This window comes from Euleptes europaea, chromosome 8 (genome assembly GCF_029931775.1).
Source record: "Euleptes europaea isolate rEulEur1 chromosome 8, rEulEur1.hap1, whole genome shotgun sequence".
Lineage (NCBI taxonomy): Eukaryota > Metazoa > Chordata > Lepidosauria > Squamata > Sphaerodactylidae > Euleptes > Euleptes europaea.
Genome location: NC_079319.1, coordinates 18,419,042 through 19,572,474, shown reverse-complemented (window position 1 = coordinate 19,572,474; position 1,153,433 = coordinate 18,419,042). Strand labels below are relative to the sequence as shown.

Below are 1,153,433 nucleotides of genomic sequence, written 5' to 3'. Positions count from 1 at the left end.
TGAATCCTTGGTGGCTATATATAGGTGCCCCAAAATAAGGAATTATACCTTGCCACTATTGTGCAGCACAAAGAACCATTTTCTCAACTTGCTTCTTGATGCACTTGACTTCCTTTCACTACTGAGCACACATTACAGAGCTAAAGAATGATCTTTTGTAATTGGGACAACTGGCAGAAGTAGGGGATCAAATTAGTTCACTAACAGGGCAATCCTAAACCAAGTAACATTGAAGCCCGTTGCAGTCAGTGGAATGGGTGTAGACGTGTGTCACTCTTCTTAGGATTGCATGTAACATTTGGTTCAGTGAAAATTGCAGGCAACAGCTGTAAGCACGAGGTTTACATCTGTTGCCTAGGGAACCGGTCATACAGGACTAACCAGCCTTGTATGAGACGCTAGACATGCTGGCATCCAGAGAGAAAAATCGATTGGTGTTCAGCTTTGAAATTCCTACAGACCAAAAATACTTCAGAGGTTACACCGTATTTTGAAGCCATCCCAATGAACTTTAAAAAAGGACCCATGTTGAGTGTGTTCAATTTTTCAATGACTGCTTCACACTCCTCTAATATTACCTTGGATGAAATTGGACTCTCATGTAAAATACATGAAAGGTTCTTGTGTGGTTCAACCAAGTTGTATTTTTGGGACATCAGTTCTGACCTTTCTCTTCTTCTTTTAAACCCTTAAGGGGGAAAGAAAGTACAAGAAGTAGAGAACAGTCTTCAAGGATTCACCAGCTAACTTTACATCTGCGGGGAAACTGTTCAGCTGGGAAAGCAACGCAAGAAACTTTATCGAGAGAGTGAAGATCTTGAAATAATATTTCAAACAGGGGGAAAGAAATATGTTTAGAAGAAAAGTTTACTAATGAGACTGGCATCCTAATTTAAATCTCCAAGTTAGAAATAGTATTTTTAGGGACTCGGGTGCATATCACAAATCAAAAGCTACAAATACATTCAGAGTTAAAAAAAAAGACATAGCAGTCAGCATAATTAAATGCTCATTTGCAATTACAAGAAAACAAAACAGAAGGCTTTGATACAGGATGTCAATCTGCTTTAAAACAACAACCATAAAAAGATGATGAGCCAGCAACGGGATTATATACTCTGATGTACAAGCATACCTCAGAGATATTGTGGGTTCGGTTCCGAATCTCGCAATACAGTGAGTCACACAAATTCTTTGGTTTCCCAGTGCATATAAAAGTTATGTTTACACTACACTGTAGTCTATTAAGTGTGCAATAGCATTGTGTCTAAAAAATGTAGTGTAATAACAATGAGAAAGTTTGAAATATTATGGGAATTACCAAAATGTGACACAGAGACACGAAGGGGGCACATGCTGTTTGGAAAAAAATGGTGCTGATAGACTAGCTCGAAAATGCAATACCTGCGAAGCGCAATAAAGTGAAACACTATAAAGTGAAGCGCAATAAAATGAGGTTTGCCTGTACTGAAGCTTTTGCTAGATTCACCTGCAAGATTCTAGATTCACTTGCAGTCATTGGAGTTCCTTCTTCCGGGCTGGCCAAGGAAAGGAAGTCAACTTGTGTATATTGGGAGCAGATGCACATCTGGATATGTATCTGATACATTGTAAAGCACTTTCTGATGTAACTCATCCCATATCTTATTTCTTTACAAAAAAAAAATTGTCCCGCCTTTCTGCCCTCACAAGGGCCACCGAGGTGGCTAACAGTTTAAAGCATACATGATAAAAATATTAAAATCAACCCCTTTCCCAACACACATCATTAAAACAATTTAAAAACAAAGACATAAAACAGCAATTAAAACATCGGTCAGGAAGGAGGGCTCACCGAGGGAATGCCAAATGAAACCAAAAAGTCTTCAACCGCTAGCCCAAGATGGCAACGGAAAAATCATCCTGGGGAGAGATTTCCAGAGCTTTGGTGCCCTGACCAATAAGGCTGTCTCCCAGGTTGCCACCCACCTAACCTCAGAAGCAGGGGGCACCCAAAGCAGGGCCCCCAAAGATGAGTTTAGTAGTTGGGCAGGTTCAAGGAATTTCTGTGCTCAAGGAATGAGCACTGAATTTCCTCAGTCAGGTTCTGCATATTCCTCTGTGTATCCTTATCTGTACCATGCAATCTTTCTATAAACCTTGTTAGGAAAATCTGTTTATTCTCTACAAACCGCATGGGAAGAGGAGGGAAAAAATGGACCATATGCCTACAAGACACCTACTGTGTCACTCAGATAAATAAATGCATATTAGGGAGAGATTTGGTCACTCTGAAGCTACTTCTTTCCTAGAGGGAAAAATAAAGCTGTCCACCTTCTGTCTTTTAATCAGACATAACTTGGTGAACTTTGCTAAACAATCTATTCTAAGCCTGGCATTCTCTTTCTAATTAAAACTAGTATCCCCATGAGTTCACTGGAAGCCTTGTTAAGATTAAATCTTCAGCCGTTGTCTGTTTCTCTTGTTGACTGTGATTTCAAAAAGTGTCAGGATGTTTACCGCACTGGAGCAGCTATTTGAAGACGGATTTGCCGGGAACAGCTGTAGGTAACAATCAATCATATTTGGTTCAGTGACAGAATTTAATTAGCAGACAAAACGGAATTGTCTCTCAAATGAGTACAAACACTGCTTGTGTGTGCAAACTATTCCTTTGCCTGCTTTAAGAGGGGACAGAGAAAGGGTCGAACACTGTTGTAAAACATGATTTCGTGTCTCTCTTCAGGCAAGACAATTTGATTCATGTTTGTGCTGTGTGTGGGTGGTTAGGGGTGTCTCCTGTTGAAATGAACATGACAGGAGAATTAAGATTGCAGCCATCTTCCCTAACTCACATGGGGTCGGGGCACAATGGGAAAACATCTGTTTTGCATGAAGAAGATCCCAGGTTCAATACCCAGCATCTCCAGTTACAAGGACCAGATAGTAGGTGGTGCATTCAAAATCTCCCAAGTCTTGCTTATGAATGACCTGGACGGGATGAGAAGGTAGCTATTAAATATATATATTTTGGATTGCATGTGTTTTACAATAACAGGACTTATTTGTTCTGCGGTATTTCCATCTAATGTGTATGTATGTGTGTATGCTTACTTTGAGTCCTTCAGTAAAAACAAAACAAAACATGGCAGTTAGACTCCGGTTTAAGTGGACAACAGAAAAGGAAACACAGTACCTTCAATGTACTGAGAATCAGACATGCCTAATGCTAGTCATCCAGGATCAGAACTCTAGAAATGTAATTTAACCCTTCAATGCGACTTCATGAGAGCATGGTATAAACTGAGCCTATGTCACTGGGCCACCAAGACTAGATTAATTCATGCCATCGTATTTCCTATTACTATGTATGGGTGTGAAAAACAAAAACAAATCAGTGGGTTATAGATCAAATTGAGCCTGGACTGACCCTAGAAGCTAAAATGACTAAACTGAGGCTATCGTATTTTGGTCACATCATGAGACGACAAGAGTCACTGGAAAAGACAGTCATGCTAGGAAAAGTTGAGGGCAGCAGGAAAAGAGGAAGACCCAACAAGAGATGGACTGACTCAATAAAGGAAGCCACAGCCCTCAATTTGCAAGATCTGAGCAAGGCTGTCAAAGATAGGACATTTTGGAAGACTTTCATTCATAGGGTTGCCATGAGTCGGAAAAGACTTGATGGCACTTAACACACACACGCACACATGGCACTGGGTAAGAGACCTTAACTTTTCCCTCTACTCTTTTTCCAATAAGAAATCTCCACTGGGCTGCTTTAAGCCCCAGTAGAGAAAAGGGTACACACATATGCTCTTTTTTTCCATACTTGAGCTCAAACCACCCTGGGGGTCAATTTCTATTTAGGAAAATGGTGCATAGAGAAGAGTGATGCCTGCCCTAGCACTGAAGCCCCTGTTCATATTTTCTCTTCCCTGCACAACATGATAAAACTACAAGATGATAAAAATGATCAAATAACAACACAGTCGCTGCTTATAGATATCTATATGTCTATATCTATTAGGATTGCCAACCTCTAGGTTAGGTCTGGAAGTCTCCCAGAATTGCAGCAGCTGATCTCCAGACTACAGAGGTCAGTCCCTCTGAAGAAAATGGCAGCCATGGAGGGGAGATTCTATGGCACCATATTCCTACTGAGCTTCTTCCCCAAAGTCTACTCTCCCCAGGCTCCACCACCAAACCTCCAGGAATTTTCAACCCAGAGCTAGCAAAACTCTCTCTCTCTCTCTCTCTCTCTCTCTCTCTCTCTCTCTCTCTCTCTCTCTCTCTCTCTCTCTCTCTCTCTCTCTCTCTCTCTCTCTCTCTCCCTCTCCCTCTCCCTCTCCCTCCCTCCCTCCCTCCCTCCCTCCCTCCATCCAGTTAGCTAGTTAGCTAGCTAGCTAGCTAGCTAGCTATCATTTATACCTGCAAGATGCTTTGAGCTGAAAAAATAATCCATGAGTAAGACAGAGTTGGTGAGACACCACAGGGGACAAAAACTGGCTACCTTACAGATCCCAGATCACAGTATACTTGTACTTTTGTGCTGTGAACAATAATCCCTAATACAATTTAATTATTTTGCATTTAATTCAAGACATTGTTAAATCCATTATTTAATAATGATGAGTAAAATACAGCCTGTTGCCCCCTCTCCACTCCACCTGATTATTAGCAATGAGTAAAAAGCATTTAAAACATATCTTCCTTCCCATAGCCCTAGGTGTGGAGAAAATAAAAAATGACACTTCCCCAAATAGTATAGAAAAATTAAAATCATACTGCTACTTATCTTTGTGTACAGCTATTGTGAACGTTTGTTAGTCATTAAGATGTTTTGTTTCATTTTCGGCAGGTCACAAATGTTTTTCTGTGGGCTTTTTTCTTTTTTTAACGCCTTTTCTAATGGAGAAATCAGACATCCATGCGTACTTACCAGGGTTGCGACAATGCCTCCCTTTATGACAACTTGACTTTTGAACTTGAGATATATCTGAAAGATAGCTCCATGCAAGATAAATGCATTTTGACAGACCTTTAGGGAGATTCAAAAGTATTAAGAGGAAGCCAATGACATGTTAAAATATTGAAGCGCGAGAGCCCAAACTTCTCACCAAAGAGTGAACAATGTGTAGTCATGAAAAATGTATCGCTCGTTTGACATCCATGAACAAGTTATTATATTTCAGCCTCAGTTCCCCCATCTGTAAAGTCAAAATGCTAATTATGTGCCGCCCCAGATTTCTTGTGAGTTTTTCTCAGGTAAAAAAAAAAAAAAAACCTTTGCACAACAGTGTTATATAAATGATAATGGGATAACCCAATCAAAATTTTGTTCTACATGATGGGTCTTGACTATCTCCAGGGACCCATTCATGTGGAGAATGTATCCAATGAGCTGGGCCCTTTGCAGATACAGCTGTGGCTTGTGGGTGGCAATTTCCTTGAACATCAGCTCAGATTTTTAAGCCACTATGAATTGCTTTCCTGCACCCTTGGGGAGTTCAGGTCACAAATTGCTTTCTCCCTGTGAATTGTCTCTGGGGCCACTTTGGATTTTTTTTTCATGGAAGAAATGTATGTAACTTTGTGAACCAAACCTGAGAAACACAATATATGAATTGAGGGTGTCTGAGTGGTATATATATATATGGATTTTAATATGGCAACTATCTTCAATATACAATTGCAACTCAGTCCTTGAAACTAAATTGAGAGTACTCTTATAGTGCAATCCTAAACAGAGATTTCAAGAGACTTAAAAGGTATAGCTTCTTCCAGTTGCACTGCCAACCAGTTTTGCTGCATTCACCACTAGGGTTGCCAACCTCCAGGTACTGCTGGAAAAAAAGGGCACTAGGTACTTATACGGGAATCAGGAACAAAATAAAGTACCAAACAACAAACTGGAATGCAAACACAAATTTAGTGCAAGTGAGACATCAGTGCAGAAAGTGAAACAATGACAAACATCACAATACAATTCTAGAATGCATTGCTCCCAACGGAGTCTTCAATGAGAACGTCTAAGACTCTTTGCAAAAGTCCCAAGGACTTCATATAAGAAGCAAAAAGCAGAACAGGTCAGGTCGTGGTCGAAACGCAGTCCGGATTAACTTGACGTTTTCACCACCGCAAAGGCGGCTTCATCAGCAACTCTGTTCGGTATCAGGAGACAAAGCTCCTAAATAAAACTCCTATATAATACAATAAATACTATAAATTTTAAATTTGATACAGAATACAATAAATAGAATACAACAAGGTCTGCCTGACATACCTTAATGTAAAAGTGTATCAAAACTCTGCAGGGAGTAGGACAATTCCACAGCGCTCACTGAGCTGCTCCGTTCAAAGTCGGATACTAAGGCTACAGGTGATGCTAATTTATACAGTACTCTTCAGCAAAATTTCTTAAAGAGAACTCAACCAAAACGTGTATAGATATGAGAAACTGAACCTAAAAATAGCAGCTAGATTGTTATTAATAATTACAAAAAACAAGACAAATCCATTTCATTGTTAAGCCCAAACGGAGAGTAAGATTTAAATAAATATATAAAGCACATTTCCTGTTGTAATAAAAATTTTTGTACATTCTCCAAATCAAACTGATTACCTTTATAAGTCCAAATTACAAAAAAACGAATATCATTTTCGCTATGTTTATTATTTATAAAGTGCAAAGTGAGGGGAGCGTCTAAAATCTTCTGTCTGATCCTAGATTTGTGCTCTCCTATCCTAAGCTTCACCTGACGAACTGTACTGCCCTGACGAACTGTATAGTATTTATTGTATTATATAGGAGTTTTATTTAGGAGCTTTGTCTCCTGATACCGAACAGAGTTGCTGATGAAGCCGCCTTTGCGGTGGTGAAAACGTCAAGTTAATCCGGACTGCGTTTCGACCACGACCTGACCTGTTCTGCTTTTTGCTTCTTATATGAAGTCCTTGGGACTTTTGCAAAGAGTCTTAGACGTTCTCATTGAAGACTCCGTTGGGAGCAATGCATTCTAGAATTGTATTGTGATGTTTGTCATTGTTTCACTTTCTGCACTGATGTCTCACTTGCACTAAATTTGTGTTTGCATTCCAGTTTGTTGTTTGGTACTAACCTCCAGGTACTAGCTGGATGGACATCTCCTGCTATTACAACTGATATCCAGCCTATAGAGATCAGTTCACCTGCAGAAAATGGCTGCTTTGGCAATTGGACTCTATGACATTAGAGTCCCTTCCCTCCCCAACCCCACCCTCTTTAGGCTCCGCCCCAAAACTCTCCAGGTATTTCCCAACCTGGAGCTGACAACCCTATTCATCACTTACATCACACCCAACTTTGGTGGTTTCAGGGGTGGAATTCAAGGCAGGCCTAGGGAGATCCAGGCTACCATTGTTACTGTTATCTTGGGGTCTTACTTAAACTTTCACTTTGAGTAAACTGGAAACAATGGAAAGTGGCTATTATTATTTTTTATTTTGCTTGTTTATAGCCCACCTTTCTCACTGAGGCACAAGGTGGATCACAGAGTAAAGAAAAGGGGGGAGTAATCTTACAGCATAAGACATCCAATGAATAATGCAATGATACTAGGAGCAGAGGGGAGGGAAGGCAACATGGTATAGCCCGATCATGTCAGATCACGGAAGCTAAGCAGGGTTGGTACTTGGATGGGAGTCCACCAAGAAATACTCTGCAGAGGAAGGCAATGCCAACCATTTCTGCTTCTCACTTGCCTTGAAAGCCCCTTTTTGGGATCACCATAAATCGGTTGTGACTTGATGGCACATGTATACATACTAGGAGTAGAAAATTCAATCTTCCACACAATCCTAGACTTCCTTCATTACTCCCAAATTACTAAAAGTAAGTTTAGGGACCTCACTTGCACCTCACAAGATACACAGAAAATCATTCACATGGCCTGGTTTCGACATACTGGACTTAGAGCCTGCAGAGGCCCCACTGGCCAGATAAAAATACAAAAACTTTGGCCTAACAAGTAGCTGAATTATACAGCCTAAACTTTAACTTTGACAAGCAACGAGCTTTTCTCCTGTGGTTCCCTTCCTGGTTGGAACAATTAGTTTATTATTGCCTAGCAGCGTGCTTCTTGAAAAGGTGTAATTTGATGAAATTCAGAAACTCGCCTTGAAACAGATTCAGAAAAGCAATTCCTGCTTTTATAAAGCCATTAGTATTTAATGATTTGCGGTCTCTATTCTGCAGGAGTGCCAGCTATTAAAAATATTTTATACAATAAGGCATTGCATTCCATTTGATGTGAAATGTATTTAATCAAATGCTTTTTTATTATTAATAAACACATAAAGTCTCATCAAGTGATTTAGCTGGGCTTGCATTGCTTTCCCCCAAATCTTGTTGTTTAATTATGTTTAGATTCATTGCATTTTGCCACTATAATTTTTGACACTTATGAGACTAGATGGGGGGAAATCCCCTGATCAAGCCAGAAACTATAATTTGGATCATTCTCATATGAATCTTTGGTTTGCAACATTGCAGAGCTCCATGCAACTTTGTGGTAGGGTTGCCAACCTCCAGGTACTAGCTGGAGATCTCCTGCTATTACAACTGATCTCCAGCCAATAGAGATCAGTTTACCTGGAGAAAATGGGCACTTTGGCAATTGGACTCTATGGCATTGAAGTCCCTCCCCCAAACCCCACCCTCCTCAGGCTTCCCCCAAAAAACCTCCTGCTGGTGGTGAAGAGGGACCTGGCAACCTTACTTTGTAATGTGCCAATACAATGCCACGGTCTGCACAAATTAGCTTTATTTTCATGCGCATTCATGCTACAGGACACAATACACAGACATAGATTATTGTGCTGCAGTATAAATGAAGGTTAGGGAGCCCCATGGTGCAGAGTGTTAAGCTGCAGTACTGCAGTCAAAAGCTCTGCTCACAACCTGAGTTCGATCTGAACGGAAGTCGGTTTCAGGTAGCCGGCTCAAGGTTGACTGAGCCTTCCATCCTTCTGAGGTCGGTGAAATGAGTACCCAGTTTGCTGGGGGTAAAGGGAAGATGACTGGGGAAGGCACCGGCAAACCACCTCACAAACAAAGTCTGCCTTGGAAACGTTGGGATGTGACATCACCCCATGGGTCAGGAATGACTCGGTGCTTGCACAGGGGACCTTTACCTTTACCAGAGCTGTTGGAAAAAAATCAGTAAAATTCACATTCGGCAAAATTCGGCCCGTGTTTATTTGGGAAATGCTGAAGTCCGAACTCCCCCGATTCGGATCCGTGGAATTCGGCGCCAAGTTCAGAGTTCGCAAATAAATTCGGCCATTTAAAGCCATTACAAACACATTTGTGGCTTTCCACGGCTCTGGGGGGCATGTTTGGAGGTAGAGGTCCCAAACTTTCAGCATGGCTTCAGGGGACCCTTGCAAGAACCCCCAAGTTTGGTGAAGATTTGGGCAGGGAGTCCCGAGTTATGGGGCCCGGAAGGGATCACCCCCATGATCAGCCCATTGCAATAAAGCCATTAGGAACCCAGAATGCAACCTCCTGCAGAGGCGAGCGAACACAAACACATGGCAGAACCGGCACACCCCTCCCCCTCAAACCAGTACAGCTTGGCTCAACCCCAAATAAAGGCGAGCGGGCACCAAATCTCCCCTCAAGCTAGTACGGCTCGGCTCAAAGCACCTACAAACAACCCAAGGACTGGAGGGGGCGGGGTGGTTGGCGAGTGGAGGGAGAGACTCACGCATGCATGCACCACCACATGGGCTTTACTCCAGGTGAGGACTGGCCACAGGCCAGGGGCAGAAGAAAAGCACAATGCTAACTCCTGCAGAGGCGAGCGGGCACAAACATAAACACATGGCAGAACTGGCACACCCCTCTCCCTCAAACCAGTATGGCTCGGCTCAACCCCAAATAAAGGCGAGCGGGCACCAAATCCCCCCCTCAAGCCAGTACGGCTCAGCTCAAAGCAACTACAAATGACCCAAGGACTGGAGAGGGCAGGGCGGTTGGCGAGCGGAGGGAGAGACTCGCGCACGTGCACACCCCCACATGGGCTCTACTCCAGGCAAGGACTGGCCACAGGCCACAGGCAGAAAAAAAGCACAATGCTAACTCCCACAGAGGCGAGCGGGCACAAACACAAACACACGGCAGAACTGGCAACCCCCCTTTGGCTTCCCCCCCACCCACAGAAACTGCTCCCCCACACAGAGAGAGAGAGAATCTGCTTTCTCACACACACACACACACACACACACATACACACACAGGAGAAAAGGTATAGAGGAAAAACCCCAAAATCAAACTGTGTGGATGTCTTCCAGCAGGAGCAGGGACAAGAAGTAAATCCAATCCAGTCCTATTCCAGTAACCAGGAATCGGGATCTCTCAGAGTCAGGAGCAGCACCACCAAAATGGAAGCAATTCCAGATTTGAGTCAGGGCGGGAGGACGGGAGTTTTTATACTCTTTTCCTGGCAAATTCAAAAGGGAGAATCCCTGTTCTGATTGGCCAGGAGAAGACCCGGCTTGGCCACCATTGGCCGTGGGAGAATACTGCTAGTTGCTTACTAACTGACGGTTAGGCTGCTGATTCGGAGCCCCCAAATTTGCTGAATTTATTCGGCGATCGCCCTGAACTCGCTGAATTCGGCGCGTTGTTTTCCCGCCTTTTTTTGAATTCATTTCCATCCAAACTGAAAACCCCCGAATCTGGGAAAATTTGGCTGTTTTTCGGTTTGGATGGGACCGAATCGACAGCCCTAACCTTTACCTTATGCATGAAGGCAGAAGGGATGGCACTGCTGGAACATTCTATACCACAACTGTCTTGATCTGAGAAATCTAGAGTGCCTCCAGATCTTTTCTTCCATTTTCTGCTACACTGGAGTGGTGAAAATGGATAGCATACACACACCCTTAGGGTTGATCCAAATTTATTATTCTTGCTCCACTGAGGAATACCTGCGAAGGAAACTGCTTTAAAAATGTTGGCAAGGAAGAAAATGTCTGCCGATGCCAGAAATTTCTTTCCAGTTGTACAGTTTTATGATTCATGTTGAAATCCTAAGTTTCAACCTCATGCAATGGAGTAGCGTTAATAAAGAATGGCCATTATAAGACATAACATTAAGCTGTAATGACTTTCAATGCTTTTAAAAAAAACTGTAGTCCTGATGGTGGTAGAGGAATACTAAATAGAAGGGAAGGAGAAAACTCTTAGCATTTGATCCAACAAACAGAAGCGCAGAGGTGGCTGCATAAGCAGATTTTGTTCCTACCTTGCTGAGCTTCGAGCAGCTCCATATGAGTCCCAAGAGGCTGATGCTGGAGATTTATGGATAAAATGCTGTAGTCCATGGGGGCTGTCATGGTGTATGGAAGCACCATGTGTTTATTCAGCCCTGTTTTGGCTTTTAGACTGTAAGTTGCTTGTGGACCTTTCAAGGAAAGGTATGCAGGCAGTGCTGATTCTGCAGCTGCAGGTGCTGATTGATTGTTCGACCTTGATTGGTGAGGGAGGTTCTTAAGGCATTAGTTTTGTCCTGGCAAGACACATGCCTTTTTCTTCTGATGGCCTTGTATTAGTGAATAGGATAGCTTTCTTTGCCTGCTGTAAATTGAGAGCATTTTCTTTTTTGTGTTACTCTCTTTAACATAAACATTGATTTTTATAAAGCTAATGAGAGACGCCGTATGTGTTGGTGAGTACAACTCCCCCAAAGATGAACTGGAGGCTGTAGAGATAAAACCTTGGGAAGGAAAAGCTCTCAGTCTTATTATTAAATGAACCTCACCTTGCCCATCTGGAGTCTGAAGGCAGAATTCAGGATCCGGGCAAGAGGTTGCCATTGGGACTGAAGTCCCTCCCCTCCCCAAACCCCACCCTCCTCAGGCTCTGCCCCTAAAATCTCCAGGCATTTCCCAACCTGGAGCTGGCAACCCTATTTATAGTTGATTCTGCTTCCCATGTTTTCTGCCCCAACCCTTCGGCTGGATCTATTTGTGCACCTATTCTTCATCACCTTCCTGGTACCTTTGGCCACCTTTTCTCTTCACTGTCAGGCTGATTTGTTTTTGCTTTCTCTCCTTTATTTCCCCTAAATGCCTTCAGCATTCCTTGCTGCTAGCCAGTCCTCCCCCCCCCCCCCAGGTTTTAGTTCATAGTCAGGTAGGCTTTGGGAAAGGTTTTATCGTTCCAACATTTGCAACTTTTTTATTGTAATACTGTTCCATTCCCCCCCTCCCAATTTCTGATATTCCATTTTCCATTTTAAACCTCATTAGGGGAATAAAGTCCCCCCCCCCTTTGGTGAAGAGCGTTTTCTCTCTCATTCTTTCAGAGTGCTCCCCAGGATGGAACCCGGGTATACACCCTGAATTAATTTGTTGTCCTGGTGCCACGTGCTTGGCTTGTCCTGCAATGAGCAGGTTCTGAGCACTATTTGCCCTGCACAGGTACTGATTTGGGCAACAATGCAAACATAAAAGAGGGAGAATGGCCGTGATTCTCTATTTGATAAGTAGGTCACTTTAACAACTCCACCTTGGCCCTAGAGGGTAAATTGGACATAGTCCTCAATAAAATAAATCAGTTCCAAGCGAATCAGCTCCAAGCCCTCAGAGAGAAGCCCTGTCAAACAACATGGCATCACAAGTCTTCTGAAAGGCCAGGCGGGATCAGGTCTTCTATGCTAAAGCATGCTAAAGAATGGGAGCAACAATGAGGGGGGGGGTGGAAACTCAAACAATTGACACTGGTACCAACAACCAAGAGTGGTATGTACAACAACCAGGAGGGCACTGTGAGCAGGAGTGGTTTGGCTGAGCCATGTTTGCACATGAGTTCACAGAGGACGTTTGTAAATTCTTAACCAGAAACACCGGGATGGATCCAACCAGCTTTTCCACTGATATAAAAGAGATAACAGAGTGCCCTTTGACCACCAAAAAGGCTTATGCTGTGGATTATGTGGCATTCATGGGCAAACAGCATGTAGGACAGGGCCTGTCATAAAAAAGGCAATTACGTGACAACAAGTGAAAAAGCTGACTGGATCCAAACCAATAGGAAGAATCAGATTCTTGCTTTAACTCAGTTACAGGCCTTACAAGTGCCCTACATTTGTTTTAATACTGGGCATTTGAACTGACATCTACTTTTTGCACATATGGTAGGAGACCACTGGAACTGATGCACAAACGATACATGTTTGTGGCGCTATTGCTTCCGATCTGCCATTGTCGCATTTCACAGTGAAGGAGGAACAATGAACAGTGTCAGCTGTAAATGGGGGGGGGAGCTATTGCTAGAAATTTAGACTCAATGGCTGAAATTCATTTGCTGATTCAATTTTGCTTCCCTCATTTTGAAGCAACCCCCCCAGACTTCTGTTCCTTCCAAAATTGCATATTTCATGAATGTCTGAAATAATACTGCTTTGAGAATTAGATACATTGAGATTCAATAAATTAATTGAGTTCACAATATACAAAAGAGAAGTATGCATTTTCATTAGCATTTAGACATATATGTGTCCATGTACGACTTTCACATTGCATTCTCGCCCCTAAATTTAATTTTCTTTCTGAATTAATTGCTTGCTTTCCAGCTGCCTTGTGGGAATCAAAGAGATAAGTTTTCATTAGCTGAACACCACATCGCTTGTAATTGACTTTTCTTTTACTTTGATGATGTCCTGAACAAATTTACTGTACATGACATCTATCATGTTGACAAAACAAGAGAGGCCATAATGCAGCAGGGAAAAAAAATATTTATGGCTCATCACAACAAAAAACAGTTGAGTATTCGCTATTAAGCATTGTAATGACTTGACTAGGAGAGAGAGCTTTCACTTGTTTCAGTGGGATGTGCTGAATTTCTTATTTGCAGGTATAAAAGCTCATATGGCCGGAAGCTTTGGCCCTTTGCTCTTGGCCCTTTGGATTGTGGCTACTGAGTGAGCTGACCACTGGGTTCAGAACCTGCCCAGGATGTGATTTGAGTCCCTTAAGAACATAAGAACATAAGAAAAGCCATGCTGGATCAGACCAAGGTCCATCAAGTCAAGCAGCCTGTTCACACAGCGGCCAACCTGGTGCCTCTAGGAAGCCCACAAACAACTGCAGCAGCACCGTCCCATCTGTGTTCCACAGCATCCAATATAAGAGGCATGATCCTCTGATCCTGGAGAGAATAGGTATGCATCATCACTAGTAGCCATTTTGACTAGTATCCATAAATACCCCTCTCCTCCATGGACATGTCCATTTCCCTCTTAAAGCCTTCCAAGTTGGCAGCCATCACCACATTTTGGGGCAGGGAGTTCCACAATTTAACTATGTGTTGTGTTAAAAAAATACTTCCTTTTATCTGTTTTGAATTTCTCACTGCATATTTCCTTTCCTTTCCTTGTCTTTATTTATTAATAGTATTTTGCTGATTTCAATTGGTATTTGTTTAAATTATGTACTGTTGCAAGTCGCTTTGGGCCAGCCATACATATAATCAATTAATCTGAGCTAGGTTTCCACAATTTGTGACCCATCAAGTAGCACTCAGTCACTGGCAATGTATGGTGGCTCAGTTATCCTCCCATCTTATCCTGATGTCTGGGTGAATTGCAGGGATTCACATACTAAGCTTCACTCTCAACAAAAGTCTCAGTGATGGATGGAGAACAGGGCATTATAGGGGGGGAACGTCTTCCCCCTACATCAGTTGGGTCATTGCTGTTGTAATAAATGGAGCAATGGCTTGGGTCAGGCGAACTTGTCCACTGGGAGAGTGGATGTGGTGAGTAGGTTAGGGAAAGGACTATGACTCATCATCCCTCTTTGCTTCCCCATCAAACTGTGGTGTCTTTAGTTAGATACAGGCAATTCATGCAGGCCTGTTTCCATCCAGAAAACATGGGCAAAGTGCACAGAAATGTGATGGGAGAGTGAGGCAACCTCTGACAATTGGGCAATGCATGCGGGACAGTGACCGCAAGGGAAGCAGCCCTGTATAAATGGCCAAACTTTGGTGGCAGTAATTCCATTCCTTCAAGAGTTAATACCTGTGAGCATTCATATCACACATATGGGTTGTAGTGGAATATAAAAACATCCCACTTAAAAAAAATGTTGTATAATACTGCAGTTATGGGTCACACTTACTCATGTTGACAAGATTCAGGTGAAAGTACATTTAAGCTATTTGTTTTATATTGCTGGCTGTTTCTTTTATTAGCACCGCAGCTAATGAAGTAGGTAGAGCTGGTTTTCTATCAATTTTAAGTGGTAGAAGAGATATGGGCACAACTAATGAGCAATTGGTTTAGCTAAAACTTTTTAATCCACACAGTTGTTGTGCAAGAATTTCCATTATTATTTTTGAGAGTCTGCTGGGATTCTAAGTGGCGTAATCATATTAATATGCTCCCAGATTACATTCTTGTAATCCTGTGTTTATTAAGGAGGAATCCCAGCAGAAGAATAAATTAATGTACAATAATAGAAAAGCAGGGGCATCCTCAATACTTCAGGTGTTTGGGCCATTAACAGTGCAATCCTGTACAGACTTGTACTGTTAACCAAAATGCCTGGTTACGAATTATTATATGGGGGAATTAGCATTCAATAACCGGCACTGGACATAACTTAAGCAGGATGCAACCTTTGTCTACCAGAGTCCATACCCTGACCAGAAAATGAGGCAGAAGCAATGGAATTAGGTTTAAATGAATTTTTCTCAAATTATATGATCACACATGTATACAAAAATAACACACACGCACACAACATACAGAGTCTAGGAATCAAAGGTGTTAGAGTAGAGACATTTGCCAACGTGGCAGGCCCTCTGAAGACGGGTAATACTGCACCTGGTCCAGAAGCAGATTTCCGAGGTTCCATGTGGCTAAAGGAGGGGGAAGGGGTAGGGATTCCCGTGGCTTAACCAGTGAGGCTGGCGAGGTGTGGTCTGGCATTGCTACCCAGACCGACAGAATAACAGCGAGTGTGTGAGGGAGAGAGAGAGAGCTGGCTTATGAATGAGAGTGAGCCCAGATATACTCTCTCTCTCTGGGGTGGGGGAAGTTGGGTTTTCCCCCTCGTGGTTCCCAGTGTGAACAAAAGGTGATAATGACTCTAATGGTCAGCTACTGGGGTGGGGCAGGGGGGTGATTGAGACTCGCTAACTAAAACCTATGGGCTTTGTGCAATTCCAGGAGGTCCGGGAGACAATCGTTGATGGGTTTATTGAGTTTGACGCAAAGGCAAGAACAGCTGCATCCGAGGTGAATCACTTCCTGGTTGCCTGAGGTGCGATCTCTGGCCGCTGCTATCTCGGAGGCTTCCGATGAGTCGTTAGTCATGCAGATGGAGGGGTGGGGGGGATGACTGCGTACGTGTCAGGTCTTCTCTTGCGAAATGACAGCTTGATGGAGAGGAGACACAATCTGGGCACACAGAGAGAAAATGGATTCCCTCTGGTTCTTCTTTCTTGCTAGTGCGGGGGCCTCTGTCCATAACGTCTAGGCTTGACTCCCGTCTAATAGCCGTGACACGTGTCTCCAGATAGCACAAGCTTGGAGGAGGGCCACTGCTTGGCTACAGTACCTTCTAAGTCTATTGAAGCCAGTAGGCTTAGGGGGATGTGGCTCTTCTAAGGATTGCTCTGTAAATTTTAAACAATTTGAGTAAAAGTCAGATTTGTTTGAAGTTTTCCTGGTCACAAAGCTCACACATAAATACAATGATGGTAGATGAAGAAATAACTGAATGCAGAAAAGACATTTACCATGTGAGAGCAAGTGTGGTATAGTGGTTAAGGTGTCAGACTAGGACCTGGCAAACCCACGTTCAAATCCCCACTTTGCCATGGAAACTTGCTGGGTGACCATGGGCCATTCACATACTCTCATCCTCAACCCTGGCAAGTATTTGGATGGTAGACCTCCAAGGAATTCCAGGGCTGTGACAGAAAGGCAGGCAATGACAACCCTCTTTTGAACATCTCATGCCTTGAAAACCCTATGCTTGTGACTTGACGGCAAAAAACAAAATTCTAAACAGAGTTACATTCTTCTAAGCCCACTGGATTGAGAAGGGTGTAACTCTTCTTAGGAAGGCACTGTTAGTTGCCAAGCATTTCCTACTTACCACAGTTGCTGTTTGCTGTGGCATCTTAACAACCCCAGGCTATCCTGGTACATTGGCAAGGTGTTAAGGACTGAAGCAAGTGTGCAGGGATGGAACACTGCTGTATAGCCAGAGACAAAAGGGGTCTCCTGGCATCCATCTTGTGTGCCAAGCTACAGAGCCAACTGGGCAAGTTCAGGCTTGTTTACCTGTTTCTCCTTGGGAGGACATCTGGTGTAACATGGAAATAAAAGGACAAGACAGACTTCTTCAGCATTTGTTTAGCTCTCTCCTGCAGCAATTAAGACACACCTCACTAATCTCATCAGAGACAGAACTCCATTCAGAGAATCGGGATGGACACAAATAAACTCATCAGGTTGCTGCCTATGCTCTCTGTCTCACCATGGCAGATAGTTTCCAGACCTCACTTTCATCTAAAACTTTATACCCAATGCTCCGGGGTACTTAGCCCAAAGTACCTAGGCATTGTTTCTGGCCTACCTCACCTCCTGTTCTTTTCTCCTTCCTACTCCAAAACTCATCAAGAGCAATAAAACCTTTTGTCCACTGGCAATGACAAGCTATTATCAGATATTCCCTGGCATAGTGAAACCATACCTCTAACTACTCTTTGGGGTATAAATATCTCCCCATTCGCCACATCAAATTGCTAGCATTTTTCCTTGGATCCAAAAACATGAGCCCTGTACTTGCGTGTACAGTCCTCCTTTGCTTTCCTTACGCGAACTCTAGTCATTACTCACTCCATGCAGCTGCCTCTATCTGGACCTCACTCCCTGGATTGGTAAATATACTTTCTCCTGGGAACCTCTAATTCTTGCGTCTACCGCCTCCTACCTTTATTTTCCTAGTTCTGTATGCATCAAGATGTGTGTGTTTTCCTGTGAATATGTATACAAATTTGATCATTTTCAATAAAACCCTTAAAATTTACAAAAGGAACCTTTTCTGCTTGTACGTACATCACCATAAAAATAGGTTAACAGATTCCTCATGCCAACCTCTCACAAAGCTCTACCAGTCTCCTAGCTAATTTCCCCCAATAAAAGGAGACCCCTCTGTTTGGCGTAACAGATAGACCAAATGGATCCAGGAATATTCCTATTCACACAGATTTTATCTCCACCACAGTCCATTCTTCTGAAGTGCCTGAAAGTAATAAGATACTATATATTAAGAGCTAGTATGACATAGTTGCTAACAGATTGAGCTATAACCCAGGAAATCTCCAGTACAATTCTTAACTCTGCCAGGAACTTATTAGGCAGAGGAGCTGCCATCTGTTTCTCTCAGCCTATTGCTACATATCTAATATGGGGATGATAATAGTTCTATCAAGGATATTGCCCATGATAACTAGATGGAATCTCCAAGTGTGTCAATAACAGGGCAAGTTCACGCAGAGATACTCCCTTGAAAGCCCATTGACTTCAACTGACTTAGAAGGGTGTTCAGGACTGCACTGTAAAATACTAGTTGTTTGGGGCACAGGGCCACAGTAGGAAGAGACTTTGGCTGTCATGTGCTGCTGGTGAGCTTCTTGGAAGCATCTGATTGAGAAGTGCAGAAAACAGGATGCTAGGCTAGATGGGCTTTTACTGTGAAGTAGCTTGGTTTCTTAATGCTTTTTTAGCTTACTCCACAGGAAGGTTGTAAAGATTACTGTGATAATAACATGAACTCTCCAAAGTACTGCATAAAAGTTTACTGTTATTATTATCATTACATTAATTAAGGGGAATAACAAAGTCTTTTCTGTATACTTGCAAACTAATCAAGAACTAAATACCAAGGGGATGAATGAGAGGGAAGTGGTAATAAGGGACATGACAGAGAGAAAAGAAAAAAAGGCAGGAAAGACAAAAATTAGATGGACATACAAGAGACATTTTAGGAGATGTTTTCAACAGAGGAAAGAAAAGAGGCCAAACAATTATCCAGAGGGAAAGAATTCCATGGACAGAGTGAAGCAAGAGAGGAAGTATGTATGTGATAAATGACAGCAGTCACTTTGTAAACATACCAATTCCAACAGACCAGATGGTCCATAGGTAAAGAGAAAGTTCATAGCAGAACTTGTGGGAGGGGGAGCCGTCAAGTCACAGCTGACTTATGGTGAGTGGCAACCCTTTAGGGTTTTCAAGACAAGAGATATTTGGTTAGCCTCTGTGTGTGCTGAGAGAGTTCTGAGAGAAATGTGACCGGCTCAAGTTCTACTGGCCGTGGATTGTAATAATAAAGAACGAATGACTGACTCAAGATCACACTTCATGTAAAGGAGTGGGGAATCGAACCTGGATCTCGAGATTAGAGTCTGTCGCTCTTAACCACTACATCATGCTGGCTCTTGAACTTTGGGGGAGGAAGGGGTCAAAATCCATGTGTTGCAGTGAACACGAAGTTTCCATAACTGTAAAGAAATGTCTATGTTGTTATTCTTTTCAGTCCCCTTCTATAGATTTCTGCATCATTATTTTTTCCAGTTCCATCCTGCATATGTGCTTCTCCTCAACAGCAGGTTTGTATCTTTTTCTTATATCAGCGACTCTCTGTAATTGTTCTCTAGTTGTCTATTGAGATCCAGTCCTTTTCAGCCTTTAGGAGCATTTTAAAATGTATGTTGTTTCATTTATGTACATATTATGTACATTAAAAGTACATGATCTTACAGTTGGAAGGGACTATATAGACTATGTAGTCCAATAGCCTCAATGCAGGATATTCACAACTAAGCACTAGTTATTGCTGCTGTTGCTGCTGCTTCGGTTATTATGTACAATATAGGCTTGCTGGCTGAAACGTCTGGAATGACAGATAAGGTTGGGTCCAGCCAGCTTTTTCACACCATCCTGTCCAATTCCACAGTCTCTGTTCCACTTGACTTTTCTCCATGATCCCCAGTGTAGTATTTTTGGTGGCCAAGAGGGACCCCCTTATTCCTTTTTCACCAGCTGAAAAGCTGGCGGGATCCAACCCATCATCTCCCCATCTCAACTTCTAGGGCATGTGATAGAGAGACTTTCTCAGGGCTATATTAGCATGTTTAACTGTGGGGTTGTGAAGTCAAGTCTTTCTCCATTCCATCTGAAATCCATAAAAACTGAAAGCTTTATTTACTACTTTGCTTTTACAGCCGTGCACCTTATAAGTCCCAAGGGTAAGCCGATACCAATGCATTTGAAACCGTGTTGACTGATAGGCATGAAAATGTTATTCTATAGTGAAGAGTTTTGCCACTGAAAGCATCCAAACAGAGGAATAAAAGGACATCAAATGCCATTTAAGGCAATAGTTTATTCATCCAACAAATACACAGTGATCTCAGGATCCATCCATTTCATAAATGAAATGTGGGTTATTACATTTTCACCAGCTCTCAAGTGGTAGTCATTTGGCACTGAGAAAATGTGATTCCTCCCTGCCTGCTGTGTCCATTGTTAGGAATGAATGTCAGCACTCATCCCTACTGGATTCATGCCTGCTTATGAATGACACACACTCCATACCCCCAACCTGTGATACTTTGTGCTGGCTTGCAGGTTTCATTCTAGTTTGGAGGCTTAATAAACTCCTGTTCTATTGCGCTATTGCTCTAGCAGGGTGCATTTACCCTGACATAAGGAGAATGGATTTCTATCAACATTTGATTTTGCAATATAAGTATTCTTAGGTCAATTTCCTTGATAGCTGAGGCTGAGAATCTTCAGTCTCTCCTATACAACACACATAAGATGCATCAACCAGTGCTGAAAATCCTAACACATCCCTCAGTTTCTAACTAATGGCCTCTTTGTAAGAACATAAGAAAAGCCATGCTGAATCAGACCAAGGCCCATCAAGTCCAGTAGTCTGTTCACACAGTGGCCAACCAAGTGCTTCTAGGAAGCCCACAAGCAAGATGACTGCAGCAGCATTATCCTGCTTGTGTTCCACAGCACCTAATACAATAGGTATACTGATACTGAAGAAAATAGGTATGTATCTTGCCTAGTATTCATTTTGACTAGTAGCCATGGATAGCCTTTGACTTATGGTAGCATTTGTGGAAGCTTCTGCTGGTCATCAGATTCAGGAATGTGCATCATTTTGAACCTGTAACCAGTACAGTTTCTTTTCAGTATTGCACTATATGACTTTGCTCAAGAGACTTTTGATTTGTAGTCCTGGGAAGATTAGACCTATGGCAACTGATTTTAGCATCACTATCTCAAATTTGGCCCTGACTTGGATGGCCCAGGACTACAATTTTGTTAGATCCTGGAAGCTAAACAAGCTTGGTCCTGGTTAGTATTTGGATCAGGGACTACCAAGGAACCCAGGGTTGCTACACAGAGGCAGGCAACAACAACTTACCTCCAACCATCTCTTGCCTTTAAAAACCACCACTAATTTGAAGAGGCCAGATTAATTTGAAGAGGCCAGAAACAGAGCATTTTTTGTCCTTCAGAGCTTTTCAGTGTGTGGGGGGGGGTTGGGGGTGGGGGGGAGGACATTGCTATCAGCAAAGACCAAGTTAAAAAAAAGTATGGGAAAACTTAGTTTAGAAACACTGCATTCCACAATTGTCAGAGATAGTGTTCTAGTTTTTTGTCAATGGGAAGTTGAGGTTAGCAGTTACTACTACATTTTGCAGGCAAAAGCCAACATTGTTACAGGACAATTTCAGACACATCTGCTTCATGCAGATTTCTGCTGGAAGCAGGGTTATTGTTGTTTTTAATAGTTCTGCAGATGGCTCAGTAAAGCACTGCCGTCTTTATTAGTGATTCTAGTGGAGAAGTCCAGAAATAATGGAATAGTGTGGAAAGGAAACCAGAGGAGTGGTTTAGCCAAAGAGATTGCTTATAGCGTGGAGAGAAGAAATGCGTTTGGGAAAGAAATTGAAAGCACAATAGAAATGTCGAAGGAGAACTGAGGTTGAGTTATGGCACTCAGAAAGAGCCATGCATTGTAAGCTGTCTCCATTTGCCCAGATTATCCCATTTGTCAGCTTCTCCACTGAAACATGTCTGAGTTTCCAGTGTGGGGACAAAACATCTTATGGAACTGTGGTATGACCGGCAATTGGCAAGAACAAGATAGTTGAATAGATCTGAGTAGGATTCTGAGTGATTGCTCTCAGTATGTACAGATACCATATAAGGTGCGTATAAAACCCATACCATATGTGAGCAAGATGCAAACAAATCTGGAAAACAAAAAATATAAGATGAAATGTAATATGAAGCATTCATTCATCACAACATTTGATGATGACTATGGATCTGTGTCCCTTAAAACACTGAAAAATTTTCAAGCCCTGAGGAAACAGTTTTTTCACCCTCTGGATAACAAGAAGCCCTCAAATTCGCCTGGAAAGTTCAGTCAAAGAAGAATTCTGGAACAGCTCTACATGAACCCAGAAAGCCATCAGATTCATGAAAGCAGGCTTCTGTGCAGCAAAATGTATTCATTTTTCCTTCCTTTTAATGCATGGTCGGGAAAAGCATTTTCATGTTGGTTATTTCCTTTGGCAAATTTACTTTTCGTTTGTTTCTTTCATGCAATTTTAGGCTATTTTTATGCAATGCTTACATTATATACCATTGTTATGACATTTTTCACCATGGACCTATTTTATGCCTTTTTAAATCTATTTTCATGCAATTGATGTAAAAAGGGCCTCGGTTTTAGCCGCTATGTTTAGGTTGCATTTCATTAAAATGGTCAGGTAAAGGGGCAACTGCAGTTCCATCCCGAATGTGGAAAAACCATACAACAATGGGAGAAACCACACAACAGACCTGAACTTTCAAATTGAACCAGAGGTTGGAACCAGACAGCTTTTTTACTCAGTCTTACCTCATTCCCTTCCTTACTACAATCCCCATCTCACATGGCTTTTATCCATACAGGCCCCATGATCCCTGACAATCTTCTGGATGGTCAAAGGGAACCACTTTCTCCCCTTTTCACCAGCTGAAAAGCTGGTTGTGGCATCCCTTCTCCTTAAGAGCATATTTATTTTACTTCATCATCAATAATTCAGTATCATCTGCATCTTTTCCAAATTTACCTGGAACAGATGTTGGGCTAATAGAGCTTTAATTTCCTGTATCTCCTCTGGATCTGTTCTTTTTTTAAAAAAAATGGTACAAATTTGCAACCTTCCAATCCCCTAGATATGGAGAAAATCTGAGCATCAAATTGCATATTTTGTTAGAAGATAAGTGATTTTACATTTAAGTTCCTTAAGAATTCTCAGATGAATAATTTCATCTCATCTCCCTTTTATTTGACTCAGTTCTTCCAAGACCCTTACTAAAAACAGTGGCTCTGGTGTAGGTAACTGCCATTTTTCTTAGTACCAAACTTGAATTTTCGCAATGTTAAAATTAAATTTGGCACAGATTCTAAGGAACACTGAATATGATCCCGCTCAGAGACAAACAGCTCAATCCTGAGAACACTTTACTAAAAGTAAGCCCCATTGAATAGAACTGAGTAGGATTCTGAATAGACCTGTTTAGGATTGCTCTCTAAATTCTCATGGTTCTCAGAACAGATGCCAAACTACCACAGCCCAGCAGCAAATAGCTCCCTGCCCCTTGAAAGCCTACAGGAGCAAAAAACAGTATTCTCAATACAGTTTCTGAGGCATGGATATGTGGAACCACAACTAAACTTTGTCATCCAATGGAAGAGTGTGATAATGGCCCTCAAGGTACCAAACCTCTGGCCAGAAATAGTAATGGAAGCGAAAGCATGGGCACCTGTGAGTCAACTGAAGCAGTTCTGAATCACAAGACAACAGGAAATGATAAATCTACCTGCTGAAGGGCAGCTGACCAAGGGAACATTCTCAAAATCATTTAAGGCAGGGTGTAAATTGCAACAACCTTTCAGCCCTCTGTCATGTTCACAGCCAAGGTGGATGTGACATCAATGAGAAGCCTAGGTAATTGATCCATTACATGCTGTCTACTGGAATGTAGTTTTCCGCTCGCTAGGGAAAGGATTGCTGTGAATCCTATACCATGCTAATGAGAAAGTCTAGCAAGCAAACATTGGTGCTGGTGCTGTGTCGTCCTCTGGAGGATAACATGGTTGTATTCTCAACACATCTGACAACCTGTGACAGGTACAGTTCAGCTTCCATATGGCTCAAGAAAAAAACCATAAGGGAAAATGTCTGTGCTCCTCTCATCATCTCACAAAGGTGAATGGAAAAACAATAAAAATCAAACCCTCTTCTTAGCAGGAAGTAAGTGGATGACCTTGTTTAAAATAGCAGTGCAATGACACAATGTGTTGCCAAAGAGAAAGATATAGGTCTTTTATGCATGGCTGTTTCACTCACCATCACCCCCCAACAACTTCGGGTCTTTGTGTTGATTATGCATGCCATTTCCGACTGTCAGAGGTTGCCTCACTCTCCCCCTGCGTTTCCTTGCATTTTGCCCACGTTTTCAGAGACTTGTTTTATCTCAAATTTGGAAACATGGGCAAAACGCGGAGAAATACAGGGGGGAGCAAGGCGATCTCTGACAGTCGGAAACGGCATGCACAATCAACTCAAAGACCCGGAGTTGTTGAGGGGTGATGGCGAGTGAAACAAGCATGTATGAAAGAGCAACGTGAGCATCCTAACCTTACAAGCAGAGTACATGATGGGCATCAGAACAGAGGATATGAAAGACCTCAGAGATCCAAACATTACAAATCAGAGCTCACGTCTGCCAGGCATCTTCAGATTGTTTTCTTCTTTGCTGTAACTGCTTGGTGTCATTAATTCCTTACAGAAACTCTTTTGGTATAAGAGGTTTTACTTTGCATTGAAGAGGGTCACACAAGCCTAAATTCTAGTCATGTTTACCTGTGTAGCAAGATTATTTTTAAAAGGGACACAATTCTGAATAATTTTATTTCTCACTCAAAGCTACAGCATGAACACGAGAAAGATGTTCACTGTTTTTTACACTCTGGTCTGTGGCAATGACATCTATTCAGGAAATAACACTAAAAGAAACATATTTTTTCTCCCTAAAAGTACGCTGTTCTGTTTATACAAGTTAACAGTTTCCATTCTATTTATAATTGACTCTGAAACTGCTCTTGTTATACTAAACCAATGCTTGTATTTATGTAGAATCTAATCATGGTTGTCTCTCTGCCCACTCATCCACCCCCACTAAATGGAGCTCAGAAAACATTACATATATTAAATCAATGAAACATTTAAAACTATATTAAGTTTTTTGAGGGGCATTATAACAATGCATCTGCTAGAAAGGGGGTCAGTAGGATTATCAGCCTCCAGGTACTAGTTGGAGACTGATCAGTTCACCTGAGGAAAATGGCTGCTTTGACAATTGGACTCTATGGCATTGATGTCTCACCCTCCCCAAACCCCGCCCTCCTCAGGCTCCATCCCAAAAACCTCCCGCTGGTGGTGAAGAGGGACCTGGCAACCCTAGGGGTCAGCAACAGTGAGGTTAAGAGCCAAATTTGGTCACCTGAGAGGTGCCATCTGCCCTCTCTCCAGTTTTCCGCCTACTTGAGACAAAAAGGAAAGCAAAAGTGTGAGTGACCTTTGCTTCTTCTTTTATGGCAGGTGGGAAATATGCAAGATAATCAGATCCCCCGCTGTGAGAGAGTGGCTTTTCGGTACCTCTCCCCTTTCAATAGAGAAGGCACAAGACTATTGGGTGAGCTGAGCTGCCATTTGTTGCACAGCCAATAATAGGCACAGCAGAATGGGCTAGTCAAGCCCTCTATGTGCCAGCCTTTTGCTGGCAGAGCTACCCTTTCCTTAGGGTTGCCAACCTCCAGGTGGTGCATGGAGATCTCCCACTATTACAACTGATCTCCAGGTGACAGCGATCAGTTCCCCTAGAGAAAATGGCTGCTTTGGCAATTGGACTCTATGGCATTGGAATTCCTCCCCAAACCCCACCCTCCTCAGGCTCCACCCCCAAATCTTCAGGTATTTCCCAACTTGGAGCTGGCAACCCTACCCATCTTTCCATCTAGGCACTGGACACTTCAGGGAATTGTAGGGGGTCTATTTGTAGTTAGGCATGGGATAATCCTTTTCACCTGCTTCATAATGTCTGGGGGAAATAATGTTGTTGTTTTTTAATAATAATAATTAATAACATAATAAAGAAAAAGGTAAAGGTCCCCTGTGCAAGCACCAGGTCATTCCTGACCCATGGGGTGATGTCACATCCCGATGTTTTCTAGGCAGACTTTTGTTTACGGGGTGGTTTGCCAGTGCCTTCCCCAGTCATCTTCCCTTGACTCCCAGCAAGCTGGGTACTTGTTTTACCGACCTCGGAAGAATGGAAGGTTGAGTCAACCTTGAGCCGGCTACCTGAAACCGACTTCCGTTGGGATCGAACTCAGGTCGTGAGCAGAGCTTGGACTGAAGTACTGCAGTTTACCATTCTGCGCCACAGGGCTGTTAATAATTAAATAGGCCTTGTCAAAGTAGACTGGTAAGACTCTAGCTAAGGTGGCATATTTAGTGCGGGCTAATTGTTCTGATTGCCAAGCACCTTGGCATATCCCAAGATAGGGAGAGGTAACCCAGTCAGATGCTTCAAGCTGGTAAACTCAGGAACCTAAGAAGTGAGTTTTCTGATTACTGGATGTTGATGCCTGAACACTCATGTTAATGCAGGGTTGCCAGGCACCACCACTCCAAGTGGCAGAGAAAGATTTTTTTGAAAATGGCTGTCAGGTTAAAGGCCTGATATCACTTCTGAGGAACGCCCAGAAGTGATGTCAGTCCTCTCTAGGAATCACCAGAAACTCTATGGTTTTATTACAGAGTTTCCAGAAATTTCTAGAGATGACAAAAGCCCCCTCCATGTCCCCACGCTCTGGTCTCCCACTGGTTGCCAGACCTTGCAACCCAAGGAATGGTTGCAAGAGGCTAACACCTCTTGGCACAGATTGCTTAGCAGGCTGGGATAAGCAAGAAGAGGCTATGTTATCACTCTGGCTCTGATTTCTATACTATACTAATGTACGTAAAGGATCGCACCTACTGCCACTCAGCCATCAAAATTAATAAAGCCTTAGTTTAATCCAGTTCTGGTGCTTTTTTCTTCCTTTTGGGAGTGAGGGCCTAAACCTTTTCACACATAACAGTAGTGGTATCTGTCAATCACACAATTCCTCTAGCATAAGAACAAAATTCCACATATTGAAGAGAAATGATAGAAGCATGGCATGAGATTATTAGGATTCCACCCCTCCCCAAGTTTATTCACCAGAGCAGAGTAAGCTTCCTGCTTTTGTCGAAGATAAATATTGATTGGAAAATAAGAACAAAGATCAGATTTCTGCTCAGTACTGGAACATCTTTTATGTAGGAGCTGAGTTATCACTACAGTCTAAGAAAGCTAGATCGTTAACATGAGTGATTCAGCAGCTATCCGGTAGAGTGACATTTTGATGCCAGTTAAGAGCCCTGCCTTTTCTCTTTCTGGAATGTTTGCGAATGATTGATTTACTTCTTCAATCATGATTCTTGCAAAGACATGAAATACTGTCAGTGCAATCTCAACCAGAGTTACACTCTTCTAAAGCCACTGAAGTCACCGGCCTTAGATGGGAGTAGCTCTACATAGGATCGAACTGCATATTACTTATCTCCTGACCACTTATACTCTTCAGGAATATGGCATTGCCTTGTAGACTTGCAGCCTCATTCTACCCACATGTACTTGAGGGAGGGGCTGTGGCTTAATAGTAGGCATCTGCTTGGCATGCAGAAACTCCCAGGTTCAATCCCCAGCATCTCCAGTGGGGGGGGGGGGGAATCAGGTACTGGGTGATGTGAAAGACCTCAGCCTGAGATCCTGGAGAGCTGCTGCCAGTCAAAGTAGACAATACTGACCTTGATGGACCAATGGTCTGATTCAGTATATGACCGTTTCAAGTGTTTATTTATTTAAATATTGTAACCCCACTTAAAATGATTTAAATAAAGACATACAGCTAAATGGGCCCACAGTATTCCATGGAAGATGGTTATAAGCTACAAGGTTGTCCCAGGCAGATGTAGGTACTAACAGTATGGCACACACAGGGCTTGGCTGCAAGCCACAGGTTAACAGTAGAGTGTCAAGAAACCCTTGCCAACAACCCTTCAGTTTGGGTCTAGCCCAGCCCCAGCTTTAAATACCTGCAAAAAAGGGGAAGGACAGATGCTTAGCCCAAGTCTCTTTCACTGTCTTAGATGGTTCCAGTTCCCATCTCTCCTTCTCCCCCTTCTTTGAAGTGGGTCCCATTGGGATGGATACAGATGCACAAACAAAAAAATCTTGTCCAAGTTATCATCCCTCCCCTCCCTTGTATGGGGGACTGCAGTGGGGAGGGAGAATTGGGCAAAATGTACCCCTTTCTCTCGTGCCAGAATAGCACTATATGTGTTTGGTTTGCGTATCCATAGGATCTAGCTGTTGACTTAGGACCAACTGCTTCCATATAAGGAGGATTATTTAGTAGATTTAGAATTGCAGTCTTAAACTTAATTTAACCCAGTGCCTGCAACAACAGAAAGCTGGTCCTGTGCATTAAGAGGAGGAGGAGGAGGATGTTTAGTAGGCGGATATTTAGTAGATTTAGAATTGCAGTCTTAAACTTAATTTTTTTTTATATATATAAATTTTATTGGGTTTTATGATAGAAATTTTCCATTGCATTAAACAACATCTATAACAATATCGAATTTCAATTCTAACCTAAAGTTGTTATAATTCCATATCATATAATAAAAAAGAGAAAAGAAAAAAGAAAAAAAGAAATGGAAAATTTTTTGACTTCCCCATCACCTCTATCTGCCTCTTAATAAAAAGTTCCTCCCGTCATAGGTAATCTAATCTTGATAAAATATCAATACCATATATAAAAAACCATAATCTGTTAGTAAATATAATTATGCTTATTCAATATAAAAAAAAATCAAAAATAATCCTCTGGATCAGATTAGAAAATATTCTTCCATTCTTCCCAATTTTAACTCATATTCACAATAATGCATCCACGCCCCCCATTCCCCCAAAAACCGAACGTCATTTTCTTCATTTAGAATAGCTGTGAGTTTTGCCATTTCTGCCACTTCAAACATTTTAACAATCCAGTCTTTTTTCTCTGGAGTTTCTAGCCCTTTCCATTTCGCTGCATAAAGCAGTCTCGCAGCTGTTGTGGCATATATCAAAAAGGTTCTTTGTGTTGCTAAGTCGTCTGGAATCATACTCAATAACATCATTTCTGGTGTTTTGGATATATTCTTTTGTAGTATTAATCTCAGTTCGTTATAAATCATGTCCCAGAAGTCTTTGGCTTTGTCACAGGTCCACCACATGTGATAAAAGGAACCAATTTCTTTGTTACATTTCCAACAAGTAGGGGACATCGTTTTATAAATCTTTGCAATTTTCTTGGGTGTTAGATACCATCTATACATCATTTTATAGATGTTTTCTCGCACTGACTGTGCTTTTATTCCTTTTAAATCTTTAGACCATAATCTTTCCCATTTATTTAAAACAATATCATGTCCCACATTTTGAGCCCAATCGATCATAGTTGGTTTAATCGTGTCCTGCTCACAGTATATTGTTAAAAGGAGATTATACATTTTAGAAATCAGCTTTGTATTATTGTCTAGTAGAATCCTTTGAAAAGGAGATTTTTCTTTAGAGAAACCTTTTTTTGCATCTTGTACAAAAACTGATTTGATTTGGTAATATTGAAGCCATTGTAAATCATCCTTAAGCAGTTGAAAGTCTTTTAGTGAGCATTTCTTTCCTTCCCAATTAATTAGATCTTGATAAGTAATAAATTTGTCTGGTCTAAGTGGGCGCAAAGTTAGCATTTCTTGGGGCGATATCCACATCGGTGTTTCTGGTTCCAAAATGTGTTTATATCTCATCCAAATACGAAGTAGAGAGGACCTGATTATATGATTACGGAATGTTGCTTGTAATTTAATTTTATCATACCACAAATAACCATGCCATCCACTTAAGTTATTATAACCTTCCAAGTCTAGCAAACGTACATTTGACAAATTCATCCAGTCTTTTAGCCATACTAAAGCTACCGCTTCAGCATAGAGTTGAAAGTTAGGCAGTGCTAAACCTCCTCTAGTTTTTAGATCCACCAAGTATTTATAAGCAGTCCTTGGTTTTTTTCCTTGCCAGATGAAGTTTGAAATGTCTTTCCTCCAAGTTTCAAAATATTTTGTTTGTGATATTATTGGTAAATTTTGGAATAAGAAGAGCATCCTCGGTAAGACATTCATTTGGATCGTTGAGATACGTCCCATTAATGACAATTTTTTGTTTGACCATATAATCATATCAGTTTTAATCTTACCCCATAACTTGAGGTAATTGTTGGTTAACAGATCTTTATTCTTTGCAGTGATCCAAATTCCCAGGTATTTAACTTTGTTAGCTTTCTCCCAGCCAGTATATGATATAAATTCCTGTTGTTGTATTTCCGATAAATTTTTAAATATTATCTTTGTTTTTTCTTGATTCACTTTAAAGCCTGATACTTTTCCAAAATCATCCAAAGTCTCCTGAAGTATATTCATTGACTGTGTTGGGTTTTCCAAAATTAGCAGTAGGTCATCCGCGAATGCTCTCAACTTAAATTCATGTTTTTTAATTCTTAGCCCGCGGATGTCCTCCATACTTCTTAGTTTCACACATAGCGGTTCCAACACCAACAAAAATAAAAGTGGAGACAAGGGACATCCCTGTCTAGTCCCTTTCGTGATTTGGCAGTTATCTGACATTGATTCATTAACCAAAATTTTAGCTTGTTGGGAGGTATAAATAGCCGATATACCTTTCTGAAAACGATCTCCAAAATTCAATTTATCCAAAATCCGTTTCAAAAAGTTCCAAGAGACCATATCAAAGGCTTTTTCTGCATCCAAAAATACAAAAGCCGCAGTTTGTTGAATATTATGGTCATAATATTCCAGTGAATCTAGTAAAATTCTTACATTGTCTTTTATTTGCCTTCCTGGTATAAAACCTGCTTGGTCCTCATGTATAAGATCCTTAATAAATTGCTTTATCCTACATGCCAAAACCGAAGCAAAAATTTTGTAATCCACATTTAAGAGCGATATAGGTCTGTAATTAGATGTTTTTTCTGGATCTCTTCCTTCTTTGGGTATCAGTGATATAAATGCGTGTGACCAAGTCTCTGGGGATGTTCCCTCGTCCAAAATTGCATTGTAAAGTGAACCAAAAAATCCAACTAAATTGTCACTAAATGTTCTATAAAATAGTGCAGTAATTCCATCTGGTCCAGGTGTTTTATCCGTTTTTTGTCTCAGTATTGCTTCTTGTATTTCTTCCCTTGTTACTGGAGCTTCAATACATTCTCTCTGGGTCATTGACAAAGCTTTCATCTGTATTGAATTTAGAAATTTATCTATTTTCTGTTTTGGAGTATTTTCTTTCTGGTATAACTTAGAGTAAAATGAAACAAATTCTTTCTGAATTTCTGAAGTTGAATAAACTGGTCCTTTAGCAGTTTGGATTTTTGTTATAATCTTCTTTTGAAATGAGTCCTTCAGTTGTGTTGCTAAAAATTTTCCTGGTTTATTTGCATATTCAAAATACTTTTGTTTAGCAAGTTTCAGATTTTTATTCATTTCCTCCATTATTACCAAATTTAATTGGTGTTTAGATGCAGAAATCTGTATTTGAATTTCTCTTCTCTCCTCTTCCTGTGTTACCATTACCAATTTCTGCTCCAAATTTTGTAAATTCCAAAGTATGTTGTTTGTAAATTGCAATTGAGTCTTCTTCCAGGCCGAGTGTTTCTGTATCATAAAACCTCTCAGAACAGCTTTGAATGCGTCCCAAACTGTATTTAAAGAAGTTTCCCCATTAAGGTTAATTTCAAAAAAGTCTTTCATTAAAACCTGTAATTCCTTTTGTATCTTGTTGTCTTTTAAAAGTTTATCGTTCATTCGCCATCTAAATGCTTGTTTATTGTTCCAATCAAAGGTAACAGGATTGTGATCAGAAAAAGTTCTAGGTAAAATATGAATTTTACGTAGTTGCGTGAAAATTGATTTACTGGCCCATATCATATCGATTCTGGAGTGTGAATCGTGTCTTGCTGAATAAAAGGTGTATTCTTTAGCTGTTGTATTCATTGTTCTCCAAATGTCTTGTAATTCTAATTCTGAAGCCATGGCAAAGAAAGTTTTAGGCAAGCATCCATCATTGATATCTTTTGCTTTTGATTTTTTGTCCAGAGATGGGAGAATAATTCCATTGAAGTCGCCCATCAATAAAATTTGGTCTTGTGCGTACTGGGTTATCAGGTCATGTAATTTTTCATAGAAGGATTTTTTCCCTTCATTGGGTGCATAGATTCCAACCACTATTGTCCTTTGTCCCAATATTTTAGTTCTGATAATTACAATTCTTCCTTCATTGTCTTTATATACTAGTTCTGGACAGAGACTGGGGTGGGCATAGATTACCACTCCCTTTGTTTTAGTTTTAGCAGAAGCAATAAATGCTTGTCCAAGCACCTGTTTCTCCAAGTATTTTTTATGCTTTGAAGCTATATGGGTTTCTTGTAGGCAAATTAGGGAGTATTTATATTTCTGTAGATATTTGAAGATTCTGGCCCTTTTAGTTTTCTCATTCAGTCCATTTACATTCCAAGAAATTGCTTTTGCCATAATGTAGTATTTTTTAGCAAAATAAAAAGTCTATAGTTTAGTACCACCTTCTGCACCCTGTACCTCTTCTTCTTCCTCTTCTTCTTCCTCCTTCTCTCCAGGTAATTCTTTAAGGTCCATTTTATATTTTCTCAAAAATTTCCCCACATCTGCTTGGGATAGAATTATCGTTTTCACTTCCTTATAGGTGAAAGCCAAACCTTGTGGCATAATCCAACGATATTTGATGCCATTAGCTTTCAGTATAGACACAAAGTCTTTGTAGTTATTCCTCTGTGAAAGTAGATGCCTTGGAATATCCTTCAGTAGTATAAGAGAGGAGTCTCCTGCTGACACTGGATTTTCATAATGAATCTTCATAATCTTGTCTTTAACTCTGGTGTCATAGAACACTATCATCAAATCTCTTGGCTTAGATCTTCTCATTCTAGCAGGTAGTGGTATCCTGTATATTCTATTAATGGCTTGTTTTAATTCTTGTTCATCTATCTGAAATAAGTAGGCCAAATTTGGTATTGCAGATTCTTTATTATCTCCCATCATATCTGGAAAATTGCGTATACGAAGGTTGGTCTCTTTCACTCTCATCTCCATCATTGCCATTTGATTTTTTGCCGCCATCTGATCCGCTTGTATTGTTTCAATCTGTTTTTCTTGGCTTGTTAATTTTTTCTTTGTGTCCTTGTGCTCATCCATCACTTTCTTAATTGATACATCCATCGCTTGCATATCTGTCTTCATAACAATCATTTGAGTTTTTACTTCTTTCAAGTCTCCAGTGACCACATCCAACTTCTGATTAATAGCTTGGGATGCTTGACCAAGATTTGTCATCATAGAAGTCAACTGTGCCGTCTGTGTAGACATCTGTTCAAACTGTTTATTTGTTGCCTCAGTTTGTTTAGTTAGCATATCCTGTAACTTTTTTTCCATGGTCGAGGTTTGTAAAGAGTCCCTTAGTTTAGTATAGGCAGGGCTATGTAGTGAGCCAGAGCGGGGTCGAGACATTTACATTCAAAAAAAGCTAGTAAAATACATGTCCACCACAGGGCCTTTAAGGTGCTGGTTAAAAGATGATAGTTCAAAGATCAGCCTAATAATTTTTTCGGGTTGAAAAGAGTCGAAATTGGCTTTAAAATTGCATTTTAAAGTTTTAAAATACCAGTGAGTTTTTCGGTCGCTCTAGATCGGATTAATCAGGAAGTAAACAGGAAGTTACTAGTGCTGCAGACCTTCTATCGCCTCTTCTCGATGGTTATTCCTTCAGGAATGATTTGAAAGTAACTCGAGTGCGACGGATATTCAGTCCCGCGGCTACTTCCTGTTGTTTTAGTTCCAATGATAGAGAGGGTGTTATAGAAAGTCTTCCGTTCCAGGCACTCCCTTACTGCAAACGTGGCAGGAATTCGCCGGAAAATCAGGAAGAGAAATCACCCTCCCCTTCCTTCGGACCTTCTCATTGGTGATAATTCTTGTCAGTCTAAAAGGTATCCTCCCGACTCTTTGTTATGGTTTAGGCTGATCGATCCGATAAGGCTCCTGTCGCTAATCCCGATGACTAACTCAGATCAAACTTTTTCAGTTCGGATTATGGAGGGGTGGGGGTCCCAGAAATATTCTTATCAGCCTCCCGTCTGTTCAAATTTCTAGTAAGTAGACGAAGAGTTCTTTTGTACTCACTTGGGTGTCAAGAGGTGAGGTTCTTTTCTTTATGTAGTCCTTATGTTGGTATTAAGGCGGTGGAGGGTAGAGCTTGCTGCCAAAGTTGCGTTTTGGCGATGTCCTTCCCTAGTGCCCTCGCAGGACCGGCGTCTAGGACTCCGAGGGGCTTAAAAAAGCCCCCTCAGAGTACCTAGGAGGTCAAACCGCGTTTGCGGGCTGCAGGGAGTTCCTGCTTTCCAACCCACTTGCAAGGGTCGGATTGGGGTATCTATGTACCCCAAAAATAACGCAAACTTGGATTTCTCCCAGGACAACCTGGGGAAATGGAGTGCTCTCTCCAACGGCACCACCGGAAGTCAGTCTTAAACTTAATTTAACCCAGTGCCTGCAACAACAGAAAGCTGGTCCTGTGCACTAAGAGGAGGAGGAGGAGGAGGAGGATTTATTGCAGTCATAGACCAGTAAATGTAATATTGCATTGCTACGCTACAAATCCAAAATCTCAAAATTTACATTTAAAAAACTGGTAACAAGACAAATAAAAAACAGATACAATACTATTTGCAGTATAAAACTTGGAGCAGAGTTTCTATACTTATTAAATTTCCTTATCCTTTCCATCGGCCCGATAGATAGATAGATAGATAGATAGATAGATAGATAGATAGATAGACAGACAGACAGACAGACAGACAGACAGACAGACAGACAGACAGACAGACAGATAAAGATAATGTGAATTTTTCATTTTGAAAAGCTACAGTGCCTACTGCAGCACAAATGGCCAGGATCCCCCACCAACTCCTTTGTGGGCTACTTCATATAATTTCCCTTTATAATTTTCACCCTGACATGAGAACTCAAAAATGTAATTCACTGTTAAATATTAAAAAAAAAAGCTCTCTGAGAAACTCAGCAGTTCTGAGCAGAAGACGTCAACTGTCAAGAAATCTACAAGCATGGCTATAAAATAGCTGATCTTTTTTTCACCACTCTCCTGAGTACAGTTAAAGAAAGAATTCATACCAAGGGACCCAAACTTTATCAGAGGTCAGGTATCATCTATAGGATCATAAATCCTGGATTCGCAAATTGGAAAATTTGCTACAGGTCAGTTTTCAAGAGCAGGAATGCCAAAACGCATTAGGAGATTTGGCAAACTCTGGAGTGTGTGTGTGTTATGAGTTCAGTATGATGAATTTCCCAGTGATTTACAGGAAAGGAAGGGTCAACTGATCCAGTTCTTTTGCAGCTTGTTCTTAAACTGTTTAAGCTGATATGATAATAAATCCAGATGATGTGTTGTATCCTATTGTATTTCAGAGTTGTAAGGAAACTGAAAGTAATGCCCCCCCCCGTTTTTCCATTCTATATTCAGGGTTATTGGAGAAAAAATGGAGTAAAAATAAAGGCTTAGATGTACAGAGAGGGAGCACAAAGGAATCCTTCCATAAAAGCATGAATTTTAACTTTTTAAAAAATGATGGTATAACAATGAAAGAATTGCACCTGGCCAGATGATTGTCACAGACAAGAAATGAGTATAATGTGTTGGTTGTGCTACTAATACATCTCATTGACAACAACTCTATGTCAAAGTGTGGAATCAAAGATTCAGCTCCGATCACATGGTCGAATGCATCCATGGAATGGTGCAAGTATATGCTAGTTTTTCCTCATATACTTGTGTATCTGTTTCTGTAATCAGGTGAAGGAATACAACAGTGTGAAGCATCCTACAGTACTGGAAGGGGTTAAAGGACATCATTTCTAGCCTCAAAATGGTATCCATACAACTGCCACCCCTACTACCATTCACACAACCCCTCCATAGTGTGTACAGCATAAAGCAGATAGTAGCAGAAGACTCAGGGAAGTGAGCCAATCTACAGTTTATGGATGAATGCAAAACAAAATCAGACACAGCTTCCAATCTGTACCTGGGAAAATTTCACTCCCAGCCAATAGTACTAGGGTACTGTTTTGTTCCAAATCTGCAGTTCAAATGAGGTACAAGAATGAGATTTTTTTTTCTGGAAACCATTACCTGCCCAGTGCAATCCAATCACAAGAAGGGTTGGGGAGACTAACAGCCCATTCCTGAGCTGGCGGCGTACGGGGTCAGCGGGGAAGAGGCTCAGTGGTGCCTCTTCCTAAGCCGATTCCTGTACACCATAAAACAAAACAAAAAAGCCGTTTCGTCCCATAAGAAACAGCGAGGCTGCACCTGCTCAGAAGCAGGCACAGCACTGCCATTCCCAGCGCCGGTGTAACCGGCCGAACCGGGATAGGGAGCCGCCTAACCAGCGGCTCCTTCCCCCAGAACGCCCCCCTGCACAGGTGCGGCCTCTCTATGCCGTGGCCTGCGCCATGGAGAGGCTGCGCAGGTGGAGGGGCAAGGCGTGGTCCCGCAGCACTCAGCCGCCGGTGGGACTGGTCTCCCCACCAGTGTAAGTGCATGTAATCACGGTTTTACATGCACTTACTCTGGCAGCAGGGTCACGCCGCCTCCTAAGAGGTTTCACCCAGAAACCTTAGGAATGGGCTGTAATTAAACACTACTATACCCTCTGCAACAGGCTTTGTTGTGAGTAGGTTCACCCACACACCTAAGGTGTCCAGGCAACAGCTAGCAGGTTAAGGACAGGGACACGGGGAGATACCATCATCGCATATGCCGTTTCATCACTTCTGGGAAAAACAGGAAGTGAGGTCATGTTGTTCTTGGAATTACTGGAAACATTATGGAAGCACCAGAGAGTCTCCTGTAAGTCCTACACTAATGTGATGTCACTCCATGGATATCACCACAATTTTCAAAAATTCTCTGCAGCAGTGGCAGGCAATGAGGGTTGCCAGAGGAAGATGTTCTACCACAGCAGGAAACCTGGTAACCCTATACACAACCTATGTTTAATGCAGTATTAGACATATGTTTTTGGGACCAAACAGGAATTTTTTGGCCTCCTTCCAACTGACTCAGAAGGGACCCTTTTCTCACATGTTCCGCATTATCTTGGTGAATTGTAACACTGTCATATGGACCTGGTCTTTTGACTGGGTAGGCCATAACTAGTTTTAGGCAGGAATAATGTAGGCATGTCTAATTAACAAGCACCATGAGCAATCTAAAAATAGACAAAATTATTAACAGGGAAGAGGGATAACTTGTAGAAGTCACACAGCCACTGACTTACTGTGGAACATCTGAGGAAACATGGCACACACAATACAAAATGATGCCACCATCACAGCTTCCATTCATTCCATTCTCCATCCTTAATGGATCCCTGAAAGCATGCATCTTCTGGTTATGGAATGGCTAAACTTGCAAAGTAACAATTGTCAATCTTTCTTTCATCCTACATATTTTGAGGGGTAGAACGAACCTGGGTGGCTTATTCTTCCTCCCCAAAAACGCCTTCCCACCTCCACAGAGATGCCAGTTCAGAAATACTCTTAAACTGCTCCTAATCACTTCTACTGTCTTCACATTCTAAGAAAACGTACTTAGGATCCAGTAAGTTGTGGCTGCCTTACAATATCTACTACTAAACCGATTTTCATTTGAAAATATTGTATCAAATAATGTAGACACAGTACTTTTTCTAAATGCTGAAAGTGATCCAAAATAATTATCTCAGTAATTCTTACAACTCTTCTGTAAGGGAGTATCCCTGCATTTAAGGTATGAAAGAATGGGATTGCGAAACCATGGGTTGCTTAGGGTCAACTATTAAATTAAGAACCAAAATTTAAACCAACGTTTTGGCTATTGTTCTTAACCACTATTCCATATTAATTCTTTAGTTGGGGTTAGAAAATCATTGGACCAGAACCCCCAAACAAGGGCATAAAATACAATTATGCAGGTTAACATTTATTAATGGCTGATCTACATCAATAGAATTAAACACTCTGTATCACTGCTCATCATTATGATATGCACAAAACATGTTGATACTGCATCAAACCAGTTGATGATCAAATAGCCATCTGCTTCCTCCATAGGGACAGACAAGTAACTGTGTTCTTGAATTTCATGATCAATCTTATGCTTACCACCTCCAGTCACAGTTCCACTTAATGCTGTGTTTAAATCCAAATCTCTTCCTTTGTCACAGAAGTGTACTTTGGCTGTCAGCTGCAGTAACTCTTCATTTCTTGAGGAATGCCAAAACCTATCAGTTTGGACAGATGAAGAGGCTTCTCTAATCTTAAAAGCTCAATGGGTTGACCAGCTTTTCTCCTCTCTCTTTCACCTTCCTTCAGAGATTGCTTCAGATAGCTGTCAGACCCTTTGTAGGGAGTGAAAGTGGATAACATTTGTTCAGAACCTACCAGTTCTTCAAAGATTTGAACATCATTGCATTGGAATTGACACACTTGAGACATAAAATTGAGAAAAGCTCTATTTTGCTGCTATTTTTCAGATGTAAGGTGAAATATGCAGATCTTTCTCAAGGTTCCTTAAGAGAATCAATATGGCTAGTTCAGTAGTGCAGCCATCCACATTAAATAGTGTGGCACATAGAAGGAGGTCATTTGAAAAGGTTTTTCATGATCTTCTGCTATATGCAAGAGTCTTTCAGCAGCACAGTAAATCTTCTTCTCTAATATAAAAGAGCATGTCTTTTCTTCCCATCCTGTTTTGCTACAACACTAGCATAGGTACTTCACATTTGTAACTGTATATGTCAGTTTTTTTTGCTTTGTGAAGTTGCTTCTGTAAGTTGAAGTATCATGTCCATGTTCTTCTAATAAAAATAGAGGTTCTCCTACATTTTATGGCACATGCTGCTAGGTGATGAAAATGAACTTGACTGGAAGTCCTAGAGATGATTCATTTGCTCTCTTGGAACTGGAATGCCAAAGGAGCACATGATGCAATGTGTGAGCATGATGCTAGACAATTCATGTTGAGTAGCCGCTTCATGATAATTTAGGCTTGGTTTAGATCAGTGGTTCCCAAACCTTTTGGGCCACTACCCCCTTTGTTCCACAAAGTCAACCCCAGTGCCCCCTACCCTATCCAACAACACAGTTGAAGGGGCCCACCTCTAGCAGCCCCCTGCTGCCCCCTTGCCTCTTAGTGCCACCCTAGGTAATCCCACCGCCCCCCCCAGGGGGTGGTACTGCCCACTTTGGGGACCATTGGTCTAGATAATACAGACATCATGAAAGGGATTTATGTACTCATGTGACATACTAATTCAAGTCAAAGACTTATGGCATGAATTTGTCACCACAGGAGTTCTCCTCAACAATTCTGCAACAGTCTTCTGTGATTTATTTTAACTTGTGGCTATTAGATTGTTTGCATAATAATTTTGGGGAAGGAGGCTTTCAGAACTGCTTGGCCATAGAATTGTAATTCCAAACCATCTGAAAGGAGCAGAATTGTCTAGCCATCTATGTATATGCTTCTCCATTCAAAGTACTGTCTTCTGCAACTTCCTTTAACAAGCTTGCAATGACTTGTGGTATAAATCCTCAAGACCTTCAGGGGAAGTTACAAAGAATAAACCTTTACACCATGCAATGAAGATTAATGTTTGCAATATGACATTTCTGGCAAGTACCCTTTTTCTGGCAAGTACCCTTATTCCGTGACAGTCTAGAAATTCTTGGCAAATGTTCACTATCACAAGATCTTTGTGGTAGTTCCCTCTCACAGTTACATATGTCTGTTGGAGAGTATGACCAATGATTCCTTTACAAGGACTCTTCCGTGATCTCTGAATAGTCTGCACCAGCTTCACATTGGAGTGGCTGTACTGAATAGTTGATTGTTGCCTGAGCATGATAGAAAATATATGGTATGCCTCAGGGTAAACTATTTGGGGCAGACACAGTTGAGGTTGAAATTCGCCATTGAAAATGCATGGTATGCCTCCAGGTATAGTTTTTGGGGCAGACATAGCTTTTCAAGGCCCCAGGACACATACAGCAGGTAAGCAAATGCTGTTGAAGTTTCATAATACAGGCCCAGCAGTTCCTGAAGCTTTCTTCTCTGCTGTGTCAGATGCTGTGAGATTTTTAGATAGTGGACAAGCTTAAGAAACATATCACAGTATCAGGTTGGGGAAGCTCAGAGTGTCTTGCTGAACACTATATAAAGCAGGGAAAGAATCCACTGAGGAGGAGTCACTCTGACTTCATGCCCGGTAAGCAGTAGATTGACCTGAACAGGAGGAGGATTTCAGTGTAGAACAACCCCCCCCCATCCTCTCCACCACTGAGGTCATGGGGGCTGCCACTCAGTGGTAAGTGGCAGCAACAACAGTCAGAGCAGGGGCTGAGGGAGATGATGTACCCACCAACAGCCTAATGTATTAGCAAAAGATGATTGAATGTCTCCTGAGACATGTTTGCTTCTTTTTCTAAGACTAAGAACAACCTTTCCCTTTTTACTTACATGTAAGTTGTATGATGGGAGGGAAAGTAGCATGGTATTGTCCAATCTCATCCCATTACAGAAACCTGGTGGAGGGGAGAGAACCAGTGGGATACAGTCATCCCTGGTTACAAACTGTATAGAAATGACAGGGAAGGCCGTATTGGAGGGTGTGTGAAGCGGGTCATGCTGTTCAAATGATAGGCTCTTAGAATGTTTCACTTACTGAGAAGTGAAGGTATCTTATTCAGCCAATCATCGAGTAAGCAGGACTCAACAACTTTACCTACTTTTAAAAAGCAAGTCTTTTATTGAAATGTTCCAGTAAAAATATGAAAAGAATATTTGAATAAAAATATTATTTATTTCACATAAAATATATGCATGTAAATAATTACAGAAATAAAAACTATATTAGTTTTTAGTTAGTTAGTTCAACAGGAACAACTATATATGCAAGCATCAATAGCAATATCATCAATCTTTATGGTTCTATATGAGAGTTTCTCAAGTATATATTTAATTCAGGAAATAATACAGTTTACAGAAATCTTATAAAATAATGATTAGTGCATTGAATAAGTATTCTAGTTCAAATTATTTAACTATAAGACATACTTCACCCAGTTATGTCATTGCAGAGCCTCTGTAAGGATTCTATAAGTTCATTTCGAATAATTAGATTTCCTTCAGATATTCTCTAAGTATCATTCTATTATTTCAATGCTTTTAGTAGTTGTAAGAATAGAAGAGATCTCTCTGGTTTCATAGTTTCAAGTTAGAGCTGATACTGTAGCTCTTTCAGCAGTCTATTTGTGACTGAAGTTTATGAAACCACAAAGTCTTTACATGTTTAAGATCTATGGGTCTGAAGATGAGCTTCAGAATAGAAAAGACTATATGTAAGCCATGCCCTAAGCATGCACTTATTATGAGCATTGTTGTATAGCTAAGAGCCATTCTAATGGTTTAACCATACTATGATTAATCAGTATTTGAAGCTATGTGTAGCTTTAACATTGTGTGTAGAGTGTTAACTCCATTCTATAGTCTCTCTGGCAGTGCCAATCTCTAGAGAGTACTGAGTATATTTCAGTTTAACAGCTTAAGGCTCCATGGATCTCCATCCATGTATTCCAATTATATGTATTTCAATCAGAGTATGTGTTCTATGTGTTAAGCCATTGTTGGCTGTAATGAATGTCAGACAGTTCTGTGTCAGACCTTAGTCTCAGTATATCCAGCGCTTCCTCCTTGTGTAGGAAGTCCCCTGGAATATGTTCTGTAATAAACTTCCTATAGAAGCTGCATTTACATCTTGTCCATAATACTAGGAAGACTGTATATAAGATGGATCTTGTGAGAAGACATAAGTCTTGTTAGAACAAATGAGTTCTCAATGTCACCATATTCAAATATGGCAAGGTCCATTCTCTTATGATCCTTAGAACACAAGAGTCTCCATCACAGGATGGAGCATAATACAGACAAATCTCCCAGACGATCAGTCTTCAGAGAGACAGATTGTATGGCATAATATTTCTCTGTGAGAATTCTGATTCACGCAAGAAACAGTTTCCCTAATCCACGCAAGGAATAGGCTGCCAAGTGTTTTACATCTCTTGGTTGATGGAGAGAAGTCCATAGGTCAGAGTGTTCAGACTATCAGAACCTTCTCTATTAGTCTCACGCAAGAGACATATGTAGGGAGTGAGGTCAGACAGTGTCCAGCCGTCTTCCTTCAACTCCCTGCTTTCCTAGTTTTACATCTTGGCGGATGTTTGGGAGGGCTAACAGCCAGGCAGCATTCAGCTGTCCTCTGTCAACTCTCTAACTTTTAGTCAGAGAGAGAGCTCTATTTATATCTTTCAGTGTCCTAGGATGGATGGTTGCTAATCCAGTCAACCATAGGACTTACAAGCAGTGCTTAAGCTTACCTATTTCCAATCAGCAGAAAATAGTTAGTCAGACCTGTTAGAAAATAGTCTGTCAGGCTCATACATTAGTTAGCAGTCTAATATTCATCTGAGACAGCAGTTTACATAATTACAACATCAAGACTCTGAGTAGCATAGTAGGTTTTGCTGACCTTGAACTAGTTCTATCACAGCCATACTAGTTTATTCCATTGTATGACTATAACAGTAGAATCAGGCTTGCCCATAAACAGTAAGTAAGCCTGGCTTATTCAATTCCAGTTTATGAAGTAATTACATCTTCTCAATACATTTAATCCTTATAAAACCTAATGGGGACATGCTTTCCTAACATAATCCTGATTTATATTGTCTCAGCCCACGACAGGTGTTGCTATGTATATCAAGAAAGGCATAGTGTCTAATAAGCTAGAGACCATAAAAAGGGCAGACTCGTCCACGGAAGTGACTTGACGGCACTTAACACATAACACACACTCTGCTGTCATGGTAGCTCCCTTAGTAAGCTGATTCCATTTCTAGTGACATTAGTTTCAGGGAACAAGAAAACCATGTACACTCTAAATTCCAGAATTAATCAGAGAAATTTGTTAAATTGAAATTAAGGAGGGGCAGAATTCAGGACAGAGAAACCCATAAAAATAAACAAATGATGTGAAGGGAATATGCTCATCACAATTTTTGACAAGGAGTTCAGAATTGTCATTCTACTTATAATTTAGCTCTGTTCCTCCTAATGCATAAAGGCCCCTTGATAAGTACCATGGAATTTGCTATAATTAAATAGTGTTACTTATTTTTAATAATAATTACACTTATTTATGGTCCCCTGTCGACATCTTTAACAGTGAAATAAATTAGTTCATTAGAACAATAAGCATGTAATGCTTAGAATAGCTTGTTCGGTTCTTTGAATGTTTTAAAGTGCAAGAACAACACTGAGAGGGAAGGAAAAAATAGAAAGCAATGCTGATTCTATGACTTTAGGCAGATCATGAGAGGGAGGGCATCTTGGGCATCTTCTGAGCATGGAGTAGGGGTCACTGGGGGTGTGGGGGGAGGTAGCTGTGAATTTCCTGCTTTGTTCATGGAGTTCATGGTGAATGTGGGAGATGTACATAATTATAAGATAAGCTATAATTATTTTAAGAAATAGTAATCCAGGCATGATCACAGTTGTCCATTCAGGTGCCAGGACCCCCAGTACAGCATTTTGGGTTGTCAAAGGGGATCTCCTCCTCTCTTTTCAAAACTTCATGTTATATTGAGCACGTGCAGTCGGGCTGTCTGTCGATTAGGTTTGTCCCGAACCAAAAAACAGCTCAATTTCCCCTGATTTGGCGGTTTTTAGTTCGGATGGAACCGAACTCAAAAAAGGCAGGAAAACGGGAAGCCGAATTCAGCGAGTTTGGGGTGTTGGGAGAATAAATTCTGCAAATTCGGGGTTTGGCGCAGCAGCATAACCGTCAGTTAGTAAGCAGCATTCTCCTGCGGCCAATCGGTGGCCAAGCTGGGTCTTCTTCCCCACCCTTAATGTGCATCTCTGACAATGGGGGTTTGCAATTAGCAGAGCTTGCCACCCACGCCCAAAGCTCCCAGCCCCGACAAACAGCTGAGCTGCAGGGAGCAAGGGTGGGGCAGGTGCGAAGAAGATGGAACAGAAGACATCCACAGTAAGACCCATTTTGGGGCTTTTCTCTATAATTTTTCTCCTGTGTGTGTGTGTGGGGGGGGGAAAGCAGAGTCTGTGTGTGTGTGGGGAGGGAGCAGTTTCTGTGGGTGGGTGGGGAAGCCAAAGGGGGATTTTGCCTGTTCTGCGAGGGGGTGCCCCCTGAGTCTCTCTCTCCCTGGTTTGGGGGGGGGGGCTTCAGTTGTGTGTCCTCAGGTTTTCCCTCATTCATAAGATTGGTTAGGTCTATTTTGATGCTTGCTCAAAACTGGTTTTGAAATTGTGACTTAAAGAATGCATTTTCCTGGTCCTGAGTCCGATGCAAAAGGGGAAATTCCACCCCCTCCTGCTCTTTATGCCTAGCTAGCTGCCTCTGTCCCTTTCCATGGTTTGCAAACTCCCAGGTGTCAGGTGTTGCTTTGTATGGTTGCAAACGTGTTGCTTTGCATGGTTTGCATGGCTGCAAATGTGTTGCTTTGCATGGTTTGCAAATGTCTTCGCACCTGTCCCGCCCTTGCTCCCTGCAGCTCAGCTGTTTGTCGGGTTGGGAGCTTCGGGAGTGGGCGGCAAGCTCTGCTAATTGCAAACCCCCATTGTCAGAGATGCACATTAAGAAGGGGGGACCCCTTTCGGGGCCCATATCTCAGCCCCCCCCCTTACCAAATCTTTACAAAACTTGGGGGTTCTTGCAAGAAGGGTCCCCTCAAGCTATGCTGAAAGTTTGGGACCTCTACCCCCCAAAATGCCCCCCAGAGCTGCAGAAAGGTGCGATTGTGTTTTTAATGGCTTTATTCAGCCAAATTTTTCCCTGAACTCCGGATCTCATGCCGAATTGCATGGACCCGAAGCGGGGAAGTTCGGACTTCAGCATTTCCTGAATAAAATCGGGCCGAATTTTGCCGAATCCAAATTTTACCGATTTTTTGTCAACAGCCCTAATGTGCAGGTTTATGGGAAATGTAGGACACCCCCTCACACAATCACAGCTTTGTTTAATTCCAGACCCAACTATCCATTACTGTAGAGGATATTGGGTTTCACCTACTGTGGAAGTGAAAAAATGCCTGCAAGGTAATAAAATGAAACTATACCACTATGGCTACTTAACATCGACAAAGGTTGCCAACCTCCAGGTACTGCTGGAGCAGAAATTGCACAAGTACTAAAATAGTCAAGCTTTGGAAAGAAATAGTACCAGGCTCTAGGAACTATGCACAATATATAAATTTAGTGAAATTTAGTGAAACATGTGGGGTGTGAACATTCATTAAAGGAAACTTACAATATATACACTAAAATGACAAACCAAAACAAAAAGTACTGACAAAGTATCAAACAGGTTGATCTACAAAATCTTGTAACAAAAACAACTTGCTATTGGTCACAAAGGACTCTTATAAAGTTCATAATATTATAGGTGCATTCAAATCCCACAGGCGCAGGAAGAAAACAACAGGCAGAAGGTGGAGGAATGCCGTCCGGATGCTTCGCATTTTCACTACCACGTGGGCAGCTTCATCAGCTCTCCGTTTATTTGGAGTCAACGCTCCTTAAGGACAGAAAAAAGCAACAATAAAATCTATTCTGTTCAGTATGTTTGGCCTAATTACTTATTACTCTAATAAAACATGATGTTGGGTACAAACAAAATTACATACCTTCAAAAAGAATACCAATTCAAATAACAATGAAAATCAATCTTTCCATGCGCCCGCTAGGCTGCTCCGCTCTAAACTGCTTATTGTGTGAGCTACAGGTGTAGTTAATTTATTGGAAACCTAAGGTCGTGTCGGATTACTCGATAAAAGGGGAATCAGTTGTAACAATTCATTTACAAAAAACAAGAAAGGTCTAATTCATTGTTCAAACCGAAAATATGATTTTAAGAGATAAATAAAGCACATCTCTTGCCTAAGAAGTATGTTTTGAACGTTATCTAAATCAAAAGAATTGCCTCTGTAAATCCATATGGCAAAAAAACGCAGATCATTTTCACTATGCTTACTCTCAATGAAGTGTGACGTTAAAGGGGCTTCCAAAATTTTTGCCCTGATTCTTGATTTATATTTCCCTATGCGTAATTTCAATGGGCGTAATGTGCTACCCACGTACAATTTACCGCATTTGCATGTAATGCCATAGACCACTATACTCGTGGAGCAATTTGAGAAGTGGTTAAGTTTAAATTTAAAACCAGAAGTGGTAGAACTGAATTCTCTCAAGGGTAGACTCAATGGGCAAAATGAACAGGAACCGCATTGGCTATAACGTCATTCAAAAGGTCCCAATTGTTATGTCGATCCACCGATCAATTTGATTAAGATCCTGCTGGCTTATCCAATATTTTTAAATGTCAAAGAGTCATCCAAACCTCAGATGGGGAGATACGGATTCTATAGATATTTTTTCCACTCCTTCGGGACTTCCAATTCCAGGTAAAACAAAAGAGTTCTTGTTACTTACTCAGATTTTAGAAGAGTAGGTATTCTTGCTTATGTATCATTGCTTAGATGGTAATAGGTAGGGGAGAGCTGAGCCTAATTCCAGAGAGACGTTTGCAGCAATGGTTTCCCCTCAGGCCAGGCGGGACCTCATCCAGGATTTCGAGAGTCATCCGATGGCTCTCTCAGCAAAGCTGGGGGTCAAACCGCACTTTGTGGGCAGCAGGAGAGATCCTGTTTCCCAATCCACCTTTTAGGATCGGGTAGGGGTGCAGGATTACACCCCAGATTCGAACGAATTTTGGTTCCCTTGGGAGCCCCCAAGAGACATGGTGCTCAGCTCAGCGTCCCTAGCAGAGGTCCTCCCAAAAATTGTATGTTTTTAAGGCTATGGGTTCCTGTAAACGTCAAATGTTGATCACAAGTGTTTAGCCATTGGGTAAAGTTCAGAGAGGATTCAGCGCTAGAAAAACAAAATAAAAGATCATCCACGAAACGTTTAAACAAAAGCATCTCCTTAATAAAGGGATTGTTGTTAAAGATAAATTGTTTTTCAAAGGAAACCATATAAAGGTTAGCCACCGCTGGAGCTCAAGATGCGCCCATTGCTACCCCTTTAATTTGTACAAAAAATCAGAATTATATCGAAATGTATTATTTTCTAGAACTATGTCAGCTATGTCAAGTAAAAAATGAGTTGGAGGGGATAAGATACAACACTTGTCTAAGCAATCAGCAATGATATTCCTTGCTGTGTGTACTAGCTGGAGATCTCATGCTAAATGATCTCCAGCCGATAGAGATCAGTTCCCCTGGAGAAAATGGCCGCTTTGGCAATTGGACTCTATAGCATTGAAGTCCCTCCTCACCCCAAACCCTGCCCTCCTCAGGCTCCGCCCCCAAAATCTCCAGGTATTTCCCAACCCAGAGCTGGCAACCCTATAACCTCCACTCTTAACCTCTACACCATGCTGGCTTATGTGATGTCATGGTTTCAGGCAACAATTTTGAACATATTCAAAAACTCTATGGTTATACTATAGAATTTTGGGTAAATGCTAGTGTCCTCAGCAATGCAATGATATCACTTCCAGATCATGCTGGAAGTGATGTCAGCACATCACTGGCAATGTCATGACATTGCCAGTAAAGGTCCCATTGGTACGGTGAGTCTTCTGCTGGTTGCTAGCCTCAGGCTGGCAACCCTAGAAGGCAGTGAGGTGAACAGATTGGAGGCTCAGTTCACAAGCGAAAGTGGCTTTCAAAACCATTTATGTTTGTCTGCTGAACCTGTTTTCAGTGAAGACCTCAACATTCCTAATTTGATTTGACTATGCTCAATTGTTTAAATTCCCAATACAGTTTTTAAAAAGGAAAAGATAATCAACTTTTCCAGAAAAGGCTCAGTGACCTAAAAAATTGGCATCTGATTCCATACAGAAGGAGACCTAGAAAGATATTTTACTTGTGAATAGATGGTCTGCTCTTATTATGTTTCCCAGCAGCACAAGACACAGCTTCTTAGTCAGCAGCCCATTGTGATTTCAGCTAAATGTCAAAAGAGGAGCTAGGCTCAAAAAGCATAACCTGGAAACAGATCGATATTTGTACTTTTAACAGGTTCAGTTTTACGTGAATTTATATATATATTTGTTGTTCTCCTGTTCTCACTACACTATAGAATCCTTAAGTACTGTTTCCTTTTTTTCAGGCAAACTCCTGAACTTCAAATGACCAGTTAGCAATTTCCTTTACTGGATACTTGAATACCGCTTGGCAATTACTTTTTGAATAAGCTTTCAGTCTTGAGGGATGATTGCAAGTCAACACAATTCTCTCACTATTCTTTCATTCCACAGTGTTCTCTCTCCCTCTCTCTTTTGCCTCATTTTATACTAGGCAATTTCTAACCTATGTACAATGCTCGTAGTGCCAAACAGAGTTAACACCATCAGCAGCGGCAATAGTGGTTTAGCACAACTGCTGCCACACAGATCATAAGCAGAAAGGAAAGCCTGTGTTGCAGCCCTAGAGAACTAGCATGGTGTAGTGCTTAGGAGTGGTGGTGGGCTCTAATCTGGAGAACTGGGTTTGATTCCCCACTCCTCCAAATAAGCGGAGGACTCTAATCTGGTGAACCGGGCTGGTTTCCCCAGTCCTACACATGAAGCCAGCTGGGTTACCTTGGGCTAGCCACAGTTCTCTCAGAACTCTCTCAGCCCCACCTACCTCACAAGGTATCTGTCATGGGGAGTGGAAGAGAAGGAGATTGTAAGCCAGTTTGATTCTCCTTAAAAGATAGAGAAAGTCAGCATATAAAAACCAACTCTTCTCCTCCTTCTTACTCACCCTTGTCCTGGACCTGAGCAGCCAGACTGAAGAAAGATGGGTGATCATACAAGTATGAGACACAGGCAAGGGAGTACCAGGTAACTCCAGTATGCTTATTTGCCCTCCTGGCTCTTACTACCAAAAATGGCCTGCAGAGGTACTGAGAATGATATAGGTAGTGGGATGAGGAACTGGGCAGAGAAGATGCAGAAGCATCAAGAGTGTGGTGGAGTGACTAGAGTGACAGAGTAGGTATGGTGATCTGGATTAAATCTGTCCTGAGTTGCAATGTCTTCTGGGTGACCTTGGGATAATCAATCTCAGCCTAACCTACTTCACAGGGTTGTTATGCAGATAAAAAGAAGGGCATATGAACCGCTATTAGCTCTTTGGGGTGCAAATGTAATAGACTAGACTGGTTTGTCCCATTAGCTATTCAGATCACGGACTAGGGCATTGTTTCAGGGTGACATAAAAATCTGTGTGATTGGCTCTGGTCAGATGACTGTCATTTATTTCCTCAAACTCTACACTTTAAAGAAAGCTGTTTACGGTCCTGCAGTTTGTTGGAATACATTTCTTGCTGTCATCATAATGCGGCTTGAAAAGCTTTCTCCGTTGTTTTTTCCTTCCTTGAACAGTGAGCATACTGTTAACTTTGACTCTGATCCATATGGAGAGAACAAAGGGTATGGCACTGAGGGAACAGTTGCTGGGTTGAAAGTACAATTGTAAAATAATAGCACTGTATATACATGCAGGAGGCAGTATAACACAATCCATTCTAGACCGATCATAATTTAATGCCTGGCCATTTTGTGGCAGGGAGAGAAAGCATAGGCACCATTAATAAACTATTTGGTAGGTAATGATGTGGAGGAAAGGCTTGATGAGTGTGAAGAGGGTAGACACCACCATCAAGGTAGAATACAGTGCCTCAGAGAGAAGGATGGTGAGCTAGCGAGAAATTAGAAGAAGAAGAAGAGTTGGTTTTTACTTGCCGACTTTCTCTGCCACTTAAGGAAGAATCAAACTGGCTAACAATCACCTTCCCTTCCCCTTCCCACAACAGACACCCTGTGAGGTAGGTGGGGCTCAGAGAGTGTGACTAGCTCAAGGTCACCCAGCTGGCTTCATGTGGAGCAGTGGGGAATCAAACCTGGTTCTCCAGATCAGAGTCCACCACTCCTAACCACCGCTCTTAACCACTATACCGCGCTGGCTCCCTGTCAAACTCAGACATCTGTCCCTAGCATCCCAAAAAGGACACATGCCCAGGCAGGCGATCCTAAGCAACACTACTTTATTAGGAGCCAAAAGACAGATTAAAAGAAGCTGACAGCCTTACACGCAGGAAAGGCTGCTAATGATTTTCGGTGTGCGAGGTACAGGTTAAAAGCATCCAAGGCAGGGAAAACAAAACAGTGAAGTTACTTCAAGATAGTGATTCCCAGGGAGAGAGAAGCCATAACATCAAATGTCTGAGATAATCAGAGGAACCGAAACTGTACACAGGATTTATGAGCATGGGAGTCAGACCTTGGGGAGCAGCCCGGCTCTGGCCTTGAACGGAAGCCAGCCCCTGGCCTGTATATGTCTTGTGAGCCTGTATTCCAGTAGGTAGCACGGCCTTACACTCCCAAACTGGAAGCCAGTGTAGATGGGCCAAGACTGGACTGATATGATCCCTATGACACACTCCAGTCAGTACCCTGACTGCAACACTCTGTACCAACTGATGTTTCCAAACATTTTGAAAGGGCAGCCCCATGCAGAGTGCATTGCAGTAATCGAATCTTGATGTAACCAGGGCATACACCACAGTGGCCAGATCTTTTCTGCCCAGGCTAATCAGATGGCTTATCAGTTGGCTTATCAGTTGAAGCTGGTAAAATACACTCCTGGTCACAGCCGCTACTTGCTGATCCAGCAGTAGATCTGAATCCAAGAGAACTCCCAGACTATGGACCTGCTCTTTCAAGGGATGGGAAACCCCATCCAGAATGGGCAACACCTTAAATCCTGGGAAAGACCTTCTGCCCACCAGTAGCACTTCTGTCTTGCTGGAATTAAGCTTCAGTTTATTAGCCTGCATCCACTTCAGAACTTTGTGGAACCTGACTTCCTGCCTCTTCTCTCTTCACATTTCTCTTTGGGTCAAATCGGAATTGATTTGAAATCAATTAATTTGGTTTGAAATGAATCCGTCAATATCACTAGCCGTTCACCTCCAAGGAAGACTTCTTCATAAAATAAACATAGTACCTGTCTCACCAATTAAAAAAAAAAAAAACCTCCACCTTTCTGAACCCCATAATATTCCCATTAATGAACATTTCTCTTGTCAGGGACAAATGAAGGTGAAAATAATCCATCAATCCAACCACTGGCTCATTATCCTTTCCCCCTTTACTTTGCAAAACAGTTCTATCCATTCCTCAGTGGACTCTGGCCTTCCATATAATTTTCTGTTGCAGAGCTATAAAACAGTTGTAGGGGCGCAACCCACAAGTCAGCAGTAACATTTGACATGCACTGCAAATCAAAAGATAAGATTTTAAAATCAACACATGTGTTAACCATTGAAATCGATTTTGTAAGGAAACCTGGTGTCAATTTTGCTGCTGTAATCCTTCTGTATCCTGGAGACCGGAAAACAAAACATGGAGGATTGCATTCTCCATGCCCCCCCCCCCGGCCACCTAATGGTGGAACATTTCCCTGGTGCTAGGAAGCATCTTTTCAAGCTGCGTGGGTCTTCTTAGAAGAAAGGAAAGCACCACCATTAGTGTGACAGATTTACAGGATTAAACTCCGGCTCCTTCACTGAACATAGTGATAGCAACAAGAGGGCTCCTCTAATGCGGTTGCCAGGTCCTTCTTCACCACCAGTGGGAGGTTTTTGGGGTGGAGCCTGAGAAGGGTGGGGTTTGGGGAGGGGAGGGACTTCAATAGAGTCCAATTGCCAAAGTGGCCATTTTCTCCAGGTGAACTGATCTCTATTGGCTGGAGATACGTTGTAATAGCAGGGGATCTCCAGCTACTGGAGGTTGGCAACCCTATCCTCTAAGCTTCTGCTAGGGTTGCCAGCTCTGGATTGGGAAATACCTGAAGATTTTTGGGGCGGAGACTGAGGAGGGTGAGGTTTGGGAAGGGGAGGGACTTCAATGCCATAGAATCCAATTGCCACAGAAGCCATTTTCTCCGGGTGAACTGATGTCTATTGGCAGGAGATCAGTTGTAATAGTGGAAGCTAGCACCTGGAGGTTGGCGACTTTAGCTGTTGCCTCTAACAGAGACTGCCCTAGGATGGTTTCCCTTTGTACAACAATTCTTGGTTCACTTGGGTTCCTATTTTATGCCACTATATCTCATTTAAACTATTCATCCCATCTTTTTTTCCTACCCTCAATGGAGAGGGAGAAAGGAGACAGAAATTTTAACTGATAGTAGCTAGATGTATTAGGGGGTTTTATGTGAGTTAGAGAGTCCTTTTGCCGCTGTACCTAGAGCTGGATGGTGAAGTGTCTATTCTTCAATAAATTCATGCTTGTTTCCTACTTCTGTGTGAAAAGTAGTATCGAGGTGACAGGGGTCATTGTGCCAGTCTTGGGAAGGGGAACAGCCCCAGGTCATTCCCCTCCCATAAATTAAAGCATTGGTGGCGATAGCTAGGTTTATCGGCTCTAAAGCCTACAGGGGTTGTTAAAGGGTGCCAGGGCAGGCCATTCCCTGCAACCATGGCACCCTCTGCCAGAGGCAGTGCTTTCCCCCAGAAGCTACCCCCTTAGAAGGGGCTGTTAGAAAAGCAAGCCCCAGATTAACAAATGGATCCATTAGTTTAAACAAAGATATGTTGCCCATAGAGCCTTGCAACAGGAAATACAATTTCCTAGCTCTCAATGTGAGAGCAAATAACCCATTCTGAGAAAGGGGGAGATTGTGGAGATACTTCCTGATTGGAATTCTCTCCCAAATACATGATTGACACCATTTGATCTTTCCTTTCCTCTAATGAGCTCAATACAGCACAGTTGTGGTCCTCCTTGCCCAATTTGCTGTATCTCGGGTCCTCATTCTGAGATGTGGGGTCAGCTGAAACAGCCCTGGTTCCAGTCACCCTCTGCCTCACCTCAGAAGGTGAGACTTCTGGGTGTGCATCTCTGCTAATGACCCATTGAAGATGGGGGTGGTGGTGAGTGATAATTAGTTCACCTGAATGGGTTGCTGATAGCAAATGCACAAAAGGTACCCATAATGCTGGAAGGCAGAGAGTTGGACTGGAAAGCTGGAAGGCAAAAAGGGACACAAGATGTCTACATGACATTTCATTTATTTATTTAAGATACTGACATACCTCACCTTTCTCCTCAGTATCTATTAGTTGATTATTTATTAATTAAAACATTTCTACCCCACCTTTCCTCTTGCTTAGGGTTGCCAACCTCCAGGTACTAGCTGGATATCTCCTGCTATTACAACTGATCTCCAACCAATAGAGATCAGTTCACCTGAAAAACAATGGCCGCTTTGGCAATTGGACTCTATGGCATTGAAGTCCCTCCCATCCCCATCCCCATCCCCAAACCCTGCCCTCCTTAGGCTCTGCCCCAAAAATCTCCCACCAGTGGCAAAGAAGGATCTGGTAACCCTATTTAGATACCAGAGGGAATTTGTTGAGAAGAGCAGAGCTGCTATTCAGCAACATGAAGGAACAGGTTATTCTTGAAGGTTACCAAACTCCAGGTGGAGTCTGGAGATCTCCTAGAGCTTTAAGTGCTCTCCAAAGTACAAAAAAATCCATCCCCTCTGGACAAAATGGCTGCTTTGGAGAGTGAAGTCTGTGGCATTATACCCTGCTGAGGTCCCCTCCCCAAACCCTGCCTTCCCCAGGCTCTATCTCCAAATCTCCAGGAATTTTCAAACCTGCAGTTTACAACCCTGTATCAGATATGTGAGCCCTTGAAAGGGTTGCCAGCTCTGGGTTGGGAAATACCTAGAGATTTTGAGGGTGGAGCCTGAAGAGGGTGCAGTTTGGAGAGGGGAGGGACTTAATGCCATAGAGTCCAGTTGCCAAAGCGGCCATTTTCCTCAGGTGAACTGATCTCTGTCTCCTGGAGCTCAGTTGTAATAGTGGGGTTGTAATAGTGGGGGATCTCCAGCCACCAACTGGAGGCTGGCAATCCTAGCCCCAGATCATGGAGGTGTTTAAAGGGAAGCTCCAGCAACTTGAAATTTTAGAATGAGCCATAGGAAAGAGAAGGTTTGGCTTGCTGTTTTTTCCCCTGACAGAAGCTGTATACCTGAACACCTAATCACAAATACAAAATTCAGTAGGCATAGTTTTCCCTAGCATTGCGTCTCCAATCCAGGAAAAGCTGTTGACTCAACACCTACCATGTAGCCGTCCGTCTTCAGAAACAGAAAGGGAGAATTCCATGCAATAGAATTGTCGTAAGAGCCAAAGGCTTCTAGTTAAGAACTCTACAGCATTTTTGTGGACCGATAAGTGGTAAAGAATCTATCCTCCAGTAATAATGCACTAAGAATCCAGGTGAAAGAAAATACACTTTGCAGCTTCGAGACAGTGTTGAGTACGTCAAGGAAGAGAAATGGAATCTCTTCAATGGTGCTTATCTCAACAGGGCTCCTCACAAATAACTAGAGAAACTTGTCTGCCTACGCACAGTAGGAAGCTAACTGGGCCTGTGGATTTTGCAAAAAATGTATTTATCTGCTACTTCAAGTTTAGGGTGCCCTAGTCCAGTTGCCAAAAGTATCCCCTGCCAAGCACATATTGAGAAGCATCTGTAGGTATTTGTGACCCTGGCAGTCATTAAACAGCTCTCAGGAACTGTCTGGTATTAAGCAAAGCAGGCCAAAGCTAAATATGTACTCCAGGTGGCAGATTGTTATGTTTAACCAACTTGGCCCTTGGGAAAAATACAGGCAACAATCATTATTTTGATTACATGCCTCTCTTTTCTAGAGTTGTCCCAACAAAGTCAACAAAGTCAACAAAGACTGTCAGTGTGATGTAGTGGTCAGAGTGTTTGCGTGAACCAGGTTCGAATCCCCATTCTCCCATGGAAGCTTACTAGATGACCTTGGGCCAGTCATATACGCTTAGCCTAATCTATCCCACAGGGTTGTGATGAGGACAAAATGGAAGGTATAAATGAAGTAAGTAAACGAATAAATGAACTATGGCAATTTGAGTGATTTGTGATCATTGCAACAAGCAACAGAAGGAATACTGGTTGGAAAGGCCGAGGTCTTGAAGGACATTATGGTCCCCACTTTGGATGGGGTTCAGCTGATCCTTGCTGACTCAGTAAGAGCCTCGGGGTTATACTGGACCCAACATTATTGCTGGAGAAGGAAGTTAATGCAATTGCAAAAAGGGCTTTCTTCCAACTCAGCCTAGCTCAAAAAAATGGCCCCTTACCTTGATACAGTTGATCTGGCCACCTGGATCCATGCCATGGTGACTTCAACACTAGACTACTGTAAAACACTGTACATTGGTCACCCCTCAAAATCAATTTGAAAATTCCAGTTGGTGCAGAATGCCACAGCTCAACTACTATAGGGAGCTAGATGGCACATGTATATTACTTCCATTCTGCAGTCACTCAAATGGCTGCCCATCTGGACTCAATTTAAAGTATTGGCTTCAGTTTAAAGTATTGAAAGCTGGACAATAAAGAAAGCTGATAGGAAGAAAGTACATTCCTTTGAAATGTGGTGTTAGAGGAGAGTGTTCTGGATACCATGGACTGCCAAAAAAACAAATCAGTGGGTTATAGACCAAACCAAGCCTGAACTGACCCTAGAAGCTAAAATGACTAAACTGAGGCTATCGTATTTTGGTCACATTATGAGATGACAAGAGTCACTGGAAAAGACAGTCATGCTAGGTAAAGTTGAGGGCAGCAGGAAAAGAGGAAGACCCAACAAGAGATGGATTGACTCAATAAAGGAAGCCACAGCCCTTAATTTGCAAGTTCTGAGCAAGGCTGTCAAAGATAGGACATTTTGAAGGACATTGATTCATAGGGTCGCCATGAGTCGGAAGCGACTTGATGGCACTTAACATGCACACACACACACACATCACAAAGTCCTTCATGGCCTTGGACCCTCATATCTGTGAGACCATCTCTCCATCTGTGTTCCACCATGTCAGCTTCACTCATTGGAGCAGGCCCTTCTGCGGGTGCCAACCAGCAAATGGGCAAATTGCCCATACACGCGCCTTCTCTGGTGTGGCCCCACCTTATGGTAGAAGAAGAAGTTGGCTTTTATATGCTGACTTTCTCTACCACTTAATATTCACTGAATCTGTGACCATCCTGGAACTGGTCATTCTGTCTTGGGCATCCCTATGATAGATCTGTTGGAGGAGGATTCCTGTCTTTGCTAACTTAAATTTTGGGGAGTGTTTCCTAAGGGAACTTTCCAATTCTCGCAACAGTGTTCTAGCACTTGAATAGGGGTACCAGCTTGAGACTGTGAAATCCCTGGAGATTTGGAGGTAGTGCCTGGGGAGGGTGAAGCTTTGGAGTGGGAGCTCAGTGGGGATGTGATGCCATAGAGTCTGCCCTCCAAAGTTGCCATTTCCCCCAGGGAAAATAATCTCTGGTTGGAGATGCCTTGTAATTCTAGGACAACTCCAGGCCCACCTGAAGGTTGGCAACCCTAAAAAATGTAGTAATGTGCTTATGGACAACAATTTGCTAGGGGTAAACCAGCTGGCTGAGGTAAGAGAATTGCAAAATATTTGCCAAAGAAGTAAACTTACCAGATGGATTGGAAGAGGGCCAGGAAGCTGGCTTCACGCATAGACCAAAAGACACATCCTGTACAGCTGGAAGATGGCATGGAGTGGGAAAAGTGGGGAAGAAAAACAGAAGGGGAGGAATGAGACAAGAGAAATAATTATGAGGTGCCTTAACCGTAAGGGCAAAGAGGTTAGAGACAGATGCTGAAAACAACTAGGAACCCATGCTTGCAAAGTGAGTCGTGACCATAGCAATGAAAAGAGGGGCTATTTTAAGAAACTCATTTGAAAGCTATTAGCAGGATTTGCCTGTTTCCACATTCTTTAAAAAGAGAGAAAGAGAGGGATAGATGTAGGCACCTAGCCGCCATGTTTGTTCCTACTTTTCCTCAGCCCTTCCCACTCTGGTCACACCCAGACTGAATTGTTTGAATCCGACTGGACCACTTATTCTTCTGCTCTCTGGCTAGTACAGTGAGAGGCTTCACTGGTGTCTTCTGATGCATGACCATCTGGCTTCGGTTTGAAAACGGCAACATTCTTCTCTTTTTCTCTGTGAACTCGGTTTATATATGAAGACGCCTTGACTAGGCAATCCTAAACAGAATTTCACCCTTCTAAGCCCATTGAAGCCAATAGGATCAGAAGGGTATAACCCTGTTTAGGATTGCACCATCAGGCTGCAATCCTAAGAACACTTTCCTGGGAGTAAGTCTCGTTGAATTAAATGGGACTTACTTCTAAAAAGACCTTAGGGTTGCTAGGTCCCTCTTCACCACTGGCAGGAGGTTTTTGGGGTGGAGCCTGAGGAGGGTGGGGTTTGGGGAGGGGAGAGACTTCAATGCCATAGAGTCCAATTGACAAAGTACCCATTTTCTCCAGGTGAACTCATCTCTAGCGGCTGGAGATCAGTTGTAATAGCAGGAGATCTCCAGCTAGTACCCGGAGGTTGGCAACCCTAAAAGACCTCCTTATAGGATTGCCAACCTTTGGGTAGTAGCTGGAAATCTCCTGCTATTACAACTGATCTCCAGCCGCTAGAGATGAGTTCACCTGGAGAAAATGGCCACTTTGGTAATTGGACTCTATGGCATTGAAGTCTCTCCCCTCCCCAAACCCCACCCTCCTCAGGCTCCGCCTCAAAAATCTCCTGCTGTTTGTGAAGAGGGACCTGGCAACCCTACCTCCTTAGGATTGCTCTCACATCCCTGTCTTTGTTTTTCTTTTCTTTTTAAATTGTATGCTGCACTTTCTCCCTTACAGACATCATGGCCGTTCACCATTTGCTGAAAAGAAAAGAAACAAAGAAAGCAAGGCTACAAAAACCAGAGGATCGTGCCAAATATAGCTAGTTGGACCAAATGCCAATTTTAAGCATGCATCTTACATCACCTAAATTGTCATAAGGAGGTCAGTCATCTGACCTCCTCTTCCACAGGGACAGAGCTATCACATTTTTCATCGGAGACACCAGACAGAGTGTAATTGATGCACAAATTGATATCAGGAGCAAATGTTTGGCCTCCTCCAAAAGGGTGTGCAAACCCAGATTCAAAATGCCGGTCATACCACAGAAACCTGTTTGTGTGACAAGTGAGTCGACCTGACTCTCTTTCCCCCTTTGTAGAAAAGAAGAGAGAATTGCCCATTTTGCCTAGAACGCACTGAGTTGACGGTTGGTCTATCCAGGTCATCACTGAGTAGTCAGACTGGCAGCTGCTCTCCAGCCTCTCAGGTGCAGGTCATTCACATCACCTAGTACCGCAGTTTTTGAGATGGAGATGCTGGGAATTGAACCTGAGACCTTCTACATCCCAAGCAGATGCTCTAGGGTTGGCAACTCCAGGTTGATAAATTCCTGGGGATTTGAGAGTGGAGCCTGGGGAGGGGAGGGTTTGGGGAGAGGAGGGATCTCAGCAGGCTATAAAGCCATAGAGTCCACCCTCCAAAGCAGCAATTTTTTTCCAGAGGAACTGATCTCTGTGGTCCGGAGATCAGTTGTAATTCCAGAAGATCTCCAGGCCCCTCCTTATAGTTTGCAACCCTATCTGCACTGGGCCATAGCCCCTTCCCCTGAGCTACAGCCTTCCGAAAATAATGCACAAAAACTTGCTTAAAGTGTATGACTCACTTGAAAAACATGTAAGGTGAAATCCTTTACATCCAGCCATTCTCCATTACAGCCCCTTGTCTGGCCATTCAAGACTTCAGGCAAATGGGTAGGTTTTTTTTTATGGGTTCTGTCATCTCTGCTTTATCTCATGGTGCTATTGTCTGTCATAGATTGTTGCAAACAGCCTGCCTGAGGAATGTACACTGGTGTCACATAGGTTTAAATTACCTAAGTGGTCCTGCTGCTCTAATATATGTTGCCAAGAGGCAGTAATAAGTAACCCGCAAATCTATCTCTTCCTCTGCTGGCTGTCAGACATCCTTTGTTTTCCGATATGTGATAAAATGTGTATTTGCTATTTATACCCTGTCCGGGCTCCTTGCTTCCAGCAGGAAAACAGCTTCTGAGGATGCTCATCGTATGCTTGATAAAATGATCCATGTCACAAAAGAGAGTGGAGAGATTTGGGTGGCTTTTAAAAACTCTCTCGGCCCAGATTGCTGCGTATATTGAAAACGCATCCACACAGAAGAAGGGCACTTCACCAGAAGGATACTGGACTGAAAATTCGATGCAACAGAACGACAGACCAAGAACGAAAGAAGTGACATTTGTCCCAGCCTGCATGTAGCAAGACTATGACTTTTCACAATGTGGTCCAAACCCATTTTCACGGCTTCCCCATGGCGACAATAATGTGTATGCCAGCTTTAAAACTAAAGTGAACTGAAGCTGGGGAGTGATGCTGCTTGCCCCAAACATCCATGGGCCTTCCTTCAAGGCCCCCTGCCTCTGATCTTTTCAGCTAAAGTGATCTTAAACTCCCACAGGATAATGCATCCAGAGAGTTTTGCTAAATTTAACAAGAGATCGAGATACAAGCACTGGGGCCTTACCCAAATCTCATCCTTCACTCCATGCTTCCACGTGTTTTGCTGCCAGAACCCATGTTGCAGCTGAGAAGCGTGGAAGGCATAGTATCAGTACAGATGATCGAACTGAAATCTGCTATTTTCCTGGAAGACATACTTCAGTCTCATTGGCATACCTTCAATACAGATGACTGCAGTGCTTTTATAGGTGTGCTTTTTACAGATGCAGTGATTATAAAGACAATTGCGATGTTGCCAAATGATTTGCAAAAATATCTGCTAATGCTGAATGTTGCTTTAAAAGAGGGAATGATTTAAGAAGAAGAGTTGGTTTTTATATGCCAATTTTCTCCACCTTTTAAGGAGAATCAAACCAGCTTACAATCTCCTTCCCTTCCTCTCCCCACAACAGACACCTTGTGAGGTAGGTGAGGCTGTGAGAGCTCAAAGAGAACTGTGACTAGCCCAAGGTCACCCAACAGGCTTCATGTGTAGGAGTGGGAAAACCAAACCGGTTCACCAGGATAGAGTCTGACGCTCATGTGGAGGAGTGGAGAATCAAACCTGATTCTGCAGTTTAGAGTCCACCACTCTTAACCACTACACCATGCTGGGTTTCTGAACATCTTAGCTATCAGATTACTAGGGTTGCCAGGTCCCTCTTCACCACTAGCGGGAGGTTTTTGGGGTGGATCCTGAGGAGGGCAGGGTTTAGGGAGGGGAGGGACTTCAATGTCATAGAGTCCAATTGCCAAAGTGGCCATTTTCTCCAGGTGAACTGATCTCTGTCGGCTGGAGATCAGCTGTAGTAGCAGGAGATCTCCAGCTAGTACCTAGAAGTTCTCAACAAAAAGAACACTTCTGTACTTATACCAAGGTTAGGAAATTAGTACAGGAAACAGCTGACACAACCATAGCATAACAAAATTGTATTAACTAACTACAAGCAACAAGTGAAAGATATATACAGTGCCAATGAAATAAAGTATGCACAATATTTATGAAGAAGTCCATGTAGATGATATCCAATATCAATCTGTCCAAAAATGGTACCTTCAAACTGAAAAGTAAAACGGGATATGATCATTTTGCAGTCTTCCTCAGTCTCACTTGTATCAACAGCAGTGCATACACTTGTTCCAAATTCAACTTATGCATATTTTCACAAATATACTATCTGTATCCCAGCTGGGAACCTGTTGACTCTGTAGTAGATGCTGTGAAAAGTTGGCTGAACAATTGCTGAATAACTGCTAGGATTAAATGATGTAATATCCCAAATTGGGAATATTGGAGAGTTATATATGCAGTTATATTAAGTATCCCTATGGGGACTTTATGGAAAATTGTGAAAATATCCATAAGTGTATGCACTGCTGTTGATACAAGTGGGACTGAGGAAGACTGCAAAACGATCGTATTCCTTGTTACTCTTCAGTTTGAAGATACAATTTTTGGACAGATTGATACTGGATACCATCTATATGGACTTCTTCATAAATATTGTGCATACTTTATTTCATTGGCACTGTATATATCTTTCACTTGTTGCTTGTAGTTAGTTAATACAATTTTGTTATGCTATGGTTGTGAAAGCTGTTTCCTGTACTAAGTACCTAGAAGTTGGCAACCCTACACATTACAGATCAATCAATCTTTCTAGTAATCAGGTTGTCTTTCCCTAAATTGCAGATTTCCATGTCATGTAAATCATCTATTTGATTTTGATACCTGTCTAACTGAGTAAGACACATCCATTTTATATTTATGGTACAGTATTTAATCTATAAAGACCTATAATAGTCATGTTGGGTCTATTGCATGCATGTGAGAAAATGGAACAATCCCTGCACTTAAAGAAAGAAGAAACAGCCCTCGTGAGAGGGAGAGGAAATAGCCATTGTGGGAGAAATGTAGGCTGTGTGGGCAGGACCAGGGAAATCCACACTTTCCCACCCATACAGCAACCATCTAGGCTTTGCTACAATCTTTCACAAAACTTTAGAGCCAAGAATATCTGGGGAACATTGGAGAAAAGCTAGAGAAACCCCAGAGAGTACACAAAAGCACCACGTTGCTCGGGGGTAGCAGAGGGGGGACAACACTTCACAACGAGGGTTGCTAGGCCCCTCGTCGCCACTGGGAGGAGGTTTTTGGGTTGGAGGCTGAGGAGGGCAGGGTTTGGGGAGGGGAGGGACATCGATGCCATAGAGTCCAAAGGCCAAAGCGGCCATTTTCTCCAGGGGAACTGATCTCTGTCACCTGGAGATCAGTTGTAATAGTGGGAGATCTCCAGCCACCACCTGGAGGTTGGCAACCCTATTCACAACAACTGTGACAGACTAAGGGTTAATGCCTGCCATTGATTGTATGTAAGAGAGACATACAGGGAGCAGGCAGAACTTAAGGGAGGAAACTGATGTGCTAGGAAATTTTCTTTTTTAATTATTCTGGGTTCCGGTGTGATGGGTTGTGCCTAATGTGACCGGGGGGAAAACCTGAAGGGTGACGAAAGAGAGAGTTTGAGAGGAAAAAGAGGTCCCAACTCTAGTCACAAGAGGGAGGAATATTATCTGAGAAAAGAGGTATTCCTGGCCCAAGTATTGTGAGAGAATTACTTTAAGCACTGTGAAGTAATTCCATGGTGAGAAAAAGGAAGGGAGAAGGGAGAATCTTCATACTTCCTAGTTTTAGGCACCAGAGTATACACATGAATCTCTGTGTATAGGTTCTGGGACTAAGCTACCTTAAAGAGTTGGAAACCTGGGTTAAGTGAAATATCATCTGTGCTGTATTTGTTGAGCAACTCATTATTTATATAGAAAATGTGTATCTTTCCTTAATACTAGTTTTTCCGCCAATACCTCTTCCTATGAAGTATAATAAAATTCTGTTATTCTATTGTTGAACTAAATAAAGCCTCTGGCATCTCAGTTGTCTGAAGTAACATGAAAAAGGAGATGTGGGAGAGATTTCCCCCCCTCATCACAACACTGAACTCGGGGTAACAAATCCACATGGAAACAACCTTACTTGTTTTACTTTCTATGCAGTGCTGTCTGAAGGAATGATATGACTCATAATTGTGTGGGGTACTATGATATCTGTTTTGTAAAATGAAATTCGTTGTATCCACACAGAAGGATTTGACTTAAGGCTGATACTGGCTGTGTACCAGAGGAAGCACTCTTTTTCTATCTACAGCATTACTGCATTGTGAACTGCAGTCTTTGCCCTACCCTTGAAGGTCATTATCCCAAGAAAGATATTTCTTTACAGTTCCTAGATAAGGTGAAAAATCGACAAACGCACTTTGCTCCTTACCGTTCTCGCAGCGCTGAAAGATGCTTTATGTCCCTGTCATTAGAGGACAGTGGCTCGATTCGGATGTTGTATTAGAAACCCATTCACGCTTTGATAATCTCTGTGTCTGGATGATTTCTCCCCATTGGCCCAATTATTGTGAGATCAGGAGATTATTCTCTTATGATGATGTCTACAAAACCTGGGGTGAAAGTAAACTGGTACAGGCTGGTACGGAGTATTTGTAAGAGAGCCAGCATGGTGTGATGATTAGAATGCTCAACTAGGAGAGACTCAGGAATGAATCCACACTCTGCCATGGAAGCTCGCTGGGTGACCTTGGGCTGGTCTCTCTAACTCTCAGACCAACCCGCTCACCTGACTCTTCTTGTTATGATGAAAAGAAGGGAGAATGACATTGAAAACCACTTTGGCTATCTAGAGGAGGAGGAGAAGAAGGAGAAGGAGAAGGGGAAGGAGAAAGGAGAAGGAGAAGGAGAAGGAGAAGGAGAAGGAGAAGAAGAAGAAGAAGAAGAAGAAGAAGAAGAAGAAGAAGAAGAAGAAGAAGAAGAAGAAGAATGTGCCAGTGAGTTGCAACTGACTCATAGTGACTCCATAAGGTTTTCAAGGCAAGGGGTGTTCCAAAATGATTTGCCATTGCTTTCCTCCATGTAGCAACCCTGGTCTTCATTGGAGGTCTCCCATCCAAGTACTGACCATGGCCACCCCTGCTTAGCTCCCAAGCTAAACTGGACTATTCAGACTGTTATTAGGGACAAAAACAGTGTGTCAATATCTAAATAAATAAGACATGGCCAAAGTGATACTTCCCATCTTTGAACCCCCTACCCAAAGACGGACAGTATCAGCAATATATGTATGTTTCTTTTAGCCCTGACTGGAAAGAGTGGGAATCAGGTATCAGTGCCAGACCCCTCAGCCCTCTCTGAGTTCTATTATTTACCCACCTCCATCCTTCCTGGATAAGAAAGCATGAAGATCGACTTACTGCTGTGTTTACATTCTTTCTTCTGAAAGCCACCATGGTAGAGTGGTTAAAAGTGGTGGACTCTAGTCTGGTGAACCAGGTTTGTTTCCCCACTCCTACACATGAAGTCTGCTGGGTGATCTTGGGCTAGTCACAGTTCATTGTGAACTTTCTCAGCCCCATCTACCTTACAAGGTGTTTGTTGTATAGAGGAGAAGGTATGGTGATTGTAAGCCGCTTGGGGGCTCCTTAAGGGTAAAGAAAAAGCAAAGTATAAAAACCAACTCTTCTTCTTGAATGCTTGTTTAGCAGAGAGAGGGAAAAATTAACAGCTTTGTTCTGCCTCAGTAGAGTGCAAAAAACAAAAACAAAACGTTGACAGCTTCTTGTTCTCTGGGCTGCTATAGCTCTCAACCACTCTGCCTCTCCTATATTTATGGCACTAGGAGTTTCACATAGGCAAGCATCCCAAATGTACAGTTTGGGAGTCATGATGCTTGCAGGGGAGGAAATTTTCCCCTTTCGTATTTCAGTGCTGGTGGACTATCTGCATACGGCCAGTTTATCCACTTCATTTACCAGGGAGACTCCCAGAACCGCAGGCAAGAGAAGCCTGAAGTTGCTGTTATTTATGGAAACAAGAAATACTCTCATTTGATAAAAAGACACTTCAGCCTCTCTTAACCACCCATGTGAGTCATTTTTTAAAAAAGATTAGCTTGGAGTTTTGGGGATCTTTTGGGAACAAAGCAGCGCATAAAAATGAGTGGACAGTTTATGATTGCGGCCACAGAAGCCAAAAAAAAAAAAGCAAGCCACTGTATGGGGTAGAAAGGACAAGGTTTTATTATTGGGATTTGCAGCACAGGGAAATCATAGCTTCCATTGCATCAACACATTATCTGGCAATATCAGCATAGCATAGCTGAATAGTATCCCAGCTGCCCCCCTGTCTAACATAGTTTAACAACCCATTACCCTAGCTTCACAATTTATCATCCTGTGGTGGTGACATAGTCAGTATTTTAGGAAGTGGAAAATTCTAACAGGAATCAGTCTATGGCTTTGATCCAGACTAGGTATTTCTAGACATTTCCACAGATTATCGTCCACAGACTGTGGCTATCCCTCTTCCTCCCTCGTGAAGGAGCCGGAAATGACCTCCCCCCAATCCTGTTTTTGAGGGAGAGTTATCCCAAGAACAGGATTCTGGATGGCATTTCAGGCTTGCAAGGTGGGAGGGTAAGAAAATCATGTTCTGTGTGTAGAAATCTTTATGCTTTTGACCAACATAATGGCTGGGTTGTGAATCATGAGATATGCCTGGACAAAAGGCATGCAGTGATGTGGGCTGAGGGGAAACTGTGCACATACAAGTTGGTTGGATCTACCCCATATATATAACAGATAACCATTTTTATAGGGTTGTCAGACTTCCTGCTATGGTGGGAGACCTCAACTAACAGCCCTCATTGCTTGCTGGTACTCGGAGGGATAATGAGAAAAACAATTTTAAAACATCTGCAGCATCCGTGCCATGTCATCCCTTTCAAGGGAAACTTGGAAGTAATGTCATGTTGCTCTCAAAATCTATGGTTTTACCTTAGAGTTTCCAGCAATTCTTAGAGCTTCCTGTCACTTCCGGGTTTTCTCAGAAGTGATGTCAGGTGGCAGATGCAACTTCACATAATTTCACAGCATTTCTCTATCCCGTTACGCTTTCACGCAAGTTGGACTGGAACAGCATTTTGCGTTGACAGTTCTATTAATCGGCCAGGTCGGTTGTGATGAGAAGGGAGGTCTTTTCAGTGGTAACCCCTTCCTTTTGGAATTGCCTTCTTCAAGAGATTTGGAAGGACACAACCCTCTTGGCTTTTTAAAAAGTCAGCAAAGGTTTTGTTTGTTTGTTTGTTTGTTTTTAATTCTCACTCTGCATTTGCCATACAATTACTGGTTTCCTATTGGAACTCAATTTGTCTTGGCTGTTTTAGGATTGTTGTTAACATTTTATTGTCTGAGTAAAACCACCCTGGGCACAGGAGAAGCCGTATGAAATACTGTTCCAGTCCAACTTGTGTTGGTAAGCCAACAGCATCAGATCTGTTCCAATATGTGTGTTAAGTGCTGTCAAGTCGCTTCCGACTCATGGCGACCCTATGACAGTCTTCTCCAGTGACTCTTGCCTTCTCATAATGTGACCAAAATACGATAGCCTCAGTTTAGTCATTTTAGCTTCTAGAGTCAGTTCAGGCTTGATTTGATCTAGAACCCACTGATTTGTTTTTTTGGCAGTCCATGGAATCCGTAACACTCTTCTCCAACACCACATTTCAAAGGAGTCTACTTTCTTCCTATCAGCTTTCTTTATTGTCCAGCTTTCACACCCATACATAGTAATAGGGAATACGATGGCATGAATTAACTTGATCTTGGTGGCCAGTGACACATCCTTACACTTCAGAATCTTTTCTAGCTCCTTCATGGCTGCCCTTCCCAGTCTCAGTCTCCTTCTGATTTCTTGGCTGCAGTCTCCCTTTTGGTTGATGATGGAGCCAATATATCTATACAAAAAATTGGCTGGTGCGGGGGGGGGGGGAAGAGACACTCCAAGAAAGCACATCTTTATCTGGCTCTCAGTTCCAACCCAAGCAATATTTTTAAATCAGTGGTTTTCAATTTCATTCTGGAAGAACTATTTAGGCCGTTCAGTCTTTGCCCACTGTGGAAAGAGGCAGCAATTCCAGCAGAGATCAATGTAGCACAGTGACCAGTGACTTTGTTTGCATCCAGACCACATTCCCAGCTAAATGTAGATCCAACATCCTAAGGAAGCCAAAACTCATTTTTCCTCTTTCCGTTGACTTCATTAAGCCCTAAATCTTGCTACAATTGCTCAGGAGAGTCCTACAGGAAAAATAAAAATTGATTGGTACAAGAAAAATCCACCACTGTGTTTATAAATTAATCTTCCAATCCATATTGTGATCTGATATCTCATTGCAAACTGTCAAGTGCTGGAAGACCAGTCAGTGTGCTATATATTGAAATCCAGGGACGAGACCTATTGTTTAAAAGTGATGCCTGATTAAACCCATAAAATGAATTTAACTTTGGAGATAGTTATTTATCTTTACCCTCAAATGTTGGTCTGTACTTCCTCATTTGTTTAACGGAGCAAGCTTTCTTCCACTGAGGTCAACTTTTTCAGTGGGTTAGTGTTTGTATTGAAAAACAGTTAAGATACAGTCAAGAGATTCACATGATCACAGGAGATGAAATAAAAGAAAGAAGGAAATGGGGGATGTGGAGCAGTTTCTGGACAATTGTTGCAAAACCATTTGTTGCTTTCAGATTACCAGGAAACATCTCCAGATGTTTGAGTGGTTGCCCAGCAACCCCATTGTGTTTGGGCCCAGTCATGGTCATCTTTCTCTTATGCTCACCCTGTTGAACTCAGCCAGTATGAAACCAGCTAGATACTTCATGTAGCTGCCACCAGTTTGAGGATGCTGTCTCATTCTACAAAGCTGCGGGTTCCATTCAAATATTCCCATTGCAATTTTGATTCTCCTTTGCACACATCCAATTAATATGCCTTTATTTTCATGCCCTTCTGTTCATGCGAAATCTTTCACGAATACTGCACACACTTTTCAAAAGTATTTGTATACCAATAAATCATAATACACATAATACTGTGCATAACAATGATGTACATATACATTGGGTAAAAGGTATTTAAATGCATAAAAGAAACATTGTCAATGCCACCTAAGAAAAGGGGGAGAATGACTCTGTTCACCATGGTAACATATTGAAACCAAAAAGATAAAAAGGCATATATATATATATATATATCCATCCTTACACCAGTGAGCCTTGGTTTAAATAATCACCAGGGAAATGAAGTCCCTCCTCTCCTCCCCAAACTCACTTTCCTCAGGCTCTGCCCCAAAAACCTCCCATCAGTGGTGAAGAGGAACCTGGCAACCCTATTCTAAGTCCATTTAATTCAATTAACAGAAGTGTGTAACTCTGGTTTGGATGGCATTGTTGGTGCCTAGTGTGGGTAGGCAGGATGGGGGGTAGGGTTGCCAGGTCCCTCTTCGCCACCGATGGGGTTTTTTTTTTGGTGTAGCCTGAGGGGGGCAGGATTTGGGGAGGGGAGAGACTTCAATGAGTCTCTCCTCATAGAGTCTAATTGCCAAAGTGGCCATTTTCTCCAGGTGAACTGATCTCTTATTGGCTGGTGATCAATTGTAACAGCAGGAGATCTCCTGACACCACCTGGAGGTTGGCAACCTTAATGGGGGGATGAGGAGAGAGATATGGTAAAAAAAACTGAAGAGAGGTCAAAGATAGCCATTAACTTTGTGCTTGATGCTATATTGGCCTGTTGGTCAATTGAGTTGCTGACAAAGCCAAAAGACATCTTGTTTTTCCCCCACCTCACAAGTTCTTTACAAGGGCAACCAATAGTGAATAGAACTTATGAGGAGGCTAGGTATATAGAGATAAGATGCAAGAAAAAGTGGCATTTTACAGATAGAAGCATCTCACACTTATTTCGATGTCTTTCCTCTTGCTTTTATTGCTAACCCTCTCCCTTTTTATTTCATAAAGCCCATAAAACACATTCCCAACGGGACACATCTTACATGTACTGTTATTTTGAAATTGTTCGTCACTTATGCTCAAATGGAAACCACTGGGGAGCCCTCTTTCTCTCTGTGAAGATTGCTAGAGAAAATCACTTTTCACTCTTAACAGTCAAATAGAAGTGCAGTGTTCATGTGTGAAATTACAGGTTAGATAGAGAAGGAAAAATTAAGGGACTGTGGTATCTGGAGCATTATAGCAACAGGAAAAAATAGAGTCAGAACTGGCCTGTGTTGTTGTTTTTTAATATTGAAATAAATATTCTTCAGCTTTGAGCCCAAGAGCTGTTTAAAATGACTACACCAAATTCAATAGTTTGGCGGGTACCAAGTGAAGAGGAAAGAGTCAGAAATATGTAGGAAACAAATGCTTCTGTTGTGTAAGCCAGTGAAATGTATGTATGTAAGTGCTATCAAGCGACAACCGATTTAGGGTGACACCAGCAAGGGGCTTTCAAGGCAAGTGAGAAGCAGATGTGATCGGCCGTTGCCTTTCTCTGCAGAGTCTTCCTTGATGGTCCCCCATCCAAGTGTCTACCCTGCATAGCTTCTGAGATCTGATGAGATCAGGCTGTACTATGTCACCTTCACTGAAGCCGGTGAAACAGATCTTGACAAATGCCAGGTGTTTTCCAGGGTATTATTAGAATAAATATGATGCATTACCTTGCTTAAGCTAAGTAGGTTTAGGAGAGGCCAGTGCCTGTATAGTAGATCTCTTGGGAATATATGAGTCGAATCCAGCCAGCTTTTTAAAAACAATTGCTCTCTTTATCAAACCCCCTTCCCACATGTCTTTTGTCTATTCAGGGCCCATCATTAGGGTTGCCAGGTCCCTCTTCCCCTCCGGCGGGAGGTTTTTGAGGCAGAACCTGAGGGGGGCGGGGTTTTGGGAGGGGCTTCAATGCCATAGAGTCCAATTGCCAAAGCAGCCATTTTCTCCAGGTGAACTGATCTCTATCAGCTGGAGATCAGTTGTAATAGCAGGAGCTCTCCAGCTAGCACCTGGAGGTTGGCAACCCTACCCATGATTCACAGCATAGCTGTTTTGGTGGTGCAAATAAAACCCACAGGGTTGGATCCACCTCAGTGTACACTACATTGGAGTCCGTGATGGAAGCAGACTATAAATCTAATAAGATAAACAAAACATAAATTCTAGTGGCGTCTCTGTGGTAGATATATGCCCTTTTAAATTTCTTTTTTGTTTTCACATGTCATTGTGAACCCATATATATCACCCATTTCTATTGCTGGTGTTCCCAATGTGTTTGTTAAGTTTTGGAATTTCATGCAATTTCCCCCAACTTCCATGAAATATTATATGCCATGTCTGTAGCACTTTCATCCCATTTGTGTACAACTGATGGGAAAAAAACAATATGAAGATAAATTTTGTGGGGAAATATTGGTACAAGGAAATAGAAAATGCTCCAAGAAGAAACACTAATGGGTTTTAATTGCACAAAAGGAAAAGGAAAACTGATTTTTAATTTTTTTTACCATTCTTAATTTTGAAACAGGTAATTGGCATTTCCAAGACTTGTGAAGCTATAATTGATGATGAAACTGGATAGCTAGTGAATACCAGGGCACAGTTTTTATATACAATTTTAAACAGTATTCATACATGCAATTTGAATCACCCATGCTTAATAGCCAGTGTGCATTCTTGGTGCACACATAGCATTGAAAAATGTGTACAGAAACAATGATAGCAAAGCAGGTGCTTCATCATTTCCATAGGATGCAACAATACTTGGTGTCAGTATTGTGAACCTGCACAATCCTGTCTTTTCCGTGAATTCTCGATAAGCATAGTTTCTAGAACTGTGGAGAAAAAAAAGATTTCTATGCAGTCTCAAAGCTTCTTGATTTTTTGAAGCTCATATGGCTATAGTGGGTATTTTAAAATATAACCAATGTAAAAGGATGAGATAGACAGATACTAGCTTTAACAAGCTATGGAGGAGTAAAAATGCTGCCACTAAATAACTGATGGCAGCACTGAAATAACAGATCTTTTAGATTTTAGTGGATGATATAGTTTGATCATGAGTGAAACCACATGCTGAAAAGCAATTGATAAAAACCCATGGACAAGCATAAATGAATGTTCGCTCCTCCATTTTATATGGCACCCATTGTTTTGGTACTGTCAGTCTCAGGCATTTGCCTCTAGCATCCCTCAAGCATACTCAAAGAAAAGCCCTCCAAAACCATGATTACATGCACTTACGCTGGCGGGGAGGCCAGTCCCGCCGGTGGCCGAGCGCCGCAGGGACCGCACCTTGCCCCTCCACTGGTGCGACCTTTCCATGGCGCAGGCCACAGCATAGAGAGGCCACACCGGCGCAGGGGGCGTTCCGGCGCAGGGGCGGGGGGAGGAAGTGCCGGTTAGGCGGCTTCCTATCCATGTTCAGCCCAGTACACTGGCGCCGGGAATGGCGGTGCTGCGCCTGATTTTTAGCAGGCGCAGCCTCACTGTATCCTATGGGGCAAAAGGCCCCAGTTAAACAAGAAAAAGCCGCGAAACACCTTTTTTATTTAGTTTAATGGCGTACGGGAATCTGCTTAAGAAGAGACGTCGCCGCGCCTCTTCCCTGCCGTCCCCGTACGCCATCAGCTCAGGAATGGGCTGTAACTGTAAAAATTAACTTTAAAATTAAATACAAAAGGTGAAGAAGGATACGAGGGTGTGGAGAAAGCTCTATGGAAAATATTTTCATGGGGGAAGGGGGAAGGGATTTTTTATTTTTATAATTATTAATTTTTTTCCAGAAATGCCAATCCAGGACTAAGAACAGCGCATTAGATACAAAATGTTGCAGATGGAAACAAAAAGAGGTGGGGGACTAGAGTGGAGAAAACCACAGCCTTAACAAGGGGAAGGGAGATTTTGATAGAGGAATTTTACTATTTAAAACCTGTTTAAGGTTGTCTTTCTGTCAGAATTTTCTTTCCTTCCCATTTCCAAAAAACCAAGTTAAATTTATAGAGGGGTGTCTGATATTCCCCTTTCTTCCATACCCAAGAATCAAATCTACAGCAAAAGCTGAAAAGGGAACCCAATAGGCAACAAAGCCACAGTCTACAAAAAATAAACCGGAGCAGTCACCACACTACAAACAAAAACATTCACAGTCAACACTGTTCAACCATACCAAATATATTCCAAGCTGATGGCCAACATGAAACCAGGAATCCTGCAGAGCAAGAAGTAACAGGACCAAGGCAAGAAACATGGCACCACCACAACCATCAGGAAAAAAAGCACTGTTTCAACTCCATAACATACTCCCAAGCCCAGAATCGCCCCCATGGTACAAATGGATGAGCAAAGGGAAACAAGGCACCCGGGGGGGGGGGGGGGAACAGGACACATCAACCCCACACAGAGAACCCAAGGAGCCAAGGACGAGAGACCACCACTGCTGGTTTTGTAGGTTTGTTGCTATTGTGTACATGTGTTGTACAGTTTTTAGAACTTGTGAGAGCCAGCGTGGTATAGTGGTTAAGAGTGGTGGTTTGGAGCAGTGGACTCTGATCTGGAGAACTGGGTTTAATTCCTCACTCCTCCACATGAGCTAATCTGGAGAACCGGGTGGGTTTCCCCACCCCTCCACATGAAGCCAGCTGGGTGACCTTGGACTAGACACAGCTGTCTTAGAGCTCTCTCACCCCTACCTACCTCACAGGATGTCTGTTGTGGGGAGGGGAAGGTGTTTGTAAGCTGGTTGTTTCTTCCTTAACTGGTAGAAAAAGTCAACATATAAAAATCAACTACTACTACTCCTCTTCCTCCTCCTCTTCTTGTTCTTCTTAAATTGGGGGTGGCATCAAGTTGTACTTTGGTCACATTATGAGAAGGCAAGAGTCACTAGAAAAGACAGTCATGCTAGGAAAAGTTGAGGGCAGCAGGAAAAGAGGAAGACCCAAGACATGGATTGACTCAATAAAGGAAGCCACAGCCCTCAATTTGCAAGACTTGAGGAAGGCTTTCAAAGATAGGACATTTTGGAGGACATTGATTCATATGGTTGCCATGAGTCGGAAGCGACTTGACGGCACTTAACACACACACCAAGTAGTACCCCAACCATATAGGCTGAGAACTAAATTATGTGCTGTTTCTAGTGCTATCCTTTTTCAGATTCAGTGACCAAAACTGAAAAAAATATTCTGGATGTAGATGCTCCATAGATTTACAAAAGTGCATTATAGTACTGTCCATCTAGCCTAATCTCATCAGATCACAGAAGCTGATAGGATAGACCCTGGAAAATATTTGGATGGGAGACCTCCAAGGAATACCAGGGCCGTGACGTGGAAACAGGCAATGGCAAACCACCTCTGAACATCTCTTGCCTTGAAATCCCCACCAGGGGTCACCAGAAGTCAGATGTTACTTTATGTGGGGGGGGGGGGATGTTCCCAGTCCCTTTTCTAATAACTACTAGCATAATGTTTCTTTTTCATCCCTGCCACACATTGAGGTGACACTTTCATCAAGCTGACAGCACCAAGTATTAATTTTAAACAGGTAAATATCCTTGTCTGAACTTTGAAATCCACCTGTGTTGGAAACCATAGAAGCAGCTACAACAAGGCAGAATATTTCTGAAACAAATAAGACTCTGGGCAGCATTAACGGATATCTTGTCTTTTCCACCTCAAATTATGATATGGGAAAACACTGCTTAATAACTGATAAAACGCAAGCTTCATTTATGCATGTTTGGCTTTATGTGATGATATTGCTAATTAAAGAACTGCCAGGGTTTGAAATAAATTAGGTTATTATGCTAAATATCCTACTAAATATTCTAATGAAACTAAGGGACTGTAATGTGCTGATAATACATACAATTATGTTGTGTGGTGAAGCTATAGAGCAAAATGAGCTAGTAAAATGCAAGCTTGCAATGTATTTTCATTAACATAGAACCCCATCTCTGTTCTTCGTCATCTTAGCATTGCTGAAAGTTCTGGAGTCTTCCTCTAAGGAAGTCTTCAGAGAAACGTCTGCCAACACAGGTCTAATGAATTCTATTGGTTGGTTTTCAGCTACTAGAAATCTTACCCAGTGTCGTTTCCTGCTATTTATTTATTTAGTCATGTATACCCTGTCTTTCTGCCCAATGCGTACCCAAAGTGATTTACACCATTCTCCTCTCCTCCATTTTATTCTCATGGCAATCCTGTGAGGTAGGTTGGGCTACACACATGCTGCACACAGAACTCCACATGTAGCACACAGAGCCTTCTATATGAGTCCATCAAATACTACACCATTGTGTCTGCTGGCCTCCCTCCCTCCCCTTGTATATTTATCTATACCGTATCTATTTTAGTCCCCATCCTGTCCCTTCCTGAGAGTGTCCTATTGTTTCCTTCCACTTACTTCCCCTCTCGGAATTGGTTGCCACCACTGTTGATGTTTGGTTTTTGGGCACCCCTGGAATTTCTAAGAAAAACTGTGGTTTTTAAATTGTAAATTGATGGGATTTTAACTGTGGTGAGTTTGTTGTAAGCTGCTCTGAGCCCAACTTAGAAGAAGGAGAAGGAGAAGAAGAAGAAGAAGAAGAAGAAGAAGAAGAAGAAGAAGAAGAAGAAGAAGAAGAAGAAGAAGAAGAAGAAGAAGAAGAAGAAGAAGAATCTGGAGATGAATGCAGACAGCACTTGAATTTACCATGATCAAACTGATCATTTACACACAAGTTGAATCCCTGATCATAGTACCTCTCTGCACAGCTCAATGTCTGAACCATATCCCACATTCATCAATTTGATACTTGGCTAGTATTTTTGTTGATGTTGTTGTTCATAGTCCATGTTTCTTATTGAGACTCACAGTGGATTACATAATGTGAGTACAATCAATAGGATGAGCAGACATCTAATAAACAATACAATAGGACTAGGATTGCAAAATCTGAAACAAAGCATCAGTATTAAACATGATGTTTTAAACAATGTGCCCTGACCTGGATAGCCCCAGACTAGCCAGATCTCATCAGATCTCAGAAGCTACGCAGGCCCGGGTCAGCCCTGGTTAGTATTGGATGGGAGACCACCAAGGAAGTTAAGGGTCCTGATGTGGAGGCAGGCAATGGTGAACCACCTCTGAACATCTCTTGCCTGTATGTCAGCTGTGACTTGAAGGCACACACAGAGACTATCCCATTGTTATTAGATATTGGAAGCCAAGCAGGGTTGGCCCAGGTCAGAACTTGAATGGGAGACTACCAAGAAATACCAGGGTCACAACACAGAATCAGGCAATGGCAAATCACCTCTGAACGTCTCTTGCTCTGAAAACCTCAAAGAGTCGCCATAAGTCAGCTGAGACTTGATGGAAAAACAAGTCCTAATACAACCTGCTAACAGAGAAATAATATACAGTTATTCCAGGTTAAACTCACTGATTTCAATGGACATAGACTGCAGTAACACTACATAGTATTGCACTGTGGCTGACTCTTGTACAGTTTCTTTTCATTTTCATGGAGATTTAGCCCTTCTGTCCTTTCGGCTATAGCTTTCTGAAGAATGCTAAAGAAAAACTATCACAAATATTTAGACTAATATTGTAAAAAGTACACTATTATTGCATCCTACCCAAATAAATAGTAATTCAAGTTTATTGGGTTTTTTTTTTTTTGTCAGATGTAGCCTGTGGTTTCAACAAATATGAGAATCTCACAGGAATCTGGGATTTCCTGAGGCTGACAGAATGCAGTTTCCCAGTCAGATGTCCGTCTGCTGGTCAACAGTGGTGTACTGTAGACAGGGGTCCCCAAACTTTATGAACCTATAGGCAACTTTGGAATTCTGATATAGGGTGGTGGGCACAACCACAAAATGTCAGTGAGTGAGCTTATGCATGACTCTAATAGTATCACTTCAACATTTCTGGCGGAAGCTTTAACAGGATGCCTTTTAAAAAATATTTTCTTGCTTACATGCAGGCTAGGGCTGTTGAAAAAAATTCAGTAAAATTTGGATTCGTCAAAATTTGGCCCATTTTCATTTGGGAAATGCCGAAGTCCGAACTCCCCCGATTTGGATCCGTGGAATTTGGCACGAGATTCGGAGTTCGGGGAAAAATTTGGCCGAATGAAGCCATTTAAAGCACATTCACACATTTCTATGGCTCCGGGGGGGGGGCATTTTTGGAGGTAGAGATCCCAAACTTTCAGTGTAGCTTGAGGGGAACCTTATTGCAAGAACCCCCACGTTTTGTTAAGATTGGGTCAGGGGGCCTCGAGTTATGGGCCCCGGAAGGGGGTCCCCCCATCTGCCCATTGGAATAAAGCCATTAAAAACACATTCAGCGCTTTCCACGGCTCCGGGGGGGGGCATTTTTGTTGGTAGAGGTCCCAAACTTTCAGTGTAGCTTGAGAGGACCCTTCTTACAAGAACCCCCAATTTTTTTTAAGATTGGGTTAGGGGGCCTTGAGATATGGGGCCCGGAAGGGGTGCCCCCAATCTGCCCATTGCAATAAAGCCATTACAACCACATTCACGGCTTTCCGCGGCTCCAGGGGGGCATTTTTGGAGGCAGAGGCCCCACACTTTCAGTGTAGCTTGAGGGGACCCTTCTTGCAAGAACCCCCAAGTTTTGTAAGGATTGGGTCAGGGGCCCCCGAGTTATGGGGCCCGGAAGGGGTCCTCCCATCTGCCCATTGGAATAAAGCCATTAAAAGGGATGTACTAAAACAAATGACAAATCAGCCCATTGGAAGCAATGGGAGAGGCTGTCCAGCCCATTGAAGATAATGGGAGAGGGGAATGTCAGCTGACTTGCATTGACTCCACTGAAATACATTACAGGGGATGTAGTAAAACGAATGACAGGCTAGCCCATTCGAAACAATAGGAGCAGCTGCACAGCCCATTGGAAACAATAGGAACCAGCCAGAGAGAGACTCACTGACCCACAGTTAACTCCACACAAAGTTAAAACAGTAGAAAGCACAGTCCCACACAGAGGCAATCAAGCCCACCCCCCAGCAGAACAGGTAAATCCACCTCCCTTTGGCTTCCCCCCTCACACACACACACACACACACACACACACACACAGAATCTCCTCCCCCCACATACACACATACAGGAAAAAACATATAGAGAGAATTATAGAGAAAAGCCCACAAATGGGTCTAACTGTGGATGTCTTCTTCTCTTCCATCAGGAGCAGGGACTGGCAGTCAGGACTCAGGAGTAATCCAATACTATTCTAGCAGACTCACACACACATGCTCTCTGGCCATTTATGCATGGGAGGTTTTGCCTTGGATTTGCCACTCTCTAGATGCACATTAAGGATTGCCTGCTCCCATTCATTCCAATGGGTGGACGGGGGGGACCCCATAACTCGGGATTCATTGCCTTTTAGTCAGACCCCTGGGCCAGGGTAATGGTACGGCCCAACTGCCGAGGCAACCAGACCCCCGGGCCGGGGTAATGGTATGGCCCAACGCAAATGTTTTTTTAAAGGTTGTATTCCAATGGGCAGATTGGGGGGACCCTTTTTGGGCCCCATATCTCAAGGCCCCCTAACCCAATCTTCACAAAACTTGGGGGTACTTGCAAGAAGGGTCCCCTCAAGCTACACTGAAAGTGTGGGACCTCTACCTCCAAAAATGCCCCCCCGGAGCCACGGAAAGCAGCAAATGTGTTTGTAATGGCTTTATTGCAGTGGGCAGATGGGGGGACCCCTTCCGGGCCCCATAACTCGGGACCCCCTGACCCAATCTTTACAAAACCTAGGGATTCTTGCAAGAAGGGTTCCCTCAAGTTACACTGAAAGTTTGGGACCTCTACCTTCAAACAAGCCCCCCCCCCCGAGCCACGGAAAGGCGCGAATGTGCACACCCCCCACCCCCCGGGATCTCTCTCACACAAACAGACACTCTCTCTTTCTCTCCCCGGGCCATGCAGCAGCTGGGCTCATGCACTCAACTGCGACTGATTGGCCAGAAGAAGACCTGGCTTGGCCACCTTGGCCATGGGAGAATGCTGCTAGTTGCTTACTAACTGATGGTTATGCTGCTTATTCTGAGCCCCCAAATTTGCTGAATTTATTCGGTGTTGGCCCGAACTCGCTGAATTCGGCTCCTAGTTTTTCCACCTTTTTAAAAATTCGGCTCTATCCGAACTGGAAACCGCTGAATTGGGGGAAATTCGGCTGTTTTTTGGTTCAGGACGAACCGAATCTTTCATCACACAATGAAGATTCTTGTGCTGTGGTAACAGCTTAGGGTTGCCAGGTCCCTCTTTGTGACTGGCAGGAGGTTTTTGGGGCAGAGCCTGAGGAGGGCAGGATTTGGGGAGGGGAGGGACTTCAATGCCATAGAGTCCAATGGCCAAAGCGGCCATTTTCTCCAGGCGAACTGATCTCTATCGGCTGGAGATCAGTTGTAATAGCAGGAGATCTCCAGCTACTACCTGGGGGTTGGCAAACCTATATCAGCTGCTCCCAATGCAATTTTTTTTAACAGATCTGCACAGTCAATCAGAAGCCCTGCTGGGCAAAGCTGGGCAAAGCACTAAAAACACTTGGCCAATACCAGGAAACCAGTCAGTGGGTGCCATGGTGCCCACAGGCACTATTTTGGGGGGCCCTGCTGTAGACGGTGGTTATCATCCATGGACCCTTCTAAATGCAAGACATGCCCTTTACCATGCTTTCTATAATACCTCCTTAAGAAACTGGAAACAGTATCACAGAGCGTGTGTTGCAGTTGGGAAATAATCACCATGGAAATGAAGCACCCAAATGATGAGGTTATTTTTAAATACCTGTAATATATTATGTTGCATGATTATTCAGGACCCATCGTGCAATTGGAGGGTTTAAAGGAACTGACAGATTGATAAGGTGTTTAACGCAAGTCTTCTGCTGGCAGTTTAAATATGGCCCATTAAATAATAAATTAATGTTACTGGCATTTCTAGTTAATCATAATGAGCACAGGCCCTGTGAGAATTTTAACTAGGCTCCTTTTGTTCCAGAGCTGAATAATTGTGGAATTAATAATTTATATTGGTGCTCTTTTAAAGATTGCTCCTGTAGCAGGTAATTGTTGACGTCCAAGACTTCCACCTATAATATTGATGTCTGTTAGCAAGTTTATGGTTGCCAGCGCTTTATGGCATCTCTATAAAGCTAATCTTCAGATTATATGTATCACTGACTGAATGGCTGAGGTGACATTTCAGCTGGAGACATCCCAGTTCATCACTCACAGTCTTCAGGTCCAACTAGACCATCATTAAAAAAAATGTGTTCTGAAATGCTTGAGCTGTTTTGAAATGGCTGAAATGCCGCCTCTCCATTTTGAAGGATAAATAAATAAATGCAGCTGACCTCAGCAGTGGTACCCCTGGATCAGTTTGGCCCCTCCACTTCTAATTTCTCCATGCCCTGTTGTCACCGTGTTATGCATTTCCCTAATTTAGGATTGCCATTTCCGAGAATTACAACTGATATCGAGACTACACAGAGATCATTTTCCCTTTGGAGAAAATAGCTGCCTTGGAGCATGGACTCTGTGGTATTATACCTGCTGAGGCTAGGGTTGCCAACCTCCAGGTACTAGCTGGAGATGTCCCGCTATTACAACTGATCTCCAGCCAACAGAGATCAGTTCACCTGGAGAAAATGGCCACTTTGGCAATTGGACTCTATGGCACTGAAGTCCCTCCCATCCCCAAACCCTGCCCTCCTTAGGCTCTGCCCCAAAAACCTCCCTCCGGTAGTGAAGAGGGACCTGGCAACCCTAGCTGAGGCCCCTCTCCTCCCAAATGCCAAACTCTGCTCTCCACAGGCACTCCCCCAAAAATCTCCAGATATTTCCCAACCTGGAGTTGGCAACCCTACCCTAACTTCACTCAACTAGTGATGCTGTTAACTTGGGAAAGAGAAAAGAGTGTGAAAATCAGCCATAACTTGTTCTCATTGCCTGTTTTCTCTTGTCAAGCACACTATACTTTCACATTCTTCACAATTCAAAATGGGCAATATTTCATGATCATGACATTAGGGCTTGAAGGTATATTTCCTAGATGCAGGGTAGATGTACAGGCCCCATTTTCAGAGGCAGCTACAGATTTAGGGTGGTCTTCAGCCAGTAAACTACATAGTTTCCACTAATTTTATTTCATAATTCTAAAAAACCTGGAACAAGTCCAGTGAAAGATGCAAATACTGGTTCAGCTGTATTGCTTAACCATCCCACTTTTCATTGCATTGACTGAAAATATACTTTTTTCAGCCTTAGTTCTCTAACTTTCATCACAGATGGTGGTGGGGGTGGGCAGGCATTTTTAAAAAGGTTCAATAGGTAGGATATAGCAAAGGTTACATATGGGGGTTCTGCTAACAATCCCCATTTGAAGCAGTGTAGAACCTGCCCCTAAAAACAGCTGTAATGATGAAACTGGGCATCACAGTTTCAGCTTAGGGAGCAATTAACTCTTTGAAAGGAATTTCAAAAAAATCTGTTGGACCGGTGTGAATAGAGAGAAAAGAAAGATTACGAAAAAAAATCTAAGCTCAGTGTTATCCAGCTATGTATTTGCCAGAGAGAGAGAGAGAGAAAGAGAGAGAGAGAGAGAGAGAGAGAGAATATATGTGATATAGAGTATTGGGATAGTTTAATATTTTGAGAATGTGTTATTAAGTTTAAAATGGTAGAGTCATATCAGGTTGCTACCATGTGATTATTCTGTGTGGACAATAGTGCAAAGTCTAGATGTAGAATGGGAAGAAGAAGAAGAAGAGTTGGTTTTTATATGCCAACTTTGTCACTTAAAGAAGAATCAAACCAGCTTACAATCACCTTCCTCTCCCTACAACAGACACCCTGTGAGGTAGTTGGCCAATTTGAGAGAGACCCAAATTTCAGCTTTGAAGCAACCATTTAGTAGAGCATGGGTTCAGAAGGAAAGGAGGGAGAGCCAGTTCACTCTAGCAGTAGCTGAGAGCAGGAGCATCCAGGGCTATTTAAAGCCTCAGAATTCCAACTTTGATTAGTCCAGAGTAGCCCAAACAACAGGAATGGGCAATCAAGCTGGCACCTACATCCTGAGGGATGGTGCCTTCCAGCAGAAATGCATCCTATTTACTCAAGACTCTTCCTAACTGAGGTTCTCCCATGTTAAATCCCAAAAATAACAAATCAAAGTGCTGGTAGAATTTGTCTTTCTTAAATTTACTCTAGGAGTTAGAGCTGATTTAAGTTGATTAGATTATCCCAAATATCGCTGGGCATTTTCTAGGGCCTGCTTTAATGCCCTCCCTTCAGCTTTACTAGAGGGCAGATATTACAAGATACCAGCTGAACACAGAATATGTCCATGTCATTCAGATGAGATCGAAACAATTGGCCACGTTCTCTTATACTGCATGTTTTATTGTGACATCCAAAGAGAGTTGATCCAACCTCTATTTATAAAGCTACCTGGTTGCTCAGCGGAATTTTATGTTAGGCACATCCTCATAGATAAAGATCTGAAAATCACTAAACTTGTTGCAAAATTTTGTTTTATGGCAACAAGGATAAGACATGCTGTGGTGACAGCAACAGATAAAGGATGAATACTAATCTTGATTTCAGGTAGACCTCATGTTTTAGAGTGATAATTTCATGTGATTTATGTAATTTAACTATCTATTGTAATCTGATTTTATTTACTATATTTGTCTTATCACTGTTATGCTGGTCTATGACCATAATAAAGTAAAGTAAGAGCTGATTCATGGTTTTAGGTTTGCTAAAGATTAGCAGTACTGACCCAGCCATTTTGAAAGAGCCTGACAGGGCATTCCTAAGGAGAGTTACTCCAGTCTAAGCCCACTGAAATGAATGGGCTTAGACTGGAGTAACTCTCCTTCGCCAAAATTAAAAACTGCATTAAAGAGCTCCATTATAACAGCACTACTTTCCATGCTTGCCACGTTTGTTCATCTCAGTTTTTCAGAATACTGCTACCACGTGATTTGCCTGCTTATATTTATTATTTGACAACTCCTCATTTTTCTAGAGCCTTCCATTTAGCTAGACTGAATGCTAACCCCTCTATGGTTATGCAAGGCAGAATTTTGAACATACCATACCCAAAAAGGACCTGTCCTTGCTCTTCTGGCTCTATTGGTTCATTAGCTCATGCCCTCTTGGAATGCCGCTTTTATGAGGAACTGCGATCACGTTATATCTCTCCCCTTTTAATATATAAATCTAATGCCTCTGTGTCTGACATAATGCCTTTTTTATTAAGTGGCAGGGATACCAAGGCTACATTGTCAGTGGCAAGATTTATTTCAATCCTTATATCCCTCAAACATTAGATTTAAAATTATGCTGCTCAAGATCAATGGATCAAGGAGCTTCTAAGGGATAACGGTAAAGGAGTAATACTCCTTAGGAATGCACTGTGAATTTCCCGAAATTAATGCCTCTCTTGACTGCCAACTGCGAGGCACTTCGGCAAATGTTTGGATCCTTGAAATGGCTTTGTCTAACTGAAGTCAATGAGACTGATGTCGTTCAAGAGCAACTGTGGCCAGCCAGCTGAAGTGGTTTTATGGACTGCACTGTAGGTATGGTCCACTGGAGGAAAGGGTTCTTCTTTTGAGAATTAATTGCGTAGTAAATATGGGTTTTTTTGTGTGAAAGCTAATCTCATCCAAATGGCTAATATCAGGAATGGAAACTGAGCAATTGCATGTGTTGTCTTAATAAGAGCATCTAGAGATGATTTTGTGTTGGGAAGGGAGAGCAAGACATTGCACTAATTAGCTTCATTACAAAATCACTGCTTTAGCACTGTTAATTAATTTGCCTAATTGGGAAAGAGAAGTAATTGTTGTTACTGCAGCACTGCTCATTCGAGTAAAGTTAGGGCCATTTGGATGCCTCTTCAGGTGACAATTTACGACAAATGTGTTAACTTGGTATTGTCAGTACATCAGTTGTTATTGCACTGTACCTCTGCATGAGAGATTTCGGTGAGGGAGACTTTTATTAAAGCATTGCTCTCTCTTCCATTTCTGTTCTCATCTATCCAAATAGATTTGTTGCGTTCTGTCTTATGGCCTCCTCGAATAACAAGTGGTTACATGTAGCCCTGGAGAAAAGCTTGTAGCCTGCAGTCATGTGTATCAGCAGCCGTGTTTTAGATGCTGCTTTCAGAGCACAGAAATGAACATGTGGATGTAATAATACTTAACATCTGTATATTACAGCCAAGAGTGTTCAGAGTCAAATACTGTCTCAGCAATATTTACAATAACTTTGTAAAGTATATAAAGGTTGTTTGGATTCCATGAAACTCCTATACAAGGATTTTGCAATGACAGATCCTACTCCCAGCTTTCTCCCAGCAGCCTCTTGTGATTCCTGAAACGACAATGCTGAAGGTTGAAGGACTCTTGTACACAAAATGCCCCTTCCTTCTTGTGCAACTGGAGGGGAACTAGTGCAAGAGAAGAATGGGTATTCTTTTAGTGATTCTCCTGTCTTGATGCACCCCCATGTCATGTGACAATTTTATCCACAAGAGTTCTCTGACTCTCTGTGTTCAAATTTATGCAGGAGGTTGGTTGGGGGAAGAAGAGTTTGGGTAGATTCACCTCCAAAGTTCTTTGTGCTGCAGTCCATAGATCCAACTTGTTATGCTTCAGATGGAGAAGCTGAAGAATGACTTGTGTATGATCCCTTAATGAGTTCATTAATGAGATTAAATTTGTATTGGAGAATTGCAGCCTATAGTTGCCACTCTTAACCACTAAACGTCACCATTTTCAAAAGTGATTTTTTCCCCTAAGTGGAAGCAAGATCCTGTGCATGTTGATGGATCTATGCAGGTGGGTGTCACCACTAGAGACCCTACAAGTACCAGATACAAAAGGCATGTACCATATAACCAATGGTTGTCCAAAAAGACCCTTAGTTATGTGACCTTGTTCCTGTCCATATTGCTTTCTGTTCAAAGTATTTTCAAGTGTCCAAACCACATATGCCCTGATATGGATGACCCAGGCTAGCCCAGTCTTGTCATATCTCAGAAGCTAAGCAGGGTTGGCCCTGGTTAGTACTTGGAAGACTAACAAGGAAATCCAGGGTTGCCATGCGAGGCAGGCAATGGCAAACCACCTCTTGAAAACCCTATGAGATCACCATAAGTCAGCTGCAACTTGACAGCACTTTCTACCGCCAAACAACATGTGTAATTTCAAAGGATTTTAAGGAATATACAAGAAGCTCTCTCTGATTGTCCCACCATACTAGAGTTGCCAACCTGCAGGTACTACCTGGAGATCTCCTGCTATTACAACTGATCTCCAGCCAATAGTGATCAGTTCACCTGGAGAAAATGGCTGCTTTGGCAATTGGACTCTATGGCATTGAAGTCCCTCCCCTTCCCAAACCCTGCTCTCCTCGGGCTCTGCCCCAGAAACCTCTTGTCAGTGGCAAAGAGGAACCTGGCAACCCTACACCATACCCACTGACTTACCAAGTGACACCAGCTGCCACATGGCAGCTTCTGCCATGATCTTACTTCTCTGAATACATGAATGGGACTATTGAATAATTACAATATGGGATGTTTTTATATGCTATCCTGTTAGTGGTCATCATTCACCTGGGAGAAAATAAATCATATGTTCAGGACTCAATTTGAACTAAGGCTGAATTAATGTCACTCACTCTATTCTCTGTTTATTCTGTTTTTCTGAATTGCATATCCCATTCAGTATCCTTTCAGTGATTTGTTTAATTCCTGTGGACTTTGTATGAACATGCACATAAAGTCAGCCTGTTTGATAATCTTTCAATACTAAAGGATAGATACGTGTGCTTCTGTAAGGTTGACTCGTACCAGCTATTCCTCTCGTGTAACAGGAAGGAAGGGCATCTTTTACTCTTGAAAAGACCTTCCTGGATCATACAACCCACGTGGACAAAAAGCAGCATGGAACTGAAGTTGCAGTGAAAGGGGAATACATGTCTAATATTTAATCCTTCCCCAAGGACAAACCAAGGTAAATGGGCAAAAGGAATAAACACATAGCTTAGTGTTGTTAAGAAAAATTCTATTAATTCCACTTTACCCAGTTTCTTCCTGAAATCCAGAAATCCATATATTTCCCTCATCTTATGAATTTGGAAGAATTTCTAATCAATTCCATTTTCATCAACAAGAAATTTTAAGAGAGGAGGGGCAGGAAGGGAGTTTCTGCAAAAATTGAACATTTCTCTCTGGCCGAAAACGCATGACAGTATTGTCCTCGGTTCTCCCACTAATATGGCGAATCTCCCATGCAACACACATGACTCTCCCCATGCAACACACATGAAGGATCAACTCACCTTCTGCCGGAACTTCCCTGAGTTTACCAAGTCTGGCGAAATCCCGATTTTAAAAGAAGTCTTGTGTCAGCCGCAGTTCTTTCCCAGTGCGTTTCAGCACTCGAATCAACTCCCTTTGGCGGCAACAGGAGTAGCCTGTTCCCCCTGGACTCCTGCCTCTCTCTCCCTTTCTTTCCATTCCCACGCCCTCCTTTGCCTACCCCCAGCACCAGCCGGTGGTTTCAGCCCACCTTCCATAAGCCTGGAGCTCTACTGTCAGAGGTGCGGTGGTGGCTGGAGTTACAAAGTATCTCCAGGTGACAAGGGTCAGTTCCCCTGGAGAAAATGGCTGACTTGGAGGGTAGACTCTGTCATTATTTCTTGCTGAGGCCCCCAAATGTTGGTATCCCCAGGCTTTATTCCCAAATCTCCAGTAATTTCTCAGCCCAAAGTTGGCAACTCTACGGAAACTTGATGGGAAATAAGACCCTTTGATGAAGTGGGATTTATTTTTTATGTAAACATAGCATTCTGAACAGTGTGGGAAAGGAAGCAACTCCTCCCCCCTTTTCTACCACCAAACAGTTGCTTGTACATTTTGAAAGTGCCGGGTTTGATTCAACCAGCTTTTCCACTGGTGAAAAAAAGGGAGAAGACAACCTCAAAAGGCTATGCTGAGCATCATGGGACCTGCTCGGACAAAAGGCAAGTGGAATGGCAGCTGTAGTAAGGACGGGGATTCGGTGAGATTGAGTAGGAAAGTGAGTTGGATCCAACCCCCTGTCTGCAATTTGCATAGGATCGTTCTCAAACCCAGTGATCTTTTCCCTTTGAACAACTGGTTTCATGTCATATTACAAAGTGCTTTTGAAAGTCCCCTTGGTTTCAAAAGCATTTTGCTGCACAACCAGGGAAGCTGTTGTTTAAATAAAGCAAGTGTAACAGCCCCCTTGGGCACAATGAACTCATTCCTTGGTTCTTTGGCTCCTAGCCATGCAGTGTTTATTTCCCATTTATATTTCTGATACAGCTGTAACTATCTGGATACTACTGTGATTGAATAATATACTTAAACAGGAAGGGGGTGGCTTGCCAAGTCTTCGCTTAGTGGCTTATTTTACAAAGTAAGAATTAAAAGGCTATGTGTTATTGGGGAGCTTTGCAATCATAACTGGAATTAAGGGAAATCATATAACGTCATCCAACTTGAGCACTATACAGAACGTATCTTGCCATACCAGGAACAGTGGTTCAAGTATCTGCATTGTTCAGAAACAGCAAACGTACATTTCTCAAAGGATTAGAGCCCTCTTGGAGAATCCTGTGTTTGAGCAGCGGGTTGGATTTGCTCCAAAAAGACCTTTACAAAACGAGTGGTTTTGGATTCCATGCAACAGTTGGAAGGGAAGAAATAAACCTGAAATTTTGTTATCTAGGGGATGAGGAGTTTTGGCTTCTACACAAAATGGAAAATAGCATTAGACGGCCATGCAAGAGCGGGGAGCCAACACATTTTCCGCAGAACAATAAATGCAGGTTTTTGAGCTGAAGCTGATAAGAAGGAGTTATGAGGGGCAGCAGAAAAAGAATACACTTTGACATGGTATGGGGGTGTACTACAAAAATGTACAGACAGGAAGAGCACTTAACCAGTGTTAAATTTCAGGGAGTAGTTTCCCATACATCCTTCTTGTTAATTTCTCCAGTTCTGAGAAAAAGCTTAAACTTCAAATCCAATAATTAATATGGCATTCATACAGAAGTCGCACAATAAAAAGTATGCTGCCATTACTAGAAGGCCAGATTCCCACAGAAAAGTTGTACATTGTCTCATACAGGTTTGGACTGCTATGTTAAAACAGATCTGGAGCAGGCTACACCAAGCAGGCTACACCAATGCTGGCAGAACCATGGCACCTGCTCAATTCACCTGCAGCCCTTCAAAATGATGACAATGGGTGTAGTCACCCAGGGTTTCAGCCGACACCTGTTGGCTCTAGAGATGTGCAGGCCTGGAAAAAATCCAGAAAAAAAATAGGAAAAAAACTATGGTCGAAAACGCATGGCTGTTTTGTCCTGCGATTCTTCCGCAAATGTAGCAAATCTCCCCAGTCAACACACCTGGTCATCTCCCACTCACAGGATCAACCCACCTTTTTCTGAAACTTCCCCAGGTTTTCCAATTCCTACTTTGTCCTGATTTAAAATCAAGCATCGTAGCAGTTGCGAGTGCTTGCCGGTGCGTTTCAGCGCTCGGGTCCCTCCCCACCAGGAGAAACCACTTTCCAGCCCTGGCAGTAGCAACAGCAGCGGCAGCAGCACCTTTCCACCCCCAAGACCCCACACCTCTCTCTCCCCTCTGCCCCCACTTCTGCACCCTCTTCCGCCTCCCCCCTCTCCGCTCCTCCCAGCACCAGCCAGGGTTTCAGCCCACCTTCCAGCAACCTGCAGCCCAGCAAGATGAGTGCACGGAGCCCCACCATTCAGAGGCAACGTGGTGGCTACTCCTTCTGGCACCAACGCCGGACACTTCCAGTTGTCGCCTCCACCCATCAGAGGCAGATTGGTGGCAGCTCCTTCAGGTGCTCCTTCTTCATTGCCCCATGCATTCAATTTTTTGAATGTGGGATTAGAAAGCGCAAAACAGAACAGGGACAAACAAATGACAACCTAGCCATGCGTTAACAGCCTATGTGTTTCTGATGGAAAAACTGAAAAGTTTGGAGAGTACAGGAAAAAAACCTTCTATTAAATATTTTCTCTTTTAGAATGAGTGAAATGCTTTTAAAAATAAGGCAGGCATGCTGCAGACATATACAGCTCTTAAATCCAAGATGCATTTCTGAACCTAGAAGGATACCCACTCTTCATGATGGAAGCATGCAGGGCTCTCACTGCTTTTCAACAGTTGCATGTGCCTTCTGTTGTCCTTTTGACCTGACATGGTCGATCTTTTCACTTCTCCCTCAAACCACTGTGACACGCTTAACCACAAACTCAGTAGCTTGTTGCCCTACCTTGCCGGGGGAGGGGGGGGGAGATCTGAGGAAGGTGGGGCAGAGACTGCACCAAAGTGTCAGAGGGAAACTGAAAGTTTCATTATGAACTTAGTTCTCTCAAACCAGATAGGAAGAATTAAGGTACATGTGCTAAGACAGCGTAGGGTGCATCTGCTTGCAGTTTTCTCTCATGTATTTGGCATATTTGCAGTTTCGCTTGAAAAAAAAATCTAAGGCATTTATAACTTTTAAATTCCATAAACACATCAAATGTTGCAGTTTTATATGCAATATTGCAATATTATAGATATATTGTGATGCATTTTATGTTGTTCAAGGAGTAAAATTGCTTTAGGTTTTATAGGAGAGTAAGTATTGCATGTATTTCAATTCCCCCCAAAGTATCTGGATTCCCTCCCCCCAAAAAAGACCTCATGGCTTCCAGATTTCTAGAGATTTTACATCTCTAGTTGGCACTAGGACTGCCAAGCCCCAAGTTGGGATGGCAACTCCCTGCCCTGCCCTCCCATCGCCCACCGCTGCTCCAATTAACACTCACCAGCATCGCAAGTGTGATATCACTTCTGGAAAAAAACACAGAAGCAATAGTGGTAGTTCTAGGAATCACAAAACTATATAGAAAAACAATGTACATCATTTACACATCTAATATAGCTTCTTTATTGATGCTCAAATAACTTTAAAAGGAACACATCTTTATATGAAAAATTGGTATTAGAAAACAGAAATGGTGACAAAGGTAATAATAATAATTGATTCAATTTGCACGGAGCTGCCAACTCTGGCCTGAGAAATTCTTGGAGATTTGGGGCAGTGCTTGTGGAAAAGGGAATCTGGGAAAGATTTCACCTAGAATCTGTGGTATACCATAGATCTGGCCTCTGAAGTTGCCATTATCTCTAGGCAGGTGAACTGTTCTCAACAATTGGGAGATCGGTTGTAATTTCAGGAAAACTCCACACATCATCTGGAGGCTGTCAACTATAAATTTGCAACAGGCAGAAATGAAACTGAAACATGGCTATTTGGGACAACGGAGATGAGAAATCCAGCCCACCCCTATTTCATGCCTACTATAGAACTGGCAGAGGTAGCAAGAAAGGGAGGGTTTTTGAAAACTGTACTTAGTCTCTTTCCTTCCCGGAGTCCAAAAAGAACACAGGTTGTTAAATAACTATTGCTTGTTCCTGGGCAAATTAACTATCAGGTCTCTCAGCTGTAGCATAATTATTGTGAAAGAGTATCCCAGTGTGGAGAGCTTTGTTTATCCTGTTCCCCGCAGCAATATCTTTTATCATTTTCCACAGTTCAGAACTTGGCAATTGCTTTTTGATTACCTGACAGACAAAGAAGCATTTGCATCCCTCTTTTCTAGCCAGGAACTCAAGGTGGTTATCCGATGTTCTCCACACAAAAACCTTGCAAGGTCAATTCATCTGGGAGGTGGAAGTTTACCCAAGGTTACTCAGTGACTTTAATGGGGTATAATGCTATAAATTCCATCTTCCAAAGTAGCCATTTTCTCCAGGTGAACTGATCTCTGTTGCTGGGAGATCAGTTGTAATAGTGGGAGATCTCCAGCTACCACCCGGAGGTTGGCAACCCTAGTGATAGCCCACCCGGCAGTTTCATGGAGATGTTACAGGTCAAAGTCCAAGCATCTGAAGAAATAAAAAAGTGAAATTAATCTGACAGTTTGTGAAATGGTATAAGACGTTAAAACATTTTTTGATCTGGATAATAAATGCTGGATTCCTATTCAGATTGTGGATAGCTTCACGGCATTTGAGAGAGTGGGAAAATATGCAGTAACCCTTAGTTAGGAAAACAGCCTTTGTTAAGAGAAGAAGAGGCAAACTGTCAAATCCTTATTCATCTAACAGAATTAGTGATTATTATCAGAAGACAAATACAGAAGGAACGTGTATTCAAGAGGCAACCTGCAACCTTCTAATGGTATAGATATTGTTTGTAGTAGCGAGAGAACTGGCAGGATTGCTCATAGAGCCGAACCCTGGGGAAACATGCTGTGCAATATGAAAACAGAAGTCATATCATCCTCTTACCAAAAAAACAAATAATTCCTGGGAGAAAGTCTCATATTCTTTTTCTTTTACTATAATTAACTAAGGTTGTACAGCATCGAGTAAGTTTTCACAGTACCTAGTTGTTTTAGGTGCTTAATCAATGATAAATTGTCTGCTAATGTTCACTCTCATTCTTTTTTAATAAGAGGAAGGTAATTTTCATTTACTTCTGCAATCATACAAAAATGTTACTGTCCATGGTGATAATTTTAAAGAAATTGTAATAGGAAGACTTTCTGAGGATGGCTGTAATGAAATTGACCAGAGACAAAAGGAACTATTATCTGCAGGGGATAGAGGTCAACACATGGAATGAAATTATGAAATATATTTGCACATCATTAAGGCACTTTCACATGCAGAATAAAGCATTTTCAATCCACCTTCAATGCCAGTGTGGTGTAGCGGTTAAGAGTGGTGATTTGGAGCAGTGGACTCTAATCTGGAGCTGGGTGATCTTGGGCTAGTCACAGTACTCTTAGAGCTCTCTCAGCCCCAACTACCTCACAGGGTGTCTGTTGTGGGGAGGGGAAGGGAAGGTGATTGTAAGTCGGTTTGTTTCTTCCTTAAGAGGTAGAGAAAGTTGGCATATAAAAACCAACTCTTCTTCATCATCATCATCTTCATCTTCTTCATTATCTTCTTCTTTATCTTCTTCTTCTAAAATTGCAAATAATATTAAAGTATCAGGTCAAGAAAATAACAGGTGTTATGAACAGGAATTTTCAATTTCAGAGTGCATTATGACCTAGGATCCCTGGTCCTCAGCTGGAACAGCCAGTTATAAAGAAGAGTTGGTTTTTATACCCTGCTTTTCTCTACCTTTAAGAAGTCTCCAAGCGGCTTACACTTGCCTTGCCTTCCCCTCCCACAACAGGCACCTTGTGAGGTAGGTGGGGCTGAGAGAGTTCTGAGAGCACTGTGACTGGTCCAGGGTCACCCAACAGGCTTCATGCGGAGGAGTGGGGAAACCAACCTGGTTCACAGATTAGAGTCTGCCTCTCTTAACCACTGCACCACAATGGCTCTCTGCAGTCTCTCCTAACCCAGGTAAATTGCCCTGATAGCAGGAGATGGGATAGGTAGCTCAAGGAGAAGGTCACAGCACAGACAGAGGCAATAGTAAAACTCTGGCTGATGTATGGATGTTCTGAAGTCCAACCCAAAATGGATTGGAGGGGAGAATCCCAAAATTTTGCCTTTTCTATTTATTTCCTTTTTCCTTTTACCTTTTTGGTCTTTGTCACTAACCACAGTATCTAGCTGCCCTTCTTGTAGGGTTGTCGACCTCCAGGTACTAGCTGGAGATCTTCTGCTATAACAACTGATTTCCCTCCAATAGAGATCAGTTCACCTGGAGAAAATGGCAGCTTTGGCAATTGAAGTCCCTCCCCAAACCTCACCCTTCTCAGGCTTTGCCCCAAAAACTTTCCACTGGTGGCGAAGAGGAACTTGGCAACCCTACCTTCTTGACTGAAATGACAAGCATCTAAATTGTATGCGCCATGCAGCAGCTTTCAGGTATGAAGGCAGCATGTGATATTTCATAATTGTTAGCATTTATGTCACCATTTAGGCAAATAAGGGGAGAAACGGTAGGCCTGAAATATACATAATTAGTACATCTAGCTTGAAGAGGCTATTTGGTTATTTTTCATCCATTTAACTTTGATCAAAGGCATCAAGTGCTTCTCTTGGTTTATGACTAGGGTTGCCAGGTACCCCCTCCCCATCGGTGGGAGGTATTAGGGGTGGGGCTGAGGCAGCTGGGTTTGAGTGTTAAATTGGCCATGGCGATGCGGCACTACTGGAAGTAAAACCGGAAGTGCCGTCATCATGTGTGCGTGCCCATGCATGCACTTAGTCGCGCATCTGGAGTGGCTGGGTGGCTTGGCGGGCAGTACCATCCACCTGGCAACCTAGAGTTGCATTTGAAATACGCTGTTTATAGAAGCCCTGCTTCAATTACATTTCTCTTCTATAAATTATTGGCAGCACGTGCAAAGAAGTGGATTTTTTTTCATTCCCCAAGGGCATTTCTGCTGCTCAAGAGTAGAAAATGTATTTAGTACATTTGTAGGTGACCTTTCAGACTTCAGCAGCTGCTGTGGAGGAAGCGATACCTAAGTCGGGAGATGCTTTTATAAAAGTGGAAGTTTAGAGTTGCGCTCAGCACCCAGTTAGAATGGAATCTGATCAGTGTAACAAAAATATCCCTTTTGGGGAGAAAATTGAGAGGAAGAAAAGGTTGCCTAAGCTCCAAAAGTCAAACTTCTTGCAAAGGGGAAAATCCATATATTGCCACCTTTTTCCTTTCAAAAATAAAAATGCATTAAAATTTAAAATAACCTTTTCAGAACAGTAGCTTTTGTTAAATTTCATTCTCATTGAATGAAAATTGAGATGCGGTCACCAGAGCTGCATTTTACACATGTTTAAGCTTTTACTGAATCCTAGTCATTTTTAAATTCAATCGATGAATCATTTCTAGTAGAATGTCCAAGTAGCACATGGGGGTGGGGGGGGGGAGAAAACTCACCCAAGGCTAGATGTGTCCTTGAGATCCCCCCCCCCAAGGCATTCTAAGACCAAAATAATAATTGTTTCCAAATACAAAAGTCATAACCTAGGAAATACAGGAAGCATCCTGCTTTCTCTAAATACTACTTGTCTAGTAACAGTTAAGGAACAAAATCTCCAGAAAGATTTAATCCATAAAATACTCTGAAGGTCAACATTTGCACCAAGAAGTTGAAGAAAAACATAGTTTTTCACATTGTTACAAGGACTGCATGAAACCCAATTGCAGAGACAAGTTTTCAGGCAGATAGAATACAAAATTGTATTAATTGGCATATTTTTGGAATTCAAAAGTATAAATACCTTAGTTTTCTATAAGCAAAATTGCCACTATGCCAAATACTAAAGTGAAAAAGATGCAAATTTGTGCACCTTGTGCTATGTTAACATATTTCACTTATTCCAAAAGAGAAATGTGTGTTTGTATGAGTGCCATCAAGTCACCACTGACTTATGGTGACCACGTAGAGTTTTCAGGGCAAGAGACGTTTGGAGGTGGTTTGCCTTTGCCTGCCTCTGTGTGGGCTGAGAGAGTTCTGAGAGAACTATGACTGGCCCAAGGTCATCCAGCACGCTTCACATGGAGGAGTGGGGAATCTAATCCGGTTCTCCAGATTAGAGTCCACTGCTCTTAACCATTCAGTACTCATCAACACTTCTTGTTTTTCTGATGGAAAAAATGGAGTGGGGAGGACTTTGATGCTATACATTTTGATTGAATAAGACCTTGTCTTCCAAAAGCATTTTATTCATTCTGTATATGTAAAAATTCCAAAATATTCCAAAATACGGAAAGATCTGAAATACAGACCACTTCTGGTCCCAAACAGTCCAGATAAGGGATACTCAACCTGTACTAACTTGGGCCAACCCTGCTTAGCTTCCAAGATCTGACAAGATGGAGCTAGCCTGGGCTATCCAGGTCAGGGCAGAATTTTATTAGGCTTGCAAAAAAATTCCAGGCATTTCTAGACTGTCATTTAGATTATAGATATATGTGTGCAGCCAACTTATGGCAACCCCAGCAAGGGGCTTTCAAAGCAAGTAGGGTTGTGCATATCGATAAACCTGAACTGAAAATAACCCAACATTATCCATTTTGGTAAATTTCAGGATTTGGGTTTACTGAACGCCAAAACCTGGGGATAAAGCTGAAGCCGAATAGGCAATTCCCAAAAAAGCCGACTAGATATTTGGCTTTTTAAGTTCAGCTATTCGCCTTTCCTCAGAGGCCCTTTTGAGATAGGGTTATTTAAAAGACAGGGCTCACCCAGTCCCGTCCGGAGGGATAAACCCCCCAACTAAAAAGAGCCAGACAGCGGCAAAACACCAGACTTCCAAAGACGTTTTTTCAACCACGTGGATGACCAATCTCCTTCAGACAGCCCCGTGGTCATGATGTCAGTCGGCTTCAATATCACACTCCCCCCAATGAAAACCTGCTTTCCAAAAGAAGGTTGTCCTGAATGGAGGCTTCGTTTCCCCGAACTGTGACCATCTCTTTGAATCAAATTTTCCATGACCACAATAAAGGACTGTTCACAGGATGTCGTTTGCCACCAAAAGAAATGTTTTCTGTGCCTTATTTCTCTTGCATTTAAGGCTTTCACCTCTGTTTGGAAGCTTGTTTTCATGAACATCATGCAAAGCAACCCAGAAATGAAGGCAGACCCCAGACTTTATGGTGCCAGCCTGGAATTACCTCTTTCGGCAATGCTGAACCTTTGAACCCAATGGACAGCTTGGCTCGCAAATACTTGGAAAATGGGGTGACCCCTTTGTGGGCCCATAAAATTGGACCCCCTGTCCCAAAGTTCACCAAACTTTGGTGACCATCTAAGGAGAGTCCCTTGCCACCACACTGCAAATTTGGGGACTCTACTTCCAAAAATGCCCCCCTAGGAGCTTCAAAAAATCCCCACAGACTATAATGGGCCCGAATTTTTCAGGAAACCCGAAAATAAGCTGAATACCCATATTTACTGGTATGGATATTTGGCTTATTTTGGGTTTACTAAAAAAATTGGGCTGAAAAAATCCAAACCCAAAATTTACTGATATATTTTTTTTACACAACCATAAAGGCAAGAGGAAAGCAAGGTGGTTTGCCATTGCCTTCCTCTGAAGAGTCTTCCTTGGAGGTCTCCCAAGTACCAACCCTACTTAGTTTCTGAGATCTGGCTGTACCATGCCGCTTTCCCTCCCATATATATAGATATAGGGATGTACAAATAGGTATTTTCTTTTAATTTTCATGTGTAATTAATTTCCTTGTTTTTGTTTGTTTAATAACATGTTTATGTTGTGTTCACATTGTACATTGCATCTATCTTTTTATAATATTTTAATTAGTGTTGCACTATTTATATGCAAATAACATATATTAATTTTAATAGAAATATTACTGCCATATTTCATTAATATTGATGGCAGGAATAACAACTGGGCTTTCATCCTGTTTGTGGAAAATCCACTAACTTTCAAACCAAACCAGAGCTGTTATGAAATTCAGTAAGATCCCTAGTTGCCAAGTTATAGTGATCTGCTATATACCTTTGGATTTCCCTTTACGCGCCAATGCTGCAATTCTTTTCTTGTCCCAGAGAATAGCTACTGAATGTCAATTCAACAGGCTCTTCCTTCAGGAAAGTAAGAAATGACTAATAAACAAGTTGGACATTTCAAATGATAATTAGTGCAGCTTAAAAATAAGATATGCAAATAACAATGCTCCAGCAAATTGGCTGCTGAAACACAGATTTGTGTTTGTTGAGAGAGAAAAAAATATAGAACCATGGGGTAAACCGCAAAATGAAACACAAAATACAATTTAGACATTGGAGTAAGAGCTTTAACAACTGACTTGACAAAGTGACAAGGTTTATTATGATAATTTGATGGTACTTCTTGTTTACAAGGCAATAACCATATTCTGCAAGGCCAAAAGTGTATATTAGCTGAATATATAGTTATTATTGAGTAAGGAAAGCCTCAAATTACTATTACTTTGTAATAACACTAATTGTATATTATTGGAATGTCTAAATGCTAGACATACTATAATTGACTTAAGAACAACAATGACTTTAAGTAGAAGAAAAATTAAGTCAGCCTTTAGAATTGCACCTTATGTATGAGAGCAGTGAAGTAGTAAGAGCTCTGTGAATACTGAAAATTCAGGCAAGCCAACAGACTTGCAGACTCCTTCTCATTCAATAGTTCTGGTGCACATGCCCGGGACCTAGTGATGATGTAAAATACATGAACACATGTAGCTGCCTTATATTGAATCAGACCATTGCTCCTTCAAGGTCAGCACTGTCTATTCAGACTGGCAACAACTTTCCAGGGTCTCAAATACAGGTCTTTCATATCACCTACCACCTGGGATTGAACCTGGTACTTTCTCCATGCCAAGCAGATGCTCTACCACTGAGCCGTGGCCCCTCCCCAGTTCTACGCTACCTAGGGTTGGCACTACTATTTTTCTGTTTTCCCAGGACAGTACATGAATTGGAGATTTGTGTCTGATGTCCAGCACAACATTTGATCCAAACGTTCAAAATCTTGTAATGGCTAGAGATTGGAACAAATGGATCATAGCAGTATTGACCCCTCTTTTCACATCTGTCCCTTTTCTGCTGTAACTTGGCTCACCCATTATTGTTTGCGCGCCTGGAAAAAGAAAGGTCAGAGAGGGAGAAGAGAGCTGTGTCATCACAAGCCCTGGGTGATTCAAGGGAAAGAACGATGCTGGTAAAACAAATCTATTCTGTTCCGTTTCCTATATTTGTCTCTCCCCCAGAGTCAAGGGCTGGTTGAGAACATCACAACAGCTCTTCTGGAACAAAATGGAGGCTCCATCTAGTCTAGCGTTTCCAGCTCGGAGTTGGGAATACTTGGAGATTTTGAAGGTGTCTGGGGAGGGTGGGGTTTGGGAGGCAAGGGACCTCAGCAGGATATAATGCCATAGAGCCACCCTCCAAAGCAGCCATTTTCTTCAGGGGAACTGATCTTGGTCGTCTGGAGAACACTTGTAATAGCGGGAGATCTCCAGGTGCTCTTTGGAGGTTGGCAACCGTAATCTAGTCCAGCATTATTCTTAGAAGCAGTTGTGATCTCATTATTAGCCACTGCCTGTAAGTTTTTGGAAGAATGAGATCCTTTTTAAATGACCTACAAGCCATAATGTCTATTGTTTCTGTAAACTTTGCCATCGTAAACATAAACCACCTAGGTTTTGGGGTGCTGCTTCTTTGTAGAACCAGATTATAAAAGACTAGCAATCAAACAAGAGGTCAGTTGGAACAGGGAAGGGTTGAGCTTGTGCTCTGACAAGTTTTTTTCTTAGTAGAGGCAACTCTCTAGTAGGATTGTTTGTATTGTGGTGTAAACTTTGAGATGCTTCGCTGAAAAAGTGATTGAAAGGACAAACCACTAGGATTTGGGGGGCATGTCTAACTGCAGTAAGAAAGAAGAAGATAGACAGTTTCTTTCTGTGAGGACTGCTTTGCTTACAGAGCACAGGATCTTGCCTGTCTCAGGCAGAAAATCAGAGCTGCTGATTTAAGATATTGGTGCCAACAGTCACAGAGAGGACTTGGGTTTTAGAGCTGTTAGGAGAACATTCTTCTTTACCCAATTTCTTCCTGAAATCGAACAATACATTTCTTTTCTTCTTTTTAGGGATTTGGAGTCAGTTTCCAATCAATGCCATTTTGACCAAAGAGAAATTTGGAAAGAAAGGAGGTGCAAGAAGGGAGGTTTTTGCAGATTTCAGAATTTCAATTTGTAGAAGCTCAGAGGCAAGCAATGTCTTCTCAAACCTCTCTGGCCTTCTGCTAGAGCACACCTTGCAGTGTATACCATAAAACAACAACAAAGGCTGAAGTCATGAAAGGGTGCATTGATTTCTCTACAAAGATGAGAGTAATTCCTTTTTTTAAAAAAAGAGAATAAGTGGAATCAATGCTACAACTAAAAAATTGAATTAGAAAAAGGAATTCCCCTCCCCATAACAACATTACTGGGAGGGGGTGAATTATCAGGCATTTATGCTCTCTCGCTCTGTGTAGCACATAAAAATAACGTGGACCATAATCATGAAAAAATCTAAACATCCACTTCTATGTTCCACCTACCTTCATTTACATTAGAAATGGCTGGAACTCTGCCAAGGAGGCATGGGTCAAAAGGTGGGTCTGAGACAAGAAAGCTGAGCACATTCTGCATTCCGGGAAATGCAAAAGCAGCAAAAATGCATGAATTGCATTCTATGATGGCAGAGAGGGGGGATTCACTCACAGTAGAAAAGGGCACATCCAATCCAGGATAATTTATATCTCCATCCTGCTTGATGAATCTGGCTCCTAGCGATGAAGGGATTTTGCCCTAAGCGTGGGTGAACCAGACTGAAGGGAAATTATTTCACAATATAGTGTCCAGTATCATAACACTGTTCAAGTGCATAATAACTACTCTTTTCTCCTTTGTTTGCTTCCCCCCACCCCCGTTTTAAACTGTTGATACTTCTCCATTTCCACAAGGATCTTGGAGGACTTTGTTGGTGGGAACTAAGATCATCCTTCATCTCTCCAAAGCAAGTGAAGAAACTCAGAGAGCAATTCTAAGCAGATCTGCTAGAATTAGGTTCCATTTTATTCACTGGTACTTACTCCCAGGCAAGTGTTCCTAGGACTGCAGCCTCAGTTTTACAAGTTTAGGAATTTCTGTCTCAAAGACAGGACGTTACTCACCAACTTCTGCTGCTGGCATTTCTAGTGAAAGATTTTTGGGTAGTAGATGTTGGGGATCGGGGTGTGCACCATTTTTTTTTTCCAATATTTGTTGGGCTCTGGTGTAATAGCCCTGGAAATTTTCAAAAAAAAGCTGAAAAAAGTCAAATCCCCATACTTTTATTTTATTCAATTTATACTCTACCCTTTCTTCTCCCAAGATGGCCTCAGGACGGCTTGCACAATGGTCCCACTAGGTTAAATGTGATCGTTCTCTTTGTTCATACTGTTGTGTCTGCTTTCACGGAAGTAGGGAAGGAAAATCTATGTGGTGATTTGCAGTTGCCTACTTCCTTGCAACTTGTTGTTATTTAGTATCTAGTTACGCACTAAGAAAGGCAATTCTAGTCATATGTTAGCTATGAAGTGCTGCCTAGCATATTTAAAAGAATTTCAGTAGTGACCAAATGCTATTTAAAACTTCTACTAAGAGGGAGAGGGGACACGTTGCCAGGAGAGAACAAGTGTTCCAACAATATTAGCATTTCATATGCTAAACCAAACAGATCTTTTTTTTCTTTTTTAAAAAAAACAACCCTCTTCCCATATCACTAAGCACAAATTTTTCAGTCGGCCAGGATAAGAATGATAATTTGAGGAGAAAATACATGTGTTCCAACATAAGCAGTACAAGCACTTGATCAGATTTTGCAAGTTAGATAGTTAGGAGCTTTTTCCATGCAATTGCAACAGATGCTATGGCCTGTGCCAAGAATTCCAGATTATTTATTAGAAGAAAATGTAAATCAGGCAAGTAACAGACCAGAACATAAAACTGCACTGGGTTGAATGTCTAACTCTTGGTCTCAAGCATGTTATCAAAGGAACAGCTAAGGTCAGGTCTTCCTATCTTCTGCTCAGGGCTCTCAATATTGTCATCATAGCAGCAAGGTCTCCTCCTTGTATTTGTTCTAGGGAGTCCTGGCATCCAGTAGCATCAAGAATGAAAAATGTTGCGAGTGACAGTAGCTCAGTACACATAACATATTCATGAATGGGGCCGAGATATGTCGAGCAGATTGAGCCTGCCGGCCCCTTGTGGTATGGCCATGGCTCAGCGGTAGAGCACCTGCTTTTCAGGAAGAAAGTCCCAGGTTTAAACCCTGACACCTCCTGTTAAAAGGGTCAAGTAGTAGGCGATGTAAAAGACATCTGCCTGAGACCCCAGAGAGCTGCTGCACATCAGAGTGGACGGCCCTGACTTTGATAGATGACTAGTCTGGCTCATTGTAGGTTAGCTTCTTATATTCATGCATTCAACCATTGCCCATGACTGAGCACACTGGCCAGGCCTCTGTCATTCAGGAGGATAGCACGTGGACTCAGTGACCGCATACATACCAATTGCACACATGAAGGTTCCAGTCTTGCTTTCAGAAGCACATTTCTGCCCAAACGGTGGCAGGGGTGGTTTTTCACCCATCTCCCTCAGAGAATAGGATGTTAGAGGTGGGGAAGGAGGAAAGGTTGTCTTGTGAAATGCAGCCTATGAAGGAGCTGAGAACAGAAAGGTGTTTAAAGCTGTTTGGTGCGCTTTTTTATTTATTATTCAGACCAATTTGTCCCTCTCTGTGGCAACAATGTGAGGTGGTCATTTCTGTGCTGAGAAGGAATTATTTGAGCCTCCGATTGGTCAGGATAAGGCACCATTTTTGACTGCTTCACATTTGTTATTGTGGGGTTGGATTACATAATTATAGCAGCCTAATAGCCCAGTTTATAGGAGCCCCGGGGCGCAGAGTGGTAAGCAACAGTACTGCAGTCCAAGCTCTGCTCACAACCTGAGTTCGATCCCAACGGAAGTTGGTTTTAGGTAGCCGGCTCAAGGTTGACTCCACCTTCCATTTTTCCGAGGTCGGTAAAATGAGTACCCAGCTTGCTGGGGGTAAAGGGAAGATGACTGGGGAAGGCACTGGCAAACCACCCCATAAACAAAGACTGCCTAGTAAACGTCGGGATGTGACATCACCCCATGGGTCAGGAATGACCCGGTGCTTGCACAGGGGACCTTTACCTTATTGAATAGTCCAACTTAGCCATCTCTTTTCAGACCTTGGAAGCTAAGCAGCATTGGCCCTGGTTAGTACTTGGATGGGACATCATCAAGGAAGACTGAAGTTGTTATGCAGAGGCAGACAATGGCAAACCACCTCTGGATGTGTCTGGCCTTGAAAACCACATGGCCCTGGGGTGACTATGAATCAGTGGCAACTTGATGGCACACCACCACCACCACTACCATCATTATCATTTTAATTTATTGCATTCATAGCTCACCCTCATTCCCAGCAAGCCAGGCTTAGAGCGGGTCACAACATATAATCATAAAAAAGCAATTAAAACATACTTTAAAATTACATTCTCCAAACATTACAATAAAACAAGATGGCATTCATTGACATGGACCACAGCCACTAGAAAAACCTGGTCGAGCAGTGGACCCCCCCCCCCAAACCAAGTTGGGGGAAGATGGGGAGGCCAGCAATGATGGTAATGGAAACTTTTTGTTGTTGTTATATAATTAGGCCTGCCCTGAGGGGTTGGTGAGGCCCTTACTAGAGTTGGCAGTAGGGCTGTTGAAAAAAAAAATTCGGGAAAATTTGGATTCGGCAAAATAAAGCCATTAAAAACACATTTGCTCCTTTCCGCGGCTCTGGGGGGCATTTTTGGGGGTAGAGGTCCCAAACTTTCAGGGTAGTTTTAGGGGACCCTTCTTGCAAGAACCCCCAAGTTTTGTGAAGATTGGATCAGAGGGTCCCGAGATATGGGGCCCGGAAGGGGTTGCCTCCCCCAAAATCGCCCACAGGAATGAAGCCACTTAAAGCACATTGGCGGCATTCCACGGCTCCGGGGGGGGCATTTTTGGAGGTAGACGTCCCAAACTTTCCTTCTTGCAAGAACCCCCAAGATTTGTAAAAATTGGATCAGAGGATCCCGAGATATGGGGCCTGGAAGGGGTCCCCCCACCCATCTGCCCGGCCAGGGGTCTGATTGCCTTGGCAGTTGGGCTGTACCATAACCCCAGCCCGGGGGAATAAAGCCATTAAAAGGGATGTACTAAAAGGAATGACAAGTTAGCCCATTGAAAACAATGGGAGAGGCTGCCCAGCCCATTGAAGATAATGGGAGAGGGGAATGTTGGTTGACCTACATTGACTCCATTGAAAATACATTACAGGGGATGCACTAAAACGAATGACAGGCTAGCCCATTAGAAACAACAAGAGCGGCTGCACAGCCCATTGGAAACAATAGCAGCCAGCCAGAAAGAGACTCACTGACTCACAGTTAACTCCAGTCCAGATGAAGTAGGCAACCAATGAAAACAGGAGAAAGCACAGTCCCACACAGAGGCAATCAAACCCACCCCACTTTGCCTTCCCCCCTCACACGCACACACAGGAAAAAAGTTATAGATAAAAGCCCCCAAATGGGTCAAACTGTGGATGTCTTCTGTTCCAGCAGAAGCAGGGCAGCAACAGCTGCTCAGGATCTCTCATGACTCTCTGGCCATTTATGAATGGGAAGTTTTGCCTTGGATTTGCCGCTCTGTAAAGATGCACATTCAGGATCGCCTGATCCCATTCATCCCAATGGGTAGTTGGGGGGGGGACCCCATATCTCGGGACCCTCTGATCCAATCTTCACAAAACGTGGGGGTTCTTGCAAGAAAGGTACCCTCAAGCTACCCTGAACATTTGGGACGTCTACCTCCAAAAATGCCCCCCAGAGCCGCGGAATGCCGCCAATGTGCTTTAAGTGGCTTTATTCCTGTGGGCAATTTTTTGGGGGGCGACCCCTTTCAGGCCCCATATCTCGGGACCCTATGATCCAATTTTAACAAAACTTGGGGGTTCTTGCAAGAAGGGTCCCCTCAAGCTACCCTGAAAGTTTGGGACGTCTACCTCCAAAAATGCCCCCAGAGCCGCAGAAAGCCATGAATGTGCACACGCACCCCCCCCATGGGGATCTCTCTCACACACAGACGCTCTCTCTTTCTCTCCCCAGGCCTCACAGCAGCTGGGCTCATGCACTCAACCGCGACTGATTGGCCAGAAGAAGACCCATCTTGGCCACGGGAGAATGCTGCTAGTTGCTTACCAACTGACGGTTGTGCTGCTGATTCGGAGCCCCTGAATTTGCCGAATTTATTTGGTGATTGCCCCGAACTTGCCAAATTCGGCTCATCGTTTTCCCGCCTTTTTTGAGTTCAGTACCATCCGAACTGAAAACCCCCGAATCGGGGAAAATTCGGCTGTTTTTTTTTGGTTCGGATGAACCGAATTGACAGCCGTAGTTGGCAGGATTTGTATGGATGAAGTGATTGCTGCTTAATTAGATAGTGTAGGGAAAGCCTGGCCATATGAATCCAAGGCAGCTTTACCTGAATGTTACCTCGGCATCAGGGACCTATTAAAATGTGGCTTCTTCCAATGCTGTTCCAATATTCCTGTATGATTTGGAAGTTAGGATTTCTTGTATGGTTTCTCAGTGCTCAGGATGAAATTGCTGTTGTATATTTCCTGAGCCAATTAAAGCGTTCAGTAGACATGGGAGCTTTTGTGTAAAAATAATATCTAACATATAAAGGCTATGTAAATGTGTAAAAATGCCGTTAAATAGGTATAAAGTGGCACATAGCATATAAATGTTTAACGTAACATAATCTTTAACACACCCCTCACAAATGCCCATAAAGTGGCATAAAAGAAATGGACAAAATGGGAAAACTAACAACAAAAACAGAAGGGATAGAAGTGCTTGCAACCAAAACAATATGAAAGATGCTTAAAATATGGGATCTAAAAAGAAAAAGAAAAATGGCAGAGCAGAAAAGACACACATTGTTTGAATTCTTCCAAAAGACTTTGGGCTTCCTACATAAAAAAGAGTCACACTGGAGAACTCCATGCCGCTAAATCAGTAGTTTTCCTGAATATGTGCCCTGTCTATAGCTTCCTGGTGTAGTCATCCTATGGCTGTGGCTGCATAACTTAGTCCTTCCCTTTATACAGGCTTTGTGATCTCAGCCTCTGTTTAAAATTATCCCCAAATGATCTACTGTTATGTTGCTACTTTCGGTGTGTCTGCCATTTTGATTAGGCAGATTTCTTCGACACATTGTCTTGATTATTTTATTCAATTGTGGCATTGAAAACCCATCAAGTTGCATCACACTAGAAAGTACTTTGCTTACTTTATTAAAGCAATTCCCATTGAACATACAATGTGTATTTTCAAACTGGCCTGGAAGCATATGGAAAGGGAAGGGCATTCCAGTGTGTCCCCCTTTGCTGAGTGGCAAATGTGTCATTTTTGTGACTTCATAGGAAACATTTCTGGACTCACATGTTGGTACTACTACAAATTACACAAAAACTTAGCCTTCAAAAACACCTGTAACCTAGTAACTCTGGGATCATTGTGTGTGGTTCCAGTAATTCTGATGTTACAGGGAACTCAGGGGGTAGTTCAAGTGATACTAGAACTACTATCACGAAACTCTATTCAGTATGGGTGTTGAAAGGTGGTTTACGTTTACTATAAACATTAGTTGGATGACCTACAGAGTGATTAGAATTCTATGCTCTTGTTCTAGAGAATCCCAGATTAAATTAACCTTCGTTGAGCACTTAAAGCACAAAAAGTGAATGATATTTTGGAAGAATGGTTTTGGCAGATGAAAGTTGATATTGATTAGGTTGTTGTTATGACTATAACTAGCAAGCACTACATTTCATATAAGGAACAAATTGCTTTATTGCTGTGGTAGGTACACAGATAAGTTCTTCATTAGAACAAGGTCTAAATAGATGGCTAGTTTCCTAAAAGCTATTTCAGAGAAATCTGTTCAATTGAAATAAATAATTGCAGCATTTTTTATTCAACTATCTCATTTTTATCCCACCCTTTCTCCATGGTGCTTAAGGATGCATATATCACTCTCCACATCTTCATTGTCTTGTCATAAAACTTTTGTGCTCAAAACAAGCAGTGTTGTGGCAACTGACCTTAAAGAACAACATTTTTTAAAAATCTAGCACAAGTTTCTATGCCTCTGTTAATTATATATCATATATATATATATATATATTTGGTTCTGCTGTAACAGAGAGAATTTTCATCCTAAACAGAGTTACACCCTTCTAAGTCCACTGAAGCCTGAAGGGTATGATTCTGTTTAGGATTGCACCGTAGCATGACTAACCTTCTGGAATTTATTACCTGTGAGGTTAATTAGACTGATTGGGTGAACTTGGGCCAGTCTTCCTATGAGCTTCATGGCTCATGAGTATTTGAAACTGGGTGATCCCAATTCCAATTCAGCACCCATATGCTACGCTGTCTTTTTTCATAATTTCACAGATCTGCAGTATACATTTTAAATATCTTCTTTCTCAAATGGTGCTTCATCGCAAAGTATTCCATTGTACTTCCTGCAACCAGACCTTGGGAGTTGGTAAGACATTTAGAATAAACATGATGCTGCCTGAGAGTGTGTCTAAAAGATATGGCTATGTTAATCCAACCAGGCCATTATAATAGACTAGATCAGTTTTCTTTATTAGGTTATCAACTTAATAAATGAAAAGCCTAAACAAGAATTTTCCTTTTGCTTTTGAAGTGCACCCAGGTAATTAGCTGAAATTATCACATAAATACTAAGTACTCTGAACGGTGTTTAGAAGAGGGTAAAGAGAGCAAATCAAATAATTTATTAATAATTTTGAAAGGAAAGTAACTGACCAATAAAACACATTTTAGGGGAAAAGTGTTCAATTAATTTTTAATGTGCCACTAAATGTGAGAGTATGCAAGAAGAATACTATTAGCCACTACGACTTAGTCATACACTTTAACCATTCAATAATGACTTCAGTTTCCTCCCACAAGCTCTAACCCATAGTATTCCAAGTAGTGTCTACAGATTCAGTCTAAACTAGAACCACAGAAATAGTTTAGAGAGGGGTTATCAGTGAACCAAAACTGAACTTGAATGTGATCCTCAACATGAACCAGAACCAAACATCTTAATATAACCGTGTGCCATGCTCATGATCTGAAATGGCCTTGCCCCCCCCTTTCCCAAGCCCCTCTGGCCATTAGGTTGCCAATATCTAGGTGGGACAGCGAGATCTTCTGGAGTTACAACTGATCTCCAGACTACAGATATCAGTCCCCCTAGAACAAATGGCTTCTTTGGAGGGTGGACTCCATGACATTATACCCCCATTGAGGATACATACAAAGGTCTTCATTTTCTTATCATTAAACTATTTTTTTATGTTTTAAACATTGTATCTCAATACACAAAACAAACATAAACACAAAAATGAACATTCATATTCATTCATTTTGTATGGAGCTTACTATGTAAATGTACATTTTTTGAATTACATTACACCTTCTTTGAGTTACATTACTCTATGCAACTCTTTTTTCTATCTGTCAGGGTAGTTTTAGTTCACCCTCTGAGCATTCGTATAGTCCAATGTATCATTCACTTTGCAAGTTTATAAAGTTAGACACCAGGTGATACAGAAATATGATACAGGTGATACGCTACACATGGTAATGCCCTTTGGGGGTCAGCTTAGCCTAGCGGCTCCTTTGCAATCATACCAGAACTTTCTGAACAATCATTCTGTGGTAATGCTCATTAGGAGAATTCATTCAGTATTGCTCCAAATATATGATTCACCACTGTGTCCAGTGACATACCAGGCACTTAAAACTTCCCAACTCCATTATTGCGATCATGACTAGGAATGGATTGGCTTGGGTTCTATTTGGTGTATCCTTAGATCTGCACACCCTGACCTGGATAGCCCAGACTAGGCCAATCTCATCAGATCTCAGAAGCTAAGCAGTACTTTGATGGGAGACCACCAGGGAAGTCTCAGATTGCTATACAGAGGCAGGCAATGGCAAACCACCTCTGAACATCTGTTGACTTGAAAGCCCTGTGGGGTTGCCATCAGTCATCTATGACTTGATGGCATTAAAAAAACATTCTGCAAATCTGAATATAAATGTTCACAAAGAATGACACAACTTGTGAAAAAGCTGTGCAAGTGTGCAGATGCATCGGGAAATGCCTTGTATTTGCAGTTGTTACGCGATGCTGTGATATAACATTGGGTTGCCCCAGTCCTCTTCAGCAAGACAATCCAACTTTATTGAATTGCAAAAACAAAATTAAAGACAATGAACCATTGTAAATAGATGCTATCATGCTCGGTATACTGGAGCTGAGAAAATAATTACTTATCTTGCTGAGATAACAGCTCCAGGCAATCCAGTGTTTTCATAGACTGAAGATCTTGGCTCTTGCAGACTATAAACATGGAAATTGAGTTCCTTTTGGGGGAAATGCACTTTGTTCAGCTTTGGAGGGTAACAGCCTACACATTTTGGAACTAAATAATTGAAACCTTTATATCAAGTAGAAATTGACGTAAGGATGCACACATTTATTTTCCCGGCCAGAGTAAAAAAAAGGCTTGTGCTGCTATTGTGAAGAGCAGGTGCAGCTCCCAAGAAATGAAAACTGAAGTGAAAGGGGCAATGGGAAAGCTTTCTTCCACAAGCCAATTCAGCCAAAGTACTTGGATTTTATGGGAGATTAAGAGACCTGCGGAAATTCAAAGACATATTTAGTGTAGGTATTTAATACATTCGTTTTCTACATTTTCCCTGTCTTTTCAACATTCCTTCATTCATAATGTTCAAATGTGCCATTCATATTCCATTGTCATGCACTCACAATATTCTCAAAAATGGTCTGTGGATGAATTCTTGAATAGCGCTTTATATTCCCCTCTCTGCTGAATTCTGGCCACCAATAGCATACTACTGCATACGTTCCCAAGACATTGTGTGCTGATGTGTCACTTTAAAACAAAGAGTCTGAGTTCAGGAGTTGAGAAATGGCAAGAGAGGGACCATGTTTCTTCACCAGAAGCCAGAGGTCTCTCAGAGAATAATATAATAATAATTGTATGCTGTCAATTACAACCAGCTCATGGTGGCTGACAGAGCTGGGTCCAAAGAAGGGGTCCAAATCACTACTAACAACTGCAGTAGAAACTCTTTTATTTCTCTTATTGATCATGATCAAGGAAAGCATCTATTCCTAAGAAAGCTCAAGATACTGACAACTTTACAGATGGAAGCATAAATATCTGTAGGCCAACTGACATCAGGACCTTGCAGAACCTTTACACCAATCATACAAGGACAACTCAATACTGCACCAAAACTAAACCAACAGAGAAGCAATGTATACTTCCTTCTTCAAATACTTTTAATACTCTTACTGCCTTATCTATTGTATAAGAACTGCTGACCACTATAGTTAAGACAACAGGATAAAGGATAAAATCTAGTTTATCCATATAAGGCAAGGAACACAGACTTGTGCAGTAGGATTGCCAACCTCCAGGTAATAGCTGGAGATCTCCAGCTATTACAACTGATCTCCAGCCGATAGAGATCAGTTCACCTGGAGGAAATGGCCATTTTGGCAATTGGACTCTATGGTATTGAAGTCCCTCCCCTCCCCAAACTCCGCCCTCATCAGGCTCCACTCATAAAACCTCCCGCCGGTTGCCAAGAGGGACCTGGCAACCCTACTTTTGCAGACTTCTGGTAAAACATGGATAACTGTGCTAGCTCAGCACGAGGTCAAGCTTCCTTCAGCACCAGGTCAAAAACATTCTTCAGTTCTTTACTTGGCCTTCACAGACATGGCTATACTGTGGCTCATTGACATTTCCCCTTTTTTCCCCTTCATGACCCCAAGGCACAAGATGGACAGAGGTGTTTTGCCATCCTTGGCACAGCAACCCTGGACTTCCTTGGTGGTTTCCCATCCAAGTACTAACCAGGGCTAACCACCTCTCTTCATTTCTTGCCTTGAAAACTCCATGAGGGGCCACCCTGAGTCACTGCAAGTTGACAGCACTTTCCACCTCCAAACACAGATTGACCTGAGAATAGTACATGTTTTGCAATGCCACCAGCAAAAGGACTAGCCCTTTAGCAGACAAGATCTGAGTTCCAGCTAAATTATTGTACGCAAAGTCAAAAGACTGCACAATACATTCCATGTACCCAACCAGGCCTTGGACTTCAGTTACCTGATACCATGTGGAAATACAGAAGAGTTCCAAAAGCAGCTTCAGATACACTGTGCTCTGCTTTTCCTGTACAAGCTCTTGGCCACATATATTTATTGATTTAGATATTTTATTTTTATCCCCCTTTCTTTCTTTTCCAACGGTGACTCAAAGCAACTTATACTATCATTCTCTTCTCCTACATTTTATCGTTACAACACAACACCAGTGTAGTAGGTTAGGCTGAGAGAAGGTGACCATGTCTAAAGCAGTCATGGATTGTACTTAGGTGGCTTTAATTTATTTAATCACATTGTTTTCAATCTGTTGTGAGATTATGTACTCCTAAACTTATTGGATGTTCAGTTGATAATATGGGCTGCATCATGTATCTGCCCACATTTCCTAGGTCCTGGAATCGGAAGGCATGTGATACCACAATGTTGCTGAAGCAGGTATTAGGTCTGGTCAATAGCTGGATAATATTCTAGGAATCCTGTGCATGTAATAAAGATAAAATATAAATATGAAATGAATTATTAAAACCCTAGTAATGCTTAACCACTACACCCACCCCTGGCAACCTCCTACAGCCATCTGTTGCTATTTAAAGCTCCCTGATAGATGCTTATAAGCAGTCCAACCAGTATTCGTAAATGCTAATCTATTTATAGAATGTGGTTTAAGGGCCAGAAGTATGTTTTTATTTTTTCATTAATTTAAAATAATATAGTTGGTTATCTAGCAATATTGCATGAATGCTACATGCATAATACAAAAAGATTGATGTAACATTAAAGTATCAAATAGCCATATTCATTGCCTTGGATCCAGAAGTAATTTCCAGGGCTGGAAGGGATTTTTATCAGAGGAATAGGATTTCCTTGTCTCTTGTTCCGCTGAAATTCAAAGTGCTTCCCAGAATACTGTTCCTAGAGATAGCAGATCCTGAAAAACAGGTAGAAGGGGAAACTGGTGACAATCAGCCCCCCTTTCTAGTGGAAATCTATTGCTGGATCAAACCCATCAGACTGTCCTTTACTAGAGGTCTTTAAGATGAGGCTAGATGGCCATCTATTAAGAATATTGTAGCTGTTTATTCCTGAATTATGGCAAAACTAAATGATACTGTGTCCCCGAGTCTGACACAAGGACATGGTACCATTTTAGAGCTTGGTTTTTCACTTTTCAAAATGCCATGAGGCCCCAATCCTACCGAGGAGCATGGGGGGGGCATGAGGGGATCCTGTCTCTCCGCCTGCACTGTTTTCAAGAGCTGAAACAGTGCAGGGGTGGAGACAGAAGCCCCTCATACCCCCCACCATGCTCCCCAGCAGAATCAGGGGGCCAATGGCATTTTGAAAAGTGAAAACCCAAGCTCTTAAACGTGTCTCCGTGGTGGACTTGGGGATGCAATATCATCTAGCTTGGCCTTGAGAAGGGGCTAGACTAGAAGACATCCAAGCTCTGTTCCAACTAATCCATGACAGCCAGCATGGTGTAGTGGTCAAGAGCGGTGGCTTGGAGCGGTGGACTCTAATCTGGATAACTGGGTTGGTTTCCCCACTCCTCCACATGAAGCCAACTGGGTGACCTTGGGCTAGTCACTGCTCTCTCAGCCCCACCTACCTCACAGGGTGTCTGTTGTGGGGAGGGGAAGGGAAGGTGATTGTAAGCCAATTTGATTCTTCCTTACGTGGTAGACGAAGGTCAGCATATAAAAAACCAACTCTCCTCTTTTCTCTCAACTGTAGTACTCTATTAGTGAAATCCTAAACATAGTTATTAAATCACATTTAATTCAGTTGGCTTAGACTGGAGTAAAGCTGCATGGGATTGCAATGTATAATTCTATTTCTTATAATTGATTAAGTGAAAACCTGAGAAAACTTTTTACTTTATTAAAATTGTATAGGAGCCACAAAGTGTTGGATAAAATTGCCCCAGAAAAAGGATCTGCTCAATTATCAATTTTCCCTGGTGCAAATGATACACATCTCTAAATATTAGATAAATTATTTATATGGGGGGGGGTGTTCACTTCTCTGATGTAAATTTGAGCTAAATTTATATTCTTGGCACTGGACATCTATACAAGGAAGCTATAAAATAAGAGCAAGTTAACTATTGTATTCTCTTGCCATAAGGTGAATAGATAGCATAAACTGAGTGCATCTGCAAGCTAATATTTCCAGACAGATAATGACTTCTAGTGGCACAACTCATCATAAAGCATGAAAAATAGAAGTAATTAATGAATGCAACATGGATCTCACACCACTGGCTTGTCAATGCATATTTTGTAGCTAGAACTGCAGGGGAGTGCAATCTGACCCATAAACAATGTGGGAGCACATTCCTCTGAATGTTAACGAGTCAATTCATTCAGATGGGTTTGGGATTACTTTTTTTCACAAGAGAAATTAAGTAAAACTGACTAATGTGAACTGAAAGCCTACCGATATAATTTAACATGTATTTACAGTGCATTCCTCAAATGCGCTGGCGGCCGAGGCTAAAGGCCTTAGGAGGCAGACTAAGGCCTCCGCCGGTGCAGGGGGCCACACCATCGGCGCCCGGATGGCACACGCCGGCGTGAGTGGCCCCAGCGCCGGAGTGCAGGCCTGGACACCGGTCCCCGGTTGCTGCCGCAGCAGGGCTGGACTCGGCTGCTGGCACAAGCCGTGGCGGTGAGCCAGGAGGCATAATGGCGCCCTGGGAGGCGTTCCTGGGGCGTTCCGGTGCCGACCAGGGGGCGGGGCTGACATTAGTCGGCCTCCTGAGCCGTTTTGGCTCGGGAACGCCCCTTTTTGTTTTTCACAAGAAACGCCAGCTTTTTGCTGGCGTATCTCCCTATGAGGGTTGCACAGGTTTTTGGCACCGAGTAGAGGTTTCGGTGGTGCCGAAACCTCTTTAGGAGGCAACGCCACTGGGTTGCCTCCTAAGCCCGGTGTGGGCATTCCTTTCAGGAATGCGCTGTTCGTATCAATAGCATGCTGTAGAATTTTCTGTAGAACCCAGTCAAAGAAAGGTATTGAGGAGTATTGAGGAGGAGTAAATGGAGTATGAATTAGAAACATGGATTCACCAGTTGTAAGTATTTATTTGATTTGTTGTTGTTGTTTCCCAAAAGAAATTCTAAGGTGGTTTTCACACGGAGACAGGATTTTGTGATGTCCTTGTTGCTGGTGCAACTGTGGATAAATCACAAAAGCAACTGGGCTTTGGCATGGAAGGTTTCCCCACAGATTTCCTGCTCCAGTCCCACAGAAGTGGCCACTACCACCCCTTCTCCTGGGCAAAGGGCCTTTTAATTTTTTTTAATTGGCATTAGAATATTATTATATTGACCTACTGTTGTAACTATAGGTGTAGCAAGTTCTTTGAATTCCCAGCTTTCATTTTTTTTAAAAAAAGGTAACTCTGTAGTGTGGGGAGGGGCTGTGGCTCAGTGGTAGAGCATCTGCTTGGCATGCAGAAGGTCCCAGGTTCAATCCCCAGCATCTCCAGTTAAAGGGACTAGGCAATGAGGTGATGCGAAAAACCTCTGCTTGAGACCCTGGAGAGCCACTGCCAGTCTGAATAGATAATACTGACTTTGATGGACCAAGGGTCTGATTCAGTATAAGGCAGCTTCATGTGTTCAGAGATATGCCTTTTCCCCCTCATACCTCCTAAAGGAAAGAAGCTATCAACTTACTTAAAAATAAAAAAAGCTGAGAGGTTTTCTCATCACTGACCAAAGTTCATGCATTGTCAACAATCTGTAAATTGAATAACAGTTCTGTTTAAGTCTGGGAACTTTAAAACATTCATCATGAACATTTTGTTCCATAAATAATAACTGCCTCAAATTCCCCCTTGCCTCCTTTGAGCAGACTGATGTTCAATCATAGCAGATTAAAAGGTTCAGGATTATCTAAAACGGAAGTCCATAGTGATTTTGTAAAATCTACTAATGGGAATCTTATGGGAGCAGAGCAGGGTGACTTTTGTACACATAATACCTTTTTTCAGCTCATTAGCCACCCACTGATATTTTATTTTTTTACTTTTTCAGAAATTCTTCAAAGCTTCTCATTCTTCAGTGGAAGCTTTCATATTACACATTATAAACCCTGTTTGGAAAAACAAAGAAACCAGTACAGTCTTGTATAAAGAAATGAATGGGTGTATAATTCCCCAATCCAGCCCAGCCCAGCTAACAGGGCTGTTGTGTGTGTGCTGTCCAGCTGCAACCAATTTATCGGTTGGCTTTTCAAGGCAAGAGATGTTGCCTTGAAAAACCTCTGCATAGCAGCTCTGTTCTTCCTTGGTGATCTCCCATCCAAGGAGCCAACATGGTGTAGTGGTTAAGAGCGGTGGTTTGGAGCGGTGGACTCTGATCTGGAGAACCGGCTTTGATTCCCCACTCCTCCACATGAGCAGCAGATGCTAATCTGGTGAACTGCTAATCTGTTTCCCGCTCCTACACATGAAGTCAGCTGGGTGACCTTGGAGTAGTCACACTCTCACAGCCCCACCTACCTCACAGGGTGTGTTGTTGTTGTTGTTCTTCTTCTTCTTCTTCTTTTTCCTCCTCCTCCTCCCATGGCTGACCTGTTTATCTCTGAGCTGTTACCCCCCCCCTTTTTAAGCTGAAAACTTGTTTAACTAAAGTTGTCATTCTCCAGGTGGGGCCTGGAAATCTCTCAGAATTGCAACTGATCTTCAGCCTACAGAGATCAGTTCCCCTGGAGAAAATGGAGGCTTTGGGGGTGGACTCTATGGCATTCTACCCCACTGTGATGTCTCCTGAGCCTCCACTCCCCAAATCTCTTTGGTATTTTACTCCACTGAGGTCCCTCCCTTCCCCAGACCTCCTGCTCAGCAAATCACCAGGAATTTCCCAACCTGGAGTAGGCACCCTGTGATGAATAGTCCATTGAGATGAAATGTGGGGATGGGTTAAGAATCCCAGCTTCTGCTTTCTTGCCAAAGAGCACTTCACCTTTTCACAATGTCAACTGCTTTGTTCACCCTGTCTTGTACTGGGGCCATCAAGGGTTCCTTTTAATTTTCTCCTTAAGTCTTACGGGTGTTTCACCAAAGCAGGGCTTTTCAACTCCTTCTTTTACAAGCCAGTTTTTCATCAAAGCCTTTTTGTAGCATAGCTTCCTCCTACTCTTTGTTCTATGTTCTAGTTTTTCCAACCCTCACTATTCTTTTTGCCAATATTTAAGTATTACACACTTCCATAATTTATTTATTTATTTACTTTATTTATATCTCACCCCAATGGTACCCCAAACACATGAACACACATGAACACATGCAGCTGCCTGATACTGAATCAGACCTTTGGCCCATCAAAGTCAGTATTGTCTACTCAGACTGGTAGCGGCTCTCTAGGGTCTCAGGTAGAAGTCTTTTACATTACCTACTTGCCTGGTCACTTTAACTGGAGATGCCAGGGATTGAACCTGGGAGGACCTTCTGCATGCCAAGCAGATGCTCTACCACTGAGCCAAAGCCCTTCCCTTGAGTTATTTTCCATTTTATGCCCAGAACCACCCTGGGAGGTAAGTTAGGCTTCAAGTCCAAGGTCAGAGTGGGGATTCAGAACTGGGTTTTCCAGATTGGAGGCCGACCCTTTAACCACTATATCACACTGGCTCTCACTAAAACCATAACATTTATATCATTCTTTCCAGACTGTGGAGTCTTGGAGACTCGAGAGATAATTGTGTAAGTACTGCTAGCTCTTTTAATGGTGTCCAATGAACAAATATGTATGATTAGATGAGATTTTTTCTCCTGAATGGCACTAAATGTTTGCATAAAGCACATGCATATATGCATGCAATACTTTTAAAGCACTTCAGCAACCTTGTAGGTAATTGTTAGATGTTGCAACCATATTATTTGGTTCGTAATGGGAAGGGGGTGGTCATGGCCTTTGTGATTATGAGCTAATGGGGAGAAGCTTTCTCCGTTACCATGCTGCATAGAATACCAGCAACTGGAGAAAGTCCCCCACCCCCAGGTATTCAAACAGCACAGTGAGAACCTGGTACAAAAGCTAGCAATTTGGGACCAAGTTAATGGAGTAAGGACAATAGAGCCACAGTATTTAAAAGTCTGAACCCCCTAGAATTAGTTCTGATCTGTAATTTAGGACCAGAGTGGGAATTACAAGGAGAATCTACATGTCTGGCATTAAAGCAATTGTTTCCTTTCTTATGACCGTAGACTGAACTTAACCTTATGCAGCGTGGCAATTTTTACATTACTGTGTCTTCATTACTGTGAAGGAAATTTGTGCCAATGCCTTTCCAATAGTTTCTCAGCTAAGGTGGCACCCTCTTTGTTGCCAGTGGAGCAGTGATATCTTGTATGCCCTCTGCAGTTGAAAAACCCTTCTCCCAGTTACTACTAGAGGTATCAGTATATGATCATATTATCCTTTTTAGAGCTAAGTCAACACCCAAGCCTACTGGTCGTAACGATGATGGCAGGCTAGAGTTGCCAACTCTGGACTGGGAGATTTGGGGGTGAAGCTGGAGAGAGTGTGGTGTAAGGAGGGAGATCAGCAGAGATGTGATGCCATAGAGTCCACCCTCTGAAGTGGCCATTTTCTCCAAGGGAACAGATATCTGTAGTCTGGAAGTTAGTTGTAATGTAGTCTGGAGGTTGGCAACTGAACTCAGTGTCTCCACTTAAGTTATGCAGAGCAAGGGGTGTAACAGTGACTCAGCAAGTTCCAGGTGTACCCCTTTTCGTTTGCTGCAGGCAAAGCAATGTGGCATCTTACAGATAGGGTTGCCAGGTCCCTCTTTGCTGCCAGTGGGAGGTTTTTGGGGTGAAGCCTGAGGAGGGCGGGGTTTGGGGAGGGGAGGGACTTCAATTGCCAAAGCAGCCATTTTCTCCAGGGGAACTGATCTCTATCAGCTGGAGATCAGTTGTAATAGCAGGAGATCTCCAGCTAGTACCTGGAAGTTGAGAACCCTACTTAAAGACTAATGGATAGATTGTGATATAAGCTTTCGTGAGCTAGAATCCATATCATCACATGCATGAAGTCAGTGATCCAGCAGGGCCAAAGGTTATGATAACATTCCTAATATAAGATCTGAAATTTGTACCCTTACCAACTCTCGGACTTTGTTTACATTAACAGGCTTTTTCAGAAAAATACAATGTACAGCAGAATTGACATAATGCTTAACATTTATATAGCACTTTGAGTATAGATATTATGCTGTTGTGATTTATACGGCAACCCTACCTATAAGGTAAGTCACTGCTTCTACTTGCAGATCTTCCTTGACTTATATTTCCTGCTTTTCTTTTTTATATATTTGAAATCAGATCCAATATAGTTTTTGTGGGTGTGCTGTCCTGAGGTGGTTATAGAGAGCCAGTGTGGTGTAGTGGTTAAGAGCAGTGGTTTGGAGCGGCAGAGGCTAATCTGGTGAACTGGATTTGTTTCCGCACTCCTACACTCGAAGCCAGTTGGGTGACCTTGGGCAAGTTACAGCTCTGTTAGAGCTCTCTCAGCCCCACCTACCTCACAGGGTGTCTGTTGTGGGGAGGGGAAGGGAAGATGATCGTAAGCCGGTTTGAGTCTCCCTTAAGTGGTAGAGAAAGTTGGCATATAAAAACCTCTTCTTCTCCTTCTCCTTCTCCTCTCAGAAAAAAAAGCTTACACAATCTTTGCTTTGTAACCACAGCCACTGGAATATAACAGCCTTGTCTTACACAGACACACATTCTGGTTCACACATTCATGTTTATCACTTGATGACTAAAACATGAAGCAATGAGAATTCCTGTCAGACATGGGGCATCACACATATTTAGACTAAATGGACGGTCTAAGATCAGATAAGGTCCATTTAAAATTGCAAAATAAAATACATTTAAAAAACATTTATCATTTCTACTTCTTAATACTTCATAAATGCATTGAAATGGGTTATAGGTAATTTGAAAGAAGAATCACATGTGGTTTGAGAATAGATGCACTGTCCCAGGCTGACTGGTCTTCCATTCATTGCTCCAAAGTACAGAATTGCTACACATTAAACCTTTTTTTGTGTTGAGTGTTGATGTCTGGTGGAACTGAAGCCTGTGATCCCATTGCAGTTGTACAACAATAAATGCTTGCCTAGGATTTTCTACCGGTTCAACAACAACAAAAAAGGCAGATCATGTTTAATTATAGCTTGCTAATTAATCAGGTGCAACGTGCCTTGCTGTCAAAAGCCAGAACTGAGGGATTGAAAGTATTTTCAGTAAAAGAGAAAGCAGAGCAGGAGATAACTTAACGTGAGACAACTGGCTTCTGTCAGTGTTAATAGGAAACGGATGGGGTAACTGTTTTTGCATGCAGAGAAGTTTTTAATGAGGGTGTTATTCTGGAATTCCTAGTCTGATTTCAGGACACTTAAGAGAGAGAAATGTTCTACATTTAGCTGCTGGCTGTAAAGCAAATGTTTGCATCGTACTGCGACTTTTATCTTGAGAAGATGTGACATGGCTGGAGAAAGCCAAGGTAAAGTGAAAAAGCAGAAGCACTAAAGACAACTGTCAGCAATCCAATAAAAATACCTTCTCAAGGAGTTTGGATCTCCAGGTTAGTTAAAGATGCATCAGGAAAAGGGAAAACTAGCTAGCACCCAAATGTTTTTCTCATAACAGGGCATTAGGTTTAAACCTTCTCCTAGCTGTCTCTTAAATTATTTTAAGAGGCTAAGCGGGAGATAATCTTGTTCTAAAGCCTTCTTACACAGGACAGCCCCTGCAGGAGAAAAAGGATAATCAGAATGACAAAATGTACCAATTGGACAGGTTAGTGCTGTGTACTTTTCATGCCGGCAACAGCCTAAAGAGAAGGTGGGAATACCAAGTTCAAATTTACTACCGCTTCAAGAGACTTGTTAACGACTGCCGTTTTGCGGCTGCATAGCGGATGCTATTGAAGATGCCATTTAAAGCTCATCTCACCCACTCAGCTGCAAATTAAATGGTTGCCTTCAGCACTGGCTCCAGTTGGGACTGGGACTTCATCAACCGATCAGTAACTCAAGAGCAACTCTACTGCAGTTAGCAGAAGTTGGCCATTCACTGAGATGAACTGAGAGCCCCTAGACCATTTGGTATTAAACAGCATGTCAGCACTGCTGAATTGTCTGTGGCAGAGTGCCGACCAAGGTATCAATCCTACCATCCAATGTGTTTGTAAAGTCCTATTTATCAAGGCCCTATCACCAGATTTTGAAAACTGAGATTTGTTTCACAGGAGAACCAGCGTAGTGTAGTGGTTAAGAGTATAGGGCTGTTGATTTGGTAAAAACCGAACCAAAAAATACTGAATAAAGGCCATTTTGGTAAATTTCTGGTTTGGGTTTACCAAATCAGCAAAATCTGGGAGGTTGGCAAAGCCGAATTTGCCATTCCCGAAAATTCAGCTTTGTCAGGAAAGTGTTTCTGCGGCTCCTGCAGGGGCATTTTTACAGGTAGAGGTCCCAAATTTTCAGGGTAGCTAGAAGGGACTCTCCTTGCAAGAACCCCCAGTTTTGGTAAAGATTGGGTCAGGGGGTCTGGAGTTATCGGGTCTGGAAGGGGTTGCCCCATCCTCCTCCATTGATATGCATTGGCAAAGTTCAGAATCTTTAGTGTGATCTTTGCAATGTATCTTTGCAAAGTTAACCCGTGCCTCCATAGAGATACAATGTAGAGCCAGGTTAAGTGGAGAGAGAGTGATTAGCCCAAGGTCACCCACCAAGGTTCCATGGCAGAGTGAAGATCTGAACCTGGATCTCCCAGATTCTAGTTTGACATTCTAACCATTCCACCACATTGGCTCTAAGAATTTATATTAACATTTTACACTTATACCCTTTTTGTCTTCCAAAAAGCTCAAGACAACATATATGGTTCCCAGGCAGCTCCTGTCCAAGTAGTTTACAGGACCAGACCTGTTTATGTGAACAATAGAGGTGCATCAGTGTTTTCAGACCAACCTGTGAAACTACAAAGGAACAGGGCCTGAGAATAATGAATTGTGAGAAGGGGATAGGAATGTAGGCCCTTTATTATAGAGGAATGTATATTTTTCTTGTATTTATGTCCTACCTTTCTTGAACTCAGGATGATCCAGGCAAATTTTTTCATTAGCAGAATGGAAGCTTCCTGGTACCCCTCTACCTCTTGCAGCCAACTGATCTCCACAAAATGCTGCCCCAGGGACACAGGAGACGCTGATGAACTATATGAATGCATGATACTGCCTTATACTGAATCAGAGGTCAGTATCATCTACTCAGACTGACAGCAGCTCTCCAGAGTCTCAGGCTGGTCTTTCACATCACCTACTACCTGATGTTTTTAACTGGAGATGCCAGGGATTGGACCTGAGACCTTCTGCATGCCTATCAGATGCTCCACCAGTGAGCCATGTGAGGGTGGTCTGTTCAACCAGAAGGGAGAAAACAATGGAAATTACCAGCTTATCCTGGATCCAACCCATAAAATTCTCAAGAGGTCTTCCATCCAGATACTGACCAGACCATAGATCCACTTAGCTGCTCCAAAGTTGCTGCATTGTGTACCTTTCAACTGCACCCTGGAACCTTGGGCATACACTCCTGATGATATCAAAGTTACAAGATTGTGGCCTATTCCATCCTTCCCAGCATGCCTCTGTCTGCAACGCAGAGAGTGTCTGTTTACTGACTGCGTAGGATAGAGTAGGCTACAGGGTAATCTGGAATATCTTCTTACAAAACTAGTTAATGTGATCATTGTTGTTGTGGGGGGGCAGAATGTGAACAATGTCTTTGTGAACAATTCAAGTACAATCCCCTAAAATACCTAACACTGTTCATCATTATTCTTATGCACAGAGAACAAGATTTAAACATTTTCAATGTGCTTTCCCCCCCACAAAACTCAACCTATTAGTGCCATAATTTATTAGAACACTTTTATCACATCATGAACATTGACAATTAAAATAAAATGTTGGCCAAACAGCTGGATTTATATGGATTTGTGTCCACTTTCATTTCTGCCTAGAAGAAAATTAACAGAATATGGTTTCCAATAAAACATATCATAAAATGTGATGGCTTTCCTTGCATGCCAGATTTCTCCAAAATTAACACATTATGGCTAAAAAGAAAATATTCAGCTTTCTTGTGTGATGGTTTAAGAATCCACAGTAATATGTTAACAGCCTCACAATCAACAAAATGCAGGCTAAAAGATCTTTCTTCTGAATGTTCTCCAAGAATTATGGGTGCAGGTGAGTCATGATTAGTGTTACGGAAGGCCAAATGAGATGTGACACAGGAAACATGTGGAGTGTCAGCTAAAGTATTTTTTAAGGAAGTTGCACAGACCTTTGAATTTGATAGGAGCAGCAGTGGGGGAGGTGGGGCTTAACTGTTTCCCGTAGACTGTGTCTCCAATCAAAACCACACCACTAGCTGGTTATCTCATTGCAGGGGGAAATGTAGCAGGTCTTTCCCCCAGGGTTTCAGGGCTAATAAACCCTACAACAGAGTTTCTCATGGCTGTCATGACACCAGGAGAGTTTCAGCAGGGGAAAAGGGGGGCTTTTGAGCAGATTGGAGAGGTGATACATCCTGGTCTCATTCTGCTTCCAAGTCTCATTCAGGTTGGATGAGAGATTCAAAACAGAGGCACAGATCTATTTAAAGCCCCCCCCCTGCGTGCCTTCAGGGGAGCCCCCTAAAGGTGCGCGGGGGTGGTGGTGGAATAGATCTGTGCCTCCCGGCTGGGAGGCACAGATCTATTTTGAGTTCGGTTCTGGACAAACCGAATCGACAGCCCTACTCCAGATCAGAGTCCACCGCTCCAAACACCAAATCTCCCCCGCTTCCCCCCTTAAAAGATGCCTGCCATTCAGACACCTTCAAAAGCCTTGGCAACCAAACACACCTTGCAGCACCTCCTGAAGATCTCCAAGGAGGGGGTCCCTCTCACCACTTCAGGGAGCCCATGCCACAGAGACAGAACTATCAAGGAAAAGGCCCAGGAGATCTCCAGCTAGTACCCAGAGATTGGCAACCCTAAATCCATATATGCCACAGCTTGGAATGTGTTTTGTCTCATTCAGATTGTATTTGTTTTTGTGGATCTATTCATAATGCAATCGTTCATTTTGCTTTGAAGACCTAGAGTTTTACTCTGTGGGTCTTGTATTCTTGTGACATGTATGAAGCGATCCCAGAGCATTCAAAATGATCTTTAAAGAAACCAGCTTGTCGTTTATGCTAAAACCCAAATAACTTTTTTTATTTTATTGTGTAAAACCTTTCTGATCACTTCATGTGTCAAAATTGTAGTCTGGCCTCACAATTCAATTCTGATCAAAGACACTTCAACTTGTTCTTCTTCTTTTTTTTCCATTCCAGTATTTGTAGCAACGTCTCTCAGTGACAGGGCTGCTATAACCGACTGTTAGGTTCTTGAAATAACTAATAGGATATAACAGAAAGAAAAGGGAAACTGAAGGGGAAATCCAGATGGAAGGAATTCTAGTAATAAGTGTAAATGAGGGTGCTGTGACTAGGGTTGCCAACCGCCAGGTACTAACTGGCGATCTCCTATTACAACTGATCTCCAGCCAATAGAGATCAGGTCACCTGGAGAAAATGGTCACTTTGGCAATTGGACTCTATGGCATTGAAGTCCCTCCCCTCCCCAAACCTCGCTCTCCTCAGGCTCCACCTGAAGCAAAATATACAATAATTATTCTGTTTTGTGAGATCCACAGGTCAGTAACAGAGCTTTGCCTCACGTTCAGTCCCTGGTAACTCCAATTAAAAGATATCAAGTTCAGGTTGGGTATCCCACATCTGGATAGCCCATATCCGGACTGACTTGAAAACTGGACCCTTCGAGCCGACATGCGGGCAGATCCATGAGGCCCAGCCCCTCCTGACTTCTGAGAGGCGGGGCCATGTAGATCTGACTCTCAGCCACACACCCTGGCCTTTCTGAAGTCTGGAGAGGCCAGGCAGTGTGGCTGCAAGTCAGATTGAACTTCAGTGGCAGGGAGGGATGCTAACCTGAGCCTAGGTGCACTGCGAGCACGTCCAGCCTTCAGTTTAGCTTCCCTCCCTGCCAAGCTGGAATTTCAGATCCAAAATCCAGAAAGATCCGAACTACAGACCGCTTCTGCTCCCAAGCTGTCGGGATTTGGGATACTCAACCTGTAACAGGGCTGGAAAAGTCTTCTGACTACCTAAGAGAGCTGCAGCCAGTTAAAAAGACAATAATAGGCTAGATGTACCAGTGCTCTGACTAAGGCAGTTTCTTATTTTGCTGTGCATTAGGAGTGCTATATAGGTTAACAATTTTTTTAAAAAAATTCAAAATACTATCCAAACAGCTCCATTTGTGAACACAGAGTGAATCTGCTGCCTTTGTTTTGCAGTTAGTGGTGTAAAATGCTTTGTGTCAAAGCTCCTAAAGTATTTTGGATAACAAAAGTTTAAGGCCTGAAAGCACTACTCTTTTTTTTTGGGGGGGGGAGTATATTTTTAAATACCGTATGATATTTAGAAATACTGTGCAGTTGCTTTGGCAGCTTATAATTAAAATGTCATGCCTTTAACGACGCTAATAAGAAAATAATATTGCCTTGTATGAAATGTGAATCAATCAGCTTGAATGACACACATTGTGTTTTCAATTAGTGGTTTGGGGGGAAATGTATGAAAAGTAACACTGGAACTTGTGGCAAGAACGGTAGAAGATATTATAGCTTTATCTGCTAACTTCATGTCAAAAGCTCCTTTGGAGTCACAGTTTGAGACCCTATTAAGCTTGCAGAAAGGTTAAGCCAGCACTAAGGGGTTCTAATTTAAATCCCACGAAGAAAGGAAATCTCCATCATTAACTTTCATAGAGCTTTAATTGAGAGGGCAAAGACATGTAAAACTAATGCCGGGGCTTGTAATTGTGGACTATGGTGTTTCTAACCGTAGTTTAGAAACCTGGCTGTCACCTCCTGTTGCCAGTTGGTTGTATACTATTTTTTAAAAAAAAAATGGGGATGGTGTGCAGACTCTAATTCAGATGTTGGAAAAAGATAACTCAGGACAGTGGCGAGGGGTGAGAAGGGATCTCCTGCCTCCCCCCACACACACACCTTTTCTCTGAGCCTAACAATTCTCAGTGGGGAGCTATTTGCAAAATGTTGGAGTTGCACATGGAGTATTCTGAGCAAAAGTTTGTGCAGCTCTAACGTAACACAAATAACTTCCCATCAGGGCCTTTCAGCTCAAAGAAATGCTATGGGAGGGAAGAAGATTCTTCCTGATTCAAATTGGCTCCTGCGAGCTTGAAAAAAAAATGTTCCCTGCAGCTGCTGAGTGCCTGGAGTGAAAGCCAGTTGGGTTGAGGGAAACCCAATCCAACTTGTTAAAAATGTATCATGTAGTTTCTCTGTTTGTTTTGAACATGACTCTGCTTTCCATTTTAATGCAGTAACGATCAAGGACTGGGTTGCAAGGCACATGGGAGTCTCCTGAGTTATTTAATTCTCTTTAAAACCAATCATGAAGGGAGGGTGATTGGGTCAAGAGATGTAGGAAGTCCTTTCCTCCATGTGCTTTTCTGAGTAGAAATTGGCCCTCAACCCAATTTCAGTTAACACTGGTAAAGAAAAAAAAAAAGGGATGTCTAGAAGCTTGGGAAATGGGGCCATCTCTTTCCAGAAAATGAGAGGGGAAGAGCTTCAACCTTTCTGCCTTGGTGTCATAACCCTGATCCAAATTCCTCTGCCAACACAGCAATTTAAAGATGTCAGCAACCAAAAACTCTTATACACGTACATCATCATAAAGTATAACGTTTCAACAGAGCTGTAGAGATATCTCAGTGTTTGTGGCAGATACATCAAAGAGTGGATGATTTTCATATGATTGCTGGAGAGAGAGAGAGAGAGAGAGAGAGAGAGAGAGAGAGAGAGAGAGAGAGAGAGAGAGAGAAAGAGAGAGAGAGAGCCTTGGAAGCCATGGAAACAGATGTACTGGATTTTCAGAAACAAGTTTGAAGTTTTCAAAGGCCAAGTGCAAGTTAACCTGTACCCTTTGCTTCATCATTTTAAATGGTACACATCTGGACCCAAAATAATTTGTGATCTGCGGTACTTTTAAGACAAATCAATGCAAATGAGACACATCAAAGAATTCTTGAGTAGTTTGCTGAATATAAACCTGGTGACTCTAGAAATGGTTCAAAATGGGAATGTTAATTACAAACGAAAAAAACTCTCATTTTTATCGGCTCTATTGCTAAGTAGGGATACCATGAATATGTATCATTTACTACTGACAATGTGAAAACTGCAAATTTCCCTTTACAATTAAGTGTCCTGAATAGGCAGCAGATATGAAAATATTGTCACTGAAAATTGGGCATGGTTCATCTCAACCAGCATCCTTTTTTTTCTCAGAGTGGTTAACCAGCTGTTCTGGAGGGCTAACAAAATGATGGCGTGAAGGTCATGTGCAGTTGGCATGAGCAATAATGACTAAGTTTTGTGTTATGTTTCTTACAGTGCAGTCCTCAGCAAAGTTATATCTTAGAAAGGTATAACTTTGCTTAGGATTAAACTGTTAGACAGAGATCCATAGTTTTGTAGGAGAACATAATACATAATTGTATTTATTTGTTTATTGGAATATTTATACCCTAACTTGCTATTTTTAAAAAAAAATTATTAAGAAGGTCCACAAAATTAAAGTGTATACAAAAAGTTAAAAATAGAGAGCAGCAAACTTTCAAGTGCCATCAATTTTAAAAAGCCTTCCAGATTAATTTTTGTATTGATTAATTAAAAATAAAAACAATGAAGCCTATTGTGGATATTAATGGTCATGTAATGAGCAACAAGGAATCAGATCTGTGTTCCAAAAACTGCACAGGAGTAAAAAGACATCCCTATTTTTAATAACACTAAATGGTTATTAACATTTTTCGGAGTATTTTAAAGACACCTTAATTTCTATGAAACATAAAGCTCCCCAGTACTTGATCAAATGTACAACTTGATAGCTCAGTTTGCTGTCTTTAAAATTACTGAGTTTCCATCAGTTCAAAATTTTCTTGATTGCACTGCTTCAAAATCCATTACCTCTCCTACATGAGGTAGAAATAATTTTATCCTGATCGTATTGTCACAATTTTTACATGTCACTCAGCATATAATACACCAACATCTTTTTTATAATTACATTGGCACTAGCAGGGGAGGAAAAAAAGGAAGAGAGTCGTTAAAGATATTAGAACAAAGCTTGAATGTCCCATTTACTTTTGATATATATTTTTTTACATCTCATGTGCCTTTCTAATTTCCATCATGGTATTAATAAAGTAAAGGTTTTAAAGGTTGCATATTATGCCCAAGACTGTGCATGTATAGGGTTGCCAGGTCCCTCTTTCCCACAGGCGGTTGGTTTTTGGGGCAGAGCCTGAGAAGGGCAGGGTTTGAGGAGGGGAGGGACTTCAATGTCATTGAGTCGAATTGGAAAAGCAGCCATTTTCTCCAGGTGAACTGATCTCTATTGGCTGGAGATCAGTTGTAATAGCTGGAGATCTTCTTCTGCTACCTGGAAGTTAGCATCCCTACCATTAAGAGATCTGGGTTGGAAAATGTATCAAAGAAAATGTGGCGTAGTGTTGGAGCAAGAGCTGGTAGGCCAAGGCTCAAGTCACCATTCTGCCATAAGATGATCCCTGGATAACCTTGAGTCAGTCTTACTTACCGACTTCACAGGGCTGTTGTGAGGTTAAACGACTGGATCCTGTGGATGATTTTTTCTGCAGACTTGTGACTCCTCCCTCATGCTATTCGTTGAGGTCCCCTGTTTTCCAAATCATCATTTTGGGACTGCAGAAGTAGGGGAAGGTGAGAAAGTCATGCTCCACAGATGGAAATCCCTTCCCTCCATGGTAATACTCCATGGAATCCAAGCCAAAATGAGTAGGGAGAACTGTGTATACTGTTCTGCGTTCCTTCGGGGAAGGGCAAGATAAAAATGTACACGCTTAAGAACATAAGAAAGGCCCTGCTGGATCAGACCAAGGCCCATCAAGTCCAGCAGTCTGTTCACACAGTGGTCAACCAGGTGCCTCTAGGAAGCTACAAACAAGACGACTGCAGCAGCACCATCCTGCCTGTGTTCCACCGCACCCAAAATAATAGGCATGCTCCTCTGATACTAGAGAGAATAGGTATGCAGCATAACTAGTATCCATTCTAACTAATAGCCATGAATACTCCTTTCCTTCATGAATATGTCCACTCCCCTCTTAAAGCCCTCCAAGCTGGCAGCCATCACCACATCCTGGGGCAGGGAGTTCCACAATTTAACTATGCGTTGTGTGAAAAAATACTTCCTTTTATCTGTTTTGAATCTCTCATCCTCCAGCTTTAGCTGATGACCCCGTGTTCTCGTATTATGGGAGAGGGAGAAAAACCTCTCCCTGACCACTCTCTCCAAACCATGCATAATTTTATAGACCTCTATCATGTCTCCCCTCAGCCGTCTTCTTTCCAAGCTAAACAGCCCTAAGCGTCTTAACCGCTCCCCATAGGACAGTTGCTCTAGTCCCCTAATCATTTTGGTTGCTCTTTGCTGCACCTTTTCAAGCTCTGCAATATCCTTTTGTTAGGTGCGGTGACCAGAACTGTACACAGTATTCCAAGTGTGGTCTCACCATAGATTTGTACAAGGGCAGTATGATAGCAGCAGTTTTATTCTCTATTCCTCGTCTAATTATGGCCAGCATGGAATTTGCCTTTTTTACAGAAGCAGCTTATTATTTATTTACTTCATTTATACTTCACCTTTCTCCAATGCGGACCCAAAGTGCTTACATCATTCTCCTCTCCTCATTTCTCTCCTTACAACAACCCTATGATGTATGTTGCACTAAGAGTGACTAGCCCAGAGTCCCCCAACAAGATTTCATAACAGAGTATGGGTTTGAACCTGGGTCTTCTAGGTACTAGTCCAACAAGCTAACCACTAAAACAACACGGGTAATTTAATATTTTAATAAGTATTAATTAAACAATTGATTTTGTGATTTAGTAATTCTTGGTACCCAATATTCTGGAATGTAACGAAAATTAAGTATGCACCACACATCTGAAGAACCAAGAAAATGTGCATAAGATTTATAAACAAATTTACTATTAAATTTTCTGACGGGTTTCCAACTTCCACTTTCTTCTTCCCTCGAGGAAATTGTTCAGCACTGAGTAACCTGGAAAAAGGAACTTCTTTACTTAACTGTACTAATGTTGAATTTTTCCCCCCTGAGGAAGATCACAGATGTTCAAAATGCACTGGGAAGCGGCAACCGATTTGTTCATAAATCTTTTTCCTACCGTTGGCTTCATTTTGCCTTTGTATTTTTTTCCTCGAGCCTGATGCGTGGCTTGAGTTCTTGTTTCGGTATTATGAGAAGTATGTTTAGTCATGCTTCAGGACAGAAAACAAAATTTGCCCTTGCTGAGCATTTCAATAGTATGGGCAGGCAACGCGCTCTAAATAGAAGTACCCACACACTCATTAAGTCTACTGTTCTGACTGGGCCTTATGGTCTCTCCCTACCTGAATCACCACAGCTGCTATCACACTCAAGCAAAAGGAGAAAGTTCATTGAATTCTTGTTCTTTGTCAGCTTTTAATAGTTCTGAGTGCCTAATTATCTGCTCCAGTGCAACAGTAAAATGTTGCAACGTTTCATTTCCCCTTCAAGGAATGAACACAGTCTCTAAGAACTTACCATCTGCTCCTTTTCTTTAAATACTAAGGTGGGGAAAAATCCATCAATGCTCTTAAGGCTATTGATTTTTGTCACTATTTTTTTCATTCTTGCGCCACACAGGGTACACTTGCACCTAAATAGTAGTTTAGAAAGTTGTTTCAAAGGGTTTTTGGTCACCATTTAAAGTAGGGCGTTTAGGCCTTCTGCTGTGGTGGTGGTGAGGAGGCTCCCACTGTCAGAGCTTTTTGTCTACCACTGTGAGTTGGAACAGGAGAGGTTTTTTTATTTTTTTAAAGGTGATGTTAGCTGCATCTAAATATTACTTCTGAGGAAAACCAGGAAGTGGCAGGGGGTAGTTCTTGGAATCACTGGAAAATGTATAGTTTTACCATAGATTTTCTGCCAATACCTTGAACTACCCTATGTCACTTCTGGGTTTTCCCTGAAAGAGACATAGCGATGCAGCTAGGGTTGCCAGGTCCCTCTTCACCACCAGCGGGAGGTTTTTGGGGAGGGTGGGGTTTGTTTCATATGTTTCATTAACTGTTGAACAAACACAACTGAGTGTGCTTAGAAATTGAGTTGCCAACCTCCAGGTATTAGCTGGAGATCTCCTGCTATTACAACAGATCTCCACCCGATAGAGATCAGTTCACCTGGAGAAAATGGCTGTTTTGGCAATTGGACTCTATGGTATTGAAGTAGCTCCCCTCCCCAAACCCCACCCTCCTCAGGCTCCACCCCAAAAACCTCCTGCCGGTGGCAAAGAGTTACCTGGCAACCCTACTTGGATATAATTTTACTTTAGAGAAGGAAGTATTAGATGTTAACTCAAAAATAAGTTTGCGTTAATGTTAAAATTAGCAGAATATGCAGTGATGGCAAGACTAACCTTATTTTAGAGAAGATGTTATTTTAAAAAATAAGTTTTATTGTTAATAATATTAGCAACATAGGGAAAGCTAGCAAGTAAGAAACTAACAGCCCATTCCCGAGCGCTTGGCTGGAAAGAGCTCAGGAGGAGTGCAAGTGACTGCGCCAGCATCCGGGCCACTGGCGCTGGCGCCCAGGCCACTTGCGCCACCAAGGCAGGCAGGGATGCTGGGTTGGGGCACTCATGCCCTGGTGCAGCAGCACGGCCCTGGAACGCCAGCTTGGCCTCCTGATGGCATCCCACAGGTGCAAATCCCCACACCAGAAATTAAAAGTTGAGCTAATATTATACAAATTGTTACTATAATTTATTATAGAAAAAAAACAGTCTTGATTCTTCCTCCCGCACAGCTGTCAGTGTCAGTTCTGAATGTCTTTGATACAGGAGTGTCGCAGGTGAGATTAATTGTTGTGTTGCGGGGGTGAGCTCAGAGTTGTTCCTGCCACACAGATCTCCCCACAGATTTCTGGCTTGATTAGGGTTACCAACCTCATGGTGGGGCCTGGAGTTCTCCCAAAATCATAGTTGATCTCCCGACGACAGAGATTCATCCCCCTGAAGAAAATGTCAGCTTTGGAGGGTGGGCTCCATGGCATCACATTGCTTATTTTACTCCCTCCCCTTCCCAGACTCCACCTTCCTTAAGCACTACCCCCAAATCTCCAGGAATTCCCTAAGCCTAGGGTTGCCAACCTCCATGTACTAGCTGGAGATCTCCTGCTATTACAACTGATCTCCAGCTGTTAGAGATCAGTTCACCTGGAGAAAATGGCTGCTTTGGCCATTGGACTCTATGGTACTGAAGTCCTTCCCCTCCCCAACCCTACCCTCCTCAGGCTCCAACCCAAAAACCTCTTGCCAGTGACAAAGAGGGACCTGGCAACCCTACCTAAACCAGAGCTAGCAACCCAAGGCAATCAAGGTAGTTAGAATCTCAATAGAAACAAACTTGATGGAATTGCTTTTGTCTCTTGTTGATGTCAGTGGTGGTTGGTTCTCACATGCAACATTAAAAATAAATGAGAGTTGCAGAGACTAGTGGCAAAATGGCTGCCAATCACAATTACTTTGCAAAATATCTTTCCTTTTGCTGTAATAATACTGTAGTGTTATTCACCTTTTCAACACACACGTGGCACATTCATGTCCTTGTATGAACTTATACGAATGAATTTGTCTGTGACCTTGCCAGAGTCTCCCTCTTCTTTATTGGCCTTTTAAAAAAAAACATAAAATAGCTAATTATGAGCTAAGCTTAATTTAAGGCCAAGAAATTAGATAGAATATTCCACAGGGAGGAAAAATCGCCACCACCCACTGATTTTACACTCTCTGGTAACATGACAAATTTAGTTTGGATAACAAACATAGTTTGAAATAAATAAGATACATTACCTTTTTAAAACCTTTGACATCCATGTTAGTTAGCAGTCTTTGGCTAAATAAAAATATTTCCAGTTTCTAATACATCCCTGATTTTTTTCATCCCCTATTTTTAGGTTTCAGTTGCATACTTCTAATTAAACTTTTGTTGAAAACATCAGGGGAAGTGTCTATATTAAATCCAAATAAGATAAGATACATCAGCTTTTCTTTATGCACCATCTTCAGACAAATTAAACTGTGACTGAGGGTCAGATAAATCATTAAAAATCATGCAACTATTGTCTAAGATTTCCCATTGCTGGCTATACCTTCAGGAAAAAAGGGAGAGGAAATAGAAAATATTACTTTTGTATTGTGGAAGAGATCATAAGAAGTGCTTTGCTGGATCAGATCATTGTCCCCTCTAGTCCAGCAACCTGTTCTACCCAGTGTCCAAGACGTTGCCCAGAAAAACAAACAAACAGAACATAGAGTCTTCCACCAATGTTACTACCTAGTACCGGTATTCAGAAGTTTCCGTTTAGTCGTCTTAGTTGGTAGCAATTTATGGACTCATCCTCCATGAATATGTCTAACCCCCATTTCAAGATATGTATTCTTGTGGCCATCACTACATCAACTGCCAGTTAATCCAAAAATTAATTACTCATTGAGTAGGGTTGCCAGGCCCCCATCTCCTCCGGCGGGAGGTTTTTGGGGTGGGGCTGGGGCTATGATCTGATGTTCTCTTCCAAAACACAAAAGAAGGGGTGGGGGTTTTACCAGTCACAAATTGAGGCCCAGGCTTCGATGCCTTTGGCATGCTGATGTCACTTCCAGAAGTGATATCATCATGTCACCAATGACATGGAAGATGCTTTGGTTTGGGGGCAAAAACTCTATGGTAGAAGTTGTTATGGAGTTTGCCCAAATACAGAGCCTCTCCCATGGCATTGGCAACATGATAACTTCACTTCTGGAAGTGATGTCAACATGCCAATGGTGTTGAGTCCTTGGCCTCAATTTGAGCCTGGTAAGACCCCCTTTGGCTGGCTGAATGGTGCTGGGCGAAGGGGACCCAAAACAAGGGATCCCCCACCCTTGGTGGAGGTCTGTCAACCCTAATCCTCCCACAGGGTCCCCTCCCCAAACCCCGCCCTCCTCAGGCTCCACCCCAAAAATCACCCGCCGGTGGTGAAGAAGGACCTGGCAACCCTATATATTATTCAAGGGTGTTGTTTTAAAGACCTTCCCTAAGATCACATCAAGTAGGCAGTTCAGCTAACTGGGAGTACTTGCATAAACCTGTTGGAGTTGCTCCTTAAATTAAAACTGTTTGAACTACTCCTCATTCTTCTGGTCTCTGTTTTGGAACCAAGAAACATTACAACCACTGATCTCCAGAGCACAGAGATCAGTTCCCCTGAAGTAAATGGCAGCTTGGAGACGTGTACTCTGTAACATTATAACCCACTGTGGTCTCTCCTCAGGCTCCACCCCAAAATTTCCAGGAAATTCACAGCCCGGACTGATGAAATGGCAGCACCTGGAAATGTTTTTACTTAACAAGAATAAGCCCATTTGCTTTGTGAGCCTCTCTTTCAGTGTCCTCCTTGCCCTCTGTGGTAAAGCATCCGCAGAAGCTATAAAGGTAATATTGATAACACTTGCCTCTATGGAAATTACCATTCATAAGGACCATAAGGGATGGTTATCCAGATGAAATGAAAGAGGATCAGTGCTTGAAGGGCGAAAGGTTGCCATTTGGCACAGGTCTGCGTGAAACTTATTTGTATAACAGTCTGCCTTCACAGGGGGCAGCAACGTTTACATTCCTGACAGTATAAATGCAGAGAAATGTGTGCTTGTCAACTTGAGTTGTGCCAAAAATAGTTGGCACAGGCTACTTTTAATTACTGGGTATGCAACAAACTCTTGATACTGGTATAATTAAAAGTGTGATATTCTGTGAAAGACGGTTTCATTTCTTCCATCATTTCTTTTCTTTCCACAACTGGAAATGTTTCTGTGCCTCATGCTGAGAAACCCAAAGGAGCTATGAGAACACATATGGTAAGTGCTATTTCCAGCAAAAGGCAGGAGGAATAATGGAAATGAAAAGGATTGTGACTTCTATGGTTATTCTGCTAAACTGTAAGATTGTCCTGAATTTTCTTGTCTTTCTCTTAGCTTTATGACAAATGTATGTGGCACATGACCTCAGCATTCAAAATCCACAATGGGTTCAAAGGGAAAATAGTGTTACAATTTCCCCACTGAAAGTCAAACATTAATATTATTGTTAATATCCGGTTTTTAAAATAGATGTCTGGTCCTAAGGCAGGTTATTTTTATTTATATAGTGCCACTAGGGTTGCCCGCTCTGGGTTGGGAAATACCTGGAGATTTTGGAGGTGGAGCCTGAGGAGGGTGGGGTTTCGAGAGAAGAGGAACTTCAATGCCATAGAGTCCAATTGCCAAAGCAGCCATTTTCTCCAGGGGAACTGATCTCTGTTACCTGGAAAAATCAGTTGTATTTGTGGGAGATTTCCAGCCACTACCTAGAGGTTGGCAACCCTAAGTGCCACCCATAGGCATGCCATTTTACAAAGAAGACAGATCCCTGTTTTTGGAGAGCTTTCAGTCAATCATTTGATGCAGGGGAGACAAAACAAAGTTGGATAAGAAAGTGGCAATAAACAGGGAAAGAATGTGTATTTGTTTTCTGTTACAGGTGTTGGGGTTAGTTTCAGTAAGGAACAGAGAATAAGGCAATCATGTTGAATCAGTGGACAGTTTTGGAATGCTGCAAATGAGGAATGGGAGACAACACAAAATAGCTGCTATGGGGACCAATGGGGACCAATGGCAACCACAAAATTAGGGTGCTGGGGCCAATCACAATGCTGGGAAGCTGCAAGACAAGCAGCCTCTGACAGTGGAGGCAGCTGATTCAGAATGGGTGCTCCCTGAAGTTACAATAGTGATGCCTTCTAGGTTCTTCTGAAGGAGCTCCTGCTCCACTGAGGTGGGGGGAAACTAAAAATGGCTGTTTGTTGTAAGGGAGAGATGCTTTGGGGAACCAGGAAACCAATTGGTGGGGCACCATGAAGCCCAAGGATGACACATTGAAGATTATTGTGCCAAGGTCTTGTGCCAAATGCTTCAGAGGATAGGTGAGTTTTGTGAAGGGATTTGCAGGAACTAGGCTTGCCAGGCCTCCTGCTATAGAGTTTCTGGCAATTCCTAGAGCTACCCTTTAACACTTCTAGTTTGTACCTAGATGTAGCAGTGTCAGTGATTTCACATCCACCTCCGTGTCTTTGCCCCAGGTCTTCCACTGGTAGCCAGGCTCAACCTGGCAATCCTAGAAAGGAGTGAGAAACGTGGCATTCTACTATTTACAATAAATCCACTGGGCTTGTGCTACATGCTCTATAGTATTCAATGTATGCCAACCTCTCTACCGCCGAAGAAGAAGAAGAAGAAGAGTTGGTTTTTATATGCCAACTTTCTCTGCCACTTAAGGGAGACTCAAACCAGCTTACAGTCACCTTCCCTTCCCCTCCCCACAACAGACACCCTGTGAGGTACGTGGGGCTGAGAGAGTGTGACTCGCCCAAGGTCACCCAGCTGGCTTTGTGTGTAAGAATGGGGAAACCAGTCCAGTTCACCAGATTAGCCTCCACCGCTCATGTGGAGGAGTGGGGAATCAAACCCGGTTCTCCAGATCAGAGCCCACCGCTCCAAACTACCGCACTTAACCACTACACCACGCTGGCATGAAATGTAAAGTTAATGTAGAAGGACAACCCTTTAGGGGAGTGGCTGTGGCTCAGTGGTAAAGCATCTGCTTGGCATGCAGAAGGTCCCAGGTTCAATATCTGGCATCTCCAGTTAAAATGATCAGGCAGTAGGTGATGGGAAAGATGTCTGCTTGAGACCCTGGAGAGCCTCTGCCAGTCTAAGTAGACAATACTGATTTTGATGGACCAAGGGTTTGATTCAGTATAAGGCAGCTTCATGTGTTCATGTCTTCATTTAAAGTTCAGAAAAGTGAGGAAATCTACATTCACATTTCAGCCAGGATCAATTTTTTCAGTATGCACAATATCTCATTCCTTGGAAGCTCAACACTGTTTCGATGCAAAACGAACTCGGCTTTTCCCATTCCTCTTCTGACCTGAATTAAACCATTCATCCTGGCTCATTCCAGAGTCACAGAGCATACACATTCTGTTCTCAGATTGACCTTCCCTGTGCCATCACTCCCCACCCTCTTCCAACCCCCTCCTCAAAGCAGCATGCCAATGGATAAACAGGGGGAAACAAAAGATTGGCTTCTCTCACAGCCAATCACAAAGCAGTGTGTAAAGAGGCAGGGATTCAAGTGCTTCCTACTACCTCGGGTCTCTTTCTGAGCAAAAGAAAGGCTTTTTAAAACATGGCTTAGATTTCTCCCCCCCCCTTCTTTCAGGTAGCTCTGTTTTTTGTTCTTAAAATTCTTTTTTATGTGGCAGTTGGGTTTGGGGGGAAGCAGGGGAGCAATGAGGTAAGCCAATTATAGAGCAGCATTTAAAGGAGTGGGACTTGATTTCAGCTTGGGAGACTGTTTTTCTGTATTCATGGTTTGATTAGCACAGTTTCGTCCCTGATCATTCAAGCCAATGCATACAGTTTCCCCCAATCCGGGTTACTTTATTGTGCAATGAACCCAGGTCCAGGAAGGGAGATCCAACCCATGCATAAAAGACCATAGTTAAAGGTGTCTTCAGTAGAGAAGAGCAGTTCAGAGAGTTCTATAACATGCCATGAAGCACACCCACAAATTCAGGACAAACCCTCTAAGTATGTTCAGTTTTCTGATCTCTTTTTTGCATTGCAGAGATCTTGTTTAACATGCTAAAGAGGAGAGTACAAGCTAATTATGTTAACATATCAGCTGACTCCTGAAAGTAGTGGTCTTTTGTAAGACTGAATGCAGAAATATCACCAAGGCTATTCTAATTATTTTAATTAGCTCTGCTTTTGTCACATTGACTCATGCGACAAGCGCAGGAGGATGGGGCAAGGAAATCTGCTGCCCGGGTTCTGTAATTCACAGCAGGAAAATCATGGGACCCTTCATGTGAACTCAGCTTGTGAAATTCTGAGGCAGAATGGGAGCATACAAGGTGTTTTCAAACTGAAGAAATGTCCTTTGGTATCTCCAGTCCTTACTTTTATGATAAAATGTGATCACAAGTATGGTGCTTGATCTTATATAAATGTATCTCAGATGTATTACTATGAATTTAGAAATTTACTGCCACTTACAAGTGGTTGCATGTTACTATCATAAATAACAGCTTTCCTTAAAATTTATTTGCACTTGGTTGCACAAGGTTAAAGCGAGCTCCTCCGAGGCAAGTGGTAAGAGACCGGAACTCTGCTATGACATGAGTTTCCAACACTGTGTGAACAAATGCCAGGAGATTTTGAGAGCTGTGCCTGGGAAGGATGGAATTCCCCCTTGTCTCTACCATAAAGACTAGGAGAAATTCCTAGAGCATCACTATGTGGAGGCCATCTTTTCTTGCTCACCTCATTTCCTCAGGGCTGGAAACTGGAGTGGAGAATGGGCAATGGCAGGCCTAATTATGAGTGACCAAGTACTTCAGCGGTTTCTTTTTTCACCAACAATTGCCTGATACTGTAGAGATGAGCAGGTTTCTACAATCCCTCCTCCCTCTTTAAAGATTTTACTATGACAATGGAACTTCAAGGAGGGGGAGGAAACCATGTATTGTAACACTTTTTAAAAACCAAAGAATAGAAGATCCTTCAAAACTAGTTTTGTTTGTTTGTTTCTTTACAAAGGACTAATTTTAGAAAGGGTTTCTATTACTATTGTTTCTGTGCTGGAAATGTACACAGTCACCCTATTCTGTATTGTAGAAACAATAAAATAATACTGACTTTTCGAATATACTCATTTGTGGGCCAATTTAAAAAAACCTATAAAATATTTGTTTTAGCACATAAATGGATAATTTTAAAGAGGTATCTACTTATTATCTCTTTTTCATTTCACACATGTGCTTTTCCTAAGAGCCCCTCAATCTTTGATCATACCTATAAGACTTCAAAGTTAGATGAAAACAGGGTTTACTGCCAACGCAGACACCAGGGAAATATTGAGAAAAAATGAAAACATCAAAAAATGTGTTTTTCTCTTAGACTAGATTGTTTCATTCTGAAACAAAGTTTGTAAAATCCACCCTTATAGGATTTTGTTGTTATTCCTCCCTAATATCATATCAAGGAATGGAACCAGATTACTATTTCCTAGGGCTATAAATAGGCCCTTTCTTCATCTTATCCATAAAAGGATTACCTTCTTCCATATGAACCCATCCATCTAGCCCAGCCATCTTTGCAGACTTTGCTTCTAGAGCCTCCACCATATGAGGCTAGATGGGTAGCAACCCAAGAAAGGGCCTTCTAGGTCATGGTACCAAAACTTTGTAACAGCCTCCCCAGAGAGATTTGTCTGTCTCCCTCTATCATCGTCTTCTGCCAGTATATGAAGACTTTGTTTTGTTTTGTTTGGAGTACCACCAGAAATTTTTACTGGCCTTCCTTATGGAGTTTTTATGTGTGTTTGTCCGTTTAAACGTTTTATTGAATTGTTTATTTTATATATTTTTATACTTTTTAAAAATGCTAATTGTGTGGAATGGTGGCATAGAAATGTTTTAAGTTAAATAAATGCATAAATAATAAAAGTTTCAGCATTTTGCAGGTAGCAAAATCCCCAGAACATAACACAGAAAGTGGAATGAGGTTCTGCAGAAAAATACAGCTTTCCCTCTTAACCTCCAAAGTGTGTCTCTGTTAAGTGCTGTCAAGTCATTTCCAACTTTACCCTATGAATTAGGGACCTCCAGAATGTCCTACCATTAATAGTCTTGCTCTGGCCTTGGCTTCCTTTATTGAGTCAATTCATCTCATGTTGGGTTTTCCTCTTTTCCTGCTCCCTTCAACTTTTCCTGGCATTGTTTGTATTTTCCAGTGACTCTTGTCTTCTCATAATGTGTCCAAAGAATGATAGCCTCGGTTTAGTCATTTTAACTTTTTGGGAGAGTTTGGGCTTGATTTGATCTAAAATCCCCTTTTTTGTCTTTTTGGAGGTCCATTGTACCTGTAAAACCCTTCTCCAATACCACATTTCAAATGAATCAACTTTTTTCCTGTCAGCTTTCTTCATTGTCCAACTTTCACACCCGTACATAGTAATGGGGAATGCTATGGTATGAATTATCTTGATCTTGGTCACCAGCGACACATCTTTAGATGTAAGGATCTTTTCTAGCTCCTTCATGGCTGCCCTTCCCAGACTCTATCTGGGATCTTAAGGATCTTTTCTAGCTCCTTCATGGCTGCCCTTCCCAGTCTCACTCTCCTTTTAATTTCCTGGTTGCAATCTCTCCTTTGGTTGATGATGGAACCAAGGAATAGAAAACCTTTAACCACTTCAATTTCTTCATCGTCAGTCTTAAAGTTATGTAATGCCTCTCCATTCAGCTTTACCACCTAGTACAGTGCCCTGCCCTGACTTGCATGGCCCAGACTAGCCTGATCTCATCCGGTCTCAGAAGTTAAGCAAGGTCGGCCCAGGTTAGTGCTTGAATGAAAGACTGCCAAGGAAGTCAAACACACAGAGGCTGGCAATGGCAAACCACCTCTGAATGTCTGTTGCCTTGAAAACCCTACAGTGTTGCCATAAGCCATCTGTGACTTGACAGCACTTTCCACCACTTCCACCACAGTGCTATTGGTCAGAGACTTAGCATCAGGTGGAATGGCCAGCCCTTAGCCAAGGGCACAAAAGAAGCTGCATATTTGGGTTTGCTGCTGGAGCACAAAAGGGACTCTGAAGCATTACACCAGCATGGTGTAGTGGTTCAGAGCGGTGGTTTGGAGTGGTGCTCTAATCTGGAGAACCGGGTTTGATTCCCCACTCCTCAACATGAGCAGTGGACACTCATCTGGTGAACTGGGTTGGTTTCCCCACTCCTACACATGAAGCCAGCTGGGTGACCTTGGGCTAGTCATATCTCTTAGAGCTCTCCCAGGATGTCTGTTGTGAGGAGGGGAAGGGAAGGTGATTGTAAGCCAGTTTGATTCTCCCTTAAGTGGTAGAGAAAGTTGGCATATAAAAAACAACTTCTTCAGGCACCATTTGGGGTTTCTGTAGCAACTCTCTCAGATGCTGAGCCCTCTGTCTAATTCTGACATTAATCTATCGTAGAGAGAAAACCGGCATTTCTGCCAATGCCTCACAGCACTACATACACTAAATAGTGTGGGATTTGTCTCTAGGAGCACCACATGTCGAGCACCACATGTCGAACAGTAGCGGTGTTTCATTTATTTGCCTGTCAAAAACTGTTGCACCTATACATTAGGGGAGTATCAATTCTGCCCCATGGCAAATGTCGAGGGGAGAACCATGCCTCTTCCATGGCTCTATGAAAATGTGCATGCACAAAAGCACCTTGATAACATCGACTTAGATGACGTTAAGTCTTTTTTTGTGGTAAGTTGTTTTTCAAACCAAGGTGTTTCTTTATCATAACTGGCTGATGCAGATTTGCTCTCTCTTATTTAACTGAGTGGCTGGTGAGCAGTGCATATCAAGAACAGGTGTGTGGTTGAGGGGTGTGTGGGTGGGGAAGCTATACCTGACATCAAGCGGTATGAGAATGCATGAAACACTGCTAATTGCCCAGCACTACAATATACCCCTGAAAACATGCTTGAACTGTTCCGAAGCAGCCAAACCCATCAAGCAAAAAACCAACCTGCTTGTAAAAAAGTGAGCGGAAAGTCGGGTCGAACCTTTTCAAGCATCCTCCTCTCTGTTGACTAACAGCTGCTACCTCTGCTCTGTATGTATACTCTGTTTTCCTCTCAGCATTAAGTACCCTCGAGTTCCCCCCCCCTATGTTTTGTGGAATGACATTTTCTTAAAATGTGTTCATATGTGTTGTGTGATGTGATACCCAGTGAGAGAGTGATATGCATCTCTATTTAAGGTAACATCTTGGAAAGCAGGGAGGAGAAACAGAAAAATGAGGAATCTGATTTGGTTTTCATTTAAATCATAATGAGCTGACAGAAGGCTTCTCCAATGAAACTGATTGATAGATTGGGAGCAGTCAGATTGGGAACAGCCTTTTAGCTTGATAAATGTATTAGAGCAGGATATTAAGTATTGAGAGAGCATTTTGGTAGCTCATTATTCATTTCCATTAAAAGTGCAGGGCTGCATGTTGAGACAAAGGCTAAAGAAATAAGGTGATCCATTCCTTAGTAAAATATCGGTCTACATATGTTTGTGTTAAGTCCACACAATCGGTGACTCCCCCCCCCAGTCCCTGTTCTCCCCAGGCTCCATCCCCAAATCTCCAGGAGCTTCCCAATCTGGATCTGGCAACCTTCCCCCCCCCCCCTCAATCCCCTGCAGGAGGCCAGGGGGAACCTGGCAACCCTAGTTGGATTCAATAGTTCCCTTCCATCAAGTTAACAAATACCAGTTTGAGGAAGAAGCCTTCATCCAGTGGTGGAAGTGGTAGAGAGCCAGTGTGGAGTAGTGGTTAAGAGCAGCAGAATCTTATATGGATGACCTTGGGCCAGTCACAATTCTCTCAGAACTCTCTCAGCCCCACCTAATTCACAAGGTGCCTGTTGTGGGGGGAGAAAGGGAAGGCAATTGTAAGCCACTTTGAGTCACCCAACAGGCTTCATATGGAGGAGTGGGGGAATCAAACCCAGTTCTCCAGATTAGTGTCCATCACTCATAACCACAACACCACACTAGCTCCCTTGACTCACAAGGGAGCAAATTGAAGAGCTTGAGAAGGTGCAGAAAAGAGCAACCAAAATGATCAGGGGACTAGAGCAACTGCCCTATGAGGAGCGGTTAAAATGCTTAGTGCTGTTTAGCTTGGAAAGATGGTGGTTAAGGGGAGACATGATAGATAATCTATAAAATTATGCACGGTATGGAGAAAGTGGACAGGGAGAAGCTTTTCTCCCTCTCTCATAATACTAGAATGCGGGGTCATCTGCTGAAGCTGGAGGGTGAGAGATTCAAAACAGATAAAATGAAGTATTTCTTCACACAACACAGTTAAATTGTGGCACTCCCTGCCTCAGGATGGGGTGATGGCTGCCAACTTGGAAGGCTTTAAAAAGGAGTGGACATGTTCATGGAGGAGAGGGCTATTCATGGGTACTAGTAAAAATGGATACTAGTCATGATACGTACCTATTCTCTCCAGGATCAGAGGAGCATGACTATTATATTAGGTGCTGTGGAACACAGGCAGGATAATGCTGCTGCAGTTGTTTTGTTTGCGGGCTTCCTGGAGGCACCTGGTTGGCCACTGTGCAAACAGACTGCTGGACTTGATGGACCTTGGTCTGATCCAGCATGGCCTTTCTTATGTCCAAAAATCTGGTTGCTGTCTAAGGTGCTACTGGACTCAAATTTAGCTCTTCTACTGCAGACCAACATGGCTACCCTCCTGAAACTGTCTTCATGCAAGATTTTACAAAAGCACCTTAAGTCTTCAGTACTCTCTCCTTTCAAGGGAAAATTGACCCTGTCCATTTGTTCCTGTAATTTCCAGATGTTCAGGGAAGAAAGGCACACAAAGCAACAATATGAAAATATACTCTTTCTACATGAGGATTCTTATATTCCCTTACAAAGAAAAACTGCTAACCAGAAGGGAGGGGCTGACATTAGCATCAAGTGAAAAACTGGATCACTAAAGTATATTGGCATAACAAGGAACAGATACAGCAAAGTGGGCTTAAAGGTGCCAGATGGAAGAATGCTACATAACCAAAGCTATTTTCATGGCAATGCAAATTCGCTTAATCATTCTATGACAAAAACTATTAAAATGATGGATAGAGCTAAGGATGTTCCTAATTTCCAACTGAAATTTGTGGAAGAAACTACTTGTTTCAGGTATGTTTCACTTCTCAGCTAATATGCTAGAAAAGGGGGAGATTTTGCACAAAAGGAGAGTGCATTACTGAAGGCTGAATTACTTTTTGATTAATGAGGCCATGTGATTCCATGAAAATCAGGAGGGCTGGCTAAACAAGGCACAGAATAGAAAATGCTCCCCTAATTAAAATAAATTACAGATGCAGGCAAACTATATTAATTTTATATGACGAAAAAATATTCAAGCAGCTATTGAAGAGGTAAATGGGCCTAATTCGTGGAACCGTGAGCACGATGGAAGACTGCACCTAAGCTCTTGAATGTTCAGTGTACACATGAGATGAGAATGGTGAGATCAATGATGTATTCATGTGTCTCCTTGCCTGATTCTGGACAACATGGAGAATATGAAAACGACACTGCAGGTCTTAGCAAAACTTCATGCTCCCTTCCATATTCCATGACTGTTTTGCCCAACATTCAAAATCAATTCAAAATTTTACCTTAGGCAAAACTTATCTGTAGCCTTAGACTTGTACTTCCATGGATGCCTCACATGACTTGTGTTTCTTTCTATCAGATTCAGCTGGTTTTATGTCTCCTTTTTTTTGTATGCTGTTTTGTAGAATAGTGCATTGTTGAGTTTTAGTGTTTATACTATTGATATTTTTTCTATTTATGTTTCCGTGTTTCATATCACTCTAGTGTTGGCCCATCTACACTGGCTCCCAATTTATTTCCAGGAACAATTCAAGGTTCTGGTCTTGGCCTTCAAAGCCCTATATGGTTTGGGACCAACATACCTGAAGGCCAGTTTACTCCCTTATGAACCCACCCAACCACTGTGGTCATCTTCAGAGGCCCTGCTTCCGGTGCCCTTGCCTTCTGAGATTAGGTGGATGGCTACCAAGGAGAGGGCCTTCTCGGTCATGGAACAAAAGCTCTCTGCCCAAGGTGATTTGTCTGCCCCCTTTTGTTGCCATCTTCCACTAGCAGGTGAAAAGACATGTTTCATTTGAAAGATCTCTCCTTCCTGACTAATGTTTTACTTACTGTTTTCATGATGTATGGGGTTGTTGTTGTTTTTTGGGGGGTTGATTTTAATATATTGTAAATAAAAATAATAATATAACGTTTCTTAAGATGCTGGGGGGGACAGGGTTGCCAGCTTCCAGGCTGGGCTTGGAGATCTCCCAGAGAAACAAATGATCTCTAGACCACAGAGCACTCTAACCTGAAGGTTGGTAAAGCTAGTTCCCCTGAAGAAAAGGGTGCTTTAGAGGGTGAAGTCTATGGCATTACACCCCATTGTGGTCCCTCCCCTCTCCAAACCTTGCCTTCCTCAGGCTCCACCCCCTAAATTCCATGTATTTCCCAACCCAGAGCTAGTGTCCCTATATGGAAAGTTAGGGTATAAACATAATTTTTTTGTCTGCTTTTACCCTGATACTTGTATGAGACTCATTTTAAACCGCTTGAAGTTTGTTGTTTTTAATCTGTGGCTGGGTTTTCATTAATATCTTTGCATGTTTTATGCTTTAATTGTGTTTTATTTTGCAAGCCACCTGGAGAGGTGGCATAGAGATTTTCTCAATGAACCATGCCCCTGGGGCCTATGTGAGGGGTTATTTCCAGCCACAGCAACATTTATTTCCATTACGGAATCCGGGCCATAAAAAATTCCTTCACCTTGATTCCTTAAACAATTGGAATGTTAATGAAGATTTTGTGCCATTATATCAGCTTGGCCAACTGGAATCAAATACTTCAATGCCAATAGCCCATACAAAATAGAAAGAAATTAAACTTCTGAAAATATGTTTGTTTTTCTTATGTTTTAGTCTGACAGAGTCTGAAGTAGTTGCTTTGGCTGGCAGATTCCCAATGGGGTGAGATTTTCCTTCTTCTAATTTACATTTCTATATTAATGTGTTTTTTTAAAGGAGTGGTTCCTCTGATTCTAGATGGAGGAAGAGTGATTTCATCCAATTCCCTTCAGATGTGGCTTTTTGTCTATGAGTGTCCCTCAATTTCTGGCAATGCCTTTTCAGGTGTCATGGAACTGTTGAAGAATACGGTGGCTTGAAAAAGCTCTTTTTCCATCTGCAGATGTAAGATGTATGCCATTATAACTAAGGTTGCCAGTAGGGTTGCCAGGTTGTGGCTGGGTATCTCCTGCTATTACAACAGATCTCCAGGTGATAGAAATCAGTTCCCCTGGAGAAAGTGGCTGCTTTGGCAATTGGATTCTATGGTATTGAAGTCCCTCTCCTCCCCAAACCTCGCCCTTCTCTTACTCCACCTCCAAAATCTCCAGGTATTTTTCAACCTGGAGTCTGAGGAGGGTGGGGTTTGGAGAGAAGAGGAACTTCAATGCAGTATAATGTGGTATAATGCCATAGAGTCCACCTTCCAAAGCAGCCATTTTCTCCAGGTGAACTGATCTCTGTCGCCTGGAGATCATATGTAACTGCAGGAGATCTTCAGCTACAACCTGGAGGCTGACAACCCTAATTATAACTGGGCCTCAGTGCATCTAATTTTATGTGGGCTGTGAACTGTATGCGATATTATTAATGTGCTCACATGCTTTAAAGCAAGATTGAGACAAGTATGTTAATAAAAGAATGGGTTTTTCTACATAATATAGTAACCCTTACCTAAATCTCTTGATGAAGATAACTGCCATGTCTCTTGATTTATAACCTATGCATTTGACATTTGCACAGGATGTAAATTAGAACAGAATTTGATCCTAGCAATCTGGAGTTGTAGAATAAATCCATGTCAGGAAAATTAACAGATGGTGCAAAACCACAGGTCACCTCATTAAACTTATAGCATTTCAGCTGTCTAAATATCAAAATCCAGGAGGGTTTGTTCATTCAAAATTCTTTCCTCTTACACTTTCCTTGGAGCTAATATACATTGGAGCTGGTGGCTGCCAAGTGGCTAGAAATTGAGAGGATGGATTTTTCTATTTTCTTTTCAGCGGTGATATTCAGAGCAATTAATGGCTGGTTTGTTTGTTTCCCTGGAACAGACCACAGTTTTGCATGGAATAGCAGTCAGTATTTTAACCATTTCCAGTGTGGCTGTAGACATTTCACAATAGATGACTTGCAATGAAATTTAACCAATTTCGTATTAACTCCATTAGTTGATTTCACTATTCAAAGAACATTTCAATGCCAAAGTTGGATGCCAAATTCTGAAATTTGAGGTCAAACGGTGAAATTAACATCTAAACCTAGAATTTTGAATATTCACCTTTGCAAAAACACGCATTTCATAGTTGATTCATTAATGGGCATAACTCAATTTCTCAATCATACCATGACAGAACAGCTGAACATGCAAAGTGATTCTCTTTGAAACATTAGTGTGTTTCAACTCATAAGGAGGTGAAAGGGTTGCCAGCTCCAGTTTGGGAAGTACCTGGAGATTTTTTTTTTTTGGGGGGGGGGAGCCTGAGAAGGGCAGGGTTTGGGGAGGGGACACACTTCACTGGGGTATAATGCAATAGAGTCCACTTTCCAGAGTGGCCATTTTCTCCAGGTGTACTGATCTTTGTCGCCTGGAGCTCAGTTGTAATAGCAGATCTCCAGCCACCACCTAGAGGTTGGCAACCCTAAGGTGACACAGAACTTTGCTCTCTGAAAGACCATTCTGATTTGCAAGTCATCATTTAACCCTGCAATATAAGTGCTCAATGTGCATATATAAACTGACTCTTACTGTTCAGACGGTGTTCATGTTGGTCTGCAGTAGATGACATTCAAAACTCCCTAGCTGGTACTACTGCCCTGACCTGGATAGCGCAGGCTAGCCTGATCTCATCAGATCTTGGAAGCTTGGTTAGTATTTGGACAGGAAACCACCATGGTATACCAGGGTTACTACACAGAGGCAGGCAGTAGCAAACCCCCGCTGAACATATTTTACTTTGAAAACCCTATGGGGTTGCCATAAGTCACTTGTGACTTGGCAACAACAAAAAGTGCTACTGGACTCGAATCTAACTCTGTCTCTTTCTATGTAACTTTAAGCTAATGTATGCCTGTTGGTTTTAACTGCATTTAGGATTACACTGACCATCCTTTGTGCTCATTATCTTCTTCATTTTTTTGGCACTAATCCACCTTCACTCAAATTTTTTTGCCTGAAAGTGATAGCTGAAATGCCACGGAGGCTATCCCTCTCCCAAAATGTCAGTTTTCAGGAATTGTTTATGAGGTCAGGTTTCATATTGCAGCTATGTGTAAATTGGATGCCACAGTGGGTCAACATATAAAGGATGTTTATCTATTTTGTATATATATTTTTATTTCTCCCTGTTTCTAAGGCATTCTACCCTCTTTTATTTTCTCCTCACAGTAACCCTGTGAAGCAGATTAAGCTGAGACCGGGATCCCCAACCTTTTTCAGCCTGCCGGCACCTTTGGAATTCCAACACAAAGTGGTGGGCACAATCACAAAATGGCTGCCGCAGGAGGCAGAGTCAACCACAAAATGCCAGGGAGCGTGTTTATGTATAACTCTTCAGCATTTCAGGCAGATGCCCTGTTTAACAGGATGCCATTTAATCTACACAGCCAATCAGAAGCTCTCCTAGGCAAAACCCCCATCTAGCCCCACTCACTTTCTAAAAGAATTTGGTGGTCATTAGGAAGGTATTGGTGGGTACCAAGGTGCCCGTGCGCACCACGTTGGGGGCCCCTGGGCTGAAAGAACAACTGGCCCAAGGTCACCCAGGGGGTGTCATGGCAAGTCAGGATTTGAACTTGAGTCTCCCAAGTCCTAGTTGTACACTCTAACCAATGGACCACGCTGGCTCTTGTAGATGTCTGGGAGAGCTTGCTTTGTTTGGGAGCCAGATGGTGTAAGGATAAATGAGACTAAACAACCAACAAGTCCATTGTTCCTGCATATAAGAGAATTTGTTTACAATGTCCATGCAAACTTTTTACACTCTTATTTCTATGCAATATACTGAACAGTTTGGAAATAAGAATTCTTCCAGCTGCCACTGCTGGTGCAATAAAAGCAAGAAGCATACCCATCTTTCTAGATCTAGCTGCAGCTGAAGTGCCCCCCCCCCCAAACACACACACATACACATACACACACACTCCAGCTTTTTACTGCTATCATTGGGGACATCCCTCTAGTCATGCTTGTACCTAACTCAGCTAAAAATCTTTTCCCAAACCTCTTGCCACCTGCAAGAGGTTTTTGATTTCTGTGAGCCACTCTGAAAGCCAGTTTTGATTTAAACATGGGGCAAAATTATAATAAAGAATATCATATCCTTTTATATTCTTGAGTGTTTATACATGCCCCAAACCAATTAAACTACATTAGTCATCAAGGAAAGAAGGGTAAATTTGTAGCCCACCAGAGAGGAAGCCACGAACTACTCGCAAAAGAACAAAGTGCTATAAACAAGGTTGGGGAAGGCAGGGCTGGCAACCTCCATGTGGGGGTGTAGAGATCTCTGGGAATTTCAACCGATTTCCAGACTACTGAGATCAGTTTCCCTGGAGGAACTGGCAGCTTTGGAGGGTGGGCTCAATTTCATTACAACCTGCTGAGATCCCTCCGCTCCTCAAATACTACCCTCTCCAAATCTCCAAAAATTTCCAGCTCAGAGTTGGCAAGCTTAGGGAAGGCGAGTTTGAAAGGTATAACATACTATATGGAGGATCTTATCTAGGATCATTTTTCATATCAGCTCTCTCCCTAATAATCTGTTTGAGGCTGAGATACCTTCCCCCCCCCCCCAATAATACAGGGATTTTCCACTTGCCAGAAAATGTATACCCTGTGATATTTTCTATATGAAGCAGAGGACATGAAGCATTTTAGTGCATTTGGTGGCATACATTACAGTTCAATTAACCATGCATGCTGGCCGGGTACTGATTTCAACTGGCTCTGTTTCAGCCTCCTGTGGGTGATGGCTCTTGAAACATGCAGTATTGAATTAAATCCCAAACGTGCCTCTATTTAATCATCAGGAGCCAAAAGATGAGCAGATGCCTGGAATTCATATTGTTCAAGCTGTCGGTCTTCTGCAAGGGTCATTCTCCAAATGGCCCTAAAAACTTCTATGCATCAGTTAACGATACGAAAGGAGTGTGGGTGGGGGGAACCCTGTAATCATTTGTTCAGGCTGTTGGTCTTCAGCTGGTACAGGATAGTCAGGTGCCTCTATTTTCAAGGTTGAAATTTGTCCCATTAAACGCAGACTAGCCTGACGCATAATTACTTTGACTGCAAAAGTGAAGGTGAGATGTGATTGTGCTGATTTCTTCAGCTATCTGAGAGACTTTACAAAAACAGGCATGAGCCTCCTTTCTGTTAACACATTTGCAAGGGTTAATTTTTCTGGGCCTTAAATGTCCTATAAATGAAAATAGTAGATTTTGTAGAATGCATATGAGGAAGGATGAAAGTTCTCAACTGGTATAAAGTTGGTAAACAGAGGCTGAATATAAGCAACAGAAGTATTTGGACTTTCTTCCACTCCAATCATCATAGACTAGATCAACATTGTGTCAGATACATTCATAATCATCCACTTCCCAGACTTTCTCAGAAACACTGGAAGATCCAGGAGATAAATTATTGTAATAGGACAATGTTCAACTGCATGTTAATCCTACCATAGAATGCTGGGAACTGTAGTACAACAAGGCACTCAGAATTCTCTCTTAGAGATCCCCATTCCTCCTTCACAGAACTGTATCCCAAAGTTTCCTGGAAAGAGAATAATTTTGAAAGCCCCTTGATGCAAATCTTTAAGAAGGATATGTCCAAAAACTCAGAATGTGGCAGGCATCCATGGAAACCTATTTTGTGCAACAAAATTTTATTTGGTTTGGCTTCCACCTGTAATATTTTTGGATGCCATCAAAGTAGGGTCTCAAGAATTCTGCTTAAACTCAAGGGGATCCTCTCATCCAAATTTTAGGCAGATAGAAGAAAGCATCTTCATTGCATGTGTTACCGAAACTGCTCTCTGATTGGGGAAATTAGCATGAGCAGCGGTACTACTTTATTTATATAGCGGAATCACCCAATGTATATCAGGGTTGTTTTCAGTGAATCTCAGAATAATGACAGGCCAAGGAATTTCAGATTAAAAGTGTTTATATATTCATTCATTCAGTGTTGCAAATACATACATACAAGAAACTAAGGATAAAGAGTAGGTAGGATTAGGGATGTTTCTCAAGGGAGAGGATGTTGTTGATTGGATAATACATTACCGATCTAGAAGTGGAGATGTCCAAAATCCGTGTCATATAGGTACAAAATGAAATATAGTGGGGGATGGGAGAGGGATGTATCGGAGCCTTGAGCCAGACAAGTCACTGGAAAGGAGGGGGTGTGGAGCTCCGCAAAACTCAACACACACTGTAAAAAGAAGAGAGAGGTAGGGCAGAACCTTCTTGCTTTGTCGAGGAGGGCAAAATATACCCTTCTCTGTGGTGGGGGGGTTGAGATTCCCCATATGGCTCCTATCTAAAACAATAGGGATCTAAGACTTCGGCTGCAGGGATCGGGCAGAGTGACAATTTGTAAACTAAGATGGCACCAATGATTTGCATATCTACGGGATGGCTTGACTCAACCTTCTCGTGTTCGACAATACCTCAAGAAGGTGTGAATCTTTACACTCCAGGGATGCAGCAGAGGAGTTCTTCCTAGTTGTTAATGTAGATTGCGGCGGATATTTTGCGACCCCCAGCAAGAAGCTTTCAAGGCAAGTGGGAAGCAGAGGTGATTTGCCATTGCTTTCTTCTACAGAGTCTTCCTTGGTGGTCTCTCTTACAAGTACCAACCCCAATTAGCTTCTGAGATCTGACAAGATCATGCTATACCATGCCGCTTTCCCTCCAGCATCTCCATTACAGAGGGAATTAAAATTCTCATGCAGATCATGTTGAAAGGGAAAAAACCCCTGTGATCAGCAATGTGTACATCACAAGGAAGTATGATGGAAGGGCATGAGGGTTTGCATCCCCTTTCCCACATCTCTGCCTTTTCCTACATTTTGTCTGTGTTTTCAAATTCGAGATAAACAGGTCTCTGAAAACGTGGGCTAAACATGGGGAAATGCAATGGGAGAGCGAGGTGACCTCCGACAGTCGGAAACGGCATGCATAATCAAATTTGTCGGAGGGGTGATGGCAAATGAAACAGCCATGCATAAAAGACTAAGGTTGGCCTGGCAGGATATGTCAGGAACAAATCCGTGCTGGCTTCCCCAGATCACCAAGTTGTCCTTCAGATGCTCGCAGAGTGATCCCTTTAAAATCCGCTCCAATATCTTCCCTGAGACAATATCAACATAACAATATGAAAGTGATGTTTTTAAAATATATATTGAAAAGCCCCAGTGGCACAGAGGAGGATGTTGCCCTTGTGGGGGGGACTGGAAAACTGCCATGTGGAAGCCCCATTGTCACTGTGGTGTGTTGACAGCTGCACTGGCAATGGGAAGCCACCTGAATATGCATTCCCAAAACATGAATTCCTTTTGACCCTCAGACCTGTTGTACGCAGGGCATATGTTTTAAAACTAATTCATGGCTCCTCCCCCAATCAATGTGTTTGCTTGCATTGTGGAAGGTATTCCATATGTTTCCCCCATACTTACTCCTTTCCCCCCCCCTTCACCTGATCCCCCCCTTCCATTCTCTTCTGTTTTCCTGGTGCTGAAGTTCTAAAATGCATAGGGCTGCCAGCTCCAGGTTGAGAAACACCTGGAGATTTTGGGGGTGGAGCCTGAGGAGGGTGGGGTTTGGAGAGGGGAGGGACTTCAATGCCATAGAGTCCAAGTGGCAAAGCAGCCATTTTCTCCAGGGCACCTTATCTCTGTCTCCTGGAGATCAGTTGCAATAGCAACAGATCTCCAGCCACCACCTGGAAGTTGGCAACCCTTGAAGTGCACCTGGAGCCTCAACGATACAATCACGTTTCTCCCTCGGAGCTTCCCTTGAGCTGCTTTGAACAATCCATTCAGACATCAATCCAACACGAAGGCACTCAAAGAGCCGGGCAGCTTTTGCCTGTTTTAGCTTCTATTTCCGTCTTCCGCAATGGCTTTCCCCCTCCCCGCTTCTTCTTCCCAGAAGGCAAATCTGCTTTTGAGAAAGAAAAAACACAGAGTACAAGTTTGTCTGTAAACGTTAACATGCTTTTTGTCAGCTCCTCTGACAATTTAAATTGTATCCTTGAAACTGTTTTATTAGCAAGGCTTGCTAGGCTCTTACAGCCAGTAATTGTCTCAAAGGCCTCAAATGGTGTCGCAGATATTATTCTCGGGAGCATGTTCTCCCCTCCCCTTACCCTGTCAGCCAGTCATTTATGATTTACAACATCTCCATGTGTATCTCTCTCTGTCTTTGCTGCTGGCCACTCTTCATCGATCAGATCTCTCCTTCCTAAAGTCCTGTTCTAGCCCATGATTTAAATTTACTGTCCTGGGAAATCTATTTGTTTAACTTAAACCCTGGTCTTTGGCATCCTCTGACAGTACCCGAACATATTTGACTTTTTTTCTTCTGCTCCTCGGTCATCTGCTGTCAAGCCAGGCGGTTGCAACGGAAAGCTGTGCTGATATCATGTCTCCCAGTTTTCGGGATTATTTGAAACACGCTGTCAATATTGTCTCATTCCGTTCGGCATGACTACGTTTTTGGCTTCCTATCTGCCAACGCAGCTCACAAATCGAGCTTGACAAAGATGTGGGAGTAATTGAGTTACTAGATTTGAATTCCCTTAAAAGCAAAAAAAAAAAAAAGACATTGTGGGGGAAGGACATAAGAAGTCACCAAAATAAGTCATTACAGCATTCCTTTATAAGGAAATTACAATGCTGAAAAAATAACAGTCGTGTTTGGAACCAGCATGTGCCACTATTCCAAAGGGAGCCCACCAGTCATGCATTGGTGATCTGGCCATGGTTCTTACATTGATAAGAACATAAGAAAAGCCATGCTGGATCAGACCAAGGCCCATCAAGTCCAGCAGTCTGTTCACACAGTGGCCAACCAGGTGCCTCTAGGAAGCCCACAGACTGAAGCAGCATTGTCCTGCCTGCTTTACACAGCACCTAATATATTTGTCATGCTCCTCTGATCCTGGAGAGAATAGGTATGCATCATGACTAGTATTCATTTTAACTAGTAGCCATGAATACCCCTTTCCTCCATGAACATGTCCACTCCCCTCTTAAAGCCTTCCAAGTTGGCAGCCATCACCACATCCTGGGGGAGGGAGTTCCACAATTTAACTATGCGTTGTGTGATGATATACCTGGAGATTTTAGGGGTAGAGCATGAGGATAGTGATAGTCAGGAGAAATGTGTGTACTGTGTGTGTGTGGTATGCAGGGTTGCCGTTGTAAAGTGCATGAAAATTTCATTCGGTGCAAGGAATGGTGCTGGACTAGATGGACCACTGGTCTGATCCAGCAGGGCTCTACTTATGTTCACATGGTGAGTAGATGGTTACTCATCTGTGGAATCTGTGGAGTGGGACTGTCCAGCGTGGTGTAGTGGTGGACTCTAATCTGGAGAACTGGGTTTGATTCCCCACTCCTCCACATGAGTGTACCACTCTCCAAGTGACAGAGATCAGTTCCCCTGGAGAAAATAGCTGCTTTGGCAATTGGACTCTATGGCATTGAAGTTCTTTTCTTCCCCAAACCCAACCCTCCTCACGTTCCGCCCCCCCAAAATCTCCAGGTATTTCCCAACCTGTAGCTGGCCATCCTAATTGTTATCCCTGTTTAAGACTAACAATAAACTTTGTTTGGAATCAAAATTGGGCTCACTTGGTACAACAGGAACAAAACAATCTTTGAAATCTTTGTGAATCAAAATCTCCCACTTTTTTGACTCACATTGCATTCTTCAAGTGCACGAATGGATACAACTTAGTGACAATTGTAGCCCAAAGTAATATCTGATTTAGGCGTAATTCTGTATTGGATAAATACAGAAATATAATAAAAACATGCCGTCTCCTACTCCATTTTCAGAGTAGAAACTTACAAGATGCCATGTAATCCAATTACTATTGTCCTAACACTGTGAAATGGGGGACTAATTAATTCTTTATCATTAAAGAGGCATGCATGGTGGATGGGAAATCCTTGTGGGTGCATCTGTTGACTCAGGTCGTTTTTAGCGGGCAGAGGCAATCAAGCAATTTGCTGCTCCAAAGGGGCACATTTTATGGTGTGCATTCTTCTCTATTCAAGCAAAACTTTTTTTTAAAAAAAAAAAGCCACAGAGTCTGCGTTTTTTTTGTTCATTATATCTCCCTTTTCTTTTCCCTACACTGTATCCAAACAATCAGCTCCATAAGATTTGTATCATATATATGGGGGGGATTCGTGCCAAAGCAAATGCACCCTTCTACAAATTTTATCTTAAAATCAAAGCAGAATGATTAATCTCTTTATATGGATCCACACAGATAGAGAACAAATCTGGCTGTTTATGCTAGGCACGCATATTACTTTAAAAGAAAGCTGCAATCATTTTGCTGAATACAGCAACTGGGACATTCACAAGGTAAACCCCCCTCACTACTTTATAGTGTGTGTATTGTCCAAGTAAATAATTTTTTTAATGGTTTCTCATTAAGGGTTGTTGTGCTGGGCTATAGAGAACAGCAAAAAACTGCAGTTCTATCATTTTGCCCCTCTGGTTTACCTCAAGGTAGACATGTTACAGAGCAGTTCTGATTTACGCAACCTTCATCAAAAATCCACTACATGATTGGGTTTACTGAAATGAGCAATTCACAGGAGTTGCTTCTTGTAGGTTATCCGGGCTGGGTAACCGTGGTCTTGGTATTTTCTTTCCTGACGTTTCGCCAGCAGCTGTGGCAGGCATCTTCAGAGGAGTAACACTGAAGGACAGTTCACAGGAGGGTTGCCAACTGGGAGCACATAGAGGGCAGGAGAATTTGGAAGGGCAGAGACTGGGGAAAAGATGGCACACAATGCTGTGGCATCACTTCCGGGTGAGTACCTGGAAGTGATGTCATGTACCATTAGGCAAAAACTTTAGCCTCCTTTATTCCCCGTTTCAGCCAGGATTCAACCAGGATCGAACGCACGATCGGCGAAAACTCCTGGTTCGATCCTGTCCCCTTCACCCAGTTTTGCTCCTGCTACTCCATTAGGCAATGTTAGGGGCAGGAGCATGGGGGCAGGAGTATGCCCAATTTTACAGGCAACTTGGTAACCCTCATTCGCAGGTGCCACAATCTTGATTAAAGCAGGAGTAATGGAAGATGGCTAGGATTAGGGCTCTCATTTCTTGAAGGATGGTGCAGCACAGCTGTCAAGGGTGTGAACCAAGAGCCAAGCAACCATGGGCTCAAATCTTTTGTCACCCATTAGGGATGCCAGCCTCCAGGTGGGACCTGGGGGTCTCCCAGAATTACAGCTCATCTCTAGACTAGAGAGATCAGTTCCCCTGGTGAAAATGGATAGTGATGAAGTTTATTGTCTGCGGCCGAAGGCCATCACAATCCACCATACACAACATTAAAATAACATAAAATATCATCAAATAACATTAAAATAACTTTAAAACAGTCTGACCCACAAGAAACTGGTATTTAAATATGTTACATTCCCTGATTAGAAACAGTTTTAGCTCGGATTTTCTTAGCTGCTGAAGCAAAGAGTGACACTTTGTAGGTAACATCAGGATTGGAATCTGATAGGAGAAAGAGCAGCTTCTCTGAATCTGGAGAAAGATTTAGGCCCTTTAGAAGCGCTCCGAGGAATTTAAGTCTGGGTTCTTTATAAAGAGGACAGAATAAGGTGTAATGAGTTAGGTCCTCTGGAGTGGTGAGAGGCCCATGTGTTCTTGGTCTGCCTTTAATCAGGGCCCGTGTTCACTTAGCCCTGTTAAGATCTTGGAGAAAGCAAAGCAGTGACACCACCAACTTACATCGCAGGCAGTGTTTTAAATTGATGATGCAAAGTGATGCTGATGAAAATGGATGATTTGGAGGGTGGATCCCATGGCATTGTACCCACTGAGGTCCATGTCCTCCCCAGGCTCCAGCCACAAATCTCCAGATATTTCCCAACCTGGATATGGCAACCCTACACCCCCCGCCGATGGTCAGGGGGGACTTGGCAACCCTACATCTATGACCTTACCAGGATAGCATTTTGAAAATAGCTGTCTTGTCTGTACTGTGCCACCAATATATCTAGGAGCAAACTAAACCCTTATAGAATCCCCCATGACATTGCCCCAAGTGGTCACACAGGCGGCTTGACAGAAGAACTGACCCTGGGATCACTTTTCACATTGCCTTTTGTGGCACGGGAGCTGCTGTTTGGCCGTTCCTTTCCACATTACCTGAGAGACATCTGGACAGCGAGCAGTGAAGAAAACAAAGAGTTGGTTTTTATATGCCAACTTTCTCTGCCACTGAAGGAAGAATCAAACTGGCTTACAAACACCTTCCCTTCCCCTTCCCGCAACTGACACCCTGTGAGGTAGGTGTGGCTGAGTGAGAGAGCTCTAAGAGAGCTGTGACTCGCCCAAGGTCACCCAGCTGGCTTCATGGGTAGGAGTAGGGAAACCAACCCAGTTCACCGGATTAGCATCTGCCGCTCATGTGGAGGAGTGGGGAATCAAACCCAGTTCTCCAGATCAGAGTCCACCACTCCAACTCACCACTCTTAACCACTACACCATGCTGAACTATGTGAACAGTGAGCTATGTAAAAGGACCTAAGCATAACTATGGTTGCTGACCTCCATAGAGGCCCTGGAGTTTCCCCAGAATTACAACTGCTCTCTAGACTACATAGATGAGTTCCCCTAAAGAAAATTACAGCTTTGGAGGATGGACTCTGTAGCATCACATCCCTCCTGAGCTCCCTCCCCTCCTCAGACACTGCTCTCTGCAAGCACTGTTGCCAAACCTCCAAAATAAAAAATACTTAAACTGGAGTTGGCAACCCTACTTCTTCCCTATACTGAAATGATGTAAGTGTGTAGATAAGCTGCTATAGTATTAGGATGCATGGAAGTATTGGTGATTTAGCAGCGACAGTCTTTACATAATAAAGAAAATAAATAGTTTAATTTCAAGAGAGCATGTAGGAGTAGCCACATCAGTATTAGAATACTTTCGGAATCAAAAGAAATAGCAGTTCGTTTGTGAATCAACCTGGCACCTATTTAATTGCAACATTAAGGTTTGTTTATTGTGTTTACAAAAAATAAAATTAAACCCAAAGAGTGGGTTGGGGATTTTTTTTTAAAGAACACATTGCAAATGTCGTCCAATAATATAGGGAAAATCAATTATGGCAACAGAGAAGTGGAAAGAGAATGGAAGTTTTTACAGTTATGGAAGGGGATAAACATTGATCCAATTAAACTCAAGTTCGTTTGGGAAATGGTAAGATGAAAAGTGGAAGAAAAACCCCCCAGAAAAGCAATAAGTAGGAGATGGAGCATTTTTATTTCCACAATTTGGAAATGCATTAAATATATGATAAATTGTATTGTACATTTGGGTCCAAACAGTTGAAAATTAGAAATAAAAGACTCTATTAAGTAACAGAGAAACTACAAAAAATGCACACACGCGCACACAATTAAAATACAACAGAACCCAAGGCTTATAAAACTCAATATTTTTGCAAAAATAAATATTTGTTTCTTACAACTCTCAAACTGTAATTCTTACCAGATCTAGTTCCCTGATACTTCTTCTTTTCTGGACAGCTCTCCACAGAAACTAGCATTCACATACATACCTGCTCACTAGGATTGATAACTCCAGGTTGCGCAATATATGAAGTTTAAGGGTAAGCCTGGTGAAGGCGGGGTTTGTGGATGGTAAGGACCGCAACAGAGTATAATGCCATAGATTCTACTCTCCAAAGCTGCCATTTTCTCCAGGGGAACTGATCTTTGTAGTCTAAAGATCCACTTGTAATTCCGGAATATGTCCAGGCCCCACCTGGAGGTTGGCAACCCTAATGCTCACCTCACGAATATTCCATTCTGTTTTAAGACTATTCATATGTTTTCTGCACACGTTGCAACAAAGCACTAAAAGAAAAGTGAGAATAATGCTATACTTTCTGTTTGAATGTTTTACTGTATAGTAGGAAGTCAGTTCATTAAAAAACAAACAGGTGACGCTCAACTCACGTAGGAAGAAGTTTTTCATTTCCAGAAAAAGCAGGGAAAGAGAAGACACAAATTGATAATGCTTCATCTTTTGCCACTTGGTATGAATTGGGGCAGTCAAGAGAGAGCTTAACTTTGGACAGATGGTGCCCATCAATCTTTCCCTGAAGAACACATCCAAGCCTCCGTCAAATCAACTGAAGTCCTGACTTGAACATTTTGGAGGCTTTAAAAGTACAACTTGGCCCTTCTTCTACAGCCAGTGCACTTAGATTTCATTTTGATGTTGGCCTTCGGCACTTTCAGGAATTAATCCAATTTAGCACTGAATCGTTACACCGAGGGCCTGATGAATTACAATATGTTCCGAGCGCTAACTGGAGCAGGGGGTTAGAAGAAGAATGAAACAAGCCATTCAGAATTTCAAGGACTGCCTCATCAAGGCAATGAGTTAGAAACTTCTTATTCCAAGATAATTATCAGCCTGTGAAAGGACAATATTGCTCCCAAGATTGTTCGCTGATTTTAGAGTATAAAGACTTTTGCTAATAATTCAAGCATGGTACAGTAGCTCTTCTCAAACATGTTGCTCTGAGAGCTCCACCAGCTATTTCAAGCTTTCAAGGGGCATTCTGAATGGCAAGCTGGCACCAAATCAGCAGTCTTAACAGTCGCCAGCTTCTGGATTTGTTTCGTTTTGTTTTAAATGCAGCTACCCAGGTGAGGTTGGCAGTAGATTAAGGTCAGAATCCAGGGGGTTGGGTGGACAGGTGGATTGAGTTAATGGGCAAAGCTTTTTTGTTTGCTCCTTAGAAGTGACAAGGTTTCGTAGTCCTGTTCCTTTATTGTTCCAGGCATTTGCTCTGTATTGCATTCCATTCCTCTTTAAGAAGAATTTTCAAAATTGATTTTGGAAATGGAGCATGCACAGTTTGCACAGTTTACAGTCTCCTGCAGCTGTTTGCCCTTCTCTTTCCCAGGTTACCAATGTGTATTTATGCATCAATCAAATATAACATATACATATATATATATCTTGGGTGAGATTCTCCAGATTAGAGTCCACCACTCCAAACCACCACTCTTAAGCACTACCCCATGCTGGCTCACTGTAACTTATGAGCAGAGCATGTATTAGCTGTCATTTCACTAACAGTGCATAATAGTGCATAATGAAATAGAATAGAAAAATATGAAATTAGACCATTGGAGAAAAATAGATGATCCAAATCCAAACATTTATTTCTCCCCCTATATCTCTTCTTCCAGATTAATACTGTGTCTTTAATGTACGTGCAGAAAAGTGTTCTTTATAAAACCGTTGTGTGGCCCCTCCCTCCATCTGCATAACAAAGAAATGAGTCATCTCCCCAAAACTGTTGCCAGGTGATACTTGGTTCTGAGCTAGTGGATCACAGTTCACTGGGAGAGCACAAATTTTCATGTTCAATGCTCCAGCTTTGGCCTGACTTTAAAAGGCTCTTACATAGCAGAGAGCAGAAGACCCCAAATTAAGAAAGCTGCTGCTAGTTGGAGGAAATTCAGTGGATCACATATATATGGTTAGCATGGTACAGTAGTTAAGAGCGGTGGTTTGGAGCAGTGGACTCTGATCTGGAGAACTGGGTTTGATTCCCCACTCATCCACATGAGCGGCGGACACTAATCTGGTGAACTAGATTTTCTTCCCCACTCCTACACATGAAGCCAGCTGGGTGACCTTGGGCTAGTCACAGCTCTCTCAGCCGCACCTACCTCACAGGGTGTCTGTTGTGGGGAAGGGAAGGTGATTGTAAGCTGGTTTGATTCTTTAAAGTTGGCATAGAGAAACCAACTCTTCTTCTTCTTTTTCTTCTTCTTCTTCCCTGGGCTAGGTGCAGACTTCTTTGGATTATAACACATGGATGCTCACACGAGCGCGTGTGCCCACACACAGACACACACACACACTTTATACTTTCTCACATAAATATTCTGTGTTTAGAATTGCCCCTGAATTGCAGGGATCAATGCTTGCTGAGCTCTGAGGCTGTCTGATCTTGAGAGGGTGCTTTCCGAAATCATGCTGAGAACTCTCATCTTCCATTTAGAGAAGACAGAAGGACTGCTTAAGGGCTTCCTTTTACATAGCAACCATTCAGCAGCAATCACCCGTGCCAATACCTCACTTATAAACCGCCCCCCATTTCACTGCCTGATCCCGCCACGGCGCTGCTGCCTCTCATAGTACAGCAAATGCTTCCCCATATTTCATGGATTCAATTATTGGCTGTTTCATGTCCCCCGACATTCCATTGATTCCGCTCTGTACCGTATTGTTAGGAGAGGAATTGTTCTTAGGTGTTTTGCAACCAAGTCTCCGAACAATACTCTCTGCACGTATTTATCACTGGAGGCAAAATTAACTCCTTGACAAATATACAAGCCTTTTTGTCCTTTACAACGTGTTGTGTAGCCAGTTATGGGGCTCCTGAGTGTGATCATAGGCAGTCAGCTAGAGCGATGAAATTTGTGCCCTGATCATTTTTTTTATTTGCTTTTCAAAGATTTCTGTTGACTGCTTTACAGGTTGGAAGCTACGGTTTCTGCATTTTTATGCTTTTGATGCTATTATTTTTAATAATTAAATTTTTATTAAGATTTTCAATAATACAGCTTTAAAAAGGAGATTCTTTCCAAACAAACACCGGCCAATATTTATAAGACCTATAAAACAATCAATCTGTTTATAAACCAACAACAACAGAATCTAGACTTTTAAGCATGTTCTCCATTCTGGATATTGTGGGATTCCATATTCCATCTAAAATTTATGATGCTCTTATTTAGATTCTGTTTTTGTATAGGAAGTGGTTGTACCAAGCACTGCACCCATAGAAATGAGTTTATCAAGTTTATTACATAACTGATCAAAATCATTACTGCTAATCCTAATTTGGAGTGGTAGAGTCTGATCTGGAGAACCAGGTTTGATCCCCCACTCCTCCACATGAGCGGCAGAGGCTAATCTGGTGAACTGGATTTGTTTCCCCACTCCTACACATGAAGCCAGCTGGGTGCTCTTGGGCTAGTCACAGCTCTCTTCGAGCTTTCTCACCCTCACCCTCCTCACAGGATGTCTGTTGTGGGGAGGGGAAGGGAAGGTGATTGTAAACCAGTTTGAGTCTCCCTTAAGTGGTAGAGAAAGTTAGCATATTAAAACAACTCTGCTTCTGCTTCTTCTAATTTGTAAGATTCGGCTGCACTTGGCAGTCTCTCCTGGCTACCTTAGGTTGAGACATTTGGGCCCCAAACTCAGCCAGTAATTTATTGCCAGCTTTGTTTATCCTCACCTGCATGTTAGCTGTGCTTGAGAAGTGGCAAGCTTCATTGACCACCCTCAATGTGCCATAAGATAACTAAGGTTTCTGTTCACAAGGCTTTCCTGTTCAAACTGCTTTACTGCAAGATGATTGATGAGGTGTTTAGGAACTCCTTCATCATTGCATTGAAAAGTGTTCACACAACACCAAGTTAAATTGTGGAACTCCCTGCCCCAGGGTGTGGTGATGGCTGCCAACTTGGAAGGCTTTAAGAGGGGAGTGGACGTGTTCATGGAGGAGAGGGCTATTAATGGCTACTAGTTAAAATGGATGCTAGTCTTGATGCATACCTATTCTCTCCAGGATCAGAGGAGCTGCTTTGGAACACAGGCAGGACAATGCTGCTGCAGTTGTCTTGTTTGTGGGCTTCCTAGAGGCACCTGGTTGGCCACTGTGTGAACAGACTGCTGGACTTGATGGACCTTGGTCTGATCCCGCAAGGCCTTTCTTATGTGTTTGGAAACTTCAAAGGGTACAGAATGCTGCAACCTGAATGTTGACTGGAGTTGGACACAGGGACTATATCACTCTAGTCTTGGTCCATCTACACTGGCTTCTATTTCCAGGCACAATTTAAGGTGATGGTGTTGACCTTTAAAGCCCTATATGCCTTGGGACCAACATACCTGAAGGACCATTTAATTCCTTATGAACCTACCTGACCAATGGGATCATCTTCAGATGCCCCCACCTTCTGAGATTAGGCAGCAACCTGAAAGAGGACATTCTTGGTTATGGCATTAAACAGTGGAATCTCCCCAGAGAGACTCACCGTGTCCTTTGGTTGCCATCTTATGCCAGCGGGTAAAGATTTTGTTTGTTTGTTTCATGTGGCATTCCCCCAGTGAGCTCTCCTTCCTGCCCTATGTTTTAATTGGGGTTTGTGTATATGTACATTAGCTTTGGATTTAATTATGGGTTTCAAATGTGTGGGGTTTTGTTGGTTTTAATGGCCCAGTTGTGATTTTATTATGTATGTTTTTAATCTCTTATCAGCCTTGATGGCCCCGATAAGGGCAGAAGGTTGGGGTACAAATTTTGCAGATAGAGGATGATTAGGGTTTCCACGTCCCTCTTCACCACTGACGGGAGGTTTTTGGGGTGGAGCCTGAGGAGGATGAGGTTTGGGGAAGGGAGGAACTTCAATGCCTTAGAGGCCAATTGCCAAAGTGGCCATTTTCTCCAGGTGAAGTGATCTCTATCGGCTGGAGATCAGTTGCAATCGCAGAAGATCTCCAGCTAATACCTGGAGGTTGGCAACCCTGATTATGATGGTGATGGTGGTGGTGATATCTCAGGGTGCCTGCCAAAGTTTGCAACCTTCCCTATTCAGCCAACTTAGGTATGGCCTAACCAGTTAAAAGCAGGCCTATTTATCCCTGCCCTCCCACAGCAGTCTGAAGCAGGCAAAATTAAGGTCCACAAAAGTCAATCTAGGGAACAAAGAATGATTCATGCTTGGCCCTGAAGTAACTGGATACTCATTTATCCCCTAGGAAGGAAGGGTGGCCAGCAGCATATGGCAAATACCTGCAGCAAGGAAGCAGAGGGCCTTTTATGCTCTCCCACTGTGAACCTCCAATGGGCTGGGCAATTGGTGCCTTTGCCAGTCAATGTCCTGTACCTTATTTGATTTAAAAAAGGGCAGGACAACAATATCCCTGGCTCGAACAGCCATAAGTAGGTTTCTTACGAAATCTTCCCCACCTAGCCAATCAGAAATGCTTTTCTAGCTTTATATTTTGTTTTGTCAGTACAATGGCATTGCAAATATGAATATAACTGCATAGCAATGTGAGAATTACCTTTCTGGATCAAGCTAATGTTGATCTAGCACAATATTCTGCTTCCAAAAGTGGCCAGCCAATTACTCCTTGGAAACGGCGTAACGGAAAACCTGAGGTTTGCTACCAAGCAGTGTGGAAAACTGAAACTCCCAGCAGTTGCCAGCCAACGCCTGGTAATCATAGTTCACAGTGAGCCAAGGAAGAAGCCTTGACCACATCTGATCAATACTTTTCTAATGTCCCATTAAGACTAGCAGAAGTGCAACTGGTCTATATTCAAATCGAGAGAAAGGCTTTCTATGAAAGGACAATGTTTAAGGTTCCCATGGAAAATCCAAGAAAACATACCTGAAATTAGAATTGTGCCAGTTTGTTTCATACCTTGCTAGTAGGTTTTTTTTTAAGACATAAGGATATCATATAACTTCTTTTTTCATGTATCTAGGTGCTTCAGGCTAAGAGAAGAACAAAAAATGAGCTCCAGGCAAGTGTGCAGTTTTGCAGATATCCACTAGATAGAGCCAACATGATTCCATCTCTTTAAAAATAACCACAGCTACATAAATAAAAGTTTCCCAGTTTCTTGTGCTTACATATGCATACTATGGCTTAAATCACTTCTTCCATCTAACTCATGGTGGGTGAACTGTCCCCATTCAAAGAGTAAATGGCGCAGTTCTTTTAAACCAAGGACACGTTTTAATAACAACACATTATATCATGAAACTTGACAGCTACAGGCAAAGATCTGGAGGTTATTTCCGATCAGAATTTGAAATATGTTACTCTATCTCCACACAGCTTCCTGGTGCATGGAGCCCAGCCTACAAAGCTGCCCAGACTGTCTCCTCTCTTCCACACCAAGTCCTTCATGTTCCTTGGTTCTGTGCACTATTTTTGCTATAGTTATTTCTTTTTATTTGGTCACTCTTCCTTTAACATGGAGCACTATGCTTCATCTACTGCCTTTCATGCCCCTGCTTAAGAACACATGTCCCCATTCCGTCTTTACTCGGAGCTCTTTCTTAGCTTCTCCAATGGAACTCCATACTCATTCCCTGACTAACTGGGGAGGGGCCATGACTCAGTGGTAGAGCATCTGCTTGGCATGCAGAAGGTCCCTGGTTCAATCCTCAACATCTCCAGTTGAAAAGACAAGATAAGTGATGTGAAAGACCTCTGTCTGACACCTGAAGAGCCGCTGCCAGTCTGAGTAGACAATATTGACCTTGATGGACCGATGGTCTGATTCAGTATAAGGTAGCTTCATGTGTTCAATATGATCAAAGATCCCTGGCTCCCAGCATAGGTCTTGTTGCTTCTGGCCCTGAACTGGCCCAGTTCAAGTTGCCATCTTTGAACAAAATGGAGTTCAGACCCTGACCCTATTTAGTTTGCCATCAGAAACTGGGACTTTTGCTGAAACTGCTGTGATATAGCACCAGCCAATTGTTAATCATTCTGTGAGAAACAACCAAGTGCAAGTAGCTATAATAATAGGGTTGCCAGGTCCTCCCTGGCCATCAGTGGGGGATGAGGGGTAGGGTTACCAGATCCAGGTTGGGAAATTCCTAGATATTTAGGGGTGGAGCCTAGAGAGGACAGGGACCTTAGTGGGGTTATAGAGTCCACCCTCCAAAGCATCCTTAGTGGGGTCATAGAGTTCACTCTCCAAAGCATCCATTTTCTCTAGGGGAGGTGATCTCTGTAGTCTGGAGATCAGCTATAATTCCGGGGGATCCCCAGAGGAAGGCAATGGCAAACCACCTTTGTTAGTTTCTTGTTTTGAAAACCCTACTGGGTTACAGCTGTGACTTGATGGCACTTTGTACTATATGTGTCATCTATTACAACATTTTTTTAAAAAAATGATACAAAGAAACCAAAAATGGTATGGAGATAAAGTACCATGGGTTCCATTTGCACAATGGAGTAACAGACTAGAAACTGGGATTTTTCAAATCAGAAGAGAAAAGCAGTGAGCCTCAAAAGGAAATGTAGCATCCCTTGTTAAAGGTATGCTGAGGTTGCAATCTAAGCATATTTTCTTAGGGAAAGGTCCCACTGCAATCAATCGGATTTACTTCTTAGTAAAAAGTGTTGTTTGCCAGTAGGGGGAAAAATGCCACTGAAGAGAATGTCACAAAGATACCTAGTTCATCTTATTTCTGAGCTGACAGGAATCTTGATAGAGCTATATTTATATTGAGACATAAATTAGACATGGAAACAATATCCAACTCAGACTGATCAGATTCTCAGGGCTGAATGACCCTTAAAAATGAAATATAAAAGGGAACAGCAGAACAAACAACTTTCTCCTGTTGGTAGCATATATCTTTAATAATGTAGCATTCATATCCATAAGACATAAGTGCAATTGATTTTTAGAGCAATGCAATTTATGTACTTGTTTTCTTGCCAGAAGGGATTGAGGGTTTGTAGGTTTTAATTTTTTATTTTTTTTACCTTTTACTATTTATACAGCCTTTATAATATGTGACGAGAAAGCTCAGCTTTCAAATTTAATGGTCAGGAAAGCTCAAAGTTTTACACTGAGAATGTGGTTATATTTTTAATGGCTTTTATCTTACTCTTCTATTACATTGTGTTGTCTCCACTCCGCAGCATAGGCATCTTATATTTTATTAGTTACATCTTTGTATTTATTCAGATAATAAACTACATTACTTTGGGCCGATGTGCTATATTATAGAAGGTAGATTATCAAAAGCATATATAGAAGGTTTATTTGATGTGACAAATCTGAACAAGTAAATTTGGGGGGGGGGGAATAACAATGCTGTAAATCTCCCTCCTGAAGGCTCAAATAGTATAGGACAGGAACAGATACATCCCATAAAACTTTGGCACTTAATTTTACATGGCCAGACTTTCACATGGCTAAACTAACTTTAAAAAAATCAAAACGATTATTGTTCCCATGCCCAGCCTTTAGCCAAAATTCATGACAATTGTATATTGCCTATCAGGTCTGCAAAAACGAGTCTGACATCTTTTCAGCAAATTTATATGGCATGTGATGAAACCATCCTTACGTTGGGTAAACTGAAGCTGATGCACAGTGCAGTCCTATGCAGAGTCATTCCAGTCTAAGACCATTGAAATGAATAGGTTTAGTCTGGAGTAACTCTGTTTAGGATTGCACTGTCAGTCAGTTTTTGAGTGCAGGTATAACATTCTCAATCTTCAGACCCTGTATCAGCAATTGTAAGAAGAAGAGTTGGTTTTTATATGCCGACTTTCTCTGCCACTTAAGGGAGAATCAAACCACCTTCCTTTCCCCTCCTCACAACAGACACCCTGTGAGGTGGGTGAGGCTGAGAGAACTCTAAGAGAGCTGTGACTAGCACAAGGTCACCCAGCTGGCTTCATGTGTAGGAGTGGGGAAACAAATCCAGTTGACCAGATTAGCCTCTGCCGCTCATGTGGAGGAGTGGGGAATCAAACTCAGTTCTCCAGATCAGACTCCACCGCTCCAAACCACCACTCTTAACTACTACACCATGCTGGCTGTCTGAGCAGGTTGTTACCCACACCGAACTGGATTCTTATTCTGTCTGTTGCAGATTGTTTCTGTAATGGACATCAAACAGAAAATTATCAAAGGCATACAAAAATGTTGCTCCATACCTTCCCAATACACAGAGGTGTGAAATCAAGTGATAAAGATCAATGCCAAGGCAGTCGCTCAGCTGAACAAAATGCAATGCGACCAGTTTGATCTTCCGGCCAAGCAACTCCATCTTCTTAAATATTCTTGGAAATTTCACAGCACAGTTTCCATTTTTACATATATTCTGCTACAATGTTTTTTTCCCTAATATGTACCATCACCTTTCCCCTTTGCTAATGCATTAGCGCTAAAAGAAAAAAAATCAATACAGTAATAGTTCTGAGTTATCAGTGCTTCGTGACACTGTTCAGAGCCGAATTGGCTGTATGAGCAGTATCATTAAAGTAAGTATCGGTGCTTCTCAAATCAAGAAATGCACACATCTATATGAAGAAAATATCGGGTTAGAGAAAATGTTTTCCTATCTTAAACTCTGTTATGTTTTCTATTAAGGATGTACAAATGTGCCCTGTTTCATTTTCTTTCTTTAGCTTTTCTTTCTACATCTTTTGTATCAGCATTTCCATTTGGTATTCCTGCTAGTTTATAGTGTGATGTTTCATTCATGTTGTCATTGATTTTTCCTACTTTTTAAACAAATCCTATACACATTTTATGTACAAGCTATAGACATTCGGGACAAATTATATGCTTAACAAATTATTACAAGATACTTAAAAAAATTAAAGATATTTATTTCCTGACAGAAAATATGTTTTACATTTAACATGGTTTGGGGGAGAAACACCTTTCATCTTATTTGTTCCAAACACAGAAACAAAAGTGGTATTTGGTATCAAATCTCAACCAATGAGAATTTGGAAAGCATCCCTACTTTCTATTACCATGGGAAAGTCTGCCAAATAGCAACAGATGGTATCAGCCTGGTAAGGAATACTGCCATGATTTCCTTATTTGTTAGATTTCATCTTAGAAATCCAAAGCATGTGTTTTCTTTAATCTCATCAGTGTACAAGATCTAATCAGAATTCATGCTGCCATTCACGGATAGCTAGAAACTCTTCAGTCTGAAAACTACTTTGTCACCTGAATGCCTGCCTTCAGTTGATGGGCACCTGAATGCCTGCCTTCAGTTGAGAGGGACCTGGCAACCCTATCTATATATGCAGCAGTACCCCAGGCATTTGATCTTGCCCTTTATTATGTATCTGTACTTTCAGATATTTTAATAACTGTTTCATTTTAAAATTGAATTTAAAGATTGAAATTTAGGCATAATCCAGAAAAAGGTCTCTATCATTAACAGCGCATTCCTGAAAGGAATGCCTGCGCCGGGCTTAGGAGGCAACCCAGCGGCGTTGCCTCCTAAGGAGGTTTCGGCACAGCCGAAACCTCTACCCAGCACCAAAAACTGGCGTAAAAAGCTGGCGTATCTTCACAAAAACAAAAAGAGGCGTTCCCGAGCTGAAACGCAGCGGCTGGCCGGGTCCAGCGCTGCCACGGTGGATACCAGGGACTGGCGTCCGGGCCTGCACGCCGGCGCTGGGGCCACTCCCGCCGGCGTGCGCCATCCGCCCACCACCGTTGTGGGGCCCTGCACTGGCAGAGCCCTTTGTCGGCCGCCTAAGGCCTTTCACAGCGGCTGCCAGCGCATTTCAGGAATGCTCTGTTAATGTCCCACTGATTCTAACTGAACAGTAATAGTGCAATCCTAAACGGAATTCCACTCTTCTAAGCACACTGTAAGTCAAAAGCTGTACCTCCATTTGGGATTGCATTGCCAGGCACTTACATCTCTTTTATCAAAATCAACAGGACTTAAAAAGCACTTAATCAGCTCCTGAAAGACCTGGAAGCCTCTTATTTTTATTATACCACTTGTTGCTGTTATGATCTTTCTGTAAGCCAATGTATTTGCGGGAAGTAAATTTGGCTGCACAAAGGGAAAGCTGAGAGTATCAATAACTCATTTTTTTACTGGGCTTCTCAAATTCTGAAAACTATAAAAATGAAGAAGTCTGGTAGTTAACCTTCAAACATACAAACAGACAAAACCAGCTATGATCTAGACCTGCTTTAGACCAACATGGAATTTCAGATCTGGTTAGAAATAAAAGGAAATCAATATGTGATGCAGAAAAATAATAATTTTGCTTGTTGATTTATCTGCTGTCACACAGTCCAGGAAAACCAGATTTGTATTTTCAGTGGAAGATTTAAATGCTAGAAGCAGCTGTTCTTTACCTGCCAAGCCATGGATTTTTCAAATAAGATCCTAGCATTTATTTATTACTTTGGTAGTGAAACTTGCTTAGGATTGAAATGCTTTAAAGTGCTCTAGAATTCAACAACCATAAAGTTGCTGAAGGTCATAAATAGGAAAGCAATCCTGTTTCAGCTCATTTTTTTCTTTTCTGCATATTTTATTGTGAGAGTTGCTATCACACTCTAGACAATTGTTGAAAAGTTGCAATGTCCACTGTAATGTATTTAGTTGGTGCAAGGACTATGCTGAACTGTTGAGCTATTGAACTGTTGGACTCAGCTGTGCTGAACTGTGCTGAGCTTGAGGCTGTTAGTTTCTTCTATTGGACGGTGGACTTTAGCCGTCCAACCATGGACTGGGGTGGGGGGTGACTCCTGGTGGTTGGGAACTGTTTATAAGTTGGGGTGTTTTGCAGTTAAGTTAGTTCTCTCTTCCCTGTTAACTGAATTTATAAAGTGGTTGCTGTTGGAACTCTGTCTCTGGCCTCATGTGTAACCTACGCATACATAATATCCACAACTGCAAATAATAAATATTTTTGAACAGTATGAATTTCCTAATTCCATGACAGCAATTGCTTTGACAGAGAGACAAAGATCAGTTTTAGTAAAAGTTCATCAAAAAGCAATGTTAGGCATGATTGATACATGCTAAATGAGACTGGGAAACATGGGTTGTTTGTGTGGCCACTAACATGTGACTCTTGTTTCTGGAAGCTGTATGTTTGTAGAAGTCACCCCCTAAATCTGTTGAACTGACTATAAATTGCAGTGGTACCCATAATACCTTACTAAAAGTACTAAAGGGGCTAGAGAACAGCCCATGCCACTGTTGTCCCAAGCACACAGCTTACTCCTGTACAGTGAATTCAATATTTGGTATGAGTGAGATTTCTGCTCTGTGGAGGTCCACCAAGAGGGAGCCACCAGGCATGGTGCAGGGGTGAACTGATGGGCTGTTTGCAAAGCCCCAATGTCTATTCTGGTTTAGCTCGTATTCCACTGGAATCAATAAATTTACTTATGTGCTGACTATTGTTATTTCTGTCTATTTCGCTTATACTGTTTGCTTCTTATGTCTTGTGGGGGTGGTTAGTGTTGCCAGCTTTGGGTTGGAAAATTCCTGTAGTTTTAGGGAGGGCAGGGTTTGTTGAGGGGAGGGTTCTCAGTGGGGTACAATGGCATAGAGCTCAGCCATTTTCTTCAAGGGAACTGATCTCTGTAGTCTGGAGATCAGTTGTATTTCCAGGAGACCTCCAGATCCCACCTAGAGGCTGGCAACCTCAGGGGTGGTAGAGCAGTAGTAGATCACATGCATGGCATACAGAAGATCCCAACCCCTAGAGCATTTTTGTGGAGAAAGTCCTTTCTCTACCCAGGGCCCTGTAGAACTGCGGCCACTCAGTGTAGTGAATGAGGGACCAATGCTCTCACTCAGTTTAAAGCAGCTTCATACATTCCACCACAAAGTCTGAAACTGTTCAAATGTAGTTCCCAAGCTCTCTCCCATCCAGGCAATCTACACACTGAGCCCCATGTAACTCCAGCAATAGGACATTATCATGGGCATTAGGGTTGCCAGCCTAGGTACTAGCTGGAGATCTCCTGCTATTACAACTGATCTCCAGCCGATAGAGATCAGATCACCTGGAGAAAATGGCCGCTTTGGCAATTGGACTCATTGGCATTGAAGTCCCTCCCCTCCCTGCCCCAAAAACCTCCCGCCGGTGGTGAAGAGGGATCTGGCAACTTTGCTGGTTATGTACCGAATAAAGACTTGATGTTGACAACCCTAATGGGCATTTAAACTATTATCCCAATGTGGGTAGTATTGAACATTACTAAAGCTTCGAATACTCTACTCTAGAAAATACACAGATGCCTTCCCAACGTTTCAAAGATGCATTTCATTGAAATTTATCCTGAGATCCGTTATCTATTTCTCTTGAAGGCTGCCTTAGCTGCATTCAAAGGCTGATTCTAAAATAATCCCCCCAATGAAAATGTTTCCAGCATCTTAATCTTCTAATCCTGCCATTTTCAACCATCCTATTATCTTATTGCAAAGTCAACACCCACCACAGTTCTAATGACATCCTTGTCACCTGAGTCTTCCGCAAATGCTTTTGTGCCCCCCCCCCCTTTCTCCTTTCTGCTCTGCAAGTACGGGCAAGCTCATCAGTCATAATCTTCCTAGCTGCTCCTTTTGTTCCCTGACAGGCCTCCTTTAAAAGTCACTTCTTTGCATCCCAAAAACCCTCATCAGATCAAAGCCAGGCAGGTGGTGATTTATGATTTCCCTACCTAATGGGCTAAAAGTTTCACACCGCTGCTCTGCGATCAAATACTTTGTTACTCACTCCTGTCACCGGCTGCCATTTTCTTTTGTGCTTACTCATTATGTCTTGTCTTTCAAACTGTGAGAGCTTGGATATTAACTACTTGCTTACGCTTTGTCAACTGCCAGAGAGGTAGGGTTGCCATTGCCAGCTCCGGGTTGGGAAATACTTGGAGTTTTTGGAGGTGGAGCCTGAGGAGGGCAGGGTTTGGAGAGGGGAGGGAGTTTGATGCCATAGAGTCCAATTGCCAAAGCTGCCATTTTCTCCAGGGGAATTGATTTCTATTGCCTGGCAATCAGTTGTGATAGCAGAAGATCTCCAGCCACCACCTGGAGGTTGGTAACCCTACAGAGAGGCCTGCTCCATTACACCCCATCTACAGAAAAAGGGTGAGAACTGCTTTTGCAACCTACGCTTTAAATATGCTGATTTTCAAAAACTATGAGTTTTTTCCCCCAAAAGCTATACAGTGCTATAGCGGGAAGCCTCCCTCTGGAAATCTCCATCGTCCACTGCCACTCCAAGAGGTGGCAAGAGGAAACTTTTCTAAAAGCAATGTCACCAATATTGCTCCAATATCACCTCTGAAACTTTATGGAAACCATAGAGTTTCGGAGGCGATTGCTTGCGCATCCGTGTCACTTCCAGGTAAACCCAGAAGTGACGTTGGCGTATCATGCATGCCTCAAATTGTGATCACCACTCATGGCAGTGTTGAGGAGCGACCTGGCAACCCTACCTCCTGCTATAGTGAGAAGCCCCCCTCTTGAAATCTCCACTGTCCACTGCCACTCCAAGCGGAAGCAAGAGAAAACGTTTTAAAAAGTAATGTCACCAATATTGCTACATCACTTCCAGGTACCACCCATAAGTGACAAAAGGTAGCTCTAGGAAGTAGCAACACTGGTGATGTCAGCAACATCACACCCTCTCCCCATGTCCCTGTCCTGGTTGCATGGCAACCTTGGTCTCTCTGGACCCCTGGGAGGGACTGTTGTTTCCCAAACAACACATGTAAGATTCTCAAGGTAAACTAAATCAGTGAGTTGGGAAATTCTTGGATATTTGGGGTTGGATCCTAGGGAAGGTGGGTCCTCAGCAGGCCTGAGTGCCATAGAATCTACCCTCCAAAGCAGCCATTTTCTGCAGGGGAACTGACCTCTGTAGTCTGAAGTTCACTTTTAATTCTGGGAGATCTCCTGGCCCAACCTGGAGGTTGGCAACCCTACGCTGAGTGGGCTTTCCATCTTCTTGAACCAAGTTCTACGTGTTCAGTAACAGCAATTTTAAAAATTGTTTTGGAAGAAAAGGTTTGCAAGCTTTTAAACTTTTGAGATAGAATAGCAAATGTACCATTGCTGGAACCATGGCCCTCCGAAACCTAACCATGCCCTTCCTCCCTATCTGTTAATTGAAGCCGGTCTGCTAGTCCAGATTCCATTTCATTATTTCATGGAATTAGTTGCCAACACTTGGCAAAAACAGACCCATCGTGAGAGAAATGGATTTCATTTATGTGATGCCTCCTTTTCTGCAAGATGTCTAAGGCCTGCTGTAAATTCAGTGATGGTGGAATACAGCCAGTTGTCTGACTCAGTGTACAACAGCTAGTTTATATGCATGTTTTCTGATTTTATCACTGAATGCAATTTGTTGTTATTCCAACAAATGTGTGCACAGGCATGTAGCCTACGTCTATGCGGCAGGGCTGAGTTCTTGTACAGGACAGTTAGCAATGCAGGGGCTTGATTAGTAACAGCATATTGTCCTTTAGTAGCAGCAGTAAACTCAGGATGGTCAGCCAGTTGGAAATTCCTGGCGAGGCCTTCTGCCATTCACTAATCTATGCAGCTCTTGTGGCTAGTCTCTTGGCTGTTGAAATCTGTGTCCATCTTTTTTGAGTGGCATTGTGCCTGTCCACAAGATACGATTTCCATTTAGCTCAGGGAATATTTGCCAGAGTCTGTGAGTTTTGAAGGTATGCCTGCATAATAGTTCACAGCCTCTCTCAGATTTCTATTTGGTTTGGTTTCAGCTTTGCTTATGTGTTTGGGTTGCATATTTAAGTAGATATGTAGGCTAAAGAGGAGGGGGAGATTTCATTTACGGAGTAGATTATCTGCCGATAAGACAGAAGGTATTCCAATAGGTGCATTAAAAATGCACACATTAATAACAACTGTGGTATCAAAAATCCATGTTGTTCGAGAGACCATTCACTGGTCTATTGTTGGTAGGGTTGCCAACCTCCAGGAGGTGACTGGAGATTTCCTGCTATTACAACTGACCTCCAACCAATAGAGATCAGTTCACCTGGAGAAAATAGCAGCTTTGGCAATTGGACACTATGGCATTGAAGTCCCTCACCCCTCCAAACCCCACCCTCCTCAGGCTCCGCCCCCAAAATGTTCAGGTATTTCTCAACCGGGAGCTGGCAACCCTAATTGTTGGCAAGTTTCAGATTAAAACACTGTATACCAGTTCTCTCTAGTATCAGAGGAGCATGCCTATTATTTTGCGTGTGGTGGAACATGGGCAGGATGGTGCTGCTGCAGTCGTCTTGTTTGTGGCTTCCTAGAGGCACCTGGTTGGCCACTGTGTGAACAGACTGCTGGAGTTGATGGGCCTTGGTCTGATCCAGCAGGGCCTTTCTTATGTTCTTGACAGACTTAAGCTGGATATACAGAAATCAGCAAATTCAGGAGATTACAGGTGCCCAAGCATATGTGTAATTATGCAACAGTGTATACCAATTATCTGTCTTGTGCCAAGATCCCATTTTTATTAATGATCCAGTCTGAAGATACACATGTGTCACAACGAATCCTTCAATTTTAGAAATATAGAAAGGGAATGTAATGTTTCTAGAATTTAGCCCGGAAGAAAGGGGCATGGCATAGTTCAATCTCATCAGATCTCAGAAGCTAAGTAGGGTTAGTACTTAGATGGAAAACCACCAAGGAAGACTCTGCAGAGAAAGGCAATGGCAAACAACCTCAGCTTCTCACTTGCTTTGAAAGCCCCTTGTTGGGGTCACTGTAAGTTGGTTGCGACTTGATGGTACTTAATGTTAGCCGAATTGCTCCTTTATATGGGGAAATTAGCTGAGCAATCGGTAACTATGTATTTTTATAGCGGTCTCGCACTCAACTATACCAGAATCCGTTTAATGAGACGTCTGAATAAAGACAGAGACTAGGAGTTCCAAATTAAACAGTGTTTATGTATTCAAGCATTCAAATGGTGCAGTACAAGCATACAAGAGACTAGTAAATTAAAGAGAGTAGTACAGAGACATTTGCCAATGTGGCAGGTTATCGTTGATCCAATATTTACCGTATCTAGATGAGGTGTTGTCCAACTCACGCAGGCTACAAACAGATTGAAAAGGAAGACTGAGATGGGGGTAGGGGTTCCCGTAGACTTGACCAGCAAGGTGGGAGGGAGCGTGGTAAGGCTCGCGAAACCAAACCAACAGAGTAACAGCAAAGGTGCCAGGAAAGACCTAAGGTGACTAGACTGGGCCAGGGGCATCCCAGTTATACTATTTTCTGGGGGCGGGAGGAGGGGTTTGACCCCTCCCAGGTTCCCAGGTGACAAAAGGTGACCAAAAGGATTAAGCTGTGTCTACCGGGGCAGGGTAGTGAGAATTTGGAAATCGATTCTAATGCCAATGGCTTTCACAACCCGAGATGGTCTGGAATCTCTCTACTGATGTGATTTACATTCAGGAACAATGGGTGTGATCTGTGCAAATGTCCTGGGGTCGCTGCAGCTGGACAGGGGGGATGACTCATCTTGATATCAGGATCACTGCTAACGACCCATTGAGCAACGGAGGAATTTGGGAGGGGGGGAAGCAGCTCGCATTGAGTACGTGGCTGTCAGCTCTCTGCGAAATGGCTGCTGCTAGAACAGAGGTTTACAGGAACATGGCTCCTCTCAGGCTCACAAGAGACGGCCCTTTGCATCTGGTTCCTAGCGGCTGGTTGCCCGGGCTGGCGAGAGCAGCTATGTCAGTTTCAAATGAGCCGTGCCGCGACTGCCCAGTAGCGTTTGGGGCAGGCGCGCGGCTGGAAAGCAGTTAGTGCGCTTGCATACCGGGTTGCCAGGTCCAGTCCTGGAGATTTAGGCAGGCCCGTATGCTATCATTAAGTACTTATGTAGGGTTTAGGCATATTCCAATACATTAATGTAAGTCAGCACCGCTAAACCAAACACAACCTACCAGTTACAGATTGTGGCCTAGATGTTTGATAACACACCACCACCCCCAGATTTACAGTCACAGGGGGGGAAAATAAGAGTTTTATTGAGGCCATCATATAAAGCTGGTGAGCTCCATTTGACTTGTGTCACAAGATGTACTGTCCTGGTATAGAAACTATAAGAAGATTTAGAATGTTTTCAAGGTCATATATACCCACTGTGTTTCTTAAAGAATCATGGTACCCTAAAAGGCATCTTAAAGAAGGCTACTTTCCCCTCAGAAAATTTGAAGTGTATGGCTATTTTCTACTCTTAGTTCTTGCCTTTATTGGTTCCAAGGTTCATAAATTGACTGCATGTGAAATAGTAAGGACAGGGGAACAAAAGGCAGAAAGGCAGATAGATGAACCTCAAGAATGAGGCCAGTATGAATAGAACTGAATGGATCAGCTTTGGCTTATAACACTTACATCTGTGATATCTACAAACATGTAAAAATGGTGCTTTCCTTTTATGGCAAAGTTAGTTGTATAAGCACCAGGTGTCACTTGATTACACCTACAGGGAAGCTTGAATATATGAGCGAGGAAACAAATTTAGTTGATTTTTGTCACAGCTTTCACAATGAACAAGTAGATACATCAAAACCATTGTAGTAAGAGTAGATAATATGGACACTGACATTCCAATATGAAGTTAATAGTGCTATGTAATGCATTTTATCATATATAAAAATCAATATATCTAATTCTCAACATGGCCTCATCTGTGGATATTTACATCTGGAGACTGGAGGCATAAACAGACAGGACACATGTTTCTACAAACCTGAGAAAAGTCCTAGGTTTGTAGAAAAATCTGAATTATTTAAAAAAAAAAACATGGTGGAGGGGACCCCTCTTGCCTCCTCAGGGAGCCCACTTCACAGATCTGGAGCCTCTATATTATGAATGCTTAAGACTTTGTCAATGAGCAATAAAGATTAATATAATATAGATCTGGAGCCACGATAGGAAAGGACCGGGCTCTGATTGATGCCAGATGGGCCATCCTAAGTGGTGGGGTAGCCAACAGATATCACAGCTTGCTTGACTCTCAGACGGTTATTTCATTACAATGGAACAATTTCAGTCCTTGGAGATCTTCAGGAGGCTCTGTAAGGTCTGCCTGTTAGCCAGGGCTTTCAAGAATGTTTGAATTGTGGGGGGGGGGGGAATTTGGGCCTTGTTATTTTATCTTTAGTTTTGGCTGGGGATGTTTTAACTATTTTTGTAAGCTGCCTTGAACCAAGAGGAAAAGTGGGGTATAAATGTTTTGATAAATACATAAGACAACTGTGACTGTTTGAAGGTCAGGGAAGACTCAAGAAGTAGCAGGTGATGTAGAAGACCTCTCTACCAGACTCTGGAGAACTGCTGCCAGCCTGAGTAGACAATACTAAGCATGATAAACGTGAACTGACTAAGTATAAGGCAGCTTCATGTGTGCCTCAGCTAGGGTTGCCAGGTTCCTCTTCACTACCGTTTGGAGGTTTTGGGGGCGGAGCCTAAGGAGGGGAGGGTTTGGGGAGTGGGAGGACTTCATTGACATAGCATCCAATTGCTAAAGCAGCCATTTTCTCCAGGGGAACTGATCTCTATTGTCTGGAGATCCGTCGTAATAGCAGGAGATCTCCAGCTAGTACCTAGAGGTTAAGCAAAACAAACAACCTGTGCTGTAATAGGTAACCTTAGGAAATTGGCAGCATGAAGGCTCCACAAAGAACACAGTGCAAAAATTACACAAGCACTGAATTATTTACAAGCATTCAACAATGTCTACTGAGCATTACATTCATGCCCTATTGAAACCAAAAGAACAACCAAAGTATTACATTCATAACACTGGGGTATCAAGTGGTAACAAAACTAACAAAGAAGTACCAGAGCAACTCACGTCCATGGGCAAAAGCCTCAAAAAGTTGCAGCAGCACCCATTGGCAGACCCATGAGGACTGCAGCAAAACTGAAGAACACGAACGGTTCGTGTTTAATGGGGGCACAGAAGACCTCGGAGAATATCCAAAGTGTAGGAAAGGAAGAAGATGTGAGACCAGTCACACCACGTTTCACAGTGGCTTCATCAGCTCATTTCAAAATGTTTTTCAGCATTCCATGACATATTGTACTGTATGCTGCTGGTAAAACGCCTTGTGGCTGCAATAAACAAAAATAATATACAATGTAGAATCTTTCCAATTACAACTTTGCGAGCAAAGGAATCTTTCGGAAATAATACAAGAACAAATACAAGTAGCAAGTTGACAGTAAACTCACCTAAATTTGCATTCCCCCCCCCGAAAGGGTATGTGTGAGCACGTAGCCTCTCTCTCCAGCGGTAGTAATATTCAACCGCTGTGACGGGGCTAAAAAGTCATTACAGCCAATCAAAGAAGGAGCAAAGGAAGGTCCTTTGCAAGTTGGTGTGTGGGCTGAGAGTTAATTTTAAAGAGACAGCATCAGAGACTAGACCCAATTAAATAAAGCAGGAAAGATCAAAGTAATTATTCAATCCTAAAGGTGTTAAGGTCTGGAAAGCAAAAAATGAAGCACATTTCTTGTTGCATCAATATCTTTTTTTGTATCTTGTTGCTGAAAAGGTCAGGCTTTAAACTGCCAAAGTGCAAAAAATAAAAGATCTGTATCCGAATGGCCCTGAGAAATGTAATGTTGTACAAGTGGAGCATCAAGATTTCTAGCGTGAATCCTTGCTTGATATTCCCCAATTCTAAGTCTGTGGGGTCTAGATGTGCACCTGATATACATCAATTTGCACGGGCAGGTGACTGAATAAATCACCATGGGTGAGCCGCAATTAGTGAACTGATTGAAATTATAAGAGAAATTAGAGGAAGTGGAACTGACCTGTTTAATGGGGAGGCTATAAGGGCACATGGAACATGATCCACATTTGTGATGGCCACGAATATTGAGGTGTACATGTGGTTGGTATAAATCTGTTTTAATTAAATATTCCTTAATGGATTTAGTTTTTTCTAAAACCTAAGACCTAAGATCAAAGATAGAACATTTTGGAGGACTTTCATTCATAGGGTCGCCATGAGTCGGAAGCGACTTGACGGCACTTAACACACACACAAGACCTAAGAGGGGAGGATTTTGGCAACCTGCAATGTGTTCTACTAGAAGCCAGTGACGGCGGATTATTCTTTTTATGTTGTAAGATAAATGAGAAAATTGCATGGAGGCTACCACATTTTGAGAAGATTTTTTAAGAGAAGAATCAGATATCAGGGATTTGCGGTCTCTATCCTGAGCTCTGTGGAATGCATGTTCCACAACTTCATGAGGATAACCTCTCCTAGAGAGTGTAGTAGAAAGATCAGTAGCCGCTGTAAAAAAATCATTCCGGGAGGATGCGTTGCGTTTGAGTCGGAGTAGCTGACTATAATGTAAGTTCTTGTGCAAATGCAACGGGTGAAATGAGGAAAAATGTAAGCCTCCACCACAGTCTGTAGGTTTTTTAAAAGGTTTAACATAGTCTGTAGGTTTTTTAAAAGGTTTAACTGCCAATCTGTGGTCAGCCGTTTGATAGATGGTGACATCTAGAAATGCAATTTCATTAACATTATGGGTCCCCGTAAAAGAAAGGGACTCATTGTTAATCCAGGTGTATACCATATCATAGGAGCTATCATTAATGAGCTCCATGTAAAGGTCATCAATGTAACATTGGTACCATACTATATGTTCTGAAAAGAAGGAAGATGACCATAAACAGGTTTTTTTCAAAATGGACCATGAAAATATTAACAATAGAGGTGGCACAGGCTGCTCCCATTGCCACTTTTCGAATCTGTAAATAAAATTGTTCTCTATACCTGAAGAAGTTGTTCTCAAAGAGAATGTCAATTAGGCTCATTAAAAAATGAGTAGGTGGTGATTCCACAGGTCAGGTTTTTAATTTATCCTCAAGAATTAAACGAGCTTCTTCTAAGGGAAAATTTGTATAGAGAGATGACACATCAAATGTAGCTAAAGAGGATTCCAGCGCAATAGGTTTGTTTTCAATCTCAAGGATACATTGTTTAGTATCGGCAAGAGATGAGGGTGTGTCGTTAGTAAAGGGTTGTAAAAAGGAGTCAATGTATTTTGATACAGGCTCGAGAAGCGATCCCTCCAGACTAATTATGGGCCTTCCAGGTGGATTTTGCAAAGATTTATGTACCTTTGGCAAGGTATAAAATATGGGTACTCTAGGAAATTGTACCAACAAAAAATCTACAGTATGTTTAGTAATATAATTAAGCGCTAAGGCTTCATATACTACAGTTTTTATAATGCTGAAGACTTTTTGTATGGGATCAGATGGTAATTTTTTATAGTAATGTGTATGATTAAATTGCCTGTAGTTTTTAGTATCGTAATCTTTTTGATTCAAAATCACCAAACTACCCCCTTTGTTAGCAGGTCTAAAAATGAGAGTATCGTCAGCTGATAAGTTCCACATTAACATACCACACCCTCATTAGCACATTATCTTGATACTTACAGGACAATGATTAGCACATTACCTTTGATACTTTTGCAGGACAATGACTCAGCTCAAACCCAACCCCCTTCTGACTGTTTATATTACTCCTCCAACACACTTGACACTGAGATACACTGTCCTTCAGTGTTACTCCTCTGAAGATGCCTGCCACAGCTGCTGGTAAAACATCAGGAAAAAAAATACCAAGAACTCGGTCACACAGCCCGGGTAACCTACAAGAACAGATGAACTCTGACCGTGAAAGCCTTCGACAATATTTTGTATCCCATTAATTGGGCACCCAAAAAATCAGAAAGGTACAGGCAAACAGACTGCTAAGCAAGTACATTGCAGCTGACAGACTAACAGCTGGAAAATAATTGGTTCAGTTTCAAAGTGTATCTGAGAAAGATTAATTTGATCCTGATGTCGAATGAATAGACCACATATGGCAAACCCCTTCTGCCCTACATGGTTCTCAAAAAAAATATTGGTGGCACTGTACCTTATCCTATGTTTAACAGTTGTAGCACAATGTGTGTCTTTACTCCACACTCAGTTGGCTCAGAGTGATAGTATTAACCTAGTCTTCTCTGTGGTAGAGTTGATTCAGTTTTCACAAACAAGCGGTTCCAAAATTAGGTCTACCTTGATTACAGTGCCCATTTAAACTCAAGTCAAACGTTTGGATCCAGTCAGATTTTTCACAGTCTTACACAATACATCTCCTTACTACACCCTCTTTCTAGCTCCCCACCCCCTTGCAGGTCCTATGATCTCCAGAATAGCCTTTTTTGGGTGATCAAAAGTTGATTTGGATCCAACACAAGTTGTATGTCAATGCGTAGTGGACATTCAGCATGTGAGACAGTCAGGTAACTGCTGTTGATTCAAGTTCACGGTTTGCTGACTTGTTTGCTTTACACATGCCGCACAAACATTGTGGCTAGATCATTGATCATTTAGAAGCAGTTCCCTTTCAGGTGCATGTGTTGCTTTTGCACCTGGGCAGTTGAGAGCATTCATCATGTCATCACAATCTCTGAACTTGCTGGATCCAACCATAACTCTCAAGTAGCAGAGCAAGAATGCGTGAACTATTTGTGATAGTTACACCATTAGCAAGAACATGCTCATCTTTGCAAGTCAAGCAAACAAAATGAGCAAAGGCTGTAATATAAGAAAGAGAAGTCATGCAATTTCCCCCTCACCACAAGCTAAAGACAATGCAGGACAACAGTGTTCTTGTAAATTAGTATTCAGTGTGGTCAAATACAGTTTGAACAGAAGAACGTTCACCCATCATTGGTCCATAGCTGAATGGCAGAGCCTCTGTTTTGCATGCAGAAGGTCCTGGATTCAATCCATACCATTTCCACTTTAAGGAAAAATATCAAGTAGTAGATGATATGAAAGCCCTCCACCTGAGTCCCTGGAGATCTGCTGTCAATCAGAATTTGATGGACCAATGGTTTGACTTAGTACGTGTGCAGGATAAATGGGTTTCAAAATTAGCCCATGGGCATCCATGTACAGCTTTGAATGCATTTTGTAATTGTAGATGTAATACATAAATGTGATTACCTCATGTTGTAGATAGGTAATCATACAGATGCTTTCATATTATATTTCTTGCCCCTTTGTATACAAAATATGATCTAGTGTCGATTACCCTGAGAGGATATTGGTCCATTAATGGAATTTATCGTTGGCTGGACTGATCAACTATGTCACTTCTATATAATTGTCCTGTCCCCCCATCTTTTTTCCCTTTGATATATTTCCAAGAAACACCTTAATGGAACAATGTGTAAGTTTATATGTGCATATCATGGTGGAAGTGAGAAATGTATTTGTCAAAATGTGGAAGGCAGCAGTAATTCCCTTCACGCTGATTTACTTGCAGAAAATGTTATTATTAGGTGCTCCGATAACATGCTAGTGAGGGTGATGCAGAAGTCTAGGTAAACCAAGAGATAAACTATCTCAGAAGATTCCAGAAAGATTTCCAGAATGTTCTGATGTATTATATCCATAATAGGAATGCTCAAAATAAATCAATACAATCATAAATAGACGCCCTAACTACCTAGGGGTGCTAAACCATAAAATATAGCAGCCTGCATAGAATTATACTCTGGAAAAGTACAACTACAATATAGTGACAGAAAGACAAAATACAAAATCTTTGAAATGGTCATAAACTGAACAGGAAAGAATCAAAGAGGGGCAGCCCTGTAAGCTACCAAAATAAACAAATGCAATAAATGTGACTGGAAGGCAATAAACGCCATCCACATCCATTGCTGAGCCACAGGAACTTGAGTAAAGACTGCTTGGTTTAGCCTTCCATCTTCAGAGAGTATAGGATCAGGCTTAAGCCCTTTAGCCACAGACATAAGGATGGTTTTGAATTTCTCAACCCTGCTGTTTCGACCTGAACATTTGCATTATGGTTTAGTTTCTCCCTTGTGTGAACTGAACCAATGATTATTTTATCTGTTTCTTCCCATTGAACTTTTCCTGGAAAGAAGAAGCATTTTTTTCAGCATTATTAATACATTGATTCATCAGCATTACATATCCTTACATCTAATCTCCAACTGCTGGTCCTCTCTGGATTAAAAAAAAAGAAAAGAATCTGCACAACAGAAGCAGCCACAGCTGTAATTTTAGGGTTCTGCAAACACATGGAAACCCCCAGCTTTACAGAAAAAAAATATGCTTAAAATAATTAATTTGTGGCTAACACGCACATACGTCGCACAAACGAATCTCCAAAGTCAACAGTAAAAGGCAGAAAACTGAAATTGCAGACAATATTAAAGAATAAAAAATCCTCATCCTTATACGTGCTCAGCTTTACCAGTATCGTAAACTCTACTAGACTGCTGATGCACTTCCCAGAAAACTAGAACAGCCACCAATGTTGTCTAAAGTAATCCTCAGAGGCAAAATGTAGATGTCTGTGCCCATACAAATCATCTGTGAAATTTTAAAGGAAGCCAGTAGGATGGCTCTGGCCCAGGCTAGCCATATCTCATCAGATTTTGGCTGCCAAGTAGGGTCAGCCCTGCTTAGTATTTGGATGGGAGACCACCAAGGAAGTCCAGGGTCATGATGCAGAGGCAGGTAACGGTAAACCATCTCTGAATGTCCCCTGCCTTTAAAATCCTGCCAGGTTGCCATAGGTCAGCTGCAACTTGACATCACTTTCTACCACCAACAGCAAAAGTGAAAAGGTGGCTATATCATCCTCACCAGCCTATTCATAGGCATATTATCAAAAGCATATTTTTATTTATAGTTCTTGAGAAGATTTCTTTGATTTTTTTGGTTTGTTTCCCGCAAGTTCCTGTATGCAATTTTAATCGGTGACCTGATAGTGACTGAGATGAACACCAACCTAATATATAGACTGCTTCCAAAATGTGTAAACTTAACCTGGTATATTGGGAGGGGATAGCTCATTTTTGAGTCCTTCAGATGACTGTAGCAAGCTTACTGTCTCTGAAAGTAGCCTCTCTCCTGCTGACTCAAAGTACTGCAAAGATCTGCAAAGTTTCCCTAAACCATCTATGTAACAACAGTGTGTAGTCACAAGTCCTTCAAAACATGTTACTTTTCAATGACCATAATCTCCAAAAATCTACAGAGCAGATATGCCCCGCTTGGTGTAGTGCAGGGTTCGGCAAACTCATTAGTCAAAAGAGCCAAATATCAACAGTACAACGATTGAGATTTCTTTTGAGAGCCAAATTTCTTAAACGTAAACTATATAGGTAGGTACACTGTTTATTAACTTAATAAACTTTAATTAAAGTTTTAAGTCTTAATTAAACTATAGGTACACTGAATAAAACTTGATATCATACTTAATAGTGATCTTATTTATTAATAAAAATTAAATTGTAAGTCCCTGCCATTTCCCCCTCCCCGTCTGGAGTCCTGGTCTGGAGTCCTGGTCTACCGCCATAAAAGCCTATTGATAGACCTGGCCTCCGGCTGAGTCCCATTGGGAGGCCAGGTCTACCCATTGGCTTTCTTGGCAGTAGACCTGGCCTCCGGAGGCCCATAGAAGCCAGTTGGTAGACCTGACCTCTGAAGGGGGACTTTTTCCCCTCCTCGGAGTCCAGCCAAGAAAGCCAGTGGGTAGACCTGGCCTCCCAATGGGACTCAGCCAGAGGCCAGGTGTACCAAAGGAAGCCCACCCAGCCCAACAGCTGATAGGTGGGCAGGGGGGCAGGAACCGCCGAGCCGCCTGCCCAACAATCGCGCGGCTAGAGAAGAGGGGAGGCTTTAGCCTCCCAACCATTGAGGGCAAGGGAAAGGGGGACCTGGCCATTCTCCACGGGGTGGGGAGAGACAGCGCCCCCACTCGCCTGCTCTCGCTCGCTCGCGCTCTCAAGAGCACCGGCTCCGCAGCCCGGCTGCCGGCGCGAGCGGGCGCGAGAGCAGGGGCTCCGAACCAAGTTCGGAGAGCCGCACTCAAAGGGCCAAAGAGCCGCATGCGGCTCGGGAGCCACAGTTTGCAGACCCCTGGTGTAGTGGTTAAGAGCAGTGGTTTGGAGCGGTGGAGTGTGATCTGACGAACCGGGTTTGATTCCCCACTCCTCCACATGAGCGGTGGATGCTAATCTGGTGAACTGGATTTGTTTCCGCACTCTTACACCTGAAGCCAGCTGGGTGACCTTGGGCTAGTCACACTCTCTGAGCCTCACCTACCTCACAGGGTATCTGTTGTGGGGAGGGAAGGGAAGGGAAGCCAGTTTGATCCTTCCTTAAGTGGTAGAGAAAGTTGGTATATAAAATCCAACTCTTCTTCTTTTCTTCTCCTTGTGACCTACCAAGCTGAACACAACTCACCAGTCATATATTCTGGTCTAGCTGCTACTTGACAGCCAGCAACCACACTTCTGTCTTTGCTGTCCCAAGTAAGCAACTTAATGGAATCCTTGGCGGGAGGAGAGGGACTGTGGCTCATTCATCTTAGAGGGTCTCAAGTCTTGTACATGTACTGTAGAGGGTAAAGATGGATTCGGGGGGAGGGGAAGAGACCAATACAGGCTCCATCAAAAACATTTAAATCTGCTTTTCAGTTTCAGCTATTATTTGGAAAAAAAGCCAGAACAAAATTACTTACACTGCTTCTCTCCTCCACTGAAGTGAGTTGAGTCCTCAAAGATTATTTTTAGCTACTGACTTTTTTTTATTAAAGATGAAGTGAACAGCTGCTATTCAGGTGATAATTTTCTAATATAGGATACAAAAAAAGAGATATGCATACAATGAATTGGGGGGAAATCCAGGCCGGTATGGAAATAATTTACAGGAATAAAAAGATAAAGACTACCCATCCTGTGTGATGCATTCGGGGCAGGGATGGGAGAGTGCTTTCAGAAGAAGAAAAAAGACAAATTTGTACATTACAATAGGGAAAGGATCATTATTGTGGATGAAAGAAATCATATAAAACAGAAGCCTAACTAGGCATTACGGGGGACAAATGGCTACCACTGAACCTGGGGTTGGATATAATTATTCTCTTTCACTCAGTGAGGAGTCTCCCATTGTAGAAGGAAGCCTTTCTCCAGATGAAGATTATTTTCTTAGTGGTTCCCTTTCACTACATAAGAGAAAGGAACGTTCTTGCACAGTGTCTAGTGCCACCTCTGTGATGGTGACACATATCCATTTCCATACAGATGCAGGATAACAAGTGACTTCTCAACTTCTGGTGAGGACCAGGTCCCTTAGGGCCCTTCCATCTCTCACTTTGTCCTCATATTTGCCCATTGGGGGAGGGGTGTGGCTTGATGGTAGAGCATCTTCTTGGCATGCAGAAGGTCCCAGGTTCAATCCTTAGCATCTCCAAGTGAAAGGAAGGAAGGAAGGAAGGAAGGAAGGAAGGAAGGAAGGAAGGAAGGAAGGAAGGAAGGAAGGAAGGAAGGAAGGAAGGAAGGAAGGGCAGTGTATAAATATTAAAATAAATAAATATGATGTGACTTCCTTACCTCCATGCTTCTGCTGCAGCCTAAAATGCTCTCCAAAAAGTACTTGCACTTCTTGGTCACATCTACAGGGCCTTAAAATATGATCTGTCTTCATGTTTGCCTTTCAGCAGAGTCAAATTTTGGGTATCCTTTGACCAGGAGGCCTACAAGTCACTTATCTTTTCAAAGAATTGACCCCACAGGTTCTGTTGCATCTGATGCGCACATGTTGCTGAGTGCAAAAAGGCTGTGTAGAGAGAGCTGTAAAAAAGGAGAGGGAGGCCATATCAAAGTCTTTTTTCCAGTTTGAATAGTTTCATGTGACAAACCAAATATGCAGTTGAACACTTTTGGGCAACAGGGTTATAGATGTCATGTTGATTTGGTTTTCATGCTTGCTTTCTGCCTAATCAGGTTGGTGTAATAGTTCCACGATTCTATTTCATTACATTAATAATTCACATTAGTCCACTCAAGCACCACATTTTAATGTGTTTACGGAATTCTGCACCCATTTCAGATGGCGCACTATTACCCTATGATCTGTCCTACTGCTTCTTCTTTTCATATTCAATCATTGGGTATGCATTCCGATAATAACCTCAGCAGCAACGTGAGCCTATCTCCCCAGGGAACAAACATTATATGTTTCTACCTTGTATGAGCATTTATGCCAGATTTCACAAGGAAGATGGGAAACGACTTCAATCACACACCTTCTGAAACTCCAGAAATGACTCTGCATGCACGAATGGGATTGATATAGTTGAATGTATGCCTTGCTCTATACAATAGGGTTAGGATACACTAAGGTTGCGTACCTCCAGGTGGTAGCTGAAAATCAACAGCAGTAAAGCCAGAACACATATATGCAATAGAAATTGTTGTTGTTGGAAATTGCAAATACACACATTACATATAGACACTGGCATAAACAAAGGCATAAACAAACCAGGACCCTTAGTGTCTTTATGTAATGTGTGTATTTGCACTTTCCAACAACAACGATTACTATTGCATATATGTGTTCTGGCTTTACTGCTGTTGGTTTTCAGCTATACTTTGTAGCAGCAGGCTAACTTGGATTCCGCTCTAACTCCAGGTGGTGGCTGGAGATCTCCCTCTATTACAATTGATCTCCAGGCGATAGAAATCAGTTCCCCTGCTTTGGCAATTGGACTCTATGGCATTGAAGTCCCCACCCTCCTCAGACCCCACCCCCAACATCTCCAGGTATTTCCCAACCTGGAGTTGGCAACCCTAGCATAGGCACAAACACACACACAACACTCCTTTGAAAGATGCTCAGACATTACTATCTATGGAGGAAAAGAGAAGAAAGACCACATATAATAAATAATTATCCCAAGGTCTCACCATGCAGTATCACAAGAAACTGAGATCATGCTTATTATCCATAGCCTGGAGTAAACCTGAGCATTGAGGGAAATTGTATTTTAGTTGGATATAATGAGCATCTGAACTAGAAAGTTCTAATGTGTTAATTCAATATGAGCTGAAGGTTTTGAGGAGCTGTATATAACTTTTGAAGCTGATCCCTGTGTGGCTGCCTAGCTAAGTAAGGCGGGCAGGGTGGACCTGGACTATGACCCTACACATCAGCTCCGCTGAACACCCCCCTCCAGCTCCAGGAATGGCAAGAAGCCATGCTATCAGCACAGGGCCGGCCCAACATCCTCCCCCTCCATGCTCCTCACTTCAGGCCACTAATGAGGGACCAGGTAAGTCTGGAGCCGTCACTTGCTTTCCATGAATCATACAAACCACACTTTGGCCAGCATGTCAATCATCTCAAAGTCTCTCTGCCACAAAGTCTCTGGACACTTAACTATGTTCTCTTCATGCAAACATTCTTGTGATATTCATCTCATTTTGACTTGCAAATATCCACCCCCATTCTTAACCTTATACCACCTTTTATGGGTTTTTTTTTTCCTTCCACTGTTTCCGTTTGCAAATTACATTAATACACTTTTTGCCCTCTTTCCTCTAGATCATAAATTAAGCTATTATGTAAGTCAGCACCTACAGCTGGCCTCTGTAATACTTTTTGCTTGACATTTGCTCTCTTCCCAAATGGAAGCATTTGTGTATATAATTACCCTTTGCTTAGAGTCCTTGAGCCACTTTGAGTCTACGTGTCAGATACTTGTAATATATTCACTCATTCATAAACAAGGCTATTGAAACTAATTGGGAGACTTTATTAAAAATAAATATTATGGGTATGAGACAGCCAAATTTAAATACTGTTTTTAATATTCTATAAGTTTCAAGGGAATAATTAAACACATGCTTAAAATCAAGAAAGTTGCTTAAATTTAGCTGGATTGTCCCATGCATTTAGTAAGAGCACACAACAGAATATTGTCATGCCTTCCTTCCACCCAGCAAGAAGTGGGAATACCAAAATTCTATGTGATCATTCCATGAGCTTGACCTGTGACCATGCAACAGTGATGGAGCAATTTTGGTTGATTCCCCCTTCTTGATAAAACGTGCTGAACTGCATAGCATATTGTCCTGGAGGGTTATAGAATCATAGAGTTGGAAGGGGCCGTATAGGCCCTCTAGTCCAACCCCCTGCTTAATGCAGGATCAGCCCACAGCATCCCTGACAAGTGTCCATCCTCTTTGTAAAGACTGCCAGTGAGGGAAAGCTCACCACCTCCCTAGGTAGCTGATTCCACTGTCAAGCAACTCTTACTGGGAAAAAAATTCCCCTAATATCCAGCTGGTACCTTTCTGCCCACAATTTAAACCCATTATTGCAAGTCCTATCCTCTGCAGCCAACAGGAATAGCTCCCTGCCCTCTTCTAAATGACAGCTCTTCAAATACTTAACAAGAGCAATCATGCCCCCCTTAACCTCTTCTTCTTCACACTGAACATTCCCAGCTCCCTCAGCCTTTCCTCACAGGGCTTGGTCTCCAGGCCCCTGATCATCCTCGTCGCTCTCCTCTGCACCCGCTTGATTCTGTCCACATCCTTTTTGAAGTGAGGCCACCAGAACTACATAATACTCCATAATACTCGAGGTCCTTAGATCAGGGGGCCCCAATCTTACTGAGTTTGTGGGAACTTTTGGGATTTTGAGGGTGGGTAGTAGACACAGTCACAGAATAGCTGCTATGGGGTGGTGGGGCCAACCACAAAATGTTCAGACCAGCACCTGCCTACAATGGAGGCATATGTTTCTGAATAGGTACTCCTCGCAGAAACAATGGTAATGACTTCTCGGTTCTTCTGAAGCACCTCCTGCACAAGTAATGTGGACAACTAGAAATATTTCTTTGATTTGGAGAAGAGATGCTTTGGGGAAGAAGCAAGTGGGTGCCAGGAAATATATCAGTGGGTGCCATAGGCAGATCATTTGGGATCCATGTCCTAGATCAGGGGTGTCAAACATAGGGCCCTAGGGTCAGATCTGGCCCCTTGAGAGCTCTTATCTGGCCCACAAACTGGCCAAGGAAGCCACTCCCCACCATTCTCAATCTGGGCTGGTGAGGTACTGCATGGTTTGACCAAGTGACATTTATGTCATATCCAGCCTTTGTAACAATTGACACCCCTGTCCTAGATAAACAGCAGTGGCTTTGGTGGGGGGAGGTTTGCAGGAACTGCTACAGAAAAAAGGAGATCCGTTTCCACTTACCCACTTTGCTCTTGTGAGCCTGGATTAAATCTATTTTCATTAATAAAATCATTTTGGAACGCTGAGCATAAAAAAGGATTGTATAAAAATTATCATCCCAGCTACTTTGATTCAGACCTCCACATTTCAATTTGCTTTCTTCTTTACACAAATCAAACCCCTGACTCTTCCTTTTCATTCCATTTTCTGTTTCTTCAATCCCAAACATTTCCCATTAAAATCAACATTTTGAATGCTATTTTTGTGTCGGTAGTGCATAAATGACATGTAACGAGTGAATTGCATAAAAATGGCATGAAATGGTATATAGAACAGAAAGAAAGGAGGCAGGGAAAAACACAATGATGAAGGTGAGATGGAAAGGAGAGATGGAAAGGTTCACAATGGCCACATACCAAAACAGAAAGAAATTTCTAAAAGGCATAGTCAAAATATGTGTAATACCTTTTATTAAGCCAACGAAGCTGACACAAAGCATTTTGCAGGCTTTCGAGATCACCAGAACTCTTCATGCAGCTGGATGTTATGAAATTTAAAAAGGGTAAGGAGAAGATTCTTCAAGCCACAGTGTTAAAGGCCTGATTTCACAAGCATCCTCTGGGGAATGTATGCAGGTATGAATATCGCTAGAATTAGATTACAGTATATTCGCTGAGAAGAGGCAGCCTTTGTTGTTGGTGTCAGCTCTTTGGCCCCTCATTGGAAATACAAAACAGCCAACAATACTGTAACTGCATTCCTCCCAATTGCCAAACTTCCATTTGCACAAGATCAATGGTTTGCAGAGGGCCCTCGTACAAACAGAAGTTTTTTTTGTAGAAGAGGAAATGTGCTCACATGGCACTTGACCGTAGGATCGAAGCCACAGTAATTTAGGGCATTCTGGTAGCAATCCTAAGCAAACCCACTTCATTCAATGGTGCTTACTCTCAGAAAAGTGTTCTTAGAATTGCCTCTGTGTACAAAGAAAGGGGAGGGTGTGCAATAGGGTTGCCTGCTAATTCAACTAATCTCCAGCCTATAGAGATCAGTTCACCTGGAGAAAATGCCCAAATGGACTCTATGGCATTGAAGCCCCTTCCTTCCCCAAACCCTGCCCTCCTCGTGCTCCGCCCCAAAAACCTCCCACCGGTGGCAAAGAGAGACCTGGCAACCCTAGTGTGCGTGGATGTATGTGACCAAATCTCATGTTGAAAAAGCAAGATTTGTACCTTAAAGTATATTATGCATCTCTTACCTGGACTGCAAAAGTTTAAACAGCTGTATTAAAATCCTTTCTTTATTTGGAACGGGCAAAAATAGAATGGCCTAGAATTCAACCAGGAGGTTTTTTCTTCTTTTTCTTTTAGGGACACTGTAATTTGCACTTCCAAATTCAAAGATATTGGAAGATACAAGGCTTTCAACTCATCTGTCACTATCATCACCAGGATTGCCTTAAAATCCAAAAAGGTAAGGTTCCTTAACTACCAGCATCAACACTTAATCAATGATGAGAAAGTCTATTCTAAATTTAGTCATGGCTTTATTTAACATCATGGTCCAACTGTATGATAGGAGGGCACATGTTACAGAAATATGTCTGGATTATGTTGACGGACCTTGCTGTGAGATAGTAGTTTTAGCTAGTGGACACTTAAGCCAAGTAACATTTCTGTTTGTTCACACATGTGGTAGTGGTGGTGGAAAATGCCATCAAGTCATAGCTGACTTATAGAGACTCCATCAGGTTCTCAAGGCAAGAGGTTAACAGAGGTAGATTGCCACTGCCTGTTTATTAGGGTTGCCAGCTCAGGGTTGTGAAATACCTGGAGATTTGTGGGTGGAGCCTGAGGAGGTTTGGGTTTGGGGAGGGGAGGGACTTCAATGATCTCTATTGGCTGGAGATCTGTTGTAATAGCAGGAGATCTCCAGCTAGTACCTGGAGGTTGGCAACCCTATGTCAGAGCCACCCTAAGCAGGTCTACTCAGAATCCTACTCAGGTATGTTTAGTGGGGCTTGCCTCAAGGAAAGTGTTTTTAGGATTGAACTGCAAAAAACGCTAGTTTTCAATCACCATGTCAGCCAAATAGTCTCAATTAGGGCTGTCAATTCGGTTCGGCCCGAACTGAAAATCAGCCGAATTTCCCTTGAGGAACCGAACTCAAAACTGGCGGGCAACCGGGGGGACCGAATTCAGCGAGTTCGGGAGTTCGCGAATAAATTCGGCCAATTCGGGGCCGTCAGTAAGCAGCATAACCTTCAGTAAGCAGCATTCTCCTCCCCCGGCCAATCGGTGGCCAAGCTGGGTCTTCTTCTGGCCAATCAGTCAGGATTGAGTACTGGAGGAATCAGCTGATGTGCGGCTGGCCGGGGAAAGAGAGAGAGAGAGGGAAATCCTCATGTGTGTGTGAGGGGGTGCTTGTGCACATTCGCTCCTTTCCGTGGCTGCAGGGGGTGCATTTTTTGGGGTACCAACCCCAAACTTTCAGGGGATATTCAGACATGTTTTCTTAAGAGACCACCCAAGTTTTGTAAACATTGGGTCAGGGGGTCCCGAGATATGGGCTCCCCCCTTTTTCTTTCCATGGCTGCAGAGGGCGCATTTTTGGGTGTGCTGACCCCAAACCTTTAGCAGAGCATCAGACAAGGCTTCTTAACATACCCCCCAAGTTTTGTAAACATTGGGTCAGGGCCCCCCGAGATATGGGCTCCACCCCTTTTTCCTCTCCCCCCTTTTCCATTTTCGTGGCTGCAGGAGGCGCTTTTTTGGGGGTGCAGCCCCCAAACTTTTATCATAGCTTCAGAGAATCCCTCTTAAGAGACCACCCAAGTTTTGTAAAGATGGGTTCAGTGGGGGCTGAAATATCGGCTCCCCCCCTTTTCTCTTTCCGTGGCTGCAGGGGGCGCATTTTTGGGTGTGCCGACCCCAGACTTTCAGCGGAGCTTCAGTCAAGGCTTTTTAAGAGACCACCCAAGTTTTGTAAACATTGGGTCAGGGCCCCCCGAGATATGGGCTTTCCCCTTTTCCCTATTGGGATGAATGGATCACCCTCGAGAGATGCATACATATGGATCTTATATTGGATACAAATGGAATCATATTGGATTACCCAGCCTCCCAGCCCCTCCTGCTGGAACAGAAGACAGCCACAGTAAGACCCCTTTGGGGGCTTTAATCTATATTTTTTCTTTTCTGTGTGTGTGTGGGGGGGAAAGCAGAGTCTGTGTGTGTGTGTGGGGAGGGAGCAGTTTCTGTGGGTGGGGGGGGAAGCCAAAGGGGGCTTTTGCCGGTTCTGCCTGGGGTGTGTGTTCCCCTTGCAGTCTCTCTCTCCCTGGTTTGAGGGGGGGCTTCATTTTTATTCTTCAGGTTTTTCCTCATTCATAAGATCAGTTAGGTTATTTTGATGCTTGCTCAAAACTGGTTTTCAAATGGTGACTTAAAGAATGCATCTGCCTGGTCCCAAGTCCAATGCAAAAGGAGAAATTCCACCCCCTCCTGCTCATTATGCATAGCTAGCTGCCTCTGTCCCTTTCCATGGTATGCAAACTCCCAGGTGTCAGGTGTTGCTTTGCACTGTTGCAAAGGTGTTGCATTGCGTGCTTGTGTTGCTTTGCAGTTGTATTGTTTTGCAAAATTCTTCACACCTGCCCCGCCCTTTGCATGTTTGCAAAAGTGTTGCTTTTCAGTTGTGTTGCTTTGCAAAGTTCTTAGCACCTGCCCCGCCCTTGCTCTCATCAGCTGTTTGTCGTCCGGGAGCTTTGTGCGTGGGCGGCAAGCTCTGCTGAGAGATACACATTAAGGGTGGGAGGGACCCCTTTCAGGGCCCATATCTCAGCCCCCCCTGACCCAATCTTTACAAAACTTGGGGAGTCTTTCAATATACGTCCTTTGAAGCTCTGCTGAAAGTTTGGGACCTCTAAGCCCAAAAATTCCCCCCCCAGAGCCGCGGAAAGGCGCGGTTGTGTTTTTAATGGCTTTATTCGGCCGAATTTTTTTTCCGAACTTTGAATTCCCGCCGAATTGAACGGATCCGAAGTGGGGGAGTTTGGACTTCGGCACGTACCGAACCCACAAGGGCCAAATTCGGCCGAATCTGAACTGTACCGAATTTTTTTTTTTTGACAGCCCTAGTCTCAATTATCCTCTGCTGTCTCTGATGATATCTGTAGTATATAGGGCTATTAAGTTATGCTGAGAAGTGCTTGCTTCTTCTGGTTGGTTGCCAACCGTAATATGGCCATAGGGCTTATTCCATAGATATATTATCTGAACGTTTCTTTGTCCTTCAACCCAGTTGTAATCTATTTCAGTTCAGAAAATGCTTGTCCAGCCACTCCTTTAAGAGGCGACTTTTAGCACAGTGGACAAATGTCGACCTATGATATCAATCATGTTTTTCCATTTAATATGCAAGGAGTAAAGATCACATATTTTAGCAGAATTATGTTCCACTAATCCTAGCCATCACTTAAAAGGACTGATGATTCATCAAGAAGTGTTGGACTCCAGTCTATGTGTCCCTACATATTTCAAATGGCTGATGAATGTACCACACAGACTTAATTAAAAATTGACGTTCTGCAGGAAATCATTCAGTTCTAGCTTCACTGAAGCAACAAATACCTTATAAACATCATTACCTCTTTATCTTGCTACATATGATGGACATAGGGTTGCCAGCCAATAACTGGCACCTGGTGGGAGATGGTGGAGTGGGGACATGGGGGGAGCTGGAGTTGCGCTCAATATGGCATGACTTCTGGGAAAACCACAACACAAACAATGCCAGGATGTTTACTTTTATTTTTTCTGTTGCAACCCGAAGGAGCAGTGGGCAGACAAATGGTTTGCCAGTGGGAATTCTCCCACCATAGTGGAAGATCTGGAAAGCCTGGATGCATAACTAGGGACGCTACTGAGTTTTATTGCCCCCCATTTCAACTTGAAAATCCCCTTTTTCTATTTTGTTTTCCCCTTGTGCAAATCCATTTAATTTCCATTTCATCACACCACATTCTTCCCATGTGATTGTTAGCAATATTTCTGCCTCAATTGAGTATAAATGGTGTATAAAGAGAGTATAATACATACATGGATATGAGAAACAAATGGAAATACTGGTGATGATAATGGCCCAAGGCAAAGGCTCATAAAAAAACATATGAAAATGCAAAGAAACAAAACAAGTTCTATTTGCGCATCCCTAAGCATAAAATGGATTAAATCAAGGCTCCTGTGAGGCTGACATGAATTTAGAGAGTATAAGAGGTTGTAAGAAATCACAGATATGAAAGTGACACACACCAGTGGCCTTCAAGCTTTCTTGGCCCAGGACCTACCAAGCTGCAACCATGTGACAGGAAGTTTGGGGACATCAGAGTCACATGACAGGAAGAAACAACTTCACTGGTGTCAAGGCTAAGACCATGGAGACCAGACAAGACAGCAGAGACAGGAAACACAAGCCACATGTGTAGTAACATCACCTCACCATCTCCCCTTTCTAGGGCTGTCAAAAAAAAAAATTCGGTACAGTTCAGATTCAGCCGAATTTGACCCTTGTGGGTTCGGTACGTGCCGAAGTCCAAACTCCCCCGCTTCGGATCCCCGGTAATTCGGGGGGATCCGGAGTTCGGGGGAAAATTCGGCCCCAGCGTGCCTTCAGAGGGATTCCCTGAAGGCACGCGGGGGCCTTTTAAACTGATCTGAGCCTCCCAGCTGGGAGGCGCAGATCAGTTTAAAGGGCAGCCTGCCCCCCTTCAGCGGGCTCCGCTGGAGAGGCTTGGGCTGTCCTTTAAACTGATCTGTGCCTCCCGGCCGGGAGGCTCAGATCAGTTTAAAGGGCAGCCCGAGCCTCTCCAGCGGAGCCCGCTGAAGGGGGGCGGGCTTCCCTTCAAACTGATCTGTGCCTCCCTGCCGGGAGGCACAGGTCAGTTTAAAGGGCAGCCCGTGCCTCTCCAGCGGAGCCCGCTGAAGGGGGGCGGGCTGCCCTTTAAACTCATCTGCGCCTCCCAGCTGGGAGGCGCAGGTCAGTTTAAAGGGCAGCCCGCGCCTCTCCAGCGGTGCCCGCTGAAGGGGGGCGGGCTGCCCTTTAAACTGACCTGCGCCTCCCAGCTGGGAGGCTCAGATCAGTTTAAAGGGCAGCCCGCGCCTTTCAGCGGGCTCCCCTGAAAAGGGGCCGAATTTGCCGAATTTATTCGCAAACTCCCGAACTCGCTGAATTCGCCCCCCCCCGGTTGCCCGCCAGTTTTGAGTTCGGATCCGTCCGAACAGAAAATCACCGAATCAGGGGAAATTCGGTTGATTTTCAGTTCGGACCGAACCGAATTGACAGCCCTACCCCTTTCCTCTCAGCATGTGTGCAAAGAGAAGCAGGGGGTGGTACCACTGTTATGTATGCATGAATACGAGCATTAGGATTTTTTTTAAAAGACACAATGGCAGGTCCGTAGAGGATCATGACCCAGCAGGTAAAGTTCTGTACTCACTGGAGGTTCCCAGCCCGTGGTCTGAAGACATCTTCTTACAGTAAATCCAGCCACTGGTACATTCTGTCCCTTATTGTTGGATATTTCCCAGTTTTGCTACTTGAGATACCGTTAACTAGCGTTGCCAGGTCCCTCTTCACAACCAGTGGGACGTTTTTGGGGTGGAGCCTGAGGAGGGTGGAGTTTGGGGAGGGACTTCAATGCCATACAGTCCAATTACCAAAGCGGCCATTTTCTCCAGATGATCTGATCTCTATTGGCTGGAGATCAGTTGTAATAGCAGGAGATCTCCAGCTACTACCTCTGCTCTTTGATGTTTTGTGAACTTCACTGCAATATAGCACATATTAAGGTTATATCTTCTCTTATGATTGTGTAGCTGATGAAGCCCATAGCGAAATATGGTCACATGATCTAGACAGCACGTCCTTTCTCTGCATGGCTATGGAATGACTTGGAGATTATCCTTTCAAGCCTGTGACTTACCTTTATAAAAAAGAGAAGAAAAAATATTATTTTTTTGCATTATATTGACTTCAGTCAATTTGTGAAGATTGATACATCGTTAAAATTGATACTTTGTTGTTTATTCAACACACAGGCTGATATTTCTTCTATATATTTGTGAAGATTGTATATAGTTCCCATTGTTGCACTTTGTATGTTTTTTGTCTTGGTGTCTTTTTCACTTCTGTCAGTTTAAATATAGTTTTTCATGTTCATATACATTATTTTGTTGTGCTGTTTTTTTGCTTGCTACTACCTAGAGGTTGGCAACCCTACTATTAACAGATCGTTCCAGTTGAACCCCAGATGTTCTATAGAGCATTAACTACTGAACTATGGCCCCTTCTCACAATAAAGTTCTTGGGCCCTTTTTCTTGGAGCTTGCACAAGTCTGACAACTAACCCCAGGGCCTAATTTTGGTCCCAAGTACATGATAAAACATCCAGAGGGAAGGCAACATGATGTAACCCGATCTTGTCAGATCTCCGAAGCTAAGCAGGGGTAGCCCGGGTTAGTATTTGGATGGGAAACCACCAAGGAATACCAAGGTTGTTACACAGAGGAGGGCACTGGCAAACTCCTCTTTTAGTCTCTTGCCTTGAAAGCCCCATAAGGGGTCTCCATAAGTCGGCACTTTAAAAAGGTAACGGTCCCCTGTGCATTCCTGACCCATGGAGTGATGTCACATCCCGATGTTTACTAGGCAGACTTTTTGTTTATGGGGTGGTTTGCTAGTGACTTCCCCAGTCATCTTCCCTTTACCCCAGCAAGTTGGGTACTCATTTTACCAACCTCGGTAGGATGGAAGGCTGAGACAACCTTGAGCGGGCTACCTGAAACCAACTTCCGTTGGGATCAAACTCAGGTCATGGGCAGAACTTGGATGGCAGTACTGCAGCTTACCACACTGCACCACAGGGCTCCTACAGTTCGCACTTTACACTCACACATATGATAAAACACACTATAATTTAAGATGAGGACTGAAATGTTTTGTGAGAGGACTGGAAAAATGGAAATGCTTAATCTGTAAAGTGTCACAGGAATCTAATTAAAGCTTAAGGAAAATTAAAAGTTGAAGCCAGGGCTGGCATTACCCTTAGGCAGTCCACTGCAGGAAGCATATTCGAGGATATCATTTGTTTCTTTTTACTCATTTCAATAATTTACATCCTGTTTTTCTGTTCAAGGACAACCAAGGTGGCTTAGAACAATGGAAAATATAAAATACAATCCAAACATCAGCATCCAGACAATAAAATACAACATAATATAACATAAACTAACAATAAAAATTTGATTCAATAACCAAATCACATTGTAAAGTTGATATCAAGTCGGCGGTAGTCATAAAATCCAATAGATACCAGCAATAAGGTTTTATGCCAGCAATAAAATCAGTAAAATCAATGTAACCAATAAAAAATGAAAAGATAATTGCAGAAAGATAACAGCAATTAAATCAGCAGAATCAGCACAATCGATGGCTAATCCCAAACGCCTTTTGAAATGCAAAAGTTTTCTCATTTCATTCCAGAGAAGAAGCCATATTGTTGATTGGAACAAAAATAAACAAGAAGAAGAAGAAGAAGAAGAAGAAGAAGAAGAAGAAGAAGAAGAAGAAGAAGAAGAAGAAGAAGAAGAAGAAGAAGAAGAAGAAGAAGAAGAAGAAGAAGAAGAAGAAGAAATGGGTTTTATATGCCAACTTTCTCTACCACTTAAGGCAGAATCAAACCTTCCCTTCCCCTCCCTACAACAGACACCCTGTGAGGTAGGTGGGGCTGAGAGTGACTTGCCCAAGGTCACCCAGCTGGCTTCATGTGTAGGAGTGGGGAAACAAAGCCAGTTCATCAGATTAGCTTCCACCACTCATGTGGAGGAGTGGGGAATCAAACCAGTTCTCCAGATCAGAGTCCACTGCTCCAAACCACCCCTCTTAACCACTACACCACACTGGCTCTCTAGAGTCTTGTGTTGCCTTAATGACTAGCAACTTTTTTATTTTTATTCCAACATAAACTGGAAGGCCAGGACAATGACTACCATAATCTGGGAGAAATTGCTATTTTGAGGAAATAGATTCCATTGAAGTAATTATAGGAGAATCCTATGTTTGTTTGCTTGGAAGAAAGTCCCACTGTGCTCATTGAAACCTACTCCCAAGCGTACACAAGATTGCAGCCACAATTTGCTCTTATGTTTTTTGCCATCCTAAGAAGTGAAATTTGGAAGTCTAAAGTACAATCCTAAACAAAATCATGTCTTTCTAAGAGCAGAATCCTAGTGGGGGCAGGGGAAAGGAGGCAATGTAACCTCTGGGCTGGTATTAGTGCCACTTGCACCAGCTGAAGTGGCACAAATGCCAGTGCAGGGGGCACTTACACCAGCTCTAGGGAGCCTCCTTTGCAGTGTTTTTGAAGTGCAGGGGCTCGTGCCAGTGTCAAAGCGGGCATTCCTGGAGGCGGTAAGCTCTTTCAGCCCAGGAACATCCCTTTTTGCAGGCACCAAGTTTCCATAAAATTGCTTGTTCGGCAGCAAGCTGCTCTGGAGGCAGCGTGGCTGCGCCATCTCCAGGTGCTCCTTAACCACCACCACCCCGGTAGAATTGAGCTGCCTGTCCATTGAAGTCAATGGATTTAGAAGGGTTTAACACTCTTGAACATCCCACCCATAAAAAACCAAATTGTTTGGGCCATCTCTCTTGGAGTCATGCCATTGGTCTCTTATCAGGATTACTATGAATCTCAAATACATATTATACTATTCCTGATCATTTTTTGCAACCAGTGAAGAATCCACATGAAGTCTTTCCACTAAGATAGCAAAATGAGAAATGTATGGGCACTTTCACATGTGCTGAATAATGCACTTTCAATCCACTTTCAGTGCACTTTAACTATAGTTCGTAAGTGGATTTTGCCATTTCACACAGTTAAATCCAGCTGCAATGCACATTGAAAGTGGATTGAAAGTGCATTATTCAGCACATGTGAAAGTGCCCTAGATTAATACCATCATCATCATCCCCCAAGCCTACTACCAGACAACAATGAGGACTTCTATGCAGAAAATGGTGGACTGCAGAGGCGGATTGGCCATTTCACTTACAAGTTAATTTCGTGGTGGGCCACTACCTTCAAGGGCTGCTGGGAGCCAGGGGAAAGCAGAACTAAGCCCCAGCATCTCTGCAGGGTCCTCAGGGGCTGCTTGTCTTAGACCTCTCATCAGCAATGACAGTTGGTGTCAGTTCTAAAACTGTCGTTTTTTGTACTGCTTCCACTTTGGGTGATGATGCAGGGGGTGAACTAATATCTACTGTCAACCCCAGTGAGATGAGTGACCCTGCAGCGCTGGCTTGTATCACCTCAGGGGCCACTTAGCTTGATTTGCTCCAGGGCCATTTTCATTTCCCAGATTGCTCCTGGTTGACTGTAAGCATGAAAAGGTAGGCTGATCTGCAGATTTCTTTTAAGATGGAACAGGATGAAAATCCACAAAGAAAGGGACACAGAAATAAAATGCAATAACATGGAGATAGGGGAGTATATCAAAGCAGCAGTTTGAGAGGGACGGGAGACAAGTTGGCTCTTTGCTCTCAATATGAAGGGAGGGAAGAGATTAGCAGGAAGCTCTGTGGAAAGGAGAAACTTTTGAAAATGTTTGAGAAAGAAGTCCCCCCCCCCCAAAAAAAAGAAAGCTATAAATGAATTCTTGGGTCTTGGAAAGGTCATTCCATCAGTAGGAGGAAGCAGCAGAAAGAAACAATAGGCCAGGAGGTAAGGTTTAACTCTCATCCAAAACAGCGCAAAGGGGAAAGGAGCATCAAGGGGCAGAACTTCAAAAGGGAGGTACACGACAAAATGAGAAGAACGTGAAAACCAGAGATTAAAAAGCAGAACGGAGAATCAAAGTGGTGTCTCATTATAGTTTTTTTTTTACCAAAGTGTTTTTTCCCCAGTTTCTCTACTTATGGATACAAATGGCCCTTGAAAATTGATGAGGTTTCCATTAGCACAGATGTGTAAGAATCAAGTTACAAGCTGTGGCAGATTCTCAGTGGCCAATAGGAACCCAGGTAAAGAAGAACAGTGTTCTTTCACCAATCACAGAAGGTGTTTTTTGGCTGGAATTATTTTCAAACTTTTCTGTACTTGGCCAAAGACTATAAAAGCAGGTCTGGTTCCCAGACCAGGCTGTTTGAGAGAGTTTGGTGGCATAGTTTAGCTTTAACTCCTGCTGCCTGTTTCTTCCACTGCAATCCTGGATCCTGGTGCCTCATCCTGACCTGCTGGATTACAACCTGCTGCTTGGATTGGATTCCTTTATGCCTGCTGCCTGGAGGAGAAGACATCGAAGGGTTTGTGATATCGTTGTTTTCCTTTTAAACAAGTTGTTGTATTTAGGGCTTATTTTCTAAATTTTGCTAGAAGCCAGAAGGACTTGATCTGTTTGGTGGTGGTGGGAGGTGTTGCTAGTTTGAGGGGGTGATTTGATTATTGTGCATGGGAGGCCCTTCTTCCATTTCTCCACTGCTTGCTGTTTCAAAGATGCATTGTTTGCATTTTGGGGGTTTCTCTGCTTCAGATTTTGCTGGTTTTTATATGCCAACTTTCTCTACCACTTAAGGAAGAATCAAACCGATTTACAATCATCTTCCCTTCCCCTCCCCACAACAGACACCCTGTGAGGTAGGTGGGGCTGAGAGAGTTTGAGTAGCCCAAGGTCACCCAGCTACTCCAGATCAGAGTCCACTGCTCCAAACCACCATTCTTAACCACTACACCACACTCTCTAGAGTCTTGTGGTGCCTTAATGACTAACAACTTTTTTTATTTTATTCCAATATAAACTTTTTTCCCCATAGACTATAAAGAGCCCGAATTTTTCTGGTAAACCCGGAAATAAGCGGAATACCAATATTTACCTGTATGGGTATTCAGCTTATTTCAGGTTTACTAAAAAAACCAGGCCCAATAAACCCGAACCCAAAGTTAACCTATTTTGTGTTTGCTTGTTTGCATAACCCTGCAGAGGAATGCCAGAGATGCCAAGGCTCTACACCGCTAAAAAGTCCTGGAGTATCGATCACCTCCAGTAGGTTCGTAGTAAGTAGTAAGTTTGTAATAAAGTCTTGGTTTTTAGTTCTTAGTTCTGTCAGCTTTGTTCTCAAACCTTAGTTCTTAGTCCACAGGCCCTAAATCGTACTACAACGAAATTTAATTTGGGATAAAATCACAAGAGAGGAGGAGCGGGAACAATCTGCTCCTGCCTCGGCGCCTGAATTGTATAACCCATCAAAATGGGGGAAAGTGCAAAAGTCTTTTCTCTTCTACCAGCCTTCTTGGTGCACATATATCCCTTTTCTTTGCAGGGAGTAACACTTTGCACAGCCTAAATCAATTAACTGAAGATCTCACTGCTCATACAAATGACTGCCAAGTTGGAGCTGTTTTGGGAAAGAGGACTCTTTGCCTTTGGGATTGCTTTACCTTTGGGATTCCATCTTGGATCAACTGGACTTGCATAATAGAAATGAACCATTGCCTGAAATTTATATTCCCATCATTTCAGAGAACTGTCCTGATTTTATTGACTTGATCAATATGTTTTTTTTTTGGGGGGGGGGTGATGTAGTGGTTAAGAGTTGCAGACTCTAATCTGGTTAACCAGGTTTGTTTCCCCTCTCTTCAATATGAAGCCTGCTGGTTCAACTTGGGCCAGTCACGGTTCTCTCAGAACACTCTCAGCCCCACCGACCTCACAAGGTGCCTGTTGTGGGGAGGAAAAGCGAAGGCGATTGTAAGTCATTTTGAGACTCCTTAAAAAGGTAGAGAAAAGTGGGGTATAATACCAACTCTTCTTCGTCTTCTTCTTTGTTACCCTAAAAATACAGGCAGGACTGCTAATTTCAGCTACCCCTTTTTATGTTTCCAAAAAAAAAAAAAAAAAACCAAACCCAACAACAACAGCTACAGTGTTCTTGAGCTAGTATAATAATGTGTGGTTGTTGTTGTAGAACATATGTTGTGAAGGAATTGCCTTGTGTCACTTAAAGGTTCAAAATGTTCTCAGCTCTCTCCATCTCTTCTAGACATCAGAAGCTACCCGATATTTCACTATGAACAGCAAGATCTCATTTTATTGTCAGACTACCCTGGATTGATTTTTTTCCTCTCTTCCTCTATGTCTCTGAGCAGTAATTTTCCATTGTTTCGCTCCCGAGAAACAGGAGAGCAATGTGTGTAATTATATTAACTGGTATTTAATGGAACGTTCGGGGATCGAAATACATACGGTGAAATTGTCAAAATATTTAAACAATGGTTCAAAGGTTCACATAATTACCTTATCCATTTGCAAAGGGTTCCTCCTGTAAAGCAGGAGAGATACTACCTAATCAAACAGAAACAACAACAAAAGGTTTCAACCAGGAGCAAACTGATTTGCTTCCAACAGTACTCTGAAATACCGAGAGACACAGTGATTCAGGAATGAGATTGTCATGGATAAAACCCATGTATTCGGGTCTTGCAGCGATCATATTTTCTTCCTTCCCTCTGAAGAAATAAAACAAGCCCCAAAGAATAAAAAGCACTCTCCTTTGCAATATAAGGCTTTAGCAGTAGAACTAATAATTCAGGTAAAGCACTGGGAGAAGGAATGTATTGTTCGGAGCTATTTGTCATGCTGCTAAGAGGTCTAACCATGAACTAGGAGTACACATCATAACTTCTGATTTAGGGTCAGAAGGCATGTGATATTGGAGGGCAGTTGCTGGAACTTCAGATGTGTCTTTTGGCTCTACAAAAGAAGCTGTGGCAGACCCCAGTATGCATTAGCGTGTTATGTTGAAGGAGGAACTTTAAGCACCCTCACCTTGTTGCCATTTGCTCAGTCAAAATGACCTCAGGATGCTTTTAGCCTGAACTGTGTAGAGGAGACAAGGGTTCAGTATTGTTCTTTTGCTCCACATTTGCTAATCAGAGGATGAGACTGCAGCCAGGATAATAACCCCATAGTACAAAATCACTCTGGTGCCACATAGCCAATGATCTATGTTACTGCCAGCTATAATGTTCTGAGATGTGCTGCATCCTCTCAGTCTTGGAGACCATTAGACAATCCCTCCGTGCTGGTTTTCTCTGCTGTCTGCACTCGACAGTCCTCCAAAGCGATTGCCTGAAATCCTCCTGGCTCTGATTTTCACACAGAAGTCTCATTTGAAGATGCAATTGTTGTACACCATATTACCTCTACGTAGGACTGGAAAGCTATCCCTTGTTCCATTCCCTACCTGCTCAAATGCAGATGACTCCATCGATGCCATGCTGATCAATCAATCCCAAACCCCTAATGGAGCGCTCGTCCATGCTGATCAATGCCATATTTTAGGCACAGGAAGCAAGCAGAGGGAGGCGAGTTTGTGGCATCGCAGTGCAGACTGGGTCTTATTCATGTGCACCAGAATTGGGTTGCTCAGAGGGGCTGTGATTTAAAGACCAAGAAGCAGATATAAAGGTTCCCAGTTCATGGTCATCACACCAGCCACCAGGCTTCCATACGGAGGAAAAAGGCTTAAATGCAAGAAAAATAAGGCACAGAAAACATTCATTTTGGTGGCAAATCACATCCTGTGAGCAATCCTTTATTGTGCTCATGAAAAATCTGATTCCAAGAGATGGTCACGGTGCAGGGAAACAAAGCCTCTACTCAGGGCAACCTTCTTTTTTTCTCTGTCAAGTGTTCCATTCACATCTTCTGTGTGACATATTTCTAGGGTTGCCAGGTCCCTCTTCGCCAATGGCAGGAGATTTTTGGGGCGGAGCCTGAGGAGGGCGGGGTTTGGGGAGGGGAGGGACTTAAATGCCATAGAGTTCAATTGTCAAAGCGGCCATTTTTCTCCAGGTGATCTGATCTCTATCAGCTGGAGATCAGTTGAATTAGCAGGTACTACCTGGCAGTTGGCAACCCCACATATTTCTAGGGCTGTTGGAAAAAAAAATCAGTAAAGTTCGGCTTCGGCAAAATTCGGCCCTTTTAAATTCGGGATGTGCCAAAGTCCGAACTCCCCCACTTCGGATGCGCGAAATTTGGCACGAGATCCAGAGTTCGGGGGGAAATTCGGGGGGCCCGCGGGCCTTCACGGGGCTTCCATGAAGGCGCGCGGGGGGCTCTTTAAAGAGATCTATGCCTTCCAGCTGGAAGGCGCAGATCTGTTTAAAGTGCCCCCCCCGCATGCCTTCATGGAAGCCCCTTGAAGGTGCGCGGGGGGGGGGGAACAGATCTGCGCCTCCCAGCTGGAAGGCGCAGATCTGTTTAAGGAGCCCCCCGTGCACCTTCAGGGAAGCCCCGTGAAGGTGCTCGGGGGGGGGGGGAACAGATCTGAGCCTCCCAGCTGGAAGGCACAAATTGGTTTAAAGTGCCCCCCCCCGCGCGCCTTCATGGAAGCCCCGTGAAGGCGCGCGGGGGAGGAACAGATCTGCACCTCCCAGCTGGAAGGCACAGATCTCTTTAAAGAGCCCCCTGCGCACCTTCACGGGGCTTCCATGAAGGCGCGCGGGGGGCTCTTTTAAAGAGCCCCCCATGCACCTTCATGGAAGCCCCATGAAGGCCCGCGGGGGGGAACAGATCTGCGCCTCCCAGGAAACCGGGCAGGGCAGTCTTTAAAGGCGGGAAAAGGCAGGTTCGGGGAACGCTGAACCTGCTGAATTTATTCGGTGTTTGCCCTAACTCGCCGAATTCGGCACGTCTTTTTCCCGCCTTTTTTTTAGTTCGGTTCCATCCGAACCGGAAACCGCCAAATCAGGGAAAATTCGGCGGTTTTTCAGTTCGGGACGAACCGAATCGACAGCCCTACGTATTTCATATGCTTTAAGCACATTCTATACTGCAGACTCCACTCCCACAGTACTTTTGTAACGATAATGCATATTCAGTTCACACCCATCCATCCTCTCACTCCCCCCTCCACAAATTCAGATGATGAAGAAGAAGAGTTGGTTTTTATATGCCGACTTTCTTTTCCACTTAAGGGAGAATCAAACCGGCTCACAATCACCTTCCCTTCCCCTCCCCACACCAAACACCCTGTGAGGGAGGTGGGGCTGAGAGAGCTCTAACAAAGCTGTGACTTTCCCAAGGTCACCCAGCTGGCTTCATGTGGAGGGGTGGGGAAACAAATCCAGTTCACCAGATCAGAGTCCACCACTCCAAACCACTGCTCTTAGCCACTACACCATGCTGGCTCAACAGAAACTGAAAGAAAATGTGTGGAGTTCTCTCAGACAAAATGGCTTGTAAGACTATGCTATGTAAATACTATACAGGCTGAGTATCCCTTATCTGGACATCCAAAATACAGAAAGATCTGAAATACGGACATTTTGAGGAGACATGCAGGCATTATTCACAGGTGGGGTTGCCAGCCTCCAGGTACTAGCTGGAGACCTCCTGCTATTACAACTGATCCCCAGCCTATAGAGATCAGTTCCCCTGGAGAAAATGGCCGTTTTGGCAATTGGACTCTATGGCATTGAAGTCCCTCCCCTCCCCAAACTCCTCCCTGCTCAGGCTCCACCCCAAAAACCTCCCACTGATGGCAAAGGGGGACCTGGCAATCCTACTCACAGGCCCTCAGCAGTGAGCCAAGCTGCTTTCTGATGGTTCAATGTACACAATATTAAAAGTATTGTTGAAGGCTTTCACGGTCAGAGTTCATTGGTTCTTGTTGGTTATCCGGGCTGTGTGACCGTGGTCTTGGTATTTTCTTTCCTGACGTTTCGCCAGCTGCTGTGGCAGGCATCTTCAGAGGAGTAACACTGAAGACCAAGACCAAGACTACGGTCACACAGCCCGGATAACCTACAAGAACCATTAAAAGTATTGTTGAAAATTACATCCAGGCTATGTGTATAAAGTTTATATAAAACATATATAAAGCATAACTGACTATCATGTTTAAACTTGGGTCCCATCCCCAAGATATCTTATTATGTATATGCAAATATGCCAAAAATACAGAAAGATCTGAAATATGGAACACTTCTGGTCCCAAGCATTCTGGATAAGGGATACTCAACCTCCATGTTTTTTCTTTCTGCGAGTTAATGTGGAGTTTTGAAGGTCTGCTTAAAATGCAGGTCACTAAGGTAAGAAAGATGGGAGCTGGATGGGTGAGAGAAGAGTGATGTGATTGGGTGGTAGCTGCACCCAAGAAGGTGGCGTGGACTTCTCCTTGGTTACGGAGATGCTTGCCCAGAGCCAACCAGAATTTTGTTAAGGCAACCCAGGATCTGAGAGGTCATCTGAACACTGAATTCTGAGTTCACACGCTAGTCATAGTTAAACCAAGATTTCATATCAAGTCTAAACCGAGCAATTAAATGTAAAAGATAAATAATAAATTCTGCTGTTTTGTGACATGGTTAGATAGAAGCCAAAATATTGTACTGAGATGGCTTGCAAAACTCGAGAACTTCTATCATTGATGGTTTCTTAAGCTTTTTTTGCAGACTTCTAGATACACATCCCTGCACATTGAATTTATTTGCCATGCTTTTCAGGTGACTGCCCTGTATATCTTTCCTCTGGGAGCCATGTTGTGAAAAAGATACAGTGAGAGCACAGCTACTGAATTAATCAAAGTGAGTGACCTATCCTTTGAGAATGGAGGGAAAATAAACAAAAACCCCAAAAAAGGAAAGCTGGCACGAAAGCTTTTCTGGATTCATGCACAGGAGGCTTATTTTTATGAAGCCAATGGGAGATGCATGCATCCAAAGGCACAGTTGGTGAAACATTTGTTTCTGTCATCCCTCTCTGGCAGAAGAGGATAACCTGGTAATCGCGTATTAGTACAGGGTAATTTTCAAAGGCAAACCCTGCAGTGAAGGGGAAGAGCTGCTGCTCTTTACTGAATTCATTTTGCAAAGGCTTATAGAATTGCAGGATGTTATTGTCTTGCTGTATGTGAGAGCCAGTTAATTCATTCAATAAGTCAGGGTCCTAGACAGCCCAGGCTAGCCTGATCTCATCAGATCTCAGAAGCTAAGCAGGGTCAGCCCTGGTTAGTATGTGGATGGAAGACCACCAAGGAGAAGTCCAGGGTTATTGCACAGAGCCAGGCAATGGCGAACCACCTATGAATGTCTCTTGCTTGGAAACCTCTATGAGGTCGCCATAAGTCGGCTGTGAGTTGACAGCAAAAAAACCCAAACCTGATAGATCAGCCCATATTCTGCAAATTAATAGTGCGCCAGAAGCAGAGAACATGTCAGACATACTGAATGTGACATGTCAGAGGTAACTGAAGAGTGAAGCATCTTGCCTTAGGAGTGAGCTGTGACTTTCTTTCTGAATCTGTGGTCTGTGGGGATAGTCTTAGCACTAGACAACTAGTAGAGATGTCAAAATACATCTATTTCTATGGGTTTATATGTTATTGATGTGAGCCTTCTTGTTATTCCTGATTTGTTTGTTTCTTGTACATAATTTTTGTGCTATTTATACACAACTGACCCAAACACAGAGCGCAGTCCTAAGGGGGGGGGGTAGATCCGCATTGGCCGGTAACAGTGGAGCCGCGACACCTCTTCAGAGGCTTCCCGGCCACCGCAGACACAAAACCCCCTTTTAAAAAATAAAAATAAAAAAGGGGATAAGGACCCACTGAAAAAAAGCAAGGCTGTGCCACCAAAAAAGGGTGGCTACTGGTTTTGATTCCCCACTCCTTCACATGAAGCCTGCTGGGTGATCTTGGGCTAGTCACAGTTCTCTCTGAACTCTCTCAACCCCACCTACCTCACATGGTGTCTGTTGTGGGGAGAGGAAGGGAAGGTGATTGTAAGCCACTTTAAGACTCCTTAAAGGTAGAGAAAAGCTGGGTATAAAAACCAACTCCTCCTCCTCTTCCTCCTCTTCTTCTTCATCTTCGTCTTCTTTTGAGTATGTTCACATCACCCCAGTCTACATGCAATTATCAGAACATGAGCACAATGTCTACAGGTAAACTTCGTCCCCTTGATCAGGAATGTTTGAAAAATCAACACTTCTGTTTGTGGGGATGAACCTTACAAAGCATACCATTTGTACACATATGGTGTAAGAGCTGTGATCACATTGTGAGGCAGGTGGGGTTGAGAGAGTTCTAACAGAGCTGTGACTAGCCCAAGGTCACCCAGCAGGCTGCATGTAGAGGAGTGGGGAATCAAACCCGGTTCACCAGATTAGAGTCTGCCGCTCATGTGGAGGAGTGGGGAATCAGCCCCGTTTTCCAGATTAGAGTCCACCTCTCTTAACCACTTCACCAGGTTGGCAGCAGACCTCTGACGAGTCTGGGCTAACCTGGCCTGTTCAGGCTGCTGTTGGTTTCTTAAGATGGCTCGTTTTTTAGCTATAAAGTAAGTTCATATTGTAGCTTCAGCTCAGGATGAGCTGGTAAGGCTTGTCCCTTGTTTCTGTTCAGTAACTAAGATGTATCATGCATCCCTTGAGACAAACCTAAGCCAGGCTTGTTAAAAGCACCCTTTACCCCCCTCTGGAGAGAATGCAAGGGTCACCGGCCTGCCTAGACCCTTATTCCCATAGTAGTTACAGAAGATCTTTATAAGGATTAAGGATGTTTATCTTCTCAGCACCTGGCCCAAAAGGTTTCAGACCTCCACGTGGGATGTGTTAACAAACAAACAATGATTCCAGAACGATCTGCATTTAAACCGACACAGATCATAAAGTAAAGCATTTGCTGGAACTGTACGGAACATAAAGCAGTCATTCCCACCTAGGGGAATTGCAAAACTTGAATGAGTTTTTTAAAAGACTCACCAAAGTTTTTATGAAGGCATGCACAATACACCATAGTTACTGAATAAACACAAACTTCCAGCCTTGCCAACCAAGCCTGAGCTGAAGGTTACAGTAGAAATTCACTCCAAGACGAAATACTGTTATGTTCGGCCATTACAAAACCTACCATAACTGAGATGTCTAACTGCCTTACTCCCCATCTCAGCTGCCCTCTGCCAACTGTCAGACTTCTCCTCTCCAAGGGTTACCAATCTCCAGGTGGTAGCTGGATATCTCCCTCTATTACAACTGATCTTCTGGCGACAGAGATCAGTTCACCTGGAGAAGGTGGCTGCCATAGGGGTGGACTCTGTGGTATTATATTCCATTGAAGTCCCTGCCTCAAACCCCACCCTCCTCAGGCTCCACCCCCAAAACCACCAGGTATTTCCCAACCTGGAGCTGGCAACCCTACCCTCTCCCCACCCCCTGACATGGAACTCTGATCCAGTTAGATAAGGTAAAGGTCCCCTGTGCAAGCACCGGGTCATTCCTGGCCCATGGGGTGATGTCACATCCCGACGTTTACGAGGCAGACTTTGTTTACGGGGTGGTTTGCTAGTGCCTTCCCCAGTCATCTTCCCTTTAACCCCAGCAAGCTGGGTACTCAGCAAGCTGGGTACTCATTTTACTGACCTCGGAAGGATGGAAGGCTAAGTCAACCTTGAGCTGGCTACCTGAAACCAACTTCCGTCGGGATCGAACACAGGTCGTGAACAGAGTTTGGACTGCAGTACTGCAGCTTACCACTCTGTGACACCCTGTGACAGTCTAATTTCCAGTTTATGCCCAAATAACTTGGGACGAAGGATTTCTTGCTGTAACCCGTGGCTTAGCACTCAAGTTCCATTGTCAAGTTCCATACTGTTTTACTGTTTGAGAAGTGTGGCTTCACCTTAAGGTGACTGGTTGGCATTGGCAAGTCAAATTGTCTGGAGTAAAGTATGAAGTAAATGTAGAAAATTTCAAGAGTGACAAAAATGTTAATAACACCAGTGCAAATTCCCAGGAAGTTTTTGTGCATCTCAAACTGAACAGGTAGGTTAATCCTACTGTGTTTTATTTTATTTTTTTTTAAAAAAATGATACACCCTGATAGGACAGGATGACAAACCCATTGTTAACCAATCTGAAGTGAGGAAAATTGCCAAAATACTCACCAATTGGCTGCAATTCAGAACAGAACCTGAGGGTCGCATTCACTTACTGATTCAAGGGGAACATTTTTTTAACAGCCGTTATACCCTTCTAGATCAATTAATGGCAGTGGGCTTCAAAGGTTGTAAACCTACTAAAGATGGCACTGTAAATTCTCCGGGTTTATGTCCTATTCATCACAGATCTTTTAAACATTTATGTTGTGACATAAGAATAATTGCGTTGTGATCCTCACAAATAATGTGTACAAAAATGGGACTGAGCGTACTTGCCAACCCCATTTTCTTCTATCAAAGAAACATAAGAAAAGCCCTGCTAGATCAGACCAAGGCCCATCAAGTCTAGCAGTCTGTTCACACAGTGGCCAACTCCTCTGATCCTGGAGAGAATAGGTACGCAATATGACTAGTATCCATTTTAACTAGTAGCCATGAATACCCCTTTCCTCCATGAACATGTCCACTCCCCTCTTAAAGCCTTCCAAGTTGGCAGCCATCACCACATTTTGAGGCAGGGAGTTCCACAATTTAACTATGTGTTGTGTGAAAAAATACTTCCTTTTATCTGTTTTGAATCTCTCACCCTCCAGCTTCAGCAGATGACACCCGTGTTCTAGTATTCAGCAGATGACCCTGTGTTCTAGTATTATGGGAGAGGGAGAAAAACTTCTCCCTGTCTACTCTGTCCAAACCATGCATAATTTAATGGACCTCTATCATATCTCCCCTCAGCTGCCTTCTTTCCAAGCTAAACAGCCCTAAGCCCTATCCTCCCTTTTATCATCATAACAACCCTGTTAGGTTAAGATGAGAGTGTGTAACTGGACCAGTGTCACTCCACAAGCTTCCATGGCAGAGTAGGGATTCAAACCTGAGTTTCCCAGACCCTGGTATGACATTCTAAACACTACAACATGCTGGCTATGCTGCCTTTGAGATTTTATGCACAATTTCAGATGATCGAGTAGGATCCTGGAGAGGTGGCATAGAAATCCCTTAAATAAATAAACACTATTAAAAACAACAACCCATATTTTAATTATATCTGCATTTGTACTATTGATGGTATTTATTTTCACACAGGGTTAGATCCAGACAACTTTTTCACTCAATCTCACCCAGTTCCTCTCCTTACTACATCCACCATCCTGCATGGCTTTTGTACATACAGTTCCCTTGATCCTCAGAATAGCAGCTTTTGAGCAGTCAAGAAGGAACCTCTCATTCCATTTTCACTCACAGAACAGCAGGTTGGATCTAACCCATAGGTAGCTGGCTGGAAGCCGCTGTTTTTACATGTTAAGAGCTTTCGGGGTTGCTGGGATTGTGCTGGAATCAACCTTCTGGTTCAGTTTGGAAGACGACAAAAGTTACAGTTCCCATCAGCTTTGTCATAAAACCATGACATAAAATCTATTTTAAAAAATCAGGCTGAAGATTGGGAGGAATGATTTACAGGAAGGATGGATTCCAGTAAGAGCCCATTCTCTTTTAAAAAGCCACTCACTGTCCTTTTTCAAGAAGGAAATGGGTGAGTGGGAAAGGAAGGGGTTGGGAGCTCTGTGTCTTGGTGGGGCTGTGGCTTGGTGGTCGAACATCTCCTTTGCATGCAGAAGCTCCCACGTTTGATCCCTGATACCTCCAGTTTAAAAGTGATGAGGTAGTAGATGAATGTGAAAGACCTCTACCTGAGTCTCTGGAGAGCTGCTGCCAGTTAGAGTAGACAGTACTCACCTTGATAGACAAATGGTCTGACACCTCAGCAATTTCCTATCAAAAGTCTTAAATGCCCATGAGACATTTCTGAGTGATCAACAAGAATGCTCATAAAATGTGAGTGGTTTTGGATGGAGCATGGGGGTGTTTCCGCATGATTTCAAAGGAATGGCAACAACAAAATTAATTGCATAAGAAAATGCTTTCTGACCCCATTAGCAGATTAAAACAACATAATATTCCTTTATAAACATATCCAACTCAATTTATAAAGTAATCCCTCGGCTCTCACAACTTATTATGCACAAAACAGATATTTGTCAGCAGAGTTCAAATCTGTCAAATTTAGCCTAAATGTGAATTAAAGTCCTAATTTATTGTTTGGGCTTTGGTAGAGAAGTTTGCAAAGTGCATTTTGTGAATGAAGTGGTCATGTCAACAGAGCCAAACAACCAGATGAAATGATTATAATCAAAATAAAATGGAGAGCCATATTGATGATGACATATTTCCCCAGGAAATCAATGTGGCCCCAAAGAATCATTCAAACTCCCAAGGAAGCTAACAAGAACAGCAGGAGCTGGATTACACATGATTCATGGTCATTCACAGTCATCAGAGGCACAACAATGTGTTGTAACTATCGTGGTGTGAAACCAGGCTCTAGGAGGCCTAGGTCTGACTCACCAGTCTGCCATGGAAACTTACTGGGTTACCCTGGACCGGTCATTTTTTTTCTTACCCTAACCTACCTCACAAAGTTTTTGTTGGAAGGATACAATGAAGGTGGAGAAGAGAATGCTGCTTTGGGTCTCCATTGGAAGGGAAATCATGGTCTAAATTAATTAATTAATAGACACTACAGTCACAATGTTCCTATGTGGTCTCATGACTCACACTTTTCAAGAGAATCCAGTTCCAGAGCAAAAAGAGTGCTTGTATGCAAACGAGCATTTAGGCATAACTTGATTATAACTTTCAGCATATCTTCATAGTGGCTGTTAAGGAGTAGAGTAAGAGCCTTATCATTACCAGACAGCAGATAAATGAAGTGGTAGTCATGAGAACATACAGGAAAGTGTGAAATCAATGGAGCAATCAAAGAAGACATTATAGAAGAATATAAATCAAAACTGAATAAAAAATGGGTAAATGTTTATGTCTTTGCCTTTCTACATAGGCAGACGCTCCGTTAGATTGGGATTTTCAAAAATCTGTCAGTTAATTCATTGAGGGGTAAGGCATTATGTCTGGCCAAGAAGAAAAGTCTGTGAAAAGCTGGCATGGTTAAGAATTCAAGATCATCTGGGAGCACTGGAATAGATGGGGCGCTTCATCCCCTTAAGGAGGGTGCACATTTCCTTCTGGCATCACCGCAAGGTTCAAGATGGTCTCTTCATTCTAAGTCTGTGTGTATCTTATTCTTTACTAAAGGGAGGACATGAACATCTTTCGTCTGCTATCTTTGTCCAGCTGCCAGTGTTGGAGTTACTGAGGCCTAGTTGGGGTCTGTTATGTTAGTTGGCTGTTGTGTTCCAATAAACACCATTCTTATGACCACTACTGCCTCCAGGACTGATCCTTTTCCACCCTAAAGACATAACATAGAGGCCAAAGCGTCCCCCTGATGCTACCTCCTAGCACTGATATTCAGAGGTTTGATCCCTCTTAATATGAGAGTTCCATTTACTCATCATGGCTAGTAGCCATTAATGAACTTCTCCTCCATTAATCTGTCCAACCCTCTTTGAAAGCCATCTTTGAGCATGGCCATCACTACATCCACTAGCAGTGAATCCCACAATTAAATTACTTGTTGAATAAAGAAGTGTTTACTTTTGTCCGAGATGAACCTATTGTCCTTCAATTTCATTGATGGTCCTGAATTCTAGTATTATGGGAGACGGAGAAAAAGCTCTCTCTATCCACTTTCTCCAATTCATGCATAAGTTTATAAACCTCAGTCTATCATGCCCCCCCCCTTAGCTGTTTTTTTTTTTTTTTCTGATGTGAAAAGTCACAGACATTTCAGCCTTTCCTTAGGAGAGCCAGAATGGTATAGTGGTTAGGGTTGTGCACACACTCAAAAATCAGTAAATTTCGGGTTTGGGTTTATTGGGCCCATTTTTTTCCAGTAAACCTGAAATAAGCCAAAAACCCATACCAGTAAAGGAGTGCTCGGATTTATTTCTGGGTTTACTGAATAAAAACGGGTCCATTTTAGTCTATGGGGATTTTTTGAAGCTCCTGTGGGGGCATTTTTGGAGGTAGAGTTTCCAATTTGTTAGGGTAGCTTCAAGGGACTCTCCTTGCATGAACCTCGAAGTTTGGTGAAGATTGGGTCAGGGTCCAATTTTATGGGGTCCCAAAGGGATTATCCCCTCTTCCATAGAGAAACATTGTAAATGAGTACCTATTTGGCTGATTCAGTTATCGGCTATCCAGCTTCGGCTTTATTTCTAGTTTTAATATTCGGGGTTAAATTAAACCCAAAAGAAGCTGAAAAAGCCTTCTTCAGGTCCGTTTGGATTTATTGATATGCACAACCCTAGTAGTGGTCAAGAGCGGTGGACTCTAATCTGGTGAACCTGGTTGGTTTCCCCACTCCTACACATGAAGCCAGCTGGGTGACCTTGGGCTAGTCACAGTTCTCTTCGAGCTCCCTCAGCCTCACCTACCTCACAAGGCGTCTGTTGTGAGGAGAGGAAGGGAAGGTGATTGTAAGCAGATTTGATTCTCCTTAAAAGTAGAGAAAATCAGCATATAAAAAACAACTTTTTGTTTTTCTTCTTCTCCTCCTCCTCCTCATCCTTATAGGAAATGTGTTCCAATCCCTTAGTCATTTTGGTTACTGTCTTGCATTTTTTCCAGCTCTACAATATCCTTTTTGAGACACTGATGATCAGAGAAACAAAGCTGGAATAGAAGCAGGGGAATTTAACATCCCTATCTCCAGTTTAAAATATTTGTGGAAGACTTCTGGCTGAGACCTCGGAGAGCTCCTGTCATTCTTAACGTAGGTGGACCAAGTCTACCTATTCAGTAGCTTGATATAGCCCAAAGGAAAGTTGCAAAGAACACATGAAACATTTCCACAAAAGTAGACAGTGTAGTTTCTTTCATAAAGATCTTTAGATACTCCTTCAGGGAATCTCACATGATTATGCTTCATTTCAGACATCTTATTTTGCTTTTTGCCATGGAGTCCCATAGCTGGATTGCATAAGTAAGTGATAGGGAAATTCTTGAAAGCAGAGGACCTGTCTCTTTGTAATGCTTCAAATAACCATGTGTTAAAGCACAAGACATTCTAAAGGGTGCGCAGTGATTTATCTGGCGCCGGTGATAGAAAATCTTGGCAGGATAAATGACCGGCCCTGAGGAAATTAAACGTAAACGCCTTTCAGGTATAAAAGTCAATCATTCAACTAGCTGAGATCACTGACATCAAGAATAAAGCTCTGAAAATCACTGGCCATGATGGGTGTCTGAGCAATTCAAACAAAGTCTTCCCTGATGAACCTGAAGGAGAGAAAAGAAAATTTGTAAGATATCAATGTCAAAGGATACCTAAAGTAGCTGGAAAAATAAGCTGAAGCACTTATCTACCAATGTGGTGATACCTTGGGAAATAAAGCAGACATACAGACAGATGACCTGACAGATTCACACAGAGAGATAGGTCTTAAGTACCATTTGACTGTTGTTTTCTTACTTTGCAGGGGGGAGGGTTACAAATGATATAGGACTGAACTTATCTTTTCTAAAAGCTGAGAATGCTTTTAGTATCCTAGTATCTGTTCAGGCATTCAGTTTCCAACATGAAACTGCACGAGTAAACACTCAAGTGTACCTGGGAGGGTTTGCCCAAGAAACTGGTAGCTCAAAGACTTCCCAGTGTGTACTCAGTAACTGCAAGCCTCAATTGCATACCTGTGATTCTGCTTATACTAAGTTCGATCACTGGTCTGTAATGGTATAGTATTGTCTACCCTGACTAGCAGCCACTGTCCAGGGTCTCAGGCAGAGGTCTTTTCACATCACCTACTTTCCACTGGTGGGTGGATAGTAGAGTAGGGTTGCCAGATCTTTACTTTACTTTGTTATTATTACGGTCACTGACCAGAAAATACACATTCACATACACAAAACATCCAGATGAAGTAATTGCCAGATCTAGGCTGAGAAACTCCTGGAGATTTAGGGGTAGAGCTTGGGGAGGACAGAGACTGCAGTGGGGTGCAATACCATAGAATCTACCTCCAAAGCATCCATTTTCTCCAGGGGAACTGATCTCTGTAGTCTAGAGCAGAGCTGTAATTCCAGAGGATCCCCAGGTCTCACCTGGAGGCTGGCATCCTTATTTGCAATTGCCTGCATCTGCATAGCGGCCCTAGCCTTTCTTGGTGGTCTCTCATCTAAGTGCTAACTAGGGTTGCTTAGCTTCTGAGATCTGATGAAATTGGACTAGCTGAGCTTTTATATCACCTACTACCGACTTCTAGTTAAAAGAAGCATCACCTACTACCTGCTTCTTTTAACTGGAAATGTGAGCGATTGAAACTGGGTCCTTCTACTGGCAATGTGTATGCTCAACCACTAATGGTGAGGTTGTTTGTGTGCAGCCAAGTGAAAGTGAGGCATGGCAGATGGGTCTGGCTTAAGATCCAAAACTGTACCACCACTGATTAACTAAGCCAAATAAATTACTTAGCAAGCATCCACCCATAGTCACCTCTCCATTCCTGCTACAGAGGTCCCCACCTCTAAACAGGGGTTTTCACTTTAGAGGAGGAACTGTAGCTGATTGGTACTGCATTACACACAGAAGGTCCAGTTTCAATCCACCAAGTCTAGAGCCAGTGTGGTGTAATGGTTAGAGTGTCAAACTGGGAGATCCAGGTTCGAATCCCCACACCTTTTTCTGTAACTGTTCCAATTAACTGTCCAAGATAAAGTTCTAAGCAACGGTCGTGTAATTTGATAGTCAACTTGCATACTCAAAAAATAAGTGATATTGTTGCAACCCAACAGGGGAGTGGCACGTGATGCAGTGATATCACTTTTGGGTGAAGACCCAGATATGACATCACCATGTTGAGTGACACTTTAGACATTAATGATCACAGAGATTGAGGAAACTCCTAGAGAGCTTCTCTACACAATGACATTGCTCTGCCATGGAAGTTTGATGGGTGACCTTGGGCCAGTCACACACTCATGTAAGCCTCTTTGGGTCCCCTTTGGGGAGAAAGACATGGTATAAATGAACTAAATAAATCAATAGTTTTGAAAGATCAAGTAGTAGAGGATGTGAAAGACCATGACCCAAGACCCCGGGGAACAACTGCCAGCCAAAGAAGACAACCCTGACCTTGATAAACAAATGGTTTGACTGCCTATAAGTCAGCTTCAAATGCTTCCTTTAAGAACATAAGAAAGGCCATGCTGGATCAGACCAAGGTCCATCAAGTCCAGCAGTCTGTTCACACAGTGCCTAACCAGGTGCCTCTAGCAAGCCCACAAACAAGACAACTGCAGCAGCACCTGATATAATAGGCATGCCCCTCTGATTGCTGCTAGAAATTGCTTTAAATGGCCCATTGTTTAAAGTGGTGTGTTTCCCGGCTCCTCCATTGAAAAATATGAGCAGCGTTCACAACAGAGAATCTGACTACAGCCAGTCAGCCACTTCACTATTGCTTTTCTATGGAGGAGAATCAGATGGGGGCAACCCCTTCCAGACCCCATAAAATTGGACCCCCTGATATAATCTTAACCAAACTCAGGGGTTCTTGCAAGGAGAGTCCTTTGCAGCCACACTGCAAATTTGGGGGCTCTACCTGCAAAAATGCCCCCCAGGAGCTGCAGAAAGCCCCATAGGCTTTATTGGACCCGATTTTCGGGTTTTTAATGGATTCGTCGTTCTGTTTTTTTAAAATTATTCAGCAATGTAATTCATTGGTACCCCGCCTTTCTCCCCAATGGGGACCCAAAGCAGGTGATGTCATTCTTCTCTTCTTCATTTTATCCTCAAAACAACCCTGTGAGGTAGGTTAGGCTGAGAGGGTGTGACTGGCCCAAGGTCACCCAGCGAGCTTCCATGGCATGAGCAGGGATTTGAACCCAGGTTTCTCAGATACTAGTCCAACACTTAACCACTACACCACACTGGCTCTAGAGATGAAGTGGGCTGAAACTGCACATGTGAGGTCTGTGTATTCTTACCTATTGTTCGTACCCACATGTCGGCAACACAGGATTTTTTAAACGTAATTTCTTAGACAGTAAAGGGGTGGGAGCCCTGACCTGAATGGCCCAGGCTAGCCGGATCTCACCAGCTCTCGTCAGCTAAGCAGGGTCGGCTTTGGTTGGTACTTAGATGGGAGACTATCAAGAAAGTACAGGATTGTTACACAGAGGCAGGCAATGTCAAACGATGACTGTTTGTCTCTTGCCTTGAAAATCCAAAGGGGTCACAACAAGTCTGCTGTGACTTGACGGCACACCACCAAAGGAATGCAAAGAGTGGTCAGAGTGTCCACATGCATGGAGGAAAGACTACGGCTCAGTGATAAAGATATACTCTACATACCAAACAGTCTCCATTCGAGCCTTAGCATTCAGTTCACAAGTTCAGAAAGGCCTTTGGAGAGCTGCTGGCAGTCAGAATACAGAAACTGAGCTAAACGGTATTTTGGTTTGGTATATGGCGGTTTCATTTAGTCAGACTTGTTTTTTCCACATCCTATTAACCAAAGAAGGCATTTCCAAAGAGGGTTTAGGGATTTCACCCCAGCATCTTGATTTCTGGCCTCTTAACTATACTCAGAGGTCATTTATTCCCTGCCTTTACTCAGGCTGCCTTATTCCTAGGAGGTTCGTGACCCTAAAGCAAGTTTTAGATTAAGATGGGTGGGATTAAGAAATAAATCCCAAATTGTTAGGCTGGAGATGAAACAGCAAGTGAAATATCTCTGTAGATGGGATGCAGGTCTAGCAACGTTCCTTGGCTGGAAAAAAAGACACAAAAAAGCAAATATTTGTAGAATCAAGCACAGTTTCATAAATTTCATGTTTGCCAAGCTGACTGATCCTAAAATGGCCTTTTACTCCTTTCCCATCAACCCACTCCACATTTTCTCAAGAATCCCCGGTAGATTTCCATTTCGCTAGAAGAAAGATGCTACTTTGGTTCCTATATGACCCTAACATGATGATATTGAAATGCCTTGGGGAAAGTGCCACTGGTAATTGTACAAATAGCAGTTGATGCATTGTGCTTCCCTCATGGAGGTGGCAGTTCATAGCAATGCCAGGTCCACAGGAAGCAGCAATATGGTGGTAATGCCACATCTTCACATAGGCAAGCAGAAGACTATCAACAACATGGTCACCAGCTAGGGACCTCTGGGCCCCTTCCACTGAAACCACATCATCAAGTGGCAACACCGCAATTGTAACCAATGTTATTTTCTTGCAAATGGGAGTATATGTATTGCATGTGAGATGCTTCCTGATTCAACCACTCACAATTTTAAAAGATTTCCTATAGCAGGTCTGGGAAAGATTCCTGCCAGAGACCTTGTGAGTCATTGCCTATCAGTCTGGGCTATACAGACCCAGCTTCTAACTAGATTCATAGAATGATATTATTATAGAGTTGGAAGGGGCCATATAGGCCATCTAGTCCAACCCCCTGCTTAGTGCAAGATCTGCCTAGAGCAGGGGTGGGGAACGTCAGGCCCGGGGGCCATTTAAGGCCCGCGAAATCATTTGGTCTGGCCCTTTGTGGGTCCTGGCAGATCTCTAGCTCAGAAGGATCTAAGACTGGTGATCCGTACCCTCCTGCAGACAGGAATAGCCTCTATTCAAGGCAGATGTGAGTTTGTTTTGTTGAGAAAAGGAACCTTTTCCCCCCCTTGCAGAAGAGTCATTAGCTATGGAGCTGCTGGGACCGCCCAAGAAATTGTGTTAACCCTTTCCCACCCAGGCCATGGAGAAACATATTGGCCGGCTAATTTTTAAGTTGATAATTTTGTATGGCCCGCAAATGATGTTATAAATATCCAAATGGCCCTTGGCAGAAAAAAGGTTCCCCACCCCTGGCCTAGAGCATCCCTGACAAGTGTTTGTCCAGCTGCTGTGTGAACACTGTCAGAGAGGAGCTCACCACCTCCCTAGGAAGCTGATTACACTGTCAAACAACTCCTACTGGAGAAAAAAAAACATCCTAATATCCAGCCGGTAACTTTCTGCCCACAATTTAAATTCATTATTGCAAGTCCTATCCTCTGCTGCCAACAGGAGCAGCTCCCCGCCCTCCTCTAAGTGACAGCCCTTCAAATACTTAAATAGTAGGGTTGCCAACCTCTAGGTGGTGGCTGGAGATCTCCTGCTATTACAACTGATCTCCAGCCAATAATCAGTTCCCCTGGAGAAATGGCCACTTTGGCAATTGGACTCTATGGCATTGAAGTCCCTCCCCTCCTCAAACCCTGCCCTCCTCAGGCTCCTCCCCAAAAACCTCCCACTGGTGGCAAAGAGGGACCTGGCAACCCTATTAAAGAGAGCAATTATGTCCCCCCCTCAACCTCCTCCAGACTAAACAGATCCAAGTCCCTCAGCCTTTCCTCTTAGGGCTTGGTCTCCAGACCCCTGATCATCCTCGTCGCTCTCCTTTGCACTCGCTCTATTCTGTCCACATCCTTTTTGAAATGAGGCCTCCAGAACTGCACACAATATTCCAGGTCTGACCAATGGTGGCCTGACCAATGCAGTGCACAGTGGAACTATGACATCTTGCAGTTTGGATGTTATACCTCTGTTGATACACCCCAAGATCGCATTAGCTTTTTTCATTGCTACATCACACTGGCTGCTCATATTGAACTTATGGTCCACCCATACCCCAAGACCTTGTTCATACACACTGTTACCCAGACGTGTATCCCCCATCCAGTATGCATGTCCTTCATTTTTGTTACCCAGAAGTTAGGGTTGCCAGGTCCCTCTTTGCCAGTGGCGGGAGGTTTTCAGGGCACAACTTGAGGAGGGCGGGGTTTGGGGAAAGGAGGGAATTCAATGCCATGGAATCCAATTGCCAAAGCAGCCATTTTCTCCAGGTGAACTGATCTCTATCGGCTGGAGATCAGTTGTAATAGCAGGAAATCTCCATCTAGTATCTGGAGGTTGGCATCCCTTCCAGATGTAGAACTCGGCACTTATTTTTGTTGAATTGCATCTTGTTCACATCCGCCCACTTGTTCCAACTAAAGCAGTTTCACATGTTTATTTATTTTATTTTATTTTTTAAAAAAGAAAGCTTACATTTTGATGGCTTGGCCTGTGGACCGAGCAACAGTTTCTGCTTCCCAATATGTTGCATCTGTTCTGCATTAATTGGAATTTCCCAGATTTGCTTTCCAGCTGGTTCTCCCAAGTCAGAGAGATGGCATCCCAAAATCAAATGTCCGCATAAGGCCTCAATGACATTTCCCTATGTTAATCTTAGGAAGGTTACTTGCTGCAGACATATGTTGGAAGTAGGGTTGCCAAATAGTAACCTGGAGATCTGCCCTTTTATCTCAGTTCAAAAGTGCAGGGCTTCTCTTGCATCCCCCCTCCCCTGGTCCTATTGTCTGAGTCTGACACTTGCCTGTTTTTATAGATGTTTTAATAAACAAACAAATAAATAAAATTGCCTGTTGGAACAAGAGCAGTTCCAGGAGAGCCACATAGCAAGTGAAGGCAGATAGGACCATTCCCCAACTGTCTCTTCTCTCGAGGCATTTGAGGTATAAGGCCACTCTCTGGATTGCAATCTGGCAATGGAGTTGGAAGTCACAGTCACATGGGGTTTCTGATCTAAGCACTTCCTTACGCAAAGGAAAACCAAGGGGAAATAGTATAGAAGCAGAAGAAGCAGAAGCAGAGAAGCAGAAGCAGAAGCAGAAGCAGAAGAGTTGGTTTTTATATGCCGACTTTCTCTACCACTTAAGGGAGACTCAAACCGGCTTACAATCACCTTCCCTTCCCCTCCTCACAACAGACACCCTGTGAGGTAGGTGGGGCTGACAGAGTGTGACTAGCCCAAGGTCACCCAGCTGGCTTCGTGTGCAAGAGTGGGGAAACAAATCCAGTTCACCAGATTAGCCTCTGCCGTTAATGGGGAGGACTGGGGAATCAAACCTGGTTCTCCAGATCCAAGTCCACTGCTCCAAACTGCCTCTCTTAACCACTAACCACTACTATTAATATTCGCAATATGGATTCAATCAATATTACATATTGATAAATATGACATATTGATTAGGGATTGTGTTCCTGGAAATTTACTCTTGCAAGCTACCAGCAAGACAACATTTTATTACCCCTTGCAGTAAAGTGTTTTTTTTTAGGTGTGGAAAAAATACAATTCTTTACTTGGGAAAAGCAAGACAGGAGCAGTAAATCTATTTCCGTCAGACCACGAAGTCTTAAGTAGTAGACGAGTGACAAATGAGACAATCTGCATTTATTGTAGGAACGGGGTTTGAAGTGCAGAATTGATGCTCACACCTAAGAGAAATGTTTTCCATGGATTAATGACATTTCAGGTTTCCTCTTATGTGTAAGTTGCTCTTTGAAAAATATATGTCTCTGAAGACCTGTTTTAAATTTGGAAATTTGTCATCTGCAATATGTGAGAAAGGAGAATGCATTCCATTCTGTTCCAAAGATCATTTAGTTTTGGACCATTCATACAATTATCTATAGGATCAAAGTCCTTATATGTTTACCTAAATATTTATACCCCACTTTTCTCTCCAATGGGGGCCCAAGGCAGATTACACCTTTGTTCTCTGCTTCTGCATTTTATTCTTGCAACAATCCCATCAGGTAGGTTGGGCTGAGAGACAGTGACGGGCCCAAGATCATCCAATGAGTATTCATGGCAGGTGAGGGTTGAATCTTATGTAGGAGTGGGGAAACCAACCCAGTTTACCAGATTGGAGTTCACCTCTCATGTGGGGGAGTGGAGAATCAAACATGGTTCTCCATATTAGAGTCCACCGCCCTTAACCACTACACCACACTGGCTCTTGACAGCACTTTACACACAGAAAAGGGGATTTGATAGACTCATAGGGGATAGGTTGATCAGGTTTGGTAGCCACACTGCTAAACCAGGTCACCTAAGGAACATGCAACCCACAGAGTCAAATATAGCCCCGAAGCCATGTATTGTGCTTCTACAGGGATGAGATAAACCTCCCGCTGTGGGTGCCTGCCTCATGCTAATAAAACCAGAGGGAGGCTGCCAAACAGCTGGTACGCTAGAAAACATTGCCAGTGGTCTGCATTCAGCCTACTGGGTCACAAGTTGTGCAAGCCCCAAATTGTCTTCTCCAAGTGATTATTATCTGAGTTGCAGCAAAACATTCAATTACTTTTCCATGCAGCACAACCTATTGTTTCATCCGATGGGCTCATAATAGCATTCCGTGATGAACAGCTTCATGCATACGGGGTGCAGACTTCCTGAGTGCAGTTTTAATATTCCGCTCCAGTACAAGAGCTCTGTTTGTGCAATTCTCTTTGCTGGTGCTATGCAATTTCTCTCACAGGCAACGGCTATTTTTTTTAATACAACTGGAAAATCATTTCCTTCCCTTCAGAACAAAAATAAAATAAAATCTGTAAAAGGGATGAGGCCTTGAAAAAATCTGTTATGTTAAGTTCTGGGGAATGTTTCAGTTGTACTGTATTCCTCCTCATCGTTGGATTTAACAACATGCTGGGTTGTTCTCTGTAAATTGCGCTACTCCAAACTTGAGACATTGAACTGAACCCAAAGAGACAATAATTACACTCTCTCTGTGCCCATATTTTCCATTCCTTTATGCAAAGATGGACCTAGGCTTTCATTTGGCTGGAGAACTTCTAGACTGATATCATGTTTACTAGAAGAAGGCAAATAGGAAGGGATAGGGGTGTGGCTCGGTGGTGGAGCACCTGCTTGTCAAGCAGAAGGTCCTGGGTTTAATCCTCAACATCTCCAGCTTAAAGGATCAGGTGGTGCGTGATGTGGAAAACCTCTGCCCAAGACCCTGGAGAGCCACTGCCAGTCTGAGTAGCTCAATAGTCTGATTAAGTGAAAGGCAATTCCCTGTGTTCAAGAATAATAAACAATCACAGAGTTTGGAAGGAATTCCAAATAATGACAAAAGCAGAACCATACATGTGTGTAAAGTGCCATCAAGTTGCTGCTGATTTATGGAGTCCCCAATAAGGAGACCTCAATAAGGGGCTTTCAAGGCAAGTGTGAAGCAGAGGTGGTTGGCCATTGTCTTCCTCTGCAGAGCCTTCCTTGGCGGTCTCCCTTCCAAGTTATGACCCTGTTTAGCTTCTGAGATCTGGCGAGATCAGGCTATACCATGCGGCCTTCCAGAACCATACATACCCTTCTGTATATATTGAATTAATAATAGTAGTATAACCTTAAAAGCAACCTTATGTGAATATACAATATATGGATAGTCATACCTCATCCCAACCAACTAACATTATAGGTCCTTTATGTATGAGTCCCATGGGTATACACAGCTGCTAGGATTTGCGCGTGAAGCCATTTTAAAGAGTTATGATTGCTTCAACTAATATATGTTTGCTTTTGTAACCAATATACCAATAAAGGTATTGATTGATTGATTGATTGATTCAACTAATAGCTTAATGGGGGAGGGTGAGAAGTAGAAACTACATGCAGCCCTCTATTGCACATCCCAAACAAATGATAGGCAATATTATTAAGTCTGATTTTTTACCAGAGCTACTTGCATGCAGTCTTAGTAGGTGGATTGGGGGAAACTACGTAATTGTATTCATGGATCCGTGGATTTGATATGGGACTAATTCCATACTGGGTATGCCATATCTCCTATGTATATATGACCTCCATCTGAACCAGGGTTGTCTAGGGTCTGTTAGGCCACCATAACATAATTTGTTAGTCAACTTGCAAATTCAGCAAGAAAAAAAGAAGAGGTATCATTGCAACGCAACAGGGGAGAGGCACATGATGCAATGATATCACTTTTGGGTGAAGACCCAGAAATGACATCACCATGTTGAGTGACACTTTAGAAATTAATAATCATAGAGATTAGGGAAACTCCTAGAGAGCTTCTCTACACAGTGACATCACTGCATCGCACAATGTCATTCCCCTAGTTTCTCTTCTGCTGCTCCATTGAGTGCAAGGGAATGGAAAGTGGGACAGGAATTTGCCCACTGAGGCTGAGCACTTGGTAAGCTTACAGCAAGCAGATATTTGAAGCCAAGTCTACCTATTTATTATAGTCTAACAGTCTCACTACTATATAGGGTTGCCAATCTCTAGGTACTAGCTGGAGATCTCCCGCTATCTCCAGCCGATAGAGATCAGTTCACCTGGAGAAAATGGCCGCTTTGGCCATTGGAATCTATGGCATTGAAGTCCCTCCCCTCCCCAAACCCTGCCCTCCTCAGGCTCCACCCAAAAAAACTCCCGTCAGTGGCAAAGAGGGACCTGGCAACCCTACTAATATGCCATTCACAGAGAAGATCTCCTGACATTATATCTAAATTTGTCTCTAGGGCTGTCAATTCGGTTCGGTCCGAACTGAAAATCAACCGAATTTCCCCTGATTCGTTGCTTTTCTGTTCGGACGGATCCGAACTCAAAACTGGCGGGCAACCGGGGGGGGCGAATTCAGCGAGTTCGGGAGTTCGTGAATAAATTCGGCCAATTCGGCCGTCAGTAAGCAGCATAACCATCAGTAAGCAGCATTCTCCTCCCCCGGCCAATCGGTGGGCAAGCTGGGTCTTCTTCTGGCCAATCAGTCAGGATTGAGTACTGGAGGAATCAGCTGATGTGCGGCCCGGCCAGGGAGAGAGAGAGAGAGAGAGCAAAATCCTCGTGTGTGTGTGTGGGGGTGCTTGTGCACATTCGCTCCTTTCTGTGGCTGCAGGGGGCGCATTTTTTGGGGTGCACACACAAAACTTTCACTGGAACTTCAGATGAAGCTTCTTAAGGTACCCCCCAAGTTTGGTAAACTTTGGGTCAGGGGGTCCCGAGATATGGGCTCCCCCCCTTTTTCTTTCCATGGCTGCAGGGGGAGCATTTTTGGGGGTACAAATCCCAAACTTTGAGCGGAGTTTCAGACCAGTGTTCTTAAGATACCCCCAAGTTTTGTAAACATTGGGTCAGGGGGTCTCGAGATATGGGCTTTCCCCCTTTTCCCTCCCCCCTTTTCCATTTATGTGGCTGCAGGGGGCGCTTTTTTGGGGATATAGCCCCCAAACTTTTAGCATAGCTTCAGTGAATTATTCTTAAGATACTACCCAAGTTTTGTAAAGATGGGTTCAGTGGGGGCAGAAATATCGCCTCCCCCCCTTTTCTCTTTCCATGGCTGCAGGGGGCGCATTTTTGGGGGTGCAGACACAAAACTTTCACTGGAACTTTAGATTAAGCTTCTTAAGGAACCCCCCCCAAGTTTTGTGAACATTGGGTCAGGGGGCCCCGAGATATGGGCTTTCCCCTTTGCCCTTTCCCCTATTGGGATGAATGGGGCAGCCGATCTGATCCTGTGTGCATCTCTCCAGAGCAAAACGTTCCGTGCCTAATTGGAATCATCTTGGATTACAGCCCGTCCTGATGGAACAGAAGACAGCCACAGTAAGACCCCTTTGGGGGCTTTAATCTATAATTTTTCTCCTGTGTATGTGTGTGTGTGGGGGGGGGGGAAAGCAGAGTCTGTGTGTGTGTGGGGAGGGAGCAGTTTCTGTGGGTGGGGGGGAAGCCAAAGGGGGCTTTCGTCGGTTCTGCCTGGGGTGTGCGTTCCCCCTCGAGTCTCTCGCTCCCTGGTTTGAGGGGGGAGGTTTCAGTTGTGTGTTGCAAAGGTGTTGTTTAACAAGGTTGTGTTTGCAGTTGTTTTGCTAATTTCTCCGCGGTTGTCGGGCTGGGAGCTTTGTGCGTGGGCGGCAAGCTCTGCTGAGAGATGCACAACATTAAGGGTGGGGGGGACCCCTTTCAGGGCCCATATCTCAGCCCCCCCTGACCCAATCTTTACAAAACTTGGGGAGTCTTTCAATAAACGTCCTTTGAAGCTCTGCCAAAAGTTTGGGACCTCTAAGCCCAAAAATGCCCCCCCCCCTGAGCCGCGGAAAGGCACGGTTGTGTTTTTAATGGCTTTATTCGGCCGAATTTGTTTCCGAACTTTGAATTCCCGCCGAATTGAACGGATCCGAAGTGGGGGAGTTCGGACTTCAGCACGTACCAAACCCACAAGGGCCAAATTCGGCCGAATCCGAACTGTACCGAATTTTTTTTTGACAGCCCTATTTGTCTCTTTGTTGCCAGTTTATCATGATTATGACTATGACATTATTTAAAAAAAAACAACTTTCCTGCACCTAAATAAGAGAGGAGGAGCAAACTCTGTACAGAGAGATATATCACAACTACAACTCAGTTCCATCGCAAGTGTCAGTATGATGGAAAGATCTCAGGAGAACCAGCAGGGCAAACTCCCTACAGCCATGTTTATATAACAAAAGCCTCCAGTGTTCAGCTACACGGGGCGATACTGTGAAAATGCAGCTAAGTATGCCAGCTTCATCTTAATCTCTTTTGTACAGGGCAAAAGATGAAAAATTCCTGCAGTACCGGTAGCTGTGAAGTGCATCCACCTCTCCACCCTCTCAGAACAAACTTTCCACTCCAAATCTCCAGGGCCAATTCACTTTTCAGGAGTCGAGGCTGTATATCAGCCAGGAGGTATTGTCAAGAGGTGCCAGGTGCTTTAAAGAATATCTCTGTGAAATGGAGGATTAGAAGACTGTCATACTATTTGATAAATTGGGACTTTGCCAATAAGTCAAGGCACCTTGAGAGGGCTTGAAATGGAGCTAAGCAGAAAATAGAAGGCAGAGCATGATGGCAAAAACAACAACAACAACAACAGCAAACCCTCTACAAAAACCCGATTCTCCTAAACACAGCAGCAAAAAAGCACTTGAGAGAGGTTCTTTATTATTATTTATTGTCACGTGGCACGAATGCAGCCCCTTCCTGATATGGACACTCTAAATAGTAGCCATGGTGGATAGAGTCACCTCAGCAGAGGGCTTTGCTAATAAGCACTGGAGCCGGGGAGAAAAAAGGAAGGAGGGTGGCAGAAGGAAAGTGAGCAGGCTACAAGGCTGGAGGAAGGTGATCTAGTGACCATACCATACCATACCATACCATGCCATGCCATGCCATGCCATACCATACCATACCATATTCCATGGGCCTGCTACAGCCAGCTTTTCAATTTCCTTCCTTATTACAGGCCCCATTCCACTTGGCTTTTGTCCATGGAAGGCTAATGTTCCCTAGCATAGCCTGGTTTGGTGGTCAATGGTGACTTGTCCGTTTTTTCTACAACAGGAAAAAAAAATGGTTGGATCCAACCCAGTAAGTCTTTAAAAACTATGTGGTTTACAATGTTATACTAAGAAGAGTTAAAAAGGTAAAGGTCCCCTGTGCAAGCACCGGGCCATTCCTGACCCATGGGGTGACGTCACATCCCGACATTTACTAGGCAGACTTTGTTTACGGGGTGGTTTGCCAATGCCTTCCCCAGTCATCTTCCCTTTACCCCCAGCAAGCTGGGTACTCATTTCACCGACCTCGGAAGGCTGAGTCAACCTTGAGCCAGCTACCTGAAATCAACTTCAGTCAGGATCGAACTCAGGTCATGAGCAGAGCTTGGACTGCAGTACTGCAGCTTACCACTCTGCGCCACGGGGCTCCCTCAAGTCACTGGGTTTAGAAGTGTGTGACTCTGCTTAAGACTGCACAGTTCATGTTTGTTTCTATGGATGCAGTCCAATGCATATTATCACATAAGTAGCTTGTTCTAAAATCCGTACCTCTGAATAACGATGGTTAAACTTGGGCTGTAAATGTTGTTTCCTACCCTGTGTTTCTGGAGATAAGGAAGGCATAGTGATTATTCAATTTTTCATTATTTATTTAAAATAAATTAAATTATTTAGCAATATAGAGTAGCTGAAATGTGTTCTGGCTACCTAGTTTCCATAGTACGTGCTCAGGAAGCAAGTACATTTTCTCCCTAACCTTTCTTCAAGAATGTCTCCCTTGAAAATAATAAATTTTTCCAGTATCATTTGTCCCCTTCAGTGAAATAAATAAATAAAATTATGGCTTCTGGAAGCCAGCTGTAAATCTAAGTGACAATGTTGTGGAGGGTTTTAATTCCTCAGACTGCATTTTATTAGTCATCTAATCTCTTTGCATCTGGTAAAACTGCGATGTAAACTCATATTTTATACTGGTAGACTGGCCATGCCTACGTTAATGACTGAATAAATTGTCACTCTGAAGGGTCTGGTGTGCAGCTCATTCACAGTTACTCAGAAGGTACTGCAATCAGATGGCAAAGAAAACACTGTATTGATTACCATCCCAATCTCTACAATAAAAGAATTGTCGTGGTGCCACAACTATTCATGATTTCTGGTTTCCCACATCCATTTCACAAATTTCTTCTGGTTTCCAATACCAATTTCACAAATTTGCTTGGGATAAGTTTCCCAAACAGGCAGCAGGTCTGAGCATGTTACCATCAAATCCCCAGGTAACTACTGAGGCTTAACTAAACCAAAATGTGTATTTGATCCATAGCCATTATTCACATGAACAGGTAATGCTGCTGTCTTAGGGCTGCCAGCTCCAGGTTGGGAAATACTTGGAAGTTTTTGGAGCAGAGCCTGAGGAGGGTGGGGTTCGGGGAGGGGAGGGACTTCAATGCCATAGAGTCCAGTTGCCAAAGCAGCCATTTTCTCCAGGTGAACTGATCTCTATTGGCTGGAGATCAGTTGTAATAGCAGGAGATCTTCAACTGTATGCTGCATACTGAATCAGGCTATTGATCTATAACAGTTAGTCTTATACACTGTGACTGGCAGCAGTTCTTCAGTGGCTCAGGCAGAGGTCTTGCCCATCACGTACTACCAGATCCTTTTTAACTGGAGATGTTAGGTGTAATGTTTGACTCTTTGCTGGAAATCCTTATATGTGTAACACTTGTAATGGCACATCTCTGCAGTGTTCTGTAGTGACTTGTGTTAATCTGCCTCCTTGCCTTCCTTAGGGTTTCCTACTTCTTACTGCTGCCACCAAATGCCTTAGACTTCTTCGTTAAACCCGAAGAACAGTATGCCCTAGTTATATCTGGTAGAATGACAAAACAGTCAGGACATGGGTGGCTCTGAGGCAAAAGAGGGATCCTTTACTCTAAATAAAACTCTCTTAAACCTAAATGGAGCTTATTTAGAAGTATAAAAGCACAACTGTTTCAATATAGTTTGTAAGTGTATAGTTCATAAGTGTAATGGTTACAGATAGGTACAGTTCTCCTCCTTTCTCTAAAGTTCCTTAAGTAGACCTAGCCACAAAAGTTTATTTTCTCACTTGCCACTTAGGCTAATAGCTACCACAAAACACACAGATTTATCTCACACTTCACATCACCTCACTCTTCACCCACTCAACTCTGTTTTCCTCTTCTCTCACATGTTCACTGAACAAACTCTTTCCTCCAACCAGTCAACTCTGCTCCCTAGGATGCAGCTACCATCCAATCATAACACACTTCACCAGCCCCACTTTCTTACTCTAGAGACCTGTATTTTATTCTAGAGGCGTATACTGAGAAGCCTGTATGTACTCTAGTGGCCTTTATTTTACTCTAGAGGCAATATTAAAACACAGAAATAAGACAAACACAAAATATTTACATAGCCAAACACCACACTGGGGATTGAGCCTAGGACCTTCTCCATGCAAAAGAGATGGTCCTCCACTGAGCCATGGCTCCTCCCAAACCCTCAGTCCCTTCCATACCTTAGGTAGGGTTGCCAACCTCCAGGTACTAGCTGGAGATCTCCTGCTATTACAATTGATCTCCAGCCAATAGAGATCAGTTCACCTGGAGAAAATGGCCACTTTGGCAATTGGACTCTATGACATTGAAGTCCCTCCCCTCCCCAAACCCCACCCTCTTCAGGCTCCTCCCCAAAAACCTCCTGCCAGTGGTGAAGAGGGACCTGGCAACCCTAATCTTAGGAGGTCACCTGTTGTGATAGAGCTTCACCACCCTGTTTTCTACTGTCTTCTGAAGGTTCTCCGCCTTCCTTCTGGCCAACACATCTACATTGATGCTTGTTGGCCTGCCCGTGCAATGATAGCCTTCTGGAAATTGAAAGAACATAATTTGTCATTTTAACTTTTTCAATTATTTCCCTGCGGAGCTGAAAGAGATACTTGTGTCTATTGCGGAACAACCTCTATACAAATTGATAATGTGCTATTCATTCATCCACTTGTTTACATGCATCTGTTTGGCATCCCCACCATCTCCCAGACTGGTGAACTAATTAATTCAGTGTGCTTTAATTCTCTCCAATTACACATTTCCGTTTCATGCAAAGAGAGACATTTATCATTATTAATTTTAATGAATGTAATTTATATGTCTTTCATTGTAATGCAAACACCGGTCACTTTTCCAAAATCCCTCTTTTTTGGAAATTCTTTTTTTTGGGGGGGGGGTTGACATTTTAAGCAACAAGTAACCATACCTGTGACTAGTGCAGAGCCTTGGTCATAATTTTTGCCATATTGACTCAGCAGTGGTTTTTCTGTTGTTACAAGTATTCACTTGATGAACTGCCCTTGGATTCTCTGTGCCAATTATCCCAGAATCAATTATGCTGTTTCTGAGATACCCAATCGACACCTCACCGTTCGTAATAGAATTGAGCGATGCTGCGTTTTAAGGAGACCAATCCTACCAGCAAGCGATATTTTTCTTTATCGAAACCAGGTCATTTGGGAAATTTTCCAGGCCCCAAGATGTTATTACATGTTCAGTGTTGTAAGTTGATGGATTCCCTTCCAAGTCGTCCTGTGCGTTTGCCAAACCTCTAAGTGCTGTGCCGCTGTCATCGCAAGGCAAAAAGCGGGTTGGATGAAATAACCTTAAGTTTATTAAACCATGAAGGATGGGCAGGCTAAGATTGAGCTGGTTATCCTTGAAATCCTTTAGTACTTGAGAGAGTAGCATGCCTTGTAATCATCTAAAATACAGAAAAATGTGTAACTCTGTAACTCAGGCCTTCCTAGGGCCTGTAATCAGTTATAGTATAAAGGCATTATGGGTTTGTTTGGTTGTTGTTGTTGTTTGTTTGTTTGTTTGTTTGTTTTGCAACAGCAGCAGTCAAAATGAGGTCTGAACGATTCCATCCTCTTCCACCCTTTTAGTGTTCCATGGGTTCATTCGAGGTAGGGTTGCCAGCTCTGGGTTGGAAAATACCTGGAGATTTTTGGGGCAGAGTCTGAGGAGGGAGGGGTTTGGGGAGGGGAGGGACTTCAATGCCATAGAGTCCAATTGCCAAAGCGTGAACTGATCTCTATTGAAGAGATGAACTCCAGGTGAACTGATCTCTATTGGCTGGAGATCAGTTGTAATAGCGGGAGATCTTCAGCTAGTACCTGGAGGTTGGCAACCCTAATTCTAGGGCTGCCAACCTCCAGATGGATCTTGAAGATCTCCCCCAAATCTTTGGAGGGGATGCCCATACAGATCCATTGTAAACATAATTGGAAATTTGTGACCGATATTGTATGCTTTCATAGGTTTTGCAACACTGAGAGAAGGCTGTATACCTCAGATAAATGTGTATTTGATTTTCTAATGCAGACCTCTGTCTGGGCTCAGTAGGAGGAAAATTACTAATATCCTCAAAGAATATGGAAAGTTTCACACAGCAATAAAGAAGTGGGTGAGAGCTGAAATCTCTTCTCCTTTTAGGGATAAAATAGAGTTTGATCTCACCCCAGCCTGTCACACATCTGAAGGATAATTAATAAGCGCCGGGGGGCTATTTACACAACATACATTGGTTATGGACATCTGAAAACAGATTTTTCTCTCGGCACTGAACACGGACAATTGTGACTCCATAGAAAGACACCATTTACCCCATGACACTATTACCGTCATTTTGCACTTCTGATTTCATTGACTTGGAAGCCAGTAGCATTCCATTCAGCGGGGCTTACTCCTGAGTAAAAAACTGTGAGACAGAGGTGCCAATCACACTTCTCTTTAGACGGCAAACGCTGACCCAGATGCCAAGCTGGGAAAGAAATTTTCCCCTTCAGCAGCATCTGGTTCCTTGGCAGGCAGTTTCAGCAATCGCTCTGGCTTCTTCCTCGTGGCCTTGGAGCAATCCTGTCATTATGCTGATAGCTCGTCTGGCCCACTGACTGTTTCCAGCATACACTTTTTATTTTATTTTTAGCTTTGCTTGCTTTTTTCTAAAGAGTTTATTCATCGTATTAATATATTAATCAAATAATTGTTATTTTACTCAGGAAGCTTAAAGAACAAGGGTAAGTATTAGACATTAAAAAAAAAATTCTGCAGAGTTTCCAGCTAGGGTGTTTTCTTCTTCTTCTTTTGAATCAGGCTTGCGGTGGGTAAAAAAAAAATAAAAAATTCAAGGGCCAAAACCAAATCCAAAGAGAGAGAAAGAGAGAGAGAGAGAGATCATATTGAATTCTGCAAATTCCACAGACACCATCCACACGACAACAGTGCTCTTCACTGGTACAGCTGAGCCTGTGTGAAAGGAGTGGCATTAGCTCAAAGGGGCTTAGTAAAGAGGGAAGAAGAAGAGTTGGTTTTTATATGCCGACTTTCTCTACCACTTAAGGGAGACTGAATCTGGCTTACAATCACCTTCCCTTCCCTTATCGAATAACAGGGGGTTGAAGAAAACATTCCCTCCCTTAATTGAACTGGATGATTTTGCTGCATGAGATCCATCAGACAAAGCAGCAGGAGCCTTATCAAACTGATCAACTTAAACTAAAACAACGAGCTTGAATGATTGACGTAAGATCTGCCAATCCAACGTGTTCTTAAAGGAAGGGAAGGGAGAAACCTTTGAGAATTTGCTTGGGTTAAAAAGGTCCTCCAGCCACGTTTTACAACAAAGAGGATTTCTTGACCGGAAGACTCTGTGCTTCATTCAATATCCCTCTCTATTGTTCTACAAGCAAATCAACAGGAAGAAGGTCGTAGGACCGGAAATTCGTCTTACTCGTGTTACACCAAAACCATTCCTGAAGGTAACAACCATAGAGAAGAGACGATAGAAGGTCCGCGATGAGGCAACTCCTGGAATACTTCCTGGTTCTGCCGATCTAGAGCGTCTGGTAAAACTCATTGGTATTTTCAACTTTAAAAAGTTATTTTAAGCTTAAATACTCACTTCTTCAACCCGAAAAAGATATTAAGCTGGTCAATGAAATATTCTCTATCAACTACATGTAATGGACTCCTGCTAGATGACCATCAATTTTTTAACTAAGTTACATATGTAAATGTCTGGAACCTCTCCCTGATCTGGCTAAATTCATAGCCCTGCCCTTATGAAATTAAAGGAAACTTTACAGAATTTAACCATGGAAAAAAAAGTACAGGACATGCTTGCTAAATATTCTGAGGCGACAATTAAACAAGTAAAACAGATATCAACACAGATGGCTCAACTGATTTCAATGATGATGACTCTTGACCAATCATCACAGGTATGTAATCAGAAGTTGGATCTGGTTACAGAAGATATAAAAGTCATGAAAATTCAAATGATGGCCACAAATACAGACATACAAGTAATGGATTCTTCTGTCCAAAAAGTCATGGAAGAATACAAGGATACAAAGAAGAAGACAGAAGTCCAAGAAGGTAACCAGCTGGTGACAAAGAGATCAGACATACAAGAAATGGACTTTTCATCTAAAAAAGTCATGGAAGGACGTGTGGATATAAGGAAGAAGAGAGCAGGTCAAGGAACACAGATTGAAGCCATGATGGAAATGAAGCCCAGAAAGAATTATTTTTGGACACGCACCCTGTCTGAGGAAATGAGAGAGCATAAAGAAATCCTGTTTTCATACCTGACTGACTTATTTCAGTTGCAGAAGGAAGTATTAGACCATGGTTAAAGGACTGATTTAAATATGATTGCTGGATTGGGAGGCTTTGACAGTGTGGATGGGTGGCATGGCTATTAACGATGTAGTGGAAATAAGATTTAGACATCATTTTGGGATTATGTAAACTAGTCCTCCTTATATAGACTATCAATTGATATAAAAGTATACTGGAATATGTGATTATTACTTTAAGGAAAATGTTGGAATGTACTAAGGATATTGGTTTTTTCTCCTTTTTTTATAAGGGGTGGACTTGTGATATGGATCTGGGATATGATTTACACTGAAATAAGATCGATTAAACAGGAAATATCCCTAAAATATTGGAGAGGATGTTGTTTAATATGATTTAAAATTTATGTTGTACTGGCTGCAATCTTATGCAGCCAAATGGAAAGGGACAAAGGTTTCAGAATAAAGGGATTAAATCATTTAAATGTTAGAACTGGTGGAGTTGGAGAAACTAGGGAAAAGGGGAGAATTGAAGGAATCATTGTGATAATGTATAAGATCTTGGAAAAATGGAAGGTTACTTTTTACTCTGATCCAGAATGTAAAATTTTATATAACATGAAACTTTAGAATGAGATTAATACTAGGATCAGAATATGTTAACGAAGGATAATAACACTTCATTAAGAGGTAGATGGAGGTGATGGGGAAGTCGATTTATTTTTTATGTTTAATGGTAATCAAGACAACAATTAATGTAATTGTGATTGTGATATTATTTTTACATTGTTGTTAAAATTATGAAGAATTTATAGTTTTAAAAAACCAATAAAAATGTATATATAAAAAAACCAATCACCTTCCCTTTCCCTCCCCGCAACAGACACCCTGCGAGGTGGGCGAGGCTGAGAGAGCTCTAACAGAGCTGTAACTTGCCCAAGGTCACCCAGCTGGCTTCGTGTGTAGAAGCGGGGAAACAAATCCAGTTCACCAGATTAGCCTCTGCCGCTCATGTGAAGGAGTGGGGAATCAAACCGAGTTCTCCAGATGAGAGTCCACCGCTCCAAACCACTGCTCTTAACCACTATACCACGCTGGATCAGGCGCTGGACCGTTGTATTTATTTATTGTCATATTTATACCCTACATTTCCTTGAGGCTCAAGATGGCTTATAAACTCAACATTTAAAATCATATTATTTAAATATGATTCAAGTGCAGTAGCATCTGGGAGACAAATGATATTTTCAGGGTATAAGCTTCTGAGAAGCAAAGCTCCTATCGCCAGCTCCCTTTGAAAGCTTTCTATCCCAAAAATCTTGTGCATCTCTAAGGTGTTACTGGACTCAAATCTGGCTCTTCTACAGCAAACACGACTATCTTCCTGAAAGTAAATAACATGGTAATGGGCTTGCAGTCTGGACTGAGAAGTCCATAGAAGAGTATCCATTCTTCCCCATGTAAACCTTTCCTTTATCCCTTAGAAGCTCCTTGATCCATTGATCTTGAGCAGCATAATTTCAGATCTAATGTTTGGGGGATATAAGGACTGAAATAAATCTTGCCACTGACAATGTAGCCCTGGGATCCCTGTCACTTAAAAAAAAAGCCATTATGTCAGACACAGAGGCATTAGATCTATATGTTAAAAGGGAAAAGATATAATGTGATCTCTCATAAAAGCGGCATTCCAAAAGGGCATGAGCTAATGAATCAATAGAGCCAGAAGAGCAAGGACAGGTCCTGTCTGGGTATGGTATATTCAAAATTCTGCCTTGAGGGGTTCACATTCAGCCTAGCTAAACAGAAGGCTCTAGAAAGACGAGGAGTTGTCAAATAATAAGTATAAGCAGGCAAAAGGCATGGTGGTGGTATTCCAAAAAACTGAGAGGAACAAATGCAGCAACCCCATGTAAACCAGGGATATAACTGGCAGCTGGTTACGAGCTTCCACTTTATTCTTTAAGAAAACTTCAGATAACATTATATACACACACATTCCTTGGACTTTGTCTCGAAAAGTTTCTCATTTTTGAGAACACTCTCCATACACAATTTTTGACGTGCCATTTTTATTTCTAAACTGAAACATCTTGCTGTGTATGCTTCGGACAAGATAGTAACTGAAATTAAATCAAAAGAGTTTCTGTCTAGACATTAGGAAGAATTTTCTAACAGTTACAGCGGTTCCTCAGTGGAATAGGCTTCGTCGGGAGGTGGTAAGCACTCCTTCCCTGGAGGTTTTTAAGAGGAGGTTAGATGGCCATCTGTCAGCAATGCTGATTCTGTGACCTTAGGCAGATGATGAGAGGGAGGGCATCTTGGGCATCTTCTGGTCACTAGGTGTGGGCGGGGGGGAGGTAGTTGTGAATTTCCTGCATTGTGCAGGGGGTTGGACTTGATGACCCTGGTGGTCCCTTCCAACTCTATGATTCTATGATTCTTATTGTCCCAGCCATGTTTTACTGTCAGCTGTTGCCTCATTCAACTGAAAATATGATCCTTACCATTGTGGACTCTTTTAGTGTCTGTTATCAGCTGCCAAAACAAACACACACATACACAAATTTGGTAGGAGGCATTATAAATGCAACAAGAAATCTCATCTCTTTTATTTGCTAGGAGTTCTAGCCCAGCTCTCTCCACTGTGATCTTCAATTGCGGAGCTGGCCAGATAAAATGGGAATCAATATGAGAACTGTTACTATGCCCTAAAGCTAATTTATTTTACCTCCCCTTCCGTCATCAATAAATATTTATGCACTTTATGTGTTTCTGATTGGTACATACTGTATGCTGCATAGTCTACACAAGCTGTGGAGGGAAATTGCCATCTGAATTATAGTGTCTTTTCATTTTCCTACATGTGGATTTGTTAGTACATCTATATATGATCATTAGATTATTTGGGTGACAGCAGAGAGAAAAAGAGGCATCCAAGAATGCTTTGCTTCCCTAGAATCCTATGCAAGGGACATAATGCCACTCAGTTCTGTTATGATGAGGGTTATGCAGTGCTGAATGTTCTCTGGTGTTGTTATTTATTGTGAAAGTGGCACATTTTTTGTAGCTGAGTATACTATGGCAAAAATAACATGGCCTGCTGAATATTTGTCGCATTTTGCTGCTGTTTGACAATCTCCTGCCACAGCAGCAATGGAGCTCAAAGGTGCCTGTCCTCCCCTCCACCTCTGCTTTCACAGTTTTCAGTCTCATTTGCACATACAGCTGTTGAATCCAATGATCGTGGTGGCAACCCTGATTGATTGTGTTTGCAAACACCCGGGATGTCACTGCCTCTCATTCAGCGTGCTTGTTCGTGTGGCTTGCTCGAGCCAATAAGCTTCGATGGGATGAACAAAGAGGACACATCTTGAAGCACTGAAGGAGAAGAAATAAAATGGCACCAAGATGAATAGGCTCAAAAAAGCAGGTTGGACCCCAACCAACTTTTTCGCTGGTGAAAAAGGAAGCGATAGTTAATGCCTTAACACCTTCCAGATTATATTACTGCAATAAATTTTGTGCAAGACTACCTCATAAAAATGGTTAGAAACTGCAACTGGTCCAAAATACAATAACCAGGACCTTGTTAAAAACTAAGTTGTTGGGGCCACATGGAGCACATAAACTAAAATAAGGCTCTTTTGGATGTCCTTTAGGTATTGAACTTGCTGCTGCTTGGTTGATATCATTCTGCTAGAGTTCCCGCCTTTTGGTTTTTCTTGGAGACTCTGGATTGGATCTGTGCTGGCAGTGATAGACCAAGAAAGGGATCTTGGGGTGGTAGTGGATAGCTCAATGAAGATGTCAACCCAGTGTGCGGCTGCTGTAAAAAAGGCAAACTCTATGCTGGCCATAATTAGACGAGGAATAGAAAATAAAACTGCTGATATCATACTGCCCTTGTACAAATCTATGGTGAGACCACACTTGGAATACTGTGTACAGTTCTGGTCACCACACCTTAAAAAGGATATTACAGAGCTTGAGAAGCTGCAGAAAAGAGCAACCAAAATGATTAGGGGACTAGAGCAACTATCCTATGGGGAGCGGTTAGGACGCTTAGGGCTGTTTAGCTTGGAAAGAAGGCGGCTAAGGGTCTATAAAATTATGCATGGTTTGGAGTAGGGCTGTTGATTCGGTTCATCCTGAACCGAAAAACAGCCAAATTTCTACCAATTCAGCTGTTTTTCAGTTTGGACGAACGGAACTCAAAAAAGGCGGGAAACGGGGGAGCTGAATTCGCCGACTTCGGGGGTTTGGCGAATAAATTCGGTTTAAATCTGTTAAACAAATCTGTTTAAAGGGCCCCCCGTGCGCCTTCAGGGGGCTCCCAGCTGGGAGGCGCAAATCTGTTTAAAGGGCCCCCTGCACGCCTTCAGGGAAGCCCCCTGAAGGAGCGCGGGGGGCGAATTTCCCCCCGAACTCCGGATCTCACCCGAATTTCGGGGATCCGAAGTGGGGGAGTTCGGACTTCGTCACAGCCTGAATCAAAACGGGCTGAATTTTGCCAAATCTGAATTCAACTGAATTTTTTTTTTCAACAGCCCTAGTTTGGAGAGAGTGGACAGGGAGAAGATTTTCTCCCTCTCCCATAATACTAGAACATGGGGTCATCTGCTAAAGCTGTAGGGCGAGAGATTCAAAACAGATAAAAGGAAGTATTTTTTCACACAACACATAGTTAAATTGTGGAACTCCCTGCCCCAGGATGTGGTGTTGGCTGCCAGCTTGGAGAGCTTTAAGAGGGGAGTGGACATATTCATGGAGGAGAGGGGTATTCATGGCTATTAGTTAGAATGGATACTAGTCATGCTGCATACCTATTCTCACTAGTATCAGAGGAGCATGCCTATTATTTTGGGTGCGGTGGAACACAGGCAGGATGGTGCTGCTGCACTCATCTTCTTTGTGGCTTCCTAGAGGCACCTGGTTGGCCACTGTGTGAACAGACTGATGGACTTGATGGGTCTTGGTCTGATCCAGTAGGGCCTTTCTTATGTTCTTATCCCACCAGCTTTTCAGCTGTTGAAAAAGGAAAGAGGAGACTCTTTGACTACTGCCCCCCCCCCGAAATCCTACGCTGGGGATCATGGAACTCGCATGGACAAAAGTAATGGAGGACAGGGGCTGTGTTAAGTTCAGGAATGGTCATGAAAGGGTGAAAAGGCTAACATTTTCTTCTGCATATTTTGAAAACATGAGACAATTGATTCAAACCCACTAAAATACATAAGTGGCCTGTGAAATAGTAAAGATAACTGGAAAACACATTCAAAATGAAGGGGGTAAAATGCCTTTAATGCTACTGTTAGCTTTGTCGCATGGACTATGACTGTTGGAATACAGGACAGAGCATAACTATTGGCAGGCACTTTTCTGCCTGTTCAGTCTCTGGAAAGATCGGCTTTTAACCACAGGAGAGGGAGAAGGAAAAGGAAGATACATACTCCCTTGCTGGGTGTTCTAATTGGCACCAACCGCCGGTCACAAATCAGGGGCAGACTTCTTTTCTGATGTGCCATCTGTAACTCTCTGAGCTGTGACAGAGAAAGCACCGATTAACCCTAACCAATCCAGAACACACTCTAAATTGTATGGGATGACTTAGTACATGCATCAAAAGTGTATGCCAACAATTCCTTGTTAATTCCTTCAGGGAACAATTGTCGTTAGAAAATATTTAATACAATAGATAAATGTTAGTTTCCAGGAATTTCCCACCACAGAAAACCATGTCATGCCAGGAATGTTTCAATTAACAACATGTATTAGCTATACTAACATATCGGGGAATTCATTATGTTAATATAAAATGTTTTAGAATTAACCATTCTTTAAAATATAAAGCACCTGGCAACCCCAGAGATAATTTTGTTAAAACCATGACACCGTATGTGAAAGGTTTCTGTTTCTGGTAGTATATAGTCCACTGTATCATAAGGATCTGCCGCACCTTCTAAAGAATCACCCAGCAAAGTGGTAACTTGTATCCACTGGAAGTATCAGCAGTCATTCATTCTCCAAGACATTTCAGATATTTGTCCTTGGAAATTGCCTGAAGTGTCTTTATTATGCCATCTAGGATGCTTGAATCTTGCCGTTCCTCGAAACTCTCCGAGAAGCATACATGGGTTCCACATTTCATACTCGCAACAACCCCGTGAGGTAGGTTGGACTGAAGGCGTGTGACTGGCCCCAGGTCACCTAGTGAGCTTTATGGCTGAGTAGGGATTTGAATGCAAGAAAAATAAGGCACGGAAAACATTTCTTCTGGTGGCAAATGACATCCTGTGAACAGTCTTTTATTATAGTAATCAAAGATCTGATTTCAAGAGATGGGCACGGTGCGGGGAAACAAAGCCTCTGCTCGGGGCGACCTTCAGTTTCAGAGCAGGTTTTCAGAAGAGGGTGATATCGGAGCCAGCCAAGGTCATGACCAAGACAGCTCTTGTGAAGAAGATTGCTCATCCACGTGGGTGAAGAGTCTTCTTCAGAAGCCTGGTAAGCAGCTGTAGAAGCTGGCACTTTTTTAGTTAGAGGGTATATCCCTCCGGACAGGACTAAGTGAGCCCCATCTTTTAAATGACCTTTTTGCCTCCAGACTATTCTGATTCAGATGAACCCACTGAATGGTGATGGATAGTTTGGTCAGACAAAGTTGGCTCTGATTACACAATCCCTACCTCAAAAGGGCTCCAACTATGGGGTCATAACAAAACCAAAAGAAAAAGAAAAATGGGAGAAAGCAGAGCTGTGCTGAAATCTATCTATCTATCTATCTATCTATCTATCTATCTATCTATCTATCTATCTATCTATCTATCTATCTATCTATCTATCTATCTATCTATCCAGCTTTTATGGGAATCGCCTATTCGGCTTCAGGCAGATTCCCAGGTTTTGGTCTTCGGTCAACCAGAAACCCGAATATTGCCAAAACAGCTAATTTCGGGTTTGTTTTTGGTTTGGGTATATCAATATGCACAACCCTAGTTCTCAATGTCCGCGGTTAGGATGACATCACCCAAAGAACTAAATAATACACAGAACACATTAAAGAAACCATGGAAGCCACAATTGGCAGGTAGCAGCTAGAGCCAGCATGGTGTAGTGGTTAAGAGCAGTGGACTCCAATCTGGAGAACCGGGTTTGATTCCCCACTCCTCCACATGAAGCCTGCTGGGTGACCTTGGGCTAGTCACAGTTCTCTCAGAACTCTCTCAGCCCCACCTACCTCACAAGGTGTCTGTTGCGGGGTGGGAAATGGAAGGTTATTGCAAGCAGCTTTGAGATTTCTTAAAGGTAGAGAAAAGTGGGGTATAAAAAACCAACTCTTCTCTCTTCTTCTTCTACATTGTTGACAGGGGATAAGTGGTTTTGAACACATTATCCCAAGCTTGCATTAGCTACCAATTTGCTTCCCTGTTTAATTCAAGATGCTGGTGTCTACTTTTAAAGCTCTTCATGAGCTAGGACCCTAATATCTGGATGACCCCCTCCACTCTCACATGTCCATAAAACAATTCCATTCATCAGATAAGAAATTAATAACTGTTCCATCACTTAGATTTGTGAAAACATTTCCTTCTCAGGCTTTCTCTGTGTCCACCCTTATGATGTGGAACAGACTTCCCACGAAGTTGAGGAAAGCCCTGACCTTGAAGGTATTTTGGAGGCTCCACAGGGCAGAACTTTTACATCATATTTTTGGTGGCTTGTAAGCAGAGGGCACCACAGTCTGGGTGGCCCAAGATAGCTTGATCTCATCAGATCCTGGGAGCTAAGCAGGCTTTGCCCTGGTTAGTACTTGGATGGGAGACCACCAAGGAAGTCCAGGGAGGCTTCATGGATACAGGCAATGGCAAACAACCATTGTTTGTCTCTTACCTTGAAAACCCTACTTGATGGCACTTCCTACTACCACCAAGGGGAGGCCAGTTGTTGTGATGAGAACAGCTTGCTCTCTTGTTATTTGTATTGTATGTGTTTTTTGCACAGTGATGAAACCTGTTTGATTCAAGCTGATTGGGAGAAAAGTAGGATATACATATCTTAAGAGAGCCAGTGTGGTGTAGTGGGTTAAGAGCAGTGGTTTGGAGCGGTGGAGTCCAATCTGGAGAACTGGGTTTGATTCCCCACTCCTCCACATGAGTGGCGGACACTAATCTGGTGAAACGGGTTGGTTTCCCCACTCCTACACTTGAAGCCAGCTGGGTGGCCTTAGGCTAGTCACACTCTCTCAGCCCCACCTACCTCACAGGGTGACTGTTGTGGGGAGGGGAAGGGAAGGTGATTGTAAGTCAGTTTGATTCTTCCTTAAGTGGTAGAAAAAGTCATCATATAGAAACCAACTCTTCTTCTTCTTCTTCTTCTTCTTCTTCTATAAATACATTCAATCCATCAATCAAAAAGACAGAAGACAATGATTTGGATGCTAATCCTCCAAAAGCATCCATGTGCTAGTTACATTACAAGCTTGAGTGGTTCTATGTAAGTGGCTGTGCCATCAATATCCCAGTGTTTAAGAATTCCAGAATGTGATTGGAAAACACACACACACACACAAGACAGAGAATTTGATGTGTGACTATTGAACGAAATTAGTTTCTGAGAGAAAGGGATTAAAAATCAAGCACACCAAACCAAAGCCACCAAGATTATCATAAATATTGAATACATCCCCAAACAACTGAGCAGGCCCTGCAAAATCTCTCCATTAAGGAGACAGAGGCTTGGATTTTGCTCATCTTAAATATTTTTTTTCTTTATTAAAAAGACAAACTGAGACAGAACTGGAACAATCCGCTGAACCAACATGTAAATGTACTACTGCCGTATAACACACACATCAGGAAAAGCCCTCTTCTGACTAACGCTAATATTAATCCATCCTTGCATTAGAAATGCAAAAAGAAAATAATTTCAGCTATAACAGCAACATGAGTCCTTGCATTATAATGGAGCTTAGTGGAATAAATTGCTTGTGCTTGCAAGCAGTTTTTCCCCCCCTGCACTGACTTTGCAATTTAGAGTGCCTAATGTCAATGTTAAAACATTTATTCCCAATGCAAAGTTTTAATTGAAAGTATGATATCAAATAGTTTATTTTAAACTGTGCTAACTTGAAATATTTTAAACAAACAGTGGCACAATCATTATTAGCTTGTCCTCCCTATCATCCTCTTACAGCATGTGTTAAAGCGCAGATAAGGAAAATAACATTCAGGGTTTGTTCTTTTTTTATTTTCCCCTTTCCATTTTCTGTCTAATTGGCAGCAATTTGTACATTTACTTTAGAGGCTCCCAGTTTACTGAAAGGTGACAAAAGCAATTCTTCTGACATTCCTTTAAATGAACCATAGTTTAAGAAATCACCATGAATACTATTTTAAGACTGGGAAAGTACACATGTATGCCTCAAAGCCAAAAGCTCTGCTAATACAATTTAATTCGAGAATGGAAATTATGAAGCAGGAGGCAGGGTTTTGTTAACGCTAAGTATTCTGCAAACGTGTTACGGTTTTACACCACGGAAACCTCTAGTGGTGTCCTCCTCTCCTCCAAAGACTTCTGGGATCTGTAGTTTGGTGAAGGTACTGAAAATTCTGTTATAATATCTTTACAGAACCACCTTTTCTAGGACTCCCTGATAGACTGGAATGACTGTTCAACTAGTGTAAGTCTGCACTATAGGTATGCCCTGATTGCTGAGGGAGTGACTGGCATAATGAAACCACTCTGCCCCGACATGGCAACAGGTTCTTTGAATCCTTAGCCACATGGTAAATATGTCGTGAAGATTCCAATTTGTTTTTATCTGGCTGAATTTTGATATCCTTGGTATTCCAGGCCCTTGTGGGTTGTGATCTTGGCAAGTATCTCTGATATACCAGAAGAGAAAAATGATTGGATTACTAGGGTTGCCAACCTCCAGGTTTTTCGGGGGGTTTTCATCCGAGGACGTTATGAACTGAGATTATTTGTATAGCACACTCTATTTTGTATTTTTGTATAGATATTGTACTTTGCACTTTCAACTGCTAGAGAAATAGGCCATAAGTGCTGTTTTGTTTTTCAATACTCTGTATATGGGCACTTGCTAACGCTTTGGTTACCAAACCTCCAGGTACTAGCTGGAGATCTCCTGCTGTTACAAATTATCTCTATCGGATAGAGATCACTTCACCTGGAGAAAATGGTTGCTTTGGCAATTGGACTCTATGACATTGAAGTCCCTCCCCTCCCCAAACCCCACCCTCCTCAGGCTCTGCCCCAAAAACCTCCCACCGGTGGTAAAGAGGGACCTGGAAACCCTATGGATTACCATGGAAGCAAGTACTCTTGCTGTGATACACTGGAATCTAGTCTGCATTTGGAGCAGGGTTAACAACATCAGGTGAGGCCTGGAGAACTCCCAGAATTACAACTTACTTCTGTGCAATTCCTATTGATACCCAACAGTGCCTTGGGCACCAGCTGGAGGGATTGGGGAGGAGGAAAGGTCTCGTGCACTGACGTCACTTCCAGTTTTAAGACAGAAGTGCCATGGGATGCTCTAGCATTCCACAAAAACTCTATGGTAAAACTGCAGAGGTTTTGAGAAATGCTAGATCACCCCCCTGTGTCAATTCTGGTGTAAACCACAAGTGACCATAGGCTCCCTGGCACAATGCCAGCACGCCAGGCCCCACCTTCCAATTGCTCATGGGGGTTGCAGGCTGTAGTCTGGCAACCCAAGATATCCAGACAACAGAGATCAGTCTCCCTAGAGAAAATAGCTGCTTTGGAGGGTGTAGTCTATGGCATTATGTTTGGGGTTACCAACCTCCAGGTGCTGGTTGTTCTCCTGGGATTTCAACTACTCTCCAGGCAAGAGAGATCGGTTCACCTGGAGAAAATGGCTGCTTTGGAGGGTGGATTCTATGGCATTATACCCTGATGAGGTTCCTCCTCTCCCCAAAACCCCCTTCCCAGGCTCCATCCCCAAAATCTCCAGTTATTTCCCAACCTAGAGTTGGTAACCCTATGTTCCGCTGAGTTCCTCCCCTCCCCAACTCCCTCTCCCAGGCTCCATCCCCAATTCTCCATGAATTTCCCTAATCAGAGTTGGCAAACCTACATAGGAGGCTTGAAGATGTGGAACAACTTTCCAGTGTTGCAGAGCCTCACAGAATCCTCTCATAGAGTGGATTAGCAGAGCAATCCTAACAGAGTCACATCCTTCTAAGCCCATTGACTTCAGTGCTTAAGATTTGCACTTCTTTCTTCATGAATCCATTCTCAGTGAATGCTGCTTTTGGTAGATAAACTGACCAGTGCACACAGAAAGAGGAGAAGGGGAAGAAGAAGGAGAAGGAGGAGGAGGAGGAGTTGGTTTTTATATGCCGACTTTCTCTACCACTTAAGGCAGAATCAAACCGGCTTACAATCACCTTCCCTTCCCCTCTCCACAACAGACATCCTGTGAGGTAGGTGGGGCTGAGAGAGCTCTAAGAGAGCTGTGACTAGCCCAAGGTCTCCCAGCTGGCTTCATGTGTGGGAGTGGGGTAACAAATTCAGTACCAGGTTAGCATCCGCCGCTCCTGTGGAGGAGTAGGGAATCAAACCCAGTTCTCCAGATTAGAGTCCACCGCTCCAAACCACTGCTCTTAACCACTACACCACGTTGGCTCTCCAGAGTGATACCAATTGTCAGGCTCAGAAGATGCACCTTCTCATAAGACTTGCAATGAGAATAGAAGGCAAATTATTGCAATACAGTTCTTCTATGCACAGTTAATTCCTAGATGTTACTAGCTGTGTACAACAACTAGTAGATTGCAAGTATTTCTGAATTAAGATCTATGTTATGCTAGGTTCATTATAAGTCACCAGTTGTGTTGTTCACTCACACCTACGGTTGCTGAAATCGGTCAAGCAATGCTCCTGAACAAGCTGTCCTGAAATGAAAGTAAACTGCATGAAAGCTCGATCGAAACTGAAATTTTGGCATGAAATGCAAAAAGATTGGCAGAAATGTTCAGAGACCTTAAGTTGAGTTTGTGAGGTGTGAACACTGTAGCCCTGATCAAACTCTTTTGCACTGCTTCAGTAATCAGGGAAAGACAGAGTACACGGTGCTGCTCTCTTTAGCCATGATATTATTACCAGCATTGTGAAGATGGAAAGAAAAGATTTTGATGCCGAGTCTCTTAGATATACCCCAACAAAACATCCTGCAAAACAGAGATAACCCAAGGCTAAATGCAATCATCACAAAAGGGTCAATCTAATTATATAAACCAATACGTTCTAATCAGCTAATATCATAATCATCAAGATGTAACATATAATTAAATTTAAGTGAACTCTATCAAGCCAGTGTGAACATTCCAAGGGTGATGTATGTTAGATGCACTGGTTTGCAAATCAATCAAGTGAAACAATTTTTTTCTTGTCCACTTTGTCCAATTAAAAACATTAAACTTTTTTGTTTTACTTTATCAGTGGCTGTTACGCAACATAGGAATCTAAATAAATTGTTCTCAATATATAATCATGGAGATCTATCCATATCTTCTACAATCACTGAAAACAAATCACCTCAAATGAGTCTTCAAAGTACTGGAATCTTCTGCCAGACTGTTAGGGATCTTCTAAATCTATCCCCAAATAATTTAAAACAATAAGCAGAAAATTTCTGCCCAGGTTCAGAAGTGAGCCAACATGATATAGAAGCCTGCTGGGTGACTTCAGGCTAGTCACAGTTTTCTCAGAACTCATCTCCACCTACCTCACAAGGTGCCTGTTGTGGGGAAAGTAAAAGTTTGTGATGGAGAGCCATTTTGAGACACCTTAAGGTAGAGAAAAAGTGGGGTACAAAAACCAACTCTTCTTCTTCTCATGTAACAGAGGCCGATTGGTTCACTATGTTCTCAGCAAGGGTTCAAGTCACCTACTAACTCAACCAGCACACAAGTCTTGGGCACTGAACTCACCCGATGTCAATTATTCAGCCTGAGCCAACTGTTTCCAGACTGTAAGACCTATTCTTCCATTTCCTCAAGACATTAATGGCTTGCCATAGTTCAGACTTTCTCCATAGGAATGACCCAGAGCAGTTCAACAGCATAATACTGCACCGATGCAAAGGTGATGGAGAAGGAAGAAAACTTCACCACCATCATAGCTATGGAGTAGGCACTACAGTGAGTGCTATCTGTGTCCTGTGACTAGCACTGTGCAGTTGTTGCAGTGTTGCTTCAGTGTGACAGACTTCAGTTCAAGTCCCCATCCAGCCATGATACTAAAGGAGTGATCTTGGACCAGTTATGCTCTTTCAGCCTAAAGAAACTTACAGGGTTGTTGGGGGGAAGTGTGGGCGGGAAGAACCATATGCAGTGCCTTAAACTCTTTGGAGGAAGAGTAGAACAAAATGCAATACTGTAAGTCTCTGACTTTAAACACCTGAGCAACAAACAACCTGTATTTACAAACGCAACAGAGACCAGGAAATGATGCATATGCTTCAGAATTGGCAGAGGGCGAATGAGGGAGGAGGCAATGAATGACTGAGGAAAGCATAGGCGCTTGGGAGTGCTGGAATAAAGGAAGAGAAGGTCAAGAAGTTCAGATAGAAACTGAGCAAGTAGGGGGAGAGAAACCATTAACAACAATACAACAATGTTGCGTAGTGGTGTAGTGGCTAGGAATAGTGGACTCTAATCTGGAGAGCCAGGTTTGATTCTCCATTCCTCCACATGAGCAATGAACTCTAATCTGGTGAATCAGGTTGGTTTCCCCACTTCTACACATGAAGCTTGCTGGGTAGGGTTGCCAGCTCCAGGCTGGGAAATCACCAATAGTTATTCACCATATGGCTGCTCTTTTGAACAAAGAATCACAAAGCAGCCAAAATGAAAGGAGTTTTTTTGCAGCAGTTTTTTTAAAAGCTAGTGCAGTATGGCCCAGTGTGGAGAGGAAAGAAGCACGTATGCCACCCGGAGAACCTTAGAAGAAGAGTGGAACAAAAATGAAATAAATGATGAATCCAATCCAAAAGGGATTAACTCCAAAGGTACCCTACTTCCACACACAGAAGAGGAAAGACCATCTTGTCTGAGCAAGAGGTCACCTTTGGATCCAACCTGATGTTTTCCCTCCAATATGTATAGTGATTCTCGCTTTTCTTCAAATGCACATAGGGCTTGAGAGGAACAGTATAATTAGTTCCATTCTGCCTGGGGGAAAAGAAAGCCATTAATTTAGGATCTAGTTCTTCATTTCCTACTTTAGAATAAATTTAATGTGAACATTAGCCTGGTGAGATTGGACCCATGAAGGGGAAAAGGTCACCTTCAGGTGTTCACTAAGGCAATACGAAAATGAATAAGTTCCATTTGAAATTACAGGAAGAATAACATGGTATAATTTCCCCTCCATTACTTCACATACTCTTTATAAGACACTTTAGAAGATGTCCTGCCAAGAAATAACCTCTAGTAGTAAATGAAATGAAATTATGTCACATGAATACGAGTTATTCCCCATACCCCCCATCTGGCCCACACCATAAGAAATTTCATTCCTGGCATTCAGTGATTTATTAAGAAAAGAGCTTCGAGATATACAATGCCATATTCCTTCAAGTATAATTTATGGGCTGTAATTCCTTTTTGAAAGCTTTCTGAGTGCTATACTTTCTATATTTTGATAACAGCAATAAGAGATTTACTACCTTTTGCTGTTCAGAAGAAGCTATGTACAATTACCCTCCAAAGGAGGGGGGGGTAGGATTATGAATTTATGTTAATATATATCAAACATAATCATGGTGATGTGCTTTCAAATTAAATTGGTGGACAAAGGCCACTGTTTTTTTTTTTTTTTTAAAGGAACACTTTAAAAGAATTTCCATGGAAACCTCTAATGAAAGGGGGAGGAGAGAAAGCATTAAGCAAAGAAGATGATTAGCACTAAGAAACCAGAATATGCCAAGAAAATTGCACTTTGGAAGCTAACCACTTTGTTCAGAGTATAGTGAAGTTTCAGGTTATTCAACAAAAACACAGATTAATAATGTTACTGGGTACAATCCTGCTCTATTCATGCCAACAACTAAACCTCCATTGGTTTTAATGGAGTAAGATTTCATACTCTACTCCCAATCCAACAGTGTGTATTAAGTACACATACCTGTGTTCATATTTAAGGGTAGGACCATGGCTAAGTGATAGAGCATCTGCTTGGCTTGCAGAGGGTCCCTGGTTCAATCCCTGACTTCTCCAGTTGAAAGAATCTTCCTGAGAGACTGGAGAGCCCCCGCAACTAGTCATAGTAGACTTTGATAGACCCAATCAGAGAGGTTTTGTCCGTGTGGGACAGGGGACATTGAAACCATCGAACATGCACTGATATGTTGCCCATTCTGTGTGTGTGTGAAGTGCCGTCAAGTCACAGCCGACTTATGGCGACCCCTTTTTGGGGTTTTCATGGCAAGAGACTAACAGAGGTGGTTTGCCAGTGCCTTCCTCTGCATAGCAACCCTAGTATTCCTTGGTGATCCCCCATCCAAATACTAACCAGGTTGCCCATTCTACCACAAAGTTATATCAAAGCTTATTTCTCCCCTGCTTGGTAAATTCCCTGAAGTGTCAGATGAGCTTTTGGCAAAGAAGCTCCTATTAGGAGAAGATCCTCGGCTTGCTCTCCAAACTGCCAAGTTCTGGGCTGTTGCTATTAAAATATGTAGAACTTTATTAGAGAATGATTGTTAGAATATTTTACAATTTAATCAATTTTAAGGTGATAATTTTAATTAGGGGTTGTTTTTATTGATCTTACATCTTTATTTGTATGGGTAATCTGTGATTCTGTGGTGCAAAACTACTGAGTCTGGAAATTTTGATGTGTTGGCATGTGACTGTATTCATAAATTTGATTTGACTTTGATAGATCAATGGTCTAATTCAGTATAAGGCAACTTCCAGTGTACACATGAACACATGAAGCTGCCTTATACTGAATCCGACCCTTGGTCCATCAAAGTCAGTACTGTCTACTCAGATCAGCAGCGGTTCTCCAGAGCCTCAGGCAGGGGTCTTTCACATCACCTACCTGCCTGGTCCCTTTTAATGGAGATGCCGGGGACTGAACCTGGGCCCTTCTGCATGCCAAGCAGATGCTCTACCACTGAGCCATGGCCCCTCTCACACACATTGCCCTATGTCTTTAAAAGAAAAGCAACAATCACATGGATTGGTTGTTTGGCAGTGAAAGGAGAGAGCAGGGGAGCAAATCCATCCCCTTGCTTTTTGAAGACACAGCCCATTCACACATAGTCACAGCTGCTGGATAGACCTCAGGGAATTATAAGAGCACCCATTTACACAATCCAGCTAGGAATCCCAATTCAAATGTATATAGTGTTGGCCGGATCTACGTATCTGTTTATTATGTTGGGAATTTAAGTGGAAAGATTGAGAGGCAGCAGGGTAGTTCCTACCCCTATCCTATCACTCCACTGAGCAAAGTTTACTCATTAAAAACACTTATGTCCCATCTGTCCTGTTGGCTCAAGTTTAAAGCCTCCCTCCAGTTTTTCCCCACATTAAGTGACTCTTCCGTTGGAAGAAGTGCTGCTTAAGTTGGAGGAAGCCTCTTTAGGCTGGTGGAAGGGTACTTGGAGGATGGTTGGATCCACCCCAATGATTTTCTGAATGTCTATACCATTCCTTGAATTGTGCAGTGTCATCTTTAGCCTGATAGGTCATTGCCTCCAAAGAACAACTCTTGGCACTAGGGTTGCCAACCTCCAGGAGATAGCTGGAGATCTCCCACTATTACAACTGATCTCCAGGTGACAGTTCCCCCTGGAGAAAATGGCCGCTTTGGCAATTGGACTCTATGGCATTGAAGTCCATCCCCTCTCCAAACCTCACCCTCCTCAGGCTCTGCCCCAAAAACCTTTTGCCAGTGGCAAAGAGGTACCTAGCTAGAGGTAGTAGCGGGAGATCTCTGCTATTACAACAGGGTTTGTCAGTCTCCAGGTGGTGGCAGGAGATCTCCTGCTGTTACAACTGATCTCCAGCCGATAGAGATCAGTTCCCCTGGAAGAAATGGCCGCTTTGGCAATTGGACTTTATGGCATTGAAGACCCTCTCCTCCCCAACGCCCGCCCTCCTCAGGCTCCACCCCCAAAATCTCCGGATATATCCCAACCCAGAGTTGGCAACCCTACTCGGGACTAGTAAGTGAATTCAGACAAGCAACAGAAACCCCAGGGTAGTCTTCCTTTTCCAGAGCTGGTTAGGGCAATGTGGCTACCCTCTAGAGAAAAAAAGCAAACAACTTGCAAGTAAAAAGAAAGAAAGAATCTAGTTCCTTGTTGTGATCAAATTAACTCTTAAGCATTTCTCAAAAGCTCCACTCGGAGACTGAAACTGCCACTCCTCATCAAGTGTCTGCAGCTGTGCTTCTTTTGAAATTATGCTCTCTTCCCACTTCTACTCATCAGTTGATTGTAGAGTAGAGGAATGCCTAAGGCTGAAATCCTAGGAACACTCGCTGGGGAGTCAGCATCATGGCATTCAGTGGAATTTACATTGTGTAAGTATACATGAGATAGGGCTTGCCTGAATGAGAAATAACACAAGAATAAAAGTTTCTTTGAAATAGCAACGTGGGGATCTTCATGGGGCAGAAAAAGGCTTACAGAAACTCCCACAGTTTACATCAGGACACACTACTGGCTCAAAATGCTTGACTGCTTTTGGGAGTGGAGTAGTACCATCAAGTTGCAGCTGACGTACAGCAACCTCGTCATATTTTGGAGGCAAAAGACAAGCAGAGGTGGTTTGCTATTGCCTGCCTCTGCATAGTAACCCTAGACTTCCTTGGTGGTCTTCTTCCAATGGAAGAGTCACTTAATGTGGGGAAAATCAGCCTAAAATATCATTCAAAAGGCTTTTTGCAATAGAAGATTTGATGCTCTTAATGGCTGCCACCATCTATGGCCCAAGGAAACCTCCTAAAAATAAGTGTAGTCATACTGGAAAGTCAACCTAGTCCCACTTCCTGCTTCCAACCAGGGTCAGTGATGCCACAAAACAATCAGATTTCGTTCTATCTCTGAACCTGAGTATCCCAATCTCTACTATGACTCATAGCCAGTAATAAACCTATCCTCCATAGGTGTGCCCAATCAACTTGAGCATGTAGTTATCAGCACATCTGGTGGCAGTGAGTTTCACAAGTCAACTACTACCTGTGAAAATACACAGAGGGGGCTGGAAGCACCTTAAAGACGGGCAAAATTTATTTCAGCATGGGCTTTTCATGAGGCAGAGCTAGCTCTGACTCATGGAAACTCATGCTAAAACATTTTGTTAGTCTTTAAGGTATTGTGTGTGTGTGTGCGTGTTAAGTGCAGTCAAGTCGCTTCCGACTCATGGCGACCCTATGAATCAATGTCCTCCAAAATGTCCTGTCTTTGACAGCCTTGCTCAGGTCTTGCAATTTGAGGGCTGTGGCTTCCTTTATTGAGTCAACCCATCTCTTGTTGGGTCTTCCTCTTTTCGTGCTGCCCTCAACTTTTCCTACCATGACTGTTTTTTCTAGTGACTCTTGCCTTCTCATAATGTGACCAAAATACAATAGCCTTGGTTTAGTCATTTTAGCTTCTAGGGTCAGTTCAGGCTTGATTTGATCCCACTGATTTGTTTTGGGGTTTTTTGGCAGTCCATGGTATCCGTAACACTCTCCTCCAACACCACATTTCAAAGGAGTCTACTTTCTTCCTGTCAGCCTTCTTCATTGTCCAGCTTTCACAACCTTTCATAGTAATCGGGAATACAATGGCATGAATTAACCTAATCTTAGTGGCCAGTGACACATCCTTACACTTAAGAATCTTTAAGGTATTATAAGACCCCTATGTAATTTTGCCACTACAGTCCTGGTAACTAGAGTTGCCTGCTCTGGGATGGGAAATCACTGGAGATTTGGGGGGTGGAGCCTGGGTAGAGCAGGATTTGGGGAGGGATTTTGGCAGAGTATAATGCCATATAGTCCATCATTCAAAGCAGCCATTTTCTCCATAGGAAACTGATCTCTGTCACCTGGAGATCAATTGTAATTCTGGAAGATTTCCAGCCCCACCTGGAGGTTGGCAACTTATCTATAACTGTGTGAAGAAATACTTCTTTTTGTCTGTTTTGAACCTAATGTCAGGTTGCGCCTGTCCTGCCCTGGGCTCCCCATTCCTCCATACTGAATAATTGTCTGATAACAATAACCTATAATCCATAACGACTGATGATGGGATGCCTACTGCACTCTTTCAAGTTATTCAGTGTTAATTGTTATTGCTGCCTCCACTTTGGCTATAGCAGATGCCAATAAATGCTGCTGCTGAATGTATCTGAGAAGGAATGAGTACCTTGCACAAAGTAGTTCTCAAGTCTGTACAGGACTAAAGGACCTAATATATCACATGGGTTGGAAATCGAATCCAATGGAGTTCAAACAAGGTGCACATTTTAACTGCTGAGCTAATTACCCACAGGAGCTGATGAACAAGGGATGAAGAGAACTACCCACCACCTGGAATCATTAAATAAAGAACCAGATTCCCTTATTAGATATGCTCTGGTTTGCTGAGAAGATTATAGGGGAGGCGTCTAAGGGCGAAAACGCATGGTCACTTTAACCTCCTTTATTTCCTGTTTCAGCCAGGATTCAGCCAGGATCGAACGCATGCGTTTCGCTGAACGAGCGTTCAATCCCGACTGAATCCTGGCTGAAACAGGGAATAAAGAAGGCTAAAGCGACCATGTGTCTTCGCCCTATGTTTTCTGTTTCAGAAACAAAAGCGGTCAGATTCCTTGAAAACCATGTTTCAATCCAAATATTCTGCATCAATTATACAAGGATCCTAATACGCCTATCATTGTGTTATCAAAAGTACTTTTCCAGAAAGTATATGGATATTACTGTGCATGTACCAGGATGTTTATTTCTTCTTCACCATTCTGTGCCTGTGGCGTATTTTGAGTATTGAGAAAACAGAAAGGAAAAGTCACTTTGCAACTCCGGCTGAGGAAACAAATCACCACCAGAAAGGAATTGGTTCACCATAATGGCAAAAGAGAATGGGATAAGGGGGAGAGCACAAAGGGGAAACCAAGTCTTGGTAAATTAAAACGATGGGTTTGCATAATTCCTGACTGGTTCTTAACTGGTATTGTTGTGATTCGAGTCTAATATTGTAGGGTTTGAAACTGGGTTTCGTATTTTAGAAATGTGTACAAAGGAGATTTATAAGAGAAAAAAACAATGAGTGAAGAGGAACTTGAGTGGCAAAGGGAGTTAAAAAGGGGTTGCTTTCTGTTGGACAATAAATATCAATAAAAGAGTATCTCAATTGGATAAAATTGATCTTTTCAGTCAGGAACAGAAGGGGGTTCTTTTCCATTGGAAGGCAAGTGAAAATTGGAGATGGCAAGAATAGATAACTTTCTTTAAAATGTATGAGGTAAAATCTATCACTTACAAAAGTTAAGAGTAATAAGTTTCAAATATAGGATAAATTTTGCCAGGAGTCAGGCAGAATGAGTTTTTTTTTAAATTAATTTTCTTTTAATTGTTAACTCCTTTAGGTGCCCTACTGGACAGAAAGCTATCCAAAACGAACTACGTAAATAAAATGAAGGCATTATTAGCTGAGGACCTTATGGAGTGACAGAATAAAGATGGTTCAGTCAGGGCCCTCATGCTGACATATTTTGTGATGGGGATGATATCCTGGAAAATGAGGTCAGTTAAGAGCCTCATAGTTTACACTGTACATAACAAAATGCACCACAAATTGGTGCAGTGAAATTGTATGTTTCTCAGGTGACCATATACTAAGTAGCCATTTAGCAATTTATTCATTAATTTTAAATCTTCATTAGTCACTTTTCTTCCTACAGGGCTCAAGGCACCTTACAATATTAATAAAATACATTAAAAAATTAAACATATATGAAACCAAAATATAACATCACAGTTTAGGACTCCTTTAATTAAATGCAGTCCTAAATAAAACAGTCTTCAGCTGCCTTCTAAAGACTGCCTGCTGGGGGGAGGGGGGTCTGTCACAGATTTTCCCACATATATGCCACTGATATATGCTAAGAGTCCACTAAGCTGTAGATGGCAGAGTGACATTCATAGCCATGTTGATGATAGCGTGATATGGATGATCAGAGAACAGTGTTGCCAGGTTCCTCTTCGCCACCGGTGGGAGTCCAGTTGCCAAAGCGGCCATTTTCTCCAGGTGAACTGATCTCTCTCGGCTGAAGATCAGTTGTAATAGCAGGAGATCTCCAGCTAGTCCACTGGTTCCCAACCAGGGGTCCTTGGACCCCCAGGGGTTCCGTGAGAACTAAATTAAGGTCCGCGAAACAAAGTTATAAACCCATAATAAATTAATATTTTCAATTAAAAGTTTTCTATTATAAAAATATATATTCAAATATTATTCTAAGTTTAATGTTTAACTAACAGTTATGATTAAAGTTTATTTTCAAATTCTCAGAATTTTTATTTTGAACCTTGGGGTCCCTGCACCGAACAAAAAAGTCCTAGTGGTCCCTGGTCAAAAAAAGGTTGGGAACCACTGAGCTAGTCCCTGGAGGTTGGCAACCCTGTCAGAGAACCCAAGTTAACATTATTTGATTATCATACAGCCTCTAAGTACTGATCTGCAAAGAAACGAGGGGAATTATAACACATCCATACTCCGAGAGGTAGAAAAGCAGGGCAGCGGTCATTCTCCTCACCTCATGGTAGAATGAGAAGAGATTATTCAATTGCCATAAATGTACACAGTGGTAAATTGCTAATCAGAAAGACTTGTTGAATTATGGAAATGTCAATAATGAGGTAGGGGCAGTGTTATGCAAAACTGTTTTCATGACAGTAATGCACCCAAGGAAAAGAAGGAGGGGGAGGAAAGAGTGTGTCATGGGAGCCCAACCAAAGCTGTGTTTGTGCCCATCACGAACAATAGGGGGGCACGATTCAAGCCCAGTAGCACCTTAGAGACCAACAAGATTTTCAGGAGTCAAAGCTCCCTTTGTCAGATAACAATAGGGAGCAATTTCCCCCCTTCCTCCAGTACTTCACAGGTTGTGTGTGGGGGTGTGTGTGTGAAAGGAAATGTGGCGGGTCTCCTGCCTCAGTTGCTCAGTTCCTTCCATCATGATCGCTGGCTGCAGATGAACAAAGTTCTGCCTACTATAGTAATTTCAATATATACATACCAATAAAAGTATATAGGTCAGGAAGTGAAGCATGCAGCCAGAGTGGTTCTTGCAAGAACCTGGAAGCAAATGCAAATACCCGAAATAGAAGACTGGAAAGAAAAACTGCTAGACTACGCCAGTATGGCCAAAATGACTTTTATGCTGAACCCCAATCATAACGAACTTACAGAACAATTTGACGAAAAGTGGGAATCATTTTACATTTACACGACTTCCAGTTAATTAAATGATTGATATATACCGAACAGCACTAGAATGAGTAATAATCAATGTTTTATCCATTATGTTCCAACCATTCGTCATGTAACTCTTGGGTTTTCAAACGGTGTAATACACTTTTATTATGTAATAGGTAGATAATCTGATTGATTTTTATATATTTTTACAATTACATATTCAGATATATTTTATTTTACTTGATTAATATTCATGCTTGTTATATGGTATTGTATTTGACTAAGTTTATTTTTTCCATTGAATCTGCTATATTGTTTTTGTATATCAAACGGTTTTTACCCTTCCCTTCTTTTCCTTTTTGTATCCCCTTAATTATAAAAATAAACCTTTAAAAAAAGGAAGTGAAGCATGCTGCTATGATCTTCTTCCCCCTACCATGTACACACACACACACACACACACACACAAGTGTTCATTCCATTTACGTTGACCATTGTAAAAAGGTTGTGTTTAATTTGTTATAACAACCAATTGTTATGCATGTCTATCCATAAAGTGTATGAATGTAGACTGTTGGCAAACTGATTTAAAACTAGAGATTGAAGTTATGTGTTTGTCTTAGCGAGGCAAATAATGTTTTACATCAAATATTTAAATTGTCCTGATATAAAATTAACTCACCTTGCATAATATTCCCTCAGTTCTTCTTCTGTTCATACGTACTAATTAGAAGGAAAGCGTCTATAACCAATTATTCTCATTTGTATGGCATATTACATTCTATTTTGTTAACCAGTGAAAATGTTATATCACACAAGGGAGTGAAAGGGTGATTTGCTGAATAACTGCCACTAACAAACGGAGTTATATTACGGCTGCAATCCTAAGGAAGGTGAAGCTCCACAGGAGCTGGCGTGACCCCATGCTGGCGTCTGCGCCACTTTATCACAGCGCAAAGTGGCATGGATGCCGGCGCGGGGGCAAACATGCTGGCGCCAGGGAGTCAAGCAGCTGTGCCAGCCTCCGCTGCCATTGCTGCCACGCTGGCAGGGAAATCCCAGAAGGGAAAGCCTGTGCCAGCATGCAGGGGGGACATTCCCACGGTAGGGTTGCCAACAGCCAAGTACTAGCTGGAGATCTCCTGCTATTACAACTGATCTCGAGCTGATAGAGATCAGTTCCCCTGGAGAAAATGGCCACTTTGGCAATTGGACTCTATGGTGTTGAAGTCCCTCCTCTCCCCAAACCCCACCCTCCTCAGGTTCCACCTCCAAAACCTCCCACCGGTGGCAAAGAGGGACCTGTCAACCCTATCCCATGGGCAGAGATGACGTTAGTCAGCTTCAGACCCCTTTCGCCTCAGGAATGCTCCCTCGAGCTGCAGCGTTGCTACACCACCAAAATAGGTTGCATAGCCTCGCTAAACCCTGTGTGGGATTTGCGGTTATTTTTTCTTTTCTTTCTTTTTAAAAAATTCCTTTTGCGGCTAGTGTGGCTGTGCCGCTCCCAGCCACTGCCTAACTGCCCCCCCTTCTGGGGCAGTATTGCTAATACTGTTCTGCCTAGGAAAAAGAGTCCTTTCCCCCCTCCTACAGAAAAAAAAGGTGCAGTAGCAGCCCATAAACCCCCTTTGGTGTCTCCATTAAGGGGCACACACATTGGATCGTTTAGTCTGTAATTGAATTGCTAGCTGTCCATTAATTAGCAGGTGGGAGGATTTCTGCTTCTTTTTTTTTAAAGTGCATATAGTGCATCTTTCACCAGTCTACCATCTGCATTTAAAAATAACCGCTCAGAAATTCTCGCTATTCTGTTCCTTGCTACTCTCGCTATTGTGTGGAGAATGGAAGCTGCCAAATTGAATGTGTGTGATACACAGAGCAGTGAGAAAAGCTTTAGCATTTTTCAGACAGCCCGGAGAGAGAGAACTCTTCACTTCCTTGAAACAGTTAACCGCCTGGGGAGCTCTAAGAACTCCTGGAACCCTTTCTGTGACTGCCAGCTGGCACAATGCTGGCACAATGAACTCAAGAATGGGCGCTTTCAGGACTTCTTGTAACTAAGCAAAGCAATGCCAGTCACGAACGAACCCAGGAATCCCCAAATTGCATTTTATGGGGTATAGGTATGTTCAGAAGAGGAAGACCCAACAAGAGATGGGTTGACTCAATAAAGGAAGCCACAGCCTTCAATTTGCAAGATCTGAGCAAGGCTGTCAAAGATAGGACATTTTGGAGGACTTTCATTCATAGGGTCGCCATGAGTCGGAAGCGACTTGACGGCACTTAACACACACACAGGTATGTTCAGGCAGCCAGCAGTTTGGCTCACATCCTGCTTGCCGTCAGGAACATGAAGCCAATTGTTTTGCAGACAGTTCAGGTTACTTTCCACACATGCAAAGTGCACTTGAGCACTCCCAACTGTTGCCGCTGGCACATGGCACTCCACCGACTGTTGCTTAAACGAACAACAAAAAGTCGTGCTGTATTTTTTTTCTTGTAAAAGTCTCACTATTTGGTTTTTCTGCATCTGATCAACAGTAATTGCTATAAATCTGTCAGGACCTGCAAAGGGTATATTTGTTGCCCTTCTTCAGTCTTTGAATCAGGCCTGAACAGGTACCCCAAAGTCTAGCAACCTGGTGGTATCTTGGGTCACTGGTCCCTAAATTAAGCCTTGCTGTGCCTTTAAACAAATGAAATTCTCTCTGTCTCAGCTGGGATAAATAACAAAAATTGTCTTGGAGGAAGCATTGTAAGGGATTTCAGTAAAGTGTGTGAAATGCTGTGAAGTGTGTGTGTGAACAGAACTATGACAGATTTCCTGGGGGCTAGTCACCATACAACATATTTTTTCCCCTCCATTGCAATATAGTTTCTTGCCAACCCCACTGTACTGGCATTCCTAGCAAGAAATCAAAAAGAGAAAAACAGTTAAAGTGGATATCATCTGGGCCCAAGTATAGTTCCACCCAAACTAGGGTCACCAGTCCTCTAGCAGGGATGTGGGATCCCCCACCTCTTGTTTTCTGCCATCACTCAGAACAGCAGCAGGAGAATTAAAAAAAATGGCTGTTGGGGCAATGGCATGATGCCACTTCCAGCATGGTGTAGTGGTTAAGAGTGGTGGACTCTAGAGAACCGGGTTTGATTCCTCACTCCTCCACATGAGCGATGAACACTAATCTGGTCAACCAGGCTGGTTTCCCCAGTCCTACACGCTAGCTGGGTGACCTTGACTAGTCACAGCTCTCTTAGAGCTCTCTCAGCCTCACCTACCTCACAGGGTGTCTGTTGTGGGGAGGGGAAGGGAAGGTGATTGTAAGCCAGTTTGATTCTCCCTTAAGTGGCAGAGAAAGTTGGCATATAAAAACCAACTTCTCCTCCTCCTCCTTCTTCCGAAATGGCAGCATGCCTGTCTAGGAATTGCCAGAAACTCTATAGAGATTTTGGTGAGTCCTAGAGAGGACTGGCATCATTTCTGTGTTTGAGCATAGAATATCCAGCGATTCCTATGTATGCATGGCATCAATAGTGGTTTTTCCCCAGAGGTGACATCATGACATTGCTGAAAGCCACCCACATGTCCCTGCCCCCACCCCCAGTGCCCCACTGGTCACCAGGTTAGGCCTGGCCACCCTAACCCAAGCCTGGATTGTTGACTAAGATATATTGATGGGTGTAAGATTATTCACTTTTTAAAAGTGAACAAGAATGAAGTATAGTTGGAAAAACTACACACAACTGAATTAAACATTAACACTATCCAGGAGCTGTGGGATGTTATGTTAGGTACATGCCTTAGGAGAAAATCTCTCAGGCAGGTTTGTAATATATCGATAGAACCTGCTGCTGCAACTAGGTTGCAAACCAAACCCAGATATCCCACCCGTCTGCTATAACACCTTTCAAGTCTCCAAACAAGAAAACTTAACTGAAACCTGATATTCCCTCAGGTATTTAATTCACAGTTCTGTTAGACTAACCCTTCTCTCTCTATCCTCAAAACCTCACTTCTAACTTAACACCCCAAACAGATCTAAACTTCTCCTGGCGCAGCTCCTGTCAGCTGATTCAGATCGTTGTTCTGATTGGCTGCTGTTTCTCTGGGGTACATGTCTGTGTTCTAACTAACACAAGCATTTGGTATGCTCAGAATGAATATATGGAGGGAATCATGTTAGCGCTGGAAAGTGTCAGAACAGTACTTCTTTGTGGGGTCCTGCAGTCCTGGTAATGATCTACACATCTGGGCCATGTGCCTGGCTATCGGGAAGAAGGAAAAGTTGGATTAAAGAGTGCGGGGAGCTTAAAAAGCCCCCTCAGAGTACCTAGGAGGTCAAACCGCGTTTGCGGGCTGCAGGGAGTTTTTTTTTTTAAGCCCCTCGGAGTCCTAGACGCCGGTCCTGCGAGGGCACTAGGGAAGGACATCGCCAAAACGCAACTTTGGCAGCAAGCTCTACCCTCCACCGCCTTAATACCAACATAAGGACTACATAAAGAAAAGAACCTCACCTCTTGACACCCAAGTGAGTACAAAAGAACTCTTCGTCTACTTACTAGAAATTTGAACAGACGGGAGGCTGATAAGAATATTTCTGGGACCCCCACCCCTCCATAATCCGAACTGAAAAAGTTTGATCTGAGTTAGTCATCGGGATTAGCGACAGGAGCCTTATCGGATCGATCAGCCTAAACCATAACAAAGAGTCGGAAGGATACCTTTTAGACTGACAAGAATTATCACCAATGAGAGGTCCGAAGGAAGGGGAGGGTGATTTCTCTTCCTGATTTTCCGGCGAATTCCTGCCACGTTTGCAGTAAGGGAGTGCCTGGAACGGAAGACTCTCTATAACACCCTCTCTATCATTGGAACTAAAACAACAGGAAGTAGCCGCGGGACTGAATATCCGTCGCACTCGAGTTACTTTCAAATCATTCCTGAAGGAATAACCATCGAGAAGAGGCGATAGAAGGTCTGCAGCACTAGTAACTTCCTGTTTACTTCCTGATTAATCCGATCTAGAGCGACCGAAAAAACTCACTGGTATTTTAAAACTTTAAAATGCAATTTTAAAGCCAATTTCGACTCTTTTCAACCCGAAAAAATTACTAGGCTGATCTTTGAACTATCATCTTTTAACCAGCACCTTAAAGGCCCTGTCGGTGGACATGTATTTTACCAGCTTTTTTTGAATGTAAATGTCTCGACCCCGCTCTGGCTCACTACATAGCCCTGCCTATACTAAACTAAGGGACTCTTTACAAACCTCGACCATGGAAAAAAAGTTACAGGATATGCTAACTAAACAAACTGAGGCAACAAATAAACAGTTTGAACAGATGTCTGCACAGATGGCACAGTTGACTTCTATGATGACAAATCTTGGTCAAGCATCCCAAGCTATTAATCAGAAGTTGGATGTGGTCACTGGAGACTTGAAAGAAGTAAAAACTCAAATGATTGTTATGAAGACAGATATGCAAGCGATGGATGTATCAATTAAGAAAGTGATGGATGAGCACAAGGACACAAAGAAAAAATTAACAAGCCAAGAAAAACAGATTGAAACAATACAAGCGGATCAGATGGCGGCAAAAAATCAAATGGCAATGATGGAGATGAGAGTGAAAGAGACCAACCTTCGTATACGCAATTTTCCAGATATGATGGGAGATAATAAAGAATCTGCAATACCAAATTTGGCCTACTTATTTCAGATAGATGAACAAGAATTAAAACAAGCCATTAATAGAATATACAGGATACCACTACCTGCTAGAATGAGAAGATCTAAGCCAAGAGATTTGATGATAGTGTTCTATGACACCAGAGTTAAAGACAAGATTATGAAGATTCATTATGAAAATCCAGTGTCAGCAGGAGACTCCTCTCTTATACTACTGAAGGATATTCCAAGGCATCTACTTTCACAGAGGAATAACTACAAAGACTTTGTGTCTATACTGAAAGCTAATGGCATCAAATATCGTTGGATTATGCCACAAGGTTTGGCTTTCACCTATAAGGAAGTGAAAACGACAATTCTATCCCAAGCAGATGTGGGGAAATTTTTGAGAAAATATAAAATGGACCTTAAAGAATTACCTGGAGAGAAGGAGGAAGAAGAAGAGGAAGAAGAAGAGGTACAGGGTGCAGAAGGTGGTACTAAACTATAGACTTTTTATTTTGCTAAAAAATACTACATTATGGCAAAAGCAATTTCTTGGAATGTAAATGGACTGAATGAGAAAACTAAAAGGGCCAGAATCTTCAAATATCTACAGAAATATAAATACTCCCTAATTTGCTTACAAGAAACCCATATAGCTTCAAAGCATAAAAAATACTTGGAGAAACAGATGCTTGGACAAGCATTTATTGCTTCTGCTAAAACTAAAACAAAGGGAGTGGTAATCTATGCCCACCCCAGTCTCTGTCCAGAACTAGTATATAAAGACAATGAAGGAAGAATTGTAATTATCAGAACTAAAATATTGGGACAAAGGACAATAGTGGTTGGAATCTATGCACCCAATGAAGGGAAAAAATCCTTCTATGAAAAATTACATGACCTGATAACCCAGTACGCACAAGACCAAATTTTATTGATGGGCGACTTCAATGGAATTATTCTCCCATCTCTGGACAAAAAATCAAAAGCAAAAGATATCAATGATGGATGCTTGCCTAAAACTTTCTTTGCCATGGCTTCAGAATTAGAATTACAAGACATTTGGAGAACAATGAATACAACAGCTAAAGAATACACCTTTTATTCAGCAAGACACGATTCACACTCCAGAATCGATATGATATGGGCCAGTAAATCAATTTTCACGCAACTACGTAAAATTCATATTTTACCTAGAACTTTTTCTGATCACAATCCTGTTACCTTTGATTGGAACAATAAACAAGCATTTAGATGGCGAATGAACGATAAACTTTTAAAAGACAACAAGATACAAAAGGAATTACAGGTTTTAATGAAAGACTTTTTTGAAATTAACCTTAATGGGGAAACTTCTTTAAATACAGTTTGGGACACATTCAAAGCTGTTCTGAGAGGTTTTATGATACAGAAACACTCGGCCTGGAAGAAGACTCAATTGCAATTTACAAACAACATACTTTGGAATTTACAAAATTTGGAGCAGAAATTGGTAATGGTAACACAGGAAGAGGAGAGAAGAGAAATTCAAATACAGATTTCTGCATCTAAACACCAATTAAATTTGGTAATAATGGAGGAAATGAATAAAAATCTGAAACTTGCTAAACAAAAGTATTTTGAATATGCAAATAAACCAGGAAAATTTTTAGCAACACAACTGAAGGACTCATTTCAAAAGAAGATTATAACAAAAATCCAAACTGCTAAAGGACCAGTTTATTCAACTTCAGAAATTCAGAAAGAATTTGTTTCATTTTACTCTAAGTTATATCAGAAAGAAAATACTCCAAAACAGAAAATAGATAAATTTCTAAACTCAATACAGATGAAAGCTTTGTCAATGACCCAGAGAGAATGTATTGAAGCTCCAGTAACAAGGGAAGAAATACAAGAAGCAATACTGAGACAAAAAACGGATAAAACACCTGGACCAGATGGAATTACTGCACTATTTTATAGAACTTTTAGTGACAATTTAGTTGGATTTTTTGGTTCACTTTACAATGCAATTTTGGACGAGGGAACATCCCCGGAGACTTGGTCACACGCATTTATATCACTGATACCCAAAGAAGGAAGAGATCCAGAAAAAACATCTAATTACAGACCTATATCGCTCTTAAATGTGGATTACAAAATTTTTGCTTCGGTTTTGGCATGTAGGATAAAGCAATTTATTAAGGATCTTATACATGAGGACCAAGCAGGTTTTATACCAGGAAGGCAAATAAAAGACAATGTAAGAATTTTACTAGATTCACTGGAATATTATGACCATAATATTCAACAAACTGCGGCTTTTGTATTTTTGGATGCAGAAAAAGCCTTTGATATGGTCTCTTGGAACTTTTTGAAACGGATTTTGGATAAATTGAATTTTGGAGATCGTTTTCAGAAAGGTATATCGGCTATTTATACCTCCCAACAAGCTAAAATTTTGGTTAATGAATCAATGTCAGATAACTGCCAAATCACGAAAGGGACTAGACAGGGATGTCCCTTGTCTCCACTTTTATTTTTGTTGGTGTTGGAACCGCTATGTGTGAAACTAAGAAGTATGGAGGACATCCGCGGGCTAAGAATTAAAAAACATGAATTTAAGTTGAGAGCATTCGCGGATGACCTACTGCTAATTTTGGAAAACCCAACACAGTCAATGAATATACTTCAGGAGACTTTGGATGATTTTGGAAAAGTATCAGGCTTTAAAGTGAATCAAGAAAAAACAAAGATAATATTTAAAAATTTATCGGAAATACAACAACAGGAATTTATATCATATACTGGCTGGGAGAAAGCTAACAAAGTTAAATACCTGGGAATTTGGATCACTGCAAAGAATAAAGATCTGTTAACCAACAATTACCTCAAGTTATGGGGTAAGATTAAAACTGATATGATTATATGGTCAAACAAAAAATTGTCATTAATGGGACGTATCTCAACGATCCAAATGAATGTCTTACCGAGGATGCTCTTCTTATTCCAAAATTTACCAATAATATCACAAACAAAATATTTTGAAACTTGGAGGAAAGACATTTCAAACTTCATCTGGCAAGGAAAAAAACCAAGGACTGCTTATAAATACTTGGTGGATCTAAAAACTAGAGGAGGTTTAGCACTGCCTAACTTTCAACTCTATGCTGAAGCGGTAGCTTTAGTATGGCTAAAAGACTGGATGAATTTGTCAAATGTACGTTTGCTAGACTTGGAAGGTTATAATAACTTAAGTGGATGGCATGGTTATTTGTGGTATGATAAAATTAAATTACAAGCAACATTCCGTAATCATATAATCAGGTCCTCTCTACTTCGTATTTGGATGAGATATAAACACATTTTGGAACCAGAAACACCGATGTGGATATCGCCCCAAGAAATGCTAACTTTGCGCCCACTTAGACCAGACAAATTTATTACTTATCAAGATCTAACTAATTGGGAAGGAAAGAAATGCTCACTAAAAGACTTTCAACTGCTTAAGGATGATTTACAATGGCTTCAATATTACCAAATCAAATCAGTTTTTGTACAAGATGCAAAAAAAGGTTTCTCTAAAGAAAAATCTCCTTTTCAAAGGATTCTACTAGACAATAATACAAAGCTGATTTCTAAAATGTATAATCTCCTTTTAACAATATACTGTGAGCAGGACACGATTAAACCAACTATGATCGACTGGGCTCAAAATGTGGGACATGATATTGTTTTAAATAAATGGGAAAGATTATGGTCTAAAGATTTAAAAGGAATAAAAGCACAGTCAGTGCGAGAAAACATCTATAAAATGATGTATAGATGGTATCTAACACCCAAGAAAATTGCAAAGATTTATAAAACGATGTCCCCTACTTGTTGGAAATGTAACAAAGAAATTGGTTCCTTTTATCACATGTGGTGGACCTGTGACAAAGCCAAAGACTTCTGGGACATGATTTATAACGAACTGAGATTAATACTACAAAAGAATATATCCAAAACACCAGAAATGATGTTATTGAGTATGATTCCAGACGACTTAGCAACACAAAGAACCTTTTTGATATATGCCACAACAGCTGCGAGACTGCTTTATGCAGCGAAATGGAAAGGGCTAGAAACTCCAGAGAAAAAAGACTGGATTGTTAAAATGTTTGAAGTGGCAGAAATGGCAAAACTCACAGCTATTCTAAATGAAGAAAATGACGTTCGGTTTTTGGGGGAATGGGGGGCGTGGATGCATTATTGTGAATATGAGTTAAAATTGGGAAGAATGGAAGAATATTTTCTAATCTGATCCAGAGGATTATTTTTGATTTTTTTTTATATTGAATAAGAATAATTATATTTACTAACAGATTATGGTTTTTTATATATGGTATTGATATTTTATCAAGATTAGATTACCTATGACGGGAGGAACTTTTTATTAAGAGGCAGATAGAGGTGATGGGGAAGTCAAAAAATTTTCCATTTCTTTTTTTCTTTTTTCTTTTCTCTTTTTTATTATATGATATGGAATTATAACAACTTTAGGTTAGAATTGAAATTCGATATTGTTATAGATGTTGTTTAATGCAATGGAAAATTTCTATCATAAAACCCAATAAAATTTATATATATAAAAAAAAAAAGAGTGCGGGGAGCATTTGGAGGAAGCTAAATGTTCAGGGTGGTGTTTGGGATTTTGAATTTTCCTAACTATGTTTAGTTCTCTATAACACCCTAGAATTTTTTATGAGCCACCCTGAAGCCTTTGGGAAGAAAGAATTAAAGAAAGAAGCTCAGATATTCTTTCAAATCATAGAAGAAAATGTAATATAACTGATGAATGTGACACGTCTGATTGTGTAGTACTGAATGCTTTAAAAAAACTAATAATAATTGTGTGCCATCAAGTCGCAATTCGACTCATGGTGATCCCAGCAATAGATGAGGAAACAATTCTTTGCCATCGTTTTCCTCTGCATAGCAACTGTGGCCTTTCACAGAAAGCCAGCTTGGTGTAGTGGTTAAGAGCGGGGGTTTGGAGCAGCGGACTCTGATCTGGAGAACTGGGTTTGATTCCCCACTCTTCCACATGAGCTAATCTGGTGAACTGGGTTGGTTTCCCTACTCCTACCCATGAAGCCAGCTGGGTGACCTTGGGCTAGTCACAGCTGTAATAGAGCTCTCTCACTCAGCCCCACCTACCTCACAGGGTGTCTGTTGTGGGAAGTAGAAGGGAAGGTGTGTGTAAGCTAGTTTGATTCTTTGTTAAGTGGCAGAGAAAGTCAGCATATAAAAACCAACTTTTCTTCTTCTTCCTTGGTGGTCTCCCTTCCAAGTACTAACCAGGGCCAACCCTCCTTAGCTTACAAGCTCTGAAGAGATCAGGCTAGTCAGGGCTAATGAGACTGTTTTGGATTTGTCTAACTACCCTTTTGAAAGTTACAGAGAATAGGATTACTAGCTAGTCAGTTCATATGCCTGGTGCAGCAGTTGCAGCAACAATTTGGAACGTACCATAAACTGTGTGTCTTTTGCTTCCAGAAGCCAGAGAGGAACAAGACCAGATGAGAAGCATATCACAGTACTTCCGGCCAGTCCATCCTGCTTGGATGCTTTTAGTTCAGTTATGTTAGATTGGCTCATGTTGGATTCAACATAATAGATGGGCTTCTGCTGCCTGACTTCCCAGTCCTAGGAGTTAATCACCCTGCAAATTAGAGCTGTTAACTAACAGCACAAATTAAAACATTATTGTATTTCCATAGTATAAATGGAGCCCTTTATCTACAGGCACATATTCCTGTTACATTTCATTATAGCACCTCAAGTTTGCTGCCTCGTGGAAATTTCCAAAATGAATTGGAGAGGAAGCGATTCTTGACTCCCACTGTACAATCATACATTTCCATCTGGCTGTAAGCTGCTAAAAATCAGGATGGATCGGTTGAACCTACAGGTATATTTGTCAGTGATACCGCAGCATTGTGCTTGCTGGCCTCAACACAGATCACTCCACAGTCTTTTTGGTAAAGATCCTGTGGAATATCTCGAGGCTTCCATGTTGAAATAAACCTCCCTCCTCCCACTTGGCTTTTCCCTTGTGCAAATCAACCTCATGAGTCTTTATGTTCACACCATTCTCTCCTCATGTCAAAGTTTTCTTCTCATATTTTTGCAATTTTTCAACGTTACGCTTATGACAAGTGTGTAAAGGATGAAAAGGAAAGGCTTGCAATAACACATAGTAAGGGGAAAAGAAACAAAAAGGGCAAAATCAGGAGAAGGTCCATGTAAGGACAAGAGCTAGAACTTGAGGCTGACCAGTAAAAAGAATCTTTGTAGAATGTCAACCTAAAAAGGCTCCTAGTAAGATGAAGATGCTTCTGTCTGTCTGATCCCACAACCAGGTGGGCTAGTGGCCAGTAAGAAGGCAGACAGGTATAAGTAAGGCTTTTGATAAGATTCCACGTAGTATTTTAGTTGACAAATTGGAAAAATGTGGTTTAGATCCTATTACTGTTAGGTGGATCAGTAACCGGTTGACAGATCGCACCCAAAGAGTGCTTGTTAATGGTTCCTAATCCACTCGGAGAGAAGTGACTAGTGGAGTTCCTCAGGGATCTGTCCTGGGCCCTGTGTTGTTCAACATCTTTATAAATGATTTGGAATAGAGGGGATGCTTATTAAATTTGCAGATGATACTGAATTGGGAGGGGTAGCAAAAACGGTGTTTGTGAGGGATGATAAAAGCAGTGTGAGAATACAAAGATGCTTGCTGTTTTTTGCAACGTGTGACAAGCCTTTTCTTGCTTGATACAGGGAAGGCAGCATGGTATAGCCCGATCTCAGAAGCTAAGCATGGTCAGGACTTGGAAGGGAGAGTGCCAAGGAAAAGTCTGCAGAGGAAGGCCACGGCAGACCACCTCTGCTTCTCACTTGCCTTGAAAGCTCCTTGCTGGGATTGCCATAAGTCAGCTGCAACTTGACTGCACTTTACACACACACACACACACAGCTTGATACAATTAAAATAATAAGTTATCAGTATAAGCTACCTCAGGTAGGACTCTGAAGACTCAGTTAGGACTCTGAAGAGGCAGCATAGGAATCTCCTTGATTACCGGTAATTATATTTTTTCTGAGTACAACATTCAGCACAGTTCCCAAGAATGCATTAATTTTCCTGCAAGAAGAATGAGGTCCAAATTTTGGTTCTGATGGTGCATGTATACCAATAACCAAGTTTAACTATCACTGAAGTAGACACTAAAATATGGGGAGAAATAAGAAACTTGCAAGAAATTATTGAAAGGTGGAACTTGTGCTGCCTAGAGACACTAACCGTCAGTTTTATATTATTTTATGTTTGGAAACATAAAGGACGAACTCCAATGTTTGGGTCACAATGACAGCTTGGAAAGGCACTTAGTGGAGTAATAGCCTTTAGCGCTTACTCCTCCCTCCAGCTGTGAACAGATGTGCATGCATCTTTGAAAGTGTTCCGTAGGAAACTAGCACTTCATTTCACTGAATTATGTCATTATCCTGTGTGTTTTGACACACCATGAAATATTGCTTCCCCTGGTAAAACCATAGCAAGAGAGAAAGAGAGAGAGACCAACCAATTTTCAGAGGTGGGGGGAAGTTAACACCATTATGGGTTTAATACAGCAGATGTTCCAGCTAAAGTGTACATTTGAAGTGGCTGCGTGCTGCTAGCGAATAATGCTGTCCTGGGTAGATCACAGATGGGAACAGCAACCATGGGTGTTCAACCCACCTGTGCTTTCCCTCTACATTTCAATTTGTGTGGCATTCATGGACTTTGCACTGCATTTCAGAAGCTTGGGGTAAGATTGCCCAAAGCAGTTGCATTATCTGCCTTTTATGTTTATTTTAAGATGAGCGTGATTAGCTAAGGTGTGTGTGTGGTGGTGAGGAATCCCTCTAGAAGGAGCTTTGAATTACCGATGAATTACCTTATTGGGATTCGCGAGAGTGGCAGCAAAGTGTTTTCATTCCGTTGCTCCACCAACTTGCCCATGCATATATTTATGGACCTTCCAATCATCGAAGCTCAGGGGACAAGAAAAGAGAAAGAGATATACAATTAAAACATAACCTGGGGGCTTTTGCATGGCAGGAAGGGCTGTGATGGCATGGCACTGACTCATTGCTCTATCAGAGACTTAAAGGAAATGGGGAGCATTTCCTGGGCAGCAAAAAAGCAGGCCAGGGCCTGGGGCAAAACATGGCCTCATGCTCTGCTCCTGGACCCATGTCCCAGAGCTGTCAGTAGATAACATAAAGTGCTGGTATTCATACTTTGGAACTGGGACCGCCTTCTAAACATACTATAACTTTTGAGACCCGGTTGCAATGTAATCGTGCTATGGTCCTCTCTAAAATACAATGCAGATTCCTTACATGATTTAACATAATGTGGAGTGGCTGTGCCTCAGCGGAAGAGCCTTTGCTTAGCATGCAGTAGTCCTCGATATAAGACAGGGCTTTTTCAGCCCTGGCTCTGGCCTGGTGGAATGCTCTCCCTAGTAACATGAGGGCTCTGTGTAGGGTTGCCAGGTCCCTCTTCGCAACTGGTAGGAGATTTTTGGGGCAGAGCCTGAGGAAGGTGGGGTTTGGGGAGGGGAGGGACTTCAATGCCATAGAGTCCAATTGCCAAAGCGGCCATTTTCTCTGGGTGAACTGATCTCTATCGGCTGGAAATCAGTTGTAACAGCAGGAGATCTCCAGCTAGTACCTCGAGGTTGGCAACCCTATTGATAAAAGACAGGGCTTTTTCAGCCCTGGCTCTGGCCTGGTGGAATGCTCTCCCTAGTAACATGAGGCCCTGTGGGACTTGAAAGAGTTCCATTACAACCACACCAATACACATTCTACCGTGGGACATTTTAAATGCCACAGATGCCTTGCATGCAACTTCTCCCTTGAAGTAAAGGAGTTTAAAAGGACCGACTGTAACTTCACCTTCCAATTACGGTCCTTTACTAACTGCAACACCAAGTTCTGTGTTTACTGCTTACTTTGCCCCTGTGGCAAGATTTATGTGGGATCTAGCATTAGGGCCATAAAAACGCGCATATTAGAACACAGATCCAGGATTAGATCCCACATAACCTCAGCTCCAGTCGTTGATCACTTCCTTCGCCTCAGGCATAGTGAAAACGACTTGCGTTTTTTTTGTGATTTGGCACCTCAATCCCAAGAGATTCAGCAGGGAAGACAATGAGAGACTATTGAGGCAAAAGGAATCATACTTCATACACATTTTGAATACTGTTACCCCATATGGTTTAAACCTAGAAAACGACCTGTCTTGCTTCCTTTAAACTATTGTGCAGTATGCCTTTAAGAAGGGTCGGCTTTGTGGCTAAGACGGCACAGATGTATATAGTTAACTTCGAAGCCTCTCGCAGCAGATAGGTATTTAGATAGTTAGTTTCACATCACTTACATGGCTACACTTGTGAATGTTACCCTTCGTGGGAATTGAACTATATCCAGCACTTTGTAATTTATTATCAAGATGTGCAATATAAGAGGAAAATGCTTGTAAGTATTTTTGTATATATTTTATTATAGAACTTATTTTTGTATTGTAATAACATAGTATTATGATCAACTTGAATTTTAAATTATTATAAATTGTACTAGGAAGGACTGATGAAGAATTCAAATTGTCAAGAATTTGAAACGGCCGTATCCTCCATGAAGTTATTCCTCCTGAATTAATATTTATTACCTCTACTTACCTGCTTACCTGCATGGAATGAATACAGAAGACTGTTGAGCATATCTTGAGAGAAACTTCACCTTCTATTGAACTTTTTCCATTCACCACCATCCTAGAGATGATTTTGTGTATGTGTGTTACAACTGTATGAATGGTTCTTTTTGTATATTTATGAAGTGCGTATTGTATTAGACACTGTAGCATATAAATATTTGTTTGCACTTATAAGTATTCTTCGCTCCTGTACTGAGTACCTGGAGGCTGGCAACCCTAATTGTTGAGCAGCAGGCTGTGTTTCATGGCCATTTTGCCCATTATGCACAGGCAAACCAAAGTTTACTGTCAAGCTGTCCCCTTCCAATTCACCATTGCATTTCTTGCCCCTTGCTCCACAACCCACCTCCCAGAGGGCCATGCCCCATTGTTGAGCTCTGATCCATAGTTTGAGAACCACTGACATAGGGTATGTAGTACACCAAATAGTCTCTAATGTTGATTAATAACCTTATCATCAACCCTGTGAGGTAACTGAGGCCGGGAGAAGGGTTGCCAACCTCCAGGTGGTGGCTGGAGATCTCTTGGGATTACAACTGATCTTTAGATGACAGAGATCAGTTCACCCAGAGAAAATGGCCGCTTTGGAAGGTGAATTCCATGGCATTATACCCCATTGAAGTCCCACGCCTCACCAAACCCCACCCTCCTTGGGCTCCACCCCCAAAATCTCCAGGTATTTCCCAACCCAGAGCTGGCAACCCGAGCTGGGAGATAAAAAGCAGGCCTCGCATGGAAAGGGGCAGGGGAGTGAGAATCTCCCTCCCAACCGCCACCTCCCACCCAGTTTGAGCCAGGTCTGATGAAATGGCAGTGCTGCAGGCTAGCTGGAGGATGGCCAAGCTAGGAAAAGTGGGACGGGGAAGATGGAATCCCCCACCCCTATTCTAATGGGTTCCCGCTTGTTTAATCTAAAACTCTGAAATATTTTGCAATATGTTTGCTAATTAATGCAATTCAGCAGAAGTCCCCTACCAATATCTTCTAGCAGAAGCAATATCATCTAGCAAAAATAAATAAATAGCCATCCTTTCCCAGGGCCAGGAAAATATGAGCTGATCTCCCCTTGAGACCCAGCCTCTGCTAGCCAAATTAATAGAGGCAGACTTATAAAATTAAAAGGCTCAGAGGGCTATGCTAGCAATTCCTCATTTTGTTTTAAAAATCAGACTGTGGAAGTACTGATGCTAGATCAGAAAATAGTGTCATTTCTCTTTGGGCACAGATGGAGCAAGACATTATAAAATTTGAAGGCAACATAAAAACTTGTGTGCAATGCAGTTTTCAACTCTCCTCATGCCCCAAACATTTTGGGCCTGCAGTCACCTTTATGATTCTATAAATTCCTGGGGATTCAGGGGTGGAATCCAGGGCTGCAGCGACCTTCAGGACTCCCTTTTTCTTGGTCAGACCTTTAGAAGAGACTTAGTAAAGCAAAAAAGGGGGGTGTAAACATTAGCTAGCTCCCTTGCTGCTCCCCAGTCCTTCCCACATATGCCTAGGGATTAGGGTTGCCAACCTCCAGGTAGAAGCTGGAGATCTCCAGCTATTACAACTGATTTCCAGCCGATAGAGGTCAATTCACCTGGAGAAAATGGCGGCTTTGGCAATTGGACTTTATGACATTGAAGTCCTTCCCCTCCCCAAACTCCACCCTCCTCAGGTTTCACCCCAAAAATCTCCAGGTATTTCTCAAACCAGAGCTGGCAACCCTACTTCCCACTGCACCAAGAAATGGGCAGAAGCAGAATCTTCAAACCAGTTTCCACATGTGGGATAGAGTACCAAAATGTATGATGGATTTATAATATCAATTTGATTTCAAATATACAAATTCAGCATGGGCAAGTGGAGCAGAAACATCCAGATCTTGCTGGTCATTACAGTTCCCAACCAAAAGCTGCACACTTTGAGGATCCTCTGCTAGCCACAGAAATGCATATTTCTTTCTCTTTTGCATAGCTCTATCTCAGTCCTACCAAACTCTTTCCACTTGTATTGATCTTGTTTCTGAAACTTGGTTTCTTCCTTATCTTGGAAGGGGTTTTGAAAGCCCTAATTACATGGATTGTGTAGGGCTCTGAGTAGTTTATCAACAGGCGTTCTTTTACCTTTCTTTTTTAAGAAAAAAAATGAGGGTCAAAGGCTGAGTAAACAAATATGCATTAATGGGTTCTATTATTGATTTATGCTCCATTAGCAGACTATAAACATTAATACTTCAAATGTTCTGCTGTTAAACACTAAAGTAATGTATTTATATAAACAGATAAAAATCTGAAATAGCCATTTTGGTCCACAGAAAAATTGTGCTGTCTCCTCCTTTGGCAGCTAAGACAATATTAATTGGGGAGAAAGATCCCCAAGCACTGTTTTTTGGGGGAGTATTTTCTATTTCTTTTTTTCTGTTCCAGCACTAAACGTATCCCTTATAAAACAATGGTAAAGACCTGGCAGTTTGACACCATATTTGGGACCTTTTAAAAGCTTCTAGTATTTCACTGGGGGCATGTATTTGAGGATGTTTCTGCCAGTGTGGTGTAGTGGTTAAGAGCAGTGGTTCGGAGTGGTGGACTCTGATCTGGAGAATCTGGTTCGATTCCCCACTCCTCCACATGAGCGGTGGATGCTAATTCGGTGAACTGGATTTGTTTCCCCACTCCTAACACACGAAGCCAGCTGGGTGACCTTGGGCGAGTCACAGCTCCCTTAGAGTACTCTCAGCCCCACCTACCTCACAAGGTGTCTGTTGTGGGGAGGGGAAGGTGATTGTAAGCCGGTTTGAGTCTTCCTTATGTGGTAGAGAAAGTCGGCATATAAAAACCAATTCTTCTTTTTCAGACAGGAAGATATCCCCAGTGCCAGAGAGTACTGATATTTGTTCTGTAGTCTTCTGGAGCCTGAAAAACGAATTTTGAGATACTATAGAATACTGACGGCTTTTGACTTCTTGAGAGTTTAATCAATTACTATATAGAACTTTTCATGAAAGGTTCTGTGACAGGAGCCGCAAGTGGACAGGCCTTTCTTTGATCCTACCATACCGCCATACTCTCTTCAAAGGGACACTCAGCAGAATTATTTCTGGGTGGTGAATGCTATAGTAAACCATGCCTCTCACCAGTATCCAAAGGCTGTTGCATGTTCTGTCCATGTGACAAATTTCCTACCTATCAGCTGTCCAAAGTATTCACATGTGACTCCCAACCCTACAACCCAACACAACCTCTTTCAGAGGTACAGGTAGCTTACAGCGCATTCCTGAGCTGCTGGCGTGCGGGGATGGCAGGGAAGAGGCACAGCCAGCTGGAAGGCGCAGATCTGTTTAAAGAGCTCCCCGCACACCTTCATGGAAGCCCCGTGAAGGCCCGCGGGGGGCTCTTTAAAGACCCCCGACCCCTTCCTGACTCTTTGAAGTGATGGGCGCCGCCTGCAGGCAGCACCCAGCACTTCAGACCCGGCCGAATTTTTCCCTGAACTCCGGATCTCCCGCTGAATTTTGGGGATCCGAAGCGGGGGAGTTTGGACTTCGGCATGGCCCGAATTTAAAAGGGCCGAATTTTGCCGAAGCTGAACTTTACCGAATTTTTTTTTCAACAGCCTTAGTAGAGAAAGTCGGCATATAAAAACCAACTCTTCTTCTTCTGATAGTTACCTTATACCTTGCAGTTTCTAGCATATTAGAGATTTTAGAAGAATTTCACATTTGATCTTTTCGTAACATTTTTGGAGTTTATAGTAGTGCTTTTTAAACTGAAGTAGAAAATTGCAGGTTGCCAGGTCCCCCCTCTCCATCGGCAGGAGGTTTTAAGGGCGGAGCTGGGGTGATCATGCATGTGGCCGTGTGCAACATGATTACATCACTTCCAGGTTTACTCCTGGAAGCGCCGCATCATTGCAGCCACTGTAGCATTCAAACCGAGGTGACATGATTGTGTTAAATGTGGCCCCGAGTGTGATTCCCACTCCAGAGCAGCCGGGTGGAGCAGCAATTGCCCGCTGAAACCACCTACCTGGCAATCACCCGGTTCAAATTACAGACAAATTCAGCAGAATGGTGAAGCATGTCGAATTTGGGGATCTGGGGAGCCAGCATGGTGTAGTGGTTAACAGCGGTGGTTTGCAGTGGTGGAGTCTGATCTGGAGAACCGGGTTTGATTCCCCACTCCTCCACATGAGCAGTGGAGGCTAATCTGGTGAACTGGATTTGTTTCCCCACTCCTCCATATGAAGCCAGCTGGGTGACCTTGGGCTACTCACACTCTCTCAGCCCCACCTACCTCACAGGGTGTCTGTTGTGGGGAGGGAAGGGAAGGTGATTGTAAGCCAGTTTGATTCTCCCTTAAGTGGTAGAGAAAGTCAGCATATAAAAACCAACTCCTACTCTTCTTCTTCTTCTTCTTCTTCTTCTTCTTCTTCTTCCCTGCGCGTCTGCTGGCTGTTCTATTCTTGAAGAGGACACGACCCTACACCTATGATTACAAGCCTTCTGTTCCCTTCCAGCACCGTCACTTTTGATTACTTAGAGGCTGCCCACTATTCCTATAGGTCATTGTATGTGAATCTGCATTAATTACAGCATCGCCTCATGAAATTTTCATTGGAAGTGCGGAATAGAAATGTATTCAATGAATAAATTTAAGCAAGTTCATAACTTCAACCCTAATGGGTCTAAACGATTTAGATAATTTAATATTTGAATAAATAAGAATTCATTCAGCATGGTACTATGCTATCCTAATCATGAAAACCCTATTGGGATGAATTAGCTACCCCATTTACACTTTTGGGGTTGAATTCAGAGAAAAGTGGATCTAGAACCTTTTCCTCTTGGGACATGGTCACCTGCACAGTTGATCAACAATGTCCCCAAATAATAGCCAGTTACAGATTATTTTCTGTAAAACAGAACAAAATAGCTGGGTAGAAAATAATCCCAGATAATCTAAATGTTTTTGCTGTAGAGTTTTGTTTTTTTACTCAATAGGGTATTTTTTCTGTTCCCTGAGTTTATTAAGAAAACAGTGATCTAGGAAACCATTTTAAAGTCCATTGGAGAGATACAACCCTTCCTGACAACCACAAACAAACAAAACATGTTGTGGGGCAGTTTGGCCCTTAGATACATGGGAATTTGGTTTGGAATGGAAATATACCCCAAATGCAATATGTGTATGATTTTTTCCAAAGGTCAGGTTGAAGGTTAAAAGACCTGTGATATTTGGGATTTGGGAATAACTAAGGTTGTAAATACAGGGATCTTAATACATGAACATTTTATACATATGCACGCAGGATGCCTCCATTGTAACCATATGGATGGACCAACCTTATTGGATTTATATTGTACATTCAAGGGCATTGAGGCAGTTGGGGGGAACACCAAAATTCTAGCAAGCTGTAGTTTTAAATAACAGATGCTACATGCGGCACGTAGTTAATGCATGCAAAATCACTCACAGCACTTCATCAATGTAAAAAGAGGCTCATGGCATGAGCCAATGTGAATGATGTTGACAACTGTTCTTTTAGATAAAATATGAGTGATAAAAAGTATGCTCTTCATTGTTAGCTTGCTCAACAGTTCAGGATGTATTCCAGGCAGAAGCAGATTGCACTAACACAGTGGACAAATGTACTATTAGTAACCTTGTCTCTAGCTATTCATCATTTTTACCCATCTGCCCACCACTTAGCCATCTGTCTCTTCAACTTCAGGGATTTTAAATACCAAAAAACAAGCCAATATATAGCTTCAATGATTGGAAATACCTCAAGGAAGAAGATGCATTACATATGGAATGCTTAATTTTTCATAACAACCCATCATTTTGAAGGATGCAAAGGCTTCCTGGCTACTTTCGCGATGTGCTCCTTCTAAGCTGTTTTGACAGCACAAGTCTTGTGCCATCGCATTTAGACTATCTTTTGAGGTCAGCATCCCAAAATATTTGCACCTTCAAAGAAGTCCAGTCCTATGGACCAACCAAAGCAGTTGTCCCCAAACTTGCTGCAGTGTCTACCAGAGGTTCTCTCTTGGAGGTGAAGGATATCCTGATTGGCAGTGAATTCCTCTTATCATATCTGAGTTCCTTTCCAATGGTGGGGACAATCCTCACCATTCATTTTCTGCTTTCAATAGAAGAGTGGGGTTTCAACATAATAAAAGAACATACGGGATGCCCTGCTGGAACAGACCAGTGGTCCATCTAGTCCAGCATCCTGCTTCACAAAGTGGCCAATCCTGGAGGACCAACAAAGAGGGCATAGAATACATGATATTGCATCCTAGAACTAGTGGTAGAGCTTTTCTGTCTGTTGATGGGGAGACATGACTAGTAACTATTAATATTAATTGACATGACTAGTAACTATTGATTGACCTATGCATCTGTTTAATCCCTCTTTAAAGCCACCTGCAGTAGTAGGAATGAGGGAGCCAGCATGGTGTAGGGATTAAGGTATTGGACTAGGACATGAGAAGCCCAGGTTTGAATTCCCACTGTGCCATGGAAGCTTGCTGAGTGACCTTGGGCCAGTCACACACTCTCAGCCCTGACCCTGGCTAGTACTTGGATGGGAGACCTCCAAGGAATACCTGGGTGATGCAGAGACAGGCAATGACAAACCACCTCTGGACGTCTCTTGCTTTGAAAACCCTATGGGGTCGCCATGGGTCAGATGTGACTTGACAGCGTAGGCAACACTACACCCACTAACAGAATTACTTGTTGAATAGGTCATTTGGTAGGGTTTCTTGTTAGACAAGTATCCTGAGCTAGCCTTTCAAGATTCTTTGCCCTTTCTTTCAACTTTCCTTTGCTGGACATGGATCCTCAACAGCTTTTTGTGTTCATCTTGTTGGCCCTGTGAGATCATCATCAATTGGAAGAAGGCAAGTTTGGAGCAGAGATCCAGTGTGGTGTAGTGATTAAGAGCAGCAGATTCTAATCTGGAGAACCGGGTTCAATTCCCCACTCCTCCGCATGAAGCTTGCTGGGTGACCTTGGGTCAGTCACAGTTCTCTTGGACGTCTCTCAGCCTACATAGAGGCAAGCTATGGCAAACTACCTCTATAAGTCTCTTGCCTTGAAAACCCTACAGGGTCACCATACTTCAGCTGTGACTTGACGGCACACACACACACACATTTGGAGCAGAGACATAGCAGGACTTTAGAGACTTCAAATATGGAATCAACTTGTTTTTCATGGTAGGCTAGTGAGTCCCAACTCTCAGGTTATAGAATTACTAAGTTGGTGCTGACCAGCACAATTCTTTACTACATACTTTCCTTATCATTGCAAACTTTTCACCTAAAGTTCTGGAAACCTAGTTTCTTTTTATAAAATAGGTCCTTCGCATTAGAAGGTTCTTTGGGCATTTGCACATTTCTAATGTAAATCAATTTCTAGTTAAATCAGACCACACACTACTTCCATCTTGGTCGTTTGTAAGGGAAATACAAAGACAAAAAATGAAAGTTGGTGCATTGCTGCAAAAGGAAGTTTTGTACTTTGTTTTGCTTTCTAAAGGGCAACATTCACAGATATGTGAATATACAGACAAGTGGTCAGGCTCTTATGTACTGGACTTTTTAAAAAAAGTTCCCAAACTGCTCCGTTCATGTATTCTTCAGATTACCTTGATCTCCGAAGCGCAGCATGTTGATACTTATGATTTAAACGGGGACATTTTCTGGTTTTTCTCACAATACTTAGAAGTTTCCCTGTGTGCCATTCTCCCCTCAGTAATAGAACTTAATGGCTGTGGAAAGGTCCAGTACAAAGTGAATGCTCTCATCCTCCTGATGAAGCTTTTACAGCAAAACCTGTAGGGGCTTTGTATAACAATAAAGCTGTCACCTAGCATCTCTTTCCCTTTTTTTGGTTTGCTGGCACGGTGCTTGGTGTAGCCCTACTTCTCTTTTGGATTTAAATGGGGCCCTTTTCTGGTTTCACTCACAAGGCTGAAAAGTTTCACCATGATTACTAGCAAGAGATTCTCCATGCAGAAATAACATTTTGAAGTTGGAGCGTAATGTTGTAAAATGTGTGGGCTGCCACACAAAATGGCAGTCTTGTGTCCAGTCCTCTTCCTTTATCTGCTGAAGCTGGAGGGTGAGAGATTCAAAACAGATAAAAGGAAGTATTATTTTTTTACACAACACATAGTTAAATTGTGGAACTCCCTGCCCCGGGATGTGGTGATGGCTGCCAGCTTGGAGGGCTTTAAGAGGGGAGTGGACATATTCATGGAGGAGAGGGCTATTCATGGCTACTAGTTAAAATGGATACTAGTCATGATGCATGCCTATTATCTCCAGGATCAGAGGAGCATGCCTATTATATTAAGTGCTGTGGAACACAGGCAGGATGGTGCTGCTGCAGTCGTCTTGTTTGTGGCTTCCTAGAGGCACCTGGTTGGCCACGGTGTGAACCGACTGCTGAACTTGATGGGCCTTGGTCTGATCCAGCAGGGCTTTTCTTATCTTCTTATGTCTTTTCTATGTTCCCCACCTCCCGTTCTACAGTTATGGCTGCCACTAAGTGGGGGAGAGCTGATGGACAAACTATCTCGTCAGGACGTAAATATCGTTTACCATATCTTGAAGGGCACATGAGCTAGACATATGGCTGCTACATTCAGTATCAGTCTGTCATACTTAAATCCAGCCTATCTATGTATCTTCATGCTAGCACCAGTGCTATATAGTAATGTATATATGCTTCTGCAGGCAGAAAGTCTGGTGTAGGACTGAGTTATTAAATGAAAGTCTTCATCTGTTTAGAGCATGAGAATTAAATCAAGCTTTTCCTCCCTACCATCCACACTCTGAACAGATGGTCGCCAGTTAGGGTTGCCAGCTCCAGGTTGGGAAATACCTGAAGATTTTGGGGGTGGAGTTTGAAGAGGGTGGGGTTTGAGGAGGGGAGGGACTTCAGTGAGGTATAATGCCATAGAGTACACTTTCCAAAGTGGCCATTTTCTCCTAGATGAACTGAGTTTTGTCACCTGGAGATCAGTTGTAATAGTGGGAGATCTCCAGCCACCACCTGGAGGTTAGGAATCAAAGCTATGCACTTGTACAAAGCTCAATAAAAGCACATATACACAATGCAAGTTGCAAAAAGATCTAGTCAGAGGAAGAGCCTCTAAATAAAAGGACAATGTCCATAGGATTTACAATCCAGAGCAAAAGTTCGTGAAATATTCACAATTCAAACATCCACTCAGGTAAGAGTATACATACAGACAATCAATTATTTTTCAGGCGCATGTGTGTTAACAATTTGTAAGTCCAGTAATGGTAAGTATCAGACAGGGCAACGGGATAACCAACCGCAATGGGCTTCCAGTAAAATCCCCATTTCATAGATTTTTTCAAGCTTCATATGCTTCCGTATGCCAATAAAACCATTTTAGGACTAAGACGTTTATTCTTCCATTAATTCTGGACGACTTGGTAAGACGAGTGCAGCAGCACCATCCTGCCTGTGTTCCACCGCACCAAAAATAATAGGCATGCTCCTCTGATACTAGAGAGAATAGGTATGCAGCATGACCAGTATCCATTCTAACTAATAACCATGAATACCCCTCTCCTCCATGAATATGTCCACTCCCCTCTTAAAGCCCTCCAGGCTGGCAGCCATCACCACATCCTGGGGCAGGGAGTTCCACAATTTAACTATGCATTGTGTGAAAAAATATTTCCTTTTATCTGTTTTGAATCTCTGCCCTCCTCTGGCTCCGCCCCCAAAACCTCCCACCGGTGATGAAGAGGGACCTGGCAACCCTAGGCAATCCTGTTCCCCATGCCACTGACTGGGGAGATCTGGCAACTCTATCCCCAGGTCTTCTAGACATTATTTAGACATCAAGTCAGCATGATTGACTCAAGTGTGGTCCTGCTTCCTCCCTTCAGTCTCTGCCTTTTGTTCTGTCTTGGCCAGTGTTGTTTGTCTGACCCTAATTCAAAGCATGGAGCAAAGAAGGCCATTAATACCAAACAGAGGAACTAGGACAAATATGGATGCCATGAGGTAACACCAAATTACAACTCCTTGGGGCTATTACTGGCTTCTCACGATGTATCTGCATGGTGTGAGCTGGACCTTTGGACCATACTGTTTTAAACCTCTACAATTCCTTTTATTTTGATAATGCTTGGGCAGGTGAGGTTGCTGCCAGATTAGACCTTAAACTATCTAGGATCCTGTGTAAACTAATTTATGCTGTTACCTAAACAATTTCCTTATGATACTGGAAATTAAGGGGAGAAAACGACACATCTGAGATATATTCTTAAACCACCACCATACTGAGAAACAGCTTTCATTGACTGAACGATATGCATTTGGAAGAGACAGTTCAGCATCTTTTTGGTGATTTATCAAGGGTGAGGGGAGAATAAATGATGCACAAGCTGTTAGTAGTTTGGCTGGTCAAATGATTTGACTCACATGCAGAGACACAACTAACCAATTTCACAATGTGAAGGCACCATCAAGGGAATCTTTGCATGCCCTGAAAATGCTATAAAGAAACTTATTACTGGAGCTTAACTGTGTGTTCTTCTCCAGGAAGGTTTACAAGGGATAATTGAAGTCTTTTATTGTAAAGGCTTTTGAGCATTTGCGAAACAAGTTAAAAAAAAATTCAGTAGGGGCTCATAAAATAAGGCATTTAAGGTTCACGTTGAAAAAAGTATATAATATTTCTCCCCTAGTGTTGTATCAATTATGTAAATCAAAGTTTAGCATGTTTCTAAGCAGTTTTCTCCTCTATAATGAAAGGCTACATATTGCTGTGGAAAGTGCTTCCCTGGAGATATAATGATTTATACCGTACATATAACTAAGTTGATTATGTCATATAACATAGATTCAGTACTTGGGAGATTCTGTACTTTCTTTGCCAAGTGACGGATCCCTTTACCACGGGATCCCTTGTTTGCGGGGCCGCGCTGGGAGACCGGGGCTTGGCCAGCTTGCGCTGTGGTGGGGGAGAGTTGGGCTGGGGGCTCAGCATGAGGCTTCCAGCTGCCCCACTCTCCAGCTGGGCTGCGGGGGGCAGCGGCTGCTGCCCGCATGGCCAGGCGCATCGGTGCTGGCCCCGCCCCTGCATTCAAACTGGCCTACCTGGGCTCTGTACACACGTTCCCCCCCCCCCAGCCAGCCAAAAAACAGACCTGGTGTTTTTCACTCAGGTCCGCTGGCGGGGTATTTAAGGGCAGCTCCAGCCCTCCGGTTTCCAGTCCTCCACTGTGCTAGAAACATAATAAGTTCCCCTGGTGTTCCTAATTTGGCACATCACATTATCTCTGGGATTGTCAAAGTTATCTGGTGTCAGCATCTAGAATGGTGTAGATATGACATCTGTGCAGGATGACAGTATTGGTGTCAGCTATGAGTGACATTAAGAGTAGCTGCACAGGGCCCGTTGTGCTGGGCTACTTAAAGCCACTATTGTATTTTGGTCACATTATGGGAAGACAAGAGTCACTGGAAAAGACTGTCATGCTAGAAGAAGTTAAGCCAGCAGGAAAAGAGGAAGACCCAACAAGAGATGGATTGACTCAATAAAGGAAGCCACAGCCCTTAATTTGCAAGATCTGAGCAAGGTTGTCAAAGATAGGATATTTTGGAGGACATTGATTAATAGGGTTGCCATGAGTTGGAAGTGACTTGACGACACTTAACACACACACACACTTAAAGCTACAGAGCAGAGGAAGAAAGGTGGGTTTTGAAATTTCTAAGCTCCAAAATAGGTACACAGTAGCCAGCCCATTGGTTTGTCCAGATCTGGGTAGCTGCCAAGTTCTAGCCTTGCCCATATGGCACACTTTGTCCCTTATATCAACAAGAGGTACAGCGAACTTCACAGTGAACATGTTCATCAGGTAAACAGACCATTTTTGACAGCTGAAATCACTAGAGAGCAGAGCCTTAGATATTCTTGCTATGGAACCAGCTGACTTAAACCCCATGCTAAACATCTTTGCAGCTACAGAGGAACTCTGGTGATGCACTTTCATCTCCTGCCTTTTTCAGATGCTTTTGCAGCTGCACAGTATGTCAAGTCAATCCTCCCCTGGGATTGTATAATACAACAAAAGTATAATGCAAAATACTTTAAAGCTATTAACAACCAGATCTATAAATATACTTAACTACATCTAAACAACATGATGGGGCTTTAAAACACAATTAAATTTCAAAGTAAATAAAAATCATACAAAACATGGGGGTATAATATGACCCAAGCAGTAATATGGGGGGCTGATGGGGTGGAGAGACTGAGTGGTGAGCAACAAAGATGACAACAGCAGAGGGGGTAGTGGTTAAGAGCGGTGGACTCTAATCTGGAGAACCAGGTTTGATTCCCCTCTCCTCCACATGAAGCCAGCTGGGTGACCTTGGGCTAGTTGCAGTACTCTTAGACCTCTCTTAGCCTCACTTACCTCACAAGGTGTCTGTTGTGGGGAGAGGAAAGGAAGGGCATTGTAAGCCGGGTTGATTCTCCTTAAAGATAAAGTCAGCATATAAAAACCAACTCTTCTTCTTTTTTTTCTTCTTCTTCTTAACCGTGGCTAAGATCCTGCCCTCCAAATTGCCCCATCTGTGTGCCTGCCCCAATTAATAATTGAGACAGCTGTCACAGGAAATAATGGACAGGAAACCCCATTCCAACCAAGCAATCGTGGGTGACTGGAGCATTAACTTGATAGGTAGAGGCTATTGGCAGGAAACAAAACACTCCCAGTAGTTTCAACATTTGTGCAACTTAATGTTCACTTTACTAAGGAGGACTTATAGGTTGCTGCTGAGAGTGTAAGATTATAAAAGACTTTGCACAATAATAAAAAGGTTTTATGATGAACAAAAGAGAAGAGGGTTTGTTTGTATTTTGCCCTAGTTGCAGAATGAAGTTTGGAATTTTGACCAAACTTACAACGGCAATTAATGAAAGTAATAGCAAAAAAAATCTATAGCTAAAATAACATACCCACCCTTCTAATACCAAATTGAGGACTTCTGTCTAGAGATACACAGGAAAGGAAATACACAACAGGTGATAGTAATATCTGAGCAACTCTCGTATAATCAAAACATCTATCACAAAATAGACTGCAATAAAGTAGATTAGTCAGAAGGACTGTGAGTCGGTCAAGGTGTAGGAATCTGAATCCAAAAATTAGCACATTAGAACTAGCCAGGCCATTGGTATCCTAAATCTGTACAAGGGTGTAATAATTAGGGTTGCCAGGTCCTACCTCTTCACCGTTGGGAGGTTTTTTTTGGGTGGGGGCTGACATGCTTACGTCACTTCCGGGTTTAGTCCTGGAAGTGCTGCATCGAGTGGTAAACGGCCCCTTTGTGATGCAGCGCTTCTGGGACTAAACCCAGAAGTGACATAAGCACATCACGCATGTCCACTGCTCCAAGCATGCTGCTGTTCCAGCAACCTGGCAACCCTAGTAATAATCCATAGGGAATGATTAGATGGGTAAATGTTTTACCAGTGGCCCACATCACATTTTGACTGAGCTAAGACTTAGATGGTTGCGGTGCCTGGCTCTGTCTAACCATCTTCCCGAACACACACACCTATACACACTTTGGGGGGTCCTGCTGCACGAATCGTCATCACTGACGATAAATCGTGCTTCTGTAACAACACATTTTGGTCAAATGCTCATTTCCCTGTCTTTTAAACTACATGACTCCATGCTTCTAATTTACCAATAGTAGCATGTAGTCAGCGACAAGATTTAGAAGAGAAACCTAAGGGGCATAGCTTGTTCATACATAAACACTTTCCACTTTTAAGAAAACTGGAATCACCTTTTTAGTGACTTTATACCCCGCCTTTCCTCGTGGCTCAAGGCAGAGTTGTCTTATTTCTCTGTTTTGCATCTGAGCCTCTTCTTCCCAGATGTGCCTCAAATGCTTAATAACAGCGTAAAGACTAAACAGCATGTTATAAACAATTACAATTAATACAATTAAATGGCACAATAAACAGAGCAACATAAAAACATATCGAGCAACTTCAGGCAAACAGATTAGATGAATAAAATAGCTGCATAAAGACCCAATATAAAATGTCCACATACAGCTTTAAAAGATGCAATGAAATGATCTCTGTGAAGGCAGTCCATGGAAGAAAAATCAACCCTACTAACAGAAGGGCTGAACAGATAACCAGGTTTTTAACCCAAAACGTACAAGTTTAAGCATCACATGAATGACCATGGAGAAGGCATTCTGCAGCTGAGGAACTACCACAGAAAAGACTTTGGGCGAAAACGCATGGTCGCTTTAGCCTCCTTTATTCCCTGTTTCAACCAGGATTCAGCCAGGATTGAACGCATGCGTTTCGCCGAACGTGCGTTCGATCCTGGCTGAATCCTGGCTGAAACAGGGAATAAAGGAGGCTGAAGCGACCATGCGTTTCGCCCTTTGTCTCTCTGTCTTTCATTGTCTCCTGTTTTACTTCAAATGGCAAGGGTTTACAGAGAAGAACTGCAGATGTCAATTTTAACAGGCGGACAGTTCACTATTTTATTGATTTCCTCCATTTATACTCCACTTTTCTTCCCAATGGTGACCCAAAGTGGCTTACAGCCATCTCCCCATCCCCGTTTTACTCCCACAACTACCTGTGAGGCAGGTTAGGCTGAGATTGGCCCAAGATAACATTGCCATGCCCCTCTTCAACACCAGCGGGAGGTTTTGGGGGCGGAGCCTGAGGAGGGCAGGGTTTGGGGAGGGACTTCAATGCCATAGAGTCCAATGGCCAAAGCGGGCATTTTCTCCAGCGGACCTGATCTCTATCAGCTGGAGATCAGTTGTAATAGCGGGAGATCTCCTGTTTGTCCCTAGGGATGCCAGCCTCCAGGTGGGACATGGGGATTTCCTGGAATTACAGCTCATATCCAGACTATAGAGATCATTTTCCCTGGAGAAAATGGCTGCTTTGGAGGGTGGACTCTATGGCATTGTAGTCCACTGAGGCCCCACCCCAGGCTCCATTCCAAATCTCCAGAAGTTTTCCAACCTGGAGTTGGCAACCCTACTCATCCCTCCCAGGCCACTAAGAACTTTAATAGTAAGAGACAGCAATTTGAGTTGAGCTTGGGAATGGTAGCCAACTGAACTCTCTTTAATACCCATATGGGTCTTGATTTTCAAGGAAAGGATGCACTTTTTTTGTTTACAGTTTTGACATTTCAGCCTCCCCCCCCCCCCCCGCCCCAACAAATGCTTAATTTTTACAACAAGTTCAAAGACTGTATAGAGGGGTCGGGAATGTCAGGCCCGGGGGCCGTATAAAGGCCCGCGAAATGATTTGGTCTGGCCCTTCATGGGTCCTGGCAGATCTCTAGCTCAGAAGGATGCTGCCCTACCTGAATCTCTTGGGCCCAGATGGGGACAGCAGAGCTCAAAAACGAGTCGCTCTACCTGGCAGACACTTAGAGCCATCTCTGGTTGTGCCTCTTGGCTAATTGTTTGAGCAAATATAGCAGGCTAATTTTAAAGCTGATAATTTTGTTTGGCCCCTGAATGATGCTATAAATATCCAATGGCCCTTGGCAGAAAAAAGGTTCCACACCCCTGTTGTATAGTATATATACTTACTGGGGAAATTTTTTTTTTAAGGTGAAAAAAATCAGGGTAATCTATAATTAAATTTTGAATTTTCATTGTTCTACAAAATGTGAGCTTGTTCATAAACACCATGCATTTCCTCCTAGAAGGGCTGATACAATCATTACTTTGAATTCCTATTCATAAGAATTTATTACAGAAGTGAAAATGTCTAGACAAGTTTTCTAAGAACAAGCTATTTTGCTTATAGAAAATTAATGAATTATGCTTTAAATTCAGTATGTATGCCAATTTTCTATTCTAAGTGAAAAATGATGCTTCTTATGTTGCTAAAGCGTCAAATGCATTTAGGCTTGACAGGAAACTAATGTGTGTACCATTTCCCCCCAGAATGTGTTCCTTAGTGGAAATAAAGTTGTTGATTTTCAGTCGCTTTGCAGATTTTGCCGAAGTAGGCTGATCTGAGTTCCTCCTCTGCTGAGTTTTGCTTCCTCTGCTCTTACAAGGGCTCATAGTTTACAACTACTGTCTAAAACAAAGATAAGCAGTCCAGTTGAAGTATGGGGGATTTACCCACAATACTATTAATTACCAAGGGCTGCTAAAGTAAGCCCCAGCCTCTCCAATTAAAATGAAATTCAAAATGAAATAGCATAAAATGCTCAATCTCTAAAACTCCAGCAGGGAGACATAACACAGCTGTGCGCTGGTCGCCATCTTGGAGAGGATTTGGTCTGATTCCTGGCAAGCAGTCTGGCTCACTTTTCTTCCCAGAATGTGTTTAAATTTGTTTAAAAAAAAAAAAAAAAAACTGGGGAAAGGGTCCCCCCACTAGGGTTGTCAGGTCCCTCTTTGCCACTGGCAGGAGGTTTTTGGGGCGGAGCCTGAGGAGGGTGGGGTTTGGGGAGGGCAGGGACTTCAGTGCCATAGAGTCCAATTGCCAACACGGCCATTTTCTTTAGGTGAACTGATCTCTATCGGCTGGAGATCAGTTGTAATAGCAGAAGATCTCCAGCTAGTATCTGGAGGTTGGCAACCCTACCATGGCTTCAAAATTTCTTTACATTTAATTTCTAGGATGGGGAATAGCTGTGTGAAAGAATGCATGCTTTGAATTCAGAAGATCCACAAGTTCAGACTGGACACTCCAAATGAGTGGATCTTTGGTTAGCAGGACTAGGAACAGTTGAATCCCTCAGATCACTGCTAGTTAGAGTAGACAATGCAAAGCTAGATGAATCAAAAGTCTGACTAACTATAAGACCGCATATCTGAGAGAAAGTCTTACCAAACCCAGTAAGCCTTACTTCTGATCAGGCTGAACATCACTGCAATTTCCTGGCCCAGACTGCTGTCCTACAAGTGGGGCCTGGAGATCTCCAAGAATTACAACTGATCTCCAGACCACAGAGATAAGTTCCCCTGAAATAAATGTCTGCTTTGGACGGTGGATTCTATGAGGTTCCACCCTTCTCAAATCCTGTCCTTCTCAGGCTCTACCCCCAAATCTCCTGGATTCTCCAACCAAGAGTTGGCAACTCTACACTGGGTCTGGAATAGCTGACTCTGGAATAGCTGGGACTGGAATAGCCAGCATGGTGTAGTGGTTAAGAGCAGTGGTTTGGAGCAGTGGAGTCTGATCTGGAGAACCGGGTTTGATTCCCCTCTCCTCCACATGAGCGGCGGAGGCTAATCTGGTGAACTGGATTTGTTTCCCCACTCCTACACAGGAAGCCAGCTGGGTGACCTTGGGTAAGTCACGTTCTCTCAGCCTCACCCACTCACAGGGTGTCTGTTGTGGGGAGGGAAGGGAAGGTGATCGTAAGCTGGTTTGAGTTTCCCTTAAGTGGTAGAGAAAGTCCTCATATAAAAACCAACTCTTCTTCTTCTTTATATCAGAAATGGAAATGAGTAGCAAATCAGATTTCATTTTTTTTAAAGAACAGCTCTTTTTATTAGGCACACACTCAAGGGGGGAATAACGGAGCTGTGTACTCTGTTTCTGGCTGAGGTGGCATCACTAAGGAAGCTTATATTGCTGACCCAGGGCCAAATGAGAGGGAATGCAGACGCGCTAAATTATAAGTAAGACACTTTCTTCATTAACAATTTTATTACAACATAACTTTATTAAACATCAACATTCATAATAATAATTGTAAGATTAGGATAATGATTGGAATATAATGGGCCACAACTTGGAATTGGCAACAGCTGCGACCCCCGTGGCGCAGCATGTACGATGTGTCAGGTACCAGGGCCGACCCCAATGCGGCCCTGTGTAACCACCAGCCCGCAGCGAGCCTGCTGCGAGCAGCCGGGGCGACGGGCCCTCCGAGACACCAGGATGAACGCCACTGGGTGTTTTGCCCATTGCTTGGGAAGAGGCAGACAACCTACCCTCCCATTAGGGCATGTCCTTGAAGCCTCTCCCAAAAAAACCCTTATTGGGATTCCCATAGTTGTGAAAGCGACCCCTCCCGGCCGCTTTCCCCCAAACTGACACATCTCCATGCCTATCTGCCCAAGTTGTGACATAAAATTAGGGTGGCTGGGCGGGTCAACAGAAAAGACGGAGTGAGCTGAGGGCGGGGCCTCCTCCCCCCATATGCTAAACCGGGAGGCCGAACCCTGCCCCCACAGGCTCCCGCCCAAGGTTCCCATTGGCTCGATGCCCAAGGGGCCTGGCCAATGGGAGGCTGTTGTTGGGCACAAGCCTTCCAAGCATGCGCAGATGCGCATGCCGGCCGGCCATTTTGTCTGCCTGCTGTCGCGCTCTGCCTTCGCTCCGACCGCGGGCGGCAAACCTGGCTCCCATTAAGGCGGGAACCAGTGCTTTGAGGCACTGAAAAGCCGTCACTGAAAATGAAATGTATTGGTTGGAGTCCAACTCATAGCCATATGTAAGAGAAACTTGTAATCCCTATTTTTTATATTCTTTATCATGATAAAAAGTAGCAAGAGTGAACTAACATAACTTTGTATGTTGTTTGAAGTTATTAGATAATTAGAAGCCAAGAATGCCTATCAGGTGGGACAGCTAGCTATTGTTAGAATATGGTTTTGAAAACCTATAAAAATGGGAAACTGCATCGATCTGGAGGGTCTTCTTTGAAGATGCTCCTTGCCTGTAACCCGCTTACTTTTGGTAAGCCATTTTAATGAGCTCAAATAAGTTTTTTCATTTAATCACCTAGTTAAAATCAATGGATAGTATCATATTATTGTAAGTTAGTCTATGTTAAAAGCGTAAATAATTATGTTTTAATAAGCAGATAACATGGAGGCAAGATACTCTAATAATATTTTTATTTGCGTACTGTATCCCCAAACATATCAAACGTTATTTCTCTTGCCAGGAAATAAATGATCTGATCTAGGAACTTTAATTAGACACCTGTTAAGTGCAGTCCTCTAGCTGAATGGGACCTGACCAGAATCATGCAGAATAGTATGAATCATTCTCAAGGAGCAAGCATATTAGTTTGTTATAACAGAAAGGAGAATTATTATGAAACTTTAAAGATAAGTTTTTATTCTTCTTGGTATCTGATGAAGGGCTCTTTTATTCTCAAAGGTTTATACCCCCAAAATTTTGTTGGGCTATAAGCTACTACTAGGCTCAGATCTAGACTTTTTTATTCTAGTGTTATCTTTTGAGTTTTAGAACCCACTTCATCATATGCTCTAGGTTGATCCTGCATTAAGCAGGGGTGGTTGGACTAGATGGCCTCTGTGGCACCTTCCAACTCTATGATTTTATGCAATCAGAAGTTATCTTAAACTAAACAAATTTACATGGCCACTGTGGCCACTGAAAGTCTAGTAGAAGTAATTGCATGTGTTAGGTTGGATCCTTTGGTATCTTTTCATTGATGGAAGGGCTTTTGCAGTAGTAGGGGTACTGTTTTTTACATAGCAGTTGAGCACTGCACTAAGAAAAGTTAATCGAATCCATCACAGCCCTTCTGATATATGTGTGTGTGTGTGTGTGCGCGTGTGTGTGTAAAGTTCAGCCAAGCTACAGCCAACGTTTGGCGACCCCTTATGGGGTTTTCAAGGCAAGAGACTGACAGAGGTGGTTTGCCATTGCCTTCCTCTGCATAGCAACCCTGGTATTCCTTGGTGGTCTCCCATCCAAATACTAAGCTGACCCTGCTTAGCAGCTGAGATCCGACGAGATCAAGCTAGACTGGGCCATCCAGATCAGGGCAGCCCTTCTGATAACATGAAAAAATGCAGGAGATATTATAAAAGCCGTTCCTAGTCTTTGCCTTAGACATTTATGAAGTCTTGCTTTATTGCTGGCACAGGAAATTGCAGAACAGAATGACTGGATTCACCTGCTGATTTATGGGGCCCAACCTATTGAATCTCTTTGCTGCTGTTTGAGTTTTGAACTCCAGGTTGGGAAATTCCTGGAGATATTCCAAGTGGAGCTTGGGGTGGGCAGGGGATGGGAGGAACTCAGCAGGGCACAATGCCATAGAGTCCACACTCCAAAGCAGCCATTTTCTACAGGAAAACTGACTTCTGTAGTCTGGAGATGGTTGTAATTCTGAGAAATTCCCAGGCCGACCTGGAGTTTGGCAGCCTTAGCTGCTATCCTTACTGGTGTTGACTGTTACCTGACTTTCAGGGCAATTCTAAGGAGAGTTACTGTAATCTAAACCTATTCATTTCAATGGGTTTAGACTGAAGCAACTCTGCCCAGGATTACACTGGAAGTCTAGTTGGTGGTAGTTTTCAGATAGTGTTTTATGATGTCTCTTTATTGTTGTAAAAGCATCGATGTATGAAAGCTTTTAAATGTTTAGAAAGTGGTGTAGAAACTGTGGGAAATAAAAGAAAGAGCAATGGCTCTCCTATCTGAGGAAGCTGGTTATTTTCAGGGGGCTCCACACAGCAAATGATGTTTTAAACAACCTACCAGCTCGTCCATAATTAGGCCTAAGAACTCAGGAGTTTCATAAGATTTCAGTCCAAGAATGAATCTATTTCAGAACCAGCCTGCGTGCTTTGCCAGTAATGAATCTTAGCACAGAAAGGTTAAATGTTGGTACCAATTTATTGGAGTTTCTGAGGCAAATATCTTGGGAGAAAGAATTATCACAGTATTTTTAATACTGCTGAACAGTATTTGATGCCTTTTTTTTTAAATGGTGACCTTTCAAAACCTTATATTTTTAAGCCTGATTTATTTTTTGGGGCTGTGTAATAAAAACACACTTTTATGGACAACTATATCTCATCCACAATGAACTTAATAGCACTTAACAGTCATCCTCCAATCTTTTAGCGCTGGGCATGGGGTGTTCTCACTGCCATAGATGCGCTCATTACTGCCCCTTGCAGTGATCTGCTAAAGGTCATGTCACTATTATGGATCGAAATGTATTAACCGCACTGCAGTTTAAAGCAAGGAAATGTGTGACTTGTACCTTTTTCCTTGATGAAATTATTTCAGCCACTTTGAAAATTATTTTTGGTATTTTTTAAAAACCTGTAATCCTGTAGTGGATGCTTGTTTGCTGAAAAATTATAAAATCCGTGAGGCAAAACTCCCTTTTCATTCTATTTTTAAAGCATCATGGAAGGACTACCTGAGAGTAGTTTGGGTGTATTCAATGAAAGTGTTCTAAAACAGGCATTGATAGACCAATTAGAACAGAGGTTATATACTACTATGTATGTGTGTGTGTGTGTTAAGTTCCGACTCATGGCGACCCTATGAATGAAAGTCCTCCAAAATATCCTATCTTTGACAGCCTTGCTCAGATCTTGCAAACTGAAGGCTGTGGCTTCCTTTATTGAGTTAATCCATCTCTTGTTGGGTCTTCCTCTTTTCCTGCTGCCCTCAACTTTTCCTAGCATGACTGTCTTTTCCAGTGACTCTTGTCGTCTCATGACATGACCAAAATACGATAGCCTCAGTTTAGTCATTTTAGCTTCTAGGGTCAGTTCAGGCTTGATTTGATCTATAACCCACTGATTTGTTTTTTTGGCAGTCCACAGAATCCGTAACACTTTCCTCCAACACCACATTTCAAAAGAATCAATTTTCTTCCTATCAGCTTTCTTCACTGTCCAGCTTTCACACCCATACATAGTAATAGGGAATACAATGGGATGAATTAATCTAGTCTTGGTGGCCAGTGACACATCCTTACACTTCAAAATATTTTCTAGCTCCTTCATGGCTGCCCTTCCTAGTCTCAATCTCCTTCTGATTTCTTGGTTGCAGTCTTCCTTTTGGTTGATGGTGGAGCCAAGGAATAGAAAGTCTTCAACAATTTCAATTTCCTCATTGTCAACCTTAAAGTTGTGTAATTCTCCTGTAGTCATTACTTCCGTTTTCTTGATGTTCAGATGTAGTCCTGCTTTGGCACTTTCTCTTTTAACTTTCAGCAATAGTCGTTTCAAATCTTCACTATTTTTTGCCAATAATGTAGTGTCATCATATCTCAAATTATTAATGTTCCTCCCTCCAATTTTCACTCCACCTTCATCTAAATCTAATCCAGATTTCCTAATTATATGTTCTGCATATAGATTGAAGAGATAGGGAGATAAAATACATCCTTATCTGACACCTTTGCCAATTGGAAACCATGCCGTTTCTCCCTATTCTGTTCTAACTGTGGCCTCTTGTCCAGAATACAGGTTGCGCATCAAAACGATCAGATGTAGTAGCACCACTATGTATAAGGTAATATTATTTTTTCCAGGTCTTAATTAAATATGTAAATGATAAAATGGGCAACTATCAAATGTAGTACAACAGTAATAGAAATTGGTAGTAAATACTAGATCTTTACATAACCGCTGATGTTTTTCCTTTCTCTGTAGTTAGATCAAAGTTCAGATGATTTGGGAAGAACAGGGTAAGACAATGAGGATAACGAATAGCAACTTGGGCACAGACACGTTGTAATGTTTTCTTCCCCCCCCCCATGTGTTCTGTTTTCCCTTTTTCTTTTTCTGTATCCTTATATATTAAAAATAATAAGAATAATACAAAGAAAGTGTTCTAATTCCTGTTTCAGCAGGCTCAGGTCACAGAGCTACACAGGGGGACATATCAAGAGTTCCGCTGACAGGACAGTGCCTGTGCATGTAGGAACATACTGAAAAGACTGGACTGGCAGCTTGTGCTGAGTTGAACTTGCAATCCAGTCCTAAATTGGGGGGGGGGGCTTTTGATGCAGTGTGTCCCCTGCGCCAACATAGATACCAGGCTAAATGAGCATTTATGCCGGCGCCGAGGAACGACGTGGCAGCACCACACATGGGTGCCAGCATGGCCGTGGCGGCGTTGTATCCCCTGAGCAAAGGCTTGTTCTGGCACCAAAGGGGGCGTTCCTGGAGGCGGGGCTGTCTTTAGTCAGCTCCCTGAGTCCTTTCACCAGGGAATGCCCCCTTTTGCCTGGGCAAACCTGCGCCTGCAAAAATGGTGGCACAGCCCCAAGGAACCGCATAGAGCAGTTCTACGGGGCTTGGGGAAGATTTCATTTTCACTTTGTAACCGCAGTGCAGCAAGCCACATAAGAACATAAGAAAGGCCTTACTGGATCAGACCAAGGCCCATCAAGTCCAGCAGTCTGTTCACACAGTGGCCAACCAGGTGCCTCTAGGAAGCCACAAACAAGACGACTGCAGCAGCACCATCCTGCCTGTGTTCCACCGCACCCAAAATAATACTAGAGAGAATAGGTATGCAGCATGACTAGTATCCATTCTAACTAATAGCCATGAATACCCCTTTCCTCCATGAATATGTCCTCTCACCTCTTAAAGCCTTCCAAGTTGGCAGCCATCACCACATCCCGGGGCAGAGAATTCCACAATTTAACTATGTGTTGTGTAAAAAAAAAAAAAAGTCCTTTTATCTGTTTTGAATCTGTCACCCTCCAGCTTCAACAGATGACCTCGCGTTCTAGTATTATAGGAGAGGGAGAAAAGCTTCTCCCTGTCCACTCTCTCCAAATCATGCATAATTTTATAGACCTCTATCATGTCATCCCTTAGCCGCCTTCTTTCCAAGCTGAACAGCCCTAAGCCTCTTAACCGCTCCCCATAGGACAGTTGCTCTAGTCCCCTAATCATTTTGGTTGCTCTTTTCTGCAGAAGCCACTCAGAAGGTGGCTCTGCTGCGCCGTGGCTGTGGCATCTCCAGCCGTGCCTCAACCTCATCTGAACCAGGTCTTCTGCAGGTGCCTACAAATGGGCAAAATCAACAACAGTCTGTAAACGTGGCTTCTCTGTTGTGGCCACCACCTTATGGCATGGCCTACCTGAGGATATAGTGACATAGGCACTTCGTGCAGACTGTGCTCGCATGCTGCGACAGGCGCATGTGCGCATTGCGCACCTCAACCGCAGCCCCGCAAAGCTCCCGCTGGTGGAGCTACGGGGCCTGGCAAGCCTAAGTCTATGTTACTATGTTAAGTTCACTGAAATGAGGATCCTACTATGAAATTTTTGTATCATTTAATAAGTCATGTTAAGACTTACGCTTATGCTTGAGTCCTTTTTATAGATTGTTCTACAACTCTACACCAGCATTGTGTAGTGGTTAAGAGCAGTGGACTCTAATCTGGATAACTGGGTTTAATTCTCTACTCCTCCACATGAGTGGCAGACTCTAATCTGGTGAACTGTGTTGGTTTCCTCACTCCTACACTTGAAGCCAGCTGGGTGTCCTTGGGCCAGTCACAGTTCTCTGAACTCTCTCAGTCCCACCTACCTCACAAGGTGTCTGTTGTGGGAAGAGGAAGGGAAGGAGATCGTCAACTGGTTTGATTCTCCTTGAAAGGTAGAGAAAGTCGGCATATAAAAACTAACTCTTCTTCATCTTCTTCTTCATCCTACTGTATTGTTTATTGAATACCCCATCCTCTCGATTGTATTGACATACTCTGTGTAATCCACTTTGGGTCCAAGCAAGAAAGGCAGACTATAAATGTAAATAAAATAAATAAATAAAATTTTAAAAATCACTGGATGCAACCCAGAGTGATGGAGAAGTTTAGTAAGTACCACATCCATTCTCTATTCTGTCACCCTTTATTTGAGTATACTGGTTTGCACTAACTACATTTTTATTGGGATCAGGTAGTGGCAACTTTCTCATAATTTTATGAATTTTTATATTCTAGTGTTATACTGCTCTAAGTGTCAACAACTACTCTTGAAATTACCCTAGGCATTGTTGAATTTGGGATTATATGGATTATGTGGGATTAAGGTGCCCCAGTCCAGTCACAGTGCCATTTGCTCATACTGAATCACCTTTGCTTCTAGGATTCTCTACAATCCTGTTGAATAAGGAAGCATTTCTTCTATTCAGGCAAGCCAATGAACCCTTCTGATTACAAATTATCCATTGCAGTATTTTAATGGCATATTTACTGAATTCACAAATCAAGAAACTGATGGCAATTTTGAGACAACTCTCATCTTGAAAATATCTTTAGAATGTGTTTGGAGGCCAAGATCCCATTTTGAGGCCTGTACAAAGCAAATGCTTGGAATCCTGTGAAATGAAGTTGCGGGAAAGCTCTCTAGCACAAACAAAAGAAACCTGTAGCACTTTAAAGACTAATAATTTTTTTTCTGGCATAAAATTTTGACAGTAACCCTGAGTAAGAGTCACAGAATTGGGATAAGAGGACTGGTCCTTTTATGGATTAAGAAATGGTTACATGACAGTAAGCCAAGAATATGAATACATGGACAGTTCTTGCAATGGAGGGGAGTGAGCAATGGGGTTCCAGAACGATCAATATTGGGACTGGTGCTATTCAATTTGTACATAAATGATTTGGAATTGGGGGTGAGCAGTGTAGCGGCCAAGTTTGCAGAGCTCAAATGATTCAGGAGGATGAAAACCGAAGTGGATTGGCAGGAGCTACAGGAGGATCTGTCTAAACTGGGTGAGTGGAAACCTCATTCATTTCTACCAAGCCACAAATATTTCATTAAACTTATGTTCTACTGAAGGATAGTTTACTTTTATCAGTCAACACAGTGACAAATGCCTGTGGTTATAAGTAGTGCCGGATCCAGCATTTGCATCTTACATATACATAACATTATGTATAAATGTAAATCACATGGTTATCTAGTTCATTTTTCTAACTATCTACATGCACAATGCAGCTCATTTTATTAACCTGCTTAAAAGTGGTCAGGTTAACAAAGTGTCTGCATCCTGGGTTCATTTCCTATTTTCAAAATTAATTTGAATCTTGGTAGATTGCTTTTAATTTACCTGCATATGAGGAAAAGGCATGCGCGTGGAAATCTAATGTAATAAGAAACTGCTGAATGTGCTTGAGCGATTATATTATTCAACAAGCTCTCCGCCTGGTATGCTTCTAAATTTTCTCTTGCAAAGGATGCTCAATGTTACAAAAGCAATTATCCATTTTTATTTTGTTTACATTGCACTGAAAATTTACATCATACTTTTACAAATCCTTTTTTCCCATAAAAATAGACTTCTTTACAAAAGTGTATGCATTATTATAAGAGGAGTAGCCAGTTGCAGAAGAAACAAGATTTTAAACAAGATCTCAAATGTATTAACCTTAACATTAAATGAGTGAATCATCGTTATTGCAGTCATTTGAATAAACAAGAATAAATAACAAATTGATGATATAAAATATTTTAAAAAAACAGCGTTCTTTTAGTAGAAGACGGTTTTTTTGGACAGAACCATATGAATTCTCAACGTAAAATGCTGTAAAATGGTTTATAAGAAATTCACCAAACATCATAGAAATCCAAGCAGCAATCCTGGGTACGAAGATAGGGGGAGGTGGGGTTTTTTTTGTTTTGTTTTTGGTAGGCACTCTCTATAACAATATTTTTTAAAAAATTTTTCACAGAGTTACTCAAGTCTGGGGAAAGAATGTAATAACGGATAATTTGCATTGGCTAATGTACAGCAACGATGAGTCCAAGATGATCCCATGCTATAAAAGGAAGACAATGAACTATGACATTTGATAATTAATTTATGAAACAATAATCAAAACTAAAAGTTTCATTCCTTTAACTGAGTGAACGAAATGGGTGTGCAGTGCCTCAATCAAGCCTTGAAAGGAAGTTGGGTTTGAAGAAAAACTGATTGGTTTGGTGTGTTTCCCCCCCCCTTCTTAGTATCACGGTTTTCATATCACCTTATTTACAGTGTACTGTTGCAACAGATGATAAATCGGAATTAATTTGTATTCCAAAAGGACGTCACCAACAACAAAAAAGACTCCCCAGATTACGAGCAGGCAGGATTTGTTTGGACAAGCCAAAGACCACCAATTTCAGCAGGAAACCTTGAACTGATCCGCAGCTTACCTTGCAATTCAATTACTTCACCGTACGCAGCTTGGTCTACACAACACATTCAGTTTCAGTCCCAAGTACTTTGGTTTGTTTGGGCTGTGGACGAGATGACATCTTTCTTCAAAACAGATTTGGGCTGGCATCGCTACTTGGCAGCCACAGCCGTATGCCTAACCCTGCTTTGGCGAAGCGTTCAGAACACTCAGACCTCTCCTAAAAAACCACTAGTTGCTAGCATAGCATATTAACATGAGACCAATGTTGATGTTACAATGTTGTCATTGTGAAATGATCCCCCTTTCCTAGCAAGCATTGCAAACTTCAAAGCTGTAAGTACATACCTACCTGTGAATTGGATGGCAACAAGGGTCAGAGCAGACAAGACAGACCCTTGTAAGGGATCTTTTTTTTAAAAAGTGAATTAGCAGTCCCTAGCAGATGCTTTGAAAATCAGGGAAGAATCACTGCATGAGGTCTTCCTCCAGGCCATTTCCATGATTTAAGCTGCAAGTCAATGCTATACAATAGAAAATCCAGGCACAAGTTCCTGAACCTGTGTTTTCTACCATGCAAAACAAAACTGCAGCTTCTGAGCAGCGTTTCAAACCGAGGAAGAGGCAAGAAAAGAACGGTTTTGATGTCCTGTCTCCCAACAACCTCCCCAAGATCTTCAGAGCAACCTCCTGGGTTTGCTAATAAGCTTTTTTTTAAAAAACTATTAGATTACTGTCCTAAATCAGTGCCCACGGAAACACATGAACACATGAAGTTGCCTTATACTGAATCAGACCCTTGGTCCATCAAAGTCAGTACTGTCTAATCAGATCGGCAGCGGCTCTCCAGGGTCTCAGGCAGAGGTCTTTCACATCACCTACTTGCCTAGTCTAACTGGAGTTGCCGGGGATTGAACCTGGGGCCTTCTGCATGCCAAGCAGATGTTCTACCACTGAGCCACAGCCCCTCCCCAACTGCAATCCATATGGATCTCCTGTGGGTTTGCCCATTCACTTCAACAAGGGGGGGCAGATCTGTGCCTCTGGCATTGTGTGCCTGTAAGTGCTCCCTCCATTGCAATAAACTGAGACCTGGTAGGTAGGAGAGCTCTCTGCATGAATTTGAGTTTGGGGGCCTGTGTGCCTTTTAATGACTGCAGTTTTCCTGGCATTTGTACTGTGGGGACAGCATGGAAGCAGAGGCTGGCCAAAGGGATGGTGGTGCAAGATCTGAAATTTAGTTTCTAGTGTTTCTGTAAAGTGGTGTTTTCCCGTCTTTTGTGAGCTTTCAAGAAGGGCAAATTGGTGTTACTGGGCAGTGAGCAGAGGAGAAAGGAGGAAGCATGAAAAGGATCCTTTCCCAAATAGACTGCTGCATAATTACAAAACCGGAACGACTCATTAACAGGGCGCGTCCTGTTTTTTATCCTGTTGTCGGATTGGCAGCAGTCAGTAATAGTAGCATGGAATGGAAGGAGGTGGGGGAATAATGGATCTACCCCGGTAGCCGAATGCAGGAGTAGTTAGTATAAAGAAAAGAGTGAAGGTAGAAATGGAGCGGGGAATTAAATTTGTGAAATAAAAGAACCTGAGAAGCTGACAATTATTCCACTGTGGCACGGAAATAATAGGTTGTACTTGAAAGCTTAAGCCTATTAACGGCCACGGCGTAATCTTAGAAATTCATAGGTACAAACTGGGACGGGGTGAATAAAGTCCTTAAAAGAAAAGGTATAATTGAGAGAACGGGACCATATTCTAACCCTTGAGGAAATGATGCAGTATGTGGAAGTTAACAGAAAAGTCAATGACTTGCTGTCTCCTGTAAATATAATTCTTAATTTCTACCATATATCTTTCGTATTGTTCTTTTAAACCCAGTCCCTCTAGCACAGTTTATAAAGCACAAAAGTACTGATAAATGGATGCTCCTCCAATATATGCAAATATGTTTTATTTTTATTTATTTAATTTTTCTTTTTTTAGAATAATCTCCTTTTTTAAAAAAGCAAATAAACTGTGAATAAGCACTCATGGAGTGCAGCAGAATTCTTGTTTTCTGTAAAATACTCCATGGTAGCCATGAAGCAATTTTTTTTCCAGTTTATGAAAAAGAAAAGAAATCCACTCTTGTCTCTCTCGTCCTCAGGAGAAGGTGACCCAGCAAATCCTGAAAAGTGTGCTTTAATATATAATTTTTTTTTGAACCAGTGAACTAGATGCGCACTGGGTTTTTTCGATTTTCAGATCACCAATGTCGAGCCGTCGCCATGTTATACCATTGTGCAGACCGTGTTCAAGTTGGGATCAAACCGGACAGCCTTCCCTTCGACAGACTTCGCATTGGTGTCATACATGGGGTTTTCAAAAGCAGCTTGCCCATTGTTATTTTCATGTACAGAACATCCTGTATACTGCGTTTTAGGGGCAGTTCTGTAGGGAGAAGGCGAGAAGAAAGGAAAGGTGAATCATGTAATGTCTAAGTCATTGACACAAACAAGTACAATGATAAAATCCAGAGGCAAATATTATGGTGCTTTCCCATTAACCAGCGGTTCCCAAACTGTGCTCCACAGAGCACTTGGTGCTCCACAAAACATCTCTTAGTGCTCTGTGAAGAGATTGGAAAGAAAATATTGCTGTCATTCGGTTTAGTATATAGGTGCTAGGTGAAAATTAGTGCTCCGTGATGAATTTCTCTCCTGAAAAGTGCTCTATGACTCAAAAAGTTTGGGAACCACTGCCATTAACTATAGTACCCTGGGATATTCTCATATTTGTACCCCTGTTCACAAGTTACTGTGAACACATATACATCTTGCATGTACATGTGCACATCTTTTTTGTAAGAAAGAGTCAACACCCCCTTGACTTTAACAATGAAACCTGGATAAATGTGGGGCTTATATCATATGTTCAGCTCTACAGGTGTTGAATGTTATATGTGAATTGCTCAATGCACATATAAAGAAAAATCAAGAATTACAACTGGTCTCCAGCAGATGGAGTTCTTCTGGAGAAAATGGCTGCTTTAGAAGTTGGTCTCTATGGAATTATACCATGCTGAAATCCCATTCCTCCCCAAATCCCACCCTCCACAGGCTCCACTCCCCAAATCTTCAGGAATTTCCCCACGCAGAGCTGGCAACCCTGTGAAAGGCTCCCTTCCTGGTTTCTGCTCCTTATGTTCGTAACTCGGGCATTTGTAACATGAGGATTTGCTGAACTTGGATAACAGGCAGGCATATTATTAGAAGAAAGTGTAATCGTAATATTCTAGGCCTCATCAAAATAGCTATAATGCTGAGGATCTTTAAGACAGAGAACCATTCTGACATTTAAAATCCTTGTTAAACTCTGATTATAAATTGTGTGTGTGTGTGTGTGTGTGTGGTTCAGAGAGTGAGATTCTGCCATATGCACAAACTATAGTCCACCTACATATCCCCTTTCCTTATCTCTTCTCTAAGTGGAAAGTAACATATGACCCTAAACAAGAGATAATTTATTAGTATCTCAGATCTCCCTAAATCTTTTAGTATCCAGGCACAAAGTGGATCACATGAGCAAAGGTACAGAGCAGAGCAGAACAGTATTGATTTAATGGTGGGGTGCGTTGATATATTTCCAATTTTTGGTATATTTTTGACTGTCCCTCAACATTCATCCAAGTCCTGGATTGCAGGGTGAACTGTACAGTCCCCTAGGATGCTCTGGAGTCTTGGGGGCAAAGGAGCTATGCAATCCCTCAGCTTAACTCATCAAGCTTGAGCATCACTGAATCAACCTGCCTGGTGTGATGGGAGCTGTGGCTTTAATGTCCTTCTAAACTGAACTGGAAGTCCATGAAAATTTATTTTCCTTTCTCCAAGACTTGGGAAGTTCCCTGAGGCACTGCAGCATTGTGGGCCAACAGGGACTCCCCAGTTCCATGGAACCTTAACCATCAACCCCTGGAGGCTTTTGCATGCCATTTCTGTCCCCAATTTGGATACAACATAGAGAAACACTTTCAATTTTCATGCAATTTACTTAGCCATTTGATGGAAAGGTTTTTCCTTCATTGAACATGCAAATTACCAATGTAAATTGGAACTCAGGAAAATTGGGGTCATCTCTTCTCACTACCCTCTCATAGCAGGTAGGAAAGTGTTGATACATTTTATTACATTTCATACATGTCCTCAAATTACTCAAATACACTGAGAGAATTTAAAACAGATGGACATACATTGCTTTTAAATGTTTTGTACAAAAGCTACTAGTTAACTACGGACAAGTAGGTGAATCACTGGGAGATGCTGGCGATGTTACCACAGCCAGATTATGGCTGAATTATCAATGACTTCAGAGGAACAACCATCTGCAATAAACCTTCTCAGAGGCATAGGGCTCTTCTAAGCTCTCACAACCCGGTAAACTGTGTGGGATGTAAGATAAATTGTACAAGAAATATGAGCTGCAATATTGTAAATGTCAAAAACAAAATATAAGCAATATGCCAAGTATGCAGCCATCCCCTTTTTATTGCAGTGTCCTGAGTTGCCAAGAAATTTGAATAACCTCGCTTTCTCTCTGGGAACGAGTAATTTACAACAATAATTTAAATAGGAGGGAGTAAAGGTATAATGTAGGGAAATAACCTTACCTATCAAGCATCCCTGACAGTTCTAAAATGAGGTTAGTGTATGTATGCACTCGACAGGATGTTTTTTCACAGGAACGTGTCATTTATCTTGACTGGAACAATGGGGTATACAGGCACTAAATAATTCAGTTTAGTGATAATATTGAGGATGGGCCAAAACCATCCATAGCACATATTGCTATTTTTTTTTAATTGCTCAAGCTTTTCTTTCCAATGGCCTGGGACATGTGTGATTAGATTTTCAGTTGTGTTCCCACTCCAAAGATATGTACCCAAAATATTGTTCCTTTGTTAATTTTATCTAGTTTTAGCTAGAAAGGCTATTTTGAGACTAAGGTCTAAGGGGTAACTTTTGTCCTTTATTTATCTTTTTAATCCATATCTTAAGAGACAGGAAAAGGAGCAAGAGTCCAGTAGCACCTTAAAGACTTACAAAATTTCTTGTAGGGTATGAGATTTTGTGAGCCACAGCTCACTTCTTCAGATATCTGATCTGAAGAAGTGAGTTGTGGCTCACAAAAGTTCATACCCTGCCAGAAATTTTGTAAGTCTCTAAGGTGCTACTGGAGTCTTGGTCTTTTCTACTGCTGCAGACAGACTAATATGGCTACCCATTGTGATCTATCTCTTAAGGCAGCATGGCGTAGTGGTTAAGAGCGGTGGTTTGGAGTGGTGGACTCTGATCTGGAGAACCTGGTTTGATTCCCCACTCCTTCACATGAGCGGCGGAGGCTAATCTGATGAACCAGATTGGTTTCCCCACTCCTACACATGAAGCCAGCTGGGTGATCTTGAACAAGTCACATTCTCTCAGATTCACCTACCTCACAGGGTGTCTGTTGTGGGGAGGGGAAGGGAAGGTGATTGTAAGCCTGGCTCTATCACCTCCCCTCTCCACCTCCCCTCTCCATTTGGTCCTCAGTTAAGTGAACTTTGAAATCAGCTTAGAGAAACTGGCCCAAATATTCAGCTCTGTTTGCAGCTTTTTGCAACAAAAATATATATGTTGTAAGTTTGTATTGATACCTACCTTTGTTTATAAAGGTAAAACCCAAATCCTGCTAATATAAGGGCAAAGAAAGGCACAAGAATAGCAATGGCCACAGAACTGCTGTTTGTACCGTGTGGTTGATTTGAAGAATTTGAACCTTCAGACATGTTAAGTCCTGGAAAAACAAAAACAAAACAAAAATTATTTCTTTTCCAGTCATGCTTCTCACTCCATAATTTCAAAATATTATACTATCAATAAGAATCATAGAATCATAGAGTTGGAAGGGACCACCAGGGCCATCAAGTCCAACCCCCTGCACATTGCAGGAAATTCACAATTACCTCCCCCCTCCACACCCCTAGTGACCAGAAGATGGCCAAGATGCCCTCCCTCTCATCATCTGCCTAAGGTCACAGAATCAGCATTGCTGACAGATGGCCATCTAACCTCTTCTTAACAACCTCCAGGGAAGGAGAGCTTACCACCTCCTGAGGAAGCCTGTTCCACTGAGGAACCGCTCTAACTAAACCGCTCTAAGAAAGCAGAACACAGAAAACCGCTCTAAGAAAGCAGAACACAGAAAAATGAGGGGGAAAATCAGCATAGTTTGCTTATATCTTTTAGTGTTCTGAAATAAAATGTTTCCAAAATTCTTCTCATCCCAATTTCTCCATGATTCTTTGTTTTTGAATTATGAATTTCATTTCCAAAATTGCACTGATACATTAGGAGCTCTCCTTTGTTTCATTTTACTCTTCCAAATTTTGAATCCTTTGGGTTGCTTCTCTTCCTTTGTTTCCTTCTGCATTAGCAATGTAGATACATACACTGGTGACATGCTGCTAAGAAGCAATCTTGATGTGACTGTGTATGATTTCACAGATTCTTTTTATGTGATGCTTTACCAAATGCACACTGGTAAAAAAAATGCACAAAAATCTTGGAAAATCTGGGAATCCTGAAAAAATCAACAAGTGCATTCACACAAGGATTGTTTTTTCTGCAGTGTCTGCAATTTTCATATCCACATCCATAATGCAGCTCAACTGAAGTCTGTACCAGATTATATATGCTCCAATTTATCATTAATTTTAGAAAACCAATTCGCACTAAGAATGGAAAATAATGGAATTTGGGTCATTTTCATATTTCTTGGCTGGGAGAGTCTGATTGAAATTTGGGTTGGTACCAGAACCGCATGTCACATCTCAATTCTGCTTGATTCCTACTGTTGATTCCTACTACTTGATTCCTGAGGTTGGGGGCCAAAACTCCTTTGGAGGCGGAATGACCCCTACGCCGGCATCCGTGCCACTTGCGCCATGCAAACTGGCATGGACACCACCATAGGGACACTTACGCCGGCTCCCCTAGACTGGGGTTGCTGCATGGCCCTCTAGGCCTCCCACCACTATTCTTCCAGTACAAGTCCCCGCACTGGCATCCCAGGAGGTGTCCCTGGATTTTCCGGGAGTGGAGCTACCGTTAGGCAGCTTCCTAATCCCTTTCAGCCTGGGAACGCCCCCTAACACAACGGTGTTGCTGCACCACTTTTTTTTGTTTTGTTGGCGCAGCATCACTGTTTGCTATGGGCCATTTCCCCCCCCCATTTTTGTTTTTTTCAATTTTTACCCTTTTTAACCCTGCGGTGACTGCAAGACCTCTGTGGAGGCACCGTGGCAGCACACGGCCACACTGTCCCTGACCGCTCCGGCTTTCAGGAATGGGCCATTACAGTGCAATCCTAAAATGGGATAAGAACCGTATAATTCTTTTTAGGATTGCACTGTAATTATTATATCCTCTGGAAATACAAGTTTCCTCCTTTGTATAGTGGATGTCTTTTTTAATGTCCAACTAAACATAAACATGTCATAATAATAATTAAACAGTACAAGTTCATATGACAGTGTGGTCATCAAAACTGGCTGCAGTTGAGTGAGTGAGCAAGTGCCTGTCCCAATTTCTATACTCAGCTGGCTTTCTCCTTCTCCTTCTTCATTCTCCCAGCCCCTTAAGATCATTGCCTCTATACGCGCTCCCGTGTGCTCCATCACAGTCAGCATAATGTACTCTGATTGACTGTGGCTCTTCAGCCTCTCAAACAGCGATCAGGTAGGGAGGTGGTGAGCTCCCCTTCACTGGCAAATCTTTAAGCAGAGGCTGGACAATCACTTGTCAGGGATGCTCTAGGCTGATCCTGCATTGAGCAAGCAGTTGGACTAGATGGCCTGTACGGCCCCTCCCAACTCCATGATTCTATGATATCACCTCCTTAATTTGCCATTCTTTCTAAGTCTCACCCTTCCATCCAGTTTTCTGTCTATCCAGTAGTGGTGCTGTATTTTTTCCATCTATACATTCCAATATTCATTCTTATTTCTGAGAGTTTTTTTCCCCACTGTGCCCCTTTCCTTATTATGCAGGAAGTGGGATGCTAGGCACTCAGACAGGTCTCCAATTAAAGTGAAAATTAATGTGGTGTCTGCTGTTGTCACACAGGCACTGATGTTTTGTTCTCTCTTAAACGAAGGAAAGGAGTGGTATTCCACTATAAAGCTTTTTAAAGGAACATGTCTCCTGGGTAAGATTGCAGATCCCTTTAATGCAGTCCACCAATTCTATTATTTCTCAGCTTTCGGACAACATTTCTCCTGCCCTTTTTGAGAACGCCAATTCAGGAGGCACCCAGAAAGAGAGATCCATTTGCAGATAGATGGGACTTAGTCCTATGGTTATCATATGTGGACACCCACAGGTGTATACAGCACACCTACAGCTTTGATGTGATGTGTGCAAGTGTAAGGACAAACCCTGAGATGTCTTTGTAAGAACAGGAAATGGCCAGTGATGGTCAGAGCAAACATTTACCAAAAAGAAAGCAAATAGCAGAATAAAAAGGGCACAGTGCTGATGGTAAACCAGGGGTACTAATTGCCAGCAACAATTGCCTGCGACATCATGTCACTTCTAGTAAAAAACAAAACCAAAAACTAGAAATGACATAGACAACTCTAGGAATCTCCAGAAACTCTATGGTAAAATCATAGAATTGCTGGCAATTCCTAGAGCTACCTATGTCACTTACTTTTTTAAAAAACTGGAAGTGACATGACGCCGCAGCTAGGGTTGTGGCTCCCACAGCCCTCCCACCAGTTGCCAGACACTGCCTGGCAACCTTTTTGGTGAACTGATAAATATGTGCAAAATGGGACACTGTCTTTTTTTTCTGCAAAAGAACATTTCATAATGAATGAGGTCATGCAGGACAGATGCTGAGAAGCAGTCAGAAGATCTTGCAAAATGTGTATCTTTTAAAAGAGGAACTACTTTGTCAAGAAAGCTGGAAGAAAAGAGCTAATCAGGAAAAGTCAGGGATGCAAAATAAGATAAGGGGCACAAAGTACTATCTCCTTGCATTATGTTTAGTAGCAGATCAAACAAAAATGAGCTGGTGCAAAAATATCCTAAGGAAAAAGAACCTGTTTTTTTTTTAATATTTGCAAGACCAAAAGGATTTCCTCAGCATACTTAGGTTGGTATTTCCTTCGTTTCATGTTGACAGTAAACAAGGAGAGATCCATCCTCTATAGTAACTACAGGAACATTTTCTATTTGAGATAAACTTATCGCATTTGAAAGCGACCAACCTACTTAAAAGGGGATTACAGCCCAAACAACTAATTCCTCTTGTAAATGTGTATATTGGTCTAAACGGAACTTGGCTGCCTGAAAAGTAGGAACATTTAATTATACTCTAGCTTCAGTCTCAGGGAAAAAAATACGACAGTACTCAAGAGATGGGCTCCAGCAATTTATAGCTTAATATTTTCTTTTAGCTACCTAACATTTTCTTTCTTTTTTATATGCTTATTGAGGAAAGCAGTAAGATTTTATTAGCGGCAAGGAATTTGGGGAAAAGGTGAGAGAACAAAGAGATTGGTACACAGCAACAAAGATGAATATCTAAGCCTCCCCAGTGTCCTCCTTACAAATGATGATAATAAAAATTCTGTCTGAATCATCACCCAGTTAAATCATGATACTTTTAACATAAATTGATTGAGGCCAACCCAGGTCATGGAACTGAAAAGGGGCTGGGGGATGTTTATAGGTATTAGAATGTTCTTTTAGGCTTCAAAAGCTGATGAAATATAAAATGCTAAATTATTCAAAATCTGTCATGAAATGTTAGTTAAGTAAGAATCCACCCCCCCCCCAGTAAAACTCAACAGGAAAATTTGTCAGGTAGACATCAATTGGTTCTAGTTTAAGAAAATAAATTCTCTCCTATACAAAGTGAAAAGAGAATATGATGAGATTCAAGGGCCAAACTAGATGTGATAGGTCCTTCACTGGCAACCCTCTGGAGACTTTCAGGAACAGGGCCTCATGAAATGGCATCTGGTGATGTGATGTCATTTCCAGCTGCGTAATCAGAAGTGACATCACTGCATTGCTGGAAGCTCTAGCATTCACTCGAAACTCCATATAACCATAGAGTTTTCTGTTAATGCTAGCACATTTCTGGTTAGTGATCTAATCTAACATTTCTGGTTAGTGATCTAAACACAGCTGGAAGTGATCTAATCATGTTGCCCAACGCTGCTATGGCCCCCACATTTTCCCCCCTCCACTCACTGGAGCGAGGGCAGCCAAAAGGGGCAAGAGTTTCTCCACCCCTACCTTGGAAATGACAACCCTTTAAAGCAGGAAATTTCTCAATAGATCTCATTCAGGATGATTTAGGTTTCAAAGAAGATACTGAGAGGGAAGGGTCATTTTGGATCGGGCTGTAGCATGTACCATATTCCTAATGAAAAAGGGAGGAGGAAGTCCTCCTTGACCACCTGAAAAGCTGTGTTGTGGATCATGGGACCTGTGTGGACAAAAGCCATGTAAAAAGGGATTGTAGGAAGGAAGACAATGAGATGAGGTTGAGTGAAAACACTGGCTACAGTCAACCCAATATGTGGTAGTGCAAGAAGACATCTTGAAAAGCAGAAGTTGAGCTTCTTCCTACAGCCATTCACTGAAATGGCGGTGAGATTAGGACACCCTTTCAGCAGGCTGCCTCCTACCCTCCAAACACAAGATTTCAGCATTCCAACAGATTTAATAATTAAATAATGAAGCACAACTAAATATTACAAAATTAATGTTCAGTAGTTACCTAATCTTTGAAGACCAAATTGTCCATAATCTTTACCCTGGATAAATCCTTGAAAAACATAGGTAGCACCATCAGGTTCAGCTGAAACCTACATGGATAGAAAAGACCTATGTCAAACTGTACACACACACACACACACACACACTTCTTCAAATGCACCAGCTACTTATATTCAGTTTGGATTGAGGCACTTAAATCATTCAGCTACTCAAACCTATTCTGGGTTTTACATGGAAATATATTTTCTCAGCAGGAGGTAGTTGGGCTAAGAGGACATGTGGGCCCATTAGATGCCTTTGTGCCCGAATTGCCGCAACTGTATTATTATTTTTATTAACATCTGAGATTACAATAACTAAAGATTAAAAAGAAACCCAGTATTTTATGGCTTATGCTAAAAATATCAGGATAATTATTGTTTAATGGCCATTACTACTTTTTTATACATTACTCATATATCGCTACTGCCTTTTATTACATACTGTTCATTATATTACTGTTGGTATATATATATTAATTGTTGGTACATTCTTTCACTTTCTTTTCTGTTTGATGTAATTGATTTGATTATAACTGTGATCATGACATGGCTTGTAATTGCTTTTTCTTTTCTTTACTGTTTTGTTTTTAATTAAAAAATAAATATTTTTTTCAGTGTGGCTGCTTTGTACATCTCTCACAAGGAGTTCTTAAGAACACTTTAGAAAATAAATCGTATGTGACTTTGAAACCATGTAAGAAACCTGAGACGTGTGTTATCTGAAGCTGCTTTTGACTCCTTTTGTAAAAGGATGATCTTTTACAGACTGTAATCTAGCTCTGTTTCACTGAATGGAATTCAAGCATACATAAATGTGTGCAAGAATGTGGACAAGCTGAATTGAGTCACGTGACTCTTATCAGTGAGCAGCCGCCACCCCAAAAAACAATCTGTGCTGTTCTAGCTCCTGAAACATATCCAGACTGACTTCCAGTATGCCCCTGTGATCAGGATGTGACTGAATGATGAAAGTATCTGTGCATCAGATCAGCAAGTGCTGACAGCATTCAAACAACCCCCTTGCTGGAACTGAAAAAATCACCATCAACACCTCCAGGCTTGTGAGTTCATGCGACTTGGGTGAGTTATTAAAAGCATTCCATGTACCACTGACATGAGAACAGCTCAATTGCCAAAGTCATGGGATAATTAATATGGGGTAGCCATGCTGGTCTGCAGTGGGACACTTAGATTTGAGTCCAGTAGCACCTTGGAGATTAACAAGATTTTCGGGGTATGAGCTTTCTGACAAAGAGAGCTTTGACTTTCTAAAGCTTGTACGTCAAAATTCTTGTTTGTCTCTAAGGTGCTACTAGACTCAAGTCTAGCTGACAATTAATAGACCATGCATAAGGAACTGTGAATATCACCAGTTTCGTGTTGTGGTGTAGTAAAGAGCAGCAGACTCGAATTTGGAGAACCGCGTTCAATTCCCCACTCCTTTGCATGAAGCCTGCTGGGTGACCTTGGGCCAGGCACAGTTCTCTCAGAACTCTCACAGCCCATGCAGAGGCAGACAATTGCAAACCACCTCCAAACCCTATGGCCAGCTGCGATTTGATGGCACTTTCCATCACCAACAACCATGTGGCAGCATGGGATTGTCCTGTACTCTTGTTTTGGCTAAAGCACTAGAAGCTGCAGCATGGGACATCCTTCTGCTAGCAGAAAGACTGTGGCATTGCAGAAACTCCATAAGCACTATTCCTATCCCATGCATAGCCAGAGTAACATCATATTTACTAAGCAGACACACACAGAGATACAATACTTGCCCATGGTCTGCACATAGGGTTGCCAATCTCCAGGTGGTGCAAAAACAGCACTGTGGCCAATTCAAATGCAATATAAGCAATGTTTAAATCATGCTACCATACTGATGAAACACTCCTAACAGACTCTAATACAAGAATGTAACAATTTATATAACAATTGCCATATACATAATACAAACTCCAGATGGTAGCTAGAGATCTCCTGCTATTACAACTGATCTTCAGGTGACAGAGGTCAGTTCACCTGGAGAAAACGGCCACTTTGGACGGTGGATTCTATGGGAGGGGAGGGACTTTAATGGGGTATAATGCCTAATACCTGCCATGGCAACCTCTCCTTGCAAGAGAGAAAAACAACAACACCAATCATTGGTTCTTGTAGGTTATCCGGGCTGTGTAACCGTGGTCCTTCAGTGTTACTCTTCTGAAGATGCCTGCCACAGCTGCTGGCGAAACGTCAGGAAAGAAAATATCAAGACCACGGTTACACAGCCTGGATAACCTACAAGAACCAAACAACACCAATCCTTTTCAGGAAGACATTCCTGCCAAACGCTGACTGCCTGATTAAATAGGATGGGCCTGGCATATATCATTTCCAGTGAGCCTGAAGAAGCATCTGTGGTGATATCCCTTCTCTCCTGATATGGCCTTATAATGCAAGAGTTCCTACGAAGCACCGCTGCAGTGCCTCCGAGGCCCTGGGCATCTTCCACCTCTATGGTCTATGACCCCATTGCTGGTTATGGCTCATGGCTCCAGTGCCACACAATGAACTGAGCCACAGTGAAGCCTGATGGTGGGGTTAGTTCTCTGCCCTTGGTCAGCAGAGTGCCAGGTACTAGGGCGGCAAAACAAAATAAAATAAAACAAAAATAAGTTGATTGAAATGTTATAAAGAGTGCAGCTGGTATTGTGTGGCATACAAATGCAAGCCGCAGTCACCTGCTTTCAACATATTATGGGGCATGAAAGTATCGCATGCTGTTCCAATAAAGTGAAAATAAAAGGGATTTTGGAAGGTAACAATGAGGAGGCTGCTTGTACTGTATGTTGAAAATGGTTGCTATTTTCTAAAAAAACCCAGGGGTACTATTAAAGATTATTTTTACCTTTGCAATCAGTCAGTGGCATTTCCCAAGACTCTTTAGAATGTCACTATATTGTAGTACCAACATTTGTTGGTGCCCCATTAGTAGCCACATGATCCTGTTTTTCAACACTGCTAATTACCTTCCATTGTGCAACACCTTTATTGTTCAGGTCTCATGCACAAGCCACCATTTGCTATTAAGACACTATTATATTTTGCCGAAACTATACTCACAAAACCATCCATTGCCCATTTCTCCTCCTTCAGTTTGTTCAGCGAAGTGTGGGATGGTGCTTTAATGAGATATATATGGAGCATTAAACGGGCTTCTTGGCTTTTATATACCCCTGTAAAATGTAAAAAAATAGTTGATCTGTGCCACTTATAAGTAACTGGAGCTAAAAAGAGAGAGAGAGGAAAGGAGCTGTCCTTAGACATTTTATGTAAACTCCTGATGCTGACATGGGGAAAACGTGAAGGTCAGTGGTTTGCAACCTTTCCAGATATTCAGCAATGGACCAGAAAAATTACCTGTTTGGATAATTATGCATTAAAAACAGCAATGTTTGATTTCTCCCCAATTTCTCTCATCCTCAACACTCCTCCTATGGCTTTTCTGTCGTTGCTGGAGCTGGCTGAATTATAAGGCTAATGGTCCTCTGGGCAACAAGGAACAGCATGGACACCATGCAAATTTCCCTCGCATAGCTATGAGCTAAACACAAACTGATCTCTCTCTCAGTATGCATTAAAATGCAGCTGTCAGGGATCTATAGCATGGCTCAGTGCTAAATCCTGTAAGAGGCAGGTGTACATATATGGACAGTTCCCACTTGTCCCTGATCAGACTCACCCTTGCATTACATCCTGTCAGGATATTTTTCAACCCAGTCCTGCAGGACATTGTGCATCGATGGAAGAGGAAGGTTCACAATCTAATAATAACCACAATAATAGTAGTAATATCTACAGCCTTCACATAACATTTTGTATAGGGGCAGATCTGAAGAAATATGTTGCTTGTCCCTTTTATCCTGCTAAAATTTGTTGCAGATTATGGCGTACCAATGCAGGTTTGTACCTGCTTAAAGAAATTCTTTGGTTTCTTGAGTTACCTGAGCACTACTCCTCAGTAGTACCTGTTTCTACACCATTTAAGAGGAACCCATGGTGCTTCTACAGTGCACCTGTCCATGACCAGGAATTCTGCTGTGCTGCTGACAAGATCTGTATTGTTTATAGCAGTGGTCCCAAACTTTTCTGACCACTGCTCCCTTGGTTCCACAAACTCAACCCCAGCACCCCCTACCCTATCTTATAAAAAACATTATTCAAAATAGGGGTTTGCATGACTCACTAAAGAAGATAATGGGCGAAAACGCATGGTTGCTTTAGCCTCCTTTATTCCCTGTTTCAGCCAGGATTCACCCAGGATCGAACGCACGTTCGGCGAAACGCATGCGTTCGATCCTGGCTGAATCCTGGCTGAAACAGGGAATAAAGGAGGCTACAGCAACCATGCGTTTTCGCCCCTTAACAATAAAATTTCAAAACAGTAACAATTAATTTCACATCTATTCAAAATCAAATTAAAACTTTTTAGTTGAAATTTATTCAACAAAACTGATTAACTTGATCAAGTGGTATCAGCTCTTCAAAGTAGGGGGAAAGTTCTGATCTTTTCCACCAAATTTGCCAGCATGGTGCCATAGCTTAATTTATTGTATATTAGTGAACAACACAGTTGAAGGGGCCCACCTCTAGTGCCCTCCTGCTGCCCCCTTGCTTCTTAGTGCCCTCCTAGGTAATCCCCTCCCAGGGGGTGGTACTGCCCACTTTGGGAACCACTGGTTTAGAGCATCAGTGAAAACATGGTCTGTTGGTGCTGAAGCCACCAACTTGTAGGATCAGGCTTGAAGACCACACTGCAATCTAATGTTTTAAAATATTATCAACATCTGTCAACAAGAAGGAGCACGCATCCAGCTACTGCCAGATGTCTCCTATCACTGCCAAATAATTACTGTGCTCATGAAAATATTAAAAAGCTGAAGTTAAATTGATATTTTGTAAGCACGACAAATGAATTAGCTTTCTGAGTACATCTCTTTAGATTTTTCTACCCTAGCAAACTCTCAAGGATCACTTTGGCTAGTTCTAGTGGTCACTGAACTAAAATGACTATTCAGTATGAAAACAGCCACTGATGTTCTTTGATGGAAACTTCAGCCAATCCACTGGCTTAACTGTATTAATGCCTGTATTGTAAATGATGTTTTTATGATGTGAGCTGCTCTGAGCCTGGCTTTGGCCGAGACAGAGTGGGATACAAATTTAAAAATAAATAAACAAACAAAAAAACAAATAAATGTTTCTAACCAGTGAAAACGAGTATTTGTACAATACAATATGGACATGTTAAGGCATAAATAACATGCAAATAAGTAACAAAATAAATAAATAAAATGCAAATAAATTATTATTCAATACATTGCCTGTTTTCATGAGCGACCAAAGAAATTGTTTCAAATTGTGGTATGTAAAGCCATTATTTTATGCAAAAAAAAAAAAAACACAAAAAAAACCCCCACATTTAAATTATAAGGATTAAATGGAGAACTATATGGCTATTGTTTCTCATCCAATGCCATACCTGATAGTAACAGCTCCATATTGCTGTTGGTAAGCGTTGCATTCACTCTTCCTGATGTTGCATTGAAACTAGTCACTGTCAAGGTCATGGGTTGTTTTCTGCCTTTGTAATTGTAGGAGCCTTTCCATATGTAATTTTGGGCAAACACATCATCGGGAACTGCAAAAATGTCAAAACTGTTAGTGAGCCTTGCCATATTTGGATTGCAGTAACTCTGATTACAATGAGAATAGATGCTCATTACCCTTTCCTCTTCAATTACTTCTTGTTATTGGAAATTATATTTATGGTCTTCAAAGAACCCTGTATCTAAATGCATAATGCGCAGGAATGGTGCCCAGAAACTCATCACTGAGCTAGCTTTAACTGTACCTGCCTGAACTGGAAACTCTAACAGCCCATTCCTGAGGTGGGGGGATGAAAGTGCTCTAGAGGCGGCGTGACCCCTCTGCCAGCGTAAGTGGCCTCTTCTCACAGAATAAGAGGCACCCTGGCGGTGGGGGGCAGTTCCATTGGAGCCTGGGCACTGTGGAACTGCATGCCGCTCCTCCAACGCTGCAGTCTTTTCTGGAGCTAAATCTCAGAAGAGATATCTGGTGCTGGCGTGGGGGCATTCCCGGGGGCAGAGCTGATGGTAGTCAGCTTCCAAAGTCCCTCCAGCCCGGGAACGCCCCCCTGCACAACATCGCTGTTTTCTATGGGGGGAAGCCCATTCTCTTTGCTATTCTTTAAAAAATGCTTTTTTAAAGGCCTGCAGCAGCTGGGGAGCCTCTCTGGAGCTGCTGCGATGGCGCCTCACCTCTGTTGTCTCCGGCCACCGCAAGGCTCAGGAATAAGCTGTGGGAATACTGCATGGATTTTTAAAGGATCCATCCTAACAATCAACTTCTAGTTAGTTAGTTTTTTGTTTTTTTTTGTAATGCTTTCATGTAAATCAATCAAAACCATGTGTTTGCCTTTACTGTGAAAATTTAGGGTCACATTCCGATATTGCCATGCTTTGCCAACATCTCTCTGCTGTTATGAATTCTTACTGGAACTGAGGATATAACTATAGCACTAGACTGGTGTATTACTTGTAAAAATTACTTTATGAGAAATGGTTTCTTATCTGTTATTTTAAAATCTTGGATTGATAACATTTACAAAGCTGCTTGAGAGATAACTGAAAAAAAGGATTGCAGGTTACTTAAGAAATGTTACTGTCAGCTGGTTCGGAATGATACAAAAAAATGAGATAGAACCATGTCCGCACTGCTGATTTAAACCGCTTTAAAGTTTATTGCCAGCCAAGGAACTATGAGAACTGTAGGTCCTTCATTCAGGGGACTAGTATCTCCAACAAATAATTCACCGTGCCTGCACCACATCAGACACACCATACTTTCTGATGAAAAACCATGACAATGAAACCCACTTGAAATTGATGAAAACATTTATAGCCCCAAAACTAGCCTGCAAAAAGTATCAAAGGTAATGTGCAGGACAATGATTCAGCTCAAACCCAACCCCTTTCTGACTATATATTACTCTTCCCACACACTTGACACTGAGAGACACTGTCCTTCAGTGTTACTCCTCTGAAGATGCCTGCCACAGCTGCTGGCGAAACGTAAGGAAAGAAAATACCAAGACCACGGTCACACAGCCCGGATAACCTACAAGAACCAATGAACTCTGACTGTGAAAGCCTTCAACAATATTTTGGATGGAAATTCTTTCTGGTGGCTAAAATACTATGGATCCTATACTTTGTTTCTACTTGTGTGCATTTTTTACTGTTGGAGAGACGGAACTCCACTGCAGGGTGCACATTCCTCTGGCACTAAGCACTTCTTCTCATGCAAGATCAAAATATTTCAAGAAGCTGGAAAGTGCCTGGCATGAGACAGATGTGTTCCACAGCACAGGACCACCTCTACAACAGACAAAGAGATAGGCTAAAAGAAACAAAGTATAGGATCCAAGCCTATGCTTCTACCAAAAAGATGTTACAGCATTAACATATGATTTTTTCATGATATATTAACATCACTATCCTGAGCCCTGCCTCCGAAGGGTTTAGGATGGTAACCAAGCCCTGTACCAGCATGCCTTGAAGATACACAGACATCAATTGGATATATGGTGGTACCAAGCTGCACTGATGTAACTGTAATACCAGAGAAGCATTGGGAAGCATCAGGGTCTAGAATAATAGAATTATAGAGCTGGAAGGGACCACCAGGGCCATCTAGCCCAATCCCCTGCAGAATGCAGAAAATTCATAACTACCTCCTCCCAAGCCTCCAGTGACCTACTCCATGTCCAGAAGATGGGGAAAACCCCTATAGGATCCCTGGCCAATCTGGTCCGGAGGAACATTGCTTCCTGACCCCAACGTGGCAATCAGGATTACCCTGGGGATGTAAGGAAGGGCCACGAGAGCCAAACACTGACACAAACCTTCCTGCCCTCCCTCTTATGATCTGCCGAAGTTCACAGAATCAGCATTGCTGACAGATGACCATCTAGCCTCTGCTTAAAAGCCTCTAAAGAAGGAGAGCCCACCACCTCTAAGGGGAAACCTGTTCCACTGAGGAACCACTCTATCTGTCAGAAAGTTCTTTCTAAAATTTAGCCGAAAATTGTTTTGATTTAATATCAACCCGTTGGTTCTGGTCCGACCTTCTGGGGCAACAGAAAACAACTCCACACCATCCTCTATATGACAGCCCTTCAAGTCTAGTTATAGGAAGAGCTGTATTTGTCAGCATCCTATGCTTCTCAGGCAACCTCAATGGCAATGTAACAGGATTCCTCCACATATGACCCCTACACACATTGACTGAGCACATGGATATGGCGAGCCCGCATGAGTGCAGTGGCTCCATCCCTGTGTGATTGCTGGCTTCAGAGCATAGCACCAACACACATATGCTCCCTCCCCATGATCAACCACATTTGGAGAGCAGGACCCCCAATCACAGGGAGGGAGCATATGCATGAACACTGCCTCAGCACACAGAGGTCATGCTTACAAAACAGTGATCACATGGAGTCAAGTGTGGGGCCAGCATGCTCATGCCCAATTTGCCTTTATGCATTCAGTCTACATGTGGAGGAGTTGTGTGTAAAGGGCTATTATGACAGCAAGAACACTGGTGTAGTTTTAAACAACCCCGGAGAACATGGGGGTAGAAACTCCTAGATCTCATCCTTGCTATCTAATTGAACACATGAACACTTGAAGCTGCCTTATTCTGAAACAAACCCTTGGTCCATCAAAGTCAGTATTGTCTACTCAGACTGGCAGCAGCCCTCCAGGGTCTCAGGTAAAGATATTTCAATTCATCTACTTGCCTGGGTCCTTTAACTGAAGATGCCGGGGAATGAACCTGGGACCTTCTGCATGCCAAGCAGATGATCTACCACTGAGCCACAGCCCAGTATATTGTAAATTAAAGGCTTCAAGGCAATTCTAAATTAATATCCAATGCATGTGTGGTTGGAAGTCAACTTTGCGTTAGATTTGAAGAAGACTGTAGTTCTACCAGAATGACTTTTTCCAATCTACTTTTCCGGCGGTACATTCAACACGACTACTACCACTTCTACTTCAAAATAATAATTTACTAATTGCTAGTACTGAACTCCATTAAGGCTTGCCTCTAAGAAAGTGTATGTAGTTTTGCGACCTTGGAGAATTTAAGCTGCGTAAAACCTTCAAGATAATTTAGAACTGTTCTAAGCTTGATAATTGTTTAAAGTGTATTCATCGGGGTTTAGAACACAAAATCTTTCTTTAATGAAGAAAACGATTCAACAGCTCCTTTTAGTGCCTCCTAAGCATTTCTCACATTTTTTAAAGCTTGCCGAGGAATAAATGAATGTTAAGCAATATAAATTGAAGTGCAGAATGATGAGGTAAGCTCTAACGCAAAGCCAAATCAATGGGGAAAGTTTCGGTGATTTCAATAAGCGTTTGGATTAGCCTCTTAAATCTGAATTGATGCATACAGCGTCATGCTCAGCTTTGAAGATTAAAATCTCTGGATTCTGAAATATTAAAAAATGTGGGGACACGCCAATAAATACACAGAGTGAAAAATTTAAACAGCGATCCAGCACTGCAATAATACACATTTTTATGTCCTGCGATGATTGAGGCTACTTCACTCCATGTATTATATGTTCTTACATTTGCTGTTGATTTGGGCTTTTAATGTCTTTAGCGAAATTTGGTTTCTCCGTTCAAGCCTACTTATTACCTCCTGGTACAATATGCACTTTTTAGTAAGTAGCCACAATCCCTTATGCATATATGCTGAGGCAGTAAACAGAATAATAAGCCAATGCCATTAGAGAAACTTGCTTAAAAGTTCGGTAACAGAAAAGGCAGCATTTCTTGAGTACAACTTTAATCTTCTCGTACTTACACCAGAAACAAAGGTATATAAGGATGTAGCTCCTTATCAACAGCAGAGAAGAAAGGAATTTGGTAGCATTTAAAAACAATGCTCATCACATACAGATTGACCAGTGTAGCTTACGAGTTCTGTATGGAAGAAAGGTAGCTAATAAACATTTTAAATAATAAGCAGGTAAATTGATAAATAAATAAATATAATTGCTGTGACTATGATTTTGTGGAAGGGAAATCACAATTTTTAATGTAATAATTTGTGAACCTTTCATCCTTAGTGTAGTGACCAGTCAATGAATCATTTATGGGACTGATTATAGGCATGGATTGGAATTACTAAATATTGCAAGTTATCCCTTTTGGACATTTAAATAGTCCTAAATCCTTAATTCAGAAGTTTGGAGTCTTCATCTCTGAATTCGTGTAGTACTTTGGACTTCTTTGGTTGGTTTTCACTGGGGTTTTTTTTGTTTCCATTGGTATTATTGATGCTAACCTCCTCAGGCTTCGCCCCAAAATCCTCCCGCTGGTTGCGAAGAGGGACTTGGCAACCCTAATGCTGAAGGATGACCTGAGATTCAGTTTGGTCCAACAAAGTGGCAGGAATGGAAAGCTCCTAGAGAATTAGAGACCTGCACACCAAACAATTAACATCTAGCAATGCAAGACTATGCAAAGTTACTCATGCCAAACCCACTAAAATAAGTGAGCTTAACCTTGACTAACGCAGATTCGCCATCCGCTAGTACTGAGGGGCTACAAGCCTTGTTTTTGGAACATATGTTCTGTGGAACTGTGACTGATCGTCGCGGGATTGCCAGAATCGAAAAAGCTTAAGCGAAATAGGACTCTATACCGGAATCTTTTTTTGGCATTCTTGGGGCATTAACGCATGGGCAGAATGTTCCTGGTTCGCTCCTCTGTTATCCCACAATATTTTAATCCCACAATATTTAAGTCTGGATAATCAAACGCATGACGCCAGCCTATCCCACATTAAGTCTGAAACAAGTAGCTGCTGGAGGCTCCCCGTGCGTTTGAACCAACCATATAATGTGGGATAGTTCGCAGTGCGGGATAGCAGGGGAGTGACATCGCCCAAGGATTGGCTGAGGGGTTATCCAATCAAAGGGCAATTCTCCCCTTTTTTCTTGGAACACCAGCGTTCCGGTATACCATCGTCTCAACCTGTTAAGCATTGATCTTCTCAGGCATAAAATGGCTTTTTGGAGTGGGGCAGTGGAATGCATACTAGAGTGAGGGAGGTGCGTTGGTGCTACTGAAAAAATGATGTGGGTATTTTTTTGCTGAGATGTTAGAAAACCGGCAATCTGGTGAAGCTAGCATACCTCAGAAGTTTACAGGCATTGCAAACGAACTCACTAGTAGAAGCTGGTGTGGATGACAGGATGGATTGTGCTAGTCCCATGGGCTGTCATTCCAGTTCCAGAGCTCTGGGTTTAGAGATCTTACTGGAAAATCCATTCCACATTTTCTTTGCAACTCTGTTTGTGCTGTAATGTATTTCAATGGAGCTCATGCAAGGCAATTGGCAATCCAGGCTCCTTCAATAGGCTATGCATCCTCTCCCATTGTTTCTAATCGGCTAGCCTGTCATTCATTTTAGTGCATCCCGACTTCACCTCTTTGCTTCCACCCACACCCGGAAACTAGCTGCGATGATCCCGAGGTGGCCAGCCCAGAGGAGAGGGGAAGGAAAGCCTTGTACATTTTTCAGCGTGCCGCTTCAGAGGCTCGCAACAGCACAGCGGATGGGAACGCGTTGATCAGATTGACGGACCGCGTTTTGCTTCCACCCAAAGCTGGAAAGTTGTGCCTTTTCCTTCCCATTGTAAATAAAGCTGTGTTGTGAGGGCGAGGCAACAAAACTGGCTGGGCTTATTCAAAACAGGACAAAATGGGCATTTTAATTAAAAAGACGGGACGGCCAGGAAATGTGACAAAAAACGGGTCAGCCTATACAAAAGGAAGGTAGGACAGGACTGTGCTTCAGCTGCCATTTGCCTTGGGGTGGGGGCTCAGTCCCCCCTCGCAAGTTCGGGGGGGGGCTCGAGGGCTTGAGCCCCCCCCAAAGTTTACGCCTATGTGAGGGAGACCAGTAAGGGGCGTGTCCTTGAACGAAAGGAGGTTAGTAGCGGGCTAGTCATGTGATTACACGCACGCCGGTGTTCCAGTAATGTAGCGAAATTAAAAAAAAGTAGCGGTTTAGCACTGAAAAGATCGCTAGAAAACAGGGATTGCTTAACCCGTTTTTTTTTGCCTTAATTCGCTACTAAGGTGGGTCCGATGCGCAGCACTTGGACGGTCGTGCGTGTGGACCACGGAGATTCGCTACTATTAAGGCACAAAAGCGAGACAAATTGGCCGTGCGTTAAACCCCTTGGACTTTATTGACCTATATGGTTGTTTTGGTACTTACCTTGTGTAAGAGCACTGTGACTTTGCACATGTACTTTGTCTTTGCCATTTTGCTTGTGTTTATGTGCTTATATTACATTGACTTCCTTTGTTAAGCAATACAGTTTCGTGCTTTTTTGCCATAAGTGCCGTCTGTCTGTTGTATTTCCTCCTTTTGGGCACTAGTTTTGCAGTTTGATTTCCAAACCTCCAGGTACTAGCTGGAGATCTCCCGCTATTATAACTTATCTCCAGCTGATAGAGAACATTTCATCTGGAGAAAATGGCCGCTTTGGCAATTGGACTCTATGGCATTGAAGTCCCTCCCCTCCCCAAACCCCACCCTCCTCAGGCTCCACCTCAAAAACCTCCTGCCGGTGGCAAAGAGGGACCTGGCAACCCTACACCCAATCATTGTTGCTGACTCTCGGTTCTCCAGCTAAGAGACTGCCCATTTAAATCATAAGATTTAAAGTTTACTTTGGCATCTGCATATCATAAAATGCTGGCATGCAGGCAAGCCAAATTAACGCGGCTTCATCTGTCTGTATGAAGTTTCCATCTTCCTTTTTTTTTTCCAGGCCCATGGAGAAATTCAGAACAAAATTGCCCACTCACCACTAATTCTTGGTCCTAATAGCAGCAGAAAAAGAATGACATAGAAAGAGCTATCATAATAATGCAGCTGTTCCTGCTAGCCATTATTTCTTCTTCCTGAATTTATAACCGTGTGTGTTGATGGATCTATTTTCTAAAGCATTCCTTGTTTCTTATCTAAGCAAATTAAAGTGGGCAAGTGGAGCGGGGAGGAGGGGTGACTTTGCTTATGTGCTGCAATATGAGCAGAGAGCCAGAAAACTAGGACAACGTTTTTTGCATCTGGCTGGCTTCTTGTTAATTTCTTTTTTATAGGACTTTGTCACATAAATACAATATATACTGTCCTTCCCCTCTGAGTACCCCAAATCGTCCACTCTCACACTTCATTCATTGTATCAACTTTGATTAAAAAAAATAGGTGAGACTCTTGGGCCACTAGGGTTGCCAACTGCCAGGTAGTAGCAGGAGATCTCCTGCTAATTCAACTGATCTCCAACCGATAGAGATCAGATCACCTGGAGAAAAATGGCTGCTTTGGCAATTGAACTCTATGGCATTGAACTCCCTCCCCTCCCCAAACCCCGCCCTCCTCAGGCTCCACCCCAAAAATCTCCCGCTGGTGGCAAAGAGGGACCTGGCAACCCTATGGCCAGCCTTTATGTTAACTTTATTCTGGGGCTGCACATGGGTTGGGCAAGAGACAAGTTGGGCAGAGAGACCAAGTCCTATGAGGAAAGGTTGAAGGACCTGGGTATGTTTTGCCTGAAGAGGAGAAGACTGAGAGGGGATATGATAACCATCTTCAAGTACTTGAAGGGCTGTCATGTAGAGGAGGGTGCCGAGTTGTTTTCTGTTGCCCCAGAAAGTCGGACCAGAACCAACGAGATGAAATTAAAACAAAAGAGTTTCCGTCTAGAGATTAGGAAGAATTTGCTAACAGAGCGGTTCCTCAGTGGAACAGACTTCCTCGGGACATGTTAAGTGCTCCTTCTCTGGAGGCTAGATGGCCATCTATCAGCAATGCTGATTCTATGACCTTTAGGCAGATCATGAGAGGGAGGGCATCTTGGCCATCTTCTGGGCATGAAGTAGGGGCCACTGGGTGTGTGTGGGGGGGAGGTAGTTGTGAATTTCCTGCATTGTGCAGGGGGTTGGACTAGATGACCCTGGTGGTCCCTTCCAACTCTATGATTCTACATGTCTAGAATTCCATGTGTTCCTGGTCTTGTGTGGCCTTCATTCAGATTAGGACGGTGGCATGCAAGGAATGGGAACTTGCTTAGAGTGTCAAACTAGGCTCTTGGAAATGCAAGTTTGAATCCCTACGCTGATAAGGATAGGGTTGCTAAGTGGCTTGGAATGGCGGGCAATTGCCCATCAATCCATCAGCCGGCTCACAGCAAGGATCGTGCATGCATGCGACCATGACCAACACGATCCCATCACTTCTGGTTTACTCCCGGAAGCACAGCAGCATGACGGGACAATTTACCACTCAAATGGGGGTTTGAGTGGTAAATCATCCTGTTGTGCTTTGGCACTTATGGAAGTAAACCGGAAGTGGCGGGATCACATCACTCACGGCTGCGCACATGCAGTCCCCACCCCAAAATCTCTCACCGGAAGAGAGAGGGGACCTGGCAACCCTAGCTAGGAAAGCTTGCTAGGTGACCTTGGGCCAGTCACATAGTCTCAGTCTACCATCCCTCACAGGGTTGTTTCTGTGGTGATACAACTGAGGACAAGAGAACAATGACAGCTGCTTTAGGTCCCCATTGGGGAAAAAGTCAAGGTATAAATGAAGGACATACATAGAAGTGTCTTTCTCTTGACCTGAAATGGCCCTGGGGAACTATTTGGGGGCTCCACATGTACTGATAGTATACAAGTTAAAGGTAAAGGTAGTCTCCTGTGCAAGCACGGGAACATTACTGACCCATGGGGTGATGTCATATCCCAACGTTTACTAGGCAGACTATATGTATGGGGTGGTTTGCCATTACTTTCCCCAGTCATCTACACTTTACCCCCAGCAAGCTGGGTTCTCATTTTACCGACCTTGGAAGGATGAAAGGCTGAGTCAACCTTGAGCTGGCTACCTGAAACCGACTTTCGTCGGTATCGAACTCAGGTTGTGAGCAGAGCTTTTGACTGCAGTACTGCAGCTTACCACTCTGCACCACAGGGCTCCTTATACATTCCCCCCCAAAAAAAACAGTTTCCCAGAAGCAGTTCAGGTTATGACAGCAACATGGGGGGAAGGTTTCCCCATGGCCCCATTGCAAACTGGGCCCACGAGCCCCCAGGAAGCTCAGAACTCCAGGGCACATATTTTGACTCAATCTGTGGGCATCCCAAGAGAAATGTAACATGTAATGGGGCTCTAAACACAACAACATTACTACAGAAAGTTGCACTGAACACCTATTAGTCATCCTCCATCTTTCTAGGTGTTCCTTTCTTCCTTTATTTCTATACTTACCGTTCAGATATTTTGGAGTAACCACACTCAGATGAAAAATGATAGCTAAATGACAGGTTATTGCATTATACTTTATATGTACATAATTCATCATACTGAACAGTAGTGATACTGCCAACTGTATACTCAGCCGCATAATTAAATGCAAAATCACTTCTCATTAATGTAAAAACAAGGAGAATGAGCAAACCAATGTTCAACACTGCTAGAGTCCAGTGATTTTAAAGGTTGGGATAAGCGTATGCTCATGGGGCTTGAAGACTTTGGTTAGATCAGGTACACACTTGAAGGGTCCAGTACAGAAGCAATGCAAGATGCCCTAGTGGCAATAAAAGAAAAGAAAACTAGGAGATAAGACTCCCTCTTGGCTATGCCTTTGCATTATTCATTGTAGTGTAAACACTGGCTTGTACAGCAAATGCTGAAGCAAGCAACTGGAAACCCAGGAATCAGATTTGGCCCCAAAGGCTTTCTTTCCATCTGGCTGTCAGTACAGCCCCTGGTCCATGCCCTACTATGTTTCTTTCTTTGAGGATGAGACAAGAGTAATCTTTAAACCCATTCCAGATAAGCAAGGAAAGGTTTTTGCAGAAACCTCCCCTTCTGATACGACTCGGCTGTTCATGTCTGTGCATGACTCAAGGCACAGGAGATAACAGATGAGTTCCCCTAAGAAAAGCCCTTAATAAAGCCTCTATTGCTGTAGTTGCTGACCAGGGGTGCAGGAACAAGCTGCCAGGGCCACTAGAAAGGGGGCGGGAAGTGTTTCCATGTTGTGTTTCTGCAGGAAGACTATGGCTTGTGAATAAGCTGCTATTTGATTTCACGAAGTATCAGGACCGTGCTATAGAAATAAAAAAGTTTAAAGGTTCTATGAGCTTGTATATTTGGCGACTTGCAAAAATAAATTTCTTGAACACCGGATTATTTGATTATACTGACTGTTTTGACCAAATAATACAATCAATCCTGATTTGAGATGTAATTAATATAGGAGGTGATAAGATTCCAGAACACATATTTCAGTGCTCCCAGAATCATGGTAAAGTGAAGCCAAGATGATTTGAAGAGGAGGCCTCAAAAAGAGGAGGCTTTTCCAAATGGCAACCTATTTCTGAGTGAAAGCAAAATTATAGAGAGGTCTGAAATATTATTCTATGTTCCTTGAGAACGTTTGCCTTTTTCACAACAGATTGCCACCATCATTTCCCCCTTTGTTACAGCTTCTTTCTTTCTTTTGCTATGGGATCTTAGCCAGTCAGGGATCACATATGAAATGTGATGACATCATTGAGCTACATACACAATCAGATTTGTCAATATGACAATGGCAAGCAAATGACAGTTGTTTCATGGACTGGATGCATGGGATCATCAACTGAGGTCATTCTGATTTTTTTATTTATTTGTTTCATTTATACCCTGCCTTTCTTTCCATTGGGGACCCAAAACAAATACTTTAGTCAACATTGTTTCACTGCAGTGCCCCAAAATTGCTTAAAGGGGGACTTTTCACTGTTGATGCAAATATTCTCAAAAAGTGACTCCTCTTCTCCCCCCACCCGCTTTCAGCATAGCTCAAATTATGACAGACATAGAACGAGTGAAGGATCTGGGTATCATTATCCAAGAGGAGGGGAAAAGATATAAAAGAAATTGTTGACAATTTTTGGCTTACTTATAAGAATGTCACAAAGAATCTGAACCAGGGTTTTCAAAAGTGCCTAAGCGTATTAGACACAGCCAATTGGTTTCTCAGCACGTGTACTCAGAATAAAGACAACACATTTCACAAATGTCAGCGTCCAGATATTTGTCCTCTATAGAGATTAACTCTACAGAGGTAAAAAAACCACAAAACAACAACAACAACAACAAATACCCATCCCTGTTTAGCTCTCCTCATGCTCAACTAACAATTTGTGCCAATATTTATTCAGAATATTCTATCCCACAGTGGGGAAGCAAACCAGCTTACAAAATTATATAAACATAAAACATAAAATTTACAAAAATATATACAACCCCCCAATAAAAAACTTCAAGTTGATAATGAGCAGCAAGAATGTCCCAAGCTGGTGACAATTCCACCAGCATGGCACACAAAGGGACACAGGCTAAATGCCCTTTGGTTCTTGCCCTTTAGCATGAGCCAAAGGCTCACATCTCTGGCCAGGTCCAGGCTTTGCATTATCTGCAGAAAGGAAAGAACAAATTCTCAGGTTGGCTCTTATTCAGCTGGCCTAGATAGTCCCAATTTCTTCCCCTTCTCATTCACATCAATCCAGGGTCCAGATGAGCATTACGACTTAGAGGCAAATCAGACCACATGCAGGTACATGGGCAATGAATGCTTCCACAAATGGATTTTCATTGTTGTACTAGGTGAACTTGTGAAGCAACCCTAAAATCTATAAACCTTCCTGAAGACAAATAAATTCTTCAATCAATGTTCCTTTGCTCCTTTAGAAACTACAGAGAGAAAAGAGTTTTGCTAAACTTTAAAAATGTCTTCATAATCTATAAGTTCTATACATCTCCCTTATGTTTATTATATCTTGAAACCATACTCCGAAAATCTGTAAAATGCATATGTGGATGGGATTGCAACAAAGGAATAAAGTTTGTGCCTTTATTTAATTGCTTTCCACATTGTTTAAGCTTGCAAACGTTTATTTGACAACATTTAATGATAAGTCTGTGTTTACCGACAGAAGAGAACAAGCATAGACTGAATTTGGCTTTTTAGAGAAGGTGCTGAAAGGTGACATATATAGGTATAAGGCATATAAAACAAATCTTGCCGGGTTATGTTTGGATAACAGAAAGTATGCTGGCCAGTGGGGGGAGAGGGGGATCTCCCACCCCCGGTGAGAGTCCGGCAACCCTAATTCCATATATTTTAACACTTGTAGATTTCTGAGATTTCTGCTCTATATTTTTATACTAACAAGAAGTGATTTGGATCTTGGCATTTTTGCTTCTCAACTGTATCATAAATTTCTGAAATCAAAATACTCACCATTTAATTTGGGACTGGGTGTTCCCAAGGCTGGCCTAGGGTCTTTCACCAATATTTTGGAACCAGCTGTTGATATAAGAAATGCCAACGAATGAGCAGGAATACATTAACAAAACTATTTTAATTTTCTGTATAACATACATGCTCACATATTACATGCACTGTGACACCTATACTTGATACCATTAAGTAATAAGGGTTGCCAGCTTCCCCCTCTCCATTGGTGGGGAGTTTTAGGGGATGGGTCTGGGGTGATCACACATGTGCCTGTTTCCCGTTTCGGAGTAGCCGGGTGGATTAGCGGGTACTTGGGTGCCGAAACCACCCACCTGGCAACCCTATTAATTAAAGGGACTTATCTTGAATTATGCCTTAACAGGGCAATCCTATGCAGAGTTCCTCCAGTGTAAACCAACTGAAGTCAATGGATTTATGCTTGATTAACACCTCTATGTTATTGAGGTTACACTAAGAAAAAATCAACATAGAAGGGCTAAATTGGTTATATGCACTTTTGTTGATTGTATTTACTGTATATTTGTAATGAAGGGGACTCATAGAGGTGTGGAACTGAAGAGGGACATTGAAACAGAGCTATTCTAGAAGACTGTATTCCTACTGCTGGAGCTTCATTGGGGCTCTGAAGCATGGTCTCCCCTTATATGGACTATATTGCAATCAGCCTACAACACAAGGTGTTTGTTGTGGGGAGAGAAAGGGAAGGTGATTGTAAGCCAATGTGATTCTTCCTTAAGTAGTAGAGAAAGTTGGCATATAAAAACCAACTCTTCTTTTTCCTCCTCATAGCAACTCTGGACTTCCTTGATGGTCTTCCATCCAAGTACTACATCCAAGTACGACCCTGCTTAGGTTTTCTCAGATCTGACGAGATCAGGCTAGCCTGGGCCATCCAGGTTAGGGTGTTAGGGTTTGTGGGTGTTAAGTGCCGTGAAGTTGCTTCAGACTCATGACGACCCTATGAATAAATGTCCTCCAAAATGTCCTATCTTTGACAGCCTTGCTCAGATCTTGCAAATTGAGGGATGTGGCTTCCTTTATTGAGTCAATCCATCTCTTGTTGGGTCTTCCTCTTTTCCTGCTGCTCTCAACTTTTCCTAGCATGACTGTCTTTTCCAGTGATTCTTGTCTTCTCATAATGTGACCAAAATACGATACCCTCAGTTACGGTTTAGGAATATATATCCAGAGGCTTCTGAAAATGTCACCAGCCTCATTCCTCTTCAAACCTAAGTCATGCTATTTCTTACATTCCAGGCCTGTCAAAAGTTACAAATTTCAGGAAAGAAATGAATCTACAAAATGGAAAAGAAGTGCATGTACCGTTGGCTGACTAACTTTATAGTTGCTGCATGGATTCTTATTACTGAGATGTCTTTTGTAACTTGAGTCACTATGAGACAGATGAAAGCAATGACATTCTTTTATTTCTTTCAATCCTTTTTCTGTGAAAAATATTTTCATCCACAACAAGAGAGGACAAGGGAACATGCTGCTTTTTCTCCTAACAACATTTCCTTCTGAAGGCTTTTACAGGTTTTCAGTACTTATCAATAAGATGAAAAAAGGCTCCTCCAGAGAAGACTTTTTAAAAGCTGGCCCTCCTTGATAAGGTCTTGGGCAACTGAATATAAGTATATGAGGCCCTTCTCTTTTGCTGCCTGCTTGCCAATTAATTTACTTCACAACTGCCAAAGTTTACAAAACAAAAATCAGTCTAAAGCCTGTGTAGGAGGAAGTGTAGAGAAGTTGGCAAAACAGAGAGAGGAAGAAAGAAAGAGGTTTATCTTAACTCTTCATTTCCTGATTTTTAAAAGAAGAAGAAGAGTTGGTTTTTATATGCAGACTTTCTCTACCTTTTTAAGGAGATTCAAACCGGCTTACAGTCTCCTTCCCTTTCTCTAACCACAACAAACACCTTGTGTTGTAGGTGGGGCTGAGAGAGTTCAGAGAACTGTGACTGGCCAAAGGTCACGCAGCTGGCTTCATGTGCAGGAGTGGGGAAACCAACCCAGTTCACCAGATTAGACTCCACCACTCTTGTGGAGGAGTGGGGAATCAAACCCGGTTATCCAGATCAGAGTCCACCACTCTTAACCACTACACCACACTGGATGTAGTATTGGAGGTAAATTGCATCTAGTATATTATCTGGGACATTAAATTTCTTAAGAGACTTTATCATGAGAATCCGTGGTATACTAGACTGGATGTCTGGATTAGATGGGGCCGTGGCTTAGTGGTAGAGCATCTATTTTGCATGCGACAGATCCAAGTTCAATCCTCAGCGTCTCTAGTTTATAAGGATCCGGTAGGAGGTGATGTGAAACCCTCCACCCAAGACACTTGAGAGCTGCTGCCAGTCAGTGTAGACAGTGTAAGCCTAAAGGTCTGACTTCCTGTGAACACTCAGACTGGCAGCAGCTCTTCAGTGTCTCAGGTAGTGATCTTTCACATCACCTACCACCTGATCCTTTTAGCTGGAGATGCCGGGGATTGAACCTGGGACCTTCTGCATGCCGAGCAGATGCTCTACCACTGAGCCACGGCCCCTCCCCCAAAGGGACCTCTAATTTCGTACACTCTTCAGTATGGATCATAGAGACCTAGGTTAAAATCCCATTTAAGCCATGATGCTCAATGACTGACAGCCAGTCTCTGTTATTCAACAAACCCGCTTTACAGATCCATTATAAAAAAATGTCGAAGCAGCTGGAGGTAGGGCAGAAAAGAATGGCAGCAAAGGTGAGTCTTGCCTTTAGTATAGCTGGTAATAGATATTACACCAGTGTGAGAAAGAGCGAGAGCCAACATGGTATCGTGGTTAAAAGCGGCAGACTCTAATCTGGAGAACCGTTTGATTCCCCACTCCTCCAATTGAAGTCTGCTGGGTAACCTTAGTCCAGTCACAGTTCTCTCCGAACTCTCTCAGCCCATGCAGAGGCAGGCAATGGCAAACCACCTCTAAAGTCTCTTGCCTTGAAAATCCTATGGAGTCGCCGTAGGTTCTGCTGTGACTTGATGTCAATTTCTACCACTGAGAGTGAGCAGAAAGAGACACGAAGCAGCTTCAGCTCCGCATCTCTTCCAGCAGGAATCCTGCCTCATGAAATCAAGTAGGAAAGAGGTTTACCTTCACAAACGGGAACCTTCCCTGTCCAAGTTCCATCAGATCTGCAGACTCTGTGTTCTGAGCCTCCTGCTAGGAAATACCCTGGTTGGCAGGTATATATAAGGGTATAGCCAAGAGACGGAAGATCCATTCCTTCAACATTCACATGAGCTGGAGATTCTGGCTGTCTACAGCTGTGAGCTAAAAAGAAAGCCATGTTGACATTTTATGTCTCAAAATACAAACAAGTAGAAGAAGAAGAATACCCCAAAAAAAAAAAAAAAAAAAAATCTGAGATGCTAATTGTACTGCAAGACAACACATCCTGGACAGCCTGCCAGGATGAAGTCTGACATAGGCCAGGAACAAAAGCCTGCATTTGAAAACATTACTGTAATGTATTACACTCAACGCTTAAGCATATATAGTTAAAACCCCAAACTAACATACACACTGCTATTTCACTGATGAAAATAAGGTCATGATTCTAACATCCGTATTTTCATAACCACGACCGCTAGCTGAGCCCACTTTTCCATTATTAGTCATTGTCTTAACACTGTGCTCTGCCTGCTATAGGCTATATTAGTTTCTGCTCCCCTTCACTGCCTTAAAAGACTAGATAGTGAGTGTTCAAATTGTACGACAGCCATGTGAAATAGTTGGCTGTGCACTGGTATGCGGTGCTGTGCACTAGAGATAGGGTTGCCAACCTCCAGGTGGTAGCTGGAGATCTCCTGCTATTATAACTGATCTCCAGCCAATAGAGAGCAGTTCACCCGGAGAGAATGGCTGCTTTGGCAATTGAACTCTATGACATTGAAGTCCCTCCCCTCCCCAAATTCCACCCTCCTCAGGCTGCACCCCAAAAACCTCCCACTGATGGCGAAGAGGGACCGGGCAACCCTAACTAGAGACAAGGTTTGGCTGTACCCTACTCAGATAAAACAAAATTTAAACAAGTCATCCCCAAAAGGCAACAACAGAGACAGTGATTTATCTGGGAGAAGTACCAGAACATTAGGAATGTCCCAGTACAAGAGGGGTAGTAGTAGATTTGGCGCTAATGGTAATTTGGCGGGGGGGGGGGTAGCAAATCAAAGAACAATCAGAATAAACAAAATAAATCGGTATCTCAAGACTCAGAAATAAGATTGCCAACTCTGGCTTGGCTTGTTCTTGGAGATTTGGGGGCGGTGTCTGGGGAGAGTGGACTTTGGGGGGGGGGAAAAGGAGCTCATTAGGGATATGATGCCACCGAGTCCACCTTCCCAAGTCGCTGTTTCCTTTGGGGAAACTGATCTTTGTAGTGTGGAGGTCAGTTGTAATTCTAGAACTACAGGCCTCACCTGGAGGTTAACAACCCTACTCTGAAATGTCTCTTAAGAAATCTTGTTATAGAGATTTTTTTTTTTATGGTAGGTCTATTTTATCTTCGTTTCCAAACATGAATGCTCCCTTGGTTCAGCGAATGAGAATTGTGCCTTAAGAAAAAAATAGACATTTAACAAAAAGAAAACATTTTTGTGTGGGTGGTAGGGTTGCCATCTGTGGGTTGGGAAGGACCTGGAGATTTTTGGGGTGGAGCATGGTGCCGGGGGGGGGGGGGTTTGGGAGGGGAGGGGCAAGAGCAGGATATCATGCCATAGAGTCCACCCTCCAAAGCAGCCATTTTCTCCAGGGGAAGTGATCTTGGTCATTTGGAGATCAGTTGTAATAGCGGGAGATCTCCAGGTACTACCTGGAGGTTGCCTACTCTATTGAGTAGTATACATACTATTTAAACCATTCACTTTAAAATTGGGATATGCGCAAGAACTTGGACACCTGTTGCATACAGTCTAAAAATCAAAACTTGATACAAAGCCTGAATCAACTGCATTTCTGGCAAAAATGTGACAAATTTCATTTATTTACTCCCTTCTATATTCTGCCCCCTTCACTGAGACTCAAGATGGATTATTAAAACTACAACCCTATTGCCTTTATTTTTTTAAAAAAATAGAAAATCGAAATACATGATAAAACCCTTAAATTCTAGGGATTTCTTTTTTTATACTCGTTTTGTTACTTACGTATACATTCTGGCTGAATCCCACTCCACGTAAGATCAGGAAGACAAATGCGGGTTGTGGAACCCTGAAGCAGGTATCCTTTCTTACACTGAAACTCTACAACGTTTCCTACCTATGGGAACAAGAATAATAAATCAGTTTGGTCAGAAGAGAATTTTTTTTTTAGTTCTGACTGCAGTTGCACCTACATTTGACTGATTTTTCACGCCCGATTTTTTTTTTAATTACATCTTCCCACATGAAAGGAATCTACAAACCACAGAGTATCACAACGTGAAGACAGAAACCCTCCTGCCCTCCAACACTCACATCCCAAATCTTTAAGGTTGCCTGCTCCGGGTTGGGAAATACCTGGAGATTTTGGGGGTGGAGCCTGAGGAGGGCGGGGTTTGGGCAGGGGAGGGACTTCAATGCCTTCGAGTCCAATGGCCAAAGTGGCCATTTTCTCCAGGTGAACTGATCTCTATAATCTGGAGATCAGTTGTGATAGCAGGAGATCTCCACCTAGTACCTGGAGGTTGGCAACCCTACAAATCTTTGTCTCCCTTCCTCATTTTTTACCCCCTTTCCTCAAGTGTTTGTAGAGACCGGGTGGGGGAGGTAACCTTATCCAAGTACTTAGGGTTCTCTAAGGGCCCGGATGAAGTCTCAGAACCCAGACGTGTGTAGCCCTGGACCTGGGCTAAGGGAATCAATAATAATAAAATCCCCCCTCCCCCGCCCCATTCCCCAAAGTGTGAAATTCTGGGCCCCAAGAAATGACCGGAGAACTTTCAGTGGAAAGACTGGGTATCAGACTTGAACTTGGGTCAAATCAGAAGTTCCTTGGAAAGGGATTCGACGAGGAGCCTGAACACCCTGCAAATTCTGATTGCAAAAAATGATCTAATCAGGATTCAATGTTGCGTGTCTGCCGGGGCCAAGATTATAGTCCTTTTGATTGCAGGCAGCAGAGGGCTGTGTACTTGTACTTAAAAGCGGGTCAATTTGCGAGCAGCTTTCCTTGCCAGTTCCCTCTGCACACCATAAAAGGGCCTAGGCTGGGCCCTGCATCCTAAAACGTATTGCAAAAATTGACTCAAAGGCAAACCTTTACACAGCTGTCATTGGAATTGATGTCATGTTCCCCGCATTTGGCAAGCATATGGCAAAGGGGGCAGTCAGAGGCAGCGAAGTTCCTCTGGCAATTTGCAAGACTGACTTTGCTACCTGATTTTGCCGCATATTTAACGAACTCGGATCACACAAAATTAGCCCCAAAGCAGTTCAGTGTTGTGACAATCTGGGATCCGTTTCATGATGGGCGAAATAACCTTAATTTCCAGTTGACATAAGCCTGGCGAACACAATTGAGGCCAGGACATTTTCTATCCTTTTTAAAGTCTTCAGTAGAGATTTACAGCTTTTTAAAAAAATCATTTCCTGAAGTGCTGGATGAAGCAGCAATGGCTGTGGCAGCTTCTTATCTAAGGTGGCACTTTTCTATGGACAAACTCATCTTCCTGTAGTATTAACTGCCTGCTTTTAACCTTGGAGATATCCCCAGGCTGAATTTGCTCCCTCTGGTTGTACCGGTTTTTTTTTTTTTTTTTGCAGAATAAATAAGTGGCTGTATAGCTTTCTCCTCTTAAAACAGTGGCCTTTTATGCATGGCTGTTTCAGTCGCAGTCACCCCTCCGACAACTTTGGGTGTTTGTGTTGATTATGCATGCCGTTTCCAACTGTCTCCCCCTGTGTTTCCCTGTGTTTTGCTCACATTTTCAGAGACCTGTTTTAACTCAAATTTGAAAACGCGGGCAAAACATGGGGAAAGGCAGGAGGAGAGGGAGACGACCTCTGACTGTGGAAACGGCATGCATAATCAACACGAAGACCCAAAACCATCAGAGGGGTGACAGCGAGTGAAACAGCCATGCATAAAAACCATTGTCGCCTAGGGTTGCCACATCCCTCTTCGCCATCAGCGGGAGGTTTTTGGGGCAGAGCCTGAGGAGGGTAGGGTTTGGGGAGGGACTTCCATGCCAGAGAGTCCCATTGCCAAAGCGGCCATTTTTTCCCAGGTGAATTGATCTCTATCAGCTGGAGATCAGTTGTGATGGCAGGAGATCTCCAGCTAGTACCTGAAGGTTGGCAACCCTATTGTCACCTGTACAGCAGTTGGCAAAACAACCCCAGAAATCTGTTTTTTTCCAAAATGGGCAAAAAGAGCAACAGCTATGAATTTATTAAGAACCACTGACCCAGGGAACCATTTTAATTGTATATATAGCCCTGATTATTCTTCCTGATAACCTGCAGAACATTTACCTTATCACAGAGAGATAGTTGCGTAGGGTAGAAAAATACCCTAAGATAAAAAACATATAGTTACTGACAATATGTTTTTAGATGGTGTCCTTTAAAATTCATGAAGGCTGTGTTAGTTATGTAAGACCTTAGGTTCAAAACATAAGTTTTAGTAGTTTTAAAGTTTCCAAAAGAATCAAATTGGTGTGAGTTATTCAGCATGGAAAAGGAAAGAAGTTTTTGCTTTCTGTCAAAGTATCTTTTGAAACTCTGGATGCTTTGTTACTAAGAAACACAATGATATTTGTCACCACAAACATTTTTTGTTTTTTGTGGAAATGTCTCTACCACAAGATACATTGAAATTTGGCTTGGGTGCCAGAATGGTTTAATGGTTAAAGTGTCGGACTAGGATCCGGGAAACCCAGGTTCAAATCCCCACTCACACCATGGAAGCTTGCTGGGTGACCTTGGGCTAGTCACACTCTTTCAGCCTGGACCCTGGCTAGTATTTGGATGGGAGACCTCCAGAGAATAGCAGGGTCATGACGTGGAGGCAGGCAATGGCAAACCACCGCTGAGTGTCTCTTGCCTTGAACCCCTACAGGATCTCCATAAATCAGCATGGTTTGATGGTAAAAAAACAACAATACGTATGTATACGTTTTTTACAGGTTTTAATAAGCATCAAGGAATGTGGAATACTATAGTATAGCCTGATCTTATCAGGTCTCAGAAGCTAAGCAGGGTTGGTACTTGGATGGGAGACCACCAAGGAAGACTTTGCAGAGGAAGGCATTGGCAAACTACCGCTGCTTAATCACTTGCCTTGAAAACCCCCTGCTGGGGTCTCCACAAGTCAGCTGCAACTTGACAGCAGTTTACACACACCGAGTAAACATTAAATTGACAAAAAGAGAGAGCTTTCTATATGTAAGCCCTTGGCCCAATCTGAACCAAAAACCACATCAGAGACAGTCAGGTCCAAAGAAGTTGGTTTTTACTGGTCAAATAGGTTAACAGAGCACAAAGAAAAGGTGACAGCAATGGAGCTTGCTGGCTTGCACTTGGTAATATAAAAGCATGAAAAAAAGCAAGAGATTACAAAACACAAACAGCGCTGTGGTTCTCACAGCTTCAAAAGAGTTTAGGTATGCATAACAGTCCTTGAGCTTGTCAGTGGGAAAACGAAACCAACTGAGACACAGGCCTGACACTATACTCGCTCCTTATCTCTATGCTGAGTTTCCATACAAAGTTTCATAAAACTGACCCATAAGTTCATGCGAGGCTACCACAAGGATAACAGCTATTTTTCTTTCTCAGTTCCACTTGTGTTTGGGCGCTTTTCAGGATTAATATAAAGGAAGGTGCTCTATTTCCAGACATACTGTCACACGGACAAACACGGCAAATAAATTGGACAAAACAATAGGCCTTAAGAGTCTTGCATACATGACAGATTGCTCAAAATAAATCCCAGTCATTTCCGTTCAATAGTACCTTGTCTTGTTGTCTTGTAATGGCTTATGGTCAGAGTGCTATGAACAATTTCACATGTTACCAACAATATCTGTACATAAATATTTCAAGCCCCCAGTTCGTTTCAAGGAAGCAATTTTTTTTATGAAGCTTGCAGATGAAGTTGGGCAAAAACTGACATCTGAATATATTTTATCGTTATAAAATCAGCACATTTGTTCAGGAAATATCTGCCATAAAGTGCAAGACAGGTTAGTGAAGTCATTACATGCAGAGACTTATTTCGGTGATATTATGGTTTCATTTGTATGTGACAGATAGGATTAAAGGTAAGGGTAAAGTATGTCTGCAACTGGAGGTATGCCAATGACTTCATTGTATCTACAGAAAATCTCAAGAACAATAAGCGAAACCAGGCAACCAAGTCCAAACTAAAGCTATGGTTAGTTTCCCCCTTTTCTTTTACAAAATGAAGTTGCAGTGGTTGTGATCTGCAGTTAGGGTTGCCAGGTCCCTCTTTGCCACCGGTGGGAAGTTTCTGGGGCAGAGCCTGAGGAGGGCCAGGTTTGGGGAAGGAAGGGACTTCAATGCCATGTAGTCCAATTGCCAAAGCGGCCATTTTCTCCAAGTGAACTGATTTCTATCCACTGGAGATCAGTTGTAATAGCAGGAGATCTCCAGCTAGTATCTGGAGGTTGGCAACCCTAACTGCAGTAAAAGATCTGTGCAAGAAGGATTCCATTCCCTAGCAGTTTTTCTACCAAGAATTGCCCACATGGACAAGTACTTTTTGGGAAAGGTAAGTTTTTCAGGAAACCTGTGGGTTGGGCAAGCAAAGAAGCCCCTGCCAACTATGGTTGCCAACCTCCAGGTAGTAGCTGGAGATCCTCTGCTATTACAACTTATCTCCAGCTGATAGAGATCAGTTCCCCAGGGGAAAATGGCCACTTTGACAATTGGACGTTATGGCATTGAAGTCCTTCCCCTCCCCAAACCTGCCCTCCTAAGGCTCCGCCCCCAAAATCTCCTGCCAGTGGCAAAGAGGGACCTGGCAACCCTACTCCAAACGTATCAGTTTCTCACTGCATCCATGATTGAATTTTATAGAAAAAAAAGTCGAGGGGGGGACACTACAAAAGAGGGAGTAGTTCTTTCAACTACTGAAAAAGCTATGTGGGAGATCATGGGACACACATGAACAGAAGCCATACAGGGCGAGGGCTACTGTGCAGAGGGATATTATAAAATCACAGAATCATAGTGTTGGAACAGGCCCTTCAGGCCACTGTCCAACCCCCTGCTCAATGCAGGATCAGCCTAAAGCATCCTTGACAAGTGTCCAGTCCCTGCTTGAAGATTGCCAGAGAGTGGGAGCTAACCACCTCCCAAGGCAGCCGATTCCACTGTTGAACTACTCTCACTGTTAAAAAAAATTAAATGACATCAAGAGGAAAGGCGGGTAAGATTCAATCCTATATATCATTAAAAGTAGAAGCCTTTAACCTTCACAGATGTAGAGACTAGCTTGGCAATGCATGGGATATGCTCGCTAAAACCTCAGTGACTCTGAAACTGAATTCAGTACTGTGTATATTTCCTGGGTCCCTGCCCTTGCTCCTGTTTCTCATATTTTGCATGCACTGAATAACCCCATCCTTCAAAGGAACATGGGGCTCACAAACAATGGGAGAGGCTTTCAGGCTGTGACATTTTTTCCAGTGATGTCATCGGGAGCATGACAGGGTGTTCGAATGTAAAGAGCTGGGCTCACGAGGAAGAAGCTATTTTTTCCGGTTTTTTGTACAAGTCAAGCCAAGTTCGAAAAAAGGTTCTTCCAACGTTGCTGCCAATTAAGCAAGTCATTCAGAATCCCATCAGAACCAGAAAGACCGCAAAATAATTTCAGCTATAGAATGTAACAGAAATTAAACTTCACCCAACCTACCTGAAAACCAAATGTATTGTTCTGTGATCCGTGACGGGGAACTCCAGGGTTTTCACATGCTGTGCGACTTGGTTCTGAGACAGAGAGAAAATTACGAAACAAAGTTGAAATCTCTGTATGGGTTCTAAGAGTGTGAATCTGCAGCCAACTCAACTCAAACAGTATTCAGGAGCGTCAAAAGTAAGAGCCCCATCTTATGCAACTTCGGCTGCCAGAATCGTCTACGCTAGATATTGGAAACTCAATACAATACCAGCTACTACAGAATGGAGCAGTAAACTCTTTGATTTTGCATTAATGGCTAGATTAACTCACTTATTAAAAATGAACTAAATCAATATTTACGACAAAATGGCAACCTCTATACGACTATTACTCACGCGCCATGAATATTTATTTAATTGAGAAGTTTAGAGAATTAATTTACTAGTCACTTAGCGAGAGTCTACAACAATGGTTATATGCTTAAGACAACTGATGCTAGAGTTGATGATAGTTTAGACTGTGTAAGGCTTGGAAGCAGAAAATTAGATCTGATTCCTTCTTTTTTTTTTCCCTTCCCCTTATTTCCCTTCTTATTTTATGTATCCCTTTATAAAAATAATATTATATATATATATATATATTTTAAAAAGAGCCTGATCTGAATTTCTGGAATGAATTTATATTATGTTTTGTCAACAGAACAATTGGCTTAAAGAAAATCGACTCAAGCAAGCAGCTTGTGGCCTTTTGTTCAGAAATCAATCCACAGGACTCAGCATTCCTACTGAAAAGTATATCAAAGTGTATCCTAGTAAAACAAAGCAGATGAACACAAATTACAGAGAATGAGAACCGTCAATCTGCTGAAACTAAAATAAGTGTCTTGTGGCACCATAAACTCTATCAAATTTACTGTGGTATAAGCTTTTGTGACCCTGACCTAGCTGGTCCAGGCTTGCCTATTCTCATCAGATTTTGGAAGCTAAGCAGGATCAGTCCTGGTTAGTACTTGGATGGGCAACCACCAAGTAAGCCCAAGACCATCAGGTAGAGGCAGGCAATGCCAAACTACCTCTGTGCATCTTTTGCCTTGGAAAACCTATGGGTGCACCATAAGCCAGCTGCAACTTGACAGCACTTTACACACAGAAGCTTTTGTGAGCAAGAATCTTATTTGTCAGGTGCACATGAAGGAAATATGTGGACATTGCTGATGCAATTCATATATATGTCCCCCCCTCCCGCCATAAATTCACCAAGGGTTACTTTATGTACCATTTGGTGTCCACCTGCATCACAGAGAGGAACCATTGTCTCCTTCCTCCCCCCCCCCTTACCACATTTGATTGATGGTCTCTGGTTATTTGACACAGGGTGCTTTCACACATGCTGAATAATGCACTTTCAGTCCACTTTCAATGCACTTTAACATTCGTTTACAAGTGGGTTTTTCCGTTTCACACAGTAAAATCCATCTGCAAAGTGCATTGAAAGTGGATTGAAAGTGCATCATTCAGCATGTGTGAAAGTGCCCACAGTGTGTCAATATCCTACATATGGAGGCTTGGATACACACATCCAACTCCATGAGCAGACAGGACTTCAGTTAATACAGTGGCTCACTGGTTGTTCGCTCCCTCCCAACAGCTCTGGAGATTCTCATCCGCTGAAGCCAAGTTTTAGGCAGATGTAGATGGGGTTTCTTTGGAGGAATAAGTGACTGTCCCTGCACAAGCAGATATGGTAACCCAGTGAAAACAGCACTAGCAATAAAAGAGGGAAACGTGTGACAGAATATGACTAATACCTATGCAACGGGGAGATGACCCACTCCATGTACCATCTGCTTGACATATCCGAGTACCAGACCCAACCAACACAAACGGAAGATTACAGCTGAAAGAGACTTCTGACTGGTATATGAAGCTCTTGCCTTCCCTTCTGCCTTGCGCAGGTACTCCTGGGTCACCACAAAACTTTGCTGTAGGGAGAGATAACACAGAGCAAGCATGTCAACAATGCCTCAGGTTCCCTGGTTCTCTGTGCTTCATCATGTCTGAAGCAGAACTTTAGCACATATGTGCAAACACGGTACACAGTAAAGGAGGGGGCAATAGCTCAATGGCAGAGCATCTGTTTTGCATGCGGAAGGTCCCCAGTTCAATCCTCGGCATCCCCAGTTAAAAGAACCAGGCAGTCGGTGATGTGAAAGACTTTGGAGAGCTACTGCCCATCTGAGCAGGCAATACCAAACTTGATGGACCAAGGGTCTGATTCAATATAAGGCAGCTTCAGGTGTTCATGGATATATGCCGGCAGCAGTACAAGCTCTTCATCCCTGAATGGCCAGTGATGCACATATTGTGTCAAGCTAATATCTGGAGGGCCCAGCATTCATTTTTTACTGCTGCTTTAAATTAACAATGCCTGGAACTTCCAAGAAACATCCTACAACATTCCTCACACAAATGAACCCTAAGTACTCTGGGAGCCGAGCTACTTTTTAAAGGGAGAATTTGTTGAGAAATGCCATTATTCTTTCAAGTATTTCTCCCCAGCCTTTCCCGAGCTACACGCTATTGTTGGATGCTTTGTAACTCGCTGTATGAATGGGGTAACCATGGAAACTAGAGACCACGGCAATTTGCATCAGTCTTATTTCACTCCAGAATGTGGAGTTATGCCGAGAAAACATTAGTCTTGGTTGCAGGCTTTATCTTCGAGGGGCCCTGTCTTTTCTCAGCAGAAGTTTTCAGCCTGCTATTTTCCAAGGCACCCTGACAAGTCTGAAAGCAATAATTAATAATATTTCTGTTTTATGTCGGATAGGCCAGGGGAGCAGCAGGCATAGCTACTGATTTAGGAATTGAGTTCAGCAATAGGGGAGAAAAGAGCCCAGGATGAGAAACAAAAGGGCTGAAAGGTACTGATTCACAATGCTCCATGCTAAGTATCCCTGGGAGAGCAGCCAAGTGGAGGAAATAATGCCTGACCTGCATGTTCATGAATACAGCCCCCGCTCCCCAGCAGCAATTTGGCTTGACTGTGGTAGCCTGAAAATATGCCACTGCATCCAGACAAATTGTTACCATGCAGCACCTCTCAATGACCGCATTAATTAAGATATTACTTCCTTGCTCTTCCATGAGACTTTATTCACATGAGGCTCAAGGAACAACCAGAAAGTTTCTGAACTGGCCCTATGTCTGAGCTCAACATCCTCATTTCCATACTGACATAATCAGGCTGGGGGAGCTAACTCCATCCATCCATCCATCCATCCATCCATCCATCCATCCATCCATCCATCCATCCATCCATCCATTGTATCCCCAATGCTCTGGACATGTAGCGTTTGATTCAGAGGTAAATATACATTATTGTAATGAAATTCAACTGGGAGCTTGCGTAGTGTACTGCAGTGGCTATACAATTTAGTATGAATAAGAAAAAAAAAACCACATTGATCCAAAGTTTGCTTCAGCCAAGAACATCATAAATAGCTACTCTCTCTCGACTTCAGCCCTCTTCCCACTGGTATATGGGAATAATAAAACTGACCTCAATTGTAGGGTACTTGAAATGGTTACTGAGATAATTCTTAAAGAGACTGTGGCTCAGTTCACGCTAACCTGAGGTTTAATTAAGCCAACTATGAGCCTTTGCGGGTGAGCAAAAATATGCTTGTCGCCCAAACATGATGTAGGGTTACTGTTATCAATGACATCAGACATTGTGATGAATGCTTATTTATGCATTTACACATTTATTAGCCTCCTCTCTTCCTTTTGGAGCTCAAGGAGGCTTACAACATAGATAAAATACATACAATTTTAAAAAATCCATAAAACCCAAAATTTAAAGTCACAATTGGGACAGCTAGTAAACTTGAACAAATGCAGTCCTAAATAAAACCGTCTTCAACTGCCTCCTAAAGATCAAAAGTGAGGGGGCTAGGCACACCTCCCTGGGGAGGTTGTCCATAATCGTGGGGCTGTCACTAAAAAGGCCCTTTCTTGTGTACCCATAAAACAAGCTTCTTTGATTGATGGGGCAGTCAGGAGGGCCTCTCCCTGTGATCTTAATTCCTGGACAGGAATATAATGCCGTATGGTATACCAGTGAGTCCCCCTTTGTTTTAGTTTTGAACAATTGTGCAAATGCAACCCAATACTCTTTGATCACACTAAATAATTAGACAAAGAAAAGAAAAGAACAGTTAGATAATTGCAACTTCTGGACAGATAATTAAGATTAAGATTTGCAGGTTGATAAAATATTACTATGCATTAAATCCATAGAGCCCATCCCAATGCTGTGGACCTAGGATGCACTTGGAGCATGGGAACACCCGAAAAAGCAGAAGAGATTAGAGATACATGCTGCACAATGTAGTGTATTGAATACGAACAAATTCCACACTTCAAACAAACATAAGCAAAGTTGGTTCCAGATGTTATGTGCTTATGGGAGCTCCAGCGTATAGATAGAGCTCATATGTGTCTGCAAGGGCTTCCCAATTTCTTGTGATGTCAGGAATACCTTTATATGCATCGCTGCACATGCAGATCTCTCCTGAAAGTACAGTGAATATGAGAGCCAGTACCCATTCGGAAGTGACTTGAGGGCACTTAACACACACACACACCCCATTGGGAAGTTATGTATGTACATGAGCACCTTCAGAGCCTTGGCTCAGAATCATGACATAAGGTTGCGGATGACAAAGTCAATTCAGAACCGTCTCATGGATGCAAAGAGATTTAGGTTGTGGGTTGCAAGCTAAGGCAGCAATCGGCTGCACATACAATTCCACAATGAATGTGACAGGATTCACTTCAGAGTCAGCATGCACAGGATGGGGCTGGAACATTACACTAAATCCATAGTAAACTTCATCAACATGGTACCATTCATACTTGCTTCCCCTATGCCAATGAAGGCACAGCTCCATTTCCCTTTTTAGATAATCAAATCCACTGAAATCATTGTTTTAAAAGATCAGTATTTTTTTTTTTAAAGGGAGGGAAAAATCTATGCAAGAACCCCTGTGTAAAGAGCCAGCACACATTTGTTATTGTAATGAAATCTGCAGCCGGGGAAAAATCCATCAATGTCAGCAATTTTATGATAATAAAAAATTTCTGTATAAAACAGGTAATTTAATATAATATTGAAACAAAAGTCCAATTGTCAGAGAGACAGCCTGGAGTCTCTTCTGTACTCCTGGCAGGCAAAGTCATTACTGATGTCAGCACGAGTTTTGCCTGAGCACAGAGAGCAGTTTTCAACTTCCTTCTGGTGGCATTTTTTTGTCACATTTGACAAACTTGCTTTCAGCTGTACAAAATATGAGATGAACACTGTCACGGGTCTTTTCTTCAGTGTCTACACTCTGCTTAGAAGCCAGGAGACTCCCAGCTTGCAAAAGCAAGAATATCAAAAGGCAACATTTTCTTTTTTTTGTCTCAAACAAATTAAGGTACAGTCCTGTCTTATCAAGTCATTTCTCATTTATCCAGCAAAGGTAAGAACAAGGAAAAACACAACTTTCACCAGGGTCACAACACACAAAAAGAGCTGCTCTGATTACCTGAAAGAAGATTGTGTTTTCCCCCACATGTGTAATCCACAAAAAGAGGGGGTTATCTTAACTTTGGGAGGGAAGGTGGCAGCCATGGAATAGCCCGATCTCATCAGATCTCGGAAGCTAAGAAGGGTTGCTACTTGGAAGGGAGACAACCAAGGAAGACTCTGCAGAGAAAGGCAATGGCAAACCACCTCTGCTTCTCACTTGCCTTGAAAGCCCCTTGCTGGGGTCGCCATAAGTCGGCTGCAACTTGACAGCACTTTACACACACGTCTTAAAATTGCAAAGAAGTTCTGGTTAGAAAAAGAAGAAGAGTTGGTTTTTATACCCAATTTTCTCTATCTTTTAAGGAGTCTCAAACCAGCTTACAATTGCCTTCCCTTCCTCTCCCTCACAGACACCTTGTGAGGTAGGTTGGGCTGAGAGGGTTCGGAGAGAACTGTGACTAGCCCAAGGCCTCCCAGCAGGCTTCATGTGGAGGAGTGGGGAAACCAACCCGGTTTACCAGATTAGAGTCTGTCGCTCATGTGGAGGAGTAGGGAATCAAAACTGGTCCTCCAGATACAGTCCACTGCTCCTAACCGCTACACCATGCTGGAAAAACCCTGCTGTTTATAACCCTCTTCTTTTACAGGGGGATTGTCTTATGTTCAGGGCTGTCTTTCTTTCCAGGATATGTAGCAATGCAGCGGTAACACCACGTAGCAGGTCCTGCAACTGCACCCTCCCTCAGTCCTCCTTCCCAGCCCAACTTTCTCCTGCATATCCCATTAAATTCTACTTTACTAATGTTAATCACAGTTAATATTCACCAGGGTTCTCTTTTGACTGGTATTTTACCAGCCAAATCATGGCAAGATGGAACCCCTGACTGGCACGAATTGCAAGTCACCACTGATCCTGATAAAACATTTAACTGGGGTGAGGAATGTTGGTGAAGACATGGCCCTGCAACCTGCTCCTTATTCCATTAGCAGCTAACCGATCCTCAGAGTTCTGTCTGTCTCTGCACCAGCTCAAAGTGGGTGGTGGTGTAATGGGAAGCATACACAGTGGTCCTCTGCTGCATTACCAAATATTTTTGACAGCTTTCATGGAAACACCTGTCGGAATAAAAGGAAAACATCAAAGAACTACTTACGTAAACATTGAGGTACTTCGCCACTCCATGTTCCATTACCAATGCAGGTCAAAACAGCAGGAAAAGATAGCTCATAGCCAGGTGAGCAGACATAGCTAATGCTAAAGCCCCAGTCGAAATTTGTTCCTTCCTGTCTTCCATTAGAGATCTGGGGTGGATTTGGACAGGTAACAGCTGCAACGACATTTACAATCATTAGGCACAGCAGCTGCAAATGTCCCCAGTGCCTACAGTTACTAGGTGAACCATATGTGCTAATTTAACATTTTTGGAGGACAGTATAGGAGGATCTCTCCCCCATCCCATGCACAGTAACCATGTTTCCTTGCTGCTTCTTTCAGGATACACGGTGTTTACTTCTTCTCATGACCTAATATATGCTGAAACACATCCTGCAGTGAGTGGAGAACATACAGATGCTAAAAACCCTCTAATCCCTCCCCATGCAAAATTGACATATTTCACTTATGTAAATCTCTATAAAAAGACCTAAGTACTCTATAAATAGGCCAAGGTACATTAAAACATAAAAAAAAATTCTTTCTATCGCCATTATCAAGTTTTAAGAAAGGGAAATGGGATTTCCCAAAGAGAATGTAATTATGACGATGTCACTGAATGTGTTACAGTGCAATTTTGAGCACAGGGGAGAAAGGGTTACCCTCTACCCCTGAGCAGTGACCATGACACACACACACACCCGCCCACTTATTTTGAGCCCTTTCTGTAGGCGAAACTGACCTGAACAAGAAGCAGGCCATTTTATTACAGAGCTTTGCAATGCCCTTTCACGGGCTGTGAATTTAGCCCTTCCCCTCCCTTTCCCCCGTTCCTTTTCCTTTCCCCTCCCCCCATCCTTTCCATCCTGTTCCCTTTTCCTTGTCCCTCTTTATGCCCATAAAAATCTCTGTTGGCTCCTCTACTCTTCATTTGCATGATTTCTCTCAAGAACTGAAATTGAAGGCATTAACGGAGAGACCTACGACCAGGGCGCTATTGTTAGTTTTAAATTTTGTGATTGTATTTATTATTGTGTTATTTATATTTGTGTTTATTGTATTTATTTATGTTATTAGCCGCTCTGAGCCTGGCTTAGATCGGGAAAGGGCGGGGTAAAAATATAATACATTTTTTAAAAATAAAATCATTCTATACATTGGATAAACTGTATTTTGTTGTAACTCCTTTGTGAGTTGGTCCTTTATCATTTAAATCAACTTGCTATCCCTGATAAGTTGCTTGTTTTATACTGATATTGGTGTTCAGTTTTTTTGTATTATTTTAATAGTTTGTAATCGTTTACTGCACATACTGCATATCACCTTGGGAAAGGGTTGCCAATCTACAGGTACTAGCTGGAGATTTGCTATTACAACTGATCTCCAGCCAATAGAGATCAGTTCGCCTGGAGAAAATGGCCGCTTTGGCAATTGGACTCTAGGGCATTGAAGTCCCTCCTTTTCCCCAAACCCCACCCTCTTCAGGCTCCAAAAACCTGTCACTGGTGGTGAAGAGGGACCTGGAAACCCTACCTTGGGAGCACCTCCTCCAAAGTAATAAAGGACTCTTGTATATAAAGAAAAACATGTGATATAAGCACTATAAACATTCTTTTCATATTATTTTGGGTATATATTAAGCATACAACTAAAAGAGTAATGTCTGAAGGGCCCCTAACAAGACACCACTTCTGTTTTATGCAGACTTATACCCTTCTAAGCTCACCAATCTAAATTGACCTAGAAGAGACAGCAATGTAAGACTACACGAGAAACAAACAGGAAAGAATGAATTATGAGCATCATAACCAAATTCAGCAGCAAGAGAGTCAGAGTCAATAAACAGTGGGAGCCCTATACACCCCGCCCATTCTCTTTATTGACTCTGGTTCATTTCTGTTACAATGCTCTTAATTCATTTTTAAAAAATTCATAAAAATGAACAAAAATGTTCAGTGAATGGAAGAACAAAAGCTTTTATAAGGAGACGGTCTTCATAAATCCGTCTACTGGTCATTTTACAATTAGATGAAATAAGAGGGCGAAACACTAAAAAGGCACAGTAAAGGACCCACTAGATGTAACAGGGATAGGGTTGCCAACCTCCAGGTACTAGCTGGAGATCTCCTGCTATTGCAACTGATCTCCAGCCGGCAGAGATAAGTTCACCTGGAGAAAATGGCCGCTTTGGCAATTGGACTCTTTGGCATTGAAGTGGGGGGATACAACTCCAGTTCCTTCCACCCTTACTAACTAGCCATTATATCAAATCACCCAAAGCTCCCAAACTTCTTATTTTTCATCCAGCTTGGGGGAAGGAGGGAAATCCCTCCTCCAGAAAAACAGGAGACTGTCAAATGCAGAACAGGCTATAGTACAAGTCATGTATTGTGCTGGCCTTCTAGAGAGAATATTCTATAAAAGCATTGAAAATCCAAAATGGTACCTTTACACAAAGGGAGCATTCCACTCCATGTGCCATTAGTGGTGCAAGTCCGAAATGTGGAGCTGTTGGATTCCATTGTGTACCCTGGCTGGCACATATATGTAACATTTTGTCCCACAACAAAATCATCACCATATCTCAGGCCATTGGCTGGGATACCTGGATCCCCACAACTGATTACTACGGGGGAAAAAAACATTGATACACATGATGGTCAATCAACACAACTACATATGTATGACAGGAAAAAAATATGACAAAATTTGTATACTATTTACATTGTAAAAAAAACCCAAATCTATGACTCCTTAAACACTTTGTATTCGCAAATTGATTATGCTTTTATAGAAAACACTAACTTTTGTGTATAAGGCTTTGTACAGGTCAAATTCGTGAGGCCTAAGGAATGTTTCTTACTTGGCTTTCTGTTGGGCAGGGGGGAAAAATGTAACCGAATGCTTTAAATGGGTTTCTCCTGTGCAAGAAATTATGGGATGGGAAAATAGAATGGTTAAATGTAAAGTGTCATTTGAAAAGGGGCTCGGCTATGCACATCTAAAACGTATGCTGGGCTCAACATCAGTTAGAAAAAAATAATGTAATGACTTCTTCTCCCTTCTGCTATTTACATCTCTTAAGCCACAGTACGATCTTTGTGCCGATGGAATTATCCACTGGTAGAAGAAATGTATCAAAGCACAAGTGTATAAACCTGTCAATTCTCATTTCTTGAAATCTCATTTTTTAATTCCCCTTTTACATGTTTTCCCCATAATCCACTTGGTTTCCACTAGGTTTTTGACTACTGGTTTATGTTTGTTTTGTTCCTATCATATTTACTACTTTTCCAGTTGATTGTAATATGTCCTGATTGGAAAAACACAATTGCACAACTAGTCATGACGAAACTAGGTTAAACAAAGCAAAAAAACAAAGCTGTCTGCAAAGTGCTTTCCTTTAAACCCAACTTTTCTACATTGTGGAATGTAGCCTAGAGCTCTCATCTAAATTGCCTTGGCAATTTACAGCGTCATCCTATGCAGAGTTACTCCAGTCTAATCCCTTTGAAATGAATGGGTTTAGACTGGAGTAACTCTCTTTATGATTGCACTGCAAGTCATTGAAAAGTTGTCTGCAAACTATGTAAGAAACAAACAATATCATGGCAAGAAAATATGGGATCTCCTCCTTGTGTATTTGAACAAAACAAATTCCTTTCCAGCCCACTCATCATATACTACCAAAGGACCATTGATGAACACTCATCCTTGTTGACTGTTGTAACAGGTTTCTTACAAAATAAAACACTTTAAATCAAAACTTACTTGTACAATTGGGCAAGGAACCAGACCACGTTCCATTGGCAGTACACTGTCTTACAGACGGTCCAGACAGAATATAGCCTTCCATGCAGGAATAGATTACAGAACTAGCAAACGTAGTGCCATCTATCCGAAAAACCTTTCCATTGGAGGTCGTTCCAGGGTTGCCACACTGCACAGCTAGAAAGTCAAATACAGAAATTTAGGAAAGTCAGTGGAGTATGATTTTAAAAGTTTTCGGACCACGTTTCAAAAAATATTCCCATGGTTTTAAGAGGGAATTAGACTAAATATATTTCATAGGAGAGGCGTGCAAACTTGGACAAATTTCACTCATTTCCTTCCATACTCATATTGTTTTGATGCATCAACTGTTCTGTTTTGTATCATTGTACACATTCAATACATGTTCTAATCTGTACTTCCACAGTACTTCACTAATGTGTATCCTCAATATCTACCCAATACATTCTCTCCCCCTCCCAATATTTAATGAAAATTATAATAATGCCATTCCTGACTTTCTGGTACAGAATGGAAATGACCATTTTGCAAGTGCACACCCCTAGTCTACACAGGGGTTCCATGTGCATGCTTAATCTTTTAGAGAAATAATTGATCCAATTTCTCCCACTCAAAGGAGAGAGAGGAAAAGAACCATGCAAACCGCACAATGCACTCTTGATGACAGTCTACTTTATGGACAGGGTTGCCAACCTCCAGGTACTAAATACAAAATAAGAACCCTATGCTGTAATGAGAACTCCACAAAAATACACAGCACACAGCTCAAAACAATATATTAACAAGTGTACCAAAACAACTACACAAGAAGGAATGAACACCAACTACAAAAATATAATATCAAACATCCAAGTACACGATGCAATAAACAATAGCCAATACAATAAACCACAACCCTCAGGAATGTCTGTAAATAAATATTCAAAATATAGGAAATTGAACTGTCTTGCAACCAAAGTCTTTGGTGGTCCAGAGGGCAGACACCTCAGTAACGCGCAAAGAAATGCTTCTTGAATATCACCATGCCGTACTGTTAATCCGGCTTGAAAGGCGAGCACACTTTGCAGCAAGCTGAAGGGTCCAGCCGAGAAACGGACCAATTCCACCGGGAAAGTGGTAAGGACAAGGAGGAACGTGTATCCTAGATAATTAATCACGTTTCGCCATAAGGCTTCTTCAGCTTATAGAATTTTATATGACCACAGAGGGTTCTTCTACCAAGATTGCAAGTACAATATTCATGTGGGGGAGCATGTGGGGGAGGTAGGATTGCCAACCTCCAGGTACTCAGCAAACTAGAAACAGCACTTCACAAAGCTAGACACAATGATTATAAAGTAGTGGTATTTAATAACATATCCACCACTGATAGTATGTAGGCAAAAACATGAGTTGTTAATTATTGCCTTAAAAGTAACGCTGAAGAGAGGACTATGCCTTGTTACAACGCAGAGTATGTTAATAACAGCCAGCGTTGGTCCCTGAAGAAGGCGTTAATCGCTGAAACAGAAAGATCACCGGGCTTCTGTTGAGAACAACTGCACTACTGAATTGCTACTCTCAAGAAGCATATCTGTGGAAGAAAGGGAGGTTGGCACCCCCTTTCATGGACTTACTTATAATACTGTTATTTGTTTGTAACAAGGCATAATCCTCTCTTCGGCGTTACTTTTAAGGCAATAATTAACAATACATGTTTTTGCCTACATACTATCAGTGGTGGATATGTTATTAAATACCACTACTTTATAATCATTGTGTCTAGCTTTGTGAAGTGTTGTTTCTAGTTTGCTGAGTATCCTACAGCACGCTAACCTTTGTTTACCACACCAAACCTCCAGGTACTAGCTGGAGATCTCCTGCTATTACAAGTGGTCTCCAGCCAATAGAGATCAGTTCACCTGTAGAAAATGGGTGCTGTGGCAACTGGACTCTATGGCATTGATGTCCCTCCCCTCCCCAAACCCTGTCCTCCTCAGACTCCACCCCAAAAACCTCCCACAAGTGGTAAAGAGGGACCATGCAACCCTATTTATGTAGGGAATGGGCTTACGGCATTCATCCACATAGCTATTTCATAGTCCATGAACTGGTGCAATAACATTGCCATACTTAGGTTTAGGATATACCCTCCGAGCTATGCAAATAACAAAAGAACAGCAGTTGGACTTCTCTACAATTATATGGTTACTGATTAACACTTTGGCCTACAAGTAGTAAATGAATTTTACCTTTACATTCTGGTTGTCTTCCTGTCCAACTTCCATTTGCTAGACATGTCCTTTCCTCTGATCCATGAAGGATGTAACCAAGCTCACAAGAGAATTGCACAGTACTTTTAATTCTAAAATTGCTTGCTTCTCTGGAACCATGACCTGGGGTTCCTGGATCTCCACAAGATCCTGCATTATCACCTAGAATTTATAGCACAGGGATTATTTCAGAGCACATAAAAATTGGATGGATTATACTCATGTATATTTATGTTAACGCAGCAACAGAAACTGAGTGCATATGCAACCATAAACGACATAATGTTGTGAGACAGTTTTGTAATCAATGCAAAATAAAAATGCACTATGAAAAAGCACACAGAAACTCTACGTATTCATGTTTTCTTTTGAACTTTAAATGTGTAGCATCTAATTATGTCTCCAGGAGTATGAAGAGGATTAATAAAGAATACTGTAATAAAGAAGAGTCTGCTTCAATCAGAACATGCAACTAGTGTATGCTCTTTTCTTTTAGCTCATAGTGATTAAAAATAAAGTAAAATCCAGAATTCACTTTGTTCCAGCTCACTGTGGAATGTCCAATTCTCCATTTACCAGTAGTCAACCGTTGGGCTAGACTAGCTAGGAATAATATCGATATTTAGCCGGATAGTTAATACTCAAATATTTATAATAAATTAACCTGTATTGTCCAGAGTAAAACACACTATTTAAAATACAGAAACAAGGGACGTATTACATTGGATATATAACACTCATCCAGATGACTCAAGTAAATGACTTGCTGAAAATGTTAAAAGAAAGGTGAATAAATCCCAGAAAAACCTGCCAGACTGAACTAACAGAAAAGTTCTTGTTCCTTTAATTAGGCTCTGAATGTGGTCAACATTCCATCAAAGGTGCCCATTGATCCAAGAAGAGAAGAGATTTTCTTTGCTCTTTAGCAATTGTCTACACTGGTCAATATTTGGCCATTTTTAAAATCCCAGTTTGGAGACCCACATATAATGAAGGGACTGTAAACCAAGATGGTTTTGTGATGTTTGAATGCCCCCCTTGTAATCCAGGAAAGAGGCATGGTTCTACTGCTACTTATTCACTAAAGTAAAGGGTCTACTTACATGGCTACTCTTTATATAGAAATGTAACTACCACATAACCTATTGCTCTTCAACTTTCATTTCCTAAAAGGGCAAAGGCAAACTAAAGAAATGGAAAGAGATCTTCCAGCATAGCTGCTATAGTTTCGAAAAGCTTAAAAACTGCAGTGCTGGGTGGGGGAGAGGTTTAACCTCTTCTTCCTGCACTGTTTCTAAGGCTCTTTGCCCAATGGGCCAAAACATATAAGAGTAGGGTTGCCAACCTCCAGGTACTAGCGCCTGCTATCACAACTGCTACCACAACTGCTATCACAACCTCCTGTTATCACAACTGATCTCCAGCTGATAGAGATCAGTTCACCTGGAGAAAATGGCTGCTTTGGCAATTGGCTGCTTTGGCAATATGGTATTGAAGTGTCTCCCCACCACAAACCCTGCCCTCCTCAAGCTCCACCCCAAAAACCTCCCGCCGGTGGCAAAGAGGGACCTGGCAACCCTATATAAGAGCCTATATGGTACCTGTATTTTCCTCCTGAGGGACACATAGCAGCTTCTTGGAGGGATGTGGTTAGCATTAGGAAAATTACTTAGGGTAAAACCCCTGACCCGGATAGCCCAGGCTAGCCCAATCTTGTCAGATCCTGGAAGCAAAGTAAGGTTGCATGGAAGACCTCCAATGAATACCAGGGTTGCTACACAGAGGCAGGAAATGGCAAACCACCTCAGAACATTTGTTGCTTTGAACACCCTATGGGGTTGCCATAAGTTAGTTGTGACTTAATGGCAAAAGGGGGGCATTAAAGCATGCCTCCCCAAACGTTGCATCCCCAATTCCCACCTCCAGTTGCTTTTAAGATTTATTTATTTTTTAAAAAAATATATGAATCTTCTGCTTTATTAACTATTTTGGCTGTAACTTATCAAGCCCTGAAAACACTACTTATACAGCAATTTTATATGACCATTGACCTGGGTGCTACAGAAACAGCACTGAACCTTCTAGTTATTACATTTATGTATTTGTGAAAATCCAACTGTTTGTGGAATTTTACAATCATGACTTTTAAAAAGGACTTGAAAAAAATATCCATACAAAACCAATGGAAACAGTCAACGTTTAGCAGAGTCTTCCAGAAGCAGGTTTCTAAACCCTTACCTGATGCCGATTTAGCACTACTGGTGTCTTAACAGTAGTTATGAGATTGCCGGAAGGCTTGAGCCCCCCTCCCCAGATTCCACTCCCATCACCAGCAAAATCCCTTCTGCCCTTGTCCTTGTTAACTATAGTGTAATATTCTGTCCACACCAATATCGACTATATCGATACCAAACAAAGTTAAATTTCATATCAGAATTTTTTTAAAAAAACAAGTTTTATAGATTATTATTTTTTATTTTTATTTTTTTTTAAAAATCAAGTTTTTCAAGACCTGGTTTCCTGTTAAGCATGGAGATCATTTGATAAAAATGTGGAGAATCCATCTCGAAAGGAAAGAATAATAAAGATGTCATTTACGGGATGGGCAGGAGCAGGCCAGTCCATCGGCCATTCCCAATTTCATAAAGATGGTTCTGAGATCACAGGGACATGGTCTCTTGAGGTTCAATAAAGCAGTACGTTCCCACATTTCTTTCAGTACTGTCTGCTTCTCTCAACCACCACTGCCCCCACCCAAAAAAATGTAGCAGGATCAAACTGGCCTCCATTCCTTCTTTTCTTTTTTTTTTGGCCATCAAGTCACAGCTGACTTATGGGGACCACGTAGGGTTTTCAAGGCAAGAAACGTTCAGAGGTAGTTCACAATTACCTGCCTCTGTGGCAGATCAATGGTCTGCCACGGAGTCAGACCAATGGTCTATCGAGGACAATATCGTCTACTCTGACTGGCAGCAGCTCTCCAGAGCTTTAGGTAAAAGTCTTTCATGTCAGCCTATGCCTTGGGGTTTGCCTGCCTTCAAGTGGTGCAAAAATATAATAACAGAGTTGCTTTAGGGAAAGGCTTATTTAGAAATTGCAACTACTATGGCTCAAAATAAAAAAAAAATATCACATAGATGTATACAATACTTTAAACTAAGTGAAATAGTGTTGGATATATATAATAAACACTATAAAATAAAACTTGCCCCACTATTTCATCCCCCGAGTCCTTAGTCACCCCTCTCTCTGCCTGCCTCAGCTCCTCCAGTTGAGCTACCTTGGCCTCAAGGAAGTGAACTTGCTTCCTAAGAGCCAGGAGCTCCCTGCACCGAGCGCACACCCACGACTTCTGTCCAGCAGGCAGAGAATCATACATGTGACACTCCATGCAGCACACTGGATAGCCCGCCGACCCCTGCTGGCTTTCTACCTTCATAACTGGTATTTTATTAATTAATTTATTATTATATTATTCTTTGGTGTTGTAACCCTGCCCTTTACTCTCTTGCACTCTTCCTATACCAAATAAGAACTGAGTGCCGAAGTTCCTTACCCTGCAGCTATCTGCTGCTAATTCACATAGATATTCAAGTTGCTCGGTACTCCAAACGGATGGAGAGAGTTACTCTGCTAAGATAAAAAGATTTTATATTCACCTACAGATCCCCAGTCACGATCCACAGGCTAAGAGCCACAGGGCAAGAGCCTCTGGCAAGCAGGAGCTTTGGAATTTAAATGCTCACAGCCCCCACCTCTCAGACACCTCTCAAGCACAAAATCTATACTTTACTTTCAGTACAATAAAAGGAATGACCCCTAGCAGGTGAGCTTCAAATTAAGTCACAAAACATTCCGGCCAAAATGCAAACTACGAACTTGAAACTCAAAATTTTTGCTATTCTCCAAGTTTGTAAAATTCATGGATCATAGTTTTTTGGGGGAGGGGGGTATTATATATGATTGGCCCAGTGTTCAGGACATCAAATATTTCTTAACTCTCATTCAGCTGAGAGTTACTGTCACCTGCTCCATTTTTGGGTTTCAAAGATGTGTGAGAAACTGGCTCACGACTACTAATTTTGTAATGACCAAATGGGCAGATATGAGTCTGACAGACAAAAGTGCAGAATTTTTCAGCTGTGTTTGTCAGCAAATGTGTCACTCTACCTTCTGTTTTTCCTCCTTGAATATTAGAAAAAATGCCCATTATTGTAAGTGGATTACACATATGGAGGAAGGACTGATATACTAAAGCACCTCTGTGCCCACTGGGCAGAGACTTATTGTACTTCTCTGAGGCATTTCACATTTCTCCTTGGGAATTAATAGCAGCCATTCACTTATGTGCAGGAAAGCAAAATGATATAATCAGGGACACCACTAGGATGGCCAACCTCCAGGTACTAGCTGGAGATCTCCTGCTGTTACAACTTATCTCCAGCCTATACAGTTCAGTTCACCTGGAGAAAAAGGCTGCTTTGGCACTTGGACTCGATGACATTGGAGCCCCTCCCCTCCCCAAACCCCACCCGCAGAGTAGACAATATTGCCCTTGATAGACCATTGGTCTGACTCATTAGACATTTCCAGATGTTATAGGGAAGGCACATACATCTTTCTTGTAAGAATGCACATACATCTGTTTGTAAGAAAGAGCCAACACATGTTCAGTTTAAGAAGGAAACTGGAATAGTACCTGCATAACTGTGGGATTTGAATCACATATTCAGTTGCACATGTATTGACTGTAACATGAGAATTATTCAACCCACATACAAAGAACAATCAAGTATACACTATACTCAGGTTGTACATGCGTTTACAGTACATTCTTGACCTTTAAGGGCAAAATCCCTTAGGAGGCCAGGAAGGCGCTGCACCAGTGTTGGGGCCCTTCACACCGGTGTCCAGGTTACTTATGTCGCCGTAAGTGGCCCTAATGCTAGTGTGTGTGGGGGGCAGCAAACACCAGTCTCCGGACGTGGCGGCGGCAGCACCAGTCCAGAACGCCGGCGGGGCCTTCCACCAGCGTCCCACTGGTGTAAAGGCCCACGCCAGTGTCCTGGGATGCATTTCAGCATCCTGGGAGGCGTTCCTGGGGTGTTCTGGGGGAGGAGGTGCCGTTAGGCAGCCTCCTGTTCCCGTTCGCCCTGGGTACACTGGCTTTTTAGCAGGCACAGCCTTGCTTTTCTCAATGGGGCAAAAAGCCCATTTAAAATTTTAAAAGCCTCAAAAAGGCTTTTAAAAAAGGCCTCCTCCCCACAGTCCCTGCATGCCACCAGCTCAGGAATGGGCTGCTACTGTAACTTGTGAACAGGTTAGGATAGGGCAGCTTCATGCATTCATGATGGTTATGGTTTTTCCTTGTCCTTGATGACCCAAGGCATTGAGAATCATTAAGAATCCTATCAGCATAGTCCTATCCTTTCATATGCATAACCCCATCTGGGTTTCTGTTTCTTGTTCACTGGTGTGTGTTGAGAAGTGGCACAGATAAACTTTACACAAATGCTTTATTGTAGCCTACATAAGGGGGACTTCTGTTTGGTGAATGCCACACCTTAAAAAAGGGAATAGGTGTTGAAATATTTTCAAAATGACACTGAAAGCCTCTTTCCACTAAATGCTGTTCTTCAAGAAAATTAGATACCTGGGATGTCACTGAGAATGAACTCATAACACATGTTACATCAGTACAGGGTAACTGTATCAAAGAGTAATTCTACATGTTAAACAAAACCAAGTCAACAGAAGGAAATTCTGATGCAGAAACACTCCATATGGAACTCAACTTTCTGCTCAGTAATATGTAAGCAGCATATAATATAAATATTCATCATCAACTGGTCAGCGGTCCTATCTTACCGTATTTCTGTTTTTCATTTTAAATATTATGAGAAACATTTCCCAAATTGGCATTCCTTGCAGGCATAAAGTGGAACTTAGCTTGGGCTTTAAATAAATATCTGTTCATTTTATACATTTACTTATTTAATTCATTTATGCCCCACCATTCTCCCCATCTATTAAGGTATCTGAAGCTCACGAAAAGCTCATACCCTGCCAGAAATTGTGTTAGTCTTTAAGGTGCTACTGGATTCTTGAGCTTTTCTACTGTTATTGACAGACTGATATGGCTACCCATCGTGATCATTCTCCCCAGTGGGTCCCAAAGCAGCTTCCAGTGTCTTCTCCATTTTATCCTCACAATAATCCTGTGAGGTAGGTTAGGCTGAGACAGAATGACTGGCCCAGGTCACCCAGTGAGCTTCAATAGCATGAGTGGAGATTTGAACCCGGGCCCCCAATATACTACTCTAGCACTCCTAGCCACTACACCATGCTGTCTCTCAAATATATACATTGTAAATTTTAAAAATATGTAAATTATATATAAATTTTAAATATTGGGGGTTTAATTTTCACTTCCAGCCAAATCAGTTCCAGCCAAAACTAATATAAGCTTAGAATTGCATTCAAAAGCACATTCACATACTTCAAAAGTGTACCTGAGCAATGAGGCATAGATCCACTCCAGTGTCCATTTAACTGGCACGTCCGAGATGGTTGTCCTACTAGTGAACGTCTTCCTGTACAGGAGTAACGGACAGTGGAACCAAATGTATATTTTTCGCCAGACAGGATCACATTGGGAGGAATGCCAGGATGACCACAGTCAATCACTACGATACATAAATATTGGAGATAAAAATTACGTTATAATCTAAATTACATTATCATCTAAATTCTCCACTCTTGTATTTTGCATTATTTACTTGACATTAAAACATTTACTTATGCTGTGGCCCCCTTACCTGTATCTTACCTGAGCTGAAATTTAATAAGTGATTGTTGGTTATATATGTATACTCATGTTTGCGTGTATATTTATTAGGACATGACTATCCTGCCTGAGCTACAGCAGGAATGCAAGGAAAACAGAGATGTCAGAAAGTGTACTATAAATATTTCAGGTCTTTGTTTCTCAGTTTTCATGCCTTATTTCATGGAACTGCCTCTGAAGCACCTCCTAGTCTGACTATGGAAAGATGGTCAGAATTTATTCCTTTCCAGTCCTATGCAATAGCTGATAGACATCCTGTTATATCGACCCACCTGCCTTTTCTCTTCTAGATGAAATTTTGGAAAATGTTGGTGAAACTGGGAAATGTCAGTAAACAAGGCTTCATTTAAGACAGCGTTCACTGGAGCCTGATGGACCAATTCGGCTCTAATAGGTTCAGTACACTGTCAAGATACAGCTTCTTAAATGTTTATAATATTGCACTGACAATCTATGTTGTGTAAACTACTGGCTCTCTTCCCAATTGATTTTTACAATTAATCCATGCTTTCAAAGACTGATTGTGATACATATTTGGGATTTTATATTTCTTTTAAGAAATGGACAGTTTTGCACTATGCTGTAGGATACATGGTAATTGCCCTAAAATGTATGAGATAAAGTAATAGGAAGAATGAACAAAGCATCTGTCAGTAGCTGTACAGTAACCTTTGCCTTCCTCTTTGTATCTTTTCAATGTGTGAACTCCCATACATGTATTTTTTTTTTTAAATAAACCACTGAGTCAGGTTATTGGACTTCAGATATTGATCTTTTTATGCAGCAGCAAATCAAAATACTTTACCAAGTGTACATTCAAAAGAGGGCCACAGTCAATCCTGCTACCTTGATAAGTAAACCTGTATGATAGTTGGATTTGCAAAGATGTGTGGGTAACATTCACATGTTATGGATGGGTAGCAGTGTTAGTCTGTCAATAGCAGTAGAAAAGAGCAAGAGTCCAGTAGCACCTTAAAGACTCACAAAATTTCTGGCAGTGTATGAGCTTTTGTGAGCCACAGCTCACTTCTTCAGATCATACCCTGCCAGAAATTTTGTGAGTCTTTAAGGTGCTACTGGACTCTTGCTCTTTCCTACTGCTGTTGACATGTTATGTTGCTCTCTGGTCCCTGAAACGAGGGTGCCACACACAATCTTGGATTACTCTAGTTTTTATTAAGAAGAAGAAGAGTTGGTTTTTATATGACAACTTTCTCTGCCACTTAAGAGATAATCAAACCGGCTTACAATCACCTTCCCTTCCCCTCTCCACAACAGACACCCTGTGAGGTAGGTGAGGCTGAGAGTGTGTGACTAGCCCAAGGTCACCCAGATGGCTTCGTGTGTGGGAGTGGGGAAACAAATCCAGTTCACCAGATTAACCTGGTTCTCCAGATCAGACTCCACTGCTCCAAACCACCGCTCTTATCCACTACACCACGCTGGCTCGCAGCTGATCTGCATAGTTATTGGGTTGTATCCAGCCTGAACTGGAAATTTCCACCGATTCCCCTTTCCCTCTTGTAAGATACAAACAATTACAAAAGAAAAAAAAAACATGGCCATAATTAAGGAAAATTTCCCATCTTAAATGGGTCCTGTAGAAACTAAATTCCTCCCACACCCCCACCCACCGACATACTCATGTATTTCATGGTGGGTCATAACGTGATGTTGAAAATGTGTTTCCTATTAAGGCTCTGAATACCAGTTTGCTAAAAAAATAAAAAAAGACAAAAAGTCACTAAGCAATTTCAATACAGCCACTAGCTTCACACTTCCATTATATAGTAAATCTGAGAAAGTATTCTGTGGCTGCTGACACATTACATTTCAAAAAGGTCAGTAGATGGCACCTGTAGGTATTATGCTACATGTTACTTTTATAACTAATTCCATGCAAACACAGCATGCAACAGACTCAGATTCAGCTAGGGCTGTTGAAAAAAAAAATTCAGTATAGTTTGGATTTTTTCAGAGAGACACTGTCCTTCAGTGTTACTCCTCTGAAGATGCCGGCCACAGCTGCTGGCGAAACGTCAGGAAAGAAAAGACCAAGACCACGGTTACACAGCCCGGATAACCTACGAGAACCAATGAACTCTGACCGTGAAAGCCTTCGACAATATAATGGGGTCCTAATTTGATTCCTTTTATTGAGTGTGCAGGGATCATTCCTATTTGTTGGGGGGGGGGGTGCAGCACCATGCTGAATTGGACCAAGGTTTCATTAGTCCAGCATCCTGCTTCAAACAATGTCCAGAGAAATGCTTCAGGGAATGCTATAAGTAGGGCATGAAGGCAATAGTTCTCCCCTGTGGTTTGTCTCCATGATGTGGTGTTTGAAAGAAAATACTGCCTCTAAATACAGACAGAATAGCTTTTTAATAATAGCCAATGATAGACCATTTTAAATAATAGCCAATGATAGACCATTAATTTCTCAGATTTCCTTTTAGTCATCCAAGCCACTGGCCATTGCCCCATCCCTAAATTTTGCAGCAGCAAATTCCATAAAAATTATGCTGCCTGTCTTTCTTTTTTCTGCCCTAAATATATTGTGATGCATTCTGAAATCAATCCTATAACAGGGTGTTTTAAAGCAGTTCCATAGATTCCAGAGACAGATCACCAAGATTAATGTTAAACAACATTTCATAGATTGTGGCCTAGTAGTGCTGAACCATACAAAATGAACATTAATATAACTTTTTTTTTCCTGTTACGGTGCCTTGAGAAGGAAAAAAATTACAAGGGGCAGAACATAATGACTGCATGAAAGTCAATGAATGTTTTGCTGAAACTTTGATGGAACCAATCTTCCATGCTAGAAAAGTTAGGATTTAATTGGTAATAATTATCAGTTTCACCTCACCTGTTTTTAGACAACAGAAATGAATCACACAGTAAAGGCAATTTCAGTTCACCCTATCTCACAGAGCTAAAACACGTTTCATTTATCGAGCAATGCCTCAAACACAGACCTCTGTAACTATTTATAATCAGGTACTCTGATCCTAAAGATTTTAAACTAGTATATCTACTGGAAAGAAGAATTAAAACAAGTCAGCAAAGGACAGATGGCATTCACATGTGAAACAGGCAAAATTATCTTTTATCCCAATATAGATGTTGCAAAAATGTACTTGGAGTATCAGTGAGAAACCACATTGTAGGAAGTGGGGGGAAAGGGAAAGGAAAACAATCATAGAATCATAGAAGTGTTTGGTAGCACAAACATTATTATGGTCAAAATATGAGAAAGGTGAATACTGGTACCAGTTCATCTCTATTAAAAAAAACTGTGAAAACTGGTACCAGTTCTTCTCTATTACAATGCATTTAGCCCTGCAATACAATTAAACATATTTTCTCTAAGGAAGAGATAAAGCTGTGGTATGGAAATAGTTTCCAAAGAACATCTTTCACAACACAGATTGTGTGGCCTCAGTGAAGTAACAGAAGGGAAGTGATTACAATAAAGGGGGATATTAGATTATTGATGGGGAAGAATGCCCAGCAGCAGAGGGAGCAAGAAGGTGGGTTATCTCAAATGTGACAGATTTTTGTCACAGCTAGCCCTTCTGTTTGGGTGTGTGTGTGCATAAACCCAATGTAGGTCATTACATGGGATGATCAAGCACAATTGTTTTGCTGCCTGTACATGACATGAAAAACATTATGCACAGTTGTCCTGCTTATTTTAACAAGAAAATATGCATTCTGTTCTCATTTACACATTTCTAAAATACTTACTAATACATTCTGGCAAAGGTTTATCCCAGTGGCCATTTGGCTGGCAGACTAAAACTGAAGAACCAAATAAAAAATATCCAGGATTGCAGTCATAAAAAACAACAGTGCCAAAGGTAAAATTTCCATGCTCAATTTTACTTTCTCGTATGGAATTTGCAGGAATTCCTGGATCAGTACAGTTGACCACTGCAAAGAAAAAAAAATATAGACAACAGAAGAGTATGCATATTTTAAACACTGGAGCATTTTCATTCCTGGAAATGAATTTTGACTTCTTTGAAATGTTACTGACAGTGCAATCCTAAACTAATTTAAAGCCTTCTAAATCCATTAATGGGTGTATTGGGTTTGCAAAAAAATTGATAATTACACACATGAGAGTAAGTGGGAAGGCCATTCTGACAAATAATAATAATAATCCAGTGATGGATAACTAAATGAATGATTTTCATATTTTATTAGGAATGTGCATTTTTACCCTTTAATTTTAGTTTTTTTTAGTTTTGTTTGTTTTAATTTTATTCAGTATTACATTTGTTAGACTTCACTATGAGATATTATTTTGTTCCCCAGTAGTTTCAACAGGTCATTACTAAATAATGAAAAAACATATACGCTAAATAGCACAGCATCAGAATAACTCCAAAATGTCTTAAGGGCATCAGCTCAGTAAAAGGGCAAACTTGGGGGGTCATTCACTGCAGCTTATACAGAATCAAGACCGCCATCCCTGAACCACTGAGGCAGCAATGATTGATGGAGACATTGTAGAAAAAGAAAGTATCAGCACAATTGTCTTCTATTGCAGGATTTCTTTGACTTTGAGGAATGGGAAATTGTAATGACAGTTTCATATTTCCTGGCTCTCTCCTCCTCCCGCTGATTTTATCAATCTCTCTAAGCCAGACTGCCGGGTTCCAGGGAAATGAATGAAACAAATGTTGTTCATTCATTTGTTGATATCCCCATTCATTTTTGTTTGAATTTAACAAATGGGGCCTTTTTGTTTGATTGTTTTTTTCCTCCATTCATTTGGAAATGAACACACATCCTTATGGCTTGTGCAGTCTTTGCAATGAGAGGGATTGTAATGAAACCGAACGTGTCTGCATTTGCTTCTCAGAATTAACAAAGCTGTCTATAGTCTGTCTTTTCAATCACAGCACTCACATTTAACTCATTATCATTGTCCCTTCTGTTTTACTGCTCTTCTGTACCACATACATGAAAGTGGTACACAGGAAAGAAGAGAACAAGCTCTTGTTTTGTTCAGTTTGTAAGAGAAGACTGGCAATAAGACACACGCAACACAATCTATGGGTGGGATCCGGTGCAAGGACCTTACAAGGGCTGTACAAAGGTCACTTTCCCCTTTCATAGCATTTTTTCCCAACTCTGGCAAAGTTCATTCCCAGGGCCATGGGACCCATGTGGACTAATAGCGGCACAGATTGGGAGCCTGCAGTGGGGAAGGGGCAAAATCACTTTGCCTTTGGTCAGTGCTGCTCCACTCATTCAAGAGGCAGGAAGGAATGATTTACTCTGTTCCTCCTCCCCACAGCAGCCTCCTAACTTGCATGACAGTTTTGTGACCCCAAAAAGACACTTTCCCAGGGTTGGAAAGGGCTACTGGGAGGGAGGGGAAAGCTGGAAGAATTGGGGTCCATCAGCACCTTCCACTGATTGTTCGTAGGAAGCCCCTCTTTATTTTATACTGGGCTAGTAGACCATCAACAAAATTAAATAGAATCATAGAGTTGGAAAAAGACCACCAGGGTCATCTAGTCCAACCCCCTGCACAACACAGGTAATTCACAACTACCTCCCACCCACACCCCCAGTGACCCCTACTCAATGCCCAGAAGATGGCCAAGATGCCCTCCCTCTCACCATCTGCTTAAGGTCATAGAATCAGCATTACTGACAGATGGCCATCTAGCCTCTGCTTAAAAACCTCCAGGGAAGGAGAGCTTACCACCTCTCAAGGAAGCCCATTCCACTGAGGAACCGCTGTAATTGTTAGACCAATTTTAACATACAACAGTGTTTGAATGTGTTTTCTACATGTAGGTTTAAAATTTAGAGCAGGCACTAGTACTTTAAAATATGGATTTAGTATGTGGACTAGATCTTGAGTAGAACATGTATAGATGTTTTAACTTTTGGGGAGTGGATCATTTTAGCCATATACTATATTTAGAAAATGTATAGCAATGTATAAAGACATGCCAGAAACAAGAACTAGACTGCTAGTTAAAAGAAAGATGGTGCCAAATAGTGACTTACACATGGCCTTTAGTGCAGAAATTTTTGCAGTCCTGTGAGTAATGTTTTCTCATTATGAACGCCGCTGTATTTTTTCCTGTCACTGTGACAGGAACCTACTAGAGGGGATACAGTTCTTTCACTCGATAAAGGAACAACTGGCAAAGTTGCAGATATTTCAAAGTTTGCCTGTTTTTAACAGGCCACAGCAGTGTGATTAATTTTGATGGTCATCAATGGAAATGTCATAGTCCTAAAAAGAGGAACTAGATCTGGTACCCCAAGGGGGGGGGGTATGATTTGATGCTCATTATCAGTTTTTATGTTCAAAGCCTACTTTAAAAATATAATCTAAAATGCCATGGCTGTTTAAGCTTTTCAAAAGCAAATAAATCAAATGTGGCTCAGTGGTAGAGCATCTGCTTGGCATGCAGAAGGTCCCAGGTTCAATCCCTGGCACCTCCAGTTAAAGGGACTAGGCAAGTAGGTGATGTGAAAGACCTCTGCCTGAGACACTGGAGAGCCGCTGCCAGTCTGAGTAGACAATACTGACTTTGATGGACTAAGGGTCTGATTCAGTACAAGGCAGCTTCCTGTGTTCATACCTTGAGCCTCTGGCCCTTATACTAGTAATACTTAGAATATTATATTTTTGTGCCCAGTGCACAGAGGTGATTTTAAAGCAAAATTCTAAGTGAACATCATATATTTCATATGAATCAGAATCCAGCACTGTAACATACATTTTCTAAAACCTCTGCCATGCCAGCTGAAGTTTCAAGTGGAAAGCCTAATTTCAAACAAAAGACCACATTGTGTAAAACAATTAAAATATACTGTGTTTTTTACATTCTATGCTGTCTTAAAAATCTACCACAGGCGATATACAATTCCTATCAAAAGGAAAAATATAATCTATAGACAATTTATTTGAATTAATGGAGGCAGTAGCATCAGCCCAAGGCACTCCAGTTCACAAAACAGGTGTTCTCGGACCAGCTTTCTCCACCCCCTCAATCAGTAGACCCACAGCATTGCACGCAACTCTAGAGGGTCCGACAGGTTTTTTTCAGGTTCAAGGGCCGTAGTACGAACAGCAATAGGAAAGTCCTGGTAATCACACTCTGTGTGTGACTTTCAGAGCCAATATTTTAAAGGGCAGAAATTTTTCAGTCTTCAAAGACCTGTTTTTTCCCCCAAGCTGCTTTTTAAAACAGTGCCTGGGACAGATATTAACTACATTGCATCCAATTTGTTATTTCTTCTTCATCTAAAACAAGGGTGTCAAAAATAAGGCCCACGGGCCAGATCTGCCCCCTTGAGAGCTCTTATCATGCTCACGAGTCAGGCGAGGCAGCCACCACCACCCCAATCTGGGCTGGCGAGGCATGGCCCGGCCCGACCTGACCAAGAGACATTTATATATCTGGCCCTCGTAACAATTGAGTTTGACACCCCTGATCTAAAGCAAACCTTCCTTCCCAGCAAATCAGGTCTTACCTTTACAAATTGGGGGTGGATGGCTCCATTGCCTGTTTGCTTGACACTGTGCTTTTGTTGGTCCTTGCATGACATAGCCGGTGTTGCAAGAGAATGTCACAACGTCATTGAAATTGAAACCGTTCCCACTCGTTCGTCCATAAATTGGACTACCAGGATGACCACAGCTAACAGCTAACGTCAGAAACAAGCAAAAGAGGAAGAGTATTGTTATCACTTTTCACTGTACTGAAAAATTAATATGACACTATGAGGTTGTTTTTTATTTATTTGTTTGTTTTTTGTGTGTGGTCCTAAACTCATCTCTGGTTCTCAAAGAGAAAACACATATTTGGTCATACGCTTAGTCCAAAGTTATGTAGAATCTTTATGCATTCAAGATTTAATTGCCCTTTTTCAATGGTTTTGCTGGGCCGTATGCTAAAGATCCCTTTTTCAGACTGGCTGAGTCTCTGCCCTCTTCAGTCAGTGGACTCCTTGGTACATATCCTTCTGTATTGTCCTTATGTATACTAACATAGGCTAAAATGGATTATACCATGTTTTAACAAATGGTCCACATCTTTTCGAGCAATTTTGGAGCAAAAGGTTCAGTTCCTCTTAGAGGACTCTGACCCTCAGCGTACTTATTTTGTTGCTCTTTTTGGAAGATGCAGAGAAGAGACAAAGGGAGGTGTTTTTAGAGATGGGTCTTATTTAAGTTTTATGGTTTTATTGTTCAAGACCTCAGTCTAAGAACAGGGGGGAAGGAAGGAAGGAAGGATATGGTCATTTGCTGGGAAATAACAGGTGTTCAGAAAGGAGGTTGTTTTTTTTTTTCAAATTATCATGTACACTAATCTACTACAACATGCAGTTTCTTGAAAACCAGCCTTTAGTATACTGAATAATAAACTGCTCATTTTAACTCTGCCCTTTTACCAAATTAGTCAAAACAGAACATGCATCATGCAAACCTCTGCCGTCCTTACTTACGCACACAGGATGGAAGTTGACCAGACCAGTTGTGATCTTGCTGGCATATTCGGACAGATGAACCAATCAATCGAAAGCCAGGATTGCACTGGTATACAACGGTGTCTCTGTACCCATAATTTTCTCCAATTACTTGACCATTGACTATAAGATCTGGAATACCACAATGGCCCGCTAAAATAAGGTAAAAAAAATAACAGCAATAGTTTAAAATGCATACAAATTAAAGTTTGATCCTTACTACTGTTGGCCTTTTATTGCATTCAGATCCTGACTTTATTCCAAGAAGATCAGGGCCGAATGTATGTTCCCAGTGAAAAAGGCAGACAATAATAAAGAAAATAAAATTGTCCTCACAAGGCGTGTTGAGCTGAAAGATAATGCCTGACTCAAGGCCACCCAGGGAGCTTCTTGACTGCACTGGGATTTGAAGCCAGGCCTATGCAGTCCAAGGTGAACATTCAATCCACTACACCACACTGCACCAGCACTCCTATGATTTCTTTGAAACATCGTCCTTAAACAAGAATGGTGAAAGTCAATGTGGCAGAGTGGTTAGGGTGCTGGATTTGGATCAGAGGGGTCCAACTAAAACGATATGCGCATTAACCATAGGCCAATCCACTCTCAGACTAATCTAACGTCGTGTACTTGTTTTGAGGATGTTATGGGGCAACCTTCATGTACCCCATCTTGAGTGCTTTGGACAAAGAATGAGCTACAAATGGGGGGGCGGGCGGGGAATGGTAACCAAGCATTAGATGGGCACTTTAAGCTCAATCATCGGTAAAAAAATGCCACCTTTACAGCTGATAAATGTGACAAATTACAAAGTAGGTATCTGCTTTCTTTTATTTAAGGCACACCTGCACAACTAGTGAATCCCAGACAAACACAGGCTGCTAGCCATGTAAAATGGCTAATCAGGGAATCAGTAAATCTTCTGGTACCTGCCTGGCATTAGAACACCTGGAGAACCATAATGCTTACCTGGTGGGTTGGACTCTTGCACAGCTTTCTGGATCACAACTTGTTCTGGTCTAATTTAAATACCTTGTAAAATACTTTTCTGTCCCTTGTGATATAAAGCCTCAATATTCTGGATAATTATGTGGCCATCATAAATATTTACTCCCGAGAAAGTACTTGGAATAAACCCAGTTTTGGCCATTCAAACATAAAAGTCATTAATGTTATTTCAGAGGGTTTCTTTTTTCTTTCCCCCAAAATTTTTTCATTAAAGAATATTAAAGAATAAGACACATACAATCCCATACATACAGAAAACCATTGCTTCCAAAGGGGACATATTTTTAAAGTCATACATAATATTTCTGTTATCAGATTAGTAGTCTACTGATCTTAATTATTACTGCTTATATCATATTAATGACTATTATATCAATGTTTAAACAATTTAATATCATGTGAATTACAGCTTGCCGACATCTGATTTTATACTAACCCCCTTAACATTACATGCCCTCAACCCTACTAATATTAACATTCTGTTGGTCTAACACCTTCTAACCGTAGTGTGATTACATATATTCAATATACAATGTGTTGATTCTCCATTTGAAGGCAAGATCTGGACTATGGCAGTGAAAAGAGGCATTTCTGATCACTTGCATTTACAGTGATTCCCATTACCAAGGAAACCGTTCTTTCCTTCGGCATGCCTTGGGAATGGCTTCCTCATTATCTATTATGCATTGAAAAAGGAGATGAAGAAGGATTTTAAACAATGCAATAATAGAATTATTACAGATAATTGGCAGCTGTTTATTGCTCAGCCATTCCAGCACGGCTTCTTTAATTCCCTTGGATTTCAGTGACTTGGAACTGACCCCCCTTCCCCTTTTGCCTTATGCTTTCTAAGACGTCTGTGATGAAAAGCATCTCAAAGTGCCAATATGACATTGTCAGGAATACGAGAGCCCCAGCTACAGTAAAGCGCGGCTGCACAGCGCACATTTTATGGCCCCGTCTGTTGTTAATGGTCTTTCAGTGTTTCCATTTGAAACTCTCATTTTCAGGTCTGTGGGCCAGCTGGGGGGGGGGGGGATGATTCTTTTCCTAAAGTTTGAATCCATTCTACTCAGACATTTTAAAAGTTACGTATCTACTGCTCGATGTGTAATATAATTGCTCTTGATCATTTCTTTGTAAGCCAATAACTCTTTCCACACGCCTTCTCACAACAGATATTTCTTCAGGTTTTAACTTTTTATGTCAAAAGTAGGGGAGGGAGAGAAGAAATTATTTTGTTCAGTGTTATGGAGGCTACACATATCGAATCACTTTTTTTGTGTATGGCAAACATGCCACTTTGGATAACTATGCTAGCATCTGGAATTATGCCAAGGAGCAGATCTATTCTTTCTATTCACTTCGTAATTTAGACTAGAAAATTCCTTTCTACCCAGCTGATTTTTAGTGCCTAAGCTATCGTTCTGACCTAAAAACGTCTGGTGGCATAATGCCTGCTTCAGTGGGATGACAGGTGGGAAAATCTAGCATCTGTGATAGCCATTTTTAAAGACAGTCATAAGAAATGCAGTTTTTCAGAAGTATTTCAAAAGGCTTTTTTCCTGGGTAATAATGTACAAGGTACAAGGTTTGCAATCAGGACTGATAAATGCACAGTATCTTTCCTATTTTTAACCTAGCCTTTGCTCCAGGGAGATAAGGGTACACGATTTCCCCTCCCCTAAAAGACACACTGTAAAACACTTTAGGATGAAGGGTGGGGGGAACCCTCAGCTCAAGAGTACCCTGAGCATGGGATTTGAACTCAGGTTTCCCCAGTCCAGATAATGACTCCACAATTTTACATCCCTCAAGCCATTACTTGAATCTAGTCACAATGATCTTTCAGACAGATTCGAATCCAGTAGAATCTTAGGGACCAGCAAGATTTTGGGGGTATAAGCTTTCGAGAATCGAAGATCCCTTCATCAGATAAAGACTTGTATCTGACAAAGGGAGCTTTGACTCTCAAAGGTTTATACCCAATACATTTTGTTGGCCCCTAAGGTGCTATTAGACTTGGTTCTAGCTGTTCTACAGCAGACCAACATGACTACCCTCTGAAACTATCTTTCAAGCATCTTATTAGGTAGGTGGAAAGTAATCTACTTTACTGATAATAGGGTAGTTTTCTTTCAACAGACATGACTATCATAATGAAAAGGAAGATATTTTTTTTATTTGCTAGTACCTGGCATAAAGTATTGTCTATAATAAAGAAAATGGTTAGTGATGTGATATTGTAATTTAAAAAAAAATGCAACTGAATTAGATTTCGGCTTTCCCTCATTTAATAGCAAACTTCCTTGTCAGCAGCCAGATATGTAAGAGATGTTTAAAACAGGAAATTTATCATTTATTTCTGCATTTCAGGTTATATATGTAAATGTATGTGTTGGCAATCTACTGTAAGCCAGTGACAGGAGCTGAAGAGGTACAGAAGAACAACGTGGCGTGATATCAGGATCACCAAGTTTTGGCAGGGGACAAAGAGCAGCATGGAGGATTTGGTCAGACATAACAGGGCTCTACTGTGATTATTTCAGTTCATATCTCTAATGTGTGAAATAGCCAAGGATTGGACCCTGTGTGGATAAGCAAATCCATAGCATAGGACCAACCAGGGCTCTGCACATCATGGGAAACCCCCAGGTTTGCAGGAAAATCTTGGTTTTAAAAAAACAACCTAATTATGGGATACACCATCTAAATTTAACATGACATTGTGCATATATGCAAAAAAAAATACATGCACATTCGAATTCAGGTGGCATCTTGGCTTGCTGAAACAGCCCAAATGGTATGTGAAAATGCAATAGTAGTGGCAGCCATAGGGAACAAGGGAGGAGGGAAATCTGGAGGCAAGTTCTGGCTTACCTCCCCCTAGGGTTGCCAGGTCCCTCTTCACCACCGACGGGAGGTTTTTGGGGTGGAGCCTGAGTAGGGCGGGGTGTGGGAAGGATAGGGACTTCAATGCCATAGAGTCCAATTGCCAAAGCGGCCATTTTCTCCAGGGAAACTGATCTCTGTCACCTGGAGATCAGTTGTAATAGCAGGAGATATCCAGCTAGTACCTGGAGGTTGGCAACCCTACCTCCCCCACATGCTTGCCCTCCTCTCAGCACCAAATATGTGTGTGTGGGGAGGGAAGGGGAGCAAACAGGCAGGAGGGAATAGGATAGTCTAAGCAAGCAGGAAGGGATGAGCTGGAACAACACCACATTGGTGGAGAGAAGCTAGAGTCGGAGATGAGGGAAGAAACCGGAGGCCGTCCCAAGGAGATTCAACTTTGGAGCTCCCTTCTGTCATGATTTCCCCTCTTGCACTAATGTTACACATCTGATGGAGTACATCCTAATCCACAGAGTCATTTCTGTTGAAGGACAGCTCCTGAAGGTGGAAGCCAGGAAAGCTGCAAACTTGACTGTGTAGAAGCCAATTTACACACTGATCTTTAAGGTGCCACAAGACTCCACATCTTTGTTTTAATGAACCCCTGCCTCCTTTCCAAAAGCATGTGAAACCATTTGTCCAATGGTGGGAGCCAAAGATCTGGTACAATTTCTTCCCTCCAATGCACTCATATGAACACATGAAGTCAAAGATCTGGTACAATTTCTTCCCTCCAATGCACTCACATGAACACATGAAGTCAAAGATCTGGTACAATTTCTTCCCTCCAATGCACTCATATGAACACATGGAGCTGCCTTAGACTGAATCGGGCCCTTGGCCCATCAAAGTCAGTATTGTCTACTCAGACCGGCAGCGGCTCTCCAAGGTCTCAAGCAAAGGTGTTTCACATCACCTACTTGCCTAGTCCACTTAACTGGAGATGCAAAGGGTTGAACCTGGGACCTTCAGCTTGCCAAGCAGATGCTCTACCACTGAGCTGCTACCCCTCCCCAAGAAAGGGAGACCCAAGGATTGAGCCGTGAGTCTCATCTATTTTATAGACCAGACAGAATTCCTGTCACCAGAATTGGCTTTTGTATGTCATTCTCCATACTCATGTCTTATAATTCTGATGCTACCACTATAGCATCGGCTTGATGCTTCCCTGTGAAAGCTTTCATGACTGATGGCACATTAAAAGATGGGAAAGCTGCTATTTATCCTCTAGATCACCCAAACATGTATTTTGGCTAGAAATGCTAAACTCCATCAAGCTTTGCAGTCTGAATTTTTTAAAATTATGTTTTATTGTTACCACACTATGCCCATGTAACAATTATGTCTCCCCCCACCCTCAAGGAATCTGTTCATCCTAGTTTATTTATTTATAACATTTGTAAGCCCAGATAACTGGGATCCAAGGAGAATAACAGCAGCAAAATCAGCAGCAGGTCTTAGAGGTGGGCTGTGAGTAGGCTTTGCACATGTACCTGAGTAGAAGTGGGACCTGTCAGTGTGAAATCAAGCTGTTCTCCACACACCAGTTTGTGTGTGTGTGTGTGTGTTAGGGCTGCCAGGTCCCTCTCCACCACCGGTGGGAGGTTTTTGGGGTGGAGCCTGAGGAGAGCGGGGTTTGGAGAGGGGAGGGACTTCAATGCCATAGAGTCCAGTTGCCATAGCGGCTATTTTCCCCAGGTGAACTGATCTCTACCAACTGGAGATCAGTTGTAATAGCGGGAGATCTTCAGCTAGTACCTGGAGGTTGGCAACCCTAGGGTGTGTGTGTGCACGCCACCAAGTCATAGCTGACGTATGGTGTATGGTGACTCCTGGTTGGGTTTTTAAGGCAAGAGAAATTCAGAGGTGGTCTCCCTCTGCGTCATGACCCTGGTAGTCTTTGGAGTTCTCCCAGCCAAATTCTAACCAGGGCCGACTCTGCTTAGCTTCTGAGATCTGACAAGATCAGGCTAGCCTGGCCTATCAAGGTCTGGTGGTCCCTCACACCAAGGTCTGAGCCTTCACACCTGTGGTATATCATCCTAGCAGTCCTGCAGAAGACAGACTTTCCCATTCTTTTTTCTCCATCAAGGTTTTCCAACTGAACATTGTTTTTTGTCAGGTAATAGCTTTGATTTAATGATTAAGCTGGCACATTGCTCTTTTGGAAGGAAGCCACCGATCATCTACTATTTTATGTTATTTATGAGGCTTGGGTCAGGAAATTCAAACAGTATCCTGTAAGAAACAGAAATGAAAGAATTTGCCAGAATATGAAAAATATGGTGTGCTGCAACACCCCCTTCTGGCTTAAGTAACACTACTAAAAGTATAGGCAGAAAGATTTCATCTCAATTCCAAGACGGCCTAAGGAAAAGGACTGTGCTGCTGTGGCACAACCCCTCAAGTGATAAATAGCTTACCGTACTAGTTAAAAAAAAAAAAAAGAGGATCTAACTAGGGCTGTTGGAAAAAAAATTCGATACAGTTCAGCTTTGGCAAAATTCGGCCCTTTTAAATTCGGGCCGTGCCGAAGTCCGAACTGCCCCACTTTGGATCCCCGAAATTTGGGCGAGATCTGGAGTTCGGGAGAAATTCGCCCCCCCCCAGGCCTTCAGGAGGCTTCCCTGAAGGTGCGCAGGGGGGCCTTTAAACAGATCTGTGCCTCCCAGCTGGGTGGAACAGATTTGTGCCTCCCGGCCGGGAGGCACAAATCTATTTAAAGGCCCCCCCGCGCACCTTCTGGGAAGCTCCCTGAAGGCGCGGGGGGGGGGGGGCTTTAAACAGATCTGTGCCTATCAGCTGTTAGGCGCAGATCTGTTCCCCCCCCCCACGTGCCTTCAGGGGGCTTGACACTTTTCACCACCACATGCCAAAACAATAACAACAGAAGCATTTGCTTTTGTAAAAAATATTATGCATTGGTGACCTTAACTAGGAAGCAGATTATTATTTATGACAAAGGTTCAGCTGAGTTTGATACAGCTTTTATTTTATTAACATCTAAGAGGGGGGAAATTACCATTTGTCAAGCAGTTAAGAACTCAACTTTTCTTCTACTGAGTATCAAGGAAAAAAATTGCCTGCCAAAGATTTATAGATTAACTAATTATCATTTTGTTCATGGAAGAAAAGAACTACTTTGGCTGAAGGCTAATGGTGTAAGACTAACGGAACTGCAGAACTGTGGCTATCCTAAAAGGGGAGAAAAATATGACAAGCAAATGTTTTCAGTAAGCTGGGCAAAGGAAAATCTCTTTGTACCCCTGCTGGTTGGCGGAGGCCCTAAAAGTAAACTTCTCTTTTCTTCTGTCTCTTTGCTGCATAGCCCTGCACTCTCTGCCTTAGTAATGACAAATGAGACTGGAACTATAATGGCAACTTCAAAATGCTATCACCATCTTAACCTCCACTGGAAAGAAAATGTCAACCACTTGCCGAGCCCTGAATTGATGTCTGTTATAAAGTCAACACAATAATCCAGAACAAAATATGTTCAATCACAAGCCTTTGCCACATGGCCTCTCGGTTCCATCTTCGAAAATGAAACAGGCCCTACAGAAGCTGTGTATTCAGACAGGGAGTTCTTGAAGCTTGAACTCCTGTGCTGGTCTGTATTTGTGTATTCTTCACTGATTTCAGTGGGAGACCTGCATGTGGGAATTCCAGATCTGATTCTCCAATCTGGCATGGAAGATTACTACGTAGGGTTGCCAACCTCCAGGCACTAGATGGAGATCTCCTGCTATTACAACTGATCTCCAGCTGATAGAGATCAGTTCACCTGGAGAAAATGGCCGCTTTGGCAATTGGATTCTATGGTTTGAAGTCCCTCCCCTCCGCAAACCCCACCCTCCTCAGGCTCTGCCCCAAAAACCTCTCGCCGGTGGTGAAGAGGGACCTGACAACCCTATTACTACAGGATCTGGAACCAATCATTCTCTCTCAGCCTACCCTACCTCATGGTGATGTTGTTTTGAAGACAAAATGGAGGTGAGGAAAGCAATCTTCTAAACTGCTTTGGGGCTTCACTTGGAAGAAAAGTTGGGTATGAATATCTGAGTAAAGAAACAAACTCAGAAGGTTTCAAAAGCTATTCTCTGTGTTCCCATGCAGTCCCAAATATGGGAAAGCACTCAAAGTGCTAGTTCCCTTCCCTAACCCAAGTGGAACAGTGATACTTGCCAAGAGCGTTCAAAAGCAATTAATGTTAGAAAAGTCAAATGCTCCAAGCTTCAGGGTGCACTTTAAGGAGCTTCTCTAGATGGTGGCCTAAGATTGCACTCCAGTGATACATGGTTAAGCTATAATGAATTTAAATGTTCTTGCTGGCCATGATCTCAGCATTCCCAGTTCACACAGGGAGCTCTGTGAAAAGGATAATCTCCCTATACGTGTGGAAGATGTCATTTAGAGATGGAAGAGTCTTTGGAAAACGTCCATAGAAAGCAGATACACCAGAAGAGAAATGTAACCCTAATACATTCCTTTGAAGTAAAATGAACAGATTTTATATATGACAAAAAGTAGTTAATCATTCCTGGCATCTGAACAGGCAGTCTACAGCCCGTAAACTATATAGCTGGGACCCGAAGAAGTTCTTTAGGGGCAGCCAACTGCTTGCATTCGCCAAGTAGGATTTTTGGCTCAGTTTACTTCAAAAAATCTCCACAATACATTGGAAACTGTTTCAGAAAGTTCACCCTCACTGAAAAAGTAGTTTATGACATGATTCAGATGGGGGTATTGCTCAAGCAACACAAACTTGTAAATCATTGCATAGTTAATCTGATCTCAGCATATGCCCTATTAAAATTAGCCAGCCTCAAAGGATGCTACCTCTCAGACTTTAAATAACTATACCCTAAGATGAATGCACTTAACCCTAGCATACTTTATTCTTCAAAACTCTAGACAAGTATACAGTTAAGTGTTCATAAATCACCTTGACACCAATGGTACATCTTGGTGCATAGAATGTCAGTCAAATATAAGTGCCTCTCAAGTGCAATAGGAATAAATAGGAATAAATTCCTAGACATTCAAGATAGGGTTTATTGGTAAGGAACTCACAAAATACAGTCATAAGTTTACAACTGGTATAGAAGAAAACTACTTCCTTACCTAAACACCTGGTTTCAGTTCCACTCCATAGACCAGATGAGAGACATTCCCTTACAGCTGAGCCCACCAGCATGAATCCTAAGTCACACGTAAAGATTGCTGTTGATCCATATGTGATCTGAGTTCCAATTTTATTTCCATTTGGAGGTACAGGAAGTTCTCCACATGAAATAACTAAAAGGGTTAAATGGGATGAACTATGCTGTACATAGCATTCAAAGTCACACATTTAATATTCACCTGTCATTGAGTTAAAATTCTAGGTGCCTTAGAAGCAGCATGCAGTGGCAACTGCATTCAAAAGTTTGTGAATATGACATATGAATATACATATGATTGGTAGGGGGGAAAGGATAGATCATTCAGGTACAACACAACTGAACAACTGAATGGTTGTAATGTTCACTTTGTCTTGTTGATGATACATCTTTGAACTTGCCTTCTGAAATGCATAAGACTATCCTTGAACACAGTGCAGAAGATATAACTTGTGGATAATGACTCTCAGATATCTATCATTGTGCAGTCTATGGGTTGGATTAAGCCAATGTTTTCTCCAAGTCCCACTTAATTCCCCTCCTTACTACAACTCCTTTGCCCCATGGTTTTTTCTCCATGCAGAGCTCATGGTCCACAGCATAGCCTCTTTGGTGGTGAAAGGGGACCCCTTCCTCTCTTTTTCACCAGTGGGAAAGTTGGTTGGATCCAATCCTATGTATGTAGGCTGCAGTACTCAAACCTTTCAGTGCTGAGTCATTTTAGATTTCTCATATTTTCAAGAGGACTTCACTAAAGGCACAGCTAGATGATACGAAAGGAAGCTAAAATGACTAAACTGAGGCTATCGTATTTTGGTCACGTCATGAGACGACAAGAGTCACTGGAAAAGACCGTCATGATAGGAAAAGTTGAGGGCAGCAGGAAAAGAGGAAGACCCAACAAGAGATGGATTGACTCAATAAAGGAAGCCACAGCCTTCAATTTGCAAGATCTGAGCAAGGCTGTCAAAGATAGGACATTTTGGAGGACTTTCATTCATAGGGTCGCCATGAGTCGGAAGCGACTTGACGGCACTTAACACACACACAGATGATACGACATCCCCAGGGACAACTGGGATCAGAACCCCATGGCATTTTTAAAGCAAGAGAATGCCTTCTATAAAATGGCTGTGGTGACCCATGGATGCCATATCATCTAGCTGTGCCCAAAGGCTGTTGTACGGTCAAGAGCTGGAGCAATACAGCCAATGAAAAGTTTTCACCAGTGCCAGACCTGGATTCTAGGAACATGGTAGGTAGGTTATGACCAATTGTACATGGTTGTGCTAAGCTATGACAACAGGGAAACAGAAGGCCTGTGAGCAAAGCAGACCTTTAGCTGATGGGCAGAATACTCACTCTGGCAGTATGGTCTCTCGTTTCTCCAACTCCACGTTCCATTGGCAAGGCATTCAATGGATTCTGGTCCCAATCCATGGTACCCAGGGTCACAGCTGAAAACGACTTTTGTTTTGTATTCATAGTGAGAGCCATTCACTATTCGCCATCTCCCATGTTCCAAGGTGAATGAATTGATGCTTGGGCATGTAACAACTTGAGAGAGATACAGAAAGAGATAAAAAAGAGTGTGCCATTTTTGTCCTTTCATTAAAAGGAAATTATCATGCATTGGGAAAAAAAAGAGAATTTGCCTTGAATATGAATCAGATGAGATGATGTACTGTGGATATCTGATTTTGTAACATAAACAGATGCACAGTGATCTGTAGGCAACAGCTAAACTGGATTTTTTTGTGTGCTGAATTTCAGCATAAAAATAAAAAAAATCTGGATTTAATGTCTTATCTTTGGATTTGGTAGGTGATTATCCAGATTTATATTAATGCTCAAAATAATTACTTAATGGATTAAATACGACAGCCAAAAAGTGCTGTATTTATTTGGCTGCTGATTTAATCCTTTTATAAATACCTTGGCTCTTTCTGGATTATAGGCATGATACCACTGTCTTCCTCTTATATACTGAGAATTCCAATTTTAACCTTTCCACCTAGTAAAATCTTCACACTAGCTGAAATACAGTGATCGGGGCTATCACAATTGCTCTAGAATATGATCCCATCATGGCTCCTTGTCTTCTCTGTTGCCCTTTGGATGGGCTGTAATTCAGTTCCTTTGCCTCAACTCAACATCATCATCTCCCCCTCTCTCAGATTCATTACCAGGGTTACACAGCCCGGATAACCTACAAGAACCAATGAACTCTGACCGTGAAAGCCTTCGACAATATTTTCATTACCAGGGTGTTACATAGCCTTTGATATTCTCTCCTTAACACAGGCCTACTCAAATAGCTTCCAAAGATCTGACAAACCCCTCTTCAGCTCTCATTTCCATTTCATCACTCCATTAATTCATTTGCTTAATACTTTAAAAAAAAAACACCATACATTTCCCCCCTTTAAAATTCTAATAACCAAGCAGGGACTCCCAATTCAACTAGCAAACAATGGAGTGGAAGTTAAAGAGTTAAACCCTTTCTCCTTTCTCTGCATAGCTTTAAGGCATGTTGGGGCTAAGCAAACCTGCAATTTGCATTTTAGGCAAAGAGTGAGTTGGATGGTGTTTGTTCCTTCTGTTTGAGCCCTGACAATCAGCCACCTTAAGCAGCTTCTTAGTTTGTTCCAAATAGTTGAGAATTCAGAAGCTACCAGATACTGCCCAGAATACTAAACCTTGGACATAATTCACTATGAAATTTTCCTTTCCATGCATCAACACCTGTGCTATTATGAAATTCCCTGTCCATCTAGCATCCTCATTCTTTGCATTTTCCTGCCACCATCTTCCTTTAATATTTTTACCTTTATGTACATTTCCAATATTTACAGAATGCTTTATTTAACTGGATGTTTCTTTTTAAATGAACATATTATTTTAAAATATATTTTTGCATGCACACAACTTACTTTTAAGTCACATAGTGGTGGCAGCTGCTTGCCAAAACAAGTTTTTTTAAAAAAAAAAATCTACCCAGCCAATCAGAGGCCCTGCTGGCCAAAAGTCCACCTTGTTTCTGAACATATTTGGCGAGTACTAGTAAAGGTTTCTGCAGGCATCACAGTTCCCATGGGTGCCGTTGGGCACCCCTACTGTACTCCATAGCAGTAGCCTTTGAAAATAACTTAAAAAATCACTTGAATTATCAAATACAATCACTTGAAACACACATCTTTAGTTGGTAAAGTAACTCTGCTGCTTCTTTGAACCCAGATTGTCCTTACCTACACAACGAGGTGTTTTGTTGTGGTTGCTCCATGTACCATCTGGCTGGCAGGCTGCAGTTGTCAGTTCCTTGGATGACAGCCTATACCCATCATTGCAGAAGTAAGTCACTCTTGTGCCTACTAAATAGTCTGTTGTCAATATCCCGCCATTAGCTGGTGATTTTGGAATTCCGCAAGATATAGCTGAAGATTTAAAAAAAACGTAGAGAGATTAATCATCCTGTCTTTCCACAACCTGCATTTTGTGGATAATATCTATATGAATTTTAAACATGTAGGTGATTGTAATGAGATAGCATTCATTTTGGGTAGGAAAAAAATCTGAAAAAAGCCAAGTACCTGGCATTTCCAGCCCCCAGCCCCAAATTGGGTCCATTATAGTATATCTGGAATTGTTTTTGAGGAGCTCTTGGGGGGTATTTTTCAAGGTAGAGTCACCAAATTTTCAGGGTAGCTGAAAGGGATTCTCCTTGCATGAACCCCAGTTTTGGTCAGAAGGTCCTTTTCAGCTACCCTGAAAATCTGATCACTCTATCTCAAAAAATACACCGCCTCCCACAGCTCCTAAAAATCCCCCATTCTCATAGGGAAAAGTCTGGGGAAATCCAAAGCTGAAAAAAGCCAAATACCTATTCAGCTTTTTCGGTATTCGGCTATTCAGCTTAAGCTTGATTTCCAGTTTTAACATTTGCTTTAAATGAAAACCCTTCAAAAGCTGGAAAGGCCCCTTCCGGGTTTACTTTCAGTTCAGGTTTACTGATATGCATAGCCCTAGTACAAACAAAGGCATAGTTAGGGAGTTAAGGTTCATGGTTGCTGGCCCTTCCTCCATCATCTATGTTGTCAATGAAACTTGTACACCGTGCTTCTGAGCATATACCTAAAGCAGCATATGCAATCAACACCCTAGAAAAATAGGAAGCACGTAGTCAACTTTTTTTACTTGATCTCACCTAATTCTCCTTCTTTACTATAGCCACCATCCCAAATGCCTTTTGTCTATGCAGGTCCCATAATCCCCAGCATTGCCTTTTTTGTGTGTGTCTTTTTGATGGTGAAAAGTGACCTCTTGTTCCCTTTTTCACTAGTAGAAAAGCTAGTTGGATTGCTCTGTCAGGAAGTTTTTCCTGATATTTAGTTGAAAACTCTTTTGATTTAATTTCAGCCTGTTGGTTCTGGGCTGACCTTCTGAAGCAACAGAAAACAATTCCGCATCACCAGGAAGAAGAAAACCATCTTTTAGGGAAAATAATTTGTCTCTGATGGAAAGCCTTAGTTTTTGATCTGGCTGCTTGCTGGGGCCAGATTTTGACCCCTAAGGGAAATTTTGCCTTTCCAGAACAACTCTTTACTCTATCAGCTGCAGAGCACACATCAATACATGTCACATGTCCCTACTTCTTCCTCTTGGGGGTTATGTGATGCCCAGGTGCTCAGAACACTGCCTTGGTGCTCAAACCACTGCTTGGACCTTCTTAGGAAGCTACAGCCATCTCTGCTCTCTCCTTCACTCTACCTATTCGTCTGCTTGTTTCTCCTACTGCGTAAAGTAACTTTCAGTGTTTGACTCCTTAATGAGATACTCTCCTTTGTTCAGCTTCCTAGTGTTGCACATTATATGGAACAAGTGGGGGACCCTCAACAAGTCACTTGTGGGGGCACTTCATTTCCCCCTGTATCCCCTCCCCCACTATTTCCTCTTTCCCTTCCTTGGCAGCCCCCATAGACTCTTCCCTTTTCCTGCTTCTTTTTCTCCTTCACACCTTCCAGCCACCCCATCTTTATCAGCCCTTATGTCCTCAGTTTCCCTCCTTCCCTTTCCCTGACAGCCTCTCCCTGGAAAATGTCTGGCCGGGCTGCAAGTCCAGTGCCGGGCTCCTTCCACTGCTCTCCTCCTTCCAAAAGAGGTCCTCTCCTCCCTATCTATTAACAAAAGGATGCTCCATCCCCTTCTATCTGTAGAAAACTTCCAAGATCTTTTCATACATGAATGTTCCCAAGGTCCCACTACATACATGTAATTCTTAATCTACATTTGCTCAGGATAACAAGGACTTCCTGTGTTCTTTTTCTTGCTCTTTGTTATATTGGTCCCTTGTCTAGCGTAGCCAACAACCACTGTCTCTATCCATCAATAGATCTTTTGCAAATCTTTCACAATGCACAGCTGACTTCTGCTCCTCCCGCTGTCTGCCATCAGCTCGCTCAGCTCAACCCACATCCCTGTGACTCTTTTATCAAAGCCTATCTTACTCTGTCACCTTTGTCCACACTGGCCAAACAGTCTATAAGCTCTCTGGGAAAGCACCTTGCCATTTGTTTGTTCTCTACAGGACACAGCATCCTCTCGGTGTTAAGTAAATGTTAAATCACTGCAGTAGTAGTAGTAGCAAGAGCAGAGGCAGCTCCAAAACATGGTTGTCGCCAGCAGGGGAGTCAGGGCAAGCCACTTACAAAGCTCCAATGTACTTTTGTATGCTGTCATTGTCACACTGTTTGCTTTAAGATTCCTTAATAAAGTTGTTGCGCCCTTTCTCCTTTCCAATAACCATGGCCCCTTCTATTTCCTGTCCTGGTTCTCCTAGAAAGCTAATATTTGCCAGATATTGTTTCACTCGAGATGTTTTCTCATAAAGGTTTTTCACTGTTCTGCCTGTCAAAAGTGCTATACATTTGAGGAAAAAAATATGAACCGCTGCAGCAAAGTATACAGAGCAGTGCAAATCTTAATGTTACGTTACTCAATTCTATGCATCCTACCTTGTCCCCTTTAAGGTTCAATCAACATCAATCAATGCAGAAATTGTGATTTATAATGCTGGGGGGTGGGGAGTCAAAGCAAAGGAGATTCTTCTGGACTGGTTGCAATCATGGTGTTTTCTTTTGTTTTCAACAAATCCCTGTTTCAAAAATCTCAGCTCTGCACCCAAAGACCCAATAAATGATATATAATGTAACAAAAGAAATATTGGCTTGCTAGAGGCCACTGACATGATATTTATCCAGAAGAAAACTAGGAACAAAAAGGGAACTAAAATAAAAAAGACACTCAAGCAAGTTAAGTTAAACTCAAGCAATGTTCGAAAAGTCACAAAGTGCTTCTTGGATATTCAAATGATAAAGCCTGCCCCAGAACAACCACCACCAGCAGCAGCAGCAGCAGCAGAAGAAGAAGACAAAGATGAAGAGTTGGCGTTTATATGCTGACTTTCTCTACCTTTTAAGGAGAATCAAACCGGCTTACAACCACCTTCCCTTCCTCTCCCCACAACAGACACCTTGTGAGGTAGGTGGCGCTGAGAGAGTTCTGAAAGAACTGTGACTATCCCAAGGTCACCCAGCTGGCTTTGTGTGTAGGACTCAGGAAACCAACCCGGTTCACCAGATTAGAGTCCACCGCTTATGTGGAGGAGTGGGGAATCAAATCTGGTTCTCCAGATTAGAGTCCACTGCTCTTAACCACTACACCAAGCTGGCTCTCACAAAAGACCACCATCATAAACGTAAGTAGGAGACATCCCATCCAACCCAAAGTGATTTACAATACCTCTTGGTGGATTCCATGGACCAACATTTAATTTATTTGAGAATCAGGTCAACGTTTTCTATCTATGTGTGGGGGAAGATATGTCAAACAGCGAGACACTAGAAACAGACTGGGATTCAGGAGTGTAGGCCAGGTCAAGGGACAACTTCCTCACTCTTTTACTTCTGGGGATACTTTAAATCAGGGTGCTCACTCCGCAGCTTATGGAGAGCCGCATTCACAAATCCCAGCAGCCAGAAAAGCGATATGACTATGGTATGCATTGTATGACACCCCATCAAACATATACAACAATATAAGATCTAACTATTATATAAGTTAGCAGAGTACCTCTGTGCTTGTAAGCTGTCTCTGTTTCCCACTGTTGAACCTTAGCCAGCCTTCATGCATCTGGATTGAGGAGAAGGGCTTCCCTCTCTGCCTTCCAGTTTTTTTCCTCAAGCATGAGGCACAACAGGTCAAGTGAGAGAGGGAGATTGCCAAGGTGTCCAGAGGAGGACCAACTAGCTGTGAAGAAAGGGGAGTAAAACCACCACCACGTTATAGCCATCTTTTTTTCTTTGGTGGCTGCCATGGTGGTGGTGGTGGTTTCCCCCTCTTTTGTGCACTAAGCTTGCTCTCCTCACAACGGGTGCTGGGATGAAAACCTGGAGGCTTCAGGAAAGGGTTGTTGTCTAGGACAGACCCTTTACTTCCATCCCTGTCACAAGGCTGGCAGCACAAAGAGGCTCACAGCTTACCTGTCCTCCAGGTCCCTCCAGCACTGGCTAAGGTGGAAACCATCTGCCAACCACAAGCCCTGCTGGGCAATGACCTAAATGCATAGGTTCTAACCACAAAATTTAAATTTCACCCTAGCTATGTAGAAGTGATTTGAGGAGGGGGATGGCTGCCAGGAGGGTCAAGGATCTTTGAATTACTTGTTATAATGATAGCAATTACTGTTGGTAAATATTCCGAAAACAGATGTAGACAGTGGCATCCAAAGAGGTGGTTTGCTAGTTGGAATCACAGTGGCCACCTCTGGGTGTATCTTAAGGGGAACAAATCCCATGCTTACCTGAAATTCTGGGATGCAGAGGTAAATGCTTCTCAGTCAGCAGCATGCAAGCATGTCATTGCTTACTGGACGGCCACACATGCTGACATGAGCAAGGGGCAGATGTCCAGTTAGCAACCTTGACCTCTGTGGTGCTGACCAAGAGACCCCGTCTCTATCACCACCCCGGCCAGCAAGTAAAAGCAGGTATCCCCCCTCTGTCCTAAGTCAGTTCTGACTGGCAAACCGTCTCACTGGCAATTGGTGAATACAGCCTGTCATCGAATATTACTCCTAATAGTTGTGACAGCTGACCAGTGTGTGAATTCATGCCATGTTGAAAGGCTTCTGCAATGAAAGCAAAGCCCAGTATTCTCAGTGCCCATCCAAAGGGATCAATCTTCACTTCTGCTACCCTTAGAACCCGGTTCTACCCCACTCCCTACAAAGCAGCACTACAGATGACCCGGTGCTACCAAACAAGCTCACAGGATACCGGCGATGCCGTCGAAGTACAAGAAGAGATTTACTGTAGCAGGAGATAAGACCAGGTTGTTCATTCAGGGCTGCCAATTTTGTGGTCTATCCAGCCAGACAAACACAGCCCAGCAGCCAAGTATGGCAGCTATCAAGGATTTGTTAAGGCCTTTGTTTTTTGCCATCTGCTGAGTGCTGCTTGGCCATAATAAGTGATTGTTGGTATGCTGCATTTGGCTTGGCGGGTCACAAGTCAAGCAGGCATGGTTCCAAACAATACAGCACAACAAATGAAAGGAAAGCTGAATGTTGTCAAGTATGTAAATTGTTTGGAAGACTTCTGAAACTCTTTAAATATTAATAGAAATTAAGACACTGCTGAGGCATTTGACATGAGCTTTGTCTCAAAATGAGAAAAGGGATTCTTTTACACAGAACCCTTGCCTCTCAGATCAAGAGTTTATTCTCTGAAACTACTTAGGAGAATTAGCATGGAGGAAGTTTCAATCTCACTTCAGTCTAAAGGTCAGGAAGATCATGTATGTGGGCTTGCATTTAAGTAGGGGAAGTACTTGGACAGCATAAATAGAGGTCTGCTTTCCTCGGCTTGTGTCATCAGACACGTGCCAGAAACAAGCTCAAAGAATAAAAACAGTACTGGTGACTTTTCCTAATCTGAGCAGTCAAACAGCAAACATACTTGCTGTTATAAAACGCCGAAGGAAAATTTGTTAATTAAAAATTATCACTAATAATTACCAATGAAGTCCCAAGAGAATAACATAAGTATTATAAAAAGACATGTTGCTGATTACCCATGATCAACCTAAAAGTAATTATTCTTACTATTTCAGCGCTACAGAACCCACACTGAAAATGACATAAAAATCATTTTAATCCACAGAACTTTGATCAGAGTTGTAAAGCTGTGGAATAAAATTGACTCCCTAAAACCATCAAATAAAACATCTAACATTTTAAATATGAAACGTGTTTTCCATTTTAGGAACTTCAACTGTAATGAAAGCTTAAAATGATAAATGAATCAAGAAAACAAACACATAAATGAACTTTAAAAAAAAGTGCAATACAATTTTAAAAGCCATCCTTTATTTTGAAAATATAATATTACTTGAGTAGAAAAATAAACTATAGTGTAGACTCTGAAGGAACATGCATCATACTACATACAATATTTAAGTCAAAAAATAAAGAATGTTGTTAGACTCAGCTGGCTGTCATAGGCACCTCAGGTAACATTTATTTCAAAGTAATTATCAAATGTCCTTTGAACATTACTTACTTAAGATACTTGTCAAAAATAAATGACCATCATTGACCCAAACACCAAAAAAAAAAAGAAAAAAGAAAAGAAAAGAAAAGAAAGAATAACCTACAGCTATTTGCATACAACAGTGGATTTACCCATTTCCTAAGGGACACTATGTCTATCTTAGTACTGAAGAAGCTGAAGATAACTTGCCTCCTAGCTTAAATTTTAGAATCAGTTCAGCATAATAATAAAAATGTACCAATGGGCATCTTTTTGTTCTTTATAAGATGCCCATTCTCTTTGGTGTTTTCTCCTCTCCTGAGGTTATCATTAAAAATAGTTTTTTTTGTTCATATGCCTAGACTGCAGGCTCCAAGATTCATTCACATGCTTATCTGTTCTACAGTGTTACTGATCTGTGAGGAGCAGGCATGGGAAATATAGGAAAACCTTTGGGCTTAGGGATTTGGATGTCTGCCTTGATGGAGATGTACCAACTTAAAAAAAAATCTGCAGGGAGATATTACCTGCAAGTGCAGATTCAAATATAAAAGATCGGATGGAAGCAAACACCAAAAGTAACACCCCAGAGCTGAGGCCCAGAGAATCTCAAACCCTTCCTTGACTGTCTGGTTTATTTGACAGAGATACAGCCAAGATAATTAAAAATAATCTGATTAAGGTTTTCAGTAATTAAAAAAAATACATGATAGCTCCAGTGGGCACTTGGAACTCACACATGAGTTACATCTTTCCTACCAATATCAGGTACAGCTCCACCTGTACATCTTACCTTGGTAGCAGCAATTTTTGCCACTTTGTCTCCTCTTGCTGAAGACCCTTGATATCCTACCCCTGAGGAGCAGCATTGTAGGTAGGGTTGCCAGATCCCTCTTCACTACCGGTGAGAGGTTTTGGGGGTGGAGCCTGAGGAGGGTGGGGTTTGGAGAGGGGAGGGAATTCAATGCTACAGAGTCCAATTGCCAGTGGCCATTTTCTCCAGGTGAACCAATCTCGATCTGCTGGAGATGAGCTGTAATATCAGAGGTCTCCAGCTAGTACCTGGAGGTTGGCAACCCTAATTGTGGGGACACTCTGGGCTGCAGCAGCAGGAGGGAAGGAAGAAAGTCTCTTTCCATGGATGGAAACCACTCCCCATCCATGAAAATTTCCAGTGGATCCAAGCCTTGTGTTACATGAGTGGAACAGCCCCATTATTGACACACTGAAACATCTGTGTAACCATTAGACACAGATCCAAAGTCTTCTCATCGGTAATGATGTAAGCATTTACCTTGACAGGCTGGGACAGGTACATCCCATGCGTGATATCCATTGGGAGATTTCCGACAAACAGCAGTGCTCTTCCCAACGAGCCGATAGCCTCGGTCACAAGCCCAGCGAACCACACTGTTGAGCTGTCCGCCTGTCTGGCTGACAATGAATCCGTGAGGAGGTGACTCTGGAGTACTGCAGTAAAGAGCTTTAGAAAAACAAAGCAAACCATGCATATTGTTCCTTCCACTAAATTGTTTAACAGAAGCACCTACCTATGAGAACTGGAGGATACATGTTTGCCCCCTTTGGAAGCAGAGGTAAGGGTTTTCTAACAAATGATGCAGCCACTAGCCATGTCCCAGTACACTTTACCTGGACACAATAAAGGAGGCTCAGAGGCCTTTGTGGTATCACAGAGCCACAATACCTGCTGGGCTGTGGTCTTCCTGCCACAATGGAAAAAAGATAACAGGGTTTGGAACTACGCCAGTATCACCATGGATGTTTCACCTAGTTTACTTGCTTTTGGCTTCAGAATAAATAGATCAAACAACAATGCATAGGAGGAGAAACTTGGGAGAGCAATAAGGTTGGACAATAACCTAGAATTCATAATCAATCAACACAATGGGGGTGCCTAATTTCTTGCTACTCATGTATATGCTACATTTTGTAATACACTATTTGGAACTTCTTTTTTTTGAAAAAAAAGTCACTATTATTGCACCAATTAGCACTTAGACCATAATTTATTTTCCTGTTCACATACATGATTTCTGAATCTTATTTCTTCCCGGCCAATAAAATTTGCATGTGTTAATTACAAACATAATCTAAACACACTGCATCAACTTTTAAGTGCAATTTTATGTCTGAAGATCTTGCATACCATAATTAAGTCTTGTTCCAACATGCATCCAGCCTAATTAACATTGGTAGGCAGATCAAGAAAGACAGTGGAGGGCATTTGCAGGACAAAAAGAATGCAAACTCACCTGACACTAGGAGGGTACAGGAAAAACTCCAGATATATTGAAAAAATGCAAACTGCTTCTGCTAAACTTTGCTACACTTCAAAAGGAAAGGGTGGCTACCAGTTCAAGGAAGACCTTGTGTGACCTACATGGCCACACATTTCTGATTCCTTTATGCATTTTTTGAGAAGCCAGTGGGGCCTTTGCTGCCTAAAACAAACTTACAGCCCATTCCTGAGCAGGGGTAAAGTGGCATGGACCCCCTGAATGGGGTCACCCCAGCTCCAATGCAGCTCTGCCCCCTCCCACTCAGGACTGCACAGTTAAAAGACAATCTGGATTGTAACACTAGATATCACTAGTTCTTACGGTTAGTTTTCCCCCATGGCATGAAAAGTCTGATTCGTTTAATTAAATGGATGCTTTTATTAATATTTCATCTTACCAGTCAATAAATTACCCACCCGGCAAGACAGTCCAATCAATTTTTGAGAAATGCCAAAATTAGTTAAAATTAGTAAGAGAGGAGGATCTCCATTACTTCCATACTATAAGGGAACAATCTTTGAACTATGGATAAGTTTTATGCAAATAACTTTACTGAAGGCTCAGAAGCTTATACGGTCTTGATCAGGCTAGTGGAACAGAATTTCCTTATTGGCTAGATACATACTACCAATGTTTAAGAACATAAGAAAAGCCATGCTGGATCACATCAAGGCCCATCAAATCCAGCAATCTGTTCACACAGTGGACAACCAGGTGCCTCTAGGAAGCCCACAAACAAGACAACTGCAGCAGCATTACCCTGGCTGTGTTCCACAGCACCTAATGTAATAGGCATTCTCCTTTGATCCTAGAGAGAATAGGTATGCATTATGACTAGTATCCATTTTTACTAGCAGCCATGAATAGCCCTATCCCCCATGAAAATATCTACTCCCCTCTTAAAGCCCCTCTTAAAGTTGGCAGCCATCACCACATCCTGGGGCAGGGAGTTCCACAATTTAACTATGTATTGTGTGAAGAAATACTTCATTTTATCTGTTTTCAATCTCTTACCCTCCAGCTTCAGCAGATGACCCTGCGTTCTAGTATTATGAGAGAGGGAGATAAGCTTCTCCCTGTCCACTCTCTCCATACAATGCATACATTTATAGACCTCTATCATGTCTCCCCTTAACTGCCTTCTTTCCAAGCTAAACAGCCCTAAGCGTTTTAACCACTCCTCATTGGGCAGTTGCTCAGGTCCCTTGATCATTTTGGTTGTTCTTTTCTGCACCTTCTCAAGGTCCGCAATATCCTTTTTAGGTGTGGTGACCAGAACTGTACACAGTATTCTAAGTGTGGTCTCACCATAGATTTGTACAAGGGCAGTATGACAGCAGCAATTTTATTTTCTATTCCTTGCCTAATGATGGCCAGCATGGAATTGGCCTTTTTCACAGCAGCCACACACTGGGTTGATATCTTCATTGCCATCCATTGCCTCAGTTGGTCCTGAATATTGTAAGAGATCCATTTACACATCCAGGGAGGATGTTTTTTTTAATGTGCATATGTAGTAATCACTATGCTGGGTGAGCTAGACCCTAGTCCAATAGCACCTTAAAGGTCCGCAAGATTTTGGGGGTTTAAGCTTTTGAGTGTCAAAGCGCCCTTCATCAGATACCATGCTGGGCATAAACGTTTGGAAGCTGACTACATCAATTGCTAGAAAGACAGAAAAAAAATAGATGTTATTTACATACCTATATATCTTATCCTGAAACCCTTTTTGTTGGTACCATGGTCTGCTGACCATCGGAGAAAAATTTCATGGACACTGCTGGTTACATTTAAAGATGAAGAATAATCTCCACTTAGGGAGATTAGCAGTGGGCTGTGACTATTTGGTCCTTGAGAACAGGCAAAGGGGAGAAGGAGACAGAGAGAAGAAAACAGACTAAAATTAGAGATGTATCAAAAAGTTAAATAACATAATTCAATGGAGCTATACATGGGATATCACAAAACATTTTATATATATATATAAGGTAAATGATGGAGGAGGAGGAGGAGGAAAAGGAGGAGGAGGAGCAGGAGAAGAAGAAGAGGAGGAAGAAGAAGAGTTGGTTTATATATGCCAATTTTCTCTAAGGGAGACTCAAACCGGCTTACAATCACTTCCCTTCCCCTCCTCACAACAGACATCCTGTGAGGTAGGTGAGGCTGAGAGAGCTCTAACAGAGCTGTGACTTGCCCAAGGTCACCCAGCTGGCTTTGTGTGTAGGAGTGGGGAAACCAAACCGGTTCACCAGATTAGCTTCTGTTGCTCACGTGGAGGAGTGGGGAATCAAACCCGGTTCTCCAGGTCAGACTCCACCGCTCCAAACCACCGCTCTTAACCACTACACACTGGCTCTCAATTGAACAATTGAAAAGGACACATCCCAACAATGGCAACGCAACTCATATGAATATGAGGCTTATGTCAACATTAGTGGCTGAAAACAATGCACGTGTATTGCACAGAAGCCTTCAAGGCTGTGTATAGTTACCATCAAACACCTCGAGTATATCAAATTCCTTTTCCGTTTGAAAGAATTCAAAGTAAAGGCTAATGTTATAGCCCTTTTCCACAGTAATGGTCCATGCACACATCTGGAGATTTGGGTAGCTATCCGGGTAGCCAGGGCTCAGGATCACTCCTGTTGAATCCAGGCGCAATTCATTTGCAGGACAGAGCACTGGGGAAAAAAGAAGAAACACTCCAAAAATTACACTCTAAAAATACCTGGAAAATTACAGGATTTATCCCCCGCTTGGTCGGTTTCGTACCCCCTTTCGGCCACTTGCGGCAGCGGCCGGAACAGCATTGCTGCAGCCTCGCTATTTTCAATGGGTCGAAAAGCCCCAGTTAAAAAAAAAAAAAGCCGCGAAACAGCTTTTTTTTGTTTAACAGTGTCGAGGAAACGGCTTAGGAAGAGGCGCCGCTGCGCCTCTTCCCCGCCATCCTCGTACGCCTCAGCTCAGGAACGGGCTGTAAACCACTACCTCAGTAAACAGTGATGAATGCTTCTGATTCCACAGCAAGGAGACTTCCCTCCTAACATGTGTCAATAAAATCTGCTTGGATTTCTGTCTATTTTTAACAGAAGGCAGAGTGCCCTTTTGTGAGGAAATGGATAAGATGTAAGAAAGGGAAGACCAAATGAACTTTTTTTTTAAAAAATGTTCTTTTTGGTGACTTTGTTAAATGATCCAATGTACAAATTATAGAATAAATGATTATTTTTTTAAAAAGTGGAACTTTTCCTTGCAAAATGAAACAAGTGTGGCTGAAAATCCTTCTAAAATAGCATCTACAGCAGTTTCTTGTGACAGAGGAACATGCGGGAACCAATGGAACAAAATGGTAGGCTTCGACCCTAAGGGTTTTTGTTCATGTGAGGAGAAACTGCTTGTGGATTTAAATGATAAAAGTATTCATCTACATTTGTATAAACACTTGTAACTACTGTCAACATCTGTAACAAATGGCGTTCCGGTTTCTAAGCTTCTGCTGCTCCCATTCAATATCCTAAGGGCTAAGAATGCTCTGGAGTTTGTTACAGAACTTCGACAAACTAGTGCTCAGTGGCTGTAGAATAAATTTATTCTTACGTCTTTTCATATTATAAAAGAGAGCAGTTATGTGAAACTGCTGGGTTTAACAAAAAAAAAAAAATCTGCAGATTGAAAGATTAACATTTGAGAAGGAATGGATCCATCTGCAATTATCTTACCTCTGTTCCAAACTATCACTTTTCTTGTGTCTGCTTTCTACAGATGCCAATTTACTGAAATTGCTTTTTAGGGGGGGAAATAAATAAACCCCTGGATAGGAAGTGCAGGGATTATACAAACATATGCCTGCCCTGGAATTTTACATGCTACCCATTAATACCATGATGCAACCTTCACTGATTTTAAATGACAAATTCCATGAAATACAAGAGGCAGCACTGAAGGAGTAGCTGGATGAATTGTTTCTTTCTTTCCATACCTCACTCCCATATTTTTCTTTTAAAGAACAGCCCAAGTTGGCTACCAGAATTAGTGTAAAATATAGTTGGCCTCAGCAGGGTCTAGACAGACATTATTAATCTCCGTCTCTGACCACCCCATGCTGGGTGGCCGGTCACTGATGGCTTCTGCCCTGGGTGAGGAAAGAGCAAGTCGAAACAGGTGGATATATTATGCCCGGTCTGACCTCTGAGTAAACTACCAAAAATACATAAGTGCTATATAAGAGGAATGCTGCACATTACCACTATTAGCCACTCTGAGAGCCTGATGGGTACAAAATCATAATATTAACACAAAAATCTGTTAGGAAAAAATATATATCTGAAGACATGTCACAACAACATGCGAATACATACAAAATAAGAAGGAAAAAAATCTGAACACAAAACCTTGGCAAGCAGGCGGTGCTCCATCCATCTGTAGCCTTTCTCCCAGTCTACATGTCAGAATCTCGTTACCAACTAACGTAAACCCTGGTAGACACTGATACCTTATTATGTCCCCTATGTGATAAAAAAGAGGCTGCAGTTAAACAACAATTAATGAGGACTTTTGGCATTGACGGCAGCCCTGATTAATGAAGCACCCGCCATATATAACGTGTAAATGACCACCGGCGCAAATAGCTTTGATTAGGCAGAGGAAATGTTGTGGCAAATGAGCGGCCACATTTATCATCTCTTGCCAGCTATACTATTAGCGTGAGTCACAAGTGTTGGCTGCTTGTTACTCTGCCGAGCACAACGGCAGGCCGGGTGAGTTTTAAAGCTCTCTATTTTGTAGTAGTCATGACAGCAATTAAAGGGATGGCCTCAAAGACGCTTATTCCTGCTGTCCTTTTTTTTTCAGACATCCAAACTTTTTTTTTCAGACATCCAAATTCTGTGGTTCGAAGATGGCTTGGCAGCTCAAAAACTGCAGGCCAGGATTCAAAAGTGACTTGAAATGTGCCTTATCTGGCGTTTAACCCCATAAATACAACCGTCCATAGATCTCAGTCCTACAGAAAGTCCTAGCATTGGGTTGGATCCAGACAGCTTTTTCATCTAATCCCCTCTTTATTACAGCCCCCCTCCTGGCAGGTTCAAAGATCTACAGCACAACTTTTTTTGGTGGTCAAAATGAGACCTGGTTGGATCCAATCCATTAAATATTAGTGGAAGTGGCACGGACTACATTTTTGGTAACATTTTATTGCGCACATAACTTATCCTTTCCTAAGAAAACTTGCTTTACCATCAGCATCTGCACATTTTCAAACAGTCATCTGAGTTTTGGGGAGAGAAATAAACACATGCAACTGGAACAAATCTTGGAAATTTTCACTAGATAAACTCGTTTTCGAGGGCAAGCTGGCTGGTCCATTCAGCCACATAATCGACTGCAATAACACTTTCAAAATAACTCTGACTGCATGCACATGTGTTCCTTCATCTGTGCACCTTGCTGTTCAAGGTTGTAGTCAGACTAGGATTGCCAGTCTCAAGGTGGGGTCTGGAGTTCTCCCGGATTTACAACTGATCTCCAGACTACAGAGATCCATTCCACTGGAGAAAATGGCAGATTCTGAGGGCGGATTCTATGGCTTCACATCCCTGCTGAGCTCACTTTCTTCCAAACTCCACCCTCCCCAGGCTCCGTCCCAATTTTTGGGGGGAATTTCCCAACCTGGAGTTGGAGACCCTAAACCAAACCCTGTTGGCCCAGAGTGTCTGTCATATAGGGTTGACAACCTCCAAGGTACTATCTGGAGTTCTCCCACTATTACAACTGATCTCCAGCCAATAGAGGTCAGTTCACCTGGAGAAAACGGCTGCTTTGGCAATTGGACTCTATGGCATTGAAGTCCCTCCCCTCCCCAAACCCCACCCTCCTCATGCTCCGCCCCAAAAACCTGCCACCGATGGCAAAAAGGGACCTGGCAACCCTAGTGTCAAACATAAGGCCTGTCATAGTGTGTAGAAAGCTTCACAACTTGAAACATCCAGGGCAGACAAGGGAACAGAGTGCTCCAGATTGTACTTTATGGGACCACTATCTTGAAACTGGGCATGGCCTTTTTGCATATTGTTATCAGACCACAGAATGTGCACCTTACTGAAAGAATGAAATATAATATTGCATTTTATTATATCCACCCCAAAAGCTGAAATTATTCCAACATGCATAGACACAAGTACTGCAATACAACAGCGTGTGTTTTCCTTTATGCCACAAAGCCAAACATTTTTGAAAACAAAACAACTGCTCTCTAGTCTATCATGGGCATAATGCCCAAGCACATAGAGGAGTCTCACAAAACTCAGCAGGGTCCTGTTTCCCTGCCGCTCATGAGTGCACTGTGGATAGACAAGTTCAAGCACTGCAAGAGGACACTGAAAGGAAGGGAATGCCTTTGTGTACTTCTCCTAGCCCTATCCTGACTTCACTCTCTTCAACTTTTGTTGTAACTTGAGTAGTGAAGAGACAGCTGAGCTTCAAGGGAATAGGAGAGACATGCACACATTTCCAGTTCCCTGTAATGCTTTTATTGCACTACCTATGTATATGTATCTATGCTCATTTTCCTGGGTGAGATGAGAAAAAAGTTTCTGTTGAATCCTGTGGGACTCCTCTTCATTCAGCTGGATCAAGCCCTTATTATGAAATCATTATAAGCCCTTATTATGAAATTCTAATATATATATCTTTACTGTTTTTAAGGGAGTCATACCATAACATTGAAAGTTCATTAATTTTTCTCCTCCCGGATTGAGCAGTAGGTAGAATAAAGAGACACAGAAAGCCACGCCTAGGGTACTGAGCAAAACAAGAGCCCAGTGGCACCTTAAAGTCTACCGACATTTATTCCCGCATAAGATTTAATGTGTCAGAGTTCACTGTTATCAATCCATCAGGCAAATATTAAACACACATGCACACATGCACGCACACACACTGGTATAAATTGGCCTCACAGATGCAGACCCTCATGCATCGGATGAAGTGAGCTCCGACTCATGAGAACAAACCCTGACAATGTAATAAAGGCTTTTTAAGGCGTGCAGAAAATCCAATCACTGAACCAAGTATCAAAATCTCATTACAGTTTAATCTATCCTTCCTTGCAAGCTGTAAGCCCAGCCAGTTGAAAACTCCAGCTTTCTGAAGTTCACATTATCCATGTATTTTCCAAATTCTCTAAAGTGTTCAGTTCAATTAAACTGTAGATCATTCTAACATATAAAAGTACTGGCTCATACAGATAGAAGCCTTGAATACCAGGGATTTCTGCAGATTCGGCACATTTCTTTAGGTAAAACAAGTGTTATTTATGCATTGACTGACTTTACCTATTTCAAATTCGTCGTCCTCAGTCAGAATTTCAGCATTTGGTATAGCAGGTGGAGGCTGACACACTCGAAGTTGGTATGCTACGGAAATACAGAAGGGATTATGATTAACATGTTGCTCCTTTTGCTGGATGACAACAAACAACATTTATCACTTTATCTTGAAAGGATTGGAATCTGAAAGCAGACCTCTTGGAGTCAACGGTATTTAAAATGCTCGTTTGTGAATTTTCACTTCTGGGTCAAGTGTGTTTGCCAATGGCAATCCCTCATTTATTATGTACTTTGGATAATCTGATGCCACTGAAAAACACTAAAGGATTCTGGAGAAAACACATCTAAGAACCCTATTCAAACCCATCTAATCACATTAAGTAATAAACAGGAATCTACTTTCTTCCCATCAGCTTTCTTCAATGTCCAGCTTTCACACCCATACATAGTAATAGGGAATACGAAGAAGCTGATAGATTAGCCAAAAATGAAGCCCAAGGTTGCCTCCCTGAACAATCTATCAGTGGGAAGATCAAATCAGTCCTAACTTTAGGTCGCTGTCCCTTTCAAAGTAACAGGTGTGTGGGTACTTGTGGTAAGCACTCCATAATCCGTCTTGTACTTGCCTGCAGATCCTAAAACCTATTCTCACGGAGTTCAAGCTTACAATTTTTTTTATTATTATTTTAATCTTACACAACACAGACAATATTCATATTACATTCAGGAAGAACAGCTTTTTAAAAGTGTCCAGAATTTGTAAAGAAAGAGCTCTTTCTATCTTCTGTCCCTCAAGTATACAAACTCTGTTAATCTGGATACCTTCATGGCAGTGGTGAGAAATTTTCCTAATTCTTCTTTACCCAATTTCTCCCCTGAACTCAAACAATCTGTTGGATTGGATGAATCAATGGCTAAATCTGAAAAAAAGTAAATTTTGGAAAAAAATCCCCCTCCCTAAAACAATGCTACTTTATGAGATATCATATCTTTTGGATCTGCTTTTTGATACTCTTTTATTTCTACAATTAAAGATAAAGGTAGTCCCCTGTGCAAGCACCGGGTCATTACTAACCCATGGGGTGACGTCACATCCTGACGTTTACTAGGCAGACTATGTTTACGGGGTGGTATGCTATTGCCCTCCCCAGCCATCTACACTGTACCCCCAGCAAGTTGGGTACTCATTTTACTGACCTCAGAAGGATGGAAGGCTGAGTCAACCTTGAGCTGGCTACCTAAAACTGACTTCCATCGGGATCGAACTCAGGTCATGAGCAGAGCTTTTGACTGCAGTACTGCAATTTACCACTCTGCGCCACGGGGCTCTTCATTTCTACAATTACTTTTAAACAACAAAATTTACCAATACTTTTATTACTTTCCCCACATGTAGAAATATCACACTATTATACTCCTGTTATATAAATATGCATATATGGATGGATATAGGTGTGGCTGTGACTTTGTTAAATAGAATAACCTCTTGCTCATGTGGAATGGAGCAGGGAAATATTTACCAACAAGATAGCCTGTTAGACAATCAACAGATTTATACCACTAACCATGATAACTAAGCACAAAGAAGCCACTTGTTGTGAAGTCACTGTGGAACTTGATGAGTATATGATTCGAAGTGCTGTAGACCGATTCCAATGCAGTGTTACCGCTAAACTGTCCAATCTGTGGAGAACTTTGGTCGGGCCCATCCCTAAGAAGTAACAGTAACAAAACAATACCACCGCAATTAAATATGTCTTCTCACATGAAGCTGCCTAATACTGAATCAGACCCTTGGTCCATCAAAGTCAGTATTGTCTACTCAGACCAGCAGCGGCTCTCCAGGGTCTCAGGCAAGGGTCTTCCTTGCCTAGTCTCTTTAACTGGAGATGCCGGGGATTGAACCTGGGACTTTCTGCATGCCAGGCAGATGCTCTGCCACTGAGCCATGATCCCTCTCACCTTTTTAAGACAAAATTTCAAGGCATGGGGGGTGGGGAAGAGTCTGGAAACAGATAACTCTAGGTAACAGCCTCTCTGAAACTGGGAATATAAATGTTTTAACATATCAACACATTAATACATTGCAAGCCAATAACCAATCGGCATAGTTCACCAAGAGCTAGTATCCATAATTTTCCCCCACTTCAACAAAACTTGAACAGAATATCTAATTAAATAAATGGTAGATATAAAGTGGCAGGACTTTGGGAAAATAATCCAACAGGTTGTGTGCATTTGGAAAAATAAAATATAAGGCAACATTTATCACTGTTTCTCCTGCAAATATTTTTGAAAAATGACTGGGATGACATTTCTGGTCCTCTCTCCCCAATTTTTCTTTATCAACTTTTTTCTACAAACTCAAAGTATTTGGATAAAAGCAGTATCTTCCCATTTTGCTCTGGGTCATCAAATAACATGCAGCCCCTCGGTGTTCCAAGGCTGGCGTTCATAGCAATTTGGACTGTTCCCATCCTTTTGCATGGTGTCAAACAGCCGTAAAACATGTGCAAAATACATTTTTAATGCTCATAAGATTTGTGTCAAGTTCATTTTACAGATATTTAATGGCCAGAAAACATTGTTTTTTATGGAACACTGAAATGCTTTCTCTAATGTGCAGGTGCAATTAATTGCCGCTACAGATGTTAGCATTTGGTCACAGACATGTGATTTGTGGTTGGAGTTCGACACCAAAATGATGACACTGGAAAGGACATAAAAATTGCAGGCCATTTAAAATTATGTGTCTCTTAATGCTCGAGCAGATTTTTCGTCAACAGAATCCTGGGCAAAATAATAATAATAATAAAAATCCACTAGCTTTTATATCTCATGTCACTCTCTGCCTAACAACAAATTGCCCTGCCTCCCCCATTTAAAAGAAGGTTCAAACACAAAGAGAAGTGCACTTGAAGCACCAGTTGTTTTTCTGTGTACTTCTCGATCGGAGTCAAGTGGCACATTTAAGTAGCTTTTGAAGCTACGACAAAAAAACAAATGCGTGGTCTGTGTTCCAATGCTACTTGCAGAACGGATCCACAAACAAGAAACGGATGTGAAAATAAAAGATGTTGGATAGATTCCATCACAGATCTCTGTGATCAATAAATCGCAAAAGAATAAAACTTAATTTTGATGGCCCTTCGGGTCAGCTTAGCTTTGCCCAGCACCAGGCTCTGCAGGAATCCAGCACCATGTTCATGGTGCCTGCAGGACCAGACTAGATGAAGATTAAAGGAGACTTTAGTGGAAGTCTTGGAAGGTGATGAAGGCAAAAACAGAGGCAATGGATGTACCTCCTTTTATCTTTTCCCCTCCCCGTCGCCATAGCCTTAGCTGCTGCAGTTTTTTCCCCATCCTACAATGGACCCCTTTCCTTCTCTCTTCCCTTGCACCTAACTTTTTAAAAATTATCTTCCATCCTTAGGGTTTCCAACCTTCAGGTGGTGGCTGGAGATCTCCCGCTATTACCACTGACCTCCAGCTGATAGAGATCAGTTCCCCTGGTGAAAATGGCAGCTTTGGCAATTGGACTCTATGGCATTGAAGTCCTTCCTCTCTCCAAACCCCGCCCTCATCAGATTCCACCCCAAAAATCTCCAGATATTTCTCAACCTGGAGCTGGCAACCCTATCCATCCTAGAACAAGCAAGCCTGCTATTGCTTGGAGGCAGTGCTTGTCCTCCCATAGACTGACTTTGGTGAAAAGCAGTGTCTTCTATTCTTGCTATCTCTGGTTCTCTGCATGAATTTGGGGGGAGAAACATGATTTGATGTTGTGATAGAACTTGCTCATGCCCCCCTATCTCTCTCTCTGTCTCTCTCTCTGTCTCTCTCTCAGCTTGACTTTGGTTTCTCTGAGAGCAGAAAACTTTAATATTTTTTCCCTAAGCCTCAGCTTGAACCATTGTTTAGATGTTTGACAAAAGATGATGGAAAAGGCCTAGTCTCTTGACAGTCTGTTTGATACATACGTACATGAGCTTGCTAAGCAGCCACTGCATATATGAACTGGCTTTACGGCATTTGAGATGGTGCAAGCAGAGTTGAAGGTTGTACCTGCTGTGTTTATCTACGATGGCCCATTCACACATGTAAGTGATGTCACAGCTACAAAGGGCAGGAGGTATTCTTCAGTAAGGATCTTCTCTTAACACCTTCGAGGTATTGTTCACATTGTACAATGTTGAATGCTTCTGTGTAAGCGTGGGAAGCAATTACTCATAAATGCCATCTTACACTTAATGACAAATGCATGTACTATAAAAACACAATGGGTAAGAGCAATCCCAAACAATGAAATTCCAAAGAATGGCATTTCCAATAATGAAGTAGGTTTAGCCTTCTGTAAGGCAAAATATGTTCTTTTTAGTTATGGGAGACAACTTAGTACTACTACCTTGGCACAGTAAAATATAGGCCAAAACAATGAGATGCAACTGGCTATCTGCCTTGTTGCTACTTGTCACATGCCATAACATTAATCAACAATATTCATTTTTGCTTACCAGACAGTTATGAAATCATATATTGGCTCTGTTTGAAGAACAGTGAAATTGATATAGATTCCATTTCCTGGTGGTACTCTCACAAGCCAAAAACAATCCTGAAAGTTGGGATACTCATCAGGGTAGCCTGGAGAATATATGGTGCCATTCATTGAAGTTATATTTCCTCCACAAAGAGCTGCAAAAAGAAAAGAAAAAGGAAAAAAGGAAAAGCGTTGATGTATAGGCACGTTTCTGTATTTAAAAATATATATATTTAAAATTAACCTGTGATGACAAGTAAGGTATTAGACATGAAGCATACTACTGAACTCATGGTAAACACTAAAAGCCTCTCCCCCTCGGTCTCATTAAAGTATAAATTACAAGAAAGTATTATTTATAAAACATGACTAAAATATTATAAAATCCCAAACCAAAAGCCTTATAATACCTTCTATCAAGACCAAGCAAACTAACAATACACAAGGCACAAGCTTTCAAGTTCTTCAGAACTCTTCATCAGGCTGAATATTATTATTAAAACAAACAAAAAAGGAGGAGGAAAGAGTTGGGTTGTCAACTCTGGATTGGGACATTCCTGGAGATTAGGGCATGAAGCCTGGGGAGGGTGTGGTTTGGGAAAGGGAGGAATCTCAGCGGGGCATAATGCCAAACTGTCTACCCTGCAAAGTAGCCATTTTTCTCCAGGTGAACTGATCTCTGTAGTCTGGAGATCAGTTGTAATTCTGGGAGATCTCCAGGCCCCACCTGGAGGCTGGCAACCCTAGGAGAGAGGAAGGGGGGAAAGCAACATATTTCAGGTTATGATCTTGTTTGCATCAGTACAAGATGTTCTGCTGACTTCAATGAGAAGATGTAGGCAAAATTATGACCTGAAAGATCCCACCCCTCCTTTTAAAATTCCAGCCTGATGAAGAGTTCTGGAAAACTTGAAAGCATACATGACTGTGTTTTGTTATTTAGGTAGGTGTTAATAAAAGGTATTACAAGACTTGTTGTTGGATTTTGCTATTGACCAACCTTCTTCTTTTCCTAAAATACTGCAGGCACTATACAATGAGTAATGTGACATGGGTGTCTCCCAACAGGCTTGCTATCTGGCTCACTGTAGACGTATGAGTGTGAATCATAAAAAAGATATGGAACAGGAAGTGGGATCATAAACTCCCTCTACCCAGCCTTTCCTTTCAACCTTCCCCCATCAACCTTCACCAAGGGATGAAGAATCATGCAATCCTAAAAACTACTTATCTCTTTATCATTTTGATCTTCTAGAAGGGAATACCACTGCTGGTTCTCCTTATGAATTCTCTAAACCCATAATCTCAAGACATACAATAAAGGGAATTTTCATATGAACTAATATTTCTCTACTGAAAACATACCTTCACACCTTGGAAGAGGATGGTTCCAGTTCCGACTGATCCCATGAAGGCAAGTAAGTGCTGAGTTCCCTATTAAGGTGTATCCAGGGAAACATTCAAATGAGACGGTTTGTCCTACAGTAAAGTCTGTTCCAATGACAAAACCATTGCGAAATGGACGTGGGTCGGGACAACTCTGCAACTGATATGCTGAAAGTAAATGAAATAATAACCATAAGAATTTCTTCAATGTGCCAAAAAATGTAAGGTCTTTTCGAAGATATAACTTCATATTTCAAAAACACTTACTTTGGGGGGGGGGGAAGATAGAACATCTGAATATTCTTAGCATGTTGAAGTGAACCCTTGATGATCCACACCACACTGCTCTGAACCTATGGCTTTTCTCTCTGTGTGTGTATTAAGTGCCGTCAAGTCATTTCCGACTCATGGCGACCCTATGAATCAATGTCCTCCAAAGTGTCCTATCCTTAACAGCCTTGCTCAGATCTTGCAAATTGAGGGCTGTGGCTTCCTTTATAGAGTCAATCCATCTCTTGTTGCGTCTTCTTCTTTTCCTGCTGCCTTCAACTTTTCCTAGCATGATTGTCTTTTCCAGTGACTCTTGTCTTCTCATAAAATGTCCAAAGTTCGGCAGCCTCAGTTTAGTCATTTTAGCTTCTAGGGTCAGTTCAGGCTTGATTTGCTCTAAAACCCACCGATTAGTTTTTTGGGCGGTCCAGGGTATCCATAACACTCTCCTCCAACACCACATTTCAAAGGAACCTACTTTTCTGAGACACACCCAAATCTGTATTTTCACTGTTATATACAGTCCCAGTCCACAAGTTTCACCTGGCCTGCAGTTCTCGAAGGATATGAGTTACTGCATTTGAAATTCCCCTTACTCGAAAAATAAGTTTGTCATATGGCAAAGGAAGAAGAAGAGTTGGTTTTTATATGCCGATTGTCTCTACCACTTAAGGAAGAATCAAACAGGCTTCCCTTCCCCTCCCCACAACTGACACCTTGTGAGGTAGATGGGGCTGAGAGCTCCAAGAGAGCAGCAACTAGCCCAAGGTCACCCAGCTGGGTGTAGGAGTGAGGAAACCAACCCAGTTCACCAGATTAGCGTCTGCTGCTCATGTGGAGGAGTGGGGAATCAAACCCGGTTCTCCAGATTAGAGTCCACCATTCCAAACCATCGTGTTTACCACTATACCAGATTGTTATTTGTCAAACCATCTGCCCATGTTCTTATAGAAGTAGTTCCACAATTCTTTTGGCTCTGGCCTGTATGATAAGTGGTATACAGGCCTGAATGAATTTTCTTTTAAAGCAGTGGTGGCAGAAGGATCGTGAGGATCAAATAAGCCACACTTATGGATGCGTACACATGCTCAGTACACATTGATGGTCTGGATCCCACAGAGGATTTCTGCAGGTAAAGGGGGTAACAATTCCCCCCTCCTGCTGCAGATTTTCAACTTCCAAGGGAGCTAGCCCAACAGCAGGTCCATACAATACTTCTACATTTCCCACTGGGTGATTTGGTCCTAACCAGAACTGAAAACGGTTTCTGCACTCCAAAGCTGGGGCAAAATCGTTTCTTATAAAGAAAATATATTTGCTATTTACATATGATTTCAAAGACATCTTCTGCTGTTTTAATAAGAGACACAGAATCCATGTAGTAAATACGTAAAATCACTCACCTTGATACACAATATGAAACCCCTGTTTGTTCTGAGAATAGTCACTATGAAAATATAAATTAGTCTCGTGGGTTGTACTAAAAAGTGAAGCTGGCAACTGGGGTCCACTGAGTCTCCCGATAACGGTACTAGTATCTGTTGATCCACTCCTGACTTCCAAATAGTCATGTATTGTCTCCGTTGAGAAATTTACAAACTGCAAGTGCACACCTGGAAAACATTATTTGTTATCTAAGAAAGTATGATACATTATACCAATGTGTTTTTTTCCATACTGATAATTTTTTTTTTATTAAAACACTTTACCCCACCTTTCCTGGTGCTTCAAGGCGGCTTACAGTAGTCATTTAAAAACATTTCCAATTAAAACCAAAATAGAATAACAGCCTCCCAATCCTTCCCCCCCTTAAAAAAATGACTGCCATTTGAAAACCATCAAAAGCCCAGGCAAACAAACAATCCTTGCAGTGCCTCCTAAAGATGTCCAAGGAGCAAGTTCCCCTCACCTCCTCAGGGAGGCCATTCTACAGAGAAGGAATACCATAATATGTAACATAATACCATAATATATAAATATGTAAACACTGGGGGGAAATACTGCATATGAAGATGCCATACTACTGGATCAACATAGAGCCCTATTCTGTTTCTTAGTACATGGCCATATTTTACTCTGCCATTTTCCAAACCATTTTCAACCAACCACTGGTGAGGTCTGGGCATCTGTGACGGAATCACTGGGCCACTTGCATGAAAGCCCATGTAAAGAAAATGACAAGCTGTGTCCATTCAACCCGCTTGTCCCCCACCTGGAAACAGCCAAGCGTAACTGTCCTAGGACTGCCTTGGAAACGAAAGCATCATCTTAATTGCTTTGCAAATCTTTAAAGCAATATCCAAGCACCGCAGATGTCTTAGACACAATCTTGTTGGATGTCGGTTTTTCCTTTCCCCTGTGTTATTTCGCCTGTATAAAAATCATATTCTATGACAGTAGGAGGGAAAAGCCTTCATGTTGCCGTTCTCTCTTGCACTGGGGCAAGCTTATAAATCTAATGAGAGTGACCTACTCACAGTGTTGCTGGGAGGACAAAATGGTGGAGGGAGAACCATGTATAAGCTCCTTGGAGGAAGGGCACGATAAAAATGTGATAAATAAATGAAGGAATGGATTAAAATGAATTGATTTGGAAGCATGTTAACTTTTGGAAAGACAAGGAGTCCTATACAGAGATAAAAGTAATGAATATTTAATTTATATCTACAGTATAAAAGATAGTTTGGAAGATTTATTCCCTGCATGTCACACTAAAAATTAAGCAATCTCTATTTATTAGATATAGTCTTCAGAAAGGTGGGTGAACTATGGCAAACTACTGAGAACAATGGAACATATACTTTACGACAGGGCCAATGTGGGCCTTCTCCCCCCAGTGCCATCCAGCTGGCCAGCAGGGGTCTTACCAGGCTTAAAATGGGGCCCTGGCGGCACGATGACATCACTTCTGGAAGTGATGTCATCACATCAGCAATGTTGACGGAGATGCTTGGTATTTGGGCTCTATTATATATCCTAGCTCTATTATTACAGCCTCTACCATAGAGGTTTTGCCCAAATACCAGAATGTAAGTCCCTCCCACCCACCGCTGGTTGCCAGGGAGACCTGGCAACTCTACCTTAAGAGCATTAACAGGATAAAATAGGGAAGAGAGGAAAACAACGTATGCTGCTTTGAGTCCCCACTGGGGAGAAAGATGGGGGACAAGTGAAGCAAATAAACAAATGACAAGAAGTGCATTATTTTCATATCAGATTTTCTCTGGTGTGTGACTACTATTCAGCAGGATGCTCTTGTTGTAAGATAATGGCCCAATCCAGCAAACTATGTGCCTTCATTCCAGTTGAGAAAAGGAAGCATTAGTACCTCTTTCTCTTTTGTTGATTATCTGCTAAAGCAGAGGAAAGAAGGAGCCAGAGATGTGAAAACTCCAAAGTTGAGAAACTTTGGAAACTGAAAGACAAAGTCTAGTGTTTCATTCAAGGGGTGAGAGTATTTAGACTTCTAGAGACTACCATTTGCTGTTCAGAGATTTGCCAAAATTGTTTAGAGAGAAAAGAGCAAGCATTTATTTGGAAAACGGGCCAAATAAGGTAAAGTAAGGTGACTGGTTTGGGCCTGAAATAATGCAATGCTAACAAAGAATGATAAATCATTATTTTCATTATAAAGATAATTGAGCCATATTGAATGGTTCTGGCAGAGATAAGAATATGGATTTCATACAATATTCAGCAAATGACATCTAATGTCAATTTAATTATTGAGAAGTGAGGAATAATGCTGTAATTATCCAACTGAAATTACTTTTGTGGCCATACAGTACAGATTCTTTCCTATATCCAACAGCAGCCTTGCAAATAATTTTCTGGGTCGCATAAATTGTATCCTAGATGAACATCTATGCTACATATTTAATGTCAAATTAATACTGTTCCTGCTTCCATTTATATACCATGGAACACATCTGAGGGGTGGGGATATGTAATTCTGCATAAACAGATGCACAGATTCTAAGGTGGCCAGTTCTTAACCTTTCATCTGAAATCACCTCTTTTTCACATTTACTCAGTCTACTAGTACGGTCTGTTTTCATTCAGGTGTACAGCCTCTGTATTGTGCATTTTTGCTGTGCTGAAAGCATAATCCATTTTGCATTTCACTCTGTTCCATGCATCATTTTTTTTCTCTAGGAACTGCTGTAGTATAATGCCTAACAGCACAGTTACACCCTTTGTGGCATATAAGTACAGTTGCTTCAGGGCCTACTCCCAGACTGTCTCTAGAAAGGAGAGGCTCAGGTCCTGTAACTATTACTGGAGGAGGAATTAGAGTTACTGGGGCCTAGTTGTGGCCTAGGGTTGCCAGGTCCTACCTCTCCTCCGGCGGGAGACTTCCTCGCAGGACTTCCGGTTGTCAACTGGAAGTGACCTGCAGTGGCGTGTACGCGCGTGCACGTTTGCCCGCCAACCGTCAGCTGGTCGGTGGGCAAAGGGGCAAATTGCCAGGGGTTTGCCCACCACCACCGGGCACCTGGCAACCCTATTGTGGCCTGTTCAGTTTGCTAGCTGTAGTGTTCCAATAAGCCCAGCTCTTGAGATCACTTCTGCTTCAACTACTGAATCCTTCCTTCTCTAGAGATACTACACTTTTCTAAGCTCATCAACTTCAATTGAAGAGTGTTAGGATTGCAGTCATAGAACGGGTTCTGATTGCTCTCTCTCTCTCTCTGCCACAGTTCCTCATTTGCAATACTGTGTATATGCTAGACTCTTAATCCATATATTCTCCAAGGAATTCATGACATGTGTGGACATACACATACATCCTGGCACACATTTTAATCTCAAAGCTCTTCACAATCCGATTTTGTTTTAACCACGCTAAATAATTTGGTGTCATCTGCAAACTTGGCTACTTCACTGTTTAACCCCAACTCCAGGTCATTGATGAACAGGTTGAAAAGCACCGGTCCCAACACAGATCGCTGAGGCACCCCACTGCTCACATCCCGCCATTGGGAGAACTGACAGTTGATTTCTACTCTCTGCTTCCTATTTTTCAGCCAGCTCTCAATCCATAAGAGGACTTGTCCTCTTATCCCGTGACTATGAAGTTTGCTTAGCAGTCTTTGGTGGGGGACTTTGTCAAAAGCTTTTTGGAAATCCAAATACACAATGTCCACAGGCTCATTCCTGTCCTCATGCTTATTGACACTTTAAAAAAACTCTAATAGATTAGTGAGACAGGACCTACCCTTACAGCAGCCATGTTGGGTTTTGCCCAGCAGACCTTGCCCTTCTATATGCTTGACAATTCTATCTTTAATAATGCTCTAAGAATGCTGATTTCCTCACATATGGTTGTCTTGCTCCCCAGCTAAATCATATTGGGGTAAGGTCATCAGAGTACTGACAGCCAGCATTAATTCCCCACAATCCAGAAGTTCTCCCTCCTAATTGCATGACTTCTGTTCCTCAAGAAAAGCATGTAATTGCTTTATATATGATTAAAGTAGACAGGATCTTCTCTGCAAAACTATAGAAGCAAAATGTTATTCTTAAGAAAAAAGACTAGTTAAAGAAAATCAAAGACTATTACTGTAGGTTTAAATTTACAGCTTTTCAAAAATTATAAGATGCATGCAAACTAGAAGATATTTGGAAAGATGTGATTGATATGATTGATATACAATTCTCTTATGGATGTATGTGTATAGATGATATACTGTAATGTATATTTATTTAATATTAATTAAATCATATAAAATAAATATATTAATTTGACTGTAATATGTAAAGATAATGAAATCTGCAAAAAAGCTCAACCATAGTCAAGATAAAGATCCCTAGTCTACTAATTAATCAAAAGGAAAAGGAGGAAAAAGAACACAAAACCACCTGGATAAAAACAAAATATGCTCCAGAAGGGATGAAGTGCTAAGACCAGCAATGGAAAAGAGTGGGACGGAAATCAATCGGCTTACATCTCTGAGACCTTAGAGAATCATATAGGAGAGACTGGGGAGGGAGGTTCCAAATGGTTCTCCCCAAGGTTCCTCTAATTCCACTAATCATTACTCTTTTCATTCTCAAATATATAATTTTTATTTATTTATGTACTTTTGATTGTCCTTTAGGATGTTTTATCAGTCATTTTTTGTATGAAAGGACCTGTTATAATGTAAGGTTGCTGGGCCCATCATGGCAACCAGAGGGAGATGGGGGGGGGGGGACAGAGACATGGGGGCATCCATCAGTGATGGTGTGATGTCACTTCTGGGCAAAACTGCGGAAAACTTAATGGTTTTACTATAGAGTTTCTAGTGATTCCTAGAGAGGTGTGACATCACTTCTGGGTTTTCTCCAAAAGTGAAATCATGCCTTTACCCTAGCAGCCATTTAAAAAAAAAAAAATTCTCCCACCACCACTTTAGGTGGAGGCAGGAAACAAGATAAATGGCATTCTTCATCCCTGCCAGGGGACTGTTATCTAAAATCTAATATCACCTTCTTTTTTAAGCTCCCTGGGTATAAAGTGTACAACATCCTCTGTAAAATAGGAATTATTTCACATTTCGCTACCAAATTTGCTAAAAAGTATGTCATGGATCATAGGTTTTTGATGCGCTGCTACCTCAATTTCTAGCTTGCATTACCCTCAAGTTAATACTTGAGTGATGTCATAATTTCCATTCCTTATAGAAATGTCAAATTTTAACATCTTTAAATTTAGATTGAGAGAATGAATGTATGCATTTATTCTATTAATTCAAACCTTCATGAGCACACACTGGAATTCTGACTGAGCATGGTTACCCCCCCCCCCCCACAACTCCATACACTACTCAGGGCTGGGCAGCTTGATATGTGTAGACCATTATGTCTAACAAAGTGCTATAAATTAAAGCAGCCATAAGACCTACAACAAGAATACACTTATATTATTTTGAAGTAGGAATGAAACATACCAAAACCAACAGGCAGCATGATTGTCCATGTGCAGTCCAAACTGCTAGGATAATTTCCAGGAAAGCCTGGGCTAAGAATCACTCCACTGAAGTCTGACATAGAACCACCGCACTGCGCTAAAGAGAAGAGATTAACATAAAGAATAGTTTAAGACATTAAACTGGGGAGGGGGGAACAGTTAAGCTCTCTCCATTAATTTTCTAAATAAGCACCTTTTAAAATAAAAAAGTTGGTTATTATTTTACATTAGGATAATACTTTATTAAGCTAGAATCACCACAATTGAGAAATATAATATAATTTAAAACGTCCTAAGAGATTCGCCCAATAATATATCCTATAATTTAGGTAATTTAGGTAAGGCTGTCGACATCCGTGGGAGAATTCGTAATTATTTGGATCATTTCCTCTAAGTGAACACTGGTTTAGGCTACCCACATTAAATCTTCTGAGTCTTTTTATATATGACTGAGTTATTTTTTAAATTTAAAATCCACCTAAACCACCACCAGCTATGCAATTCAGTGCTCCTAATGGCTTCTAAAGTTGACTTTAAATCAGATAATCATTTTCACATGTTTTTGTTTAGATAATTCAGAATGATTTCTATTGTTAATAGTTACATAGTTTGAGCCTTTCCTTGCTATATATGTTCTCATTCACTCATTATGCCATCAGGGGGGTTTGGTAATGCACTATAAAAAAACTCAAGAAAAGACAGGACTTATAAATAATAATTTTGTGGTACCAGAAAGACTAACGAGTTTTTTTTAATTCTAGTATAATCTCTCACAAAATAGAGCCCACACACATGTGCGCACACATACACATTCACACGTGTACATACAAACATTGTGAAGAAAAGAAGAGGTAAATAACAGTCAGAGGACCATAAAATGCCCAGAGTGAGATGTAATTATCCTTTTATTTTTATTTTTCCCACGGGGCTTTCCTTTCCTTTTATCCCTTAGAAGCTCCTTGATCAATTGATCTTGAGCAGCACATATCTAGGAGGGATATAAGGACTGAAACAAATCTTGCCACTGACAATGTAGCCTTGGGGTCCCTGTCGCTTAGTAAAAAAGGCATTATGTCAGTCACAGAGGCATTGGATTTGTATATTAAAAGGGGGGAAATATAGTGCAATCGAAGTTCCTCGTAAAAGCGGCATTCCAAAAGGGCATGGGCTAATGTGTCAATAGAGCCAGAAGAGCAAGGGCAGATCCTGTCTGAGTATGGTGTATTCAGAATTCTGCCCTGCATTACCACAGAAGGGTTAGCATTCAATCTAGCCAAGCAAAAAGCTCTGCAGAGATGAGGAGTTGAGATGTAATTATGTTGATCATTAGAAATACAGAGGCCATTCAGAAACAACAGTAAGTGGTGATAAATAACACAATTTCTCAAGTTTTGCTAACCTGGCTATCACCTGTAATAGCTAAGGAATCCCAGACTTACAGTACAAACCTAAGTAGTCTTCTTATGCTAATACTCAGAAGGCTGTAAGCCAAACGTTAATCCATTAGTGCCATGTTGGAATCCCCCTTTGAAGTTTTTACCCTAGTAAAATAGCCTCATTCTCCATCAGAAAACTCCTTGTACCATTAAAAAAAAAATCTCTGTTTTACAAAACATGTACCCTGACCTGGATGGCCCAGGCTTGCCCAGTGTTGTCAATCTTGGAAGCTAAGCAGGGTTGACCCTGGTTAATATTTGGATGGGAGACCACAAAGGAATTCCAGGGTTGCTATGTAGAGACAGGCAATGGCAAACTATCTCTGAACCTCTCTTGCCTTGAAAACCCTTCAGGGTCGACGTAAGCCTGTTATGACTTGATGACACTTTCCACCACTGCACAAAACAAGTTCCAACTCTTTATGTTTAGTTTTTGGATAGTTTTCAGATTAAATAAATCTTGTATTCCAGAGACATACCTAAACAAATAGGAATAGGGTAATTCCATCTTCTCACAGGTCCAGGCATACAGGTGATATGTGAATGTCCCTATAATGAGATAACATCGTTTACAAATTTAGCAAGTTAACAGTGCAACCCTATCCAGCCAAAATTCATTAGCATAGGGGATGACAACTCATTTTCCCCCTTCATTCTCTATTGAACACAATGGTATTTAGGATAATAACCAAAGCTCTCATGATTTCCCTCACAATGCTATCCTCCCTGTTGATTCCATCATAAGTCCTGTGAAGGCCATCAATCCACCTCCCAGCCTCTGCCAAACAATGTTTGCTACCCAGTAGTTGAATCATTTCACCTAGATCATCTTGCTGTCCCCTATTACCTCACCTGATAGCCATCCATTCTTGTCCTCTTCCTTATGAACATATTATGACCTACCCTGTAACACATCATACTCTGGTTCTTGTGGGTTATCCGGGCTGTGTAACCGTGGTCTTGGTATTTTCTTTCCTGACGTTTCGCCAGCAGCTGTGGCAGGCATCTTCAGAGGAGTAATACTGAAGGACAGTGTCAGTGAAGGACAGAGAGACACTGTCCTTCAGTGTTACTCCTCTGAAGATGCCTGCCACAGCTGCTGGCGAAACGTCAGGAAAGAAAATACCAAGACCACGGTTACACAGCCCGGATAACCCACAAGAACCAATGAACTCTGACCGTGAAAGCCTTCGACAACATCATACTCTGTTCATCAAAAATGCAAACTGACCAATAGGAAGCGAAATCATGCACTTTTGGACCAATACTGTCACAAATCACAGTTCTGCAGGGCTCTTCCAGGTGCATAAAACAGGCATCTCCAGCCCGTCATCTTTGTAGTTGGTTCCCTTCCAGAACCTTCCAGCACTGCAAGCACAACATCACCAAACCCCTCCTCTTCTAGACCATCAGAGTATATTTTTCTTGCCCCTATTTACTTTCCATCCTGAAATTAACATTCCTTGTCAACCTACCCACTCCCCATTTCATAACTCTTCCATTTCTTAGCCAGTCAGTCCAGCCAATCTTCCCTGTTGTATTCTCCGCCTGGTTAAGGACTCCTTCCTTCATACCCCAAATTCTTTTCCTGCTTGTCCCACCACTCCTTCCAGTCCCTTTGGGGCAACCTTACACCTATCTCTTTTCTCTGGGTTGGTTTGCACTGGACTAGCCATCAGAGGAAAAACACAATTTGCAACGTAAGAACTGGGCATTTTGCTAAGAGTAGTGCAAGTGCACACTAGGATTGTGAAAACATGAATGGTTTCATTGGATTATCATGCTTAAACTGTCATGGTAGCATTGCAAAAGAATAATCCAGCCTGCTTATCTTGTGTCTGCATCTCAATTCCCCCTTTTCCATTGTTTTTTCTTGGATAGGACGATAACTTTACTTGCTGGTAAAGTGCTTGTCTCCGTTCCATGTTTCTTTTCTCATGCATTTATCGTGCCAATCTGGGATCTGGGTATACAGCAAGATACCACCTATTTTGGCCCGCAACTCATGTTCTCAGTTTTCACGTGTAAAAGATGCTCTTCACACAGCAGGCCTGACATGGCGGGGTGGGGGGGAGGAGAGGGAGAGTGGACTAAAATGTTCAGTCATCACTGTAATCCTTGTCACGCCACTCCCATCTTTTCTCTATTACTCATTACTGTTTCATCTCCCTCCCTCTCTTTCACTGGTTTTCTGCCATTAAAGTTTTGACTATAACCTTCTTGAGATCACGGACCTTCACATCAATAAAACTGATTCCAAAAATATCTGTTATGGAGACAATTTTTAAAAAAGTTGACCACTTCTGTCTCTCAAGGCGTTCTCATATGGAGGCAATTAGTAGCAGAAAAGATGAAAGGAAGGAAAGAAGAGCTTTGGCTCTTTCCTGACAGTTGCTTTTCCCATGAAATTTATCCTTGCTTCCTTACAGAAGCATAGTTGCTTTTATCGTTTCTATTTTTTTTTATCTCAGCCTTCTTCTTCTGAGTTTAGGGTGACACATATAACATTCCACTTTCCACTTTCCACTCACAACAGCCCTATGAGATAGGTTAGGCTGTGAGAAAAAAAAAAACCAAGGATCATGGCTAAGTGAAGATTCGAGCCTTGATCTCCGGTCCTAGACACACATTTCAACCAGTATGCCACACCGGTTTCATCTCCATGGGTTCAGATTCATGTCTGCAAGATAAGCATGAGTCCTGCATACCACAAAGAAGGAGGGTAAAGCAGATGGGTGAGCATTTCAAAATAAAAATATTAGATGAAAAGCGGTGGTTCCTTTCCTTTCTAGCCCTTTTTGATTCAAATCACTCCCTCCCCAGAGTGCTTTGCAAGGGAAATGGGTCCATCAGGAATGTAACAGATGCTGCTGCAGTGTAATGTGTAGTTTGCCCCTTAACTGCTGTTTACAAATCCCATACCTATAAATCTGCTTGTACAAAATAATTATATCAGAGAAAGAACATACTTTATTGTCACTTTTTTCTGCTTTCTTTTCTTCCTCTTGTTAATCAAGGTCTGGAAATAGTTCCCAGCTGGTAATTAAAATCTATTAAATAAAATTAGTGCTTCCTTACATTGGGTGTGAGATTCTAACATGCTATGTTTGCAAAGAGGTAAGTTCACTCAAAAACACAACCAGCCAACATTACCAATGTCTTTCTACTTGGGTTGCCAACTCCGGGTTGGGAATTTCAAGATTTAGGGGTGGAATCTAGAGAGGGTGGAGTTTGGGGAGGGACCTTGGAGAATAAAATACTATAGAGTTCACCTGCCAAACCAGCCATTTTCTCCAGGCCGACCAGGCATTTTCTCCATCCTTTGGAGATCGGTTATAATTTTAAGAGATCTCCAAGCCTCATTTGGAGATTGGCAACCCTACTTTCTGCTTTTTTTGAAAAAAAAGACAATTAGATTAAATCATTTTAAAAACCACAATGCTTTAGATTTTACAATGTTATGTGTTTTGTCACATCGTAACGACAACATTTGACAGTTTTATTGATTAAAACCTACCTGAAGAGAATATCCTTGATCACACTGGAAGGAAACCACATCTCCAACCATGTACCTGTCTCCTATTTTAATACCACTGTTTGGGATCTGTGGTTCAGGGCAAGAGTCCAAACCTATAGCTGTGAAAAATTAAAAAAAAAACTTAACAATGACAAAATACATTTCCTCCATTATTAGTCAAAGATTCACACATGAAGAGCATTGGTATTAAAGTTTCCTTTAAAGTATGAATGCTTATTGATTGAGACTGATAACAGATGAACTGAAGCTAGAAAGCAATTATTTCCGTCTTTCTTCCTTCTTGTAACCTGTTTCACACCAAGTGTCCAAAGCAATCTCCAACTGTTGCAGTGCATTTTAGGAACTCTTTCAGGGCATACACAGCTTAATCTAGATGCCACCTAGATGTAGTGCATCCCACAACTAGCCTCATGTGAAATAAAGCTGGAATTCAGAACACAACCAATACTTTTCTGCAGCTGAGAATCCAAGACAAATAGGTGAGTAGGGAACGCTATTATCCAAAGTATAATCTACTCATTAAGAAGGAGCTTCATACTCAGCAGGTCATTGGTCCATCTAGTTCAGTATAGCCTATGCTGAGTAGCTTTAAGGGCGAAAGGAAGGTGCTGTGCCGGCATTCCCCCCCCCACACACACACACACATTGGCAACCGGGCTACTTACGACGGTGTTAGTGGCCCCAGCACCGGTGTGGAGGCCTGGACGCTGGGCGCCAGGCGCCATTGCGGTAACACCACCCAGGAAAGCCCAAGCATCCCACCGGGGTAAAGGCCTGTGCCGGCGTTCTGGGGGGCATTCCAGAATCCTGGGGTATTCCGGGGGAGGACCTGCTGTTAGGCAGTCTCCTGTACCCATTCGCCCCGGGTATGCCAGCAGCAAGAAGAGCGAGGCTGTGCCTGCTTTTTAGCAGGTGCAGCCTCGCTTTTCTCTATGGGGTGAAAAGCCCCATTTAAAAAGCCTTTAAAAGGCAGCGGCGCCTCCTCCTCGCTGTCTCCAAACGCCAAAATATCAGGAATGCACCGTGAGTCACATAAACGTTTTTCCCAACACTTACTATATAAGATCTTAGGGATTGAACCTGGGACCTTCTCCATGAAATGAGACTGGTGGATGTCAACGATGGAAACTCTGGTAAAGGCCATAGAGTTTTCAGCAAAGGCCATAGAGTTTCCATGTTCTTCAGAAGTGACATAACTTGGTCACCACCAGCCCTTTTTGACATTTTCTTATTTTCTCCTGCCAGCCACAACCCTAAGTGGTCTACCATTGAATAACTCTCAATAATAATAGTAATTTTCTATGGAACCACTGCTCTCTCTAAAGATTATAGATTTAAGAAGGGAAAACAAAATCCTAGATATTTTTTTTTTCAAAGGCAAAAAAATATGTGGGGGGAAAATCTCAAACAGTATTTTGCAGCATATCCAAAAACTGCCTGTAGGATGCATGGAAAGGAAAAAACTCCTTTACAGCATACAACACTCAGAAACAGAATTAAATACAATTTTAATACAGTCGTCATAAAAATAAAGAACTCGAGTGTTTAAAGTTTAACATGATGTTTAAATATTCAACACAGAAGACGACTTCTGGCTGTTAGTTCCAGCATTAATATAGGCTTAAACTAGGTAGGCACACTTAACAAAAGGGTTCCCATGTTGCCCATGTCAGAAAAGCTTATATGAAAAGCACCACATGGCCAAGTCAGAGATCCCAATTAAAAATAAAAGGGCATTTTTGAACACAGCTCAGACAGCGAAAGTTACTTACAACTATTTGTAATTCTACAATTCTGAACGAGGCGAGTAGCTTAAAGGTTCTTTTTAACTATTTATCTTAATGGCATTTTGGAAAGTTAACAGAGTTATTGATAAAACCCTAAACAACCAAGAATCACATTCTATAGCAATCACTTAATAAAATCCTAGTTTAGATCTATTTGGCTTAATTGCAGCTTCATTTGTGTTCCTAGCCCAGTGTTTCCAGTAGGATCAGTTCTGAAGGAACCAAGAGGATTTGTGGTACACTGCTAATTACTTAATCAGTAGAACTGGTTTTCTGTTGATTTCACACACAAATCTACTCCCGTGCTCACCAAGTAAGTGAAACAAAACTCCAAGGCATCACACACTTGCATAAAGCTCGCTCAATACAGTAGAGAGGATTGAGGTTGTATCCTGGATCTGATTCACTTTGGTTCTCTAGATGCTGCCTCATGACCTCCTGATCATCTCAAATGGCTTCTCGTAATCAGTTCTGGAAGAGGACAGAGCCAGAACATACCACCAGTGGTGTGGGAGGGAGGGGAGACTGAGAGTAAAAACGGCTGTGAGAAGCACTGTTGGGGCACAGCAGGATACAGGGAGAGGTAGTTCTTGAGATATGCTGGCCCCGATCACGAAGGTCATTAAAGATAAGAACTAGCCCTTGGCTTCCTATTTACTCAGAAGTAAATAGGAAGCCAGATCAACTTCTGGCTTGGTGTTACATGTTGACAGTAGCTATATACTCTAAGTAGCTGGAACAGCCACAATCTGCACACATAACAGTGGGGCATTTTTATAATAATGCCATCTCAGGCCATAAATTGGCTTGTAACAGATGTCAGCAACAATTCAAGCCAGAAAGGAGACAGAATGTTGAATCATGAATCACACGTCGATTAAGGGGAGGGGTGACTTCCAGATGCAGCCAGGAACAATGACCTACACTTGTAGAATGCAAACGCGTAGGGACCATGCTGGGGCCATTACAGCCACTTCCACGGCAACTGTAAGTGGATCATCCAAAACCAGAAGTGTCATCTTCAGATGTCAGCCAAGACATGCAGGGGGTAGGTAGGGAGCAGCCAGAGAGCCAAGTGGACTGCTGGGCTCTGGCGATCAAGAGGCAGGAACCTCACATGAATACATGAAGCCACCTTATACTGAACCAGTCCCTTTGTCCACCAAAGCCAGTACTGTCTACTCAGACTGGCAGCGGATCTCCAGGGTCTCAGGCGAGGTCTTTCACAGCACCTTCTTGCCTAGTCCCTTTAACTGGAGATGCCAGGGATTGAACCTAGGACCTTCTGCATGCCAAGCAGATGTTTTGCCACTGAACCACGGCCCCTCCAGATCTCCACCACTGCTGCAGAGAAGTGGAAGGCAGTAAGCAGTGGAAGGGCCCAGTTCTACAGATGTCCAAGAAATATGCAAACCATTCTCAGGAATCTGAAATGACACTCCAGGGGAAAGGTGTGAAGTAAAGCCATTTCTTTCAGGACATTATACTCATCCTTGGCAGATGATGAGGTAAATCTGAGCCCCCTTGGGCACCTGGCAGCCTTGATACACAGGCTCAGGATTAGTTATGTGAACGGTGACAGCAAGTTTTATTTACTAGTATGGAATGTTTTGAACCATAGCTGGAGATCTTTGTTAAACATTATAGAATCTGACAATGCCTGTCTGGCTACTATGGTTTATAGTGACAGCAAATTTATTGAGTTTTAACTATTACCTTTTTAGTTGAACAAGTCATTTCATATGTATTGCCTATTTATTCGACAGGTTTCACCTCTGAGCTACAAAGCTCCACAGTGAGTACAGAGACATCTGACTCAGGCTTGTTAGTATGAATCAACAACCTCTATCTACAAAGTCACAACACTTTCAGTCATATCTCTTGGGTAATCCATAAGTCATTGGGTTTTCAGAGGCCTCTGAATTCCCTGTCTCTGCATATCAAACATTACTCTCTTATTTTGCATGGTCGTTTCACCCATGGCGAAAGAGAATGGGCAAGCCTAACGCCCTTGGTTTTAACAAGTATTTTCCTTTTTTTCCCCTTTCAAGTAACCTCTGCCTCTGAACATAGCTCTGCATTTCACAAAGGCAGCCATTTATTTACTTGAAATATCTGCATGCTGATTTCTCCACTCTCAAATCAGATCGCACATAAGCATAATAAAATATCACACATTTTAAAAGCCACAATAAAACACAAAACACAAAAAACAAGCAACTCATCCAACTCAGCAGCGATCAAATTACGTCTCAGCTGCCTAGAAATGGGGTACGCAAGGAATGGCCTTCCAGAACAAGTAGCCATTGTTCATTCTTTTTTTTTTTTCTTTAAAAATATTGGTACCCTGTCTTTGACTACATGGCCCTGAAGGTAGCTTAGACCTCATCACTTAAAGCATAACATAATCAAGGCAACAAAAATACATTTTTAAAAAATAGGCTACAGTAAGCAGCTAGAGAAAAATACAGCCTAAGAACAAATAGGTTCCAGTAAAGTCAGGCATTTTTCACTTGATGTCTTCATGTTAGCAAAAGTAGCGACCTGACAGATTGATTATGGAGAGGGGTCCAATGCACAGGCTGCCACCACAGATCTAGAAACTCTAGCTGGTACAAAATGCCGCAGCGAGAGTCTTGATGGGCAGCAAGGGCTGACACCACAGAGAAGGCCCCCCACCCTAGCATGTATCTCTGAAATGGACACCTAGGTCGGGGCATCGCTTCTGGATAAAACTACTGCTCGCATTTGGGATTTGTATGAATTGCATTTTTACCCTTGCCTCTTTTCTTGCTGTTCTGTGTCCCCTTTGCAGCCAATATAAATGATCTTATGACTTTAGGATTTGACTTTTTCCTAATATCACTCCAAAGCCACAAAGACATGTGATCCTAAGACCAGGCATTGGGGACACATTTATAGAGACATCTAAAAATGTCTTCTCTCTTGCTTCCTGGTAACATCACCTATCATATCCTTGGAATCGCTTCTTCAAGAATATGGGGATTATTTACTCCATTTTGTTTGGATGCTCTCTTTCCCACTTGCCTACAGCTTCTACACAGTGCCTTAAAACTGAGACAGCTACTACTGAATGCTTAATTATATATTTGAGGGTAGGTGCCACCAGCATATTGATGAATGTCAATCCCATTGCCTTCAGTGAGCTTTCCCAAAAAGTTTTATACAGAAATTAAGCTGCATTGGTGAGGCCTGTGAAACTGTGATGCTGAGCTAGTATCGGCAATGAACAACTTTGTAGGCAGACAGAAATAATACATTTGAACTGCTGGAGGGGTATCCTAGACATCCTGAGCAGTCATTTAAGAGACTTTATGTGGCTGGGAGAGCATTATTCCACTGAGAGGTCGAATAGGACTAACAAGGAGGTATTCTTTCAACCTTACCATGAAGTTCATCCACTAGAGCTACCAAGGAAGTCACAATTCCATGTAATTGGCTGATCCAAGATGAAAAGGCCCAAGGGAGGATGTTTCATCTAAGGATTACTAGAATGTCTCCACTAACACATGATTAATTAACTCCCCTGAGATACTGGATACTGGTCTAAAATGGACTTTTAGGAGTTACTTGATCACTGCTTTCTTCAATGCAAATGGGACCTCACCTTCTCCTAGGGGTGCCAACCTCCAGGTACTAGCTGGAGATCTCCTGCTATTACAACTGATCTCCAGCCAATAGAGATCAGTTCACCTGGAGAAAATAGCCGCTTTGGCAATTGGTCTCTATGGCATTGAAGTCCCTCCCCTCCCCAAACCCTGCCTTCCTCAGGCTCCGCACCAAAAACTTCCTGCCAGTGGTGAAGAGGGACCTGGCAACCCTACTTTCCTCCAATGAAGCACTGATAACACTGTCTAGTGGAAAAGAAAACACCCTAGATGGCCTTCAGCAGCCTTTTTGGGGACATATCTAACCTGTATACAGCAGGCTTCAAAACAACAGATACTCTATCCACATCCTCAAGGGAAACACAGCTGAACTGATCTAAACAACTGATCTAAACATGTTTGTTTCTGATTGTCCTATGCAGTAACTGTAACACAGGGTGGATTAGATCTGAGGGATATTATTAGCAACGAAGCACATAAAATATTACAGTCACACAGAAAAAGTCACAGTGATTTGTAGATCTTTCACTTTTTGCCAGTATGTCTTTAGGGCATAATTGGTTACATAGAATCCAGAATACTTTAGGTTGCTGTAGATCATGTGTACCCCAGGTATTCTGGAGTTACACAATTGTTTCTTATACTGTAGTACATATGAAAAGAATAAGTGACACATGTGCCTGAAAATACCTATGAACAGGCACTAGGGAGTTGTGAGATGGACTGCCGCTCTATGCAGCGTGTCCACAGATATTTAAGGATGTGCACTGGATAGGGTTGCCAACTCCAGATTGGGAAATACCTGGAGATTTTGGGGGCGGAGCCTGAAGAGGGCAGGCTTTGGAGAAGAAAAAGACTTCAATGACAGAGACCAATTGCCAAAGCAGCCATTTTCTCCAGGGGAACTGATCTCTATGGGCTGGAGATCAGTTGTAATAGCAGGAGATCTTCTGCCACCATCTGGAAGTTGGCAGCTCTAGCACTGGTCATTCAAAAAATATTGATGTGGCTTCAGTGTCCTTGTGCCAAATGGGATTGCCAGATAAAATGTAGAAGAACTAAGATTTGCCCCTTGAGCGGAAAACAAATCAGAAGCAAGTTAAAGAGCTGCCATCCCAGGATAACTTATCTATAAACAAACCATTAATAATGTCAACACATTTCCACACAATGATATCTTGTAAAAGTTGTCATAAAATTTAATGATCGCAGAGAAGCCTAAGCTTCTTGGAACAGAAACAAGATGCCAGGAAGTTGTGGAGAAGGAAGGACGAAAGATAGGTCAGGGGGACCCCAGATCTTGAGACAAGTAATAGGGAAATGAGACCTCCCCCCCAACTCCTAACTGGGAGTACGAAGAAACAGAATGACATTTGTCAGAGGGGTAAAAAAAGGATTTTCTTTGATCATAGATCAGAAGAGAGGCTTCTTCACCCTAAACCCTATCAATGTTATAGGTCAAATATCTCAATGACACACAAACACAAGGCTGCCTTATATACTAGCCCTGTTCACAAGTTACTGTGATTGCACGACAATCCATGTACAGCATACACTTGATTTTTCTTGACGCACATGATGAGTAATTTCCATGTTACATTCAAAACATGTGCAGCAGAATGTGTGATTTAAAGCCCTGATTTATCCAGGTACTGTCTCATGGTTTCATTTGCAAAGTGAACGGGTGTTGGCCATTCAGAATATGTGTGTTCACTGTAACTTGTGAACAGGGTTACTGAGTTAGACCATTGGTCTATCAATTCAGTGTACTCTGATTGGCAGCAAATTTCCAGTCATTGCATCAACTATTATCTGCTCTTTTTAACCGAGGATGCCACACAAAATGGGTACTCTGAGCAGGGCCGTAACTAAGGGGGGAGGCAAGGAGGGAAGCCACCGCCCCTGTGGCAGGCAGAGAGGGCGGCAGAACTGCCTGGGGCTGGGTAGGAGAGGCAGTTCTGCCGCCTTCTCTGTAAGGTTGCCAACTTCCAGGTAGTAGCTGGAGATCGTCTGCTATTACAACTGATCTCCAGCCAATAGAGATCAGTTCCCCTGGAGAAAATGGCCACTCTGCCAATTGGATTCTATGGCCCTCCCCTCTCCAAACCCCGCCCTCCTCAGGCTCCACCCCCCAAACCTCCTACCGGTGGCAAAGAGGGACCTGGCAACCCTACTTCTCTGCCTGCCACAGAGGCAGAGGCTTCCCTTCTCGGCCCCCCACCCTAACTATGACCCTGACTCTGAGCTACAGAGTCAGAATAAAGTATTTTCAACTAGAGAGCTGAACTGTTGCTGAACACAAGAAGAAGAGTTGGTTTTTATATGCTGACTTTTTCTACCACTTAAGGCAGAATCAAACCGGCTTACAATCACCTTCCCTTCCCCTCCCCACAACAGACACCGTGTGAGGTAGGTGGGGCTGAGAGAGCTCTAACAGAGCTATGAATAGCCCAAGATAACCCAGCTGGCTTCATGTGTAGGAGTCTAGGAGGCTTCATGATAACCATCTTCAAGTACTTCAAGGGCTGTCATATAGAGGGTGCTAAGTTCTTTTCTGTTGCCCCAAAAGGTCGGACCAGAACCAACGGGTTGAAATTAAATTTAAAAAGTTTCCATCTAGACATTAGGAAGAATTTTCTAACCATTAGAGCGGTTCCTCAGTGGAACAGGCTTCCTCGGGAGGTGGTAAGCGCTCCTTCTCTGGAGGTTTTTAAGAAGAGGTTGGATGGCCATTTGACAGCAATGCTGATCCTATGATCTTAGGCAGATGATGAGAGGGAGGGCATCTTGGCCATCTTCTGGACATGGAGTGGGGATCACTGGGGGTGTAGGGGGGAGGTGGTTGTGGGTTTCCTGCATTGTGCAGGGGGTTGGACTAGATGACCCTGGTGGTCCCTTCCAACTCTATGATTCTATGAGGGGGGCAACTAATTCAGTTCTCCAGATTAGCATCCACTGCTCATGTGGAGGAGGGGGGAATCAAACATGGTTCTCCAGACTCCACCACTCCAGATCAGACTCCACCACTCAAGATGTTTGTGATTGAAGAAGAACAGTTGGCTTTTATAAGCCGACTTTCTCCACCACTTAAGGAAGAATCAAGCCGGCTTACAATCACCTTCCCTTCCCCTCCACACAACAGACACCCTATGAGATAGGTGGGGCTGAGAGAGCTTTAATAAAGCTGTGACTAGCCCAAGGCCACCCAGCTGGCTTCATGTGTAGGAGTGGGGAAACCAACCCGGTTCACCAGATCAGAGTCCACTGCTCCAAACCTCTGCTCTTAACCACTACACCACACTGGCTGATGTGCAGGCAAAAGTTTAACCTGTCTTCCCGAGAGGGGGGGGAGGGAGGAGAGTTTCGCAAAACACTGACAAATGCTCAGGTTTCTTTTTTTTCTCCCCTCTCCCAATAATTGCTCACAAATACCCTTTTCCATTATTCTATTATTAATGCAGTCAGTTAAAATGAGTAATTGCAAATGAAGCAGGAGGAAGCAGCATCAGGCTACATAATTCTTTAAACAACCACTTACTCCTCAAATTTTGGGGGGTCATTATCTGTATTTTTATGGATGTTCTTGTCAGCCAGTGATTGTTAAAATGACAGATATTAACTGTGTAGTTCTGCAGCAGTTTGTTTTAAAAATTCATATTGGCAGCTCATACCCATTTTAACTGAGAAACAGGCGATCAAAGAGCTGCAAAGGAGCTACAAGGATATTAATATAATTTAGAATCCAATTAATCTCAAAATATGATTGCTACTATTCCAATTAGCCAGCTGTTATGAACTAATTTGTTAAGAATACAAAACTTTTAGGTAGAGGAAAAAGAAATCAATGGGGTTCTCTCCCCCAATTTTTCACTACCAATCTATGAATCAGTGGCTGAACCATCTTATGGTTTATCAGAATGCGAGCAAGATCCTGAAGCAACTCTTCAAAAATCACTTGCTTAAAATCGGCTCTATTAATTAGGAAGATCCTTGAGGTCACGTGATGTGACAATAAAATAATCTGGTTATCATTATCAGTGCCATGACTGCATGCCTCTGAACAGTAGCAGCAGTGGGTCATCTGGCTACCCAGGGAATGACTATTTTCCCATACCTGGATGACAGGCTATTGGTAGATTCTTCACCAGAAACCCTTAGGGAGGGTGTAAGCACTACAATGCATTTACTGGATGCCCTGGGCTTGATCATGAACTTTGAGAAATCTAAACTGCAGCCTGTTCAGGAAATTGTGTTTACTGGAGCCAAATTAGATTCAAGAGTGGATATGCTGTTCCCCCCACTTCAGAGGATCAGAGCCATTCAAACAGAGTTGGAAGGGACCACCAGGGTCATCTACTCCAACCCCCTACACAATGCAGGAAATTAACAACTACCTCCCCCCCACATCCCCAGTGACCCCAACCCTCCCCCCGCCATGCAGGATCCCACAATCAAAGCACTCCCGACAGATGGACATCCAGCCTCTGCTTAAAGACCTCCAAAGAATGGGACTCCACCACCCTCTGAGGCAGTGCATTCCACCATCGAACAGCCCTCATTAGTGGAAGCCTTCATTCGTGTAAGGTTCCAAAAGGCTATAAAGATCCAGAAATTGCTAGGCTTCATGGCCTCCACCACAGCTATGGTTCCCTATGCTAGGTTAAGAATGTGGCTGCTCCAAATGTGGTTCCTGTCCATCTTCAAAATTAACATGGACCTACAATGGAATAGGCTATCAATCTTACATTCTTTTGCATTCTTTACATTGGTGAGCACAAGAGCAAAACTTGTTACAAGAAATCCCATTTGGTGTGTCCACACATGACTGTCAAAGCTTTACAAATGCATACCTGGGGGGCTGGGGAGCTCAACACAAGCATTTCTCTGCTAAAGGGTACTGGTCTGCAGCAGAATCCAAGCTGCATTTAAATTTATTGGAGCTATGCGCTATAAAGCCCGCACTTGTGTCTTTTTCAGATATCATACGGGGCAAAAGTGCACTGATTGCCACAGACAACATGGTAGTGAAGAAGTACGTCACCAAGCAGGGCGGCACAGGCTCCTTGGCCCTGTGCAAGGAGGCCACCACGCTATGGGACTGGGCCATCACTCATCGAGAATACCTGTCAGCTGTTCACGTGGCAGGGATTTCAAATACTGTAGCAGACACATTCAGCAGAGACACTACCATCCGACATGAATGGTCTCTGGGCTGGCAGTACCTATCATCAGTATTTGACCAATGAGGAATGCCGGTGATAGACCTGTTTGCTACTTGAGACAACAAAGAAAAAGAAGAACTAGAAGAAGAGATGGTTTTTATATGCTGACTTTCTCTACCACTTAAGGGAGAATCAAAACTGGCTTACAATCACCTTTCCTTCCCCTCCCCACAGCAGACACCTTGTGAGGTAGGTGGGGCTGAGAGAGCTCTAAGAGCTGTGAATAGCTCAAGGTCATCCAGTTGGCTTCATGTGGAGGAGTGGGGAAACAAATCCAGTTCACCAGATTAGCATCTGCCGCTCATGTGGAGGAGTGGGGAATCAAACCCGGTTCTCCAGATCAGAGTCCACCGCTCCAAACCGCCGTTCTTAACCACTACACCACACTGGCACCATCTTCTGTTCAAGAGCGGCAGCAGACCCTTAGTCTGTGGGAGATGCTTTCCAGATACACTGGGGGTGGGGGTTCATGTATGCTTTTCCTCCCATTCCATTATTGCTGAAGACAGTGGGGAAAAAGGTGTCAGACCATGCCACAGCCATTCTAATAACTCCATTTCATCAAAACCGGCTGTGGTTCCCCATACTTTGGGGATTGGCTCGAGAAATACACATGCTGCTTCCTTTATGTCCAGAACCTTTGTCAGCGGATCTCGTTCTGCACCACGATCAAGAATCATTGCACCTCATGGCCTGGCTGGTCCTGCAGTAGACACTTTTCTGACAGGGTAGTGGATATGTTGGTGGCAGCCAGATAAGCCTCAACTAGAAAAGCATACCATTTTTTAAGATTTGTGGCCTGGTCTGAGTCTAAGGGTCTCAACCCTTTCCCCTGCCCACTATCAGATGACTTCGAATATCTGTTGCATATCGGTCTCACCAACTCATCCATTTAAACACACCTAGCTCCTTTAACAACTTTCCATGATGGTATAGATTCAGTCTCTCTTTTTTTGAGTGCTCCTTGCAATACATTTCTCATAGGGTTCCATAATTTGTTTCCCCACCCCCAATTAAATTCCCAGTACCTCAGTGGCGCCTCTCTTTAGTGTTAAGTTACATAATGGGTAAGTCCGTCAAATCCCTGGCAACCGGATGATTCCCCCCTTTGCCCATTTCCCACCTCAGTCAACGGCTATTCCTGCTGAAATGGTCACATAACATAGGGGAGAGGGAGCGGCCATCCCTCAGTTCTCCTGCTGCCGCCATAGAGAAATTCCAGAACATAGCTCAAGCAGTCCACAGAGGGGATAGGAGGACGGGATGCATGCCTGCAAAGAGGACTACTCGATGAACAATAGTTACAGGTAAGCAACATTGTTTTTCATCATTATGGCCTCTGTGCAGTCCACTCTGGGGGCTGTCATTCCAGTCCCAGAACACTTCTGCTAGTCCCAGGGGCTGTCATTCTTCTCTGGGGCTTTCATTCCAGTTCCAAAACACTTCTGCTAGTCCCAGAGGCTGTCATTCTACTCTCTCTGTGTATGTGTGTGTGTGTGTGGGGGGGTGCCATCCCAGTACCATTCTGCTACTCTCAGGGGTTGTCGTTCCACTCTGGGGTTGCCATTCCAGTCCCAGAGTAGTGTATCTGGGCCTAGAGACCTTAATGGAAAATCCATTCTACATTTTCTTCACAACTCTTTTTGTGCTGTAATGTATTTTAACAGAGCCCATGCAAGTCAATTGGCAACCCTGGTTCCCTTTATCTTCAATGGGCTTTCCAGCTTCTCCCATTGCATGGGCAATCCTTTCATTCATTTTAGTACAACCCCACCCACCCACTTTTTCTGCAATAAACCCCCCGAAATTTTGGGGGAAACTGAAGTATCTGCAATATTCTACTGTCCTATGAACTAAACAAATGTTACTGCTTTAACAACATAAAATGCATCATTAATAATTTACTTAGCATATAAAATTGCAATATTTGACAGATTTATGGAATTTAAAAGTCATAAATGCCTTAGTTTTATACAAGCAAAGCTGCAAATACTCCCAACACTTGAGAGAAAACTGAAAGCTGATGCACCTCATGCTGCTTAGCACATGTACCTTAATTTTTGCTATCTGATTACAGAAGACTAAGTTCTCAATGAAACTTTCATTTTTCCTCTGAGGCTTTGGTGCAGCTTCTGCCCCACCTCCTTCTGATCTCTTTTCTCTCTCTTGCAAGGTAGGGCAATAAGCTACTTTTTAAGTAGTCTCTTGGTAAATGTGTCACAGTGGTTTGAGGGAGAGGTGAAAAGATCAACCACATCAGATCAAAAGGACAACAGAAGGCATACAACTGTTGAGAAGCAACAAAAGCCTTGCACGCTTTCTTCATGAACAGGGGATGAGAGGGACTTCAATGCCATAGAGCCCAATTGCCAAAGCGGCCATTTTCTCCAGGTGGACTAATCTCTATCGACAGGAGATCAGTAGTAATAGCAGGAGATCTCCAGCTAGTACCCGGAGGTTGGCAACCCCAGTGATCACCAACTGCATTCCATAACTACAGTCTGGCACAAACCATTCCAAACTAAACATGAAATTCAAGCTATTTTACAGAGTCTCCATATTTGGTCATTATCTTTGCAGGACTCCACTTCTGCTTCATAGGCTGCATGACACTATTAGTTGCAGGTGACCTTATGAGCACAGGCTAAGACAGGAATAAATGTCTGGGCAACCGACTCTGTTTGTTTGCTTGTTTAGAAAATGTATAAACTGTATCTACATTGGCCTGCTTGCGGCAGGCCTCAAAGTATAATAAAACAATCAAATAATAAAACACAGCATAAAATATCAACAATAAAGAAGTTATAAAAACAAGTCAAGGCATAAAAACAGCATAAAACAACAGTCTGAAGGTGATATTCATAAAACAGGCCACAGGCCACTTTTTTTGCACTTGAGAAGAACCATAGAAAGTAGGAACAAAGTAGGAATACAGTCCTTTATTTTACACAACATTGTTCCCAAAATTATTCGAAGTTATCCAATTATAATATATATTGCTAGTACATTACCTGTATACTCCAGGTGAAATCCAGCTGCCGACACACTAATATCCGATTGAAAGTTTAAGTACAAATTGTTGGACGTACTGTTGAGAAGTGGAGGTATTGTTGTTCCTGGGGAAACAATGATGGACACAAATCTGTATACCAATATGACAATGAATCCAGCTATTGTTTCATGTCAATATTTTGTGTATGAACATTTGAAATCTGGCTGAAAAAAAGGAGATAATGGTCTTTGACAACCAAAGCATTGCTGTTTCTACGTGCTTTGTCCCATTGCCTAGCCTGAGGAGCTTTTAAAATGAAGCAGCTATTGATGGAAAAAATTGTCTTTGCCAACGTAAATTGTGCTGTTTCCACCTGGTTTGCTACGAAGGCCACTATGCTACTTTTAGCTGCCTTATCTATTCAGTGGGAAAGGATTTACAATAACATTTGGTATCATTTGTCTTGCTATCCAATTTCTGAGCAATCAACAGAAATAAAAACTTCAAATATTATCCATTTCACAGTGTATTCTAAACATAGTTATCCATACGTATAATTTTAAACATGGCCAAATTTGTGGATACTTAAAATCCAGAGACTGCAGACATGAACAGAGAAGACTGATTTCTCTAGAAACCTTAGAAAAGTCCCAGGTTTACAGGAAAACCTGAAGTCTTAAAAAATACATAGAGAGTTAATCCCCCAAATGATAGAAGTAACATCTGTAGCTTTAAGAAACAAATAGCCTCTCAGTGCCATTACTAGGCAACAACAAAAGTATCAAACCTTGAGCACTGATAGCGGCTTTCAGGGGAAAAGGAAATAATGGGAGGGAGGAAATTAGATGACCACTGCAAGTCCTTGTGGGTCCCCCTCTAGTACCCTTTTAAGTCACTTGATGTAAAAGGGTGTAACTGCTTAGGATACCACTGTTCATCCACTACCAGATGACAGTACTCTGTGATTCATCTTCTTAATCAGCTGTGAAAACTCAAAGTGGCAAAATCCTGGTAGAAAGTGTCAAGGCAGGACCTAGCAATCCTATTAGTATGTGAATTTAACATGACTCCCTCTTTTTTATGGCATATCTGTTGTTGGTGGTGGTGGGGACCCCAGTCTTGTATTTGAGTAAATATCGGAAAGTTTTAAAGAGGAATTCTTTAATTTCTCTTTACCCATTTTTTTTAATGCAATTACGGTTGCATTAAAAAAAGAGCTTTGAGCGAGCATCAAAATTGACCCTTCATAAATGGCGTAAAAAGAAAATCCAGGGTAAAAACAAACAATAAAAGTTTGATCTGTTGATTGACCCAGTGCAGGATGTTCCCAACCTTCTGTGGGAAAATGGGGGGGGGGGGGAGAGCTGACCAGAGAATGAGGATGATCAAGGAGGTGCAATGAGGAGTGAGCATTATCAATGGTGCAATTATTGTAATAATTCATTCATTGCCCTTTGTTCAGAAACTTTGACCAACTGTGGCATGCTGAATTGCTGGTCTTTAACATCCATCCAGGCGTAGGACAAAATTCTAAAAACACAACTTCTTTTTAAATTGGTTCTTGTGGATTATCCGGGCTGTGTAACCGTGGTCTTGGTATTTTCTTTCCTGATGTTTCGCCAGCAGCTGTGGCAGGCATCTTCAGAGGAGTAACACTGAAGGTCAGTGTTACTCCTCTGAAGATGCCTGCCACAGCTGCTGGCGAAATGTCAGGAAAGAAAATACCAAGACCAAGGTTACACAGCCCGGATAATCCACAAGAACCAATGAACTCTGACCGTGAAAGCCTTCGACAATATTCTTTTTAAATGTTTTATTATTGGTCTGATGAATATTTTGCAGTAGACCAATACAAGAACTGGAACACAATACCCTGCACTCACAATATCTGTAGTGGCAGATGGTAATTAAATAAGCTTTTCTGCGGACACCAATTTATGGTACCGCTTACTAATGAAACCACGGAGATTTCCAGTAACCTGCTTGACATGCCAATTTTTTTTGATGCTAACGTATTCTGAAAGATGGTAAGTTTTAACACCTTTCTACGTTTCTCGAATATGATTTGAGATACATCATAGCTAGCATCTTCAAATGTAGCACAGATTGATTGTTTATCATGAAGATGAGTTTGGGAAATATATTCTTTCCCCCCGACATTCACCTGAATAGCTTCCAAGGCGTGGAGCATTATTGTCAGCACCGTCATAAAAATCCAAAGAGTCCCAGTTATGCTCTGTTGCGAAACTTATAACTTGTACCTGTGATGAAGGGGAAATTAAAAGAGAATATGCAATTGTTTTGCTTCACATTCAGAAAGGACTGTACATTAGGAGTTTTCTTGGGGCTGAAGCACGTTTAAATTAGTGCCAGACCGCACCCAGGCCAATAGATTGGACCCAGCAACCCTTTTCACTCAATCCCACCTAATTCCCTTCTGTCCCACATGGCTTTTGTCCATTCAGGTCCCATGATCACCAGCCAGCATAGCCTTTCTGGTGGTCAAAGAGGATCTTCCTTATTCACCAGTAGAGAGCTGGTTGGATCCAACCCGTCATCTCTATGTATCAAATTGTAATAACTGCAAATGGATGTTTTTCGTTTTGTATGTTAAGACGTATAGAAGAGGTAAAGAAGATGTGTTTTTTTGTTTGGGAAACATCTATAATATGCACAAAATGTATGTGAAAACTGTTGCCCAGAAATCAAACTTTTTAACAATACGTAAAGTTCTGTGTTGCCGCTAGTGCTGAACTGAAGCCTCACACAAATTCCATAATCTACAGCTTGTCATCATTTGCTGCTACTCCATTAATAAACTTCCTTTGCCACTCCAGGGCTTAGTGTGGGGAGGGGGACAAGGTCGACAACACTGATGTCAACCTACTCCCAGCATACCCGCTGGAGTAACATGGAGATGGCTGAACACGGGTTACACCTGGACGTGAGCCACTCGGTGATCCTCTGCCACTTGGGAGGAGGCTGCTTGGACAGCCCTCCAATAGGGCATATCCTTCCCTGAGCCTCCCCCCAAATCCCTTAATGGGACCCCCCAATGGGGAAAAGGGGGCACGCAGGCCGCCTTTTCCTAAACTGATTCCAGCCCACTGCTAAAAACCGCCTAAGCTGTGACAATTAACAATTTTAAAGCAAAACCTTAAACCTAGGGAGGGAGGGGCGGGCAAACCTGAAGGCAGTCTGCACTGAGGCAGAAGCATGCCTCTTTAAATCCCGTCTGGCCGGACCGGGGTGAAAGCTTCCCCCCGACGTCCGGCCAAACCGTCCTTCCCGCCCTCTGCCTCTCCTGTATTGGCTTGTCTGAGCCTCCGTCAGAGGGCTGATTGGCCCCGAATGCCCGCAAAAGCCTGGGCGCGCTGCGCTCTGGAGAGTGGGCAGCAAAATGGCCACTTGCCCCTCCAACGCCGCGGAAGCTTGCCAGCTCTGCAGCTTTTTGCGGCTTCTCCCCTGTCCTCCTTCCCCAGCCCGGAGCGGCAAATCCGGACTCCGGGCAAGGGCCCAGAACCACGCTTCTGAAAGGACATCATTTTTACAGGGGGTGGGTTCCACTTTCTTCAGGTGGCAAAAAAGAGAGTATCCTAACAAATATCACCATCAGCCAAAGTTAGCTCTACTTGTTAGGAGGGTTTGATTTCTCTGTAACTTAATGCTTGTGGAGGAAAATTGATGAGCTAAGCATGTGTCTTCCTGTAAGAGAAAGGAACCTGATGTTCAGTGCCAGGTGCCTTCATGGGGAAACTGTAGTTAGTTTATGTTTGGCTGTCTCTATCTCTGCCTATCCCATCTATCTGTCTGTCTGTCTGCCTGCCTGCATGTCTATCTCAGAAATACTGTTCACTTCCTTGATATCTACAAAGGGAGACTGAGAATATGTCTGCAAAATGTGAGAGATTAAACAATGTGAAACCTTCCTTGTTTGGCAATTTATGTAGCCAAACTATGTTTTGCCATTCCTGAATTTCATATGGCAATGTGAATAGCGTCCACAAATAGGAAGGATGCAGTGACAATCTTCTTCTAGATTGTTCTTTGAAATAGCTATGGAGGATAATGTTTTATACCACCGCACACAATGGTCATATTACATGTTTTTGGAACATTATTTCCCTACTTCCTGGTCGTTGATAAACCCTCCAAGCAGAAGGTTCATGGGTTAATTTCAGAGACATTATTTATAAATATAATGATAACAACCTCATGCTCCATAAACCAGACACTGGCTAATGGGAACATTAAAATTATTAGGGAGCAGAACGTTACTCATGATTTTCTGCTACAACATTTCTTTCACCTTCCTCTAAAGCATCTGGTATCAGCCACTGCTGCATAACTGGGCTGGATGTAGATTCGCACTGATCCAGTAAGACAATTACTGTGTTCATGTACCAAGGGTGAACAGATTGCTTTCTGAACTACCAGCTGGTTGATAACAGGCATAAAAAAAAATTGTAGATGCCACTTTTATCTACAGTATTGGTACAATTTGAAAGGGATTTTTTTCCCTTTTACAAAGGTAATCTTGCACATTTGTATATACTTTTCCATGTGCATAATGGAAAAATAGTCTCTTGTTCATGCTCTAATTGTTTTTATACTGGCTATAAAGGTAGAAGTATAAAGCTCTATAAACCATATCATTTTCGATAGTCTGAGCTCTAGTATAGGGAAGAAAATGTCCAAAGAATGAGACATTTCACATTGTTAACAGACATTTTTAGCAAACTGTAAACATCAGGCTTTTTGATAATGTGTGTGTGGGTAAGCATTGCCAACCCTCAGGTGGGGCCTAAAGATCTCCTGAAATTACAACTGATCTTCAGGCTACAGAGATCAGTTCCCCTGGAGAAAGTGGCTACTTTTGGAGGGTGGACTCTATGGCATTACACCCCACTGAGGTCCTTCCCCTCCCCAAACCCCACCCTCCTCAGGCCCCACCCCCAAATTTCCAGGAATTTCCCAACCTGGAGTTGGCAGCTCTAGAGTGGGGGTGGTGGAAGAAAACTGGCAGCCCTCACAACAATTTCCAGTGCAATCCTAAACAGAGTTATATTCTTCTGAGCCTCTGCTTAAAAGGATATAACTCTGCTCAGGATTGCACAGAGATCCCACTTTGCAAAAGTTACCATACAATAGGGAAACTGGTTATCTAAATATTAAATATCAAACTACTTTTTACTCAAACCATTGGCTCATTTAGCCTGGCATCTATTCTGACTGTTACCTCAAGAGGACCCCCCAAGCCATACTTTCAAGCTCTCATAGATCTTCAGGTCTTGCACAGCTAGTGAGAGAATCCATCTTTAACATCAATCGAGAAAATTGTGATTAGATTGCAGGCAATCAAGAGGCCAATGCACAATAAAGCAGCCTGATACCCGTGGGAATACCCCTAACTAATAACTGATTTTTGCAGAGCAATACCTTGACATACTAGACCAATCAGGAACAGTCCTTGCAATTGCCCAGTAATCTGATCAAAAGCCTAAACAGGCAGGATTGTATCATCTGCTGTACCATCAGCAGTCCCCAAGGCTGGACATTAGTTATCCCAGTTATCCCAGCTGCACCACAACAGTCACAACCCATCCAAAATCAGCAACTTCCAGTCACCTGGGTCACCACATGAAGGATCCCAGCCAACGACAGGGGGCATACTGATACCCTGCAGGGGTCCAGATACCTCAATGCAACTTGCCAACAGCCAGGTTGAAAAAGCACACTCCGAGCCCCACTGTTTTAAGTTGGTTTCTATCCTTCAACCTTATTCCACACTGACAAAAGACAAGAGGATCCCTTCTTCAAAACAGACAGAATATGACATAATTTCTCCCTCCTTTCTCCAAATCCTACCTCAACAACCTTCACCCTCCTCCAACTTCTTAGCTCCAATAGACTGCCCTACTTCAGCTGGCTGGCCCTGCAATTCCCTGGCTTCCCAGTTCTTCACTGGGCTTCTTTCCTGCCACTCCAAATTTCCTCTCCCACCTCTCCTTCACATTTTCACACCCCCTCAGAGACAATCACACAGCTTTCTCTGCCCCTGAGTACTTTTTTCTTAGACTAGCCACATGGGAGATATTTGAATCAGACAGTAGGATTATAAAAGTAAATCATCTTTATTGGTAAGTCTCAAGTAAACTGCGACTGTATTTTATCACTGACATGCGTAGAATTACTGTCCTATGACTGATTTACTTGAAAGCTATCATTTTACTTATCTTTGCTATACATTTCTTTGGGTACCAAGTCACCAAGACTCAGGCAAAGTTCCACCAGGGGAAGGGCTGTGGCTCAGTTTGTAGAGCATCTGCTTGGCATGCAGAAGGTCCCAGGTTCAATCCCCAGCATCTCCAGTTAAAGGGACTAGGCAAGGAGGTGATGTGAAAGACCTCTAACTGAGACCCTGGAGAGCTGCTGCCAGTTTGAGTAGACAATACTGACTTTGATGGACCAAGGGTCTGATTCAGTATAAGGCAGCTTCATGGGTTCATGTGTGTTTATCCTAATCTTGTTACCTGATGTTATTAAAAAAAAAAAAAAAAAAGGTTGGGATCCTACATGCTGTGCGTCGAGTTCCGCTCGCAGAATTCGGTGTTTCTGCCTTCCCGCTGCTGTCCCCTGTGCCACTGAAAAACTTCATGTCCCCAATCATACTTGGGTATAACTAGTTTACTTAAATAGAGGACATACATCATAAGCTATTCATTTCCTTTATCTCTTAGAAGCTCTTTAATCCATTGATCTTGAGCAGCAAAGTTTTAAATCTATTTATTTGGGGGATATAAGGACTGAAATAATTTTTGCCACTGCCAGTGTAGCCTTGGGATCCCTATTGCTTAATTTTTAAAAAAGGCATTATATCAGATACAGAGGCATTACATCTGTCTGTTAAAAGAGGACAGATATATTGTAATCTGAGATTTTCATAGAAATGACATTACAAGAGCACATGAGCTAGTAAGTTGAAGGAGCCGGAAGAGCACAAACAAGTCCTTTCCGAGTATGGTAGGTTAAAAAATCTACCTTGCATAACCATAGAGGGGTCATAAGCTATTAGTATATAGGGAGCCAGTGACTACTGTTACTTCAACAACTCTGCCTGGCTCCAAACAGCCAGAAATTTCTACCCTTGCCTGCATACGAACTGGGTCAAGAAATGCTGAGCTTTATTCCCCCCTCAGTCAATGGGCCACACAGACAACTAAGGTTTTAGTTGAAGCTACTCAACACCAAGCAGGTGAAAAATGACCTGCCAGGGGTGGGAGTGGAAGCATGCACACTGGCATTGTCTTGCCAATTTGGCCTATATAAAGCCCCCTCGCAAGACCTCCTGGCCTTGTACGCCAGTAGCAAAGGACCCGCCCTCCTTCCTTACGTTCAATATTTTTTTGTTTTGTTTTATCACAGCTAAGGCGGTTTTGGCATTGGGCCAGATCCAATTTGGGAAAGATGCAGCTGCATGCCTGCCTTCATCCTTTTTGGGGACCCCCATAAAGGGTCTTGGGGTCAGGTCCTACCACAGATGCCCAGATTGGGGGCTGCCCTAGTGGAACCACTGGTTTGCCACTCGGGTTGAGGATCGCTGCATTAACCGACTGGGTGGTCACCCGATGCCTGGATCCATGCCCTGAGATTCACCAATGCTCCGTCTGCAGTAATCAATAAAGCTATGGCCTTTGTTAACCCAAGCTCTTGTGTAGTTGTATTTTTTGTTTCCCTCCTCATATCCGCCTTGGAGCTGCCCCTGCCCTTAGACCACACTAACATCCCTGGACCTAATGGTCATGAATGCACTTTTAAACATGACTGAGGTGGCATGCAGCACTGAGGGCTGAAGCAGGAGGGGGAATTTCTGGAATTTACTCCCCCCCCCACACACACACACACAAAATACACACATGCAAAGGACACTGGATCCAACCCATTGTCGTGGGCATAAAAATAATAATTTAACTTTCACATAATTTAGGTTATAAAATACTGCTAGTTTCTATGGGTTGTAATATATCACCTTGACATATTCTAAGAGATGACAGGAACACTATTGAACAGAAGCATCTCTAACAGCGAATTCTCCCAGAGGTGGGGGGGGGAGATTTATACTAGAAAATATTTCCAAAGAACTGTATAACTAGTCTTATTGTGACAGCTGTTAATTGATTAAAACTTTTTTTCAGGTGTTTGATGATCTTTTGATGCTTAAAGTGTCTCAGATGTGAGCCATAGGTGGTATGGGAAGAAAGCTACACAGATTCTTACCTGGATTCCAGCTCCTTCTGGCACTGTGATCTTCCATACGCAATTCAGGTTGTTATCATACGGCTCAGGGTAACCAGGGGACAAAATGGTACCTTTGCGCTTAGTCAAAATTCCTCCACAGGGCACTAGAAACAAATGCATAAAACATGGAAAGAGGTTTCTTGATACATAATGAATCAGAGCAGGGACGAGATGTAACATTATACAATTAATATACAATAGACCTGAAACCTATTACAATCTGATCCTATAGTTCAAGGTGGTTCAGGGGATGAAAACCTAGCAACATATCCTCTTTCTGAAAAGTAGAAAATGAACTAAAAGATATTTAAACAAACACTTCCACTCAAAGTGCTAACAATATGAAATAATTTAAATATACTGATAATATTCACATTTTGAACAGACATTTAGTCTGTTCAAAATTTAAAGTGGCCCAGGCTAGCCTGATCTCGTCAGATCTCAGAAGCTAAGCAGGGTCAGCCCTGGTTAGTATTTGGATGGGAGACCACCAAGGAAGTCCAGGGTTGCTGTGCAGAGGAAAGCACTGGCAAACCACCTCTGCTAGTCTCTTGCCATGAAAACCCCAAAAAGGGGTTGCCATAAGTCAGCTGCGACTTGACGCCACTTTACACACACACACACATATGTACAAATAAGGCACTCCAAAGGCAATAGTTAAGGACCTTAGTTTGTCTGACACACAATATATTTACAGAAGGGCCAAATTTGGCAGCCACCATCCATAAGTATCTTTCCTTCCTCTCAAAAAACACTTTCTACAATCCAGCCACCAAGGGTCCTTTCTTCATAAAATCAGTATGCATACCAAGTTGAAGAAATGGGGAAAATACAAAATAAGGTATTTCCCAAAATAACCCCAAAGCTTCCTCATATAATTTGTTCTGGGTTAACCCAGGTTCTTGAGGGGCAGATACTTCCACCTCAGCAAACACAAATGTGCCTGGCAGGTCAGTTGTTGTTCATTAGGTTCACTGAACTACCTGGAAGGTACTCGGAAACACTGAGAAGCTTGTCTGTTTTGGAAGAGGCTTGCTCAGAGCCTTCGGTAAATTCAGTCAAATTTAGTGAGTAGAAATGCTGGGGACCCAGAGACTTGGGGGGAAAAGGCCTGCCTGTCCCCAAGCAACTTACCCCACCAAAACATCTGGTACCCCACCAAAACATCTGAAAGAAGCTATCAATTTTCTGTGGAAGGGAGAGAGACTGAATCAATCAATCAATGTGTATTGATTCATTTAAAAAAGCTAACTGGGAGGGAGAAAAGAATAAAAGATCAAATACTCTTCTGCTGAAATTCCTTTTTGTGGGCTTATATGAACCACAATGAGGGAAGCAGCCAGAAATAATATGGAGAGCTTTGAAGCCTCCCCCTAGTGAATCACTTCAATACTTGCATCCCTTCTCCCCCCAAAATGTATGAAACTTTATGTTGCAACTTGCAATTACCCTAAACTCCAGGGGAGAAAACTTTTAAAAAATGGTGTTATAATGAACATACTCTAATCATAATATACCTACAAAGTAGTAATAGTATCTGTTGGCTTTAAAATGTATGCCCCTCAAGTCTGGACGGAATATATTTACTTGAACCATTCAACTATATATATAAAAATAAATCCTAGGAAGCCACAGATTTAATATAATTCCTGAAATGAATACCAAACAGGACTCCAGTTTTTGAGGATATCCTATCTTAATATGGTGGGTCTGGTAAAATATTGAATTAAGTTGTTCTGCCTTGAACCCAGCTGTAATATACATTTGTGGCTGGGTAAGCATAAGATTAGAAAGTGGTAGGACACGAATCTGGGTCACAAATCTGAGGGTTGCCAACCTCCAGGTGGTGGCTGGAGATCTCCTGCTATTACAACTGATCTCCAGGTGACAGAGATCAGTTCACCTGGTGAAAATAGCCTCTTTGGAAGGTGGAGCCTATGGCTTTATGCTCCATTGAAGTCCCTCCCCTCCCCAAACCCCACCCTCCTCACACTCCTGTCCCTAAATCTCCAGGAATTTCCCAACATGGAGCTGGCAATAGGGGTGCCAGGTCCCCCTTTGCCACCGGTGATAGGTTTTTGGGGCAGAGCCTGAGAAGGGGGGTTGGGGAGGGGAGGGTCTTCAATGCCATAGAGCCCAATTGCCAAAGCGGCCATTTTCTCCAGGTGAACTGATTTCCATCGGCTGGAGATATAGCAGCAGGAGATCTCTAGCAAGTACCTGGAGGTTGGCAACCCTAGCTGGCAACCCTATCAACAAGATCCTTAGAGATGTATAGAGCACCCAGGGCTTAAAAATGTGGCCCATTCTTTCAGTCCAACCAAAGCCCCATATGAGCGTTTCTCAGATCAAAGGAGTTCTCGTTGCTGCCCTGGCATTAACTAAGCCAGTTATCACCAGCCAAGGACTCCTCAAATTAGTAAAGGCCCTGTTTGTATCAAGCACAAAATAAATACAACAGCAATGACAGACATAAATAGAAAGAATGCAGAAGATTTCTGCCTTGGCTCTTGATGCTAAACATGAACGATACTTTTGGTCAAGAGACTAGACGGCCTAATATAATCGCATTAGACTGTCGTCTAAATACAGATATTCTGCGGGTATTTAAATGGCTTGAAGAAATGATTGATGAGAAGTTTTATCAGTGCCATTAGCAGCCAATATATCACTCCCCTGTGAAAACACTATCAACTCCTTGAGCTCATTTCATTAGATACAAATATGAAGACTTGGAGGATTCGCAGAAGGAAACTTATCTAAGTAATGAATACAGGGGCTACGTTTTGTAGTGCTTATAACTGATAGAATCTGTCAGGGACTACATGGATAAACTAAAGGTCAGTGTCACTTAAACAGTTTAAATAATTACTGGTAAAAGCAGAAGCAGACACAATGACTGATGGCTGATATGCTAAGAAAACACCGAGGCATTTGCTACAGAGCTATGGCAATTTACAATGGCCATGTCTAGCGTTTCAATTATTAAACTGATTTTGTTCAATGCAATTTTCCAGTCCATGCATATTTATGAGCTTTATTAAAAGAGTGATATGCACTGATGAGGAGCAACTAATGTTTTGGCTTGTAAACCTCTTGTAGGTCAAATGATCTTAAATCAGATTTTCTTTGCTTTTGTTAAATTTATAAACGGTACACTGATAACATTCGGGGTTTGTTTTTTTAAAAAAACGGCAACTATCAACCCATTCCGGAAGAAGAGGGGTGAAGCTCCATATGAGCCGGCACGTTTAACCCAGGGCAGGCACTTACGCCGTCCCGTGTGGCACACATGCCGGCCCCATGATACCACACTGCTGCACAGGGCTCAGACATCAGCTCAGCCTCCCGCCGGCATTCTCCTGGTGTATTTCCCCTCACCGGCGACCTGCGAGGCATTTTCGGGGCAGTTCCTGGGGCAGAGCTGCCGTTAGGCAGCTTCCTGACCCCTTTCAGGCCAGGAATGCCCCCTTTGCCCTTACTGAGAGTTATGCCACCTTTTCAGGTGGCGTAGAAATGTGGAATGCTATGGAGCGGTGCCACGGAGCATGCAAGTAAGGACAACTTTCTGGCTTGGGGGTGGTGGCTGGATCCTTCTGGGGAGGCAGAGCAACTGCACTGCCTCTGGCCACGGCCTAACCATCACCCCTTCAGGAATGGGCTGCAAGGGTCAAATTGCATGAGCTGTAGGATCCATGACAGGTTACTCAGATGTACATTAGAAGCCCAAGCAACCAGAAGGGACCTAATGTGGACCAGGCCAGCAGCAACGGGAATGGGAGTTAACTTTTTCCATACCCTGATCACCCCCTTCCCTCCCCAGAATGGCTTAAGACCCAGTTAGGAAAACACAGGTGCCCTTGAATTGAAGGCAAGTATTATGAGCCACTGAAACTGGTAAAATAACAGTGCGATCCTAAACAGAATTAAACCCTTAGTAGAAGGTAACTCTGCTCAGGATGGCAAGAAGAAGAAGAAGGAAGAAGAAGGAAGAAGGAAGAAGAAGAAGAAGAAGAAGAAGAAGAAGAAGAAGAAGAAGAAGAAGAAGAAGAAGAAGAAGAAGAATTGGTTTTTATATGCCGACTTTCTCCTTTCTCTACTACTTAAGGGAGAATCAAACTGGCTTACAATCACCTTCTCTTCCCCTCCCCATAACAGACACCCTGTGAGGTAGGTGGGGCTAAGAGAGTTTGGAGAGAGCTGTGACTAGCCCAAGGTCTCCCAGCTGGCTTCATGTGTAGGAGTGAGGAAACAAATCCAGTTCACCAGATTAGCCTCCACCACTCATGGGGAGGAGTGGGGAATCAAACTCTCCAGATTAGAGTCCACCGCTGCAAACCACCGCTCTTAACCACTACACCAGCAGCAGCACTAGTTAAAACCACTCTCCCCTTCTGGTATCAGCAGTGTTGCACAGTGTCAGAGTTGGAGAGTCTCTCGGCCTAGGGTTGCCAACCTCCAGGTATTAGATGGAGATCTCCTGCTATTACAACTGATCGCCAGCTGATAGAGATCAGTTCACCTGGAGAAAATGGCCACTGCAAAAGGATCTTTACTGTGTGACTGAAAGTAAGTTGCACCAGCCATTCCATGCTATTTTGTGACAGCCACTTTGGGCTGTACCTACCACATTGTGTCAGAATTTCAAAGATGCCTGAAGGCTCAAAAGGGCTGGGGAGGAGACCCCTGCATTAGATAATAACTAGACCTCTACAAAAATACAGATTTAACTACTTACCAACACATGTTGGAAGGGAATCATTCCACTGTGCCAGGGCATTGGGAACGGTGTCACATCTAATTGCTATTGATCCATAGAGTATATAGCCCGGATTGCATTCAAAAAGAACCAACGAACCAACTGCAAATTCATTTCCAATCCTTTTCCCAAATCTTGGTTCAGGCACTGAACTGCACTGTGTAGCACTTGTCCTTGGAACCGCTAGAAAAAACACATAGAGGAAATTGTGGCAATTCAGTGAATCGATCCATAGCAAAGCATCAGACGATTTATTGGACACAAATGTTTAAAGGTTCGTTGTTACAAAATAGATGTTCATAACATTGATATAGTGTCTGAATTAATTCCTAAAACTGGATTCTATGTCAAGGTCTCAAACTTCTGAAATGTAAATAAAACTAAAATCCCAGTTAGTCTAAGTCAGGGTTGCCAACTCTGGGTTGGGAAATACCTGGAGATTTGGGGTGGGGAGGTTGGGGTTTGTGGAGGGGAGGGGCTTCAGGGGGTATAATGCCATAGTGTCTACCCTACAAAGCAGCCATTTTTTCCAGGTGAACTGATTTATGTGGACTGGAGATCAGTTGTAATTCCAGGAGATCTCCAGGCCACATCTGCAGATTGGCAACCCTAGTCTAAGAAGAAGAGTTGGTTTTTATATGCCGACTTTCTCTACTGCTTAAGGAAGAATCAAACCAGCTTACATTCACCTTCCCTTCCCCTCCCCACAACAGAGACCCTGTGAGGTAGGTGGGGCTGAGAGAGCTTGAAGAGAGCTGTGCCTAGCCCAGGGTCACCCAGCTGGCTTCAAGTGTAGGAGTGGGGAAACCAACCCGGTTCACCAGATTAGCCTCAACTGTCCATGTGGAGGAGTGGGGAATCAAACCCGGTTCTCCAGATTAGAGTCCACTGCTCCAAACCACTGCTCTTAACCACTACACCATGCTGGCTAAGTAAAGCTATCACACCCAAGCCCTTTGCAAATTACACTGGAATTGTAATATTTTATTCAAATAACATACTGAGTTCAAGCCATATTGCTGAGATGGGTTGATATTTAAATTTATTGGCTACGGTTTTACGAATGTATGTTCTGCTTGTCAGATTGGCGTTCAAATCTTATCAAAGACTGAATCACAGTAGCAAATGTTGACATGCATTTGTTTAAATGTGTGATCCTTCACAAAAGGGGAATAATGCAAATCAAATGAAATATCTTAATAATTAATAGCAAGATTACATATTCAGCTCAATGTGATACGACTGCCAGAATACTCACTCTGATACAGAAAGATGCATTTCAGCAGCAGGCTAGACTGAACATTAACAGAGCAGATTAACCGTCTCTTTTGAATATCACCCCCCTCCCTGAAGTTCGGAAATCTTTCTTAGATTTTCTAAATATATGGTTTTAAATGTATTATTAATACTTGTGTCTTCTTCAAAGTGCAAACTTACAAGCAGAAGGATGCAAAACATACAGACAGATGGAAATATGACACATTAATAGCCAGCTGGTATTTTCCCTATCTGTATGTGACACATTTTAATCTCAGTGTGTTAAATATAGTTTTGAAGGCTTTTTGTTGTTGTTGTTTAAATAAATCTTAATACATGAATGGAAAATGAGAGGTGAAAGATTTTAGCACACAGAATTAACTGAAGCATTTTTGAGGCCCTTGTGTCGCATACCTTGATATACAAAGTGAAATCCTTTAGCTGTTACAGGTCCAACTGAAGTAAATCGAATGGTAATCTGGTTACCTGAGCTCAAGGGAAGGGATTCTCCTACTCAAGAAAACAAACATTGCATCTCAGAAACAATTTTCTGCTGATAATTCTAAATATATATATATATATATATTGTTCTCATTCTATTTGCCAAGCAGGCCACAGGAAAATCCTTGTGCCATAATAAATGAGATAGTCTTTATGGTGACCAACCAACTGCATTGTTTTGCTGTACAGACTAACTAAGCTTCCTGCCTGGAAGGTGATTCCGCATGTGCACAATTAACATATGGCTGAATTAGGGATTCTAAAAGAACCATTTTAAAAAATCAGTATATGCCTGACAGCTTTAAAGGTTTCTGGAAACAGAAGCTATGGCGCAACAAGATAAACTGTGAGCAAGGTGTGTTTAGATCTCACACCATCTTCAATTTTATTTTAAAAAAGAGCCAAGCAGCGTCCAGTTTCAGTTGGGGACATAAAACTGAGATGGGGAAGTGACTCCTTGCCCATTATGCCCATCCCAGCTGCTAGTGGGCCTAGCAAGACTAATTAGGGTTGCCAGGTCCGTTGGTTCCCCCACCCCGGGCCACGTGGGTGATGGAGGGGTCGGGTTGCCAGATCCAGGCTGGTAAAATCCTGGAGATTTGGGAATGGAGTCTGGACAGGACAGGGACCTCAACAGGGGTCAATGCCACAGAGTCCATCCTCCAAAGCATCCATTTTCTCCAGGGGAACCAATCTCTGGAGTCTGGAGATGAGCTGTAATTCCAGGGGATCCCCAGATCCCACTTGGAGGCTGGCATCCCTTTTTGGTCTAATATCAGCTTGGGGATGGATCTATTCAGGAAACTGCATGGAGAGTGACCCCTACCCTCTACACTGCAGCACTGATCCAAATCTCCTTTACTGAAGGTACTTTTAAATAAATAATTTGGGAGATCCGGTCACAGCTGTCTTGAAAAGCATCTATATCCTAATGAAGAAGATAATGAGCAAGTAACCTGCAATTCCTTCAGAGGGTCACTTCATTTCCCCCTGTATTCCCTTCCCTACACTATTTCCTTTTCCTCTTTTCCTGGCCACCCCCATATTCTCTTCCCTTTTCCTGCTTCCTCTTCCCAACTCACAAACTAACCTTCATTTTATCTGCTCCCCCACTCTTCAGCTTTATTTATTATTTATTTATGTCATTTATACCTAGGGTTGCCAGATCCCTCTTCACAACTGGTGGGAGGTTTTTGGGGCAGAGCCTGAGGAGGGTGGGGTTTGGGGAGGGGAGGGACTTCAACGCCATAGAGTCCAGTTGCCAAAGCAGCCATTTTCTCCAGGTGAACTGATCTCTATCAGCTGGAGATCAGTTGTAGTAGCAGGAGATCGCCAGCTAGTACCTGGATGTTGGCAACCCTATTTATACCCCCTTTCATTTCTCCACGATGGGGATGTAAAACAGCTTACATCATTCTACTCTCCTCCATTTTACCTTGTAATGCTGAGAGTGAGTAGCTGGCCAAAGGTCATCTAACAAGCTTCAACGGCAGGGTGGGATTTTGAACCTGAGTTTCCCAGAAGCTAGTCTGACGCTCTAACTACTATACTACACTGGCTTTCAGCTTTGCATCCTTCCCTCCCCCTGGCAGCCTCTCCCTGAGAAATGTCTGGCCCAGTTGTAATGTTGGCCACAGTGTGTTGGCCTGCCAGGCCTGACCAAGCCTGTAAGTTGTGTGGAGGCTGTTGCTGGGCTCCTGCGAGTTCTGTGACATCAAGTCACAGCCACTGCCACACCTGGGTGAGCTGCAAAAATTGCATGGTAGCAAGTTGCTTGGTAGTTGCTACTGGGCGTGGCCTTGATGAGTCTTCCCTCCAGAATATGAAGGAGGGGAACAGGGTTGGTTAGAAGGCCAAAGTAGACCTGCAAAGGGCCCTCACCCTTGACTTTTACTGAAAGAAACCAAGGTCTGAAGGCAGGCAGTTTTCTTGCGGCTGAGATCTCCTTTCTTAAAGGTACAGCCATTATTTCTATTATGTTGGTAATGTTTAACCCCCTGAGTATTTTTAAAGGCTTCAGATTTTTCTCAAACTTGAGCCTTTTTTCAGGATTGCAGAAAGATCTGTCTTGCTTAGGGTTGCAAACCTCCAGGTACTAGCTGGAGATCTCCTGCTATTACAACTGATCTCCATTCGATAGAGATCAGTTCACCTGGAGAAAATGGCTGCTTTGGCAATTGGACTCCATGGTGCTGAAGTCCCTCCCCTCCCCAAACCCCACCCTGCTCAGTGTCTGCCCCAAAAACCTCCCACCGGTGGTGAAGAGGAACCTGGAAACCCTAGTCTTGCTGGTTTGTGGCACCAATGTCTGGATTTAAGTAAACACAGACGGGGCCATGTTGAGAATTAGATATATTGATAATCATAATATGCTGGTATATCATAGCTTAGGTCCATTGGACCCAGCACTTTGTATTTTCAATAACAGAGCTCCAAGTGGACCATGATGGTGAAAACCATCCCGTTTTGTTTATTTGTCTGTTTCGTTCCCAGCATCTGAGACTCAGAAGTATGCAACCTTCTATGCAGCCTATGGGTCTGTTTGGTGTTAAGGAAGTTCTTAATTTTCTGTACAGAAATCAAAGTTCTATTTACTTCATTTTTTACCCCACCTCCCTTCCCTGTATATTTGAAGTAGTATACACAGAATTCCCTGAACATCTCTCTTCTAGGCACTAAACAAACCATGGCCTGTTTTGCTTCAGCAAAGTTATGATCTTTCCCTCCAAGCACAAAAATAATATTCACAATTTTAAGGGCTCTGAAATTTATACCTTCTTAATCAGTGGCAACATCATATGGCATTAGGGGTCTAAAGCTCTTTACTTGCAACGTATCTTCCAGACTCCCATTACAAAGAAGTAGTGTTGGTTTTTATATGCCGACTTTCTCTGCCACTTAAGGGAGAATCAAACCGGCTTACAATCACCTTCTCTTCCCCTCCCCACAACAGACACCCTGTGAGGTAGGTGGGGCTGAGAGAGCTCTAAGAGAGCTGTGACTCGCCCAAGGTCACCCAGCTGGCTGCATGGGTAGGAGTGGGGAAACCAATCCAGTTCACCAGATTAGGCTCAGCCGCTCATGTGGAGGAGTGGGGAATCAAACCCTGTTCTCCAGATCAGACTCTACCGCTCCAAACCACTGCTCTTAACCACTACACCACGCTGGTCAGTTAACCAACAGACAAGACCATCTACCCTACTCAATCTGCACAGTCCAGATCATAGTGCACCACATACAGTGGGCAGCTGCAACCATAGAGAAGCCACAGCCAAGTAAAGAGCACTAGAAGAAGGTGGTGGGCCAACCACAACAGTAAACAGTAAAACAAAAACTCAAATAACTAGATTCACACAAAAAAATGTAGCAAGTACGGCTGGCCAAGTATGAACAAAATCCATTCTCTGAATATACACTGTAATTTTTGCACACTTGGCTCAGCAGTAAATCCCACAAACCTCAATGGGTCTTATTCGCAAGTAACTGTGCACTGAACTGTGCTCTTAGCCAAAATTTAATTGGTGTGACTCCATGATAATTATATCTTTTCTCTAGCTGTGACAGTTCTTCTACAGAGAGGGGGGAAACCATTGATGCTCAAAGGATTTTTTTAGAAGTCCTTCAGAACCTCAATCAATTGCAAATGCAAAATAAGAGCATAACTTTATGATGGTCTGTGTTGATTAACCTATCTCTAAGCCAAGGGACTTCTTCTGCTCCTCTAGCTGTGCCTGGCAAATTATGTAAAAGGTATACATTCTTTATGTTGGCAAGCTAAAGTCAATGATGCCATTGCCACTTTATTCCAGTATTCAATTTCTAAACAATCAGTTTGCACTATAACTCCAAGTCTGGAAACAGTATACATCTGAATATCAAATGCTGGAGAAGGATATCAGGGCTGTTGCTTTCATGCACTCTACATTAACTTCCCAGAATAATTGAGGTAGCTCCTTTTTGGAAACAGAAAGCTAGAGTGTTGGTCTGATTCGGTACAACTCTTCCCATATTTTTAAAAATTCATTACAGCTGTTTATAATAATTCCTAATCATGATAGACCCTGACCTGGATGTCCCCAGGCTAGCCTGATCTCATCAGATCTCAGAAACTAAGCAGAGTTGGCCCTGGTTAGTATTTGGATGGGAGACCACCAAGGAATACCAGAGTCACTGTGTGGAGGAAGGCAATGACAATCCACCTCAGTTAGGTCTTTTATGCATGGCTGTTCACTCGTCATCACTCCTCCAACGACTTTGGGTCTTTGTGTTGATTATGCATGTTGTTTCCAACCAACAGAGGTCGCCTCGCTCTCCCCTGCCTTTCCCCACATTTTGCCCATGTTTTCAAATTTGAAATAAATCAGGTCTCTGAAAACGCAGGCAAAATGCGAGGAAATGCAGGGGGAGAGCGAGGCGACCTCTGATGGTCGGAAATACCATGTATAATCAACACAAAAACCCAAAGTTGTTGGAGGGGTGACGACGAGTGAAACAGCCATGCATAAAAGACCCCAATAATAGCTATAGATGTGTTAACATATCAGTCACTTTTTTTTAAGCAAATAGTTTTAATATGCAAACCTAGTACCTGGGATGCAAAGGTAGTACCTATTCCCATTTAATTGATTATGCAATTTGAGTCACATAGGTAGCCAGTGACAGAGGTGAGAAAGTATCATATGTGACCTGAAACACACAGCGCCTCTCTAAACAGGGAGTCCATCACAATTCCATATTATTATAGGTAGTTTGGATTTCCATGTTTATACATGGGAAATAATTTGGGACTTTCAGATCTGGATACAACAGTCTATCCACTAGACCATCCAGCATTTTTTTTCTGTTCAATAATAATATATTACAGTTCTGTTATGAGATACCTGAGTGTGATCCTGAGAGAGAAGATAATAAAGACGACTGTTGAGTTGGGCCATCATATACCTCAACCACGTCGTGAAGTGATGTCTGGAAAAATACAAACTGGCCAAATACCACTAAACACAGTGAGGGGAAAAAAGAAAAGAAAAAAGGCAGGGGAAAATGAAAGAACAAAACATCTATTTTCTCATTTCATGATAATACATGTAATATATTTATAACTTAAAGTCATTTTTGTGCTACCATTTTTACATGATAACATATCATTATTTCTTCTGATTCATAAGAAGGGCATTCACAGAAATGAGGGATGGAAGAAAGGCAGTTATAGTGCAGAAAGATACCTGTGGCTTCAAGCCTTTATGACCTTTATGAATATACACTGAAATGCTTAACAACGTGAATTTTTTCTTAGAAATACACCGGGCTGAATCCATTTTCCATCAACAAGAACATAACTTTCCAGCCTCCCCGCCTCAATGCAGCCCACTGATTTCCACAAAATGTTGTCCCAGGAGCATAGGGGACCCTGAGAAACAACATGGGGGGTCTCTGCAGTGAGGTGAGAAAATCAGAAAAAAACTGCCAATTCAGCCTGAATCCAACCATCTATTTTATTTCGGTAACTAACTGGATTAAAAAGTATTGGTTTGTACCCTACCACTCTGCTCAGCACAGTCTGAAATCTCTCTCCAGCCTGAAGAGCCTTCATCTAATGGAAGTGGCCACCAGAGAAGAGCCACTGCCTTTGAAGGAAGCCTTCAGATTTGCTGAGCTGAATGGTAGGGTTAAAACCATGCAATTATTACTCATGGACATATCGGAAGTTTGATCAGATTCCGTATGGGTTAACTTGTTCATCCGGGCTGCCTATGGATTCTGAATCAATGCAAAACTATCTTTTACCTGAGGGCCAAACTAGATGTAACAGCACAATCAGGCTTGTAGCATGGCTGAATGAGACATCCCCCCCCCACACCCAGCATGCATTTTAAAATGCCAAAACAGCTGTGAGGGCTATGGCCCTCACAGCATTTTTAAATGGCCTCCTTAGGCTTTAAAATGGCATTGCTGTCCACAGGTTGGACCGAGGAATGCAATCATGTCTAGTTTGGCCCTTAGAGAAGCATAACAGGAAAAAACACACATGATGTTAGACAACAGAATCTGTTTTTGTGAGAACAAGACTTTATCAGAATTTGGAGTTTTCTGGCTGAAACAGAACTTCAACAGCACTTATTTCTCCAGATGGAAGTAGTGTCAATTCTGTGAAGTCAAGGCGACAAAGGGGTGGGGGGAGAGCAGGTGAAGTGAAACTGGAATAAGGAATGAATGAGAGTTAGTTAAAAATGTATCACAGACTGTAATCATCTTCATGAGACAAGTGAGAGCTAGTCAAGGAGGAAAAGGTGGTGTATGGAAACTGTAAATGGCCTTCTCCTCAGGAAAAATATAAAAAGTTGCAGGTCAGGAGATAAGAGTTTTTTCGTCTTTGAAGCCTTTACCTCAAGAGGCTGCCAGGAAACCTTGGATGTGGGAGACTTGGTGGCCCTTTATGAGACCCCTACTACACCCTGGGAATATCTGGTCTTGGTATAATTGCCAGATTTACAAAATAACGACCTAGAAGCTTTTGAAAAGGTAACAACACAGAAGTAACAAACCAAATAGTGGGGTCTTATTCTAATATCATAGTGCACATTTTTTGCTGGAAAGTTAACACAGCATTTTCATTAATTCCTAAATAAGTACATAAAATATTCTAAGGCGCTCTCCAGAGTCCTTCCAAATAGAAAGATATATGTAATAATGGCAAAACAAAACAGTCCCGAGTTGTTAATTCACATGGCTATTCGTGAGGAGAAGTCAAACAAAGTATCGTTTTGTGATTTTCCCTCGGGTTCAATTATTGCTTGGTATAAAATTCACATCAGCTCCTAAATTTCTACAAAGATGACTAAAAAAATCATCAATAGATACCTTGCTTCTTTTCATGTCTACAGTGTACAAGTTACTGTTCATATCTGTAGGGTTGCCAGCTCTGGGTTGGGAGATACCTGGAGAATTTGGGGTTGAAGCCTGAGGAAGGTGAGGTTTGGGGAGGGGAGTGACCAGGCTAGCCTGATCTTGTCAGATCTCAGAAGCTAAGCAGGGTCAGCCCTGGTTAGTATTTGGATGGGAGACCACCAAGGAATACCAGGGTTGCTGTACAGAGGAAGGCACTGGCAAACCACCTCTGCTAGTCTCTTGCCATGAAAACCCCAAAAGGGGTTTTGACTTGACGGCACTTTACACACACACAATGCCATACAGTCCACCTTCCAAAGCTGAATGTGAACTGATCTGTCCAGGTGAACTGATCTCTGTCTCCTGGAGATCAGTTGTAATCCCAGGAGGTCTCCAACCACCACCTGGAAGTTGGCCCCCCTAGTCATCTATATCTCCTTGCCCAGAATATTACTCCCCTTGATTGGAAAAAAAATGTGGCTGGATTCCCCTCACTCCACAAATCACTGGTTCCTATGACATATCTATTATTCATTCCCCCCCCTTGTTAAAAAGCAAGTTTGATAAATTCAGATACAAAAAGGCCCTAGCATAGAAAGGATTAATCTTTTGGAACAACAAAGGGGCTCCCCCCAGCCCCATCCCAATAGCCTTTTGAACTTTGGGAAACTGTTGCAGTGGGAGATGGTACAGAAGTGTCAGTGAGCAACCAACTGAAGATTCAGGATATCAGCAAATCAGTTTGAAACTATTGGGCAAATCTGAGTAGTTGATAATTTGAATGGATTTTTTAATTGCCCCTTCAATGACCAAGATCTGTTAGGCCTTTTATGCACAGGTTGTTTCCGTTGAATATGCTGCTCTCTTGATGCACAGTATTTGGAGTCGAATTGTCAAATCACTCTGCACAGGGGTCTGAAACTGACCAACGCTCTATGGGAAACTGACCAAATAAGCAGCCTCATAGGTCATTTGTGATTATTTCAGCATTCTTGCTAGTCACAAACAAAGAAACCTGTTTGATCCGGCTGAGGTCTAAAACTGACTAACACTCACTGTGAAACTGACCAAATAAGCAGCCTCATAGTATTCCAGCTTCAAGGGGAGGGGCTGGATGAGGGGGAAAGACAAGTGGGAGGGAGAAGTGAGAATGGGTGTGGGGAGGGGGAAAAAACCCCTAATTGACAAGTATGCAGAAGACCAGCTTTCATTTTGGGATCTTGGCAGACATTAAACTCAGGGTAAAATAGTATCCACAAAATGTGGGGAAAACGTGACGGGTGAGGTGACTTCTAAAAGTTGAAAAATACATGCATAATGAAAACCCATAGTATTCAGTCTTGACAGCAAAGGAAACAACCCATTCATAAAAGGCCACAGACACTAATAAAGCAAGGACTGATCACTATAAGTAAGCTTTCAGACTTTGAAAATACATTGGGGAAAAGAATATGCCATTCTGCAGGGAAATAATGTACCGTAAATGGGCTGGTTTTACAAACTATTTGGTAAAAGAGGTAGGTGGGGTGAGTTTGCCAAAACTCCCCCTCCTCAATGCAGCCCCACAGTACCCCTTGGCATCTTGTCCATGAATCTCCTGATCCTCACCACCGGCTGTTTAGAGATCACTATGGACTGCAAGAGAAAGGGGAATGTGGAAAAGTGGGAAATTCTTAAGATTCAGCCCATTTTTTCATGTTAGCTCTGAGTTGCATGATACTACTGTTGTACAGAAACAGATTGCTGTCTGAAGATATTTAGTACATTGTTCAATTAGCAGTATCATATCATTAAAGCATAGCACATTGTTAAAGCATAGCACATTGGATTCTGGAAGCTTTAAATACTGCAGTCTGGAAAGAATTTGTACTGTACAGGTGAAAGTAATGACACTTTGATCTGCTTCAATCAAATTAGTCTGCTAAGGATAAATATAAGAAGGATGTTTTCAAATCACATCTCACTGAATACAGAGTTATATAAAACATGATCCTTTCATATAAGCAACCGTATTTTCTCACAAGGAAGATGACCCTGCATGTAAGACACATACACCTCCAACTTATACACAAGAACATTTGTTGCTGGATATAACTGTAACCTGGATGCAAATGTAAGAAGACCCACTCTTCCGATGGCATAACAAAAAAAAAAAAAAGTCTTGCATCTGAGTAAATACAGTAATTTCTGTGGGTTACAACCTGTAATTGTAGTGAATGATAATGCAATGAAGGAGGGACTGGAGTCTGGAGTCTGTAGAAGTGGAGGTTGGGGGGGGGTCATGATTGCTCTTAGGTATTTGAAAGGCTGTCACTTAGAGGAGGGCAGGGAGCTATTCCTGTTGGCAGCAGAGGATAGGACCAGCAACAATGGGTTTAGATTATGGACAGAAAGGTACCAGCTGGATATTGGGGGAGGGCAATTTAAAGTAACAGTTGTTCAGCAGTGGAATCAGCTGTCTAGGGAGGTGGTGAGCACCCCCTCACTGGCAGTCTTCAAGCAGCGGCTGGACAAACACTTGTCAGGGATGTTTTAGGCTGATGCTGCATTGAGCAGGGGGTTGACTAGATGGCCTGTATGGGCCCTTCCAATTCTATGATTATATAAACCTGGTGTGTTGCTGGACCTTTAATTATTGGCTTCTCCTGTTGCACACCTACAGACTGGATATTGGCTATTGTGCTCTTGTCGCACTTTAGCAATGCCTTGCAAATAGATTTTCCTACGTGGACAAACCAATCCGGTTGCAAATGATTTGCTATACTGCACCAAGGGCACAGCATTCAATGATGTGAGGATGCAGCCGCATTTGTAGATGCACTGGCTTTATTCTCATCTGCCTCTTCCTCCCCTCCCCCCCATCCAGAGTGATCTCATATAACAAAGGTGGCATCATATTTACTCTGCATTGTTTGGCTCTCTGCTGGAATTGTCTTGATTTCCAAGACAATTTTCTTCCCATTATTTTCATATCTTATTCTTATAAATATTTCATTTTTTTCTGATTGCTCTCAGCCATTCATCTGATCTTTTCATCAGTTGCAGTTACATAGCTGGATATGGATAAACTTCAAATTTATAAGAATCTGAGTTCAATTTAAAAAAAAAAACTTCTCATAACTTGGGACTATTTCTAATCCACATAAGAGCTGCACCTTGCCAGTCGGGCAACTGAAAATGTGGCCCCCAACTACTCCAGATTTAGCAATACTTCACATTTCAAGGACAAGAGAAAGATGCGCATTGCCTCTTCACTTCAAAATACAAGTGAATAAACCTTAAGCAGGATACCTATCCACAAAGCTCTATTTAAAGCGTATTAAGCAAGAAGGGGGATCAAGATAAAACCTATAAGCTTCAGTCAAAAAATCCACAAGTGGTTGAAATATGGTAGAAGTTTATTCCTACATCAAAACTAGATCCAAGCTGAACAGGGGTATGCTTTCTTTACAATGTTGATTTTTTCTCTGGTATAGTTGACACTAAGGAGATGCTACATGCATTCACAAGGTTGATTTTTTAAAGGTGCATTGTGACAGCCCCTTTCCACCAATGGAGGGGACACACAACCTCTTGTGATTTTGGGGGACGAAGTTTTAAACTGTAAACATTCCACTCAGTTACAAGATGTTCTTAAGGTAGCAAGTCCAAGGCTTTGGATTCACTGTTGTGAGGTAAGTCTTGTGGCGACCAGGTAGAACCTGGCAATCACTGAAGCCACAGTTGAATGTAAAGAACAAAGAAGACTTATTTATTTACAGGGTGACTTTGAAGAACAGATCAGCAGCACAGTCTTTCCAGTTATGGGTGGAAGCAAAAGGTGGCCCGTCAATCAACACGTTCCCACCCACTGTGCTGTTGCAAGCCTCTGAAGCCACATGCCAAAAAAATGCACAAGGCTTGCTTTCCCCTCCCCTCTGGCCACCTCGGGTTCATCTCAGCTAATTTCTGAGAGTGGGTGAAAGCAAGGAGGTGAAGCCGGGATGCACTAAAACGAATGACAGGCTAGCTTATTAGAAACAATGGGAGAGGCTGCACAGCCCATTGAAGATAATGGGAGCCTGGATTGCCAGTTGGCTTGCATGAGCTCCATTGAAATACATTACAGCACAAAAAGTGTTGCAAAGAAAATGTGGAATGGATTTTCCAGTAAGGTCTTTAAACCTAGATACACTACTCTGGGACTGGAATGACAGCCCCCAGGACTAGAACAAGTATTCTGGGACCAGAATAACAGCCCCCAGAGTGGAATGACAGCCCCTGGGATAAGCAGAAGTGTTCTGGAACTGGATTGACAGCCCCAGGGGTGGAATGACAGCCCCTCGGACAAACAGAAGTGTTCTGGGACAGGAATGACAGCCCCCAGGACTAGCACAAGTATTCTGGGACTGGAATGACAGCCCCCCCCCCCCACGTCTACCTAAATTTTTGTATGGGTTCTGTCACTGAAGAAGCTCAAGATGTTTGGGTAATAAAACTTTTTTATCATCTTGCTTTTTCATGATTACAGAATATTACATAACCCCTGTCCCGTTTTTGCCATCCCAATGTTCCATTTTTGTCTCAAGGAAATATGGTCAGCCTAGTTTTGGGGGGTGGAGCCTGAGGAGGGTGGAGTTTCGGGAGGGGAGGTATTTCAATGCCATGGAGTCCAATGGTCAAAGCGGCCATTTTCTTCAGGTGAACTGACCTCTATCAGCTGGCGATCAGTTGTAATAGCAAGAGATCTCCAGCTATTACCTGGAGGTTGGCAACCTTATCTGCTCGTTACCAGAGACAGGCCCAACAATCAGGTAGTCTATTCTCTCCCAAAGGGAGAGCCTTAAACCGCTCTGCCGCACTACCAGGCAAAGCTACCCTTCTAACTGTCGGCTCTTTTGCTGAGGCAGACCCCCAAACAATCACAATAGCCAAATATATTAGGTGCTGTGAAACACAGGCAGGATGGTGCTGCTGCAGTTGTCCTGTTTGTGGGCTTCTTAGAGGCACCTGGTTGGCCACCATGTGAACAGACTGCTGGATTTGATGGGCCTTGGTCTGATCCAGCATGGCTTTTCTTATGTTCTTACTTCCCTCTCCTTGAGTCAGATCTGAACTCCACCTGCTGTGCTTCCCTCCAACCTTCCATCCCCATGGACTATTCTTAATGCACTGGTTCCACCTTGAGAAACAAGATCAAGTAACTTGGAACTGTATATCTGTCTCCAACAGAAGGAAATAAAAGTTGAGAAGAATTTCAGAAACATGCCTCATTGAAATAACTCAAGAATAATACTTGGAGACAAGCATATACCTATTTCATATTTGTCTTCTGCTGTGTACTGGCATCTATATGCTCAATAAGACAGAAGTGACTTGGTTGAATGGATTGTGATGTCTTCAACAATTGGTAATTTGGAAGCAATTTAAGTCTCTCAGATACACTCTTTATCTTGAAAAATGTGAGATAACGCAAAGCTCTTAAACTGTCATTGCAAGCTTGTCTGAAAACAACACAGAGGTGGAGGTAAATATTTTCAAAATTCTTCTTGTTTTCCTGTTGACTGAATCCTTCAAAAAATCTTCTAAGCATCTGAATTCCATTGGGGACGTGTATTTCTAAACTGTTTCCCATCTGAGGCCTTGATCAGCAAGAAACTACTAAATTTTTTGTTAGTGTTGCTGCATTAAAATGTTTATTACAATTCAGTAGTCAATGATGATATATTTGTATTTCATTCTGCACATAGCTGATTCCCCTCCCTGTACCTCAGTTTTTTACATAAAAGAGATTAGTTTTCTCAAATGATAATCTAATCCAGCAAAGAGTTTCTGACAATAAAATCTCATTGACTTCAATTTTTTTTGGCTCTTTATTAGCCACATTTCAAAAACAAATCTTCTTTAGACAAGTTTTGTCAGGATGCACATCACGAATGTTTGTTTTCCTGGTTATATCTAACTCCAGTGAAAACACTTCTCAATACAAAATTGAAAGAAATATTATTGTACTCTAGAATTACTATTCTAAAGATATTACAGTTCTTTGTCTTATTTCTTGAAAATGTATTTGAGCATTCTGTAATACATACGGGAAGTCCCTAGATACCCATATCTGACTCATGAAAAGTATCAACCAGAGATTGAAATTTCTATATACTTCTAAAGCCAAAAGGAACTCTGTTGCACAATAAAGGCTCTTTATTTTCCTAGGGATAAGGGGGGGAAATAAACAAGTTTCAAGGGGAAAAATATTTTTTCCTGGCGTTATAGCGGATAGGGCCATAGTCCCAACAAATGCTTTCCATGCAAATAGTCACAGGCTCAGGCTTTGGCATCTCCAGGTAAAAGGCTCAAACTACATGTTACATTTAGCATGTGATTGTCAGCTGTAAGTTCCCCATAAGAACTCGATTCTAAAGTGGAGAGGCTGCACATGCAAACATATAGTGTACATGCAACCTGCCAAGGAGGGCAAATAAAGCCCCGGGACTGTTTTTAATTGAGAAAATAGTGTGAGGAGACAGGAGCCCCTCCTTCCTCAACACCATGGTCCCAATTCAAATTGGGACACTGTGGTGCTTTAGAATTCGTTCTCACTGGGAACTTGCAGCTGGCGGACAACCGGAAGTTCCTGTGACCATCACATGTTCAATGTAATCTGACTGTTGAGCCTTAAACAGAAATTGGGTGGTCAGGAACCCAGGTGTCAGCAGTGGGGGGAAATGGGGGGGGTAGGTGTTGCAGCATCACTAGCGGCAGGAACCCGGAAGTGATGTCAGTGCATTAGCATGGTGTTCTAGGATTCTACCAAAACATCGTGAATTTTGCTGGAACCCTAGAGTGTTATGCCAACAGGCTGACATTACTTCCAGGTCTGTGCCAGAAGTGATGTTGCAGCATTGCCACAACACCTATTTTGCATGTCCCTGCCCCCTATAGCTCCCACCAGACCTTAGCTGGCAACCCTAGACAGAGGGACTATAAAAGAATGTGCTTTAGAGCTGCCGCCACTGTTAGCAGACATGACTGGACCAGATGTACTAATTGATACAAGGCAATTCCATGCATTAGTATTTTCATCACTCGGTAGACATTTGGGTTGCTTTGTTTCAAAATCAATAACACTCCACCATAACAGTATGAAACAACATATTCATATCACCAAAGCAGTACTCGGTACCCACATCTCAATATAAAATGGTTAAAACCCGCCAAAGATACTTTTCACTCAGAAATCAGTTAAGTTTGATTGGGATTGATCCTGCAAGGCTGTTTAATGTGGACTTGAAATAGTAAAATGAATGTACTTGTGGAACAGTCTTAAAATAAGACTGTGATTTTAATCATGGCTTTACCAGAAATGAGTGTTCAAGGTGAGCTAACTACCATTGTGCCAGCATATTACATAATATGATGTTTATCCAGCACTAAAGCAAAATTTCTTCACTGTGATGTATGAACACATTCATAAAACATATTTACTATCAGGAGGTTCCAACCATCTGCTGCCCAGGCAAGCTTAACTGCAACTGGTTGAAATATATTTTCTATCAGTGGGATCCAAGAATATAAATGAACCTTCTGATCAGGGGGAAATCGGTTGTCAAAATTTTAAGGCTTTTTGTGATTTTGCAGGTTCAATAGTTAAGGTTACGACAAGATCTCAGGTTAGCATCAAACAATATGTACTCTAGATATTTCAGAGGTAAATAAAAATACCTAGATAAGCATGCAAATACTGGTTATTTTGCTTTGGAAAAAAATATTTTTATCACCAGTTTCCTCCCAATAATTTAAACCTGTACATTAGGATACAGAATTATTGAATAGATAATTATTACCTATTACTAGGCTAACCACAGAATATTATCGTTTAGATTACTTGATTAATTAGTTCAATCACCTGAAAGAATTTCAAAGTTTACTTGCCTTGCTAACTGTTCTAAAAAAAAATGCACAGCTGAATAAATCAGATTTTATTCTCCTGCAAAGCACACACATACACACCCACAAAACAACCTCTTAGAGACACATAAGGGGGAAATGTATATCAGCAAATTGGGTGGCAGCTATAAAAATATATTTAAAGATTTCATAAAGCAGATAATTTCATGGTATCACCAAATAAACACTGATAATATCAAATAAATTACAATATCCTTTGGGACATACAGAAGTTCTTTCTTTCTTTCTTTCTTTCTTTCTTTCTTTCTTTCTTTCTTTCTTTCTTTCTTTCTTTCTTTCTTTCTTTCTTTCTTTCTTTCTTTCTCCCTGACCCAAATGGCCCAGGCTAGCCCAAATTAATTAGATCTTGAAACTAAGCAGGGTCAGCCCTGGTTGGTATTTGGATGGGAGACCACCATGGAAATCTGGGATTGCTATGCAGAGGCAGGCAATGGCAAACCATCTCTGAATGTCTCTTCCTTTGAAAAACCCAAGGGGTTGCTATAGGTCAGCTGTTACTTGATGGCACTTTCCACCACCATCTTGTGTGGGGAAACAACTGGTTAAATCTACAAGAACCTTGTCCAAGAAGAAGTCACTTCTGCTCATGCATGGGCTGGGAGTAGGGGTGTGCAAAAACAAGCTAGTTCCCTCATCCTTTATGTTGCATCCCAGTGCTGTTCCTGAGGATTCCCTAACACTCAGGGGAAACTTTTTGAGTGAAACAGAGTCTATGGGTCTGTGCAGGAAACAAAGGAAGCAGATTCTATCTGTACCATAAACAGAGCTTCACTTGTGGGGTGTTGTTGTTGTTGTTTTTAATCCAATCCTGAACACAAATATCAAAAATGCAAATTTGAAATAGGCTTCTATCCATCTCTAGTATTCATGCTTCTCAGGAGTAGGCTGAGTAGTAATCAGCTGAAAGCAAAGCTGCAAAATCAAAGCCACTTGCCAAGGTTCAACGATCCTTTCTTCTGTACACCAAAACAAACCACCAGAGCTGAAAGTCTGGTGTTTGAAATATTCGCCTTCTCAATGCGAATCTGAAATTTGGGATCTGAGCCGATTTATAATTAAGACAGCATTTTGCAAAGCAAATATAGCAGCGAAGCATATCCTGCTGTCCCATCCATATGCTGGTGTGCTAATTCAATTCCATTTTAAATTTAGACAGTCTAATGACGGGGGGGGGGAATCATATTGGAAATGAAATGTGTTAGAAAACAAGGTATTGTCACATTAATCTGAAAATCCAGCACTTACCAGTAACATCACAGAAACAACATCACATAATAGAAAATGGCATAATAGTGCATATTTTAAGATACCTTAACTGTGAGGTAGGTTAGTCTGAGAGTGTGCGAGTAGCCCATGGTAACCCAGCAAGCTTCTATGGCAGTACAGGAATTCAAACCTGGGTTTCCCAGCTCCTCTACACCACACTGGCTCTCGTGACTTGGTGGGTACCACAATTAGGGCACCAGTACATAGAAGGACTTCTCTCTCTGGTGGTCACCTGCCCAGTTTCCAAAGCTGGACATATTTGTTGGTGAGGGAAAGTGCTGTCAAGTTGCAGGTGGATTATGGTGACACCTGTAGGGTTTCAGGGCAAGAGATGTTCAGAGGTGGTTTGCCATTGCCTGCCTCTGCATAGCAAGCCTTGTCTTCTCTGGTGGTCTCCCATCCATGTACTAACCAGGACTAACCCTGCTTAGCTTCCAGGATCTGATGAGATTTGGCTAGCCTGAGACATCCAAGTCAGGGCATGCTTGCCTTTACATAAAGAATGTTCCAAGTGCTTGAGCAAGTTAAAATCTAGTCAAGTTTTAGACCATGTTTTAGAGCAAACTCTGTGCCAAGGGATCACAATCTGTGTTTGAAAGCAACCTGAGTCTTCTGGCACTGATCTGCCTATCTGTGTTGTACACACTTAATGAAGCAGGACTACATTGTGTGTGTGTGTTAAGTGTCGTCAAGTTGCTTCCGACTCATGGAGACCCTATGAATCAATGTCCTCCAAAATGTCCTATCTTTGACAGCCTTGCTCAGATCTTACAAACTGAGGGCTGTGGCTTCCTTTATTGAGCCAATCCACCTCTTGTTGGGTCTTCCTCTTTTCCTGCTGCCCTCAACTTTTCCTATCATGATTGTCTTCTCCAGTGACTCTTGTCTTCTCATAATTTGACCAAAATACGATAGCCTCAGTTTAGTCATTTTAGCTTCTAGGGTCAGATAAGGCTTGATTTGATCTATAACTCACTGATTTGTTTTTTCCTTTTTTTTTTTTGGCCATCCACGGTATCTGTAACACTCTCCTCCAACACCACATTTCAAAAGAATCTACTTTCTTCCTATCAGCTTTTTTCAATGTCGCTGCTACATCACCCACAGAGATTTCACCTCTCTCTTTTTTTCAAAGCTAAAATGTCAAACTGCCAGGAGCAGGGGTGGGGCAAGTATGTCCACATGTGCAATGACCCCTCTAATAAAAGAAACATGTGAACACCAATTATTGTTAACGAAAGAATGTCTCAGCTAACACCCGGGCCCTTTTCTGTGCCATCCCATGCACGCATGTGTGCAGTGTGCCTATGCCTACAGAGCCACATGCCCAGATCAGTCAGGAAAAAGGAAACTTTGGCAGGCTAACTGTGGCTGCAAAATGTTTCCCAAATGCTAGGCTGCCACTGACATTTTCGAAAACTTTGATTTCATTGCTGTTGCCGTCAGGTTTTACAGACAGCTGTTAAGGATTCACTTTATTTTGTCATGCTTTATTGCTATATTTATTGTGTGTGTGGGGGGAAGGTAAGATTCATGGGACACTGTGCATGCAAAATTTATACTGAAAACAAAGGCAGCTATAGATAGGCACAGTATGGGCCCAAATCCTCTATCCTCTCTCTGCAGAGACAGAGAATGAAGTACTAATGTTTCATTTAATAATAAATCACAAAGGTTACTTGGGGAGGACAAATGAAAAATACTTCATTTTGGCAGCAAGAAAGGCCAATAAACTAGTATGGTAAGATCTGTATGAAACAGAACCATTTGTCCTCCCAGATCTTGCCCTGATTTTAGCCTTAAAGCATTCCCTAACCACATCTAGGATTCTAGCATATGTGAGATTGTAGAATACTGTAGCACATTTGATACACAAAATCTCAAATGCTTAGCTGTTGGAATGGAGATGGATATTCCATGTAAACCCGAGATATTCCTGTTAAATCTGGTACCTAACCTAAAGACCAACTGTGTATGGGGTTACATATGATAACTGCTGCTAGAACGACCTTTGCCAGACATTGGAAACAAAAATTGATTCCAAAGATAGAGGATTGGCTGGTTAAAGTTAAAGAGATATATGTTTTAATTAAGCTAATAGCATATCAGAAAAATAGAGATACAATAAGTTTAGATGAGTTATGGTCACAAATTATAAATAAAAAAGAATTTTATAAATAAGGGCGAGAAAGGGGAATGTGTTGTGCTCAGTCAGGACAGAACGATGAATATGAAGACAAAGAAATAAGCTGTAACATAGGAATCCTGTTGTTATCTTATCGTGTATATAGATATACTGTATTTTAAATCATGAAGATTGTCTTTTTTTCTTTCTGCTTCTTTCAGTTTCTGTTATTGTTTATTGTTATTATCCAATAAATTTTAATTTAATTTTTTTTAAAGATATACAAAATCTCCTCAAGTATTTCTGTAGTAACAGGAGACCTCTTCCCATACGATCTTTATGGCACCATAACAATAGAAGTCCCCAGTGTGGTACCACTGGGAACCATGGCACCCCGTGACACCTTTCCTGGCACCTACTGATTGTTTCTAGAAAGTGGGTGGGAGCAGGTGGGGCTTTTGCCCAGCAAGGCTTCTGATTGGCCACTGCACATCTGATTGGCTGTGCAGATTTTTTTAAATGTTGCTTTGGCAGCAGCTGCCACCATAGCGCAAGGCTCTCCGCTGTGTGAAGGTAACCTTGGGCAGCCATTTTGTGGCTAGCTCCACCTCCTGTGGCAGCCATTTTTGGGCTGTTCCCATCATGCTGTGTCCAAATGTTCCTGCAGATTCAAAAGATTGGAGAACCCTGCACTACAATATTGCTCTTTTCCATGCCACAAAGTTAATCTCAGAATTTCTTGAGCCCATGCTGTGGCTCTTTCCCAGGCAAATGTCCACTTCTCCCAGGAATCGCAGCATTACTGGCAGAGGCTCCTTCCAATCGGTGTGGGGTTTCCTGTGCTATCTGGATGCTTGTGGAAGTGAAAAGAATGCCTGACAAGAGTAAATTGGTCAGGATTCTGGATTGGAGCTGGGGATTTGTCAGTAGAAAGCAAAGATGGTTTGGATTGTTCCTACATCCCCTTCCCTTAGCAGTCCTAGGAAAGTTGATTACTGAAGTTACCGGATATGTGCAAACTACTAAGTCAGGTACATCAGGAGGATGCAGAGCAGAGAGGGAAGGGTACAAAATCAAAATTGATGGAAACATCAGCAGAGGTGCTGTGATCGCAGAGGGAGGAGAGGGAAATATCACCCGTCTTCAGTGCTGACCCCAACCCACAGTGCTATTAATTTATGCAGGCCTCACAATGTTGGGAATCAACTTTTATGGGGCCAGAAAGGACTGATAGAGGGGGGCATGGGAAAGATCCACACACTCACGTATCACTGAATCCAACCCACTCTGTGCAAATGATTTTTTCTTGTGGAGTTACTCTGTTCACAAGTCTGAACCCATTTTCTGTTTTCATAAACAAAATATTTTTAAAAAAGAAACCCTTTTCACGTATCTACAAGCTTTTGTGTTTGGCTTTTGAAAACATCCAAAATAGACCTGCTCAGTTTTTTTTCCCCCATCTATAAAATGCAAACAGAAAATTTGGTTTGGATATCACACCAAACGAAAGAAACAGCATGTTAAAAACTCCTTACAAGTGTAGAGCAAAGTTTCATGTAAAATTATTCTGATGTTCTGCACTGTTGTGCTTTCTCGTGATGGTTCCCTTAACAGACAGAAACATAAGAGTTACAGAAGGTTGGCTCACATGGAGGATTTCCATGACAATTCCATGGAAAGCATTTCCATCAGTGGAATGTTATTTTCTCCTCGCCCCTCTCCAACTGCAGCCCAAAATGTTGTGCCTGAGAGACAGTTGATCTCCACCGCCACAAACAGTGTTTGGGGGGACCTGAGGTCTGCAGCAGAAGGGGGAGCTAGTGGAAATGCCCCTCTGTTTATTCTTGCAAAAGAGCCTCTATGATCTAAGCCAGTATTAGTAAATATGATATTGTACAATGCTGCTTGAAAGTGTGAAAAGATCTAGCCACAAAAGGAGGAGGAGGAGGAGGAGGAGGAGGAGGAGGAGGAGAAGAAAGCATGAACAGTAAGGGTGGGTGTGACAGGCTCTTTCTTGAAACTGAGAGGACCCGCACTGTTTCTCTGATGAATCTAGGGAACCTAGCTGGTTTTGAGATATAAGCCTTCCCTTCAATTGCAAGATGTTCTTAGGGTAGCAAGCATAAAGGCTTCAGGTTGCTGCTGTGAGGTAAGTTTTGTATTGAGCATGAAGAGTACAGAGATCGCTGAAGCAGGATGTTTAATAAAACAACAAAGAAGTACTATTTATGTACAAGTTATGTGGCAAATTCTCTTTAAAGTCTGAAGTAACCAGAGACAGGCCTCGCGACTCTGTCATCTCCCAGAAGTAGAGTTAAACTGCTCTGCCACACTACCAGGCAGAGCTACATAAGAACCTGTCTACTCCTTTGCTGAGACAATTCCCCTAGCTTCAACTGTCTGCCCTCTCCTTCAGGCAGCCCTCCCCTTCCTAGCTGGAGATCTGCTATTACAACCAGCCAATAGAGATCAGTTCACCTGGATAAAATGGCCGCTTTGGCAATTGGGCACTATGGCATTGAAGTCCCTTCCCTCCCCAAACCCTGCCCTCCTCAGGCTCCACCCCAAAAACCTCCCACCAGTAGCGAAGAGAGATATGGCAACGCTACCTTACAGCTCCTGTCCTTTTCCTCCCTTCTGCTTCCAACCCCACTCCAGAAGGAGACTGGATGCTGGAGCAGCACCCCCTTAGGCCCAGGTATGAAACAGGTGAGTGCCTGTTTTACCTCTCGGGGGGGGGAGACAACACTACCCTTTTGGGGGGGGGACAACACTACCCTATGCTTCAACATATTTCCATCTAAAAAATCAGGTAACCTCTGATATCAAATGGGTGTCTTCCCTCACATCACTGCAGAGTACAAGGATGATTTGGGAAGTATTCATGACAGAACTGAAGGAAAGTTTTTTTCCTTGGAAAGCAGTACCCTATTTTCCCATATGGTGACAATCACATTTTAAAAGAATTAAATATAGAATTAGCAACCTCCAGGTGAGGCCTAGAATTCTCCCAGAATCACAACCAATCTCCAGACTACAGAAATCAGTTCCCCTGGAGAAAGTGTCAGCTTCGGAGAGTGAACTCTATGGCATCGCATCCCTCCTGAGCTCGCTCCCCTCCCCAAATACCACCTTCTCCAGGCTCAGCTCCCAGATCTCCAAGAATTTCCTAGCCTACCACTGGTAACCCTAATTAATTCACTCGGCTGCTGTAACATGTTTAGGGTTGTCAACCTCCAGGTAATAGCAGAAGATCTCCTACTATTACAACTGATCTCCAGCTGAAAGAGATCAGTTCACCTGGAGAAAATGGCCGCTTTGGCAATTGGACTCTATGGCATTGAAGTACCTACCCTCCCCAAACCATGCCCTCCTTAGGCTCTGCCCCAAAAACCTCCCGCCGATGGCGAAGACAAACCTGGCAACCCTAAACATGTGGCTTGGCCTTTAGTACAATTAAACTTTCAGGCTCAAGTGACTCAGATGAAACACTGTGCTCATTTATATCAGATTAGGTCCTTTTGAACACAGGATGGTTTACTGCTGAGCAAACATAACTGTCTCATTGAAAACATTGTGTGTGTGTATGTGTGTGTGTGTGTGCGCGCGCGTGTGTGCGTGTTAAGTGCCGTCAAATCGCTTCCTACTCATGGTGACCCTATGAATCAATGTCCTCCAAAATGTCCTGTCTTTAACAGCCTTGCTCAGGTCTTGCAAATTGAGGATTGTGGCTTCCTTTATTGAGCCAATCCATCTCTTGTAGGGTCTTCCTCTTTTCCTGCTTCCCTCAACTTTTCCTAGCATGATTGTCTGTTCCAGTGACTCTTTCTTCTCATAATGTGACCAAAGTACGATAGCCTCAGTTCAGTCATTTTAGCTTCTAGGGTCAGTTCAGGCTTGACTTGATCTATAACCCACTGATTTGTTTTCTTGGCAGTCTATGGTATCTGTAACACTCTCCTCCAACACCACATCTCAAAGGAATCGACTTTGAAAACACTAGCAAAAGTGAATCAGATAAGACAAAGATCATGTTTTTAGTCCATCCACAAAACAGAAGTTGCAAGCTCATATAGCTTCACTTTGCCTCAGCCCCACAGAAAAGTCAGAGGAGGTTTAACCCTTTGACCAATCAAAACATATTTTATCTGGATTTATGCTTTATACTTCGAGAAAGTATGGCTGAAGAAAAATAAACTGCCAGATTGGTTTTGCTCATCTTTGGGGAGTTACACAACTGTTCCAACTCTATCCATCCTTTCAATCAGCTATCAGACGTTCATCTCAAGCAATTTGTACTATAGGCTGCTATTTTCAAGCACTGCCCAAAGGCATTGTCATTGGGGCGGAGGGGGGGAATACATATGAAATAAGATGGAATCTATTAATTTGCTGAAGCTGACCTAGGGAGTTGGTATATGTGCTATGTGGAAGGTTTATGAACAAGGATCCTAATGAGGCTGGAGATAAAGGAACACCAAGATTTGAAACTAGTGTCATCTGTGTTAAAATTGAACTTCTAACCCATTTCCTCAGAAACATGCCAAGACATGTCAAGAAGGTGCTTGATCATCATGCTAAATTACATAGCTTATTTTTCACAGGCTACATAATTTTTTACATCGCTAATCCTTGCAATCCATTGCTAATCATTGCTAATCCTTGCAATCCACTGCTAAATGCTAGAGCAGGGAAGGAGTTAGGTGTTTGAGAATTTAAGGTTGAAGTTAAAAGAAAGCAATAGTTATTTCCAATGGAAGTTCCATAGTGGACAAATGTTTTTAGCACACATTTAAGATTATATACTTTCAAGTCTTTATTTTAAAACAACATTGAATAGTCTCTTCAAAAGTCACCCAATACTGACTTCTTCAAAGGCATCTGCTCTCTTGGCACACATGCAAAGCACTCAACTAGTGAATGAAATTCCTCTCACCTGTGAATTATGATCTGCTTGTATAACAGTTGCTAATCCCTCCTCCTATAAAGCTGATATTTGAAGATTAAGAGGATGATGATGTGAAACAGGCTTCATATTAAGAAGTCAGTATCTGAGAGATCCAATGCTGACATTGTACTCAAAATGAAAAGCAGAACATGCCAGTTGTATGACTTGATACAGGTTTCATTTCTTCATAAAACACAGATAGAATCCCCTTAATAGAAGACATTCATGAAAATATTACATTCAAATTTATATGTGTGGGGAATCTTGTTGTGATCTCTGTCACCTTGTGGGCCAAGACCAGCCACTGTATTGAACTCCCTTTAACTATCGCTGCCACCACCCTCTCTATCTTGTGGATTGCCCAAGGCTGATGCCATGGGATGTATCACTATAGCATGCCACATAACCAAGGCAGGTAGGTAAGGACTTGTGCTGACTCTAACTAAACAAACACTACACCATGCTGGCTCTCATTCCTCTTCCCATAACAACACTATTTTAAATATTCTGGTCTGAGATTGTTATTTGCGGAACACAGTGTTCTTTGGTGGGCATAATGAGAGAGGCAGTCCCAGAGATACAATAGTCCCAGACAATTTAGGGCTTTAAACCAACACCTTGAACTTGATGCGGTACATGACCCAGGGCCAGTGCAACTGGTGAAGCACAGGTGTTATATGTGCCCTCCAAGGAGCCCCCATAAGGACCCAAGGCACCACATTTTGCAGCAGTTGGAGTTTCCGGATCAGGTTCAAGGGAAGTCTTGCATAAGTGAGTTACAGTAATCTAGTCTGGAAGTGACCATTGTGTGGATCACTGTGGCTAGGTCGGTGTGGGACAGGTAGGGAGCCAGTTGCTGGGCTTGGCGGAGTTGATCAAACACTGCCCTGGCAGTATTCATGACCTAGTCCACCAACGAAAGAGAAAAATCCAGGACCACACCCAGACTCTTGACAGAAGGTGATGGAATATGTTGTACACCATCAAGAGTCAGGAGTAGGCTATCCTGACCCTTGCTGTACCAAGCTGGCCAGAGGACCTCCGTCTTCGATCGATTCAGCTTCAGTCAGCTCTGTCTCAACCATTTTGCCACAGCTCCCAAGGACATGGTCAAGGTATCTAGGACAATGCCCGGCCAACTGTCCATCTGGAGATATAGCTGGGTGTCATCAACATACTGGTGACAACCCAGCCCCAAACTCTGGACTAGTTGGGAGAGGGGTCACATATAGATGTTAAACAGCATAGGAGAGAGGATAGCCCCCTGAGGGACTCCACATACCAGAGGGTGTTGTGGCGAGATCCTTCCCCTAAGTGACACTCTCTGTCCCCGACCATGGAGAAATGAAACCAACCATGGAAGAGTTGTCCCATGCATCCCAGTGTTGGTGAATCAGCGGGGCTAAAGATCATAATCAACTGTACCAAACACTGCAGACAGATTTAACAGGATCAGTAGCACTGACCAGCCTTGATCCAACAGTCTTCAAAGATCATCCATCAGAGCGACCAGCACAGTCTCTGTCCCATGGCCAGGCTGGAAACCAGACTGAAATAGGTCTAGGGCTGAAGTATCCTCCGGGAAAACCTGAAGTTGCTCAGCTGCCGCTCTCTCAACTACCTTACCCAGGAGCAAAAGGTTAGACATTGGGCAGTAGTTAGCAGGATCAGTAGGATGAAGATATGGTTTTTGTAAGAGTGGTCTCACCTCTGCTTCCTTCAATTTCCCTGGGAAATTGAGCCTAATGAGCCCACACCCTCCCCCACCATGCTGGCTTTCAACAGCCAATATGGGCATGGATCTAGGGAGCACATGGTGGGCTTTACAGCAGACAGGATCCTGTCAACATTGGTCTGGGAGAGTCAACTGAATTTGCCCAATATAGGACTGGAAGACAGCCAAGGGGCCTCCAGTTCCTTAAAGGTAAAGGTGCCATGTGCAAGCACCGGGTCATTCCTGACCCATGGGGTGACATCACATCCAGATGTTTCCTAGGCAGACTTTGTTTACGAGATGGTTTGCCAGTGCCTTCCCCAGTCATCTTCCCTTTACCCCCAGCAAGCTGGGTACTCATTTTACCAACCACGGAAGGATGGAAGGCTGAGTCAACCTTGAGCCGGCTACCTGAAACCAACTTCTGTTGGGATCGAACTCAGGTCGTGAGCAGAGCTTGGACTGCAGTACTGCAGCTTACTACTCTGCGCCACGGGGCTCCAGTTCCTTAGCTGTATCAAAACTGGCAGGGAGGTTGTGGTGGACTCACATGATTTTATCAAGATTTTCCAATGGCTATGCTAGAAACAAAGCTTGGTGTTATTAATGACCGTTATAAAATAATAAAAAAGAGAGAGGACTTCTGATGCTAGCATTTCCATTTCCAAGCTAGTAGTTCAGCTGCTACTTTTATTTCCTGCAAATGAATGGTACATTTTGTGCTATGCTGTGATGGACTATATTTCATTGTAATTAGATGGTGAGGTCCTCAGTATGGTATACAAATTGTACTCTCAGCACAGTTTCCTACCAAGGGTGCAACACCTATTAATACTAAAAATTTACTGGACCTGAGACAAATATATCTGAATGCAGTGGAGTGGGAGAAAGAAAGAGAGAAACAAAAAAGGTGATGGGGAGAACAAAATAAAAATGATGAATGTTAAATGTTTCAGAGAAAATGGTTGGGGAAAGGAACATAAAAACGACACACATAAACAACAGGACAAATACATACCGTTGTGAACAACAAAGCATTTTAAATATCTATTTTAATAGGTAATATGAATCTTCTGTCTAAAACCCTGAACTGCATAAGGCAGCTGGCCTGAAATTAGCCACGTGGATATGGCATTCCTTGAAGGTGTATGCACAGAGAAGACAGAGAAATGAAGCACTTTGCTACAAAGAGAGATATCACAGGAACAGATTCTTTGGAAGGCCTGGAACCTCTGCTTCCAGCTTTATTTCTGGTCGGAACACAAAATATTACACTGGCACCAATGTAGGCAGAACAAGAGCAGTCTTCCACACTCAGATTTTTCTCCTTTTTAGGTTCCTATGAATTATCTACATCGATGCTCACATCCTCTCACTAAAGAAGCTGTTCGTAGCTGTTGGACACCCTGACGTGGGTGGCCCAGGCTAGCCCAATCATGTGAGATCTCGGAAGCTAAGCAGGGTTGGCTCTGGTTAGTATTTGGATGGGAAACCAAGGAAGTCCAAGACTGCTACACAGAGCCAGTCAATCACAAACCACCTATTTTTGCCTCTTGCCTTGAAAACTGAATGGGATTGCCATAAATTGTCTGTCACTTGATGGCATTTTCCACCACCAGCTGTTGAGCATTGTGCCCCAACCTTGATTCATTTATATTCATTTAGATCATATGAAACAAGTTGAGGAGAGGGGATCAGGTGATATCACTCCGTATTCTTCCTGACAGAGCAAGTGTGGCAACTTGCTCTTGACTAATACCCCCTCTTCACCGTAGCCTTTGTGTATGGTGACATTTTAACCAGAAGGCTCCCATGACAACCAGTACTTTAGTCTTAGGGGATTGCTGTGAGAAACATAAGGTAAGGAAACATCCACTTTGCATTCACCCTTCTTGAACTCAACAGTGTTTTATCTCAGTTTTCCAGGAAGCCATGTTCCCATTTTACTTATATCTGCAGCTCCTTATCAACTGTTGGTTCATTGTTTAAAATACATATATACTTTTTTTAAAAAAAAAAATGGTTGACATTTCACAGTTTAAATAATAAAACTTTAAATAAAGCACCAACAACATAAAGAACAAACAAAACGTTTTATAAACCTCCACAAAGCTCCTAAGGAATAATTACAGACAGTCTTCTTTGGGCATAGATTTCCCAAAAAACACAAGGTTTCTGTTTTTAATTTTAGGGTCAAACTTGATGAGGTGCTAAAATATCCATAAATGGATCCCCTCCATATATTTTAGTAGCAGACAACACCTGCAGGAGACTTAGTTTAGATCAGTTTGAATCAGATGGTGAAGGAAGGCTGGAGGGGATTAACTCTCTTCAAATGTACATCCAATTTAAATTAATGTGATATGAATCAATGACTTTTACATTCAGATGTGCATCCAGATTTATGTAGAAATGAAGATGCTTCCAACTATACTGCATGATTTTCAATCAGATGCAATGAAACTAGTGCCATAGAAAGGTACAGACCATCTACCCTGTTACATGGTCTACAAGGACATGTTTTGCTTTCTCACGTCTGAAATAACAGCAGATTGGGGGAAGAAAGGCTCTGAGCATGTGTGAGTGGGTAGAAGATGGCTCTTTTTTAATACCCCATGAAACAGAGAACCGGGTTTGATTCCCCACTCCTCCACGTGAGAAGCTAACTCTAATTTTGTGAGCCATGATGGTTTCCCCACTTCTACACATAAAGCCTGCTGGGTGATCCTGGGCCAGTCACAGTTCTCTCAGAACTTTCTCAGCCCCACCTACCTTACAAGGTGCCTAATGTGGGTAGAGGAAGGGAAAGCCATTATAAGCTGGTTTGAGACTCTTTAAAGGTAGATAAAATCAGGGTTATAAAAACCAACTCTTCTTCTTCTACATTTGCTTTCAAACATCACAATAGCCTTCTGTTCATTTATGACAGCATGAACACAGTTTGCTTGCTATGGTCATGCATGTTGCCCTCCTCCATTTTTCTCTCATGACAATGTTGCAGCCACCTATCTCACATTACATTGACAGCCAGGGGGTCACAAGTACATGGAGAATAGATGTATGCCCAAAATTAATGCCCTGACCTGAATGACTCAGGCTAGCCTGATCTCTTCAATCTTGGAAGCTAAGCAGGGTTGGCCCTGGTTAGTACTTGGATCAGAAACTACCACAGAATACCCAAGTTGCCACATAGAGGCAGGCAATGGCAAACCACCTGTGTTTGTCTCGTCTTGAAAACCTTCAGGGTCACCATAAGTCAGTTGAGACTTGACAGCTCTTTCCATCACCACCTCAATTACCAAATCTGCCCTTCTAAGACTAAGAGGTAGCAGCTGGTCCCAAGCTTTAAACCAAAAGGCAAAGGAGAAAGATAGACGTGATACCAGCACTTGCTAATGGATAACTTTAATAGAACAGTGGAGAAGATGCTCTCTTAACTCCCATATCAATGTGGCCCTCCAGAAAAGAAAAAAAGAAAAAAAAAGACAGTTGCTGGCCAGGGCCCCACATGCTAACATTAATATTTCTAATTAAATGCCGTCTCAGAAAACCATGACATTAACACTGACAACACTTAACTCTATGGGAAGTTTTACATTAGCATGATAACTTGTGTCAGATACTCAGAACATAGCTCTCTCACAGTGTTTTCTGAAAACAGAGGCTTGAATAAGTTTAATGAATTTATAAAGGCTACTCCCCCTAAATAAGCATTTTCGAGAGTGTACTAAATAATACAATCAACAACAACACAACCCTGATTTTAAAAGCTTATTTTAAATGGCACTTGGTTTGCTTAATCATGTAGGTGCTTTTGAAACAGTCATAGTCCTTGAGGTAATTGCATCTCTGAGAGAAAGATGGGAGGGCTACACAAAATTCCAAATCGTAGTTCCCTTTTCTAATTATGAGACATATGCTCAAAGGTTTGCAATAAATCCTAGGATGTGTTTTCCTTCACCGAAGGCTATCTTGAACATTTATAGACCTGTGCTGCTGATGAATCAGTGTATATGCAGGATCTCTCTGATTCTGTGGATGCAAGGAAATTTTTACTTTACAAGTTCACAAATTCACAAGGTTGGAAGAAACCACAAGGGCCATCCAGTCCAACACCCTGCCATGCAGGATCCCACAATCAAAGCACTTTGTCCAATGCTACTTGGTAATTGGGTGATAAACTACTGGGTTCAGTTTCTGAAATGGATTTTCTTATCCCATTGGTGTCCACTGTTATGAAAAACCTTTCTTACATCCAATTTACTTGTTGTCTGGAAACAACAATCAGCAAAGGATTGTGAACCCTGGATGCAAAGCACTTATACTGAACGGCAAGGCTTTCCATGGATATTCAGAAACTTAAGGAGGTGAAATAGAAAAAATCCATAGCAATAGAGGAACAGATGTTCTCACATCTCCACTGCTGATCTTTTAAATGGGCAGCTTTTGTGATCTGAAAAGTCACTATTTTCGCTATTGTTGCATTAAAGACAGACCTTTCATATTTTTACCCTCTAAGACAGGGGTCTCCAATGGACAGCTTGACTGGCTCACCGGCTGCTGCATAGAAGCTTGTCCGTTCCCTAGAAGACCCAGAAAAAGATTGGGAAGATATTTTCTTTTATTTCCTAGGATTTTGCTCTGTGTTGTTCAGCTGAGTTGATAACATGGGGGGGGGGAACTCAATTTTTATTACTCAATTGTAGATAAAGGTAGTCACTTGTGCAAGCACCAGCTCTAGATGATATATCTTCTACTCTCTCGCCAATATTCCAGTACTTTGTAGATGTAGGGAGACACTAGCTGTTGCACGAGATCTTACAGAAGAACTGCTCTAAGTCTGTTTATATGATTCTGCTTACACAACACTGGATCCAAGCCATTAAACTCCATAAGTCTAGAAAATTTGTCCCAGTGGCTTCTCTCTCTCTCTCTCTCTCTCTCTCTCTCTCACACACACACACACACACACACACACACATGCAGAACTGACCCATGAAAAGTCCTACAGGATAATTTCCATGAGGAGGGGGGAAAGCGCCCTGTGATGGACGAGGGGTTAATCTGCAGCAAGCTCACAGAAACCATGACCAATGGTATCAAAAGTCTAGGAGAATCTCTTTCCTGATACAAATCATCAACCAGGGTGACCTAGACAATATCTTTCCTGAATCTTGGCTGAACACCAGATTTAAGTGTATCTACTCTAGATACTTCGTTTTCATCCAAAAGCACATGGAGAGGTTCATTCATAATGTTTTCAGACATTTTATATGGAAGTATATTGCTAGATAAGTGTGTGCATATGCATGCGTGCACATGGGGGGGAGGCAAAGGTATATGTATAGAACAGCAACTTAGAAATTTAACATTGGAATAAATCAGGATGCTGATTCATATTTTTCTTATTTTCCTCTCATATTTTTATGCAAGAAACTTAACAAATATACATGAAACTATCCTCCCATATAAGCTTGTGATTCTTCTGAAATAGATCAAAGACCACAGAAGCTTATGCTTCAGTGTTATCTGCTAGTTTTTATGGTTCCCAGGGATGATAGCTTCTTTTTTTCTGTGGCAGGCTAACTCAGCTCCCCCAATGGAATTTCTAATGGTACTGAGGCATAGAGATGAAGATAAAACACAGAGTTTTAAGGGGGTCACCTACAACAGTTAAACACTCAATCCCTCGCCCTACCTTATTAAAAAAAGTCTTACTGGATATACTCATACATGAGGTTCAACTACTTCATCAGCTATCCATGCCTACGCTGTTACTTTTTTAAAAAAAAAGTTCATTTTCAAGCAAAGCTGACATTGCCAAAATAAGTCTGGAATGACATGGCTTTTAAACTGTCGGTAGATTCCACACTCAGTGAGCTGTCCAACAAGAATAATGTGCATTGACAACATTGTTTGGTTGGTTTTGCTCAGCTGGCAGAACAAATTTTGTCCTTGCATTTGCAAGAGTATAAAGTAGTCAATCTTTTAAGGACTGTTCACCAACAAATTGCTAGTGGCCTATTGATGTTACTCTTTCCATTTATGTCAATTTCACATCTACAGCAGAATATCTCAAAAAAGCACACAAGTAAAACACATGCCAAAAATGTCAGCATCTGCAACAATGCTTGCTAGAAAACAGTGATTACTACATAGTGGCTTAGAAATTCAAAAAGGGGGGAGGCCATGATTGCGTTGTGGTGCCTCTTCAGACTTCCAGGAATAGACACAAAAATCAAGGCACCATTAGTAACTTGGAAATAAATTCGTTCTTAAGTCAGTTATCAAAGCAGGAAAACAATGAGATGATGCCAGCGTGGCGTAGTGGTCAAGAGTGACAGACTCTAATCTGGAGAACCAGGTTTGATTCCCCACTACTCCACATGAGCAGCGGACTCTGGTGAATCGGGTTTGTTTCCCCACTCCTCCACATGAGGCCTGTTGGGTGACCTTGGGCTAGTAGTCACAGTTCTCTTAGAACTCTCTCAGCCTCACATACTTCACAAGGTGTCTGTTGTGGGGAGGGGAAGGGAAGGCGATTGTAAGCTGCTTTGAGACTTCTTCAAGGTAGAGAAAAGTGAGGTATAAAAACCAACTCTTCTTCTTCATCATCTTGTTTGTATGTGGGAGATCAAGGTACATATGCTCATTCAGACATTCAATTCTTCCATTCCATCCCCACAACAACCCTGTGAAGTACGTTAGGCTGAAGCCTAACAAGCTTCCATGGCAGAGTTGTGATTCGAACACAGGCCTCCCAGTTCCTAGTCTGAAATTCACACCGGATTTCAGTGTGTATTAAATGGTAGGTATAAATAGGGTTTGTGAATAATTTATGTTTGAGTGCATGGATGTCCTATGTGAGCAGAATTTGCATGTGAATGAGACTGCTGTGTGTGAATTAGAAATAGTTAACTGATTTTCAAGAGAACCCACTTAATAAGGGATTTTCCTGAGATCATATAAACTTTGGAAATGAATAACGCGGCCAACTCTTATCTAGTAGTAATTTCTACCTTGGCTTTACTCCCTTACAATCTGGGGGCGGCCCAGGCATTAGCGAAGCAACGCTTTTGTGATAGAGATTGTCAGAATATGTAGACTTTGTTCACTTTTAAGCTTGGGTCTAAACTTTCCAGTACTTAAGATAAACGCAAGCTATTTCAAAACCGCAAGCGCACCAAAAGATAGGAGTGTTTTTACATTAGCCCATCATAACATTTTGCTGTCAGCAATACTGAGGGTCATCAGTATGTCCTTGTGATGCCCTTAAACATGTCCTTGTGCTGCAGGGGTGACAGAGACTTTATCCCATGTGCTGTTGTTTGGTAATTATTATAAAGGGGTTAGAGATGATGGAACAGGCCTCCTCGGGAGGTGGTGGGCTCTCCTTCTTTAGAGGTTTTTAAGCAGAGGCTAGATGGCCATCTGACAGTAATGTTGATTCTGTGAACTTATGCAGCTCATAAGAGGGAGGGCAGGGAAGGTTGCATCAGTGCTCAGCTCTCGTTGCCTTTCTTACATGCCCAGGGTAATGCTAATTGCCACTTTGGGGTCAGGAAGGAATTTTCCTCCAGATCAGATTGGCCAGTGATCCTGGAGGTTTTTTGGCCTTCCACTGGGCGTAGAGCAGGGGTCATTGGGGGAGTGGGGGGGAGGTAGTTGTGAATTGCCTGCGTTGTGCAGGGCATTGGACTAGATTACGCTTGAGGTCCCTTCCAACTCTATGTTTCTATGATGTGATTGCTTCACTATTGGTTATGGTACAAGGGTGTTCAGCTGAACTAGTTACTGTTCTTCTTGTTGGAGACAACATACATATCATTGGAAAAGTGAGCGGAGCCATTCAGAGTAGATACTAGTTGTTGAAAGAAGGTTGCTAAAAGGTCTGTTGTTGAAATGTCTATTAAAGAAAAAGGTAGTCCCCTGTGCAAGCACCGGGTCATTCCTGAGCAATGGGGTGACATCACATCACAATGTTTACTAGGCAGATTAAATTTAAGGGGTGGTTTTCCATTGTCTTCCTCAATCATTTACACTTTACCCCGATCAAGCTGGGTATTCATTCTACTGACCTCGGAAGGATGGAAGGCTGAGTCAACCTTGAGCCGGCTACCTGAAACCAACTTCCGTTGGGATTGAATTCAGTAAAAATAGATACTAGTCATGATGCATTCCTATTCTCTCCAGGATCAGAGGAGCATGCCTATTATATTAGGTGCATTGGAACCCAGGCAAGATAATGCTGCTGCAGTTGTCGTGTTTGTGGGCTTCCTAGAGGCACCTGGTTGGCCACTGTGTGATCAGACTGATGACTTGATGGAAGTTGGTCTGATCCAGCATGGTATGTTTATCAGAGCTTTGACTGCAGTACTGCAGCTTACCACTCTGCGTCACGGGGCTCCTTAAAAGTCTGTTAGCTGTATAATAAAGCTGCCTCTGTTGACTAGGCTGATTGCAGTTTATTTTTCAGTCAGATATAGCCTGTCTTCAGTTTATTGAAATCAGTATGTGCTCACTCTAGGGATTCTTTCTTAAAGCAAACCTGGAGAGTTCCAAGGTGAACAGAGGCAGCAGAACAGAAAAGGGAACGTTAAGCATGCCAGGAAGCTCCCAGCCGTGATCCAATGCCAAGCCAAAAAAAAATGTGACTGAAGATTCTGAGTGGGAAAAAGAAAGCATAAGAAGTCTTCGGGGAACAGCCCCATTGATGGATTTCATATTTTCAGTTCAGGGGACTGGAGAAAGCAGAACAGGGATGCACAAAAGAACCCAGTTACCATTAATTGTTAAATAGCTTTATGTGAGTTCAATCACTGCCATGGGGCAAACACTTAGCAAAAGGAAGGTTAACAGGAAGGGTAAGTGCTGCTGGGGAGAAGTTCAGAGAGGTGAATACACACGAAGGCATGCATCTGCCTAATACTGCATCAGATCATTGGTCCATCAAGTTCAGTACTCTGTACTCAGACTGAGTACAGCCACTCTCCAGGGTCTCAGGCACAGAGAGATCTTTCATATCACCAACTACCTGATTCTTTCAACTGGAGATGCCAGGGATTGAATCTGGGACTTTCTTCTTGCAAAGCTGAGGCTCTATCACTGAGCCATGGCCCTTCCCCATTACTACTATTGCCACCATCACCACTAGTAATAGTAGTAAAGTATAATTGACTAGTCCAGAGAGCCTTACGATCTGTGAATAGTAATTTACTGGTGGTCCCTGGCCCGAAGAATGTACGGCTGTCCTCAACAAGGGCCAGGGCTTTTTCGGCCCTGGCCCTGGCCTGGTGGAATAGTCTTCCTGGTGACATCAGGGCCCTGTGGGACCTTAGGGAATTCCGCAGGGCCTGTAAAATGGAGCTATTTCATCGGGCCTATAATTGAGGACAGCCGCAAGAAGAAGATCCATCTTTACTGGCCTCCCCATCCTGCCCATCCCGCCCCCTATTTGAAATCTGGGGGTTGATCAGCTAATATTTGTCGCTGTGGCACCTATGGTAGTTACGGCCATCTGAGTAGGGTTTTTAATGGTTTTAATGATTATGGTTTTAAGGATGTTTTAGATGTAATCTGTTTTTAATTATTGTTATCTGCCCTTAGCCAGGCTCGCTGGGGTTGAGGGCGGGTTATAAATTTGAATAAATAAATAAATAATTATATACTCTGGGAGCCAGAGAGGTGTAATGATTAAGAGCGGTGGTTTGGAGCGGTGGACTATGATCTGGAGAACTGGGTTTGATTCCCCACTCCTCCACATGAGCGGCGGAGGCTAATCTGGTGAACCGGGTTGGTTTCCCCACTCCTACACATGAAGCCAGCTGGGTGACCTTGGGCTACTCACACTCTCTCAGCCCCACCTACCTCACAGGGTGTCTGTTGTGGGGAGGGGAAGGGAAGGTGATTGTAAGCCGGTTTGATTCTTCCTTAAGTGGTAGAGAAAGTCAGCATATAAAAACCAACTCTTATTATTATTATTATTAGACACAACTAAATCCTGCAAGTCAGCAAGAAAGATGAAAATCAAGCATCTGCATTTTAATTTTAATCAGCGGACTGCAGTGCTAAACAATTAACGATCATTGCGCCCTTCTGCAGGATCAGTGGGAGAGTGTCAAAGATGATGAGCCTTCCATGTTTACAAAAGATTCTGCCTATGACATGCTGTGTGCTTTTGTGAATCATTTATCTTCTGGCTTAAGCTTGTCATTGTTTGAAATATTGAAGCTATGATTCTGCATGACAGAATAATGAAACAGTGAAAAAGGGCTACACTGAAATGATTCTTCGGAAATTCAGCAATGAAATGGCTATTCCTTTCACTCTATCAAAAGTTTATCAGTCTAATAATCTGATTAAAATATTTGTTGTTTCTTCCTGTATGTTCAATAAACTATTGTGACTACTGACTCGACTTTGGTTAACTCACTTAAAAGCTGATTTTAGAACTGATATTTTTGGCAGTGATCTATGTACTCTGAAAGATTTCCATAACTGTCAGTGGAATTTGCTTGGGTCCAAGTGATGGGTGGGTTCTCTACAGCAATTACATAATTTTACTTCTTTCTTTGGAAGAAGGCTTAAGACTTGTCTGAACAGATTGATAGGGTAAAAGTCCGTTAATTGCATTTATCCTCACACAATTTAAGCCCACTTGTGCTAGCCTAGATCAGGTTACAGCAAGTCTGATCGGAGGCAGTAGAGACAGCACCACAGTGGAACAGCAGCTGTCCGGGAGGCTGTTCCCGTACTTCCGTTTTATTCAAATACATTGTTGCACTCAGAGGGCCAACCTAGACATTACATAACCCCCCAAGAGCTTTAGGCTCATCAGGAAACAACTTATAGGTTGTCCCTGGCCCCCGGACTATCTAGCTGTCTTCAACCAGGGCCAGGGCTTTTTTGGCTCTGGCCCCAACCTGATGGAACTCTCTGTCCAGTGAGACCCTATCTCGATTCTGCAAGGCCTGTAAGACAGAGTTATTCCATTAGGTATATGGTTGAGGCAGCGATGGATCCATCAATCAATTGGCCTCCCTTTCCCATCCCCTCTTCCCTTGACCTTTTTACTATCTTTTGGGCCTCTGCCTACAACTATGATGGGCTTCCTCATCTCTACGATTTAAATTATCAAGGTAGTAGGTATAAATTGGATGGCCATTTTAAATTGTATTGTTATAATTTTTGTATTTTAATCTTATATTTTGATATGTAGTGTATGGAATCTATTATTGGAAGCTGCCCTGAGCCCATCTTGGGATGGGAAAGGGAGGTGTATAAATTGAAAAAAATAAAATAAAAATAAATATCATGTCTGCTAGACATTATGCTAGGGAACTATCATTTCCAAGCACACTGGGGCCAAATTCAGAATTGGAGTGTGGCACAGGGATTGTAGGAGCTTTACCTCACATTCCTGAGAATCGGCGTATGGGAACTGAGGGGGGGGGAGGTGCAGGTGAGCCTTCTCTTAAGACCATTCCCCGTACGCCGATAAACAAAAAAAAGCCATTTCACGGCTGTTTTTTTGTTTAACGGGGCCTTTCGCTCCATTGAAAACAGTGAGGCTGCACCTGCTAAAAAGCAGGTGCAGCAACGCCGTCCTGGCCGCTGGTGTCCGGGGCCAAAAGGGCATAGGGAGCTGCCTAATGGCAGCTCTGCCCCTGGCCTGCCCCAGGAATGCCCCCCCAAGCCAGCGCGGCAATTCTTCCCCATTGCCTGCACCACAGAGAGAACGCGCCAGCAAAGAAATAGAAATTATTGTGGGGGGTGGGGAATAAGAACATATGGATTCTTGGCCTTTGATACATATGCAACTCAGAATGTAAATTATTACAATTACCTTTCAGATCTTGGCAAAACATAACCATGCAGTCTAAATCAATTCCCTAGTTAATTAAGCAGATGACAATTTAAAGCAAAACCTGGCTCCAAGCCATAAACATCCTTATCATAAAATTAGATGGATACTCCAGTTCACCAGGAGATGATTTCCTGAATTTATGGGAAACATATTTCACAAACTCACTGAACTGTTTAACCAGCTGATGCTTTCCATACACTGACTTTTGTGAACCACACCACTACTCCACATTCAAAATGTATCTAACACATCCAAAACCTAAGGCAGAGGTATGATATTGGATGTTATTATATTCAAATACATATGCTACTGAACCAGTATATGTTAATTTACACTGCCTGCTACTGAACATTTACTCTTACTGTTGGTTATTAGAAAAGAGCAAGAGTCTAATAGAACCTAGAAGAAGAAGAGGAGGAGGAGGAGGAGGAGTTGGTTTTTTACCACTTAAGGGAGACTCAAACTGGCTTACAAGTACCTTCCCTTTCCCTCCCCACAACAGCACCCTGTGAGGTAGGTGGGGCTGAGAGAGAGTGACTTGCCCAAGGTCACCCAGCTTGCTTCATGTGTAAGAGTGGGGAAACAAATCCAGTTCACCAGACTAGCCTCCGCCGCTCCAAACCAACTCCAAAGTCTAACAACATTTCCGGCAGGGTATGAGCTTTCCTGAGTCACAGCTCACTTCTCGTTTTTATTAGCTATACTCAAAGATAGAATAATCATACTTACACAGTCAACAAATGTAATTTTAGAGCAAATCAATGTAATTTACAATTGTTGCTTATGAATGAACACAGATAATATTCAGGACTAGGGTTGCTAACTCCAGATTGGAGATTTTCAGGTGGAGTCTAGGGAAGGTGGGATTTGGGGGAGGGGAGGGAGCTCAGTGGGATATAAAACCATGAAGCCCACCCTCTAAAGCATCAATTTTCTCCGGGGGAACTGATTTCTGTAGTCTGGAGACCAGCTGTAATTCAGGGAGATCTCCAGGCTCCACCTAGAGGCTGGCAACCCTACTCAGAACTCAGAGTACTGTCCATTTTCTACTTTGTGATACATGGATCAGTTGGCTGTCTTGCAAGCAATGCCAGCTGAAGATTTGCACTGTTATCACCAGATGAAGGTAAGACTGTCATCTATATGGTTTGCTGCATAAAAAATGGTATCATCAGCTACACTCACAGTTATGACCTAACCACCACCTACAAATGTGGAGGACATATCCCTATTCTCCTTGTTTGTTTTGACAACTCTCAAAATGTATGGGCTTGTTGCCAGTCCCCTGATACTGATGATATGATGCCAACCGACTCAGGCATTTCTGCTGCCACAGAAATTACCTGTTCATTTAAATTAAATTTGGTGTCTTCCTGCACATTTCATGATGGTTTAACTCCCACTTTTGTGCTTTGCTTTGAGGGAAGGGGTTGGATGGGAGGGACAGACATGTGGGAGGGAGCAGCCAAAATGGGCGTGGGGAGTGAAACCCTAAGTTAAGAGATATGCATGGAAATGGGGCGAATTTTCGTCGCTCTTGCCTCAAAGCAGTATTTAAATTAGTTCTAAAACACGATCCTAGAACTGTGAGGGAAGAACGAGACAACAGCGAAGTCACGTCTGAAGGTCGGTAAAAAAATGCAAAGGAAGCCTCGAAGCAGTTCAGCAGGGACTGCGAAGTAAATACCCCTGCATAAATGGCTACAATGTTCTCTTCCTTGCAAGTTTATATATCATGTCATTCAACTGCTGTTCAACACCTGGTATTCAACCATTGGGAGAAGTTGTACAGAGATGTGGGGTGAAACGTGCAGATGTCACCCACTTCTACTTCCCCCCTTTTTAGATTCAGATGGCTGTAGATGTCCTCAGTTAGGCATCTGCAGTTAGTAATGGTCTAGATAAGTATGAAGCTAATAAAAAACTAAGCTTATCCTGGAGAAGATAAAAGAATAGTAGGCAAATGTTTAATCAGTAGGGTTGCCAGAAACCAGGTAATGGTGGGGAATTGTCCACCAATTAAGGAGGCTGCCCGCCACCCCTCAATAAGTGTCGTAATTGTGCTGATCGCCCCTCTACAGCCCCACCACAACGAAGTTCTCGCCAGTGGTGAGGGGTGACCTGGCAACCCTATTAATCAGGACTTGGTATTCAACCAGTTTGGTATTCAATTGCCCTTGAAGATCAGGTTCATAGTATGGGGGTGCTTTTGGATACTGGTATTAGTAACAGTGCTCCAGTGGCATTTGTCATATGACCGATAAAATTCTTCTGCCACCTGTCACTCCTAACCTAAAAGAACCAGTTTGAGAGGATGACACACATAGGGGATGACACACATAGCTAGTAACCACAAGGGATTGTTTGACAAAGCAATAAGGCTTCTAAGCAAGTAACGATACCAGAATATGGTGAAATCAAAGTTTTGTTGAGGGGGATAACAGTACATTCAAAAAGTCACAATAATGTCAGACATGTAGAATATTAGCATCAAATAAAACAATGCTCGCATTAAAATGTAATTATTCCAAATACCCTCAAACACTGGTGTAATATGTATCACTCAAGAAGGAAGGCGAGGGATAAAGAGGTAGAACAAAAGGGAAAATCAGACAGTTTGAATTTTTATTGCTGATTGCTTCTGTTCTCATTTCATTATTGAGTTTTTAAGACTTGTTAAGTCACTCTCTGTTGTTTTTTTTAATAAAAGAAATACAAACAAGCAATGACCAAACAGATCAAACCAAACTCCTTATCACACTGGGACTTGATTTACATATTCCTGTCCATAATATCTTTATTTGAGAGTCAAGTTGTGACTTCACTCACACAAGTTGTACCACAAGTAGAACTTTCAGGTCATCCCAAATTCCTTTAAGCACAATGTTTACTTCTCACCTAATTTGGGAAAGAAATGCGCAAAATATAGTGTATACATTTTGGGGCTGTGATTACTACATTTTGGGGGGGCAGGATTCCCTCATTTCATGGTTGCTGTAGTACGTTAAAAAGTTCTGTAATGTTGCTATTACAGTATAGATAACTACTGTCCTGGAGTCAGCAGCCATACAGTGAGCATTCTCTTGCTCTCTCTTTCAAACAAATACACGTGTGCACATGGACAAACAGGTCTGCCATCCTAAGCACTCTTTCCTTGGAGTAACTGTATTTCGATGTTTATGCCCCACTTTTTCTCTGATGCAGCTCCCATCCTCCATTTTATCCTCACAACAACCCTGTGAGGTAGGTTAAGTCGAGAGAGGGCAACCATCTCAAGATCACCCAGTAAGCTTCCATGTCAGAAGAGGGATTCATTTCTGGTTCTCCCAGATCGTAGTCCAACACTCTAACCATTGTACCATGCTGGGTAAGCAAAACTGAATAAAATGGGACTTGATTCCAAGTAGACCTGCTTAAGGTTGTTCTCAGAATCTTTCAAAAGAGGCAAGACTGCAAAATATTCAATTTACAATGTCTGATTCATACAATTAAAGCCCAATATGAATAGTTTTATGTGGCCACACCACGGCGAGTGGTATTAATCTATTTCTACTCTTGGATTTCAAATTTCCTTTATTACTGAGTGCCATTTGTCCAAATGTGGATAGTGTAAGAAACAGTATCTGAGTAAGTCAGTAACCAAACATGGGATGGTTGGCCAGTGGCATATACAAAGTCTAAGTTTCCAGAGAAGCCCAGTCAGGACTACAAGCCCCATCAATTTGTATGGGCTATTCACATTTCAAAAGTAGGGTTGCCAACCTCCAGGTACTAGCTGGAGACCTCCTTCTGTTACAAATGATTTTCAGCCAGTAGATATCAGTTCGTCTGGAGAAAATGGCCGCTTTGGCATTTGGACTCTATAGCATTGAAGTTTCTCCCCTCCCCAAACCCCGCCCTCCTCAGGCTCTGCCCCAAAAATCTCCAGGTATTTCCCAACCCAGAGTTGGCCACCCCATTCAGAATAAGGTAGAAATGGTTCTTTTATGGATCATGAGATTGTATACATGTATGGGACAGGATTGGGGTGTGTGTTACAAATCTATATCAGTTTCAGATAACTTATTCATGGATCCTACAATAAATGTAACTGATAAATATCCATGTCTGTTGATCTTTAATTATCTTTATAATTCCAGCTCACCTCCTCTGTCCTTTCATCTATATCCAGACTGAAAACTGGCAACTACTGAACCAGTATTTCTAATGCTGTTTTTCCCCAATATTTTGTTCATCTGATACACACGTCTTCTGCTTGAGGAATTTGCTCTATGCAGTAAAGTTTAAGTACATTTAAGACACCAAGACAACAAAAAGACCTATCTTCTGCAAACCATTTTCTTATTGGTGCTTTTAAAAAATGGATGTATCAAAACTAGTACATAATCTGCTACGAAAAGACACCCACACCTTTATCCAAGTGTAGTTATACCAAGGTATACGATGGAAAGAACATGACAGCATACCAAAGCCTTTATCAGAATTGAAGCCAAGGGATCAAATGGGTTATCAAAACTTTCACCTCAACAGAATTGCAACGTCCAATGAAAGATATCAAAGTAATAATGGTTAACTAAGTTAGATAAAAATGCATGAAGCACAAGGCTACTCACCAAACTCCTTAGGGACAGCAATGGAGTAAATGCAGTTGTGTCCTATGCTGTAGTTTTTAGGGTAGTTTGGTGATAAAACTGTGCCTTCAGTGCCTGTTGATCGACTTCCACAAGGAGCTGAAAAGCAAAGATGCAAAACAAATAGGGTACTGTAAAATGAAACCATTTGAATATATGTAACACGCATTAAGTTGAATGCATTTTCATTTAAATATATTTTGAGGCACTGAGCAAAATGGTGAAGGGACCATGACTCAATGGTAGAGCCTCTACTTTGCTTGCAGAAGGTTCCAGGTTCAGCCCATGGCATCTGCAGTTAAAAGAATCAGGCAGCAGGTATTGTGAAAGGACTCAAACATTTGAGACCCCAGAGGGTCTCTACCAGTCAGAGGAGACAATATTCACCTTCATGGATTAAGGTTTTTATTTATTTATTTTTATTTGATTTAAAGCAGAAGCCGGGCTCAGGGTGGCTTACAACAAACAATACAGCAATCAACAGACAATAGTGACTACAAAAGCTAAAACCATTTTATCAATCCAATAAAATGTAGATAAATATCTTAATAAATATTTCTAATCAGCTTTGCATAAAAAGACGCCACAATATATACACTGTTGATTTTCTGGTTGCACCTGACTTTGTATAAGTGTGATTTGCAATGTTTCATTGTAAGCAACCTCAGGAGCCTAGTATGATTGATTGTATTAGATGGAAATAGCTAAAGAAATAAATGTTACATATATCAGATTACAAAAGAAAGAACTTATAGGCCTTTTATGCAAGGCTGTTTCCCTCGTGGTCACCCCCGCGACTGCTTTGGGGCTTCACTGTGATTATGCATGCTTTTTCCGTCTGTCAGAGGTCACCTCACTCTCCCCACGTGTTTCTGCGCATTTTGCCTATGTTTTCTGGATGCAGAGCGAGGCAACCTCTGATGGTCCAAACAGGCATGCATAATCAAAGCAAAGCCCCGAAACAGTTGGGGTGGAGGGTGGGGTGACAGCAAGGAAACAGCCATGCATACAAAGACCATAGCAGTTCTAAGAAAGTGCATTATCAAATGATTTACATTTTAATAAATGTTTAAATAGCACAAATTGCTTGTGAAAGATGCACTGAGATTCTGGTAACGTTCACAAAACTGCAGTCCCTCAATGTCTCTGGAAGAAGACAACAACAATATAAAGCCAAAAAAGGGAAAATAACAAATAACCCCCCAAACAAGTAAAAACAGGAACAAACTACAGTTGTTGTTACTGAAGAAATAGGATAGGACTACCTGCAAGCCCAGAGTGTTTTCACAAGTGAGGCTAAACTGTTTTTTTCCCTCTCACACACCATTTATATAAGCACCTGGCTGTTTTCATGTGGGGGAGAAACTGGAAGAGAAAGATTTGCAATGCAAATGATCACAGACTTTGCATTTGCTTTACAAAACTGATTGACACAAGAGCTATTTTAAACTTCATGTGTGAAAAAAAAGGCCATAGTTTCAATACACTGTGGCAAAACCTCAACCCAAAATTTATGGCATGTATTTTTCTGCAGATACAGGGGTCAGGACTTATTAATGCTCTGAGCAGGGACCTGCTGCAAACCAACATATGATGCAACCATATTGTGACAAGTGGTGGTTGTATCTAAAAGTGCATGTTGTCACACCATCACTTTGGCTCGGGTTGCCAGCTCTGGGTTGGGAAATACCTGGAGATTTTGGGGGTGGAGCCTGAGAAGGGTGGGGTTTGGGGAGGGGAGGGACTTCAATGTCATAGAGTCCAATTGCCAAAGCAGCCATTGTCTCCAGGTGAACTGATCTTTGTTGCCTGGAGATCAGTTGTAATAGAGGGAGATCTCCAGCAACCCTAACTTTGGCCCATGTTATATATACTTTGGGTACCTTGGGTGCTCTCCAGAAATGCTTCCACACTGACCTGTATCTCTTGCCAATCCCACAACATACTTTCCTGGGGCCACTACAGTAGAATGAAGGCTCTCTCCTTCATTGGGCTAATCCAATACTTATATTTAGGCATCACATACATATATGGTATGAATTTAAAGTGTTTCTATGCTTTTATAAATGATACATTTATAAAATTACACAACAAAACAGACACCCAACAGATTTATAATTCAGATAGTGGTATATACTATACAAGGCTCTGGCACTTTCTGTCTAAAGGCAAATACTAAACACGTATTGAATGGGGGGGATCTTATTTAGGATTTTAGGTGTACTTTCCTTAGAATGTAAAATGAGGAAAAGAACAAAATCATTTTCACAAAAGCATTAATTCTCAAATGAGGTAAATCTTATATGCAAATTCTGTTCTATTTCTTGAGCTAAACCTATCAGCAGTGAAACTACGTGTCAGATTACATATGGAATTTGCAATAATGTTGAGCATTATTAAAGATTTAATTACATTATCTGGAGACTTGGTCTCATCTGTAAGTATCCATTTCAAGAAAAATTGAGCTCAGAAGTATTTTAGCATAATGCTTATTTCGTGCAAGCTTATGTTGAATCTTTCTACTCCAGGAAAGTTCTGCCAATCTTAATGAGTCACAACATGCCCAGTATTACATTCTGTTATGCCCTAAAGATGCAAATCGAATCATGTACTGCATAACATTGTGTGTGTGTAAAGTGCCGTCAAGTCGCAGCCGACTTATGGTGATCCCTTTTGGGGTTTTCATGGCAAGAGACTAACAGAGGTGGTTTGCCAGTGCCTTCCTCTGCATAGCAACCCTGGTATTCCTTGGTGGACACCCATCCAAATATTAACCAGGGCTGACCCTGCTTAGCTTCTGAGATCTGATGAGATCAGGCTAGCCTGGGCCATCCAGGTCAGGGCGCATAACATTACTGGTCACTTAAGCACACTATGCAGATAGACCTCAGTATGCCAAGTAAGAATGGAAGAAGAGCCCTGCATCTTGGTTTCCAGTGTGGCCAACAGGATACCCTAGGAGGACCATAGGATGAACACATGGACCATCATTACTACTACCCTCCAGCCAAACAAATGTGAAGGTATACTGAATTTGCACATTGATACAATCATTCCTGCCCAGGCTAGCCTGATCTTGTCAGATCTCAGAAACTAAGCAGGGTCGACTCTGGCTAGTATTTGGATGGGAGACCTCCAAGGAATACTAGGGTCGTGACGCAGAGGCAGGCGATGGCAAACCACCTCTAGAAGTCTCTTGCCTTGCAAACCCTATGGGATCGCCACGTCAGCTGTGACTCGACAGCAAAAAAACAAACAAACAAACATTCCTATTTAAGAAACAGTAATCTAAGACATACTGCTAGAGGTTCTGCCTTAGTCAGAAATTGTGACTCAGGCTGTACAGTCTCACGATGAGTTCGCAGATGAGCACTTGTTAATCCAATATTACTTTTGCGAACAGTCTGTATTTTTCAAGCTTCCAGGAACTCTTGTGAAGAGCAAATTTAAGGCATCTCATTACACGGAGAAGATGTTATTTTCCGCTTCATACAGGACCGAAAACTGCTGGGGAAAAATATGCACAACTCAAGTGCAGCAATCTGTTTCCATGCTTCTCGAATGCTACACGATGCATGGAAATGGAAATGACTTGCTATTCTACTGGTTCACTCCCATCCCAGACTACGTGTGCAGGTTCTTCCCGGACAAAATTTTGCTAGTGCTCACCATTATAAGCAAATTATCAGGTGGCTTATAATGCATCTGAGTATACGATTAGAGTTGGAATGTTCACATGAAAGTATTATATGAAGGTTATTGTCTCTTTATTGAGCCAATATTGGCAGTAACAACTAAATTGTCAAGGAAAATGCATTTTTACAAGAAGGTTTATTTCTTGCCTGTATCCGAATTCTTCATTTTTAAGATATTGTATTTTCATATTGCATCATTCTGTATGAATCCTGTATGGGATAGACTGTCCGGCATTTGTGACATAATAACTTGTCAGCCATTTCAATGAGCAGTAGACTGACACAAGCATTTTTTATTTTAAAAAATAATCAAATAAATAAAACACAGTAGATCTCATTAAAAAGAGAATATGCTACGAAGAGGTTTTTTGTTTTGTTTTTGTTTTTTTGCTTTCAGGCTGAAATTGAATTGCAATTATGATCTGAATTATTCTCAGCATGAAATGGAGTTTTCTACCATGCTGAGCAATAAAGTACTAACTTGTAAACAATAGATATTGGTTACGTGGGAAGGTAAATCTTCTGTAATACTATTGGAACAAAGTGCATTTGGTGAAGCTGACAAAAATCATTACTTATTATCCTTCGTCGCGTGAAAAAGTTTAATCTGCACACCTTAATTACACTCTGCTCTTAACAGCGATCATCAAATGCCAAATGGCTTAGTGTATTAGCCTGGTTAATCTTTGCATTTGTTCATATTAGAATGAGATTGTGGCCTTGGTTCATGTCCCACACTTATTACAGAGGCTTCAAGGACATTTGAAATAAAGGTATTAGCCAAAGGCAAATGATACCTAATACAGACAGGCATTCGAGAAATGTTAAAATATATATCTTTTCTTCCATCTTCTATTTTATATTATTTTGTTCTTGTTTCTTTTTTAATAAATGTAATATAATTCCATTTGGCATTCCTTGCCTGCGTTTGAACTTAAAATCTGAATTCTGTAGTGTATGAGCGTGTTATATGCAACTAGAGAGCCAGCATAGGGTAGTGGTTAATGGTATTATATCTCACTGAATTCTCTTTCCTCCCCTAAACCCCACCTGAAAATCTCCAGAAATCTGGACCTAGCAACCCTAGTCCAGAATATTATCTGTTCATTCATAAGCAACAATTGTAAATTACATTGATTTGCTCTAAAAATTACATTTGTTGATTGTGTAAGTTCAATTATTCTGTCTTTGAGTATAGCTAATAACCAAGAGAAGTGAACTGTAACTCACGAAAGCTCATAGCTTACCAGAAATTTTGTTAGTCTTTGGAGGTGGTTTGGAGCTGTGGACTGTAATCTGGAGAACCGGGTTTGATTCCCCACTCCTCTGCATGAGCAGTGGACGCTAATCTGGTGAACCAGGTTGGTTTCCCTACTCCAACACATGAAGCCATCTGGGTGACCTTAGGCTAGTCACAGATTTCTTAGAGCTCTCTCAGCCCAACCTACCTCAAAGGTTGTTGTGGGGAGGGGGAGGGAAGGTGATTGTAAGCCTGTTTGATTCTTCCTTAAGAGGTAAAGAGAGTCGGCATATAAAAACCAACTCTTCTTCTTCTAACCCTATAATTTATGGCAGTACTCTATGGACTATTAAGAGATACCAAGATGCAAGGTAATGAGTGAGACAGCTGAAGGCTGAGCAATGAGTGCATCCTCCTTTTCTCCATTCTTTTCTAAGATGTAACCTTAGATCTGCCTGTTGTCACCATAGTTAACAGGTGTGCTAATTGTGGGTAAAGGGCTCCTGCACTACATTTGAGAATCTGATCAGTTTTGGATTCTGGAAAGGGGCTGACCATTTATAAAGTCACATGATTTATTAGAACAAAACCAGGATATGCTCTCAATTATAAAGTTATTTATAAATGAAGACTGACACCTGGGAGAAAAGTATACACAACTACTGGGCTGGAACCAGTGAGCTTTTCTGCTGTTAAGAAATGGAAATGAAGATTCCACTTTGACTATGATGGGATCATGGGATGTACGTGGGGAAAAACCACCCGGGACTGAGACTTCAGTAAGAAATAGAACTGAGCAAGATCTACTGAAAGAGCAGGCTGGATCCAACCCATAACTTTGACAGCAATGCAATATAAAATCCTTCAAACTTATCTGTATGATAGCAGCATTTGTTCTATGTTTTTTTCTTATTTGCATGTTGTTGTTTGTTTTCCTGACTAAGAAGGACAGGGATATGGGAAGTACACATTGGCTTCTTATTCACCAAAATGGCTTTTTATTCACCAAAATGGCTTTTTATTCACCAAAAGGAAACACTCTGTGCAAGAACACTGCACTCATAGAGGAATGGAGAAAGCCACATGAATGATAACAAATGTCTTTTATCACAGTTGGTGCACAAAATTGTTTACTCCTAGTAATCAATAACCAGACTGAAGAAAACGTCGTACCATGACAGCTGGGTAAGGCTCTGTTCCATCCAGGTCTCCCGTCATCTCCCATGATACAAGTGAGGGTAGAGTAACCTTGAAGAACATAACCCGCATCACAGTAATATGTGACTGTCGACCCCAGTTTATAATCCATTCCAAGTCTTGTGCCATTCATTATATTACCAGGATCAAAGCAGGACTCACGGAGCTTGGCTGCAATCAAAAGAACAATGTAGCTTTAATTTTGAGGATCCAAGAGCATTTTACCCTCATGTCTTTCTTGCATTGACCTGGATAGCCCTGGCTGCTCTGATGTTGTCAGATCTTGGAAGCTAAGCAGGGACAGCCGTGGTTAATACTTGGATGGGAAACCACCAAGGAAGTGTAGGGTTGCTACATAGAACCAGGCACTGGCAAACTACCTCTGAATGTCTCTTGCCTTGAAAACCCTACAGCAGTGGTGTTGCTCAATTGTTATGAGGGCCAGATATTATATAATGTTACTTGGTTGTCCCAGGTCATGCCTCACCAGTCCAGATTGAGAGTGGGGGAATGGCTGGATCATGGGCTAGATAAGAGCTCTCACAGGGCCGGATCCTGCCCAGAGGCCTTATGTTTAGCACCCTTGGCCTGCAGGGTCATCCTAAGCCAGCTGTGACATGACAGAATATGAATATATATACATATATATATACATACACATATATATATACATACACATATATATATATATACACACACAAATATACATACACATATGGTTTACCATCTCAGTGAACTCTAGGCCTAAATCAATGTTGTTATAAAGACAGTTGTGCAGTTTGAGATAAGCTACCTTATCCAATAATGTCAAATTGAAAAAAAAGGGCTCAGAATGTAGTATATCAACAACTGAATAAACAAAATGCCATACACCTTGAATTACTGCATTGTAAGGACTTTGAAGGTTCAAAAATACACATATCAGGGGAAAAACATGAAGACCAGGATACCAGCATTTGCAATATCATCGTGGACGTTTACCTTTATATTCCAAATGGAACCCAGTAAAACTAACAGATCCATCACTTCGAAAAGCCAGATGCATGGAGTTTGAACTGCTTTCTATCCTCTCTGGTAACTTGCTGTCTTGAAAGCTTCCAATTAGAGGACTGTTACTGTCCGGCCCATCATAGATATAGAGAAAGTCATAGTTTGGTTCTATACTGAAGCTGGGAATGTTTAAAAATTGAGAAATGTTAGGTGGAAGATGGCTTGCCCCATGTTTTCTACCTCATAAGTTCTGCTAAGTGGTAAAGTCATTCCATAAGAATGATTTGTCATGCATCTGGGAACTTTGGTTAGTGTTTTCTAACCTTGTCCAAGTCAAATAACATTTTTTGGTAGAGTAGTATGGTCAGTATTGCAGACAGCACTCCACAGAAATAAATTAATAAATTTTAAAAAGCTTGAAAGATTACCATAGCTATATTTTATGCTTTTAAGACCATACTGTATATCTTTAAGACCATGTTTGCATCACTTCTGACATCAGATTTGATGTACTTTTTATTTGCATTTACTTCCACAAACCTTCTCTCAGTGTTGACCATTATAGGTCAAAAATGCAGTCCAGACACCATATTTGCTTTGCTTAATCTATGACATCATTTCAGATACTGAAGCTTACTAGGGGAGGGGGGAATTGAACAAACATCATTTAATAGCCAGGATAGCACTGCTCACCTGAGCCTTATTATTATGTAAATATATGGCTTATAAAATAGATTCTCAATATGACTTTGACATTTTGGCTTAATCTCATGCACACATGTCCTATAAAAAGTTTTAGAAATGTTAGCCCTGTTCACCAGTGATTTAGTTTCGGGGTCAACAACATCTTTTCTGTTGCAGAACACCAATATTGTCCTGAAGTTTCAGCTTTATGAGCTGAAAGATTAAAACACACACACACACACACACACTCGATCTCAGTGCACTTTCACAAGACTGAAATGTTAAATGCTTTCCTCACTAGCCACAAAAGTGCTTCCGTAAATGTCTCAGGTAGCTAACTTTGCAGTGTGGCAAGGGCATACCTTTCCTTAACCATAAGCCATCATATACGCCATCTAAACAAATACTGCATATACACACAAAATAATATAACATAACATTCGAGTGAGCCATAAAAATTATTTAAAAACATTTCAAAAATTGTAACTTACAAATAATATAACTGATGTACCAAGGTAGGTGTCGTCCCCCACCAGCACACCAGACCAATTTGGTTGGGTGGGTGCCATTTTGCTTGGTGCCCAGGGCCATGTCTATACCCAAGCAAACAAGGCTCTGGCAGAACTGCTGGGGGTAGCAGTACAGGAGAAGGCAACAGGCATGGCCCAACATTGCCTCCAAGACCTGTACAGACACCAGTTAAGTCCAAGGCAATTCCACAGAGCTGACAGCCCTTGGTTGACAATCCCCGGGAGCAATGGCAGTGGTGGCCATAGTTCAGAATGCCCAGAAGTGACAATGACATGTTGATCATTTCAAACTCTGGCTAACCAAACACTTACCTGATAAAGGCTAATGATATGACATAGTCGTTATTAACAGTGATAGTCCAGTCACAGTCTCTGCTGTGGGGATAAGGATGAGGGAAATTTGGTGAAAGAATAAAACCTGATGAGCCTGTCAAATTGCCTCCACAAGGCGCTGTGGATAAACAAACAAACAAACAAATAAAACAAAGTGATTCCCAACCATCTTTCATTTTGTTTTAAATCACTCAGACCAACAGGCATAAAGAAGGGGGTATTGGAGTGGAGGGGCTGTGGCTCAGTGGTAGAGTATCTGCTTGGCATGCAGAAGGTCCCAGGTTCAATCCCTGGCATCTCCAGTTAAAGGACTGGGCAAGAAGGTGATGTGAAAGACCTCTGCCTGAGACCCTGGAAAGCCGCTGCCGGTCTGAGTAGACAATGCTGACTTTGATGGACCAAGGGTCTGATTCAGTATAAGGCAGCTTCATATTACCTCCAAGATCAGCTAGTGAGCCTGTCATTATTCTGATTTATCAACAACCACCAGATGCCCTCTCAAGCCCAGATGCTATCCAATGCTATTATTTTCAACAGCTCTAAACAAGACATTTTGGTCACAAAAATTGAGGGGGAGGAGACTCTGAAACCCTTCCAGCCTTTTGAATTGTATTCACATTGCTTGAATTTTATCAACAGAGTGTTACAATGCATAAGGTACAGGGATATCATTTATTTAATTCTGAACATCATCACAGAGGATATAATCACAGGATTTGCAAAATACAGCTATAGACAGATAGAAGGAATTTCTTCTACAAACCTAAAGAAAGTCCCAGGTTTGCAACAACAACAAAAAGGAAAAAAAACTGAAAAGGGGGGAGGATAAAACTCCCCAAAATAATATAGACAATGTCTGTAGCTTTAAAAGTATACCCACTGAGCTCTCAGTGGCCGTTTTGGTTTCAACAAGAACATAAGCCCTGCAGGATAGGACCAGTGGTCTATTTCCAAGTAGTTGGATGGGAGTCCTCCAGGTAATACCAGGGGAGTGACGCGGAGGCATGCAATGACAAACCACTTCTGAATGTCTCTTGCCTTGAAAACCTTACGGGGTCACCACAAGTCAGTTGTAACTTGATGGCAAAATACACACACTGTCTCATCCAGCATCCTGTTTCAGAGTGGCCAACCAGTACCCTGTTTATATACTGTCAACAATAAAATTGATATGTGGATTGAGTGGAATCAGGTCATCAGGACAAATCAAATACAAATACTTGAGTTTACAGATTACAAAGAGAATCTAACATTCCTTCACCAGTACAACTAGGAGGAGGAGGAGCAATGACTGTTACATTGCTGATGATAGAAAGCAAAGGACTGAAAATTTCCCTTCAACTTATTTGGCAGGCAGCCCATGTAATGAATGCCAAAAGAGGATGTAATGATCTACCCCACAGTATTCCTTTGCAAACCCATTAAAATGGACTCTCTGTGTGTATGTGTATGCACATGTGCTCAAAAGTTTAAGCATTGGTGATTTGTAATCACAGTGTCTTTCTCAACAAGCAATATCATTGTGCAAAGCAAACAGAACAATTCATACAATTGCCCTTAACATGACAAGCACACTGCAAGTAAATCAATATAATTGTAACTGTGCTGCAGACAAATGGAAGATTAATGTAATCTCATCCGAATCAGATGTGGAATTAGCATAGTGGTTATTCATTTTTATGGGCATCCTGAACAGTGTGTAGAGGATACATAATTTAACTTGGAATCAAGAAACCCTGATCTAATAACCTGCTTGTACGTGTGAACACACTGTGGTTTCTTTTTCTTGAACAACCACTGGGCAACTTGGTACTGCACAACTCGCATGACTTACCCACAGGGTTGCCAGGTCCCTCTTCACCACTGGCGAAAGGTTTTTGGGGCAGAGCCTGAGGAGGGCAGGGTTTGGGGAGGGGAGGGACTTCAATGCGATAGAGTCCAATTGCCAAAGTGGCCATTTTCTCCAGGTGAAGATCGGCTAGAGATCAGTTATAATAACAGATCTCCAGCCAGTACCTGGAGGTTTACCACAAAAAAGAAAGGCTCTGTACTGTATAGTTAGTAGCAAGCAAAAGAACAGCACAACAAAATATATTATATAAACATGAAAAACTATATTTAAAGTGACAGAAGTGAAAAAGTCACCAAGACAAGAAGCATACAAAGTGTAACAATGACAACTATATTCAATATGCACAGATATATAGAAGAAGTATCAGCCTGTATGTTGAATAAGCAACAAGGTTTCAGTCTTAAAAATGATGTATCAATCTTCACACATTGACTAAAGTCAATATAATACAAAAGAATCTTTTTTTTTTCTTTTTTTATATAGGAGAGTCACAGGCTTGAAAGGATAATCTCCAAGTCATTCCATAGCCATGCAGAGAAAGGACGTGTCATCTGGATCATGTGACCACGTTTCGCTATGGGCTTCATCAGCTACACAATCATAAGAGAAGACATAACCTAAATAGGTGCTATATTGCAGTGGACCATACAGTTCTTCATGAAACTTCAATGAGCAGAGTCTGCTCGTTGAAGTTTCATGAAGCAGGCTGATACTTCTTCTATATATTTGTGCATATTGTATATAGTTATCATTGTTACACTTTGTATGCTTCTTGTCTTGGTGTCTTTTTCACTTCTGTCCCTTTAAATATAGTTTTTCATGTTTATATATTTTGTTGTGCTGTTCTTTTGCTTGCTAGTACCTGAAGGTTGGCAACCCTACTCACCCAGGCCATAGGGTGGCCAACCTCCAGGTACTAGCTGGAGATCGCCTGCTATTATAACTGATCTCCAGCCAATAAAGATCAGTTCACCTGGAGTAAATGGCCGCTTTGTCCATTGGACTCTACGGCAGTGAAGTCCCTCCCCTACCCAAACCCCACCCTCCTCAGGCTCCACCCAAAAAAACCTCCCACTGGTAGTGAAGAGGGACCTGGCAACCCTACCAGGCCCTGTGGCTCCCTACTATTATTCTACTATTATCCCCATTCTGCCATGGAAGCTCACTGGGTGAGTTTGGGCCACGCATGCAACCTCAAGCCTCACATACCTCACGGGGTTGTAGTGAGGATAAAATGGAGGAATGGAGAACAATGTATGCTGCTTCAGGTCTCCACTGGGGAGAAAAGCGGGGTATAAGTGAGGTAAATAAGATGGGGAGGGACACATAAAACGTAGGTTGAACACATGAAGCTGCCTTGGTCCATCAAAGTCAGTATTGTCTACTCAGACTGGCAGCGGCTCTCCAGGGTCTCAGGCAGGGGTCTTTCACATCACCTACTTGCCTAGTCCCTTTAACTGGAGATACCAAGGATTGAACCAGGGACCTTCTGCATGCCAAGCAGAGGCTCTACCACTGAGCCACAGAGGTTGGTTAGTGGGTAAGAAGGGGAAAATCGACAATATGGAAGCTGCCAGAAGGAGAGAAGTAGTGTGGAATGGGGATAAAGGGGAAAGTAAGGTGTTCCATGCAAGTCCTTTCAGGTTCCCTACCATGCAACTGGGCACAGCCCAACCAGGACAATCCATCTCAGCCCAGAGCAGTGTCTGGACTGCACCATGAAGCTGGGCCACACTTTTCCAAGGGTCAGGCTCTCAGAGGGAGGAAAGAACATAACAACATAAGAATTGCTGTGCTGGATCAGACCAAGGCCCATCAAGTCCAGCAGTCTGTTCACTCAGTGGCCAACCAGGTCCCTCTAGGAAGCCCACAAACAAGACGACTGCAGCAGCAGCATCCTGCCTGTGTTCCAAAGCACCTGATAGAATAGGCATGCTCCTCTGATCCTGGAGAGGACAGGTATGAATCATGACTAGTGTCCATTTTGACTAGTAGCCATGAATAGCCTTCTCCTCCAGGAACATGTGAACTCCCCTCTTAAAGCCTATGAAGGAGAGATAGCTGAAGATGAAGGGACAGCAGGAAGGACTGCGTCAGTGGTTGGCCCTCGTGGCCCTTTCTTACATGCCCAGGATCCTGCAGGGGTATTTTTGCCATCTTCTGGGCATAGAGTAGGGGTCACTGAGAGTGGTGGGTGGAGGTAGTTGTGAATCTACTGCATTGTGAAGGGGGTTGGACTAGATCACCCTGGAGGTCCCTCCCAACTCTATGATTCTATGGGGGCAGACACAGGTTGGCTGGCTGGTGGGTAGGAAGAAGAGAAGGACGTGGGAAAAGAGGAGAGGCTATGGGGATTTTCAGGAAAGGAAAAGAGGCAATAGCATAGCGTAGGAAAACAAGATGTTCCCTGCAAATCCTGTCAAGTCTTCCACTGGCGCTACTCTACCCCTCACCCCACCCTCACCAAAAATATTCCTTCAAATTAAGACTTTTTTTTATTGAAGAGCAATTTTGTATTGGGAAAACAATGACAAAAAAAAAACAACCCTGCTGATATAGACAGAAAATCTTGGTTTCTTCTGATCAATGCCAAAGAAGTATACAGTAAGCCAATGTGCCTATGTTTTGACTGTCACAAAGTGCCTCCTAAATTGTAGTGTCGGGAGGATCAGGCCACATTTTGCAATATGGTACACAGAACAGTTAACACATGGTGGGTAGCCACCGATGACAGGCATCAGATGTATTTGATTGCTAATTTTAAAACCCATCCTCAAGCATCCTGCATTTGATAAAAGTGCAAGATAGGATAGCCAGAATCTGTGATAGCATGCAGTTTCATAAAAGATTAATCTGAACAGATGCTCCAGGGACATTGCTCAAGTGAATTCAGACACATATACTGGTAGGAAACTTTAGAAAGGACTATAACACTCATGCATTTTAATTTTAACAGGCAGACTATGATGAGAATTTCTAGAGTTCCTTTGATTTCTTTTTGTGCAATGTCTTTTTACATAGCCAGGAGAAAAGCACATAGTTTCATTAAAGCCTTTGTTCATTTTTTTTTTAAAGAACACATCTGGGGTAATCATATTTTCCAGATCTTCACAGAAAACAAAGCTGTTAGATGTTTGCCCTTTCCAGAACAATCTGATCTCCTAGTCATATTAAATATTTACAAAGTACATTGTCACAACACATTCTTCACACAGAAAGTCTAATAAGGCAAAATGATCAATTTTCATAAAGCCGGATTTCTTTCATGTAAGTTTTATTTTTTAAAATAGCCTTTAACAAGCAATTCTCTGTGTAATTCCAACGGCACAAAACAATTTGGTACTAAATCCATCCCTACGAGCGCTACAGTCCATTTTCTAAAGGATCCAAAGAAAACTGAGCTTCTGCTTAAGCAGCAGGGCTATCAGGATTTTCCTTCTCAACTGAAGCAGATTGAGACTAGGTGTGTATGAATAGCCCCTATATCGGGGTCCCCAACATGGTGCCCCTGGGTGACATGGTGCTTTCTTGGTTTTAGAAAGTGGGCAGGGCCAGGTGGGGCCACTGAATTGGCTGTGCAGGTTTTTAAAAAACGTTTCTTTGGTAGTGGTTGTCACCCATAACACAAGAATCTTCATGGTGTGGCTGAAGGTAAGGTATGGCCTGCCATTTGTGGCTGAGCCCCCACCACATTTTGTCAGAACTCCAAATTTGCCCACAGGCTCAATCAGATTGCGGGCCCTAACCCATCTTGTTTTTTGTTTTTTTTATATATGGTGCCATTCTCTTGTAATTTTGAGCCTTTGCATTCTGCCCATTTTCAGCACTGAGTTCCTGATCCATTTGTTGCTGCAGCCCTTTGAACTAATTTTACTTCATTTGCACATTGTACTCAATTTTTACACCATTTATACACAACTGATATAAAAACACCAAGATTCAAGTCCGATAGCACTTTGAAGACCAACAAGATTCCCAGGGTATATGCTTTCGAGAGTCAAAGTTCCCTTTTATTCATCACTAGGGTTGCCAGGTCCCTCTTTGCCACCGGTGGGAGGTTTTTGGGGCGGAACCTGTCCTCCTCAGGCTCCGCCCCCAGAACCTCCCACCGGTGGCGAAGAGGGACCTGGCAACCCTAACCAGGTGCCTCTAAGAAGCTCACAAACAAGACAACTGCAGCAGCATTGTCCTGCCTGTATTCCAAATCACCTAATAGAATAGGCATGTTAATCCGATCCCGGAGAGAATACGTATGCATGATAACTAGTATTCATTTTTACTAGTAGCCATGAATACCCCTCTCCTCCATGAGCATGTCTACTCCCCTCTTAAAGCCTTCCAAGTTGGCAGCCATCACCACATCCTGGGGCAGAGGATTCCACAATTTAACTATTCCACCCTTCCTCTGCACATCCCCAGCTCCCCCCTCACACTGTTCCTGGGAGTCCCCTATCACTCAAAAGCAGATTTTTTGGAGGAATTTTGGACTGCAGCGGGAGGAAGGGGGCAAGAAAATTGTTCTCCAGTGATGGAAATCCCTTCCATCAGTTGAAGAAGAAGAAGAATTGGTTTTTATATGCCGACTTTCTCTACCACTTAAGGGAGACTCAAACCGGCTTACAGTCACCTTCCCCTCCCCACAACAGACACCCTGTGAGGTAGGTGAAGATGAAAGAATGTGACTTGCTCAAGGTCACCCAGCTGGCTTCGTGTGTAGGAGTGGGGAAACACATCCAGTTCACCAGATTAGCCTCCACCACTCATGTGGAGGAGTGGGGAATCAAACCCGTTTCTCCAGATCGTACTCCACCGCTCCAAACCACCGCTCTTAACCACTACACCACGCTGGCTTTCCAGTGGATCTAAATCACTGATTCCATCAAAATGGTGTTACTGTAGTGTGTGTGGTGTGTGTTTTTGTGTGGAGGGGAGGGGAGATGCCTGAAGTTACAGCCTGAGGGAGAACCCATATCAGAAACTAGGATGTTTGAACCAAAACAGTGACATTTATGAAATTCAGCAACATCCCTATATGCTGCCTATCAAAGGCCACAACTTTCTGAACTAGCTTTCCTGGAGGCATTTATAGGACTGCTGTGGGAAGGAAACCCACCTAAAAATCTTAGAATCCCATCCACAGGTGGCTAAGAAAACAAACAAAGAAACAAAGTTTTTTAAAAAGATGGGAAACCACCCACTGATTTGTTAATGAAGTATGAAGAAACTCCGGCCTGTTCACAGATACGGTATTGTCCCATAGAGGCCTAATGAGTTGATCTCACAAATGCAGCTAATCTACCTTCATTAATTCTAAAAAAAAATATGGACTTTTGGCTTTGTGATGGGACAACTGTAATATGTTTTCAGAGTCAGAAAAGCAGTTGTGTCTTCTCTTTCTGCATACCTATACAGACTGGTGGGTTGGGCTGCCAGAAGTACCGATTTTCTACCTGAATGCAGGTTATTCTCTCATCTCCTTGCAATTCATAGCCAGGGTCACATTGAAAAATGACTGTGTCTCCAGGCTCTCTTCCGTCCCCATTTCTGGTTCCATTCATGGGGACACCAGGATCACGACAAGCTGTTGCGACAGAGCCTAAGGAATATCAAAAGAAATATCATTTTAAGTCCATAAATCACTGCCCCCAAATCTCCAGGAATTTCCCAAACCAGTGTTGGGAACCCCAGCTGTAAAGCATATTTAAAGATCATTGCATAGTTCTGGTGGGCCAAATAATTTCCTAGGCCTCTTTTCTTTGGGGGAATTATCACAAAAATATATATAGTTCAATAAAATGCATATTTCGTGCAATTATTCATTTTATTTGCCATCTGCTTTAATTACGGAGCGGGATCACATTTTTGCAGATTTAATGTAGCGTCTCAGCACTTAGAATGCAATAGCACATAGGCTGGTAGGAAGGTTCTGCTGAACAATTTATACAAAAGTGACTTTTAATGAATCAGGAAAGGTTTATGTCATTTCGGTAAACTTTCCTCTTGTGCATTCATGATTGCCCCTGTGTATCCCAGGATAATTCATGTGGCTTTCTATTTCTTTCTTTTTCTTCTTTTTAATCGTTTGATCAGAAACATATCACACACCCGAAGCAGTCAAACACACCAAAGTCCATGGAACCTAAGCACTGTTTTCTTAGCCCTGCTGGACCCAGATTGGGGTTTAAAACTATTCAACTTGATCTCCCAAATGGCTCATTGGGCCTAGGGGCCACAACGGTATTTCAGCAGCAAACAAGCAAACAAACAAAACTTACTGAGCTATTTAATGACCAAAAAATCCTTATCTTTGCCATTTTATGCCAAACATTTGCAGAGGAGCCATAACTCATTGGTATAGAATTTTGGAGGGTGGGCTCTATTGCATTGTACCCTGCTGAGGTCCCTCTCCTCCCCAAACCCCACCCTCCCCAAGCTCCACCCCCAAAACCTCCAGTTATTTCTCAAACCAGAGCTGGCAATCCTAATGATCATCAAGACTTTTCGTAAGATCTGTGCTTTTCCAAGACAAGAACCTCCACCGCGGCTCAACCGAAGACCGGAAGTTATCACAATGCTGACTGAGGACACGGCAGTTCCAGGAGGTGAAATACTGCTTAAGAGCTAACCATAAGCACTCAGAACAATAGCTGTGCATAGACTGAATGTGTATTTAGCTTTCTTTGCTACACGGTTACTTAAAACTGGGCATTCCTGTGCTTTGTCTGTTATTTGTAAGTACATTTCCCCCTACCTTTATAATATTATCATCTTATTGCGAGCATTTTAGTGGATATTGTTTTAAAATGTCATTTTGCCTCCTTGCTCTTGTTTTGTGTTTCCTCTATCACCTATAGCCTGCCTGCCTGCCTTCAGTGTATTTGGTACTTTAAAGCCACACTGTGCGTTCTGTTATGTGCCCTGAATGCCATTGTTTCTATTAGCTATTCATTTCTCTCAACGCCTCTTTCATTGCTCCCCAGGAAAATTTGTGGAGTAAGCACAAATTCCAACAAAGTCTCTCATAACCTTGCATTCATACCTGCAATGCAGTATTGACAGAAAACGTCTTGCATGTTGCCGAGAATTAAGCTAACTCAACTCTTTATGCATATTATTATTATTGTTGTCATTGAACTGTTTAATTCCAGAGGAGTAGCCGTGTTAGTGTATTGTAGCAAAACAAAACAGAAGTGGCACCTGAAAGACTAACCAAATTTTATTCCAGCGTGTGCTTTCACCAGGCAAAGCTCATTTCTTCAGATGCCTGTTGAACCTGTTGTACAGCAAAATCTGCTTTGATAGCTGAAGTACATCTTGTTTTATCTGGCCAAGGGCCGCAAATAAACTATCTATCGATAGCTGAAATAGCTGACAAAGAACACAATCTGTGCCCTGTGCTTTGAAGAATAAAATGGCTATTCTGCTGTCAAGAATCCTTTTCTACCATGGAAGAGTACGGTGGAAGCCTGGACAAAGTCACATGACATAAAATGCTTTATGTCCCTACTCAAAAACTAATAGTTGACGGGGCCCATATTTTCAACTGACCAAGGCTAGAAACATTGACCCCAGACACTGACTCATGTCAAAGAAGAAGAAGAAGACAGTGACGATGATGCAGGGGAGACACTTTCATCATGGTTTCAGTTGGAAGAAAGAGATTGAGGTACATAATGATACATGTGGGGAGGAATCACAGTGATCCTCTGTGTGCTAGGGTTGCCAAGTGCAAACCCCCGCCAATCCACCTGGCCACCCACTGACCAGCTGAGGGTCGGCGGGCAATCTGTGCAGGCAGGGACAGGTCACTTCCGGATCACATCCCAAAGTGCTGCATTGCAAAGGGCCGGTTTCCACTCAAACTCCATTTGAGTGGCAAAAGGCCCCTTGTGGTGCATTTTACACCCGGAAGTGCCGCATCGCAACAGGCCTTTACCACTCAAACTGGGAGTTTGAGTGGAAACCGGCCCTTTGCAATGCAGCACTTCCGGGAGCGTGCGACTCCCCCCCCACTCCAAAAACCTCCTGCTGAAAAAGAAGAGGGACCTGGTAAGCCTATCTGTGTACATATCTAGTTTTTTAAAGAAGGCTGTACAAATTAAACAATACAGATTTTATCAAGCTAACTTAATCCACATGAGAAGCAGAAGGCAGAAGGCATCAGGACGCTCCAACAACAGGGACATCTATCAAGCTTAGAGTATAATTCTATGAAACGAATGATGTTTATTACACCAAGAACCTTTCCAAGGAGAAATTCAGGCCTTGCAAAATCCCCCTCTCCCCCCATTTCATAAAAGTGTCACCAGTTGGCAGAAATCGGCACACTAGCAAGAATAACAATCTCACAGTCAACATTAACATTGGTGGTAGTGCTTTGGCAACATAATACTGTCCTTTAAGTATTGTAACAACTTTTAAACCTCAATATTCTTCTACCATTAAAGCAAAACCTAATTACGTTCTTTATTTCCTTTCCCCTTTATTCTGACAGTTTACTCGTGTTGCACTTGTCCGGGTTTTGAATTTTAGCTTCAATCTGAACTGTACAAGACGTTTTAAAAGCTTTGCACAAGCCCATTGAGTTACTTTGTGTTGCTTTATGTAATCTGTTTTAGAATCACATCTGCCTTCTTCGTAACTACTTCACATTCATGACTCATCGCCATCCTTTGATGAATAAATCCCCAAGTTTCTCTTTCTTCTACCATCTCTAAAATATGAGTTTTGTGCAGGAAAGAAAAATCAAATTATTCTCCAAATGCTTTTCTTATACTTTCAACTATCAAATGTCATCCCTTTTCAATTACTTGGATGCATGAAGCTATCTGGTTCTCTCTGTATAATCTTCCTATCCTGTCTATTCCAACAATGTCATCATTAGCAAATTTCATGAATCTGTTGCATTATTAATGGCTTAGGTCATGCCAAGAAATATATATATATATATATATATATATATATATAATGTTTTCAAGGCTAATTTACAATCATTTCACTGATAAATGTTCTGGGCAAAAGCTTTAGCACCCTATTCTCCTCTCAGCAAGTTTTTCATGTGCTTTATTGTTCTTTTTTTAATTGCCATTGTCTCTACCTGGTGTGGCTGAAACCCTCAACGATTTAAAAATGAATTTTCGGGTTATAAAGAAAAAAGAAAAAAAGCACGTCATAGAATCATAGAGTTGGAAGGGACCACCAGGGTCATCAAGTCCAAACCCCTGCACAATGCAGGAAATTCACAACTACCTCCCACCCACACCTAGTGACCAGAAGATGGCCAAGATGCCCTCCCTCTCATCACCTGCCTAAGATCACAGAATCAGCATTGCTGACAGATGGCCATCTAACCTCTTCTTAAAAACCTCCAGGGAAGGAGAGATTACCACCTCCCGTCTGTCAGCTTCATTTTAATATTGTAGTATGTTTTGTTTTAAATTTCCAAACTACTGATTGTGGTGTGAGGAAGTCCTTCATTATAAACTTTCAGCAATAAACCTAATAAAAGTAAAATATTTCAGCTGCAAGAAACTCTGATAGCGAACATGAAAAGAAGCCATATTAATTTTTTAAAAGTGATTCAACATTTCAGGGAAGCCAAAATCCCTGTGAGAATTCTACTGGTGCTCCTGCTATGCCTAAACATGTGTTAGTTTATTTTCTTACTGGATAGGCAAACACATATAATTTATGGGCAAAAAAGTCATACTTCTGAGGAAACAGTGGAGAACAGAAGCTTATTGAACTTCACAGGTTGCCCAATAAATACACCGGCAGAGGAACTGGGGTGGAGGAGCACTCATCCAGAGTTTCCCTGATCATTACAGACTGTTATTGTCTGGACAGATCCATAAAACACACATAATGAGGACTGAGCTGTGCTCTTTATGGGAGATCCCATAAGATCCCAACTGCATCACCAAACATCTTTTTAAAGCTTAAAAAAACAAACTGCAGGGGCCCCAATTTGGTTTAGGGCCATGGCATGGGAAAAGAGGAGTTTATTAACTTTTGCTCTCATACCACTTTAGAATAGAAATCTGCTTCTCTGCAAGCTGCTATAAGCCTGAGGTGGGGAAGACAAAGACCCAAATTGTGCCTCGGCCCCCTTTTCTGTATGTGTGTGGTTTATTTCGGGGGGGGGGGGGATGTACAGGGCAAACTGTCAAACCCTCTGTGCTACAGATGAGAGAAATACCCCATGCTTCTCTGTGACTGCTTTTAACATTAATACAAAATACATCAGAATCCAATCATGGAACTCCTGTGTAACTTGCAGCCCAGCCTTTATCCCATTTTAAACCTGGTCAGCACTAGTCATTGACAAAGAGGAGGAGGAGGAGGAAGAAGAGTTGGTTTTTATATGCCGATGTTCTCTACCACTTAAGGAAGAATCAAATCGGCTTACAATCAACTTCCCTTCCCTCCCCCTCCCCACAACAGACACCCTGTGAGGAAGTTGGGTTGAGAGAGTTTGGAGAGAACTGTGACTATCCCAAGGTCACCCAGCTGGCTTCATGTGTAGGAATGGGGAAACCAACCTGGTTCACCAGATTAGCATCCACCACTCATTTGGAGGAGTGGGGAACCAAACCCGGATCTCCAGATTAGAGTCCACCGCTCCAAACCACCACTCTTAAACACTACATGTCATGAGGCAGGAAGGCCCAATCAAGCTAAAGCTGTCCACCTAGTCTGCAACAACCTTCTTAGACCTACACGTGTAAGGGAGACCAGAACCATATCATCAACATATAGGAGGACTGATATTTTCTTAGAGCCTAAAGAGGGAGATTTACAGATTCAGTGGGTTATAGATCAAATCAAGCCTGAACTGACCCTAGAAGCTAAAATGGCTAAACTGAGGCTGTCGTATTTTGGTCAAGTCATGAGACGACAAGAGTCACTGGAAAAGACAGTCATGCTAGGAAAAGTTGAGGGCAGCAGGAAAAGAGGAAGACCCAACAAGAGATGGATTGACTCAATAAAGGAAGCCACAGCCCTCAATTTGCAAGATCTGAGTAAGGCTGTCAAAGATAGGACATTTTGGAGGACTTTCATTCATTGGGTCGCGGCACTTAACACACACACAAAGAGGGAGAAACGAACTCAGAGCCAGATAGCTTTGGGATGATGTTATTTAGATATAAATTAAACAGCAGGAGGGATTCTTTACACAAAATGATGTGCAAAGTGTGTATGTGTGCGTGCATGTGTGTATACAGGTTGAAAGTTTAGACTGTATCTGGGAAGCAGATCAAAGCTGATAATCTAGACACAGGATTGATATATTGGGATACGTCTGGCTGTCAGTGTGGAATAAAGAAGCTCAAAAGCTTATCCATAAAGCTACAGGATCACTGAAGTCTGTGCAGACTCAGGGACTGAAAAGTAAAGTTCAAGGGCCCATGAGAATGTACAAGGACTTTACAACTGATCATGCTGCAGTAGTTTAAACTCATAACTGGCCTGTCACAACTAGAAGTTCTGTGGCACAGTCAATACAGTGGATCCTTATGTAGCCTTAAGCACCGAAAAGTGTTTCATCTTATGTTATCACACATGTGGGGAAAATGTTCACGTGGTATAAAAATGCTACACAGCTTTGATTCAGGAATTCCCAACATATATTACTTTGGGTATTTGTAATAGCAAAGGGGGTGGGGAATAGAATACATACTATAATCCAAATCTTCAAAGAATTTTAACTGTCAACAATTCAAAGCTGAATCATCCTAATGATTACTATGGCAACACTTTGATTTCTTGCACACCATTTGGATCAGATGTCAACTTTAAAAGAATTTAATGAAAGGGAAAGGATTAACGAAAGGGAAAGGATTAATGAGAAAGATAAAGACAATTCTCTCAGAAATGGAGTGTAAGATTATTTTTACCCTTTGATATTATGATTCTGCATTTGGGTCAGGGGGAAAAAAGCATTTTTTGTGGTTGAATAAAATATATATTTTGCTTCATCCGAAAGGAAGGCTGAGAATCTTGAATAACTTCAACCAGACAGCAAGGAAATGCCAGCTAATGTCTCGGACTCACTAATTTCACTTTGAGAGGGCCACTGTTTCACCTCAGAGGTGTGGTGTGTATTTCTGCATTTCATGAATAAGACAAACACAGACTCCTTCAAATGTGTGTGTATGTGGGGGAACCTAGTTAACATGTCCAATGTTAGAATCTGTTTTTTAACTCTGCCACAGAAACATTCAGAAGGACAAAGATGCCCTCTGTACTGACCTGATATAGCCTAATGTTCACATTCATGTTTGATGTGGACTATAACAGCAAAGCCGAAGGAGGCAGCCTTCTCACTTCTTCTTTTAAACTAGCCTTGTCCAAATTACTCGGTGTTGCACTTGCAAAAGGGAAAAATGTCAACTGACAGAAAATATTTAAAAATGTTTTTCAGGGGGAAAGCTCATTTCTCAAACTGGCATGGGTCTTGGGCAGGGGACAGGATTGTGTCACTGGTCACCAGCAATCTCACAGACATCACCCAACATGTGTCCATACCTTCATATAACAATATTCAGCACAACATTCACAACAGACCGGCTAACGGGTGGAAGAGTTATATTTTCCCACTGACAAACAACTGCAAGAAGAAGAAGAAGAAGAAGAAGAAGAAGAAGAAGAAGAAGAAGAAGAAGAAGTAAAAGGAGATAGCAGCACAATAGAGGAGATTCATGCAGGGAGGAGGATATCTGGATACAAGTTTGATATTTATCATGCTACAGGCTGACGGTAGGGTTGCCAGGTCCCTCTTCGTCACTGGCGGGAGGTTTTTTGGGAAGAGCCTGAGAAGGGCAGGGTTTGGGCAGGAGAGAGACTTCAGTGCCATAGAGTCCAATTACCAAAGTGGCCATTTTCTCCAGGTGAACTGATCTCCATTGGCTGGAGATCAGTTGAGTAGCAGATCTCCAGCTACCACCTGGAGGCTGGCAACCCTAACTGACAGTCTAGAAAAAGGCTTTATCTGTTTCTCTTATTCACAAATGTCTTTCTTATTCACAAACAGAGACGGTAGGGATGTCAAGAGAAATTCTCTTCATTCCTCTTTACCCAATTTCTCCCTGAAATTCTTTCCCTCTTTTTAAAGAATCTGGAGTCAGTTTGGTTTAGACCAAATAGAAATTTGAAGAGAAGGGGGGCGGGAAAGGGAGCGTCTGCAAAAATTCGGAATTTTGCTCTGATATGCTCAGAGGAAGACAATGGGTGCTTTCACACATGCAGAATAATGCACTTTCAATCCACTTTTGATGCACTTTAATGATCGTTTGCAAGTGGAGTTTGCATTGGAAAAGTGCACTGGAAGTGGATTGAAAGTGCATTATTTGGCATGTGTAAAAGCGCCCATTGTCTCTCCAAACCTTCCTCTCCTCCTGCTAGAACAGGGGTGGGGAACCTTTTTTTCTGTCAAGGGCCATTTGCATATTTATAACATCGTTCGGAGGGGCATACCGGGCGTAGATCTCCTGGTGGGGGGGGAGAAGCTAGGGTTGCCAGGTCCTCTTCACCACTGGTGGGAGGTTTTGGGGTGGAGCCTGAGGAGGGCGGGGTTTGGGGAGGAAGACTGCATAGCCATAGAGCCCAATGGCCCAGTGGCCATTTTCTCCAGGGGAACTGATCTCTATTGGTTGGAGATCAGTTGTAATAGCAGGAGATCTTCAGCCACCACCTGGAGATTGGCAACCCTAAGGGAAGCTATGCAGAGAAGGCTTGGAGGGTGCCTCTGCTCCCCCAGGTCTTCCCCCTCCTCCCAGGTGGGAGGGCATCCAGTGGCGGGCCCAGGCAACCGAGGTGCCAGGGGGGCGCAGCTTGCAGCCTGTGGTCGATCTGCAGGGAAAGAAGGAAGAAAGGAAGGAAAGAAGGAAGGAAAGAAGGACAGAAAGAAGGAAGGAAGGAAGCAGGGAAAGAAGGAAGGAAAGAAAGAGAAAGAAAAAAAGGGAAGGAGAGAAAAAAATAGAGAAAGACGGGGGGAGAAAGAAAGAGACAGAAAAAGAGGAGAGAAAGAATAGGAGAGAGAGTGACAGAAAAAGAAAGAAAAGAGAGAAAAGCCTTCGCACACACACACACACAGCCGGCTCCATGCGACCGGGCTTCAGCCTTCCCACCTCCCCACCTCCCTGATTAACAGCTGACAGTCGGTGAGAGGGGGTTTAAAGGGGCCGCAGGGTTCCTGCACACTGCGGCTTCAGGGAGGGCTGTGCTGCGCTGTGTTTCTCTGGCAGGGCCCTGGAGTTCCTGGGGGCCACAGAAAATGGCCTCGGGGGCCGTAAACGGCCCGGGGGCCGGACGTTCCCCATCCCTGTGCTAGAACATCATTTTGTAGCATGTAACATTTAAAAAAACAAAAACCTGTAAGGGCTGGAGTTACAACAGGGAAATTTCGCTTTAAAGGGAAATGGAAGAGAAATGACTCTTTTATAAAGAGAAAAGAAAGAGAATAAGATAAATCAATGGCCATATCTAAAAAAAAAACTTAATTTCAGGGGGGAGGAAATTAAAATCCCCATAACAGCACTCGGAGAAAGCAGATATGCCACACAGCATTTGGCCAGTAGTACGTGGGGATCTAACATGCACAGCAAATTCAGTCATATAGAAGGGCAACTGTGGAACAAATATAGGAAACGGCTATTACGTCACAAAAAAGCCTACGAGGAAAGAGGTGTGCTTGTTGGGTTAACCGGCTTTCTCTTTTTAATCTTCTCTGTATCGTTCCCATTTTAGTATATGTGCTGCCGAAGCGAGCACACCGACTTTCTCTTTTTGTGGTTTAGTACAAAAGCACGGAATTGAAGGCACAGACAACCGCTGACTGCCCTCACCCTATGGCTCTTCCCAACATGCTGAAGAGATTAAGGGCTTACTGCCCTCTTGTTTGCCCTTTCTTCTGTTGAGGAGTCTTCAGAAAACAGGGGGCTGTGCTTCACATTTAAGTGAAAAGGCAGTTTGTAATTTGAAGGGGGGAAAAAGGCATTCTCAGCAAGCTTGCTGCAAAACCCCCCAGAAACTTCCACATCAGCAAGAAGAACTATTACAGTGTATTCCTGAGACGAATGCCTGCACCGGTTATAGGAGGCATCTAAAAAGGTGGCATATCTCTTGAAAATAAAAAAGGGCATTCCCGGCCTGAAAGGCCTTTGGAGGCCACCTAAAGGCGGCTCCTCCCCCAGCCCGGCACCGGAACAACCGGGGAATGCCTTCCGGGATGTCGGGACACCCCCGGGGCATTAGCGTGGGCTTTAACGCCGGTGGGATGCTGGCGGAAGGCCCTGTCGGTGTCTTAGGGTGGCGCTGCCACAGCAGCACCAGCGCCCGGTGCCTGGGCTTTCCAGACGGCATTGGGACCACTTTCGCCGCTCAGGCACAGGAATGAGCTGTTAGGAATCTATTCAGAGGCCAGACACAGACTGAGGATAGGAGTCACAGTCCATGACCATGAAAATTCCAGAGGAAATCCTTACAAAGTTTTAATGTGTTGTTGAGGCATTATAATTTTCTAATTTATTTAAAACTGCACAGCGGGCTGCATTTTGTCAAGCTGCAAACTTTAGCATCGGCATGGTCGGCCGGCGAACGTCCCTTGTTCAGCGCTTGCGACTGGAATGAAGTGCCTGATGGGTTCACTTTGCTTGGGTGCTGATGAAGTTTGTGTTTAGCACCTCTGAGCCTGTCTAGTACCTGCTAGTGCCACAGGGTCACTTTGGGGATATTAACAAACGAATTGGCTTGATGTGGTTGCCATCTATATTTATGCATGTATTCATTTATTTGAAATTGCTGCTATTACACCATTACACTACTGTTCTGCTACTATTTCTAGCATTCGCCAACATTCCTGATGTCATGGTGTAATAGCCCTGACTTGCTCAAACAAAACTAAACAACAACAAAAAGCAGGTACACTTCTGAGGACAATGGCAAACAGAGGGGGCGGGAGCAGGCGCTGAAGGCAAAGAGGGACATATAACTCATTTCAGTTCAAGTGAAATGTTTGTATTGCTGCTGTGTGCCTTCTGGCAAGGTGAGGGGGCAGCCACTAAGACCTAACAGCACTTCTCCCTCTGCTGACTTACATTGGGAATGTATAGAATCATAGAGTTGGAATGGGCCATACAGGCCATTGTCCAACCCCCTGTTCAATGGAGGATCAGCCTAGAGCATCCCTGACAAGTGTTCATCCAACCGCTGCTTCAAGACTGCCAGTGAGGGAGATTCCACTGCTGAACAAGTCTTATTTTACTTTAATAATACTGCTCATACAGTCAATTCAGCTCTGAACAGTGTCACACTAAGACGAACCACTCATACTGTAAAAATTGCTTTCCTAATATCCAACCGGTATCTTTCTGCCCATAATTTAACACCATTATTGTGAGTCCTATCCTCTGCTGCCGACAGGAACAGCTCCTTGCCCTCCTCTAAGTGACAGCCCTTCAAATAGAGAGAGCAATCATGTTTCCCCCCTCAGCCTCTTCTCCAGACTTTCATATCTTTATAAGTTTCATACCTTTTGGTTTGAGATGTTCAGCACTATTGAACCATGGTACCAGAAATGTGATATGATGATAGAAATAATGCTGCTGCAATAACGCCAATTTCGATTAAAAACAAACAAAACAAAGCTGCTGAGTGGGGGCAAGAAGTTCCGATGGAGGTTGACATCCAGAACTATGCCATCCAATACATGCAAGACAGCAGTGTAATTATACCACACAAATGCATCTGAATTTATTTGGACGAAGCCAAACAGCTCCGCCAAACCAATGGAAAAAGAAGAAGAAGAAGAAGCAGAAGAAGCAGAAGCGGGAGGAGGAGGAGGTTTTTACATGCCGACATTCTCCACCACTTAAGGAAGAATCAAACCAGCTTACAATCACCTTCCCTTCCCCTCCCCACAACAGACACCCTGTGAGGTAGGTGAGGCTGGCGAGTGTGACTAGCCCAAGGTCACCCAGCTGGCTTCATAGGAGGAGTAAGGAAACAAATCCAGTTCACCAGATTAGCCTCCACCGCTCATGTGGAGGAGTGGGGAATCAAACCCGGTTCTCCAGATTAGAGTCTACTGCTCCAAACCACCGCTCTTAACCACTACACCATGCTGGCTCACAAGCAGAATATGAGCCAAACTAGTGGGTGCTTGATCTTTAGGTCTATGGCATAATACAGTTTACATAAACAGTTTTTTAAAGTGATTATAATGTAATATAAGGTTTAGTCTCTGGTAGTTTCCCCCACCCTTTTTGTTGTGTATATTGTATTTTCTCATTTATTTTCCTTATATAAATAAACATTTCCAGAAGCGAATAGCAAAGTCTATGGCTAGGATTCAAAAGCCTGTTCACAGTGTTTAAGGGGGGCAAGAGTTTGCAGTCCCCCTCCCCACAACAGGTCCTCACCATTTACTTCATGAACAAAATTCCCTCTTCCATATTCCAAAGCAATAATGAAACTCAACCATCCTCACAAACAACCAAGTAGTTAAAAGATCACCCTGCTCCCTCTTGAACTACACAAAAGCCTAGCATACAGATTAATAAAACGGGAACCATTCTAGATACATGTGTACATATTCACTTACTTGAAAACTGAATGGCAAATCCCGACTTGCTGATATAGAAGTCCGTGTCAAATTGAATTGTTACTATGTTGAGAGTGCTGTGGATGCCTTCAGGAATAAGAGAACCGCTAATTTCTTTTAGTAACATGTCATTTTCAGGTGGGCCATCCCAGACACGGAGTATATCATGAGATGCTTCAGTGTCAAAGGCAAGAAACTGGAGGCTGTTAGAAACAACAAGGATTTACCTTTCCGTTGCATCACTAATTACAAGAAAATAATTGTAATATGTCAATAAGTTTACATATCATGGTTTGGGTTGCACCGAAAATTTCTGCAGGCAGAAGGATTTCCGTCTCCAGAAGAATGATTTCCTTGCCTCCCCTTCCCGTTGCAGGCTGCAGACCTCAAAATACTTATCTTGGGTGATGTGAGAACCCCCAGGAATAGTTGGGGGTGGGGAGCTGAAGGTCTGATGGGAGAAATTAGGGAAAACTGCCCCCCCCACTTGTACACATGGAAGTTTTAAGTGGGATAGGTTATAACTTTGAAGCTGACCAACTCTGTAAACCTAATGGGGGGTCAGGTAGTATAAAGGAACTGTAAGTTCTCTCCTCTGCTATGGTGCAATCGGCCATTCCTTTATAATATTTTATTATATTTGCCATCATCACATCTGACTTACGGTGACCCCTGGTGGGGTTTTCAAGGCAAGAGATGTTTAGAGGTAGTTTGCCATTGCCTGCCTCCACATCATGACCCTGGTATTCCTTGGACGTCTCCCACCCAAATACTTGCCCGGGTTGACCCTGCTTAGCTTCTGAGGTTTGATGAGATCAGGCTAGCCTTGCCTATCTAAGTATGAGCATATTGAGGCTTTATAGTATGCATGCACTAATTAATTATTTCTGGGGGATCAAAAAAAATTGAGGAGGGGGTGTCTAATATATTCTGCAGGTCATTTTGAGCACCAGCTTTATGGAATGCTCAGAAGAGATGGTTGCTATGCAAAAACAGGGCTTCTTTTATTTCTTCCCCCTCACATCCTAAAACGGTATAGCTGTTTCCAAAAGTCCGACTGCAGACTGAAGAGGGATGGGGGGTTTCCAGCAAAACATTAATCAGAAAATTGTCCAGATTTTTTTGAGAGAAAAACATATGGTGATGCTCTAAACAGAGTATGATCTGATTTCACATATTTATTTTGATTTATATTTCATAAACACATTTTTTTTAAAGTACCCCGTGTTAATTTTCCGTCATAATAACATGAAATACTTGATCTGAAGTACCTGATATGGAAAAAAAAGATAAATAAAGTGCGGTTTAAAAATTATATTAAAACAAATGTAAAGCTTTATGTGAAAATGTAGTATGCACTTCCTGCATATTGTTTACATTTAAGGGAAGATTAAAAAAAAAACACTCCTGAAGGCACTGGAACCTGTTGACACACTAAGTTTAGCATAGTGTCACATCTCAGAATTACCCTGGAGGAGAAGGGTTTGTCACATTCCAGAATACCTTAACCCCAGGGGAGAAGGGAGGGTAGCAGGGGTGCAATTCTAAGGGAAACATGGGCACAGCTGCAGGTAGGGTTGCCAGGTCCCTCTTTGGCACCAGTGGGAGGTTTTCTGGGGTGGAGCCTGAGGAGGGCGGGGTTTGGGAGGGGAGGGACTTCAATGTCATAGTCCAATTGCCAAAGCAGCCATTTTCTCCAGGTGAACTGATCAGATGGAGATCTGTTGTCATAGCAGGAGATCTCCAGCTAATACCTGGAGGTTGGCAACCCTAGCTGCAGGGAAGTGGGACGAGCAAGGTAGGGTTGCAGGTAGGGTTGCCAGCTCGGGGCTGGGAAATACCTGCAGATGTTGGGTGTGGAGCCTGGGGAGGGTGGGGTTTAGAGAGGGGAGGGACTTCAATGCTATAGAATACAATTTCCAAAGTGGCCATTTTCTCCAAATGAACTGGTCTCTGTCACCTGGAGATCAGCTGTAATAGCAGGAGATCTCTAGCTATCACCTGGAGGTTGGCTACCCTATCCGCAGGGGTAGCTAAGGAAAAGACGGGAGGGGGGGGTGATAGCCACCATTAGTTCCCTGTGAAGTACAGGCCTCCTTTGGTATAGATAATGTCCATGGCAGAAAGGGTTTCCTCAGGAGTAACTAAGGGAGACAGGAACTGGGAGCGGCCAGAAAACTTTGGGGAGGGGGAATAAAAGGCTGCAGCAGAAGATAGTGTGGGAGGAAACAGTTAGCTAGCACAGGTGGGAAGGTGGGTCAGCCAGTAGTCAGTAAGGATAGGAAGAATCTTGGAGAAATTACGACTCAGTGAGACCTGGGAGGCATTATTTGTGCCCAGGTATACAGCATGGATATTGCTAGTCCAGCCACCTCAGGGCTTAACCCTGCTGGAAGGAGGCAGCAGCCTGAAGCCATTCTGGAACCAAGGTTGAAGCAAGTGGAAGGGATAATTGGGGGACTGGCCTCCTGGCTGGAGCGGCATTGTTAACTGCATTTGTCAACTGTTATAGGTGGCTGAACTGACCCTAGAAGCTAAAACAACTAAACTGAGGCTATCATACTTTGGTCACATTATGAGAAGACAAGAGTCACTGGAAAAGACAATCATGCTGGTGAAAGTTGAAGGCAGCAGGAAAAGAGGAAGACCCAACAAGAGATGGATTAAAGGAAGCCACAGCCCTCAATTTTCAAGACCTGAGCAAGGCTGTTAAAGACAGGACATTTTGGAAAACATTGATCCATAGGGTCGCCATGAGTCGGAAGCAACTTGGCGGCACTTAACACACACACATAGGTGATTGAGCAACTGAAGTGGCATCTCTGCAATTCCTTGTTGATTTGTCAGTGCTGAAGAAGGAGGAAGATGGGGAAACGGTGGCCACTGGCCCTGGGGGCTTCTCACACACCCAAATCACTGCATATGTTGCTGCCCATTCACACATTTCAATGTAATGTAACACCCTGGCAATGGAGGCTGCTGGTGCATGTCTGTTTTACTACTGTTCTCTGTACCATCAATTGCATTCCTTATTAGTTCCATATCAGATTAGCAGTGACAATATCCCTTCCATCATGTGAGAGGAGACATAAATAAGTTTAGATCTGGTTCATATTTTACTATTTAGATTATAAGTATTTATGGTTTCATTCTTTCCCCCATGCCCCCCCTCAATTTACAAATCAATAAAACATACATGTGCTCTCTCGCACTACTCCGAGGGATAATTGCCTGAAAAAGATTAATTTACAACTTTGAAATTGCCAGCCTCGCCTAATATTGTTGTGGCAATACCACCCATATATTGTTCATAATGTTATGGAGCAATGACTCTTTTAAAAATGGAAATGTTTCTGCAGGGAGAGGGAAGTGCCGGAAAACTTTCCATCTCCCTTATCTGGACCAAAACACTTATCACTTCTTAATTATGTGTCTGACTCCTATGCGTGTAACGGTTACTAATAAGTAAATATTAGTGTTTACTAATAAGTAAATCCTGCAGTGTTGATTTGTTTAGGTTTAGGGTTCTTCTCAGGAAACCACACACAAGCCTTAAAATAGTAAACAGGTTGTTGCAGCGCTGCACAGGCCAGAATCTTTCTCCCCCCCCCCCCTCTTCCTCTGCAAACCACGACTGCATTGGAGTACCTGACAATATTTCCTGGATCAACTTCAATCATCCACACGCAACGGAGATTATTGTCATAAGGAAATGGATAGCCCGGAGATAAGATTCTTCCAGAGGATTCTCCTTTAAAGCGACCGCCACATTCAGCTGGTGAAAATAAAGCAGCAATCAAGAAATAACAGATTAAAGTTTTTGTTAATATTTCAGGCAAAACGTCAGTTATTTCTGTGCTGCTGTCAAATCATTTCCTAGTAAGCATCGGATCCAGCTGGAGGGGATCCGGGTTTGTGGACTCGCAGGGGGGGAACGGGGAGGGGGGGCAGGAGACTGGGGGTCCCGGCTTAGTGGCTGCCTCGGCGGTTCTGGGAGCAGCGGGGCGGTGGCTCAGGCGGCCCCGGGTCCTGGCCAGCCCCCTCGGGGGGGCGGGCCAGGGCCCTACGTGTAGCAGCCGGAAAGAGCGATGGCAGCTGCCTGCTCCCATCTACACCCCGCGGCTGTCTCCCCGCTCCCCAGGCGGGCTTGGCGGGCCCTGTCGGGCTGTCACGGGGTCTGCCTGGTGCCAATGGGATCGGCACCAGCCAGCATGCCAGGGGGGGATAAAATGTGGCCCCGCCCCTGGCCTCGGCCATTCTTCCGCTCCACACCACTTGTCCTGCCCACCCTCTCCTTGGTTTCTGGGGTATGGTTGGGTTATCTGTCACAACTGATGGTTGGCGGTTTGGGCATGGGGCCGGATCCAGTTTGGGGGAAAGATGGACTGCGTGCCCCGCTTCCCACTCTGGGGACACTAATAAGTTTTGGGGGGAGGCCAGGATTTGTTAAGCCTGTCTCGGGGGCTGCGGTTTGGCCTCCTCCCAAGTGGCAGTGGACCACACAGTTGGCTTCCATCCACGTGGGGCCAGGCATACTGCCATCTCAGGCTGCGCCCAGCAGGCGGGTTGGGCACAGGGTGCTATCAGCCGACAGACGGGTTGGCTGATCCCTGGATCCTGCCCTTCATGCTTGCCAATGCCTAACGCTGTAATCAATACAGTTGTGGCCTTTTTCACTCCAGCTCGGTGAACTAGTCATTCTTGGATAGGACCATGCAGGTCATTCACCGGAGTATGGGTTTTCCCCTTAGGGTGGCAGGTGCCCCCCCCCCCCGGTAGGGCTGGGGCCACAAATGCATTTGCTTCCCTACTAATGGTCTTTGAGGGGGAAACAGCAACAACAACTTCACAGCCAAGAGCTGGCTTAACCATTATGTTAAGCAGGCTATAGAGCATATATAGTACAATCTTATGCAGAGTCACTCCAGTCTTCAATGGACTTAGACTGTAATAACTATGTGCCGAATCGCACTGTTCATCTTTTCCCAGAGGTGTTTAGAATTTAGAAATTTTACTTAAGCGAGCAGGCAATCACAGAGCAGAGACAGACATCTTAAGCCAACAATGGAGAAATCAGGGACATATTCTGAGCAGGCCGCTTCAGCATCGTGATTTATTTATTGATAAATAGAGCCACTTTTCTACCAAGGTATGTTCAGTGATCCATATTAGGAGGAAGCAACATAAACAGGGAAGGGGTGGAGTGTTGCAATAAGGAATGTCATAGCGGTAAAGCATGTTCCTTCCCTCCTCCCTCCCAAAAAAAATTACAAAGCGATCCAGTCATCAGCCATGCATATGAGCAAATAGCTCATGGTGCATCCTATGCAAGGCAAGATGTCTCTTTCTGTCTCGCCTGCCTCTCAGATCCTTTGCATCCACCCTTATCCCACTTTCCTTTTGCCAGTGCAAAAATGCATTAAAGCTAGATGATAGAGTTGCTCTTTAGTGGCCCTCATACTCCAACATGAACAATTGTGGCTGGTCCTGTCCATATTCCCAGCTCAGAAGAAACCCATGCATGACACTTCCTTGCTACATAGGATCCCCCAACCCACCACACACACACACCATCCCAGCAGTAGCACCAATAACCCATTGTTGCCCTGGTGAACCCCAGCAAACCAAAAAGACAAGAGATCAAATTACTCCAACACTAGCCAGGGGGACTTCATGTGGCTCCAGAATTCTCTTTCTACTGTCCAACATTAAAAAATATAAGTAACTGGCAGCCTACTGATTGCATTTCCTGTCTCTCTTAACAAAGTAAAATCTGTCCATTAAAGCTGGAAAAAAGAAAGAAAAGAAAAAAATAATTCTCAACTACCGATACAAGAAGGCAGAGGATAGTCCCACGCCCTTCGTTCTCCTGTCATGCACTTAAGCAGACTACTTCCGTGGAGCGTGTAACCTGGATTGCATCCGTAAATGATGGTGCTGCCAGCAAAGTGGCCCTGATCACTTATCTTGTATCCAAATTGTGGTACGCCTGGATCCTCACAATGAGAAAGCTCAAAACCTGGATTAAGAGAAAAAAATAGTATTAAAAATTAGGTATGCAGCTTGCTTTTGACTCAGGAGCCTTGTGTAGCAACCCAGGGCCTGTGTTTTGACTGGGGGTGGGGTGGGGGAGATGCTGGAAAATGTATATGCTGTTAAATTATCAGATATTTCCAGTGGGGGGATCTTTTCCAGTTGATAAACTGAGCTATGCCCCCAGTGTTCAGGGTAATTTGCTGGGCAAAGGAATGTTTTTGCCCAATGAAAATATGAAGTTGCTTTATACTGGTCATTAGTTTATCCTGGTCTACTCTGACTGGCAGGAGCTCTCCAGGGTCTCAGACAGAGGTCTTCCACATAACCTGTTTATTGTTTTAGTTATGGGGATTGAACCTGGGATCTCTTGCATACAAAGCAGATGCTTTACCATAGATTCCCAGACCCACCTCCATCAATTAAATGGAGAAAAATGAACAGTGGCCCATTTCACAGATCCTCATGAGCAGTAACATGCTGCACATCAGCTGTTGCACACGAGGATTTCTACGCAAGAAAAAACTTTGATCACCTGCTGGGGCAGTGAGCTTCCACAGCAAAATGGGGGTTTGAACTTGGGTCTCCCAGACCCTACTATGAAGCTCTGCTACAGCACACTTGCTTTCATAGGATGGCTGCTGTTGAACAGTAGCTAGCAGTCAGGCCTAGTTGAGTCATGCAAGTCAGGTAGTATCAAGTAACCCAGAGGTTGCTGCCAGGCTTAGGGCTTCCAACCTCCATGTGGGACCTGGAGTTCTCCCAGAATTACAACTGAACTCCAGATGACAGAGATCTGTCCCCCTGGATAAAATGGCTGCTTTGGAGGGTGGACTCTATGGCATTATATCCAGCTGAGGTCTCTCCCCTTTCCAACCCCCCCCCCGACTCCACACCAAAATTGACAAGAATTTCTTAACCTGGAGCTGGCAGCCCTGACCAGGCCTGCCCCCTATGAATCTTCCCTCAAAGGCCAAAACAGCCCTGGAAAGGACCCTCCCCCCTCTTTTATTCACAGAAACTCCAGACCTGGAATGTTCATTCAGCCACTGAGTGAATCAGTTACTTAAACCTACAGGCACTTCTTTTATCATTTTGGGGTTTGTAACCTCCCAATGTATTTTTTTTTTTTTAGATTTCACATTTTTTTGCAAACCCGGGGCATTTTTCAGGTTTGTAGAAAGATCTGTCCTACCCGTTCACCACTCCAGTCTCTGGATTTAAGTATCCTCAGAGTTGGCCAACTTCGCTATTACTATATAGATTTACAATTTCATATAATAAAGCAGATGATCATCAAGTCTTTTTTCTCTCTGCTCAGCGTTCATTATCCAAAAATCATCATGCTATAATATGACAGCACTTAGCTAACAATTGCTAGATGCATAAAATGCAGTAACAATTTATGTCAGCTAGAAATAAATAGTATATAAATTTTTGGCAATAGCTTCGGTTATAAACAGCATCACAACCAAATTTTGTGCAATAAAACAATGAGTATCTTATTCATAACATTAACAAAATAACCTATTATCCATATATCCATCAGCTCACAGGACTTAGAAAACCTTAACAGCCATAAGGCCATTTCTGCCTAATTCTGCATGTAAAATCTTATAACTATTTATTGTACAATACTAACATGACTTGACTGTGCATACATACAGCCTTGATTTAGTTGAGTTACGTGTGTTTGGTGTCCCACCAATAAAAACAGCAGAGTATCTATTGAGTTGGATCTGAGCTAAACTGGAAATTCCACTGATTCCCTGTTCCTCTGGAAGACTCTCCTTGTGTCGTTTCTCAGGGACCCCATCCCACATGAAAAGCATTTCATAGGCTACAGTGGAAGGGGAGAGGCAGGACAGTTCCATTAGGCAGATGGAAAATTTAATCTGGATCCAACTCATCATCTTGTAACCTTGTAACCTAGGAAGGAAGGAAGGAAGGAAGGAAGGAAGGAAGGAAGGAAGGAAGGAAGGAAGGAAGGAAGGAAGGAAGGAAGGAAGGGAGGGAGGGAGGGAGGGAGGGGGGAGGGAGGGAGGGAGGGAGGGAGAGAAGAAAGAAAGAAAGAAAGAAAGAAAGAAAGAAAGAAAGAAAGAAAGAAAGAAAGAAAGAAAGAAAGAAAGAAAGAAAGAAAGAAAGAAAGAAAGAAAGAAAGAAAGAAAGAAAGAAAGAAAGCCTACTCTCCTTGAAAAACCAAAATAATTATACGGGAACTAAACAGTTGACCAGAGCCCCATGGCACAGAGTGCTAAGCTGCAGCACTGCAGTCGAAAGCTCTGATCATGACCTGAGTTCAATCCCAATGAAAATTGGGTTCAGGTAGCCGGCTCAAGGTTTACTCAGCCTTCCATCCTTCCGAGGTCGGTAAAATGAGAACGCAGCTTGCTGGGGGTAAAGTGTAGACAAGTAGGGAAGGCAATGGCAAACCACCCCATAAACATAGTCTGCCTTGTAAACGTCGGGATGTGATGTCACCCCATGGGTCAGGAATGGCCCAGTGCTTGCAGAGGGGACTACCTTTACCTTTACCTAACTAAACAGTTGGTGAAGTTGCACAAGTCTGCAAGGTAATACCCACTATAAAACCAACAGCTTCTCTTAAAGGGCTGGTTACTTTTCATAGCTGGAAAGCTAATCTGGGAAAAGTAGAAATAAAGTGCAAGTAGTTTAGACCTTCCTGGAAAAACTGACAGTAGATGAATGGATTTCATTTTAACTCCCCATTTGAGGTATGTGACAGGATAGAAACATAGGCTAAAAGTCTGAAGAACAGCAAAGCCTATGAAGATGACCCAATTGCATGAGGCTGAGCTCTCTGATCCTTGGTAGGATCACCTGTCAGATGGACCCAGGTTCACCCGATTGGAGACCATCGCTCATGTGGAGTAGTGGGGAATCAAACCCGGTACTCTAGATCAGAGTCCGCTGCTCCAAACCACCTCTCTTAACCACTACACCACGCTGGCTCTTGACTTGGTGCTGTGATGGAGGTCTCCCACATTCCCATTGAAAGGAATCCAAATCCCTCACCGCTTTCACCCAGAGGGACAGAAAGCTCATTGCTCCCGTAATCCGTCTAGTCATTGTTCTGCTGTCTGAAATACTCACTGGTATACACAAGTTGAAAACCTTCATCCGTCCCTTCAGAATCAGAATTGAATTCAAGCCAAAGATGATTTGAAGTGCTGCTCAGCGTCAGTCCTCTCAGAGACGCTCCGGTAAAAGCCCCCAGCAAGTGTGCTGTATTGTCCCTCCCATCATATATCTGTAAAACAAATTGGCCTCGGATAATTTGAACACGCAGAACAGAGTAATAGCAAAGCAAGCCCCTATTTCAATTATGCGGCAGATCAGGGCCGCTGCATCTCCTTATTATATGTTCATGCAGAGTGTTCTCTTATGATCCTTAGTCCTTTTAAACTAAGTCAATTTGCTATGATTTTCTTTAAAAAAAAAACACACCAAAAAACCTGCATGACAATAGTCAGGAGCAAAGCCTTCGTTTCAAAACTACGCTTTTAAACATCTGTGTTTACTCTGCCACTGCCAATATTTTAATGGCGATGTCAACACATAATAAATGATAATTTGGTGAACCCATTTCTATAGTAGTCATAGAAGTGGCATAATGCAAAAAATGCAATCTCTTTGCAGCCATGAATATTAAAGCAACCTCTGTACAATCTTGGTAAATAAAGACATATTCTCATTTATATCAATAGTATAAAAGTGAACCAAAGCATCTCAGATGGAACAAACAGACTAACTGTGGTTGTAAGTCGGAAGGACAATTTAATCTATATGTAAATTTAGAAGCTGTTTATTTTATATTTATTTTATTTCCTACACTGTTAAAAAGTGTTCCTCCCCACTGCAAATACCCTTGAAATGGTGCTGAGAGGAAGAAAATATTTCAGATGAAATGTAATAGCATTTAGCCAGTTTCAAACTGGGATTTCAGGTGTATGAAGAATTAAACTGCAGTTTGATCAGCAGTAGATGTAATATTTAATGCTTGCATTCTTTAAGTAGCAATTATATTTGTAGCTGACTACCTGCTGTACTTCATCTCAGGCATAAAGGAAAAAAGTTCACAGTGAAAAAGAACTACATCATGATTCCTGACTATCTTCTACTTAAAAAGCATACTGTTTCAGTTTACATCAACACAAAATGAATGCTAAACCCCCCCCTAATTAGTGTTCTCTATTAATTTTTATAATAAAAATCACATTAAAAATAACTACGGCAAGTACTCGCTATTTCACACACATTTCTTATTTAATATTATTCAAGGGATGTTTAAATAGAGAGAACCAAAAATAAAAATAGGAACACTCCTAGTCATGTTTCTTTTTCTTTCTCCATTGAACATCATATGACTAAATGCAGTTACCTCATACCAGGTAAGTCTATTAGTCCATTATGTTCTACTCTGACTAGCAGGGATTTTCACTTTGCTGATAACATCAAATTATTCAGAATAGGGAAAATTCAAACAGAGCGTGCTTCAATATGATTTTTCCAAACTGGATGAATGGACAACAGAATGAGAAATATAAATAAATATGAAGTGATGCATACTGGGACAAAAAAAAAAGGAAACCTAAAGGTAATTTTCTGCCAGTGGAAGAGGTATAGAGCTCTCATTGTGAAGCTCATAACTCTAGAACACAATCTTCATAATATGTGAATTGGCCCTTAAGTTCTTGTAGGTTATCCGGGCTGTGTAACCGTGGTCTTGGTATTTTCTTTCCTGATGTTTCGCCAGCAGCTGTGGCCGGCATCTGAATCTGCCTCTGAAGATGCCTGCCACAGCTGCTGGCGAAAAGTCAGGAAAGAAAATACCAAGACCACGGTTACACAGCCCGGATAACCTACAAGAACCAATGAACTCTGACCGTGAAAGCCTTTCTACAATATTTTGGCCCTTAAGTGGTTGTCTGCTTAGCTTTACAAACAAAACTGGAGTGTCCCATGGCAGATGTTAATGAAGCTTTCAACTCTGGTAAAAGGCATTTCACAGTTCAGCGCAGCCCGGTAGTACTAGCCACCATTTAATTTAGGGTCACCGGGTCCCTCTTCGCCAACGATGGGAGGTTATTGGGGTGGAGCCTGAGGAGGGCAGGGTTTGGAGAGGGGCGGATCTTCAATGCCATAGGTGAACTGATCTCTATTGGCTGCAGATCGGTTGTAATAGCAAGAATGCCCCCAAGAATGCCCCCTTTGGAGCTGGTGCAAGCTGTTGTGCTGGAGGAGTGCTGCCGCTGAGGCTGCACTGGAGTCTGCACCTCACGCTGCTGTGCCGCTCCCCGGCACCAGCGTAAGTGCCATTAGTGCCCATTTGGATGATGCAAGTAGCATGTACACTGGCACAAGGGTCATGCCCCCTCCAAAGGACTTTCCCTCCCCTAGGATTGCACTTCTAAGGGAAAGGGGAAGGCTGAGGAGATGATGAATAGCTGTATAATTTACTAAGAAAAAAAATGAACTGAAAATATATGCGATGCAGGATTTAATTTAGAAATAAAGTCAATGGGGAAAATAAAGATAAAGATTAGTCTTCAGATAACTTGTTTCTGTAATACACTTACAAATGAGACCTGAAGTAAAGAAAACAGTTTTGGTAGAAGCAGTAGCATGCTACAAACAGATTTAATTAACACCTTACTTGAAGATAATCCCACTAGTATTTGATGGTCCTTCCTCTGATCTGGTCCAGTGCTTAAGTAAAAACTGATATCCTCAATTGAGCTGTTTAATATTCTTCCATATGTAATTTTTCTATGCTCAGTGATAAATATTGAGCAAAATATTGCATAGGCACACGTAGATCAAAAACGCTGGGTGCATTTTGTGTTATATTTAAATAAATTCTGGGCACAAGAAAAAGAACACATTTTCCACTTCTCACCCCTCATTATGGGCATCTGTTCAGAGCGGATGAGTTTTATTCCCCTGAAGGATGTGGATAGTTAAAAATTCGACTGGACACATTATGACAGCAGAAGGACCAATTAAGCTTTGATCTTTCCTGAAAACAGGGATATATATGTTTCCAAGACCACAGCAATAGCCAAAGAATATAATTACATTTCTCTGGCTACGGAAAAGATTAAACAAGAGAAAATAGAGAAAAGCCCATGCAGCAGTAACCCCCTAAATGCATATTACACACACACACACACACACACCTGATTTTTGAAATGTCAAGTGAAATGTTGCCTTTAACGACAATAAAATACACAGACTGATATCATATGGTTTGAAATAATGGATGTTACAACCCACCTTAAGAACATCTCCTTGTGCTAAATGAAATGTTCGGGCAGATATATTGATTCCCTTCCCTGCTTGTACTTGAATGCTGTAAATACATTCATGGTTGTTTTCATAGTTGAGTGGGTAATTGGGGGACAGCAAAATTCCTTCATTATTTGTGGCAGATGCTCCGCATTCAGCTGCAGGTAAAGCAGAATTTGAGGTATAGCTCAATAGAGAACATAAATTATTTCAGTTATGGTAAAGCTGGGACTGTGGAATATCAAATATCAAATCATTAATATCTAATATTAGTAATATTAGGTAATAAACCTAATATCAAATCATTAATATCTACAGATGAGTTATAAACATAAATACTTTGAACTCCTAGACTCTCTTTATATATATCCTCATAATGTGGAATATTATGACAAAACTGCAATAGCAATGGATTATTAGCAATTTTAAATACTTGATAATCAATGATATGTTTTTCTGGAGGAAGGAAGAGACACAAAAAAATTCTGGAAATTTATGCAAACTCCAAAATAGGAAGTGGTCCAATTTAGAGTGCATTCCTGAAGGGAGGGGGAAATTCCTTAGGAGCTGGCATGACCTCACTTCGGCATAGGTGCCACCTTATCACGGAATAAGGTAGCACCTACGTCGGCAAGTGAGCAAACACATTGGCATCCAGGAGTCATGGCGTGCCACCGGCTCCCGCTGCCAGTGCAGCCACACCGGCTGAGGTTTCCTGGAAGGGAAAGCCCACACAGGCAGGGGGGGGGCATTCCTGGGGCGTTCCAAGGGGCGTAGCTAGGGTTGCCAACCACCAGGTACAAGCTGAGGATCTCCTGCTATTACAACTGATCTCCAGCCGATAGAGATCTGTTCACCTGGAGAAAATGGCCACTTTGGCAGTTGGACTCTCTGGCACTGAAGTTCCTCCCCTCCCCAAACCCTGCCCTCCTCAGGATCCACCCAAAAAACCTCCCGCCAGTGGCGAAGAGGGACCTGGCAGCCCTAGGCGTAGCTGATGTTAGTCAGCTTCCTGACCCCTTTCGCCCCAGGAACGCCCCCTCAAGCAGCAGCGTTGGTAGCGTAGCCCCATTGCTTTCTATGGGGGCATTTCCCCCCTGTTTCGTTTTAAAAGTAGCAGCCTCTGCGGAGGTGGCGTGGCAGCACTGCTCCTGGCTGCTGCCTAACTGCTCCCCCCCTTCAGGAATGGGCTGCTGGTATTTGTATATTAATGTATATTTAGCAAGCCACTTTGACTCCGGCCATCCAGAAGAAAAGAGACATGTAAATGTTTTAAACAATCAAACAAAATTTTAAAAAGACCCCACATGATAACTTTATGTTCTAAATGTAAAAATAAAATAAAATCTAACAAAAAAATAAAACAAGAGTGAAATATCTGATAGTGGAAGACAGGGGAAAAACCAAGGGAGGTTTAAATGTTATATTCAAACAAGATCAGACTTCTATATGAAAATTATTTCTGTTGGAATAATACTAAAAAAGACAATAGACTGTGTTCTTCCTTGACACTGTTTAAATTTAAGAAAGAAAGAAAAAATATTCAGATACTGCAATTTGTTAACATACTAATGTTATCACACCAAATGAACTGCACATGAAATATCATGCACATGGCTGTCAATGCATCTATTTGAACGTAATTTAAATCTCTTCCACAGATGTCACTAGAGCAGCTCAATTTCACTGTCCCTCTCTGTATTATTGTTTGTTATTTCTATTACAGATTGGTGATTTCAATTTCCTTTTCACCATGTGAGAGGAAACGTATAAGTAAGCTTAGCTTGAATTAGCTTTGGGGTTAGATCCAACCAGTGTTTTCACTCTCTCCTGATCAATCTTCTTACCGCATCTACCCACAGTTCCAATATCACCTGCGTAAACGTGTTTGGTAGTTAAAGGGGACTCCCACTGCTTTTTCATCAGCTGAAAAACTGGCTGGATCCAACCCTTGGTTTTGATTTGACCCACACACTCAATGAAGAGAATTTATAACTCACACTTTAAGTTTAGATCAATGTATATATTTGTGACTATATGCGCTCTCTCACTGTATTTACAAATCCATAAAACACACATATTCATCCCTTGGGATGAGTTCCTTGGGGAAATAACCTGGAACATATTAATTGCATCTTAGAAATTGTCCTGCCTGCCTAATGTTATATTATATTGACAATGACAATCATTCATTATTATTAATTTTATGAAACAAAGACTGTTCAGATATAGGCAATTTTCCATGGAAAAATGAAACAATAGAAAATTTTCCTCCCCACATGACATGTTTGAAATCAGAAACTATAATACAGATTGCACAGTGGTTTCGTATTCAAAACTGATCAATGAAATCAAAATCCAAGTAACAACAACAACAACAAAAAAACTTGAGGTAACAATTTCTACACCCAGAATACATTAAGGGAGAATGAATGAAGGTTGTGGGTACTTAAGTAACTCAAGTGAAATATATTACCAGAGTACCATATTGTAATAATAATAATAAAATAATAAACTGTGTAGATCATAGTTGGAAAGAGTTGGATGGAGGGTAATACCATGTTGTATGACCCTATTATGATGAGAGGCAATAAAGAGGCACGAGTAGCCAAAACACATTTTGCCCATATCTATTACCCTTAAGGTGCCAAGCAGTGCATCACGAAAATTCTAGCAAAGTATGTAATCTATTTAATTATGGATTTCTGTTTCCTAAACACATTGGCATGGGATTAACAGTGGTTGCAGGGTTGCAGTGGGAGGGGAAATTTTAAAAAAGGAAGTAAAGAAAAATACTGGCGACAATAGAAAGGAATGTTCTACTCCACATGTACAGTGGAGATCACACTTGCATTTGTCAGCTACACCTACCCCTCAGGGTGTCTGTTGTGGGGAGGGGAAGGGAAGGTGATTGTAAACCGGTTTGATTCTTCCTAAAGTGGTAGGGAAAGTCGGCACATAAAAACCAACTCTTCTTCCTCTTCTTCTTCCTGATGATAGTAATAATGACTGTGACTGTGGTAGAATAAATTAAGCATTTTAGAATTGGGCTCAGAAAACACTAACTTAAAAAAAATCAATGGCTTGATTTACCAGGCCAAATTCTAAGAAGAAGAAGAAGAAGAAGAAGAAGAAGAAGAAGAAGAAGAAGAAGAAGAAGAAGAAGAAGAAGAAGAAGAAGAAGAAGAAGAAGAAGAAGAAGAAGAAGAGGAGGAGGAGGAGGAGGAGGAGGAGGAGGAGGAGGAGGAGGAGGAGGAGGAGGAGGAGGAGGAGAAGGAGGAGGAGTAGCAGTTGGTTTTTATACTCCACTTTTCTCTACCTTAAGGAGTCTCAAAGCGGCTTACAATCACAATCCCTTCTTCTCCCTGCAACAGGCACCTTTCACTATGCTGGACAGAATGGGACAGTATACCTTCAGTACATTTATCATGATGAGCCTAAACAAAAACAAAAATACTCTTTCCCCAAAAATGATCAGATTTTCAGATTGGACAAAAGAATTAATATTTGCCATTAGTAGCAATTCAACAATGGACCCCTTTCAGAGGTGTCAGAAACTTTGAGAAGATTCGGGAATGCAACTGTGTTTTGATGCAGCATCTCACATTTTTTAATGGCTTGTTTTAGTTACACTAGGTAGAAGCAGTTTTACAAAGTGTTAAGCTTTGCTCTATTAAGCACAGATCTTGGAAAGCTTTCCCTAAGTATCAAGAACAATTGTTCCCTAAGTATCAAGAACAATTGTTCTAGAAGCTTCAATAAAGACAGGACCCCTCTCCCCACCACACCCCAGAAACTGACTATGACAAAGACAAAATTGGTAGATTGACATTAAAATCCTAATATCTGCTTGTATTTTGAATTCCTTTTTAGATTTTATTAGAACGTATTGATAAAACCCTCTCTAAACAATGAGTGCTAAAGATCGACAGCAGGCTACATACAGAACTCCCAAACGTGTTGAAGACACATAGTTGATGTATACAGTATCACTGTATCAGAAATAAGAGGGGTGTTACCACGCTTATCCATGCTGTATATTTGCAACTCCATGGACAATGACTACACATACAAGCAAATGAAAGCAGCTGACCACGTACCCACACACCTGGGCAGAGGTGCACTCCACACACGTCGGCCACCACCGAGGCAGGTAATCTCTGAAGCTCCCTCTAAACGGTATCCAGACGAACAGGAGAATGTTAAAGTGTCTCCGACTCCAAAGTTAAACCCTATTCTGCTTCCGAACTGTGGAGTCCCAGGATCCTCACAGGGTTCAAGGTTATATTCTGTGGGAGAAGAACAAAATCAGCTCCGTGCTCTTAAATCTCTTTACAGTTTTCCATCATACTTGGCCCTCTGCCTTATCATCAAATATGCAGTGGTGCCCGAGAATCAATTTAAGCTTCAAGTGAAATTTTCAAAATAAATGCTCCTATAAGTAAATAGGCAATCCAGCTACAATTTAAAAGTCACGCCCATAAATGTTCATAGCATCTCCAAGATGCATGCTCACTATTTGTGTAATAGCTATAAATGTCTCTGATAGTCTGAATCCGATACATAAAATGAACATAAATTACTGTGCGGGATAAAAGCAAGACCAATTTCCTCATGGGCTCCTTTGGAATATTGCTTCTTGAAATAAGACTTGAAATCATTTTGATGCAACATGATCTTCCCACTTAATAACTTTCTGTGCAGTTTATTATGATTTTCTTCAGCATACATGACTATTGCCACAGCAGACAAACTGAGAGGTGGTTTTTTTATTACACAGATGACAACAAAATCAGTTGTCAAAGACATATTTTTAAATGGCATTTGTCAGAATACATGTTGATCTTTGGTCTTTCCCCTTTCCTTCTCCTTTCCCTCCAGGTCATGTTCAGTCAAACAGGAAGCGCTTTTGTACAAATACCTCATTTTTGATCTCTTACCAGAGAAAGTAATATTGAATCCTTCATACGATATTGAAAAGTCAGAAATGAAGCGCAACTGAGCCCTGAAATTTCCATAGAGACCGGCGTTGATTGCCGACGGAAGTTCTGAGCCAGTCAGGCGTGCCAGTGGCCGAGTGAAGCTGCCGTTCTCCGTGATTAGTAAGTAGTCGTGATGATCTTCCAGATGAAAGGTGTGGAAGGTGAACTGCACTCCTATTAGGAAAAAATAAAATAAAATTAGAGCCACATATCACATAGTTAACATGAAAGCAATTATATCACTGATTAAACTCATACATCTCATTACAAACATGGGCTCTGAAAATTAAACAAGTCTTACGTTACCCTTGCCCTCATTTCTAGATCAGTTAAAAAAAAAAAACTCTGAAACGAGTTTTTTTAATGCATTTTTAGATATTCTTTTGTGTCTTATTGGGGAGGGGCTGGAAGATGAAGAGTGCTTAAAACATTAGCATTCATTTATAGAATCGCAATCAGATGCTATTGTTAATTTTCAAAAAAAATTGCCTTAAAAAGTGTACTGTTGAAAACTCGGTGCTTTTCCTCATAGTTGTTAAATGGTGTTTGAATTTAATAAAACGTGGAAGTTAAGCAAGGATTGCACACATGTGATTGCCAGTTGCTGTCTCTGCTCCACACTTACCCCCCATCACACCTTCCTAGTAGCAGTGATGGGGTTTATTTTAGCTATGGGTTTGTGAGTGGTCAGTAAGGCAACTTTAATAAATACCTGTGCTGGAATACGTGCTGCAGAGTTCTGCTGCCCTTTTCCAGGGATGTAAGTGTAGATGACTGGGGAAGGCAATGGCAAACCACCCCATAAACATAGTCTGCTTAGTAAATGTGATGTCACCCCAAGGGTCAGGAATGACCCGGTGCTTCCACAGGGGACTACCTTTGCCTTTACTTAAGGAACTTGGGGAACGGAGGGAAGATATTGTGATGGACACCCTCATTTCTGCCCTCCAGGCATCCCAGCCAGTCCCTCCCTACAGCACAGGTCTAAGCAGAGCTACACCCTTCAAGAGTTATGGCACTGAAGTCAACAGGCTTCGAACATTGTAACTCTCTTTAGGATTGTAGCATTATCTTATTAAAAGAAGAAGAAGGTTGGTTTTTATATGCCGACTTTCTCTACCACTTAAGGAAGAATCAAACCGGCTTACAATCACCTTCCCTTCCCCTCCCCACAACAGACACCCTGTGATGTAGGTGGGGCTGAGAGAGTGTGACTAGCCCAGCTGGCTTCATGTGTAGGAGTGGGGAAACAAATCCAGTTCACCAAGTTAGCCTCCGCCACTCATGTGGAAGAGTGGGGAATCAAACCTGGTTCTCCAGATCAGAGTCCACCTCTCCAAACCACTGCTCTTAATAACTATACCACACATTAGGTATCCTTAAAATATCTTTGGATCTTACTAATAAGTTATGGTAACTAGGGGTTGCTGTGTCCTGCATAGCCCAGGCTAGCCTGATCTCATCAGATCTCAGAAGCTAAGCAGGGTCAGCCCTGGTTAGTATTTGGATGGGAGAGCACCAAGGACCACCAGGGTTGCTGTTCAGAGGAAGGCACTGGCAAACCACCTCAGCTAGTCTCTTGCCTTAAAAACTCCACCAGGGGTTGCCATAAGTTGCTTTTGCCAGGGAGGGTGGGCTATAAGTCTAATAAAATAAATATGTAATAAATAAATAAGTCAGATGTGACTTGACAGCAAAAAACACACACACATAACTAGGAGGTAAAATATCTTTTCTGTATCCATACACAATAAATAAGTACAATAAAAAATGGTTCTGTCTTACCAAAAAAAGAGGATACAATGGTATGCCTGAAAAAATAGTTATGCTCCAATAGAATAAAATGTGAACTATTAAATTATTTGCCTTGTTAATAACGTATGCCAATTTTAAATTGGATTGGACCCTGGAGACAGTTCCAATATAAACAACTAGAGCAGAAACCTGTGGCTGTTGAGAAACTCTCAGATAATAAGACAGCCACCAGTTGTGAATGAAGTAAAACATTTAAAGTCAAAAAGAGAACAAACATCATAGAATACATTAGCTTCAGGCTGAGATTAGACAGCACACAGAATTGTGGTTTCTTTTAACTACGGTTAGTTTGTGAAACCAGGATTCAGCCCAAAGAACAATCACACACGTTCTGATTTGTTAGAAGTACTGCTGACTTCATTGCCTTCCCTCAGTAGCCTACAGGACACTGCTGGGAAACGAGCCAGGACTAAACCATTTGTACATCATGCAAAACTACAGTTAAGACTAACTGTGGTTAATAAAGCAACTGTAGATCCTGGATACATGGATCATGACTAACAATCCCTAGCCCGTTGGTCCACATTCAGGCAATCACATTGATCATTGTGAGTTTAATTAAACCATGGCCTTGTACTGAGTTAATTTCTCCCTGAGTCAATAAGGATGATTCGTATGAAGATCACCCTCAGCCTTGGTAATTCAACGTCGACGATGGTGGTATGAGAGTTACAATCCATGCCTCCAGAACCTGAGTTGGTGAAATCTCATGGCCAGCTCAGATAAATATGTCTGTCACTGGTACACATGTTGCTACATAATCCAGCTATCATAGCATCATTATGTAAAATGTATTTTTGTTATGGTATCCTAATAGAGCACACTCTACACTTTTGGGATTGTCAAGAAAGGCCTTTTTTGAACACTACCTTGGTTTAGATTGTTCACTGTCATATCACGAATCACTTGTTCAATATCAAAAAGTACTAGTCTTCCTCTAGCACATATTGGAGTAGCTGGCAACCCCCAGGAGATTTTGGAGGCATGGCAGGGCCTACCTTGTGGCACATGATGGTCCAACACCATTTCCAGTTACATAAACAGAAGTGATGTCCTGGCATTGTGGCAACGCTCCACCCATTTTCCAAATCTCTGTGGTAAAACTGTAAAGATCCGGGCAACTCCTAAAGCAGGGGGCCTCCAAAATGGTCCCCGTGGATGCCATGGGACTTGCCAACACCTTTCCTGGTGCCCACCAAGTGTTGCAGAAAGTGGGTGGAGCCAGACAGGGCTTTTGCCCAGCACAGCTTCTAATTGGCCGTTGGATATCTGATTGGTGGTGCAGTCCTTAAAGGCATTGCTTTGGAAGCAACTGCCACCACAGCAGCAGACCAGGATCTTCACTGTGTGACTGAAAATAAACTGTAGTTATGCAAGAAAATATTTTTAAACAATATTTTCATTTAAAAGGGTACCATGTTAAGCAGAGCTTCTACTCGATATGATGAATAGTTATTGTTAGAATTGTGTTTGACCTCACTGCCTTCCATTCTGCGTTGGTGGCCCACCACCCTGTGTTAGAATCCTGAAGGTGCCTGCAGGCTCAAAAAGGTTGGGGACCCCTGTTCTTGAGCACTGTGGCATTGCCATGAGGTCACCTCTGGGTATGTACCTGGAAGTGATGTTGTAGTGTCTCTTCCCCCCCCCTTATTTTTGCTTCTGCTACTCCACTGAGCAGCGGCGGGAACTAGGGTTGCCAGGTCCAGGTTGGCAAACACCTAGAGATTTTGGGGGTGGAGTCTGAGGAGGTTGGGGTTTGGGGAGGGGAGGGACTTCAATGCCCTAGAGTCCAATTGCCAAAGTGGCCATTTTCTCCAGAGGAACTGATCTCTGTCGCCTGGAGGTGTAATAGCTGGATATGTCCAGCCACCACCTGGAGGCTGGCAACCCAGAGCCTAGCAAGAACCCAGAGCAGTAGTGGTCCAGAGGCAGGCTGCCCTATACTAGAGCACACTAAAAACTAGTGAAGATACTCATGGTGTAGCTTTCCTGCTGCCCACTTGTGCTGTGGTCGCCAGCGCTAGCGTCACCTCTGAAATCTTCGTAGTTGGAGAACCTCAGGAAAAGCATGGAAAAGGGAAGCAGGCGGAAACTGCCCACCACCATGCACGAGCACAAGTGCCCTTACATTCATGCAAGTTTAGATCCACACCTATACAGGAGCCATTGCAGCACAAACATTGTGGAAGAAAGGACACCAATATAATTAGCAACACTTCAGGCCACATTATGTACATTTCATATGCATTTATTGTTTGCAAGGCAAGGTCCCCATGTTGACTAAACTGGAAGATGAAGGGTAACACCTAGGGTTGCCAACCTCCAGGTAGTGGCTGGAGATCTCCCACTATTACAATTGATCTCCAGCCAATAGAGCTCAGTTCACCTGGAGAAAATGGCCGCTTTGGCAATTGGACTCTAGGGCATTGAAGTCCCTCCCCTCTCTAAACCCCGCCCACCTCAGGCTCGCCCCCCCAAATCTCCAGATCTGGAGCTGGCAACCCTAGTAACACTACCCCCCCCCCCAAAAAAAAACATACTAAACTGAAGTAGAAGCCTTTACGGTTATGTAAAATAGAAGTAAATCCTGTACCTTTCCCATGGGTAACATCCACAGTCCATGTACAATTCAGCGAATTTGGGTAGAGTTCAGGGTAACCCGGAGACAAAATAGTTCCGCTCGGTCCTCTAACATCTCCTCCGCACAAAGCTGAGAATGAGACACGCACAGAAACGTAGGCACATAAATACTACTGTTCATATTAAAATTAAACACAGAAAAGGAACAAGTGGAAAATCTATTATCTCTGTTTAAACAATGGCCTATATGTGGGAGTGCCACCCGTTCCCTTGGGTGACAAATCTCTAATTGTGCCCAATATTTACACAAAGAGCTCAGAAAGGAAACATGATTAATTAATTGTTGAGAAGCGTCGGTAATAACAAAAATGAATTGCTAATTATGCTGGTTGATTTCAGAGACTTCCTGATGGAAAAAAAATGTATTATTCACACCAAAAAATGATTTACATTTTCAGTATCAACAGTGAGTATTAAGCACATGTATAAATCATAAATGGGAAAGGGAAATTTCAGCAAGGGGAAAATGTAAATGCAGGGCATGGAGAGACGAACCACTTTCTATGCTTTAACTAACTTTTCATTTCTCCTTTGCTTACATCATATAACTAACACATGTGTTTAACCCATGGTTTATATGATACGTATGTTGATCCCGCTGCAGCATGTGGTCAAGCAGGTGTTGCACATTTTGAAAAACAAAAACAAAAACCATCAATGAATGTATATCAGATCTGAAAGACAGAATAAGTGGGCACACCAGTAGTAATATGCAGCTGATCAGTACTAGCTGGAGATCTCCTGCTATTACAACTGATCTCCAGCTGATAGAGATCAGTTCAGCTGGAGAAAATGGCCACTTTGGCCATTGGACTCTATTGCACTGAAGTCCCTCCCCAAACCCCACCCTCCTCAGACTCCACCCCAAAAATCTCCCGCGGGTGGCGAAGAGGGACCTGGCAACCCTAGACACAATGTTCCTTTCCTAGGAACAGATTGCCCCTTGGCTCCCACCCGCTTTGTGGATCTGCAGCAGCTGCCTAAACTTCTTCCTTTGCTGCTAGGCTAGGAGAGGGTGGGGTGAGTGGTATCTCCTCCCTCCACTCCCACAGCCCCTTTCCACCCCTTTCCTGTTTACTCAGCACTAAGTCCCATTCTGTTTAATGGAATTCGCTCCTTAGAAAGTATGCTTAAGACCGCAGCCTCGGATGGAGAAAGGTCTTCCGACTGACACAATTTGAAATTGCTGCTGCATCTCACGCCCACCGGCTTTATTGATATTGGACCTTTAATTGCTCCTTTCATGAACCTGGTTCCTTTCGGCACCCCATGTTATTGAAACCGGCCCTTTTATTACTTGTACCCAGAGTGGTTTTTCTCCCAGCTACCGGCATCTGCAGCTTTAGCAGTGCCTTCATTTGCACGTTGGTTTTTTTATTCAGAGCACTTAATTGGAACACTTCAGCTTTGTGCAAAATGACAATGAATACACATAAGTTGGAAAGTCAAAGGGAGAAGGGCATTGCCGAGCACGTAAATGCAGTGAATGCTGGAACAACAGGGAAAGGCGTGCAGAAAGGAAGGGCATCAGTAACTATGTCAACAATGGGATCATAGACCACTGTCCCGCCAGCTGCATCAAAATCACATTACCAGTTCAAATGGAGCCACAAGTCTTTTCTTAATAAGCAGCTATCCATTGCAATTTGTCACAAATTATTACTTACACAATTATAATCTGTTTTAATTGTTTCTATCCATGGGTTTAATTGTGTATTGCTTTGTAAGCTTCATTTAAAGCCAAGTGCTAATAGTCCTCCTATTTACCTGCCCTGGGCAGGGAATTATGTGCTCCCAGCTACAATTTCCCATCCCCAAGGAATGGAGAAGCAGTAGAAAACAATGGCCCTCACATAGTGACACTCTAGGAATTTCCCTAGTCTCTATGGTAAAGCCGTTAGAGAATAGAGGACACAGCCTAGAGAGTGATCTGGAAATGACATCACATCCTCCCTAAACTTCACCCTTCCCACGCACTGCCCCTCAAATATCTCCACATCTGACGAGGCAGAGTTGAGAAGTCTGGGTGCAGCTTTTAAGGGGGGAGAGGAGAGATCTGAGGTTTGCTATTTTATCTTTGGTTTTACCTGAAAATGTTTTTAATTAAACAAATAAATAATAGTTGTTTTTAGATAACACATTTTACAAATAAATAAAATACACTAAACTTCTTGGGACCAGGGTAACTTTTAGTGCTCTCCCATGAAAGTGCCTAACAGTTAAAAACATCCTTAAAACCTTGCTCTGTAGCCCTGCTCACAATTAATTAATTAATGTACAATCGGTGCTTCATTATTCTTCATTCGTATGTCGTGCAATTCTCATGCTGAATGTGTGTTTGAAATCCCACAGTGATCCAGGTACTGGTCCCTGGTATCAATTGTAAAGTGAAGATATGTTGGCTCTTTCTTGCAAACATTCATTCGCTGTAACTTGTGAACAGGGCTTGTGTGCTTTGCTTTCAGAAGAGGGGTAAGGTTTTTTTCGGTTGTTGTTCTTGGTCTTTGGAACTCTCTATCCCTGCCAATGTCCACCTGGTGCCCAATTTGATGAGCTTCAGGCACAAACTAAAATCAATGTCAAGCTGCAAGCCTGAGAACACTTCTCTGGCAGTAAGCCCCATTGAATAAAATGGGACTCATTGCTGAGTAGACCTGCTTAGGATTGCTCCTTTATTCTTTCAGGCATTTTGGACTGACCTTGAAAGTATGCATTTATATATCATCTTTTGTTGTTTCATTGCTTGGCCCTCTTTCGGACTTGGGGCATTTTATAAAGTGATCATTTTATAATGAGGCTATACAGCTGATTGCATGCCGCTGCTTTACTTGCTGATTTTACTTCTGTAGCATATCGTGCTTTTGTTTTAGGTTTGTAAACCGCCTTTCAAGCTTCTTAGCTTAGAGTGAAGTCAGCATGTAAGAAAGACAGAAACAAATAAATAATGAAAGCACTTGCATAGAAGCCAATTCTGAGGTGACCATGTGTTTCTGGTGGGGTAATGGTTTAGAGCCAGTGTGGTGCAGTGGTTAAGAGCAGTGGACTCTAATCTGGAGAACCGGGTTTGATTCCCCACTCCTCCACATGAGCGGCAGACTCTAATCTGGTGAACCGGGTTGGTTTCCCCACTCCGGCACGTGAAGCCAGCTGGTGGTCCTTGGGCTAGTCACAGTTCCCTTAGAACTCTCTCAGCCCTCCCTACCTCACAAGGTGTCTGTTGTGAAGAGGGGAAGGGAAGGAGACTGTAAGCTGGTTTGATTGCCTTAGAAGGTAGAGAAAATTGATGTATAAAAACCATTTCTTCTTCTTTTCCCTCACATCTAGCTCAAGGTTTTTTTGTTTTTTGTCACACCCAGCTCTTGTACATCTCTCCACTGGAGGAACTATTAAAGGTTTATCCGTGGCACTTGACAATTATGGGGAACAGAAGAGCACATGTCAGCTGTGCATTCTACTCCCTCATCTGTTTTGTCACATTTGAAATGTTTCCTGGAAAGGTTGGTTAATAACCACAAATTTCATTAAGAGAAACAGAGACAGGGCATCAGCAGTTAACTATTTAATCCTCCCATACAAACCTGTTTAAGATCATCCTCAGAGGCTTTGCTTATTCCATTTTGTCAACCCAAACAGGTAGGTTTTTGACAGTGTCTGTTTAAATCAGTGGGTTTAGAAGACCATAACTCTGCATAGAATTGCACTGCAAAACTATCTAAAATCGGTGAATTACTTCAATAGAAGTTTGGACATCCAACACATCTTTTTCTTAAATCTTAACTATTTTCTTAAACATTTAGCTTCCCTTGCTGTTGCTGATGTGTAGTCATTTAAATTAAGAACTTTTCCAAATGGAAAACTGTTCTTCTACTGTTTGGTAGTATTTAACCAACATACATAATTTGAGAATCGTTGATTGCAATTCTTAATCAACATTAATAATTCCTCCAAATTAAATAATGTGAAAGCTTCAGCTAATCAAACTCTCAGTCATTGATATAATTTCAGGAAACTTTTGAACAGTTGTAAAGCTTTTTTTTCCCCTGAGGTGGGTCAGAAGCCATTCTCAGCTGATCCCCCATCACCTGTAAGTTGGCTTCTAATTACCCTTGAAGCTTTCCTGTGTCCCAGCAAACAAGGCTAGGATACAGAGACGCGCTGGGCGATCGGGACCTGTCTCATCCCATGATGCACCTGACTAACAGACAGCTGCAATCTTGTTTGACAGCTTCTTGGTTTCCTACTAACTTCTATCTTGCTCTTTACATTGATCCTTAGTACAATTACGGTTTGCCTGAAGTACTGGCAAATCTTGTTTATTTTCACTTTTTTATAATTCTGGAAACCACTATCGCATTTCAACATTAAATATGATATCCTGTTCAAATGAGTGCTTTTCATCAGTAAACCACAGTGTCTGGCTACAGAATTAATCGGACGCAGCGACACTGTTTTGCCCCTGGAGTTTGCTTAAATGAATGTCTTCTTTTTCTCAGGGCAATCCACATTTCATAGTTTGCAGCTTCTCATTTTGAAACCCATAGTGTTGGATTGTATGACCCCACAGAATGAGAACTCTGTCGAATGAGATTAATAAATCATTGTACTGGTCTCTTTACAAGAGAGCCCAGTTCTTTTGAAACCAAGCTTACACATATCCCGTTCCTACAACCTTATTTGAGAGAGGACCTTTAAGCACTTAAAGAAAATAAATTTGCCTTAACTGAAATAGGTTCCTTTTGTCCCATTCTTAAAGCAGATTCCAGCAGGCTCCTAAAGTCTGGTTCTTTTCATTATTTTACATCAAGATAAAATTGCTGTATTGATCTACTAGAACAGAAGCAATACCATTTACAAAGACTGACCAAGAATCGCAATTCAGAACATGAAGTTTCAAAACACCGCTAACACAATGAAAAACTGGTAATTTTAGGCTAGGGCAAAGAATCCTATGCTGCTTTCATTATTACTATCATTAGTTTTCCAAGCTGCATGTACAGTGCTATGGGTTGGATCCAGATTAAATGTTCCTTCAGTGGAACAGAACTTCCCTGCCTCCCACCCACCCCAATGCAGCCCACCAGATGCTCTGGGTGGTAGAGGTTCCTGAAGAATCACAGAATCAGAGAGTTGGAAGGGGCACACCGGCCATCTAGTCCAACCCCCTGCTCAATGCAGGATCAGCCTAGACCAGAGGTGTCAAACATAAGGCCCGTGGGCTGGATTCAGCCCTTTGAGAGCTCTTATCCGGCTGGTAAGGCAGCCACCCCCTCCCCCCTGGTCCCAATCTGGGCTGGCGAGCCTGCTGCGGTTTCACCAGCTAAGGCAGCCACCACCACCCCAGTCCTGAGATGTCAATTATAAAAGACTGTTAAATAAAAGAGTGTTATTGTTTTAAACAGGTCTGTATTTTGAGTTAAAAAATAAAGTTAAAAAATAATATCTTTAATTGGCTTTGCCTGTGTCTTCTATACACTATCTCCAGTACACAGCATTAAATTTTATGGTACACATGGCCCGACCTGACCAAGTGACATTTATGTTATATCCGACCCTCGTAACAAATGTGTTCGACACCCCTGGCCTAGAGCATCCCTGACAGGTGTTCCCCCAGCCACGGCTTGAAGACTGCCAGAATGACACAAGGGGGCCTGCAGTAGAAAAGGTAAATCAACGGGGAATGGCCAACTTACTGGTCAGCACAATCCCCAACCTTACACTATCATGTCACTTTCTTCAGATGTGAATGCTGGTTCTTTCCTTCAAATATTTTCCTCCTACTTGAATAGATCCAGTACTTCATTAACTACTTTTGTTTCCTTGCTTGCAGTGCAAACAAGTGACATCCCACAAATTCCAAAGGTGATTATGATGCGGGTTTCAAAATTGTGCACCTCAAGCAAAGAAGGGGGGTTCAAAATGAAAGTGAGCAAAACACTGGATAGGCTTCATATTTCAATTCCAGCATTGCAAGGTAAATTGAATCAGCTCAACAAGAAACACCAAGTTAGCTCTCTGAATTCTCATGCAAGCTGAACAAAGGCCATCTTTAAAATGCACACCATTTTGCAAATATGGGGATCCTTTTCTTCTGTCAGTAGAAACATTACTTCCAAAACTGGAATAACCAGCTTGAAGGTCATTTAGGCAAAAATTCAACAGTAACTACCCCGTACATTTATTTTTGGGTTGTTTATGCTTGGATGCATCTGTATATACCTTTCTGTAAATAAACACGACTTGGCACTCAAGAAGCTTTTTTGATGCAAGAAAGTAATGTTAGAAAGGGGGGGATAAAGTACAGGAAGGCCTTCCCTTTCAGTCAAGGTTAGATGTGAATAAAGAATCAGTATCCAAGGAAAGTTTATCCAGCCAATATGAACAAGCAAAGTCAAAGTACAGGAAGCAACAACAGTGTGAAATGAAGAAAGCACGAAATGTGGCATGAGCAGACAGTAAGCAGGAACTTCTCTTTGGGACCAAATTAGGGGTGCCAGCCTCCAGGTGGTGGCTGGAGATCTCCCAGAATTACTCCTGATCTCCAGACTACAGAGATCAGCTACCTTGGAGAAAATGGCTGCACTGATCCCTGCGGAGCTCCCTCCCCTCCCCAAACTCTGCTTTTCCCAGGCGCCACCTCCAAATCTCCAGGAATTTTCCAACCTGGAGGTTGGCAACCCTAGCGAACCCTGGTTGCACAATCTGTACAGCTGCAACCTTTTATGATTCTGCAGCGGTTGCTCCTACTGTTGCCACTCAGCCACAGAACTATGCACAAAACAAATGATATTTTTTTCTGTCAGACACAAAGTTAGTCCTCCTCCTGGCATTTAGTATGGCAGAAACACACACACACACACACACACACACACACACAGGTTGTTTATGCATGGGAGCTTTACCTGAGGTTCGTTGCTCACTGGACCCACACTTTCCTGTTGGGAATCTATGCACCAGCAGTCTCCAAGCTCAAATCAAGTCCCTGCCCCGTTAAATGCTGCTTTGTAATTGGCTTACTTTGCAGTGCTTACTGTGAAAGAAAAGCCCTCCCACCACCGAAACCCAATGGCAGCATAAAAAAGCATTTTAAGAACAAACATAGAACAATCTGAAAGGAGGGGGGAGAGAAAAATCCAAGCCTCATTTTTAAAAACCCTTTCTTCTGCTCAGAAAGAGCTCCCAGGAAGCAGCAAGCATTTGAATCCCCGCCTCTTTGCACCCTGCTTTGTAATTGGCTATGAGAGAAAGAAAGCTTCCATGTCCTGCACTTTGCCTATGCATCGGGATTTCACCGGGGCTGATCTCAGGGGAGACAGAAGAATCAGGTTAACAAAGGAATGGGAAGTCCCAGGATTAGTGAGGGCCGGCAGCGAGGTCATCTCTAATGGACGGAAAACTCATGCATAACTCCAAGGAACAACCGAGACAGACCAGGGGCAAACGTGAGTGAAAGTACCCATGCATAAACAATGAGAGAGTGGGGGGGGGGAGGAGGGAGGAAGAACCTTTCTAACCTCCCATGAGCAGGGTTGCTAGACCAAACTTTGACTATTAGTGGTCTAACAGTGCAATCCTGAATAACCTAAATCCATTGAAATCCATAGGCTTTAGGATGGAATAACTGCACTGGATTGCACTGCAAATCACAGAGGCTGCTAAAGTCATACAAAAGGACTTAGCTACCCACAAAGGCAATAAAATGTGGAATGGATCCAACTTTAAGTTCATACAAGGGACAGATCTTGGGGGGATGATACTTTGCCCAGATTTACCCCAATTCTTTAAAAAAAAAAAAATATTACACTGGAAGACCCAATAGAGTAAGAACATTAACATGAGTCGCCATAAATGGACCAGGATAAATATACTCAATCTTGCCTTCAGAGGATATTTATTCAGTGGACAATTGCCATTTACTGATGTACTCTAGAGGGTGGGGGAAAAAGAGAATCTCATTTACTTAATGAACTGCACGCTAGTTCAGTATCTCGAAGAAGAAATTTGTCACAATATGTAATGTTATTGCACGGCAGAGAATACTTTTCACAGGGAGATCCTTAATAGTGTTTATTTTTATATGGTAAGCATATAGTGCCCAGTGGTGTAAGAAAAATTGCTTCTACACCCAGACTTTAGTCATGAAATAGGATCCATCTCCATTAACGGTAAGCTACAGTAGCATCAGAATAGACTATTACAAGCTGTGGAAAGCAATCCTCTGCAGCAAGGACAAGACAGCTTAGAAGAGCAGGTTTAACAGGCACCAGTTCATCATGCTGTCACATGGTGTCATGTAAAAGAAATTACACCTCTCTATTTCACCATGGAGACCTCCCCTCAGTGCGAATCCTCCCTGCCTTGATTTCCAAGTACAGCTGACAATGGATTGCACACCTGACGACCACACATCCACCTGTGGCAAAACACCAATTGGCACTGCTTCTAGGCAACACGAGCGTTGGGATAGAGAAATGTGGAGTGGAGTTACGAACTACCTTAAACTTGTATCATGGTTAAAAACATTAAAAATGATAAAACAAAGCACCATTGCCACTGGTAAGGTTAATAAACATGAACCACACACCATACACGTTTCGGCCAAAAGGCCTTCATCAGTGGTCAGATAAAAACACATATAATGCACACACAAACAATGTACCGCAATATATAAACAAAAATTAGAAAAGCCTGGGTATGTATGTAGGGTGTACAACAAATTTCAAATGTGAAAGCCCTCTAATTGAAATACCTGCAAGTTGTTCTTGGGGCAAATTCTACTCTAGGCTATATTAGTCTCCCATACAGAGCGTGCATGCTAATATCAACCTACCGCAAACCTGTGCCCCAAAGTCCCCTAAGGAGACCCCTGTCCAGAAGTGTTAAGCACACAAGCTCAACCCTCCCCAAAATTGGATCCAACCCAATGCCAAAACTGCCCCAAGTTGTGATGAGAGCAAAACAAACATGAATGCTGCAAACAACCGAGAACCAGGGGAGGGAGGAAAAAACAGCCAGAACAGAGTGAGGATGGATCACGGCAGAGGCCACTTTTATGCAGGGTGGGCAGACCAGAGGAAAACTTTCCCTCTGAGGTCCACTGACCCAGCCAACTCCAGGATCCACCCAGCTGGCCCCAATTGGCCAGCTATGCAAAGAGGCTCTGCAAAGGCAGCAGAAGGCGTGCGGGCCCTCCCACGCACCGGAGGAATGATATCCACCCCCGGCTCTCAGCACCACCCCTATGGGGAGCAAAGGGGCCACCCTGGGTAAGTCCGAGGGCCAGATGATGGCCAGCATAGCATTTTTTGAAGGCCAAAGTGGGACCCTTCATTTAGCTTTGCCATCCTCCAGGAAAGTACTGAAGTTCTCTCAGAAATAAAGTTGATCTCTGCCTTACCGAGATTAGCTCTCCTGGAGGAAATGGCAGCTTGGGAGGGTACAGTGTATGTAGGGTTGCCAACCTCCAGGTACTGGGGAGAAAAACGGCGCCTCTGTACTCGTACGAAAAGGTTTAGAAAAACAGTACAGGAAACTGTATATACACAAAGTGCAAATATTTATAAGCTACTGAGGTGAAACATGGACCATATACGTGACATATGAATGCTAACCTGGGCTTTCCTATGTATCTGATTAAGATTCTGTTCTAGTTTACTAGCTGCACTATGTGATGTACTTTACTGACGTCTGATTGTAATTGCTTATACTTACCCTGTGTGGGAAGGAATGATGAATATGTAACAGCACTTTTGTATTGTAAGTATATTGTATTGACTCATTTTTTAATAGTCATAATCTTTATATATTTATATACTGATGGTAATATATTAATTTTTAGAAGGACTGAAGAAAGATTTCCACTGCTGTGGATCTGAAACGGCCGTATCCATCGATGATTGTGGCTCTATATGAACTTTACACAAGGATTACAATATTAGCATTCATTTGGTACTCAGTTGAGACCTTTGGAACTTCCTCTATATATTTTTGGTACTCAGTTGAGACCTTTGGAAATTTCTCTACATGTTTTGTGTGAACTGTACATATTGTATATAATTGTGTTGTATATATGTCACGTATATGGTCCATGTTTCACCTCAGTAGCTTATAAATATTTGCACTTTGTGTATATACAGTTTCCTGTACTGTTTTTCTAAACCTCCAGGTACTAGCTGGAGATCTCCTGCTATTACAAGTGATGGAGATCAGTTCACCTGGAGAAAATGGCTGCTTTGGCAATTGGACTCTAAGTCCCGCCCTCCTCAAACCCTGCCCTCCTCAGGCTCAGCTCCCCAAAATCTCCAGGTATTTCCCAACATGGAGTTGGCAATCCTACATTCAATCCTTTTCAGCAGTTGAAAAACTGGCTGGCTTTAACCCCATAGGAACACACTGTAGATACCATTGTATATGAGCTCAATCAAATCTTACCATCACATGTAGGAAGTGGATGGCTCCACCAGTGATTCTTTTCACACAGCAGAGGCTCTTCGTGGCTCAGTCGATAACCCGGGTCACATCCAAATGATACTGTTGACCCAATGGAAAAGTCATGCCCATAACGACGACCGTGAACAGGTATGCCAGGATCCAAACAAGAGTAGGTGTTAACTGTTACACCTGAAGTGCAAGAAAGAAGGTTCCAAAGATTAAACATATCCCTCAATCCGGGATTACAAGTACTGGGATTTATGTTAATACATATGCCACTGTATTTTATTTTGGTAAATATACTAGGCTATCGTACTTTGGTCACATTATGAGAAGACAAGAGTCACTGAAAAAGACAGTCATGCTAGGAAAAGTTGGGGGCAGCAGGAAAAGAGGAAGACCCAACAAGAGATGGGTTGATTCTATAAAAGAAGCCACAGCCCTCAATATACAAGATCTGAGCAAGGCTGTTAGAGATAAGACGTTTTGGAGGACATTTAGTCATAGAATTGCCATGAGTCGGAAGAGACTTGACACACACAAAGATACTATGGCATTGTTGGTTGGAAGGGTGTTTGCAGGAATGGTATGTGAACGATGACATTAATGTGTATATTATATTGAGCAATATGAACCTGTGTGTGTGTGTTTGTGTGTGTGTGTGTGTGTGTGTGTGAGAGAGAGAGAGAGAGAGAGAGAGAGGCAAGAGATGGACTTTGTTGATCTCCAATGTTTCTTGTAGAAATCATCACCCTGTCTGTATCTTAGCTTGTTACTTAGAAAAAAAATATTTCTTTAACACAGGCATATAATATTCAACCATGCCAGACATGTTGTTAGTCTTTAAGATGCTACTGGACTCTTACTCTTTTCTACATATAATATTCAAATGGAATTTCTCCTGTCTGGTAATGCAAAGCTTTCAAAATAATACTAACACAGAATATTGAGTGCCTTTGAGACAATCCTGGTGAGATTAATTCCATACCATATCTATACTGTCTTAGTGCAATAAGACCTCAATAAGGAACATAAACTTATTCTTAATCTTACAGAAGTACTTAAACCTGTGTATGATCAAGGGCTTAACTGTTAATTTTAATTAAAATTTCAGAGTCCTCACTGGAGATTTGAACCTGGTTCTCCCCAGTCTTCATCCAATACTCTAACCAGACGAGCTTTCACCACCCTCATAAGCACTAGGTTGATCGATGATGATGATGATGATGTATAATACCTGCATTTTAATTATACAAATCCCGAATCAGTTTTACCTTGAGATTGCTGTGGCCTATAATGGCATGTTAACTGCAGGAGAAAATTAACTCTCCTCCAAAAGAGGTCTCTAGGGTTGTTACTAAACAAAACTGTGTAGAAAGAAATGGTCAGGACCAAAACCAAAAAGAAACCTACAGCTGAAGAACACTTCCAATCCGTATTTGGTGTCTAGTTCAATTGCTGCTGAGTTCATTGTTTATAATGGTTATAGATATTTAAAATAAACTTTTAGCAGTTTTATAGCTTCTTTATGCTTTTCACAATAACCAAATTAGCATTAGCCACTTTGGGAACACTGCTGATGTGGGAAAGTCAAAAATAAAGTCGGGGGACGGGGGATTCTTTCTTGACTAATTTTTCAACTGGTATTAGTGTTGTATAATTATGGCAAGAAGTGAATGCTAAGAAAATGCAAGCTTATGCAGAAACATTAAAAGAACTCCAGGTTTTCTTGGTATGAGAAAGTCTCTGTGTCATTTTAGCTACTGAATTGCTCTAAAATAGTATTTCCCAATGTCTTCAAACTTGGATTTTAAAATTTTGACATGATAGAATAGCAATAATTTAATCAGTGTTGTGTTTTCTTTTTTTAAAAAAAATAGCTACTCTCTTTTCTGGTTTATCTGAGGTCAGTATAAGTAAAGAGGTGACGTTATGAAGATATACCAGAAGTCAAAGATTGACTGAGATGTGCACTAACAAGGAAGTTCAGTTCTATAGACTCTTTCCCTTAAACATTTCCCAACTTGTTAGCAATAAATCTTCTCCCTCTCTGTGCTGTTATCATAAATACTTCTGATCTTTGTCTCCTAGTTGCTGCTTTGCCCAGGACATGGACTCTGTGATTTAAAGCACCCTGGTGAGAACGAGCCCTCAAACCACCTAAAGGGTCACCCAGTGGCCAAAGTTGCTCACGCTCAAGGGTTGAACTAGATTGGATCGACCCTGAAATAAATCAAGTGCCAAGTCACGGGGGAGTCTTGAGAATGCAGAGTTCTCTTGGCAAAGTAATCACCCTACCATGACTTTCTTGCCAGACAGAAACTGCTTTAATAATGATCATAAATAAATTAGAGAGATGGCAACCGAAAATGACAGAATACGCGGTGATGGCCAAACTAACCAGCATGTTGAAAGGAAAAACGATGGAAGAATTCCAAAAGAAATGGGAATGTTACTTTGAGTATGCTAACTGGAAAGTATAGAATAAGAGATCTATATGGCTAAAAAAACAAATGAAGACTTATAATAAATGTGCAAAGAATACATATAGAGTTAAAACAATAAAACATTAGTATCGAGTATAGATAGGATAAAAGCAGTGTATTAATTGGTTTTGCTAGGCATATATGTTAGGTTTAGATTAATCATGGTAATATTAAAAAAAATGTTAATTGATTTCCCTGGAAGAAGCCCAATCTGTATGTGAATGGGTATGCGTATGTGTATTTTGAATATCTGTAATTTTTAAAATGTTAATAAAAACATTTTCATAAAAAAATAATGATAATAAACAAAGTGGGCCAACCATTAACATGTTTTAAACATTTTAGCAGTCTTTCATGACTTGTAGATAGCGCGGAATCAGTTCAGAGTAGCCATTTTCTCTCTAATTATGGAACTGTGATGGCTCAATCAATTGTTCTCGATGGGTCTTTTTACTCTGACAACTAAATAACAGTTGCTATATTTCTCAAGGAGCAAGAAAACTAGGAAAGTAATTTCAACCAAACCCCCCCTCCCCAAATATCTTTGGGAGCTTTTATTTATGTATTATTTATCTATTATTTATTTATTTATCTTTTATTTATTTATTATTTATTTAAACACATTTTTTCTGTAATAAACTGAATACAGTGCAAGCAGGCTTCATTTGATATTTGCAGGGTGTGTGTGAAATCCATTTCCTTTGTCGGTTTAAAGAAGGGTAGAAGTATTACTCCTGGTACAGAGTAGCATCCTGTAGAGGTAAAGAGGTACAGAATGGCCATAAACTTTGTACTGTCCTGCGTAGTTAGGTATGCAAGAGTAGCTTTCCGTGAATACGTCTGAGCCTGTCATTTTTGTTGTCCTATAATTCAGCTGAAAAAATGGGGTGCCATAGTGAGTGGATCAATACTGATCCCCAATATCGACTCATGCAAACATGGACCCACAAACCTGGGAACATATGGAAATATACTGCAGTATTTCAGACTTATGCAAGATGGGAAACTCACACATTAAGGGAAGCGGTATTTACTTACTTTCATAGTGGATCTTGAATCCGTTATTAGAGCGGCTATTGTCTGTTGTAAAGAGAAGGTAAATGAAATTGCTGCTACTGAACAAAAACTGAGGGACTTGTGTGCCATTGTAAGATCCTAGAAGAGGCGACAAAAGGTTGGGTCCGTCATGCACTTCTAGAACGTCGTAATTGAGTTCTGTCTGGAATCTATAACGGAGAAACACACATACAGACATAAAATATACCCAAAGACTACATGCAGGGGAAATGGGCACAATAGAAAGTAATCAACAGCTAGCACTTGAATGAAAACTCAGTTTACGTTCTAAATATTATTTATATTAAAGAACCCAAGTATCAGTGATGATGTACAATCATAGAATCATAGATTTGGAGGTGGCCATACAGGCCATCTAGTCCAACCCCCTGCTCAGTGCAGGATCAGCCTAGAGCATCTCTGATAAGTGATTTTTTCAGCCTCTGCTTAAAGACTGCCAGTGAGAGGGAGCTCACCACCTCCCTAGACAGCTGATTCCACTGTCAAACCACTCTTACTGTAAGATGTGTAGATCTTGTCTCTTTATTTCCTTTGAGTTTTCCACTGTTCTACAATGTGGGGTCAGATTCTGCTGAAATTCTGCAGATTGTCTCAGATATCCATGGAGTACCCCCCACTGCTCTTTGCAAACTGAACTGGGAAACTAGATCATGTCAACCATGTAAAGAACATGATTCTTTAACTTGTATTTTTATCTTGGGATTTAGAATGTAAACTACATTTCCACAAAAAGAACGATTAATGTAAGTTACTAAGAGCTGGGGGGGGAAAAGAAAGTCAAATAAAAATATACAAATTTAAATGGCACACAAATTGTGAAAACATCTCAATAATTGCATGAAAGCATTAATCACAACAATCCACCAAAAAGCAAGCAATTGTTAAGATTATGCACTGGTTCACTTTCTAAATAAATTAATAAATTAACAAAAATAATCTCTTCTGACCTCTCTGTTGTGATAAATACATGACTGGATATTTTACTTGATTTCAAATACAATGAAATGAACAGAGAATAAGCTCCCCTGTGTAAGCTTTAAACAAGTTGTTAACAGCGACTACTAATGGTGCTTTCTTATAAATAGAATTTACTGTTCCCAGTATACAAGCATAAATGTCAAACATATCCTGTTGATATCTATGGTAAGTAATATCTATGGTAAGTAATCTCTATGGTGTAGATTCCTCTCTGATCATACTTTCACAAAATAATAACCTCCCCTTCTTTCCCCAAACATTCTGGGTTCTGGTGTGATGAGTTGTGCGTAGTGTGACTGGGAAAAAAAACCAGAAGGGTGATGAAAGAGAGAGTTTGGGAGGAAAAAAGGTCCGTACCCTAGCCATGTGGGGAGGAATCTCTGAGGAAAGAGGTATTCCTGGCCCAAGTATTGTGAGAGAATTGCTTTAAGCGCTGTGAAGTAATTCCACAGAGAGAAAAGGGAAGGAAGAAGGGAGAACCTCCACATTTCCTAGTTTTAGGCACCAGAGAATACACATGAACCTCTGTGTGCAGGTTCTGGGACTAAACCACCTTAAAGAGTTGGAAATCTGGGTTAAGTAAAATAACATCTGTGCTATACTTGTTGAGCAGCTCATTATTTATGTAGAAAATGTGTACCTTTCCTTAATACTAGTTTTTCCTCCAATACATTTCCCTGTGAAGTATACTAAAATTCTGTTATTTTATTGTTGAGCTGAATAAAGCCTTTGGCATCTCAATTATCTGAGGTAAAATGAAGTAGGAGATGAGGGAAGTTTTTTCCCCCCCTGACAAAGAGTTCTGAGAACCTAACTTAATAATAATAACTAATTCAAGTAGATGTGTGTTCAATAAAACACATCTCTCAACATATTTCCTTTTTTGGGGGAAGGAACATAACACAAAGAGTATGTAAATTTAGCCTACTTTCTATGATCCTAAGTTAATAACTCTGTTATATAACACATCAAAATAAATGAATCCATTGGGTATATCAGTCTAGTTGCTTTTTAAAAAGAAGATTGGCTTCTTAACCTAGAATAAACATTAAACTTTTTTTAAAGAAAAACTGCCACAGATACTACAATATATGAAACACACAAATCCCAGTACACAAGCATTCATTTGACTATACAAAAATGCAACATGGGAACCGGCCCTCAGTTAGAGTGATTAAATTAGTTCCCTGTATGGTAGTTTGAGCAGCAGCTGATCATTTCCGACAAAAGTTCAACTCTATTATACCGTCCAGTGTCATTTGATACATTTTTTTTCTTTTTAAAAGCCTCGAGCACAAGCAAATTTGCTCCCCTTCTCTATTAATCATAGAATCATAGAGTTGGAAGGGACCACCAGGGTCATCTAGTCCAACCCCCTGCACAATGCAGGAAATTTACAACTACCCTCCCCACACACCCCCAGTGACCCCCACTACATGCCCAGAAGATGGCCAAGATGCGTTCCCTCTCATCATCTGCTTAAGGTCATAGAATCAGCATTGTTGACAGATGGCCATCTAGCCTCTTCTTAAAAACCTCCAGGGAAGGAGAGCTGACCACCTCCCGAGGAAGCCTGTTCCACTGAGGATCCGCTCTGTTAGAAAATTCTTCCTAATGTCTAGATGGAAACTCTTTTGATTTAATTTCAAACCATTGTTTCTGGTCCAACCTTCTGGGGCAACAGAAAATAACTCGGCACCCTCCTCTATGTGACAGCCCTTCACGTACTTGAAGATGGTTATCATATCCCCTCTCAGTCTTCTCTTCAATCTAAACATACCCAGCTCCTTCAACCTTTCCTCATATGATTTGGTCTCCAGACCCCTCACCATCTTTGTTGCCCTCCTCTGGACATGTTCCAGCTTGTCTACATCTTGTGACCTGTTTGTTTTGATCCTTTGACCTTATCTCTTTGTGGCTATGTACTTTGTTTACCCTATTCAGAAACCCCCATGTTATGCCCACAGATTTCTCTTCAGGTTACCTGCCTGTTCCTCTCCCATGACACCCTCAGGGACAAACTAGACATGAGGGCATCTGCGGGTCTGACCTGTGGACACCACCACCATTTTAAAGCCTAAGGAGCCAATCTAAAAATGCTGAGAGGGCCCAATCAGGCCCACAGTATGGCAGGATGAGACCCTCTTGTTCCTTGTCCTCATGCGAACCATTTTGAGTGCTTGAATCAGCCATGCAAGGGGTGTTTCAGCACTTGAAATGGTGTGTGGGCGGGGGGGGGGGGGAGAGCACCTCATCCAACTGAACTGTGGGCCCAGTCAGAATGGCAGCAATGACCACAGGTTAGAACTGTGGACAATGGTCATGTCTAGTTTCACCCTTGGTTTTCCCTCTCATCATACAGAGTCTCTTGCTGCTTTCACTCAATAGTCCCAGCTGCCTCACAGTCCACTATACACACTGGCTGAGTGACCACACTGACTGCTTTAAATCTATCTCATCCATCTGGGGCAATATCAGGAGCAAAAAAAACACCTTCATCCCAGGGAAAACGGTACATACTCTTGGATTCTAGCAGATAAATGAGGAGGAGAGGGCTGGGTTGAGTCCAACTCAAAGCTGTACAGCTTCAATAAGATGTTGGAGTTCTGTGAACATAAATGGTTGGGGGGTTATGACTCTGTAAGAATATGCTGTTGGCAGCCTTGGGTGATGTATCTTTTTCTGGACTCTGCAACTTTGTAAACTGCATGCAGTCTTTCCCTTGGCAATGTAATCTTCTCCTTGCAACAGCAAATTAGTATATGAGGGTATTACTTGTCTCCCAAGCATTCTAGAACATGCATCCACAAGGGGAGGGGGAATGATAGCTGTGCACCCCTACAAAGAGCATAAAGTGGTACAGACCAAAGGTGCTTTAATTCCTGGGTAGTTCCTAATGGTATACTAATCAATAATATGGTGGGTAAAGGCAATTAGCCCTGACCTGCATAGCCCAAGCTAGCCTGATCTCATCAAATCTCAGAAGCTAAGCAGGGTCAACCCTGGCAAGTATTTGGATGGGAGACCTCCAAGGAATACCAGGATTGTGACATGGAGGGAGGTAACGGCAAGCCACCCCCATCTCTTGTCTTGAAAGAGATGGGGTCGCCATAAGTCAGAGATGGGGTCGCCATAAGTCAGATGTGACTTGAGGGGGGGGGAAGAATCACTTTACCACATACTTTATCACACACTTTCACCTACATCTAGTAAGATTGTCTTCAGTGCTTGGACAGCCAACATAGCAAGTGATTATGTACACATTGTGGGTCACACTTTTTAAATCTATCACATTGTTATCCTTCCCTTTCCCCAAGGAACCCAGGCCAGCACATATAGAGCCCCTTCTCGATTTTCATCATCGAAGTAACTCTCTGATGTTTATTCAGCTCTACAACAGTGAATGGCCCAAGTTTTATGGCTGAGTGAGGATTGGAAATTGGGTCCCTCCTCACAAAGCTCAGCATTCTAGCCATTATGACACACCGGCTGTCAGTAAGTGACATTTGTTTCCATGAGGAACAGTTTTCCAGAAGAATCACAGCACCATGTATACAATACTGTGGGAGCCAAACACACTTCAGAAACATAAGCCTCTTTTCAGTATAATTTCTCAAAGGCAGCAACTACTCGGTATCTAAGCAACTGGGAGAATCTAGAGAACATTAAACTACATGCATAGTTGAAACATACAATGTTATTTCTGGGAAATAAATTAATGGTATGGTAGGCTAGGTCTAAGCTCATTAGTCTACGGCAGCGCTTAGCAACAAGATGATTAACTGCTGGCATTTAAGCAGTAATAATTAGGCTTTGACATCAAGATAAAAATGTCTAATTTTCATTTTTTTTCACTGATATTGTTGCCGCTTTGACTGTACGAGAGGACATTCCGCCGATTGTATCACTGCTATTTTTGTAGCCAGGGAGAAGAAACCTGACCTGACGATCACTGAAGCTTAAAGAATGATAGCCAGGAGTCCTCACTACAGATGACGGATTTGAAAAAGGAGAATCAGAAGGGTGGTTCACACTTCATGATTCTGCAGACTTCAAAAGATCATGTGTATTGACTCTTGGTCTGCCTACTAATCTGGATAATTCCGCGAGTTAGTCAACACCATAAAAGTCAATAGGCCTATAATGGTTTATCACCACTTAAACTATGCAGTTTAGTAAAGTCGGCATCTGTCCTGTGTTTCCTGCAGCGGCCACACTTCCTGAGAATTAAACTCTAGAAAAAAACAAAACAAAGAAGAACGCTTGGAGGGATTTGTCAACATGGTGGGAACAACCCGGGGAAAGTCCGTTTACATCAGGTAACAATTACCCAATTTGATAGCCCTTGTGAACCACTGTAAATGTATCTCAGCCATAGTTAAAATAAAGACTACCAAAAGGATTCTATCTGCTCTCAGCCTGCAAACAGAACTGTGATTCTCTCATGGGTTCAAGGTGAAATTTGGACCTTTCTGGACTCCATTTTTGTTTTTTGTTTTAAATGAGATGGCCCTCCACTTTTTGTTTCTTCTTCCCAGAATGCAAGCACTGTAATCTAATGCCTACAGCAAATGGACTTACAACAGGGGACTTACAACATCCACCATCAAAGGCTAGCATAACAGGGTTTTAAGAGCTGGACCTGAGAAATCTGGCTTTTTCCTCATTACAAAAAAAAAAAGTTTTGTCTTAATTTGCCTTAAGAAGGGTTCTACAGAACATGAAAGCTTGTTTTGTGTCATTTGGGTTGACCTCAGTAAATTGTATTAAGTGGTTTTGTTTCTTTTTTCTGTATTTTGAGTGGGCCAGTTTCACTGTTTACAGCTTTTTTTATTTCTTGATCTATTAGCCCTGACTCTTTCTCACACATTAAAGGAGGAGTTGACTTGGTATTTCCTCCATGGGGTCTAGGCACCTCTCAGTTACTGTCTTAAAATCTGCAAGCAAGGACATAGCATGCAAGAATCTTTCTTCAGATTCAGAAAACATACCTCAGGCAGAACAGGGGACACTGATAGTTGTAAAAGTGAATGGAGGGAGGGTTTTTTCCCCCTATAGCTTCACAGATTTTAAGTGTGCACATGTAGGACTGATTAAATGCGGGGGTGGGGTGGGGTTAAAAGATGGCTTGGCAAAATCCCCCCCACTCTCCCGTCCCATGTCCTTTTTCATGTAACACAGACAAACCACATTTTGTGTTTATTGATTCCGAGAATGACCCCGTTAGGTATATCCACAAATTACCAGAGCCACATTTGATGTTAGAGCTTTGTAAATCACTAACTAGTGACAACAACAGCCACAACCATTTGTAAAGCACTTAAAACAGAAACTAACCTGTGTTTGATAGATAATTGGTGTATGGAAAAAAATACTAAGCTGTGCCCAAAGGCTTAGACAGTATAGTATTGATTCCCCTTGTGAGTCATTGATGAGTAAAGAGAGCAGAAAAGACAAAAGGGGAGATTAAAATGTGCAAAGGTAATGTATAATTTATAAAGCACAGTTCCTTCATAAGAGCAGACAATCGTTTCCAGATGTCTGTTTTTTTAAAAATATGAAGCAGGTAAGGGAGTACAAAAAAGCATAACAAAAAGTAAAGTATTTTAAAGACGTGGGGGAGAGAATTCCTGGCACAGAAGACAACAACAAAAAGTAGGAGACTATGTAATCCTAAACACAGTTACAACATTCTAAATTGATTGAAGTTAATGAGTTTCGACATTTGTAATTCTGCTTAGGATGGTAGTGTAAGGCCACAATAAGGCCACTTTCCTAGAAGTAAGCCCCATTGACTAAAACAGAACTGCTAGGGATCGTTCCATAAGAAGCCACCCTAAGCAGAGTCCACTCAGAATCCTACTCAGGTCTATTTGATGGGGCATACTCCCAGGAAATTGTTCTTAGGATGGCAGGCTACAATCCTACAATCACCTCCCTGGGAGTTAGCCTCATTGTGTCAAATTGGACATCTGAATACACCTGCTTAAGCTTGCTCCCTACAGTCAAGGTAAGCGAACACAGGTACCAAGATAACTTCTTTTCAGTTGCAAATCTAAAGGTAAACTGCAATATGATTGCAGATTTCATCTTCCTCAAAGCAAGACCCTGAAGATGAAAACAGAATAAAGGGCAGAAGGAAAGATGATTTTTTTATACCCGCTTTGCTCTATCTTTAAGTAGTCTCAAAGTGGCTTGCAATCACCTTCCCCTCCCCACAACAGACACTTTGTGAGGTAGTTGGGGCTGAGAGAGAACTGTGACTAGCCCAAGGTCACCCAGCAGGCTTCATGTGAAGGAGTGGGGGAATCAAACTCAGTTCTCCAGAGTCCGCTGCTCATGTGGAGGAGTGGGGAATCAAACCCAGTTCTCCAGATTAGAGTTGACTGCTCTTAACCACTACACCATGCTAGCTCTCATTGATCATTAGAACGTGGTCTCTGGCAATGGGCACTGATGATGTCTTTTCTCAGGTCCCCTGCCTTAAGAGCCAACTAGAAGGTAAGAACAGAACTTCAGTGACTCTAAATATTGGTGCTGAAAAGTGACTAGATACATGAATTTCCAGTGCAGGGTATGTGAAAAACTCACACACAGTTCACTCTTTTCATGAATTTTGGCCTCACACTAAGCCACTGTTATATACAACGATTGTTCCCCTACCTATCACAGACTCCATCCCACATGACATTTGTCCATGCTGGTCCCAGGATCCTCAGCATAGCCTTTTTGGGTGGTCAAGCTGAAAAGCTGATTGGATCCAACCCAACATGCCTTTAGTGGTGAGCCATTTTTGGCGAGGAAAGACTACTGTTTTGAGAACACAAGTGCTGCAAAGCAACATTAGAAGCATTCCTTAAACACAAATGATATACAGCATACAGACACTTCAGTGGAACCTTCTTTCGAAAGGGATTAGCGAAATTTCATGCAAGATAATCAATCGTGGCTCAAGGTATTTTGACACTACTGCTCCTCCTCCCTGTTCCAAACCCTGGTGAGAAGACAGTCTCCTCAGAGTTTGAAAACCTGCTTCATGACCCATTGCTTCTAAAGTGTAATGGGGAAGTGAAGAAATAAGGAAGATTATGAAAGCCAGCGTGGTGTAGTGGTTAGGAGCGGTGGACTCTCATCTGGAGATCTGGGTTTGATTCCCCACTCCTCCACATGAGTGGCGGATGCTAACCTGGTAAACTGGATTTGTTACCCCACCCCTACACATGAAGCTGGGAGACCTTGGGCTAGTCACAGCTCTCTTAGAGCTCTCTCAGCCCCACCTACCTCACAGGATGTCTGTTGTGGGGAGAGGAAGGGAAGGTGATTGTAAGCTGGTTTGAGACTCCTTAAAGGTAGAGAAAATCAGGGTATAAAACCCAATTCTTCTTATTCTTCTTTCTCCAACTTCTAGACATAAGCAGCAGGCTGCCAGCCTTCAGGGTAAGTCCATCAATGGTTAGGTATGATAACTAACTGGAACCTTCCTGTTCTGAATGCCAGTTCTGGAGAGCGACAAGAGAGGAAGGCTTTGTCCTCCATGCCTTACTGGATGAACATTATTTGAAACAGGATGACGGACCACATGGACTATTGGTCTGATCCAGCAGAGCTCTTCTAGTGAGAACACCAAAGACTCATTTTTTTCTTTTTTTTACATAAAATACTTTTCCTGTAATGCACTGAAGACTAAAACAGCTCATTCAATTTATTTCTGATGAGACCCAGAGTGGTGTAGTGGTTAGCGTGTCAGACTAGGACTAGGGACCAGGTTCAACCCCTCACTCTGCTATGAAAGCTTGTTGGGTGACTTTGGGCAAGGCATACGCTCTCAGCCTAACCTACCTCATAGGGCTGTTGTGAGGATCAATTGCCAGAGGGGAGAACAAATATTATAAACGTTTTGGATCCACATCAGCAAGAAAAGTATAAATGAAATAAATGAATGTGGCAAAAATAAGCCAATGAGAAACTAATAAAATTCCTCTTTTTCATCTTAGTCTCTTTTTAATGTTCTGTTTTTGAAATGTGCAATCTCATCAGACAAAGGAAAACTCAAAAAAGCCAAATGAGCCAAATTTACTTTTAGGCATGTCTTCAAGTTCTTGCTGTGCTTTGATTATATAACTCAGCTATTTGGCGGCGGGGAGGGTTGTAGCAAGATACATTAAAATGAATGAACTTTAAAAGCTGGTGTGTGGTTCTGAGAAATACTTACATTCTTTCCATTTCACTTCAGCACACTATTCTTAGAAAGAAAATTATGTAAAATATTTTTTTTACGTTTTGCAGATCAATAATTTACAAGCATCACATTAATGATCCCTTGAAGATGCCCTTACTAAATAAAGCATGGAAGAAGAAGGGTTGGTTTTTATATGCCGACTTTTTCTACCACTTAAGGAAGAATCAAACCGGCTTACAATCACCTTCTCTCCCCTCCCCACAACAGACACCCTGTGAGGCAGGTGGGGCTGAGAGAGCTCTAAGAGCTGTGACTAGTCCAAGGTCATCCAGCTGGCTTCATGTGTAGGAGTGGGGGAACAAATCCAGTTCACCAGATTAGACTCCGCCATTCATGTGGAGGAGTGGGGAATCAAACCCGGTTCTCCAGATTAGATTCCACCACTCCAAACCACCGCTTTTAACCACTACACCATGCTGGATCTCTGCCTATCGCAAAACCCTGCTTGTTCTGAACTGCAGTGTTATTCATCAACTACACTATTTTAGATTCTTTCTGTCAGAGGGAGCCATACAGTACCAATATTTGTGAATTAACACAATTAAAATTAACTCATCTAAAAATTAAGAGGGATGTGATATGAATAAATAGAATAATCAGATCCAACCTCAAAGGGCAGGATGATACAGTAGAGATCTTGTACAGACACGTATGAATCTCAACGGACTCACAAACCCACTGTAGACTGCTGGAACACATAAACACATGAAGCTGCCTTATACTGAATCAGATCCTCAGTCCATCAAAGTCAGTACTGATTACTCAGACTGGCAGGGAAGTAAGGGTTACAGAAATGTAACAACAATGTACCCAAATGAAAGTTAAGTCCACAAATGCTATCTTCATCAATATTACAGGGGGGATTTCAATCAGTACCACTCACTGCAAGGTTATGCCCCTGTGGAATGAATCATATAGACTCGGTTGTACGTGTGCTTTTGCTCTGCCCCCTTTATCAGAGAATTTGCCTTAAGTTTATCAACCCGTTATTTGCTAGCAGGGAGTGCCCCCAGTTGAGCGCAAGGTAGCTTTTCTTATGTCTACTCAGAACATGGCCACAACCCACCATGTAGCCAAGTTTTTGCAGCAAGCAATGTGGATTCATGAATGTTACTGTGAACAGGAACAGATGAATTCTGTTGAGTGAAATTGTATGATTATGCTCTCTGCAGATGTTGTCTATGCCAATAAAGTTTTTGATATGTTATTATTAAGTCCACAAATGCAAATGTGCACCATTTCATCATTGCATTAGTGCTCATGCCACTAATAATCTCGACCTGTGAAACCAAAGGTGACAAATGTGTATCCCCAATAACATCAACTATCTTATACTGAACTGCTTGTCAGGGGTTAACACCTTGTCAGACGGGCCGAATTCGGCCGAATCCGAACTATACCGAATTTTTTTTTATTTCAACAGCCCTAAGGCAAAGAGAGACAGAGAAGGAAGGGATATGGCACAGAAATTAGACGGACAGTCAGAGAAAGCAAGGTGCCCCAAGATGGAAACAGGAGGCGACGCACAAGAGGCAGATGAATGATGTATGCACAAGACAGTGACAGATACAACAGAAGGTGGGAGGAGAGAAAGTGACGAGTATCACTGAAAGAATGTCTCGAGTTGGACCGGGAGAGAAAGGATGCTCCCGCAATACAGCATTGCATGTATCAGACATTATTATTATAGTAGTACTGTGACTATAGGAGCCCCATGGCACAGTGTGGTAAGCTGCAGCACTGCAGCTGAAGGTCTGTTCATGTCCTGAGTCTGATCCCAACAGAAGTCGGGCTCAGGTAGCCGCCTCAAGTTTGACTCAGCCTTCCATCCTACTGAGGTCTGTAAAATGAGTACCCAGCTTGCTGGGGGTAAAGTGTAGATGACTGGGGAAGGCGATGGCAAACCACCCCATAACCACAACCTGCCTAGTAAACATCGTGATGTGACGTCATCCCATGGGTCAGTAATGACCCGGTGCTTGCACAGGGGACTACCTTTACCTTTTAGTACTATATATCTGTGCTCTGATCTAGCATATTAACTTATAATAATAAAGCACTGATTGCAGTCTTCTAATAATCCTTGAAAGATGAACAACTGGCCTTCTAGCGAAGCAGCCCGTTACCACATCTAAGTCAGAGTGGCAGTGTTCTCCAAGATCACAGACAGATGTTTTTTCTAGCCCTGTTGATGGACATACTCTTCAATGGAGATGCCAGGAACTGAATTTGTCCTGCAGCTATGCTCTTCCCTTTAACTGGAGGAAGCAGGGTCAAATCTGGGACTATATGAATGACAATGTTCATGCTCCACTACTGAGCTGTGGTTCTCCAAATGACGATGCATACAAACCAATTATTTGAGATAGGAATTATATTCCTGTTGATACAACAGTAACAATCCTAAAGCAATGAATCAATGCAATGAAACTGGGTTACATTCCAATAAATGCCTCAAAAGTCTGTTGATATTCTGACCAAAACAAGAAAGGTGAATGTGCATTACATGAAAATTAGTTTTCTATTTATATGACAGTGGGGGGGGGGGATAACCTCCCGTTTATACGTAAGAAAGTGGAATAAGGAGAAAAAAAAGCTTTTGTCAAGACCTTTCAAATGTAATTTTGATAGAGTGTCCTGGTTCAGCTTCAATCACCCACTCACAATTCAAGGAGTCTTTATAATACCCAGGCCAGCCTGGAGAAAGGATGACTCCACTGGGAGAAGAGAAATGCCCACCGCATGGAGCTGAAAAAAAGAAAACAGAGAGTTGTTTTCAGGCTGGGATCACTGCAATTATCATGCTCTCAGACATAAAGGAAAATACAGACATGACTGTGCATATATGAAAGCACCATTCTTGCCGAAATATTCCTGGTTAAACTTCAAAGTTTTAATGGGCAAGAGGCTGCCATGTATCCATAGTGCAACTGAAACATCCAGAGAATGTGGGCACTGTTGCTCTTTTAATACGGGATGTCTCATGCACAGAAGCAGCAGAGGCCTTAGAGATTTGGCACACTTCCTGATCCGAAAGGTGCACTTTTCCCTACAGATACACCTTCAGTAAGTAAAACAAAAGGGGAACACAACAATGGAAGCCAAAAGTAACAGGATTCAGAAAGGCTTGTAGATTTTACCGTGATGTTATTGTTTGGGGCTCATTTTGGTACTATTGTAGTCTTGCTGTATGCTCTGAAATGGGCCTGAAAAGACCAGATCCCTCAAATTGATGGGCAGATTAAGAATTAGTCTGGATCTTCCCCTCATCATGGGATTCAAGCAAATAGATAAGGCAGAAAGTTTGTTACTATTTGTGAGATGTAAACTTATGGAGTCCAATTATTATTTTTCTATCAAGGCAAGAAGACTGTTGTATGAGAATATCATGCATTCGAAATTTTGTTCTCTTAAAGAATCAGATTGGTGTCTGAAATGACAACATCTCTTTCAAATGTTTACATTATTTGATCAGATAATAGGTCACATGAACAGATGAAGCTGCCTTATACTTAATCAGACCCTTGGTCCATCAAAGTCAGTATTGTCTACTCAGACCGGCAATGGCTCTCCAGGGTCTCAGGCAGAGGTCTTTCACGTCACCTACTTGCCTAGTCCCTTTAACTGGAGATGCCGGGGATTGAACCTGGGACCTTCTGCATGCCAAGCAGATGCTCTACCACTGAGCCACAGCCCCTCCCCTGAAGGTGTTTTTTTTTTCCAATTCAACACAGCAACCCACCCTGTGTAAAGTTCAACACACTGATGGCTGCTTGTTGAAACTGGTCCTTAGACAAGAACATCTTCTCTTGAACAATCCTAAGAAATTCCTTCCTTCCTTTTTTAAATCACCTTGACTAATATTTCCTATACATTGAATGATCAGCTAAGCTAAGCTCACAACGCCACCAGATTTTTGTGTGTTGTTGTTTCTTTTGTTTTGACTATGGCATTACTGATGTAAAACACAACTTCCAGCAGCATGCTTGCAGCATCTTCAAGCTGTTAAAGCAATATGTTCCCCCAAAGCAAGTACAAGCCTGTGCCAGGAAATTGCCCTAGTCAGAAGATGTAAAAGATTCTTCAGTTGGTGCAGAGGGAGAAAAGGCAGTGCTATCATTGTTCTGCCCCAGGACACCCTTTTAGAAAGCTGAAAGCCTTTGCTTATGCTTCAGCAACTGAAGAGGAATGACATCCCAGGAAACAAAAGTACACATTCTATTGCATCTACAAGGCAAATCCACCTATTTGGACAGATTAATATATGTGCATGTAGAAAAGGTATCTAAAATGACAGCCCATCAATGCAGTCCTACATATGTGTCCTTCTAAGTTGTACCCTTATAAGACCATTGACTTTCATTGACTTAGAAGGGTGTAACTTTGTTTAGGGTTGCACTGCAAATGCCTGAATCCTTGGAAAACATTACCTGGAGGATTTCCATTGGAAATTCAATGAGAAATGTTAATAATTCAGAAAATGTTTAATTACAATCAGCTTCCATGACCTTTCTGATGTAAATTAAAGATAATAATATTACTTACATTAATTCAGTCTACAACCAATTATTACATTAACAGTACTGTTAAGAATTTGATTCTGCTAATAAGACTATGCCCTGACCTGGATAGTCCAGGCTAGTCAGATCTCACCAGATCTCAGAAGCTATGCAGGGATGACCCTGGCAAATATTTGGATGGGAGACCTCCAAGGCATACCAGGGGCATGATGTGGAGGCAGGCAATGGCAAACCACCTCTTGCATGGAAAACCCCACCAGGGGTTGCCATAAGTCAGATGTGACTTGACGGCCAAAAAAAAAAAAAAAAGAGCTAAATTATTTATAGTTGTATTAGCAGAATTAAATAGGGCTGTCGATTCCCCATTTCCCCCGATTCGGCAGTTTCCGGTTCGGGACGAACCGAATTCCAAAAAAGGCAGGAAACGGGGGAGCCGAATCCCCCGACTTCGGGGTGTTCAGAAAATAAATTCGGCAAATTCGTGGTTCGGCACAGCAGCATAACCATCAGGCTCCCCCCCATGCGCCTTCACGGGGCTTCGCTGAAGGCACGCGGGGGGGGGGAACAGATCTGCGCCTAACAGCTGTTAGGCACAGATCTGTTTCCCCCCCCCCGCGCGCGCGCCTTCAGGGAAGCCCTGTGAAGGCGCACGGGGGGCCCTTTAAACAGATCTGCGCCTAACAGCTGTTAGGCGCAGATCTGTTTAAAGGGCCCCCCGCGCGCCTTCAGCGAAGCCCCTTTTAAAGGGCCCCCCGTACGCCTTCCCGGGGGCTTCCCTGAAGGCGTGCGGTGGGGAACAGATCTGCGCCCAACAGCTGTTAGGCGCAGATCTGTTTAAAGGGGGCCCCGCGCGCCTTCAGCAAAGCCCCGTGAAGGCGCACGGGGCCCCAAATTTTTCCCCGAACTCCGGATCTCGTGCCGAATTTCACAGATCCGAAGCAGGAGAGTTTGGACTTCAGCACGGCCCGAATTTAAAAGGGTCGAATTTTGCCGAAGACGAACTGTACCGAATTTTTTTTCAACAGCTCTAGAATTAAATGCTTCTTTCAACCAGAGTTTAATCCTGACTAGCATACAGAGAATTGGGCTAAATGTGTCTTCAGGAAAACCTGGTTTTGTATGTCCAAAATAAATACAAAGATCACAAGGGTTAACACTTTGTTAAAGAATGTGTATGCAACATTTAGATTGTTTTTGTGCATAAATTCTTGCTATCTATATAATTAGCAAACAAGAGGAAAACAGATGTAAATCCAAATCTCAAGATTATATCATTAAGATATTAGGGGAAAATGTTGATAAAACAGGTGCATAAATAATAAGGGAGGGGAGAAGGGAAAAAAACTGGGATAAAATGTACCAGCTAAGGTAGACAATAAAAATCAATTCAAATGAATACATTTCCCAGACATATTGATTTTCATTTTCACCACCGAGTCCCATGGATTTTGGTTATGTGAAAGAGTTTACCATCTCCCTGTGCAATTAATTTCAGTAAGCCAAACATATCTAAGGAAACTACTATGCAAGGACCACAAAAAGTCAACTTCCTCCGGTTTCAAACCATGCCAACGGCTTGGATAGCTGGACGTTACTCCCGAACACCATGAGCCTCTCGCCTATGTATTTGTGGTTCCGCTCCAGAGGACCTAACTCATTACACCTTATTCTGTCCTACACCTATACGGAGCCCAGACTTAAATTCCTCAGAGCGATTCTAAAGGGCCTAAATCTTTCTCCAGATCCAGAGAAGCTGCTCTTTCTCCTATCAGACACCAATCCTGATGTTTCCAACAAGGTGTCACTCTTTGCTTCAGCAGCTAAGAAACTCTGAGCTAAAGCTGTTTTTAATCAGGGAACTTAACATATTTAAATACTAGTTTCTTGTGGGTCAGACTGTTTTAAAGTTATTGTAATGCTATTTTATGATATTTTTATGTTGTTTTAATGTTTTGTATGGTGGATTGTGATAGCCTTCAGCCACAGACAATAAACTTTATCACTCTTTGTAACAAAGAGTCAACACACGGTGGAAAACTGCCCATGTCTTTCACCATTCAAGATAGACACCTTGAATAGAATGCACAGCACAATCATTAATTCCAAAGTTGTAGCAATGCTTTGTATACTTCATATATGTTACACTTTTAATTAAACAAAGATATCCATCTTACCTCCACACTTAGGGATGGGTCCACTCCACATAACCTTCCCGTCCATCAATACACACGTGATTGTTTCAGTTCCTTGAGTTTTAATAAAACCTTCTTCACAAATGACAGAGATTGAACTCCCCAATTGGAAGTTGTCACCAAAGCGCCGCGCATTGATTGGTATACCAGGATCAGGACACTCGTTATGTCCAAAGCCTTTGGAACAGAAACAAGAAGGAAAAAAAGGGGAGGGGAAGAAAATGTGATAAATGATTGCCAGGCAAATTTTGGAGCTGCATTCAGCTGAGACTTGATATGCTTCACTAGAAGGTTTTTTTTTTTTTCCTCCTTCCCTTCCCAGTTCCCAGATTAAAGGAGGGTCTTTAAGCATCTGCTGGAAATCTTAAAACAGTGGAAGCTTGGTGTCTATAGAACGTAGACAGACACTGGGGCAGGAAAGTAAAAAAAGAAAGTATTTTTTGAACTTGTCCAAATGTAGGGTTGTCAACACAGGAATGGGAAATTCCTCAGAAGGACCTCAGTAGGGAAATTATGCCATAGCTGCATTTTTTTCCCATCGGGAATCAACCTCTGTAGTCTGGAAAGCAGTTATAAACCCAGTAGAATGCCAGGCCCTGCTTGGAGGTGGGCAACCCTGTTACACAGCATGTGATCTTTAATATCAGAAAGCACTGGATAACAAACAAGCAGGCTATATGTTGTTTACAAGGATAATACTAATTATTCATGAGTAATTCCTCAGTTTGCAAGACCTGAGCAAGGCTTTTTGGAGGACACTGATTGATAGGGTAGCTAGGGTTGCCAGGTCCCTCTTTGCCACCGGCGGGAGATTTTTGGGGTGGAGCTTGAGGAGGACGGGGTTTGGGGAGGGTGGGACTTCAATGTCATAGAGTCCAATTGCCAAACCAGCCTTTTTCTCCAGATGAGCTGATTTCTATCGGCTGTAGATCCATTGTAATAGCAGGAGATCTCCAGCTACTATCTGGAGGTTGGAAACCCTAAGGGTAACTATGAATCAGAAGTGATTTGACAGCACTTAACACACAGAGTTCATGTTGACTGTATATGGAAGTGCATTATAGAAATCCACCTTCTGGATTCTTGGTCTGAAAGGTTCATGCAGGCTCACGTAGGCTTTTACTGATTACCAGCTACAAACTTGTTTGAAACACTTTTCCTCCTCCCATTCTCAAACATGGATTACTTACACTGAAGACTTCTGGGTAAATATGCAAAAGATCAGGCACTGAATCTCACCGACATTTCTTTTTGCTTTTGCTTTTTTCTTTTTGCTTTCCCCCTTCCCAGAAAAGGATAATACATTCAAAACATACACAGATGCAAACATCATTGAGCCACAAAACAGAACAAAGAAGACTGGGCACAGTGAAAATTAATTTATAACAACCCACTGTGAAGAAAAAAATAATCTTATCTTAATTTAAACATTAAAGTATCAGATAAAACCTGACAAAACATGAGAAGTGTAAGGGAGAATAATTTAATAGCAAACTATCAGCTTGATGGATACGGTTGCCAGGTCCCTCTTTGCTACCGGGGGGAGGTTTTGGGGGCAGAGTCTGAGGAGGGTGAGGTTTGGGGAGGAGGTTCAATGCCATAGAGTCCAATTGCCAAAGCAGCCATTTTCTCCAGGTGAATGGATCTCTATCGGCTGGAGATAATTTGTAATAGCAGAAGATCTCCAGCAGTACCTGGAGGTTGGCAACCCTATTTATGGAACTATCTGTGATGGCCTACGCCACATCTAATTTAGCTTTAATGTTCCTTAATTGCACTTGGACAACTTAGTAGTGACGGCACTTGCTAGTGTCACTTCAGAAAAGCAGTAAACTTAAACTGCTACTAACTGCTTACAAATAATTATTAAAACTTTAAAATTAAAAAAAAACTCACCCAATAGCCTTCTTAAAAGGAGGCCATCTTACTCTGTTTCCTATGTCTGTATGATGTTGAAATATTGAGGGAGGGGGGAACCAGCCCTCTCAATGATAGATTGACGTTTCCCAGAAGGAAAATTCAAACAAACAAGGTTCAAGTCCAGTAGCATCTTAAACAGCAACATGATTTCCAGGGTGTAAGAGTCAAATCTAACAAAGGGAGCTCTGACTCCTGAGAGTTTATTTTATTGGTGTTTAAGGTGCTACTGGCTTGAACTTGCCCTTCTACTGCAGTCCAACCCAGCTAGCCACCTGAAACCAACAACAACTAATATAACACTGAACACATACTAACCACACATCCTTTTTCCTCCCACTTCTCTATGGGGGATTACATTGCATGGCCAGGTCTCCGGTAGCTGTTATTCCTTGATAATGGTTGCCATCTTGTTCTGATTATTGTTATGTGTGTGTTAAGTGCCGTCGCTTCCGACTCATGGCGACCCCATGAATCAGTGTCCTCCAAAAAATCCTATCTTTAACAGCCTTGCTCAGGTCTTGCAAATTGAGGGTCGTGGCTTCCTTTATAGAGTCAACCCCTCTCTTGTTGGGTCTTTCCCTTTTCTGCCTTCAACTTTTCCTAGCATGATGGTCTTTTCCAGTGACTCTTGTCTTCTCATAATATGTCCAAAGCACGACAGTCTCAGTTTAGTCATTTTAGCTTCTAGGGTCAGTTCCGGCCTGATTTCATCTATAACCCACTGGGGCAGTCCACAGTATCCGTAACACTCTCTTCTGACACCACATTTCAAAGGAATCTACTTTCTTCCTATCAGCCTTCTTCATTATTGTTACACTGAGGCATTAGTTTTAACTTTGTCTGTTTTAATTAATGTTTTAACCTATGTTTTATAGTCTTGAGTGTTGTGATCCGCTCTGAGCTCGGCCTGGCAGAAATGAGAGCGGGCTATAAGTGTGAATTAATAATAAATAAATAAATAAATAATGTTGCAGCAAATCTATGTTATGCCTTAACCACAACACAGGAAAGTAAATGAACAATCATGGGGCAATAGTAATGATATGCTTTCATATATTCCTTAACTTTGCCCCTGTGTTGCGGACCATGGAAAAACAAAACCAGCTTTTTGCACAGTTAGAAGACCCTGTGGGAAGCCTGACTACCAGATGAGACCTCAGTGGGATACGATCTGATGCTAGGACATCCATTCCATGGCTATAAATCCAAGAACGGGTTTTGTACTACAGGGCAGTACAGGAAGGGATAAAGGTAGGAAAAGCGAAAACAAGCATGAACATTAGTTACTGGCAGAGACAGATACCAGGAGACAGTGCCTCTAAGACTGGATCTCCCTGGAGCACCCCTTTGCTAAGTAAGATCTATTTCTGCCCAGGGTGGGTACATCTCGGAAGGCATGTACAATGATTTTATTCCAGAGGGCACTGGGTAGTTGGTAATCTGTTTTGGCAGAATTTGAGTGCATTTTTAACTGTACATTGTTAACCATGTATTGTTTTTATCTTGTTGCTAGATACTTATGATGTGTTTGATATGGGTCCAATATCACCCTAGAGACCAACAAGATTTTCAGGGTATACGCCTCCTTGAAGTTCTTGTTGCTTTGTTTAGCCACCATGCGTCCAAGGAGGTGAGGTGGGATATAAATATTCTTGGCTGCATAACTGAACAGAGCATCATAAAAAATAGTTAAGGGTAACTATGAGCAGAACTGGGTAATTCCCTATTACCAACATGTACCCAATAAATTGTTCATCCCATTAAGACCACTGAATAATGAAATTGTTATGTTTTGGCTTTGGATAATTAATTATTCTCTGAAATGTATGGTCTAGCCACAAGCTACAGTAAATTGTTAGATCTTTATTTGTAATAGGTTGGGCCACTCTGAACATGCGGGAGGAGTGGCTTAAAGCACTAAACGTTATAAGTCTCCCCCCCCCCCACACACACACACACATTTAGTATTGGATCCAGAGTCCTCCAAATCCTGGGGCGATCCAAAATGGAACAATGTTGGCCCCCTTGCAGTCATCTATGTGTGTGTGTGTGCGTGTAAAATGCCATCAAACTACAGCTGACTTTGACCACCCCATAGGGTTTTCAAGGCAAGAGATGTTCAGAGGTGGTTTGCCATTGCCTTCCTCTGTGCAATAACCCTGGCATTCTTCAGTGGTCTCCCATCCAATTATTATCTAGGGCTGACCCTGCTTAGCTTCTGAGATCTGATGAGACCAGGCTAGCCTTGGCCATCCAGCTCAGGGCACAGTCATCTATCGAAGATCTTTTACCTAGACCTAGCAGTGCAGAGGGAGCTTTATTTATAGGCTGAAGCCACATTAATAAACAAAGGGCTTCATCCTGGAACCACAGTTTTAAATGTTTGTGCAAACGGTCTTTAAGATCTGAATCTCAAAATACAGCTCGCTGTAACATATGACAGCCCTGCAAATTTATTGGGTTTTTTTGGTACATCGTGCAAACAGTCAAAACAAACAGGTGTGTATTGGGGGGGGGGGAAGAATCTAAACTGACCTGGAAAAGAAAATCACCTATTTGTTGAGCCACTGGATAAATACATGGTGAAGACTGTTAGTGGGATAATTAATGCTGCTTCTATATGGACATTGTATAATATTAATATTCTATAAGCACTGTGCAGTTAAAGCATAGCTCTATACTAAAGGGAAGTCAGGAAATAAAGTAGCTATTCAAAGTACTGACCGGAGCACAGCACCAGAACAAGTGAAAGCACATTGCTCCAGCCATTTTGCACCTGACTAGAATAATAGAATCATAGAGTAGGAAGGAACCACCAGGGTCATCTAGTCAAACCCCCTGCACAATGAAGGAAATTCACAACTACCTCCCCCACAAACCCCCAGTGACCCCTACTCCATGCCCAGAAGATGGCCAAGATGCTCTCACTCTCATGAACTGCCTAACTTCATAAAGCCAGCATTGCTGACCGATGGTCATCCCACCTCTGCTTAAAAACCTCCAGGGAAGGAGCACTTACCACCTCCCAAAAAAGGCTGTTCCACTGAGGAACCACTCTGTTAGAAAATTCTTCCTAATGTCTAGACAGAAACTCGTTTGATTTAATTTCAACCCAATGGTTGAAATCCTGGGCAACAGAAAACAACTCAGCACCACCCTCTATATGACAGCCCTTCAAGTATTTGAAGATGGTTATCATATCTCCTCTCAGTCTTCTCCTCTTCAGGCTAAACATACCCAGCTCCTTCAACCTTTCCTCATAGGACTTGGTCCTCCAGACCCCTCACCATAACTTTGTTGCCCTCCTCTAGTAACATCTGTGAAAAAAAATGCTTCCAGAATCTGTTTGAAATAAGTTACATTCATAGTACTGTAAAGAATGGCTTGCCTCTGGACTTTAGATTGTGAATTTAAAAGCTACTCACTGTTATATGTGATATTAAATCCACGTCCTGACATTGAGTGGTCAGCCTGAAATTCCAGACGTAAAATATGACTGTTACTAGTCAGATGGGAGGGCACTTCAGCTCCGGTGAATGTTCCAAGTATAGGTGAATCTGGAGAATCACCATCTTTAATAGCAAGGAAGTCAAACTGGGACTCCAAGTCAAAGTCATTAAAAGAGAGATGGATGCGACTTCCCGGGTCTGAAATGATCGTCCAGATGCAATTCAAATTGTTTCCATATCCTTCTGGGTAGTCCGGAGAAAGAACAGTCCCCATTGGTGCCGTGAAATTAGAAAGGCAAGGAACTGTCAAGAAAAGGAAAAAGAAATCAGAAATTATTTTAAACAGGGCTTCCGAGACAAACTTTCCAATAACTATCTCGCCATTAAACTTCTATCCAATGTGCTCAATATCGCAGCTCAAAGAACAAACGACATTGATCCAGAAAACCACAAGTCCAGCAAAATGATGAGCACCCGCCCTGGCAACTGCAGTTAGGACAAAGAGATTGTGCTGTAAAGCAGAAGTCTCTTTTGGCTTTCAAGAGAGGCAAGAAGTGGGAGGAAAGAAGCTCTGCTCAGGCCAACAGACTCTTCCTCAGTTCCATCCCCCTAGAGCTGACCAGCACTGCAAAGGCATCCATAGATACATGGAGGGTGTACCCCTCCTTGCTCTTCTTGATGCACTCGATCGGACCGGGGCACCAGGACTATGCTGCGTTGGACAGCCGTGCTGAGTACACAGACTGACAGATGTGATCATAGAATCATAGAGTTGGAAGTTACCACCAGGGTCATCTAGTCCAACCCCCTGCACAATGCAGGAAATTTACAACTACCTCCCCCTCCACACCCTCAGTGACCCCTACTCCATGCCCAGAAGATGGCCAAGGTGCCCTCCCTCTCATGATCTGCCAAAGGCCATAGAATCAGTATTGCTGACAGAGGGCCATCTAGCCTCTTCTTAAAAACCTCCAGGGAAGGAGAGCTTACTACCTCCCAAGGAAGCCTGTTCCACTGATATCACTCCCCTTCCATGTTATTATTCCCCCACTGCAGGGCCACTTGAGGTTACAAACCAATCTACTTCTGTGGACAGATAACTGTAGCTGAACAAGGGCAAACAGCTATGTGCTGGCTGCAAAACTAATACAGAATGTTTCAAATGGGTTATCTTATCTGCTTCAACGTCCTCCCCTTTTCTATCAGTGAGGATATCTGGTAACGGCAGACCCTCAGGGAAAATAAAGTTGTTAGGGCACACTGAAATCACAGTAGGCCTCAGGATTTATCCCCGTCCAACAACCCTTACTCATTTGGTACTACTTATTTTACTCTTTAGGGAACAGTTTGGATGAACAATTTCACATTCGAGATTAAGAGTCAGAAGGTCAATGTTGTCTTGATAATCTGTAGTTCTCAAATAAGCAGTAGAATTACATAAGCCTTGTTAGCCATACAATATTTCCTATTTAATAATGCTATTCCACTAACATTAGTGTAATTCATAACCATTTAATGGAGGCATTGTGCTCTACTGCTCTCTCTGTGTGTGCTACTTACAATATTTTTTTGTAGAAATACCAAAAGATACATTTGTTACTGTATCATAGATGATATATTACACAATTGCTACATTTCACACTGTGTGATAATAACATTAGACAATCAAAAACATATTTCTGTGATTATGAACGTACTAAAAGTATTCATATATAATGCATGGAGGGGGAAAGAAAAGATCTGTAAATAATTTAAATGGCCTTGATTGCAATTCAGCCACTACTAACTTCATGAAATATAATGGACTTCTAATAGCATCTATAAAACAGTGTAAATGTGAGATAAAATATAAATATAAAATATACTGCTTTATACAAAATCACAACATGGCAGTATTAAAGGATCCAGCAGCTCCACTAGTAATAATTATGGGGTGCATCCATGAGATTATTCTCATTCATCCAGGGTGACTAGGGGAGTTTTGTACCCACAGGAGAGATTCTTGAATCAGTGGAAGGGTTCCTGTGCCAAAGGAAAATATCACAGTCTGCAGAACAGAGTTTTAGATTCTAACCCAATAATTTCTGCAGAAAGACAGGGAACATTTACTTTACTCAGAACTAACCTTTGAATTCAGACTAGTATTTGATGGCAGAATTGGGGGGGGGGGGATTCCCCAGGATATAGTAGTTTGCTATTTTTTGATAAAAAAAATATCACAGTAAATCGTGTAGTACTCACAAATGCAAATTGGTATGTTTGCCGACCACTGGTTGTTCTCTTGACAAACAATGGATTTTTCTCCAATCAATTCAAACCCAAACTGACACTCAAACCTTAACACATCACGATTGGAAAATCCATCCCCTTCTCTAATGCCATATAATGGAGTTCCAGGATCCCCACAGCTTTCTTTTTCAATCTCTGCGGAAAGAACAGATAAATAATTTATTGTCAGATAAACAAATTAAACCATCAATAGCCATTATTCTAAATTTGAAGGCAGCGGGGGAGGAGGGAGACTGTGAAAACATAGACTTTTCACACACTTTTTCACATCGCTTCTCGGCCTATCGGCTAAGATCAAGTGTAGACTTTTCACACACAAAGTGACTATCAATTTTAGACTATGAGTATTTTCAGACTTCTGGAAAGTAAGATTTCTACAATCATATTTTTAAACTGTATTTTGAAAATTATAGGCATGCCTTCACAGTCACCCAGTCATAGGACAAAGGCCATTAATTCCTGAAAGTATATTGTCTTGGATCAGCCAGTTTTCAACATAAAGCCATTTTGTCAGGTTTGGTCAGGACAATATCAGATTATTATCTGCAGTTCATTCACACTGACACTCACACAAGCAAAACCCTAAACCTAGATGGCCCAGGCTAACCTGATCTCATCGGATCTTGGAAGCTAAGCAGAGTCGGCCCTGGTTAGTACTTGGATGGGAGACCTCCAAGAAAGTCCAGGGTCGCTACGCAGAGGCAGGCAATGGCCAACCACCTCTACCCATCTCTTACCTTGAAAACCCTAAGGGGTCACCATAAATCATCTGTGACCTGAAGGCACTTTCCACCACCACACCAGTAAAATTCAGCCAACTCATGATGACTTCAGCATATCATGCCAAGCTTCTCAAGACCTATCATGCAGTTTGAAAAGCCACTGGGCGGGGGTTGATTTAGAGCTGCAACCAGAGGAAAAAGGAACCCCCCCCCTTGAAACTTCACTCCAACTTCTCCCCTCTCAAAGCTGATTATCATTTAAAAAGTGGAATTGGACCTCCCTTTGGCAAATTTGTGTGTTAACATGTACTTTCCCCTACAAGCTTCTTCTTCTTCTTTTTTTTTAAATATATATTTATTCAATACAATAAAAGATACACATAATAAAAAGTATGCATAATGGGTACAATGTACAATAAAAATAGGTACAACTATCGGTACAACCATAAAAACTTTGTGAAATTAAGACCTCAGTTTATTACATCTTGCTGCAAGTTCCGTTCTCTCTGCCTCAACCATAATGAGTACATAAAATAAGTTGCCATTTTCTCCAAGGGAACTGATCTCTGGAGTTCTGGGAGAACTTCAGGCCATACCAGGAGTATGGCAACCCTAGCAAAATCAATCTGGCTATGGTAATCATATGTAACACATATGTGTGATGGGTTTTTTTATGCATATCAACTACACAGTGTAACAGGTAACTCTCTGGTTTATAAGGAATTGGTCTCTCTATTTTGACTGATATAATTTCCATCATTTGTTTCCAGTAATCTGTGGCCTGTTTATGTATCCACCACATGTGAAAAAAGTCTGCCTTCTCGGCCTCTCAAACCCAGCACTTACTACACCCAGTTGCAAAGATCTTTGATAGCCTGAAAGAGGTTAGATCATTTTCATCAGATTTTCCCTATGATAGAAGCAAAACCTCTAAAGGTGATTCCATATGTAAATGTATATGTCCAGCTTCTAAGTCAGTCATCTTTTGATCAAAGTCTGTAGTTTAACCTCTTCCCTTCACTCCTTATGGTCTATCTAAACAAAAGGGCATCAAGCCTGAGAAAAACCTCTTCTCATTACAGCATACAGAACTCTCAACACTCCCTCCCCATAACCTTTTTCTTTCTTTCTTTTTTTTTAAAGTACAGGTGAGGTCAGGGCATTATTGCTATTAAAAGGTAAAGGTAATCCCCTGTGCAAGCACTGGGTCATTACTGACATCACATCCCGACGTTTACTAGGCAGACTGTGTTTACGGGGTGGTTTGCCATTGCCTTCCCCACTCATCTACACTTTACCCCCAGCAAGCTGGGTACTCATTTTACCAACCTCGGAATGATGGAAGGCTGAGTCAACCTTGAGCCGGCTACCTGAAACCGACTTCCGTCAGGATTGAACTCAGGTCATGAGCAGAGCTTTTGACTGCAGTACTGCAGCTTACCACTCTGCGCCACGGGGCTCTCTGTTGCTATTACTGTGCTATAACTACATACAAAATCAAATCAGTAACTGATTTGAAAGACTACAGTCCACAATAGCCATGCAGATTAGCTTTGGATTTCACACATTAACAGATCACTTCAGGATACAATGGTTCCATATTAACATACCACACCCTCATTAGCACATTATCTTGATACTTACAGGACAATGATTAGCACATTACCTTTGATACTTTTTGCAGGACAATGATTCAGCTCAAACCCAACCCCTTTCTGACTATATATTACTCTTCCTACACACTTGACACTGAGAGACACTGTCCTTCAGTGTTACTCCTCTGAAGATGCCGGCCACAGCTGCTGGCGAAACGTCAAGAAAGAAAATACCAAGACCACAGTCACACAGCCCGGATAACCTACAAGAACCAATAAACTCTGACCGTGAAAGCCTTCGACAATAAATCAGTAACTATTTGTATTAGGGTCATTTTGCTAAACCCTGTGTTTTTCCCACAGGATGCATGGTGTATGGAATGTCTTGCTCAAGCTTCTTTTGTGGCACCTATATCATTTTTTCAAAACACAATGAAGGTAGGAGAACTAAGTGTGGGGAAGGGAGAACAATGTAAAACAGGTATAAATATTGCTTGGTGGCGGGGGGAGACACCTACATTGTTTTTATGACTTCTGTCAGAAGAATTTACATTCCCTTAAATTAATCGGTGTGGGGCCCATAGAGATGCTGAGCAAGAGTTAATCATTTTACGAAATGCAATATTTCTGTCCTTTGCATGCTTGCCCTAGTCTTACAGGTCACAGACATAGTGTGTAGGTGACTCACTTAACCCGTAGGGAGATAGGATGGTCACTTGCTGTACAAATGTGTTTTGACAGAATGACTCTGGCTTCAATCCCTACAGAAGCAACTTGTCTATCCAGTTTCTTCTGTTCAAGTAAAACAGATCAGACTGCGATTGTCACAACACATTGACTACAAAAGCAATGGAAATGTTGCTGCAAAGCTGAATGCTTATATCACCAGAAACATTAACAAATATATCCAAATCACATTTAATCAAAATTGACATATATATTTTTTTTTTAAAAAGCAGGAATCCTACCACCAGTAATAGATAAAAGTAGGGAAGAACTTTGCAGATATGTGAAAACTGCTGCAAGAGTGGCAATTGCCACTAAACGGAAACAAGAATACAAGGAATAGAAGATTAGCTAGACAAACTAGCAGAGTATGCAGTGATGGCCAAGCTGATGAACTTTGTGAACAAAAGACCTACGGAAGAGTTTCAACTTCAAAAATATATGCAATTTTAGTAAAAGAAAATCTAAATTCAACATTAAGGTATAGGGACAAATGGAACATTTACTTAGATAAACCATTGAGTGATCAAAAATGGGAATATATTTTTTCAAAGAGATTAGATTTCTCAGTTATCTTGCAAATAAGAGAAAATCTAATTAAGATGGTATATATGTGGTATTTAACTCCAATTAGAATAAGTAAAATCTACAAATCAGTGAACGATAGTTGTTGGTACTGCGATAAAAAAACAAGCAGACTTCATACATATGTGGTGGAAATGTGAGAGAGCTATAAGGTTCTGGACTGAAATAGTGAAATATCTGTCTGTTGGAATGGAGATTGATATCCCATGTAAACCTGAGATACTTTTGTTAAATTTAGCCCCTAACCTAACTAAAGATAAATGATGTATGTGGTTACACATGATAACTGCTGCTAGAATGACTTTTGCCAGACATTGGAAGCAAAAAAACGACTCCAAAGATAGAGGAATGGTTGGTTAAAGTAAAAGAAATATATGTATTAATTAAGCTAACAACACATCAGAAAAATGGTGATACAATGAGCCTAGATGAGCTATGGTTACGAACTGTAAATAAAATGGAAAATCTTATAATCAAGGGTGAGAAAGGACAATGTGCTGCGAGGACAGCCTAGCTATTTTATAGAGGACTAAACCATGTAGTTGGTGTGGTAGTATGAATGAGGATATTGAAATAAGCTGTAATATAGAAATTTGGTTAATTTTTTTAAAATGTTTACATATATACAAGGTGGCAATACAAGGCGGCAAAGACCAGCGACAAGATGGCAAAGACCAAGAACACTGCCCTCGCTCCTCTGCTGATGTCCCAGAGCCAGTGCCATTCGTGAAAGCCTTCAACTGTTGTGTAGGTTCCTTAATTCTTGCTGTTTCTGCTTTTGGCACTGGCTTCTCTTCCCCAATGTGGATTTATTGGACCATGCACTAACTTTGTTTAGATTTTAGTTGAAACAGTTTGTGTTAACTGTTGACACTGTCCTTGGAGATTGTGCATACTTGAAAGGTGGGCTATGTATTACATTTTGACTAAGATAACAGTTTACTACTACTTAATAGATCTTATCTTTATTAGGGGAAGTAGCTGGACACAGAACTGCATCTGCTTCTAGAAGAAGAAAAAGAAGAAGAAGAAGCAGAAGAAAAAGAAGAAGAAGAAGAAGAGGAGGAGGAGGAGGAGAAGGAGGAGGAGGAGTTGGTTTTTATACCCTGCTTACTCTACCTTGAAGGAGTCTCAAAGAGGCTTACAATCACAATTCCTTCCTCTCCCCACAAATGGCACCTTGTGAGGTAGGTGGGGCTGAGAGAATTCTGAGAAAACTGTGACTAGCCCAAGGTCATCCAACAGGCTTCATGTGGAGGAGTGAGGAATCAAACCCAGTTCTCCAGATTAGAGTCTGCCGTTCTTAACCTCTACACCACACCGGCTCTCTGGCTCTCTCATCACCCTATCATCACCTTGTGCTAAAGAGGCACTATATAAATATATTCAATAAGTTATAACATATGTTATATTAGAAAGTGGTGCAGTTTTGTGTCCAGCTAACTGCTCAATAAATTCCTTTGATGAAGACAACTGAAACACATTGCGAATGATTTATTAAATAATAATTGCAACCTTTTCAGCTTGGCCTCCTGCATCTTTCACTTTGATGGAACATCCTCAAGAGACTCCACAGCTAAGCAAAACTGTTTACCAACCTAACATGAAGTCAGCAGCTTGATCTTACAGTGGCCAAGGGCATTTGAGCATCAAGCTTACAAAGATAAAGGACTGCTTCTAAAAACAGCCAGCCAGACTAGCTTTACAGAAAGCCAAAAGAACACATGGAATCAAAGAACTAAACCAGAACAACAATTGGGTATTTGTTGGCAGAAGAAAGAAAATAAAGCAGACTTGGAAGTGATAGCATGAGAATTATTTAGACAGATACCAGACACTTGTTACAATGAGGGCAGCTTTTTGTTACCAGTAATGTTTACTGTCTTTCAGTGGTAGGGGAAACATACCTGACATCAACATTGGTAATGGGAGCAGTGGGAGAAAACTAGGCTGCATATCAAGAATGCTCAAGCAAACCCTAAAAATCTAATTTATTTAACACGTCAGGTGTGTAATGTGTAAAACATAGCAGTACCAAGGAAAGTATATTATACTATATTTAGATTTTTCATTCCATGGAGCAGAAATAAAGTAAAACATAGATGATTTTTTTTTAACTGAACCATGTAGTGAATTTCTGAAGATAGCAAACAACCACCCAGAGTATTGTGTTCAGTTTTGGGCATCACAGTTTAAGGAGGATGTAGACAAGCTGGAACATGTCCAGAGGAGGGCAACAAAGATGGTGAGGGGTCTGGAGACCAAGTCCTGTGAGGAAAGGTTGAAGGAGCTGGGTATGTTTAGCCTGAAAAGGAGAAGACTGAGAGGGGATATGATAACCATCTTCAAGTACTTGAAGGGCTGTCATATAGAGGAGGGCGCCGAGTTGTTTTCTTTTGCCCCAGAAAGTCGGACCAGAACCAAAGGGCAGAAATTAAATCAAAAGAGTTTCCATCTAGACAGTAGGAAGAATTTTCTAAACAGTTAGAGCAGTTCCTCAGCAGAACAGAATTCCTTGGGAGGTGGTAAGCGCTCCTTCCCTGGAGGTTTTTAATCAGAGGCTAGATAACCATCTGTCAGCAATTCTGATTCTATGACCTTAGGCAGATGATGAGAGGGAGGGCATATTGGCGATCTTCTGAGCATGGAGTAGGGGTCACTGGAGGTGTGTAGGGGAGGTAGTTGTGAATTTCCTGCATTGTGCAGGGGGTTGGACTAGATGACCCTGTTTTAAACTTAAAACAGACATTAAGTTTACCAGATCACAAGCTGTAAAAGAAAATGGGTATAAGATGTTTTATAGATGGCATTATGCACCGAAAGATTTGCAGAAGATGTACAAAGCAAATCAGGCAAACTGTTGGAAATGTTCTGATACAGAAGTGACATATTTCCACCAATGGTGGACATGCAAGAAAGTACAAACCTTTTGGAAAATGATACATAAAGAAATACAAGACCTAACGAAAACCAGCTTTCAACCAGAAGCCAAATACTTCTTATTGGGTATTATTCCAACTCAAATATCACCTAATCAAAGAGAGCTGTACCAATAAGCAACAACAGCAGCGAGATTGCTATTGGAACAAAAATGGGAAGATAAAGAGATACCAGACTTAAAGATGTGGATTACAAAAATGCATGAATATGCAATGATGTCAAAACTCTCTACCTTGCTACATCATGAGATGATTGAAGAGCACAAACAGAAATGGCAATCTTTTTATGATAAATATGAAAGATTATAAATATATACTTTAGTTAGTGTTGTCATGAAATCCATGATTGTTCCTCGCAATAGATTAAAAGGTAATATTAAAGATACCAAAAATGATATAATATTGATGTACGAATTGATGTACGAATGATATAATAGTAATAATAGGAGATAAAAGTAAGGTTATGATAGACATAATAATAAAGAAAGTCCGTACACCGGTGTATTAGAAATGACAATGAATGTAGTTTGATTACTCCTTTTCCTGTTTCCCCTTTCCCATGTCTTGTAATAAAAACAATAAAAACTTTAAAAAAAGAAAAAAAAGAAAGATGCTGGTGGGATGTTCCCAATAAAACATGAGTTACAGGGTAACTGCCCATTCCTGAGCCTTTCGGCGGCCGGGGACGGTATGGCCGAGGCGCTGCCACAGCACCTCCAATGAGGTTCTCCAGCCTCTGAAAGGCTGCAAAAAGCCTTTTTAAATTAAAAAAAAGAAAGGGGGGGGTATTTTTCCCCATTGCGAACAGTGAGGCTGCAACACTGTTCTTGAAGGAGGCATTCCTGGCCTAGAGGGGTTGTGGAAGCTGACTAATGTCAGCTCTGCCCCTGGGAACACCCCGGAAACGCCCCTCTATGCCAGCACCGCATGTCTCTTCCGGGATTTACGTCCCAGAGAGACTGTGCTGCCGGGGGGGTGGAGGGTGGCATGCAGCTCCGTGGCACTCAGGCACTGACAGAACTGCCCCCGCTGCCAGCATAAGTGCCTCTTATCATGCCTCCTAAGCCCAATTGCCCCCCAACCTCAGCAATAAGCCCTAAGTCAGCATCTCTGTGTTTCTGGGGAGCCATGAGATCAGCACCTTCCCAGTCTCTTGGACAACCTCACCTTTCCCCCTCCATGGGTGGGGCTCAAGAAGGAGTGCACTTGCATTAAAAAGTCGATTCCAGATTTCATTACTGAAGTTAAAAAGCCATGTAGTGTGACAAGTTTATTGTCACTATGATTCTGTTACCCCTTAATAATGTAACATGTGGATACTGATAAGTAATGAGACATCTGCTCACAAAACGCACATGGTAAATATAACACCTGACGAGAAGTCACACCCCTCTACAAGTCAGCTCACTTCAATCGTATTGACCCTTTGATTAAAGAAATGGGCTCTGGTGATGAGGGTGAATGGACCAAAAGATTTCTGCTGGGAGACAGCTCACCAATCACCACCCAGGTCGCAAAATACTGTGCAGTAGAATGAAGCTACATCACCTTAATGTACTTCCTTAATCTGTGAACATGTAAAATTGGGTGGTTCCTAATTTTGTTGGCCTTGGTTGTAAACATCTACTCTGTATGGTCAATTTCTGTTGTACCTGTTTTATCTGGCATACTAGCCACAAATAAAATGTATTTATTTATTATTATAGTTTGATTCAGAACACAGAACACTGTCATTTTATTCAACATTAATTACATGTAAGCAGAAAAAACACACCGGAAGTAACATTTAATGGAAACAGAACAGGTGGAACAATATCATCAGCTCCTCTGTACTTTTATAATACTGGGGATAAATAAGGCACAGATCTCACAGAAGGTTGTTAATCCAGTGCTAACATATATGAAAGCCCCCAGCTGATTGTAGCAGCTGTTGGCTCTGACAGTGATATCCAGGTAAGAATCCCCATTCTATCTCTCCTGCCATTGCTGCTGTCACTCATCTAGTCATCCTTATTAACAACACTTGGCTTCTTCAGGCAGCACAAGAAAATGACACTGATGGAATTCTTCTTTTATGCACATGCACAAACAGAGGCTTCAGGTGGTAAGGTAAATTTGATAAGTTTGATCAGAGGACATTTCTCTGGAGAACAGAGGCAGATGTGTTTGAGCTGTCCTTGAAACAGTCTTACACATTCTTTAAAATCACACAGATCAGCTGTTCGAGTTGTTCACAAGCAATAAAAGTTATACCCCTGAGACAACTGGAACAATCTCCAGCAGAACCAATGCCTCCCAAGTGCCTATGTTTCGGATTCCAACATTCAAACAAAGCTAGCTTTCACTGGTTTAGAATTAGGTGCAGATTATTGTATTTTGTTTTATTTACTTTATTTATAATCCACCTTTCTCACGGGGATTCAAGGCAGGCTACAGAGTCAGTAAAATCAACAGGATGGGGCGTTCAATAAACAATGAAATAGAAATAGGACTGTAGAAGTCTGAAACCAAGCAGAAATCTAAAAAGTAGAACTGAGCATAAGTATTAATATGACATTAAACAACACAAATATTACCTAGTAGGATCCTACTTAGACCACAGTCCCTAATCATTTATCCAAATAACTTTATTATTTTATTTTATTTTATTAACTATTCTGTACAATGCAACTCTGTTACCTGTGAAGATTATGTGAATCTAAGGCCTTCTGCAGGGGAAGGCAATAGCAACTTCTCAATTGCCTTGAAAGCCCTTTGTTGGGGTTGCCATGAGTCAGTGCGACTTGAGGGCACTTACGTATGTAGAGAGGGGAGGAAAGGATAACCCTGAATTTCAGGTGCCCCCCCCCCCACACACACACACAAACACACCTTCTGACAATAGCAGCATGGCGATCCAGCTGGTCAGGTACACCACCCTCTGCCTCTGCACCTTTGGAGAGCTGCTAGTAGTCATGCCAGCCAGCTAGCTAGTTGGGGGCTCCTCTCTGTATCCTTGTACCTCCTGGGTGGTGTGAGAAGGCTTCAGGCAACAGAGTAGACCACCCTCCATGTATATACCCAAACAGGCATTGCCCAAATTTACCTGTATATTTATAGTGGCTTCACAGTATATACCAGTAAGTAGCATTACATCTGGGGGAATTTTTCCCCCTTCTGTACACATGAGACCCTTCAAGTCCCAGGAGTGTAAAGGATGTTAATAGCACTGCCTTCAAAATGCCTTGATGGATGTATCACCCATAGGTGTGGATCCTAAGATAGTTCTGAGGGACTACAATTTCATCCGCCATCTGTCTCTTTTGAAAACAGTCAATTAGTAGCTTAATTGTCTTGGCACCTCGTACACTGTTGTACATATGCTATAACTGATCAAGCAATTCTGTTTGCACAAAATTGTAGAAAAGCTGCCTTGCAGCTTTTTGAGTAATCTTATTTCATTTTATAAACATTTTGGATTTTGAAGAGGGGGGGGTGTTAAATTATGCCCAAGGGTTAAAGCCTTCCCTGTGCAGCTTTCAGTATTATGAACACAGTATTTCAGTAGGCAACTGTGCACCGTACTGGCACACCAAATGTTATTTATTATTTATTACTCTCCTTCTTTTACTTCAATTTGTAAGCCTGGGGAGAGGAGGACTCTCAAGACGTCGGGTGGCATTTAAGAAGGTGTCCTGGCACGTCCCAATGTCTTGGTGAGTCTCCCCTAGTTAGCAACTGCCGCTACTTTTCACATTACAGGATGTAGGAGGTACTACAGCACAAATTATTCAGCCATACTGTGGGCTAGAATTTCTGGCCTAACTTCAACAGCTCCCATGACACAAATCGTGACTGGCCTAATGAGAAGCAGAATGAGTTGTCTCAGGCAGACATCTTTCAGTGTGTGTGTTAAGTGCCGTCAAGTCGCTTCCGACTCATGGCGACCCTATGAATGAAAGTCCTCCAGAATGTCCTATCTTTGACAGACTTGTTCAGATCTTGCAAATTGAAGGCTGTGGCTTCCTTTATTGAGTCTTTCAGTACCAGAGGACAATCCTTCTAGGACGTCTCCCTCACAAAAAAGGCTGAGAAGAGCAAGAAAGGCCTGTGATAGGGTTGCCAGCTCCAGGCTGGGAAATATCTGGAGATTTTTGGGGCGGAGCTTGAGGAGGGGATGGTATGGGGAGGGGAGGGACTTCAATGCCATAGAGGCCAATTGCCAATGCGGCCATTTTCTTTAGGCAAACTGATCATTTTTGGCTGGAGATCAGTTGCAATAGCAGGAGATCTCCAGCTAGTACCTGGTTGGCAACCCTAGCCTGTGATTCAAGAAACATAATTCTATTACTCTTTGTAAAATATGTTGGCTCGGGGGCAGGAGGGCATGAATGTAGGCTATAAAGAGCTCTTTTTATTACAGTAGTCCAGCTCTGTCCTGCATGTCTGATAAATATTGTTGAAAATGGCTTCAAAACACATAGATACTATTTTAAAATAAAACAGTGGCAGGGTGTTTCACTATGTCTTCTTAATAATACGCCATCCTCCTCCCCTCCCCCTTTTAAAAACCCAGTCATCATTTTGGCAGCCGTGTTGTAATAACTTATTTTGGGAACGTGCTTATTTTAAAGTCTTCATTGCAACGTTCTTAGTTTGACCTTTCTTAAAGCATTGTTAGTGAAATACGCAGTTCAGCGTTTGTTCCTAAGGAGCTTCGCATTTAACTTTGCAGGACAGCCCAAACTGATCATTATAGGGCCCAGTTAATGGCATTTAATGCAGACCTTTTTTTTTTAAGTACCTCAAAATGATGTTGCTTTAAAAGATGGGAAGGCATGTATTTCCCCACCGGTGGACCTCAGGGCTCGACAGGTTTCCAGGTCCCTCTTTGCCATCGGCGGGAGGTTTTTGGGGCGGAGCCTGAGGAGGGTGGTGTTTGGAGAGGGGAGGGACTTCAATGCCATAGAGGCCAATGACCAAAGTGGCCATTTTCTCCAGGGGAACCAATCTCTATCGGCTGGAGATTTCCAGCTAGTACCTGGAGGTAAGCAGTTCTACATATGCTGCAAAAGGGGGGGGATGTGCCAAAGGGCGGAAAAGATGAGGGACCTTCATGCCCCATATTTATATGACCAGGCTTTTGCTGTCTTTTTGAGTCTCTCAGTATAGTCTATATATTCTGTGTTCCATCCCACCCTTCCTCCAATGAGCTCAGGATGGCCTACACCATTTTCTCTCCATTTTATTGTCACAACCCTCTATGGTATGCTAGGGAGGGAAAACACGGCTGACAGAAATATCATGGGGAAACTTACAAAATCTAAACAAGACCATAGATACTTGCAGCGATATTTTAGTAACCCGTGTAGGCAACTTTTATTTGCTCATCTCATTACTTTCTTTTTCATCGCTTCCTCTTGTTTCCGTTCTGCACTTCTGTGAATGCCTAAGAAAGTTCTCGTACCTTCCTCGGCATTCACTAAATGTTATCACTTAATATTCCGAGGATTTCAAAGAATAAGCTGAAATTCTTCAATGACTGTGATCTGCAATCATGGCTGATAATCTGCAGGTGCACACTTCCTTATTCATATTTGTTACGCCACTTTCAGATGTGGAGCTGTCTTCTGCTTCACGGGAAAGCTCCCAGAGTTTTACATACTGCTATTTTACAGGAAGCTGTTTTTCTAACTGAACGCGAAGTTATGCTACTCTGCTTTCTAACGACATTAAAGTAGCTGCAAGATACAGAAGTGATTTCGACTCCCCTTTCTAGAACATTAATTAAATAATAAAAATTGTGAATCGTTAAACCCGCTCGGAAGAGCGCAAGTCAGTTTCCACAAACACTGCTGCACTGACGGCCCAGTAATATATTAACTCAGAACATCTTCCCTAGATCTAACTTGATTACATAGCCTCGGCCTCGCATTTTGATATTTTCAGTATCTACAGCATCTGCAATGAGTGTTTCAAAAACATTTCCTTTTGCCATCTTTCTCTTTTGCAGGGGAGGGGCTGTGGCTCAGTGGTAGAGCCGCTGCTTGGCCTGCAGAAGGTCCCAGGTTCAATCCCTGGCATCTCCAGTTAAAGGGACTGGGCAAGTAGGTGATGTGAAAGGCCCCTGCCTGAGACCCTGGAGAGCCGCTGCCGGTCTGAGTAGACGAAACTGACTTCACTGGACCAAGGGTCTGATTCAGTAGAAGGCAGCTTCATGTGCTCATGTGTTCATGCATCTGCGCTGTGAAAGAAGCAGCAGTGGCGTCCAGAATTTCCATATGTCTGGAAAAAAGGGTTTGGGGGATGAAAAGGCTCCTGCGCTGTATGTTGTTATCTACTGGGTACAAAGGCAAGATCTGTGGCCTTGAAAACAAATGCAGTCTGTAGTGTTGTTGTTGTTATTAATGTATGCAGTTTAATTATTAGGAGAAAATAAGCAGCGCGACTTAAGAACGCTACAGAAGAACATTATGTAGGTGCATTTTTGAGGAGTCTTCTCCTGAAATCTCATTTGAGGTATTGAGACCTGCTTACCAGCCAACCCTGCCAAAGTATGCCGACCTTTAGATTTTTAAAATTTTTCTTTGCACTCTCAGTATATTCCTTCCAGTCATGTGGAAGTGCTTAATCACCTATTCAACGATTATTACTGTGTGTGTGTGTGTGTGTGTGTGTGTGTGTGTGTGTAGGCAATTGTTGCTTTGCATTTGGTGTTGTGAGAGTAATTGGCTGTGGGAAAGTACACAAGAGTACTTCTCCGGGAAGGGTTGCCAGTAGGGTTGCCAGGTCACTCTTTGCAACTGGGCGGATGTTTTTGGGCTGGAGCCTGAGGAGGGCAGAGTTTGGGGAGGGGAGGGACTTCAATGCCACAGAGTTCAATTGCCAAAGCGTCCATTTTCTCCAGGTAAACTGATCTCTATCAGCTGAAGATCAGTTGTAATAGCAGGAGATCTCCAGCTAATACCTGGAGGCTGGCAACCCTAGCTGCCAGATCTCCCCCAACAACCAAAGGGGGATGAGGGGTAAGGTTCCCAGAATCAGGTTGGGAAACCCCTAGAGGTTTGGGGATAGTACCTGGGGAGGACAAGGACCTCAGAGGGCAGACTGACCCATGGGGTGATGTCACATCCCGACGTTTACTAGGCAGACTTTGTTTACGGGGTGGTTTGCCAGTGCCTCCCCCAGACGTCAATTTACCCCCAGCAATCTGGGTACTCATTTTATGGACCTCAGAAGGATGGAAGGCTAAGTCAACCATGAGCTGGCTACCTGAAACTGACTTCTGTCGGGATCGAACTCAGGTTGTGCACAGAGCTTTTGACTGCAGTACTGCAGCTTACCACTCTGTGCCATGGGGTCCTATTTCCTTTCCCATAGCCTGATGTTGTTTTTTTAAACCTGCATTACGGTTGCCAGGTCCCTGTTCGCCATTGGCGGAAGGTTTTGGGGGCGGAGCCTGAGGAGGGCAGGGTTTGGGGAGGGCAGGGACTTCAATGCCATAGAGCCCGATTGCCAAAGTGGCCATTTTCTCCAGGGGAACTGATCTCCATCGGCTCCATGGAGATGAGTTGTAATGGCATGAGATCACCAGCTACCACCTGGAGGTTGGCAACCCTAACCTGCATACATCTTTGGCTTTTAAAATGGTGTGCAACGGGTTATGGGAGAGAGTACTGTATAAAGGTACCGAATAGTTACAAATACGGATGTACGCATGCATGGATATGCAGACGGTAGCAGATGGAGTGGAGCCTTCAGCAGTATTTAATGAGGGCAGCGATCCTTGGTATGAGGATAGGGGTATAACAAGCATCTGTGCTGTGTCGGGGAGTGTCAAGTTCATTGGCCCTGGGGCTGAGATTGGAGAAGGTAAGCGACAGCCGCTTTTCGGGGCCCGGAGGGACAACAAGCTAATTTAAAGGCTTTCGGTAACTAACCGTGTTAATTACACATGACCTTTCACTTGCATTAGCGGCTTCCACGCTGTTTCTTCGAGACGGATCGTCGTTTCCCCCCACATTTTATTTTTATCTCATTGATTTCATCTTCTATTGACTTCACTGCCTGGTGAAATGATGATGGAGCGGGCCTTCCGTTTGCCAAGCTGTCATCACCTGGACGTGGGTAATGGCACCTTTCAATGCTTTTTTTTTTTTTTTAAGCAAGGTGGGAGGAAGCCACTGAGCCTCTCACCTGGTTTCTGGGTCGATTCCCCTCCCTCTGTGAGCAAAAGTGGCAAGCTCTCCTTTGATGTGGTAATTTAACTCAATTTATACAACATGCCGTCTACATCAGGGGTTGGTATTTCAGCCCTAATTTCTACAGAAATTGTCCTAATACACTATTAAAGTCACACCATTAAAAAAGGTTCTTCAAGCAAAGCTCCCTGCGTAAGTTTATCTGACTGACAATCTTGCTAGTACATTTACCAAGCATTCCTGAGGGGGGACAGTCCTCTTAGGAGGCGGCGTGACCTCCCTGCCAGCGTAAGTGCATCTAATCATGCAACAAGACACACGCTGGCGGCGAGGGCAGTTCCGCCTGAGCGCGGAGCTGCGCCTCACCCCTCCGGTGCGGTCTCTCCATGGTGCAGGCAATGGCGGAGGATTGCTGCGCCAGCGTGGGGGGGCGTTCCCAGGGCGGGGTGGGGGCTTTCGGCCCTGGATGCCAGCGGTGAGGATGGCATTGCTGCACCTGTTTTTTTAGCAGGCGCAGCCTCACTGTTTTCAATGGGCAAAAGGCCCCGTTAAACAAAAAAAAGCCGTGAATCGGCATACGGGGAACGGCCTTAGGAGACAGCTGGCCTGTGCCTTCTCCCTGCTGTTCCCGCACGCTGATTCTCAGGAATGCGCGGTTATCTGTATAGTAGTATCTATCTGTTTTTATTTATTGATTTAGCTATGGCTAAACCCTGCTTTTTTCCCCCAACAAAGAGGCTTACAGTGTCATTTCTCATGTCCTCCTTTTAAGCAGGACAACAATGACCCTGTGAAGTAGGTTACAGTGCATTCCTAAGGAGAGTTACTCCAGTCTAAGTTCATTCATTTCAATGGGCTTAGACTGGAGTAACTCTCCTTAGGAATGCACTGTTAGGCTGAGAGAGTGTGGCTGGCCCGAGACGTCCCAACATGCTTTTACATCAGTCTGGAGATTTGAACCTAGGTCTCCAGATCTTAATCTAGGGTTGCCAGGTCCTTCTTCGCCACCGGCGGGACATTTTTAGGGCGGAGCCTGAGGAGGTCGGTGTTTGGGGAGGGGAGGGACTTCAATGCCATAGAGTCAAATTGCCACAGTGGCCATTTTCTCCAGGTTAACTGATTTCTATCAGCTGGAGATCAGTTCTAATGGCAGGCGATCTCCAGCTAGTACCTCGAGGTTGGCAACTCCATGCTAATCTGACACTCTAATCTTGACACCATGCTGGTTGTATCTGTCTGCCTAATATATACCTGCTTTGGATTTTGCTACAGTTTTGCAAAAGGTTTAGCTAATAGTCAGATCAATGGTCAACTGAGGAATAAACTAAATGGGACAACGAGAGACCTGTGACTAGATGCTCCAACATGTTGCAGTTTGAATTGTCATAGGTCTTTTATGCTTGGCTGTTTCACTCACTGTCAGCCCTGTAATGACTTCGGGTCTTCGTTTGGATTATGCATGCTGTTTCCGACCATCAGAGATCGCCCCACTCTCCCCCTGCATTTCCCCACATTTTGCCTGTGTTTTCAAATTCGAGATAAAACAGGTCCCTCAAAATGCGAGCAAAATGTGGGGAAACGCAGGGAGAGAGCGAAGCAACCTCTGATGGTCAGAAACGGCATGCATAATCCAAACAAAGACCCAGAGTCGTTGGAGTGGTGACAGTGAATGAAACAGCCATCCATAAAAGACCATAGTGTGTGGCCCCAGTTTGGACTGAGAGAGTAGTGTGGAAGAAAAAGGGTGTGGAACTGTTCCCGTCATGTCATTTAAAAAATCTTAACTCCCATACCCCCTTGGGATTGTTATTTCTACCACAAGAGGAAACATACCATATACTATACCCATATGTTTTCCCTGTGGGGCAAATAACACACCAGGAAAGAACAAGTAAAACAAAAAAATGCAGAGAAAATGTTAGAAGGGAAGCTTTAATTATTATACCAATATATTAGATAGCTTAATAACTGTAGCTTATGAATAGTGGGGAGTAATGATTTGTTCTTTTGTGAATAATATTATATATGTACAATTAATTATTTTTCAGACTTTAAAGTAGCTGATCTAGTAGCTGACATAATTCAAAGTTTAAAAATGAAGTGTTACATGGTTAACTTTGTATAGGGGGGGCTATAACATTATAAAATACAGTATTTTTGTTTATTGAGATGCGAATAAAGAACTTGTTCTAGTTATGTTTTAGATAAGGAGCCACGCATATGAATGTGATATTATAATGCTGTGGGTGTGTTGTTATGTTGGTTTTGTTTGAAATAATAAAAATTGTATTTAGGAAAAAGAGGCAGAGAATTGGTGAGAAGGGATGAAATCCTTCTCCCCTGTGCTACAAGGTGGGTCTCAACATTATGCATCAAAACATATACTGCAATTCTTTTCCGTGTCCTGACAGAGTTTTCTGTAACATTTCTACTCGTTCAATTGTTCTTTTTAAACTTTTTTTAACCGAACAAGATAAAGTTAAGAAGTGCCACTTTCAGAATGGATTTTTTTTTAACATCTCAGGAGATCAGAAATACAAAAAGGACACATGGTTTTGCGAAAGCCATCACAATTAGACTTGGATGAAACGTCACAAAATTCAACGGCTTTCATAAAGTAGACACAGAGTTAAAACCCACTGTCATCATATCGATTGGAGTCTGGCAATTCAGCTAATGCTCTAGCAACCTTGTATTGCCGAAGTGCACCCCCTCAATTCTTTGAATAGGAATAGAAGAACATCAAAGTAATAGTATTGCCATCATGTTCTTCTCTGACAGCTCTATATTTCAGAGTAGAAACGGACTCTCTGCTTGGCAACTGAATTTGTAGCAATTGGGTATCCTTTACACCTGCTCCATACAGAAAATACTGACGGTTCAAAACGTTTATAAACACAACCAAGCAGGGGTACAACAGATCGTCTCATATTCTTACGTGGCACTGCAAAACACTGGCAAGAACACGGCAGACCAAATTTAAATTAAATGCTTCTAACAAAGAGGGGTTGAGTCTTCTTTTAAACATGTGCTTATTCACAGATTCATCCCAAGCTATTTTAGCAAGCCTTTGGGTGGGGGGGAAGGGGGAATGACTGGAAAGTATGACCCTGATACTAGCCAAACCGTGCATTCCCAAGAATTGGCGTACAGGAACGGCGGGGAGAAGGCACAGACGAGCGGTCTCCTAACGCCATTCTCCATAAGCCAATAAAAAAAAAAATTACGGCTTTTTTTGTTTAACGTGGCCTTTTGCCCCATTGAAACCAGCGAGGCGGCATCTGCTAAAAAGCAGGCTCAGCAACGCTGTTCCCGGCGCTGGCATAATGGGCCGAACTGGGACAGGAAGCTGCCGACTGGCGGCTCCTCCCCCTGGCCCGCCCCAGGATTGCCCTGGAAACACCCCCCCCCTCACCAGCGCGGCAATTCTCCGCTGTGGCCTGCACCACAGAGAGACCACACCGGCGGAGGGGCGCCGGTGGAACTGCCCTGGCCGCCAGCGTAAGTGCATCTTGTTGCATGATTAGATGCACTTAGGCTGGCGGCAAGGTCATGCTGCCTCCTAAGAGGACTTGCCCCCCTCAGGAATGCATGGAAATTCTAGCCTTACTGGATGCAGTGCGTGCAAAACAGCATTCATGCTCATCTCTGAAAATCTCTTTCTTTTTTTGTAATTGTAAAGTGCTCTCTTCTCTTAAGCAGTGATGGAATGCAGCATATTTAATATTATTCCCCTGATTCACCAACTTGTTTTCAAGACCGACTGCTTTCAGACTTGAGCTCCTGACGTAAACGTTGTCACCGCCCATCCATATACCTTTTACACATTGAGCAAAGGAAATTTTTTATACCTGCATCCTTCTAGCAACTAAAAGGGAAATGTAGCCAAGTACAGGGTCAATGATTCACATATCCATTTAGGAGCAAATGCTCCAGGTCCCTTTCTTCTGCTCTTTTAGTACAGCTAAATACAGTGCAATGTCTACCACACTGCCGGTGGTTCGTCCGTTGGCCCAGGGAGGGAAAACTATGGATTGTGTCTATGTCATTGAACACATCTGTCTGATAGCTTATTTTTACCTTTGTAGTTGACTTTGAAGCCTATTGAACCCACACTTTCATCTGTTTGAAGATGAAGCCACATCTGATGGTTCATGCTGACAATTAAATCTGGCACGAAGCTTCCGGTTAACCTAATCATAAACAAAATAAAAATCCCATTAGCAGGAGATTGGCTTTAAGTAAGAGATATTTTTTAAAAAATCAAGCAAGAGATCCTGATTATAGCACTCAGAGGACTAGAACATCACAGTGCATTATGAGAAGTTATCAGGAAAGATGCCGACTACAAAATAATGTTTGAGTTCTGTATAACTCACCAACAGCAATCTGTGTAGGTCTCGTTCAACATTTGCAGGTAGGGAAAAGCTGATTGTGGGTGTGTGGGGAACATGGGCTTTAATGGCAAAATATGGGTGTTAAACCTGAATTCTTATCACATTATCGCAGCAGCTGTATAAGAACATTAAAGAATGGTGAAGAGCCAGGCTGCAATCCTATTGGTGGTTCGCATACACAGAATAAATCCCACAAGTACATGCGGCACAATCCTGATACCGACCATTACAATTAACTTGAGCATACATTAGTAGTAGCATCATCTCTTCTTCCCTAATGGTTCTGTCTTACATCCCACTTTCAAAAATGTTTCAGGTACACTCCCAGAGAGAAAGAGCACAATTATCATCAACAGGTACTGCTCCTATCAATATATATCTGTAATGAATCACTAGGTTTGCCAATCATTAGAACATCTCAGTTTGCAAGATCTGAGCAAGGCTGTCAAAGATAGGACATTTTGGAGGACTTTCATTCATAGGGTCGCCATGAGTCGGAAGCGACTTGACGGCATTTAACACACACACACAGAGAACATCTCTACATGAAGTCATTATCCCCAAAGACAAAGTACCTCACGTAAATGTTAGATTTTTTTGCCAGACTAGGTACAATTGACATGGGAATGACAAAAATTATTTATTTACTTCACTTTTACAACACTTTTCCAGATCCGAAGGAGACCCAAAGCAGTACTGCTCTCACTGTACATTCATTGAACTGCAGTATAACCTCAAGACAAGGAGGGTTGATCCAAGGTGGCTTACGTTATTCCCCTCTCTTCCACTTTATCCTCACAAGAACCTTGTGAGTTAGGTTAAGCTGAGAGTATGTTATTGGCTCAAGGTCACCCAGCAAGCTTCCATCGCAGAGTGCGGATTCAAACCTGGGTCTCCCAGATCCTAGTCTGACACTCTAACTACTACAACACCAAACTTTTAAAAAGGTACCAAACTAATGTAAATAGTGGAACTCCCTGCCCCAGGATGTGGTGATGGCTGCCAACTTGGAAGGCTTTAAGAGGGGAGTTGGCATGTTCTTGGAGGATAGGACTATCCATGGCTACTAGACAAAATGAATACTAGACATGATGCATACCCATTCTCTCTAGACTCAGAGGAGCATGCCTATTCCAAGGCAAGAGATGTTCAGAGATGGTTTGCCATTGCTTGCCTCTGTGTAGTGACCTTTGGTGGTCTCTCAGGCAAATACTGAACAGGGACAACCGTGCTCAGCTTCGAAGATCTTGTGAGATCAGGCTACCTTGGGTTATCCAGGTCAGGGTGCACTTTACTATACAGATAGTGTAATCTCATTGCCTCTGAAAGGAGGCTACTCTATCACATGCACTACAAATAAACCCCATCAAAGAACTTCATACTCATTAAAACTCTCAAAACTCTTGTGAGGAATGCCAGTATTATTAAGTCCACATTGCAGATAGAGAGGGGAATGAGAGAGAGGGGCTTGCCTAAGTATACTAAGTGAGTTCACGGCACAGCCACAGTCATCCTGCTTCATTTTCTTAGCCACTACAAATTTAGCAAAACAGATTTAGGATGCCAATTTTAAGAAGAAATGAATCAGAGACAATCATGCTTAGACTGTCAAAACTATAAATTGAGAGAGGGGGCAGACCTTCAGCAAACTATTGGCATGTTTCTACGCACTACATCTTCTTTATTATAATACAGTAGTGTCTTTACTTTGAAGCCTACAATAACTTGAGTAATGCAGTACTAAGAGAACATGATGGAGTGTCCATTTGCATTCGTAAAAAAACAATTGTCACTTCATCAGCGTTTTTTTTTTTACCCCCAATACAAGTCGTGCCTCAGTGGGCTGCCTCAAAACATTAGCATCTTAAACTAGTCCAGATATGCGATAAATGATGCATATATGCCCCAAGGAAAGAAGGAGGTTGGAGAAGAAAGAAAGAAAGAAAGAAAGAAAGAAAGAAAGAAAGAAAGAAAGAAAGAAAGAAAGAAAGAAAGAAAGAAAGAAAGAACGAACAGTGGACAATTTAATTGGAGATAAGGATGATATGAAACCACAAAAGTACTCTAGACATAATTACCAACTCTTGGATGATACCATTAATGAAAGATTGATTTCACTTAGAACTGCCAACTCTAGCTTGGGCAGTTTCTGGAGATTTGAATGTAGTGTTGGGGGGAGGGGAGCTCAGCAGGGATATGATGCTATAGAGTCCATTCTTTGAAGCTGCCATTTCCTCCAGGGGAACTGATCTCTGTAGTTTGGAGATCAGTTGTAATTTTGGGAGAGCTCTAGTCCTCACCTGGAGGCACAGTCCAAGTTCCTCTGTAAAGAATTAGTTTTTCAAAGCTTGTACCTCCCTGGCTACAAGCCGAATGGTAAGGGAGCTTCTTCCTTGTGTCCTGAGATCTTATAATTTCCCTTTGAAAGTCCATGCCCCTCAGGGGTCATTCTGGTCTTCTTTCCTCAAAAGGAAGAAACTATTGTCCAGCCATTTGGTTGTCCAAGGTCATTTACACATTGTCGCTGTAGCCTCCTTTATTCTCTATTTCAGCCAGGATCAATTTTTTCTGAACGCACACTATCTCATTCCTTGTCGGCTCAATGCTGTTTCGACGCAAAATGAACCGCGCTTTTCCCATTCCTCTTCTTGCCCGAATTAAACCATTCATTCTGGCTCATTCCAGAATCACTGAGCGAGCGTACAACTTTCTCGGGTTGAGCTTCACTCCCCCTTTTCCAAACCCCTCTTCAAGGCAGCATGCAACTAGCCAAACAGGGGAAGCACAGAAGATTGGCTTCTCTCACAGCCAATCACAAAGCAGTGTGTAAAGATGCAGGAATTCAAGTACTTCCTGCTACCTTGGAGCTCTTTCTGAGCAAAAGAAAGGCTTTTTAAAAACAAGGCTTGGATTTCTCTCTCTCCCCCCTTCTTTCAGATTGCTCCGTTTTTTGTTTTTCGTTCTTAAAATGCTTTTTTATGCGGCAGTTGGGTTTGGGGGGAAGGAAATCTTCTTGCTCAAGGTAAGGCAATAACAGACCAGCACTTGGGAGACTGCTTTTCTGTATTTGTGCCTCCATTAGCACAGTTTCATCCCTTATCATTCCAGCCAATGCAAACAGTTTCCCCCAACCCGGGTTACTTTGATCCTGGCTGAAACAGGGAATAAAGGAGGCTACAGGGACCATATGCAAATGACCCAAGTCTCTGTTCCTTTTAGGTGTGACTTTATGCAGCTTAACTAAGAGCTGGAGAGCTCTCGGACTGGACTCATCTCCTGTAATCCTTTTGCCAGCTACAAGTTTTCAATCGGCCTCACGCTCATAGACAGGGTGCAGTCCCTGTAGTTGAATTATCGGGGTGAATTCTAGAGTGGAGGGCATTTCTCCACAGGCAGAGCGGGCGGGGGTTGGTGTTATACAGTAATCCTTTCATAGAAAGTAATGAGTTGGTTGTGCTCTAATCAAGGAACTGAAGTAGTGTTTGGCCGTTACTCTACAAAGCCTTGCCGTATCATAGACGTAATGCCCTCAATCCACTCCTGACCCAGATACTTTCTAGTAGAGTCTTTAAGTCATTTGAAGAGAAAAAAACATGCAAGCAGAGAAGTTGACACCAGCTTGTCTGGAGAAAAATTTAACTTAATCTATGCATCCTTTTCTCTGTAAAGAAGATTAACGGAATGTTAAATTAACAATCATTAAGCAAAAGGGAGACTGCAACCAAGAAATCAGAAGGCGATTGAGACTGTGAAGGGCAGCCATGAAGAAGCTGGAAAAGATTCTTAACTGTAAGGAGGTGTTGCAGGCGATCAAGATCAAGTTAATTCATGTCATAGTAAAAGGGAATTAAATATCCCTCTGGGATATTCTCTTAATCTCTTCCCTATGTACTAGACTGTGCAGGTGCTATCAGGTTGGTGATAAATTATTTTATTGTTCTAGTACTGCGGTGGAAGAGGACCCTTCTCAGCAGAACAGTCTAGAGGTTCTGAGGAGATCCTGAGCGGTAGTGGCGGGTTACTTTCCAGGGAACCCTGGTCTAAGAGAACATTCCAGCAAGGAAAAGCACCATTTCCCCCCTTCCTACTGTAACAATTGTTGTTAATTCCCTACTATGTATGGGTGTGGAAGTTGGACAATGAAGAAAGCTGACAGGAAGAAAGTTGATCCCTTTGAAATGTGGTGTTGGAGGAGAGTGTTACAGATACTGTGGACAACCAAAAAGACAAATAGGTGGGTTCTAGATCAAATCAAGCCTGAACTCTCCATAGAAGCTACAATGACCAAACTGAGGCTATCGTACTTTGGTCACATAATGACAAGACAAAAGTCACCGGAAAAGACAATAATGCTGTGGAAAATTGAAGGCAGCAAGAAAAGAGGAAGACCCAACATGAGATGGATTGACTCAATCATGGAAGGCACAGCTCTCAGTCTGCAAGACTTTAGCAAGGCTGTTGGAAGGACATTAATTCATAGGGTCATAATGAGTCGGAAGTATCTTGACGACATTTACACACAAATGCAAAAGACTTACACTTGAAGAACAGTTCTGGGATCACCCACTTCTCCTCCGTCACCAATTGTTAGTGTGTCATACCCAATCTCCAGATCAAATTCTTCAAAATTAATCTGAATAACCTGTCGGGGGGAAAACACATACAAAACCTTAAGAATATACATTTCCCATCTTTCATCAGCAGTAGCATACAAAGTAGCAAGGAATCTACCCAAGGCCATTGTTATTTAGCCTGGATATATTTTGAGCTCTCATGTTATATATATAAAAATGAAATACTTGTACAAAATGAAACAACAGATAGTCACGGAAGAATGGGGCAATAATTTACCCCTGCCACTATGAAGTTTTCTGCAATGCAACGCAACCCCTAAGGCCAATATTCCAATTTAAATGTAAAAGTTTTACTTTTTTTAATAACTTGAGCTAAATGAAAGTGCCAGAGGCAAAAGTTTCATTATGCACCAGTGGTCTAGACTACAGCATTTTTTGTTTGTTTTTTAACTATATTTTGTGTACACGTTAGTGAATACTTTCTCTCTCTGAAGAAGTGAGCTGTGACTCACAAAAGCTCATATCCTGCCAGAAATGTTGTTAGTCTTTTCTACTGCTCTCTCTCTCTCTCTCTCTCACACACACACGAATGGAATTTCACACATAACACAAATGCAACATTAAAAATGTAGCTATACACACGGAGTCACTGTAATCATAAAATATGTATACACATAACAGTGTCTGAGCATTTTTTCTACAATTGGAAGTTATCTGGATGTCAATTTTAAACCACTAGGTAGATTCACACAATAACATTTTTTATTCAGTGGACAAGAAGTCTATGGAAGAAGCTGCAGCTTTGGCACAAGGCACATCCTTCCCTAGCTGCAAGCCAGATTGGGTATGCCAGATTTCCAACATATCCATCATCATTTTTTCCCAGGCATGTTTCTTCTGTTATTATGACTCATAGGGGTAACTTCTGTGAACAAATCCTATACAGAGTTACTCCAGTCTAAATCCATTTAAATAAATGCGGTTAGGCTGGAACAACTTCTTCCTACGTTTCTACTCTAAAAGTGTCTTTAATTCCACAGGCAGGGTTGCCAATCTCCAGGTGGGTCTGCAGATCTCCCAGAAATACAACAGATCTTCAGACTACAGAGATCAGTTCCCTTGGAGAAAATGGCTGCTTTGGAGGGTGGACTCTATGGCATTGTACTCTCGCCAAACCTAACCCTCCTGATGCTCCACCCCCAAAATAATAGAATCATAGAGTTGGAAGGGACCACCAGGGTCATCTAGTCCAACCCCCTGCACAATGCAGGAAATTCACAACTACCTCCCCCACACACACCCTGTGCCCAGAATATGGCCAAGATGCCCTCCTTCTCATGAACTGCCTAAGGTCATAGAATCAGCCTTGCTGACAGATGCCCATCTAGCCTCTGCTTACAAAACCTCCAGGGAAGAGAGCTCACCACCTCCTGAGGAAGCCTGTTCCACTGAGGAACCGCTCTGTTAGAAAATTATTCCTAATGTCTAGATGGAAACTCTTCCGGGTAGAAACTCTTCTGAGTAAAAATCTCCAGGAATTTTACAACCCAGAGTTGGCAACCCTATGCAGAGTTCCTTAAACCATAAATAACCACCACAATAGCAAGAACAGCATATTAAAAAATAATGCTTTGTTTTTTAAAAAATATATTATTGGACATATTTTACTAAGTGTTCCGAATGGTCGGTGAACTCTCTGCATTAAATTTGTTGGTTCACCCCTCCCCCCTTTTAAATTGAAAAGCAGTCCAGTTTCCCGCTTAAATTAGAATACACAATGGCTGTTTCAACATCTGCTGGTTGTGAAGAAAATTCAATTTATTTCTAGCACATTTTAGAGATGAAAGAAGGCTGAATTAGTAAATGCTAAGAAGCATAATTATATATGCCAGTAGATAACACAACAGAAATTAGTTCAAAACAGCAAAAGTGATCATTTCATAAGAAGTTCCCATTTATACAGAGGGCTCAGCATTGTCAGCGATCCCAGGATGCTAGGGACTCAGATTTTTTTCTTCTTTCAGCTTATTACAAGGCTTGCCAACTCTGAGTTTGGAAATTTCTGGAGATTTGGGGTACAGCCTGAGGATTTCTGGGATTTGGGGAGGGGAGGACCACAGGAGTGTATAATGCCATACAGTCTACCCTCTGAAGATGCTGTGTCCTACTGGGGAACGGATCTCTGTCTTCTGGAGATCAGTTGTAATTCCAAGAGATCTTCTGGTCCCACCTAGAGGATGACAATCCTACCCAAAAGTCCTTCATTTAATTTTTATACCACCTTTTAAGGAAAATAATCCAACTGATGAACAAAATCAAACAATAGCATAAAATAAAGCGTTTGAAAGTTGTTCCTGATCTAACAACAACAAAAACTAGCCCGCAACACAGTATGGAGATCTAACATTTAAGATTAGAAACCTCTCTAGACCTCTGGGCATGCAGAACTAATTATGCAGTTCTTGGAATTTCCACCAAAGACTAGAAAGCCCATGTAAAAATGTTGGCAGGTAACTAATGTGATGATGCTTGTCTGTGACTAAGCCATTCCGATCCACAAATCCAAGGAGAAATGTAGAAGGAGATAATTTTGAAAGCACTCCTAAAATGATTTTTAGTTATCCAACACAATCTTGAATTATTGTATGAGTCTGAGATTTAAAACCGTCCAGGTGTTATAGCGAAAATGAAATTGCTCACCAACTGTTCAGGTTATTGGAGGGTATCACTGTATGCTCAAAGGCAACCGCATGTAACCTGCTAATGAATGCCTATAACAGTTTTTATTATAATGCCGTCTCTCCGAAAATTTAACAAGTGATCCTGACCTTTTTGAAAAGGCATACCTACCTACTTAAAAGAGGGATTTAAATAACTAGTGGAGTGATTTACTAACTGAAAGATTTTCAACATGGAGATTTCCAAGAGTAGCTTTTAAAGATTATTTTTTTCCTCTTCTCTTGCTTTATAATGTACCTAACCTGGAACAAGGACCTTTAAGCTACAACATCTATTGCCTCTCCACAGCCCACCAACTGTGATGAACTAGATGCCAAGTGAAAATTTTCTCAGACATTATTGATGTATGGATGTTTTATCTTTATTTTTATAGCTTTGTTCTACCATATCACTTTCACTGTTTTTATGGTATTTTATTGGAAATTGTTTTTTATGGTGGATTTGGGCTAGTTTTATATAGCTGCTTTTAGTTTTATTCTGTTGCTTTTATCTTGTTAAATTGTCATTTTACATTTTTATTGCCTCGTTGTTATAAGCCCTCTGGTGATTTTCTTTAACTGAGTTCCCAGGATAGAAATACTTGAAATAAATATATTTTAAATAAATATTTTTTTTTCTTCACAATACTTCATTGGTATCAAACACAACCACAGTGCAAGAACTGTAAGACACAAGAGGAGTGCAATAGGCTTAAACAAAGATGTAAAGCTACATATCCAACAACTTATAACCCAAACTGAAAATCTTCTGGTCATCCACTGCCTTTTTTATCAAATGACACTTTGTTCCAAATAATATCAGATTCAATAATGTCAATGTACTCCAAATATTCATTCAACAAGTTTTGTTGATAGCAACTCTACTAGGTTGATCCCTGCACACATAATATATGAGAGACATATATTATTATTATTAATTACATTTCTACCCCGCTCTCCCGAACCCGAAGGTCGAGCTCAGAGTGGCTGACACAGTCTAAAAACACAATAAAACAATAACCCATTAAAATAGTTTAAGATAATTTAAAATATACTAACCAGTATTACAACTAAAACCAATCTGACCAGATGTTTGAGTAACTGGTAATAGATTTTACAATCTATACACATGCCTGGTTGGGTTTGAACTGTTTGTATATGTATTTATTTATTTATTTCTGTAAATGTGCGCAGGCTTAACATGGGTTTTAATTAACCACTGATGAAGGCCTAATAGGCCAAAACGTGTTTGGTATGTGGTTACAAAGAACAACCCTAGGAAATGCCATTGTGCTATTTTAATGTTTTAAAATATTTTTTACACACACACACATACACACACACACACACATATTCTTTCTACCCAACCTTGGGTACCCAGCTTCTGTTTTCAGGTTGGGTTTTATTCCCCTCTTTTTTCTTCCAAATAAGCAATAATACACCCATTTCATTGGCTAGAAGTAAAAAAACAAAGTCCCTTGCCTGCTTCCTGCCATGCCTACATAGCCACCGTGTATAAGTTATGTTACTAAGGTATCTTTCAAGTGTTTTTTTTTACTGTGGTTTTTCTGCCAAAGTGCAATATTGTTGTTGTTTTGCATTTTTCAAGCATACTTTGTCTCATCTGTTTGCCATCTGTATGTTGTGTTCTCCCTTTTGTTTGTTTTTTTGTTTTGTTTCCCCCCTACAATTTTCCAAAGCTCTTTTGATCCATGTTTCTTTTTGATGTGTTGTACCTTTAGGCTGACTATTCAGAATATGGCTTCATCACTGCAAGCATGAGATCTCTTCGTAGACCTGGTCTTTTCTGACCTCCTCTCCTCACGACAAATTAACTCTGCAAAGGAGCTGCTTTAACCTCTGTAGCCTTTGCAGTGCATTTCTTTTAAGGGCTAATTCCCCTGTTCCCCTTTTAAACACTGTCTGAAATCTCTGTCCTCACCTTCCTGTAAAGCCCTACATTACTGGAAGGAGAGAGGGAGAACAGGAGTTGCAGGAAAGGGCAATTATGGTAACTTCAAGAATCCAGCAAAGGAATGGCTACATGTGAAAATGCTACACAAAATTATTGAATTATGGGGTAGCCAATGAGCATGCCCAGTGCCTCCCCAGTGATGGGTTCTGATAGCGCAAAATCCCAGCTGTGCCTGGGACTCCTTTCAAGGCTGTCTTGTAGTTATAAAAGGCTTTAATCAGGGATAATGTGCATACTAAGTATCTACTGTTCCACAGTGCCCTCTTTTCTTCAAGACTTTCCTACTAGGATATATATGGCTGACTTTGACGCCGTGAACTTTGTATGGTGTTTCTGCTACCAAGTAAGATGTGGAGATGTCTGGGTGGTATAAATGGAATGACCATGTTTTTTTTCTCCTGTGTGTTCACCTGTCAAATATGTCACACCAATCTGTGAACATCCCAAGAGTATGGAAGGCATAGAGTACATAAGAAAAGCCGTTCTGGATCAGACCAAGGCCCGTCAAGTCCAGCAGTCTGTTCACATAGTGGCCATCCAGGGGCCTCTAGGAAACCCACAAACAAGATGACTGCAGCAGCATCCTGCCTGGGCTCCACAGCACCTAATATAATAGGCATACTTCCCTGATACCAGAGAGAATAGGTATGCATCATGACTAGTATTCATTTTGACTAGTTGCCATGGATAGCCCTATCCTCCATGAACATGTCATGTAATGCCAGTTAGTACTGTTTTGCCTTGTTGGGTTGTGGGGACAAATGTATGTTTGGAGTGCATGCTGGCATTACAGTATGTTACAGTATGTTAGTTGACTTCCATACATGAATGACACGGAAGCATAGTCAATATGCAGCTCTATGACTGGTGGGTACCTTCAGGGTTGCTATGGTCTCTAGCACAGATGGTATGCTCTCAGTTCTTTGTGACTGAGCTTCTTTTATTTGTTGCTGAGCAAACAAAGATATCCTCCCAGCTACGGAGGCATCATGCCAGTATCAGAGACATGTTGGTAGCTTAGAAGGGGACTGCCCATCAGTCTGATTCAGCACTAATGCATTCTGTTGAGAAATAGAACTTCTGGAAATAAGGATAATTCTAAATAAACAAAAATAATTACTTATATTAATTAAAAATCAAAACAATGCCCACATAGGGAAATAAATGAAAACAAAGCAAATAAATTAAAACTGTAATGCAAATTGTGCTGCCTTTTAGTTACACAGCAACAAATTGTATGTATGTTTGTTTTTCCTGTAAAGCCAAAAACTGGGGGAAGGGGATTGTTAGAGTTAATGCCTTTATTCTTTAGGCATTAATAGAACATCTTGGTTTAATCATAGATTTCCCTAAAAGCCTTGCATACATTAACATTTGTAATGTGCCTTCTTTCAAGTTAGAGCTGCCAGATTACTATCTAGTTGTTAAAGCATTTTCAGCCTATTTCCATTCTACAAAGAATACCTCACCTAACTCTAAACTCACTCATGGAATTAAGCATTTAAAGCCATTTGTGGTTGATGTATGTGTGCCTATATGTCTCTCAATATTTTAAATGGTTTGTTGCATCATAATGTGAGAACTGCTCCGACTGATCGGAGTGAGAAGCTTTGCCAATGAAGTTTATGCTGCAATAGCAGCTCCAGAGACACAGACTTGACACTGGAGACATCGAATGGGGAACAAACGTGGGGAACTAAACCTCAGGGCTGAATCTTGCTTAGGATTTTTTAAAAGTTGCATCTGGTAAATAATCAGAAGGAATTTTCCAGTTGTCACTTTTCGAGGGACAGGTGTGTATGTGTGTGTGTGTGTGTGTGTGTGTGTAAAGTGTCGTCAAGTCGCAGCAGCTTATGGCGACCCCTTTTTGGGGTTTTCATGGCAAGAGACTAACAGAGGTGGTTTGCCAGTGCCTTCCTCTGCACAGCAACCCTGGCATTCCTCCATGGTCTCCCATCCAAATACTAACCAGGGCTGACCCTGCTTAGCTTCTGAGATCTGACGAGATCAGGCTAGCCTGGGCCATCCAGGTCAGGGCCTGACAGGTGGGTAGAAGAGATAAAATAAAGTGTGTTCTGATTTGGTTACTGACATTTATATTCCTCAGAATATATCTATTTTATTTTCAACTCAGGATGTTCTGACTACTCCCAAGTAAACAGAGGCGAAGTATTTGTGACAGAATACCGAATATAAAGAAGTCCTGTTCTTTCGTTTTCAAGTCAGGTATCCAACATTGTTTCTTAAAAAGCAGCCCCCCCCAATAAAAATAACTGTGTTTTTAATATAATTGATTATAATAGTATTGTTTAAAAGTGTCATTTTGAATCCAACATTCATTAGAGAATTCGGAAAACAATGTAGAATATGTGATTAGAACTGTTCTTCCTAAAAGCAAAACTTGGTGGTACATATAACCACTTTCTTCTGAACAGCACAACTGAAATCAAATAACATCAATCAGGAATTATTTGCCGTATTTATTTCACTGACACATATGTGCTTAATGACTATATAGAGACATTCTACTCCAAAGAGACCCAAGATACATGAATTCTCTTCACATGGAGGCAGAATCTCTAACACTCAGACATTCTTATCCAATAGTTTTCTTCTGATGAAATTGTTTTAAATTCCTGTTAAAATAATTAACTGCAGTCCAAAGCCACATGAAATGAGTTCTGCATGCACAAAAGGACTTCTGGAAACCTGGAAATAAGGCCAAAATATCTATTTACCGGTACGGGTATTGAGGTTATTTTGGGTTTACCAAAAAAAAAAAAAAAATTTGTGCCCAGTAAACCCAAACCCAAAATTTACTGGGGTTTTTCCACAACCCTAATGCATACCCATTCTCTCTAGTATCAGAGGAACATGCCTATTATATTAGATGCTGTGGAACACAGGCAGGATGGTGCTGCTGCAGTCGTCTTGTTTGTGGGCTTTCTAGAGGCAACTGGTTGGCCACTGTGTGAACAGACTGCTGGATGTGGTGGGCCTTGGTCTGATCCAGCCTGGCTTTTCTTATGTTCTTATGCCAACTCTGTGGAATTCTGCATGTAGCAAAGGACTCCCAGAACTGACTTGTGCACAGACAATTTCTAGGCAAGTCGGCCCTGTTCAGACTGCACCATGAATGCATGGTCCCTCCACTTGATCATAGGCTGAGTGTCACAAGAACTGTACTTTAACGTGGCACTGGAAAACCAGCAATCAAAGTCAAGAGACCTTCAGAAACAACCACCAATGTGATGACGTACTCTCTGCTGCCGAAATCACAATAGGCTTACCAATCACAAACACCCTCATGGACTGCTCGGTGGGGGTAATAAAAGCGATTAAGAGGTTGCTTTTTATCAAGTGTTCTGTAGTAGGGTCACCATAAGTCAGCTGTGACTTGATGGCACTTTCCACCATCAGTAGCAGAGGAATGCTTATGAATGCATTGCACACTAAGGCTTTGGAGAACAATGTTTTTTTGTCTTGTTCATCATGGAAAAAAACAAGGAAAGAAAAGCTGGGGGGATCACAAGAAAAGCACATAAAAAATAAACCCTTTGCTTAAAACACTGGCTATTGGGTTGAGAAGCTTCCCAGAGCTTGACAGCATTATACAGCTTCTTCTTCTCCCCCCCCCCGGCTTTTTCTATAGCGTTTTCCTGGGCTCAGTTACAGTTCGATGGAGCCTTAAAATCAGTCTTTGGGGGTTCTTCCTTATCTGTGTCCGAAAAGCAACTAGTCTCTATGGCAGGGACAAAAAATAGAGTTACACGGATGACACATTTTGAGCATGTGCAGAATGTTATATTACACTGTGCACTAATTTAGAATTTGTCCGTGAAATGAAATTTGACTTTGCATATATGCAAACATTATGAGACAGGCAAATGTATATCTGAAGACAGGAAATTACAAATTTCACTCAGATCAGTAAAAGGAGTGATTGTTAGCATCAAAACTAAGGAAATCTCGTGGTTTCATAGAAAACACATATCAAAAACTATTACATTTTAATCCACTGTTCCTCCAAGGAGCTTAGGGTGACATGTGTGGTTTGTGCAGTTCTTCTGATGCCCCATCACAACAACCCTGTGAGGTACATCAGGCTGAGAAATAGTTAGTCACCCAGTAAACTTCTGAAGTAAGTGGGAATTTGAACTAGGGACCTCCCTGCTCTAAACCAAAAATTAACTACTACACCACATTGCTCTATGGGAGTTCTGTGACATATTAGCCCTCAGGTAAATTTAAACATTTCAGTCCTGGATTAAAATAAAAAAGTAAAGGTAAAGATCCCCTGTGCAAGCACTGGGTCATTCCTGACCCATGGGGTGATCTCACATCTCGACATTTACTAGGCAGACTTTGTGTACGGGGTGGTTTGCCAGTGCCTTCCCCAGTCATCTTCCCTTTACCCCCAGCAAGCTGGGTACTTAAAATATCTGCTATTAAATGTACATATTGTGCTGAAGAAAATAATTACCGTATATACTCGGGTATAAGCCGACCCGAGTATAAGCCGAGGTGCCTAATTTCACCCCCAAAATGAGGAAACATTAGGCACCCGCGTATAAGCTGAGGGTGGGAAAGGAGGCCCTTCCCCCCCCCTCAGGCTTACCTTACCGGCCCCCGCTGCCTGCCTGCGCGCCTTCCCTGCAGGCCAGGAGCGGCCCACGGGGCCGCCTGAAGGTGCATGTGGGGGAACAGATCTGCGCCACCCCCCTGGGGTGGGGAACATCTGCTTAAAGAGCCCGCCCGCCCCGCGCGCCTTCAGGGAAGACCCCTGAAGGCGCCCGGGGTGAGGTGGGGAACAGAGAAGGCAGGCGGCGATGGCAGCGGCGGCCCCCTCCCTGCGCCCAAGAGGCCCCGCGGGCCGCTCCTGGCCCGCAGAGAAGGCGCGCGGGCAGGCGGCGATGGTGGCCGCGGCGGCAGTGGTAAGTTCCCCCCCTCCCTCCACCTACCGACCCGCGTATAAGCCGACTTGGGTTTTCCAAGCCCTTTTTTTGGGCTGAAAAACTCGGCTTATAAGCAAGTATATACAGTATACATATGAAAAATTATTTCTGGAAAGACATGAATGACAACCAGAAGTAAGACTTACAGTGTCATCCTATCATTTTCCTGTGAGTAAGCCCCATTGAATAGACTTGAGTAGGATTCAGAGTAGGCCTGTTTATGACTGCTCTCTTAGGAACTTTGTTGTGAAGGAAAGGGGGTAGAATCCTAAAGATTTTGGCAAACAGATTTGGTTGCGTCAAGTCACAGCCAATTTCTGGCATCCTCAGCAAGGGGCTTTCAAGGCAAGTGAGAAGCAGAGGTGGTTTGACATTGCCTTCCTCTGCAGAGCCTTCTTTAGTGGTCTTCCATCCAAGTACTGACCATCTTTAGCTTTTGAGATGTGATAAGACTTGGCTTCCCCATGGTGCTTTAATCCCTGGTATCCTTATACCACTCTTGAAATGCCAATCTGTTCTTGAAGAAGGTGGTACCCCCCCCCCCAAGCTGGGGGAAGGAAGACTCTTGTTGGGTCTTCCTCTTTTCCTGCTACCTTCATTTTTTTCCTAGCATGATTGTCTTTTCCAGTGACTCTTCTCTTAATGGGACCAAAGTATGATAGACTCAGTTTAGTCATTTTAGCTTCTAGGGTCAGTTCAGGCTTGATTTGATTTATAACCCACTGATTTGTTTTTTTTTTTTTTTTTTTTTTTTTGGCAGCCCACAGTATCTGTAAAACTCTCCTCCAACACCACATTTCAAAGGAATCTACTTTCTTCCTATCAGCTTCCAGCTTTCACACCCATACATAGTAATAGGGAATACAAGGCATGAATTAACTTGATCTTGGTTGCTAGTGACACATCCTTACACACACATATACACAAAAAAAGTTTAATTACTGGAATAGAGTAATAAAAGGTGACAATACTGGGAAACCTAATTAAAGCCTTTGATACTATGAACTGTTTCACAATTACCTTTATTTAACAGTTAAACAGAAACTAAGAAATAAGATGGCAAGACTAAACAATTTGTGTGATAGTTTTTAATCACAGCTGACAACTAGATCAGACAAACCAGTAGTATCATTTCTTGAGAGTATTGAAGGAAAGAATGGTGGAGGGCTTTCCCCTCCCTTTTTCTTTTTTAAGAAGCTACAACACAACCAAAATGAAATTGAATGTCACAGCAGATGCAACTTTCAGATGAGAGCCATGGTGGCATAGTGGTTAAGAGTGGCAGACTCTAATATGGAAAACAGGATTTGATTCCCCACTCCTCCACATGAATGACAAACTAATCTGGTAAACCAGGTTTGTTTTCCCACTCCTCCACATGAAGCCTGCTGGGTGACCTTGGGCTAGTCACAGTTCTCTTAGAACTCTCTCAGCCCCACCTACCTCACAAGGTGCCTGTTGTGGGGGGGAGGTGATTGTAAGTCTCTTTGAGCCTCCTTAAAGGCAGAGAAAAGCAGGGTATAAAAACTAACTCTTCTTCAAACTCATATAATTAAGAATTTGATTGTGATCTTCAAGCTCATTAATCCTGATTGACTTCAGTGGCATTAAATCAAATTACATTCCACTTCTCTAATTTATGTGGTTTATAAATTGGGATGTTAGATTACAATACAGTTCTTTGAACTATAAATTATGTTAGTACTCTCTTTGGCATCTGCCTTGATATCTCGTGCACCCTCAGCTATGTAATCTATCATTTCTAGTTGCTTTAAAAATATTTTATGATATTCACAAAAAGATCAACCTTTTCTTCCCAATTCCAGAGGCAAAGCCATGTTAGCCTATTCCAGCAAAATAAGAAAAAAGGGAGTTTTGTGACTAACAGATTATTCTGGTTTCAGCTTTTGTGGGCTAGTGCCGAAGTCCCCTATCAATCTGTTATAATGGGTGCCAAGTTCCCATGTATGGAATATGTTCATGGAAGCAAACATTCCTCATCTTCATTTTCCCATAATGGCTCCTTGCATCCCATTTATTCACGAAACAGCTTTTTTGTTTTGTTTTGCGGCGTGCGCGAATCGGCTTAGGAGGAGGCGCCACTGCGCCTCTTCCCCGCCAACTCTGCACACCGTCATTTCAGGAATGGGCTGTAAGTCTATGCCATAATGCACGTGCAACAACAATCTGCATGGCTCATCTCTAAAACTTTTATTCCCTGTCACCATAGAAAGTATTAGGATCAGGCTGAGAAACAAGTAGCAACTCCTGAGTGTAGGTGCTAAGTATTTTGGCAAATTATGATGGTCTGGTGACTTAACTTTGATAAAACTGCTTGCACACAAGGCCACTCTTGACTAAATCAACGCTATGTTTTTGTTTGAAGTTTGTTTCAAACACAATGTCAAGCAGTTCTGTGGCTTCACAGTACCCACTTGTGCTATAGGATGGCAGCCAAGTCATACCTTGGTAGATAAGAAATGCAGCTTGCAGTGGCTTTTGTACTTATACAGTCCACAAACTAAAACTTCTTGCTTGTTGGAGAAGAGGCACATATTCGCTGGTGCCGTGGTCAGTTCATTAAAGTGATATATTTGTCAGGTACTGAATCTGTGCACCTGTGCAGTCAGCAACATCTATTCTGAAGCGATTACATGAACTGATCAGATACTGATCAGTGATACTGTCCAAAGACCACAGAGACATCAAAGTAGTGAGTCTGAGCTCAAAAGTCTCCCTTTTGTTTTAATTGTGTGTCTTTTAACAATTGGAGGTAGAGGCACCACTTGGATGGTGGGAGTGCGTGGTAACGCTGAGAAATTAGTATGTAAACATACAAACTCACTCACCTAAGTTCTTTTGTTGTGGGTGTACAGTCCTTCAAATAATCTACTCTGTGATTAAAAAGGTAAAGGTCCCCTGTGCAAGCACCGGGTCATTCTTGACCCACGAGGTGATGTCACATCCTGACATTTTCTAGGCAGACTTTGTTCACGGTGTGGTTTGCCTGTGCCTTCCCCAGTCATCTTCTTTTTACCCCCAGCAAGCTGGGTACTCATTTTACCAACCTCGGAAGGATGGAAGGCTGAGTCAACCTTGAGCCGGCTACCTGAAACCAACTTCTGTTGGGATCCAACTCAGGTCGTGAGCAAAGCTTTGGACTGCAATACTACAGCTAGTCACTCTGTGATTAGTGAACAGGATATGAACAGATTCAGCAGGTGATTGATCATACCTGCTTTTGAGGAAGTGCCAATGAACTATCAGAGAGCAGTGCTTATGTCTGTTTCACATATGCAAATGTGTGAATCCCCGTGTCAAAGTATTATGGGCTGTATCCAAATCATAGCAGTGCAAGCAGAAGGTCACTTCTGCTCATGCAAGTGTGGACAAATTTCTACTGATTTCCTAAGGGTTTTCCTCTCTATTCTCGAAACAATTACACAGACACTTGTGAAGACTAAATCTACAGAACACAGCATCTATATTTCCACTGATTTCTAATATTTTTCCTCTAAATATATAATTTAGTAAGAAATGTATCTATATTCATCTCACATTCTGTCTGTTCCCTATATCAAAAGCTAGAATCGGTATATTTCATTTTTCCTCCCTGCCAGAAGCATTTTTACAACATTGAAGAACATTGAGCAGAACATTACTTTAAGAGCCTGACATGTAGGTGAAGGTTTTCATGGTTAAGCTGTCCTTAATAAAAAGTTCTTTTGAAAGAACTTATATAAATGTTTGAGATACAAGACTGAGTTTGCAGTAACGAGGGGCTTATTTTTCTTGCTGTTTCTACACCCACAGTCCTTCACTTGCAGTCCAAGATATACCATTTACAAGTGTCAGAACTTCAGCAGCTGGAGATCTGAATGAATGAAATCACCTCATTCATCTCTCTCTCTCTCTCTCTCTCTCTCTCTCTCTCTCTCTCTCACACACACACACACACACACACACACACACACACACACACCTACCTAAGGTTGTTTCCCCCCCCCGCAATTTAAACATCATTAAAACATATTAAAAACATACATTATTGACAAGGCAGTTGGTCCAAAACTCAATCCTATTTATCAACTATAGAGACAGCAATAATAATAAAGAAAGATAAAGGATGGAAAGTAAGGGAAACTGATGAGGAATACAATTATAAGGGCTGAGAGGCATGAGGAGGTCCTGCGTAATTTCTTCACTTCGCCCACCATACATGCTACCTATGACCATGACCATTAACTTAGGGCTGAATACTAGGAGTTGTGAAAGTAAAAGTTCTCCTTCAGCCCTCTGTGTCTTTTAAAAATAATCTTCTACTGAGGGCTGGATGAACTTCCTCGACAACATGACTCGGTGGCATGAAACGCTGCATTAAGAAGGGGAAATGGGGGAGCAAGATAAACCTTAAACTCTTGTGTAAAGCAAAGCAAGCCAAACTCTGAGGCTTGGTCTGCTCTCAAAGAATAAGGGTTATAAATTATCCACACAAAAATAAATGGATAAATTTATTTTGTATTCTGGTATCACAATGCACCGCATTTCTCTGCTCAAGAGATTGTGTGTGTGTGTGTAAAGTGCCTTCAAGTCGCAGCCGACTTATGGTGACCCCTTTTGGGGTTTTCATGGCAAGAGACTAACAGAAGTGGTTTGCCAGTGCCTTCCTCTGCACAGCAACCCTGGTATTCCCTGGAGGTCTCCGATCCAAATACTAACCAGGGCTGACCCTGCTTAGCTTCTGAGATCTGATGAGATCAGGCTAGCCTGGGCCATCCATGTCTGGGCACTCAAGAGATTAGGGGGACGTAAAACATTGTGATGTCATGGCCCGAGATAAGTTGTACCAGATGCTACCTGGGGCTGGGAGAATCTGGAGCTGTGTTTGGTAATGGTAGGACATTTACAGTGCTGTCTAAACAGACTTAGACTCTTCCAAGATAACAGAACTCAGTGGGCTTAGAAGGGTGTGATTGTTAGAATAATATCTCATTAAACCTTGATTTTCCTCTGGTATACTTCCCTGACCTGGTTAGCCCAGGTGGTGTAGTGGTTAAGAGCGGTGGTTTGGAGTGGTGGACTCTGATATGGAGAACCGGGTTTGATTCCCCACTCCTCCACATGAGTGGCAGAGGCTAATCTGGTGAACCGGGTTGGTTTCCTCACTTCTACACATAAGGCCAGCTAGGTGACCTTTGGCTAGTCACAATTCTCTTAGAGCTCTCTCAGCCCCACCTACCTCACAGGGTATCTGTTGTGGGGAGGGGAAGGGAAGGTGATTGTAAGCCTTAAGTGTAAGGTGATTCTTCCTTAAGTGGTAGAGAAAGTCAGCATACAAAAACCAACCTTCTTCTTCTTCTAAGCAGGGTGGGCACTGGATAGTATTTGGATGGGAGACCTCCAAGGAATACCAGGGTCATGACATGGAGGCAGGCAATGGCAAACCACCTCTGAACGTCTCTTGCCTTGAAAACCCCACCAGGGGTTGCCATATGTCAGCTGTGACTTGAGGGCACTTTCCTCCAGACTTCCACCGATAAGGAAGAGAATGTGTTGTCTAAACTGGTGAAGCTTTATTTCTCAGACTGAGCTGTGATTGTATCATAACTACAATATTTTTTGTCACTGAAAAACTATATCAGTTCAAAGACCTCAATGTATCTTTTCAACGACAAGTCCAGACAGATGTGCTTGTCCTGGCACTACAATTGTAATATCCGGCACTGTAAGAGACCTTTTTTTTGGGGGGGGGAATGACATTTGAGGCAGGCTTTTGAAACTCTTACTTTATGACATTTCCTGGAGTCTTGTACCAAAAGCAGGCACTCCATAGTGGTGAGCAGAATGGCAAAAGTTATTTAATTACATGTCACGGACAGCTTGTCAGTGTGAGAGGACATTCTGTGACGACGGACTGGAACTGGCTGTATCACACAACTCTTTCAGAGCAATGTTCAACTTACCACACCACACCACACTGAATATAAAATTTTCTTTTCTTTCCTTTTTTAAAAATTTATGAAACAGTTTCTGAATCTGTGATAACCTCATAGTACACATCTCATTCCACCTAGTCCCCTGGGAGTGCAATAAATCTCATAATCTTGGAATTGTAAGATTATGAGACTTATTGCACTCCCAGGGGACTAGGTGGAATGAGATGTGTACTATGAGGTTATCACAGATTCAGAAACTGTTTCATAAATTTTAAAAAAAGGAAAGAAAAGAAAACTTTATATTCAGTGTGGTGTGGTGGTTAAGACCAATGGTTTGGAGTGGTGGACTCTAATCTGGAGAACGGGGCTTCAATCCCCACTCCTCCAGATGAGCTGCGAACGCTAATATGGTGAACAGGGCTGGTTTCCCCACTCCTACACATGAAGCCAGCTGGTTGACCTTGGGCCAGTCACAGTTCTCTTAGAGCTCTCTCAACCCAACCTACCTACCAGGGTGTCTGTTGTGGGGAGAGGAAAGGAAGGGGATTGTAAACCGGTTTGATTCTTCCTTAAGTGGTGGAGAAATTCAGCACATAAAAACCAACTCTTCTTCTTCTAAGTGACAGTTCAGAATAGGTTTTATATTCAATACATTGTACTGAAGTATGGCGACATATCTAGGAAGGAGAACACACCATCGTGGGGTAGTGATTAGAACGTTGGACTAGGATCTGGAAGACCCAGGTTCAAATCCCCCCTCTTCCAAAGAAGCTTGCTGGGGGACCTTGCCCCAGTTACACACAGTCAGCCTAACCTACCTCACTTTGGGGTTCCCATTGGGGAGAATCACAGAGTATAAATGAAGTAAATAAATATGTAAATCATTAAATATGAAGAAGCATAAAGGAAGGTCAGTACTTGTGTTCCAGAAAAGTAGTAAGTACAAAACTAAAAGAAGGAAGAAATTACAGGATATCGCTTTTAATATTTTTGACATTCACAGATTAATAAGTAGTTTATTGTTCTGATCTGGCCACTTTGAGCTACTTAAAAGTGATTTACTGCCTTCAAGTTAACATATGAGTTTGTCTTTCTTGTCATGAAAGGAAATATTAATAAATTATAGAAAATCTTTATCATCACCCAGCAGGATAGTTTTTCCCCTCCTATATAAATAATTATTTTGGTCTGTTCCCCATTTGGTATAAAATATTATCAACACTCTAAATTATGCATACTGAGAAAAGTCACTGAAGATCTCTTCAGTATATTGCACTCCTGTACTCACAAAATAACGTGATAAGATGATCAGGACTGGTAACCCCTCCCCCCCCAAAAAGGATACAAAACCCCATGTCTAACAAGCTAAGCACTGTGAATTGATCAGATTTTCACTTTCACCTACCTCCCAACACTCCTCCATGATCTAATCCTAACAGCACCAATCTAAAACCACAAGAAGGAGAAACATACCAGAGGAACAAACCCCTCTGGTTTCATCCCTCCACCCCACAATGCTCTCTCAGCAGAAATGCCAGGCTAAAGAAGAATCCCAGCCCTGGCAATCTCCATCCTAATCAATCATCCCAGTGGAGCTGGCCTTCTTCCACTCCCAGTGGATGGATGGTGGTTGTACCACCATACTCAAACAATTTAGGTGGTCATTTTACAAAGGTAACAGAGCTATATTATAAAGAAATGGTTCAGGAAGATTCTTTACAAAGGGAAAGGGCCTGTGGACTATACTACTGTTTATAGCATCTACAACCTTTTTCTACATGTATTGTATTTATCCTATTAGGCAATTTCTGCATTGTTTAACATGTCATATTAACACTTATGCTCTGTTTCAGCTTTGTTTCAGATTTCTGCTTGGTTTCAGATTTCCACAGCCCTAATCCTATTAAATTGCTTATTGGATGCCCCATCGTGTTAACAGCATTGATTTACACTCTGCAATCTGAGAGCCAGCGTGGTGTAATGGTTAAGAGCGGTGGACTCTAATCTAGAGAACCAGGTTCGATTCCCCACTCCTCCACATGAAGCCTGCTGGATGACCGTGGGCCAGTCACAGTTCTCTCAGAAGTCTCTCACAGCCTATGCAGAAGCAGGCAATGGCAAACCACCTCTGAACGCCTCTTGCCTTGAAAACCCTATGGGGGGGTCACCATAAATCAGCTGTGACTTGACAGCAAAATCACACACACACACACCATCTGCCTTGAGTCCCAGTGAAAAAGACGGACTATAAAAAAAATGTAAATGCAATAAAGTAAATACATAGGACAGGGAACTAGCTTGTTTTCTGTTGCTCCAGAGACTAGGACATGGAGTAATGGATTTAAACTAATAGAAAAGCAATTCCACCTAAGCATTAGAAAGAACTTTCTGATGATGAGGGCTGTTTGACGGTGGAATGTGCTGCCTCGGAGGGTGGTGGAGTCCCCGTCTTTGGAGGTCTTTAAGCAGAGGCTAGATGGCCATCTGTCAGGAGTGCTTTGATTGTGGGATCCTGCATGGCGGGGGGAGGGTTGGGGTCACTGGGGATGTGGGGGGAGGTAGTTGTTAATTTCCTGCACTGTGCAGGGGGTTGGACTAGATGACCCTGGTGGTCCCTTCCAACTCTATGATTCTATGATTCAAAGTCCCTATGAAAAGGCACCGCACTCGTGTTGTTAATAAATGAAAGTATTTCTCAACACAAATCCAAGCAGCAGTATTATTAGATCTTAGCCTGTTCAAAGTTCTTCGCAGTCTTCATTTTGTCTTCACAGCAGAGAAATATTTGTTTCCCATGGTATAAATGATAAGAGGTAGCTGAGTCAGTGTGAGCAGAATTTCACTGCAGACCATCCTGAGTTAAATTCAATTCCCTATTTCACCACATTCAGTACCTGTCAATATATAAGATCGAAGGTTCATTACAGGATTTTAAGAGGCCTGTTAAACTCTGGAATAATGCATGGGCCATGGCTGCACTGAGGCAAGGCAATGTGCTATGCTCTCATAGGCAGCCATATATTTTGCTTCCTCTATAACTATAACATTTAGTGAGGGATGGAAAAGGGAATCAGAATAGCCTTATTTATTGATCAATTTCTTCAGGCGCAGCCTTTCGGGGTTATCTTGATGGAGAATTTCCAGAGCCTGATTTCCACTTCCATGGAGCAAAGCCGATACAGGGGACCACCATAATATCTGTCTGCAGTTGGGGCTATTTTTAAAAGAAAAGTGTTTAAACAAGTTTGTTGTGGTTTTAGCACTCACATTTTTTTAAAGAGTTGACAGCATTAGAAAACCTGCAAGTCATAATACTCTCAGGATCTAGATATTCAAAAAAGACTCAATGGTATGCTTCCTTCTCGCCGGTTCTCCAACCTGAACTGGCTACTCCTCTGTACAGTTACTGCTACCCCTACCCCCCCCCCACATTGGTGTTTTAATATCCTTTATTTCCCATTCCCCCCCTTCTTTCAGATTGCTCAGTTTTTTGTTTTTTGTTCGTAAAATGCTTTTTTATGCGGCAGTTGGGTTTGGGGGGAAGGAGGGGAGCAATGCGAGGTAAGCCAATTATAGAGCAGCATTTAAAGGAGTGGGACTTGATTTGCGCTTGGGAGACTTTTTTCTGTATTCGTGGCTCAATTAGCACACAGTTTCGTCCCTGATCATTCAAGCCAATGCATACAGTTTTCCCCAACCCGGATTACTTTAATGTGCAATGAACCCAGGTCCAAGCAGGGAGATCCAGCCCATGCATAAAAGACCATTGACATTAGGTCCCCCCGCCCACCTTGAGAAGTGACCCCAGTTGCCCAGGACAGATCCTGCGGATGTCAGGAACTCACAACACCTTTGGCTGATTTCCCCATCTGACAGTTCACGGACGATATTCCGGGCTGGCACTATGTAAGACTACCAGATAACCAGATAGCCCAGTTCTCCAGATTAGAGTCCACCGCTCCAAACCACTGCTCTTAACCACTACAACACGCAACCATATAGAGACAAGGGGGGAATCACAGAGCATTACCTGCACCACTTAGCCTTAGAAGCTGGTGAACATGTCTCAGCCCTATGAAGTTCCGCAGGAAGAGAGGTGGCTTCAATAGCAACTCTTTCACTGGTGCGGACCCCTTCCCTCATACCACACACACTTGCCTTGTGTTGCCAGCTCTTTCAGCAAAGCCAGTGGACTCCCCAGTCTGACCATCGACCATCTTCCCTCTTCATTCCTTCAGGCTGTTCAGCCATATGAGAGTGTGTGCATGAGCGCACGCTGGCTGCCTGTCTGGTAGGGTTGCCAACTTCCAGGTAGTAGCTGGAGACCTCCTGCTATTACAATTGATCTCCGGCTGACAGAGATCCGTTCCCCTGGAGAAAATGGCCACTTTGGCAATTGGACACTGAGGCACTAAAGTCCCTCCCCAAACCCCGCCCTCCTCAGGCTCTGCCCCAAAAACCTCCCGCCGGTGGCAAAGAGGGACCTGGTACCCCTACTGCCTGGTGCCAACGACACAACCCCTTTTCAGGCAGCTCCCAGGCATTTGGGGGCTGAAACACAGCCCTCAACTAGGGTCATTGCTGGTGCCGCAGGTGAAGCCACCCCCACCCCCTCTCTGCAGTGCTGGCACTTCATGCAGCTGCTGAGTTCCCAGACAGCTAGTGCCGCCGCTGAGCTGCCCCCCACTGTGCTTCATGTGGCTGCTGGTGCTGCCACTAAGACCACCCACCCTAGGGTTGCCAACCTCCGGGTACTAGCTGGAGATCTCCTGCTATCACAGCTGATCTCCAGTTGATAGAGATCAGTTCACCTGGAGAAAATGGCCATTTTGGCAATTGGACTCTCTAGCATTGAAGTCCCTCCCCTCCCCAATCTCTCCACCCCCAAAACCTCCCGCCAGTGGCGAGAAGGGACCTCGCAACCCTAACCCACCCCCTTTGTGGTACTTCGTGCAGCTGCTGGTGCTGCCACCACCACCAAACTTCCCACCCCGCTTAGCTTTGTGCCGCTGTCAGGCTCTCAGGCATCTTTGAACACAGCCCTCCCCACGCACACGCTACCGGTGCGATACCGTAACTTCCGGGTTTGGGTGGGGTGCTGTTTCAGATGATTACAGACCTCACCTGTTTCAAAAATAAATGTCTAAGCACTTTAAAATTTAAGAACATAAGAAAGGCCCTGCTGGATCAGACCAAGGCCCATCAAGTCCAGCAGTCTGCTCACACAGTGGCCAACCAGGTACCTCTAGGAAGTCACAAACAAGACGACTGCAGCAGCACCATCCTGCCTGTGTTCCACTGCACCCAAAATAATAGGCATGCTCCTCTGATACTAGAGAGAATAGGTACGCAGCATGACTAGTATCCATTCTAACTAATAGCCATGAATATACCTCTCCTCCATGAATATGTCCTCTCCCATCTTGAAGCCCTCCAAGCTGGCAGCCATCACCACATCCTGGGGCAGGGAGTTCCACAATTTAACTATGTGTTGTGTGAAAAAATACTTCCTTTTACCTGTTTTGAATCTCTCGCCCTCCAGCTTTAGCAGATGACCCCGTGTTCTAGTATTATGGGAGAGGGAGAAAAACGTCTCCCTGTCCACTCTCTCCAAACCATGCATAATTTTATAGACCTCTATCATGTCTCCCCTTAGCCGCCTTCTTTCCAAGCTAAACAGCCCTAAGCGTCCTAACAGCTCCCCATAGGACAGTTGCTCTAGTCCCCTAATCATTTTGGTTGCTCTTTTCTGCACCTTCTCAAGCTCTGTAATATCCTTTTTTAGGTGTGGTGACCAGAACTGTACACAGTTTAGAAAGGTTTTATTACGCTTCTCCAATTGACCACGAAATCGCCCTATGTCTAAAGCAGCATTGCTGTAGTCATCAAAAATGGTATGCTGTCTGGCACATCCCGATGCAGCACTGTGAAGCCACAAATAAATAAAACATCTAAACTAGTTCTTGAATCTTAAAGAGAGAGAGAGAGAGAAAACTTGCTGGCTCTGTAGAATTCTGTACCAAAATGAATAGAAAAAGTTTCGAGAGCACATCGGTATCTACTTTATAGCCAGCCTTTAAAGCAGGTCTCATAAAAAGTAAGAGTTCAATTGGGCCGTTCTGTCCTATCAGCAACAAATCACAGATTCATACAGCCATTGTTTCATTTCCAGGCACCTTGTTTTGATTCTCGTCTTGAGTCTTGCAGGTACATTTGCAGAACTTTGTGTACGGAATGTGCTACAAGCAGGGGAACATTTCCCATCTGCCATAACCTTTCTAACCCGGACGTATTTTGGAGACTTGCGTTTTCTAGAAAACCGAATTGATTGAGGAGGCTTCGCTGAACTGATGAGCACATGCACATGTGAATACACACGCACAATGTCAAACATTGTCAGAGCTATCCAAAGGGGGAGGGGAATGGCCTTAAGAGCCAGTGTGATCCCTGCGCTGGAGTTAGGGCCACTTGTGTCAGATAAATGGGCACTAATGTCAGCACAGGGACACTTATACCTGCACCAGGGAGATGCACAGCAGCGCCATGAATAGCCACCGGCGCAGCTGCCGTGGCTGTATTTCTCCAGGGCAAGGGCTCGCTGTCTTGCTTCGAGTTTTCTGCCAGGGGCCCTGTAGCCATCATCCCTCCCATTTCACTGCTATCCCCAGTGAACCAGAGAGACTGCTTGGCTCTGTCCAGAGGGAGAGGGCACTTAGGGGCCATTACATCAACAGACCAGGTCACCTCCCTATTCCAGAGAGAGGAAACTTTATTGTAAGCATAGGTCTTCGCTGGGTGGAAATGTAGTGCAGCAAGATAAGGTCAAACGCAATGGTCAAAGATTCCAGGTTCAACATCCAGAACCACCAGTGAAAAGGATCCAGAATCAGGTGATATGAAATAGCTTTACCTGAGAAACTGGATAGCCTCTGCCAGTCAGACAATGCTCACCTCTGACACAGTATAAGGCAGCAACATCCTTTCTTGCCTAAAAGTGCTTTGATAAATAGCTTGAAAGGTTCTGATAAAGGATCTGAGAGCTATGTTGAAGGACACCTGGTTCCACCCTGTACTACTACAGGCACCAGCAACATAAATAGATTGAGGTGGGGTGATGCCTGATCCCACTCTGGGCTGGCTTATAGCCTTTGTTTTGGAGATGGCCTAATGAATAATTGGCCTAGGTCAATAAAACGGAGGGTGGAGGAGAAGGCCAACAAAATGAAATTTTAATGGCAACAATTAATGAGTGTGGGAGCTTTTACACTGGAAGCCAGCCTCACTTTGGTTTAGCAAAATATATAAGGTCAAGGATAAGAATAAGAGGTGGTTTTTATATGCTGACTTTATCATATAAAGAAGACTCAGACTGGCTTACAATCACCTTCCCTTCCCCTCCCCACAACAGACACCCTGTGAGGTAGGTGGGGCTGAGAGAATGTGAGTAGTCCAAGGTCACCCAGCTGACTTCACGTGGAGGAGTGGGGAAACAAATCCAGTTATCCAGATCAGAGTCCACCACTCCAAATCACCACGCTTAACCACTATTATATGGTTCTCCTAGTTGAGAGGGGTCTGGTTGAGTGGGTAAGGGGAGTGGTAAATGCTTCCTTGAGAGCTGGAATTGGGCTGCCTGTGCTCAAGAAGATTGTGATTAGATCTGTTTGGTGCAGGGGGGAGGGAAGAACTTCCCTGAGCCCCACCATGTTGGAAAACTTTCAGCTAGTCTCCAATCTTCCATTCTTGGACATGGTGCTAGAATGGTTGGGTGCTTCTCAGCTTCAAGGGCTCTTGAAAGAGACTGATTTCCTGGACCCATTTCAAGCTGGCTTTAGATCAGGATTTGGAACAGAGACTGTTTTGGTCAAGAATTAGACAGGGGGAGCATGACTCTGATAGTTCTGCTGAATTTCTCCACAGCCTTTAAAACCTACATGGCTTGGGACCAAGGTATCTGAAAATAAAAAAGTGTGCCTTATTTTCTTTTTTTATTTAATAAAACAAAAAAAGTGAGCACTCACTGTGACCAGCTCATATGTTAAAAAAGAAACTGCTTTATTTTAAAATGCAAGACAGACAAGTCTGAAGAAAAAAGAAAGTGATATAATTTGGATTTTTAAAATGCCTCTGTGTTAACCTTATATGTACATCTAAATCTATTTCTACCTTGAGGCCATATGTGTCACCTCTGGAACACGCCAAGCAAAACTAGCTTAGTTAGCAAATGATTGAAGATCATCCCAGAAGCAACGCCCATGACATGTTGCGGATTCTGTCCTTGTAGAGTCATAGCCATGCAAATAAATGGAATGGAAGACAGACTCAAAGTGAAGCTTTACACATACTGATCAAAGTAAACTGATTGTTTCTGAAAAATTCTGATGTCTACAGATTCATCTTGCCCCATATAGCGACTACAAAAACCTAAGGATTCTACCCCATCACCCCACAACAGCAACCCTGAATCATTCCACAGAGAATCTTGCATCTGATATCCCAGATGAACATGCAGAGGAATGTGTCATGCATGATTTCACTTATCTACACATTTTACTGTTTGTTAGCATTTCTACTTTTTTTTTTCTCCTGACGGTTGATGCTTTGGAGTTGCAATCATTTTCTTTGCCACTTTTCTTTCTTTTAAAAAAATTTTATCCACATTTTGTACATTACCATTACTTAACAGTAAGTAATAATGACATTTTAAAACCACTTAAATATTTAAACCACCTAAAGAAAATGTTCAAACAAGTGAACAAAACAATCAGAAACAATGGTTTTTGTTGTTTCCATTCCACTCTGCTACAATGCAGGAAAGAAAAGAGGTATATGACTTCAAATCACAATCAATGAGAAATTCAAAGGCATTCCTGGAAAAGACAGAGGGTGAGAGGTGGGTAGAGTGGAGAAATGGATGAAAAGATGATGCTAGGGTCACCAGGTCCCCCTGGCCATGGGCGGGGGTTGCAATATTTAGGTTGGTAAACTCCTGGAGATGAGAGGATGGGAAGGATAGGGACCTCAGAGGGGTATAATGCCATAGAGCCAACCCTCCAAAGCAGCCATTTTCTCCAGGGGAACTGATCTCTGTAGTCTGGAGATGAGCTGTAATTCCAGGGGATCCCCAGGTCCCACCTGGAGGCTGGCATCCTTAGATGATGCCGTTTTGTATTTTCAGAGCTGCATGATACATACTCATGTTGTTACAAGAGGTCTTGAAGTGACAACTCTATCATCCATAAAAACAAGAGTTTTACATTTCACAGGAAAACCTTCGGGTATAATTTAACCTCTTTGAAACGATGTGCATTGAATTTGTCCAGTGAATTAAACAATTACCCCCAATGTGCAGTGGATATATACAAGGCATATCTAAGTTAAAATAGCTAACCCTTCTATACTGTGATTTCTATTATTCCATAAAGGTCTTTCAAATATTCTCACATTTGAATTTACCTTATTTGGATTGACAGCCGTGATGACCCAAACACACTGAGCATTACTGTCATACTGGAATGGGAAGTTCGGGGATGTAAAGGCTCCACTGGGCCCCTGAAGATTAGATCCACAAGTCTTTACTGTAAAAGAACAAATAACAAGTCAGAATAGTCATAGCAGAATATTTTCATACATAGCTTTGACTCAGACCTGCATGTCCATTGGAATTGAAGTAGAAGCCCCAAAATGGGAGAAAAAAAGCTTGCAGCGAGAGATTTTTTTTTTGGGGGGGGTCTCATAGATTTAGGAATTATTTCCATAGATAGAGTAAAAGCCCTGGGATATGTGAATGATATCATCAGCATGTCTTGGCCCTCACTCATCCTTTAGGTACTGAAGGGGAACCACTACTCTGCCTCTCTGCAGCCGTTAATGCATGGCCGTTGATCCGGCTAAATCTTCCTGGCTTGTGGTGAATCTATCGAGTCAACATGCATGGCCTGCGTGATCAACCCACCCAATTCCAAAACTTCCCCGGGTCTTCAAAGTGCTGGTTTGCTGCAACTTTAATTTAAAGTCCGCTGCAACCGTGAAAGCTTTCCAGAGCGATTCCACATCTGGGTTGACTCCCTCGCTGGAAGAAGCCTGGTTGGCCCAACGGTGGCAGCAGCACCCCCCAACCCCATGACCCCCTTTCTCTCTCTCCCCCCCTCCCCCGTCCATCTGACGCTGGCTTCCTCTCACCTCCACCCGGCAGAGGCAGCTCCTTCCACCCCCGCTGGCTTCCCCTCTGCCCAGGGACGGTGGGCTGAAGGAGCACAGAGCGGCTGCAGCAGCCTCCACTCCCTGCCGGCTTCCCCTTGCCTCTGCCCGGGGACAGCAAGGTGGAGGAGAATGGAGTGGCGGCGGCTCCTGCCAGGCGCTCCTTTTTCCCATGCATTCAGTTTTTGGGGGAAATCATGCAACATTACAGGGACAAATAAATCTGAACACAGCCATGAGTTAATGGCCTAGGTTGTATTACTTCTTGAGAGCTTTAAGGAAACTCCAGCCCTCTGATTTAAGGTCTTAAGTATGGGCTTTTTGGCCTCGAATCTTCATGTCTGGTGAGAGCCCTTTCTACCTTTGCGAAAAAGGAATAACTACGAACAGATAGATTTACATCTCACAAACTAACTGAGGTACAGGCTATTCTTAATTTCTGCAGTCTATTCAAATAGGAAGTCTGTCTACCATTAAAGAACAGTAGGTTCTTGGTTGTGGTGTTTTTCCCCCAGTGTTCACACTTTAAATAATGCATGTAACAAACACCTTGAGCCAAACCAATGTATTGTAAGAATTATCTCAAATTTGATTTAGATCAACAGAACTACTATAACACTTTATTAACACAATAAAACATGGTGTACATTTGAACCACACTTATGTCTCATCATTTGTAAATAAAAATCAAATGTTCCCTTTTATTATCTCCTCCTTCAATATGTATATTTGACAGCTGCTGCTATTTATACAGGATTTTAGATATTAGATGAATTGATATAATATATTCAGAAGGGACATACCACTTTCCTCACTGCCATCTGTTATTATGTAGAAACTTCAGGATTTTAATAAGGACAAAATACATTTTATGAATCCAGAGATTACATCCCAAAACACAATAATGAAATTTGCATTAGAGTAAATAGATGAAAGATTTATGCATAAAACTTGGCCTAAATTATTCAAACATTGATACTCGTGTATTATTATGTTCAAAATAAATGTCTGGTTTTATCCATTTTTTAAAAAAATCAGAGGTTAGAAGAGCGTTCAACAGGAAAGTATATAGCAAGGTTGTCTCCTTACTTCTTTGCTTAATGATTGTGATGAGATTGAGACATGCAAATTTAGTAACCACACATCTATCAACATAGATTAATGTGGGTGACTTTAGAGGGAAAAAGTAGTGCTATAAGGTTATCCGGCAGAATAAACGTTATGAAATAAAACATACATTTGATTGATAACAAAGGAAATAAGTATGTAGTGGCCATCACTACATTGTTATCAAAGATTCATTACCGAATTCATTTTAGTAAAAGGAATGATATAAAAAGGGCAGGAGGGTAATGAAAAATAATCTGCACTTGTGAACTGACAGTTGATACATTTTTGAGGTACTGGATGTAATCACAGCTGGGTGTTAGGTGAAATAAATGTGATTGATACCAGTGTTACTTCCAAACAAACTGACCAGGATTGAGAGGTGAGCTAAAGATCCAGGTCTCTGGAACCCTTCACTGGTCTCCTTCAAACAGTTTCTCCATCTTTCCAAGTTATGTTGGCAATTACTGAAAAAATATCTTAAAAGGGGGTGGGGAGAAGGCTCCCAAAAATATGATTTAGGGCTTTTCCACATGTTTTTTTTTTTCCCTTGGTGTGGTGCCCATACTGCTTCAGTTTATATCCTGATTTCCACACTCATTTTTGTGGCTTGACTGCTCATTCCTGAGCCTTTCGGTGGCTGGGGATGGCGTGGTCAAGGCGCCGCGCCACCGTGCCTCCAAAGCCATTCCAAAAATTCCATTTGCGCCCCCCCCCCAATATTACCCTTACCCAAAACAAATATAACAAAACAAAATCATTTTGCTTTTTATTACAGTGTACGGAATAATAACTACTCAATAGAACATTGAACTCCACCAAAAGTAAAATAAATTAAAATGAAGTTTCTGAATGTCGGATGATTTCAGCTTCACAGGCACTCAAGCTGAATTGGGCCCCTTGGATTTCATACCCCTAGTCCTCTCTCCCCCCCACCCCGGTAGCACTGCTCAGTAGCTGTGATGGGACATTTAGAATTAGGTACTTGACACCCATTTGATTTAATACTGTTTATCATGGAAGGATAGGAGACGCGTGGCACAGAGTGGTAAGCTGCAGTACTGCAGTCCAAGCTCTGCTCACGACCTGAGTTCGATCTCAACGGATGTTGGTTTCAAGTAGCCGGCTCAAGGTTGACTCAGCCTTCCATCCTTTTGAGGTTGGTAAAATGAGTACCCGGCTTGCTGGGGGTAAAGGGAAGATGACTGGGGAAGGCACTGGCAAACCACACCGTAAAAAAAGTCTGCCTAGTAAACGTTGGGATGTGATGTCACCCCATGGGTCAGGAATGACCCAGTGCTTGCACAGGGGACTTTTACCTTTTTACCTTTATCATGGAAGGTGGGGAGTCAAGCAAAGCCTGCAGAGGTCTATAACTGAATATTATTGAAACCACATACACAATACTTTCACAAAGTCCCCCCCTTGTGCTAATTTCAAGAACATGCATACCTGCAATCATTCGTTAGCAACAATTGTTTTCAATGAAAATTGTGGAAGATGTGAAATAGCCATCTCACTGTCTTCATAGTTCTCTGCATTTCCATCCATTATCCATTTAAGCGGCCTCATTACAAGAAGAAATCTTTTTTCAGGTTTTACCCCATTAGTCTGCATATCCCGTGTTATCTGAAATATTACAATGCAGACCACTTTCCAAAATTCTTCTGCAGTCTAACATGGTGTTAGCCCTTGTGGTGCATTCACATTAGGAATGCTTCAAGGACACCAGCCCCATCCACATATTAATTCTTGAGGACAGTCATCTTGGTTAACAAACTTCAAATAAAATTGCCTTCTTATGCTTGAAGAGTTGTTTCTTTGCCAGTAGCATCATTATGTTTAGTTTGCTAACGGCGATGCAGTTTTACTGGTTTTGCATTAATACCTTTCTTAAGCACATCACAAGCACTGTGGTTTTGATTTTTTTTTCTTTGTTTAAATCATTGCTTTGGACCAAAATGAACTCCAATGATACATAATGCCAGGGGAGGGGGGGGTTTGAGACAGAATCACCAAATTTGCAGCATAGCTGTAAGGAACTCTCCTTAGAAACAGTTGATTATCAAATAGTATATCGGTCATCAAAATGAACAAGAATAAGTTCTCCACACTGCATCCTTCCAAAGCAGACCAACAGCAGACTAAACGGACCAACAGCTTCACAGACTGGGTTTGAGAGGTAGCTGATGCTTTTGTTTTGTTCAGCATTCCTTCAATGATTCTTACTTCCTAACCAATATTTTAATTGCTGCTTTTTAAAATGTTTTGGATGTATTTTAACTCTTTTAAAAATTGTTTTAATTATGTGCGTTTTGAAGTGGTTGATTTTTAATTATTTTTAAAATGTGAGTTTATCATGTATGCTCTAAATTGTTAGCTGCCTTGGTGGCCTATTGGTGGCCTATGTAAGGGCAGAAAAGAAGGATACACATTTTGTACATAAGTAAATAAAATGTCCAGATGTAGAATGACTTACATGCCAGTCATTCATTTGTGAGTTAATAACTCTTGTATATTGTCGAAGGCTTTCACGGTCAGAGTTCATTGGTTCTTGTAGGTTATCCAGGCTGTGTGACCGTGGTCTTGGTATTTTCTTTCCTGATGTTTCGCCAGCAGCTATGGCAGGCATCTTCAGAGGAGTAACACTGAAGGACAGTGTCTCTCAGTGTCAAGTGTGTAGGAAGAGTAATATATAGTCAGAAAGGGGCTGGGTTTGAGCTGAAAGTCCTGCAAAAAGTATCAAAGGTAATGTGCTAATCATTGTCCTGTAAGTATCAAGATAATGTGCTAATGAGGGTGTGGTATGTGGTATGTTACCACACCCTCATTAGCACATTATCTTGATACTTACAGGACAATGATTAGCACATTACCTTTGATACTTTTTGCAGGACAATGATTCAGCTCAAACCCAGCCCCTTTCTGACTATATAGTACTCTTCCTACACACTTGACACTGAGAGACACTGTCCTTCAGTGTTACTCCTCTGAAGATGCCTGCCACAGCTGCTGGCGAAACGTCAGGAAAGAAAATACCAAGACCACAGTCACACAGCTCGGATAACCTACAAGAACCAATGAACTCTTGTATACTTAATTGCAAAGCTGATTTAGACTGAAGGCTGGCTGGTATATTTTATAGTATTGTTATAAAAATTACTGTGATAATGTATGTAACGTACTTTAATAATGTATGTAAAGTACTTTAAGTATTACATAAATCCTAATAGCTCAATCTTAGTCCTGTTCCCTTTACAATAAATAATGCTGAGTTGAATGGAACTTATTCCAAAATAAGTGTGCATAGGATTGAAGGCTAAGAGCGCAATCCTGAAAGGTGGGGAATCGGTATAGGAGCCGGCATGACCCCGCACAGGCGTAAGTGGTCCAGTCAGAGAGCGTACTTAGCAGATCGCTGGCAAACTGAGAATGGTGCTGGAGATTCAAGTCATGCTTTTGACTTGAGAGCTCTCATGAGAGCCAGCGTGGTGTAGGGGTTAAGAATGGTGGTTTGGAGCGGTGGAGTCTGATCTGGAGAACAGGGTTTGATTCCCCACTCCTCCACATGAGCAGCGGAGGCTAATCTGGTGAACTGGATTTGTTTCCCCACTCTTACACACGAAGCCAGCTGGGTGACCTTGGGCAAGTCATTTTCTCTCAGCCTCACCTACCTCACAGGGTGGCTGTTGTGGGGAGGGAAGGTGATTGTAAGCCGGTTTGATTCTTCCTTAAGTGGCAGAGAAAGTTAACATATAAAAACCAACTCTTCTTCTTCTTCTTCTTCTTCTTCTTCTTCTTCTTCTTCTTCTTCTTCTGTTACTAGTCAGAGTTTTCATCATGACCCTAAATTACAAACACTCTAACAGGACCATTCAGAGCAAGGGGGGAATACTTTTGCAACCAACTTCTCCACGGAGTGTATTTCAAAACGAAGCATATAATCCAATTATAAGAGGATAGCCTGTGTTCAAAGGCACTAGGGTACGCTGAAAGCAAATGGATAATGAGTGGCTCTGGCATTGTAGAAACCTTTGTTTACCAACATTCAGGGAGAAGTTCGTACATATGGACAACAACTGCATTTAATCTGTTCTACAACCTTTACAGTGCATTCCTGAGCCTGAAGGGTGAAAGCCATTAGGAGGCTAGGAAGGTGCTGTGCTAGTGTTAGGGCCCCCCATGGGGCCCCTTCCTCTGACATTAGTGGCCCCTTCCACTGACATTAGTGGCTCCAACGCCAGCGGGAAGACCAGGACAACGATCACCAGTCGCTGCCGCAGCCTGGGACACTGACAGGGCCCTCCGCCCGCGTCCCGCTGGTGTAAAGGCCCACACCAGAACCCCGGGAGGCATTCTGGCAATGGCATCCCGGAAGGCGTTCCCAGAGCGGGGCAGGGGGTGGAACTGCCGTTAGGCAGCTTCCTGTCCCCTTTCACCCTGTGAACAACGGCGCGGAGAAGAGCAAGGCTACACCTGCTTTTTAGCAGGCGCAGCCTCACTTTTCTTTATGGGGTGAAAAGGCCCTGTTTCACACAAAGAAAAGCCTCTAAAATGCTTTTTTGTGTGTGTTTCGGCATGCGGGGAACGGCTTTAGGAGGCGGCACGGCAGCACCTCCTCCCTGCCATCCATGCACGCCGAATCTCAGGAATGCGTTGTTAGACACCACACTATTACAGTTTCCCAATATCCCAGTTTTCTTCTGCTTCCTGCAATGGCTGCTGTACTATTTCATGTTTACAAGATGGCAAATAATCAGCATCATTCAGAATAGTGACTCCAAACCGTCACAGATTGTCATGCAGCTTGTAGGGGTACTAAAGAACAATTTAATACTCCCAGAAGTAAATGGGTCATGCTGGGAACTCCAGCAGCAGAAGTCGCGCAAGCTGTGTGGCAGTAATGGAATATGGGACACTTTCCAGAAATAAAACTATCTCTGATTTAAATCACAACCTGCAGCTCTCAAATGAACGGCATATAACTAGCAACGGTAAATCGGCAGTTCCGAAGGTTTCTTTTGCTGACTTGCACACAACTGGAAACTTCCTTATTTGCAAAGAACATTGTCTGCAGAATATTACCTGCTGTCACTGAATAAACTGTCTATCCCCCCCACCCAGTTTAAAGTAACATATGACCAATGTATTACATAACAATCTGGTTTTAGTAGAACTAATTTTATTGCACAATAAAACTAGCTTTAAATGAACTCAGTCATGCCAAAAACGCAGGATTTTTGTAGTAAACCTGCATGCTTTTAACACAGTAGATTTTTTAAGTGAGATAAATCTTGATAAAGAGATGAAGAGAAGAAGAGTTGTTTTTATATGCCAGCTTTCTCTACCTTTTAAAGAAGAAACAAATCAGCTTACAATCTCCCTCCCTTCCTCTCCCCTCAACAGACACCTTGTGAGGTAGGTGGGTCTGAGAGAGCTTGAAGAGAGCTGTGACTAGCCCAAGGTCACCCAGCTGGCTTCATGTGTAGGAGTGGGGAAACCAACCTGGCTCACCAGATTAGTGTCCACCATTCATGAGGAGGAGTGGAGAATCAAACCTGATTCTTTAGATTAGAGTTCACCACTCTTAACCACTCTGGCTCTTAGTATGAACAGTAAATGCAGAACATACTCCATTATTTTTATTTTATATATACAGTTGGTTTTTATATGCCAATTTTCTCTTCCACTTAAGGAAGAATCAAACCGGCTTACAATCACCTTCCCTTCCCCTCCTCACAACAGACACCCTGTGAGGTAGGTGGGGCTCCAGTTCACCAAATGAGCCTCCCCTGCTCATGTGGAGGAGTGGGGAATCAAACTTGGTTCTCCAGATCAGACTCCACCACTCCAAACCACTGCTCTTAACCACTACACCACACTGGCTCTCTGAACTGAAGCACTTATTCATGTTTCAAATGGTTTTCAATAATTTTCCAGCACTGCTATATATGAAACATCTGGTAAACTGCAATTAAAAAAACAAACAAAACAAAGTAAAAAAAAAAAAAGAATGGCAAGGAAAAAGAGAAGAAACCCCATTAATAGGGTTGCCAGGTGTCCCCCCCCCCCCAGCTACTGGTGGGGGGTACAGTTGCCAGATCAGGGTTGGGAAACTCCTGGAGATCTGGAAGTGGAGCCTGGGGAGGACAGGGACCTCAGTGGGGTAGAATGCCATAGAGATAGGGTTGCCAGCCTCCAAGTGCTAGCTGGAGATCTCCTGCTATTACAACTGATCTCCAGCAAACAGATCAGTTCACCTGGAGAAAAAGGCCGTTTGGCAATTGGACTCTATGGCATTGAAGCTCCTCCCCTCCCCAAACCCCACCCTCCTCAGGCTCTACCCCAAAAACCTCCCGCCGGTGGCAAAGAGGGACCTGGCAACCCTACATAGAGCCCACCCTCCAAAGCATCCATTTTCTCCAAGGGAACTGATCTCTGTAGTCTGGAGATGAGATGTGATTGCGGGGGATGCCCAGGTCCCACCTGGAGGCTGGCATCCCTAACCATTCAGAAAGCAAAATATGTATGTAAATGAAATTCCCAATGTTTGGAAGACATAAAAGTATCAAAATATAAACACAGAGGGAGGTTCTTTTAAATAAATAAATAAATAACAGTGAGAACTCAGCAGTAGGGTTGTCAGGTCCCGCTTCACCACTGGCGGGAGGGTTTGGGGGCAGAGCCTGAGGGGGGCTGGGTTTGGGGAGGGGAAGGACTGCAATGCCATAGAGTCCAATTGCCAAAGCAGCCATTTTCTCCAGGTGAACTGATCTCTATCAGTTGGAGATCAGTTGTAATAGCAGGAGATCTCCTGCCACCACCTGGAGGTTGGCAACCCTAACTCAGCAAGGATGTGATGCCATAGAGTTTGCCCTCTGGTGCTGCCGTTTCTTCCAGGGGAACTGAACTTTGTAGTCTGGAGATCAGCTGTCATTCCAAGAGAATTCACGGACTCACCCGGAGAAAATAAATTCTAGGCTACACTCCTGTACATATTTACACTGCTTAAATCCCACAGGAGCTAATGGGCCTTAAGCAACTTAGCTTTGTACATGATATCTAGTCGCTTGCAGCAAAAATAGAACAGTCATGCAGGCGAAAGAAAAAAAGGGGGGGATCTGAAGCACAACTTTTAACAGGAATGGAGAAACCAAATGAAAATGGGCATTGGTTAGCCTGGACAACTGAAATATGACAAAAGAGAAGACTGTGACAGACAAATAGATGAAAAGCAACACAGATTAGAAAGAGAAGGCACTAAAGAATGGGGAGATCTAAGAAGCAGCAGCAGCTTCCAATGGATAAAAGAGGGCATTCTTTGCTATGGCTAATATGAGAAATTTTATATTGGGCTCCCTTAAATCCTGACTTCCTATCAGAAGGCAAACAATGCAACATTGCAAATAAATCCACATGTATCTAAATAACCTGCCTGCCCACATGTCTATGGATTTAAAACAAAACACTTTTAAAAATCCTGCCATCTCATACCCCAAAATATAATGGTGCAATGCTCTCAGTTCAATATTTGGAAGATAAAGGATATCAGAAAGAACCAAAAGGGAGAGAGAACAAAAAAACACGAGCCCACCAGGATCCGCCTCCACTTGGCAGGAGCAGAGGAGGCACTGAGCTCATGCTGAGGTAGCTGAGAGGACACACAGTGCCAGTTTAGCGGCTGTGGAACCAGACTAGACTTAGTTCTCTGCTGGATTCTGGAACTAAATGAGACCACACCAAGCGAGTTCCAGAAACTGCCTCCAGAACAGCTGTGGCTGCTTTCCCACACTCTATTTAAGCTGAGGGCAAGGAAGGGACCTCTGTTGGATCAACCAGTTCACAAGTAGGGTTGCCAACCTCCAGGTAATGTAGATGTAGATCAAGCTGGAACACTTCTTCAAAGATGAATGATGAGGGGGACAATCGTTTCATTTCTTCTTCAGCCCCGTTTTCTACATACAAAATATACATGTCTATATATAGCACTTACAATGTTTAAAGTACATAAAATACTGTATAAAAATCATATGTTACTTACCATTAGAATCATTTCACATGCATATACAGGAATTCAATTATTTCCACTTCTCCCATGGGGATGAAAGTAGCAACTTATGTATAATGGCAATGTCAAGTTCCATGCAGGATACAACAGCTCAGAGACATAGTTGCACAGACGACTTCAACCGTTCCCAAAGGGATACAATAGGTAACTGTAGAGACAGAACTACTGATTGCCTAAATGTAGTTCTGTCTCTACAGTTACCTATTGTATCCCTTTGGGAACGGTTGAAGTCGTCTGTGCAACTATGTCTCTGAGCTGTTGTATCCTGCATGGAACTTGACATTGCCATTATACATAAGTTGCTACTTTCATCCCCATGGGAGAAGTGAAAATAATTGAATTCCTGTATATGCATGTGAAATGATTCTAATAGTAAGTAACTTATGATTTTTATACAGTATTTTATGTACTTTAAACATTGTAAGTGCTATATATAGACATGTATATTTTGTATGTAGAAAACGGGGCTGAAGAAGAAATGAAATGATCGTCCCCCTCATCATTCATTTTTGAAGAAGTGTTCCAGCTTGATCTACATCTACATTGAATATTTGAAAATAGTACCATTTGGACTGTCTAAGATATTGTTGTATATATTTATTTATTTATTTCACTTTATGCACTTTAATACACTTGTTTACTAGATTGTTATCCAGTAGTTATTTCAGCCAGTCCTGTGCTAATTTCCTAACCTGTGGTAGCAGTACAGTGGTGTTAATTTTGGTTGCTCAACCTCCAGGTAATAGCAGAAGGTCTCCTGCTATTACAACTGCTCTCCAGCCGATAGAGATCAGTTCACCTGGATAAAATGACCACTGTGGCCATTGGACTCTATGACATTGAAACCCCTCCCCAAACCCCGCCCTCCTCAGGCTCCACCCCCAAAATCTCCCGCCAATTGGCGAAGAGGGACCTGGCAACCCTATTCACAAGGCTGCAACCCTTGGGAGCTAGATCCAGCACCAGGCCCAGCCTGATCCTGCACTCCAGACCCTGGTAGTCTGAGGGTAAATCTAGACTTTCAAAGAGACCAGCAGACAAGGAAGCCTGTGGCCAGAACACTACCTGTCCAAACCAAAGCAATGAAAAATGTGATTTACCCTAAATCACTAATCTACAAAAAGATGGAAAATAGGTAACCTGCTAACTGAGAGCAAGCAGTTAAGCCAACATACCAAGAAAAACAAATCACAATAAATAACAACAACAACAACAATAATAAAAGAAACAATCTCCTTAGAGGCTCAGAAAAGGAAGATCAAAATGAGCCAGAGATTAGCCTGCACAGGAACCGGACAACAACAAAAATAATACCTCTCTTAAATTACTTCACCCCAGAGATCAAATGTCACCCCCCTTACTACCCCCCTAAGGAAAAGGTCAGAAGAAAGGCTAATTAGTAGCAATAAATTAACAATTGAAATGAATCAAACCAATCTGTTAAGAAAACAGTCCAGCGCAGTCTAGGCAGGATCCATCCAGCCAAGCAAGGCATCTCTCCCAGCACACACACAGTGCAAAATAGCTAACCTACCTGGTGGCTGCTGCATAAATTTCCCTTCCCCTCTGAGAAAGACTGTGATTGGCCAAAGCAGCTCTCCCAAATGGTCCCAGGGCTAAGGTTGACTTGGAGAAATGCTGTTTCCCAGGGAACGGGAAGCAGGCAGGCTCTGTTAAATGCCTGACAATCTACAGTGTCAACTGATCTGGGAGTCTTTCTGAGAAAGCCTTTGACCGATGCCAGGTAGTCATATGACTTTTAGTGTCTGCAATATCTGCCAGCACACCACTAAGCTAAATGCAGAAGCCTTAAGCAAAGAAACAACTTACCTGTAGGTTTAATTACCAAAAGAGCTTCATGCCAGAATTGCTTAAAAAATTAGAAACTCAGAAGAAGCTGGAGTGTTGAGAGAGCTGTGGAATGGTTACAACTTCCAAAGCTGCAAGGTCTTGGCTTGAAAAGATGAGGATGATACTAAGAAGTTACAATGAATTTTGGCTCAGAAAAAGTGGCAGTGGAAAGGCTGGTATTATTGGTGTCCAAGAGACAGAAAGATTAAAAATGGAATGTACATGTATCAAGTAATATATTGTCCTATTCCTCCTTTTTGATGCACACCTTAAAGTGGCGAGGGGGGTTGTGTGCGTTAGTGAAACTGAGAGCAAAACCTCAAGGGGCTTAGACTCTGTCAAGAGGCTAAACTTCTAGTAGAGTCACTCGAGGCACAATGGTCACCGTTGAGACACCAGACTAAGATGCATGCACCCCCTTCAGGGATCAACAGCCACATCAGTGGAACAGACAGTTTCAAAGGTGATGGGGGCAGAGGGATTCTTGAAGGTTAGCTACTGGGCAGCAGCAGTAGTGGAAAGTAGCAGCGGAGAATCATTTGTAGACATTGGCAGTGCTAATTCAGCTAACCCTGGTTAGAACGGCACAGAAGACAGCAATGGTGAACCACCTCTTCCCAACTCTTACCTCAAAAACCCTATGGTGAGAAAATCCAAACTTAAAAGAAAAGATATAGTGCTAGAAGATGGAACCCCTAGGTTGGATGGCACTCAATCAACTACTGGGGAACAGCTAAGGACAACTACAAGTAGTCCTATTCTTAATGACACCGCTGGACTAAAGCCAAAAGGACTTTAGTGGTTTACATGAATGGATGCAAAAAGAAAGCCCAACACTGTTTGACATATATAATAGGAACATGGAATGTAAGAGGTATGAATCAAGGTAAGCTTGAAATCGTAAAATGAGAAATGAAACATCTAAACATTGCAATCCTGGAAGTGAGTTAACTAAAGTGGACTGGTTAAAGACATTTTCAATCAGTACATTACAAGTGTTTTCCTCAGGGAAGTTGCTCTAATTGTGAGGTGAGATGTAGCACAGGCTGTCAGGGGCTATCATGAAAAGTCTGACCGAATAATATCAATCAGACCTTTTCGAAAGCCTATCAGTAAAGCCACCATCCAACATTATACCCTAACTACAGATGTAGATGAGGTAGAAATTGAAAGCTGTTATGCAAATGTCTAGGAAGAAATTGATCACACACCTAAACAAGATGTGCTTATAATCATAGGTGACTGGAACACAAAAGTAGGAAACAAAAGCAAATATTGTTTGGAAGATTTGGACTAGGAACATGAAATAAAGCAGGACAGCAACTCATTGTGACTGTTTTTCTCCAGGACTGTTAACAACTCTACAGTAAGGACAAGAGACAAAATGGGGAGCTAGAGAGTCAAAAGAGAATAGAACTCAAAATCCAAAGCTGATCCACATATACCAAAATCTGTCATTGATTTTTTCCAAAAAGGAAGCACCTAAACATATGAAGACATGAACTGTTTTATCATGTTTTGTACTCCATTCTCTGATTGACACAATAGTTTTTTCTCATACCTGTAATCTGCAAAACCCTACAGTATTATTCTGCTTTGCTAGGAGGACTCTTTGCTGTTAGATTTTTTTAAATCATACATTTCAGTTAGCTTGCTGATTTAATAGTTCTCATCATGTTTCTAATCTGCCTTGAGTTCCCATGAGAAAGACTGAGTATAAATTAAGCTAATATTAATAATCATTATGGCAATCTCGGATATGTGTATGTTCTAGGTAAATGCAGTGAACCAACATTGTAAGCAAAATAATATAAAATAAACAGAAGTAGAAGAAGCAAAAACCTTCTACAGATTCCGTTCAGATAATACTCCCAGCTGTCATCATCATTTCAAAATGAAACAGGAGAACCAAGAAATACTGAAAACTGGCAATATACATATATAGACTTTTGTTTTACCTTTACACACTGGTCTATGATCACTCCAAGCAGCAAAAACCTCTGCTATTCTCTGACAGGTGATACTCTTTGCACCCTGTAGAACATAGTCTTCGTCACAAGAAAATTGTACTGTTGAGTCCAGGCTAAAATTGAAGACACCAAAAAAATAAGAGGGGGGCACAATCAACAGATACATAATACCAAACTTTAAACAGTTCTAGATTTAAAAAAATATATATTCTCATCAGTTACTAAAGATGAACTTTGATTAATTCATGTGGAATAGCCAATATGAGTCTTTTTCCTACAGTGGCTTAAATGTAGATGGTGATAATGTAAATATTAGGGATATGTGGTGGGGAACCTATCTTTGTATTTATATGCACTTCTCTACCTTCATGCCCCACAGTCTTGCATAACCATGGAAACTACATGGATTTTCTCAAGTACCCTTGTGTTTCGGAACTGCAGACATAAAATGGAGAAGGGTAAATCAGATAAATATTTACATGCTTTAAAACAAACCTGGTTTGTTCATAGTGTAGCCAACCTCCAGGTGGTGGCTGGAGATCTCCCACTATTACAACTGATCTCCAAGTGACAGAAATCAGTTCCCCTGGAGAAAATAGACGCTTTGGTATTTGGACATTGAAGTCCAAATGGCATTGAAGTTCCTCCTCTCTCCAAACCCCACCCTCCTAAGGCTCCACCCCAAAAATTTCCACGTATTTCCCAACCCAGAGCTGGCAACCCTATTTGTGCAAGAGTTTGCATAACAAGCAGTCAATAACATGTTTTTTTTTTTTCCATTCCCTGGCATAAAATAAATCAGATGCAACTGAACAGAGAACAGGTTCAGGATAATTGTTTGCACCAGCAGAACCACAGTATCTGAATCAGAAATAGAACGTGATGGATTACTACAGCATCCTTGGTAAATATAAGTACTTTCCTTTGTATATGCAACTTTGAATGCTCCTAATGAGGCAAAGCTGTTAATATTCATTTCAGTGGAGTGCTGCTTGTCGATTTTAAGGAGTAAACGGTATAAGGTATTAAGGGATAATGACAATTAAACTTAATTAATGTGATCAAAGAAGCTTAAAATGTCTCCCAATAATTGTTTCTGAGGAATAATGAATTACAACCTAAATAATTTGACCCACATGTTTCTTTCTCAATCTAACAGTTGTTGTGGAAAGGGGTTTATGCCAAAGTAGATGTTCAGTGCCATCCTAAACAGAGTTACATGTATCTGAGCACAGTTACTTCAATGAACCTAGAAAGGGGGAACTCTGCTTAGGATGGCACTGTTTATCTCTTTATCAATGAGGTCACCTTAGAGGGTGGATTGCCATGTAGGAAATTTCTGGAATTACATTGATTGATTGATTTCTATTTGTTTGATGATCTACAACATTTGTAAGTGGCCTTCCATGTAGACTGTCCAATAAAAAGACAGCCTTTGTACTGACATCTACCAAGAATGTGCCCATTGTGGCTCTCCAAATGATTGCGGTGATCCACTAGATTAGCTCTTACAAATGGTAGTTGATTTTTAAAAAGTAACCTTCCGAGATATATTATTTCCAGTGTTGCAAATGTTACCTAAAATCTGAGCCTATCCGCTTTCCATTCTCAGGTTCTCCAGGATCAGGACACAAATTGGATGCCTGTTTAATACCTCCTTCATTTACTGCAAAAGAACAAAAAACAGGTTTCAGATACCTAGAGATACCTCGGGGAAAACATTGTTTCTCAATACCTAGAATATCAAACAAAAATGAACTGTGTAACAATACATAAATGGATAATTTTCAAATTATGTAATTTTTACTTATGCTCCATCTTTATAAATGAGGTCTGCACAACTTTTTAACCTGCCAAAATGAACACAAACACTATCTTTCTTTCTTTCTTTCTTTCTTTCTTTCTTTCTTTCTTTCTTTCTTTCTTTCTTTCTTTCTTTCCTTCCTTCCTTCCTTCCTTCCTTCCTTCCTTCCTTCCTTCCTTCCTTCCTTCCTTCCTTCCTTCCTTCCTTCCTTCCTTCCTTCCTTCCTTCCTTCCTGTCTGTCTTCTTGCTGTGACACATAGCAAGAATGCATTCCCCCCCCCACTACATTTCTTTTGAAAATGGAAACGTTTGAAGTCACCGGACATTTTTAAACTAATATTTATAACATTTGTCTAACTTTTTTGGGAACCTTCAATTGCTTCCCAGATTTTTCTCAGAATTTCATTGGGACACAGAATAAGACTTTAGGGGTTCCTGAGTCAACTTTGTACCGTAGGTCCTAAATATCCCAGAGACTGGTGATTGTGAATTATGAACAGCACAGAGATTTTCTTAAAACTACGAAGAATCATACCCGCTCAACTATTACACCAAAATAGAAACCAAGAGATGCCCCTTTGTGTTCACCACTTGCCATGTGCAAAGGCTTCATTTACATGGCCCAGCTCCCCACAGTAGAACAGATGTGGGCAATGGCCTTTCACCTTCTCATCTCTTTCGCTCCAATGAAACAGCTCGCAGACTGTCAGTGTTATGCTGGAGCTAGGAGCCTTCAAGGGAGGGCAGATAGACATTGAACTCTGACAACCACAGAAAACTCATTTTTTCTATGTCTACAAATGATGGGTCCAATATTACTAACGTGTTTTCTAGAAAAAATTGCACATTGTAAGTGGAAAGGACATTGGGAGCATTTTGCTTGTCTTTTGATGCCATATCTAAAGATCCAGCCATAGACCTGCCATTGGGTTGCCAACTTCCAGGTACTACCTGGAGATCTCCCGCTATTACAACTGATCTCCGGCCGATCCCCTAGAGAAAATGGCTGCTTTGGCAATTGGGTTCTATGGCATTGAAGCCCCTCCCCTGCCCAAACCCCACCCGCCTCAGGCCCGGCTCCAAAAACCTCCTGCTGGTGGCGAAGAGGGACCTGGCAACCCTACTGCCAGAAGTCCCCACTCCCTACTGAAAGCACCATTGCTTCATTTTTTGTTCCAGTCTCCATCTCTTTCCTTCTCTTTAATGCAGGCCATCTGCTTTTGATTCTTCAGTTCTAACAACTGGATGCTCCCCATATGAACAAGCATGACAAACATAAATCTGCATGATGTCTGATTCACCTAGCCCAATACAGCCTACCAGCCATGTATTATAGCCTGCCAAGTGTTTGATAACCACTCTGATTATACAGTTGCCAACTGGGAGCAAACACAGGAATGTAATCAAGCCTCTGGTGGATCATCATATGTACATTAATAATGACTGTATCAAGTTTTGGAGATTGAACGCTCACTGCCAGTGGGAGAAAATGAGGTTGCCATAGAGATGAGAATCAGTTTCCTATTCAAAGGAAGACAGCACCTGGTGACCTAGATGAAAGTCACAGGAAGTCACTATTTATTCTTCTAAACACCCCAAACAGAAAGTAAAACTGGGAGATAAAAGGGGATTGAGTTTTAGTAATTTAATATGTATTGATGGATGTTACTGGCTTTGAGCTATGAACTCACTCCCACACTATTTATTTGGAAGATTACTTAAGGAGTCAACTATCTTCCACTTAAAGGTTAATTTCATAAACTAATAAATATAACAAAACATCTTTTATAAGGAGGCAGGGCTTGGGATACTAAATGCTCTCAATGCCATAGTGGTATTATTGTTATTTAGCTATTATTAGAAATAAATAAGTAAAATGGTTAATTTAGTTTTGTGTTTGTCTAAAATCTTGAATGTGTCTTCATTGCAAAGCATATCATTGCATGGAGGAGTGACTTTTTTCCGTTTTTTTTAAATGTCATATCATTCCATCTGAAAACAGAAATGCATGGAGGAAAATGACCACCAAAATTTCATGAGACTCCCTAATGGGATCTAGGCTGCCATTTTAGATTACCTAGACAATGATACTGATGCTGTCAGCGGTGACCTGGACAAGCTAAAATTGTGGTTGAAATTTTCCTCCAGGCCAGATTGACCAGAGTGGTGGCTGACGGGGTAGCTGGGAGTGATGCAACCCAAAGGCTAGCCTCCCAACAAGCCAGAAATCTTGGTGACCTCCATGGTGCAGGACGAAGTGGCAGGAAGGGAGGGGGAAGCAATGTGCCTGGTTCTGCTGTTGGCAAACAAACCTTAAAGTTCTCAGCCTACGATTTGCTGGGAGGAGGGAGGAACAAGAATGGAGCAAGCTTTGCCCTTAGCATACTCAGCCAGGCCTGAAGCGCTGACCTTTGAATATTCCTAGGGAGACAGGGCTGGGAAGGGAAAGACACACTTCATTGGCCCCAAGCTATGCCAGTCAAAAGGACCCATCCTTCAGAAAGAGGGATTGGAGGAACCCAAAGATGCCCCTCCTCCAGGGAAGCCTTTGGAGATCTTCCGCTATTAAAACTAGGATTGCCAACCTCCAGGTACTAGCTGGAGATCTCTCGCTATTACAACTGATCTCTGGCTGATAGATATCCATTCACCTGGAGAAAATGGCTGCTTTGGCAATTGGACTCAATGGTATTGAAGTCCCTCTCCTCTCCAAATCCTGTCCTCCTCAGTCTCCACCCCCAAAATCTCCAGGTGTTTCCCAACCCAGAGCTGGTAACCCTATTTTAAGCAAGAAAAAATAACATAGACAGGCTACCAATTAAAGTAAATACTATTGTATAATGGTATCTACTATATTTAAATTAACATGTGCCTTGATTGTGCACAAAGAGGTTGAATCAAATCACACTTCTAGCAGTCTCGTGTGGTTATATCACTGCAGGCCTTCCAAATGCAGGAGGACTAAATGTCTGTTGTTCAAAACCAACTGTTCTCCCTTTGTAAGTGCAGAACAACCCTAAGGAGAAGAGAAAGTCCTAACTGAGGGGAAGAGTCCTTGGGCGAAAATGCATGGTCGCTGTAGCCTCATTCATTCCCTGTTTCAGCCAGGATTCAGCCAGGATCGAATGCATGTGTTTCGCCGAACGTGCATTCGATCCTGGATGAATCCTGGCTGAAACAGGGAATAAAGGAGGCAACAGCGACCGTGCGTTTTCACCCCTTGGATCCTGACTTGCAGTCTGAACTCGTACAGTTCAAGTCGAGCGGCTTATATATCACAATGGCTATTGATTTTGTACAGTGACCCGATATCCATTTAGAATTAGTGATATTGTGATCATCACAAATAATGTGCTTGAAAATTAAATGTGTGCTGCTCATGAGGTCTCTTTCTATTGAGCCAAACACTGCATTCACTTGTATTGCTGATTTATGCACAATTTAAAACAAGCAACATTTCAAGTACATTTTTGAGTCTACCGTTTGCAGCATTCCCCCATCATATAGGCTGCCAGTTGGATTGGTAGCTGCTCTTGGCACAGGCTCAGTACTTACAGGACTGCCAGGCTTGATATACCGGTAAATGCAGTCCCCCGCCCCCATCTTTCTGAATTTATTTGGGAGGCTGTTGAAGAAACTAAATCCATTCTGGCAGGAGGTCAAACTAGTAAAGATTAGGAGGAGTCATTTACAGGAAAATGAAGCTGTAGTGGTTAGAATGTGGTTAGAATGAAAAGGTTTTTGCAGAATTTGCAAGGCGGGGCCCTTTAACGTGTTGTAGGGTTACTAACCTCCAAGTAGGGTTGCCAAGTGCCAGGTGGTGGTGGGGAAATCCCCGCCACCACCTGGCTGCCTGCTGACCAACTGAGGGTCGGCAGGCAAAGCGTGCACGCACACCTGCCCGTCACACCATGTCACTTCTAGTTTATACCTGGAAGTGCTGCATTGCAAGGGGCCGTTTACCACTCAAACTCCCAGTTTGAGTGGTAAAAGGCCCCTTGCGATGCGGCACTTCCGGGTGTAAACCAGAAGTGACGTGATCGTGTTGGTGCCGCCGTATGCACACACAATCTTTGCCTCACCTCTGCCCCCGAAACCTCCCACTGGAGGAGAGGGGGGACCTGGCAACCCTACCTCCAGGTCGGGACTCGAGAGTTCCCGGAATCACAGTTATTCTCTAGACCATGGGGATCAGTTCCCTTGGAGAAAATGGCTACTTTGAAAGATAGATTCTATGGAATTATACCCTGCTGAGGTCCCTCCCCTCCCCAAACCCCTCCCTCCCTCAGGCACCACCCGCAAGTCTCCAGGAATTTCCCAGCCCAGAGCTGGTAACCCTAGTGTACATGTATGCATTTAGTGAGTCTCCTGTTAAATGTTTAGACAGGGATGCCCACAGGGATCTGTGTGGTCTGGGGATGAGAATATTATGTAGAATGGACAGAGGTCTGAAAAGCAGCATGCTTATTGGCTTATGTTCCTGCTTTTCTTCCCTCCCTGCTGCGCATGAGCATCCTGCTGTTACTCATGATGTTGACGCTGTGAAAATGTCATTTATCTGTTACTTAGAGATTAACATTTAGACATTTTGTTTTTAATTACTTATGATATTTCTTTTTGTGCAAGCTGGTCTTTGACCGTAATAAACAAATATAAGTATGTATAGTCTAGGGTTGCCAGCTCTGGGGTGGGAAATACCTGGAGATTTTGGGGGCGGAGCCTGAGGAGGATGGGGTTTGGGGAAAGGAGGGACTTCCATGCCATAAAGTCCAATTGCCAAAGCAACCATTTTTTCCAGGTGAACTGGTCTCTATCGGCTGGAGATCAGATGTAATAGCAGGAGATCTCCAGCTAGTACCTGGAGGTTGGCAACCCTAGTATAGCCCCCTGTGTCATTTGTGTTCTTCAGAAAGCTTCTTGTTTAAGGTGTCCTCCTTTAGGAATGTCTGCATAGCCACAGCAAGATCACAGCCCTTTTCTGTGGTGGGCCCAGTCCTTTAGAATGGCCTGCCAGAGCAGATGAAAAGAGCACCTTTCCTTGGTATGTTTAGGAAGGCCTATTAGACAGTCCCTCTTCCAGAGAGCATTTGATAGTAGGTGAAGATCTGACTGTTACTTTGCTGATCTTGTGCGTTTTTACTGTTAGGTGTGTTATGTCTGAATGCTTTTAACATGGTAGATTGTGTATTTTAATCCATTTTAATTTTGTTAATTTGTACCTTTGCAACTCAGTTGGTACATTGTATGCCTCCTTGGATTCAATGAATAAGGTTGTACAGAAATGCTTTAAATAACCATGTAGCTGCTTTTTACTAACAATATATCCATCATCTATTCTTGTTGGCTAGTTCTTGGGTTAAATACTAATGTCTTTATATCTTAAATCTCTCTATAACTGAGCTGAAGATATTTAGATTCTTCCAAATTATATTAATGTTAAAGAATAGAAAATATTATCCTACCAGTAAGTCTTACTGTATTTCAGCATGGGATTCCTTTAAAAAAATTAGTTGGTCCTAATAAATATTGATAAATAGTCTTTCACAAGAAGAATATGGAATCAATACATACACATATATACATACAAATCAAAAATTAGATGAGAAAATAATAAAGATGGAAAATAATATTAAATATAATTGATTTGGACTATTTTATAATATTGTATGACATAGCTATGTTATTTATATGGGGTATAATCCCACTCAAATCAAGGAGCTTACACTTTGGCTTAATTGTGTCCAGACAGTATACATACACAGTGGCCACATCCCATACTCACATTCAAGTTTCCCTGTTTTTAGTTAAGGAAAAGAATGTCTTCCAGGGATTTGCAGTGTTCTTCCCTGTATCAGTTGGCAGTGTGTGTTACAGGGATTTGGATCAATGATATTTTAATATAACACACAATTACTGAAATGATGTATATATGTTTTGCTGAAAAATGCACACATATAAATGGAAATACATTACATTAAAATAAACACTGGGGTGGATCTAGGGTTGCCAGCTTCCAGGTGCATCCTGGAGATCTCTCAAAATTACAGTTGGTCTCCAGGATACAGAGATCGGTTGCCTCGGAGAAAATGGTAGTTTTGATGAGAAGGGTCGACTCTATCGCATTATAATCTGCTGAGGTCTCTTCCATCAAACTTTGCCTTCTCCAGGTTTGACCTTCAAATGTCTAGGAATTTTCTAGGCCAGAGTGGGCAACTCTGTGTGTATTCACTTGCACACATACTTTTTGAGCATCCCATCAAATTGCTGCAAAACACTGTCAAACATTTTAGGTATTTGACAAGGATATTTGCCAAAATATGAGCGAATTTGGGCTTAACTGTTTTGTTCCTTCCCCTTTGTTTGAATTAAGTGAGATACATAGCAACATTTGGCCAGGATCCACAGGCACACCCCAGATCATGTGCACACGCAGTGATATTTTTTTCTTTTCTTTTCCATGAATGCATGTGTTCCCATCTGTTTTTTTTTAAAAAAAACTCCTTTATTTCTATCCAGCATAGTGAGCTGTGTTTGAGAAAGCCAAGTCCAGTCAACACATGGAACTAATTGGGTGGTTCTTTGGATTCATCGCCATATGAACTGCTTACTCCAAATAGTATTGGAATAATACCATAGATTAAAATGGTTCCTCAACATGCATACTACAGAACAAATTGCCATTCACAATAGTGTAATACTGCTGAAGCTCTACCAAGTTTTGGTTTGGTTTTTGCCATTTATCCATTAGCAAGTTTCAACCTTAATTTCACCATCTATCTGTCATTGTTCCAACAAATTTTTACCTGTATAAATAATATAACTAAGCCCCATGGCCCCTATAGCTTTAAAAGTGTGCCCTGAGACAGTAAAATTATTTATTAAGTTATGGTATTATTAATGTGCTCTGTTCTTGATTTCTACAGCAAAAGCAAAATATGTTAAGAGAGAACATCCATGAAAGAAGGGAAGGAAAGTGATTTTCTAATGTCTTGATAATAAGCTCTTTTCCAGGCTTTTGCTTTAATTATTCATTTGCATACATCTGCTAATGTACTCCATTTAGTGATAGACCGGTGGTATGACAGACATTTATTTTCAAGATCAAGGATCATATTGTCTGATTGTTTTTAATGTATTGCACCTAAAACGAGTCTTTGAAAAAGGAGTAATGTAATTTACTTTGACTTAAAAACATACCTTCTACTCACTTAATGGCTGACTGAACATTGGTTGAATTAAAGGCTACAAGGATCCCACCTACAATTCAGTGAAGACATAGTTTTAATTTGATTCAAAATTAATCATATTGTTGTGAGATTGCTGCCAGTATTGATCTGTCACAATTATTTGGTTTTAAACTGATACTCAGTGGGAACAAGGCCTTTCACAAAGAGGATGTTAATGTTCCTTAATTACTCTTGTTTCCTCAGGAAGAGTTAATTGTAAGGAGATGATCCCGTGATTGTCCTCTCTTTGTCTGTTCGAGGATCCAACAGACTTGAAGATGAGACACGCACCCAAGCTGAAAAGTAGGGCTCAAATGGGGTCAGCAGCAACCTGGAAAAAAAGGCTGGTAGACCAAACTCAAACTTAAAGCTGCAAAACTGGACAAATTTGCAGTAGCTTATAGGAGCCCCATGGTGCACAGTGGTAAGCTGCAGTACTGCAGTCCAAGCTCTGCTCACAACCTGAGTTCAATCCCAATGGAAGTTGGTTTCAGGTAGCCGGCTCAAGGTTGACTCAGACTTCCATCCTTCCAAGGTCGGTAAAATGAGTACCCAGCTTGCTGGAGGTAAAGTGTAGATGACTAGGGAAGGCACTGACAAACCACCCCACAAACAAAGTCTGCCTAGTGTACGTCGGGATGTGACGTCACCCCATGAGTCAGGAATGACCCGGTGCTTGCACAGGGGACCTTTACCTTTACCTTTTATAGCTTCAAAGCAGCCCAGAGCTCTCTGGAGCTTTTCTAATATGAAGCTGCTTTAAATGGAAACATGCCATTGGTATTGCAACTTCAGCATCATTTGCTCTGACAATCGCCGTTCTGCAGGGTCTCTGGTAAGTATTTCCCAACACTTGCTTTCTGAGATCCTTTAAGTGGACAAAACCAGAGATTGAACCTAGGACCTGAATATCATGTGCCTTTCTTTTTTTCTCCCCCACTGAGCCTTTCTGAACTTAAACTGCAAAGAGATAAAAAGGGTCTAGTAGCCCAATGGCAGAGCATCCTGTCAAGGATGGCTACAGAAATCCAGAAGATAAAAAGCAGATGGTTTGAAGTGCAGACTTTGTGTACCATGTAGGTGAAAAGCCAGATCCTTCAGAAGCTTGCCAAGTAGAGTTGTGAGTGAAAAGGTAGAGTAACAACCCCAGAATTAACCTGGATTAATTATCACAATTTTGTTTAAACAACAGTAAGCTTTTTGTATTATGAAACCACAGATGTTTAAAGGTTCCACATTTTTAAAGTATTTGTAATGGTTAAGTATTTGTAATGCATTTGTTAAGTATTTGTAATGAAATATTCCCCCATTTTGATTCTTTTATTGTGAGAGACCATTATCATATCAAGGGTCAGAATTGACTATTCTGGCTGTTAGAGACTCCAAATTCTCAGGAAGAAGTCTTTCTCTCCTTTATTCTCTATCTGGAGTTGCCAGGAGTTGGACCTAAGACCTTCTACATGCTATATGGGAGCCTGCCATTGAGAGAGGGCACCATCTCTTTTAATAAGGGTTTAGCGTTTAAGCTTTTTTGTGTGTTTTAAACACTGCTTATTATTTGTTTCTGTATTATTGCATTGTATTTATTGTTGGAAGCTACCCTGAACCTGGTGGTGCGGGGGAGGGTGGGGTATAAATTGAATAATAAACACACAAACAAATAAATAAAAATTGGGGAAGGTGCTGGGATACAATTTGCAGGATTTTCAACTGTAGCCTAATATACTGAGTGACTCGGAAGGAAATGAACTGCAGCCACAGGTTTCTTTACCACATATGTATTCCAAGAACAGATAGGGAAGCAGAAAAAGCTGGGAATGTGTGAGATCAGTGGCAGCCCAATGAGATCAAAGAATTTACCCCATGTGCCCCAGGATGGTCTTTATGATATAGATCAGTCCCCTGCCACTGGTACACTGAGAAAAGTGGAATATAAATGAAAATAAACCAAATAAAATAAATAAAAATGTCACTCTGTGTATGTCACTACTCCAGATTTCTTGTCTTCTGTCCAGATTCAAATTGTTTCATTCTATGTGATAGTAGATGCTTCAACATACTTTTAAATATAATGTTTAATACTGACATGACTCATTTTTTTCCTTCCCAGTGCCTCCGCAATTTATCCTTGTGAACAATACCACAATCCATCCTGGCATGCAGGTCTGCCCTTATATTTGACTCCTCCTTCTCTTCCATGACCCATATTTAATCCATCCCCAAATTACATAGTTTCCCCATATGCATCATGAACACTTGAAGCTGCCTTATACTGAATCAGACCCCTGGTCCCTCAAAGTCAGTATTGTCTGCTCAGACCGGCAGCGGCTCTCCAGGGTCTCAGGCAGGGGTCTTTCACATCACCTACTTGCCTAGTACCTTAACTGGAGATGCCAGGGATTGGACCTGGGACCTTCTGCCCGTGAAGCATATGCTCTACCACTGAGCCATGGCCCCTCCCCATTCATTCCAATAATCCAGTTCTGTCCCACACAGAGTTTATATTCTTAACTTCCTATTAATTCTCCTAGATGGGTTTTTGTGTACAAGTAGGCTTAACAAGCAAGTTGTGTGGGCCAAATCTCTGCTATGTACTGCCCAGCGCCTAGTAAACTAAATTGTAGTGGGCTACAATTAAAAGTAACAATATCAATCAATGGTAGTAATATCAGTAAATATCAAGGTTGGATGTTAGTAGCAATGGCATCATCACATGGAAATGTTAAACTATGAATAAAAAGGCTTTAGCTAAAGCAGTGCAAAAGAACAAAAAAAAAGTTACACCAGTTGTCTAACTGCCTTCTCTATTCATTTACCAATTTCTACAAAAGAAAGAGGAGGCAATATATTTTCTTCTGTTTTATGTTTGAAAATGTTTCAACCTGCTCTTTGGTCATATAAAGCTTGGGGAAAAAATCAATGCATCGACTTGTCACATCCTCTTCCATGTGCACAGGGAGGAAAGAAATAAGAGAGGAAGGTGGAATGATTTCTCCTTCCTTTGTGTCCTGTCCTTCCTCCAGTAATTCAATGCAGGCTCTCTTGTTCAGAAAGTTGTTACGCATCCTAAATATTAAAACATTTCTCGGGGGTTGTTTAGCAGAGCCTCTTTTACGAACTCAGTTAGCAATGATAAAAACTGCGATAAAAGAGGAGAGGTGTCCATCGTTTAGTAGGAGAGCTTGTGCTTTTGCATGTCTGCAGCCCCAAATTCAATCCCTGCATCAAAAGGGTCTGCAGATGTGGTGCAGGATGTCCTGACTCCCTGTCTCATATACTTCTAGATTGCCACTTACACGGCAATCCAAGAAAAAATCTTATTAAACCTCTAGTCCCAAACTTTTCTCCAACTAACAGGACAACGCTTCTCAAACTACTAATTGATCGGGATCCAAAGACTATAGAAAACGTGGCAAGATTCCTGATGAAGGTAGTCAACCAACGGGAACCCAGTCTCAAAAAGGACCACAACATCAAGGAATGAATTACATTTAACTTATATTTCTATTTTTTTTATCTCAGTCTACTGTACTTTTATAAAGTGTATTATGCCAATAAAGGTATTTGCACTTGTACTTGTAATCCCTGCATCTCCAGCTGGGCTGAGAAAGACCTCAGACCTTGGAGAGCTCCCCTCCCTCAAAACTAAACTACTGGGCCAATACAGGTTAGCTTTCTGACAGTACATAAGTTCACATGAAAAATGAAGTACAGCACGGTCTACTTTGTTTCTCCTTCTTGGCCAAATTTCCATCGGCTTGGTCATGCAGGTCATCTGCTGCAGAAATTCCATCGAAGTACAGCTTCTTAAAGGCATACTCCCACCATGCAAGATCTGGGAAACTGCTTCCAAGACAGCTGTTGCAGATAATCGACACACACAAAACCTGCCTAGGTTGCACTCAGACTCAAACAATTGCATTCCTTTGTGAAGAAGAAAACACAGCGTATACATTTGTATGCATATAGAACATATTTAAATCTTTCAAAAGTGGTTCCACTCTGAAAAGTGACTGTACAAAATGGCAAACCTTTACCAACAGCTCTGTCCTTCCAAAAGTAATGTCTGTCGATTTCAGGTACTTCAAGGTCTTTCTAATTTTCTTCTTCTTAGCTTTACCTACTTGACAAAATATCAATCATGTAAATAGAGCCAGAGTGGTGTAGTGGCTAAGAGTGGTGGTTTGGAGCGGTGGACTCTGATCTGGAGAACCGGGCTGGTTTCCCCACTCCTCCACATGAAGCCAGCTGGGTGACCTTGGGCTAGTCACAGCTCTCTTAGAGCTCTCTCAGCCCCACCCACCTCACAGGATGTCTGTTGTGGGGAGGGGAAGGGAAGGTGATTGTAAGCCGGTTTGATTCTCCCTTTAGTGGTAGAGAAAGTCAGAATATAAAAACCAACTCTTCTTCTTCTAAATAAGGTCAATATTTTTCTCGACTATTCTCAGACTTTCAAATATAAAATCTAAAAAAGACCCTCTATCCATTTTCTGTCCTATGTGGAACATAGAATAGCAACACATTATGGAGCTATCGTCAAGAAATGTTTCTTTTCTCCCCCCCCCCACCAGAACAATGATAGTGAAGATAATAATTTTAGTCTTGACATTTTTAGACTGTCACAAAGCTGCTTTCTGGACTCAGTAAGAAGGGATATGAATATATGGTGGAGCATCCAGACATGCACTTCCCTGTCACATGTTAAGTGAGGAATGACAGAGGGCCATTTTTTCTTCCTTTGCTTGAAGCAACTTGCTGTTAATGGTAGCCGATGGGGCAGATACTAGGCCTCAAAAAGATTTCTAGATTGAACACTGACAGACTCACTCCAGCCTGCAGCTTGATTCAGTTTGGTGAACTATGCCTGCATTTTTGAGGGACAGATATCCATGTAATATAGGGTTGCCAACCTCCAGGTACTAGCTGGAAATCTCCTGCTATTACAACTGATCTCCAGCCGATAAAGATCAGTTCGCCTGGAGAAAATGGCCGCTTTGGCCATTGGACTTTATGGCATTGAAGTCCCTCCCCTCCCCAAACCCCACCATCCTCAGGCTCCACCCCCAAAAAATCTCCCCCCATTGGCAAAGAGGGACCTGGCAACCCTAGGTAGGGGTGGATTGTGTCACTGTCATTCCCTGTAGAGCAGTTTTCTGAAGTCCTCAGAGATAGAGCTAAACCCTGAATCTCTAATTTGCAGGGATGCTGATACTCCTAAACTGCTCAGTTCCAATCCTCAAAAGGGCACTCAACCACCCAGGAACAAAGGGTATGTGATACCTAGTATTAAGATAACCCAAATAACACAAACCAGTGTCCAAGCTTTTGAATTTCCCAAAATCATGCATTAGGCTGGCTGGAGATCAGTTGTAATAGCAGGAGATCTCCAGCTACTACCTGGAGGTTAGCAACCCTACCCCGACCTACTCTTTCTAGAAACTAACTCTTGCTTTGCCCTGTGCTGTCACTCTTTTCAATCCCTTTAATAGACAGAAAGTTCTACTGAGTTTAGTTGAATATTAATATTCCCCAGTGGCTTCCACATGCTGCATTTAGGAATGGAGATGTAAATATCTGTGCTTGTACATGGTTGACCGACATGCCATTTCTATGCATTAAACCAAAAGGTCTTGAATCCCTCTAAAAGGTTAACATTTTAAAAGCGCTTTGAGTAAATCTGAAAAAATTATGATTTTCCCAATGTCTTTTCACTGTACATTTCAGATCCTCCCATCCCTAAGTATTAGCCTGTGTGTGTGTAAAGTGCCTTCAAGTCGCAGCCAACTTATGGGGACCCCTTTTGGGGTTTTCATGGCAAGAGACTAACAGAGGTGGTTTGCCAGTGCCTTCCTCTGCACAGCAACTCTGGTATTCCTTGGTGGTCTCCCATCCAAATACTAACCAGGGCTGATCCTGCTTAGCTTCTGAGATCTGACGAGATCAGGCTAGCCTGGGCCATCCAGGTCAGGGCAAGCATTAGCCTATCCCTGTATGATTACTAGCTACAGAGGAGAAAAAAGACAGACACTTCTTTTGTTAGTCTTTTTCCTCCCATGGGGGCTAACAATAGCGGGGAGGAGGGATTTCCATTTGTGAAACGAACCAGACAGGAGGTAACTTTGCACCATTTCCTCTTTATGTAGTCCAAATTGAAACTGGGCCTCCTCAAAGCTTCTATTAGCGTTTCAAAATCACTGGAAAGATTTGATTTCCAATCTAGCATCATCATGTGGTTTGCTATTAACTAGGCTGTAAGTCTGAAGGTACTCTAATGTGTTTGCTTCCAAGCAGACGTTTTAAAGATTGCACCGCACATGTAGTCTTGATTTTTAATAGGGCATACAAATCTAAGGAGGATTATTAATTTAATGTCAAATGAAATCCTCCTGTTAGGAGAAGGAAAAATATTTATTTGTAGAGCCATTAAAATGTTAATTTGGAATATTAATGCATGAAAGAAAACACGGCCAATGACACCAGCTTTGCACAAAGTCACTCTTCAGAGTACAACTACCATTTCACATTCACCATGCAGGCTGAAGAAGAAATATTTAATACAGGTTAACCTCCCGATATAGGCGAACGATATTGAAAACACACACAAACAACAGAGACAGCACAAACTTCACTCTTGCACTAGGAAAAAAGTAACAAAAGAGGAGTACACTCACAGATAGAAAACTTGTTGCTGTTGTCTTTCCCTGGAAACAATTTAAATCCTCTAGATTTAAAATCTATGGCCTTTTTCACTAGTTAAGAAAACAAACAAAAACAGGTATCAGGCAATACAGTCTAACAAGAGTTCATTTCAAGTGATATTTAAAAAAAATCATGAAGGTGCAAATTTAAAAGTAAATGATTTCCAACAATATTGTATACCCATAGAGGGAGGAAAAGATTACAAAAGAGTACTTTTACACAAAAGGCAATCATTTAAACTGGAATTATGTAAAAAACAAAAAGGAACAAACAAGGATTATGTGTCTTTTTTTTTCTTTTCCTGTAATAAGTAGTTGATGCCTCTTATGCAAAATGTAAAGACAGACTGAAATATGGCAGTTTCCATCTGTCTTAACTGGTTTTTGTGTCCCTTTGTTGTACAATTATGGAACCTGGAAAACTGAGGATTTACTATGAGGGAGGCAAGAGCAGTTCCAAATAGGGTTGCCAACTCTGGGTTGGGAGATTCCTGGAGATTTGGGGGTGGAGCCTGGGGAGGGTGGGGTTTGGGGAAGGGAGAGAGGGATCTCGTCAGGGTACGATGCTATCCAGTCTACCCTCCAAAGCAGCCATTTTCTCCAGGGGAACTGGTCTCTGTTGTCTGGAGCTGCATTGTAAGATCTCCAGGCCCCACCTGGAAGTTGGCAACCCTACTTCCAAAACTTTATTGGCATTTAGTGGGAGTTTATTGCCCTTATTAAGGAATACGACCATTATGTTTTCCTCTGTTCTTTTTAAACTCTTCTCTGACATTTTCCTCAGTTTGAAACACAAAAGCACTCTTTCCCAGACTGTAGTACAGTTTTATACGGGCTCAAATTTCTGTCCACAGGGAACATGATAATTCCTCAAAGGATCCCAAGTCAAGCAACAGTAAAGCAATGACAATGTTAAGTAAAGCATGACAACATTGGTTTCTCCCCTCCTCTCTCTCTCTCTCTCTCTCTCTCTCTCTCTCTCTCATTGCTAACCACATTTAATTACAAGAAAAATAATATCAATGAAATGTAACCTTTTAAAATCACAATATTATATCATGTAAGAGCAGATAAAGACAAAGCACGGGCTACCTATCTATATGGAAATCAGTTCAGTGTATGAAACCCCTCTCGTGGGGGAGCTACATTGATGGATTCAATCATAAGGACTATTCTAGCAGATTTCAGTGGTAGTTATACTAATACAGGCCAGCAAATTGGTTGTGCATTGTTCCAATTTGTCCCCACGGTGTCCTTGCAAATATACAGCAAGTAGGGTGTATGAGGATAATGTGGGAAGCAGTCTGAAGACATGTTGGAACAGCTGCTGCCATTTCCATGTGGGGAAATCAACAGGTTTATATTAGCTTGGAATGGGGAAGCTTCCATCTTATTCAAAGGGTTGAGAATAAGGTGGCAATACTAAGCTATTTATGTTGGATGATACCTTTGTACTATGAGAACATTTATGAGTAGCCATCATTGTGTTGTAGAATAACCAGATACAATTATCTTTCCTCTGAAGCCTTTTGCTGCATTGGATTGTCCGATTTGAAAAAGTGTTTTCTAATTATTTGATCTGATAGAAATTTCAAACAAGATATGTTATGGATAACCCAGTGGAATCCACACTATTAGGGTTGCCAGGTTCCTTTTTGCCACCGGCAGGAGGTTTTTGGGAGTGGAGCCTGCAGAGGGCAGGGTTTGGAGAGGGGAGGGACTTAAGAGTCCAATTGACAAAGCGGCCATTTTCTCCAGGTGAACTGATCTCTATCGGCTGGAGATCAGTTGAAAAAGCAGGAGATCTCCAGCTAGTACCTGGATGTTGGCAACCCTACACACTAGCCATCTTCCTGACTGGATCTATCTTAACACAGGACATACAATTACTGTTAAACACATGGCTATCAAGAAATTACTATTTAGACAGACATTTTGTAAATGCCAAAAAAGTCTCTGTGCTCTAACAAAGAAAAGGCAAGAGAGAAAAAATAATGTTCTGTGTCTAATCATTGTGTGTTTTCTAAGAGCACAATCCTATGCAAGTCCCCATGAATTCAACAGGGTTTACTACCCTGCTTAAGGACAGAAACAACGGTGTCTCTTGTCACAAAGTGTGGTTCATATTTAATGCTGATCCTAAATTAATTACATCATTTATCAAAACAAACCTTACGTATTTCTTTTGCCATGTGATGAGCACTGTAATTACACCAATATTTAAACACTTTTAATTGGCTAATTTTTATTTACCTTTTATATAAAAAAACATGACATCAGCTACTCTGGTTTTTAATTAGACCATTTCCGCTGTCTCCTTGAAACATATGTGTTTGTGCTGTAATTTGGCAAAAGGGTGACATTTCAATTTTTCAGCAAGTATTTTTTTCTCATTCAGAAACTGGGAATTAGGGTATTTTTGCAGCTGTTTTAAAGCAGCTGTGAAGCAAAGAATGCAGAATGAGGAGAGTAGACAGGAATCACAGAAAAGAAAGGGTTAGAGAAAAATAACCAAAATGAAATAAGAGGCATGGTCTAAACAGAAGTAAGCAGTTTAAAATCCCACTGATTTCACTAGGAAAATTAAATATGTGTTGATGGCTGCCATTGAATGTACATTTACTTGGAAGTAAGCCACAGTGATAACAGTGGAAGTTACATGCAAGTAGCTGTATGTAGGATTGGGCTGCACATTTCCCCTATTGAAGTCAGTGTCATTTAGCTGGATCATGATCCAACTAGAATGCCTTTTTTGTCTCCTCTAAATTGCTATATAAGTCACAACTGTAACAAGATGATGCAGGGATAATATAAAATATAAGAAATATTGGATGGCTTTGTGGCATTATATCAATCTTGTGATTAAAACAGCCTGTATAATCACTGGATCTAATAGTGAAACAACTGACCCACTCAAAAAAGAAGCAAAATCAGGCCACCCACAGACAAGGGAGAGATCCTTACATACTTTGTAATTGTGTTCCAAGAGCAAAAAACGATCAGGACAGTTGAGAGTTGACTGAAGATTTTGTTTTTTGTTTGTTTTAAAGGGGAAGGGGGAGAAAGGAATATTGTTCTGTCCAAACAACCAACTCAAATGTGATTGTCTTGGGAGAGTTCCACACTGTCCCCCCTTCCCTTGATTCATCGATGCCCTTCCAGCTTGTAGATGAAATGTAAAGAAAGGGAACAAACAACTGATATATGGACCAATGTATCCATACACTTCTAACTATTAAGCTTAGCTTCCTTGGTTCAATGGGTTTTATCTCTCTAAACATTAGAGGCACATAATAGTTAACCTTTCCCCCGTTTCAACAGTAGATGCTAATCTCACACTTCAATTAAATAAACTATTTTAGGATTTCTATACTTCGGAGAAAGAAAGAAAGAAAGAAAGAAAGAAAGAAAGAAAGAAAGAAAGAAAGAAAGAAAGAAAGAAAGAAAGAAAGAAAGAAAGAAAGAAAGAAAGAAAGAAAGAAAGAAAGAAAGAAGCAAGCAAGCTACTGAAATAGAAAGATGGATAGTTGCCAACATTCATAAAAGAAACCCAAATAGTAAATTAAAACAGCAGTGTGCGCTACCCCACCCATTTCAGACTATAATACCTATAGTTTATTCAGGAATGGTGTCATTTAATGTTGAGATACAGAATGAATAATGAACTATGGATCAGAGAAAGACTTGAGTGAAAACTTTAAATATATTCGATAGTTTCTTGTGGCATTCATTCAGGAACCTCATGGTTGCTCTTGAATGGCATTTCGACATTCTGAACCACATTCTTCCAATGATAGAGGTGTGAGTATGTGTAAGCAACACAAGTGGTATGGTCTGTTGTGCAGCACATATTTTGTTCTTTGTGTACATCTCAAGATTGCTAAATTGCAAGCCTACAGGCCAGGTATAGATCATTGTTGAGATCTAAAGATGCCCTTCTACCTTTGGCCACTCTTTCTCAGCCAACTCTATGTCCACATGCTTGTAGTAAGGATAAAATGGAGAAGAGGATAAACATGTAAGCCACTTCTGTTCCCATTGGGCAGAAAGGCAGGATAAAAATTAAGTAATTAAATAATAAACAGTATACACATATACTACTTTTAATAATCTAGTGTGATGACCATGGAAAAAAACGGTATATAAAGACATTACTACATTTTACCCTGACCTTACCCCTACTGCCCTGCAAAAGCTATCTTAATTTGTAACTGAAACATATGGGTGGTCGACCCTGGCTTGGGCCAGGAAAGGGAGGGATATAAATCTAATAAAATAAAGCAGAAATTCTTGGTTTGATACTGCCAAATCATGATGTGAAATTTGCTGTGGGAAAGCAGAATAAAAGAAAGATGTTATGTTGAGTTAAGAAGCTGGCCACACAGCTTAATAGCTTCACAAATGATTTCACACCAAATGGATTTCACACCAAAACGAATCAACAGAATTGAGATTTTCTCTACACAGTCAGATAAACTTTACAGCCATTCTGGACATTGCAAAAAGCAAGTAGGTGGAAGGGGAGAGGGAGCTTCCACACCTCCTTTGGAAGAGCTGCTGGCGAAAGAAAATACTCTGCATTTGTACAACTGCTTGTGCCACATACAACAATACAACTGGAGGGGGGCATTCAGACCATCTAGTCCAACCCCTGTTTAATGCAGGATCAGCCTAAAGCATCCCTGATAAGTTTTCATCCAGTTGCTGCTTGAAGACTGCCAGTGGTGAGGAGCTCACCACCTTCCCAGGGCAGCCAATTCCACTGCTGAACTACTCATACTCCACTGCTCCCCCACCTTCACCCATCCACTTGCAGCTATGCCACCTCCACCTGACTGGTTCATGCAGCAGCAGCAGCTCCTCCTCCTCCCCTGCCCCTCCTCTTCCCACCCACTTGCACTGCAATTACATTTGTCTGATCCGCCACCACCACATGTCCTGCCATCTGGTAGCAACACTGCCTTCTCCTGCCTTGTTCACACGGCAGTGGTGGTAGCTCCACCTGCCTGTATTACTATATGAAGTCAGATCTTTCTTTACTATATTACTGTATTTTTCTTTACTATATTACTACATTCTTTACTATATTCTATATTATATTCTTTGCTATACTGCTATATTATATTCTTTACTATATTGCTATATTAAGCTTTACTATGTTAAGTCAGATCTTTCAGACAACTTTGTGTTTTGTTCACTGTCTATGGAGCTGCAGGCTAACACTGAAACACCATTGATTTCTGTGAAATGTATAACTCCCCAACTGTAAGAAAACAACCTATTTTGATATAATCCTGATTATTTTAAATGTGAACTGATTGCAAGCAAGATACCTTAAGTCAGGGGTGTCAAACATAAGGCCCAAGGGCCAGATCCGGCCCCTTGAGAGCTCTTATCCGGCCCGCAAGCCAGCTGAGGCAGCCACCCCCCCTACTCTCAATCTGGGCTGGTGAGGCATAGCCTGGATCGACCAAGTGACATTTATGCTATATTCGGCCCTCGTAACAATTGAGTTCGATGCCCCTGCCTTAAGTGGTTCAAGTACCTGCCCCTTATCCAGGTTTCCTGTATAAACTCCTGCACGGAACTTCAAGCCTACTGCTACCATTCGGCACCATCATGTATTATAAATATTAGAAATGATGAAACAACAGAGATGACCCAAATAACCCACTTACAGCCCTTCCATCCTAACCTATCCAATATAGGGAAAAATAAGTCTTTAAAGGAAGCAGGCTACCAGAATAAGAAAGGTGAGGAGATGAGAAACAGAAGGATAGTGGGATACAATAAATAGGTAATGAGGAAATGCAGCAGCAGAGGAACCTAGACAGTACTTAAAGTCACAGTCCAAAACAAAACAAAAGAAGATAATATTGCCATATAAATACAAAAGGAGTGATTTTCCCCACCCTTAGAACAAAGACCCAGTATTTCACTAATTCAGAGGAGAATGATGGAACTTTGCTTTTGTAAGAAAAATGTTTTGGCCACCAAAGTCAAAGAAGACAAACCAAGATTAATCCTAGCTCCCATACTCTGACAAAACTGTACAACTTTAAGAATTCTCCAAAAATTAACATGAAGTTCACAGCTAATAAGACACATCATCACACCTAGTCGAAATCTCTTACTCATTGAGGCCAACACTTGGACAATTGTATATTCCTCTGGTGTGCAAACAGATGGATTGAACAAGAGCTAAACAGCAAAGGAAGGGTGACACTTCCCAACCAAGTGCATCCTTCTCGAGCTTACACTAGAGTAACTCTGCATAGGACTGTCCTGCTGTTTAGTCATTGACTGGGTGGTAAATAACTGGTTTCCCCCCCCCATTGGGAGTGCAAACTACTACAATTATGCTTCCATCTATCCCTGACCTGGATAGCCCCAAGCTAGCCTGATCTCATCAGATCTCAGAAGATAAGCAAGGTTGGCCCTGGTTAGAATTTGAATGGGAGACCTCCAGGGGCATGACCCAGAAGCAGGCAATGGCAAAAAAACCTATCGGGTCGCCATAAGTCAGCTGTGACTTGACAGCACACACACTCACACACACACACACGCACACACACTATCCTACACCCCTACCCAACCAGATATATTTTAGTGCTTTGTTTTGTTTTTTGTTAAACATAAAACTACCAGCAAAAAAACAAAACAACAACAACCTGGAAGTGATGTAGGATAGCTCTGGGAATCACTGGGAACTTTATGGTTTTACCATAGAGTTTCTGGAGATTCCTAGAGCTACCCTACATCGCTTCCATGTTTCCCTGGAAGAGACATAATGGTGCAACATTGTGCCACCCCACATCCCCATCCCTAACCCTCCAGCCACCTGACAAGCACAGCCTGGCAACCCTAATTGGGAAAAAATGTTTTAACATGAATTTGAAAGTTGAAATGTATTTATTTATTCTGTGAGAAAATTTACATGCCAATTGTTCTTCCTGGGGGTGCACTTGCACCCTCAGCATCTTCGCTTTTACAGCTCTGTTCATTGAGCTACTGATATCAGTTCCCCATCTGTAATGGTATAATCAGCTATGTTCTATTTCCATAGAATAAAAAGAAAATCATAGAAACTTGTAACCAGGAACAGGAAGCAGCAGGGGATATATGGGTGAATACCCATAGGTCACCACTTACCAGCCCACTGTACTGCAAAGGTGTACGCAAACTATTCATAAAATAAAATGCTATTATAGCTCAGTAGACAGTTTAGCAGGGCTCAATGAATTACACTGTATGAAAGGACTTATTTGCACATACCTTAATCTTAAATATATTATTATGTTCAATCGTGGCATTTTTGTCTTCAGTTCTAATGAGTACAAAACGTTATAAAAAAAGAAACATTAAGAATAATGAATAATTCTAAAATTATACATCCCAAAGCTGCCAAGTAAAAAAACTTGATGTGCTATATATGTCTATAACTTAATTTGTAGTTTTGAATGCCTCTCTTGGCTCTTACTTGAGTTTAAGGAGCAGTAATGAGAAACTTCAGAAGGGGGGGATGACAATTTGTTGCCTAACCTGTTGGGGTGTGTGTGTGTGTGACTTATATAGGGGACAAACTGAAACTGTAAAGAGTATCACTCCACTGGGTTGTCAACAAAACCACATATTATAAATATTGCCACTCTATTGCCTTTTCAGATGAAAACCTGCTGAAAGTTATAACAAATACGCTGAGCATTATTTTGATATAGCTCAATACAAAAAAGTATTTAAAAAAATGAAAACATGTATCCAACATCTATAATAACATCTCAAAGTCAGAAAATACATGCAATACCAAATTAAGATGCATGCTTGTGATATCTTTTTAGGTAAGGTGTCAGTTTGCACGTTGAGTGGCATATTTCTTTGTGACTGTTAATAGTTTTTTCCCCCAAAAACCCTAATCATTAGTCTGAAAAGGGGGGGAGGATGCAATCAAAGCTGTCGTCAAGCATATGTTCAAATCCATTAAATTCAATGGGAGTGGTGGCCACCGCTTAATAATAAGCATATCTCAACAGGCACATGTGATCACAATGGCCCAACAAAATGGCCAATATGACTTTTAAACTTTCTTTTCTGAACTGCATCATGTTAACAAATCTTTATGTTAGTACAGAATATTGGACTGGAATGATCACTTTTAGGCACCCTAAAGATATTCTGAAATTGACTAATGTGACTCGAGTAAGCTGGGTGCCCTAACATAATACTACAGATAAAAAGGTCCCATCCTTTCTCCCATCTCTGCTTTCTCTCCCTCCCCCACTTGCCCTCCCACCTAAACATCCTGCCTGCCTGCCTGCCTGTCCTCTTACCTAACCAAGTACTCACTATGCTCAGCCACTTACTCCACTGTTGTGTATTCATGATTGTAATCATAAGGTATTTGTGTTAAACATATATTTTCTTATGTTGCTTCTATAAGGTTCAGCATCTGGTCAGGAAAAGTATAGAGCCTCTTCTGAACCTGACATTTCATTAGTGCATATAGTCGATCTATTGCTCATTAATTGTGAACAAGTGCCAATTAGGCTTGTGCAGTGCACACACACACACACACACACACACAAAATCAGTAAATTTTGGGTTCGGGTTTATTGGGCCCGAATTTTTTCAGAAAACCTGAAAAAGCCAATTTTTTCCTGAAAAAAATTGGGCATTTGTGCCTATGAGGAGGTTTTTTTGCAAAGCTCCTGGGGGGCATTTTTGAAGTAGAGCCCCCAAATTTGCAGTGTAGCTGCAAGGGATTCTCTTTGCCTGAACCACAAAGTTTGGTGAAGATTGGGTCCGGGGGTCCATAGAGAAGAAATAGTGAAGTGGCTGCAGCCAGATTCTTTATTGCAAACTTCGCTATGCTTGTCTATGGAGGATCCTGGCAAACTTTCCCACCATTGAAAGCAAATTTAACAAAATGGCTTTTGGGGGGGATATTTTCGATTCGGGTTTATCAATATGCACAAGCTTAGTGCCAATTTTAGCTTTATAACTATCATGTACTCAGATGAAGCAATCACCCAAGCAGACCACCACAAGTGTCAAATGTGATTCAGCTCATGTCCATTCAATCCAATATGAGTTGTTCTTGTTGCAACAGACACATATCTGTGGATGTGAGCTGTGACCCACAAAACCTCACACTGAAATAAATGTTGTTAAAGGTGCCTCTGGACTTTTTGGTTTATTTTACTGCAATACACCCATTATGGGATAACCATTTCACCAATCACGTTCCTAGACAGAACATAAACGACTATCAACATACCCAGGGATTACGTAAACTGCCACTGGAAAAAAGTAAATCCAAGAACTAAAATCAATTATGGAATTGGGCATGCAGAATAAATGAAAATGAAAATGTAAGAGAACAGAAATCCCTAGAAGTGCTATAAAAACTATTACATAAAAATGTCAAAAAACGAGTTACATATAATTAACTCAATAAACCAGAACCATATTTTCACTTGGTGAAATTATGTTCGGTTCATCATAAGGAAACATCATCTAAGAATAAATTTGCAACTGGATTTCTCTCCCAGATATTCCTAAAGGATAAAGGCCATGGAATTCATCATTGATGATGAAAGTATTTTCACAATATTCAGAAACAGCTCATTCCTGAGAGCTGCAGCATCCGGGGATGGCATGGCACAGCACCTCCAAAGAGGTCTGGCCACTGCAGCAGGGTGGGGGAGGGGAGTTTAAAAAATAAAAAAAAATAAAAGGGGGGAAAGCCCCATTGGAAACAGTGATGCTGCACCAACAAAAAGCATCGCTGTTGCTGAAGAGGGCATTCCTGACCTGAAAGGGATTAGGAAGCTGCCTACCTGCAGCTCTGCCCTTCCTAGAATGCCCCAGGAAGGCCTCCCAGGATACTGGCATGAGGACTTGCACCAGCAGCCTGCTGGCAGGAGGCCAACCAGCATCCAAAGGCTGCTCTGCCACAGCAGTCCAGGGGGGCCAGCGCAAGTGGCACTACACCAGTGTCTGTGCCAGTTTGCATGGCACAAGTGGCACAGATGCCAACTTGGGGGTCACGACACCTCCTAAGCCCATTCACCCCCCAAATTTAGGAATGAGCTGTTATTTTCAGCATATGTTGCATTACCTATACAATGTAATCCAAGGAATTGTTCCTTTTGCACATTGTTTATAATATAATAATAATCTAAACAAAAATTGTCTTAATGCCTTATAATTTCACCTCACCAATCCTTTTTAAGACAGACAGACAGACAGACAGACAGACAGATAGACAGACAGATAGAATTAGACATCCATTTAAAACCTATGGAATATAAATATGTAATCTATACATTTAGATTCCATAGGTTTTAAATGAATTTCTAATCCCTATTCACTTTACCAGAGTTCTCCACAAAAAACTGCAAGAGATATTCAGTTACATCAACAAACTCAGCAAAAATACCAGTGCAGTCATCAAAAAGGAATTCCTAGAAATCATTTCCTTTCTGAACCTATGCTGATCAGGGCCAATTTGTATGAGCAACTGTATGACAAATGTATGGAATCTGGCCAGACCTGAGTTAGCAGTAAGAGAGTCCTGTATATATAAATAAGCAGTCTTGCAGGTCATTTGTACCTTGTAAATGTAAAGGTACTAAAAGTTGGTTATGTTATGTTGCTACGCAAACAGATTGCTTCAACATAATGTCAGCTTAGCCCAGATTCATTCCAATCACAATCTAAATTGGCTGCATGGACTGCCTGTCCATCTAATCTTACTGCTATGACACAAGAAGGAAGCAAGACATTCTAAAAGTCAATTTATTAGATGTTTCCTGATCTTCCATACAGTGCCAAATGAAATGCTTTGCAATTAAAAGTAGAAATTAAACTGGGAGAATGAGGAGGGCACAGATATGTTTAAATGTAGAACTGATCATGTCAAAAACATGCTGTTCTTTCCCTTTTTCTCTCTGAAAAATCCTCAAAACCTTACCGCTATATGTTAAAGAGAAGCAGGAAAGTCATGCTACATGGACAGAAAGTGTTATGCTTAGCAAGGAATTCATTGTCTGGATTGTTTAGAGATGTGGACAGATCCCCCGTCAAATAAAATGCAATCATTCTCTATGAAATGCTATTAAATTTATCAAACATGGACAATAAATGAAAGCTTAACTAAACTTCAGAGGACTCTATCAGTCATGAGTGATCCAGAGGTCAAGCATTTTTTAAAAAAACTTCAAGCAGAAAGAAGAGAGCACAGAGAAGAGACATGTCTAATGATCTTTCAAGATGTTCTTTTGGACTGACCATGATCCCCAGCTTTTCCTGAAGAACCTCTCTTATAGAGAATCTTGGATAAATCCCAGTTTAGTCATAAAACTTAATAACCTTTTGACTGAGCCAAAATGGACCACTTACAGAGGGGAAAGGATGGGCTGGCAGAGCCATCAGGACAGAGCCCAAATCAGTTGCCTTGTTTCATGTTTGTTTTGCTGGGTGCTGAACAGGCTTTCACATTTTCAGTGCTTTTCAACACTTCTTGCAAACAGATTGCATGTTGTTTAAATATTCTTCTTGCTCCTGTCCCATGGGTTTTTACTGACAATATCAGGACTAGCGGCAATTACTAAAATCTTTGTGTATTAGATCAGTGGTTCTCAACCTGGGGCCATATGGCCCCCCAGTGGCCCCTGGGATATTCCATGGGGGGCATAGGTAAAAACTGCATAAATGGGGGGGGGGGACACGGCACGAGACTAGGGGGCCACAGAGGGAAATGAGAAGTGAAGAAAACAGAGAAGTGATTGAGAAAAGAAATACAATTTGTACCTTCAGTGGACAGAAAACCTAACACATGACTTTCTTCATTGCACTTCTATGCATCGTTTGCAACTGTGGATTTTTGTATCGCTGTAATCTTGTGCAACGGAGGTAGAGACTTTGTTCTCCCTTGTATGTGAACATTGTTGTTTATTAGCGTGTTGTATTCCCTTTTTGTGGGGTATTTTGTTGTTGTTGCAAATTTCAGTTTCCCAATAAGAACGGCATGTGTGCATTTTGTGTGGCTGTTTATGCTTCTTTGTTCCTTGGTTATTTACAAACAAAACATTTACATAGCTACCTTTCTACGGATAGGACGGGGGGGCCACAGGAAGGAAACAAGGTTGGAAGGGGGCCATGGTCAGAAAAAGGTTGCAAACCACTGTATTAGATCATGTATAGCAGTCTCCTACAATTGACCTCTCACTTGAATGCAACACAACCAAGTGGAATCCTGCAGATTTTTTGAAGTTGTTCCTCCCATTAAAAAAAAATGTCTGCATGGTAGGGTTGCCAACTTTGGTCTGGGAAATTCCTGGAGATCTGTAGGTAGAGCCCAGGGATGGTGGGGTTTGGGGAAGAGAGAGGCTTTAGTGGGCTACAATGCCATAAGAGTCCACCTCGAAAACTGCCATTTTCTCCAAGGGAACTGATCTGCATTGTCTGGAGATCAGTTGTAATTCCAGGGTTGGCAACCCTACTACGTGGATATACATAAGATGGGGTTGAGTGCCATAGCTGTGCAATTCCATACACAGGAAAAATGTTCTGATAACTTCTTAAAGTTCTCCAGTTGCCCCATAATCATGGATCTGCATTACTCAGCTATGGAACCTATCCCCCTCTCCAATATGGGATGTATATCTTTGTGGACACACCAAAAATCTTAAGAAAGTCAATGGCATACATTTTCCATAATCTTTGACTTGCAGAATTCCACACTAAAGGAATCATTTCTCCCCTTTCTGGTGACTGAACTCGGCAGACATCAGAGAACCTTAGTTAAAGAATCCCCTTTTATTGTAAGCAGGGCCGAAGCTAGGGGGGCGAGGAGGGAAGCTGCTGCCCCTGTGGCATGCAGAGAGGGTGCCACAGAGAGAATATGATTGAATTGGAACACAAAGGGCGAAAACGCATGGTCGCTTTATCCTCCTTTAATCCCTGTTTTGGCCAGGATCGAACACACATTAGGTGAAATGCCTGCATTTGATCCTGGCTGAATCCTGGCTGAAACAGGAATTAAAGGGGGGTAAAGTTTTCGCCCAAAGACTAACCAGAAAATGGAACACATTTGGAACAGAGCTGAAGGCATCTGTACACACCTAGTTTTTCCTCCTCTAAAAACTTGTCTTATGGAGTAAATGCCGGCTGGGCGCATGCGCGTCAGGACGGCGCGAGCCGGCATTCCCCGCCCCGACGGCCAGCTGGGAGGCAGGCGGGGCCGCACAGAGCCGGCTGGGCACGTGCGCGTCGGGACGGGGCGAGCCAGCGCACGTGCCCAGCCGGCTCTGTGTGCTCCACCAACCTCCCAGCTGGCCATCAGGGCGGGGAATGCCGGCTTGCGCAGTCCCGACCTGCACGTGCCCAGCCTGCATTCACTCCATAAGACACACAGACATTTCCCCTCACTTTTGAGGAGGAAAAAAGTGTGTCTTATGGAGCGAAAAATACGGTATGTAACTCTCATTGGTTGTCATCTGTCTTTAGGAAATGTAAGACTATCACATTTGTCATCCTGCACTAGCCCAGCAGTCCATTAAATCCCATTTTGTCTCTGTGCAAGGTTATACACATGTAATTATCAAGAATCTTGCCCATAGGGCAAACGTGTCTTTCCAATCCTATCAATCTGTGGTTGATTTATTGCTTGAAACATGAATGTCTTTTTTTTTTTTTTGCTTCTAGAAATGTACCATTTTTGGAGAAGAATAAACAGTAATTGTTGCACATTACTGTAACATGCTCGAACAACATTTAATGTATTCCTGGCAAATGGTAGCTATGGAAATGTACCTGTATGTGTTGGGGGAACTGAAACGTATAGTAAAAAGAGGGTCAAGTGGAACTCCCCACCCCAGGATGTGGTGATGGCTGTCAACTTGGAAGGCTTTAAGAGGGGAGTGGAGATGTTCATGGAGGGCAGGGCTATCCATGGCTACTAGTAAAAATGGCTACTAGTCATGATGCATACCTATTCTCTCCAGGATCAGAGGAGGATGCCTATTATCTTAGGTGCTGCGGAACACAGCCAGGATGGTGCTGCTGCAGTCATCTTGCTTGTGGGCTTCCTAGAGGCACCTAGTTGGCCACTGTGTGAACAGACTGCTGGACTTGATGGGCCTTGGTCTGATCCAGCATGGCTTTTCTTATGTTCTTAAGCTCGAACGCTATCTCAGTCTTGGAGCTACCTGGGTAATCATGGGTTAGTCTTTTCTTTTCTCAAACTACTTCACAAGATTGTTGTGAAGATATAGTGGGATGATGCACATATATGCCACCCTGAGCAACTTGAAGGAAAGATAGAATACAAATCTTACAGACATTTGTTGAGCAAATTAAGAACTTGGAGGCACTCATGGATTCAGCCTTGCTGTTTGGAAAGCAGGTTGTTGTGGTGGCTGAGAGTTTCACTAACTCTTTCCTTGCTTAGACACAGCTGACCTGGCCAAGTAATCAATGCTTTCAAAAACTTGAAGTTAGACAACCCAGAGACTATGACTAGTTCAGAATGCAGCAACACGATTACTGTCAGAGACTAGTTGACAGGAATGCATCTGGCATATTTTAAAACAGGGACATTGGCTGCCAGTTAGTTTCTGAGTTCAAGTCAAGGTGCTGGATAGAAATACCTTCACTGCCTTCAACCCACATATTTGAAGTACCATCTCTCCCCATATGAACTCACTTGCCAGATGCTCTACACTGGTTGCCATCTTTCAGTCGTTCCCTCACTCAAGGTGGCAAATTTGGCATCTACTAGAGCCCATTATTTTTTCCACTGTTGCTCCTGTCATGAATGAGTAGCTGTTTGCCTTAGGAAAATATGCTATGCAAACCCCATCACAGAAAAGCTTTAAGTTACACAGGCAGGAATGTAGTGACATTAGGCTTGGCAGGTCCCTCTTCGCTACCAGTGGGAGGTTTTTGTGGTGGAGCCTGAGGAGGGCGGGGTTTGGGGAGGGGAGGGACTTCAATGCCATAGAGTCCAATTGCCAAAGAGGCCCTTTTCTCCAGGTGAACTGATCTCTATCGGCTGGAGATCAGTTGTAATAGCAGAGCTCCAACCTACACCTGGAAGTCGGCAACCCTAAATGACATATATGGTGATCAAAGGGATTGAGAGACAAAGAAAGCTTGCACCATATGGTTAACTTGTCAGGGGAAAACATTCTTCTAGCTATATGCTGATAGTTTCCCCCGTTTCACCTGTGCTGGCTTTTCTATGGGATACATGCTCGTTAATAAAAAGCCTTTTCTTATAATGTAGTCTGAATGCACTTTTCTTATAATGTAGTCTGAATGCACTGACCCTCTTATCCAAGTACTTTGCTTGCTTGGATACACCCATGCACATATGTACATCCCACCTTTCTGGTGACTCAAGGCACTAGGATGATTTGGGAGGGGAACAGGGAAATTGAGGTACCTTGAGTGGTGGAGTGGGTTTGGAGAGAAAGAAGAAGAGTTGTTTTTTATATGCCGACTTTCTCTACCACTTAAGGAGGAATCAAACCGGGTTATAATCACCTTCCCTCCCCCTCTCCACAACAGACATCCTGTGAAGTAGGAGGGGCTGAGAGAGCTCTTAATAGAACTGTGACTAATCCAAGGTCACCCAGCTGGCTTCATGTGGAGCAGTGGGGAAACCAACCGAGATCTCCAGATCAGAGTCCACAGCTCTTAACCACTATACCACACTGGTTCTTTTTGGAAGCATTTCCCAAAAAGGGTTGGGATCCCTGACAAGCAGCATCTTGGGCAACTGAGCTCTCTTAGCCACTTGCTGTCTTGGAGCAAATGATGGGAGGGACAAAAGGGTGAGGACCCCTGTGGGGACTGTGATAGCTCCCAGCTTGTGTCACAGGCTCCCTGAGGAGGTGAGGGTAGGGTTGCACCATTCTGCTTTATTGTCTAATGTTTATGGAGATGTAAAACTGTTGATTTTGTAAATTGTTTTATTTTTTTATGATTTTATTGAATTTTTATTGCATTTATTATATTGATTATCATGTTGTGAGCAGCTTAGAGCCCACCCTTGGCTAGGGAGTGAGGGCGGGATACAAAACTAACTAAATAAATAAATGTGTGTGTGTGTATACACACACACATTCATGTTAAATGTATTTTCTGAAGAGGGGGCTATTAAATTAGACATATTACACTTCATTCAGAATAAAGGGTAGGGGGAAATTGTGTGGAAGTAGCCACTATATAAATACATTTGTGAAAATTCCCAGTGTAGGATTAACCGTCAGGACATGCAATATGTTTCCCAACAATCACTGGCACATATCCACTGAGGTAGAAACCCCCAAAGCAGAAAATCTGTTAAATAATTAAGATGATGGAGAACTAGATAGCAATTACCCAAAATGGAATTTAGTGGAGCTGGTGTGTAGAATCATATATAGCTCATATATAGCCAAAAAACAGGAGGAGAGGTCATCTGTATACTGTACTGTGAAGTGTGTACATGGAAATGTGGGTCAAGATCCATCAATCAAGGTCCAGTGGGCAGAATCCTAAAAATCCATTTCCAACATCCCTTCTCTTTTGCCTTTTCCACTCCCAACACTGTACTAAGACTTTTAAAACAGTAAAGTCAACGCAATGCTTTCCTAGATGCCACTGTTAAAATAACATTCCAAAAAAAAAGAAAGCACTTGCATATCAATTAAAGAAGGGATTGCCACAATTCTAGAGGGAGGTTCTAGGCCCAAAACCTGCCAAGAAGCCATCTAATTCTTCATTCTAACTGCACAGCGATATAGACACTCTAAGCATATAGTTTCATTTGCAATTATTCTACATATTGCAGAAATCTGCCCTGGAATCTGAAGCTGATTATGAAGCTGTTTTCTGGTACACCTTATTGCTAAGGTTGCCAGCGCGTGGAAGACAGGGGGCTGGCAACAGGGGTGCGTGCCATCAGCGAATCTGAAAGTGAAATCACTGTGTTGATGCAACATTGAAGGATATACCAGAAATTCCATGCCCCCCCTAAACCTAGAGGATTACTTCAATGCAATGTCACTTCCAGGATCACCTGGGAAATGACATAATGCTGTCACTCCAACTGTGATTTTCAGCATTTTTTCCCCTCTGCCACCCTACTGAGTGACAGCAGGGGTTGGGGCTCTTGCTATAACACGAGCCCTACCTACTGTGAAGTAAACACTTATAATCTGAAGATTCCCAAGAAGTCTTATGAATTATAAACAGGGCTATGTCAGATGTTGTCTGGCAAAAAATTTCACCGTGAAAACTTCTTCAATTAGGATGAACAATTTACTTCAATTTAAATGTCAGTGTTTTTACTCCCTTGTTTTAAAAGCCCTTAATTTTAGATACTGCCAGTTTAAATTTAAGCTAAAGTGGGCTTTTTAAAATATTGCAGTTCTTCACATACCTATTAGAATAAAGGTGGGTATACTTTTGAAAACGGCACTAGCTTTGCTGTTCGTCTGTGCTTTGCTTTATCATTGGCTTTGGTCTGGTCCTTTGCTGGGCAAGGGGAAACCACGAGACCTAAAACGGCCAAAATGTTGTTGCAGGTTCCTGATACTACCATATTCACTTCTAGAACAAGTAGATGATTTTAAACACCACAGATCACAGCATCATGCAAACTCGTTCTGCTAATTTTACAATGTCACATTACTTTTAAAGCTTAAACTGGCATCCTCCCCCACTTCCCGCCCCATTTTGCTAGATTTATCTGGTGTCAAGAGTTTGGATCATGCACAAATCATCAACCTGAACCCCTCAAATTGCAACAAAGGTTGAGTGCCACTTCTCCCAGATCATCTATAACTGCCGTATGGAGACAGTCTATATGGTGGTGACTCATCCATACAAAAGCTAGTTCCATGTTTACCTGCTTACATACAAATCTGACCTGTAAATGCTTTGCTTCCATACCGGGTGAACATTCCTGGAGTTAGCTTGAAGGCAAACTATGAATTGGGGACCTGCCTTGATCTCTGCCTGATGGGAACAGTTTTAATTGCCCTCTGCAGGCAGCCATACCACGCAAACATGCTTTAGCCCCCTTTATTCCTTGTTTCAGCCAGGATTCAGCTAGGATCCAACAGACGTTCGGCGAGACGCATGCGTTCGATCCCAGCTGAATTCTGGCTGAAACAGGGAATAAAGGAGGCTAAAGCGACCGTGTGTTTTCGCCCTTACTGTAAAACAGCTACATTCGAGTCCAGTAGTATCTTAGAGATCAACAATATTTTGGGGGTATGAGCTTTCTAGAGTCAAAAACTCACTTCGACAGAGCTTTGACTCTCAAAAGCTCATACCACCGAAATATTGTTGGTCTCTAAGGTGGTACCAGACTCGAATCTAGCTGTTCTACTGCAGACCAACACAGCTACCCTCTGAGACTTCACTTATTCTACTATGCAGGAGAAGGCCTCACTTGGAGTCCAACGACTCACCAGCGTGAACTGTCTCTAATACTATGTGTGTGTGTAAAGTGCCGTCAAGTCGCAGCCAACTTATGGCAACCCCTTTATGGGGTTTTCAAGGCAAGAGACTAACAGAGGTGGTTTGCCAGTGCTTTCCTCTGCACAGCAACCCTGGTATTCCTTGGTGGACTCCCATCCAAATGCTAACCAGGGCTGACCCTGCTTAGCTTCTGAGATCTGATGAGATCAGGCTAGCCTGGGCCATCCAGGTCAGGGCCTCTAATACTATAGCCATTGTTAAAGTGAGCCTTCCACCCCCTCTATTTTATAGACTCTGGTGGCGGTTGTCCTCATTTCCCATTTTCCATTCTCACTGAAACTTTTCTAGCCTTTCATTTCATGGAATCAGGAAAAAAAAGTTAGTGTGCACGTGACACATCTGTGGCTGTAGACTAAATGGGCACAAGTAAAATAACATCCAATACCTCTATGAGTAACAACTGCAAGCTCTTTAGGTCTTTCTATCTGCTCAGCATTTCTTGGCCGTCTTCTTGTACTTTGGGTATCTGCTGATTGAAGGGAGAGTGGTTCCTTGGAAGTGGCGAGCTCCAGATCAGATTTCCTGAGATTCACAGCTTGCACTTGCTGTTCTTCGGATATTCTAGGGCTGGTGACAGCGGTAACACTGGATACAGTAACATCAGCAGATGTGCTAGCAACAGTAAAATCACCAGCAGTAGCCGCAATATCCTCCTCTAACACACCAGTGGAGGCAGTTTGGGTCAAAGTGGAAGAAGAACCTGTGGGACACACAGTAGCACTGGATGCTAACTTTTTTCTTTGGAATTGTGATTTTCTCTTTCTCTCTCTCTCTGATCAATTTAATCAGATAAAATCCCTCTCTGGTTACCACATTCAAGACAACTGACTTGCCAACTCAATAGTGGTTTATTTTTTTAAAAAAAATAACATCTGCAGTACACAGAGAACATACTTGCGCATTAGTAAACATCACGTACCTACAACCATAGAAATCACAAAGCACAGTTTAATGGAAAAGTTCACTAAAAATAATACAATCCAACATTTTTTTTGGGGGGGGGGAGGGAGTACCAGTAGGTCAGGCAACAAGTTGGCCTTTTCTACTCACTGACAAGCTCATCTGAGGATGCCATTTTTTATAGAAAAGCTATGGATAAAACCACATGACAAATTAAAGCAGACGTTTCATGAATTGTAAACAATACCTCTAGCTTTGGAGGGGGATAGTTTTTCTCAACAGAAATTCTTCTTTCCTTACGGGCAGAACATTGTCTTAAAAATAATTATGAGGTGCAAAGTTATTCTGTATTAAGTTCTATTAGGATTCCTTCTTGGCCAGGGGGAAGGATCGTATCCTAATAATTCCATTATATGAAGAAACTGTTTATGCGAGGCTACTAGCTACAGGCTATGAACCAGCAGCAAGCTGTAGTTTTAATGAAAAAGTTCTCATCCACAATTACATCTGATAAACAAAGTATTTGTTCTGCATGTGACGCACAATCCTTTCCTCACTCACTTTTTCAAAACTGCGTCCAAAAATGTGCAATGGCTTTGAGGGGAAAATACTTTGAAAGAGTCATTAAAAATACAGTGAAACAATGAATAGATTTGTCAAGTATTTCTTTCTTGCTGAAGTGATTCCTGTGATTATACATATGTACTATCTCAATCCAATGCAATATACTGTTTCCCCCCATCATCTAATTTGGATAATTTGATGGACACATATGATAGCTACCCTGGTACCATGTTGGTCCTCCCCACACGACCACAGGCACAACGTAAAGTTTTGTTTTTTAACCAAAATGGATTATTGGGGTATCTACTGTAAGTATTAAAAAAAAAAAAGGAAAGGAAAGGAAAATATACAATGCAACAACAATTGGTTCTACAAACTGAGGATTTGGAACACTTATATCTTGCTTCAAAAACAAGAAAAGAAATTCAACAGTGACTCAGATCCATCAGCCATCTAAAAAGTGGTAAGTAAGGGGAGAAGAAACAGACTAGTGGACACTTAACCATTTCCTTACCCCCTCATCTTCCCTACACTCATTCCTCGACTAGGGTTACCAACCTCCAGGTGGTGCCTGGAGATCTCCCGCTATTACAACTGACCTCCAGGCAACAGAGATCAGTTCACCTGGAGGTGGCCGCTTTGGAAGGTGGACTCCATGGCATTATACCCCATTGAAGTCCCTCCTCTCCCCAAACCCTACACTCCTCAGGCTCCACCCCCAAATTCTCCAGGTATTTCCCAACTTGGAGCTGGCAACCCTACCCTCCGCTGTCCTCCCCACCCCCAACAACCATAGCAAATACACAATTAGGGAAAGCAGCCAAGAGATGGGAAGATAGAGACAACGCAGTAGAAAAGTGTTAAAGACTTCCCCCAACCTCTCTCCTGCCTCTCCAAAGTATGCCCTTTCAGAAGTTTGGCAGAGATATGGGATTCCAGACTTGATATATTTTCCTCTCCATAACAAAGCTACATGAAGCTCTGTGCACATTGAACTCAATTAATGGTATAGCTGATAAATTATTGACTATGCAGGAGAGGGAAGGAAACTGCAGTGTGAGTGGGGAAAGCATAACTTTGGTCTTTTATGCATGGCTGACACTCACCATCACCCCTCCGATGACTTCAGGTCTTTGTTTGGATTATGCATGTTGCTTCCGACCGTCAGAGGTCACCTCGCTTGCCCCCTGACTTTCCCTGCATTTTGCCCATTTCCCTCAAAACACAGGGAAACTCAAAGGGAGAGGGAGGTGACCTCTGACGGTGGGAAATGGCATGCATAATCCAAACAAAGACCCAAAGTTGTCAGAGGGGTAATGGCCAGTGAAACAGCCATGCATAAAAGACCTTCATAGTGAGAAAAAAAGGGGTCACCTATCCATACTAGCAGAACTTCTATTGTTTGTAAAGTAACTCGCACGCTTTAACATCTGTTTTGTTCACCAAGGAACAGTTGGCCAAAAGCCTGAATATTCTTCTACCTTGTACTGAACAATGTCAAAGGTGCAGCATAATTAATTATACAACATGGATATAAGTAAAGTTGTTCTAGACATATTGAGAATGTTTATGATGAACTATGGGGACCTTGACTTAACATCTGCTCCACAGTGCAACACTTCTCAACTTTGCAACAGCCCTTTGCCCTGACCTTGTCAAACGGAGACCAGCCTCTTGTTCAGGGACTGGGCCTCATAATCTTGAAGGAGAATTGCAAAATCTCCTGTTTTAAATTTGGCTGTTCTGTCAGCTGTGTCCATAAAACTGACTAATTCTTCAAGCAAAAGTACAGCATAAATAAACCATGGATGTTCATGATTTAGAACTAGTGCAGCGGTCATACACCATCACAAGATAAGTCTTCCAAAGGGAGACTACCAATACTTTCTATTTCTTGAAAGCATCGTAAGGTAGCTGTGACGGACAAGGGGTTAATCTGTAGCAAACCAAGAGTGGGCAAAGCCAGAAAGCTGACACTCTGAGAGACAGAAAGCATTCTGAGCTTCGGCCACTCTTGGTTTGCTGCAGATTAACCCCTTGTCTGTCACAGTAGCATTAAAGCAAAAGGCCTGAAAAGAAGTCACATTTCTACACTGAAATAGTGTCACGTAGTATTTGTATATCACTTTCAAATATTCAACATTACATTATAATCTTTGGAGCAACCTTGTTCATTATGTGATTACAAGTGCAAGATCTGAACCAGCAAGTGTGTGTGTGTGTGTGTGTGTGTGTGTATGTGTGTGTGTGTGTGTGTGTAGATTTTTGTCAGATCTCTGGCTAAGGATAGTAGGGCATAATACTTATGTTTCAAAGTTTGGTTGTTCTTTAAACTTCTTAGAGTCAAAGGAATCAACTTGGTAGCATATGGGATTCGAAGACCAGAGACGGCTTTTTGTCCAGGAGTGGGCAGGGCATCCTGATGGGCTGTCCCTGATGGGCTGTCCCAGAGGGTCCAATGGGCCATCCCAGAGCAGCAAGGACATGGCCCGATGACAGCCAGAGGTCAGCAGGGGTTCGGCTAGAAGGCAGGCTGTTGACAGTCGTGCCTCTGCAGCTCAGCTGGCCAGCAGGAATGCACAGGCAGAACACAACAATGAACCAAGGCAGCCAGAGAGCTGATTGGCTAGGAGGGAATGAGGGGGAGGGGTCTCAGTTGGAGGGAGGCGGAGGAAGTATCCAAGAGCTGACTGGCCCAAGCAGTAGGGGATGGAGCATGTAAAGGCTGTGAGGGCTTAATTAAACCCACTCAGCCTCAGGGAGGAGGTGTTGGGGGTTGCTCCTGTCTCAGAGCCAGCCCTTTCCCTCCACATATCAGTCCTGACAGACCTGGGGGCCCAGACTCCACCTCTAGCCAGGATAGGGTTGCCAACCTCCAGGTACTAGCTGGAGATCTCCTGCAATTACAACTCATCTCCATCTGATAGAGATCAGTTCCCCTGGAGAAAATGGCTGCTTTGGTAATTGGACTCTATGGTATTGAAGTCCCTCCCCTCCCCAAACCTCACCCTCCTCAAAAAAATTCACTGGTAGCAAAGAGGGACCTGGCAACCCTAAGCCAGGAACCAATAGGAGGCTCCAGCTGGCAGGCTCAGCTCCTCACTTCTCTGCTCCAGTACTATTCTCGGCCATGCCACATTTCTATGACTGCTCTTCCCTGTGGCAGTCTAGGGTGGCCCAAGTTTCTCACACTTTTCTACAAGGACTACTGCTGTGCCCCCTCCATATTCAAATGCATTGGATAAGGATTGTAAAAATCATGGATGGAGGATGTTGCTTGGACAGCAGTTTTGTTGTTGTTATTGGTTCTACCTCCTTATCTAATAAGCTCTACCCCTTACCTGCCAATATACTCCATATTTTGGATTCCTGATCTATTACGTAAAGCCTTCCAAACTGCCAGGACCCTCTACACTCAGAATCTTTGCCCTAACAGACCATACCACTGGATCTGTGAGCCTGGATCTAGGCTTGATCTAGCCTAAGCTTCACAGATCTAGCCCAACAAAGGATCTGAATGTCAAGACACCACTCAAGACACTATCTCCATCTGAGAAATATGGCACACACAGTGTACCTAATGCATGAGCAATAAATAGGAAATTATTATATGTATTTGAGGATCTTTCTTGCATGAAATCTGAAATGAAAAAGTCTTAGTAGCAACAACAGTAAAACAGAAGAAGCTACGTGTGGGAATTATACCCTGATTCAAAAGACTGAAGAGCAATTGAGTCTGTTCTGAAGATTTAAAGAGCAAAAAAATAAAATCTGTATCATTAAATGATGTCAAATTGTAGACTGTATAAAATGCATAATGCAGTGGAAAAAGGCATCAAGGTATTCTTTAAAAGCTGTTTTTTTTTTTTTTTTGCAAAGCTCTATTTCTGACCCATTTAATATTACAACTTGAACAACTGAGAAGTATTAACGTAACAAAATGTCCACCATTTTAAGGGGGCAAAGGCAGGGGACAGAATTCAGATATAAATAATGGAGGGACTATTGGAAATAATGAATTTCTGTTGGAGAAAGTGGTCACCAGTGAAACAACTGGACCTGGCCATGAGTGACACAGTATCTGAGAATCGAGCACATGGATTAATATGAATGTGTGAATACCTAGGAGAGTAACCTTGCTATCTGGGATAGGTTTCATCCCTCATTCAAATGGATGGTATGAATTAAACATGTGATAAGGAAGAAGGAATTTGCCCTGGTCTCTGAAGTACATTACAAGCCCTGTCGCCTTTGATTATCTCATGAATGGGACTTTCAATGATCACATGTGAGAATGCCAACATGCACTTTAGCATCTCTCTCTCTCTTCTATAGTTGAAATCCATAAACATATTAATCAAACATTAATAGCAAAGGATTTCTGCAGGATACTTTGCAGATGTATTTTATTTATAAAATAAACTGATATGAATATTATCATAATAGTTACAGTTTTCTAGCAAAAGCAGCAGCTTCCTTTTATCCTTCTCCTTCCTGCACCAATCACATTTATCATTACTACTTATTTCACCATCAATATTAGTACTGTGCAAAAAAATTGTGAGGTTTAGCATCTGCTGTGAAAAGTTGTGGTTGAGGGAGAAAAATACATATCGGCATAAATCCCACCTTATATTGATCTGGTGTAGAGGTTTTTTTGGCTTGTATGCATATAAAGAATTTATACTGCTGTTGGGAGTATATAAACTTTTACTGTTGCTTTTCTTCCCAAATAACCTTTTTTTTTTCCTTTTATTTTACAAACCTTATGGTACACACATGGTTATATTTGTTAGAGTTCAGAGGAATATATTTGACGTACAATTTGTGGTGCACACAAAGGGTTTCTTTTTTAATAGAAACTGCTTCCATTTTAAACAAAAAAACTCTCTTCTTCAGCCATGTGAGGGGCTTAAGTGTGAATGTTATATTAAAATCCAGGCACTTATGTGGCCTTTTGTGCGCGCCTTTACTCCGTGTGCCCTACTCTCAAAGTACTGCAGAGTCAGTCCTCTGATGTACTGCTCACTTCCCTAGGCAAGAGACAGTTTGTTTTGTGCATTTCCAGAGTCCCCCCCCCCATGAATGACCCCCAAAGTGCTTAGCATGAAATAATGTTACCTCTGAAGTAGAAGACTGCCGCTGCAGCACCTGGAGAGAAGCGTGCCCAGAATAAAGGTAGTAATCAGCTATGGTGAGAAACTCCTGAAATTAAATTCTTGACTACAAGCTCTTGACTTGTAGCCAATCTGGCCTCGTGTTTTATTCATATTGGACTGGGGCAAATCAAACCTGGCTTACCAGCCAGGAATGCTTCTTTACTATGTAACGGCACTGCAACAGAGGTACGCATCTGGCACCTAGACTCTTCCATTTTGTGTGTGTGATAAATGCCGTTAAGTCACTTCTGACTCATGGCGACCCTATGAATCGATGTCCTCCAAAATGTCCTATCTTTGACAGTTCCATTCTATATTACTGTTGTGGTAGCAATAGGTAGCTGCCTTGAGCATAATAATCAAATATTCAGTTCCCTATATCCCAACCGTATTTCCTCTTGGTCATCTACAGGGCTCAATTATGAAATAACACACGCATACATGCACACACACACGCGCACACACACAAACACATACACACAGAAAAACATGAGAGTTGCTGCTAGAACCCTAGAACTTTATTAGCAAAATTTTGGAAACAAGATTCTTTATCCAACACACAAAAAGCTTATGCTAGAATAAATTTGGTTAATATTAACAGTGCCACTTGATTGCTGCTTAATTTTCTATGCCAGGCTAACATGGCTACTCTTCTGAAAAAATGGGAAGGATGGTTTATCGCACAAGGGGATTGTCTTACTCGTTCTATGCATCTTTTTCAGTATTGTACTGGAGGGAAGCATGATCACATTTCTTACATATGAACAATCTTCACCTGAGGCCCCTGTGGCCCTCACCCCATAGGGAACCCAATTTTTGTTATGTTATGTTATGAATCCCCCTTTCTGAATACATGTTCACCTCAGTGTAGGTGCAGAAATGACAGATTGAGCCTGAATTAAACAAATATCAAATGACACACTGAGGTGGAAAGGAATGTGGGGCAGCTCTCCATCAGTCATGCAAATACCCTCCCTAAAAGGGATTCAATCGAGGGCATTTCCCCCCAAGGACCTCAGAGCTTCTTTCCAGATAATTTGATCCTAACTAATGACCCAGATCTCCAAAACAATAAGCAATGGGCCAATTCCAGCAATTTCTTCCATAACCTCAATGACTGGACAGGAAGAGTCTTGCCCTTCTCCAATCACGACAAGTACCCGGCCATATCTAACCTCCAAATCTCCCCAAGAGAATATTTTAGAAACTCTCCATGCCAAAGGAGAGAATACACCTCTATTGACACAGGATATCTTTTCAGCCTGGTTCATCTTCAAAAGATTGAATTTTTATTACTCCCACAATAGAACACCAACACCCCTTCCCCTCCTCATCTTTGGCAAAAGGGAAGAAAGTGTTACCCTCTCAGCCCCAATTTTTATAACCAGTTTGGAATGCATCCTCTTGCCCCTAGTCTTTTGGTTGGCCTTCTTGATAATATAGCCCTGCTCTCCTTCAGCAAAGTATCAACCCACGTTGTATGAAAAGCTGTAAAATTTCATTGATTATATTTATTCCCCACACTTTTTATATTATATTATATTATTATCATTGTTGTTATTTTGCAATGTGGAGTTCAACACAAATCCTAGAAGATATGCCATCTAGGAACTGTCTAGCCTGAAACCTGCTGGTGCAAGGGTTATCTCCCAGTTACACCATGAAACCTCAGTACAATCTAAACCAGGGCTGTCAAACATAAGGCCCATGGGTGATATCCCAGCCCCTTGAGAATTCTTATCTGGCCCATGAGCAATCCGAGGCAGCCACCCCATTCTTGATCTGGGCTGGTGAGTCATGGCCCGGCCCGACCAAGTGGCATTTATGTCATGTCCGGCCCTTGGAACAATTAGGGTCACCAACCTCCAGGTACTAGCTGGAGATCTCCTGCTATTACAACTGGCGAAGAGGGACGTGGCAACTCTAGTAACAATTGAGTTTGACACTCCTGATCTAAACTCTTCTGTTTGTGTAACCCTTTTCTTTCTTTCTTGGTGATCCCAGTGGAAAAGACAGATGGTGACCCTAGTACCAGCACACAAACTGGAATCTAAGAGTTCTCAATCATTCTCCCCCTTCAAACATTACAGGTCTGTTGGGCTTCAGAGGTCAGATTACAAATTGTGCCACTGATAAAATAACCCTTTACTCCCCCACAGGACGATCCATATAAGTATGAGTTTTAATCACGTCAAAGTCTTCAGAACCAGAGGAAGTCCTTATTTTAAAAAGCCTACACAGTGATCGCCGCATTCTCCTAAGCACTGCAACCATATGGGAGTCGTTGTGATTCAGCTACGCCTTGTTTGTAAATTCCCATAGGAGTACATAATGCCAAACAAGCAAGCGGTGCTTGAAGTAGGTTTGTTTATATGTTCCATGCTGCTTCCTGTCACCCAGGCACTTTTCATATACAGATCAACGTAGGCATCTGGTATATTCCATGTAGGGTATAACACTTTCTGTTCTCTTCCACTTAAGCAGCCTAACAGCTGGGAGAACATCCTGCTCCTCCAAGCTTAGGGTGCGGATCCACCACCACCATCTTCTTGTAATGTGTGCTGATTTTCTTTGAGCCCACCCTTATGCTAGTGATGTCAAGCTAGGGTTGCCAACTTCCAGATACTGGCTGGAGATCTCCTGCTATTACAGCTGATCTCCAGCCGATAGAGATCAGTTCACCTGGAGAAGATGGCCACTTTGGCCATTGGATTCTATTGCATTGAAGTCCCTCCCCTCCCCAAACCCCGCCCTCCTCAGGCTCCACCCCCAAAACATCCCACCAGTAATGAAGAAGGTCATGGCAACCCTATGTCAAGTTGCTCCCTCAATTAGTTATATATATATATATATATATATATATATATATATATATATATATATATATATATATATATATATATATATATATATATATATATTGGCGTGGACGCACATGCACGCAATCCCTGCTCTGGTGCCGGGTGATTTATCACCAATCAAAGCAACCTGGCAACCCTTACAAAGAGTTAGATGGTAATGGTGGGTAAAGCACTGCCTAGCTGCCTGTAGGGAAGAGATAATAGACTGCTGCTCTTATAGTCTTGTATTTGTTAGAGGACAAATTCAAGGAAGGTTGAGTAGAAACAGAAAGGGAAGTTGATCTTGTAAAAAAAAACACAAATCCTGGAGACGGGGAGTACCATTGAAAAAGGATAGTAAAGAAAAACCTTGAGTGAATTTTATCCCCCCTCTCTTAGACAGAAAAGCAACTGTTTCATTATTGTGCTCACACATGGAGAAAGAGTTCTCTATATGCCTTATATTTATACACAACAAATTGGTGATGTGAGGAATTTCCCTCTTTGACTTCCAGCCAGGTTGCTACAGCAACTCAAAAAGGAACCTAAATCTCATGAAAGTCCAGTGCTATTTTGGGACCTTTACAACCTCAGTGGCCTGAAATGTGTCCCAATTGCACATGCAAACACAATTTGGGATCTTGTTGTAGCCGTTGCCCAATTTGGGGGCTAATTGAAAAGTCATTTTTTTCTGCAAACCTGTGGGTTCCTCTAACTGTGTAGAACTGTCTCTTTACTTTCTGTTCGCTTTGTTCTGCTGCACAGATTTTGCTACTTACACCGGGCCCAGGAATTTGAAAATAGATCTATTGATGTGTAGGACTCCCTCCCTATGTGCTGTCCATTTGAGATGGAAAAATTAAAATCCACACCAGGTTTTCATTTCCATTCTTCTAGAAATCAGCAGTTCTTTCGTCAACTAAGTGTAGATTCCCTGAAGGTTGTGAAGGAGTTAGGGTTGCCAACCTCCAAGTAGTAGCAGGTGATCTCCCGCTATTACAATGGATCTCCAGCCAATAGAGATCAGTTCCCCTGGAGAAAATGACCGCTTTGGCCATTGGACTCTATGGTATTGAAGAGGGACTTGGCAACCCTAGAAGGAGTGATCATAGGCGTTTGCAGCAGCAGCACATATTTGATTTTCAGAATGGCTGATCTTTTACACAACATCTACAGGATTCCATGTTCTTGACTTATCTACTATTTCTGTGATCCATAACATGTGCAAAACTGAAGATACACCCGGCTCTTGAATTAGGGTTTCCAACCTCCAGGTAGTAGCTGGAGATCTCCTGCTATTATAACTGATCTCCAGCCGATAGAGATCAGTTCACCTGGAGAAAATCGCCGCTTTGGCAATCAGACTCTGTGGCATTGAAGTCCCTCCCCTCCCCAAACCCCGCCATCCTCAGGCTCTGCCCCAAAAACCTCCCGCTGGTGGCGAAGAGGGACCTGACAACCCTATTTTGAATGAGGATTTCATATGCAATCTCTGTAATTCTGCCCATACAGATTTGGTAGCTGGCATCTTAATGATCCTTAATCCTTTCAGTTCATGACAGGGAGGGCATCTTGGCTATCTTCTGGTCATGGAGTAGGGGTCATTGGGGGTGTGTGGGGGTGTGGGGGGGAGATAGTTGTGAATTTCCTGCATTGTGCAGGGGGTTGGACTAGATGACCCTGGTGGTACCTTCCAACTCTATGATTCTAATAACTGTCTGTTTGTTAAGCCAGAGATAATCACACCTCTTGCCTAGTTGTCTTATGAGTCCAACACAGCCTGTTGCTCTGCACCTTTGACTGGATGGTCAGTCTGGGTAACAGTCAACAAGCCTTTTTCAGTTAGATGGGTCTTCATTCTTTCTCTCTGTGAGCCTAACTATTCATGCTGTGCACAACAGGAGGTTGCCATCTTTGTTCCTTTGTTCTCGACTGCTCGAGCCTACCTGGCACCTAAGAGCCTCTGATGATCTTTCTGTCTTTAATCAGAGACATGCTTAATCTGGGCAACCCTAACCCCTGTTGGCACAATAATTAACACAGCAAAGGTGCACAACCTGATTAAAGTGTAGATAAAGCTTTTATTCGGAACAAACATACTTGATAGTCGAGAGGAAAGACAGAGATATGGTCCTAACTACAACACTAAGCTGAGTAAGGGAGACTAAGTGTGGACCTTTCAAGAAGAAGCAGGATGTTGCCCTAAATTTCTGGCAAGGTAGGAGCTTTCGTGAGCCACAGCTCACTTCTTCAGATGCAGCTAGAATGTGAGTCCATCCATTCTCAAGTAGAGAAGAGTAAATTAGACACACAATGGCACTGCTGAATTACAACTAATAATGAAACCCAAGACTATGCATTCTCCTGGACTGAATAGAGATCTGGGATTCCTGTCTCATTACCAATGCCAATTTCTCCATGCCTACTATCCCTCTGCATATCACATCTGATCCAAACACATCTACTAATCTCATTTGCTTTTGACATTTACATTGCTATTGTGTGTCTAATTCACTTTTCTCTACTTAAGGATAGATGGACTCACATTCTAGCTGCATCTGAAGAAGTGAGCTGTGGCTCACGAGGGGTCATGCCCTGCCAGAAATGTTGTGAGTCTTTAAGGTGCTTCTGGACTCTTGCTCTTTTCTACTACCGGACAAATGGTAAAGTGGGCCCAAATGTTTTGCCCACCTGCAGACACACACTCCTACAGAGGATAACACTCCAAGAAACATTAAAGTGGGCTCTACACCATGAAAGTATAATCAATATGTTACTCTTTAAGGTGCCACTGTGTTGTTCGTTGGTTTTTGTGATAATACTATTTATCTTGCTATGCTAATTTAACACCTGAAGAGAGACAATTATTTCATGTAGTGGGAAAGATAATCGTTCACACCTAAAGAGAGTCTATTACTTTCTGTAGTAGAAAAAGATTATCTTTAGTGAAAGATTATCTTTCCCACCACAGAAAATAATTGCCTCTCTTTAGGAGTTAAATTAGCATAGCAAAGGGGGGAAAGTATTACTAGTAACTGCTGTTATGAATGGGTCTCTCTTTTCTTATCTTGTATACATTTGGGCTCTCCATACAAATGTGAGAGACCTACTGCATTACAGGTGCTAATCAGTTTAACAAAACCAGGGAAATTACATTATCACCAACCACTACTATTGTGAATGGTCTTGGTCTCTGCACTTTGGTTGTATTTGAACGTTACAAAGTTGTATGTCACCCTGTGCTTCCTAACACAAAGAGATTGCAGGTAGCTACATTTGTAAGGTTGCCAGCTCCAGGTTGGAAAATACCTGGAGATTTTGGGGGCAGGGTTTGGGGAAGGCAGTGTTTGGGGAGGGGAGGGACTTCAATGCCATAGAGTCCAATTGCGAAAGTGGTCATTTTCTCCAAGGGAACAGATCTCTATCGGCTGGAGATCAGTTGTAATAGTAAGAGATCTCCAGCTTGTGCCCGGAGAGAACTTTTGCATTCCAATCAACATGCGAACAAGATATGTAGCAGTCCATGTTGAATCCTGACGAAGACTCAGTTGAAACAGGGCTATATCCGGATCCCTGTCTACCTTATGAAGGGTTCACACAGGGATTATCAATCCAATTCTATGAGGATACTTAAGAACCACGCATCTACTGCATGATTATTGTATCTTGATTGAAAGCCCAATTTCTACCTTTACTCTGGGGAGATCTACTTCTATTGGACATTGGTCTCAAGGAGTTTATTGGCTTTGGACTTTGTCTATGGTTCTTCTCTGTATTCATGTGTATTACTGTATTTCTATGAGTTTTTGTATATATCTTCTATTGTTCTTATTGACTTTTCATATTATATACATGTAGCAATCATAGCATTGCTGTGCAGCACACTTTTTTACTGCTGTTATTTGGTTGTACTTGGAGGCTGGCAACCCTATACATTAGGCTACTAAAGTAAAAGGGAAAAGCCATCTAAGGCCTTTTATTAACACCAATTAAAATAACACAAATAAGTTGTGAAAACTTTCAGGTTCTCCAAAAATTCTTAAGCAGGCTAGTTGTTACAAAATAGGGACGGGGGTGATTTAGACTCTGCTTTTAAGACCTCTTGTGTACATCCTGTGTGAATGTAGTTCATGTTTTTCCCCCTTCTGCCCACTGTTTACAAACCCTCCCCTTCTCTGTAGTCATATGTGAGAGTCCACACCCAGATCCTGACATTTAAGCATAATACAGATATCTAGGGTTGCCAACCTCCAGGTGCTAGCTGGAGATCTCCTGTTATTACAAATGATCTCCAGCCAACAGAGATTAGTTCCCATGGAGAAAATGGCCGCTTTGGCCATTGCACTTTATGGCATTGAAATCCCTCCCCTCCCCAAACCCCACCCTCCTCAGACTCCACCCCAAAAACCTCCCACCGGTGGCGAAAAGGGACCTGGCAGCCCTACAGATATCTGATGAAGTGGTTTCAAGTCCACAAAAGCTTATAATATAATAATGTTGATCTTAAATATTTCTCTACTAAGCTCTAATGGATCTCTAGTGGAAAGCCAGTGTAGTGTAGTGGTTAAGAGTGACAAACTAGTATCTGGGAGACTTAGGTTCGAATCCCCATTCGTCCCATGGTAGCTCAGGTCTCCCAGATACTAGTCCAACACTCTTAACCACTAACCCTGTTTTCAGCCTTCAGCAGAAACAGAGTCCACAGGAGGTTCAGTAGGGGTTAGTATAACTGTATTGCTTTTCATCTGAACATCTCTGACTGTTTTCCCTGTATTGAGTTTTATTGCCCTTTTCCCACCACCTTTGGAATCCAACCATCTTTTTCCTTTCCCCCCTCTCTTTGATGATAAACTGTTTTTGGAAAGACGACGACAACGACGACTACTACTACTTCCTTCTTCTTCCTTCTTTTTTTGCTTTGCTTAGGACAATTTATTTCTTTGGGATATTTCTCTTACTGTCTTCCCCACATGCTAGACTGCATGAGTGCTACCAAGTTGTTTATAAGGTTTTCTAAGGCTTCTACCCTGTCACTGTCTAGTACTATGCTGGAAGAATGCCTTCTCAGAAGGTCAGTCGAGATGTTCTCAGGAGGTCCTGAGTGGTGGTGGCTTGTTACCAGCATGCTTTCTAGGAAACCCTTGGCCTCAGGGAGGTTCCCAGAAAGGAAAGACACCATTACCCCAAGAACATAGGCCAGTCAATGCTAAGAAAAAGATATGGACATCCCTACGTCAATACAGAAAACAAAGGAAGATTCACCCAGCTTTATTGGGGGATGGGTTTGTCTTTTTGAAAGAGCCATATTACATGTCAGGTGCCAAGAACTGAGAATTTATACCATGTGTTTATTTGCCAGTGGAGGACAAAGGCCATAAGTAATAGTCTATTCATGATAAAGGGAGGGGGGAAGCTTTAAAACTGGCTATTCCAATTAACCTCCCAGGTTAAAAGAGTGAAACAAAGCAATGGAAAATTAAATATTTGAGTACTGCTAAGATGTAGAAAGATGTAAAAGAAAGTAAGAGAAAAAAAATGGAAGACAGAGACTGTTTTCTAATGGTTCAAGGTTGGGATATGCCAGGAACGTTATATATAAGGAGAGAGATGGCAGAAAGAAGACAAACAAGACATAAAAACCTGAGTTTTTTAAACAGGCTACAACTTTATTGAAATAATATAACAAATTATTAGGTGGTGGTGTCTCACTGTTATAATAACTTGAGCAATCAATCATTATGCCCTGCAGAATAGCCTCACCCTCAAGGCAGGCACAAAGACCCCATGGGACTCAAACTTGACAGCCTGAGGTATAAAACTGTTCCCCAGCTACGCAGGATTGTGATAGATTACAGTAAGCCTAACTGTACAAAAAATGGAACTTCAGCTTATATCCCAGATACGAAACGCATAAATCAGAAATAATTTAAAAATTTGAACCTGAGTAAGGAATAATCCAAGTACACAGTGAGCTCAAATGGAAGATGAATTTGTGAACATTTTTATCACCCCAAAGGATGACATTTTTGTCACCTCATTTCTGAAACTTCACAAGTCACAGGTGTGGGATAGGAGAGAAATGTTGTCTCTCTGGACTAGGGTTGCCAGGCCTTTTGCCACTGGTGGGAGGTTTTTGGGGCAGAGACTGAGGAGGGTGGGGGTTGGGGAGGGGAGGGACTTCAATGCCATAGAGTCCAGTTGCCACAGTGGCCATTTTCTCCAGGTGAACTGATCTCTAGCTACAACCTGGAGGTTTAAGCAAATTACCAGCAGATTGCCAAAGTTTATGAAATATGTTTATATTACTATTGTGTTCCAATCCACTCTAAATAAACATATACACAAAATACCACAATATAAAAAACATTTGTTTACAACATTATTCATTACACTCTATACCCTATCTTCGTGAAAACTAATTTGTGCAGAAGTCCTTATCATTTTAGTAAGATTATGCCAAGGTCTTTGTATATTTTGTCCATTTCCAAACAAGGAAAGATGTTCCACAGGTACATTGTTGTGGCATTCTTCTGACTTTGTCACTGTTGTGTTGCAGCGATGTGGTTTATAGTTATCTTTAATGGGGATCCACAAGAGGTTATGTAACCTTCATGAGCCCTGGTGTACCTGAAAATCAGGCAACAACTACAGAGGTCCGGATAACTCCCTGTTTCGACCACAGTCATCCTCAGGGGCCAACACTAGCTGCTACATAGTCTGCTTCTGTGTTGGAGGGAATATTGTGGTATTTTGTGTATATGTTTATTTAGAGTGGATTGGAGCAGGCTAAAGCTTGTGATTTCCACAACCTGGAGGTTGGCAACCCTACTCTGGACCCAGCTCTGCTAGTTGCGTAACTGGGACAGAATGTGGATTGGGGTACACATCCCATTGAATGCAATGCAGTGTGGGTACAACATCTGACTCGTGCATCTGTATGAGGACGTTCTTCATCTGTCCTGCATTTCATTCAGTGGAAGGCAAGATGGACATTTTAATGTCTATTCCCATGTAATTTCTGCCCCTGTGAATTTGAGGGAGAGAGAGTGGCTGTTTCCAACCCCTGACAGCCCACATTTCACAGTGAAAATTTATCCTCACAAAGATTTGATGCAACACCTGTTTTAATAAAACCAGTTTGACCCAACCATGCTCTATCCCAAATCAGTATTTTCCTTGTCTTTTCCCTCGCTGAATCTAGGCTCAAAGTTGTGACAAAGTGCACAAAAGCATGACAAAGCTACACCACTAACCCTCGTACAATGATAAAATAAACAAAAGGGGGAAAGTGTGATGAGGTTAAAATACCTCAGGAACATTTAGTCCTTCCTTCCCAGCTCTGCAAGAAGCAGCAGTTAGTAGAATCCCATTCAGTCAGGATTAAGAGTGGGGGAATGGGCAATGAGAAAGCAGCAGAGAGAAAAGGTAAAAACACATGGTCACTTTAACCTCCTTTATTCCCTGTTTCAGCCAGGATTCAGACAGGATCGAACGCACTTTCTGCGTTCAATCCTGGCTGAATCCTGGCTGAAACAGGGAATAAACCTCCTTTATTCCCTGTTTCAGCCAGGATTCAGCCAGGATTGAATGCAGAAAGTGCGTTCGATCCTGTCTGAATCCTGGCTGAAGCGACCATGCGTTTTCGCCCAAAAAGGCAAGGAGAAAAAAAGTGTGCCGCACCAGTGCTTTGATTGGCTTAGCAAAGTGACTGTCCCCACTAGGCCAATCAGACGTGAAGGCAGAGACATATTAGTGCCCAAGAACACCTTTTCTTTTTCCATCTTCGGCAGAAGCATGCCGGCCAATATCACCCCACCAAGATGCAAATAAGCAGAAGCGGGCAGAACTTTTAATAATGCTTTTCAGTTACAGTAAATGCATGTAATAATAGGACATGGAAATATTTCATAATTGTATGGTTTATTTTAGCAGTATATTATGAATAATAAGCACAGAAGAGAATGTGCAAGCATTAGCTGGTGTGGGTTTTGAGATGCAAAAAAGAAAAGGAGGACTTAAAAATAGCAACACTAAGCCAGAATGCAGATTTTCCATGTGATGGGACACAACATTTTCACATTTATCTCCTTCAATAAAGAAAAAGAAAAAGGGAGGGGGGGGAAGAAGCACCACTCATATCTATTTAGAAATTCTATATCTAAATGGATCGAGACTATATTTAGCTTATAATTGTACTTTTGATCCAGCATTCAACATATTTTAAAAACCATTCCCTGTTAGCTTTGATATGAACCCATCTCTCTCATCAATTGGTTTGAAAGATTTCTGCATGTAATGCAGCATGGTGTAGTGGTGAAGAGTGGTGGTTTGGAGCAGTGGACTCTGATCTGGAGAACCGGGTTTGATTCCCCACTCCTCCACATGAGCGGCGGAGGGTAATCTGGTAAATGGAATTTGTTTCCCCACTCCTACACATGAAGCTAGCTGGGTGACCTTGGGCTAGTCACAGCTCTCTTAGAGCTCTCTCAGCCTCACCTACCTCACAGAGTGTCTGTTGTGGGGAGGGGAAGGGAAGGTGATTGTAAGCTGGTTTGAGTCTCCCTTAAGTGGTAGAGACAGTCAGCATATAAAAACCAACTCTACTTCTTCGGCATTATTTAGTTGCTTCAAGCTTACACCTATAAACCTCTCTCTCAGCCCATTCCTCAAAGCCACATGGTGTGGCTGTGGCACCTCCACGGCACCCCCAAAGAGGTTTTGCAGCTGCATTGAGGTGTGGGGAAGGAGATTTTAAAAATAAAATGTAGAAGAAGGGGGAAGCCCCATAGCAAATAATGACACTGTGCCAACAAAAAGGTGGTGCGGCAATGCCGTTGCTGTAGGCAGTGTTCCCGGGTTGAAAGGGGTCAGGAAGCTGCCTAAAGGCAGCTCCACCCCCCATAACACCCTAGGAACACCTCCCTGGATGCTGGCATGGGGACTTCCACTGAGAGGACACCGGCAGGAGGCTGTGTCGGCATCCAAGAGCCTTGCTGCCACTGTGGTCCGGGGGGGGGGGGCAGCATAAGTGACACTGCACCAGTATCCATGCCAGTTTGCATGGTGCAAGCGGCATGGACGCCGGTGTAGGGGTCATGCCACCTCCTAAACCCATTTGGCCACCAATCTCAGGAATGGGCTGTAAAGTTCACAGGCAAGAGTATTTCAATGAATGGCCCTAGTAGAGTTAACTAGCACACAGGACAGAGGTAGATGGTTACCCATGATAACAATTTGCACCTGTGAGTATCAAAATGCCCCTCCATATATCTGGGAGGGGGTGTAAATGTACCTGGATAGATGGTTTAAGGATATGAATAAAGATCAGAAGGATTAAAGATAGGATTAAAGAATGGCATGGTGAGTGAATGTGATATAGATAAACACACCAAAATGAGAGAAGCAAAGGATGTTATCCAGAAACAAGGCAGCCAGCACTATAAGGATGGGCCAAGACAGCCTGGCATTGAAGAAGTATTAAGGGAACATGGAAGATGAAATAGATGGTCAGAGGTGGGTTTCAGGAGCAAGGATGTGGAACAGAGGAACAGAAAAGCCCGGTGTCCAGAAACACAAGGACAGCAGGTGGAGGCTTAATTGGCTTACACAGAATGATACGGGCAGTCTCTTGTCCTCTCAAAATGTGTCTTATGTCATTATGTTACTTACTGTAAAATAAGTACTGTGCTTTGAAGATGAGTCACTTGATAATTACCACTGTTCAATGTTTAAATAATTTAAATAGATGGACCATCTGCCTTTGGACCAATTAATTTGAAATACAACAGTATATTACCAAAATCTCGATATAAGCGTCTTAGTAGGATCTTGAAGAAAGTGTAAGATAGAGTTTATCTTGGAAGGAAAGGTCTCTTTTCATGCCATGTTAAACTAAAACCAAAAACAGCAACCCCAAATTAACACTCAGCCGTATTGATTAAGATTTGTCTTCCCTGATTAAAATTAACCTCTTGCCGTTTAATCAGTTAAAGCTTTACTTGATTAATCTATCAATTAAGTGAAATAATGTCCACAACCAGGGCCAAGAAAAGATGAAGATTACAGGTATGACATTCCAAGAGGGCCTGAGTTGTTCTGGGGACCAGGGAGTAACGCAAGCTACCATAAGAGGACAGTTGCTTTCTGTCTGTTCTAGGCTGCATCCATGAATCATTTGATATTATGCTGTTGTTGTACCACAGCATCATTCACAACTGTCCACTCCAGAACATCCATTTGTGAATGACTGCTACATCAAAACAGCACTACAATATCCAGTGTGCAGATGCCGTCCTGACCAAGCATCCAGCATGTGTTCTTCTAAATGTGAGACAGAAGGCTGATATAATTTTGTTTCTAACAGTTAGAGCGGTTCCTCAGTGGAACAGGCTTCCTCAGAAGGTGGTAAGCACTCCTACCCTGGAGGTTTGTAAGCAGAGGCTAGATGGCCATCTGTCAGCAATGTGGATTCTATGACCTTAGGCAGATCATGAGAGGGAGGTCACCTTGGCCATCTTCTGGGCATGAAGTATGGGGCACTGGAGGTGTGTGGGGGGGAGGTAGTTGTGAATTTCCCACATTGTGCAGGGGGTTGGACTAGATGACCCTGGTGGTCCCTTCCAACTCTATGATTCTCTGAGTAGCTCTTGGCAGCCCCAGTGACAGGTCTACAGGCAGCAATGCTGTTGGCAGAGTGCCTGGGCAGCAGTCAGAACACTGAAGTGATTAAAGAGTGACAAAAGCTTTGCATATGGAACTGGATAAGCAAGAGAAGAGCTAAACCTAGCTGCCTTGCTAGCCTAAAGAGTGTTATAGACTATTCTAGAAAGAAAGGTTAAGAATAGCCTTCTGCAAAAAGACAAGGAAGAGCCCCTTTTGAAGAGCCCCAATTGCTTCTGCGGCCCGCCAACTCTCAGCTGGCCGACAGGCAGAAGCAGGCTGGGGAAGGCGGGGAGTGTCATCTACGCGAAGACATCACTTCCAGTTTAGGCCACCTCCCTCCTTTGTATCCTTGCTGCCAGTCGGGTGTTCCCCAGTGCTCGCCCAGCCTCTTATTCTCTCCGGCCTTAGCTGACACTGGGTTTTAAAGGGGTTTCTCCCCCCTTCCCCCTCCTAACTGACTCTGGTCTCACAAGAGCCTCCATTCAGCCAGCTGCTTCCCCGACCCCACCCCTGTAACTGGGGTCAGGCAGGCCACAAGCTGCCTCCCTGCCCGGGCTTGCTGGATGATCAGCTGCAAGCATTCTGGGAGGTCAGGCTTGCCTTGCCCTTCTTTCTGCAGTGCAGAGCATCTTGAGGCTCTGATCCTGGCCACCACTTGGGGATGTCCATCAGGGTCCTGGTACTCTCCCCGGCTTGGGTAAGCTGGGGTCATGGCTCGTTCTTGGGTGGGGAGGGCAAGCTGCTACGCAGTTGGAGGCCTGTTTTGTGCCTCCCAGATAGGGTTGCCAACCTCCAGGTAACGGGGAGAAAAACGGCACCTCTGTACTTGTACCAAAAGGTTTAGAAAAACAGTACAGGAAACTGTATATACACAAAGTGCAAATATTTATAAGCTACTGAGGTGAAATATAGACCATATATATATAGCAGATCTCCTGCTATTACAACTGCTCTCCAGCCGCTAGAGATCAGTTCACCTGTTTGGCAATTGGACTCTATGACATTGGAGTCCCTCCCCTCCCCAAACCCCACCCTCCTCAGGGCCTGCCCCAAAAATCTCCTGCCGGTGGCAAAGAGGGACCTGGCAACCCTACTCCCAGAGCGTGCTTTTGCTCTTTTTTTCCTGAGCAGGGGAACTGGGCTATGGGCTAGTGGACCTTGCCTGAGGCAGTGGAAGTGACATCACTGTATAGATTACGCTGATCGCCACCCTTAATCCTGCCTCCCTAAACCTCCCACTGGTTGTGAGGAGGGACCTGGCAACCCTACGTCTAACTATAGCTTGCTGTCCCCCCAGGATCGACTTTTATCTTATTCTTGGTTCAGACAACATTGCTAAATTCCAAAAATATCCAACACAGTCAGCAGTTCACTTAAATAAGGCTGAAATCAATGGTTTGAAGCAAACTAACTCTGCACCGTTTTAGGGTTATGACAATGGCACAACAAAAATAAAACACTTGTGCGCTCACGTAGGAGCTATTGATTTACTAGATCTGTCTGGAAGACCCCTAGGGAAGCAGCCCGTGCAAAGCAACCCGAAAACACATCTGCTATTGTCCGTTCGGCCTTAGTTTTACCTGGGTCCTGTTAAACGCAACAGCAATTGTCCAGCAAAGTGAAAGATCTGGAGCAGAGTTGCACTGTTCTAAGTGACATGAGGTCAGTGGGCTTAGAGGGGTGAAATTCTGTTTAGGATTGCCTCTTGTTGAATTGCAAAGTTGCAAAGCTTCTGTAAAGTTGCCATAAACCATACTGATGGACAATGCAGTAAGACCCAGAAGAATAATGACCATTCTGTATTCTATTTCCCTGACAAGGTGAGGAAGTATACCTCTCAAGATAGCCACCTGCTGAAAAAATCCTTAGTTGTTCTGTAATTTGATGAATTATGATCTATGAAGACTCTTGCTCCCTAAATGATCATCTTTCTTTTATTGAGATACTTGTTTGCCCATTTCTTGATATATCTAGAATGGATGCAGCAATGTTCTAGCGATGTAATATTTTCATACAAATGGCTGTGCTCTAGAGAAAAAGGACGAGAACACCTACAAACCTCATTTTATTTAAATTCACATTTGTTATCCCAAAAAGTAATTTTCCAGTGCAGAGATTTATGTCTGAAATCATCTGTCCTGTGTGAATTGTTTAGTGTGACATACAATATTAAAAAGAAAGTTGTGTGAATGTTGTATGAAGTTGTCCATACATAATAAGCATTTATTCATTTAAAATATCTATACTGTGCTTCAACAGTAATTTCCTGAGTTACTTGCATTTGGTTGATTAGGGAGTTGGAGAGGGCAAAGAGGCACCTTCCTGCCCCAGTCTCCTAACAGGGCTTCAAGCTGGCAAAAGGATTTTGCTGGGAGGTGTGGGGATCCTCGACAACCTGACATATGTAGGGTCAGGGTTGTGCAACCGGATTAACTGTCAGACATACATTAGGGGGAACTAACCTTTAAAAGCATTTGTTTGTCTCTGTGGAGGAGTGTTGTGAGGGGGAAGAAGGGGCTTACGTTACTTGCCATCCCCACTTTCACCAGTGGAAAGGGTACCAGAGGGCTTTTTGCCTCTTGTCTCTCAGTCCATGCATACTAGGAAGGATATGCGGGGCCAGAGAAAAAGGACAAAAAGCCCCCTTTCCACTGGCAAAAGCAGAATCGGAGAGAAACAGAAGCCCCTCCCTCATTGTGGCACCAAGTGAATATGTGCTTTTTTAAAGGTGAGTTTCCCTGCGAGTCTAACATCTAACTGTGAGTCTGGTCACACACCCGTGACCCCACACATGTTGCGCATATCGTGAAGTTACACCCTCGGAGATCTCTAGTTACATCCCCCCCCCACAAAAAAGAGTATTGTTAAGGAATATTCTACTATAAAGGTCCTTAAAAAATATTTTGTGTGAATGGAAAGGAGTGAGATTAAAATGTACAGGCAGTCTAAAATTCAACATGTTAATGGAGATTCTACAAACCAGTTTGCAGATGCAAATGATTTCCATACATCACCAAGTCCTAACATTCTGAAAAGATGCCTCAAATAAAGCCCCCAAGGTAAACAATATGGGAACATTGCTATGATAAATGAAGAAGAAAAAAACCTCCTTGATGTCAGGAGAGGTTACTGCTTCCTGGAGATCACTTGACATAATAGTCTAAAATGTATTTACGAAATAGTGTGGGTCGAAAAAGCAGACAGCTTTGTCAGACATTATGCACATTTTCATTAGTGCTTCATTTTTCTAATGACCTTGTTCTGGCACTGCAACCCCCAAATTAAAGCCTTCTCTGGTTTTACTGGTTTTCAAAAGACGCTTAGGAGAACAGTATCTAAGAATTCTAAATTAAATATGTAAGAATATGGCATGCAAGGAAATAGATCATACTTGATAAATGCTGTTCATGTACACTGTTTTTTGCAAACTAATACTAAAATCAAACTCCCAATAGATAATGATGTGTTTCACTAATATTTAGAACCACTTCAGTATGTTATTCTTTTTCCTATCCAAATGCCTCTTAACGGCTCAGAAATAGCACAGGAAGGATCTGCTATAGTCTGTACTGTAATTTTACAACTGCCTTGTTATTCCCACAGCAGGAGAATGATTGTTTGTATATATTTGAACTATCCATCTGTAACAGATTAGGGCATTTTCCTCCTTTTTAAATGATAGAAATGCTTGCATTTGTAAAACTCTTTTTCTTGGTCTGAAAAGGAGGGGGGGGGAAATGGTCTCATTAAACATACCTTGATAAGGAGCACTAAATCCACGATATCGGTGGTTGCTGTCTGTTACAAAATGAAGTCGGAGCCAGTTTTTGTTGCTGATAATTGGAGGAGGTATATTCATTCCAGACAACCTGATCGAGAAAATAAAAAAAAACAGAAATTATTAGCAGGGTTAGAAAAGTAAGTCAGTACCCAAGAAGGCAATGCCTTTTCAAAAGGCTTCATACCATCCCCTCTTGTCAATTATAACATAATTGTACATGTGTTTCTCTGTATATAAAGGTCTGCCCTGACCCTGGCTAGTGTTTGGGTGGGAGACCTCCAAGGAAGACCAGGGTCCTGACTCGGAGGCAGGCAATGACAAACCACCTCCGAACATCTCTTGCCTTGAAAATCCCATGGGGTCACCATAAGTCAGCTGTGACTTAACAGCAGCAACAACAAAAAGGCACCTTTTCACATACATACACTTTTGTATTACCGAGAGTTGAAAAGTCTTTTTAAAATGCCCCAGGGTGGGACAAGAGAGCAGCGATTTCCGAGTCAAGATGAGAAACTCAAAATAGGTCTAGTGTCAGGGTGGAGGCCCAATTCTTTTTGCTTGGCTCAGGAGATGAGACCATCTCTAAAGTTATGTGCATAAGATAGACAGTTTTAAAAAAAAATTAAGAGGGGTGGAAGCCTCATGACAACTTCTCTTGCTTTCCCTTCTCTCTCTCAAAGATGGCTGTATATCACAGAACCTTATTGGGAAGAGGTGTTTTCACAGGTTGGTCCAGCACAGATATGAAAAGGACCTGAAGGAAAGACCTGGGGATATATCTACATGTGTAAAATGCACTGCCTTTCCTATTCGACACTGGGCCTTCTGGTGTGCTATCTAGAAAAAGAGAAAATATTTTAATTTTTTTTTCTAGCGCTCTCTTTAAAAAATCCTCAGGTAAAAAGTGTGGGGTTTCCCCCCCTTCCTTCACATTCTTCTCCTGACAGAGAGGCATACTATTCAGTACTGCCCTCACGGACAGCTCACTTCTGCCACCGATCAAGATAGCCCTCTCAGTTTTCTCCACCTTGGAGGTTGTCTGGGGTTGCCCCAAACCTTCTTTCTTTTAACTGCTAGAGCTGTAATAGTAACTTCACAAACATTTGAAGTAGGGTTGTGCATAGTCCCTCTGGGGTCTGAGGCTGTCGTTCCCATGCTTAGAGCAATTCTGTTACTATTTAGTTAGGAATCCTGTATTTGAAGCTGGGAGACCTTGGTTTGAATCCTAGGGCCATTTCAAGTTCACAGCCATAGTGTGAAAATGAACAGAACACCAAGACACAATGCAACTAGTGAAATAAGAAATATTCACTGAAATTACGCAAGAAAATAAAAAAATAGGTGACACTGTATAAGATAGCAGAAAACATTAGAAGTCCTGTTATCGGTGGATACTGAGTGGCAAAATGTTATGTTCTAAACCACCTCCCTTTTTCCGAAGTAGCTTTGAACAGCTGTCCTTACACAACTTTGAGGGTCATTTTTCCCCCCAGTATCTATTAAAAACTGTTTTTAAGTTGATGCTTAGGAATTCCTATTTTTTTTAATCAGTTTTCTCTTCCATCTGGTGTAGGCAAAGATAAAATGCATTTAAAGACTGGGGCAGATGCCACCTTTCTTACAATGAATGAAGAGCCACATTCCAGTATTTTGTTCTTACCATTTCATCAGCAGCCTGGAACAGTTGCCATTAAGTTCTGTTCATTCAACTATGGGAATCTGACAGAAGTGGGTGGTTCTGATTTATGAAGAAGCAGGTTTGCCCCCCCCCCCACTTTTTCTTTTAAAGAACAGCTCCATACAGGACAAGGTTAAGACTCATAAGCATATAATATCCATAACAGACTCTCCTGATGGCTAACCTACTAGCAGTTAGGGCTAGCCAAGAAACTAGGGGCCAGAGGGTCATACTCATAGCCCATGATCCAATACATTAGTATTGGTTTGCATGAAATCCCATGAACTAAAATACAGGCACAAAAGAAGTTCATGTCTAGGGTTGCCAGGTCCCTCTTCACCACCAGCAGGAGGTTTTTTGGGGGGGAACCTGAGGAGGGCGGGGTTCGGGGAGAGACTTCAATGCTATAGAGTCCAATTGCCAAAGCGGCCATTTGCTCCAGGTGAACAGATCTCTGTCAGCTGAAGATCAGTTGTAATATCAGGAGATCTCCAGCTATTACCTGGAGCAGCAAATCTCTAAACACTAGCACTAGGGGTAGGGTTGCCAACCTCCAGGTATTGGCTGGAGATCTCCTGCTATTACAGCTGATCTCCAGCCGATAGAGATCAGTTCCCCTGGAGAAAATGGTCACTTTGGCAATTGGACTCTATGGCATTGAAGTCCCTCCCCTCCCCTCCCCTCCCCAAACCCTGCCCTCCTCAGGCTCTGCCCAAAAACACCTCCCACCCGTGGCAAAGAGGGACCTGGCAACCCTAACTAGGAGTCAGCATCAAAGGAAGGCTTTAAGATCTATGACTTGTCTGTTAGACCTCCAGGGCAACTGGTGGGACACTGTGTGAAAAATGATGCTGGACTAGATGGACCATTGGTCTGATCCAGCAGGGTTCTTCTTATGTTTTCTCCCAAAAGATGTAGTGGGAAACAAAATCAATTTATAAATTTATTTTATACAAAACAAAAAAGCTCTAGAACCTTAAATGATGGTTCCCTGTTAATACTGATGGGGAAAAAAGAACAGCTTCATTTTTAACATTACTAATATCTTGTTAAGTACATCTATCATTACATTCAGTATCTTTCCTTAGACCTGACAGCTGTGGGTTAGGTGAAGATTGTTCTAATTAAGCACATGCTGATATCTGCAATGTTCTAGCTAAAATCATCCCTTTTTTTAAAAAAAAAGTCTGATCTCTGTAGCTCATGATTTGTTTGGGATTATTTCCCTGTAAGTGGTTCTACGAAGTGACAGGATTTGCAATGGCTACTGGCATGAAATCTTTGCATATTCTACCCTTTCTTCTCATGTCAATTTATCTTCTAAGCAAATTATAAAGCTGTTTGCTATTATCATAATGCATTGGCAGGGCACCCTTCGCTGTGTGCCAGTTTCTGTTTGAAGCACAGCAATGGTTTATATTCTAGAAGATTTTTTTTAAAGAAATCTGTATTTATAGATCCAATTCATTACAACATCAAGCAAAACGAGGATAATATGTGTCGGGAACCATGAGTGTCTCTTGTAACGCCAATGAGACAGTCATTTGAGAAAATGCTGGGATAGAATGTTTAACCCTTACGCCACCCACCAACTCTTCCCTGAAAATGCCTCTCCCAGGATATTTTTGAATTATTATTCTCCCAGGATTATTTTTGAATTATGTTTCCCCAGCGGAACAAAGTTGAAAGGAAGCCCAATGGAGAGAAAATCAAATCCAGGAGGGGGAAAGCAGAGGCATTTTCAATGATAACTCTAGGCTGGAGAGAGGTTAAAGAACCTTCTAACTCCCACCCACGACATTCCCTTGCAGTTGCTCCCGTATCATCTTAACAAAGGCAAGCCAGTGAATATGAATTTGCTAAGATACCATGCAGTTCTACCCTCATCTCTAACACAGATACTCCATAATTAATCTGTATGTATGCAGATTGAAATCCATTCCTCATTAATGAGGGTAGAAGTCAGAAGCAGAGGCCTATTATGGCAAATCCTCCTCTAATTAGAGCATGGAATGGACTGAGGTAGCCAGAGGATTCTCCGGGAAGAAAATGTTATAGATTCTCTTGTCCTGACAATGTTTCTATCTGCCATCATACTTGGAGATCAAGGTTTAAATGAACCAGTTCTTAATACATATATAAGATAGTTTTATGATGAGAAAAATATAACAGTCCACATAATCTAGACCTATCAACAAATGCAGTAATCTTTTTAGTGCTGCTGCCTGAAATCTATTTTAGTGATCACGTTACCATTTCTATCTCACATCTTGCCCATACATAGTATGTTCCCCACTGCTGAAATAGGGTAAGTGTGCCTCGCAAACAAGGTGGTAGTAGCCAAGACTCCATGTCCCCCTTTCACCCTAAGAATTCCACTGACCTGCAAAAAACAGTTCAACACAGTTTTACTCAGTCCCAGCTTACAGGTTGGGTCTTACCACACTTCCTGCTCCACCTCAGAGGGAGTAGTTCTCCTCACTACTCTCTACAGGTGGAGTCTCCACACCTTTGCCTCCAGAATGACTACGGTTGCCAGTTTCCAGGTATTAGCTGGAGATCTCCTGCTATTACAGCTGATCTCCAGCTGATAGAGATCAGTTCCCCTGGAGAAAATGGTCACTTTGGCAATTGGACTCTATGGCATTGAAGTCCCTCCCCTCCCCAAACCCCGCCCTCCTCAGGCTCTGCCCCAAAAACCTCCCACCGGTGGCAAAGAGAGACCTGGCAACCCTAAGAACGACTAGAGGGAATTTGGGGTGCACCTTACAATGAGAGAAGGCCCCTAAATCTGGATTAGGAGAAGTTTTCCACCAACAAAGAGCAGGAAGTTTTAAAAGGCTGAATCATCTGTTGTGCTTTCTTCAAATACTTTGCCCAAATGTTTTGTCCAAATACTGGGAGCCAGATTCCTCTGCAAGGAGCAGGAGGGTGTTTGATGATGTATTTGTTCCATATTCAGCCAGGCCAGATTGTCAGAGGTAACTGTTCTGCATTGTTAAATTAGCTTAAATTTATATTTTATGTTCTTTTCCTTAGATCTGTAACCACTAGGCACTGATAGTTATTTTCTGTGGACTGTGGCTCAATCTGTAGCAATAAACACTTTTCCCCCTTGAAATCCCTCCCATCCCCAAATTCCAACATCCTTAGGCTCCACCACAACATCTCCAGGGATTTCCCAACTTGAAGCTGGCAACCCTATCCAACACAGGCAGGCAGGAAGGAAGGCAGACATCTCTATTTCTTCCTCATAGTATCTCTGTACTAGTTCATACTTGTTGGGGCTACAATATCCAGTAATGTGTGAGTGAGCCATCACTGATGTAGCAGAAAAGATAAAACATTTGTAGCCGTATAAAGTGAATGCAATGCAGATTAATGTTAAATTAAATTAAATTTCACAATAACCAGATGTACAGAAATGTAGCTGGGTGCATGCACGACTGAACCAAGGAGTGGCTGTGGCTCAGTCATAGAGCATCTGCTTGGCATGCAGAAGGTCCCAGGTTCAATCCCTGGCATATCCAATTAAAGGGACTAGGCAAGTAGGTGATGTGAAAGACCCCTGCCTGAGACCCTGGAGAGCCGCTGCCAGTCTGAGTAGACAATACTGACTTTGATGGACCAAAGGTCTGATTCAGTATAAGGCAGCTTCATGTGTTTATGTGTTCAAGTCTGTGGTGCTACATATATAGGGTTGCCAACCTCCAGGTAGTAGCAGGAGATCTGCTATTTCAACTGATCTCCAGCTGATAGAGAGCAATTTACCTGGAGAAAATGGCCGCTATGGCAATTGGACTCTATGGCATTGAATTCCCTTTCCTCTCCAAACCCCGCCCTCCTCAGGCTCCACCTCAAAAACCTCCCACTGGTGGCGAAGAGGCAACCCTATACATATATCATAATGGGGGAGGGAACTCTCATTTCTCCTGATATTTCATTTCTCCATACACACACCCCACCCAAATTAGGGCTGCCAGCCTCCAGGTGGGGTGTGAAGTTCTCTGACTCTACCCCACTGAGGACCCTCCCCTCTCCAAACCCCACCTTCCACCCCCAAATCTCCCAACCTGTAACTGGCGATCCTAATCTAAATGTGCCCTCCAACACACACCAAAAAGGTTAAAGAAACTATGGTGATAATATTAAAGCACGTAAACAAGTCCTAAGAAGATATGTTAGCTAATATATCTTGCTAAAAAACCATTAACCAGTTGTGGGTTTGCAAGGAAAGATATAAGTCAAATTGTGTCACATCATTTCAGAGCAAGGACATTGTGTTGTGCAATGTCAGAGAGACAGCCCAACACTCATCATGTTTTGTAAAATCCATTACTGTCTGCGAGACAAGATGTGAATTTGCTACATGATATCAAATAAATGAAGCTCTTTCAGCAAGAATCTTTGTGACCATCGATTGCTAATCCAATTACGGATACTCCTCTATTTAAAAACAGAAACAAAGCTATGTGCAATGTACAAAGAATGCAAAATTACTTCAACGGAGTATATGCCATTATGAATGCTGACAGTCGAATAAATGCAATTCAGCTGTAGATGTCCGAATTATGGAATGACACGCTCACACATACACATAGTTTTGAACGTTCACAAAATTAATTTTGTATTGCAGGTATATTTGATTGGTTAGTGTCAGCAGGCATGCATACATACCCTTCCACAAAATGGCAAGGCAGCCACAGAGATTAGAGTCATGTCTACAACCACTGCCTAGCATTAATATTTCATAAAGCGTATACATTCAGGCGGAATTTCAGGATTTAGGCTACAGTGTAGGTTTCATACACCGAGTCAGTTAAAAAAAACCTGGTCAAGTATGCGGTGTACAGAACAGCATTCAAAACATATTTGTATTCTGTACAGCGCAGCCAGTTACCTACCGAAATAAATTATGTATGGTTGGTGATCTGATTTATCAGCCTGCCAGTGTAGTTCAGAAGCAATATACCAGAAACAAAAAGACTGCCACTGTTTTAAATAGGAAAACAGCATTAAAGAATAAACTTCCTCTTCTAATAACTGAAGAACAACACCCCCCCGAACGCTGCAGTCAATCCGTCTCAGGCACAGATATAAAAGGCCTGCGTGGCCGTCCTTTCATTTACGGAAGCTCAAGTGGTTGTTATTCTGCGCACATTCTCTCCTGCACTTTCCGGAGCTCAGGCTTCACTTTCATGTCATAAACATGTGTCTAATAGAGATCAACCTTGGGATGAGTTAATCTCTCCAGAGGAAGTTTTCTTTAAATCAAATCAGCATTGAATGGTTTAGATTAAATCCAAAACATCTGATCTGCAAATTAATCTATTTAAACACTCTCTGGGGATGCAAAATAGGCTGGATGCTTTATTTGTGTTTCACTCCTATCCGTCTCGGCTGTAATCTTGGAATGAACATATATCTGCTTTTCGTTAACTAAATTATCTAATCTACTCAAAGTTTCATTTTGTTGAAGAACTTCAGAGAGTTTTTATTCAATTACACAACCACAGGAAGGAGAAAAGGGTATATGTCTCTCTTGAATTTTTTCTGCAAACATCTTATCTGCAAACCTACTGAACGTTAATTAAATGAAGAAATATTCTAGCACATCTGTAATCTAGAAGAACAGCTGCTAAATAACCAATGGGTTGAGAACATAATATCTTTTTTGGACTTGCTTTTAAATCCAGGTTAGCTTTTATCCCATCAATTTAATTTGTTTGTATTTTTTGCTCACAGTGACTGGCTGTGAGACCAAGGTCACATCACATCACATCTCAGAATGGGCTGTGCATTCTTTGCTGTTCATTGGGTGTTGACAAAAAGACAAAGAAGAAGAGTTGTCTCAGAATACTTCTAAATTCCTCGCTGTTAAGAATTTCCCCCTTAATATGTTGTTTTAACCCAAAATTTACAAATCATGGAACTGCATGAATGTGCTTGCCACACAATTTCTACTTGGGTATCTCAGATTTTTTTGTAGGGAAGATATATATTTTGATACCCTGACCTGGATGGGTAGGGTTGCCAGGTCCCTCTTCGCCACCGGTGGGAGGTTTTTGGGGCAGAGCCTGAGGAGGGTGGGGTTTGGGGAGGGGAGGGACTACAAGGCCATAGAGTCCAATTGCCAAAGCGGCCGTGTTCTCCAGGTGAACCGATCTCTATCAGCTGAAGATCAATTGTAATAGCAGGAGATTTCCATCTATTACTTGGAGGTTGGCACCCCTACGGATGGGCCACGCTACCCTGCTTAATACTTGGATTGAAGACCACCAAGTAAGTCCAGGGTGGCTACATTGAGACGGGCAATGACAAACCATCTCTGTTTGTCTCTTGCCTTGAAAAGTCAGCTGCAACTTGACAGCACTTTCCATCACCATATGTTTGGAATTGGATATGGAATTGGATATGCAATAAAATATTTATTGAAATGTGTAAAATTCACAAAAGTGAAGAGCGCCAAATTCCCAGTGAACAATTGAAAGGATGTGAAATAAAACACTGGATGCACCAAAACTATGGAACAAATACACAGTTGTCACGACTGAACCCCATACACGTTTGTGGAGTAACTGGGCCAGGTCAGTAAACGCAACAATCCTTAAAAGCTGAAAAAAGCTTTATTGACAGTAAAAAGTTCAAAAGCTGATTAAAACACAGTTACATAGACATAAGGCATACTGGCAAAGAAAATAACCAAGTCTTAGCTGGCTATAATATACTTACTAAGCTGTTATATAGCTGCTGCTCTTAAAATCTTTAAAGATGTAGTTTCAGGCTGCAAAATAACTTGCTGGAGTTGAAGCATTGTGGAGGAAAGTAGAATAGGATAGTTAAGCTAAAAAAAAAACGACCTGAATAATCAGGTCGAGACTTGTGGGCTTACCCTGGCCGGCTGCAAAGGAGAAGGAGGTGGGTCCCCTGGAAACGGGGCTGCTGCTCGCTGCTCGTCTCGCAAGGGCTCGCTCGTCCCACAACTTCCTGGCCGATCGGGTTGAGGCTCAGAGGAATTATGTCAGGGCGGCCCCCTGGCCCAGGCCCCTCCCTGCTCTATTCAAAGAGCGCACAGCCCGGAAACCATCCTTCTTGTGTGGGGGACGGCGAAGAGACCCACCAACCCTCCCTCTTTTTATGTTGTTTTAGTTCCTTTGTCACAGCTTTGGGCGGTTTTGGCATGGGATCTGATCCAAGATGGGAAGAGGTGCATTTCCTTCCCGTTTGTGGGGACCCCCATAAGGGGTCTTGGGATGGAGTACAACCGCGTTGCTCAGCTCGGGGGCTTGTGTTGGGTGCTCCAATCTTAGGTGGCGCTGGCTTCACAAAGAGATGCCCGTCTTGGTGGGCCACTTACGTGCTACTCCGGTGCTGCACCAACAGGAGGTTGGGCCGTTTATCGATGCTTTCGATACATCGGATGACAGGGTGGTGATCCGATACATGGATCCGCCCCCATGGTTTTCCACCAATGCTCCATTCTGTTGTGATCAATAAAAAGCTGTGGCCATTTATTTCCCAAAAAAGTACAGTGTATGTGTGTTTATTTGCTGTTGCTCCTCTCCCCTTTTCCGTGGAGCCATTTGCCCGTGGGACCACAAGGGTAACCACCATGAGGCTTAGTCTAACTTATTGTACTCAGGTCAGATGACCCCCAACTCCCAATCAGGATAATCCCCAGGGAGAAGTCTCTGGAAGGTTCAAGCTGGTTTGTGCTGGAATGACGTTCTCAGGTGAAAAAGAGCGACCTCATCCCCCTCCCATCTTCCCTCAGATGTGCTGACTCAAATAATGAAGATGGCATGAGCTGGTGTCCTTGAGGGTTCTATCGGTTAGGGTAACAAGCAGGTGTTGCTTGTTAGGACTAAGTGTTGGCTAGGCCTCCAGGAAACTGCTGAAGCTAAAACTTAAGCACCCAAAATGGAGAATAATACTGATGTCAAGAACAGAATGGCTCTTCTTTCTTCACAACAGTAGAACATTTGTCCATCCCTACACCGAACCCAACACCTTCTGGAAGATTCCGGGACATGGTCTAGGATGCCCAGTAAGGCTGCATAGAACAGGAAACAGATCTCTTGGGCATCTCTGTGAGAATCAAAGTGCGTCGTAGAACACAACCCAACAAAAGTATGTGGCTGTGCATTGCAGGAGAACATTAACTGTGGCAGAGGGGAGGACCTTTACCAAAGCTGGTTTTTTTGTTTTGTTTTTACAGTTTCTGACGTTCTCAGTTAAAGATGCCCAGGGGAGCTGCCAAGGAATGCTATGGTTCCTAGAACACAGCCCAAAGGCTGTTGTCTTAAAATAAGACTGAGGAATGTGAAACACACTGGCACAGTAGTGAATTTGAAGCAGCTAGGTCGTTCTCTTTATTTTAATGGTGTTCTAGAAACGGGAGGAAGACAAGCATTGGGAACACAGCCCTTTTTATTGTGTCAGTTTCTGCAACCTTCACCATAACCCATTCACGCAAACATTTCCTGGAACTAAATGCAAGACTTTCAAAGCACCTTTGGTTTAATGGCACAGTATGCAACCAGTTCAGCGGGAATTAAAAGGCAGTCACCCTTTCGAAGGTTTGTGTTTGTTTATTTTTTAAAAGAGTTTCAAAGCCTAAGTTTCAGATATTGAACAGGGTTATGTATATATTTTAATGCATCTCTTCCAATACTATTTAAGAAGGTTTTCTGGTTAGGCAGTTTTAAATGAGGAGGGAAAAAACAATCAAAGAGAGATGAGGCCATTTTTTAAAATAAAAACAGGATGCCTACAACGGTTACACAAACAGTGAACACAGTCACTGAAGGAAACAGAGGCATCCATCAGCTATCTCAAGGACCATTATAATAAGCAATTTTTATCTATAGACAATTTCATACTTCTATGCCCCTTGTACATACTTTACGCCCAGCGTGCTCATTTTCTTGCCGTCTGCTGTGCCTGGATAGCACCGACATTGACTTAGGTAGGCCGCACTCAGCTTGGGTTCATGCAAATTGTTTTCTTGCCAGGCAGTGGCGATGCACTCTGGAGGAGTGCCTTTCCTGCTCGCCAAGCACACCTATCCCATTTTCAAGCCCGCCAACCACAGGATTTCTGTGCTTAAAATGCAGTATGAACCGTACACAGGGAAATGGTGGGTTTCTGTACGAAATCAACCGTGCAGTTCAAGCACGTCTTTACTGTTATTCGCCAAAGTCCCATACAGATGTCATCTGTAAGTTCAGACGACTTGAGGGTCCAGAGATATGCCTGGGCTAGGAAGGCACAGCTGTATTCCACCATTATTAGAAGTCTCTATGTAACAAGATTTTCTCTAACAGCTCCCCCCCACCATATTTAAGAGTCAGATTAGGGTTGCCAGCTCTGGGTTGGGGAATAACTGGAGATTTTGGGGTGGAGCCTGGGGAGGGCAGGAATTGGGAGGGGAGGACCTCAGCAGGGTATATTGCCATAGAGTCCACCCACCAGAGCAGCCATTTTCACCAGGGGAACTAACCTCTAAAGATCAGTTGTGGGAGATCTCCAGGCCCCACTTGGAGGTTGGCAACCCTAAATCAGATATTTTGAATAGAATTTACTCATGGAAGTAGGGTTGCCAGCTCATCCCTGGCCACCAGTGGGGGATGGGTGTAGGGTTGCCAAATCAAAGTCAGAAAACTCCTGGAGATTTGGGTACGGAGCCTGGGGAGGAGTGGGACTTCAGTGGGGTACAATGCCATAGAGTCCACTGTCCAAAGCAGCCATTTTCTCCAGGGGAACTGATCTCTGTAATCTGGAGATAAACTGTAATTCCGAGGGATCCCCAGGTGCCACCTAGAGACCGTCATCCCTATATGGAAGTCATTACTACCTTAAATGATAACCAACATCACACAATCAAAGATTAACTCCAGCAGAAGTAATTGGGACCTGAAAGTAGTGGATTATCAAGTAGTGTATGTAAATAAAGAAATGCAACTATTCACAATATTGTCAAAGGCTTTCACGGTCAGAGTTCATTGGTTCTTGTAGGTTATCCTACAAGACTATAGTCAACAATAGCCATGGAGATAAGCTTTGGACTTCACACATTAACAGATCACTTCAGGATACAATGGTTCCATATTAACATACCACACCCTCATTAGCACATTATCTTGATACTTACAGGACAATGATTAGCACATTACTTTTGCAGGACAATGACTCAGCTCAAGCCCAACCCCTTTCTGACTATATCTTCCTACACATTTGACACTGAGAGACACTGTCCTTCAGTGTTACTACTCTGAAGATGCCTGCCACAGTTGCTGGCGAAACGTCAGGAAAGAAAATTCCAAGACCACGGTTACACAGCCCGGGCAACTATTCACTTTTACTTAGAGGTTTTCAGCTATCTTTCAGAGATTCGTAACCTAACTCCCTTCTACATACATACCCCTACCCACACTTATTGGAATGTAAGTCTGTAATGCAGCTTGGAATTGCCAGTGATTAGTATTACCACCGATGCGTCACACTCCTCTTAATCCTTTGCCAAAGATCTCTTCCTGCTCTCCACTTATGAGAAGCACATTATCCGTGGCCAGATTTCTCTAAATAGTTTCTCGGGAAGGGCAGAGGAGGTTTAATCATTCTAATCCTTAGGGTTACCAGGTCCCTCTTCATCACTGGCATGAGGTTTTTTGGGTGGAGCCTGAGGAGGGGTGGGGTGGGGAGGGGAGAGACTTCAATGCCATAGAGTCCAATGGCCAAAGCGGCCATTTTCTCCAGCTGAACTGTTGTAATAGCAAGAGATCTCCAGCTAGTACCTGGAGGTTGGCAACCCTATTTCACCTATCAACACCCTTTGCAGTTATTACCATTGAATGAGGGGAGGGAGACAGGTACTCATTACCCCCCCCCCTTCTTCCAGGACAAATAACACTATAACGGGGTCATCTTTGATATGCAAAATCACATGGAGAAAAAAATTAAACTTCCTCTCCTCTCACCATGGAGCCCCAACCTGGGACTATCACAGCAACTTAGCTTTTTTAAAGGAAATGAGAAGACACAGTCATGAAACCTTTCATCTGGTATGGCACATTGATACATTGGTATGAGACAGATTCTCTAGATCCATTTCAATCCATCATCAGGTCTGGTTTTAGACATTGTTGATGCTCTTGGACTTCTTAGTGGCTTTTGAAACCGGGCTGGCTGGGGCATCATTTACCGATTCCAATTTAGATTAGCAATATCAAAAGGTGGTGCCTTGTGAGATAATGATGGGCTCCATAGCACTTGTGATTATATTATCCCACTTGTATCCATTATGCCCCCTCATATACACTGTCTATCATCTACCCAAAATGGCTAGGAGAGATTCCTTGGGAATTTGGATTAAACTATTTTAAATGAGATTCAGCTCCATGCTGAAGAGTTACATTTCATTTTATTTTTGTATCTTAGTTTACTCCTAGGTTGTTTTATGTAGGGGTTTTTTAGGTTTCATTTTGCTATTTTGTTATTTTAAATTGGTTCTTATCCTCTTTAATTGGCTGTTATTTTTACTTCTATATCATACATCTAGCAGGAGACTTGCTTTTTCTCTCCCCTCCCTGTAGGGGTGTGGCAGCCTTTTTAATTAGCTCTGCTGCTTATTTTGTTAGGGGGTTTTTTTGCTAGAATTGTTAGGATTGATCTCATTCAAACTGGAGATTGGGGGGTTTATTTAGTATCTGTTTAGGTGGTTTTTGTTATTTAGTTAAAGTTAGGAATATCCCTAGGTTCTGGCTGTGTTTTTCAAGCAGAGTCTTGCTGGATTTTTAATTTAATTTATCTTATCTTTTCCTTTTCTGTTATTTTGTATTTCTTTTGTTTATCCTTCTTTTGATCTTTTGAAGTTTCTGCTTCACTTTGCCTTGCCTGTGGCCTGTAGCTAGTAGGTAGCAGTTAATAGTCATGTAGAATGTAGTAAAAGCCGAGATATATATGGTTTTGACCTATAAAGCCTTACATGGTCTGGGACCTTCGTATCTTCGGGACTGCCTGTCCTGGTATAAGGGGACCCACCCACCCAGGACATTGCCTTCGGCTGATAGCAAATTGTTGGTGGTCCCCAACCCTAGGAATGTGTGGCTGTACTGGACTAGAGCTACGGCCTTTTTCGCCCTGGCTCTGGCCTGGTGGGATGCTCTGTCTGGTGACATCAGGGCCCTGTGGGACCTGAAAGAGTTCTGCAAGGCCTGTAAGACAGAGCTATTCCACCAGGCCTATAACTGAGGACAGCCACAGGCGATATCAATGCTGGCCTCCCTACTCCCCCCCTCCACTTTCACAACTGATGCTATAGTGGGTAGGTTGATGACTTGGTTCGACTAGGTTTCGCCATGTTTTTGCTGCAGCAGGCACTATATTAAATGGCGACCATCTGTTTTAATAGGGTTCCCTACCTCCAAGTAATAGCTGGAAATCTCCTGCTTTACAACTGATCTTCAGCTGATAGAGATCTGTTCACCTGGAGAACACGGTCACTTTGGCAATTGGACTCTATGGCATTGAAGTCCCTCCCCTCCGCAAACCCCGCCCTCTTCAGGCTCCGTCCCAAAAACCTCCCTCCGGTGGCAAAGAGGGACTTGGCAACCCTATGTTTTAATAATTTAGGAGATTGTATTTATGGTTTTAGATGTTTTATTGTTATGGCTATTTGTACTTTTAATGTTGTTACCCGCCCTGAGCCCAGCCTTGGCCAGGGAGGGTGGGTTAGAAATTTTTAAAATAAAATAAAATTTAAAATAAAATTTAAAATATTTTTTTAAAATAAAATAGATTGGGGCAGGTGTGTCATTTATTATGTTATTGTAAATAATTAATGGATTGTTTTAAATAGCCGCTGCCAGCTATTGTTAGCCATTTTATTCATTCCATACATGTATACCGAGTTTTAATATTACATTTTGTTATTATATACTGGACCACTATTTGCCATCTGATATGGGTTTCACTCACACATTGAAAACCTCCCTTCTACCAACCAAAGTAAGCTGGAATATTTTTTTACTTTTGGAGTTAAAACCAGTAATAGGTTTCAGGTGCTTCAAGATGTGTTTCTTGATTATATCGACACAGAAGAAAAAAAGGTTCAGGAAAATGCATTACTTAGCCTGAGCCCTACCTCTGTTCCTAATATAGCCTCAGCTGCAGACAAACTTCAGGCCCTTGCTGAGGGGGAGGATAAGCTTGATCATTGTGACACCTGAAGTCTATTAGCATCCCAGACATTTTTGATTTTTGAAACTCTGCAGAAGATATACGATAAGATTAATTCCTTGGCAGCACAACTTTAATCTTTTAATCCTCTTGATTTTGGGTCTAAAAGCCATCTTGAGAGGAACAATTCTGCTGGTTTTATGAACAAATTAAAATCCCACCCCAGATGCACTATACAAAGGTTTGACCACTTCACTCTTATTCCTGATAGATTCAGGATTACCTTAGCTATACACCCCTATCAGGGATGGATCATGGATTGGCAAGGAAATAGAGCATTAAAAAGCACCTAGCATTTCTACCGCAGTGTCATCCTAGGGATATTGATTTGAAATATTTTTATAGACTTTCGTGCTTACTAAAAGAAGATTGGTTGTCCCTGACTTTTTACTCTCCTCGGACCCCTGTGCTGATTTTAGGCAATCAAGAGTGGTTTAACTCATTTTGATTTTTTTCCTAACAAATGCTTTCATACATCAGCAATAGCACCCTTGTTTCTGACCAAAGCCCTATCAATGTCCCTGGTAAATAATTCAGTTAAATTTGCCTCTCAGCATGAAGCTGGGTTACATAAGGGCTAAAAGACTCTGATAGATTTATCTCTGTTTAAAATCAAGAGAAAATATTTTTGTTAGTCTTTAAGGTGCTACTGGACTCTTTCCCTTTTCTAAAATCAAGAGTGTCCTTCCAGCTGACCAGAATCGAAACTCCATGAATTGTAACTCATTGGCAATGAGCGAGAGATTCAAAACAGATAAAAGGAAATATTTTTTCACACAACGCATAGTTAAATTGTGGAACTCCCTGCCCCAGGATGTGGTGATGGCTGCCAGCTTGGAGGGCTTTAAGAGGGGAGTGGACATATTCATGGAGGAGAGGGGTATTCATGGTTATTAGTTAGAATGGATACTAGTCATGATGCATGCCTATTCTCTCTAGTATCAGAGGAGCATGCCTGTTATTTTGGGTGCAGTGGAACACAGGCAGGATGGTGCTGCTGCACTCGTCGTTTGTGGCTTCCTAAAGGCACCTGGTTGGCCACTGTGTGAACAGACTGCTGGACTTGATGGGCCTTGGTCTGATCAAGCAGGGCCTTTCTTATGTTCTTATGTTCTTCTAATACCAGGCTATTGGCATCTTCTAAATGTCCCCCTATGCTACCAACTATGTTGAAGGATTTTATATTTGATAATGCAGGTTCAAATTTAATTCACTCTTTTTGCATTCTCCCAGCAGAGGAACAAAGTAATATAACTGATAGGCTGGGGAACCTTAAGGACAGTCTCACCCAGATTAGGCAAATTTAGGATCAAATATTACCAGCTAATACGAAGGTTCCTACATTTCCTAACAAATCTGAGAATCAATCTAAATCCAACCTAATGGGTGACATCATTACTTACTTAGCAAAGAAGCCTTCCCATGATTCCACCTTACTTAAGGGCAATGTTCCAATTCCTTTGGAACCAACAATAATAACTTTCCACCCCTATTGTAAATGCAAATTCACCTTCAGAGTCCTCTCCTATAGTTCTTCCTGATGAGGATTGACTCTTTCCTTGTTGTAAACTTCTGTGCTGGAATGATGCTGGATTATTGGCTTTGATACATTATCCTTTTTCAGCTTTTGATGTTATTTTTGTACAGGAAACCTAGGCTACCGATTAGATTTTTCTTCTCTTATTTTTCTCCGAATGCAATCAAAAGACCTATGGGCCGCCCTTGTGCTGGCTTGTCTTCTCTTATTCCTACTTCTCCGAGCACAAAATTGATTGATTTCCTCATTGCCAATGAGTTGGCTCTTGTAATTAGGCTAAATCTGACTTCCGTCTGTTTGATTCTATTTTCCATCTATATACCCCTTGCTAAATCAAGTAGTGGTGTACAGAATTGGACTCAATTGGGAGAATTATTTGATGACATTAAAAATAGCTACCCAACTATTCCAATTCTTATGGATGGTAACTTTAATGCATGGATAGGGCAGGATGATAACATACTTTTTCAAAAATGGAAAGGGACTTTTGATGAAGACTTTTTGAGCTTGTTGTGGTACGATAGAACTTCTAAGGATTCGAGGTCGATCCAAATGAAGATTTTATGTTTTTTGAACAAAATGGTATCAAGTGTTATTGACTACTACCTGGTCTCATTGGACCTTTTGCATTTAATTAATAGTATGAAAGTCTGTGACTATATGGGTAGTGATAGGGTTGCCAAGTGCCCAGTGGTGGTGGGTAAAATCCCACCAATCCACCGGGCTGCCCACCAACCACCTGAGGGCAGGCGGGCAACACGTGCACGTGTGCTCGCGCGATGTGCCCACGTCACTTCCAGTTTTACCCGGAAGTGATGTGGATGCTCTAGCAAACCATAGAGTTTTGGCAGAGATTGATAGAGCATCTGTGTCACTTCCGAGTAAACCCGGAAGTGACATGGGCGCGTCGTGCGAGGAAGTCGTGCACGTCGTGCGCTGCTGAAGAGCTCCCGCCGGTGGAGCAAAGGGACCTGGTAAGCCTAGGTAGTGATCATCTCCCTATTTCGCTTTGAGTTATCTTATGTTCATCATTTAATGCCAGCTCATCATCAGTCATTACACCAAAGCCATTAGGGCCTACCATATGTTCAATGGAACCCTAAGCCTGACTCAGCACGATATAGAGTCTTCCAAAGTGACTTCGCTAAGGATGGCTCTTCTTAGGCCTAAGACTGCTGTTATCAATATAAATTTATTTTTAGATTTAATTAGTTTATTTGAATCTTTATTAAGAAAATTATTCTAAAACCATTAGTTTCAACTGGGCAAAACTCCTGATTTAATAGAGAATGCAGTCTCCTTAAAAGAGCAATTTCTCCGAAACAGAGCGTTCAAAAGCAATAATACTGTGTTCTGAAAGAGTTGTTAGATCTCAAGAGGAATTATGAGCTTGATTAACTGGAGGAAAAGGGAGGATTTATATAGAAACTGGAGACGTCTGATTACAGCTATAAATATCAATAACAATTCAGCCTTTTGGTCTACTGTCAATTCTGCCAATAATGGTCATATGAAAGTCCCTGCCTGTTTCCCCCCCAAGAATTTTCAAGAACTTTTTTTTTTCTTATTCCTCAGATAATCAAGCTTCTGGAACTGTAGTAACTTCTACAATTTAGCACATGGCCGGATGTGTCCCCTACTGAAATTAAGTCCCTCATTGGTCGCCTATGTCAGGGGAAAGCCCCAGGTTCTGATTTAATCCCAAACTATTTAAAGTTAACCCTCATTGGTGGGCTGATATTACTGCTCCTTTTTTCACACAGATCAATGCTTCAGGAGCCATTCCAAAATGCATTTTCCCTCAGCACCAGTGTTCCCATGCAGAGTTAAAAAAATTACAAAGTAAAATAGAGGAGAGAAGAAACATTGTTCGTAGAAGAAACATTTTCCCTCCACCTGTGCATTGGAGACCAAGGACAAACACATTTTTGCTACCACTATAACCACATTCCGTTTAGTTTTTTGCTTTGTATTTCTTATAATTACCATAGAAAGAATGGTTTGGAAAATGTACACTTTCAAAGGTACCTGTGGAAATTGCAATGCAGAGCCTGTTGCAGAAAAAGATAATATACAAATCCAGTTCCTCCCCCATCATACCAAAATTATGTACCCTGTGTGTCTAATTAGCAGAATCCTTATTATGTGCATAGCTCCCTTGAGTATATAGTTTATTCTCATTATTTATATTTAAATACGGTGGCCCAAATTAAAAGAGGAACATCCTTTATTCAAACTAAAAAAAGAGGAGGAAGAAAGAAAAAAGAAGCACAGGAACGGAGAGTTGTTCTATTGTGCTTCAAAATATTGTCTGTTAATCACATGAAGCTGCCTTATACTGAATCAGACCCTTGGTCCATCAAAGTCAGTATTGTCTACTCAACCGGCAGTGGCTCTCCAGGGTCTCAGGCAGAGGTCTTACATATCACGTACTTGCCTAGTCCCTTAACTGGAGGTACCAGGGATTGAACCTGGGACCTTCTGCATGCCAAGCAGATGGTCTACCATTGACCCACAGCCCCTCACCCCAAATCTCTATATCTTGTTCAAATTCAGTCAGTCAAACAGAATACTAAGATCTGAAACTGCTAAGATATGAAATCGCCACCAGAAAGAGAGGAAAGAGTGAAGTACTCTAATTTGTGCTGAACTTGCTTCTACAGGTCCCACTCCTTCTTTGAATGTGCTAATAACAATACTGTACAGTCTGTCCCATAGTGTTATCCTTGTTGCTTATTTTTTTCCTTTGTCAAAATTCTTTGTGCATTTATTCATCAGTTCCTCTCAGTTGACATTCTGTCATTACTTCTCTTTGCTTTCATGCATTTCATGCAGAGAAAGAAACAAGGAAAGGTGTGAACATGGGGGTTTGCAGGTAAGATGAAATGTTGCTGGGAGGGGGCTACGGAGGCAGTGAAATGCCCCCTGCAACTTCTTGTGGGTTCCACACTGAATAACTGTGCTTGGCTTGGCAGGCAGCACCACACAACTGGGTCTGGCCAGACCCAGCAGCTGGAACCATGCAGAATTTTCCCAGGGACAGGCTGTCAGGAGGAAGGAAGGGGGGCAAAAGCTGAAGACAGGGAGGGCAGATAAAGGTAGGTTGGCTGGTAGATGGGAAGGAGAGAAGGAAGCAGAAAAATGGAAGAGGCTATTGAGGGCTTTCAGGCAAAGGAAAGGGAAATAGCGGGGGATGGGAAAGTGAGACACCCCCCACTTTTATATCTCTACATAACAGGCACAGAAATGAAAGTCAAAACACTTCCTCCACCACCATGCCATCCAACGGCAGAGGAAGACATCGGCAGCTGAGAGCCAGCATGGTGTAGTGGTTAAGAGTGGTGGTTTGGAGTGGTATACTCTGATCTGGAGAACTGGGTTTGATTCCCCTCTCCTCCACATGAGCGGCGGAGGCTAATCAGGTGAACTGGGTTGGTTTCCCCACTCCTACTCATGAAGCCAGCTGAGCGACCTTGGGCTAGACACACTCTCTCAACCCCACCTACCTCACAGGGTGTCTGTTGAAGGGAAGGGAAGGGAAGGTGATTGTAAGCCGGTTTGATTCTTCCTTAAGTGGTAGAGAAAGTTGACATATAAAAGCCAACTCTTCTTCTTCTTCTCTAGGCTGGCTGTGATGGCAGTGGACACCAGCAGCCACCCCAGCTCAGCGGCAGTGGATGCCGGCCGCCATTTTGGCCTGGCGGTGGTAGATGCTAGCAGCCACCCTGGGCTCTACAGTAGCAGTGGAGGGGCTGGGAACTGCATCAGGCTTGGTAATGGAGGGATATGGGATTCCCCCCCCCCACACACACACACAAGTCTCCCAGCTCCTGCACTGAGCAGTAACGAGGAAATTGGGTGTAGATAATCAGCAGTAATGAGGGGAGGCATCCCCCCATGAGTATTGTGGGTCCCCACTTGTCCATGTCTAAATCAACTGATTTCTGCATAGGATTGTACTTCCAGTTATAGTGTTCCCACATCACACCTGTTTTGACCGTTAGGTTAATCAGGTCTTCCTTAAGCAGTGCGATCAAATTCTCTTACATAGATAATGTGAAATGTGTTAAATTATCACAAAAATCCAGCTTTGTTACAATTTATGCAAATATTTAAAAAAAAGGCATCTTTCATGTGATTCTAACTTCTGAGTAACAATTTTTAGTAATTTAACAGACCAATCCAGATAGTATTATTAATATTTTCCCATTCAAGAAAACTATTTCAAATCAGGACTGCTTTATACCTTATGAAAGCCAAGCCAATATTTGCTACCAATCATAGCATAAAGTTTGAAATGCAGGGTTGTTACTTTCAAAACTGTATGATTTTAAGTATATTCTTAACAAATCGTTCAGATATACTCCAAAAATATTATGTGAGAAGGACCTGATCACTGTACTTACACTGAGAAGAAGTTTTAGTCTTAGGAAACAAATGCCTGAGTAAAGTATGGAAAATGCAAACTAAAGAGGATTCACACTGCCACTTAACTAATGGGAATATCAAGAAGGTATTGCACAGGGTTCTTGTGAATACCATAAAACAGTATGAATGTTACAAATTATGCAAGAATATTCATACATGAAAGGTCTGTTACCAAGCTAGAGAGAATTATTCAGAATCAAAATCTTTAGGTGATTCTATCTGAAATGTCATACCTAATATAGCAGTTCACAGAGCACTGAATCCTTTTAGAATGGTGAATGCCCCATCTGCTGGTCAAAGGCTCCAGACAGAAGGTCTCCTTGCACTAGAAATGTGCTGAACGTTGATTTTACACCTGTCATCGATTCTCAAAAGATGGCTTCCCTCAAAGAATCCTGCCAGGTGTGCAATGGCATCCTATGCAGAATAACTCCAGTCCAAGTCGACTGAAGTCAATGAGCTTAAAAGGGTATAACTCTGCACAGAATTGCACTGGTAGTCCAGCGATGATTCTCAGTTAGGGTTCTCTTGCCCTATCACAGTACTGCATTTTCCACAATTTCACACACAGGGAATAACTATTAAAAGAGCTTAAAGCTGTAGTGTGTGTGTGTGTGTGTGTGTGTGTGTGTGTGTATATATATATATATATATATATATATATATATATATATATATATATATATATATATATATATATATATAGCTAGCATTTGGCGAGGGTGTTATTGAGCTACCAATTGTTCCAGATACAGTTGGGTTATTGTTAAATGCACATTTGTGCGAGATTTTCTTTTTCTTTCTTTTTTTGTTAAACAGATTTATCTTTATATCCTCAACTCGTTTTCCTTTTAAAAAATTTATTTTTACCGAGAACAGCTTTTGTTGATAAAACAAAACCTCAATATTTATTTCGAACATAGTAATCTCAGGAAACTCCATTGAAAATATGCAAATTCATCTGTTACGTAGCCTAAAGATGAACTGATTTATACCTGGAAAACATTTCAAAAATAAAGCTGTAGAAATCAACATTTGTTTAAAATTTCTGCACAAAATTCAAGTGTGGGATGTTGATTTTTTTTTAAAAAAAACAGAGTCGTTTAGCATATGTTTGAGATTGACCACATGGCCACATGAATCTGCCTTCTACTGAATCAGACCCTTGGTCCATCAAAGTCAGTATTGTCTACTCAGACTGGCAGCAGCTCTCCAGGATCTCAGGCAGAGGTCCTTCACATCACCTACTCGCCTAGTCCCTTTAACTGGAGATGCCAGTGATTGAACGTGGGACCTTCTGCATGCCAAGCAGAAGCTCTACCACTGAGCCATGGCCCCTTCCCTTCAAGTGTTGTTGATCTCTGCTTGAAGGACAATAATGCCAGATCTATACATTCGGATTTGCATTGTTTTCTCCATCAATACTAACCAAATTGTTTAATAACATGCATTAAATTGGAGTAATCCATGCTACGACCATTCCCGTGCTTTCAATAAGAAACACATTTCTACCTGTTATGTATCCCTCCCACTCAACTAGGATGAAATTCTCAGAATTGGGCTGTCAAGCAAGGGATTTCAAGGGATTCCAAATGTCAGGTGTGTCTGCTCTAGAAAGCATCTGTGTTCTACAAGCAATTAAAAGGCACAAGACTTTTTTTGACTCTATTTTCTTCTTCTTTCCCCCCTCTCTCTAATTAGGACAAAATTCTCAGGGATTTTCATGGATCAATGGATTCTCCCTGCCAAAATGCAGATGAGGAGGTCATTAGAGTAGGCATAAAAGTTGAAGAGCTCCCCCCTCCCATGCCAGTCCTTTCTCACCATTGGTACTGATGTGTGTGGTTTATTTTGGGGGGGGGGGCAATTTTAAGTATAAATGGCAGGCGGTTCCGACCCTGCAATCTCATGAACCATGTACTAGGCATTCATTTCAGAATTCCTTTCTTCCAGCCTCTGCCTATTCTTTGCTTACTTACTGGAATCCAGCAGACTTGATTGAAGAAAATTAAATACTTCAAGAGGCAGAGCACAGCAAGATGGGTGTGGGAGGGGATAGGCTTTACCTCCTTTTGCTACCCCACTTCGCATTAAAAAAATACCCATCTTTTTACTTTACAGACAAGCAGGCAGTGTCATGAACAAGCAGATCCTTAAACACGGATCTCTGACGCACAGATATATCTGACCAGGTCACAGATCTCTTGCCTTTCATCTGGCCCTGGGCCTGCCTGCCATGAGGAAGAGGAGGATGAAGGGCATCCAGATCAACTTCTAGTAGGGTTGCCAGGTCCCTTTTTGGCCACTGGTGGGAGGGACTTCGATGCCATAGAGTCCAATTGCCAAGGTGGCCATTTTTTCCAGGGGAAGGGATCTCTATCGGCTGCAGATCAGTTGTAATAGCAGGAGTTCTCCAGCTACTACCTAGAGGTTGGTAACCCTAACGTCTAGGTCTTTAGCTGCCCCCTGCTCTTGCATGGTAGCGCTACATCAAAATTCTTGTCTCCCTAAGGGTGAGTAGGCTTCCCAACTGCTGAGGTCCAGAAGGGGGACCCCCCAGCTCTAGGTCGGCTTTTTGCAATTTATATTTGCTGCAGCCAAACAGACACTTCCTATTGCCTGCCAAGCACAGGGGCTATGCTGTTCCTTTGTGTGTAAGTCAGATGCTTGACAATCTGAGCTCACACAGTTTGAGGTCACTTAGTGGGCTAAATCTGAGCCTCAGTAAATGAGCCAAAGCTCTCAGGTGGTTCTATATAAATTGAACAACCATATGCTTTAAGCAGTTATTAGGGTATGATGAATACAGTTCTAAACAGAGCCATTTTACCACTCTTGCCTATGTATTTGTGGAGCCACTCCAGAGGTCCTAATTCATTACACCTTATTCTGTCCTCTTTACACAAAGCCCAGACTTAAATTTCTTTAAAGCGCTTCTAAAGGGCCTAAATCTTTTTCTTCCAGATCCAGAGAAGCTGCTCTTTCTCCTATCAGACGCCAATCCTGATGTTTCCTACAAAGTGTAACTCTTTGCTTTAGCAGCTAAGAAAATCCGAGCTAAAGCTGTTTTTAATCAGCAAACTTAACATATTTCAATACTAGCTTCTTGGGGATCAGACTGTTTTAAAGTTATTTCAATGTTATTTTATGTTATTTTAATGTTATTCTAATGTTTTGCATGATAGATTGTGATGGCCTTCGGCCACAGACAATAAACTTTATATATATATCACTCTTATTATCGCCGCAAATATCTCACTGAAAGTAGCACCCTTGCCCAGTTCCCTCCCCAACATATGTTGAGCATTCTGAATGGTTTACCATGAAAATGAATGTCTACCATATGGAAAGCATCCATGCCCCAGCCAACAGCCATCAAAAACATAGATTGGACGCATTGTGGTCTCGTGTTAAGGAAACTACCTGAGCTGTAATGAATTTTAAATATTACAAGTGGGATGTGGAAAGTCAAGAAGATGCTGTAGTTATTTTGCTATCATATATATGCTCAAATTATTATATAATTGCTACTTCCTAAATGTTCATACAAAATATTGTCGAAGGCTTTCACGGTCAGAGTTCATTGGTTCTTGTAGGTTATCCGGGCTGTGTAACCGTGGTCTTGGAATTTTCTTTCCTGACGTTTCACCAGCAACTGTGGCAGGCATCTTCAGAGTAGTAACACTGAAGGACAGTGTCTCTCAGTGTCAAGGGTGTAGGAAGAGTCTCTTCCTACACCCTTGACACTGAGAGACACTGTCCTTCAGTGTTACTACTCTGAAGATGCCTGCCACAGTTGCTGGCGAAACGTCAGGAAAGAAAATTCCAAGACCACGGTTACACAGCCCGGATAACCTACAAGTTCATACAAAATATTTTTCCCCTGATTATTTTATGAGACAGTGTAGGGCACACACACAAAAACATGAAAGCCATCCATAAAATGCATCATGTTTCTTTGCCCAAATTACATCTTTTTGCCATTACTAGTTTGACACAATGACAGCAAAACATAAATTAATACAAACATCACAGTATCGCATTTGAAGTTATCCTACAAAAACAGTTGGCTTTACAAAGAATCTTAACACATTCCTGTTACTGGAATAAAGTCAGGATATATTAGATATGCCACTAGACATATAAATGGTAGTTTGGTGGGGCAAAAAGCAGAAAACATATTTTTAAAAAGTTGCATTTAGCTCATCCTCTTTGATTCTTAGGATCTAGTGACTTCCATACTCATTTTTATTGTGTGTATATAACAAATATATGCTTACTACTATTACCACTGCTACTACTATCAGTACTATACCCCTTCTGCCTGACTTCTGTCAGCAAAAGGGGACTTCAAGGCAGTGGTTTCCCCAAACTCAAGCCTGAACTAAGAAAAAGGGTTAAAGTTTGGAAAGAGTTTAATGCTCTTATTATAATTGACTGAATTTGACAAAACAAGACGGTAATGCCCAGGGTCAAACATCAAAAGTAACTAACACTCACTTCCCCAAAACAAGGTGTGAAAAAGACCTATGGAACTGATTGTAAGTTGGTTTGAGTCTCCCTTAAGTGGTAGAGAAAGTCAGCATATAAAAACCAACTCTTCTTCAAATTTTTACCTGCTCTCTATGCCAACCAAGGCCGGGCTGAGAATAGTGTGAATTCTGTATTTTTGTTGAGCTGTCAGCGTGAGTCACCTTAAGTCCTTCACAGAAGAAAAGGCAGGATAAAGTATGTCTTTAATAAAATAAAAGGATCCGGTGGACCCTTAGTCCTATTCACAGCTCCACGAAAGGTCAGGATTCTGAGGTCATGAAAGGTCTTGGCCTTCAGAGGCCAAGAAGAAAATGTCCTGGCAGAATTACAGTTTCCCTCTTTTCCCTTAGGATTTAGAGAGGAACAACAAAGAGTTGAGAAGACCAGAATGAGAGCAACTCCTTCCCAAGTTGATCTTCATCACTCACAAAGTCAGCTTCCCTTCAACAGCTTCACTTCTAATCAGGCTGAAAGGCAGGCAGCATCTCTTCAGAGGCAATCTCAGCTCTTTCTTTGTGGTTTTCTGACCAAGATGCAATCCTGAGGAAGGGAAGGGATTTTCATCCACTCATCCACTATTACGTCATAGAGGTTCTTCATGCCCACAAGATGGCAGCATTCTCAGAACTGCTATTTCTTAAAGGTTTAACACGTGCTGGCTAAGTAACTCCCCATAACTTTTGCCCTTCTGAAAATTAAACTCTGGAATCTCATATCAGTTAACCTTGTGCATATTTAGGGTTTTGTTTGTTTGTTTTGTTTTAAGAAATATATAGCACTGCTGACCAACAAATTGTATTCCACGATCATTTCAGACATTATGGATTTGCCCCAAGCCACCCTGAACCTCTACTTCTAGTTTGCTCTATTCCTCCTCCTGGTCTTGTAATCCATCTACAGGAGAGGTAAAACCCACATTTGGGTCTTGACTCCATTTAAAAAATGCTGGCCTATATTACTTCTAGCAGGACTGTTATGAGGAAGGACTAAGGGGCTCTGTAATATATATATATATATATATATATATATATACTTCTTCAAGGAAGGAGCCTTGAACGAAGGTTTGCCAGGGGAACTATCAGAGTAGCCTAGGAAAGAAACTTCAGAAATGGATCACAGCATTGTGGCTAGTGAGGGAGCCAAGGAAGTAACATGCAAGGTCTGTGGCATGTTTGTCTTTTTACCCGAGGGTAACATTAATTATACTTGCAGTAAGTATAAGTTGGTAGCCCTGCTGGAGGAGAAGATAAAGGGTCTTGAGGCATGCTTGTCCACACTCCATTTTTTAAAGCAAGGTGAAGAGTTCATGGACAGAACTCATGAAACTCTTTAGTGAGCAACAGGAGCAGGAGAACTTGGTGGGATGTCACTCATGATTGGAATATTAAGATTGAGGGGTACAACTTGTTTAAAAGGGATAGATTGATAAGCAAGGGGGGAGGAGTAGCACTGTATGTCAAAGATGTGTACACATGTGAAGAAGTACATGAATCTGAGCATGGTAGTGCAGTCAAGACTCTGAGCATGGTAGTGCAGTCAAGACTCTATGGGTAAACATAAAAGGAATAAGAAATAATTGTGATATTCTTGTGGGGGTCTGCTATTGACCGCCAAACCAGGCAGAGGACTTGGATGGGACGCTCCTAGACCAGATCACAAAGTTCTCAAAGAGATGGGACATGGTGGTCATGGGAGATTTTAATTACCCGGATATCTGTTGGAAGTCCAATGCTGCTAAAAATGCAAGATCCAATAAATTCCTGACTTGTCTTGCTGACAACTTCCTATTCCAGAAGGTGGACAGGGAAACAAGGGAGTCTGCTATCTTAGACTTGATTCTCACCAACAGGGAAGAACTGGTCGATGAGGTTAAAGTAGTAGGCACCCTGGGTAGTAGTGACCACGTACTCTTGAAATTTACAATCTTGGGGAGAGGAAAACCTGTACGTAGTCAGACATGTAGGTTGGACTTCAAAAGAGCAAATTTTAACAAACTTAAACTTATGCTAGGTAGAATCCCATGGTCAGAAATACTTAAGGAGAAGGGAGTTCGAGAAGGGTGGGCATTTCTTAAAAATAAAATACTGAAGGATCAGGGGAATGCAATCCCAAACCATTCCTATGAGAAGGAAAAATGGGAGGAGCCTAAAGAGGCCAGGGTGGCTCCATAAACAGCTTTTTAAAGAGTTGAGAAATAAAAAAGACTCATTTAGGAAGTGGAAGGAGGGCCTTATAACCAAAGATGAATATAAGCAAATAACTAGTGCTTGTAGGGAGAGTGTTAGGAAAGCTAAAGCTCAGTATGAACTTAGGCCAGCGAGAGATGCTAAACGCAACAAAAAAGGGTTATTTTCCTATGTACAGAGTAAGAGTAAGGACAAGGACAAGAGTAAGGACAAGGACAAGATAAGCCCATTGCGTGGACCAGAAAGTGAAATTGTAACAGGAGATGAAGAGAGGGCAGAACTTTAAATGAAACTTTAAATGAAACAAAATCCTCTGGGCCAGATGAATTGCACCCAAGGGTATTCAAAGAACTTTCAGATGTAATTTCAGAACCTCTGTCCATTATTTTTTGAAAAGTCTTGGCAAACAGGTGAGGTGCCAGAAGATTGGAGGCGAGCAAATGTTGTCCCCATCTTCAAGAAGGGGAAAAAGGAGGATCCGGGTAACTACCGACGCATCAGCTTGGCTTCTATACTAGGAAAAGTGTTCGAACAAATCATCAAACAGTCCGTCCTTGAGCATTTAGAAAGGATGGATCTGATCACTAAGAGCCAGCATGGGTTTCTCAAGAATAAGTCATGTCAGACTAATCTCCTTTTTTGAGAAAGTTACTACCTTGCTGGATCAGGGGAATGCTGTAGACATAGTTTATCTAGATTTCAGTAAGGCTTTTGATAAGGTTCCACATAGTATTCTAATTGACAAATTGGGAAAATGTGGGTTAGATCCTATTATTGTTAGATGGATCTGCAACTGGTTGACAGATCGTACCCAAAGAGTGCTAGTTAATGGTTCCTCGTCCACTTGGAGAGAAGTGACTAGTGGTGTTCCTCAGGGATCTGTGCTGTTCAACATCTTTATAAATGATTTGGATGAAGGAATAGAGGGGATGCTTATTAAATTTGCAGATGATACTAAATTGGGAGGGGTAGCCAATACAGTAGAAGACAGAGCCAAGATGCAGGATGATCTTGACAGGCTGGAGAAATGGGCTAGAACTAATAAAATGCACTTAAACAAAGACAAATGTAAAGTTCTGCATTTAGGTAGGAAAAATCAAATGCATAATTATAGGATGGGGGAGACTTGTTTGAGCAGTAGTGTGTGTGAAAAGGATATTGGGGTCTTAGTAGACCAAACACTGAACATGAGTCAGCAGTGTGATGCTGCAACTAAAAAGGCAAATGTAGTCTTGGGCTGCATCAACAGAAGTATAGTGTCCAGATCACATAAAGTGATGGTATCACTTTACTCTGCTCTGGTTAGACCTCAACTAGAGTACTGTGTTCAGTTTTTGGCACCACAATTTATGAAAGATGTAGACAAGCTGGAACGTGTCCAGAGAAGAGCAACAAAGATGGTGAAGGGTCTGGAGACCAAGTCCTATGAGGAAAGGTTGAAGGAGCTGGGTATGTTTAGCCTGAAGAGGAGAAGACTGAGAGGGAATATCATAACCATGTTCAAGTACTTGACGGGCTGGCCATCTTCTGGTCACTAGGGGTGTGGAAGGGGAAGGTAGTTGTGAATTTCCTGCATTGTGCAGGGGGTTGGACTTGATGGCCCTGGTGGACCCTTCCAACTCTATGATTCTATGTGAACATAAAAACACAAAGAAAACTCTGCTGAATCAGACCAGTGGTCCATCTAGTCCAGCCTCTTGTCATTGGTATTCAGAGGTTTACTCCCTCTGAATATGGAGGCTCGCTTTAGTCACTATGGCTAGTATCCACTGATGGGCCTGTCCTCCATTAATCTTAGGGTTGCCAACCTCCAAGTACCAGCTGGAGATCTCCTGCTATTACAAGTGATCCCCAGCCGATAGAGATCAGTTCACCTGGAGAAAATGGTCACTTTGGCAACTGGACTTTATGGCATTGAAGTCCCTCCCCTCCCCAAACCCCACCCAAATCAGGGTCCGCCCCAAAAACCTCCCACCAGTAGCAAAGAGGACCTGGCAACCCTAACAGATCTATCTAATCCCCTTTTAAAGCCATCTATGCCTGTGGCCATTGCTACATCCTCTGGCAGCGAATTCCACATTTTAATCGATACAAGTGGGCTCTGGTTTGTATTTTGATTGGGTTGAAGCTAGGATCTTCGGAGCTAATTGCTTTGGATGGGAAAATATTTAAAGTAATTTTGAAGTTTGTGTGTCTGCATGAAGAAGTTTAAAAGTTTAATCCCCACCCCCCCCCCCGGTTGGTGGCACGGTATTTTTTTTAAGGCACTGAGATCTGATATTCTTGTTTTGAATGTGGCTAATGTTAACACTACGCTGCTTTGGGATTGGGGTTTCGCTGACATTTTAACCTTGGTATTTGATTAAAATCAATTTTATTTGTTCACTGTATTTTTATGAATCATCTTGAGAACTCTGCTGAAATGTTTGATGTAAATGTTTTAAATATGCATACGTATGTGCTCACAAATCCATCCCAAAGCTTATTAGTGCCAATACCAACGATTGGAGAATGTGTTTTTGCAGAGCAAATAATTCAGCAACGGTCTAATGAGGATTTAAGGGAACAGGAGAGTTTCCTCTTCATGGGTTTTTCATTAAGGAATTAATTTTGTATTGGATTCACAGCTGTCCCCTTCATTGGGCAGATGTGATATTTGTCTTGGGCAGTGGCCCAGAAAAGGATATATAGCATCTAAATGTACTCAGCAGCTTTGGAGAATTAAATAACTGAGCCAACAATAAAAACATATGTACACAATAACTTAATTAGATGTTATAGGGTAACTATGGACAGCAAAAGAAAATCTTCCCAACACAAACCACTGAGAGAGTATAATGATGTCCTATTTATGGACACATTAAGGCACTGCCCTTTAACCATTTCTCAAGAAGGATAGTGTAATGTTATGTAATCATTAGGCATGTGAATTCAGATACAAATTAAAAGTCGATGGGAATCTATTTTAACTAATGAGCACTGGAACATTAACATTGTGCTATAACAAGGTAAAGTTATGAATCCCTTGCATTCTGATGCCTTGCTAATTCTGTTTTGTTTAGTGAAGGGCGGTGGGGGGGATGATTGAATGGAAACGGATGTAACAGACAGACATCTCGACTAACTAGTAGAGTGTATGATCAACCTTGAAGCCAAAGAGGAATGCACTCGTAGATTTCCATGCACAATATTTCCACCCTGTACTGAATTGCCACATAGTGCTTTTTGGATCCCATAAAAGATGCCTAGATCGATCTTGCCAATACTTAGAATCCTGAATAGCCTAGACTAGCTTGAGCTTGTCAGAGCCTGGAAGTTAAGTTGGATCATCCATGGTTAGTATTTGGATAGGAGACCACCAAGGAAGACCAGGGTTGCTATGCAGAGGAAGGCAATGACAAATGCCTCTGTTCATCTCTTGCCTTGAAAACCCCATAAGGGGTCACCATAAGTCAGTTGCAACTTGACAGCACTTAACTATTATCCCATACTACCTCCTCAAGAGATGATCAGTTGCATCCAAAATTTGGTTTCCATTCTTGGAAGGCACTTCCATCAATAGTATGGAAAGATTCATCAACGGTATGGAAAGACTTGAAGGGCTGTCATATAGAGGATGGTGCCGAGTTGTTTTCTGTTGCCCCAGAAGGTTAGACCAGAACCAACGGGTTGAAATTAAATCAAAAGAGTTTCCGGCTAGACATTAGGAAGAATTTTCAAACAGAGCGGTTCCTCAGTGGAACAGGCTTCCTCGGGAGGTGGTAAGCTCTCCTTCCCTGAAGGTTTTTAAAAAGAGGTTAGATGGCCACCTGTCAGCAATGCTGAGTCTATAACCTTAGGCAGATGATGAGAGGGAGACCATCTTGGCCATCTTCTGGGCATGGAGTAGGGGTCACTGGGGTGTGTGTGTGAGGGGGGCAGGTAGTTGTGAATTTCCTGCACTGTGCAGGGGGTTGGACTAGATGACCCTGGTGGACCCTTCGAACTCTATGATTCTGATTCTACCTGCCCTCACCCACTGTAGCCCAGTGAGTCTCCCAGAGTGGTCTCCCGTTCCCAAGAGTAGCATTTTAAGGAGCTCAGTGGGCTGATCCACCAGTCTGGATCAAACCCTATGTCTTTACAAGCCATTGCTTTGGAATTGTTAAGCTGCGTGTAAGGCTGATTGTGTGCCTGCATTTTAGGGGGTGAAAAAAACCCCACAAGTTCTGAGTCAATTGTGTGTTATTACTTGTAGTTCTTGGGGTGCCACATGCCTTCCTGTGTCCGCTGTGCAAGCAAATTTTTAATTGCTTGTAAAATGTGGACCATCTGATTGTTTTGGCATGGAGGATCCCTGGGTTGAGGGATCCAGACATCATTCGATTGGCTGGAATAAAAAAGTTATAGTCAGAACTGTATTTGCCCATTTAAGCCAAGGGAAACAAAGAACTGGAACACATGCAATACTGCAAATAAAGAGAAATAATAAAATTAGTAACAAATTAACAACAATCCAGAGATGTATTTAAACTTTGTGTCATGGTTAAATTTTACTGTCTCTCTCCATATGGCCTGTTTTTATTTTCATGTTTACCCTCCGGTGGTTGTGGATATTAAATTAGAGCCTGGTCCTGATGCCTTGTTTTCTTGAATGACAGGTTCTAAAATTCTCATCCACAGTGAGGAATACATGTAGAGAAACATTATACATATCTGAATATATGTGTGGATTTTCAATTCTGACACGTTTCCCAGGTACATTCCTAGAATAAGGGAAACTCAACCTGTACAACATTTAACAGCCCATTCCTGACCTCTGAGGATGAAAGTTCTCAGGACAAAAAGGGTCTGAGCCAGCGTTGAGGCCCCCTGTGCTGGCGCCCGAGCTACATACACCATGCTGAGTGGCCCCAATGCCAGCAGGGAGACCCAGAGGCTAGTCTCCCAGCGCTGCCCAAGGACGCCGGCTGGGCCTTCTGTTGGCATCCCACTGGTGCAAAGCCCTGTGCCAGCATCCCATGGGGCATTCCTGGGGCATTTTGGGGGCGGAGCTGCTGATAGGCAGCTTCCTGTCCCCTTTCGGCCTGGCACACCAGTGGGGAGAACGGAGTTGCTGTGCCTGCTTTTTTGCAGGTGCAGCATCACTGTTCTCAATGGGACAAAAAGGCCCATTAAAAAAAAATAAAAAGCCTTTTAAAGGCTTTTTAAAGCTTTTCGGCAGCCGGGGAACGGCTTCGGAGGTGCCGCAACGGTGCCTCGGTCATGCCGTCCCCAGCCACCAAAAGCTCAGGAATGGGCTGTAAACCCAATCCCCTCCAGATTTTTTTCCCCAGTGGTTTTAATCAATTTTCCTAAGTGGTACTGGTAAGGGAGAAAGATCCAGATTAACCAAATGAACCGAAACTGCACAGCCCTCCATGCAAAATCTAGAAATTAAAACAAAGCAAAAACCAGAACAAGCATTGGTTCCACGATGGAAAACAGATGGGCTGATTTGGGACGCTACCGTTGGGGGAGATGTGTGGATGAGGAGAATTTGAGAATAATCCCTACATTTATCGTGTTCTTATTGTAAGGATCAAAATAATTTTGCCAACGGAACAGCTATATTGGGTATGGAGCACTCCAAGTTTATTCTCTTGGCTTCCTTCGAAAATTAAAAGGCTGCCCTTGAAAATAAGCAAACTGTTCAGGGACACCTCCACAGGAGGCTGATGGTTAGCTTCATGCAGCTGCCAATAAATCAGGCTGCAAAGTAGTGATCCATGTTACTGCATTTTAACCTCTCCAGTCTTTGGAACTGACTGTCTCTAAGCCCATCATTTCCAGTTTCATTTATCCAGTGCAACTAAAATAAAGCATGAGAAGGAAGAAAACAGCCTAGTTCCTATGAGAAGAAAGGCTGCAGAAAGTTAAATTTATTGTCTTAAAACTTTTTTTAAAAGACAATTAGTTATTTAGGAAGACTGTACAGAAACCTCTTGAGAATTAAAAAAAATATGCATAATTTGAAACAGTTGTTAACAGCAGGAGGTAATCAGCAATGAGTAGTTTGATTGCCACTGTCATCTATTAAAGAAATTGTTTTATCCTTTAAAAAGGTAAGGTCAAATAGCAACCCTGCCAACTGTTTGCTAACTCACGTAAGGATGTACAAAACTACCTTTTTTGTTGTGGTTTTCTTTTGTTTTCATGAGTTGTTGTAAGCCTTGGTAAAATTTCCCATTGCCATTCCTGATGTTCCTGATTTTGTTCATTTTATACCATTTCAATGCACTTTTATGTCATTTTACATTAAACATTTTGACATTGTTCAGTTGAAGAACTACTGCAACTGAACAATTAATTCAATCATCCCCAAAAGCAAACTTCTGCCTAGCAGCAGTATCAAGCTCTCAGGTAGTAAGACTGAGAAAGATACTTACACTTTGGAGATGTCATCATTCAGTGATCAAGAATGAATTGTTTCCTGCTGCTCCTAGGATTGTATGCAAACCATACACACTCACCTAAAACCCATGCTTTTCAAGTCAGGCTTTGGAGACATCACAGCAAACTATGGTTATCACAATACATATGCATAGGGTTGCCAACCTCCAGGTAGCACCTGGAGCTCTCTTGCTACTACAGTTGATCTCCAGACGACCAAGGTCACTTCCCTTGGAGAAAATGGCAGCGGGGGGGGGGGACTCTATGGCATTATATCGTGCTGAGGTCCCTCTCCCCCCAAAAAAATCCTGCCCTCCTCAGGCTCCACCCCCAAAATCTCCAGGTATTTCCCCAGCCAGAGCTGGCAACCCTACATACAGAATGGAATTCATCAAGGAGAAGAAAGGAGGGAGGGGAAAGAGGGAGCACTTGCGTCCAAAGCACATTCTACAGCTCCACAGTTTAGAGACTGGGCTGACACTAGGGTTGCCAACCTCCAGGTAATGTCTATAAAAAAAAGTAGGTGTACTGATCTATAATTAAGCAACCCTAAGGAAATGATCTCAGTACACAGCCACAATTTATATCACTCTTTAGTATAGTCTTTTTCAAAATATTTTCTTTATCTTACCCTTTAGCTTAAGACAAAGGACTTAGTCATTCTTTCGAACTGCAATAATGCAGTCAGTCTGAAGAAGCAAGTTGCACGCAACGCGAGACAACCGGGATCTTGTAACATCAGTGTGTGCTATATATGATTTATGGATGGTTGTAATATTCAATACATAGCCACTTCAGCCAGATGAGAGATATCGGCAGTAACGAGTTTCTACCAAAGTGATTGGATCACTCTACATCAGCTGACCGCGGAAGTAGTGCTGCAATTGGCACGGAGCGGGTCGTAGCGATACCCACAACACCGCTTACTTTCGAGTAAAAGGAATTGCTGCCGGCGTTTGGACTTTTCCGGGGGGTGCTCATCATTGTTAAAAGGTTCTGATTAGTGATGTTATGTAGTGAAGCTTCACGGTAAATCTGACTTGTATTCAGAACTTATAACTTCGTTGTTGTACATGTGGTTATAATAAGCTAAAGGGTAAGATAAAGAAAATATTTTGAAAAAGACTATACTAAAGAGTGATATAAATTGTGGCTGTGTACTGAGATCATTTCCTTAGGGTTGCTTAACCTCCAGGTCATAGCTGGAGATCTCCTGCTATTACAACTGATCTCTAGCCGATAGAGACCAGTTCCCCTGGAGAAAATGGCCGCTTTGGCAATTGGACTCTATGGCATTGAAGTCCCTCCCCTCCCCCAAACCCCACCCTCCTCAGGCTTTGCCCCAAAAAATCTCCTGCCGGTGGTGAAGAGGGACTTGGCAACCCTAGCTGACACTATTTCATTTTTTTAAAATCTGTCAATCAAAGCCTCCCAAGGTGGCTAATATGAACTGGGCCAAAATAAGGCACTTCTTTATGTCCTTAGAATATCTTCCCTTTTATTTCCATGTATTCCAATACACACTGCCGAAGCAGTAGTATGGAACGTTCCTCTGCAAACATAGCCTTAGGCTTTCGTCTTACTTCTATACAGAGCAGTTTATAGGTTTCGTCCCATGCAATGTTTCCAAGGACTTCTGACAGTGGATCAGGATATTTTAAATTCAAAGCTGAACTCTCTCCCCTCTTCCTCCACCATTATATCAGAAATCTTAGACTACAGCTGCTGTGATAAATATTTCTTGTCTCTATTGTGCAGGCGTTGGTTTTCTTTTATTTTTTACGCCTGCATCAGAACTATAATACATTAATTCTATTTTCTTATTAAGAAAGTTGCCCTTAATTATAATTATCTCTCTGCAAAAGAAAAGTGCAACAGCTGCATCTATTCTGGGAATGGCTCCCCAGACAATGTAATTAAGTTAGATTGGTCGGGAGCTGTCTGTCTAGATTTGAAAGATGCTAAACATAAGTAGTATCTTAATTTCATATGTTTATAATGGGATGGGTTCAGCTACTGTTGGGTACAGCCATAAGTAAGCAAACTATACTACAACTGCTCTAAGCCATATTCTTAAACCTCTTGAAATACGCCCAGAACTACACAAAATGACATGTACGGCCAGTAGAATTATGGTTGTTCAGTATTTGCATTCACACACACACACAGGCATACCAAGTGGGAAAATATTTTTAGCCATTACAATGCCCTTATGTATAGGGTTTCCAGCTCCGGGCCGGGAAATACCTGGAGATTTTGGGGGTGGAGCCTGAGAAGGGTGGGGTTTGGAGAGGGGAGGGACTTCAAAGCCATAGAGTCTAATTGTCAAAGCAGCCATTTTCTCCAGGTGAACTGATCTCTATCGCCTGGACATCAGTTGTAATAGCGAGAGATCTCCAGCCACCACCTGGAGGTTGGCAACCCTACTTATGTATAAAAGCTGAGAAATATGGTTGCATTCTTCTACTAGTAGCCAAACAGAAGATTAATTTGACACAAGAGCCTTGTTTCAACATTTCTTGTGTCCATGGCTTTGCCCACAGGTCAGCATTGGCTTATGGGGGAGTTATCAACCAAGGTAAGATTCCATGGAGATGCCAGTTGTATTAAGTGGCATCTTTATGTGAGGAGTAGCTGCTACAGTTTTTATGCTCACAGTGGTCCTTTCTCATAGTGCCATGTTCACAACAATTGTGTTAAGTATGTTTTCTGCCTCACACTCATATAGGTGATCAGATGGTGCTGAAAAGTACCTGAACTCAGCCAATGCCACACAGAATAGTTGCCTCAACTCTGCCTAGCTTTCTCCTAAATCCAAGACTGCTCCCAGACATGAAGAAGAAGAAGAAGAAGAAGAAAAGGGGGAGGAGAAGTAGTAGTTGGTTTTTTATGCCGATTTTCTCTACCTTTTAAGGAGAATCAAACCAGCTTACAATCTCCTTCCCTTCCTCTCCCTATAACAGATACTTTGTGAGGTAGGTGAGGCTGAGAGCTCTAAGAGAACTGTGACTAGCCCCAGGTCACCCAACTGACTTCATGTGCAGGAGGGGAGAATCAAACCTGGTTCTCCAGATTAGAGTCCACCATTCTTAATCACTATACCACACTGGCTCTAGGTAAGTGGCCAATATTACATTTTACAAGCTAAAGATGTTTTGCCAGTTGTGCCCTTTCTTGGGTAGGATTAATCAGGTCACACATACCCTGTGACTGCTAGGTTGGACTACCCTAATGCATTCTGTAGGGGTCTGCCTTTGAAAAGTGTTCAGAAACTTCAGCTGGCTCAGAATACGCTGCAGAGTTGCTGTATTACTGAAATACAAATCAACTGCATTGGCTTCCACTTAATTTGCAGACCGAATTCAAGGTGATGGCTGTGAACTTTAAAGCTGCCAGCAGTTTGCTATATGAGCAGTTGCAGTTACATATAGTTAGAAACTTGGATTAAGGGATTAGTGCAGGGGCGGGGAACCTTTTTTCCACCAAGGGCCATTTGGATATTTATAACATCATTCGTGGGCCATACAAAATTGTCGCCACTTCCGCCCCCAGCCCTCTTGTAGTACAGAGGGAATACGTTTCTCCATGGCCCAGGTGGGAAAGGGTTAGCACAATTTCTTGGGCGGTCCTAGCAGCTCCATAGCTAATGACTCTTCTGCAAGGGCGGGGGGAAAGGTTCCTTTTCTAGGCAAAACAAACTCACATCCACCTTGAATAGAGGCTATTCCTGTCCGCGGGAGGGGCCCGATCGCCAGTCTTAGATCCTTCTGAGCTAGAGATCTGCCAGGACCCACAAAGGGCCAGACTGAATGATTTTGCGGGCCTTAAATGGCCCCCGGGCCTGACATTCCTCACAAAAAGTGGATGTTTAAGAAGAAAAGAGAAAGCGGGTTCCTACTACATATTAGAAGAGAATTCCCTATACAAGGATAATCTCTTGTCAAAGAGGGTTTGAAAAAACTAATTGACCTAAGATTGCCAGGTCCCTCATTGGCACCAGTGGGAGGTTTTTAGGGCAGAGCCTGAGGAGGGTGGGATTTGTGGAGGGGAGGGACTTCCATGCCATAGAGTCCAATTGCCAAAGGGGCCATTTTCTCCAGGTGAACTGATCTCTATAGGCTGGAGATCAGTTGTAACAGCAGGAGATCTCCGGCTAGTACCTGAAGGCTGGCAACCCTAGACCAGAGGTTAAGGTGAGTTAAAAGAGATGTGTGTACACACACACACAAGAGCAAACTACACAAAGGTATGATTATTGGAAACTACGGAATTCTAAGGACACCTTCTGTCTTGTGGTGGTATCCTAACGGATATCACTGCTTCCCAGAGGAAACAAAGGTCACACATTACAAAGCAGTGTTAAAGGTAAAGCTAAAGGTCTCCTGTGCAAGCACCGGGTCATTCCTGACCCATGGGGTGACATCCCGACGTTTACTAGGCAGACTTCGTTTACGGGGTGGTTTGCCAGTGCCTTCCCCAGTCATCTTCCCTTTACCCCCAGCAAGATGGGTACTCGTTTTACCGACCTCGGAAGGATGGAAGGCTGAGTCAACCTTGAGCCGGCGACCTGAAACCGACTTCCGTCGGGATCGAACTCAGATCGTGAGCAGACCTTTTGCCTGCAGTACTGCAGCTTACCACTCTGCGCCACGGTTAGGTGTTATTAGGGCTGTATGTCTGTGTTAATTATAAGATGGCACATGACAACGTTTTTTTAATTGACAATTTGGTTAGGCCTGAGGCAAGACCTTTATTTTTTTCTTCCGGGAGTGGACATTATTAAAAGGTTTTCCTGCATCGTCACTCTCCCTGACCCTCTTCTTTAATTTCTACAGGTCTGAATTTACGAATAATAATTTTAAGTATGTCACATCTCATTGTCTTTAAAAGTACAGATTTATTTCAGAACCAAAATATGGATGCTGCTGCCTAATTATTCACTTTGAAAATGTTCTTCAAGTATAAACATCTGACAAATGCAAGCATTCAAAGCCAGCCCTGGTTTGTAAAATTAACTAGCTTACAATTACTTCTTCCCACTTTGCCATGGGGAAAAGTCTGGCTTCTGGAGCCCCATGGGAAGGTCGATCTTATGGTTACTTCCCACATCATTATCCCCCAGCAATGGTGTAGAAAGAAGCCACATGTGACCAACTCCTGCAATGCTGTGATAACATATGAAACGGCCTTTAGAAGTGTTTATAAAAAGATTAAACAAATTCATGAAGGATAGGTATAAGAACAGCAGTTAAGCACAGCCAGAACACAAAGAACTATGTTACCAGTTCCATGTACTCAAGGGAGCTGGGGGCTTGACTTTTTCAAACAGCACCCCCCCCCATCCAAATGACAAACCTCTTTTGAAAGTAAGAAGAGTTACAAAATTAATTTGAGAATATAACATATTGAAAACTGTTCATAGTTCAGACATTTTAAAAGCCTTACCAAGGGTTTCATCCAACCTTCAAATTTGCAAAACCAAGTTTTCCGAGCTCAGTGTGGAAGAGTGAAAAAGAGGATAAAATGGAAGAGATGAGAATGGTGTAAGCCGTTTGGGAACTGTGTTGCAGAGAAAGGTTAAATAAAATAAAATGAAGAGTTAAAATGCATTTGTACTCAGTGCCAAGGGGATGCTTACAATCCACCACCACTGGTCTAAAAATGATACACTGTTTTGAGTACATTATATATGAATGTGGTCATCAACTTTCAACAATTGTTATGCCATGGCAGCATTTTTCTAGATATAGCATAAGAGTCAAGATTTTTTCCCATCAAAATGCAGCTTATTCATGGTGACCCCATAGGGTTTTCAAGGTGGTCTACCATTGCCTGCCCCTGCATACCAACCCTGGACTTCCTCGGTGGTCTCCCATCCAAATTCTGACCAGCTTAGCTTCTGAGATCTGACAAGACTGGACTAGCATGGGCTATCCATGTCAGGGCAGACCCAAGCTAGACTTTTTTCCCCCATGGGTTTGCCACAGGGACTTACAGCTGTAAGTCTCTGTGGCAACATGAGTAAAAAGCACAGACAGACCCGATTCTGATTGGGACAATGAAGCGGAGGAGAATAGAGGCTCCTCCCTTCCCCACTGTGCCCTTTTTGACATCTGAAATGGCCTATGGCCCTGTCAAAATCCACCCATTGGTGCTTTTTACACATGAGTAGTAACAGGGACTTACAGCTGCCCCACTGCAACCTCATGAAAGGCTTTAAGAGGGGAAGGCTTTAAGAGGGGAGTGGACATGTTCATGGAGGATAGGGCTGTTCATGGCTTCTAGTAAAAATGGATTCTAGTCATGATGCATACCTATTCTCTCCAGGATCAGAGGAGCATGCCTAATATATTGGGTGCTGTGGAACACAGGCAGGACAATGCTGCTGCAGTCATCTTGTTTGTGGGCTTCCCAGAGGCACCTGGTTGTCCACTGTGTGAACAGACTGCTCTACTTGATGGACCTTGGTCTGATCCAGCATGGACTTTCTTATGTTCTTACTTTCTAAAAAAATAGCATCTAGCTTGGCTTTGAGAGCTTGAACTATGAATCAGGAAGTCTTTTGTTATATACAGAGCCCATTAATGCAGAAGTTATTTCCCGAAAACTCACAGTAACTAAGAAGTCAGTGTCTCTCTATAGATCTGAGAGTCACTGACGGAAAAGTAAGATTTAAAGGAACACCACATCACATCCCTGGTTTAACTCATAGCCACTTATGCGGTGCTTCACCCATGGATAGTAGCAAGTGTGTGCCTAGGGTTGCCAACCTCCAGGTAATAGCAGAACATCTCCTGCTGTTGCAACTGATCTCCAGCCAATAGAGATCAGTTCACCTGGAGAAAATGGTAGCATTGGCCACTGGACTCTATGGCATTGAAGTCCCTCCCCTCCCCAAACCCTGTCCTCCTCAGACTCCACCCCCCAAATCTCCTGCCAGTGGTGAAGAGGGACCTGGCAACCCTATGCGTGCCTCACTAAAGCAGAATGTTTTCTGTGATCATTGCACCATCATGTAAAGACGGACATTTTGTAATGTTTTATCTTCGTACAAACCAAACAACACAGCAGGGGGGGACGATGTAAAAGAACTGAAGGAATAGGAAGCTGTGAAAAACACCTGTTGTGATACTGGAATAAGCTGTAGAAAATCTCCTACTTAAACCCAGGGTCAGTTCCACATCATGAATCAAGTAGCTACTTGGGGCATCAAATCAATGGGTTGGCACAGGAGGAGGTGACCCCTGCATGATTACGTTGCAAAGTGGCTTCTTCTGCACCCTGCCATATACTTAGTGGGTAGAATGCAAGGAGGCGCAAAGGGCTTTGCTGCCCAGCTTGGGGGCCACAGGCACAGGAGGAGGGTGCTTGGGGGTGACAGAATGCCCCCCCCCCGCTTAAATCCAAACAAGAAAGCTATTGTACGCAGCACAGAGTGAAACAATAAGAACTCCGATCAGGGAAAATCCACTTATCCCTAACAGAAGAGTTTATTTCTGCAGATCAACAGTGATGAATGGCATTAGAAAGAGACTGCTGTTGTAGAGCCTTGGGAAGTGGTAGAACTGATCAGTATATGAAGTTTATTTGATGAGCCAGGAGGAACGAAAAGACTAATGGCATGAGAGCACATATTCCTGTTTGCTCTTATTACAGCATTGAAGTATGGAGACAGAGGAGGTTACAAATGCAGAACTAAACAAAAATACCATTTTGTCCACTCACAGTTGCCCAGGAAGCTCACATAATGAATCAAGCTTATGGAGGTGGCATTAAGACTTAATATTTCTAAAAGGATTAGTTACAGGATAGATTTAAAATAGATTAGGCTTTCATTATTGATACGTGACATTTTGAACAGGCTGCTTGCATGCCATTTATCAATTACAAATCAGTGCCAGGACTTGGTCACCCTGTCCAGGATGGAGCTGCTCTCCCCCTGAAAAAGCAGGTAGGTAGCTTGAGAGTGCTGCTGGATCCTGGCCTACTGTTGAAGATTCAGGTATCCTCTAAGACACATAGGTCATTTATGCATGGGTATTTCACTCATGTTTGCCCCCGATCTGTCTCGGTTGTTCCTTGGAGTTATGCATGAGTTTTCCGTCCATTAGAGATGACCTTGCTGCCAGCCCTCACAAATCCCGGGACTTCCGTTCCTCTGTTAACCCGATTCTTCCATCTCCCCTGGGCTCAGCCCGGGTGAAATCCCCATGCATAAGGCAAAGTGCAGGACATGCAAGCTTGGTTTCTCCCACAGCCAATTACAAAGCAGTGTAAAGATGTGGGGATTCAAATGCTTCCTTGGAGCTCTTTCTGAGCAGAAGAAAGGCTTTTTAAAACCAAGACTTGGATTTCTCTCCATTGCTCTGTTTTTTGTTTTTTTGTTCTTCAAATGCTTTTTTATGCAGCAATTGGATTGAGGGGGTGTTCTCTCACAGTAAGCTCTACAAAGTAAGCCAATTACAAAGCAGCATTTCAAGGGCTGGGGACTTGATTTGAGCTTGGAGACTGCTGGTGCATATGTTCCCAACAGGAAAGTGCGGGTCCAGAAAGTGCTGAACCTCAGGTAAAACTCCCATGCATAAACGACCATAGTGGACTAGATGGCCAGTATAGCCCCTTCCAACTCTATGGTTCTAGGGTTCTATATGATAACCATGGGGCTACCTTTGAAAACCATCCAGAAGTTTCAGTTAGTCCATAAGCACCAGTCAAGGGGTTGGCTGCCAGGACTGTATCACCTGCCCTGAGTAGGTTCCATTCAAAGTGTGGTCTGTTATCTTTAAGAGCCTAAACAGTTTGGGGGCAGGGTACTTGGAGTACCATCACATTGTCCAACCCACAAGTTAAGATCCTCTTTGCAAATCCTGGTCTCTGTGTCCCCTGGTCCCTGTGCCCCCACCTGCAAAGATGAGGCAGGTGGCAACCAGAGACAGGGATTTTTTCAGTGGTGTCACCTCACCTTTAGAATGATCTCCTCCTTGAGGCTCCTGACACCTACCTTACTCTCTTTTAGGATCAGGACACAGCATTCATTTTTTGCCTAGGCTTTTAACTAAGGTGTTCTCTCTTTTCTCACTGGTCTAGCAATCTAAGAAAGAGAAGGGGGAGGAGGAGGAATAATAGAATCATAGAGTTGGAAGGGACCACCAGGGTCATCTAGTCCTACCCCCTCCACAATGCAGGAAATTCACAGCTACCTCCACACACACACACTCAGGAAGAAGAAGAAGAAGAAGAAGAAGAAGAAGAAGAAGAAGAAGGAGAAGAAGGAGAAGAAGAAGAGCTGGTTTTTCTCTATCACTTAAAGAAGAATCAAACCGGTTTACAATCACCTTCCCTTCCCCTCCCCACAACAGACACCTTGTGAGGTAGGTGGGGCTGAGAGAGCTCTAAGAGAGCTGTGACTAGCCCAAGGTCACCCAGCTGGCTTCATGTAAAGGAGTGGGGAAACAAAGCATGTTCACCAGATTAGCATCCGCCGCTCATGTGGACGAGTAGGGAATCAAACCCAGTTCTCCAGATAAGAGTCTACCGCTCCAGACCACTGCTCTTAACCACTACACCATGCTGGCTCTCCTGGAAAATGTTTTATTAGACGAAGCAAAGACTATATGGTACTCAGGTAGTTATTAACTGTATTTTACTGAATCAAATCAATGGACTAAATGTGGACAGACTGATACTGAGTTTCAGAATCAGGAGCTACATGCCATCCTACGGAAGGTCATTAGGAGCTGACATGGCCCATTTTAGGGCCACAGATAATAAAAAAGCACTAAGTGTGTGTCTCTGTACTTCATGGATGGTGTGAAATCTGACCTTTTCTGATGGAGGGTGGGAGAATATATGCATTCTATGTACATTCTGTGAAATTTACTGTTGGTCTTGACATTCTCTTGAATGTATATGTAGCATACCCTTAGTCCAAAAGAGATTCGTATTTTTTATTGTACATCACAATAAACATGAAAACATGTGGTACACAGATTAACTTCCCTACTATGTGTTGTGATTCTGAGAAAATTTTATGTATATGCAAAACTATCTTGGCTGGTCAGGAGCAGAACCTGGGAGAATCTGAAGGATCAGGAGAAGTGTAAGTCCAGACTGAATAGGTCGTGGGATTAGAAGAATGTAACTGTTTAGGACTGTACTGCAAGACATTCACCAGTAAAACTGAGAACGTGTGCATGCATGCATTCTGCCTTTCAGTTTGATAGGCAAACTTTTATCTGAATTATTTGGAGAAGGGAGGTCTTGGATATTTAAGCGGATGGGTATAGTACCACATCACTGTCTTTTAAGACAAAAGATGCTGCAGCTAAATGAAGCTTAAGACAGAGACTCAAGAGCATTACTGTCTGGACAAAACTCTATAACCTTCCTTCTAGTTTTAATAGAATTTTAGAAGATAAGTTCCAGCAGCCTCCTAAAGTAAGATAACGTAAGAGTATGCTGGGTTTAGCCTTTGATATAGAGAATTTTGTGAAGATATAATCAACACAGCTATTAGGAGCTGAATCTCCATACTATTCTAAAGGGATAAAAAGCATTAACATAATAAATCTAATTAACAAATCTCTGCTAATTAAGTTTTGTAGATCTCTTTTTTCCAAGCATATGGAGAGGTGCTTTTGCATAACCAAGCACATCAATCTAATTCCACAATATGAATGACAGGCTCAGGAAGGAGTGCTCCTTCAATCTGCTCTTTGAAATTAGCAATTATTAAATTAGCATTTTTAATGCTGTACTTTATTTTATAGTTTGCACTTAGGTAACGGCAGCATTTCCATCTTTATATGTTTACTCGGGGCCTGTCATTTAAACATGAAGTTTTTGCATCCAAGAGGAGAGAAAATGAACAAAACAAAAATGAAGTGTGTGTGTGTGTGTGTGTGAGTATACCCATCAAGTCACAGCTGACTTAGGGTTTTAAAGGCAAGAGATGTTCAGAGGTGGTTTGCCATTGCTTGCCTCTGCATCATACCCATATGACATATGCAACTACTGGTATAGTTATATTGCCATTATGATTAGCTGTATTAAACCATAATTCAATATACTGGAAAAACAGATAGATCATGATGGGAAGCCGTGTTAGTCTGTCACTAGCAGTAGAAAAGAGTAGGAGTCCAGTAGCACCTTAAAGACTAACAACATTTCTGGCAGGGTATGAGCTTTCGTGACCCACAGCTCACTTCTTCAGATACAGCTAGAATGTCAATAAGACATCTTAATGGAATCAGAGAATTCAACATGATCTGTGAGGGGGGAGGGAACAGCTCATGGACACCTGAAGCTGCTTTATACTGAATCAGATCAATGGTCCATCAAGGTCTGTATTGTTTACTCTGGTCGTGCCTTTCCAAAGTTCTTCATATCATCTGTAACCAATCACTTTAATGGGAGATGCTTTCTGCTTGCAATACAGGTTTTCTACCATTGAGGCACTGCCCCTCCCCAGCAATGGCCTCTTCCTTTAGCATTCTACATGTTCAAAAAGCAAAACCAAAGCCAACCTACCCTTTGTAGGAGAAAAATGATGCCACACTAGACAGCCATATTTTTTATAAATGGAACATCAGCCTTTGCCATCCTTTCACAAGGAGCAGGATGGGGATTTGAAGGGAGGGTCAGAACCCAGATGAGTTAACTGTGCTTCTAGAGTTTATGGCAAACTGCAGGCATAAATCTTTGAGGCATTAGCACTGACAGAGGGCAAGACAAGAAAAACAGAGCATATTCATATCTGAGAAATTTCAGATTAGGATCCCCCCCCTACAAATAAAACACATTGTGAACTTCTGAAATATCCATATAAGCAATTTTGGCACCTCATCCCTGTAAAATACACTTGCATGCAAACAATCAGGACCCTGATTAAAGGGTTTTGAAGATAGAAGCCACTAAAAATATTCCAGCTCAATATGAGGCACTGGCATATATTTTGTACTATACAGTCCTAGCTTGGAGCAGCCCCCAAGCCATGATCACATCAGCTAAACCACACAAAATCATTTCCAGTTCAACAGGGGCAGAAATGGTAAATTTGTCAATTATGCATTCAGTTTATATAAAAAAATATAGTCAATAACATTTAAAATGTAGAATATTCTGAAAAACACAGATCCATCGAGGACAGCGACATACCAAAGCAGGTTTATAGAATTGTAGAATCACAGAATTGGAAGGGACCACCAGAGTAATCTAGTCCAACCCCCTGCACAATGCAGGAAATTCACAACTACCTCCCCACACACACACACACCCAGTGACCCCTACTCCATGCCCTGAAGATGGCCAAGATACCCTTCCTCTCATGATCTGCTTAAGGTCACAGAATCAGCATTGCTGACAGATGGCCATCTAACTTCTTCTTAAAAACCTCCAGGGAAGGAGAGCTTACCATCTCCCGAGGAAGCCTGTTCCACTGAGGAACTATCCATACCAAAATGAGGAACTGTGGATGCTGACAGATGCTACACATTCAGCTCTTGTGTCTAATTTTGCATCTAGCGCTATAAGTACTGGGGTTTTTGTAAAATGGTAAAATTTCAGCGGTAAGCTGTTTGGGAGGTAGAGTGGGGAAGTTGGACTGAGCCCCCCCCCCTTACTTCTCCATCCCTGCCTAATGGGTGGAATGTTAGCTTTTTGAAAAAAGCACTCTCCGTGATCTATCGGGTCAGGATGAACACGTACAGACAAAGTCAATCTAATTAATTCTTCTTGATGGTTTCTTACTGATGGAAGTAATTCTCAGTTAATTACGTTTCCAAGTCTGTTGTTTTCCCTATCATACGAAGAGGGTTTTTGCATAATGGAGTACAACAAACTGCTGGGCAGAATTCATTATCACCCCATGCCATGCTCCCAAAGGCCTGCACCCACATGCCCATTTCGGACTAACAGCACTTGCACTGAATATTATTTGAGGAAACCAAGATTCTTACTATAAAGGATCCTGGAGAAGAGGCATGACCTTCTCATGAGGTATGACCATCATGGGCCACGTAGCTCTCTTCACCCAAATACAGTTGTCATTAAATTTTGCTGTTTGTTCAAACTAAGGATTTTGAAGGCAGTTAAAAATAATTTTGAGAAGATTCTCCCATTTTTCTTGAAGTGCGATTGGTGGTGGTGGAAAGTCCCATCAAGTCAAAGCTGACTTGTGGTGACCGCATAGGGTTTTCAAGGCAATAGGCATTCAGAAGTGTTTTGTCATTCCCTACCTCTGCGTAGCAACCCTAGACTTCCTTGGTGGTATCCCATCCAAATACTAACCAGAACCAACCCTTCCTAGCTTCTGAGATCTCATGAGATCCGACTAGCTTGAGCCAGGTCAGGGCTGAAGCCAGACTGGCCCACAATAAATTGTTCTTATATTTCACCTAAAGTGACATTCAAAACAAAGTTAGAAGTGTCTGTCCGGATGAAATGCCTGCAGGAACTGTAAGGGTAAGATAATGGAACTTTGATAAGATTAAATGACACTTTGGGAGCAGGAATTTCACAGAACCTTACAAACAATGTCACTCACCATATTGTGGGTGGTTCTGAACCTTCTATTTCCAAGTAATCATATTTCTCTTCCATTTGAAAATCCGTAAATATGAGTGAAATTGTGTCTCCGGGCTCAGCCACAACGGTCCACGTGCAGTCTGCATTATTGTGGTATTCGTTAGGAAAATTCGGGCTAGAGACGACGCCACTGGATCCCCTCATGGTCCCTCCACATGCATCCTCCGCTGTTAAAGAGAAACATAAGAGGGGGGAACCATAAATAATAAATAAATAGCCATAAATAAGAACCAATGCTTAACTATAGAAATACTTCCTGTTTAATTAAAATCATTAAAAAAAAAAAAAAAAAAAAAAACACTGCATGATTAACTCAAAAGCATCCCTGAAAGATTTCCAGGCCACCAGATAGCTACAATTTGCAAAACAGGTTGCCAAAGGCAGGCTAATTACTAGAAAAGTCAGACAATGGGACATCGCTAAATTTACAACTAGGGGGATGGAATTTACTTCATAAATGAGATCAGGATTATGGCATGAAGCTAGTCAAGCTGCAATGAAGTCAGAAAAGTGCCTCTTCTGCCTTGGATTTGGGGGAGGAAACACTTTCCGTTGCACTCAGAAATGCAAATCTGCACTTGCAGAATACAAAATGCATTTTCTAGTATTTTTTTTTTGTGTGTGTGTGTTCTAACAAAAGTAGACATCCAAAATTCCATCACTTCTGGCTTGCTTTCCCCTATTTAGTCTGCTATTTTTCTACTATTACTCTGTTCTACTGTGTTACTCCACTGTTTCTAGGGATCAAACGAGACATAACAATGTCCACAAGTCCGATCTATGGGTTCCGCTGCCTTTTAAAATTGATTTAAAAATTATACGAAGGCCGCATCAGGATCAGGCAAACAACACCTCCCCATGCCTTTTCATATGCCAAAACAACCTCAGAGGTAGGGAGCAGCTAATTTGGCACTTGAAAAGGGGAAGGGGGGAAAAACCACCTCATCCCGTTGCACGGTGTGCCCAATCAGGATCAGGTCCTACAGTGGGGTTGCCAACCTCTAGGTAATGTGCAGCAAGCTAACTTGTGTTGTGATACCGATAGAGATCAGATCACCTGGAGAAAATGGCCGCTTTGGCCATTGGACTCTATGGTATTGAAGTCCCTCCCCTCTCCAAACCCTGCCTTCCTCAGGCTCCACCCCAAAAACCTCCCACCAGTGGCAAAGAGGGACCTGGCAACCCTATCCTAGAGGCAGTTTTAAATCACTTTAAAATCGTGATGGCCTCCATAGGTCTGACCTGAGGATGCTGACATTGGTCTTAGATTCAACCATTCAATGTGTATAGTGGATGCAAATGTGGGCACAGGTAGGAATGCAGACTCCCCCCCTTTTTTAAATTCACAGTTGCAATTAGTCAAACTGCCTTGTTCACCCACAAACTTAGCACATAAGGTAGGATGGCCGAAATAACTGTTGTGTGGCATTGGGACGAAGACTGCCGATTGAAATATATCAAAGGTATGTTAAGTGCTGGACAGTCACTTGGGAAAGAATGGTTGTTGGGCTGCACAGATACAGACAGACCATTGGCATGAATATAGTTTAACCGGCTTTGCAGATCACACGGAGGAATTTTCTGAAATTCTGCCACTGGAATAAAGTCCCTTGTAAGCAACACCTCTGCTTCAATGTCTTCAAGTGGTCCTTTAGAAAATCAATAGATTCCTATAGTAATTGGGACAAAAACAATGCATCTCTATAGTCATGCTCTGTCATTCCTTTTAGGATCCCCTGGTTGAAGATCTGGACTTTATTAGGAAGGTAATGGAAATTTGGTCAGCCTCCATTTGTCCGTTCCCATCCTCATCTATTAAATATTACACTCTAATCTACTAGTGTTCCAATGAATAGTTTATGGTTATTATCTTGAATGTCATGTCCCTGGCATTATCATGCTTCTGCCTTTTATAACAGAGACATTTTTAAATGAGGATACTTTTCAAACAGAGCACATACTTCAAAAGGTGGTTATGGAAAGGGATGTATGCTTCATTTTATAATTAATTCAGGGTTGTGACCTCAGGCTTTAAAGGTGTTTATTATCAGTGGTTTGAATCCCCAACTTTAAAAAGAAAAACAGAATAAATATTTCATCAATCAAATGCAAACAATTATATGGCTACTGGGGAGGGGCCATGGCTCAGTGGTAGAGCATCTGCTTGGCATGCAGAAGGTCCCAGGTTCAATCCTTGGCTTCTCCAGTTAAAGGGACTAGGCAGGTAGGTGATGTGAAAGACCTCTGCCTGAGACCCTGGAGAGCCACTGCCTGTCTGAGTAGACAATACTGACTTTGATGGACCAAGGGTCTGATTCAGTAGAAGGCAGCTTCATGTGTTCATGTGCTGGGCTTAATTTCTGCTTTTAGAGGTGCCAGGAATTCCACATTGTGTGTGAATGTATATCGTATACATTCTTAAATTGGCAAATGTATATGGGCACCACAATTTATATGTATATGGGCACCACAATTGTATATGGGCAGCACAATTGCATTCCAATCTGTGTCCACATTTGCATCCACTATACACATTATATGGGCACCACAATTTAAGAAGGATGTAGACAAACTGGAACGTGTCCAGAGGAGGGCAACAAAAATGGCTGGGGAGGGCGGGGTAGACATTTAATAAAATGGTGATGATGATGATGATGATGATGATGATGACGGCGACAACGATGATGATGATGTCAAATACAACACATGTACAGTTGAATGTTTGATTTAAACCCCATATTTATCCTGGAACTGGTCCTCAGGTTCACAGGTAAAGTGAATGTTTGTTAGCTCTTTTCTTACAGATTTACGTATGCAGGATGCACATGCTTTCGCTGTAATATGTGAATGGGGCTGAAGTTAAAAACTAATGCCTCATAATATTGTACATATTTTAAGTTGATTGTGACGGTTTAAAAGTAGCAACCCTATGCAGTTACTCCAGTCTATTGATTTCAAGGGGATTAGGCTGGAGTAACTTTTCCTAGGGGTGTACTGTGGCTCCATTACACCTCAATGGATTCAGCTACAGTATAGAAAGCACAATGGAAAAAAAATAGCAATACAAATTCAACTGCAGCAATTATTTAACATGGTTCATCCTGTAGGTGATTGCTTAAATAAGAAAACACGCACGTACGCTGAAACACAAAAAAACGCCGGGAACTTAAAATGGTGCCCTCCAGAATATGATTTCTGATTATCACTTCCCCCAGAAGCTACATACAGGACTTGACCTATTCAGGATAGACTTTCTCTCAACCAAATTACAGTGATTGCTGGGTCAGCAGAGTGTGGGTTTTTTTACCCCTTCAGCTAAAAATGTATCAGCCAGTGTCTACTTTTGTCTACTGAAGTTCATGGCTATGTACATTCAGAGTGAAAGGTAGAAAACACAGTATTGCAACAGGCTAGGCAATATTAGTAGGGTTGCCAACCTCCAGGTACTAGCTGGAGATCTCCTGCTATTACAACTGATCTCCAGCCGATAGTTCACCTGGAGGAAATGGCCACATGGGCTATTGGACCCAATGGCATTGAAGTGACATGACAAAGAACAGCTCTGATTGGCTATCTTCATGTACTATCTTTCGCCTTAGGGAGGAAAAGGGCCATAACCCCAGAACAATTATACTTCAAGCTGAATATTGAATAACAACATTGAAGCAATCCATCAAAGGGGCTCATCCTGGCAATCGTGTTCACATTAAGCTTCTCAGCATTCTTAGCAAAGTTGGCCAAATGTTTGGATACTTAAAACTGGTAACTGGAGCAGTGAACGGGCAAGATGGATCGTTCTACAAACCTGAAAAGAGGTCCAGGTTTGCAGGAAAATGTGAAATATTTTTTTTAAAAAAGTTTTAAAAACTGAATATGATAAAAGGAGTGCCTGCAGCTTTAAGTAATGGATTCCCTCAGTAGTTGCTGCTAGGCAACCACGGCATTCCAGGCTTCAGTTTCTATGACTAAAATGTAGGGGGTGGGGCAGGGCCCTTTCCAGGCCTATTTTGGCCTTTGAGGGGAGGCACCTTGGGGCCAGGCCTGACAGATGCAAGTTGGGAAATTCCTGGAGGTTTTGTGACTGAGTCTGAGGAGGGCAGGGTTGGGGGAAAGCCATAGAGTCTGCCTGCCAAAGCAGTCATTTTCTCCAGGGAATCAGATCTCTGTTGACTGGAGTTCAGTTGTAATTCTGGGGGATCTCCAGATTCCATCTCTAGGTTGGCAACCCTAGGCCTGGCAACGATCTCTGAATGACTTGATATCACCCGACTCTACTAGGCTTGCATGCTTGCTACAGCTCAACAGAAGCCATGCTATGAAATACCTCAGAAAGGTATAATAGCATAGACTCCACCCTTCCAAAACAGTCATTTCCTCCAGGGGAACTAGGATTACGAACCTCCAGATGGGGGCTGGAGATCACCCGGAATTAAAACTGTTCTCCAGATGACAGAGATCAGTTCCCCTGGAGAAAATGGCTCCTTTGGAAGGTGGTGTTTATGGCATTATAGCCTGCTGATCCAAATGTCCAGGAATTGCCCAGCCTGGAGCTGGCAACCCTAAATGGAACTAATCTCTGTAGTTGAGAGATCCATTGGGATTCTGGGAGAGCTGCTGCCACCACTGCTGCTGCAGTGAGGGGGAAAGTAGGTGGGCAGGTGGGAGAAGAGAGAGAGTAAGAAAAGGGACAACAGGAGGAAGAAAGTGAGAGTGGGGTTGCCAGGTCCTTCTTGCCAGCGGCGGGAGGTTTTTGGGGTGGAGCCAGAGGAGAATGGGGTTTGGGAAGGGGAGGGACTTCAGTGCCATTCCAATTGCCAAAGTGACCATTTTCTCCAAGTGAACTGGTCTCTATCGGCTAGAGATCAGCTGTAATAGCACCAGATTTCCAGCCATCACCTGGAGGTTGGCAACTCTAAGTGAGAGACTGAGAGAAGTAGGGGGAGAGAGAGGGAAGCAAAAGTGGGGGGAATTGGATCGCCACTTCCACAAGTTTCTTGCAGGCCCCCACGTGTGTGTATTATGGTTGCCAGCCTCTACGTGGTCCCTTCCCTTTCCAAACCCTGCCCTCCTCAGGCCCCAAAAACCTCCCGCTGGTGGTGAAGAGGGACCTGGCAACCCCCGTGTGCATGTTTGTGTGTGTATATGTCTGTGTGTCCCCTGGGGCATGCCACTGCATTGTCAATCAGTAAGGTAGACTTTTGGCCTGTTTAATTTAAAAGCCAACACAAGATCTCCCTGCTTTAAATCACTGTCCATAAAAAAATCACATTTCCTTTCTTTAAGATATAGATTGATTAAATCATGTGTGCCCTCCGCGTCACTGTTGTAATGATTTATCACTGCAAATTGGATTTGGTGAGAAATAATAAAGTGTAATTTATTATACCGGTTGTAAAGGGCACATATTGCAATTAGGGCCGGGCAAAAGCATTTCTCAAAAAAGGCAACAGTTCCCCCAAATCACCGATACCCATTCTCTGTTAGGTAGCTCACCCCCTGTTCCCTTTGTGCCAGCTAATAACAATAACTCTTGGCAAAGCATTCTGCATACAAAATGGTGGCATTCTTTACCATACTGACAGTACTGAAATGAGTGCAATACATCAGGTTTGGACTGGGAAAAGACCCCATTACCTGAATGAAAGAATGAGGGCAAGTGAATATTGGATGCACAAGAAACCATCATAGGCACTGGGGGTGGGGGGGACTGGGTGTCGTCTAGAACAAAGAAGCATAAGTTACTTCTAACAACAACCAGTGGAAATCTCTTTCTTATTATGCCTTTCTACCAACATTGCCAGTTCAACAAGGCACACTACAATTCTCTGAACAAAGATTATTGACAGCAAAACATCACCCTTTAAGTAAGGTGCTGTGCTCACAATAAGGGTGGCTAATGAGTGCCTACCAAACTGTTCTGTAGGGTTGCCAACCTGCAGGTGGTGGCTAGCGATCTCCCACTATTACAAGTGATCTCCAGGTAACTAGGGTTGCCAACTGCCAGGTAGTAGCAGGAGATCTCCTGCTAATTCAACTGATCTCCAGCCGATAGAGATCAGATCACCCGGAAAAAAATGGCCACTTTGGCAATTGAACTCTATGGCACTGAAGTCCCTCCCCTCCCCAAACCCCGCCCTCCTCAGGCTCTGCCCCAAAAAACTCCCACCGGTGGCAAAGAGGGACCTGGCAACCCTACAGGCAACAGAGATCAGTTCCCCTGAAGAAAATGGCCACTTTGGCAATTGGACTCTATGACACTGAAGTCCCTCCCCTCTCCAAACCCTGCCCTTCTCAGGCTCCAACCCCAAAATCTCCAGGCATTTCCCAACCCGGAGCTGGCAACTGTAGGTGGCAAAGACCTGAGGTCGTAAAATGGACTGCATCACTGCAGACTGCAGGTAGAGAATAGCATGTTTTAATGCTCCCCATGCTAAAAAAACAAAAACACCCTACAAATAGAAAACCTGCACAGCAAGTGGGGGGGGGAGGCTTTATTCCCTGATGTGCTCCCATTTCTACGCCCCTACTCTCCTGCCAGTTGCCAGGCCTGGCAACACTAACAAGGCCTGACACAGTTACAGTTGCCCTTCTCCTTTCTGAAAGTCATGCCCATGTGAACCTTGTGAACTAGGGTTGCCAGCCTCCAGGTACTAGCTGGAGATCTCCTGCTATTACAACTGATCTCCCACTGATAGCGATCAGTTCACCTCGAGCAAATGGCCACTATGGCAATTGGACTCCTCCCCAAACCCCATCCTCCTCAGGCTCCACCCCAAAAATCTCCCGCCGGTGGCGAAGAGGGACCTAGCAACCCTAATGTAAACCTCTTCTCCCTCTTGCAGCTGTTCTGGATGAGTGCAGCTTGATCAGACCGTCCTGCCCCTTTTCATATGTTGCATATTACAATCTGCAGCCTCAAATTCTTCATAACACAGATTAAATGAGGGTTATAATACCTTTGATGAAGAAAGGCTGGCATTTAATTTCTTGCTTTTCAAACTGGTTTCCTCGTGTGTCTTGTTTTTTTGCAGGTAAACTAATTTTATATTGATAAATGCAAAGCCACACAGAAACTGCAGTGCAGCAGATTTACATGTCTATTTTAGTACATTGAAAAATGGATTAGAAATGGATCCCTCTAGGTGCTATGAAAAGGCTTTAATTACACCCTATCATGATTGATAGTCATTTCTGTTTTCAAAATGCCACCACAAACATGGTAAGCATCTGTGAATAAATAATAATATTTTTTTAAAAAAGGTTTTGTCAGATAGCATAAGTGATAGGCGAATTCATCTTGAGACAAGGGCCTTAAGGAGAGAGGGAAGTGTGTGTATGTGATCAAGAGAGATGGAATGAAAATAGACATCGGAGAGCCAGTGTGGTGTAGTGTCTGATTAGGATCTGATTAGGATCTGGGAGACCAATGTTCAGATCTCCACTCTGCCATGGAATCTTGCTGGGTGACTTTGGGCCAGTTACATACCCTCGCTAGGTGCCAGGATTTACCATCGGTGGTATTGGAAGGAAGATATAAGAAGGTCCCTATAGCAGAAAGGCTTTGCCCTTGTGGGTCACGGGATATTCAAACTTCAGAACATGTCTTGATCTGCTGTTCGTTCTACCAAGAAGTCCGCACAAGGGTTCTTTCCCTTTTGCTTAACACTTTCCCTGACCAACCAGACAAGTTTCTGGCTAAGAAACTCCTAACTGATGAAAAATCACAGTTTACACTCTTGACTGCTAATTTGTATGCTGCAGCTATTAAAATACATTGTACCCTGACAGGATAAGAGTAGCAGAAATACTTTATTACTCAAAATATTAACGGGGTCACATTAAGTTATACAATGTCTACATAAATTTTATTCATACACGTAATATGTAATTTTTAGGCTCAGATTATTTGTAGTAGTAGTAGCAGTAGTAGCTGTTGTGGTGGTTTTCTTACTATTTGTTTTGGCTGTTGTTTTTCTGCTGGTCAGTGACAATTAATAAATCATCATCATCATCATCATCATCATCATCATCATCATCATCATCATTATTCTTTCAGTCTAACCTCCCTCACAGGGTTATTGTGAAGATAAAACAGAGCAGACGAAAACAATTTTCCGTGCATTCCTGAGGCTGGAGGCCGATTCCTCTTAAGTGCGCACTTACACTGCCATTTTGTTCAGGGGAACTGTTGTAATCATGAGAGATCTTCAGGCCCCACCTGTAGAATGGTAACCCTATGGTCATACCACATGGTTGGCCACTGCTGAAAGGCTGTGGATGTTGCTTCTGTTGTCATGGAAACCTTCTATTTCTGATGGAAACCTGCACTGAATGCAACCTACAATATCACAAATATATTGATACAAGATGGAGAAAAGGGTCTGTATGTTAAACTTTCCGTTTCAGCACTGGCATATGGTTGCCATACTCCAGGTGGGGCCTGGCTTTCTTCCAGAATTACACATGCTCTCCAGACAAAAGAGATCAATTCCCTAGGAGAAAATGACACCTTTGGACTCTATAGTATCATGTTCCAACTGAGCTCCCTCCTCTCCCCAAACTCTGCCCCTCTTGGGTCCATCTGCAAATCTTCAGGAATTACCCAACCCACAGTGGCAACCCAATGTGCCTTTATACTTTTACATAGCCAAATAAAAATGTTTACAGAAGTAGGCCTCAGAAATCATTCTTTTAAAATACCATATAGGTATTTTGCTCCTGATAGGTTACAGAAAATGTACAGAAAGATGAACATCTATTGGAGGTGCATATTTTTGAAGTATATATCATAGAATCATATCCCTGTTAAGCTTTTCTAGGATCTGATATTAATCAATGACTGGGTATTCAATTTTGCTGAATCTGGTTTGTATTTTGCTGTCTAAAGTTCTTACTGAGGCATTAAAAACGACATTTGCATTTAGTAATGATTATGCTAACTTTGGCTAGAATTTTAATTGCAAGGTATGGGAAACAAACTGCCTTCTCTTTCATTCTGGAAGTGTGCAATCTGGAATGCAATGTTTTCAAGTAACATAATGTCAGGATCTTAAAAGTATTTTGGGGAAGAGCAAGTTAAATTAAAGGAGACATGAAGAATTGTCAGAAACTCCAATGATGGCTGCAAATGTGTGACAAGGAATTTAGCTAGTGGGGAGAATTTCTTGAATACGCTGGATTTCTTGTTTGTGTCTCTGTGGCTTTGTTGGATAATTTTAAAACTCTTTAAAAACTGCTCTAAAATTAATGAAAATACAGTCTTCTATACTGGTTAGAATCTTGTGCTATGTCTGGAGAGATCTGGTCCAATTTCCAACTGAAGGAGACAAAGCAAACCACCCGTCAAAACTCAAATCAGCCATTAGTGTTTTCATCAGCAGGTAGAAAGAAATTAAAAAAAAAAGTTTTCTGGGAGGTCTCCTTGGCCAGGGTGTTCCATCAGGTAGGTGCTACCACACGAGAGGCCCTGCTTCACATTACCCACTCATCTTACCAGTAAAGAAAGAAGCACTGAAAAGGTTCAAAAGGTTCAGATCAAAGTACAAGGAGGGGAAAAGATACCCCTCAAGGTATGCAGAAATGCATCTAACAGCAGCAGAAAAACAGAACAGATTACCTTCCCCAAAGTACATGTCAAACATTTTCTCAGTATCCCTAAAACAAAGCAATGAGTTTGCATGATTTGGGGAGCCACATTCAAGTCCAGTAAGCACCTTTGAGACCAACTAGATTATAAGCTTTTGAAGGTCAATACCAGGGAGCTTTGACCACCAAACACTTATACCACGAAAATCTTTCTTGGTCTCTAAGGTGCTACTGGACTCGAACCTAGCTCTTCTACTGCAGACCAACATGGCTACCTTCTGAAACTATCTGCATGATCTGGGAGACTATTCCATACTATTCTTCATTTGGGAGACAGTGTTCAAGGAACATTTAGTGATTTTAAGTGGGAAATTGGCTTGCCTGCACTGCTGGCTGCAGTTAAAAAAAATTTTTTTCAAGAAGTTTCTTTCTCTGTCCACATTACAGATCTCTAAGAAGTGTGCTATTGCCTTCTGGAATAAGTACTTGGTAAGCTACAATTATTGGATTTACTTATAAGCAATTCAAAATTAAAACATTTATTCTGAAAAGTTGATTGTTGACCAGCGCGGCTATATTCTATGTAGCCAAGATCAAAATTTGGTCTCATATGTTATAGATTTATAGAATTTGAACAAATGAGTCATTTGAATGCTTGAGCGTTTGCAATATCACTTCTTGGCTTGGAGTTATCTGTAATACATGCTGGGAGGAATGAGCTGCAGTTCTGTACATTTCCAGCTCATGGAATTGAACGTGGGAAAGGAATATAAAAAGGGGGGGGGCATATAAAAAGAAATCACAGTAGTTGTGTAGCCACATTGTGTGAAATGCAAGTTCTGTGGGTTATCGGCCAGTTTTCACAACAGAGAAACAGCAGAAGAAGATTGCCACTGGACGCCCTGTACAGTAGGTAGGGAAGGAAAGGTTTTGGAAACGTAACGTGTTGTCTGTAAATCTCACAGAAGAATAGAGAATACAGTAGTGGGCCCAGCCTGATTATTTATTTAGCCTGCCTTTCTCATTGAAGTTCTTAACAGATTGCCCAATGTAAAACAGTGCAGTCGATAGATTGCAACTAGGGGTGTGCCTATTAAAATGCTGATTTAAAAAACAACAACTGAAAAATACATTTTTGGTACTTTTTGGAGGATTTTTTTTTTAAAAACTGGCATATAAAAGTTGGTAATAAAGAGGACCAAATAAGTGGGTCCTAAATAATGCTGAATTTCTTTGACATTATTCAGGCAGCTACCCCCCCCCGCCCCAACACTATTTCCGTGCTGCCAGCCTTCTCTGGGGAGAAGACTTGCAGCATGGATCTGAAAGAAGTCCACCCCGCCCAGCTTCCCAGGACTCCCAGGATGCCGAGTGGGGTGGACTTCACTTAGATCCATGCTGCCAGTATGGATCTTAATGAAGTCCATCCGGGGAGCCAGGCTGGGTGGACCTCTCAGATCCATGCTGTAAGCCCTCTCTGTACCCCAGAGAAGGCTGGCAACATGGATCTAAGAGAAATCCATTGTTGAGTTCGGGTATTTTTCGGGTTTGGGTTTATTAACCTGTTTGTTTGGTTTTTTGAAAAATCTGGGTTTTTGGATTTTTCCAAAATTTGCAGGTTTGATAAACCTAAGACATTTGATAATAGGACTAGAATTACAGAAATCTGAAAGAAAGGGTAAGTATTAGACATGATGTGTTAAACTATGCTCAAAAGTGGAATTATGTAGGTGGATAACAATGCAGTTAGAACAAGATAATACATACGGCAAATGGATTTACACAGTAGTGCAGCCCACAGTCCTGTTCCCTTTATTAAAGGGCCTTTAACCCCTGGATTGTTTCTAATGGCTGGTTGTATGGCTGTTTATGATATATATATATATATATATATATATATATATATATATATATATATATATATATATATATATATATATATATATATATATATATATATTATTTTGTCCAGGTCTCTGGAGAGTCAGCATATATATTTTCTAAATAAGTAAATACTGTAGCCAGGTTGAAAGACTGGAGATCCTTAATTTGAGTGTGTGGCCGTTTATCATTTTTCACTTTGCATCTTGAAAAACACACCAAAGAAACAAAAACATAGCCCTCACAGCAGCAGCCTCTTTTGAAACTATGCCAGTTAATAGTTGTCTGTTTTCTTTCCTTCTGGAGGCAGCTGGGACTTTAATCAGTTCATTTGTCTTCATCTGTTGTGTTAGTCTCCCATCCCCCCCCCCCCCCGCCCATTCTCTGAACTAAAATGTTAACTCTGCAACAACAACAAAATCTTTGCAGGCAGTAGAGACAACTATTTTAGTTTGGACACCAGCAGTTTATCATTGAGAATCCACTACTCAACACGAGCTGTGTGGCATATGTTTCGCCTTCACAGGATTCTCTCACTTTCCAAAATCAACTTTATTACAATTTCCTTGCTTCGTCTCTCCAATATTGTCTACATGTTAAACACCCCCCCCTTTGATAGTTCAGCTGTAAGAGATGAAATGACAAACTATTATGGAGATCTTTCTGTCTTCCTCTGGTGTTTTGAAGGAGACTGTCATTGCAGGTGGCAAGTGTTGGATGAAACACCATTGCAAATATTGCAATTCAAGCTCACTGATACAATGCAATCCAGTTGGGTGGGGGGTATTTTATGGCCATGCATCATGGGAACATGATGAACTGTGAATTTGGTAATGTATCAGAGGGTCCTTGCTAGACACTGATTTGGACCAGCATTAGAATGATAGAGAGGCCAGCCTGGCCTAGAGAGGAATATGACTGATTACTATTATTTGAGAAAATGAGTATGGGACCCAGTGAAGAGTCTGAGAACACCTGATGCTGCATCATTGTATAAATGAACCTGATTGGTCCTTTAGGTGAGAGACCACTGAGAATTCTATTTTTAAGAGTAGGTGGTCAGAGAGTAAGTAATGAGATGGTAAATAGCTGTCAGTTGAATAGTTAATTATAAACCCACACATACACAAAAATGGCCTAATTCCCAAACTGTGTGCCATAAAGAACCGGCATAATTCCCAAAGAGTATTTCAACTAATTAATTTTCTTTCTTTCTTTCTTTCTTTTGGCTCCTGTAATTCCAAAATTTTCATAAAAAGCTATCTGCTATGTCTCTGTGTGATTCATTGTTCTGGTCTTACCTGCTGCAATAATTTATTATTTAAGTGGGTAAATCTGGGCCAAAACAAAAAGTGACAAAGATCATAGCTCTCTGTTTGGCTGCAAAGGGCAAATTCCAATAGAGGGATATACCCTCCAACTAAAAAAGCTGGCTTCAACAGCCACCCACCAGGCTTCCGAAGGAGATTTCTTCATTGGATGAGCAATCTCCTTCAGACAGCCCTCGTGGTCATGATTTCAGTTGGCTCTGATTTCAACACCCCCCCATGAAAACCTGCTTTCCAAAGAAGGTTGCCCTGAGTAGATGCTCTGTTTCCCTGCACCATGACCATCTCTTGAAATCAGATTTTTCATGATCACAATAAAGGACTGCTCACAGGATGTAATTTGCCACCAAAAGAAATGTTTTCTGTGCCTTATTTCCGTTGCATTTCAGCCTTTTTCCTCCGTTTGGAAGCTCGTTTACATGAACATCATGCAAAGTGACCCAGAAACGAAGGCAGACCCCAGACTTTGAGACAGCAGCCTGGAATCGGCTCTTTCCACCAGTCCCTCAACAACGCTGAACTTTGGAACCTGAAAACCAATGGACAATGCCTGCAGGATGAGGGCGACCCCTTTGCAAGCCCATAAAAATGGATCCCCTGTCCCAAAGTTCACCAAACATTGGTGACCAAGGAGAGTCCCTTGCAGCCATTCTGCAAATTTGGGGACTTTACCTCTAAAAATGCCCCCCCAGGAGCTTCAAAAAATTCCCATTGACTATAATGGGCCCAAATTTTTCAGGACACCAAAAAATAAGCCAAATACCAATGTTTATCAGTATGGGTATTAAGCTTATTTCAGGTTTACCGAAAAAATCAAACCGAATAAACCTGAACCCGAAATTTATCAAAACTTTTGTTTTTGCACAACCCTACTCTCATTGGTCACTTTTAGGGAGAAGTGGAACCTAACCTGTCTGTCACACCTATCATCAAATCATAGAATCATAGAGTTGGAAGGGACCACCAGGGTCATCTAGTCCACCCCTTGCACAATGCAGGAATTTCACAACTACCTCCCCCACACACACCCAGCGTTCCTTACTCCATGCCCAGAAGATGCCCAAGATGCCCTCCCTTTTATGAACTGCCTAAGGTCATAGAATCAGCATTGCTGACAGATGGCCATCTAGCCTCTGCTTTAAAACCTCCAGGGAAGGAGCGTTTACCACCTCCCAAGGAAGCCTGTTCCACTGAGGAACTGCTCTAACTGTTAGAAAATTCTTCCTAATGTCTAGACGGAAACTCTTTTGATTTAATTTTAACCCATTGGTTCTTGTCTGATCTTCTGGGGCAATGATGTTCCATATTGTAGTTCTGCATGAGTCAGTGTTATGGGCTGGCATTTCAATTTTGATAATGAATTGAAAAAAAATATTACTGAAGAATTTGTGGGTGTGGTTGGCTATGAGTTGATTTTCTTCCCCACAAAAACATAGTTTTGGGTGTAAATGCCCAAAAGGGAATTTATTTTGTTAGAGACAACTCTATGAATGATGGTTGACTGGCTGAGCTCACAGAACTGGGGACTTGAGAAAGCATTACAATGACAAAACAAATACCTCCAGAAATAACTACACATCCATGATATTGGATGGGGATACAAATTGCACTCAGAGGAAATGATCCAGTTCTAGGACACCTTGAATTGATAAAGACTGGTTGCTGGAATAAGCTTTCTTCTCTAGAATCGCAGCTGCTGATTTAAATTTCACTTCACTACTGATTTTCAGAGCCAGGATTTAGGAATACTATTAATGATTACAGAGGAGAAGTTTCACATAAAACAACAGCTATAATTACTACCTGTTGGGCCACTGATGGTTCATCATGATGTGACTGGCATTTATAGCTTAAAACAGATGCTAGAAGGATGCCTCCTTTACATTTCCAAGTCAATCTACATTTATTTTAAACTTTAGTTCTATCATGACCTTCACAAGGGGGAAGATGGGAGGGGGTGACAAGGTCATCATCCCCAACATCAACATGATCAGTGTTGGCACCAAGTGCCAGATTTACGTATAAGCTAAACAAGCTATAGCTTAGGGCCCCACTCTCTTGGGGCCCCCAAAAAAATTTAAAGGAAAAAAAACTGGATGTACATTTCCAACATATAAGATAAAAAACAAATACTTTGATAAAATACATATTTTGTTATGTGCAAATGGCTTTAGATACCTATTAGGTCCATAAATTACCATATAGCATATATTCAACACAAAAAACAGCGACAATTTTTTGTTGACAAAGGACAGCTGGACATATAAAGGGCCCCATTACCTTCAATAGCTTAGGGCCTCATCAAACCTTAATCCGGCCCTGGATCAGTTTAAGGTCTGAACCAATGCTTGTATGCATACAACCTGGGAGGGCTGGAGCTCAGTGCTCTAGCATCTACAAGTGCAGGGTTCCAGATTCAGTACACAGCATCTCCAGTTAGAAGGATTAGGCAGTAGGTGATGTGAAAGACCTCTACCTGAGTCCCAGGAGAGCATCTACTACTCAGAGGAGACAACACTGACCTTGATAGACCCATGGTATGCTTCAGTATAAGGTAGCTTCATGTGTACAGTTTACATAAGTTCTTTCACGCTATCAGAAAGCCTGCAGAGTCTCTGATTGCCCGTGTAGATTTTATGCACATATAGTTGTACATCCCTCTAGCCCAGTGCTGGTCAGCTTTCTAGTTAAAAACATGAAAATGGCACCAAGAGACATTTTGGAAGACACCAAATAGGTCCCATCAGAGGAAAAGGGAAAGAACACTTATCAGTCCCTGTAATCCAAAACTATTATGAGAACAAGAGAAGAGAGAGTTTATCTTTCCTTCTGGATATAACAAAACTGAAAGCAGGAAATAAAGCCATGTCCAGCAGAGAAAGTAATAAAACAACTTAAGAACAGGGTCAAGGACAGTCAGACAGAAGAGAGCAAGAGCATCAGAAGATCATCTTTCCAGAACACCATGCCCAATGGACTATAAGGACCACAAAATATTAACAACCTGATAATATACATGATTAGGAATGGGAGACGTAATGCCCAAGACTGAAAGAATGAAAGACAGAAATATATATATTTTTTTAAAGTATAATTCCACTGACAACTAGAAGTGTGAAGATTCCATAACTGGGCTGAAGAGTGACCTAAAATGTGGTTGCATTTTGTAAACATTAAAGAATTGTTTGACATGAAGAAGAAAGGAGTCTCAAACCAGCTTACAATCACCTTCCCTTCCTCTCCTCACAACAGACACCTTGTGAGGTAGGTGGGGCTGAGAGAGCACAGAGAGAACTGTGACTAGCCCAAGGTCACCCAGCAGGCTGCATGTGGAGGAGTTGGGAAACCAACCCAGTTCTCCAGATTAGAGTTGGCTGCTCATGTGGAGGAGTAGGGAATCAAACTTGGTTCTCCAGATTAGAGTCCACTGTTCTTAACCACTACTCCATGTGGGCTCTCCTGAACAGTGTTAGCTCCTTCCTATTAAAGTTTGAACAGAGAGCTGGGGGGGGGGGTGTCATTCTGTCACTATTACTCAATTCTCATGAATGGTGAGTTTTCAAGGGTCAATAACAACTAGGGCCTCCAGCCCATCTTCCAATTGCTCTAAGTGAGTCTGTTTTGTTAGCGGGTGATTTAACTCACAGGTCTAGCAAGTCTAGTCCTGCACTAAAGCAGTATATTAAGAGCTTCATCCACAAAAGGGTCAGATCCTGAGCTACAACAGACATTTTCTCCCAGGAAGGGTTGTAATTAATTGGGCTAGTTCTATAACCTTTCCCATGCTCAGGTAGGCTTCCAAAAATATAAAATATGGCAAAAATATAAAATAATATAAAATATGAATGCTGATAGGTCCAGTCATTAAAATATTAGATACAGATTAGGATTGGCAGTTTAGTTTGCAGGGAATCTGAGCATGATGAAAAGCCAGCCACCAGGGAGGTGGATTCCAGAAGAGGAGGAGTATAGATCAGACCCAATATGGTAATCTACCTTCCAGAAAGAGAGAGAGTTGGCAGCCCTTATTTATCCTGACAGTAATGTTTATTCTGTGTACAAGAGGTTCATGAACAGATGGCAATTGGACGCAGCTGGGAAATGAAATGGCATTAAGTTGACACATGCCGATCTAAAGGTCAAGCATTGCTGGAGGACCAGCTTATCTCGCACAGCAGCTCCAGAAGTGCGTGGGCCAACTGGAGCATTAGTTCATTCTCCAGAGACAAAACTGGAGATGGCTGTTACCTTTCATGTTGGCTTCCTTTCTGTGAAATTACGAGAAACGGTTTTTGCTTGTTAAAACAGAATCGCCCCCCAAAGATTAGGCAACTCCCTTGATGCTGTGCCAAGAAAGCACATAGCATGGCGAGCATAGTTGCTATGGGCTTAATTATGGGGAGCTGATGGTAAGATTTTAGATTAGCACATTGGACTTTTGCCTCACTTTATCCAAGGGCTGTCTCGGTTTGCTGTTTCTGGCAGTCAACGAGGCAGAAACAAAGACTGCAGGCGAGAAAGGGCAAAGTCCCTGAATTTCTGCATAACATTCTGGAGGGAAAGTTTTTAAAATCAGATTTGTTTATACTGCAATCCTAACCAGAATTAAAGCCTAATACACCCATGGACTTTGAAGGGTGCATCTTTGCTTAGGATTGCACTGTTTATTTGAGGCAAAAACCAACCCCAAGCATGATCAGCAGCCTCTGTAGGAGGCAATCAACACTTCCAATGCCTTGACCATAGGAGAAAGTTGTCCACCAAGGCCCTAGGAAAGAGAAGGACAGCTAAATTTGCAGGAGATGGGTGAGTTACCAAGAAAGGAAAGAGCCCTATGCCAGTCCTTGAAGGTTCAGCAATTCTTACATTGGGACGGGTATTTGACCATGATAAGAACATAAGAAAAGCCATTCTGGATCAGACCAAGGCTCATCAAGTCCAGCAGTCTGTTCACACAGTGACCAACCAGATGCCTCTAGGAAGCCCACAAACAAGATGACTGAACCAGTATTACTCTGCCTGTGTTCCAAAACACCTAATAGGCATGCTCCTAATAGGCATGCTCCTCTGATCCTGGAGAGAATAGGCATCATGACTAGTATTCATTTTGACTAGTAGCCATGGATAGTCCTATCCTCCTTGATCATTTCCACTCCCCTCTTAAAGCCTTCCAAGTTGGCAGCCATCACCACATCCTGGGGCAGGAAGTTCCACAATTTAACTATATGTTGTATAAAGAAATATTTCCTTTTATCTGTTTTGAATTTCTCACCCTCCAGCTTCAGCAGATGAAGTATTATGCGAAAGGGAGTAAAGCTTCTCGCTGTCCACTCTCTCCATACCATGCATAATTGTATAGACCTCTATCATGTCTCCCCTTAACCACCTTATTTCTAAGGTAAACAGCCCTAAGCATTTTAACCGTTCCTCATAGGGCACTTGCTCTAGCCCCCTGATATTTTTGGTTGCACTTTTCTGCACCTTCTCGAGCTCTGCAATATCCTTTTTTAGGTGTGTTGACCAGAACTGTACACAGTATTCCAGTGTGGTCTCACCACAGATTTCTACAAGGGCAGTATGATAGCAGCAGTTTTATTCTCTATTCCTCCTCTAGTGATGGCCAGCATGGAATTGGCCTTTTTCACATCAGCCGCACACTGGGTTGACATCTTCATCGAGCTATCCACAACCACCCAAGATCCCTTTCTTGGTCTGTCACTGCAAGATCCTAAGTTATACCTACCTTCTTTTATAACCTGAAAGGTAGGTAGCTACTGATGGAGAAAGATGTGCAAGTAAGGTTTACAGATGGCATCATGTGGCAAAAGCAGAAGTGCCCTCAAGTTTCTGCCTTTCACTATATGTGTGAAGCCGCTCTCTGATCATCATCTTTATAGAGAACAGGGTGGAACTCTGAACCTAACAGGAATGCAAGAAAAACGATGCTGAGCATGCTTAGCTGATACTCCTGTGCACTCCGATGCAGAAGCAGGAAAGGTCTCCCAAGGATTCCTTCCCTTGCCACAAACCTCTAGAGCACTGGTTCCCAACCTGGGGTCCATGGACCCCCAGGGGTCCACGAGAACTAAATTAAGGTCCACGAAACAAAGTTATAAACTCATAATACATTAATATTTTCAATTAAAAGTTCTCTATTATAAAAATATATATTCAAATATTATTCTAAGTTTAATGTTTAACTAACAGTTATGATTAAAGTTTATTTTCAAATTCTTGGAATTTTTATTTTGAACCTTGGGGTCCCTGCACAGAACAAAAAAGTCCTAGTGGTCCCTGGTCAAAAAAGATTGGGAACCACTGCTGTAGAGCAAACTCCAGACAGGCCCCCTAGATGGATTAATGATGGAAGTGGTACAGGAAAAAAGAAATCCCGGGTACATCCTATGCAACCGATGGAGTTCATTTCAGCCCCAAAGCTACTTCTACGCAGAAGAAAATTAAATATTCATTGTTGAGAAGCCACAAAAGCTTCATATGAGTTGTGCATTCTGCTCCTTCTTTGCTTGATCAGAAACATTTTTCATTTAACATGACTATCATGTTTGCTCCCCTGAAACTATTATGCACAACAAAAATTAAAAATGCATCCTCGCATAATCTTTAAACTTAGCACTTGCAGCAGTGCATACTTTTTGGAAGCAGTGTTGGGGGGGGCGAGGGATTCACAGACAAAGCTATTAAAGTTGTTTTCAACTGTTGAGAAGATTGTGTTTAACCAGTCACCTATAAGCTGCATGTCCAGGCTAGCCCCATCTTGCCAGATCTCAGAAGCTAAGCAGAGTTGGCCCTGGTTAGTATTTGGATGAGAGACCACCAAGGAATACCAGGGTCGCTATGTAGGCACAGGGATTGGCAAACCACCTCAGTTGGTTGTGACTTGATGGCAAAAAAATTAAAAAGCTACATGGATACTGAAAGCCAGATTCTGGTGTATGTGCAGAATTCTTCTTTTTGATAATAAAATAACCACACTGGAAAGGCATACACATGTACTTAATTTCTGGACTGTTTTATGAACGTGTAACTCTAGTAAGAATAAACTCGGGCTGGAAGGTAATTCCTGCATGTTCACCCCTTCATGATTGCAGCATACATTTATGAAATTCCTGTGTGACTAAGTATCCCTCGATCTAACTGCACACATATAACCTAAACACAGTCCCGTCCCCCTGTGGAATCAGTTCACACATTCAAGTGCTTGCCCCCGACATGTCTTTTCAAGTGCTGAAATACCCCCCCCACCCCACATCCCTTTTGGCATTTGAAAAAGTGGGTAGGGCAAGATTGTTTGGTGCTGCTGAAGCACATCAATTTTTAAAAGGCGAAATGTTATTCTAAAATGGCATTGTGGCCACAGGTTGGACCCATAGCCACCATAACATGCAGTTTGGCTCAGGCAGCCCAATTCTGAAGGGTGTGTATGTAGATCTGTGGCACATCCACACTGCCTCCTCAGAAGGGGAAAAAATCAATTTAAAAAAATAAATGAACAAAAAAGGGAGAAATACCCTATAGGGAACAGCAAGGCTGCTGTGGTGCAGCCCCACCGCTGCTCAAGTTACAGTTGATAGGAAAGGAAAGGGTTCCTGCTGGTCTCTCGCAATTAAGTTGCTAAATAGTGGAAACAGAAAAAAATCACCCCCCTTGGGTATTTCAGAGAGCTCATAGCTACAGTAGGGAGAGGGTTAACTAGTTTAATTAGATTCTCTCTGCAAACTGATGGCACAGGCTTGCTTGCAAGGCTCCGAGTGCTTCAATGCTCAATTTCATTTTCATTTCTGCGATCTTCCGTCGTTCCGGTCCTTCTACGGCATCTGCCATGGAGAAGGCAGACCGTAGGAGGAGGGAAAGTGATTTGCATGCAGGCGCAAAGCATGCTGGTCTCTCATTTCGGCGCAGGAGAAATAAATTATTAAATCTACAGTAATAACTTAAACTAATCAGCACTTTTACAGCTACTTTTACTTTTTAATCTAGACAGGAAAACTACATGGAGAAAACCTGATTTGCTATCAATTAGAGGAAAGCGAATAAGAAAGCAAGGCGGTGCTGGATTGGCTAGGTAGGTGCACCCACCCAACGGGTCCGAGTGGGCCCACCGACATGCAAGGGTGCCCGTCTGGTCCTGGACCTGCTCTTCCATGAAAGGCGAGTGATCCCGAGATCTCTTCCCAACGGAGTGACTCCTCATGGTCAGGGAAGGATCATCTCCTCAGGGAAGAGACTTCCTTTATGCTGGTGAAAGATAGACTGAGCTTCTAATCAGCAACACACATATAATCACATAAATACATAGTCAAGACACCATTACATTTGACTACTACAATGTTAGATTGGGGGGTATGGTCTGCCCTAGGGGGTTTGACATATGCAACTTATAAATCCTGAGGCATGATGGGTACCATGCTGTTTTCAGGGTTTTTGACAGGTATCAGGGGGAAGATGTTGACATTTGATGAGGTATGAACACATTTTTGGGTATAAGCAGGAGATTGGCTTTCCAAGGGCATGATCCTTTTAGGGGGGGAAGGGGGGTAGTTCCTTGATCCAAAAGGTAGATGGCTCAGGAGCTCGAGCTGGGTGCCTCAATGATCTTTATCACTGTGGGAGGGCAGTCCAAAAACCGGATCGGCCCCAGTGCCTGCACACCCGCACCATGCGCTCTACAGCCACGCCATTCATGCAGCCTCCCCACACTTTGGAAGAGAGGAATTAGTTGATCCCACATGAATGTGTGTGCCTCCTCGGCGGTCGTGCTGCCACACCGATCCGTGGAAACATAGCTCCATCCCCCCCTCTAATTTTTCTCTAGGGGATGCCAAATGGTATCCCCACCTTGGAAAGTCAAAGAATAGACAATATGAATAATAAAATAAAAAACCTACAGAGCAAATCTAGGGTTACACAGTTCTCCTCACTGCTTCTTGTAGGAGAGCTGTGCAGCCTGATAGATGACTGTCATTTTGCTGAGCCGTTTTTGCATCCATCTACCCAAAACTCATAGATTGCTGAAAGCATAAGTAGAGGAAGAATGGCAGCTTGCATACACATATATACACAATGGGATCTAATCATAACACTTATATTTATACCCAATATAGGAGACTACATATTTTTATCTAAAATCAATTCCGTCAATGCAGTGGCTGAGCTAGGTTATTATCTTAATCTTCCCACCTTGGGCAGTCAACAGTTTCAGAAAAATCCTAATACTAACATACATAAAACTTTGCAAGTTTGTAAACATTACTAAATCATTAAGTCTAGGCATTGAACTAATTTAAAACCTTGGAAGGTGAAGCAGTTAAAGACAAGTAGTGGATGTAGGGTACTAATGCAATCTTGATTAGTACACTAAAGCTATAAGCATGACTGTTTGCAGGGAAACCTAGGCATTTGTGGCTACAAAATAACAAGAAGTAGTAGGGCTATAAGTACTGGAAAGGGTTAAGCTGTTTGCTGCCTGTTTGTTAATGAGCCTTTGGGAGAAAGAACAGTGCAATAACATTGCTCTTTTCCCTTGGTACGAGTGGATGCAGTAGTTGGCAGCTGTTTGGATGTCCGATGTTTTGGTTGTGGGGGTGTTCCTTACCCCGGGAGGTTGGCACAAGGGGGGAGCCCTGGGTTTCAAATGTCAGCACAGGGTCCCATCTGAACCAATCACATCCTTGCATTAATACATACATTATAATATCCTGGGGCTGAATGACTCATATATACCCAATAGCATTTCCAATAGTGCAATATTTGTTTCGAGACAGGAATTCACTTCTTAAGTATGCCCCGGCTGCTAGCTCCTTGTCGACTCTCCTCCCTTCTCCCTGCAGGTGGGCTGCAGTAGCATTGCTTCAGACCAAGAGTCTCCTGCCTGGGAGGTGACTACGGGGGAGCATGCAGCAGGGAGTTCCACCAATAACTGTGGTGGTCCGATAGCAGAGACCTGTATACTTAGGGATGGAACTTAGACACATTAGTGGTTGGAGGGTCGCTCTGCAAGAGCGCTGCTCCTTGCAGCGAGACAGAAAAAAATTCATTAAGGTGGAGAGAAAGTCGAACACTGCACACAAAACAAAAGTGGGGGGGGGTTGCCTCTCTTCCCGGTTCCCCTGGCTGGTTGGCATGGCTTCCAGGAGGGAGGGAAAACAGAAGCAAAATTCAAAAATGGAAGAAGACCAAAATAACAAACTAAATCACAAACTTGGGCTGAATTCTTAGAAGGCACAATGATCAAAATGGACCCATCGCAAACGATCAGGTAGTGTTCTTCAGGAACCTCCAATTAAAACTTCAAAAATCCCTCAAATTTAAAATCCAAAAATAAATAAAAATTGGATCGTCTCTCTTTTTCCTTTCAAAGTTCCCAGATTAAAAAACAAACAAAAATGGACCGGGTGTCCTCTTCTCCCCCCACTTCCTTTCTTCTGATGAAATCAGAGGAAAGGAAATGGGGCTTTTGTGGCGGCACTGGGGCATTGATTTAAATGGGACAGGAATTCTTTTAGGCATTATAAATTACAATGTGTCCTTAAATAAGACACTAATAACACATTCAAAGGGAAAGAAGTCCGCCCGCAAGAGAGGCAGCGATTCTTAGAGAGAGAGAGAGAGAGAGAGAGAGAGAGAGAGATTAATCAGAACACCAGGAGGCTACAGAGCCCGTATTGGTGTACTCATGACTACAGCGCAACTCATGGAGAGACAAATAATACAATCTTGGGGTGGGCAAGACTATTATTTGGTGGGGAAAGCTTCCTTCGGCTGCTGCATCAATCCAGTGCAGCCCCTCCGAACACATAGACACCTCTTAAATCATTTCATTACCATGTCTTTCAAAACCTTCCACTAACCGTCTTATGAGACACACCTTTCCAGGCATCTTTTATGAGCTGAAGTCTCACAACAGATGCCATGCCGTCAATTATCACTTTCCATAAAAATCCCTTCTTCCTACATACTTTTAGCTTTCCTTTTTCCACCACAATAATAATGACCACAAGACCCAAGAAAATAGCGAGTGGGAGCTGAAGGGGGCAGACAGCAGAGCATACTGGGCTCTCCCCTCCTTCATTCATTCCATAGGGTATCATGGTGCAACCACTCAGTGTTTCAAATTATGTTAATAAAAAAAAACTTTTTGTTGCGTCTCAAAATTCACATCAAAGAATCAAACCATTGTATCTTATGAACTCAAATATTGTCAGTGTCTCCCGCTGGTACTTTGGGAGGCGTCAACGCACATATACTCTTTGCCAAATTGTGCGAAAACCGCGTTTTATTTTTGAGAGGTGGGCGGGGGTTGGTGATGTTTTTGGGAGAGACTGGCCATATCTCTCTCAAAAAAGCAAGCCCCGGTAAAAACGTTTACTTAAAATCATCACGAGAGTGATGAGAGGTACACAGATACATGTCATTGTTTCCTGCAAAGGAAAACAAGTTACTTGGTACTCTTTATGGTTCAGGCACACTTCCCTGTGCCAGGGAGGCTCTGCTATAATTTAAAGAACAGTGAGAGAGCTTTGCACGGATCTTCCCTACCAGATCGGCTTCCTCACTGAAATACAGCGTGGCTTGTTAACTCTTTCTCTGCCGAAGAGGCTATACATCTTAACAGTGAGGGATCTTTGCCTCACCATTATTCTGGGAACATTTCATTAGTTGCAGAGGTTGTAGTTCTTTCACCACATAGTTAAAACTAGGCATACACTTCTTTAACCATTTCCCTTCCCTCACTGAGGAGGCTTTTTAACTTCTGCCTATCACATTGTTGTTGCCCTTTACACAAGTTGCATGTTCGTTCCCGTTGACTAGGAGTAGTACAGAATGAAGTTTAGAAAAGAGAAAGGGGGGATGCGCGCTCACACACACTCACTCAAAAGGGGGAAAGAGGTGGGGCAGATTGCATGGTAAGTTTCAGACAGCGGCTTGAAACAGCATTTTTCCTTCGGATTAACCTGAATCACAATATTGGATTTTGATTATGAAGTTACTGCGAAGACGGGGGTAGGCAGGTCGTTGCGTTTGTAGCTCGCTTTCCTCCGCAGGGGAGGAAGCCGATGGTTTCCTTTGTCACTTGAGGGAATGAGCAGAGGCAGTTGCGCCTTGCTACAATTCCATGGGATCTTCTGCTGTTCCTCCATTTGGGAGCGGGCAACAGAGTTTCTGCTCTTGTCTTGGGCCATGTTTTGCTCCCGTAAATACCGAATTGTGGCCCTAGAATGGTCTAGTTCTTGCTGAAGCAAGGTGATCCTGCTCATGGCAGCCCCCATTGCTCCTTTTACTTGATTTAATTCCTTTTGTGTTTCAAGGAGAGCGTGGGACAAATCACTCCTATCCTTTATTAGTCCAGTTTTAGCAGATTTCAGTTCCTCATTTTCATGGGCGATCTCTTCTAATCTGTCAAACATCCCCTGGCTCTTAGGTGGAGGAGTCTCATAACGCTTATGCAAGGCACCATTTGCCTGGGATCCAACAGGGTCACTTTTGCCAATACTGTGCCCTGAAGGACCACCATGGGTTTGACCCAACTTTGGCAGCCATCTCTTTAATTTGCTTCGGCTGCGGTCACTGTTCAATTTTCCTGCCATGATAAAAACTATAGCTCAGGGGGAAAAACTATAGCTCAGTGGGATCGCTCTGGCTGATCCTAGTGAGGCAAAAGAAAACGGTTTCTCAGTAGAGAACCAGGGAATGGGTTTGAGCCTGACCTGCACTCTTGGGATAAAAGGGCCACCTGTGGGTATTTCAGAGTGGCGGGGACAAAAATGTTTCACAGCAAGGGAGGGGTTGGAGTCGATCAGGGCTCTTTGGACTATGAAATCGCTGGCTGTGGGGGTGCAGCTCAGCGCGGAGGGAGGTGGAAGGTGGGGTCGCTCGGGTTGATCCTGGTAAGGCAAAAGAAAACGGTTTCTCAGTGGAGAACCAGGGAATGGGTTTGAGCTGGACCTGCATTCTTGGGATTGAAATGCCACCTGTGGGTATTTCAGAGCGGAGGGGGAAAACGTTCCGTAGTCCACAGCAAGGGAGGGGTTGAGTCAATCTGGGCTCCTTGGATTATTAAATCGCTGGCTGTGGGGTGTGCAGCCCAGCGCGGAAGAAGGTTCAGGGATTCAAACTGAGCTACAATTGCTACAATTCCTAATTAGATATTTTTGCAAACACTCTTTTACTTCTCTGGGGGTGGTTTTAACCCAGGGTCCGTTGCTTAAGGCAGGTTAGTGCAGATTACCCCAGATGGCTCCTTCTCAAAACAATGGGGATCAAAGACTTCTTGTGATGTGGAAATATTATATGCTATCCTGACACCAGTGATTTGTACATCCGGAGGACTGGCTGGAATCTGATTCTTATCTCTTGGAGATTTATGGCGATGTCTCATGAAGGTGCGAATTTCAGCTTTCCAGGATGTGGCAGCTGTGGGAATCGTCTCCAGCTGCTAATGTAGATTGCAACGGATGTCTTGCTGATTGAACTGTTGGGAGGGGGAAAATGCAAGAGAAGGCTACGTGGTGCTCTCGCCTCGGCTCCATGGCTTCTCTTTGGATCAGGAGACAATCACGATCATGGCTTCCCTCTGGCTTGTTTAGGGGTGACCCAGTATTTTGTCCTGGACAGTCTGGCTTGCACGAAGCAAAAGAACGCTTGCCAAAGCAACGGGCATTGCCGCTTAGGCAGTATAGTGAGTCTCTGGTGTGGTTTGCCATGACCAGGGCGGGAGGTCAAACTGCCCACCTAGTAACAGTTCCCAGGGCAAAAGGTCTGTGGAAGCTGCATAAAGGCAGCTCCACCCCGGGAACACCCCCCATGCCGGCCCAGGCTTTCCCTTCTAGGAAAGGCCTGCTGGCATGGCCACGCTGGCGCCGGAGGCCAGCGGCACCGGGACACCAGTGTGTTTGCCCTCGCACCGGCATAGGTGCCACTTTATTCAGTGATAAGGTGGCACCTACGCCGGTGCAGGGTCACAGTGGCTCCTAAGGAGCTTTGCCGCCCCCTTCAGGAATGGACTCTAAGTCTTCATGCATCTGATGCAGACTCTAGTTCATGTAAGGGTTTTCCACAATAAGTATGCTAGTTTTTAAGGTGTCCTAAAACTCTTCGTTGTTTTGGTTGCAACAGACTAGCACAGCTACCCTTCTGTAATCTAAATAAATACCTTCTCCAAATGGGTATGTCTAGCCTGTAAATACCAAGGGGAGGGGTAAAAATAATAAGTACGACAGAATTTATTGTGAACTATAAATATTCAAAAATGAATTCAAAAGTGGATATTCTTTCCAGTTCCCCAAAACCCATTAAAATTAATTCTCCAAAAAGAGCAAATTAAAACACACACATTTTATTTTTAAAAAGCTATCTACTGCACATATCAATATTTTGAAAGACAATAAATAGTTAAAAGGACTGAGCTATGCTAAAATCAAACCTTGCACACGTAACATACCCTTCTGGCCTTCTTAAGCACGAAAAAGTCCATAATCCACCAGAATTCTTTAAACAACAGCTGGAAAAAATGTCAGCATTAAGATATGGATGGAAGGAACACCCGTGGTTATCAAGGCTTATAGGATTAATGGCAAAGGTTCTATCACTAATGGAGAAGGAGGCAGGAAAGTGATTGTAAAAGTTGCTGATTTCTTCACCAGAGAACAAAATGTAATGTCAGGTCAGAAAGTTAGAAGCTTCACTATAAAAGGAATCTTATTTTTTTAAAAAAGAGAATTGGGATTGTTTGACTCATGTTCAGTGACTTGAGTGAGTTCCCAAATATAACAAGGAGAAACTAAGGAAACTAGATCATATTAATTGCATAGTGTAGTTATTAAGAGCAGTAGTTTGGAGCTGTGGACTCTGATCTGGGGAACCGGGTTTGATTCCCCACTCCTCCACATGAGCAGGGGAAGCCAATCTGGTGAACTAGATTTGTTTCCCCACTCCTACAGACGAAGCCAGCTGGGTGACCTTGGGCAAGTTACAGCTCTGTTAGAGCTCTCTCAGTCCCACCTACCTCACAGGGTGTCTGTTGTGGGGAGGGGAAGGGAAGGTGATTGTAAGCTGGTTTGAGTCTCGTTTAATTGGTAGGGAAAGTCGGCATATAAAAACCAACTCTTCTTCTTCTTCATATGATATGTCAGAGAGCAGATAAGAAAAGGACACTGTTTCTCTGCACTTCAAAGGTTTATCTCTCCAATTTGTTGAAATAAGATACATCTGAATATAATAGATTTGTTTTTTGTTTTTTTGGCAGTCAAGCCACAGTTGACTTGTGGTGATCTCTGGTGGGGTTTTCAAGGCAAGAGACATTCAGAGGTGGTTTGCCATTGCCTGCCTCCACGTCACCACTCTGGTATTCCTTGGAGGTCTCCCTTCCAAATACTTGCCAGGGTCGACCCTGCTTAGCTTGTGAGATCTGACAAGATCAGGCTAGCCTGTGCTATCCAAGTCAAAGCATAGATTAGTATGGTCTTGTGCAAATCTGCAAATCATCAAGACAAACATAGTCTGTTGGTACATATGGCAGCCTCCAAGGTTTCAAGAAACCTCAAACCCCATACATGCAGTCACAGACACAAAGATAAAACCACACACAGAGACCTTCTCTCCTACCCTTGACCCTGTGACTGACTTGCTCTGCTGGCTGCTTTTTTTTTTCTTTTTCTTTTTTCTTTTTGCATTCTGGAGGCCAGACTTGGTACTTTGTGTCACCAGGTGGGCTACAGTCTTGGTAGGCAGTGACCCATACTGCCAACTACCCCATTCAAAAAATAGGCGGAAAGAAATCAGAGGAAGAAATCTACCAATGGGAAAACAAATGTTGTGTAGAAGGTATTGGGTGAGATGAATAAGGGGGAAAGAATGGGGGAGAGAAGGCAAGGACCAGAGATCAGCAATTACTTGTGGGGGTTGGAGTGGGAAGAAAACTAACAAGGGTGAAAGACTTAGAACAACCTAACATATTGTAATTGTAAGCTCCCTTGAGCAGGACTCTGCAGAGGCAGAATAGAAAACTAATTGAGTAAATGGAAGAAATTGTGGGGAGAGGATTGAATACTAGGGGAGAAGAAAAAAAAGGAAGGACACTACCAAAGAAGGCATACAGATTGGCCTCCTTTTAGGATTGCCAACTCCAGGTTGGGAGGTTCCTGGAGATTTGGGAGTGGAGCCTGAGGTGGGTGGGATTCAGGGAGGGGAGGGATCTCAGCGGGGTATAATGCCAAAGAGCCCACCCTCCACAACAGCCATTTTCTCCAGGAGAACCAGTCTCTGTTGTCTGGAGATGGGTTGTAATTCTGGGAAATCTCCAGGCCCCACCTGCAGGTTAGCAACCCTACCTCCTATCTTTCGTGTCTGTATCCTTACCATCACATCACACTATTAATGATCACCTTTTCCCCCCCAGTCCTCATTAAAAACTGCAAACTTCAGATGCTCAATAGGGCTTCCCAAACTCTCATGAGATTGCTTCCTCTTGCAAGTGTTCATCAACAACTACGCTAGGGAACTTGGGACAAAATGTCATGTTGGATGGGGCTGCAGTGATGAGGGGAACTAGGCAAGACAGCCCTTCCTCCTCTTGGGTTAGAAAAAGAGCTGGTAGGATCCAACTAGGGTTGCTAACCTCCAGGTACTAGCTGGAGTAGGGTTGCCAGGCCCCTCTTCTCCACCGGCAGCAGGTTTCTAGGGCGGAGCTTGAGGAGGGCAGGGTTTGAGAAGGAGACTTCAATGCCATAGAGTCTAATTGGCAAAGCGGCCATTTTCTCCAGGTGAACTGATCTCTATCGGCTTGAGATTAGTTGTAATAGCAGGAGATCTCCAGCTAGTACCTGGAGGTTGGCAACCCAAAGCTGGAGATCTTCTGCTATTACAACTGATTTCCAGCTGATAGAGATCAGTTCACGTGGAGGCAACGGCTGCTTTGGCAATTGGACTCTATTGCATTGACATCCCTCCCCTCCCCAAACCCCACCCTCCTCAGGCTCCACCCCAAAAACCTCCCACCAGAGGCGAAGAGGGACCTGGTAACCCTAGATCCAACCACATCTATGGCTTCCACTTGACAAGGGTGACATGGCCACCTGATTCCACTATGCTGGGATGTCAGTTGTTATTTTTCTGCATTCCTCATAGTTAACTATTCAACATTTTCCACTTCAACGCTTTTTACCACATTCTTCCCTACAGTAAGCATCTGGAAAGTTTCTGGAAGAAGCAAAAAAGCTAGGAAGAAGATGCAGTTCTCATGTGAATCTGCTACCTTCACAGGGTAAATTTAAATCTCGTTTTATTACCGCTATAAAGTGCCTGCCCCAAAAGAGCAAGCAAATAAATAGTGTGTGTATGCAGTTCCACAGAAAAATAAAACAATCCCTTGATAGTAAATAACATATTGCTATGCAATTCGACCCATAAGAGAGAAATCATTTCTCACCTTGCACTGACAGAAGTAGAGAAAGTAGCTTGGGTGGCATTTTTAAGAGTTCTGGCAACTGACTAGAGAAAAGGCTTGAAAAACGTTTTTCCAAAGGACAGATTTAAGTGACAGGGAATGAATCAAAGCTGCTTATATCGTTTGGGTGAAGATCCAAAGCGTCCCTCATCAGGTTGTTCTGGAAGAGTTGCCAACACACATTCTGAACAACCTGTTGCTCTTGCTTTTTACCTGTTCTTGCCATGACCTTTGTTTCTGTCATTATACCCCTTTTCAGCCTTTAACTTTGGAGTAGTCAACTGTACCTATAGTTACCTTCCCAATATACCTGGTTGCCATTTCGTCTGAATAGGACATCACTCACATCTTTGGCTGAAAATAGATACAGGGGTATATTCAGACAAAATGGAAGCAACACATATCAGAAGTACTACTCTTGGTTTTCATTGAAATATGCAACTAGGGAATTAAGCTGAATTGGGGTGGAACGAGCCGTCAAGTCACAGCCAATTTACAGCAACCCTGTAGTTTTCCAAGGCAAGAGATGTTCAAAGATGGTTTGCCAATTGCTTGCCTTTGTGTAGCAACCCTGAACTTGCTTGGTGGTCTCCCATCCAAGTAGTAACCAGAGCTGACCCTGCCTAGCTTCAGAGATCTGTTGCAACTGGGCTAGCCTAGGCTATTCCAGATCAGGGCATGTAGCTGTATAGTTCAAAAGAATATAACCCAGTTTACCAAAGTGTTGACTATTGGATGACTGAATAGCTAGAAAGAATGTCATGTTAATAAAGTACTCCCAAACTAGTACACAGTAATGACCAGTGAGTAAACTACTAATGTGCTACAGGAGAGAAATTAATTGGGTAAGTAAGCACTGCTGCAAACTGAAATGCCCCATTTCACGAAAGTTCCCTACTGAATACACACATAAATAGGGTTGCCACCTCCAGGTGGTGGCAGGAGATCTCCTGCTATTACAACTGATCTCCAGCCAATAGATATCAGTTCCTCTGGAAAAAATGGCCGCTTTGGCAATTGGACTATGGCATTGAAGTCCCTCCCCTTTCCAAACCCCTCCCTCCTCAGGCTCCACCCCAATAACCTCCCACCGGTGGCAAAGAGGGACCTGGCAATCCTACACATGAAACTGCCTTATACTGATAGACCGCTGGTCTGTCAGGGTCAGCACTGTCTACTTTGTCTGGCAGAGGCTCACCAGGGTCCCATCGTATCACTTATTACCTGATCTTTTTCAGCAGAAATGTCGAGGATCAAACCTGGCAGCGGTAGACTGGGGCATTAAAATGGTCTAGAAGCCAGCTCAACCGAGTGACCCCTGAAGCACTGGCAGAGCAATTGGGGATTGGCTTTGCTTGCTCCTGCATGCCAGCAGTCCCCAGAGCAGTGGCCCCTGAGGAACTTTCATTATAAGTTAATGGTCAGTCACCATAGAATCATAGAATCATAGAGTTGGAAGGGACCACCAGGGTCATCTAGTCCAACCCCCTGCACAATGCAAGAAATTCACAACTAACTCCCCCCACATCCCCAGTTACCCCAACCCTCCCCCAATCAAAGCACTCCAGACAGATGGCCAACTAGCCTCTGCTTAAAGACCTCCAAAGATGGGGACTCCACCACCCTCCGAGGCAGCCCATTCCACCGTCGAACAGCCCTCACTGTCAGAAAGTTCTTCCTAATGTTTAGGTGGAATCGCTTTTCTATTAGTTTAAATCTATTAGTTAAATCCATTTTCTATTAGTTTAAATCCTAGTCTCTGGAGCAACAGAGAACAAGTTAGTTCCCTCATCAACATGACATCCCTTCAAATATTTACACATGGCAATCATGTCTCCCCTCAACCTTCTCTTCTCCAAACTAAACGAACCCAACTCCCTAAGTCTCTCATCATAGGGCATGGATTCCAGACCTTTGACCATTCTGGTCACCCTCCTCTGGGCACCCTCCTCTGGTCACCCTCTTCTGGACACCCCTGTAGCCCTCTGCATGCCAAGCAGCTGCTCCACCACAGTGGCTCCCCTTTGTACTCTGGCATTTTCTCTTCCCAGTTTGGAGGCAGAGTAGTGATTAATAGGGTTTCTCAGAGTTAGGCAATGCTTTTTTCAGACATTTGGACTAGAAATAAATCTTTGGAGGTGTACAAATGTACTGTATGTCCAATTTTAAATCAGAAAAAAGTGGGCCTCAGTTATCAAAGGTTTTCTTCTTAATGATAAGGCAGAGCAACAATTCTCAAATGTGTGCTTCTGAAGAAAAATAAATTAGGGCTTCTTTCTTTCTTTTCAGAATTCTAGACTGCTTTTCTATAATTGCACCCCAAAATGCCCTAATAAAAACACATTTAAAAGCAATTTGAAGTGGCTGAAAAATTCTCCTGGAGGAATATGTAATAATTCTAGAATGTAAGAAATATGACACTACACCGAAGCAGCATCATAAAATTCCAATAAAGTTCTTCCAGAAGCATCACATGCTCTTATTCACACTGTTGGGATAATTATTCAAAACATTTACTACCAAGATTTTTTTTTCCTGTGCTTTGCTAGTGCCTTGAAGGCTTGATTTTAATTGTTTTATCCTAGAACAACGTTGGAATGCTGTATAAATTCTACAACAGGTAATTAATTATCATATGTGTTTATAAATACAAAGCTATCTCATGCAAATTTCTCCCCAGCCTCCATCACTGAAAGTTTGTGGAAAATATTTAAAAAAATGTTTGGATAATCCATTTATCTACTTATGTCATGCTAAAACCTACAGGGTATAATGCTCTATATGTTCTAATATTTAGTTTGTCCACTTATGAACAACTTTTTGTCTTGGCTCACAGAGAGCAGGTTCATTCACTTGGGGCTAGGGTTGCCTGGAGAAGCCCTAGTAATTCAAAGACCACCTGAAATAAAAAAATATAATTAATTTGTTCCAGAATTCCTAAAGAGATGGTATAAATGTCACATCCTGGTGGGGAGATCCACAACTTAGGGCTCTCCTGTGAGTCATTACCAATCTAACTGCTGATAATGCTGGCTCATATAGGAAGATCCCATCCATGGATCTTAAGACTTCTTTACTAGAAAGACAACAGAAGACCTCTCTTTATCAAGTTTATGGATATTAATGGAGTCTCACCTGCAAAGTTCAGAGAATCTCTAGGTTACTCTTGCAATGTTCTGCTCCTTATGATGTATAGAATGGAAACTTCTCACTCACAGTGATAAACTACTTAACAGTAGCATAGACTCCGGTGCTAAGGCCTGCAACAAACCAAGGTGCCAACTTTGCTCTCATATAGATCCTAGCAACACCATTACTGGGCCCAGTAACGTCAGACATGCTATCTCAGGTTCATACTCCTGTTTATCTTCTAATGTGATTTTTGCCATCACGTCACATGCCAGCAATGCCCTTTAAGATGCTACTGCTCTTTTCTACTGCTATTGACAGACTAACATGGCTACCCATCGTGATCTATCAGAATGGAAAGATGGAAGCCTTCTTTTTCTCAACAGAGGAACCAGTGCCCAGGTACATGTGTGTTTAACTTTTGAGAGTACTTTAAGTGCCCTATAAGTAGGGGTTTCAGGGCAATTCGCTTTTATCTTTACACTTAGGCATGGTTTCAGTTTTGCAGAAGTATGGGGATATCCACTAGCCTATTGGAAATATGCCATTATATTTGCCAAACGGCTGTTTTGTGATAAGTAGGACATAAATACTTCAGGGCGAGTATACCCCGTTAATGAAACTGCATTCTTTCACATGATAGATGAAGCAAAGTTCAGGTCAAATAGGTTTATTAAAGGATCTCTTGAAACTTTTATGAGAATGGATGTGTCTTGGCTCTTCTCCAGTTTGGACGAGCATACCTTACACCTAATAGTTTCCCAGCAACCCAAAATCAATGCAGTATGTGTCTTCATTTCTTATCCTTCCGCGCCAAGAGACTACATACTGAAGGAGCTACCCCTCCCCAAAGGAAGAGCACATCAAGCCTCTAGATACCTGTTTGCAAATATCCTCCTTCTCCCCACATTGCTAATCTGCTTCAAAGCTGAAGTGGATTGTGTTCCTATGAATGCAAGTTAGGGTTGCCAACCTCCAGGTACTAGCTGGAGATCTCCTGCTATTACAACTGATCTCCAGCTGATAGAGATCAGTTCAGCGGGAGAAAATTGCCACTTTGGCAATTGGACTCTATAGCACTGGAGTCCCTCCCCAAACCCTGCCCTCCTCAGGCTCCACCCTAAAAATCTCTAGGTATTTCCCAACCCGGAGCAGGCAACCCTAATGCAAATGGCTATCATTAAGTTCCTCTATGAGGGCCAGGCTTGGTTAAAATAAATGGTGGGCCTGTTAACGTGTGCTTTTAAAATGTGTCATTAGTTTATAGATTATATGAAAAATAATCTATAAACTGAAGAAAGATTTTTGTTGGTATTTTGGACAAATCCACATGGAGTTTTTACATAATCCTGAAGACAGAATAAGAGTAAGAATTTTTGGAATGTGGAACTTTTTGTACATTGAACAAAACTGGAATAGGATCCTAGTTGACTTGCTGTGAGTTTTGGTGCCCTATCTGTGGAAGAAAGTGAGTTTGAAATGTACTAATGGCAGCTAAGGCCATTAACACATGGCTCCTTTGTGCCAGTAAAGGTGCACACTGTTTTTAAAGCGGGATCCTTTTTAATGCAGGAAATCAAATGCACGGCACAAAGGAGCGCCCAGTGGGAGCCGCTGCCGCTCTTCTCTCCTCCACCTCGCCGTCCCCGGGTGGAGGCGAGGGGAGGCTGGCAGCGAGCAGAGGCTGCTGCGCCCGGGGACTGGCAAAGCAGCTGCTGCCGCCCTGCCATCCCCCAGGCAGCTAAAGGATGTTGAAACTGAAAATTGTGTGAGGTTTTTTTTTTAAAAGGAACTCAGTGAAAGTAAAGAGGCGGGAAGCCGGCGGTGGGTGGACTGGCGAAGCTGCCGCCCTGCCGTCCCTCAGGCTTGGGCAAGCTCTCCCACTTGTAGCGGGGCTTTGGATTTAAGTCGCAATATCAGAGCAATGTAAAAACTTGGAGAAGCCCTGGGACGGGCAGGATCTAACGCACAAGCCAGAGACAGCCATACGTGTTGACAAGGATAATTCGCTGCATGCCTGGGAGTTTTCCCGGACAAATCGGCCATGCGTTAATGGCCTAAAATTGCCACACCACGTGACTGAAAGAAGTCTGTCGGTTCCTTACCACAGTGTATTTCAGAATATGGGATATGACAATTATGTGAATATTGCGTACAATTCAGAAAAAGGACATTGTACAGTGAATTCAGTCGTACCCAAATGATCCTGTACTAAAATGATAAAACAGCATTGGATCTGGGAAAAACCACTGGTTCTAACGTTCTCCCAGAATTTAGGATTAATGTGGATGCTTTCCATGTATCAGTTTTATACCACAGCCACATTTATGTTGTTCATTTTGTATCTCTGAGCTTTTAATTGTACATAGATAATTGTGTATGTTTATAAATTAGGAAAAAATTACACATTCATAGTTGCATGGATTTGACCCATGATTAAAGTGAGTCATTGGCACCTGAGCAAACATGGATAGCCCTACACAGTTCTGTGGCCTGGGTGGCTGCCATACAGGAACGTTAACAATATACACACCAGCGGCCAAGGCTTAAGTGCCTTGAATGATGACTGTGTAGAATAAGGCCCGTTTTAATGCATTTCCCCAGGGTTTCAGGGAAAATCCAAAAAAGCCCTAACCACTAGGGCTGTCAAAAAATTCGGTACAGTTCGGATTCGGCCAAATTTGGCCCTTGTGGGTTCGGTACGTGCCGAAGTCCGAACTCCCCCACTTCGGATCTGTTCAATTTGGCGGGAATTCAAAGTTCGGGAAAAAAATTCGGCCGAATAAAGCCATTAAAAACACAATCGCGCCTTTCTGCGGCTCTGGGGGGGGCATTTTTGGGCTTAGAGGTCCCAAACTTTCAGCAGAGCTTCAAAGGACGTATATTGAAAGACTCCCCAAGTTTTGTAAAGATTGGGTCAGGGGGGGCTGAGATATAGGCCCTGAAAGGGGTCCTCCCCACCCTTAATGTGCATCTCTCAGCAGAGCTTGCCGCCCACGCACAAAGCTCCCAGCCCCGACAAACAGCTGATGAGAGCAAGGGCGGGGCAGGTGCTAAGAACTTTGCAAAGCAACACAACTGAAAAGCAACACCTTTGCAAACATGCAAAGGGCGGGGCAGGTGTGAAGAATTTTGCAAAACAATACAACTGCAAAGCAACACAAGAACGCAATGCAACACCTTTGCAACAGTGCAAAGCAACACCTGACACCTGGGAGTTTGCATACCATGGAAAGGGACAGAGGTAGCTAGCTATGCATAATGAGCAGGAGGGGGTGGAATTTCTCCTTTTGCATTGGACTTGGGACCAGGCAGATGCATTCTTTAAGTCACCATTTGAAAACCAGTTTTGAGCAAGCATCAAAATAACCTAACTGATCTTATGCATGAGGAAAAACCTGAAGAATTAAAATGAAGCCCCCCCTCAAACCAGGGAGAGAGAGACTGGAGGGGGAACACACACCCCAGGCAGAACCGGCTTCCCCCCCCCACCCACAGAAACTGCTCCCTCCCCCCCCACACACACAGACTCTGCTTTCCCCCCCACACACACACAGAAAAGAAAAAAATATAGATTAAAGCCCCCAAAGGGGTCTTACTGTGGCTGTCTTCTGTTCCAGCAGGAGGGGCTGGGAGGCTGGGTAATCCAATATGATTCCATTTGTATCCAATATAAGATCCATATGTATGCATCTCTCGAGGGTGATCCATTCATCCCAATAGGGAAAAGGGGAAAGCCCATATCTCGGGGGGCCCTGACCCAATGTTGGGTGGTCTCTTAAAAAGCCTTGTCTGAAGCTCCGCTGAAAGTTTGGGGTCGGCACACCCAAAAATGCACCCTCTGCAGCCATGGAAAGAAAAAGGGGGGAGCCCATATCTCGGGATCCCCTGACCCAATGTTTACAAAACTTGGGTGGTCTCTTAAGAAAACCTGTCTGAATATCCCCTGAAAGTTTGGGGTCTGTACCCAAAAAAATGTGCCCCCTGCAGCCACGGAAAGGAGCGAATGTGCACAAGCACCCCCTCACACACACATGAGGATTTCCCTCTCTCTATCTCTTTCCCCGGCTGGCCGCACATCAGCTGATTCCTCCAGTACTCAATCCTGACTGATTGGCCAGAAGAAGACCCAGCTTGGCCACCGATTGGCTGGGGGAGGAGAATGCTGCTTACTGAAGGTTATGCTGCTTACTGACGGCCCCGAATTGGCCGAATTTATTCACGAACTCCCGAACTCGCTGAATTCGGCCCCCCCCGGTTGCCCGCCAGTTTTGAGTTCGGTTCCTCCCGAACTAAAAACCGCCGAATCAAGGGAAATTCGGCTGATTTTCAGTTCAGGCCGAACCGAATTGACAGCCCTACTAACCACCACCCATGTAATACCTTTATTAGGAGCAACCCAATGACCAATAACAGCATTTGAGCTTTTGAGTTCCTTAGAGCTCTTGATCAGGCCAGATGTTACAAAATAAAAAGATGGGAAAAGCAGATATTTCACGTCATCGTGATAAACCATACATGACAATCAGTTCTATGAACAGCAGCCTCAGTGTGGGGGAGTTGTTAAATAACTGAAACACAAGGGCTAGATTTAGGATTGTTTGACAGCTGTTATGTTTGCCCAAACCAGTTTAAAAATGTAAAGGTCCCCTGTGCAAGCACAGGGCCCATGGAGTGATGTCACATCCCAGTAAAGGTAGCCCCCTGAGCAAGCACTGTGTCATTACTGACCCATGGGGCCATGGCTCAGTGGTAGAGCATTTGCTTGGCATGCAGAGGATCCCAGGTTCAATCCCCGGCATCTCCAGTTAAAGGGACTAGGCAAGGGGTGATGTGAAAGGCCTCTGCCTGAGACCCTGGAGAGCCACTGCCGGTCTGAGTGGACAATACTGACTTCGATGGACCAAGGGTCTGATTCATGTGCTCATGAGGTGGTTTGCCATTGCTGTCCCTAGTCATCTACACTTTACATCCAGCAAGCTGGGTACTCATTTTACCAATCTCGAGAGAATGGAAGGCTAAGTCAACTTTGAGCAGGCTACCTGAAACTGACTTCCATCAGGCTCAAACTCAGGTCGTGAGCAGAGCTTTTGCTGCAGTACTGCAGCTTACATCTGTGCCATGGGGCTCCTCTTGTGTGTGTGTAAAGTGCCGTCAAGTCGCAGCCGACTTATGGCGACCCCTTTTTGGGGTTTTCATGGCAGGAAACTAACAGAGGTGGTTTGCCAGTACCTTCCTCTGCACAGCAAGCCTGGTATTCCTTGGTGGTCTCCCATCCAAATACTAACCAGGGCTGACCCTGCTTAGCTTCTGAGATCTGACGAGATCAGGCTAGCCTGGGCCATCCAGGTCAGGGCTGGGGCTCCTCTTAAGACGGTCTTTAGTGGTTTCCCTCATGCCACCGAGGCAGCCAATTCAGTGCAGTGATCATGAGGCTTCCACATGGTGAGGCTTACACATGGTGTATTTCTCTGTGCAGACTCCCGCAACAGTAGGGTTGCCAGGTCCCTCTTCGCCACTGGCCAAAGCGACCATTTCCTCCAGGTGAACTGATCTCTATTGGCTGGAGATCAGTTGTAATAGCAGGAGGTCTCCAGCTAGTACCTGGAGGTTTGTAACCCTATCCAAGGGTCACCTAGTGAACTGACTTAATCCTAAATCTACCTCAGTGCAATCCTATGTAGTTACTCTAGTCTATTGATTACAAGGGGTTTAGGCTGGAATAACTTTTAAAAATCTATAATTAATATATCAGCACATCATTGGGTTGCCAGGTCCCTCTTCATCACTGGTGGGTTTTTTTTTGGGGGGGGGGCGGAGCCTTAGGAAGGCAGAGTTTAGGAAGGGGAGGGACTTCAATGCCATAGAATCTAATTGCCAAAGCAGCCATTTTCTCCAGGTGAAGTGATCTCTATTGGCTGGAGATCAGTTGTAATAGCAGGAGATCTCCAGCTAGTACCTGGAGGCTGGCAACCCTAGCACATTGTTATATGCTATGTCATTTGCAGGATGTCAAATACTGGTTTGGGGGAAAAAACAAAAACCTCAATCCTCTTTGTGGGGAAGACCCACTGCTGGGGACTGGGTCAGGGAAAATGGCACTGGTGGGGGCAGGACAGGGAAGATCCAGACATTACTGTCCACCTGGGTGCCGCCCCCCATATCTAAAAACTCTGTAGCCAAGCAGGTTTTGGAAAGAAGGCAGGAAATCTAGGGAGGTGCATAAAAGCACCATGATCCTGTGGGAAAGCAGGAAGAAAATCCACCTCCCTATAGCATCCAAGCCAGGGCAGACAACCCAGATGTAAGACCCATAAGTCTGTGGTGATGATGTTTCTTTAGAGTATGACAGCTTGAAGTAATTTCTATAAAAGAAGATGGTGTCTCTGTCTGCTGTCTTTGTGGTTTCACTGCAGTCCCTACGAAATTGATTGAGCAAGGTACTCCTAAAAGGATGCAATCCATATTTAGCTCTTATTTTTGTTTAATGATGTATTACTTCTATATATATTTTGGCTTCTGCAGATGGTAATTACTATTGTTGGCTGCTACACAATAATGCAAGGACTTTGATCTAGCCAACGTTAAATACTTCTAAATTCCACTGAATCCACATGCCTTTCATATTGAAATGAATAGCTGGATCATGCGCAATATGTTTTAGCGAAGAAGATAACACCTTCCTAAATTCATTAGAATAAAAATGGATCTTGAAATGAAGCAACAGGACTTCACAATCTAGCTGCTCTCCAGAAATAGAACAACCTTTTAAAATTATTAAAAGTCAGAATATTATCCCTGATTATCAAACCATCTAATTAATATAACCTTTACGGAGTGACAATATTATATATAACTATGACCTTATTTATTAGCCTTCTGTGAATCATTCCTACTACTCTGCAGTATGTCTCAGGCGGCAATTTCTACGGTATCTCAAAAGTAAAAGGTGTTGTGATAAAGCAGCTGTCAAGTTTCATTGTTAAAAATGCTCCAATCAAATTAATACGTCAAGAGAGGAAAAAAATGTATTTAAAAACTGGTCATGGGCTATGCACAATGTAATTGACCACTTCACAACACAATAAATCTTCATCGTTCTACTGCCATTTAATTTTTTTGGCATTTTAAAATAATATTGCATTCTTTTCATGAACAGTAATATCTCTAGTAGAAATAAGTGCAACTTCTCAGTAGTTATTACTTTTTCAACATGACAAGAATATCGATACTTAATCAATTTGTTTATTACTAGTTACTGGGGCTACTGATGTGCTAACAGATATTAATAACAAAACTATCCCAGCACATGTATGTACTATAAGGTACATTCAAAGGCCAAAGCAGCCCTGGAAAGTCCCCTGCCCCTCCCCCTGATTTTTCCTTACAGAAACCAAGTCTTGATGGTTGGCTTCTATTATTTGTACTGAGGAGGGGGATTAACTTTACTTCATTGTTAGATTTCAGATTTTTCTGAAAACATGGGATATTTTTTAGGTTTGTAGAAAGATCTGTCTTGTCTGTTCATGGACCCAGTCTCCAGATTTAACTACCCACAGATCTGAACATGTTAAGAATTACCTAGATTGATTGTCCAGAGCCTGCCACAGCATCCCTTAACCCTAACCTCCCCCCAGCCAGTCATAAAGTAGTAAAGTTCCACCCAAAATTAAGGGCCCAGCCAACCAACAGCCCATGGCGACCACTACATCTGAGGTAGCCAGCGCCCGAAAGAAGGTTGGGTTTCTCAGGGAAAGTCAAGATTGGCCATTGTGCTTGGCCCCACTTCTGCCACAGCACAAATACCTCAGAGGGGTAGAGATAGGGTTGCCAACCTACAGGTAATAGCTGGAGATCTCCTGCTATTACAACTGATCTCCAGCCAATAAAGATCAGATCACCTGGAGAAAATAGCCGCTTTGGCAATTGAACTCTATGGCATTGAAGTCCTTCCCCAAAGCCCGCCCTCCTCAGGCTCTGCCCCAAAAACCTCCCGCCAGTGGAGAAGAGGGACCTGGCAACCCTAGGTAGAGACTCTCTTGTAGGGTTGCCAATCTCCAAGTTCTAGCTGGAGATCTCCTGCTATTACAACTGATCTCCACCAATAGAGATCAGTTCACCTGGAGAAAATGGCCACCGGCAATGGGACTCTAGGGCATTGAACTCCCTCCCCTCCCCAAACCCCACCCTTCTCAGGCTCCACCCCAAAAACCTCCCACTGGTGGCGAAGAGGGACCTGGCAACCCTACACCCTCAGGAATGCAGACTGAGAATTCTCTCCCTTGGGAACTCCTAGGTGGAGATAGTCCCCTGTGAGGAGTTAGCGACAGGATCTGGGCTTGTGCAGCTCAAAAGGGATGCTCTTAAAAAGGGCCCAGTTCTTAGCTTGCACAGCTCCAGGGTGGTGCTGTTAAAAGGGGCCCAGTTGGCCAAGAAGGAAACGAGTAGCTGAGGAGCCTCTGAGGTCTAAGAGGAGCTAACCAGAGGAGAGGAAAGGAAGGAACCCTAGAGGTGTTTGGCCCCCTCCCTTATCTCCTTGACTCTGCCCACACAGAAGCTGACACCCTTTGAGGGAGTAGTAGGGTTGCCAACCTCCAGGTAGTAGCTGAAGATCATGGTTGGTGGGGGGAGTGTATATTTAAAATAAATAAATACAAGTTGTAGAAAGATTTAGGACATAGATAAATTGTTCTGACTTCCTATAGATTATATAATCAAAGAGAATCATTGCAAGAAACTGAAGAGAAGTAATAAACTCATTAGAGGTTATTCACCCTCCATGACCTCTAGCAAAATAGCACACTGTGTGTACCAAGTGGGAAGGATTCTGCTACAACAGGATCTGTTTAAGTAAGAAAAGATGTACTTTATATATTACACAAATTTACTATATAGATTTCAGCTGGACTCACTTCTCTGCTAGTTCTTTTGTGTTCCAACCTGATTCTTAGAGCCAAACCACACACTACGTTGTCGATGAATTTGCCACAGGGACAAATGCTACCTACAAGCGGCCCATGGGAACCCTATTTAGAAGCCACACAGAGGTCCGATTCTAGCCCTCCAGTGCTATTTTGAGCCTGGAAAACAGCTCAGGGGGAGGTAGGAGCCCCTCCCCCCCACACACTGCAGTCCCAACCAGAATCAGACCTGTAGGTGACTTCTAAATAGAGTTCCCCTGAGTAACCTGCAGGTAACTTTGGCTTCAAATCTTCATGGCAACTGGTTGAGAATGCAATGTGTAATTTGGCCCTCAGTAACAATCCAAAACCATGTTGAACTTCTATTTGATCACATAATTACATCCTATTCCTTTCAGTGCAACAAATGTTCCATGTGCACAACCATACTTTCCACAGGATAACTTCTGAAAATGGCAAATAACTTTATTTAGGATGAGGATAATATAGGGTTGTCAACCTCCAGGTAGTTGCTAGAGATCTTCCACTATTACAACTCTTTTCCAGCTGATAGAGATCAGTTCACCTGGAGAAAATGGCTGCTTTGGCAATAGGACTCTATGGCATTTAATTCCCTCCCCTCCCCAAACCCCACTTTCCTCAGGCTCCACCCAAAAAATCTCCGGGTATTTCCCAACCTGGACCTGGAAAGCCTAGGATAATATATTGAATGGTGGAACACCAGAGATTAACTGGGAGGGGGAAAGTATGAATGAATGAGATATTGCAAGAAAAATTGGAATGCAAGAAAAAGAAAACTGCAACTATGCAGCAGGTATGCTATGGGTGAATTTCCTCTAATTTATCCAAAGAGGACAAGTACATATAGTAATGAGACCAGCCGCACGTAAGTGTTTTGCACATGTTCTAATAGAAGATCAACAGTGCCGTCCTAAACGGATTTACAACATTCTAAGCCCGTTGACTTCATTGGGTTTACAAGGGTATAATTTTGCTTAGGATTGCACAGCAGAACACTACATTGCTAGAACAAATAGTATTCTACACAGATTCAGCAGACACAATAAAATCCAAATCCTGGATTTTAAGGGATTATTTTGAGGATTTTAAGACTGATAAATAAATTACGCATCTTAGAGTAGGTATTTCTCAATCATATCACCCTTAGCAAAAGTGGGACAGTCAGATTCATGGAAGAGAGGTCCATCAATGGCTATTAGTCATGGTGACTAAAGGGACCCTCCATGTAAAGAGGCAGCAAACCTATGAATCCCAATACTGGGAAGCAACCGCAGGGGAGGGCCCCAGCCTCTATGCCCTGTTTGGCTACCCAGGATAACTACTTGGTTTCTGTGTGAAAGAGGATGCTGGACTAGATGGACCACTAGTTTGACCCAGCAAGCTCAGTTTAGAATCACAGAATTGGAAGGTACCACCAGGGTCATCTAGTCCAACCCCCTGCACAGTGCAGGAAATTCACAACTACCTCCCCCCCACACACCCAGTGCCCAAAAGATGGCCAAGATGCCCTCCTTCTCATGAACTGCCTAAGGTCATAGAATCAGCATTGCTGACAGATGGCCATCTAGCCTTTGCTTAAAAACCTCCAGGGAAGGAGAGCTTACCACCTCCTGAGGAAGCCTGTTCCACTGAGGAACCACTCTAACTGTTAGAAAATTCTTCCTAATGTCTAGATGGAAACTCTTCTGATTTAATTTTAACCCGTTGGTTCTGATCCGACCTTCTGGGGCAACAGAAAACAACTCGGCACCATCCCCTATATGACAGCCCTTCAAGTATTTGAAGATGGTTATCATATCCCCTCCTTTTCAGGCTAAACATTCCCAGCTACTTTAACCTTTCCTCATAGGACTTGGTCTCCAGACCCCTCCCAATCTTTGTTGGTCTCCTCTGGAGTCATTCCAGCTTATCTACATCTTTCTTAAATTGTGGTGCCCAAAACTGAACACAATACTCTAGTTGAGGTCTAACCAGAGCACAGTAAAGCGATACCAACACTTCAAGTGATTTGGACACTATACTTCTGTTAATGCAGCCCAAGATCACATTTGCCTTTTTATCTACCGCATCACACTGCTGACTCATGTTCAGTGTTTAGTCAACTAAGACCCCAAGATCCTTTTTGCACCCACTACTGCTAAGACAAGTCTCCCCCTTAATATAATTATGAATTTGATTTTTCCTACCTTCTACATCCCTACCTTTACATTCTAAACTTCCGCTCAGCTCGGCATGTCCTGTTCTGACCTCTGCATGATTTCTCCTCACCTGCTGCTTTACCCTCCGCCCAATGTTGTGGCTCATTGTCCCCCAAATTTCAGCAAGAAGCACACATTTAATTCTCCGGTTGACTTTATTGGAAGATCCCTCGGAATTACTGAGTAGTGTTCTCCAGCTTATACACTGCTAACTCATTTGCCAATATAGCTTCATCAGCATACAGCCCTACTCCAATGTAGCTTAGTTTTCAGTTCTAAAGGGAAATATTGCTGCTTGCCTAGTAACGGCCCAAAGCTATCTGAAGATTCAGATCACTGTAGCTGGAATTCAGCTTACTTGAATTTTATCTGAAGCAGTATGCACAGTCTTAACAGAGAGAAAAGAGTTACGATTGAAATATATATGCAAATCATATAGCTTTTTTGGGAGGGGGGGCATGGATAGCCACTAAAACAGAGAAACCGCTAGTGAAAAGTAAGACTGGTCACGAATTAGGCTTTAAAATATTTTTTATGGCTGTATTTATATACAGAGTGTAAGTGATTTTATGGCATTGTTTTATAGTAGCCATTTAGCTTGACGGGTTTTAACTATCGCAAAAAAAAAAATTAATAGTCTCATTGTTGGCTAAAACTGGCACATTGTTATGTCTGATACATTTCTCTTTGTAATATTTATATTGTGTGTTGGCTTATGACAAACCCATTTCAATAAGATGATTGATCCGTTTGTCAAATCAAATATGGTAATAAATGTATTCCTTTTTCATTGTTGGAGTAAATACATGGTGATATACTCGTTCAGAGGAGTGCATTAACTTACTGAAATTCTACCTGTTCAAGTAGTTATACAATCATTCACCGTTATTTTTTCAGTGTTGCTTTGAAAAACAGTATTTATATAACTACCCTAAATTTAGAAATAAACAATGCATACCATGGAAATTAACAAAACATTAGTTTCAAGTCATGCGCTTCTATGTACCCAAGGAAGCCTTTTACAGTCATTTTGATTTTGGTGCTCTTACATTGCTTACTGGGAGAGTACACCATGTGCAACCCCCTCAATATGTGCAACCCCCTCATATGTAAAATTGCCATTTTGTACAAATTTGTCAACACATGCATTTTCTGGCATCAGAATACACAACAGGGAACCTAGATTTTTTTGTGAGTACACATTTGCAAGTAACGATGCTAAGAAATGCACCCATTGCCAAATGGTGCCCAAGCATATTGAGAGGACTGTGCATACCATGTTTGGGTGTAGCATGTAAAATTCGAGCACCAAAACTATAACGACTGGAAAGAGCTCAGTTCCAATGTAAAGATAAAGGTAGTTCCCCTGTGCAAGTACCGGGTCATTGCTGACCCATGGGGTGACGTCACATCCCGAAGTTTACTAGGCAGACTTCGTTTATGGGGTGGTTTGCCAGTGCTTTCCCCAGTCATCTACACTTTACCCCCAGGAAGCCGGGTACTCATTTTACCGACCTCGGAAAGATGGTAGTCTGAGTCAACCTTGAGCCGGCTTCCTGAAACTGGCTTCCGTCGGGATTCAACTCAGGCCGTGAGCACAGCTTGGACTGCAGTACTGCAGGTTACCACTCTGCGCCACAGGGCTCATCAATTCCAATGAGGGGAAGTTAATTTGTTCATTCTTTGGAACAAACGGTACGTTAAAATGATTAACTTTGTGTATAGATCGTCGTTAATCTTACCTCTGCAGATAGGAACTGGAAAATCCCAGGATGCTGTGTTTACTGAGTTGGCTATACAGGTGAGCTGGGGGTGTCCATCCAAGATGTATCCTGTCACACAGCTGTATCGGATTTTGTCACCAACATCAAACCTTGCACCATACAAGATGCCTTTGGGTGGAACTCCAGGATTTCCACAAGAACTGCTCTGTAATTCTGTAAAAAAGAAAAGAAAAGAACGATGTATCATGACAGCGTGTATGTGTGTGTGTCTAAAGCACTGTCAAGTTGCAGCACCCCAAGCAAGGTGTTATCAATGCAAATGAGAAGCAGAGGCAGTTTGCCATTGTCTTTCTCTGCACAGTCTTCCTTGGTGGTTTCTCTTCCAAGTACCGACCCTGCTTAGCTCCCCAGATCTGATGAGATCAGGCTGTGTACTATGCTACCTTCTCTCTCATTATGACAGTGTATGCAGAGAAAAAAAACGAGATCAGCTCAGTAAATCATAGACAATAATACAAAAACTGACCTACATGTCCCAGGCTAGCCTTATCTCATCAGATTGTAGGAAGCTTAGAAGGATTGGCCCTGGTTAATATTTGGATGGGAGACCACCAAGGAAGCCCAGGGCTGCTGTGTAGAGGCAGGCAATGGCAAACCCCTCTATTTGTCTCTTGTCTTGAAAACACCATGCCCTAAGTTGGCTGCAACTTGATAGCACTTTCCACCATTACCGATAAAACAAACATAGTCATAGTTTGCAGAGCTCTGCATAGTATTATAGAGATTTACAAGTTCAAGGCAGCAAACAACCAGAGAAATTATGAAGCATTTTAAGGCAACAGTGAAGAAGAAACCCCAGAGAGAAATCAGGCCTATTAATAGTGAAGATGGATAAAATAAATTATTAACCTTTTGAACTACTTTCACAATTTTTCTGCAGCCTGAAAAATAAGGGTCAGAAGCACAAGCAATTAGTAGGTAATGAAAAACCTTGACACTATCAGTTGCTGTTGTTTTTTACAGAGTTACCTAGTTTGAAGTGGCCAACAAGCCAATTATACTACAACCCCCACCCCCAACTTTATAACAATAGGCATTGTAACATTATTTACTCTGTCTGCCTTCCTTGTTTTGGGGGTCATTCAGTGAAATTAAACATGAGGACTTTAACACTTTCTTCATAATATGCAGACATACACTGCTGGGAAGTTACCAAATCACATGCCTTAAAATATTCAACATTACAATAAAAGGAGTTCTTTTTTATGTGTATTTTAAAAGACTCATTAGCCAAAAAACTATGGCCAGGAATAGAGTTGCCAGGTCCCTCTTCGCCACTGGCGGGAGATTTTTGGGGTGGAGCCTGAGGAGGACAGGGTTTGGGGAGGGGAGGGACTTCAATGCCATAGAGTTCAATTGCCAAAAAAGCCATTTTTCTCCAGGTGATCTGATCTCTTTCAGCTGGAGATCAGTTGAATTAGCAGGAGATCTCCTGCTACTACCTGGCAGTTGGCAACCCTAGCCAGGAAGGGGATCGGGATTTGTGTTTCTCAAACAGCAGTTCCTTTCATCCTGTTCTGTAAACCACTTTTGACATTAAGGCTATTTATGCAGGGGTATTTACTTCACAGTGCCTGCAGGACTGCTTCAAAGCTTCTTTTGCATTATTCATAATTTTACCAACCTTCAGACGTGGCTTCGCCCTGACCTCGTTCTTTCCCCACAGTTCTAGGATCCTGTTTTAGGGCGAATTTAATTACTGCTTCGAGGCAAGAGCAACGCAAATTCCCCCTATTTCCATGCAGAGGTCTTAACTTCGGGTTTCTCTCCCCACGCCTATTTTGGCTTCTCCCTCCCACGTGTCCGTCCCTCCCATTCAACCCCTTCCCTCAAAGCAAAGCACAAAAGAGGGAGTTAAACCATCAAGAAATGTGCAGAAAGACACCGAAGAGAGGTTGCAAAGGATGGAAGGCAGCTCCCAGCAGAGAGCTGTTGAAGAAAGGTGGGGAGGAACACCCAGCAAAAGAACACACAGCCCCTTTAAGAGCTGACCTGCCCCCTCCAAGTTAAGTGCAACAAGTCTGCATTTTCAGGGTGAGGGACTCAGAAGCTCCATGGGGAGGGAGTTCCAAAGTTTGGCACTAAACCCCTTAACAAAATCTGGTCCAAGGCAGGTGTGATCTCCCCCCCCCCAAGTTCTGAACAGCTGGATTCAAGAAAATCCTATTTCAAAGTGGTTTACCTAATCATTTTCAATAGACAAAAAAAGACTAGGTGCACTATGAACATATAAGCCTGCCCAATAAGACCTAAGATAAATCTAGTCCAGCTCGGGTTGCCAACCTCCAGAGGTTGGATATCTCCTGCTATTACAGTTGATCTCCAGCCAATAGAGATCAGTTCACCTGGAGAAAATGGTGGCTTTGGCAATTGGACTCGATGGTATTGAAATCCCTCCCTCTCCAAACCCCGCCCTCCTCAGGCTCCTCCCCAAAAACCTCCCATCGGTGGCAAAGGGGGACCTGGCAACCCTCAGTCCAGCATCTGGTTTCAAACAGCAACCAGACAGATGTCCCCAAGAAGTCCACAGGCAGGTCAAAAGCTGCCCTCCTCCATTACCCCCTCCCCAACATTTATTTTAGAAGCATTTAGCATCCTTAAATAAATACTGTTGAAGGCTTTCACGGTCAGAGTTCATTGGTCCTTGTAGGTTATCCGGGCTGTGTGACCGTGGTCTTGGTATTTTCTTTCCTGACGTTTCGCCAGCAGCTATGGCAGGCATCTTCAGAGGAGTAACACTGAAGGACAGTGTCTCTCAGTGTCAAGTGTGTAGGAAGAGTAATATATAGCCAGAAAGGGGTTGGGTTTGAGCTGAATCATTGTCCTGCAAAAAGTATCAAGATAATGTGCTAATGAGGGTGTGCTATGTTAATATGGAACCATTGTATCCTGAAGTGATCTGTCCTACTGCAGCCCTCTGCTCCTATCTGCTCCTACTGCAGCCCTCTGAAACCACATGTAATTTTGTTCCTGAATGTCAGTGGACATCCAGGACCAACACAGGGGGGTAAAGTGGGGAGATCCACCTTCTTTCACCCTAAAGTCTTTGCTACTATGTGGCTGGATACAAGTCATTGAGGTTTTAATCAGTAAGCTGTCCAAATTTTTGGAGGAGTGTAATTTGTTTTTAATGTGCTAAGCTTAAGGAGGATGCACTGGTGTCTGTGTTTTGAGAACAAATTGCCCCCTGGGAAATGCATCCCTTATCAGCTGTTTTTCAGGTTTCCAGACACGAAGAGAACAAGCTCTCAACAGCACCCACACTTAGTGTGAGAGCAATGCTCCCTGTACCATCATGTTACACAGACAAATCTGATTGGCTGCAATGAGAATCATGACTACTGAGTTCACCATTCTGGGAAGAAGTCACAGTTAAGGGACAAAACTGTACTGGAGCAGCTACGAATGCCAGTTAACAAGAAATGAAATGACAAATATGGAGGAAGCAAGTTCTTAGCACCAGAAATATTTACCATAGAATACTGAGCATAATGCTATCAATTATGCACTAAACATGATCCATCTTTTAATTCAAAGGAAAAGTAACCATCTTCTTTAAATCATCATTGTACCCTAAGTCCCCATATAATTCTATTTTCCTTGGGCCTTTCTAAGAGCTGTCAGTTGTAGTAGGAGCAGCAGCAGCAGTAGAAGAAGAAGTAGCAGCAGAAAGTTATTTCCAGTGAGAATTGTGTCACACACAAGTTTTTATGTCCTTTCTGTACCCATTATATTACTTGCTACATCCATACAATTCCACAGATCAGATGGGTGGAAACTCCATGATGAGAACTGCAATTTCTCTTCCGTTACATTTGAAAGATTTCCCATCACGGCAATAATTGAGGTTCAATTAGGCAAAAACCTTTCGTTCAAAACAGGGCTGTCGACTAATTAAAAGTATTTTAGTTGATTAATCAACTGGCCTTTAACTGATTATTCAATCAATCAAGTACATTTTAAATAAGTGTCCATGTTATCAAACCATCAGTACAGAGGCTTTGAGAGGGGGGAGAAGCAGGAAGCAGAAAATGGCTTGTGATTGCAGAAAGCTCAGCTTTCATTCCCAGCTGTTGTCCAATTGCCAAAACACGGTTCATCAGACTGGAGGAACTTGCTGTCCTCAAGGCGTTCATGCTCCTCCACTCCCTTGTTCTTCCTTCCTCCTTCATTTCACTCCTTATGTGTACCTAGGGTGTACTTAGGGTTGCCAAGCTCCAGGTAGTGCCTGGAGATCTCAAGCTCCAGGTGGTGCCGGAGATCTCCCGGAATTGCAACTGATCTCCAGACAATAGAGATCAGTTCCCCTGGAGAAAATGACTGCTTTGGAGTGTGGACTCTATGGCACTGTATCCTACTAAGGTCCCTCCCCTCCCCAAACCCTGCTCTCCCCGGGCTCCACCCCCAAAATCTCCATGTATTTCCCAACACAGAGTTGGCAAACCTATGTGTACCAGTGGAGATAGGAGGAAACAACAGCGTTGCATGAACTCCGTTAACATTCCTCCTAACTGCCATGGCTTGGTGAGTAGGCAACTTGAAGTCTGAACTGAGCCACTGGTAAAAAGGAAAAATCAATTTTTTTTAACTGCCTAGTAACACAGCAAAACAAAACAGTATTTATTTGTAGTCCCAATGGCTGAAATTGACCCTTAATTATTAATATTGACTCCTGATTAGGTATCAACTAAAAGTTTAATGGATTCATCCACCAATTAAGCTAAATATAACTGATGGCTCAACTTTTAAACAGGGAAGAGAATAGTAGACATTAAATTTGCCTTTTCAGGGATTCCATCCAAATAGTGAAAGTGCAGATTGTCATTCTTTGGTAAAACGCAGAGCCAAAACTTGTCGTTATGGACAGTACAAAATGTGACAGTCAGGCTTTTGTTAGGAACTAGCCAGCTGGACCCTATGAACTGTGATTGTGATTTATCATCAGAAATGCTAACTTATTTGAGTCAGGGAACAAATCAAGGTACTGGTTCTTGTCATTAAAGCCCTTCATAACCTGGGACTCTCAAATCTCATGAACCACATTTCTTCAATATACTTCCATTTTCCAAATATTCTTGGATATCACAAACAAAGCCTTTCATGGTCTTCGTCCCTCTGATCTACAGGACTGCCTCTCGCTCATCCTGACCTCACTCATCCCAGCAGGACCTACTGAAGGTGCCATCCTTTTTTAGAGGATGAAGAATGGGTAGATCTTGTAGTAGACAGATGCAACTGGCTTGCTTTTTTTCTTTAGGCTATTTTAGATTTGGTAGGTTCCATCCTGAATGCTGCCAGTGGCCCAGGATTTTCTCTGCTTCTCTTTGTCAGGTCCTCAAGCCAACCTAGGTCATCTCAAAAAGTCACTCACTCAGACAGGCATGTCAGAAGCAGGTAAATGTTTATTGAGAGCATCTAGTAAGCATGGATACACTGCAGTTTCAAAGCTGCCAATAGAGGCTTGGGCTGCAAAGCCTAACTTAAAGCACGGTTACACGATTACATCACAGGTGCAAGATCAAACGGCCTGGGAAACAGCGAGATAGCAGAGCACAGGGGAAGGGAGGGAAGAAGGAGTGAAACAGGAATCTAAACACGTCCTGGCCGTTAGCTACTCAAGGTCGGGACTAGGGAGGGGTGAGGAACAGGGAGTGGGAATCACAGAGCAACTGAAAAGCAAAGACAGGCCTAAAACATGTCAAGAGCCTGAACCAGGATCTGACCGCTTGTACGGGCCAGACAACAGAGTAGAACGAAACAATTCTGAGTTGAAAGAAACAATTCAGCAGACGTCCTCACATTCTTCCCACTGGGAGCCATTCTGACTCTAGGAAAGTTTATTCCTGGGGCTGACAGACCCTAATCGGTTAGTACACATGTTGCGAGAGGCAAAGGAAGTGAGAACACCCTTTTGGCTGTTGCATAAGCAGAGTAGAGGAGGAAGAAAGGAGTGATTTCCCCCCCTTCTGTCTCCCTAATGCATACACCAAACTTGTGTGGCTATTTAGTCCACATGTGTTCCTCAACTCCTGGAATCAACTTTTCTGTGGTCAGTAAGGGCTCCCAGAAGGAGAAAAAGCAGAGGAGACCCCACAGTGCTTGTCCCTATAGATCACATGATCCAACCCAGCGCTTGTATTGAGGGAATGTTTCCTTTTTATTATTACTGCAACAAATATTGCACTTGTAAGCCTTCTTGCTGATCCGCGTGGCCCAGGTTAGCCTGATCTCACCAGATCTCAGAAGCTAAGCAGGGTCAGTCTTAGTCAGTACTTGGATGGGAGACCACCAAAAACGTCCAGGGTCGCTGTGCAGAGGAAGGCAATGGCAACCAACCTTGGTTAGTCTATTGCCTTGGAAACCTTACAGGATCGCCGTAAGTCGGCTGAGACTTACGCACACACACACAAGCCACTTTGAGTATTCAGAGAAAGGTGGGGTACAATTATTTTAATACAATAGCTAAAACAATAAATGGTACCTGGCCAGTGAAGAGCTGCTTTGGGTCCCTTGACATGCATTGATCTTCAACAACTATTTAGCAAAGAAATACCCCTAATCATACACCAGAAGTGCAAAAGCTTTATCTGATCAAGCACACTCTGTGTTTGGTCTTAAAAATATTAATTCCCATAACTAATTAGAATGAAGATGAGACAAGCTTGTACTTTTTCACCAATTGCTTTTCACCTGAGATGCAGCGCTGAGCCCCGAGCACAAATAATTAGACTCAATCCATTAATTAAAGGTGTTTGTACAGAGACTTTGAACGTACTGTAAATTCTAATTGCATCTAGCAGATGTAGTAATTTATCTCCCCAAACCTCATCAATCCATCCTCTTACTTCATTAGACACTGCGCACAGTAAAAGCACAACAAGTCCTGAAAGCACAAATTTTCTCCCTTCCAGCCCATAAATTGTGTTTTAATAAGTATTGATACTGAAGGTTCCAGGAAGACCGTCCTTTAGGAAAGTCAGCATGCTTGTCTGTACTTGTTTATAATAGCCAAGAGCCAAAAGCATGCCTGAAGTCCCCTCTCCCCCCAGGGACAGGGTTTTTCAGGGGTATTTTTCAGGAGCCAGCATGGTGTGTAGTGGTTAAGAGCAGCAGTTTGGAGTGGTGGACTCTGATCTGGAGAACCGGGTTTGATTCCCACTCCTCCTCCAGGTTGGTTTCTCCACTCATACACACGAAGTCAGCTGGGTGACCTTGGGGTAGTCACAGTTCTCTTAGAGCTCTCTCAGTCTCACCTACCTCACAAGGTGTCTGTGGTGGGCAGAGGAAGGGAAGGAGACTATAAGCCGGTTTAATTCTCCTTTAAAAAGGTAGAGAAAATCAGCATATTTTTTTAAAAAACCTCTTTTCCCTCTTCCATGGGATTTTTTTCCGAATCACCTGTGGGAGCATTTTTAGAGGTAGAGTTTCCAAATTTGCAGGGCAGCTTCAGGGTATTCTCCCCAAAGTTTGGTAAAGTTTGGATCAGGGGGTCCAATTTTATGAGCCCCCAAAGGGGTCGCCCCCTTCTCCATAGACAGTTCACAATGCTTTCCTATGGAGAAGGGGGCGACCCCTTTGGAGGGCCATAAAATCAGACCCCCTGACTCAAACTTTACCAAACGTTGGGGTTCATGCAAGGAGAATACCTTGAAGCTGCCCTGAAAATTTGGAAACTCTACCTCTAAAAATGCTCCCACAGGTGATTCGGGAAAAATTCCCATGGAAACTCTACCTCTAAAAATATCCCCCCAGAGCTCCTCAAAATAATTCCCATAGAGAAAAGCCTTGGGAAAGCTGACGTCCGAATAAGCAGATTAGCTATTCGGCGGGTTCAGCGATCGGCTATCCAGTTTAGGCTTTATTCTCTATTTCAATATTCGGCCCAAAATAAACCTGGAAAAAGCAGAAATGCCTTTTGGGGGGTTTGTTTTTAGGTCGGTAAACCGATATGCACATGCCTTGTAACAATAAGTATTCATATAGATTTTAGAGGATTCAAAGCCTTCATGATACTCAGTGACTAGGGTTGCCAACCTCCAAGTGATAGCTGGAAATCTCCTGCTATTACAACTGATCTCCAGGCAACAGAGATCAGTTCACCTGGAGAAAATGGCCGCTTTGGCAATTGGACTCTATGGCATTAAAGTCCCTCCTCAAACCCCGCTCTCCTCAGGCTCTGCACCAAAAACTTCCCGCAGGTGGCAAAGAGGGACCTGGCACTAATCTCTGCAATCTGGAGATTGGTTGTAATTCCAGGAGAGCTCCAGCCACTAGCTGCATGTCGGCAACCCTATTTGTGGTAATTATAATTGTGAAAGTGTACTCTGTGCAAGCTGAGGACTGAGCACCACTGGTCTAGGTGATATTTACAACAGCCGTCTATATGCAAAAAAGGCCATATTTGCATTCTGACATTACAGATACACTGCACAGGCAGAGAGATGGCTTGCTGGTCTCTGGTACTATATAGTACAGAAATATTATTTCCAACCACATTTCATACATGTAAATCTTAATGGGTTTAGAGAATTAGCATATTCATTGTTTCGTTTTGACCAAAGCAGGATCTTTTCACTAAACTTTTCAAATGAAAGTCACGGGCATACAAGTCTTCAATGATGCAGTAGTAAAACTCTGAGCGCAAATCCCTCGTATAAAATCTCCCGCATATTTTGCATTTCCTATTCGTTTCTCGTTCTGCATGAAGAACTCTTGTTAATGTCAATGGGAGTTTTGAGGGGGGAAATTTAGAGTAAAATATCCTTCAGAGATTGCTTCTTAGCAGAGATGGGGAAATGTTCTGCAAACATTTAATTAGCAAAAAAAGTCCTCTATTTGTAAATATTAAAGTCATTCAAATTAAACTTGTCTCAGACTTATAATTCTGAACACAGTATTTGCTCGGGCTAGCATTAAGGTTAGAAGGAATATCAATTAATTTCTAACATGTGTATTTGGGAGTTGCAAATACAGCTATTCTTTTTTTAACTGACTTTTTAGTTGTTAGAGGACTTACAGGCTAGATCTCATTGTTTTCCCCAAACTGTACTTGCACTTAAAAGTTCACTGATTATTTTGAAATTATTTACAGAAGTGCTCCTCATTGGCTCTGTGATCACCAGAATATTTGTATGCCTGGGCTGTTCCCTTGAATACTGATTGATTGGTGGGATGGGTACAGTAATGTGAGTAATGGTCTGCTCAAATCGCTTGATTAAATCCCCTTGGGGTGAAACAATGTGCCATGGGGCAGTCCCTGGAGAATGGGTCCTCCTCAGAGGAGGAACTCTACCAGGAGAATTCAGCCCCAATGGAGATGCCTCGCAGCCCGAAGTGGGGCCTGATTCAGCACAGCCTGGCAAGGAGGCTGACAGTCCTGGAGCTGGTGACTCTCCAGAGCAGGCACAAGACTTACAGTCAGAAGTCATGGGAGAACCAACCCTGTCCTGCTCAGAGCCTGGACCCAGTGGCCCAGCTGTGAGCCCTCAAGCTACTAAAGCAGCAAAAGGCAGCAGCAGAGAAAGGCACTGGTGGCTAAAAGACATAGTGCCCAGCTGGAAGCCTACCGACATGTGCTGGAACAGCAGCAGAACAGTGAGTCCTCGCAGGAGGAGGACTGACAGAGAAGCCAGATGCCAGAAAAGCCTCAGCTGAACAGCCTAACGTTGAGGAAGCAACACAGTGCATAGCTGAGCAACTGGCTGCCTCCCATGCCTGAACAACTCTGTGCCTTTAGACCTTGGACTGGCTGTTTGGACCTCTGACTCTCCGTGACCCTCAACCTTGGACTGGCTACCTGGACTATGAACTGTAACTCTGATTTGGCAAATACTGGACTCTGATTTCTGGCTTTGACAAACGGACTTCTTTGGACTCTGCTTTACCCTCTCCCTGCTTTTGCCAACCGCCTGGAGCAGTATCTCAGAGACACTGCAAGTGGAGACCTGAGAACTGGCAGCTAGTCAGCACACAGTGGGGATTAGCTAACCCCATGGTCCAGCCTGGCACAATCTATGGGCTAGGGGAAAGTTCAGTGGCTAAGCTCCTTCCTGCCCAGGCTTGACACACAAGATGGATACCAAAACTCTGAGAGGCATCCATGTTGGGGAGAACAGCGCCTTGCTCTGATGCCAGTCTTTGGCCCCCGTGGTGCTGTGGTGCCCCTTAATGGGGGGAGGGGTCCAACTGTTCACATTTCCAGCATATTTTTCATCTACCTGAAGGCTACTGACCAGCGTGGTGTGGTGGTTAAGAGCGGTGGTTTGGAGCGGTGGACTCTGATCTGGAGAACCGGGTTTGATTCCCCTTCTTCCACATGAGTGGAAGAGGCTAATCTGGTGAACTGGATTTCTTTCCCCATTCCGACATATGAAGCCAGCTGGGTGACCTTGGGCTAGTCACAGCTCTGATAGCTAGTCACAGCTCTCAGCCACACCTATCTCACAAGGTGTCTGTTGTGGGAAGAGGAAGGGAAGGTGACTGTTAGCTGGTTTAATTCTTCCTTATGTGGTAGAGAATGTCAGCATATAAAAACCAACTCTTCTTCTTCTCTTGAGAACGGCAACAGGACAAAGGAAGAAGACTAAGGTTGCCAACCTCCAGACGGTACCTGGAACTCTCTCAAAAATTACAACTGTATTCCAGACCACAGAGATCAGTTCCCCTGGGGTAGGGGGAAATGGCTGCATTGGAGAGTGGACTCTATGGGACAGGAAGGGGCTGCACCCCACACCGGTGCAGCCCCTTCCTGGCCCCTGAGGACTTTTGTCCTCAGAAGTCAGGAATGGGCTGTCAGTAATGGAGACAGTTTCTATACAGACATTTTAAAGTTTAAAACCAGCACCAAAATAATTTTCAAACTGAAGTATATTGGTGAAATGTGCATCTGATAACCAGCCCCATCTGAGGAAGCGAGCTATTGAGTGCAAAAAAACAGAGAAATAAAATATCAGTCTGGAAATATAAACAGATATTATAAATATTCATAGGTATATAAGCCTGAATAGAGAAAATTATCTCAATTATGTTAACAGGATGTTGTTCTGATTCTTTCCCTTTATATTCAAAATATTTTCCTCTTATTTATTTTTTCAGTTCCCGTTGTTTACAAAGGAGATGTTTTTTAAAAAACAGACAGACAATTGGGCCGTTACTTTCTTATACAATGTCTGTAAATTGGCAGTGAATTATTCTCACATCCACAGGCCACTTTGGCAACTTCGTTTACTGAATATGAAGCTACAAAATCAACCACCTCTCTTAGCTGACCTCAATCTGCTACCGTTGATAATTGGCTTTGTTACTAACGGTGATTTTGGAGGGGGACATAAATAATACTTAAAGCCAATCCGTTCAAAGGTTGTTGAGGTTTCTTTCAGGTTTGTTCATTTGCTTTTTTCCATTTTTGGACTGTTGCCTGGTCCCCAAAAATATCTAGACGAGATATCTTTCAACTTAGATGCAGAGACGTGGAAGAAATGGACTGAAGCAGAAATAAAAGACATGATGCTCATAAGACTGTGCAAAGCCATGTTTCTTTCCCTCTCCCTGTTGCCCTTAATTGCAGCTTCTGTATTCGGTGCCAGGACTGCATTTGAATGGCCATAAGTTACTTCACTGGGGCACTCTACTGTTCAATTAAGAAACTACATTTCGTAAAACCAAACCTCTTTCCTCATGATTGGCAGTTACCCACCCACCCCAGTGTCTTTGTGGTATTTATCTTTTTTCCTATAGAAACTATAAGGGCAGGTTGATTTAACTGAGGTGAATACTCAGGGGAATAGGGTTGTGTTTGTGTAGGAGAAATGAAGGTGTGTGTGTGTGTGTGTGTGTGTGTGTGTGTAGGCTCAGACCATCCAAATTTAACAGCAGAATTTCGCTACCGACACTTTATTTGAGAGCAAGCAGACAAAAATAACTTTTGTACTTTCTCTTCTGTGCTTTCAACATGTGTGCCATCTTTATTTATAGAACTAAAATAATGCCATGTGCTCCCTGATGAAATGCCAGCTTCAGCATGAAATAAGTTTAATCATCGCCCACGCTAAGTAAGTGTTCAGATTCTTCCGAAAGAACCGGAAGGTTTACAGCTGATTTCCATGTTACATCTTTGGAGATGTAAGCCTGCACTCATGTGCAAACTAGGACTGTTGAAAAAAATTTTTTGGGTAAAATTCGGATTCAGCAAAATTCGGCCCGTTTTTATTTGGGAAATGCCGAAGTCCGAACTCCCCCTATTTGGATCCGTGAAATTCGGCGTTCCCAAATAAATTTGGCCGAATAAAGCCATTTAAAGCACATTCAAGGCTTTCTGCGGCTCCGGGGGGGGGGCATTTTTGGAGGTAGTGGTCCAAACTTCAAGGGTAGCTTGGAGGGACCCTACATGCAAGAACCCCCAAGTTTGGTTAAGATTGGGTCAGGGGGTCCCGAGTTATGGGGTCTGGAAGGGGTCCCCCCATCCACCCATTGGAATGAATGGGAGCAGGCAATCCTTAATGTGCATCTAGAGAGCAGCAAATCCAAGGCAAAACCTCCCATTGTTTCTCATTGGCTATTTATGCACAGGAGGTTTTGCTTTGGATTTTCCGCTTTCTAGATGCACATTTCCCCCAGAAAAATTCTCAAAACTCTGCAGGGGGGCTTATTATTGAGATTTGAGAATTTGGATGGGGAAAATGTGCATCTAGAGAGCAGCAAATCCAAGGCAAAATCTCCCATTGTTGCGGACTGATAAAAGGCGGCGTGGTTTACAATTCGCTCCACTTTACCTTGGGAGCAAAGCCCCACCACAGCTCTTACTTCTGAGTAAGCAGGTCGGAGGATCAGGATTGCCCGCCCTTTCCCCTACATTTTGCTTCCTCCTGTCACCACTTCCTCAGCCTCAGGATTTCTGCTGGCGAAATGTCAGGAAAGAAAATACCAAGACCACGGTCACACAGCCCGGATAACCTACAAGAACCGATATTTATGTATTATTTATATGTTCCTTATTGGTTTTGGTATGTCTATATTTGTTCTGGTTATTTGTTCCACCCACAGTTTGTTCAATTGCACAACACATAACTGAAGAAGATCATCGAAACGCTGGAAGTATCTAGAATCTGCGTCCTAGCGCTCCGTTGGACTGCATCCGTGTGTCAGATTGGGGCCAGTTGTAGTTAGCCGGACTGTGCTGAGCATTTTAGATGCTGTTTGTAATTTGCGCCCTGACATTAAAAATTTGGTTGCACCTTGTTGAGATCTGTATGTAGGTTCGTTGGCACAGACACTTCACTTGCACTCCTTTTTGTATATATGTATAGGATTGAATAATATGTGTTCACTAATTGAGTTAGTTTAAGCCTCCATGCTGCTTTATTTATCTTCACTCTCACTTTTGCAGCATAGGTTTTTGTTGGTTTGTACTTGCTGCATAAGTTAGGACGTTTAGTGTCAGCAATATCTAACCGCATACTCCCAATTATGCGAACCTGCATGGCTTGTCTATTATTCCATCCCTGCATGTTTTGCCAGCTTGATTCCCCATGTCAAATGTTTATGCATTCTTACACTGCCCCCTGACATGTTCTCATACTGTAAATGCTACTGACCAAGAATATCATTAAGGAGACAGGTGTAGAAGACATACATGTGCTCTGTCATTTAGGACACAGGGATAAATGTAAACAAAACAATTATGAACATGCATCAATACTAGCTGATTGATCAACAGAAACATGCTGAATGCTTGCGCTGTGAAAGCAAACCACTGAGGCTTGTGAAAGGACACTGTGAACAGGCTGTTTTTGAACAGCTGATTTGCAAACTCAGAATCATCCCTGATTCCAAAGTAAGTCGAAAAAGTTTCAAGAAGACTAGCCAAATTTCTGAGCAGGGTTTGGCACGTGGAAGAAGTAGCTATGGGTTGGATCCAACCAGCTTTTCCACTGGCTAAAAAGGGAGGAGAGGGCTCCCGTTGACCACAAAAAATGGTATACTGGGGGTCACGGAATCTGAACGGACAAAAAGCATATGTTTTGGAAGCTCCATACTCTGGAAAAAAGGTATATACATTCCCTAAACAAAAGAATATTCAGTAAAATGGGAATTAATGAAATGGAGCGGACGAGCTGTCTGGGATGAACAAATAAATGTGGGTATGGCATATTTTTAAAACCCATGCCTGGACTCTTGTATGAATTTTCTATGATAGTTGTAACCCACCAAGGAAGTACTATACAATAGTACAGTACATTTCCATGGGATTAATCCCCAGAGAAGACAAAGTCTTCTGAGTGAACATGACAGAATTGTGCCATACTTATATGAAGTGAAAATATGGATCAAGTGATAACTATAGATTTCCTATGTTCTTTGACAAAGTGTTGATTTATGAAGTGATCTAATAGGATAAGTGCATCTGCTTTCAACTCCTAACAAATATTTCCTTGCAAGGAAGATGAACTAGATAAATTCAAGAATAATGATGTTAGACTGCGAAGTAATGTCAAAGAAATGAAATTTCCTGTAAGTGTTAATGGAGAGAGTGAAGAAAATATTTCTTCTCTAATATCAATAGCCATGTTTATAGCTACATAACAAATGTGAACAAAAACAATGATGTGATAAATCTTTTCAAGGCCAGCCATTCTTCAACTACAGGATTAAATACAAAGAATTGAATTGACTGAACAAGTGATAAATTTATTCAATTTTAAAAGGCGAAAAAGGCATTCCGGAGAAACATTTTAAAATATAAATAAAAAGATAGAATTGCAACAATCAGCTGGGAAGAATATTCAGATTAGTTTTAAAATATCCTTATTATATGCAAAAACAACAGTTTGAATTATTATCCTTATCTGAACAGCTTCCATGAGCTAGCTGAGATTATATGCATTTTTAAAGGCTTTTGCTCAGATCCAGAAATGACAGTTCCATGAAAGGAAGTACATTTCCACCTGTAAAACAGTTTAAATGTGCCATCTTCCCCCCCCCCCCCCCAAAAAAAGCTCTGCAAATAGGAAGGAAACTGTATTCATACTTGTGGATGTACATTTGACATTCCTGTTTCATTAGTGCTCCAGGGAACAATTAGATTGCAATGTACAGACATAATAGTCTTCAGGTGCACATATTGTTCTTCCATCTACCTTGTGCACACCTCAATAATTAAACACCATTTTTTAAGGAAAATAGTGGTTTCTTGGTACAACTGAACCATAAGCTAGGAAGAAAACACATTGTTGTCCAGACAGACTATTCCTTGTTGCAAAAGCAGAACAATTTCAGTACATAGTCCAAGGGGAGAGTGGAAGGGGCATATGGGCTCAAGCATATGGGGGGAGGGTTGGGGTCACTCACTGTGGATGTGGGGGGGAGGTTGTTGTTAATTTCCTGCATTGGGCAGGGGGTTGAACTAGATGACCCTGGTGGTCCCTTCCAACTCTATGATTGTAAGCATCCTTTCATGCTCATTCATGTACCACACCTACGTAGGGAAGTGCTGTGTAAGTGGCCAATAGCCTCAGGGCTAGTTTTTTGTTATAAGACTGCCCTGGTTGATACTTTCTCATGTAGCTTCATACAATATGCCCATAATTCCAGTACTTGAACCGGGAACCTCAGCATTTGAAGTAGCGTGCTAGCACAGTAAGCTACAATAGACAGCATGTGCTTTCAAGTGGTGCATTAAATTGGCTTCAGAATGTTTGACTGAGCACTTAGGTAATCTCGTTCATGTGTGAGAACCAAAAAATGGGTCACCATGGAAATAAGCTCTAAAACTGATTCCGTTAATTATCCCTAAAAGGTCCCCAAATAAGTACACATTTAATCATGTGCATTTAGCAAACAAAACTATAATACATAGCAGGTTTGTTCACTCCTCTCCAGTTGTTCTTATAGTCCATAATATTTGTCTTTACTACTGTCAGTTGAGTTTTTGAAACATTCCTCATTGGATATGGTCACCTACCGTGTGCTTTGGAGTGATTGAACTGGAAACGTCTTCACTGCAAAAAATGCCATGGTATGGATATCATGTGTGAGTGGAGAGAGTGGGTAATTTGGAAAAACTAGAGTTTTTACTCAAGCTACCCAACTCCTTATTCTATTTGTTTGGCATAAGCAAAACTCCCAATAATGAATGCAAACATGAGTCTCAACAAAACCCTTGAATCTTGTTTTTCTTTTTTCTTTTGCAGCCTAAATATAAGCAAGATACACTTCATTAACATTTTGCAAATATGGAGTACACTTAACTGCATTTATAGAGAAAAGAGTTACACGAAACAATAAGCACCACTTGTCGCAAATAACATGTTATGAATCCTGATTGTGGATGGATTGAGATAATCTATTTATGGAGTTCATCACATGAAAACATCTGTCTGTGTTGACAGATACGGTTTGCATGTGTTCAAACACTACCTTGAATGTAGACTCATGACACAATAATTACTCGTGCTGCAGGACGAGCCATTACAGCAAATCCAATCTTTGAATACTTTTCATGAGAAGAAAAGAGTTTCTAGCAGATGATTTTTCTGTACATGTAAGGAGATATAGGGAACTTATGCCATTTGAGCATGTAGCTCAGACTTTCTAGCTTGCAGCAATGGTTCAACTTATCTTTCCTAATGGCAGCAAGGTAGTAACCCTTAGTATCACCCACTTCTTATCTCCTTTTCCATAATTCCATTCATTTCTACATAATTTCTTTTTTCTTCTCTTATGAATCACTTTAATGAAATCCTCGTGTAGAAAGAGACTCTACATTCTCTGCAAATATGAATTCTGTTCTTTTTTTTTTACATTTCAGAAAGCGTAACTCTCATTTATACCAGACAAAACCGAGCAAGAATAAGGATAATCTATACTTAACATAGAAAGTGGTTATAGAATCCTGAGTGGGCAGAGTGAGCCATACCACTTTAGGCTGCAAATGGGGTGGGGGGAGATCGAATTTAGAATGTTCCCTCCCATATACATACATACATATGTATATGTGTGTGTGTGTGTTTAAGTATGTGTGTATGTATGTAAAGTGCCTTCAAGTTGCAGCCGTCTTATGGCCACCCCTTTTGGGGTTTTCATGGCAAGAGACTAACAGAGGTGGTTTGCCAGTGCCTTCCTCTGCACAGCAACCCTGGTATTCCTTGGTGGTCTCCCATCCAAATACTAACCAGGGCTGACCCTGCTTAGCACACACACACTCACGCACGCGCGCGTGCGCACACACACACACACACAATTAGCACATCAGAGAAAAGGGTGCTGTCATAGCTGGTTACCTTTTCTGCTGGTTTTCTAACTCAAGAGGGATTTCTACAGGGAAACATTTAAAAAACTGTGATTTTCCACCCTCATTACTGCTGCATATGTGTATATTTGTAGACTAAGCTTAATATTATGTTAGGGCAGTGTACTTCCTTGCTGCTATTTAGGGTGGGGAGTGAAACATGTTTTTTGCTGTCACCAAGTAATACAAATAATTATACTAGGCAGTCTGGGAAGGACCTTCCAGCGCTCAACTTAACGGCACCTTCTTGTTGACAAATTGTGAAATCCTGCCTTACTCAATAAGAGGTAGATGTAAGACCATAGGGTGTTGAGATACTTCAGACAATTCACTCCTTCATTCCTATCCCCTAGTGACTAGGGATTCATTGTTAATGCAGAAAAATGTGAGAGAACAGAATGCACCTTATGAAATATCTTTCATGTAATAAGCTACATGGAATGCAGAACGAAGACATGCAGCCAATCCATATGTCCTTGGTTGAAAACACAGTCTTATCAAAAATATATTTTAAAAGTGGGTCTCTTTTCTACCTAGTATTAATCTCTGTGTCACAGAAAGTGACTTATGTCAATGAGATAACTGTATAATTTTTCAATGTCCCCAAATACCTCGATTTAGATACTGAAAGTCCTACTTAGAAATAGGTTTTTATCAAGAGGTCCTGGTCTAAATCCAGAGTTTGTTGTTGTTGATTTATCTGTTTGATTTTTATTCCACTCATTTCCCCAAGGAACAGGGTGATGTGCAGAGTCTTCGACCCCATTGTATCTTAACAAGCTTGTGAAGTAAGTTAGGCTGAGACACAATGACTGGTCTAAGGTCAATCAGTGAGTATCATGGAGGATTGGGATTTAACTTGTCTTCTCCAGCATAACCCAATACTTTAGTTTCTTCACTACCCTGGCTCACTAGTTATGAGCATTACATGCAACAAGGAATAAGCTTTTCTCCCTTTCTCATAAAACTAGAATGTAGGGGTCATTTGCTAAAGCTGGAGGGTGAAAAATTCTAAACAGATAAAAGGAAGTATTTCTTCACACAACACATACCGGTAGTTAAATTGCGGAACTCCCTGCCCCAGGATATGCTGTTGGCTGCCAACTTGGAAGGCTTTAAGAGGGGAGTTTATTATAACATTTATTAACTATCTCCACTCTTTGTAATAGTGGTGATAAGGGATATACCCAAAAAAAAAATCAGTAAATTTCAGGTTTGGGTTTATTGGGCCAAATCCCCCCCCCCCGGTTAAACCCGGAATAAGCCCAATACCCATACCAGTAAATAGGTATTTTGGCTTTATTTACAGGTTTCCTGAAAAAAAATCGGGTCCATTATAGCCTATGGGGATTTTCCCCCTGAAGCTCCTGCAGGGGCGTTTTTGGAGGAAGAGTCACCAAATTTGCAGTATTGCTGCAAGGGACTCTCCGTAGATAGACACCAAAGTTTGGTGAAGTTTGGGGTAGGGAGTCTAATTTTATGGGCCCACAAAGGGGTCACCCCTATCCTTCAGTCATTTGTGAGATGAGCTGCCATTTGTTCAGAAGGTCAGTGTTGCTGAGGACTGGCGGAAAGAGCAGACTTGCAGGCTGGTGCCTCAAAATCTGGGGGCTCCATTCATATCTGGGGCGCATAACATGATGTTCATGCAAATTAGCTTCCAAGCTGAGGAAAACTAGTTTAAATGCAAGAAAAATAAGGCACAGAAAACATTTATTTTGGTGGCAAAAGACATCCTGTCAACAGTTGTTTATGATAGTAATAAAAAATCTGATTTCAAGAGATGGTCACAGTGCGGGGAAACAAAGACACTACTCGGGCATATTTATTTGGCTTTTCGGGAATTGCCTAGTCAGCTTTGGGCAGATTCCCATGTTTTGGTCTTTGGCCTAAATGAAACCTGAATATTGCCGAAATGGCTAATTTCAGGTTTATTTTCATTTCAGTTTTATCAATATGCACAGCCCTACTGTTGATATCTCATCCATTTCACACAACTATTAAGACAGAAGAAATACAGTTGATCATCTAAATTAATTCCCTATATACAGATTGTTGGCTACTTAAAGAACCCCTCTTAGGAGGTTCCGACTAAAAGTTAGATTAAATGTGGTCAAATATCCCAACTTGAGTAGTTTCACAATGTAATAAACTGCCATGGAAGGTTGAAGGAATCTCTTTCTCTGTACTCTCAAAAATATCAGACTCAGGTTAGGTGTAGAAGGGCTGGCATTAAAACAAGGAATAGGTTAATTGATCCATTAAGCCTCTTCCAATCTGTGTCCTTTGGACACATTGCTTCCTGGCCTAACTCCAAAGGACAGGGTGAACAAATATTTTTTTTTCTACTGGATAGAGGAATACTAAGCATTAAGAAATGGCTTACAAATTTCTGTTGAACATAATCTGATTATTTCTGTTTCACTTGCATGTGTTAATTGAACCATCTCAAATACAGAACTTTAATGTCTTGTCAAGAATCACCTCCAGCATAATCCTACTAAGTTAAGCCAACTCATATATAATCAAGTGCTGAGTACGGGAAACTGAACATCAGAGCAGCCCTGTCAGATCAGACCAAAGGTCCATGTAGTCCAGCAACAAGGCACAGTCCCACAAGAGCCAATCAGACTGTCCCAGGAAGTCCATAAGCAGGAGATCAAAGCAATAACTCTCCTCTATTGGTCCCCTGGCAGCTAACAACTAATGTCACACTGTTTCCGGACATGGAGGTTCTATTTAGCCAGCTTATCCTTCATGAGTGTTAGTCATTAAAAACTGTGGCCATAATCACAGTGAATTCCAAAGGCTCAAAGATCACAATTTTGAAAATTAATAAAATTAAACTTACATCATAGAAGAAAACATAAGCACCAGAGCAACCACCAGAAAAATCAAGAATTCCTTATTAAAACAAACCCATCACCTACAACAAACAAAATCTGTCAGTAGCAAAATAACTCCTCCATTTAACTCAGATAAAAAGCTTAGCAAAAGAAGACTGTCTTATAACAATTAGAATTGTCATATAAAAACTAGAATGGATATGACTTTTAGTGGTTGGCCACTATATGAACAGATTGCTAGACTTGATGGGCCTTGGTCTGGTTCAACATGGCTTTTCTTATGTTCTTACAAACTATTTCAAAGTCTTGTTATCATCTCTAATAAGTCCCTGTTATATGTGACCACCCACCAGATCATTAATAGCAGTGGAACATGGAGCAGGGGCTCTGCAGCTGATAACTGTACGTGGGTAGATTCATGCTGCAGTTCTTAAAGAACATAAGAATATAAGAAAGGCCATGCTGGACCAGACCAAGGTCCATCAAGCCCAGCAGTCTGATCATAAAGTGACCACCAGGTGCCCCACAAACAAGACAACTGCAGCAGCATTATCCTGCCTATGTTCCACAGCACCCAATATAATAGGCATGCTCCTCTGATCATGGAGAGAATAGGTATGAATCATGACCATTTTTACTAATAGCCAGTGGTTCCCAACCTTTTTTTGTATGGTGACCCACAAGCTCAAATTTGCTTTCTATAGTGACCCATATAGAGCTGGTCCAAGGTTTTTTGGTGCCCTAGGCAAACTATGACTTTCTATTCCAGAATTCCCTTTTCTATAGTGTCCAACCAGATGTTTTTGAGAAACCAAGAAACATCACACAAAGGGTGCAGCTGCCCCCATTATGAATCTCAAGCAAGCGGGAGTTTGTCTCTTCCTCCTCTGCCAGCTGGTCCAGAGCTGAAGTTTGAGGAGGTGCACTTGAATGGTCCCTGACTACTCAAAAAGCTCCACTAAACAGCACTGTGCAAACGCACTGGTGGCAGAGAAGTAACATTTCTTTTCCACTCTCACTACCACAAAGTAGGCCTTAAAGTAGGCTTTAGCCTGTAATCTGTGGGATTCAGAGTCTATTGTGAATCTAGTTTAAACCATAATCCTTGCAATTTTATTATGTCCAGCTCCTTGGTAATTAATAGGGCTTAATGGGTTTTAACCAGCAAGGAACACTGCTAATGAGCAATTTTGTCAGTTGCCAGGTTCATTTCTCCATTCCAGAGATCAACTAGAGTTTTGAGATGAACACCGACTCTATCCACTTGAAAATCCCCCAAAACCATCAGGGAGCTCTCCAGATGTATCTGGAGCAGAGGTGCATCATCCTGATAGTTAGAGTTGCCAGGTCCCTCTTTGCCACCAGTGGGAGGTTTTTTGGGTGGAGTCTGAGGAGGGTGGGGTTTGGGGAGGGGAGGGACTTCAACGCCATAGAGACCAATTGCTGAAGCGGCCATTTTCTCCAGGTGTCCTGATCTCTCTCGGCTGGAGATCAGTTGTAATAGCAGGAAATCTCCAGCTAGTATCTAGAGGTTGGCAACCCTACTGATAGTCCACCCCACCTTTGTAGAGAGGAAGCTATAACAATACAGTACAGTCCTATGCAGAACATCTAGATTTGACTCCAGTAGCACCTAAGGGACCAACAAGATTTGGGTGTAGAAGCTTTTGAGAGTCAAATCTCCCTTCATTTGATACAGACCAACATGGCTACCCTCTGAGTTGCTCCAGCCAAGTGCACTGATTTCATTGGACTTACACTGAAACTCCGGATAGGATTACAATGTAACTCCATTATGGGAAGAACTAGTCCTAGCCATTTCAGTTTGCTATAACAGAGCAGAAATGTCTTCATCCTATGATGTTCAGGATGAATTACTGACTGCTAGGCTGGCACAAATTACATCAGTGTTGCAGGTTTCCTCAGATGTCCAGGACTTGTTCGTGATCAATTAATGGTAAAAACTTAATCCAAAATTTAGCTATCTAGTAAAAATCATTATATTAAATTCAGACCCTGTTCCAATCACCTCTTTGAGTCTTCTGCCTTAGTCTCAGAGCCTCTAAAGCTTTCTTATCTATCCATTCTCCAGTACTATATATTTGCTCCTCTTGATTCTCTGAAAGTTTTTTCCTAGGGATACAATGAATACGCACAATTTTTGTTACTCAAGTGAAAATTGCATCTTTGCAGTAGCATACCATTTCCTGCATATAACAACAGGTTTTGGTTTCCACAGAACCAGTTTAAAAAAAATTATATTGTTGTTACACAATTAAGACAACTGAACAGAATGGGATGCTAAAATGTGAAATAACTCAGGCTTTTAAATTTCTTTTTAAAGCAGAATCCCAGTTCCATGCACAGTAAGAAACAGTGATAAGTAATAATCTAGCACCATACAACAGCACTAAAGAAGGATAAGCATATTTGAGCCATTTGGAGATTAGATTCCGTTACATTAATTTAACCACAGTTACCAGCTAGGAGATAGGGCAGGTTATAATCTAAACACCATGGAGCATTTCTGCAGACAGAAAGATTTCTCTCACTTTCCTCTTCTTGCTGAAGCCCCAAATGCCCCAATCAAAGTGCTGTTCCTAGGGGTTCCTGTTCCCCAAGAGCAGAGTTCCAGGGTGAATTTTGAGCTGCAGCAGGAAAGGGAGGTAGGAAAATTGTGCTCCATGAGTGGAAATCTTTCCATAACTGCTAGTTTCAGACTTCCCTGACTTTTCCCCCAGCAGTTCCCTGTGACCTCTGAAAAGGCAATGCTGGAGGTCAGGGAAACTTTATAGACAACAAGTCACATGGAATGAAGTGCTGCAATGAAAAGGGGGAACTGGAAAAAGTCTATGGTTGCCAGGGTGGGGCACGGAGGAAGTGGAGCATCACTCAACATGGCAACATCACTTCCAGGTAAAGACCCCAAACTGATGTCACCACATCAAGTAATAGTCTATGAATTTCCCTAATCTCTATGGTAAATACCATAGAAATTGGGAAAATTCCTAGAGTGTTGTTCGATGTGGTGACATCATTCCTGGCTCTTCACCTGGAAGTAATGTGATGCAATGCCATCTCCCCCACCCGAGTGGGAGCAAGAGTCAGGAGCAGAAGGGTGCCCACCATAGCAGGCAACCTGGCCATCCTAGGGAAATCACTCCTCTTCTGCCCGTAAGGAAAAAGTGAAGATCACCACCCAAAGACCTAAAATCACAGTTAACAGGATAACCAGCTGTGCCTTCTGTTGATTCTTGTATTATAAATCAATGCATCTATGAAGCAGGGATCAGTCAGAGAGCCTGGGGTATACCAGGCCTTAATACTTGTTTTACACAATCCTCTATAGAAAAGAAATTGCCAGTACAAGGCATCCCCCACTCCCTAGCTTTCCTGCCTCCCTCTTTCTGCACTTTTTTCATCATTGATCTTTTAATGCACAATTTAACTGAAGAGCAGCATGAAAAAATGGGATTCTGCTCTTTTTCATGAGAAGTTGAGAGATTTTATTTGGCATTATTATATTAGTTTGGTTGTATGGGTTGTATTTAATGGAAGCATGCCTAGGAGATAACATTTAAGGCTCACTCTGGATTGTAAAATAAAACAACAATAAATTAGACCTCTATTTGTTGCAGCACATATCTTAAATGCCAGCATAAAATGTAATTTATGTCATCCCTGGCAAGATTTAAATTGACAGATCAGTTTCAGAAAGCTATTTAAATAGAACCAAAATATTTCATTTCCCACCTTCAGGAGAAGCAACGTCTGACTTGGCACTTGGGTTTTCCTCTCTTCTCTACAATGAGGGAATATAAACTATACTGAATTTATCACCCTATTTTAAGGTTCATTCCAGCAGACTTCAGATAAGGGGAATGTGCTTGGACTGATAAGGTCAACAGTCTTTCTCTGATGTAAATAGAACTTTCACATTGGAAACAAGGGCAAGCTACACCCTCAAATGCTTCCATAACTGCCAATGAGCATTATAAAATGGCTATTCACATTTCATGCGTGTGTGTGTAAAGTGCCGTCAACTTGCAGCTGACTTATGGCGATCCCTTATGGAGGCAAGAGACTAACAGAGGTGGTTTGCCAGTGCCTTCCTCTACATAGCAACCCTGGCATTCTTTGGTGGTCTCCCATCTAAACACTAACCAGGGCTGTGGGAGGGGCTGTGGCTCAGTGGTAGAGCCTCTGCTTGACATGCAGAAGGTCACAGGTTCAATCCCCGGCATCTCCAGTTAAAGGGACAAGTAGGTGATGTGAAAGACCACTGCCTCAGACCCTGGAGAGCATCTGACAGTCTGAGCAGACATAAGAATATATGAAAATAAGAAAAGCCATGATGTATCAGACCAAGGCCCTTCAAGTCCAGCAGTCTGTTCACACAGTGGCCAACCAGGTGCCTCTAGGAAGCCTACAAACAAGACAACTGCACCAGCATTATCCTGCCTGTCCCACAGCACCCATTATATTAGGCATGCTCTTCTGATCCTGGAGAGAGTAGGGCCGAAAACGCACGGGCACTTACTGCGGTTTCTGCCCAGTTTCCTCCCTGTTTATTCCCAATTTCACCCAGGATCAAATCCTTGCAAACGAACGGCACTTGATTTGCTGCTGGCTGAGCGATATGTCGACTCAAAACGAACCCGGTTTTGCAATCAAGGAGCCAAACTGTTATCCCTGGCTCGTCTTAATTGCTTAATTTCCTTGAGGTAGAGGATCTGGAGATAGAATGGCTCTCATTGGCTGAGCTGCCCAGATCTTGAAAAGGCAGGGCAGATAGACCTATCCAGTGATGGCAGTGGAGTCTGAATCGACCAATCACCAGGGGGAGGGGGCGTTGCTGATCTTGAAAAGGCAGGGCAGATAGACCTATCCAGTGATGGCAGTAGAGTCTGAATCGACCAATCACCAGGGGGAGGGGGCGTTGCTGAACGACCAGGAAGTATGTGTCTCTCGCATTTTCTGTTTTCACGGAGGGATCAGCACATAGTTTCACCACGGATCAACAAAGGTAATGCATACAGATTCTCCCCCAGCCCGGGTTCATTTAATCCTGGCTGGAACGGGGAGGAAACTGGGCAGAAACTGGAGTAAGTGACAGTGCGTTTTTGCCCTAGGATATGCATCATGACTAGTATCCATTTTTACTAGTAGCCATGAATACCCCTCTCCTCCATGAACATGTCCACATGTAGACAATACTGACTTTGATGGACCGAGAGTCTGATTCAGTATAAGGAAGCTTCATGTGTTCATGTGAGGGCTGACTCTGCTTAGCTCCAAGATCTGACAAGATCGGGCTATACCATGCTGCCTTCCCTTCCATTCACATTTCATATCAGTGCATAATGAATGATAACTTCAGGAGCATAACTGTGTAGTTCGTTATGTTTGAAGAATATTTAGGAGAGCAACAGACTGTGCAGCATTGGGGATCAACCACAGCAATTCCCTCAAGAGGGGCAACACAGCTCTTGGATTCCAATTCACATCCTATCATGAAGTCGAAGCATCAGGCATAATGTGTGTGTAGGATGAAAGAGAAAAGGCCTGGAATAGAAAAGTCTGGATTGGCACAAGCATATAAAATCATGAATGGTGCGAGGAAGGCCATCAGACTTGCTGCTGGGTGTGAGGAAAGAGGCTGCCAACACACCCGATGGAATTACCCCTCCCCCAATACAAAAATAATTTTACAGCTAGAATGTCAGGCTAGCATGGTTGCCAAGACAATTCCCCCCTGCCCAGTACATCATTGCAGTCAAGAAGAAGGAGAAGGAGAAGAACAAGAGTTGGTTTTTATATGCCAACTTTCTCTACCACTTAAGGAAGACTCAAACCAGCTTACAATCACCTTCCCTTCCACTCCCCAGAATAGACACCCAGTGAGGTAGGTGTAGCTGAGAGAGCTCTAAGAGAGTGGTGACTAGGGCTGTCAATTTGGTTTGTCCCGAACCGAAAAACAGCTGAATTTCCCCCGATTCAGCGGTTTTTAGTTCGGATGGAACTGAACTCAAAAAAGGTGGGAAAACGGGGAGCCGAATTCGGTGAGTTCGGGGTGTTCGGCAAATTAAATCAGCAAATTCAGGGTTCGGTGCAGCAGCATAACTGTCAGTTAGTAAGCAGCATTCTCCCACGGCCAATCGGTGGCCAAGCAGGGTCTTCTTCTGGCCAGTCGCGATTGAGCAAGTGAGCCCAGCTGCTGTGCGGCCCGGGGAGAGTAAGAGAGAGTATCTGTTTGTGTGATGCACACAGGATCGGCTGATCCCATTCATCCCAAAAGGGAAAAGGGGGGGACCCAAACTGAAAGTTTGGGGACTGTACCCCTAAAAATGTGTCCCCTGCAGCCACGGAATGGCTCGAATGTGTGCTGTAAATGGAATAAAAATGCACATTAAGCGGAGGACCCATTTTGGGGGCCATATTTCAGCCCCCCCTGATCCCATCTTTACAAAACTTGGGGGTTTTTGCAAGAAGGCTCCTCTGAAGCTACGCTGAAAGTTTGGGGGCTCTACCCTCAAAAATGCGTCCCCTGCAGCCACGGAATGGCTGGAATGTAGTTTTTATGGCTTTATTCGGCTGAATTTTTCCCCGAACTCAAATCTCGTGCCGAATTCCACAGATCCGAAGCAGGGGAGTTCGGACTTCGGCATTTCCCAAATTAAAACAGGCCGAATTTTGCAAAATCTGAATTTTACCCCTCAAAAAAAATTCAACAGCACTTGCTGTGACTAGCCCAAGGTCACCCAGCTGGCTTCATGCGTAGGAGCAAGGAAACAAATCCAGTTCACCAGATTTAGCCTCTGCCGCTCATGTGGAGGAGTGGGGAATCAAACCCGGTCTTCATAAAATCAGTCTAGGATTCTTTTTATGATTGATAATCAAATATGCAGTTTCTGCTGCTTTATTTCTGCAAGAAGGCCTCCTTTTTCCCTTGGGGAACACCCCCCCCCTCCAAAATAGAATTCTCTTTTCTGGAACAAAAGTATGATTTAAAGATAGTGCATATATTTTACCAGTGTGATCCTGTCTTTCTAATCAGTTTTTGACTATGGCTGTATGGATTTTTGAGACAACACATCTAATTCTGTAACTTCAACACTATAACAGCTTAACATAACACTTATTATTTCATTTCTATTTTTCATAATTTCCCAACTGTTTATATAATATTATTAGTAAGGCATGTATACAGGCACTGACCAGACCTACACCTGCTTAGCTTTAGTGAAGTTTTTATATCAAGTACCCTTCCATCTTACCCTGATCCTATGTGTTGTTGTTTTAGGAATTACCATGAACATGTTTGCTAACTACTATGTATTATCATTAATTAAATTAGGGCTTTCTTTTCTCACCCTTCCTTTTTTTAAAGGAAGAAATATACACTTCTTGATGAGGCAATTCAGCAATGCAAATGATATGCTGTAATCTATTGGATGTAAAAGTAATGACTACAAGATTTACACAACTTTAAGGTTGACAATGAGGAAATTGAAATTGTTGAAGACTTTCTATTCCTTGGCTCCACCATCAACCAAAAGGGAGACTGCAGCCAAGAAATCAGAAGCAGATTGAGACTAGGAAGGGCAGCCATGAAGGAGCTAGAAAAGATTTTGAAGTGTAAGGATGTGTCACTGGCCATCAAGATCAAGTTAATTCATGTCATCTTATTCCCTGTTACTGTGTATGGGTGTGAAAGCTGGACAGTGAAGAAAGCTGATAGGAAGAAAATAGATTCCTTTGAAATGTGGTGTTGGAGGAGAGTGTTACGGATACCGAGGACTGCAAAAAAAAAAAAAAAATCAATGAGTTATAGATCAAATCAAGCCTGAACTGACCCTAGAAGCTAAAATGACTAAACTGAGGCTATCGTATTTTGGTCACATCATGAGACGACAAGAGTCACTGGAAAAGACAGTCATGCTAGGAAAAGTTGAGGGCACCAGGAAAAGAGGAAGACACAACAAGAGATGGACTGACCCAATAAAGGAAGCCACAGCCCCCTATTTGCAAGATCTGAGCAAGGCTGTCAAAGATAGGACATTTTGGAGGACTTTGATTGACAGGGTCACCATGAGTCGGAAGCGACTTGATGGCACTTAACACACACACAACTTTCTTGCAAACGAACAGTACAGGAGTTATGGAATACCTGTTCCCTAAACAGGAGTACCCAGCTTGCTGGGGCTAAATTTTGAATGACTGGGAAAAGCAATGGCAAACCTGTAAATGAAGTCTCCCTAGTCAACATCATGATATCATGTCACCCCATGCATCAGTAATGATCCAGTGCTTGCACATGGGACTAACTTTACTTTTACCTAAACAAGAGTTCATGTCCACACTCCTTTTCCTTTGACTCATCTTTAAAAGCATGAACAGTAATTGCCTTATATTTGTTAAGCAACCACTGGCATATACTGTGCCAGCATTCAGAAATCACAATTAAAATAACCACAGATGGAGCAATAAGACATATTCAGCTGATATGGTCTGTTGGGATATGAGAAGGACCAGTGGGCAGGAACATTCCATCAGGACTGAAGTGTTGCTCTTGAGCTAATGCAACATTTGACATGTATGTCTGGGAATTTTAGACCATCATGGCATTATATCTTAACGTCTAGCTAATATGTTACTTTGGAAATGTGCCTAGGAGCCACATGCCATGTTAAGCGGAACCCATGAGATTCAAGTCATTTTTAAACACCCCATCACATATTACCTACAAATAAGGGTATGTGTTGATTTGGTTAAAATTTAAGTGGATGCTGCTTTATGGTTAATCACACAGCTGACTTCTTAGCAGCAACTTATGCCACCAAGAGATTGCATGACTTGAGCAAGTGTCCACAAAAAAAAAGTTTAGAAAACAATTGATATGATACAAATATAAGTTTCTTTACTTTCCTCACCTCAGATTCCCTGTGCACTACTAGAAACAAAACAGATCTATCATGCTGTCTCTTATGAGCTAATGGCTTAGGAGGCCATTATGCCTCAAGCCAGAAAGCCAACTCTTTGATTTGCTTCAGAATTCTGTCTAATGGCCTTGCCCTCCAAAGGCCATGTGTTGTTTGATCATGTGATTTTGGCAATGAAGGATATCACACTAAGAACTTAGTGTCCCTGGCTAATGAGAAGATAGCTAACCATTTCACCATCAATCATGCAAAAGTCTTCGGGTCCTACAGGTTATGGGCAAGTGCCAGACTTGGTTGTACAATTAGCTGAAACAGAATTCTAACAGGAAGAAAACACAACTTTTGTGTATTCTGCTTTGTAGCAGGGAAAATAAAAGCCCTCCACTAAAAACCTCTGTGTATATTCATTCTCAAAAGTTTCAACTCTGAAGGAACCCCTACGTTTCTTTAGAATATTACTTCTGGCAAATTTCCACTGAACACACTAGTGGAAATAAGTTGATTGGTTCTTTAAAACTAATTGCATCTATGTAAATTCTGTACATGGGTTATCATTAATAATAATTTAATATCCACACCTTTTAAAATATCATATGTCCCAAAGGAAGTGGGGAATCTTCAAATACCACCACGTACGTTAATTTATTTAAATCCATGCAGCTTTTAAATGCATAACATAGATGAAAAATCCTAACATGTTCTGTCACCATTCTGTTTCTTTCATTGCTTCCATGACCAGTGAGTATTGACAAACTAACAGTATTGTAGTTGGAATTCTGGACATAAGTTAAAATCTTCACCCGTGTTGTTGGGAAACCTTGGGACAGTCACTACAGTTCTGTTCAGATGTTGCATCTGGAGGAATCCAACCACATGTGCCCATGATGTATGTGATAGCCAATTTGTCTGAATAGGGAAACTGGTGTATTTTCTGCCTTTAGTTCAATGAACCTGTATCCTGGAATATGTAGAATTCCATCCATGTATACTAAACCTTGAAAATATGTGTTTCCCTATTCAGGCAAAATGGTGACCACATGAGTAAGGAGTATTGCAGGTGGTGTGCCCTCCCAGTTCCCTCCCAATATAAGTATGGTCTTAACTGTCAGCTTAATCCACCTCAAAGGGTTCTTGTAAAGATCAAATGGGCTAACCCCACTACTGCCCTGAGCTCCAGGAAGGAAGGGAGGGATGGAGGAAAGAAAGAAAGAAAAGCTTCAGCTTCCAATGTATATCTGATTGGTTTGACTTTGTAAGATGCCATATAGCAAATACTTATCTCACTGCATGACAGTTGAATTCATATGGAGGAGAGGGTCAGGGTGGAGGAATTGAGAGCAGCAAGGGCACTTGACTACTATTTCACATGATTCATCGCTACATTCTGGCAGTCAAAAATTGTTCTGCAGTTAAGCCCAAGTAATCCTGGCTCAATTAAGTTTGCTATTTTCCCATTTCTCCAGAAGGCACTTCTTATCTGCTCTCTATCAGTAACCTTTGAGCGTCCCCTCAATCTAAGTATCTCCCTAGCACACCTTCATCTCCTAATGTTCTTTCTATATTTCCTATGTTCATCCCTTTCCTTTGACGGACTGACCCACTTCCTTCTCTTTTTTAGGAACTTACTGTTGAAGAATCCTACTTTCTCCCCTGGTATCATATTGGTACTATCTTAATGGTAACAACTATTTATTTGGGCCACTAACTGGGAGCTTTCTCCATGAATGATTATTTTCTAAAAATGCTTTTTTCCTCAAGATATCTAAATTGGCATGTATACTTTTGGTGCAGGCATGTTCTTGCATTGCTGCTTGGGAATTGGGTGGGAAGGCAGCAGTGCATTGACTATGCAACTAGACCTAGTTTCCCCCTTCCTTCCAAGTGTGTTGCGCATCACAATGCCACAGGCCCTAGCTGATTGCTGGAAACTGGCAGGAAAATCCCCCCTGTCATGCCAATCACCACAAGATCACATTTATAAGAGGTATGTCTTGTCCCAGGTTTCCAGGATGATGATGATGGATTGCTGGAATTGCAGTCAGAACTGGACTGTTGTCCTGTAAATTACAGCACACACACACACACACAGAGAGAGAGAGAGATATATATGGGAGGGGCTGCGGCTCAGTGGTAGAGCCTCTGCTTGGCATGCAGAAGGTCCCCGGTTCAATCCCCGGCATCTCCAGTTAAAGGGACCAGGCAAGTAGGTGATGTGGAAGACCTCTGCCTGAGACCCTGGAGAGCCACTGCAGGTCTGAGTAGACAATATTGACTTTGATGGACCAAGGGTCTGATTCAGTATAAGGCAGCTTCATGTGTTTATATATATTTATATATATATATAAAGAAAGGGCAGTTTCTCATCAAGCAAGAGATAAAGCAATCATGTAGTGAGCATACAAAAACAGTAGCTACCAGCCTCAATACAATGCAAGTGGGCCGTGCTGGCATAAAAGTAGGACATAAAGTCCAAATAAGGGTCACTAGAAATTAGAAAAGGTGTAAGAGTTTCAGGACAAGAAGGCCCAATTTGTAATAAAAATGACTGTTCACATTACAAGCCTGTTATTTATGAACTTCACTATTTCTCCCTACTGTGGCTGTTCTGCTGGTTCCTGGCTTTAAGCTGTATATCAGCAGTATATTCCCATATGCTGTACAAACGGATTATATCTGATTGTAACATGCCCCCTATCTAGCATGTGCTAGTGCACCTTAAAGCTAAGTTTTGTGCAACTGGACTGATTTTCATTATTGTTTGTAATGCTGGTCAATGACTGTAATAAAGATGATTGATTGGGTGTTTATTGAGCTGAATTTCCCTGCTGGCTTTACTTACTTACCCTAAAAATTGAAAATGGTTTACTAAATGTATTGCAGTCAAAAGAAACTGTATGCTTGGGTAGATCCATGTATGCAATAAGAGCCCTGCTTGAGGATGCTGCTGCAGCAGTAGCTATCAATGAAGAGAGAGCTGGTGCTCAGGTTAACAGGTGGTTTGACTCTTTGGCAATAGGGAATGCTCAAGAGGCCAACATTAAAGAAAGCTCCACTTTCATATCTACATATGTACAACCAATAGACACATATGCCTTTAATATAAGGCTGTTTTAAAATAGGTTTTTTGACAGTACAACACATCCCTGACCATCACTCAGGTTTCATAACACAGTTTGTAAAAAAAAAAAAAAAAAAAAAGTTAATAGGCAGAAGGGAAAAGATAATTAAAAAAAACCTCTTGCTTCGTGCGAATTTTTTAGTTACACTTGAACAGGGTAAAAATGGTTTAAAGTTTAAGATAATAGACTTCAATGGACTTAGAAGGGTATATCTCTGCTTAGGAGTGCATTATTGGTGTCATGTTAAATTATTGTGGATGGAGCACTAAGAACCATTTTTCCCCCCTAGCATCAAGACGAATATGTGTCCTTATTGCTTCCGGAAGGGTAGGTGTGAAATTAATGGACTGTTTCAGGTATAGGTCTTTTATGCATGGCTATTTCCTTCGTCATCATCCCTCCAATGACTTTGGGTCTTTGTTTGATTATACATGCTGTTTCCGATTGTCAGAGGCCACCTTGCTCTCCCCCCGGCATTTCCCTGTGCTTTGCCTGCATTTTCAAATTTGAAATAAAACAGCCCCCTGAAAATAAAGGCAAAACATGGGGAAACGCAGGGGGAGAGCGAGGCGACCTCTGATGGTTGGAAATGGCATACATAATCAACACAAAGACCCAAAGTCATCAGAGGGTTGACAGCGAGTGAAACAGCCACACATAAAAGGCCATAGGGGAAGGTGGCACTGCGTTTTATCACTACTATTCTCCGGTGGGCAAAAAAGGTCTTGCTATTTCCTGTTATGTAAACTAGATGGAGAAAAGCCATTGTGAAAAAAGACTGCAAGATGTATAATTCTTGCAGCTTCAGTTGTGGCCCCATGGACGAATGGCTCCCTGGAGAAAATGGGGGACAGCAAATAACTCACAAACCAGAGTTACATAAACAGCAAATAAACACACACACACATACTTTTTGAGTAATAAAAATGGCCACAGCTATTTATTGATCATAACAGAATGGAGCATTGGTGGAAACCATGGGGGCGGATCCAAGTATCGGATCACCACACTGTCATCCAATGTATCGAAAGCATCGCTAAATGGCCCAATCGCCTGTTGGGCAAACCACTGGAGTAGCGCTTAGATGGCCACACCAGGATGGGAATCTCTGTGTGGAGCCAGCGCCACCTGTGAAAGCATCACTAAACGGCCCAATCTCCAGTTGGGCAAACCACCGGAGTAGCGCTTAGATGGCCCCACCAGGATGGGAATCTCTGTGTGGAGCCAGCGCCACCTGGGATTGGAGCACTGAACACAAGCCCCGCAGCTGGGCAACGGTGTTGTACTCCATCCCAAGACCCCTTATGGGGGTCCCCACAAACGGGAAGGAAAGGCACATCTTCCCATCTTGGATCAGACCCCATGCCAAAACCACCCAAAGCTGTGACGGCAAAGAAATATAACATCAAAAAATAGGGAGGGTGGGCGGGACTCACTCGCCGCCGTCCCGCATGGAAAGAGGACGGTGGCTGGCTGCACGCCACTTTTAAAAGGCGCGGGGAGAGGCAGGGGTCAGGCGGCTGCCTGACGTCACTCCCCCTCACCCCCCCTGATCGCCAGGAAGACCGTGGGGTTGGTGGGGTCTCACGGGACGAGCGGCTTACCCCCCCACCTTGATGGCACCCCCTCTTCTCCCCGGAGCCGCCCAGGTAATTCCACAATGCCCGACCTGTTTATTCAGGTTGGGTTTCTTGTGGCTCCATGGGCGAATGGCTCCCTGGAGAAAACGGGGGACAGCAAATAACCCACAAACTAGAGTTACATAAACAGCAAATACACACACACACACGTACTGTTTGGGTAATAAAAATGGCCACAGCTTTTTATTGATCATAACAGAATGGAGCATTGGCGGAAACCATGGGGGCGGATCCAAGTATTGGATCACCACACCTGTCATCCGATGTATTGAAAGCATCGCTAAACGGCCCAATCGCCTTTTGGGCAAACCACCGGAGTAGCGCTTAGATGGCCCCACCAGGACAGGAATCTCTGTGTGGATCCAGCGCCACCTGGAATTGGAGCACCAAACACAAGCCCCGCAGCTGGGCAATGGTGTTGTACTCCATCCCAAGACCCCTTATGGGGGTCCCCACAAACAGGAAGGAAAGGCACATCTTCCCATCTTGGATCAGACCCCATGCCAAAACCACCAAAGAGCAGGGCTTCTGCCCTGCTCCCGCCAATGATCCTACTGCTATGACCAACAAACTAGAGAGCACTGAATATTGTGCAGCCACATGTCCTGATCCCAGTCGGACAGGTGCACTCCGTCAGGGCAATACAGCTCCAGCATCCTGAATGAAATTTCTGTGTGACGGATCACCACACCCCCACACGTCTCCGCACGGAGTCCACACAACGACAGTTTGCCGCACATATCACCTGGAGAAGCAGCTCCAGCTCCAAAACCCATTCCCGGGTTTTCTACCAAGTGACACCTGCCCATTGCCCAGAGGAAGGCAAAAACCTACAGGGCCAATGGCCAATCTGGCCTGTAGGAAAAATTCCTTCCTGACCCCAAAAATGGCGGCCGGTGTTACCCTGGGCATATGAAACAGGAGCACTGCATGATCAGTATGTCACTGGGAGCCGCCTGTAAAGCTGCAACCATACGTTCTGGGGCCCGAGGCCGCCCACAAGGGGTCCAGCCCCTTCTCCAACTTAGAGCTGAAACGAGAGGACATGTTAGCGGATGCTTCCGGCAAGTAGACGCATCCCATAAACAGTGAGCACAGAGGCTCCAACCATGGCAGCAGTATTCACCCTGGCAGAATGGAGCACCATCCACAGTCCAGGAAGGAAATCAGAAGGTTACATGACGGGAAAGGGTGTATGAGTGCTAGCCTGAAAAGACCATCCCGGAAAAGTGTCAAAGGCCTAAGGTGGCACAAGATACCGAGGCCCATATTTAACGCCTTATCAACACCACAATCTGTTGAGCCCAAAGCTCAAGGCCAATGAACTCTCAGGTTCCCAACAGAACTGGTGGCCAGGTTCATGCCACATGTGCCGAACAGGGCACCCACCCCCACAGGCCCATAGGTCGCTAACTGTGTGGTGGAAGGATGCATAACACACCGAACCAAATTAGCAAGAATGGCGTAGGTGACTGAGGAACCCCAGGGGTAAGACAGTAGGGCATATGTCTACAATCCGTTTTATCACTACTATTCTCTGGTGGACAAAAAGGTCTTGCTGTTTCCTCTTATGTAAACTAGATGGAGAAAAGTCATTGTGAAAAAAGACTGCAAGATGTATAATTCTTGCAGCTTCAGTTTTCACCACTGCAAAGCTGGCTTATTCAATAGCTTTGAAAGTTACTCTTTTTGTTATACATGGATCCATGTGAAACCTGCTGGAGACCTTCTCCCCCCACCCCTCCAGTCCCATTTCCTAATCTTGGGCAGCAGGGCTCAACCAGTACCCACCACAGGGATGTGTGAAATCTACACAAGATAAACCTACACTAATCCTGTCAGAACTCCTTTGCTTAATTCCTCTAAAGTTTCATTTGAGGAGGAACCACCATATTCACTTCATATTTTTGCTGGAAGCAAAATCAGATAGGCTTCCTAAGGCACATTCAGATGTTCCTGGGGCACATTGCAAAGATTATTAAAACTCTTCAGGGCTTCCCTCAAAATTCCATGAACGGTTTAGCCAGGTTATTTACTTCCTTTCTTGGTTTTTTTTAGTATAAAAAAATTACAATTAAAGACCAGTCCACAGAGATGTTAGAAATCTTTAGAAGCATCTGCTGCTAAGCCTTGTGTACTTCCTATTACCATTTCAGTCATGGTTGCATGTGTAATGTCAATGCAGTGTGGATTTGTTCCAGATTATTCAGAAGTATAAAACATTAGACATCATCGCTTAATGCTCAGTATGTTAGCACCATGTTCCCCTGAGCAGGCACTGATGCGATTGGCAACACCATGAGATGTATCAGAAAAGAACACTCTATACTGAGTAACACTGAGAAAAGAGATGCACAAAGCCCAAAAGTATAATTCAATGACAAGATTTAACAGAATTTGCATGTACTGAAAACACGGGGAGGGGGCACCCGCAGGCTTTGCTCTTTGTTTCAGCTTGTCCTAGGATGCAGATGGGATAGTAAAGAGATAGGAATGGGGCTGGAAGGCTGAAGGCTTTTGTAACGAATAACTGATATAACATTTCAATAGGGTTGCCGGCTCTGGGTTGGGAAATACCTGGAGATTTTGGGGGTGGGGTTTGAGACCATAAGTTAAATTTAAGCAGCTAGTGTAATGCAGCGACAAAAAAGGCTAATGTGATCTTGGGCATATCAACAGAGGTATAACATCCAAATTGAAAGATCTCTCCCTCTTTCCCTTTATCCCTTAGATCTTGTGTGTATCTGTTCTATGTATTTGTGTGAGAGTGTATGGTACTGAAATACTTCTAATAAAATATTTAACATTCATTCAAAGCTTATTTATTAAGAATATTTCTACAAGTGTGCTCATCCTCGTAAATATAGGTTCCAAGATTCCCTATGCCCGCCTCTCAGAAAGCTCATTTTGTCTCAATAGCTAATTCCCCCAAATAAAGGTGACCCCTCTAATTGGCGTAACATAGTCTGATCCTGCATTAAGCAGGGGGTTGGACTAGATGGTCTGTATGACCCAACACTCTATGAGTCTATGATTCTAAGACTCTGCAGAGGAAGGCAAAGCCAAACCACCTCTACTTCTCACTTGCCTTTAAAATCCTTTGCTGGGGTCTCCATAAGTTGGTTGCAACTTGATGGCACATTCGTACATAAATTCACTCTCTGAAACCATCCTTTTTTTTTTCCTTCCAGATGAATGATGCAGATGGGTATCCCCTAACCCATAACAACAGGAAGCAAGGTTTAACACCCATCTCCAAGAGAGCATGCTGGATCTTGGTACTAATATCAAGTGTTGGCATTGCTAACAAGAGCCATTTTGGTTTGTCCTTCTACCCTTGCCTCCATCTTGACATGTGACCCACTCCTCCTCTCTAATGACAAAAGAGTAATTAGAATATGGCTAATCTCATAACAAAAACATACCAAAAAACCAAAAAAAAAACCCACTGTTCCAGAAACCAGTGGTGTCTCAGCCAATATCTGGCTGTCCAATCATTAATCAAGGCCTCTCAATGATTAATCTGTGCTGTATCAGCATTCCACCAATGAAAGAAATGACCCACATTTGCATTCCCAGTAAATAGGTCAGATTGTCCCAGTAAAGTAATTCAGACTATTTGCCCACTAAATGAACACATCACTAATTAAATTAGATCAAAGCTGCCTCCAAAAGTACCATCTCCCCACCTGGGGATGTTCCCCTCTGTTTCTTTATTTGGAAATATTCCCCAAACCCCACAATTTATTTATTTTTTTTCATTTGAAATATGAATTATGCTATTAAAATATTTTCAAACTAACCTTATGAATTTGGTCTATACTATGAAAAAGTTAGCCCAATCTCGTTTGATCTTGGAAGCTAAGCAGGGTTGGCCCCGGTTAATATTCAGATAAGAGAGCATCAAGGAAGTCCAGGGTCACAACACAGAGGCAGGCAATGGCAAAACACCTCTGAAAGTCTCTTGCCTTAAAAACCCTATGGGGTCACCAGAGTTCGGCTGCAACTTGAGGGCACTTTCCTCCGTGAAAACGAAGATCAATTTAATGAAAAATGTGAATCCTTCACATTTTTAGCTCACCATTCTTCCAAATGCCCAAGTCAGAATGCATGATTATCTCATCTCCATGCCCCATCTCTCCCACCCAGGCAATCACAAAGTGGTTGCTCATTGCAGTTGGTCGTCCGCACAGCAGTAGTGATTGTGGGTTTCTAAACCTCACTGTTGATATAATTCAGGTCACATGCTGAGTTAACCAGATGATGGACCTGAATTTTACTATAAATCAGAGTTTTTGTTTCTAAACATAAAACTTTCTTTTGAATAATTTAAAAAGAAATACATATTGTAAATGAGACCAATAACAGCTGGACAACTTCAGCTGCTGTTTCCATAGTGGAGATCTCAGATAAACAGCTTAGCTGATTTAAATGTTGGCTGTAATACCTAATGAGAGGTCTGTGGGATTGTCATGGCCAGATGTCAGAAATTACAGATGAATGGTATTCCTTTCAACACATGCCAGTCAGGTAGGAAACCATGAATAGAAGCTTTGCCTAGAGCTGCTTGACAAGACCGTCATTGACGCTTTCAGCTCCCATTAGTGATTTTACCCTTCTGAAGCTGATCCTTTCTCATCTAGTTTCATTTTCTCTGATGCTGCCATTATAAAAAGGGAAAAAAACACATTTCTCTGAAATAATGCTGAAGGAATCGTTTAATTACATGACTGGTCTGTTAGCAACCAGCTGAAGCACAGAACTTTTTTGTGCAGAAGCATGAATAGAAAAAAATAATTCTAAGATTTATTTATTTTTAATAGAGATTTCGTCCCTATTCTCTAGATGGCAGGAAAATGTGACAACAATTCTACAAATACACCAGAAAGATCTGGAGACTTGTGGCATCTCTGTAAAAATCCATGCATTTACTAGGGTTGCCAACCTCCAGGTATTGCAAAAAATACTCACAATACTAGTAACAACAAGTATAGCAAAAAAGAACTAGCACAACTCAATCTAGAAATAGAACAATGTATTAAAGTGCTATCATAGAAACCACCACAGTGTACAATACTTACAAAATAAACATTATAAACAAATAAACACTATAAACAAGAGATAGGAACAAATGGAAAAAAGTCCAAAGTTCAAAAGTCTTATCCTATTCAATCCTCTTCTGATCCAAACGTAGATACAAAGTCCGTGTAGGTCCAAAGATATTATAAAGACAACGGAGGAAACGCTATTCCGGATATCTTAGCGCTTTCACCAAAGCACGGCTTCATCAGCCTCTTAGTGTGATATAAAGCATACTCGTTGGGAGGAATATATTCCATATAATTTTAATTTTCTTTCTTTTTCCTAGAACGTATTAGTTTCTTGTAATATGCTGTTCTTTTGCAATTTTTAATTAATTTTTATGCTCCCAAAAAAAAAAGGGCTGCTAAACCTTCCGGTCTCAAGTTGCTAAACCTCCAGGTATTAGCTGGAGATCTCCCGCGATTACAACTGATCTCCAGCCAATAGAGATCAGTTCACCTGGAGAAAATGGCCGCTTTGGCAATTGGACTCTATAGCATTGAAGTCCCTCCCCTCCCCAAACCCCACCCAACTCAGGCTCCACCCTGAAAATCTCCAGCCAGTGGCGAAGAGGGACATGGTCACCCTAGCATTTACAAATGTGCAGGTTAAGAAGGATTGACAGAGGAACTGCAGCAAGCACAGACACTGTTCATTCCAAAGCAATATTTCAAAGCCAACACTTCCCATCCACTGATAAGGCAGCACAGAACGAAGAAGAGACTAACCATGCAAGTAGATAACATTACATGAGGTTATCAAAACGGGAAATGGATGCCTACCGCTCCATAAGCTTGTGTGATTGTAAGCACAGAAATGCCCAGTGGAAAAAAAACAAAGGTTTGGCATTACCCAGGAGTAGTGTGGTTGGCTGCATCATCCTGCCAGATAGCCAGGAACATTTTATGACGTGTCACAGGCAGGCATGCTAAAATAGCTGTGGTCCCATTATCAGCCAAGGCCAGTGTTCAGCTCTGCCCCATCTCCGAGACCCACGTGATCTTCAGAGGTGGTGGGGCAGAGCTGAATGCTAGGCTAAGCTGAGCCCAGCTGGGCTAGGGTTGCCAACCTCCAGGTACTAGCTGGAGCTCTCCTGCTAGTACAATTGATCTCAAGCCGATAGAGATCAGTTCACCTGCAGAAAATGGCCGCTTGGGAAATTGGACTCTATGGCATTGAAGTCCCTCCCCTCCCCAGGCTCCGCCCCAAAAACCTTCCACCGGTGGCGAAGAGGGATTTGGCATCCCTAAACTGGGCCCAGCTTTCAACTCTACACCACCTGCCACCTCTGAGCCTGTGTGGACTTTGGAGGTGGCGGCAGCACAGAACCAAATGCTGGGCCCGGCCAGCCAGCAGGTAAGTGAGCGGGAGAGGGAGGGGGAGAGGAGATTCTTCCCGGTCTTTTGTTAATGGTGGTGAGGCCAAAGCAGCTTGAAAAATGCTGGGGAAAATGGCATTATTCGGGATCCATTTTTTGGCTCCCTTAAATCACTACCTTTTGGGGGAAGAACTCCCCCCAAATACCGATACAGTATTTTGCAAGGGGGGTTCCTTTCAGTTTGGTTTTGTTGCATGCACACCCTATTGGTGGCTTTTCAAAACTGCAACATCCCAAATAGGGCTGCTGGGTACAGCAGGAGAGCTGTGCTGGCGGCATCAGAACCCATTTGATTTTGGCCCTTGAGGGGGAAACTCTGGTCAAGCTGACCTTTTGGAGAAACCTTTGGACAACCTTTTGAAACTCTTGAATGCTGGAAGCATCTTTGGAAGTTGGTAACTATAAACTTGATGCAAGAAACCTTTGCCAATCATTTTGAATCAAAAGGGCTTTTGAATGTATTAGTTAGCTATGCTAAATCATTTTGTTATTTTCTTGCTTAAAACTTCATGACTTTTTCTTTCCTGTAAACCAGCATAAATCTTATAAATAAACTGTTAGCCTTTAAATGGATTGTGTCTTTTGATTTTGGGATTCCAAGCCTAAATCCTAAGTGCCTTGTGTGAGTGTAAAAACCACCTACCAAAAACCTAAGACAGTTTTGGGAAGTGTGAACAATCCTGGCTAGGTCTCAGCCTGGCAGGAAAAGTGTCACACTGAATTTGAAGCTTGGCAGGGGTTACTCTGGACCCCGTGACTGGAGGCTTAAATTTTGGTCCAGAGTTAGTGGCAGCTACTGATTAAACTTGGGGTGGAGACCCAGAGTTTAATGTTTTGTCTTTTGGGAAACTTTTGACCAAACCAAAGCATCCCAAAGGCTCGAGGGGGGGAGGAACAGATCTGCGCCTGGAAGGCGCAGATCTGTTCCCCTCCCCACGCGCCTTCACGGGGCTTCCCTGAAGGCTCGCGGGGGGCCCTTTAAACAGATCTGTGCTGCCAAATGGGAGGCGCAGATCTGTTTAAAGAGCCCCCCACGCTCCTTCAGGGAAGTCCCATGAAGGCCCGCGGGGGCCCGAATTTTCCCCGAACTCCGGATCTCGCGCTGAATTTCATGGATCCAAAGCGGGGGAGTTCGGACTTCGGCACGTCCCAAATTTAAAAGGGCCGAATTTTGCCGAAGCCGAACTTTACTGAATTTTTTTTTCAACAGCCCTACCCAGGTCCCAACTGAAATTCATATGAATTTTGACCTTAGCTCCTTACTCTCAATGGCCTTGATTTAGGGATGCCAGCCCCCAGATAGGACCTGGAGATCCCCTGGAATTACAGCTCATCTTCAGTCTATAGAGATCAGATCCCCTGGAGAAAATGGATGCTTTGGAAGGTGGACTCTATAGCACTGTACCCCTCTCAGGTCCCAGTCCTCCCCAGGCTCACTCTCCAAATCTCTAGGAGTTTCCCAACTTGGGTCTGGCAACCCTACCCCCCCCATCCCCTGCTGGTGGTCATGGGGGGCCTTGGCAACCATACCTGGATTATAGGTGGTGTCCATAACTAGCCCATTTAAAATGTATTATTTTCTCTCCATGGTTCAGCAATGAATTACATCAGCTTCTGATCCTTCACAACCACTGCATACAGAAGATTGTAGACTTCTGAAGGCAGTATGTGAAACTTGCATATCAAAAACTGCATTTGCTGCAAAAGTCATCTTCTAGACAGCCGGAAACAGTCCTGCACTTTTTAAAAAAATACCCTTCCACTTTCTACTTTGCTATCATATGCACATCTGAATCTGCCTTCTGAATGTTCACACTGGCAATGGCTCTCCAAAATCTCAGGCAGAGGTATTTCCCAACCCCACTATGTCCCTTGGAACCACCACAGCAAAACTCCTTCAAACTATCATCTCTGGCTGAAACAAAAGGCTAACAATGTGTGAAACCTGCAAGCGTAATTTTGCTAGACTCATGGATTTAGCATAGTCCTAAAAACAGCTACACTTTGCTAAGCCATGGAAGTCAAGAGGCTTCTGCATAGGAATGCACTGTGTAACTTGGTTATGTGCTGTTTGATGTAGAGCTATTTAAAACTGCTTTGTATTCTCTACATCCCTATAAACTACTAGGAACTCTTGCTAGTGACCTAAAATTCAGGCAGTCAGAAGCAAACCTTGCTACTTCTGATTTTCTATTTCTTGCTACTTCTGATTTTCTATTTCAAGGCCTTCTAGAATCAATGAAATTTTCTACATAGCTACCATGTTAAAATATTATAAATATCACATAGATGGAAGCTTATCTTCCTCAGTTTTTCCTCATAGGACAATGATGTATTATCTATGTTCGGTTCACCTCCAGATATTTTATTTAACAACCCTGACAGTCCGGACCAATGGTCCACCTGCTATGAATAGTTGCCACCCAGAAACATCTAGAAGCTCAAGAGCAGGTATGAAGACCTGCATCTAGAGAAACAGTTTTTGATTCAAATTCCATTTAGTAGCATGTATCATTGTCTGTATACTAATAGCAAAGTCACATACATACATACATACATTGGGGAATTAAAAACCCCCAAAATGATAAAAAGAGCATCTGTTGTTTTAAGAAACTGAAATTAGTGCCACTTTGACCCATTTCTTCCCCTTGTGATATCCTATTGATATGCAGTGTAGTTTAATCAGCATGTATTTGTGAAAGAGAGGTTCTTGTGTACAGAAGGAGAGCAAAGTAGCAGATTGTAACACACAGCAGGACGTTTCACTGAATCTACTTTCATTGCAGTAGGGTGATAATCTTTTATTTTTCAGGAACATTTTTTTTTAATTAAGCAGGTATGGGGGTTGCCAGGAGGAGGGAAAGAAGAGCTAGTACTACCACACACTAACAAGTCTTTGCAAGATCTGGCAGCACAAACAAAACTATGGAGGTGGGTGGAACTAAAGGAAGAGGGAAACCATAGACTGCTGGAGATAATGACCTGCTTGGAAGGCTGCACCCTTGCAATGACTGTAGCTGGTCCTAGCTGGTCTTGCCTTGCTCCAATGCTGGCTTGGTTGATGGGATTAGCTGGATCTGAAAAACAAGGGTTTCCCTCAGCCTCCTAGTAAACGTTGCAGAAAGGTCTGGCCAGCAGAATCAGAGCAACTCCTGTTTACTGTGGTCTGCCTTCCCTAGTGGCTGCAGTGCAGAACTGCATTAGAGGCTTTAAAAAAGTTAATGCATTCTGGTTTGGGTTTTTTTTTTATTTCCTTAAAAAAACACAGAAAAAAATACAAAGAAAAACACTTAAGAAGAATATCCATAAAGTAAAGATAAAATACAATAATCGTGGTGATAAATCTAGACATATGTTTCTGTAAATGGTTTCCAACTATCTAAAAACAAGTCCATGTACAATTGCACTCTATAGGCCATACATTCAAATACTGATATAGTTCTAAGGTCCTCAATCCATTGATGTACCAGGTAAAGGTAAAGGTCCCCTATGCACAGCATGGAACCCTCATCACTAGTACTGAACAGATTAATGCCTCGAAACGTGCCGGTTATATTTATTCATCTTGTCTAATGGCCATTGATAGAGCTGTCATACATGCATTTGACTAATCTCCTTTTAAAGCTAAAGGTAAAGGTCCCTGTGCAAGCACCAGGTCATTCCTGACCCATAGGTTGATGTCACATCCCGACGTTTACTAGGCAGACTTTGTTTTTATGGGGTAGTTTGCCAGTGCCTTCCCCAGTCATCTTCCCTTTACCCCCAGCAAGCTGGGTACTCATTTTACCAACCTTGGAAGTATGGAAGGCTGAGTCAACCTTGAGCTGGCTACCTCAAACAAACTTCCATTGGGATCGAACTCAGGTCGTGAGCAGAGCTTGGACTGCAGTACTACAGCTTACCACTCTGCGCCATGGGGCTGATGTACCAGAGGTGGGCTTTTATCTTTCCAGTGTTGTAATATAAGTCTTTTCACTTATAAGGACACGGGAGGTCCATTTTCATTGACCATTGGTTAGCCTCCACAAGACAGGCAAATAGTTTAAAAGTACACAGACATCCTCAAAAATCAATGAACATTCTAATACGAAACTGATATGAGTAATAACTTCTTCCCAGAATAACTGACTGTCGGGCATGCCCAAAACATATGTTTGAGGGACACATCCATTAAGTTACAAGTAAATGCATTCTGTGACTGCAGCATTACATCGACTTGTGGGGAGGACAGCTGACTTGGTACCCAGACATTTTGACCCCCTACGTCTTGGCGTCCCTGCTTTCACATTACCTAGTACTAGGGCTGTGCTTATCAGGTTTACTGACCTAAAATTAAACCCGAAAAAGGCACTTTGGCTTTTCCCAGGTTAATTTGGAGGCGAATATTGAAATAGAGAATAAAACCTACGCTGGATAGCTGATCGCCGAATCAGCCAAAAAAGTATTCGGCTTTTTTAATGAGCTCCTGTGGGGGCATTTTTAAAGGTAGAGTTTCCAAATTTTCAGGGTAGCTGCAAGGGACTCTCCTTGCATGAACCCCAAAGGTTGGTAAATATTGGTCCGATTTTATGGGCCCCTGAAAGGATCACCCCTTCTCCATAGAAAAGCATAGAAATCCCAGAGGCTAAAATGGAAACATTTTTTTTTTTGGGGGGGGACTTTAAAAAAGCCGAAATACCCATGGGTATTTGGCTTATTTCAGGTTTCTTGAAAAAAATATCCTAGCCAAAATGAATTTATAACAGAAGAAAAGGGGCTAGAAATAAACAGATGCCTGACAACATACACATGAAAAGTAACTGCAAACCCAGGCTACGTAGAGGAGAAAGCTGAACATACAAATGAGCTTCACACTCCCAGTTTTCTGTAGCCATTTCTATGACCAGATAGGGAAGGTTTCTGTAGATACAAGTGGCCATTAATGCATTTGGGGAAGGGTCAAGGCAGAAGATGGCCCAATCCACATGCTCCAGGTACATCCATTCCAAGTCTGTGCAGAGGCCTACAGCAGGATGGTTTCGTGCAAACTGATAAAGCCATGAACTGCACAGAACCAACCAAACAAGATGGGCCCTTTACAGCTGTCCAGCAGTAACTGGTGTATGTCTGGACCTTCTGCCTTGTTCCTCAGGTGTCACACAACCATAGTGACTGGATGTTCTACTAGTCCACTTGCTGCAATTGAGCTATGGGTCAATGGCAATGTTTATGACCTCAGGAGCTGCAAGATCCAATTAAGAATAGACTGGAAACCACTTTACACCTAATGGATCATCCAGACAGCACCAGTCGAATGGAAAATGTCCCAGGGAAAGGCAGGTACATTTTCTTTCAACTTTGTCCATGTTCTTTGCACAGATGCAACTCTCACAACATTGAAATGGACCAGTACCTGTCAATACAGGGTTTCCATAAGTCAGCTGTGACTTAATGGCACTTTCCACCATCACCAAGATGACATCAGCAGATTCCCCCCCCCCAATGAATATAGCTACCTCTCTGTAATCTGAGAACACACTGAGGTAATATAACCCTGATAAAACACACAGAAGAACAGAGAAAGGAGAATGCAAGCGGGCCAGTTAATATCACTGTAGGAAGAATTTGCACAGCTGCCTGTCACTACAGTTGCATAAGAATAAAACCGGCAAGAAGACAATGTACCTGATGCAAAGGACAAAAGTTCACACTCACAGGATTGCTTTTGAACATCTGGAGTTCTATACAATTATAATACATTTTGTGCTTTAACTAAAGAAACATTTGAGACAAACTCATTCCAGCACATCTATCGGAACTGAAGTTATAAACAAAACAATTACCATAACCCATCCAAGAGGCATGATAGGTACAATTTAATAGCTCTAAATTGTGAAAGGAAGGAAAGATTGTTAGATAGAAAATGTAAATAGGTACCTCCCCAAATTTGGTACCTCTGAAGCAGGCAACATATGCATTAATTATAAAAGAAGGATATAAATGTTTAATGTCTTGTCTTCTTTGTTAGTTGTATTGACATCATATTTATATACTTCCTTTCCTCCTAAGAGGTAGTTGTGAATTTCCTGCATTGTGCAGGAGGTTGGACTTGATGGCCCTGGTGGTCCCTTCCAACTCTATGATTCTAAGAGTTCAGGCCACCTTATATACAGTTATCCAATTTTGGACCCTAGGTACTAGGTCTCTTGTATGCTGCTATATAGAGTCTGAAGCTGAGGAAGGACTCTGGGACCAAGAAGGCACTAGGATACCCTGGTTTCCCCAATTGTCTCCTAAGGTCTCATATGTGATTAAACAAGTCAGACACCAGTGGTACTATAGAATCAGGGAGCTGAGTGGGAGTAAAAAACTACTTAATCTAACTCTCCTCCCTACGAGCAGGTGCAATAAAGAAGAAGCAGCGATGGTTATTATACGCCGACTTTCTCTACCTTTTTAATCAAACCAGCTTTCAATCTCCTTCCCTTCCTCTCCCCACAACCGATACCCTGTGAGGTAGGTGGGGCTGAGAGAGTTCAGAAACTGTGACTAACCCAAGGTCACCCAGCTGGTTTCATGGGTAGGAGTGGGGAAACCAACCTGGTTCACAAGATTAGAGTTTGCTGCTCATATGGAGGAGTGGGGAATTGAACCCGGTTCTCCAGATTAGAGTTCACCACTTTTAACCACTACACCACACTGGCAAGATGTTTGCAATGCAAGGAACTTTAAATGATCCAAGTACTGTAGGAGAAAGGAAGTCACGATCTCAGCCTCCTAATTAACTCCGAACTAGTCCTGTGAAAACTTCTTTCTGATGCCAATTATGACAATCAGATTGCAAGAGAGCTTAAAGTAATATTTGAACAGCAATTTGATTAGTTATCCAGAAATTAAACAGAAAAGCCACTTGAAAAGTTGTCTTCCATGCTAATGTTTAATAAATCAATTTGGTTCTGCACAATTGAAATATCTCCTGTCATGTCAGATTAAAACAGACGGATTATAAAGCATTCAGTCCACATACTCAACAGTTGAATATTAAGGGTTAATGCAAAATAAGTCATAATTATTTTGGTGAAAACTATTTCACAGTGTAGAAAATATGTTCTATTCAAATTGTGTTTTTAGGGTCAATCTCTTGCATAAACATTGAACTATCCATTTTTGCTGCCCTCACTTGTTTGTGCACTTAATTGCTTTCATTTGGCCTGAGTGACATAAACACACAGATAAATCAGGATGCCCACATAGTTTTTTGATACAGGTGCAATGTGCACTGGACTGGAAGCAATGTACCTGAACAGTGTTGTTGTTTTTTTAAGTTAATATTTGCATTGGAGTTTTAGAGGGAGGCTGGTCCACAGCTCAAATTGCTACTTTCTATCCAGAAACTAAAAAAGAAGAATAATTTAGCATAGATTGCATGTCTGCTTGCTTGTGTTATCTTACCTTCATAATATACTTTAAATCCATGAGCGCTCACAGCAAAGTCACTGGTCAATCGTAGAGAAAATACAGACTTTGTACTGGTCACAGGTGGAGGGAGATGAAAACCCGTTAACCTAAAAAAAAGAAAGATAATTTGTTTCTTATTTTTTGCAGTAATGAAATAAACCAGAGGGCTTCACAGTTTGTTGATCCCAAAATGCATGCAAAATATTAAACAATGTTTTTAATGTTTTTAATTTATTTATGATTTTTAGGAGTACAGTTCTTCTGGGGTTATATTTGGCTCATTCACCTCATCTGAATTATTTTTTTTCAAAATATCTGAGTTTATACAATGATTTTCTAATAGTATTGTATTTGTTTTTATTGTTTTTTAAAAAAAGAAAATAGCAATCTGATTTTAAATTTTTAAATTTCATACTTTTATAAAGGGCTTCCCCCACGCTCACACACACCACAGTGGCCAGAAAGCCTCGGAGGAGGTGGCGCGGCTGCACTGCTCCCGGCTGCCATGGATCCACCCCCCTTTTCAGGAATGGGCTACCCATAGATTAGGATGTGAGTGACGGGCCCAAAGTCACCAAGAAAGCGTCCTTGGCAGATAGGGTTGCCAACCTCCAAGTACTAGCTAGAGATCCCGTGCTATTACAGCTGATCTTCAGCTGATAGAGATCGGTTCACCTGGAGAAAATGGACATTTTGGCAACTGGACTCTATGGCATTGAAATCCCTCCCCTCCCCAAATCCCACCCTCCTCAGGCTCTGGCTTAAAAACCTCCCGCCGGTGGCAAAGAGGAGCCTGGCAACCCTATTGGCAGAGTGAGGATTTGAACCTGGGGCCATTTTCACACAGATTATTTGCTCTGTGTTTAATGTAATACTGGTTAGTATATGTCTCTCATATACTATGGGTGCAGGTATCAACCTAGCAAAGCAGACTGCGCTTCTAATAAATTATATTTTCAGTATTTATATGCATATATATATATGCATATATATATATATATATATATATATATATATATATATATATATATATATATATATATATATATATATATATATATATATATATTCTTTCCACCCAACCTTGGGTACCCAGCCAAGTTTTGGGAAAGATTGCAGAAAAAGCTACAGCAGGAATTATGCTGCTGCTGCTACTGCCTAACTAGGACTAGCTTTCATTACAAAGCAATAGTAACTCACGCTGACGAGAAAATGACACATTACATTTTCTAAATCTGAAATTACCGAGATCCCCCTCTGAAATCTGGATACAATCTTGGTCTGCAGAACTGTGACTCACCAAATCGAACACATTTCCCCAGACACATAGGGCAGCCTGCTAAAGTGTCAATGAACTATTTTTTCCTCCCCGCCTGGTACTGCAAACCGATGATATCAAAACAGCGGGCAGGCCATCACACACTATTGTTGAGGTTCACTTGGCTGGGTGACACACAACTTATGCTGGCCTGAGGTAAGCAACGCAACCATGGAATCTGATATCTGAAAACAAACCAATGAACTTGGGCTCTTGCAGAAACAACAAATTGCACTTTGAGATTGAAATTTAGGGTTGGAGATTTTTGTCGTGGTCACATGAACACAAGAAGCTGCCTTATACTGAATCAGACCCTCGGTCCATCAAAGTCTGTATTGTCTACTCAGACCAGCAGCGGCTCTCCAGGGTCTCAGGCAGAGGTCTCTCACATCACCTACCTGCCTAGACCCTTTAACTGGAGATGCCGAGGATTGAACCTGGGACCTTCCGCATGCCAAGCAGATGCTCTGCCACTGAGCCACGGTCCTGCTAATGTTCGTGAATATCCCCATGTGGCTGAGACTACATTTGAAACTGACAAACCATAGTTATTTGAAATCACTGGGAAAACTACATAGGAAGCCAGCAGCTGCTGTAGTAATCACTGCCACTGATGGAAAATGTGTGCCCTCAATCACAGAAATGGCTACTTGGCTCCCATTATGTACAGACCTTTCCATGTCCACATAGCTGTGTATATGAGTCTCTGCTCTGAGAAATCTGGATTTCTCTACGTTTATGCGGTTTAATAATCCTCACAAGTGCCCTGCATAAAATGAAGTGAAAACTACTGGGGTATGTTAGTCAGCCATATATGTATTGTACTTGTGGTTTCGGTCCAGGGATTCTGGCAGTAGGGAGCAAGTGCCTAATTGCCTGCACCATCACGACATCTTGCAAGCAGGGAGAGTTACTGGCCTCATCTCTGCTGTGTTCAGTGTCATCTCTGTGCAGCATCTGCAGTTCTCAGCCTAGCAGGAAATGGATAAATTTGGTCCCATCTGGCTTCCGAAGCTGCTGCCTTCGGCCTGACTCCTCAGCATAAGCATTGTGATTCCCTGCTTTCCAACTGCTTCCAGACCACTATCTTGGACAACATTAATAAGTACACCCTGCTAAATAAATAAATAAATAAGATATGATATGATATGATATGATATGATATGATATGATATGATATGATATAATATAATAAAATGCTGAAATGTACATCAGTGGCAAGTGGATCTAGTATTGGTTCCAAACAGTCATGTGACAAAGTCCCAATTTTTCAGTGCTTCAAACACTTCTGTGGGTGGTGGAAGCTGAAAAGTTTGTGCACGTGGTGAAGTAATCCCTCCCTGCATACCTAAATGAATCTGGCTCCATAGAAAATAGACTTCCTGGGAGGGCTAGCCATGTTGGTTGCAGGTAAGCCACGACAAAAGTCCAGTTTTGTTTGTCTATGAAACACCACTGGACTTTTAGTCTCCGTCAGAACAAGACTGTTTCCTCTGCAGCAAGATTCCTTACTTTTCAGAAGAGAATTATAGACTCCCAACGATTTTTTGTTGTTGTTTTATAAGAATATAAACCAAACAAGATTAAAAACAACAACAGAGATTAATACAAAACAATTCAAAATCATACCATGGTCTCATTTACAAATGAGACAGTTAAGACAGTTATACCAAAAGAAAGAAAATATAACAATGATAGTTTAATTATTAAATATAGTGGCAGTTATATGCAATATGCAAAAATATAGCAGACAACATTAATTAATACTTATCCTAATTTTTTGTTTTATACTTATAACCACAATATTTGTTTTCACCAGTATATTAAAATGATTAGTGAAATAGTATAACTAAAAAGTACATAATATTGATTATTGCATTATATTTCTGATAAACAAGTTATTGTTTTATATTTCTAATAACTCTTCCTGGCATTGAATTTTCCTGGAATTGAATTTTTCCCACCATATTTGACATATATTCAATACAATGTATTAAAAAGATTTTTCAAAATTTCTAAACATCGTCATAACAACAAACTCCTTTTCTATTCCCCAATTTATTGGGATAAAATAAATAGTATGTTTTCCATTGTCATGGAACTCTTTGAATCCCAGCCATTATTGACTAATATTTAATTTCCAACTTCCTTTCCCAGTGTAATTGCATCCTAAAACATCATAGTCAGGGTTGCCAGATGCCCCTTGGCAACCAGCAGGAGGAACTTACTGGCAGTGGGGGGAGGCAGCAGGGGAGGACTTACCACCAGTGGGAGAAGCCTACTCTGGCATTTCAGCCATGTTGCTAGTGATGTAGTGACATCACTTCCAGCACACACTGGAAGTGATGATATCATGTTGCCAGTGACATGGAAATGCTCTGGTATTTGTGGGGGAAACTCTCTGGCAGAAGACTTTTTACGATAGAGTTTTTGCACAAATACCAGAACATCACCTTGTGGCCAATGACACAATGTGAAATTATATTTCAGGGAGCATAGTTACTTCTGATAAGCTACCTGGTTGTACTCATTGATCTAAACAATTAAATAGGCCTAAATGTTACCACCGTGCACTAAAAGAGGAGCTCTGCTCTCCCTCCATTTTTTTGCCATCAAGTCACAGCTGACTTATGGTGACCCCGTAGGGTTTTCAAGACAAGTGACGTTCACAGGTGGTTTGCCATTCCCTGCCTTTGTGTCACGATGCAGGTGTTCCTTGGAGGTCTCACATCCAAATACTAATCAGGGTCGACCCTGCTTACCTTCTGAGATCTCACAATTGACCGGTGTTGGCCCGGCATTGCCAATTCACTGGGCTGCCTGCTGACCCTCAACTGGTTGGCAGGCAGAAGAGGGCCAGCTGAAGGGGGGTTACTTGGAAATGATGCAGATGCTCTAGCACACTCCCTCAAAAACTCTATGGAAACCATAGAGTTTTTGGAGGAGATTGCTAGAGCATGCGCGTCACTTCTGGTTCGCATCGCCCCAGCCCCAGAAAGCTCCTGCCAGTTGCCTGGCAATCCTAATTATGATGTATTAAAAAGGCAGCCCACAAGAAGTGCTCTCTAAATACTTTATAGATGGTAAATAAAAAGAGACTTAACCCAACCCCGTCACCATTAATGTCTCCAATTGAAGCGTATTACAATAATGATAAAGGAAATTGAGTGACTACATAACATATCAGGATATGATCAATAAACAGGCAGAAATTAAAACATGGCAAACAATAAAAGAGGGAAACATAAATATAAAATGGCTTACTTATTGTCAATTGGTCTCAAGATTAAGAAAAGACTGCTTAACTATGGGCAAAATGGGAGAAATGACAGAATTTGAAATTTTGATTATTAAAAATAAAGATCACCTCCTGGGCAAGATATATAAATTGGTACTCAAATATGATACTGAGTCTGAACAAGTTAAACCATGCATGGTGAAATGGATGCAGAATTTTGGAGAGTAAATCACGATGCAACAGTGGGAGCAGTTATGGACCAAAGCGATTAAATTTGCAGCAAACTCAAACACTGAGAGAGAACTGATACAAAATGTTATTTCGCTGGTATATCACACCAAACAATATCTGGAAAATGAACAAAAATGTAAACAAGCATTGCTGGAAATGTAAGGAGACAGATGGAACTTTTTTTCCATACATGGCGGTCATGCAAGACGATAAACAATTGTGTGTGGGGGGGTGAAGTTCATAGGGAAATGCAACAAATACTAAAAGTTAAATTTACAATGGAGCCTAAAACCATGCTCTTAGGAATTTTACCACTAGTTATTGTAAAGCCTGTGGAAGAACTGTTTAGATACACGACCATGGCTGCAAGAGTAATGATTGCTACAAAATGGAAGTCAGAAGAGTACCCAGATATTGAAGATTGGAAAGACAAGCTAGCAGAGTACTCTGTGACCTAATTGACAAAGCATAAGAACAAAAGATCCAGTGAAGAGTTTTTTTTTTTTTAAAGGAAGTTATATTATGCATATAGCCTGCAAACTATGCAGAACTGAAAATGAAAATGTTTAGGTATTAATGCTATAATAGAAAAGTATACAATAGAATCTACTGAATATATATACATTTATTTAAGCAGATAGAATGATTCAATAATGGTAAGATTTTTTTTGCAAGTTTAAAGTATCTACATAATGAGAGAGAAAGCCTGATTAAAATGCAGTAGATTCAATGTCATAAAGCAATAGATTTAAGGTCATAAAGCAATGATTGGATTTACAGGGAAGATAGTAAGAGGGAAATAAAAAATCATATATGTCCATTCAGCTAAAGTTTATTTTACAATATTTTTGATTTTGTGGATGTATTGTGTTTTTTTGTGTATGTATTGTTGGTATTATTTTGTTATATTTGTTTGTTTCTATGTTTATGTTTATATGAAATGAAATAAAAATATCTACTGTAATAAAAAAAATAAGTGCTCTTTAAATACAACGGTGTGTATCTTGCCACTCTGGTCAGCAAAGTTTGATGCCCTCCTTCATGTTTAAGATATACTCCTCTAGCAGAAGTGGTTCTTCCTCCATGGAAAGAGCCACTTCCATCAGAGAAAGACTTCAGATTTTGCTGACTGCCACTTTCCCCCCAATTTAATGTTGAATGCATCCAACATCAGGCCACAAACCTTTGCAGAGAAATTTACCCTCCTCAATCTCTCATTTCCTTCGCTACTGAAGTCTGATGGGCAAAACAGTTACCTCGTAATCTCATAGGTGTCTGAGCTTTACATTTTGTGCCAGTGTGTTGCTTTCAGAACAGCTTCAGTGACAGGGCCCAAAGCTGTAACCATTTCTCCAATGCTCTCATTTACCAAATACAGGGAGACTCTCGATTCTCCACCCTCTTGTCTTACTCCCATTGAGCGTGTGCAATCCAAGTTCCTTAGAGCTGCCCTACAATTGCCAAGATGTGTTCCAAATGCTTTGAACCGTTTAGAAACTGGCATGGTGAAGGTGGAGGCAAGGATTGTCCTGACCTCAATTTATCTCTGGCTAAAAATTAACTTCAACCCTAATGGTCTTCTCCCACTGATCCTTTGTGACACCTTTAGGCCAAAATGGGTGATAGCCATAGAAGACAAATTAAATAACTTGGGTTTTACACCCCTAGCACTACTTCAGTTAGGGTGGGAACAGGCTAAGTTAATTATATCCCAAAGGATTAAAGACATTGACAGACAAGCAGATTTAGCAAGGGCGCCTCTATTCATGGCAACCCTCCATTCTAAATACATCCTAGCACCAGCAGCCTATCTCCACTATTTAGAGATAAATAATTATAGAAGGGCCTTTACCCTGGCCAGATGTGCAGCCTTACCTTCTGCTATGCTAGAGGGAAAATTTAAGAAGACACCCTGGGAGGAGAGACAAATTAGGGGACTTAGAAACTGTTGAGCATGCCCTCCTGAACGGCAATTTTTATACATTACCCCGATCGAAGTTTATTGAGCCCCTTTTATCGAGAATGGGACCTGACAGGGCAGGAGAAAGGATTGAGATGCTCCTACAAGGGGATAATCCTTCAATCTTCAGGTTGCAAAATTTTGCATAGCAGCAATGAAAATTCGACACCATAGAACAGCCTCTTAGCGCAACTGACAGATGTGTCCCAGCTGTAATTTTCTTTTGTTATAAGACTCGGACTGTAATTCTTTGTTTGTAAGAATTTATTAGCCCATGTTTTCTGTTTTATCTTGTTTTATCTGGCTAAGGGCCGTAAATAAATTATCTATCTATCTACAGGGAGCCTTTTACAAGCCAGAGCATTTAAAAAGTGGCAGAGTCTAGAATTCCACCACCCAGACTACCATCTTGTGCAATACAGACCACAGTGAAAATGTTGAAATTCATCCGGATTCCATGGGTTTTCATAAGGAATCAAATTAGCCAACATGTCAAATGGCAGATATACTTAAGAAAACATAGGGTTGCCAGGTTCCTCTTTGCCACTGGTGGGAAGTTTTTGGGGCAGAGCCTGAGGAGGGCAGGGTTTGGGGAGGGGAGGGACTTCAATGCCATAGAGTCCAATGGCCAAAGCGGCTATTTTCTCCAGGTGAACTGATCTCTATCGGCTGGAGATTAGTTGTAATAGCAAGAGATCTCCAGCTAGTACCTGGAGGTTGGCAACCCTAAGAAAACACATGAACACAGTTGCTCAGTGCACTACTGTTTTGATAGCTTCACTGACATGTTATGCCCATCTGAACTGGCCACAGTGGTCACCTGACAGGCAGCTGGAACCTTCACTGTTCAGAGTCAGCATGAAATTCTGAAATAATTGGACTGAAACACACACACAAAACAGGAAATTGGGACAAATCAAAAAGCATCAGTGAGTCTCTGTGTGTTCCGTCGTATTCCGTCATGGCCAAGAGTTGGTGGTCTCTTTTGACTCAAATCTCATCTTTTGCCTGTCAGCCTTCCAATTTCGCACCTGGTGAGATTTAAAGGCTCAGTGGCAAGAGACAATATAGCTTGCACTCCTTATGGTTTCTAGATATGAAACTACAGGTCCTTGCTAAGTAGAAAATGGTCTTTTTAAAAAATCCACTTCCACAGGAAAAGTAGGTTGACTTATTTTGGGCCAAAATCTACCTTCTGTTGTTATTATTGTTGTTTTTTAATGCACCCATTAAATAAATAAATGTCAAATTTCCACCTGGGAACGAGTCTTCATTGTTTTTTTCTCTTGCACCTGCACAGAGCTACTCATGAAAAACACTGGACTGATAAATGAAAAAGAAAAAGAAAGAAACCACCAATTTCTCACTGCTGTTTCCTCCAACATTTTGTATTGTCAGCAAACCAAACAGAAGTAATTGTCATAGCAACAAATGCACCTAACGACACATGCATTAAGCTATGTGAGAACTCGGTTACATAATGGTTAGCAGATGCTTTGGGAGCCTGCCATAAACATTCCTCCTTTGCAGTCAGTTTAATGTATCCCTCTGCCCTTTCATAAAGATGATAAATAAGTGATATCAACATAAGAAATTGCCTGGCTGGATGAGACCAAAGGTCCATCTACTCTGGCCTTCTGTTTCCTGATGGCTCTTCGCTCTCACAAGCAGGACTTGAAAACAAATGGCCATCCTGTGTCTGTCTTCAAGATTCGGTACTAAAACATCCCATCTTCATTTATCAATCATGTCTAATAACAAATGGCAGCCTTCTCATGAGCATTTTTTTTAAATTAAAAAACAAAGCCATCTAAGCTAATGGCCATCATCACTTTTGCATCAAGAATTCCGTAAATTAAATCATGAGATGTAAATCATAAACGTAGGAAACATAATAATGTTTGTTCACACAGGGAAAAAGCCTCAACATGCAAATTTTCCTGCTTTGTCAACCTACATTTGTTAATGTGCAACCAGATAAACAGAGCAGTGTTTGAAAACCCTATCACTTAATAACATATTTTCTAATTTGACTTTTGAAAGACGATTGATGTACGATTATTATATGTTCTGAAACTAATATTATCAAATTAGGGTGATTTTTTTTAGAGACTAACAAGACTTTTGGGGTGTAAGCTTTCGAGAGTCAAAGCTCTCTCCCTATTTGGTGAAGACAGCTTTGACGTTGGAAAGCTTACACCCCAAAAATCTTGTTGGTCTCTAAGGTGCTACTTCGGGTTGCCAGCTCCTAGTTGGGAAATACCTAGAGCTTTTGGGGGTGGAGTTGGGGAGGGCAGGGATTGGAGAGGGGAGGGACTTCAGTGCCATGGAGTCCAACTGCCAAAGTGGCCATTTTCTCCAGGGGAACTGATCTCTGTCACCAGGAGATCAGTTGCAATAGCGGGAGATCTCCAGCCACCACCTGGAGGTTACTACCACCAGTTACTACCACCTGGAGGTTGGCAACACTAGTACTACTGGACCTGAACCTTGGGATATCAAACAGCTACTAAAATGGCCAACTATGAAATCTGGAGAAGTCTGGAGCTTCCCTCTTTATCAAACTGAGTTGTCAGTTGGCATGGTTACATTTGAATTAATGGTTTGCAAGGGAAGAGTGTCCATTTGTGTTCTGAGTGTGAATTCCATTCCCAGATAGTTGAAATAGTAAGAGCTTAAATAGCCACACCAGAACACATAAACTCAACATACCACACATATGGACCAAACAAGTATTACAGCCAACTACAAATATGGAACACCATGAAATAGCACACCAGTGCTGAAAGTTAGAAACTATTCCTCCTCCTCTGTGTGTGTGACCAGCCATAGTAGACCTGACTAGCCTGATGTCATCAGAGCTTTGGAGGTAAGCAGGGTCAGCCACAGTTAGTACTTGGATGGGAGACCATCAAGGAAAGTTAGGATTGCTACACAGAGGAAGGCAATGGCAAACCACCTCTGTTTATCTCTTTTTTTAAAAAAGATATTTTATTAACATTTTCAAGAAAAAAACAAACAAATTATATACACATATATTCACACAGTTTGAACTCCTTCGGGGAGTCTATTTCATCTTACATTTCAAATATACATTGTTCTTATATTCTACATTTTGGATAATAAATTCCTTCTATACTATATAGTAAATTTTATAAACTGATCCTTATATCTAACAGTCTATCCTTTCCATTTAACATAATCAAAATAACATTCCCATTTCTTTTGGGATTCTTCAGTCGTCTTCTCTTTCATCAAGCTTTCACCTCTGTTTATCTCTTGTCTTGAAAGCCCCATGGTCCTGGGGTTGCCAAGAGTGAGCAAAATGCAAGGATTAGATAGCAGCCCAGACTCTGATGATAGTCACAGTTCAAGACAGAGACTTCTACCATGTGCACAAGGAACTAGTTTTGTAGAGAGTTAAGTTCAATGAGGGACTGGGTGGACTAGTTATACTGCAGAAATATTGCCCTGGAAGTATTCTCTGATTGCAATGTTACATGACTTTTACTTGCCTTGGAATACAGATGGGTCTTACTAATGGATGAAAAATTTCTTTATGTTCATAATTATTCTCAAATGTCCCTCTCTCTCTCAAAACAAAATTTAGTAAACAGTGTTTCTAAAAATATTGCTTTACAATCTTCAGAAAAATCCTAAGCAGTAAATGGCTTTGCACCAGCAATTCTAAATGACTAAACAAGCACTTGGAATTTTTATGATTGTACGGTTATTGAAAAGAAATAATGAACAGGCTAAGATCTCTTGTCCATTATTATGCTTCTGCATTGTCTATAAAGCATAAATTTCTTCTTCAGTTCTGGGCACTATGAAGTGCGCAAGGACCCTCTTTGTTATTAAGTGTTTATAGATTAGATTTAGTGCTCCTATGAAAGGAGCAAGCTCAATGGAATGAATTTTTATCAGCTTTCCAGTCCTCCAAAGTGGTGTAGTGGTTAAGAGCAGTGGACTCTAATTTGGAGAACCGGGTTTGATTTTCCACTCTCCACATTAGCGGTGAACTCTAATCTGGTGAACTGGGTTGCTTTCCCCACTCCTACACATGAAGCTGTATGGGTGACATTGGATTAGTCATAGTTCTGTCTGAACTCTCTCAGCCTCACCTTCCGCACAATGTGTTGGTTGTGGGGAGAGGAAGTGAAGGAGATTGTAAGCAGGTTTGATTCTCCTTAAAAGGTGGAGAAAAATTGGCATATAAAAATTGACTCTTCTCCTTCTTCTCCTTCTTTCAGCAACTCTTTACACCCCTGAGAAGCCACTCCTCCAAAACAGAGGAGGGATTTGGTAATAATCACCCACTATTGCTCTTGGGTGGTTGGAGATTAAACAACCTGAGGGGGGGATGAAGGGGGGAAATCCAACCCTAAATGGATTAGGTAATGAAAAGGTTGAGAAAAACAAAGCAAAATGAACAAAAGACAAAAGTTATTACAGATAGCAGGAAAACCAATACAAAAAAATGTAATAGAACTAGGGCTATCGATTTGGTTAGTCCAAACCGAATAAACAGGTGAATTTTCCCCGATTCGGCGGTTTTCAGCTCAGATGGTACCGAACTCAAAAAAGGCGGGAAAACGACGCGCCGAATTCAGCGAGTTCGGGGCGATCGCTGAATAAATTCGGCAAATTAGGGGTCTCCGAATCAGCAGCATAACCGTCAGTTAGTAAGCAACTAGCAGCATTCTCCCGCGGCCAATCGGTGGCCAAGCTGGGTCTTCTTCTGGCCAATCAGTCGTGGTTGAGTGTATGAGCCCAGCTGCTGCATGGCCCGTGGAAAGAGAGAGTGTCTGTTTGTGTGTGAGATCCCTGTGGGGGGGTGCGTGTGCACATTGGCAGCATTCCATGGCTCTGGGGGGCATTTTTGGGGGTAGCTTGAGGGGACCCTTCTTGCAAGAACCCCCATTTTTTGTTAAGATTGGGTCAGGGGGTCCCAAGATATGGGGCCCGGAAGGGGTCACCCCCCCAAATCGCCCACAGGAATAAAGCCACTTAAAGCACATTGGCGGCATTCCATGGCTCCGGGGGGCATTCTGGGGGGGTAGAGGTCCCAAACTTTCAGGGTAACTTGAGGGGAGTCTTCTTGCAAGAACCACCAGGTTTTGTAAAGATTGGGTCAGGGGGTCCCGAGATATGGGGCCCGGAAGGGGTCACCCCCAAATCGCCCACAGGAATAAAGCCACTTAAAGCACATTGGCGGCATTCTGCAGCTCCAGGGGGCATTTTGTGGGGTAGAGGTCCCAAATCTTCAGGGTAGCTTGAGGGGGCCCTTCTTGCAAGAACCCCCAAGTTTTGTAAAGATTGGGTCAGGGGGTCCCGAGATATGGGGCCCGGAATGGGTCGCCCCCCCAAAGAAAATCGCCCACGGGAATAAAGCCACTTAAAGCACATTGGCGGCATTCCGCGCCTCCGGGGGGCATTTTTGGGGGTAGAGGTCCCAAACTTTCAGGGTAGCTTGAGGGGACCCTTCTTGCAAGAATCCTCAAGTTTTGTGAAGATTGGATCTGAGGTTCCGGGATATGGGGTCCCCCCCAACTGCCCATTGGGATGAATGGGATCAGGCGATCCTGAATGTGCATCTCTACAGAGCAGCAAATCCAAGGCAAAACCTCCCGTGAATAAATGGCCAGAGAGTCGTGAGATGTCTTCTGTTCCAGCAGAAGCAGGGCAGCAGCAGCTGCTCAGTGAGTCTCTCTCGGCTGGCTGCTATTGTTTCCAATGTGCTGTTCAGCCGCTTCTGTGGTTTCTAATGGGCTAGCTTGTCATTCGTTTTAGTATATCCCAGGCTAGTTACGCTGTTTACTTATGCTTTGAGAGTTGTTGGATGCACTTTTGGCATAGTTACACTTAGAAACCCACTTTCGGCACTTAGAAGCCATGGACTGGCTTGTACTGTGTGTGGGGGGGGAGCCAAAGTGGGGTGGGTTTGATTGCCTCTGTGCGGGACTGTGCTTTCTCCTGTTTTCATCAATTGCCAACTTTGTCTGGAGTTAACTGTGGGTCAGTGAGTCTCTCTCGACTGGCTGCTATTGTTTCCAATGGGCTGTGCAGCCACTTCCTGTTGTTTCTAATGGGCTAACCTGGAATTCGTTTTAGTGAATCCCCTGTAATGTACTTTCAATGGAGTCAATGCAAGTCAACCGACATTCCCCTCTCCCATTATCTTCAATGGGCTGGGCAGCCTCTCCCATTGTTTCCACTGGGCTGACTTGTCATTCCTTTTAGTACATTCCTTTTAATGGCTTTATTCCCCCGGGCCGGGGTAATGGTACGGCCCAACTGCCGAGGCAGCCAGACCCCTGGCCGAGCAGATGGGTGGGGGGACCCCTTCCAGGCCCCATATCTCGGGACCCCCTGACCCAATCTTCACAAAACTTGGTGGTTCTTGCAAGAAGGGTCCCCTCAAGCTACCCTGAAGGTTTGGGACCTCTACCCCCAAAACTGCCCTGCTGGAGCCGCGGAATGCCGCCAATGTGCTTTAAGTGGCTTTATTCCTGTGGGCAATTTTTTTTGGGGGGCGACCCCTTCCAGGCCCCATATCTCGGGACCCCCTGACCCAATCTTTACAAAACTTGGGGGATTTTGCAATAAGGCTCCCCTCAAGCTACCCTGAAAGTTTGGGACCTCTTCCCCCAAAAATGCCCCTTCAGAGCTGCAGAAAGGCGCGAATGCGTTTTTAATGGCTGTATTCGGCCGAATTTTCCCCCGAACTTGGAACTTGGCGCCGAATTCCACGGATCCAAATCGGGGGGGGGGGGTTTGGCCCCATATCTCGGGACCCCCTGACCCAATCTTTACAAAACTTGGGGTTTTTTGCAATAAGGCTCTCCTCAAGCTACCCTGAAAGTTTGGGACCTCTTCCCCCAAAAATGCCCCCCCAGAGCTGCAGAAAGGCACGAATGCATTTTTAATGGCTGTATTCGGCCGAATTTTCCCCCGAACTTGGAACTTGGTGCCAAATTCCATGGATCCAAATCGGGGGGGGGGGGTTGGACTTCGGCATTTCCCAAATTAAAACAGGCCGAATTTTGCCAAATCCAAATTTTACCGAATTTTTTTTTCAACAGCCCTAAATAGAACATAGAACAATAAAATCAGATAATTAAAACAACGGCTATATGTATAGCACCTGAATATGGCACTTTCCCCTTGGTGCTATACATATAGCTATTGTTTTAATGGCTATATTACATCACTCTGGTTTTATTGTTCTATATACTTTTTTTTTAATTGTATTTGTTTTTCACTATCTGTTTTAACTTTTGTATTTTGCTTTGTTTTTCTCATCCTTTCAGTTACCCAGTTGAAGTCAGCTCCATGATTTTCAGGTCACCCCATGCAGAAGAGACAGAGGGCAATTTGGGGGAAAAAAGATATTTCTTGAAATGATGCCTATCCTGATCCCTAGTGATGTCATCACACAGACCATCAGGTTTGGCAATGCAGCACTGCAACAATACTCAGTTCACTTCATTAGGCAAGAAGACCAATGTGACTAATCAAGGAAGGAGGAACAAGCAGCAAATTGTGCAAAAGTGTGACTATTTTCACAATTTATCAGGTATTTTTGTGGGGGCAGATTTCTGCCTCACCAAAATGAGTGCTTTCTTCTTGAAAACCCTAAACTAGAATATGATACACCTCTATGTAAGTTTGCAAGCTCCGGGTTGGGAAATACCTGGAGATTTGGGGGGCGGGTGGACCACATGGTTATCTGTGGCACTCCAAATAACACAACTACTTTTCTCTGGAAGCACACAAAGTCATAATCTTCCCTTCCCCCACCCAAATACTACAAGGCCTTTTTATTTTTTAAAAATTAGTCATCTAAAACTGGGTATTTTTAATTTGCTCAGAGCCCCAGGCAACATAGTGAGTTAAGAAATGCACATAAATAAAAAGTATAGACACTGCTCAGATATTCCATTTACTAACTTATTTATATAATTCGACATTTGTATTGCTATTTGGTTTTATCTGGCTTAATGCCACAGATAAAATATTATTATTATTATAACTTATTTATAAATGTCTTATTTACTACTATTTATAAGGCCTTACAGGGTAATAAATGTAAAATTAATATGTAAAATGTCATGAAATAAAATGTTTAGCTAAAACTATGATCATTTCAGATATCTTTAAATATTTAGACACCAGATAAATGAAGACATTCATTGCACTCCCAGAACAACAGAAGGCTACTTTTCAATAGTACATGAGTATAAGTTTATGAAGTGCACAAAGGAATAAGCACTTAAGTGTCATTTTCAGAAGAAACTTGGTCGCATGCAGGTGGCTGCGCCACCTAAGAGATCTCAGTAGCCCTTTTATTTTCCTAAAAAACTTCTTCAGATGATTTGCCCTAGAAATTTCCAATCAGTTCCAATTTTGGATGCTTGCAAAATCTGGTAGAAAATAAATAAATATTGATTTTCTTGGGAAATGTCGTGGACCTTATTGAAACAATCTGACTTCCCCTCAGAGTTCCGCAGAAGTTGCACTCGACAAGAAGCTAGCAAAATCATGTTTAATTTTACTTGAGGCAAAATTCCTGTGGTATTTGAGCTACAGTCTTCCACCCACTCACTGCCCAAGCATTTCACTGGAGTTAATAATGTTAGAGGTTACAAATCATCATTCTTGGACTATGACCCTATTATGCTCTTCTATAGTAGCAGTTGTATTGACGTTGGTGGACAAACCAGTTAAGTGCACCTTGCTGCAACGCAGGGGGTACCAGCTGATATTCATTGAGTCACCCTAAGTTCAACAGGAGCCTCCAGCGTAAATTACTGCAAATTGTTTTTCAAAACGAGTTTCAGTGAAAATCACTTGGATGTAGTGTCCTGTGGCCATTTTAATGAAGTTAGAGAGAACAGAAGAAATCACTGGCTACACTGGGCAGAAATTGTTTTCCCCAAATTTCTGTGGTGAAATTGCACATATTTCCTATGATCTTGTATGCATATACATGTATATACATACACACTCTAGGGTTGCCAGCCTCCAGGTACTAGCTGGAGATCTCCTGCTATTACAACTGATCTCCAGCCAATAGAGTTCAGTTCACCTGGAGAAAACGGCCGCTTTGACAATTGGACTCTATGGCATTGAAGTAGGGTTGCCAGATCCCTCTTTGCCACCGGCGGGAGATTTTTGGAGTGGAGCCTGAGTGGAGCCTGAGGAGGGCTCAATTGCCAAAGCGGCCATTTTTCTCCAGGTGATCTGATCTCTTTTGGCTGGAGATCAGTTGTATTAGCAGGAGTTCTCCTGCTACTACCTGGCAGTTGGAAACCCTACATTGAAGTCCCTCCCCTCCCCTCTGCCCTCCTCAGACTCCGCCCCCAAAACCTCCCGCTGATGGCGAACAGGGACCTGGCAACCCTAACACACCCAGATCTCTGTCTGTCTGTCTGTCTGTCTGTCTGTCTGTCTGTCTATCTATCTATCTATCTATCATCTATCCATCCATCCATCCATCCATCCACACACGTGATTTTTTCCCCTTCCTTCCTGCTTAATTGGTGGGTCACTCTGGCCTTTAGGCCTCACATTTCCATCAAGATTTATTTTCAAAGCCGCACTGAAGTTATGAGGATAAACATTTAATTGCATGTCAAATGAGCAAGCTGCTCCCAAACTGGACTCATTAGCCCTTAAGGAAAGATGCACTTTCAATTGCAAGATCAAATTAGCGCAACAGCTACAAAACTCCTGAGCCAAAACGACGGGAAACAGTCCTGATTTGTCACAGCAAAATACTTCCAGAGAAATTGTTGACATTAGAGTGGAATGATGTGAATAATCTGACAGCCCTAATACAGCTGGTAACTGTACTGTCTGAACAGAAGGATTTTAAAACTGAAAGGCTTGCTTTGGTTTGCTGAAGCTCAATAATTTTGAAGTAGCTTGCCATGGATATCAAGCTAGACGCTGAGGAACAAGTCTGAACTTCTAAAAAAAATAGCCACCGTTTCAAGAGGCCTTGCGCCAGATGCAACACTATAATCTCTTTTATGTTCTCCTGCCTTTTGGGCATGCTCAAATTGAGGTTCATATCTGAAACAAAGAATGTTGCTCTGGATACACACCGGCTTCCATTCTGAGGTGACATTTTGCACTGCATTACATATCTTCCCCATCACCTTCAAAATGGGTAAAGGGTAGGGTTTTGCCAACCTCCAGGAACTAGCTGGAGATCTCCTGCACAGAGGTAGGCCATGGCAAACCACCTTGGAACATTTCTTGCCTTGAAAACCCTATGGGATTGGCATAAATCAGCTGTGATTTGATGGCACAAGTGTAGTTAGGAATGGTTGCCAGGTTACTAAGCCTCCCTTGCTTCTGACACTGTGGTCACCAGGAACAGGAACCAGGTATAATTCCTACCCCAATTAATACACTGGCATTTCTTTATTATTTTCCCTTTATATGAATATTTACAACTAGGGTTGCCAAGTGCCCGGTGGTGGCGGGTAAAATCCCGCCAATCCACCGGGCTGCCTGCCGGCCAGCTGATAGTGACGCGGACACTCTGGCAATCTTGGACAAAACTGTATGGAAATCAAGATTGCTAGAGCATCCGCGTCACTTCCGAGTAAACCGGAAGAGACATAGGCGCATCGCGCGCTGCAGCCACAAACCCGGAAAGCTCCCGCCGGTGGAGCTAAAGGGCCTGGCAAGCCTATTCACAACCCATTCCTCTGAATAAAAGAGTTATATTCTCAGTACATTATTAGGAGCAAAAGAACCCTTGATGTTATCCCTTTTATCTCTAACATTCATGAAAGAACATAGGATTGGTTACAACACGGGTAGTTTATTGACTTGATACAACTTCCAATTCAGAAATTTTGGATTAAAAAAGAAACCACTCTGTTTTAATTTGTTTTTCTTAGGGGGTTACCGCACTTTGTAATACATTCCCAGCAATGTATTAAGAGTTGAAAATGTTGTAAAAACACATCGCTTTAAAAGGGTTTTTGGATACCATGGCTTATAAATGGTTGGAAGACGTCTTCACAGCTAAAGGGGCCAAGCAAAGTGCAAACAGTATTTTTTATAACGTTTTCAAACTCTTAATACATCGCTGGGAATACAAGTGCGGTAACAGCCTTAGTCTAAAATAGATATGACATATAGGAAACCCAAACTGCTGAAAGCATGAGAGATTAATAATGGGAAATGAAATGTTTATTTATTGATAAAATTACTCCATGTTTATTCTTCAACTATGGCAGTATCTTGGGGCTAAGAGTTGATTTTTTTTAAACCTGATTAAAAGTGCAGTCTTATGTAGAGTTACTTCAGACTCAGCCTATTAATTTAAGGGCATTAGAATGGAGTAACTGCACAGAATTGCACTGCAAAATGCATTTAGTCGGGTACAACTTGCTCAGTAAATCATTTTAATTTAAGTATGACAAATAGTTACAACTGCCTGTTGTTCCAAGCACTGCTGCTTTCCTTCCCTTTTACAATATGAGTTAATGACTCCCTCCTTTTTCATATAACTTTTTGGCAAAAAAGGTATAGTTCAGAATCTGAATACAGTTTAGAGAGAAGCAGTTGTACCATTTTAATCAAATCCTATGAAATGCTGCTTCTGTCTTTCCAAATTTAAGTTGCTTCAGCACGGAGAGAGATACTTTTCTATAAGGATTTTACCAGAAGTAATTATCAATTACTATTCCCTACTTTTCTTTTAAAGATTTAAAGTGATTTTGGCCTTCTGATCTCTGTCAAGCCTTGGCTTCACTAGAGACACATTAATTGGCATATACAAGGCAATGGTGTAACCCTGCCAATATTATGGGCTTTAGGACCCAGGGGGGCTCACTGAGCATGGGCAGTTAGGTAGGTTACTGACTGCAACTGCCACACCCCTCAGTCGGTTGGGCTGGCTAGGAATAGGGAAGCCAGAGTTAAACTGAGGGGACTAATTATTTCCCTTTACAGGTATGTGTGGGTCCTGTTAGAAAGAAAGGGGCACACTAGAATTTTCCCTGAAAGAGTTATGTTAATAAAATGATTTTAAGGGATAGTTTAGACACACCCGTGAGTCGGTTGGGCTGGCTAGGAATAGGGAAGCCAGAGTTAAACTGAGGGGACTAATTATTTCCCTTTACAGACTGGGAAGAGAGAAGAAGGCCTTCAACATCTGCAGCAGCATTCGTGAAGCAACAACCCTGCAGTTAAACTTTAAGTTGTGGACTTTTCCTTCCTTGTTATTGCACTTGATGTTATTTACCAATGTACAGCGTGTCCTTCCTGAAAGGCACTGAAGATTTTGTGTATTGTGTTTGTGTTTGTAATTGTTTGGTTACTTGAAGTTATATGTTGTGCTGTTGTATTAAATGTTTTATTTTATTGTAAGCAACTTCACAGTTGTCCACAAGTAGTGCTGTCAATTTATTGAAATCAGAACCCCCCCCCTTATCCTCTAGTAGGGATTTGTGTCAACAGGGTTACACAAAAGGGAAAAAAAAATGGCGCCCGAACAGGGACAGCGCCATCTTGTGGCATACTGATATTGCAAGTATAAAATTAGTGAAGTTGCTTTAAAATTTTGTATAAATATATTTCTGTGATGGCAATGGATCTGTTTGATCCAGAATACTCAGTTAGGCTGAGTGAGATTCACCCTGAAGTTACTGATGGAGAGTTAATGGATGCTTTGAATGAATATGGTGCTGTAAGCAAATTTAAAAGAATTCAGGGTGCAAGACTAGGTATTGCATTGTGTGAATACAGTAAAAAGTGTGCAGCTAAAATGATAAGGTCTGAATGTAAACAGTTTAAATTAAATGGCAAATGGAACGTGTTTCCTATCAGCTTAGGAAAAATACCTTTTAATGACACTGTATCACCTGAAGGGAATCTGGCCACTGAACCAATAGCTAGTACTTTACCTACTCAGTTTTCAAGGGAGAATTCATTTACCACTCCAGCTCATCAAGCACAATCTACACCCATCTTCACTATTCCTGAAGGGGTTCATCAAGTAGTAGTGGAGCATGTAGTAAAGACTAATGAGGGTACTGCTGCTTATTATCACCCACCCTTTAAACTTAAATGCTTTTCTGGTCTTTCGTTAAGACCCCCTGGTGAAGTAGATTTTGATACTTGGAGGCTGCAGGTACAACAGCTACTTGATGATCCAGAGATATCTCCAAAAGGGAAAAAGAGGAAAATAATTGAAAGTTTGTCTCCTCCAGCCTTGAATGAAGCCTTAAATGCAGGGTGGAATTCCACAGCTGAAGAATGCCTGGCACAACTGGAAACTATATATATCTCAGTTACAAGTAGTGATGAACTCTATGCCCAATTTCTGGAAACCTTTCAAAATTCTGAAGAAAAACCCTCAGAGTATTTGAAAAGATTAAATAGTTGCTGGAGGAAGGTTCTTGAAAAGAAGGCCAATGTGCTAGAAAATCAGGAAGTGCAGCTAATAAATCAATTCATTCGTGGATGCTGGGATGAGTACCTGATTATGCAACTCCATCTTAGGGATTATTTGGATATTACCAACATTTCTAAAAGATCTTATTCACAACTACTATACCAGGTGAGATTATATGAAGAAGAAAAGGAAATGAAAAAGCAAAGGAGATGTAAGCAGTTAGGGAGACCACTTTATAAATCTAGCAGTTCATGTCATATTATGGACTCAGAAAGCCCTACCAGTACTATAGCCATAGAGCCAAGGAAAATGGAAGACAGACTAGAACATCTTGAAGGGGCTGTTTCCAAACTGGTGAACCGGCCTGTTATTCAGAAGCAGATGGATGGAGCAAAACAAAAGGTCTTTAAAAGTCCAACACAAGATAAGTCTGGGTTTAGTAAACCTTGGTTTTTCTGTTATAACTGTGGAATGGAAGGTCACTCTAGGACTGAGTGCAGAGAAGTACGCAATGCTGATTTAGTGCAAGAGAAATTAATTTCTAGGCAGAGTCGTGTTTCAAAATCTTTAAAAGTTGCTGAGAATTGTAAAGTTGATGCTAAGCTCCACGGAGCCACATATAAAGATAAGAAGATGAACAAACCATCAAATGAATTAGTGGGAGAGCCATGCCATACTCAGATGTTTATAGATGGAGTACCGTGTAAGTGTTTACTAGACACAGGTTCCCAAGTGACCTGCATAACTGCAAGGTTTTATGAAGAACAGTTGTCACATATAGAATTGCATCCAATTAAAGAAGCACTTCAGATTATAGGAGCAGGTGGTCAAGAGGTTCCTTATTTGGGATATGTTGTTGTTTCTGTTCATTTTCCCAAACAAAATTGTGGCACTGAAAAGGGTCAGGTGGTATTTGCTTTAGTGTGCCCTGATCAAAATCCTCCTGCAGAAGTGCCAGTTATTGTGGGTACCAATATATTGTGTAAATTTAAAAATGACTGTGAACAAATGGCTGGGCCACATTTTCTGAAGAAGCTCAGGATTGATAGGGTATGGGCAAAAGTATATGCAGTGTGCAAAATGAAAAATCTTTTGCAGAAGGAGACCCCAAAAAGAATAATAAGAACTGCAGCAAACCAGTCAGTAACAATACCCCCAGGTGAAGTAAAGGAAATTACTGGAAATGTAAGGAAAATCTCAGGAGAGGGACAAATTGAAATGCTACTAGAAGATGCAGAAAATAAATGCTTTCCAGGAGGGTTGGTGCTAAAGACTCAATTTGCTACCACAGCTTCGGTGTCTTGCAATAGGATAACAGTACAGCTGCAGAATGTAAGTTCTCGTGAGATTACAGTACCCCCCAAATGTGTTGTTGCAAAAGGAGAAATTGTAGATTGGGTGAAGCCTATGCCTGTTTTGAATGAAGCCAATACCACTCCTTTGTCATTGGATTTTGGAGAGTCACCTATAAATCCGGACTACAAACAGTACCTTGAGAAAATGATTCTTCAAGAAGCTGGAGCAGTTTTTTCCAGGCACGACTTAGATGTGGGCCATGTTAAAGGAGTGAAGCATGCTATTCATCTTTCAGATAATATGCCCTTCAAAGAGAGGACAAGACCTGTCTCACCAGCAGATTTTGAAGACTTAAGAAATCACCTTTATGAATTGCTGGCAAGTGGTATTATAGAAGAATCAGATAGTCCTTATGCTTCTCCTGTAGTTTTAGTTAGGAAAAAGACTGGTGCATTGAGGATGGTGGTGGATTACAGACGTCTTAATAGCATAACAAGAAAGGATGCCTATCCATTGCCAAGGATTGAAGAAACTTTTGCTTTGCTTTCTGGATCAAAGTGGTTCACTGTCTTGGATTTGAAGAGTGGATATTACCAGATTGAAATGGAGAAAGAAGATAAACCCAAAACAGCATTTACTACACCAATGGGAAATTGGCAGTTCCGTATGATGCCACAAGGGCTAACAAATGCTCCGGCAACATTTCAAAGGATGATGGAACGTGTCATGAAAGACATCAACCTCACTGAAGTAATTGCATTCCTGGATGATCTAATAATATTTTCTGCAACCCTAGAAGAACATGAAGCCAGGTTGATGAAGGTTCTACAACGGCTGACAGAACATGGATTAAAGTTATCAGTTTCCAAATGTAAATTCTTCCAAACATCAGTGAAATACTTGGGGCATGTCATCTCACAGGAAGGTATACAACCTGATCCAGATAAATTGTCTGCTTTAAAGGACTGGCCAAGGCCAAAGACTGTAAAAGAACTGAGAACCTTCCTGGGGTTTGCGGGATATTATAGGAGATTTGTAAAGAAGTATTCAACTATCACTAAGCCCTTGACTTCACTTCTGGCAGGCAGGACACCAAGTAGAAAAGGAAACAGAAGTGGTTCTGGTAAGCATTCTCAGAAATTAGAAGAAGAGTGGAGCGGGAAGTGTCAAGAAGCTTTTGATGCCATAAAAAAATTGTTGACATCTGCACCTGTCTTGGGTTTTGCTAACTGGAAACTCTCATATATATTACATACAGATGCCAGCTTGAATGGATTAGGAGCAGCCTTATACCAAGAACAAGAAGGAGAACTCAGGGTGATTGCATATGCCAGCCGTGGATTAAGTGCAAGTGAAAGAAATTACCCAGTCCATAAATTAGAGTTTCTTGCTCTTAAATGGGCCATATCAGAAAAATTCCATGACTATTTGTATGGAGCAAAATTTAAAGTTACAACTGACAATAATCCCTTGACTTATGTTCTCACTTCAGCAAAGTTGGATGCTACTTCTCATCGGTGGTTGGCAGCATTGTCTAATTATAATTTTACCATTACTTATAAAGCGGGGAGAATGAATGCGGATGCAGATGGGTTATCCCGCAGACCACATGACCCTGAAATGGAAGATGATAGTGCATTAAAATTACAAGAGCGTGTCTCAGAACTATTAGCAAGAGCTAAACCTGACACTGAGGATTTGGAAGAAATATCTGTGGCTAGTTGTACGGCTGTGTGGCAAAAACATTCTGTTCATGTCATGGCACAGACAAATGAAGAGGATTCTACTGAAGATACTTTTCCAATGATTGAACTGTTGTCCTGTGATGATGGAGCCGTGCCAGATGAGTATGAATACCCAGGGTTATGGCCTGGGACATCAAGTATCCCTGGACTTTGCTCTGAAGACTGGCGAGAGATACAGAGGAAAGACAAGTTTGTTGCCCGAGTTATCCAAATAATAGAGGAAGGTAACAGGCCTAGTAGGGGAGAAGAGAAACAGGAACATTATGAAGTCCAGTTGTTGTTGAGAGAGTGGAAACGACTTCATCTGCATGAAGGGGTGCTTTATCGAAGAGTAAAAAGGAAAGAGGATTTCATTGATCAGTTAATCCTTCCACGTTCTCACAGAAGTCGAGCATTACGAGGTATCCATGATGAAGTAGGACACATGGGCATGGAAAGAACATTGGACTTAGCCAGAGACCGGTTCTATTGGCCTAAAATGGCAGCTGATGTTGACCGCAAGTGCAGGACCTGTGAAAGGTGCATCAGAAAGAAAGCTCCAGTAGAGAAAGCAGCACCTTTGGTGAATATAAAGGTTTATGCTCCAATGGAACTTCTATGTATAGACTTTTTGATGTTGGAGCCTGATGACAGAGATACACGGAATATTTTGGTGCTAACTGATTGTTTTACAGGGTATGCACAAGCCTATCCAACAAAAGATCAAACAGCCAAGACTGTGGCTGTTACTTTGTGGGAAAACTTTCTTTGCCACTATGGTTTTCCAAAGAGGATCCACAGTGATCAAGGTGCAAACTTCGAATCTGAATTAATATCTGAACTTTGCAATATCGTTGGTGTGAAATCAAGAACTACCCCTTACCATCCACGAGGAAACCCTGTGGAAAGATTTAATAGAACTTTAATAAGTATGTTGGGAACTTTAGAAGATTTTGAAAAGGCTAAGTGGAGGAAATATGTTAAACCACTGGTTCATGCATATAACTGTACCCGAAATGATAGAACTGGAGAGTCTCCCTATTTTTTAATGTTTGGTAGACAGCCCTTGTTACCAATTGATTTATGCTTTGGTATTAAGCTGCAAGGGAAATCTAAAGTAACTCACCAACAGTATGTGAAGGACCTAAAAAAAAGGCTGAAGCATGCATATGAGTTGGCTAGAAGAGAATCTGAAAAGAACCAGGAAGCTAATAAGAGGAGGTGGGATGCAAAAGTCAAAATTTCGCATATCTCAGAAGGTGACAGAGTGCTGGTTCGCAATCTCAATTTAAGAGGAAAACATAAATTAGCTGACAGATGGGAAAAGGAAATATATGTCATCATTCAACAGCTACAAGACCTCCCAGTTTATGTAGTTAGACCTGAAGATGGTGATGGTCCTCAAAGGACATTGCATCGTGATCTGTTGCGGCCATGTGGGTTCATTTCAGCTATGGAGGGGGAAGAAGTTCAGCTAGTTGCTCACTCTGATCATGACCTGCCAGTTGTTGAACTGAATCCTGAAGCAATAGAGTTTGAACCAAAAGATTCTAGCTTTTCACCAGATAATTGGCAGCCAAATGCAGAAAGTACAGTGTTGCTGGATTCCAATGATACAGTACCGTATACTCAAGGGGATGAGCTAGTTGATGTGTCCGTTGAATTTCCAGGGATTGAAATGGAGGATAGACGTGTTGAAACATCAAGTACGGGCACATCAGTTCTGGAAGTTGAATCTGAAAACTTGCCTCGCAGACCGCAACGGCAGAGACAGATTCCTACAAGATTTAATGATTATGTATGTGGTGTACACAAATTAGCCCCACCGCACAGAAGGATGTCGGGGACGACATCGGTTTAGTAGGGGAGAATGTAACCCTGCCAATATTATGGGCTTTAGGACCCAGGGGGGCTCACTGAGCATGGGCAGTTAGGTAGGTTACTGACTGCAACTGCCACACCCCTCAGTCGGTTGGGCTGGCTAGGAATAGGGAAGCCAGAGTTAAACTGAGGGGACTAATTATTTCCCTTTACAGGTATGTGTGGGTCCTGTTAGAAAGAAAGGGGCACACTAGAATTTTCCCTGAAAGAGTTATGTTAATAAAATGATTTTAAGGGATAGTTTAGACACACCCGTGAGTCGGTTGGGCTGGCTAGGAATAGGGAAGCCAGAGTTAAACTGAGGGGACTAATTATTTCCCTTTACAGACTGGGAAGAGAGAAGAAGGCCTTCAACATCTGCAGCAGCATTCGTGAAGCAACAACCCTGCAGTTAAACTTTAAGTTGTGGACTTTTCCTTCCTTGTTATTGCACTTGATGTTATTTACCAATGTACAGCGTGTCCTTCCTGAAAGGCACTGAAGATTTTGTGTATTGTGTTTGTGTTTGTAATTGTTTGGTTACTTGAAGTTATATGTTGTGCTGTTGTATTAAATGTTTTATTTTATTGTAAGCAACTTCACAGTTGTCCACAAGTAGTGCTGTCAATTTATTGAAATCAGAACCCCCCCCTTATCCTCTAGTAGGGATTTGTGTCAACAGGGTTACAATGGCATTTTGGTTCTTTCCTCAAGACTGAGATATCAGGCAGGAGATATGATTACTTAATAAAGTAAGCATCTTAAAAGGTCAAGGACTGTGTCTGTTTTGACACCTTCTGACTGGGCAAAATTATTCATTTTTGTGCTATTCACATTTATTGACAATGAAAACCCAGCTTCACTTTTAGTTATGCTTCCATTCCTTTAGAGGCCATCTGGTAGGTTCCATATTGTCATTCAGAAGCCTTAGTAATTCCACAGAACTGAACAAGGCATCTGCCAATAGTGTTAGACCCTTACATAAATTCAAAGGTCAGACAATCAAGACTGTTATGAAGCCATCTTGGCAACTAAAATCAGGAGCGGTGAACTTAACAAGAGAACTGTTGCTTCTTCTATTTACGGAACTTTCTCTCATTCTGTGCTTCATAACTTAGTCAAGCCATACTGCTTGAGTGGGAGATGATTTGCAGGAGGGGATAACAATATGACCAGATAAAGGCCTGGTCTACAGGCGATATGGTTGCAAACCTCCAGGTACTAGCTGGAGATCTCCCGCTGTTACAATTGATCTCCAGCCGATAGAGATCAGTTCACCTGGAGAAAACGGCCACTTTGGCAACTGGCCTCTATGGCATTGAAGTCTCTCCCCTCCCCAAACCCCTCCCTCCTCAGGCTCCGCCCAAAAAATCTCCAGGTATTTCGCACAGGGAGCTGGCAATCCTAACAGTAGAGAACAAGGATGAAGGACCGTGTCCCTTCCTTGCAAATTAATCTTTACTCACTCTCCACTGCTAGTGTATTCACTGCTAGCTGTTTCTGAAATCCTCATAGTGGTGTAATGTCTGTCTTGAAGGAAAAAAGGAGATAATATGTGGCCGGTAGTTTTCCTTCCTTCCTTTTTTTTTTTTTTTTTTAGTCTGCCTTGGAAGAACTGCTGAGGTGCTAGTTGCTACTATACTCTGATCATGCATAGGGTTGCCAGGTCCCTCTTCACCACCAGTGAGAGGTGTTTGGGGCGGAACCTGAGGAGAGAATTTGGGGAGGGGAGGGACTTCAATGCCATAGAGTCTAACTGCCAAAGCAGCCATTTTCTTCAGGTGAATTGATCACAATCAGCTGGAGATCAGTTGTAATAGCAGGAGATCTCCAGCTAGTACCTGGAGGTTGGCAACCCTAATCATGCAAAACATCTGAGGAATTTCAAAAGAAAGTAATTGAGCTTCAACAAATCCTTAGATCACCATCAAAATCCTCCTATAATGACATTCTAGAGAAATTCAAAAGGTCCCTGTTTCAGCAAAACATTCAATTAACTTTGAGGGAAGTCAAAGGGATTATGAGAAGACTTGTGAAATTTCTTGGGCGGTGCTACAAATGAAAGAAAACTAAAAGACTGCTTCTTTTAAGGGTAAGCCACTAGGTTAAGCCATGTTATGTCACCTTCCCTTCCCCTCCCCACAACAGATACCCTGTGAGTAGGGTTACCAGGTCCTTCTTTGCCACCAGCGGGAGGTTTTTGGGGCGGAGTTTGAGGAGGGCAGGGTTTGGGAAGGGAAGGGACTTCATTGTCATAGAGTCCAATTGCCAAAGCGGCCATTTTCCCCAGGTGAATTGATCTCTATCGGCTGGAGATCAGTTGTAATAGCAGGAGATCTCCATCTAGTATCTGGAGATTGGCAGCCCTATGTGCTTAATAAAATGGCCTCTCTCCTACGAAAGCTTTTATCACAGTATATTTTCTTGATTCTGAAGTGACACTGGACAATATTGTTCCTGCTAACAGAAAATGTCACGAGATGGCAATGTCACAGTTATTGTGATCAAAAGAAACAGAAATATCAGGTAAGGCGACACAAATAAAAGTTATGGAACCTCAAAAATTAACTCCAGCAAATAAGAGGTTAGACCCCGCTGATGGATCTTTCCTCCATAAATATATCTCACCATCCATGCTTGTGGCCATTATTACATAGTATGGCAGTGAATCCCACTGTTTAATTACTCATTGAGTAAAGAAGCATAGGTATTTCTATGGTTGCCAGTTCTGGGTTGGGAAATACCTGGAGAATTTGAAGGTGAAGTCTGAGGAGGGTGGGGTTTGGAGAGGGGAGGGACTTCAATGCCACGAAGTCCAATATATGAGCCATATATGTCTACAGCATGCTTATGTTGTCTTTAAAAGCCTTTCACTCATTCTAAATAAAATAAAATGATAGGAGCTTCCCCCCCCCCCCAGGACTCCCCAAAATTTATGTTGGAAAATTTAAAAAAAAAGGGCCAGGGAATTTTTTTCTAAATTTTTCCATTTTTTTTCTGGGCCTTCACATCTGTATGCTTGATTTTATAACCACACAATCTGTCTTGATTCTCAGTGAGAAAGGCAGTATTGATTCTCAGTGAGGCAAACTATAAGTAATGTAAATAAATAAAATATCATGCAATATCACACAGCAACATCAAATAATAATCAAAGTTGCATAGAAGTGTATTGTCAGGGTTTTAGAGCAATAAAATGAACAAAAATGAGCAGTAAAATAAGCCAACAGAATCAATCAGCGGTAGGGTTGCCAACCTCCAGGTAATAACAGAAGATCTCCTGCTATTACAACTGATCTCCAGCCAATAGAGATCAGTTCACCTGGAGAAAATGGTCACTTTGGCCATTGGACTCTATGGGATTGAAGTCCCTCCCCTCCCCAAACCCTGCGCTCCTCAGGCTCTGCTCCCAAAATCTCCCGCCGATGACGAAGAGGGACCTGGCAACCCTAATCAGCAGCCAATAACATTCCTAAAAGACTCAAAGCAATTGTCAGTAAAATCAGCAGTAAAGTCTATCCGATCAGTATTAAAGTCAACAAAACCAGCAGCAACAATAAAAATACCAAACATATCAACAAAAACAACAAAGAAAAGTTCAAAGTTCAAAGAAAATAAGCAAGAAAATGATGGGGAAATATGACTATTTTTCACATTGCATTTCACACTCAGGTAAGGAGCTGAGGGCAACAACTAAGAAGGCTCCATCTGCTAGCCAACAACTTTACCACTGAAGATGGAGGGGTGAAAAGTGCACTGTCTCTGTCTGTAGAATTTGCCAGACAGGTTCATATGGGAGCAGGCAGTCTTTTAGGCTTTCAGTTACATCCCATCAATGGGATTTAACAGCTCACCTGTATACTTCCATTGGTTTCAATGGGCTTTAGATGTTCCTGACTTGTCTGCATTGTGCTCTTTAGGTTTAACAACAAGGACATGATTTATGAATGAGTGTTTTTTTTTTGTAAAATTATCATTTTTCTCCAGTCAAAATATGAAGACGTTGAGTCAATTAATGCATTACTTAAAAACAATGATCATAGGCCAAAGCTGAACATTCTATAATTGCATAGTAGCTTTGATCTAAACAAGTAATTACTTGTCAGCCCCGGTACAATCATGTATATTCTTCATAAAACACCGGTTTAAAATACCCTTCTTCATTATGATACTAAAAGTTTCATTACACAACATTCTCTCTGACAACTGTGAATGTAATTGATTACAGAGCTTTTGATTTTTCTTCTTATTTCTTTTACAAGTACATATGTGGTTGGAGTTAGTACAAACTGAAAGAACTTTAACACTGTTCATTATTACAATTTGGTGTTCCAAACTTAAAAGGTAAAGGTTCCCTGTGCAAGCACCGGGTCATTCCCAAACCATGGGGTGACGTCACATCCCGACGTTTCCTAGGCAGAATTGTTTTACGGGGTGGTTTGCCAGTGCCTTCGCCAGTCATCTTCTTTTTACCCCCAGCAAGCTGGGTACTCATTTTACCAACCTTGGAAGGATGGAAGGTTGAGTCAACCTTGAGCCGGCTACCTGAAACCGACTTTCATTGGGATCGAACTCAGGTCGTGAGCAGAGCTTGGACTGAAGTACTGCAGTTTACCACTCTGCGCCACGGGTTACAAACTTACATAACAGGAATATATGCTATCTAGGTTTGCAAACCTCCAGGTGGTGGCTGGCGATCTCCTAGAATTACAACTGATCTATAAGAGACAGCGATCAGTTCACTTGGAGAGAAAAAAGGCCACTTTAGAAAGTGAACTGTATGCCATTATACCCCATTGAAGCGTAGAGTTGTCACACCTCCGCTGAGGGTGGGGGATCCCCTGCTTTGGGCCCCCTTCCCACAGCTCCGTTCAGCTAGCCAGCGGGAGTCTTACCAGTAGTGAACTGAGGCCGAGGCCCATCTTGTCAATGATGCATCGACATCACTTCCAGCGCTCACTAGAAGTGATGTCATCATGTCACCGATGGCATGGGGACACTCTGGTATTTTATCAAAAACACTATGGTAAAAACAGCTTCCACCATAGAGTTTTTGCCTAAACATCAGAGTGTTTCCACATCATTGGCAATATGATGACGTTGACACATCACTGACAACATGGGGCTAGGCCTCAATTTGATGCTGGCAAGTTCCCCCTCCCCCAATGGTTGACAATCCTAGTGCTATCCATGGCCATTTGGTAGCCATTTTGTTGAAATAGGACAGTGCACATCTTCCAGCTTCAGTGCACACAAGCGTGTACCTTCAAAAATCTGGGTTTCTACTTGTGCATACCAAAGCTGGAAAAGGCACACATTGCCTTAGTCACACAAAATGGCACTGTGCATAAAATTGGGAGGATTGAGAGTAGTGTGATCTCTCCTCACATATTACCAAGGTTGTACTGACTGAACAGGTCTAAAGAATTGGAGATTGTGCCCATTCACATCAAGTCATGGCAAATGTGGCATTAAACATTATATTTCAAATGATCAGGGTGGATTGATACCAAAAATGGCATTCACATATTGCCTGCTTCCACTGCCTGTGCGGAACAATTTACTTTGTGTCTTGACAACCTCATTACACGACGTGTCTTCCTATTTTCTCCCCCACACTATTTGCTGCCATTGTTAACAGGTAGTGAAAATGATATACGGGATAAATTGTACTAGATATTGAAGGGGGGATGGGTGATATGACATAGGGCTGCAGATTTCAGCAGCAGCACTGTGTTTCTTCAAATGTTTCCTTTTGCTCGTAGTCTTCAAAATGACATTAAAATATGTGTATTCATTTGAGAGAGTTCAAAGATGTATACTTCCAAGATGGATACTGTGTGTCAACCAAACTCAAACAAGATTCCAGCCTATGCTATTTATATTCTGAACTTTTTCAAACCTAATTTGTTTCCAGCAGTTTGTACTCCACTTGCTGCACGAAAAAGCAGAAGCTAATGGTGCTGTTAGTCTGATCACACTAATACACACAAGTGATATGTCAGAGAGAGAGGGGGAGGAGGAAAGGGGCAAAAGTGGGGAGAAGAACAGCGGGAGAAACACCATGGAAATTGAAGAAATAATTTTTCCCCTTCTCTAAAAAAATTGAAAAGTTTTGTGAACAGCCCAAGAAAAAAGACATTTGGGAAAAGTTGGCTTGCCAAAACTTGTACTTCCCAATTGCTACAGAGGCTAAATGGATTCGAGCACAGCAGTATCAATTCTTAGTTAAAGTTCCAGTGTCATTATGGGGAATGAGAATGTGTACAATAGTCCCCAGGGCTGAGTTACTAGGCCTGCTTACAAATATTCCACAATCATGAAAAGGAAAAGACAAAGTACTCAAAACAACTATATTGATAAAATGTATAAATTAGAAACATATCCTTACCAGCATTAAGGAACAGGAAACGTGTGGACTTGCCTTAAGATCATGTGGCCTTAGTTTGTTCTAGAATTTGATAGATATTGTTGTACAAGATGTTTTAATTGTTCTTTACAATTTGCTTTAAGCCATGACTCATCGTCTTGGTGAGCTGCTGACTAGGCTTGTGCATATCGAGAAACCCGAACTGAAAATAAACCTGAAACTCACCATTTTGGTAAATTTTGGGTTTTGGTTTACTGAATGCACAAACCTGGGGAGAAAGCCGAAGACGAAAAGGCAATTCCCGGGGGAAAATGAATAAAATTAGGCTTTTTCGGGTTCGGCTTTGCAATGATTCTCTATGGAGGAGGGGGCAACCCCTTCTGGATCCCATAAAATCAGACCCCCTGACCCAATCTTCACCAAACTTTGGGGGTCGTGCAAGGAGAGTCTCTTTAATCTATGCTGTGATTTGGGGACTCTACCTCAAAAAATGCCTCCCAGGAGCTTCAAAAATATTTCCATAGAGTCTATGGAGCCGAATTTTTTTCAGGAACCCTGAAAATAAGCCGAATTCCCATATTTACCGGTATGGGTATTCAGCGCTATTTCGGGTTTACCAAAAATAAAATTCAGGCCTAATAAACCAGAAATTTTCCAATTTTGTTTTTTTGCACACCCCTACTGCTGACAGATTTCAACAACTCTACAGTTTAGAGGGAGGGAAGGAAGCACAGAATTGTGCCATGCTATCAGTGCAATCCTAAGTGTTCTTTCCCTCACTGAATAGACCTGAGTAGAATTCAGAGTAGATCTCCTTAGGATTGCACTGTATGTAAACAAAGTTATTTATGTTTCTTAGATACCAGTTACTGCCAAATCCACATTTAGTAAAGCACCACTCAAGGCTCTCTGTTCTAAATCTGCATATGTTAAATCTAGAAGTGGTTAATGGTTAAATCCAGTAGTTTTAAAGATATACAATAACAGTGACAAAACTAATTTTGTGCACAGAGGACAAACTTCACGTACATTGATAGAGAAATGGGCATCTTGGGTCCATTTCTCACTGTCCCTAATGGGCAGGTTTTACCTACAGTGTAAAATGGGTTTATGCCGATAACTTCCCTTTCTGCAGTAGATGAATCACGTGATCACATAGGCCCAGGTCTGTGCTAGAGATTCCTATGCATGATGGGGTGGCATCGAGGTTGAGGCCTGTATCTTCGCTCAATATATGTACAACTGTCACACAAAGTTACAGTGTGGACTGGAACATTGTTTGATTTGGATCTTTAGTGGTTTGTACTTTTATTGACTCATTTATTATTTTATGTCATTTCTATATCTAACAGCCAGTTCCCAAATCAGCAAAACCAGGTCACCTGCCTTCAAGGTTGGTCCATAAATAAGCAGAGTCCCCAGGTGTGTAAGAAAAATATGTAAAGTAAGCAAAAGCTCAACAAAATCTCTCAAAACCAGCCTGGCTTTTACATCCCAGGAGGCATGAAACAACGAGCGCAGTTGAGAATAGGGGGCGGGCTGATGACAGATTTTCCTTTATTTTGTTTCTTTTTATAAACATTGATATTGTTGTCAGGGGTTTCTGTTCTCTCATTTTCACAGTTCATTTTGTGAGTTCCTTTGTTCTGTACACATTACAGTTTTTCCTGAAACTCATATTTGTACATACAATATATGCCATTTATATGTGTAATATCGTATATCTAATTCCAAACTTGCCCTCAGAGCGTGGATTAAAAAATCCACAATATGAGGCTATGCACAGACAGATGAGACATTCTTTTTAGTAGAAAAATTCCAGAACTTTAAAACAAGTTTCACACAAACATTAGTCCCACTGTTTACCTCATTGGTCAGGCTGCACCTAAAGTACTGTGTGCTGTTCTGGAGGCCTCACTTCAAAAAGGATGTGGACAGAATGGACCAGGTGCAGAAGAGAGCAATGAGGATGATCAGAGGCCTGGAGACCAAGCCCTATGAGGAAAGGTTGAGGGACTTGAGAATGTTTAGTCTGGAAAGGAGGAGGTTGAGGAGGGACATAATTGCTGTCTTTGAAAGGCTGTCACTTAGAGGAGGGTAGGGAGCTGTTCCAGTTGGCAGCAGAGGATAGGACCTGAAATAATGGGTGTGAATTATGGGTGGAAAGGTACTAGTTGGACATTAGGAATGTTTTTTGTTTTTTATACAGTAAGAGTAGTTCAGCAGTGGAATTGGCTGTCTAGAAAGGTGGTGAGCTCCCCGTCTCTGGCAGTCTTCAAGCAGCAGCTGAACGAACACTTGTCATGGTGCCGATCCTGCATTGAGCAGGGGATTGGACTAGATGGCCTGTATGGCCATGTCCAACTCTACAATTCTGTAATTCTATCCAAGAGAGCACAACTCAAACAAAAATAGAACCCCAAATGAGATCCACAACATTATGTCACAAAATTTCAGTAACAATTTGGCCAGAGATAGTTTGGAGCTATTCTGCCTCATTTCCTCTCTAACCCTCCCCCTCAAGCCAGTTGACCATAAGCATGGAACAGAAATCAGGTCCAGCATGCTTTCTGTTCCAAGCCCAGCCCCCAAGCAACTGGCCAGCCGTGGCTGAAGGGAGAGATGCTTAGAGTGGGAGGCACAGGGACCAGCAGGTGAAAATTAAATGTCACATGATCCCTGCAAGTCCTCAAAGTCAAAGGTATTTATTACAGTCGGTGACCAACAGACCCCTGCAAGTCCTCATGGGTTAATCACTAGTAAAGTATGGTGCTGATTTAAAACAAAAAACTGCAATACATACATTTTACATGAAAAATCTAGTGTGAAGAAACAAAAAAATGGTGTGAAAATAAAGATATATGCAATCTGCAAAGGAGTGAAAACAAAGTGGAGATATTGGGCTGACACAGCAAGAATGAAAAAAATTGAATTTATCCCATAAAAGGGGGGAAAAGACAGCAGGAAATGGATAGAGTGGCCTGTTTCTAATACCATCCTAGAGGATGGGATTTGAATGGATGGGGTAGAGATTTTGAAGCCACCCCCCAACCGGTAATTCCAATCAGCTCCCCAGCTTGTTATCTTGGTGTTTGTGATCTTTATTTTAGTAATTCAATATCAACAGAAAGACAATAAGGTGGATCCAGCCAGGTTTTTTCCCCACTTGCCCAATCCCTCTTCTCTCCACAACTCCTCATCCCTCATGATTTGTCCATGCAGGTCCTATGACTGCCAGCATGGTATAGGGATTAAGAGCGGTAGACTCTAATCTGGTGAGCCGGGTTGGTTTCCCCATTCCTACACATGAAGCCTGCTGGGTGACCTTGGGTTAGGCACAGTTCTCTCCGAACTCTCTCAGCCTCACCTACCTCACAAGGTAATTGTTGTGGGGAGAGGAAGTGAAGGAGATTGTAAACCGGTTTGATTCTCCTTTTTAAAAAGGTAAAGTCAGCATATTAAAAACCAACTCTTCTTCTTCCCATTCTTCCTGGAGTTGCATTTTTTGGTGTTCAAAGGGCCCCTCACTTCTTTTTCATGTGCTGGAAAGCTGGCTGGATCCAACCCAATGGCTGAAATCTCAAAAACTCTTAACATGAATGAAGATTATTTCTGCTCAGGTGGGGGGGGCAGTTCTACTGAACCTGTCTGCCTTTAGCCCTCTGGTAGCATTCTGGAGGCTCCCTCGACCCTCGGAAACATTTTTGGGTGGGTTCAAGTAGCAGCAATGGCAAGAAGAAGATGAGAAAGCTCGAAGACGTTTGCAAAACACTCCACTCGCATTTGTCTGGATCCAATGCTCTTCTTTTCTTATTTAAACTGCAGAGCTGTTTGTATAATCTATTTTTCTATAAAATCAGTAAGCAAGATCACTATAACTATGTCTGATTGGAAAAAAAAAATCAGAATCAGTATCCCTATCTAAATGTTCTTTATTCGCTACGCCCACACAGTATAAGCCCTTTGCTGAGCAAAGCGTGCCAGCACCGCGCCTGTGGGATTATGAGGCAGGGAAAGGTGGCACATTCTTTCTGCCATCATGTGCAACTGCTAGAGGCCATTAGAACAATCTGAAACTCTGCCAAGCACTCTGAGAATTTATGAAGTGCATCCACAGGCAAGATGCCAATGGCATCATCCCCGCCAGCCAACTTGAAAGGGAGTGGGGAGAACAAATGAGGGTGGGCAACTGCAGATGTCCCAAAATCCATGGGTTTAGAGTCAGAAAGGACCTACATCTTTCACAGATACCTGGAAGGACAAATGTGAGGCATTTATTTTCCTTAAAAGGAAAAAGAAGAGAGCCTTACAAGTGTAGCTCAGTAGTGGTCCTGCTGAGAAATATATTGACTGTGCTTCATTTGGGCTATTTTCTCCCGTTGGAAACAGCTGATGAATTCTTCAGCTGAGGCAGAACTTCTTCAATTAGGCTTTTCTTCTCTCTGTCTGTGCCATGCTTTTCTCAAACAGTTCAGGGCAGCATACAACTGATTCCATTTTTAAGAAAATAAACACACTTACACACCCAACAGCCCTATGAGGAAGGATAAAGTTGAAAGATTATGGCTAGCCCTATACTCATTGAGTTTTATGACCATGCAAAGATTTGAAACCAGGTCAATGGGATCCAGGTATAATACTCAATACATCACATAACCCTCCCTTTCTGAAACCACTGGAGAGACTTCCTTTGACATTCACACATATATGATTAGTTCAGCTTCACTGATGGGCCATTAAATTAAGGGATCTTTTAATGACAATCTCTGTATTGTTCATATTATATAGATCTTCATTCTCCCCTCTTCTGTGTTGCAAGGACTATGGTGCTGCCACATGAACTGCAAAGATTGTGAACCGCAATGGTTTCTAGCCATACAATAGACTCCCAAGACACTATTTGCCCTACAATTTAACTACATTCAGCTGACCAGCACTGCTAAGTATCTGACACAACCTAGAAAACAAAGGGCCAAAACACACATGGGTCGGGTCATGGGTGCCTGATCTGACTCTCAGGTGCATATTCATGTGGAGACTAACCTTTAAAACCTCTCTGGTTCCAATATTGCAAGGGGGAAGGAGGAACTCCCTGCCCCAGGATGTGGTGATGGCTGCCAACTTGGAAGACTTTAAGAGGGGAGTGGACATGTTCATGGAGGAGAGGAGTGTTCATGGCTACTAGTAAAACTGGATACTAGTCATGATGCATACCTATTCTCTCCAGGATCAGATGAGCATGCCTATTATATTAGGTGCTTCGGAACACAGGCAGGACAATGCTGCTTCAGTTGTCTTGTGGGCTTCCTAGAGGCACCTGGTTCACCACTGTGTGAACAGACTGTTGGACATTATGGGCCTTGGTCTGATCCAGCAGGGCTTTTCTTATATTCTTATGTCCTTATGAGGGGCTTCAGGCTTCCCTCCCATGCCATATTCATCAGCAGAAATGGCCTTGGGAGACCTATTTGCCCCTTCCTTAGTCCTCACTTGTCCATCCCAGGGAACATGGAACCCAAGGAAGAGGAAAACAGCCACCATGGTCATTTCCACTGGCGTAAATGGCACAGGAGAGAAGCCTGAAGCCCCTCCTTCCAGTGTTTGGAGCTGTATGGAGCATTGGTGCAGTTTTTTAAAGGTTGGTCCCCATGTGAACATGTGCCTGAGATGCCCATCAGGCACTTGTGACCGGACTCGTGACACATGTAATGTATATTTTGGTCATAAATGTGTTTGAAATCACAGAATGAGATGCTACTAAATTTTACAGCCAGTGTTTCACTTAGAAAATTCTAGTTTCATTACTTGGGACAAAACTGCAGTCATCTTCTCCTCAAAACATACCAATAACATTCAGTACAAATATTGGGGTGGATCTGACTCCTATCCTATGATGCCACTGAGCAAGGTTTGTTTATTCACTGATTTATTAAAATATTTAAACCCCACCTTTCCATTTGGCTCAAGTTTGAAGCTTTCCTCCAAGCTAAGGACACTTCCTCCAGTGTAAGCGGCTCTGCCATTGGAAGAAGAGCCTCTTATGTTCAAGGAAAGCTACTCGGTGGATAGTTGGATTCACCCCATTATGACTGAGATTTTATGTAGTGTTTAATGTCAGTTGTACATAGATTAAAAACCACAGAAACTTCAAACAAATTATATCTGAAAGAAAAATGGGTGAATCGAAAAGGCTCATCAGCAACTTATGAAGACAAAAAAGTAAAACTCAAATTCATATGCCTCTGAAAGAGTCCTGTGGTATGAGATTTCATAGGTTACAGCAATATTTCTCAAATATACATTCCCCCCCCCTGTGGTAACTGAGGAATCTAGGGTTGCCAGGTACCCCTGGTCACTGGTGGGTGATGGGCGGGGGGGGGGGGAGAGTTGTCAGATCCAGGTTGGGAAATTCCTGGAGATTTGGGGACAGAGCCTGGAGAGGACAGGGAACTCAGTGTGGGTACAATGCCACAGAGTCCACCCTCCAAAACATTCATTTTTTCCTCCAGGGGCACAGATCACTGTACTCTGGAGATGAGCTGTAATTCCGGGGGATCCCCATGTCACACCTGGAGGCTGGCATCCCTAGAGGAATCTCAGGTAATTAAGTCCTTGGGAGATGATACCGTGATGAAGACTGAAGTGTGTTCCAGTTCAACTAAATCATTTGACCATGTCCAAGTTATAAAAACAGAATATTTTGGACTAGCCTAAATGCACAAGAAAAGCATATGCTATGCTGTGTGCATTTAGCAAAACAAACCATTTGTGAATTTGCACTGCCTGATAAAAACAGGACTGTTGTTTCTATTACTGAAATCGAGGGCAATACCTTGTTCAGACAGCTATATTTTTTATGTGATCTAAATGGATTGGGAACATCATCATTTAAATTGAGTGAATCCAAAAGGCTCACAGTGGCATTGGTATGGAAACAAACTAAGTATAAAGGTGAACGTGCATACAACCAAATGACTAGAAGAAGAAGAATAGTTGGTTTTTATATGCCGACTTTCTCTACCACTTAAGGAAGAATCAAACCAGCTGACAATCACCTTCCCTTACCCTCCCCACAACAGACACCCTGTGAGGTAGGTGGGGCTGAGATAGCTCTAACAGAGCTGTGACTAGCCCAAGGTCACCCAGCTGGCTTCATGTGTAGGAGTGGGGAAACAAATCCAGTTCCCCAGATTAGCCTCCGCCGCTCATGTGGAGGAGTGGGGAATCAAACCCGGTTCTCCAGATCAGAGTCCACTGCTCCAAACCACTATTACTACACCATGTGGTATAATAGACTGCTGGGCTAGGATCTGGAAGACACAGGTTTGAATCCCCACTCTGCCATGGAACTTTGTTGGGTGACCTTGGGCCTGTCACAGCCTAACTACCTCGCCCAAAGCGCCCACAGGTTCAACAAGGTTAGGGAATCCTGGCCTAGGGGCAAAATGATTCAAGACATTTCTCCTGGAAGAGCTGAAGTCATGACGAAAACATGCTCCTTTCTTAGTTTGTAAGTAAACAATAAAACCGCTTTGAAAATGTTTCATTCTAGACTTTATAACCTGGCTTTGTGGCCCTTCAAGAATAGATGTAGCAATTGATAAACTGTGCACTACACAGAGACATAAAATGTCTCATTTCCATTTTCTGACAGATGCGTTCTGAACACCGCACTTCATTAATCATGCACAGTTAACTGATAACAGAGTTCGTTTCCATTGGATGAACTTTCTAAACTTTTAAAAGAGTAAAGCGAAAAGGAAGAAAATATCTGAGGCTACTTCATACCTAGGGTTGCTAACCTCCGGGGGTGGGTGGGGAGGTAGTTGTGGGTTTCCTACATTGTGCAGGGGGTTGGACTAGATGACCCTGGTGGTCCCTTCCAACTCTATGATTCTAGGTGGTGGCTGGAGATCTCCCGCTTTTACATCTGATCTCCAGGCTACAGAAATCACCTCCCCTGGAGAAAATGGCTGCTTTGGAGGGTGGACTCTATGACATTGTACCATGCTGAGGTCCTTCCCCTCCCCAAAACCTGCCTTCTCCAGGCGCCACCCTCCAAATCTACAGGTATTGCAAGACCCAGTGTTCGGAATAAATAACAACCATCAGTTATTTCAAACACTAATGAAGCATCAGACTGCAGTTGTGACTAGATGCTTACAAGCAATTTGCAGCCCTAAGTTCACAACATTGTACATGTCAGATGGCCCTAAGATGCCTTTTCATTATATATTATTGTCTCATATTTATGATGTGACATTTTTGCTAAATACTGCTAAGGAAAAATCCATCATGAAAAGGTCTGTTAGATTATAGGCTCCAAGAAGCTGCCCTTTTAAGCACAGACATAAATTTGCTTCAGCTAATAACATGGCCTGTTTGGAATGTAATCAGCACACTCCCAGTTAAGAAACTTCCAGAGAGCCCATTACTGCATTTGAAGCTAGAACAAGTCACCTTGAATTAGGTGAAAGGAAAAATATATTTAAATTTAACCTTAACCACAAAGTTTAGCTCTCACACATATATTTTACAATGTGATTTCAAAAATGTTCCCTTCACAAGGTCTTCAGGAGAAGATACAAATGAAAAGGACACATCACCAGGAGAAAGAAAAGCTTAACTTCTGTTATGGAAGACGAAAATAAATAATCAGGACGGCATAAAAGGTACAAATTGTGCGTCACTGGGAAGCTGTGAAAATGCATTTCTCATTAGTCAAAGGATTCGGGGGAAGATTTTTTTCCCCCTCTCCGCGCAAACTGTCCTAAATATCCTCACATTGACAAATGTAACGTATAAACCACCTCATCATGGATTTAACCCACATCAAATTTCTGATGCTGTGCAGAAAGAGAGATAGCTGATCTTCATGTGCAGCTAATCCATGTGTCACAGGGTTCCTGAGACAGTATGGGAATGTGCATGCTTGGGTGCTCCTTTTATTAAAAACGAGCCTCCTCATTGAAAACCAGAAAGCTAGAACCTTTTCCCTGACCTGCTATATTTTTATAGGAGGGGAACATTTAAACATAGAAATGCCTACCTGCAATTTTAAGTGGTAGAAACTGTGTCAGTGCCATCTCGCTTGTGGCTATACCCAAACCCCAGGCATGGAGGGTGTCTTGTCCAGCTTAAGTGCCTTAAATTAGTTTCAATGGAACAGGAGCTGGGGATGTCTCTAGGATAGCCATTTGGCCTCATTGTCTGAGATTTGTTCATATTCTGTGCCTCCCTGGACCAGGTATCCTGGATTACCTGGTGCCTACCTAGACCAGGTATCCTGGACCAGTTTCTCACCTCAGCTATCATTTAAAAAAAAGGAGCAAGATTCAGGTCCAGTAGCACCAAAGCCCCCTTTATCAGAACTGACAAAGAGAGCTTTGACTCTCGCAAGTGTATTCCCTGGAAATTTTGTTGGTCTTTAAAGTGTTGCTGGTCCCAAATATTACATCAGCTACCCTCCCCCTGAAACTATCTTTTTAAAACAGTTCTCTAGCCTTAGATTTAGAATGGTACAAAAAATGCACAGGCAGTATTCTGCCCAATCATTTAGTGAGAATCAATCCTACTCATGTTTGCTATTCTTCTAGTCATAGGTAGGGTTGCCAGCTTTGGGTTGGGAAATACTTGGAGATTTGTGGGGTGGGAGATGGGAGGGGAGGAGCTTCAATGCCATAGAGTCCAATTGCCACATTTTCTCCACGTGAACTGATCTCTATTGGCTGGAGATCAATTGTAATAATAGGAGATCTCCAGCTAGTACTTGGAGGTTGGTAACCCTAGCCATAAGGCTAAACAAATCATGGCCTAAACATATGGCCAGGAGGAATAGAGATTTCCCCAACTATTTGTGGTGATTACCAAGAGCAGACAAGACGCCACTAGTAGATAATGCAGCAACAAATGTGATTTAATTGAATAATAAGCAAGTAGGGTTGCCAACTGTGGGTTGGGAAGTTCCTGGGAACTTGGGGATGGAACTTAGGTAGGGTGGGGTTAAGGGAGCAGAGTAGGGTTGCCAGCTCTGGGTTAGGAAATACCTGGTGATTAAGGGGCAGAGATCGGCTTATCTGATCTCTATCGGCTGGAGATCAGTTGCAATAGCAGATCTCCAGCCACCACTTAAAGGCTGGCAACCCTAGAGCATAGGGACCTCAGAGGGGAATAATGCCATACTGTATATCCTGCAAAGAGGCAATTTTCTCCAGGTTACAGATCTCTATAGTCTAGAGATCAGTTGTAATTCCAGGAGATATCCAGGCCCCACCTGCTGGTTCACAATCCTATGAGCAAGCCAAGTTCTGTTACATGTAAATTAAGTTGCTCGTATGGGGAACTAGGCTATGGCAAGCCTCTTTCAGCTAGACCCAGAAACTAAAGCTAGAAACCATAGCCTGAAGTGGAACAAGGAAAAGGTACTGCCATATTGACTATAAAATGACAGCAAGGTCTGGCCAATCCAGAGATTTTGTACTGTCTGCCAAATTGCAGGGGCTGATGTTGCATACTCCAAATACTTTCCATAAATGAAGACGACTCGGAGGTCTTGAGAACAGACATCTCCATGTTCTTTGAAGAAGAAGAGTTGGTTTTTATACCCCAATTTTCTCTACCTTTAAGGAGTCTCAAACCGGATTACAATCACCTTCACTTCCTCTCCTCACAATGGGTATTTTGTGAGGTAGGTGGGTAGGTTTGCCAACTGCCAGGTAGTAGCAGGAGATCTCCAGTTAATTCAACTGATCTCCAGCCAATAGAGTTCAGCTCACCTGGAGAAAAATTGCTGCTTTGGCAATTGAACTCTATGTTATTGAAGTCCCTCCCCTCCCCAAACCCCGCCCTCTTCAGGCTCCACCCCCAAAATATCCCTCCAGTTGCAAAGAGGGACCTGGCAACCCTCCAGCAGGCTTCATGTGGAGGAGTGGGGAAACTAACTCCGTTCATCAGATTAGTGTCTGCCGCTCATGTGGAGGAGTGGGGAATAAAACCCGGTTCTCCAGATTAGAATCCACTGCTCCTAACCACTGCACCACGCTGGATCCTGGCTATAACCTAACTTTGGCTTGTGTGGCTTATCTACATGTATGTATTAGCCCTGGAAAAAAAAGAGTAAAGAACTTACAATGACACAGAACCTCAAAGCAAGAATAATTGCACTATGAAAATTAACAATACAGGAAGCAAGGCTTACACAAAAGGTGAGGCAATAATAAAAGTGAAGAAATAAATATTGCATCCACATTACAATTTCACATACCAAAAAAAAAAAAAACCCTCAAGGAAATGTATACATGCACTATTATAAATCGATAGCAGGACCATATTTATGCTGTTTACAAAGCAGCAGATAAAAGTTATTCCTGTCAATCTACTTTAAAAAAAATGGACCACTATTTCATTCGACAATATTTAAAATGCGTGGATAATTTACTTGTACAAGTACGGTGGTTCCTTTGTCATCTAAGGACAAACTCAATTTCACCTTAAAACATATTTTCTCTCCCTATGAATATTTGAGTTCTCTGTCTGACATAAAAATAATGAACAGAAAATGGTAGGCTATTAAAGCAATAAATCTGTCGCACATGATCTGATAAACCACCCGATCTTTACCTAAGTACATGTTTTACAATGTCAAGGTAGGCAATGAATACTTTGCAAATGGGGGGGGGACCATTACAGTTATGAACCAAAGTCACATCATGACCTGCCATTTTGCTCAAGAGTCTGATTTTCAAAACAGCCATGTTCTTGTTATTTAGAGCTTTGACTTAATCCACACATCATCTGTACTGTGTTATCATAATCATTTATCTGATGGACTTTCCTGTCTGCACAGGACAGGACAGGTGGTGAATGATTACTATATCCAATGCAATATCCAGTGCTATGTGGATCCTATCCTTGTTTCGAAAATGGTTCTAAGCTTGTGGGAAAGCTGTAGAGCCCATCTTCTAAAAATGTGATCCAGAAGGCCAAAGTAAATAGGACAAGAGTTTAACAACATCCACACTACCTTTTAATTGGGGCCAGGATTTGGAACATACATACAAACAACTGGAAAAATTTATGAGAGTATATGTTAGATCACTTTTACTTTCACTTTCACAGAATAGAAAAACTCTGGGAAATTTTGAAGAAAATTTAAATATATGTAATACTTTCATATTAAACTTAAACTTCTTTTGCTGATTGTACAACATAAACACACAATTTAAAACTTAGCCTACAAAATTGTACTTTTTTTGCATATTTGTGGAATTTAAAACTACAAACATCTTTTCTAAAAGAAAAATTGCAAGTATCTCCAATACTTGAGAAAGACTTGCAAGCGGATGAATCCTATGCCGCCACAGCACATATATCTTTAATTTTTTTCCCATCTGCTAGGTAAGAATATATATATATATATATATATATATATATATATATATATATATATATATATATATATATATATATATATATATATATTTGGACAGAAACTCTTAAACAATAAAATCTAGAAAATATTGTATATGTCCACAGTATAGTAGTCTTTTTCCCCAAGTGAAAATGTATGGGGTTTTTTTTTGTATTGTTGCCACAGGAGACACAACTGTGCAAAAAAGCCAGTGTATGTATCGCCCAAGTAGTTTATGATTTCATAAGACAGAGCAAGCATTTAAGAGATGAAATTTTATCCAATTCTGAATATTTGCAAATATTCAAGTTAGCCCTGGTATTTATTTTTATCTCATCCTTCTATTTATTTTTATCTCATCCTTCTTCCGAGGACTTCAGGGGCCCCATTTATTGTTCCTCTCCCAATTTCACCTTCACAATGAGAGTGCTCTGGACAGGCGGCATTTACATTGTCTCGATAAGTTAACCTTTCAAATAAATTAGGGTGAGAGAAAAACTAGCCCAAGATTACCAATGGAGTGATACGGCAATCTGGGATTTTGAATTCAGGACTCCCCAGCCCTAAACTGATCCACTAATTATGGCACTACTCCTGTTCTCAGTAGGGCCGCAAGGTCCCTCTTCGCCACTGGAGGGAGGTTTTTGGGGTGGAGCCTGAGGAGGGCTGGGTTAGGGGAGGGGAGAAACTTCAATGCAATAGAGTCCAATTGCCAAAGCAACCATTTTCTCCAGGTGAACTGAACTCTATCGGCTGGAGATCAGTTGTAATAGCAGATCTCCAGCTACTACCTGGAGGTTGGCAACCCTAGTTCTCAGACAGAAACCTCCTTCTTCTAAAATAGCAATATGTAGCTTGTGTATACTTTTCTGTTTTTACTGTGCATTCGTAACTCTACACAGTTAACACTCATAATTTTGTATGTTGTGTTGCCCAGTTAATTGGGATTGTATGATCTTTGAGAATCACTTGAATCATATATTTTTATAGACCCTATGGATGACGTTTGGGGTCTCATTAGTTCCTCTGTCCTTGCTTTCTATTTCGTCTGAGTCCCCGTGGTAAATTTTATCCTTTTTCTGTGCTCTCTGTTTCTCTCTAAACGGTAGACTAAGTTGCTGTGCTGCGTGAGGCTGTTTGAAGAAAAAAAATCAATGATTCAGCGATCAGTGGTTCAAAGGTGTGTCAAAAATACTGAGCCCCTAATTTGCTCCTAATCATTTCAGACTGCTTTTGCACAGCTGGTCAATTTAGACAGAGAAGGAGCAGTGAAGAGAAAAGCAAATTACCTGGACCTTGTTGTAATGAATACATGTTTTTCAGAGAACCCCTGAGGATGCTGAAAGGCTCTGGAGGCCTCTGTTTATAAAGGAAACTTTGTAGGGATCAATAAGTTCTCTGAAGAATAGGCAGACAACTACTTGCCTGACCCCAGCTCTTAAATGAGTCACAGGATTGTTTTCATTACATAAAACGTGGAAAAGAGAAAAGGACAGAGTTATTTTAAGTTATCAAGATTTTTTTCCATTTCCCTTTTCAGCTGCTGAAAAGGGTTGTTTTCCCTCATATCTTATGAACAACAGGCTGACAATCCACTGGATACATTACACATTAGCCTCAGATACTGGAGTCGAAGGGGGCGATCATTATCATTTTCACTTCTCTGGCTGATCACCCTACAGCACGTTCACCTTACTTTTGGTAGTTAGTACAATACTTCAAATTGTCTCCTGCAACTATTTTTTTTACAATTGAAGGAGAAACTTTGCAGCCTCACACAAGTCAAGGGAGGGGAGGGGGAGTAGAGGGACCATATGGAAGAGTGGTAGGGAGCAATTTGGGGTACATATGCAATAACCTCAGCATTAATTACTTCTGATTCTTATCATTGGCAATATTAAATTATGGCAGAAGGATGTAATTTGCCCCATTGTTTCAATGTATATGCATTGTGTGGAGTGGATGTATCAACATTAGACCTTGTGGTGTGGAAGAATGTGGAAAGTAGGGTTGCCATTTGTCCAGGGGACAGGAAACTCCTGCTCTTGGGTTCCAAGGCCCATCACGACTTTTTGCTACAGTGGGAGCAAGAATGAGAGGCAAGGAGCAGCATTGTGACTTCTGCTTATATCTCGAAATGATGTTGCGATGCTCTAGGAATTCCCAAAATCTCTATGGCTTTTACCATAAAGATTGGGGAATTTGTGGAGCTTCCTGACTTCAGTTCTGAGTATAACCGGAAGTGACATTACACAATGTCACTCAACCTCCCATTTTTGCTTCCACTTTAGTGAAGACAGTGCCTGGCAACCCTAGCTGAAAGGGGAAACAGCAAGCTAAATTAGACTATTTAAACTTTGTGAAAGCTAGTTTGTTGTAGGTGTTAGAGTATGGGACTAGGAATGGAGTTACCAGGGTTCAAATTGCCTCTCTCAGTCTGATCTACCTTACAGGGTTGCTGCAAAGATGCAGTGGAGGAGAAGAACCCAAGTGTGTCCCTCAAACTCCTTGGTGGAACAAAAATGTAAAAAAATAAAGAAGTCTGGTTCTCATCTAAAATCTGTGCTATAAAAGATGGTCCATAAAAGTTTGCACATTACTAGCTATCTCTAATTTTAAAGTAATATGCTTGATGACTAACAGATGAATGTGTGAACTGAATGTGGTGATATATTGGTACTTCTGTAAAAGACTTTCAACAAGCTTAAGTATACATTACCATTTGTGAAATTTCATTTCATACCAACCATTAAGAAAAATATTTTCAGCACCACCCAACCCTTTCCTAGTTTTTGCACACTCAAGTGCCTTCTGAAATGTGTCCTAACAGGAATTATCCTTGGAAAATGTCATTTAGACCTATTTTATTCCTGTTCTGGAGGGGATCTCTGCCTATATCCATTATGGTTATTTTGAGACTGGAGGCAGGGGAACATTGGATACAAATTTGGATATATATTATGAAAACAGACAGCATTATGCAGATCCAAACAAATATATCTTTACCAGTCTAGAGGTTCACGGCCCATATGGAGAAGAATCTTCAGCCTTTCCCCCGTGTCAGTTTTACAACCTGAAATGTACACTATGGTTCTCATCCTAATCGGGCACTGCACACACTAGAATTGAGAAGATCTTGCAGTTCACATGGGATACAGATGAGGTAGGGAGCCCAGACCCAACCAGTGTGCTATGTAATGTGCGAGGTCATAAAAAGCTCACTTTCATTGTTGAATGCTGACAATAAAAACCACAGCTGAACATTTTACTAACTGAGTATTTCTTGGGGAGGGGAATTGGCATAGGAGCTGGCGTGACCCCGCACCCGTGTAAGTGCCCATTTAACCCAGGATAACGGGCACTTACGCCATCCTGGGTGGCACTCACGCTGGCACATGGGAGCCATGGAGCTGTGCTGGCCTCTGCCACCAGTGCAGCCACGCCAGGAGCAAAATCCCAGAAGAGGTAGCAGACGGTGGTGCGAGGGGAGCATTCCTGGGGCATTCCAGGGGGCAGAGCTGATGTTAGTCAGCTTCCAAACTTCTTTCACCCCGGGAACGCCCCCTTGAGCTGTGGAATGGCTGTGCCACCTTTTTCAGTGGCATGGCCTCGCTTTTTGCAGTGGAGCATTCCCCCCACTTTTCCATCCTTTGGTACATCATCTCTTCTTCTTGTGTGTGTGTGTGTGTGTGTGTGTGTGTAAATTCCATTTTAGAGACACTGGGTTGGATCCTCCCTAGCAGAGGTGATTTTATTCAGTGGAAGGAAGCTTTCCCGAGTGCAAGATTCTTCGGAAAATAATTTTTTATCAGGTCAAGGCTCCATTTGTCAGCAGAAAGTGCCTCCGCTAGCAGAACAGACCCATAGGATCCAAACCACTGCTAATTACACCAGCCTCAAATGCACATCAGTCTGCGGATAACCAACTTCCTCAGTCAGCTGCATTCAGGTATGGGAAAGCTGCGGTCCCACCAATTCAGACTACTGGTGCTATTTTAAAGGCAGTCACAGATCTCAGGCCAAGGTAGTATATTACACTGTCCTGTTGTTTGCTTGATCTGAGCTACCACTGTGAGACAAACTGAAATCCTCTAAAGGATTGGCATGGAAGAGGCATAGCAATATCTCATTAGCCTTCATATGTCTCCCACTCTACTGGAATCTATAATCTTTCCCACAGCTAACAAGATTAAAAATAGAAATAGAATTACTGCTTCTACTGCCCTTTCCTTCTCACCGATAGGTACTGTGTAACTAGAAATGGAGCAGGAAGCTATGCTAAACCGTATAAATGTTTATCAAGAAAGCAGAAGCTGCTTTAGTAAAACAACGTTCATTCTTCCAACCTCTTCTGGGATTACATTTCAAATTCAAATGGCAATTTCAAACATAGTTCCGTCTCATGAATTTATCATACCTCACATACTCATAACAAAGATTGTTGTCCAAATTCTACTCCTCTCCACTACTACACACTGTTGAGAGTACTTTTCACCTAACATACATTAGACTCTTTTACTCTGCAGAGCCCTATCCTGCACTGGCTCCAGAAACAACTGTGTTATTGAACGGACCATGACCATTTTTTAAAAGAATGTTTAATCTCTCAGTGTAACTGATTATACATATTGTCCTGTAAAAAGGTAAAGGTCCTCTGTGCAAGCACCGGGTCATTCCTGACCCATGGGGTGACGTCACATCCCAACGTTTACTAGGCAGACATTGTTTATGGGCTGGTTTGCCAGTGCCTTCCCCAGTCATCTTCCCTTTACCCCCAGCAAGCTGGGTACTCATTTTACCGACCTTGGAAGGATGGAAGGCTGAGTCAACCTAGAGCCAGCTACTTGAAACTGACTCCCGTCGGGATCGAACTCAGGTCGTGAGCAGAGTTTGGACTCACTCCTTAAACCCTACTTTCCCAGGCTCTTCCCTCAAATCTCCAGGTATTTCTGAACCCAAAGTTGGCAAACCTGTCTACCACTGAGACATGGCCCTATCCTCAACTCCTCTAACACTGGTTCTTTCCTCTGGTTCAAAGTGTCTTCTACCAATGCAAGAGGTCTTCTGTCATTAGAATATAACCCACTATATTTACAGCAAAGCAGTTTTTTCAATATGAAGTTAAACAGGCAATGTTGGTGAGCTTCCTTCTGTATTACAAGTCTGGCACCTGGCTGGTTGCTGCATATAACAGTAAAAGCAATATCGCCGGGAAGAAAATGAAAATTTGGTTCTGCTATTGCTAGCCATCACTGGTATTACTGCACAAACACTTGAAGCAAATATACAGGTAGCTACATTATTTACCTTGTCCTGAAGTTCGTAGGATGAGGATGCCCATCATATAATGATAAATAATCATATTCTTCTTCTAGAGCAAAAGACTGAAATACTATCTGTATTCTGTTTCTTTCTTCTGCAATTATTACCCACGTACAGTTTGCACCATTTGGATATCCATATGGGAAGCCGGGGCTTTCTATTGTACCATTAAGTCCTTTTAAAGTTCCACCACACGTATAAATAAATCCTGAAAAAACAAACAAAACAAAGAGTAAATTAGAAAGGTACAAATGTAAATATACCAAGCATGTAAAGGCATGAATGAAATACAGTGTCCCAATTCACATTTCCTTTCCAATACAGATGCCCCTTCTGTTTAGCACAGGTCAATCAAGAGGTTTTTACCCATATATAACAGCAAAATAGGAGGCATTAAAACATAACAATAAGCACAATATAAAAAAGAACAACAACAACACAACTTACTCCAGTTTATTGATTTGACTATTGGCCGCATGCCTCCCCCTCCAGTACTGGATAGCCAATCCAAATATTGTAATGCAAGGCTACAGTGAGGGTTGTTTTGACTACAACTGTGGTATAATGTTAGAGCTTTGGGCTAGACATGGGGAGAGCTGGCTTCAAATGCCAGCTCAGGGCAAGACAAAGCATATACTGGGAGTTTCATGTTCTGTTTAGCTCAACAGGGCAAAAGTCTGGGGCCACTGCAGGCTGGGAAAATGGTGTGGGGAAGGCTTGAGACATTCCTCCCAGTGTGCCATGGGAATGATCTAAATCGGATCCCTGTGAGCTATCAAGTAAAGTTCTAAACATGGAACCCCCATCACACATCTGGCTTGGCTCCAAGCCATGAAGATCACTGGGTGATAGGGTTGCCAGATCGCTCTTCGCCAGTGGTAGGAGGTTTTGGGGGTGGGGTCTGAGGAGGGGAGGGTTTAGGGAGGGGAGGTACTTCAATGTAGGGTTGCCAACCTCCAGGTACTAGCTGGAGATCTCTTGCTATTACAGCTGCTCTCCAGCCTACAGAGATCAGTTCACCTGGAGAAAATGGCAGCTTGGGCAATTGGACTCAATGGCATTGAAGCCCCTCCTCTCCTCAAACCCCGCCATCCTCAGACTTCACCCCAGAAACCTCCCACTGGAGGCAAAGAAGGACGTGGCAACCCTACTTCATTGCCATAGTATCCAATTGCCAAAGTGGCCATTTTCTCCAGGTGAATTGATCTCTATGGGCTGGAGATGTCGTAATAGCAGGAGATATCCAGCTAGTACCTGGAGCTTGGCAACCCTACTGGGTAATCCTAGGCTAGCTCTGTCTCTAGTTCACAGAGTCATTGTGAGAGTAATATGGGGGACAAGAGAATCATCTATGCTGTCCTGAGCTCCATGGAGGAAGAGAGGGATAAATATGTGAAGCTGACAGAAAGGACTGCTTATAGCCATAACATAACATTTGCTTTCCCTGGACTATGTTTAGGAATGGATAAGGCTGCTGCTCTACCCATACATGTATTATTGGACAAAACAAGGGCTTGGATCCGGGCAAAATTTTCTGCAAACAGGAGCAATTCTATCCACAGACTACTACTTCCTCTCCTCCCCCTGCAGCCCAAAATGCTTCCCCCAAATGCTGCTTCTGGGTGTTGGAGGATGCCAATAATAGCTTGGGGGGGGGGGAAGAGTCTAAGGTTTGTCACAGGTAGGTGGGATCAGCAAAACTGCCTTTCCTTCTGTCTGTGAAATCTTAGGCAAGACCCAAGCTTAGGTCTTTCTTGCCCTTGCAGATCAAACCGAATATTCTGTCTTCATTCTGCCATGCATTTATCTAATTTTGATTTAAAGGGAACACTTTTTTTGGGGGGGGGATTCCAGTCCCAAATGGAACTTGAAAACCAATGGCTCTCATTTCCCTGTTGATTTAAGATCAGGATGTTGCATTGAGCGAGTCTCCCTGGCCTGCACAATTTAAGTTCTGACTGAAGCCAACCGTCTCTTTTCTGCATTCATCTGTGAAGGTTAGCAAGCACACTACATCTGTTTTTCCCCTTCGTAACTCTAACACTTTGAAAACTATTTTCTTCCAGTCCTGTTGGCATGATGAGCTGAGCTCCACTGGGGTTTATACCTTAAGTCCACTTCAAAAACACAGGTTAGAGCAGAATGCTGTGACCTAGTTGTTAAACAGAGTTTCCCAAGTAGAAAGTGGAGCACATTACACCAGTGAACGCTGGATACTAATAGGTTTCTTGAAGTGCTATTATTAAGGAGTAAAACCCTAAACAGTTTGAAACCTGATTGCCAAAGAGATTGCCCTTTTCTTCATGCAGTACCCCTGCAGTCAAGGTAAACAATTATTAACTCTTAGGACAAGGAAAAGACTGTAGAGTTTTTTACTAGGAGTCGATCCTTGACATTGCAACTTGGCTCCCATCTGGTTGATCCACTACATACATAATTTACAAAGCCACCTCTGTATGATATATAAATCCCTTGATTGGATTTCTTACTCATTATTATAGAGCATTTCAAACTGGAAAAACAGATACTGCATCATTAAATAGCACAGGCTAAGCTTTCCTGCCACTTCACATCTTTTAGAGCATAATACTTTTCAATAGAAATTTGTGTGTTAATTGTTTATTATTTATATACACAATTTATATCATGCCTATCCACTCAATCAGGGCCACTAAGGTTGTTGACAAGAAAAAGCAAAATATTATAAAAGAAATAGCATAATAAAAACCCCAGAAGTTGTTTTGAAAGGGGGGGGCTTCAAGTATGGGCAACCCCCTAGGGTTTTAAAGGAAAGAGGTGGTTTGTCATTGCATGCCTCTGCGTGGCAACCCCAGATTTCCTTAGTGGTCTCCCATCCAAGTGCTAATCAGGGCTAACCCTGCTTAGCTTCCAAGATCTGGCAAGTTTGGGCGAGCCTTGGATATCCATGTCAAGACAAAAAGTAAGATGTAGGGAACCAAGAAGGTTGACTAAAAACCTAATAATAGACAAAATAACAATGGGTTACATACAAAACATTAACAAAGCTTTAATACATCACAGTGTATTAAAGCCATTTTCTCCAGGTGAACTGATCTCTGTCACCCGGAGGTCAGATGTAATAGTGGGAGATCTCCAGCTACCACCTAGAGGATAGTAACCCTAGAGAAGCTGACCTAACAACTGGAGCCAATTTTTGTTATGACACAGAATATTGCTTGCGCCAAATGTCTACAATCTGATAGAGAATTTGTTGATAAGCATATTCCAGAAGCAAGTGCAGAGCCCAAAGAATGCTAAACAACAAATTCCAATATTACACCATCCAAGGGAGAAGTGTCTCCCAAATTACAGCAGATAATATAAATAGGATATAAAAAGACCAGCAGAATTCTCCAGCATTCACTCTACCGGTTGATAGATCCACACTTATGCAGAATAAACTTCAATTTGCATAATTGTCCTCTGCATTTCATTAGATCTAACTGTAGAAGGAAACGTTGGACTTGGTGGTGCTAAAAGAAAACAACCCGTGATGCTGATGTGAGGAATTTAATTGACAACGCATTAACAGATGCCAGCGCACCACTGGATAATATGTAAGTGTTGCAACAGATGGAGCATAAGCAATGGTGAGAAGAAAGGCAGACCTTATTGACCTCTTGAAAACTCATCTCAAATGTTCTGAGTTTCTTCCTGCTCATTACATCATCCATCATGAATATCTTGTTGGCAAAGGCTTCAAGTATATCAGAGTTATGAAATCAATTCTGGCAACTGTCAATTTATCTGCTTGAACAGAAACACTTATCAGTTCAAAGATTTCATTGAAAAGCTAGATCTGGAAGACAAAAGTTCTCTTTTCTCTTTCTACTGTGTTGTGAGGCAGTTGTCAGCGAACTATGTCGTGAATAAGTTTGTCAAACTGTTGAAGCCTATTAGTACTTTCCTTAACGCAGAGGACAAATTGTACAATAAAATGAAGAATGGATGCTGTAACTGGAAGTTAGTGAGAGCTAGCGTGGTATAGTGGTTAAGAGTGGTGATCTGGAGTGGTGGACTCTAATCTGGAGAACCGGGTTTTATTCCTCACTCCTCTTTATGAGTGGCGGATGCTAATCTGGTGGGGTTGGTTTCCCCACTCCTACACATGAAGCCTGCTGGATTACCTTGGGCTAGTCACAGCTCTCTTAGAGCTCTCTCAGCCCCACCTACCTCACAGGGTGTCTGCTGTGGGGAGGGGAAGGGAAGGTGATTGTAAGCCGGTTTGATTCTTCCTTAAGTGGTAGAGAAAGTTGGCATATAAAAACCAACTCTTCTCCTCCTTTTTCTCCTTCTTCTGATATTATGCAGCGGCTGCAAACTCTCAATTTGGTATTCCATGGGAAGGATGAAATTATTTTTGCCCTTAAACAGACAATCTTCAGCTTCCAGAATAAGGTAACGCAGGGGTCCCCAATGTGGTGCCTGTGGGCACTATGGCACCTGCCAACTCTTTTTAGGAAGTAGGTGGGGCCAGGTAGGACTTTTGCCCAGCAAGGTTTCTGTTTGACTATTGGATATTTCATTCGCTTTGCCTTTTTTTATTGTTGCTTTGGCAACAGCTGCCACCACAGCACAAGGATCTACACTGTATTACTGTATTAGCTGTGGCAATCATTTTGTGGCTTACTCCACCTCCTGTGGCAGCAATTTTGTTGTTGCACCCACCATGCCGTGTCATAATTCCAAATGTGCCTGCAGGTTCAAAAAGGTGGAGGACCCCTTCTGCAAAGTGACATGGCATTTGGTATCCATAGACTTCTTGCTCCTTTTCCAGAAGAGATAACCATGCTTCCTCAATGTTAAGTGGCAAATTAAAAATTTAAGGAATTCAAGTGTAAATTGCAAAGACTGCTTTCTGGACAGGTTGAAGACTTTCAGATGTGAACATCTGCTTTGCCTTTCTTGTAAACTCATTTATGATTGCTCTAAGTGTTAACAGCGGAGTTCCAGAGAAACTGTAAGGAGAAAATTACCCTCAACTGAAAAAAAAAAAAAAACTTATTTCAAGTTTTGGCACAATCCTGTCAATAACTGTACTGTGTGATGAAGTTTGTAAAATCTATACACTTACAAACAACAAAGTTCGTGGCCATTTTCTCCAGGAGAACTGATCTCTGTCAGTTGGAGATCAGTTGTAATAGCAGGAGATCTCCAGCCACCACCTGGAGATTGGCAATCCTATAAATATTGTACTTCTGTAACCCCATGACCCATGACTCCAGAACAGCCGATTTGCTCCACAATCTTGAAGAGCAAGTCATGACAGAACCAACACATGAACACATGAAAAAGGTCACAGCTTGGGGTAGAGCGACCCTGTTTCTTCCATTCCACTGAGCAAAGTTTATTCATTCATTCATTCATTTATTAAAATATTTATACCCTACCTTTCATTTTGGCTCAGGTTTAACACTTCGTCCTGTGTTCCTCTAACTTAAGTGGCTATTTCTGTAATCCTAGCCCTATTACATTGCTTATTGGAGGTCTCATCCTATTGATAGCATTAACAAGCTACATAATCTGTCTTGAGTCTCAGTGAGAAAAGTGGATTATAAATAAAGTAAGTAAATAAATATCTAATAAAAGTTTGACAGTATAACTCGTTTTCGTAGGCCTGGCTCAAATCGGGCTCCCTGCTTCAATGGTTTTCACCAAAAGAAAGAGATCATCTGGGCACATTTTCTACTACACTACCCCCTTTTTACAACATGCTGTGCATTTGTATTCCGTACGTAAATGGTTCAACACTCGTTGTGTTATCAGATTTTGGAGTGGACTGCATTGTGTGCATTACAAGTTCCTATGGACTACCTCACAAGAACCGTCCCCCATATCAGTGCAGCCTATTCAGTCACCACAAAAATGCTTCCTGTTTCCCCTCTCTGGTACCTCACTGTTCAATCCCCAATGAAAAATTATCTGTTGTTATTTATTATTTAAAACTGACTGAATTAGTTAACTCCATAAAAAGCCTCTGGGACATGCTCGGTTCAGATATCACTTCTCAGAATGAAGTTTAAATTACTCATGAAGAATAACTTTAATTATTTACATGCCCTGTGCCTCAGAGTCCTGGATAGAAATCTCTGATTTTGACAGACAAGTGGGCTCCAAGTTTTTGTTTTTTTAAAAATTATTATTTTAAAGGAAGCTAGTGGACTCTTCTGTATATGGCCTTTTGTCTATGGTGTTTCTGCTGGATAAGCTTAACAGGCATCAAACACTGCTTGCGGGCTGTTACTCCCAAAACCCAATTGATTCTCGCTTGTGAATCTGCGGAGCTCCCGTTCCAAAGGTTCTGTCTCATTGCCTTCTCTCTTGTCCCCGCTTACAAAGAGCTTAGAACCAAATTTCTTACAGCGTTTAAGAAGGACTTAAACTTTCCCTCCGATAGGGTTGCCAAGCTCCAGGCACTAGCTGGAGATCTCCGGCTATTACGCCTGATCTCCAGCCGATACAGATCAGTTCACCTGGAGAAAAGGGCCGCTTTGGCAATCGGACTCTGTGGCATTGATGCCCCTCCCCAAACCCCGCCCTCCACAGGCTCCGCCCCCAAAATCTCCCACCGATGGTGAAGAGGGACCTGGCAACCCTACCCTCCAAAACAGAGGAGCTGATTTTTCTTCTCTCAGATACTGACCTGTTCGCCTCATATAGAGTACTGTCGTTTGTCTCAGCAGCCAAGAAAATACAGAGCAGAGTTATATCTGTAGGGTGAGGTGTTTTTAACTTGATAAGCACTTTTAGGTTGGGTTGTTTTAACAATGCTGTTTATGATTCATCTTTGATGTTCTCTGTGACTGATTGTAAACGGCCTTTGGCCACATACATTAAATGCTACTACTACTGACCTCAAACATGTCCCAGTTCACAGCTAGTTAAATCCTCTAAACACTACAAAATATTGACTAGCTATAACCTTTCCTGACTTCCCACCTCCCCCCCCCCCAAAAAAAATAGAAACAGAAGAATGATTTATTTTTTAAAAAATCTTGGTTCGGAAGTATTCAGTGGTGGGTGGGATCCAAGCATCTGTAAGATCTCTTGTAAGATGGAGAGCAGAAGAGGAAAAACAAACAAAAATGGTGGTCCTTATATTAGCAAAGCTGGAGATTAATTTTAGAAGATACAGTGTTCTCCTCCGTACAAGGGCCCCATGTGTTCCAATTAGTGCTGAAGACAGATCCAGATAACTGCTGGCTTTTATCTTTTCAAAGGGCAAGCAGCCAGCATTCCCTTATCCCTCCATTCTTTGCTGCAGCTTGGGGTATTTTTGTTCCACCAAGGGACAAGCAAAATGTCTACTGATTTCTGGCTGATTTGCTGTAGATCCTCAAAGGCTATCGACTCTTATTCCTCAGCCAATATATTTCAGGCTGATTGGTTGGCTGAGCAGAGGAACGGCTATGCACGTGGTAATCCCTATCTTCAAGTGCTCGTTTCTCTTGACGATCTTTTTAAAATGTGTTTTCCCCCACACAATTTCTTTTGCTCCTCTTACAGGATATCCCCTTCCTGGGGCTTGACCATTACAGCTATGCGTGTGTGTTAAGTGCCGTCAAGTCGCTTCTGACTCATGGTGACCCTATGAAACAATGTCCTCCAAAACGTCCTATCTTTAACAGCCTTGCTCAGGTCTTGCAAATTGAGGGCCGTGTAGGGTTGCCAGGTCCCTCTTCACAACCGGTGGGAGGTTTTTGGGGTGGAGCCTGAGGAGGGTGGGGTTTGGGGAAGAGAGGGACTTCTTTGCTATAGAGTCCAATTGCTAAAGTGGCCCTTGCACAATAAAAAGCTCCTGCATGTGAAAAGCTAGACTTGTTATCTTTCTAACACCTAACTGCCCAAATCCCTGCCATGCTTGTTTTCCAAGGGCAGGGAGTCCTAACTTTCCCCCCCCCCCAACCCTTGAGAAAGGAAAGAGAAAATAAAACAAAGCAAACATTCTGCAAAGCCACCCAGAACAGCATAGGCAAGCTGAACAATGATATGCAAATTCATTTTATTTCCATAATCCATTCTGAAAGCAGATTTTGGCAGTTTCTATTTTTAGAATAATACAGGGTGTTTTAGCACAGATTTCTAGGCTTTCCTTGCTTTAAATGCTTCAGACTTCCATGCATTGCCATTGAAGGAAAATTGGAGTCTAGTACATGTAGCAAAAGCTCCATTTTGGTTTCAGTGGTCAAGAATTGGGGGTAGGGAGAGCAATTTCAGTGAAGGGGTAAAGGCTTGCTCTTGGGAAAATGGTGCACGTGAAAAGATATATTGTGAGGTGTGTTTTTTTTTTTCCAGTTGTAAATACAGAAGTTTCAAAGAATAATTGCATGTGACCTGAACCATGGAGAACATGGACCCCACCCATCAACCAGCTGGGAGAAAAAAAATCCATATCAGATTTGCTTTGTTCACATCAAACAGCCAAACCATGGTTTCCAGATTTTGAGCTTGGCTTCCCTTCCCAATTTTTAGCAAATACTCATTTGCTTAGAAGCCAGAGTTGCAAACCACGGTCTATATCAGTACATTTTCAGTTCTGGTTTCTAGGATTATGGTTTAGATAGCTGCCAAAAAAGAAGAAACGAGGGAGTGTATCCAGGTGCACAAGGGGAGAGGAGACGAAGTGGGGAAAGCCACATCACTTTCTAGATCAGGAGTGTCAAACATGAGGCCCAAGGGCCAGTTCTGGCCTCTTGAGAGCTATTATCCAGCCTGCAAGCCAGCCAAGGAAGCCAACACCCCACACACACTCTCAATCTGACTGGTGAGGCATGGCCTGGCTCGACCAAGTGACGTTTATGTCATATCTAACCCTCATAATAATTGAGTGACACCCCTGTTCTAGTTCCTCCAAATTATGATTTGGAACAGGGGACCGCAACATGATGCCCATGGGCACAATAGTTCCCACCAAATGATTTTAGAAAGTGAGCTAGATGGGGCTTTTGCACAGCAGATACCCTGTGAGTTAGGTAGGGCTGAGAGAGCTATAAGAGAGCTGTGACTAACCCAAAGACACCCATCTGGCTTCGTATGTAGGAATGGGGGAACCAACTCAGTTCACCAGATTAGAGTCCACCGCTCCTAACCACTGCTCTTAACCACTACACCATGCTGGAAATCCCATACAAATGTGCTCAGAGATGGAACTCCATAAACTTGGGAAACGAATCGCACGCACAATGCTGTCAAAGTACAAAAGGTATCGCAATGCAGACGGGACATTTCAAAAAATTCCTTAAAGTGGCCACATTGCCATTTCATATCACTTTCATATGTCTTGACTATTACGAGGATCGTCAAACACTACTGGGTTCAGTTGCAGTTAAGTTGAGAAGGTACAGGCGAGCCGCCTCCTAAGGCTTTTCCCTGTACGCTAAAAAACAAAAAAAGCCATTTCGTTGATTTTTTTTGTTAAACGGGGCCTTTTGCCCCATAGAGAACAGTGGGGCTGTGCATGCTAAAAAGCAGGTGCAGCAACGCTGTTCCCGGCGCTGGCATAATGGGGCAAAAGGGGAGAGGAAGCTGCCTACCGGTGGCTCCTCCCCTTGGCCCACCCCAAAAACACCCCCCCTGGCAGCACGGCAATTCTTCGCCGTGGCCTGCACCGTAGAGAGCCCACACCAGCAGAGGGGCTAGGTGCTGCTCCGCCGCCAGCGTAAGTGCGTCTTGTTGCGTGATTAGACACACTTACACTGGCGGCGAGGTCATGCCTCCTCCTAAGATGACTTCCCCCCCCCCAAGAATGCAAGGAAAGTGTAGGATATCACTTCCTTAGAAACGTGTGTGGGTTTTTTCCATTGATATGTCAGACAAAGCAAACGTTCAGTACACCAAAAAGTCATCTTGTAGTGACTATATGCCAATACAACATGATCAGCTGTACCTCTGATGATAACCAAGCGTTGCTCAGCACATCATTAAAACGTATGGCTCTAAACAAAGGGGGTAATGCATTAGCTACCTTCTGCATGGAGTGCATCTGCTTGTCAGGTGGCGGCACTATTTTATTCATTCATTTATTGGATTTGTATTCTGCTTTTTTAAAAACCAGAGTCAGCAAAGCAGCTCACAGACATTCATAGAAAGACAAAATTCCACCCAAAACAAAATAAGCACACCCTTCAATTTAAAAAAAAATGCTATAAAACTAATTGTGATAGGAGATGTGGGTGAGGGGAGGAAAGAGATTTAAGTAGACATTAAAATGCTAAAATATTGAATTCAAAAGTAGCAAAGTCTGAGCTGATCCCAGCATGGATGTTGGAGGAAGTCTGCCTACCTGCTGGGTTGGAGGGGGCGAGGAGCACTTCAACAGAAAAGAAGGGGAGGATTTAGTCAACGAATTTATCAGCTAATCAGCTGAAAAACCCAGTGATGAATCATTTAAAGTGCCTTTAATTCAGCCACCTCGACCACTCTAGGGAAACAGACACATCAATCCTTTTGCAACTATGAGGAGCTTCGAGTGGCCCATTCAGAGCAGTGAATTCCTGAGGCTACCCCTCATGCCATTCCACTAGATGTCTTGTAGCCATCCACCTTTTCAGCAAGGAGGTTCTTCATGGAATGAGGAGTGATATACCAAGGGAGCTGTTGTATACTTCATAGCCATCTCATAAGACAGCTGACGGAGGCATCTTCGAGTGACAGCAATACACCAAGCAGGTTACAATGTTGAACGACTATGAATATTCAGAATCAGACACACAATATCTGAACAAGATTCCCGACAGCAAATGCCAATCTTAAGGCTTTCTTGTGTTCCCTTATCATGATTATGTGGGTTCCCAGTAATTCTTAAACAGCATTGTGAGATGGAGAAGAATTATTATCCCCACTAGATCAGTTTACCCCACTAGATCAGTTTACCTGGAGAAAGTGGCCACTTTGGCAATTGGACTCTATGGCATTGAAGTCCCTCCCCTCCCCAAACCCCACCCTCCTCAGGCTCTGCCCCCAAAATCTCCCACCAGTTGTGAAGAGGGACCTGGCAACCCTATGCTGCTAACTACTACACCATATTGGAGAAGAGAATGTCACCAAAGCATATAACACCCCCCATTTTGCAAAGCCTGTAAGGCAAAAATGGTTTCTTGAATACAGTGACAACATTGATTGTTACTTTGTTTGTTATATTGTTGTATTGGTTTTACCTTCTGAGTAACCTCAGGCAGATTTCTACAAAGGCAACATAAATTCTCTAATAAATAAATAAAATAGTGGAAGAAAGCCATATGTCATCAAAGAAAGGTTGTTCCAGTTCTATAGCTCGGTTTTGAAGGACATTAATTCATATGGTCACCATAAGTCAGAAACAATTTGACGGCACTTAACGCGCACACACACATGTGCGCGAGCTCAGTTACCTTGTCGTAGAGCTTTGTGGTGATTCATCCGAAAGTTAAAGATAAAAAGATAACCACAGGGCAGTGAGTCAGTACTGTGAGGGTGCCGTCTCAAATTATTCTTTCAAATTTGTGTTGGAGATACTAGGAGGAAAGAAATTGTCCGCAGCCCAAGGATGCAGGACAGAAATGCAGACCGTTTATTTGTTGAAATAAGCAGAAACTGTTTGGTAACTTTTCACACCTCAAAAGCAACGCTAATGCAGGATTAAGTTTTAATCCTAAAATTTGGCGGCATGCATAGCAAACTCGTTCACTTGCTGTTATGTAACTGCTTCGTTAGACCTTGGCCTGTAAATCTTTAATGAGATTTACACAGATATTTTGTTACTGACGATAAAGCATCCACCAAATACATCCAGATTCCAGAAGCAGTATCAGAGAGCTGGTGAATGACAGGATTTTGCAGTGCAGTGAGTTATGTTAGCAAGTTAATTTTTTTTTAAATCACCCAGGACTGGGGGTGGGGTTTGCAACTAATCCCCTCCAAAGCGTCATGGAGCTACACGGTCTCAGCGAAGGAAAGCTGCAACAAGATTAAACTAGCAGGAAAAGAAAAAAATAATAAAGTTCCTGTAACTACTCAAGTATAAGCTAGCTATGATCAAAAAAATAGCAGGAGCGGCTTGAAGCGAGCTTCAGTGAGATTAGACAATATCTTGGTACTAGAAAACCCTGCAAAAACAGAGAAGATACTACTTCGTGTTTCAGCTGCAGATTCTCAATGCGATCAAGTTTTCTGTAACCTCTGCTTCCTATGACCATGGTGATTGGGAACCATTACGAAGACATCAGATTTGTATCAGCTACCGAGTAACCTTTTTAAAAAAGTCCTGTAATGACAATGCAAAGTAAAACCATCCTCCCCCAATCTAGTTTGGGGGGTCCACTCCCTGGCCAGTAGGGTTTCCAGGTCCCTCTTTGCCACCAGCGGGAGATTTTCAGGGCAGAGCCTGAGGAGGGCGGGGTTTGGGGAGGGGAGGGACTTCAATGCCATAGAGTCCAATGGCCAAAGCGGCCGTTTTCTCCAGGGGAACTGATCTCTATCGGCTGGAGATCAGTTGTAATAGCAAGAGATCTCCAGCTATTACCTCAGCTGAGAGGGGTGTGTGGCAAGGTGCTTGGCCACAGCCTCCCGGTCCAAACTGAAGACGGGCAGGCCCCAACAAACAGCTGAGCTGCAGCCTCAGCTCAGCTGAGAGAGAGGGAGGGGCTTGCCCCGGGTGCAAGGAGAGGGAGGGCGCCAGCGCAGGCTTGGGGAGCATGGGCTTGGGGAGAAGGAGCACCGCCCTCAGTGCCCTCACCACGGCAACACGGCACAGCCCTAGGCAGACATGACAGGTCCACGCATGCCCACAGAGAGGGCTTGATGTGCTGGCTGCGGCACGCGTGCCATAGGTTCACCAACATGGACATAGACCCAAAGCAACTAAGGTTGTTTGTCCAATTGAGGAATGTGCTTAAATGGCAAAGTGGAATCATTACATGCACCCCCAGATTCACCTATCTGTGTGTAACCTCTATTAATATGGGCAGGGTACATTCAGAGACTTATTAAAGACCATGTGACAAAATTACAGAAACATATAAAGAATAAATGTATGTATATGGATTCTCTACAAGGAACAGTTGAGTTCCTCTTTCTTTTTAGAGTCCACAATCTGTGCTGCTTGCTGAAGTATCCTAAGGCAGGTGAAACTTCAACTTGGAAGTGCTCTGCTACTAGGGTTGCCACCAACTCTGGGTTGGGAAATTCCTGGAGATTTTTGGGGTGGAGCCTGAGGAGGGTGGGGTTTGGGGAGGGGAGTGGCTTCAGTGGAATATACTGCCATAGAGTCCAACTTCCAAAGTGGCCATTTTCTCCAGGTGAAATGATCTCTGCTGCCTAGAGATGAGTTGTAATAGCGGGAGATCTCCAGCTACCACCTGGAGATTGGCAACCCTATCTGCTACATACACCCAAAATAAAACCCTTTTGCAGAACAACAAAACTAAGAATACAAACACAATACTACCCCTACAAAATTAAACTTTGAAAAACTCTCTTCACTTCACATTGACCTGGTTCAACGTGTACAGAGCTGATAAGATATCCCTAGAGCTGCCTCAGATAACATCCCAAGGTTCTCCTCAATCTCTGGAGCAGCTCCATTCCACTACTCCTGCCTTTCCTGACGTCATAAATGGCAAACCACTCTGCTAATTGTTGATACAATGGTTACCATGTGTTCAGCTTAGGGTTGCCAACCTCCAGGTAATAGCTGGAGATCTCCTGCTATTACAACTGATCTCCAGCCAATAGATATCAATTCACTTGGAGAAAATGGCTGCTTTGACAATAGGGCTCTATGGAATTGAAGTCCCTCCCCTCCCCAAATCCTACCCTCCTTGGGCTCCACTCAAAAAACCTCCCACCTGACGAAGAGGGACCTGGCAACCCTAGGTCAACTGAATGCTGGCACAAGGCCTAGATGCATATGACGGCACTAGGGCTGACAACTATGGGTTGGAAAATTACTGACAATTTTAGGGTGGCACCTGGGGAGAGCAGGGTTTGGGGAGGGGGAAAGCTCAGCAGGGCATAATGCTATGGAGCCCGCCCTCCAAAGAAGCCATTTTCTGCAGAGGAACAGATCTCTGTAGTCCAGAGAACAGTTGTAATTCTGGGAGATCGCTAGGCCCCACATGGAGTTTGGCAAGCCTAGCAATAAGGACTTATTGCCACGTAAATATGATTAAGATTCAAGAAAGCATTACTCACACATCTACTTACAGTAAACACAGCATGAGTCAACAAGGAGACGTTCTCTGACTGCAAACCTCTAGTCTCCATCACAAGATTATTCCAACAAAAACTGCCAACAAACAAAAGCCTGTTGTCCGCACTGAGCACCTTGGGGTAAATGTGGAATAAAACTGTATCCTCCCTACCTTCATGTTTTCCAACCTTGCTTGCCCCTCCTTCCCCACTTGTCTTGACAATAAATTGCTATTTCTTTGATGAAGATCACATTAGATAAAACACACTTTCAGATAACTGCCCTAAAGTTATGTTTCAGTATATTACACTCACTCGGTCTCTAGTGTCTCAGATAAAGGACAATCCCAATCGAGTCCTTTAACTGTAGATGCCAGCGATAAACTCTTACAAGTGCCCAGCAACTTACCTGAGGTTCACGCTTAATACTTCCAGAGGAAGCATCCCTGCAGAAATATCGATATTGCAGAAATACAAGCTACTTGATGGAAAATAACAGGAGTCAACCAAGTTAAACGTGCAAGTAATGGTAAGCAGATATAGCCCTTGTAACTGCTCTCAAAAACAATAACATCATTTAATTTAACATCTTTGGAAATGTCAGGCTCTAAGTTTGACAAGGCAGCTTAGACCACGGCACTTTGTCACTTGTTTATGTGTCCCAAAGGCAGTAAGCACCTTTGATTCCGCTCCAAAGGACAAAGAGACCTTACTCTGAAGGGTTCCACACATTTTTATCCTTAAAAAGAGTCCTGTTCTGTAGCTTATTCAACATACCTAAAGTGAAAATGTATCACATTCTAAGACCCCATACAGAGTATTTCATCTAAGGCTATCTGTTCTGATTCTGAAATTATACTGGGACAAGCAAACATAATGGTCTTAGCTCCTCTGATTTTATAGAGCATTTACCTGCCAAATGTTCTTGCTTTCTAAGAGACTCTGGAGCTGATTTATGCAAACCTGGACAAACACTTTCTGAAAGAATGGCCTCATCCAGGAGCTCCTCCAATGTTTAGGGTTGCCAGCTCCAGGTTTGGCAATACCTGGATATTTGGCGGGGGGGGGGGGAGTCTGGGGAGGGGGGGTTTGGGGAGGTATTAGAGTTGCCAGGTCCCTCTTCGCCACCGACGGGAGGTTTATAGGGTGGAGCCTGAGGAGGGTGGGGTTTGGGGAGGGGAGGGACTTCAATGCCATAGAGTCCAATTGCCAAAGCAGCCATTTTCTCCATGTGATCTGGTCTCTATCGGATGGAGATCAGTTGTAATAGTAGGAGATTTCCAGTTAGTACCTGGAGGTTGGCAACCCTAGGAGGTATAATGCCATAAAGCCCACATTCAGCCAGGATCGAACACATGCATTTCACCGAACGTGCGTTCAATTCTGGCTGAATCCTGGCTGAAACAGGGAATAAAGGAGGCTAAAGCGACCATGCGTTTTTGCCCAATAAGTAAATGCATAAGTTTAGATAGAGATATTTCTGAACAAGATGCACTTCTCAGACTGGTAATAGATTCCGACAGAGTATCCATGATCTTCCTCTGAAGTGGTTTGAGGGCTGCAACTTTTTGGTAAAAACAGCTCATATTCATCTAAGCACTGCTTTTTAAGTTGCCACAGCAAAGAGAACTCTATTTTACTCATTTTTATTTATCATCTGTATAATTAAGGATGTATGATTTTGTTATCAGTGCAGCGAAATGAAAAAGAAATCCATACCCAGGAGGAATAATTTGCCCAGTGTGTATGGAAATAACAGAAAATTCAAACAAAAAATAATAATTGTACTTTTCTGTCTCTCTCTTAATTACTTTGTGGTAATTTAAGGGATGTGACTAAGTTATTAATGCAGTGTTCTAAACCAAAGCCTGCATCCAGCAAGCCTAACAAGTTTCAGAAAAAAACAGCATTTTCATCATTAGTGTTTGGGATATGTTGACTTTGTTGAATTACTGCAGTAAAAGTGTGAATGATTAACGGATGAAAAAACTCCCTTGGTGTATTAAAACAAAGTACTAGGCTATAATTGGGTGTTAAAGAAACAACACATTACTTAAGGTTGGACAGGCAATTTGAAATGTAATAGAAAGTGTGGTATAATAAAGGCTGGGTTTTTATTAATATTACGAGTGAATGTCTAGACTATCTTCTGGAATAGTTAATGAGTAGTCAAGGATGCTAATCTAAAGAAGGAAAACGCTAGTTTGTTAGATTGAAATCCTGGTATGGGCATAATTATTCCCCAAAAATACTTGATACACTTGTTCACTAGATGACAGTGGGTTCCCTGAATCTGACTTGTTTTCCCTGAAGTTGCACATTAGTCACAGAAATGTCATATTAAAGATCAAGGGGAATGTTTTTCGGCTGCTGGGATGGGGTGCTCCTGCCTTCCTCCAGTAGGGTTGCCAACCTACAGGTAATAGCTGGAGATCACCCACTATTACAACTGATCTCCAGCCGATCTAGATAAGTTCATCTGGAGAAAATGGCTGCTTTGGCAATTGCACTCTATGGCATTGAAGTCCCTCCCTTCCCCAAACCCTGCCCTCCTCAGGCTCTGCCCCAAAAATCTCCAGGTATTTCCCAACCCGGAGCTGGCAACCCTATCCCCCAGGCTGTTATCAGACACCGAAAAGCCTCACCCCCAGGAAGGTATTTACGTAACTCTGGAACAGCATGTGGACATACCCTTACTATAGGGTTGCCAGCTCCGGTTGGGAATTACCTGGAGATTTTTGGGGTGGAGCCTGAGGAGGATGGGGATTGGGGAGGGGGGACTTCAATGCCATAGAGTCCAATTGCCAGCTAGCCTCTGCTTAAAAACCTCCAGGGAAGGAGAGCAAACCACCTCCTGAGGAAGCCAGTTCCAATGAGGAATTCCTCTGTTAGAAAATTCTTCCTAACGTCTAGACGGAAACTCTTTTGATTTAATTTGGACCCGTTGGTTCTGTTCCGATCTTCTGGGGCAACAGAAACAATCTGGCACCATCCTCTGTATGACAGCCCTTCAAGTACTTGAAGATGGTTATCATATCACCATTCAAGAATGCTCAAGCAGTTACAAAAAGTTATATAACCCTGCCAATCTTCTGTGAGTTCAAGACCTATGTACAACACTGGTTGAAAGTATGTAGGTAGATTGTGCAGTGACAATAGAAGTTTGGATGAGGAAACTACACACCGAGTGATGGATCCATTCCTGCTCCAGAAGGAAAGAGGGGCTTGACAGAAAGTAGCTCTCCAGAATCTCAGGCAGAGAAAGCAACTGCTTGGAAAGGCCTACCAGACTCAGCATAATATCAGTGGATACTATGCTATTATTGTGCTATCATTATTATCCATCCCCTAATTGTCTCATCCAGCAGCCTGATAGCCCAGCCTAGCCTGATCTTATGAGAACTTGGCCCCTAAGCAGGATCAGCCATTGTTAGTTAGTACTTGGATAGAAGTCCACCAAGAAATACTGGGGATGCTATGCAGAGGAAGGCTTGTTTCTTGCCTTGAAAACCTCATAGTACTGGGGTTGCCACGGGCAGTTGCAACTTGACAGCACACAATTATTAGTGTCTTGTCCAAAAAGGGAAATCAGGAAGTGAATGATTGCAACAGCACAATAGTAAACAATGTGTGGGTCCAGTGTGAGATCCCTTAACTGGAGTTGTGAGGGATCTACCTTGGTACCTTTTTAACAACAAGATAACATCAAAAAGCTACAGTTCCTTCCCAAGCAGATGTCAGAATCACACATGGTATTATGCACAGTCAAGTATAGGTGGGACTGCCATTCTGAAGACATTTTGGCTCCTCCAGTCTCATTTTGGCCCAAAGACTATATGATGAGTTGCAACTTACAGTGACCTTGCTTTGTTTCTAAGCATAGGGTGGGATGCTGTGCACAGTTCCTGCAGAACTCATTCCATGACTGCATACTGGGTTATAATCTTTAGTATTTTCAAAGTGGATACTACAGGACATTTATTAAGTATATCTCATGTGCTATTTTTGTAAGGTATGTAGGGTTAACAAAACATTTGATTTGAATTTTGTCAAAAGCCGTAGAACACCTTTTTGTTTTGTTTTCGTTTTTTTTTTCCAGGCACTGCTATAGTTTCATTTTTCAATTATACGTATTAAATGATGTCTTTGTCTCCAAACTGTTGAATAGTTTCCAAGAAAAAAAATAGGTTAGAAATATTTGGTGCTGGTGGAAAGGGCCATCAAGTCGCAGCCAACTTATCATGCTTCTGTAGGGTTTTCAGCGCAATAGACATTCAGAGGGGGTTTGCCATTGCCTGCCTCTGCATAGCAGCCCTGGACTTCCTTGGTGGTCTCCTATCCAAATACTAACCAAGGTTGATCCCACTTAGCTTCCTAGATCTGATGAGATAGGGCTAGCCTGGGCCATCTAGGTAGGGTTGCCAACTCTGGGTTGGGAAATACCTGGAGATGTCGAGGGTGGAGTCTGAGGAGGGTGGGGTTTGAAGAGGGGAGGGTATTCAATGTCATAGAGTCAATTGCCAAAGCAGCCATTTTCTCCAGGGGAACTGATTTCTATCGCCTGGGGATCAGTTGTAATAGCAGGAAATATCCAGCCACCACCTGGAGGTTGGCAACCCTACATCCAGGTCAGGGCAGAAATATTTACCTTTCATATTGTTTAAATATTTTTATTTGCATATTAAATATTATCCTATTTACTATATGTCCTATTTCTTACATTCTTGGCTATTACAAAGCAGGCACAGAGGTAGCTAGAAAAAGGTAGCTAAGATGTTGTCTTGTACGATGATTGTCATTTGTGTTCATCACTTCAGTTACTTTATATTGATGTTTACTAACCTTTTCTCAGATTTCTCACAACTGTTCTGTTTGACAAGGATACTGGCATTGAAAGACTCTCAACTGTTCCATCTGGCTACCTGTACAATGCCTAAGGATTCCTGGGAATAACATGGTAGAACACTAACTGTGATTGGCATTCTTACCAGTCTCAGAATGTCAAAATACATTAAAGTGAAACAACAGGTAAATATGATCCTAATCCCCCGAGCCTTACGCTTCACTGAGTAACTATGGTGCAGAAAAATTGCCTCAATTAATGTACTAAGGAATCAGCGAGCAAGATTTGTGTCTCTGATACGTGACTGACAAATTAGTGGACAAAGTCTAGGGAGACAGGAATGAAGGTCACATGAAGCAGTCTCCACTTAGCAAATTGCCAGCTGCTGCAGCAATACAGTTTCCCCAATATAATGCAACGGAGAAGCTAAGAAGCTTGAAAGGTAAACCATGTCCCAACAGACCTCTGTCCCTGTAAACAATATGCCTCTGTGACTATTTTGCCACAGACAATGCTACTGTACTTCAGCCTAGCTGTTATTTTGCCACAGTAACATTATTTGGAATTGTACTAGTTCGTACTGTTTGTAAAGTTTATTTATTAGTATTTCTACCTCACCATTCACCTGAGAGAACCCTCAAGGGCAGCTTGAAGGTTCCCACTATAACAATGGATGTCAGTCTGCGTGACACAGCCTTGATTTCCATTAAGATCTTGTGAACATCCCAGATCACAATTTGCAAAAGACACATTCCTGTCTTTCAGCGTCCTTATATTTTATATTTTATTAGAAGTCACTCATTATTATTTAGCATTCTATCTTGCCTTAGCAGCCCTCCATTAAGGATGCCATTTTTTAAAAGTTTTTTTTTTTTCAAACTTCACTAGCAGATATTGTCGAAGGCTTTCACGGTCAGAGTTCTTGTAGGTTACAACTTTAACAGAAAAGAGAGTTTAAGAGCACAACTTTAACAGAAAAGAAGAGAGTTTAAGAATGAATAAGGCTTGGCTTCCTGTCCTGAAAACCTCCAGACTAACAAAGACTACAGTCCACAATAGCCATGCGGATTAGCTTTGGATTTCACATGTTAACAGATCACTTCAGGATACAATGGTTCCATATTAACATACCACACCCTCATTAGCACATTATCTTGATACTTACAGGACAATGATTAGCACATTACCTTTGATACTTTTTGCAGGACAATGATTCAGCTCAAACCCAACCCCTTTCTGACTATATATTACTCTTCCTACACACTTGACACTGAGAGACACTGTCCTTCAGTGTTACTCCTCTGAAGATGCCTGCCACAGCTGCTGGCGAAACGTCAGGAAAGAAAATACCAAGACCACGGTCACACAGTCTGGATAACCTACAAGAACCAATTCACAAGCAGATGTTCAATGGAAATATTATAATCATGCCATCACCACTTGCCATAGATGGGCCCATTTTAGCAAGTACTTCCTGGTACCTCTTTCATGTGTGACATACTTTATGGATGGTTTCCTAGTCCAAGGCAGGACTTCCAAGAGTTGTCATTGTCCTCCACACAAAGAACCCCTCTGCCTCTCACTCACACCATCCAAGCACAGCTAAAAAATGAAGTGAAAACAAATCACACAGCTTACCCAGTTCAATACCTCCCTCTGGAATTTTGTCACCCTACTGTCTGTCTCTCAGCAGCCCTGGTCCTAAGGTAGGGTTGCTAGGTCCCTCTTCACCACTGGCGAGAGGTTTTTGGGGCAGAACCTGAGGAGGGCAGGGTTTGGGAAGGGGAGGGACTTCAATGCCATAGAGTCCAATTGCCAAAACGACCATTTTCTCCAGGTCAACCCACTCCAACAAGCGAGAACACAGCCCTGCTGGGAGCGAAACTCTTTAATGCAATAATATTGACATTGAAAAAAACATTGAGGCTGATGAAGCCGTGTTGGCGAAAGCACATCCTTCTCCGGAAGAGCGTTTCCTTCTCTTCTATCGCGACAGCTCATTTTGCCAAGTGAATACTGCTGTCAAGTTTATTTACAACATCACAATGCTATTTTTCTCTACAACAAAGGATTGTTAGATGTCTACCATTTATTGGAGCATTGGACATTGAGTTCTATGAACTGTTTATAGAGTATTCTTGTCCTTCTTGCATGTTATTTGTGATATTTGTCTATTGTCCTGAACACATTTTGTAATTTGTACACAATTTGTTTATTCACTAGTCACTAAATATATTGCATTTTGTTATAAATATTCTGTGAGCCTTGAACTGTTTGTTAGTGCACAGTACCTGGAGGTTGGCAACCCTATCCTAAGGCTACATGGAGATTCTGAATAAGAGCATCGTATCAGATCACCCTGTGGAACAGGCAAGCCACTTTACTGAGTTAAACCCACTTGTCTCTTCAGCCAAGAGAGCAACTGCATGGGAAGCTTTCAAAACGCCCCCAGAAGTGTCCGTTTCTGCCCCATTTTTTCCCATGATGGTTTTCTACAGCCAGATCAAACACCACCAGGACTACTTCTCAAGTTTGTGAGCCAGCAGTCATAACTAATCCAGCACAAAGGCAATCACTAATAATCAGAGAGGCATGTTAAACTGCAAGTTGTGAACAAATATTCTTTTTAAGCTAGCTCTACCTAAATCACACATTCCTAATAACTCATTCAAAATGCAGGCTAGGGTTAAAAAATTGGTTCAAACCCTGCTTGCCAATCTTCACAGAATCCTCAGCTAACATACAACTGTGATGCAATTAGTCCTTCAAATATTATTAATTCCATCAAGGAGTGGCCCTGAAACAGGGCGTTTTCTGGTTCTTCATTTGTCAAAGAAGGAAAAACAGAAACTGACAACCAAGATTTCTTAGAAGTCACCCCCTCGGCTAGAGAGTCATGTATTCTTCAACTCTAAATATGTCAGAACTGGTTATGCTGCTTGTTGAAGAAGTAAAGTTGCTCTGGGCACAGGCCTCCCATTTACCCACCTGGGCTGGGGAATTACCCACCCCCAGCCCCAATTTCCCACTACCAAGGAACTGAGGAATGGAAGGAAAATATGGCCTCCATATAGTGACACTCTAGGAATTTCCCTTAGTCTCTATGGTAATGGCCATAGAGACTAGGGGAGACAGCCTAGAACATTGCCTGTAAGTGAAATCCCATCCTCCCCAAACTTAATCCTCACCAGGCACAAGCCCCCAGCCCCCAAATCTCCAAGCATTTGCCAAGGAAGCATTGGGACCCCTCAGAGGCCCTCTTCTATATTATTAATTTGTGTGTTCCAGGTCTAAGCTATATCACTGGTCATGGTGAGCATTTGAGTAGGGATAACCAGGTCATTCTAATCTCCATACATAGTGCAGATGCTGTATTTTCCTATATATCTCAAGCCCTTCACTTATGGTTAAACTCTGTAACAGTCAATGCCACCAAGTAGTCAGGACCATTGTTATGGCGTATTCAAGCATTAGAAAGAGTCAAAGACATGTGGTTGGGTTTTGTTAACTGTTGTTGGTGGAAATTAAGAAAGGTATTTCTTCAGGGACAGACAGGACTCAAATAAATCTTTTTCTGTACTCTTTGGCATGCTGTGTTCCATAATTTGCATGGGTTAGAGTTAAATTGGAGACCCAGAAATTATGGATTTGGTTTCTTCTTGCTTTGGAAAAGAAAGCTTATATTGCATTGGGACTTCTTGAACCAAAACTCTGAAGATAAGAACTTGCTTTAGTGGGATTTTTTCAAAAATTCTGCATCTGGTAATATATTTTCATTGTTAAGATTTAATTATGGTGTTACTATGTTTAGGTTTATGGAAATTCTACAGAAAATGAATTATGGACATTTCCAGTTTAATTTGACATATACATCACCATCACCATCACTATTACATTGCCTTAATACTTAAATATTTGTTTCTAAGTTTTCTTTTCATATATTTGTGTTGAAGTATACACACACATTCTGTTCAGAGGCAACCTATAGCCAATATTTCAGAGAATATCTAGGTTTATCCTGGTGGTTCAACAGCAGTGAATGAGGGTTTATTTATTTATTTATTTAGCCCCTGTGAGTACCCTGTGAATCTGAGAGATTACTGCAAAAAATGATGAAAGTAGACAGGCAAAATGTACCATTCCAGAGTGGTGTAGTGGTGAAGAGAGGTGATTTGGAGCGGAGGACTCAGATCTGGAGAACCGGGCTTGATTCCCAGCTCCTCCACCTGAGCCGTGGAGGCTAATCTGGTGAACTGGGTTGGTTTCCCCACTCCTATACACAAAGCCAGCTGGGTGACCTTGGGCTAGTCACACACTCTCAGCCTCACCTACCTCACAGGGTGTCTGTTGTGGGGAGGGGAAGGGAAGGTGATTGTAAGCCAGTTTGAGTCTCCCTTATGTGGTAGAGAAAGTCGGCATATAAAAACCAACTCTTCTTTTTCTAGATACAGATGCTTGGATGGACAAGGTACATTGCTAGACAGACAAGGTACATTGCTAAACATACTTTGCTGGGCTCATACCCTTCCTAGAAGGAAAGAAACTGCTTGGTAAGAAGCGATTTACGTTTAAAACAAACCCCCCCCCCCAAAAAAAGCTATGCTAGATTCCACTTCTACCAAATGACTTTAACTCAACTTTCACATGATGCTACATCATGGATTTAAAAGGCTCTGAGCACAATACAGAAACAGCTCCTTTTTAAATACACGTCCCCGAATACTAGTTCTAACATTATTCTGAGGACTTGCATTGCTCTGACCTTTATTTATTCTTAATCATTTCAGTTTCATTGTCGCCTAAAGATACTCCAGGCAGCACACTTCTAAGTTATTGCATTTTGTCAGGTGGCTAGAGCCAGTGTGCCTTAGAAGCTGGGAGTTAAATCTGCCGTCAGACCCATAATGCATTTAGGATACCTAACAATCCTGAAGACATGAGCTGCCTGTCATGTCGGGTTCTCTCTCTCTCCCCACCCCATTTTTTTTTCAACTTGCTTTAACATCTTCAAATGCACTGAGATGGAAAGGGCAGGAAAAATCCACTTTCTTCAAAGTGACAGGATGCTGCTGCGATGCTGAGATACAGTCGAGTCTCTGACATAAAAATTACAGAGAAAGAAACCAGTCAGTCATCCCAAAAGTCCCCCTCCGAGTCTCACTCATGTCACTGCTTTTGCCCTCATTCCCTTCAGCAAAGAAAGCTACGGGTGGACTTTTTTTTAACCAACATACCATGATTTCTGTGCAGTTATAAATGTGGCAAGATCCACAGCAAACTAGGCTGTTATGCACTGACAACTAGGAGTCCAGTGTGGTGTAGTGGTTAAGAGAGGTTTGGAGCGGTAGACTCTGAGAACCAGGTTCGATTCCCCACTCCTCCACATTAGCGGCGGATGCTAATCTGGTGAACCGGGTTGGTTTCCCCACTCCTCCACATGAAGCCAGCTTGGGCTAGTCACAGTTCTCTTAAGAGCTCTCTCAGCCCCACCTACCTCACAGGGTGTCTGTTGTGGGGAGGGGAAGGGAAGATGATTGTAAGCCGGTTTGATTCTGCCTTAAGTGGTAGAGAAAGTCAGCATATAAAAACCAACTCTTCTTCTTTCATGGACTTCAGCCCTAGAAAGCAGGATGAAATCCCACAAATCTTGTGGCACAGTATATTTTATTACGTTTAAACTTGTCACAGGACTTGATGTTTCATTTTGGTATCTCTGTGTATTTTTTGTTGTTGTTGTTTTGCTGCAGCAAATCCACATGGCTGTCCCTCTAGAATATATTGTGTAATTTGATATCATCTGGACTAGAGAAACCTTCGGTTTGATCCAGCAGGGCTCTTTCGTTCTCCAAAAAAGATGGTGAACACATGAACACATGAATCTGCCTTATACTGAATCAGACCCTTGGTCCATCAAAGTCAGTATTGTCTACTCAGACCGGCAGTGGCTCTCCAGGTCTCAGGCAGGGGTCCTTCACATCACTTACTTGCCTAATCCCTTTTACTGGAGATGCCAGGGATTGAACCGGAGAGCTTCTGCATGCAAAGTAGAGGCTCTACCACTGAGCCACAGCCCCTCCCCAATGGTGATTACACCATAAATTAGAGGATGACAGAGAAATGAAGTCTAGATTTATGACAGGAATGGAAGTTGGAAGAACTGGTTCAGAATTGAAGATATGGTAATTTCAGAAGGCCCTGACCTGGATGACCCAAGCTAGCCCAATCTCATCAGATCTTGGAAGCTAAGTAGGATTGGCCTTGGTTAGGATATCAGATTCCAAAGTAAGTCCAGATTTACTACACAGGGCAAGCCATGGCAAAACAATTCTGTTCATCTCTTGCCTTGAAAACCCTTTGGAGTCGCTATAAATCAGCTGCAACTTAACGGCACTTTGCACCACCAATTTCAGAAGGGTAGCCATGTATGTTTTTTTGCCAGTTCCCCCACTCCCCACCCCCAAGGAACTTAAAAACTAAATAAAATTTTATCATTCTTTAAACTTGCACTGGATGCCTGAGTAATTTCAGAGTTCAGGATAATTTAAATGATCAATTGTGTCTATTAACATTGCAGTTTGTTCACTTCTTCCCATCCCTGATCTTTACGTCATTGGCACATAACCTTCTTCTTAGAATACAAAAGGCGGTCACACAATTGACTTTGTTCTCCTGTGGCAAGAGATGAATAGCAACACTTCTAGTAAAATTAGTATAGAGAAGGGAACATAAGGAATGGAACTCACCAAAGTGCTACCAGACATGCAGTCACAGGGGGAAATTCCCTGTAAAAAGGTAGCCGCCAGTACACAAAGGAATCAAGGTACAGAATCTAAAGGCCTGCTTCCTTTAAGGGAAAAAAAACCCCAGCTGGCCTCACTATTTTTACATAGTGAAGTACATGTAAATTGATTTTATGACTGGATTTTATCACTGGATTTTTGCAGCAATATTGTTCAGATAAGAATGTTCTATAGCTCCACTGAACTGTCCGCATCAAAGATTTCCTAAGATATCTGGAACGGCACTTTGAGTGCTGTCAGAAAAGTAGTTATAAATATTGCAGATAAATCTGGAGTCATGGTCTGGATGCAAATTGAAACATTTCCACGCACTGTGTAATGTTCCCAGGAGGAATCCTCCACTGAAGTCCTATACCAGCTAGTGTGAAAGCCATGGTGGTATAGTGGTTAACAGTGTTGGGATAGCTCCTGGAGGACCCGGCTTTGAATCCCCGCTTGTGCCTCGGAAGCTCGCTGGGTGACCTTGGGCCAGTCACACAATCTCAGCCTACCCTACTTCATAGAGTTGTAGTGATGATAAAATGGGGGAGAGGAGAATGGTGTAAGCCAATTTGGGTGCTTCTCATGTTTGTTACCCAGATGTAGAACTCTGTACTTATCCTTGTTTAACTGCATCTTCTTCACATTTGCCCACTTTTCCAGTGTGTTCAGATCTCTATCTTCCAGGGTGTTCAATACTCCTTTCAATTTGGTGTCATCTGCATATTTAATGACTAGTCCCTCCACTCCCTCAACTAGTTCACTGATAAAAATATTGAAAAGTACTGGGCCCAGAACCAAGTTCTGTGGCACCCCCACTGGACACCTCCCTCCAATCAGGTGAAATGTTATTGACAACTATTCTTTGGGTGTGGCTCTCCAACCAATTTCCTATCCACCTAACTATCCCAGAGTCTAGTCTGCAATGCTCCAGTTTACCCATCAGAACATCATGGGGAACCCTCTCGAAAGCTTTACTTAAACCCAGGTAAACAATGTTGACAGTTTTCTCATGATCCAGTGAGCTCATCACTTGACCAAAGAAGGAAACAAGTTTAGTCTGGCAGGACCGGTTGGGGACAAATCCATGCTACTTCCCTGGATCACCAAGTAGTCAATCAGATGCTCACAGATTGACCCTTTAAAATCTGCTCCAGTATCTTCTTTGGGACAAAGGTCAGACTGACCGACTTGTAATTTCTTGGGTCATCCCTCCTCACTTTTTTGAAGACTGGGATAACATTCACTCTCCTCCAGTCTTGTGGCACATCTCCCATCCGCCAAAAGGGTTTGAAGATGATGGGCAAAGTCTCTGCAAGTTCTCTAGAAAGTTTTTTTGAACACTCTCGGGTGCATACCATTTGGCCCAAGGGATTTGTACTTATCCAATGCAGCCAGGGGCCTCTCAACAACCCCTCTCTCCATGTCAACCAGTAGCTTGGATGCTGTGCCTTGACTACTACCATCTCTAGATGAGCCTGTTTTGTTCAGGGGGGAACCTGAGGCAAAATAGGCATTAAGCCTTTCCACTTTTTTCTCTGCCCTCTGTTAGAGTTTCTCCATTTTTGCCTATTGCCTCATTTACTTTGTGTTTGCTCCTCATGTATCCAAAAAAATGTTTTTTTAAGTGAGCCTCCCTGGCCAGCCTCAGCTCACTCAGCAAGGTTATGGCCTCTCTGATGGCTGTCCTAGCAACTCTTCTTTAGAGGTATATCCTTGCCTCCATTTCTTGAACATTTCTTTTTTCTTCTTTAGCTCATTATGGAGTTCTGTGTTCATTCACATTGGATTTTTGGACCACCTGCCATGTTTCTGTCTGCTTGGAATAATGATGGATTGGGCTTGCAAGAGCTCTCATTTTAGGACAGTGCACCCTTCATTTGATCCTTTCCCTTCCAGCATTCTTGCCCATGGAATGACTCTCATCATGCTTCTGAGTTCATTAAAGTCTGCCCTACTAAAATCTAACATACACATCTGGCTACAAACATCCTTGGTCCCCCTCAGCAAAGGGAATTATAGGAGGACATGGTCACTTCCCCCTAAGGTCCCCACCACCTTCACCCCATCTACCAATCCTTGCCTCTTTGTTAGGGTTGCCAGCTCCAGGTTGGGAAATATCTGAATATTTTCGGGGTGGAACCTGAGAAGGGCGGGGTTTGGGGAGGGGAAGGACTTCAATGGGGTACAAAGACATAGAATCCATCTTCCAAAGAAGCCATTTTCTCCAAGTGAAGTGATCTCTATAGCCTGGAGATCAGATGTAATAGCAAGAGATCTCCGGCCACCACCTGGAAGTTGGCAACTCTATTGTGGGTTAATATTATGTCATGTAAGGATGAGCCTCTCATAGCTTCCTCCACCTTTTGAAAAAGGAAGTTGTCAGCCAGGCAGGTCAGGAAGTTGGGTGACACTGGATGCTTAGCAGAGTTTGTCTCCCATTACACATCAGAGAACTGGGTTTGATTTCCGACTCTTCTACATGAGCGGCAGAGGCTAATCTGGTGAACTGGATTTGTTTCCCCACTCCTACACATGAAGCTAGCTGGGTGACCCTGGGCTAGTCAAAGCTCTCTCAGTCCCACCTACCTAACAGGGTGCCTGTTGTGGGGAGGGGAAGAAAAGGTGATTGTAAGCCGGTTTGATTCTTCCTTAAGTTGAAGAGAAAGTCAGCATATAAAAACCCACTCTTCTTCTTCTTCAGGGAAGTTGAAGTTACCCATAACTACAATATAATGCTGCTTGTATAGATACCCATGATACAGCCTGAAGACTGTACAATGAATGATGTGATGCTTTAACTGTGAATGAAATCAGCATCTACAAGATATTGCATAGAGTATGCCTTCTCATCAGTACTGAATTAGGAAACCTTTAGAATTGGACCTACAGCTGCATGGCCATCTGACCAGCTTCCCGACTACTGTTCTTATTTGACTGTTCTTCAATATAGGCATGCCTTTATGTTGGCGTGCCTAAATTCCTTACCCCCTAGAGTCTTGCCAGGGAGGTATCTTAAGATGCCCTACTGTGGTGCAGTATGTGTAGATACTCTGTATCATGTGACTTATGAATGCAAGTATTTTACTGAGGCTTGAAATCTTTTAATTTTTCCATTGCTCCAAAATACAGATCAAGTGGAAACGTTACCTCTTTTATTGGAAGATAATAGTAGACTTGGAAGGTAATAGTAGACTTATCACTCTTTCAGTTGCGAAGTTTTATGCCCTTGTGATTGATTGTCACAGCCGTTCAAATGTTAGTTATACGCAGGTTACTAGATCACAAGTTAAAAAGCAGTTTGAGGTAAGAAAGCTGCATGGCTGGTCCTTATACCTCAAACTCAGCAGCAATCCAATTTGCAAAACCAGTTTCAAGGGGCAAAAAAAACAAGTATGAGTAAACATATCAACCTGAGTGCACTCAATAAGGAATGGTCATGTGGAGTGAAAGACTTCACACTTGCTGTTGTAGCAGATATCCTATCCCTCTTCACCAGTGTGAAAGACCCAACATGCAGGACAGATGAGAGATCCAGCTATGTTCCAGGAAATGTATCCAGCTGTGTTCCAGGAAATGTGTCATGGTGGTAAGGTGCTAAATGTTGTATAGGAGGATGGAAGTAAATGGGATCTGCTTTAACAGCAACAACAAATTTGAAACAAGCTGAACTGTTCACTGAAGTTGGTTCTTGTAGGTTATCTGGGCTGTGTAACCGTGGTCTTGGTATTTTCTTTCCTGACGTTTCGCCAGCAGCTGTGGCAGGCATCTTCAGAGGAGTAACACTGAAGGACAGTGTCTCAGTGTTACTCCTCTGAAGATGCCTGCCACAGCTGCTGGCGAAACGTCAGGAAAGAAAATACCAAGACCACGGTTACACAGCCCGGATAACCTACAAGAACCAATGAACTCTGACCGTGAAAGCCTTCGACAATATTTTGTTCACTGAAGCTTGCCTTTTATGAGCACAGATCCGCATTCCTCAAGGGTACTGAAAATTCCTCCAAGACTGCTATGAGTACGTGATGGGGTAACTAACCATCCACAGCCCAACACTCCATTCTGATCCACGTGTTGTTTTGCATGCTCTGAACTACCATAGCATGACTTTTTTACTGTTAGATGTAAAAATAACCCCTTTCTCAGTCTTTTCTAGCAAGCTCCTTTTCATGGCATGCTCCTTAGCTCAGTCCACTCCAGATGTAAAAAAAGGAAACAACGCGGTCTCTGTCTCATGAGCTAAATTCTTTCAAAAATCCGCTGGATCACAAATCCATCCTCCTGTGAGTATAGACTCCATCCACCACTGGGTGGCAGTATAAAACCAGTCCCAAGACTGAAAAGAAGATACTGGTATTACATCAGAAGCGTCTTGCCTTCGTATTATTTCCTCAGCATTGACTTTTCAGCTTTATTTAAATGTGGCATAGCACTATATTTAAATGTATAATTTAAAACATCTCCATGGAACTCCCGTTCTTGGTTTGGCATGGTCAGTGTGGGTAAATGGGCCTATTCACTTGTTTGTTAATTGCTGGTCAATTATTAAAACCAATAAAGATACCACTGGACCCGATAAACACAATTTGCTGCAAGACCAAAGTCAAATGCCAGAGCTATTGCGCTGCAGACCAGTCCTGCCAAGCAGCAGTAAAGCTGCACAATACAATGGACATGCACCCACTTAATTTCACTTTTGTGTGCAGCGCAGAAATAAGTGGCGGTGTGTCAAGAGAGCGTATTCAATTTAGGCTTAAGCCTTATGCATACTTATATAGGAGTAACTCTAACTTGGCTGGCCCAGGCTAGCCTGATCTAATCAGATCTCAGAAGCTAAGCAGGGTCGGCCCTGGTTAGTACTTGGATAGGAGACCACCAACAAAGTCCAGGGTTACTACGCAGAGGCAGGCAATGCCCAGCCATCTCTGAGGTTGCTTGCTTTTAAAACCCCACGAGCAGGGCCACTGAGTGCTACCACTGGCCCCTGGACAAAAATTCCATCCCCCCTCCACCCCTGATCCAAACAAACATAATTCTTAACAAAAAAATCACTTGGCTTTCTGTTACTGCAACTAGAATAATAATTGTTCATTAGGTGGGAACCATTAAAGGAAAAGAGATAAGGTTATTTTAAAAAAGAGTTTACTTAACTTATGATTTACACAGTGCACAGTGCAATGGATACAGTGCAAAACAAACAAACAAATAAGCATAAATCAGAAAGACTCCCCGGCCAAGGATCTAAGCCAGATGTGCACTATCAATTAAATACAGGTGAGACACAAGTCACCTGGGAATAAACCCCACTGAATTAAGTGAGCGATTAGTCTCCCCTTAAAAAGTAGTAAACTGCAAAAATACTTTTAAAATATTGCTTCTGCACTGAAAAAGAGCAAGTCATTTCCAGAGTGACCAGTGCATGCAGAGAAAGCAGTGGGATCAATGAATCATATTCTTAAACCCCCATGTAAAAATGAGGATAGGCTAAGTACACGCCCTACACCTTTCATAAAAATAAAATAAAAGGCTTGCTAGATCACACCAGAGGTTTCTTTAGTCCAGTGTCTTATTTCCCAGCCAGCCAGATTTTTCTGGAAATCCCATCAGCAGGGTATAAAGGCAACAGCCACTGCAAAAATTGCCCCCTAAACTGGCATTAGAGAGTATACTGCCCCTGAACATGGAGGTTCCATGAATCTGTTTAATCTCCTTTTAAAATCTTCTAAACCAGAGGATGTCACCTCATAGTAGTTTCTTCAATGAATTAACTACACAGCATGTGATACAGTACTTCCTTTGGGCTGCCCTGATTACTGCCTATTGAGTTCACTATGGGTGACCTTGGGCAGTGGGGCAGACAAAAATTTCATTCTTCATTCCCCCCCCCCCCAGATCATTCAGTAGTTTATCAGCATATTTATTTATATAATTTATACATCCATAGAAGCATACATAATTGTGTAAAAGAAGCAGGGGCACCTTTCTTCACCTCTTTCTAGACAAATTATTCTTGCTAAAAACACCCTTCTCTTCTACTTATTAATGATTCTGGAAACTCCCTTGTTTTCTTTGTATCAGCCCTGAGGATTCCCTATATATCATCTACTCAGTTTGTACAGCCTGTACCTCTCAATATTTCTATGGCCTCGTGTTATCAACCGGAGCCAGATTTAATTTATATGGGAAATACCATGAGAAGGGGCCCATTGGAATGCCAGTAAGTCTAAGGAGGCCCATAACATTTATTATTCAAACGAATGTCAGGCATTTATATTTCAGTTTTACTAACGAACCTCTATCTACTAGCCAATCCAAAAATTTTGGAACATATTTTCCATCTCTTCAAACACCTGTTGGTCAAATTATCACCTCGATCAAGGGCTGGTCTTCAAACTGGCAATAAACCATGGTTTGATAGGGAGTGCCGATATGTGCGTAAAGAAATCTATAGAATTTACAGAGTTTATGGCCTAGTGTTACGTATATATGTGTGTGTGTGTGTGTGTGTGTGTGTGTGTGTGTGTGTGTGTGTGTGTCTACCAATACAGGATACAATTCTAGTTCTAATTTCTAATCTCAGACTTCACATTTGCTTTGTGGTGGTGGAAAGGGCCATCAAGTCAGCCGACCTAAGTCTAAAACTGGATGGATTTTAAAACCACAAATACAAATTACAGTCACATATTAAAGCTAGAGTATTGTCGGCTTCAGTATAAAGTGAAACTCTGGCATTCACTATTCCACAGTTATAACCTCTAATACAGAGTAATCCACAATGCATGTAAAGTGTGTGTGTGGAGGACTACTTCGATAGAATCCTGGGAAATATTGATCTGACATCCTGTCCTTTTCTGTTCCTAATATGAACAGAGGTTTTCTGTTCGACTATTAACTATGTTTTAACTCCGCAGCCAAGGTAGGGATGAGAAGGAATGAGATTGGAAAGGAGAAGAGGGACAAGCATATTGGAATTAGATGTGGGGGGGGGGAGAGCAACAAAGGCACACCAACTTGGTTGATGGGCTTAGCAACATCTAATGATAAGCACATGTTTTCCGCAGCCACGTAGTTTAAAAATGTCTGCAGCCATGGAGAGCCTTCTTTAAAAATCATGCTAAAAAGGGCAGCAAACAGACATCTGTTTGCACTGCTCTGCCTTGCCAGTGCCCCTACTGGCTGCAGTGCAGAAGTGCACTAAAAGTAAAATAAATGCATTTGGCACAACGCAGCACAATTCCAGCTTCACTAGGCCCTAAAACTGACTTGGGCCCCATGAATTTTGTTCCCCCAGTCCCCCATTGTCAGCAGCAACGCCCATGAGGGGTTGTCATAAGTCAGGTGCAAATTAATAGCCCTGGGGAAGGCACTGGCAAACCACCCCATAAACAAAATCTGCCTAGTAAACGTCGGGATGTGACATCACCCTATGGGTCAGGAATGACCCGGTGCTTGCACAGGGGACCTTTACCTTTTTACACAGACATAGGAGTAAATCAGATAAGCTGTTTACTTCCTGGCAAACAAACATAAGATTTGACTTTTACAGTGCTAGCAATGAAAGCTTTATCTAAAGAAAAATCCAAAGCACTCCCTTCAAAATTCAAAACATCCAAGGAATTTTGAGGAAAGCCAAATTAGTTTTGATAAGATGATCAAAATCACTCAGCGCATCCTTAAGCTGTTGCTAGATTTCTCTGAAAGTGAAGTTGAAGATACCTACTTATGTGAAACAATTTTCAGAGAAGCCCAAAGAGTTTTGAGATTGGCAAAGTGGGTATGCAACCCCTGAGTAGCATTTGGGAGGATATTCTCAACCTTTATTCCACAACTGTAAAATAAGAATTGTGACCCACATCATGTTATTGATACGAAGACATATTTATTTGTTTGCTACCCCTCCAAAGACCCGTTAGAGGCAGCTCACAAACAAAAATAACAACAGGAAACCGTACAAACAACAACCAAATTTCTCAGTATTAAAACAAACCTGTGGCATGAAAGGATAAAGCAAGTACTGAGCAACCTTAAAAATAGCCATAAAACTATCTTCAAGGTAGAAGTAAACAACTGAAAAAAGCCTGGTGCCTAAATGAGAGCAGAGCCTGCAGAAGAAAGGCATTCGACCGATGAAAAACCACCACTGAAAATGTCCTCTCTTGCCCACCTCACCTCGGCAGGCAAGAACACAAAACGAAAACGCCAAAAAAAAAGAAAAAAAAAAGATCTTAACTGGCAGGCCGGACAGTATGAGAAGAGGTGATCCTTTTTACTATTTCAGCACTGAGCAATCTGTGGCCAGAAAGGTAAGAACCGGCAAATCAAATTGTACCCAGGAAAAAAATAAGCAGGCAGCACTGATCTTTCCAAACAGGGGTGATATGATCCCTGTATCTGGCCCCCAGCAATACTGTGACTGCCACAATTTGGAACAGCTGAAGCTTCCAGATAGCTTTCAAAGGCAGCCCTCCCACCCTTATAGCAATCAGGGCTTTGGGGGTGATGGTATTCACTGGTACTGAGGACCAGCACCTTTTTCAAGGCTCTCTCACATCCTGAGATGTAGCCTCGAGAACAGCCTAGTGGAGATCTATTAAGACGGGGTAGGGTTGCCAACTGCCAGGTAGTAGCAGGAGATCTCCTGCTAATTCAACTGATCTCCAGCCGATAGAGATCAGATCACCTGGAGTAAAATGGCTGCTTTGGCAATTGAACTCTCTGGCATTGAAGTCCCTCCCCTCCCCGAACCCTGCCCTTTTCAGGCTCTGCCCCCCAAATCTCCCGCCGGTTGCGAAGAGGGACCTGGCAACCCTAACGGGGGTGGGGGAGATTGGTGCAAATCAGTGCAGCCTTACATATGAGTAATGGCACCTTTTTATTTTAACAAAAATAAAGCACCTGTAGTAATAATCATATGTTAGTCTTTGAATGTCTCTATTACAGTCGATGCTACCTTCATTCCAAGGAGCTCAGGGTGTGAACTCCTCATACGGAGTTATTCGATCACCATAACAACTCTGAGCAGTAGTTTAGGCTCCCAAATAGTAACCTACACAAGGCAATTCTGCAATCTTGATGGCTAAACAGGGATCGGAATTGTGATTTCCATATCCCAAGCCCATTCACTAGGGTTGCCAACCTCCAGGTACTCGCTGGAGATATCCCGCTATTACAACTGATCTCCAAGTGATAGAGATCAGTTCCCCTGGAGAAAATGGCCACTTTGGCAATTGGACTCTATGGCATTAATGCCCCTCCCCTCCCCAAACCCCCTCCTCAGGCTCTGCCCCAAATACCTCCCACCGGTGGCGGAGAAGGACCTGGCAACCCTACCATTCACTCTACTTAACTGGATTGATAAGATTTCAAGCTTTTGCACCACTTACTTTAGAATTTACCTTTTAGTAAACATGCTTAGAAACGGTCTATAATTTGTATCTTATATATCTGCAATTAACCAGACAGTGTCTAAATGCAATGCCATAGTACTAGCTTTACCCTTTAGGGAAATACAACTTTACATCATCATTAAACAACAACATACTTTTCAAGCAGCATTTATTTTTGATGATTATGCAGGAATTATATTTAGAGAAAAGCAGCTCTTTTCAGCAGCAGTTAAAATCTGTCAGAGGAATAAGGGGAGGGAAGTGGAATTTCAGAATATTAAACAATATGCCAAAGATCTGCTCTTTTAAAAGGTCAAGTTTACTCTCCCCCCTCCCCTGAAATTTAACACCCCCAACATTCTGGTCTGCACTGTAAAAATCAAATAATAAAAGTGTACCTCTTTTGAAATTAATGGATACAAGGTGCACCTAAATTTCATATAAAATACCTTGCTGACAAAAAGATGTATATAAACGATAAATGCTGTTAATAGAAACAGCTCAGTTTTAATAAATACAAACCCACTGTATGGCCCATTGTTGTTTCAATGGGGCTTAAATTTCCCAGATGTTTGCGCCCAAATTGAGCTGCGTTAGGATTGCCAACCTCCAGGTGGTCAAAATAGTAAAAGCAACGGTTAACAATTGGTAGTAAAAAACAAACAGTTGTGGCTATATTTTACAACATCTATATAATTGAAGCAATATTTACAGATGGTCTTGAGTATACTCAACACTGTAAATATTGCTTCAATTATATAGATGTTGTAAAATATAGCCACAACTGTTTGTTTTTAACTTCCAGGTGGTGGCTGGAGATCTCCCGCTATTACAACTGATCTCCAGGCAATAGAAATCTGGAGAAAATGGCTGCTTTGGCAATTGAACTCTACGGCATTGAAGTCCCTCCCCTCCCCAAACCCCACCTTCCCCAGGCTCCACCCCCAAAATCACCATGTATTTCCCAACCCAGAGCTGGCAACCCTAAGCTGTGTGCTCCCTGCCTTTCAAAATTATACAGAACATACAAAGCTGAATCAGATCACTGGTCCCTCCAGCTTAGTATCTAGTATATTGATGGCAGCAGCTCTCCAGGATCTCGAAACACCTGCTACCCAAGATCCTTTAGCTGGAGATGTCTGGGATTGAACCTTTAACCTTCCAGATGCCAGTTAACGTGCTCTACCATTGAGCCTTCTCCACTCTTTTTAGATATTTTAGATCAAAGGCCTATCGTCTTCCAGTGCTGTAGGCAAGGTAATTGCTGTGCAAACATATCAGAGATGAAGTTTGCAAAAATCAGCCTGTGTGTCAACAAACAAGCTTAATCCCCTCCTATCTCGCCTAACATTGCAAAGTTAACCGTAGTGGCAGCAAATGATCTGAAGCGTTAAGGTGTTCCTGTGATGGCCGTAATGAAATAATTGTTGAAACTGCCACAGGAAAAACAAAAGCCATGAAAATATCGCCGTCCAATAACTGAAGCCAACTAATGGCTTCCATCCAGACAAACTGAAATTTCTCCTAGGTTTTCCCTCCCCCTTCACTGAGAAGGATTGTAGCCCTCTGTGGAGAAATGACTAATCACTAGGGTTAAGAACATAAGAACATAACCCTAGGTTGCCAAGTCCCTCTTCATAACCGGTGGGAGGTTTTTGGGGTGGAACCTGAGGAGGGCAGGGTTTGAGGAGGGCAGGGACTTCAATGTCATAGAGTCCAAAAAGCAGCCATTTTCTCCAGGTGAACTGATCTCTATCGGCTGGAGATCAGTTGTAACAGCAGGAGATCTCCAGCTAGTACCTGGTGGTTGGCAACCCTACTAATAGCCTTAGTGGAAAGTTAACAAGATTATAAACACAAGTGTAAATAAGAATTCTGCAAATAAAAGGTACAGCGTAATACTAAAAAATTATCAGCTTATGAGGTAAATGTAAAGTAATTTTACCTCTGTGAGGGAAGTAATGCCACAGAGCACGTAGGCCCCATGGGCAGCCTGCCAAGCAGTAGAGCTGACGTCTTGCTACTGTAAACCAAGAGAATGTTCCTCTCTGTGGTTCCCACTCTCATGCTTATATGGGGCAAAATGAGTCACTTCTGATAGGTTACACTTATGACTGGTCTATTATTATTTTTAAATTTTATTAATTTTTATAACATAACACATAAAACAAACAAATACAATAAAAATAATATAAAAAAATTAACAAAAGAAAATACAAAAGAGTATCTATATATACTGCATTTTGTTTATTGGGAATTTCACAAAAAAATATGTGTAATAATGACAGGGTTATTTGTCAATGTAGTTTTGCTGCTGCAAGAATTGTAATAGCTAAAGTTTGGAATCAAGTGAATAAACCTTCAATTCGTGACTGGAAAGAGAAATTATGGATGTATATGAGGATGGCCACACTAACTGAATTCCCACATGGAAAAGATATGGAAGAATTTAAAAAAAACTTGGGCAAAGGCCGTCACATATTGGGATAAACTGGAAAAAATGGATTTTACTACTTTAATTAGTGAGTTATAGAAACTAGTTTTAATATTCTTATATTTTACTGTTAATGGATATTTTTAAAACTGTTAAGACACTACTTCGGAAGTCGGGTGATGGGTCACTTTTTTAAGGTGGGTGGAGGGCGAAGGTCTTTATAATATTGAAACTACGAATGTATTGACTGGTCTATTATTTAACAACTTCCATTGGCCTTTAGCTTAGAACCAATGAAATAAGGGCCTGAGACACAGTGAAAGTTGATTGGTGGAAGGGTTCTGGCGGGAGAGGATAAAAGAACTGCCCCAGCCAGTGAGTGAGTGAGTGAGGGTATATGAAGAGCGAAGAATCAACAGTTGCTGATAGAGGCAGCGAAACGCCTGTAGAAGAGGGCAGGAAAAGAAGAAGATGTGATCTCACAGGGGATCCCACTTCTTGCCCTCAATATAACATCTAGATCATACCTCCAATTTTTAATATCTACTAGTTTTCAAAGAAAAAATATCAAATTATATAAATTTCACCACAGTCTTAGTTGGAGTTCAACACTGTTTTTGCTGCTTCTTTGAAGCTGGCGTTAAGTAATTCTGGCTTGTGTATTCAAGGACAAATAAAAATTAATTTGCATCGATGCTTTGCCATTACTGAATCAAATTGAAGATTGTTTGTCAAAACACTGGCCATTAAAAAGGACACGTGCCCTATCAGATACTGACGTATTGCATGCCCTAGTAAAGGTTTGATACAAAGTCTGGTCTGTTTTTTTGTTTTAAGTTGCTTTCTCCACCTGTCTTCACAGAAAGGGGTTTGCAGCTTCATCAAGGTAATACACACATTCACATACCAAAAATAAAATATCTGACAAACCAGAAGGGGGCTTTGGCTGATAGAAAAAACAAAGTAGGGCAAGATGACCTTTTTTTAAAAAAAAATAGTTAATGAAAGCTGGGGCTTTGAAGAATATGTCCATCAGCAGCTTTTAGCCATGGAAGTGAAATGTAAATTGTCAGTCCAGTATACTTCCAAATACCAAGCGCTGGAAATAAACACAAGAAAGAGAGATGTCATCTTCATGCTCTTCCCTGAATCATCTATCTACCCACCACTGCAAACAGAGCATTCAGCAATGACTATATGGATCTTTAGTCTGATCCAGTGGCACACTTTTTAAATTCTTAACAAGCCCTTGGTTAGAGATGGCTAGAGAAGGAGCAGATTCAACTGGCTACTCTTTTCTCTTTCCTCTATCCTCTGATGTCACTTGACTAACCTCGGCATGTTGCCTCCTCTTTCTTACGACGGGTCTAAGCTTCAAAGCTGCATGGCCATAGATAAGCCAAGTGACCACAGCCTAGTGAACCAAGAGACAGCAGAAGGGAGTGGGAAGAGATTATATACTGCTTCTGTTCCTCTCTTTCCCAGTCATGTCTTCCTCTCCCCCTTTCTTTTTCCCAGGCTCTTGATAGGATGAGAAGCTGAAATTTGCTATACAAACCATATGGCTAGACCATATGGCTAGACAAGTCTCAAAATCTAGAACAACAATTCTACCTCATGGCAACAAACATCATTGTACTGTATGTTGCATCAAGCGAAGACACTGACAGAAGAGAATACTGGGCTCTGGGAGTTTCCTCTTAACACACCTTGCATGAAAGAGTAGTAACTTGTGGTGGTATCCACAAAATGAAGCTGGGCTTGTAGAATGAGAACAGTTTTTATTAGCATGGCTTTATATGAAACTCACACATAATATCCTCCTCGCCAAGGATTAACCAGGAATGACTTAAAGTCAAATGTGTCCGGAACCATCATCACTCTCAGGAACAACACAACTCTGACTTCCAAATATTGATAGACATCTCTTGTACTGTACAGTGCACTGTACAATGAAGAACTGGTATGTGAAACAGAAAATGGGAGATGGCAACTTCCATCATGACTTGCTTACATCATACCTTCTCGCAATCATCTGACTTGTGAATGTTGGTGATCCAGGACTAGAACATATGAACCTCTGGACTGACTGTGCCTGCCGTATACTTGATGTTGTTTGGAAGTGAAAGAGCAGACTCCATGTCAACAACTTCCTTTAAAAAAATCTTAAAACCTTTCCTTCTGGTTCTTCAAGTTGAAAGTAAAGAACTGCAGTTTCTCACTTTTATCAGCATGGCTGGAGTATCTCGCCTGCCTTCTGCGCTGCCTCTGGGCATTTATACCGAATAGGAAAGTATTCAAGTGCACTTATTATATAATTTATGATTTATTCCACTTCATTCTGGTAAACGTTTTGCTTTCCTCAACAATTTTTACCGGTGCTCCTACATGCTATTCAGTAAGGGTGAATTCTGCCTCTGGACAACATTTCCTTATCTTTTTTTCACACTTACCCCTCTGAACTTTTTCCAGCACTCCACATGTCACTGAGAACATCATCCCATGCTTGAACTAAGACGAACCCTTTAGTTTCTGATAGAGACGTCTCAGTTCTGCATTGAAAGTATTCATTAAGCAATCACTCCTCTCAAAGTGTTCCCATTTGGTCTCAATAGGCACATCCATTTCTCCCAACAAAGTTGCTTTTGATATTATTTAAGCCATAGGTTCTCAATGGGGGGGATTTTAGGGTTCCAGGGGGGGAACTGGGACCACTATTCAGCTCAGTGTGATGTCCTGTAGATTCTGTACAATTTGTAAAACTGAAGTTTGTTTTTAATTTAATCTGCAACATGAAATAAAGTTTATGAATATCTTGAGAAGGGGGGATTATATTCTGAACAATGGTGAAAGGGGGGAATGGAGCAAAAAAGGTTGAGAACCACTGATTTAAGCAGTCTATCTGGAGTAGCTCTGCATAGCATTGCACAGTAAATCACCTAGAATGCCCACTGGTAACTGTGATGGCGGAAATAAAATGTAATCGGTCTAAAACACTTTTCTGAAAAACTGTCTGATTAAAATTCACCCTAGAAGTTGGTGTTGGCCAGAGTACTACTGGCTAACTAGTGGAGTTCTACAACATTACCATTGCTTTTTAAGTGGCATATTAGAATCTGGGACGGTGTTAATTATTTTCAGATGCTATTTTCACATGTACTGGCAACCCAGCAAGCTGGCATACCAGAGCATGTGTGTTGCCTCCAGTCAGGCAGTACAGCAACCACATGTTTCAGAAATATGTATACATGGTTGCCAGGCTCCTGTTACACATGGATGTTAAGCCTGAGTGACAAGGGCTATTATCATATACAACATTACAAAGCAGACACCTTAAGCTAATACTCAAGTGCAGACAAATTATCTTTTGCACTGAAGAGGGCAGGGTTTGGAGAGGGGAGGGACTTCAATGCCATCGAGTTCAATTGCCAAAGCGGCCATTTTTCTCCAGGTGATCTGATCTCTATTGGCTGGAGATCAGTTGAATTAGCAGGAGATCTCCGGCTGCTACTACCTGGCAGTTGGCAAGCCTAGTCACGCCACCTCCTAAGCCCATTTGGCCCCCAGCCTCAGGAATGGGCTTTAAGTCTTAATCATCTTTAATCATTAGTGTGTGTGTGTGGGGGGGGGAGAGAATCTCAGTTTCAGTATCATATAATTGAAATTCTTCCATCTTTTTTCCTATGTCTTCAAAGACAGAGAAAATAGAAAATAAACTTTCAAAGGGCCTTGGAGCTCAAGGATGTAAGCCCAAGGAAGCTCTTCCCCTTGGTTAAGAGTTCCCAGGATTGGGTGGGGAGAGTTTTCTATTCTTAAGAGCTGTAACAGAATAAGCCCTTACTTGGGGAACCTTTACAGCTCCAGTATGTAAGAAATACGCAGTCGTGGAACTAGTCCCAGGTTGGCATGCAGAAGGTCCCAGGTTCAATCCCTGGCATCTCCAGTTAAAGGGTCTAGGCAAGCAGGTGATGTGAAAGACCTCTGCCTGAGACCCTGGAGAGCCGCTGCCGGTCAGAGTAGATAGTACTGACTTGGATGGACCAAGGGTCTGATTCAGTGTAAGGCAGCTTCATGTGTGTCCCAAAGTACATGTTGTTGGGGGACTTCATAGTGTCAAGCCTGAGAAACATCTTTAAGATTTTTTAAAAAAACAATTGTAAATCAGCCTGTTTTTGTCTCATCAGAAGCACAAGAGTTGATGAAAAAAATAAAAATAAATTGCTAATGAAAATTTTGCTAGGCCCTATTAATACCACCATTCATGACTCAAATGCATATAAAACTAGCTTTCACCTTAAAAAACAGATTATAAGGGGGAAAGGTGTAAGAACACTGACTTATTTATCCCAGTGGAGATTTAAGCCTGCAAGGGACATGACTCCAGTGAAATCACATATCAGCAAACATATAACTTAGCTCCCCCAGTATAATTATATATTTTAAATCTAGTTCATTTAATATAGAACAAGTGGGGACTTGCCACTCGGGGGGAGATCTCATCTTCCCCCTGCTTGGGGGGGATCCCATCCCCCCCCCTTCACCAAGTTTGAAGAATCATCTGTTAGGGGAAGTGTGCCCCCATCTGTGGATTTAAGTATCCAGTTGGAAATTAGATATATAGATAAGATAGAACACATAGTATATGTGTCAGATGGCTGTAACTGAAGAAGCTGTTTTCATGGATTGTGAAATTCACAGAGAACAGGGTGCATAAAAAATATGTGGCAGGGCTACATTAATCTAGAATGCAACAAAGAAATCAAGCCCTTAGAAGCAGTATCCTCAAGACACATCCTGCCTTTAAATACATGTTTTGAGTGCTCATTAGCACATTCAGAGGAAAACACACAGTGACATTTGGTAGAAAAGAAGGTGCTCATGGAAGCACTTACAGGAATTGTGTCGTTTCTGAATCTTTCTCTGCTAAAATTTAGTGGGAACCATGGAATCCCAGAAAGCTCCTGCTGCTTCTCTATAAAAGATACCCAGTATAGTATAAGGCTAGGGTTGCCCGCTCCGGGATGGGGAGTACCTGGAGATTTTGGGGTGGAGCCCGAGGAGTTTGGGGAGGGGAGTGACTTCAATGCCCTAGAGTCTAATTGCCAAAGCGGCCATTTTCTCCAGGGGAACTGATCTCTGTTGCCTGGAGATCAGTTGTAATAGTGGGAGATCTCCAGCCACCACCTGGAGATTGGCAACCCTATATAAGGCACTTGTGAAAAGCATTCTCCACTGTCTTCCTGGATGCTTGAACAGCATCCACTTCTGCAACAAGTAGGGTTACCAGCTCTGGGTTGGGAAATATGTGGAGATTTTGGGGGTGGAGCCTGAAGAAGGTAGGGTTTGGAGAGGGGAAGGACTTCAATTCCATAGAGTTCAATTGCCAAAGGGGCCATTTTCTCCAGGTTAACTGATCTCTGTTGCCTGGAGATCAGTTGTAATAGCAGGAGATCTCCAGCTGCCACCTAGAGATTGGCAACCCTAGCAACAAGGCTAAATCAATCACTTGCTTGATTTAAATTCAAACAATCCCTTTGCCTCTCAATAGCATATTAGCAGCACATTGCTTTCCTGCTTCTGACTTCACCATGCAACGGTATGTATCCAACCTCATAAATGTAAACCTTCCGTACAACACCACTAGCACATCATGAGAAGGCTTCCACCCCTGATTTTCATGGGAATGCCAGCAAAATGGAGTGCCATTTCAGAGTCCCCAAAAAATGAATTTATAAAGGGATGGGACAAGGTTTTCAGTAAGGCCTCTGCAGATCTTCCAGATTAATTGGCAGAACAAAAACAACAACACGTGTTAACAGCGGCCCTCATTGAGATGACTACACCCAGGCTCCAAAGGGAAGGAAATGTTGAAGGTGGCTACTCTGCCCCCCAGTACTCACTGCAAAGCAACCTGTGTTACACTGATGGTACCTCTTCTGTTTGGTGTCACAGTTTTGAAAGGGCTCACTGTGTGCACCAGCACTGGATACGTTCAGCCAATATCTCATATGCAATACCACAATCACATGCATATCTGCATGCACTAATCACCTTTTAAACATTATGCTCCTACACAGAATACCTACAGACATTTTTACACTGCAGTGCAATGCTTAAACCCAACCTTAAATCAATGCTTAAATCCATCCTTAAGAGAGCCAGCATGGTATAGTGGTTAGGAGTGGCGGCCTCTAATCTGGAGAACCGGGTTGGTTTCCCCACTCCTACACATGAAGCTAGCTGGGTGACCTTGGGCTAGTCACAGTTCTCTTAGAGCTTTCTCAGCCTCACCTACCTCACAAGGTGTCTGTTGTGTGGGGAGGAAGGGAAGGAGATTGGTCAGGTGTTGACTTACCCATGTTATTCTTACAAAGGATGATTCTCATTACAGAAAGTTACAAATATCCCTTTACAGAAAGGCTAGTCTTGGTTTTCTTCATACACTAGTCAAGTATATGCAAATCAAGACAGTCAACTCAGCTGATAACACGGAAACGAATTTGCATACATAAGTATAGCCACAATCTTATCTATGATATCAGTATTTTCAAATGAATTGTGCAGTGAGCTCCTATCGCTACTAAATTTCTTGAAGCCATGTCCTGAATTCTTTATATAGATGTGCTTGCAGAGTTAAAAAAAAAACCCAAACGTACACAATTATGTAGCATGGCATTCTTCTATACATTTGGAAGCAGGCCTTGTGAATAACTTATCTCAGCAACTGGAAAGCTCCATCTGGTGGATTCCAGGTACAAAGCAGAAGCTGTCATCCCTTAATATCTCCCCAGACAATCAAACCGCGAAATCCATTTACTATACAACAATGGATTAATGCCAGTTGATTAAAAAGCAGAAACCTAATAGACTATTTTTTTTCTGAAATGGCAACAACAATGCAGGGCTTGCTTTTATCCTTCATAGCTACATAATAATACAGACGAGGTTTAAATTGAATATATTCACTCATGTGCTGAATTACTGTAAGGCTTTAGCCAGCTAGAACTGCCGAGCTGTATACCAAACTCATTGTAGGCCACGTAAGGTCAGTACAATGCACGTTACTCACATTAAAGCACTGCTTCTCTACTGGTACGGCTTGCCTAGACATCTCTTCAGGCTAAAATTCAACAATAATTTCAAAGTTACAGGAATCTTTCCCAGGGCCGTTTGTTAGAAATATAAGGAACGGTAAGGAGGCATAGAAGTTGCCCCCTTTTAAGGTCTTCTCAGTGTGCCTGATAAAAGAAAATAATTGCTTTTTTTTTTTTGCTTACCGTTTCTAAATCTTCCTACTTTTCTGTGCCAGTTGCAGCACAGGTCCACAAGATAGGATGTACAATATTCAATGCCCTGTTGTTGTTGTTTTTATAGTTAGTGACTTTGAACTACTGTGACTGACCATCTTTACCAGCAGTGGTCTTCCACATGAACCAGTGGCTCTATATGGAGTCAGACCATTGATCCATCAAGTCCATAATTGTCTACTCTGACTGGCAGCTACTCTGCAGGGCCTCAGGCTAGGGTTGCCAAGTCTCTCTTTGCCATCAGCGGGAGGTTTTTGGGGCAGAGCCTGAGGAGGGCGGGGTTTGGGGAGGGAAGGGACTTCAATGCCATAGAGTCCAATTGCCAAAGAGGCCATTTTCTCCAGGTGAACTGATCTCTATCAGCTGGAGATCAGCTCCAGCTAGTACCAGGAGGTTGGCAACCCTACCTCAGGCAAAGATCTTTCATATCACCCCCTACATGATCCTGGAGATGTTAAAAACTGAACCTGGGACCTTCATCACGTAAAACAGGTGTTTTACCACTGAGTCTCAGCCCCACTTCCAAAAATCTTGTAAGTTAGTTAACTATCTATGCTATATAGTACCCATTTTATCCCATCTTTCCTCCAAGAATCTCCAAACAGCATACATGGTTCCTCATCTGGAATTTTGAGAAAGTGTAGTATGTGTGCCACCACAAAATGGCTGCCATGAGAGAGACAGGAACAATCATGAAATGGTTCTTGTAGGTTCTTGTGTGACCGTGGTCTTAGTATTTTCTTTCCTGACATTTCGCCAGCAGCTGTGGCAGGCATCTTCAGAGGAGTAACACTGAAGGACAGTGTCTCTCAGTGTCAAGTGTGTAGGAAGAGTAATATATAGTCAGAAGGGGGTTGGGTTTGAGCTGAATCATTGTCCTGCAAAAAGTAACAAAGGTAATGTGCTAATCATTGTCCTGTAAGTATCAAGATAATGTGCTAATGAGGGTGTGGTATGTTAAAATGGAACCATTGTATCCTGAAGTGATCTGTTAATGTGTGAAATCCAAAGCTAATCTGCATGGCTATTGTGGACTGTAGTCTTTGTTAGTCTGGAGGTTTTCAGGACAGGAAGCCAAGCCTTATTCATTCTTAAACTCTCTTCTTTTCTGTTAAAGTTGTGCTGATGTTTATGAATTTCAATGGATTCTCTGTGAAATCTGACAAAATAGTTGGTAGAATTGTCCAGTCTTTCAGTGTCTTGGAATAAGACCCTGTGTCCTGTTTGGGTCAGTCCATGTTCAGCCACTGCTGATTTCTCAGGTTGGCCCAGTCTGCAGTATCTTTCATGTTCTTTTATCCTTGTTTGTATGCTGCGTTTTGTGGTCCCAATGTAAACTTGTCCACAACTGCAAGGTATACGATATACTCCTGCAGAGATGAGGGGGTCTCTTTTGTCTTTTGCTGATCTTAGCATCTGTTGTATTTTCTTGGTGGGTTTAAACACTGTTTGTAGGTTATGTTTTTTCAAAAGTTTCTCCATCCTATCAGTGACTCCATTAATAAATGGCAAGAATACCTTTCCTATGGGAGACTGTTTTTCCTGAGTTTTCTGATTTTGTTTGGTTTAAGGGCCCTTCTGATTTCATTTCTGGAATAGCCGTTTGCTAGCAGTGCATGATTTAGATGATAATTTCTTCCTTGAGAAACTGTGGTTCACAGATTTGTCTTGCACGGTCCATTAATGTTTTGATCATGAAATGCCTGCCACAGGGGCCATTATGTAGCATTAGGGGGATTTGAAGCCGAGCATTCTCCTATGACAGGGGCTGCTATTTCTGAATGGGTGCTCCCTCCAGAATCAAGATGATACCTCCCAAGGTCTTCTGAAGTACTTCCTGCTCAAATATGGCCATGACTCTTTGCTTTGGGGGATGAATCAAGTACATCTGTGGGTACTATGGTGCTAAGGTTGCCAACCTCCACATAGTGGCTGGAGATCTCCTGCGATTACAAACAATTGCCAGATGACAGAGATCAGTTCCCCTGGAGAAAACTGCTGCTTTGGAAGGTGGCCTTTATGGCATTAAACCCTGCTGAAGTCCCTCCACTCCCCAAACCTCACCTTCCCCTGACTTTCCCCCCCAAATCTCTGAGTATTTCCCAACCCAGAGCTGAAAACCCTATATGAGCTCCACATGTAGGGTTGCCAACCTCTAGCTGGTGGCTGGAGATCTCTTGCTATTACTACTGATCTCCAGGCAACAGAGATCACTTCACCTGGATAAAATGGCTGCTTTGGAAGGTGAACTCTATATGCACTTTCAGTGCACTTTCAATGCACTTTAACGATCATTTGCAAGTGGATTTTGCCATTTCACACAGTAAAATCCAGCTGCAGAGTGCTTTTCCAGTGGATTGAAAGTGCATTATTCTGCATGTGTGAAAGTGCCCTATGGCATTATACCCCACTGAAGTCCTTCCCCTCCCCAAACCACACCCTCCTCAGGCTCCACCCCAAAAATCTCCAGGTTTTCCGCATCCCAGAGCTGGCAACTTGGGATGTGGGGGATCACCATGTGGGGGATCACCCTTTTAAGTTACTGCAGAACAAAGGTAAGGGGATACTACTGTGACATGTTCTGGCATGCTACAGTGCCTATAACAGCAGAGAGAACTGCAATGGATCAAACTTTTCCTGACCCAGAGAAACAATGTGGTGGCAACCCTAAAATCAACTCCTTTAGAGCCGAAATCATTTCTGGAGCGCCAAACATATTGCAGGGAATTAACTTAAAACTTGGCTATCTTTCTACCATTTAAATATAAGGCCAGCTCCCTTGCAATATTCAATATAATCCCCATATAATTATTATTATTTTTTAATGAAATTGCATCCAACTCGCAATATTTTCCTCCTAATCCTACTTGAAGGAGACAGCCTTCCCAGAACCTCAACAGAATGAGAAGAGAGAAAGATTGTGATAATTAGACATAAGAGATACAGTTGCCTGTTTTGCTGCAGGTCAGCAGTTGATATATTTGAAATGGAAGTTGTTGACCTGAAAATTGAAAATGGCATTTAGAACTAGTTTCTGAGCTCCAGAGTCATTCCAGGATTGCTGTTAAAGCTAACAATGTGTATTATTATGGAAACTCATGGATGGTATTAAAAAACTTGCACAATGCATTCTAGGTAGGGTTGCCAGCCTCCAGGTAGTAGCAGGAGATCTCTTGCTGTTACAACTGATCTCCAGCCGATAGGGATCAGTTCCCCTGGAGAAAATGGCGACTTGGGCCAGTGGACTCTATGGCATTGAGGTCCCTCCCCTCCCCAAACCCCGCCCTCCTTAGGCTCCACCCCAAAAACCTCCCGCTGGTAGTGAAGAGGGACCTAGGGCTAACAAGAATAATATGAAAACTGTGGGATTGGGCGGGGAGAACTTTCTCCCACATTTCAAAGGGGTACAGCCCACTCTACCTCCTCATTCTGTTACATGCATAAGTCAACCTTAATATTGACCTCAGGGAACAGGAAACAGCACGTTCTAAACCTTTTCTCCCCGTTAAACCTTGCTGCTTGCCTTTTGTTTCTGTATTGCTGTTTTTAAGCTTAGTTTATGTACTTATTTTTTTTTCTGTCAAGGGCTGCCCCCTGCTCACCTCAAGAAGCTAGCTGCCTCTGGGGAGAAATATTCCATCTGTACCCATCCAGTTGTGAACGCTGGCTTCAGCAGATTAAAGGTCAGCGCTTGGTCCGCAGTAATTATCGCCATATCATTATAGAATAATCACACATAATTATTCCTGGCATCTGAAGTGCCGTGGAGGTCAGGTGGTAATTACTCGGACTCCACTAAGTGCCGTTCCAACAGTGGTCATCACAGAGAAGGAACTATAACCCAGAGAGAAAAGAACGACAAGGTGGCAAATGGTAATAGGAATGGAGATTGAACAGTCAGCGCAGCAAGGCAGGACGACAGGGTCTGTGGTAAGAAGCCGTTTAATCAAGCCATCCCCATAGGCCTTTGCAATTTATGGCCATCTCCGTACAGACGTCCTTCTGTTCCTCGGCAGGCCAGAATGGGCAGTGGAACAGAGTGCCATGACAAATCTTCTCACCCGCCTTTGTTCGTTCTTAATAGATACAGGCACTTAACTGTGTTCCAACGACTGAGAGGATACTAAATCCATCCCTTAAGTACCAGGTGTTGGGTTTACTTCATACATTTTCCATTTACACCTCTAGTTAGCCTCTATAGAGGCATTTCACTGGAAGGAAAAAAAAATACACACTTCTATCAAGTCAGCAAGAAACAACCACCTGCCTGAAATCCAAGGCTTTACCTGCAGATATTTAGGAAAGTCTGCTTTGAGGGTCTCCATTCCGATTTCCATGCCATCCTGGCTTTCACTGCAGTGAGGGGAGGTGGGTTTCTGATTCTGTTCATTTCCTTAAGTGTGCCTTTGAGACCCTTTGCCTGAAGGCAACTTGGAGTGTCTGCAACTAATTTTAATGCTGTGCACTCAAAATACCATCTTCATCTGCGTCTGTGGACCTGAAGACCTAATGTATATGCATAAAGTTTAGGTGAGTGTCATTATTTTATGCCAGCTCGGTACTCTTTATATTGGTTGCTCCTAAGCATTAATATTAGGAAAACTGGATTAGATTTAGATGAAGAAGGAGTAAAAATTAGAGGGAGAAACATAAACAATTTGAGATATGCCAATGATACTACATTACCTGCAGAAAATAGCGAAGAAGACTTGAAACGACTGCAGCGGAACGTTAAAAGAGAAAGTGCCAAAGCTGAACATCAAGAAGAAAAGAGTAATGACTACAGGAGAATTACTCAACTTTAAGGTTGACAATGAGGAAATTGAAATAGTTCAAGACTTTCTAGTCCTTGGCTCCACCATCAACCAAAAGGGAGACTGCAGCGAAGAAATCAGAAGGAGATTGTGACTGGGAAGGACAGCCATGAAGGAGCTAGAAAAGATTCTGACGTGTCTGAAGTGTAAGAATGTGTCACTGGCCACCAAGATCAAGTTAATTCATTCCATCGTATTCTCTATTACTATGTATGGGTATGAAAGCTGGACATTGAAGAAAGCTGATAGGAAGAAAGTAGATTCCTTTGAAATGTGGTGTTGGATGATAGTGTTACGGATACCGTGGACGGCCAAAATAACAAATCAGTGGGTTATAGATCAAATCAAGCCTGAACTGACCCTAGAAGTTAAAATGACTAAACTGAGGCTATCGGACTTTGGGCACAATTTGAGAAAACAAGAGTCACTGGAAACGACAATCATGCTAGGAAAAGTTGAGGGCAGCAGGAAAAGAGGAAGACCCAACAAGAGATGGATTGACTCCATAAAGGAAGCCTCAGCCCTCAATTTGCAAGACCTGAGCAAGGCTGTTAAAGATAGGAGGTTTTGGAGGACATTGATTCATACGGTCACTATGAGTCGGAAGCGACTTGACGGTACTTAATGCACACACACACACACACACACAATATAAGTTTGTGCAATATATATGTACTCAATGTTTGTTCCTAGTCTTTAACCTAGGTGGATGCAGTTAAGGTGGATGTATTTAAGAAGGGGGCCCTGACTACTTGAATGGTAGGCATTCATGCCTTATTACAGGGGGCTAGAATAAATATGGATGTAATGCCTGATGGAAATGTATGATCTCCTCCACTGTTGCAGAAGTTTAGATACAGACACTGATTAAAAAGGGACTACTCTTTCATTTCTCCTTGAAGAGAAATCACGGCCACCTTTTGTAACCTCAACCCTGGAAGTTGTTTCATGCTACACACCAGAGAATAGTGCTCTAGGAAGGTTTGGGACTACATTGCCATCCTCAGAGCATCTACAGAGTAAAATTCTGAAATTTTGCATTCCTTCCCTTCTTGCCCCTCCTCTCTTCAAAATTTCCCCTTGCCCAAAACAGAAGTGATTAGAAATAAACTCCAAATTCCTAAAAAGAGGCAAAGAAATGGACCTCTGGCTTTCAGGGGGAAATGGGGGAAAGAAGAAGTAACAGAACTGCTTTTAACCATGCTAATCCCCCCCCCCAATTTCTTAGATGTTTCATCAGAGAGAAACACCAAATTTGACTCAAGCAATTTTGTTGTAGATACAATTCTAGCAAATCTAGGATGTTATGTCAGATTGGAGAGATGCAAAAGAAAAAAAAACTGATGGGGATTATGGTTCTCTTATCCTGTTCCTCATAATATATAGATCTGTTGCTTGGCATAATGTCACACACACAGTCAAAGGGCATATTACATTGGCCATAGGGATGCCATCCAAAATCACATTTCGTTGGTGAGTTATCCAACCCATCATTATTGGTGGATTGTTCAGAAAGGCTTACTGTACAGATGGGTGCTATGGAGTACTAGGACCATTAAAAGAGTATGCAGAGTTTCATAGTAGGGAATGAACAATTCTAAGGGTTGAATCCAGCCAAGTTTTCCACCCAACCTTACTTAATTCCCTACCTTACCACAGCCCCTATCCCACATGCCTTTTATCCATGCAGGTCACTTGATCCACAGCATTGTCTTTTTGATGGTCAAAGCGAACCTCCTTTTCATTGGTAGAAAAGCTGATTGGATCTAACCCTAAATTTTATAGCAGGAGGGGAACCCATAGGGATGCCATTTTGGAAGCATGAATTTGGCCAGAGGGGGTTCTTAAATGGATTCATATCTAATCTGCTTACTGCATTAATTCGCATCACCATATTGGATACTAGGATTATTAAAAAGCTTGTGGTATGTTTTATTATTTTCACAGAATTTTTCCATTGCAATTACAATATTAAGTAAGCATTTAAATTTATACATGTGATTATGTTTTTAACCTTGTTGCATATTGTTTTTTATGGCTGTTAAGTCTTGTCAGAAGCACTGAGAGATTCATATGCCAGAGAAGAATTAGAGATGGTTGTAGCTTCTCTGAAAACAAAAGAGTCTTATAGCACTTTAAGGACTAACAGATTTACTATTGCATACACTTTTGTAGATTTATGAAATGGGCTCTAATCCATAAAAGCTTATTCTACAATCCATTAATCTTTAAAGGTGCCACACTGCCTTTCTAGAATTTATAGCTATTACAGATGCATTTGCACCTACCTTTTAAAACAGTAGTCTACTTAACATTAATTGTAGCACTGTACAATTTCACTAAGAGCCAGTGTGGTGTAGTGGTTAAGAGCGACAAACTCTAACTTGGAGAACCGGGTTCAATTCTCCACTCCTCCACATGAAGCCTGCTTCATGGCCTTGGGCTAGTCACAATTCTCTCAGAAGTCTCTTAGCCCATGCAGAGGCAGGTAATGGCAAACCACCTCCAAATGTCTCTTGCCTTTAAAACCTTATGGTTTTGCCATAAGTCAACTATGACTTGACCGCGCGCGCGCACACACACACACACACAATTTCACTTCTGCATTTGTATGTACACCTACTTTGGTTCACTCCACATGTTGAGAAAGTGCTGAATAGCCTATTATTTTGAATTAAATAAGGATGAAAAAGGTACTCTTACCCACTATGTACCTCTAGGAGGACAGATATCACCTTTTGGACATCTTCATCACTTCTTAATTGCTGCTTCCACTGGGATGTTTGGAAATAAACATCCATGATAAAAGGGGATCACATAGGGTTGCCAGCTCCGGGCTGGGAAATACCTGTACATTTTGGGAGTGGAGCCTGAGGAGGGTGGGTTTGGAGAAGGGAGGGGCTGTGGCTCAGTTTGTAGCGCATCTGCTTGGCATGCAGAAGGTCCTAGGTTCAATCCCTGGCATCTCCAGTTAAAAGGACTTGGCAAGTAGGCAATGTGAAAGACCCCTGCCTGAGACCCTGGAGAGCTGCTGCCAGTCTGAGTAGACAATACTGACTTTGATGGACCAAGGGTCTGATTCAGTATAAGGCAGCTTCATGTGTTCATGTGAGGGACTTCAATGCCATAGACTACAGTTTGCCAAAGCGGCCATTTTTTCTAGGGGAACTGATTTCTGTCACCTGTACATCAGTTGCAATAGTAGGAGATCTCCAACCTCTACCTGGAGGTTGGCAACCCTAGGCTCACACTCCATACTAGGTATACTGGGTAAGACTGTTGTCTACAACCCCATCTATCAGTCTGTCAGGAGGGTTGCAGAATCCCATCTGCTGGGTTACAAGACTCTCTAGAGCTAACTTTGTTGCTGCCTTTTGGAAGGACCAGCTGCTAGTGAACATTCATAAACAGCAAGCCATATGTCCTTCCTCTTTTAATATGCACACTAAGAACAGCAAGATAGTGAAGCAAGGTCACTCCCATGGCACTGACTCTTGGCTTGTTCCTCACTACGGTATACTTGTTGGGCTGTTGTCTATTGTCCTGGCACTGAAACCAATGAAGTCTTAAGTCTGACTTCCCTCTTCCTGTTACATGACTCTAATGTCATATAAATTCCTATCTCATGCTTGCAGCTTAGGCCCAGGCATAGGGTTGCCAACCTCCAGGTAATAGCTGGAGATCTCCCACTATTACAACTGATCTTCAGCCAAAAGAGATCAGTTCACCTGGAGAAAATGGCCGCTTGGGCCATTGGACTCTATGGCATTGAAGTCCCTCCCCTCCCAAACCCTGCCATCCTCAGTCTATGCCCCAAAAACCTCCTGCCGGTGGAGAGGCAACCATACCCAATCACCATGCAACCCACAGCTAGAGCTGAAGACCACTGGCTTAAGAGACTGAGCTAAGGATCTGGAAGAATGCGATATGAATATTCTACTGTGAACTCTATAGGTGACCTTATTGCCCATCCTCTCAGTTTTCCCCCTCCCTCAAATACCTGCAATATGGAAGGGGTAATAGCACCAATCCACCTTATACTGCGGGCTTATTAAAATATTCTTATATCACATTTTATTACAAAAAGAATTTGCCTTGTGTTTAGCAACCCTTAAAAACCAATGTACATCAGCTTTTGAAACACAAGAACTAAATCTTTTCTCCTTTAACAAAAGGAAAGTAAATTATCAACTGAGATACTTGTCTTGACTAGGTCAGGAATAGGGTTGCCAGGTCCCTCTTCGCCACTGGCGGGAGGTTTTTGGGACACAGCCTGAGGAGGGTGGAGTTTGGGGAGGGGAGGGACTTCAATGCCATAGAGTCCAATTGTCAAAGCGGCCATTTTCTCCAGGTGAACTGATCTCTATTGGCTGGAGATCAGTTGTAATAGCAGATCTCCAGCTACTACCTGGAGGTTGGCAACCCTAGTCAGGAAGGTTCCCACATTCCTATTGTTCTGCCAATGAAGTAAAACAGAATGATTCATAATGGCATTTTCATGAAGTTAATAAGATTGTAGTTAATATTAGTGGAATTAAGTGTATATTACGCTGTTTATTGCATTGTTTTCTGCATTATTACATGGTTTATTATTGTAATCTGCATTATTACATGGTTTATTGTATGTGATACAATGTTTTGCTGCATTGTTCTACAGTCCTGTAACTCCTGTATGTATAATTCTTTGTTTCGAGTGCAGAGCTCTCTGTTTTTGTTTAGTCACTATAGAGTCATTGCCGGTTGTCTGCTACTGTTCTTACCGCATTGTTTTAGCTGCAATCCACCTTGCATCTCAGCAAGAAAGATTATAAATGAAGTAAAGAAATCAATAAATTCACTTGCATAGAGAACAGAAACCAGTAACAGGTTGTTTTAAGGCTCACAATGAACCAATGTATATGAAATACTTTGAACATCATGGTATGTACTATTAGGTATTAACTATCCATTCATTTTGACTATCAGTAGACTGAACCGATGAAACTGCAGTGTAGTAATTTATGTCTGGGGAGCAGAAAAAAAAATGATAGTGCTTTTGTTTATATAAAGGAACACTAAGAATATGCCCACCAATGCTTTTTCCAGCAGTATCTTTGATAAGAGACATTATTCAATATCCTGAACATTTCTCTTTATACTATAGAAAAGGTTCTAACCTCAAAGGTGACCCCCCAAGCTATTTCCAAATCAGCTTAAGAAAAAAGCTGGAGAATTTATACCAATGAAATTGTTGATAAATAAAATATTAAAATGGCAAAGACTTAGCTGAATTCAAGCAACAATAAGCTGCTACTTAAAACAGCCTCTCTATAATTTATGAGCCAACTTTCAATAGCAGTAAAGGTGAGAAAGGATACAACAATTGAAGGATGAGCAACGGAGAAAAGGAAACCCTCTAGACACTTCCCAGCCAAAACATTTTAATTCTCGATATACATCAGGAAGTTTTCCCAGTAGCCTGAATACAGCTTGCCTAACTTTTTAGAACTTTTTAAGAGCAGGAAGACTGAGGCCATTTATGCAGGGTCGATTTTGATGCTCGCTCAAAGCTGCTTTTTTAAAATCCGCCCTTTAAAATGACTATTCACAGTCCCGATGCAAGAGGAGAAAGTCAAACAAATTCCACCACCCCCTCGCCTGCTCCTTTGTTTGCATAGCCATTAGCAATGGTCGTTTGCATAGTTAAGCCGGGGCGGTGATTTTTCATGGTTCCTTCAGTAAATGTTTTGATGCGGGGGCGGAGCAAATACAAAAGGTTGTGTTAAAGGGGCTCTTAAGAAATGTGAAGCAGGTATGTGCCGGCTTTGCAGTGACATCTGAAATGACGGTTCAGCGTAAAAAAAAAAAAAAAAGTGAGGCACTTCACCTGGAACGTGCAGCTAATTACCAAGCATAAACGGCCTAAATCTAACATTTATCCTGATTTTATATCCATGAAAAGATTGGTCAATTTGAAGGGTATAGATGTGTACTCTCTCAGATTTCAGAAGCACTATGAAGGACCACTTCACATCTTACACAGCAAAAAAAACCCAAAACAGACAAACCAAAACGGGGGGGGGGGGTGTCAACCGTGTAGCAAGGAGCAGTAGGTATTGGTAATCCTGGCTTCCTACCAAGTTTAACTGGATAATATATGCATTTACCATCTCTATGCATTATGTTTGTGGATGTGTTAAATGTTTTCAACTTTTGGAGAACCTAGGAATTAATGTCCTCCAAAATGTCTTTTTGTTAACAGCCTTGCTCAGGTCTTGCACACCGATATGTTTCTCTGCATACATGCAAAACATATTGCCCTGGGTAAGACTACATATGATAGTGGAAGATATGTAATCAGATTTCCCACACGGTTTAAAAAATGAAAAACTGCTGTGGTGGGTGAAGCAATTTGAAGTATGGGTGGAGGCACCCATACGGCTGCCTCAGCACTGGGACTGCATGCCCCCCCCCCACCTCTAAGTCTGAAAATGTCCAAGAGCTTGCCCACAGGAACCTTGAGCTGTAAAAAAATAACATTTTGGATGTGTTTTCTTAGGACATAACTAGATAAGATGCTAGTAGAGGTGTGATGGGCTCGCCTGGTATCTTTTTAAAATAGTAAATCCGCTCCAAGGCCTTTTAATTTGGATGGAGGCCATGGCACTGGAACAGGAGGGGTTAATTCCCCCCCATGTGCTATTTCTCCACTAAAACTGGAGAGGGGGGGTGTTGCCTGTACTTTGATTTGTGTCCATGACTTGGATGGGGGGGGGGGGAAATAGACAAGCAGAAAACATATTCTGAAAATATACATAAGGTCATTTTACATAGCTCACTATTACTAGTGGGCGGGAAGGTAGCATGGTATAACCTGATCCCGTCAGATCTCAGAAGCTAAGCACTTGGAAAGGGAGACCACCAAGGAAGGCAATGCCAAACCAACTCTACTTCTCACTTGCCTTGAAATCCCCTCCCTGGGGGTGGCCATTAAGTTGTTTACGACTTGACAGCACTTCACACACACACACACACACACACAGAGAGAAGAGTAAACCATATAAGCTGTTTACTTCCTAGCTTTGCAAATTAGTAGCTATGCAAATTTATAGTCTGAATCAGGTAATTAAGAATGTTGGCAACATTAAAATCAAGCAGTGTCCACAAATGCATAGATGTACTCAGCCTATCACTTGTTTTTCCTAGCCTTTCTCCAAGGAAATCAGGGTGGCATACATAGGGTTGTCAACCTCCAGATACTAGCTGGAGATCTCCTGCTATTACAACTGATCTCCAGCCGATAGAGATCAGTTTACCTGGAGAAAATGTCCATTTTGGCCATTGGACTCTATGGCACTGAAGTCCCTCCCCTCCCCAAACCCTGCCCTCCTCAGGCTCCACCCCAAAAACCTCCTGCCAGTGGCGAAGAGTGACCTGGCAACCCTAGGCATACATACTCCTCCTGTCCCTCTTCACAGCAACCCTGTGAAGTTGGTTAGGCTAAGTCTGTGGATGGACTAAGATCACCCAGCTGGGATTTGAATCCAAGTCTTCCTCAGTCCTATTCCAGCAGTGTACCACTCTACCACATTTGCTCTCCGTTGGATGCCTCAGTAAACACAATGGGGCTAGTCGATGGTCCGCACATTGAAATGTACACCATTCCATTCTGTATGACGCTGCAAGCCCATAGCTAGAAACCTTAGCTCCCATAAAGAATTAAATACTATTTCCCAGATAAGACACTTGGATAAAAATTCAGCTTCAGGCAAATATCACACCCTCTAGCATTTGAGAAAAAGAAGTTAAAAGAAAAAGTTATTCAATTGTGATTACTTTAGTCTTTATAGAAAATAACATTAAGAAAATCCAGATGCATCTTTTTGATTTTTAGGTGTTTTTTTTTCCAGAGCCTAAGTTTTTGTAAGTGTTACAGCAGAGCGGAGAAAACTGCATGTTCACACCTTCCAGCCTTGGTGGAACCGTAAAGTGCTTTGCAATCTTACCCAAGTCTGCTTAAAAACCCATCTCTCAAATGAAAAAAAAAAGTTAAAAATGCCCAAAGGACCAGCCAACGTAAATCCAGAATGATTTTCTCTTGTATTCCAGGAGCTCCAGATTAGAAAGAGTCAGCAAAGGAAAGCGGCATCCTGTTTCATTGGCTCTGTAATGAAAGATACTGGCCCAAACACCTTTGGCCAAAGGTGGGCATTTTTCAGGCCCAAAGGATAATGGTTCAAGCAAGTGCCTAATTCACATACTGGATTCAGTGCCAACATTATTTATCACATTTGTCTTCTTCCTTTCTGCCAAAACCCATGGGAAAAGACAGGATATAAATAATGCTGGGTAGCCGTGTTAATCTCCCTGTAGCAGTAGAAAACAGCAAGAGTCCAGTAGCACCTTAAAGACTAACGGCATTTCTGGCAGAGTGTGAGCTTCCGTGAGTCACAGCTCACTTCTTCAGATACTTCTTTGGGATATAAATACATAAAGGAGCTCAGGGCAGTATGCCTACGTTCATCCCCTTTTATCCCCACAATAACCCTGTGAAGGAGACTGGGCCAAGGCCATCTGATGAGCACCAAGGCTCAGCAGGAATTTGAACCCACTGAATGGGACTTAATTCCCCAAGTGTCTACCAGATATCCAAACTACACAGACTCCATTTGCCCATATATGTCGAACCATCAGTGGCATGATAAACATCTTGGTTCAGTTGCCTGCCGTGGACTGGAAAACAGATGAAGGTGTTGCAAAACCCCTGGTTGGCCATAGTATATGAATGGAAGGCTGCACTCAGGTTAGTAACTCAAACATTCAGTATGGTGTAGTGATTAGAATGTCAGACTAGGGTTGAGTTCAGATTCTCACACAGTCATGAAGCCCACTAGGTGACCAAGACCCTTTTCTCCCTCTGCCAGCCTTACTTACTTTGCATGAACACATGAAGCTGCATTGTACTGAATCAGACCCTCGGTCCATCGAAGTCAGTATTGTCTACTCAGACAGACAGCGGCTCTCCAGGATCTCAGGTAGAGGTCTTTCACATCACCTATTTTCTTAGTCCCTTTAACTGGAGATGCTGGGGATTGAACCTGGGACCGTCTGCTTGCCAAGCAGACGCTCTACCACTGAGCCACAGCCCTCCCTACAAGGCTATTCACAAGGCTGTTGTGAGGATATAATGGAAGAGAGGACAACCACATATGTCACCTTCCTTGGAGAAAAGGCAGGATACACATGTGACAGACATACACTGTGAAGGTCTATTTGAAATGGATCCCAGAATTTTATTTATCTACTTGATTTATACCCCGCCTTTCTCCTCCAGTGGAAACCCAGAGTGCCTGACATCATTCTCCTCTCCTGCAGTTTATCCTCACAATGACACTTTGAGTTTGTGACTAGCCCAAGCAAGCTTCCATGGCAGGAATTAAGGTCTCAATTCTATTTATAATCATCTGCAGAACATAGTCTTCAAAATGCTTTCACCATTGGCCACCTGTGGTTATGCTTGCGGCCTAATTTTCTACGGTCTACGTTTTCCCTATTACTATATATGGGTGTGAAAGCTGGACAGTGAAGAAAGCTGATAGGACGAAAATAGACCCCTTTGAAATGTGGTGTTGGAGGAGAGTGTTGCGGATTCCGTGGACTGCCAAAAAAACAAATCAGTGGGTTATAGATCAAATCAAGCCTGAACTGACCCTATAAGCTAAAATGACTAAACTGAGGCTATCGTATTTTGGTCACGTCATGAGACGACAAGAGTCACTGGAAAAGACCGTCATGATAGGAAAAGTTGAGGGCAGCAGGAAAAGAGGAAGACCCAACAAGAGATGGATTAACTCAATAAAGGAAGCCACAGCCTTCAATTTGCAAGATCTGAGCAAGGCTGTCAAAGACAGGACATTTTGGAGGACTTTCATTCATAGGGTCGCCATGAGTCAGAAGCGACTTGATGGCACTTAACACAGACACATAAGTTTTAGACTTGCCACACCTTCAAAAATTTAAACTGTGTTTCAACAGTACAGCACCTGCTTTGCATACAGAAGGCCCAGGTCCAATCCCTGGTATCTCGACTTAAAGGATCTCAAGAAGCCAAAGTTGGAAAATACTTTCTTCTGCCTAGCACCATGGAGAGCTGATGTCACCCAACTTCACATGGGTTGCTCTAGCACTAGGTCAGGCTACCTGGTTGTCAGTGGAGGCAGATCAACCAATGCAAATGTTAAGGATTGCGTTGCCAAATTGTCAATTTTCCTGTCTTTACAAAGTCAACAAAAGAAGCTATTTACACAATAAATTTAAAAGAGCACTATGTTTATTCAGCTACCTGAACTCCGGGGCTTTATTTATTTTCAACGACACTAGCAAAAAAGACAGAGGTGCTTCCATTGAATCTGGGGATGGCAGACGTGTGTGTGTGTGTGAGAGAGAGAGTCCTTCTTGTTTCCAAAATGAAGTAAAATGGGCAGGAACGCTTTATGAATTGTAATGGTACAGTTCATGACTTTTTTTGCAGATACTGTATCATTCTGAGTACCCGTTATGCTATGTGTTTTATAATAGGTTAGCAAATTAACCTGACATGCAGGTTCATTCATTCTCCTCTGTCCCATATATCTTTCCTGAGCCATTTGGGTTGTGTGACAAGATAGAGGATTTGAATAACTGCTCGGCTGCATATTAATTTTTAAAATTTAGCTTCAGCATTTGAGTTCTCCTTTGGAGGAAGAGATTTTCAGTGCATTTTATACAGAGATAGGCACCACTCTCAACACCTCAAACTGTAATAGTTAATTTATGACACACACAATGAAAATTAGCAGGCACAGCATATATTATGGTATATAGGATGGCCAAATACGGGCAACGGTAGTGTCAGGGATGCACTGTTGATATTGTGTTAAAAATATTAGCATACGAGTCTATTGGACACTGTAGAACCTCATCAACCAGGTCTAGTCAACTGCCATGTACACTTGCTCTTTGGAAGGGATAGGGTTGCCAGGTCCCTCTTCGGCACTGGCGGGAGGTTTTTGGGGCGGAGCCTGAGGAGGGAAGGGTTTGGGGAGGAGAGGGACTTCAATGCCATAGAGTCCAATTGCCAAAGCGGCCATTTTTTTCCCAGGTGAACTGATCTCTGTCAGCTGGAGATCAGTTGGAATAGCAGGAGATCTCCAGTTAGTACCTGCAGGTTGGCAACCCTAGATTGGGAATAGGGTATGAAGCCTGTGACTGACAGGCAGCAGGAAGACTCTGAAGTGGCAAGGAATGGTATAAATGCTAGAAGTCTGATCTCCTGTGTCCTTTGACGTATCACCTGCAAGCTCAAATCACAGTCATTTCATGTTTTCTGTATCAATTGTAGTTATCTGGTGTATAGATTTGTATAGCATTGATAGTTTGGATGATATCTGTATGGCTACTCTAGTTTGCAACCAACTGACATTGTGAGCATAACGTTGTAATATTGTGATTTCTCAGCCAACTCTGCTGTTTTGTTTTTGCTGGAGTACCTGGAGGGTGGCAACCCTACCGGGAAAGCTCCCTTGAGCTCCGGCATGGCTGTGCCCTCTTTTTTGATAGCATAGCCTCGCTTTATTCAATTGAGCCTTCCCCCCCTTTTTTTGTTTTTATTATTTTAAACTGCTCTCTTTCCCTCCGCGGTGGCCAGGAAGCCGTGGAGGAGGCAGTGTGGCTGTGCCGCTCCTTGTCACTGCCTAACTGCCCCCCCTTCAGAATTGGGCTGAAAATATCCCATCAAGAAAACTGAGTAGCTGCAGCTCAAATAGGGTTGCCAACCTCCAGGTAGTAGCTGGAGATCTCCTGCTATTACAACTGATCTCCAGCCCATAGAGATCAGTTCCCCTGGAGAAAATGCCCACTTTGGTAACTGGACTCTGTGACATTGAAGTCCCTCCCCTCCCCAAACCCCTCCTTCCTCAGGCTCCACCCCAAAAACCTCCTGCTGGTGGTGAAGAGGGGCCTGGCAGCCCTAAGCTCAAACCTGTTTCAGATGTATAAGCTCTTATACTTCCTCCACACACTACAAACCACTTTCTTCTTTTTTCTTCTGTCAGATGTGTAATGATTTTGGCATATATATTCTGATGGATCAAAGCTAGTTTTCTAGGCAACTTATTCTAAGACTGCGGATGTAATTACTTGCACAATTGCACATGCTTATAGCTAGCGTTCTCCAAAGTGCAATCTTCCAGGCGCTTAATGCAGTTGTAATAAAAGTCTGTGCTCCTATCCGCATGCTTAACTGAGCATTCAGCAAGGCAACCAAGAATAACCCCAGATTTTTAAAGAACTTGTCACAATTAAGTGCTCATCACTGCCTACCATCACCACTTATCCCCCCCTATGATTTGCAGTATATAAACAAGGCCTTTAAGAGCCCATTGTTACAATGGGAAAAGGGCCCGCTGACAATGAAAATCTGAGCCAGTTACACTTGTTCAGGCCTGAGCATTGTTGCTTTCTAATAAGCCTGTCTGCTTCTGACTGCCTCGTCAGTTTGACAGAATTGTCAAAACCTTTCCCACAGACCACAGATAAGAGGCTGGATCCGACTAGCTTTCCTGCAAAATCTCACCTAACCTAACTCTGCATTGCAGCTTCTGTCTGGCATGGTTTTTGTCCACATGGAGACTTCCCCTCCCCTACTGACCTCAAGCAGTGGGGGGCAGTAACAACAGCTCCTACCCTGCCTGTCCAAGCTCATGCAGTGAGGGCTCAGCAGTGGCTGCTTCTCCACTCTTCCAACCATCCCCTCCCCATTGCTCTTCCTTTCCATCCACCTGTCTCTAGGGTTACCAACCTCCAGGAACTAGCTGGCGATCTCCTGCTATTGCAACTGATCTCCAGCCAATAGAGATCAGTTCACCTGGAGAAAATGGCCGCTTTGGCAATTGGACTCTATGGCATTGAAGTCCCTCCCCTCCCCAAACCCTGCTCTCCTCAGGCTCTGCCCCCAAAACCTCCGGCCGGTGGTGAAGAGGGACCTGGCAACCCTACCTGTCTCCTGCCCCTCTGCCTGCCTGCCTCCTTCCTTATGTATGTCTTGTGCCCCTGCCTCCATCATCAAGCAATGGCTTCTACAGAGGCATGTTGTCTATACCTGTGCAAATAATGCTACTCTGTTTTGAGAGATTAAACACTCTCCCTCCATTTTTTTTCTTGCTTTCATATTTTTGGCAAACCCAGGGGATCCCCCTGTTTGGAGAAAAATCTCCCTTGTCTCAAAGTGGCCCCCATGGGTAGATTTAAGTATCTGCACCTGGATGGCCCAGGTTAGCCTGATTTTGTCAGATCTCGGAAGCTAAGCAGGATCAGCCCTTGTAAGTACTTGGATGGAAGATCTCCAAGAAAGTGCATGGTCACTGCAAAGAGCAGGCAATGGCAAACCACCTATGTCCATCTCTTGCCTTGAAAACCCTATGGGGTCGCCAGAAGTCGGCTGCAACTTGACAGTACTTTACACACACACGCACACACACACGAGCTGGGGCTACAGTTGAGAATACATTGATTTTATTCAATGGAGTAGGATTTTTTTAGGATATTTTTAGGATTGTACTAAAACAATCCTGTGCCACAGCCTAGATTTGTTCAAGAATGAAGTATGCAATCTTATAGCATTACTTGTTACTTAACACAATAAAATATAAGGGAATGTCACTAAATTATACACTCTACCACTATAGTGGTCAATGGTTAAAAAGCTGGAAACAATCAAGAGAAACAGCTAGCATGACCAAATGGAAAGACATGATTGACCACCTCTGTTTTAGAAGACAGTATTTTGGCAGGTATATTGTCATGCAGGTGTGAGAACTCCTATAACTGCCAAAAATTCAACTGTATACAATTATATAAATGTCCTCACTAAATAAACTACTGAAGACAAAAAACAAACAAACTTTCTTTGCATCTTAAAAATTCATATATGCAACAGACCATAAATCCATGTATAGCCTCTTGCATCTTTCTAGTACAATACAAAATCTTTGTTCGGCTCAGCAACAATTACTCCAGGCATCCTCTAAAAGTGCTTAGTATCCTGGAGTAGATATATCATAAGCACAAGTTCCAATATCTGCTCCATAGAGGCATGAAATGAAATCTCCCTTCCAATTTGACAACCCAAATGTAACAAAGAGGGATTGGGTGGGTGCGGGGGGAAAGACATGTGAAAATTGGCAGGCTACCTTTGGAGGAAAAGGTGTAGATCCATTCCATCCTACGCTTGCAAAGCCTGGGGTTTTCACCAAGTCCAACACAGCCTGCCAGTCATATATTAATAAAAATCAGTTTTTTGCTGTCTGACTGATACTGAGAAAACAAGGACTTCTTGGTGGGTCTCAGATTTGGCAGGCATGCCCTCATCCTTCTTACAAAACTAGATGATTCATTGGATGATTTTATGGATCTCCCATAGGCTTTTCAATGTTAATAAGCAGTCTCTGGGGGGAAACAAGAATAAAATTTGGTTTTAATATGTCGACTTTCTCTATCACTTAAGGAAGAATCAAACCAGCTTACAATCACCTTCCCCTTCCCTTGTGAGGCAGGTAAGGATGAGACAGCTCTGAAAGAACTGTGACTAGCCCAAGGCCACCCAGCTGGCTTCATGTGGAGGAGCGGTGAAACCAACCCAGTTCACCCGGTTAGCCTCTGCCCCTCATCTGGAGGAGTGGGGAATCAAACCCTGTTCTCCAGATTAGAGTCCACCACTTCAAACCACCGCTCTTAACCACTACTCCATGCTGGATCTCTGTGAAACAAATAGTTCTGGAGACCAAATGAGACTGGAAAAACAGCAGGTCCCCATTCCCACCCCACCTACCCCGGCATGCTTGCTATTTACCACCCCTTCCACGGGTGAGCTGTTCACAGATCTGTCAAAATTAAGCCCTTACTTTATATCAGAAGTAGGTGCTGACTAGACCAATATATTGCATATTTTTTAAGTTGCATTTGGATCCCCACCTCCCCACCCCCGTGGTAAAATTTACATCCGATTTATAAAGACCTCTGTGTGAATTAAACGCAAGAAAAAGCACTCTCACGCTTTACAGATTAGGGCTGTGATCCTAATCTTCCTTAGAAAGGAGTAAATCCTGCTGAACTCACTGGGACTTATTTCTCAGTAAGCACAGTAAGTCCTGTACTGAAAGGCTGAAATCCTATTGACATTTACCTGGAAGTAAGCCTCACTGAAGTCATCAGGTCTTACTTATAAGTAAATATGAAGAGAGTTGGAGCTATAATTGACAGCGTGAGACAGGCAACAGCCTGCTTCATCAGCCACCCCTCCAAAGGCTGTTCTCAAGCCAAAGCCTGAAAAGATGGTACTTTCAAATAAGGCATAATTGCCATACTTACACATGCAAATGTCTCAGAGTTAAAGGAGACATGCAATTAGGTGAGTTCTATGTTAAACATGCAGGTGTGTGCTTAAAAATATCACTGAGATACTTGCTTTCCATCTTCTTTCAAAGGCATCTTCATTTATATTTCCCTGCATATTGTTGCTGCTTAGTTTTTTGTTTTGTTTTTTACAATTTGAAATTGTGAAGGGATGCATGACCAAAATCTGTAGTTTCTTACTCCTCTAAAGTACCCCACACCTTTCAGTATGGGTATACAAAATGTATTCTTCCCTTCCTCTTCAGGGCTACCACCTTTTCTAGAGGTTGGTTCTAGAGGTTTATGTGCACAATTGGCAGTGTTCATTTAGGCAATTGCTGGCCCAGATTCCCAGCTTTAATTAAAACAAAAATAAGCCGCTCCTTAGTCCTTGTTGATCCAAAGAGGCAAGACAAATTGTGCAGGAAGTATTGTGCCTAGTAAGAAACATGTTCCCCTGCCTCTAATCCATGAGAGAAGTCACAGGTATGGCATAAGAACATAAGAAAGGCCATGCTGCATCAGACCAAGGTCCATCAAGTCCAGCAGTCTGTTCACACAGTGGCCCAACCAGGTGCCTCTAGGAAGCCCCAAAACAAGACGACTGCAGCAGCATCCTGCCTGTGTTCCACAGCATACTATATGGCAAATGTGCTTCTGACATTTTTCTTTGACAAACTATTATTATTTGATATGAAAGGTTGAGCAAAGTCCAGCAAGAAGATATGGTTGGGGGGGGGGGGGCAAGAGCGGCTTCTGATCCATCCCCAACTTTTCTGTGGTAGTTGCCAGGAACAGATGCAAAGCAACAGGTAGACAAGGCCGCAATTAATGAACTTGACTGAAATAATGATCAGACAGTGTATTAAAATTTGTATTTAAGGATGTCGAATGTAGTAACCTCTCTTCACTTTGTATGAAAACAAAAATCACACTATCTAGAATGGCTGCCAGATAAAGGCACCATCACTAATGTGTAGGGGCCTGGAGATCTCCCACAATTAGAATTGATCTCCAGGATAGAGTGATCAGTTCCCCTGGAGAAAATGGAAACTTTGAAGGGTAGACTCTACGGCAGGGGTGGGGAACTTTTTTTCTGCCAAGGGCCATTTGAATATTTATAACTCCATTCGCGGGCTGTGCATTCTGGCCCTGCCCCCTTTAACCCCTCGATTGTCGCCACTTCTGCCCCCAGCCCTCTTGTAGTACAGAGGAAATACATTTCTCCATGTCCCGGGTGGGAAAGGGTTAACAAAGTTTCTTGCGCGGTTCTAGCAGCTCCATAGCTAATGACTCTTCTGCAAGGGGGAAAAAAGGTTCCTTTTCTAGGCAAAACAAACTCACATCAGCCTTGAATATAGGCTATTCCTGTCCGTGGGAGGGGGCGGATCGCCAGTCTTAGAGCCTTCTGAGCTAGAGATCTGCCAGGACCCATGGAGGCCCAGACCAAATGATTTTGTGGGCCTTATACGGCCCCCGGGCCTGACGTTCCCCACCCCTGCTCTACAGCATTATAACCGGCTGTGGTCCATTCCCTCCCCACATCCCACCTCCTCAGGTTTCACCTCCAAATCGCCAGGGATTTTTCAGGCCAGAGTTGGCAACCCTACTAATGTGGATTAGACTTTAGGCTTTGCCAATGCATATGTACCATAATTAAAAACAAAACAAAAAACTTGCTACGCTTTAACCATTTATTGTGATTTTAACAGTGTGAGTAAATTGTGTTAAGGAATAAACAATCTGTATTAAGAGATTTTGAAGTATGCATTCATATATCTGTATATAAATGAATTTATGTTTAAACTACACACTACCATCTGTTCCTTTTTCGGAAGGAGATGAGGGTTAGCCTGTTTTTTTGATCTCTAGTATGTCATTTCTAAACACTACTAAGGGCCACCCACATGATTTGGGATCCATCTGCTATTTCCTTTCCTTGTATGGAAGACAGTACAAATTGTACAAGAACTTCTGATACTTCTCTGTTTGGACTATCTCGAAAACATTCCGAGAAAAGCTTTCACTGACTCGGGCTGTCCTGACAGTTGATAATAGCTCTTGTAAAAATTCCAAAAGGGCAGGAAGAAAAAGTGACACATGCTTCTCTTCCCCGTTAGTATTACTGTACAAAGTGGGGAAAGCGAGAGGTGTGTGGGCAGGTGCTACTCCTTGCATGTTTCCATTGGCCTTATTGTCTTCAAACCTGGAAGAAACTTCTGGGTCCTTCACACACAAACTGATTAATAGTGCCAAAACAGGATTTTACAGAAACTAAACATTGCTACAGAAACTATACATTAAAGTTCCTTTTCAGAAAAAAATATGAAAAAACCCAGAACATTAGAAAATTAAAGTCCCTATTATCTCTTTCCTTAATTAGAAAAAGGTCCCAAAATCCCCAAGGACTCTCCCCCCCACCCCCGGTGGCCCTTTTAAAGAACAAAAACCTTTTCAGGAATTTCAAAAGCTATTGGGAAAGTGGTAACCCCATCAGTAGGGTTGCCAACTTCCAAGAACTATCTGGACATCTCCTGCTATTACAACTGATCTCCAGCCAATAGAGATCAGTTCACCTGGAGAAAATGGTCAGTTGGGCAATTGGACTCTATGGCATTGAAGTCTCTCCTCTCCTCAAACCCCACCCTCCTCAGGCTCCCCCTCAAAAACCTCCTGTCGGTGGCAAAAAGGGACCTGGCAACCCTACCCATCAGCAAAATCTGAAGATCAACATATGAAACTCAACAGATAATTATTATTTTTTTGAACTATGCAATTTAGTATCTCTAAGATTGTGTATTCACAGTAAGCCACCGGAAAAGTATTTTCATGATTTGGATACTGTTTTCCTGCCCAGTTCTGCACAAAATGGGTAAAGAATCAGAATTTGCATCTTAAAGTTTATTTTAGAGATATGGGAGGGGGGGGAGAAGACCCAGCAAGGCTGATGGGAACCAAATTGCATCTGTATGTTTAAGTTGGTTTGTTCTGTAAATAGCACAGATGGAAATAGCACAGATGGGAATGTACAATGTGAATTAAGGTGATATTATTTTGTGGCACACTTTGGGGGATCACTGGATGTAAATGGTGGGTATTCCCTACCCTGATTGATTGATTTACATTATTTATAGTCAGCCTTTCTCACTGGGACTCAAGGTGGATTACACAGAACTCGTCAAAACAAGCAACAACATAAATGCTGCTTCCCTCTGAACTTGGTTCAGCTAAATTAGAGGACCATGCTAGATACCCATCATTTTAACAATGACCAAGAAACACTTATTCAACAGATCAATTCTTCCTTCCTCCCTACCAACCAACCAACCGTTTTTATAGGAAATAAGTAGATGAACTGATAAGGAACTGATATGAAAGTATCAGAATGGAAAGGATTTCATGACTCAAGAAAGTTTACAGACAACCAGTTTCGATAAAGGCTACTATTCTGGACAGTATTCACTTTGTGGTCCTTCCCCCCGCCTTTATTATTTATTTATTCATTCAAGCATTAATATCCGACTTTTCTCCCCAGTGGGACCCATGGCAGGGAGACGCCTGGTGGGTTGACGGGACAAAAATGAGTCAGCAGGGAAATCACCGCAACCCCAGATGGACACTCACTGGTGGGAAGGGAGCCTGTATCAGCAAGGGAAACTGAAGGGTCAACCCAAGCTCTGGAGCAGGGGAAAGCTAACAGGCAACTGGGCAATCAGTGAGACCAAGGCTGACAAGGACTCTCAGGTGTGATGATGGGAAGAGGAGCACTGCTCACTGGGAGAATTGGGTGTGGTTATCACAGGAGAGGGCAATCTCAGCATGGGGGTGGAGCTCACAGATAAAAGAGGTCCACAGTGAAGCAGAGGGAGGCCAGGGAGAGAAACTCAAGCACTATGTTATGTGTGGGCTGGAAGAGTTTCTTTGGTTGCTTATGCATGGATACTTTGACTCACGTTTGCCTCCTGTCTGTCTCAGTTGTTCCTTGGAGTTATGCATGAGTTTTCCTCCCGTTAGAGATGACCTCACTGCCAGCCCTCACAAATCGCAGGACTTCCCGTCCCTCTGTTAACCTGATTCTTCCCTCCCCCCTGAGCTCAGCCCACTTGCATAAGGCAAAGCGCGGGACACAAAAGCTTGTTTTCTCTCAAAGCAAGTAGACAGCCAATTACAAAGTGGCATGTCAAGGGGCAGGGATTCAAATACTTCCTGCTTCCTCGGAGTTCTTTCTGAGCAGAAGGCTTTTAAAAATAAGGCTTGGGTTTCTCCCCTCGTTCTTTTCAAATAGCTTCAGTTTTTGTTCTTAAAATGCTTTTTTATGGGGCAATTGGGTTTCGGGGGTGGGGAGGAACTTTTCTCTTACAACAGCCAACTATAAAGCAAGGGGCGGAGATTCAAATACTTTCTGATTTGACCTTGGAGACGGCTGGTGCATAGACGCCAGCGAGCAACAACCCTCAGGTAAAACTCCCATGCATCAACGAACTGTGTAACCTAAGTTGGCCTGTCAATTAAGTACTGCTACAACTATAGCTGGTAGTCTCTGGCAGCCTTTTTCAGTGAGGAAGAAAGGTGAGAGCATGGTCAAATGGCTGCTCAGAGGGACTTAGCTTACAACACCGTTCTCCCATCCTCCATTTTTCCCCCTCACCCTGTGAGGTAGGTTAAGCTGAGAGAAAGTATCACCCACTGAGCTTCCAGGGCAGAATGGGTATTTGAACCCGAGTCTCCCAGATCCGAGTCCGACGCTCTAACCACTAAACCACTATCTTTTGACTGACCTGGGAGTACGTGTTGCATTGCGCATTTTCTTTGAAGAGTGCGGCAGTGCTTCTAAAGACAGAACCGCCCAAAAAGAATATAGCGACGTTCTGAGGAACAGAACAAGAGATGTTCAAGGCAGACATGGTTTTAAAGCATCATCAAGCAGTGCCTGCCAACGCCATGATGGATGTGTCACAAAATGTCTAACGGAGAAACTAAAGAAAACAAACATGGAAATGGCACTGGAAATGACTGAAATGTTACTGTTTTCTTTGAAGTAACATTTCCTACCTGCATTATCAGCACTATTGAGCAAGGATTCAATATCAGCAAAATTACAGGCATGCAACCTGATTGTATGAATAGAGTCCAGTAGCACCTTAAAGACTAACAAAATTTCTAGCAGGGTTTGAGCTTTCGTGAGTCACAGCTCACTTCTTCAGAACAATACAATTGTTCATACCATCATCCAACCTGACTGTATGAATATTTATTTAGGAAGCAAATCCTACAACATTCAACTACCTTATTTCCATGTAAGTGAGAACAGGAGTTATGTATGTACTACAATTCGAAACATTCTTACAATGGAATAAATTCCATTGAGCTAAGGTTGCCAATTTCTGGGTGGGGCCTGGAGATATCCTGGAATTACAACTGATCTCCAGACTACAAAGATCAGTTCTCCTGGAGAAAATGGCTGTTTGGAGGGTGGGCTGTATGTCATTATACTCTTCTGAGGTCTCTCCCCTCACCATACCTTCCTCAGCCTCCGCTCCCAAATCTCCAGGAATTTCCCAACCCAGAGTAGGGAAACCCAGAGTGCATCTAACTTAAAACTGCCCTGGAGATCTCCCACTATTACAACTGATCTCCAGCCGACAGAGATAAGTTCACCTGGAAAATGGGCCACTTTGGCCATTGGATTCTAGTTAACTGAAGTCCCTGTCAAGATTACAAGTCTGTCAGATAGTTTGAGAGGTGCAGGATAGATCAGTGAGATCTAAGGATGATGTAATCAGCCTGGAAAGTACCTGGGGAGCTAGAGAAAGCTGGCCTGATCCAGTTAGAGCCAGGTGGCTGATGCAATGCAGTAGCAATACCAGGATAATTGGATATCTACTGTGATTGGTGGCTGCGTCCACCAGGTGTATATAATGAAGTGAAACCGCAGTTCTATGCGGGATGTTATGAGCGGAGAGTGTGAGAGGAGTATCTGTATATATTTCTGCACTGTACAAATAAACTACACTTTTTCTATGTGGCCGTGGACTTTCTGATGGGTATCCTGGACAAGACTGCTAATCCGCTTGGCTTCCGCGTCAGGGTTATGGGCCCAGCTCCTCTACGTTACAGGAGTGTTTCTGCTACACTGCGCAGGTTTTATGTGTGGTGGTAGTTAAGCAGAGTCCAGGATTTTCAGAGGCTACTAGAGAAGTGACGGCTGTGTAAGTAATGGCACAACAATCTTTTATTCCAGTGGATAAACTCACCTCAGAGAATTACCACGTTTGGTCTGTGAGGTTGGAGCAGTATCTGAAAAGGGAGGATTTATGGAATGCTGTGGAAAGACTCCCTACTACAGCAGCCGAGATTGCCAAGGACATAAAAGCCCTTGCCAATATCACCTTGACGGTGGGAGATGACCAGCTTATTTATGTTGTTGGAAAAGAGCATGCAAAGTTGGCATGGGATAGTCTGCGAGCAGTGTATCTCCGGGACTCAGCTGGCACGCTGCTAGCACTAATGAGGCGTCTTTATAGATGCCATAAATCACTGCACACGCCGGCCGCAGCCCACTTGAAGACCCTAGCAGAGTTGTTCAGACAGCTGGAGTTGAGGGGAAAAGTTATATCTGCGGAGGACTGGGTGTATTTGCTTTTGAGTTCTCTGGATGCGAGCTTTGATGTTTTAGTAACCTCGCTGGAGAGCCTGGCAGCAGGGCAATTAACCTATGAATACTTGACTGGACGAATTCTGGAAGAAGAGGAACGACGGGAGGAAGGACGTAAGCAGAAGACAGCAGCCCAGTTGAGATACACCCCCGAGGTTAAATCAACGAATCGCCCATCTGCCGAGACCTCAGCCCCCCAGCTCGTTTTTCATCCCAGGCAGAGAGACTGGATAGAGTCTACGCCGAGGACTGCAGCCGAGCTGTTTAGACAACCCCGAGACGGGCAAGAGGTCTACTCAGCGCAGAGCCAGTGGCAGCAGCAGAGGGGAGGCGACGGAAGGCAGAGTAGGAGCTACAAGCAAGATGAGGAATGCGTGATGTTTGTCAGAAAGTGTTTTCTTTGTGGGTCCTCACAACATTTGAAAAGACATTGTCCCCAGTTGGCCAGGAATAAGCAACCAAAGAGACAGTCAGTGAATGGAACTTACACTGCTGTTGTGCTGGCAGAGGCTGGAGACAAAGAGAACATTTGGCTCTTGGACAGTGGGGCAAGTACATGTTTTGTTAACAAAGCTTCCATGTTGGTTAACCAAAAGCAGTCTGCTAAGTCTTATGCAAGTCTAGCAGATGGGAGACACTTAAAGGTACACTCTGAAGGGGAGGTGCTTTTCCCAGAGTTAAAGCATAAGTTTCAAAATGTACTTTGTGTGCCTGAGTTACAGCATAGCTTGCTAAGTGTTTCTGTGCTGGCTAAGACTGGTTTTAAGGTGCAGTTTGAAGGAAACACCTGCCAGATAAGCCAGGGGGAGGTTGTAATGTTAGAAGGGCACTTGCAAAAGGATGTCTATGTGGTGCATAGAAGGACAGGAGAAACTTCTATGGTAGTGGAATCTGTGAATAAAAATCCACATAATGAATGCATACACCTTCTACATAGGCGTTTTGGCCACGCCTCCTTTTCCATTCTAAAGAAGACCCTGAGTGTGTTAGGGAAGGATGACATTAAGTTGAATGGGTGTAATTCTTTCCTAGATTGCACTGTCTGCAAATCTGTTAAAAGCAGACGTAGTCCAGTGGCTAAGGTAAGCCAAAGGGTGGCAACCAGACCTCTACAAATTGCTCATTTTGATCTCTGTGGTCCATTTCCTGAGAGTGTGTCTAAGAACCGGTACGCTTTATGCATTGTGGATGATTTTACTCGTTATGGCTGGGTGTATCTGCTGAAGCAGAAAAGTGAGGCATGTCAAACCATCAAGTATTGGACTAAAAGGGTGGAAAGGCAGCTAGACCTCAAGGTATCCAGTATACAATCTGACAGAGGCGGTGAATTTGTCTCTAGTGCATTTACCCAGTAGTTAGAAAGCAAGGGAATTGAGCACAGATTGGCTAATCCCTGTGTTCCTCAGGAGAACGGTGTGGCTGAGAGGAGGATTGGTTATCTAAAGTCAATGTTGCAAGCTTTGATAGAGGATGCTAATCTAAAACCCATGTTCTGGGGGGAAGGCATCAAGGTGGCTTGTTATTTGATTAATAGACTTTAAACCTCCAGCATCAACAATATTCCCTACAAGGCATTGTACAATAGAAATCCCTCTTTAAAGCATTTAAGAGTGTTTGGTACTAAGGCTTGGGTAGATATACCTTTAAAGAACCGCAGAGCAGGTGGCAAGAAATCCAAACCGCTGATTTTTCTGGAATATCAGAATGCAGCAAAATCTTATCACTTTGCTAATGATCAGAACCAGGTGTCTTTTAGCAAATCTGCGAACTTCGGAGAATCTTTTAATTGGCCACGCTTACATGGAAATGAGAAGGTTTCTGAAGAAGTTTTATTGCCGGCTAATGGACAGCCAGAGGCAGATGAAAGTGTTTTTCCTGAAGTTGTTGCAAGCAGGGAAACAGTAAAGGTTGAGACTCCAGAAGGAGGGGAGTCTGTAAGACGGTCAGACAGAAGTAATAAAGGAGTACCTCCACAAAGATATGGTTTTGAAGATTGTGATCATGTTTACAATATGGATGATGGTGAACCTGGTAGCTATGAAAGAATAGTAGCTGACAATGAAAGAGAAAAGCTATTGTGGTTCAGACCAAGGAAGGCTGAAATGGAAGAATGCCAATAGCTCAAGGTTTCTCACTCTAATCTAACAGGTGGCAGTTTGTAAATTGGCTGCACCTGGATATGATTCCAGGGGTAAAAATAAACAGACAGTAAAGGTGTTTTTTACTTGTCTCAAACAGAAAAAATAAAACAGTTGCTGGAAAGGTTTAGCATGCTTGATGCTAATGCAGCTGAAACCCCAATGGTCACAGGTTATTTATGTGAAGAGTCTCAGGAACAAGAAGAGTGTGACAAATCTCTGTATCAGTCCCTGATAGGAAGTTTGTTATATCTTGCTTGTTGGACTCGCCCAGACATATATCAGGCGGTACATTGCCTGAGCAGGAAAAATATGTCACCAAAGCAGAGTGACTGGAAAGCAGCTAAGCGTGTACTCAGATACCTGAAGGGATCTGTAAACAACCAGTTATGCTTGAATGCATGTAATGGGGAACTGACTGCATATGCAGATGCATCATGGTCAGATCAGGGGAACGCGAAATCAACGATCGGGTATGTGTTGTATTTTGGTGAAGCACCCATACATTGGAAATCTGTAAAACAGTCATTTGTAGCCATGAGTTCATGTGAAGCAGAATATAGTGCTGTGAGTGAATGTATAAATCAGGTGGAATGGTTTGTCTATCTCATGAAGGAACTCAATGTGTCTGTACAATTACCAGTAAAGGTGTATACTGACAGTCAATCAGCGCTACAACTTGCGACTGAGCAAAACTTTAAAGGCAGAAGTAAGCATATAAGAATCAGATATGTCAATGTAATTGAATCTGTGAACAAAGGCTTGGTATGTATTGTAAAGTCAAGAAGTTCACAGGGTCACCTTGGACCAGTCAATATCTGTCTTCCTGACCTCTTTCAAAGGGTTGAGTGCATAGCAAAAATGAGGGGAAAGAGCAAAGTGGACACTGTCAGGTTTCGTGCAAGTAGATTTGGATTAAAATCATATATCTAAGAGTGATGGGTGCCCCCCTTCCAGCACAAATAAAAAAATCGATGGAGGGGGGCACCCAGAGTATGGGCAGTTTTCTGCAACAATACAAAAAGTATTTTAAAGGTTTGTTTGCTTTTTAAGCAATGAGGGAAGCAGAAGGAAAGTAGGACCAGATTTGTGTGTGTGTGTGTGGGGGGGGGGTTAGCATGGTAAAGTCTAGTGGAGAAGCCCTTGCAGGTCTGTTCTTGTATAATAAAAATGCAAAAAGTACTTAATCCAACAGCATGGTTTTCTTGGGCAAGGAAAACAAGGAGAAATACCCTCATTTTTGTGCCAACCAACAACAGCAGATGTGCATTTAGTGTCCTTTATTTGGAAGGACTGATCACCAGGAGTTTATCTCCTCAGCTGGCTGTGATGTTTTGGGCCATAAACCTGAGTTTGCATAATGGAACCAGCTGCCTCGATTCCATTCCCTTTACAATTTCATTCCGTTGAAGGCAGTGGCAAAGCACTGCAACTGAGTGAGGGTCTTCCCTTCAGTGGCCACCACCGGGGCCATCTGTTTCCCTTAATGGGTTCTAACCAGTTTCAAGAGTTCCTGTGATCAAAAGCAGATTGTTAAGCAAGGGTCTATCAGGTATTGTGTGAGAGAGCTCCGTTTCACCAATCTGCTGAGTTTGCAAAGCTGAAGCAAGGGTGGGACCACCGGTAGGTCACCTTACCTGGAAATATTGTTTTTATCCCCTGAGACATCTTTTTGTTTAACCAGCCAATCCTGATATTTGGATAAGGATTGAATGCTGTGAATTTGGGCAAGGAACATTGAGATACAGGGGGGATGGGTCTCTGAGGACATGGGAAAGTATAACGAGAAAATATAAGTGCTGTTGGAATTTTCTGTTGAAATGGATAAATTGCTGCGGGTTTACCATAACAAGGGATAGGGCAACCTGAGCACAACCAGCAGCCAGAGGAATAATAGCTGCTGTGAATCACACAACTCCTTCACAACAAGACCACCAGCAAAAAGAAGATTGTTTCTTTGGTACTAGTGAAATACTTCTTAAAGTCAGTCAACTTCTTTGGAGTAGAGCATAAAAAAACGAGAGAGGAAGAAAGATAGGAAGGCTAAGGCTGCTTTCCCATGGAGATTTTCCCCCATCATGGAGAGCAGGGAGCCCACACCATAGATGGGAGCATCCAGATGACATTGTGCCCAATCCGAGTGAGACTTGTACAAGTCCCATTTTTCTCCTTTACAAGCCAAATAGGGAAAGGGTGAGAAGCAGGGTTGCCAACCCCAGGCTGGGAAATACCTAGATATTTGGGAATGGAACCTGGAGAGGATGAAGTTTGGGGAGGGGAGGGACCGCAGCAAGATCTATTGCCCTATGGTTCACTCTCCAAAGTAGCCATTTTCTCCAGGGGAATTGATCTTTGTGGGGATCAGTTGTGATTTCAGGACATCTTCAGGCCCCACCTGGAGGTTGGCAATCTTTGAGAAGCAGGCACAGTAATAACAGTGAGCCAGCTGGGAATGTAAGAAATATTAGACAAACAGGCTTTTAAATTTGTGATCTGACACCTTTCATTTTAAAAACAATGGCTTATTTTTAAGAATAGGAAATTTTCAGGCTAAAACATGATTTCAAACCATTCCCTGGACATGCAGCAAGGACAGCTGGTTATAGTCTTGTGTTTTAGAAGGGATAGTCATCACCACCGAAACATTTTCTTGGCAAAATCTGAGGCAAATTTGGGGATGGTTTTTAGGATAAAAGGAGAGGAAGTTTAGGGGCAAAAGTAATTTGATAAGCCTGCCAAAATTCCTCAGAAAGGGTGACACATCCTTAAATTGTGATGACTTCTGTCCAAAGCAAGGCAAATCCAAAGTGCCTTTTCTGTCAAACCATCTGAAGAATTTAGAGGGAACATTAAAGAATTTCAAGAGGCAAGATTTCTCAATGGGGTGTCTCACATCCCTACATTTTTATATAATTAATTTTCTTTGTTATGTGTGTGTGTGTGTTTTTAGCGTAATCTGAATCCAGGATGATTCATGTCATGTAAATTTGGAAGGGGAGGGTTAGTCATAACATTGGGATGAAAACAGGAACAGAATTTATAGCAGAGACTGAGAATAGGATGTCTTTGACCAAATCAAATAAGAGAGCCAGTGTGGTATGGTGTCTAGGAGCAGTGGACTCTAATCTGGAGAACTGGGTTTGATTCCCCACTCCTCCAGATGAAGCCTGCTGGGTGACCTTGGGCTAGTCACAGTTCTCTCAGAACTCTCTCAGCCCCACCTACCTCACAAGGTATCTGTTGTGGGGAGAGGAAGGGATGGTGGTTACAGAAGAAAAAAGTGGGATATGAAAACCAACTCTTCTTCTTCAACTACTGGGAAAATCTTTCCTAGAGTTAGAAAGCCATGAGGCAGATTATTCCACTGCTGTGTGATACAAATAAGGAAAAATATCATCAAAATATATCATTTCCCCTAATTCCAATAAATATGAAATCTCAATTTCTGTGCCCCAATCTGGCACATGGGAAAGACACAACGTATCACTTAATATTTGAGTCCAAACTATACTACATGTGAAAGCAAGCTAGAGGCTTGGAGGTAGGCTGCATCATGTGTGCCTTAACTAGCAGTTTCCCTATCCTCCTAGTCTATTTTTCCCCCCTGGAGTGAACAAGCAAGTTGAAGCCCATCATATTGTATCTATTTTAGGAACCAAACTGTGGTGGTAAAACCTATTGAAACCAGTTGAGAGGAGCGCCCAAATTTAATAATGTCACTTCCCGTTCTACTCACACGAGAACCTCCAAGCAACATTCTTCTCAGCCACCCAGCCTAACAGTGAAGGCACAGACATTGGCCTTTGGTCTAAACAATGTCAAGTGGTACCATATATTTAAAAATATGCTATGCAGGCAAAACCTAATAGCTATATTCACCCATCCAGCAACTTTATTTCACTGAAGGCTGTACTACACACAGCAAGGTTATCTCAAAAATGCAGTGTACAGTACTAAAACTCTGGGTGGCCTTTCAGACTGTTATAGATCAGTGGTCTTCAAGGGGATACTCATAGATGCTATGGTTTTCCTGGCACCCATTTGCTTCTTCAACAAAGTGTTTACTTCCCAAAGCAAAGAGCCAACCTTGACTTTTCTCTAAGTCACATGAGCAGAAGGCATTCCATAAGAATCCAGCAGGTATCACTTTTGGGTCTGCAGTAGGGTTGCCACCCTCCAGGTGGCACCAGGGGGTCTCCTGCTGTTAATCTCGAGACGGCCAAGATCAGTCCCCCTGGAGAAAATGGCTGTTTTGGAGGGAGGCCTGTATGGCATTAAATCCTGCTGAGGTCCCTCCCCAAATGCCACCCTGTCCAGGCTCCACCCCCCACCCCCTAGGTATTTCCCAAACCCAGAGCTGGCAACCCTCATTTGCAGGGACTACACACTCAGAAACAACTGCCTCTATCATGGCAGGATGTTTGGCTCGGAACCTGTTGTGGTTTCCCCGCACACACACACCTAACAGCATCAACACTCACAAGGGCAAGTCCAAAGATAATCCAAAATCCGGGTCCAAGCCGAGGTCCAAACAGTTCACAGCAAAATATTGTCGAAGGCTTTCATGGTCAGTGTTCATTGGTTCTTGTAGGTTATCCGGGCAGTGTGACCGTGGTCTTGGTATTTTCTTTCCTGACGTTTCGCCAGCAGCTGTGGCAGGCATCTTCAGAGGAGTAACACTGAAGGACAGGGTCTCTCCAACTTTGTATACCGTGTCTTTGAGAGGAACTGTCCTTCAGTGTTACTCCTCTGAAGATGCCGGCCACAGCTGCTGGCGCAACCTCAGGAAAGAAAATACCAAGACCACGGTCACACAGCCCGGATAACCTACAAGAACCCAAGTTCACAGCAAGGTCAGGAGTAAAGAGACACGTTGCTTCCACACATCTATGCTCTTCCCAGCTGCTTATCAACAGCATGCCAAGCAGGCAGCCTGTAATGCTATGCACCTGCCAGCCACCTCAGACCTGCTCCTGCGAACACTCATCCTCACTGTCCATGCAGGGTTGGTATCTAGCTGCCAGTCGAGCACTTCGTCTCCGTTCCTGCACAAACCCACGTGTCTGCTTCCTGCGCTGTTCCTGAGGCTCTGGTGATGAGGGAGGCGAGCAGACAGGCAGCTGGCTTTCTGCAGCTGGCTCAGAGCTGGAGGGCTGAGGAGTTGCTGTGCTGGTCCCTGGCTGTGGGTTTTGGTGTGAGCCCACAGGGGCTGCTTCTTCCTGTGCCTCCTCTGGTGCTGGCTGTGCATACCAGTCAGGGCTGCTGGCTGACTCTTCCTCAGAGGAGTCATCGGTGTCCCCTGGACCTGGCTGGGCCATGACAGAACCTCTCAACGTTTTCTGACCACTCCACAAAACCCCCATTTTAGGCGTTGTCCCTCACCGCAGCCGTTTTGTGGTGGGAGCCATTCTGTGGTGGTGGCAGCCCTTCCCTGCTCTCTAAATTCCAAGTGTCCACAGCCTCAACAGGACTGGGGACCCTTATAATGAAAAATTCTTAGATAGGATGAGGTTAAATGGTGCAAAAGGAGACTGGATCTCATTTTGGACTGTATTTTCTTTTCCATGTTGCCTACTCACAGTCAGTTTATAAATGAACATATTTCTCTTGTTCTGAATGTTTGATATTGGTATACGTTCTACTGGAACCAGTCAGAATATAATTCCCTTTCCTATATGGAATTCCTTTTAATATCTGTGGCAAATCAAGAGATATGAGTGAGCCCTGTTCACAAGTTACAGTGAACCCGCATGTCTAACGTAAACCTGATTTTTCTTTATACAGGCATTGGGTAATTCTGATGTTCCATTCATTACATGTACAACTGAATATGTAATTTAAATCCCACATTTATCCAGGTACCGGACCCCAGTCTGATTTGTAAAGTGGATGTGGATGTTCTTTGCCTCTTTCTTGGTTTTTTCTTACACATGCACATGCAGGTGCATTCACTGTAACACATGAACAAGGCTAAGGAGTCTCACTGTTACAACATGCACGGCTGCCCTTGATGACTTATGTTGCAGCTTGCTTCTTAATGGAAATGATGCCCACCCATTGCCCATTGTTACTTCCCTAATGCTTTGCAGACATTTCAAAGTTCAAGTTTCAACTGGCAAAACCCTCATGAAATTGGGCCGGTATACAAAGTTGCTTCTTCTCCATCATAATCTCTACAACCAGTCCAAAGTACACCCCAAGGGCAGGTAGAAAGATATTTCAGAATAGCACTAAAAGTATGGAACGAAGTCCTCCCCCTCGGAAATTCAATTAACATTTATACTGCTACTTGCAAAGTGGTTGAACAGTTTGGCTTTGTAACATGACCTTGGGACATGTGCTGGAAATATGCAGAGTTGCGCGCTCGTCTCTCCCAGGAACAGACTCCACTTGTCTTGAAAGGCCGGTCACCACATTAAGAAACGCTTGCTTTACATAGAAAATGCCATCTAATGTAATTATCTGTCCTGGAAATAATGATTGGTGGCTGTGACAACTCTTTGTCTTGCTATCAAGGGACAATAATTCCAATTACGTCAGCATTGCAAATATTCTTATCTTGGGCACTGCACACATTCTTTTGGGGTCTCCCATATGGGAATCATGTGACTTCTTGGAAAAATAAATAATTTCATAATACTGTTAGAATTCTTTAATAAGGCTTATATAACAGAGGTTAGGTCAAACACGAGCATCGCCATCCAGAAATAACAGCAGCAACAACAACAAGCAGTTTCCCTTTACCCTTGAAGGCCAACCTGATGCTGCAGGAGGTTTTGCTGAAATACAAAAACAACAATAACAACACAGCCACACACAAGCTTAACAATGAACACCTTCCACAGCATGCTGAAGCCAGGCTATACAGCAGGTTCACTTCCTGTACTTGATGGATCTATAAATACATCTTTCTACTGGAAACTAGCTGACTAGTTCCTTATGTGTTTCTAGATACTCTACAAAACACACAAACAATTCATTGCCTACATCCAAGTACTAATATCTAGAGTAGCCACATCTGCTCAAGTCCTTCAAACAAGAACAAACAGTAATGCAATCATCATTATAGCATCTAGTTTGGTGGTGGAAAGTGCCGTCAAATCACAGTCAACTTATGGTGACCCTGTAGATGTTTCGAGGCAAAAGATTAACCCAGGTGATTGCAAAGCAACTTTGGACTTCCTTGGTGGTCTTCCATCCAAGTACTTTCGAGTGCTTACCCTGCTTAGCTTCTGAGATCAAACAAGATCAGGTTAGCCTGGGCCATCCAGGTCAGGACATATGCTTCTTAGGATCAGACCAACAGACAAGGCCCAATAGGTATCAAGGAGTTACTTTCTATAGGATAGGACTGGCAGGGACAGTTATAGAACAACATTGGTTTGTAACCTACAATTCGGAGTTACACCACACATCACCAAGGGTGTACATCCTCTCCTAGATCGTTACCCTCTCTGGCCGCATGTCATGAGGGCCTGTTCTTCCAAACTCGAACAATTATTCATCGACAACAATGAATCATCCAACAGAGATACAAAATCACGAACTATTCCTTGTAACAAATGCTGGTGCCAACTCAGTCTCCATATCTGCTTGAGCGACGCTGTCAGAGGACATTGCAATACTAACAAAGTTCCACAGCTAACCTGATCTGAACACACTGAAAATGTAATGAACAAAAGGCTTGACATTTACTGAAATGTTTGATTTTGATATCCAAATGTTGTATGTGACCTTTAAAATTCAAAATTCAAATGTAGCTTGACTGTGATTTTTTTTTTAAAAAAAATTAAATCATAAATTGGAATGTTTATAATTTATTAAGAACCTCTTGACTGCTTTGAATTTGGAAGGCTTCAATGAAGACCTCTCCTAAACTATTCACTGATACATAGCATTGCATAGCAACCATCCAGTACTGGCAAATAAGAATTATTCCCTGTCAGCTATCAAGTACTGTTAAATACTAAATAACATATGCTCCAACCATCCCTGCTTATCAGGAAAATTCTTATTTTCCGACTCATGTCCCTGATAACTCATAGTTCCTATTTGCTTCCCCCTTTGGTGGATGTCTGTTTTTCAAATTGCTCGGACGTTTTGCCAGAGGCGTCATTTTCAGGAAGTCATGAGGCCCAACCTGGTCCCCATGATCCCCTGTAACAATTAAGCTCCAAAACCAGGCACTCCCTTTGGACAGCCTCTCTAGTCAGAAAGGCAACAGGGCAGCAAATCATAAAGCCCCAGAGGGAGCATCAGGCGTCTCCTCCATACGAAATCACCTGATTGGCTTAGTACCAGCCCGAGGGAGGGGGGAAGCCCCTGACCTATTCATGCAAGAGGGTGTGATTGCCACAAAAAGGATAAAAAAAACTGAAACGGGAATAACTATTGCCTTTCCCAGGAGCAAGCAAGGGAACCAGTTCATTCAGGCTGTATTTGATTAAGGTGTTGTTTTATCTGTTTTGCATTCACCTCTCCGTATGAAATCCTTCCCTGTTTTGTGTTCCTTCCCTGCAAGAAATTGCATGTACCTTCCCTCCTTCCTTTGTTTCCCCACAGAGGGGAGGGGCCGTGGCTCAGTGGTAGAGCCTCTGCTTGGCATGCAGAAGGTCCCTGGTTCAATTCACGGCATCTCCACTTAAAGGGACTAGGCAAGTAGGTGACGAGTGTGTGCAGGCTATTGTTTGGGGGTAAGCAGTATCCAAACATGTTCCAGGTAGGCTGGGGGAGTAAGGTCCCCCATCTATGGCTTCCTTCTGCCCTTCCTGGAGTAAACCATGACACAGAGTGAAGTGAATACCCTAACAGCGCATTCCTGACTGGAATGACTTCACCGGGCTTAGGAGGCAACGCAGCGGAGCTACACCGCCCGGCGCCAAAAATTTGTGCAACCCTCATAGGGTCGGCCAAAATAAAAGGGGGCATTCCCGAGCCGAAACGGCCCGACCCCTGGCCGGCACCATAACGCCCCGGGAACGCCTCCCAGGATGCCATAACGCCCCAGGAATGCCTCCCAGGATGCCATTATGCCCTGGGAATCCCTCCCAGGACGCTGTTACGCCCCGGGAACATCTCCCGGGTTGCCACCGCGGCCTTTGCCGGCGTCCGTATGCTGGCAGAAGGCTCCGGCAGTGGCCGGAGACCGGCGTCCAGCCCTGCACGCTGTCGCCGGCCTCCAAAGGGCTTTGGGCGTGGCCGCCAATGCAAGTCAGGAATGCGCTGTAAGTGGGGGATGGATACACCTTGTCCCACGCATATCAATGCAAGCAAATGTATCCTAAGGCCCCCTGCAGAACTCACCCTGTTTTTCACATGCTGTGCTTGCCAAGGTACCTTTTGATCTATTGATAACATGCTGGTGGACACTTGCATTTTCCTTTAGCTAAAAATAACACCCTTGTTTTTTTCCAAGTTGCTTTTGGTGCAGGGTCAGCAACCTATGGCTCTAGCGTCAATTGTATGTCAGTACAGAACCAAATATGGCTGTTCAGGAAAGAAAATGAAGTCTTTAAGTTGAGGACTATGGGAAGGATAAGCAGTAGGGTTGCCAACCTCCGGGTATTAGCTGGAGATCTCCCGCTATTACAACTGATCTTCAGCCAATGGAGATCAGTTCACCTGGAGAAAATGGCCATTTTGGCAATTGGACTCTATGGCCCTCGCCTCCCCAAATCCCACCCTCCTCAGGCTCCACCCCAAAAACATCCCACAGGTGGCCAAGAGGGACCTGGCAACCCTAGTCATAGATCACACATACACAGAGACTGTCTAGAAAATCATGAGTATTTCTGAAAAGAACAGGGACATATAAGGGGTGAGTTTCTCTGTGTATGAAAACTTAGCAGAGCTGCGGAAGCAGGAAAATCATGAATCACTTCTCATCAGTTAATTATATATAATGAATAGTGCAATATTGAATGTTGCTCACCTGGCTTTCTTCTTGGCAGACTGGCATCATTTCCAATTAGAATGGCTAATTGGCAAGTGCGTGATTTACTTTTTTTCACTTTTCCTTCAATTGGATTATGAGCTCCTAAACCACTCCCAGCACAAGCTCGGTGCAATAATTAATAGCCACAATCTCTCGCAGCCTTTCTAAAGATGAGACAAGAGCGATTGCATTCCAGAAGCCAGTAAAACCAATGTGTTTGCTTGCGCAACTAGTGTAATGAAATACTAAATCAAAGTGCCTTTTAAGCACACTTGCAGAAGGTTATTTGAGCCAGGGCAAATGATAAATTAATGTAGTCTGAATGGTGGCAATATTGAAAAGACCCAGGCAATGCTAGCTCACACATAAAACCATGATCCCTGAATGAAAAGCATTCAATTCTAAACATATTCATTCTAGAGTATACTTCCATTTGAAATCTATTCACAAAGAGTATTATTAAAGAGGATGCCTGATAACAGCAGGTTTCATGAGAAGTGGTTGCCTCTTCCAATCAAACACTGAAAGTAGCCAAAATATTCTGGACATGTTCCTTGTGGGGAGAATGAAAATAAATACAGATGTGGTGGGGAGAGAAGAGACTGCACGTGCATGTCTTCTTTTTTCTTTGTACATATTTCACATCATGTTTGCTAGGGAGAAACTGAGGACCAAGAAATTTCAACCAGCTTTGCCCCACCCTCCAACCTAGGAATCATCAAAAGAAGGAAGAGACTGGTGAGTCAGAGAGAAAGTAGTGAAACAAGCAAGGAAGTCCCACGCTTGGACAACAATGTTTGGCCACAGCATGGGTGTCCATGGAGGGGGCAGCAAGGGAGCCCCCCCAAATCCTAACTTGACTGATCTGCAGTGACAATTAATAGCCCCCCCCCCAAAAAAAAATAACAGTTCTGCAGATACCCTTGGGCTGCTAGGACAGGGGGCGTCTTAGGCTGCAGGAGAAGAGGGGAGGTGAAAAGTTGTGTTCTACGGATGGAAATCTTTGAGGAAACACATGTCTGGATCCAAGCCATCACATTATGCCTGTTTCAGTCATAAACTTTGAATGTTCACAAAACGGTTTGCTGTTAATGTTTTCTTTGGAGGGAAGCATCTGCATACGGTAGTGGAATAAATGTTTCCATGTGGCTGAAGTGGATGCTGAGTTAGATTTCATATGCAAAATATGGATCAATTTGTCTGTATCTTGATATGTCCATGGCAAATTTGCATCCATGAAACACACTGGTTCACCATTCTTTCTGAATGACAAACACAAATATCTCTTTGGCTTGTCACAGCAGCCTGAATCTATGCAGAGGAAAGCAATGACAAACCATCTCTGCTCATCTTTTGCCTTGAAAACCCAGTGAGGGGTTGCCGTGAGTCGGTTGTAACTTGACAGCACTTAATTATTAAGTTGTAAGCATCCTGAAGTTAAAAGCAGAAGTCATTTCACCAAGAGAAAAATCTACAGAAACTGACAGTAGGGTTGCCAACTTTCAGGTGAGGGCTGGAGAGCTCCTGGAATTACAGCTGATCTCCAGACTGCAGAAATCGCTTATTTATTTATTTAAAAACATTTATTCCACTTCTCCTGGAGATAATGGCTGCTTTGGAAGGTGGGCTGCATGGCATTATACCCTACCAAGGTCCCTCCTCTTCTTAAACCCTACTGTCCCAGGCTCCTCGTTCAAAAATCCAGGTATTTCTGAACCCAGAGTTGGCAACCCTAACTGCCACAGTCTTTGGTGTTTATAAACGGAAGAAGAAGAGTTGGTTTTTATATGCTGACTTCTCTACCACTGAAGGAAGAATCTAACTGGCTTACAATGACCTTCCCTTCCCCACTCCACAACAGACACCCTGTGAGGTAGGTGGGGCTAAGAGAGCTCTAAGAGAACTGTGACTAGCCCAAGATCACCCAGCTGCCTTCATATGCAGGAGTGGGGAATGAAACCCGGTTCTCCTAACCACTTTTCTTAACCCCTACACCATGCTGACCCCACACATTGGAGACCCCAATGTATGAATAAACTAATCACATATTGCATCTGTGAGACTAGGCAAACAAACAACCCCAAAATAGTCCTGGAACGAAGAAATTCCTGCTATGTGATAGCTTTGAAAATGCATCAGCTTTTGATTTCAATGCCAAATCATAAAAAAAAAAAATATGGAAAGCGGAAGGGTAGAAATCTTTTTCAGGCAGAAAGGACAATACTGGCAGGACTCAAAAAATGGGATTATCTATAATGAGATTAGTGCTGTGTCTGTTCTAATCTTTTGTACTCTGTTTTTGACCCATGCCAGTCTGGAAAGCAATACCGTTTGGAAAGGCTGTCCTTCAGCGCATTTCACTTCCAGCTCCTTATGTGGCAGTTTGGGAGCATTTGTTTTCCACCTTATCAGTGAAAGCGCGGAGAGATCTCCATCTTGCACCTTGTTCACAAGGTTAAATTTCACATCAGCTGAATTTGCTGTCCGTCGATATAGTACTAAATAAACGGTCCCTAAAAATGGAAGCAGGGATGATGCTATTAGGTTATCCGAAAGCCCCTGCAACGCTCTGTATCAATGTGTTCGTTTCCTGCATTTGTATCCTGTTGTCCTCTGCCACGGCGCTCGAAGGAACATTTCAGCTTTACAAAATATAAATAGAGCTTTACAGAATACTGGAGAAGGTTGGCTATCCTGCACTTGAGCAGCCGGGACGTGCGGTTAACTGGCATCACCCGGAGGGCAAGCTCCTGCCCCCTGCCACAATACCCCCACATCTTTGGCCACAGACACACTCCACTCCCACCTCTCCAGATGGCCACTGTGATGACTGTGAGGCTTCTGACAGCCAGCACTGCCAGCTGATGTTAACCCTGGGTGCCTCCTTCTTGGTCCTCCTGCCTCAGGCTTTTAGGAGCCAGTTCTGCCAGAGGAATCCTAGGTAGCTGCCCTCCTCTTCTGCCTGGCTTGGAGGGGGGAGGGAAAGCTTGCTTCCAGGCATGGGAGAAGTCATCATGGCATTCCCAAGGGGGTGGGGTCTGGTCGCCACAAATGCCTCTAGTTAGGGCCACAGCAATAAGCTTGAATATCCAGCACATTCGATTAACTGGCAACCCACATTCCCAGAGTGCCGGATAACAAAGCTTTTACTATATACAGATTATAAGGAATTAAATATAACAAGATCCTATAGAGTGTCATGTACACTTGCCTTCTCTACACATTTGGTGAAGTGGAACGGAGAACTGGATCTTGCCCCTGTCCCTATTCCCAACTTCTAGTATTTAGATGACATTATGAAGAAAGTTACTTGTATGCATACTGTATGTATGTAGGCTAAAGTCCAGGCCTCTGATCATGCATAGGTACATAACCCTGCTGGATCAGATCAGTAGTCCATCAGTAGCCAGCGTGGTGTAGTGGTTAACAGTGATGGTTTGGCGTGGTGGACTGATCTGAAGAACCAGGTTTGATTCCCCACTCCTCCACATGATCAGCGGAGGCTAATCTGGTAAACTGGATTTGTTCCCCCACTTCTACACATGAGGCCAACTGGGTGACCTTGGGCTAGTCACTCTCTCTCAGTCTCACCTACCTCACAGGGTGTCTGTTGTGGGGAGGGGAAGAGAAGGTGATTGTAAGCCAGTCTGATTCTTCCTTAAGTGGTAGAGAAAGTCAGCATATAAAAACCAACTCTTCTTCTTGTATCACTAGGGCTGCTAACCTCCAGGGGGTGGCTGGAGATCTCCCGCTATTACCACTGATCTTTGACCATTGGACTCTATGATATGAAAGGCCAGCGGTGTCTGGCCAGCCTCAAAGGCCTCTCTTGGGCCTCAGTCCAGGAAGGGAGTGGTTTAGATCACATCAAAGATCCACCTTCCTCCTGATCACCTCTGCTCTTTCCATTGGTGCTCAGAAAGTACGACAGCCAAAGTAGGATCAAAGTATGGTAGAAAAAAAGCAAGGTAAACAGTGGGACCAAAAGGCCATGAAATGCAAGAGGTGTATTTTATACAAAGCCCTGATGTATACAAGATAAGTGACCATTTAAAGCAGCAGTAATTAGAGATAACACAATCCTCCTAGCTTTGCAATGCTAATTTAAGACCTGTAGTGGGAGAGATAACCCCTGATCTCTATTGAGACCTAAGCAAGTAGAATGGAGCTTGCTGATAAATTCTAATTCAACAATTTCATGCTAGAATGAAGCCTAACCCTCTGCAATTTTTCAGTAGGACTTACTTCCAAGCAAGCAAATGGACAAGCTTGATAAGCAGAGATTTGAAATATATGGATTTCCTACACTCAGTTTCAGCACTGTAGTAAATACGTCATGGATGGAAAGAACATGTCACACTGGCACACTAGCACCAATGAATGGGGTTTCCTTTTTTAAAAAGTGTTTATTGTTTTTATTACAAGGTACAGGAAAATGGGGAAAAAGGAAGAGGTAATCGGACTACATTAATTTTCATTTTCATTTCACCGGTGGTGGCTGGAGATCTTCCACTATTACAACTGACCTCCAGGCGACAAAGATCAGTTCACCTGAAGAAAATGGCCTTTTTGGAAGGTGGACGCTATAGCATTATGCACCATTTAAGCCCCTCCTCAAACTCCACCCTCCTCAGGCTCCACCCCCCCCTCCTATTTCCAGGTGTTTCCCAACTCGGAGCTGGCGACCCTACCAATGAAAGATGCAACATTTAATAAGCCCTTTCTCTCTGCACTTGATATTCTGGGTAAGGAAGAATGGAAGGAAAGGCTCGTGTTGGAGAAGGAGACATGGGAGCTTTGAGGTGATTTGGACTGAACTCATCTCTGTATTTCCACTGTCTTGCTAGCTGCAGTAATACTTACAATAGAGCAGAAGGATTTTTCAACAAGACAGAAAGACAATATATGCAAATATCAACTGAACATTTCTATTAAGAAGTGTCTATGTGCCTTGGTGAAGAAGGGATCTTCTTTGACTCGGTTGCCATGGATATCAAAATTTCCAGTGTTCCACATAACAAATTTACAGCATTAAAACTTTGAAAACTTTAGGGTCACAATTTCAGCAGCCTGCCTGTATTAAAAGATTAAAGATCCTCATCTTCCTCAAGCCCTGAAGGGACAAGTCTCTAAAGAGGAAGCAGCCAAAATACTTTTAGGTTTCCTTTTATCTATTTCCAGACAAGTTAATTGTGATGACCCAGATAGTCACTGCATATTACTCTCTTTTGTTATTTCATTGAGTTGCGTTTAATGGCAATTGCGGCGAAATCAGTGAGTGTGGGGGTGCTCAACTCTCCATATTTTAGCAATCGGCATTACTATAGAAGCATGTGGACACGTGAATGGTCAGGAACAAACTGGATGAACAAAGTGGATGAACAAACGGGATCTGCTAGGACCGTAATAAACATTTACTTACTGCAATAAGAGATACGTGAAAAACTCATGAGTATTTTGCTAATCTCATCAGAATCTTTCTAAATATCCTACAGATGTGATCCCCTGAGCACTTGCCAAATTAGCTTTGGACTTTGTCATGGTTAGGGACCTCTCGACAGAAAGGAGAGAAAGACCTGCAGTTAAAACAAGTTTAAACAAGGTAAGTTCTGCAACCTCCACGAATATTCTGCACTTCTGCAGCCATGCTTGTGTTCTCATGCACAGAACAATTTAAGACACACCCATAGAAATGCTTCAGGAAAGTTTATCACACCACCAAGTAATGGGTATGATTCTGACTTCACCTGTGAAATGAATGCGATGGGAGATCCTAGGGCTCACTTTAGGGTTGCCAACCTCCTGGAGATCTCCTGCTATTACAACTGATCGCCAGCTGATAGAGATCAGTTCACCTGGAGAAAATGGCCACTTTGGCAATTGGACTCTATGACATTGAAGTCCCTCCCCAAACCCCGCCCTCCTCAGGCTCCACCCCAAAAATCTCCAGGTATTTCCCAACCCCAGCTCACATGCTTCCTTCTCCCTCTTTTCCTCCATTCATACACAGCTCTATAATTGAATACCTCCATTTCAACAGTTTGTCATTAGGTCTATATCATAAACTATTCTTGCCCTTGACAATCAGAATCGTAACCAGGATTTACAAGGAGAAATAGTCCTTTCAAACTGTTGCCTTGGCGTGCTGGGTGCAGCCCACATTATTTTAAACGATCCTAACTAAAGAGGGTTTCTGTATTCCTGTTTTTCAAGACGGGCACAATCTGCTTCCTTTGAAGAAGATCTGCTTCGGTACTTGCTTGCTCCAATGGTCTGAGGTATTGATGGTTTTGGATCTCCCATAGAAGCATGTGCGGGTTGCTGATGAATTGCTTGTGACCATCCAGTCTATTTCATTACACAGGAGCAATGAATAGCTTATGATTACTAGGCTTTTTCTCTCCAGGTTACCTTTTGCATTTATTCAGTCTGACTGAAAGAAACTGGAAGGTGTCAAGGTACCATTGGTACAAATGCCAAGGGCACTTCTAATAAATAAATTGCAATTCAGACAGGAAGAGGACATCAGAGAGATGAAATAGCTGGATGCATCAGACTTCTAAAAAAAAAAAAAAGCATTGCCTGTTGCGGAACAAGCCAATTCTGAATACAGATGAATGACCTATGATAATCAAAACAAGCCCTAGAATACCAGGTGACCCCTTGAAGCTGAAAAGTGACATTCTCTCTGGGAATTAAATGGTGTATTAGAGATTTTGAAATCAACTACTGGAAATCCTGAGTTATTTGTCACAAGGCAAGAAATAATTCAACACTGAAGAAGAATGTTTGGCATTGGGGCGGGGAGAGAAAACCTTTGCGCACGCACACACAAAAAAACCAAGGGCACATCTGAAAACTTCTTTTCACTAACCTTGACAGTGCTTCATATTTCCAAAAAAAAATTGCCATGTCTATAATTGTCCTTGCAATCAAGACAATTTCATCGCAAATTAGGCTTTTAAATGTCTGTTATTACTTTTTTTCCCTCATTGCCCTTTAAAGCTCACTTAGCAAAAGAGCACAGGAAGAAATGAGAATGTGTAGTAATCCTAATCATACTTATCCGTAAGTTTGCAATATTGTACAGTACAAACAGAGGACCACACAGTAAAACAATTCCTGGATTGTACCTAGGGCTGTCAACCTCCAGGTGGTGGCTGGAGATCTCCCGCTATCACAACTGATCTCCAGGCGACAGAAATCAGTTCCCTGGAGAAAATAGGCACTTTGGAAATTGGACTCTATGGCATTGAAGTCCCTCTCCTCTCCAAACCCTGCCCTTCCCAGGCTCCGCCCCCAAATATCTCCAGATATTTCCCAACCTGGAGCTGGCAGCCCTAATTGTACCACTTTAGACTACTGGACTGTGGAATTCCACATTCAAATGTTCCCATGTGTTTAGCCCAAACTAGCCCATGATTGTCAGAGAACCTAAGCAAGGTCGGCCATGGTTAGTACTTGGATGGAAGACCTCCAAGGAAGACCAGGGTTGCTACACAGAGGCAGGCAATGGCAAACCACCTCTGAACATCTCTTGTCTTTTAAACCCCATAAGTTTGGGGGTGTCTTGAAAACCTCATGCAACTAGATGGTGCTTTATTATTATTATGTGGGGGGAATGCTCTCAATATATACAAAGCCAGGGTGTCAAAACTACTCCCCACCATCTATACGCAGGGCATTTGCCTACATGGGATAGACATTTAACCATACAACTTGAACTCTGAAGTGGTACAGTCCAGGAACAGGTTTACCATGTTGCATGTAGTTCGAAGGACATGTTCTCTGCTTGCCCTGGGCCTGCTGTCTAAGGGTAATCTTCCATTCTATCTGGATTCTCTGGTTAGTCCAAAGTTATGTAGACTCTTTACGCATTCAAGATTTAATTGCCCTTTTTCAATGGTTTTGCTAGGTCATATGCTAAGGATCCCTTTTTCAGATGAGCTGTGTCCCTGCCCTCTTCAGTCAGTGGACTCCTTGGTACATATCCTTTTGCATTGTCCTTGCAGGTACCAATTTAGGCTAAATTGGATTATACCATGTTTTAACAAATGGTCCGTGTTTTCTCGAGCAACTTTGGAGCAAAAGTTTAAGTTCCTCTTAGAGGACTCTGGCTCTCTGCATACTTATTTTGTTGCTCAGTTTTTTGGGAGGCTGCAGAGAAGAGTCGAAGGGAGTTGTTTTTAGAGATGGGTCTTATTTAAGTTTTGTGGTTTTATTGCTCAAGACCTTGGTCTAAGAACAGTGGGGAGGAGAGAGGGGAACCTAGTCTTGTCTTAAAGGACGATGTTGCATGTAGTTTCCGTAAATGGATTCCAAGCCTTGCAGGCATCGAAACCGAGTAAATGTGATACCAGTCCAGAACACATTTTGACACAAAGAACTTTTTTGATATATGCCACCACTGCTGCAAGATTGGTCTATGCAGCTAAATGGAAAGTTTCTGAGATACCAGACAAGAATGACTGGATAAATAAAATGTTTGAACTAGCAGTAATGGCTAAACTTACTGCTTTAGTAAATCAAAAAGACAATGAAGAATATGTGAGAGAATGGGAGGCATGGATAACATATTGTGAAAATGAATTAAATATGAATTAAATATGGGAAATGTTAATGGCTATGATTTAATCTAATTCAATTGATCAATGTTGAAAGGATGAAGTATTCAATAATTAAAGTATATAAGATGATAATATGTAGTTCATAGAAATGATATAATGAATTAGAAAACAAATACAGAGGGGATTATATAGATATTAATTTGATAGAGGAGGGGAGAGGGGAAGTCAGAAAAGTCAACACTAATTAGGCTGATTAATTTGAAATTGTTTTATTTTATGTAACTCTGAAGATGATAATATTGAAATTGAATGTGACTTAATAAGAAAATTTTAAAAATCTTAAAAAAAAAAACCGAGTAAATGTGATTAGGATCAGGCTGGAAGTCTCTTAACGTTTCTCAGTACGATTGCATCGCTCGGCTCAATTCTGTACATTTAATGTGAATTACCCACTTCCATTTCAGAAATCAAACAGCAATTTTGCGAAGGTGAACTTCATTACATTTCAGAGATAAGTGGCCGTCTCACAAGAACTTCAAATGGAGAGAGGTGAGTCTACATTCTAGCCATGTCACCTATGGTGTGTCGGGAGGGAAGTAAGAGGAAAACACATCAGAATTTATGTAACACCAAAACAAACACTCTCCTCAGGGCAGCACATCTTACTGACGTGAAATGTTTTCAAGCATATGTTAAATATTGAGTCACGGCACGCAGCTATAACACCTCTTCAAATATGACTTCACAAACATTCTCAAGTATTCATAGCCGACTTTGTTAATTTAAACGCTCGCTCCTTAATGCGAGAACAATTTAGAGGAGTCGTTGTCAATTTAGACCCAGAATCAATATGTACGGCTGTCAGCAACCTCGGGGAAAATGCCTTGCCATTTTACCAGAGGGTTATCCAGTGTGGAAATGGGCCAGTGCAGTTTTTGTGGCATGGAGATAAATAACATCACCTGGTAAATAATATCCTATTCAAACTCTATTAAGGGGGTGGGATATTTTTTCCCTCCAGGTTGCTGGCAACCCTATGTAATCTTGCAAGCAGGTTCCACAATTCAGTGGCAGAATTAGGGTCACCAAATTCCTGGCAATTTGGGGGTGGCACCTGGTAAGGGTAAGGGTTGGAGAGGGGTCGATCCTCAGCAAGATATAATGCCATACAGTCTACCATCCAAACATGCCAATTTTCCCTAGGGGAACTGATCTCTGTAGTCTGGTGATCAGTTGTAACTCTATGAGACCTCCAGCCACTCCCTGGAGGTTGGCAACCCTGAGTAGAACACATGTATGCAAATGGCTCCATCCCCAGGATAAGAACGTAAGAAAGGCCATGCTGGATCAGACCAAGGCCCATCAAGTCCAGCAGTCCGTTCACACAGTGGCCAACCAGGTGCCTCTAGGAAGCCACAAACAAGACGACTGCAGCAGCACCATCCTGCCTGTGTTCCAAACCACCTAATATAATAGGCATGCTCCTCTGATACTAGAGAGAATAGGTACGCAGCATGACTAGTATCCATTTTTACTACTAGTCATGAATAGCCCACTCCGCCATGAACATGTCCACTCCCCTCTGAAAGCCTTCCAAGTTGGCAACCATAACCACATCCTGGGGTAGGGAGTTCCATGATTTAACTAAGATGGACTTCAACTGACTCAATATATCGGGTTGCCAGCTCCGGGTTGGGAAAAACCTGGAGATTTTGGGGGTGGAGCCTGAGGAAGGCAGGATTTGGAGAGGGGAGGGACTTCAGTGCCATAGAGTCCAGTTGCCAAAGTGGCCATTTTCTCCAGGGGAACTGATATCTGTTGGCTGGAGATCAGTTGTAATAGCGGGAGATATCTACCCACCACCTGGAGGCTGGCAACCCTATCAATATAATAACAGAAGTGAGCAAAATAAACAAATAGATATTTATACCCTGCTCATGTTGCCAACCTCCAGGTATTAGCTGGAGATCCCCTGCTATTACAACTGATGTCCAGCTGATAGAGATCAGTTCATCTGGAGAAAATGGCCGCTTTGGCAAGTCCCTCCCCTCCCCAAACCCCGCCCTTTTCAAGCTCCACCCCAAAAACCTCCTGCCAGTTGTGAAGAGGGATTTGGCAACCCTATTCTCATGGCTAGTAAACGTCTTCCCCACTCACCCCATGTTTTCTGTTGCTGCCAAGTATTTTTAAAGTTATATTTCATTATTGCAAACCATGGAGAGGATTCAGATTTCAAACACACACACATATCCTCTTAACTGCTGGAATGACTACTTAAGATTTTATGAGAGTGGAAATTAAAGACAGAAGCATTAAAGCAAGGTATTAGCACGCTTTATGTAAACATGAAACAGCTGTAACGGAAGCAATATCCCAGTTAGCCAGTTGTTTCTCTCCCTGTACATTCCTCCCCTTCTTAGCATCAATTTCTTCCAAGTAAAGGGGTAGTTCCTTTACAGGAAGGGTGAAAGGTTTATTTCTTAATGAGGGACAATTTTATAATGGACTTTTCTAGATTGGCAAGTACATTAAACGGTGATATTGATAGACAGACAGACAGACAGACAGACAGACATGAATATCACTGTTTAATGTACTTGCCAATCTAGAAAAGTTCATTACAAAATTATATATATAATATGCATATTGCATTGGGTTGGATTGATGCAGTGAATCATAAGTGAAAGCTACTGATAGTTGAGAATCTTTCCCATGTTCCCTCCTCTCAGTATTATATATATATGAATTTTGGAGGATTTTGATTCATAGGGTCACCATGAGTCGGAAGCGACTTGACAGCACTTACACACACACACACACACATTACATTAGGTTTGATTGATGCAGTGAATCATACGTGAAATATACTGAAATATACTGATTGTAGAGATTCTTTCCTCCTCTCAGTAGTCCTTTCCTCCCCCAGGAAAGTTGATTCCCTGTATCATGGGCTGGGAAGCTACACCGAGGAGGGCAAAGGGGCTGAAATATCCCTTCCTGCCTCTTTCTTCAGTGGATCAGTACTAGGGCTGCCAGGGAGACCAGGCCTGGCAACCAGCAGGAGTTTCAGGGCAGGGCCATGGTGTCATGCGTGCCATTACATCACTTCTGGAGGAAAACCAAAAGTGACATAGGGTAACTCTAGAAATCACTGGAAACTCTATGGTAAAACCATAGAGTTGCCAATGATTCCTAGAGCTACCCTATATCACTTCCAGATTTTCCATGGAAGTGGCATAGTGGTACACACAACACTGACTTGCCCCCTCTAACTACTGGGCAGTAATGTGGGAAAGATCCTTGTGGCCCGAGATTGCTAGATCCAACCTTTTATGGTATAGTGGTTAGAATGATGGACAAGACCTGGGTTCAAATCTCCATTGAGCCTTGAGGCTCCATAAAAAAGCACTGTACAGTCTTTCTATTTCTCACACAAACCTTCCTCAAAGGATAATCACGAGAATAAAATGGAGGAAGGGAGAACTTGCCATAGATGCTTTGAGGAAGGCTGGGATCAAAATGTAATAGAAATAAATAAAAGTATGCTTTTGTTTTATTCATTTAGAACATTTCTATGTAAACAAATGTATCTACCAAGTATGTAGCGTTCATAGTAGCTATTTAGGCTTTATATTAAAAGCAGCCCTGACCTGGATGGCCCAGGCTAGCCTGATCTCGTCAGATCTCAGAAGCTAAGCAGGGTCAGCCCTGGTTAGTATTTGGATGGGAGACCACCAAGGAAGTCCAGGGTTGCTAAACAGAGGAAGGCACTGGCAAACCACCTCTGTTAGTCTCTTGCCATGAAAACCCCCAAAAGGGGTGCCATAAGTCGGCTGCAACTTCACGGCACTTTACACACACACGAGAGAATAGTAAACTAATATTTGGTATTACCTGTAATAAGTAATTAGTAGTAGAATTTAATAAGGTGAGATTAGAGTTGGTGAGGGGTCTGGAGACCAAGTCCTATGAGGAAAGGTTGAAGAAGCTGGGTATGTTTAGCCTGAAAAGGAGAAGACTGAGAGGGGATATGATAACCATCTTCAAGTACTTGAAGGGATTTCATATAGAGGATAGTGCTGAGTTGTTTTCTGTTGCCCCAGAAGGTCAGACCAGAACCAACGGGTTAAAATTAAACCAGAAGAGTTTCCATCTAGACATTCAGAACAGCATAGTTTTCTGTAACTTTTTTCAATGAAGCCTGACTCCTGAAGACTAAGCATCTGCGTTCATTCAACAATCCAAACTACTGAAACAATCAGGATGCTTGTACTATTTTATTGAAGCTTGGACACAGACATACCATAAGTCGGCTGCGAGCACTTTACACACACGCATGCACACATTAAAAGCAACAGTAATATTAAACATTTATATAACATTTTGGAGCATTCAAAATCCATCGCATATCATATACTATTGTTCTGCAATCCTTACAACCGCATATTACAGAATGGAAGGCCCTGAGCTGTAGAAGCTCATATAGTTAAATCATTGCCAAGGATCTCCAGCCACCACCTGACTACCCTACCCTCTGCCAATACAAACGGTGTGTGCAGAAATCATAAGCAGTGCTATGCAGATCACCAGTTAAAGCGGTTCCTCAGTGGAACAGGCTTCCTCGGGAGGTGGTAAGCTCTCCTTCCCTGGAGGTTTTTAAGTAGAGGCTAGATGGCCATCTGTCAGCAATGCTGATTCTATGAACTTTGGCAGTTCATCAGAGGGAGGGCATCTTGGCCATCTTCTGGGCACTGGGTGTGTGTGGGGGAGTTAGTGCGAATTTCCTGCATTGTGCAGGGGGTTGGACTAGGTGACCCTGCTGGTCTTTCCAACTCTATGATTCTATATCCAGGCAAATGGGAACCCTATGTGTTCATGTTGGGGAAGGTGCGTATAGGCAATGTGGGAACAGCTACCTTGGTTAGGAGGAGAGGGATAAAGCCAGCATGCGTACTTCCACTCCCAGTGTATGCTCATTGGTCATCTCTAGACATACCATCTGCAGAGGGCTTCTGAATGTTTAGCTTCTGATTCTTCCCCAGTATAATTTTCATTAGCTGAAGTAGAGGCTAATTTGGAAGCAACATTGTTCATTTCCCGACATGCACGTCATCGCTACTTAATGGAAGTTTCTGGGGTTTAGCAGTGCTCAGCCTAATTACTCCGTTTATTTATTTTAATTTATCAGCTATTTACAGTACAAGCTTAAGGAGAACTACACCCTTCTTAATCCACTGAAGTCAATGGACTTAGAAGGGTGTATCTCTGGTTAGGACTGCATTATTAATTCATTATGATGCATTTCACATCTGGTGGTGCTTTGGGATTCCCTCAGGCTACAAAATGTCTTCTGACATTTCCGCGCATCCCGCATGTTTTGCTGCGGAGTGGAAGCTTACTTACAACCTACTGGATGTACTTATTTTTTTTTAGGCGTTTCAGTTGAAATATATTCAGTAAAATGATGCGGAGACCTGAGGAAAGAGCTGTACTGCTAAGAAGAAAATCTTATTGTGCTGCTGCTCACCCTCTCCCTTTCAAAACTGGGCTAGATGCGTAGGATAAAAGCACCAGAGAAAAGAAGCATGCAGCCTTCAGAGATGGCAAAATATAAAATTAAATCACATTTTCATAAAATTGTGGGTGGAGAACATTGCTTTCAGAGATCGTTCTTTGTTTTCTTTTAATTTCTTGGTGAGGTGTTTCCTCATCAGAGCTGAACCATACCACACTGTAACTGTGTTAACAGTGTCAACGTTAATGAATGTAGTCTTGAACAAAGACGTGACAACTCATTACAGCACATTAATGGAGCCTGTGGCAATGCCTGTAACACAGTGTCAGATAACTCACCTTAAACAAATCCCCAAATAAGTCTCCTGCAAGCCCTCTAGTCATCTAGGGTTGGCAACCTCCAAGAATTTTCTAACACAGCAGTTCCTCAGTGGAACAGCCTTCCTCAGGAGGTGGTAAGCTCTCCTTCCCTGGAGGATTTTTAAGCAAAGGCTAGATGGCCATCTGTCAGCAATGCTGATTCTATGACCTTAAGCAGTTGATGAGAGGGAGGGTACCATGGCCATATTTTAGGCATGGAATAGGGGGTCACTGGGGGTGTGGGGGGAGGTAGTTTGGAATTTACTGCAATGTGCAGGGGGTTGAACTAGATGACCCTGGTGGTCCCTTCCAAGTCTATGATTTTAGTTGGGGCCTGAAGATCTTTTGGAATTACAACTGATCTCCAGACTATAGAGGTCAGTTCTGGAGAAAATGGCAGCTTTGGAGGATGGACTTTATGGCATTATACTCCGCTGAGCTCCCTGACTTCCCCAAATCCTCCCCCCCCCAGGCTCCACCCACCCCCAAAGGTCCAGGAATTTCTCAACCTGGTGCTGGTAACCCTAGCTCACCTGCTATGTTCAGCTAGGATTTTTGAGTTTACCCCACAAGACGCAACATTATTCACCTCCATATTTCCAGACCAGCTTCTATGGGAAACTTTCAAAACAAAACCACTGTTGGGCTAGGGGATGTCTTTAAAATGCTACAGTGACGTCCATAGAAATAATGAAGGAAATTGGACTGTTTGAGACACAATGAAATGACAGCCATTGAGTTCTCCCATTTGAGACACCTCCGAACGACATTCAATGATTTTCTGATTGTGGAGCTTTATGATTAAAGCCGAGAAAACAAATGTAGGAAATTTGCCAATCACAGCAAGCTGAAGGTTAGCGTGCAGGGGTAGATGATTTATCTCGGCTTTGTTCCAAGGAATTAGCAACAACAAAACATATCTACATCTGCTGTGTGTGGCGACAGAAAAGATGCCAATTTTGAAGCAAGTTGCGGATATTTCCTCTCCTTTTGATACGAACTCAGTCCAGCCGTTCTCATTTCAACCAACACCGCAGAATAAAAGAAATAGGCTTTCTTTGTCACCAGTACAGATAACAAAGAAGCCTTCCCTGAGTAAAGCAAGCTTATTTTTTAAATGTACACTGGTGCTTGAAACAGAGATGTTTTCATCCCTGATCACACAAAGGGTAACGTTAGTAAAGACACAGCAGGAAACCGGTAGTTACTGATTTATCTTTTATAAAATGAAATGCATAGACTTACATCCATCAGAGCATTTCCGCAGGTGGGGCAGCCTATGGGATACTGTTGCTCCTAAGGTTGCCAACACCCTGAAGAAAAACAATCTCCTGTCCCTTTAATATAGGATTAATGGGACATTATTTACCAGGTGATGTTATATACCTAGGGTTGCCAACCTCCAGGTGGTGGCTGGAGATCTCCCACTATTACAATGGATCTTTAGGCAATAGAGATCAGTTCACCTGGAGAAAATGGCTGCATGCTGAAGGTGGACTCTATGGCATTAAACCCCATTGAAGTCCCTCCCTTCCCCAAATCCTCCCCTCCTCAGGCTCCACTCTCTAGATCTCCAGGTATTTCCCAACCCGGAGCTTGCAACTATGGTTGCCAGGTCCCTCTTCACCCCTGGTGGGAGGTTTTTGGGGAGGAGCCTGAGGAGGGTGGGGTTTGGGGAGGGGAGGGACTTTCATGTCATAGAGTCCAATTGCCCAAGCAGCCATTTTCTCCAAGTGAACTGATCCATATCGGCTGGAGAGCAGTTGTAATAGCAGGAGATCTCCAGCTAGTACCTGGAGGTTGGCAACCCTATTTACAATCCCATGTATACATCTGTGGCATGAAAAACTCCAGCTGCCCATTTCTACACTCAAAGCCTTTATTAAATGGATAGGACATTCTTTCTCCAGGCTGATGGCAACCCTAGGTTTCCTGTCCCCCCAAGAATAGCATTTTGAGGTACATTCCAGGCTGCCATGGGATAGAGGACAGAAGAAATCTGTGCTCCACAACAGAAACCATTCCGTCCAGGAATCTAAGACATAGGTGTTTCTTGCATGGCCAATAAATGAAGGGTTCTAAAAATAAGGGTGTGTGGGGGGGAAAACTAGACTACCCGCCAGAAAGTACGCTTTGGTATTTTCTTGAAAAACCTCACCACAGTCAGCTTGCTGGGTAACAACCATATCTAACATTACAGTATTATGTAAACATTACTTAGCCGCAGGAGAAACTCTGACTTAAAATCTATGATTAAAACAGATTTTCAGTTCACCGAAAGAAATGAAACGTCTAGAATCCCCCCTTTTTTAAATAAAATGAAAAGCATCACACAGACATTTAAATATGTATGTAAATCTGTATTTTCTTGTTTCAGTGTTCAGCCTTTTTAACATAACTGGGGAGATGCTGACTCTGATGCTGGATCTTTTCCCCTCAAAGCTAATAGCAGGGGGGAGTGGCTTGAATAGGCAAAATAGTGTGTGGGAGACCTAACCCACTCCCCACCACTGTATCGCCCCAAGCTGAATCAGAGTCCCAAAGCTGCATTTACATCTAATGATGCTTGGGAAACCCAGCCACAGATTACTGTCATCTAGTTAGGCTAGGGTTGCCAACCTCCAGGTACTAGCTGGAGATCTCCTGCTATTACAACTGATAGAGACCGGTACACCTGGAGAAAATGGCTGATTTGGCAATTGGACTCTATGGCATTGAACTCCCTCCCCTCCCCAAACCCTCCCCTCCTCAGGCTCCACCCCAAAAATCTCCAGGTATTTCCCAACCCGCAGCTGGCAACCCTAGCCATATGTGGTAGAATGTGATGGCATGTAGAATGCACATTTCTGCTCTCTGCTTAGACTTTTCAAAGTGAAACCAAGTCATTCCTACAAACAAACTTGGAGGTTTCTTGAGTAATGTGCTGAGTTTAAGAAAGCATAGTCAGAACTCTGGAAGATGCATTCCCATGTGTGTGTGTATTTACCTGAAAGAGATACAGTACCTCAGTAAATTAGACAAGGCAGTTGGTTTAACATACAAGTTTGCTAACAAGTTTGAAGAGAAAAAAGGGTAATGAGTAGGGTTGCCATCCTCCAGGTACTAGCTGGAGATCTCCTGGAGATCTCTTGCTATTACAACTGATCTCTTTTCATATCACATTTACCAGCCTGTTGTACACTTTATGGCCAACTCAGGCTGCAGATTGTTTCGGTGCAGCTTTTTTTTCCCCATTGAGTGAAAGGTGCTAGACTATATAATCACAAGAATCTGGGGACCTGAGATTAATTTCCTTTGCTCAGTTTCATTCTAAAATAGTAACTGTCCATGTACAAAAATAGGCTCAAACTCAGCTCCACAGTACTAATTCTGATCAGTCTGACATAATGGCTGGGTAGATGGTGAATCAATGAAGCAGCCATCGGGTAAAATGAGAAAAAAAGAAGTACTTTTGCCCTTGTACAAATCTATGGTGAGACCACACTTGGAATACTGTGTACAGTTCTAGTCAGCACAACTGAAAAAGGATATGGCAGAGCTTGACAATAGCAAGAGATCTCCAGCTAGTACCTGGAGGTTGGCATCCCTACATATGGCCCAAGTCTTGAGTAAGCCTACCTGGGATCCATTTAGGGACAGTGGACAAAGCAGACCACCTGATGCTTCAGATTGCAAGGAATCTTTTTTTTGTTAGAATTGCCTGCATCTCATTGTTGCAACAAATAAAAAAGGAATCTCATCATTAACGCTCTTAAAATGCACTCTTCTTTTTTGCAGTTTAATGTCGAACATTTCCAAGACCTCATCTTTGACCTTTGCTATGAATTCTGCTTCTCGCAGAGATGTTTTCACCATCTCCTGAATCCTGAAATGTGTTTTTCAGCTTGTTAAAATATTGTTAGGATGAGCTGCTAAGGTAATCATTCTCCAAGGTTATCAGTACAATCCTAAACTGAGTTATGCCCTTCTAAACCCATTAACTGCAGCAGACGTAGAAGGGTATAACTCTGGTTAGGACTGCACTGCAGGTTTCCTCTCCAGGGTCTCTAGTTGTTAAGTCAGAGTGGAGAATGGATGCATCTTACTTTTAGTTCACATTCATGTAAACACATAAGCATAAACTCGAAAGCACCATGCCATGCACAGCCTGCCATTTCACCCACTGCAGGTGTTGAGATATATTCTGAATAAGGATATTCTGAATAAAGATGTTGCTGAATTTCATAATTTCTGGGGTCAGAATACAGTAGTAGAAGTAGAAGAAGAAGTAGTAGTAGAAGAAGAGATGGTTTTTATATGCTGACTTTCTCTACCACTTAAGGGAGACTCAAACCGGCTTACAATCACCTTCCCCTCCCCCCAACAGACACCCTGTGAGGTAGGTGGGGCTGAGAGAGCTCATAAGAGAACTGTGACTAGCCCAAGATCACCCAGCTGGCTTCATGTGTAGGAATGGGGAAACAAATCCAGTTCACCAGATTAGCCTCCGCTGCTCAGGTGGAAGAGTGGGGAATCAAACCCGGTTTTCCAGATCAGAGTTCACCGCTCCAAACCACCACTCTTAACCACTACACCACGCTGGCTCTCACCACACTAGTTCATAATGTTCAGATGGATTACAAATAGTAAACAATTTCCCCAAGGTGTTCTTCTCTGTGTTGGAATGGAAAGCAACATTATACACATACACTTATAAAGCAGAGTTCAGGCTAGGGTTGCCAGGTCTCCCATGGCCACCAGCAGGGGATTGTGGGGGTAGGGTTTCCAGATCCAGGTTGGGAAACTCCAGAAGATTTGGGAATGGAGCCTGGGGAGAACAGGGACCTCACTGAGGTACAATGCCATAGAGTCCACCCTTCAAACATCCATTTTCTCCAGGGGAACTGGTCTCTGTAGTCTAGAGATGAGCTTCACTTGTGGGGGATTCCCCAGGTCCCCCCTTGAAGGCATCTCTAGTTCAGGATGCTTTTCTGGGGCATGTAGAAACATATGATAAAGCATGGGGAACCTTTTGCTGAATAGATAAGAAAATAGCATCTTATTGAATCGTGATATGAGAACGTGAAACAAGGAAGTCCCTATTTGTGTATGTAATAGACCACCAGGAGGCCACATGTTGACCCTTCTTAGCTTGGTCTACTGGTCAGAAGAAGCACAGGGTTGCCAGCCTCCAGGTGGGGCCTGAAGTTCTCGCAGAATTACAACTGATCTCCAGACCACTGGGATTAGTTCCACTGGAGAAAATGGCTGCTTTGGAGGGTAGACTCTATGGAATCATGCTCCACAGAGCTCCCTACCCTAACCCAAACCCCATCCTCTCCAGGCTCCACCCCCAAAACCACCAGGAATTTCCCCAATCTGGAGTTGACAATCCTAAGCATTTTCAGAGCTGCATCCACACATTCCACTATCATTGCACTATTCCACTATCATATTCCACTATCCTCACATTCCACTATCATTGCGCTACAGCAGTGGTTCCCAAACCTTTTGGGCCACTGCCCCCTTGGTTCCACAAACTCAACCCCAGTGTTCCCTGCCCTATCCTATAAAAAGCATTATTAAAAATAGGGGTTTGCATGATGCACTAAAGATAACAATAAAATTTCAAAACAGTAGCAATTAATTGCACATCTATTCAAAATCAAATTAAAACTTTTTAGTTGAAATTTATTCAACAAAACTGATGAACTTGATCCAACGGTACCAGCTCTTCAAAGTCTGGGGGAAAATTCTGATAGTTTCTACCAAATTTGCCAGCATGTTGCCATAGCTTGATCTATTGTATATTAGTGAACAACACAATTGAAGGGGCCCACCTCTAGCACCCCCCTGCTGCCCTCTTGCCAGTGCGCCCCTAGGTAATCCCACCGCCCCCTGGGGGGTGGTGAACCACTGCACTACAGCAATCATTTGCAACTGGATTGTCTAATCTAAACAAGACAAACCAGTTGTGAATAACTGCTATTCCAAGACAAGAGGGCAAATATCCAGAGATGTGGGGGAGAGGCCCAAGAATCCACATGTTGACCCAGTCTAGTTTGATCTCCTGTGAGAAAAAAAACCCCAGCTACTCTGAAGGACAGAAATAGCCAAAGGACAGGCAGGTGGTAGTGGTAGGGGGGGAGTCGAGGCAAGCTTCACATTTGTAAAAGTTTGCAGCCACTTCTGCACAGCTGCACAGAGGAAAAGCACACGAAATTCTCCTCGAGACGTGGAAATAGCTGCTAGTGCTTTCCCCGTTTTCTCTCCCTTTATCTTTTGTTCTCATAAATAATGCAGCGCTCCATCAGTGGCACTGATTGTGTCCTAACTAGATTGCCTGTGTTTGAACTAGACTGCAAGGCCCTCTGGGCAGGGACAATGTTGTCTTAGGTTTGTCATGGGAAGGGAAATTATACTTGGATACTAAAAAAAAAGTTTCTAATAAAATGTAGTTCAGATTTTAATAGCACAGGAAACTTGTAGTAAAGAGAATGTATCTGGCAAGCCAGATCTGAAGTATTGAACAAAACCATGGAAATTGCTGCAGAAAAAAATCTTCCTATGGTAGAAGAAGAAGAAGAGTTGGTTTTTATATGCTGACTTTCTCTACCACTTAAGGAAGAATCAAACCGGCTTACAATCGCCTTCCCTTCCCCTCCCCACAACGGACACCCTGTGAGGTAGGTGGGACTGAGAGAGTTGTGACTAGCCCAAGGTCACCCAGCTGGCTTCATGTATAGGAGTGAGGAAACAAATCCAGTTCACCAGATTAGCCTCTGCCACTCATGTGGAGGAGTGGGGAATCAAACCTGGTTCTCCAGACCAGAGTCCACCACTCCAAACCACCACTTTTAACCACTACACCATGCTGGCTCTCATGTAGGCTTACCAGTTGCCCATCTATGATGGAAAAACCCATGTCCCCAAATTTTATCCCATGTGCTCTCTCAATGGATCAACAGGAGAAAAGCTTTTGGGTGAGCGCCCAGAAGTAACATCTTGGTGTCAGGTTCACTCGAGGAGTCCCAAATCTCTATAGACACTACAGAGATAAGGGATTCCTAGAGTGACATGGATGTCATGGCATCACTTCTGATGGCATCAGCAGCACTCCCCCTCCCCAGGCTCCACTCTCGCCCTACTACTAGAAAATATCTGCTCTTAACCCTAGATCAAGTTGTTTTCATTGTTATATTTGTTATGAATGGAGAAGAATTTTGGAAATGAGGCTGTTCAGATATCTCCAAGCCGTGATGAGCTGAGCCCAGCACTTAACTGCCCCCCTCAGAATTACACCTTTGTTTGCAATGACAGCACCAGCCTTCTCATTTGTTAGTTTGCCTGCTCTACACATTCCAAATTTGGCAAGAGCTGGGAGGCAGCTGTTGATTTAGGGGCATGGTGTGGCTCAGTGGTAGAGCATAAGCTTGGCATGCAGAAGGTCCCAGGTTCAATCCCTGGCATCTTCAGCTAAAGGGACTAGGCGAGTAGGTGATGTGAAAGACCTCTGCCCGAGACCCTGGAAAGCTGCTGCCAGTCTGAGTAGACAGTACTGACTTCGATGGACCAAGGTACTGATTCCGTAGAAGGCAGCTTCATGTGTTCATGTGTTCAGTTTCCCAGAAAGAAAACCAACAGCTGAGGTTAAAGCTCTGGGCTCTTCAAAGCTATTCTTATACCATTAAGATAAATTTGGGGAAGCATAGTATTTTAATACTCCTGACTCATTGATCAGGAAGATTTTAAAAATCACGGTTCCCAGAATTACGCTGATGGATGTTTACAATGTTCCATACTCAGCAACAGAGACTTCCGATCATGTTGAATGCCCGCTTTAATGTGTTTAGGTTTTTTTTTTTAATTCCAACTGACTCATTCGCAAGGAAGGATTAAAAAAAAAAAACCCTACAGCAAAAAAATTTTAGGGATAACTTAAGTCTCTGTTGTTGTTATCCCAAACCCACATTTTTGTGCTAAGGCAAGATTCCTGCCAACTGATAACACTGGTGTTTCTTGAGGTAATATGAAGAATCTTTGGTTTGCAGGGGAAGAAATGGACCACATCCAATTCAGTCAAACTTGTGGGTAGTGTTCCAGGTCTGATCTGGAAGAAACAAATCCTGAAAATGCCTCACATAAAGACTGGCCCCCAGAGGAGATCAGGATACAGTTGGGTGGGCATTTTGCCACGCAAAAGACTACCCCTGCCATCATTCACATCTCTTCCTGTTTACTGTTTTGACTAAATGCACCTAACCGTAATTATCATGTCCATCATATCACCAACATGGGAAGCCCATATCTGGGACCAGCTAACTCCAAATGCTCTTAATTAACTCCTGAACCCAACACCTTCTCTCCATTGTACGCTCCTGCTTTTTGTTTCTAACAAAAGAACATTTAATTTCTATGACCTGCCAGTTTGCCCTATAACTGGGGGCAGAACCCTTCCCCAAAGGATGGTTTTAGCTATTTGGAAACCTCCCATCTCTTGAGAGCTGCTAAAGCCCTGTTTGGCACATGAAATGCAGCCCTACTTTCTTCTTGTTAGATTTACTAAATTGGGATCTACAGTTATGTTAACATTTCACATTTCATTAATCCCAGTCACCACTTTGTTTTAAGTCTCTCAGAAAGCTGCTGACATGCAAGATACTTATATGGAGATGGGGCCATGGCTATGGTTGTCAGATCCCTCTTTGCCACATGCAAGAGGTTTTTGGGGCAGAGCCTGAGGATGCGGGGTTTGGAGAGGAAAGGGACTTCAATGCCATAGAGTCCAATGGCCAAAGCGGCCATTTTTCTCTAGGTGAACTGATCTCTATTGGCTGGAGATCAGCTGAATTAGCAGAAGCTCTCCAGCTAGTACTTGGACGTTGGCAGTTGGCACACCTTTGCATCTCCTGCCGCTGCCACCACTTGCTGAGCCCTCAGGACTATGAGGCATAACTCAATTGCATTGGTGGCCAGCAGGCAACAGGCACACCAGTGGTTGTGCCATGTCCACAACTGCCAATGCCACACCCTGGCAGTTGAACAGTAGCCCAGAGGGGCCAAGTGGGAGCAGTCCAGAGCTACGCAACAGCATTGGCCACCCCTTCTTCAGGGTAGGGTTGCCAGGTCCCTCTTGGCCACCGGCGGGAGATTTTTGCGGTGGAGCCTGAGGAGGGCAGGGTTTGGGGAGGGGAGGGACTTCTATCGGCTGGAGATCAGTTGAATTAGCAGGAGATGTCCTGCTACTACCTGGCAGTTGGCAACCCTACTTCAGGGTTTGGGTGAGGGAAGAACATCTTGCCATGTCATTGGACCATGTAAGACAGGAACCAAAGTGGTGAGGATGGGGTGAGCCTTGGACTATTTAAGCTCCAGACATCTCAAGGCCAGGAGAATTGACAGGGGGATGCACCCAGGTTGGGTGGCTGTCTAGAGAGAGAGAGAAGGAGTTGGCAGAGCAGCCCCTGTGGGGATGGGAAGGCTTGGGGTGACTTGAACCTTCCCTCCCATTCTGAGGTCACACATGGCTGAAGGGGTATAAGCCCCACAGACCACCCAGCTAGGGGAGAGGTAGCTGGGGCCAATGACTGTCACTGTGTCTTTGCAATACTCATTTCCCCCTTCTTGTCCACTGCTGTTAAGTCATTACTGCTATACCAGTGCAATAATGTTTTGTTTTAATTAAAAATGGAAAGACAGAGAGGGAGGGAGGGGGGGCATACCTGGCTAGTTAGGCATGCCAAATCAATGTCTGGTGATAAATTGCTTATATATTATCTTTGTGCTTAAAGATGGGTATATTATACTTTTCTCTATGGTAAACAATACTACAAACGTTAAGTGCATAGAGTAAACATTCCTACTCCACAACATCAAATGCTTTTTCATCATCAATAAAAGTGATAATTCTTTCACTCTTCTTTCATTTTCATCACCTTTCTAGTCATTTACTATCCTGTGGTGATGAATAAATTCACACCATTTTATGCTGGATAAATGTATTTTTTTTCTGATTCTTTTTGTAAATGATCTCACAAACCTTTTGGACTTAGTATGTACTATTAAAAATTATAAATAAATTGTATGCAAAAATAACCTCCTGTCATAATTTCTGAAGAATTCTATTATAATGCCCAAACCAGTGCATTGTATTGCACAATCTTCTGCAATTAAAAGAGAAAGCATTTCATAATCATTAGTTAATAGAGAATTGGGCTTTGTATGATGAAACAAGCTTAAGATCCCTTTGTGGCTTTAGAAAAATTACGTCTTGCTTCATTTCAATATTTTGATATCTTTCGCATCATCTTTTTAAAAGATCTACAACTATACTACTAATCTTCACATGAAATATCACCTTATCAAAATTAATGACTCAGTGTACTCTCAGTTTAAAAATGCCATCCACGCAGAAAGCCATAATTTAGTACATATAATTCACAACACACTGATCATCAGAAAAGACTAAAAATGAGATCTTTTTCATACCAAATAGTCAAAACATGGAGTATGAAATATTTTCATTTCAGATACCTTTATTGAGTATGAAATATACCTATAATGCATGAGCATTTTTTGACAAAGAGGAAGCATATGTGGGACAGAATGGAAGTTCTGTTGATAACTCATACAAATGAATCAGGTGTATTATTATTTGGGAGGGGAACTTCCAGAATCTACCAGGAACATTTATAATAGCAACCAGGAACAGGCATAATCACTTGTGGTTTCTGTATATAATATTCAACAAAGTCTACAGATGCATTGATAAAGGAGAGTTATCAGAGTGAGATGGATTTTCTTAAATATTACCTTATACTCGGGTATAAGCCGACCCGAGTATAAGCCGACCCCCCCAAACTTGAGGCCAGAAAAGGGAATTTCTTATTGACCCGCGTATAAGCCGAGGGTCAATAAGAAATTCCCTTTTCTGGTAAAGCTGCGCTCTAAAATGGCGGCCGCCATTTTAGAGCGCAGGGAAGATCTTGCCCCTGCTCCAGGTCGCCCTCCCACCGGCCTCCCGGGACCTCCCAACCCACCCCAACCCACCCCGACCCCAGTGCCATTCAAGGGGGGGAGGGGAAAGAGCCCCTGAACCCCCTACTCACTAGGAGAGCCGGCGGCAGCAGCAGCGGCGCAGCCTTCCCGGCCCTGCAGGAGGCCCCTGCTGGCCCCTGCCGGCCGGAGGAACCCTCGCGGGCCCGGCGGCGGGGGCGGTGGGGGCGGCGGCGAGGCCTGCCTGGGAGCAGGCAGGCCCCGCTGGCCGCTCCCAGGCGAGCGGGCCGGCGGCGGGGGGGGGTGGCGGGGGCGGCGTGGGCGGCGGCGAGGCCTGCCTGCTCCCAGGCAGGCCCCGCTGGCCGCTCCCAGGCGAGCGGGCCGGCGGCGGCGAGGCGGCGGGGGGTGTGGGGGGGCGGCCGCGAGGCCTGCCTGCTCCCAGGCAGGCCCCGCTGGCCGCTCCCAGGCCGCGGGAAGGCGAGCGGGCCGGCAGCGAAGGATGGCGGCAATGGTAAGTTTTCCTCCTCCCTCCCCCCTCCCTCCTCCCCCCTCCCCTACCCTACCGTATTGACCCGCGTATAAGCCGAGTTGGCTTTTTTCAGCCCTTTTTTTGGGCTGAAAAACTCGGCTTATACGCGAGTATATACGGTACAAGTAATAAGGAAAAAGGCAGTTATTTTTCCAGAATTTACTCCATTCTTTTGGGCACAAAGAAAGTAGTCTCCGATCTAGATTTTTCCGCTGCGTTGCACTATTCAGAAGTCAAGCAGTGGCAACTGACACCTTCAAATTAAAAATATAAAAAAAGTGAAGGAGAATTTAGCTGAAGGATGTTCAGACCACTCAGAACATAAACATTTACAGCGAAAGCTCAGAACAGAGAGAACTATTAGAGACATGTAAAAGAAACCTATGACACAAGATTGGAGAATCTGATTCATATTAGTACATTCGGTTGTTCAATTATTATGGATATAGATGTGACCACTTATAAAGCAACAACAGAAATATTTTGAATATTCCAGCAATTTCATGTATATCTGTTTGTGTATACTTCTGTTTAGGGCTGTTGATTCGGTTCGGCCCGAACTGAAAAACAGCTGAATTTCCCCTGACGAACTTCCCCTGACGAACCGGGACGAACCAAACTAAAAAATGGCAGGAAACCGGGGAGCCGAATTCAGCGAACTGAAAAACAGCCGAATTTCCCCTAACGAATTTCCCCTGACGAACCGGGACGAACCGAACTAAAAAATGGCAGGAAACCGGGGAGCCGAATTCAGCGAATTCGGGAGTTCACGAATAAATCCGGCCAATTCGGGGCCGTCAGTAAGCAGCATAACCGTCAGTAAACAGCATTCTCCTCCCCCGGCCAATCGGTGGCCAAGCTGGGTCTTCTTCTGACCAATCAGTCAGGATTGAGTACTGGAGGAATCAGCTGATGTGCGGCCCGGCCGGGGAGAGAGAGAGAGAGAGAGAGAGAGGGAAATCCTCATGTGTGTGTGTGTGTGGGGGGGGTGCTTGTGCACATTCGCTCATTTCTGTGGCTGCAGGGGGCGTATTTTTTGGGGTAGAGACACAAAACTTTCAGCAGAGATTCAGACAAGACTTCTTAAGAGACCACCCAAGTTTTGTAAACATTGGGTCAGGGGGTCCCGAGATATGGGCTCCCCCTTTTTTCTTTCCATGGCTGCAGGGGGCGCATTTTTGGGGGTACAGACCCCAAACATTCAGTGGAGCTTCAGATGAACCTTCTTAAGATACCCCCCAAGTTTTGTAAACATTGGGTCAGGGGGTCTCGAGATATGGGCTCCACCCCTTTTCCCTCCCCCCTTTTCCATTTACGTGGCTGCAGGGGGCACTTTTTTGGGGATAAGCCCCCAAACTTTCAGCATAGCTTCAGACAATCATTCTTAAGATACCACCCAAGTTTTGTAAAGATGGGTTCAGTGGGGGCAGAAATATTGGCTCCCCCTTTTCTCTTTCCATGGCTGCAGGGGGCACATTTTTTGGGGTGCAGATCCCAAACTTTGAGCGGAACTTCAGACAAGCCTTCTTAAGAGACCACCCAAGTTTTGTAAACATTGGGTCAGGGGGTACCGAGATATGGGCTTTCCCCTTTCCCCTTTTCCTATTGGGATGAATGGATCAGCTGATCTTGTATGCATCTCCAGAGCAAAACGTCCTGTGCCTAAATGGAATCATCTTGGATTACCCAGTCCTCCCCAGCCCCTCCTGATGGAACAGAAGATAGCCACAGTAAGACCCCTTTGGGGGCTTTAATCTATACTTTTTCTCCTGTGTGTGTGTGGGGGGGGGAAGCAGAGTCTGTGTGTGTGGGGGGAGGGAGCAGTTTCTGTGGGTGGGGGGGAAGCCAAAGGGGGCTTTTGCCGGTTCTGCCTGGGGGGGTGTTCCCCCTCGAGTCTCTCTCTCCCTGGTTTGAGGGGGGGCTTCAGTTGTGTGTCTTCAGGTTTTCCCTCATTCATAAGAGCGGTTAGATCTATTTGGATGCTTGCTCAAAACTGGTTTTCAAATGGTGACTTAAAGAATGCATTTGCCTGGTCCCGGGTCCGATGCAAAAGGGGAAATTCCACCCCTCCTGCTCATTATGCATAGCTAGCTGCGTCCTTTTCCATGGTTTGCAAACTCCCAGGTGTCAGGTGTTGCTTTGCACAGTTGCAAAGGTGTTGCTTACAAGGTTGTGTTGCTGTGCAGTCGTGTTGCTTTGCATTACTGTTGCAATGCTTTGCAAACTTCTCCGCTGTTTGTCGGGGCTGGGAGCTTTGTGCGTGGGTGGCAAGCTCTGCTCAGACATGCTCATTAAGGGTGGGGGGACCCCTTTTGGGGCCCATATCTCAGCCCCCCCTGACCCAATCTTTACAAAACTTGGGGGGTCTTTCAAGAAACATCCTTTGAAGCTCTGCTGAAAGTTTGGGACCTCTACCCCCAAAAATGCCCCCCCAGAGCCGCGGAAAGGCGCGGTTGTGTTTTTAAAGGCTTTATTCGTCCGAATTTTTTTCCCAAACTTTGAATTCCCGCTGAATTGCACGGACCCGAAGTGGGGGAGTTCGGACTTCGGCATATCCCGAATCTAAACGGGTTGAATTCAACCGAATCCGAACTATACCGATTTTTTTTTAATTCAACAGCCCTACTTCTGTTTGTATTAACAGAATATTGTACGCTGGAAGCAGGAAGTGATGTATGTTTTGGGGGCAAAATTCTGTCTGTCTGTCTGTCTCTCTCTCTCTCTCTGTCTCACACACACACACACACACCCAATCCTGAAGGGAGGGCCGTTCCATGACGGCTAGGAGCAGCACAGCTGGGCCGCCTCCCTGAAGCTTCTCGGCCACTGCGGAGGAAAAAAGACACCCCAAAAAAATTAAAATAAAAGTTTAAAAGGGGGGGATTTCCCATTGCCAAAAACGGGGGCTGCGCCACCCAAAAAGCTGCAGGCGCACCCAAAAAGGCAGCCCCACTGCCGCTCAAGGGGGTGTTCCCGGGGTGAAAGGGCTGTGGAAGCTGCCTATAAGGTAGCTCCACCCCTGGGGACGTCCTGGAAATGCCCCCCTCACACTGGCATGGGCTTCCCCTTCTGGGAAAGCCCTGCCAGCATGGCTGTGCTGGCAGTGGGGGCCAGCAGCGCCTGGCAGGGCTCAGACGCTGGCGTGTTTGCCCCAGCACCAGCATAGGTGCCACCTTTTTTAGCCCCTACGCCAGTGTGGGATCAGGCCAGCTCCAGAGGAGTTTTGCCCTCCCTTTATGAATGGGCTCATGGTATATGACATTTTGGGAGAAAATGCATGGTCGCTTTAGCCTCCTTTATTCCCTGTTTCAGCCAGGATTCAGCCAGGATCGAACACACGTTCGGTGAAATGCGTGCGTTTGATCCTGGCTGAATCCTGGCTGAAACAGGGAATAAAGGAGGCTAAAGTGACCTTGCGTTTTCACCCATTGAGTAACTTGCCACTGCTGAGAGTAACAAATAATTGGAGTCAAATCCCAAGCTTAGTAAAATTATAAAGAGAAGCAGTGTGGTGTGTGGGTTAAAGTTTTGGACTACAGTTGGGGAGACACAAGTTCAGATCTCAATTCCACAAGGATGTTCTGAAAGTTAAAAAGTAGTAAATCAAATCCATGTAGATTGGACTGAGCTTCTACTTGCGGGAAGGGTGAAATAAAATATCCATATTTGGAAGATTTAATTTTGATTCTACAAAAAGGGTTAACTGTTGACATGATTACAGGTCATCTAGATTTTTCTTTAAATACACTTAATAGCTAATAACTCAGTGAGAGCAAGACTAAACCACCCATATTAATCTTAGATTCCATACTGTTTGACTCCCAGCAGCCCTGCAATGTCTCCTGCAGGTCTTTCAGATCACCTGTTATTTGACATTTCATTTGGAGATGTTAGGTATTGAACTTGGGACCTTCTGCATACAAAGCAATGCTCTACCATGGAATGATAACTGGCAGATTCAGTTGTGACAGCAGTTATTCACCGTACAGTATCTCCATTTTGAACTGTGAATATGTTGTATGAAATACCTTCGAATGAAAAGAGAGTTGTTATTTGGTTTTCTCCGGAGGAGTAAATACCAGTTCTCACTGTGTTTGTGGTGCATTCAGCCAAAATACAGAATTAGCATGGTGAAATCACTTCGCGGTAATTACCCATCAAAATGAAATAGACTTCGAACAACTTCACCATGATAGGATTATCAGCTTGAAGGGACATAAATGATTGCCCAACAAGAGCATGAGGAAGAAACTGTCTCTGTTTGTTCGATGCATGGGATTTTGTCACGTCGTGCTGAAGCATACTGTACAGAGGCTACCAAACAGAATCATCATTCTAAGCCTGTATGACAGTTCTTGAATCACTGTCATAAGACGAATTTTAATCATTCTTCTCCACGAAGTAAGCAATAAGATGTTCTGGTCAGGTGAATATAAGTCTGCCTCCACCCCATTTGAATTTTATGCCAAAGCTCCCACTGAATTCAATCAGAATAAGATATAGCCAAGATTTATAAGTATCAGATAGTTATGTATTAACTAGATTGATTTGTTTTTGTAGTTGTACTCGCCTTAAAAAAATGTCATCTGGAGCATGTTAACCAGGGAAACTATGTTATCCACTGTCTAGACAGTATGTTGCATAGCCTAAAGAATGAAAAAGCATGCTAACCCTTCGTTGTCAGAAATCATAATACATGATTGCAGGAAATATACTATTTATTGCCTTTTTAATGTCTGATTGGCACAGAATTAGTCTTCAAAACACAACATCAAAATATGCTTGAGAGAGGTTACTTAGCACTTTGAATAAGTGGGAGTTCTGAAAAATGGTTCTCATAAATGTTACGATTACGGGAGCCAGCCTGTTGTAGTGGTGAGGAGGGGTGGGCTCTAATCTGGAGAGCTGGGTTCGATTCCTCACTCCTCCACATGAAGCCTGCTGGGTGCCCTTAGGCCAGTCACAGTTATCTCAGAAATCTCTCAGCCCATGCAGAGGCAGGCATGACAAACCACTCCCAAATGTCTCTTGCCTTGAAAACCCTACGGGGTCACTATTAGTCAGCTGTGACTTGACTGCACGCACACATTCACACAAACGTTACTGACATTCCCTGAATTGTACCAAAGCAGCTGTGTGCTTCCTTTCCCCTTCATACTTCCTTTTTTTATTTACAAAAGTTATACCCCACCTTTCTGCCTTCTTCATGGCCATCCCCATCTGTAGCTATCAGGATACAGTTTTCAATCTAATAAGCGTGACAGAAAAGCAGCACACATAGGGTTTCCAGCCTCCAGGTGGTGGCTGGAGATCTCCTGCTATTACAACTGATCTCCAGGTGACAGAGATCAGTTCCCCTGGAGAAAGTGGCCACTTTGGAAATTGGGCTCTATGGCATTGAAGTCCCTCCCCTCTCCAAACCCTGCCCTCTTCAGGCTCCACCCACAAATTCTCCAGGCAACCCAGGGCTGGCAACCCTAAGTACATAAATATTTTAAATCTGTGGTACTCCTACCAAGTTCTCCTTAAGGCCTAACCACAGTCTCTGCATGGACTTGGCCTTATGAAATTACATGCTGTGTGAATAGGGTTGCCAACCTCCAGGTTTTTACTGAAGATCTCCCACTATTACATCTGATCTCCAGGTGACAGAGATCAGTTCACCTGAAGGAAGTGGCCACTTTTGGAAGTTGGACTCTATATCATTATACCTCATTGAAGTCTTTCCCTTCCCCAAACCCCACCCTCCTCAGGCTCCACCCCAAAAATCTTCAGGTATTTCCCAACCCAGAGTTGACAACTCTATGTGTGAAGGATGCAAAAAGGTTCTTCGTCCAGCTAATTGAAAAAAGACCCATGAATTCTTAGTCCTGAAAAGACCAGTGACTCCCACAACTGCCATGTGAACACATGAACATATGAAGCTGCCTTATACTGAATCAGACCCTTGGTCTGATTCAGTATTGTCTACTCAGACCAGCAGTGGCTCTCCAGGGTCTCAGGCAGATGTCTTTCACATCACCTACTTGCCTAATCCCTTTAACTGGAGATGCTGGGGATTGAACCTGAGACCTTCTGCATGCCAAGCAGAAGCTCTACCACTGAGCCACAGATGGGTGGTAGAATGCTAAGTGGACAGGAAGGCTTGAAAGAGTCCTCCTTTCCTCCACACCAGAATGCTTGTCTATATCCCAAACAAGCCAAAGGCAGATGTCCCCTTTTTAAAAAGAGGGGTGTGAGGATAATAACAGTTCCCCTCTGCAAAAGCAGGACCTGTTCATCTCTGAAGATTTTCTATTTGTTTATATGTTGATATGTTTCTCCCCCCTCCCATTTTTAGGATCTGTACGTCAAATTTCATCATAAAAAAGATGAGTTAGAGGAGCATTCATTGACCCACAATGCAGGTAATTACAGATCTGTCAGAATTTCCATTATGAACTCCATTTAGCGTCTGGGGGCTCCGTACTTCCATCATCTCACCAAATGTCAGACTGAAAGCTGGCACGCCGATTAGCAGCCTGCATGCAAATTTGTTTACACAAAATATTTAAATCTGTTCAGCTGCTTTTGATTTTGAGATCAGCCAGAAACTTTTAACTTCCAGGCTTTTTTTGTTTTTATGGGATTCTGCCAAATTCCACATCAAGGTACAACAATCTGTAAGTGCCTAATAATAAAAACTGATCTCATTTTGCTTCCTGTTCCCCCCCCCCCACCCTGTCTGGTTACAATTAGCCGGATTTTGTATGAGCAAAATAATATTTGAGCGATGATTTATTCAGAGCTTCTAACGGTGTCTTGCTTTAGCTGATGAAAACAATCTGGGAATGCCCTTCAGCAACTGAGGAGCAAGACTTCACATTTATTTCTGGATTATTATGAGAAAGTTAGAATCAGGAGATATACCGCTCTATGGTTATGCAGGGCAGGTTTTTGAATATACCATACCCAGACAGGACCTGTCCTTGCTCTTCTGGCTCTATTGATTCATTAGCTCATGCCCTCTTGGAATGCCGCTTTTATGAGGAACTGCGATCATGTTATATCTCTCCCCTTTTAACATATAAATCTAATGCCTCTGTCTCTGACATAATGCCTTTTTTCTTGGGTGACAGGGATCCCAAGACTACATTGTCAGTGGCAAGATTTATTTCAGTCCTTATATCCCTCAAACATTAGATTTACGCTGCTCAAGATCAATGGATCAAGGAGCTTCTAAGGGATAAAGGAAATAATCAGGAGATATAAAGGGGAAGATTCACCACAGCCATCGTGTAGATTGTCTCACCCTGTAGTGAGAGCCACCGTGGTGTAGTGGTTAAGAGCAGTGGACTCTAATCTGGAGAACTGCATTGGTTTCCCCACCCCTACCCATGAAGTCAGCTGGGTGATCTTGGGCTAGTCACAGTTCTCTTAGAGCTCTCTCAGCCTCATCTACCTCATAAGGTGCCTGTTGTGGGGAGGGGTGCCAGCATGGGGTAGTGGACTCTAATCTGGAGAACTGGGTGTGATTCCTCACTCTTCCACATGAGCGGTGGGCTCTAATCTGGAGAACTGGGTTGGTTTCCCCACTCCTCCACGTGAAGCCTACTGGGTGATCTTGGGCTAGTGACATTCCTCTCAGAACCCTCTCACCCACACGTACTCTTGGTCCATCAAAGTTAGTATTGTCTACTCAGACCAGCAGCGACTCTCCAGGATGTCAGGCAGAGGTCTTTCACATCACCTACGTGCCTAGTCCTTTTAACTGGAGATGCCAGGGATTGAACCTGGAACCTGCATGCCAAGCAGATGCTCTACCACTGAGCCACAGCCCCTCCCCCAAGGTAGGGGAAGGACTCATGGACAAGCAGGAGGCATGTGGATGGGTGAGAAAAGAGGGTGTGGGAAGAGGGCCTGGGGTGAGCAAAAGGGTGGAGGGGGCCCTGGACCTCTCTGTGCAGCCCCCCCCCCCAAGCCTGGAACTGGCCATAATCTAAAAATAAAACAAAACCCCATGTAGCCTTATCAAGGAGAAGATGGACATCCCAGAAAACATTCCCCTAGCAACCTTCTGCAACAAAGCCGGCAAGATGTTCTAATGGCTACCCTTTCTCAGGATTTAGCCTATGAAGTGCAAAGAGGAACTCAGATGACACATGTTTTTAATTATCATATCACTGCCCGTGCTTTTGAAGCACATCACAGATAGATGTTTCTTTCCTTGCTTTTATACAGAGGAGCAATGTTTGTGCAGGCGCATGCTCATACACCCACCCACACATACACACACAGTTGTTACAGTGTTGGCTTGATTGACAACAATTTTAAGAGGGCATGCTCAGACATGTGTGAGATCTCAGCACTGCTGGAATCAATGGAAAGTCTTCCATTTATATCGGTCTGATTTCAGTTCTCATTTCCCCTCCTGTAATGTATGCCATAAGAGCCCCGTGGCGCAGAGTGGTAAGTTGCAGTACTGCAGTCAAAAGCTCTGATCACGACCTGAGTTCGATCCCCACGGAAGATGGTTCCAGGTAGCCGGCTCAAGGTGAACTCAGCCTTCCATCCATCCGAGGTCGGTAAAATGAGGACCCAGCTTGCTGGGGGTAAAGGGAAGATGACTGGGGAAGGCGCGGGCAAACCACCCCGTAAACAAAGTCTGCCTTGGAAACATAGGGATGTGACGTCACCCCATGTGTCAGGAATGACCCGGTGCTTGCACAGGGGACCTTTACCTTTACCTTTTTAATGCATGCCATAAACAGAGAACGGGTTTGCTAGATAAAGGTACCTGCGGAGCAAATGGCTGTCGATTACTTGAGCGACGGACCAACAGAGCGTGGAACGCCACACTGAAACCCAATCCAGAGATTGCTAGCCAATTTCCTAATTCCAAATGTGGCGCACTAATTTTTTTTAATGTTCATGAGAACTTGAAGACAATGGAAAGACTGGAATAGAACTCCTACTTATGCAAGGAGCATTAAATGTTCTCTAGTCATTTTCATTTTGCGAAAGAGCAGAGCCATCGGCTTAGATCCTCGGAACCACCCTGCTTTTATGCCTTTTCCTTCTCGCAGCACATTAACAAAATAGTAAAGGGGCAACGGGGACTGCAGCAAGAAAGGAAAATTGGGTGAAATAGTTCCACCCCCCTCTTCCATGGGTGAAAACTGTTCTGCCAGTAGAAGATACTGGAAGAGGGAGAGGGAGGGATTTTATCTGATACCCTTCTCCTTGTTACACCCTCACCCAAGCTTCCTAACATTTTGACCATGGAACTCCCCCAACTTGCTTGGGGGGGGGGAGGGGGCAGGCACAGGGACTGCTAGGAGATAGGCAGGAAGAAATTATCTTCTTCTTTGAGTGTCATTGTTCTCACCGTTTGAGGATTTAAGCAACCCAAGCTGTTGTTTCTAGAATACAAGGAGGGACTGAGTACGGGTCTTCCTTCAAATGCGCAGGGAACCTGTGAGCGACCAGGGATAGGAAAGCAGGATGTATACGATGTCACAGAGTCAGGATTACTTTTGACCTCATGTGTCATAGTGCTTCCTTGTCCCTTCATGCTTCAGTACTTCTCAGTTAGTGGTTTTCAAAATATGTTTTGCTCCAGCCAGAAAGCTTGAAAACGTATCAGGGTTCCTCAATAACAGGAGAGAAAAAAGCTTCTCTGACAACAGTTATTACAAGTCCTCCCCCCCCTGCAACTTATAGCCACACAGGGAAAATAGGTGTGAGGGGCATACTTTCCATACGCGTGGATCAAAAGTGAGGGTTAAGAGGCCTGGCCAATGTTTTAATGATCTATTGTTGGGTTGGATCCCAGCATGGTGCAGTGGTTAAGAGCAGTGGACACTAATCTGGAGAACCAGGTTTGATTCCCCACTCCTCCTCATGAGCGGGGGAGTTTAAGCTGGTGAACCAGGTTGGTTTCCCCACACCTCCACATTTGGCCTGCCGGGTGACCTTGGGCTTGTCACAGCTCTCTTAGAGCTCTCTCAGCCTCACCTACCTCACAAGGTTTCTGTTGTGGGGAGAGGAAGGGAAGGAGATTGTAAGCCCATTTGATTCTCCTTAAAAATGTATAGAAAATTGGCATATAAAAGCTTCTTCTTCATCATCATCTTCATCTTCTTCTTCTGTTAACCTCCAACTCACCACTCATGCTGTTCCTGGAGGGAGGGGTCAGGTGTCTCCAAAAACCACATCAGAGATCATTGGGGGCTGCAGGGGGCGGGGGAGGAGACAAGAAAAGTCCAGTTTTCTGACACAAATCCCTTCTATCTCTGGAGATGTTACTGCAGGATCCAAGCCATCAAGTCCTAGAACATGACCAGGAATCTTCTGTAAATTGTAGGTATTCTGTGGTAGTCATTTAGAGAAGTGTTCATTGGAGGGGAAAAGCTCGAAACCACTACATCCATCCACCCATACATATATACTGAGGCCTTTCTTTGTAACAACTCCCTACTCCCATCTTTCTGTTGTTTATAACTTTAAGCATGAATATATCTCCTATATGTACACTCCGATGCATCTGATGAAGTGAGATCTGACTCACAAAAGGTTGGTCTGGGGAGGAAAAAACATTGTTAGTGTTTAAGGTGCCACCAGACTTCTGTTGAATTTTGCTGCAAAAACAGTAAGACGAGTAGCCCTCTGAAACTATGGTTTTTCACTGGTAAAGAATGGTGACATTTATTTCTAAGTGTATGTCTTTATATTTATGTATCCTAACCTTGCTTTCAGGAGTTCATGGTAACATCCAAAGGGTTATCAAAGTTCATCTTCAGCGTAAACCAGTGAGGCAGATCAGGCAAAGAATTAGTGATTTGCCAAGGGCAACTGGTAAAGCCTAAATTAGAAATGTGAAAGCCTTCTACAGCTGATGTCCAACTGTCTGTGGCACTACGCTGTCTCACATTTGGTGCAGCTATATTGTTCTGGCGACAAATGTAAACGTGGTTGATGAGCAAGGCATGATACAGTTATCAATGCTTGCCCCTCTCCCTTGGTTTCCTCTTTGTTTCTAATCCTTTCCCTTGATGTTCTCCAATGGTTCCCATTCTCAGTATCTCTGAGCCGGTAAGAAGCAGAAATATATCCCACTAATGTAAATAAGCTTAAAAACATTTTTAAATGGGAGCTTTAAAGGAGCTTTGTGTAAAGGCAGCCTCATTACTTGCAAGAGAACATTTTTTTAATTGCATAACCAAGATTTTAATCAAAAAACATTGCAAACAGGTTGGAACCTGGCAGCCGTTCGGCTAATGTCCTGCCAATATTTTTTAAAATAAAAGCAGGCACTCTGTGGCCCTATAGATATTAAATAAAAGATTATTCCATTGCCACCATATTAAATTTAGCAAGCGCCCTCCCCTCACATGCTTAGATATATAATACAGGGATATGCAACACTTTCTAATTGCCAACTGTAGGTCCAGGTTTCCAACCAGAAGCTGCGGCTCATATCACTGAGACCAACGGCGAACATCTCACTCTGGAAGATGAAGATGAAGAAGATGATGATGAAGAAGAAGAAGTCGATGAGTTGGTTTTTATATGCCAACTTTCTCTACCACTTAAGGGAGACTCAAACTGGCTTACAATCACCTTCCCTTCCCCTCCCCACAACAGACACCCTGTGAGTTAAGTGGGGCTGAGAGAGTGTGACCTAGGTGGCTTCGTGTGGAGGAGTGGGGAAACAAATCCAGTTCACCAGAGTAGCCTCTACAGCTCATGTGGAGGAGTGGGGAATCAAACCCGGTTCTCCAGATCATACTCCACTGCTCCAAACCACCACTCTTAACCACTACACCACACTGGCTCCCTTTACTGGCTCTGAGATATCAGTGGCAATGTTGTGGCCTCCTCCATTTTTTTTTCAGTGGAGGTTATGGCTCCTGGGACTGACTAATCATGGAAAAGCAGCCATGTTTGGTGAACTGCTTTGTACATAAACGGGTTTTGTGCACCCGCACCAACAATAGGAAGGTACCCCAAAAGAGGGAGAAATTTGGACAACAACTTTATTGAATGCTTGAATCTGTCTTATACCGAGTCAGGCCATGGGTCTATCAATGCCAGTATTACCCATGCTAACTGGCAGCGGCTCTGCAGTCTCGGGCAGAGGTCTTTCACATGGCCTGCTAGCTGATTCAAGTATTTGAACGGCTGTCATATAGAGGATAGAGTGGAGTTAATGTTGCCCCAGAAGTTCGAACTAAAGTTGAAATTAAATCAAATGTGTTTTCAGCCAAACATTAGGAAGAACTTCCTGACAGTTAAAGGTAAAGGTAGTCCCCTGTGCAAGCACTGGGCCATTACAGACCCATGGGGTGATGTCACATCCTGATGTTTACTAGGCAGATGAGGTTTATGGGGTGGTTTGCCATTGCCTTCCCCAGTCATCTACACTGTGTCCCCAGCAAGCTGGGTACTCATTTTACTGACCTTGGAAGGATGGAAGGCTGAGTCAACCTTGAGCCAGCTACCTGAAACAGACTTCCCTTAGGATCGAACTCAGGCCGTGAGCAGAGCTTTGAGTGCAGTACTGCAGCTTCCCACTCTGTGCCACGGGGCTCTTCTGAAAGAGCACCTTTTATTGGCTAGCCTGGATGAAGCTGCCTCAGTTGGTTCCTAACACATGCCTGCCATTCTTATAAAGAGTGCAATATTTCCCCATGATTCTACCCCATGGGAAGATGGAAGAACTGGATGGAAGTTCTACTCTTATTGGCTAACCTGGATAAAGCTGCTTCAGTTGGTCACCAATATTTGCCTGCCATGCTTGTAGCGCTGAACGCAATATTCCCCTGTCGTGCCACCCCACGGAAGAGTGGAAATAGTGCATTTCCTGCAATCGGGTCCACAAATGTACTTATTAACATTCAAGTCTAAAATGCTTCCAATATTTCTGGAAAGTTAACTTGAATGGTTGTCATAGTGAATCGTGTCTCTCAGAATTTATTTTTCAAAACACAACATAGAAATCTCAATGGAAAAAAACTATACCAGATGAAGTTTCTCATTTAGGCAGGGGAGAATCTGCTGTCCAAGGTCCTAAAGAGTTTCCTTTTGAAACCAACAGGATGATGATACATGAAACCATTTATTCTGAAGTCTTCATTCCACATATTAAGTGATGTGAAGTGTGTGTGTGTTTGTGTGTGGAGGTTGTTTTTGTTTCTTTGCTTGGGCCAGCATATTCCTTTCTCTACCACTTAAGGAAGAATAAAACTGGCTTACAATCACCTTCCCTCCCCCTTCCCACCACAGACACCCTATGAGGTAGGTGAGGCTGAGAGAGTGTGACTAGCCCAAAGTCACCCAGATGGCTTCATGTGGAGGAGTGGGGAATCAAACCCGGTTCTGCAGATCAGAGTCCACCACTCCAAACCACTACACCACGCTGGCTTTCACACAGTGTTGTGTGACCACTTTTACTTGAATGGTTGTTTTCCTGCTTAGCTCACCATGAGATGAATTCAGTCAACATGACTGGTTATTGGAGGGTTTTTTTTTTGCCAAGGGGCAGTCTTTCCAGGAAGCAATACGGATCACTACCTTCCAGCAATAAACAGGGGAGGGATGTCATTTTACGGCCTCCAAACTGCAAACCTGGGTGTCATTTTAAAAATGAGATCCAGTTCATAGCAAGTACGTGAGGAAAAGATTTAATGACACTTGAGATACACACATTTCACCGACTGCAAATGGACAGTGAAAAGGAAAATGGGATGGCTGTGTGGGCATTATTCTGGTAAGATTTGGTGAATCCATCTGATCACAGGTACTTTCATTACTCTGTAGGGAGGTAAATGGAAGAAAATAAGCAGATGGTCCTGATATAAGCACTCAGAAAAGAAATAAAATAAAAGTGGGATGACCAAAGGTAGCAAAAGAGATTCCATTAAAAAGGAATCTGGGTTGTTTCACCTATCATAGATCTCTAGAAGGTGAAAGAAATTTGGAGTACAGCACTGGGATATTAAGATTGATTTTAAGAGGATCAAAATGACACACATCTTGCTGGCAAAGGCCCTGTTGGACCAGACTAAGTGGATCGTATCATCCAGCATCCTATTTCACACTGGAACAACAGGTATGGAAATTAACCCTACCCTACATTCATGCAAAGACTCACAAATATTATGGCTATCACTGAGGATTATTTACATGAAACCATCCTGCATCACTGCCTCAGCAAAATTACTAGATAAAATGTCCAGCAACAATGGTCCCATTCGATTTCCATCCTAGGAAACACCTGTTTCTCAACGTGATCTACTTTTCTACAAAGCCCTTCTGTCTGGATTATTCGCAAAACAGAAAAGAACACCTTTCCTTGGTTATGAAGGTGATATTGTTGGATTGTCATACAAAGACTGTACCACATACTACCTAATTTCAATAGTGATCTCAAAAGCAGCACATTTGATACCTCTGAGCAAACAAACTAAACTGCCCCCTCCTTGACAGATATTTATACTGTTTCAACAACCCTCTTGCCATCAGTAGTCTATGTGATTTTTTGGAATGACAGTCCCTGCCTAAGCAAGATCCCACCTTTCTATGTCCATTGAAGTACAACTCTGCTTAGGATGGCACCCTATGGTGCACCTGTCCAGTCCCTCTCAACAATCCAATTGGCATTATACTGATCCAAATAGAAGTCATGAAGGAGGGCAGGAATATATGCATAGGTAGTGTAGAGTTTTAAAGTCTGTGCTGAATTGGTCTTTTGACCGCAATAAATGATGATGATGATGATGATGATGAAGATGCATAGGTATATTAAACAGCATATCTTCCAAGTACCATTTGGGGATCACAAATTCTCTACTTGAACCACAGATACACTGGAAAGGTTGGTTGGCTACTCCCCCCCCCCAGTACATTATCCTTCTTTTGAAAGAGAATTTTGCATTGATTTGCAGGAGAAAGTACAAATCCCCCAAGTTCATTCCCTCTCTTTCCCTTTCCACTGATTTTTTTTCTGGCCCTCCCTTCCATTTTACCATTTCTGACATATCTAATATTCCTTTTAATCCTTCTGCACCCACACTGATTGACATTTTTGGGTAACCGCTCTTCTCACTGTCATGCCACTGAGGCAGAGCTGAAGCGAACCAGGCTTCAAGGCACTGGAGGAAGACATAAAATATGCATACAGATGTGTCTACGTAGCTGTGGATTGATATGCCCTCTTCTCCACACACGCATACAGATGAATTCTAGTATCCCTTTGTAGAATGTGTTAAAGTTTGGAACTGGTGAGAAGGCCAACTGCAAAGGTGGTACCTGTTGAAAGCATGTTTTAAATATCACCTAGTGGCACTCCAAACCATTATTGTGATGGGTTTGATTGTGAGGTTGAGAGAGTTCATTCTCCATGTCCCTCTACACCCACTAATTAAAATGGACACCAAGGGACTATATCAAAAGACAAAGCTGTCAGTTCAGACAGAATTCGGAAGCTTCTAGAAAGAGGAACATACACATGGCCCTTTTGGTGTTCAATCAAGACAGATGGGTTTTGTAGGGCGAACACAGGAAACGGCTTCATATGGATTGAAAACACTGGTCTATCTTAGGCCTTTTACGTGTGGCTGTTTCCCTCCCCGTCCCCCCTCCGACGACTTCAGGTTTTTGTTTGGGTTATGCATGCCGTTTCTGACCATCGGAGGTTGCCTCGCTCTCCCCCTGCGTTTCCCTGCATTTTGCCCACGTTTTCAAATTTGAAATAAAGCAGGTCCCTGAAAAGACAGAACGCGCAGAAACACAGCGGGAGAGCGAGGCAACCTCTGACATTTGGAAATGGCATGCATAATCCAAACAAAGACCCGAGGTCATCAGAGGAGTGACGGCAAGGGAAACAGCCATGCATAAAAGACATTAGTCAGTACTGGAGAGACTAGTATGTCTCCAGCAGAGTACTTGTCCAGCACCTGCTGCTTAAGATCCTTTGAACTGGAAATACTAGGGACTGAAACGAAGATCTTCCACATGCAAAATACATACTCCACTACTGCCTTTCTCAGTGGGGCATCAGAAGTGGCCTGGAAGACTTTTGAAACAGAAAGAATATGGGCAAAAACAGCCTCAGCAAATGTAGACCTTTTGGAACGGTCTTCTTTCCAACAGCTTTGTTTTCCAGGGTCCAGTCCCTGGTTATCCAGGAATATGCAGTGCAACCAGAGATTTGGTTGACATTGTAAGTACATACATCAAGCTTCCAAAAAGATCACCCATTTCTGATAGCAGGGACTTCATAGTCAACACTAAAAATACAATCACAGCAACATTGAATAGAGATCCAGAATCTCCAGTAAGGGTGCAGTGTTTAACTATCATGTAGCCCAGGAAACCTAGTGGCGGTAGGGAGGGGACGCACACAGTTCTTACAATCCCAGGGTGCAATCCACAGCCTCTGGTTAACAACAACACACCTTGGCTGATACATCACACAAGCATTTGGGGAGGGGCTGTGGCTCAGAGGTAGTGCTTCTGCTTGCCATGCAGAAGGTCCCGGTCCAGGTTCAATCCCTGGCATCTCCAGTTAATGGGACTAGGCAAGTAGGTGATGTGAAAGACCTCTGCCTGAGACCCTGGAGAGTCACTGCTGGTCTGAGTAGACAATATCAACTTTGATGGACCGAGGGTCTGATTCAGTATAAGGCAGCTTCATGTGTTCCATGTATATTGGACCTCCTAGTATCTTTCAGGGCTGATATGTTAGAAGGAATCAAGAAGATTTCCCTTTCTCCTTCTCCATGTTCCACCTGGGTTTTAATCTGGGGATCCTGACCTTCCTCCCCAGGCTGGCCCCTGAGAGGTGATATAATAACCATCTTCAAGTACTTGAAGGGCTGTCATATAGAGGATGGCACGGAGTTGTTTTCTGTTGCCCCAGAAGGTCAGACCAGGACCAATGGGTTGAAATTAAATCAAAAGAGTTTCCGTCTAGACATTAGGAATAATTTTCTAACAGAGTGGTTCCTCAGTGGAACAGGCTTCCTTGGGAGGTGGTAAGTGATCCTTCCCTGGAGGTTTTTAAGAAGAGGCTAGATGGCCATCTGTCAGCAATGCTGATTCTATTATTTTAGGCAGATCATGAGAGGGAGGGAATCTTGGACATCTTCTGGGCATGAAGTAGGGGTCACTGGGAGTGTGTGTGTGTGGGGGGGAGGCAGTTATGAATTTCCTGCATTGTGCAGGGGGTTGGACTAGATTACCCTGATGGTCCATTCCAACTCTTTGATTCTATGTGGTTGCTATGAACCAGGCGCCAGTTGGATTTTAGATTAGGAACTAATGGTTTTGATGTAGTGCATGTATTCACGTAATATTGATTTTTACCTGTTGATGTTTTAATGCTGCAAAATGCTCTGATCCCAGCCTTGGCTGGGAAAGGGCAGTATATAAATGCAAAAATAAATAAGTAAATAAATAATCTTGTTGCAGATGGTATCTATCCCCACATCATTATCATGACTCAGGGAACTATAGTCCTTTGGGGAAAGATGGGAATCCAGCGTGCTGCAAGACTTTAGGTATAAGCCCGACATCAGCGTGGGGTGAACACAGGAAGCTGCCTTCCTATCATCTAGTTGACCACTCATCCATCCATGTCAAGATCATCTTCTATGGCTGGCAGCAGCTCTTTAGAGCCAGGGGCAGAGAAGGGTCTTTCTCAACATGTGTGATACTATTAAACTGGAGATTTGAGCCTTCTGCATGCAAAAGGTGCATCCTACAGCTGAGCCCCAGCTGCTGTAACATAGTCCGACAGATGAATACTAGCCGTCTAAGCCAAATCCCTGCCATATCTTGAGATAGGTCTATCCCTTCCAGTTCCTCAAACAAAGTCTACATTTTTCACTGATGCCAGCCATTGGTAAGTTTTTAATAAGGGATAACACACATTTCTATTCCCCCATGCTCTCCTGATCTAACCATTTCCCTGTCCTCCCTGAGTTTTTTCTTAAACCAAGCTTATTGAGCCAACCTTGCCACTGTTACCTGACTCTCTGCTAAAAAGTCCCAAACCACTTCTTCCTATCTTCCATAAAGCAAACAGGCTGACACCATTGTAATCATGGTGTCTATTTTTCTGGGAAGTAAAGCTTCAGGTCAGTTGGACTTACTTCTGGGTAATCATGTTTAGGATTTGGTTGCACAACAGGAGAGCGGGGTAGTAAATGCGTACCTGCCCTTCACTCCCGCCCCTGGATTCTTGTCTTCATCATTAGATATGCACCGCAACACCCCTTCCTGTCACTTGAAACATTTGAGAACCCATTCTCCACTCCTCCCCTTCCAAAACACACATGCCTCTAGCCTGAAAGCCACCATTTCAGCTAAGATGTATAGCTTTTATTTGCTTTATTTAAAAACAAAAAACAAAAAACTTTCCACCCAAGTCTATGCTGAGCTGACATAACCTCACAGCAGATTGGACCTGGGTTGCCTAAGGGTTCACACATGCCTATGCAGCACTTGGTGAGTGACAAGCAAATGTGTGAACTGGATTTACCAGGAAGTGTTTGAGCAATGCCACATGGGAAGGATCCCAGATCCTTGGCGGCCACCCACGCAAATCAAGCCTGGGTCTTGGGGGCGTGTGTGTTGCCCTTCGAGAGGTGCAGCATCCAGCGGTTCTTCTCCTCCCCACGGCTCTGCCCCGCCATTCTTTCCCTCCATTCCCAACAACGTCACTTGGTTTCAGCAAGGATGCTCCATTCAGCCAGCTTCCCCGACACTCTGTAGTCAACACGGCACTGTGTGTGCATTCGTGTGCGCATGCAACACATGAGACAGAAAATTCACCTGCGCCTTTTAATTTCTGTGGGATGCTGCCTCCCTACGACCCTTCCTTACAAGGCAAGGCTCCCTTCATGTCCCCCTACACACACACATCCTCCAACCGAAGCCACAACGTGTGCATTTCCCCAAAGCTTGTTGTGCAGCTCTGTTGTGTGTCATTCTTGCAAGCAAGTCACGCTCAGGGATGGGGAGAAGGGGGGGAGCGGCGTGTGCAGCGGGGGGGGGGAGACGGAGAAAAAGAGGGGGTTCTTCATGTGCTGAACTCCCTGACCAGCCCCACACACCGACGTGCGCCCCCCCATCCACCCCCATCTCCCGCCCCCTCCCAAGAAAGCGGGCAGGGGGGCTGGCGGCGCAGATTGCGTCAGTGGCCGCCAACCCCCCCCCCTTCTTCCCCGGACCAGCTTTCTGTAATTACAGGGGACATTAGCATGCCAGACATGTCCCCTCCCCAGGCCAAGCTGGAGGCAGAGGGGGAGGAAGTCAATTCCCGAGCCCCCCTTCCCTCCCTTAGTCCCTCCCCCCCCCCGGCGGCAGCAGCCGCCCTCGGCAGCCCTGAACGCTCCAGATCCCCCCTCCCCTCTCCTTCCCCCCCCCACCCCGAAGAGGGATGGACCAGCTGCGAAGGGAGGACAATCGAGCGTTTCATGGCAAAGACCCGTCTCGGTTACACGGGGAAGATGGGGGGGGGTTGAAGGAGGGGGGAAGGCAGCTCTTTTGCAACGGAGAAGCCCAGTCTCGCAACTCTCCCGGAGAAACTCGTGGGCATTGGGGAGCGGGAGGGCGGAGGTACGGGGGGAGAGAGAGAATGCACACGAAGCCCCCTTTTCTCCCCCCCCTTTTTTTGCAAGGGGGCTCTCTTGCTGAAAAGAGAGGCGCGCTCATTCCGGCCGCGATCCCCACCCCCCATCCTCAAGTGGGCATCTGTCCATCTTTGGTCCCTCCTCGATCCGACTGATGTCACGCCCGGGCTCTTCCCTCCCTTCCCCCCCCCCGTGCACCTGCCCAGCCCGCGACTCTCCTTCTGCCCCCCTCCTCCAACACCCCCCTCCGACCCCAAGGCGCCGGTCCCCCCCCCCCCAGCTCTCCATGACAGATCTCGCCTGCCAAAGATGCAAACGGAATTGGGGGAGGGGGAGGCCGGGGGACCGAGTCCTCCCCCCCCCCAAAGGCGCGCCCCCCACTCCGAGCCGGGCCCAGGGGAAGGGGGAAAGCGGTCCTGGCTGCCTACGCCTCGCCTAACTTTCCTTCCGAGCCGGGCGAGCGTTCAGGCTGAGAGCACATCGATGCGCATTGATGTCGGGGTTCCTCTCTCCCTTTACGCACGGGAGGTTTCGCCTCGGGTTCGCCGCTCTCTAGACGCACGTTTCCCCCCATCTGAATCCTCAAAACTCGACAATAAGCCCCCCCTGCAGAGTTTTGAGAATTCGGATTGGGGGGGGGGGATGCACATCTAGAGAGCGGCAAATCCGAGGCAAAACCTCCCGTGCGTCCTGTTTTGGCCAACTGCACAAATAGGTATGTGTGTGCGTATATATATATATAAAGTGCCATCAAGTCGCAGCCGACTGATGGCGACCCCTTTTGGGGGTTTTCATGGCCAGAGACTAACAGAGGTGGTTTGCCAGTGCCTTCCTCTGCACAGCAACCCTGGTATTCCTTGGTGGTCTCCCATCCAAAGATCAGGCTAGCTTGGACCATCCAGGTCAGGGCACATAGGTATATACATATTTAAAGCCACCATCTTCAAGTCACCCATTTCAGCCCACACGTCCGTTCTGCCTTTTAGCCTCGCACAGGCCCTTTATGCATGGAAGGGTTTGCCTTGGATTTGCCCCTCTTCTGGTGCACATTTCCCCCCATCCAAATTCTCAGAACTCTACACGGGGGCTTATTGTTGAGTTTCGAGGATTCGGGTGGGCAAAATGCGCATCTGGAGAGCAGCAGATCCAAGGCAAAGCCTCCCGTGCGGAAAGGGCCACACACACTCGCACAGGGAGGAATCCTCCAGCGGCAATTCTTCCGGAATAGCCACCGGTCGGGAAGGCGGGGGAGAGACCCAGCTCACGTCTCCCCGCGAGCCGGCGGCAAGAATATTTATTGGGCATCCAGCGCCAGCCCTGGCAAAGCGAATTGCCTTTCCCATCGCAGAGGAGACAGCCAGCCTGGGATGCGTTTCGTTGCGTGTGTGTGTGTGTGTTTTTTATTTAAAAAATCCCCCCCTCTTCCCTCCCCCCCCTCTTTCCCCCATCGATCGCTTCTTTCCAAAAGCAGCACCGGCCCCGACCCCCCGACCCCCCCTTTGCGGAAACCCCACTCGGAATCGTCGGGAAGAACAACCGCCCCAAACCTTGAGAAAGGGCAAAGCTGACGAAGCACCTCTTAATAAAAAAAACACACAACCCCCCCAAAGCACCACCGAAAACCATTCGCCCCTCTCTTTCTCTCTCTCCGCCCCCCCCCAATGATGACGCCCCCCAGATCTATGTGTGTAAAGGGAGGGGGGCTGCCCGCCCCCCTTGCCCCGCGCCCTTACCTTTCACGCAGGAGACCATCCAGAAAAAGACGAGGTTCCCCAAGGTAAATCCACTTTTAATTCCCATGATCTTGCCCAGGGTGCACAAGTCCGGGCGTTGGCAAGCCCCACATCCCCTCTGCCCCAGATCTGCGGCGGCGGCGGCTTCTTTCCGGGGCCAGGTGGTCTCTTTGCAGCAGCAGCAGCAGCAGCAGCTCCTTTGCATCTTTTCCCCCTCCTGCCTGGGCGAGAGCGGCGCCAGCTCCCCCCGCCGGCTCTCCCCCCCAAAAAAAACCCCCCAATTCGGATCTTCCTGCCCGGCCCGGCCCCCCCTCCCCTTCCCCGCCTCCCTCCTCCCCCGGCTGGGTCCAAGGCGCAGTGGAGGCAGTGCGCGGCCAGCGGCGGGGCGCGGGGATGTGCGCGGGTGTGTGCGGGTGTGTGTGCGTGTGCCTGGGTGTGCGCGGGTGTGCGCGCGTGCAGACGGCGCGCGGTCACAGCTCGGAGGGAGCGGGGTCCCTGGGATGCCACCGCAACCTTGACGAGGAGGAGGAGGAGGAGGAGGAGGAGGAGGACTCAACCATCTCTCCGGCGGGGGCAGCGAGGCGCGGGGCTCCGGCGAGCCGGCGGCGGGGGAGAGGGCCCCCCTCCTCGGCTGCCTGCCGCCAGCCCCGCCGGCCCGACGCTGCCCGGCCCCCCTCGCCGCCCCCAGCCAGCCAGATCCGAGCCCCGGAGCCGGAGCGCCGCTCCGCGCAATGGACCAGAGGCGCGCCGAAATGGACCAGTATCCAAATCCTGCCGCGGTTGCCTGCCTTCTCTCTTCCTTCCCTCTTTCTGTCTCCTTCTCTCTCTTTTTTTCCCTCTCTCTCCCTCTCTGTCTCGCCTCTTTTCAGAAGAACAACTGGTGGTGGTGGTGGGAGGGGTGGAGATGGGATTCCCCCCCTCTCCTTTCTTTTTTTTCTTTTTTTCTCTTTTTTTGGTTTAGGAAAATCCGGTCGGAAGAAATAATTCTTCAATCTTTCTTTTTATTTTTTTTTGGTTTAGGAAAATCCGGTCGGAAGAAATAATTCTTCAATCTTTCTTTTTCTTTTTTTCTTTTTTTGGTTTAGGAAAATCCGGTCGGAAGAAATAATTCTTCAATCTTTCTTTTTCTTTTTTTTCTTTTTTTGGTTTAGGAAAATCCGGTCGGAAGAAATAATTCTTCAATCTTTCTTTTTCTTTTTTTCTTTTTTTTTTGGTTTAGGAAAATCCGGCCGGAAGAAATAATTCTTCAATCTTTCTTTTTCTTTTCTTCTTTTTTTGGTTTAGGAAAATCCGGTCGGAAGAAATAATTCTTTAAAAAAAATTAAAAAAAAAAAGGCAAGGGCGGCCCGCGAAGACGCCGCTGGCGGCTAAATCCGGCTTAATTCTCCATCTCGGCCGGAGGATGGGGGGAAGGAGAGGAAGCCAGCCACGCTGGGCAGGATCTCCCCCCGTCGCCGAGCGCACGGGCCGCTCTCGGAGTTGCGGGGTTCTTGCTGGAGCCCAAGGCGGGTGCGGCGGGGCGCGGAGTTGTCCCGCGGGCAGCCGAAAGGTTGCAATCGTTAAACAAACAAACAAACAAACAAAAAACACACACACCAAACCTTTCTCACTCCTAGTTGCCCCCTTTTCTCCCCCCGCTCCCCAAGGCGACTGTTGCTTTCGGGATCTCCTTGGGGTTTCTTTCCCCCCCCCCTTCCCGCGCCTCTTCTCTCGACCCTCTCGATGTTTAGATCCCAAGATCGCAGAGACTTTTGTCTTAATTTTGCAAGTAGCCGACAAAGATGTAAAAGGGGGGGGGGTTCTCCTTACACACACACACACACACACAAAACCCATGCAGGAACGCAACCGCCCCACAGGACAAAATGCAAACCGGTGCCTAGCCGGGAAGGGTTAAGGCAAAGCAAGGAAAGAGCACTTGCGCCATCTACCGGCAGCCTGGTATTTATTTAATTCACAGTGGGTAGCCGTGTTAGTCTGTCTGCAGTGGTGGAAAAGGGCAAGAGTCCAGTAGCACCTTGAAGACTAACAAGAATATTTTCTGGCAGGGTGTGAGCTTTCGTGAGCCACAGCTCACTTCTTCAGTATCAGAAAAGAGCAAGAGTTGGTCTTTAAGGTTAGTCTTTAAGGTGCTACTGGACTCTTGCTCTTTTCTACTACTGGTATTTATTTGTCATTTGTAGACGCGGCAGCGGTGGCTGTGTCGGGACATCGGGGAAGGCACGTTTTTGTTCCGGTTGTTGCTGTTGCCGGTTCCTCCACCCCCCCCCCCAAAAAAAAGATCAGATTTGTTTTCATGGAAGCTCTGCTTCGTCCGGTGGGAAAAGCGACTGCCAGAGGCTTAGGGGGTGGGGAAGGGGGCGCGTACTGAAAATCCGCAATACCTGTGCTTGCACCTGGCTTGGTGCTTGTGATGAACGATGAAAAGGCCCCTGGATTCAGGACAAGGGAAATGGGGCGAGAAAGAGAGGTTGCCAGGTTGCCTTCGGGGACTGCGGAGCATGCTAATCGGGAGTCATCTTTGCTTTATGTGTGTGTGTTCACAATACTCTGTGTGTAAGTGTGTGCGCACACCGGATATTATCTGTAGTAGTGTGGAGGACATAAGGGTGAGTTAGATGCCTCCACTGAGGTAAGAGGATTTTCTCCACAGGAGCATGCGTGTAGTAGACCCACTCTGCTGATCTGTAAGTAAAACAGAAGATTTGTCTCGAGACCAGTTTTTCCTGTAGGGTACCTCTAAGAAGCATGTATGGAAAAATGAGTAGATACAGTGGTGTGGCATTTATGTCCTACTGAGGAAGGCAGTACAGGTTGAGTATCCCTTAGCTGGACTGCTTGGGACCAGAAGTGGTCCGTATTTCAGATCTTTCCATATTTTGGAATTTTTGCATATACATAATTAGATATCTTGGGGATGGGACCCAAGTCTAAACACAGTTCATTTATGTTTTATATATACTTTATATGCATAGCCTGAATGTAACTGTAAACAATATTTTTAATAATTTGGTGTACATTGAACCAGGGGGCGAAGAAGAGTTGGTTTTTATATGCTGATCTTCTCTACCTTTTAAGGAGTCTCAAACTGGCTTACAATCTCCTTCCCTTCCTCTCCCCACTACAGACACCTTGTGAGGTAGGTGAGGCTGAGAGAGCTCGAAGAGAACTGTGACTAGCCCAAGGTCCCCCGGCTGGCTTCATGTGGAGGAGTGGGGAAACCAGATTAGAGTCCCAGATTAGAGTCTGCCGCTCATGTGGATGAGTGGGGAATCAAACCCGCTTCTTCAGATTAGAGTCCCCCGCTCCAAACCACTACACCATGCTGGCTCTCCAGTGAGGTCACCTCTGACAGACAGAAACAAAGACCTGAAGTCGTCGGAGGGGTGATGGCCAGTGAAACAGCCATGCATAAAAGACCAAGGTGGCCAAACAGTTGCTTTGGAGGGCCAACAAAGAAGGCAGAGAGGCCAAAGCCTTTCCCTGATGCTGACTCCTAGCACTGGTCTTCAGAGGTTAACTACCTCTGGATGTGGAGGTAACCATGGCTAGTAGCCACTGGTGGACATATCCTCCATGAATGTGCTTAATCCCGTTTTAAAACCATCACCTCTAGTGGTTGTTGCTACATCCATTAATAGACAACCCCTTAATTACTTTTGAGTTTTTAAAAATATTTTATTAAGATTTAAACAAGCAAGCAAACATACAATACACACAGTTTATACTCCTTCGGGGAGTCTGTTTCATCTTACATTTCAGGAATCTTCAATATTATAAATATAGTCTAAATTTTAACATCTAGATTCTTTCCAGCCTAAATATTAAATTTCATGATCTAAGATTTACTGCTAATTATCTACCTCTTTCGTTTAACATAATCAAAATAACCTTCCCATTTCCGCTGAAATTCTTCAGTCGTCTTTTCTTTCATCAAACTGGTCAATCTGGCCATCACAACATATTCATCCATTTTTTGTTGCCATTTTTCCACCTCTGGAATATCTTCTGACTACAACCCCTTAGTTACTGAGTGAGTAAAGAGGTGCTTCCTTCAGTCCATCCTGAATCCATTGCGATCTTTTCTCAGAGTGTGATTATTACCTGTCACTTTGGGTGTTATAAGGGATTTTTTAAAAGTAAGCACAACAAATGTTAGTGTAATACAGTGTAGTTGTTTTATATAGATATATATCATTGAATATATGCAAGAGTGGGGGTTTTTGGACCTTCTTTGGAATCTTACCTTCTTCCTGCTGAACCCTATAATGGCATGCCTGGCCAGAGATCCAGGTTAAGGAGATTGGGAGCACAAATGATGGGCTGTATTATCTTTCTAAAATACTTGGCAGATGTTGTCAACTCGGTGTTGTCTCTTTGCTTTTTTGGCATGACCAACAAAAAGCCTATCGATCCTCTGGGTAGAGGTCAAGGATAGAAATGACTTGGCAAGGGCCATTAAGTCAATCACTTAAATTAAATACTCTGGAGAGTTTTTAAAGAGGGTTGAGATGGGAAATAGACAGCCACTTAAATATTCGACCTGTCAGGGTCATGATTACCAGCGGGAAATGAGGAGGTGTGTGATGAGCTCTCTTGATGACTTTGCTGCTTCATGCGGGAAGACCTTACAAGTCTCCCTATTTGCTCGAAGGTGTGTTGGGCCAGCTCAATTACTGGATGGGAGTTTTGGATGACTTAGCAGGCAGACTTTCTCATCTCTGCTCTTGCAGACAATAAATGTACCAATGGGGGTTTCCTGGAGGCCTTGCACTCTTCTGCAAGTTTCCTTTGAAGTCTAGCATGATAGCAAAGCAAAGAGTTTCCTTTCCACTCACAGGAAATTCCCAAAGTTGCATTGGTGGACCCTGGGTGTTAGAAGAAGAAGACTTGGTTTTTATACCCTGCTTTTCTCTACCGAAAGGAGTCTCAAAGAGGCTTACAATCACCTTCCCTTCCCCACCCCCCAACAGGCACCTTGTGATGTAGGTGAGGCTGAGAGAGTTCTTAGAGAACTGTGACTAGCCCAAGGTCATTCAGCCTGTGCACGCTGCATGTGGAGGAGCAGAAAATCTGATCTGATTCTCCAGAGAAGAAGAATAAATTGGTTTTTAATATGCTGAATTTCTCTACCACTTAAGGGAGAATCAAACCGGCTTACAATCACCTTCCCTTCCCCTCCCCAGAATACACACCCTGTGAGGTAGGTGGGGCTGAGAGAGTGTGACTAGCCCAAGGTCACCCAGCTGTCTTCATGTGTAGGAGTGGGGAAACCACCTGGTTCACCAGATTAGAATCTGCCACTCATGTAGAGGAGTAGGGAATAAAACCTGTTTCTCCAGATTAGAGTCTGGCATGATCTTCTCCAAATGAGTTGTGGACTATAATCGGGTGAAATGAGTTGGTTTCCCCAGTCCTACACATGAAGCCAGCTGGGTGACCTTGGGCTAGTCAGTTCTCTCTGAATTCTCTTAGCCACACCTACCTCACAAGGTGTCTGTTGTGGGAAGAGGAAGAGAAGGAGATTGTAAGTTGGTTTGATTCTCCTTAAAAGGTAGAAAAAATAAGCATATAAAAACCAACTCTTCTCCTCCTCCTCCTCCTCCTCCTACTACTACTACTACTACTACAGTGAGATTATCCAAAAGGACAGACTGTGGCTCAATGGGACAGCATCTGCTTGGCATGCCTGAGGCCCCGGAGAGCTGCTGCCAGTCTAAGTAAACAGTAGTGACCTTGATGGACCAAGGGTCTGATTCAGCATAAGGCAGCTTCATGTGTGTTCAATGTGTTCTTCAAAACATGCCCATTTGAAATCAGTGGTACTTCTTCCAAGTAAACCTGTTCAGGATTGGAGTATAAATTTGCCTTCTGGCATTTGGTGTATTGGGATTTTTGTTCTATTGAATCATGAATGGCTTCTTCTTGTCCAGAGAGCTTCTGAATCCATTTACGCTTGGCACCAAGCAGACGACCTTTTCTGTTTGATTCCCTATTAATATTTTCCATTAGCATATTTACCCGTGTCTTTGTCACCTCCATACTGGAAGATGATGATGAACACTGTGTTGTGCCACCTCTGAAAAGGTACTTGGAGATATTAGAAAAACTATTAAAGATGTGCTCTGTGCTCTCCAGCTCGGTTGCCCAAACAGTTTCACAAATTGGCAACTGGTAGATGCACTTTCTGGATCTGACACTCAGGGACTGGGTCAGCTTGGGCATGGGCCAATTGAAATTCTCTTGGAGATGGTTCAAGGCTCCTATAAAAAGGCATAGAAGGGCCATAGCTCAGTGGTAAGCCATAGGATTCACACAAAGGAACTCCCAGGTTCCTGGCGCCTTTAGTGAAAAGGATCTTAGGTTGATGAGATGGGAAGAGTCACTGCCTAATGCTTCGGAGAGCCATTGCCAGCGGCTTGGGAATGAGTACATCAGGCAGGTATACTCACTGGAGCTAGGACTGGCAGTGGATCCACGAAGAATGAATACTCAGTGGACAGTTCATGTTTGTTGCTGTGCAATGTGTGAAACAGCCCATTTCTTGACATGTTGCCCAAAAGATTTGCCTAAAATTGATCTCAATGGGTAGCCATGTTAGTCTGTATGTAGCAGAAGAAGAAGAAGAAGAAGAGTTGGCCGACTTTCTCTACCACTTAAGGGAGACTCAAAAGGTAAAAGGTAAAGGTCCCCTATGCAAGCACTGGGTCATTCCTGACCCATGGGGTGACGTCACATCCCGACGTTTTCTAGGCAGACTTTGTTTACGGGTTTGCCAGTGCCTTCCCCAGTCATCTTCCCTTTACCCTCAGCAAGCTGGGTACTCATTTTACCAACCTCGGAAGGATGGAAGGCTGAGTCAACCTTGAGCCAGCTACCTGAAACCAACTTCCGTTGGGATCAAACTCAGGTCGTGAGCAGAGCATGGACTGCAGTACTGCAGCTTACCACTCTGTGCCACAGGGCTCTTAAAGGAGACTCAAACTGGCTTACAATCACCTTCCCTTCCCCTCCCCACAACAGACACCCTGTGAGGTAGGTGGGGCTGAGAGAGCTCTAACAGAGCTGTGACTTGCCCAAGGTCACCCAGGTGGCTTCATGTGTAGGAGTGGGGAAACAAATCCAGTTTACCAGATTTGCCTCCACTGCTCATGTGGAGGAGTGGGGAATCATATCTGGTTCTCCAGATCAGAATCCACTGCTCCAAACCACCGCTCTTGACCACTACACTATGCTGGCAGTAGAAAAGAGCAAGAGTCTAATAGCATCTTAAAGACTAACAAAATTTCTGGTAGGGTACAAGGTACTGGACTCATCTCTTTTCTACTGCCTGAAATTGAGTGTCAATTAGGGAGGTCCATAGACCTTTGAAGGTGGTTCATGTTTGATTCAATTTAGTTCATTAAATAGCTGTTTGGATTCTTCCTTAGAACTAGCTCTTGGGTTTGGGGTCGTTAATCAATTTTGTAGTCATTCCCATTGGTTTTAAGTGAGAAACGATCCCCAGCTATAATTCTTCCTCCTCCAAAGTTGCGATGAAATTCTCAGTAATTATATCCCTCAACCAAAGGTGAATTCCCTGAATTCCAGCAAGAAAGGAGCAGGGCCTTTGAAGGAAGGGCATGAAGGCCATTTACCCTAACTCCCAAGCCCTGACCTGGATGGCCCAGGCTACCCTGATCTCGTCAGATCTCAAAAGCTAAGCAGGGTCAGCCCTGGTTAGTATTTGAATGGGAGGCCACCAAGGAATACCAAGGTTGCTATGCAGAGGAAGGTTCTGGCAAACCACCTCTGTTAGTCACTTGCCATGAAAACCCCAAAAGGGGTCGCCATAAGTCGGCTGCGACTTGACAGCACTTTACACACACACAAGCTCAAAGGGGGCTTCAAATCTAGACACTTGTGAAATGTTTAGTATTGGGTAAGTTTTGCAACCTGTTTTTAAGAGCAATGTGTCAGTTTTTTTTATTATTATTATGGCTTGGGATCTCAAAAGCTGGAAGTAGCATGGGCCTTCTTAACCTCTGACAGGGCCTGAATAGGAGACCATGTCACCACACTATCTCTCTCTCTCTCTCTCTCTCTCTCTCTCTCATCTATCTAATTAAACTTCTACCCCGCCCTCCCCAGCAAAGCTGGGCACAGAGCGGCTCACATGGTACTATACCATATAATAAAACAGAATAAAAACATTTTAAAACAACAATTAAAATCAGCCCTATAAAATGAGTAGGTAAAGGACAGCATGTGTCCGATGTTGCCCCTAATTGTAACATATGGTCACAGCCGGGCCAACGGGTAAACAAGACCACCTAAGAATAGCATAGGGGGTGAGCAGGGTAGGGTAGGGAGGCCAACATTTGCAGAAAGGAACCGTAGCTAGCTTCAACCATAAGCCTGGCAGAATAGCTCTGTCCTACAGGCCCTATGGAACTCCTTAAGGTCCCTCTGGGCCCTGGTCTCACTAGAGAGGCTATTCTATCAGACAGGGATTTTAGGGACAATACAAGATGCAATACATATCCGGCACTATCCCCACCCACCTATCCAATTGGGATGAAATACTCAGGGGCTGTAGCTCTTGCCCAAGGAATCTTTTCAGCCAAATTTCAGACAGAAAAGAGGAATGTTCCCTATATTGGTGATGGAAAGCCCCAAGTCGCAGCCAACTAATGAGATGGTGTGCTTTTAAAATGAATGAGGACAACATTTATTCAGAAAGAAACACCCAACTGAGGTAAATAAGAACAATCATCTAGGAGTTATGGCTAGGGTTGCCAGGTCCCTCTTTGCCACTGGCGGGAGGTTTTTGGGGCGGAGCCTGAGGAGGGCGGGGTTTGGGGGAGGGACTTCAATGTCATAGAGTCCAATTGCCAAAGTGACCATTTTCTTCAGGTGAACTGATCTCTATCGGCTGGAGATCACTTGTAATAGCAGGAGATATCCAGTGTGTTACATACATGCCCAAGGCAGGTTTATCACATATAAATATAGCACTTTGCCTCAACTTAGTTCCACACCAGACTCCTCCCCCTCCAAGGCCCCCTTTGGAATACATACCATAACTCCTTCTTATTCTCTGACAGGAGAAAACCAAAAATCTGATATCTCTACAACTTTTTTTGCTCACTCCCAACCTCTCAGCTCTCAAAACTTGACTAAACCCTCCCCTGCCAGACCTTAACTCTTTCCAAGGACACAGTTCCTATTGGCTGGTTCAGAGTAGTGTTCTTATTGGCTCTTGTATTGCTGGGGTACATTTCTGGGCTCTGCAAGTCACAAGGTGTGGTGGTGTTTTTGATGGATCTCCAAGTAGGGATAGATCAAATACTGATCTGGGATGAACAGAGCAGGCGTATGGACTCATACAGGGAGAACCTTTGAAGATCTGGCCAACAGTTCTTACTGATGGTTTCCTCTTATTGACATGTTAGGATTATGACAGCAAGGAACAGAGCTGTCCCTACCTTATGGAATCACCTCCCAGAAGAGGTAAGGAGTTTTCAGTGACATTTGCAAAAACTCTCCTCTTTTACTTTGCTTGCATCTTTTGATTCTTGATGGTGAATTGCTTATGGTGGGTTGTGGGAATTCAACTGATGCTTTAATTTAATGACCTCCAAAATTCCCTATCATTAACAGTCTTACTCAGGTCTTGCAAACTGAGGGTTGTGGCTTCCTTGATGAAGTCAATCCATCTCATGTTGGGACTTCCTTTCCCCCCGTTCCCTTCAACTTTTCCTAGCATTATTGTATTTTCCAATGGCTCTGGTCTTCTCATAATGTGACCAAAGTACGATAGCCTCAGTTTAGTCCTTTTAGCTTCTAGGGACAGTTCTGGCTTGATTTGATCTAGAATCCACTTATTTGTCTTTTTGGAGGTCCACAGTATCTGTAAAACTCTCCTCCAAGACCACATTTCAAATGAATCAGCTTTCTTCACTGCCCAACTTTCACACCTGTACACAGTGATGGGGAATACTATAGCATTAATTAACTTGATCTTGGTCACCAGCGACACATCCTAATACTTAAGAATCTTTTCTAGCTCCTTCATGGCTGCCCTTGAAAGTCTCCTTATGATTTCTCGGTTACAGTCTCCCTTTTGGTTGATGATGGGGCCAAGGAATAGAGAATCCTTAGCAATTTCAATTTTGGTACTTGGAAGGGAGACCACCAAGGAAGACTCTGCAGAGGAAGGCAGTGGCAAACCACCCCTGCTTAATCACTTGCATTGAAACTCCCTTGCTGGGGTTGCCATAAGTCAGTTGCAAGCACTGCAGTTGAAGGCACTTGTGCATGTAATCTACCTAACCATTTCAGGACAGGGTGAGCTACACATTTGGCATATATGAGCCTAGTATGTTGTTCTGTTAGATTATTGGTCCACATAGCCTACTTCTGGGTACTATGATTGGCCCTGGTTCTCTAAGAATACAGTTTCCCCATACTGCATCTTGGTCTCTCTTTTACTGGGGATGCTAGAGGCTTGACCTTGGATATTCAGCTTAGGGATCAAACTGGGGACCTCCTGCATTTAATGCTGTGCTCCACAGTGGATGTATGGCCCCTTCCAATGGTTTAAATCAGTGGTTCCCAAACCTTTCGGGCCACCACCCCCTTGGTTCCGCAAACTCAACTCCAGCGCCCCCTACCCTATCCAAAAACACAGTTGAAGGGGCCCACCTCTAGCGCCCACTCACATGGTCTCACATGAAGCTGCCTTATACTGAATCAGACCCTTGTTCCATCAAAGTCAGTATTGTCTACTCAGACCAGCAGCAGCTCTCCAGGGTCTTAGGCAGAGAAAGGCCTTTCCCATCACCTACTTGCCTGGTCCCTTTAAGTGGAGATGCCAGGGATTGAACCTGGGACCATCTGCATGCCAAGCAGAGGCTCTACTCCTGGGCCACAGCCCCTCCCCCTGCTGCCCCCTTGTCTCTTTGTGCCCCCCTAGGTAATCCCATTGCATCCTTATACATCTTTGAATATAGTACTGCAGGAATTTTTTTTTGCCATATGTGACTTTTGTTCTACTGCTTGAAATAGCTGCAATAAGGTTTGTTGCTGACTACTTCCTAGACTGTAAGATTCTCTGATTTCCAGTCCTTTCACAAATTTCATGGATTCAGAAATGGAGGCATACAGCTGTTGCCATCTGCTTTCATTCATCTAATTTCTTCTACCCGTTTTGGCCCTGGTCTTATATAATTCATTAATGGAGGGTGAAGAAGGCACAGTGGAGTCTCACTGTTATCCAACAGTATGCCTAATAGCCTTCTTTTCTTGGAACTCAGTGGTATACTGCTTCTCACAGAGAGCTTTGAATGATGGGCAAATTAGGAATGTAACGGCACATTTTCAGAGTGCATGTTTATGGATTTTAAAAGAAACTTCACGTGTATCATGTGAGCATTTGAGAAAATCAGAATTACACAAGGGTGCAGTATAAATGGTAGCATCATATGTATATCATGATGAACAGCGTGCATCTTGCATTTTTAAAAAATGCACATGCTTATTTGGCTATTAGTCCAGATCTAGATATGGCAGACCTGCTGATATCATGCTGCCCTTGTACAAATCCATGGTGAGACCACACTTGGAATACTGTGTACAGTTCTGGTCACCACACCTAAAAAAGGATATTACAGAGCTTGAGAAGGTGCAGAAAAGAGCGACCAAAATGATTAGAGGACCAGAGCAACTGCCGATTGAAACGCTTAGGGCAAGAAGGTGGCCAAGGGGAGATATGATAGAGTTCTATAAAATTATGCATGGTTTGGAGACAGTGGACAGGGAGAAGTTTTTCTTGCTCTCCCATAATACTAGAATGCGGGGTCATCTGCTGAAGCTGGAGGGTGAGAGATTCAAAACAGATAAAAGGAAGTATTTTTTCACACAGCGCATAGTTAAATTGTGGAACTCCCTGCCCCAAAATGTGGTGATGGCTGCCAACTTGGAAGGCTTTAAGAGGGAAGTGGACATGTTCATGGAGGAGAGGGCCATCCATGGCTATTAGTCATGATTACTAAGCATGATGCATACCTATTCTCTACAGTATCAAAGGAGCATGCCTATTATATTAGGTACTGTGGAACTCAGGCAGGATGGTGCTGCTGCAGTCGTCTTGTTTGGGGGCTTCCTAGAGGCACCTGGTTGGCTAGTGTGTGAACAGACTGTTGGACTTGATGGGCCTTTGTCTGATCCAGCAGGGCTTTTCTTATGTTCTTATCACCTATTGAAAAAGAAATCTCCCATCAGTGATGTGCATGAAGAATATACTTGATTCCTAATATTAAGGTGGATTCGAATAATTGATTGCAGAACGGAATTTTCATGGCTTCCCTGTTTTCCTCAGCTCCTGCACTATCAAAAAAACTGCTTCTGCGGGTAGAGGAAGTTTCAGAAACAGAGTAGGATACACCAGAATGAGGACGTAACTTGAATAGGAATGTCATGGATCTTGTCCCTACAAGCAAGATGGATTCGATCCATTGTGTAATTGAATGGAGAGCATTCATGCTATTTGCTTGCTATTCACATTGGACACATTTCTGGTTTTTTGTTGCTGGTTTTCTACATTCTGTAGGGAGGGAAGATGGCCTGGTATAGCCCATTCTTGTTAGATCTTGCATGCTAAGCAGGGTCAGTACTCATATGGGAGACCACCAAGGAAGGCTTTGTAGAGGAAAGCAATGGCAAACTACCTCCACTTCTCACTTGCCTTGAAAGCCCCTTGCTGGGGTCGCCATAAGTCCGTTGTGACTTGATGGCACATATGTTTGTAGGTTTGTGCATTCTTTAGTACCACAGAGCTTTCAGACAAGTCCTACACAGATATGGCACAGAATCCTTCCCAGCCTCAGCTGAAAAAGAGCTGTAGAATTCCCAAGGAAAGAGGACAAGCCTGGTTTTAAAGATCAACAAGGTTGGCCATAATCTAACCCAGAATGGGAGCATCTGGAGTTAGCTCTGTAAATCTTCCCGTGCCAGATGGAGAGCTTACCTGACTTTCCTTTACTAACCCTGTGCAAACTGTTCATCGAGCCCATGCAAATGAGGCTGGGAGGGGACTGCTGATAGGCCACATGGGCTTACTTAGGGATCACAGGCAATCAAATGGAACCCAGAGTGTATGAAAGAAGGTTGTAGAACTTCTCTGGTTCTCTCTCTTTGAGGCTTGCAAGATGGTCCCCTAGAAAGAGTGCACATCAATTTTTCAGTTTCCTGCTTTGATGAGAAATGTTACTTCATCGAAAGGGGATGATACGAAAACCAAAACTGATAAATTTTGATAAATATTTATGTTGTGATGATTATCATCATGCCCAAACTTTGTTGCTATGAGCCAGTCAACTTTGAATGAACGGTGGGGAGAACTGTGTCCCTTGCTGGCTTTCTTGTATTGCCTGTTTGCCAAATTCCCTCCTCTCTCCTATTGGAAGTGGTCCAAGAAATATGTACAGCTAGTTGTATTTTACTGAATTAAGGTGCAAGTGTTCTTTCCCCCAATTTATTTTATTCATGGTGGATGAGTCAACTGACCTTGAGTTAACTCAGTTTGCTCACAACTGATCAAGATGCTGCTTTTTTTTACTGAGTCTGACCACTGGTCCTAGGGTTGCCAGCCTCCGGGTAACAGCTGAAGATTTTCTGCTATTACAACTGACCTCCAGCTGGTAGAGATCAGATCACCTGGAGAAAATGGCCACTTTGGCCATTGGACTCTATGGCATTGAAGTCCCACCCCTCCTCAAACCCCTCCCTCCTCAGGCTCTGCCCCCAAAACCTCCTGCTGGTGGTGAAGAGGGACCTGGCAACCCTAACTGGTCCTGTAGCTGTGAACCTCTAGGCTCTCAGGATGGGAAAATATTTCCAGTGCCTACATTCTGAGATTCTTGAAGTGGAGATGTTTGGGACTGAACCTGGTATCTTCTACATGCAAAACATGTGTTCTGTCATTGACCCATGATAAGAAGTCCTGTGACAATGCATTTGAACTAAGGCTGAGCAAGTGTGTATGTGTGTGGGGGGTGTTGCAAGAAACCATTGCTCCTGCATTTGCGTTTTGCAGAGGCAACAGAAATGAAAATGCTGTGTGTGATATAGGAGAGGGTGAGTTTGTGTGTGGGTGTTTATAGCATGCTGTATTGCTGTAACTGCATTCAGAGGAATGAGATGTTGGAGGGAACAGAGGAGAAGAGGGAGTTGAGTTCTGTCTAAGGGAGAGGCCATGGGAGGGGAGGGGATGTGGCTAAGTGGTAGAGAATCTGCTTGGCATGCAGAAGGTCCCAGGTTCAATCCCCAGCATCTCCAGTTATAGGGACTAGGTAAGTAGGTGATGTGAAAGACCCCTGCCTGAGACCCTGGAGAGCCGCTGCCAGTCTGAGTAGACAATACTGACTGATGGACCAAGGGTCTGATTAAGTATAAGGCAGCTTCATGTGTTTCATGTGAGAGAGCAGCGGCAGCTCAGTGATCTGCAGTGCCCAGTGAGATCTCTTCTTTTCCCAGGGTTGGATCAAGCCAGCTTCCTCCTCCAGTCTCATTCAATGCATACTAGTCATGATACATACCTATTCTCTCCTGGATCAGAGGAGTATGCCTATTATATTAGGTGCTGTGAAACACAGGCAGGATGCTGCTGCTGCAGTCATCTTGTTTGTGGACTTCCTAGAGGCACCTGGTTGGCCACTGTGAAACAGACTGCTGGACTTGATGGACCTTGGTCTGATCCAGCAAGGCCTTTCTGATGTTCTCAATCTCGCCCATTTCCCCTCCTTATTATACTGCTCATCATGCAGGTTTTTTGTCCACGTAGGTCCCACCATCCCCATGGTATCCTCTTCGATGATCCAAGGGGACCCCTCTCCTCCCTTTACTCAGCAGTGGAAAAGCTGGTTGGATCCAACCCCCTATTTTCAAAGAGAGTCAAAGGATCCTAAATTTGCAGAGCCAAGATTTCCCCCTCAGGAAAGAGCTTCTGTTTCAGACAAAATATCCCATTCACCTGAAATCACACGTTTCACTGGAAAAAAAACATAACAATCAACTTCATGAAAATGTGGCTCAATCCCAATTTTAAACTATGACAGCTGGTCCAAAGAAACATGTACACTGGACCTTAAAGAAATTATACCGCACACCTAATTCCTGATTTCCATGGACCATCTGCTAACAGCTAAGTCTTTCAATGCATATACTGTTAATTTAGTCAACAAGAACTTCTTCCATCAGTATCTTTGGATTCCTGGATGTGTGCTTTTTTCTTGTTAAGGTTCCCCATAAAAAAAAAAAAAAGGAGTCAAATCCCTCTCTTTTACAATCATCAGACATGCTTCTGGTTTGGAGCCTGGTTTCTGTCACTATAGATTTTTGTAACCATTATAAGAAAGGAATGAAAACAGGCCACGGTTTGGAGTCACATTGCCGGATGCTTAGGTATCCCGATCTCTGTCTCGCTGCCTCGTTAAGACAATCGTTCCATTTGTGAGAAAACGGTCTGTGTTGTGACATCCAAACCGCCTCTGGCAACGCTATGTCAGAGATACAAGAAATGGCATCCTTAGTGTATTTTACCCTGTGTGATAAAGTTATATTTGCACAGAATTAATCACACACGCACACACAATCCTGCGAACAAAAACAATTACAAGGATGCTTGTAGACCAGTTATCTGGAGTATGCCAAGAGAGCCAGCATGGTATATTGGTTAAGAGTGGTGGTTTGGAGCAATGGACTCTAATGTGGAGAACCAGGTTTGATCCCCCACTCCTCCGCATGAGCGGTGAACGCTAATCTGGTGAACTGGGTTGGTCTCCCCACTCCTCCACATGAAGCCAGCTGGGTGATCTTGGGCTAGTCACAGCCCTCTTAGGGCTCTCTCAGCCCCATCTACCTCACAGGGTGTCTGTTGTGGGGAGAGGAAGGGAAGATGGTTGTAAGCAGGTTTTGTTCTGCCTTTAGTGGTAGAGAAAGTTGGCATATAAAAACCAACTCTTCTTCTTCTCAGTTGTACTGTACCATCCCAGCAAACTCAGAGTGGTTTAGTTACCGCTAACATCAGACCAGCACTGATTCCCAGGTTCTAGTTGCTAGCCAGCCATGAAGTCCACTAGGTAACCTTGGCTCAGTTACATTATGTTGTGCAGGTAAAATGGGGGATGAGCGAACCATGCGTGCCATCCTGAGTTGGAGAAAATTTAAGACAAAGATGAGGTAGGTTGAGTTTGGTCTTATGTCTATCATATGGAGGAAACTAGAAGACTTTCTACTTATCATGGCTTCTCCATAGAACATGGCTGATAGTAGTGGGTGTTGAAACTTGCTGCTTGAAAAACAGTTTGGTACAGTGGCCAACAGTGCCTTCTGTCAGCAGCATTTGCTTCACCAATTTTCTCCTTTCTTACCAGAATCATAGAATCATAGGGTTGGAAGAGGCCATACAGGCCATGTAGTACAACCACCTGCTTAATGCAGGATCCACCTAAAGCATCCCTGACAAGTATTTGTCCAGCCTCTGCTTAAAGACTGCCACTGAGGGGGAGCTCGCCACCTCCCTACATAGCTGATTCCACTGTCTAAAACTCTTTCTGTAAAAAAAAATATTTCCTTAATATCCAGCCAGTACTTTTCCACTCGCAATTTAAACCCATTATTGCGAGTCCTATCCTCTTCAGCCAACAGGAACAGTTCCCTGCCCTTCTCTAAGTGACAGCCCTTCAAATACTTAAAGAGAGCAATTATGTTCCCCCTCCTCTTCTCCAGACTAAACTTTCCTAACTCCCTCAGCCTTTCTTCATATGCAGAGTTACTCCAGTCTACGCCCATCGATATGAATGGGTGTACACTGGAGTAACTCTCCTCAAGATTGTACTGTTAGACTTCACTGATCTGGTCACACTGTCCCTTGCTTTTATAACCCTGCAGTTGGATTACTGTAATGCATGCTACACGGGGCTGTCCTTGAAGAAACTGCAGCTGGTTCAGAATTCAGCTGGCTAATTATTGTCATGGGCTAGCATATGGGAACATATTTCGCCAACTTAGAACAGCTACCTTGGCTGCCAGTTTGTTTCGGAGTCCAATTTAAGATGACGGTGATTATCTTTGAAGCCCCTTGGAGCTTGTGTGTGTTAAGTGCTATCAAGTTGCTTCTGACTCATGGTGACCCTATGAATCAATGTCCCCCAAAACATCCTATCTTTAACAGCCTTGCTCAGGTCTTGCAAACTGAGGGCCGTGGCTTCCTTTATAGAGTCCCTCCATCTCTTGTTGGGTCTTCCTCTTTTCCTGCTGCCTTCAACTTTTCCCAGCACGATTGTCTTTTCCAGTGACTCTTATTTATGGCATTGCTCCCAGCTTTGCTGACACACACAAACCCACTCACCACATTAAGGTGCGTCCAAAAGGGCGTTAGAGCATCCAGAAGGGGGTTATAACCCACATATCGAAACGACAGCCTCCTCCCATCTGTCCCGGTGTCCTGACTACAGTCTTCAGGCTGTTACCTATTAGTTGTTACCCCAGTTAAGGTGGCCTGCCTGGCAACAACCAGAGCCTATTGCATTTCCATTGAAGCCCCCACTCTGTGGAACAGGCTGGGCTCTCTGAGGAGGAGGTGCCATCATTAGCAATCTTCAGGAGCTGCTGAAAGGCCATTTTATTCACCAGGTCTTTTAACTGGGTATGAACTACACGGGGAACGTCTAGGGTTTATTTTAAATTGGAATGGTTTAACTGTGATGTATAAACTTCCCTGAGCCACAAGGAAAAGTGGGGTTATAAACAGTTAAATAAGTAAGTAAATAAAACAAATGGTGTCTCCAAGAGAAAAAAAAATCTGAATTCCTACCATTCTTCGAATGTCTCCTACAGTCTCCAAAATTACATTTCCCTCAGAACTTTTTGACTTTGCTCCCTTTCCTTCAACTCCAGTTCTCCCATGTTTTGTGTTTTCTCGGAAACACATGCCTTGTTTGTGCCAATTGTTGCAATGTCTAGATGGATCTTGCTTTCTGTCAGTCACAAATAACCAGTTCGAATACCATGCATTTCTTATTTGCAAAGCACTTTTGTATAGCAGAGGGCCTCAAATCTACATATAAGAAGACACAGGTGATGAGAGTACATCCATCTTTTTCAGTGAACATACCAACCCTTGAGTCATTGTCCAATGGCTTCTCATTGCATGAATATTGCGTGAAACCTATGATTAGGGGAACGCACAAAAAAGTCCTCATGTTTGTCTCATTTTCATTCTAAAAACTTTTTTTTTGGCTATTTTTGTTAGTAATCTATTTCTTATTTTATTGGACATTGGTTTACTCCTTCCTGTTTCTCCAGCATGGTGTAGTAGTTAAGAGCGGTGGTTTGGAGCTGTAGACACTGATCTGGAGAATCAGGGTTGATTCCCCACTCCTCGACATGTGCGGCGGAGGCTAATGTGGTGGACTGGATTTGTTTCCCCACTCCTACACATGAAGCCAGCTGGGTGACCTTGGGCAAGACACACTCAACCCCACCTACCTCTCAGGGTGTCTGCTGAGGGGAGGGGAAGGGAAGGTGATTGTATGCTGGTTTGATTCTTCCTTAAGTGGTAGAGAAAGCGTATAACAATTAACTCTTCTTCTCTTTCATCTATTACTGGGTAGGCCAGGCCAGGAATGGGTCAGACTTAATCAATTGGCATCAGAGAGAGCTCCATGGGCCCCAATCTGGAAGGGGTCTTGACCGCCTACAGCCCTGCACCCCCCCCCCAGGAGGGAGTGAAAGAAAAAACAGAAGGCTGCTACCACCTGTTTCTGCCCCACTTGGAGCCTGGGCATTTGACTTCCAGCTGTGGTGGTGGCTCCTGCTCACCTTGCACAGGGCAAGGGCCAGCCCTTGCTTGGCCTGGTGGGGGTGGCAGTGGGGTAGCAGTGATTCTACAGCCCCATCCAAAACATTTGCCCAGGTACTCAGAATCACTGACCCCCTTGAGGGTGGGTCCAGGCTTGGAGTCACTACTGAGTCTCTGGCCTGGCCATATAGGGGGCTGGCATAGATTGAGAAACTTTCTCCTCCACTGCATGTTCTTCTGGTGCCTCCAATACTCTTTCTGTTGTGTCTGGGCATTCACAGATGAGATGAAGATCGCTCATCTCATTCCTTGGGCAGCCTCAATTTGCCTCAGGGCCATACAGGGAAGGCAGAAGGGAGTTTAACTGCCAGCTGGTTTCAATATTCAGAATCATAGAATCATAGAGTTGGAAGGGATCACCAAGGTCATCTAGTCCAACCCCCTGCACAATGCAGGAAATTCACAACTATCTTCCACACACATACCCAGTGACCTCTACTCCAGGCCCAGAAGATGACCAAGATGCCCTTCCTCTCATCATCTGCTTAAAGTCATATAATCAGCATTGCTGACAAATGGCCATCTAACCTCTTCTTAAAAACCTCCAGGGAAGGAGAGCTTACTACCTCCTGAGGAAGCCTGTTCCACTGAGGAACCGCTCTAGCTGTTAGAAAGTTCTTCCTAATGTCTAGACGGGAACTCTTTTGATTTAATTTCAACCTGTTGGTTCTGGTCTGACCTTCTGGGGCAACAGAAAACAACTCGGCATCTTCCTCTATATGACAGCCTTTCAAGTGCTTAGTATTAGCATTTCAGATGAGAACAGACACATCCTTTAAAATGCCAGTACCAACTAGTGAGCCTGGTTTTGAGTAGCCTGGTTTTGAACCCTCTCTTCCGTCCATAGCACCAATGCAAACAAAAGCTTCATGAGCTTGCAATTTTCTGGATGAAATGAGATGCATGAAACTTGTCTTGTATATTTGTGCTCTTGTATACCGTGCTTCTCTTCACCCTGGGGAATAGAGCCAAAAGGGTGTTTTGGATTAATAATATCAGTTATTGGTTCTTGTAGGTTATCCGGGCTGTGTAACCGTGGTCTTGGAATTTTCTTTCCTGACGTTTCGCCAGCAGCTGTGGCAGGCATCTTCAGAGTAGTAACACAGTGTTACTACTCTGAAGATGCCTGCCACAGCTGCTGGCGAAACGTCAGGAAAGAAAATTCCAAGACCACGGTTACACAGCCCAGATAACCTACAAGAACCAATGAACTCTGACGGTGAAAGCCTTCGACAATATCAGTTATCTTCAGGCAATTATAAGAACTCCTTCCTGGGAGACTGATCATGATGGGTAGCTGTGTTAGTCTGTCTGTAGCAGTAGAAAAGAGCAAGAGTCCAGTCCCACCTTAAAGACTAACAAAATTCCTGGCAGGGTATGAGCTTTCGTGAGTCACAGCTCACTTCTTTCCTGTGAGTTACCTCCATTGAGTAGATATAGGTAGGACTCTGAGTAGATTTTCTTAGGGTTGCTCTTTTAGGGTGCACTGAGCTGTGGCATCTTGAATACATCAGAATCAGCACCTGTGGCATCATGATGGTGGTGGTGAAGCAGAGTTTCTTTGTTTGCCAATGTCCACCAGCCCCTTGCCTAGTCAATCAGTAGCAGAAAAGGTCCCTGCAGTAGAACCAGCCTTGGAGCCAACTAACCAGAGATATTCGTTGTCTGACTGAAGTCCAATGCATTCCTATGGGGAAAAGGGGTGCCCCCTTCCAGACCCCATAACTCTGGACCCCCTGACCCAATCTTAGGCAAACATGGGGATTCTTGCAAGGAGAGTCCCTTCCTGCTACCCTGACAATGTGGGACCTCTACCTGCAAAAATGCTCCCCCCAGACCCGCGGAAAGACTCAAATGGGTTTGAATGGGTTTAAATGGCCGAATTATTTGGGAATCCCGAATTTAAAGCCGAATTCCCGCCTATACCGGTATAGGGGAATTCGGCATTCGGGTTTTCCCGAATAAAAAAAGGCTAATTAAACCTGGACCCGAATCCCCCCCCCCCAATTTTCTCAACAGCCCTAGACTGCACTGATCCTTTTCCTGTACTGGCAACATTGAGGCCATCGATAGCTTTAGAACTTGACACAGATCCTACACTGACCCTGACTAGCACTGTGTGTGTGTGTGTGTGTGAGAGAGAGAGAGAACCTTCCACAGAGTTTAAACAGCCAGCCAGGCACTAGAATGAGAAAAATATCTGAATGTTAAGTAGTGTTACCAATGGTCGTTTCAAAAAATTAGATGTATTATGAAAATCAGATGCATTACATTGATGAAAAAATGTTTTTCAGCTCATTTTTTCATTAGTTAGTATTGAAATTCACAAGCTTATCACCTATTCAGGTTTTTCAAGATCCCTTTCCTCTGCAAGAAATATGTTACATTTGCAATCTTCCACAACAGTAGGAATGTGAACCAGAGAACGAGAAGGCAGCCTTTGAGCAGGGCAGGCTATGAGGATCGCAAGTTTGGAAAAGCTTTAATATAAGCTAAGGAGAATTAGAAAATCCATCCATGCCAAATGCATTCATGTTTCTGGGCTGAATTATTGATATTTTGGGGAGTTATGAGGCTCTCTTCCCATAGAGAATGTTATTACCTTTCAAGGCAAGGGTGACTTGCATTTTCCACGGACCTCTCAGGTGCGAGCTGCTCTCTGGCATGGAGTGATAGATTGAGCTGGCTGCCAGTCAGATACGGTAATTCCCGTGCATGTTGATGAAAGGAATCTGAGTCACAGAGCTGGAGCAGATGCTGTTTTGTAATTTAGATGGGTAAATGAGAGCTATTTTAAAAACAAGTCATCGTATGATTACTATGGGATTGAGGGAGAAACAACATATCTAATTTATAAAGCAGTTAGTGTTTAAACATCCAGGACTCTGTCATCATACTTATGAGTAGGGTTGCCAGGTCTCTCTTTGCCATCGGTTGGAGGTTTTTTGAGGCGGAGCCTGGGGAGGGAGGGGTTAGGGGAGGGGAGGGACTTCAAGGCCAAAGAGTCCAATTGCAGAAGTGGCCATTTTCTCCAGGTAGTTCTTTTATATCCAAACCGTGTGTGTGTGTGTGTGTGTGTGTGTGTGTGTGTGTGTCACAACCAGGTATATTACTGATAATATGCCAGGGTAAATTGTCACGGAGATGGCCTGGGTGGAATGAATTATAATGGAGCAAAGTGTTGCAATCTGTATGTTTCTTATATGGACACACATGAACTAGGGTGTATTTGGTCATTCATATATTTTTAGAAGACACGAGTGGGCTCCAACCCACTCTTTTAAGCTGGTGAAAAATGAATGAGGGCCACCAAAATCTGCTAATTTGGGGATTTTGGGACTAGGGTTGCCAGGTCCTTCTTCGCCACCAGTGGCAGTTTTTTGAGGTGGAGTCTGAGGAGGGCGGGGTTTGGGGAGGGGAGGGACTTCACTGCCATTGAGTCCAATTGGCAAAGCGGCCATTTCCTCCAGGTGAACTGATCTCTATCGGCTGGAACTCAGTTGTAATAGCAGGAGATCTCCAGCCACCACCTGGAGGTTGGCAACCCTACTTGAGACATGCATGAAGAAAAGTCACGTGGGACAGAGGCTGTGGTTAAGGAGGTAGAATTAGGCTGGGCTGAATGAAAAAGCTGGCAGGCAGGCTCCAACCCAACGAGTTCCTACTTGATTGTTAGAACACTTATAATCTGCTAGCAACTTCATAGAGCATTTGTGTTATCCAGAAATATTGTTCAGAGTCTTTGATCACGTCAGATGTCTTCTGTGCTATATCAGCTTGGAGGCAAGTGGACAACTGTGAAATTTTATTTCTGTTTGGCTCTGCACACTTGCAACAGAATGCACTAAGCAAATTGGTTACTTCAAGGTCAGGCCAGAACACAAAGAATTAGGACCAGGACCCTGGGTGCTTTATGTTTGCTTTCCTCAAACTGCAACTGTCCCTATGGCTTGCCAATCTGCTTTTGAAACTTATAGGATTTCAAAAACAGAAGGGCTAAGTTCAAGTCCAATAGCACCATAGATACCGACAACATTTTTGGGTATGAGCTTTTGAGGGTCAAAGCTCTGGTATCAGATAAAGAGAGCTTTGACTCTCAAAAGTTCATACCCCCAAAATCTTGATGGTCTTTAAGGTTGTTTGTCTATGGACTAGTGTTGCCAGGTCCCACTCTGCCACCGGCGGGAGGTTTTGGGGGCAGAACCTGAGGAGGGCAGGGTTGGGGAGGGGAGGGACTTCAATGCCATAGAGCCCAATTGCCAAAGCAGCCATTTTTTCCAAGTGAACTGATCTCTATCGGCTGGAGATCAGTTGTAATTGCAGGAGATCTCCAGCTATTATCTGGAAGTTGGCAACCCTACTCTGGACTCAAATCTACTGCAGACCAACACGGCTACCCTCTGAAACTGATTAAAAAAACTGATTATGATATTGCATGGGGGGTGTTTCAAAGAAAGTGTCAAGGTTTATTTATTGCAAATGGTCAAAGGCCATGGCAACAAAGAACAAGGTTTTTAAAACCGCTATGAACTTACTGGATCCCGGCCAGGGCCCAAGAGTTGCCAGAGGCAAAGGTAGATGGTAACATACATGATGATGAATGACAATGATGGTTACGAGGAAGGGGTGTGGTAGAGTGGTAGAGCATCTGCTTTGTATGTAGAAGGCCCCAAGTTCAATCCCCAGTGTCTTCTGTTGGATCAGGTGGTAGGTGATGTGAAAGACCTCTGCCTGAGACCCTGGCAGTCTAACAGTGCATTCCTAAGAAGAGTTACTCCAGTCTAAACCCATTCATTTCAATGGGTTTAGACAGGAGTAACTCTTCTTAGGAAAGCACTATAAGTAGACAATACTAAGCTTGATGGACCAAAAGATCTGATTTTTGCATGTTCCGATTAACTTCAATCCAATTTTTAAAATCTTTTAGCATGACCACCGAGTGTGAAAATAAGATCTAGTCTTCCATAAAAAGTGGGCCCTATACTTTTGAAATCTTTTATTAGCTCCCCATTTAATTTCTTTTTAAAATTCTGTTTCATTTTTCCCTCCCTCCTTTTTTAATCTCAGCCACCGCAAGCAAATGCGGCCATTTAATGGAGGAGAAGGGAGTTTACCGCCTGTATGTAAATTTGGTGTAAACAAATAAAATCTTTTCAGGAGAAGTGGAATCATGAAAAAAAAAAAACACCCTCAAACCTGACATATGTACGGGATATGGCCTAAAACGTTTAAGCAATATTTAACTTCTAATAGCAGTAGATCCATCAGGAGAGGCTATTAGTTTCTCGATCCCATGACATCTTCCAAATGGGCTGACTTCATCACAAAGTGGAGGAAACAAATTGGTGCCATCCTCTGTAAACAGTGTGCAAGCTGTTGGCCACTTGTTCATCACTCCCCAAACAAGCTCCTCAGATTGAACTTAATGCTGGAGCATCATACACAGTCACATCTCTGATACCATTCATCATCACAGAAGCAACACCTCAATCAAAGGCAAATAGAAAAGCAAAAGAATTTTTAATGTCCTAGAGCTGTGCATATTTTTTCAGTTGGATGTTGCCTGATGCACTACTTTCTTTATCTTTTTATTTATTGATCTTTGGATTGATAACCCGCCCTCTGACGTGGACGAAGCTGGCTCAGGCTGGCTAACAGCAAATAAAAAACATAATACCATATAATAGAAGAAGAAGGAGAAGGAGAAGGAGAAGAAGAAGAAGACGAAGAAGAAGACGAAGAAGAAGAGTTGGTTTTTATATGCCGACTTTCTCTACCACTTAAGGGAGACTCAAACCGGCTTACAATCCCTTCAACAGACACCCTTTGAGGTAGTTGGGGCTGAGAGAGCTCTAACAGAGCTGGAACTTGCCCAAGGTCGCCCAGCTGACTTTGTGTGTAGGAGTGGGGAAGCAAATCCAGTTCACCAGATTAGCCTCTGCCACCAATGTGGAGGAGTGGGGAATCAAATTTGGTTCTCCAGATCGGATTCCACTACTCCAAACGGCTGCTCTGAACCACTACACCATGCTGGCCTGCATGCACTTCTTATCCTCATGCAGGCCGCAGCTAGCTTGGCAAAAGCAATCTGGGTTCCCCTGTAGGATCGGATGGTGGGTTCCAATTTAATGAATGCCAGAATTAAAGATGCAGGAGACCTCCTCCTCCACCTAATATTTTCCTGCACACAAGGCAAAGGATCAGTTCAGCAGGACTTACTTTTCGATAAGCATGCCTTGGATCACACCCTTAACCACATAATTTTCTTCTTTTATAGGTTTGCCCACCTCCAGGTGGGACCTGGAGATCTCCCAGAATTACAACTGATCTCCAGACTATAGAGATCAGTTCCCCTGGAGAAAATGGTTGCTTTGGAAAATTGACTGTATGGTATAGGGTTGCCAACCTCCAGGTGGTGGCTAGAGATCTGGGATTACAACTGGTCCCCAGGTTATAGAGATCAGTTCCCCTGGAGAAAAGGCTGCTTTTGAAGATAAATTCTATGGCATTACACCCCACTGAGGTCCCCAAACCCTGCACTGCCCAGGCTCCACCCCCAAAAGCTTCAGGAATTTCCCAACACAGACCTGACAGCCCTACTATGATATTATACCCTGCTGAGGTCCTTCCCTTCCCTAAACCCCACCCTCCCTAGGATCCAACCCCAAATCTCCAGGAATTTCCCAACCTGAAGTTGGCAACCCTACTTTGCAATGAATGGAATTAAAAATGCTGAACTTTAGATCATGCCCATGATTATATTACCAGATAAGGGTGAGAAGGATAGTAGTAATTAACACATGTGGAAACAGCTATATTCTCTGAAACTAAGAGCTAGATTTATAGTTAATACTTCACAAAGACACCGGCAATCAGGAGTGATCTTTGAGTGGCCTTTTCTTCTCTATCAATGAAAGGCTTAGGAAGTTCTCATGACTCCCAAACCATCAGATGGACACAGAAGCAAGAAGGACAAACACAAAAGCTTTGATAGTTTAATACCTAACCTATGTAGAAGGAGTCACCAACATCCTGGAACTTATCATGGTAGCTGGCAGCAGAGAAAAATGTGAGGAAGAACTTGCTGGCTTGCTGTTAACTGGCCAGCAGCATCTGAGTTCTATCAGGGAGAAATTTTCCTTCCTCCTCATGCAGGTGCTAAAGCATGAACATGGCCGAAGGATCGCGTCCTTGGGCATGAGCCCAAGGGCTCTTAGCCCTTTAGATTACTGATAATACCTGTGGGATGAACCAAAATTGATTCCTGGCCCACTCAAGCCATGTTATTGTTTGTGGTTTGTCTATGTTATTTTTATTTAGCTGCTGTTGTAAGCCAGTTGGGGTCTCGTTGGGGACCAAATGGGATATAACCAACCAGACAAACCAAATTGTAAATAAGAACATAAGAAAAGCCATGCTGGATCAGATCAAGGCTCATCATGTCCAACAGTTCATACAGGGGCCTACTAGGTGCCTCCAGGAAGCCCACACACAAGACGACTGCAGCAGCATCCGGCTCTGTTCCACAGCACCTAATATAATAGGCATGCTCCTCTGATACTACAAAGAATAGCTATGCATCATGACTAGTATTCATTTTGACTAGTAGCCATGGATAGCCCTTTCCTCCATGAACATGTCCACTCCCCTCTTAAAGCCTTCCAAGTTGGCAGCCATCTCCCCATCCTGGGACAGGAAGTTCCTCAATTTAACTGTGCATTATAGGTAGGTTCTGGAGCAGGATGTTATGGAAATGGGTGGGCATTAGTTATTGAATAATTTCCCCATGTCATGGAAACCTTGTCCTCGGTCTTGTGGGTCCAAGACAGCCAGGCTTCACCTTGTGCTATGCATTACCCTCACTCCCAAAAATATGATGACTCCTTATGTCATGATTGAAATCTGTACAGTAACACAGAAATGAAACAGTACAGGAGACTTTGTTCTGCTAAACCCCCAATGTTTTCATTAAAACCACCAAATTCTGTAGAAAATTGGTTTTGGTTTTGAGAATTGCTTTGGGAGGCACTTCTGGGATAGTTTTATATTTATAAGTCATCTTGTCAGAAAGCTATGTGTATCGGGCCTAATTGAAGCGTTCTGTTCATACACAAAGAGTTGGCTTCTAGAACTGTCATTATGGGAATGCCAAATTCATTTGACATTTTTAAATGAGGGAAAGAGAAAGGACAACCTCCCCCCTCCCCCAAATCCATTCTCCTCATGAAGGGATATGTAAATATTGCCATTTTAATTGTCCTTTGATGTCCAAGTAACAATTGGAAAGTTTAGAGGATCCTTGCTCCAAAATGTGGTCATGATATTCATCAGGGAAAGGTTTATGAAGTAGAGCAAAAGTGATTCTTTAAGAAATGTGCATTGTACTGATTTCAAAGAATGAGTAGCTTGGTAAGGGTTTTAGAGAGGATTGTTTTTGTTGCTGAGTAATTTACAGTGTAATCCAAACAGAGTTATACTCTTCTAAATCCACTAAAGTCATAGTGATTAAAAGGGTATATTTCTGATCAGGAACACAGCGTTTGTTACCCAGCCATAAGGTTGTCAATTCCAAGTTGAGAAATTCTTAGCAATTTTGAGGTGGAGCTTGAGGGGGGGGGGGTTTGGTGAGGGGAGGGACTTCAATGGGTTATAATACCATAGACTCCCCCTTCCAAAGCAGCCACTTTCTCCAAGTGTACTGATCTCTGTTGCCTGGAGATCAGTTGTAATAGCAGGAGATCTCCACCCACCAACTGAAGGTTGGCAACCCTGCTCAGAAGGTAGGGTTGCCAGGTCCCTCTTTGCCACCAGAGGGAGATTTTTGAGGTGGAGCCTGAGGAGGGCAGGGTTTGGGGAGGGGAGGGACTTCAATGCCATAGAGTTCAATTGCCAAAGTGGCCATTTTTCTCCAGGTGATCTGATCTCTATCAGCTGGAGATCAATTGAATTAGCAGGAGATCTGCTACTACCTGGCAGTTAAGCAACCAAAATAAACACCCCTGTACTACTACCACAGGTAAGGAACTAAGTACAGGAAAGGCTGGTGATATTCAATCAATCAATCACAAGTTTACAAAAACAAGGTGTATTAAGTGCAGTGAATGACATACAACACACAAATCTATATACAATCCTATGTTAACAGTCCTAAAGAGTACAAGTCTCAAAAGTTCCACTATGAGTAATCTTCATAGAAGAATGGCAAGGGAATTTGGTATAAACAGTCCCATACAGGTACAAGTATCCAACAATGAACTGCAACAAATCTTCATAAAAGAGTAGCAAGGGGGACGATCGTTTCTGTTCTTCCTCAGCCCCGTTTAGTCAAAGCCAACTTGTATGCATTCAAAATTCTCATATTATTTCCTTTCTGCCATAGGGATGAAAAAAGCAGCTATGCCAAATAAATCTTGTAGTGTTCCCCTAAGGGATACTCCATTTCCGATGCATAGTTTCACAGATGCTTAAAGTCGTTCCCAAAGGGATACAAAGAGTTGCTTTGTCACAACCTGGCAGTTGGCAACCCTATCAGAAGGGTGGGGCTCAGGAACCAGTCTGCAACTGGGAGGAGGAGGAGGCTAGCAGCAATGGGGCCTCCTAAGGCCCGTGTAGGGGAGGGTGGGCAGGAGAGGGAGCTCATTGGCCCAGATTCCCTTCACTCCCTATGCCCCTGCCAAGGAGAGGGCATTGAGGGAGCCCACGGTCAGCATCCCACCCCCAGTCAAGCCTTTATTTGGTTGAACCAGGGAAGGCCGAGGACTGCCCCCATCATGCTCAGGGAGTAGGGTTGCCAGCTCCGGGTTGGAAAATATCTGGAGAATTGGGAGGCAGAGCCTGAGGAGGGCAGGATTAGGAGAGGGAAGGAACTTCAATGCCATTGAGTCCAATTGCCAAAGCGGCCATTGTAAAGCCCTAATTACTTTAGCATTCAAATAAGTAATTCAAGGCAGAGGTTAACAATTAAACAGGTCTTTTATTGATCAATAAAAGAAGCAGAGTGCACGTGGAAGAGACTCTTTTTAAAAGTCAGAGCTCTCCACCTAGAACAAAGAAAACAGCATGTTTTATAGGTGGGTAAACAGACAGCACTAATGATGATTACGTCTAATACTTGAGCCAGTGACCATTAAGAACGTATAAACAGATATTTACATATCCTATAAGAATCTTCTGAAGGTGTTGACTTTAGCTAATGATGAAGAACCGAAAGTTAACATTCCATAATGACATTTCTTGTCTTAAATCAAAGCTTCAGCATTAATTAGAGAGCCTGCCTGTACCAAGTGAGAATGATCTCACTTGCAGCTGACTTGCAAACTGTTTTGCTGGGTCAACCTGACCCAGGCCTCACAGTAGTAAATGTCTCTTGACCAAAGAATATATTTTACCCATCATGCATAGTGATTCTAGACTTGTATATAAGAATATATATGTATGTGTGTCTCATGCTATGTGAATATACATATATGTAAAAGAATATATGTTTTCCCTTAAACTAAATTAATAAGGCACTACACCATTTCTTCAGGTGAACTGATCTCTGTCTCCTGGACATCACTTGTAATAGTGGGAAATCTCCAGCCACCACCTGGAGGTTGGCAGCCCTGTCAGGGAGAGGAGGATGGCTTTAGAGAGAGAGAGGGTCAAGGGTGAGCTAGAAACCCCTTCTTCATAACTGAGGTTTAGCCAAGGCTGGGCAAAGGAAAAAGAACTTTAGAGGGTGCTGTAGCCCTGGTCCCTGAACCCCCACTGGTGGGGTGTGTGTTTGTCTGACACTTTAATTCAGCAGCTATGCCTCTCATACTCTAGGCCAGAAATACTTTTATGATATTAAAGATATTTACATCCCCCTCTGTTAACAATAAAACAAGTTGCCAATGAATAAGAACAGCCAATAATAGGGTTGCTAGGGCCCTCCCGCAACCGGTGGGAGGTTTTTGGGGCGGTGCCTGAAGAGGGTGGGATTTGGGGAGTGGAGGGACTTCAATGCCATAGCGTCCAATTGCCAAAGTGGCCATTTTCTCCAGGTGAACTGATCTCTGTCGGCTGGAGATCAGTTGTAATAGTTGGCAGTTGGCAACCCTAGCCAATAATGAAAAAACAATGGTAAGGTTCAGCAAATAGGGTTGCCAGCTCCAGGTTGGGAAACTCTTGGAGATTTGGGGGTGGAGCCTGGGCAGGACAGGGATGTCTGTGGGATACAATGCCATATGCTATTTACACAGCCCAAATAATACACTTTCAGTCCACTTTCACTGCACCTTAATGATTGTTTGCAAGTGGATTTTGCCAGTTCACACAGTAAAATCCACCTTCACAGTGCATTGAAAGTGCATTATTTGGGCTGTGTAAATAGCACCATAGAGTCCACCCTCCCAATCATCCCTTTTCCCTCCAGGGGAACTGATGTCTATAGTCTGGAGATTGAGCTGTAATTCCAGGGGATCCCCAGGTCCTTCCTGGAGGCTGGTATCCCCATCGACAGCATATCCAGCAGATATAAAACTCATCCACAAGCAAAATGTTAACCTGCAAATGAAAAGCTACTTTCTATTCTGTTTCAATACAAATCCTGTCTGATATAATGTGTCCTTTGAAATCTGAGTTTTGTCAATCTCCATGTTCCTATTCAAATCTATTTACACCAGTCTGATTTAACACTGATTCCTTATAGTTGGATTAATCAAAATTGCTTAAGAGTATAAAACGGAGCATTGCTCTGACCGCTCTCTTGAACTGGAGACTATTTTGGGGATGCTGGATTTATTTTCTAATGGCAAAGGAAAAAGCCTATTGGAAGCGTAAAACAGATGCTTTAAGAAAAAAAGTGCTGGAGCATACAAGTTGGGGATGCACAATGAAGCATCAAACTAACCCATTTTGTAACCTGACAAGAAAGGGCCAGGGGAAGTATTGATCCCTGACTGTGTTCACTTCGAAAGTGCTCACCTGGGTCAGGGAAAGTGCAATACAAAAATAAACACATAGCACATTTTTTTTCCAGCCCGTTAATCTCATTTATGCTTTCTAGTGGTGATTGAACAATCGGATCAGTGCTAGCATGCATGCAATAAGGCTCCCAGGAGATCAGGATTCACTTCTCAGTTCTGCCTCCTGTACCTGGAATGAAGTGCAGAAGGAACTAATTAAGTTTTCCTGGAAGCATCAGGTCTGGTTGAAAGAACAATGAATGGAGTTCTGCTTGCGGGTTGGATCTGTCTCTCTTCCCTGTGCCTTCTGGAGCACATATGTGCCATATGAAAAGCTGCTCCTGAAGACTGTGGTAGCCTTGGAAATGATTTGGGATTCGGATCCAGGGCTACATCTTGAAGGAGAGATCTGCATGATTTGTAGATTCTTATTGCACAAATATCAAGTACCTTGCCAGGTCCCTCTTCACCACCAGTGGGAGGTTTTTGGGGTGGAGCCAAAGGTGGGTGGTGGGAGGGGAGGGACTTTGGTGCCATACAGTTCAATTGCCAAAGCGGCCATTTTCTCCAAGGGAACTGATCTCTGTCGGCTGGAGATCAGTTGTAATAGCAGGAGATCTCCAGCGGCCACCTGGAGGCTGGCAACCCTATTTGAGCTATGTGTTTTGCTTAGCCACCTGGAGGTTGGCAACTCTACTCCCACTTGTGCAAAGGCTAGTTTGGATTTAAAGCCGTGGCACTATCCCCCTAGTAGAGACTGCAAAAGGAAGCAGGGAAAGGCTTCCAACAGACAGTTCCAGATAGGGATGCCAGCTCCCAGGTGGGAACACGTCAACAATTATTGGCACAAGAGAAACAAATTGTGGCCAAATAGTGAAAAAGTGTACGGAAATATAACGTTATGTTTACAGCAGTAGGGAAAATACAACGGAATGTTTTCGGTAGTAGGGCAATGGAATCCGGATATGCCCCGTTTCGTAAATCTTCAGCCGGAACCTAATTACCGATATACTGAAGGAGTACCTTAAACCGTGAAAATGGAGCTCTACCAGTCTTACTGCTTCAATTGCAGGCAGGAGCACAAATTTAACCCAAACTAACATTGCCTGTGCTGGCTGGAATCTAAGGTTGCCAGGTCCCTCTTTACCACTGGCGGGAGGATTTTGGGGTGAAGCTTGAGGAGGGCGGGGTTTGGGGAGGGGAGGGACTTCAATGCCATAGAGTCTAATTACCAAAGTGGCCATTTTCTCCAGGTGAACTGATCTCTGTCGGCTGGAGATCAGTTGTAATAGCAGATCTCCAGCTAGTACCTGGAGGTTGGCAACCCTACTGGAAACGCTCTCTCCAGGGGGGCACTGGAGATCTTGCAGAATTTACAAGTGATCCCCACCCCTTGACAGACACTGCCCCCAAATCTCCAGGAATTTCCCTGACCAGAGTTGACAGAGGGTTGCCAGCTTCCAGGTACTAGCTGGAGATCTGCTATTACAACTGATCTCCAGCCGATAGAGATCTGTTCACTTGGAGAATATGGCCACTTTGGCAATTGGACTCTATGGCATTGAAGTCCCTCCCCTCCCCAAACCCCACCCTCCTCAGGCTCTGCCCTAAAAACCTCCTGTGCTGGAAGGTACTCATGAGCCATAGAGTCCACCCCCTGTAACTATGGTAGGGTTGCCAATCTCCAGGTGGTGACAGGAGATCTCCCACTATTACAACTGATCTCTAGGCGACAGAGATCAGTTCACCTGGAGAAAATGGCTGCTTTGGAAGATGGACTCCATGGCCTTGTACCCCATTGATAGGGTTGTCAACCTCCTGGCGGTGGCAGGAGATCTCCTGCTATTACAACTGATCTCCAGCCAATAGAGATCAGTTCATCTGGAGAAAATAGTCGCTTTGGCAATTTGACTCTATGGCATTGAAATCCCTCCCCTCCCCAAACCCCACCCTCCTCAGGCTCCACCCCAAAAACCTCCCGTTGGTAGCGAAGAGGGACCTGACAACCCTACTGATAGCCCTATCTCCACCAATGTTGGAAATGGTGAAAGAAATAGCAAAAGGAAGGAAGAACACAGCAAAGGAGTTTATTACAAGCATTATAACAAGGCTGTAACCTTGTCTCTCAGATTTAGAACTTGCATGCTCATTTATTCCTTTGTGACCTCTGTGTTGTATTAATGCCATACACTATGCAGGGTTACACTTAGTGATGGCAAAGGGGCTTGAGGCGGTAGCAAAAATATGTGGAACCCGCCACTTGATGGGGGATGGCTGTCAGGGGCTGTGTGCCCCAGTGCTAGAAGGTCAACTGGGGGGTGCCATTTGAAGGTGACTGGGGAACAAGGAATTGCCTCTTTCACTGTATTTGAGACTGCATATGATTATTCCCGAGGGCCACCTGTTTCTCTAATTATTATCAGGTATAAAGAAATAGCCACCTTTTCTCTTATGACTGAATACACCAAGCAGCCAGCCTTTGAACTCTGTTCATAGACTTCTGTTGAGGAGAGGGTGTGAGTTATAAATCGAATAAACAAACAAAAAAATAAATTGTGAATTTTTTCACCATATTCACAATGAAATCTCTTTCAGCCACCTCCCTCCAGAAATAGGGTTCCTCTGGCCTGTGACTGTGGCTCCATGGTAGAACATATCTTTGTGTGGAGAAGATCCAGGTTCAATCCCCAGTGTCTCCAGTTAATCAGACCAATGGTTGTATTCAGTAGCCCTGTTCACATGGCATAGTGTGCGTACATACATCCTGTCTGTATGTGCCTTAATCTGTTTATAAGAAGAAGAAGAGTTGGTTTTATATGCCGACCTTCTCTACCACTTAAAGGAGAATCAAACCGGCTTACAATCACCTTCCCCTCCCTATAACAGACACCCTGTGAGGTAGGTGTGGCTGAGAGAGCTGTGACCAGCTGTCACTCAGGTCCACGGCTCATGTGGAGGAGTGGGGAATCAAACCCGGTTCTCCAGATCAGAGTCCACCACTCCAAACCACCTCTCTTAGCCACTACACCACGCTGGCCAACGTACCTTAACTTTTCAAATGAAACTCAGGACCAGTACCTGGATCAGTGCTCACTTTCAGTTACACATTCAGCTGTACATGGGTTAAATGTAACATGAGAATTATTCAATGCATGTAGAAGGAAAAAATCAAGTTCACACAGGTTGTGAACAGAGCTAGTATAAGGCAGGTTCATATGCTCACTTGTTTACAATGATTATCTCAACGGAAAGAGTTAGTTTCTAAAATGAGAGGTGCTGCCCTTAGGGCCACACATAGGGTTGCCAGCTTCGGGTTGGGAAATACCTAGAGATTTTTGGGTGGAGCCTGAGGAGGGCGGGGTTTGGAGAGGGGAGGAACTTCAATGCCATAGAGTCCAATAGCCAAAGCGGCCATTTTCTCCAGGTGAACTGATCTCTATGGGCTGGAGATCAGTTGTAATAGCAGAAGATCTCCAGCTAGTACCTGGAGGTTGGCAACCCTAGCCTCACAGCTTCTCAGCCATCAAAATAAATGTACCACCATACATATGTGTGGTAGCCCCTCTAGGAATTTCAGAAAGCCCCTACATTTTCTGTCTAATAAGCTTGGTACAAATTGGAAGAGTATTGTCAAGCACCAGGTAGGCCAGAGTACCTGCATGCTGAGTGGAATTGGTTTGTTAGGACATGAGAAGAACAAGCCTGTCCCTGAACTCTCACTCACAGATTCGGCTGGAGCTCCCATTCCAAGGCTGTACAAGCATGGTGAATACATTTTTGGTCCCTATTCACACAACATGGCAACAGTGTGTATTGGAAGTTTCAAGGGTAGTGCATACTCCATTATGTACACTTGGTAGATATGTGTGATTGTAATATCTGGGAAAGATTTTCTTTCCAATACTTACTGACTGGATCTATCCTTTACAGTATTATCATAATCGACAGTCACAGATGAGATTATCAAACACAAGTGAAAGACAAGATTGTTGTCAACCAGTTAACTGCTTTGATCGGATACATTTTAAATGAGGAGACATTTTCACGCAAGTTAATTCTTACAAACAGAGACTGATTTTTTGAAACCTAGATCTACAGTGCTTGAAACTGATTAGCCAGCATTTGTGCTTAGATTTCTTGCAATGCTAGCGACCTCAGAATGTTTCCCTTGATGAGAAAAGTGGGCTGTTTGACTGAAGAAATATTTCAAGGAGTAAGTATTAAATTATCTCGCTAAAATGCTGCCTGGCTGCAGGATGAAGAGCTCATCTTGGAAATTAAAAAAAAAACTTTTGCAAACTTTGGAAATTTATTTTTATTGATCTCAGAAATATTTTTAATCCTTCTCTGTCCCTTCACAAAATTGTGATTGTAATGGATTAGATTCTAGCACCTGCAAATGGAACAAATTCATGGGCACCACCGTTTAAGAAGGATGTTGACAAAGCTGAAATGTGTTCAGAGGAGGGCAATGAAGATGGTGAGGGGTCTGGAAACGAAGTCCTATGAGGAAATGTCGAAGGAGCTTGGTATGTTTAGCCTGGAGAGGAGATGACAGAGAGGTGATATGATAGCCATCTTCAAGTATTTGAAGGGCTGTCATATAGAGGATGGTGCAGAGTTGCCCCAGAAGGTCAGGCCAGAACCAACGGGTTGAAATTAAATCAAAAGAGTTTTTGGCTAAATATTAGGAAGAACTTCCTAACAGTAGAGCGGTTCCTCAGTGGAACAGCCTTCCTCGAAAGGTGGTGGGCTCTCCTTCTTTGGAGGTTTTTAAGCAGAGGCTAGATGGCCATCTGACAGCAATGCTGATTCTGTGAACTTACGAAGACCATGAGAGGGACAGCAGGGAAGGATAAGTCAGTGCTCGATTCTTGTGGCCCTTTCTTACATGCCCTGGGTAATGGTGATTGGCACTTTGGGGCCAGGAAGGAATTTTCCTCCAGGCCAGATTGGCCAGGAATCCTTAGTGCTCCCAGCTTTGAGTTGGGAAATACCTGGAGATTTTGGGAGCAGAGCCTGAGGAGGGTGGGGTTTGGAGAGAGGAAGGACTTTAATGCCATAGAGTCCAATTGCCACAGTGGCCATTTTCTCCAGGTGAACTGATTTCTATCGGCTGGAGATCAGTTGTAATAGCGGGTCCCGGTTCAAATCACTGAGCAGTTGAAGCTGGTGGGGCAAATTCATGTAATAAGCAATGTCTAGTTTGGCCCTAAAACTGGTTAGATTTCAAGCATACTGAGACCCTTACCGCCCATTCCTGACTTCTGAGGACGAAAGTCCTCAGGAAGCCAGGAAGTGGCTGTGCCAGCGTTGGGGGACCCCACGCCGGCGCCTGGGCTACTTACACTGTTGTAAGCAGCCCCAATGCTGGCAGGGAGGCCCGGACGCTGGTCTCCTGGTGCTGCCGTGGCAGTGCCATCCTGGGACACCAGCTGGGCCTTGTGCTGGCGTCCCACCAGTGTAAAGGCCTGTACCGGCGTTTCGGGGGGTGTTCCAGCATCCCAGAGGGCTTCCCAGGGCGTGCCGGGGGCAGAGCTGCCTGTAGGCAGCTTCCTGTCCCCATTCAGCCCAGAACGCTGGCAGTGAGAATGATGTTCTCTATGGGGTGAAAAGCCCCATTTTAAAAAAAAAAAAAAGCCAGTGAGAATGATGTTCTCTATGGGGTGAAAAGCCCCATTTTTTTAAAAAAAAAAAGCCTCTTTTTTTCTCTTTCGGCAGCCATGAAACTGCTTTGGAGACGCCATGGCGGTGCCTTGACCACGCCGCCTCCGGCCTTCGAAAGCTCAGGAATGGGCTGTTAGCTGCATAAACCTTTTGGTTACCAGTTGTGGAAAGCTTCAGACCACTTTGATTTAATATTCTGGGGTTCTTCCCACTTCCAGGGTATTATTTCAGCCCGGGGAACCTATGTCAATAATGTGGTGGTATTATCGAGAGTGAATATGTTTTTTTTTTCCCCTCTTAGGTGTCAGAGGAGAGATCTCTTCTTTCATTCCCTGGTTAAGTTTAAGCGGAGAATATAATGGTAGAGAGGCTGAACTGAGTCATCCAATTTCAAATGGGTATTTATTCTTGTTGGGTAGGATTAACTGAATGTCTTTTTTTTTTTATATAAATTTTATTGGGTTTTATGATAGAAATTTTCCATTGCATTAAACAACATCTATAACAATATCGAATTTCAATTCTAACCTAAAGTTGTTATAATTCCATATCATATAATAAAAAAGAGAAAAGAGAAAAGAAAAAAAAAGAAATGGAAAATTTTTTGACTTCCCCATCACCTCTATCTGCCTCTTAATAAAAAGTTCATCCCGTCATAGGTAATCTAATCTTGATAAAATATCAATACCGTATATAAAAAACCATAATCTGTTAGTAAATATAATTATGCTTATTCAATATAAAAAAAAATCAAAAATAATCCTCTGGATCAGATTAGAAAATATTCTTCCATTCTTCCCAATTTTAACTCATATTCACAATAATGCATCCACGCCCCCCATTCCCCCAAAAACCGAACGTCATTTTCTTCATTTAGAATAGCTGTGAGTTTTGCCATTTCTGCCACTTCAAACATTTTAACAATCCAGTCTTTTTTCTCTGGAGTTTCTAGCCCTTTCCATTTCGCTGCATAAAGCAGTCTCGCAGCTGTTGTGGCATAAATCAAAAAGGTTCTTTGTGTTGCTAAGTCGTCTGGAATCATACTCAATAACATCATTTCTGGTGTTTTGGATATATTCTTTTGTAGTATTAATCTCAGTTCGTTATAAATCATGTCCCAGAAGTCTTTGGCTTTGTCACAGGTCCACCACATGTGATAAAAGGAACCAATTTCTTTGTTACATTTCCAACAAGTAGGGGACATCGTTTTATAAATCTTTGCAATTTTCTTGGGTGTTAGATACCATCTATACATCATTTTATAGATGTTTTCTCGCACTGACTGTGCTTTTATTCCTTTTAAATCTTTAGACCATAATCTTTCCCATTTATTTAAAACAATATCATGTCCCACATTTTGAGCCCAATCGATCATAGTTGGTTTAATCGTGTCCTGCTCACAGTATATTGTTAAAAGGAGATTATACATTTTAGAAATCAGCTTTGTATTATTGTCTAGTAGAATCCTTTGAAAAGGAGATTTTTCTTTAGAGAAACCTTTTTTTGCATCTTGTACAAAAACTGATTTGATTTGGTAATATTGAAGCCATTGTAAATCATCCTTAAGAAGTTGAAAGTCTTTTAGTGAGCATTTCTTTCCTTCCCAATTAATTAGATCTTGATAAGTAATAAATTTGTCTGGTCTAAGTGGGCGCAAAGTTAGCATTTCTTGGGGCGATATCCACATCGGTGTTTCTGGTTCCAAAATGTGTTTATATCTCATCCAAATACGAAGTAGAGAGGACCTGATTATATGATTACGGAATGTTGCTTGTAATTTAATTTTATCATACCACAAATAACCATGCCATCCACTTAAGTTATTATAACCTTCCAAGTCTAGCAAACGTACATTTGACAAATTCATCCAGTCTTTTAGCCATACTAAAGCTACCGCTTCAGCATAGAGTTGAAAGTTAGGCAGTGCTAAACCTCCTCTAGTTTTTAGATCCACCAAGTATTTATAAGCAGTCCTTGGTTTTTTTCCTTGCCAGATGAAGTTTGAAATGTCTTTCCTCCAAGTTTCAAAATATTTTGTTTGTGATATTATTGGTAAATTTTGGAATAAGAAGAGCATCCTCGGTAAGACATTCATTTGGATCGTTGAGATACGTCCCATTAATGACAATTTTTTGTTTGACCATATAATCATATCAGTTTTAATCTTACCCCATAACTTGAGGTAATTGTTGGTTAACAGATCTTTATTCTTTGCAGTGATCCAAATTCCCAGGTATTTAACTTTGTTAGCTTTCTCCCAGCCAGTATATGATATAAATTCCTGTTGTTGTATTTCCGATAAATTTTTAAATATTATCTTTGTTTTTTCTTGATTCACTTTAAAGCCTGATACTTTTCCAAAATCATCCAAAGTCTCCTGGAGTATATTCATTGACTGTGTTGGGTTTTCCAAAATTAGCAGTAGGTCATCCGCGAATGCTCTCAACTTAAATTCATGTTTTTTAATTCTTAGCCCGCGGATGTCCTCCATACTTCTTAGTTTCACACATAGCGGTTCCAACACCAACAAAAATAAAAGTGGAGACAAGGGACATCCCTGTCTAGTCCCTTTCGTGATTTGGCAGTTATCTGACATTGATTCATTAACCAAAATTTTAGCTTGTTGGGAGGTATAAATAGCCGATATACCTTTCTGAAAACGATCTCCAAAATTCAATTTATCCAAAATCCGTTTCAAAAAGTTCCAGGAGACCATATCAAAGGCTTTTTCTGCATCCAAAAATACAAAAGCCGCAGTTTGTTGAATATTATGGTCATAATATTCCAGTGAATCTAGTAAAATTCTTACATTGTCTTTTATTTGCCTTCCTGGTATAAAACCTGCTTGGTCCTCATGTATAAGATCCTTAATAAATTGCTTTATCCTACATGCCAAAACCGAAGCAAAAATTTTGTAATCCACATTTAAGAGCGATATAGGTCTGTAATTAGATGTTTTTTCTGGATCTCTTCCTTCTTTGGGTATCAGTGATATAAATGCGTGTGACCAAGTCTCCGGGGATGTTCCCTCGTCCAAAATTGCATTGTAAAGTGAACCAAAAAATCCAACTAAATTGTCACTAAATGTTCTATAAAATAGTGCAGTAATTCCATCTGGTCCAGGTGTTTTATCTGTTTTTTGTCTCAGTATTGCTTCTTGTATTTCTTCCCTTGTTACTGGAGCTTCAATACATTCTCTCTGGGTCATTGACAAAGCTTTCATCTGTATTGAGTTTAGAAATTTATCTATTTTCTGTTTTGGAGTATTTTCTTTCTGATATAACTTAGAGTAAAATGAAACAAATTCTTTCTGAATTTCTGAAGTTGAATAAACTGGTCCTTTAGCAGTTTGGATTTTTGTTATAATCTTCTTTTGAAATGAGTCCTTCAGTTGGGTTGCTAAAAATTTTCCTGGTTTATTTGCATATTCAAAATACTTTTGTTTAGCAAGTTTCAGATTTTTATTCATTTCCTCCATTATTACCAAATTTAATTGGTGTTTAGATGCAGAAATCTGTATTTGAATTTCTCTTCTCTCCTCTTCCTGTGTTACCATTACCAATTTCTGCTCCAAATTTTGTAAATTCCAAAGTATGTTGTTTGTAAATTGCAATTGAGTCTTCTTCCAGGCCGAGTGTTTCTGTATCATAAAACCTCTCAGAACAGCTTTGAATGCGTCCCAAACTGTATTTAAAGAAGTTTCCCCATTAAGGTTAATTTCAAAAAAGTCTTTCATTAAAACCTGTAATTCCTTTTGTATCTTGTTGTCTTTTAAAAGTTTATCGTTCATTCGCCATCTAAATGCTTGTTTATTGTTCCAATCAAAGGTAACAGGATTGTGATCAGAAAAAGTTCTAGGTAAAATATGAATTTTACGTAGTTGCGTGAAAATTGATTTACTGGCCCATATCATATCGATTCTGGAGTGTGAATCATGTCTTGCTGAATAAAAGGTGTATTCTTTAGCTGTTGTATTCATTGTTCTCCAAATGTCTTGTAATTCTAATTCTGAAGCCATGGCAAAGAAAGTTTTAGGCAAGCATCCATCATTGATATCTTTTGCTTTTGATTTTTTGTCCAGAGATGGGAGAATAATTCCATTGAAGTCGCCCATCAATAAAATTTGGTCTTGTGCGTACTGGGTTATCAGATCATGTAATTTTTCATAGAAGGATTTTTTCCCTTCATTGGGTGCATAGATTCCAACCACTATTGTCCTTTGTCCCAATATTTTAGTTCTAATAATTACAATTCTTCCTTCATTGTCTTTATATACTAGTTCTGGACAGAGACTGGGGTGGGCATAGATTACCACTCCCTTTGTTTTAGTTTTAGCAGAAGCAATAAATGCTTGTCCAAGCACCTGTTTCTCCAAGTATTTTTTATGCTTTGAAGCTATATGGGTTTCTTGTAGGCAAATTAGGGAGTATTTATATTTCTGTAGATATTTGAAAATTCTGGCCCTTTTAGTTTTCTCATTCAGTCCATTTACATTCCAAGAAATTGCTTTTGCCATAATGTAGTGTTTTTTAGCAAAATAAAAAGTCTATAGTTTGGTACCACCTTCTGCACCCTGTACCTCTTCTTCTTCCTCTTCTTGGATTAACTGAATGTCTTGAATGGACTATTTTCAGTACAGTTTGTATAAGGCTAATATAATAAAAGGGCTCCCCTCTTTTGTTGCAGTAAACCCTGAATTAATGAAAAACAAATGAACATGTTGGTTGCCGAAGTTGTAATTTATTAACTGATATGTGTTAGTTATGCTGTGGTTTTTGCCCTATTGCAAAATGACAATGTACAATTTTCTCTGTTCTGTTCTGGGCACCCAGCCGTAGATTCATGGACTGTCCCACATTAAACTAAGTTAATTACTTAGTAAAGAAACATTTGCATATTTCAAAACTATGGTGTCAGACAGCGTCGGGAGAGTTCTATAAATAATAAACATCAATATCACCAGAGAAAGGACTTGAAAAATGTTGTAGGGATGTTTTTGACATTATGCAAAACAAGGGCTGGAGACTGCTTGTCTTTTCACTAAATTATTATTCAATTATTCAAAATCAAAGTTTTTAGAGCAGTGTTTCACAATGTTTTTGAACTTTGGGCATCCCTTCTGAAATATATTCCGCTATAATAGCTATGGCTCCGATCTAGATGTCCATGTGAGCACCTACTCATGCATAAGAGCAAATGGTTCTGGATGCTGATGAGCATTCTTCCTGTCTCAAAAGTCACTTCCTGATGCTTCAGGAGGGCTAAGGTGGTGTAGGCTGGGATGTGTATGGCAGGGGTGGTTTTAGTAATTCTGCAGCCCTGGGGAAAAATCCAGGATGGGGCTCCAGAATCACTGCCACCCCGGCTGGGGCCAAGAAAAGGGTGATCCTCACCTAGGGATGCCAGCCTCCAGGTGGGACATGGGGAACCCCCAGAATTACAGCTCATCTCTAGACTACAGAGATCAGTTCCCCTGGAGAAAAATGGATTCTCTGGAGGGCAGACTCCATGGCATTGTGCCACTCTGAGGTCCCTGTCCTCTCCAGGCTCCATTCCCAAATCATCAGGAGCTTCTCAACCTGGATCAGGCAACCCTACCCCCTCATCCCCCACTTGTGTCTAGGGGGAACCTGGCAAACCTACCCTCACCCCATGCGAAGTGGGAGGGAGATGCTGTTGTCACCAGAAGCCAGCTGCCAAGGCCCAGAGGGGCACGCTTGAGTGGCAGCAGGAGCCTACTCTTCTTCTTTTCCCCCTACTTGGGGGTATAGAGCTGGGGCCCCTCCCAGCACGGGCTCTGGGCCAGCTGCCCCTGTTACCCCGTGGCTATGACTGCTGCTGGTGTATGGAGATATACAACTGAATCTAAAGTAACAACATTTATGGATGACTATTTTGGGCTCATGTGAATCTCCCTGAATGGAAGACATTGAGTATTTGGAGGGTGGGTTCTCATGCGCTGCTGCACACTTGAATCAGTGGATCAAATAGATGTTAATGATTACTTTAGCAGGAGAGCTACCACTTTTCACTCACCTTTATTACCTTCTCTTTGGGTAGTTGTTAATTTCCTGCATTGGGCAGGGGGTTGGACTAGATGACCCTGGTGGTCCCTTCCAACTCTATGATTCTATGATTCCTTCTTTCAAATGGGGAGTCATTGTGGTGTAGTGGTTAGAGCTGTATTGTGAGCAGGGAGACCCAGGTTCAGATCCTGCACATCATGAAACTCAATGGGGGTTCTGGAGTCAACCACCCTCTCTCAGATGACCTACCTCACAGGGTTGTCATATGGATAAAATGGTGAGAATGCTGTGTATGTCACCCTGAGCTCCTTAAGTCTGGTTTCGGAGAAAGGCAAGCTAAAAAAATGCTCTAAATAAATAAACTGGTTGGATATAGTTGTACTAGATAGATTCATCTTCTGGTCAGGGCTTCCCCCAATGGATTATAATTCCCCAAGTGCTAATATTTATGCCCCCCCCTCCATTTCAGGTGTCTTGCAACCTTTCCCCTCCCATTGGTCACAAGCTAGAGTTTTAGAAGTTGTGTCAGACATTCCATTTTGGAGACTTTTGAGACAGAAGCTAGAATACAAGAAAAGCCTTAGGCAAACTCAAAAGCTTGGATGCACATTGTAGGGTTTGAACAGTGGATTCTCACTTTCTATCAAAAATACTTTTTGAAAGCCCTTTCCATCTTGACAGGGCTTTGTCATTTAGCGGGGGAGGCGGAGGGGGAGAAGCCACCACTTGAGAAACCCAAACTCATACTTCCCTTGTAAAACCAGTCATGATTAAAAAAAAAAAATCTGCCCAGATTGGAAGCACATCAAGGCCATGATGGAGATAATTGATCTCCACTAGACTGTAAAGGTGAATTGCATGAGCAGCCACTGTTTGGATAGGGGATGCAGAGGAAGGGAAGAGGCAATTTAACACTCCAATTCCGATTCCAGTTGGTTTGCTGGGCCTCCTATGATGGAATCAAGCAGTGGATCGTTTTTTGCCCGCTTCATGGTGGTCTGGGGGCCTATTAATTGAACTGGTTAGGCAGCAACATGGGATGGCCTGCCAACATGGGATAGCAGGAGTAGGGCAGGTTGTTCAACATAGGTAGAGGTCATTGGCACTTCCCCCAAGGCATCAGAGGACAAAGGGTCATTCCTAAATAGGGTTGGCAGGTGGGTGGTTTCGGTGGGTGATTGCCCGCCAATCCACCCAGCTGCTGAAGAGCTGGGGCTGTGCATGTGGCTGCATGCAACACAATCACGTCACTTCCAAGTTTACCCCCCAGAAATGCCGCATCGCTGCAGCCGCTTTAGCACTCAAATGCCCCAAAATGCCAGCATTTGGGGGGGGGTTGAGTGCTAAAGCGGCCACAGCAAGGTAGCTCTAAACCGGGAAGTGACGTGATTGCTTTGCATGCGGCCACATGTACATGCAACCACACCAGCCTTCCCCCCAAACCTCCTGCCAAAGGAGAGAGGGGATCTGGCAACCCTATTCCTAAAACAGCCCATCATTAATTGTTTGGTGGAGGGAGGTTGGGAAGGATCAGTCTTGGTTGTTGCTGAGCAGCATCAACCAAACCCTTAGTTGTCTGTATGGCATGCTGGAAGAAAGGAGTGAAACTGGGCAGGTCTTGACACAGCTAATGGTCAGGCTAAGAAGATAAACATAGCTGGTGAGAATTATGGCCAAGTTTGGAGCCAGGGTGGATTTGACCAAAAGGTCAGGAGCCATTGGGTGTCTGCTGTTGCAACTCCCCAAAAAAGTGAGAGAGAAATGTGTGATGATGCAGACCTAGGGTTGCTAATTCTAGATCTAAGGTTGCCAATTTTAGGGGTGGATCCTGGGGAAGACAGGGCTTGGGGAGGAGAAAGAGCTCGGCAGGGACATAATTCCATGGAGTCCACCCTCCAAAGCAGCCATATTCTCCAGGGGAACTGATTTGTCTAGTTTGAAGATCAGCTGTAATTCCAGGAGATCTCCACGTTGCACCTGGAGGCTGGCAATACTGTGCAGATCATCTGTTTAATGAAACCTCATTCAAGTCAAACAAGGCTTTCTCATCCAGGAACAAAAGTAGGGTTGCCAAGTGGCCAGTGGTGGCAGGCTAACTGAGGGTCGGTGGGTAAATGTGCACATGCACCTGCACACTGTGGCACGTCACTTGTGGTTTACAGCCGGAAGTGCCGCGTTGCAAAGGGCCTTTTACCACTCAAACTGGGAGTTTGAGTGGTAAAAGGCCCCTCAGGAGGTGGCACATCCTGCTGTAAACCGGAAGTGATGTGCTGGATCCCCTCAGTTCTGCCCCAAAAGCCTCCTGCCGGAGGAGCGGAGGGACCTGGCAACCCTAAACAAAAGCCAAGTAACACATTTTATTAGGACCAACCAAATTAACACAAAACAGTGCGTGAACTTTTGAGTACTTCATAACTCTTCATCAGGCTGGGTTCCAGCCATGGTCTTCATGCCTCTTTGTCTGTGCATCCTATAGGATGCCTGTGGGATGCTTAATAGACTTGTCTTCTTTGTCATGTCTTCTTTTGAGGGGTGCTGGTATAACTGGTCCTTGATGACAGGCAGTGAGCTCTTTAAGATCAGAGCCATCGGCTAAACTGCTGGCTTTTGGCTGTGTATCTTCAGCTGTTTTGGGTTATGGAGATATCAAATCATCTGATAATTTTAACAGAAATTATAGAAAACTTCAAAGAATGTTTAGGCCTCTTCTCTTTCTTTCTGAAATCTCAGGATGCCTCTTAGCGAAGGACCATGTCAATAACAGGAACATTTAGAAAAGCAATTTATAATATGCTAGGTGATGGTCTCATCATTGCCAAGAAGATCAATACAATGAATAATGGAAATATGGATCTTCAGTGCGATAGGGCAGCTCTCAGAAAATGGCATGAAATTAAGACAGAGTATAGAGGTCTTAAAATGCATAGTGCAAAAAAAAAAAAAAATCTGATCAGCCTGTAAGGGACCAGTTTGGCAGATTTAATCTGTTAGCAGATTTAACAATGCCTTAATTTTACATGGCAAAGACATTCAAATGTTCCATATGGATAATGAATAATTAAAAAAAATATCTGGGCATGTGGTATCACCTACCAAAAAAGCATTTTTTTTACAATCAACCCAAATCGTAAAGCACTACATACATATAGCGCAGAATAGGTGAGACAAGGGTCTCAAATACAGTTTTTATTTTACTCCTGTTTTGTCTCTTTCCCCAAAGGACACACACATAGAACACAGGGTCAGAAAGAGGGGAAGGTGTTAAAAGAGAAAACAACAATTTCTACCCAGCCTACTATTAATTTTTCTGCGGTGCCAAATTTTTATATTGCTCTGTGTTCAATAACAATCCATCTTTTGAAGGTGCCTAATAGTTCAGTGAATGTCCATGAGTCCATGACTCTTTTTGAAAATGGTTTTTTTCTAGAGTTACAATGGATTAAAATTCTTGTGTTAAAACTGGTAGGTTTTGTTATTGTTTGGTTATTTTACCCCACAGCTGCTGACTTTTTTCTTCCACTTTATGCTCTCTCAAGAGGTCATATAAAGTCAAAGAAGTATGTATCTTTGTGTTTACACGTCTTTGCTCCTGATACAGGATCAGATCACATTCATCCTATTTATTTAGGTTGCCATCCTTAACATCTTAACATGGTTCTTGTAGGTTATCCGGGCTGTGTAACCGTGGTCTTGGAATTTTCTTTCCTGACGTTTCGCCAGCAACTGTGGCAGGCATCTTCAGAGTAGTAACACTGAAGGACAGTGTCTCTCAGTGTCAAGGGTGTAGGAAGAGTAATATATAATCAGAAAGTGGTTGGGTTTGAGCTGAGTATTGTCCTGCAAAAGTAATGTGCTAATCATTGTCCTGTATCAAGATAATGTGCTAATGAGGGTGTGGTATGTTAATATGGAACCATTGTATCCTGAAGTGATCTGTTAATGTGTGTAATCCAAAGCTAATCTGCATGGCTATTGTTGACTGTAGTCTTTGTTAGTCTGGAGGTTTTCAGGACAGGAAGCCAAGCCTTATTCATTCTTAAACTCTCTTCTTTTCTGTTAAAGTTGTGCTGATGTTTATGAATTTCAATGGCTTCTCTGTGCAATCTGACAAAATAGTTGGTAGAATTGTCCAGTCTTTCAGTGTCTTGGACTAAGACCCTGTGTCCTGTTTGGGTCAGTCCATGTTCAGCCACTGCTGATTTCTCAGGTTGGCCAAGTCTGCAGTATCTTTCATGTTCTTTTATCCTTGTTTGTATGCTGCGTTTTGTTGTCCCGATGTAAACTTGTCCACAGCTGCAAGGTATACGATATACTCCTGCAGAGGTGAGGGGGTCTCTTTTGTCTTTTGCTGATCGTAGCAAAAGACAAAAGAGACCCCCTCACCTCTGCAGGAGTATATCGTATACCTTGCAGCTGTGGACAAGTTTACATCGGGACCACAAAACGCAGCATACAAACAAGGATAAAAGAACATGAAAGATACTGCAGACTTGGCCAACCTGAGAAATCAGCAGTGGCTGAACATGGACTGACACAAACAGGACACAGGGTCTTATTCCAAGACACTGAAAGACTGGACAATTCTACCAACTATTTTGTCAGATTGCACAGAGAAGCCATTGAAATTCATAAACATCAGCACAACTTTAACAGGAAAGAGGAGAGTTTAAGAATGAATAAGGCTTGGCTTCCTGTTCTAAAAACCTCCAGACTAACAAAGACAACATTCAACAGTAGCCATGCAGATCAGCTTTGGATTACACACATTAACAGATCACTTCAGGATACAATGGTTCCATATTAACATACCACACCCTCATTAGCACATTATCTTGATACTTACAGGACAATGATTAGCACATTACTTTTGCAGGACAATACTCAGCTCAAACCCAACCCCTTTCTGACTATATATTACTCTTCCTACACCCTTGACACTGAGAGACACTGTCCTTCAGTGTTACTACTCTGAAGATGCCTGCCACAGTTGCTGGCGAAACGTCAGGAAAGAAAATTCCAAGACCACGGTTACACAGCCCGGATAACCTACAAGAACCAATGAACTCTGACCGTGAAAGCCTTCGACAATATCTTAACATGGGTTTGTTTTTTTCAAATGTGATGGTAAGGGAAATGCTCAAAATGATTCTAATGCACAGATGCTTCTGGTTCATGATCTATCTCTAAGAAAATCTTGCATATACTGTTTGTGGGACTAAACTTCTGTGATGCACACAGCTACTAGTCTTTTCCAATCCTGCCCCCTCTCTCTAACATTCCTTGGTACAGAATTTAAGATTGCCTTGTGAACAAGACACATCTAGAAACAGTCTATGAGGAACAGAGCTTCCATCACTTCAAAGATTACTGTTTTGGAAAAAGGCCATGACTGTAGAGCACATGCATTGTGGGAATGAAGACTAAGGTTGCTACCCTCCAGGTACTAGCTAGACACTGTGCTGTATGCTCCCATTCTATTAAAAGAAACACCTTTCACAATTCTAATGGAGGCAGAACCTTTTACATCAAGGATTTTGTTAATTGTAATTCTAGTGGCATTATCTATGTTGTACAATGTTCTTGTAAATTGATGTATGTAGGCATGTCAACAAGACCAATCAAGATGTGCATATGCGAGCACAGGAGCTGTATCAGAACAAGGAAGTTGACAGCCCCATTAGTGCAGCACTTTCTGACCTTCACTCACACAGAAAAGGACCTCTGCTTCTGGATTGTTGAAAAAGTGCCAGCACTGTCTCACCTCCAGCAGAGGCTTCTAAGGAGAAGAGAGACTTTCTGGATGTATACTTTGGGTACTTTGGCTCCAAAAGGCCTAAATGAAGACATTGACTGGCTTTGTCTTTAAAGGATTTTTTCCAACTTTACAACAATGTGATTTAGCTGTAAAATCTCTTGGCTTGAGTGCACAGGATCAATTATAACCAAACTTCTCATAGAGAAGCAGGGTGATTGCTTCACCCAAGTATAGATGTGCTGAGTCATAGAACCAGCTGTTACTAGACTTCAGGGTGATTGCATCACCTAACTACAGATGTGCTGAGTCATCGAGCTTGCATCACCCTCCCAACACTATTTAGAGTGGAATAGGATCACCAGTTTCACACTGCTTTACTAGGTTGATACCTGCACACATAGTATTTGAGAGATAAAGACTTATATATATTTTATTTTCACCCAACCTTGGGTACCCAACTAGCTGGAGATCGCCTGCTATTACAACTGATCTCCAACCGATAGAGATCAGTTCCCCTGGAGAAAATGGCTGCTTTGGCAATTGGACTATGGCATTGAAGCCCCTCCCCTCCCCAAACCCCACTAGGATTGCCAACTGCCAGGTACTAGCTGGAGATCTCCTGCTATTACAACTGATCTTCAGCTGATAGAGATCAGTTCACTTGGAGAAAATGGCTGCTTTGGCAATTGGACTTTATGGCATTGAAGTCCCTCCCCTCCCCAAATCCTGCCCTCCTCAGGCTCCACCCCAACCCCCCTCCCCGCCCCCGGTGTTGAAGAGGGACCTGGCAACCCTAAGGACGACTCACAATGAAACCTTGGAATCTTCAGCTAAAAAGATCTCAGAGTAGCATGCATTTGGGGAAAATCTTTCTTTGCCTGAAACACTGGCGAGCAACTTCCATCTGGAGCAGACAATATCGATCTCTTGTGTGTTTTTGTGTGTGTGTCGTCACAGCCAATTTATGGCAAACCCATGGGATTTTCAAGGCAAGAGATGTTCGGAGATAGTTTGCCATTGCCTGTCTCTGCGTGGGCTGAGAGAGTTCTGAGAAAACTGTGACTGGCCCAAGGCCACCCAGTGGAGGAGTGGGGAATCGAACCTGGCTCTCCAGATTAGAGTCCCACCGCTCTCATCACTACACCATGCTGGCTCCCAAATATTGATCTAGATGCCTCAATATAAAGTATCAGTATCTTCACATGTTTTGCTTTGGATTGTGTCCTATTGAGAATATAAAGGAGTTAAGAACTCTCACTGCATTTCTTTTTTTAAAAGGCTTTGTTTTAATTTGATGTGTTTATTCGTAATCTGGTTTCCAATTAAATCCAGTCCTACTTCACCATTCCCTGCATAGATTTTAATCTTTTCTAGTCTCACAATTGCCAGCTCACATACAACTCAGGGATAGAGGTACGGCGAATTTTGCCTCACACACCTTTGTCAGTTGAACACATGAACACATGAAGCTGCCTTATACTGAATCAGACCCTTGGCCTATCGAAGTCAGTATTGTCTACTCAGACCGGCAGTGGCTCTCCAGGGTCTCAGGTAGAGGTCTTTCTTATCACTTACTTGCCTAGTCCCTTTAACTGGAGATGCCGTGGATTGAACCTGGGACCTTCTGCAGGCCAAGCAGATGCTCTACCACTGAGCCACGGCCCCTCCCCTAACTATATTGAGAAGTGTTGATAAGCTACCGTTGCCTGCCTCTGTGTAGCAACCCTGGGTACACAAAATAGGGAGTGACAATTCAATTGATACCAGTTAAATATGCCACTATAAAACATGTTTGTTATTGATTGATTAATTCACATGCTACAATCAGGATTCATGGCACTGTTTGCTCCTGATATGTTTGGATATGCATATTAAATATCTTAGACGTACACCTAAAATTATAATGTTGGAAATGACCCAGTGACGCATGAGTCCACACAGTCGATTTATTCTGTTTTTATCCAGGCCTGTGCTTTACTGGCCCGTTTTCATCAGTCTTCGTGTTCATCCATTCAACCAAAACGTTCAGTGGTTACCAGAGTGAAAGATCTTCCGCTGACAGTATAATCGCTGATGGACTGGAAAAGACTTGTTTTATTCTATCGAGTACGAAAACCTCTCCACTGACAACATCATCACCAAACAAAAGGGAGAGAAGGACTTATTTCATTTTACTGAGTAAGAATTCAAGGCTGCAGCTTGCAGGGGCAATTATTAATGTCTCCTCCAGGAAATGTATGAATGCAGATTGAGGAAATGAACTGTTAAAGAAATCAAGGTCTGTTTTCCTGTCGTCAACTTGGCAACAATGTATGACGGTAAAAAAAAAAAAAAACTACAACCAATTATAGCAGACATCAATTGTATCTGAGATGAACATCCCATAGGAAATGCTCTGATGAATCAGTACCAAATGCATATCAAAGTAATATCAATAAACATAGTCAAAATTTGAGAATTTGGAACAGTGTTCTGTACTAAATTATGAGTTGCTTCTTAGAATTACTCAGTAGGGAGTGGAACAAAAAATTTTCAGAGTTGTTTGTAGACTGGCATCCAGAAGTCGGACAAGTTGCCCGAAAGAAGAGATTCAGATTAAAGCATGTTTAGTATGACAAAATAACAGCCCATTCCTGAGCCGCGCCAGCGGCTCGACCAAAAGGCCTTAGGAGGCCAACAAAGGCCTGCGCCGACGCAGGGGCCCACAACGCCGGCGCCCGGAAGGCACATGCCAGGGTGAGTGGCCCCAGTGCCGGCGTGCATGCCCAGACACTGGTCCCTGGCTGCCGCCGCGGCAGCGCTGGGACCAGATGCCACAGCAGCCTCCTGCTGGCCTCCAGCCGCTGGCACAGGCCGCAGCAGTGAGCCGGGAGGTGTTCCGGCACCCTGGGAGGTGGGGCCTATTTTAGTTGGCCACCGGAGCCATTTAGGCTCAGGAAAGCCCCCCCTTTTTTTCAGCCAACTAAGGGTTGCACGGGTTTTTTAGCCTATGAGGGTTGCACGGGTTTTTTTGCGCCGGGTAGAGGTTTTGATGGTGCCAAAACCTCCTTAGGAGGCAATGCCACTGGGTAGCCTCCTAAGCCCAGCACAGGCATTCCTCTCAGGAATGTGCTGTGAGAGTAGCCTTTGATTTTGTAAGATTTTATACCTTATCTCTATATTTAGTAAGTTTTCCTACTTTCTAAAGGAAAAGAGGAGTAAGAATACATGAAGGTTCCAACTGATAAGCCTTCTCTGTGTTATACCTTCTCAGTCGTCGTCCCCCCAAAAAACCACAAGCATACCTGAGACCAGGAGACAGTATGGTCCAGGTTCTACCTACATAGTCGACTATGGTAATGTGATTGATGGAAATAATCGACAGCATTCTGCAGCTGGGTAGGATTTGTCTCTATCTTGTGCCCTGGCTGGTGATGCGCTATTAGGAGAACCTGCATCAGATGAGGACCATGGTCACTCATGGATAGATCTTTCTAGCTCCCCCTCAGTTGCAGAACTGGAGGTGTGTTCTCTTTCACTATTAGCCTTCCAATAAATCTCTATTTTGGAACTATTATTGAGAGCTAGATGGAACACACATATTACTCCCACCTTACAGGCAGTTCACTGGCTGCTCATCAGTTACCGGGCTCAATTTAAGGTATTAGCTATCACATACAAAGCGCTCCTTGTACTCTCTTATCTGCAAGACCATCTCTCCCCCTATGCTCTGCCATGACAGCTTTGCTCATCGGAGTAGCGTCTTCTGCAGGTAGGGATGCCATCCTCCAGGTGGGACCTGAGGATCCCCCAGAATTACAGCTCATCTCTAGACTCCAGAGATCAGTTCGTCTGAAGAAAATGGATGCTTCGGAGGGTGGACTGTATGACATTGTACCCCACTGAGGTCTCTGTCCTCCCCAGGCTCCATCCCCAAATCTCCAGAAGTTTCCCAATCTTGATCTGGCAACCCTACGCCCCCTATCCCCCACCAGCGTGGTGTACTGGTTAAGAGTGGTGGACTCTAATCAGGAGAACCAGGTTTGGTTCCCCACCCCTCCACATGAGCTGCATGCTCTAATCTGGTGAACCGGGTTGGTTTCCCCACTCCTACATATGAAGCCAGCTGGGTAATCTTGGGCTAGTCATAGTTCTCTCTGAACTCTCTCAGCCCCACCTACCTCTCAAGGTGTCTGTTGTGGGGACAGGAAGGGAAGGAGATTGTAAGCCAGTTTGATTCTCCTTAAAAGATAAAGTTGGCATATAAAAACCAACTCTTCTTCTCTTCTTCTTCACTGGCCAGGGGTACCTGGCAACCCTATTTGCAGGTGCCAACCTGCAAACAGGCAGAATCAACAACTGCCTGTATACTTGACTTCTCCATTGGAGAAAAGTCAGGAAGGCTCCCACTTTCATGGCTTCCCGCAAACCATGCAAAACTGAATTATTCAAGAGGGCTTTTCTATGCAGCTGATGGAATTGCACTGTACTTAGAAAAATTATTAGGGACTGTAGTCTATACTACTGTGTATAGCTTGTTGAAACTAGGATCGTACTATGGAATTTTGCATCATTTACTGTGTCATGTTAACACTTATGCTTCACTTCAGTTCTGCTTTTGGACTTCTGGTTGGTTCTACAACCTTAATCCTATTGCATTGTATATTGAATGTCCCCTCTGCCAATAGTATTGACTCACTTTAGGCAATCCTCCTCTAGCCCAAGTGAGAAAGGTGAACTAAAAATAACATAAATAAAAATAATAATAAAATAAATTTCACCAAAGGATATCTAAGCTGCCCCTCTGAGAAGTATTTTTAGCCTTCCCAAAACTTTAGCCTCCTTTGCAATCCCTCTGATGTTTTTTCCATCCAGGAACCTTTAAATCTTCCTCAAAACTTTGCTTTAGGAGATGTCTGGTGGTAACCTTGACCTCCACAAAATAGCTGCAACATACAACTCAGTCATACAAGTCAACACTGCTGTAGTCTGTCCTTAGCTTTGCAAGTTACGTTGTTTGCAGTCACTTTCTTCAAAGTATTCCCATTGTTCAACATGAAGCCACTTTGGAAAAAGTCATTTGACAATGGTTTGCTAGCACCATGCTGCCTGCTTAAAAAACTAATTAACCTAAACATAGACAAGGAAGCCAAAAAGGCACAACTGCATTGACTTAGCCCAGAGACTGCAACCTAAGTGCCTTCTCATATAAAAAATGATATGAAGCTGGAAAATACCATATGACCCTTCTACACCCATGCACAATACGGCTCTAATGTAATAATAATAATAATTTTTTTACTGTGACTTATCGTGAGGAAGCATCAGGAGACATATGGCATGATTTAAAAAATTCACCTTAACTGTGCCTTTATTGGTTTTCTTCCTGTATTTTATTACAACATAAATATTTAAAGGCAGTTATTAAAATGATTAATTAATTTGAATTTCATTAGCATGGTGCTGACTCAGCAGGGCAAACAACAGTTGCAGAAGGAAAATGCTGTAATTGCTTTCAGTGACTTGGAGAGGATTGCTACCTGTGAAGTACCTGTTTACTGATATCCAGGGCATCATAAGAACTGCCAGATGAGTTCAAGAAAAACCCAGATGGGAGGCATTAAAAGGCTGAGATCCAGCAGTGGATGTACTGCCTACACTTGATGGGTTAAGTTTGTCCCTGTCCAATTCAGTTATGAACTAAGCAATGGCTTTAGACTCGGTTCTTTTACAGGAGAAATTGTTTGGGACAATTGCAAAAAACAGAATAAGCAATGCCAAAATCTATTCAAAAAACTAAATACGCAAAGGGTTTCGTCAGCCTAAAAATACGGTGTGCAAGACAAGGTGGAAAATACTTATAAATATAAAATATACAAAGACATATAAACAATCAAGTATCACAGACATACAAATATTCAAACATTCAAACAATATAAAGTATATACATGAGAACATATGCCAACACTTCTAAACTTACCTAATATTTAGTCACTTTTAAACTTACACAATATTTATAAGTACTTTCAGCCTTGTCTTGCACACCGTATTTTTAGGCTGACGAAGCCCTTTGCGAAACGAGCCAGAATTCATCTAGATTCCACATTCCTTGGATTTTTTACCTGCCCCCTCACCGTTTTCTTCTTGGCAAGAGCATATTGTCATTTCTCCGCTTGACACCTGCGTTCTGCACATGACCAGCCTGCAGAGGCGAGGGGCCGACTTGTCCCAGTCATAGGATTGTATCTCGCACCTCAATCCCAACGCGTCCAGCTGCAAGCTATCTACAGCATTATGCTTTAGAGACTCTTTGGTTGCTATAGATATGAGGGTGACAGTTGGCATTTTGTAACTGATCTGGTGTCTTGATAGCACCGTTTTGTAATTCTTTGGTTTGCACAATATATATGTTTTTTGCACGTATTAACTGGAGCTGACCAATATGCATACAATTTGTGTATTTTGACAAAACTTCATTGGTTCCTGGTGTGTTTCCATTTCAAGGTGCTGCCTGCAGTCGCTCTGCCTCTCAAATCAGTGGAACGACACATGCAAGGCCAATACAGAAGGTGATCCTTGAAGAGACAATGTGACATACTTTGATGATTCAGGGCTTGTTCACACACATACTTAACACAGTATTATGGAGAAATAGGCACATAATCATTCTTATTGAGTATGAAAGCACCTAAATCTCATGATTATATATTTCCTGAGCTGCCTAAAATTACTAGGTGCCGTATTGAAAAAAAAGGACAGCTGTTGTAAGTGGGGGGTGAGGGAGATCACGCATGCAGAAGACCATCACCTCAGGTAAGTGTGTAAGGGACACAACCTGATTCCTAGGAAAGTCATCTTGTTTGATCTCCTCCAAGAGCGCTTATGACATCCGTGCTTGTTTCATGACAGATTGTTACTTCCTCCTGTAGGTGTGATCTACGTATATCCATCCCTGTGATTTTTGTGAGGAAGTGGGCTGATTCCACCTATATTTTATACAAGCAAAAAATATGAACATGACAAAACATTAATTTTTGTACCCTCATATTTGCATGTGTTAAATACTAAGTTGCTTCTCCTTTATTTAAAAACCTCCCTCAGAGAATCTTAAGAAATTATATAGGAGTCTGGTGTTAACTGCCAATTGGGAATCCCTATATATTTTTGAAGTTTCTTTCTTAAGAGGGTTTTTTTTTTTTACAATCATGGTATTCACACATTTTAACATCTTTTTATGGTTGAAATATAAAGTCTGATTCACAATTTTGTTTCAGTTCAAATCCACATATTCCAAAGTTGTCACCATATTTTGGCATTAAAGTCCTCATCTCAGACTCTGTTTTCTGTCCTGTCCTTCCACTCATTGAGGTGAGGCAAGTGTCAGTTAGAGACAGGGCATTCTTGGTGGTGGCACCCAATTTTTCTGATGTCTCTTGATGTCTGCCTGGTATCTTCCCTGTTAGGATTGAAGTGCCAGGCTACTGTTCGCTCAGTCTTTAATTTGAAGTTTCATCCCATCTTTTAATTGCTTTTTTTAATGGTTGTCAGCTTGTATCCTTACTAGGGTTGCCAACCTCCAGGTGGGACCTGGACACCTCCTCAAATTACAGGTGATCTCCAGACTAAAGAGATCAGTTCCCCTGGAAAAATGGTTGCTTTGGAGGGTGTAGTCTATGGCTCTGCTCTGGCCCCTCCTCTCCCCAATCCCCACTCTCCCCAGGCTCCATCCCCATATCTCCAGGAATTTCCCAAGCCAGAGAAGGCAACCCTAATCCTGACTGATGTATTTATGATCTGATTTTATAGTTCTATTATTGTTTTATACTCTTGAGGCATTATTCATTTTATAACTGTATACTGGAGTGGTTTTATTGCTGATGGGGTTAGTTTTATTGACCTATTTTATTGACTTATTGTTTTAATTTGCACTTTGTTTTTCTCTCTTTTTTATTATTAGCCACTCTATCTGAAGAGGAATCCAAAGCAAATTTGAAGGTTCCTCCTAAGGTAAAATATCTGAGGAATTTTAAAAGCCAAAAGAATTGTAGAAGACTAACAACAACAAAAAAGACATGATGAGAATTCAGCATATGCCTAGGGTGTTCTGTCTGAAATCTAGTTGAGAAGTAACCTGTGACAGCTTCACCCAAGAGATACCATTGTGGTGTGGAAGTAAACCAGAAGTAATGGGACCGCGTTAAGAGCAGTGGACTGTAATCTGGAGAACCAAGTTTTTTTCCCCACTCCTCTACATGAAGCCAGCTGGTTGATCTTGGGCTAGTCGCATTTCTCTTAGAGCTCTCTCAGCCTCACCTACCTCACAAGGAGTCTGTTGTGGGGAGAAGAAGTGAAGGAGATTGTAAGCCAGTTTCATTCTCCTTAAAAGGTTGAGAAAATCTGCATTTAAAAACCAACTCTTCTTCTTCTTCTCCTCCTCCTCTTCTTCCCCCCCCCTCCTCCTCTTCTTCTTCTTGGCCTGCATTGTACTGAGTCTGCAGATAAATGGCTGGGTGGTGTGTAGGGTTGCCAACTGCCTGGTAGTAGCAGGAGATCTCCTGCTAATTCAACTGATCTCCAGTCGATCGCGATCAGATCACCTGGAGAAAAATGGCCACTTTGGCCATTGAACTCTATGGCACTGAAGTCCCTCCCCTCCCCAAACCCCGCCCTCCTCAGGCTCCGCCCCAAAAATCTCCCATGGCGAAGAGGGACCTGGCAACCCTAGTAGTGTGGAAGAATACAAGGACATCGTACCAATCATATATTTAAACCTCAAGTCATTATTTCATTCAGTGTAGAATAACAGAGGCCTACATTTGAAAACCTCCAGCCAATATTGGGAGGACTCTTCTAGAATAACAGAGGCTGTAAACTTCACAGCTAAAAATGTTCATTACAAAACAACAGGAGTAGAAAAAAATTGAATCAAATAAGGTTTGGCAAATTGCTGAGTCAGTGAAGCTAAGTGAGATTGTACCTATGAAAGTTGGCAGATGACAGCACCTTGTTTTCACAGTAACATGGCGACCCTTTTTAGTTTACGGGCAGCAAAAGTTAAAATTAAATGTGTTTGTTATACCGCGTAATGAGAATTTGTGATACGTGGCATATATTTCTTATCGATAGGACACATATTCCTTATCTTTTCTTCCTTTTTTGTAATGGTAGATTTTCTAACTTGAGTGCATATAAATACTAAAAAAAAACAATAAAAAAAACAGACTGCACACCTTAGGGCACACTTGAGTCTTTGAACATCCTTTGACCATCCTTAGACAGCCTCTGCTATTTTTTTCCTTTTCTCCTAATGTCCTCAGGAGTCTGGCTGTAATAAAAAAAAAAATCTTATTTTTTCTGCTGTCTCTCACCCCTAACAGTTGGTGCTTATTTTTTTCCCCTTTTTTCGTTTTGGCCTTGTTTCTTCTTGCCTGCTGAGCGGTCATGCTTTCCTGAGATGACGGCAGGACAGGTTATTTGCCATTTAGCAGCTGTCTTGGTTTTCAGTCTGTTCTTTCGCATCCTCTTTTCAATGGCCCTTCAGTGTTAAATGAACCTGAATGATCTTTAGTTTGTATCTTGTATTGATTTTCATGATGAGTTGGCAAATTCCACCCAGTGTAGAATGCTTAAATCATCTCCAACGCAATGCCTTTGGTTGACACATTCTTCTTTTGTTTGATAGGTGATGGGACGGCTGCTCTGTAATTTAAGGACTCTGTCTTCTCTTCACTTTACTCCAAGTCATCACCAGTCCTTTCTATTTTCCTCCCCTTGATGCCGTCCTTGTAATTTGAATTTACCAGTTCCCATAGAGTTGCCAACCTCCAGGTACTGACTGAAAGAGAAGATTGAGTTATCTGAAACTCCATTTATTTAGACATTATATGTGTGTGTGTGTGTGTACGCACACACACACACACACACACACACACATATATATATATATATATATATATATATATATATATATATATATATATATATATATATATATATAGTTTTTACAGTTTTATGTCTCCTTCAGTGTTAATATTTGTTTTAAAAGAAGGGGAATATGTGCAATGAGAGCCAGCATTGTATAGTGGTAGGGTTGCCAACCACCAGGTACTAGCTGGAGATCTCCTGCTATTACAACTGATCTCCAGCCGATAGAGATCAGTTCACCTGGAGAAAATGGCCGCTTGGACATTGGACTTCAGTGCCATACACTCCCCTCCCCAAACCCTGTCCTCCTTAGGCTCCGCCCCCAAAACCTCTCACAGGTGGCAGTGGGACCTGGCAACCCTAAATTCCCAGCTGATATTTTCTTCTTTTAATTTTCAGGAATGGCCAACTAGTGCCATCCATGAGAGACCCCCATCTTGATTTTATGTGCTCCCAAGTTGTTTATTTATTGCACTTTTTTGCTGTCAAATCACAGCTGACTTATGGCGACTCCATTAAGTTTTCAAAGCACGAGACTTTCTGAGGTGGTTTGCCATTGCCTGCCTCTACATCATGGCCCTGGTATTCCTTGGAGGCCTCCCATCCAAATACCAGCCAGGGTCAGGGCTGAGAGTGTGTGACTGGCCCAAGGCCACCCAGCAATAGGGTTGCCAACCTCCAGGTACTAGCTGGAGATCTCCTGCTGTTACAACCGATCTCCGGCCGATAGAGACCAGTTCACCTGGAGAAAATGGCCACTTTGGCAATTGGACTCTATGGCATTGAAGTCTCTCCCCTCTCCAAACCCCTCCCTACTCAAGCTCTGCCCCCAAAAACCTCCCGCCAGTGGCGAAGAGGGACTTGGCAACCCTACCCAGCAGGTTTCCATGGCTTGAGTGGGGATTTGAACCTGACTTTCCCAGGTCCTAGTCCAACTCCTTAACCTCTACATAGGGTTGCCAGGTTCCTCTTCACCACCGGCAGGAGGTTATTGGGGTGGGTTGGGGGAGACTTCAATGCCATAGAGTCCAATTGCCAAAGTGGCCATTTTCTCCAGGTGAACTCATCTCTATTGGCAGGAGATCAGTTGTAATAGCAGGAGATCTCCAGCTAGTACCTGGAGGTTGACAACCCTACCACTATACAACGCTGGCTCTCATTGCACATATTCCCCTTCTTTTAAAACAAATATTAACACTGAAGGAGACTTAACTCAATCTGCTTCTTTAATGCTGCCTGAAGGCTGGGGTGGGGTGGGGGAATACACAAATCTGACAAACGTCCCCATCCCAGCCTCCACATAGTCCTTCTGTTGACACAGGCCTGGACAGAGCCCTGTGAATATGGCCCTTTGCACAGGCATAGTTGCTAAGCAACCTGGAAGGGATTTAACTCTCCATCTCCAGACTTAAAACCTCCCGTGGCTCTTCTGACTTCCTGGGGAGGGAGGCCAACCTGTCCCAAATTTGAAACTTTCCTCAGCCCTTCTGCTACAGCTGCTGCTGTCTCTTGACCTTTCTACACACCAGGTCCACACGTAAGGTTTTCTTTTCATCCTGGAGGAGGCAGATTCCCCCTTGGTCAGTTGATTGGGGGTAATATGTAGGGTTGCCAACCTCCAGGTACTAGCTGGCGATCTCCTGCTATTACAACTGATCTCCAGCCAATAGAGATCAGTTCCCCTGGAGAAAATGGCCACTTTGGCAATTGGACTTGATGGCATTGAAGTCCCTTTCCTCCCCAAACTTCGCCCTCCACAGGTTCCACCCCCCAAAACCTCCTGCCGGTGGCGAAGAGGGACCTGGCAACCCTAGGGATGTGGTTCTCTAAGCAACTTGGCTGCAGGCATTCTGCCCCCCTCCAGCTTTATCAGAAGAACTTGACCTAGGTAGTTAGTGCAAACCCTAGCATAAAAAGGCAAGCCAGAGCCTAGGGAGGTGAGAGATGGCTAGAATAGTTAAACTGGTAATAGGAAGTAAAGCTGTACAAATTATTCTAATGTCCTTCATTATAAAACAATAAAAGTTGTAATTACTAACATGGCATGTTTTTTTTATCTTTTTAATCATAACCTGATACTATAATGTAGCATGATAGAATTTTTAAAAGCTCCCCTGCCTAGGTGCAAGAATTTGATTTTGTATTAAATGCCTCTTCTGCCAAAATCAGCAATGGTACCCAACTGGTTGTGATCTCTTTAAAATATAGATCTTTATTCCCGTGGTTTATATCCCTGTTATAGGCTATCCAATCCTTGAGCTTCTCTCTCTCTAAAATGGCCTCATGTTCTCTTGTTCCCACTCAACTTCTGAGAGAGGTTATTTCCTATGTTGATTAGGAAAGTGTTGTTTTCATTTCAGGCATCTTGCCTCAGATTTCCCTTGTGGTCGCCGATGAGAACTTGTTTCATTGGAGGTGTCAAGTCCCTTCCTTATTATGTTTCTTCAGCTGTCCTTTGGCGGTCTGAAGCTTTCCCCTTTCCGTCTCTCCATGGTAATATATGTAAACAGGGTTTATTGTTTTCCTCTACAACACATTTTTTAAAAAAAATTCCTACGGTCATTTCATCTTTTCCTAGAAATGAGGTTCAGCTAATCAGAGGTAAAAGAAATTTAAATTTCTTACTAGAACTGTTTACCTTGAAGGGACTTCAAGTAGGAGATGAGAAGTACCGCGTTGTTCATTTTTAGGGCTGCCAACCTCCAGGTAGTAGCTGGAGATCGCCTGCTATTACAACTGATCTCCTGCCGATAGAGATCAGTTCACCTGGAGAAAATGGCTGCTTTGGCAATTGGGCTCTATGGCATTGAAGTCCCTCCCCTCACCCCACTCTCCCCAGGCTCTGCCCCAAAAACTTCCCACCAGTGGCGAGGAGGGACCTGGCAACTCTATTCATTTTGTATGTACCTGCCTGAACCAGCTTATTTTCAAGAATCGCTTCCCTGAATTGAAAGGGGGGGGAGCATTCTTTAGTTCACTGTTTTTAGGTTTTTTCTCTAGTTGTAAGATATGGATGTGTCCCACAAAGTGAAAATGGATGATTTGCAGTGTGAAATAGCAGAAGCATACAAGAGATACTGCTGGTTCACACATCCATGAATGTCACTTGACATTTGATAACTGATAGCTAAATGTGTGAACCACCTCCATTGAACAGCATTGTGTTCAAACTAGTGACGTGAACTGTTACAAAAGTTCTGTCTGTAGTGTTTGACTTGTGATTCGCACATATTGTTGCCACTTCACACTGCAGTACTGAAGTGATGCTCATGAATATGGGAACAAGCACATAGCTATTAGAACTAGAACATCTGTTGTTTCATTCTTTGGACCGACTCATGTGGAGTCCTTTTCCGTGGAGGTTAGGGGCCTCAATGGCTACTCGCCATGATAACTAATTGGAACCTCCACATCCAGAGGCTGTAAAACTCTGATTACTAGTACTTTTTTTTGCTGTCAAGTCATAGCTGATTTATGACTACCCTGTGGGGTTTTCAAAGCAGGAGACGTTCGGAGGTGGTTTACCATTGCTTCCTCTGCATCTCGACCCTGGACTTGGGGGGAAAGCCAACAGGAGCTGAGAAGCATCCAGTTCGGGCAAACTCAGTGCACATGGACAAAGGGAAAATTGCTTCAGATTGCCCACACGGGAATTACTTGGATATAAAAGGGAATGGGAAAAAAATGATGGATAGCCACTTAAAGATGCCCAAAGGCACATGCCAGGCAAGTCGAAAGAGAGAAACAGTGTGGAGGTGTTTCTATACTAATGCTAGAAGCCCCCAAGCAAAAATGGGGGAGTTAGAGTGCATGGTTTTAAGGGAAAACATAGATATAGTGAGCATTACAGAAACCTGGTGAAGGGGAGAGAACCAGTGGGATACAGTCATCCCTGGTTACAAACTGTATAGAAATGGCGTATTGTATAGGGAAGGGCGTATTGGAGGGGGTGTTGCTATGTATATCAAGGAAGGCATAGTGTCTAATAAGCTAGAGACCATAAAAAGGGCAGACTCGTCCACAGAATCCTTATGGGTAACGATAGCTCAATGAAGATGTCAACCCAGTGTGCGGCTGCTGTAAAAAAGGCAAATTCCATGCTGGCTATAATTAGACGAGGAATAGAGAATAAAACTGCTGATATCATACTGCCCTTGTACAAATCTATGGTGAGACCACACTTGGAATACAGTGTACAGTTCTGGTCACCACACCTAAAAAAGGATATTACAGAGATTGAGAAGGTGCAGAAAAGAGCAACCAAAATGATTATGGGACTAGAGCAACTGTCTATGGGGAGCGGTTAAGACGCTTAGGGCTGTTTAGCTTGGAAAGACGGCGGCTGAGGGGAGACATGATAGAGGTCTATAAAATTATGCATGGTTTGGAGAGAGTGGACAAGGAGAGGTTTTTCTCCCTCTCCCATAATACTAGAACACGGGGTCATCTGCTAAAGCTGGAGGGTGAGAGATTCAAAACAGATAAAAGGAAGTATTTTTTCACACAAAGCACATAGTTTTGTCGTGTTAAATCATTCACAAGCTATGCATGTCCAAAGCCACTGAAAGGACTAACTCATGTCTACCAATTCTCCCTCCCACTTAGGGTTGCCATCTCTGGGTTGGGAATTACCTGGAGATTTTGGGGGGTGGAGCCTGAGGAAGGTGGGGCTTGGAGAGGGGAGGGACTTCAATGCCATAGAGCCCAATTGCCAAAGTGGCCATTTTTTCCCCAGGGGAACTGATCTCTGTTGCCTGGAGATCAGTTGTAATAGCAGGAGATCTCCAGCCACCACCTGGAGGTTGAAATAAAAATTATCTACACTTGGCTCTATTGCAAAACACATATTCAATGGAGAAACAACTTAGAGCAAAGACAGTGCAACAAAATCTTCAAGTGAAAGAGCTTAGACATCAGAGCAGGCACAATAAACAATAAACAAACATTTATACCCAAATTATATACAAAATCTATGTCAAAAATTCCCTATGAGTCCATGAGACTTTCCATGATATGATTCAACAATCCTTGTAAGAGCCGGTCCATAAAAAGTACAGGGAAGGAAAATCTTCGCATTGGGTCAGTGTCAATGACCAGACTCCGCAACGACGCAAGCAAGGTTGCTGGGAAATTTTCATATTCGGACCAAGCTGGCACAAACAACGGAAACGTCTTCCAGGTAATAGGCGCTTTCACCAATATTGGCTTCTTCAGCCTTCATTTCTTTTGCTGCATAACAGTCTATAAAAAAGCTCTCAGCCTAATTTTAGGCTTTACCTGATCGCACAGTGATTAATTTTGATACACGACCTGGAGGTTGGCAACTATACTCCCACTGCAGCCCCCCCCCCCATTTTGACCCCAGAGCTGCTTGTGAGCATCACTCAATCTGAGGAACAAAATTTGGGACAGGGGCTCGGTGTGCTGTAGAAGGAAGGGGAACAGGGAAAGTCCCACTCAGCCAAATCCACGGCTGGTTGCATACTGCCATTCACATGCACTACGTAGGGATGGTTTTGAATTTCTCAACCCTGCTGTTTTAATCCAAAAAACCCTTGCTTTGATTTGGTTTCTTCCCCGTGCAAAGCAGCCCTGTGATTGTTTATTTCATGCCATTTTCTATTTCTGGCCCTTAACTTCCCCCTGAAGATAACTCTTTTTCAAGAATGGTTGTGCATCAACAAATCAGCATCCCATATTATTTGGATTATCATATATATTAGTACCTTATGCATTGCACAGATAGGAAAAAAAAACATGCCTGTGTACACAATATAAATAAATCGATGAAAAACAAGAGCAGAAAGTGGAGAAGTGGAACTCTAGAAAGAAACAGAAATGAATATACCAAGAAATGAGCAGGGAACATTTGCTCGTCTGTAGAATCAGGCTTTAGAAGACAGAATGGTTTGCCCCAGTGATATTGAAATACACTGTATAAGTACTGATCATCTTTGAGGGGGGGAAATCACACACCTCATCATCCCAGAGGGGCTCCGTAATGTCTCCTAGCAACCAAGGCTCTAGTTTCTCTTGGTTATGAATTGCTCTGGCCAGGGCAGGGTTATCCAGTGCAGCAGAAAACATGGAGGCTGCAAGACGTCAATCGCATGAGAAAAGACAACGCTGACAGAAAGGAAGGCATGCATACGTTGTGACATCTGACTAATTGCAAACTTGAATGGGGAGTGAAAATGGATTTTCTACCGAACGTTCGGCTTCTAGGGAAGACAGAAGGCTGCATCAGACAGTCGCCTCAGTTGCCATGGAGCCAATGGGACTTTGCCAATGGGATTCAGGAGTACATTTGTTATCTAAAGACTTCAAAGATAAGACTTTTAGCCTCCATTTAGAGTTGCCAGGGTTTGATTCTGGCTCTGTCACCAGGCTTTCGATAGCTTTTGGACCTGGAGCAGTTAGCAGACTGGTTTATTTATTTGGAACATTTGTACACCCTTGCCTTTCCGCTGACACAGTCAGGACCCAAGATGGATGAGAACCATAGATACAGTACCAAAATGTCAATATTAAATTAATTAAGGCACATAATTAAAAATGTAATCAAAACAGCCAATTAAAAAAGTTAAGATGAGCTCATTCTAGCTGCCCCAAGCTCCTTGAGATAATTCTGTCTTATAGGCTTGCTGGAAGGCCCCAAGGAGAGATGCCCCCCCTAGGGTTGCCAGCCTCCAGGTGTGGCCTGGGGACCCCCAGAATTAGAGGTCATCTCCAGACTCCAGAGATCAGTTCCCCTGGACAAAATGGATGCTATGGAGGATGGACTCTGTGGCATTGTGCCCCACTGAGGGCCCTGTCCTTACCAGCCTCTATCCCCAAATCTCCAGGAGTTTTCCAACCTGGAGATGGCAACTCTGCCTCCCCCCATCCAGAGGCTGGGGGGACTTGGCATCCCTATTCCCCCCTGTCAGAAGGTTTCGATAACAGCAGGGCAGCAACGGAAAAGGCCCGGTCTAGGCCCATTCCTGACTATCTTCAAGAGTGAGAAGACTGTTAGGAGACCTTTCTATGAGGAACACAGTTGCCACATGGGTCCATACTGGGAGAGAAAAGATATATAAGTTATCTTCTGCCACAAAAAACTTCACATGTGAATTTTTCTACATCATATAAATCAGGTCAGTCATAAATAATGAAATGTGACAAAGGCAGGCCAGAAAATTTTTTGTGACCAGTTGGCTATTTTATCTCAATTGTTCAGAGCAGGAAAGGTTTAGTGAAAAAAGACATACCTGATAACCTCAATGTTGCCTGAGAAAGCCATAATGCTGAATTATGGAAAGGAGAAATGACTTTCCCAAGCAGAGCAGTAGAGTAACATGGGGTGACATTACATCAGATAATTTACTAGGCAGACTATGTTTACAGGTTGGTTTGCCACTGCTTTCCCCGGTCATCTACACTGTACCCCCAGCAAGCTGGGTACTCATTTTACCAACCTCGGAAGGATGGAGGGCTGAATCAACCTTGAGCCGGCTACTTTAAACTGACTTCTGTCAGGATCAAACTCAGGTCATGAGCAGAGCTTTGCCTGCAGTACTGCAGCTTACTACTCTGCGCCACGGAGCTTCCAGTTATCCCAGTTATTTTAAGACTATCATTCTTGGAGTGTCTTCTGCCCAAGACAGTTTACTGGGTGATATGTAATACAGACTACTAGATAAATGAATATAGGAGTGCTGGGATTATCCCTCATCTGCCAAGGATTCCCCATGTTCCCTAGAATGAAACATTGCAATATTATTCTGATTCCCATATTATCCGGGTTGGGACCTGCTTTGGGAGGAGTAGGGTTGCCATCTCTAGCTTGGGAAATTTCTGGAAATTTGGGGACAGAGCCTGGGGAGAGCAAAGTGTGTATAGGGAATGAAGCTCCACAATGATGTGATGTCATAGAGTCCAGCCTCCAAACCTGCCATTTTCTCCAGGGGAACCGATCTCTGTAGTCTGGAGATCATTTGTAATTCCAGGAAAACCCCAGCCCCCACATGGAGTTTGGCAATCCTAGGGGGTAGGACATCCCCCTTAAGTGTATTGCCTTCTGACTTGCATACCAGCACACATTTCCTGCAGAGTGCAAAAAATTTCCAATTTCATCAGCACAAACAGGGCTAAAAGTGGTGTGGAAGAGGTGTCACTGTGCTCTTTCCTCAGGCACTGCCAATTCCCTGAGGGAAATGAACAGGCAAGCCTGGCTCCATCCATCGGACCCTCAGATTCGGCTGAGTTGAGAATTAGATATATTGATGATACCACAAGAAGGTTACTTTGGGGAATGGAATGGTAAGTTTGGGAGGGGTTTGGGAATGGATACTAGTCATGATGCATACCTATTCTCTCCAGGATCAGATAAGCATGCCTATTATATTAGGTGCTGTGGAACACAGGCAGGAGAATGCTGCTGTTGTCATCTTGTTTGTGGGCTTCCTAGAGGCACCTGGTTGGCCACTGTGTGAACAGACTGCTGGACTTGATGGCCCTTGGTCTGATGCAGCATGACCTTTCTTTTGTTCTTTTGCTTCACATAGAATCATAGAATAGAATCATAGAGTTGGAAGGGACCACCAGGGTCATCAAGTCCAACCCCCTGCACAATGCAGGAAATTCACAACTACCTCCCCCCCCTCACACTCCTAGTGACCAGAAGATGGCCAAGATGCCCTCCCTCTCATCATCTGCCTAAGGTCACAGAATCAGCATTGCTGACAGATGGCCATCTAACCTCTTCTTAAAAACCTCCAGGGAAGGAGAGTTTACCACCTCCCGAGGAAGCCTGTTCCACTGAGGAACCGCTCTAACTGTTAGAAAATTCTTCCTAATGTCTAGACAGAAACTCTTTTGATTTAATTTCAACCCATTGGTTTGGGTCTGGCCTTCTTGGGCAACAGAAAACAACTCGGCACCATCCTCTGTATGACACCCCTTCAAGTACTTGAAGATGGTTATCATATCCTTTCTCAGTCTTCTCCTCTTCAGGCTAAACATACCCAGCTTCTTCAGCCTTTCCTCATAGGACTTGGACATGATCAGTCACAAAACACTATGCATATTTGTACAAGATAGGTGACTTCATAGTTCACGTAGTTTCATACCAGTGTATGAGCGTTTCAGCAAGAGTTGCAGAACGTTTGTGCTTGCACCTAAAAAAGCTTTTAAACTAATGCCTTGTGTGACATAGGCTGATTGCATATATACAGAGCCTCGCGGCATCTCATTTTCCGTTCTGAGCTGGAAGACGTTTGGAGGAAAAAATGGGCTCATAGTATAGCTGAGCATTATGAGCTGGGCAAATTCACATTCTGAACCAAGCAATTACTGAAATCATGACTTATTGGTAGCAATAGGGATAAGAAAAGGTATGGACGATGTTAGCATCATCCACAAAGGTCTTTTGAACATCTTTGTCAGTCTTAAAAAGGCATCATGAACAAGCTGGGGAGGGGCTGTGGCTCAGTGGTTGAGCATCTGCCTTGCATGCGGAAGGTCCCAGGATCATTCCCCTTCCCCAGCATCTCCAGTTAAAGGGGCCAAGCAAGTAGGTGATATGAAAGACCTCTGCCTGAGACCCTGGAGAGCTGCTGTCAGTCTGAGTAGACAATACTGACTTTGATGGACCAAGGGTTCAGTGTCAGGCAGCTTCATGTGTTCAAACCCCATGTTCAAGCCCTGGCATCTCCAATTAAAAAGATCAGTTAGTACGGTAGGTAATGAGACAGATCTAAGTTCCTGAAAAGTCGCTACCAGTCTTAGCAAACAATACTGACCTTGATAGACTAACGCAGCTTCATATGTTCAGCCACTCTGACGGAGGTAGCTAGTACTAGTCTCATCAATGAAACCTCCTGGGAATCCCATGTAATTCACCTTGAATTTCATGATAGTGAAATGGAAGCCTTGTTATTTAATCATAGTTAATATCATTACTATAAATCTTAGCATTCCAACAGTATACTTCAACAAAGCAATTACTTTTGGGCTTCAGATATTGCTGTTCTGCTTTGAAAAATGATGATGCATTGCCATGAATTTCTGACCCCATGAGATGCAATTCTTAAATTATGGCACAATTGCTTAACAATCTTCTGAAGTATAGCAGTGTCTTTGTTCATGATATGCTCTGGCACTCCTTGAGTGCTCAGGCATACATTTTTAACATAACCTTGGCAATTTTGAAACATCCAACATCTGATGTGTGAGAAATCTGACAGTATCAAATCCGTAAACAAGCAGTGTTTTTCCTTTAAAATTCGAGCTTATCAAATATTGAAAACCAAAATGTTCCAGAACTAAAGAGCCTACTGGAAAAAAAATCCCATCTGTGTATGTTTCAATCAATGAATTTACTACTTACATTTCTTAAGTAAACCACCATTACTCCATTTTTAATGACTCCTGAGATGATCTGGGCAGGCAGGCTTTCCTTCATGTTCACCTGCTGTGGTTGGGGAAGTGAAAGAACAGGGCATTTTCATAGAATCATAGAGTTGGAAGGGACCACCAGGGTCATCTAGTCCAACTCCTTGCACAATGCAGGAAATTCACAACTGTCTCCCCCACACACACCCAGTGCCCAGAAAATGGGCAAGATGCCCTCCTTCTCATGAACTGCCTAAGTTCATAGAATCAGCATTGCCTGCAGATGGCCATCTAGCCTCTGCTTAAAAACCTCCAAGGAAGGAGAGCTTACCACCTCCCGAGGAAGCCTGTTCCACTGAGGAATCGCTCTAAGTGTTAGAACGTTCTTCCTAATGTCTAGATGGAAACTCTTCTGATTTAATATTAACCCATTGGTTTCTGTTGCAGCATCATCTTTCAGAACTCCCTAGGAAGGGATAAAGTCTTCCAACTGTTGATGTCCCACGCTTCCTGTGGTGGACATGAAGCTTACTGTATCTATTCATCTGGCCCTTATCTTAATGGCTGTTATGTTCCCTCTATAAACATGCACAGTTACATTTGGGTGGGGAAGGATAGGCCTGTAGTCCTTTGGGAAGCAGACCCAGCAATTAAGAGGCAAGACGCAAGGTCTGGAATAAAATGGATCACAATGGTATTAACTTGAATGCCCTATTTAACTCTGTATTTTACCCAGCCTCCTACCCCCCTCCCCCCATGAAAGTAACTGTCTTGGAACTTTGATGTACCAAGTTAGTGGTGATCATTTGTCTTCTGGGGAGGGGCTGTGGCTCAGTGGTAGAGCATCTGCTTGGCATGTAGAAGGTCCCAGGTTCAATCCTCAACATCTCCAGTTAAAGGGACCAGGCAAGCAGGGGATGTGAAAGACCTCTGACTGAGACCCTGGAGAGCCGATGCAGGTCTTAGTAGACGATACTGACTTTGATGGAATGAGGGTCTGATTCGGTATAAGGCAGCTTCATGTGTTTCATGTGCCTCATTGCCATGTACCAGCACTCTATCTTAGCTCCTACACCTTGAGTTCTCAGCTCAGTTTGTGGCTGTTCTCAGCCTACACATTGATAGGGTTGCAAGCCTCCAGATTTCCTGCTATTACAACTGATCTCCAGGTGACAGAGATCAGTTCACCTAGAGAAAATGGCTGCTTCGGAAGGTGGACTGTATGGCATTGTATCCCATTGAAGTCCCTCCCCTGGCAACCCTAGTGCAGCAAGATGGAAAAAAGGGGCCCCATGGAACTCCCCATAGAGTTCCATGAGGCTGGGCCATGAATTTTGCAAGCGTATCTTGATGCCTGCAAACTGGTGCATTTTAAGCCCGAAAGGGGTTAGGAAGCCACCTAAAGACAGCTCCACCTCTGGGCACGCCCCTGGAATGCCCCCAGGACGCTGGTGCAGGGAGATACACTAGGGAAATGTATGCAGGAGGCTGTGCTGCTGCCACAGTCCAGGAGGACCGGCGAAAGTAGCCCTATGCCAGCATCTGTGCCAGTTTGCATGGTGCAAGTGGCATGGATGCTGGCATAGGGTTGATGCTGGCTCCTATCAGCATTCCCCCTCCCCTTTAGGAATGAGCTGCCCATCAGCTTCATGTGACCGTATGAATGGACTTTAAAAGATATAACTGTGTTTACAGTAGGGTTGCCAGGTCCCTCTTTGCTACCGGTGGGAGGTTTTTGGGGCAGAGACTGAGGAGGGTGGGGTTTGGGGAGGGGAGGGACTTTAATGCCATAGAGTCCAATTGCCAAAGTGGCCATTTTCTCCAGGTGAACTGATATCTATCGGCTGGAGACCAGTTGTAATAGCAGGAGATCTCCAGTCATCACCTGGAGGTTGGCAACCCTAGTTTACACTGCAAACCTACAGTTACTCCACTCTAAGCCAATTAAAACCAATGGCTTTACATTGCAGTAACTCTACAAAGGACTGCACACAAGACAACTTCTGTTAAGATGAGTTAGAATAGTCCTTGCTCACTTTGGATTTTTCCACTTTCTTTCCTTCTTTTTGGCAGAAATCCTCAACCCACTCATTCCATACCAAAGGTACTTGAGGATTGCAAAACCTTTGCTCTGTTCTGTCTTGAAATGGGTTTTCTGGCAGCATTTTCCCAAGCTACTATAATAAGAGGCAGAATTTCCTACTTGAGATTGCTTTAACATGCTGCATTTTGTGTCTGTGTTCTGGGCTGGCTCTCCCCCCACCCCCATTTCATACATCATTTGCAAGTTACTTGCTGTAGAGATTTTACAGAACCGGTTTATATCTTCTCAGGCCACATGAGAGAGAAAAATAAGAGAACAAAACAGAAATTAAAGGAAAGAAAGAAAAGGAAAAGAAAGACATATTGACTGTAGAAACATTGGGCTGGAAAATATCTTAAAATAAGGGCAAGGAAATGTTTGACACTGAGAATCAGTAGACATTTTGACAAAACATTTTCAAGCTTATTTTTGCACCCATGAGCACCAGGGTGGAAACATATAGCCGGAAGTCTCATATTTATAACATGCCACATCTTGAGAGTCTCGTGTTATTTCCTCTACTGTAGAAGATTTTGTAGTTTAAATTCTGCCTCCACTCCTCTAAACATAATCAATTATATGAGAATGGCACCCACCAGATATTTCTCTTAACTGGCATTTCTCTCCAATATTGCACACTGAAGTTATGAGACAGAAGTGAAAATTTAAATGTGCTAGGCATCATAGAAGAAAAACTTACATTTCTTTAAAAGTGTATCTGAATTCTTTCCACAATCTGAAGGTTTATTTATTAAGTGGAAGCTCTATTGTTATGATTTCAAAAACCTAGTAAGGCTGAAGTTGTGGTAATCTTTTTGTGAGTAACATTAGTAAATTTAGAAATATTGTGTTATGAATGAAGAAATCCCTGCATCTCTGAATTGATCTGCAGTTGTGGATCAATTATTATTCTTTGTTCTGTTTCTAAATAATTGGAAGTAGGGCTGTCAATTCGGTTCGGCCCGAACTGAAAATCAGCCGAATTTCCCCTGATTCGGTGGTTTTTAGTTTCTGGAGGAACCGAACTCAAAACTGACGGGCAACCGGGGGGGCCGAATTCAGCAAGTTCGGGAGTTCGTGAATAAATTCGGCAAATTCGGCCGTCAGTAAGCAGCATAACCGTCAGTAAGCAGCATTCTCCTCCCCCGGCCAATCGGTGGGCAAGCTGGGTCTTCTTCTGGCCAATCAGTCAGGATTGAGTACTGGAGGAATCAGCTGATGTGCGGCCCGGCCAGGGAGAGAGAGAGAGAGAGAGAGCGAAATCCTCGTGTGTGTGTGTGGGGTGCTTGTGCACATTCACTCCTTTCTGTGGCTGCAGGGGGCGTATTTTTTGGGGTACAGACACAAAACTTTCACTGGAGCTTCAGATGAAGCTTCTTAAGGTACCCCCCAAGTTTTGTAAACATTGGGTCAGGGGGTCCCGAGATATGGGCTCCCCCCCTTTTTCTTTCCATGGCTGCAGGGGGCTCATTTTTGGGGGTACAGATCCCAAACTTTGAGCGGAGTTTCAGACCAGTGTTCTTAAGACACCCCCCAAGTTTTGTGAACATTGGGTCAGGGGGTCTCGAGATATGGGCTCTCCCCTTTTTCCCTCCCCCCTTTTTCCATTTATGTGGCTGCAGGGGGCGCTTTTTTGGGGATATAGCCCCCAAACTTTTAGCATAGCTTCAGTGAATTATTCTTAAGATACTACCCAAGTTTTGTAAAGATGGGTTCAGTGGGGGCAGAAATATCGCCTCCCCCCTTTTCTCTTTCCATGGCTGCAGGGGGTGCATTTTTGGGGGTGCAGATCCCAAACTTTGAGCAGAGTTTCAGACCAGTGTTCTTAAGATACCCCCAAGTTTTGTGAACATTGGGTCAGGGGGTCCCCTTTTCCCTATTGGGATGAATGGATCCGATCCTGTGCATCTTCTGTAGAGCAAAACGTTCCGTGCCTAATTGGAATCATCTTGGATTATTTACAAGTCCTCTCTTCAGCCCCTCTTGATGGAACAGAAGACAGCCATAGTAAGACCCCTTTGGGGGCTTTAATCTATAATTTTTCTCCTGTGTATGTGTGTGTGTGTGGGGGGGAAACAGAGTCTGTGTGTGTGTGGGGAGGGAGCAGTTTCTGTGGGTGGGGGGGGAAGCCAAAGGGGGCTTTCGTCGGTTCTGCCTGGGGTGTGTGTTCCCCCTCGAGTCTCTCGCTCCCTGGTTTGAGGGGGGAGGTTTCAGTTGTGTGTTGCAAAGGTGTTGTTTAACAAGGTTGTGTTTGCAGTTGTTTTGCTAATTTCTCAGTTGTTGTCGGGGCTGGGAGCTTTGTGCATGGGTGGCAAGCTCTGCTGAGAGATGCACATTAAGGGTGGGGGGACCCCTTTCAGGGCCCATATCTCAGCCCCCCCTGACCCAATCTTTACAAAACTTGGGGAGTCTTTCAATAAACGTCCTTTGAAGCTCTGCCAAAAGTTTGGGACCTCTAAGCCCAAAAATGCCCCCCCAGAGCCGCGGAAAGGCGCGGTTGTGTTTTTAATGGCTTTATTCGGCCGAATTTTTTTCCGAACTTTGAATTCCCGCCGAATTGAACGGATCCAAAGTGGGGGAGTTCGGACTTCGGCACGTACCGAACCCACAAGGGCCAAATTCGGCCGAATCCGAACTGTACCGAATTTTTTTTTTTGTTGACAGCCCTGATTGGAAGAATAAGTTAGAGAGGAAATAGGTTGGGTTAAAGGGCGTTACTTCACATCCTGGCAGAAACACTTGCTTTTGAATTTGATAAACCATACCTCTTCCAGTTCATAAATTTACAGCTTTGGTTTTCTGGATATCTGCAGGAAATCAGATTTGTTACTGTAGAGCAGTACTATTTAGTCATTGTATGTAGTAAGGATACTGGATTTTTTAAAGACTTATTACAGTTAGATTGTGTCTTCCCTTCTGGGAACTCAAGTCATATATTGGGCCATAGAGGCCCCCATAACTGCTAAAGACTTCTTGGTGCAGATATGGCTCATCTCAATCCTTGGAAACTCATCTTGGACAGAGCACAGGAAGAGAGATTGTTGGGGGAACATTTTGCCAGCTACCCAACATCTTAGAATCATAGAAGCATAGAGTTTGAAGGTACATAGCGTTGCCAACCTCCAGGTAGTAGTTGGAGATCTCCTGCTATTACAACTGATCTCCAGCCGATGCAGATCAGTTCACCTGGAGAAAATGGCCGCTTTGGCATTGGACTCTATGGCATTGAAGTCCCCTCCCTTCTCCAAACCCTGCCCTCCTTAGGCTCCACCCCGAAAACATCCTGCTGGTGGCAAAGAGGGACCTGGTAACCCTAAAGGTACCTCCAAGGTCATCTAGTCAAACCCCCCTTAACAATGCAGGAAATTCACAACTACCTCCCCCTACACTTCCAGTGACCCCCTACTCCATGCCTAGAAGATGGCAAAAAACCCTAGTTGCCAACCTCAAGGTGGTGGCTGGAGATCTCCCACTATTACAACTGATCTCCAGCCGGTAGAGTTCAGTTCCTCTGGAGAAAATGGCTGCTTTTGGTAATTGCTTTCCAAACCCTGCTCTCCTCAGGCTCCACCCCAAAATCCCCAGGTATTTCCCAACCAATAGCTGGCAACCCTACATGAAAACCATGTATATAGAAGTTCAGAATTCTCCTAACCATGCATGAAAACGTGTCCAAATCTTTCTGCGTCACTCAAAGCCCCTGATGTTTTCTTCATGGCAATCTCACCATCCTCACGCCTCCATCATGGTGCTGACAGGAGTGGCAGGGGAGTTCTGAGCTGCACCATGAAGATCACAGCAGGCAGGCAGGCCTTTAGGCCTTAGTGCCTGCCAATAGAACTAGAACGAGAGAAGATAAGGATAAGATGGATTAATGCATCCTCTTAAATAAACAAATGGCATGTAATTCTCTGTAATGTGTTTAGGACTGGGGCAGCAATCCCTTTTAATGTGACCAAGCTAGTTTAAATTGGCTTTGATGTCTTTCGCTAAACTATAATCAGAGTATTTTGTGTTTGCTGCTCCAGCACAATTCACGGAAGTCTGAATTCACAAAACGGCAATTTACAAATTTACCAATATTCATTTGCAAATAGCAAGCTGCAAAGGAATAACCAGCCGACCAACCTGCCCAGCCTTTGGGAATCTTTGAAATGACCCTTTCAAATATTTTTCATTCAGCACCTATGGTTGTAAGTATTCAAGAGTGTTTAAAGGTGGGTTTTCAGATAGTGGTGCCCCCCAAACATTTCTTTTCAACACAGCTTCAGCTACTGATGTGTAAGCGATGCAGATGGTAGAGTTCTCTAGTGCCGTTTTACTTTTTCCCAGATGTCTTCCCAAATAAATGTTGTATATACTGTTCCCAGATTCGCTCTACAGTACTATACAATATAAGATTGCCAGTTCAATTCCATGGGAGAAAAAATGGTGTAGTGCTGTCATGAGAAAACACAGTTACCCCTGCTACAATGTTGTCTCATAACTCAGGGTCTGACCATATATTCCTTTACTAAGTGAGTGGCTGTATGATGAATCCTTAGCTATAATGTCTAATGGGTATTGCCAAGCAGATTTTTCTCTTATCAAACATTAACATCTTGGCATGAAAAGAAAAACTCCTGTCTATTTCAGTCAACTGTAAAAACACATGCAGTCTACTCCATGTGTTTAGAGCCCTTCATCTTCTCCCTCCTGGCAATGGAACCCAAAAAAAGGCCCAGAAAGTCAGAGGCCCTTTGGGAGCAGCAGCCCATGAAATGCCATGAAATGAAGGAGGTTAAACCGACCATGCATAAATTGTCTCCAACTCAAATAAGATAAAGTATAAGCTTTTTGTATCCTTTCTGTAACACCGTCCTGCAGCACACATGACTGTTCTTGGAGGAGAAGGAGGCATGGCTAAGGTTATGGTCCGAGGGAAAGTGTGCAGAACATATCAAGAAACCTTAAAATTGGCCTTGGGGAACTTAGGTTCAACTCAGCTATGCTTAAGATCCATTATTTGAAGAAGAATTAGACCAAAGTAGATTAAAACAGATAAATATTATCTTTTTTTTTTTAAATGGTTAGCTGCTGAAAGAAAAGTTTTCTCTCATTGACCCAATTTTTGCCCCTGTGCTTATGAAGTATTCCGGTCAATCTTTAAACTGACCATTCATGCAGATAGTCTCATTTTCCATTCCAAGTCGATGAAGAAATTTGATCAGAAAAATATAATAAATGTGTTTAAAAGACCCAACATGGGTATGTGGATAAAAGATGGTGTAATTCCACTTTTGGATAGAGAAAGGCTGTTGTTTCAGGGTTAACAGTCCTTGCTGGCTATTATTTGAACAGGGATTTTAACCTAAATCTTCCCAGTCCCATCCAGAGCCACAGAAGAACTCTAAGGGAAATTATGTTTTGGTTGCATTAAAACATTACAAGTTTGATTCATTTAAACAGGTTATCATCAATTTTCAGCAACATCACTAAGAACTGCAGTGCACAGGAAAAAAGTGCTTAATTTGGAATTCATCACTTTATCCAAGCATTGCGAACTAGACAGATGTATATTCGGATGTATATAATTATAAACATTGGTCATTTTTCCTCAGTGAGCTCATTGATTTCATACTAGCTACCAAGAAAGTTATCAAAAGGACTTGGAATGGCATTAGATTCATGGACAACATTGGATTCTAAATGCATTTTTTGTTTGCTTTCTGCCATAACCTTTAAATCTTTACCCGGAAGTGTTACTGTCTACCCAGTTCTCCTGTGACTTAAAATTCCACCTTTTTGTTCATTTATTTATTTTCTGTGTTTATACCCTGCCTTTGTAACAGGATGGCTTACTGTGCTGCTATCTTACAGAGAACAATTCAACCCTCAGCATTCATTCTGTGTTATGCAAATTTGTTATATGGCACAGAGGTATGTGGCAAATTGGGGTGTGCAACACCAGTTTATGGGATTGGCAGGGCTGGTACTGACTCAAAGAACCTAGTCATAATTGTTGTCATCACCACCACCACAATCTGTGTAGTAGAAAAGAGCAAGAATCTAGTAGCACCTTAAAAGGTAAAGGTAGCCCCCTGTGCAAGCACCGGGTCATTCCTAACCCATGGGGTGACGTCACATCCCGACGTTTACTTTGTTTATGGGATGGATTGCCAGTGCCTTCCCCAGTCATCTTCCCTTTACCCCCAGCAAGCTGGGTAGTCATTTTACCGACCTCGGAAGGATGAAAGGATGAGTCAACCTTGAGCCGGCTACCTGAAACCGACTTCCGTTGGGAATCGAACTCAGGTCATGAGCAGAGCTTGTGCAGTACTGCAGCTTAACACTCTGCGCCACGGGGGCTCGGTAGTAGCACCTTAAAGACAAACAAAATTTCTGGCAGGGTATGAGCTTTCGTGAGCCACAGCTCACTTCTTCAGTCAGATACCATGTAGTGTGGTAAAGAACTACAAGGAATGATTAGGGTTGCCAGGTCCCTCTTCGCCACCAACGGGAGGTTTTTAGGGTTGAACCTGAGAATGGCGGGGCTTGAGGAGGGGAGAGACTTCAATGCCATAGAGTCAGTTGCCAAAGTGGGCATCAGATCTGTTGGCTGGAGATCTGTTGTAACAGCAGGAGATCTCCAGCTAGTACCTGGAGATTGGCAACCCTAGGAATGATACAGTTAAGAAAGAATTAATGTTTGGAGAGGCCATCTGCCTCCTAGTGGTGTCTGGGAAGAAGAAGTTGTATGGTGGTTGTTAAAATAGCCGCTGGAGTTGTTGCACTTGGGCTTCTAGGACAAAGTTCTCTATATGTCCGAAAATAACCCCACCAAGGTAGGCTATACTGCAGATGAACTGAAAGCTGAGAGATAGCAACTTGCATTAGACTACCTTGGGAGTGCATAACAACAGTAATATATCACCCAAGGCATCTGCTGAATCACAGCTCATTCTCTTAGGCTCTGTGTTATGCCATCTCCTCTACTTTTCTGTGGTCAACTGAGAGTAGCTTCTGCCTGAGGCACTTAAATACCAATTCAGAACTTCACACGTATCCTATTTCTACCTCAAGACTTCAGTTCCAGCATCAAGCCAAAGTGGCCCTGAGCTGAAGAGCCTCTGGATTTTGGAATGGGCTCCTCTGAGTCTGGCCTTGACACCAGCATACCAGTATACAACTGGCCCGCTCACCTCCTACAGGCGGCTGCTACATCTCGGAATATACAAACTACTGGATGCTTTGTATTCTGCCCACACCTTTATAAACAGCAATAATAGGCATTGCCATTAGTATCCTCACAGCTTTAAAGGACAGAGTACAAAATACAATGCCCACCCCTTAGGATTTATTATCGATTTCTTTAAGACCTGGCATGTACTCTGTAGTCCTTTTGATTAAAGAATGAGAAGGGAACAGAGGTATTTGCAAATTCCCAGGAAACTCATTATATACTCAAATGGACTGTCATTTTGTGGTAATAAAGAGCATGAATCTCAGATTCAAATGCAAAGTCAACTCTTGTTTAACTACGAAGTTGTGACAGACATTTCTCATTGCCATCAGGACACTGTATATCAAATTATTTCCATTAATTCTCTCTTCCATCTAGGTTATTTTGACCTGCCCTTCATCTTTCAGATTTGGAAGCTTATTTAGTACTCAATCTAATTTTTCCTTTATCTTTTCTGTAAGGTTTATTTTTTACTGCAAGATTATCTCACACAAACATTCTTGTAATTCCTTCAGAAAATAAAATAACAGGCTAGCTTGTCTGAACTTTCTTCAACATGCCAGTTGTTGACCTTAAAACATACAAACACACACACACATTTCTAATCCTTATGACTACTAAACTAGGCTTTAAATTGTGTGGAAAATGCCTGATGAAATCTCCAAATCCAGAACTATGGCTGAAAATGTCTTCCCTGTGGTCAAAGGCATACACATTCAGGACTTTTGCATATCTCTTTAGCTGTATGCAAGACTTAATGTATGTTGATTTATTTTCTGCATGCAAGATCTTTTTGCTCGCTCTGCATTAAAGACCTTTAAAATTCTGTTCCGTATGTAAAAAAAAAAAAACATTCCAGTTGTTCCTAGGTTAATAATGGATTTCAATGAAACTTGTTTGCAAGTAACAATGTTTTGGAATTGCTGCCTTTGTGAATCTGTGTAAAACACAGCTGAATACCTAACAACTTTGGGTTTGCATTTTAGTATAGTCCCGCTAATGACTTTGGTTCCTCCAGCTCTACCAACCTTAGACAGGATTGCCAGCAGTGCTTAAGGTTGCCAGCTCTGGGTTAGGAATACCTGGAGATTTTAGGGATGCAGCCTAAGGAAGGCAGGGTTTGGGGAGGCGATGGACTTGGGGTCATAATTCCATAGAGTCCACCTTCCAAACCAGCCATTTTCTCTAAAAGTGATCTGATCTCTTTCGCTTGGCGATCAGTTGTAATAGTGGGAGATCTCCAGCTACCACTTGGAGCTTGGCAACCCTGCCAGTGTCTCAGCAAATACTGGGAGATTCTGAGGGTCGTGGCTGGGGAGGATGGGGTTTGGGGAGGATGGGGTTTGAGGAGGATGCAATGTCACTTCTGGGTTGTGTCCTAGGAATTCTACCAATATGGCTAATCTCATCTAGATATGGAAAAATTCATAGCGTATCACTGTGGAGACCCTTTTCCAGCCATAGTTCTCATGCTCCTCAATTTCTCAAGGGTGGGGAGGATTTGGCCCAAGTGCTGGGGTATACCCACCATAAGCAGGCAAAGGGCAAGCCTACCATCAGTTGTCTGAAGATCTCTAATATAATGCTATTCGTTCTCCCTTACTTATCTTTTCCCCCAGAGCATGTGCCACCGTAGCACATCAGTTGGAATGTTGGACTAGGATTTGGGAGATTGGGGTTCAAATCCACATTCAGTCATGAAGCTCCATGGTTGACCTTGGGCTGACCATTCTCACTTTTAGCCTACCCTATTTCACAGGATTGTGGGGATGACAAAATGCAGAAATGATGTATGCCACCTGAACTCCATAAAGTAAGGGTGGGATAGAGATGAGATAGACATCTCACTCCAGCCCCCCCCCTTCAAATTCTTCTTCAAAACCCTGCTATTTTGGTGAGGTGTCTGGTCCTCTGCCCTCATTTACAAGTGTAGCAAAGCCTTGTTAAAGTAATGGTGTATGCTGCCCACAATTATCCCTTGCCATAGATTGCCAGGATCCAAAGTGATCCATAAACATTGAAGAGGAGGCTTTAGACGTTGGACTAATAATCAAGACCTGGAGACCTGCTGGTTGTCAAAATATATTTTCCATAATTTTTGAAGTGTTGCAACTATCCTAATAAGTATCTTATCAATATGATATGTATAATAATAAATAATCCTAATCTCTATGAGGGATGATTTAGGCCTAGTATAGACATGCAGCATATTGAGGTGATAGAATCTTGAGGTGATAGTGTTAGCCAAAATGCTCGGTTATGAATATTTATATGGGGGAATTAGCGAATCAGTAACCGGCAACGGGCATAACCTGCAGGATCTAATCTGTGTCTACTGAAGTCCAAACCGTGATTCAAAGAATAAAGCGGAGTCAATGGTTTTAGTCTCAAGGATTTTACTTATTACTCGTATGTACACAGACACTCAAATAGCATGTACACAACAACACACAGAGCCTAGGAATTAAAGAGAGTAGTATGAAGACGTTTGCCAATGTGGCAGGCCCTCTGAAGACGGGTAATACTGCACCTGTTCCAGAAGCAGAGACGTCCGGGGTTCTGTGGGCTAAGATACTGGGAAAGCGGGGAGAGGAAGAGGGGTTCCCAGGACTCGATCAGCGAGGCGGGAGGGGAGCGTGATCAGGCGGCGCAAAACCCAAACCAACAGAGTGACCGCAAATATGCAAAGGGAAGACCTAAGGTAAGGTATGGACTAAAGGAGACCCCAATTATATCTTTTCCTGGGGGCAGGGTGATGAGATTACCCCTTCATGGTTCCCGTTGTGAAACAAAAGGTGACAATAATACAAATAGTCGGCTGCCGGGGTGGGGCAAAAGGGCAATTGAGACAAACTATTCTCCTATATCTCCTATTGATTTGCGTAATTCCGGGAGGACCAGGAATTAGATGGGATTAACGAGCTGGAACAAAGACGTGTACAGCTGGGTCAGGGGCGCGTCGTTTTGTATAGCCGGGGGAGTGCTCCTCCGTTACTGCTATCTCGATGCTTTCTGATGGGACATCAATCATGCAAATGATGCGGGGAGAGGGGGGATGTATTGGCGATGATTACATGCTTGGCAATTCGCTGCGAGATGGCTTCTGCTGGAATGGGCGCACAGGAAAATGGGTTCCCTCTGGTTCACAGGAGGAGTTGACCTGGCCATGGTTCCTTGGTTGCCTGTTTCGCGGGACGGGATAGGAGCCCTGTCAGTGGCGGTTCGGGCTGGCCATCAGGTCTGGAAAGGTGGTGGCACGCATCTGTTGGGGTTGCCATGACCAGTCTGGGAGATTGGCAACCCTTTTGCTTACAATTGAATGGACAGTGAAACATAAAACTGGAGATAGGTAATGAATTTTCTTCCTAAATGTTCTGCCTGAAAACATTAAAAAAAAAAAAAAAAAAAAGCATATCAGAGAGATTGCCAGCACTTGACAAATGCCATGGGATTTTGAGGACAGTGCCACAGGAGGGGGACATTGGGAAGGATTTGAAGATGGCTTGAAGATGGCTTGATTCCTTGCTATAAAGACTGTCTTCTGCAATCATGAAACACACTGCTCGGTGTTATTGCTATATTGTTGGCAGAAAGTAAGAGTTTTAAAAAATAAAAGTTCACAAGATTATCTCCTAAGCTTGCATGATCTCAGGATGAGAATATGCAAATGAAGGAATGGATTTGTGTAGAAAGAGGCTTGATTCTTAATGGCTGGTAATCATTTGTGGTCATCAAGGGCAGGAAATAGGCTTATCCTCCATCCTACAGTTAACTACAAGTGTACCATTTTACTTTTTCCCATGTAGGTGAAAAAAAGTTGCAAAGTAATGCACAGCCCTTGGCACAATGTGGCAATGATAATGGGCATCCAAATTATATGGACATGGACTCCACAGGGAACTGCAACCTCAACAGGGCTTTGTGATAGAAGAGCTTGACCTCCACACACATAACAGTGGTCTTCTTGTTGGTACTGAATTAAAGTGGAATGCTGTTACAATTTTCTAGGAAGCCATGGGTCATCCTAAGAAAAGTTTTTGTCAATGGGCTTAGAAGGGTGTAACTCTCCTTAGGATCACACTGTTAGTTTGCAATCCTTTGTGTACCTCTTTGGATAACAATAAAAGATAAAACACAATATGCCATCATTTCTGAAACAGAAGGAGAAAAAAACCCTTTTTCTAGCTGACAGCTTCTTTGGCAGATGTGTCTTGTAGACTCCAAAAGGACACTGATTGAATTTTCCAGCTGAACTACAGCTCAGCTGTTTGGAGTGTTCATTTCCTCTCTCATTTCTGATTTACTTGCAGTGGAAAAACTTTCCCATGGACCTACTGAACATATGCATCTGTTAGTGTTCCAGATGGAGGATAGCTTCCTTGGACCCGCCAGATGATCAAATTATAGAGCAGAGGTGCCGCCAGATTTCCCTTGGAGCAAAATGTGAGGTAAATGTACAGGTGCTGCTTGAAACATCTGTATGCATTTTGATGGGAACTAAAAATGTGTTGATAGATTTTGGTCAAGTTTCTTAGGGGAGGGTTCACATATCTTTGCCATACATAAGGCTAAAACAAACACTGCTGTGCATTTTACGCATGCTATATGTTCCAACATGCACATAATCCTCTGGAATAAATGGGCATTATTTTTTCCTAATGGCCAGAGAATGCAGCTTTGTGAATGCGAAAGGATAAGTGTGCTAATTTTTTTCCCTCCTCGATTAATGGAGACACATCTGCATTAGGGTTGAATGAATGATCCATTCTGTGGCTTGGATTGGACCCATTAGTGTGGTGTAGTGGTTAAGAGTGGTGGTTTGGAGCAATGGGCTCTGATCTGGAGAACTGGGTTTGATTCCCCACTCCTTCACATTAGCGGCAGATGCTAATCTGGTGAACGGAATTTGTTTCACCACTCCTACACGTGAAGCCAGCTAGGTGACCTTGGGCTAGTCACACTCTCTCAGTCCCACCTACCTCACAGGATGTCTGTTGTGGGGAGGGGAAAGGAAGGTGATTGTAAACCAGTTTGATTCTTTCTTAAGTGGTAGAGAAAGCCGGCATATAAAAACCAACTCTCCTCCTCCTCCTCCTCCTCCTCCTCTCTTTTGTCCAGCATGGTGTAGTGGTTAAGAGTGGTGGTTTGGAGTGGTGGACTGTGATCTGGAGAACCGGGTTTGATTCCCCACTCCTCCACATGAGCGGCAGAGACTTATCTGATAACCTTGGGCTGGATGACCTTGGGCTAGTCACAGCTCTCTTAGAGCTCTCTCAGTTTCACCTACCTCACAAGGTGTATTGTGGGGAGCAGAAGGGAAGGTGATTGTAAGCTGGTTTGATTCTTCCTTAAGTTGTAGAGAAAGTCGGCAAATAAAAACCAACTCTTCCTCTTCTTCCTCTTCTTCCTCCTCCTCCTCCAGATTCCCACCCCTAAGTGACTTTTTCACCTCATCATTTCTGATCCAGCCCAACATGCCCCCTAAATTGCTGTTCCTAGAGGTCTTGAGTGGGCTCATTCCATTATCCTCCCACTACATAGTTGGCCCATATTTCTGCTGCATCACATGTTCCATTGTACTTGGTTTCAACAATCCACTTCTAATGCATATAAATTCAATTATATGTGTATGCATAATGCACATTTAAATATGCGCATGTTTTAGGCACTTGACATGTGTTGTCATCCATACTTTCAGAGCACTTCCATAAAAATGTCTAATCACATGTGTATCACAATGCTATCCAATGTGTACCACATACACAAACAATCCAGCATACCACAAGAGAAAATGACTGAAAATATAATGCAATTCCATTTTATGATATGGTTAAGCTTAAATTGCGTGTGTGTTAAATGCCGCCAATGTGCTTCCGACTCATGGTGACCCTATGAATCAAAGTCCTCCAAAATGTCCTATCTTTGACAGCCTTGCTCAGATCTTGCAAATTGAGGGATGTGGCTTCCTTTATTGAGTCAATCCACCTCTTGTTGGGCCTTTCTCTTTTCCTGCTGCCCTCAACTTTTCCTAGCATGACTGTGTTTTCCAATGACTTTTGTCTTCTCATAATGTGACCAAAATACAATAGCCTCAGTTTAGTCATTTTAGCTTCTAGGGTCAGTTCAGGCTTGATTTGATCTATAACCCACTGATTTGTTTTTTTTGGCAGTCCACGGTATCTGTAACACTCTCCTCCAACACCACATTTCAAAGGAATCTACTTTCTTCCTATCAGCTTTCTTCAATTAGAACATCATATTCTTTAGAGAATTCCTGTTGAGTAACATTTAGAAGAACCACTATTTTGATGGAGAGGAAGCTAAGAGAAAAGCTAGTGGATGGTGGTATAAGTGCTGTTCAAAATCCCATCTAAAAACATCAGACAAAAATTAAAAATTTATTGCATGTTTCCACATCTTTTCTCAGTGTCAAGTAATGTAGCTAGTGAGTTTGTAATGCTGTAATTTATGATGGGATCAAATAACCATATAGGGACATTTAGAAATAGTTCTATAAACTCATCTTAATCCTTGCATTGCCAAAGCAAATGAGTGTTGTCCAGGAAAATGCACTTAGACTTCTATTATTCAGAAGTCTGTTACCCCAGAGCAGCCACACTATAGCATTAGAGGCAGGGAACCGGTTGATGGTCAAAGAATATCAAATAACAATTCAGGCCTAATCCCAATGTCAGCAAAATGTAATTGTTCAATATCCAAGAATGAGAAACTAACAGTAATCTGAAGACAAAACCGAAGTGTTACTCAAGACTGATTCATGGTATCCTTCTCATGCAGTGGATAGTGATATGATAGAGCCGGCAGACTTTTTGGAAACGAGTCATGTGAATGCTCTGACACTTCTCTGATGCATCAAGAGCCTGATTTACCCTCTTCTGTCTCAGCTATGAGTGTGAACTTGACAGTGGTGCTGGGAAGAAGATTAGAGTGACAGCAATTGAGCCAAATATGTCACAGAACATAAAGTAGAACCTTTTAAAAAAAAGATTAGACAACTACATGAAGGACCTTTCAGTGGTTATTAGCTATGATGGTGAAACAAAACCTCCATATTCAGAGGTCATTTATTTCTGAATTCCAGATGCTCATAAGGTCAACAAATAAATGTTGCCTGTGTGTCCAGTTTATAGCCATCCAAGTGGTACTGAACTGGCTATTGCTGGTTAACATGGACCTTGGATTGGATCTGTCCTGGCAGTTCCTGTGCTCTTATTATAAAAGAGCCCCTGACGGGCAAAGCTACGCTGAAGCCAGTGATGCTTTATCATTTGACATGATCAAGAGACGTTTCACATATGCCAAATCACAAAAGAATAAAAGGCAAAGGGAAAAGTAAAACAAAGTTCCCTTCCTGGGCATTGTACTTCCAGTTCTACAAATGGGTCATTATTCTTATATTTTTAACTCTTTTCAAAATGGAAATGGCGGTTGAGCATATTATGCCATTTAGAAATTAGATGAGCCTGCATTTAACATTATGCGAATTAAACTGTTGATTGCTAATGGGTGGAAGTGCGCGACGTTCCGTTTCCTTCTCTCCCCCACCCCTTCCCCTAAGTAACGTTAGTACTGTTACAATTTTCCAAATGTTATAATTGTGACGGAGTGAATAAAATGTCAGTGGGGATAATGAAATAAGTGTAGCAGGATGGTCTGTAATAGTAATTGCTAAGCCAGGAGCTGGATTAGCATATTTATGCTTGCTTGAGTCTGTGTCTTCAACCAAGTTGGCAAATGTTTGCTGAAGAAAGACAGCCTATGGGCAGCCTGCCTGGTGGACCTATCATGAGGATGGGCCTGAAGGAACATAGCCAGTGGCTCATCAAAGGAAGGGTTAATGTGCAGTGACAGCAGGTCACAGAAGGCCTGCTGTAGATGTAAATGAATGTACATACATTTTCCAGGAGTACCTTTATGCCTATGCTGTCCTGACCGCCATGTCGCAATGTGAGCTTCAATGCAATTTTATGATGCTGTAATGCTTATAGCATCCCTACGGACGATTGTGAAAAGTCCGGATGGGTAGCCACATTAGTCTGTAGCATCAAAATAAAACAGAACTCCAGTGGCACGTTGTTATTTTTTTGCCATGAAGTAGCAGCCAATTTATGGCAACCCCATAGGGTTTTCAAGGCAAGCGATATTCAGAGGTGATTTGCCATTGCCTGCATTTGCATAGCAACCAGGACTTCATTGGCAGCCTCCCAAATAAATATTAACCAGAGCTGACCCTGCTTAGCTTCTGAGATCAGACAAGATCAGGCTTGCCTGAGCTATCCAGGTCGAGGCATGAGGTACCTTAGAGATTAACAATTTATTCAATTTTAAGCTTTTGAGCCAGAGCTCCCTTTCTCAGACGCAGTGACATATATCATAAGATCATAAGAAAAGCCATGCTGGATCAGACCAAGGCTCATCAAGTCCAGCAGTATATTCACACAGTGGCCAACCAGATGCCTCTAGGAAGCCCACAAACAAGACAACTGCAGCAGCACCATCCTGCCTGTGTTTCACTGCACCTAATATATTCAGCATTCTCCTCTGATCCTGGAGAGAATAGGCATGCATCATGACTAGTATCCATTTTAACTAGTAGCCATGGATACTCCTCTCCTCCATGAACATGCCCACTCCCCTCTTAAAGCCTTCCAAGTTGGCTGCCATCACCACATCCTGGGGTGGGGAGTTCCACAATTGAACTATACCCTTCAATGCATCTGATGAAGTGAACTCTGACTCACAAAAGCTTATGATGGAATAAATTGTTTGTTTCTAAGGCGCCGCTGGAGTCCTGTTACAATGGCATAAAACAGGACTGCACCAGGCAGCTGTCTGGCACCCAAGCACACACCCACACACAAATTCCACACAAAAGGGAATACATGAAGTTGTCTATCCCAGTACTGTCTACTCTGACAGGTCCTTATGAAAAAAAAGGGTTCCTTCACCCTTATGTTAGGTGAGTTCCTTTTAAATAAAGATTGAACGGAGACCTTCTGCCATGGCTCTGGGGAGCATCTGCTTTGCATGCAGATAGTTCCAGGTTCAATCCACAGCATCTCCACTTAAATGGATCATGGAGCAGATGATCCAAAAGACCCTGTGTGGGACCCTGGAGAGCAGCTGCCAGTCAAAGTAGACATTAGGCCTTGGAAGACTGATGGCTTGACTCACTAGCCCAATCCAGATATTACAGTGAATGTACATTCATCCTGCATGCACTTGCATACGTCTGTTTGTAAGTAAGAGCAATGAGCGTGCAATTTGAAATTGAAACCAGGAAGCAGTACCTGGATAATTGTGGGGTTTATATCACACATTTAGCTGTATGTGCATTGAATGTAACATGAGGCATACTCAATGCGTGCATTTAAAAAACACGTGTAGTTTGTACATGGATTGTGTGTGCATTCCCTGTAATCTAGTGAACATGGCTAACCATAATGCAGCTTCGTGTCTTCATGTTTTCCATCACTGAGCTATGGCCCTTTCCTCACCATGGAGGAAGAGATACTGAACAGCCAAGCAGCCAGCATGGTGTAGTGGTTAAGAACGGCGGACTCTAATCTGGTGAACCAGGTTTGTTTCCCCGCTCCTCCACATGAAGCCTGCTGGGTGACCTTGGGCTAGTCACAGTTGCAGTAACACAGTAACATTCACCTAAAAATCTATGGTTTAACCATAGAATTTGGAGCAAATGCTAGAGCACCTCCCAAAATAATGACATCAATTATGGGTTGTGCCAAAAATGAAGTAATGGAATCAGGACACTGCTGATTGGCCCTCCCTAAACTCCCACCCCCCCAAAAAAGGAGGAAGCCCTTTTACGAATTGTGAAAGAACAGTTACAGTTAACAATAGATCTGTGTAATTGTGCCATATATTGTGTAACTTCATGTATGAGTTGGATCCAGCCAGCTTTTTAACTCAGTCTCACTTAATTCCCCTCCTTGCTACAGCCTCCCTCCCACATGACTTTTTTTAGGGTTGCCAGGTCCCTCTTTGCCACTGGCGGGAGGATTTTGGGGCAGAGCCTGAGGAAGGGGGGATTTGGGGAGGGACTTCAATGCCATAGAGTCCAATTGGCAAAGTGGCCATTTCCTCCAGGTGAACTGATCTCTGTCAGCTGAAGATCAGCTGTAATAGCAAGAGATCTCCAGCTAGTACCTGGAGGTTGGCAACCCTACTTTTTTCCAGAGAGGCCTCATGATCCCCAGCACAGGCTTTTGGGTGATCAAAGGGGATCCCTTCTGCCTTTTTTCCATAGGGGAAAAACTGGTTGGATCCTGCCTTATGTTTATTAAGAACCATGTGTTGTTCTTTTATAATGTACTTTATGTAACGGAAGTATTTTTTTTAAAAAAAACACCCTTTGTTTGTTAGAAATCCAAATAATAATAAACTGTTAAAATTGGGAATGTTGAGGGGGAGCTAATGTTTTATAATGTTAGCAAAACTTCACAGGAAGTGACAGTCTATTAAATCCTTACTTGATTAGGCCTGGAATGGTTACCGGAGAAAAGCCAGCCCATTAGCCAATAGTGAAGCATCAAACATCTGCTTGTTTTCCTGGCAAGTCGTGTAAGCAGAACGTCCTAAAAAACCAACATCTCAGAGATGCTGCATAAAGTCCTATGACCTCCCCACAGCAACCTTTGCTCTTTTTTTGGTCAGAAGGAGCGACTGCCATTGCCTGGATCCTCAACTTCATGTAAACAGCCCAAATTCGGTACTTCTGGCTGCTTCAGGTTATAAATGCTGGAACTCCGCAACAGTGATCTCCTGAGCCCTATGAACTCTGCATTACCAGAAGATGTCTTAAACAATGGGTTAAAAAAAATACTCGGGAAAAAATCCAAGAACATTCCTCTTCCCTTAGAAATCCAACGCATTATCCTGAGTACAATATTGTGCCGCAGCAATATAAATATTCATGCTCCCAATTATAATGTCTGTTCATACTCCTAATTATCTGTATGTAAGTACTGATATAAGCAACCTATTAAATTAAGTTTTCACATGCAGGGACTCATTCTTCAAGGTGTATTTTCCAGAGGAAATCACAATAGTTGAAAATGTTTGTGAAGATTCTATTGTGAGAGAGTTATAATGTATCTCCTTAGCAGGCATATTGTTTTAAAGTGTCCTCCATTTAGCCAAATTATATGCATTTTGGGAGTTCACATGGCTCTTAGGGGATATTTTGTCCCTGCACATTTGGAAATCATAGTGATCAACAGGGAAATTGACGATGTGTTCATTCAGCCAGTGAAATCTTTGGGGATTCTTTTTCTGCTTCTCTCTATATCTCTTTCACTCTCTCTCTCTCTCTTGTTTTTCGATCATGCTATAAAGCAGTACGTACAAATAACAATAACAATATGATAACCATCTTCAAGTACTTGAAGGGCTCTCATATAGAGGAGGGTGCCGAGTTGTTTTCTGTTGCCCCAGAAGATTGGACCAGAACCAACGGGTTGAAATTAAATCAAAAGAGTTTCCATCTAGACATTAGGAAGAATTTTCTAACAGAGCCATTCCTCAGTGGAACAGGCTTCCTCTGGAGGTGGTAAGCTCTCCTTCCCTGGAGGTTTTTAAGAAGAGGTTAGATGGCCATTTGTCAGCAATGCTGATTCTATGACCTTAGGCAGATGATGAGAGGGAGGGCATCTTGGCCATCTTCTGGTCATGGAGTAGGGGTCACTGGGGGTGTGGGGGGGAGGTAGTTGTGAATTTCCTGCATTGTGCAGTGGTTTGGACTAGATGACCCTGGTGGTCCCTTCCAACTCTATGATTCTATGAACAAATAGCATTAATCATCATCAATAATAGAAACATCAACAGCAAGAGCAATAATTATATAAAAGAAGTTATTTTCTTGCTTATTTGGGTACAAATGGCTCAGATTCAGTACAAGTACTTTGAAACGGATTCTGGAAAGTCAACTAGGGGCAGCAAGATGGGCCAAGAAAAAAGGGAAAAGGCAAGCCAAGGAATAATCTGGAGTGGCATTCCATTATATCTGATTCACTCCTGTGTGCATGCCGCTAAATGAATATGCTTTTTGTTCCATCAATAAATGAGAGCCAGTATGTCTGAACCTGACATTCAAATTCAATTACCCTGACACTGCAAGATGGAGATTGTGATTCTGAGCCTATGTGTGATTTAGAAGGTTCATCACCGTATTGCTTTGGATGTCACGATTTTTGTTAGCAAAACGATTTAAAGAAGAGGTTTTCCAGGTGCAGGGCTCTTTTACTTTGTTTTGCTCCTGCCCTCATGCCTTGTTATAAAGGATGGAGATTGCACAGACGCTGTGCTGTTTCCATTGTAAACTGCCAATAATGGTGTAGGAGGCTAGTTTGCAGAAATCATAATGTATATTTGCCCTTTGCAATAGTGCTGCTGAATTGGCAGAAGAGAAGTGAAGCAAAGTCCCTCCTCAAGCAGATGGTCAGCAAATTGTTCCTTATACATGTCACAAAAATCTTGACCCCCTCACCCCAAAAATACTGTTGTAAATTAGAACAATGAAAACAGATAACACAATTTCAAACGAGTTTGTATTCTCTAAAAATGTCTAGAAATCCTTTATAAGCTCTCACTGACTTTAGCAAGCTGAGTTTTCCTTGTATCCCTTTTCTCTTTTGTTAGCTACCTTCAACGTTCCATCCCTTCTGGCCAAATTTAGTTCTCATCAGGTGAGTTTTTAAGATGTTTAATTTTTTTTAATAACGGTGGTTAATTAATGAAGTCATATTTTTTCTCATATTTGGGGAATCCCAGGAGTATTTATAGAGCCCTACCTTTTGTTTTGCGAAGCCACTTTATGCAGCACACTGGGGTCACACACAGTTTATTATTAGTTATCACAATAATTCGTAGCATTTATATAACACTTTTCAAATGTTCAAAGCATTTCACGCACACTTTCAACAGCTCTTTAATGTTTAGTATTATTCAGGGGTGGGGCCATGACGCAGTGGTAGAGCATCTGCTTGGCATGCAGAAAGTACCAGGTTCAATCTCCAGCACACCCAGTTAAGAAGACCTGGCAGTGGGTGATGGGAATGACCTCTGTCTGAGACCCTGGAGAGCTGCTGCCAGTCTGAGTAGACAATGCTGACCTTGATGGGCCAAGGTTCTGATGCAGTATAAAGCATCTTGATGTGTTCAAGCATCCATCTTGTATTCTTGCCACAAAATTAGCTGGTTACAGCTCTGCCCAGTTCTGTTATTTGGTCAAGTTACCTTTTTTTCTTTGAAATGAGAGTCAGATTCAGCGGTGAGGAAATTCCATGGGAAACCTGCCACATTATAACCGTATGTGAATCTCATACTGAGTAGTCTTGATCCATAATTGATGTCTATCTGTAAGGACTGCTTGGCAAGAATGTCTCATATTATATAAAAATTCTTTTTTTTTTTGGAAACTTGAATTAAGGAGACCCAGCATGGTGTAGTGTTTAAGAGCAGTGGTTTGGAGTAGCGGACTATGATCTGGAGAACCGGGTTTGATTCCCCACTCCTCCACATGAGCGGTGGAGGCTAATCTGGTGAACTGGATTTGTTTCCTCACTCCTACACACAAAGCCAGCTGGGTGACCTTGGGCAAGTTACAGCTCTGTTAGAGCTCTCTCAGTCCCACCTACCTCACAGGGTGTCTGTTGTGGGGAGAGGAAGGAAAGGTGATTGTAAGTGATTCCCTACTCACCCACATGAGCGGTGGGCACTAATCTGGTGAACTGGGTTGGTTTCCCCATTCCTACACATAAAGCCAGCTGGGTGACCTTGGGCTATTCACAGCTCTCTCAGCCCCACCTACCTCAGTGGGTTTCTGTTGTGGGGAGGGAAGGTGATTGTAAGCTGGTCTGAGTCTCAAGTGGTAGAGAAAGTCGGCATATAAAAACCATATCTTCTTCGTTTTCTTCTTCTTCTTCTTCACTTCCCGGTGAACCTTTCTTTTGTAAATGTTTGCCTGACTCAAATATAAAGGATTACTTTTGCAGGGTGAGATAAGCTTAGCATCCGTGCTTGTCACATTTTGCCTTCGGTGGCCGGTTATATTTTCTGTGGTATTATTTGGATAAAATGCATGCTTAACATTACAAGTTGCAACATCTGGCTCTTTCAGTTTCAAGACAACATTCAGCGTGACCGATGTTAACTCTGGGAGTACTAGACAGATGGAACGGTTGAGATTTTCATATGAGCGTATTGTATATGATGCCTTGTCTCCCTTACCGCATCTGATAACTTTTTCAACAATAGAGGAATGTGGGTAGAGCCAGAATTATAGTAAAGAGTTGAGGATTTTTTTTTAAATCTGTGGCAGAGATTCAGGAAATGAGATTTGGGGCTGGTAGGATTTTCGCTCACAGTAGACCATGAAGTGATGGACTGTTAGGTGGAGGAGATTCTTTCTGTGTACCATCATTTAGCTCTGGTGAATAGGAACTGCAGAAGACAAGCCACATGAGCCAAGGAAGCTTCCTTGCACTGTCAGAGTTAAATTATAATCCTTGAAACCCTATAGAAGTTTCTGGATCAGGTTTACCCATTGGATTGTGTAATTAGGGGGGCAAATTTTGCTGACAGCAATATTGTGTAGGCCAGATTAGGTATTTTGAAACACCCCTACCCTCCAATAGATTTTTTGGGTGAATCTTAGAATATCACACTGAAGTTGGCAGCTCTGTCTGGAGCTGAGGCTTTAGAGACAGGCCCTTTAGCCAAGGCCTCAGAATCTAGTGGTCTGGGGAGGGTTCATTGGTGCCAGGTGTCATCTGGGCTGTTGTGGGAGGGAGAGGGAATTGTTGGATCATGGGGGGGGGGGTGTGTGCTGGCAAGGCCCTCCTCAGGTTGGTGCTTCTGTGGTGATGCAATATATTTATTTATTTAAAACATTTATTAGCCGCCTTTCATCCGTGTGGAGCTGAAGGGGGCTTACAGTATAGGTAAAATACATAAAATAAAATACATTAAAAGCATAAAACCCAAAATTTAAAATCACAACTGCTAGTAAACTTAACCCAGTCTAAATACACCAGGGTGTTGTAGTGGTTAAAAGTGGTGGTTTGGAGCGGTGGACTTTGATCTGGAGAACTGGGTTTGATTCCCCACTCTTCCACATGAGCAGCGGATGCTAACCTGGTAAATTGGATTTGTTTCCCCACTCCTCCACATGATGCCAACTAGGTGACTTTGGGCTAGTCATACTGCCTCAGCCCCAGCTACCTCACAGAGTAGAGCCAGTGTGGTATAGTGGTTAAGTGTGGGAAATTCAAACCTATCCAAATTGGAACAGTCAAAACTAAGAAGCTTTTTGTAGAAAATACTAAAGTGGACATAGCTCTGTGTTGGTAGGAATATTAATTCAGCATGATTTTTTGTGACTAAATGTACCTTGATGAATGGCTTGAGAGGTTTGCCCCAGTGATCTGAAGGCTAAGTGAAAGAAGATATTTGTTGTCTTTCTGAGCTGCTATTGTTGCCAGCGAGCATGATCATATTGAGGAGAAGTCCAATCCCCTATCCTTTGTCTGCTGGCTCTTAGCTTTTGGCTTGGAGATGGCCGAAAACTTGTTTCTGGATTTCACTTGACCGGCAGAGATGAACTGGTCTCGGTGCCAAGATAGAGGGAAAATGAGAAAGATATGCCAAAATGGAGGATTGACAGAAACACCTTTTCTTCTTTTGTTTTCATATGCTGTTGCTGTGAGATATTTATTCTTCCTGTTGCTGGTTTTCACCGTTTGCTTGTCTTTGCCGTTTATACACAATTGATTCACAAACAATGTGAAAAATGATAGGAAAAAATTGATGCAATGGAATGTAAAATGGCATGAAAGCAGAGACACAATGCAGAAGAAAAAAAAATGAAATAGGCATTTCCAAGGTGAACCAATGGGCATGAGGAATTCTGTGACATCACTATGTTTTATGGCCTGCTGAACTATTTACAAGATTGATATCCAATTGCATATTTAAGAGGAAGTGACAACACTGAATTGGGGTTGATGGGAATCCATTCTATTGTCACTACAATGCTCGTAGAGACTTTCACATATGCAGTGACTTTTCCTACTCATTGGTGGTTAGGGGGACATTGTACTTACTACACGGTACCATTCATAAATGGAACATTGCCCTAATAGGATAGAAATCCCTGCATGAAAAAAGAAGGAATGTTTCCCCCATAGAATGGAAAGCTCTGTATGAAGAAGACATTGGATTGTGATGCTTTATGATCCTCAGTAATGGAATCAAGATATTTCCATTCAAATGTCTGAATTTTAATCATCATTAGGGTTGCCAGGTCCCTCCACAACCGGCGGGAGATTTTGGGGGTGGAGCCTGTGGAGGGTGGGGTTTGGGGAGGAGAGGGACTTCAATGCAATAGATTCCCATTGCCAAAGCAGCCATTTTCTCCAGGTGAACTGATCTCTATCGGCTGGAGATCAGTTGTAATAGCAGGGAATTTCCAGCCACCACCTGGAGGTTGGCAACCCTAATAACCATGGAAACTGAAACCTGACACACCCAAATGAGCTACACAGGAGATACTTTATTACTTTAACTGGTAGAAATTTCTAAATTTAGCATGAAAGAACTTATGACAAAAAAACCCACTGTAACTTGGTAGGACTTGTTCTCCTGATGGATATACAAAGGTTAGATGAAGTTGCTTTAGATGGAGTCATAACACTTGTTTATCTTTGAGAGTCTATTCTATCAGCATATTTACCTAGCTCTGGAAACAGTGGGAGAAGATCTCTGATCAAGTCTATGCTTCTGGAGTAGCTTTCAAATGGAAATGGCAAAAAGTGCACCGAAAACATCTGCATTCAAAGCATACATATATGCTCTAATACTGCACCATGGCCCCTCCATTTCCTGCACTATTGATCCATCAGTGCTAGTTCTGGCAGTAGCTCTCCAAGGTCTCAGGTCAATGAAGGTGCAGAGGGTAATAGAAAAGTTGGCTGGAAGAGTGAGATTAATGGTGCCATCCTGAACAGAGGGAAAACTTTGGTGTGGGGCTGTATTCACTCAGAAAAGCTTCAGATACTCAGCACTTCCTGGTTACCCCCTATGTAGCTATATTTCCCAACACATAGCTACCCACAAACTCCCACCTCATCCTCCGTGTGTAGGGATGTCGTAAATCTCACTCGGTGGGTAAGGACTGAAGATGCCCTTTTGTTTTGGGAGACACTAAATTTCACAGTTTTGGAATAAAAGAACGTGACAATACAAGACAAATTTGCCACCGATTCGTTTTATTTGTATCGTATAACACTTGAGAGGCGGGTTATATGAAACATTTGAATGATGACTTGTCTTAATGTGGCTCTTAATATAAAAGTTCAGGGTTTACTGGCCCTCATCAATTTCGCCCAGGGAGATGCAAAGGGCTTCTTTGCAATGTCTCCAGAAAGTCCAGGGAAATATCAGAAAAACGCCTGGTCAAGCATTTTCATGTAGGTCAGAAAAAAGACAAGAAGCACATCTTACAGTGCAGTGCTAAACACTGAGTTACACACATCTAAGCCAATTGACTCCAATGTACCTAGAAAGGTATAACTGCTTAGGATTGACCCACAAATGTCTGCTGTGGGGCAGAGTGAGCTCTCCAGCTCAGTATTACTGGGTAGCTGTCTCAAGGCTTTCCCTAAAAAAAGGAGAGTCTGTAAAGGAAACAAAAGTAGTATCCAAAATGAAGGCAATAAAGGCTGCAAGAAAAAGTTCCCAGAGGAGGAGGAGGAAGAAGAGGAGGAAGAAGAAGAGTTGGTCTTTATATGCTGACTTTCTCTACCACTTAAGGGAGACTCAAACCGGCTTACAATCACCTTCCCTTCCCCTCCCCACAATAGATACCCTGTGAGGTAGGTGAGGCTGAGAGAGCTCTAACAGAGCTGTGACTGGCCCAAGGTCACCCAGCTGGCTTTGTGTGGAGGAGTGGGGAAACAAATCCAGTTCACCGGATTAGTGTCTGCTGCTCATATGGAGGAGTGGGGAATCAAGCCTGGTTCTCCAGATCAGAGTCCACCGCTCCAAACCACCGCTCCTAACCACTGCACCATGCTGGCTCCTGCTTGAGGCTGAATCCTGCATGAGGCTGAAGCTGGAAGCGAGAGGCAGAGTAGTGCTTGTCCAAAGCCAAGCGAAAAACAGCCCATGCTGACGCTTAACTTTAAACCCCGTCATGGTATGAGACCCATGTGAGATTTCCATTGCCAGTATCCATTTCTGCTGTCCATCCCTTCCTGCAGACAGGTGCAGTCAATGATGGCAGGCTTCCGCTCTTTCTCACTTGCAGCCTCCATTCTTTGAAATACCCTTCTCAAGACTGTGAAGAAGGCTGCTTCTCTTCAGGCATTCAGATGGGGCTACAAAATGGAACTTTTAAACTGAGAGCCAGGGGGGTGCAGCAGTTAGAGCATCAGACAAGGATCTGGGAGACCCAGATTCATATGCCCTGCCTGCCATGGAACCAGTTTCATACAGTGGGCAAATATGAGGTCTGAGATGCATTAACCCTTCCCACTCATGGGGCAGGATAGAAGCAGTACTGTGTGGCAAACCACGATGCAAAAATTCCTGAAACTGGGTTGTCCTACTCTCCCAGGCACAAGCAACAATCAGAGGAATATTCACAAGCCATTAATTTGCTCCGCTACACTGGTCCTTAGCACAGTATAAATCTATTGGAATGGCTGTATAGTGGAGCTAGTTACGATGGTTAACTCTCCAGTCTCTCCATATAAGAAGAGCAATTGCCAATTAATTAATTTCTTTTATGTTCAAGTTGTTAATCAAGCTCTTTTGGCTCCATCAAAGCTGGTTCTTCCTTGTCAGCCCGGCTCCCTCTTCCTTCTGTTCAAGCACACAACATAATATCCTCAGAAAGCAAAGAACAAAGCAAAATGCAGAGATAAGCCTCTTGATCATTATACCGAGATAATGATATACCCACTATGCAACTTTTCAGTATGAGGTTTTTTTTTTAAAAAAAAAAAAAAACAGGTATTATGTGTGAAGGCTCCATTCAGATGTTAGGTCTAGGGCTGTCAAAAAAAAAAATTCAGTACAGTTCTGATTCGGCCGAATTTTACCCTTGTGGGGTCGGTACGGTCCGAAGTCCGAACTCCCCCGCTTCGGATCCCCGGTAATTCGGGGGGATCCGGAGTTCGGGGGAAAATTCGGCCGAAGCGCGCCTTCAGGGATTCCCTGAAGGCGCGCGGGGCCCCTTTAAACTGATCTGAGCCTCCCAGCTGGGAGGCACAGATCAGTTTAAAGGGCAGCCCGCCCCCCTTCAGCGGGAGCCCGCTGGAGAGGCGCGGCTGCCCTGGCGCGGCTGCCCTTTAAAGTCATCTGCGCCTCCCGGGCGGGAGGAGCAGATGACTTTAAATGACAGCCGCGCCTCTCCAGCGGAGCCCGCTGGAGAGGCGCGGCTGCCCTTTAAAGTCATCTGCGCCTCCCGGGCGGGCTTCCCTGAAGGAGGGCGGGCTGTCCTTTAAACTCATCTGTGCCTCCCGGGCGGGAGGCACAGATGAGTTTAAATGATAGCCCGCCCCCCTTCAGCGGGCTTCCCTGCAGGGGGGCGGGCTTTCATTTAAACTCATCTGTGCCTCCCGCCCGGGAGGCGCAGATGAGTTTAAAGGGCAGCCCGCCCCCCTTCAGCGGAGCCCGCTGAAGGGAGGCGGGCTGCCCTTTAAACTGATCTGAGCCTCCCAGCTGGGAGGCGCAGATCAGTTTAAAGGGCAGCCCGCGCCTTTCAGCGGGCTGCCCTGAAGGGGGGGGCGAATTGGCCGAATTTATTCGCGAACTCCCGAACTCGCTGAATTCGCCCCCCCCCCGTTGCCCGCCAGAGTTGAGTTCGGATCCATCCGAACTGAAAATTACCGAATCAGGGGAAATTCGGTTGATTTTCAGTTCGGACCGAACCGAATTGACAGCCCTAGTTAGGTCACTAAGGAAAAGGATAGAAAGCATCTCCAAAGTAATCTTGTCCAAGAGCCAAAGTAGATGCAAAAGATGGATTCCTTTCATTAGAACCATTAAGTGAATATAACTGTAAAAGTTCAACAAGGATAACCAGAAGGACAACCTACTACACCTTATAGAATCTACATGAGGGGTCCTCAACTTTTTGAGCCAGTGGGCCCCTTTGGAATTTTGAGAGGGGATGATATGCACCACTTCACCCCAAAATGGATGCCACGGTAAACTCCTGAAGATAAGTGCTGAGAGGCAACATCAGGGAAAGGCCTGGGATTGTTACCTTGTTTGTTGGCAACAATGTGCTGGATTAGATGGACCAGTAGTCTGATGCAGCAAGACCCTTCTTATGCTGTTAAAGTTACATTGTGTTCACTAACCCATGAAAGATGTACAAAGCTCATGAACGACTTGTACTGATGGACTGTTGTAGCTTTCCCCTTGAGCATGGATGGAATATTAAATGAGATCAGTGCTGGCCTCCCTACTCCCCACCCCCAGTTTATGATCTGTTTGGGGGTGGACAGCCGAACCAATTATATGCTTATGGTTGGCATTACCTGCCACAGTAAGCGCGTATATACGGTGTCCATCTTTTAAATTAATTGGGTTGTTTTATGGTTTATGGTTTTATATATTTTACTGTTTTATTGTTATATTGGAGGAGCCCCGTGGCGCAGAGTGGTAAAGCTGCAGTACTGCAGTCGAAGCTCTGCTCACGACCTGAGTTCGATCCCAGCAAAAGTTGGTTTCAGGTAGCCGGCTCTAGGTTGACTCAGCCTTCCATCCTTCCGAGGTTGGTAAAATGAGTACCCAGCTCGCTGGGGGTAAAGGGAAGATGACTGGGGAAGGCACTGGCAAACCACCCCGCAAAACAAAGTCTGCCTAGAAAACGTCGGGATGTGACGTCGCCCCATGGGTCAGGAATGACCCGGTGCTTGCACAGGGGACCTTTACCTTTACCTATTGTTATATTGGACATTTTAATTGTTGTAACCCGCCCTGAGCCCGGCTTGGTCAGGGGAGGGCGGGCTAGAAATATGAAAATAAATAAATAAAATGATGGCAGTGTAAGTGATATACATATTTTTTTTCAAGACGAACCTTGGGATGGAAACAAATAGCTTTTCTGCTGGTGAAACGGGAGTTGGTTTGCTTTGATTTTCCAAAAGGCTTTGCTGGGGATCATGGGAACTGCATGGACCAAGTCAATGTTAGATGGGGGAGGAAAATTAGGCTAGTTTGAGTGAAAAGCTGGATGGATCCAATCCCTTTTCATTCTTCTTCTTCTTTATATTACTCAGGGTAGTTGTTTTGTGCAGAAATATCTTTGCTAATTTGAGATGTTTTCACAGTGGTTGGTCTGTCTTCCCTCATCAAGCATTGCATTCTGTTTATATTCCATTAATAATAATCAGACCATTCTAGCTGATTTGACTTGTCTCTTCAATATTGTATTTTTCATACCTTTAACATTCCTCCTCTTCGTTCTGCAGTTTACTTTCCGAAATTGAAAAGTGTTTCTTTTTGGTTCAAGAGAAGAAAGTATGAGGACAATGGATATAAAAATGAAATATCACATGAAAGTGCATCATAGAGGAATCCTTCAGTTGGTCAACATTTTTGATGAAAAAGGACCTTTTTTCAAAACCGGTTTCCATTTGTAGTTTTTAGTTCTCCTCTGTGATTTTTTTTTTTAAGAAATGCTTCCTAGAGTCAGTATTAAAATTGCTGTCAAGAAGTCTTGTCCGCTTTCTTTGGAAAAGGAATTTTAAACAGCAATTTCACAGAAAACCCTCAGAAAAAAAATATATATCTCAGATTTTATTAAGGAGCGAAAATGGATTCATGGTCTAGTTTTTAAACTAGCTTTCCAACTACAACTAAGTAATCAACAGCATAACCCTGTGCATGTCTACTGAGAAATAAGTCCCACAGGTTCAATGGGGTTTACTCCAATGTGTGCAACCCAGCTGACATCACTAGTAAGATCGTTCTGCACTATGGAAAATAAAACTGAATATTTTCAGATGAATTTTTCAGTCACTAAAGGTAGCTGAATGGAATGGTCCAAATAAGAAATACATTACTTAATTGATGTGAAGAAGTGAGCTGTGGCGCACGAAAGCTCATACCCTGCCAGACATTTTTGTAGACTTTAAGGTGTTACTGGACTCTTGCTCTTTACTACTGCTATTGACAGACTAACATGGCTACCCAACTTGTTCTATTACTTAATTTAAAAAGACATGAAACTTGACAAGAACATGAATGCTGTTTTGTTGGTATTGTCATGCGGTTATGACATGAGGTGAAAAGCTGGAATTGATCACAATTGGGGTGAGGTAAAACAATTAACTGCTGGGCATGATCTTGATAGACTAAACTCTGAGTGCATCATTGCACCTTGAAGACATTGCTGTTTTAAGAGTTTGGAAGCAGACAGTGGTGGACTCTCCTACCTCCAGGGTCTCATCTTTCACTCTGTGCTTTGCATCAGCCAGGAAAACAGGGTAGATTGTAGAAACAATGGAACAGAAGACATCTGAGGATCGCAGAATCATAGAATCACAGTGTTGGAAGGGACCACCAGGGTCATCTAGTCCAACCCCCTGCACAATGCAGGACATTCACAACTACCTCCCCCCACAAACCCCTAGTGACCCCTACTCCATGACCAGAAGATGGCCAAGATGCCCTCCCTCTCATCATCTGCCTAAGGTTATAGAATCAGCATTGCTGACAGGTGGCCATCTAACCTCTTCTTAAAAACCTCCAGGGAAGGAGAGCTTACCACCTCCCGAGGAAGCCTGTTCCCCTGAGGAACTGCTCTAACTGTTAGAAAATTCTTCCCAATGTCTAGACGGAAACTTTTTTGATTTAATTTCAACCCGTTGTTTCTGGTCCGACCTTCTGGAGCAACAGAAAACAACTCGGCACCATCCTTTATATGACAGCCCTTCAAGTACTTAGAATCATAGAATCTAGAATCATAGAATCTAGAAGTATGACAGAGGGTATGAACTAAAAAAGACATTTGGGGTTCACCACAAAAAGCTCGCTAAAATATACACATTTGTCTTCCTTACTCCATGTAAAACAGTTCACAAAAGCAACAAATGAGCAGACCCTGGACAAAACCAATTTAAATGTATTTGAGATATTAAGTCTCTGTTTCATTCTTGGGACTCCTATAACATCTATGATGATGGAAACAGAGAACTGGCTTCTATATCTTTCAATGGTTAAATATAGTTAAGAACGAAGCATACCCTAATCTTGTCTTTTGGAAACTGCAAGGATTTGCAAGGCAAGCAAAATCCTGCCTCACCCATTGCCCCTTAACTTCCTCTTTTCTTGTTTGACCCCACCCCGCGAAGCGAAATTGATGGGGCCAGCCAGCTCCCATGTGGCCAGGTGAACTGGGCGGGGCAGGGCAGAAGACGCAAGGATGTTCTGTGCATTTTCTGCTCCAAGCACCCCTCTCCTTGGGTCACTGCTCATAGAGGGTAGGCTTGGCGTAGCAAGCACATTTGGTGCACTTGCTGATTTATGCCCTGCTCCTGGCCAGCTAACTGGGAGCCTCAGGGTAGCAAGCAGGGTAGCAAACCTCTGGTTTGCTTGTGTGATGAACAAAGTGTTATGAACAAAGCTTCTCTCAAAGAAAGGGAGTGGGTGGAGCTAAGGAGCTATTCTGAAGAAAGGAATTGCATTCCGATTTTGGTAACCTGCGTGTTCAGTAGCTGTGTTTGACTCTGGGAGCTTGAGGGTTCAGTTTTGCCTAAGCTGGTGTGAAACAAATCCTGTGGAGTAACAGGCAGAGGCTGGGAGGAAAGGGACCCTTTCTCAGGTCGCTGGAAGGGAATAGGCTCTGGGAAGGAGGTATTCCAAATACAGGGTGTTGTTTAGGGATTACTGCCACAAAAGTGGAGTATATAGTGAGAACTGGAAGAGAGATTTGAGAAGAAATCTACATACTTCTGTGTTTCTCTGGGGAAGAGCGATTGTATGGTCTCCAGCTTCCCTGCTAGCTAGGCAGCAGAGTCTGAATAGAAAGATCTATAAGAAGTTCTGGGAACTGAACTGAATTTTTGAACTTAAGTTAAGAATTGCAATTATGTACCAACTAAGCCTTCTAAGATCTATGCCTTCTCTGAAGTGAAACTTATAAAATAGCTCTGGGTCTATGCTCCTCCTAATCACAGTTTTCCCTCCAAATCCATCCCTTGTACAGTGTTTAATACATCTCTGTTATTTGTTTGTTAACTTGAAAAAGCCTCTGGTGTCTCATTTCTTCTGGGGTAAAATAAGTAACAAGGACTAAGAAGGAGAAAAACTAAAACTCCAAATAAACATTCTGGCGAACAATCAAACAAGCAAGTTCTCTCTCCCTCAGTACCCACGTAAGAAGGATCATGATAGCTTGCCTCTGCTAGACTTCTTGAGCTGCAGTGTCTATGCAAACACAGACATTGCTTCTTCCTTGGGGAAGGCAGGCATCAGTACAATTCTAAGCAGACTTACACCTTTCTACATTTATGTAATGGGCTTAGAAGGGTATAATTCTGCTTTGGATTGCCCTGTAAACCCCCTGTGACGGAATAAAGGGAGACTTGCATTTTTTTTTCAGGGAAATTAGATCTGCTAGAAACTTGATGGCACACAGAGGCTTGTGGTAAAAGTTCAAAACAACAGGAATTTATTTATAACAGAAAGGCAGGACGAGGATTTAGGCAGGTAAACTTGGATTTCAGAAAGGTATTAAGGATATTCCAAAAAGAAACAGAGAGTAGGCCCTTCACAATAATATATATTTACACAAGAGAGGTTTGGTTCTTCTAGATGGTATGGCTAAATTCACTTCAGGATGCCAAAAACGATACCTGGATTATCAATGAGCATCAAGTAGAGCAAGTGAAATGTTTCCAATAACGTGGTGAGATGTTTCTGATACTGTGGTGTGGTCTTACAGTATAACGGAAGGCAAACTACTCATATCAGTCATGTAGTTGATTCCGCCCAAAGAAGTACAATGGCTATTCTAAGATTCTATTGCACTAAAGGAGGTGGCTTTATTCCAGCTGCAATTAAGCTATTCTTAGCCAAATCATTAGCACAATTTACGTACATATGGTGCCCAGCTAGGCCCTTATTCTAACTATGCTCCCTTAGAGAGAATACAATCAGGTTTTCTTAGAGCTTTGTTTAATGCTCCAAAATGCATGCCCAATGTGGTGCTGCAACAGGATGCTGTGGTGATAAAAGTAGAGGCCAAGGCTTGGGTAATAGTTTTTAAGTACTTGCTAAAAATTCACCTTCAGGCTGCAGGTCTTACACCCTACTTTTTGTCATTCAACCCTCAGCCCTCTTGGAGCAAAAGGATAATGAACAAACATCTCTTGATAGAAGAAGAAGAAGAGTTGGTTTTTATATGCCGACTTTCTCTACCACTTAAGGAAGAATCAAACCGGCTTACAATCACCTTCCCTTCCTCTCCCCACAACAGACACCCTGTGAGGTAGGTGGGACTGAGAGAGCTCCAAGAGAACTGTGATTAGCCCAAGGTCACCCAGCTGGCTTCATGTGGAGGAATGGGGGATCAAACCTGGTTCTCCAGATTAGAGTCCACTGCTCCAAACCACTGCTCTTAACCACTACACCACGCTGGCTAGATAGGTCTAGCTCTGATAATTTATTAGAAATGGGCTTGAGCAAAGCAAAAAACTTGACTACTCAACGACTTATAGATATCGAGAATGAGATGACTCTTCTTCCAAGATCATATAGATTATTAAAGAGCTGGGAGAAATTTTCTACTGCTCCTTATCTAACATCCATTACCTTCTCCAAATTTTGATGGATCTTTTCAAGAGCTTATTTTTATGCCCTTCTGTCAGCTCTGCTTAGTGGGAGATTCCAGCATTTACCTTTTGAGGCCAGACAGTGCCCTTGTAATTAAGACAATTACCCATATTTTATTGTATTGTGAATTTTATCAGGATATCAGAAATAAGCTGATTTTGCCCTTGTTTTTAGACACAGACTATTTTATTGCTAATTTTTTACTTGAGGACAAAGATTATTTCTTACACAGTGGCAAAGTTTTGTTCTATAGCCAGAAGAGTGTGGAGATCTCTGGTTGTCGCAAAAAAAAAAATGTAATCTTGGTTCTGTAGTGATATTTTTAAAGCTTTTTATCTGCTGGGCAAATGACTGTAAGTAAACTAACTAACTAATACTTTAGGATGGTAGATTTTTGTTTTCACCGAGAAGCTTGTTTTTGTTGGTTAGTTTCTTGTTTAAATTTCACTTGAGTTTCAGTTTCTGGACTAAGGAACTACACGACACTCTTCACCAGTTGAACCCCTAAACTGGACTGGGATTAAAAATATTGTCGAAGGCTTTCACGGTCAGAGTCCATTGGTTCTTGTGGGTTATCCGGGCTGTGTAACCGTGGTCTTGGTATTTTCTTTCCTACCAAGACTACGGTTACACAGCCCAGATAACCCACAAGAACCAATGGACTGGGATTACTCAGGACTCTAGAGACTGGGGGCACTTTCACACCTGCTGAATAATGCACTTTCAATCCACTTTCAATGCACTTTGAAGCTGGATTTTACTGTGAGAAATGGCAAAATCCACTTGCAAACCATCTTTGAAGTGCATTGAAAGTGGATTGAAAGTGCATTATTCAGCAGGTGTGAAAGTGCCCTAATTCTCCTCAGCCTTACTTAGGGATCACTCAATACACCTGAGATTACCTCCCTCTCACTGGTTTTTGAGAACTCTCTTTTTCCTCAGAGCTAACTCCCAATGTCAAAACCCAGATGCATTCTATTCACTCAGAGTTAACATCCTTATGACCCAGTTGCTGATTCTATGGCCATTTATGCATGGGAGGATTTGCCTTGAATTTGCCACTCCCTAGATGGACATTTTTCCCATCCCAATACTCAAAACTCTGCATTGGGGCTTATTTTTGAGTTTTGAGAGTTTGGATGGGGAAAATGCTCATCTAGAGAGCAGCAAATCCAAGGCAAAACCTCCCATGTATAAATGGCCTGTAAGCCCTGACCTCTATGGCCCAGGCTAGCCTGATCTCCTCAGATCTCAGAAGCTAAGTAGGGTCAGCCCTGGTTAGTATTTGGATGGGAGACCACCAAGGAATACCAGGGCTGCTATGCAGTGGAAGGCACTGGCAAACCACCTCTGTTAATCTCTTGCCATGAAAACCCCAAAAGGGGTCGCCATAAGTCAGCTGCGACTTGATGGCACTTTACACACACACATTAATCAAACAACTTAAAAATGTGTTCCTTCATTTTTCACTCTTGAGGACTAATCCTTACTCAGCACAGAGCTGCCACTAGCTTCTCAGAGCTTGGTCCATCCTGAACTCTGGAGCTGAACTGAACGTCTTACTGACTGAAGGCGGAATGTAACACTTTCCCTAGCCACTCCCAGGTCTCCCCTTAGCTGTCAATCAACTGCCTCTAAGGTAAAAACAGCTTCCTGGTTTCTATTGCCTTCTTCACCCCCACCCCCACCATATATTCTTTACTGATGGTTCAGGAAATATTTTGATTCGAATAGAAAAATGGTTGTTGGGAAAAGAGTTTTTGCAAAGAAGCACAAGATGCCTCAGTACAAACATACTGCACCTCATTGGTGATTTGCAATATAAAATATCCTCTCCATCATAGTCATGGGCATTTTGCTAGTATTAATTAAATACTATTTTGAAATGTTGCTCCTTTCCTCCATTAAGATAATGATCCACTACACTTAAAATGTCATATTTTGTTACCAAAGAAAGTACAGCAGGAAGGAATGTAACAAATGGTCTATTACTGTTGACACTTTTTTGAGTTAAGAAAACAGAAGATCAATAGTACTTTTTTTTTTAAAAAAAAGGAATATCTATATATCACAATCTTGAGATAGATTTTAAACCTCCTGGCAGTCCGTCAGTTTATAGGAGTATATGTAATCTACTTAAACAACAACAACAAAAATCTTCTTCACTTTGTTTGTTATACAGAAAACACAGGGAGGGGGAAGGATGAACAACTCTGTAAAGCCAGAAAGGATATACCAGCACATGGAACCTTATTCAAATTCAAATAAGCCTAAGGATTATGGGCCTGACTTGGATGGTCCAGGTTGGCCTGATCTTATCAGATCTCAGAAGTTAAGCAGGGTCAGCCCTGGCTAGTATTTGGATAGGAGACCTCCAAGGAATACCAAGGTCGTGATGTAGAGGCAGGCAATGGCAAACCCTCCTATGTTAGTCTCAGGCCTTGAAAACCCAACTGGCTTGTCATAAGTTGGTTTCAACTTGCTGGCGCGCGCGCACACACACACACAAGGATTGTGGCTTTATTTGCTTGCTTGTATAAATTAATTTGTAATCACATATTGAATTGGACTTCTGAACAGGGTGATGGAGCATGAGGTAGGGTGATATCTCTCTATATGTAGGAAGCTTGGAAAAGTGGTTGTTTAGGATGCGGTGCTGCCTCAGTAGAGCATTCCTAAGATAATTTTGCAACAAACAAAGTCAACTAATTGTAAGTTAGATCACGATGGGTAGCCATGTTAGTCTGTCTGTAGCAGTAGAAAAGAGCAAGAGTCAAAAAAGCTCATACCCTGCCAGAAATTTTGTTAGTCTTTAAGGTGCTACTGGACTCTTGTTCTTTGCTAATTGTAAATTAGTTTAATGAGTTAGTTTAAAGAATCAACCTCTGACTCATCATGGGAAGCCTGTTTCTCTTAAGAGCTGGGGGGGGGGGGGGAGAGAACTGCCCTTGACCAGTTCATCCAGGTTGCCTAGAGGTACCTATAAATATATGCAGGATAGGTTCTAGTTCTTACCTGAGTAACAGATAAACTATTTATATTCCCTCTAGCCTTTTACTTTATCCATGTTCTTTATCTTGGGCAGACTTTTGATTAGTTGTCCATGGAAAAACATCGAAGGCACATAGAAATACCTAGTAGTAAGTCTCAAGTTAAAAAAAAAAATCAAACTGATTTTCTTTTGTTTTACTATGTACCCTTTTTTTTTTACAACGGAAATGGTGGCGGCAGTAGACAGGTAATAGCCAGAGATCTCCAGCTATTACAACTGACCTCCAGCTGATGGAGATCAGTTCCCCTGGTGAAAATGGCTGCTTTGGCAATAGGTCTCTATGGCATTGAAGTCCTCCCCGCTCCAAACCCCACCCTCCTCAGGCTCCGCCCCCCCCAATTCCAGGTATTTCCCAGGCCAGAGCTGGCAACGCTATCTATTTTCTCCAGATGAACTGATCTCTATCAGCTGGAGATCAGTTGTAATAGCAGGAGATCTCCAGCTAGTACCTGGACATTGGCAACCCTACAATACAGGGATCGTGTAAATAAGCACAATACAGTCTCTATGTAGCAAATCATATTTGGTTACTTTGCTACATCTCTCCCTTGTCCTCCCCCGGCTATCAGTGTCAATCCCTTGCTATGATCTGATTCTGCCATGACTTCCTGCCATAACCTGACATAATCTCAGGAACACAAGCTCTGCTTGAAATGATCTGTTGTCAGCAAATGAAAAATCAGACTCGTGTATACTGCAACTGTTCGCTGCATTCTGTTGGGTAGATGAGTGTCGATGATTTTCTCAGCTGCTTATCCATTATATCTGAAATGCTCCAAGCTGTTGTTTAATACTTGTCAGCCTATTCAGTCTTCTTAGACCTGCCAAATTCAGTAGTATTTAGTTCAGCCATTTAAATGTTAATGGGTGCAACACAGAAGAATGCAGACAATAATTTCTTCCTTTTAAAGCAATGCTGATAGAGGGGGAAAAGGGATGCAGGCAATCTCATCTCATGATAGCATATCTTGCAAACTACAGGCCTATTATCTTTAATTAATTTATTTCTGCAGCATCGCCAGTACTTTTATAGTTGCAGTTATCTCAGAATTTTCATTGCAAGCCCTCCATCCCAGCGTTTGATACTATGGAAAATCTGCATTGCTGGAGGCTAAAACTTAATATGCGAGCGACTTTCCTCTGCCAGATGCTTACCCGGATGTAAGTTTGGGATTTGTTTTGTTAAGTTGCATTCATCAGTTTGAGCCAGGGCACATGGATCTTGGCGCATCCTTCTGAACACCTTTCAGAGACTTTTTAAGAAGTTTGAGTGCCACGTCTCTTCCAAAAATAAAGGGTGACAGGAGCTGTACAAGGAAATTCAGGCCTTTTATGTGCACATTTTCTTTTGTATTAAAGAAGGCACTTTCTCTCTTTTTAAAAAAAAAAAATCTCCACCATCTGATATCAGAATATCAAAGAAGCTGGTGCATAAACTAGCATCTCTGGGGCACAAATGTTGTCCCGGTTTCTGAGCTCGCTTCTTCTGCATCTCCTTTGAAATAGCATGAACAATTCACAAAGATCTTGCAGAGTCCTGAATGCAGTGATTTCTTTGAAGTGTCCATGTGACCAAATAGAAATGACCCTGTGGGGTCTTCATGTCTGGGAGAGGCAAAGAGACCGTATATCCCTGCCAATTAGATGCATAGAAGCTGTGAAACAAAACCTAGCATTTTACCAAGACTTGCTTTGCAGGCAACCCCTGAAGACTCCTCCAGCCAAGAACCCTACCAAATTTGCAGCCTTACGCTTTCCATCAAGTCCTCCAGGCCAATTCCACATGCTGGGATGTCCAATCCAATCTGCAGTAAGATCAGCAAAACGTATCATAAATGCCTTTTTAAATTGAGAAGCTTTGTTTCAGATGGGGTTCAAGATTCCCCTTTATTTATGTGAAGGGGCCAATCAAACGTTTAGCTTCAGTAGTGAATTCACATGTAAAGTGAACTGGAAACTAATCTCTAGGTAGGGTTGCCAGTTCCGGGTTGGGAAATACCTGGAGATTTTTGAGGCGGAGCCTGAGGAGGGCAGGATTTGGGGAGGGGAGGGACTTGAATGCCATAGAGTCCAATTGCCAAAGCAGCCATTTTCTCCAGATGAACTGATCACTGTTGGCTGGAGATCAGTTGTAAGAGCTGGAGATATCCAGCTAGTACCTGGAGGTTGGCAACCCTATCTCTGTGGATCAGTAAATGCTTGCAATTTTGTTCTTTCTCTATTATTTATATTTTTTGACAGCAGATTCAATATTCTTTCTTTTACTGTGGATTTTTTAAAAAAGATTTGTTTGTATCATATCTGTCTGTGGTATGGCTATACAGGCAGTTTATACTATATTTCTGCATACACTGTACACCATTTACATATATTTATATAACACTGATTTACTAGTGCACAAATGAGAGTGAAAATGTGTGCCCTTTTTCTGGAAACAATTTGGTGCAAAGCAACAAAAACAAGGGCATGGAATGACAGAATCATAGGTTTGATCCATACAAGAGAGAAATATAATGGCAAAAGCAGGGGTGGTGGTGGTCCAAGTTGAAAAACTGGGTTGAGAAAATCAAAATCATCTTTACTGAACTCATAATTTCTGTTCCCAGCATGGATGGGGAAACCCCGGAACTGGAGAATTCACATCATTTATAGTTCTCCCTTTCTCACTGAGGTTCACAGCAGATTACACAGCCTAAATGGATTCAATCAATACAAAAAGGCGTCCAATACGCAATGGGCTGGGATTACAGAAATCTGAATGAGCATGACACAGAATGCAGGCGCAGTGCAGAAAAATGGTATGATGTTAGTAGGAAGCAATCAGTGCAATCCTGAAGGGGGGGCGAACCATGGAGGACGGGACGGAGCAGCTGAGAAGCCTCCTCAGAGGCTTCCTGGCCACCATGGAGTAGGGCTGCCAGGTCCCCCCTCTTCCGGCCGGAGGCTATGGGGCTGAGGTTTGGATTGGGCGTGCATGTGTGCGTGTTACTTCCAGTTTACAACCGGAAGTGCCGCCTTGCGAGGCGCCTTTATACCTCTTAGTTTGAGTGGTAAAGCAGCCCTTTACCACTCAAACTAAGAATTTGAGTGATATAAGGCCCCGCGCTCTTGCACGGTTGCCAGCCAACCCTCAGGGGGTCGTCGGGTAGAGGGGTGAATTACCGGGGGTTTGCCCGCCACCACTGGGCACCTGGCAACTCTACCGCAGAGGGGGGGAAAGGATTTTTCGAAAATAAAAGCAGGAAAAAAGGCTTTCCCCCCATAGGGGAAAGCGGGCCTGTGCCACATAAAAAGGTGGAGGAGGACCACCACCATCCCAGGTGGCGTTCTCAGGGTGAAAGGGGTTTGGAAGCGAATGGCAGCTCCACCCCCCGGAACACCCCAGGAATGCCTCCCGGGACATTGACGTGGGGACTTATACCAGGAGAACGCTGATGGGAGGGCCGGCCAGCGCCCAAGCCCCGCGCTACTACTGGGGTCCAGGGCCCCCGGAACAATTGGCATTATGCTGGCATAGGGGTCATGCTGGCTCCTAAGAGCATTTGTGCCCCTTCAGGAATTCACTGTATGTGGCAACAATAGGGTAATACATGCAGCAAACCGATAGTATGCCCTATGTACAATGGTGTAATTCGCCGGCCCTTTCCCTCTATAAAGTGCCTTCCTGAACCATATTTTTATAGTACAGCCCTGTTACCTTTATAGAAAAGCCCTCCTGAGCAACTCTGTTTTACATAGTTTGTGGAATGACACAAGTATGGGAGATAGAGCTGCCAACCTCCAGGTGGTAGCTGAAGATCTCCCGCTATTACAACCAATCTCCGCACAACAGAGATCAATTTGCCTGGAGAAAATGGCCACTTTGGAAGGTAGACTCTATGGAGTTATACCCCATCAAAGTCCCTCCTCTCCCCAAACCCCACCCTTTTCAGGCTCCACCCCCAAACATCTCCAGGGTTTTCCCAACCTGGAGCTGGCAACTCTAGTGAAAGCCCTCCTGGCTTCCTCTACTTATAATATAAATGCCCATGGAATACACAGTAGCCTAGCCACTCTTTTCAATATAAATTCAGAGGGTAGCCATGCTGGTCTGCAGTAGAACAGTTGGGGTTGTCTAATCAACTCTGCAGTAAGATCAGTAATTCAACTCCAGTAGCCCCCTAGAGACCAACAAAATTTTCAGGGTTTATGCTTTTGTGAGTCAAAGCTCCCTTCATCAGACACCAGAGGGCTTTGACTATGGGAGGGGCTGTGGCTCAGTGGTAGAGCATCTGCTTGGCATGCAGAAGGTCCCAGGTTCAATACCCGGCATCTCCAGTTAAAGGGACTAGGCAAGTCGGTGATGTGAAAGACCCCTGCTTGAGACCCTGGAGAGCTGCTGCCAGTCTGGGTACTGACTTCGATAGACCAAGAGTCTGATTCGGTATATGGCAGCTTCATGTGTTCATATGTTCATATGACTCTTGAAAGCTTATACCCTAAAAATCTTCTAGGTCTCTAAGGTACTACTGGGCTCGAATCTAACTGTTCCTTTCAATACGTTGCTGTTGCAGTCATTGACTTGGGTTGCATGCCATATTCTGCAAACAAATATGTTCCATGGATGTCCGAGCCAATGATCAAGGGAAGAATCCTTAGAGCCTCCCCATTTAATGAAACCAGTTTTATATCAGCTTCCTCCATTGGTCAAAAAGGGAGGTGTTCGCTTTGACCACCCAAAAGGACTTAAAAACTGTTTGCCCTTAAAAAAGAGAAAATTATACATTAAGAAATCTTTAAATAGACACCTTTGGCATGATTATTGATCTTGATGTTTCAGACAGGAACCAGAGACTGAATTTTAAAGAGGGCACCTAAAATACTCAATTAAAGAACAAAGTTATTGCTAAAAGCTTTTCCCCTATACTGGTTCAGAGGCAAACACTGATAAAAAAGTTGTACCGAGCACAGACATACTTTTATCGCAATCTCTTTAATACATTTAACGTCATTACAATAATGAATGGGAAGGACAAGAATTGTATTTTGAGAAATGCGCAGAGCAGAACTGCTTGCAAATCCTAAACTAACCAGCTGCAATTTGGGAGAGTCTACCAACACTAAGTTTTATGTTATAGATTTTTCTATCCTTAATGGAAATTATTCAGGCTATTTAAATTTTAGCAGAAAGTAAATTAAAAGAAAATTTGCCTATGAAGTACAGCTCTAAGGCAAAATTATAAACTCCCAAACTGAAACAGCAGTAATCTCTCGAGTTCTTTATTGTTAATGCTTTCAGCTTGATGTGCTTATTAAACAAGTTATGTTCTAGCAGTATACCAGGTTCCTGCAGCTCTATATTAACTGAATTAAATTCAACAGGAAGGAGTTGAGCAAAAACAAGCTGGGGGAGTATAAGGAATCATGGGAGGGGAGAACAATTAGAAAAGCCTCTCCCTTCCCCCAAGATCTCCTTCTCCAGGACTGTATAAACTCTCAAGGCTGTTTTTTTCTCCACTCTGTGTTTTTCCCATAATTGACTTTCTACTTCTCTCATAATTTTGTGCTTCTGGGTTATAGTCAGAACTCAGTAGGCTGGGGTAGGGTTGCCAGGTCTCTCTTTACTACTGGTGGGAGGTTTTGGGGGCGAAGCCTGAGGAGGGCAGGGTTTGGGGAGGGGAGGGACTTCAATGCCATAGAGTCCAATGGCCAAAGAGGCCATTTTCTCCAAATGAACTGATCTCTATCAACTGGAGATCAGTTGTAATAGCAGGAAATCTCCAGCTAGTACCTGGATGTTGGCAACCCTAGGCTGGGGGTTTCTTTGTGGGGGAGAGAAGACTCTTGTTTGTTTTAATAAATATATGCATTTATAATATTGTCGAAGGCTTTCACGGTCAGAGTTCATTGGTTCTTGTAGGTTATCCGGGCTGTGTAACCGTGGTCTTGGAATTTTCTTTCCTGACGTTTCGCCAGCAGCTGTGGCAGGCATCTTCAGAGTAGTAACACTGAAGGACAGCCCGGATAACCTACAAGAACATATGAATTTATACTTTTCTTCACAGATGAGGAGTCCTCTAACTACTTCACCGAACTCCTACATTGCCTATGGGATACAGGTTGAGTATCCATTATCTGGACATCCAATATCCAGACTGATCTGAAAACCAGACCTTTTGAACTGGCATGCAGGCATTACTCACAGGACCTCAGCAGTGCCATTATGGTCCAATGTACAAAGATATATAACAAATAAACAAATATTTTACTTACAATCATTTCTTTCAGTTGTTTTCAATATTAGCTTATATAGCTTCAATATTTCTTATTTCCAAACATAATTCCTTCACGGAAAATAATCAGCAACCATACGTTCACTATATTAATGATTCCTCATAGGATATCCAATTCATATAGTTGCTAAAGACAAGTTCACTTTGTAAATAATAAATTGTAGATGTAGATTAGATAGTAGAGTTTGTTATAGATGCTATTAAGTATTATTACTTTTCACATGCTGTACAGAAACGGGACTTAGGAAGAATTCAAGATATTGAAACGATCGTCTCCCAGTTTATTCAGCCATCTGAAGAATTCCACCTTGGAGTGATTGTTGCTGTAATATATATTTGCTTGTAGCTGCTGTTTACACCAATATATTTGTTTTCAACTGCAATAATAGGCTTTTTCTGTACTTCCTTCCTTACCTTGGGTATTGGTACAGAGGTTTTTTTTGGGTTGCTTAACCTCCAGGTAATAGCAGAAGATCTCCTGCTATTACAACTGATCTCCAGCCAATAGAGATCAGTTCGACTGGAGAAAATGGATACTTTGGCCATTGGACTCTATGGCATTGAAGTCCCTCCCCTTCTCAAACCCTGCCCTCCTCAGGCTCTACTCCCCAAACCTCCCACCAGTAGTGAAGAGAGACCCTGCAACCCTATTTGGATCCCGTCCCCAAGATATCTCATTTTATATGGGTATATGCAGAAATTCCAAAATATTTCCAAAATATGGAAAGATCCGAAATACAGACTTCTGGTCCCAAGAAATCTGGATAAGGGATACTAAACCTCTATCTGGTTTTGCTGCTTTTGTGATGGGCACAGGAGGGCCAGCCACTTAGATATAGTAAATATCAGGCATTTGGGATGAGCGATGGGGATTCTTTCAAATTTTGTTTCCTGGTCGATGCTCAACATTTTCAAGATTTCATTTTTGTCATGTGCACAAAAAGATAAGGGGAAGAAGCTCTGTAGAGGCATGGCTTCAAGGCAAGGTGCTTGAAGTTTGAGACTCCACGCCATATGGAAGACTTTGCAGTAGGGTTGCAAGGAACAACTTGACAACCAGTGGGAGATTGGGGGGCATGGGACGTGCCAAGAGTGATGTTGTGATGTCACTTTCAGAGAAAATCCAGAAGTAATGTCACATCTCTTTAGGAATCATCAGAAACTCTATAGTAAAATCATATGCAGTGTACTTCTGAATACTGATTGCTTGAGAGTAAGAAGAAGAAGAGTTGGTTTTTATATGCCGACTTTATCTACCACTTAAGGCAGACTGAAACTGGCTTAAAATCACCTTCCTTTCTCCTCCCCACAACAGACACCCTGTGAGGTAGGTGGGATTGAGAAAACTCTAAGAGACCTGTGACTAGCCCAAGGTCACACAACTGGCTTCGTGTGTAGGAGTGGGGAGACAAATCCAGTTCACCAGATTAGCCTCCACCGCTCATGTGGAGGAGTGGGGAATCAAACCCGGTTCTCCAGATCAGAGTCCACCACTCTTAACCACTACACCATGCTGGCTCTCACTTTAAGAAGAGGGTAGGGCTGTTACATCTGTCCCTTGCTCCTTCCCAGTGTCTGATTGGCTACTACGAGAAACAAGGATACCATAGTCAAAGAACCTTTGGTCTGATCCATAAGGATTTCATCTGACTTTTGGGAGAGCTACCAAAAGGGTTGCAAAGACCTGCCTATCTGCAGCCAGTGCTGGACTGGCCATTGAATTTACAGGGGAAATTCCGGGCAGGCCACTGGTGACTAAGAGCAAGCAGAGCCAAGCACCAGCCACTCTGCCAACACCTTATGAGGCCACTTGGCTCAGACCTTCCATTGTCGGAGGCAATTAGTATCACCCCCTTTGTCTTCTTCTGTGCTGCCGTTTGTAGGATGCCCATTGTTGGGGCCACTGAAGTGAGTGGCCCTTGCAGTGCTGGCTTGTCATGCTACAGGGGCTGATCAGCTTGGCTTGCTTCAGAACCACTTTCACTTCCTGGGCCACTCCTGTCTGCAGTTGTAGCAACTCCGGATATATGGCAATATGTCACAGCTGGCAGCATAGGAGTAGAAGCATTGAGCACAGCTGATGGGCTACCAATCAGTGGTTTGTGACTGAAGTAGAAGAGGAGGGGAGGGACTGTGGCTCAGTGTTAGAGCATCTGCTTGACATGCATAAGGAACCAGGTTCAATCCCCAGCATCTCCAGTGAAAGGGACTAGGCAAGTAGGTGATGTGAAAGACTTCTACCTGAGACACTGGAGAGCCGTTGCCGGTCTGAGTAGACAATACTGACTTTGATGGACCAAGGGTCCAATTTAGTATAAGGCAGCTTCATATGTTCAAGAAGAAGAAGAAGAAGAAGAAGGTTGGTTTTTAAATGCTGACTTTCTCTACCTTTTAAGGAAAATCAAACCAACTTACAACCACCTTCCCTTCCCCTCCCCACAGCAGACACCTTGTGAGGTAGGTGGGGCTGAGAGAGTTCAAAGAACTGTGACTAGCCCAAGGTCACCCAGCTGGCTTCGTATGTAGGAGTAGGGAAACCAACCGGGTTCACCAGATTAGTTTCCACTGCTCATGTGGAGGAGCGGGGAATTAAACCCGGTTCTCCAGATTGGCGTCCACAGCTGTTAACCACTACACCATGCTGTCTTTAGGCCTGTGACAGGGCATAAGAATGTACAAGAAGAACCCTGTTGGATCTTGGTCTGTTGGTCCATCTAGCCCAGCATCCTGTCTCACACAGTGGTCAACCAGCTCCTCTGGAGGTCCAAGAACAGGGCATAGAGGCCGAGACCTTCCCTTGGTGTTGCCTCCTGGCACTGGTATTAGAGGCTTAGTGCAGGATCCTGTTAAGCAGTTTTCCTTCCTCCAAGGCACATAGAACAAATATGCGCATACACCTCCACACTTTTCAAGGACAAGCTATGCCTGTGTGCTGTTTATATTTACTATCAGGACCCATAAAAGACTGTAAAATTATGTTTTCCATTTGCTTTAGAGAAAAAATTAAGATAAGGACATACTATTCCAAAAGCGAAATGCAACCCTTGGAATTCTCTCTCTCTTTTTTTAAAAAAACTAACAGATTCAAATCTGATGCGCTTGACGGAGAAGGTTAGCACAAGATGCCCTTGCTTTGTGGTTTACTTGTTATAATTATTTACATTGTTGTAAAAGACACATTTAGCAAGAGATAATCACTAGTATTCTGTTTTGCTGCTTAGCTGTTTCACATTTAGGGAAAGGAGGGAAAAACTTCCAAGTGCAAGTGTTAGGGGGCAGGCAAAAAAAAAGGAGACGGTTCTGCAAGCTGTACCATCCCAAGTACAGAGATGGTTCCACTTTCTTACTGAACATGATGCTTTCCCAATACCTTTCTGCTTATTATTTCTATATTATTTATGCCCACTCTGCCATGCCATCTGCTTTCTTGAGTTGCCTTGCTGAAGACTCCTTTGTCTTACTCTGTCTATAAGACAGAAGTCTTAAACCTGTCACATATGTGTGTAAAGTGCCGTCAAGTCGCAGCCGACTTATGGCAACCCCTTTTGGGATTTTCATGGCAAGAGACTAACAGAGGTGGTTTGCCAGTGCCTTCCTCTGCACAGCAACCTTCGTATTCCTTGGTGGTCTCCCATCCAAATACTAACCAGGGCCGACTCTGTTTAGCTTCTGAGATCTGATGAGATCAGGCTAGCCTGGGCCATCCAGGTCAGGGCGACCTGTCACATGCCTATCAGAAATTTGACAGAGAGGGACCTTTGGAGAAGGGAGTCCAGGTCCAAATGGATGGGAGAGAAAATTGCACCTAGAAAAGCAGCCTACCATGGCTACAAGAAGTTTGGGCAAACGTGCTTCAGATTTACTCAGTGTTATTAATGGGCTTTTTTTATCTTCATTTGAATGTAAAACAGTGCTGAGAGGTGTTAAGCCTCATCGCCATCCCTTCATGTAGAAGAAGTCTTGTTTGTGGGCTTCCTAGAGGCACCTGGTTGGGCCACTGTGCGAACAGACTGCTGGACTTGATGGACCTTGGTCTGATCCAGCATGGTCCTTCTCCTCTCCAAACCCCACCCTCCTCAGGCTCCGCCCCAAAAACCTCCAGGTATTTCCCAACCCAGAGCTGGCAACCCTACCCATGGAATTGGTGCCTGCTGATGTGGTGGGAGCACATAAATGTTCTCCCAGCTGTGCAAAAGTTACAGATAAACAGCTCCCACATAGCTGGAAGAACATCTAAAGCATACCTGTCAGAGTACACAGAGGTGCCCCAGGGCTTCCCAAAGACCACTCCATTCATAGAAGATATTGAAAACTCAACTTCATATTATTTGTATGTCTGTTGAAAATGGAAGGGATAAAAAAAGAGCATTGAAAACATGTAAATCAAATTCTCTTTGACACACAAAAGCAGTTTGTTATCTTTAAAGTAATTCCCAAACCAATCAAAAGCCCTGCAGGAAAGGCCTGTCTCTTTGGCTTTAATCAAAGGCCAAATCACAGACCTTATGCATTTATAAACATGGCCTGTATCAAATGTCCTTTATTCAAAAGTGTTTTTTGTTGTCTGTTGCATTTGTGTGTGCCAGAAATAACCCTTGCCTTCCAAAGCACCAGCTATGTGCTGTCACCAGATTCTTACAATTTGATATAGTCATGGTTGTAGTCAAGCATCGAAACATAAAGTCTTAAATGAAAAGACTTAAATCAGATGGATGCATCCACATAAACTGGTAGAAGCAATATGAGAGGCAAAGATCTACTAAGCAGTACAGAAGAGCAAGAGTCTAGTAGTGCCTTAAAGATTAACACATTTTCTGGCAGGGTATGAGCTTTCGTGAGGCGCAACTCATTTCTTCAGATACCAGTAGATGTACCTTGTTGCTAAAATTGCCTCTGTACCAGAAGACTGGAAGACAGTGAATGTTGTCGTGATTTTTAAAAAGGAGTTCAGAGGGGATCCAGGAAAATATAGGCCAGATAGCCTAATATCTGATAGGTAGAACCTTCAAGCGCACAGATGAACAAAGCCTGCTGAGGAATAATCAGTATGGCTTCTGCAAAGGTTAGTCCTGCCTCACCAATATTTTGGAGTTCTTTGAGAGGGTTAACAAGCAAGTGGATCATGGTGATCCAATGGATGGACCACTTCTAATATTCTTATGTTAAGTCCCTGTATCCTCAGTAAGTCCCTGGGTTCTCAGAGAGCCAGGTTGGTGTAGTGGTTAAGAGTGGCAGGTTTGATTCACCGCTCCTCCATATGAGCAGTGGATTCTAATCTGGAGAACTTGGTTCAATTCCCCGCTCCTCAACAAGAAGCCTGCTGGGTGAACTTGGGCCAGTCACAATTATCTCAGAACTCTCTCAGCTTCACCTACCTCACAAGGTTCCTGTTTAGGGTTGCCAGGTCCCTCTTTGCCACCGGCAGGAGGTTTTTGGGGCAGAGCCTGAGGAGGGCGGGGTTTGGGAGGGGAGGGACTTCAATAACATAGAGTCCAATGGCCAAATCGGCCATTTTCTCCAGGTGAACTGATCTCTATCGGCTGGAGATCAGTTGTTATAGTGGGAGATCTCCAGCTACTACCTTGAGGTTGGCAACTCTATGCCTGTTGTGGGGGGGGGGGAAGGGAAGGGAAGTTGATTGTAAGCCGCTTTGAGATGCCTTATGGTAGACAAAAGTGAGGTATAAAAACCAACTCTTCTTTTTCAGTAGGGCTTGCTATTATGACCCCCCCCCCCGAGGAACCCATGAGTTATGCCCTTAAACATCCCCCTTGATGGCACCGATGCACAAATAATGATGACCACTACCGGTTGGGGCCCTACTCCAGGTGCCCCTGCTTTCTGGGGCCAGAAGGATGGCAACACACGAAAAGGACTCTGTCATGGCACCAAAAGTATGGAACTTGTTCCCCAGAGATATTCATCTGGCCCTATCAATCACTGTCTTCTACCAGTGGGTGAAGATGTTTTAATTGTGTCTGGCATTGCCTCAGTGATCCCTCCTTCCTGCTTTATGTTTTAATTATATATTCGTTTTATTATTCTTGTTTTATTGGTTGCCTTGATAGCAGTGATTGGGCATCAAGGCAAGATATAAATGCTGTCGATAAATGAGTAACAGAAGCTCCACCTTAATTTCCAACATTTGAAATTGTGAAGATACTTTATATTGTGTCAGGCTATTAGTACCACTAGTACAGTATTGTTTACTCTGACTAGCAGCAACTATTCATGATGTGAGGCAATTTTCTTCCAGTCCTGCTATATGAGGTCCTTTGGATATTGGTACCAGGGGTTGGATTTGGGTCTTTTAAAGTCTGTGCAAAGCCTGCATAGCATCTGAACTGTATTCTCTTCCTCATTCACTGGCTGAGATCCAAGGAAGATTAAGCAAAAGACTATTGGGGGGTATGTAAATCTGTCATTTCAGTAGTCTCTTATGCGTAACCTTCTCCTTGACTTTTTGGAGTAGTTTAGAATGTTACAGGAAGTGAAACTCACTGGCATGCTAGGCACTTGGGTATTTGGCTGGTACCCTTTCCTGTAAAGTCTAGAGCAGTGGTTCTCAGCCTGGGGCCATATGCCCCCCCCGGGTCCCCCAGGATATTCCAAGGGGGCCACAGGTGAAAATTGCGTAAATGGGGGGGGCACGGCACGATACAAGGGGGCCACAGAGGGAAGCGAGAAGTGAAGAAAACAAAGAAGTGACCAAGAAAAGAAAACAGAAAAGAAAAAAGAAAACAAAGGAGTGAAGAAAATAGAAAACAGAGAAGTAGAGCAAACGGAGAAGTGACCGTGCTTCCCAGTGGATAGATTGCCATGTGCACTCTGCAGCAACATTGCTTCCCTTCCTTCTCCCTCCCACTTCCGCACTCCACCGCTGCGTGCACCAAGCTGTCCGCATCTCGTTTGTCACGGGCAAGGTGCATGGCTGCAGCAGTGTTAGTGTGTGGGGTGCTGTTTCTTCATGACTTTCTTCATTGCACTTCTGTGCATCGTTTGTAACTGTGGAGTTTTGTATCACTGTAATCTTGTGCAACGGTGGTAGAGGCTTTGTTCTCCCTTGTATGTGAACATTGTTGTTTATTAGAGTGTTGTATTCCCTTTTCGTGGGGTATTTTTTTGAAAATTTCCGTTTCCCAATAAGAATGTTACAGGAAGTGCTAGGCACTTGGGTATTTTTTTTGAAAATTTCCATTTTCGTAAAATGCATGTGTGCATTTTGTGTGGCTGTATATGCTTCTCTGCTCATTGGCTATTTACAAACAAAACATTTAAATAGCTACCTTTCTACCGGTAGGACAGGGGGGGCACAGGGAGGAAACAAGGATGAAAGGCGGCCGCCATTGGAAAAAGGTTGAGAACCACTGGTCTAGAGCATCTTCAAATATCTGACCAAGTGTTTCTTTACAAGTCTTGGGCTGGTACTGTGTGTGCCTTTAATATTCCAAGTGATGCTATTTGTATGCATGATGCTCTGAAACCCATGTAGAAGTGTATTATTCTGGAAGCTTCTGGCAACATGTTTAAGAGACTACATTGCTAAAAATAGCACCACATAGAAACATTTTAACATCTAGGGTTTTACATGAGTGTCGTTGCAGTAAGAGTTATTTATTTAGGGGGGGGAAACTCAGAAACAACCTTAGAGCTGGCAAAAAGCCATGAAATTAAATGACGGCGCTATGGTAGCAGGTACACTGCATCTGTTTCATGGGGTAAGGAATTCTAGACTAGGTAGACTTTGTTTGGATCCAAAAACTAAATGTTTATGTTCTTATGTCACAAGTTGAACACATGAAGCAGACTTATACTGAATCAGACTCTTGGTCCCTCAAAGTCAATACTGTCTACTCAGACTGGCAGCCGCTCTCCAGGGTCTCAGGCAGGGGTCTTTTACATCACCTGCTTGCCTAGTCCTGTTAACTGGAGATGCCGGGGATTGAACCTGGGACCTTCTGCATGCCAAGCAGATGCTCTACCACTGAGCCACATCCTCTCAAGCTGAAGATTCTTATGACATATGTTGATAGATATAGGGCTGGACCAACCAGCTTTTTCACTCCAGCTCGCCAAATTCTCTTTCTTACTATAAGCCTCATCCCACATGGTTTTTGGCCATGCAGGTCCCAGGATCCTCAGCATACAGCCCATTCCTAAACGGGGAGTAGATCTGTGGCGACTGGGAGCAGCAGAGCTGCATCACCGCCTTCAAGGCTTCCCGACTGCTGTGAAGAAAAAAAAAGTTTAAAAAAAATTTTTAAAGGAAAAATGGGGGAAATGCCCCATTGAAAACAGCGAGGCTGTGCCATCCAAAAAGATGCTCCAGCCCTGTCGCAGCTCAAGGGGGAAAGGGGTTAGAAAGTTGCCCAAAGGCAGCTCCGCCCCTGGGAATGCCCTGGAAACCCCTCCCCCCATGCCGGCACATCCTTTCTCTTCTGGGATTTAGTTCCCCGAGTGGCTGCCCTGGCGGTGGGGGGCCAGCAGAGCTCCGTGCCTCCCAGACGCAGGCATGTTTGCCCCCACACCAGCATGTTTGCCATATTCGCTCGTGATAAAGTGGCACCAGCGCGGGGTCATGCTGGCACCTAAGGTGATTCTCTCCCCCACCCCCGGATTGCAGCCATAGTCTGTTATGGGGGTTAAAAGGAACCCCACTTTCCCTTTTCACCCGCAGAAAAGCTGGATGGATCCAACCCATAAAATGTAAACAGGTGTTTATGCAAAACGAGTTCAGTAAAGTGGATGTGTACAGCCAGGGATACGTGTGAGATGCAACATCTGGCATAGCAGCATCCCCAAATATCGTCCAGCTTAAGATAGCCTCCTTTTTCAGACTCTTCAAGGTAAATTTAGACTAATGATGGACAAACTCTCCTTAGCTTGATTCAGAAGTGAGTTGATATTAAACGAGCATTTCATAATACGATTCACTTTATATTCTGCGCCAGAGAAGAACTTCTTAGGGAAAACGTCATTTCATTTGTAACACATCTCAGCACTATGAGCTGAACAAATTAGTATTCTGAATCAAATAATTAAGAATTTTGGTGGCATTACTCTTTTAGATAAATTTCATATAGTACAGTGGTTTTCAAGTGTTCCCAGGGAACACTTTTCACATTGATGTATCTGCCAAGAACCCTTGCAAGTCTGCTAGAGAATCCCTTTATGTGCTTTTGAAGATTCTAGGGCATATTCTACAGTAAAGATAGTTCCCTGTGTAAGCACTAGGTGATTACTGACCCATGGGGTGATGTCACATCCCAGCGTTTACTAGGCAGACTATGTTTACGAGGTGGTTTGCCATTGCCTTCCCCAGTCATCTACACTTTAGCCCCACCAACCTTGGGAGGATGGAAGGCTGAGTCCACCTTGAGTCAGCTACCTGAAACTGACTTCCGTCAGTAGTGCAGCTTACCAATCTACACCATGGTGCTCTCTATTCTACAGTACCTTCATGGTACATACAGACTCCTGGTCCAGCCTGCTTTTAATTAATTAATTAAAATGTTTGTACCCTGCCTTTCCTTTTGGCTTAAAGAGGCTTACAGGTAGTAATTAAAACATCGCAGATTAACACCAAATAATTTTTTTTAAAAAACCAACTATCCCCCTCCTCCAAGATGCCTGCTGTTCATACTCCAGCAAAAGTCATGGCAAATAAAGAAGCATTGCCTCCTGAATATCTCCAACAAATGAACTCCCCTCACCTCTTTAGGGAACCCCTTCAATAGAAAGGGAACTATGATGGGAAAGGCCTGGCCTGTGGTTGATACTGGGTGGGCCACCCTTTAAAAGTATTTAACTCATTCTAACAGAGAAAAGATTTCATAAAAGGTTTTTTTTTTTTTAGTACTCCCCAAAATTTTCAATTTTGCCATTGGAATTTTTTTTAAAAGGCCACTGGGGGGAGGGGGGTATTTCTTTTCCAGGAAGTAAATGGGTTTAAAAGGGTGTTACTCAGTTTAGGAAATTACTCTAATGGACTGCCTCAGTAGAGGGCAGAATGGTATGCATGTGTTGGGTACACTATGCTTATCATCCAGCAGGCTATTCCAAAAAGTTGCAGTCATTATTATATTTTGCAACTTCCAATGCAGTTTTACAGTGTTAGAGAAGATTGGTAATAATGAACAAGCTGTCTTTCTGCCATTCTTAATATTTTCATCAAAGAGCCCTCAAGCTTCCAAGGAACCTCAGGATGTTTTGTTAAAATGAACACAGATTTTAAAAAATCGCTGATGTAGGAGAATTACCCAATGGACACTAATAGAATGAATCTGAATCTGTTGGTTCAGCTCACCTCTGCCAATATCTTCTTGGCAGTTTGTCATTACAAATTTTGAAACTTTACGTGAAGCACAGCAGCTCAACGCTGGCCAGAACTAACACCGAGAGCTGTAAGCTACGAAGAGATTTTTGTTAATGACTTGCCAAGCCTTTTGTCTTAAAAGGTCATTAAAATTTTCCCAGTGATTATAAGAGCCTTAGTTGTAATGATTTTGTTATTGGGATCCCATTATGAACCAAGTCTATACCTACAGGTACAGCGCATTAAGATATCATTTATCAGTGTGACATTGGCTGTCTACCTATTTTATCTCTCGTAGAAAATAACCCGCTCCTCTTGCCTCGAGGCGTCTCTAGCCGCTTAGAACCATGAAATATAGTTATTGATGCCTCTCTTATTAGCCGGATCTAATAACATTCCATTGGAAAGCAATTCCTTTTTGCAGTGCACTCGAGAGATTTTTTTTCTCCCAGCAGAGGTGATAAGGTATCAGGGCATCATATCAGAGGAACTGTGTTCCAGACAAAACAGTCACATTCCAAGGATCAATAATTATGCATGTACTTTGGGGATCGGGTCATAATTTCCCTTCATGTTTATTCACTTGTTGCAAGCACTGTAACCATCTGTTGGTTTCCTGCTTTAGTCTTTTCTTTATTGCCGGAAGCATTGTGTTGGATCTAGCCAGTTTTTTAGTTTTTTTTTTAAACTATCCTGCCTAGTTCTCCTCCTGGGAGCCAGCGTGGTGTAATGGTTAAGAGCGGTAGTTTGCAGTGGTGGACTCTGATCTGGAGAACTGGGTTTGATTCCCCACTCCTCTACATGAGCAGCAGACTCTAATCTGGATGGTTTCCCCACTCCTATACATGAAGCCAGCTAGGTGACCTTGAGCTAGTCACAGTTCTCGTAGAGCTCTCTCATCCCCACCTACTCTACAGGGGGTCTGTTGTGGGGAGGGGGAGGGAAGGTGATGGTAAGCTGGTTTGATTCTTTCTTAAGTGGTAGAGAAAGTTGGCATATAAGAACCAACTCCTCCTCCTCCTCTTCCTCCTCCTCCTCCTCTTCTTCTTCTTCTTCTTCTTCCCACTGCCACCAGACCTCATGCCTTTAGTCTATACAGTTCCCATCGTCCCCATCGTGGCATTTTTTGGAGGTCCTCCTTCCTTCATCCCCAGCTGAAAAAGCTAGTTGGATCCATTCTACTGAAATCTTCTTTGGTCAGGACTGAATACGGGCATCTAGATGCTTTGGAAACTGGGAGGGAGCTGACTCTTCCCCCCTCCATACTCACTTTTCTTCAGCTGTGTCCTCTCTTCCTCCCAGTGACAGGATCAGATGAATATCATGTGTTCCTTTCCATACTAGTTCTGTCACATAGTTTTGATGTGCTACGTGTTCTATTCTGAATTCTTTGGATTATCTGTCAGGAATTGCTGTGAACTTCGTATGCCCACCCATGATGTGCATATGGATGTATATTTTACATCTGTGTCATAGCCATTCGATTGGTGTCAAACGCATATCAAAATGTGTTTCCAAATGCATGCAAAATATGTACTCTCCTACCAAATCTTAGGAAACACCAATATTATATGTTCTACGATCTGGGCAACCTGTATAGGAACGGTGTATCAGTCTGTGGATAATTCCTATAAGCGAACAATTTGGAAGCATCCCTATTTCCAGATCTCTCTCTCTCTCTCTCTCTCTCACACACACACACACACAGCTCAACTTGTGTAAGAGACAGGAAGAAAAGGAAATTTCTCAGGGTTCACAATCAGCACAAGGCACATTCACAACTTATAAGCAGCTGTTTGTGTACGTGAGTATGTGGAGTGATTGTGTTAGAATGGGGGTGGTTAACTCTTTCCCCGTCTTCTGTTTCCCAAATCAAAATCCCTCCAGTGAAGCTGTTGCTACTAAAGGTAATGGGGGGGGGGGGAATTCAGGTGTCTGTATTATGGCTGTGATCCCCCCCCCTTAAAATGTGATCTAGACTAATTTTTAGGGGAGAAACAGTGCCAGGGAAAGGGCTACCCCCCCCCCGCAACAATTTGCAACAGTCTATATAGGGGCTGAAGCCTTTAAAACAAAACAAAACAAAAGATCTGACCCCAGATTTCCCACACTGAAAGAGGCATTTAAAACCAGTCGTGAAATAGGTGTGTGTGAGGGAGAGAGAGAGAGAAAGAGAGAAACGATGGCCTCTGTAAGGCTGCATGACAATATGCATGCACAAAATAACATCAATAACATGGACAGGATGTTATTTTTAAATCACTGACTCACTCACTGCTTGATTCATACTTTATTTAAAAATGGTTTCAATGAAAGGTGTTGTGTTTTGTCTGCTTTGCTGCGGCAGGCTGCTGTCCAGGGTCCTGAATAAGCAGGAAGCAGCCCTAGACACCTTTTTATCCATAGCAGCTGGTGGCAGTGGAAAAATAATCCAGCTCTGCTCTTGAGGGTTCCCCGACAACTTTTGTCCTTACACCTTGAGTAAGGGAGCTCCCTTTAGGTGAACACATTGACCTTGTGTAAGTTGTTCTCTCTAAGCCTGACTCACCTCACAGGTTGCGTTGGGAACAGAATGCCAAAGAGGAGAACAATATCCTCCTTCATGGAAGGGTAAGGATATCAACATGAGTCTATGCACAAGATGCCTTATTGTTTCTTTCTCATTATCAGCCACTTGTAACCCTGATGCTCCAAGGGGAAGCCAACAATGCCTTGGTACATGCACTCTACAGATATGACTGGTGAGTAATTCTAGGGTTAGCACTTCACTGAGCAGGTTCTCGTTGGAGGAGAGACCGCTGAAAATTGGTGCATTGTTGTGATATCAGATTTAGTTCAAATGTACAAGTACAACACAGGCTAAAAAAGTCCATTTACAGGGCAGCAGGTCTTCTACCCTACATCAAATTCCAGAGGGAGGTATCCCACACCTTCAAGATGCCTCAGCCAACTCATTGGTGTCTGTATAATTCTCCTCCAAGTCTTATTGGATCCTTCTCCCAACAATTAATAAGAACAGAAGAAAGGCCATGCTGGATCAGACCAAGGTCCTTCAAGTCCAGAAGTCTGTTCACACAGTGGCCAACCAGCGGCCTCTATGAACCCCACAAACAAGATGGCTGCAGCAGCATTGTCCTGCCTGTGTTACACAACACCTAATATATTTGCCATGCTTCTCTGATACTGGAGAGAATAGGTATGCATCCTGACTAGTATCCATTTTAACCAGTAGCCATGAATACCCCTCTCCTCCATGAACATGGCCACTCCCCTTTTAAAGCCTTCCAAGTTGGCAGCCATTGAGTGATAACACCCATTGAGGAAATGTCTATAGTCATTGAGAAGCATTTCCATTTCTTTTACCATGGGCTCTACTTTCCAACTGGCATACCATGTTATTTCAAGACTGTAGGGTAGACTGGGGCTTAGTAGCTTTTAACACTAGCTTTCATTTTGTTCCTGCTTCTTTATGCTGGCCAGCTAACACAAGTCTCATATTTCTTTTTTTTCACTTTCTTCCTTCATTTTCACCCTTTCCCCTTTTATTATCTTTGCTTGTCTCCTCCTTTCTCAAGTCCTTTTTCAGGTCTCCCCCCACAGACCTGAATAAGGTCTAAAGTCTGTCTTAAAGTCATACACATGATAGCTGCTGGGTTTTTTTTAAAAAAAAAAACCAAAGCAAATGAAGTATTTTTGTGGACAAGCATGCTGATTTGTAATGTTTTATTTGCTTTTGTGTAAGAGGCTATAGTGAAATCAAGACAGAGTCCTCAGCAATGAATTAATCAATCAACAGATAGCGCCAATTTCATGCTGCATCGAGCGGGTTTATGAATTATCACATTATATTAATTTAGAACATTCAATGACCATTAGCAAGTTACCATCAATGTCTCTTGCATCTCTACCAGCACCAAGGTGATTGGTGGCATTGATTTCACTAAGACGTCCTTTTTTTCATGGACAAAAGTCTTTGCTAACCAGGGTTATTGCTCAGCTGTATAAATGTGAAGCTGCCACCTGTAGTTCAGCAAAGTATTGCCTCTTGTCATAGGTTCGATTACTTGCTGGTTAATATATCTGGCCATTTCTTTGATTTTTTTCCCTTGCCCCCCTCATTAGAAAGACAGACTGCTCTCAGCTCTTCTCTTTTTTACCCAAGTCCCAAACAATTCTACTCGCATGTCTATAGCCACAGGCGAAAAAACAAACCTCTGCAGATAGATGAGGCTTTTTAATAATCTGTTAACAGGTTGTGCAAGGAGCCACTGGAAGTGTTGAGTGCTTCTTCCTTGACAATCAACCCACATGATGAAAATATTTTTGCATTTAACCTTCCTTTACTTAGCCCTTTTCCTTGAATAAAATAAGAGTTAACATTCAGCGGCTTTAGCATTAGCTAAATGCTCCCAATTAGCAAGGCAGCCACAGCTTAGTATAATGCAGTAGAACATTAGAAGGCAACATGGAAATTTGCTCATCAACCAAACCATTGCAGAACCTTGGGAGAGGGAGGCCAGCTCTGGTGGGAAAACAGTTGCTGCCCTCAACCTTAGGCCTAGTGGAACATCTTGGTCTTACAGGCCCTGCAGAACTGTGGAAGAAGGCGGCGGAGGAGGAGGTTTTTATATGCCGACTTTCTCTACCACTTAAAGAAGAATCAAATTAGCTTACAATTCCCCTCCCCTCTCCATAACAGACACCTTGTGAGGTAGGTGGGGCTGAGAGAATGGGGCCAGCCCAAGGTCACCAAACTGGCTTCATGTGTAGCAGTGGGGAAGCAAATCCAGTTCTGCAGATTAGTCTCTGCTGCTCATGTGGAGGAGTGGGGAATCAACCCAGTTTTTCAGATCAGGCTCCACTCCAAACCACTGCTCTTAACCAGTACACCATGCTGGCTCTCCCACCGAGCCCTGTGATCCCACTTGATTATGAACACATATAACAAAACCCTCTTCTGGCAACTGGCCAGAAGAGGAAATTTTTTAGCAACCTCAATGTGACTAAGAGTCACATGCGTCCCTGGACAACCCCCCCCCCCAGTAGAGAAAAAGAAGGAGAGGGGAGGAAAGAAAAGAAATTACCGCAGACCTCCACAGGATTCATTTTCTCTCCATTGCTTTTTCTCAGCCTGTCAAGAGAGAGAGAGAGAGAACACAGCAGGGAAAGCATCTCAGAAATCAAATCCTCTCACTTTAACGGTTTATTTAATGAGGAAACCTAGGAAGTGCTCTCCTACTGCAGAAGGGATTTTCCTTTTCCCACTTCTTACAAGCATTGTGAGAACAAAGAAGAAGGTTATTGCTGCAGGTTTTGGTTTTGAGACTCCCCCCCCCCAGTAACAGGAAGCAAAAAAGGAAAGCTCATGTATACACAGGCTTATTTTTGTCCCATTTCAGTGCAGTTATGCTGGAGTAGCTTGAACAAACCATTTGCTGTTAGCCCCTCTTACAGGACAACCCTAAGTGTAGTTAGATCCTTCTAAATCCATTGCACTTGTGAGAGTATACTTCTGTTTAGGCTTACACTGTTATCTGATACACTTTCCAGAGCTGCAGTAAGGATTACCTCAAGATATAAGTACTGTAGATGTACTGAAATACTGCATGCTTAATATTATATTTATTATTGTTGAGATCAAATCCAGTTGAAGCAAGCAAATCAAGACTGAAAGTGGAATCCTATAAATTCCTCTACCCTAAGCCCACTGATTTTCATTGGCTTAGACTTCAGGAACTCTGAGTAGGATTGCATGGCTTGATTCATGTTTGAAATCATTGTTGCTCTGGTGAGTTCTTCTCTTCTGGGCATGGAGTAGGGGTCACTGGGTGTGTGTGGGGGAGGTAGTTGTGAAATTCCTGCATTGTGCAGGGGGTTGGACTAGATGACCCTGGTGGTCCCTTCCAACTCTATGATTCTAAGTCACACAGAGATTGCTGCCAGGACTAGGGTGGGCAATCTCCAGGTGGGAACTGGAGACACCCCCCCCCCCAGAATTACAACTGAACTCCAGACAACAGAGATTTGTCCCCCTTTTAGAGTTGCCAGTCCTTCTTTTTTTGGGGTAAAGCCTAAGGAGGGTGGGGTTCAGGGAGGAACTTCAATGCCATAGAGTCCAATTGCCAAAGTGGCCATTTTCTCCAGGTGAACTGATTTCTATCAGCTGGAGATCAGTTGTAATAGCAGGAGATCTCCAGCTAGTACCTGGAGGTTGGCAACCCTACCCCCTTTGTAGGGTGGACTCTATGGCATTATACCTTGCTGAGGCCTCTCCCCTACCCAACCCCTGCCCTCTTCGGATGCCACCACAACATCTCCAGGAATTACCCAACCTGGAGCTAGCAACCCTAGCCAGGCCTGGCCCTAATGAATCCTCCCTCAAAGGCCAAAATAGGCCTGGAAAGGGCCCTGCCCCCTCCCCCTGCCATTTACTGAAAGAAACTGAAGCTTGGAATTCTGTGGTTACTTAGCAACAGCCATTGAGAGAATCTGTTTCTTAAAGGTACAGACACTCCTTTTGTCGTATTTGGGTTCTTTAAACTGCCCAATGTATTTTTTTATATATATATTTCACATTTTCCTGCAAACCTAGGGCCTTTTTCAAGTTTGTAGAAAGATCTGTCTTGCCCATTCACAGCTCGTCACCAGATTTAAGTATCCAAAGATTTGGCCGACTTTGCTATTGGAATATAAGAGGGCTTGGATTCAGACTAGAATTTCTGTGGGCATAAGGCTGGTTTTTTGCCAGTTTCCTTCTCCCACAGCAGGCCAAAATGCCCACAGAAGTGATGCTTCTGGGAGATGGGGTCACTGAGTGTGTGTGTGTTGGGGGGGGGGAGGCAGTTGTGAATTTCCTGCATTGTTCCGGGGGTTGAACTAGATGACCCTGGTGGGCCCTTCCAATGCTATGATTCTATGGGGGACCCACAAGGATAGCTTGGGGAGAATCAATAGCCTCCAGAGGTGTGGGGGGGGGGGACTGGCAAAAATTGTCCCCACCTTGCACCTGTGGAAATTCTAGGCAGGATGCAAGCCAATGTCTAAGTATTTAAGTGACTCACACAGTATAATTTTTTTTGTGAGCTCTTTGGAGGTACTGTTACAGTGTACTTTATTTCTGGGGAGTCTGTTCTGAAGGAGCATGAGGGAATAGTTTTCCAATTGTACCATCTGTTCAGTTTTATGCTCCATAATTTTCATTTTATGTTATTTATTAGTGTGGGGCCTTGTTTTAACACTTCTTCCCTTGACCTGTTTCTACCTTGTTGCAGGTGTGGTTCTGGAATGGAGATGGCTTTGCTGTGCCATTCTGAGCAGAGCTACATCTTTCTAAGTCCAATGAAGTCAATGGGCTTAGAATGTAGCAACTCTGGTTAGGATGGTACTGTTAATTGCTCTGATGGATGATCTCCACTTACAAATGGACAAGGAGAATGCATCTCCATTAAGCATGCTTGTTTCTTTTTTCCCCCGTGGGTCTTGATATTGTTCATCCTTCTATTCTGTTGAGATGTTTAGTGAAGATGGATATTTGAGAAGTAGCACTCAAGTGCTTTATATTTTTGAATGGACTGTGTACAGAGAGTGGCTATTAATAGTGTAAAATCTGCTCTTTGGGCCATCTTGTGGGATTGTACAAGGCTCAGTGTTATCTTCATAGGATTGCCTTGTTAAGTCTCTAAAGGATAAGCTGTTCCACTATAGTAGACAAGCCAGTGTGGAGTAATGGTTCAGAGTGTCAGACTAGAATCTGAAAGACGTTTGAATCCCCACTCATGCCATGGACGTTTGCTGGGTGACCTTGGGCCAATCACACACTCTCAGCCTAACTTACACATGAAGCTGCTTTATACTGAATCAGACCCTTGGTACATCAAAGTCAGTTTTGTCTACTCATACCAGCAGCAGCTTTCCAGGGTCTCAGGCAGAGGTCTTTCACATCACCTATTCGCCTAGTCCCTTTAACTGGAGATGCCGGGGGTTGAACCTGGGACCTTCTACAAGCCAAGCAAATGCTGTACCATCAAGCTACAGCCCCTCCCCTTACCTTACAGGGTTGTTGTGAGGATAAAATGAAGGCAGGCGAATGATGTAAGCCACTTTGGGGTACAAATGCAGTAAATAAACCCAGACTGGCAGTGGCTTTCTAAGGTCAAGGTCTTTCACATCACCTACTACCTGATTGCCCTCACCTGGATGGCCCAGGCTAGTCCGATCTCAGAAGCTAAACAGGTTAATCTTTGGATGGGAGGCCACCCAGGAGGTCCAAGGTCATGACACAGAGGCAGGCAATGGCAAACAACTTCCAAAGATCTTTCCCTTTTAATCCTATGGGCTCGCTATTAGTCGGTTGTGACTCGCACTTTCCACCACTGCAACCTGATCCTTCTAACTTTGAACCTGGGAATCATAGAGTTAGAAGGGACCACCAGGGTCATCTAGTCCAACCCCCTGCACAATGCAGGAAATTCACAACTGCAAAATGCAGGAAATTCACAACTACCTCCCCACCACCACCTTCAGTGATGCCTACTCCATGCCCAGAAGATGGCCAAGATGCCCTCCCTCTCATGATCTGTCTAAGGTCATAGAAGCAGCATTGCTGACAGATGGCTATCCAGCCTCTGCTTAAAAACCTCCAGGGAAGGAGCACTTACCACCTCTTGAGGAAGCCTGTTCAACTGAGGAACTGCTCTAACTGTTAGAACGTCTGCCAGCTCTACCACTGAGGCATGGCCCTTCCCCCAAAAAGAAGCTAGCCAAGAACCCACACACTAGGGGGCTGTCCTCTCCCCCCACATAACCACTGGGTGCAAATGAGTGTCATTACTGGAATGCATCCATGGGATCTAACGCTACACATTCGGGAGGGGGGGAGTTGACATTACCTAGATTCTTAGATTGGACACTTGTGTACCCAAAGGGTTAAGTAAGAGCCAAGAACTTCATCAGTTGCTGTAAGACTCACTCATTTAGAACACTGATTCTCCATCATTACCTTTATTGCTCTACTTCCTTAATACTCTGTGAAGGTGCTATATAAGGAAGGGCACTACATTATAGAATGACAACAAGACAGTTCTTAGTTTAAGCTCAGCTTCTGTGGAATAAATGTTCCTTTACTTTGTGAGTAATGTACTGCTATTTAGCAATTCTGCATTAACAAGGAGACTATGTTTAAATTTCATCCATATACCCCTGCTCTCACAGTTCAGCATTTTACAGATTCATAATAAAGGATAATACATTGCATAACTGAATATTACACTTTTCTTGAAGTCATATATAAAACACTTTTACATTTCATGCTTTTTGTTAACTTCTTAGCAAGGGGAAAAACCTACAATATAGTTGCGTAGCGCAATAATTATCTTGAATGATTACAGCTTATGAATAATTTTGAAGACGTATTTTAGACTATACATTTATAATACTGGTATTTTAATATGACAGCATATTTAAATGCTTTGCCATTTCTTGACTTATGGGGTTGATCTTAATTGTCCTTAGCTATAGGAAAAGTTGTCCTGGACTACATATTATGTCGGCAACCCAATGTATTTTTCAATTTAAAGCAGCCATAGACAAAGGAGAGGAGGATTTGGATTGGGGCTGTGGTAGGGGTGAAATCACTTCCCATGTTAAATACTTCCCAACGCTGTGGTCACAATCTGAATCAGATCTCCCATGGCTGCTTTATAACATTAAGAAAGCAACCCTAAGCAGATCTACTCAGAATACTATTCAGTCTATTTATGGGGGCTTACTTCCAGGAATAGGAGCCCCGTGGCGCAGAGTGTTAAGCTGCAGTACTGCAGTCAAAAGCTCTGCTCACGACCTGAGTTCGATCTCAACGGAAGTCGGTTTCAGGTAGCTGGCTCAAGGTTGACTCAGCCTCCCATCCTTCCGAGGTCGGTCAAATGAGTACCCAGCTTGCTGGGGGTAAAAGGAAGATGACTGGGGAAGGAGCTGGCAAACCACCCCACAAACAAAGTCTGCCTTGGAAACGTCAGTATGTGACGTCACCCCATGGGTCAGGCTTGACCAGGTTTTAACACAAGGGACCTTTACCTTTACCTACTTCCAGGAAAGTGTTCTTTGGTTTGCACGTAGGATTGCCAACTCTGGGATTGGGAACTACCTGGAGATTTTGGGGGTAGAGCCTGAGAGGGGTGGGGTTTGGGGAAGGAAGGGAAGAATGGGGTATAATGCCATAGAGTCCACCTTCCAAAGTGGCCATTTTCTCCAGGTGAACTGATCTCTGTTGCCTGGAGATCAGTTGTAATAGCAGATCTCCAGCCACCACCTGGAGGCTGTACTCAACTCTATATTCAAAAATATCAAAAGTATATTACAATACAGTGAATATGACAGTGGAGTGCAAACAAAAGCTTATAAACAACCTAAACAAAAATAAACATAAAACATAAAGTTCATCAATTGAGTCCAAATTACTTCGAGAGGATATAAAATCTCATTTATAGTCCATTGGAACTTGCATGTATCTTAATGCTTAATTTTCTTGATTCCTTGTTGAAGGTAGGTAAAGATGGAAAACGCCTTCCGGAATTTTTAGAAACGTTTTTCTCATATAATGCTTCAGCCTGTATGATTGAAGTTTTAAGGCGCCAAACTAAGGGTTGCAGCTTTCCTTAGCAGAGTTCTTTTGGTCTCTAAGTTGCACTATAAATGTGTCAAGACATCTGATCATGGATCTCTCACACAAAGTAGTTTCGTGCTTGCCTTTTTTTTCTTGCATCCCTGTTTCCCCTGATAACAAGGGATTGCCTCAAACCCCATCAGGATTCCTTAGCTTTGTTGATCAATAATTTCGACCCATGGGTTTTCTTCAGTGCGTTGGACTAGCACCTTTGACTTCATTGCTTTTGAATCATGGGCATGCTACTGGCTTCTTTATTTCACAGAGAAAGCTAGATTTCCCCCAGTATGAAGTTCTGAAATAGCTGCCTTAAAGCAGTGCTACTGTTTGCATATTAAGAGGGAATTGATTATTAATAAACTAACAAGCATCAGAAGAAGACAGGATCCCTTGCTTAGAAAAATATAGCATTCATCAGTGAATGCAGTAACTTTTGCAGATTAGGGAGCAAAAGCAAGGTTTACTCAACAGCCTCCAAAGAGTTAATCACTGGTTTAACTATCTTTTTTAGTTATTTTTGATTACTCAAAGCGCAGAAATAGTGATCCTGAAAAATAATCCAATGTAACACTTCTTGCCTCCTTTAGCACTGGCTGTTTTAACTGGCAGTAGCGAGTCCAGTTTCTCACAGCAGAGGGTGTTTTTTCCCCCCTCAGTTGGTCTAGTTCAGATACTTTCTAATGGAAGATACCACTGCTTCAACTTGGGATCTTGGACATGTAAAGTAAACAGTCTACTACTCAGTTATGGCCTTTCTCTTCCTCTATTGTGCCAAGGGCCCATCCACACACTGAGCTACCGGTATATCCTACTACTCCACCAAGTAAAGTTTGAAGCCCTCCACAAGCCTTTCTCCAACAGCAGAGGGTAGAGAAAGCCTCCTTAGGCAGGAGGAACTTCCATCCTGTGGTATGATAATGTCCAGAATCCTGTCAATCGCCTTCTGTGGGTCCTGGCAACTGCTACAGCTGGCCAGAAAGTTCCATTTTAGCTCGTTCAGTAGTTCAGTGGTGCATGAAAAGCCAGATGTGTGTGTGTGTTAAGTGCCGTCAAGTCGCTTCCGAGTCATGGCGACCCTATGAATGAAAGTCCTCCAAAATGTCCTATCTTTGACAGCCTTGCTCAGATCTTGCAATTTGAAGGCTGTGGCTTCCTTTATTGAGTCAATCCATCTCTTGTTGGGTCTTCCTCTTTTCCGGCAGTCCAGATGCAAGGAGGTAAAGTAAGGAAGTGATGATGTTGGAAGCACAGATGGGTCAGGGCTCTCCAGCTAGTCGTTGTGATGGTGGAAAGTTTCATCAAGTCACAGCTGACATATGGTGACTGTAGGATTTTCAAGGCAATGGATGAACAGAGGTGGTTTGCCATTGCCTGCCTCAGCATAGCAGCCCTGGACTTCCTTGGTAGTCTCCCACCTTGGTGGCTGATCCCACTTAGCTTCCAAGTACTAATGAGCTTGGGCTAGCCTGGGACATCCAGGTCAGGACCCAGCTGGATGTAGCAAGTGTTATAGCTGGTAGCTCTTACAGCCAGAGAAGAAAAGGAGTAGGAAGAAGAGGAGGAGCAGGCGGTATTGGTTTTTATATCCCTATTTTCTCTACATTTTTTACGGAGACTCAAACTGCCTTACAATCACCTTCCCTTACTCTCCGTACAACAGACACCTTGTGAGGTAGGTGAGGCTGAGAGAGTTCAGAGAAAATAGTGACTTGCCCAAGGTCATCCAGCAGGATTCATGTATAGGAGTCGGGAAACCAACCCAGTTCACCAAATTAGAGTCCGTTGATCATGTGGAGGAGTGGGGAATCAAACCCGGTTCTCCATATTAGAGTCCATCACTCTTAACCACTGCACCACGCTGGTTACTGGGTGTGAGTGCTTTTTTTTACAGCAGTTGCTATAGGATTGTATTGTGGTATGCATTTGTTTTTCATCTGAGGCTTCTTCCCATTGGTGATCACAAAGGAACCCATCATTTCTCCCACTATGTGGAGGTGGCAAACGGAGCAAAAAGGAAGAAGCTGCTGTTCTGGAAGCCGCGGGGAATGTAATAATAGATGTGGAGGAGAGAGTGGGAGGAGGTGACTTGGATCACGAAAAAGAGAAATGGGGTGGATGAAACAAATGGAGTGAGGGACTGCAAGGACCAGAGCCATATTAAAGTCAGAGGGAATGACTAATGCAAGCTGAAGTGGAGGGAAAGCTACACATAGCTTAGGGAAGGAAAGTTCTACCTCAGTTTTCAAACTTGGGCTTCGCCAGTGCTTAAACTTAAACAGATGTATCAGTGCCTTCTTATTATATGTTATCTCTGTCTGCTGTGACCTGGGGCAGTCCACTAATTAAACACTGCAGCTGATGAATCACCTGCCTTCTAACTAATTGATTGCATTTAAATGAATTTGCATAATACCCAAACCTCAGTATTGATGCAGATAGAAATGTGAAATTGCCTATAACTGGGGGGGGGGGAGAGAGAGAGAGAGAGAGAGAGAGAGAGAGAGAGAGAGAGAGAGAGAGAGAAAGGCTATCACACACTGATAGAAAATGAGACCAGTTTATTTATTTTATAGTGCTTTAGACTCCACCCTCCAAAGCAGCCATTTTCTCCAGGGGATCTAGGATTGTCAACCTGGAATTACAACTGATCTCCAGTATGATCAGTTTCCCTGGAGAAAATGGCTGCTTTGGAGGGTGGAGTCTGTGGTATTATATCCTGCTGGTGTTGCTGCCCTCCCCAAACTTCACCCTCCCAAGGCTCCACCCCCCCCCCAAAAAAAGGGGTGCGGAAAGAGAGAGAAAGAGTGTTGTGGCGGGGACCGAAAGAAAAAGTGATAAGCATGGAGGAGTGAGAGAGTAAGAAAAAGGGTGGTAGGAAAGAGAAAGAGTCAGAGACAGAGAAGTAGAGGGAGAGGGGTGGAAGCAAAGGTGGGGGGAATGGGATAGCTGCTCCTGCAAGTTTCTTGTGGGTCCCCACTTGTTATATATTGTATGTTAGTAGTGCTGTACTTTGTGATTCAAGTGAAAGACATGCTCTAGTCTGTTCAATAAAGAAGCAGAAGATGAAGAGTTGGTTTTTATATGCCGACTTTCTCTACCACTTAAGGAAAAATCAAACTGGCTTACAATCACCTTCCCTTCCCCTCCCCACAACAGACACCCTGTGAGCTAGGTGGGGCTGAGAGAGTGTGACTAGCCCAAGGTCACCCAGGACCCATGTGTAGGAGTGGGGAAACAAACGCTTTCATTGTACAGAATTACAGGTAGTATAATGAAATTTTACTTCTTTAAAGAGTTCATTGTATTTGACATTGCTATTGAAGATGTTTTGTGTTTCAGGCTTAAATGTAGGGTTTTATTTCTTTTGGGAATCAAACTAACTAACAAGACTGTTGATCAGTTGATTAATCAACAAACTCCAGCTTTTAAAGACAGTAATTGCATCACACAATAATCACGGGTCACTTTTCTGTCTTTTAAATGAAATGGTTGTAAAAGGATGACATTTTGATTCCATAAAAAGTGGGAGGTGCGATTGTTTCCAGGATGCGAAAGAAGGAGCATGAGATGCTTATTTCATCATGTGCATTTTTGAAAATGGAAATGCTTGGACAACATGGTTGTAGAAATAACATTTGCATTCATACTGAAATCAGACACTCAGAGAGTTAAAATCAAATGCGTGAACATCGGGTTTTACACTAGCACCGTAGCAGAGGGTGAGGTGGTCATAAAATGTGCTGAAAGCATCTTCTGCTATACATTTGTTTTATAATGCTGGAGAACATTTGTTTTAGGAAATATAGCCAGGCTGGGTCTCTGCTGTTAAAAATACATCAGAAATTCTCCATTAGGAAAGGGCAATGTTTGTATAAATTATATGCTTAAGGCATATTTGCCTATGTATTTGCTTATTCAACATAATTTGTTCTGGTAAAGATGGTCACTTAGAGGGCAGAGAGAACTGAGGTCCCATCTGCTGACTGCTAGAAATTGAGCAAGACTCCTCCCTCCAAGTTACTGCCTCTGAGGGCAGAACTATCTGCGGATGTGCATATTTTGATACATATTTGAAATGTTCTATGCACATTTGAGGGAGGGAAGGTGGTACAGCATAGCTCAAGCTCATCAGATCTTGGAAGCTAAGCAGGGTCCGTACTTGGAAGGGAGACCACCAAGGAAGAATCTGCAGAGGAAGGCAATTGCAAACCATTTCTGCTTCTCTCTTGACTTGAAGACCCCTTGCTGGGGTTGCCATAAGTTGGTTGTGACTTGACAGCAATTTAAACACACACACACACACACACACACACATGCACATTTGATATGTATTTTACTTCCAGCCTCTTTGACTCCTCTTTGGAAGGCCAGCGTGGTGTAGTGGTTAAGAGCAGTGGTTAGGAATGGTGGACTGTAATCTGGAGAACCGGGTTTGATTCCCCACTCCTCCACATGAAGCCTATCATCCTGTATCAATAAGTACTAAGAAGGAAAATATGTAAGCTGTTTTACAATGAGTAGGGAACAAGCGCACGTGCGTTGCCCACGTGCTAGCTGCATTACACCGACATTTGGGTTCTCTTATGGAACTGTTTGCTTTTGATATTGCTCTTTCAAGCATCTAATCTAAACTATGCCTTATCCAAATTCAGCTGGGTAGTTTAGTCTCTAATTGCCTAAACATGCTCTAATTATTGCTGCTCTGCGAGATCTTCCCTGATGTCTAATCCACTTGCAAAACAAATGCCATCTTATCTTCAAATCTTTCCGCCGATATTAAGCGTCATGATCTCTGTGTTCTCTGCTCAGTTTCTCTCACAGTCCTGTGCTCTTGAAATTATGTCCCACACTATCAAACAACAAAACCTTTCTCCTGATATCTGGGGGGAAATCGCGTTTTAAAAACCAGTCGTTTCCCCATGACATATCATTTTTAATTTAGATTTATTTAATTATTCTTACCCTTTTTGTTCTTCTGGTAAGCACGAATGGAACAGCTACTGATGGATCATATGGATGTTCTTATACTTTCTGTAACTGTAGTATTATCTCTCAGCTTTATTTTTTCCCCATCTTGTAACTGACATGTTCTTTGATGTCACCTTCACAGCAATGTATACAACAGGTCTATGCAATTGTTTCTTTTAAAAGGTATATCGCTATGTAGTGACCAAAAATAGTCCTGCAAGGCAGATCACAAAGGCTTTTAACAGAGCTACTTATGAAAGCACAAAAAACAGCTATACCCCCCCCCAAATCAATTAAATTAAGTCCACAATAGGGTTGCCAGCTCCTGGTTTGGCAATACCTGGAGATTTTTGGGGCGGCGCCTGAGGAGGACGGGGTTTGGGGAAGGGAGGGACTTCAATGTCATAGAGTCCAATTGCCAAAGCGGCCATTTTGTCCAGGTGAACTGATCTCTATCGGCTGAAGATCAGTTGTAATAGCAGGAGATCTCCAGTTAGTACCTGGAGGATGGCAACCCTACAATGTGCCAATTTCACTTCCACCAGAGGTGACACCGTCATGTTCCCAATTTCTCCCATAGAGGTTTTTGCCCAAATACCATAGCACATCCCTGTCACTGGCAACATTATAATGTCACTTCAGGTGCACGCCTGAAATGATATCACTGCATTGCTGGTCTAGGCTTATCTTTGCCCCTGGCAAATCCCCACCCCCCTCGGCTGGACCCCCAAATCTCCCAGCCTGAAGTTGGCAGCACTACAATGCCTAGTCACTGCCAAGTGATACTGCCCGTTTCCCCATTGCCTCATCTGTCTTGTACTGCTGCACTATGTTGCCAGCTCCAGATTGGGGAATACCTGGAGACTTTTGGGGCAGAGCCTGAGGAGGGCAGGGTTTGGGGAAGGGAGGGACTTCAATGCCATAGAGTCCAGTTGCCAAAGCGGTCATTTTCTCCAGGTGAACTGATCTCTATCGGCTGGAGAGCAGTTGTAATAGCAGGAGATCTCCAGCTAGTACCTGGAGGTTGTATAC

General features: G+C 42.6%; 1 protein-coding gene and 1 pseudogene across 1 annotated transcript; one reads left to right on the top strand and one right to left on the bottom strand.

Annotated features, from left to right (window-relative positions):
- Nucleotides 1–300,925: 300,925 nt before the first annotated feature.
- Nucleotides 300,926–1,013,506, bottom strand: CSMD3 (CUB and Sushi multiple domains 3). Its single transcript, XM_056854045.1, has 71 exons — nt 1,013,381–1,013,506; nt 882,185–882,407; nt 833,043–833,155; nt 785,279–785,473; nt 738,972–739,179; nt 691,392–691,504; nt 667,896–668,210; nt 648,947–649,024; nt 634,824–634,911; nt 633,234–633,358; nt 619,506–619,627; nt 594,431–594,534; nt 589,576–589,688; nt 570,701–570,883; nt 568,436–568,762; nt 563,073–563,267; nt 558,988–559,126; nt 547,123–547,310; nt 543,599–543,787; nt 533,124–533,240; nt 528,674–528,889; nt 527,834–528,022; nt 523,722–523,891; nt 520,539–520,695; nt 517,219–517,410; nt 515,040–515,166; nt 511,392–511,594; nt 499,194–499,385; nt 491,917–492,055; nt 490,382–490,569; nt 489,377–489,571; nt 483,251–483,367; nt 446,767–446,880; nt 441,800–441,895; nt 440,108–440,311; nt 435,349–435,473; nt 429,236–429,332; nt 427,091–427,195; nt 413,421–413,539; nt 410,383–410,452; nt 408,448–408,564; nt 402,919–403,128; nt 401,225–401,413; nt 399,837–400,014; nt 396,888–397,033; nt 395,329–395,409; nt 392,386–392,499; nt 390,487–390,675; nt 389,698–389,844; nt 386,989–387,177; nt 379,356–379,541; nt 377,470–377,664; nt 376,070–376,243; nt 367,022–367,195; nt 366,047–366,220; nt 362,282–362,467; nt 358,191–358,364; nt 351,658–351,840; nt 349,406–349,582; nt 348,081–348,260; nt 345,636–345,809; nt 340,712–340,885; nt 338,920–338,993; nt 333,207–333,318; nt 331,153–331,332; nt 328,002–328,067; nt 315,075–315,233; nt 312,656–312,768; nt 309,514–309,601; nt 304,377–304,512; nt 300,926–301,131 (listed from the first exon to the last, which is right to left on the bottom strand). Exons 1-71 carry the CDS (start codon nt 1,013,445–1,013,447, stop codon nt 300,972–300,974), a joined length of 11,016 nt encoding a protein of 3,671 aa, XP_056710023.1. The 5' UTR covers nt 1,013,448–1,013,506; the 3' UTR covers nt 300,926–300,971.
- LOC130482199 (U2 spliceosomal RNA) lies at nt 571,017–571,169 on the top strand (annotated as a pseudogene).
- Nucleotides 1,013,507–1,153,433: the final 139,927 nt, after the last annotated feature.

Coding starts and splice junctions, on each gene's coding strand:
- CSMD3 (XM_056854045.1), bottom strand. CDS start 1,013,447: ATGGGAATTAAAAGTGGATTTACCTTGGGGAACCTCGTCTTTTTCTGG. Junction 345,810..348,080: donor AATGCTCCCTTTGTGTAAAG/GTACCATTTTGG, acceptor ATGTCGTTGCAG/CTGTTACCTGTCCAAATCCA. Junction 309,602..312,655: donor AATGGGCAATGGATGGTTTT/GTGAGTATAGTT, acceptor CTATCCATGTAG/GTTTCAGCTGAACCTGATGG.